The sequence below is a fragment of the Bombyx mandarina genome, chromosome A1, assembly GCF_030267445.1.
Source record: "Bombyx mandarina strain Sakado chromosome A1, ASM3026744v2".
In the NCBI taxonomy this organism is placed as follows: Eukaryota; Metazoa; Arthropoda; class Insecta; order Lepidoptera; family Bombycidae; genus Bombyx; species Bombyx mandarina.
The window spans coordinates 17638314-18763141 of record NC_143234.1 but is presented as its reverse complement, the minus strand read 5'-3'; the positions used below and the strand labels follow the sequence as shown (position 1 = coordinate 18763141).

At 37.7% G+C, this 1124828-nt stretch overlaps 23 protein-coding genes, 4 long non-coding RNA genes, 1 other non-coding gene and 4 pseudogenes across 107 annotated transcripts in view; 15 read left to right on the top strand and 17 right to left on the bottom strand.

The window, feature by feature from the left end:
• Positions 1-123705: 123705 nt before the first annotated feature.
• LOC149499609 (retrovirus-related Pol polyprotein from transposon 297) lies at positions 123706-128623 on the top strand. Its single transcript, XM_089739830.1, has one exon. It carries the CDS (start codon positions 123741-123743, stop codon positions 126819-126821), a length of 3081 nt encoding a protein of 1026 aa, XP_089595956.1. The 5' UTR covers positions 123706-123740; the 3' UTR covers positions 126822-128623.
• Positions 128624-137219: 8596 nt separating this feature from the next.
• On the top strand, positions 137220-138104 carry LOC114242748 (uncharacterized). The gene has a single exon (XM_028174012.2). It carries the CDS (start codon positions 137220-137222, stop codon positions 138102-138104), a length of 885 nt encoding a protein of 294 aa, XP_028029813.2.
• Positions 138105-167014: 28910 nt separating this feature from the next.
• Bap170 (Brahma associated protein 170kD) lies at positions 167015-223687 on the bottom strand. Of its 32 annotated transcripts, none has more exons than XM_089739973.1 (38): positions 223350-223687; positions 222578-222668; positions 221386-221495; positions 220866-220990; positions 218885-219094; positions 217205-217449; positions 215654-215847; positions 214771-214864; positions 213304-213465; positions 212346-212510; positions 210076-210201; positions 208659-208802; positions 207031-207200; positions 206244-206362; positions 204704-204786; positions 204054-204173; positions 202375-202443; positions 201522-201617; positions 201113-201143; positions 200981-201036; positions 199838-200284; positions 198189-198278; positions 197277-197321; positions 191785-191886; positions 190108-190170; positions 189231-189333; positions 182672-182749; positions 181327-181427; positions 180693-180782; positions 179601-179702; positions 178667-179050; positions 176831-176941; positions 175817-175953; positions 175356-175518; positions 174802-174954; positions 171653-171688; positions 168166-168257; positions 167015-167581 (listed from the first exon to the last, which is right to left on the bottom strand). In XM_089739973.1, the coding sequence occupies exons 1-38, from the start codon at positions 223454-223456 to the stop codon at positions 167479-167481; spliced, it is 4917 nt and encodes a 1638-aa protein (XP_089596099.1). In that variant the 5' UTR covers positions 223457-223687; the 3' UTR covers positions 167015-167478. The 32 variants fall into 32 exon arrangements, with proteins under 32 accessions (XP_089596099.1, XP_089596104.1, XP_089596102.1 ...); XM_089739978.1 differs by having other exon boundaries at positions 174808-174954; XM_089739976.1 differs by having other exon boundaries at positions 175817-175950.
• A 2486-nt stretch (positions 223688-226173) lies between these two features.
• l(1)G0020 (RNA cytidine acetyltransferase l(1)G0020) lies at positions 226174-242007 on the top strand. The gene is made up of 18 exons (XM_028174002.2): positions 226174-226409; positions 226846-226940; positions 227047-227206; positions 227694-227830; positions 228528-228690; positions 229296-229438; positions 229826-230102; positions 230430-230645; positions 231000-231227; positions 232768-232910; positions 233888-234035; positions 235109-235254; positions 235854-235991; positions 237330-237526; positions 238671-238840; positions 239839-240081; positions 241164-241303; positions 241884-242007. The coding sequence occupies exons 1-18, from the start codon at positions 226302-226304 to the stop codon at positions 241981-241983; spliced, it is 2952 nt and encodes a 983-aa protein (XP_028029803.2). The 5' UTR covers positions 226174-226301; the 3' UTR covers positions 241984-242007.
• Positions 242008-251545: 9538 nt separating this feature from the next.
• Positions 251546-564963, bottom strand: lilli (AF4/FMR2 family member lilliputian). Of its 6 annotated transcripts, none has more exons than XM_089740009.1 (21): positions 564532-564963; positions 448766-448795; positions 385855-386038; positions 362485-362617; positions 321194-321294; positions 318933-319001; positions 314778-314822; positions 314381-314476; positions 312786-312834; positions 263904-263946; positions 262960-263034; positions 262323-262581; positions 260247-260378; positions 259864-260124; positions 258748-259780; positions 258522-258649; positions 257884-258005; positions 257123-257377; positions 256899-257004; positions 255895-256120; positions 251546-255623 (listed from the first exon to the last, which is right to left on the bottom strand). In XM_089740009.1, exons 1-21 carry the CDS (start codon positions 564540-564542, stop codon positions 255505-255507), a joined length of 3477 nt encoding a protein of 1158 aa, XP_089596135.1. In that variant the 5' UTR covers positions 564543-564963; the 3' UTR covers positions 251546-255504. The 6 variants fall into 6 exon arrangements, with proteins under 6 accessions (XP_089596135.1, XP_089596132.1, XP_028029777.2 ...); XM_089740006.1 differs by having other exon boundaries at positions 564476-564950; XM_028173976.2 differs by having other exon boundaries at positions 256908-257004; positions 564476-564950.
• LOC114242736 (xibalbin-1) lies at positions 355201-836372 on the top strand. Of its 4 annotated transcripts, none has more exons than XM_089740050.1 (4): positions 355201-355248; positions 831984-832092; positions 834611-834689; positions 835240-836372. In XM_089740050.1, exons 2-4 carry the CDS (start codon positions 832011-832013, stop codon positions 835400-835402), a joined length of 324 nt encoding a protein of 107 aa, XP_089596176.1. In that variant the 5' UTR covers positions 355201-355248; positions 831984-832010; the 3' UTR covers positions 835403-836372. The 4 variants fall into 4 exon arrangements, with proteins under 4 accessions (XP_089596176.1, XP_089596177.1, XP_089596175.1 ...); XM_089740051.1 differs by lacking the exon at positions 355201-355248 and adding an exon at positions 780124-780258 and having other exon boundaries at positions 835267-836372; XM_089740049.1 differs by lacking the exon at positions 355201-355248 and adding an exon at positions 780124-780258.
• LOC149499608 (uncharacterized) lies at positions 401729-408021 on the bottom strand. The gene is made up of 2 exons (XR_016325650.1): positions 401932-408021; positions 401729-401831 (listed from the first exon to the last, which is right to left on the bottom strand). It is a non-coding gene; the product is annotated as an uncharacterized LOC149499608 (long non-coding RNA).
• On the bottom strand, positions 566874-597561 carry LOC114242696 (uncharacterized). Of its 11 annotated transcripts, none has more exons than XM_028173947.2 (15): positions 597307-597561; positions 595020-595162; positions 584481-584788; positions 579324-579451; positions 578731-578906; positions 577285-578300; positions 576794-576911; positions 576028-576339; positions 575495-575602; positions 574881-575026; positions 573951-574064; positions 572477-572530; positions 571517-571610; positions 570651-570753; positions 566874-569910 (listed from the first exon to the last, which is right to left on the bottom strand). In XM_028173947.2, the coding sequence occupies exons 1-15, from the start codon at positions 597396-597398 to the stop codon at positions 569859-569861; spliced, it is 2964 nt and encodes a 987-aa protein (XP_028029748.2). In that variant the 5' UTR covers positions 597399-597561; the 3' UTR covers positions 566874-569858. The 11 variants fall into 11 exon arrangements, with proteins under 11 accessions (XP_028029748.2, XP_028029749.2, XP_028029750.2 ...); XM_028173948.2 differs by having other exon boundaries at positions 573951-574061; XM_028173949.2 differs by having other exon boundaries at positions 577291-578300.
• Positions 599216-599744, top strand: RpL28 (ribosomal protein L28). The gene has a single exon (XM_028173972.2). It carries the CDS (start codon positions 599293-599295, stop codon positions 599710-599712), a length of 420 nt encoding a protein of 139 aa, XP_028029773.1. The 5' UTR covers positions 599216-599292; the 3' UTR covers positions 599713-599744.
• ktub (Tub domain-containing protein ktub) lies at positions 600477-613140 on the bottom strand. Of its 2 annotated transcripts, XM_028173962.2 has the most exons (7): positions 612913-613140; positions 612676-612799; positions 612470-612559; positions 609753-609931; positions 608291-608474; positions 605995-606194; positions 600477-605233 (listed from the first exon to the last, which is right to left on the bottom strand). In XM_028173962.2, exons 1-7 carry the CDS (start codon positions 612952-612954, stop codon positions 604829-604831), a joined length of 1224 nt encoding a protein of 407 aa, XP_028029763.1. In that variant the 5' UTR covers positions 612955-613140; the 3' UTR covers positions 600477-604828. The 2 variants fall into 2 exon arrangements, with proteins under 2 accessions (XP_028029763.1, XP_089596151.1); XM_089740025.1 differs by lacking the exon at positions 612470-612559.
• On the top strand, positions 614445-624566 carry DnaJ-14 (protein tumorous imaginal discs, mitochondrial-like). 2 transcript variants are annotated; one of them, XM_028174004.2, is made up of 10 exons: positions 614445-614638; positions 614826-615034; positions 615130-615360; positions 615500-615668; positions 616240-616334; positions 617498-617656; positions 618177-618248; positions 618350-618457; positions 618775-618880; positions 623612-624566. In XM_028174004.2, exons 1-10 carry the CDS (start codon positions 614476-614478, stop codon positions 623737-623739), a joined length of 1440 nt encoding a protein of 479 aa, XP_028029805.2. In that variant the 5' UTR covers positions 614445-614475; the 3' UTR covers positions 623740-624566. The 2 variants fall into 2 exon arrangements, with proteins under 2 accessions (XP_028029805.2, XP_028029804.2); XM_028174003.2 differs by lacking the exon at positions 623612-624566 and adding an exon at positions 619566-621775.
• Positions 624393-658954, bottom strand: LOC114242732 (uncharacterized). The gene is made up of 9 exons (XM_028173997.2): positions 658545-658954; positions 658188-658344; positions 657945-658027; positions 636227-636392; positions 635736-635825; positions 634972-635061; positions 628522-628565; positions 627606-627758; positions 624393-626837 (listed from the first exon to the last, which is right to left on the bottom strand). Exons 1-9 carry the CDS (start codon positions 658920-658922, stop codon positions 626682-626684), a joined length of 1317 nt encoding a protein of 438 aa, XP_028029798.2. The 5' UTR covers positions 658923-658954; the 3' UTR covers positions 624393-626681.
• LOC114242753 (beta-1,4-glucuronyltransferase 1) lies at positions 662570-678787 on the top strand. Of its 2 annotated transcripts, none has more exons than XM_089740021.1 (4): positions 662570-664127; positions 666145-666265; positions 673983-674108; positions 674628-676483. In XM_089740021.1, exons 1-4 carry the CDS (start codon positions 663025-663027, stop codon positions 674868-674870), a joined length of 1593 nt encoding a protein of 530 aa, XP_089596147.1. In that variant the 5' UTR covers positions 662570-663024; the 3' UTR covers positions 674871-676483. The 2 variants fall into 2 exon arrangements, with proteins under 2 accessions (XP_089596147.1, XP_028029819.2); XM_028174018.2 differs by lacking the exon at positions 674628-676483 and adding an exon at positions 676504-678787 and having other exon boundaries at positions 662576-664127.
• LOC114242751 (general odorant-binding protein 19d) lies at positions 685510-692678 on the bottom strand. The gene is made up of 4 exons (XM_028174015.2): positions 692580-692678; positions 687926-688099; positions 686495-686736; positions 685510-685785 (listed from the first exon to the last, which is right to left on the bottom strand). The coding sequence occupies exons 1-4, from the start codon at positions 692676-692678 to the stop codon at positions 685752-685754; spliced, it is 549 nt and encodes a 182-aa protein (XP_028029816.2). The 3' UTR covers positions 685510-685751.
• LOC149499607 (uncharacterized) lies at positions 708483-711751 on the bottom strand. Its single transcript, XM_089739838.1, has 2 exons — positions 711486-711751; positions 708483-708660 (listed from the first exon to the last, which is right to left on the bottom strand). The coding sequence occupies exons 1-2, from the start codon at positions 711746-711748 to the stop codon at positions 708495-708497; spliced, it is 429 nt and encodes a 142-aa protein (XP_089595964.1). The 5' UTR covers positions 711749-711751; the 3' UTR covers positions 708483-708494.
• LOC114242762 (uncharacterized) lies at positions 716644-716955 on the bottom strand. Its single transcript, XM_028174032.2, has one exon. The coding sequence runs from the start codon at positions 716953-716955 to the stop codon at positions 716644-716646; it is 312 nt and encodes a 103-aa protein (XP_028029833.2).
• On the bottom strand, positions 800230-800347 carry TRNAL-CAA (transfer RNA leucine (anticodon CAA)). The gene is made up of 2 exons: positions 800310-800347; positions 800230-800274 (listed from the first exon to the last, which is right to left on the bottom strand). It is a non-coding gene; the product is annotated as a tRNA-Leu (tRNA).
• Positions 836373-842682: 6310 nt separating the features above from the next.
• On the top strand, positions 842683-867119 carry Jheh-lp2 (juvenile hormone epoxide hydrolase-like protein 2). 2 transcript variants are annotated; one of them, XM_089740023.1, is made up of 8 exons: positions 842683-842807; positions 858269-858454; positions 859690-859917; positions 860138-860302; positions 861829-861975; positions 862798-863002; positions 863407-863641; positions 865049-867119. In XM_089740023.1, exons 2-8 carry the CDS (start codon positions 858281-858283, stop codon positions 865299-865301), a joined length of 1407 nt encoding a protein of 468 aa, XP_089596149.1. In that variant the 5' UTR covers positions 842683-842807; positions 858269-858280; the 3' UTR covers positions 865302-867119. The 2 variants fall into 2 exon arrangements, with proteins under 2 accessions (XP_089596149.1, XP_089596150.1); XM_089740024.1 differs by lacking the exon at positions 842683-842807 and adding an exon at positions 854577-855088.
• LOC149499604 (uncharacterized) lies at positions 865968-1003688 on the bottom strand. Its single transcript, XR_016325723.1, has 2 exons — positions 1002545-1003688; positions 865968-866618 (listed from the first exon to the last, which is right to left on the bottom strand). It is a non-coding gene; the product is annotated as an uncharacterized LOC149499604 (long non-coding RNA).
• LOC149499606 (uncharacterized) lies at positions 962929-965467 on the bottom strand. Of its 3 annotated transcripts, none has more exons than XR_016325719.1 (3): positions 965441-965467; positions 964904-965015; positions 962929-964095 (listed from the first exon to the last, which is right to left on the bottom strand). It is a non-coding gene; the product is annotated as an uncharacterized LOC149499606 (long non-coding RNA). The 3 variants fall into 3 exon arrangements; XR_016325718.1 differs by lacking the exon at positions 965441-965467 and adding an exon at positions 965199-965286 and having other exon boundaries at positions 964904-965021; XR_016325717.1 differs by lacking the exon at positions 965441-965467 and adding an exon at positions 965199-965283.
• On the bottom strand, positions 966419-1002028 carry LOC114242756 (uncharacterized). 20 transcript variants are annotated; one of them, XM_089740039.1, is made up of 13 exons: positions 979630-979854; positions 979459-979493; positions 979296-979366; positions 978357-978469; positions 977789-977821; positions 976563-976686; positions 975201-975955; positions 974945-975122; positions 970972-974570; positions 970717-970893; positions 970235-970342; positions 970103-970151; positions 969494-969852 (listed from the first exon to the last, which is right to left on the bottom strand). In XM_089740039.1, exons 1-7 carry the CDS (start codon positions 979715-979717, stop codon positions 975805-975807), a joined length of 615 nt encoding a protein of 204 aa, XP_089596165.1. In that variant the 5' UTR covers positions 979718-979854; the 3' UTR covers positions 969494-969852; positions 970103-970151; positions 970235-970342; positions 970717-970893; positions 970972-974570; positions 974945-975122; positions 975201-975804. The 20 variants fall into 20 exon arrangements, with proteins under 20 accessions (XP_089596171.1, XP_089596165.1, XP_089596166.1 ...); XM_089740040.1 differs by having other exon boundaries at positions 969494-970342; positions 970972-974080; positions 974331-974379; positions 974463-974570; XM_089740033.1 differs by having other exon boundaries at positions 969494-970342; positions 970972-974379; positions 974463-974570; positions 974853-975122.
• LOC149499605 (uncharacterized) lies at positions 967416-969510 on the top strand (annotated as a pseudogene).
• Positions 981446-1015551, top strand: LOC114242755 (uncharacterized). Of its 2 annotated transcripts, XM_028174021.2 has the most exons (8): positions 981447-981896; positions 982652-982848; positions 983398-983436; positions 991167-991277; positions 1006834-1006998; positions 1008701-1008792; positions 1009740-1009887; positions 1011057-1015551. In XM_028174021.2, exons 2-8 carry the CDS (start codon positions 982737-982739, stop codon positions 1011335-1011337), a joined length of 948 nt encoding a protein of 315 aa, XP_028029822.2. In that variant the 5' UTR covers positions 981447-981896; positions 982652-982736; the 3' UTR covers positions 1011338-1015551. The 2 variants fall into 2 exon arrangements, with proteins under 2 accessions (XP_028029824.2, XP_028029822.2); XM_028174023.2 differs by lacking the exon at positions 983398-983436 and having other exon boundaries at positions 981446-981896.
• A 6790-nt stretch (positions 1015552-1022341) lies between these two features.
• On the top strand, positions 1022342-1023947 carry LOC149499603 (uncharacterized). The gene has a single exon (XM_089740022.1). The coding sequence runs from the start codon at positions 1022394-1022396 to the stop codon at positions 1023945-1023947; it is 1554 nt and encodes a 517-aa protein (XP_089596148.1). The 5' UTR covers positions 1022342-1022393.
• A 906-nt stretch (positions 1023948-1024853) lies between these two features.
• On the bottom strand, positions 1024854-1027221 carry LOC149499602 (uncharacterized). The gene is made up of 2 exons (XR_016325722.1): positions 1026287-1027221; positions 1024854-1025652 (listed from the first exon to the last, which is right to left on the bottom strand). It is a non-coding gene; the product is annotated as an uncharacterized LOC149499602 (long non-coding RNA).
• Positions 1027222-1037814: 10593 nt separating this feature from the next.
• On the top strand, positions 1037815-1047635 carry LOC149499601 (uncharacterized; annotated as a pseudogene). Its single transcript, XR_016325697.1, has one exon. The product of XR_016325697.1 is annotated as an uncharacterized LOC149499601 (transcript).
• A 13547-nt stretch (positions 1047636-1061182) lies between these two features.
• LOC149499600 (uncharacterized) lies at positions 1061183-1062294 on the bottom strand (annotated as a pseudogene).
• A 1414-nt stretch (positions 1062295-1063708) lies between these two features.
• On the bottom strand, positions 1063709-1066846 carry LOC114253558 (uncharacterized; annotated as a pseudogene).
• A 17569-nt stretch (positions 1066847-1084415) lies between these two features.
• Positions 1084416-1086098, top strand: LOC149499599 (uncharacterized). Its single transcript, XM_089739800.1, is given in 3 exon segments — positions 1084416-1085532; positions 1085535-1086067; positions 1086069-1086098. Coding segments are annotated over 3 exon segments (951 nt in total). The 5' UTR covers positions 1084416-1085144.
• Positions 1086099-1099833: 13735 nt separating this feature from the next.
• LOC149499598 (uncharacterized) lies at positions 1099834-1102461 on the bottom strand (the record flags this gene model as incomplete). The annotated part of the gene is given in 4 exon segments (XM_089739728.1): positions 1099834-1100568; positions 1100772-1102027; positions 1102030-1102227; positions 1102230-1102461. Coding segments are annotated over 4 exon segments (2421 nt in total), but the record flags the coding sequence as incomplete, so codon positions are not given.
• On the top strand, positions 1102455-1104658 carry LOC114246274 (uncharacterized). The gene is made up of 2 exons (XM_028178737.2): positions 1102455-1103074; positions 1104013-1104658. Exons 1-2 carry the CDS (start codon positions 1102739-1102741, stop codon positions 1104637-1104639), a joined length of 963 nt encoding a protein of 320 aa, XP_028034538.2. The 5' UTR covers positions 1102455-1102738; the 3' UTR covers positions 1104640-1104658.
• A 19260-nt stretch (positions 1104659-1123918) lies between these two features.
• LOC114250794 (uncharacterized) overlaps positions 1123919-1124828 on the top strand; it is a 5604-nt gene continuing 4694 nt past the window's right edge. The window contains exon 1 of one of the 4 annotated variants that reach the window (XM_089740020.1): positions 1123919-1124828. This exon is cut by the window's right edge and continues 1268 nt beyond it. The gene's annotated coding sequence lies outside the window, so the exon portion shown is untranslated. The other 3 variants (XM_089740019.1, XM_089740017.1, XM_089740018.1) reach the window with 3 other exon arrangements.

Here is a 1124828-nt window from a genome sequence, read left to right as displayed (position 1 = left end):
GGATTTCTTTGAATTCGCTAAAATTCTAAAAGTATACATTTTTATTTTCATGAACAATTCGAAATTCGAATTCAATAAACTTTTTTGTGGCCAGCATTCTAAAAGAAAAGTTTTTACTGTGTGACAATACTTATGACCTGACTAGTTATACATCACAACGAAGATGCAGCCACCCATCTTCAGATTTGAGGTCTATGTCTGTGATTGTGTAAAAACTACGCAAATTATATTTTTCTGGGTTTGATTCTCCCGAAATTTCCACTGCCGTCGAGCACTTAAAAACCGGTACAATAAATATTATATACTAATACAATGAAAAGAAACAAGCAAACAAAAATCTTCGTATAAGTGACAACAGATTTTAAATTCCGTTGTATAATATCATTATACTGAACTTTACGAAGACTACGCATGTAAACATTTAATGTTCACAAATATTTGCCGGCTCGGTACCCGCGAATCGAGAGATTATCCCTCAAAACTTGAATAGCGTTCGTCGAATGATTTTCCAAGAACGTGCGCGTATTTAGATCAATGCTACTTCCTCCCGCATCCAGATATATTAGGGGAAGATTATCTGATTTTTCGATTGGATTTTGGATTTTGAGATGCGCTTGCTGAGGATACAATGGACCGCTAACTAGACTAATGTTTCCATCCTAAAAGAGCTCCAAATCAAACAAAGACTTTTGTCGATTCCGCTAGTGCGAATCCTTAAGACGTTTGGACATGTCAGCCCTAACGAAAGCTCGTTGGAAAGATTCATGGTTCAAGGAAGAATAAAAGGTCAGCCTTCTCACGGTCGACCACCTACAAGACGGACAGACTTTATAAAAACATCTACGAAGTGTTCCCTTATCGAATGTACACTTACCTCCACAAATAGAGAGAAATGGAGAAACCTCGCAAAAGCCGCACCCAACCAAAGGGGTGATACATAACCACGACCACTCCACCAGAAGTGTACGACTAAGAAGAAGAACATGTTTTTACATTTACTGTTCTATTTATTCGTTATTCCAAACTAAGTCATAGTGAGCACAAAAAGTGGTCTTAGTGTTTACAGCGATCTCATTCGGCCTACCGCTAATAGATAGTATATTAGTGAAGTCAAGATACACATTAGCCCAGTTTATTTTCACATCGGAACAAATGCTGCCTATGATAGGAACATGCATTATCTACTGGGAAAGTAAAGGGGGCAGTGGGAGATCAAGCAATAAATCCAAATCGTCAGACACTCATGTATCTCACCCGACAACCTAGATATTATCGCAATAGATAGTTCACTATTCCACGTAAGATCAGTCTCTGCAATAAATTAGCTAGTGGGAAGTCATCGTAGCCTAAAGATTAAAAGGGCCGGTGCATTCGTATCGAGCGATGCGACAGTGTTCGAATCCCGTAAGCATGTACCAATTTTTCCAATGAAATACATTCTTAACAGATGTTCTCAGGTGATTAGTATTGCGTTGAGGTTTTAAAGATGGGGCAGCCGAACTATAAAACTGAGACGATGGTGGCGGTAGTTACGTTGTTGATGTATATGGACTCCAATAATAACTTAATACCAGGTTGGCCTTGAGCTCGTCCACGCATATAAGCAATAAAAAAAACCTTCAACGATTTATTTATATATCATATAGATACTTAGTCTGTCCAAAAATACTGTTACAATTAAAAATAAACAAAATACTACATTTGAATTTGGAATCTGTCATTTTTATATGATTGCTCATTAAGTTTTCTCATTTTGGCGCCAATACATTGTATAATATTTTGCGATATTAAAATGGAGTGGGGTGATAAAGAAAACCGAATCGCTGTGATTGCATTACATAAAGTAGGTATGGAGCCAAATGCAATTTTTAAAACTCTCCATACGTTTGGTATTAATAAAATGTTTGTGTACCGGGCTATTAATAGGTGCAATGAGACCTTCTCTGTTTGTGACAGAAAAAGATCTGGCCGTCCACGTAGTGTTCGTACGAAAAAGGTGGTCAAAGCAGCAAGGGAAAGAATTCGAAGAAATCCTGTCCGAAAGCAAAAGATTTTATCTCGGGAGATGAAGATAGCACCTAGAACCATGTCGCGTATTTTAAAAGATAACTTAGGACTTGCAGCCTATAAGAGACGTACTGGTCATTTCTTAACTGATAATTTAAAAGAGAATAGGGTGGTAAAATCGAAACAACTACTGAAGCGGTACGCAAAGGGAGGTCATAAAAAAATTTTGTTTACGGATGAGAATTTTTTTACAATTGAGCAACATTTAACAACTCAAAGCTCTAAAGAAGCTTCCCAATTAGTCGACAGAGTGCAACGTGGGCACTATCCGACTTCAGTGATGGTTTGGTGGGGTATTAGCTATGAAGGAGTGACTAAGCCATACTTTTGTGAAAAAGGTATCAAAACATCGGCACAATTGTATCAAGATACCATTCTTGAGAAGGTAGTGAATATCAAGCTGAATCAGGTGGGCTGTGAGCTCATCCACCCATCTAAGCAATAAAAATAAATAAATAAAAAGACGTGAGACGGAATATCATACAAAACAATGTGAAAAACAATCAAGACTAGTCATCAAATTACAACAACTTTCCGATATCATATTTATGTTTTAAAGTGGGAATCATGTTTCAGAGAAACAGTGGATGATGAAGAAAAGGTCTAAAGGTCCAAGAATTATTTGTGAAAATTATGTACTTTTCACTTCACTATGTTCACAAGTAAATAGAATTGGCAGTATCGTTGATTTTAATGGTATTTTTTTGTAAATAAGGAGATTAGCAGCACGACATTAAATGGTTCCCAGTGCTCATAGACGTTACTACGAGAATCGGGCCACATTGAGAATTTGGTAATTTAAAGATAAAAAATTACTCACAAATTTTTGAGCAATCTCTAATAATTTAAAATTTACCAAATCGACGCTTAATGGTTAGTTAGAATACGGTGTGATCCAACCATGGTTCTTTTTTTTAACTGCAGCGACAAAAAACTTATCACCTATGTGACACGACAAAAAACAGTGCTCTGAGGAATCGCTTTTTTTTATTGCTTAGATGGGTGGACGAGCTCACAGCCCACCTGGTGTTCAGTGGTTACTAGAGCCCGTAGACATCTACAACGTAAATGCACCACACATCTTGAGATATAAATTCTAAGGCCTCAACTATAGTTACAACGGCTGCCCCACCCTTCAAGCCGAAACGCATTACTGCTTCACGGCAGAAATAGGCAGGGCAGTGGTACCTACCCGCATAGACTCACAAGAGGTCCTACCACCAATTTGAGATGATACCATCGTCTCGTTTTAACCATCGCACTGTCCGCCACCGGAGTAGAGCTCATCCATATTACCTGGAGCCACTGCGATCATCCACCGTGCGCTTTCCAGAGATATTTTTTGCCACGTACCACCCGGGTTTGGAATGAGCTCCCCTCCACGGTGTTTCCCGAGCGCTATGACATGTCCTTATTCAAACGAGACTCGCAGAGAGTATTAAATGGCAGGCAGCGGCTTGGCTCTGCCCCTGGCATAGCTTACGTCCATGAGCGACGGTAACCACTCACCATCAGGTGGGCCGTATGCTTGCCTGCCTATACGCCCATAAAAAAAATTGTTGGTCACGACCCTCTGCAGTGATAAAGCGGCACGAGGCGGAGAATACCTATATAGGTAAAAGTATTAAAGAAATCTAAGAAAATCCTTAGAAGATATTCAGATTTTTTTGTGTCTGCTAATTTTATTCTAAGCAAAATTGATTTGTATAGCAATTTTAGCAAAGCAACGAAATTAAGAATTTGTGATCGCGCGAAAACCGAGAAATTGTTCTCCCCAAATAAGCTTCCTAGTACGTGTCTGCCTTTACGAATGTTATTGCAAAGCCTTTCCGTGTGGTGATCATGTTTTAGATATACCATCAATTTCCTTAATCTCGTTTGCTGGATTCAGATTACGGGGTAATATTAATATATCTAATAATAACACCTGCGAACAAATCACGCACGGTCATCCGACTTCAATTTAGAATTCCCTATATTATGGGTACCAGGGACTGATAAACATACTTATTTATGTTTAAATATAAACATATATAAGTTATACCATTGTTAATTGCAAAAAAAATTAATTGTTATTTATCTTAAATAAAACAATTTTTATGATTTTAGGGTCGGGAAATGAAGATACTATTCATTCGTTCAAATTTTTTTTAATTGCTTAGATGGGTGGGCGAGCTCACAGTCCACCTGGTGTTAAGTGGTTACTGGAGACCATAGACATCTACAATGTAAATGAGCCACCCACCATGAGATATAAGTTCTAAGGTCTCAGTATAGTTACAACGACTACCCCACCCTTCAAACCGAAACGCATTACTGCTTCACGGCAGAAAATAGGCGGGGTGGTGGTACCTATCCGTGTGGACTCACAAGAGGTCCTACCACCAGTGATTACGCAAATTATAATTTTGCGGGTTTGATTTTTATTACACGATGTTATTCCTTCACCGTGGAAGTCAATCGTGAATATTTGTCAAGTACGTATTTCATTAGAAAAATTGGTACCCGCTTGCGGGATTCGAACACCGGTGCATCGCTACATACGAATGCACCGGACGCCTTATCCTTTAGGACACGACGACTTCATAAATGTCTTTTTGATGACTTTTATTATGTGAAATGAAACGTAATAGTCGATTTGGGATTTGGATCGTAGCACATAAATTAAATCTATTCCACTGTTGCACTTTTATTGTTACTATAGGTCCCGCAGTAGTCGAAATTCGACTATAATTAATTGGAATTGTAAGTTTGTACACTATTATGATTGTATTTTATACTTCTATAATTACAAATTTCGCCACTATAAAAAATGTTTACAAAGACAAACAATATTTTTAATCTATTCTCAATTTGACAACAGACGCCAAGAACAAAAGTTTGGCAATAAATAGTATGCATGTGTGTGTGCGTCAAATACATGGTAAGTAGTGTGTGTAATGTTTTTTTTATTGATTTAATGTATCTTTTATGCATTATTTAAAAAAAATATTAGCATTGTGCACTTCTTCTCTATATTCTCTATAAGTGTGCAAAATTTCATACTCCTCCGTCCGCGCAATTTTCGTAAAAAGGGATACAAAGTTTTTCCTTCACGTATTAATATATAGATTTTCCAAAATCTTCTCTGTTATTATAATTAAAAATTTACGGACACTTTTTTTTCGCCTTGCTCACTCATTCGTCTTAGCCATCTTGCTTTGTCTATCATTCTCTTTTCTCTTTCTTACTGTTTCTGTCACTCACATCTTAACGCTCCGTTCCACACTCTTTTCGTATGTTCCGTATATATAATACGTCGGAGACGGTCATTAATTTAGTGGCTAAACGAAACACAGCACAACTCCCGAGAGATGGCAGCACGATTGCGGTATCGTCGGGTGGGGAATTAGTTCTTTATAATCCGTTGCGCGGAGTCTGTCTGGGCTGTTGACTGGACGTCTGAGTTGTCTGGACGCATTTGAGCGGATGCGTCTTGGAGATATTGTAAATAGTTAGTAGTTAATAGTTAGTATTAGTTAGTTGTAGTTGTAGTTAGCCTATAGTTAGTACTTAGGAAAAAAAAAAAAATAAGAAGCAGAGGACAGCAGCCGGCGCCGGGGTGACTCCTCCGCGGGCATCACTCCGCCCAACAACCAAGCCCATCGTATTATATATATGTATATATTTTTGTCGATGTTGTGCAGCCGTGCACGCTGCGGACAGCACCCCCCATTCGATCTCGTCTTGCACCTACATCACCCCTGCCCTGTGTGGCTTCGTTCCGTGCCCCCGAAAGGGGGTACGACGACCTCTCTTGTCTTGTCTTGATGCGTCTTGGTGTACGAACCACTGCCTTTCGACAATAAGTACTGCACAGTATTGGATGTGGAGCGTTGTTTTTGACAATTAGTACTGTCCCTATTGCGGTAGGTGCACGGAAACCTGTCCGTGACAGCTAGTACTACCCTATGTGAACGTTATCATTCGTGATTGTCATTTAATTAGTTCATTCTCCATTTTTATAGTTCAGTTTTAATTACCGGCTTACGGTCAGTGATTATTTAATAGTAATAAATTCCTATGTGCAATACCTCGGTTACATTCCTGATGTCTGAGTCTTAATACTTACCAATCATATACTTATATATATTGGATATATTGGATGGTATTGGATATGTATAATAGTCTATTTACAGAAACATAGACGCAGTACCAAATGCGTTCAGATTTGAAGAACAAAGCAACCGTTGTACTATAGACTCAGCACTCATATTAATCAAAATTATAATTGGATAACGCCATTTACGCTAAGAACTCCGCTAACCACTGAACACCATGTGGTCTGTGTACTCATTCACCTATCTACGAAAAAAAAAGAAAAAATCTACGAACATCTATTTCCGCACAAACTAGACAAAAGATATCTACAATGGTGTTACTTTACGAGCACTATTTATTATTGTATACGGTAAATTGGACTCTACATTATACATATTTTAACCAAAACTCAGATTTAACTCGAATTAACGACAGCAATAAAGTTTTAAACTTCTTCTTTTAAACTTCACATTTTAACTGAACGATGCGTATTGCTGGTGCAAAATGAAAATACCCTCTAATTATCAGTTTCAGAAAAATAAACTTTAACTCACAGACTTAAGTGAGAAAATAGTAAAAAAACATATTCGAGAAAATCCAAGAAAAGCTAACGCGTTTCGTTTGTTACCAATTCCATTGTCGCATTCAGCGGAAACCTGTCTTTCCACAAACGAAAACGGCCTTTATCTTCTGGGATTAAAATCGTTTGTTGCTTGCAAATAGAAAAGAAGAAGTACACTTTCGAGAAAACTTAAAACTCTCGTGTTTTCGTGTACAGAAACTCCGTTATTCCAAATATTCTTGTAAAATATTTCATGCGATGTAATTGTCTACTGAAATGGAATAAGAGGTCGTTCATATGTGATATATCCTTTTAAAAATTACAATGAGTACAGATTATCAACGCCGTTCGTAAATAGAATATATTACATTGTTATAGATCAATAAAAATCAGTCACGCTACATCCACTTCAACGGTCGTTTATTATATATAAAATAAAATACCACACGTGTGGCACTCGGGGACTGCCGCGGTAAAGCTATTGGATAACATTTTTTATCCACTTATGCAATCATAGACAATAATAATTTAATATTAAAACAATAATAATAAAATAAGTCCACGCTATATTTATTTATAAACATTAACAAAAGCAAAACAATAACTGTCCCCTTCACACTTATAAGCTAGTCCGCGCGAGAGAGAGACGGGCAGACTTTTCATGATGCGCATGCAGTGCGACGTAACGCCGCGCGCTTATTCACAAACATTACACAAGCGCGACGTGTGAATGTGTTGAACGTGAGCTACATAGTAGGCGGAGCGGGGTGTTAGGTTTTATTTTCGTTATAGAATTCCTTGATCCGGTCGTCACGGGAAAAAGTATGCAATAGCTTAAAAATAAAACTTGAAAAAGCCATATACATGCATACCAAATTAGTATCATTTCATAAGATATACTGATGCCTTCATTCGCGAAGCAGCTGCCCTTGAATTGTTAGGTCTCCTCCGGGCAGCTGTTAGCAAATCTGTTTTGCTCGATCAAATGTCCTGGTGGAAACACCTCCGGACTACCAGTAATTCCTTCATTAATAAAAAAAAACGGATGCCTTAACTAATTAAATTCTAAAGTTACGTCAAAATTCATCCAGTACTTTTTGCGCGAAAGAGTAGCAAACATCTATCTTTCACATCTATAGACAAGTAGGATATTTTGCGTGTAAAGGTTATTACTGTAGCTACCCATCCTTGTCGCTCAAATGCGACTCCCGTGTTCATTTCTCTGTCCTACCACCTGTCGATGCATACCGGATGGATAAGACCGCCAGTATCCTCACAATATACCGGAATGACGGAAGCAAACAGCCACATTCACTGAGACATGATACAGCGGGTTTTCGACAGAGTTCCTCTCTTACTGAATGAATCATTTTACATCACGATCCTGAATTTGTCACTGAGTAAAAGATAATTAACGACAATTAAAATACATTCAATTTAATCAAGAAATAAGTATTCGCCTTTAATTTATCTGCAGTGCCAAACCAATATTCATATACATACATGTATATAGTTCATACTTTTATGTAGACGCAATACGTCACCAATTCGAATACACATAAAACGTAATTAGATTTTTCGTATTACTCGGCGTGACATCACGGTATTTTATTAAAACTGTTCACGGAATTATTAAGTTTGAAACTGAAATGAGGACACGTTAAAATGTTGTCACGTTTACAGATGGAATTTTTATCTTTTTATATATTATCAAGAGTATAAAGCGTTTTGTACTTTATTAATTCTATAGTGTCTTTCAAGGTTTCGTACGTTATAACACTAAATGGACTGAGTGCTTTTTCGACATGATCGCTTCATCTCCTTTTTTCTATCGGACAGACCGCCATCAAAGCAGAGTTCATCACGCAGTGTGTTTCCAGAGATCGCTTATTTTGGATAGGAGTTACTTAACGGTAGGCAACGACTTGGCTGTGCCCCTGACGTCCAACGAGACGACAACCACTCACCAAAAGGTGGGCAGTATGCTCGTCTGCCTACAAGAGGAATAAAAATTAAAAATAAAAACTTTTTTATCCCACCTAAGCTGGTCTAGAGATACCATGTCAGCGTCACCGCGTTAGTAGGTGAGCTCACGGGGCTCAAACCTGATGATGGTGCTAACACGAACCCTAGCAAGAGCCGTGCTTCGTAGAATCTACCACCAGATCGGAAACGCGACCCACTGAGAAGATCCGGTGAGAAACTCAGTGGGCTGTGTCTGTGGGCTAATTCACTCGCCGAACCCTTCGTCGCGAACGACGGGTTCGACGAGAACGATGACCGGAAACTTTTCTACCACGTACTCCCATCCATTGTGTTTCTCGAGTCTTATGACATGACTTTCTTAAAACGTGGTTTGAAGTCTCCCACAGCACGCAGGGACTGGAGTCCTCCCCTGGCTTTACTAGTCACCGTGACTACTTATCATCAGGTGAGCTGAGCGCTCGTCTACCTACAGTACAATAAAATAAAGGAATAACTTTAGGTCATTCACCAATCTTCTTTGTCTCTACCTTGTCCCGCTAGGTGGGGTCGGCACAGCAAATTTTTCTATTCCTTTTTCTTCTATCAGCCGGCATCTCAACACTCACTCCTCTCGCTCTCATATCGTCATTCACACACTCCATCGATCTCTTCCCCCTCTAACTTATACTATTATTTCTATACATCTCCTAGTCACGTGCATCTTCTCTCTACGCATCACATGTACATACCACGCTTACCGTTAGGTCATTCACCAATCTAAGCCATAAAAGAAGGAAATACAGTTTTTCTAAAAATCACTCCTGACATTTAAGTTCATGAGACTTCTGATATTGCACGACGTGGCAAAAGTCACGTACACATTATTAAAAGCAAACAATAAACCATTAGTGTTGATCTAGATAAAGGTAATTGATTAAAACCTACGAAAGAAATAAAGGCGAAACTAGAAACCGTTAAAGTTCAGTGCAGAAATTGTATTTTTTTTTTTTTATAACAACGAGAGGCAAACTAGCAAGACGGGTCACCTGATGGTAAGTGATTCACCGCCGCCCACGGTCACCAGCGTTTACGCCAGTGCGTTGCCTACCCTTCAGGTAAGAATATGCTCTTTTCTTGAATAACCCAATGTATTTTGCAGATAGATTAAACACGTAAAAAGATTTATAAAAAAAAAATAACCCGATACCATCGAAGTAATTCGAAATTTGATTTAGTTGTAAATAAGAGTTACGCCCAGTAATGGCGGACATTGAACCGATTTCACGCTCGACCGTCGCATTAGAGGCGGTAATGAGATTGGTAGGATTTACACAAATATATTTTGAATGTTATTTACGATAACTCCCGGCTGATTTATTTGTCTGGTGTTCGTATACTGTTTACGATATTAATTCGATTTTTAAACAGCGTATTGCGATGATACCGCTTATGAAATATACGAATTGTTTTAGGACACATTATTTTTAAAATCATCTACCTTTTAGTTTGGCAAACTGGAAATAAATTTTTATAGTGACAGATAATCTCAGATGACGCTTGTTTTGAAGTATTTTGTATTAGAAATCTTCAAAAATTTTATATAGATCAACATCAAATTGTGTGAATTGAAACTTTTGCGTTAATAATTAAACACATACTAAAGGCTTTCACGAACTCATTTCTTATTCATAGCTCCCGGAAACTACACTTAATTCTCAACTCAATATTTGTGCCACACGCTTACACCATCTATTATACAATAATTTCCAAACACTTGAACACATGCGTTACAATACCTCCACTACTCCGCTGCGTCAATGCTATCAGCCATTCTCTCAAGTATCGCACCCACAATAAAGTTTGATTGAGCAACCTCAATTATTCCCGGCAATTGGGAATTCTGGAGATCGAGGACGTATCGGAGCATCCTCATTTGATTTTAGATTAATAACCAAACGTGTTGTCGGTTCATGAGTTACTAAGCTTTATTAGGTTTCGTATATTTTGAGTGTTGCTTCTAATTTATCAGGCCATCAGGGACTGAGAAATTCCGTCATATTTATTATTAAATTAAAAGTTTATATTATAATTTAAACATTTTGTCATTTTAATTGTCTTGCTCTGTTATTCTTGAACCACGAGATCGTAAAACAACAAATAGGATAAAAATTATATACGCATAAATAAATAAATAAATGTGAGGTAAACCCCCTTTTTTTTTAACGCTGGGGAATCCCTAGCATTGCAACAAATACGTTTGTGTTTACTTGCTTCAATCGTCTAAGCTAGTTAGTAATGAAAGATACACAAGCCGTAGTAGGTCCGTAAGTATACCTCCCTCGAAGGGACAAGGTTGAATCACCGTGCTTTATTGCCTTTTGCTTTATTACAACGCCTTTTATGGGAAAGCCAATTAAGATACGCCTTGTACTACGGTTGGAAATACACGGTTTCTTTTGTTAATATTTAGAACGAATTAAAGACAAAATGAAGGAAGCATATTATAGTATAGTATTATTACTTTATCTTTATACCACACAAATAGATCACACATCAGATTTAAATAATTAGGTATTACTGGAGATGAAGAAAGTAGAATTAGCAAATATTGTCGCTTTTTTTTTTATAACTATCACTCCAGTGCGTTTGTTATCTATACTAATATATGTATAACTCTACAGTGGTTTTTACGGATGTCCCGATATAACTACTGAACCATGCATCCGATTGACTTGAAACTTGGTATCCATGTAGAAAATACGTTTACTTAATGGATAGGCTAATATTTATATGAGAGTTGGACTCCCTACACCAGTTGCAGAGGGGTTATTGATGAGAATATTTGTGGGGGTGAGAAATAATAATGTTAATTTTAAATGCCCAGTGAAGCGAACGGGTACAGCTAGTTATTATATAAAGCTAACAAAATACCTACCAAGATTCCAATCCGATGCAATATTCATCCGGTTGAAAGCTATTTTTAGGTCTAACGGTTTAAATGCAACCGCTTTGACAGGAACCGGAGCTGATGCTCTATCCTGAGGGTTACATCAATCTCTTCGAATAATTCCACGATTAGCCAACACAACAATACAGTTCAACACGTTCTATCATCCCACTGAGTTTCTCATCGGATCTGCTCAGTGGGTCCCGATTCCGATCCGATGATAGATTCTACGAATTATTTTGGGCCAATGTTAGCAAACTCTCTAACATTAGACCCGTGAGCTCACATACTAGCCATCGCGTAGCTGGAATAGCCCCTTAGGCTACCAGCAAACAGGTAGCAGAAGAAATACATCTCTTAAATACATTTCACTTATGAACTGACAAACTCGTCGAGTAGTTATTGCGTTCCAGAAATATAAATATTTCGACTCACCTTGAAACGCGTAGTGAAAGTTTTCTGATTCTTGTTTCTTTTGCCTTTTTCTCGTCTCAAAATATAGGTAAGCCAAAATCAAAGTGAAATCCTTTCGGTCTAAACAACTATTCAACTCTATTCCTAACTTTATACTGACTTGTATACACAGGCACGGCGTGTCTTTGAGTTGCCACGTCTGTGTGATTCTTTTGTTTCTTTGTGCTAGTTACAGAGAGAGCACCGTCAATTCTTGTTTATTTCTCTTTAATAGTTTATATGTTTGATCATTACCAGTCGGTATTTTTGATATTGTATATTAGTGTTTAAATAAAATCTGTTTGCTTTCACTTAATAATAAGATGTCTCGAATCGTGGTTCAAAATTGTAAATCATTGAAACAATAAGAGCTAAGTCACTAGTCACTCAACAAATGCTGTATTAAATCTTTTTATTCAAATTTAAAATGATACATATTATGACATTTGTAAATATTTATTTATTTATAACTTCATATACTAGAAAGTATAATATTGCCGTTACCAGTATCACAGATTCTTAACAAATTCTAGTCGTAATATTTTTTTAATCGTTTTGAAATATAATGTACTATTTAAAAATATATTTTATGCACAAAATGAAAAATTCAACGTTTTTTATTGCTAATTTATAGACCGTGATGTTTTAAATGTCAAATTGCAATAGAATTAAGATATGTTTGGTGATTATGAATTTACAAATAAAAGTCAAATTCAATCAACCCGGATTGCTTGTTTCTCAAATAAAGCCAACGTCAAATCTTTACGTAACGACAAGGCAATAATGCCAAAAATCTGCATATACATATGTACATAGGTGGAGGGCCATTGATGTGGTAGTCGGTACACATGGTTGGCTTGGCGGAGTGCCAAATAGTGATGCGGTGCTTATTCTATCGATGTTTTTCGTTTTTTGCTTCTATTTTTGAGCTAGGATTTTTTTCAGGTGTCTCCAGTATGTGGGACTGGACGGTCCGCAGATTGAATTTGATGAGATTGAGAGAGAACTTCAAGCCCTAGGATGGTCTTTACGACAAATACTCTTCTACGACTGCGACGAGAGGGGCGTGCTGCTCTCGCCAAGCAGTGCAACGCGCGAGCATGTTTTGCGGTATCTTCCTTGTCACCGTCATCGTAGTTGTAGCACTGTACTGTCAATTGCCTTTCTGATGATTCAGTGCAGCTACCGATCGAAACAACCGTGACCGATGACCACCCGCATCAGCAGGACGTTGGAGTATCCTCAGTGCTGGCTCACCCAGCCCGCGAAGGCCGGACAGACCATCTCTACAGTCCATAAGCCGCAGGGCAGTCTCGCCAAACGGTGTGACTACGTCTCCGGCGCCGACCGCAAATATTGGAGCCTCCGCGCTTGAATCACTCCTTCGCCGGGGCACCATTCCCCCTGCAACAGAGGTCACTATGCTATGTACTGATGAACCACTTGATTACTACCAGTAATTATTTCATTTTAACTAATTAAAACTGATTAAATTATCTTTTTCCTGTATCTAATCGCGGGTGTTCCAGCTACGCCCGGTTTGATAGGTGAGCTCACTCATTAGGGAAGAAACTACTCTTGATTTGTAAGGTTTCCTTCGGAGGGGCTCGGGCGGCTGTTAGCAAATCCCACCTCTCTTGCTGAGCCTTTGCTCGCCCATCTGTTCTGGTGAATCTGGAAAGGCCTCAGAGCCACCAGTAATCCTTCAATCATAAAAAAAAGAATGTGAGCCCACGGAGTTCAATCTGGAAATACTTGCTAATACAAGCCGTAGCAAAAGCAGTTCTTCGTTGAATCTACCACCGAATCGAAATCGCCACCCGCTGAGAAAATCCTGCGAGGAACGCAGTGAGTTTTGTCTATGAGTTAGGGTGAACTCTTCGTAGTTCTACAACGAGGATGGCCGATGTTTCGAGCGTCTAAAAGCACTAAGATTGGATCGAGAGGATCCGATAAGACCAGCTAATTTACAAAGAAATTATTCGCTATTGACAAAAGTGCTTCTTGTAACGACACAACACTAAGGAGCTACCGAAAAGGGCTATCGGAATAATGTTGTTCTTGGATAATATTTCGATTATGAATCATAATATACGGAAACTGGCTCCAAAACGGACGTCAACAATAGATAAATAGTTTCTTTATTTAGTAACATTTTAACATAAATAAAAGCTAATATTTATTTACGGTAAAATTATAAGATTTGAATAACAAATTTACCTCTTTTTAAAATAAATTTGACTTAATTATGACTTCATTTAGGTTAAAAAGTTCCAAAGATATAAAGTAAGAACATAAAAAGTTCAATAAAAATTCTCAAGTATCGAAGAATTTCGTAGTAGAATGACATCGACTTGAAATAATTTGGCTTTATCTAAATGTTGACGAGTTAATTTGGGTGCAACCTTCTATTCTCATGAAAACTCAGTAATACTCGAAACTTTTGATGTTTTGTATAGAATTAAATGTACAGAATAATATTATACTTGTTATTAGTTCTACACAAGCTTTTGCTTTTGGTTCTCTTCTCTCAGTCTTTGAACTTGACATAAACGTAAAAAACAGAACACAATATAACAATTCCTGGGCATTCATTAGTAATCCCTAGCTTGATGTTACTGATAAAACTTTTGGTCAGACATTTATTTCCAAAAGAATCAGATATTTTTTGAGTGCGCGCGGATAAGTACCACCACCCTGCCTATTTCTGCCGTGAAGCAGCAAAATTTCGGTTTGAAGGGTGGGGCAGCCATTGTAGATGTCTATGGGCTCCAGTAACCACTTAACACCGGGTGGGCTGTGAGCTCGTCCACCCATTTAAGCAATAAAAAAAGATATACATCAAAATGATCAGAATACATTTATCGCTAAGGATACTTCATTACGCACAGCATCGAATACCCTAGCCTATTTCACTGACATGAATGTTATTTATTGCTGGTTTGTTGCTACTGTATTATTATCGAGCTAATTGTAATACTATTTAATACTAGGAATCACAAATGCGATAGTTTCTAAGCTTTTTGGAAGAAAAAAGTGAACAAATTTATAAGTCAGTTCGTTTATGCAGAGTTCAAATTTAAAATGCAACACATATATTATTAGCAGGTGAATTAATTTATAATTAGTGTTTTTTTAATATCTTTATTTTTAAGCTATTGCATAGGTTTTATCGCAGGCTTTGAGCGTGGCGACCGAATCAAGAAATTCCGTAACGAAAATAAAACCTAACACCCCTCACTCTGCCTACCATGTAGCTCGCGTTCAACACGTTGCGTTTGTGTAGTGTTTGTAAAAAAGCGCGCGGCGTCACGTCGCACTGCATGCGTATCATGAAAAGTCTGCTCATCTCTCTCTCGCGCGCAGTCTAGCTTATAAGTGTGAAGGGGACAGTTAATGTTTTGCCTTTATTAATGTTTATAAATATAGCGTGGTTTTATTCTATTATTGTTTTAATATTAAATTATTATTGTCTAAGTATAATTGCATAAGTTGATAAAAAATGCTATGCAATAGTTTTACCGCGGCAGTCCCCGAGTGCCACACGTGTTTTTTTGTATTAATTATTGTTTCTTATTCTTGCATTGGTTAATTTTGTTTAAAATATTGAGTAAACAATACTGAAATTTGAAAACCCTTACCTGTCTTGATAAAATTGTAGTGATTTGTAATCACTACTGTAAAACCTCAATACGGAACGACTATACTTACCGAACAACCTTCAATGTACAGCCTTCAAATGCTTCAAATGCCACTCAAATTCGACCGCATCCGATGACGTCACAAGCAGTCAGGAACGTAGACATCGTTATGAAACGGGAATGAAATACTTTCAAGTTCACCTTTATCTTGAATGGATATGGTTCATTTTAGGGCGTTCTGTTGTAAGTTAAAATTGTTTTATGGTATGCCATTGACTGATCGCTGACGTATCTCTCGGGGCGCCATTGTCGATTTCTACGCCATTGTAAATGAGCACAATAAATTATAATGACACGATTGAGATACGTTTATTGCGAAAGAGGATTTTTTTGATTTTTCTGTAATATTTAGAATACAATTGTCAAGGGCCACAAAAGATGCTTGGAGAGGTTTTCGTATGGAACAATTGAAGGTTATGGACGTCAAGCTACTCCATCGAGTGTAAACATTGGAACTATGACTTTGATTTACACGAAGCCGCTGCTTTTTAGGGGTTAGGTCTCATTTGGAGGCGCTCAGGTAGCTACTAGCAAATACCATACCTCCTGGCTGAGCCTTTGGTCGCCCATCTGTCATACAAAAAGACTGGTTTTGTTAACTTTTACTGGTGGTAGGACCTCTTGTAGTCCGCACGGGTAGGTCCCAACACACCGCCTATTTCTGCTGTGAAGCGGTAATGCGTTTCGGTTTGAAGGGTGGGGCAGCCAATGTAACTTTACTGAGACCTAGAACTTATATCTCGAGGTAGCCGGCGCATTTACGCTGTAGATGTCTATGGGCTCCAGTAACCACTTAACACCGGGTGGGCTATAAGCTCGTCCACCCATGTAAGCAGTAAAAAAAATTTAAAAAATCTTAACCACTATATAAAATAAGTGTTCTTCAGTTATTATTATTGCTAATAGGAAAAAACTAATATTTTTTTTAAGTTTAATGCGTTTAATTTATTTTTTTCGATTTTAATGGTAGAGTTGTTAGAATTGAGACTTTATTACAACGACTTTTGTCATTGTTATCTGTTTTGTCTTCGTCCAAGTCACATTGTGATTTGCATGCTGACTTCAGATACCAACGATCGCTACTGCAAACAATCTACTATAGTCTTAGTTGGACGTAATTTTGAAGATCAAACGGACAATGCCGAACGCCCTTTGGAGGCTTTTATTGGGCAGTTACTAAGTATTTACGAATAACCTATATCAGACCATAATATATACTACATTATACGACCTTCTTTAGCCCCACTCTTTCTAAGTAACGGGGTAACTTAGGCAGTTAAATGATTTAACGATCATCCCCAAGATCGCAGTCTTTATGGCCTACTTAAGTTTTTAATTTATCGCTGTAACACTAAGTTAGTCTGTGTTCATTGATCCGAACAGTATGTTATAAGTTGAAGACAGTGTTACTGTCAAATGAATTTAGAACACTTCGTAAAAACACAGACTCAATTGACTTGGTACATGAATTAATTATGAGTTTTACACAGCATAGGAGCACATCTTTTTTTTTTATTGCTTCGATGGGTGGACGAGCTCACAGCCAACCTAGTGTTAAGTGGGGACTGGAGCCCATAGACATATACAACGTAAATGCGCCACCCACCTTGAGATATAAGTTCTAAGGTCTCAATATACCTAGTCAGGTCATAAATTCTGTCACATGTTTAATGTAAAATAATTGAAACAAGTTTATTCATTATGTAACCATTCATATACCAAAATAAACTTAACAAAACATAGATTCTTACGACACTAAAGTTTATTCAAAATTACCTCCGTGAATTTGAATACAGGCCTTCAATCTGCGCGGCCAGTCGTCTATCGCAGCACGAACGAGGTCCATGTCAATATCGACGACTGCCTTAATCAAGGATGTCTTGAGTGACTCCAAATTGGGATGAGGCTTTGAACACGCCTTTTCCTCCAAGTGTTGCCATATCTTGTAATCTAACGGATTCAAATCTGGACTGGAGGAGGGCCAGTCTTCATGCCGGATGAAGTCGATTTCACGCGCCGCCAGCCAGTCTTGTGTGCTCTTCGCTCTATGAGCTGGCGCCGAATCTTGTTGGAATACCCAGTGCCTGTTATTGAACATGGTATGAGAAACAGGTTCCACAAGGTTCGTCAGGACTGTATTTTGATACACAACTGCATTCGTTTTTACACCTTTCTCACAATAATGTACCTCTGTTAAGCCCCAATAAGAAACTCCCAACCATACCATGAGCGAGGATGGAAAATGACCTCGTTGGACACGCGGAATACGGTTGCTCGCTTCTTCACTACTGTGTGCGTACACCTTATCATTTTGTTTGTTGTAGTTCTCTTCCACGGTAAAAATTTTTTCATCCGAAAAAAGAATTTCCCGATATTTTTTTCCCGCGTACCGCTTCAACAAAGCGCGGCATCTCTTCAGTCTCAGGTCCATTAGACGAGCATTCAAACGATGTCCTGTTTTTCTTCGATATGTCCGAAGCCCTAAGTCTTCATTTAACACCCTTTTCACCGTGGTTCTGCTTAACCCCATCTGAAGGGCCAACAGTTTCTGCTTATGTTTAGGATTTCTTTGAATTCGCGCCTTCACAGCTTTTATCACTGCTGGAGTCCTAACAGACCGAGGGCGACCACTTCTTGACCTGTCATCTACACTAGGGTCTTCATTGTATCGTTTGATGGTACGATAAACGAATCTTTTGTTTATATTCAAATTTTTCAGTATGTTAAAAATTTGAATTGGTGCGTAACCGCAACGATGCAACGCAATAACTGCAACACGGTCTTCTGTAAGCGTCCACTCCATATTTAAAAATGAGTAAAATTCTAAAAGTATACATTTTTATTTTCATGAACAATTCGAAATTCGAATTCAACAAACTTTTTTGTGGCCAGCATTCTAAAAGAAAAGTTTTTACTGTGTGGCAATACTTATGACCTGACTAGTTACTTAGTCTGGCCATGAATACTGTTACAATTAAAAATAAACAAAATATTACATTTGAATTTGGAATCTGTCATTTTTATATGATTGCTCATTGAGTTTTCTCATTTTCGCGCCAATACATTGTACAATATTTTGCGATATTAAAATGGAGTGGGGTGATAAAGAGAACCGAATTGCTGTGATTGCATTACACAAAGTAGGTATGGAGCCAAATGCAATTTTTAAAACTCTCCATACGCTTGGTATTAGTAAAATGTTTGTGTACCGGGCTATTAATAGGTGCAGTAAGACCTCCTCTGTTTGTGACAGAAAAAGATCTGGCCGTCCACGTAGTGTTCGTACGAAAAAGGCGGTCAAAGTAGTAAGGGAAAGAATTCGAAGAAATCCTGTCCGAAAGCAAAAGATTTTATTTCGGGAGATTAAGGTAGCACCTAGAACCATGTCGTGTATTTTAAAAGATGACTTAGGACTTGCAGCCTATAAGAGACGTACTGGTCATTTCTTAACTGATAATTTAAAAGAGAATAGGGTGGTAAAATCGAAACATCTACTGAAGCGGTACGCAAAAGGAGGTCATAGAAAAAATTTGTTTACGGATGAGAATTTTTTTACAACTGAGCAACATTTTAACAAACAGCATGACCGTATTTATGCTCAAAGCTCCAAGGAAGCTTCCCAATTAGTCGACAGAGTGCAACGTGGGCACTATCTGACTTCAGTGATGGTTTGGTGGGCTATTAGCTATGAAGGAATGACTGAGCCATACTTTTGTGAAAAAGGTATCAAAACATCGGCACAAGTTTTTCAAGATACCATTCTTGAGAAGGTAGTGAAGCCCCTTAACAACACCATGTTGAATAATCAAGAATGGTCCTTCCAGTAAGACTCGGCGCCAGGTCATAAAGCTCGGTCTACGCAGTCTTGGTTGGAAACGAACGTTTCGGACTTCATCAAAGCTGAAGACTGGCCGTCGTCTAGTCTCAATCTTAATCCGCTGGATTATGATTTATGCTCAGTTTTAGAGAGTACGGCTTGCTCTAAACGCCATGATAATTTGGAGTCCCTAAAACGATCCTTACGATTGGCAGTGAAAATTTTTCCCATGGAAAGAGTGCGTGCTTCTATTGATAACTGGCCTCAACGTTTAAAGGACTGTATTGCAGCCAATGGAGACCACTTCGAATAAGCTTTTTATACTTTAAATTGTTTTATATTTATGTATTTAACTAACACACTGTAAAAGTAATAAATGTTATTTGCAATAGATTTTATTTTTATTTTTATTGAAACAGTAGTTATGGCCAGACTAAGTAGTTACAACGGCTACCCCACCCTTCAAGCCGAAACGCATTACTGCTTCACGGCAGAAATAGGCGGGGTGGTGGTACCTACCTGTGCGGACTCACAAGAGGTCCTACCACCAGTAAAAAAACAAAAAACCGTTTAGAACACTATACGTTCCACATTTGTGATATGCCATAAACATTTTCAGCACTAAAAGCCTACCACTGTTTGTTTACCTTTTAATTGAGATTTACCGTGCTCTCGGGATAAGTTTCGACCGTCCTACATCTTCCCTAGAAAACTTAAGTTATCTCTCTATGTTTCTTCTTGTATTTTATCAATTTAAGTCTAATTTTCTACTCTCGTATACACGTCTATATCAGAATAATAGTTATATTGTCTCCGTTCATATAGGCGTGTTTGGATGATTAATTTCTTTTCCCGTGTCGATAGCAGACGAGCTTAGTTCTTTATGCAAATAATTAAGAAATACTAGTTTTATATGGCTTTAGGTACTCAGACTAACTTGCGACTCATTCGGTATTAAGTAGTTAGCGAAGGCTTATAAACACAACCTTGAGACGCGAGGTTGAAATTGGTTAATTTCGATCTCCAGTGCAGCTGGTCTGTCGTCAGCTGCATGCAACCGAATGTTGTTAGTAATATACGAGTACATAGGTAAATTGGTGGTGTTAGGACGTCTTGTGAGTCCACACCACCACCCTACCTATTTTTGCCGTGAAGCAGAAATGCGTTGCAGTTTGAAGGGCGAGGCAGCCGCTGTACTGTTAAAAGTGAGACCTTACAACTCATTTCTCAAGGTGGGTGGCAGCATTTACGTTGTAGATGTATATGAGCTCCGGTAACCGTTTAAAATCAGGTGGGCCGTGAGCTCTTTCATCTATCTAAGCAATAAAAAAAAACACCTTATTCTAAGTAGGTAATTTTTAATTGTACTATTATTTGACACACGATCAAAAATCAGCTGCTATTTCAGTAAATTATCTAAGCTCTCACCATAACATTGCTAAATAAACACGCTAAATTTACAAGTAAGAGCGTGCGTTATTATTTCTAGAATGTTAAAGAGTACCTCGTAATTGCAGCACTTACGAGAAGCCCTTGAGAACGTAAACATTGACACGACACTTAAATCATGGAATAATTTATAAGCTAATTAAACTTTACGCGAAAAGCTCTTGGAGTATGAATGTGAACAACTTTCGTACACTAATAACTTTTCTCGCATATTACATGGTCCTTCCTTCGTTGCTATCGCTACAAATATCATGAGTTCTACTTTGAATATATATTTTTTTCATATACAATTATAAGTTCGTTAATTATGAGTTCGTTTACTGTTGGTAGGACCTCTTGTGAGTCCGCACAGGTAGGTGCCACCGCCCTGCCTATTTCTGCCGCGAAGCAGTGATCCGTTTTGGTTTAAAGGGTGGGGCAGCTAACTATACTGAGACCTTAGAACTCATATCAAGTGGATGGCGGCATTCACGTTGTAGATGTCTATGAACTCCGGTAACTACTTAACACCAGTTGGGTTTTGACCTCGTTCAGTTATCTATGCAATAAAAAAAAAACTTTAAACATCAGGGAGGGAATTATTTGAAAAAACTTTTCAATAAATTTAATTCTATAATCACTCGAAGCGAAATAGAAAAAAAATAAAACAAGTCGTTTGTTATTGGTATCATAGGATTGTTTTTTTTTGTTAACCTAAGCGGATAGCCTTGAGAGGCTATTTAAGCGTAAACTTAAATAATAGGTGAGCTCACGGGGCTCAGACCTAACGACGTGGCTAACACAAACCCTAGCAAGAACCGTGCTTCGCTTCGAATCTACCACCGGATCGGAAACGCGACCCACTGAGAAGATCCGGCGAGAAACTCAGTGGGCTGTGTCTACGGGTTAATTCGCTCGTCAAGACCTTCGTCGCAAGCGACGGGTTCGACGAGGACGGTGACCGGAGGGTATGATTGTGACCCAGAGATCTTGCCCACAGATCTGGAATCAAATTCCCGTGACAGTATAGAGACGATTACTAGACCAAAGAAGCGAACATATGAACCGATTATTCTACCTATCCAATTATTTACAATAAAGCGGATCGATCGCAAGAGTTACCTGCGACTGCTTGCCTCGCAGAAGGATCTGAGCTGCTCAATAATGCAACACTGGACACGTGTGCATGTTGAGCACTCTGGATCCAAACAAAGGTAGATTTAACATTCACTTTTATTTTTTGTTTTATTTTTATTATTGTTTTTATTTAATTCCGAAATTGTAGTTATTGTATGAATAAATGTAATATGTATTCAAAATCTGAAGTAAATGAAATCCATATATATAAAAATGAATTGCTGTTGATTAGTCTCACTAAAACTCGAGAGCGGCTGGACCGATTTGGCTAATTTTGGTCTTGAATTATTTGCGGAAGTCCAGAGAAGGTTTAAAAGATAAATATGAAAATGTTTCGAATTAAATAAAAATAACAATATTGTTTTCCCTTTGATGTGTCCCCCGTCGGACGGATTCCTTTTGTTTGTTTTAAGTTTACTTTAGGTAGGTTTTAATTTTAGGTCTTATTTATCGATTGAGGCACTACGAAGTCTGCCGAGTCAGCTAGTAAATAAATAAAATTAACGCCAAACTACAACCACAGCTTATACTAAGATTACTCAAAATTGGAAAAGAGAACGTAAAAAAAAAAACAAGCAGCAAATAGTTGGCTTTATTTATAAACTTGGCTTATTTATGATTCTGTTTACGTCTTCAAACATTTTTATGGACATCTCCTTCGGGGCTACCAAAACTTGTTTGTACATAGAAAGATTATAATCTAGTTTGCGGGGATGATATCGTGTGTTTTTCATCGATGACGTCCTCTTTGCGCGGTGACCTTGGTAATGTTTTTCGGCATTCGGCCCGTCGACAAAGTTTATTTGGACGTTTGCGTTTGGGGAGTACAACTAAGAAAGGTATTGTCTTCCATCGAACGCTGATGTTAATCGTTAAGCCAACCGTCCTGTTTGTTGTAATTCTAAAAATCTAATATTAAAAAATAATACAATTTAAAAAAAAAGACACGCCCGCTGAGTTTTTTACCAGTTCTTCTCAGGACGGAGGCTAGTTTTTGTGAATTCTTTTGACGTTCAACAACTATGTACTTTCATTTATGCTGAATAAAAAAATATGATTTGATTTGTTGTTGTTCGGTACTTGAATATAATTATGCAGACTTAACTTAAAAATATCTATAAAACGATCAGATTATAGCCGCATATCTTCCATTTTAAAATACTTGACGTATGCATATAAATAAGGATGACTAAGATCAATTTAAGATTAATTTTGCGCCATTAACGTTCATTCTGCATTTCTTTTTTTATTAATAATATTATTTTGTAACCTTTTATGACCTACAAACTACTGTGGTAAAGACATGAAGTTGAACACACAATGGTTATTCGTAATGGCTGTCTCATATTTCACATATTATAGTTTTATTTATTTACTAGCTGACCCGGCAGACTTCGTAGTGCCTCAATCGATATATAAAAGACACATCAAGGGGACACATCAAAGGAAAAATAAAATTGTTTGTTTTTATATAATTCCGAGATTTTTTTATATTTTCTCACATTTTAAACCTTCCCTGGACTTCCACGAATAATTTAAGACCAAAATTAGCCAAATCGGTCCAACCGTTCTCGAGTTTTAGCGAGACTAACGAGCAGCAATTCATTTTTATATATAAAGATTACTAAAATGGGTGGAGGATCTCACCACGGCTTACCTGGTGTTATGTGGTCACCGGAACTCATAGATATATTAACAACTAAAAAGCCGCCACCCACCTTAAGACATGAGTTCTAAGTCTCAGCTTTTACAGTACAACGGCTGCCTCAGCCTTCAAACCGAAACGCATTACTGCTTGACGGCCGAAATACACGAGGTGGTGATAACTACCCGCGCAGACTCATCTACCCTACCATCATATTTCGTGAAATATATCGACCTATTCAAGCAAACTTATTGCTCTAAGCCATAAGTTACGTATTACACCACTAACATTTCCATTGCACAATATCGTTATTTTAAATTGCTACTATAACCCAAAATGCTTAGTGCTTAATCGGTTTTATAACGACTTTTTTGAGCAGCTTCTTTTTAAGTATATACTTAATTTAAAGCTCCCGGTACGACAATCTGCTGAGCAGTAAAATCGAGTGTTAATAAAATGTATTATGTTTTTCATTCAAATATAATAGAACAATAAACTGAATTAAATGTTACATAAATATCATATTGTATTCTTTTTTTTTATTGCTTAGATGGGTGGACGAGCTCACAGCCCACCTGTTGTTAAGTGGTTGTTGGAGCTCATAGACATCTACAACGTAAATGCGCCACCCACCTCGAGATATAAGTTCTAAGGTCTCACTCAGTATAGTTACAACGGCTACCCTACCCTTCGAACCGAAACGCATTACTGCTTCACGGCGGAAATAGGCGGGGTGGTGGTACCTACCCGTGCGGACTCCCAAGAGGTCCTACCACCAGTGATTACGCAAATTATAATTTTGCGGTTATAATAAACTGAATTAAATGTTACATAAATATCATATTGTATTCTTTTTTTTTATAGCTTATATTGGTGGACGAGCCAACAGCCCGACTGGTGTTAAGTGGTTGCTGGAGCTCATAGACATCTACAACGTAAATGCGCCACCCACCTTGAGATATAAGTTCTAAGGTCTCAGTATAGTTACAACGGCTGCCCCACCCTTCAAACCGAAACGCATTACTGCTTCACGGTAGAAATAAGCAGGGCGGTGGTACCTACCCGTGCGGAGTCACAAGAGGTTCTACCACCAGTATTCAATTGTCACGTCCCATCCCATTTTTAGTTTAGTAAAATCTCTACTTGACATTTTCTATTTTACTACTTTTAACCTAATGTATCCAAATATGACTGTTAATAACAGTGATTTAATCCAGTACCTGACTAATGAAATTGTATTTTAAATATTAGTTCAGATTGACCTGTATTTACTGTGTTAATGTTAATTAAACACGCGAAACTAATTCTAATAGGGTTGTCTAAACAGAACAGTTCAAAATTAAAAACATGGTAATAATTTACGTATTTATTAATAATGTATGATAAACATAAATATATGGCAGCACATGTATGTAATATGTAATATGACTTATCTACAACTAGATTTTGCCCGCGACTTCATTTAGGTAGAAGGTGATTTAAAGTAACAAAATCACGCTTCAAAAGAAGATATCAATTCGACCACCATTTTTTTTATCTATGTATGTTCTATCTATGTATGAAGTCGTCGTGGCCTAAAGGATAAGACGTCCGGTGCATTCGTGTTGAGAGATACACCGGTGTTCAAATCCCGCAGGCGGGTACCAATTTTTCTAATGAAATACGTACTCAACAAATGTTCACGATTGACTTCCACGGTGAAGGAATAACATCGTGTAATAAAAATCAAACCCGTAAAATTATAATTTGCGTAATTACTGGTGGTAGGACCTCTTGTGAGTCCGCGCGGGTGGGTACCACCACCCTGCCTATTTCTGCCGTGAAGCAGTAATGCGTTTCGGTTTGAAGGGTGGGGCAGCCGTTGTAACTATACCTGAGACCTTAGAACTTATATCTCAAGGTGGGTGGCGCATTTACGTTCTAGATGTCTATGGGCTCCAGTAACTACTTATCACCAGGTGGGCTATGAGCTCGTCCACCCATCTAAGCAATAAAAAAATATATATTTCTCGAGAATGCTTGAGCTGATTCTGGTAATAATACGTTTTTTTTTTTCATGTTTTTTGTTCGAAATGGTAGACTTCGCGAATGGTCCTGTAATCATAAGGATCGTTCAACAATTGTTAAACAATTCAAAGAGCAGTGATTAACAACCAGTCGATTCTGTATTAATATCAAAGTATCGTTTGATTCGCATTGAGCCACAGAGGGGCTCTGTTATAAATCAAGATTCCTCGACATATGTATGATCTTATTGAATTCAGTTTAGTTCGGTCCAAGTTACGTACAGAGACTCAGCTTACGTTGAACTTTGTTTAACACTTTGACTGCAAGACTATTTTAGGGATTTTTAAGCCAATGCGTATGAGGTCTTTCCAAGATTGGACTTGTTTACGCTATGAGACCTTATAGGCCTCAAAAATGTTTTCGAATATACTCATACTTATAGAAATGTGGACTTGTCGCCTTATGGACCAAGCGAAAAGTTTTGACTGCGGCATCAGGGAATAGTCGCGTGTGGGGCTTTTAAGTTAAGCTGACTGATACATTTTTCAAACGTAAAAATCTTTCTGAACTTTCAGTTTTTTATTTAAATTGCTGCAGTCACTTTCGCGGTTCACCTGGTATCAATACTAATTACTAAACCCTTGGAGATAATACCGTGAATATCGCCATTTAACTACAAAACTCAACAACTTACAGCTCAACTTGCGACTGCTTTGCGACTGATAAACTACACAGAATAGTACATATCTAAATTCTAAAAAAACCCTACCACCACTTAAGTATCTCACGCTAGTAACCATTTTTTTATTACCTACCTAAGCTGATAGCCTTGAGAGGCTATTTCAGCGTAACCTTAACTAATAGGTGAGCTCTCGGGGCTCAAACCTGACGACGTTGCTAACACGAACCCTAGCAACAGCCGTGCTTCGCAGAATCTACCCCCGGATCGGAAACGCAACCCACTAAGAAGATCCGGCGAGAAACTCAGTGGGCTGTGACTGTGGGTTAATTTACCCGTCGAGCCCTTCGTTGCAAGCGACGGGTTCGATGAAAACGATGACCGGTGCTTGAGGTACCTAAAAGCACCGTTAGTGGATCGGGAGGATCCGAAATGACGTGCTAGGAAGCAAGTTAGCAATAGTAAAACAATGTTTTTTTTGACACATCTCTAACAACACAGTAAACTTTTAAAGTTAGAAGCTATTTTCTATAGCCTTCTACTAACCAACTACGGACTGAAGCCAATACGGATTTAATGACAATATGAAATATTCCTGTAATATCTTTCCTGCTACTGGAAATTGACTGTTATTTTAAGAAGCATTGAGATTATGTCTGATATTTCGAAACGGCTGCTTCGATTCTAACTTAAATTTAATTTGAAGATAGAATTTTTTCGTGAACAATATAGGTTATTATACACTTCAACAACATAGAAAGCTTCTGCATAAAAATAACAGAGTTGAACGAACTCAGGGAAAATTATCAAATCGGATTCCAACCTATTTTCCAATGATCATCGTCTAATTAATAGTAATATGTTTGAAAGTATTACAAAACCTGCTTCCAAGTACAGTGAAATAGCGTGTTTACTTGTGTCTGACAAAAAATTAAAGTTATACATACCACGGATCGCGCTAACATTTTTAGAGCATAAAATAAAACCCTTCAAGGCAGCAACTTCAATGCAAAACTATTCGAACTAGAGGTCCCGCAGTAGTCGAAATTCGACTATAATTAATTGGAATTTTAAGTTTGTACACTATTATGATTGTATTTTATACTTCTATAATCACAAATTTCGCCATGGCTACACTATAAAAAATATTGATAAAGACAAACAATATTTAATTTTAATCTATTCTCAATTTGACCACAGACGTCAAGAACAAAAGTTTGACAATAAATAGTATGCATGCGTGTGTGCGTCAAATACATGGTATGTAGTGTGTGTAATGTTTTCTTTATTGAGTTAATGTATATTTTATGCATTATTTTAAAAAAAATATTAGCATTGTGCACTTCTTCTCTATATTCTCTATAAGTGTGGAAAATTTCATATTCCTCCGCACGCGCATTTTTCGTAAAAAGGGATACAAAGTTTTTGCTTCACGTATTAATATATAGAAGTCATGAAAATATCAATTTACGTTCTTACCTTCTGTAGTTTTTTTTCGTCTCAAGATTCTCCTCGATATGAATTATTGAAACCCACACTCGCTACATTGTCGTGGTTACAGCGAGGAACCCTGTTCTGAAAGGAAAATTATGTTTTTCGGCTGCTGCGATATGACCTTTCTTTCTTTCTTTTTATTCTATTTGCGTTTTTGTCTTTGCCCAATAATCGTAAAACTTAAAATAGTTTTAAAGTTTTTGTTTTCGATGCTTAAACGAATTCCTTTTTTTTTTTATTAATTTCAAAATATTCACTTTGAACCGAATATATTCACTTTTATGTCACGCTGCAAATGAACGTGTGCTTACAAAATAATCGTCGAAGCCACAAAAAATTTTTTATGAAAATCTATATATTAATACGTGAAGCAAAAACTTTGTCCCCTTTTTACGAAAATTGAGCGGATGGAGGAGTATGAAATTTCCTACACTTATAGATAATATAGAGGAGGAGTGCACAATGCTAAATTTTTTTTTTAATAATGCATAAATGATACATTATATCAATAAAGAAAACATTACACACACTGCCATGTATTTGACACACACATATATGTATATATACTCTTTGATTATTGTCAAACTTTAGTTAATGCTTAAAGTCTGTGGTCAAATTGAAAATAGGTTAATATTGTTTATCTTTAATATTATTTGTCTATAGTGTAGTCTTGGCGAAATCTGTGATTATAGAAGCAGTCTTTGACAATATAACCATAATAATGTTCAAAATTATAATTTCAATTAATTTTAGTCGAATTTCGACTACTGCGGGGCCACTAGTAAACTTAATTACGTGTTAATTAGCCGTGACCATCAATAAACTACGACCTTATAAAATGATTGTAATACCGTCATCCCAAATATACCATCAAAATCCTTCTGCGAAATAGAAGAAGGAAATGTTTCCTCAAACAAAAATACCTTCAGAATTCAAGCAATGAAAAGCTCAATCCTCTTAAACTCTACCGGAGCTTTAAACTTTGTAGTCGCGCGAGCGGATGTTACACGACTTTACTTTGAAACATACCGGTAAAAGCTTCTTAACTAAATTCTCAATCTTTTTATTCACTCAATTCATGGGTATTATTATTGAATATATATTTTATAAAGCTATTGAAATATGACCTTCACTGCGCCTTCTAGTCGAATATTACACTATGTTTTTTCCGTTGTAGGCAAGCGAGCATACGGCCCACCTGATGGTGAGTGGTTACCATCGATCATGGACCTCAGGAATGCCAGGGGCAGAGCCAAGCCACTGCTTACCATTTTTTAAGGTCTAAGGTCATGATTTCAATCGTAACTTCACATCATACTTGTTGGCGAACTCTCGGTTCTTGAAACAGGAGTCAAAGAATCGGGAGGATAATATTAAAAAAAAAAAAAATATGCGTATTCTATATATGAATGATATGAAAATAGCAGTTAAGTATTTAAGGGTAGTCTACCATTGTATTCTATTATAAAGATCTTCAAATACAAAACGTATGAGACGCAAGAAAAATATCTTGAAGTGCCAACGATAACTGCAATGTTACAAATCAATTTAATCAATGCTGGTGGTAGAACGTCTTGTGAATCCGCACGGGTAGGTACCACCACCCTGCCTAATTTTGCGGTGAAGCAGTGATGCGTTTCGGTTTGAAGGGTGCGGCAGCCGTTGTAATGTAAAAACTGAGACCTTAGAACTCATATCCCAGGGTAGGTGGCGGCTTTTACGTTGTAGACGTCTATGGGATCCGGTAACAACTTAACATTAGGTGAGCCGTGAGCTCCTCCACCCAACTAAGCAATTAATAAAAACGCATGGGTAGATCACATGTTCGTTCCCGCATAATTTTACTGCGCGTAACGCGTTCTAACATCTATGGTAAAACAGACATTATACTATACATTTGAGACCTAGACTACATGCCCCAAAGTAAATGGCGGTATTCACGTATGTATAAGCTTCAGTCACCACTTAACACCAGATGGGTCAACTCATCTGATAAACTAAATATGCTATCTTCCTTTCCTTTATCGTATCACTATTTTCAGAGCGATCGTGGTCGTTATTCAGCGTCATTGCTGTGGGCAGATGTTATGCGCCTCACAAGCAATCGCCACTCCTCCCGGTTTGTAGTGATGCTGGTAAACTTATGCAAACAGCCGCCAACTGCCGACTTGACCTGGTCGGTTTATCGCATGGGCAACCTTCCAATATGCTATAATCAAACCTAAATTAAGAAATACGATGTTAAAATTACTGCTGAATTGGTATTGTCATAAACACTACTTGTTCTCATATAACTAACTACTCTTGGATACATCAATTCCCCTCACTGGAGTGTACAGCCTGAATAATTGATGTTCAGTTTGATAAATGAAGTCAAGCGTACATAATTATTAACAGTTTCCATGTTTGATTTTGAACATGATTTACAATAGTTACTAATAATCAAATTTAGGTTATGAACCTGATCTTGCATCTATATTTATTAAATGGCTATTTCACTATATTTAATATATTTAAATGGCTATTTCACTTTAGTTATTGATTGCTGCTCTTCAATATAGGCATCGACAAACGCTTTCAAAATAAATAATAGTTTGAAAAACTAAAAAAATACACTTTAATAGAAAATCCAACTAAATAATAGAAAATAAAATTTAATGAATTTGATTTAAAAATAGTGTAAGTGTAAAAAATGATTTTATTGTAAAAAAGCGCGGGGTGCTTTTCAGGATATTATCACAAAAACCCTTTTACACATATCTGTTGATAAAATATTTATAACTACTTATACCATGCACCCCACGCTTTTTTTACAATAAAATCATTTTTTCCTACACTATTTTCAATTCAATTTTTTTTTAATTTATTTTCAATTTTTAAGTTGGATTTTCTATAAAAGCGTATTTTGTTAGTTTTTTTAAACTATTATTTATTTTTCATTTTTTAGTTGAATTTCAATGTATTCAATTTTTTTTTTGTTTAATATTGAATTGTCGTCGGTCCTTAACAAGTATTCCAAATTTCGAGTTAATCCGACGTTTTGAAGGGTGTCGAAATCATGTTCAAAGATTCCGTTACATACATAAATACGTCTGAAGCTAATAAAAGCCTATTAAAATCAGATCGACTTGAAAATTTTCACACGTATCCAGGAAAAATGTAAAAACAAATATTTTGATAAGGTTAACTTAATATACCGACGGTGATTCCAAGTTATTGTTCCTTCGTCGTATTTTTTTAGTTTTAAATTATATTTACCTTTTTGATAATTTATGGACTTGCTCATTTCTAAACTGATTTGGATTCGAATTGGATTTTGAAATCGATAACTTGACTTTTTAATGATATATTTAAAACCGGATCAGCACTATACTGTAGTATATACTTTAAAATGTATATAACATTTACATTTCTGTTGATTTTATTGAAACTGTTACCTAAACTGTATTGCTGTTCACGTAATACCAAACAAACCTTGAAACTGCGATTTAATTTAAAGCAATTAAACAACCGGAGCCAGTGGGACGTGAGATTGGCTTGAAATTCGCGAGTCGTATTGTAACTATTTCGTAAAGAACCCCAAATCGAAACTTGATAAACGTTAACACGGCTCTTACATAATTGGCCTCATTAAGTAACAAATTTAGTTAGACCTCTACTATGCACGGTCGGTAGTAAGCTTTGTATGCCAATTTAAATTTGATGTTATTTAGGTGGGAATGACATTGCATTAGCTTCTTATGGAACTTAGGTGAGCTTACATGCGAATTTTCATTATCATAACCTCGGTATGATAATAAGAGATGACTTTGAGAGGTTCAATTTGCGAAGGTGTTAAGCTGCGAAGTTGTAACACTGTCTTAACATACCATTAGCATTATGTCTGGAAAAAATGTTTGTATATTTAGAGAAGGCACAGATATCATGACCTCTACATTAAATGGCTACTTGAGCTCATCAGGTGGGCCGTACAGCGGTAATAATAACAAATTGATAGGGGCGCCGGAACTTAAGAACTGCTTCTTCGGCTTAATCTCTTATTTGTATTGTCATTATATTTTTTTCCGGTGCGTCGAATGCTTACAGTTTTCGTGGACTCGAACGATGAAAATAATACAATGACATTAAAAAATGCGAGATTAAACCTTAAAAGTAGTTGTAATTATGCTTGTGGGTACCACCACCCTGCCTACTTCTGCCCTGAAGCAGTAATGCGTTTCTGTTTAAAGGGCAGAGCAGCCGTTGTTACTTACTTGAGAGCTTAGAACTGATATCTCAACGTGGGTGACGCATTTACGTTGTAGATGTCTATGAGCTCCAGTAACCACTTAACACCAGGTGGGCTGTGAGCTCGTCCACCCATCTAAGCAATTAAAAAAAATTCAGAACTTGATACGCAACCCCTAGTACTTGAGTAAGATAACCGAAATTAGTCATTTATACCAAATATAGCGTGTCCTTACGAATTTAAAGCATTCATAATTCATTTTATGAAAGCAATTCGGTCTGTTTTGTTTGCGCGCCCAACTCCTTAACAGCCTGGCCACGGGACATTCGCCGATACGAATATTCGCGCGGTGCGAACGGCGAAGCGTCTAGCGACTAAAATAAGAGCATAGAAATGTACCTAACAAGCCACGCGCACCGGCGACCGGCGAAGCGACCGGCGGAATGTACCGAGCGAATCGCGCGGGCGACTTACGATGTGGCGGGCGAGCAAAACAAATGCATGAATAAGGATGGCGCAAGCCACGGAGTCGAGCGGTAGTCGCGGCGAATAGTGCAGTGATTAAATGAGTTTAGTTGTTTTCGCCGCGAAAAATGAACGCCGAAATTTTTATATTTTATATTTATTATTATTATTATTTTTATATTTTTAAACTCGTCGTGGCCGAACGGATAAGACGTCCGGTGTTGAGCGATGCACCGGTAGTCGAATATCAGGCGGGTACCAATTTTTGTAATGAAATACGTACTCAACAAATTTTAATGTTCACGATTGATTTCCACGGTGAAGGAATAACATCGTGTAATAAAAATGAAACCCTCAAAATTATAATTTGCGTAATTACTGGGGGTAGGACCTCTTGTGAGTCCGCGCGGGTGGGTACCACCACCCTGCCTGTTTCTGCCGTGAAGTAGTAATGCGTTTCGGTTTGAAGGGTGGGGCAGCCATTGTAACTATACTTGAGACCTTAGAACTTATATCTCAAGGTGGGTGGCGCATTTACGTTGTGGATGTCTATGGGCTTCAGTAACCAGTTAACAAGGTGGACTGTGAGCTCATCCACCCATCTAAGCAATAAAAAAAATATATAGCTGAAATATTAGCTAGACCAGCTATTTGGAAGTCTAGCCACCCAAAGTATTTCTCGTACTTCTTGTGGAATTCTCCATCTATAGGTATACTCCGATTCTTATTCAAATCATGTACTTCACAATCTTTTCCAAATAATAGGTCCTGAACCAAAAAACTATTAATTTGTAAGCAATATCGAGATAATTTCGATATAGACATTTCGCTGTCGGACTTCCTTACTAGTCGCGGCGGCGAACGTGAGTACCCGTGGCCTGCAAACGGTGCTGCGCGAATGGTCGCCTCGTCCACCGCTTCGCTGTTCGCACCGCCGATCCCCGTGGCCAGGCCGTAAGCCGGTTTTCACGAAATTCGGTTTAGAAATAGTCCAAGCCCTGGAAAACAATTTAGACTGTCCTTCATCCCACTGCTGAGCTTAAGCGTCCATCCACGTGATATAAAGTGTATTTCACGCGAGCGACGCTGCAAGCGAAAAGCTATTAAGCTTAAATTAAATTAATTAACAAAAGCTAAAAGCTTTCCAAGAAATACTACTATTGAAAACGGTAATGTTTAGGGAAAAAAACTAGAATGAGCTTCGACTGAAAATCTGCACTCAAGTTTCCATTGTTCATTTAGCACTTTTGCTTAGCTGAGAAACTTTCACTATGCAAACTTTTCTTCAAAAGCTTTAAGACGAATAAAATGTTAAAGAAAAATTGAGTAATCACATTAAGCTTTGCCGTCGAGCTTTTTAGTCTTCTGACGTTTTGATAAAGTTCAGTAGTTTATTTGCCATTATGAGAATCATGTAAAACTAGTAAGTTCAGTCTCGTTTTATTGCAATTAATTTGAATTTAAAAAATGTCGATGACATGACTTTTTTTTGTTTCCAATGTTGTTTAAGATTCTGTGGAAACGTTAAGTGAATTTTGATGCCCATAGATATCAAAATGATAAATGACGCCACCCGTATTGAAACTTGAGGCTGAAGTCTCAATTTGATTGCGTATCAGTTGTCCCACGCTTCGAACCAGAAGCCAGAATACTACTCTACCTACACGCGTAGGATTACAATACACCCTACTTTTTTACTACTTAACTGCCAGTAGTCTTGAGGAGCTATTCTGACGTCACCTTGATTGGTGGGCGAGCTCATGGGGCTAACACCTGCCTTAGCAAGATCGAAATTGCGGAAGACCAACTCAGAAGATCCGGCGAAATCCTCAGTAGTTTGTTACCGTATCATTAACTTCTTCCCAGCGATAGGCAAATTGTACGAACGTCTGATTAGTAGATGCCTCAGGGATCTTCGCGCCCCGAAAGGCATCCTGATCGATGAATAGTTTGGATTCTGCGCCAAGCATCCAACAAGTGCACTGTTTCACGGAGCACATCTGAGTCGAACTAAATAGACGTATATATATCCACCACGGGAGCCCTTTTCGTCGATATCAAAAAACCGTCAGTCACAATGGTTAAATTTACGAACTGTAGAATTACCAAACGATCTCATGCTCATTATACGAGACTTCTTGTCGAAATTGAGTTTCGGTTGAGGGAGCCCGCTCTCTCCCGCGTCAAATCTCGGCCGGAGTCCCGCAAGACTCCGCTTTCTCCCCGCTACTCATCAGTTTGTACATCAATGACATATCCTTGTCGCCGACGACTCAGTAGGCCCTTTTTAGCGATGATGCGGCTATCTACTCGAATAGGAAGATGTCGGTTATCCACAGTAAACTCCAGATCGCGACCACCAATTTAGGAAAATGGTTCCGGATTGGTACATCGACATCAACTGCACGAAAATCCACTGCTACTAGCACGTACGGAATTGAGTCCAGTAACTCCATCGGCGCTATTAAAATCATTGGCCAGCCCATACCGTGGGCCTCGAATGCCAAATACTTAGGCTACCTATAATAGTTAGTTTATCAATAGTAAAACATTGATTGTTGATTGAAATGAAATAAAAATCAAAAAAGGTTTCAATTGTACAGCCAACGTCTGAACCAAGTAGAAGTGATTTAAATGACACAATATACCCCAATGACATATTTGGCGTTGAGCCAACTTACGAATTGGGATCTACTGTTCTTTAATTCTTATAGCTGTTCGGAACCCGAAATTATTTTACATTTTATCTGGCAACAAAGTTCTTAGAAATAAAAAGATGTTATTTCTAGATATTTCAACCGCATTTCTTTATCTTCATACAAATAATCGGGTAACGTTACCTACTTAAAGAAATTATTTCAAAGCACTTAGTTATTTGCTTATCAAAACAATGAACACAAGCAAAAACTTATATTTAAAAATTCCACTATTTACTTTCTCTATTTTCAAAGGCAAACCTGCATACTGTCAGAAGCAAAGCAAACTCCACAAGCAAACACTGCAACACTTAAATTAGGTAATTAAATGTTTAAATCGGAGTGTATTATTAAATAAAAGTCCCACATTCAACAGCTCTATTTGTCAACAACACCACTACAACTAACACTTGTCCTACGTGTTATTTATTTCGTATGCAGAAAACATATATGCGAAGAAATAATCTTTACGCTCAGACCCCCGATTCCCAATATCGTTCACAAAGAAACTATCTCCAACAAATCAAACTTGAACCACGACACTCGTACATTAAGTCGACGACTACAAGAATACTAAACCAAAAAGGCGATAAACGTAGCATCGCAAACGTAGCATCGTAGCATAGCAAACATAGCATCTATGTATAAAATTCTGTTACGGAATTCCATTAACGATAGCACTTTTGATTCGTTAAAGCACTTATTTATTTAGTCTTTAAAGCAATTAGCACAATTATTATATTATATTGCTGAAATAGGTAAAGGAAATGCAGCAAATGTCGTCATACATTCTTAGCAGTCTAAACCGAACATAGTAGAACTAGCTAGCAACGATGCTATGAATAGCTATGTCATGAATAATAATTAATAGTGGGCTTTTACCTACTTCAGCCGCAATAACATTTTCGTGATAACTCAGACACCAATTGCGACGTCATTTTAGTAATACGTGACGCCAAAATTTGTTCTTCTTTAGTTATTGCTTTTGCCACTAATTTCTTCTATGTGTTTAGCTATTCAATTAAATGTATTGAGTAAAAACTGCAGTTTGTGCAAATAAATGTTTTGTTTTATTGATACCTTGTGAAGGTTGATATCTAATAGCACTAATATATTAGCTAGATGTCATTATGTGATTTACGTTCTATGAGATCTACGGTATCGAATTTCCACCTTTTCCATTCATCTTTTTTGGAGAAAGTGTTATGGTAAGGAAATTTTTACTCTTTTAACTGACTGACTGACTTTATTAAATATTTCTATTTATTAATTACTTTATACTTTAAAATAGATCGTGAAAGATCCAAAATATCTCGTCAACTACCAAATCTGTTAACTACAGAAAGAAGCCAATCAAATCGTACTCAATTTTGAAATTTTCACATTTTGAATAGATCTATTTGCAAAATTTTCATCAATATACTTAATAACGTTTTAAACGTTACTGAAAAGATTTGAGATCTGAGACCAAGTTTTGAACAAGCTTGAGGCTATACAAGATTAAAAGTGATGTTAAATATATAATTACGCAGTACATTCCAACCAAATTTGTTAAGTCTTTACGACTGTACTGCTTAAGGAACAAGAGAACATTAAGCCCGTCTAGACACCAGCATTTGGCCACATTAGAGAAAAATAAACGTTCAACTCTGAAAATGAAACAATATTTTTTATTAGATTTTGCAAGTTAAATTCTGACCCTAACTTTCATAATCGTTAGAAACCCATTAGGTACCACGTTGCTTCAAAAGTTTCGGAGAAAAATTACCTACACATTTTAATACGTCGGGTAGCTATGAATTCTTTAGGACGAGGAACATGCCTTATCTTGTTACATTTAGGAGCTTTACAAAGCTTTTTAGTTATTAAAATGGCCCAGTAATGCTGTGTTTTATTGACGTGGTTACTAGAGACCCCGATTCACAATACGAATGGCACCTCTAGAGATGACGTCGAAATATCGATTATAATGCATGGTAGCTGGCTGACCCTTAAAACCGAAACTGCTTCCATATATTACCAATAGTATATGATATAGGTACCATTTTGCCTGTATAGGTATGTTACAAGACGCCCTACTTTCAATATCAAATTGTCTCAGTATAATATTAATTGACATCCTTGGTGCACTAGCAAAACCCATATGCGACATGAAATGCAAACTCCGTAATACTGTTATAGAACACTTTGAAATCTAATATATAATTCTAGTTTGTATTAGATTCAAAACTGACAACGCAGACTCGGTTATCTTGTAAACCGAACCACCAGCTATGCATATTGCAATAGTTAATATCGTCTCGGATCGAGGTACTTTGCTTTTACGTTCTCGAAGGTATGCTGCCAAATTAACAACAATGCGCTACGCCTAACCAACGCTTTTGTTACTTGTTGTTTTTACTCATTATTTTTTAAAGTTTTGAGTTTTGAAATATTTTGGCTAGTGCCATAATTGAATTAGGAAATTAGGTATGATGTCACATATTTAACTTTACGCAAAGCTGAATATAAAATGGAGACATGTGAAAACATGCGTGTTGGTTTTAAAGTTGGAACAGCGGTAATTGAAGACGTAAACGTTCGGATCCTCTCGATCCACTAACGGTTCTTTTAGGTACCTCAAGCACCAGTCATCGTTCTTGTCGAACCCGTTGCTTGCTCGCCGAGTAAATTAACCCACAGACACAGCCCACTGAGTTTCTTGCCGGATCTTCTCAATGGGTCGCGTTTTCGATCCGGTGGTAGATTCTACGAAGCCCTGCTCTCTCTAGGGTTAGTGTTAGCAACGTCGTCGGCTTTGAGCCCCGTGAGCTCACCTACTAATTAGGCGAATTTAGTATAACCCCTAGAGGCTACTAGAAGAGGTAGGGAAAAAAAAAAGTTGTAACTCTTATGTCTTGAAGTGGCAATGGCACAGTAAGTGGAATGACTTAGCTTTAGGAAGGATCCAGGTTTCACTCGAAGTTTCACTATCAAACGCGATTATAAACGATTTTTTTTTAAGTTAGATTTTAACGACTCCGCTAAAATAACAATGAATACTGATTTGTCAAGTCCAAACACCAACTAAACGTTGACAAAATTATCGCAATTTTATAACGCTTACAGCAAACAGTACGACAACTCCTAACCAGATGTAATAATTCTCGGTTGCTCTTTAAGTGGATACGGCGTTACTGGCGCAGACATTGATGGATGAAACATACTCTCGGTAGATGAAACATGTTTATTGCAATAAAATAAACGAATTAATGATTCGTGGTTGAGTTTAGCGAAGTTGGAGTCAAACAACAAAGACATTTGAGTCTTGATTCGTTGCATTATGATGAAGCATAACACTAAAATATGTCAAGTGAGAAGTTGTCTAAAAATATTCAAATCGTTATAAAGAGTGTTCGCCTTGTAGTTAAAATTGATAAAAAAAATTTTTTTTGATACATATTATGTATTATATTTTCTTGTATGTTTTGTTATTGACATTTTGTTGTAATGGCTGTCAATAAATGTAGCTGATTCCATTTTTTTATTGATACACTACTATTCGTTAATGGCTATCAACGGTAAGAAGAAAATCTTTTAAAATAAAGAAACAAAAAATGGTAGACTAGAAAATGGTACTAAGCTTCTTTGCCATTGCATAATCAGAAATACAAAATGCTAATAAACTAATTTTTTTAAACTATTTAGATTTAAATTGATCTTAGTCTTAATTCTATTTCATAACGTTTGTCTCATCCTTAAATCGGTCTATCTTTAGTTTTATTCGGTATAATCTACGAAAAAGGTTTGTTTTTACTAAACTTCTGGCAAAATTTTCCAATATGTGTAAAAATTTAAATAATCATTCGAAGGTATTTTTCTAGGTATTTTTCTTATAATTATTTAAACTAATTTTGCTTAAGATTCTGACGGATCATGGATGGACTTTTAGTGATAGAATCCTAATAGATACAATCCTAATAATACTTAAAATGTTTGCGTTAAAAATGAGGTGATATTTCTGAAACCTATATATTAATACGTGAAGCAAAAACTTTGTATCCCTTTTTACGAAAATTGCGCGGACGGAGGAGTATGAAATTTTCCACACTTATAGAGAATATAGAGAAGAAGTGCACAATACTAATATTTTTTTTAAATAATGCATAAAAGATACATTAAATCAATAAAGAAAACATTACACACACTACATACCATGTATTTGACGCACACACGCATGCATACTATTTATTTTGTTCTTGACGTCTGTTGTCAAATTGAGAATAGATTAAGTATTGTTTGTCTTTGTTAATATTTTTTATAGTGTAGCCTTGGCGAAATTTGTGATTATAGAAGTATAAAATACAATTATAATAGTGTACAAACTTACAATTCCAATTAATTATAGTCGAATTTCGACTACTGCGGGACCTCTAGTTAGTATAATTACGTTTTATTTTAAAAAATGACGCTTTCATCTTGTTTAATATTAACATATCGTGTTTTCGAATGTAGGCAAGGCGGCATGTCAATTCTGCTTTGATCAAAGTAAATTTTGTGAACACGGTATTATGATTGATGACACTTCCTCGTGATATTTTTTGAAGAAAAATATTCAAAGAAAGCTGTTACCGTTTATAATATCGTAAGAAGTTCCAATGACATATTCGTTTTCATTTTATTGTTGCTTTTGTAGCATCACCTTAATTTTTATTATTATTGCTTAATTGTGTGGAGGAGCCCACAGCCCGCCTGGTGTTAAGTGGTTACTGGAGCCCATAGACATCTACAATGTAAATGCGCCACCCACCTTGAGATATAAGTTCTAAGGTCTCAAGTATAGTTACAACGGCTGCCCCACCCTTCAAACCGAAACGCATTACTGCTTCACGGTAGAAATAAGCAGGGCGGTGGTACCTACCCGCGCGGACTCACAAGAGGTCCTACCACCAGTAAAAATTTAAGGGTAAACTTAAGGGTATAAAATCGTGCACATTTAAATAAAAAAAAATAAAAAACTAAACGAGTTTATAACAAAAACCTAGGCCGCTGAATTTGATTCGTCAATTTTTCTCAGGGCTGGATTACTTTGGAGCTGATGATACAATAAGTAGTGGCTTGACCGTGCCCCTGGCATCACCGATGTCCGTCAGCAACGGTAAACAATAACCGGTGGGACCTCATCTGCCTACAACGTCGGTAAAAATAACGTTAGTAATAAATATAAGTAGTTTTTAATTCTTTCTTTTTTTTTATTTCTACTGATATCCGTGAGCAACGGTAATCGCTAACCGGTGGGACGTCATCTGTCTACAACGTCAGTAAAAATAACGTTAGTAATAAATATTGTCGGCGACGATACCCAAACGAGGGGGACACGCGGAAGCGGAGTGCGGGGTGACCCGACCAAAAACGTGAAGACGGACAGACGCGAGAACGGACGCGTGCGCAACACTAACAACATAGGCAATAAGCGACAGACTTCATGTTAATCTATACTAATATTATAAAGAGGAAAGATTTGTTTGTTTGTATTGAATAGGCTCTGAAACTGCTGAATCGGTTTGAAGAAGTCTTTCACTGTTTGGAAGCTACACTATTCCCGAGTGACATAGGTTATAATCTTTTTTTGAAAAAAATTAAAGAGCCTTACTAAAACTCCAAAAATGTAACCCAAGGTGTAAAAAAATTACCTAAAATATGATTTACATCGCGTGCCCGGCGAAAGCTATTGACGATAGAATAAAATAATGTACTACGACTTTGTAGAACACATTATTATTTCAAAAAGTGTAGAAAGCGAGAGCACAATATGTCTAACTATTATAGTTATGCCACAATAAATGCCCATTTATTTAAAAAAAATAAAACAACGTCAAATATCGTTGAAATTTTCGTTAGAGACCCGAGCGGAGCCGGTTCGGTTCGCTAGTCTATACTAATATTATAAAAAGCAGTACATTATAAAAGTATAAAAATATAATTTTATCATTTTGTTTAATTCCTGGACAAATATAAATAGTTTTTTTTTTTTTTTTTCTGTACTTAGTTTAAATGGTTAACGGGACCACCATACGTCACAGCTCCAACGAACCTAACATGAGACGAAACGTCAACAGCATACTGTCACAAAATCAATCACCTTATTTCATAGACCTATATAGTACCTTATTTACATTTATTCAAAGAGTCAAACCAAAAACCAGACTGCAATACCGATCAAACATGCACACAATAGAGTAGTACTAAACAAAGAATATCCGAAGGCGTCGAATTTTAAAACAAAAGCAATCATCCATTGTTCGCGCTGGTCTCGCGAAACAAAATAAATAAAACTGTAAATCCCAGTGGATGGAGTCTTTGGTGAGGCGCATTTTGCTCGGCCAGAGCTCTGAAATGTGACAGGCCGTATTATAGTGATGTTACAAGTGCAGCTCTATTGTAATAACAATAACTAGAGGTCCCGCAGTAGTCGAAATTCGACTATAATTAATTGGAATTGTAAGTTTGTACACTATTATGATTGTGTTTTATACTTCTATAATCACAAATTTCGCCAAGATTACACTATAAAAAAATATTAACAAAGACAAACAATATGTATTTAATCTATTTTCAATTTGACAACAGACGTCAAGAACAAAAGTTTGACAATAAATAGTATGCATGCGTGTGTGCGTCAAATACATGGTATGTAGTGTGTGTAATGTTTTCTTTATTGATTTAATGTATCTTTTACGCATTATTAAAAAAAAAATTAGCATTGTGCACTTCTTCTCTATGTTCTCTATTAGTGTGGAAAATTTCATACTCCTCCGTTCGCGCAATTTTCGTAAAAAGGGATACAAAGTTTTTGCTTCACGTATTAATATATAGATAAGTAACTATTTGTAAGTATAAGTAACAATAGTCCCTAACGCTCCGGCCGATTGTTGCCCACTTCGCCGGAGTGTGTCTTGCCGTCTTCCTGTCCATTGCCATTTTAGTTCGCGCATTCTAGTTGAAATATTTTGTATCTTAGTGCGACATCTAATGACTTTGTTTCATACTCTGTCTGATTTTCTTAAATTCAGCATTCTTCTCTCTAATTAAGATTGAGCCGTGAGCTAGTATCTTAACAATAAAAAATAGTGCTTAAAATGTACATAGCCGCGAAGGCTTAAAACGATTCCTAAGCTACCCCTATTTTTATTAAATACGTTATTTAATCGATAAAGTTATTTCACATCACTAAAATCTCCACAAATGCCGCGTGCAGCGGTGACCTCGCGAGATACCCGGAATTAGATTTGTAAGCTATCACACCAGTTCACTGTAGAACAAAACCTGAATATAATGCTCGAGCGAAACAATAAAGAGGGTAGTCGAATATTTTGAATGAAAAGACATCAACTGCTGAATGTGAATATAATTAATTTGAATTTAAACATCAATTTTGTAGGTTTAATATTAACGAGGGCCCAAAAACCATCCCTGGGTCCGCGGTCACCTCCTTATTAGCAATGATGACACGTCAGTAGAAGTTAGACCTCGAGGAGGAAACCTGCTGCTCCTAAAGTAGCATAAATAACTCAGTCCTGGGAAAGCTCATATTTTCCCTCAGGATGTCAATAACACAAACTCAATCTAAAACAAAAGTCACTAACAAAACGCTGGCTTAAACAGCTGTGGTGAGTAATAATAGTTAGAGAACCAGCACTGAGGTAATTGCGATACAAATGATAAGCTATCGGCGGCACACCGGGCTAGTTCTACGGTATTATCCATATAGCCATAACAATGGTCTCGGATAATCGATTCTGAGCCCATCATCTCTCTAATGTAATCTATGATATATCTGTGATAAACACAATCGTGATGTTGTCTAATAATAATTGTAATTTGATGGTATACAAAATTTTAGATTGTAACTGACAATTCGACTTCTCGCATTAAAACTGTACAATCTCACAACTTACTAATTTTACAGGAGATTGTTTTAAAGGTACATGGTAACACATCTATCTCTATAATTATAATAATATAAAAATGAATTGCTGTTCGTTAGTCTCGCTAAAACTCGAGAACGACTGAACCGATTTAGCTAATTTTGATCTTAAATTATTTTTGGAAGTCCAGAGAAGGTTTGAAAGGTAGATAAATATGAAAATTCTCGGAATTAAATAAAGTTTAGGTCTTTTATTTATCGATTGAGGCACTAGGAAATCTGCCGGGTCAGCTAGTATTTAATATTAATCATCTTTGCAACATTTATTTTTTATTTTTTACCAGTTACATTTAAAGTAGGATAAAATTATGTATTAATTTTGTTAATAGTAGTCAAAACATAGGTAAACTAAAAAAAACTAAACTACGCTCTTTTCACAGTATTTATGAGAAGAATACTGGTGATACCAAATGTTTCCGCATATAAACTTAATCTATATATGTATATAAAAATCAATTGCTGTTCGTTAGTCTCGCTAAAACTCGAGAACGGCTGGACCAATTTGGCTAATTTTGGTCTTGAATTATTTACGAAAGTCCAGAGAAGGTTTAAAAGGTAGATAAATATGAAAATGCTCGAAATTAAATAAAAATAACAATTTTGTTTTTCCTTTGACGGACTCCTTTGTTTGTTTTAAGTTTATTTTATACAGAAGTTTAGGTCTTTTATTTATCGATTGAGGCACTACGAAGTCTGCCGGGTCAGCTAGTTTAGAATATTTTAGGAAATTGTACACTTTTTAATGCGAAAAGGCGAATTGTGGCTGAACGGTCGAAGGACCACTTCAACGGTCGTTCGTCCTATTGTCGTCTTATATGGGAACGGTCGGGTCGTTCCTTGTCGTCTATTTTGTGTCTGTCTTTAAGGAAGTCAAAAAATGTACTGCCTTCCGCTAGTCACGTACGCCCTCGTTCCATTTCTTTTCGAATTATTGTCAAGTCTCTGTCTTAGTCTGTGTCTATGTCTAGTCTTCGTAGTTCTAATTTCCTGTCAAAGGAGGTTGCACGCCACGACAATGGCCAAGACAATATGAGAAATTGTGTTTTGTTATGTTTATAGGTAACGAGCACCTTTTTTCCCCTACGCTGATAGCCTAAGAAGCTATTCCAGCTACGTCTGGACGATTAGGTGAGCTTACGGGCTCAACCTGAGAGAATTTGGCAACACTAGACCTAGCAAGAGCAGTCCTTCGTAGAATCTTCCACTGGATCGGAATCGCGACCCACTGAGAAGATCCGACCAGAAACTCAGTGGGCTGTGTCTATGGGCTACTTCTTAACGAGCAACATTTTCGTTCTACCATCAATAAATAGATTGTTGCTTTCCTTCTTCACCTCAAATATATTTTCTCAGAAAATTATGTCGCGTAGGTGTATACTAATTGACAATGCTTTACTAAATAATCAATAATCGTGTAATAAAAATGAAATCCGCAAAATTATAATTTGCGTAATAACTGGTGGTAGGGCCTGTTGTGAGTCCGCGCGGGTAGATACCACCGCCCTGCCTATTTCTGCCGTGAAGCAGTAATGCGTTACAGTTTGATGGGTGGAGCAGCCGTTCTAACTATACTTGAGACCTTAGAACTTATATCTCAAGGTCGGTGGCGCATTTACGTCGTAGATGTCTATGAGCTCCAGTAACCACTTAACACCAGGTGGGCTGTGAGCTCGTCCACTTATCTAAGCAATAAAAAAATTTAAAAAACTTGGTTTTGCGACTAAAATGCACTTTAAACATTTGACTTTGTCTGTTGCGAAATCACAGTATGCTCTCTATTGTTGGAAAAAACATTAAGAATCCACAGGCAAAAACTCGTTAAATTTGAAACAAAATAAGATTGCCCATTTGTAATCCACTCCACGGTCCAATAAAACTTTTTTAATAACGATTGCCGACATTTTAACGTTTCTCTCTTTTTCGCGCATCCAACGAATCAATGATGGAAAAGGTCATGCTCGGTTTCATAAACGGTTTCTGAAACTCGACCGATCTCTTTTTAACTTCCAGGTATACGTTTAGATACGATATTTTTCGTCAGAAATCATATTAATAACCGACGTAGATTCTTCATAGTGATGAGCAAAATAAATCCAGGGCCATGATCTATAAATAAATAAATAAATATTTTAATAACGATCACGCCACGTTAACTGGTCCCGTGATAAGTTCGTAAAGAACTTGCGTTACAGGTACCAGATAACGGAAATAAATGTAAGATTTTTATTATACACATACATATATTTAATATTTAATATACATCCATAACCCTGGAAAAGTCATTTGTATTTATCATACAAATATCTACACTTGGCGGGATTCGAACCCGCGACCCCCTTGTGTAGTGACCATGTCACTTACCACTACACTAGACGGCCGTTATCTATCATAGTTATAATATAATAGTTACAAGCTTTTGCCCGCGACTCCGTCCGCGTGGAATAGTCACTTTGGCATAACGCTAAATTTTAACCACACTTCATTTACGTAGAAAGTAAAAATATTTTTGAATTATAGAATGTTAAGGAGCCATTTAAACTCCTATTTTGAAACATTCTTTATTGGTGCTCTACTTGTATTAGTCTTAGCGTGATATTATATAGCCTATATATAGCCTTCCTCAATAAATGGGATATCTAACACTGAAAGAATTTTTCAAATCGGACCAGTAGTTCCTGAGATTAGCGCGTTCAAACAAACAAACTCTTCAGCTTTATAATATTAATATAGATGATAGTAAGATAGCTGATCTATGATAGTCTTGGTCTTAGATCAATTGCTCATTACCAATTCTTCGACTTCATAGAATGTGTATAAAAATACATTTTAATACAGACTTGAAAATTTAAGTATTTGTCGGAAAATAAACGGCATTAAAATATGATTTTATCTATATCTATACTTATCTATACTAATATTATAAAGAGGAAAGATTTGTTTGTTTGTTTGTTTGTTTCGAATAGGCTCCGAAACTACTGGACCGATTTGAAAAATTCTTTTTCCATTAGAAGCCGACATTGTCCCTGATGAACATAGGCTACATTTTTTATTTATTTTTTTATTTTTTTGATTTCATGTGTGTTTTAATGTTTCCGAAGCGAAGCGAGGGCGGGTCGCCAGTAATAATATTATAAAGAGGAAAGATGTGTTTGTTTGTTTGTATACCTCCGAAAGGAGAACATAGGTTTCCACACCTATGCTCTTCAGGAGGACCGCGAGCTCCGTGTAGTAATACGCGGAGTACCGAAAGTAGACATAAACTACGTTAAGGAGGACCTGATCGCTCAGGCACTCCCTATAGTTAGTGTGCATCGGATGCACAGCGGGCGGGGCAAGCAGCCCTACAACATGATACTCGTCGCGTTGGAGCCAACCCCGGAGGCCAAGAAAAAGATCTCATGCCTCTCGACAGTCTGCGGCCTATCCGGGGTCTCCATCGAAGCCCCCCATAAACGTGGCACTCCCGGGCATTGCTACAGATGTCAGCTTTACGGCCACTCGGCTCGTAATTGCCACGCGCGCCCCCGCTGCGTAAAGTGCCTCGGCGACCACGCCACACTAGATTGCTCGCGTGTTAGGGAAACCGCGACCGAACCTCCAAGCTGTGTCCTATGCCTTAAGCAAGGGCACCCCGCGAACTACCGTGGATGTCCTAGGGCTCCGCGAAAACGTCCGACCCACCCAGCCCCCCGAACCGTCGGCCCAAAGACTTCGGCGCCTTCAGTGCCGAAACCCGCCTTCGTGCCGGCTGCAGTTCCCACGGTGTCGGCGTGGAAAAAACCGCTGCCGTATACGAAGGCGGGAACGGAAACCGCACCCCCGCCCCCGCTCGTGACACGCCCCGCGCCCCAGCCCCTGCTCGCACCTCGCCCCGCGCCCGCGTTCCGTCCCCCGCAACCCTCTGCCGTCAACGACTTCGCGCTCGTGCGTGACTTCGTCACCGCAGTCAACTTCGACCGTCTGCGATCGTTCGCAGACGCGATACGTAGGTCGGTAACCCCCGAACAGCGGCTCGCGGCCGCTTTCGATCACATGGACGTCTACGAGTCCGTGTCGCGTACGTTATAAAATCTTTACCGATAATCAATGGCGCAAAAAGGTAGAGAAAAACCGTATTCCCTTACGTTAGCATTCTATAATGCTAACGGACTCGCGAGGCAACGCGATCAAATTTTTGAATTCCTCCGCGATAATCTTGTAGATATTCTATTAGTGCAGGAAACCTGTCTGAAGCCCTCGCGTCGCGACCCGAAAGTCGCGAACTACGTCATGGTTAGGAATGACAGACTCACCGCCTCCAAAGGCGGGACTGCCATTTACTATAGACGGGCCCTGCACGTTGTCCCTCTCGATACTCCCTCGCTCTTACATATCGAGGCGTCAGTGTGCCGTATCTCGCTGACGGGACACCAGCCGATCGTCATCGCATCCGTTTATCTCCCCCCGGACAAGCCCCTTCTGAGCAGTGACATCGAGTCACTGTTCGGCATGGGAGACTCTGTCATCCTGGCAGGCGATCTAAATTGCCACCACACTAGGTGGAACTGCCATCGTACAAACGTCAACGGTAGGCGTCTCGATGCGTTTATAGACGACCTCACCTTTGAAATAGTCGGTCCCCCAACTCCAACATGTTATCCGTATAACATCGCGCTCCGTCCGAGCATTATAGACCTGGCATTGCTTAGGAACGTAACTCTGCGCTTACGTTCCATCGAAGCAATGTCAGAGCTCGACTCAGACCACCGACCTGTCGTTATGCAGCTCGGTCGCCCTCACAACCCAGTCACTGTTACGAGGACCATGGTGGATTGGAATAAGCTGGGCACGTGCCTAGCCGACGCCGCTCCGCCAATCCTCCCTTGCGGCCCGGATTCGAATCCATCCCCCGAGGACACCGTCGAATCCATAAACATCATTACCGATCACATCTCTTCCGCGATCATTAGATCTTCAAAAGAAGTCGATGTGGAGGACAGCTTCCACCGCATCAGACTGTCCCCCGATCTTAGGAATCTCTTAAGAGTTAGGAACGCGGCAATCCGGGCCTACGATCGTCTTCCCACGCATTCAAACCGGATTCGGATGCGTCGTCTACAACGCGAAGTCCACTCCCGCTTAAGCGACGCGCGTAACGATAATTGGCATAGTTATTTAGAACAACTCGCGCCCTCCCACCAAGCATACTGGCGACTAGCTAGGACTCTCAAATCCGAAACTACCGCTACTATGCCTCCCCTCGTACGCCCCTCAGGCCAACCACCGGCATTCGATGACGATGACAAGGCTGAGCTGCTGGCCGATGCACTGCAAGAGCAGTGCACCACCAGCACTCAACACGCGGACCCCGAACACACCGAGTTAGTCGACAGGGAGGTCGATCGCAGAGCTTCCCTGCCGCCCTCGGACGCGTTACCCCCCATTACCACTGACGAAGTTAGAGACGCGATCCACAACCTACAACCTAGGAAGGCACCCGGCTCCGACGGCATCCACAACCGCGCGCTAAAACTCTTGCCAGTCCAACTGATAGCAATGTTGGCTACAATATTAAATGCCGCTATGACGCACTGCATCTTTCCCGCGGTGTGGAAAGAAGCGGACGTTATCGGTATACATAAGCCGGGCAAACCGACAAACGAAACTTCCAGTTACCGTCCGATTAGTCTCCTCTCGACGATAGGAAAAATTTACGAACGGCTCCTTAGGAAACGCCTCTGGGATTTTGTTACCGCGAACAAAATTCTCATAGACGAACAGTTCGGATTCCGCTCTAAACACTCGTGCGTACAACAAGTGCACCGCCTCACGGAGCACATTCTGATAGGACTAAATAGGCGTAAACAAATCCCGACCGGCGCCCTCTTCTTCGACATCGCGAAGGCGTTCGACAAAGTCTGGCACAACGGTTTAATTTATAAACTGTACAACATGGGAGTGCCAGACAGACTCGTGCTCATCATACGAGACTTCTTGTCGAACCGTTCGTTTCGATATCGAGTAGAGGGAACTCGTTCTCGTCCCCGTCAACTGACCGCCGGAGTCCCGCAAGGCTCCGCGCTCTCCCCGTTATTATTTAGTTTGTATATCAATGATATACCCCGGTCTCCGGAGACCCATCTAGCGCTCTTCGCCGATGACACGGCTATCTACTACTCGTGTAGGAAGATGTCGCTGCTTCATCGGCGACTCCAGATCGCAGTAGCCACCATGGGACAGTGGTTCCGGAAGTGGCGAATAGACATTAACCCCACGAAAAGCGCAGCGGTGCTCTTCAAAAGGGGTCGCCCTCCGAACATCACTTCGAGCATCCCACTCCGTAGTAGACGCGCAAACACCTCCGCCGTTAGTCCCATCACTCTCTTTGGCCAGCCCATTCCGTGGGTCTCGAAGGTCAAATATCTAGGCGTCACCCTCGACAGAGGGATGACATTCCGTCCCCATATAAAAACGGTACGCGACCGCGCCGCGTTTATTCTAGGACGACTCTATCCAATGCTTTGTAGTCGAAGCAAACTGTCCCTCCGTAATAAGGTAACTCTCTACAAAACTTGTATACGCCCCGTCATGACGTATGCAAGCGTAGTGTTCGCTCACGCAGCCCGCACCCACTTGAAATCCCTTCAGGTTATTCAATCACGATTCTGCAGGATAGCCGTCGGAGCGCCTTGGTTCCTTAGGAATGTGGATCTCCACGACGACCTGGAGCTCGACTCTTTTAGTAAGTATCTACAGTCGGCATCGCTGCGCCATTTTGAGAAGGCGGCACGACATGAGAACCCTCTCATCGTAGTCGCTGGAAATTACATACCCGACCCAGTAGACCGAATGGTAAACCGTCGACGTCGCCCAAAGCACGTCATTACGGATCCTCCTGATCCATTAACGGTGCTTTTAGGCACCACAAGCACCGGTCACCGTCCTCGTCGAACCCGTCGCTTGCGACGAAGAGCTCGACGAGCGAACTAACCCATAGACACAGCCCACTGAGTTTCTCGCCGGATCTTCTCAGTGGGTCGCGTTTCCGATCCGGTGGTAGATTCTGCGAAGCACTGCTCTTGCTAGGGTCAGTGTTAGCAATTCTCCGGTTGAGCCCCGCGAGCTCACCTACTAACGTTAGGGTGAAGCTGAAATAGCCTCTCAAGGCTATCAGCATAGGTAGGGAAAAAAAAAAAAAAAAAAAAAAAAAAAAAAAAAAGTTTGTTTGTTTCGAATATGCTCCGAAACTACTGGACCGATTTGAAAAATTCTTTTTCCATTAGAAGCCGACATTGTCCCTGATGAACATAGGCTACTTTTTTTTTTTTTGTTTCATGTGTGTTTTAATGTTTCCGAAGCGAAGCGAGGGCGGGTCACTAGTCAGTTAAAAATGTTATAATACAACTAATTTATTCATATCTTATGCATTAAGGGGTGAATCAGAGTATGGCTCGCCTGCTATTAACACATTGGCCGCCTTGTAGGTCACCGGTACTCTACTCGGCACACTACTGATATTATTAAGTCAAAATGCGCCACCCACCTTGAGATATAAGTTCTAAGGTCTCAGTATAGTTACAACGGCTGCCCCGCCTTTCAAACCGAAACGCATTACTGCTTCACGGCAGGAATAGGCTGGGTGGTGGTACATACCCGTGCGGACTCATAAAAGGACCTGCCACTAGTAAAATTTTCGTTTTAAAATAAAAGTTTTCGTAATTACTTATGCCATTGGCTGTGGGAAGATATATCTCCTGCCTAATCTTACCGTAAATCATTATTTCTATCCGGCTTAAAGGATCAAACAACCATCATACAATACAGCTGAGGCTTTAACGCTGTGTCTTATGATGACCAAACAGAATTCACGTATATCTACATATGTGGTAAAGTAATCAAACGAAGCGGCTCGTCAGCTCGTAGCTCAAATACACCAATGAACAAGGAATGACGCCTTTGTTACTTACACTTCGGTCACGGGAGACCGATCTATATCAGCCTCGACAATGTATTTCATTTTATCTTCTCACAAAGCAGAAAACCACGTTAAAAGGAATCGGCAATAAATCAAAGGATGTGTTCCAGAAAACAGTTGTTCCCCGAGGATTTTGTATATTTATTTTTTTCGTTTCCCCTTTATTTGCTGATTGGGTTGTTCTCCTGCACGTGCTCATGTGTGAACGATGACGTAATAGACATGAAATCCTTGAATAAGTGTTACAAGACTGTGACCTTTATTAGCTTTATTAGTTGAAGTCGTCGTGGCCTAAAGGATGAGACGTCCGGTGCATTCGTATCTAGCGATGCAACGGTGTTCTTATCCCGCAGGCGGGTATCAATTTTTCTAATGAAATATGTACTTAACAAATGTTCACGATCGGCTTCCACGGTGAAGGAATAACATCGTGTAATAAAAATCAAACCCGCAAAATTATAATTTGCGTAATTACTGGTGGTAGGGCCTCATGTGAGTCCGCACGGGTAGGTACCACCACCCCGCCTATTTCTGCTGTGAAGCAGTAATGCGTTTCGGTTTGAAGGGCGGGGCAGCCGTTGTAACTATACTGAGACCTTAGAACTTATATCTCAAGGTGGGTGGCGCATTTGCGTTGTAAATGTCTATGGGCTCCAGTAACCACACAACACCAGGTGGGCTGTGAGTTCGTCCAACCATCTAAGCAATAAAAAAAAAATAAAAAAAAATAGCACGCTGAATTGAATGCGAAAATGTTCATCACAGGTATTAACTGGTGATTAGTTAAAAGCAGGACATAGCACAAAATTCTTCTTGAAAACATTGGGGAATTGAGGAAATACCTAAACGGGTTTTGTAGGCAGCGGCTTGGCTCTGCCCTTGGCATTGCTGAAGTCCATGGGCGACGGTAACCACTCACCATCAGGTGGGCCGTATGCTCGTCTGCCTACAAAGGCAATAAAAAAAAACCGATTGGAATTAAGATGGCGACTTTGTTGTAGTACACATATTATTCTATTGCAGTCTATCGTGTATTGTATCATAAGTTTTGTGTTAAATAATAATATTACATAACAAGGTACAATTCAATATAAAGTATACAGTATTACTATTAAGATACGTCGTATTTTAAGTCGTCATGACCAGAGAGATAAGACGCACTCTCCCATGAAGCAATGCGACTGTATCGTACTACAAATCCAACAGGCCGGTACCAGTTTTTCTAAGTAAACAGACACTTTATAGAATTAACGCACGATTTCCGATGTAGAAATAACATAGTGCAGAAGAACTGATATCACAAAAAAACGTAACCACTAATGGTAGAATGTATTGTAAGCTCACACGGATAAATACCGCTTTCCTGGGCATTTCTGACACTAAGCAGTCATGCGTTCTGGCTTGAGAGAAAAGACTTAGCTTCATTCATTTATCCGTTGAGAGAGAAGAGAAAGGGTCGTCGTACCTTTTTTTTTTTTTTTTTTGACGCTGGGGATTCCATTTACGGATACCCGGTCGAGGGGGCTAACGGACCGGGTTATGTCGGACTCCGGCGCCTCCTGAGAGGGAGAAGGGGAGAAGAGAAGGACTGAGGTCGTCGTACCTCCTTGCGGGAGCACGGAGCGGGCCTCGGGGAAACCCCTCTTCCTGGGCTGAATCTCCCTACCTAATGAGGCAGGGGTGATGCGCTGCAGGATGTTGTAAGGCAGGCTATAGGTAGTAATGGGTGGGGCTCTCTCTCCTTCTTCTTCTTCTCTTCTTCCCTCTTCTCTTCTTTCTTCCGTCTTCGTTCTTCGTCAGGGGCGGCTGCTACTGTCCTGATGAGAATCGGTGGGGTATTCTTATACGAGTAGGAATGTCCGCAGATAGCAGTAAACACTTAACATTAGGGAGACCATGAGCTCGAGCAGCCATTTAAACCATTAACGAAAGAACAAATTAATTAATTTACAAAATAATTAATTTCCCGGGATATCCACAAAACATGGGAATAAAACGGACATTCAAGCTCTCTTAAAATCGTCGTTTACAATCTGCCGTGCCATTATCTCCGATTCGGAATGCGCCCATCTCTCTGAGCGGTGTATAAGATAAGCGGTAATTCATTAGCGTGTAAGCTTCAAGAAAAATTGCCTCGGTCCTCAAAGACGTAATCGGTTACAACAAAAAAAGAAAATAAAACATTGGTATAATTCAAATTCTACGAATATTAAAACACGTTACGCAGTGTTGTAAAACAATTACCAGTTCGGAGAAAACGAGATTACATAATATGTTCTCTTATCAAGCATGATAAAATGATTGTTTAAGTGTTTTCCTGTTGTTCCTTTGAATTTTTGTGCGCAGTGTATTTGGTTGACTTGAAACTTGGTACAGTTGATATAGAATCTTCTGGGAACTTCTTTTGTCATAGAACCATCAACTGGTGGTAGGACCTCTTGTGAGTCCGCGCGGGTAGTTACCACCACCCTGCCTATTTCAGCCGTGAAGAAGCCACCTTGAGATATAAGTTGTAAGGTCTCAGTATAGTTACAACGGCTGCCCCACCCTTCGAACCGAAACGCATTACTGCTTCACGGCAGAAATAGGCAGGGCGGTGGTACCTACCCGCGCGGACTCACAAGAGGTGCTACCACCAGTAAAAAAGTAAAGTAAAGTGAAATTTTGATAAACGTAACCTTCAACTTATATTTTCGAAAGATCTATCCCTGATTCCCCTTTCCTAAATATATAGGTATATTCTCGAATGCTCGTGGTTCGATTTATAAGCTGCCAATAGATTCAAAATTTATGGTCTCCCAGCGGGCTGCTAATAAAAATGCTCAATTAACTTGACAAAACGTCGTGATTGTTAAATCTCATTGTCCAAACGCCGGCGGCTAATCTCGCTGATTTTTAGGGCCGCCTCCGTTTTACTGAAATAACAGAACCCTTATCTCGCTCCGGTCTGTCGTCGGCCTATAAGTTCTCAAAGGGACCAATGATAAGTCCTGTCGACTTGCGAACATACGCTCCGGGATAAAAAGGGTAAAACAAAAGTTCGGACATAGAATAAGGCAAATTGTTTTTCGTACAGCTTATTAAAATTTATGAAGGCAGATGTCGAAAGTTTATCGCTGTGTAGTTTTTATTAGTTTCAATATACATTTAGTATTCCGCTACAGAAAATCTTATTCTGTTTCTAAGCCTATATATTCAAAGTCGTAGTCAACTTTGACGTCTAGGAGTATCAAATAGCTTCCTCAAATAAGGTTCGTAAGGACTTTGAATGACAGTAAATAAACTTCTAAAATGATTTTCCGAAAACAAAAACTCGATTAATTAATTTATCCAAAACAAAACAATAGAATATTAAAACAAAACAACAAACAACAAAACTGTTTAAATGTTTTTCATCTGGAAGTCTCAGCTGAGGATCGTGTTTACAATAAAGTTTCTCTTTTTTAAATCCATGTAACAATAATTTCTGCTAAAGTACATTTAAATTAAATGAATGAAATACGTACTTAACAAATGTTCACGATTGATTTCCACGGTGAAGGAATAACATCGTGCAATAAAAATCAAACCCGCAAAATTATAATTTGCGTTTCTGTTTCGGTTTGAAGGGTGGGGCAGGCATTGTGACTATACTGAGACCTTAAAACTATATCTCAAGGTGTGTGGCGCATTTACGTTGTAAATGTCTATGGGCTCCAGTAACCACTTAACACCAGATGGGCTGTGAGCTCGTCCACACAACTAAGCAATTTAAAAAAAAATCGAGTACAGTAACTTAAATTTAAGATTTTAATTGTATGTGAACTTGTAAAATCATAGCACCTAATAGATTTACGAAAAAGACTGATTCCCTTAAATCTAATAAAAACTATAAACCATACTACTAGAAAATATAAGGAGGACAATGCTAATACAATCTCCTCTAGCAATTATTACGAATCTCCATAATCACTAAGAGTATTAAAAGCAACGGAAACGCAACTTCAACCACTTAAGATAGACCCTCATAATTTTCCGATGCACCATCCCTTTAATAATAATCACTCAAATCAATTTAATTATTTAATTTATTTGAGTGCTTATGGTAATTGGTAAATTGTTAATGGTTCTATACCTCAAGCACGTCGTCTTCTCGTATTAAAACTGTATAATCTCGAAACTTACAAAATTTACAGGAGAGTGTTTTAAAGGTTTGATAGCACGTGATATTTTTAATGTTAATCATCTTAGAAACATTTTTTTTCTTTTTTACAGTTATATGATCTGTCTTTTAAAGTAAGATAAAATTATGTATTAATTTTGTTAATACTATTCAAAACATAGGTAAACTAAAAAAAAACTAAAACTAAACTACGCCCTTTTGACAATATTTATGAAAAAAATACTGGTGATACCAAATGATTCCGCATATTAACTCAATTTCGAATATTTTTGGAAATTATACACTTTTAATCCGAAAAGACGGCCGTATGTTCCATGGGGAGTGCTCTGAGGAATTATTCGAGATGATACCGGCATCTCGTTTTTACCACCGCACCGCCCGCCACCGGAGCAGAGTTCATCCATACTACCTGGAGCCACTGCGGTCATCCACAGTGCGCTTCCAGAGATCTTTTTTGCCACGCACCATCCGGCTATGGAATGAGCTCCCCTCCACGGTGTTTCCCGAGCGCTATGACATGTCCTTCTATCAAACGAGGCTTATGGAGAGTATCAAGCGGTAGGCAGCGGCTTGGCTCTGCCCCTGGCATTGCTGAAGTCCATGAGCGACGGTAACCACTCACCATCAGGTGGGCCGTATACTCGTCTGCCTACAAGGGCAATAAAAAAAAATAAAAAATTGTCTAAACAAACCTACAGAGTAACTTTTAATTGTTTTTTTTTATTCCCCGTCACGTGTCAGTGCTGTAGTCAGATATGTCAACAGCTCTACACCTGATGGTGATTTGTTACAGTCGCTTGTAGATGTCATTAATACCAGGGACAGAGCCAAGTCACTACCCACCGCTGAGTATATAACCAACTTCGCTTAAAGAGTATACATCCTCATCACCAATGACCACGAACGAGCCGCTACGTCACCTGATACAGGGTTGTCTATATATAGAAACAATAAAACACGGTATCGTATAAAGAATTCAATTTTGCGGGCGTGTCGTGTAAAATTGAAAATTGGCCGATGCCCGTAACGACATCGAGGTGAGCGGTACTCATGTACGGCTTGCAAAAAAAAACTATTAGGTGACCTCGCAATCGTGAGAATCAATATGAACCGATGTAGCTAAATACAGCCTACTTATTAATTAAAAGTAATCAGTGATTAAATAGTTATCGGATACCATAGACGTCACAACATGAACCCATCTTGAGGTAATAAGTCTAAGTTTTTTTTTTATTGCTTAGACGGGTGGATGAACTCACAGCAGTCACAACCCATCTGGTGTTAAGTGGTAGCTGGAGTCCATAGACATCTACAACGTAAATGCCACTGCCCACCTTGAGATATGACTATACACTTAATACTACACTCTAAGCTTCAAGCCAGAAGGTGCGACAGGCTCTTTCAGTATAGTTCCAAACAACATTTGGAACGGAGCATAGACTCATAGCTTTGTGGAAGATCTTCACCTACTAGTGTTTTCAGTAACCGCTCGTGACTGGGAATATTTTTTTATTGCTGAGATGGTTGGACGAACTCACGGTCCACGTGATGTTCAGTGGCTACCGGAGCTCATACATATCGACAACCGGCGCCATCTACCTTGAGACATGACATGTTCACTTTTATCGCAAAAAGGTTACCCCACCATTCAAACTAAAACGTAATACTGCTTCATGGCAGAAATAGGCAGGACGATGGTACCTACTCATGCGGGCTTATAAGATGCTCTAGCACCAGTAATTACACTAATTACTTTTTTTTTAAAGATAAAATAGAATTGTAGTCACACTATGACAGCAGTATGTAGGCAGCGCCTTGGCCCTGCCCCTGGCATTGCTGAAGTCCGACGATAACCACTCACCATCAGGTAGGCCATATGCTCGTCTGCCTACAAGGGCTATTAAAAAAAAAATCATTAACGTTGACTCAACTGAATGAAAGTCTCTAGAATAATCGTCTCATAAAAAGTTGATACTGCAACTTTAACAAGTCCATCGCAGTCAGCAGCACAAGACAAGAGAGTAATTTTACTTCACACGCTTCTTACTCCTTCAGTCCCAGTACCACAATGCCTCATCGCGTTGTTATAGTCCAGAACCTAATTAGTATTTGCCACCATCACACATCTCCAATACGACAGTGACAGACTATATTACGTGGACTACTAAAGTCACAAATGGATACCGTCAATCTACTTACACGATATCCGATCTAAAAGAAGAAGTCTGAATAGAAGAAATCCAGCTCTTTCTCTACAGTTTCAATGAATATTTCCGCTTACAAAAAAAAAAAACTCAAAAAACCATTAGGTTATTTTTTTGATAACGCTACATATTCTCGTTTTACCCCTGAATTCATTATTCAGTACTTCGGTATTCTCAGTCCCGGCATCGGAATTGTTAGTTTCAGCTCATTTCATTACGACACAAATATTGGACCTTAGCTACTGAGGATATAAGGTACAAATGAATATGAATAGCAGCGCTGAACAGCTTGTAGCGAGTAGGCTGGTACTTGCATATGACTGGACGCAGCTCCACATCGGATGGCTGATTGTACTAGCCTTCAACCACTTGCAGTTCGGACGGAAGATGTTATTCAACAATGACTTCTATTTCTTGTTAAAGGAAGTCTGAAAGTGGCACCTGTAACAGAGAAGCTGAGGAGTGCGCGTTTGGGATGGTATGGACATGTGATGAGACGAAATGAAAATGAGGTTGGTAAGAGAGTGTTAACTATGAATGTGGAAGGATAGGAAGAGGCAGACCTAAGAAGAAATGGATGGATTGCGTGAAAGATGATATGTGTAAGAGGGGAGTGAGCGAAGAAATGGTAAATGATAGAAGAGTATAGAAGGAAAAAACATGTTGCGCCGACCCCAGATGACTGGGAGAAGGGCTGGATAATGATGACTTTTATTTCTTGTATAGTTCAGGTAAACTTTACAAATCAATATAAACAAAACACGCACTTTCATACAAAACTAATTGACATTACTATATGTAGTGTTTACTGTATGCACTAGGTTTATGTTCCTAATTCTTCTTTCCTTCTGCGGACCTACTGGAAGAGACTTCAACATGAAATAAGTAGTGCCCTTGTACTTTATATCCTTATTGTCGTGTTTCTTCTAATAGCTGTGTGTACAGAATATATTAAATAAATAAATAAATACTATTGGCTGATCCAGATCTTCAAGTGAAATGAAACGTGTGACTCAGGTTTTCGTGTAACATGGGAGTGTCCACCCGGTCTGCGGACTGCATCTATAAATCCCTAATTAATATTCATTATAACATGATTTATTGTATATTTACACAAAAAACGTTACACATAAGAAAAAAACAAATAAAAGAAAAGGCCTGGGATATTAGCTCAGCTGATGATTTTCGAAGTGGATTGATCGAACAGTACTACTGATTTCCAGTTAACCTATCCTCTGTCTTTGCGCAGTATTTGTGACAAGACATATGTACATAGTACTTACAGTATGACATAAAGTAAATGAGAAATTGTACACATAACTAGCTTACTATTAAATAACTTAGAAAAAAACCTAAACTAATATTTATATAGATTTTCATTAGATGTATTGATTATTGTTTATGTTAAGGTGACTCACAGATTTCTTCAACATGATGTATGTTTTTATTTATCACTAGCTGACCCGGCAGACTTCGTAGTGCCTCAATCGATAAGTAAAAGACCTAAACTTTTGTATAAAATAAACTTAAAACAAACAAAAGGAATCCGTCCGATGGGGGATTTTTTTAATTCCGGGTTTTTTCATATTTATCTACCTTTTAAACCTTCACTAGACTTCCACAAATAATTCAAGACCAAAATTAGCTAAATCGGTCGAGCCGTTCACGAGTTTGAGCGAGACTAACGAACAACAATTCATTTTTATATATAGAGATTACGGTTCCTTTTTTTTCATTATTCATACGAAAAAATTATGAAAGCCTTTGTTTTTTCACGAGAAATATACAAGGAAAACTCATATACTTACGATTGTAATTCTTATATTCTTGTGCTTGCTTTAAATTAATAAAGAAAAGAAATTACAAAAACAAGATAATAATTCTTGTTTTTCTCCGAAACATCGACAGTACACAGCATTATACGAATGTTTCGCAGTGTTACCAACATTAAGACACCATAAAACAAGTAAACAACACACACAAATAAATTAACTAGCTGTTTTTCCGTTAATAAATATCGCCGAAGAAAAGATAAAAAGTCCCATTTACTTTTCCTTCGTTCTGAATAAATTAGGCTATGGACCTCTGAAATTCTTGAATACAACAAAACAACAAAAGGTTCACACGCAAAAATCTTTTTCTAGTAAAACTTTGGAGGCAAGTTTTTAAATTACTTCATGCTACAGTTTCTTAAAAACCAACAAAATAACATAATAATTGACAACGAAAATTGTTCAGTATTAGAGAAGTAGAAAACTATTTAATTACAATGAAACACGCGATATTAAATCGCAAATGTGGTCTTCATTATTTCTACGAATCCCTAAGACCAAAACCAACTTCCATTTTATTCCAATTTTTCGTAAACTCGCAAGCTTTATTTTTACACTACCTTATTCATTAATACTAGAAAAATTAACACCGGCTTAACATTTAAAATAGGATTCGACTCTTCTGTTTTTTCTTTTATTTTGTACCTCTTTTAAACGCCCTAATGATTTACGGGTAAGACACACGCGAACATTTCTCACTCGAAAGAATCTACTCCTATGCAGATAAATATCTTTTCGAAGAATTATTTTAACGTTTTTTAAAGTACTTCTTGTAAGGTAAAACCGGTTTTTGTTAAAACCCAAGTTACAACAAGATTACAAGATAATTTTCCACGTTTTGGGGTGTACCGTATTCAGATTGTGATTTTTGAATAATCATTAATAGGCAATAAATCTTACGTATCTACATAATCCCTGACATCTAAATTAAAAAAATATGTATTAAATTCATCTAATCAATACGATCGGTTTAATATTTAGCATTATTGTGTCTGATAAATGATTCATGATTTCATTTTAAATTTATTCAAAAGTTCATGAAGACATTTTTTGCTGAGTAAATACATTATATTTCCTTTATTACGATAGAAGAGTAGACCTGATGCTGAGTGGTTATCTATCAGAAATCATCAGCAGCTCTATCTATCTCCGTTTTTCATAATAGGACCCGTCTACATTTATCTTAAAAGATGTAAAATGTCCTGCAATTCGAGCCTAGGGATGACGAACTGTGTTTTAAATTTTTTTAACGTCCTTATTAACAAAAATTGCTCTGTGTATCCAAGAATTGAACAAGATTATAACACACCTAGTGGTATTTGTCATCAGCAAGTTGTGGTATTTGAATGCTTATGCATTAGAAAATAAGGACTTCAAAGTACCAACAGCTAATTTATTCTGAAAAAATTTCGTCACATTTATGTACTATACATTCCATGTGACGGCCGTCTGGTGTAGTGGTAAGTGACATGCTCACTACACAAGGGGGTCGCGGGTTCGAATCCCGCCAGGGGAGGATATTTGTATTATAAATATAAATGTCTTTTCCAGGGTTATGGATGTATACTAAACATATGTATGTGTATAATAAAAATCTTACATATTTTATTGGTACCTGTAACACAAGTTCTTTACGAACTTAGCACGGGACCAGTTAACGTGGCGTGATTGTTAGTAAATATTTATAAATATTTATTTATTTATGTGAAGTGCTCTGAGATTTTATTTGAAAAGCGCCCTTCATCACAGTTCACTTCTGGAGATAATTTTTGTCACAAATTCCTCTATCTTCGAAATGAACTAACTTACATAGTCTTAATTAGAACTATGACATACCTTATTGGAAACGAACTTTGGAAAAAGTCCCAATAGTAAGAAGTCCCTGAGCAATGATGTTCACTAACTATTAAGAATATGCAGATTGGTTGTGGAGATTATTGAATTTTAGGAGTAACAACAAAAGGAAAATCTTCCGCCAAGCGGGTGATATTGCTAGGTAGACCGACACCCCAAATGTTCGGCACTTGTGTATAGGCAAGCTAATCTTAAAAATATCTTTAGAGGTATTCAGGCTTCTGTCAAATATCTTGTCTTCTGTGATGGCACCATAAAATAACTCCGTGATTTTAGTTCCAGTTTTATCAAAATGCAATTTGAGCAAATCCGACAATGGCGTTTACCACAGAAAATACCGCGTTACCGCATAGCGTAAATAGTGCAATATCCAATTAAATTAGCGAGAAGTGGGCGGTATAATAATATTACAAGCACTTCTATTTTGTGGTGCAACATTAGCAGAGCTTTTAACTAACTCATTAGTTGAAATTTGTTTTAATGTCACATTAAGTTTTGTATTGTAAACGTGGTAGTTTATAGTTGTTTTGTTATCAGTTAAGATAGTCAAGTTAACGTCTAGGTGGTTAAGACAATTTTAATATTGCGGTAGACAAAACTTATTTATCTATAGGCTAATTTAAAATTAAATCTGATTTAAAAAATATAACAAACCGAATTAACAATTGATTTCCTTTTTTTGTCCTATTGATACTGGTCAGGATATAATATACAGCGAAGTTATAAATTGATTGTATTGTCATCCCTCCTTGATGCGTGTCCAAGGTTTCAAACTAATCGGACGAAGTTGTTGAAAATGACGTTGAAAGATTCCCTTACATACAAACAAACTGGCAATAGGACGTCTTGTGAGACCGCACGGGTATGTACCACCACCCTGCCTATTTGTGCAGTGAAGCAGTAATGTGTTTCGATTTAAAGGGTGAGGCAGCCGTTGTATTATAAGAACTGGGAACTCATGTCTCGAAGTGGACGGTGGTATTTACGTTGTAGACGTCTATGAGTTCCGGTAACCACTGAAAACCAGGTGGGTCGTCCACCCATCTACGCAATAAAAAAAAACACATACACACTATATAATAACACACAATAAATATATAATAATACTAGCTGACCCGGCAGACTTCGTAGTGCCTCAACCGATAAATAAAAGACCTAAACTTTTGTATAAAATAAACTTAAAATAAACAAAAGGAATCCGTCCGACGGGGGGGACATCAAAGGAAAAACCAAATTGTTATTTTCATTTAATTCCGAGCATTTTCATATTTATCTACCTTTCAAACCTTATCTGTACTTCAACAAACAATTCAAGATCAAAATTAGCCAAATCGGTCTAGCCGTTCTCGAGTTTTAGCGAGACTAACGAACAGCAATTCATTTATATACCTATGTATATAGATAGATAGATTAATTCCCTTTTTGATAACTAAAACGAAAACACGATGAGATATGACGGAGTTTGACAGTTCGCGACTCCCTATTCCCAAAGACCTATTCCTGTCAGAGCCCAACATAACTTTTACACCATCTGTCAGCGACATTCTCACGCAAGCACGTGATGTTTTTATTAAGTAGAGATCTGAAGCATGTACAGATTTTCTTATTTTGACGAACAAAATTGATTTTACTTAAGTGACTTTACAGTAATAATTCATAAAAAAAAAACGGTTGTCTGTAAAGTCGGTTTACTGACGACAGTTGAACGTGACAACGTCATAAAAAAATACTGATGGAATGGTTTCATTTTTCAAAAGAAAATTTTAATTTTATTTGTTTGTTAGTTATTTTGTATGGACAATTGACACCACATTCACTTTTCACTGAGCTTCATACTTGACGAAAACATGTAAATGTATTATTGTATAGCAGCTGTCCACGCGAATGCATCGCTCACTCAAGTAGGAGAGAAGCAGATCTCGAACGCTGCCGAACGCGGAGGCCGATTGTGCCTCTTTGTCGCTCGTTGCGCGCTCTCGCTTGCACTTCAAAGCCTTAAATGGAACGCCTCAGAGTGAAGTAACGCCGCATGAGTCATGTTTTTCGTGCGTGCAGCCGGCTCCGTCGAATTATAAGACGTTCTCACGTAAAAAATTGTTCATATTCTGAATTTAGTGAAAAATTAACATTACTAAAATATTTTGTATCTCAGGAATGTGGACAAGATAGGATCATAATAACAAATTACATTATTATTTTTGCAACGTTTCGGTCTTTTATTAGACCTTCATCAGGCATCTGAAAATTACACATATTAATAACCAACAATATAAAATTAACAATTGTACATACATATTTACCATAATATGAATTCCAACAATCACTATCTTACACTGCCCAGTTGCCTTGTTTAATTCACGTTGCAAAAATAATAATGTAATTTGTTATTGTGATCCTATCTTGTCCACATTCCTGAGATACAAAATATTTTATTAATATTTATGGACGATAATATTGATAACATTAACATTACTATCAATTATGTGTTTTTTGCTCTCGATTTCTCTAGTTTGGGAGAAAATTCCCAAAATTTTGGAAACAGCTTGATATTTTCGATCAAAATTATTTATTTATTTCTCTCTCAAGGTCCACATTAGCAAAGGTCGCGTTTAGCGGTGACCTCAACGAATACTCGTAGCACAATAACTCTGTCAATAACTCTCTCAACTAACTCTTCAATGATAGTGGGTTCGACTGGAACTCTCCATTTGAAAATTTTACGGTCAAATTTTTATTGATTTTTGTCAATTACTGGCATAAAAGACCACAGAATCTTATCAATTAATTCCCACACCTGATATTTGAAGCATGTAGAAATTTAACCGGGAGTGGACCGGTATTAGCTCCGTCGAACAGCTGTTCCGGCTGGCTACTGATAAAAATGAATATAGAAAGCTAACGGCCAACCTTCAGGATTGAAGAGACACTGGAAGAAGAAGAAGAAGAAGAAATTTAAAAGCAAACTCTCTAATGATATAATAATATAATGTTATCATGATTCCCTTGCACAAGCATACTTGAAACAACTCAACAATTAGACAACAGAAATTCTGATAACATAAATACAAGCACGACACAAATTTCCTCGTACTTTTTAATTATAATTTTCTGAGCGGAACTTTTCATATCCGAATTTCTTTTTTCCATGAAATCATTTGACGACTGACGGCCTGTTTTAATAAAACATTGCTATATTATTCGAGACTCTAAAGGAATTTTCTAGTAAACGTGAATATTAAAAAAAAACTGTCATAGTCATTGTCCCAGACAGCGTTTTACGGGCCTCGCAAAAAGAACGGAAACATAAGCGCCACTTTCAAGTAACACAATGAGGATTTATAAACAAGATCCCATACAAATTACTTCATACATTTTGGGACCACCTGAGCCTGCGGAATAGAGGTCGCAATATTAAAATATGCAGGTCCCAGGATCGTAAAGGCGGGCCTGATGCGGTGTGGTCACCGCACTGAATTATGTAGCAACTGCCTTCACTATAGTGGACACGAAATAAGCTTAACTTCCACTTTGCGTTTTACTCATTTAGCTTAACGCTAAGCGAAAGGAACATTAGAACTATTATATATTTAAAACAAGTTAAACGTTTCATAAACTACCCCCTATGCTAGGATTATCTTTTGTTGTAGATACGAAAGCCTTACTCTATAGCAAAATATACTGGTTTCGTCTGGGAGTCTTTTTTAATGCATAAATGTTCACGACACATCTAGTGTTAAGTGGTAACGCATCCGCCGTCTATCTCATCACAATATGAATGATGCCACCTATCCTTATTTTGTTAAGCCGTCCCGGCCATGCCGCCAGTGTCCCGGGATACCTCGCTGAGCCAAAACTAGCCTGCCGAAATCGGAACGTGATACACATCCGCCCATTCATGAGTGAATAAACTGAACGCCTACACAGGACGGTTTTGCAGGACCACCGTCATGCGACGCCGAGCTAAAGTATTGGTGGTGCGTTGCGCAACCTCGACCCCCTCAGGTCTCCCCATGAGCTTCGTTGGGGGAGACGCCTCCTACAGGAATGTCACCTAATCTGAGACACAAGGTCTAGGTCCCATTTGTATAAGTATAAAAATAGAAATAAGCAGAGTAGTAGTACTTATACATGCGAACTCACAAGATGGTTTCCTCATCATTACGCAAATCATATTTTTGGGCAGGTTTGATTTTTATTAGACAACAGCTATTCGTGAAAATATGCTAAGTACGAATGGAATAATTACCACAGCATTTTCAAAACTTTAAAGGAAAGATTTAAACGGAACATTAACTTCGCTTTTCTCAATCAAAACTTTGAAAATATCACATAAAATAGTTGATAAATGTACTAATTAATCAATAGACTAATGTGAATCTAATTACTTCATTCAACGGGAGGCGTTCAAAAAATAGTGATAACGCGATACATTCTTCTTTGAAAGAAAAAAATAAATACAAGCAGACCTAGCCCAGCCCATGCTAGATATAAAAATAATAATAAAGCAATCAATTATCTTTTGTTAATTGAAAACAGAACTCATTTGTTTGCGTCGTGTTGGAACGTGTTCATAAAAATGGATAAAATTGAAGTTAGCGCAGTAATTAAATATATCTGCTTGAAAAATTTTTCTACAGAGCTGGTCAATCAAGGCTTGAGAGCAACATTAGGGGTTTATGCTCCTCCATATTTTACGGTTGCGAATTAGTATGCTGAGTTCAAGCGTGGAAGAAGTTCCATTAACGACGACCCCAGCAAGGCAGGCCCTACATCGGTAGTGACTGAGCAATTGAGTTAAAAACTTTGTCTTGGCGGATCGTGGTATTACTGTTTCGATACGGCGATTCCATCTGCCGGTAAGATCATGACTTGTTATTTCTGAGACAGCTGAGGGGTGGTAATGATTGAATACATTAATCATGGAGCCACTATTACGGGGAACTTTGTACCCAGGAAAAATAACAAAGTTGCATGAGGAAATACGTAAGGAATGGCGTGGCAAACTCGCTAAAGTTGTTTTGTTACACCAAGATAACGCCCCCGCGCACAATTCCAGTTGCGATGGCTGCTATTTAATAAGCTTCGAATTGATGGAACATCTTCCAAATTTACCGGACCTAGTTCCAAGTGATTTCTATCTATTTCCGTGGTTAAAAGAACAATTTTAGGAGAAATAAATTTGAGGATGATGACGCCGTGGTCGCCTCGGTACACGCTTTTTAATAGATCAGAAAGAAGATGAAAAAGAAAGGAAATTTAGATTTAAAAAAAAGATATAGAAAATGTATAAACTTGAAAGGTAGGTAACTATGATGAAAAATAAAATAACGTTTAACTGTTATATTGATCTTTGATTTTATAAATTTAATGTAATTACATACTTATCACTTTTTATTAAAATTAAACAGCCTATTAATTAAATTATAATTGTGCCAAGAGTATTATTAACAGCACGATATCGCCTGACGCTTCTAGACTATCCGTGTCTAGAAACTTAAACTAACAAAAAATCGAAATAAAAAATACTTTTACACTCCATTCCAGCACAAATTTTTGGTCGATTTATTTTAATCAGTTTCTGTGATCCAAGATGGCTCAGCTTTAATGGTGAACTTTAATACTGGAAACAACCAAATATTCATAACAAAATAAAAATATAAAATAGAAGAGATCTTAAAGAATCTCATCGAAATCAGTACAGCCGTTTCGGTGTCTGTAGTGAATGAACATACAAATGTCGACTTTTAAACAACCAAAAATATTTTAATTAGTATATATCTTAAGCATAATGTAGTTCTTGGCTATATCCAAATAAAAAGGTTATTATTATTTTTTAAATTCTTAACCTAAATATTCGTTGCAAAATAAAATGTTTGACGACCCTGACAATAAAACGTTTCAGGACAATAGAACCTTTCCGCAACGTCAATACCAAGAGAACATTCCAATCAAGTCAACAAAGCTACGTAGGAAATCGTTTTCTGAACAACCACTCCGGGCGCTCATATAAAAAATAAACTATTCCAGTGAATAAACTGGTAGGTGTTCGGAACTGTCAAGTTTCGACTGAAAAGGAAAACCAGTGATGTGACAGAAACTAATATACCTACCACAACAATTGCCTAAAATGTTGATATTTTTTTTATTGCTTAGACGGGTGGACGAGCTCACAGCCCACCTGGTGTTAAGTGGTTACAGGAGCCCATAGACAACTACAACGTAAATGCCGCCACCCACCTTGAGATATAAGTTCTAAGGTCTCAGTATGGTTACAACGGCTGCCCCATCCTTCAAACCGAAACGCATCACGGCAGAAATAGGCAGGGTGGTGGTACCTGCCAGTGCGGACTCACAAGAGGTTCTACCATCAGTAATTACGTAAATAAAAACTTTGCGGGATTGATTTTTATTACACGATGTTACTTCTTCACCGTGGAAGTCAATCGTGAACATTTGTTAAGTACGTATTTCATTAGAAAAATGGGTAACCCACCTGCGGGATTCGAACACCGTTGCATCGCTAAATCGAATGCACCAGACGTCTTATCCTTTAGACCACGACGTTGATTTAAAAGTGTTAGGGAAAATAGCATTTAGGTAAACATATGTACACGAGTATCTGTTTTCAAAGAGCGAATCATAAATGGTTGAACATGCTTAATGCCATAAGTATTAAGTACAATAGACATTATAGTGAATTCCACCATCCATCTTGAGTTGGGAAAGTTTCAACTGTCATTAACGGCTGTCTCATCTTTGGTGCCAGACTGTATGACTGTTTCTCTACAGGAATCGCCCTACCATATTCAAGAAAATTTTGTGAACTTTGCGGGTTTGTACATTTTTACGCGATGCTATTTTTTCTAAACGATTCTTAAGATTCCAACACTGACGTTCGAATCAAGATGCATCGCTTGATACGAGTACCAGGCACCGTTTTCTTTTAGGCCATAAGCAATTCAAAGAACCTAATAAAAGCCTCAAATAATAGACTGGCCACTTGCAGCATTAAAACAATATGATACGCCAAAAGACAAGACTTGTATAGCAATTTATAAGCCAACCTCTGACAGGTTGAAACGAGTCTCAGAAGATAAAAAATTTAAGTAAATTTGTAAGAAAATGTATCAGAATGTACATGCAACTTGAAAACTAGTCTTTTGTTTTCGCCGAAAATTTTGCTATTTTGTACACTTAGATTAGTTTTATAAAACTATTTTTAAGGGTATATGTTTTTTAATTGACACTATATTACAAGTATACGTCGTTTCATATACTTTGCATATCACCAATATAATAAGACAATAAAAAACTCAAGCTCGTACCGTTAAAACAGTTTGAAGAAGATACTATGATTTTCCAAACATCGACGTCACTCTAGTCCCGGCCTTCATTCGTGTTGAAAAAACTAGATAACCTAGGCACTGTATTGGCTAAATTTGTTCGAATATTATTGCACAAAAAACTGATTTATAAATAAATAAGCAATTTCGAACAGAATCATCCATAGAATCAATCTTTTAACAGCCATACCCGATGCGTATTCAATACTGAAGTTATTTTGTTTGCTGTCGGTCCTTTTTGCACTTCAATGATCCCAAAATGAAGTTAGTTCCCGGGACAAAAAGTAAAACTTGGATCGGTTTTCTAACGAATTTTTCGGACACCGGATTCTTTTCTCGAAAATTATGTGTTGACAACAATTTTCTCTTAATTTGTGTTATATAACATTTTTGTATTGTTTTGAACCTTGTTTTCTTTTAATAACTCATTCTCGTTGAGAAAAATAATGGTAAACAAAAGTAATAAAAGTAAAACCTTCAAACATCCAATAAAAGAAAGTTGTACACATTATGAAAATATCAATCCGATACGTATCCATACGTTCCTCATCGTTCTCCCAAAACAGACATTTTTTTTTCAAATTGGCCCTCAAAAAAGGGAACCCATTCTTACAAAACCTCTAAGAGCGGCCAGCACTCGAATCCGCCAGAAGCTTCCATCACTCATTACGATTACGAAGACAGTTTCATCTCGAATGACATCGATTTTCTCGCTAAGCCCAAAATCGGGAGATAATCCCCTGAGAAGTCACGGGATTCGAATAAAAAGGCCCTCATCTGTTGAGAATTTAAAAAGCTTCCTACACAATTTGGCGCGATTGTTGGCTTTGTTTGCCATTTGATCGGATTCCAAAGGTTCATTTATTTAAAGATAAAAGTTTGTTTTTCTATTCTCCTCAATTATCGGTGTCTTTATTTTTGTTGAAATTTGCATGTACTTTATGACAGGCTGTATGGGTATTCAACCAACTGACAAATGCTGATTCACAAACAACTATTGTTAATATACATAAATATAATTAATAACAGCTCCTTAAATACAGACGTTCGAAAGAGATTTTGTATGGCCCATATGTGTGCCAAATAGGTCAAACTTGGAGATATAGGAATATTTCGCTCAAAGTGAAGACCAAACTTATACGGCCACTCGTCTTTACCATCTTCTATGATAGGACTGAGACGTGGACCTAGTAAAACGCATAGACGATTTTGAGAGAAGTCAGTGGAGGATAATGGACATGAATGCAAAATCTTACGTACAATATTTCTGTTCAACATATGTATACTTTTTCAGATATCTCACTATGATCTGTCTCAAGTGAATTTAAAAGTACTTCGTACCAAGAAACAAATGACTGGAGAATATAGGACCAGACAGGTCCAGGTGAAGACAAAAGTCATAGACGGAGTTACGACGATCAGTAACCAAGAACTCGACCAGCGGATGCTTGAAATTTGTGTTTCTTGGTGTCGCAATAAAGATTTTAAATTTATCGTGTTCTATGCACACATGCTTACTAATCTTACTTGATTACTCTTAATACCTTTAAATTAGCAAGCCAATACATGTATGAATCGGACTTACGATAGACACGTCATTGATATATTTAAAACTTGACAAGCACCATAAATAACATAATATGATGTTCTTACACCATGTGAGACGATCGCACGCTCTGACACAATGTTTACGACAACAACGAAATATTTTATGTTTCATTGGCATTCAATAAGCAATTTTCTTATTTGTGTCGTTCGCGGATTTCGTTTCCGAATGTCATCCTCGCTACATATAAAGGCTTCATTTTATTATACATTGACCCTTTTGATTGCTGATGATGAGAACGTTTTTTTTAAACGAAGTTCCTTATGGGACAATGCGGAGGGGTACCCTAATCGGGAAAAAACGTCCGTAGCGTAAGATTTTTATTATTTATGTATAGTCTTAATATGATGGGTATACAGTGTCTAATGTATAGTCTACGTGATGACTGTTATTATTATTATTCATATAAATAGCTGTTTGTTTGTATATTATTATTATATATTTTTTATAAACCAATGTGAATAAAATAAAGTTGATAACTTTGTAAAGTAGCTTTTTTATTTTTATCAATAAAAAAATCATAATAAAAAATGTATACCCGAATAATTATTTTCTTTATACCTCGAATAGAACTTAAAATTAATATTTTTATAATCAGGAACTTCGTTACTATCCGGTGTCCCACGACACCACACATCTTTTTTTAATTCGATTAATGCCATTATTAGTAAGCGCGGTGATTTGAAACAAATTTGCCAATTAATCTTCCTTTCTTTTTATTACATTGATGAGTAAAATAGTAGTAATTGACTATCGCAGGCAATACAAGGCGAATGCTGCCACTCAACTTGTGACATGCGGTCCAAGAACGGCTATCCCGCGCTTCGAATCAGAACGCGTCACTACTTCACGGCTGAAGAAGGGGGAATGGTAATACTTACACTTCCGGGCTTACAAGACACCTGGTGTTAAGTGGTTACTGAAGCCCATAGACATCTAGAACGTAAATGTGCCACCCACCTTGAGATAAAAGTTCTAAAGTCTCAAGTATAGCTACAACGGCTGCCCCACCCTTCAAACCGAAACGCATTACTGCTTCACGGCAGAAATAGGCAGGGTGGTGGTACCCACCCGCGCGGACTCACAAGAGATCCTACCGCCAGTAATAAACCTTAACATAGCCTGTGACATAACGGATAAGTGCCAGGTAACAAGATACTAAAATCACTCAACACCAATTCGCAAGTGCCATCACGTAATTTACACTAAAAGTAATCTTGACATAACGATGTTAAGCCAGTTACAAGGAGAACGCTCGTAAAAACAACACTAAAAATAGTAATCGTAAATGTAATTTTGTCATGGTGAGAGAGACGGTGATAGAGAAGCTCTATGGCGTTGTATACAAGAGCTATTTTCGGTTGCGGCCTCTAGAGAATATTCTAAAATCTTAATGTAACCTAAACTCCGCGTTAGACATTCCAAATTATGGAGCCTAAATATTTGAAGATATAATATACAAAATTATCTGCCTAAGCACTGTCATTGAAAACTCACAAGTGCTTAGAAAACTTGCTGTTCAAAACTGGTAGGTATTTATCAGAAACTATAGTATTAGTACTACTGTAATGACAGTTTTATTTTATAAATTATAATATAGGACTGCATAATACCTCACATCTATGTATATCCTACCTAGTTTGCGATGTGACATCATTATCCAGCCAATTTCTGTGGAATTAAGAGTATGATTTAAAGAACGGTATGCAGCGGCTTGGCTCTGCCCCTAGCATTGCTGAAGTCCATGGGCGACGGTAACCACTCACCATCAGGTGGGCCGTATGCTCGTCCGCCTGCAAGGGCAATAAAAAAAAAAGAACACAGCTTACTAATACACTTTTCCAATTGTGACGTCATAAGGTATAAACAGCTTTGTTTTTTTTGGGTATTAAATTGCTTTCCTCAGATTTAAATTTGTTTTAACCTACATATCTCTTTCTGTCTTACATTTTTTGTCGATTTATTGTTGATAAAAGAAATAGAATTATAAAATACGATTGCACTAATATACAATTGAGGGACGACTCAACATTTTTATTTTTTAGAAAAATAGAATCTTATTTAAAATCCATGCGCTTGGGATGGTATAGACATCTGATGAGACGAAATGAAAATGAGGACGGTAAGAGAGTGTTAACTATGCATATAGAAGGATATAGAGGAAGAGGCAGACCTAAGAAGAAATGGATGGATTGCGTGAAAGATGATATGTGTAAGAGGGGATTGAGCGAAGAAATGGTATATGATAGAAGAGTATGGAAGGAGAAAACATGTTACGCCGACCCCAAGTGACTGAAAGAAGGGCAGGAGAATGATGATGATAATGTCATTCGTATTTAAAAGTTGACAACTGAAGTTTTCTGTAAAGACAATATTCACGTGTAAAGGTAAGTTTCCACCGAAAACACGCCCGAAAAGAGCACGTACAATATTAAAATTTTAATTTATAGTCGAGCCACCGCTGTGCAATTTCCCGAGTACTGTCCTAAGCGTTACGAAAAACGAACGATACAACTTTATAGCGTCGATATTATCCTTGAGGATTTGTTGATCAAAAATCAAATTATCACAAAATACCTTTGTTTAAAACGGTATTTTCAACTTATACCAATGGACGACTGTAGATAATTTTGATCAAGTAGGCCGCGTGTTGGGCCATCCATCAACGGATTACAAATCTACCAGTAATCAATGACCATTATAGAATTCATTGAAACTTTTTTGAATCCATATTGCCTAGCTTTTGTTTAACTTCCAAAATGAAGAAGCATTTTTTAATGTCACCCGGCGTATTTAAATAGATGAAAACATGAAGGCTACATAACTTTTCCGAAAAATATCGTCAAATTAAAAATAGACACAAGTACACACTAAAAATAACCATTGAATTTTCAGCAGTCGGATTAAAAATCAATCAAACCACACAAAAGGAAACCTGGAAAAGCGATAAATCGCTATAGAGTATCAACAAATCATCACTAATTAATTTGCCTGAATTTTCAATTTTTCAATCGGAACATTTAAATTGATAATCAGTTCTTATTTGATAAAAATTTATGTACGACAATATTAGGGTAATAATTATCTAAACATTAATACGTGAAGCAAAAACTTTGTATCCCTTTTTACGAAAATTGCGCGGACGGAGTAGAGAATATAGAGAAGAAGTGCACAATGTTAACATTTTTTTTAAATATTGCATTAAAGATACATTAAATCAATAAAGAAAACATTACACAAACTACATACCATGTATTTGACGCACACACGTATGCATACTATTTATTGTCAAACTTTTGTTCTTGACGTCCGTTGTTAAATTGAGAATAGATTAAATATTGTTTGTCTTTGTTAATATTTTTAATAGTGTAGTCTTGGCGAAATTTGTGATTATAGGAGTATAAAATACATTCATAATAGTGTACAAACTTACAATTCCAATTAATTATAGTCGAATTTCGACTACTGCGGGACCTCTAGTTGAAACAATTAGATTTAAGTAAAGTGAAGGTTAGAGTTAAAAGAAAAGTTAAAAAATTATATCCATCTTATGACATCGAGAATTTAGCGATTATTTTAACTGTCATACCATAGATCCCTTAGGGATGAATGTTGCCGAATTTTGCAAATCGCTGTACATAAAACCCCTTCCCAAATAAGATAGATAATAACGCCATTCTCTAAAGGGTTTTCTTTGACTATACTCTCAAATAAAATACAATATCCGCGTCTTGACTCCGACATAATTCAACAGACTGATTGGTTTTGTTATTGAAGCATTAAAGATTTCTATGGAAAGTTGCAGACTACATAACAAAATTTAGACGTTATTCCGCCTAAACCTATTGATCGGCATATATGTATACATATATTTTAATAATAGTAGGGGGGAAGAGGTCGACCGAAGAAGACATGGAGAGAGTCTGTGAATGACGATATGAGAAAGAGAGGAGTGAGTGTTGAGATGACGGCTGACAGAAGAGAATGGAAGAAAAAAATTAGCTGCCGACTCCACCTAGTGGGATAAGGTGAAGAAAAAGAAGATGATATTTTAATAATGCAAGAATCAAACGTTTCCCATACAATGTATTACTTCCATGACATGGATAAAGAAAACACTGAAGTCAAGAAAAGGCCAAGCTATGAATAGAAAATATCATAAAGATTTTCCGAGGCATCGAATCCGGGCCGTGGTTCAGTAAGCAGGGCCAATCAAAAAACAAAAAAATAATCAAGGCAATAATGACATATATTACATATCAGACGAGGCATACCTAAATAGAAAATGACATCTCTATGCGAAGGTAGTTACGAATTTCCTTGCTTAAGTAATTATGCAATTTCCATTGCTCATGATCATCGGTAACCACGTCTTCTAAGGTAGTAAAGACGTGATGCAGTTCTCACGAGGTGGAAGTGAAACCAACAAAAGTATTCTATCTCGTTTCTTTCGGGGGCTAATTAATACCTATAAGTGCACACGTTTATCTTTATCTTTGTGTTGCTTTCGAGTGTAATTTCCGTTTCATCATGATTCAAATCACAAAGGTAATAACCGACGTAAATTATGGCAATGCTTACTGACACACCAAAAGTGTGAAATTTAAATTTGTTTTTGGAACAAAGTTTCTTAAGTGACGGTGCGGAGGGGTACCCTAACCGGGAAAAAACGTCCGTAACGTAAGATTTTTATAATTTATGTATAGTCTTAGTATGATGGCTATACAATGTCTAATGTATAGTCTACGTGATGACGGTTATTATTATTATTCATATAAATAGCTGTTTATTATATATTATTATTATAATATATTTTTTATAAATCGTTGTGAATAAAATAAAGTTAATAACTTTTTAAAGTAGTTTTCTTATCAGTAAGAAAATCATAATAAAAAATGTATACCCGAATAATTATTTTCTTTATACCTCGAATAGAACTTAAAATTAATATTTTTATAATAAGGAACTTCGTTCCTATCCGGTGTCCCACGACACCGCACATCTTTTTTAACATATACGTTAGGTAACTAATTACAATATAAATATATAAATCACTGTAAATTGAACGCTGTTTATTGTAGCAACTTTTCTGCGTTTTCTTACAAAATGTGTCAATAACTCACTCCTTATCTAAACGACAAGCAGTTAACGCCCCTAAATTACTTCTAGACGCTTTTAGAGTCTTTTTATGTAGCTAAAAATATTTTTTGCTGCCAAATTATGTATTTCAGTCCACGTCCGCCGCCGAACGAAGTCTTAATAAAGCAATTTAGCTTTGAAAAGTAATATTTCGAAGTCAGAATTTCTTTTTATAAATTGATGTTCAATAAACTTATATTGTGACTGAAATTTAAAAAAAAATCACTGTTTTTTTTTGGTAGCCGTGACAGAAGAGCATTCCATTATCCCTCTTCAGGGGAGTAAACTCGCTCCGGCTTCGTACGGTAGTGGAAAGGAGGCGGTGGTATCAAATCAAAATTGCAGACAGCAACCAGTGCCTTGACTGATCACTCAACATCAATTAAAAAAAAAAAAAACTCTGCGTGCCCAAAATATTATTCATCATAAAAACCTTTTCTATCAACAAACATTCCCAAACACAAAAACAAAACTAAATCATATTCAAAGGTTATTTTCTTTTCGTACGCCTACTGCTAATATTCCATCATCAAACCCAAAAAAAACAAAGCCAACTAAAGCCTCATACATTTACAAGTACACAGACACGAATAGAACTTGAGAAGGCTTGCGTGCGTTATCCATTTAGGGGATTTACCATCCAAGCTTCATACAATACAGCTACTTAGACGTATTTCGCGTGTGAAACCCCCGTGTGCGTAACGAATATCATTGTTATTTAAAGGAAGATTCGTAATACCTAATAGTTTTATCCGGAGATTCTTTTTATTATCATAGCTGGACAAACGAGATATCAGGCTGTCTGATGTTCAGTTGCTGCTGGGACTCAGTAATTAACGAATATTGAAGAGTTCCTTCGTCCAGAATGGGAAATTATATTGGAGTCAGAACAGAGTAAGTTAACAGTTATTTCCTTCATTGAAAAAGGCAGAGCGCGGGTATCATCATCATAGTCATAAAAAATACAGCATTCCAATTTCAAACAAAATCTCATCCAAAACTTTAGACCTTAAAACTTCACATTTAATAAAAATTTCCTAGAAATACAGTTCACGCTAAAACAAAGGATAGGAATCATTTAGCAAATGAAATAGGATTTTTAAGTATTACGAGTAATTTTACAGATAAAATATGACTGTAGTCATCTAAAATTGATTCTAAACGTGCGCAGGGCGCCCGCCAGCCTTTAATGGATCTCGATGTCGTTGCTTCCTGTCTGTAACACAACAAACGAACAACAGAGGCTCTAAAATGAATCGTAATTAACACTCAATAAAGTCAAATACCGGCATCTAGTGTCATTGTAATAAAATAGCTCAGGCTTCATATAAAATTAAATTATTTTACGCTATTGCAATCGAGTGTCGTAATTCATACTAGGCCACCAGGTCAGTCGGTTTAAATCACAATATGTTCCTAGTGAAGAGAGAGAGAGTTAACAGATACAAAACCAATATTAAAAATATTCCTACTGATGAAGGCGATGGTATTGTGACCCTAAAGACATATATCCAACCTATCTCTAGTTCAGAAGGTGGGGCAGTCTAATTAAATAAAATTGAAACTCCAATTTTATAGATTGGATATAATATCGCCTATGGGCACGATAATCACTTAAAACCACCTTCACAAATCGTATGTAGCAGAAAAAATATATATCTATATATTATTAGTATATCTTTCGTTGCCATTAATATGTATGACCCATGCAACCGGTCAAAGCTTCAATAGGAAATGTTCAGTAACATCAAATATTGAATCATGATCATTAGCCCACAGTTGTCTACTGCTGTACGCAACCTCTCCCAATTTACTCATCCAGTTTGCTGAAAGGACCACACATAGTGATATAAAAGTTAAATGGGTAAGTGATTAAGTCCTATTTTGATCCCGTTGTCAACTAGGTTCAAGATTATTTAAATATAGAGATCGTCTTTGGGAGATCCGAAGGTTAAGGCACAAGTCCTCAAGCAAGGCTGTTGCTTTATGGGCTTAGACGAGTAAAGCCACCGGACGCCCATTAGATAATTGGCATCCGGTGGCATCCGGTGCCCATTTTGAAGTCGTCGTGGCCTAAAGGATAAAACGTCCGGTGCATTCGTATGTAGCAATGCACCGGTGCTCAAATTCCGCAGGCGGGTACCATTTTTTCTAATGAAATACGTACTCAACAAATGTTCACGATTGACTTCCACGGTGAAAGAATACATCGTGTAATAAAAATCAAACCCGCAAAATTATAATTTGCGTTATCACTGCTGGTAGGACCTCTTCGGAGACCGCACGGGTAGGTACCACCACCCCGCCTATTTCTGCCGTGAAACAGTAATGCGTTTCGGTTTGAAGGGTGGGGTAGCCGTTGTAATTATACTGAGACCTTAAAACTTATATCTCGAGGTGGGTGGCGCATTTACGTTGTATATGGGCTCCAGTAACCACTTAACATCAGGTGGGCTGTGAGCTCGTCCATCCATCTAAGCAATAAAAAAATTAAACAAAAAGATAATGGTAGACATCTGTGTAGAGATCGGGATTACCGGCTTGAGGCACCTTTTTTTTTTTTTTTTCTTTTCGGGTAGAGGGCCGAACCTCCTACGAGGTCCCCGCGCAAATGGGGCGCGCGGGGTATGTGAGACTCAACGATCTGCATGGTGTTGTGAGCAGACCGCGGGCCCAAGGATTTTAGGACCCACCCACTAAACGACTCCCCTGCACTCTTACACCCGACGTCCGATCCCCTCCGAGGTCAGAACCCGGATGAGGTAGGGGGGCTACCGCGGTCAACACTACAACCAGACGGCGCGACTCACCCCAAGGACGCCCAGCCGACGGAGCCTTCGAGGCGAATCGAAGGCTCTGAAACGTCGGCCGTCTCGGTACGGCAGCCCGTCGGGCCGCCCAGACGGTGCCGCTGGTGTCCCGGAATACCCCGCTGGACCAGAACCAGCCTGCCGGGTCGGGACGCGATACACCGTCAACCGGTCGCTCTATTCACTCCACGGCAGCGCGCTAGAGTGCTGGTAGCGCGCCGCGCGGCCTCACCCCCTCAGGTCGCCCCTTGACCTTCACCGGGGGGAGGCCGCCACCTACAGGGGCCGGGACGTACGGGCGTATTCCCGCCTCCGGCCCCCGGCTCGACGGCGACGGATCGGTGCGGAAAGGGAAGAGCTCTCCCTCTCTCGCTCCGCCGCCTCCTTCTGCGAGATGGTGGACTCGCAGAAGTCGAGCATCGCCTTCCAGGACGCGTCGCTGCCGAGCATCGTAGCCACGACGCGCGGCAGCGAGAGGTCCTCTCCTATGACCGCGACGAGGGCGGCGCGTTGCTCGTCGAATCCAGAGCAACGCGCCAGCGTGTGTTCCGCTGTGTCATCCTCGTCGCGGTGGCTTGAGGCACCTCAGTATTTCATATTTTTAACTTTCTCTATGTTCTTTATTGTGTAGCGAAACTCAATATTGTGTCGTTAAAGTGGCTGTACGATTTTCAACCCTAATGGAAATATTTATTGCGTCGGGTTACTGTTTGTATTTCGGTGTTGGGTTGTGGCGGCTAACACTTTTTCTTTTTTTTATGTGCTTTAATGGGACGTGTCCGAAAGCTTTATACTATTTCATATTCGAAAACGATACGAAATTAATTATTGTCAAAAGTGATGTGCTGTTTTAAAAATCAATTTATCAGCTAGTATTTAAAGTACAATTTCCATTAAAAATAGAATACGAAACGGTCCACTAAGCTGGTTCTGCCGGTTCTTCCCAGGAATGTTTTTTTATACTACCCATCATGGAGTATAATATTTTGGTATTTCACAGGCTTACTATAACTAAACCTGATTTAAAAGTGAATAGTTTCCAATAAGTATATAGTCAACGGCCGTCTGATGTAGTGGTAAGTGACATGGTCACTACACAAGGGGGTCGCGGGTTCGAATCCCGCCAAGGGAAGATATTTGTATGATACATATAAATGTCTTTTCCAGGGTTAATGATGTATATTAAAATATTAAATATATGTATGTGTATAATAAAAATCTTACATTTATTTCCGTTATCTGGTACCTGTAACACAAGTTCTTTACGAACTTACCACGGGACCAGTTAACGTGGCGTGATTGTTAGTAAATATTTATTTATAAAAAAAAAAAAAAAATAGATTAATTTAATGTGGTGTCTTTGTTGTATAAAGCAATGGTGTTGTTAGTAATTCCCGCATAAAAAACAGCAAAAATAAAAAGCGTTTCGGCTTGAAGGGTGGGGCAGCCATTGTAACTATACTGAGAAATTAGAACTTACATCTCAAGGTGGGTGGCGCATTTACGTTGCAAATGTCTATGGGCTCCAGTAACCACTTAACACCAGATGGACTTTGAGCTCGTGCACCAATCTAAGCAATAAAAAAAAACACTCCGAATTGAAAATTCCCTGTTTTCACATAACAGTCTCTGATGTAGAATGTATGTATAATAGTAAAACAAAATAGAGAAAATAGAGAATGAAGAAAACAGAAATACATATTAACAAGATCTAAAAATTGCCTGTGTTTCTAGTTGAAATTGGAGTTCGAACGTTAAGTACACTACAGACCCTAAATGGATAGTTATATCGAGAATACGCACATAATATGTATATAGGTAACACTTGTTACCATAACTGCCTTTTTTATCATCAGCGTTTGGTTACCCACTGCTGGGTATGGTCCTCTCCTTTTTTTAACCCATAATGTTCGATCGCCTGCCTACCTCCCTGCCTGAAAAAAAAGGGTGATGGTACCTAACCATAAGGACTTACAAGACATCCTACTACTACTAGAACTACGGCACTTTTTTCTCGTTTAAATTATTCAATCAATACTTAGTTCTTTTCATTCTGTTTCTCATTTAATTATCACAATCCCTTTTCAAATTTAAGGTCTTTTTCTTTAAGAACATATTTCTTTTTATCGAATCACCTACCTATATACTATAGCCACTTATCAAGTAGAAGTATTGAAAAAATCCAGCTCAATATCTAATCCCATTTTGTGTCATAAGAAAACTATCAAATTATCTCGTTCAAGATTGAATCTGAGCTAACGTAATCGACATTTCCAAACGAATGAAGCGATTTATCAAAATCACTGAATCTTCAACACCGTCGGGAGTAGTTCAAAGAAATTCAGTAGGTACTTTCAATCAACCAAAGATACAACGGCGAATAGCACGCAGGCGATTTCATTTCTGAGTCATTTAGTTTTAAATCACTAGAGTTAGATACATGATTGAATGCAAGAACACCTATTGAGTAGTTGATGGAGAAAGATAAAGAGAGAGAGAGAAAGAGGGAGAGACAGAGATACTGATAAAAGGGGGAGAGAGAGAGAGAGAGAAGATACTTAATTGCAACCCAAAACACAATTAACATTCAAAAACAGTCAACAGGCTGGTAAAACTGTACGGTCTTTCCGCCAAAAGCAATCTCTTCCAAACAACCCTTTTATCCGCAGAAATTCTGTAAAAGATACAGCAGGAATGTTGCGGTGTACTTATTAACAATACTTATCATCAATAATATCAATAATTTCAAGCTCATTAATATTAAGAAAACTGGTGATTTATGGGGAATTTCAATTAATGTTATAAAATCCATTATTGATATAATTGCACCTTACCTTGCTACAATATTTAATGACTGTATTGATGGTGGTGTGTTTCCTGATCTAATGAAATATAGTAAAATAATACCGTTATTTAAATCTGGTAGTACTTTTGACCCCTCTAACTTTAGGCCCATTTCAGTACTACCTACATTGAGTAAAATTTTTGAAAAAATTATTCTGGAACAACTTTTGAACCACTTCAATGCCAATAACCTGCTTCATAACAAACAATATGGATTCACTAGAGGTCGGTCAACTATTGATGCAGGTGTAGATCTCATTAAAAATATTTTTCAGGCTTGGGAAGAGTCGCATAATGCCCTTGGGGTTTTCTGCGACTTATCTAAAGCTTTTGATTGTGTTGAGCATAATACATTGTTGAGGAAATTACACCATTATGGTATTAGGGGCGTTTCATTAGAACTTATTAAATCTTATTTATCCGGAAGAATCCAAAAGGTAGACGTTAAAGGAACGAGATCTTCCGGTGTCTTACTTAATATGGGTGTTCCTCAGGGTTCCATATTGGGTCCCTTCCTATTTCTTGTATATATCAATGATTTACCTAAGTTTATTGAAACCCGTCACGAGGTCGTATTATTCGCTGATGATACATCATTAAATAACAAAAAAACAAAATGTATAAAATTTACTACACCTAATGTTAGACAAGTTGACACTAATATTACTGTAAGTGGAGAGACACTGGAGCTTGTGGATTCGACAGTTTTTCTTGGTATAACAGTTGATTCTAAGCTGCAGTGGGGTCCTCACATATGCAAGTTAGCGAGTAGGCTTAGTTCTGCAGCGTTTGCGGTAAAAAAAATACGAATGTATATTAATGAAGATACGGCACGCTTGGTTTATTTTAGTTATTTTCATAGTGTTATGTCCTATGGCATTTTGCTATGGGGCAATGCTGCCGATGTCGAAACGATTTTCATCCTGCAGAAGAGGGCTATTCGTGCTATTTATAATATGCACCCGAGGGAATCTTTGAGGGACAAGTTTAAGGAAATCAAAATTCTAACTTTAGCGTCCCAATACATTTTTGAAAATTTATTGTACGTGCGTAAAAACATTGAAGAATTCCCCAGAGTCTGCGATTTGCACAATGTGAACACTAGGAACAAACATAGGCTTGCGTTGCCGGCGGCTCGAATTAAGAAAATAAGCAACTCTTTTAGGGGGCTGGGTGTACAGCTTTTCAACAAGATCCCACTAAACGTTCAACTACTACCTGTTCATAGATTTAAGAAAACTGTTAAGGAACGTTTGTGCAACAAGGCATATTATAAAGTTAAGGATTATTTACTAGATGGCACTACGTGGGAATGAGGCGCTCGCTCCTGGCCTTTTCATTTTTCATTATTATTATTATTTTTTTAGACTTGTTTTTTCTTTTATTGTGAATATTTCTATTTATTTAAAAAAAAGAATATATTTGAGAAAAAACAAAAAGAAAAAAAAGCCCGCTGAGTTTGTTTCGCCGGTTCTTCTCAGGACTGTGGCTTTTTTTGGAACCGGTGGTAGAGTTAACATTGTTATTTGTATTTTGACATTCAACAAGTGTGTCATACTGACATCTAAGTTGAAATAAATGATTTTGAATTTGAATTTGAATTTGAATTTGAACTTAGAGTGATCTGTCAAGATTAACCAAGCCATATAGATAGATTTAGACATCAAAGCGTAAAAACCGCCACCAATCTTTATAAATTCGGAATCTGCATTGCATCGTACGCCCCAGCTTTCGAACCGGCACGCATGACGGCATTGCGGCATAAAGTCGATGGGCACTCAAGCCGTACCTAAAAAATAATTCTGTACTGTTGTAACTTTTCTACACTGTGCACCGACTTAAGCACAAACATGGAATAAAATCGAAAGGCATATGGTAAGATTTGTAAGACTCTAGCAGCGAATGAAATTGCTATTCGTAAAAATATTTTCAATATCTAGATTCGAATATTATTCGGAACCCACCAATCGATAGTTTAGTTCTGAGACCGTTTGTTTATCAAATAATGCTAACAATCGAAAGCCCTTCCTCTAAAAATGTACTGACTAAGCTCAAGGTATTCACATAAGACACCGGGTGAGTTCCTTTGCACTATTTGTCAGATTGTAGATTATTACGAAATTTATTTTAAAAAAAACATTAAAAACATTTGTTATGAATCTCTCCGCCTTGTATCGATAATCCTCAGTGCTGAGGGTCGTGGCCTCTTCTAATAACTTTCTGCTGGATTATCTTGCGCCACTCCAACCTATCCTCGACTGTGTGGATAACAACACTTTTACACATAACAACACAACAATTGTAAATGAATATGACTTTTTTTTATTGCTTAAATGGGTGGATAAACTCACAGCCTACCTGGTGTTAAATGGTTACTCGAGCCCATAGACATTTACAAGGTAAATGCGCCATCCACCTTGAGATATAAGCTCTAAGGCAACAAGTATAGTTACAACGGCTACCCCACCCTTCAAACCGAAACGCATTACTGCTTCACTGCAGAAATAGGCAGGGTGGTGGTACCTACCCGCGTGGACTCACAATAGGTCCTACCACCAGTAAATATGAATGTGACTTTATTTTAAGAAATGACACCACGGCCGAGTACAACCTCTCGGCTCGTGTGATGTCTTGTGGTTAACAGAACCTATAAATATCCCAATGTCGCCACCGCCACGCTTCAAACTAGGTAGGGCGTATTGTTGGTCCACCCGTTTCTGCTACGAAGCATTAATTCGTTCCAGTTTGAAGGATAGGACATAGACTTCGACAATATATCTAAATATGTATGGCGACATTCATGTATGTCTATGGGCTCCGCATCCCCTCTACCCGATGAATTGTAAGCCAAGTAATTTGTCCCTTCGAAATAAGAAGATACTAACCAAACTTGCATATTTCCAGTGATGACTTATACAAGTGTTATGTTCGCTCACGTGAGGCAGGGCGCTCCCTACAAGTCATTCAGTCCCGTTTTTGCAAACCAGCAGACGCCCCAAATATGTCATTTCAGATCCGTAGAATAATTTTTTGGGTTCCAAGCAAAATCAGTAACCGCTCTCGTTGAACCCGTCAAATGTGAAGGGCTTATCGTGAAAACTAACCTAAAGACACAGCCGCTCCTGCCGAGTTTCTCACCGGATCTTCGCAGTGGGTCGCGATTTCGATCCGGTGGTAGATTCAGCGAAGAACTGCTCATGCTAGGAGATATTAACGAAGTCTCCCCGCAGGCTCGTCGCTTTCGGTGAAGCTCTCATAACCTCTCGTGGCTACCAGCAATAAGCAGAGGGGAAAAACCGTATCCGCTTATGAGCTCTTTGAACCATTAAAGCCATAAAAATAGTTAATATATTTTAATTTAATATCGTTTATTATTATTAATTTAAATCTTGAGAATATTAAAAAAGTACTAATTATAAATCTAGAACCGATTTAAAGATAACTAACGAACCCGGCGAACTTTGTTCCGCCACACGGTTTGTTTCAAACACATCAACCGGTCAACTTCAATATTCTACTATAGGTATAATTAACACAATTAACCATAGAATATATTACGTTTAGCTGTCAGTCACGTCATCTCGGATCCTCCCGATCCACTAACGGTGCTTTTAGGTACTTCAAGCACCGGTCACCGTTCTCGTCGAACCCGTCGCTTGCGACGAAGGGCTCGACGAGTAAATTAACTCTCAGACACAGCCCACTGAGTTTCTCGCCGGATCTTCTCAGTGGGTCGCGTTGAGCTCACCTACTAAAGTTAGGGTTACGCTGACATAGCCTCTCAAGGCTATCAGCTTAGGTAGGAAAAAAAAAAAAGCTGTCAGTTGCTTTTTGTTATACCACGTTTTATGTCACGTCCCACGGGAATGTGGTAAAAAGTATCCTATGTCCTTCTCCTGGTTCTAAGCTCCTCACCAATTTTCAGCCAAATCAGTTCAGTCGTTCTTGAGTTATAAATAGTGTAACTAACACGACTTTCTTTTATATATATATAAATAGATAAAACAACAAATCCTATTCATCACCCAGCTAGCTCAATAACAGTGAAAATAATGTGATTAAACATCCAATAGGGAAATGCGCTTCAGAACACTCGAGTGCTGTAGAAAACGGATCCGCTTAATTGCTTTCAGCGCAGTAAAGCGATGCAGCTTTAATAAATTCCAAGTCAATGAACTATTCAAAAGCTCTGTTCAAATATCGTCGCTATTGCACGACGTTAATTTTCATTGGAACGCTTTTTAAGAAAGATAAAACTTACCAACTTTTGTCTTGATGCTTAATAAGATTGATGAAGAGAAAGAAACTGAATTATTTCGTTAAAACTGTGTGAATCCCCCGGACTCAAAGCAAAGCTTAATTAAAAATACACCATTTAACATTCTTTGATTACAAATTCGAGTTAGAGTTTTTCTTTGATGGCTGGTCACGATATCAGGTTCGCTTTGATTAATAAATTAGATATTTGAGTGTTTCCAGTTAAACAAGACGTTTATGATCAGAAAGCCTTTATCTTACACAATCATATTCATAGTCTGTAATTGGGCACGTTTAATTAAAATAGTCTAAGATAAATCGGAATTTATTAGGAAAAAAAAAACACGGTACCGTCAGCAAAACAGACATTTATCACAAATTTATCTAATGTGTTTCGATCGTTTTTCGAAGTCTTCTTGCGTGGATAGCAGAGTAAGCATTGTTACAAAAGTTATTGGCTTCCGAAATTAGAGATATATGTGTCGGACTGTAATTAATCCACAGCCTAAGATTGAATAGAGTCCAGCTGCTGATTATCGGATATATTAATTGCGGACTTTTTAAATCACATTACTAAGAATCACGTTCCACACAGTATTACCAAACTTTTCGGTTGTACAACTTCTTAATTAAGTTACTTCGGATTGATTGAAATATTTCTAATTTAATATAAATAAAATGGTAGGCGAAGTTCGATCTCGGTACTTAACCGATCTTGAGTATCGGTTTTACTTTGAAAGCCGACTGACTTGGGACGAACATTATTTTTAATGGCTTTCGAGCATGCATTTAAATACTAAAAAAAGTATGTGTCGCATTTGTCGCTGTTTTCAATCATATGAAATCCATGAGACGTGCAACACTCATTATTGGCCTAGTTTTTTAATTTGTTGCTTTTGGCCTGCACGTAGGTGTATTGCCTAATACAATTTTGGTGTGAAGCAGTTGAGCCTTCATTTAGAACAGATATTTATTGACCAGGAAGCAGTCGTTGGGCTTCGAACTACCCGCTCGAGGAAAGAGACACAGCATGTCGGATTTGTACTAAAACACTATTTCGCTCAACAAACCCAGTTCAAGCCCAAAATGTAACGGAAGTTCAGGGAGACAAGTGGGAGGAAAATGGTTGTCGGTCCCACGACTACCCATTCTCTTCGTCGATTGGGTATCCGTACCTCCTGCTGCGTCAGAACCAACATTGGTCCGTAACTGTCGATAATTGTGCCAAACGCGCTTAGGGCAGTTTGCAGGTCGTCTGCTTGGGCCTCCCTGGTCGGTCTTTCTGAAATTACTCGTCGGCAACCGAGGGTCTAATGATGCGTTGAAAAATTCGCTTCAAAAATATAATATTAAAATCGTTGATGTAACTTTTTGTGCAGGACGTCAGTCTGATCGAGTTGAAGGTATGATTTATTTTGGTATGATAGGATTGAGGTATGATATGATTAATTGACTGAAGATATGAATTGACACTTTAGAAAATGTATGTTTTATTTTTTGTCTCGTGTACCTAAAGTTTTTGTCAGCAATCAATCACGAAATTTCCGAAGCGAGGTAACCTCGGGAAAGTTACGAACGACAACCACAAACTACTGTTACCTGTAATGACCAATTTATTGAAAATCGTGAATTTCTCCTTTCAGATCTTAGCAGTGCCGTGCCGCCACTTTGAAATTTCAAGGTATTCTTATTTCGTTTTCTAAAATCAAATTATGCTAAACAAGATGATTTATTCAAATGACCCGATAAAAAATACTCATCATGTTAACATAGATTGCATTGAAAACTTTTCTGAAATGAAACCAGCTGAAATTTTCAACAAAGACTTCAATTCGATTCTCCTTTGACAGCAATTGCGTATTTTAAGTAATGCTTTAGTTGAATAAAACAAAACCCGCATTTTGTAATGCTACCAGCTGCTATTGCATGATTAAATTCAATTATCAACTGCGAAAATCTTCACATCAAACAAAGCTTTGATTTTTTTTAAATTGAATTGAAATCTCTGCGATCTCTTAATATCCGTTTCTTTGGAGGCTGGAGATTATCGCTCCACGTTTTCTGTGATCGCACGCCGAGGGGATTTTCAAATATGTTTCGTTCTACTCAATAAGTGTGGTAACTGACTTATTTCTCGGTTGATTGAGATATAAACGAATGCGGATGATGACTTTTTTATTTATTGCTTAAATGGGTGGAAGAGTTCACAGCCCACCTGGTGTTAAGCGGTTACTGCAGTCCATAGACATCTACAACGTAAATGCGCTGCCATCTTGAGATATAAGCTCTAAGGTCTCAGTATAGTTACAATTTTTTTTTATTGCCTAGGTGTGTGGACGAGCTTACAGCCCACCTAGTGTTAAGTGGTTACTGGAACCCATAGACATCTATGACGTAAATGCGCCACACACCTTGAGATATAAGTTCTAAGGTCTCAGTATAGTTACAACGGCTGCCCCACCCTTCAAACCGAAACGCATTACTGCTTCACGGCAGAAACAGGCGGCGTGGTGGTACCTACCCGTGCGGACTCACAAGAGGTCCTACCATCAGTAATTATGCAAATTATAATTGACTAATGACGCTTTTCTTATTCTACTTTCCGTTCTCGTTTTGACCACCTTTTGTTGGTAAAGAAAATTCCACATTGAAATGCCCAAAACATTCTCCCGTATCCCATTGCCGGAAACACGCAGACACCGAGACTGAGAAACAGATACCGATCTTACCCGAGTAGTCACTAAACACTAGACATTCGAGACGATTGATGACTGAAACATAATATCATACTGACTGACTCATTCAGAATTACGCCTAATCGAACTATAGTTCTGGACATAAAAGACATCAAGCCATTTATCATTTTCAAGATAAGATTGCCTCTTAAAAATTGCTTAGTCAAAGCACCAAAAAAAGATAAAAAAAAAACAAAAGATGTGTGGTGTCATGGGACACCGGACAGGAACGAATTTCCTTATTATAAAAATATTAATTTTAAGTTATATTCGAGGTATAAAGAAAATAATTATTCGGGTATACATTTTTTATTGTTAACAATAAAAAAACTACATTATCAACTTCATTTTATTCACAATGATTTATCAAAAATAAATATAAATAATATACAAAGAAACAGCTATTTATGTGAATAATAATAATGACCGTCAGCATGTAGACTATACATTAGACACTATAGCCATGAATTATACTAAGACTATACATAAATAATAAAAATCTTCTGCTGTTCGTTCCAACAAGGATTGCTGCCTGATTTTTTTAATTGCAAACAAAATCTTTGTACGCCAACCAAATGATTTCAATGATGTTTTTTTGTGGCTCATCAAATTTTATAATTGCTAAACATTTCATTACTTCTCTATTATTATTGTGTGACATTCATATTATAATATAATACAGATGTTAGATGCGTTAGTAACTGTTGCACTCATTCCATAATTTCAACAGTCTAAGTTGTTCCCATAAAAATTGATAGATGGCAGTAGTATCTCTAAAAATAAAAAGTGTCGTGACAACTTTTTGTAAGAATTTTTTCCGTCTAGCCCCCTTTCACAACGCGCGATAAGGAACTTCGTTCCAATAATCCATACAATAATTCGACTTTTGGAAAATACAAAACCACTCTTGGATAAAAATAAATTTATAAGCTAAACAAATTTTTAACAACCACACAAAATGCTGACGTACATTAATTTTTTTTTTGTCATTTGTAACTGTGTTCTTGTACGTTTGACAAATAGTGTACAGCTGATTTATACACATTTCTTACATCGTACGATGCTATCGGTCGCCAAATAAGCAAAAAACCAAAAAACAAGCATTTCATGAAATCAACACAATAGACGGATTTTTCTGAGCTCACGCGTTTACGAATGAGCGGTAACAAATCAGGATTGGCGTCATTTATTCGGTGTTACACCGAGGAAACTGCCATTTTATGGGTTTTATTTAGCAATGTTTCCCGCAGGGCTGTATTCAGGAGTTTTGATAATATTCAACAAAATATATTAAAGGTTCGTATCAAACAGAACCCGTTGTAAAACAATGACTTATAAACTTATGTCTAATTGTTATTCACTGCTTACTAAAACACATAGAGCTCGCAGATCAACGTGAACGTCGCGACCCACGTTGAAGCATGGAATCGAAATTGCTTTGCGGCAGAAACCGAAACCCTATACCCTACCTGCCCTACCACTATTAAACGCGGTGTGATAATCTGAGAATGCTGAAGCCCGTTATGAAACATGAATAGAACGCGTTGTGGTTTTCTAAGGCTGAAACTTAGGCACTTATCAAAGGATTTGATGTATGTATGTATGTATGTAATATATTTATTCATAAAAAGTTACACTTACATTCAATACATGCCCTGCAAAACTGCTTACGCAGTTTGACTGCAGGTAACTCGCTTTATACAAACATAGCGTATAAACCATTCAACTAGCTTATACTATAATAACACAATTAATTTACGTAAATGGTTACAACGTATTTAACAAATGTTTTTTTAATAAGCTTTTAAATTTAGCAAGTATAGGCTCACGTCTTATGTCCTCGGGTAAACTATTGAGTAAGTATGGAACACGTTTTTTTAACGTTCTATCTCCATAGTAATTTTGTACCATGGGTATTTCAAATTTTCCTTTGGACATTGACCTTGTGCCAGTTTTATGTTGCACCAAGTTAGTTAAACGATCCTGTTTACTATGATTGTTTACAAGTAGAAGATATTTATGTTTCAGGCTAGCCGGTAAAATTTTACATATTTTATATAGTTTAGAGTAATCTCCTTTACATTGATTCTTTGTCTTTTTATTTACGAGTAATTTTAAAAATCTTGTTTGCAATGATTCTATTTTATCTATGTATGTTTTAAATGTTAATCCATAGCAATCAAGAGCCTAGAGATACCTAGCACATTTGTATCACTAGAGAATAAACAGTGCGTCTTACCAATTTGACCACGACAGCCTGCCCGTACGGGATCAACACGTACCTACATTGGTGGTAATGGAGTTGCTAGTGGCTTTGTGTGCTAAACTATGAGAAGTTTGAAAAACAATTTTTAATTCTATCGCTTACCTTAAGACTGCGAATAGAAGTTTGGATTCTATTAAAGTGTAACGGACATGACGTCAGCTGCCATGCCTGCCATCAGCCATGCCGCCAAGCCACGTATTAACACGCCTCCTTCCACCACTGCCACCAGCCAAAGCCAACGAAGGGAGGACAGTGTCAATAAAACAAGCTTTGCCAGCCATTTCTACCCGCTTTTTGCTTTTCACAAATAAAAGAGCTCGTCGTTAAGCTGCTGGCTTTTCTATCGAATCATTTACAACAGAAGTAATTTATGTCCAACCCATTAACGACAGTAAGATTACTTTGAGGATGTAAATAAAAATCAGAATAGTACAGAATTAAAATAAATAAATAAATAAAAATGCCGCATTCCACGACTTCCTTTTCTTCCTTATATCGATTCCCTAACGCCATAGTCGTCCATTGGCTCCGATTCTCAGCTGCACGTACGCCTCGGCGATCTTGATGTTATTCAAAGACCCTAAACTAGGAAAATCTTGTGTTAATAAGATTACTAAACATAATGTACCAAATGAATACATGAAATTAAAAAAAAATCTCATGTTTCATTAATACCAGATAAATGAGACATTGAGATTGTTTTTCTCGTGAGGTGAATGAGTAAAATTATAAATTATATAAACCAGACCTTTACCAAGTATCCCTCTGGCTACGTGCCCAGATAAAGGTCGAGAAATTTACGTTCCTACTGATAAATTTCGCTAGGCAAAAACATGGCCGCACGTTGATGTGGAGTTTTATGGCTCCTTTCTTAATTTGCGAGTGTGAGATAACTTTTGGCTTAGATATATAAATTTCTTGGATGCTCGTTTGATAGGATATCAAATCGCATATCCAGGTGGAGCGAAGTTTTCGGAGGGTGGCCAGTTAGAATTGAATGAGGAGTGCCGAAGACCAAGTTTAATAGCATAAATTGGTGAAATCCCAAATAAAAATGTGTTTTATTCAAGTAGGCTTCAAGGTTGATTTTAAATCCTCGTTAATTTATTTCAGATCCAAATAAATTCACTTGAGGTAATAAAAATGTCTTAGGTGATTTACGCAGTTGCATTATAATTTTGAATTATTAAACGTAAGCGAAAGAATCTTAAACCATTATTGATTATCCGAGTAAATATTAAAGGTAGGTTTTTTCGCCATCTTTCTTCGTCTACAGCAAATTCTATAATGACAACTTCCTCAATATCGAACCGCTACAGTAATAATATCAACATTAATTATTACTAATTAACTTTTTTTTTTATAGCTTAGATAACACAGCCCAACTGGTGTTAAGTGGTTACTGGAGCCCATAGACATCTACAACGTAAATGCGCCACACACCTTGAGATATGGTTCTAAGGTCTCAGTATAGTCACAACGGCTGCCCCACCCTTCAAACCGATGCGCATTACTGCTTCACGGCAGAAATAGGCGGGGCGGTGGTACCTACCCGTGCGAACTCACAAGAGGTCCTACCACCAGTAAACTAACTCTACTCCCCTCCTCTGATTCTACCATAAGTACCTACCAAGTTAGGACCGAATCTTGAGATCCTTAATCTTCTGTCTTCAGCAATTCATATAGTCATACAGCTAGATGTGCCACAACAAAGATGAAAAGCACAACAATTCGACAGTAATTTAAAATTGTTAAAAGTTACAACCTATATCGGTCAAGTGGTTTGTATCCACGGTCTTACCTATTTCTACCACGAAGCAATGTCAGCTTTCAGTCTGAAACTTGATGTTCCTAACTGGATGACGACATTCCCTTTGGTGAATAAAAAATATATCCGCCTGAGGTGATAAAGATACAATATACATTATTTCAGTCTACTTGACTAAATACCAAAAAAACTAAGAAGCGACTAAGTCATAGATAGTGCGTATGTCATCCAAAATCAGTAGACAGTGCTGCAAATCCTTGGCGCCTTTTACATCAAAAACAAACATCGGTTTTCTAAAACCCAATTTATGAAAACGCTCCTTCTAAGGCTCTAAGAGATTCGGTTACGTCAAAGAGCAACGCATGTTTTATTTATAAAATACGGGTGGCATTTTGCACCTGTATAGGTACTGGTACTGTAAATTCGTGCGAATAGAAATGCTCTTGTTATCCAGGATGAATCTTATCGTGAATTGGTCTTTGTTTTTACGAGATTTCAAGTTTTTCCTGATTAATTCATTGTCTTTTTTTTCTTTTTTTTTTTCTTTGATGGGTGGACGAGCTCACAGCGCACCTGGTGTTAAGTGGTTACTGGAGCCCATAGACATCTACAATGTAAGTGCGCTACCCACCTTGAGATATAAGTTCTAAGGTCTCAGTATAGTTACAACGACCCCATCCCACCCTTCACACCAAAACGCATTACTGCTTCACGGCAGAAATAAGCGGGGCGTTGGTACCTACCCGTGCGGACTCACAAGAGGTCCTGCCACCACTGAAAACGCTTAATCTTGCGTGTTTGATTTGTATTAAACGATGTTATTCCTTCACCGTGGAAGTCAATCGTGAACATTTGTTAAGTACGTATTTCATTAGAAAAATTGGTACCCGCCTGCGAGATCCGAACACCGGTGCATCGCTACATACGAATGCACCGGACGTCTTATCCTTTAGGACACGATGATTTCTTATCTTCGAGTTTAGTGCATTGTAAGAAAAAGGTTTGATTGAATTGGCTCTTGGATTTTATTGCATGTATGTACGTGTGGCTCACTTGGTGTAAAGTGATTAGCGGAGCCCATAGCCATCATAATGGGAATGCCGCCACACTTGAGGCGTGAGTGAGGTCTCAGTTGCGTATATTTTATTTGAACATTAGAAATACTAAGCTATAACTAAATCATGGCCATTTATTTTTAAAACTTTTTACACTTTTTAACTTTATACACTGATTTTTTTTAATTGTGATTCACAGAAAGCGATCTTCCCATTTTTTTTACAATTAATTATCTCAATGTTGACCACTGGTTTTTTTTTTCTTTCCCACGGACGTCCACTGGATTTCCACGGTCATCGGTCCACCTCGTGGACAGTCTACCCACGCTACGCTTATCAACATTGAGAAAGAGGTTAATCATCGAATGCAACTAGGATAGGCAGCGTTCGGGAAGCTGCCGAAAATGTTCTCATCCCAAATACCACAGTATATCAAACGGGAACTCTATGATTAAAAATGTGACCAGTAAAAATTATAATAACAGTGCCAATACTTTCCAAGTATCTTAAAAATACAACCAAACAGACTACTTCAAAATTCATTTAGTTTTTACAAAGCTGTTCCTGAAATAAAACATTCGCTAATTCTGAAATTACAGTCACATTTAATTGTACTTTGAAGTAAATTCACAATGCTAGTTTGAAAATTGAACAAAGCGGTGTATTTTAGGAAAACGTCTGAAACTTTAGTTCGTGCACCGGACAAGTAAAGATATTTAAGCTCTTTGTTGAAGAATGAAATGAGAATGGTGAGCATTTACAATTCGAATGTAGCACGTTAATATTACACATTGTAAATTATTGAACATTAACTGTTTATTCTTGCCATACAGTTATATGTATAACTAGCTTTTGTCTACGACTTCGTCTGCGTGGAATAGTTCACGAATAATGTTATATTTTAGAAAAAAATTGGTTAGCTTAAAAATTTTTATAGTGAGCAACCTTAACATATAGACATATGCTGTTGCGGACTTTTTTTTAGATCTTTTAAAGAGGATCAATTTTTTCATACATTATTTTAGCGAAACTTTAATCGTTTCTGCAGCGCACGCAGCAGAAGCTCTCAAAAAGAAAAAAAAGCTGATTTTGAAACATTCTTTATTCCGCTTGTATTGGTCTTAGCATAATGTTTTATAGTCTATAGGCTTCCTCAATAAATGGGCTATCTAACACTGGAAGAATTTTTAAAATTGGACCAATTCAAACAAACAAAACTTTTCAGCTTTATAATATTAAGTATAGACTTATTATAGTTTGTAGGCAACGGATTGGCTGGTATTGCTTATATCCTCGATCGACGGTGACCATTCACCATTCACCGCTCGTGCCTACAATGGCAATAAAACTTCGAATGACAACTTTATGGTTTTCTTTGTACCGATTGTCTGTTTTATAATCCACATACGACCTTTTAATTTGAATTGCTTTTATGTCCGTCACGCGTCACGATAAAATTTCTAACTGAATTTTGTTTTTCACTAAAATTATTGGTACATGAACTGTGCTAGTCAATTTGAAAAGTTTCCCGAGTTTTTCGACGATTTTTCTCAATCACTAAACTATATGCCAAATGTACAGTAAAGTAATGAAATATATACTTAATTAAAAAATTACTTGATGTTCTATATAGTTGATTTTCTAATAGTAAACCGCAACATACCTGCTGTATCATTATCTTTTTCAGAATTTCTGTTAAACGGATGTCTGGAAGAAATCGCTTTTAGCGACAAGACCGCCTATTGTGCAAACGTTATGCAATCTATCTGCTTGTTGTTTTTTTTTATTTTTTTTTATTGCTTAGATGGGTGGACGAGCTCACAGCCCACCTGGTGTTAAGTGGTTACTGGAGCCCATAGACATCTACAACGTAAATGCGCCACCCACCTCGAGATATAAGTTCTAAGGTCTCAGTATAGTTACAACGGCTGCCCCATTGTGTATTTTCTAAAGTTGTCTATTTTCTAAAGTTAATTGTGTTTTGGTTTTTCAATAAAGTATGTTCTCTCTCTCACCCTCTGCTTATTTGTCTTGCAATTGCTATCGCCCGTTTTCCCTGTAAATATTATCTTGTACCCTGTAAATATTACCCTGTACTTGTAATATTTTCTGTGATCCAAAACTAATTCTAAAAATACCCAGCAAAGTGTTATGAGGGTGAAATTCATGGTACAAAGATGGGGCGCTGCAAAGGGTCTATTTTTTTAGTGTTATCGTGGCTAGAATCATAACCATCGTCTTTTTCTAAGAGGTTTTCTAAGAGATTTCCTTTATACCGTAGATAGATAAATATGAAAGACTAGCGACCCGCCCTCGCTTCGCTTCGGAAACATTAAAACACACATGAAACCAAAAAAATTAAATAATTATTTTTTTAAAAAAAGTAGCCTATGTTCATCAGGGTCAATGTCGGATTCTAATGGAAAAAGAATTTTTCAAATCGGTCCAGTAGTTTCGGAGCCTATTCGAAACAAACAAACAAACAAATCTTTCCTCTTTATAATATTAGTATAGATAGTATAGATACGATGAAATAACGATACTTTAACCGTTCAGTTTTTAATTCGTTTTAGTAAATATTTGAAATAAAAGTCCTTCGATTTAAAACATACTATATTCTAGTAGATCTTTAATAGCTATATTCTTCCGAAAAAAATCGCTTTAACAAATTGCTATCCCCATTTTAATAACGTCTATATTACTTCTCATATCATAATCGCAATGAAGTAACAGTAATCGTTAAAATAATAATGACATTAATGACAGATCTCGCTCTTTATTTATTGGCCTTGTGGGCAGCAATGCGTACGGCCCATCTGATGGTGAGCGGTTACCGTCGCCCATGGACTTCAGCAATGCCAGGGGCAGAGCCAGGCCGCTGCGTATCGCATATTTGCAATTAAGAAATATTTGTAAAATAACTAACTAATCTTTCAAAGTTTCTTACGTGATTTTTACATGTATACAAGGTAACTCCGTGTCTAGATAAAATTCTTGAACCCACCAGAAAATGCTAAGAATCCAGCCATTCTGACGAGCCTTATAAGTTTAAAATTCCTCTCGGGAGCCCCACTAACATTTTACAGCTAAATTTGAAACTCTTTTGATGTTTTCTTCTAAAGGGATATTTACAGTGCGTGGCTGTAACTTTTTGAAGCTTCATTAAATGGTGTGGGCTTGAAAATTCAATTCAGCTGAAGAAAATCATTCCGATTTTTTTAATAAGCTTCTTTTCTTTTGGTTTTCCAAATATATATATATATATACTTATCTTTTTTTTGTTTGTTTTAAGTTTATTTTATACAAAAGTTTAGGTCATTTATTTATAGATTGAGTCAATTCGAAGTCTGCCGGGTCAGCTAGTCATCCATAAATATTGGATAGCAGTTTGTAAATTAGTAAATGCAAAAATGTCCACAATAGAAATATTAAAAAGCATAATATGATATTTATCATAGGTTTTAGCTTGATCCGAACATTTACTAGAAAAATCACAAGAACATGGGTAGTACAGTGGATTATTTCCGTTTACTCGAATTTTACCATAATAAACACATCATTATTTCAACTTATAATACAAACAAAACAAAAGAATATCAAACTAGGAACGTTTCAAACCGTAAATTATAATCGGATAAAGAAAATACGAATTAGTGAAACCGGATTAAGCCGATCGGTTCTGAACATTCGCTAAGGAATATTGGATGCGGCATTTTCAACAAACTACTCAATAGAAATAGTTGGGATGGTTATTACTACGGGTTTTCAATTTACTTTAGTACTTATCAAATTATCACAGCAAATAGTTGTAAGGAATTAGATAGAAATATATACAATTATACTCTGTCAAGAAAGTACCGGAAAAAGATGAATAATAAATAAAATGTTAGTTATACGTCCATATTTATTTTATCACCTTCAAAAACGTCAAACACTTAGGCCAATGAATAATCCAGTCATCAAAATATTTTATTAAACGCTTTTTCCGGAATTGCGTTCTGCTCTCGCCGCTATTTCACATTTGTGTCTTATACCGAATGATAACGGGTGACACGAAGTAGCAAATCGAGTTTAGTAAACAGAAAGATGTCAGCTGGAGCCATATCTGGTGAATAAAGTGGTTGCTCGATGGTATTTGTGGAGTTTTTGGTGAAAAATTCACAATCATGGCCTTGTGCGAAAGGGCATTATCGTAGTGAAAAATCCAAGAATTTTCTTTAGACAAATCTGGCCTTTTTCGTCTTATTTGCTTTCTTAAGCGCCGCATAATGCTTAAATAATATTCTTTATTTACCGTTTGATATTTAAAATATCATGGAACGACTCGTGAGGTGAAGAATATTTCGCAGCTACCTCTCCCAAGCCGGAATGAATATTTGTAGTTTTTTCTACTACTTCATTTTTGCGATGTTAACTTCAGTTGCAGACGTTGATGGATCTTCCACACATCACTCCAAACTAGTCCAAACTACCTGCCTATTTCTGCCGTGAAGCAGTAATGCGTTTCGGTTTGAAGCGTGGGGCAGCCGTTGTAACTATACTTGAGACCTTAGAACTTATATCTCAAGGTGGGTGGCGCATTTACGTTGTAGATATCTATGGGCTCCAGTAACCACTTAACACCAGGTGGGCTGTAAGCTCGTCCACCCATCTAAGCAATAAAAAAAACACGGAATTCCATTACGCTGCAAATTTTAAAACAAACTCTTTGTTTGATGTTTTTATCCCTTATGAAATACGGACGAGATATACCTAAAAGCACCAGTGTATTTAATCTGGATAACAGATGCAAATCAAACTACGCGCCAAAATGAAAAACAGCTATGCAAATCTGACAATAACAAAAAAATTATTTGAAAACAAATAAATCATACATTTCTGATTGAATTAAAATTAGTTCGATCAAAAGCACCTCGTGTCAGATTCATTCGCTTAGATTCATCTAGAAACACAATCATCACCTTGTGGACTCTCTAGACTGTACAGAATCCTCATTATAATTTGGGTTTGTTCTTTCATTGGTCAACGTTAATGCTGCCGACCGTCTTGGAGTCTACTGTACATTAGGCAAAGGCCTTACAGAAAGGATACAACACGTTTGCTCTCCTATAGCCAAGCTCTAAATATGTATTACCATAATGCTTCTATTGCACTATCTGGAATCTATCACTATCATTATATCGTTCATATAAGTTTTAGCATTACAGTTATTTCCAATAACGTTTCAAATAGAATTTCACATTAACATAAAAATCGTCTTGTAAAACAAAACCAAAAATACAAATCGTTAAAATCAATTCATATTGAAAATGAATATTTGAATTGAACTCTTATTGGGTACACTGGTTTTACTGGTGGTAGGACCTCTTGTGAGTCCGCGCGGGTAGGTACCACCGCCCTGCCTATTTCTGCCGTGAAGCAGTAATGCGTTTCGTTATGAAGGGTGGGGCAGCCGTTGTAACTATACTGAGATCTTAGAACTTATATCTCAAGGTGGGTGGCACATTTACGTTGTAGATGTCCATGGGCTCCAGTAACCACTTAACATCCGGTGGGCTGTGAGCTCGACCACCCATCTAAGCAATAAAAAAAAAAAAACAAAAAACACCATTAAACAAGCTCCTTCTCTCCAATTAACAAAAAATACTCTTGCTTTTAAAATCAGTTTCTTTATTGACTAACAAACATACAAACATAAATTTCTTGCTTGTGCATATTAATCAAAGTATGATACATATATACAAACATAGTGTGAGTGGACGAAATAAAAACATAACAGGGCAATGTTTTTTTTTTATAGCTAAGTCAACAAACAACTGACTATAATACACATTAATAGGATAATGAAAACTGAAATTACTGAAACCGAATTAAGCCAATCAGTTCTGGGCTCCTGAGCACGAGCTTCCGCTGTAATGAGGAGACCGTGCTTTTAATTTCATGAAACAATAAAGCTCTCTTCAAAGAATTATTCAACTAAGAAAAGTCGAGATTATTGTGTTAATAGAATGGGAATATTGAATTTTTTTTTCATATCCGTTTATATACCAACGAAAATTTTTTTTGCTGTTCCTTCCAAGCTTAAGCCTGTTCATTTTCGCATTTTATCGTAAGTGCTTCGATATTTTTAAATCATTGCGAACTAATACTTAGTGTTTCTTGTATTTTGAATCTTTTTTTTTTTTTTTTTTTATTGCGTAGATGGGTGGACGAGCTCACAGCCCACCTGATGTTAAGTGGTTACTGGAGCCCATAGACATCTACAACGTAGACGCACCACCCACCTTGAGATACAAGTTCTAAAGTCTCAGTATAGTTACAACGGCTACCCCACCCTTCAAACCGAAACGCATTACTGCTTCACGGCAGAAATAAGCAGGGCGGTGGTACCTATCCGCGCGGACTCACAAGAGGTCCTACCAGCAGTAATTATGCAAATTATAATTTTGCGGGTTTGATTTTTATTACACGATGTTATTCCTTCACCGTGGAAGTCAATCGTGAACATTTGTTGAGTACATATTTCATTAGAAAAATTGGTACCCACCTGCGGGATTCGAACACCGGTGCATCGCTTCAACACGAATGCACCGGACGTCTTATCCTTTAGGCCACGACGACTCGACTACATAATATTCAGAAAAGAAAATAACATTGGTCGGATTTTTTGTTGATCTGGTTGGTCAAGCTATGCATTAAGATTATTTGGTAGAAGAAATAGGCAAGCTGGGGGTATCCAATCCTAAGGGTTAACAATAGACCCTATATATATCTATATATATATATCACCATAAAATGTCGGTTGGCGATCGCAGTATTCTATTTCTCACGCTCCGGTGAATACTCTTACCCCCCTGGGAAGACTTGGAATGTATTACTATTTGGATAGACAAGCTATAACCGTGATAATAACGTTAGAAGAACAGGCGTTGCTCAACAATACATCGATAATAAAATCAATAAAGCAAATAGAGAAGGGGAAAGTGATCTATACTAATATTATAAAGAGGAAAGATTTGTTTGTTTGTTTGTTTCGAATAGGCTCCGAAACTACTGGACCGATTTGAAAAATTCTTTTTCCATTAGAAGCCGACATTGTCCCTGATGAACATACGCTACTTTTTTTTAATTTTTTTTTATTTTATTTTTTTGGTTTCATGTGTGTTTTAATGTTTCCGAAGCGAAGCGAGGGCGGGTCGCTAGTGTGTTATAAAAAGAAACAATTTTAAAGATGCATGGCATTAACATGATTGTCCGTCTCCACAAACAAAACGAAGATTAGTGCTCGAATTTTATATTTTTGTTTCATTTTATGACGAGAATATTTAGGGCAATTTCTAAAGACCTATCAATACTAGCGGCGAGGAACTAGTCTACAATCCCGTTGATTTATTCGGGAAACTTTAATCGTAATCCGTCGGAAATCTTCCTAAGGAATGTCTTAGATGCTTATTTAATTAGATACGAATATAAACCGTTGACGGTTCATTCATTAAAACAGATTCAAAGATGTGGCAAATGACTTTTCAATTGCTTGGACGTCTGGATCCATTGATTTTTTTTTTACTTACTTACTTACACGCCTATCAATTACCTATCTAACTTCTGTCCGCTGATTCATTCACACTACTACTGGACTGGTAACAAAAAACCAAAGCGCAGTCAACCCTACAACTCGGCCAACGGTCCTAGCTATGCAGCAAGATCTTTGGACAAAACGCGAACCTTAATCCCAAAAAAATACTAAGTTTTTGATATATATACGATCCGGTAAACACCAAGTGGACTCAAAGTTCGTCTCCGCATCTGCAGACTCATAGAAAACCCTTTAAGCCAATTACTCACGCTATCCATTTCAAATGTAAACATTTTAACAACGTCTGGCCATTACAAGCACTCAGAAATGTCCACAGCCGAGGACAACAGTCCATCAGACAGCAAATGCACTCAAGCATAATGTTTGCATAACTAAGTTTCGAGGCGACTAGATCACTCTCAGAATAACTAACTATTTGCTATTCAATCGAATGTCCGCGTCGGGAATACAGTCAATAAACATCTTATGCTCCGTTTCCATGCCGCTTGAGATATTAAAGTTTCAGTTCTGACCAAAGAAAAATATAGACCACGATGCGCTGGCCAAACAGTCCAATATAGTACTTTATGCTACTCGTAGAATAATTAATATTATTATTAAATAAAGAGTTATTCCAATTTCGACGATCTAAACTAGGATTTACTCTGATTAGTAATATGGATATGCTCACTAGAAATACGCTTCACAGAGAAACGGACCGAGAATGCAATGCGGTCGTCTAGTGTTCTAACCTTGTTTATCCGCGCAGAGGGCAGAACCTCATACTTGAGGTTTCCGTACCTAGGGGGCGAGCAGAATATGTGGGTCTTACGGTCCCCAGAAATTGGGTAAGGACTATGGGCCACTCGACCATGGGTCGCCCAGGCGACCAACGACGCCGGTCTCCGCGGTATGGCGCGTGTCAAGCCGCGAATGCCGCTAGTGTAAGTCCAATGACCATGGAGCCAACGCACCAAAGCAGCGGTCGGGGAACCGGGGTAAAATACCCCAAATGGGGTAAAATGAAATTTTGGAGGGTAAAAATGAAACTTTTGTGAGTAAAAAGTATATATTGAAGTGAAACTTCTATAGAATCATTAAATTTTTAGTTTTTGGTTTTTTTTTCAAAAACAACAATAGTGCTATAATATGAAAGATACTAAAAAGAGGCGATTACGTTTTGTTTTTTGTTCTTCGCCATGGGGTAATATCAACTTACACAAAAGTATTTTGGGGTAATAATTAAAAAAGTTCCCCGACCGCTGCGCTAGAGTGACACCCGATGTATTCATATCGTGTGATACGACCATGCAGTTATTTAAATTCCGCAGGCGGTCACCAATTACTGTAAGGAAATACACACTGGTGCTCTGGTATCTTATAGACTGTCACATTTCACAATCCTCTCCATTTCTGCCGCAAAACAGTTATATGTTTCGGTTCGGAAGGTGGGATATACGCAATACAGTTGAAAATTTCGGCCTATAGTGGGTAGTAACGTTCGTGTAGTGTAATCCGTATACTCCGAAATCCATTTACCATCATGTCGGTGTGTCACTTTGACCACACAACTATGTAATTAAAAAAGTCAACCTATGATTTATTAAAACGAAAATAATAAGTTGCTTTTACGAATTAAATACGGTGATAATAAATAATGATTAATGAAAACTACATAGTAACGTCAGCGCACTTTTCGCAAAAGCAATTTAATAGAAACATGATAACCTATTTAGATATTAAACAACCTAGAATAGAACGAATGATAGACCTTGTTATTGCGTGACTGAGTTCTTTGCTAGCCTTTTTACTTAGAAATTACACTGGTAATTATTGGCCTTAATTTTCAGGGAGGACGTTTGGAATATAGAAAGGAAAATGATGGTCACTGGAAAAGTCTAAAGTAAAGGCAAGGGAAATTTAGTACGACGCTGTGACATCAGAGTTCATGTAGACGTCGCCCAAAACACATAATTACGGATCCTCCCGATCCATTCACGGTGCTTTTAGGTACCTCAAGAACCAGTCACCGTCCTCGTCGAACACGTCGCTTGCCACAAAGGGCTCGACGACGAATTAACCCACAAACACAGCCCACTGAGTCTCTCGGCGGATCTTCTCAGTGGGTCGCGTTTCCGATCCAGTGTTAGATTCTGCGCAGCACTGCTCTTGCTAGGACCAGTGTTAGCAACACTCCGGTTTGAGCTCCGTGAGCTCACCTACACGTTAGGGCGAAGCTGAAATAGCCTCTCAAGGCATAGGTAGGAAAAAAAAGCGTTCATAGGCTAACAAACAAAATGTTGAATTAACCCTAAACACGTCACAAATGATCCTCCCGATCAACTATGGGTGCTTCTAGGAACCACAAGCACCAGTCCCCGTCCTCGTCGAAACCGTCGCTTGCGACGAAGGTTTCGGCGAGTAAATTAACCCACAGATACAGCCCACTGAGTTTCTCACCAGATCTTTTCAGTGGGTCGCGTTTCCGATCCGGTGGTAGATAGTGCAAAGAACGGCTCTTGCTAAGGCTAGTGTTATCAACATCCTCAGGTTAGAGCCCGTGAGCTCACCTACTCGTCCGGTTACGCTGGCATAACCTCCTAGGTTGGCAGCTTAGGTAGGAAAAAAAAGGTTGAATTAACGTAAATCAGAATCTTCCTTACGCAGATATCGCTTATACCAAAACAACAATTGCGCCTGCACTACGTTTTATTTACTTACAAAAAAAATACTATCATAAAATAACAACAAAATCAATACATACATAAATATAATAGGCTTCCACAAACATAACATACACGACATTAACAAAGTAACGGAACGTCGCCCTCCTGAAAAACGAACACAATTTTTCATAGAAATAAAACATATAAAAACGAAAGAAAAACATAACTATTAAATGTGGTTTATATCTATGTCTAAAGGGCAAATGCACATTAGTAAAGTACAGTTTATCATGTTTTAATAATCATGTTTTAAACCTTTATGTTTATCAACCGATATAACTTTTTTTTTATGTGAAACATCTATAGCCGCACGTAAAACCGATTTCTGGAGTGGCGACGCATGCCGTGGCGACGCGTCGCCACGCTATATGATGGCATTTATATACAGTCTATATGCAGTAGTGTGTACAGTGTGGCGACGCGTCGCCATGCGCAATCGACTGTGCGATTCTCTCCCACTCGATCCGGCGTTAAGCTATCTCTCTCGCTACACTGAGCTCGGATACCTATAGTGTATACTCCATAGTGTATTCAGTGTTGTTTACTACAGTACACATAACCTGTATTTTACTTGAAAACAAATTATTTTTTCGTAATATTTTATTTTATCATTATGATATATTTAGTTCCTATCACAATCTGTTCTTTTCTGCATATTACTTTTACAAAATAATGTCGATGTTTCACATCTGCCAGGCGTCCCGTGACGGCTCACATTTTTTTTTATTCAGTAGCTATTGACGAACTTTAAATCAGTTTCCAAAAATAGTTTATCTAATTAAACTTGGACCTTTATTTATATTACTATTATTATATCCTCATCATCATTATCATCAACAGCCCACAGTCGTCCACTGCTGAACATAGGCCTCTCCCAATCCACACCACTGAGCCCGGTCTATATATACTATATTTATTTTATTCTGTGTATTTTTTTATAATTAGTTTTTTTCATTAACTAACTTAATAAAATAATCGAATTTTTCATTCAAGAAATCGGTAGATAAGTCTTATCAACTCATCGGCGGTCTAAGCTACGATAACGGCTATTATGAATATACATACAACAAAACATCTTGAGGAAATTTCATTCGGATTGTAATTTAAAAAGGTATTTCTAATCAATATTACATTAACTGCCAATTTCCTATTAACGTGGTGCCCACGCATCCAATATCCGGCTCAAAGATCGACCGTAGGGCGGAGTATGGAACGATTTAAAACTGAAGACATGTATCCTAATATTATATATATGTACTGTATTGTTGACATGGGTTTTGTATCAGGCCTTTTTAAACTCTATAATACGAAATATTAGTTAAAAATAATATAACGTCGTGTAATAAAAATCAAACCCACAAAATTATAATTTCCGTAATTATTGCTGGTAGGACCTCTCGTGAGTCCGCATGGGTAGGTACCGCCACCCTGCCTATTTCTGCCGTGAAGCAGTAATGCGTTTCGGTTTGAAGGGTGGGCAGCCGTTGTAACTATACTGAGACCTTACAACTTATATCCCAAGGTGGGTGGCGCATTTACGTTGTAGATGTCTATGGGCTCCAGTAACCACTTAACACCAGGTGGGCTGTGAGCTCGTCCACACATCTAAGCAAAAGTATTACGATACTTAAAAATACATTTACACGCTTATTGCATCCGACGTGACATTTCTAATAACTTATATTTTTTGCGGTCACACAACTATGTCGTAAAAGAACTTTTATTTATATACTCGTAGGACTCGGGTAAACCGAATAAAACACAATTTCGATATCCGATTCAAACTCAGGGGGAGTATTATGTAAAAATGTTTTTTTTTTATTGCCTAGATGGGTGGACGATAGCTCATCTGGTGTTAAGTGGTTACCACCGCCCATTGACATCTACAACGTAAATGCTGTCGCCCATCTCGAGGATTTTTTCCCTATGCTGATTAGCCTTGAGAGACTATTTCAGCTTCTCCTTGACGTGTAGGTGAGCTCACGGGGCTCCAATCGGGAGTGTTGCTAGCACTGGCCCTAGCAAGAGCAATGCTTCGCAGAATCTATCACCGAATCGGAAACGCGACCCACTGAGAAGATCCGGCGAGAAACTCAGTGGGCTGCGCGAGACAAGGGGTTTAAGGTCTCAGTTTTAGCAGTAGAACGGCTGCCCCGCCCTTTAAACCGAAACGCATTACTGCTTCACGGCAGAAATAGGCAGAGTTGTGATACCTACCCTAGTGGACTCACAAGACATCCTACCACCAGTAAAAAGTTAAAGTGCTGCTACCAGTGCTTTATTAAATTGTTTGAAATTTTTTTATGCACGCAATGAAATAAAAAACAAGAGTAAATATAGGTAAGCGTACGGGTTCCGTAGTATCGTGTCGCAAGGAGTGGCTTACGGGGCGCGGTAAAACATTTACTTACCATAACAACAAGCAGTTTTGTCAGATTAGCAATTTAATTTAGTTTCCGCTTTTATGAATGTAATCAATTCTACTTTGGCAATGTTTAACCTTAATCCTATATAATTAACGGTAGGCAGCGGCTTGGCTCTGCCCCTGGCATTGCTGATGTCCATGGGCGACGGTAACCACTCACCATTAAGTAGGACATATGCTCGTCTGCCTACCAGGTCAATCAATATGTACAAAGGTATTTTAACAACATGATCGAATAGCAGTATCACCTTATATTACCAAACCGAATGCGTTATTATGAGGGGAATATCAAAGCTGATAACGTTTGTAATATTTATCATTCTCGTCACGTACGAAGACTGAGAAAGCGGCAACTCGGTAGGATTTCTGTTATTATTTCATTAATCTGAATCCATCGCTAATGAACAAAGTTGTGAAGGAAAACATGTGACACAGTTAAAATATATCACAGCTTTTTAACTTTGATTAGAAAAGATGAGCGATGTTGGATTGTGAAGTAGATATTTTATTCGAATTTTTACGACACTCCTCTGTTTTCATGAATAATACAACGAACCTCGTAAATCTATGGAAGGCCTACATTCAATGGCTCTCATTTAAAAAATCAAAATTTAAGAAGAACGAATTCACTATTTTCATTAAGAACCCAGATAATATGACTGCACTTTATTTTTCAATTTGTCGTCATCATAACTGAATATAACCCCTGGCTAGATGGTGCGATGACCTCCGCACGGTGGCCGGCAAGAAGTGGATGAGGAGAGCAGCAGACCGGGCTCAGTGGTGTAGATTGGGAGAGGCCTATGTCCAGCAGTGGACGACTGTGGGCTGTTGATGATGATGATGATAACTCAATATGAGACTTAATTTGAATAGCGAACATAATCGACTGATTTTGTCTATATATAACTTCAATAGAACTTCGACTTCGATTAGTTCCGATTACTAATTAGCTGCGTGCCATCTCTGCAACGCTTTTATAATCGATACGACACCCCTAGAATCGTCGAGAACATTCCTCACAAGTCGAGTACCTTCTACGTGTGTTTCCGCTTTCTAATCATAGATGGCGTTGTACTTCTCGAGCGTTCTAGATGTTACTAGATCCTTCGATTTTCGTTCGACTATTCGGTGATAGGTGGCAAAATCAAAAATCATTTTTTTTTTAAAACGAATTCTCGATTTTTCATTAAGAACCCAGAAAATATGACTGCACTTTATTTTTCAATTTTAATTACCCGAATTATCGTCATCATAACTGAATATGAGACTTAATTTGAATAGCGAACATGGTCGACTGATTTTGTCTATATACCTAGTCAGGTCATAAATTCTGTCACATGTTTAATGTAAAATAATTGAAACAAGTTTATTCATTATGTAACCATTCATATACCAAAATGAACTTAACAAAACATAGATTCTTATGACACTAAAGTTTATTCAAAATGACCTCCGTGATTTTGAATACAGGCCTTCAATCTGCGCGGCCAGTCGTCTATCGCAGCACGAACGAGGTCCATGTCAATATCGGCGGCTGCCTTAATCAAGGATGTCTTGAGTGACTCCAAATTGGGATGAGGCTTTGAGCACGCCTTTTCCTCCAAGTGTTGCCATATCTTGTAATCTAACGAATTCAAATCTGGACTGGAGGAGGGCCAGTCTTCGTGCCGGATGAAGTCGATTTCACGCGCCGCCAGCCAGTCTTGTGTGCTCTTCGCTCTATGAGCTGGCGCCGAATCTTGTTGGAATACCCAGTGCCTGTTATTGAACATGGTATGAGAAACAGGTTCCACAAGGTTCGTCAGGACTGTATTTTGATACACAACTGCATTCGTTTTTACACCTTTCTCACAAAAATGTACCTCTGTTAAGCCCCAATAAGAAACTCCCAACCATACCATGAGCGAGGATGGAAAATGAGCTCGTTGGACACGCGGAATACCGTTGCTCGCTTCTTCCCTACTGTGTGCGTACACCTTATCATTTTGTTTGTTGTAGCTCTCTTCTACGGTAAAAATTTTTTCATCCGAAAAAAGTATTTCCCGATATTTTTTTCCCGCGTACCACTTCAACAAAGCGCGGCATCTCTTCAGTCTCAGGTCCATTAGACGAGCATTCAAACGATGTCCTGTTTTTCTTCGATATGCCCGAAGCCCTAAGTCTTCATTTAACATCCTTTTCACCGTGGTTCTGCTTAACCCCATCCGAAGGGCCAACAGTTTCTGCTTACATTTGGGATTTCTTTGAATTCGCACCTTCACAGCTTTTATCACTGCTGGAGTCCTAACAGACCGAGGGCAACCACTTCTTGACCTGTCATTTACACTAGAGTCTTTATTGTATCGTTTGATGGTACGATAAACGAATCTTTTGGCTATATTCAAATTTTTCAGTATGTTAAAAATTTGAATTGGCGCGTAACCGCAACGATGCAACGCAATAACTGCAACACGGTCTTCTTTAAGCGTCCACTCCATATTTAAAAATGAGTAAAATTCTAAAAGTATACATTTTTAGTTTCATAAACAATTCGAAATTCGAATTCAATAAACTTTTTTGTGGCCAGCATTCTGAAAGAAAAGTTTTTACTGTGTGACAATACTTATGACCTGACTAGGTATAACTAGTCTCGCAAATCGGTATTAATGTTTAAATTTTCTATGCTCTATGTTTCCTCTCGATATAATTTATTTATTTATTTACTAACTGACCCGGCAGATTTCGTAGTGCCTCAATCGATAAATAGAAGACCTAAGCTTTTGTATAAAATAAACTTAAAACAAACAAAAAGAATCCGTCCGACGGGGGACACATCAAAGGAAAAGCAAAATTGTTATTTTTATTTAATTCCGAGCATTTTCATATTTATCTACCTTTTAAACCTTCTCTGGACTTCCACAAATAATTTAAGATGAAAATTAGCCAAATCGGTCCAGCCGTTCTCGAGTTTTAGCGAGACTAACGAACAGCAATTCATTTTTATATATATAGATTATACTTTATTTCAGTTTTTTTTTAAAACCTTAACATTTTGTTAGTAAAAATTGCTTATAATCTATGTTAGTAACATATTACATACATTTTATATCATTACATTTTTTTTCCTTCCAAGTGCCTGCTGCAAATGCTATTAATCAGCAGTCCCTCGATCTTAATTTAATCGATAATAAATAATAAAATTCATTTCGCCGCATTGAATGACTGGTTTGTTTGAGCTGCACACGAAATAAGATCAGATTGAAACTTCGTTATGATTGCTTATACCGCGGTCTAATCTTTTATAAACAATTGTTCTGCAACTAATACTCGAAGATCGGATGTGTTACGCGTGTGCTTTCTTAAGTTCTGATGAGATTTCTGGTAACACGAACCAGCTTGGTTGACAGTATTTATGACTTCAACCCTGTGACTTATTATGGGTGACGGAATTATCGTTATTTGTCTATGGTTTCTGCTTAACTCAACTAGACATGCCGAGAGCTCGTGGTGGCTCGCCAAAGTGGGTGACGCATTTACTTTGTAGATGTCTATGGGCTCCAGTAACCACTTAACACCAGGTGGGCTGTGAGCTCGTTCGCCCATCTAAGCAATAAAAAAAAAAGATATAAGTTCTAAGGTCTCAAGTATAGTTACAACGGCTGCCCTGCCCTTCAAACCGAAACGCATTACTGCTTCACGGCAGAAATAGGTAGGGTGGTGATACCTACCCGTAAACCTACCAGTAAAAATTCAAATCTACCTATCAAACCTACCTAGTAGTAAAAATTCAAATCTACTTATCAAACCTACCTACCAGTAAAAATTAAAATTATCACAACCCACATTTTAACTTTACGCAATCATTATCTTCATGCACGTAGTGAACACAGTCGAGAGCATGAAACCTTAAACATTAGCTGTGTTAGCTTTTATCAGATCCACAGTTTTCAACTTCTTTAAGGCTTAAGGAATTGCCTCTGTCAAAGTTTTACTTACCCTAGCCGTATGGATATAATGTAAAATTTGTTTTACACTATTATCCGCTTTGTGAAAGCTCGATGAGACACTTGCTTAAGGCAGCCACCGAGAATTAATTCATTTTTAGCAGTGAAACATCGGGGATGATTGTAGGTAGCTGTTTTTGTGATCTCGCGCGATAAATGGAGTAGTAGATACTATAGAGTAGTAGAATAGAATACACGACACTGCTTATTGAAACATTGAAATCATTATTCAATATGCCTTTACTTTTTGACGTACGATGATTACTGGTGGTAAGACCTCTTGTGAGTCCGCACGGGTAAGTACCAACAATCCGCCTATTTCTGCCGTGAAGCAGTAATGCGTTTCGGTTTGAAGGGCGGGGCAGCCGTTGTAACTATACTGAGACATTATAACTTATATCTCAAGGTGGGCGGCGCATTTACGTCATAGATATCTATGGGCTCCAGTAACCACTGAACACCAGGTGAGTTGTGAGCTCGTCCATTCATCTAAGAAAAAAAAAAAATTTACAATGTCGAACTAAGCTAAGAAACATTAACAAAAATAGCCAGACAAAAATAGCATCAAGATGAGGTTTATTTCGATGTATGAGCCCTCCGGGCTTTGTTTACGCACTATAAATGAGAGGACGGTGTCCCTCCACAGCCCATTTAGTTGAGAAAGTAGACGACATCCATTTTTCGGTCCAAAGAATCCTTTCAATTAAGTTCCTTCAGAATTCCCAGTATTCATTTACAGGGAACATATTTTTATTTTATTGTAATAGATAAACTGTTGTGCGTAAATTAAATGACAAAAATCTGACGATGAAGAGAATATTTCTTTTGAATTGTTGTCTTTTATTATTTTTTCATCATCATCATCATTTCAGCCTATCGCCGTCCACTGCTGAACATAGGCCTCTCCAATAGATTTCCAGTGCGACCGATCCATTGCCACCTGCATCCAACGAGACCCAGCGCTTTTTACTAGGTCGTCGGTCCATCTAGTAGGTGGCCGTCCCACACTGCGCTTGCCAGTACGTGGTCGCCACTCCAGGATCTTTCTGCCCCATCGACCGTCCTCTCTTCGTGCTATGTTATTATTTTTTAGCTCACCATATATCTGGACGACTGGTCATTTAATGCATCACCTTAAGCATCAAGATATGACCCGCTTTTTGACACCGCAGACTTACAGTATGTTACAGTTAAATAAAAAATAGTTTAAAAAAATAAATAAAAAAAAAACTTTTATAGAAAATCTAACTAAAAATATTGAAAATAAATTTTAATAAATTTGAATTAAAAATAGTGTAGACAAAAATTATTTAATTGTAAAAAAGCGAGGCGTGCTTTTCAGGATATTATCAAAATAACTCTTCTACTTATATTTGTTCATAAAATATTTATAGCTACTGGTACCATGCACCCCATGCTTTTTTTACAATAAAATCATTTTTTCTTACATTATTTTTAATTCAAATTTATTTTCTATTTTTTAGTTGGATTTTCTATAAAAGCGTATTTTTTTAAACTATTATTTATATTTCATTTTTTTGTTGAATTTATTCAATTTTTTTTATTTTTTTTAAAATATGGAATGGTCATCGGTCCTTAATAAGTATGCCAGATTTCGAGTTAATCCGACGTTTTGAAGGGGACCAAAATCATGTTCAAAGATTCCGTTACATACAGACGTCTGAAGCTAATAAAAGCGTATTAAAAAAATAATCTAATAAAGTAAACAATTTTATTTAGTAATTTTTAATATTGCTTCAAGTTTTACAGACAGATAAAACTACCGATTCTCAGAACGACATTGTAGGTCTCGTAAGAATTCAATATTAGCGCGGAATTTAATAAAACCTGTCAACATACCAGCGACCTCGCATACTTACCTGTACATCGAGAATTATTCATTCGTTCCCGGGTATTTTCTTTGGGAAATGTCAATTTTAACATACTTTACTATTGACTAAAATATACTGATGTATCCATAAGTTTTAGATGACTGCAAAAAGAAAGGATTCTACGGTCACTTAAATATCATTATTATTTATCTTTATCTCAGTAAATAAACCAGAACATTTTGTTAGTAAGTATTACTTATAATCTATGCTAGCAACTTAAAAACCTAACACATAACTATTTGACTATTTATTACAAAAAAAAATCCACGTGCTTTCTGCACAGGCTATTATTCATTAAAAGTCCTTCGATCTTGCTCGATATGATGTTCAGAGATATCGTTGCCACTGTCGGGCACTCGACCCAATAACGTCGCATTTCTCTTCCGCATTTTTGCTATGAAGCCACCTGGGTGAGATGTCGCAAACATTGTGGATGCACTACAATAGCGCGGCAGTGACATCATCCTAAACGCATTATAATGTATATTGAACGCATAGGGCATTGTAAGCTTATTTCTTCTTCTTCTCAGTCGTGTCACTCTTGACAAAGTGGTCGTGATCGTCATGTAGTGTTGGAAGGGGCAGACTTGATGCGTCTCACGATGTCGCGCCATCTCTCCCTGCTCGAGGCCATTCTACTGCACTAATTTAGGGGACCATTAGGGGGACATTTAGGGGAAAATCGTCATGGAAGTAAACATTATGTAAGCTTATATTGTAAGTTTATATGTATTTCATTTAAGTTCACCATTATGTTTATGTGAACCGATTTTAAATATTATTTTTTGTTTGAAAGGATCTAATTTACGTTTATCAGTCTCGATTCTTTTTATATTACACTTAAATTTATTAATATGAAATGAAATATAAAAATAATGGTAAAACTAGTAGGTACCACTATACAGCCTATATTACGTAGAAGTTATAGGTTCCATTCTAAAGGTAAGAATGACGTTATCACAATACAATTGAGCCTTTGACCTCTACCTTCAACCAGGTTTCAAAACGCGTGACGTTATCGCAAGACTACAGTATCTGATAAACAAAAGTCACTATACGTAGGTACATGTCGTCAGAAAAATAATAAGATCTTCAATGTGTATTTATTGTGTACGTGTATATAATAATATGTGTATTAAGCACTAGTGATTTTCATTCGATTAAAAACTTACGGTGCACCTATTTTAAAAGTTGAATTAATTAGTCTAATAGTAACAAATAATACCTACAAATTCAAAACGATTTACCAATTGAATTTCAAAGTAAGCTCTACATACCTCATTTTAAAGATCACTTTCCTTTTGTCGTTTAAACAGACTATTGTAGACTACTCACGGGTGATTTTTCATTGAGTTTAAGGCCGGTTTTATACTAGACGACATCACGATACAAAGCTCCGTAAATATCATGGAAGACCCTGTGTTTACTTACAAAAACCATCCTTGTTTCATTAACATCCGACATCTTACAAGTTAACTAATGTGTGGCCATATATATTCGTAAACGCAGCGGAAAATGTACAACTGACCGCCACTTTAGTCTGTTTATACGGAAACCGACCGGGTGAAATGTAGTAATTGACTTTCCCAGTGGGTTCCTGACGTCATCATGAAATATTTGTTCATTAGAGCTAGTTTGGTTTGAATAGAGATTCCATATTTGGAACTAATTTCAGATCACGTGTCCTATCTACATATATCTTTCTTTAATCACTCTCCCGAGTACATTTACCACCACCATGCCTATTTCTGCCATTAAGCAATCATGCATTCCAACTTGAAGTATACGACAGTGATCAGATAAAAACTAATAACCATTCAAAAAATTAATGGTCCTAATCTAAACATATCATTGACACAATACGTTCAGTTAAATTTTCGATGTTAGCATGATACCGCTAAACACCAAATTTATTACACAATGAATCAAACAGGAAATGAACCAGACGCTGGACACATGTCCAATGAACCAACCCACCGCATTTCGAACAATTGCGGTCTCGATCAGAAACGTTTCCGTTAATGCAAACACTAAGGCAATTTGACGTCAATTACCTAGCACTACACGCGAAATTGCTTAATGAACAAAATAATTAAACGCGTTTAGTATTCTCGGTTTGTGTATACAATAGTTTGTTTAGCATGCAATAACCAATTCTATGCACCATTAAAAATAAATTAAATAAGATGTGTTGAATATATTGAAGCTTTTTAAGATTGCGAAGTCCATGAATAACATAGTGAATCCCTCATTCATTTTAGTTGCCTTTTAATTATCTAGTAATCGAAATATCGGAAATAGTAACAAAAATACGTACCAGATTAAACCGTTTAAATGGCTAAAGATCTCTGTTTTGGACCAGAGGAAATTATCACATGCCAAAATTCCAAAGATGGTGAGAAAGGAATGCGATCTAAGAGTTAAATCCAAATAACCCTCTTGACGCTCGTTATCTAAGGGTCCCATATACCCAAACACAGAAGCAAGCAAAATGGATGGGCTTCCAACTACATTCCTACTACATATAATAGATTTATCAATCGTTAATATGGGACGACGAGCGGTCCAATGCGCGTTTGATCGGCTACAAATGTGCTCCTAAGGCCTACCTAGTACCTATACTTACGTAGGAAAATACATCCTTCTGTCTCTGTTCTTTCTTCTTGTGCTAAACAATAGCGCCCAGAAGGCCAAATATCTATCCTTGTAGTTTTATAAATCCTAAGGACTAATGGCCGTTTTCACCGACATTTAGGGATCCCTTAACTGCATTTAAGGAGCCCCTAATTAAAAATTCGTTTTCACCAACCTTTAGGTATCTCCTAAGTTCTTAAAAGGCTCCCTAAATTTAGGAACCCGATTTTTCGTTCCTTAACTGTCTCCTAACACTAGAAGACAGTTTTATGTCTGCTGTCATCTATTTCAATACATATAACATTCAAAAGGTTTGAAAACCATTTTTACAATGGATGAAGATTTAACTCTATTTTTAGAAAGTTTGGAAGCAGTTGAGTCTTTACAGTTAGTTTCTAGTCATTCTGTACTTAAAAGGCCACACTTGTATCGTCAGAGGACTGAAGATTTCGGAAAATAGGATGACAAAGACTTTGTCTTTAGGTATAGGCTATCAAAAGAAACTATGCTATTTTTATTAAAAAAAAAAAATTTTTTTACCCTAAAAATGAAAAGTAAGGTTTTTGGAGTGAACGAGTGTTTGAGTAAATTTTAATTATAGCTCTATGGGTATAAAATAAAAACTAATAAATAGCCAATTCCAAATTAATGTTCATTATAGCTCTTGCTACTATTTTAATACCAACTGAAAGAAAAGAAAGTTAATATTTGCAGACAGGCATTTTTTTTATTACTCATTTACCTGTAATCTTTAGTTAAGTAAAAATAAATTATTATTTTAAATTACATTTTAATTATTGATGTGAGACTTCATTCTTAATTTCGACTTCCTTTGCTGCTGCCTCTAATGAGTACTTGTAAAACTTTCTTTTATATTCTAATTCTTTCTGAAGAAGTTGTCTTTTTGTGTCTTCTATATCCTCTTTCTTTTTATTCACATTTTGAAAACTTGTACAAAGCGAGGACACCCCTGTCCTCTCATTACTAAGTGATAATCGTGGTCGTCTCCTTGACCATAGTGGTGTATTATTTGTACTATAATTCTGGAACAATAATAGTAGGTCTTACTATTATTCATACTTAGAATTTTAAGAACATTTGGTGATGAAGGCACAAAAAATTATTAATGATTCATACTTCAACTGAAATTTGATCTTCTTTTCTGCAACAAACTCCTCTACTGTCGCAGTATTTTCTGTGCACATCTCTCTTTTATTGGTGATTCATTTTCCACCACATTCAAAACATTAGCAGTACAGTCTTGCACGCCTATTATGCCTGTGCAAACTCGGCCGAGAAGTGTACTGTAGACTTGCTCCAGAATAGGATCGATTTTCACTTCTCCAGGACCACCACCAGTTTTAGTTACGCTCAGCTTAGCGGATTGATAGTATAATTTGCTCTCAGTTTTTAGTTTATCCCACACTTTCATCAATGAGTTCTTAGTCCTGAAATTATTTTTATTATTTCAACTTTTATATTCGTAGTTATTAATACGATGCGGTTTTTTTAGTATTCTGATTATAGCGTTATATCATTAAATACAAAAACTTTGTTGACATTTTTTTTTTATTTACCTGTAAACAGTCGTAGACGCATTAAATTCGTCGGTCACATTTAACCAGGCCCTATTTTTGGCCCCATTGGTACAGCCATCTGTTTTTTTTTATTTAATATAATTTCTTTGTTGGAAGCCAATAACTTCACAAGTTTATCTTTTTCTTCGGCCGTAAAGTTTTGGCCACGTTTTTTTTTCCGCCATAATTTGGTTTCAAAATGATAATGAAGAATAACGAATTTATTATTATTATTTGCCAGATTAATGGCAATCTGCCGATACTTTCAGCAATTTCAATGAATTAAATCCACAAATTTATTTTGATCACTTTTGTTTGAAGTTTTTAGTTTGACATTAACTTTAAACTGAAAATTGAATTATTGACATTCACGACTAAAGTGCGTTATTCAATTTCATATTTATATAACAGATTGGTTTTTTTTAAATAAATTATATACCAGAGACGTATAATTATGATTTATTGTCATTAATATTTATTATTATTTTATTTGATGGATATTTTAAAGGTAATCGCGGATCACATATTTTTATCGATAAAACAGCACTCAAATCAAAACATTAAAACGTCACCTAACTAAGAAACTCCTTAAAACTTAGCACAAAGCATGGTGAAAATGAATTTAGGTAGGTGGTTGATTTAGGTAATCTCCTGTCTAAAGTGTTTCCTACGTAGGACCACTTTGGGAACTTGTCGGTGAAAACGGGCATAAGTCCCACACCAATGCTAGGCCTTAATCTAAAATACTTAGAATTTACCATCGCAATTCACACAGAATCTTCGCTAAGTACTAAGCGAACTTTTACCTTACCCTCGCTTAATATTTCACGAATATCTGAAATTTCTCAATTACAAAGTTTTTAGAATGTTACACAAATTCCGCTCTTTCGCATAACAAAATTTTGTTTATGGAAATTTCGTTTCTGAGCATGATAAAAGTTCGTATAGTGTCCTTTTATTCTTGTGCACCTTTTTGGTTGTCTATTTTTGGTATCCGACGAAAATGGATGCTAAATACGCTATGCTAAATGGATGCTAATATATGCCATTAAAAACGGAGAAGCCTAGTTAAAAGTAATTATAAATGTAATTCTTTTGATGTGAAAACCTACCTTAGCCGTAAATTCGAACCGTATTCCGCGAGGGCAGGTAGCAACGGGCTTTCTCATGTCATCATGCCACATCGACGCCACCGCTTTCGATTCCCTTGTGAATGTGCGTGCGCTTTCTACATGCTTTGTTGCTTCCATGTCTTTTTTATTCGTTCACGTTACGTTCAGTTACATTGACGCGCTCACCGCGTGTATACGTATTGTATTTAGTTTTAATATCATTACCAAATCCAGCTTACCTTATATCAAATTAATTGTTTTCATTAATTATAAATTTTACCATCAAATTGATTTTTGACATCTGTTGGGCGCGTTGTAATGATCAATTTTAATTATTATTTTTAACTAATGTTTAATGTTGTACCAGAAAAGCCGTATATATAGGTATAGTCATAATATGGCTTATCTGGAATTCGAAATATTAATTGTATTGTACAATAGCTGTCTGATCCAAAGTCTGTCGGACCTCTTGACTGATGAAAATATCCATGTGGTGTTACTACCCGCCCTAGAACCAGGCAGACGGAGCTCAAATACTACTACCCAGTAGGTTCTAAAGCCCTCAGAATCCACAACCAATTTCATTCTTAATAATATTATCACATCCATGTCAACCACAAATATGTATTTAAAAGCCCTGTTTATTTTTGTGTACCAAAAACAAAAATACAGAAATTGTTATTTCAAAATAACGTATTGTAATATCCAACACGAACTTTTAACATGCGGGCCGTCAGATTAAAATGTTAATTCAACCAAAAAGATACTGTATTCCGTGCTAAAACCTTTTATTAAAATAAATCTCGCCAAGCCCGTACACGAACAAGAATTGTTATATTTTTGGCTTAAAGCATTACCTTTAAAATTTACAATCACTTAACTGTCCCGTTTTAAAATAGGGGTGTCAAAACAAACCTCGTTACTAGATGAACAGGCAAGCTTAAGGTTAGGTACCTGTGACAATTGGACTTCACTCTCCTCAACGTTTCATTGGAATATCAGCTATATTTCTCTTCAAATAGAGCGCATGTTAACTTCGTAACAGATACAGAGGAAATGGTAGTATCAACAAAATGTAACAATGGGCTTAAACAAGAGGAATATTCTACTACAGATGAACGTTAAGAAATTTGTTGAAGTAAATTAAGTTTTATTTGGATATTAGTTTATTCAACAAAATCCTTTCAGTAGGTTTTGGGCGAAAGACTACCAAAAACCCTTTTATCCTCACAAATACGAATACCAATATTGGTAAGACCCCTAAATTTCAATTTAATATTTTACATCACATGTCTTTTGCTCAGTGTTCTTGGCAGTAATAAAAAGGGCGGCCTCATATAACTGGCCCAATAACATTTAAAAAATTGTAGTTACGATAGAATAGGCAGAAAGTATCTTTAAAAACGTGATCAAATGACCGAAAAAAAAAATTTATGTCTTCGGTTTTTACACACATTCCATCGCAAAGTACTCCGTTGATGATATATACTTGATTTCGCTTATTAAATTCCAAAACTACATCATTTGTACCAGTAAGGCTGGCGAAAATATTCATAAATTTCCAGAAACGGGAAACTTTTACGCGAACCCTCAAAAAATCGCAAATTATTTTCCACAAACGCACAACAGTAGGGAGCGGGATAATTAAGAATTTAATATAAAACGAAATGAAAACAAGTTTCCCGGCTCTAAGTCTTATAACGTGGATTATCTCAAAGAATCCATAAGGCGGCGTAATCTCTGCTTAATGAAGTTATCCAACACTTTTCTCTTTTGTATCTTATTTGATCTTGCAAATAATGATGGGTCTAATTCGATCTCACAAAAAAAATTTTGGGTTTGTCAACTTCAGTATTAGTATATTCACCACTTCATATTTTGTTGGTCATAAACTTCCCCGCTAAACAAAAAATGACTTGTTTAATTTCTATAAATTTCCGTTCTGTTCGCTTATGACTTTGAAACTATTTCTTTTTTTATTGATTTACGTGCGCAGTTTTTTTTTTAATACTTTAATATTTCCTACATTTCGTCTTAACCTTAGCTTACATATGTGGCACTTATATCGGGATACAATATTATTAAAATTTGTTATAATAAATCAATTATCATTAAACATGATAATTAATGATTAAATTTTAGTTTTTCATCAGGAAAATTTCCAAAAATAAACACAATAGAGTCACAATCCAATAAGAGACGAAATTTTTTAGAGTTTCTGAAGCGGAAACCAATGTTCTGAACTAACTTTAAGCATTGATGACGATTTCAAGTAAATTATTTGATTAATTTGAGATAGTCTTCTAAATAGGTTTAAATTGCAATCAATTGGTAACAATATGATAGAATTAGCTCGGTCAACTCTAATAGACTAAGTGTATAATTCAATAAACAATATAAACTAAATTACATACTTACAAAATCACAGTACAAAAAATCCCCAATTAAAACACAAATTCTCCAAATTGATGCTCCAATTAAGTCTCTTCAAAGAAAACTGCATTACATCCCTTGTTGCTAATGTTCGTAATGGAAACTTAACGTAATTTTTATGAATAATAATAATAATTCTTTAAGATGTTACAAAATACCAAACTCTAAATACTACCATTTTTAAACGGTTTTATTTAGCTCGACCTGTACGGAATTTATTTGTTTATTTGGGTCAAAATTAGAAATTGAAATTTAAGCAACTTCCCGTTGTCAGATTGATCTGAAATTTGGTACACACATGTAATTTAGATGACAATACAATATAAGAAAATCAATAACATTATAAATCTAAGATGGCCGCCGATACAAAATGGCGGATTAAATATTTTTCCTTAACCCCCTCAGTATGGGTATCAAATGAAAGGGCTACACTAGTAAAACACGATGATTATGTCAAAATTTAAAATTCAAGATGGACGCCGTTCCAATATGGCGGACTAGGTACATATTTTTCCACAACCACCACAATATGGATATCAAATAATAGGACTACACTAGCAGAATACTGTCATTATTTCAAAATTTCAAACTCAAGATCGACGCTGTTACAAAATGGCGTATTAGGTGGGGGCATGATTAGTCGTGTCGAGAACAGTTGCGTCCAAGATTGTGTGACGTTAGAGGGGCAGATAAAAAAAAATAGGTAATTAGATACCTCGTTAGTAAGCGGTAGCTATACCACCCAAGTTACGGTAATAGGTTGCCGTTGCATAAAAACGTGCCGAGGACTGTATGGCATTAGGGTGGATAAAAATGTAATGTCGTCAGCGCTTCCCCCTCAAGATTGGGCGCATCTTGTTGTATATTAAGCCTTGCCCCTTTACTGGACCTCTGGGGGGGAGGGGGGTCGACCGTCAAAATGCCCCTTAATCGTGGGAACAACATGGTGACAATAAATAAAAAAGCAAACAAAAATAAAAACGAAACTGCTACACAACGAAAAAGAAGGCTCGAAAAGGCAAAAGACAAGTATAGAACGAAACGTGCAAAGGAAAGTGAAAATGAAACCCATAGTCGACTACAGAAACAAAGAGAACGGTTAGCAACAGAAACACCTGAGCAACATGATACCAGGTTAATAGCACAACATGAGCGACAAAGGCAGCTGGTAGAGTCAGAAACACTTGAGCGTCATGAGTCCAGGCTAAGATTACAACGTAACAGACAAAGAGAGCTATTAGCGTCAGAAACACCTGAGCAACATGAGGCCAGGTTAACAGGACGGCGTGAGAGTAAAAGGAGTTAGAAGCTTCAGAAACACCTGAGCAATGCCACGACAGGTTAAATAACCAACGTGAGCGTGCACAGCAACGCAGAGCTGAACATCATGTACAAGCGTTTGAAGATGCTATTAACACATCGTGTATACACGTTTGTGACATTTGCACGAAGCATTGTTATCCTAACCAAATTCATACTGTACGTTACAACACAGCTGCATTAGGATATCTACCTGTAGAACTGTCTTCAAAAACAACATTATAGGTAGTTACGTCGGGCACCTCTGCTGACGCATGTCTGCAAAGGCAGATCTTCGGCGAACTCAACTGCTGAATTGTGGAATTCGCAGACGACGGCATCCGCTGGACCGGTGGTCCGATGCCCTTCCCGTTAGATTAAGATTAGTAATAAGTTAGTCTTAAGTCAGATTTGGTACGGAATAAACGTTCATAAAATATAATTTCTATTTTTTAAAACGTACTCCGCGTGGCCCGCAACTTGACTGGCGCAGCCGGTAGGATTTCCGCGATCGCGAACTCAATCTGGAAGTAATCGCGACGTACGTTTTTACGCGTTTAACGGAAATTCGAACAAAATAAATTCGTCAAGACATCACGACCACAACAGCTCCGGAAGTCACCACCATCTGCTTGAGATTCACCCCGAGGATATGGACAGTCTGTGAGTAGACCCTAATCGCTATTTTCATTCCATTCCATTCCTTAGTATAATAGTTATACGTTTTTCTAGAAGACAGAGCGCTATTTCCAAAATTCGAAAAGTGTTTTCAGTTTTCTTTTAGCTAGAAATTAAGTGTAAAATTAATAAAAGTACATATAATACATAAAATTAAAGAATATTGAAATTTACTTTTAGTTATAAGAATTACAAAATTTTATACGACATACTTATTAAAATTATTTCAATTTTATTTAAACAAATTAATTAATAAAATAATTTAACATGTTCAACATATCTCAGATACCACGTGAAATTGCTAACGTCATCCCCAAATTCGATGGTGACGAAAAGTTATTAAATTTATTTATTAGAAAATGTGAATACGTAATTCGATTGTGTCGTGTAGATGATAGTAGAGAACAGGACTTATATATATTTCATGTTGTGACATCCCGATTGTGTGGGAAAGCCGCAGCTCTTATTAGCGAAAGACAAGACTTAGATACATGGGACTCATTAAAAACAGCCCTAGAACAACATTTTGGAGATCCACGTTCGGAAGAATGTATTGCAATAGAATTAGAAACTTTAAAAATTAATAACGGAGAATCGTATCTAGATTTCTGTAATAGAATACAGCATATTAAAAGTACTTTGATTGCAAAAGTAAATTTAATACAGGATGATAACCTTCGTAAAAGTAAAGTGATAATATATGACAACATGTCTATGAATGTGTTCTTATATAATCTACCGGAGGACCTTCTTCGTATAGTTAGATTAAAAGGATGTGATTCGTTAGAAAAAGCACTAAGTATAGTATTAGAAGAAGTTAATTTTATGTTCCAATATAGTTCACGCAATAAAATGTTAAAACAACAAAATACCCAGTGTACGGCGCCTAGACCTCAACCGTTCAACAATTTTCAGTTTGCAGATAAAAATGTAATAAAACCTCATTTCGTTAGTAACACACAGCCTCAGTATAAATTCGGTATTCCACAGAATGTCGCAACCATGTCAAATCAACCTCAACAGCAAAATAAATTTAAATTTGGAATTCCCGCTAGCAAACAAATAAAATTACCACAAACGCAACAATTCGGATATCGACCTCAAAATCAAACTCATTTTGGATATCGACCACCTTTGAACCAAAATCAATTTGGTTACAAACCAAACTTAAATCAACCTCAATTCGGTTACCGACCCCAGTTAAATCAGAATAACCCCCAATTCGGTTATAAACCCCAACAATTCGGATATCGTCCCCCACAGGTGTTACAACCTAGGAACGGACCGACTGATGTTAGTATGCGTACCGCTAAGCCACTAGGAATACGCATGAACGAATTATACAACTTAAACGATGACGATAATAATTATAACAATTCTGAAATTCAGAACCCTTCATACGATGATTATAGTAATACAGAAGTAATGGAAGAGTTTGAAACATTAAAAACTGATCAAACCGAAGAATACGACCCCGTAGTTGAAAATTTTCACATAATTACCAACAACCAACCCCCGAGATAATAAACTTAAATTGTAACGCATTAAAATTACCATATATTAACATTCCCGAAATCAATGGTAAATTTATGATAGATACCGGAAGTTCACGCTCATTTATTAGCCCTAAGCTGGTTACTAAATATTTCGAAAATTTTAAGTACTATGAACCCTTTGAAGTAATTAGCACACACGCAACTAGTAAGCACGACGAAGTAATATATATACCGTTATTTCCAACCTTTAATAGTGACGAGATGCATAAATTTTATATATATGACGTAGACGGACGTTACGACGGACTAATAGGAAGTGATCTACTAAAACAGCTAGATACAAAAATTGATATGAAAAATTTACTACTACATACTACAAATACCACTAAAATACCTATAATATATAATCCCGGTTGTTCAATTAAAATAGCCCCACGTTGTGAACAAAGAGTTAGGTTACCTACAAACCTACGGAACGGACAAGCAATAATGAATTATAAAATATTTTGTGATGGAGTTAGAATGCCTAGTGCAATAGTAAGATGCGAAAACGGTTTCGCGACGACAGTCATACAAAACATTAAAGACCGCGAAGTAACTTTAAATTTCCTTACACCAGTAACTGTAACTGAATACAATAGTGACACATGTGAAATTAACAATATAACTGACATTGACATGACAAACATAGACATAGTATATTAACCGAAAATTTAAATAATAAATTACGATTAGATCACATGAATGAAGAGGAGAAAACATACATTCATAAACTCTGCTCAGAATATAAAGATATATTTTATTCTGAAAAACTACCCTTGACTTTTACCAACGATGTTAAACACCACATTCGCACTCGTAACGAAGACCCTATTTTTATACGACCATATAGACAGCCCCAAGTGATTAACGACGAAATAAATAGACAAGTTGAGAAAATGTTAGAAAATAATATAGTAACTCACTCTCACTCACCCTGGAGTGCACCCGTGCACCTAGTACCAAAAAAAATGGACGCTAGTAATGAAAAGAAATATAGACTTGTAATAGATTACCGTAAACTTAATGAAATTACCATCGATGACAAATACCCATTACCAAATATTACAGATTTATTTGACAAATTAGGACGCAGCTGTTACTTCTCTACCCTAGATTTAGCTAGTGGTTACCATCAAATTGAAGTCGCTGAAAAGGACAGACAAAAAACCGCATTTAGCACAAATGCAGGACATTATGAGTTTACTCGTATGCCCTTCGGACTTAAGACAGCTCCGGCTACTTTTCAAAGAACCATTGATAATGTGCTGCGAGGACTACAAGGAATACACTGCCTAGTCTATTTAGATGATATTATCGTCTATTCGTCTAGCCTTCAAGAACATTTAGACAAATTAAGGACCATTTTTGACAGACTTCGAAAAACCAACCTTAAAGTACAGTTAGACAAGTCAGAATTTTTGAGGAAAGAAGTTCTATACTTAGGACATACAATCACGAGCAATGGCCTTAAGCCTAATAATGATAAGATTAAAGCAGTTTTAAACTACCCCCTACCCCGTACTACTACCGAAATAAAAAGTTTCTTAGGACTAATTGGTTATTATCGACGTTTCATAAAAGACTTTGCAAAGATTACACAACCTATGACCGCTAGATTAAAAAAGAAACGTTCAATGCCAATAGACGACGAAAAATATATAGCCGCCTTCCAAAAATGTAAAGAGTTATTAGTAAATGCCCCTATCTTACAATATCCAGACCCTGAAAAACCATATATATTAACAACAGACGCTTCAGAATTCGCTCTCGGTGCAATATTATCACAAGGAACAGTAGGAAATGACAAACCTGTGGCGTATGCCAGCCGAACTTTAAATGATGCTGAAACACGGTATAGTGTAACTGAAAAAGAACTGCTTGCAATCGTTTGGGCAGTCAAACATTTTCGACCCTATCTTTATGGTAGAAAATTTACAATTGTGACTGATCATAAACCCCTCACTTGGCTTAATACCCTTAAAGAGACAAACAGTAGACTGACCCGTTGGAGACTTAGACTATCAGAATACGATTTTAACATCATTCATAAAAGTGGAAAACTGAATAATAACGCAGACGCCTTATCGCGTATTAAAATAAATGCCTTAGACAAAGATAATAGCTCATTGAAAGTAAACGTTGACAAAGATAGAAATAGAAATAAACATGTAAAAGAAATTATTAAAGAAATAGAAAATTTGCGTAGAGAACCCGAGGAAAATTTAGAAACTATGTCTATTTCCGACACAGACTCTGAGAGAACTTTAACAGCCCATTGTCGCTCACCTTACTCAATACCATACTCTAGTTCCACCCTGACCGCATCCGAAGGTTCACCTAGTAACACAGAAACTGCTCATTCCGCACAAGATACAGAATCGAAAGGTATACCTATCTTACAAGAAGCCATAGACACAAAACCAAATCAAATTTTAGTCTATACATGGCTTATCGACAAACTCTCAGTTAAAAATTTGTCTAGAGAAAAACAAAGAATTTTAGAAGTCCACCTACCAGTTAATCGACCTGACCTCGTTAAACAGTTTCTTAAGGAATACATAAAGAACAATACTAAATACTTCATTTATTTCGAAGATGACCAACATAGGAGACAATTTACAGAAGCAGTAATCTTTTTATTCAAAAAGGAAATGGTACAATTTTTCGAATGCACTAAAAGAGTAGTTTTTATTGAAAATGAATTAGAACAAAAAGAAATCGTTGAAAAATATCATACAGGTAAAACATGTCACCGAGGTATAAGAGAAACACTTACACACATTAAACGCACATACTTTTGGCATAAAATGGAACAAACCGTTTCAAGTGTCATAAACTCTTGCGAAGTATGTAAACGTATGAAATATGACAGGAAACCCCTCAGACCTACACTACAATTAACACAGACACAGACTAAACCTTTAGAAGAACTTTTTATCGACTTATTTACTATCGAAGGACATTACTATCTTACTATTATTGACGCCTTCAGCAAACTGGGACAAGCACTAGAAGTTACAAACCGATCTACTCCTGAAGTAGTACGAGCCCTAATAAAATACTTTTCATTTTATGGGATACCCCAAAAAATTTGCTCGGATCCCGGTACAGAATTTAATAATGCACTTCTAAAAGAACTCTTAGCATTTTACAAAATAGATTTACACATCAGTACACCTAACAACCCGAACTCCATGGGACTCAGAGAAAGGTTCCATTCCACAATACTAGAAATATATAGATTGGCTAAATACGAACAAAAATACACGGATGCAGCATCCATAATGACCTATGCTATTATGGCCTATAATCAGTCTATTCACTCCAGTACTGGCTACACCCCATTCGAGATATTCCTAGGTCACACAGACTCTAGAAATACTTTTGATGCCGACTTTAATAAGCAATATATACAACAATTAATAAAAGAACACGCAAAAAGAACTAAATTTTTATACAAACATATTTCGGAACAAACAATAAAAATGAAGGAAAAACGAAACGAAAAAAGAGCAGGAGAAACAGAATTTAATATTAAACCAGGAGACACCATATTTTCCAAAAACACAAATAAAAGAATTAGCAAAGATAAGCCGCGTTACCAAAAAGCTATAGTTACAGATGACATAGTCAGAAACACAGTTCCCGTTCAAATAAAAGAACGCATTACAAAAGTTCCACTAAAAAACATTAAACGCCCTTCACAGGCACATCCGCGTCCTCCTGATGACGATTATGACGACGCAAGTCCACGCCCTTCAACTTCAGGTATTAAATAACAATCCCGGAGTTTTACCCGTCAGGGAAGGCACTGCTGTTTTCAGCAAAGACAAGTGGATAATAGCAAGAGTATTGGACTTTAAACCTATTAGAGAAGACTTAGATCTTAATATTCAATGTTTCAGGGAACTAAATAGCTTAGTTAGTATTAAGTTTATTAAGAACTTTACTTATAATTTTATAAATGTAAGAGAACAAGTAGACTATATGCAAAATCTAACAGTGAGCAAATTCGAACAAATCACTCCTACCTTTAAAATCAAACGCGGACTGATTAACCCAATTGGATCATTAATTAAAATCATTACAGGAAATCTGGATCACGATGATGCCATAAAATATGATAAATTAATTAATGAAATAAAATCAGATCAAGACGCTAATGATAAAAAATTAACGTTAATCTCTGAAATGGTGCAAATTGTATCTAATTCAACCATTACCTTAAATAGAAACCTCATTCGATTGAATAAGGAAATTGCAACATTGTGGCAAAATTATACTGAAAATTTACGGATTGAACACTTTGAAGTTCAAATCATATCCGCATACAATAAAATATACCATAACCTGCAGACGATTCATGCTAAGCTAAGTGAAATAGAAACTAGTTTTGCACTTAGTAGATTAGGAATATTACATCAATCCATTATTGATTCAAACAAATTATTAAGTTTACTTGAAAATATTCATAAGAAAGATAAATTAGTTTATACCCCTAGTTTAGAAAATTTAGTTAAGATAGAGCAAACGATAACACTTAAGGCTTATTTTAAGAAGAGCCAAATTACCTACGTTTTGGAAATACCTTTGATCGAAAAGGAAACCTATATCTATTATAAACTAATACCATTGCCCGTATCTCAAAATCCTACAGTAATTATCCTTCCAAAATATCCCTACCTCTTAGCGAAAGGGTTGAAGATCAGACTGCTTGCCCAGCCATGCCAGGAAATCGACGAGGCCAGCTTCATCTGCATCAACGATGAGATGCTGCAATTCATACAAGACCCCTGCATAACTGATCTAATGATGTACGTAGAAAACGTGAAATCATGCATTCAAATTCCAGTAATTATAGAAGACATCAAAATTCAGATCCTACAACAAAACCAATGGATTTTATACGCTAGAGATGAGACATTACTCACCAAAACCTGTCCTGAAGAAATATCCCGACAGAAAATCAAAGGCACCTATATACTCACCCTTGATGACCCCTGTGAAATTAAGGTCCGAAATATAACTCTGAAAATACGCCAAACCAATGTGGAAAATATAGAATATACAAAATCACCGATGCTCAATTTACCCCTACTTGATTCAACGAGTAAAATAAAAACTGCAGAACCAGTGCACCTGGAAGACGTCGATCTTACAGACCTGAAGATGCTCTCATTCGCCCTGAAGAAAAGTGTTAGTGGTTGTGAAAATAGTGAAAAGGCAATTATCCATGTGAAAAGTGTTAGCGTTTGGACTCTTTGCATTTATGTAATTTTAATAACTTTCATGTTATGTGCCTTAGTATATAAGTACCGTATGAAATTTTGTAAGATTTCAGTACGTAGTTCTCCTGAAACAGAGAACTCCGTTCTTAAGGAGGGAGGAGTTACGTCGGGCACCTCTGCTGACGCATGTCTGCAAAGGCAGATCTTCGGCGAACTCAACTGCTGAATTGTGGAATTCGCAGACGACGGCATCCGCTGGACCGGTGGTCCGATGCCCTTCCCGTTAGATTAAGATTAGTAATAAGTTAGTCTTAAGTCAGATTTGGTACGGAATAAACGTTCATAAAATATAATTTCTATTTTTTAAAACGTACTCCGCGTGGCCCGCAACTTGACTAGGTACTTTTATGTTCGCGCTGCCAAACACATGTGATAAAACAATAGCACCATCAAAGGCGTACTGGAATAATCTGGATCCAGGTTCAATACCAGATGAGATTCAAGCGCTGACGCAAGCAGAGCAGCAATTGCTGTGTAGAATCATCCCGTTTGTTAAAATCGTAAAATTTACTGAGCTATACGGGCAGTACAAGCAGTGTTGTTTGCCCAAGATATCTTTGAAGTCAGTGAAAGATTACCTAATATGCTTCCAAGATCTTCCAGCCAGGTGGGTATCGTTGTAGTTACAGAACGTTTGGAGAATTTGAACATCACAAGAGAATTCACAATATCTGGCGAAAAAGTCTACAGCGCTTTAAGATGGTTAACTAGAAATAACCCGCTTTATAGAGATGTACGCATTGACGAAAATGTCCAGATAAGTGAACAAGACTTAATACGACTTAGTGTGCCAGGTATACCTAAAAACGGTGAACCTGAAAGAATTGAAATTCCAAATGTATTCATTAGTATTAATGATGTTGCTAGAATTATTCGGGCTTCATGGCATCAAGGTGACCACAGCGTTTTCACTTCAGGATTTGCCGGCGTGCAATGTAACGGCATGCACGTTATTTACCCTAAAGCCATACAGTTTCCAGCAAAATTCAATTATGGTACGGCTGAAAGAAGGATGTTGCCCTTAGTTTTGTCATGGGCATCCACCGTTCATAAAATGCAGGGCAGCACCGTCGACCATGCAGTAGTATATTTGGGCTCAAAATTGTTTGAGGAAGGACAAGCATACGTGGCTCTAAGTCGAGTCAAGTCTCTGGAAGGGCTATGTATTGAGGAATTAGATTGTACTAAATAATCAGGTAAGAAACCATGTAATAATGATGCACTGAATGAATTAAATAGAATGAGGAATATTCGGTAGACAATTTCACTACATACTAAAAACAAGAAAATAAAAATCGGAAAAAAACTTTTAAGTTAAACGGTTTTATTTTATGTGCACTGAAAACTACAAAATAAATAAATAGTTACTTACCTATCAACCTACGTAGTACGGTTGGTTATCTGCGCTTTGCTGCTATTAACTAGAACATTAACAGCGCCAGTAGCCTCCAACACAACTGAGAATTCATTAAGTAGATTCATCAGGATGTGTCTGAGGCGTTGATGGTTTGTCGCTGCTTGTAATAGTTCAGGATTGTACTTAGCAGCAACAACGACGGGGTGTTTTATCGTGTCGCATTTTTTCTCATAAAACAACATTCTAACGCGGTCTTAATTTTGGTAACCTACAGATATATTTAGGCATGACAGCTACTATCCGCAAATAAAATATACAAATTGAGGTTAAATTTCTAACAATATGTAGATCATTATTATCAGATTCACCCACTAACATTATATGTACTTATTATAACTTTCTACTTTTATATTCTGTTAACGATGTTTGAATAAGATAAACAAGGATCTTAATACTATAAAACCATTTCTGATTGGTTCATTTATAAGGCAGCAATAAACGCGTCATCAAATTTTAGTATTGTTTTTAATAATTGAAAAATATCATTCACGAAATAGATTAGGTTTCCGACCAACATTCCTTGGGCTTGTCATGAAGTAACCCTAATATTTTTGCTGCCCGAGTTCGTAGGCGAGATAAATGTAACGTGCCAATAGTCTTTCAAATAGGGCATCCTGCGGATTTTCACGTAATCACACCTACGCCTTCCCCGTTATTTATCTAATGTAATTTGTGTTACGTGAGAAGGACTTTTTCACGACCACTCATGATCTACTTTTGTAAAGTAGAGAACAAGGAAACGGTATAAACGTAACTCTGTTCACACCGGTAATTACCTATTTCTTGCCTTGCCTAGGCACTCGGCTATTTCTGCCACAAAGTAATCACTTTGAATAAAACTGTAGTTGTACTACTAAGAAAAGAAAATAATCAAACTTGATTTCAAATTTCTCGGGCTCTGACTTAATCTTCTTCTTTGTCTCCACCTTATCCCACTATGTGGGGTCGGCACGACGAATTATTCTATTCCATTCTCTTCTATCCGCCGTCATCTCAACACTCATATCTCTCTCTCATATCGTCATTCACACACTCCATCCATGTCTTCTTCGGTCTACCTCTCTATCATGCACTACCATTTCCATACATCTCCTAGTCACATGCATCTCTTCTCAACGCATCACGTATCCTCGCTAACCGTCCAGTTGTTAGGCTCTGACTTAATTAATAATTGAAAATATCCATTTATCGGGAATTTTATTTTGTTTTCGGATATATTTATTAAAGCGGCAAAATTAAATATGTAATAACGTATACTAAGGAGATTATACATATTAACTGCTATTTGCCGTTATATATACTTATATATCTTGATATATCCACAAGTATGTTTAGATCGTTCACACTTCTGTTGTATTTGTATTAAGCTGATAACGTGAAACGTGTAAATGTTTGAAATTTATTTAGCAACGAAGGACACACAATTAATAAGGAACAGGACAATCTGATGTACTGTAGCGTTTTTTTTTGCAATAAAATATTTATCTTAAAAACTAATAAGTTGGTATGCATATAAGTGATATTTAATTAAAATAAATATTTAAAATTTAGGTGCACCACTTGCGAAACCTGAAAAAAAAATCGGTTGTCTGTAAAGTCGGTTTACTGACGATAGTTGAACGTCACAACGTCATAAGAAAATACGCCTCAGAGCGAGGTAACGCCGCATGAGTCATGGTTTTTCGTGCGTGCAGCCGGCTCCATCGAATTATAAGACGTTGTCACGTCAAAATGAATATTTATATTGAGGTTTGGTGTAAATTTGCAGGAGATCAGGGGAAAGGTCAATTGAGATCAAGCCTTTATTGGAACAAGTTTCCGCGTCCTTAAATTAGAGTTCATTTTGGTTTTGGAAATTGATTTATCAACTGCTCTATTGGGTTACATTTAGATTTTTAGTTGAAGTTTTTATCGATTTGTTTTTCCTTCGTATGCTATTCCTGGTGCTTATAAAATATAGAATACATACAATACATTAGTCTGGGACAGTTTAATTTGCATAATTTTGGAAAGAGCATAGAAGCCTTTAATCTATGCATTCAAAGAAAATGCATTCCATTCAGTTTTATAACCATTACGATATTAAAATTTATTAATGTTTTTATCCGCTTAACGCACCGCACAAAGCTACGGCCCTTAAATCTAAAGGCCGTAAGCACTTGGATGTACGGCATCCCTCCGACCCGATTACACAATTCATTCGTGTACAAAATACTAAAACGCGATCACGATAATAATACATTATCTTGACCCGAAAACGTTCCGAGAATGTTCCTAGTATAGTTCCGTACAATGAACTGCGTTATGGAATCGTAAATTAATAACTTGAATAGATTCTGACTTTACGTGTTCTGAGCTACTGAAGTTTTCTGAAGAAATAATTCAAATCAATACTGAAAATAATTCGTGAAAGAATAGAGACAGTGGCTTATAGATGTCTATACATATAAATAATATTGGAGTGTCTGTTTGTAATATTGAAATAACCACTTTTTACGACATGTATATGAATATATTATATACGGTACATACACCAAAATAGCATTTTTTACAATTTTTGTCTGTCTGTCTGTTTATTCCGGCTAATCTCTGGAGCGGCTGGACCGATTTTGACGGGACTTTCACCGATAGGTAGCTGATGATATGAGGAGTAAAGGTAAAGGAGTAAAAAGTATAAGGAGTAGGCTTTACTTTTTTTAGACTAGCTTCGCCCCGTGGCGTCACCCGCTATACGACGGGACATAACATCGCGGGACTCAGTTATCAATAATAAAATTTAATGCTTCCAAAGCGAAGCGAGGGCGGGTCGCTAGTTTCTAATGACATTCCGCCCGCATATAAAATCAGTCCGTGACCGTGCCGCGTTTATTCTCGGTAGACTCTACCCCATGATCTGTAAGCGGAGTAAAATGTCCCTTCGGAACAAGTTGACACTTTACAAAACTTGCATAAGGCCCGTCATGACTTACGCGAGTGTGGTGTTCGCTCACGCGGCCCGCACACACATAGACACCCTCCAATCTCTACAATCCCGTTTTTGCAGGTTAGCCGTCGGAGCTCCGTGGTTCGTGAGGAACGTTGACCTACACGACGACCTGGGCCTCGAATCTATCCAGAAATACATGAAGTCAGCGTCGGAACGGTACTTCGATAAGGCTATGCGTCATGATAATCGCCTTATCGTTGCCGCCGCTGACTACTCCCCGAATCCTGATCACGCAGGAGCCAGTCACCGTCGACGCCCTAGACACGTCCTTACGGATCCATCAGATCCAATAAACCTTTGCATTAGACGCCTTCAGCTCTAACACTAGGAGCAGGCTTAGGGACCCCGGTAACCGTACTCGTCGAACTCGACAAAGAGTTCGCCGTGCAACCTAACCCATGAATCAGCTCGCTGAGTTTCTCGCCGGATCTTCTCAGCGGGTCGCGGTTCCGATCCGGTAGTAGATTCATTCGCGAAGCAGCTACTCTTGAGCTGTTAGGTCTCCTTCGGAGGCGCTCGGGTAGCTGTTAGCAAATCCCAACCCTCCTGGCTGAGCCTTTGCTCGCCCACCTGTCCTGGTGAAACTGGAAAGGCCTCCGGGCCATCAGTAATTATTCAATCATAAAAAAAAAAAAAGTTTCTATTGAGATGTAAAGAAGAAAAACAAAAATGTTCTGATAGGACGTAAGGAAACTGGTATATTCGGGTCACTGGATGAACTATGACGGAGATCACACAAACTATTAAATCTCGGAATCAAGTATCAACATCTATATCTACTACATATGTACCAATTACCTATTTCCATTTTACCAATTGCGACCTATAGTTATATATGGTAAACAGTCGACATCGCCCAAAACATGAGTGCTTTTAGGTACCTCAAGCACCGTTCATCGTTCTCGTCGAACCCGTCGCTTGCGTCGAAAAACTCGGCGTGTAAACAAACCTACAGTCACAGCCCACTGAGTTTCTCGCCGAATCTTCTCAGTGGGTCGCGTTTCCTATCCGGTGGTAGAGTCAGTGTTAGCAACTTCGCCAGGTTTGAGCTCCGTGAGCTTACCTACTCGTTCGCTAACGCTGATAAAGCATCTCAAGGCTATCAGCTTGGCTGAGAAAAACGAAGTTGTATATCAAAATGGGTGGCAGTTTTTGTGTTAGGTTTCATTTACGCTCAGATATAGCAACTATCAACTAGTCAATGGTCTGCGTGTACTCAAATGACTTTTCTTGACCTTTTATTTTGAAGTGGACAGTTAATTCGTCCACGCTTTTGTGGCACAGAAGTTACAACGCCACAACCGTGTACAGCTCGACCCTCGATATATTGTGTCGTCCACGTCTTATCTGAAACTACCTTAGCTATTTGGTATAAGTGATAGAAGATGTTCCGCGTTTCTATGATGGAAACGTATTTCCCCTAAGAACCTCTTTATCTTTTACTTTTTTTTTATTGCTTAGATGGGTGGACGAGCTCACAGCCCACCTGGTGTTAAGCGATTACTGGAGCCCATAGCCATCTGCAACGTAAATGTGCCACCCAACTTGAGATATAAGTTCTAAGGTCTCAGTATAATTACAACGGCTGCCCCACCCTTCAAACCGAAACGCATTACTGCTTCACGGCAGAAACAGGCAGAGCGGTGGTACCTACCCGCGCGGACTCACAAGAGGTCCTACCACCAGTACTTAAATGAACATATTAAAAAAATAGCAATTGAAAACAGATATCGAAGGTGTTATACGTCTATTAAGCTTAACAATATGACCACGTCAAGAGTATACGGTTTCAAACAAAAAAATTAATTCAAAATCATTCCACTAACGAGGCAGAAATCGTGAACAGACATAAAAATATAGTCGTACATTCCACTAGTCTTTTTAATATCTGTTAATAAAAATTAAGCAGTAGTGAAAGTTTGGATGTACCTTAAAAATTGAATTCACCCAAATCGCCTAATTCTATATATTGTATCGTAGCTATAAAATGTTAACATCTGTTTTCAACGTAACGTTCTGCGACTAAGTATTTCGTACAAGCCCTTACTCCGCCCAATGCCTCTAAATCTAGTCTTAAAGATAATGCGGTGCTATTGGTAGCTTCGAATAGACTTTTTAGAATTAGTTAGTCAAATAAACACTGGATAATCCGTCAATGGAAGGTCCATTTCAAATGTCATTACTTCATTCCAAGTTTATTATTAGTAATTTCTACAGATTACGATATTAGTACACGATACTAGTAATCTCTACAGATTACTAATATCAAACCCGTTATTTTTCTTTTCTAATTAAAATTTTTATTTATTTTATAACGCTATCTTATTTTTAAATGCTTTTATTCTTGTAAGACGTAAGACGAGTCTGTAACTAATGCTTTGAAAAAGTGAATAGCTAATTGAATATTTATGAATATAATGTGCATCTTATATCAGAGCTGTGTTATTAATTAGTTATATTTAAATAAATAGATTTTAAATATTTAGTTGAGTGGTGTAATTTTTTGGATGGAGTTTTTATTGTTATGGGGCCGTATCCTAAGTGACATTGATGTTTTACTTTCGCTCAAGAAACTGATAAAAAAAGTCTTATCTCGGAATATCTGTTTTACACAAAGCAAATTTTAGTTAAGCTTTGGATAGAGCATGGACCCCGTTCTGGCTAATTTAAAATTGCGTAAAAGGAAATTTACGCAATATACTTAATATAAAACAAACGAAATGCCACTGACGGAACTCCGTTGATAGATTTAATGTTGCATTTGCAAGAGGTTTAGATTAAGAGCAACTTAAATAAAAATTTAATATTACATTAAAATTTAAAACATTACATTCAGTTACATTTATTACATACATACAATTACATAATTACATTCAATTACATTAATTTGAATTGGCTATTACATTGACCATAAATCACTAAATTTTTATTCTTTGTAAACAATGTAAATAATGATGACGTCACTTAACCACACTATATTTTGTAACGTCAAAAAGTGAGTTTATAACATTGTCTTTCACGTCATTCTACAGAGAGCCTACATCATAAATTATAAAAAACAAGTCGAGACCGTGAACTTTCGGTTTTTTCCTCAAAATTCACTGTTAATCACTTACAGTATCGGGTCCCATGTCGGTATCAAACTAACGGTCATCAATCATAGCTTTAGAAAGCATGATTCATCCCGCCCTACTCGGGGTAGAGCGCCCGGAACGACCACAAGCAAATATGAGCTCAGTCTTTTCGTAAATAAGTACTAAAATCGTGTGTTGGGTAAGGCAATTATGTTTATGATCTTTCAGTTTTATTATACGGGCCCTTAGCGAAATGATGGCATGTTTCCCTTGATATATTATAAACAAACGCTTGAGCTGTAGTTATTCGAATTAGATGTAGATGCTTATGAAATACGTTCATTAAATTTCGCTTACGAAGGTTAGCTTATTTTTCTTAACAATTTTCCACAATATAAGAAGATTCTCTCCACTATAGTTTACTTAACTCAAACTATACTGTACCAAGGGTAAGAATCGATTTTGAAGTTATAGTTTCTATTCATACATTGTTCAAATTATACCTGCAGGAAATTAACTGTGGTGTCGTGCTCATAACATCTAATAAATTCAGTGAGTGATTACGATTATGTGTAAGTAAATATGACAAATTCTTAATGGGAATTGTAAGGAAATCTTTCTATCTATTCTATCTATATATATATAAGAATGAATTGCTGTTCGTTAGGCTCGCTAAAACTCGGAAACGGCTGGACCGATTTGGCTAATTTTGGTCTTGAATTATTTGTGGAAGTGCAGAGAAGGTTTAAAAGGTAGATAAATATAAAAAAACTCGGAATTATGTATATAAAAACAAACAATTTTGTTTTTCTTTTGATGTGTCCCCCGTCGGAAGGATTCCTTTTGTTTGCTTTAAGTTTATTTTATACAAAACGTACGTTTTATACAAAACGTAAATAAAAGACCTTTATTTATCGATTGAGGCACTACGAAGTCTGCCGGGTCAGCTAGTTATAAATATAATGATGATCCGTCACAAAGAAGCGTGGATGAAACTTTTTGCTATCTCTATTTCTGCTGTGAAGCAGTAATACTTTTCGGTTTGAATGGTGGGGCAGCTGTTGTAACTATACTTGATACTTACAACTTATATCTCAAAGTGATGGCCCATTTACGTTGTAGATGTCTATGAGCTCCAGTAATCACTTAACAGCAGGTGGGATGTGAGTTCGTCCACCCATCTAAGCAATAAAAAAAAATAAAAATAAAAAAATTGTATAATAAATACTTCGTGTATTTATTACCAAATAAACTAATTTTTTTTCAGTTTCGCTATTGTCAACCTGTAAGTGTCAAACTGTGATATTTCGTTGTCAAATTTTTCGATAGAACAACATCAATTTTTAAAGAGTGTTTAAATATTTTACTAGTTTTAAACGAACAGCCTGTAATATAAAAACATCGAACCGGACATGCCCAAACTAAATGAACGATTTCATAAAATCATCAGATTCTCTTTCAGGAACTATAGTTCGAAAAAAGAAACGAAACCAAAGAAAGACGTTGACCCTTGTAGGACGTTCAAAATATATCGCTTCGGAGGTATTCTTTCAAAGGAACAACCCAAAATACAGAGCTATGAACTAGACGTTTCAACATGTGGCAAAATGGTTCTAGACGCTTTAATTAAAATAAAAGACAAGGACCCAACTCTGACGTTCCGGAGATCCTGTCGTGAAGGTATCTGCGGCTCTTGCGCGATCAACTTACAAGGAATGAACTGCTTGTCCTGCATCACTGAGATACCTCCAGCCAAGACCATCACCATACTCCCATTACCCCATATGTATGTCATCAGAGACCTGGTAGTTGACATGACACATTTTTTCAATGGCTACGATAGTATTCGACCGTATCTTGTGAGGAAAAACGATGGAGCCATTGGAAAAACTCAATTAGCCCAAAGCATCAAAGACAATGAGAAAATGGTCGGATTATATGAGTGCGTTTTGTGCTCATGCTGTTCTACATCGTGTCCGAGCTACTGGTGGAACGGTAGGAGGTTCTTAGGCCCCGCCACGTTACTCCATGCGTATAGATGGGTCATAGATTCAAGAGACGACGACACGGAACAAAGACTGTATGAATTACGGGACAGTTTCAAAGCATTCAAATGTCACACCATCATGAACTGCTCGTTGGCTTGTCCCAAAGGCTTACATCCAGCAAAGGCTATTATGAACCTAAAAAGACTAATTTCAGGCCTAGACAAAAAACCTGTTCCAGAAATAGATCCTGGCAAGTTCAAGTCTGGCGGAGACAGTGGCAGTGGCAAAAACAAGAAATGTTGCCCATGAAGCTTTTGATATGTTTACATGGATTTAATTATGGTTTAATAAATTAACATTGTAACTATTTTAATTTCAATTTGAAGAACCCGTGAAAGGTATTGTTGTATAGACAACGTTTGTTAAAATTAATTTAAATCCCAGAAAACTAAGCCGACTAAGGGAAGGGGAAGGTACCTGCTCAGAAAAAAGCATGTTTTCTCGATATTGTGGTCTTCTGCCTCAGGGCACCGTTCTGGATTGCTGTAGTCGAGTTTAAAGACACGCGGACACAACGCACAAGTTTGATAAACAAAGTTGTGTCGATGGGTGGACGAGCTCACAGCCCACCTGGTGTTAAGTGGTTACTAGAGCCCATAGACATCTACAACGTAAATGCGCCACCCACCTTGAGATATAAAGTTTTAAGGTCTCAAGTATAGTTACAACGGCTGCCCCACCCTTCAAACCGAAACGCTTTACTGCTTCACGGTAGAAACAGGCAGGGCGGTGGTACCTACCCGTGCGGACTCACAAGAGGTACTACCACCAGTTGATTTTTTTTACTGTTGCGCGCGCGGTGCTAAGCGTCGACTCAGTTCGTCTTCTTCGCCCGCTAGGAGGCGCGTTATAGATTTTACAGAGCCGATAGATGGTGTGGATCAGGAAAAGGGATATTTAATCGGTTCCCTAACAGGTATATTTATTAGAATTTTTTTTTTAACAACCTTCCTTTTCGGTTTTATTTCCTAACTATGCTGATAGTCTTGAGAGGCTATATCAGCTTCACCCGAACGTGTAGGTGAGCTCACGGGGCTCAAACCGGAGTGTTGCTAACATTGGCCCTAGCAAGAGCAGTGCTTCGCAGAATCTACCACCGGATCGGAAACGCGACCCACTGAGTTAATTTGCTCGTTGAGCCCCTCGTCGCAAGCGACGGACTCGGCGAGGACGGTGACCGGTGCTTGTGGCACCTATAAGCACCGTTAATGGATCGGGAGGATCCGTAATGACGTGTTTTGGGCGACGTCGAACCTTTTCGGGAGTTGCAGCGTGTTAACGTTTCGTCTCAATCTGTGCCAATAGGCTTTTTTTTTGCTTTTTGGTGACAGATATGCTTGGTGTTTCTATTCTTGCGGTAAACGATCTCTCAGGGCGAACAAGACTTCACGGTAATGTATGAGATCGTCTTTAGAGTCCTATTTTAACTTAACACTAGTTTGACTCTGAAAAGTACCTCTCACCTACTTCAGAGAAAAAAACTATCTTGATTTTTCAGTTTATTGAAACTAATGAACGAGAGGCACAGATGCAACAGAGACCCGTACCATCATTAATTTACGAACATTATCAAATTTTATATCTGTATAGATATTACCTTCGCCATCTATATAACTTTTGATCATATTTTTGTTTTTAAAATGTCGAAAATTACTATCTACTATCTGATGCCATCACCATACGTCGACCGTAGCAATTAACATTGTCGAAACTAAATGTTATTTTATTGCAATAAAGGTCTTTTGAATCAGTTGATAGATTCCCCCGCAAATTATACCTAAAATTAACCATCTATGTTTCTCCAAGTGGAAAACGTAGTGTGTTCAGTGCTTAGGATTAATAATGTTGCATAGCAGTACATAAAGTTAGAGGAAGTCTAAAAGTGGCACCTGTGTTAAAGAAGTTGAGAAGTGCGCGTTTGGGATGGTATGGACATGTGATGAAACGAAATGACAATGAGGTAGTTAAGAGTGTTTTAACTATGATATTTTGATAAATGCAAAAGGATATAAATCGCTAAAGAGCCAAGCCAAGCCAAGCCCAGCTACAGTTAAGAATTAAAGTATAACCTCGAAAGTATTATTATACGTATTTAAAAAATTGGTTGTCTGTCGGTATAAGTCGGTTTACGTCCGATAGTTTTACGTGATAACGTCATAAACATTGATGAAAAATTGACTACTTTTATGAATCAGTTTGAATTATTATCATTGAATTATCATTATAACTATATAAGTATACCTAGTCAGGTCATAAATTCTGTCACATGTTTAATGTAAAATAATTGAAACAAGTTTATTCATTATATAACCATTCATATACCAAAATGAACTTAACAAAACATAGATTCTTATGACACTAAAGTTTATTCAAAATGACCTCCGTGATTTTGAATACAGGCCTTCAATCTGCGCGGCCAGTCGTCTATCGCAGCACGAACGAGGTCCATGTCAATATCGGCGGCTGCCTTAATCAAGGATGTCTTGAGTCACTCCAAATTGGGATGAGGCTTTGAGCACGCCTTTTCCTCCAAGTATTGCCATATCTTGTAGTCTAACGGATTCAAATCTGGACTGGAGGAGGGCCAGTCTTCGTGCCGGATGAAGTCGATTTCACGCGCCGCCAGCCAGTCTTGTGTGCTCTTCGCTCTATGAGCTGGCGCCGAATCTTGTTGGAATACCCAGTGCCTGTTATTGAACATGGTATGAGAAACAGGTTCCACAAGGTTCGTCAGGACTGTATTTTGATACACAACTGCATTCGTTTTTACACCTTTCTCACAAAAATGTACCTCTGTTAAGCCCTAATAAGAAACTCCCAACCATACCATGAACGAGGATGGAAAATGACCTTGTTGGACACGCGGAATACGCTTGCTCGCTTCTTCACTACTGTGTGCGTATACATTTTTATTTTCATGAACAATTCGAAATTCGAATTCAATAAACTTTTTCAGGCTCAGGCGGAACGTGACACTTTTTCGTGCGTGCAGCTTGTGTTTATTATTTTTAAGACGTCAGAAATTGTAATTACAGCTCTAATAGATTTTTGTGTTCGTATGAACTAACTACTACCATACAGCTATATGAGGTTTCACAAAACTAAGACGACAATGATGCTGTCAAAACGACTTTTTTTTTCCTACCTAAGCTAAGCCTTAGAGGCTATTTCAGTGTAACCGAGCTAGTAGGTGAGCTCACGGGGCTCAAACCTGATGACGTTACTAACACGAACCCTAGCAAGAGCCGGGCTTCGCATAATCTACCACCGGATTGGAAACGCGACCCACTGAGAAGATCCGGCGAGAAACTCAGTGGGCTGTGTCTGGGAGTTAATTTACTCGTCGAGCCCTTCGTCGCAAGCGACGGGTCCGACAAGAACGGTGACCGGTGCTTGAAGTACCTAGAAGCACCGTTAGTGGATCGGGAGGATCCGAGATGACGTGTTTTGGGCGACGTCGACTGCTTTCCATTCTGTCCGCAGGATCGGGAATGGACAAAATGACAGCAATGACAGTGACAAAATCAGCTCCCCTCCACGGTGTTTCCCGAGCGCTATGACATGTCCTTCTTCAAACGAGGCTTGTGGAGAGTATTAAGCAGTAGGCAGCGGCTTGGCTCTACTCCTGGCATTGCTGAAGTCCATGGGCGACAGTAACCACTTACCATCAGGTGGGCCGTACGCTCGTCTGCCTACAAAGGTAATAAAAAAAAAAAAAAACAATAATCATTGTTCAGTAAGCAAACAATAATTTATGTCGAATCAATGATAAACGACAATGACAAACATCATTGCTCGTTTCCTGAACAATGATGTTTTTCGTTTTAGTTTTCGTAATTTTCGTCAATGAATGGTCTAGTCACACCCTGTATGTTTCCTTGGAAAACTTAATTACGAACTAACGAGTCATAGGTCGTTGACACTCTCCGAAATATTTTTTTGATCGTACGTTATTCGGGTTATCGCAGAGTCGAGATCAAACATGAATCGAAGGATCTTGACCCTGAAGGCCTATCAAGGACGAATTGAGCACCCCACGGTAAATGCGAACTCATCAATCTATCTCCGTAACACGATCGATCATTATTAGCTGATGAATTGATCCGGTATGACGGTACAGATATAATTGAACTATCTTATGAATATTGAACCGTAAACTCAAAAGCGAAGAGCCCTATGTTGCACTTAGCTATCGGTAGAGATATTTTTTTTCGGACACATAGCACATGGGCAAGTAAAGCTGTACATTTTCAAAGAACAATTTTAAGTAAATCATGTAAGTAGTAGTCCTAGGGTACCTCGCTGGTACATAGGGTCCCCACAAGTTCTCTCCACTTGACCCTGTCTTGCGTTTGCTCCTTAACATCACTCCAGATCAGGAAGGCAGTCCTCATCTCACTCTCAGCGGTGCGTCGCCAAGTGTGCACAGGGCGACCAGGTCTTTTCTTGCCAAGCGGTTACCACTCAAAAGCGATCTGTTATATATTCATAGTGTACCTAAAAATGCAATGTAAGATGCACGACGTAATGCAGCTTAGTTAGGTTGCCGATAGATCATACAGTTCAAATTCTAACCGCGCTCCCGGTGACACTTGCCCCAATTAATTTCAATTATTCATTTCAAATATTTTAATTATTAGAATTAAATAAACTTCTTTTTTTTAAATCTTTTCTAATAAATCCTCGTAACAGATCGATGCTGCATTGACTCCGCTAAATAAGTAATAAATAAATCATATGAATTGTTTAATACATCCCCGATGTTTCAAAAAGAATAATCTTCATCTGGCGTTTTTTATTTACTGCTTAGGTGGGTGGACGAGCTCACAGCCCACCTGGTGTTAAGTGGTTACTGGAGCCCATAGACATCTACAACGTAAATGCGCCACCCCCCTTGAGATATAAGTTCTAAGGTCTCAGTATAGTTACAGCGGCCATCCCACCCTTCAAACCAAAACGCATTACTGCTTCACGGCAGAAATAGGCAGGGTGGTGCTACCTACCCGTGCAGACTCACGAGGGGTCCGACCACCAGTAAAAAAGGCAATTGGCATATCAAATTGTGCTATGTTATAAATCTATCTATCTATCTATATATATAAAAATGAATTGCTGTTCGTTTGTCTCGCTAAAACTCGAGAACGGCTGGACCGATTTGGCTAATTTTGGTCATGAATTATTTGTGAAAGTCCAGAGAAGGCTTAAAAGGTAGATAAATATGAAATTGCTCGGAATTAAATAAAAATAACAATTTTGTTTTTCCTTTTTTTTTTTTGTTTATTTTATACAAAAGTTTAGGTCTTTTATTTATCGATTTAGGCACTACGAAGTCTGCCTGGTCAGCTAGTGAGAAATAAAATTAAAATCTGCACATTGAATTTCTTTCAGCCTGAAATTCGACACGAAAAACGCTGAACGTAAGTAGAACGCGGAATTGATGCATAATAACTTCGTTACGTCACCGGAATCCATTCGTCTCTCGTTAAATTAATTAAGGACAGTAACTGTTTCACAGTTTCATGCTGGCGACAGAGCACGTTGCGACGCAAATTTACATATATTTCACTTTTTGACATTGACGTCCGCACAAAACGGTAGGCGCGATCGGAACAGATAAAAAAATGTCCTCGTCAATTTTCAGTGAATTTATCGATGAATGAACTACGCTTGTGCGCATTTAAAAGCAGTCAAAATTTTCTCATTTAAATCCACAATGACCTGGAGCTTGACTCAATCAATAAGTATGTAGATCGCAATGATGCCGACTCTACAGTCGCCATCATTGCGCCACTTCGAGAAGGCGGCACGTCATGAGAATCCTCTTAAATATACTTAGTTTAAAAACCGACTGAAACACGCTTGAACAGCAAAATGATAATATTTTATAATACAATCATTTTATAATAGAATAGCATATTTTTTTTATCCTATCGATACTATTGGGAAGCTAGAAAATTATTGTAACTATTATCATCGGTCGTAAAACTTGTGTAAATTTTCAAGTTAATTTAATTAAGTACATCTCGAAATCGAAGAAAATGACGTTCAAGGATTCCTTTATATACAAACATACATTTAATATATACAAACGTGCAACCTAACCCATACAGTCCGTTGAGATTCTCGCCGGCTCTTCTCAGCGGGTCGCGATTCCGATCCGGTAGTCGATTCATTCGCGAAGCAGCTGCTCTTGAGTTGTTAGGTCTCCTATGGAGGCGTTTGTTAGCAAATCCCACCCCTCCTGGCTGAGCCTTTGCTCGCCCACCTGTCCTGGTGAAACTGGAAAGGCCTCCGGGCCACCAGTAATAAATCATAAAAAAAACAATCATAAAAAAAAATCAATCATAAAAAAAACATACAAAGCGAATAAAAACATGTTAAAAAGCATCCCAACTTATTATCTGATATCATTATTTGCGTGTTAAAAGCTATATACAACATTTAGTCTTTGCACACATGTTGAAAATTTTAGAATGTTTTCTCCCCGGAACCCAATGTATTCGGATGCGGAATGAAAATAAAATTGTATTTTGGAAGTATTTCCCCCTTACGTTCCGTGGCCGGCAGACCAAAGGTTAATCTGGGATTTCCGGGATCCGTACGTCTTCCTAATTTAATGAATGTTGCCTGATAAAACGAAATCAAAAATTCAATTCAGACATAAATTACTGAGATACTCTGACATAATAAATAACAATATATAAAGTGAACGTTTACTATGTACTTCCACTATTAAAATATCACGAATATTCCAAATTAGTTCAGAGATTAATAAGTTCAAAAAAGATTTTAAATCTGGGACCTGTACTGATGCCCAAAAATTACGGGTGTTATGACGTCAGACCATTATTAGCAAGCGTCCAAGAGAGATAATGGAGTATTCACACCTTAGAGTATACATAAGCAAACTATACTCTAAGTATACTCTAAGATTCACACTATTCACCACGCCCGTTTTTAAAACACTACGTCGTTTTACAAGTTAGTATTATCATATTTTTTTTGTTACTTCGTATTTTATTATCGGTTTTGGATTTTAGCCTAAAGACGAATAAGAGAAAATATTCCGTAACCAGAATAATGAAAACATCATGAAACTTGAATCACACCAATCAGATTGTAGAGAAACAATATATTACTAATTCCATCTTATGTTCAAATGAAGAAAAAAATTTCATTGCTTAGATGGGTGGACGAGCTCACAGCCCACCTGGTGTTAAGTGGTGGAGCCCATAGACATCTAAGACGTAAATGCGCCACCCCCCTTGAGATATAAGTTCTAAGGTCTCAAGTATAGTTACAGAGACTGCCCCACCCTTCAAACCGAAATGCATTACTGCTTCACGGCAGAAATAGGCGGTACCAAAAAAAAAAAAAGGCGGTGGTACCTACCCGCGCGGACTCACAAGAGGTCCTGCCACCAGTATATAATGAAAAGATCGACTGTGTCTGTTATGTGTGTGTGTACCCTGATTACTCTTCGCTACGTTCTGACAATAAGTAACTCAAGAAGTTCTTTTTTTTGTTAGCTCCCTGTGTTCTGACATTACCTTCTATCAGATAAAGATGAAAAACGCTCCATCTGCGTAAGCCCCTAATATTTTTAGAAGCTCATTTAAAATAATAGGGGCTGCAGCCAGCTACGCATTACCTAAATAAAAATGATGGCCCATTTCACGATACGCACGACACAAGCGACAAAAATATTTACTCAACGCTCATGAGAAGATTCCATCGACTCGGAACAGATACGTGACTAAATTGAAATATGGGTGAAATGTCTATAGACGAATATTAACCCAGATGTAAAAAACGTGACGTGTTAGCAATATATTTTTCTTGTATACTTTGTATATTATATAGGGATAAAGGTGTATATATCGTCGTTGCCAAACCAAAATCTGCTATGTGCACTTTGAGATTTTTACTTTTTGACCTTTTCGTATAGTTTCTTATAGTTCACAGCCCTATCTGCCGTATAAAAAAAACTGTTATGTGTCTATATCTTTAATATTTATCTATAGATTTCATTTGATATAGTTCTTAAAAATTCACCTTCATATAAAATTTTATACGAAGATGTTTTTATTCGTTAATTCAAAATAGAGTTTTTGTGCATAGCAGATTTTGGTTTGACAGAGACGATATGATAATCGCTGGCAGTCTAGAGGCCTAGTTCAGCTACTCATGGAACGGTAGATGAGCTCACGGGCTCAATCTGAGAGGATTTGTTAACACTGACCCTAGCAAGAGCTGTGCTTTGCAGAATCTACCACCAGAGTCGCGACCCACTGTGAAGATCCGGCGAGAAACTCAGTGGATTGTGTTTACGGGGCTGGTCCTGATTGATTTACAATTTAAACAAATGTAAAAACAAATACATAAAAAACGTGACGACTCTCCGACATATAGCTCCCAGGTATCGAAGCTACGTAGCGATAGCCATACCTAAACAAAAGAAAAATATCTCTTACATCTAACTATAAACTTATTCAAACAATAGCAGCCGTAGGAATATGACTGATAGTAAATAATTCGGGTATAATTAGTAAACTGTTTTTTTTTATTATTCCTTAGGTGGGTGGACGAGCTCACCCACCCTTAATACCAGCCCACCTGGTATTGAGTGGTTACTGGAGCCCATTGACATCTACAACGTAAATGCGCCACCCACCTTGAGATATAAGTTCTAAGATCTCAGTATATTTATCAAGACTAAGTTGAGTTTATTTCCAAAATAAATGTTTCATGAATCCGGTGCACGAGTATCTGAACCTTATTTTCTTTTTAAAAAAACTCCACTCTTACTTCACATTTCGAGTACTCAACAGTGGTCGTTTTGTGAGTAAGCTAAGGTAGATTTGTCATCAAGCCTATTTCTGATAGCATAACCGTGACTCCAATAAAACTGAGATTTCCTTGTCACGAAGTGAGTAGTGGTAGCATTAAAACATATTCATCACATTTAACGGTAGGCAGCGGTTAGGTTCTGCCCCTGGCATTGCTGAAGTCCATGGGCGACGGTAACCACTCACCATTGGGTGGGCCGTATGCTCGTCTGCCTATAATGGGCAATACAAAAATAAAAAAGAACATAATAGGAGATCGGCTGCGAGCCCGCCAGCTCATACACATAAATCATAAAATAACGTGCTAACATTTGTATAATACGTAAACTATTTTGTAATATTAATGGGTCAAACATTTCTCATTGCTAAATGTAATATTCAGTAAACTAGGTCGTGACGTGAAAACTGCAATTGTCATATAACACTTGTATGCAAATGACATTCGGCGGTGGACGAAATTCGAGTTTCCCTTTTTTTTTTGTTTTTCCGGCCCATCGGATTACGTATCCACATTAATTTTGAATTCATCTTTATAAATCAAACGATCAAGGTTTATCGTTGTGAACGCCATTACCTGTAGCCACCGTCAAGTAATGCGTATCGGCTTGAAGGGCGGGCCATCCGCTGTACTGTAGAAACTGAGAATTAGAAGTCATGTCTCAAAGCGGGTGGGTGGTGGCGTTTTTATTATTGATGTCTATGGGCTTCGGTGACCACGGTGAGTTTCTCACCGGATCTTCTCAGTGGGTCGCGATTTCGATCCGGTGATAGATTCTGCGAAGTTAAAGTCCCGTGAGCTCACCTACTCGCCCGGATAATCTAGTATAACCCCTTGAGGCTACTAGGTAGGAAAAAAAGGTACTTACCCATGCGGGCTCCCAAGATCTGTGAATAGCATTCGTAAAATAAATATGAGACTTTGAACTCTCTAAAGTTTGATACCGTACGCCTCATTAACTCATTTACCAATTTCCTAAATGTCTACAAACAAAAAAACTGCATTTTTTCTTACTTTAGAATCTATATATTAATACGTGAAGCAAAAACTTTGTATCCCTTTTTACGAAAATTGCGCGGATGGAGGAGTATAAAATTTTCGACACTTTTATAGAGAATATAGAGAAGAAGTGCACAATGCTAATATTTTTTTAAAACAATGCACAAAAGATACATTAAATCAATAAAGAAAACATTACACACACTACGTACCATGTATTTGACGCATGCATACTGTTCATTGTCAAACTTTTGTTCTTGACGTCTGTTGTCAAATTGAGAATAGATTAACTATTATTTGTCTTTGTTAATATTTTTAATAGTGTAGTCTTGGCGAAATTTGTGATTATAGAAGTATAAAATACAATCATAATAGTGTACAAACTTACAATTCCAATTGATTATAGTCGAATTTCGACTACTGCGGGACCTCTAGTACTATGAAAATGTCCTCGGCTAAATGCAATCAATCTAAATTTTACCCGTCGTGAAGTCTAATGTAGAGCGATTCCGGTGCTCGTTTTACGTTGAAATATTAACTTCACGCGACCTAACTATAGGTATCTTTCGTTTCAAAACAGCAAAAGTGTAGATTTTAAAACGCTTTCCATCATTCTTGAATATTTTAGCATCCCGCTACGGAGTGTTTTCGCTAAAAAATTTAAAGTGCTATTTACAGTTAGTTCGTTTTGTACCAGAATAATTCGATATTTTAATTTTGAAAATTTAACAGTAGTTATCTTTTGTTGAATATTTCACTAGCTGCACCCGTGGCGTCGCCCTCAATCAAATACAATTTTATATTAAAACAAATTACTTACTATGTACTACGTAAGATAATTTTAGGTGACCATACGTACATACATACATATATTAATACGTGAAGCAAAAATGTTGTATACCTTTTTACGAAAATTGCGCGGACGGAGGAGTATGAAATTTCCCGCACTTATAAAGAATACCTATATAGGGAAGTGCAGAATGCTAATATATTTTTTAAATATGCATAAAAAATACATTAAATTAATAAAAAACATTACACACTCTACCGTGTATTTGACACACCACATCATCACCACATAAATATATACTCTTTTTTTAATGTCAAACTTTGTTATTGTTTAAAGTCTGTGGTCAAATTCAGAATAGATTAAAATTGTTTGTCTATAATACTATTTGTCTATAATGTAGTCTTGACGAAATATGTGATTATAGAAATATAAATAGTCTGACAATGAACTATATATGTTCAAACTTATAATTTCAATTAATTACTTCAAATCGAAGTATCGAAGGAAACTAGAGGACCTCTAGTTTTCTTCGATATATGTATTTAGATTACATATCAATACAACCTGTAATTCAAAAGATAAAAATTAGTGCCAACCGTGCCACCTATCTTGTACTAACGCAACTATTGTCATCGGTGTCCCCTTTATAGGTGTACAAAGTTCCGTATCAATTGGGCTAATGATTCCCGAGTTTTATGTGAACATACATACATACATACTGTTATATACCTATACATCGTATACATAGATAGGCCAACGAGCTCACTGCCCACCTTTTTTTTTTTTTTTTTATTGCCCTTGTAGGCAGACGAGCATACGGCCCACCTGATGGTGAGTGGTTAACGTTGCCCATGGACTTCAGCAATGCCAGGGGCAGAGCCAAGCCGCTGCCTACCGCTTAATACTCCACCTGATGTTTAATGGCTATTGAAGTCCAAAGACATCACAAGGCGACCACATTGACCTATGTGAACATGTTTAAGTTTCAATTGTTTGGTATAATTACCGTTCCACGCATGAAACCTGAAAGCATCAGTGCTTCGCAGTAGCAAATAGACAAAATGGTAGTACCCATACTGCAAATAATATTTTTTGCGTGTTTCTTTTTTATCACAAAGTAGCTGACCCGGCAGACTTCGTAGTGCCTCAATCGATAAATAAAAGACCTAAACTTTTGTATAAAATAAACTTAAAACAAACAAAAATAATCCGTGCGACGGGGGACACGTCAAAGGAAAAACAAAATTGTTATTTTTATTTAATTCCGAACATTTTCATTCATTGATCTACCTTTTAAACCTTCTCTGGACTTACACAAATAATTCAAGACCAAAATTAGCCAAATCGGTCCAGCCGTTCTCGAGTTTTAGCGAGACTAACGAACAGCAATTCATTTTTATATATAGAGATTATTATAGATTATTACAAGTTATTACTCTTTCATAGTGTAAGCTGCTTATTAATATTATCCAAGTCGAAAACAGATAAACAACCACAAAACAATTCCAACTAAACTATTGCGTGAAATACTCATAAGCGTCAGAATCGAAAGTTTAAAACGATGAAAGTGACCGCAGTAAAGCTTATATCAGCACAGTGGATAAGTTACCGCGGCAGTTTACATTTGATAAGGGTCGGTGTTTAACGGTCCGCCCGTTTGATCCGGATTTATTGATAGTCCCACGTCAAGCCGGATAAAATACTCGCGTACACTTCACAATATATTTGTGAAATAAAGACGGCAATATATATTGCTGGTTTTACACCTAATTAATGGTGTGTATTCGTTTGAAAATGAGTTATGTGATTTTCGGACACCCTGTATTGGATTCATACTAATTATACCAGCATATCGCTTCACGAAACTTTGACAGTGATCTGTCTAACGAAATACCATAACTGTTGGCAATTTTGTCGCAACATGATTAATGTTGGAAAAATTATAGTATTCATATAATAACGTTAGTATAATAATATTGAATTTTTATATAATTATAATAAAATAATTTTAATATACAATTAAGGATATATAATAATAAAAGATAATAAAAGTATAAAGTAAAAAAGTTATAGTATTTAATAGTTTTTTAGTTTAGTCATAGTACACGAAAAGTCGTATATTAAATCAAAAGTATAAAAACACGAGATTAGAAGTAGATTTAACTATATCAATGTTAATGTATATTTTGGATAAGTGCCAGTTTAAGTTTCTAAAACAATCTCCCCTTTTTCATACGCATTCATGTTTAACAGACGAGTTTTCGCAATGGCTATTAATTACTACATACATAAATATCTGGCTGCGATTGTAAGTAGTTTTTGCAAATATTCCTAACATTTTTACTGGTGGTAGGACCTCTTGTGAGGCCGCACGGGTAGGTACCACCGCCCCGCCTATTTCTGCCGTAAAGCAGTAATGCGTTTCGGTTTGAATGGTGGGGGCAGCCGTTTTGACTATACTGAGACCTTAGAACTATATCTCAAGGTGTGTGGCGCATTTACGTTGTAGATGTCTATGGGCTCCAGTAACCACTTAACACCAGGTGGCTGTGAGTTCGTCCACACACCTAAGCAATAAAAAAAAAACGTAATATTGAAAATCATGTTTTGTATTCAGAGTTCATGGTGGTTTTTATTGGATAGAATTGAAGCAACAAGAAGTAGCTTAAAAAAAATACAAAATTAAAGTTTAATATTTTAATCGTTATATTCACTAAAATGCTCACCTTCTCTCTAAGCCATTGGACAGAACAATCAGATCAGGAAATAAACTTAAACGACCAACGCGATCAAGCATGCCAACTTGGAAGTTAGGCTATTCAATTATTACATAAACAACATACAACATTTGTTGTATATTGTTTATGTAATTACATAAACAATTACATAAACAACATACAATATTTGTTGTATATTGTTTATGTAATTATTACCTATTTAGGTACGTTTTTTTTATTGCTTAAATGGGTGGACGAGCTCACAGCCCACCTGGTGTTAAGTGGTTACTGGAGCCCATAGATATCTACAACGTAAATGCGCCTCTAACTTTGAGAAATAAGTTCTAAGGTCTCAGGTATAATTACAATGGCTGCCCCATCAAACCGAAACGCATTACTCCTTCACTTCAGAAATAGGCAGGATGGTGGTACCTACCTGCACGGACTCACAAGAGGTCCTACCACCAGTAATTACGCAAATTATTATTTATTTATTTACTTAATCTCCCCTAATTTAATTTATTGAAACAATTATTATTATTATTATTTTTTATTTATATATACCTTAGGGGAGCTCAGAGATGAACCTTGGTAGGTGTAGTGTGATAGTGACATTACTTAAACATAAGTATATATATAACATACATAATATTTATAGATACAAATACTCGTTACATTTACGTTGCATTCTATGATTCTTGCATTATTATTTCATTGATTCATTCATTCATAATTATTTCATTAATTTATAAAAGTACTCGGCTTGTTTTTTAATTTAAATCATCGATTACCTTTTCCCCACCTAATAATTTAAACATATTTGTTTTAGATAGAATACATTGTACTGATACATTATTAGATAAGACGTAAAAGATTCTCGAACCTAATCAAGTAAAAGCATCGCTTTGTGTGTGCCGTAAATGTTGCGGACAGAATATAAGAACGCTTCGAGATATGCTATTTTAGTAAAAAAAAAAAAGACGTGTGGCACTCAGGGACTGCCGCAGTAAAGCTATTGCATAGCATTTTTTATCAACTTATGCAATTATAATTAGATAATGATAATTTAATATTTAAACAATAATAAAAATAAGACCACGCTATATTTATAAACATTAACAAAAGCAAAACATTAACTGTCCCCTTCACACTCATAAGCTAGACCGCGCGAGAGAGAGATGAGCAGACTTTTCATGATGCGCATGCAGTGTGATATCACGCCACGCACTTATTCACAAGCGCAACGTGTGAATGTGTTGAACGCGAGCTACATGGTACGAGCTACGTGGCGGAGTGAGGGGTGATAGGTTTTTTCCGTTACGGAATTTCATGATTCGGTCGCCACGTTCAAGGCCCGCGATAAAAGCTATGCAATAGCGTAAAATGTCGCCTTGTTGTTTTAATCGTTAATCTGACTTGTCGAAAAACGGGCACTATTTTCGGATGTTTGCGCTCCTCATTCGATTTCGGGGTTAATTTTTTTGTGTCTTATACGTTTTTTTAATTCCACAAATTTAGATTTTAATTAAATATGGTATTGTTGCATTGCAACATGCATTAAATGTGGCATTGCCGAAGTCCATGGGCGACGGTGACCACTCACCATCAGGTGGGCCGTATGCACGTCTGCCTACAATGGCAATAAATATTATAAAAAAAAAACCAATGACTTGTCAGTTTAAAATTTAATGATAATGATAGAACGCAAATAACCTATAAGATGTTGACATTGGACATTGCTGTTAGACTGTAATCATGAGCACTTAAAACACAGAATTGTTACTCTTGGTAGGACCTCTTGTGAGTTCGCACGGGTAGGTACCACCACCCCGCCTATTTCTGCCGTCAAGCAGTAATTCGTTTCGGTTTGAAAGGTTGGGCAGCCGTTGTAACTATACTGAAACCTTAGAACTTATATCTCAAGATAGGTGGTGCATTTACGTTGTAGATGTGTATGGGCTCCAGTAACCGCTTAGCACCAGGTGGGCTGTGAGCTCGTCCAACCATCTAGGCAATAAAAAAAATACACTAAGGCCTCACAAGAGCTCCTCCTACGCAAACCAGATCCGAATTTATTTCTGATAATAACGTTTGATAGTTTAAAAAGTACCACATCCAACAATCAGTTAATCCCGGCCTTGTCTGGTCGACAAATTACCTACATACGTAGACGGAATGCGAATGGTTTCAAAGAACTTACTACCTGACAGGGTATAAAGTATCGGTCTGATGTTCCAAGATAGGTTTACTTCCAAACATATTTTAAGACGAAGTATCAACATCTGAGTCAATTCAAAAAGCTAGTGTTTTAAATATTTGAATAAAATTACGAGGTATGTATTTTGACTTTTTTGACAGATAATCGAGTATCTAGTAGTTCCTATGGCGGGTAGCCATCATACAACGCAAGATAATTGACAGATGCCTGAATCTCGCTTACGACATTTTCAAGATAAAACGCATATATACAAGTTCCGAACAACAACATTGGGACCGTCGGTCTACCGAGCAATATCACCCGCTCGGTGGAAGATCTTCCCTTTGTCGTATATATTCCTACAACTGGTGACCTGCGACGAGATATGAACACGCAACCTTCTGATTCATCATCAGCGCATCAAGAACTTCGGCTACCACAATCCCCGCATTCTCGCAGATAAAAACACGTCATTGACAGTCGTCCCACAGCAAGCCAGCATCGCAGCCTCAACAGGCCTACAGTTCCATTTTTCCAACAGGAAATGCGAAGGTATCACACCATACAGCCTAATATTTTGTGTATTCTATTCTCTTTCATGAAAAGTGATACGAAGCGAAATGAAATGAAGTTGATTAATTTGAGACATTAATCAATTCAGATGAAATCTATATATTATTACGTGAAGGAAAAACTTCGTATCCCTTTTTACGAAAATTTCGCGGACAGAGGAGTATGAAATTTCCCACAATTATAGAGAACATAGAGAAGGAGTGCCGAATGGTATTTTTTTTTTAAAATATGCATTAATAATACATTAAATCAGTAAAAAAAACGTTACACACACTACCATGTATTTGACACACACGCATATGAATACTTCTATGTTTATTGTCAAACTTTTGTTAGTCCGTGATCAAATTGAGAATAGGTTAATGTTGTTTATTTGTCTACAGTGTAGTCTTGGCGAAATCTGTAACTATAGAAGTATAATAGTCTTTAACAATAGAACTATAATAACGTTCAAACTTATAATTTCAATTAATTATAGTCGAATTTTGACTACTGCGGGACCACTAGTAAAATGAAATAGACCCGTGCAGACTCACAAGACGCCTATCTAACAGTAATTACGAAAATTATAATTTTAGCGGGTATGATATATAATACGCGATGTTATTCTTTCATCGTTGAAGCTGTTCGTGACAGTTAAATTATTTAATTAGAAAAATTTACAACACCCTGTGGAATTCGAACACCGGCACGATCGCATCACTAAATACAAATACCCTGGATATTTTAGCCTTTAGGCCAGAATGACTTCATTTAATTTAAACTAACGCTGTTTTTCTGTCGCATTAAATATACGTAATATTAAACGGTGGCAATTTTATTATATCTATTTATTTTTTATTACATTTATATTATTATCTTACAAGCGGGACCAATACATAACCAAAGCTTTTTAACGTTGTCGATAGCGTAAAAGTTAAATCAAATTTGTATAGAGTCGGAACCTGTGGCTACGTTTGCCGCTAGGGGCTACTGCATACTACTTTAACGCTATCGAGAACATTACAAAACTCGCACTAAGCACACAGATCTCTTCCAGCCGGTTTATGTGAAATATAGTTGGCGGCTCCGCTCCGACCAATTCCAAACGTATAAACGTAACGTGAAAGATTATTTTGCAGTGGTAGTAGGACCTCTTGTGAGTCCGCATGAGCAGTAATGCTGGGCTCTGAGCTCGTCCACCCAACTAAGCAATAAAAAAATATTTGGTTTAAGAGACATTGCGCTTAATACGCGACATTTATTTGTAATTAAAGGGCTGTTTTATTATATTTAGTATTACTATCAACAATTCTATATTTCTCCTGTAAATTTGCAAAAATGTCGCTTTTCACCCCTCGAAATGGAATATGTTTATCCCCAAAGCGTCAATTTATCATCCGCTTAAATTCAAGCCTTTTACAGTTGTTCTTTACTCTGTAGATATGTTTTCTTTCATAGTACAATTCACGTACGATAAGAGAATACGAGCTCAAACAAATGCGTGATAATTACAATAGCAAGGTACAGAAGTTCGCGGTCCGTGAAAATAAAAAATAAACCTTACCCGTGAATCTAAATAACTTTTAAATTAAATAAGCCACTATCGTCACGCAACTAGTATGCACAAAAATAATTAAATCGACCGAATTTAATTACGTTTGGAAAGTAAAATAGCTTTTGTAAAATTACACTTGTTATCATAATGAGGACTATGAATATAACCGCGGTTTCGTGACGTCGAATAATTTTGTTGGCTTTATCAAGATCGAATTATGAGCGTGCTCGATTTTTTTTTTTTTTGGAAAACGCTTCTATATTACTTTAATAACAGACCTTCGTATTGGAACGAACTTTGACTTCTTTGTTTGTCTACAAATACAAAACGCAGCTCTAGTAATTCTAGTAGAATATATTTTTTTGTTTTAGCTTACATTGGTGGACGAGCTCACAGCCCACCTGGGGTTAAGTGGTTACTGGAGCCCATAGACATATACGACGTAAATGCGCCACCCACCTTGAGATATAAGGCGGGGTGGTGGTACCTACCCGCGCGGACTCACAAGAGGTCCTACCACCAGTAATGTACTAGTAAGTATCTACTAGTTCTCTGGTCATTTTTCTCCGTGGAATAATAAGTAGTGCTGTGTGGATGCTTCAACCACTTCATGAGAAAAATGCGCACACCAATTTTACTTCTTAATAGAAATGCATGCCTAACAAGAAAAAAGAAGCATCAAAAATGAAATCAACAAAATGCATATTAATGATGGACTTATTATGTTCACGGGTTGATACAGTAAAGTGTTTCTTGTGTCGCGATCTATTAACAATTATTATATTTATTTAATTAATAATAATGTACAGTTTTTGTGTGACGGAAGACGGAAACAAATTGATCGCAAATAATAAAATGACAATAAAAACGCGTTATTAAACAGCATATTTTTTAATCGTCGAAGTTGATTTCTTTGAAATCGTGATCCATTAGGATGAAATTTCTAAGCCGCGAATGACTTTATTAACTCATACATGCGAAACTGTGAACGCTACGAAATTAGCAAACGCCACCACATAATAATTCCCGTCACAAGGTCACTGTACCTTAGCTCCACCGAGCAGGTTAACTGTAGATTAATTAGGGTCTTCACAAGATTTCATAAATCATTCTCGGTTTGGACTCTTTAAGGATTAGCTCGGAGGAAGCTTTGTGCTTAATGAACTTAGGTCGCATGATTAATTTTCTATTTTGATTAGATAATTTTGTGCCTTTACCCTGTGAAGGCTTTGGAAAGGGCTTCGCGATTATTAGCGTGTTTCTATAGTCAGAGATTAGCTTCTGCGAGAGCACACAGCAAGATTTAAATTATTAAAGATAAAAATTATATTATAAAACTCGTCATTAGGACAGGAGACTAACAGACCAAATCTTTGATAATTTATTCATATATTTCCTTTATTGCTTAGTTGGTGGGACGAGCTCACGATCCACTTGATGTTAAGTGGTAACCGGAGCCCATAGATATCTACAACGTAAATGCCGCCACCTGCCTTGAGATATGCGTTCTAAGGTCTCAATTATAACTTCAAATTTTTTATTTATTCCAGAGTTAGAGATAAAAGATAATAAAAACATATTGCCAATGTAGACAGACGAGCAGATCCATCTGTTGGTGGCCATCGCCGATCATGGACATCAGCAATATACCAGGAGTCCTACCAAGTAGCTATCTTCTGGTACATATTTTACTTTATCTCATGTGTATAATTACGGTACTCGTGACAAAAAAGAAAAAGTTAGTTAGATGTTGGTGAATGCTGCATATTCAGTATATGAACAGATTCCAATTTTTTTTATTGCTTAGATGGGTGGACGAGCTCATAACCCACCTGATGTTAAGTGGTTACTGGAGCCCATAGACATGTGCGACGTAAATGCGCCGCCCACCTTGAGATATAAGTTCTAAGGTCTCAAGTATAGTTACAACGGCTGCCCCGCCCTTCAAACCGAAACGCATTACTGCTTCACGGCAGAAATAGGCAGGGCGGTGTCAAATTAGAAATTCGGTTGTCAAATTAGAAAATGACAAAGTGCCCTTTATGTTTTCGTTAATGGCAACATTGCCGGAAGCATGTTTTCTATTTAGCATATTTACCGTAGCAACACTTACAACGTACAATTGTAATGACAATTGTTTAATTACGATTATATGTATTTACTATCTCTAATAATTTTGTAAAAATGTATAATAAAATCCGAATTTTATTAAACCTACACGGCTTATTACAAACAGTAAAACAATGTATACCTACACTACATTCTTGCATAAAGTGACAATTGCTTAAAAACGTAATTTAAAATATTAATAAGACAAACAAATTAGTTGCGTAACAATACAAACTTCAAAGACTGTCTCTATAGACCCAAACTAATCTGCAAAAAAAAAACATACAGTCGAATTGAGAACCTCCTCCTTTTTTTGAAGTCGGTTAAAAATATTTTTACCCGTGTAACAAAAGTAATAAAGTTTACTCGAAGTAAGTAATTTAAAAGTTATCCATCATTCACATACATAATCAACTTCAAAACGAAGTCAATAAAGTATGAAAACTCGCAACCCCTCGCGTCGGAATAACATAAAAAAAAAATACCATTCTTCTTCGTCATAATTCGACTACTGAAAGAAATTCAATAATGTATTAACAATTTCTTTTAGGATCAGCGTTTGGGATGGGCGGAAAAAACAAACGTTCTGGTAAAGTTAAAAATTACTTTCAGTGGGAAAGTCCTTCCTTGACACATTGACGCGTAAAATAATTATTCTATATTAATAAATGTATTTTCAAACTAGTTTTTGCCCGCGATTTCGTCTGCGTGGAAGCTACTTTGGGATAACGCTAAATTTTACCCGCGGCTTCATTTACGTAGGAGATGAAAATATTTTTGAATAATAAATTTACTGGTGGTAGGACCTCTTCTGAGTCCGCACGGGTAGGTACCATCACCCTGCCTATTTCTGCCGTGAAGCATTAATGCGTTTCGGTTTGAAGGGTGGGGCAGCCGTTGTAACTATACTTGAGACCTTAGAACTTATATTTCAAGGTGGGTGGCGCATTTACGTCGTAGATGTCAATGGATTCCAGTAACCACTTAACACCAGGTGGGCTGCGAGCTCGTCCACCCATCCTAGCAATAAAAAAAAAATTGTTAAGGAGCTATTTAATTTACCAAAATCACGCTTTTTAACCTTCAACTTCAAAAGAGGAGGCTATCAATTCGACCACAATTTTTTAATCTATGTATGTTCACCGATTTCACGAGAATACTTGAACCGATTCTGATAATTAATTATTAATTAATTTCCTATTTCATCCTTTTTTTTTAATTTCCTTTTAACGGCCGTCTGGTGTAGTGGTAAGTGACATGGTCACTACACAAGGGGGTCGCGGGTTCGAATCCCGCCAAGGGAAGATATTTGTATGATAAATATAAATATGTCTTTTCCAGGGTTATGGATGTATATTAAATATATGTATGTGTATAATAAAAATATTACATTTATATCCGTTATCTGGTACCTGTAACACAAGTTCTTTACGAACTTACCACGGGACCAGTTAACGTGGCGTGATTGTTAGTAAATATTTATTTATTTATTTTTTGTGTTCGAAAGGGTAGACTTCCCGAATAGTCCTACAATCTTCCTTCTTTCCTAATCCACGTCAACTTACTGGTACTAGTTCGTACTTTGATTAGCACTAGCACCATTCAGCTTATTTTTAAAGTAAAACGGACATGCGTAGTGATTGGGGGTGCAACTCTTGTACAGCACAATTAAAATGCAACTTTAATCTTTTATCTCAATGTGGGTATTCATATACACGATGTCAATAATTTGACTTTTTTTTTATTGCTTAGATGAGTGGACGAGCTCACAGCCCACCTGGTGTGAAGTGGTTACTGGAGCCCATAGACATCTACGACGTAAATTCACCGCCCTCCTTGAGATATAAGTTCTAAGATCTCAAGTATAGTTACGACGGCTACCCCTTCCTTCAAACCGAAACGCATTACTGCTTCACGGCAAAAATAGGCAGGGCGGTTGTACCTACCCGCGCGGACTAACATGAGGTCCTACCACCAGTAATCTCTATATATAAAAATGAATTGCTGTTCGTTAGTCTCGCTAAAACTCGAAAACAGCTGAACCGATTTGGCTAATTTTGGTCTTGAATTATTTGTGAAAGTCCAGAGAAGATTTAAAATCTAGATAAATATGAAAATGCTCGGAATTACATAAAAATTACAATTTTATTTTTCCTTTGATGTGTCCCCCGTCGGACGGATTCCTTTTGTTTGTTTAAGGCTTAGGTCTTTTATTTATCGATTGAGGCACTACGAAGTCTGCCGGGTCAGCTAGTTAATAATATAATACAATAATAATAATATAATAATTATAAAAATGACATCAGAGAAGCTTGTCAACCCATGAGATACGATAAAAACAGATGATACTTAGACAACTAGAACGAAGAAATTTGAAATATATTTTCGTCCCGCATTGCATAGAAACAGTCGTGATCGCATCACCATTATTTTTAAGACGAATCGCTCGGGCGAGTAAGACAATGAAGACAGATGGGTACAGGCGACACATCGATCAAACTACAAAGAGCTTTACCCTGTCTAGGGGGAAATTCGAGGGACGCGAGGAACTTATTCTACCTCGAACAGTTAGTTGTCATTCGTTAATCTGTGGCTTTGGACATGTGAAGGTTATATGAGCTGTAATGTCCTTCTGAACTTCTTTTCTCTTTTATCTGTTCGAAATTTTTTAAATTAATGAAATCGATACATTATTCACAGTTTAATCTGACGTTTATGTCATCGTGGCCCAAAAGATAAGACGGCCGATGAATTAGTATCGAGAGATACGACTGTATCGGTGTTCGAATCCGCAGGCAGGTACTAATTTGTCTAATGAAATACGTACATAAAAATGTTCACGAATTACTTCCACGGTGAAGGAACAATATCGTGTATTTAAAGCCTAACCCGCAAAAAGTATAATTCACGTAATTACTGTCGGTAGGACGTCTTATGAGCCCGCACGGGTGGGTACCATCGCTCTTCCTATATCAGTCGTAAAGCAGTAATGCGTTTCGGTTTGAAAGCTGGAGCAACCGTACTACTGTAAAAACTGAGAATTAGAACTCATGTATCAAGACGGGGGCGGCATTGACATGGTTGATGTCCGGGTCCGGTAACCACTTAACACTAGGAAAGCCGTTAGCCTGTACGCCCATCTAATCAATAAATAAAACCTTAAAGGTTCCGACTTTTTTTTAAATATCAACAACATAAATACACCCACTTTGAGACATGACTTCTAAGTTTTTAGAGTACGACTTTCCTACCAGGATTTCCGAGTGAAAAATTTACTCACGGTATTAACCTTTTTTTGATAGTAATAGCAACAAAAGATTACGTATCTTCGCGCGCAAAAAGAAGCTCTTTCAAGCAAAGAAGCCAATTGTTAGATAAACGCCAAACGCTGCTTCTTCCACTGAACTTTGTGTAGTTTCCCACAAATATACGTACCGTACGTAAAATTATTAAGCTGTCTTTCTAATGAGTACTCGGATCGTCTTGTTTTTGTCTAACCTCATAAAACTCATTCCTGTCTGGATTATTTTCCCATTATTACGTGTATATCTCTGACTCGGTAATGCCGTAGTTAGGAGCATAACTTTCGCGCCATGGGTCGTGGGTTCGATTCCCACAACGGGCAAACATTCGTGTGATGAACAGGTTTGTTTGCTCTTTGTCTGAGTGTTTATTATCTATATATGTATATATTTAAACTTACATTGTCTAAAAACAAAACCGTAATAAATATCTGAAATCTATACTTCTATACTAATATTATAAAGAGGAAAGATTTGTTTGTTTGTTTGTATTGAATAGGCTCCGAAACTACTGAACCGATTTGAAATTGAATGAATGAAGTCTTTCACTGTTTGGAAGCTACACTATTCCCGAGTGACATAGGCTATAATCTTTTTTGAAAAAAATTAGGGATCCTTACTAAAACTCCAATAATGTAACCCAAGGTGTAAAAAAATACCTAAAATATTATTTACATCGCGTGCCCTGCGAAAACTATTGATGATAGAATAAAATAATGTAGTTACTACGACTTTGTAGAACACATTATTATTTACAAAAAGTGTAACGAAAGAATATGTCTAACTATTATAGTTATGCCGCAACAAGTGTTCTTTTATTTTAAAAAATAAAACAACGTCAAATATCGTTGAAATTTTTGTTTAAGACCCGAGCGGAGTCGGATTGGGCCGCTTGTATATATATATATATATATTTTTTTTTTTTTGTCATCAAAAAATACACAACAGAATTGAAAATAAACATTTTATTGAAAACTCGCCACTTTATTATACACAGCTCTAGCACTAAAAGGTTGGAAATGCAGTAAATAATTATGTATAGTCGAGTGCCTCTACACGCCGGAAGTGTAATATGCAGCTGCTTGCATTCCTTATAACCCGAGCGATGCCTTTATAAAGGAAGCAAGATATTCGCTAGGGCTGCAGAAGAATTCTTTTAAAAATATAAGCGAAGGCATAGTGCATCGCGATTTACTTTTACTGGCGGCAGGACCTTTTTTTTTTTTTTTATTGCTTAGATGGGTGGACGAGCTCACAGCCCACCTGATGTTAAGTGGTTACTGGAGCCCATAGACATCCACAACGTAAATGCGCCACCCACCTTGAGATAAAAGTTCTAAGGTCTCAAGTATAGTAACGACGGCTGCCCCACCCTTCAAACCGAAACGCATTACTGCTTCACGGCAGAAATAGGCGGGTGGTGGTACCCACCCGCGCGGACTCACAAGAGGTCCTACCACCAGTAATAAAACCTCTTGTGAGTCCGCACGGGTAGGACGCTTCCTATTGTCTAAATGAGAACTTTTTTTCCCCTACCTACGCTGATAACCTTGGGAGGCTATTTCAGCTTCGTCCTAACGTGTAGGTGAGCTCACAGGCTCAACCTGAGAGAATTGCTAACACTAGCCCTAGAAAGAGCAGTGCTTCGCAGAATCTACTACCGAATCGTAATTGCGACCCACTGAGAAGATCCGGCGAGAAAGTCAGTGGGTTGTCTCTATGGGCTAGTAAATGTCATCATCCATTCCATTGAATAGTTGAGTATCTCAAAACAGGCAAATTTTCACATTTATTATATTAGTGTAGATTAGTCTTAGGAGCAGCCCTTATGGATCTCGTGTACGGTGGATACCCACCAACACTTCAGTTTTCAAACACAAGCATCCAGTAAATCTGAAAAATACGTTTGATTTTTCTCCTACATCTACAATGTAAATGCTGCCACCCACCTTGAGATATCATTTCTAAGGTCTCAGGTCTCTCACTACAGTACAACAGCTGCTCCACCCTTCAAACCGAAACGCATTACTGGTTAACGGCAAAAATAGGCAGGGTAGTGGTACCTACCCGCGCGGACTCACAAGACGTCCTACCACCAGTAGTAATATAAGCGGTACAATAAATGTTCTGATGCAATTCGACTGCAAAGCCTAGGTAAGTAAGTGACTCAACCGTTAACACCAAAAGGGCGGTCGACTGGCTTTCGAAGTCAATAAAAATGTTGAGAATGCTAGTTTCCTTACATCTGATTTCCGGAAAAACCGCCGATGATACGTGCCGAGGCATGAATCCGCGACTGTTGAGTGCATAACAACCACATACGAGCTTACTGTTATTTATGCATACAAGCTTACTGTTATTTATGTTTAACCACTATTACTGTTATTTGAATGTTAAAAATAATTGTTTACATTAAAACAGCGTAATTCTTTACTAGTTCTTATTCATATATTTGTTACGATACAAAATGTTGACCGATTAATATAACGATAAATCGCGATTGATAAAATAATTATCACATAGAAAAAGCAAATCGGAAGAGTGAAACATCACTACACGAGTAGTGACATTGTGACATGAACAGTCTAAGCGATAAAAATATTTTTTTTCGGGCCGAGGGAAGAACCTCCTACGAGGTCCCCGCGCCTAGGGGGCGTGCGGGGTATGTGAGACTCAACGATCTGCAGGTGTTGAGAGCAGACCGCGGACCCAAGGAATTTAGGGCCCACCCACTAAACGACTCCCCACTTTAACTCATTTAAAGCTTTTAAACACTCATTTAAAACTTTCCTTCGTTAGGAACGGTTAGCTGGTAGAAAACTCAAGAAAGTTAAGCTCGCCATTTTTTATATCTTATCGCAATTACTGTAATATTAACTATGTGTACAATAAAGAATAAAGATAAAGAACTTGTAATATATGTTTAAATATATATCGCATATAAGGTGCTATAAAGTCACTTATGCAATTTTTGTTAACACTGAATTGAGTATGAGAAAATACATTTTTTGATAGTTATTAGTGAGACGAGCGAGATGTTTGCTTTTGCTGATGGAGTTTAAATATTATCATTTTATTTCTATAGCCTAGCAGAACTATACAAGAATTATATACAATAAGATGTTGAATTTTCCAACATTTTCCTGAAAAATTAGATAATTTGCATGAGTGACGTTATCGCACCGTATCTGCGATATATTTTAATGTTTTCCCTGTCAATTTTCGATCAATCGATTCTATTTGAATCTGCAAATAAACTCTTATCCATTTATTGTAACTATTAAGAGCCTAAGTATTCCTTGCGCACCGATTTATTCACTTACCATTTTCATTTTTTTTAAACTAACTAACTTTACTTCAGCCTATGATAATAATCTGCTGGTCATCAGATCATCTAACAGGTCTCTAAGTCTCTGGTTTGCACAATCGAGATTGGTGGTTGAGCACATGTATAGGTTCCAGGACACGTGTTTAGAGGAAACATCCGGGGACCCGCAACCCTTATCCCACACTTTCAATGCAATGGACAATGAACTTTCAAAGCAATGGACACTGAAAACATGATATAAATAAAACACAATAACACGTTTCACTTATGTTTTGTTTATTTATTTAAAAAAAAAGAATTAATAACAAATTCAACCCGTCTATTGAATTACACAAATTATGACGTCACTCTATTCTAGACACAAAAACTGTAGAGTAGAACGTAAGATTACATAAAAAAATCAAGTCTGTGAGTCTGTGTTAAAACTTACAATGCTACTTATAAAATCAAAATTTAAAAATACTATAGCTTTTTTATATTATTCGCACGTACTCATTGATGCTAATTAAACAGTTCCAATACTAGCTAATCTCTAGCGATTAGCATTTCAGAATCAACCGAACACTAAATTAGTAAGATCTCTGTATAATAAAAATAAAATAAAATTAAATCTTTATGTGTAAAACTTTACGAGATACCTAGATATAACCTAAGCTACATTCACAGTCTTCAAATGAGAACGCGAAGTTTAGACAAGTAAATTTGACATTACACATCAACACTGTATAAGATAATGACAGTGACTAGTTTGTTTTTGAAGTGAAACTTCTAATGCGACTTCCAACAACGTTGCGTTAAACGTTTAACGCTACCATGGAGTAGAAAGAGACAGAGCGAGAGTGAATGCGTGGCACTCGAACGCATGCGCATAGTATACCTGTTACAGGCCAACGCGATCGTAAGCAACCAGTAGCGTTCAATATTTTAATGAAGTATTTAAAAAAATATATAAATTTATTTTTCTATCTATAATTTAAAATATATATAATACGAGTGTAAATGTAGAAGATGTCGCATCTCTTATAGACAGCATTCCATATTAAAAGACAAATCTGTGATTTAACGATGAAAAATAAAGAAAACCACAATACTACAAATCGAAAAAGAAGTTCCACTTCATTCACGCGCACTTTTTTTGTCCTTAACATCTCACTGTAGGCCAATAATTTTCCTTTCAAAACAAAAGAGCATCACATGCGGCAAGCACATAGACTGACGCGATGGTGCAGTAGTTAGGAACCCTAAGTGCTGGGCCGGAGACGTGGGTTCGATTCAGCCATCGGACAAACCGTAATGTGGTGACCAAATTTTTTTGTCTGGATGTTTATTATCTACATATTTAAACATAGTACTGGGAATCGTTTGGGGCTAGACGACAGTGTGTGTGTGACTGATCTCTTGATTATTATTAATATATCTGGAATAACCGCTATTTTGTTAATTTAGTTAATAAAATAGTCGTATTTCCCCGTAAAGATCGCTAAGCATTAACAATAATATTGTTTTAAATTTTACGAACACTATTTATTACCACTTCAATAGCACTACCACACTACTGTGTCCATAGTTTTATGTGGAATATCTAAAAAAATTTACATTTATTAACTTCGTTTAGTAACTTGATGTCAAGGAGCAAGCGCAAGACAGGGTAAAGTGGAGACAACTTGTGAGGGCCCTATGTACCAGCGGGATACCCTAGGACTACAACAACAATAACTTCGTCCCCGTGAACTATTCTTGTATTCTTCTGACTACACGAGTTTTTTTAAGCCGAATTGTGTATAAACTGTTTTTGATAATCGAAAACCAGTTGCTTGTCCGATACAGCATTTATTGAAGTGAAACTTCTTTAAGCGCATGAGGGTAAAATTTTTACAGAACGTCACGCAGGGATGTAACGGAAGTGACATCAAACTATTATTGAAATGAAGTACTTGTCAAATGTCAGTAGTAGTTGTTGTTGTATTTGTAACTGGAAAGGCAAATGTATCATACCATACAGCCTAATATTTTATATTTTTTTTGTGAAAAATGTTAATAGGAATTGAAATGAAATCAAAAGAATTTGGAACATTAATCAAATAGCATGAAATTAAATTAGTCAATTCAATTGGCAAAATATTAGTCATTTACAATTTAGAAATCTAAACATAATGTGACTGTCAACACTGAGGTTTGAGATTGACATTTGACAGACTTTTGGCGGGAACATATCTTCCTTTTTTCCTTCCTCTAAGTCTCGGAAATCTAAAGTTTTAGATTTGTATAAATATAAGCAAGACTTATAAATCAGTTCGCCAAAAAAGTTTCACTTCTGACATGTGTACTTTGTATGCACGCCCTTTTTTTTGTAATAAGTCTTCCGGGTTAAGCACTTAAATCGATATCGACTAAATTATTAAGTATTAAAAATTAATAATCGCTACGATTGCTTTTGTTTGTCTGATCGATTTTAATCGAATCAAACATTAATCTCTTGAATATAAAAATACATCTATATTGGAACGGAGTTTACAATATTGTATACAATTTGTATTGAATACAATATTGTAACTGAGACATTTCTCTATCGATTCAGCTTACCGTCCTATTTGAGAAAATGCAAAAATATTTTATATTTTTATAATAAATAATAAAATATTGACAAATATTTTTTCATCTTTCGAAAAAAAATTGCAAGATCTACTTCATACAGATTTCATTCACATTGTATGCATCGTTTAACTAACTCTTTATTTTTTTATTTTTTTTAATCTTTACTTATTACAAACACAAAAAGATAAAGCAAACGGAACTTCGTTCGAATTATGTAGTTGTCAATGAAACACAAGTCTCTCTGGTTTTTTTTTTCTCAAACTTACACTAGCACAAGTTTCATTCATACAAAACAATTATCATTATACCTTACTTTACAAAAAAAAAACTATACTTAATGTCTATCCACTCGTTCGCGCACTAATAAAACATACACACACAATCGAACGTAACCCGTTTAAAAATTTCATAAAATACTGATCTATGTATTAGACATACAAAATGACAGTTCGTGTTGCGCCACGCTTAAGGCCAGTTTTATGTGACGTTAGAGAATTTTTTTTTATTTTTTATTTCGTGTTGCGCCACGCTTAAGGCCGTTTTTATATGACGTTAGAGAAAATGTTTTTTTTTCAACGCGGCTCTGCTTTTCGCACGTCCGCTCAGGGCTTGTGCCCGTTAAGCGATTCTCATATGTTGTTCATGTCGTACAGTACTTGGGCGATCGTGCGCGAGGCTTCGACTGTGCTGAGCGCGATCGCGGACAAATGCGACTCGTACGAACGCAATTGCCTGAAACAACGTAAATAAATAAGGTTTTTTTTCCTACCTAAGCTGATAGCCTTGAGAGGCTATATAAGCGTAACCTTAACTAGTAGGTGAGCTCAAACCGGAGTGTTGCTAACACTGGCCCTAGCAGGAGTAGAGCTTCGCATAATCTACCACCGGATCGGAAACGCGACCCACTGAGAAGATCCGGAGAGAAACTCAGTGGGCTGTGTCTGTAGGTTAACTTACTCGTCGAGCCCTTCGTCGCAAATGACAGGTTCAACGAGAACGGTGACCGGTGCTTGTGGTACCTAAAAGCACTGTTAATGGATCGGGAGGATCCGTAATGACGTGTTTAGGGCGACGTAGACTATTTACCGTTCGGTCTACCGGATCAGTATGCTTAATGCGAGTTTTTTGCCGTTCTCGATAGCGTAAAAGTTAGCTCATATTTGTATGGAATGGGATCGTATGTTTGCCGTTAGGGGCGCTGTTCCAACTGCAAACAAATTGGGTTAACTTTCACGCTATCGAGAACGTTAAAAAACTCGCACTAAGCACACGGGTATGAAAAGTACTAGTATAATAACAACTTATTTAAAACTCACCGTCTTCCTGTATTCGAATAAATGACGATATTCCTCAGGATGAGGGCGGCCGTCAATCTAATGCTCTTCGTTACAGGACCTTCGTTTTCGTCCTGGATCAATACAAAAATACATTACTGAGGACTTTCCACATTAACAATACTATTTGAAAACAACCAAAAAATGACATCGACAAATTTTAAAAACAAAAATATCTTCACACCATTTTATTACATACAATTTCCCAACTTATAAGAACATGCATATTTCACGAAAAATCTAGTTTTTTTTGTTGTTTTTTTATCACATGTTTTATTTAAGAATCTTCAACATGTATGTATATATATAGTTGTATACTTATAGATTTGCGTAATAACTTTTCGAAAACATTCAATGAAAGCACGAACGAATAAAGAACCAATAGATACAAAAGTTTGAGATTAGCAAAGCAAGAAACACGATAATGGAGCCGACATGTAGATCAATCTCTTAAATAATCTATACTAATACATGTATAAATCTAGTGGTTTTTATGGATGTTCCGTTATAACTGCTGAACCATGCATCCGATTGACTTGAAACTTGGTATCCATGTAGAAAATACATGTACTTAATGGATAGGCTAATATTTATATCAGTATTGGACTCCCTACACCAGTTGCGGGGACGTTAATGATGAGAATCTTTGTGGGGATGAGAAATAATAATGTTAATTTTAAGTGCCCAGCGAAGCGGACAGGTACAGCTAGTTATAATATAAAGACAGTTGGATGTCACAATCCCTTCCCGTCCCTTCACCCACCTCGATACACGTACTGGAAGGTCTCATTTGTGTTGTATAAACGACTAACCCGCCCTTCTTATCTAAACTAACGACTGTTATGGAGAATTAAGGACAGGGTGGCGGTAGTAACCCGTGCGTGCTCACAAGAAACCCTAACATTGACAAACCGTGTAACTCACTTTTGTACACAACGTTATGTTAATTTCAAATCGATTATTATTACATTTAAAAACCGAATAAAATCGATATTTCTTAAAAACAAATACTATAGTAGAATTATTTTGTCCGTGCAGTTTGGGCCATAAAACATAGCTCGGCTAGGGCGGTGAACATGTTGTGCGGGCGCAACGCCATTATCGATAAAAATAAATGAGTCGTCGAAGATAGGTACACGGCGGCGGGGTGGTATACGAAGGGTGGTGAGACATTGTTATGCTAAGAGTAATTTGTACTTACCTGCAAATTATAGTATATTTTGTCGAAGAGAAATGTGTTTTTATGCATTCGTTCTCTGAATTTCTTTAGTGACACAATGGCTACTACTCCTTTGTTTTGTATCAAAACGGCAGAATTTATTCAAAATAACATTTGCAGGTGTCGTTATCAACAATGAGTTAAAAATTTTCACTGAAATAAGAATAAGTCCCGAAAAGTTACAAAGTGTTAATATCTGCCGTTCTCGTTAACTTGCTGCGGCGATACGTGGTGTAAGTGTTCGATTAGTGATTCTTTCTTTCATTTTAATCACTAACCCACAAAATGACAAAACTAAATACACTATCGATAACGCTTATCGACAACAATAATGCGCATCACTATGCCCGTCCTTAAGGCTCGTGAGTGGAAGAGAGAGCGAAATACTCGCTTCACCGCTCCGATTTTTTATGACACACACTGCACGGACAAAATAATTCTACTATAGTCACATACTGATATTTTAAAATCGCCTCAGAAAAGTTTTTTTAAAGAATCGCGTGTAACTTCTTGAGTCTGTAGATTCCGCTGTTTCAGGTATTTTGCCGCATAGTTCCGATAGATTTTGTATTGGCTATTCAGTTAACCGAGTTAAATGGATCTTTGTTTTTATTTTTCCCAGAACTATTGTAACGAATTAGGTTTTTTTTTTATTGCTTACTTGGGTGGACGAGCTCACAGCCCACCTGGTGTTAAGTGGTTACTGGAGCCCATAGACATCCACAACGTAAATGCGCCACCCACCTTGAGATATAAGTTCTAAGGTCTCAGTATAGTTACAACGGCTGCCCCACCCTTCAAACCGAAACGCATTACTGCTTGACGGCAGCAATAGGCGGGGTGGTGATACCTACCCGTGCGGACTCACAAGAGGTCCTACCACCAGTAATTACGCAAATTATAATTTTGCGGGTTTCATTTTTATTACACGATGTTATTCCTTCACCGTGGAAATCAATCGTGAACGTTTGTTGAGTACGTATTTCATTAGAAAAATTGGTACCCGCCTGAGATTCGAACATCGGTGCATCGCTCAACACGAATGCACCGGACGTCTTACTCGTTAGGCCACGACGACTTCAGAATTGTAATTGAATTTCGAGGAACCCAGTATATTTCATATATATTGTAGTGTGCGTAGCGATGTCAACGTCAGAATCGATATATAGCCCGTTATATAGAATCTTTTTTTTAATTCACATAGAAAGATTTGCACGTTTTCCATCCGTATGACACATCGGTTGAATTACTGGTGGTAGAACCTCTTGTGAGTCCGCACGGGTAGGTACCACCACCCTGCCTATTTCAGTCGTGAAGCAGTAATGCGTTTCGGTTAGAAGGGTGGGGCAGCCGTTGTAACTATACTGAGACCTTAGAACTTATATCTCAAGGTGGGTGGCGCATTTACGTCGTAGATGTCTATGGACTCCAGTAACCGCTTAACACCAGGAGGGCTGTGAGCTCGTCCACCCATCTTTCCTACCAATGTATAGCCTTGAGAGGCTATTACAGCTTCGCCATAACATGTAGGTGAGCTCACGGGACTCAAACCGGAGTGTTGCTAATACTGGCCCTAGCAAGAGCAGTGCTTCGCATAATCTACCACCGGATCGGAAACGCGACCCGCTGAGAAAATCCGGCGAGAAACTCAGTGGGCTGGGTCTATGGGTTAATTCGCTCGTCGAGCCCTTCGTCGCAAACGACGGGTTCGACGAGGAGGGTAATGGATCGGGAGTATCCGTAATGACGTGAGTTGGGCGACGCCGACTATTTACCATTCGGGCTACAGGATCGGGTATGTAATTCCCAGCGGCCACGACAAGAGGGTTCTCATGTCGTGCCGCTTTCTCCAAGTGTAGACGCAACGAAAATACGAATTCCAATAAAAATAAAGCCAAGCTACAGTTTTCATGAACACATATTATTATGTGCTTCCTTATTTATATCACGATAAAAAGGAATATTAAAGTTTTTGACACGAAATAATTCTGCGTTAAGATCTGAGACGTCAACTAGACGTATGTAGTGGGTACACGACACGTTCAAACCCAAAATAATCACCAAACAATTCGTTCCGAGGCAAACAAGGAAAAAAAAACGTAAATTGAATAAAAACATTTAAACGTACAAACAACATAAATCACAAACAATACCGACAAACAAGACAAAAGTAAAGCACGCAAACAAAACAAAACAAACAAACAAAATAGAACGCATTCAAAGCGAGATGAACACTTGCGTTTTGCTCACCAATTGCTCCGGGGTGCGGCCAAGTTCTGCTCTTTGCTGCGCGCACAAACACAGACACGTTAGAGAGACACGCTTCGTATGCGCATTAGTTGTGATTGACGAATCAGGCTCCCCGCGTACTAGGCAGCCTGGCTGGCATATTTAAGCAGCCAGTTATAGAAGCAAATCGAGGCTCATTTATGATCCTTTCGTCGACCGATTTGGACTTTATCTCGTATAAAACGCAAAGAAAAGACACTGGATTCATCCTCTTTTTCTAGAACGGCTCTCAAAAGGGTTATTCTATAATTATTTCAAAGATGTTGATACGTACCCTGACCGGTTTTTTTGAAATACAAGGGATTGTACAAGCATCCTGTGTCATATAACTAACATTTGGCAAAACGAATATGCATTGGCTGCTACAACAAGTGCGCGGGGACTGACAGCAGCCACATACATTCGACAACACTCGCTCTGGCTGCAATTGGCTGCCGTTCAACAGACGCGTTGTATTGGCTGCAACAGCCAAGGGTTCCGGGCTGCTTATGTGCGCGGGCTTCCATACAACGCCATATATTCGTCTGGCTGCCTAATGCGCGGGGAGTCTAACTATAGATGACGTCAACGATTATTGCAAGCACGGATTGGTTGGAGCAGACCCGCGATCCGATTTATACGATACGATTCTGACATCGATCTCGTGCGTCGAATCGTGAGTTTTTTTTTACCTAAACTGATAGCCTTGAGAGGCTATGTCAGCGTAACCCTAACGTGTGGGTGGCTCTCGGGGCTCAAACGTGGAAGCGTGAGGTGATAATGTGACTACTTGTTCGAAAATCTACCAGTAAAAAAACTTTATCGAACAATGAACGATTTTTGAAGTGAAACTTCTTTAGAATCATTGTGATTTCAAACTCGATGAAACGAAATGAAACGAAACGAAAAAATACGTGTGCCGCGATTGGCTTGCCGAAGCGGCTCCGAACGGCGCCGACAAATAACGAAGCGCTCCACACAGTCTCGCGTCCCCGACTAGTTTTTTTAATATTTTAATTTAAGCATCAACGAGTTAATTGATTTAATATTGACTAATGACCCAGTGGCGGCAGCACGCTTCGATGATTGAAATACGAGCGGCAAACGAGAAGGCTTTATGTAAGCTGATAATTAACTATGAAATATAAACTGAGAAATTGTATATATGTATCTGGGAAGGTCGCGGTATTTTTTAGATTAGTTCACACTGGCACACTAGATATGGTTTTTAATTAAAAGAAGATGAATGTCTTCGATCGTCATGACGACGTTAACCGAGTGAGTTTCTCGCCGGATCTTCTGAGTCGGTCGCGTTTCCGATCCGTTGGTAGATTCTGTGAAGCACTGCTCTTGCCAGGGCCAGTGTTGACAACGTCGTAAGGTTTGAGCCCCTTGAGCACCTACTAGTTAAGGTTGCGCTGAAATGGTCTCTCAAGACAATCAGGTTGGGTAGGAAAAAAAATGACGTAATTACGAGTTTTTTTTTTAATAAAAAATATGGTGTTAAAGTAAAAATCCAGTAAGTAGATTTCGCCCTATAATAACCACATTAATATAAATGTAAGCTGAGAAATTGCATTCAAACTCTTAACCGTTAAAACTGGGCTGCGATTTAGCTGTCCTACGAACGAAATTTAACCCTTAGCACCAGACAGACGTTACACTCATCCGTTTTCGAAAGCATTAAAAATAATATTTTACGAGTCATCGTGGCCTAAAATGTGAGACCCGGTGCATCACTATTGATTTAATAAGCTCATTCGATTTAATTCCACGAGCTTTCTTGTCCTTTTTAAAAACTTCAATCTCAGACACCATAATCACGTGTTCCATTCGTTCTACAATTTTTTTATTGCCTTTGTGCGCAGACGAGCATACGGCCCACCTGATGGTGAGTGGTCACCGTCGCTCATGGACGTCAGCAATGCCAGGGGCAGAGCCAGGCCGCTGCCTACCAAAAATTACTGACATAATTCCTACCTAAAGCGAAACTTATTCGAAAACTGTACTTTGTACTTGCATTTAGCACTACAAGGACTGTTTGCAAAAAAAACTGCTAATATATTATTATATTTATTATAGTTCACAATTGTAGTATTATAATAAAACATTAAAGAACATAACTAGAGTCGTGTCGTACTGATTTGTCGAAAGTGACTACTTATAATAAAATAAAATAATAAACATTGTATAGATATGTTTTTTCTCGTTACAACGTAGCGTTATTAATGAAGTGCTTTTTGCGTGATTAGAAAATAGCGCGTGCTATTTATTACAATGACTACAGACAAACAAAGAAAGCTTTTGCAGATCAAACTAATTCCTATAGTAAACATTCTCGAATGTTTTAATTCTCGAAAGCTAGATATCTCATTTTTAAATAAGCTGTATATTTTTTATTTTATTTATACAAAAGCTGTCTTAAAATATAAAAAAAACGTTTAAATAAACACAATTATTTATTTAAATATTATGCGCGTTTTGTTTATTTAAATAATGAAATAATATGGTGCGTGATAACAAACTATTTTACACGCTTTTTGCATTACAACGCAACTTGACTTCATTTGAGATTGCTGGCTCACAAAACATGAATTAAAAGTGTTATTAGCCAAACGAATGAATATCATTTCAAAAAACTTTTTTTTTTTTTGTTTGGTTGGGTGTACGAGCTCACAGCCCACCTGGTGTTAAGTGGTTACCGGAGCCCATAGACATCTACAACGTAAATGCGCCACCCACCTTGAGATCTAAGTTCTAAGGTCTCAGTATAGTTACAACGGCTACCCCACCCTTCAAACCGAAACGCATTACTGCTTCACGGCTTACCGCTTCCTATCTCAAGGAAAATGGCGGATTTAAATATTTTTTTGTATCTACCTTTTCTCATAACCACAGATGTGTGACGTGTGGGCACGCAAATGTTTTTTTTTTTGTTATAGAAAAATGTTTTTTTTTTTTAAGTAATAGAAAATATATTTTTTTAGTAATAGAAAAATGTTTTTAATTTTAAAGAAATAGAGAATTGTTTTTTTAAGTAATAGAAAAATGTTTTTTTTAAGTAATAGAAAAAAGGTTTTGTATGTAATAGAAAAATGTTTTTTTAAGCAATAGAAAAATGGAATACGTACACTTACCATTAGCTCCCTCGGGTTGAACATGTCGGCTGCGTGTTTGTTGAGAGCGGCCAGCGCTGCGTTGGGAGGGTAGCCAACCGACACCGGCTTGTTGCCGTCCGCGTCCGAGGCGGTGTGACGACGCGAGTTGTAAATCGCTTTTAACGCCTGGAGATAAAGTTGAAAATTGCATGACAATGAATCGCGAGTACGTAGTGCCTCTTTGGTACTCTTATCGTAGCGTGGAAGTTTGTTGGAGAGGTCAATATACTTATATTAGCCTAACAACGAAGTGACTACCACCTCGAATTGTTTTCTCTAACGAGTGGGTGGAAGTAATTTTTTTTTGCTTTGATGTGTGGACGAGCTCACGGCCCACCTGGTGTTAAGTGGTTACCGGAGCCCACCACCTCGAGTCATAAGTTCTTAGGTATAAAATTTTATAGTACCACGGCTGCCCCGCCCTTCAAACCAAAACGCATTACTGCTTCACGGCAAAAATAGGCGGGGTGGTGGCATCTACCCGCGCGTAACAATATGAAAATACAAAATACGCAAAATTCACTGACCGCCACGGTACAGTGCTTGTCTGTGAGATGGTTGAGTAGCGCGAAGGTCTTCCTCGGCACGCGGTCGCAGTCCAGCCACAGACACGGCGCTTCGCCCCCCGCGCCGCCCGGGCAGTGCCGCCGCGCCGCGTGCACGAACACTTCCGACGCGTTCGCGAACGTTCTACGATAACCGCAATTCAGGAAAATATTAAATTAAAATCGATTTAAACGTATCGATATTTATTGAACACTTTTGAAATCGATTGTAAAATTTAAATATCAATTACATTTTTTTCTATGACGAAATAAACATATCGAATCAGTCGTTACACGAATTCGAAGTTTTCAATTAAAGTGAAAATTTAAAGAACACAACGGTTAAAAAAGAGGTAGGTACAATTGGAGTTATAACATTGACCTCTATATTTTTATTATATAATATTTTCAAGGACATGGAATTATTATTGTAGATAACTCACTTGCCGCATCCACTCCAGTGGCAGATCCAGGGCGTGTCGGGGTCGTGCGTGGAGGGCGGCGTGCGCGGACACGGCGGCGGCGGCGGCGGGGGGGGCGGAGTCGCCGTCGACTTGGGCGGTTTCGGCGTTACACTCTTCTAGAAATTACGATAAACGCTACTGAACGAAAACCCGGAGCGGCTTTTCGTTGTATTTGAAAATCGACCTTATTGTTACACGGCGACTGATTAGATTTAATTAGTAATTAGCGAAGAATTAAACAAATTGCAACCGATACCACTTGCCGAGACGTAATGGACTACTTCAGATCGCTCTTCATATAAACACGTATTTTCGTTCGAATTGATAAAACAGAAGTAATAGATAAGATGATTAAAAATAGTAGAAAAGTGCTATTGTGAGCTAACTGGAACAATTATGGAATTATTGTTGTTAGGATAGCTAATAAATAAATTTCTTATTAACCAACATTCGTTTTGAAAAACGAATTCGTTTTGAAATTGCGAAATAAAAAAATACTTTAAGACACAAATAGAAAATTAAAATAGATTTTGTCAAAATGACAATATCGTCAATATAAGTATGCATTATTGAGGATAACTCAAAAATTACCAGTCGAATTTTGATCAAATTTAAATGTGACTGCATGTGAAGAACAAGCACAACGATTTAAAGAAGAGCTATCAAAATTGGACCACCTAGACCAGCCTTTCCCAAAGTGGGCGATAACATCCTCGTGTGGGCGCTGCAGGCCTAAACGGTGGCGGTAAGAGACCCAGAAAAAAAACGGGGGCGTTGTGTAGGGGCTTGGGAGGTGATTTATAATTTTATCTAGGAGGACTCCCAGACACCGACGAGCTCTCCCTATAGTGGTTTTTAAATAGGTGAAAAAAATGGGGTCGCTAAAAATAATTTATTCTCAAAGTGGGCAGTAGACAAAATAAGTTTGGGAACCCCTGACCTAGCCGAATTGAGAAACTTTCTTTTTGAAAGTCTGTTAAAATGTTGTGATACCTCGGGAGTTACCGGCTGCGTCACAACTAGCTCCTTATCGCCGATCTTCGTGTTGCCAACCATCACCGGTTGCCGGGTGATCACCTGCCTCATCGCTTGTGCTTGCACTTTCTGTAAATAAAAAAAATTAAAAATAATGTCCTAACATCTATACTAATATATAAATCTAAAGTGGTTTTATGGATGTTCCGTTATAACTATTGAACAATGCATCCGATTGACTTGAAACTTGGTATCCATGTAGAAAATACATGTACTTAATGGATAGGCTAATATTTATATGAGTGTTGGATACCCTACACCAGTTGCTTGGCGTTAATAATGACAATCTTTGTGGGGGTGAGAAATAATAATGCTAATTTTAAATGCCCAGCGAAGCAGACGGGTACAGCTAGTATAATAATATTATGGTTAACGTATCAGTTTACAGAGATATTACTTACTTCTAGATATAGTGAGCTTAGTGTGAGTTTTTTAACGTTCTCGATGGCGTAAAAGTTAACCTAAATTTGTATGGAGTTGGAACGTTTGCCTACGTTTGCCGCTAGAGGCGCTGTTCCAATTCCATACAAATTTGAGTTAACTTTTACGCTATCGGGAACGTTAACAAAACTCGCACTAAATCCACAGATCAAAGGCTTTCTATAAACACAAACCCGCAAAAAAATGCAAGTTTGCGTAATTAATAGCGGTATTGTGGGGCCGCACAGTTCGGTGCAATTATTGTGTTTTATATTATTTTGTATTGCTTCTAAATGGGTGAACGAACTGACAGTTCAGCCGATGCTAATGATTTACCGGAGCCCGTAGACGACTACAAAGTAAATACCGTCACCCACCAGTTCTAATTTTCAGTTTTACAGCACAACGGCTGCCCCACCCTTCGAACCGGAAAGCATTACTGCTTCGCGGTAGTAAAGTACCCTCCCGCGCGCGGGTATACCACTAACATATCTATCTCGAACGAAGCAGTTATGAGACTTTTTGGTGGGAACGCGACAAGTAAAGTTGTGTGATTTGTTTTATTTTATCTATTTAGTATTTCTTCGAGTTTAAATGTGTAATAACGGTGGTTTATTAACTGTTTAATATTTGTGAAAGTGCACAAATGTGGGAAAATGAAACAAAGCCGCTGGACGTAACTTCTCCGTATCCTCCAAAAAGTCCACTGAAAAACTCTCCGTAAATAAACACCATTTTACTGAGATTATATTTCATCCCATATCATCTCATCTCATTTCGCTTAATTCAACCCAGTTGATTAACCTCTCAAATGAATCATATTCATTTCATTTCACTTTATATTATCATTTTTCGTAAAAATAAGAATATCAATTATTATAAGACATGACCTAAAGGTCGTAGTTACCAACCAGGTCAAAAAAAAAGAAAGAAGCAGTTATGCGTTCGGTTTTAAAGCATCGAACATTTATCAGAACACAATTCAGACTTCGACTTCATGTATTGAGGTGGAGGGCAATCGCTTCACAATATCTATAGACGCTGATAGCCGCTTATCAGAAGATGCTTCGTGAGATCGAATCTACATGCATTAGAGCTACATGCCGTAGAGCTAGGCCAGGGCAATCGAGCTGTTCAACAAATTTATGTCCGAAATCCAGGATGCTGACGTGTTTGCTGATAGTTGGGGAATACTTTTTTCCAAAATAATGTTATTTTTAGCATAATAATAGTACTTAATAATTTTGATAATGTTTTTTATGTTAACGAGTTAGGCGTTTTGGTGCAAACTGTAAGCCTGACTTTGTATTGAATGGAATGAATAAAATAAACAAATAAAAATTAGAAAAGGAACTAATTATCTCTAGAACTTACCGCGCCGCTCTGAATGACTGTATTCTTGGTGTCGGTCTGCACAACGGATGCCGGAGTCGCTATCGGTTGGTTCACGACTTGACTCCTCTGAGGTTGCACGACTCTGTGAACGTTCGCCTTCAGCGGTGCACTCATCAGTACGGGCTGGTTGTTCGACACCGATATAAGCTGTTGCCCCCCTTGGAGCAATTGCTGGTTCCCCTGAATCAGTTGCTGGGTGCCCTGCATCATCTGGTTGCTGGTCGACGTCGTAATAAGAGCGGGAGGTTGCTTCTGGGTCACAACTATCTGTTGCGCTTGAGGTTGGCTAACGATTTGAGCTTTGTGGGGCTGCGGTTGGGTCGTTATTATCGGTTGCTGGCTTGGAGTTATTTGAGGGGCGTTCTGTAAGTTTAGGGGAGGCGTTAGAGAAATAAAACATTTTTCATTTACGAAATTTTCAAATAATTGATACAAAACCGTTTGATTTCGATAATTAGAATACTAAGAAGCAAAATCACCAGTAAATAAAAACCGTATCTAAATGCATACAAATTCAGGATATTAACTCTTTTTCCCCCAGAAACATGACATGCCTTCACATATTTTAAATAAATAAAAAAATACTTTCATCTACACATTTAATAAAAAGCTTTCGTTTCATGCACAAAACCAAGATATACGCGAATTTTATACAATGGAAATTAGGAACATCAAAAACACTTAGATTACAATTCATCTATTGCCTAATGAGAATCAAAGCAAAATTCTACCTTAACCCTTCATTCTGAAAGACGCAACATGTTCTAGAAGCTACTTTTTCACTTAGCACTCTGTCCTGCTCGCACTTTTACATTCAACTTCATGCGAGAGCAGGATAACTATATCTTTAGTACTCTTTTTTTTTAACCATTCTAATGGATGCATAATTAAGAATATCAAATGATGCATGAACCTGAGCAATGGCAGTCTTCACAACGGTTATCGGCTGTGAAGTGCTCACTAGTGTTGGCTGACTGACAATAACCCTCTGGGTCGACTGTATCACTCCAGTATTCTGTACGTTCAAAATTATACTTTATTTCTATTAAATTAGGGTATAAAATACTTTGATGCATAATTTCGAGTCATGTTGACTTAAAAATATCAAAGAACTCATAACAATTTACAATACCATACGAGTGTTTTTTAAACTTTAGACAGTAAATTATAGATCTCTGTCGGAGCAATGCCAACTTAATAATGCCAAATAAAAAAATATTATTTTATTTATATCTGAATTTGTTTAAAATTTGAGCTCTCTCTCTCTCTCTATTTTGATGTAGCGCAATAAAATTAAGTCACTTTTTACTGTGTTTTAGAGCTCATTTTCCAGTCGCACAACTTTAATTAAGCACAAAATCATTTAAGACCTGCAACCATAAATGAAACCAACTGATGAATAAAATCAAGAAGAAAACGATGATTTAAGCAGATGAGAAATGAATGAAATAGAATTTATGTTAGAGGAAACGCATAGTATTTTTTAATTCTTTTACTAGCTTAAATATTTAATTAAATAAAAATAAATATTTATTTTGTGTTTCTGACCATACTACTGTCAAATAAATATATTCATAATATTACACAGTTCATCAATGTTGCAAACTGTACTTTGTTTGTAATTGTACTAATATCAGACCCAACAGATATATAACAGATCGATTATAATGAAAATTGTTGTTATTTAAACACACATTTAACGGGACCGAGCTTGATGTTAGCTTCTTCACCGGCACAGGATACACAGACATACAGCCAAACGAATACCAAACATCGCTGGCACAGTACCAAGCCAAGGAGAGGTGATCTTATCGAAAATTAGTAAAAGCATTATGACATGAATAGATTTTGTTAATACAACGCTGTTATTACATGTAAATTGTTAAAAAATATATATACTTTAAAAACAAAAAGGAAAACGAACGATTAGCATGAACGAATGAGAACCCATAGACAACAGAAATTAGTACTAGCGATACTTTTTGGTCATGTTTTATTTTTTAACCTGTATTATTTGTTGTTGAGTCAATGCTTCGGTCGCTTGCGCTATTAGACTGTTTAGCGTGCCTTCGTCCAAGCCGCCAGGGTTGTTCACCTTACATATAAAAATTTAATTATCCTTTTAAATTGGTTAACTGTAACTATTGAACATTCGGGTTTTGTAACTACAAACAGAAGTACGTTCGTCCTTTATTTAAGAGCAAAATAGTCGCTATCCTAATACCGATAAAGCTTAATTTTCATATGTCAAGTTTAACGATGATATTCTTTTTACGATGTCTATGTGTTCCGATATAAAATTAGTTTAAAACAACTCTGAATTTCCTAATATATCCAGAGAAATTAATGCTCTAATGCTGATTATATCAGATGATTGATCAGAATTTTAAAATCGACAAACACGTGACCCTAAATTGGCCCGTGACAGCCCTAAGTATAAAACGCACACCGCATTCAGTTGACATTGAATTTTGATAAATTCGACATGGAGACATGTGAAGCATATTTAATTCCACATGAATTTTATCATCTCGTGTCATTATCATATACAAACGTACATAATTAAAAAGTTTTGTTTTGTACTTATGACATTTTTGCTGACATCAATAACTAATCACGCTAATGTGTTTAAAGCTTACCGTGAGCGTCAGCGGTCCACCCCCGGCTGGACCCTGAACGATTATTATAGTCTTCTGCATCATATTGCTCGGCAGATTCTGGGTGATGTAACTCAGACCTGCTGAAACACACAACGAATCGTCACGAGGAACCTGTGACAGATGCTGTCATAAGAACCGGTTTGCACGGCAGCCGGTAATGAAGACTCCGACCTTGTGCCTGAACAAGGTATCATTTACTGGTGGTAGGACCTCTTGTGAGTCCGCACGAGTAGGTACCACCACCTCGCCTATTTCTGCCGTGAAGCAGTAATGCGTTTCGGTTTGAAGGGCGGGGCAGCCGTTGTAAAGTAAGGCCAACCAGACGAGATAAAAAATGTAAACAAAGTTTCAGGAGTAAAAAACATTTTTATTTAAATAAATTATTACAAAGTTCGAATTTTAATCGCTGTCATCTGTACTAGACAAAGATGATTCGTCGGAAGAGTCCGAGTCAGCTGTATTTATGATAAAACTATCTATTGTATTATCAATCATGTTGTCAATATTGCTATAAAAAACTAACAAAAACGGAATAATAACAACAACAAACCAAGTAAATACGGAAACGAAAAAATATGTATCACTTCGAACGCAATCCAAACAGGAATGAACTTGTTCACAAAATGGCGGACCAAATGTTGACAGCTGCGGTACTCAGTGCTTTCCTGTACCACGAAACTAAAAACGACAGCTGTTGTCGACCAACTGACGCCATAACTGCGCGTACGAGTGATAAGGACAGAGATAATAATCCCTCGCTATCGCAATGTAACTCAGTAACGGTCCGCTTGTTTACGTTTATTATCTCGTCTGGTGGGCCTAAGTTTAACTATACTGAGATCTTAGAACTTATATCTCAAGGTGGGTGCAGCATTTACGTTGTAGATGTCTATGGGCTCCAGTAACCACTTAACACCAGGTGGGCTGTGAGCTCGTACACCCATTAAAAGCAATAAAAAAACAAAAAAAAGGCAGTGGTCGGCGCCTTGTCATGAGACTCGTGTTAAGTGGTCACCGGCGCCCATAGACATCAACAACGTAAATGCCGTCGCCCACTTTATGACATGAGTTGTAATTCGCCTAAGTTTGCCTATTGTACAAATGTATCTGCTTTTTGACTGGCTTTTGAATGTAGATTGTGTTTTGGTGTGCAATAAAGTGTATTCTCTCTCTCTCTCTCTCTCTCACAAGGGTGCCGCACCCTTTAAGCCGAAAGTCATGACTGCTTCGTGACCGAAATGGACGGGACCGTGGCGCCTACCCGTGCGGGTTCCCAAGACGTCCCACTACCAGCAGTGAAGACGGATTCCGTTCCTACGTTTACCTTGAGAAGTGCTGGGTGTAGCGATGATCTGCATTGGCTGCTGCATAAACTGCGCCGGCTGTGTTGCTATCGTTTTTTCTGCGACAAAATGTTTTATTCTAAGTATAATAAAATAAATCAAAATAACACACACTTAATAGCACGTGCAACTAAAAACTAATTATGGTTTTAATGGTGATTCTAGTCAGGGTATCAGGTCAAATTAATATTATTATTGTATTGCCAACGGTCCTTGATGCGTGTACAGATAGTTACAGGTTAAGCTAACAAAGGGTGTTCAAAAAGTTACCCTATAAGTTAAGTGATAAGATATTCAAGCAAGTACTAAATTCGGCGAATTCACAACAAAAATTGCCAATAATTTGGTAAAAAACCAGAACCGCACCAACCATTATTTCTAGACTTTAGATCTAATAATTTGTCTTTTTTTTCACGATAACCTAATCGCCATTCATAATACACGATAACATATATGTATATCTAGCTGTTAACGCCTTTGCCGTATCTGCGTGTCGTCTATAATCTATATTAAGCTAACTACTCTGTAATTAAAATATAATCTGTCTCTTAACACTTTTACGAGGAACAATGTCGTTCCCGCTTCTTTTTCTACCTACTTAATTCAATTTATACAAGCTTCTTGCTTCTATACTTAATTACTTCATGTAATTCATCAAAATACAAACTAAACATCTCTACTCTAAACAAATTATTGTACAAATATAAAATAAAGTCTCGTTATAGAAAACAACGGGATTTCATTGTATCATCAGATACAAAATTTGGCGCCCGAACAGGGACATGATCCTGGACTCTTGGATGGAACAACCCCTGGAAGACGTATACCAGTTCTCAGACACATCAACTGCAAGAAGGTGTCGTCGACTTGAGGAGCGTGAGCCATTTTAATTTTATAAGTTTTCTCCAAAATCAAAATGTCTAACAAGGAAGACAAAGCCCTCTCATCTAAATTGAAGGAATTAGTAGCCAAACGTAGCTCTATCAAAGGCCAGTTAACTAAATTTAAAAACTATGTAGACAATGTAACCAAATTGTCTCATTTGACTAATGTTCAACTAACTGAACTTACTTTGAAAATTAGCAAACTTGAAGCCCTTTCGACCAGATTCGATGAGTTGCAGACTGAGATCGAGGTTCTCAACCTTGAAAATTTGGAGAATGAAATCCAAGATCGTGATGACATTGAAACTACCATCATTCTTAACCTTGCCAATGCCAAGGCCTTGCTTGAGACTCATTCTGAGTCGTCAAGACGTGACTCAATAGCTCAGAACATTCAGTGTCATCATGATCAAAATTATATCGGATTCAAGCTGCCACAAATGCATCTGCCAAAGTTTGATGGCTCATATTTCCGCTGGTTGGAATTCCGTGACACATTTACCTCTATTGTTCACAACAACGACCGTATTCCCATAATTCACAAATTTCACTATATGTTATCTTATCTAGATGGTGATGCAGCCCGCTTAGTATCCAATCTTGAGGTCTCCACAAATAATTATGCTGAGGCCTGGAAATTGCTGTGACAGATATGATAACAAACGTCTGTTAATTAATCACCATATTAGCTCATTATTTAACATTCAGCTTGTTCGAGAGTCTGAAAAATCTTTAAGATACTTGGTTGATCATGTGACTAAGAATTTGAGAGCATTATCCAGCTTAGGGCAACCAACTGATAAATGGGATGTTTTATTGATATTTATGTTAACTTCTAAACTAGACAGTAACACCCTTACTAAATGGGAAGAGTTGCGCAATACATTTGAGGATGTCCCAACATTGGAACAATTTCAGAGATTCTTATCGGACCGTGCAGACGTTCTAGAATCCTTGAATCATAATAAGGCTTTACAACTTGCACAGGAGCACAAACGGATAACACCACGTTTTGTACCACGGTCTAATACTAATCAACATTATAATAAAGATATAACCACAAAGTCATTCACTGCTACAACTGATAAAAATGTTTATGTGAAAATTCCACCATGTGTTGTTTGTAAGGGTGATCACCGAATATATAATTGTCCCATATTCAAATCTAAAGGTTTTGAGGATCGTTTAAAGGAAGTAAAGATTCATGAACTTTGCTTTAACTGTCTGAGACAAGGACACACCACATCAAACTGTCGCTTAGGACCTTGTCGTGAATGCAAGAAACGTCATAACACTCTACTACATGATCCTAAAGGTTCAGTAAATTTAGTCACTGATCTCACTTCTAACCAATCACAGTCAGTGGTTAATTTTACAAAATCATCAAATCAAGTTCTTCTATCTACTGCACTTGTAAGGGTTTGCAACCCTGTTACACATCAATCATTGAATGTTAGAGCACTCTTAGATTGTGGAAGTCAATCCACCTTCATTTCAAATACACTTAAAGAAAAGTTATCTTTAGCTTCTAAATCTGTTGATTCACTTAATGTCATAGGTATTGGCAATCAATTGTCAAAGAATGTTGTTGAGATTTGTACTACACAAATAAAATCAAATAATGATTCTTACAACATCATTACTTCTTGCTATGTTTTGGATGAGTTAACAGGAAAACTTCCTCAATCTCCTGTTAATTTAAAAAACATTTCTATTCCTTCAAATTTACAATTAGCTGACCCCGACTTTCATATCCCTGCACCAGTGGACTTGTTGATAGGAGCTGACATTTTTTGGGATATTCTAGGAAGTGAAGAAAAATGTCTTGGTCAAGATCATCCTAAACTAATAAATTCTAAGTTTGGCTGGCTTATAGCTGGTCCTATAAATAGCAATATATACAAGAACATTCACTGTCACAATGCTCATATGAGTGCATCTGATTACACAGACCTTGATAGAGCTGTATCTAAATTCTGGGAACTAGAGAGTGTTCCCCAACACAACAATTTAAGTGCAAGAGAAAAGGCATGTGAACAGCATTTTAAATGTCACACCTTTCGTCTGAGTACAGGGAGGTTTTGTGTAAAACTACCCCTAATTGAATCTCCTGATTGTTTAGGAGACTCCTATAAGTTAGCGAAGCAACGTTTCCTAAATCTAGAAAAAAGATTTAGACGAAATTTTGATTTAAAGAAACAATATGTTGAGTTCATAAATGAATATAGGGAATTAGGCCATTTATCAAAGTCACCTCAAAGGATTCCTAATTTATCATATTTTCTCTGTCATCATGCAGTATTTAAAAATGACAGTGAATCAACAAAGATCCGAGTAGTGTTTGATGGTTCTGCTCCCACTACTTCTGGTTTCTCTCTTAATGATATTCAAATGATTGGGCCTAATATGCAGGACTCCCTTTTCTCTATCCTTTTAAGAGTCCGTCAGTACAAATACATTTTATGCGGTGATATTGAAAAAATGTATCGCCAAGTTGAAGTAGCTCCTGAAGACCGTAACTTGCAGTTAATATTATGGAGAGAAAGTGAGTCCTTACCCATTGAAACATTACGATTAAATACAATCACTTATGGTACTGCCAGTGCAAGTTTTTTAAGCACAAGATGTCTTTGGCAGATCGGAGAAGAATGTACAGATCCTTTAATTAAAAATATTATACAACATGATTTCTATGTTGATGACCTCATTACCGGTTCAAACAATCCAGAAACATTAAAATACATTCACAAATCTGTTGTACATGCATTAAATTCAGGATGTTTTAAATTAAGAAAATTCAAAACTAACTTACTGTCACTGTTTAATGATATTCATACTGTTACACAAGAAAATCTAGCATTGAGTGAGTCAACTAATACTCTTGGTCTAGGATGGAGTCCCTCGAATGATAAGTTATACTTTCCTATATCTTTACCACCTCCAGATAACATAACAACTAAAAGAAGCATAATGTCAAATTCATTTAAAATATTTGATCCTCTTGGTTTACTGAGTCCTTGCACAATTCAACCTAAAATAATTATACAAAAACTATGGTCACAAAAATATGACTGGGATCAAGCTGTGCCCCAGGACATCATCAAGTCCTGGAACAATTTCTGTGATAATTTACCTTTTTTATCTAGTCTTCAGATTTCTAGATATGTCCTCTGTGATTCACCAGATGTTATAGAAATACATGCCTTTAGTGATGCTTCACAGTATGCCTATGGAGCATGTCTTTATGCAAGATCAATTACCTGCGAAGGCAAAGTAACAGTTAACTTACTATGTGCCAAATCTAAGGTAGTTCCTTTGAAACCTGTAACCATACCACGTCTAGAGTTATGTGCAGCCCTTCTCTCTGCTAGGCTTTGTAGGAGTGTACTTGACTCCATTAGATACTCACCGTCTCGAGTTGTTTACTGGAGTGATTCTAGTATAGTTCTAGGATGGCTTCACAGTGAACCTAATAAACTGAAACAATTTGTTGCTAACAGAATTAGTGAAATCTTAGAATCTGCTCATCCAGACTCTTGGCGGCATGTACCTACCAAGGAAAATCCTGCTGACCTCATATCCAGAGGTATGAGTCCTAAGGACTTACCTAACCTAGGTTTATGGTGGACAGGGCCTGAATATTTATACAAACCTGAAATAGAATGGCCAGTACTCAAAAATATTACTTACCTTGACTTACCTGAGTATAAATCAAATCAAACCATATCAAATGTGTCTGCAATGATGAACCCTATAATAAACATTAAAAAATATTCCAAATTAAGCAAAATTAAAAGAGTATTAGCTTGGATTAAGCGTTTCATGCACAACATTAAAAATCCTTTAATGAAGATAACTGGTAACTTAACACCAGAAGAGTTAAATCAATCTTTTTATTATTTATGTTTTATTGCACAGCAGGAAACGTTTATGCAAGAATTCATCTCAATAAATAATAATAATTCATTACATCATAAGTCAAAATTATTGCCTTTGTCACCTTTTATAGAAAATAATTTAATAAGAGTTGGTGGAAGAATTAAAGCATCAAATTACATTTATGACAAAAAACATCCCATTGTTCTCAGTTCTTCTCACCACCTTACAAAATTGATTTTTGAACATGAACATACACGCAATATGCATGCTGGTCCTCAACTCTTACTAGCTTCAGTCAGGCAGTATATTTGGCCTATTAATGGTAGGAACCTAGCTAAACGTGTAGTCCGCAATTGCGTACTCTGTAGACGCTTGCAGGGTAAGACTCTCTTTCCTAAAATGGGTGATCTCCCTTCACAACGTATCACCCCAGACTTTCCATTCAAATCAGTGGGGCTTGACTATGCTGGACCATTTTATATAATAAATAAAAAGGGGCGTGGTGCTAAAATACAAAAATGTTATCTCTGTTTGTTCGTCTGTTTAAGATATAAATGTCTGCATCTCGAGGCAGTTAGTGATTTAACTAAGGAGGCATTCATTATGACATTGAGGAGATTTGTGTCACGTCGTGGAAGACCAACAGAAATATTTTCTGACAATGGTAGGAATTTTGTGGCAGCAGCCAAAGAGTTAACGTCTTTTTTTAAATCTAATCTTGAACCTATATCTGAGTTTGCAACTCAAGAAGGGATAAACTTTCATTTTATACCCGCTTACGCTCCACATTTCGGCGGCATCTGGGAGGCCGGCGTTAAATCATCGAAATTCCATATTGTACGCGTCATGGGCAATACTCACCTCACTTTTGAAGAAATTTCTACCCTCTTCGCGCAAGTAGAAGCCATCCTGAACAGTCGACCATTATGTCCATTATCTTCATCACCAAACGATTACCAAGCTTTATCACCTGGACACTTCATTATTGGAAGACCAATCAATGCTCTCCCATCACCAAACCTTGAAGGTTTCAATGAGCTTCGACTTCAACGTTATGCAAGACTTGAGCAAATTAGACAACACTTTTGGCGGAGATGGCAGAAAGAATATATTTGCGAATTGCAACAAAGAACCAAATGGAAGTCTAACGCTGTGTTTCTTGCTATTGGAGATTTAGTTCTTATTCGAGAAGACCACGTGCCACCACTCAATTGGAGACTCGGACGCGTGACGAAACTATTTCCCGGACCTGACGGAATATCCAGGGTAGCTGACATCAATACCTCTAAGGGATGTGTGAGACGACCTCTTACACGCATCTGCCCGTTGCCAAAATCGGAAGATCTTCAGGATGATCATCATCAAGGTTGAAAGAAGGATCTTTCAACGGCGGGGAGTCTATGTTAACGCCTTTGCCGTATCTGCGTGTCGTCTATAATCTATATTAAGCTAACTACTCTGTAATTAAAATATAATCTGTCTCTTAACACTTTTACGAGGAACAATGTCGTTCCCGCTTCTTTTTCTACCTACTTAATTCAATTTATACAAGCTTCTTGCTTCTATACTTAATTACTTCATGTAATTCATCAAAATACAAACTAAACATCTCTACTCTAAACAAATTATTGTACAAATATAAAATAAAGTCTCGTTATAGAAAACAACGGGATTTCATTGTATCATCAGATACACTAGCTAATTGTTGTATTTCAACAGTGATAATTTAGTTTTGGCCCCCAATGACGTCACGCGTACCCGAAGAGATTTAACATACCTTGCAGAATTAGCTGCCCGGATTGCGAAGCTATGATGTTTTGGACGTCCATCGGTTGCACTTGCAACATCGGCTGTTGCATTTGTAATGCCGGCTGCTGGACCTTGGACGTATCAAAAAGAAACGAAAAACATTATCAATACGCTATACTCTTATTATTGTTTCCCCCTACTGATAGCCTTGAGAGGCTGTTTCAGCTTCGCCTTGACGTATAGGTGAGCTCACGGGGCTCAAACCGGAGTGTTGCTAACACTGGCTTTAGCAAGAGCAGTGCTTCGCAGAATCTACCATCAGATCACTGGTGGTAGGAACTCTTGAGAGTCCGCGCGGGTAGGTACCACCACCCTGTTTATTTCTGCCGTGAAGCAGTAATGCGTTTCGGTTTGAAGGGTGGGGCAGCCGTTGTAACTATACCTGAAACCTTAGAACTTATGTCTCCAGGTGGGTGACGCATTAACGTTGTAGATGTCTATGGGCTCCAGTAACCACTTAACACCAGGTGGGCTGTAAGCCCGTTCACCAATCTAAGCAATAAAAAATTAATAAATAAAAAGATCGGAAACGCGACCCACTTTCCAATTCGGTGGTAGATTCTACGAAGCATTGCTCTTGCTAGGGTTCGTGTTAGCAACGTCATCAGGTTTGAGCCCCGTGAACTCACCTACTTGTTATGGCTACACTGAAGTTGTCTCTTCGGTTGTAGATTCAGCGAAGCACTGCTCTTGCTAAGACTAATTTTAGCAAAGTCCTCAGAATGAGCCCCGTGAGGTCGCCCACACGACCGGTGAAGCTAACATGACCCCTCGAGGTTAGTAATGAAGGTAGACAAAAAAAAACAAGCACACAATCACAATATTGTTTAACGAGTATCAATTACCTGCAGAGTTTGACCTTGAACCTGTATCGCAGATTGCTGAACTTGCATTGTAGGTTGTTGCACCTGGAATGGGAAGCATTGTGTATACTAGTAAGACCTCTAAGAGAATATTTGAGTTCTTCGGTCACATTGCTGGAAAGAGCGGTGACAATCTTGAAAAATTTATATATATTTTTTTTTATTGCTCTTGTAGGCAGACGAGCATACGGCCCACCTGATGGTGAGTGGTTACCGACGCCCATGGACTTCAGCAATGCCAGGGGCAGAGCCAAGCCGCTGCCTACCGCAAATTTGCAAGATAACTTTATATTTGCAAGATAACTGGCAAGATTGCAGGCAAAAGATCTCGTGGCCGTAATCCAATGCGCCGGTCCGACCAAATCCACACCACTCTGGATACCACAGTCTACGACGCCATACACACCGCCGAGAACAGAGGAAGATGGCGAAACATCATCCAGAGAAGGATAATGGGAGGAGACGGTCACGACCCTCAGACATGAGGAATGCGACTGAGGAAGGAGGGAAGACATCTCCTGAGCACGTAAGGGGTACGAACCAATTACGTGTCTATTTTTGCTGACTGAATAGCCGTTACAAAATAAAACTGAGGCTTAGGACCTAAAAGTGGTGATGTCTATGGGCTCCGATAAGAGTTTAACATCGAGAGGGCCGTGAGCTCTTTCAATCATCAAAGAGAGTATAACAATCAACAGGCACATGTATTTGTATAATAAATAGTCGGTCTTACATTACTTTCAGACAACTCTTTTATTTACAAAAATTCTGGAAAAGATAAAGATACAGCAGGTGTGTTGCAGTGTACTATTAACAATACATTATTAAAGGAACCAACAAAAAAAATCGTAATTAGGTACTAGTGATGGTGGTAGGGCATTTTGTGAGTACCTGATATAAGAAACTAAATACATATCTATACTATCTATAATCTTCTTCTTCTATATATATAAAAATGAATTGCTGTTCGTTAGTTTCGCTAAAACTCGAGAACGGCTGGACCGATTTGGCTAATTTTGGTCTTGAATTTTATTTGTGGAAGTCCAGAGAAGGTTTAAAAGGTAAAAAAATATGAAAATGCTCGGAATTCAATAAAAATAACAATTTTGTTTTTCCTTTGATGTGTCCCCGGTCGGAAGGATTCTTTTTGTTTGTTTTAAGTTTATTTTATACAAAAGTTTAGGTTTTTTATTTATCGATTGAGGCACTACGAAGTCTGCCGGATCAGCTAGTATTATTATAAAGCTGAAGAATTTGTTTGTTTAAACGCGCTAATCTCAGGAACTACTGGTCCGATTTTAAAATATCTTTCAGTGTTAGATAGCCCATTTATCGAGGAAGGCTATAGGCTATATAACATCACGCTAAGACCAATGCAAGCGGAGCACCAATAAACAATGTTTCAAAATCGGGGCTTTAATCCCTTTTGAGAGCTTCCACTGCGTGCGCTGCGGAAGCGATTAAAGTTTCGCTAAAGTAATGTATGAGAGAATTGTTCCCCTTTAAAAGATCTAACATTCTGTTATTCAAAAATATTTTCACTTTCTACGTAAATGAAGAGGCGGGTAAAATTTTGCGTTATGCCAAAGTAACTATTCCACGCGGACGAAGTCGCGGGTATAAGTTAGTAAAAGGTATAAAAAATCTAGCAGTACTCACCTGCAGTATTGGTTCTTGAATTATGACGGACGGGTTATCGGCCGTGCCCGCGACCAACACCGGCGGTTGGATCACATCCATTGCCTCTTGTTTCGGTGGTAGCTGTTTCAAACATGACACGTATTAAAAAGTGTATTGAAAATTCACCCTTCGTTTTTGTAAACAAAAATCGCAGCTGATGTGAATCGAAATCGAGAAATCGCGGGACGACTGTCTTCGTAGTACATTGCGGGTTCACGGCTCTCCTCTCGGTCAGCGAACTCTCTAGAAACTCTAGATCAGGGGTCGGCAACGCGGCGCCCCCGATCGATTTTTAATGCGCCCTCGCTGGACTAATGTAAATGTATGACAGCCAGAGCGATTTACTTACTCTTGTCAAACGGCGATATACAGCAAGTAGTCAGTTGAGTTTAGGATTGTGCATAGATTAGCAGTTTGCTAACCTTGAGCGTATCTAATAACACGCGCGTATTTTTTGTTAGTGTGTGATCGTATTTCGAATAGACCACGCGTAGACCGTGCATTTAAAACTACCAAGTAATCCGAAATAATTATTTTCTTTCAATACCGAACAAAGCTTAATGACTCACATTTAGATAATAGTTTAAGGCCCGGGAATTCTAAATATATCCCCAATTATAAGAAATTAGCTGAAAATATGGACACCCAAGTTTCACAACTGAATTATATGTATCATTATGTATGACACCAACAAAATAAAGTTATAAAAAATCTGTTTTTTTTAATGCCTATTGATGATACCTGATACCTGTTGATTATCTGTAATAGCCCAAGAGCCCGCGACAGCCAGACCTTCGTTATTTTATAAAAGCTGAAAGTTTCTCTGTGTATGTCTCCAACACAGGTAAGAACGACCCGCGATTATAGAGTTTCGATTGTGGTTACTTGGGCAGGTAACAGGCAGTAAAGGTATATAAAATAGTACCTTAAATTCGTTAAAGTATAAAGGTTTTTTTTTTTAATATTTACTCCAGAATATCTTTAGAAATCATGATATCCGTTGCCGGACACTTTTTCCAGTTGCTACCCCCTGCCAGACACCCCTAAACTTTAATAAATTTTAATTATACTTTCGTTATACTATACCCCCCATTACCACTGACGAAGTTAGAGACGCGATCCACAACCTCCAACCTAGGAAGGCACCCGGCTCCGACGGCATCCACAACCGCGCGCTAAAATTTTTGCCAGTCCAACTGATAGCAATGTTGGCTACAATTTTAAATGCCGCTATGACGCACTGCATCTTTCCCGCGGTGTGGAAAGAAGCGGACGTTATCGGTATACATAAGCCGGGCAAACCGACAAACGAAACTTCTAGTTACCGTCCGATTAGTCTCCTCTCGACGATAGGAAAAATTTACGAACGGCTCCTTAGGAAACGCCTCTGGGATTTTGTTACCGCGAACAAAATTCTCATTGACGAACAGTTCGGATTCCGCTCAAAACACTCGTGCGTACAACAAGTGCACCGCCTCACGGAGCACATTCTGATAGGACTAAATAGGCGTAAACAAATCCCGACCGGCGCCCTCTTCTTCGACATCGCGAAGGCGTTCGACAAAGTCTGGCACAACGGTTTAATTTATAAACTGTACAACATGGGAGTGCCAGACAGACTCGTGCTCATCATACGAGACTTCTTGTCGAACCGTTCGTTTCGATATCGAGTAGAGGGAACTCGTTCTCGTCCCCGTCAACTGACCGCCGGAGTCCCGCAAGGCTCCGCGCTCTCCCCGTTATTATTTAGTTTGTATATCAATGATATACCCCGGTCTCCGGAGACCCATCTAGCGCTCTTCGCCGATGACACGGCTATCTACTACTCGTGTAGGAAGATGTCGCTGCTTCATCGGCGACTCCAGATCGCAGTAGCCACCCTGGGACAGTGGTTCCGGAAGTGGCGAATAGACATCAACCCCACGAAAAGCGCAGCGGTGCTCTTCAAAAGGGGTCGCCCTCCGAACATCACTTCGAGCATCCCACTCCGTAGTAGGCGCGCAAACACCTCCGCCGTTAGTCCCATCACTCTCTTTGGCCAGCCCATTCCGTGGGTCTCGAAGGTCAAATATCTAGGCGTCACCCTCGACAGAGGGATGACATTCCGTCCCCATATAAAAACGGTACGCGACCGCGCCGCGTTTATTCTAGGACGACTCTATCCAATGCTTTGTAGTCGAAGCAAACTGTCCCTCCGTAATAAGGTAACTCTCTACAAAACTTGTATACGCCCCGTCATGACGTATGCAAGCGTAGTGTTCGCTCACGCAGCCCGCACCAACTTGAAATCCCTTCAGGTTATTCAATCACGATTCTGCAGGATAGCCGTCGGAGCGCCTTGGTTCCTTAGGAATGTGGATCTCCACGACGACCTGGAGCTCGACTCCCTTAGTAAGTATCTACAGTCGGCATCGCTGCGCCATTTTGAGAAGGCGGCACGACATGAGAACCCTCTCATCGTAGCCGCTGGAAATTACATACCCGACCCAGTAGACCGAATGGTAAACCGTCGACGTCGCCCAAAGCACGTCATTACGGATCCTCCTGATCCATTAACGGTGCTTTTAGGCACCACAAGCACCGGTCACCGTCCTCGTCGAACCCGTCGCTTGCGACGAAGGGTTCGACGAGCGAACTAACCCATAGACACAGCCCACTGAGTTTCTCGCCGGATCTTCTCAGTGGGTCGCGTTTCCGATCCGGTGGTAGATTCTGCGAAGCACTGCTCTTGCTAGGGTCAGTGTTAGCAACTCTCCGGTTGAGCCCCGCGAGCTCACCTACTAACGTTAGGGCGAAGCTGAAATAGCCTCTCAAGGCTATCAGCATAGGTAGGAAAAAAAAAAAAAAAAAAAGTTATACTATAAAAGCTAAATTTTATATATGTTACTTAGGGACTTATAAAAATATGTTACCCCAATAGCCGGACAGTTTTAATGGTTCTTACATCTTGCCAGACACATTGAGAGCCCGCTGTAGGTGCGAGCGCGAGGTAGCAACTGTTCAAGCGGGTGTGAGCGAGATAGAGTGCTTAGTCTATTGTGATCTTTTAAGATATCCAATAAAAAAATATTTTATTACGTTCATAGCAATATTATAGAAAATAAAAAATGTTATTTTAATATTATAAAGTACAAACAAAATATTACATGTCAAAGAAAAATATTTAATCGTTCTTATAATTTTCCTCATTGTCGTCGATATTGAACTGATGAATAAGGCGATATCAATATCGCCTTATTCATCAGTTTCTGTAAAAAATTAAGAAAAATTATAGAATTTGAATAATAAAAAAAATATGTACAATAATTTGTCATAATAATTACATACCTGATTGAGTTTTGAGCGAATCTCTAGCATAACTCGGTAGTAGATTTTGGTGTTTGTCATCTTTCAATACCCTGTCATCATTATCCGGTTCCATATGAGGTTGGATTTTTTAGATGAGCATTATTCCAAATGGTATATACAGAATTTGATCGCAAAAATTGCTGCAATAGCTCGCTTTTACAAGGTGGTAGATTGCTGACGTCAAAATTTCGCAATTTCTTTCGGTCAAAAGCTTCGTTTATATTAGAGACTGTATAGGAGTCGATGAATAATTGAAGTCGAGCAGCATCAATATCAATATCAATTACATTACGGACATTGTAAGCATTGCATATAGACCTCTATTATAGATGTTTTGTTGTTGATCTAAATTTTCAATTGATTCGCTGTTACGGAAATTTTTGAAAGCTTCCTGGTACTCTGGATATTTTTTAAATGTTTTGTATGGTTTTAATTTTCCTTTCCTGAAGAACGCAGGATAAATCCTTTTTTTTTATGATTGAAAGATTACTGGTGGCCCGGAGGCCTTTCAAGCTTCACCAGGACAGTTGTTGAGTGAGTTCCACCTGATGTGTTTACAATTTAGGTCGCCCGCCAGAATGACAGAGCTTCCCATGCCGGGTAGCGCCTCGATATCACTGCTTAGAACGGATAAATCCTATAAACGACAGCTGATGTGCAGTAAAAGATCACAATAGACTAAGCACTCTATCTCGCTCACACCCGCTTGAACAGTTGCTACCTCGCGCTCGCACCTACAGCGGGCTCTCAATGTGTCTGGCAAGATGTAAGAACCATTAAAACTGTCCGGCTATTGGGGTAACATATTTTTATAAGTCCCTAAGTAACATATATAAAATTTAGCTTTTATAGTATAACGAAAGTATAATTAAAATTTATTAAAGTTTAGGGGTGTCTGGCAGGGGGTAACAACTGGAAAAAGTGTCCGGCAACGGATATCGTGATTTATAAGGTTATTCTGGAGTAAATATTAAAAAAAAAACCTTTATACTTTAACGAATTTAAGGTACTATTTTATATACCTTTACTGCCTGTTACCTGCCCAAGTAACCACAATCGAAACTCTATAATCGCCGGTTGTTCTTACCTGTGTTGGAGACATACAGAGAAATTTTCAGCTTTTATAAAATAACGAAGGTCTGGCTGTCGTGGGCTCTTGCTCTATAAAATATGGGCCCTCGGTGATTTTCAAATTTAGTTTTGCGTCCTTAAGGACAAACAGGTTGCCGACCCTTGCTCTAGATGGTACTGTGCACTCATGTATGCTGGATTTCGTCGTTGTCAAACCAAAATCTGCTATGTGCACTTTTTGAGATTTTTTTACTTTTTTAACTTTTCGTATAGTTCACAGCCCTATCTACCGTATAAAAAAAACTGTTACGTGTCTATTAGCTTTAATATTTATCTATAGCTTTCATTTGATATAGTTCTTAAAAATTCCCCTTCATATAAAATTTTATACGAAAATGTTTTTACTCGTTAATTCAAAAGTTTTTGCTCATAGCAGATTTTGGTTTGACAACGACGATATGCTGAATTAAGTCATGACCGGACTGTACCAATTTGGAGACCAATATCCTAACCTTTATGTAGAGCTTTTAATTCCTCCATACATGGGTAAACGAGTTCAAGGCCCATCCGATGTTAAGTAAATATAAGAACTCAGAGACATCAGAACGTGAATATGGCCACCAACTTTGACACATGAGATCGAAGTTTTTTTTTTTATTGCTTAGTTGGGCGGACGAGCTCACAGCCCACCTGGTGTTTTAGTGGTAACCGGAACCCATAGACATCTACGACGTAAAAGCGCCACCCACCTTGAGATATAAGTTCTAAGGTCTCAGTACATTTACAACGGCTGCCCCAACCTTCAAACCGAAACGCATTAGTGCTTCACGGCAGAAATAGCCAGGGCGGTGGTACCTACCCATGCGGACTCACAAGACGTCTTACCACCAATAAAAAATAGAGTCAAGTGTCTCCCTATTACGGGGCCAACCCTTCCAACTGAAACGCTGACTGCTTCGTGACAGAAACGAGCGAGATGGCGATACCTACCCAAGCGGGACTACTAAAACGCTCCAGCACCCGTGAGAGATTAAATAAAATAAAAGACATACAGAAACCTTAGTCCGCATTCCCGCCACCATCAATCGATGAGGTCGCTAAAGTTCAGACATGTAAAGATGCACGCCAATAATATTATAAGAATTGGTAAATTTTCAAAGTAACAACGACACACGAACAACTGATGTAAAATGAAGTTACAACGTTTCAAATTAAATGATCTTTGCTTTTTTAATTGATTAAAAATCGCTTAGAAAATATCATATTTTTTTCCCTACCTATGCTGATAGCCTTGAGAGGCTATTTCAGGTTCGCCTTAACGTCTCAAATCGGGAATGTTGCTAACACGATCCCTAGCAAGAGCAGTGCTTCGCAGAATCTACCACCGGATAGGAAACGCGACCCACTGAGAAGATCCGGCGAGAAACTCAGTGGCCTGTGTCTATGGGTTAATTCGCTCGTCGAGCCCTTCGTCGCAAGCGACGGATTCGGTACGATACGGTACGTTTGAAGAAGGACACTTTTAATTGATTTACTTTTGATTGAAAATAGATTTTATTCAATTATTAAAAGTACATATCGACGCTTGAAAGGCAAACGTGACTAAGCGACAATAACTGCTTTGTACATAAATGATAGACAATAACCATAATCGATGCGCAAAAAAATATATTTCTAGGTCTATTAAAATAATTCCAATCCTACAGCTAGATTCGTAAAATAGATTTTTTTTCAGGTATTTCAACTTTAAATTAGTCTACTGTAAGGTTCACGCATTGTCGCTTAGTCACGTTTGCCTATTATCCGCAACACGCTTCGTCAGATTATAGAAACAGAGTTATCAGCAACATGCTTCGTCAAAAAGTACAATACCTATTTTCAGCTACAAGCGTCGTCATAAGAAACCTATAGATCCACGCAAACAGCTTTGATTGCTATATGAAACAGTCGTTATCTTAACATACCAAATCGTCTTCGTCTTCTAAAGCGGATGCCGCGAGTGCCGCATACAAATTTGCCGCCGTTTTCGAGACGGATTCTTGTCGGACGCTTGTCTGTTAAAGAATACATTAACATTCGAATAGTATAAAAAAAAACTGCCAAATTAATATACACCAATCGAGTTTAAGAGTTAAATCATAGCTAAATTTTACATCAGCACAATTGGATCACTTTAAGGTTATGGCACACTGTATCGGCTAGGTAACGGCACAGCTCTGTATTAAATTTTGGGTACCGCTAGCTGCTTTTTATACTGACTTTATGAAACATATTATACGACATTCAAATTAAGAGACCTATAGTAGAATTATTTTGTCCGTGCAGTTTAGGTCATAAATAATCGGAGCGGTGAAGCGAGTATTTCGCTCTCTCTTCCACTCACGAGCCTTATGGACGGGCATAGTGATGCGCATTATTGTTGCGTTTTTTTTTTCTTTTTTTTTATTGCCCTTGTAGGCAGACGAGCATACGGCCCACCTGATGGTGAGTGGTTACCGTCGCCCATGGACTTCAGCAATGCCAGGGGCAGAGCCAAGCCGCTGCCTACCGTAATAGCGTTATCGATAGTGCCTACCGGTAAAGCGTTGTCGATCGTGTATTTAGTTCTGTCGTTTTGTGGGTTAGTGATAAAAATGGAAGAAAAAATCACTAATCGAACACTTACACCACATATCGCCGCAGCAAGTTAACGAGAACGGCAGATATTAACACTTTGTAACTTTTCGGGACTTATTCTCATTTCAGTGAAAAATTTTAGCACATTGTTGATAATAACACATACTTGTGCTGGTATGTTTTTGCCAACAAGCACAATATAATTAAACTAAAAGATAATCTTATTAGTGAAAATAATTATCACATTTTTTGTGATAGTGATTTTCTTAGGGACGACATGGAAAATAAATGGATTTTTTTATTATTAGTTGAATTATCGATGAATGAATGGTAAATTACATAATATCATAATATCTTGCACTGCACTAAAATTCGCATGTCAAATAATTACAAAGCACACACGCTGCTTTTAACTTATGTAATGACTCATTTTCACTATGCTTAGCGAATAAATGATTTCTTTCTTTCTTTCTTACGATTTAAGGGTCAAATTCAAATGACAAACTAATCGCTGGAATTGGAGCAGTGCCGTTGCCGTGCTTGCAGTGTGCCTTTTTATTCCTACCGAAGCTGATAGTCTTGAGAGACTATTTCAGCGTAACCTTAACTAGTAGGTGAGCTCACGGAGCTCAAACCTGACGTCGTTGCTAACACGAACCCTAGCAAGAGCCGTGCTTCACAGAATCTACCACCGGATCGGAAACGCGACCCACTGAGAAGATCAGGCGAGAAACTCAGTGGGCTGTGTCTGTGGGTTAATTTACTCGTTCAGCCCTTCGTCGCAAGCGTCGGGTTCGAAGAGAACGATGACCGGTGCTTGAGGTACCTAAAAGCATCGTTAGTGGATCGGGAGGATCCGAAATGACGTGTTTTGGGCGACGTCGACTGCTTTCCATTCTGTCCGCTGGATCGGGAAACTAGCGGCCACGATGAGAGAGTTCTCGTGTCGTGCAGCTTTTTCGAAGTGGGGTTGCAGTGTGCCACGACCCTTACAAACCTCCTCGACTTTGATCTTCTTCGATGGCGGCTCGGTGTACGAGTGATCCGTGACCACCAAATCCAGCGCGTCCTTCTCCTTCAACTGAACCACCCCCGGCTGCGTCACGGACTCGCTCTTCACCTGAACGATCTGTCCCTGTTCGCTCTTGAACTGCAATAGAGGCTGTATCTGGTCACTCTTCAGTTGAACGATCTGACCTTGTTCGTTTTTTATGTGTATCAGCTGGCCGTGGTCGTTTTTTATCTGGAAATATTGACCGCCGACGAGGGCCGAGTCGGATATCTGTATCAGCGGCGTCGAATCGGATTTCACTTGAACTATCTGACCGGTCTCCGTTATTTGGATGGTCGGAGCGTTGAGCTGGGGCGCCATCTGTACGACTTGTACGGGAGGATTCGACTTCTTCTCGAGTAGATCTGCTAACATTTTGTTTTGTGTCGTCTTCTAGAGTCAGAAACGTTTAGAATAAATTTCCTTTAAACATTAACTAAAGAAACATGTATACATACACAATTTTCATAACAAACAAAAATTATTGTTTTAAAATTTCGTAGTTAAGTATATATTATTCAAATACTATAATAATTTAACGGGTCCTTACTATTATTTTCACATATAATGAGTTCTCGATACGTAAGATGTAATATAAGTATACTAATTACTGGTGGTAGGACCTCTTGTGAGTCCGCGCGGGTAGGTACCACCGCCCTGCCTATTTTTGCCATGAAGTAGTAATGCGTTTCGGTTTGAAGGGTGGGGCAGCCGTTGTAACTATACTGAAACCTTAGAACTTATATCTCAATGTGGGTGGCGCATTTACATTGTAGATGTCTATGGGCTCCGGTAACCACTTAGCACCGGATGGGCTGTGAGCTCCTCCACCCATCTAACCAATAAAAAAACTGTATAATATTGTCGGGGAGAGTCATGGAGTTTTACTGGTAACTCACAAAAACCAAGACAATTTTTTCTGCTCCTAACATTCTACCCAGTCTTCAGACCACCAAATATTGAAAACTCACAAAATGTAAAAATTCTGTTAAGAGCCCGATAACCAATAGTGTTTATATACATTCGATTGAGGAAACAATATTTCGAAAAAAATAAATGTCGAATAAATAAACACAAGATCGCACTCACAATAGTAAACTGGGTTTGATCGTCGATTTGAATTTGAACCGGTTCTTCTTTGGGCACTGAAAACGGAAGAATCCCAACAAAATCATAGTATAAATACGAATAATTTTATATACTAAAAACAATATAACTTACCCAATATATCCTCTTGAGTACTGATTATGACCTAAAATTATAAACACTAATTTAAAAACAAAAAATGTTTCAACAAATAAGACATGTAACACGCACGCACGCACGCACACACGCAAACACGCACGCACACAGTGCTTTGAATTTAACGGCAACACAAAACAGATTCGGTTGCAAAAAAGCGCCCCAAATGAGACGAAACACGAGATTGCCATAGATTTAATAAAATCCCCCAGTCACCTGGGGTCGACACAACACGTTTTTATGCTTCCATACTCCTCTATCATTTACCATTTCTTCGCTCACTTCCCTCTTACACATATCGTCTTTCACGCAATCCATCCATTTCTTCTTAGGTCTACCTCTTCTTCTATATCCTTCTACATTCATATCGATATATTAATATATTTACCTTCTCGCTTTGCGTCGAGGGCGTCGTATTGGCAACTCCACCCGGCGTTATTATTGTGGTGCACTTAATCAATGATTCTGGGTCTACGTCCATGGCCTAAAATAGACACACGCTTAGATTTTTTTATTGCTTAGATGGGTGGACGATCTCATGGTTATGAGATGGTGGGTTCACCTGGTTTTAAGTGGTTACTGGAGCCTATAGACATTTACAACGTAAATGCCGCCACCTACCTTGAGACATGAGTTGTAAGGTCTCACTTTTAACAGTACAACGGCTGCCCCACCCTTCAAGCCCAAACGCATTACTGCTTCACGGCAGAAATAGGCAAGGTGGTGCTACCTACCCGTGCTGACTCACAAGAGGTCCTACCACCAGTCATTACTCAAATGATAATTTTGCGCGTTTGATTTTTATTACACGATGATCTATTCATTAGTCAATATGATGTCTGTTTCCGTTTCCATGAATATTAAAATTTTAATTTAATAATATTTCGAGCAAGTAACATTCATAAAAAAAATTGTTTCAAGATTTCTTTAAAAAAATTAAAATGTTGCCAGATTCATTAAGAAAAATCCTTGAAAATTTTCCCAGTTTTGTGGCAAGGTACAAACTTGCTCGAACTTCCACAGAGTAAACTAAATATTGAAATCAGTTTTATTTATAATTTTACATACGGTTTTTCTTTTCTTTTTACATGCAATTAATTATGTATGGATCTTTAAATAATTGGAATAACTTCGATATAATGTGTTATATAATAATGTGTTATATAATAATGTGTTATATAATAATTTGTATATATAATGTATAAATGTTATGTATAAAACAAAAAACATAATATATATACCTGGTTGGATTGTACTACCACTGTTGAAGTTGACGGAACGCGTTGCTGATTCTGCTGCCTTTGCGCCACCTAACATCAAATATATAACTTACAAACCATTTGAATAGAGATATTTAAATCGTTTCTAAATATTGTGATTTTAAAAATTTACATTAAATAGAACATCAGAGAGGATGCTTTATATTTTTCTCTATAAGATGTTTTATGGTTCATATATATATTTTTATCTTCTTTATCGTTATATACATAAGAAAGTAAATTTACATAATATCCTAAATATATTGTAACACATGTCGCATCAGTCGTTCGAGATCACGAAAATTCTCAAGTATTTTAAACATTGAAAATAAAACTTAACTTGGAAATGTATTTGTGAATTATCAAAATACGATAATACTTTCTTTTAACTCCATAATACGTATAATTTATTCAACTACGTCCAACGGCAACTATTTTATTCAACGAACCTAATTGAGATAACAAAATAACACAAAAAAACTTCAACATGCTTTTTCAAAAAAGCTTTCATTAAATACATGCTTTGTGTAGTGTGTGTAGTTATACTCAATTTTTAGTTAGTTTCTACTCGATTTTATTTGCATGCTATTTTCTACATTGGCAGCCACTACGAAACTTTGAACATCAAATCGAATTATTATTGTTTCAAAGCATGCTTTAACTAAATTCATTAAGTAGTACCTAGCAACGACACTAACTTTTCGGAAATAATATTTTTATTAACTACATATTACATTCAATTTCCTAGGATTTTCTTTAAATACCTGAGAGTTGGCAATAATTACATTTAAAAATGTTTTTTTTCTTTATTCTGCAGTTTTCTTTGTTTTTTTTTAATATTTGATATTTTTTATTAACGGTTTAGATCAAAACACATTCATGCATTTTTAGTTTATAATTGTATCAATATTTTATACCTCGGACCTTGTTCGTGGTGAAACCCCTGCTTTTGATAGTATTTAAACTAAAATATTAATATTTTTTTAAAAGTTAATTTTTTTTTAATAATCAGGTCATGTTTTTTTTTCTATGGTAGGAAAATATAAGTCAATAAAATCGTCGGGAATACAACATCTGCTTGATGAACTTCAGCAAAACGAACACAAAGTACTAATGTTGCCAACTTAAAAATAATAATTTTCACTGACATTAAATTCATATTATGTATTTTAACACGTTGACCGTCGTGTAGGTCACCGGTGCCATACATGGCGTACTAAATTAATTATGTCGATTTTTTTACTAAGCGCCTAGATTGCCTAACTATGACTTTTGTTTGTTAATATATGTTTTAGTCATTCAAGTCTCTTAAAAATAAATTCATTGCCAGTACCTTCGGATTCATATTTCATAGAGGCTACTAGATATTCCGGCGCCTTAGCATAAAGATCGAAAAGAGAAATCCACATAATTACTTCAGTACGCCACGTAGGACACTGGTGACCTACATGGCAGTCAACATGTTAAAATATTAATTCAATATAATATGAATACAATATCAGTGAAAATTATCATTTTTAAGTTGGCAACATTAGAGCTTTGTGTTCGTTTTGCTGAAGTTCATCAAGCAGATGTGTTCCCGACGATTTTATTGATTTCTATTACTACAATTTACCAAAAGAGCATTTTACAAATATTAGTGTTGTTAGTGATGCACTTACTTGCGGTTGCGATGTAGCGGGGCTTACTTTATGAGCGAGCAAGTGCTTGATGAGGGTCGTGTTGGAGGGATTCGATTCCAGCGCCTGTGACAGATGAGGATACACTGGCAACTGTTGGGACTAAATAATAGATTTTAAAGAAAAAAAAACGATGGTTAGTTTAAAATAGAAAAAAAGAGGTGACTAATTAAAATGTTTTAGTATGACAATTCAAATTTAGAAGATTTAGAAGATAGAACTGCAGATTTTTCGGAAGAATTCAGAAGTTGCCAGATTTAGATTTTTACTTAACATTATTTGATACAACGTTTGAAATACAATGAATTGCGGTACTTTTTGTCTTTATTGTTATCAAACATTCATAAAAACGTTATAATAATTGAATATGCAATTTCGAAAAGGGCACATGTCGCATATTTTGTCAAATACGTTTTTTTTCATATACATGTACTTTTGAGGCTTACCTACACCCATTTTATAATAATTCAAGTAATTTTCAATTGCTAATTAACACTAAAATATATCTCAAAAGTTAATATTTTAAATTTTACACTGCCTTTTCATTTCCTGAACATTTTACATTTTCAGAGATTTGCTCTTTTCGAAATTGCATATTCAATTAAATAAATATAAAATTCACATCTCGATACCTGCGCAGCCTGCGTGACAGCCGGCTTCACTTCCACAGCGGCCTTGTTCGTCAACTGAGCCTTGAGTATGGGCGACGACGGTCCTGGAAGGTTTATACAACTTAGTGGCGAGTTCCTTCAATCTATATGTAGACTCAAACATCGTACGACTTTCGTGAAACAATTTCGAACAATTTAGTGTCCATTGCGGAACTTATATGTGCCAAACTGTATCTTCCTCATTCCGGAGCGAAAGTGTGTGTTGAAGTTTTAATATTTTCATCAGTGTTTACTACTTTTACAACTACACCAAAATAAAATTAAGTTACAAGCTTCATAACTATTATCGCTCCAATATTTTTTTGTCATGTAAATAAACCGTTATAGTTGTTGCAAACTACGTACGTGGCCTTTATATGTAGTTGTAATTGTAAATACGCATTTTCGTTAGTGTGTGCACCCGACGGAAAGGTCACTGGTCTGCTGCTACATTAGCTACACATAGCCTACATTGATGCGTATACAGATTGGTCACTCACACAACTAAGGGCGGCGCTCTGTCGTAGCTTGCAACAACTATAGCTTAATTTTTGCGCTGTCGTAGCTTGCAACAACTATAGCTTAATTTTTGCGCTGTCGTAGCTTGCAACAACTATAGCTTAATTTTTGCGCTGTCGTAGCTTGCAACAACTACAGCTTAATTTTTGCGCTGTCGTAGCTTGCAACAACTATAGCTTAATTTTTGCGCTGTCGTAGCTTGCAACAACTATAGCTTAATTTTTGCGCTGTCGTAGCTTGCAACAACTTCAGCTTAATTTTTGCGCTGTCGTAGCTTGCAACAACTATAGCTTAATTTTTGCGCTGTCGTAGCTTGCAACAACTATAGCTTAATTTTTGCGCTGTCGTGGCTTGCAACAACTATAGTCTAATTTTTGCGCTGTCGTAGCTTGCAACAACTATAGCTTAATTTTTGCGCTGTCGTAGCTTGCAACAACTATAGCTTAATTTTTGCGCTGTCGTAGCTTGCAACAACTTCAGCTTAATTTTTGCGCTGTCGTAGCTTGCAACAACTATAGCTTAATTTTTGCGCTGTCGTAGCTTGCAACAACTATAGCTTAATTTTTGCGCTGTCGTGGCTTGCAACAACTATAGTCTAATTTTTGCGCTGTCGTAGCTTGCAACAACTATAGCTTAATTTTTGCGCTGTCGTAGCTTGCAACAACTATAGCTTAATTTTTTTTATCGTGGTAGCCTTTTAGATAATACGGGCTACGTACTTGAAAATAAGAAATACCTCAAGTGTCACACCGAAACGTGTTGCTGCTTCACGACAGAAATAAGCAGGGTGGTGGTACTTACTCGTGCGGGCTCACAAGACATCTTACCAGTAATTACCCAAATTTAATTATTTAATTTAATTTTGAGGGTATGATTTTTGTCACAAATACATACATATATATGTAGAATTATAACAAAAAATCATACTTTTTGTTTGAATAGATAGATTTGTAATTTTTTTTGTGATATATGATAAATGTTACATACATTACATATAATTTACCTGCAGTGGTGTTGGTCCTGTTCTGCGGGTTCCTAGCCCGGATCCCGATGTAGGCTTGTTGCGACTCGCCCGAGGCCGCCGTCACCGGGTTGGGGCCGACCGTCCCGCCGAATACAGTCCTGCAATCACACCACCGATCCTTAAATCCAGTTACGGTATCTTTCGCTCAGATCTAAAGTTCATCCAGTCATAGATGATATAGAAATTCGTAGTTAAATTTCAATGGTTATTAAGCTATTGCATAGTTTTTATCGCGGGCTTTAAGCGCGCCGACCGAATCAAGAAATTCCGTAACGAAAATAAAACCTAACACCCTCCACTCCGCCTGCCATGTAGCTCGCGTTCAATACATTCACACGTTGCGCTTGTGAATAAGCACGCGGTGTAACGTCGTACTGCATGCGCATCATGAAAAGTCTGCCCATCTCTCTTTCGCGCGGTCTTGCTTATGAGTGTGTAGGGAACAATTAATGTTTTGCTTTTCTTAATGTTTATAAATATAGCGCGCTTATTTTATTATTGTTTTAATATTAAATTATTACTGTCTAATTATAATTGCATGAGTTGATAAAAAATGCTATGCAATAGCTTTACCGCGGCAGTCCCCGAATGACACACTTTTTTTTGTTCTCAAACAAATTTCGCATCTGTCAAATATCTGGTTTTCTGTGCTAGCTACCGCCACAAGTGGAACTTTAAGTCGGTCGATAGTTTTGATTAAAAGTAACACCCTGTATCGTATATTAGTCGACATTGCGGGGTGAAATGGAGTGAGGCGGGGCGGTACCTGACTAGTCTGGGGAAGTGTCCGGGCGCGATGACTCCCTTCCTGCCGAGCTTGGTGCAGCAGGCCAGGTACTGCCGGTACACCTCAGCTGCCTCGCAGCTGCTGTTGTCGTTCAGTGGCAGCGGCTCGTAGCTCGAGCGCAGCCATGCTTGAGCGAAATTTTCATTTTCCTATTGTCACGTCACAAAATTACTATCAATTTTGTATTTTTAGAAATATACTATACTAGAATTATTTTATCCGTGCAGTTTGGGTCATAAAACATAGCCCGGCTAGGGCGGTGAGCATGTTGCGCGGGCGCAACGCCATTATCGATAAAAACAAATGAGTCATCGAAAGCAGGTACACGACGACGGAGTGGTATACGAATGGTGGTGAAACATTGTTATGTTATGAGTGTACCTACCTGCACATTATAGTACATACGTCGAAGAGAAATGTGATTTTGTGCATTCGGTCTCTGAATTTCTTTAGTGACACAATGGCTACTCCTTTGTTTTGTACCAAAACGGCAGAATTTATTCAAATATTTTGCTTGTTGGCAAAAATATACCAGCACAAGCACGTCTTATTATCAACAATGTGTTAAAAGTTGTCACTGAAATGAGAATAGATCCCGAAAAGTTACAGTGTTAATTTCTGCCGTGCTCGTTATCTTGCTGCGGCGATATGTGGTGTAAGTGTTCGATTAGTGATTTTTTCTTTCATTTCTATCACTAGCCCACATGACAAAAACTAAATACACTATCGATAACGCTTATCGACAACAATAATGCGCATCACTATGCCCGTCCATAAGGCTCGTGAGTGGAAGAGAGAGCGAAATATTCGCTGCACCGCTCCGATTTTTTATAAACCAAACTGCACGGACAAAATAATTCTACTATAGTCGTACTCGCCCGCTTCGTTGGGCATTTAAAATTAACATTATTTTATTTATTGTCATTATTATTAGGTAGTCCAACACTCATAAATATTAGCTCATCCATTAAGTACATGTATTTTCTTCATGGATACCAAGTTTCAAGTCAATCGGATGCATGGTTCAGTAGTTATAACGGAACAACGGTGTTTTCCGAGCGCTATGACATGTCCTTCTTCAAACGAGGCTTACGGAGAGTACTTTATGGTAGGCAGCGGCTTGGCTCTGCCCCTGGCATTGCTGACGTCCATGAGCGACGGTGACCACTTACCATCAGGTGGGCCGTACGCTCGTCTGCCTACAAAGGCAATAAAAAAAAAAAAAAAAAAATCCGTAAAAACCACTGTAGATTAATATATTAGTATAGATATAGATTTTAGTAGTTTTTGTAGTTTTTTAGTAAAAAATATTTTTTTACTGGCAATAGGGCTTCTTGTGAGTCCGCACGGGTAAGTACCACTACCCTGCCTATTTCTGCCGCCAAGCAGTAATGCATTTCGGTTTGAAGGGTGGGGCAGCCAGTGTAACTATACTGAAACCTTAAAACTCTTATCTAAATGTGGGTGGCGGCATTTACGTTGTAGATGTCTATGGGCTCCGGTAACCACTTAACATCAGGTGGGCCATGAGCCTCGTCCACCCATCTAAATGGGTGGACGAGCTCATGGCCATATAAATAAATGAATTAAAAAAAAGTCTACCAAACCTGTATCGTTCTTTGTTGCATGTGAGATTGCTGTATCGATGAGAATGGCGCTGGAGTCGTGGTTACCGTGGTCGTGGTGGGCGCTGCTGTCGTGGACGGCGCTGGCTCTGGTTGCTGTACTGGTTTCGGTGTAGTTGGAGTTGGCTTCAACAAGAAAGCATTTATTGCAAATAAAATAATAATTTGTCTACACTTATTACCTTACCACTGGTGGCGATGAGAAAAATAAAGTTAAAACAATATAAATTACAGCAGAATTATTCACTGACTTCTCTTAAGGCTTAGTCGCTTTTAGTTTGCTAATGGAGCTTGATTATTAATTATAGCGACCCGCCCTCGCTTCGCTTCGGAAACATTAAAACACACATGAAACAAAACAAAAAAAAAAAATTAAAAAAAGTAGCCTATGTTCATCAGGGACAATGTCGGCTTCTAATGGAAAAAGAATTTTTCAAATCGGTCCAGTAGTTTCGGAGCCTATTCGAAACAAACAAACAAACAAATCTTTCCTCTTTATAATATTAGTATAGACTATAATGACATATAACATTTTTTTTATCTGTGTCATAAATTTTGTATCAACAATACAAATTTCTTTTTATTGCCTAGATGTGTGGACGAGCTCACAGCCCACCTGGTGTTAAGTGCTTACTGGAACCCATAGACATCTACAACGTAAATGCGCCGCACACCTTGAGATATGAGTTCTAAGGTCTCAGTATAGTTACAACGGCTGCCCCACCCTTCAAGTCGAAACGCATTACTGCTTCACGGCAGAAATAGGCAGGGTGGTGGTACCCACCCGCGCGGACTCACAAGAGGTCCTACCACCAGTAATTACGCAAATTATAATTTTGCGGGTTTCATTTTTATTACACGATGTTATTATTCCTTCACCGTGGAAGTCAATCGTGAGCATTTGTTGAGTACGTATTTAAATTAGAAAAATTGTTACCCGCTTGCGGGATTCGAACACCGGTGCATCGCTCACCACGAACGCACCGGACGTCTTATCCTCTAGGCCACGACGACTACTATTGTTCGGTAAACGGCTGCATTTACGTTGTAGATGTCTATGGGCACCGGTAACCACTTAACATCAGGTGGGCCGTGAGCTCGTCCACCCATCTAAGCAACAACAAAAAAACCGACGGTCTGAATGTCGTTGTTCGGAGCTTGTATACATGCACACATATCCTGAAAATGTCGTTAACGAGATTCTCGCATCAGTCAAATAGCTAGAAACATTAAAATTTTACACTAGACTACACCATTTTGCATAATGACGTCATTGTTTTCATTCATCACAATCAATCTATACCAAAATCTGGTTAGCGGAAAAGAGACAGAGCTCAGTTAGTTCTCACACGACCCGAACGGAGCAACTATCGGGTTTCCAATCCCCGGAGGCACGTACCTGCGGCTGCTGCGTTTGCTGTCGCTCCTGCGCGTCTCGCTCCGCCACCGCCGCCAGCGCGCTGGGCCCGCTCACCGTCTCCACCACGCGCATCAGTATGCATGCTCGGGGCCCGTAGCTTTGGGCCTATACAGCATACAGACATTACTCAAGAACCATCCCAAACTAATCCCGAAATTCAGTGTAACTTTGTAGGCAGCGGCTTTGCCCCTGGGATTGCGAAGTCCATGAATTACAGTAATCACTCACCATAAGGTGGGCCGTGTGCTCATCTGCCTACAAGGGGAATAATTGAATGAAAAAAAAGATGTGTGATGTCGTGGGACACCGGATAGGAACGAAGTTCTTTGTTGTAATTATATTAATTTTAAGTTCTATTCGAGATATAAAGAAAATAATTATTCGGGTATACATTTTTGAAGTGAAAACTTATTTAGAATCGTTGTGATTTCAAACCGGATGCAACGGAAAAAACGACAGGTAAGAGACACAAATACAAAAATGTGTAGGATGAAGCCAGCAAAGAATGAGACAGAAATATACATACTATTTAATACAGCGCCATCTGTGAGATTTTTTAATACTAACGTGTGTATGAAAGCTCTTGTAGTGAATTTTAATTTAGGATTATACGTGAAATTAAAATATCAATTCACAGAGGGCGCTACCTTACAATTATTTACTAATGACAAAATTTTACATATACTTAAGACGTTTAGGATAATTGTATTTTAATTTTGGAAGGTTTCACTTCTACCACGTGTGAATTGCACACATGTTTTTTTTATTATGATTTTTTCATTGATAAAAAAAAAAAAGATATTCCAAAACAAATTAATATACACTAAAAACAATAATCATCGAAATCGGTTGGCGTGATATTGAGTTATTCATCTATTTGTCGCGCACGTGTTTAATGCAAATTTAAGGCTTATAGGGTTTTCTCATGGACACCATTATCAGAACTGGACTAAATTGAAATGGGACCACACGGAAAGCGTCAGCTGTCTAATAAAAAAAGAATCATCAAAACCGATTCACCCAGTCAAAAGTTATGAGGTAACAAACATAAAATCTTAAGTTACGGACGTTTTTTCCAGGTAAAGGTACCCCTCCGCATCGTTCCAAAAACCAATAGCAAAAAACTGTCGTAAAGTATTTTGATGAAACATTAAAAAAGTACGTAAAACCTCCCTTTTCGGTTTCATTGAATCATCAAAAGTACTTAAAAGCTTACTTTTACTGCAATCGAGACGCTGATATGGTCTCTTTAGACCATCAGCATAGATAGGAAAAAAAACATCACTAGGTGATTCAAAGACCACTGATCTACGCCAAACTAAACGATGCTGACACGAACAAACATATTAGACTTAACGTTAGGGACGTTCACTATGTTCCCATGTTTTATTTTATATTTTTATTGATGCACAAAACAAATTACAATCATTACAGTACATATTAGCTAAATCGTACAAGTAGTACCTAGATCTAATCTGAATTGCAATCTAAATAGTATGTGTTTGGGGATATACGACAAAGGGAAGATCTTTCACCGAGCGGTTGATATTTGCTCGGTAGACCGACGGTCCGAATGTTCTTGTTCGGAACTTGTATATATGCAAGCTTATCTTGAAAATGTCGTAAGCGAGATTCAGGCATCTGTCAAATATTTTGCGTTGTATGATGGCTACCCGCCACAATGTGCACTCAGCAAATCCATATTAATGTGCATAGCTTTGGCTATTAAAAACACAATTGAAATTAAAAATATTGATAACTAGCCATTGTTAAATAGGATATCCTTCACACATTTGCAAATCCCCTGAGTCTGGGTTCAAAGATATCAAGGTTACCGTGAGATTTAACCAAATCATTATACTGCCTGACCATTCTTACCATATTTATTTATTTATTAGGCTCACAATACACATCACAAGCTAAAAAGATACATAAAAAACACAAGTAAACAGAAACAAAATCTGGCTTGCAACATAAGTTATGTGCGCACCACAAAACAAGACATAGTGCTGAATTTGTACAACAACGTTCCTTACAATTACGACAAAACAACACGATAACGAAAACTAACCTAACTTATAATGTAAGGAAGAAAAAAATATATCACAATATAATACATTAAACAATTACATTAACCTACCTATTACTAACTACTATATCATACTATGGTTATAGTATAATATATTATTTTTATATGTCCATGTGACCCCACAGTTGACATTGACAACGACACAGTCGGCAATACGTACCTCGACGGTGACGAGGGACACGAGCGTATGCAGGAGGCCGGGCACGCGCGCCACGTGCTCGCACACGCGGTCGCCGAGCCCGGTCAGCGCATACACGCACTCCAGCGCCATCACCAGCACCATGATGTCGCGCAGCGTCAGCAGCGAGCACACCTCCGAGTACACCTGGACGAAACATGACACATGAGGCTGTCTGAATGTGCAACCCTTTGCACTGGTGGTAGGTGGGTAGGCGAGTCCGCGCGGGTAGGTACCACCACCCTCTGCCGTGAAGCAGTAATGCGTTTCGGTTTGAAGGGCGGGGCAGCCGTTGTAACTATACTGAGATCTTAGAACTTATATCTCAAGGCGGGTGGCTCATTTAGTTGTCTATGGGCTCCAGTAACCACTTAACATCAGGTGCGCTGTGAGCTCGTCCGATTACCTAAGCAATAAAACATAAAAAAAAAAAAAAAAAAGGCTGTCTAGATGTGCAACCCTTTGCACTGACGGTAGGTAGGTAGGAAAGGTAGATAGGTAGGCAGAGTAGAGGGCAAACGTCCCAGAGGACGCAGTCCCACGAGATGATCAGACCAAATACGATCTTCTCTAAATATCAACTTCCACAATGCCCTTCATGAAACTAAGGACCGCAGCAGATAGAGGGAAATCGTACGGGAGAAACTGATGCAGCGAAGGAGTCACTACCCTCAGTAATGAGGAAAACGACGCGAGGAGGAGAAGGAGGTAGGTAGGTGTTTCCGCGCGGGTAAGTACCACCACCCTCTGCCGTGAAGCCGTACTGCGTTTCGGTTCGAAGGTGAGGCAGCCGTTGTAACTATACCGAGACCTTAGAACTTATATCTCAAGGTGGGTGGCGCATTTACGTCGTAGATGTCTATGGGCTCCAGTAACCACTTAATACCAGGTGGGCTGTGACCTCGTCCACTCATCTAAGCAATAAATTAAAAAAACATACCTTCGTTTCTAAAGCTTTGAGCAAAGCGTCCTCATTGGCCTCGTTTTGTGCAAGCTTATTGAGCAGTTCGAGTGCTGCCAATACTCTGGCCCGATCCGGCGACACTAACGCAGACTGTATGGTAGACAGGACGTGTCTAGATATCAGACAAGTCGCCGGGTCCTGTGCGTGTAGGGAATAAATTAAAAAAACATTAAATCACAACGCAATTCGAATTCACACATTTTTTTAAATAATTATTTTATGCATTGGCAACCCTGTGACACTAGATCGAATAACAGGACTTTTTGGCGGGAACGCGAGGAGTGAAGTTGTGTGATTTGTTTCATTTTGTCTATTTAGTGTTTCTTCGGGTTTAAATGTGTACGTTTACTAAGATTAGATTTCATCTCATATCATCTCATTTAATTTCATCCCAGTTGATTAATGTCTCAAATTAATCATTTTCATTTCATTTCACTCCATAATATCATTTTTCATAAAATTAAGAATATAGATTAGAATAAGACATGACTTAAAGGTCTCAGTTACCAGGTCATAAAATCTCTTAAAAAAAAATTTTATCGAATAACCGGACTTTTTGGGCGGGAATGCGCGGAGCGTATTCGTATGAATTGTTTTGTTTTGTTAATTTAGTGTTCCTTCAAGTTTTGAACGTGTAATAACTGTCATTTATAGACTGATTAGCACATGTAAAATAAAAGTGCACAAATGTAGGAAAACGAATGAAAATGTCTACTGTCCAATAAAGGCCCACCATTGTACTGAGATTTTAATCCATCCCACCTCATCTCGTTTCGTTGAATTTGATTAAAGACTTAAATTAATAAATTTCATTTCTATACGAATAATGTAATTTTTTCCGTGCCCCATACGTAAAAATTTTAGCTACCCTATAAGGTATTCTATCCGTTGATCGTAAATGAACTATGAAAAAGACCAAATTTTATTTAGAGTATGTTTTATTTTCTTTAAGCAACATAAACGTCCATAAACAAGATGGTTACTGATGAATTAATCGACAATTTTAATTAAATTAGTGATCCCCGGTCGTCGAAATTTCACTATAATTAATTGATATTATAAGTTTGTACTTTATTGTGATTCTATTGCCAAAGACTACTTCTATAATTGCAGATTTCGCCAAGACTACACTATAGACAAACAATATTTAATCTATTCTCAATTTGACCACAGACTTTAAACAATAAGAAAAGTTAGAGAATAAACAAATGGTAGGCATGCGCGTGTGTGTCAAATATATGGTTGTGTGTGTAATGTTTTTTTAATGATTTAATACTTTTTTATGCATAATTAAAAAAAATATTAAAATTTCCTTTATATTCCCTATAAGTGTGGGAAATTTCATACTCCTCCGTCCGCGCAATTTTCGTTAAAAGGGGTACAAAGTTTTTGTTTCCCGTATTAATATATAGATACGTCAATCCATTATGAAATATTTCATACCTTGATTATCAATTCCGTGGACACATTACCGAGAGTGTCCAGCCCGGACTGTCGCAATGTGCCGACCCAACAGTTGGCGCAAAGAAGCAGAAATCTGCAAAAGAAATGTGAAACATTCAATAAAATCAATTCGATTCATCATACATTCAATCTTAGATTATTTTTACTACTTAGTACTTTACTTTACTTACTAGATGTGGACGGGCTCACGGCCCATCCGATGTTAAATGGTTACCGGAGCCCATAGACATCCACAACGTAAATGTTGTGACCTACCTAGAGATATGAGTTTTAAGGTCTCCGTTTTTACAGTACAACGGCTGCCCCACCCTTCAAACCGAAACGTATAACTACACGGCAGAAATAAGCAGGTTAGTGGTACCTACCCTACCGAACTCACAAGACGTCCTACCACAAGTAATTACACAAATTATAATTTTGCGGGTAAATTTTTATTACACTATATTATTCCTTCACCGTGGAAGTAAATCGTGAACATTTGTTAAATACGTATTTCATTAGAAAAATTGGTATCCGCTGGCGGGATTCGAACATCGTTGCATCACTTTATACGAATGCACCGGACGTCTTATCCTTTAGGCCACGACGACGTCTTTATAAAAATGAATTACTGTTCGTTCGTCTCGCTAAAACTCGAGAACGGCTGGACCGATTTGGCTAATTATTCGTGGAAGTCCAGGGAAGGTTTAAAAGGTGAGAAAATATAAAAAAGCTCGGAATTATATAAAAACAAACCATTTTGTTTTTCCTTTGATGTGTCCCCTTGATGTGTCTTTTATTTATCGATTGAGGCACTCCGAAGTCTGCCGGGTCAGCTAGTATCGTCTAAAAATCGACACTTGTTCCAAAAACCAGAGCTCACCTTATTAGCGTGGTGTTCTTGGCAAGATACTGCACGTTCTCTTCGTGGAAGGACAAGGAGCGGACAATGGAAGCTACTTGCAGTACTCGCTGCGTGTACACACAGGCGGCCCCACCGGGCAACTCCGGAGCGAAGAGCTGATTCTCCTCCGACGGCTCCGCCACCCAATCTTCTAGAGCCTCTTGTTGGAGAGCCTAAAACGCACACAAGCCTTAAGCGATGTGAGTGACTACTGACTCACATCTATTTATTTATTAATACGCTTTTATCAGCTTCAGACGTATGTATGCAACGGAATCTTTGAACATGATTTCGACCCCCCTTCAAAACGTCGGATTAACTCGAAATTTGTGATACTTATTAAGGATGACAATTCAATATTATATAAAAAAAATTGTAAAAATTGAAATTCAACTAAAAAATGAAAAATAAATAATAGTTTAAAAAAACTAACAAAATACGCATTTATAGAAAACCCAACTAAAAAATAGAAAATAAAATTTAATAAATTGGAATTAAAAATAGGGTAAGAAAAATTGATTTTATTGTAAAAAAAAGCGTGGAATGCATGGTATCACTAGTTATAAATATTTTATGAACAGTAGTAGTAGTAGTATGAGTAGAAGGGTTATTTTCATAGTATCCTGAAAAGCATCCCACACTTTTTACTCAATAAAATCATTTTTTCTGACACTATTTTTAATTCAAATTTATTAAAAAAAAAAAAAAATTGCTTCTTGTTTCGTGTACCCGCTTATGTTGATTGGACTATATATTTCTTGTTTACTTTCTCCTTCTTACTATATTTTGTGTTCATCTTAAATAAAAACTTTCTTTGTGTCTTTTTGTGTTTGTAACTAATTGCAAAGACATTATAATACCAACCAAGAAGAGTAAAAGCTAGAATTCTTCAAAGCGTTTTATATCAACATCAGTCTGTATAGCCTTGCTCTTCATACTCATCTTTGAGACCTGTCGTTTTAATAATGTCCGTGTGATTTCAAATACTTATTTTTTCCTACCTAAGTTGATGTCCTTGAGAGACCATTTCAGCGTAGCCCTAACAAGTAGGTGAGCTCACGGGGCTCAAACCTGACGACGTTGCTAACACGAACACTAGCAAGAGCCGCGTTTTGCAGAATTTACGACCGGATCGGAAACGCGACCCACTGAGAAGATCCGGCGAGAAACTCAGTGAGCTGTGTCTGTGGGGCTCCACTCTTCAAATCAAAACGCAATAATCTTTCACCGCAGAAATAGGCAGAGTGATGGTACTTGTCCGTGTCCGTCCGTCCGATCTCCACAAGACGCTGTACCACTAATAACTAGAAAATTACAATCTGCATACGAGACATAGTTAAGTAATAACGTGATAAAGAGCTAGGAAATCTCATATCCTACGTTTTATTAATTTAAGGCTAAACAACAACATAAAAGAAGCCCACAGATTATACATAATTTACTTAAATCATTGACGAGAGAGATTACTTGGGAATGTGGGTTCATTTACTCGCCGAGAACGATGACCGGTCTTATGAATGCCATACATACCTCTTCAACAATTTTCTCGACGGCATCCTCCTCATCTTCGCCGGTCATGAGGCAGTCGTTCAACGAGTTCTGGGCCGCCAAGGCCTGGACCATCAGCTCGGGTTGTTCAACGCCCGGCTGCATGAACTTGGTCTCGTCGGCCAGCTCCCTGGCGCCTCCGCCCCCGGCCCGCATGCTCCAGAACTGGTCCGGGGCTCGGCCTCGGGCTTCGTAGTACGACCTTCCGATCGTGTCACGCAGACTTGCTGTTGTTGAAATTTACAATAACATTATCTATACTAATATTATAAAGAGGAAAGATTTGTTTGTATTGAATAGGCTCCGAAACCACTGAACCGATTTGAAAAATTCTTTCACTGTTTGAAAGCTACACTATTCCCGAGTGACATAGGTTATAACCTTTTTTGAAAAAAAAATAGAGATCCTTACTAAAACTCCAATAATGCAACCCAAGGTGTAAAAAAATTACCTAAAATATTCTTTACATCGCGTGCCCTGCGAAAACTATTGATGATAGAATAAAATAATGTACTACGACTTTGCAGAATATGTTATTATTTACAAAAAGTGTAGCGACAGCATATGTCTAACTATTATAGTTATGCCGCAATAAGTATTATTTTATTTAAAAAAATAAAACAACGTCAAATATCGTTGAAATTTTTGTTAAAGACCCGAGCGGAGCCGGAGCGGGCCGCTTGTTTTATAATAAACTAGCTGTATCCCTCCGCTTCGCTGGCCATTTAAAATTAACATTATTATTTCTAAACCCCACAAAGATTCTCATCATTAACGCCCTCGCAACTGGTGTAGGGAGTCCAACACTCATAAATATTAGCCTATCCATTAAGTACATGTATTTTCTACATGGATACCAAGTTTCAAGTCAATCGGATGCATTGTTCAGTAGTTATAACGGAACATCCGTAAAAACCATTGCAGATTTATATATTAGTATAGAAGTAATGTAATACCATGTGGTAATGTAATACCATACCGGTCGTGTTATAATAAAAATTCAATGTATCTTATGTAGTTAGGTTTAGAAGTCAAAATGTTTAATTATTCACTTTACATTAATATTATTGCATCCACGCATCCACGTATTGTAATTTAGTTACAGAAATTGTTTTTTTTTTTTGCTCCTCTTAAATATAATTTATGTAAAAATTTGTGCTTGGTCATTAACTTAGCGACCTTAATTTTTTTTTATAGCTTAGTAGAATGGACAAATCCGTGGCCTGAGTAATAACTAATCTAAGACACGCTGTAAGTTTCCTTACATTATATTTCGTTTATATGTAGTTAAACACATAATCCCAACGCTCTTGTTGACATAATTGTGTTAAAAGCTGACTTTGTAGTCCTGTTCAATACAAATATGATCTAATTAACACTTATCATACCAACACTTACTGGTACCTATTTCCACCATAGCGAGTATATAACGGTATAAGACAAATATTACTCAAAAAAAAAACAAAAAAAAATTGTAGATTAATTTAGAAGAAAAAGTAATGAAGTCAAATGTGCAAAAGCAATAAGATTTACAAATGCAAAAGTTCAAAACGGATCATTTGACCAGTTATAGTATGTTTCGCGTTAAACACATGCATGTCCTTAGAGTAATATCACCAAAAAATAAAAAATAACGACCTCAAGACAAAATCTCATACTCACAATGATTGTAAACACCGGCATGAGCCAGTAGGAAGTCTAGTATGTGCGGGGTGGTGCCCAGCGGTAGGCGGTTCGAATGGTCCGCGGCCAGCACCGTGCACACGTTGACGGCGAAGTCTTGTTCGTTCGGCATCGGAGACAGCAGCGAGAGGGCCAGGCGCTCGTAGGGAGCCGCCACGCGCGGCGCCGGACGCAGAGCCTCTCCTGATGCTGTAGGCATATACACAATTTTGTTACAACATAATATAATTAAGACTAGCTTTTGCCCGCGACTTCGTCCGCGTGGAATAGTTACTTTGGCATAACGCTAAATTATACCCGCGACTTCATTTATTCAATATCACCTCTATAAGAACAACTTTTTTTTTTTTATTGCTTCGATGGGTGGACGTGCTCACAGCCCACCTGGTGTTAAGTGATTACTGGAGCCTAAAGACATCCACAACGTAAATGCGCCACCCACCTTGTGATATATGTTCTATGGTCTCACTATAGTTACAACGGCTGCCCCACCCTTCAAACCGAAACGCATTACTGCTTCACTTCAGAAACAGGCAGGGTGGTGATACCTACCCGCGCGGACTCACTAGAGGTCCTACCACCAGTAAGTAAACACCTTCAGAAATAATGCTTTATTTTAGAACAAATTTGGTTAGCATAAAAAACGTTATAATGAGCCAACCTTAACACATAGACATATATGCTGTCTCGGATTTTTTTTAGATCTTTTAAAGAGGAACAATTCTGTCATACATTAAAAGGGAAAAAAACGATTTTGAAACATTCTTTATTGGTGCTCCGTTTGTATTGGTCTTAGCGTGATGGTAAATATGGCTTATAGCCTTCGTCAATAAATGGGCTATCTAACATTGAAATAATTTTTCAAATCGGACGAGTAGTTCCTGAGATTAGCGCGTTCAAACAAACAAACTCTTCAGCTTTATAATATTAGTTATAGTTATTAAGATTAAAACCAAAACTATTTGATAAGGCAAGACAAAACCCATTCAAGGAAGTCTGAGGGGTCTAAACATTCCACATTTAACTTAAATGCGAAACATGAGGGAATACAGTGAAAAACAGCTTATATCTCTCACAAAACAGGAACCTAATCTTGAAACCTTGACTTTAGACTAACTAAGCGATCTTATTCATGTAGGTACTTACATTTAATCTCTTTATTTAACTCTTTATTTACTAGCTGACCCAGCGAACTTTGTTCCGCCCTAGAGGCAATAAATGAGCAGACTTTTGATTTTATCAAGATCAATTTTTTTATTTAGATAATAATGTAAATAAAAAAGCAAGTATTTTAATGATTCTTTATTTATTGGCCATGTATTTTAGTGCATGGGTTCCACTTTTTAGTGGAGCACCTTGTGATAGACGACATTTTTCGTTTAATTATTAGGTGCAAGACCAAATAACGGAGATGGCCTTCCGAACCGTGAACATGCCACATATCATTGACCATGGGAAAAACATGGATTTTCTAGATTCAGGCCATAAGCTTTTAAGGATTGGCCTTGTGATTTGTTTATGGACATGACGATTGCAAGACGGATAAAGTATTCTGTGTCCTTCTCCTAGTTCTAAGCTGCCTCCGCACCAATTTTCAGCCAAATCAGTTCAGCGGTTCTTGAGTTATAAATAGTGTAACTAACACGACTTTCTTTTATAGTGTAACATTACTGATGTTTACCTTTTGTTTATTGCCTTTGTGGGAAGACGAGTATACGGCTCACCTGATGGTAAGTGATTACCATCGTTCATGGTCAGCAACGCCAGTGGCACATCCAAGTCCCTACCTACTTTACATTGCAGTTTCATAAAACTTTTAATCATGCCTTGTCAAATGAATATTGTCACTCTACATTGTTGGCTGATGAGTAAACTAAAAGTTATATTCACTCAAGATCTCAACACCTCCACAGCACCGAAAATTCGCAATATAAATATAGGTTGCTTAAGAGCATTATACCTGAGACATAAGTACCGCCTCCGAAAGTAGTAATCCTGGGCATACCACTGCCTCTCCCTCGCCTGGGGTCGTCGTCCAGGTCGTTATCATCATCACGCCCTGGTGGTCCTTTTGCTCGTTCATATCTGATAAAACCAATATACCATGACAATAAATTCAACATATTATTGTGTAATATGCACCTGCCTTAAATACCTGCACCCCATGAGTTCAAGATTATTTTAAATAAAATATGAAATATCAGAAAATTTACAGTCATGTTTGGACATTAAGTAATTGTGAAAGTCTTGAAATTATCATCTACTTGTTCTTCAATTGTAAACAAGCCCTTAAATTTCATAAATAAACTTCCTATTTTTTTTATAGTTTTTGATTTATTTGTTTTATAAGTTGTTATTTAGTAATGTTCAATCAATATCCAACAAATATAGTGATATGTACACATTTATTCTTAATTTAAATTATTCAAAGCTTTTAGCCAATTATTGTTCACATTTGCCTAAAATTTTTGTCAACTTACTTTTCCAAATGAGACGAATAAATCCTTCGCAGTAGTGTTGATCCATTGATACATGGATGAGGCAATCGCAAAGGTCTCAGGAAAGACTCCCATGTATCATTTTGATTTACCTAACAATTTGAATGATTAGAATAAATTAATGATAAACTGTTGGCTTCAGTATATAATGCAAGAAATGAAGGCAAGGTAAAAACATTAAGGGATGAGATGAAAAGATCATTACACTTTGAATTGAATTATATTGAAGATTGCTTACAGCTCGAAAAAACAGAACCTTATCAAAAAAAATTACAGAAATTTAAGGACAATCTAACATGGCATATAGATATGAACTAGTGCAATTTTTTAGGCTGCCCATAAAGACAACGAAATAAACATTAACATCTATTTTGAGACTTACAGGTACGTTTAATAGCTGTCCCGCTCTACAGACTACAAAGCATGAGCTTCACATTGAAAATAGATATAATATCTACGTGTGCAGATTTACGATATGCAAAAAAAGTATATACAGAAGAACACAGACCTAAATAAGTAGTGTGCAAATACAGCCTTAGTACTGCACACATTTTCTGAGTGTAATTATAGTTTTCCAGCCATTAACATTTTGATTAACCTTCTGTTAAGTAACAGGTTAACGACCAATTGTGTGACTCAACAATGTCTTTTAATAAATTTAACATCTAGGTAAAAGTAGTAAAGAAAAATAATGGCTTTTTTACTGCTTAGATATATGGATGAGCTCACTGCTCAACTGATGTGGACCAGTTAACAGAGCCCATGCACATCAACAATGCAAAATTAAATGCTACCATCCACCTTGAGACATGAGTTTAAAGTCTCAGTTTTTACAATACAACAAGTGTCCCACCCTTCAAACTAAACCTCAATACTGCTTCATTGTCTGTTACCCCCCTAGACCGGGTATCCATCAACAGATTTCCTAGTGTTGGTACCTACCAGGTGGGACTCACAAAATGCCTTCTATCAATTGTGAATTTTTATGAGTTTGATTTTTACGCCAAGTCTTCTTTACTGTGGAGCTCATTTATGAACATTTATTAAGTAGATATATCATTAAAAAGTTGGTACCTTCCTGTGGGTTTGAACATAGGCACATATTGCTCGATATGAAAGCATTGGGCGTCTAATCACTTACTCTACAACTTCATGTAACATAATTAATGCTAACCTTTCCAATACCTCCTCTTTGTTGGACCAATGTGTAGAAGTGATACAAATCAATCTCAATACCATTCACATATGCCGGTTTTGTCACAATGCTAAAAACATAAGTATTTTCATTAATTATCGATCGATTATTCAAATTCTATTTTCAAGTTCGAATTTACATTTAATGGGCGGTCTCCAGATAATTAGAGAATATGAATTCCCAAATGATTGTACCAATTTTGTAAAAGATAAAGACATGGTGAACTAGAAAAAAAAAGATAAATACTATATATTTTTTTATTTATTTACCACTGTTTCTTTGTCATTGTTTTTTAAAAATCCATTATGCACAATTTTTAATATAGTGCAGGTAACAATGAGCGTTAATACAGCTTTATCTCAATACCACGCAGTGAATATAAGTCACAACTTTATTTCCTAAATTAACTTAAGGACTTAATAATTAGTTTAAGCAGAATTGGTATGTGCAAAATACAGTTTCCTGGTATATTCAGTAAGTAGCATTATCATATACGCAATCTAACATCTAAAATAATCTGAAACTTGACATATATGGTTAATTTTTAAATGATGAGTTATAAAATCACTCATTCTCTCAATTCTGTACATTTTTTTTCTTCGCCTAAATTTCATATGTCATAAAACATACCATGTTGCAATGTTTTCATTGAGAAAACATTATTTTAAATTTCAGTGTTCAGTGTATTTGTGAGTATTAATAGCACTAAAATCTAGCACTGAGTGGGCTAGCATTTAATGTTTATACTTACTTTTTACTTTCATTGAACTGTCTTAAATCCTTCAGGAAGGCCTCCTTGTCCTTCAAATAAGTCTTGGATTTGGTATTTATTTGAAATTTGGACATTTTTTCAGTCATTGTAGCGGTAAAATGTTCATCGGCTTTTTTGAGACCAAATTTGTTAGAAGCCGACGTTCAGCGAAATCACTTTCTTCGAATGCCGTCAATAACGGTGTTAATTGAAATTAAGTTATTTAGTTAAGTGATGGAATTATGTATTTTTGTTTAAAGCGATTTATTTTTAATATTGAATGTGTAACAACTAACAGCAAAATACACTTCAGTTCACTTCACACAAACTTACAGTTTTGACTGACAGTTGACGTTAACAGCATAGATTATACACATAATGTTAACAGAGTATTACTATTGATTAAATTTTTTTAACAGGAAAATCAGCGTTTCACACCATACAATTAATTCTCTTTTACAAGATGTCCCTCAAAGTCCAGTCGAAAACTGTAAATAGGGTTTTATTAGGATTTGCCAAAGATTTTTTTCTGAAGTAAATTGTTTTAGATTAAATACTTAAACATAATGAAGTAATTATTCTTCTGCCACTCTTAAATTATTTCTTACACAAGGTACCGTAATCTAAATCAAAGTAAAAATTAAGCTGGCCACATACCAAAATATACAAATTTGTGTTGGAAGTAAACGTAGTAATACTGCCTTACCAAGCGAGTGCGCTGACTGAATACTTTTTCTCCACCAAACAGCCACGATATTGCTTCAAATACTTATCAAATAGCTTCTTTTGACTTTGCAATACTGGTGAAAAGTAACATGATGGGTGCGTTCCACTAAGCGCCCACAACGATCGAAATGCTCCTTTAGTCGTTCCACATAACGACCGCAGTCGTTGTGGTCGCGGCGAAAACGTCACTTATGACGTCATAACTTACGCTCACGCGAAGCTCACGACGACCCATCTAAAAAGGTGGGTCGAAGTGATCAAGCATCAAAAATGGCGACCGTTAAGCTTACGTTATTTCATGCGGAAAGAGATACTATTAGTGTGCTTAGTGCGAGTTTTTTAACGTTCTCGATAGCGTAAAAGTTAGCTCATATTTGTATGGAATGGGATCTTTTACGTACGTTTGCTGCTAGGGGCGCTGTTCCAACTGCATCCAAAATTGGCTTAACTTTTACGCTATCGAGAACATTAAAAAACTCGCACTAAGCACACTGGAGCATTATTGCGACCTCTTACCAAATATCCTAGTGCCACCGCAAAAGACATTTTAATAACATTTGAAAGTAAATTAATTAAATACACCACTAATATTAAATATAAAAAATTAAATTATAATTTTTTTCAATATAAATCGATTTAAACAATAATAAATAAGGTTAATTTTCAAGGATTACAGATTATAAACTAACCTCTTAAATCTTTTTATTAACTCGCCACTTGTATTAATTACCTACCTGGACTCCACGCTCAAAACACTCTAAAATCCATCCCACTTGAGTTTACGACAATAACGCTCACAAGCAAGTGGAACGGGAAAAATTGCGGTCGTGAGCGTGTTCGTTGTGAACACTTTGTGGAACGCAGGCTATAAGGTTAAATTTAGCAAAAAATTTTGAGAGCCTTATAAGAGAAGAAAGAGAAGATTGTGAACTTAAAGGCTTATTACATTTGGCTGAATTTAGTCGACTGAATTCAGAAGCAAATTTAGAAGCTTCTGATTACACTGTTCTAAATTCAGTTACTGAATCAATTGTCAGTTTAAGCGCGACGAAGTCAGACGTGTCGTGTGCGTAAGAGGATGGCCCCAGTATTGTCTAAACAACAACAACATTTTTGTATATTTTTTGTTTTTTGTTTCAATTTCTCAAAATAAAAACAAGAATATCGGTGAAGAAATATTTATTGCTGTGCGGAATGTTAGCAAATATGAACATTATATAAGAGTGATTTAGAAACCTGCAGACTTCAAAAATTATCTATAAATGGATTCGATCTCGTTTGACCTAATATTAAACCTTGTGACACGGTTTATTCAAAAGCAGGATACTATCCTACGATAGTCTATTATATAACTGTTACATATCTAATCCTACGATAGTATAAGTCCAAAAGAAAGATTGGTTGTAACATTAAGATTTCTTGCAACAGGAAATTCGTAGGAAATTCGTATCAAGATTTAAAATTTAGTTCTTCATTATCCCAACCCCTGATGAAAAAAACTATCCCTGAAACATGTCGGGCTATTTATAAATGTCTGGCACATTAAATAAAGGCGACCGAAATTAATACTTTTTATTCGGAAGCAAAAAACAAACTAAAACGTCCGCACGGAGAGCTATGGGACGACTGAATGAAACCATTCAGTAACTAAATGCGATTACACCTTCCTAAATGCGTTTCTAATTAGGCTTCTAAATGATTCAGTCAGTCAGAAACCATCCTTGCTACTGAATTCAGTAGATTAACTTACTTAATGCACTTGACTGAATTCAGTCGTCTGAATTCAGCCAAGTGTAAGCCAGCCTATTATGTTGCAATCTTTGGTCGTATTTATGGTACGAAAGTTACTGTTTTACTATTTATTTACTGTGGGTCATTCTGACACGTTTAGCCGAATGAATTAAACTATAGTTTAGTCCGGTCTAGACCTAGCCTAGTCAGGCCTAGCCGATTCTGGTCTAGTCTAGTCTGAGCTTGTCTAGTCTAGTCTCGCCTTACTTAGCCTCTTCAAATCTCGTTTCGTCTACTTTTAGTTTACCTTACTTAAATAAGCTTGCCTTCAGCTTTTGTAATCAGTCTTGGTAGTATGGGCTGTATTGTCTTTGCCTGTCTATTACATGTAACAAATAACATGAAGTGTGCTTTTGTTTTGAATTTTAGGTTATAAAATTTTAAACAATTTAATTTTAACGCTAGTTTAATCGATTTGATTGAATATATCCGAAAATGGTGAAAAAGAAAATTGATAATCGTATCAGGGTTATGATAGAGAATGGAGTTAAACTTGGCCATCGCACCATGTTTCTTCTCATTGGAGACAAAAGCAGAGATCAGGTAAATGAAAAATTCTTCAACTAATAAAATAAGCATGGTGATAAAATTAAAGGGTTAGTGTTAAGCACATACAAGTACACAGTATACAAGTACCTATGTACTTTTTCTATATCTTTAAAACTTAAGTATCTAAAAACAATACAATTGTAATACATATCTACGTTGATATTTGAATATTGGCTTTTTATTTATGAAAATGTACGGTATTAAAATTTGTGATGCACATATTATATTTCTAAATGTAACTAATTTTTCTGTATGAAAAAAACATTTCTATCATTCAAATTTGTCCGACACCACAACAATTATTCCTGCCTTAGATATCAAGTTGCAATCAGAACAATTGGTACATTAGCTATCTATATCCAGCAAGACGTGTCACGCAAATCGCATTTTAAATCAATTTAACAAAAAATCTCAAAAAAACTTATTTCAGGTGCCCATTTTATATGATATGTTAGTCAAATCGACAGTAAAGGCTAGACCAACAGTACTCTGGTGCTATAAGAACAAAGATGAAGCAATTAGCAAGTAAGTAACAATCTTTAGAGAATTGTATTGTAACAATAGTTAACTACCCAAAACAATACATGATTTCATACTTTTAGAATATTGATTATAAATGAATTCCTTTTAGTCATGGCCGTAAAAGAGCCAAGAAAATAGCAGCTGGAAAACTGGAAGTCTCTGAAGAATCACTGTTTGATGCATTCAGAGTGGCCACTACTATTCATGGTAGATATTATTCGGAAAGTCATGCAATGCTCGGTCAGACATATGGAGTTTGCGTTTTGCAAGTAAGTTACAAATTAAAAAGACATGTTTTGAAAGGTACGCTATATAAAGCTACACCAAAAACTAGAGTGGCTCATGTAAAATTTGGTTATTGGTTACCATCCAGTAACTTAATTTTTTCATGGTAAAATGCAAACAGTAAAAAAACTTTCAATTTTTAAATTAATTTTTAAATTTTTACTGGTGGTAGGACCTCTTGTGAGTCCGCGCAGGTAGGTACCACCACCTTGCCTATTTCTGCCGTGAAGCAGTAATGCGTTTCGACTTGAAGGGTGGGGCAGCCATTGTAACTATACTGAGACCTTAGAACTTATATCTCAAGGTGGGTGGCGCATTTACGTTATAGATGTCTATGGGCTCCAGTAACCACTTAACACCAGGTGGGCCGTGAGCTCGTCCATCCATCTTAGCAATATAAGAAAAAAAAACCAGTGATGATGTGACATGAGGTCAAATTTTTGGTTTAATGTATATGACCTTTATTTTTAGGATTTTGAAGCTCTCACCCCCAATTTGATGGCACGAACAATTGAAACTGTAGAAGGGGGTGGTCTTATAATATTCTTACTTAAAACCATGGATTCTCTGAGACAACTACATTCAATAACAATGGATGTACACTCAAGGTATTATTCTGTTCTTAATCACTACATAGTATAAAACAAAGTCGCTTTCTCTGTCCCTATATCTGTCTGTCCATACATAGGGACAAAATCGTAATTAGGTACTAGTGATGGTGGTAGGGCGTTTTGTGAGTACCTTATACATATAAGAAACTAAATACATATCTATACTATCTATAATAATATTATATAATCCCTGCATAGTATAAAACAAATCGCTTTCTCTGTCCCTATATCCCTATGTATGCTTAAATCTTTAAAACTACGCAACGGATTTTGATGCGGTATTTTTTAATAGAGTGATTGAAGAGGAAGGTTTATATTTATAATAACATCCATTAAATAGTGGAGAAATCAATAATAAATTACAGTTTCCGAAGCGAAGCGAGGGCGGGTCGCTAGTTTCTAATACAATACTGTAATGAAAAAAATTGCTTTTAAATAAAGTATGTTGCACCATTTGTATTATTATTATTTATATACACGAATTAACAAGCTCTCTTGAAGAGTTGCTCTACGATAATTGATCCCAATTAAAATGCAAATTACCCTACTACATTTAAATACCATATCATTATAATCTCATGAGAACAGTATAAACGTCCAGTGACAACTACAATTTTAGTTAATTTAATATTTTCACAATAAATTTTATAATACTTTTAAGAGAAATTAAATAAAATTTATATTTAATTTACAGATTCAAAACTGAAGCCTATGACACAGTGGTCAATCGTTTCAATGAAAGATTTCTATTGTCTCTAGCAGATAACCCTAGATGTTTGGTACTTGATGATTCACTGACGGTTCTGCCGATATCATCCAAAACCGCCCAAATCGACCCTGTAGATGCTACACCAGAGGTAATAAATAGTTTTTTGAAATTTTAATAGTAATTTATATATTAATTCAATGAATACAATGAAGGCCAACAAAATGGTTATGAAGTTTGAGAGATAAAATTATAAAATTGTATACATGTAATGAAAATTTCATTTCGATCACCTCATTGTAATGTAGTTAATGACTGTGACTACAATACCACAAATACTATGTCTGTGTTAGATTTCAGGTCAGAGTTAATATCATAATGAAAGATATTTGGTATTTGGAGACTGAACGTCCCATTAAATAATATAAAATATAATTATGTAAATGTAAAATAAAAAATACTAGACATATGTGGAATATCTCATTTTGCTTTTTGATTATTTTTAAACACAGCCCTTTAGTGCAATCTCAATTCACAAAGTCCTCTTGCAGCAGTTTTCACTCCACTCTATTATTTGCTATTGTGGCTAGTAAATAACCTAGTATTTTAAGCCATCAGATATCTTGTTCTTAATTAAAACCTCTTATAAGCCATTCTTTATCCTAAAACAAATGCAGTCTTTCATTCTGTTTAATAACAAATTTAACACATTGTCATGTCTTGTACATTATAGTTAGTCATATAATATTGTTCTAGCGTGTTAACCCAAAATTGACTGAGCTCATATCATCACTATCCGACTCTCCACCTGCAGGACCGTTAGTGGCTTTAACTCGGACATATGACCAGGCAACGGCCCTGATTGCACTCATCAACACATTAGCAGACAAACAATCAAGGTAAGAATTAGGGATCTTCAATAACGAAAATTTGTATAATTCATTTAAATTTTACATATTTGAGTCAAAGCCATATCGTTGAGCCTAGTTTAGTTTCGCAAAATATTCATATATCTCGATGACCACGAAAAGTGTGAATTATTTGAAAGGTCACAATTAATTTAATGACAAAAAAAACGCACGATTAAACTTTAAAAGTTTTAAATTATGTCGACTAACAATTTCAGAAGTCGTACGAAAAGTTCAAATGATCTTTTGCTTGTTCTTGCAAAAAAGTCATTTTTTGATCTATTTTAAGTCATAGGACACTGCTTTATTCTATTGCAATCAATATTAATTAAAAAAAATATTGCAAAAGATGTATATTTGATTTATTAACTATTTCAGGCCTCCGCACTGCCTGACGGCCGCCCGTGGTCGCGGTAAGTCAGCATGCCTGGGGCTCGCCGTAGCGGCCGCAGTAGCTCTCGGCTACGTCAACATCTACGTGACCTCTCCCCATCCCGAGAACTTGATCACCCTATTCGAGTTCCTACTCAGGGGTCTCGACGCTTGCTTGTACCAAGAGCATATTGATTATAACATCGTGAGGTCAACGAATCCGGATTTCAAGAAGGCCATTGTCAGAGTTAATATCGCTAGGAACTCTAGACAGACTGTACAAGTATGTATTGTATTCATGCAATTAAATTATGATGATAAATTTAATTTTAAAACATCTAACAAACAAAATCTAATGATTTTTTTATTGATTGATGATTTTTTTTAAACTAGAGGCTCAAACATGATAATGGATAACCAAATTCTTATTTATTTATTTTTCCCTACCTATGCTGATAGCCTTGAGAACGCTATTTCCTCGAGCCAACAATAGACAACGAACAAAAAAATAAATTTTATTCTGAAATAAGGATTGCTAAATAACAATCCGAAGCAAGCAAATAAAAGCAACTACAACGTGGAAACAATAGATTTCATTTTCTTCTTGTAGTACATAACCCCAGACGACCACTCCCTACTGTCGGCTGCTGACCTGGTGCTGGTGGATGAAGCCGCAGCCATCCCGCTGGTGCACGTAGCCGCGGCCGCACAGAAGGCTCCACTCGCTCTGCTGTCGTCCACTGTCTCCGGATATGAAGGCACCGGACGGGCTCTGTCCTTGAAGCTCTTCGCACAGCTACAGACCCAACATAATGCCCCCCCTCCGGTAAATATTATCTTCACTGATTATTATTAAGGAAATAAGAGTCTGCGTGGTACCACCCATCACACCTATTTCTGCCGTGAAGCAGTAATGCGTTTCGGTTTGAAGGGTGGGGTAGCCGTTGTAACTATACTGAGACCTTAGAACTTATATCTCAAGGTGGGTGGCGCATTTACGCTGTAGATGTCTATGGGGTCCGGTAACCACTTAACACTAGGTGGGCTGTGAGCTCGTCGACCCATATAAGCAATATAAATTATATATATTTATAATTTCTTTTTCCTGTGTCCTTTAAAAACAGAAGCAAAATTATTACGTGCTGGATATCAAAGGTAGACTTAATAAAAACATTTCCAGATAAAACTAGACGAACCGATTCGTTATCGCTCCGGGGATCCAATAGAATCATGGCTGAACTCGCTCCTGTGCCTGGAGGCGCCGCCCCCGTCCATGGGGGTGGGCGCTCCGCCCCCCGCCGCCTGCGAGCTGTACCGAGTGAACAGGGACGCGCTGTTCTGCTATCACAAGGCGGCCGAGGCGTTCTTACATCGACTAGTCTCCATTTACGTCGCCAGTCACTATAAGGTATATCGATGTAATTATATATAATAGATACATATCGAGTGGTGAAAGGCTTGTTGATTAAGGAGAGTCATTCAAAGTTTAAAATTTGGAAAAAATATTATAACAAAAAAGCTTATTCATCTATTTGAATGGAGTAAACTTAATTAAAGTTCAATTGAAAATAATGAACTATTGATGCTAATACCAATTAAAATGGACGTTTAATTACAAAGATAAATGCGTAAACCAAATCCTAAAATCCTAAAAACCTTTCACCCCTCGATATGTATTTATTTCGTATGAGTATGAGAGACATTTTACGAAATATTCGTATGAGAGACATTTTATCCTTTGAACAAAATTATTTCTGTTTATAACAACTAATTAAAGACATGCATAAGATTCGATATTCATAACTATACTTCAATGTATTCCATTTGCTCGATACTAGTCGACCGCGCGTTTCACCGATCAGTGTGCTTAGTGCCAGTTTTTTAACGTTCTCGATAGCGTAAAAGTTAACTCAAATCTGTATGGAATTGTAACGTTTGCCTACATTTGCTGCTAGGGGCACTATTGCCAACTGCATATACATTTGAGTTAACTTTTACGCTATCCCTACTTCGACAAAGGGGCACGACACGAGAACCCTCTCATCGTGGCCGCCGGTAACTACATTCCCGATCCAGCGGACAGAATGGAAAGCAGTCGACGTCGCCCCAAACACGTCATTTCGGATCCTCCCGACCCACTAACGGTGCTTTTAGGTACCTCAAGCACCGATCATCGCTCTTGTCGAACCCGTCGTTTGTGATGGGTTTGACGAGTAAATTAACCCACAGACACAGCCCACTGAGTTTCTCGCCGGATCTTCTCAGTGGGTCGTGTTTCCGATCCGGTGGTAGATTCTGCGAAGCACGGCTCTTGCTAGGGTTCGTGTTAGCAAGTCGTCAGGTTTGAGCCCCGTGAGCTCACCTGCTAGTTAAGGTTACGCTGAAATAGCCTCTCAAGGCTCTCAGCTAGGTAGGAAAAAAAAGATATTCATAACTACTTCAATGCATTTGCTCGATACGAGTCGACCGCGCGTTTCACCGCCTAGTGTGCTTAGTGCGAGTTTTTGAACGTTCTCGATAGCGTAAAAGTTAATTGAAATTTGTATGAGTTGGAACTGTTATATCTCTGTACTGAACCCTAAAACGCTGATACCCTCGAACCGCTGACTAGACAGTCCGAGGTGGAGACTTTACAGGAGATCGAAGAAAAGGTAGAGAGTGAACTGTCTTAGAGTAGGGGTGCCGCTGCCGGGGTTGCTCTGAGATTTACGTATATCATCCATATTGTATAAATCAAATCAAATAGTTCGTATCCTAAAAGTTTCCTTTTTTAAAACGACCTCTGAGTAAATTCCCATAACGGAACGTTTGCCGCTAGGGGCGCTGTTCCAACTCCATACAAATTCGAGTTAACTTTTACGCTATCGAGAACGTTAAAAACGTTGCAGTAAGCACACCGGTCGCGGCCGAGTCGAACCCGTGTGACCATGAGGGTGGTGTGTCCGCAGAACAGTCCCAACGACCTGCAGCTGCTGGCGGACGCGCCGGCGCACTGCTTGTTCGTGCTGCTCGCCCCCCCGCCCCGCGCCGCCGCCCTGCCCGAGCTGCTGTGCGTGCTGCAACTGTGCCTAGAGGGAAACATATCCGACAAGTACGATCCTGTTGTTCGTTAGTGTACGGACTATATGAATACCATGCACACTTGATGCAATTGTATTCTTAATAGTCAATATTTGTATATACATACTATTCGAAACCAATCTGTGGGTATTTGAATTTTTACCACGATATCTGTTCGACGTTAGCCTCGAAGTGGCTTAGATTCTCGTGGGCCATTTAGTGTTCAGTAGTAGGCCGTTTTCCAATTACAGCACAAGAGCGCATTATGCGGCATAATGCTCAACTAAGCTTCAGCATAATTCGGCATTGTGCGTCACTGAGTCGCATTATGCTCTGTAATTAATCATTACTTAATGGTAGTATTCCAATAATGCGCTCTTGTGCTGTAATTGGAAAACGGCCGTAACCAGAACTCATAGACGTCAACGATGTAATCGCTCCCATCCTTCGGAATGCATTATTGCTTAACGGCTGAAATAGGGTGCTGGTACTCATCCATGTGGGCTCACGAGACTACGTACGTACTCACGTACTTCAGAGTAAAAAGTACAGTCAGTACATTTTTGTAAGGGATTTTATGACCTGGTAACTAAGACTTTTAGGTCATGTCTTATTTTAATTTATGTTCTTATTTTTATGAACAATGATAATATAGAGTGAAAGGAAATGAAATGAAGATGATTAATTTGAGACATTAATCAACTGGGATGAAATTAAATGAAATGAGATGATATGGGATGAAATTTAATCTCAGTAAAATGGTGGACATTTACTGAGATTTTTTCAGTGGACTTTTTGGAGGATCCCGAGAAGCTACGTCCAGCGGATTTGTTTAATTTTCCCACATTTGTGCACTTTCACAGATATTAAACAGTTAATGAACCACCGTTATTACACATTTAAACCTGAAGAAACAGTAAATAGGCAAAATAAAACAAATTACACAACTTCACTCCTCGCGTTCCCGCCAAAAAGTCACTGTCAGTACATCACAATTGATATTAACAGGTCGGTGCGGGACAGCCTCGGCCGGGGTCGCAAGGCGGCGGGCGACCTCATACCCTGGAACATCTGCGAGCAGTTCGGCGACAAGGACTTCCCGAAGCTGTCTGGCGCCAGGATCGTGAGGATCGCCACGCATCCTGCCTACCAACGGGTAAACAACGTCACACAACTTTTTTTTCCTACCTAAGCTGATGATCTAGAGCAGGGGTTCCCAAACTTATTTTGTCTACTGCCTACTTTGAGAATAAGTAATTTTTTAGCGCCCCCATTTTTTCACCTACTTAGAAACCACTATAGCGAGAGTTCAATCGATGTTAAGAGTCCTCCTAGATGAAATTACAAATCGCCTCCCAAGCCTCTACACAACGCCCCCGTTTCTTTCGGGGTCTCTTACCGCCCCCCTTTAGGTCTCCAGCGCCACCAAGAGGGTGTTATCGCCCACTTTGGGAAAGACTGGTCTAAAGAGACCATTTCAGCGTAGCCATAACAAATAGGTGAGCTCACGGGGCTCAAACCTGACGACGTTGCTAACACGAGCCCTAGCAAGAGCGGTGCTTCGCAGAATCTACCACCGGATCGGAAACGCGACCCACTGAGAAGATCCGGCGAGAAACTTAGTGGGCTGTGTCTGAGGGTTAATTTACTCCGGTGTCAAACAACAAGAACCGAATCAAATCACTTTAATGAATTCATGTATTATTTTATTAAATCACCCTAAACAAATTGCTATGTCGATTACACGTAACTATAGCTACGTAAATATTGCTTCTTTTTTTGTGTCACAATGGTACCTAGGTATGCAGTTACGGCTTGTATGTCACCTTGAGACGCGATGACTCAATCTAAATTGTAATAATGAAAACCGCCTCACTCTTCAACGGAAATGTTTGACTGTTTTGTGCAAAATTTTGGTAATTCCGCGGGATGCCAACAAGCATTAAAAACGATTTACATTTTGAAATGTTTTTTTTTATAATTAGTACTATTATACACATCCGATCTTATCGCTTTAATATATAAATACGCGTAGTTACAATTTAAAATAAGAAACATTATCAACAAAATGCTCTAAAATTATTGTGCGGGTACTATATAAAAAAAATTACGAGCTAATCTAGTGTTATATTTTCGATTTTAATAATTCTATCTCACGCTTTACAGTTGGGATAACAGATACTTTATTTAATGACAGTGACCAGTATATGATTAGATTGTGCATCATAGATGGGGTACGGCAAGAGAGCTCTGCAGCAGCTGGCCGCGTACTACAGCGGAGACATTCCGTGCTTGGACGAGGACGCCTCCGATGCAGAGACAGACAGACAGACAGACGCACAAAGCACGCTGCAGACAGAGACCATCGCTCCGAGGTCCGTATAATAGATCCTAAAAATTTAACGAAACTACCCTCAATTTGTTCATTGTTATAAACAGAATAATATTTCTAATTGTATACCATTATAATATAATTAATTATTAGATTTCAAAACACTAAATGCGTACCGGCTTGAGATACATAAGGGAGTTTCTTGTGGTAGTAAAACTCCAGCACTTGATATTATTCTTATAATATTTAAATTGAGATATGTAAAGCGTGCTTGAAGAGCGGGTAGTGAATACAATATGTTACTATACAGTGATGCTTAGCGCCTTAGAAGGCTAGCATTTTTGACATATGCTATAAAAGAATTGAAGGCACTGGCCTGAACAAAAGGTAACTCTAACATTGGTTGTAAAAAAAAAATCGAATATTATTGCTTTGTAAATATCATTGCATAATCTATGACTAGCTTGTCAATAATTTTAACCTCAAATGACGTCACAGATACTGTTGCATTCAATTACGAAAAATAACTATTTTACGTTTCGCTATTGTGAAGGTATGTCTTAAATATTTTGTTTTTAGAGCGAGCGAAAACAAACCGTATTTGAATGAGGGTTATTTAGTTTTTTGCTTGAACGATTCCAGATCGAAACCGCCTACTCTGCTGAAACGTTTGACAGAAGTCCGGCCCGAGAACTTGGACTACCTCGGCACCAGCTTCGGTCTCACCGAAGATCTGTTGAGGTTCTGGAAGTCGCAGAAATACGTTCCGGTTTATCTGAGGTACTTGATCGATTATTTAAATCAGCTATTCCCAAAGTGGGCGATAACGCCCCCTTGTGGGCGCTGCTGGCCTAATGGGGGGCGGTAAGAGACCCAGAAAAAATGGGGGCGTTGTGTTGAAAAGGCTTGGGAGGCGATTTGTAATTTCATCTAGGAGGACTGTTAGACAACGGCTGAGCTCTCACTATAGTAGTTTTTAAGTAGGTAGAAAAAATGGGGGCGCTAAAAAATAATAATAATTGACGATAAACTGAATTGTTTTATTACTGGTGGTAGGACCTCTTGTGAGTCCGCACGTAGGTACCACCACCCTACCTATTTCTGCCGTGAAGCAGTAATGCGTTTCGGTTTGAAAGGCGGGGCAGCCGTTGCAACTATACTGAGACCTTAAACTTATATCTCAAGATGGGTGGCTACACCTACGTCACTTCAGTACTGTCCAGACTTTAATGCTGTACGAACGTGCTTGTTTTCTTCTATACCATAGAGTTCATATTATTTTGCAAATTATTCATACGATTGTAAGAAATAATAATTTACCAATATACAATGCAACGCCACTACTCCTTCCATTTTAAATTACGTCTCTGTCGTACAGCACACCACAACACGACACAAATCTTGGCCCGCCGTAATGTAGAAAGGACATTGCATATGCCGGATGTACTGTACACGATGTTTTACACGATTTTACACGATGCGAATTAACCCATAGACACAGCCCACTGAGTTTCTCGCCGGATCTTCTCAGTGGGTCGCGTTTCCGATCCGGTGGTAGATTCTGCGAAGCACTGCTCTTACTAGGCTCAGTGTTATCAACAATCCGATTTGAGCCCCGTGAGCTCGCCTGCGCGTTAGGGTGAAGCTGAAATAGCTTCTCAAGGTTATCAGCATAGGTAGAAAAAAAAGAAAAAAAAACATGTGTGCAATCTGTCGCACGTGGTAGAAGTGAAACCTTCAAAAATTTAAATACAACTATCCTAAATGTCTAAGTATATGTAAAATTTTGTCATTAGTAAATAATTGTAAATCGTCTTTTATAGTATTAGGTAGCGCCCTTTGTGAATTGATATTTTAACTTCATGTATAATCCTAAATTAAAATTCACTACAAGAGGATTCATACACACGTTAGTATTAAAAAATCTCATAGATGGCGCTGTATTAAAAAAAACACTACCGACTTATTTTTTCGTTTCATCTGAGTTTGAAATCACAACGATTCTAAAGAAGTTTCACATCAAAAAAAAAGCGCCAACGCGACACGAATCTTCGCCCGCTAATGTAGCGTCAGCATAAGAAGTTTCAATTGCAACAGTTCGTTTTGTTTGTGCGTCAGTCAAAAGGCGAACGAGCTGACGGGCGAGCACTCGTGCATAATGCTGCGGGCGCTGCGCGACGCCGCGTGGCTGGGCGCCTACAGCGCGGACTTCACGCGGCGGGCGGCGCGCCTGCTGCCGCGGACGCTACGGAGGCTGCCCGCCGCGCTGGCACTGTCAACGCTCGTCACTGACAGCGTCAAAGTTAACAAACCCGGTATGGCGTGCTTGTTCGTATTTCTGCCGTGAAGTAGTAATGCGTTTCGGTTTGAAGGGTGAGGAAGCCGTTGTAACTATACTGAGACCTTAGAACTCATATCTCAAAGTAGGTGGCGGCATTTGCGTTGATTTATTTGAAATCGTAATGTATTGCAATAAAATACGAACAAACGAGATGAGTTAATGTGAAATAATGTCCAAGTACAATGGTAGGAACTTAAGACTTTGTGTGAGCTTTTTGGATTTTGTTTCATTTTCCCATTCTTTTGCACTCTCATAGATGCTGTACAATAACGGTACTTCGATAAGGCTATGCGTCATGATAATCGCCTTATCGTTGCCGCCGTTGACTACTCCTCAAATCCTGATCACGCAGGAGCCAGTCACTGTTGACGCCCTAGACACGACCTTACGGAACCATCAGAGCCAATAACCCCTACATTAGACACCTTCAGCTCTAACACTAGGAGTAGGAACCCCGGTAATCGTACTCGTTGAACTTGCCAAAGAGTTCGACGTGCAACCTAACCTAACATCAGCCCGCTGAGTTTCTCGCCGGATCTTATCAGCGGGTCGCGATTCCGATCTGGTAGTAGATTCATTCGCGAAGCAGCTACCCTGGAGTTGTTAGGTCTCCTTTGAAGGCGTTCGGGTAGCTGTTAGCCACTTCCTCCCCTCCTGGCTGAGCAAAGGCTCGCCCAGCTGTCCTGGTAAAACTGGAAAGGCCTCCGGGCCACCAGTAATTTCTCAAACATAATAAAAAGATGTTGTACGGTTAACACTAATCATACCAACACTTATTGGTACTATTTGGTACCTATTTCTACAATAGCGGGTAGATACCGGTATACGCCAAGTATTACTCAAAATAAACAAACGTAACCAAAAAAAATAATTAATAACTGTAGATTAATTGGGAAGAAAAAGTTATGAAGTCAAATGTGCAAAAGCAATAAGATGATACGTGCATTTTCAATGCAAAAGTTTAAAATGAGTCATTTGACTAAACATACCATTGTTTAGTGTTAATGAACCACCTTTATTGCCTAATTTAACTGCGCTGCATGCGTTCCCATCGCGAATCCTACACTTTTATTTTTTATTCTATGTCAACAATCACCAAAATATTTGCCCCACCACAGTGCTGACAAAGGACTTGATAGAGCAGTACTTGACCGGACACGACCTGTCCAGGCTCGAGGCCTACTCCAAGCAACAGGCCGACTACAGGCTCATCACGGACCTGCTGCAGCCGCTGGCCGAACTCGTCTTCCACACCAAGTCGACCATCAAGCTGGATGCAGTTCAGAAGGTGAGCTCACGAACTGGCTTTCTATCCATGACTGTTCATACGGAACCTGTAAGGGGGGAATTGCATGTCTTATTTAAGAGGGTGCATTTTTAAATTCGCGTAATGAGAGGGTTGGAGGGGGATGATTATGCTCATTAAGATAACGTGTTTAGTGACTCATAATTAATTTACTGGTGGTAAGACCTCTTGTGTGTCCGCGCGGGTAGGAACCACCACCGTGCCTGTTTCTGCCGTGAAGCAGTAATGCGTTTCTGTTTGAAGGGTGGGGTAGCCGTTGTAACTATACTGAGACCTTAGAACTTATATCTCAAGGTGGGTGGCGCATTTACGTCGTAGATGTCTATGGGCTCCAGTAAACACTTAACACCAGGTGGGCTGTGAGCTTGTTCCCCAACTATGCAATAAAAAAAAAAGATATTTTCTTCAGCTCTATCATAGGGTTGTAGAAATAATAAAAACTAATTTTATAATTTGATTTCGCCATAAGGCAAAAATAATGTAATAATAATAATAATATTATTACATTATTTTTCCGACATCTATACTGGTGGTAGGGTCTAATATCTAAGCAATAAAAAGAAAATAAAAATAATGGATAAAAAATGGAAATATGGATAAAATAGAATATCATGCCGTTATAAAGCTCCTTCCTAAAAAGATATAAATTGTATAATTGATCCGAAAAATGTATTCGTCTTGCAGGTTTTTTTTCCACCCTATATCCCTCATTCCGCGAACATAAAAACACCCCCTCGTATCATCTATAATTCACTAACCATAAAAAACGTATTTTTTTAATTTCCATTGGAAGTAGATGAGTATACGGTTTACCTGATGATAAATGGTTATCGGTCATGAACATCAGTAATTCCAAGGGAGGCAGGGGTTCTAGATAGTATGAACTCTGCTCCGGTGGCGTGTGGGGTGATACCGAAAAATAAGATGAAGGCATCATCTCAAACGATTTCCTAAGCCGTAACATACTAACCCGTGTCCAGGTAATCTTCATAGCAATGGGATTCCAAATGAAAGACGTCGATGACATAGCGTCCGAACTGGGCCTGCCCGGCTCTCAGATCCTGGCGAAGTTCTACGAGGCCTCGAAGAAAATCAACGCGGCTCTGAACGCGGTTCTAGAAGATTCCGCCGCGAAAGAGATAGGAATAGAGGACAAGGCGGCGTCGGGCGCGGCGCGGCCGGTGCAGCAGAGTCTGCAAGACGAACTGTCTAAAGCCGCCAAGGTAATTATCGGATTTGTCTTCGTAGGTTCGGTGTTCGTTTGGCTTAAGAATAAATGATTTTGTTTTCCTTAGTCTTTTTTTTTTAATTATAAGTTTTTTAGTGTTGCCAGTCTTTGCTGTACCGGGTGTTAGTAGGAGACCGCTTCCGAAAACGAAGGTAGACGATAGCTTTTTTTTCCTATCTAAGCTGATAGCCTTGAGAGGCTATATCAGCGTAACCTTAACTAGTAGGTGAACTCGCGGGGCTCAAACCTGACGACGTAGCTAACACTGACCCTAGCAAGAGCAGTGCTTCGCAGAATCTACCACCGGATCGGAAACGCGACCCACTGAGAAGATCCGGCGAGAAACTCAGTGGGCTGTGTCTGAGGGTTAATTTACTCGTCGAGCCCTTCGTCGCAGGCGACGGGTTCGACGAGAACGGTGACCGGTGCTTGAAGTGCCTAAAAGCACCGTTAGTGGATCGAGAGGATCCGAAATGACGTGTTTAGGGCGACGTCGACTGCTTTCCATTCTTTCCGCAGGATCGGGAATACGATAGTACTAATGATAGTTATTTAGACAAATGTTGTTAATAAGTATTTGTGCGATCGTGTGAGTATGCGCGACGCCCGGGCGTTCGTTGATCCGAGCATCAGCTGTTTTTGATTTTGTTGTTCATTGCTGTTTTTTTTTAAGTAAAGTAATTTATTTTTGGTGAAACTATCGTTTCGTTTAGCTGTACAAACATATTGGATTGTAATTAATGCTAATAAAAATATATTTTTTAAATCAGTAACGATTTCTTTTCCATTCGATCATCAAAGGTGTCATTAGTACTATCATCTGTATTCGTTTTTGGAAGCGGTCTCCTAACACCCAAGATACAATGAATTAATACCTTTTTCATTGGCGAATTTTAAATTGAATAATAAATCAGAGTTTTACTTTCACAAATGCTTTTTAATTGCAAGTCAATTCTATCGTTTTTGAAGCATTTTTGTTTGGTAATTTATTAAATTTTATATGGAAAAATATTTACTATTACTATTTTTCTTTGGCTCTCCGATAAACTTCAATCGACTTGAAAATGTTTGTCGCAGGATTTAGAGCGCAAACAACGTAAGGAATTATCGAAACTGATGGGAGAGGATTTATCTCAGTACCGCATCAAGGGGAGTGACCTAGATTGGGGACAGGCTCTAGCCAGCACCAAACAGAAGACCATACTGTCCGTCAAAAGGTAAACGAATATGCACCTTAAATCAAAGTACGTAAGGACTTGCATTGAGATAAATTAATGCATCATTAATGTACATTCATGCGATTATTTCCTATGTTTGATTTTGTACAGTATTTTGTGTTTAAAACGTTGTATCGTCGCTGTCAAACCAAAATCTGCTATGTGCAAAAACTCTATTTTGAATTATTACGAGTAAAAACATTTTCGTATAAAATTTTATAAAAAGGTGAATTTTTAAGAACTATATCAAATGAAAGCTATAGATAAATATTAAAGCTATAGACACTTAACAGTTTTTCTTATACGGTAGATAGGGCTGTGAACTATAAGAAAAGGTAAAAAAGTAAAAATCTCAAAAAGTGCACATAGCAGATTTTGGTTTGACAACGACGGTATGATTTTCAATTGATTCGGACCAAGCCAAAATCAGGGATTGATAAAAAAATTATAAAAATTATATACAATATAATTTTCAATATTGTACAATACTTGCAATTTAATAATTATTTTTTTTAGGTGAACTATCTTTTAAAAAAAAATAAGATCAGACTATTTATATTTATTTAATATTTCCTTTCAGTGGTGAGAAGCGTTTAGGTGAAGACATGAAGGAAATAGACGATTTGCTTGACTTGCAGACGAATAAGAAGAAAAAGAAAAAAAAGAGTTTTAAAAATTAATTAAATTAAATGTATAGGAATAAATGAATTTGTTTTATTTAAAAAAATCTATACTAATATATAAATCTACAGTGGTTTTTGATGTTCCGTTATAACTACTGAACCGTGCATCCGATTGACTTGAAACTTGGTATCCATGTAGAAAATACATGTACTTCATGGATAGGCTAATATTTATATGAGTGTTGGACTCCCTACACCAGTTGCGGGGGCGCTAATGATGAGAATCTTTGTGGGGGTGAGAAATAATAATGTTAATTTTAAATTCCCAGCGAAGCGGACGGTTACAGACAGCTAGTATGTATATAAATATAGTTTTAGAACTAGGAAAACACGTTGAAATAGTGAGGCGAACAAAAATATCTTTATAATGTTCATCTTTCATCCTTTTTTATTGGTTTTGCAGACAAGCTTCCTTTTAGCTTTTAGAGACCAGGTTAGCGATGCTCGTGGACATCAGCAATGCTAAAGTCACAGTCGAGCCGCTACTTACAACCCTGCTGATTCGAGAAGCCAAAGAAACGTCTTTGATACGTCTACCCATTGAAAAAACCCACCAAGTTTCTCACCGTATTTTCACATCCCTGTGGTAGATTCTGTGAAGCACTGTTTTTGCTAGGTCTAGTGTTAGGAAACTCAAGGTTGAGCTGAGATCATCAATCAGTCCGTGAGTGTCTAGAAAAGCCCATTAGTCTACCTGCGAATAGACAGCAGAAAAAAAAGATACATCTGAAAATTTTCAAGTAAATTTAAGGTTTTGAAATTATGAATATTGAAGGTTCAGTTATTCAGTCAGTCACAGCTACAGGTTAATCTGATAATAACGTGCTAAAAATATTTCTGTCATCCAATAAAGCTCGCTGTTTTAAGCGATATAATGATAAAAAAGATAATAATGATGTACGTATTTTATTAGGTTATACTAAAATACAATCGGAATCAACGTGAAATTGAGATTAAAAATTGCATTAACACAGACACCATACTGGTGTAAATCGAATGGTTTTTAGACCTCTTTACACTCGGAAAATTTTTTTTTAGAGCGCCACTTATTGTAGACCGTTTGTTTTCCGCCATTGAAATAATCGCTGACATAATTATCTTTCACCTATTAGCTTTGACTGAGCATTATTATGGAATAAATTACGTCCTGGCTTAGTTACGAGTTGTTCATTTATTGCGAGAGATAAACAGGCTTAAGCAGAATTCCCTTATTCCCAATATTAAATAAAACCTTAACCAGTTTTGACAGACGTACTTAACGTAAGTAAAAATCTGTTATGACTACATATGTTAACTTAACTTTGAATTTTATCTTACCTCTGAATCTGAGTGCAAAGGATGGGATCAGATTTTTTGTTCTTTCCACATAACTAAATGAGCAAACATGCCTATTTATTAAGATTTATCAGATGCTATCAGACGTGTGCTCACTTACCTACTTTGAGACATGACGTCAAACTATCAATTGACGTAATAGAAATTCCCTATCCCTGAAATTGGAACGCTGCTTCGCGGTATAATAAGCAGCAACTTCCCTTGTTGCTTTTTTTATCATTGAAGGATTTCTGGTGGCCTGCAGGCCTTTCCAGTTTGACCAGGACAGGTGGGCGCGCAAAGGCTCAGCCAGGAGGGATGGGATTATCTAACAGCTGCCCGAGAGCCTCCAAAGGAGACCTAACAGCTCAAGAGCAGCTGCTTCGCGAATTAATCTACTACCGGATCGGAATCGCAACCCGCTGAGAAGATCCGGCGAGAAACTCAGCGGGCTGATGCTTAGCTTAGGTTGCACGTCGAACTCTTTGCCGAGTTCGACGTGTACGGTTACCGGGGTCCCTAAGACTGCTCCTAGTGTTAGAGCTGAAGGCGCTTAATGCAAGAGTTAATGGATCTGATGGATCCGTAAGGACGTGTCTAGGGCGACGACGGTGACTGGCTCCTGCGTGATCAGGATTCGGGGAGTAGTCAGCGGCGGCAACGATAAGGCGATTATCATGACGGCCCTGTTGCTCCCCTGGCTTAATGTACGCATATGGAGTCGCGCCTTAAGTGTAAATCGTCTACTTTATTTTTCTCCTACCTATGCTGATAGCCTTGAGAGGCTATTTCTGCTTCGCCCTAACATGTAGGTGGGCTCACGGGGCTCAAACCGGAGTGTTGCTAACACTGGCCCTGGCCAGAGCCGTGCTTCGCAGAATCTACCATCGGATCGGAAACGCGACCCACTGAGAAGATCCGGCGAGAGACTCGGTGAGCTGTGTCTGAGGGAATCGTCTACGCTACCCTTATTACCATTAAAAATCAACAACGACTTCAAATGTTATATTAGCAAAGTTTACTGCCATTGTGCTACAGAAAGATTATGGATAAATGGTAAACTTGTTATTTTAATCGTCTGCTAAAGAAAAACGTTGCCTTCGGATAAAAAATAAATCACAGTCACCCATGTCGGCCTTGCTTCCAAACCTTGTGTGATCAATGGCATATGGTGTTAGAAAAACATCAAGAATTAGGGTTAAGTGTGTCTGAATTTTGTTTATCTGATATTGTTAAAACTCTCGCTCAGCTGCATTCCAGCATGTTTTTCTAAATGCCTTGTATTTAACATTTCGATAAACAGCTTAATTTGTAATACGAAAAAACGAATGAAAGACATCTTCAATAATAATTTCTATAATTATTGTAATATAAAAAAGTGTCGGTTGTATTAACCCTTGGAATAGACATTAGATATCTTCTTAAACACAACAAATACGATACATTACGATTGACGCGCGAGCCGCGACCGACCTTAGCGTTCGTATAAAAATATTCCTTTTAAACTTGACCACCGACTCAACGTCGTGCGGCCCGAACACCAATACTTTACCAATTACATTACAATATATTGTGATCTAAGAAAAATAATATTTTCGTCTAACACCGTTTATGAGGTGTGGTAAAGAATTGTATCCTAAAATTTGTCTCAACCTTATATTACCACTTTTCTACATTAAACCGGAGGGCCGCGTTCACGAGCCATAGATAGAACACGTACCACATTGTGTAGCACAAGAAATTAATTGTTTCTAAAAATTTATTTTCTTTTAATTTATCTAGAAAAAGCGTCTGTGAACACAGCCCTCAATGACACACCTCTACAATATAATACAGCGAAGGCCCGACGTTTCCCTTGTGAACAATCTTAATTATGACGAATTTTTAAGAAAGTACGAACTAAACTTACATTTTAACTTATAATTAACGTTCCAAGAAATATATTATCAGAAAATAATTTTATTTATGTTTTTAATAAAATTAAATTAAGGAAAATGGAACGAATTTACGACATTAAAATCACATTTTATACAAAATTACTTTCTTGAAAACTTCATCACAATTATTCATTTTATTACTCTCTTTTTTTTTATTCCAATCCACGTCTGTTTATCTTATCTGTATAGTAAAATATTCACTACAAAACATAATTTAGAATATAACATTTAGCCCTCATTTGTTCGAAAAAATTCTACCATTACTATCAATATCACTACACAATAATTCTCACTTTAAACGGGATACTTTTAACATTAAAACGAAATTCATTTAATTAAAAATAAATGAACCTAATACAACAACAAACTATTCTACATATGCACCTGAACTATGAACTCAAACTTAGGCCTAATGTAAATAATTAACTTTGTAATAATCAAAGGCACTGAAATGATAAAACTACAAAAATTGCTTCTCAGTAAGGCAAGCCCGAAAACGTGTAATTACTGATAGTAGGGCGAACTATAAGACTGCCCGGATCGGTACAACCCAGCGGTCGGGGAACTTATTACTCCAAAATATTTTTGTGTAAGTTGATATTACCCCATGGCGAAGAACAAAAAAAAACGAAATCGCTTCTTTTTAGCATCTTTCATATTATAGCCCATGTGATAATTTTGAAAAAAGATATTATATTTTCGTTTCGTTTCATTTTGTTTCATCGAGTTTGAATCGTTCTAAAGAAGCTTCACCTCAATATATACTTTTTACTCACAAAAGTTTCATTTTTACCCCCCAAATTTTAATTTTTCCCCATTTGGGGTAATTTACCCCGGTTCCCCGACGGCTGGTATAACCAAACTGCCTATTCCTGTCGCAATTCTGTCTTTTTTTGCCACGAACCGTGTAGCTACTTGCTGAGTTAATGGGACGCCTATTTTAACAGAATCGAAATTTCGACTTCATATATCTAGATAAAGAGCATCGTAACATAACGTTCATGGGTTTCAGTAATCACTTAACACCTAATGAACAGTCATTCTGCCCATTAACGTCAAAAAATTGTAATTGACATTTTGTAATCTGCACTTTTTCGTTACAGCGTACCTATTTTGCTTATAAATTCTGTGGCATTAAAAGTATCCCGTGATATATATTTTTTGGCGAAGCGAGAAGTGTGTTCACGTCTAAGCATGAATGAGACATAAAGAATGTTAATTGAGAAGGAATTGCACTTAGGATTTAGGAAAGGAATTACGGTTATTGGCACTTTTACTTACGCTAACAAAGTTTGTAAATGTAATTAACCAAACGTTTTTTTAAACTATAACAGTTGAAAATACATATTTTAATGAAGGTCGCCAAAATTATTCAATGAGTTCTTAGCTTCATAATTGGAAACTTAATCGTCTTCTTTTAAGCAACTAAAAGAATTACTTATTGAAATTACTCTCAAATATGGTCTTATTCATAATTAGCTATGGAAGCTATAAAGGCCCGTTATAAGAAGATTTTAAAAAAGTGTTATTCGCAATCGTCAGATAAAGTTAAAACGATAATTTACATTTTAATAGAATTAAAATAGATGGGACACCATTTTGACCAATTATAAACGTATTAAATTCGATTTTCAGTATTACGGTACATTTAATTGGAATTGCGTCTAATATGGACCCAAATAAAATTATTCGTGAAGCAAATTCAGTTCCTAAGCGAATCAGGGGAACTACGCGTTATAAGTGGAGATAAAATTAAGAAGTCGTTGAGACGTGAGACATTATAATCGGGCAGACCTAATTTTAATCGAGTTTAAATTAAAATCTACCCGATTTTTATATCGCGTACCTAATTTGGCGGCGTATTTGTACCGTGGTCATAGTTAATCATTATTATAAAAAAAAAAAACAAGTGTCAGTTTTATTTTAGTTTCAAGCATTATGAATAAGACCAATAATATGTATTTTATTTCACGTAACTTAGATTTATGTACAACAACAAGCGTAGATTTAAAATAGTTGGACATAGAAATTGTAAGCTCATAATATTTGAAGATACATTTGAAAATGTAATGAAAAATTCACTACACAACTAATTGTTTTCTCAGTTTAATATAAAATATAATATGTTTTTTTAACAAATTCAAAATTACGTACATAAAGTATATTATTGTAAGCAGTGTACAGCATAGAACTAGGTAATCTATGTAATTACATTCCGTAATAAAGCAATGTACTAGAATTTATTGCCACACTTAAAAATTATTGCTACCACATTTAATCACTACGGTTAAATATAAATTGTATAAATATAATTCAATCACAACATCCAATAAAAATGAAAACTATTATTTCTTATTATTATTATTATTTTTTGCATCAATTCAGAATTAATTTAGAATCTAAATAGCCTACAAGATGTTTTAGTCTATGAAACGTGCAACGCGTTTACTCTGCTATTGAATACTGTTCTCGATTAATGCGAAGTTAAAGATTAAATTTTGTCGCAATCGTTATTTGAAATACATTTCGTATTTACGACGTTAACGATACAAATAAAATGCTAACCCGTCAATCACTAAGGCACAATTTAAATATTCGTTTTGAACTTTATTTACTTCTAAAATAAATGATTCCAATTCCCTCCCCCTCTTAATAGCCATTGCGAAAGCGCAGTTGCCGTCACCGTGCACTAGAGACAAGCATCTCTAAATAGGCAGTAATCAAGATATATTTATATTGGAAAAATATCGGATATGCATGAATTGAAGTGACAACTATTTTATTAACGATATTTTGCAATGTCTCATGTCTTAGAAAAAAAAGCCCTCGTGTCTATTTTATTCATAAAAAAGAATGCATATAAAATGATTTATACGCTTATGTTTTTTAAAGCTACTTAGGTGTAAAACTTTCTCCGTCAGAATTGAACGAAAGGCTAAAATTAAAACTTTGTACATTATTTCAATATTAACAACGGGAACGCGAATAATATTATTTTCTATGTAACTTGCTTTCACGATCGATTGAGAAACTTAATATTTATAATGAATCATTACATTTTTTTTTTAGTAAAGCTAAATAATCGGGCCTTATCAATAAAACGCTGAAATCGGATTTTGAGTGCATGTTAATTAATAGGCTTACTTTAATCAATACGAATTCGCTGTAAGAAAGATTCTAAATGAGATTTTATTGTTCATGATAAGATAATTTAATTAATAAATCACACATTGGATAACGTATTTTAGTTAAAAATATCTTATAGAGTTCAGTGTCGCCTGATTGTTAAATGGTGTATATGAATGCTAGTTGCATTTAGGAACGAATTGCAGATTTAGAATTAAACAGTACAAATAAGGATATATTTGCAAAAAATTTCAGATGCCGTTTGCAAAACATTATATGAAACATTTATTGTTGATTCTTCAAGGAATAAATGCATACATAATTATTTTTTGTTCGCAATAAAATTGTGAGTCGAGTTTTAGACAAAATATAAAATTTTACGCTAAAACTGACACTACGCGTATTTATATCACGCAAAAGCTCTTTGAGGTAGGGACTTCGTAATATATTATGCGTCAGCTAAACAGTATTATTATACTATCGTATACAAAAGCGATGCGGTGTTCCCGCGTTAAAAATCTCCTTAATTATCGTGTCTATCACACAATATATATAAACTTATTTCTTTTTATTCAATAAAATATTTTATTTACATTATTTTCGAGCACTTATTACGAACCGTCGAGATGCGAGCTTGCAACGTTCGAAAATTACTTACGCGAATGATCACAATCACAATCACTACAAATAAATAATATAGATAATTAGTTACAATGTAAGTGGTGTTTGATACTATCTATTCATTTTGCAATCGCTTGGTGTTACAATTCGTATTGCGTCGGTTTTAATTTAGATTTAAGCTAACGATAATAAATTTAAACAAATGTAAAACAGATTTACGACGCTTACGTTGAGTTAAATTGAATTTAGTATTGTTGCTATTAAGATATAATGGCTCCATTTTAATTATTTAGGCAGCGAATGAGTTGTTTTAGGAAAATAGCGGAATTAAAAATTACCTAATGCGGATTATAACGTGTGCCCAAGGGCCCAAGAATTACAACAATATTACCATTGTTGTTGAACAGGCTGTAAGTTTTGTGCGTTATCCATTACCACTCACAAAATATGTAATTACTGAAACTTTTACTTAAACTTAGTACTTCGCTTCGGGGATAAGGCCTTACTACCGCCTTATTAGACATATTGGTTTGCGTTGAAACGAGCCAGTGATTGAAACGCACCCTTAATCCATACATTAAGAAATCTCAATATACTAACAAGCTTCCAAAGGTACTGGTGGTAGGACCTCTTGTGAGTCCGCGCGAGTGAGTACCACCACCCTGCCTATTTCTGCCGTGAAGCAGTAATGCGTTTCGGTTTGAAAGACTGGGCAGCCGTTGTAACTATACTTGAGACCTTAGAGCTTATATCTTTTTTTTTTTTTATTTTTTTATTGCCCTTGTAGGCAGACGAGCATACGGCCCACCTGATGGTGAGTGGTTACCGTCGCCCATGGACTTCAGCAATGCCAGGGGCAGAGCCAAGCCGCTGCCTACCGACAAGGTGGGTGGCGCATTTACGTTGTACATGTCTCTTGGCTCTAGTAACCATCAACACCAACCATCTAAGCAATAAAATAAAGTACAATTTGGAATGCTACCTTTCAAACTTTTCATCGATAATAGTATCGATGAAAAGTTTAGCTCCCATGAGCTCTAAGCCTAAACTGTTAGCATATTTTTAAAGAAACTGAATTTTACCATCACTTTGAGCTAGTGTAGACAAGCATTCGATCCACTTCGTAGTTAATGATCATAAACGCTCACGGGCTTCGCCATGATCGATGAAACTAAGGAATTCCCTTCAGAAGTAATCGATTCTCGTGATGTTTTTTGGTTATAATGACGTTGTCCTGCATACGCTAAATGAATGAAATTGATGAATGAATGCATACACAAAAATTCTTGAATAGTCAATCCAGCCGTTTAGTTGCGGTATAAATAAATAGCCCAGAAAGCGACTGCAACGCCATCTGCCGGCCTGATTTATGAATCTAAGCCATCCAGGACGCCACCCAAACTCATAAAAAAAGCATTCAATTCAGTCCAGTCGTGTAAAAGGAGTTCAGTGACTTACATACATACAGTAGAATAGTATACAGCGTGTTACAAAATACCCCGTAAAAAATATAATTTGTAAGCCAAAAACGTTGTCAACCCTAGTAAGTTGTCATGTCAGGGAACCAGATTATTTAACAGAAAGGCCTACGTACCTATTTTACTTAATAATTGTCTACTTTATTGTTTTTCAATTTTTTTATTCATAAATTTTGCTACCTCAATACAAGGATGTCATTATATTCAAGTATTTAAAAAAATGTCAAGTTGAAAAAAAAATTTCAATTTCAAATCTTCTAATCGATATCCTAAAACTGTTTCGAGTAAAAATATAGGTACATTCTGAGTAGTTTACTCTTTAATTTTACTGAAATAGGGTTTGCACATCAGTGAAAATAATAATATATTTAATTCTTTTGGCTTATGTTATACAGCGTTACTACGGTTCATAAATATTGTGAATGGACTCGTTATAAGGCCCCATTTAACCTCATTTCGGCTGTACGGGTAGTTTTGCAACACCCTGTATATAAAGATATGGATAGGACAGGGAAAACGCATTCCGTAATGCTAATTACACTGCACGCGGGTTCAGTGGTAATGGAACTTTCTACGCGATATTTTGCGCTATTGGATAGTGCGTTCACGTAATATCCACTTCTTAAAAAAAAATCATTCATGCCCAGCTTTGCAAATGAATATTGCTTTATTGCATGTGTTGTAATAGATGTTCTCCTCTTTTCTTTTTCGGAAACCTCAAGTCCTTTCAAAGACTTGATCTTTGATACGCGAGTCATACGCGAATTACGCAACCCATTTGAATTCATATACGGAGCTGAAATTTGAAGCTTATAATTTTCTATAACCGCGTCGATTTCCATCGTTTTCAAAATATCATAGAAGCTAGTAATCTCACATTTGATTGTTTTTATGGATACAATCTTTATCTAGTTAATTAATCGGGTGTCTTCGTAGGCAGGTATTTTGTGTTGATCCAATATTCGATAGGTGTGAATTGACAATATCTACTACGCTAATACATCTTATTTAATTACGTGAGTTGATGAAAATTGAGGCGAAATAAGGAAAAAAAAAGCGGAAACGAAAAAAAAAAACAAATGGTTGATACATAAAATTAATGTATTCTATCATTGATAACATAAGGTACAACTACACAAAATAATAAAATAAGAGCAAAACAAATTTATACTTAATCTTAACTCGAGTATAAAACAAATTATACACGCTATCAACACAAGATGCTATTACAAAAAAAAAAGAAAAATAATAAAACAATATTTTACAATTTTTCTAAAATCGAAAACACCTCCGCGGCGTTCGGGAGTGCTTCTTATAATGTCAAAATTTGGTTTCAATTTTGGGGCTTAATAATTTAAAAATTGAGATTTAAGGACTCGAAGGATTCTTGCGAGGACATAAGATGGGTAACTTAATTACCGAGTTTTTTGTGCAAACATACACCTTAAAATTAGGAGAAAATGTATTAGTACATAACTAACTATCGTTAATCGGGAAATTTCTAAAGGTCGAGTTAAATAAGCAACAAAACAATATGACAACGAAAATGTTTTAAAATTAACGAAAACAAATTAAATAAATTTTGAATTTAATCTAAAAAAAATGTCTTTTTTTTTTTATTCAATAAAACGTAAAGCCAACGTGTGCATATAATTAGATCAATCCGGTATAGTATAGATAATCGACAGATCTTTAAAAAAGATGTAGGTGTTTTTTTTATAAACTTAAGTAAACTTCGCATCGGGTGCTCGAGAAAATAAATATAACAATAAATAAAGAAAATAAATATTTGTGCGGGTAAGTACCGATTTCAATATAATATAATAATAATTATTATTTTAAATTAAACTAATTTTTTTAAATTTCGATGTTAATTAAGAATAGGACACGTAAAATAGATCAATTAAAACGTGTAAACATTTTGTACTGATATTACAAAAAAAAAAAAAACAAGCCATGACAATATTATGATGATGAAAACAAAAAAAAAATAACAAAAATCAACACGACAATTTCATAATTAACTAAAATTACCTAAAAAAAATAATAATATATTCATTCAAGGTATTACGTCAAATCACAAGCTCAGTACAATTCAATCGTCATTGGAATCATCATCGTTTTAAAAATCCATATCTTAAAAAAAATATATATATATATGGAAGCTTCGTGAAAAACACTCTTAACAATTATTATCCACATTCTTAACAACAAATACAACAAACACCCGCCCCACACGTTTTCACGTAAACATTTCATACGCAATAATAATAATAATATAATTTCTATTTATTATTCATTGCTCTCTTTATTGCTATATCGTTCGACGTTAGCTAACGTCCGGATTCACACGTTATAATTAATCCATACGATTCGTTTAAGTAGACTTAATGGGACACAAAATAATAATAAAACAGCGCCATCTCTCGGCCGGTAACGGTACTAACATTAGGCTAGACTACACTAAATGAACGCTGCTAGCTCGACGATACATTTAAAAAAATATAAATCACGTATAAATCACACACGCCAGGCCCCGTACATCGCTCGCCGAACCTTACACACAAATATAATAAATATATCGTCGTTGCAAATTTAAAATCTCCAATGTGAGATTTCGGGGCCAAAATTATGAAAGTTATTTTGAATACTCAGCAAAAAATGTCATTTTTGCATATTATCTCAAAATTTCAATTTATTACGCGTCAATCTTAAAAAAATCTAAGTATCGGTTTGCATTTTATTGTAAAGTAGATATCGTATGTGCTAAAAAAAAATTTGCATATAAGAGGTAGTTTTATTATTTTTTCTCGAATACTACACATAGGAGATTTAAAATTTGCGATGACGATATACTATAATAATTACAATCGAGTGAAAACTACTTAACTCAATATTATTTACAAGGCATCGATGACATTCATATATATATATATATATATATTTATATTTGTCGATCAAAACGAACGCGGTCTCACTGTAAACATTCATACAAAATCCTATCTGGCACTAACACGTATGTATATCGATTACAAAATCTATAATATAATTAGTTTATATTATGTTTATTTACAATCACAACGTAATTATTATTTTTAAAAACGAACCGTACAACCGAGTGATATAATATTGTTGTTTGAATGGCGAAAAGTATATTGCGGGTGGATTGACGCGCTGACGCACACCGGACATTGCAATTAAAATATTAATAATTATTTCAACTAAAATGGAATTAAACGAATTGCGTTTTTGTTCGTCATTCAGTGCGACACGAGCCGGTGCCTGACCGCACCGCGATCATTTTTTTAATTGTATATATTTTTTAAAAGAATCTAGCATTTCTAACAGAGTATTATTGTCGTTGGAAATTAATTTAAATCACATTAATTTAAAAAATAATAATCAAAGTATCATGTAGTAGGGTAATCGATTTTTAAATATATTGTTTATTTTAATTTAATCTAGCAAGACACGTAAATGATTGTGATAAAATAACAGTTTAGTTCCGATATGAAAAAAAAAATATTTTTTTTTTTATCAAATATGATGACCACGAAAGAAAATTAAATAAATAATTTGATATGTATGTGTACGTTAAAAATATTTATGCATACGTTTTCATTGTTCGAACAATTTGTTCTGTGATGTAAATTGTAAATCAAGCAATACCTCTTCGGATTTGAGTTTTTAAAAAAAAATCATTTGAATTTGTAACTATTTGTATCTGAACTTGCGTTCCGAACATCAAGTAGCGTTTTATCTTGGTTGTGAATTTGGTACAATCCTGACACGATACGACTGCCTTCGTCAAGCGGAAACAACTGGAATAATATAAACAAACATACGTTCACGCGCTAAAATCGAAGCGAAAACAATTAAAATACACGAGAAAAATCTTTTTGCGAAATTCTAAAAGTGTTCCCTTACATGTTGAGATATTAAGAATATACTCGATATTTGGCCCACGCTCGAACTGTCTTGTATAAATGATCCCGAAGAACCAGTACGGGTACCGACTACAAAACAAAATCGCTTAAGATATGATGACACTATCAGGTATTTACATAGTCTGTGGGTGTCCGACGTCATCCGTTGCTAGGCAACGAAGCTATTTACAGATTTACAATATTCATATTGGTCATAGATATTCGGGGAGTTACGAATGCGAGTTTCCGATTATATATAGTTTATTAATCGATTATTATGCGACCGGGAGTACTATCGACACGTGAATTCTTTTAACCTCAATAGGATTTCAAAGAAGAGTACGAGCTAAAATATACTGATAATTGTTCCAAATTGACTTTCATTTTGTGATGTACATGTTTTAAAAATAAATAGATACTTTTAAATAATTATATTGAATATAAATTATTTTGTCCAGACCGTTGCGTTCGATTTATCGATATCGATAACACGTTATCACAGTCGTTGCTTTAGTGATGTGAATACGCGAGGATCGTCTCGCATAATAAAAATCGATACAAATTCATTATCGATATCGATAGATTCAAAATGTATAGATTTCTTATCACAGTGTTCTTTCGAATAATTCATTCACCAACGTTTCTTTGTCTGACCAAATATTAAGACGTCGAAAAAAAAAATGTATACATAAACGCACCGTGTGATGTTGTCTGACAGTTCATTGCACATGTGTAAGTTAAATAATACGAATAAAAAAAAATGTGATACAACAATTCTTAAAACTTTTATTGGCATTATTATTATTATAATTATTAAATGACAACACATATAATAACACTTAGTGTTGCCAACACAGACGTTCAACACGTATTATTATTTATTATTTATTGCTCTCTTTGTACCGAATCGTAAAACTTTAAAATTTTATCACGTAAAAAACTTTACAACTTACGAAACAAGCGACCTATTTGTTTCATTGACGTTTCCTGTTTTTATAAATTTTTTTATTATTAATTTTTGTTTATACACTATATGTACATATATAGCAGAGAGTTCGATTGTCTGTTCGTGCGTCATACATGTGCGCGCCGACACAAGGGGCGGCAGGCGTGTAGTCACTCCCTTTGAGCGTTCTTCAGTAGCGATATCGCATATCGCACGTACTGGACGAGGTGCCTAAACGTCGAAGAAAGAGACAGAGGACCGCACTTCCGATCCACCGCTATGAAAAGATCTGAAAAAACAAAAAACACACGCTTTCTATTAAATAAATCATTATAATACTATTATTTAAATCAATTTTTGCACAAGACATTTCTTTTATTTTATTGCTTTGATGGGTGGACGAGCTCACAGCCCACCTGGTGTTAAGTGGTTACTGGAACCCATAGACATTTACGACGTAAGTGCGCCACCCACCTTGAGATATAAGTTCTAAGATCTCAAGTATAGTTACAGACTAGAACCGATATGTTGGTCGGTCGTGGAAGCGAAATGGCACCGACCTTGGTTCGCCCTGAGCCTGCAGAGTCCGTCGGCCTGCTCCCACAGGTCGTGCGCCACGTACAGGAAGGCGTAGTACTTGGTGAGCAGCAGCAGCGCCTGGTGCGCATGCGCGGGCACGGAGTGAGCGAGAGAGCAGTACCCGGACGACGCCGACCCCACCGACCCCACGGACCCCGCGGGGGAGGGGGACGGGGACAGCGGCGACACCGACTCCGCCAGCGCCGGCTGTGCGACAACACGAACCATTCAGTTGTCGATACTTAAGTTTATACGAAACGTAAGTATGTTTTCGAGAGGAGAACAAAAAAACCAAAGAGCCGATTCAATTTTAGTGACAATTATTTGTTTGCGTACTTTTCAGTTTTTAATTATTTTCCCACGCTTTTATTAACTTGATATGTGTAATGGAATCTAAGGATATAATATTTGTCACCAACTTCAAGATATTTACTTAACTTTGAAATTCGCAAACATATCAAAGACCCATGACAATTTTTCAATTTTATTACTTTGCCCTAATATCCGGACCTTGTCAGGGTAATAACATATTTCTCTAAATAAATCCGCATTCTATTGAATTAAGGGATCTTGCATCAGAATCAATACAGGGGAATTCAAGAATCAAATGTACAATTTTTTAAATAGCTTTACATATTAATTTACTCTGTTGGTACTTTTAAAATAATAAGGATGACAGTACATAGTTATACTTCCCACAAACTCATTGTTTATATACGATTCAAAGATTTCAGATGTCTCTAACATTTTGTAGTTTTCATTTTAATTTATATCAATACTTTTTTTAAGCAACTATTAACAATGAGCCATTAAATGTTTAATATCAGCATCTACCATTAATAACATTTTTCGTTTTCAATTTGTAATATGTATTTTGTTTGACAAATAATTTTATGTTAAATAAAAATAATATGTACTTAGAACGTACTTAAATAATATTTAAAATAAATATATATATATTATATGATACAAACAATATATTTACCTTACTCACCTTTTGCTGATATTCGTGAACTATCTTATTGTATTCCTTGACTTCACGATTGTACATTTTGAACATTCGCAGGTAGAGCAGAGCCTGTACTCGGAGGCTGCGAAAAATAAAATATCGATATTTAGTATTATGTATCGATATATTTTTCAAAAAATGTACAGTGTTCAATACGATCATTCGGGTCGAGCAAATCGATTTCCTTGCACAACACTAACCTGAGTATATCGAGTTTGTTGAATGTATCGTGAGGGGAGGCCCTGAAGCGCTGGGGCATCGAATGTATCGATTTGATGTACTCGATTGTCTCTCGGTATATCGTGAAGGCGCCTTTAGTGTCGGACTCCAGCTCAAGGACCCGACCGGTCAGGACGAAACAGAGAACCGACTCTAGGTACAGCATCACTCGGGACAATGGATCCTGTTCCGCTTCCGCCGCGCTCCTGAGCCTCTTCGCTTCTACTAAGTAATATCTGTGGAAGGTTTACTCATAAGATTAATGAGACTTTTTGGCGGGAACGCGAGGAGTGAAGTTGTGTGATTTGTTTTATTTTGTCTAATAAGTGTTTCTACAGGTTCTAAATGTGTAATAACGATGGTTTATTGACTATTTAGTATCTGTGAAAGTGCACCAATGTGGGAAAAGGAAACAAAGTTGCTGAACGTAAATTAACTTCGGGATCTTCCAAAAAGTCCATTGAAAATGTCTCAGTAAATGACCACCATTTTACTGAGATTATACTACATCCCATATCATCTCATTTCATATCATTTAATTTCATCCCAGTTGATTAATGTCTCAAATTAATCATCTACATTTCATTTCACTCCATAATATCATTTTTCATAAAAATATGAATATAAATTAAAATAAGACATGACTAAAAAGATCTCATATCTTCATAAATAGATAAAGAGATAAGAAAGATAATAGATAAAGAGTCATAAAATCCCTTAAAAAATATATTTGACGACGTACTTGTGATCCTTCTCCTCGTCGGAGAGAGCGTCGGCCGGAAGTCTCTCGAAGTACGAGAAGTAGATTGGAGTTTGTTCAGGGGCGGTGCTGGACCGCTCGTGGTTGTTGGCTACCTCGCCGCCCTGGGAACAAACAAACAATTATTTTAACAAATAAATATATACTAGTGGTCACCGCAGTAGTCGAAGTTCGACTATTATTAATTGAAATTATAAGTTTGAACATTGTTATTGGTTCTATTGTCTATACTTCTATAATCACAGATTTCGCCAAGACTGCACCATAGATTATACACTTAATATTTGAGAGACTGCAATATAGACAAATAATATTAAAGACAAACAATACTAATCTGTTCTAAATTTGACCACAGACTTTAAAGAATAACAAAAGTTTGACAATTGACAATAAACAAATAGTATAATTATATGTATCTGTGTGTGTCAAATACATGATAGTGTGTGTAATGTTTTCTTTATTGATTTAATGTATTTTTAATGCATAATTTAAAAAAATATTACCATCTGCACTCCTTCTCTATATTCTCTATAAGTGTGGGGAATTTCATACTCCTCCGTCCGCGCAATTTTCGTAGAGGGGTACAAAGTTTCTGATTCACGTATTAATGTATAGATTACCTGTTCGACATGAGGAGTGAGCAACCGTTTGACGGGGGGCTGCGGACGGTTCAGCGCTCGGACCACCTCCATGCGCAGACGGCTCAGCGGGATGCGGACCACGTACCGGGACCGGCGCCGCTCAGCCACTGTCGACACGCATACCATAGATAAGACTTCGAAAACAACACTTACTTTATTGAGCCTCCATTTCGAGACCAGTTTAGGAATGTGTCGTGGTGCTCACCGTTAGAACAGAGCTCCTCGGAGGGCCGCTTGAGTCCAGAGCCGACGTCAGCCTCCGCTTTCACGTACCGCTCGACCCGCTCCACTTGCACCTCGCGATGGACCTCACGCTTGACCTCACGCTCCGTGACGCGTTCCGGCTCCGGCTTTATCTCTATCGCGGTTTTGCTCTCCGCCAGCCGCTCTATTGATGTTTTACTCTCCGTGAGCCGGTCTATCCGACTCGGTGGTATCCGGGACGGTTTCTCGAGCCGCTCGTGCGACGTTCGCTCGGTCGGCGTCCGGTCGTGTGTCCGGTCCGTTGTCGTCCGGTCGTGTGTCCGGTCCGTTGTCGTCCGGTCGTGTGTCCGGTCCGTTGTCGTCCGGTCGTGTGTCCGGTCCGTTGTCGTCCGGTCGTGTGTCCGGTCCGTTGTCGTCCGGTCGTGGGTCCGGTCCGTTGGCATTCGGTCGTGCGTTCGGTCCGTTGACGGTCGGTCGTGCGTCGGCTTCTCGACCGACAGCCGGTCGTACGGTAATTTGTCCGCTGACAGCCGAGGCTGGACGGACGGCTCCGTGGATCGGTCGCGGGTCGCCTGTCGCTCGGAGTTGATACGCTCGGCGGAGGTCCGGTCGAGCTCCGTCCGATCGGAGAGCCGCTCGTGGGAGCGTCGCTCGGGCGGGGCGCGCTCGACGGGAGTCCGCTCTCGGGATATCCGGTCCCGATGTCGGTCGGCCGCCCGCTCGGCCGCGAGCCGGTCTGCGAGTCGTTCGCTAAGCGGCCGGTCGAGTAGGTGTCTGTCGGCTCGGTACGGAGACCGTTCGTCCCGGACGCGAGCCGGCGGCTCCACGACTCGCGGAGGGGAGACTCTCGCGAGCGCCTCGTCGTGTCTCCTCTCGCAGGACCGCTCCCTCCGCCTCCGCTCCTCGTCGTCGGCGCAGCACTCGGGCGCGGTCGCTTCAATGATCGTCACTTGAGGTTTAGCTTTGCTTCCCTTTCCCTTTCCTCCTTTACCGCCCTTGCCTCCACCTTCTTCGACCTTTCTCGGGGTGAAGACCTAGAAGATAATGATTGAATTGAAAGATATTTAGTGTAATTAATAAAATTCGATAGCAATAAATTTAATGAACATATACGAACTCTGCGGAAAATGTGTGTCTTGGTGTCTGTCTGCGCATGGTGATGATGCGGCAGATCAGGCTCGACGTCGCTGTCAGGCGCGGGCGGGGCGGCGGGGGGCGGGGAGGGAGCGGCGGCGGGCGATGCTCCAGCCGCGGGGGAGGGAGCGCGTGCCTTAGGGGGACGGCCGCGTCTCTTCTTCGCAGGACGTTCGTCGGAGCCTCGCGTTTTTGGGGGTCGCCCTCGTTTCTGGGGCCCCGACGCCGTTACGCGTGGTGACGTCTGCAAATATTCGATATGTTTATAAAACTTAAATTTTCTTTCGGTATATTGTTTTAGCGTTAGGAAAACAGGGCAAGTTAAATGCGCTATTAAGATATTGAAAGGTACGAAATGAAACTGACCGAAGAATGATGAGGGGTATCGTCATCGCTTGAAGCGGCCGACATCCTGTTGTTCGTGTGGGACCGCGCCCGCCGTCCGGCGCCGGGAGAGGGCGACGACGTTTCCGAGTCCGACATCTCTGATATTGGACTCTGAAATCAAAATTATCATTACAATGACGGCCTTCAATTACCAGATATACAAACTTAACACTCGTAATGAGGACTCCATTGAGCGGTTGGTGGTGCAAGGGAAAATCGAGGGCAAAAGATCTTGCGGACGATCTCCAACACGATGGACCGCCCTCATAAAATCTGTAACTCACTCCAACATAAATGATTGCTCTCACTCTGCGAAACATCGTGCCACATGGCGTCGCATCGGTATCGCAGGATCCGACTGATGCATGACCACGACCACTTTGTCAAGAGTGTACGAATAGAAAGAGGAACAAACTTATTTATGTATTTAACCTCTGACGAATCGGTAACGCTGTCGTTGATTCCGGCGACTGCTCGCCACAGAGCGTACTTCAGTTTATCTTCTTCTTTCATTGACATCTTACAATCCGAATTATCTTTGAAATTGGAAAAAGAACGACGCCAATTCTTTTTCGACAAAACTTTAATACACTTATGGTCAGCGACAGCTTCAGTGCTAACCATAGTATAATTTCGATCACTTGATTAATTTGGACAATGCTAAATCGAACGATTCGAAATCTAATCGAGATGCTCTACTATCGGCCGAATATTGTTGAAAGCAAAAATACCGAAACGCCAACGTCCTATTACCGAGGCGAACTGTATCGCGAATGACTTAATAACTTAGCGGTCGGTCCATCGGTCAGATAATTGTGCTTAGTAAGATCTCCGGGTACTGGGAAGTGTTTATCATTGGGAACTCGACACCTGTGAAATGGTTTCTCGACTGCGGGAGACTTAGTTGCTATAAAATTAATACCGATTGAATTACGATTACGTGTACGATTTCCATTGATTTTTTAAACAGAATAATAATGTATTTCGTGGGAAATTAATTCGTTGCGTTAACTTGAAACCTGGGAAGGAAATTTAGCAGACTATACATTTTTTTACGTGGCGGTTAAAGTTTAATGGGGAATTTAAACTATGTACCTCTTTTACATGGCTCATTTAGTTTTGATACTTGAATAAATTTTTCAAAAATATAATCTATTACATCATATTCTCTAGGTAGTCAAATCCAATAATCTATTAGAATGGACTAAAGTAATAATATGTGAATAAAAGGGCGGTGCACGGTCAACCATGATTGTTCGAAGAAACTACAGGGTGTTTCTTTCTGGAAATTTATTTTTTTCAATTCAGTTTTTTTTTTAGTTTCGAAAGATCACGGTCCTCAAAGGTTGCCGGAGTCCAAGGACATCACAAGTTAAGCCAACTTGAGAAAAGGCGATGTCTAATTTGTATTTTATAATGACCGTGGCACATTAAGTGACACAAATATGGAAGCTGGTAGTACTTTATTACTGGTGGTAGAACCTCTTGTGAGTCCGCTCGGGTAGGTACCGCCGCCCTGCCTATTTCTACCGTGAAGCAGTAATGCGTTTCGGTTTGAAGGGTGGGTTCGATTTGAAGGTAGCCAGCCGCTGTAACTATACTGAGACCTTAGAACTTATATCTCAAGGTGGGTGGCGCATTTACGTTGTAGATGTCTATGGGCTCCAGTAACCACTTAACACCAGGTGGGCTGTGAGCTCGTCCACCCATCTAAGCAATAAAAAAAATCTTTGAAGGGCTAGCAGCGTACGCTATTAGCAGATATCCTACAAATTTATTTATTCTGTGGATTGAATGTTATTACACGATGTTATTATTCATTCGTCGTGAAATACGTTTGTACTTATTATGTTAGGTAGGTATGTATTTCTCTCAAGTTGAACCCGTGAGCTCACCCGCGAATACGTAGGAAAAAAAGGTATGTACATATTCACTTATAAATATAATAAATATAGAGCTTATCATATGTGTCGAGTAACAGTCGTATCAATTGAGCCACAGATGTTTCTCGTTACTTTTGTTGTAAACCAAATTATTTATATTAGCATTACTCACCTTTCCCTTGACATCGGCCAAGGCATGTCTCAATTCCTTGCCCGTTTCGTAGTTGTTGTCCGGGGGTTGGGCGGGGGGAGGGGCGAAGTTGACGAGGCTCCAGGAGTCGCTCTGTGCGGGCGCCGCGGGGAGCTCCGAGGTGGCGGGGGTCGTCGCGGCGGCCAACACGCTCGACTCCGTTGACGAGGACTCCGACTCCGAGTCGGATGGGGACGAACTGCCCGAAGTCGGACTGTTCGATCCCATCGGTGATATGGGCCTGGTATTGGACATTTACTGAGTTATTACATCACACCGATTGAAGTGAGCCTTCCCAATCAATTTATCGATAAATGTATGACACTAAATCGACTTGTTTGTGAAAATTAAAATTTTTTTTTAAAGTCTAATTTATGTGCAACGTTCTTGTGTAACGAATTCTAAATGCAAAAAAAACTGAAACACTGATGTCTCTCTTACTTTCTCTCTACCTTTGGCGTTAAAGAAGTTTAACTTCTCAAACTTTTATGATCAAATAAATACAGAGATTTTTTTTATCCTGTCCTTCTTCTGTCCGTACGTGACTGCTGTGAGCGGTTACTGACTGGACAAGAACAAACGTTATAAATAAACTATATTAGCTTTGTTAAATACTCACGGTCCAAGAGTGTGCGTTGCTGCGGCGACTTCATCGTCACTCTCCGACAAACCAAGGTCCTTGTTAACGACATCACTGCAAAACACACACACATATCAAATTATCTCTATGAAAATTAATTAACCTTTTTTTGTCTTGCTCTAGATCAGTCTTTCCCAAAGTGGGTGATACGCCTCCCTGGGGGCGCAGCAGGCCTAAAGGGGGGTGGTAATAGACCCAGAAAAAAATGAAAGCGTTGTGCAGAAGCTTGGGAGGCGATTTGTAATTTCTAAGAGGATTTTTAAGAGGACTCTTAGACACCGACTAAAGTCTCACTATAGTGGTTTTTAAGTATATGAAAAAATGGGGGCGCTGAAAAATAATTTATTCTCAAAGTGGGCAGTAGACAAAATAAATTTGGGAGTCCCTGCTCTAGATGTACAGACGAGCCAACCAAGGGCCATAAACATGATAACGCAATTACTGCCACCATCCCACCCTGAGAGATCGAAGTCTCAATTGCAAATTTGATGTTCTGTGTGCTGTTACGCGGCAGAAATAGCCATAATTAACTTAGAGCTCAGAATGAATGGTACTACATATATGGTAAAATGGTATATTTAAAAGTATGGTATATATAGAATAGTATATCTAGTTTTTAGATTCTTTGAAAACCATTTTTAACTTATTATTTATTATGACCATACGTCTATAAAATTAAATATGTAATATGTTATTACCGGGAGCGTAAGGATGTATTTGAAAAATAAATATTTTTATAATTATATCGATTCTCTATTTGTCTCAATTTCGAGCCGAACGTACAATACTAAGGACATACGAATTATCGATATCGAAAAAAAGAATATTCCACATTATCAATATGGTCTCGATATTGATTTAAATATCCAAAGAAAATTTAAAAAAATTACTAATTAATTACAAAAATCAATTCGAATACTCACGGCGACACTGAACTCCTGGAATTCGGTAACCGATTATCTAAACCTGTAAAGAAAGAAAACATTCATTAAATTCATAATTCAAAAGAAAAGAAACATGCCGTAGGTACCTATGAAAAAAAAAAAAAAACGAAACGTGATAGATGAGTCTTTTCACGATTACTAATTTATTGTTTATTTTTTAATTAATAATATATTTTTTTAATTACACAAGATACGAAAGATTTATTGAAACTTTCAGAATTACCAAATCATTTCACACATTGTACAACGTATTCGCTTATGCAAACAAACATGAGCACTTTAGAACAAAATCTCCAATCTTGGGTCAATATTTCGTAAATATTAAAACATTTCATTCATTAAAACATATAATAGATCTTTTTTTTTTATTGCATAGAGGGATGGACAAGCTCACGGCCTACCTGGTATTAAGTGGTAGCCGGAGCCCATAGACATCTACAACGCAAATGCCGCCACCCACCTCGAGACATGAGTTGTTTTTTTTTGTCCCTACCTATGCTGATAGCCTTGAGAGGCTATTTCAGCTTCGCCCTAACGTTTGTAGGTGAGCTCACGGGGCTCAACCGGAGTGTTGCTAACACTGACCTTAGCAAGAGCAGTGCTTCGCAGAATCTACCACCGGATCGGAAACGCGACCCACTGAGAAGATCCGGCGAGAAACTCAGTGGGCTGTGTCTATGGGTTAGTTCGCTCGACGAGCCCTTCGTCGCAAGCGACAGGTTCGACGAGGTCGGTGACCGGTGCTTGTGGTGCCTAAAAGCACCGTTAATGGAACAGGAGGATCCGTAATGACGTGCTTTGGGCGACGTCGAAAAATGAGTTGTAAGGTCTCAGTTTTAACAGTACAACGACTGCCCCACCCTTCAAACCGAAACGCATTACTGCTTCGCGGCAGAAGTAGGTGGGGTGGTGGTACCTACACGTGGGGACTCACTTGATGTCCACCAGTACCAGCAGTTAGTTATGTAATTTATATATTATTGTTCAGGCCAGTGCCTTCAATTCTTTTATAGCAATGTCAAAGACGCTAGTCTTCTAAGGCGCTAAGCATCACTGTATAGCAACATATTATTGTATTTCGTTATCATTCAATCATTCACTACCCGCTCTTCAAGTACGCTGTAGTACATCTCCCAATTTAAATATTATAAGAATAATATCAAAGTGCTGGAGTTTTATTACCACAAGAAACTCCCTTATGAATCTCAAGCTGGTACAATTATAAAAGATCAAATTATTCTAAACATACAAACAATAGAGATTTTCAAAATATATTTACATATAATTCTTAATGTTTCATGTAAATAAGAAACTTCGCATCATTTGGTAAAATCGAAACGGTTTGTTGGTTTAGCAGTACAGAGCTGTTCGACCCAGAACATAAAACTGATTTTTGTCTGCATTGATTCGTTACTTAAAATTTTTGCTATTGATAAATGTTTATAATGATTTACACGTACTGAATGTTGCATTCACCTATTCGATGATAAGACCTCGCTAGGCACTCATCTCAATTCTTATAAAATTTGACATAACATAAACTAGATACCTAGTCAGGTCATAAGTATTGTCACACAGTAAAAACTTTTCTTTTAGAATGCTGGCCACAAAAAAGTTTATTGAATTCGAATTTCGAATTGTTCATGAAAATTAAAATGTATACTTTTAGAATTTTACTCATTTTTAAATATGGAGTGGACGCTTAAAGAAGACCGTGTTGCAGTTATTGCGTTGCATCGTTGCGGTTACGCGCCAATTCAAATTTTTAACATACTGAAAAATTTGAATGTAACCAAAAGATTCGTTTATGGTACCATCAAACGATACAATGAAGACTCTAGTGTAGATGACAGGTCAAGAAGTGGTCGCCCTCGGTCTGTTAGGACTCCAGCAGTGATAAAAGCTGTGAAGGCGCGAATTCAAAGAAATCCCAAACGTAAGCAGAAACTGTTGGCCCTTCAGATGGGGTTAAGCAGAACCACGGTGAAAAGGGTGTTAAATGAAGACTTAGAGCTTCGGGCATATCGAAGAAAAACAGGACATCGTTTGAATGCTCGTCTAATGAACCTGAGACTGAAGAGATGCCGCGCTTTGTTGAAGCGGTACGCGGGAAAAAAATATCGGGAAATTCTTTTTTCGGATGAAAAAATTTTTACCGTAGAAGAGAGCTACAACAAACAAAATGATAAGGTGTACGCACACAGTAGTGAAGAAGCGAGCAACCGTATTCCGCGTGTCCAACGAGGTCATTTTCCATCCTCGCTCATGGTATGGTTGGGAGTTTCTTATTGGGGCTTAACAGAGGTAAATTTTCGTGAGAAAGGTGTAAAAACGAATGCAGTTGTGTATCAAAATACAGTCCTGACGAACCTTGTGGAACCTGTTTCTCATACCATGTTCAATAACAGGCACTGGGTATTCCAACAAGATTCGGCGCCAGCTCATAGAGCGAAGAGCACACAAGACTGGCTGGCGGCGCGTGAAATCGACTTCATCCGGCACGAAGACTGGCCCTCCTCCAGTACAGATTTGAATCCGTTAGATTACAAGATATGGCAACACTTGGAGGAAAAGGCGTGCTCAAAGCCTCATCCCAATTTGGAGTCACTCAAGACATCCTTGATTAAGGCAGCCGCCGATATTGACATGGACCTCGTTCGTGCTGCGATAGACGACTGGCCGCGCAGATTGAAGGCCTGTATTCAAAATCACGGAGGTCATTTTGAATAAACTTTAGTGTCATAAGAATCTATGTTTTGTTAAGTTCATTTTGGTATATGAATGGTTACATAATGAATAAACTTGTTTCAATTATTTTACATTAAACATGTGACAGAATTTATGACCTGACTAGGTATATAGGTCTGATACACAAAATTTGCTCCTAATAAGCTCTCTAGAGTACAACCATGTCCCATATTACGGTTTTTTTTAAGTAAAAAATTTAATTCATTTGAATGTTGCTCAAGTTCTCTTCTTTTTCTCCACCTTATCCCACTAGGTGGGGTCGGCACAGCAAATTTTTCTCTTCCATTCTTTTCTATCAGCCGTCATCTCAACACTCACTCCTCTCTCTCTCATATCCCCCATTCACACACTCCATCCATGTCTTTTTTGGTCGACCTCTTCCCCTCTACCTTGCACTACCATTTCCATACATCTCCTAGTCACATGCATCTTCTCTCTACGCATCACATGTCCATACCACGCTCATGTATGTTGCTCAAGTTATAAACCAAACAAACTAAGCCTTAAATACTGTGTATATAAACTCCAATATTCAACGTAACCAGTATGAATGTTACGAAACAATCGCCGAACATAATATAACCAACCACGGCCAGTGCACGTCACCGAAACAGCCATAAAAGTCTTTGAACTTTACTCGTAATTATTTCTTGTACAAACGTTAAGTTTCTCACTGTATACCATTAGAGAAACCGAATGTAAAGCATGAGAAACACGACCGTGCGACAATAGCGTTCACATAAAACTTTTTTTTTTCTACCTAAACTGATGGTCTTGAGAGATCATTTCAGCGTAACCTTAACTAGTAGGTGAGCTCGCGGGGCTCAAGCCTGACGATGTCGATAACACAAACCTTAACAAGAGCCGTGCTTTGCAGAATCTACCACCGGATCGGAAACGCGACCCACTGAGAAGATCCGGCGAGAAACTCAGTGGACTGTGTCTGTGGATTAATTTAATCGCCGAGCCCTTCGTCGCAAGCGACGGGTTCGACGAGAACGATGACCGATGCTTGGGGTACCTAAAAGCACCGTTAGTGGATCAGGAGGATCCAAAATGACGTGTTTTGGGTGACGTCGAATGTGTACCATTCGGTCCGCAGGATCGGCTATGTAGTTTTCGGCGGCTAGGATGAGAGGATTCTCGTGTCGTGCCGCTTTATCGAAGTGACACATAAAACGCTCTGAGAACGAATGGAAATATTTTTCGAGTTATTTATTTTTCTTTTCCAAACTTAGATACGACAAACCATCGAATTTGAATCGTTAGTTAGAAATACATACCTATTTGTTGTTATAGCTAGAAGAAAATACATATAAATAAAAGAGAAGTGAAACATTACATAAACATGAAAGCTCTTTAAAACACCCAGATGAAGAAGAATAAAATCAAATAATTATTTATAGGCATATATTACGCGTTAGCTAACATATTCAAGTCACAAATAAGGTTTTTGGACTCCATCAAAAACACCATTGTTTTTGAACGATTATGTGCGAAGTAAACCTAAAATATTATAACAGTTAAATTAATTGCATATTAACTACAATGTCATTTAACAGACATCACGCGATTGAATGTAAGTGTTTTTGTGATATTTTTAGCTATTCTTACAACGCGGCGACGTTCCGAAGATACATACTCGCGAGTTACAATAAACAATCAACAAATTTCACGGGAACTTATACGGGAAGGACTGCTTTGATGGTGATTGAACCTCTTGAGTCCGCACGGGTAGGTATCACCGCCCTGCCTATTTCTGCCGTGAAGCAGTAATGCGTTTCGGTTTGAAGGGTGGGGCAGTCGTTGTAACTATACTGAAACCTTAGAACTTATATCTCAAGGTGGATGGTGGCATTTACGTTGTAGATGTCTATGGGCTCCAGTAAACATTTAACACCAGGTGGGTTGTGAGCTCGTCAATCCATATAGGCAATAAATAAAGAAAAGGAAGACCAGTTTAAAGGGCCTAATTGGAATGTGACTCTCCGTTTTTGTCGCATCTAAAGTAACTGTGATAGAAAGTCGCCGAATCTAAGCAATAAAAAAAACTGGACAAGTTCAATAATTTGGCCTTCACAAATTAAATGTACTCAAAATAAATACTTTTTTTTTATTGCTTAGATGGGTGGACGGGCTCACAGCCCACCTGATGTTAAGTGGTTACTGGAGCCCATAGACATCCACAACGTAAATGCGCCACCCACCTTGAGATATAAGTTCTAAGGTCTCAAGTTTAGTTACGACGGCTGCCCCACCCTTCAAACCGAAACGCATTACTGCTTCACGGCAGAAATAGGCAAGGTGGTGGTATCCGCCCGCGCGGACTCACAAAAGGTCCTACCATCAGTAGCGTTTATATACGTTTTCATTAACAGAAATTACGGTCTAGGCGCTGGTTTCATTATAAGCGCAGCGTAATTATTATTTGATTTCACCAAAGGCTCATTCGTATCTCGCAAATAGTGCCTTGCAAGAGACATTGTTTAAAATTCAAAACGCGGCCCAGGTTTCGTAAGAGCGACACGATATACACGAATTATTGAGTGTGTATTGTAAAGGACGTCCGGCTGACGGGACACCGCCAGCTGTCGACTATCAAGGCTATATTTAAAGTCATTTTTAGCTGCAGGCAAGAGACGTGTCGTATTATTTTATTATATCGGAATTTCGACTAGGCGACGAAGTTTTAACACGTTTTTATTTAGCTTGACTACTTTTTTTTTATTGCTTAGATGGGTGGACGAGCTCACAGCCCACCTGGTGTTAAGTGGTTACTAGAGCCCATAGACATCTACAACGTAATGCGCCACCCACCTCGAGATACAAGTTCTAAGGTCTCAGTATAGTTACAATACCAATAAATACAACAGAATCCTACAACCTTGTTTTCACAAATTTCAAAAATGAGTAAACATGATTAATACGGATACTTACGAATGACAATAATTGTACAAATCATTTCAAAAAAATTTTAAAATTTTTGCTAGACGGAAAGAGGAAGATTTTGATATTTCACTTCCCGTCCTAATTACTTATAATACGCAAAGACGCTGTTTCAACAAACCTTAGCTTGATTATATCGGAATTTCGACTAGGCGACGAAGTTTTAACACACGCAAACTTCACAAACTGTACACACTTGTACAAAACAATATAATTTTTTTCAATTTTTGCTGGACGGGATGTCGAAGATTTTGATCTTTCACTACCCATCCTACTTACTTATAAATAAATAAATTATGGGTAATATCTATAGGGGCGGGTTCACGATACGCCCAACCACTAGCAAACGCAGATCGCAGTGTTACGCTCAGAAAACGCTGTTACGCTAAATCTGTAAATAACCTTTACCGACACCCATGGAATGAGGTGGGGTGGTGCCGTTTTAACCAACACCCCTGCCCATACGCTCTGTTCAGTCGATTTTTTAGAGACGGAGCTTCATAAATAGATAATCGACATTCGACATTCGGTTAGAATATTACAGCCACGCCGACAAAGCTCATGTCGCGTGTAATTATTCATCGAACGGACGTGCGCTCGGACGAGCCTCTGTCTCTAGATTCGCAATACCTTTACCCGATATCATGAGTTTACCGAAGCGAAGGGGAAATTCGAATTATTAGGCTTTTTTTTGTAAACAAACGATAATTTTTGTACAACGATAGGAAATACATGTAAACAATTATCTACCATTAACATATACATCTCATTTTTTTTGTACCAAATATGGGTTTATCAAAATTTTAATACAATTTTACTATCGACTAGCTTTTGCCCGCGACTCCGTCTGCGCGGAACAGTTACTTTGGCATAACGCTAAATTTTACTCCCCACTTCATTTACGTAGAAAGTGAAAATATTTTGAAACATTCTTTATTGGCGCTCCACTTGTATTGGTTTTACCGTGATGTTATATAGCCTATATATAGCTTTCCTCAAAAAATGGACTATCTAACAGTGACATAGTTTTTCAAATCGAACCAGTAGTTCCTGAGATTAGCGCGTTCAAACAAACAAACTATTCAGCTTTATAATATTGGTAAAGATAAAACACTGACATCCCTAAGTGGATCTACAAGGCAGAGAATTACGAAAACAAATTATGAATAATAATCATGTTTACGTTATTAAAATGATGACGTTCTTAAATGTAATTTCGGTGGTAAATCGTCAGAAGAAGCTCACGAATCTCTTAATCACTAGAGTTCATAGACCCGAATAACGTGAATGCCTCTTTCTTGAACTTGAAACGTAAGCTTGAAGCTTTAACTTTAAATTAATGTTTTGTAAATTCAACTAACAGATCCTCGACTTCAAATAAAATAATATACATTAATCAAATCAAATAAAAAAAAATATTCAACATAAATGAAAGTACATACTTGTTGAACGTCAAAAGAACTACCGCCAATTCACAAGAACTAGCCTCCGTCCTGAGAAGAATTGGCAAGAAACTCAGCGGGCATGTCTTTTTTTTTTTTAATATTAGATTATTTTTTTCTAACATTAGATTTTTTAATATTAGACAACGATAATAGTGTAATATTCGACAATTCGTTAGCACCACATCTGACTGTGATTACTCCATATTCATTGATGCATAGGGACTTATCTATAGTAGAACTAAGCTCACCTTAATCCTGCGCAATGGCCTTAATTTTCCTTAGTGAAAGCTAATGATAATAATATAATTACGTATAATTGTAAGGAACGTTGTTGTACAAATTCAGCACAATGTCTTGTTTTGTCGTGGGCACATAACTTATGTTGCAAGCCAGATTTTGTTTCTTTTTACTTGTGTTTTTTATGTATCTTTTTAGCTTGTAATGTGTATTGTGAGTCTAATAAATAAATAAAAAGTCTACCGATATTTGCCGCGAATAATTCGTCTATTTCGATTTTTTTTTTTTATTGCTTAGATGTGTGGACGAACTCACAGCCCACCTGGTGTTAATTGGTTACTGGAGCCCATAGACATCTACAGCGTAAATGCGCCACACACCTTGAGATATAAGTTCTAAGATCTCACTATAGTTACAAGGGCTGCCCCAACCTTCAAACCGAAACGGCCTATTGCTTCACGGCAGAAATAGGCGGGGCGGTGGTACCTACCCGTGCGGACTCACAAGAGGTCCTACCACCAGTAAAACCAGTTGAAGAGAAGCGGTCCTGTGATATCTAAGGAGATCGACAGCAGCACCGGGAACCACTAAAACATTTAGTGTATTTATATCTAAGTAAAAGAATCGCTATCAATACTATTATGTAAATCTACAGTGGTTTTTACGGATGTTCCGTTATATACTACTGAACTATGCATCCGATTGACTTGAAACTTGGTATCCATGTAGAAAATACATGTACTTAATGGATAGGCAAATATTTATATGAGCGTTGGACTCCCTACACCACTTGCGGGGGACGTTAATGATGAGAATCTTTGTGGGGGTGAGAAATCATAATGTTAATTTTAAATGCCCAGCGAAACGGACGTGTATAGCTAGTCGTTGTCGCCTCAAGCATGTCATTTCGGATCCTCCCGATCCACTAACGGTGCTTTTAGGTACCCCAAGCATCGGTCACCGTTCTCGTCGAACCCGTCGCTTGCGACGAAGGGCTCGACGAGTAAATTAACCCTCAGACACAGCCCACTGAGTTTCTCGCCGGATCTTCTCAGTGGGTCGCGTTTCCGATCCGGTGGTAGATTCTGCGAAGCACGGCTCTTGCTAGGGTTCGTGTTAGCAACGTCGTCAGGTTTGAGCCCCGTGAGCTCACCTACTAGTTAAGGTTCCGCTGAAATAGCCTCTCAAGGCTATCAGCTTAGGTAGGAATAAAAAAAAAGCTAGTCGTATATAAGACAAAACTTAAAAATCCTTAACTTTTCTAATCACAAAGACGCATCAAGATTATAACATCAACATTTGTTCGGGTAGGTCTCTTGGTAATCAAACAGATTCCCCGGTCACGACCCGGGCTGGTGTTCGTAGTCCCGGAGACCGAAGGGTCGTCGTCCCGAGACAGCGGTGACTCGCGCCAGACTGCTGAAGGACCTATTCATGAACCTATAATTTTACAACGGTTTCCGATACAAAATAAAACGTCTGATAATTTATGTAGATTTTGATAGATATAGAATTAGTAGAGACAAGTAGAGACAAGATAGACAGATACTTAGAGTATATATAAAAAAAAATAAAAAATATAAGGTATATTTAAAAAAAAAGACATGCCCGCTGTGAATTGGCGGTAGTTCTTTTCACGTTCAACAAGTATGTACTTTCATTTATGTTGAATAAAAAAAAATTGAGTTGATTTGATTTGGGTTCGATTATTATTATTTTTTTGCTTTGCTTTAAAAGCATCACAATTCAATATGAATTCATTCGACATGCCGCCAGACATAAATTCAAAGTCTTAATTGGATTTTACAACGAGTGACGAGCGACCCTTCGAAGCGAAACGCATGACTGCTTCTCGCTAGAGTATGCATATCCACCGGGACTATTTAAATGTTACAGTAAATTCCACAGTAAAGTCCAAACTAATTTATTTTATTTTTCAATTATTATTATTTATTTATATTTATTTAAAATCTTATTAATTACATAATTTTTTTAACATAAAATTTTTTTAAGCATCTTTTATACCATTGTCGTCGCTTTAACTCTCCAGAACCGACAGAATTTGTCTCTCTAGTCGATCGCAGGCTACTGAGGGATCAAATGTTTTTATATAAAATAATAAATAACGAGATTGATTCTAGCTATCTTCTTTCCAAAATTTCATTTAAATGTAGTCGTATTTCCGCGCGTTCTAAACAGACCTTCCACATGTCCACGGCTCGAACGAAATATGCTTCTAACTCTTTTGTCCGTAGATCTTGTAGGTTGTATGATGCTAAGTTCTCTAATGCTGACATCTTTTGCTTGTCACTTGTAGCATATAGAAAAGCTGTTTTGGAGTGTTTATAGGGTGATTTGGCCCGATAAGTGTTGTAGTTTTGTAGTGTGAGTTAATGTATAAAATTATATGTGCGTATTGTGTTGCTTTTGTTTTTTTGTAATTTAAATTTCTAAATTTCTCTTCTTGTTCACTGTCTACTTATATGTGATTTTGATTGTGGAAACATATTTGGTTATTGTTTTAGCTATATTTTTTTAAAATATTGTATGTTTGTATTGTACTGTTTGTTTCCCAAATAAATAAATAAAAAAATACATGTCCTTCTTCAAACGAGGCTTGTGGAGAGTATTAAACGGTAGGCAGCGGCTTGGCTCTGCCCCTGGCATTGCTGAAGTCCATGGGCGACGGTAACCACTCACCATCAGGTGGGCCGTATGCTCGTCTGCCTACAAGGGCAATAAAAAAAAAATAAAAATAAAAAATATTTTTTAAAAAAGATATTAAAAATACATTTTTTTTAAAAACACTATATTAAAATAGGTTTACGCTGATGGCGGTGTCTACGACACAAGCCACCAGTGGTTAGGACTCCAAAGTGAGAAACCTCCCCACAATGCGTGCAGTATCGAGGATAACTGCTTTCTGTATTAGGCCCTTAACCCAACTGGATAACGAAAGTTTCTTAAGGTGTTGATCGAAACTTTTCGCTATCAAGCCGTGTACCGACACAACTATTGGAACAATGATGGTTGAATCAACATGCCACATGGTGGTAGTCTCGTGGGCCAGGTCTAAATATTTTATTAATTCGTCCTTTTCTGCCTTCACGAGGTTCTCGTCATGAGGAATGGTGACATCAACCAACACTGCTCGACGCGCAGATCGATCTATTATCACAATATCAGGATTATTGGCAACAATATACCTATCAGTGATAATAGATCGGTCCCAGTAGAGCGTAACATGACCATTATCAAGAACTGGTTGAGGTTGGTATTGGTAATAAGGTACAGCAGAATCAAGAAAACCATATTTCAGAGCAAGTTGTGGATAGATAATTACACATGAAAATACAAAATTTAGTATTATAGTTAAGAATGGCTAAAAATAATTATAATATAAGTACCTATATTTAACATTATGTGTTTTCTATAATACTGTGATGTTACTTTAAGGAAGATTTTTGTTTTGATTTTGTTCTTTTTTTGTTTTTTGTTGTTGTTTGTTATTCTTTTGTTAATGTGCCTACCATGCATTATCTCTGCACCACCCTATGGTCGACTGGAAGAGAATGCTCATGCCATTAAGTCCGCCTGTGTACAACTTTTGTTTTGTGCATAAAGAATAAATAAATATATATACTAAAGTCCAGTATAACACGGCTTGTAAACAGTTGGTAGATTCCATTCCTGATAAATTTTAACTGAAAGCGATATGTATAGAAATCTCTCATATTTCTATTTCCGCCGTGAAGCAGTAATGCGTTTCGGTCCGGTAGCCGTTGTAACTATACTGAGACCTTAGAACTTATATCTCGAGGTGGGTGGCGCATTTACGTTGTAGATGTCTATGGGCTCCGGTAACCATTTAACATCAGGTGGGCTGTGAGCCCGTCCACCCAACTAAGCAATAAAAAAAAAATAAAAAAAAATCGAATTTAAAGTTCCCTAACTGACCACATTCAAAAGAAGAGTTTCATTCGGTAAATAGCCACACATAAGACACGTCTCGTACATAAAGTGACCGTAGTCGAAAAGCCTAAATTCCACCGCAACCCATTCTCGTATATCAAAAACGAGATTATTAAATACGACGAGGATTATTCGCATCCTGTTTGATGTGTTTTCCATTTTAAATACAAAGCTCGGACATAATTATCTCTGGCTCGAGGATTGCGGAGACGAATGAAAGCCACAAAATTTACAGGTGTGCATTTGAAATATTCTTGTTCAATCCATCGAGAAATGTAGTAATCATAAATAACTTTTTTTTGCATGCCTTAAATAAAACATTCATAGATTTTTTGCTTATTGCTTAGATATGTGGATAAGCTCATGGCCCACCTGATGTTAAGTGGTTGTCGGAGTCCATAGACATCCACAGCCTTGAGATATTATTAGTTTCCTTCAAACCGAAACGTATTACCAGTACGGGCTCACAATACGCCCTTCCATGAGTTATTATTTTAGTAATTAATTAATGTTGCTGGTTCGATTTTTATTACACAATGTTTCTTCTTGAACGTGGAAATCATTCGTGAACATTTATTATATACGTATTCAATTAAAAAAAAATTGTTGGAAAAATGGCCTATGGGTATTGAACACCGGCACATTCGCCTCGATACGAATGCACGTGGCCTCTTTCTTATCCTTCAGGCCACGACGACTTCAAAACATTATTTTGTATGTAAAACCTTCGTTTAAACTCAAGGTCGATTTCAAAACAAATGGGCTTCTTCAAGTTCATATTATAGTTTATTTATTTTAGAACTAACGTCCGTCAAGCGAATCCTTTATTGCCGAGAGAATATATCCTAAAACAACGAATACTTTTATCCCGGAAATATTCGGGGTAGTCGGATGAAAATTTTAGAGGGATTTTTTTTAATTCGGAACTCTGACATACATATCGAACGACCGTGATCTTAAAAATCAAACCTAAAAAGGGATAGTAATTATAGTTATAATACATAATAGTAGTGTAGGATTGGTAAGAACGGAACATATGAAAAGAGTGTGGAACGGAGCGTTAGGATGTGAGTGAGAGAAAACGGAAAGAAATGAGAAGATAATGACAGACAGAATGACAGTGAAAAGGAAGATGGCTAAAAAATGAGCAAGGCGTAATAAAAGTGTTAAATAATTTTTTATTATTATTATTATAACAGAGGATTTTGGAACAGTGGATGTTTTATTTTATGCGCTCCGATCCCTGTTCTAGTAGTATATTAAAAAAAATATATTAAAAAAAACAAACAAACAAGATCGGGCAATTAAAAAACAACAGCTATACGACTTTATTAGTCGGAAACGTTGAAGAAGAGATGAAAGTCATTTTACGACTTTAGCATTTTAATGTTCACATTATACATACGATTAGTTTTTCGTTCTCGAATCTTTCGCGTTTTGTTCGATTGATGTTATGAAACTTGCATAACAATTATCTGCATTCGTTAAGATTATTTCATTTCTATACATGTTCGTCTAGCAATACAAAAACAACTAGAATTTTCAACCGTTAGAATGTGGAGTAGTCGAGTTAGGTTACTTTAAAAAAAATTCGAACATTCTAGAACCCGCTTACTCTCCGCTTGTATATTTTGATGCTTAGGTCACTTTACGTCTTAAGACAGGAGGAATGGTGTAATGTTTTTCTTAAATATTTTTAATGCATTATATCTCAAACGAACTACGCCCCTCCCGGTGTTAAGCATGAACTATTGTTATTAAATTTACTAATAATTAATAAAACAGCTCACCGTTTTGCATATATATTTACTAATTTCGTGCTGATCACAAACCGGATAGTTGTTAATAATATTGATTTACTGCAATTACATAATTATTGTTTCGAAGCCCTGTTGATAAACTCTGATATCATTTGGCCGATTGGTTTGGTACTTAAGACATTTTAGCATTGTTACTTTAATGACGGTTTTTTATTGGAGCTCTTCCAGGGGCGCTTGAGCACCTGTTACAAAATATTTCCTCCCCCCAAATCCGCCCTTCCTAGCTAAGCGGCAAGATCACTGTACCAGCCGCTTTTTGTAACCAGAAAATGGCGCGCAATTCGCTTTAATAAAAAGGCTAATCTCATGAGTTTCGCAATAGGGACGAAAAACGTGATTCACTATTATAATTTGTAACAGTAAACCCTTAATTATTAAATTCCATTTACTTACTTTAGACGTTTTTATTTATTTATTTTTTATTGCCCTTGTAGGCATACGAGCATACGGCCCACCTGATGGTGAGTGGTTACCGTCGCCCATGGACTTCAGCAATGCCAGGGGCAGAGCTAAGCCGCTGCCTACCGTTTAATACTCTCCACAAGCCTCGTTTGAAGAAGGACATGTGACGTACGTACTTAATGTATATTGATTTTTTTATCATTGTGTAATTTATCAATTATTACTCTCTACAAACAAGAACGAAACAAGGAAATACCTTCAATTATCGCTAACATGAAAACTAAAGTAATTAGAGCGTTTTATTTTTTAAAAAAAACCCGACTAATTTCCTAACTACGGATTGAACGTGGTTCGATATTGTGTTAAAATCGTGTGTGACCACCAACTAGCAGCTGACATAAAGCTGCGTCTACAAAGATGTTTTCGAAACTAGAACTTTACTAGGGTGACATCACTCGATTAGAAAAATAAATAATAGTTTATAAAAACTAAAAATTTAATAAAATACGCAAAATATGCTTTTATATGCGCTTTTGTATGCATGATACATGAACAGATATGAGTAGAATGGTTATTTTGATAATATCCTGAAAAGCACCCACGCTTTTTTACAATAAAATCATTTGTTCCTACACTATTTTTAACTCAAATTTATTAAAATTTATTTTCTATTTTTTAGTTGGACTTTCTATAAAAGCGTATTTTTTAAAATAATTATTTTATTATAAAAGTTTTTTTTTGAAATAATTATTTATTTTTAATTTTTTAGTTGAATTTAAATTTTTTCAATTATTATTTTTTCAATTTTGTTTTAATATTGAATTGTCATCGGTCCTTAATAAGTATACCGAATTTCGAGTTAATCAGACTTTTTGAAGGGGGTCAAAATCATGTTCAAAGATTCCGTTACATACTAACATACACACGTCTGAAGCTAATAAAAGCGTATTAAAAAGTGCGTGCAAATTTCAACCGCATTGATGTAATGTCTGTTCCACCCTTTAAACAGGACTACTTCGTACCAAATATAAGTCGAATAAAGCACGTACTTCTACGGGCTCATAATACGTATAATCTGATATTAAAGCCGTGAGCACACGCATTAGTTTATAAAAAAAACGATTATGAAAGATTGTCCCTACTGGACACTAGAAAATTTCAATAATAACCCAATGAGCATACGGCCTGAACAGACCTCAGTGAACTCGCTTGGCGGTCAGACACGCCGTCCTATACAAACATGTACAGACTAAACACATTCGCGATGGCGTTTTTAGCTGCGTTATGTTTATACACAGTTAATATACTATTTCCGATATTTTAAAACTAACTGTTCCGAAATAAAAGTTCAGTGACCTTTACAAGTTTCAATAAATCTGCCTGTTAATTATTTTCTTCGCCATAAAATTCTTATTACTTATACTTTTATGAACACGAAAAAAAAATTGGCCAAATCGGTTCCTATTGTTCACTCGGCCATGGAAATTCAACTATAACAACAGATACCTCGATATTCATATCAATTTTATGTCAAACGTTTTATTATTATATTTTTATTGCCCTTATAGGCAGACGAGCATATAGCCCACCTGATGGTGAGTGGTTACCGTCGCCCATGGACTTCAGCAATGCGATGAGGTAGAGCCAAACCGTTGCCTACCGTTAAGTACTCTCCACAAGCCTCGTTTGAAGAAGGATATGTCATAGCTCCTTTGTTGTAAATAATAATATAAAATAAGTGACTACATATTACCAAAAATAATTTATTGATAACATTAAAAAGCTCGTCAGCGGGTAGCAATTAAAAAAAGAACAAGTGATAAACAAAGAAGAAATCGGTATTTAACTGTTTTGTTTTATTTAAGTTGGTTCTAATCCTGGTTTCCTACGGTTACTTGTTTACACCGTGAATGGCTCATTCAAATAGTACACCACCACATGTCTATACACATGTTTAATTTGTGTATTCTCACCGTACATTACAAGTGTAATTTTTACTTCTGTTTATTTAATAAAATTATACCAGTATTCATCCGAAGCAGAAAAGGGTTATAGTCACTGTTATGATGGCCATATGATCGAGATACAACACCCGTTTATATGTGATTACACAGACGAAAGTAGAGGAAATGCGAAGCGACATAAATCCTAAAATAAACACAAAAAAATCTTTATTTATCTTCTTTATCAATCTTCTTATTTAAAATTTTAAATTAAACGTTTCTTTGCGTGTTTTTATTCTTCGCATTATTAAATTGATTATCATGAACTTGACTCATTTGTCGTTGGCAATTTAGGGAAGGTTTACGTCATAATACCATCAACGTATCACAGATGATATACCGCGCGTTAAGCGCATAACATCTAGCCACAGCAATGATACTGCCTGACGACTACGACAGCTCTCACAAGATTGATACGACAATGAAATCAGAGATGACGCTAGTAATTTAGGTAGTTAATATTTTTGATGCATTACCATTTAGTGTAATTTTTTTTTATTGCTCTTGTAGGCAGACTAGGATACGGCCCACCTGATGGTGAGTGGTTACCGTCGCCCATGGACTTCAGCAATGCCAGGGGCAAAGCCAAGCCGCCGCTTATCTACATATATCCTCCGATTAGACAGGCGATCTCGTCCTAACTAATGCTTACGCCTCAACCATTTGTTCTCGATCATCATCAGCTACGAAATTTTTTTTATTAAGAATTTCAAATTGAATATAAAAACAACCGTACACTTATAATGAGGCAAGCTCATTCATTACGTGAACAATTTACTTGACATTACGGACCGCACAATGGGAAATTCATGCGTGACAAATGACGAGACGCATGTCACGCCGTCACGGCGACCGGCGCGCTGTGGCTAAGTTCTGACATTCTCTGGACCCTATTTACAGGAAGGTAGCCTTATAATCGCCTAAAGATTCGGTCTAGTGGTTAGGGTAGCCTCTGTACCTCCGCGACCGAGGTTTAATCGTCAGTCTGAGCATGTATCTATATATTAATACGTGAAGCAAAAACTTTGTTGTACCCCTTTTTACGAAAATTGCGCGGATGGAGGAGTATGAAATTTCCTATACTTATAGAGAATATAGAGAAGGAGTGCAGAATGCTAATTTATTTTTAATTGTGTATTTATAATACATTAAATCAATTAAAAAAACATTAAACACACTACCATGTATTTGACACACACACACACACATGCCTATATATATACTCTTTATTTATTGTCAAGCTTTTGTTATTGCATAGTCTGTGGTCAAATTGCGAATAGGTTAGTAATGTTTATGTTTAATATTATTTGTCTATTGTGTAGTCTTGGCGAAATCTGCGATTATAGAAGTAAGTATAATAGTTTTTGACAATAGAACCTTAATAATGTTCAAACTTATAATTTAAATTATTATAGTCGAATTTCGACTATTGCGGGACCACTAGTTCTTGTTAAAAGCATTTGACATTTGGGCTCTGGGTATCTATAGGTTGTATAATCGTCGTGGCCTAAGAATAACTTATGTTGCAAGCTAGATTGTTTCTTTTTACTTGTGTTTTTTATGTATATTTTAAGCTTGTGATGTGTATTGTGAGCCTAATAAATAAATAAAATAAGAGAAACACGTACCTAACAAGCTTCTGTGAGCAAAACATCATGAATATAAACGAAAACCCCTTTTTCCATTAATTTCGATGGTATTGTGTCGCTACGCACCTTGAGACGTGAGACCGAAGAACGAATTGTAACTGTGTGCTTAGTGCGAGTTTTTTAACGTTCTCGATAGCGTAAAAGTTAGCGCATATTTGTATGGAATCGGATCGTTTGCCTACGTTTGCCGCTAGGGGCGCTGTTCCAACTGCATACAAAATTGAGTTAACTTTTACGCTATTAAAAAACTCACACTAAGCACACTGTAGAGCGATTGTTTATGCATTGCAAATCGGAGCCCATGAATACTTCACTGCAGAAATAGGATGATGGTTCCTAGCAGGGCGGGATGGTAGGAACCACCATTATACTCAGATACCGCTTTATCGCCTACATATTATGTATGCGTATACAGCCATCCTCAATAATACTGCACACGCATACGAATGCATCTTCTATCCCAACATTTATAATTGTGACGACACAATACAAAATTGATGTATTTATTGTATTTTTAAAGAGGTTTTTAAAACGGTTCGCGTGGAATGGACATGTGTTGCGTAGAGAGAAGATGCATGTGACTAGGAGATGTACGGAAAGGGTAGTGCAAGATAGAGGGCGAAGAGGTCGACCGAAGAAGACATGGATGAAGTGTGTGACTAACGATATGAAGAGAGAGAGAGAGAGAGAGGAGTGAGTGTTGAGCTGACGTCTGATAGAAGAGAATTGAAGAGAATTTTTTTTTTATTGCCCTTGTAGGCAGACGAGAATACGATCCACCTGATGGTAAGTCGAAGCCCAGCCGATGGTTAGATGGCGTAGAGCACGACCTAAAAGATATCGGTGTTAGGAACTGGAAGGAGAAAGCTCTGAACAGAGCAGTCTGGAGAGATATACAGGACCAGGCTAAGGCCCACCCTGGGCTGTAAGGCCTAAGATGATGATGATGATGATGATGATGGTAAGTGGATACCGTCGCCCATAGACTTCAGCAATACCAGGGGCAGAGTCAAGCCGCTGCCTACGGTTAAAACCGTTAGCCGTGCCTACCTCACCTAGTGGGTGATAAGGTGAAGAAAAAGATGATTGTATTTTTAAAGTGCTCTCACAAACAAAACAATTCGTTACAACTCAAATCATTGAAACAAACTCATTTCCTCGACACGCTCACAGCGTGACTCGATGTGTCCCATAGAATAAATCACTATTGTCAACAACAAATACACAACAAAGACAAATACAAAATAATGAAATAATAACAAATGTGTACACGCTTGTAAAGAAGTAAAACAATTGTTGAAACCCATTTATTTATTGCACTGAATGACACACAGAGAGAGAAGACCTTTCTTCGAAGTATTTTTGGTCTCCTAACAAACCTCTTGCTCTTTGTGTTGCTATAAAAGCTGCGGAGCAATTTTAATGGTTTTATTACTAAAGCGGTACGACCACTTTCCCCCACACAGAATATCGGTCTTCATGCAACAAGCTAGCCCAACTGAGTTTCTTGCTGGATCTTCTCAGTGGGTCGCGATTCCGATCCGGTGGTAGATTCTGCGAAGCACTGCTCTTGCTAGGGCCAATGTTAGCAACACCTCCGGTTTGAGCCCTGAGAGCTCACCTACCCGTTAGGGTAAATCTGGTATAGCTTCTCAAGGATATCATCATAGGAAAAAAAAAGCAACAAGCACGAGCCTCTCTGGCTTGTCATATCTAGAACCATTTTGCTTTGTAGGATCCCCCGGACCGGTCCCTGACCTCGTCAAACTTGTAGATTACGACCAAGAGTTTGAAATACGAACTAGCCCATAAACAAATGACTGTGTTTCTCGTTGGATCGTTTCAGCGGGTCGCTTTTCTGATCCGGTAGTAGATTCAGCAAAGCACTAGGGTCAGCGTTAGCAATTCTCTCAGATTGAATTCGTCAGCTCAACTACCGGTCCGTGAGTAGTGGTTAGAATAGTCCCTTAGACTACCAACGATTAGGTAAGAAAAAAAAAATTAAATTACTGATCATTTATGGAAGGAAACACGAGGAACCAAAATGTGTTTTATTTTATTTAATAGAACACAATAACACACTTTAATAACACCACTTCATTTTAAATGCACCTTTTATCCTTCTGACAATTAAAGACGTAACGGTTCATCCGCAGTTTCGAACCTACGACTCTAGACGACGCGCATGAGATACCATTGCACCATGATTCCGATAAAATAAGGATATTCGATATCCCAATACTCCCACTCTCGTAATGGGATACTAACGAAGCGATATATTTATCAGACGTGTATCTAAAGAACAGTAAGGATTGCGTTCAGTAAAATACCACAGATAAGGGAGCTCACGATAAAAAAAGGTCAGATGCTAACCGGTTAAAACAGCCGCGAACAAGAAAACCTTATATTAATGGCATTAGACTATATTCATAAGGTATATAGATATCACATTATATTCTGTATATATTTTTTAATGCTTAGATGGATGGACGATCTCACAGCCCACCTGGTGTTAAGTGGTTACTGGAGCCTATAGACATCTACAACGTAAATGCGCCACCCACCTTGAAACATAAGACCTTAATAGTTACAACGGCTGCCTCACCCTTCAAGTTGAAACATATTGCTGCTTCACGGCAGAAATAGGCAGGGTGGTGGTACTTACTCGTGCGGACTCACAAGAGGTCCTACCACCAGTAAGACAGGGTGGTGGTACCTACCGGCAGGGTGGTGGTACCTACCAACAGGGTACGTATAATCCAGTCCCGAACCTTGAAGAACAGTAAGGAACAAATAAGAGATGGGTCTTTGTACTCGAAGGTCATTTACCAATCAATAAACAATTTACATTTATTACGCAATAAATTGGAATACAAAAAAAAAAACATATTAAGAACTGAAAACTATTCTAATTAAAGTTCATTTTCCGAGAGCTGAAACAATGCAATAATAAATTATATAAGATAAGATCGACGTGTGCAAATGTCCAACTTATTATATGAGTGCAATTTGAAAATCGACTTTCGGACGTAAGAAATACGCTTTCATTTGGTTGAAATTTATTTAAAGTAAATGTTTATACAACAATGTCTTCGTTATACACACATTATACATTGTCACAATACCGTCGCCGGCTGCATTATACAAGAACATATTTTGTAGATATTAAAACTTTACAAAATATAGATTTAAAAAAAGATGTTATTAATCTTATTATTTTTTGTTTTTTTTTTTTTCTAGACAGATTATACAAGTACATATTTTGTAGATATTAAAACTTTACAAAATATAGATTTAAAAAAGATGTGTTATTAATCTTATTATTTTTTGCTTTTTTTTCTAGACAAGTGTACATACGGAGCTTCTAGATTAGGTTTAAAAGAAATCGTCTAACCAATATGTGAACGGACAAATAAGGTCTTTCTTGCAACCCGTTTCAACTCATAATTCAAACGGTTTTCTGCGCTACCGATCCCCATGTTCCGCGTAATATGTCTAAGTGTCATTTGAATCCAATTAATCACAAGCCCGCTAGGGATAGAGCGGTCAATTCCTTAATGTATCAACAACACTGTCTAGTAAGTCTACATGTCAACGATATAGAGGTCGGGTACTAAACAGCTGATCACCCACTTATGACATCATAGTTTCCTGTTAATCTTTCCGATAAGACTTAAACCGAAGTATGGCAAGTATGGAAGTACTTCATAATTCGTCAAATAAGGGTCTTTCTAAGGCTTTTAGGACGATCCTACTTCACTACTCTGAGGATCCAAAGTCGGGGAATGCTAAAAATATACAGCGAAGCGATCTAAGATAGCTCACATTGCTTGCTCCTGGCATTCGAGTAAGCAGGTGGTACCGAAGGAACAAGTCGGGACTATTGAGCAATAGTACACATCTATACTAATATTATAAAAAGGAAATGAGTAAGCTCCGAAACTACTGAATCGATTTGAAAAATTCTTTCACTGTTTGGAAGCTACACTATTCCCGAGTGATATATATCTATAATCATTTTTGAAAAAAATAGGGATCCTTACTAAAACTCTAATAATATAACCCAAGGTGTAAAAAAATTACCTAAAATATTCTTTACGTCGCGTGCCCTGCGAAAACTATTGATGATAAAATAAAATAATGTACTACGACTTTGTAGAACTCATTACCTATTATTTACAAAAAGTGTCGGGACAGCATATGTCTTACTACTATAAGTGTTCTTTTATTTAAAAAAAAAAAACAGCGTCAAATATCGTTGAAATTTTTGTTAAAGACCCGAGCGGAGCCGGGGCGGGCCGCCAGTTCTTAAATAAATGTGATATATTATATCGTTATAATTTTTTTTAAATGCTTCGTAACAAAAAATTTAAGAACAATTGTATCGATTAAATCTATTATTGTGTAAGCATGGATCATTTACTGATGTATAATAAAATATTTTCCTACACTATAATATAACTATAACTATAAGCGCTTATCGACAACAATAATGCGCATCACTATCCCATACCCGATCTTGTAGACCGAATGGTAAACAGTCGACGTCGCCAAAGCACGTCATTACGGATCCTCCCGATCCATTAACGGTGCTTTTAGGCACCACAAGCACCGGTCACCGTCCTCGTCGAACCCGTCGCTTGCGACGAAGGGCTCGACGAGCGAATTAACCCCTAGACACAGCCCACTGAGTTTCTCGCCGGATCTTCTCAGTGGGTCGCGTTTCCGATCCGGTGGTAGATTCTGCGAAGCACTGCTCTTGCTAGAGTCAGTGTTAGCAACTCTCCGGTTTGAGCCCCGTGAGCTCACCTACACACGTTAGGGTGAAGCTGAAATAGCCTCTCAAGGCTATCAGCATAGGTAGGAAAAAAAAAAAAAAGCATCACTATAAGGCTCGTGAGTTGAAGAGAGAGCGAAATATTCGCTGCACAGCTCCGATTTTTTATGACTCGAAACTGCACGGACAAAATAACTGTACTGTAGTTTAAATTTTATCCAAAACATTTCAATTAATCGCAGGGACGCCCTCAGTATTGAACGAAAACGGAAAGTTCCGATAACAACAATAAATTTTATGAATATATTACGTATATTGTACCATATAATAAAGGCAATATTTATTAATACCAACTGATCACATAGCTAAGCTGTTCTTGGTACAATACAAATTCACTAAATAAATACGGGTTTTTATAAAAGACTATTTTTAATGCAATTTATGAACTTTATGGACTGTTTTATTGATTTAATCCTTGTTAATGTTATTTTAGTTTTCGCTATTGATTGCTTATATAGCACGACCGATCTTAATCGAATTTATATATATTTATATGTATATTATATTATTATACGATTAATTTTTAATCGAGTTTTGCGTATGGAATCGCAGCACTTAGAAACAAACAGTGTATATAAGTACTAAACAACAGTTATTCATTTAAAATTATACACCTGAATTTTTTTATTTTTTTTTATTAAAACATGTGTTATTTGTTGGCAGCATTTAAACGACAATGAATGTGTTGTGTGTACTTTAAGAGGTCTCTTCCTACTTTCAGGTAACCTTGTACCTAAAGCTATATAACACAATTTACACAAGTGAAGTAGTGAAATACTAATGTTGTTGACTTACATTATAGTATGAAATTTCATTATATTATGAATACAAAATATAAATTTTAAACAGATTCACAAAATAAAAAAAATAAAAAATCAACAAGAAGATTATCTAAGTATTATATTGAACATTAAAAAAATTATTTTTTTATTTATTATTTTTTTAACTTAAAATATGCGGTTGTAGCGTCGCGTTATAAATATTGCAAAGCACGTAATAAACATGGTTAAAATATATTAAAAAATAAATGATATTTAATTTATAAAATAACATATTATCTGGTTTCATTAGGGTTCCGTGGCCAAACATAGGGATAGAATTAGAAATTCATTAGAATAGAATTATTATTCGTTCTTTTTTATTTATAGTTCATATTTATAAATAATATAATTTTTTTTTTCAATCCATAAATACACCGCGGTTAATTTATTTCCTAAATAGATTCTTGTACATGTGATGGAATTATCTGGAAGAGATCATTCATAGCGATAAAAGCGCCTATTGTACTTTTTTTGTATTTAATATTTTGCATTTTGTTTATTTTGATGTACAATAAAGCATTCTTAAAGCATTATTTTTCTTTAAATGCGCTTTCATTTTATTTTAAAGAAAAACTTTACTGATAACAATTCTAAAGCAGTAAAAGTGTTGCCCCGCGTCGAGCTTTTCCAAGCCTAACCTACTCTCGGTGTTTTTGGGCTTTCCAAGCTTCGATCACCGTTATAATCGAACTTGTCGAATGCGTTGAAGATTTCGGAAAAAAAAAGATCTTTTAGACGGAACTTTATTGTCCAATGTCTTATTCTGAATTTCACTCGTCAGTGATCCTCCTGTCTACGGAACCTTGCTCTGTGCATTCCCCAATACAAACTTAAACAGTTCTTTTTTTTATTACTAAAATAAAGTTATTCAAATTAATTGAGGATTAGTGGTGTTTAAGTCAAATATATGTTTTATATTATTTTTAACGACTTTATGAGTTTTTTTGCTTTAAAATTTAATGATAATATCGTTTTTCTTTTCTTTCTAGTAGTAATTTTATTTATTTTTTAAACTGGACTTAAAACTATTGAATTGGTGCGAGTAAACGTAATTGTATTTTTTTATTTATTTCATTTACTTCAGATTTTGCATCCATATTACCCTTCATTACACTGCATTAACATTTCACTTATACTAGAATTAAATAAAAATAATAACTACAATTTCGAACTAAAACAAAAGCAATAATAATAATAATAATAATAAAAACAAAAAGGTGAAGGTGTTCAAACGAAATAAACAGTTATATTTTTATTTTGAAAAAAAAAAAAAACCCAGTTTTGTTATTTTTCACTTCCCGTCCTACTTATTCGTAATACGCGAATACGCTGTTCAACAAGGCAATAAATAGCTTGTTGACATATCTATTTATCTATGTTGCAGGATCTTTCAAGGCAATTGTAATGCAAATGTATTAACGGCCGTCTGGTGTAGTGGTAAGTGACATGGTCACTACACAAGGGGGTCGCGGGTTCGAATCCCGCCAAGGAAAGATATTTGTATGATAAATATAAATGTCTTTTCCAGGGTTACGGATGTATATTAAATATATGTATGTGTATAATAAAAATCTTACATTTATTTCCGTTATCTGGTACCTGTAACACAAGTTCTTTACGAACTTATCACGGGACCAGTTAACGTGGCGTGATCGTTAGTAAATATAAAAAAAAATTTATTAAAATTTTAGCCAACTTCAAAATGTCCGATTGACGACTTGAAAACTTGTACACGTCTCAAGAGCTGATGATACTAAAATAATCTTATTAATTTCACCGAATATCCTGACCCGGATCACCGAGGTACATATAAGTAAAATTTAAATTTTTAATTAGACATGTTACGAATGCGTTTTTTTTTAAGTTTTTAAACTATATTTTTGATACTGAACTATGACACTCATTATGGTGTCGTGTTGTCTCGTACGAAGCCAATGAGTAATACGGTAATTCCGGATACAGTCGCAGCACTTCCTAACGATACATACTCTCCTAAAGCTAAGTTTCGAGGAAGCTGCCCGGGAAAATACCGGAAGAGGGAGAACATTCTAGAGTTTTATTTACAATAATACATACAGGATTGTTTTCACAACTGACTTCTAGTAGACCAGCTAGTGCTAGGTGGCTAGCAGAGGGTGTACACTTTTTTCATCATATCATCACCATCATCATATCTATCCTAATCAGAATGTCCACAATGAATTATGTAGGCTTTCAATTCTACGACTCAAATACAATAAAATATAGAAAGTATGTACATATTTTATTATTTTGACTAGACGACGTGAAGGTCGCTCTGCTCACCTTGAAACATACGATGAAGTCGTCGTGGGCTAAAGGATAAGACGTCCGGTGCATTCGTGTTGAGCGATGCACCGGTGTTCGAATCCCGCAGGCGGGTACCAATTTTTCTAATGAAATACGTACTCAACAAATGTTCACGATTGACTTCCACGGTGAAGGAATAACATCGTGTAATAAAAATCAAACCCGCAAAATTTTAATTTGCGTAATTACTGGTGGTAGGACCTCTTGTGAGTCCGCACGGGTAGGTACCACCACCCTGCCTATTTCTGCCGTAAAGCAGTAATGCGTATCGACTTGAAGGTCGGGGCAGCCGTTGTAACTATACTGAGACCTTAGAACTTATATCTCAAGATGGGTGGTGCATTTACGTTGTAGATGTCTATGGGCTCCAGTAGCCACTTAACACCAGGTGGGCTGTGAGCTCGTCCACCCATTAACGCAAAAAAAAAGAGATCGTAATGGCAATTTTCTGTCGTTTGCTTTCGATAGAAGAGAAAAAAAAAAGATCAGAATCGACACATACCACAGTACTCCTTTCCCAATAAAACATCACCACAGTCGATCAATTGCTGGATGAGGGTCAATCGATTTTGGTAACCGAAATCCGATGTCATAAAACCGAGCATTTTTAATCACTGTTCACTGTTTATCACATGTTCAGAAACAAAATTATTTTAATCTTAAGTTCATACGAAACACAACAAAAACACCATTGATAGTCGTTTATCGACATTCAGAATGTTTTTCAACAAAAAGTCTACACTTGAAACACTAACATGTGAAACGCGCTGTCTATATGTAGGTACTACCGTTCGAACGTAATCTGCAATTGTTTTTGTTAAAACAATTTTGAGTCTCAAACAAAATTGTTTTATAATCTATTCAGTCGCAATACGTCGTTAATACCACTCATAAATGTAAACTTGGTATATGAACACTCAAAACAATAAACACATGTATCGTTACCTTTTTCTATATAGATCTATTTAAACCAATATTCGATTTAACAGAAAAATAAAAATAACGGGATTGTTGTTTTTTTAAATAAAAAACTAAAATAACGGTTATTGTTAGAACACGTTAGGCTTGGCGCGAACCAGCAGATGTTTTGAAGACGCACAAGTCGCGACTGCGTTCGTTCCGTCTTCAAGCAACCACCGCGTCCGACAGGTGTTGACAATAAGACTCTCCCTACTTCCCCTCCGAAGAAAATTTTAACGCTCTACACAATGAAGGGCTAGTAGATAATAGAATATTATTATTATTATTAGTATCTAATAATAAAAAATAAGATTTTACTTCAAGACAGTCCAAAGAAATCGTTGTGGTGTTTTCGTCAAATTATTTAAGTTCTCCGAGATCGATTAGCTTGCTTATCGTAGGCAGCGGCTTGGCTCTGCCCCTGGCGTTGCTGACGTCCATGAGCGACGGTGACCACTTACCATCAGGTGGGCCGTATGCTCGTCTGCCTATAAAGGCAATAAAAAGGCAATAAAAATTGCGATCTTAAACGCGCATCGTAAGCTTTTATGGTTTTCTTAATCAAATAAACATAACTACCTAATTAACTTATTGTATTATTATTACTACAATACGGAAGTTATAACAATTTGAAGACTATTCAATGATTTACGAAATCGAATTTAAATTCAATCGAAAGGTTTGAAAAAGCAACAAAGAACAATATTCCCATTGATTCGCAATGCTCATTAATATTTCGGGGAATATGAAACTTCCGCGTGGGAATGACCCAATTGGTATCGGCTAAGTGCATTCACGGAGTAGGTACCTACGTGAGAGGGTGCACACGCTCCACCCACCCGCCTCCCCTCCGCTATTATTACTACCATCGAACACAAGGGGGATCGAATCGTGCTTTTGATTATTCGCACATCGATGTGTTTCACATATCCCGTTTTGCTTCGACAATGATTTCCGCAAGGAACCGACTATATGACCATTTTCATAACGTAAGAGAAATTAATAATAACTTAAGGCTTCCGATGAACTCGCGACGATGTGCGCGTGCCGCGTTTATTTTGGGTACGCGCGTCGCACGTGGGTACAGTCGCGTATAGACGACGCCGCCGAAACGTCGCGACGCACCGACGCACACGAGTGTACTGACCGCGAGTCTTTCGGGCGCGCGTCATCATTCGATGCATTATGTGTGCATAAGCGTTAGAACAAGATGGACATACGCAATTAAGTCAATAAGTTTTTCGTAACAGCAGCATTCCGGAAATATTTGTGTATAAATTTAGGCCCGTTAAGTTTTGGTTTTGACGATACTAAAGCTCTGACTTTGGATATATCTATAGGTTTTTTTGTTGTTGGAACGAAGTTCCTTATGGGACGATGCGGAGCGGTACCCTAACCGGGAAAAAACGTCCGTAACGTAAGATTTTTATTAGTAATGCACACAGTGTACGACTTAACTTTGTAATAACGTACAAAAAATAACATATTTTTTTGTCATTCATTGACCACGATCTCAGAGCGTTCGTTTGCGCAATACGCTAACTCTTATATGCAAACAACCGTGAATAAAGTGTACCACAATAAGTTCGCACGTTACCTCGAATAGAACTTAAAATGAATATTTTTATAATAAGGAACTTCGTTCCTATCCGGTGTCCCGCGACACCACACATCTTTTTTTTCTTCTTTTTCTTTTAGTACTTTCAAAAGATAAACACCTGGAAGTAGCTTCTCCGCTTCTAACTTCCCAACGGAGACGTCCTTGAATCAAACACGTTTCGCGTGTCTCCTAATGTTTCGCATACGAACGACAAACCGTACGCGTTCTGGCATACAAAACGATCGCCCGTGGTGTCGCCGTTCAATGGAAACATTATCAGTTTGCGTATGCGACGATGTGTTCCAATCGCGCAGACGAGACCGGAGTTATAAATAATTACATCCTGAAGGGACACGTTAACGATTAACGCTCCGTAAACACATTCCGCTGATGATGATGATGATATTAATTTATCCCTAATCGGAAAGGCATAGGACTTTAGTCCATACAGCCAGGTCTTGTTCTTGGTAATAATTGGAGAATTTTGGTAGTTTTATTGGCCGAAACCACGTCTTGTCTTATTGTTGCCACGTCTTATTATTCTCGGTCATAAGGCATAAGCTACTTCTTCGATGTTTTAAATTGGTCGAAGTTAAATCCATACGCAACACAGATTCCGCTGATCGCGCGATGTCATGTCAGTCACAGTGGTACGTAAGTACGCGGCAGCAGACGTCGCCGCTATTTACGCATTTAACTAACCGAACTCGACCGTAAGTTAGAACCGCAGTGAAATCATCGATACTGCTCATGTTATAACTGGCTACTATCTATACCAGTGATTCTCAACCTTTTATTTGTTGCGGCACATATTTAACGATTTTAAAATTTGGCGACACAGATTAAACGATTTTAAAATTTGGCGACACACAAAGAAAAAGATTTAAACTATTTACTTTCTAAAACACTACATAAAACGTTTATAAAAAACCATTAAATATACGAAATAAACTAATATATGCTTTAATAATATTTAAACGTTTAAAAAGGGATTAATTACAAGCTAATAATTAAAAAAAAATTATTTGATATAATTTAATAATATTAACATCATTATATATTGGCAAAATTTGGCGGCACACTTTTGAAATTTCGCGGCACACAAAAGTGCCGCGGAACAGTGGTTGAGAATCACTGATCTATACTATACTATCATGAAAACCATACTCGATTTGATATTTTAGCATCAACAGTGAGGAGTCAACGCCGATGGGCCGTTGTTGTTGGCTAGAGGCATCTAGATGGGAAGTTTTCACGTTTACATCGACAATGTTTTTATTTATTTATTGCTTCGATAGTTGGACACATGATGTTAGGTGGTTATCGGAGCCCATAGACATGTACATCGTAAATGCGGCCACCAACCTTGAAACATAAGTTGTAAGGTCTCACTTTTAACAGTACAACAGCTGCCCCGCCCTTCAAACCGTTTTTTTATTCCATAGTTGGGTATACAAGCACATAGCTCATCTGGTGTTAGGTGGTTCCCGGAGCACATAGACATCTACTACGTAAATGCCGCCACCCACTTTGAGATATGAGTTCTAAGGTCTCAGTATAGTTACAACGGCTGCCCCACCCTTCAAACCGAGACGCATTACTGCTTCACGTCAGAAATAGGCAGGGTGGTGGTACCGACCCGTGTGAGCTCACAAAACGCCTTGCTGCCAGCGTTTTTTACTCTTTTATAATTCAAACTGGTATTTTTTATCGAAAGAGCCGAACAGAAGCATTGAAGTCGTTTAAAAAGTAGACGAACCCTTAAATAATTAAACAGGGAGTCAACTGATTCTCTAAGCGATTTCATCGTATGCCACATTCATTATGTTATAAAAGGAATTATTTTTATGTATCTATATATCTATATATATATAAATGAATTGCTGTTCGTTAGTCTCGCTAAAACTCGAGAACGGCTGAACCGGTTTGGCTAATTTTGGTCTTGAATTATTTGTGGAAGTCCAGAGAAGGTTTAAAAGGTAGATAAATATGAAAATGCTCGGAACTAAATAAAAATAACAATTTTGTTTTTCCTTTGATGTGTCTCCCGTCGGACGGATTCCTTTTGTTTGTTTTAAATTTATTTTATACAAAAGCTTAGGTCTTTTATTTATCGATTAAGCACTACGAAGTCTGCCGGGTCAGCTAATACGCAATAAATTAATTAAAAGTTGCCTTATCGATTTTGTCATTGTCTCACTTAAACGTCTGCAACTAGAATGAAGATATTCAATGTCCCAAAGAAAGATCGAAGATAACAAATGCTGGGTCCTGAATTATTGAATTTCATCATAATTTCGCGGTCGCGTTCGGATAAAGGGGATCAGTGCCCGAACAGTCGATCGCCACTCAAATAAAACAGTATAATCTATCTTTTGATCATCTACCTAGAGTTTATTTTCAAATGGCTCACAACTAAAATCTTGAGAAGGTTGGTGTTTCACATCGGTATTTTATTATGAATATAGACATTTCGATTTTACGTCATATTTATTATGGAACTTTAAAGAGTAAAAACGTATTCGCATAGTTAAATTTCACTTTTATTTGAATGGAGAGGATTTTTAAGATCACCAATCATTAGGGGCAGTTGTAAGCCCGCACGGGTATAAGCAGCAACAATTCCAAGCTGGTTGATGGGCTATGAGCTAGGTTGTAATCATTTAAGGCGGAGCTCATTCCAATACATTTTTTTTTTTTTATTGCTTAGATGGGTGGACGAGCTCACAGCCCACCTAGTGTTAAGTGGTTACTGGAGCCCATAGACATCCACAACGTAAATGCGCCACCCACCTTGAGATATAAGTGCTAAGGTCTCAAGTATAGTTACAACGGCTGCCCCGCCCTTCAAGCCGAAACGAATTACTGCTTCACGGCAGAAATAGACGGAAATATATCATCAATGTTCTATAGAACAGAATGTGTCAATCAAAAAAATAAGTACTAGCAATACCCAAATTAAACATTTACTATGTACAGTAGATATCACAATAATCCTAGATCTATCTATATCTAGCATAACGACCCTTTTCAGCGACTCTTAATAATCAAATGACTAAAAGTAGCTTATAAAGGGACAAACTTATCCATCGGCCTCTTTCACTCCCCTTTCTCCTACGTCTTTTCGGTTTGAGAAATTTATCCGATGTTTTCCAAAAAAACACATTTTTTTGGTTGGTCCTCTATAATTCTAAAGGTGTGATATAACATTACACGATTGGAGATTATTGAGTTACGAAGCACAAGATTAATCTGAATAATCTATATCATTAAAAATTTATTGCTGTTCGTTAGTCTCGCTAAAACTCGAGAACGGCTGGACCGATTTGGCTAATTTTGGTCTTGAATTATTTATGGAAGTCCAGAGAAGGTTTAAAAGGTAGATAAATGAATGAAAATGCTCGGAATTAAATAAAAATAACAATTTTGTTTTTCCTTTGATGTATCCCTCGTCGGAGGGATTCCTTTTAGTTCTTTTATCGATTGAGGCACTACGAAGTGTGCCGGGTGAGCTAGTGAGAGATAAATATCGTATCGTTTTTAGATTAATACGGACAATAACAAAATTAAATTTGGAATCTGAAAAGTGCTTAGGCATAATTTACATCAAATCGTGTACAACGTCTAACTTGAGACATCAGCTTGAAGTTTCCAGAACAATTTGCATATTTCTGTTGTTAGTTGGTCGCGGTACTTGAAACAATTTCGTTACGGACCTGGAGCAAGCACGACCGTCTTGAGGTTGGATTGAATTCTTACTTTAATTCATATAAAAACCATAAAACAATTAAATCAAACCGAAAAAGAAAATTAATCAAAATCGGCGGCTTTGATACTTGTCTACTTTCCCAGACGTCCTTGACTTATATAACTAAAGTTGGAAACTTAATTTAACGCAGTTTTTGTAAACAGTTTTTGAAATTTATTAATTTCTTAATAGAATTCTAGCTTGAATCGAAAACAAAGATATTACAATCTTATTTTTACTATAATATGTTTGTTACTACGAGAATTATGCAAAAACTACGGGATATATTACCAAAATGTATATTAAATATGACCAAATTTAAAAATATGCATATTTACAAGATCCATTTTTACATCCAAAACCATAGTCAGTTTAATTATCATTTGTATTTGTATTTTATTAAACTCAAGTGAACTTGCGGAAAAAAATAGCAGAAACATATTTTTAACATACATCGATAGTTATTAAGGATTTATTGACTACTAGCGACCCGCCCTCGCTTCGCTTCGGAAACTGTAATTTATTATGGATTTCTCCACTCTTTAATGGATGTTATAATACATATAAACCTTCCTCTTCAATCACTCTATCTGTTAAAAAAAACTGCATCAAAATCCGTTGCGTAGTTTTAAAGATTTAAGCATACATAGGGACAGACAGATATAGGGACAGAGAAAGCGACTTTGTTATAAACTATGTAGTGAAGAATAATTCATTGAAAAAAAATAGTTAAAAAAAATCTTGAATTATTTCAAATAAACTTAATTAACCATTAAAACACAAGTGATAATTAGAATAAATTTGTTCGCTTCACAAGTTTGATTAAGTGTTTTCACTATTCATTCATCTACTTTGTAATTAGTTTTCATGCGACGATATTAACTTGCTTTCTTGTGTTTACCGCGAGGCATAGATGTGATTAAAAGACAATTTCATATGTTCGTCTGGAACTTATTTTATTTATTTCTGAAACCTAATAAGAGTTTCGCCGAAAAGTGTTTGTCAAAATCATAAGAGATTTTTAATTAACTTGAAAGCGTGACCTATAAAATATAGCCAATAATATACATTACGATTTGATGGATGCTTTTGTATATTGTTTAGATAATGAGCAAAAGTGATTCAAAACATTCATAGACTTAATGCATTCTCTATTAAATCAACCAAAGGCGATGCGGAGAAAGTCATTGCACGCACATTTCGTAAGTATATTTAACATTAAAAATAACCATACTACACGATAATATCTAAAAATATGCAAAAAATACATGCAATAGATAAAATTAAATTTATAATTTTACAATATTATAATGAACGGACGGTTAACGTGGCACGGACATTCTCAATTTAACATTTAATAATGTTCAAACTTATAATTTAAATTAATTATGGGAAATTCCAACCACTACTGGGCGACCACTAGTTCCAACAAAACGGGTAATACCCGCATCGAGTCATACACACAATCAAAGAAAAATACCAAAAAAACACGTTAAAAATATATATAAACTAGCTGACCCGGCAGACTTCGTAGTGCTTCTATCGATAAATAAAAGACCTAAACTTTTGCATAAAATAAACTTCAAACAAACAAAAGGAATGCGTCCGACGGGGGACGCATCAAAGGAAAAACAAAATTGTTATTTTTATTTAATTCCGAGAATTTTCATATCATTTATCTGCCTTTTAAACCTTCCCGGGACTTCCACAAACAATTCAAGACCAAAATTAGCCAAATCGGTCCAGCCGTTCTCGAGTTTTAGCGAGACTAACGAACAGCAATTCATTTTTATATATATATAGATAAATACATAAATAAATAAAAACATTGTACGAAATTACGGTGAATTCGTTCACCGTTATGCAATTAACAGATGTCTTTTGTTAAAGAGGAAGCTTCAATGTAAATAGGGCAGTTTTATGGCGAAATATTTTCGTGAGGGACAAAAGATCGGTGAGCCCTTAGGAACAAGGAAGCCGAGTTTCAATTACAACGCCGGTCCCAGAGTTAGTAAAGCGCTATTCGTAGATCGGTACACCTTTTGTGGACGGAAATAATTATGGTTGCGTAATGAAAACCCGTTTTTTTTTTTGGGGAAACGCGCATTGTTACTTGTATTGAGTATAATTGAGTTTATTAGTATTCGATGACGTTAAATCAAGAACTGACCTATTAAAGTATCGCCTTATCAGTTTTTGTTGTTGCGTCAATGGACAGTACTAGGTCACGACTCACTTATTTAAGAATTTAAGTTTACCGTGGAGATTGTAGTGTGAGGGTCGCCACTCACATGGATGAGACATGGATGGAGTGTGTGAATGACGATGAGAGAGAGGGAGGAGTGAGTGCTGAGATGACGGCTGATAGAAGGGAATGGAAGAGAAAAATTAGCTGTACCGACCCCACCTAGTGGGATAAGTTGGAGAAAAAGAAGAACCTTTTTCGTGATTGAACACTGGCATAGCGGTATCGCATATACAAGAGTACATACGCTGGACGTCTTATCCTTTAGGCCATGACAATTTAACACGATTTCGATTAATGAAAATTCGAATCCGCATTAAAAATTATTGTTGGTCTTTAGTGGGTTAACTAACTACTGCTACTACCTACATCTAAAACGCTCGGAATACAAAAAAAACCAGAAGCCGCGTTCCACTGAAATTGCAAGTCGCACGTGTGTCCTAAAACAAAATAAGCACCCCACGCCCGCCTGCCTCACTTCCCGCTTTTTTTTGTATTCTGAGCTAAAACGATTCTCAGACCATTCGTTATCACGGCGAACCATTATCTGTTTATTTATGTTTATTGAAGTCTATCAACTTAGCTCGAACGTAAATCAAGTATATTAAATGAGTTTAATGACCACTATACTACTATTTTAAAGCGAAAATATGTTGTGATTACTTATTACGATAAAACTGTAGTCAACATTGTACATTTAACATACAATGTTACATTGTCGATGATAAGGAAACGCGTGGTGATGATAACTTTGAATTATTTGAATCTCGATTTATACATTCATTTTATTTATTTATTGCATAGTGGTAGACGCGTTCACAGACCACTTAGTGTTAAGTAGTTTCCGGAAACCATAGACATCTACAACGTAAACGCCGCCACCCATATTGAATTATGAGTTCTAAGGCTTCCAGTATAGTTACAACGGCTGCCCCACCCTTCAAGTCGAAACGCATTACTGCTTCACGGCAGAAATAGGCAGGGCGGTGGTACCTACCCGTGCGGACTTACAAGAGGTCCTACCACCAGTAATTAAGCAAATTATAATTTTGCGGGTTTGGAACACCGGTGCATCGCTCAACACGAATGCACCGGAGGTCTTATCCCTTAGGCCACGACGACTTCTAAATCTCCTAAATCTCGACTATGTTCTGGAAAATAAATAATAAAATCATCCATTTTGCATTAATGTTCTCGAACAAAACGTCGGTGGGTGGGGTGAAAGCGGAGAGGGAGGGGGTCTTCTCTCCGCATGCACATGTCGGGAACACTACCCCAAAATTAATATCGCGTCGGGAAATTAAATGTGCGCCTAGGAGTGAAGCGTTCGGTCTCTATATCATAATTATGCATATCTAACTTAGTCGCATTGGCATTGACCCTCAATCACGTAACCTGCAAAACAAAACCATGAAATACTCCGCGAAGTTACGTTGTATTTGAATCGGTCGCACAATAATACATTCTTCATAGATTACGGTTTATTATGTGAATAAATTTAGACGTTAATTGTTAATATCCTACCAAAATATGTTTGGTAGGCGACGCGATCCAGTTTATTATTCTAATGTCGCCTTGCACCCTTCGCCTGATGTTTGGAAGGGGGTTTTGCAAGGTCAAACAAATACGAAAGTTCTAGAATGTTGATAAATTAACCGACATCGTGAAAATTAGCGTCCACGACGCTCAAACTTTATAGCTCAGAGTTAATTTTAAAAAAAACTTGCATTAATACACACCATGTACAAATTTGAATGAATGTTTGATCCAAAAGTCCATTGAAACGATGAAACAAAAACACCGAACAGGATCCGGAATCGCAGTCGTATTAACGAGAAATAAATCACGCGGACTGACTTTATCTGAACTCTAAATGCAGGTCCGATCGAAACTCTATTCATTCTCAGTTGGTCGAAAGAAAGGTACCTCTATAATTTATTTGTTTCTTGGAATATGAGTTACGTTTGTTCTCTCTCACGGGTTAATAATGGACAAAGTTTTACAGCCGTCATTGTTTGAACGAAAAATCAAATAGCCAGAAGAAGAGGTATAACGATAAATTTCAACAGCATAAAAAAAAATGTCTCCCGCCGTCGAGCCGGGAAGCGTCTTACTTTCGGGCGCCATCATTTTATCCGGTATCTATTCGAAAAATATTTTCCAATTTAATTCCAATATTAGGCTCCTTGAAATATAAACTTTGTCGCTAACGTGATAAAATCCACATTCATTCGCTTGTATAATTGCGACACGCCCTTTCGGAGCTGCGGTAACTGAATTGATAGTCAAAAGTCAATTTTAGGATGAAGACAATAGAGTGGAAATTGTTTGTCTGAGCTTTACAAAGTTGAGTCGTTTCAGAGCTTAAGTACACAGGATAGAGAACGGAGAGCCTTCACGCCAAGTCGAATCGTTTTTCATATTGGAAACGTTGAGATTTGAACAAAGGGAAGCGATACGAGATTGTTTCCTGAATTTTATTGGTAATTGAAAATTTCTTAGGTGTTCCACTTTTTTTTTAATAAGGTGCTTGCTGCAATACTTTTTTTCGGTTATAATGAAAAAGTATATCCACGAAAACACTTAAAAAAGACAGAACCAGTTAAAATAAATGAATTGATGAAGATAATTCGCAAACGACACCAATTTTATTGAAAGACAGTAGGCAGATTCTTTTTTTTCCTTAGACGGGTGGACTTACTAACGGCGTATTTGGTTTTAAATGGTTATCAGTTCCCGTAAATGCCACCCACCCTTCAAACCATTACTGCTTGGCCGTAGAAATAGGCGGGGCGGTGCTATCTACCCATGCGTGCTCACAAGACCTATCACAAGTAAAATACCCATTGTTGTTCTAAATTATAATAACCCTTCTACTCATATCTATTCATAAAATATTTATAACTACTGATACCATGCACCCCACGCATTTTTTACAATAAAATCATTTTTTCTTACACTATTTTTTTATTCAAATTTATTTATTTATTTATGCATAAAGCACAAAACAAAAGTTGTACACAGGCGGACTTAAAGCCATGGGGCATTTTCTTTCAGTCGACCATAGGGTGGTGCCGAGATAATGCATGATAATTATTAAAATTTATTTTCTATTTTTTAGTAATATTTTTTTTAAATCTATTATGTATTTTTATTTTTTTAGTTAAATTTTAATTTTTTCAATTTTTTGTTTTTTTCAATTATTATTTTTAATATTGATTTGTCATCGGTCCTTAATAAGTATACCAAATTTCGAGTTAATCCGACGTTTTGAAGGGGGTCAAAATCATGTTCAAAGATTCCGTTACATACTAACATACATACGTCTGAACCTAATAAAAGCGTAGGTACTAAAAAAAGTTTTATTTTCCATAGTGGAACGTTCGTATTTCGAAGCTGACATATCGACATTGCATAATCGATGGGTGTACTCTGTACCGATGGGCTGGTCCTTGGTCGAGGAAGTGTGTGTGCTCGGGGGCGGAGGGGGGTTGAGCACACGCGGTGCATTTTAATGGAACCGTACACGACCTCCGGTTACGCCCGGCGCTGTTTGCACTCGATTGTTTTCGCAACCACGTCCGATCATGTATTTGACAGGGTCGTTTGCATTAAGGATCCTGTTTATATATATACCCATATATAAAATTGAATTTATTTATTTTGTAGATATAAGATGAGAATGGTACCACTGGGGACACAACTCAGCTTACTCAACTTTTCCTGATGAAAATCGGACAACAAATTAGATTGTTGTTTTTCAAGAAACAGATTGGTAAGTTGCAGGACAGAACAAAAAAAAAATAAAAAATATATTTTGTATTAGCTCGATATGAAAAACGTATAAGAATTTTGCGATAAATTTTGAGAAACAACCGAATTTTAATGATTCAATAGCATCTATAGGTTTATGGTCTAATATTGTGTGGATTGATTCCGGCATTTATTTTCTGCCATGAAATGTTCCTGCATTCTCACTCCCTTTTTGGGTCTTCCATACCTGATTATCTCAATTGGGTATAAAAAACCAAGCTGATGTGTCAAAACGAGTTCAGGTTACATACATACAGGTTATATACATAAGGTAAAGTTACATTTAAGTTTGGCATCTAATACATATCACAATTTTTATTTAGGTCAAATAAGAATCGCATATTGGATAGTAACAACAGTAAAAATATTAATACCCAAGAAAAGCTTTTGTATTAAAAATAATTCAAAGAATTCCTTTTGCTCAATATTTCATTGGGGAGTCAACTGTCCCATCGGCGACCCTAATTAACCTTAGAGACTAATCATATTCCGTTGTAATTGTGCTTTAGCCTCGATCCAGCCATCGTTATGCAGCGGTCCACCAAACAATAGTTATATAACAAGCATTTTATCACGACCTAACCCGGCCGTAAACACGTACGACGCCTAATGGACGGTGCGCGATAGTTCCTCTGCCCCTAGTCTCATATCCTTTGTTCTGGAATGTATTACTTCGAATGAAACACCCTTTGTAGGACCAGCGGCATGATTAAAATATATTTCCGCGCCAACTTTTTCTTTTCTTTCAACATTCGTTACTAATACTTACTGCTAAATAAGCTTTGAAAAACAACTCTTCAAATTTATTCAAAACGACAGCGTCATAGACGTCGACTGTGCAACATTTCAACATGTTATTCGTAAAGATTGATTTTAAAATATTTAATTTAATAATCTAAGCACAAAATCAAAACTTAAAACCGATCGAGTTTACAAGTTTTTACGATTAACAGTAAATTTATCGATACAGATATTGAGATAAAAGACGAGATCTCTGCATAAATTTACACATTAAAAGCTTATTACCAAATCTATAATATATTATTTATTTAATTTCAATATAAAAATATATACACAAAAAATAAATATTCTCGCGGTTGCAACAGAACATTCTAGAATTGAACATAAAAAAATATAATAATTAAAAACTAAAAGAATACTTAACAAGCCGTTTCTAGGCGACATGGGAAATCATTAATCAAACACGCACGAGCACTCCCATTGATAGAATACCGTCGCAAATAAATCTCAATACCTGCTTTTATGAAATGACATAATATATTCGTGCACCAAGAATGAGTGTACTTACGCTAGCGAGTAGCGTAGTACAACTCGGGATGGGGGTATCCCGGGCCCAGGGGTATGGGGCGCCTCCATGCGAGAGCCCGCGCGTCCGCGTCGGCGCTCCGGGTCGATAGATGGCGTTTCGTGATTAAACTCGCATAACGTCCGAGATTTATTTGCTTTTCAATTGAAAATGATTTTTTATGGAATGCACGAGAAATATTTTATTTTTTTAGCTTTCCGTTCTCTCCTGTCTTTCGATTTCATTTTTATTTTTAACGTTTTTATTGTGTATTCGCTATGCAAAACTTTAGTAATTCAATACCACGATTCATTTTTATATAACCACGAACTTAACACTGACATAACTAACAATCTTAATAGACTTTTATTTCTTATCATTCATATAATTACTTAAAGCCAGATGCTATCTCACGATCACAAGACATGCAACTATTTATCAGACTATTCGGATATTTGACCGGCCACCTCAGCAACTAGTGGTGAAAAATCGTTTTTATATCTAAGATTTTGAGAATTTCGTCTCCAAGGATGGCCTAACTTCAAAACCGGTGGCGACTTTTAAAAATCGTGAGTTGTAAATATGCTTATCGCTTGAAAAAACCTAACCCCAAAACTGGTATAGCATCCAAAGAATTCTCTGTCAATCAAGCTTATTACCGAATTATTGATAGGCTATATGATTTGATGTGGAAGTTACGAGTTGTACCCGTTGCACCCGTTGAGGAGAGTTGCACCCGCTTTCCCTAGTAATTATAAAAGCCAGGGGAACCAATGCGAATCGGTGCAAGAAATAAGTGCACGGGGCGGATATGGATCTACTGCAACCGTTCCTTAACTACTCAATACCTCGATACGTTCTCCGACTTGCTTACTATTCCGAACTAGATGCACTAATAATAGAAAAGTCTTTGTTGAGATCGAAAACGATTCAAGTGTACTAAAATACTATTCAAGATCGTTAATTCACGCGAATACTCGTGTTAATTTCAATTATTATTAAGAACTAGCCGTACTCGCCCATTTCGCTGCGCATTTAAAATTAACATTATTATTTATTGACATTATAATTAGGGAGTCCAACACTCATATAAATATTAACCTATCCATTAAGTATTTTCTACATGGATACCAAGTTTTAAGTCAATTAGATCCATGGTTCAGTAGTTATAACGGAACATCCGTAAAAACCACTGTAGACTTATATATTAGTATAGATGACTAAGTGTTTAAAATTAAATTAAATGTTACCTATTGTACAATCGCATTTGCATTATGCAGCTAAAACCTATAATTGACCAGCACGTGACCAACGCTGACAAAAATAATCAATAATTAGTTTACGACTACGCATCAAATTTTCATTTGAAAACAAACACACACACAAATACACACAAACACACACACACACACGCACACATACTTTTATCAAACAAAGGAAACCGAAACATTTCCACCGAGCCACAGGTGCTTTTATTAAGACAAAGCGAAACGATTGAAAATTATAAACTTAATCTCGGGCGCCGGCTAAGCACCTCGATACGGCGAGCTGGCGGATAACTTACATCATAAAACTTGGATGTGGTTTGCTAACTTAGCCGGCGGACAGGTAGGTATGACGCGAATGCATAAGATATTGATTTTAGGTAAGACTGTCGCGACACGTGGTAAAGAATGTCACTAAACAATTGAAAAATACTAGTCATTTTTTTAAACGACTATCGCGCCACCTGCTTTCCGTGAATTGTATAACTAAAAACTCTTTCTGAAGTATCAAAGAGTACTTTGCCAAGTTGCAACCAAATCGGAGTATCAACTGAATTCAATAGGTGTCTGGTATTTATCAAGGTAAGAGAATAGGATGTCTTGACATAGGTCACTCTAGAAGTCTTACTATATACACTACTACAGTTTACTGGCAAATCTATAATGCGTTTCGATAAAATGGAGCAGCCGCTACATTATAAAATCCAGATATTGATTCCATGTCCCGAGGCGTGTTTTTTTAATTTTTTTATTCCACAGTTGGGTGAACGAGCTCACAGCCCACCTGGTGTTAAGTGTTTACCGGAGCCCATAGACGTCTAGAACATAAATGCCGTCACCCACCTTGAGATATGAGTTCTAAGATCTCAGTATAGTTACAACGGCTGCGCCTCCCTTCAAACCGAAATGCAATACTGCTTTACAGCAGAAATAGGCAGTGCAGTTAATCACAATTTTGCGCGTTTGATTTTTATTACACGATGTTAGCGTTTAGCGGAAATCATTTTATATAAACTGATCTATTCATTATTATTCACTATACAAAAAGTTACTGTTTCAAAGACGGTACTGGTTGGGGATAGGGCGCCTTTTAAGCCCACTCGGACTGTTTCTGCTGTAAAGCAGTAATGCTTTCGATTTGTAGGGTACTTTAAAACGGAGTCTCAGAACTCTTGTCTCGAGATGAGTGGCGCTGTGAGTTCGTCTACACATCTAAGCAGCTGAAAAATAAACTGCAGCCAACAAGCACATTATCCGATATGGGATTATAGTATTTTCGTAGACATAATTATAATTATTTTTACGGTTTAATCCGACATATGTTATTGTGTTTGTATTATATCAGACTTTTTAAATATTTTGCGTAAACTTACTCTCATAGAGACGCCTAATATTCGTGATCATTTAAATATTTTGCCAACTACCGTCTAATTGTCTGTACAATGCGATTGATTACCTGATGCACTTTACCTAGTGAATTTTAATTGGCAGAGCAACGTGATCTTTAGCTCGGAGATCAAATAATAGTTACGTTAGTGAACCAATCGAATACACGATTACCGATAAAATTAATTAATTACCCGACAACAGCATCGAATAGTTCGCACAAGTTAGCTGAACTTTAGTATCGGTTATATCGAGATTAGGTACCGAAATTTATTGAAAACTGTTTGAACTGACGCAAGTTTCTGTCGGATGCTTGTTAACGAAGCGGTTCTCGTTATTCTACAAGATTGTTTTAATTGTTTTCAAACCTATCGATAACACGCGAGGCCGTGTGGTCTCCTAATGATGCATTGAAAATTTGAAAAAAGCTACTAAGGAGACCAGTTGCAGCGAAAATTATTTTTATTAAATTCGAATTGTAGCTATACTTGAGACCTTAGAACTTATATCTCAAGGTGGGTGGCACGTTTACGTTGTAGATATCTATGGGCCCCAGTAACCACTTAACACCAGGTGGGCCGTGAGCTCGTCCACCCATCTAAGCAATAAAAAATAATCATTGAATGAGACTAAACTAATCTATGAAATGGGATTAATATAGGTCAAAATACAGTAAATCCAAGTTAAAATGTACTTTAAACGTTTCTCTCTAAAACAAACGTTCACATTAACAAGACTCCGCTCTAATCACATAATGGCCATTTCGTTGTATCGCGTTCTCAAAAATCACGTACACCAATAGTAGCCACTAAAAATATCCACCTGTGCGAAGACCTAAACGCTGATATATTTACAGACGCTTTAACCAAGACCGTAACTCACTCATAGGGGAGGGAGGGGGGAGTTCGGGATACGGAAGGGGGACAGAAACACTTTTACGATTGAAGCTGTCGTAAAAGTTGGAAAACAATTCCTGTATAATCAATGAATCTTGCAGGACGGGAGAAAGGCGCCGAAATGTGTAAACGCGTACGTGACCGCTCCCGTATGGAGTTTTTATTGAAGCTATTAGTTAAGCTCTCTCTCTCTCGCTCTATGAAAAATATTACCGTATTTAATGATTATGTTTTTATCTGTTTATATCCTGCACAAACATAAAGATTGCTCAAAATACACTCGGCGGTTTGTGGGGGTAACGCTGCAGATGCATCTGTACGGCAACGGCTGCTTTCATAATTACAATGTACACATTTATAATAAATCCATTAAGTAGTTCTTTTTTTTAAGAGCTCACGAAAATTTTTCAATTCTGAAATCGCCAATGACTTTTTTAGTAAACGATGCATACACAAAGAGAACGTTCTCGAAGCCGTAACATACTTCCTCAACATTCACGCATAGTAAAATTAATTGGTATTGAAGACAGTTTTTATTTAGTTCTAGTTCTTGTCTGATCAATACATAAATAATTTCTATTTTAATTTAACAGTTTAATGTATGTATGTATGTGGTCCGTGAGCTCATCATTTAGTTATAAATCTGTTGACAGCTTTTTGTAATGCTAGCTTTAGATATAGATGGCAAACCTTATCAGACAAGCACGATCACACCTACATACGTATGTGCCTACAACGTTTCTGCGGACTAAAGCGCAAAGAAAAGCGGAAAACTACTCACAAAACCCGCGCTCTGTAGCACATGAGGCCATTGAACTCGCGCGTCATCTGTTTTTAATTGGATTACATTGCGGGTATTGTTCAATGGTTTAGTAAAACTATTGTACACTCGATAATCGTACTTAATCACTGACGCCTCATGGTTCACGTTTAATTCGTGTATTGCATTTTCTCTTTTCTTTTATTATTGTTATTTTTTCTTATAACACTTTAAAAATATATATATATAAATGTTTCTAAAGTTTTTTAATGACGACACTTAAACTCGTCAATAGCTACAAAAGCAAAAAAAATTATAGTCGGTTGACAACCAGAACACAAATAGGATACTGTTACTGGATACTGAACTATTTTGCCTATTTGAATATTGATTTGTCTTACTGCTGTGAATATATGAATCTGTTATGGTCTCAGATATACCTACTTATATAATAGATGAAGTACGATGTTTTTACGTTGCGGTTTAAGGAATTATAGGCACTGCAAACCGTCTTTGTTTTAGCGATAGATCTTATTATTTATTTCTTGTCCTTGTAGGCAGACGAGCATACGGCCCGCCTGAAGGTGAGTGGTTAACGTCACCCATGGACTTCAGCAACGCCAGAGGTAGAGCCAAGTCGCTGCCTACTATTAAGTGCTCTCCACAAGCCTCACTTGAAGAAGCTTGTGTCATAGTACTCGGGAAACATCGTAGAGGGGAGCTCATTCTAAGGCCGGATGGTAAGTAGCAAAGAATATCTCTGAAAACGCACTGCGGATGATAGCACTAGTTCTAGGTAGTATGGATAAACTCTACGCTGATGGCGGGTAATGCGATGGTAAGATCCTTTCAAAACATCCGGTACCCCATGAATATACTGGTCTATCAACATATTTAATAACGACCTCGAGAAAGCTTTCAAAACAACAATCCTTCAACGTTACAACAGTACGGTTTTGTTTAGAGCTAACGAATAGTACAAAGGGGTTTTTGAAAGCATTTTTTAGTGTACTCTAAACCAGCCGAGATTAACTAAATAATCAATCAATTAGTCAAGTCAATCGGCATCCGAGCATTTGATGCCTGCACGATTTTCGAATATAGTTTCCGTAAGAGTTTCTTAAACTATTGGACATAATGTAGCAAGCTTTGTTATATTAAAGACTACCTAAATACTATCAGATTGAATTTCGGCTCTCGTCTATGCCGCTGTAAGCCAAACATAGATGAAGGTCAAACACTAATTAACTGAATGCGAATTGATTTAGCGTTTAATCAGAGCTTAATTAGTTAGACAACGGAGATTTTCAGTGAACGATCAAGTATGTTCTATTTAAAGAATACGAGGCAAAAACATTTACGAAATCGCATCCAAAGGTTTTTGTGAGTGAAGTGAATATCTCAAGCTCGGAATTCTGGACAGGTTGGTGCCATCCGGCTATGGAATGAGCTCCCCTCCACGGTGTTTCCCGAGCGCTATGACATATCCTTCTTTAAAAGAGGCTTGTGGAGAGTATTAAGCGGCAGGCAGCGGCTTGGCTCTGCCCCTGGCATTGCTGAAGTCCATGGGCGACGGTAACCACTCACCATCAGGTGGGCCGTATGCTCGTCTGCCTACAAGGGCAAAAAAAAAAAACTAATGAGTTAGCCGCTTTACATAAATATTTAAAAAAAACTCAATAGGACTATTTCTGAAAGCAATGGCGATCGTTCCAGATACTATAATTTGTGAAAATCAAGGTTACAAAATCACCCGTATCGAAAATCATAAAGTACTAGTTTTTGCCCGCGACTCCGTCCGCGTGGAATACTTACTTTGGTATAACGCTAAATTTTACCCCCCACTTCATTTACGTAGAAAGTGAAAAATTTTTGAAACATTCTTTATTGGTGCTCCATTTGTATCGGTCTCGTGATGTTATATATATATATATAGCCTATAGCCTTCCTCAATAAATGGGCTATCTCTAACACTGAAAGAATTTTTCAAATCGGACCAGTAGTTCCTGAGATTAGCGCGTTCAAACAAACAAACTCGTCAGCTTTATAATATTAAGTATAGATTAGAGGCAACTAAACTAATATAATGACAATGATAAACCCTAAAGATTAAACCGTAAAAGTAGATTTAAGTATGTTTACGATTTGCAAAAAGCGAAGTACATCTGTTCTAGAAGAAAATCTGTTTTACTTGATGTAGGGAAAGTTATCATAGTCCGCTTGTGATCCTGCCTGTTTCTGGCGTGAAGTTCGAAGCGTTCAATATAATTGAGAATTCGATTCTATGTTTCAAAATGAGTAGCGGCATTCATGTTGCAATCGTCAGCGCATCTGGAGCAGTGACAGTGCTTGCACAGCGCGCTATGTAAATAAAACAAGAAAAGGATTTCATAGGCGTCTGCCTGCTGCTTTTGCTTAATTTATTTGTTATTTCTTATCTTCTTATTTAAGTCTTATCCTTTAGGCCACAATGACTTGCCAAAATAACAAGTATTTTATATATCTTCGCATTTTTTATTTATTTTCCTTTTATTTCCTAGTGGTTTTATATTGCGATATTTTTTTTAAATCTCTGATCGACCCAGCGGTACATAAATACCAGTTATTTATACAATGTTAAATACCTAATAAGTACGAATTATATCAGTTATTTAAAACAACATTTAAATATAACTAAGCAAACCAAGACAATTATAATCTAAGAAGTTTAAGATAAAAGCGCTTCCGACGAATATAATTCGTATAGACACAAATTGAAATGGGGAGTGAGAGTGCAGACAGTTTGAAAAAAATATCCTGAAGCCAGACGATGAAAGGTTCTGTTGCAGACATATCGATTACATTCCCATATCCACTGACCTAACAGAGAATGAAAGAAAAAAAAAAAAAACAAAATGTGTGCAATTCACACGTGGTAGAAGTGAAACCTTCCAAAATTAAAATACAATTATCCTAAACGTCTTAAGTATATGTAAAATTTTGTCATTAGTAAATAATTGTAAGGTAGCGCCCTCTGTGAATTGATATTTTAATTTCACGTATAGTCCTAAATTAAAATTCACTACAAGAGCTTTCATACACACGTTAGTATTAAAAAATCTCACAGATGGCGCTGTATTAAATAGTATGTATATTTCTGTCTCATTCTTTGCTGGCTTCATCCTACACATTTTTGTATTTGTGTCTCTTACCTGTCGTTTTTTCCGTTGCATCCGGTTTGAAATCACAACGATTCTAAAGAAGTTTTCACTTCAAAACACAAAAAAACGCCCAATTGAAGTTTGAACGAATTAATTTAGGTTTAATTAATTATAATTTATTTATAAATAAGATAATAATAAGTTTTGTTTTTTTTGACGTCATATTATGTTTGTTAATTACATAATATCTCTTACAAAACATTTTCCGCGCATGCCCCTATCACGCACGCTTCTAGTATGGACGTAAGAACGTATTACAAAAACAAAACAAAAAAAAATTATTACTGAAACATTAACACCGACTAAATCCGGTGCGAGCCGGTTATTTAAAGTTCAATCATAATATTGAGCGTTATAAGAACGGAACTACGCAAACAAACTATTTTTATATCACGATTTTTTTTTGTTTGTTTGTGTGTGTGCACGATACCGTGCGAGTCAACGTGCAATGCCAGTTAAGTTTTTGTTTTTTTTGTTTTTCATTTACATCGTCGCGCCGTTCGCAATTTATTTATTCGTGTTGTGCCGACAGGTGGCCGATTCGTGCCCGCGATACGTGTAAACTGGCTCTTAATAATTTCATTCCACATTTCGTTCAAATGTGCGCTCAAACTTAAATCGCACTTCTAAAATATTCAACGTCCATACTTATTTAGCTTTTCGAATTTTAAATTTGTAAACGAAATGTACATTTTCGTGTAGCTTCATAGAGAAATACGTTGAATTATGCCGTTCTTTTTTTATATTTTGTCGTTTACGCGATTTTTTTTATTTTTATAAATTTTGCAGGGTTTCAATAAATACGTCGGACGGTTCTCCAGTGTTAAATTCGAATAATTCAGTTTTCAATAGCACGGCAAAAAGCCAATTAGCGAGTTCTCCAGAAATAAAATGATTTCTTTAGTCGCAATGCCTTAAAGTAGAGTAAGTTCATAGCGGCGCGACCCGGGCTTAATAAAAATATTTACGAATGCGAACACGAACTACTTACTGGTGGTAGAACCTCTTGTGAATTGTCCTTGTGAATGTCCTTAATTAATCCAATTACCATTCAAATACTTGTACTGTTTTGGAGCAGAACTTAATAATTATATATTAGAAGAACTTTGGTCCTGTGACTTCTGTGTATTACTACTATTACTGTATTGGGTTATCTACGAAGACAGAAGTTAATACGGCCTGATAGTGGTTGGTTAAAACGTGGATAATCTTTTCGGATATTTTTTTATAGGTTACGAGGTTATTGTTCCTAAATTGTTCCCAAATTATCGATATTAGTTTGACCTTAAAATTATTTATAAATGTAAAATGTTATCTTGTTTCAAAACAACTTCATTCACAAAACACTTCGTCCAAGGACCCGCTAAGTTTCTTTGCAAGACCGCTCCTAATTACGTCCTTAAGGAATGCTGTTTGAACAATTGTTTGGCAGTTCCGGGACGACGATTAATTTCTTCTCGAAACTATAAAACGCATCACAAGCTGTGTAACCCTTACGTGGGTGCTAATCACAAATGCTTAGTTGGGTACTCAGGAATGCTATGACATAATCAAATCAGTTCTTCTAGTCCGACTGTGCTATCTCATTCGCAAAGCCATTAAGCGTGGGCCACATCCGAACCTAATTGTCGGATGCGACCTCCAGTCCTAATTCGTAGTATTAACATTGAACTTCTGAACTTAACTCTTAATAGCAGGTGAGGCAGAAGTTCACATCGTCCAGCCGGTATGAGTGTAAGAGGAATGTCAATCTTGTGCCTTTAGCGATTATGGTCAAATTTTAGTTTCTTGCACTAGGTTGCTTCGCGAGAGAAATAATTGCGTCACATTAAGTGGTCGTATTGACGATGCTTTTCAGTCAACGTTTAACGTAGGACTCAACGATTGTAATCTTATGTATTTTTTACTGTTTTAAAGAAACATTACGTTATCGGTTATTATACGCAAAAATAATCTAAAATTATTTTGCATAATAATGTTAGATTATCTACAGTTAGAATACACTAAAATCATAACTATCAATGCTGTAAATAAAGAAATCACATGAACCAGTATCATTAAAACTCAAGTAAGAAATAAGACAATTTACCTGTTTCTCTAATTTGAAATGATTTGGTAATTTCCAAACAGGGTTTTCCGAGCAGTTTCGATAGTCTTTATGATAAAATTTACTCCATACATTCGCTATCATTCTACTATTTAATTTTATATGTCTCAAGATAACATAAAAAATATGATACACAACAAAAATCTCATTTCACGACTGTAATAAAAGGTTTCCCATTTTTTTTGATAAAAAAATAATCATGAGCGAAAACAGCATAATACTTAAAGCTGCTATTATTTTCTGTCTCTTTCCCCCTCAGCGAAATCCGAAAATAACATTTTTGTAATGCAACTTTAAAGTCCTTTCTCGCATCTAGAAAATTCGAAGAGCATTTCGTGATGTGTGAAAACAAAATGAAAACACTTACCAGGTTTTGTTAGGGGTGTTTTGATTTCCTGCACGGGATTCTCTTGCACCTGTCGAAGGAGAATTTAAAATTTGTATGAGCTAAATATTTATTTTTTGGTGGTACTATTTCTAGGCACCACACATAAATTCTAGGGCATCGACATTTAATAGATATCATAAATAGCTCGGTAATGACAGTTCAGTTTCCATTGCGTTCAAAGTATAGTATACGCATGAGTTAGTTTTGAATTATAATTAAAAAGACCATCCGGCAGTAAAGCAATTATTCGTTCCGCTTTGAATCGCAAAAATACAATTTCTCGCAGCGCTACATAATTACGAATCTATACATATAAATAAAATTGGAGTGTCTGTTTGTAATATTGAAATCACTGCTTTTTACTACCTACAACAATTTTTACAATTTTTGTCGTCTGTTTGTTCCGGATAATCTTTGGAACGGCTGGACCGATTTTGACGAGACTTTCACTAATAGGTAGCTGATGATATAAGGAGTAACTTAGGCTTCTACCCACGACTAGCTTCGCCCCACGGCGTCACCCGCGGTACGACAATAACCGCGGGTAACATCGCCAGACTCAGCTATCAATAATTTTTCCGAAGCAAAGCGAGAGCGGGTCGCTAGTCCAGAATACGCACTTAGTCCGGCGATATTACTACGCATATCTCCTCAATGAAGACGTCATAGGTTCGCGACTGGATTCGAACTACTGTTTTATTCACTTTAAAACAAAGTTCGCTACAAATGCCAATTTGAAAATTAATTAATTGCTAATTGACTTTTTGCTTGTACACTTTTTGTTGTGTACCACAAAAAATCAATTAAATCTTGATTTCCAGAACTAAAGACGCAAATTCCACTTCGACCTTCAGATTTGAAGTCCTATTCTCAGTTGCATTCGAATCTCCTACTCGTCGTCCAATGCGAAGTACATAAGTGTCTTCACCATAGACCACCTGGGAATGAAAGTCTCCGGGTTCCCCAAATAATTACAAAACAGTTTTGTGCAACCCTAATATGATTTATACTTCAATATATGTATTACTCTTCTAGTTCTTTTCTAAATCGTTCACTCACTACTGAGGATCGCGACCACATGTGACTATCCTCCACAGTGTTCGATCATGGGTGGCAAGGACCGCATGGTACAGACTACCAAGTGCTTCCTTTACCAGATCTGACCATCTGGCTGGTGTTCTGTCCACGGCGCGTTTGCCCTCTATGCGACCCGAAACTATGAACTTCTCTAATTCATGTCTGGGAGACCGTATCATGTGTCCGAAGAATGTATTATGGAACCTATTATGGGATGTTTTAAAAAAAATCGCTACCCTAATCTTACTTGTAAAAATAATGCGCGTACATTATAAATACGCATTACGATCGTCGTCATAACTATGACTAACTAGCTTATAGCAGTCCGCTGTTGGACATAGGCCTGTTCAATAGCACGCCAACGAACACGATCCTCAGCTTCTCTCATTAGATGGATGAGAGAATAAATATGTATATTGGCTTTTAAAAACATTATTAGGCCGGATGGTTCTAAATACTAAGACCGGATTGTAAAATCTGTACGAAAATTATCTTACCTTATTCGTGTGAGGGTTAAAAATGAATTTGTTTTCGGCTTCTTTCCTCGGCGTCGCCGCTATCACCGAGAGGGGTGTTGGTATCGACTTCATTTCCTGCAAAAGCACATCATTGTTAACAGTTATCCGGTTGGGCTGATCGCACGCGATTTTATTTTCACTACTCAGTTACGACATAGATTCGCGCTATAAAAAAAAAAAATAGCGTAAAAGTTTGTTGCACGAAATCGTTGATTTGAATATATATTTGATAAATATTTAGATAGGTAATTCAGAAACTGAACAAAACCGTGGATGTGTGAGTGATTTTTATTAAACTTATTAAAGTAATTAATTATAGTAGGATTCGGAAGTTGGACACCAAACGGCTTAAATGGATACAAAAAATCATGATTACCTTTAAAATACTTTCTATTGGCGGTTGACTGCTGTCGATGTTGGGCTGAAAAAAGATGGAATAAATTAATCAAATTCATAATCTACAAGACAAAGCATCTCCGTATACTTTCAGAGATTCTCTTGTGAGTTCGCACGGGTAGATACCACCGCCCTGCCTTTTTCTGCCGTGAAGAAGTAATGCGTTTTGGTTTGAAGGGCGGGGAAGCCGTTGTAACTATACTGAGACCTTAGAACTCATATCTCAAGGTGACAAGGCGACATTTACGTGGTAGAATTCTATGGGCTGTGGTAACCACTTAAGACCAGGTGGGCTGTGAGCTCGTCCACCCATCTAAGCAACAAAAAAAAACAACAACAAAAAAAACCTTTTTTTTTTGCATACAAGCAGTCTTTGCTTGCATACAAGCTTTGTAGGGTCGCGGACCCTACAAAGTAATTTTCCATAACGAATTTCATAAATCGACGTTTTATGGCTTCAATAAAAATGCTTCTTTACACACACACACACAGCGTAGCGGAACGCAGGCAAAAGTATTACTCGACGTATATCATAAGCCGAAAATACGCGAGGATATTCATCTATTTATTATTCATACATTGTTATGGTCACTCAAGATCTTAAAAGAAGGTTTTACAATAGGTTTTTAACACCAACATTAGAAGAACGAAGTCGTTTTTTTTTTGCTTAGATGGGTGGACCAGCTCACAGCCCACCTTGTGTTAAGTGGTTACTGGAGCCTATAGACATCTACAACGTAAATACGCCACCCACCTTAAGATATAAGTTTTAAGGTCTCAGTATAGTTACAACGGCTGCCCCGTCCTTCAAACCGAAATGCATTACTGCTTCACGACAAAAACAAGTTCGTTTTCAGTGCTTACGATTAACGAAACTTTGGAATACCAAAACTTTCATAATTTATTTGATGAATATAATTAAACATTTTCATAGTTAATATCGCGATACGACAATTTGGTTATGACAATGTTTTTAAGTTTTTTCACTAGGAAGTGTTTCTTACAAAACTTATAGTAACATAATTTAAATATTCAATCAGTAGTGATTAATAATAAATTATCAACAAATAGATACACACGTAACCAGAAAAAGTTTAATTGTTATACAAGGTAATAGTGTGCCAAACAATAGTCAAACTAATATTATCAAAATGCAGTAGAATGAAAATGAAATAGTCGATGTATGGCGGCGAAAAATTTTGCAGCTCGTATGATAAAAACTCATAAATATTGGAACAAGGTTTACTGTTCAATGTAAAACCCATTCAAACCTTGAGAGCACAACAAGTGGTATCAAACAAATCAATGGCGCAGTCATGGGAGATGGAATGGAAAGCGTTGCTCGCCCTGATCATGAAACAGTTCTCCCTATTAGTGGTCTTAGCTAAGGGTATCTGTGGAACATTGCGGCTTTCTGAGAAGATATAAATTTGTACGCAATCCTACTTGCTCTACTAATAACTCCTGGATAATCCACTGATCCATTTGCTGTGCCGAGAATACATGAAAGGTGTTGGTTAAACAATGGTTACGAGAATTACAGTGTATTTAGTGCCTCAATCGATAAATAAAAAACCTAAGCTTTTGTATAAAATAAACATAAAACAAACAAAAGGAATCCGTCCGACGGGGGACACATCAAAGTGAAAACAAAATTGTTATTTTTATTTAATTCCCAGCATTTTCATATTTATCTACCTTTTAAACCTTCTCTGGACTTCTACAAACAATTCAAGACCAAAATTAGCCAAATCGGTCCAGCCGTTCTCGAGTTTTAGCGAGACTAACGAACAGCAATTCATTTTTATATATATATAGATAGATAGATAGATTACAATATGGCAGGAAAACAATACCGATCAATGCTATTAAAGGGGGATTGAAAAAAATCGTTACTTTGTCGTGTTCCACGAATTTATTCTTTTCAGGCAGATGAGCTGACAACCCTCGCTTTAGATCAGATAACCACTAAGGATTACGTGAGCCTATAAACATGACAACGTAAGCGTCAACCGTAGCATTAAGCTGTACGGCTTCAACCCAATACACTTTACTCCAATTTAAAAATTACATTCTTATTATAAACACTAGCGACCCGCCCTCGCTTCGCTTCGGAAACATTAAAACACACATGAAACAAAAAAACAAAAAAAATTAAATTAAAAAAAAGTAGCCTATGTTCATCAGGGACAATGTCGGCTTCTAATGGAAAAATAATTTTTCAAATCGGTCCAGTAGTTTCGGAGCCTATTCGAAACAAACAAACAAACAAATCTTTCCTCTTTATAATATTAGTATAGATTAACTTTCCATAATGTGGTACTATGAATTAAATGGGTTTTAACCTATTTGTGAAAATCTTCGAGTGACTTTACGTTTTAATAACAGTTTTTCATAAAACATGGTTTTAGCTGTTAGTTTTCTTATTAGTAAATTAATAAGTCTCAGGTACAATGGAATTATAGCTCTTTAGATCGTAGCGCGGGTTGGCAGAAGCCAGGATGATCGTAACAGCCTTAGCGGGCTCACAAAGATAGATAAAAAACCAGACACTACTACAGACGAAATGATGGCAACAAATCTCTCAGGCATTGAGGTCACGTCGCTTCTCATAAGCATTATACCAGAATAACACCATGCCATTCCTCATTTCAAACACAGACTCAACAGAAAGGCACTTTAGAGTACTGTAAAATTATGGTGGCAAAAAGTCTCCATTAAAATTTTAGGGCCATTTTACGCTTTTCTGTGTTGTATGATTAACAACTTCACGCCAGCAAAGTTTCGCATCGAAAGCGCCCATGCGTCGAATCTCTCGTCGCGTATTCATTTGTGTACGCATCGTCTCGCTCTATGCCATGAATAAATTAACACGTGCGACAAGGATGAATAGTCAGATTCCTATGAAACGCCCCGACCAAAAGGTGTAGTTTTTGTAAGGAACTGTACATTATATTAACAAAGATTCGTAGAAGCGAACAATACTACAAAGTCATATGAATATGAAGTCAGTCACTTTTCTGAGTAAAGACAACATTTTTAGTTCGATATAATTTTATTGAAGGAATTACACACACTGGGAGCAATTATTTATTCACGACGGAATGTCTTTAAGCCGATACGTTTCAGGCAACTTACAAAAGTTAAGCGCCTAAGCGTGTAGCTATCGCATGGAAAATGTTAACTAGCTAAGTTTGGGTTTTATTTAAGTTTATTTCATTATTTTGCCTGAAGTCACGGTCGGAAGCAATAGATTCCACGACATGAGACATGAAGTCACATTACAAAGAGCCAGCATAGCGCAACTAGTAATAACCATCCTCCTATAAAGACCGCAACATTATTTCTTCGAACTAAGAAAACATTAGAGATTACAAGCATTACACAAACAATTTTCGTATTAATAAGAAATTTAGTTAATGCACTACCTTTAGTACTAAATTAATGAAACCTTGATTTTCATAGAATTGTACATACGTAAAGATTACTATGTAGGTCTTAATTTTTATTGTTACCCACACTTCCGACATAAAAATGTAAAACGCTCACTAGACTTGTTAGTTTTTTCAATATACCGTAAACTTAGGATCCTCCCGATCCATTAACGGTGCTTTTAGGTACCACAAGTACCGGTCACCGTTCTCTTCGAACCCATCGCTTGCGACGAAGGGCTCGACGAGCGAACTAACCCATAGACACAGCCCACTGAGTTTCTCGCCGGATCTTCTCAGTGGGTCGCGTTTCCGATCCGGTGGTAGATTTTGCGAAGCACTGCTCTTGCTAGGGCCAGTGTTAGCAACACTCCGGTTTGAGCCCCGTGAGCTCACCTACAAGTTAGGACGAAGCTGAAATAGCCTCTCAAGGCTATCAGCATAAGTAGGAAAAAAATAAAAAGAATACGTTGTGTTCCTAAGCTGTGCCAAACCAGAAGCGCGACGTACGATCCTTATTTCTTGGCCTTTCATTCGTCATTCTCATTACGACCAATCTAGTGCGGGCGGTTACCTGGTTTCACAGATATCGCGGCATTTATGATCCTAGTCAGTCCTAGTTACTAGTTCTAGTCCTAGTTCTATCTTACAATCGAAATAGGAGAAACGTTTGCCTCGCGGCCGAATTATGTTGCGAAACTTACTTGTAAGCCGTTTGGTATCCTCAATGGCGGTGGCCGATGAGCTTGTGCAGTGAGATTGGAACCGTCATTCTGTGAAATATAATTAGGGACGACATTAATACTCGCGAAAGAATTAATTAACGCGGCATAAAATTTAAATTAATGTTTTTTTCTGGAGGAAAAGAAAGGTGTTTGATAGCAAAACAACTTATTTTACAAATAATTTAAATTGCTGATGTAGACAAATTCGCTTAACCGGTTTAAGCGCACATACGAGTTTAACGTTATTGCCAAATAAATTGGGACACTAAGCTTCAATTGTATTTATTCTGTCTGTGTTTTTCCAATTTGGGAGACCGGAGCGTATAACTGCTCCACAGCAGAAATACGCACAGGTAACTACATAATATTCTTCGTAAATACGCAAATTTATGTAAATATTTTGTGGGGTAGATTTTTAATAGATCTTAACATTATATCGTAATCAAGCGATAGGCAGCGGCTTGGCTCTGCCCCTGGCATTGCTGAAGTCCATGGGCGACGGTAACCACTCACCATCAGGTGGGCCGTATGCTCGTCTGCCTACAAGGGCAATAAAAAAAATCACCTTTTTGTGGACACGCCAAGCTACATTTGTATTCGCTTGAGAATAATTTGTTTCGAAATTTGAACCTGGGCATAGATCATCCGACACTAGTACAGTGAATGTATATTATTATACTAGTGTTAAGAATTGTGGTACGTGTTTGTATTTTAAGAGGCTTGAATAAATATTATTATTATTATTATTTAAGTTTGAAACGTACTTGTTTAATTTCAAATTTTCCCAAGCCATTTCCTGTCGACTATTCTACGGTTATTCTAAGCAGAATCCATACACGTAATTCTACGTTGATCGCTTCAACTAAAGTAGGCCAATTCACAATAAATTAGTATAACTATTTCTATAGAAAACCACTTTACTACACTCCGCCGAGAATCCCACTAGAGTATTGAAGTTTTAAAAGAACATATTTTATATTAAGTCGTAAGACGTGAACAAGCTTTATATAAACCATTTTAATAAAGAAAAGTTCTTTGTTTATTTTTAAATGAGAGTTTTTCTTTTACACACAATACCCATTGGTCCTCTAAGCATTTGCCACTGATATGTTCTGTTGAATTTAGACCGCAACAATTCCTCAGAATATTTCAAATCTACACATATACAAGTCAATTTTGACGAAGCATGTTGCTGATAACTTTATTTCTGTAATCTGACGAAGCATGTTGCGGATAATAACATGTACTTTTAGGTTAGGAATATTGTGTTCTTTTTTTTATAATTGAATTAATAAAATTAACAAAAGTCAATGTGTGTATGTTCCCTATAGACTCTGAAACGGCTGGACCAATTTCGATGAAATATTCAAGAAATTTTCAGATTAGTCTAGCGAGCGTCCCTGTGAATTTTGTTAGCGATCGGATCAAAATCAAATCAAAGATCGGCCAGCACAGCGAGGCGAGTTTGACTACTTTAAATCTATACTAATATTATAAAGAGGAAAGATTTGTTTGTTTGTTTGTATTGAATAGGCTCCCAAACTACTGAACCGATTTGAAAAATTATTTCACTGAAAGCTACACAATTCCCGAGTGACATAGGCTATAATATTTTTTGAAAAAATTAGGGACTTTACTAAAACTCCAATAATGTAACCGAAGGTGTAAAAAATTACCTAAAATATGCTTTACATCGAGTGCCTTGCGAAAACTATTGATGATAGAATAAAATAATGTACTATTGACTTTGTAGAACACAATATTATTTACAAAAAGTGTCGCGACAGCATATGTCTAACTATTATAGTTATGCCGCAATAAGTGTTCTTTTATTTAAAAAAATAATACAACGTCAAATATCGTTGAAATTTTTGTTAAAGACCCGAGCAAAGCCGGAGCGGGCCGCTAGTCTACTATAAGATGGAGAAGAAACACTAAGATTTTATAAGTAGCTCTTCAAAGGTTTGTTTCTTTGTTACACAAAAAAACAACAATAGCCGAATAGTAAATATCTTAAACAACAACATCCATAACATTACGTATAGGAAACAGTAGTCGGTATTACTAGCCACTAGTCTTAGTATTTGCAAACACCCCAGGGGGAGGGAGTCGCGATTTATTTTGAATACGTACTTAATTGCTACAAGGATGCAGTCGGCGAGGGTCTTCCGCAATCGTGACTTTGATAGACAAACATCGCCATATTTTATTATATACTATGGTAATTATAGACTATGTACCTTGTTGTAAGGGTGCGGCCGATGGTGAACGCGACCATTTTGCGGTGCCACCATAGTGTGAGCTGGCTTCTTAAACTCGCTCTCCCTCCTCGACGGTGGACCTGGTTCAAAAATAAACACTTATATTAATATGATATTATTAATATATAATTATATTATTATTACTGGTGGTAGGGCCTCATGTGAGTCCGCGCGGGTAGGTACCACCACCCTGCCTATTTCTGTCGTGAAGCAGTAATGCGTTTCAGTTTGAAAGGTGAGGCAGCCGTTTTAACTATTCTGAAACTTCAGAACTCATATCTCACGGTGAGTGGCCGCATTTACGTTGTAGATGTCCATGGGCTCCGGTAACCACTTAACACCAAGTGGGCTGTGAGCTCGTCCACCCATCTATGCAATAAAAAGTAAAAAATTACACGTAATATCTCCAATAATACTTAAATGACATGATAATAAAAACGATATTATCATATTTTTTTTGTAATATTATTTATCAGTCAGTCCTCTGAGTGGTTATTATCGGAATAATATTTTATTCAACAGTAGTTTCAGTTAATATCAAATGTAAAGCTAACAAATATTTGGCGTATTCTTAAGAATAGTAGTCATAGTAACAAATCAGTACTATCAAATGTAGAGCTAACGAATATTTGGCGTATTCTTAAGAATAGTAGTCATAGTAACAAATCAGTACTATCAAATGTAGAGCTAACGAATATTTGGCGTATTCTTAAGAATAGTAGTCATAGTAACAAATCAGTTCTGTCAAATGTAGAGCTAACGAATATTTGGCGTATTCTTAAGAATAGTAGTCATAGTAACAAATCAGTACTATCAAATGTAAAGCTAACGAATACTTGGCGTATTCTTACGAATAGTAGTCATAGTAACAAATCAGTACTATCAAATGTAGAGCTAACGAATATTTGGCGTATTCTTAAGAATAGTAGTCATAGTAACAAATCAGTAAAATCAAATTTAGGGCTAACGAATACTTGGCGTATTCTTAAGAATAGTAGTCGTAGTAACAAATCAGTACTATCAAATGTAGAGCTAACGAATATTTGGCGTGTTCTTAAGAATAGTAGTCATAGTAACAAATCAGTACTATCAAATGTAAAGCTAACGAATATTTAGCGTATTCTTGAGAATAGTAATCATAGTAAGAAATCAGTACTATCAAATGTAAAGCTAACGAATATTTGGCGAATTCTTAAGAATAGTAGTCACAGTTACAAAGTACTAAGAATTTATAAATCACGTGACGTCCTGTAATTTTGCATAAAACTTTTCAATATGATTCAATCGCACCTTAGACGCCAAAGTAATTATTGTCGACAGAGTATTTCCGAGGTTTTTAAGAATTAATAAAATGCCTCACCTCGGCGCGGCTGCGTTCCGGAATCATAAGGTGCCTAACTCTTTATATAACTTGGGAGGTTATTTCGTGTCGACATCGCGCTGAACACGACGAGAATACAAATTTTATGAAGGCCATATTTCAACGCAAAAGTACACAAGTTATATTTTGTCGTTCAATATTATCATGGAAGAGCTCGATTTTGTAGTTCTCAGTTCGATGAATATATAACCCGTAATTCATAATTCAATGATCAGGCTTAATTCTGGAGCGTATAAATAAAATATGTGAGAGCGACGAATGACCTTACATAAAATAATGAGATCGCTAAATATTTTAACCCATTCTGACCGAGTGATGAGTTAAAGATATCCTTTACATATTAGTGCTTCGCATCAGACTGAGCTCCGGTGGGAAACCGCCTTTACGTGGAGGCGGGAGGACTGCCACCCGAATCCACCTCGCGGGACCCCGCGAAGGGGAATCTCGGCTAGGTGTTTAGCTGCTTTATGGAGATTGCGATCGGGACAAAGGAGTCCAATTTAGGATACCTAGATCGCTCACCGGTCCACAAAGTGACCGTCCAAATAAATACACCAGTAATCCTTTCTTTAGTTCAACGAAGCGCAGTATTTTCCTCGATTTTCTCGACATAATTAAAACTACTTTTCCAGTTTAATCTCGGATTTTATTTTAATTATGTTGCATAGCCTCCGAGATTTCAAATACTCCACACATATTGCGGTCACTGACACATAAAATTCATTTATCGTCGACATTTAAAAATTATGCTAAGTACCGTCTAATTTACTATTGTATAATAATTAAAAAAAAATATTCTGGTTTTTTTTTAGCTAAAACAAATACCATCTCATTTTAAGTGGTCCCCGTGGATATCACAACTTTGAAAGCCACTGTCTAGCTTGAGACATAGGATCGAAGACTCAATTGTTTGATAAATCGTCCGACTTTTGAAGCCGGTGCGCAGGATTTCTTCGCGGCATATATTTATTACATTACGCTAATTAACACGATTATTATTTATATTCGATTTATTAAGAGTTGTAATAGTTTGTTGTAATCTATGTTTATCTTGCTTTATTAGTATACTAGCGACCCGCCCTCGCTTCGCCTCGGAAACTGTAATTTATTATTGATTTCTCCACTATTTAATGGATGTTATTATACATATAAACCTTCCTCTTCAATCACTCAATCTATTCAAAAAAACCGCATCGAAATCCGTTGCGTAGTTTTAAAGATTTAAGCATACATAGGGATATAGGGACAGAGAAAGCGACTTTGTTTTATACTATGTAGGGATAAATAAACGAATGCACAGCCAAGTTATACATAATAAAACTATTAAAGTGTTACCGTAGTCCACAACGTGAACATTATAGAGGCGTTAACTTTCTTGTATAGACAGATGTTTACGTGCGCCAAACTAAAAGGTTTACACTACAAATTGATTTAAGCCTTATTACTTTAGATAAATTCAGTAGTGTATGTGATTGTTGTAAGCGGACAGAATAAATAAGACCTTCTTATTGTTTTAATAAGACCGTCTTTTAAATGAGCTTAATTTGTGATACGAGTCAATTAAGTCGGCCCTTTTCTTTAACACGTTGACTGCCGTGTAGGTCACCGGTGTCCTACGCGGCGCACTGAAGTAATTATGTTGATTACTGTTACTAAGCGCCTAAATTGTCTAACTTCGCCTTCTTTTGTTTGTTAATGTACGTTTTAGACACTTAGGTGTCTTAGAAATAGATTTATTCTCAGTATCTTCGGACTGTCTATTGAATATTCCGGAAATAAATCGACATAATTACTTCAGTGCGCCGTATAGAACACCAGTGACACTACACTACACTACACGGCAGTCAAACGGTTAAGCCGCCGTTTTATTTCACAGACTCACGGACTCACGGCCCGATTGGCATTAAGTGATACACAGAGCCCGCAGATATCACAACGAAACACGTGATCACTTCGAAGCAGTAACAGACAAGACCACGGCTCTACCCATTTTTATTAAAAGAAAATTTAATACAAGGACTGTTAAATCGATGCTTTGATTCTATATGTCCTTGTAGTAAAAAATAATTGTAAATAGACATGCTTTAACAAAAACTGACTTCAAATAGAAAAAAAGAGATATTCCAAATCAAATTAATATACACTAAAAACAATAATCATCGAAATCGGTTGCCGTGATATTGAGTTATTGAGTTGTTCATCTTTTTGTCGCGCACATACTTAATGCAAATTTAAGACTTATATTTTTTTCTCATGGATACCATTATCAGAATTGGACTAAATTGAAATGGGACCACACGAGAAGCGTCAGTTTTCTAATAAAAAAATAATCATCAAAATCGATTCACCCAGTCAAAAGTTATGATGTAACAAACATAAAGAAACACACAGTCGAATTGAGAACCTCCTCCTTTCTTGAAGTCGGTTAATAAAAGGGAAACGCAATCAAACGCATCAGATCTTCGAATCTATGGTTCCAGCATGCGCATCTCGGCAGTTCTACATTCAATTACAGACACGCACGCGGTAGCCTGCGAGTATTGTGATTGGTCAATTTACTATTTCCATTACGGTTTATAACCTCTCTAATACGGATATTGATGTAATATGATCTAATGGAACACGCTTCAATAACACCAGTACAATTTTGTTTATAAACAAAAAAACTTATTTCTAGTCTCAGAGACTGTCAGCATCAGAATTACATTATGAGCATAGGTTGATATTACCACCACCATTTATTTTTTCTGATGGAAATTGCCGAGTTTTCCCCTCCACACTTCTATGGAAGTGAGCCAGGTATGTTGGAAATGAACCAACTGAAACCTGTTACTCAATAACCCACCTCCTACCCTCGACAGTGAGAAAACTCAATCGAGGCAACGGACGTGAGGCGATTATATTGTCTATGGTATTCGATAAGCATTAACACCAGATGTGCCGTGATTTATATGATGCGATGTGATGTGATGTGTGCAATAAATAAAGCCTTGCATCACGATACGTAACTTCACAAATATCACGGGGATGGAATAGGCGACTTCTCAATCACTATATAACAAAGGAGACGTTTACCCGCGGTTATCCAGCCAAGTCTAAAGTTCGTACAAAAAGTTAAATCTGGAATCTTTGAAATTATTAATTCTTTTCCTTTGTTTAGTTATTTTTATTCCAATAATTTTTGTCATTCTGTACGTTAAATATTTATCTGTCATGTATTTTTTATTACCAAACCAATTCAGAATCTGGTCATTAATAAAAAAAAACCAAAATTATTTTGTCGTTATTATAAGCTTTGTTCGTATCGCCATAGTTCCGAGAGAACTGTCGTTATTCCAAAAATACTCAAGAATGACTAGCACTTAAATGTCTTTTATTACGTCCATGGCTATCAGCTAACAAGATTTCGATCATAAGTGAATCTCATTTCGCTATGAAACGCCACATTACGGCGGCTTATGAAGTCGTTTCTTGTCTTAATCTAGACCTTCCATCGTGGCTGGATCGATCTATATCAACTTCATTTCATGGTATTTTTCTCGTCTTCTCGTATTTTTGACACGATTAAAGATAACTTTACTGCTTAATCAAATATTCAATCGTGAAACTGAGAATTTGTAAATTGAATTAATTCATTCAAAATACTATTTGTATTAGTTTTTAATAGAGATTTGGGAAATTATTCTCACTACGAAAGTATAATTTAAGTCAATACGTACTTTAAGCGTTCCTTTATTATTTAGATAAATTACGTACGTCACTTGACGAAAGGTTCTGGAAGTTTTATTATGTTATTCATTACAATTATTTAAACTTCAAATGATCCGAACGTTGTTTTTTATTGGATAGCGTTTCAATGATTTTATCATCCATGCTCTTGGTCTACGGACAATATATAATACAAATGTAATGTAACCGTTAAACTCTACAATCTCGATATACAAATGTTTTCAAATACTAAATTAAGAAGATAGTAGAAATACATTAAATCTACGATATATTGTTTCGGTATATAAACTTTGATCAATTTAAACTCAATTCAATTATAGATGACCTATTTTTGTTAGGAATATAATTGGAATAAGATATGAATTGATAATAACATAGTTCCCTAGTGTAAAACTGAACGTCAAACATTGAAAAATCGATTCAGCGTCAAATTTCGAACTCGCAAATTCGATATTCGGCGTTCGCGAACCCCAGAATTCACGCCCACAGTATCTTATTGGTGCAATCCGATCTCCTTATCGGATTAGTGAGCCAAAAAGTATCTCGATAATCTTCACAGTCGATGTTACTCTCGGGTTTTTCTTTCGATTATTCTATTATGATTGAAACTTTGTGGGTTTATTAAGTGAAATAAATATATGTTATCTTAATGGGTGTTCTTAATTTTTTTATTTTAAGTCTTAATGACACGATTTGAAAGCTTTTCAATGTCTAAATTGTGTCAATAATAACTAAACATAAAATTTATTTACTTGATATAAAAAATAAAATTACGTTTAGTTCTAGCGTTGAAAAGATTTTAGACAATATTTTATCTCGCTAAAAAGATGTATGTGTGTGATTAAAGAAAATAAAATCCACATACAGATGTGAATCAGAAGAACAGTTAGTTCTTCGAGTTCAAACACAGTGTCCAGTAGCCTTTATTGTTTCTTAGAAGATGACAACGTTCAAAATATTCCGGTTCCATATTAAATTTTATCTTAAAATTTGCTAGCACTTGCAAACATGCTTGGGTAGTAAAAAAAATTGCGAAATTCGCCATCAGGTGGGCCTTTTATTTAATTTTTTTTAAACCTACCTATACTGATAGCCTTGAAAGGCTATTTCAGCTTCGCCTTGACGTGTTGGTGAGCTCACGGGGCTCAAACCGGAGTGTTGCTAGCACTGACCCTAGCAAGAGCAGTGCTTCGCAGATTCTACCACCGGATTGGAAGCGCGAACCACTGAGAAGATCCAGCGAGAAACTCAGTGAGCTGTGCCTATGGGTTAATTTACTCGTCGAGTCCTTCGTCGTAAGCGACGGGTTCGGCGAGGACGGTGACCGGTGCTTGAGGTAAAAATTTTGATTTCTTTCGTAATAATACATAATATAATTAAAAATGTTTTTACATAAACATTTCATAGAACGTTTCCTCTTCTTTTTTTTTGTAAATCTAATCTACGAAAATTTATCTCGACGATAACAGGTTACGACACACTGGAAGATCTTTTTTTTTCTTTTGTCATTTTTTATTATTATTATTATTTGGCTTAGTAGTTAGTAGGTGCAAGGAACAATGGCTACGGCCGGCCAATGACGTTTAACTCCGGCCATTGACACGTGTGCCCGAGCAATGCTTACCTACGACTGCGAAAACAGATACACACACATGCACACAAACACGCACATACATACACACATACAAAACTCACCGCGTTTAAGTGCAATATTTCGATCGCCAATCAATTTAAATTGCGCATTAACGCTAAGTTAATTGAAGAATTTTACGCGGGAGGAAGTTTCTCGAAAAATGCAGCCGCCATAATCTTATGCCGAAACACATCATACGATTATCGATCTCAACTTCATATTGATAAAAACTCTAAGTAGCGAATTGAGAAACAGTCGAGAAAACATTGAGCAGTGTATTTTTCATTCAATACACTAACTGTTCTGATATTCTCGCCTGTTCGTTACACATAAGTAAATAAGTAGTAAAATAACTTCAGTAGTAGTAAGCAGTGGTAGTTAATAGTAATTTTATTTGATTATTTTTTATTTTAATTTTTTTTTTTTTAGATTGACATATTGGAAAACAGTCCTATTAATGTTTCGTAATTTTACCGAAAAGCAAATCAATGCGATTGCGATGAGGCTTTTCTCGGTATTTTAGCAAAACTTTACAATACATTCACAACAACACTTCTATCTATTCTATAGACCAGATGAGAAAATGCTATATGGATTTTACGTGCATTGATCCCAAATCACAGGTTATTATTATATTCATCTATATCTCTTTGTATTTATGTTCATTAGAGCATAAACCAAAAAGTATTGCACTAATATTGATCATATTCATTATGGTTAATTAATAGCTCACAAATAAATTATAAAATGTAAATGTTTTTCTTTCTCATCACCAATAAAGAGGTGAGGAATCTGAATGTAAATTTCTTTAATTAAGTTTAACTTCAACAGTTAATTAGCCGCAGGCTAAATTCTGTTTGAACGAACTTTCCGCTTAGCCCTTTGAGCGCGAACCGTCGATAGATCGATTCTCTATGAATGCGTATAATGTATGGAGCGTCGAAATACCGACGATTGCGCAGTTTGATTATAAAAATTAGGTATCGACCTATATGGACGTCGCATGCATATATAACTTTTTTAATAAGTTAATAACATTTATAAATAACCATTAAAAATATTTTGCGTATTTAGCATTGACTTAATTTTTTTTAATTAAATTACTTTTAAGGTACTTTTTTTCATAAAATATTTTATAATTTCTGCAAAATATGTGCTTAATAAGCTCCGCACTAAAAGGCTTAAGGACTTAATACATATCAGCACTAGCCGTTTGACATCCTACACAAACTTATTAGTCGATGATAATTAGTTTTAGTTCTTGCACACTTACTTCACTGTTTGTGTCTAACGTAAATCGTAGTACGCATTACACTGATAAAATAAATTTTGTTTTTGCGTGTTCTACTTTTTAGTCAAGTTAATCGATGTTTTTAATTGAAGTATATTTTCAAATATATCTATTAGGTTTACGCTTACTTTAATTCAATTCCAAACTTAAGTTATACAGGTTTCGTGGAGTCGGAGTGGTGGAGCTCGATGGGGTTTAGTCGGTAGTTGGTTTTGCGGGGCGGGTCCTGCGTGGTAGACGCCGCGCAGCGACTCGCGCGCCTTACTCAAGGCGTAGTCTCCCGGTAGGGAGTGGAAGAAGAGGACTTTAGTCTTCCTCTTCTCCCTCTTCTTCTCTGGAGGCGCCGGAGGCCGACATAACCCGGTCTATTACCCCACTCGACCGGGTATCCGTAAAGGGATTCCCCAGCGTTAAAAAAAAAAAAAAAGGTTTAGGCAGCGGCTTGGCTCTGCCCCTGGCATTGCTGACGTCCATGAGCGACGATGACCACTTTCCATCAGGTGGGCCGTATGCTCGTCTGCCTACAAAGGCAATAAAAAGAAAGCATACTTGAAGCATTCGCTATGTTTATCGAACCGTAGAAAAATCTAAAACGAAAAACTCAACTCCACTGGACAACACACATTCAGAATTCATTACCATTCAATGCCCCCCCGTCTCTATACATTCAAATCGATAGATAAAAACGCGAAGATAACGTATTTTATGCGTTTGCATTTAGACACGCGAGTCTTTTATTTAAAACTAGCTGACCCGGCAGACTTCGTAGTGCCTCAATCTATACTTAATATTATAAAGAGGAAAGATTTGTTTGTTTGTTTGTTTCGAATAGGCTCCGAAACTACTGGACCGATTTGAAAAATTCTTTTTCCATTAGAAGGCGACATTGTCCCTGATGAACATAGGCTACTTTTTAAAATTTTTTTTTTTTTTTGGTTTCATGTGTGTTTTAATGTTTCCGAAGCGAAGCGACGGCGGGTCGCTATCGAAAAATAAAAGACCTAAACTTTTGTATAAAATAAACTTAAAACTCTATACTAATATTATAAAGAGGAAAGATTTGTTTATTTGTTTGTTTCGAATAGGCTCCGAAACTACTAGACCGATTTGAAAAATTCTTTTTCCATTAGAAGGCGACATTGTCCCTGATGAACATAGGCTACTTACTATTTTTAATTTTTTTTTTTTTTTTGGTTTCATGTGTGTTTTAATGTTTCCGAAGCGAAGCGAGGGCGGGTCGCTATCGATAAATAAAAGACCTAAACTTTTGTATAAAATAAACTTAAAACAAACAAAAGGAATCCGTCTGACGGGGGACACATCAAAGAGAAAACAAAATTGTTATTTTTACTTAATTCCGAGCATTTTCAAATTTATCTACCCTTTAAACCTTTTCTGGACTTCCACAAATAATTCAAGACCAAAATTAGCTAAATCGGTTCAGCCGTTCTCGAGTTTTAGCGAGACTAACGAACAGCAATTCATTTTTATATATATAGATGTTATAATTGAAAAAAACTTTAATTTATTAGCATCGATGACCATCTTAGAGTTCGGCTACGAGTTCCGACAACATTTAACACCAGGTGGGTCGTGAGCTTGACCGATTTTCTTAGCAATAAAAATGCATTAAACATAGGTTATTTATTGGTAGATGTATGTTTATTTGATTCAAATATATTCCATGTTTCCTCTCTCGATAGTAAGAATAATGTAGCTAAAGCAAACCTCTTTATACCACACGATTCGAAATATCGTTGTCAGGTCACTGTTTTAAATAACTTTGCGTTTATTATTTTTGAATTTTCGGCGTTTTTAGACCGCGAACACACTAGTTAACACGTTAACTGATATGTAGGTCACCGGTGCCCTACGCGGCGTACTGAAGTAATTATTTCGATTTCTGTTATTAAGCGCTGGATAGTTTTGTTGTTTGTTAATGTATATTTCAGTATTTTAGGTCTGTTAGGAATAGATTCATTGTCAGTATCTTCGTATTCGTCTTTCCCAGAGTCTACTAGATACTCCGACGCCTTAGTAAGAAGATCGAAGAGAGAAATCGACATTTTTTTTAATGCTTAGATGGGTGGACGATCTCACAGCCTACCTGGTGTTTAATTGCTTACTGGAGCCCATAGACATCTACAACGTAAATGCGCCACCCACCTTGAGATATAAGTGCTAAGATCTCGGTATAGTTACAACGGCTGCCCTGCTTTTCAGACCGAAACGCATTACTGCTTCACGGCAGAAATAGGCAGGGTGGCGGTACCCACCCGCGCGGTCTCACAAGAGGTCCTACCACCAGTAATTACGCAAATTATAATTTTGCGGGTTTGTTTTTTTATTACTCCTCTCCGCGGCTTCTCAAACGAAACGAAATGCCATCATCCCTTACACGGGATTTGAAAATAATTCTCAACCAGGTAAGCAGTTTCCTGTCTTTACTGGTAGCTTCAATTATGTGCACGACATGCGAAAACCGAAGAAAGCACTATACTGTAAAAATAACATGTCGTCACGTCATTCCCGCGGAGGGTAGTCTGAATATTTTTCCAAAGTATTAACTTAGTACCATAGCAATGACTTTAGGTCGGCGAAACGATAAATAACTAGGTTCCTTATACGCACTTACACGTACTGATACAGCGTCCCTAACATATTTCATGCCCTTCGGGATTATAAGGAGTGAAATATGTTTTTATATTCTTGTCCCTCGTAAAAAAAACGTAAGCGTAAGTTGTTCAAGGGATTCTATTGAAAAAACAAAATAGGAGGGTAGTTTTTATTAATTTCTTGCAGTAATTTTTTTTATTACTTAGAGGTGTGGACGAGGTCACAGCCCGCCCACCTGGTGTGTAAGTGCTTACTGGAGCCCATAGGCATCTACAACGTAAATGCGCCACCCACCTTGAGATATAAGTTCTAGGATCTCAGTATAGTTACAACGGCTGCTCTACCCTTCAGACCGAAATACATTACTGCTTCACGGCAGAAATAGATAAGGCGGTGCTACCTACCCGCGCGGACTCACAAGAGGTCCTACCACCAATACAAAAATAATACATAGTTAAAAATGAAATACATAGTTGGAGCTGATGGTATCAAGACGTGCCGAAGTCTCAATTGTGCAATGGTATCCCATCCTGTATGAGTAGGTAGACAGACTTCTAGCTCACAGTAATATTATTCAATTTTTTTATTTGCAATCAAAATCAAGTTAAAAACATTTCCTTACAAAGGTTAATTAACTTAAAAATTATACACAAGGTGTGTATTTATTTAAATTCTGCACTCGGCATTGGCAATGAAACAAGGAAGTCATGTGTCAAGTTGTGATAGTAAAAATAATATAATATAATAATAGTAGTATAAAAATGAATTGTTGTTCGTTAGTCTCGCTAAAACTCGAGAACGGCTGAACCGATTTGGCTAATTTTGGTCTTGAATTATTTGTGGAAGTCCAGAGAAGGTTTAAAAGGTAGATAAATATGAAAATGCTCGGAATTAAATAAAAATAACAATTTTGTTTTCCCTTTGATGTGTCGGTCTTTTATTTATCGATTGAGGCACTACGAAGTCTGCCGGGTCAGCTATAATAAATAAATAAAACAAACCTATCATCGGATCGGGAAAAAAACAGTGAGGTTGGATAACGTTTAAATTACTTGACGATAACATTTCATATTTGATTCAAAGTTGTGAAGCCCACTTCAAAGAAGAAAATACCTACGAGATAATACGATAATCCGTTGGAAATATATTTTGTATAGTGATTTTGACTGAATTGTGCGATTGTCCAGACCGGAGTCACAAAATTGTAAAAAAAAATTTTTTTTTTTTTCTGACGACTTTGTCTTGTCTAGTTTGTTATTCCGGCGCCTTTAACAGAAGAGAAAATTCTAGTTTGATGCCATTAAATGAAGAATATCTCTTTTTATTATAGTTGCATAGGTACAGAAGAGCCTGATGTTGAATCCAAACACTACAAATGTTTCCAACCATCATTTCTATTTACCAATATTAAAGTGTAATTTCGATAAAGACGCACAATAAATACACAAACGAAATATATTTAAATCTGTAATAAGTTTAACTAGAGGTCCCGTAGTAGTCGAAATTCGACTATAATTAATTGGAATTTTAAGTTTGTACACTATTATGATTGTATTTTATACTTCTATAATCACAAATTTCGCCAATACTACACTATAAAAAATATTAACAAAGACAAACAATATTTAATCTCAATTTGACAACAGACGTCAAGAACAAAAGTTTGACAATAAATAGTATACATGCGTGTGTGCGTCAAATACATGGTATGTAGTGTGTGTAATGTTTTCTTTACTGATTTAATGTATCTTTTATGCATTCTTTAAAAAAAATATTAGCATTGTGCACTTCTTCTCTATATTCTCTATAAGTGTGGAACATTTCATACTCCTCCGTCCGCGCAATTTCCGTAAAAAGGGATACAAAGTTTTTGCTTCACGTATTAATATATAGATGACATTAATTGTATTCCAAAACGAATTCAAATAATGAACTGAAAATTTAAATGCAAACATATTTTGAAAGCGTGATATCCGCCTGGCGCCCAGTCAGCAACGGTCGATCAGCCAACGCTTTTTGTATGCAGACTGAATCCTACACCCGACTTACGACTGTTACTGTACGAACCACCGTCAAAGCCATTATCATATTACACGCAAAAAGAATATTACGTGAAACGTTTGCGAGCGTGATCATGACCGCCTGCCTGCCTGTTCAGAAGCCAATTATTTCTAATAAGTTATCTTTGTTTATGTTCATGATTGTAAAAACCGATTGTTTTTCGTTGTTTTTGACACGGACAGAGAGATAATTTTATTGTTCTTAAAACAACTCGGATATCTAATACGTCGAATGAGTTTTTATTTTTACTACTTTTATTTTAGTGGTTCCCGGTATTATTGATCGAAGGGTTCCCGGGTAGTCGAAATTCAACTATAGTTAATTAAAATTATAAGTTTGTACACTATTATGATTCTATTGTCAAAGACTATTATTATATTTCTATAATCACAGACTTCGCCAAGACTACACTATAGATAAATAATATTAAAGATAAACAATAATAACCTATTCTCAATTTCACTGCAATAACAAAAGTTTGACAATAGGTAAACAAAGAGTATATATGTGTGTATGTCAAATACAAGGTAGTGTGTGTGTAATGTTTTTTTAATTGATTTAATGTATTCTTAATGCATAATTTAAAAAAAATATTAGTATTTTTCACTCTTTCTCTATATTCTCTATAAGTGTGGGAAATTTCATACTTCTCCGTCCGCGCAATTTTCGTAAAAAGGGGTACAAAGTTTTTGGTTCACGTATTAATATATAGATTGATATCATAAATAAGCTTCCTTAAAAAAGGGCAAGATCTCGAAGACTACGAAAATATTCAACTTCTTGAAGCCAAGGCTGAACGGTGAACGTAGTGATTCTAGACAACCACTCTGCTTCGATTGCAGCAGATTTTAATATAAAACAGCACAAAAATATAAAATAACACTATCAAATCAACTTTCCAAATAAATCAATTCGCGAAATAAACACGTCATTTAGTTTAGCATCAAAAATGGCGCGTTCAATAAAAAAAAGAAAGCGCATATCTATCGATGAACTACAACGTAATTCGTTTAAGTGATATTCTCAACGAACTAAGACCCCAGTAAGACGAGACGATAAAAATAAAATCTCATGAAATACATAGGACCCCGACCGGCGACCGTGGACGGCCTCTCTTAACACGGGTCCAGAGTCAAATAGCAATAAATTGTACTCTTGGACTCTGGCTCGACGCGCGAGACGACACGTACGCGACCGCGGGGCTCACTACGCACGTATTTACGCCAGCAGTCGATTTTTTTTATGTATGTACACATATATATCATTATCGATTACGAATTTTAATACAATTAAATCATAATTATTAACAAATAAAAATAAAAAAAATTATTTTTACAAAATTAAATCCCAACAAATAAAATGAGTATATCATCAATGTAGTCAGAGTCAATTGAACATTCATTAATATGGATATCTAAATAAAAAACTGCTCGTCAGATCACGACAAAACTTAAATATGTCCACACGAGATGCTCTGGCTGTCAAATTATTATAAATATGTATCATCAAAATCGATTCGCTTCACTTAGAAAAAAGCTCTGTGGTAACTAACACACATAAAACATCCGAATCAAGAACCTCCTAATTTTTTTTGAAGTCGATTAAAAAAGACGTCTGAATGCAAAGAACGAATACATGAAAAAATAAAATACCTACATATTTGTTGAAAGAAGATATTTGGAAATTACATCATCTTATAGAGTTATAAAATTCTTTTTTTTTGTCTGGTGTAGTGGTAAGTGACATGGTCACTACACAAGAGAGTCGCGGGTTCGAATCCCGCCAAGGGAAGATATTTGTATGATAAATATAAATGTATTTTCCAGAGTTATGGATGTCTATTAAATATATGTATGTGTATAATAAAAATCTTACATTTATATCCGTTATCTGGTACCTGTAACACAAGTTCTTTACGAACTTATCACGGGACCAGTTAACGTGGCGTGATTGTTAGTAAATATTTATTTATATTTATATTTATTTTATTTTATTTTATTAACATCATTAACATGTTTCCCAAATGATAAGAAAATTGTTTCTAAATACGCAACGGGCGCGAAGTCGGGAATTTAATCTAGCATCCTCAGTGGATATATCGCATGGGTTGTTCATTTTTCCCGATTGGCGTCAGAATCAATTCTCGTCCGTCCCCCGGGGGCGATAGCTCATATCGGTGTCCCGAGAAACGCGGCCGAGGTCGACATGAAATATGCTTACAGATGAATATAGGACAAACAGATGAATGAACGAATGCATTACGTATTTATGAAAACTTTTGATTACGCATTTAATACGCACTATTGGTTTTCTTTCCTTGAAACAAACAAGGTTAAGTGGAATAGTAGATATTCAAGATTATAATACGTGTGTAGTACGAATTATAATTTGCGTATTTACTGGTGGTAGGACGTCTTGTGAGTCCGCACGGGTGGGTACCACCGCCCTGCCTATTTCAGCCGTGAAGCAGTAATGCGTTTCGGTCTGAAGGGTGGGGCAGCCGTTGTAACTATACTGAGACGTCAGAACTCCTATCTCAAGGTGGGTGGCGGCATTTACGTTATAGATGTATATGGGCTCCGGTAACCACTTAACACCAGGCGGACTGTGAGCTCGTTTAACCATCAATACAATAAAATAAAATAAAGGTTCTTGGAGCGATACTTATAACTACTATATGTTTTATTTCAATCTACTGTTTTTTTTTCAATTCATTCATTCAATTTATTCATTCACGTAGTGATACCCATAGGCTCCAGTAATCATTTATTACACGATGAGCCGTAAGCTCGCCTATGTACAACAATAAAGATATACGACAAACAATATTCTTAATTACATATGACATCGTATTTGATTTCCTAAAGAGGTTTTCAATTAAAAAAAATAGAGACGTAACAATTGAAAAATTATTCTAAATTAGAAAAACATTAACTCGCCAACCAGTAAAATCAGACCAGAGCAAACGAGACAATAAGACCAAAAAACCGTAAAACCTCAAGACGAAATATCAGCAAAACGTCTTACGGTTTACGAATACTTCGAGTCGGTCTCTAATTGTCACAAGGGATAGAGTCATTATCAATGTTTAATACCGTAAAGGACCGAATACGCAGACCCAAGTAACAATAAGGACCCTTAATTCCAATTTCAAATGTAAATTACCGGTTTGTTCGGGAGGTCGCGTAATATCCTGGGTACGTACGAACTGAATGTCAAGGATGTACACAGCACGATTCTTCTTAATAAAATATGTTTGTAACCGATGGATGCGCGTTGAGTGAAACTAATCTGATACACAAAAATATTTATGTCTGTTTGTTCGTCATCAAAGAAACTCGCGCGTTTCTATATCGAGAAGCGAATGGCTATTTGGTTTAAGCGAAATTTTTGCAACTTTACAGGGGGGCCACTTAAAGTTTAAAATTTGGATATCATAATAAAAAGCTTCTTAAGCTACATGAATGGGGTAAACTTATTTGAAGTTCATTTAACAACATCGAATTGTTGATACTACTCGTAATACCAAATAAAATTGACCTTTAATTATAAAGATAAATGTCACGTATTGAGAGAAATGCTATGTGTATGGCTATGTGCTATGTGTATGTGCATTACTATAATTCTCATGTTGTATTTGTTATTTTAGCTGTTCTACACACACTCATCACTTTTAATTATTATTCTCACAATCCTCTCGCAGGTCTGTTGGATGAGATTTCTTAAAGAAATAAGCAGTGCCTTTGTACATAATTTTTCTATTACTCTGTACTGTCTTCTTTTTGTGTGTACATAAATAAATAAATAAATAAATAAAATAAATAAAAAGAAATGTCGTTTAAACCAAATAGCCTTTCACCTCTTCAATTATATCTTAATTGATTTAAATTTTTGTATGAATGTTGGCACATTATAGAAGGTTTTTATGTTTAACGTCAATATACGAAATATCAAACGCGTCCCTCCTGGCTGAGCCTTTGCTCGCCCACCTGTCCTGGTGAAACTGGAAAGGCATCCGGGCCACCAGTAATCCTTCAGTCATAAAAAAAAAATCAAACGCGACTAGTTTTAACACGTCCAACAACAAGTCGGTATTTTTCATAAATTTACCGATAATCGTTTATTTACAACGGACCGCGGCCGAATTTCATGAGGCCTGTCAATTTTTAGCTCGAAGCCGTCATACGTATTAATCTGAATAGTGGGATAGCCGTTTTAAACAAAAAATAATAAATCTAAAATTCGACCTTATGTCCCGAGACGAATGGTCGAATTCATTTTACGATATTTGTGGCTTCAGATTCCCGATTTACGTTGAGATGGTCGTCTGAGTGAAATCTCAGCTTCGTTTGCAGTAAACGTTGTGCACGTATGAATACGCAGACGGACTCTCGTACATATCTATACTAATATATAAATCTACAGTGGTTTTTACGGATGTTCCGTTATAACTACTGAACTATGCATCCGATTGACTTGAAACTTGGTATCCATGTAGAAAATACATGTACTTAATGGATAAGCTAATATTTATATGAGTGTTGGACTCCTTGCACCAGTTGCGGGAGCGTTAATGATGAGAATATTTGTGGTGGGGGTGAGAAATAATAATGTTAATTTTTAATGCCCAGCGAAGCGGACGGGTACAGCTAGTTATTTATAATAACGTCACGATTCGATCTGGTCATTTTTACGACAATAAAAATTATAATCGAACGTTCCATAAACTACGTTCTAAAAACACGAACAAAAACCTCCACATAAAAAATAAATAAAGAAAATATACATGTGTTTTATTAGCGATAAAGGCGTTATTACTGGTTCGTTGTCAATGATATTCCCACTGATTTTATACGGTGATTATCGTTTAATTTGAAAACATTGAGGATTTAATGTTGCGTACGTTTTTTTCATATTATACCATATTTTTTGTAGATCCGTGATTATCAATGACCAGACTTGTGTGTGAAGTGTGAAGAGAGAGAGATTATAATTATTAACAAAACTGTTCTCCTACAATTTACTCAATCACCCTTTTCCTACAAACATTCATAAAGCAAACCTACTTCTATGCTTTAATCCCTAGGTTTTTTTTGATGACAGTATAATATTTCCGACGATTCCAATACTAAACATTTTCATGGTCACTGGACGACTGCGCGTTTAGTTTTTAAGCATTCTAACCGCCTGATGTTGTTAGCTATCTCTAAGCTGTACTTGTACGGTAATACTAAACGATGACCGAGCTTTGCTCGTTTTTTTTTTTGATAACGCCATCTTGTTGTGTCTTTAAAGCGGTTCGTTGCCCTCAATTAAGAAAAATAGTATTATTATTCGCCAATAGATGTCGGGAAGATTTGTTATTGAAAACACGAATAAAACAACATTTTCTGAAAATAAATCGTAGCTAGATCGATTTATCGCCCCCGAAATCCCTTGTATACTAAATTTTATGAAAATCGTTGGAGCCGTTTCCGAGATTCAGATTATATATGTATTTTAATATACAAGAATTGCTCGTTTAAAGGTATAAGATAAGATCTACGGTTTTCATGAGTTGTAGACATAATTAAAACTATTTTTACCGTTCTATCTGGACGAAAACAGACGTCCGTGGCGACCATGAAAACTGTAAAGTATCCGACACGACGGAAATAATATTAATAAAATAAAAAGCGAAATTAAACTGTATACGTAATTGTAATAAAGGTAAGCCTAGCTTGATATTCTGTTTAAGAAATCTTATTAAAAGATAACGGGATTTTTTTTTATTATACGACTTACTATATTAAATAAAAAAAATTGTATTTTTACTATGCTTATTGCGCTCTTTACTGTAACGGCTATCAAAGTATAATATTTTTAATACTGTTTTGAAGTGAATTGAAAGTTTTGAATAATATGAAGATTTGGGTAATGGGATAAATTTTATTTTGATTCGTCTACGAATAATTATATGTGTATATATATGTATATCTATATATTTATGTATATCTATTTATTTAAGTACGAGTTTTTCTCTTCTTCTCTTTTTTATTGCGTAGATGGGTAGACGAGCTCACAGCCCACCTGATGTTAAGTGGTTACTGGAGCCCATAGACATCTACAACGTAGACGCGCCACCCACCTTGAGATACAAGTTCTAAAATCTCAGTATAGTTACAACGGCTACCCCACCCTTCAAACCGAAACGCATTACTGCTTCACGGCAGAAATAAGCAGGGCGGTGGTACCTATCCGCGCGGACTCACAAGAGGTCCTACCACCAGTCATTACGCAAATTATAATTTTGCGGGTTTGATTTTTATTACACGATGTTATTCCTTCACCGTGGAAGTCAATCGTGAACATTTGTTGAGTACATATTTCATTAGAAAAATTGGTACCCGCCTGCGGGATTCGAACACCGGTGCATCGCTACATACGAATGCACCGGACGTCTTATCCTTTCAGCCACGACGACTTGAGTATTTGTATCTATAAATATTATGTACGTTATATATACACATATGTTTATGTAATATCACCTTCACACTACACCTACCAAGATTCATCTCTGCACTCCCCTAAGGTAGACTGTTATAGAATGCCTATGGCATTAAGTCTGCCTTTATAGTTTCTAGTATATGAAGTTATAAATAAAAATAACATAAAAATAATAATTTCCTTTATTATTACTGTTTTTTATAGGTTGCAATATACATATATAGGGCGGCATATTTATTGGTTTTATTATAAAACTAGCTTTTGCCCGCGACTCCGTCCGCGTGAAATAGTTACTTTGGCATAACGCTAAATTTTACCCCCCACTTTATTACGTAGAAAGTGACAATATTTTTGAATTATAGAATGTTAAGGAGCCATTTAAACCTCTATTTTGAAACATTCTTTATTGGTACTCCACTTGTATTGGTCTTACCGTGATGTTATATAGCCTATATATAGCCTTCCTCAATAAATGGGTTATCTAACACTGAAATAATTTTTCAAATCGGACCAGTAGTTCCTGAGGTTAGCGCGTTCAAACAAACAAAATCTTCAGCTTTATAATATTACTAGCGACCCGCCCTCGCTTCGCTTCGGAAACTATAATTTATTATTGATTTTTCCACTATTTAATGGATGTTATTATACATATAAACCTTCCTCTTCAATCATTCTATCTATTAAAAAAAACCGCATCAAAATCCGTTGCGTAGTTTTAAAGATTTAAGCATACATAGGGATATAGGGACAGAGAAAGCGACATTGTTTTATACTATGTAGTAATTATAGATAAAGTATTCCTAAGTTTATTTATTTAAAGGCACACGTTATATTTAAAACTAAAACTAATTCAGCGTATATAAAACAGTAGTTCGGAGACGTAAGTCGAGCACGGTCACATCTGGGTCAAGGTGTGTCTTGGTGTGTCGCAACCCGACACCGTGTCAGATACACCTTGAAGTTATTGTCTTTATTAACTCACTTCCAATTTACGATAAATTCATAGCCGACTATACAGAAATGTACCGTTTTAATAAAATTCAACACGGAAAACATAACAAGGCAGCTAATGCATTAAATAAGTGATAGCGGATATCGAATTTAAACGTTTGTCAAAACAAATTAGTTTTCTCTAAAAAGTTTATTTTTGTTATCTTCGAGAACACGGTCCAAGAGAAGTGGTCAGTGATCAATATCGCTCGAAGACATCAGCAAGTCCGGGAACATAATCTAGTGGCAGTCTACCGTTAATATAAAAATATGTCTGTACATAAAGGCATACAAAATGTCAATCCAAAACTCCACAAAAAACAATTAGTCCAAGATCCCAGAGCGTTCTGACATAACTTATTTTGACATGGATGAAACATTCACGACTTAGTAGCGTCTAGTATACTTTAAATACCAGCCTACTTGTGGAGCTTGCCCTGTGACACCTGGGCAGGTACCAGGTGAGAAAGGTAACTAAAAATATGAGTTATCTAACTTAGTATTTTTTACCCGCTTTCTCGAAGGATATTCTATTTTTATTATTACCAACCTGTTGTTCAGTTGTCACCGGATTTTACAGATATCACGACATCAACGCCGTCAGCTACCTTGAAACTTGAGGAAGAAGCTTTAATTTGACATAATTTGAAGAAAGCATAACTGCTCCAAGCTGAAAATACTCAGAATGATGGATGTTGTCTCAATACGTCCTACCAGTACATATTATAAGCACGTTTATAAACTTCAAAGTTCAATTTTCATTCACCGGAACCGCTATCTGATTTCTACCTACATTCCCAATCGTGCGGACCGAATGATAACAGTCGACGTCGCCCAAAACACGTCATTTCGGATCCTTCCGATCCACTAACGGTGCCTTTAGGTACCTAAAGCGCCGGTCATCGTTCTCGTTGAAACCGACGCTTTGCGACGAAGGGCTCGGCGAGTAAATTAACCCACAGACACAGCCCACCGATTTTCTCGCCGGATCTTCTCAGTGGGTCGCGTTTCCGATCCGGTGGTAGATTCTGCGAAGCACTGTTCTTGCCAGGGTTAGTGTTAGCAACGTAAAAAAAAAACTTATTTCTATTCTTATCCATATCGAATACCATGGTCATTAATGCTATTAATTAATTAATCGACTCGGCAACGTATACAACAATGGTGACTGCATATTATTTGTCAAGTTGTAGTGAAAAGGACGATTGTATAAGACGTGAATTTTAAATAACGAAAAATAAAAAAACATATTATACTACGCGTGTCCTATTATTATAGTAAGCTTCGATATGAAATACATAAAGTAAACTGAAGTAATAATTTCCCGCTGCATCCTGTCACTGCGTTCAAACCCCTAAATTCTTAATTTCTGCGCGTCCATGGCTTGCGGAAGACATGATACACGAGAAAATAAAGGCAACGCTCCCACTGAAACGCTTCATAACAGTTTTGCTTTTTAATTTTATTTATGGCCCGCCTATCATAGCGCATCACCGTTTTTTTTTTTTGAATTTTTATTTCATTTTTTTGGTATTTATTTTTCCGCTCTTTTTTATTATCTCGCCGTGAACAGTTTTCAGAAGTCATATCCTAATCGTTTTAAACACACTTCCGGTTTGAAGGGTGGAAGATCCGTATGCACTTGGGACTTATACTTCGTTTCTTTAGCTTGGTGGCTTTCACTTAGTGATGATATCGATGGGCTTCGGTAACCACTTAACACCATATGAACCGTAAATTGTTTAACCCGTCTATACAATAAATAAAAAACGTAGCTCAGATTCGGATGAAAATGAAGACAAGAGAGATTAAGAAGAAGAATAAAACCTATTATTTTATTGATTTATTAAATTTGTATGTAATATTATAAAAATACACATCACGGAACATAGCAATCGCGCAATATAATTTATCTTAATATAAAAGAAGAATACGGTTGTATACAAATATTTTTCTTTATCCCAGATTTTTACGGACTCATTCTGTTAAAACTTTTTATCTGTGCATATGGAATTTTATAATTGATTTCAAACTCAATTCCTGACGTGGCAGGGACTTAAAAATTTAAACAGCCCATAATTTGATGACAAGATAGTGCGGAGTAAGAGAATCTGAGAGGTTTCGACTTTTTACTTCATTTTAATAATGTAGTCCGCACATTTTTCGTCAATTTTCTTTTGCCAATACACATATACAATTCATTTAAAGGATACACAATGACATGATCTTTTTGTGACCCCAACGTAGACAATATTGTTTAACTGACGGTAAACTGTTACCGTTGCTCAAAGGCATTGATATTCTCAAACCTAAGCTTACAAGGTAATGGTAAACCATCCTCCTACTTATTTTAGACTCTAACAACGAACAATGAAAACTACGATTTTTTTTATGGTCCTTGTAGGCAGACGAGCATACGGCCCACCTGATGGTGAGTGGTTACCGTCGCCCATGGACTTTAGCAATGCCAGGGGCCAAGCCAAGCCGCTGCCTAGAAATGCCATATCACGAAATCCCAAGTAAGTCATTCAGGGATACCCTTAGCTCTGATGTGAATAAAATATTATTTTTATCTAAATACGTGAATCCTCCGCAAATACCTTAAGAACTCTAATATGACATAATCGTTCACAAAAGACATCCCATTACATGTAATGTTTGTGAATCAGGTAGATAACACACTACCCTTTCTTTCTTGTCGACCCATTATATGAAGCCCTCTCTAGATAATATTATCTTGAACCAACATTAAGTATCTCGCTTACCGAAACGGGATTACGATAAAGATGCGGTACTAGAAAATGAATAAGGAAAACTAACTGTAAATAATTTATTAGGTACTCTTAAAGTATACACGAGCACAAGGCATTGGCGTGAGCGATAGTGAACACTCTTCATAGTAACTTAACCAATGTTGGTTTTGAATGAAAACAAAGAATGGCATTGCACTATAGTTGCAAGGGATTAAATCGACTAATAATAATACAGACGCAAAACCTGATAAAAGACAAATTGACAGCGATAAATATTACCTCACACTTGGAATAAAGGCACTCCGACCCTCCAAAGCGTGACGCAGGACAACTTTGCGATTTTATTTTTAATTGCTTTGATGGATGGACGATCTCACGGGCCAACGGGTGTTCAATAGATATCGCAGTACATAGATAACAACAAAGCAAATGCAGGCACCCACCTTGAAATATAAGTTCATAGGTCTCAAGTATAGTTACAACGGCTGCCCCAGACTTCAAACCGAAACGCATTACTGCTTCACGGCAGAAATAGGCAGGACGATGGTTACCTACCCGTGCGGACTCACAAGACGCTCTATCTTCATTAAAACTGACGGATTAAAACGGACACTGACTGATGTCAGCGAGTACGTAAAAGTAACAAAAAAAATATAATTAACTGTTTATTAACCACTGACCACTAAGCTTCGAATACGCCCTATTCGAATAAGAATATTAATCGTATAAGTATGTGTGACAATTTAAAAAAAATCATAGTCACATCAGTCACCCGTGACCATGATACCGTCAATAAAAAACTTAAGATTAAATTGATAAATTACCAGAGTTTCCAAGCTCTAATGTGAAGATCGGGGTGCGCCTTGAGACATGAGGTCGACACCTCAACGATGTAACATAAAATCGTAAACGATAAGGGGATATTAAACAACCTAATATCTCTCTACGAAGCGTACTAGATCCGTAGTCAGAACACAATTTACGTGAGAGTAACAGGGCTGGCTGTCAATTTGAATATTCACAATGAAGATGCGAACACATTTTCATAAGGCCCGTGAAGTGCAGAGCTATTAGGTCGTCGACAATGCAACGACGAGTCAATTTGCGACCGACAGTCCGACGGGTGAGTGAGTACGTGCCTCCGTCGACGCGACACGACGACCATTACTAGAGTCCACCCTGAATATTTATTTATTGAAGCCGAATAAACAGAAACAATATGAGGCCTATAAAATCAAAGGCAGCTAAACGCCTTAATGTAGTAAAACGGATTAACTATGGTGCCATCTTGTTTAGTTAGTTTGACACGCTTTACTATTTTCATGTTATAACAAATGCAGCCAAATCTCTAGCAAATTCAGTCCAAAAAATTTATTTTTACCCTGTACTCAAATATAAACGAAGTTTTATCATTTCAAATTCAGATTATTAGTAATAATCTCATCCTTTATAAATCTGCTTTAAAATAAAGAATATCGTAGCTACCCGAACAAAGTTATCTCAGCTTCTCAAAGCGGGAATGTTGCTAACACTGGCCCTAGCAAGAGCAGCACTTCGATAGATCGGGAGGATCCGTAATGACGTGTTTAGGGCCGATTTTTTGTTTATCTGAATATTTGACTGACTTGGATTTAGCTGCCTTTGACTTTATAGGCCTCATATGTTCTCATATAATTTTATTTTTATTTCCCTAATAGGGAGGCGAGCATTCAGCCCACCTGACAGCGATTGTTTACCAAACACGTTATGAACGTCAGTAATGCCAGACGCACAATCAAACTGTTATCACGATCAGTACAATAACACCTCGATAATTAACTGTAAAATGTAATTAAAACTAATTTTATGGTTTAATTTCGTGTCTTTTGGGGTCATTTTATCTAAAAAAAATCGATAAAAACACAAAGTATTTTATTTCAAAATATACGGTAGTCTGCAATAAACAAATGTCAACAAATAATATCGTAATCGTGACCACGAAAACTGTGAAATATACATACAATAAAGGTAATATAATAAATTTTAAATATTAACACCCAGATAATTCCAAAATTGAATAAAGCCTTACAAGTCCATATTGCAAACGTTTTTTGTCAAATCTGCGACGATTTTTTTTTTGAGTCACTTGTTGACAAATCCGTACAAAATATTCACACGAAAGACAAGCACTTGTTTTGAACCATGCCAATCATGCCTTCTTCGTAAATTACGTACAATTTAGATTTGATTATCGTAAATAGCAAAAATAAAATATTGCTCCGTACTATTGACATAAATAACGCATTGTGGGTTCTATTCAGATTTATTTATCTCGAAGAATAATAAATAAGTATATGCTTTATTTAAGTTGCACGTAAAGAATGGGTTTGAGTAACTCAGTCTTCATTTCAACGATTACTAAAAACCTCAATAGATTGCAACCAAGTCCGCGATCGTGTGCAGACATCGGCCTGGCTATGCCCCTGGCATTTCCAATGTCCGTAACCGACAGTGATGGCTTCAATGGCGAAAAAAAAGCACTTGTGAATCAACGGCGGATCCAGGACGGGGGTCATGGGGAAATGGTAAGTGGAATATAAATAGGCTGCCACATTCCGGGCGTGATAGTGCTCCTCTGGATGCCTTCAAGAGAAGATGGCAATATGTACATGTACATGTACAAGTTATTATGTGTTAAGTTTTTCAAGTGTACAAATAAAGAATAAATATTTTCAAGTACAGTACTTACGTACATTAATAAAATACCTACTTTTTACTTGTATCTGTTGTTATCAAAATTAAATTATAAGTTCTTGACTTGACCACGACTATGTGACCACCACCTGGCGCCAAAGCTGGATCCGCCCTTGTTGTGAATCCGTTTTTACGTTCTGTACTTGAAATAACCTAAAACCGTATTAGCACGTGACCAGACAAACAAGAAATCTACAGTTCAAGTTTACACTCCAACTCGAAGTTGTGAGTCGTGAGGGATACGCGGACACGTAGTAGCGGCTTCTCCAAACGTTGTTCCCAGTGGTCACCGTCATTTATCACGGCCACAGATCAAATCAACATCGGAATGTCGTGGACGCAGATACTGTTGTGACGTCACTGCCGAGTGGCGTTCACACGGATTTATGTTATTACATTTGGTTATTTCTCGGCGAATGTTGACCATGCCAGAGGATATTATATGTTAATGGTCGGCGCAATCGAGTTTACCAATCAAAAGATAGGAGTATGCGGAACTAAGATTTTCGAACTACTGAAGCTACTTTTATTTTTTATTGCCTAGATGGGTGGACGAGCTCACAGCCCACCTGGTGTTAAGTGGTTACTGGAGCCCATAGACATCTACAACGTAAATGCGCCACCCACCTTGAGATATAAGTTCTTAGGTCTCAAGTATAGTTATAACGGCTGCCCCACCCTTCAAACCGAAACACATTACTGCTTCACGGCAGAAATAGGCGGGATGGTGGTGGCTGCCCGCGCGGACTCACAAGAGGACCTACCACCAGTAACTACTTCACCATCTTTCGACCTCAATCATAAGTTTCCGCTGAAAAGATACTGACGAATCTGCATGTTTTGTTGAAGCACCCTCAATATTGTTTTTGAAGATCCATGAAGCAATCTCGTTTCCAATTAGAATAGTAAAACAACCACTGTACCAAAACAACGCACTAGGAATTCGACCTCATGTCTCCAAGAGACAAGAGACTATAGTAATTGTTTACAAGTTAGTCCATCCACTCATAAATGAAAACATTGTTGCTTAAAAGTATTTGTACATCACTAGGTTACTAACTTACTAAGTATTTGTACATCACTAGGTTAACATCACTACATAGTATTAAACAAAGTCGCTTTTTCTGTCCCTATATCTGTCTGTCCCTATGTATGCTTTAAAACTACGCAACAGATTTTCATGCGGTTTTTTTTAATAGATAGAGTGATTGAAGAGGAAGGTTTATATGTATAATAACATCCATTAAATAATGGAGAAATCAATAATAAATTAAAGTTTACGAATCGAAGCGAGGGCGGGTCGCTAGTTAATTAATAATAAAGGCTAATATTTTGGAATATTCATTAAAGATTCGCTTCTAAGCACGCTACTGCTTCATGTGTAACACGATTACGCAGTATGTCCACTATCTTCATTGCGTCAACCTTATTATTTTATATTATTACAGCATAAGATTTCCTTTTGGATGATGCAAACACATCTGATCAACAAAGCGCCCATCTATCTTTTGTTAAATCTATGAGACGCGGTTATTTCATCGTTTCAACATCTTAAAAGGCCTAAGCGAAAGTTCCATCGCACGAAACATCGAGAAACTTTACGACTTTCCAAATAAATTTATGTATTAAGATACAAATTCAGAACTATACTAATGTTTATGTTTAATGTACATGCCTAAGTCGTATGTTGGTTGTTTTCAGTATAGATTTTTATTTATACTCATCTTACAAGTTCCATTTCTCTAGTACTAAAACTACTTTATGTAATATATATTTACCTACATCATAATAATACGAAGTTTCGCCTATTCTATTATTTTCTATTGTCAATCTGTCTCATTACAGAATGTTGATCAGCACTTTTGATAGTCAGTCAGTTCTTTTTTCCCTTTTGTCAGTTTTGAGTTGCATACAATAAGTTGAGTCTTGTTTGCTGCCAGATATAACCAGAGGTGATCTTAGCTTTGTTATTTAAATAGTCTGATTTCGGATTTTTTTTTTTAAATGAAGAACGATGAAAGAAGAAGACTGAAGACGTAGAGGCCTGCAGAGTAAGTCCGACTCCCCCACCAATTTCTCGGAAGTCAACTCCATCACCAACTCATTCATCCCATCAGTTGTCATCATTCCGTCATCATCATTCATCAAACACATTCATACCATCCTATTATGTACATATAAGTATGTATCCAGCAATTTATCACCCCCAGCCCTGTTGGAAAGGGAGCTCAATCTCATCATGGGAAGGCGGACTTAACACCAAAAAATCCGCTGATTTTATTTACCCATTAACAACCATTAAAAAAAGTCTGATAAAGTTAAAGTATCACAATTCTATATATAACAATATACTATATTACAAATTTTTTTTTTGCGAAATTGCCGGTATATTCGGGCAAACGCAAAACGATGATAACATCGCTTGCATTTCCCGACACCGAGATGAGTGGCAATGAAATTTCACACCGGATATTGACTCGATTTACTGAACGCCGGAAAATCTCCGCAAATATTATTTTAAAACGTCATGCACGCCGCCAACAAACTTTAGCATAAAATGAAATACACGTTACTCCTTCTAAACGGTTAAATTATAACGCATTTTATTTTTGAACAGGTGGTACGAGTGAAATCGTTATTTTGCTTGAAGATTGAAACGAGTTTTTCGTTTTTTTTTTTTTTTTGCGTTATTTGGATGTGGCTTCCATTCGATCTGGTCTTAAATGTTGACCGTCACCCAGCACGAAGTGAATACCAACATCTACAGTGAAAAACTAGGTCAATGTTTTATGTACGTTGTATAGTTTATATACAACGTACAATACTATCGAGACCGTCTAGCCATCTTCGGCAGAAAAAAAAACCACATTAAATAACCTAATTTAGTAATTGGCGGTCCTACAAATTCAAAGCGGGCCCCTAGGCAGGGATCTTGTGCGGCCAATCGGTCCCCGGCCCCACAGGTAATTTGGGCACACCAATCCTAACAATGACTAAAGTTAAAATCGGTTCTAGTGTTATGTTAATTATTATTAAATGATAAAATTACAGATTAAGTCGTAAAAGTAGCTTTATTTATGCGTACCACTCGCGAAAACCTAAGAAAATACTAACATGCGCAAGTTCATAACATTTTTCGAGAACAAAAAAAGATTGTTGACGTTTGTTGTTATAATAAATATGGTACAAATCGATCCACATATAGAAACCAAAGTATGTATGGCAATTTTAAAAATCGCGGGACACCTTCGACTTTTCTTTATACCCGCGAATTACGTTCACTAATGCTTACAGTATGACACATAAGAGACGATTTAATTTTTTTTTTTTTTTTTTTATTGCTTAGATGGTTGGACGAGCTCACAGCCCACCTGATGTTAAGTGGTTACTGGAGCCCATAGACATCTACAACGTAGACGCGCCACCCACCTTGTGAGATACAAGTTCTAAAGTCTCAGTATAGTTACAACGGCTGCCCCACCCTTCAAACCGAAACGCATTACTGCTTCACGGCAGAAATAAGCAGGGCGGTGGTACCTATCCGCGCGGACTCACAAGAGGTCCTACCACCAGTAAAAAATTAAAACTAGAGGTCCCGCAGTAGTCGAAATTCGACTATAATTAATTGGAATTGTAAGTTTGTAGAGTATTATGATTGTATTTTATACTTCTATAATCACAAATTTCGCCAAGACTACACTATAAAAAATATTAACAAAGACAAACAATATTTAATCTATTCTCAATTTGACAACAGACGCCAAGAAAAAAAGTTTGACAATAAATAGTATGCATGCGTGTGTGCGTCAAATACATGGTATGTAGTGTGTGTAATGTTTTCTTTATTGGTTTAATGAATCTTATGCATTATTTAAAAAAAACATTTCTTCTCTATATTCTCTATAAGTGTGGAAAATTTCATACTCCTCCGTTCGCGCAATTTTCGTAAAAAAGGATACAAAGTTTTTGATTCACGTATTAATATATATATTAAAATATATACTATAGCTTTTTCGTCTACGGTAACTAACTGATCCAATCCATTAATGTTTTCTACGGGTGCATTTTCTCTTGCATTTCACAGACATTAATACCGATAACGTTTGTCGCCTACACTACAATTATTCATACTTTACGTATTATTAAACATGCATACCGTAATTGAGGGCTTTGCTGATTGTTCCAATAGACCAGCACTTTTGCCTTATAACTATCTCAATGATCGCTATTGATATTTTAATTGAAATGGTACTGGAAAATAGGTTCTACTGCTGGGAGGGTGATAAGCACATTTCATTGGGTGACATCTTGACTACTTTTAACGCGAAGCATTGCCGGTTTGAAGGATGGGGTAGTCCTTTTGACCTTATGACTCAAAGTGAATTCGTGTTGCGATATCTATGGATTCCAGTAAGAGTTCCACACATCCGGTTCAATAATCGTCAAATTTGAGGATACTAGATTTGTCTCGAAACCGTAACTTGCACCTTGAATTCCAAGGATTTTATGGTGTGGTACATTCCGTCTTATCGTATGGTACATTCCAAGGATCTCTGGCTATGGCTTGACACCATGTGGGCCGTCGCAAATAATTTATCCGCGTAAAACAAAATCATGTTCTTTGGACATTGTGGTTTCACAGCGGAAATGATATGAATCGGTGATTCAAAGGCAAAAGTCAATTAGGTAAATGGAATTGAGTGTTTAGCACGCGAAGTGTCCGCGTTAAAGAAACGTAATGTCTAAACGTATACGATGGATTGGTTCGAAAGAATGACCCAGTTCGGTGAGACTGTCGTAACGCAACGTGTAACAGGCCAGACGTAAAGCGTGATTAATTATTAGAAATCGAAGGTAGAAGACGAACGGAACATTCAACGGATTTTGTTTTAAAACAATAAATACACAAAAATATATACATATTTATAGAGTGTATACATAGTAGAGAATCGGTTTGTCAACGCTTTACGTAGAATAAACACTGATTCAATCATAAGCTTATAGAAAATACCTAGTGTTAGACTAGTCTTTATATGGCAGATACATTAACGAGTCTATTATAAGAGATTGGGCCGTGAGCTTGTCCACCCGTCTAACCAATAACTAAAAAAATAAATAAAATTTATATGTTCACATTTGTAACCACATTATCGAATCATCATCATAGGGTGTAAGGTATCAAATTACATTTTTCAAAAAAGTTAATGTAGCTTTGAAAAAAAAAAGCTGGATTTTTTTTATTATTTTTCCATGGGTAGTTATTGATCCGACCAGACACCGGTACCGGCTTATCGTTGAATTTTGGGACACCCTGTATATATAGACCGTAAAGGTCGAAATCGAAAACAAAATAATGGAAAAACTTTACCGTGACGGGTCAGCAATATTCATTTGTTAAGCTCAGTATAAATTACTTGTCGGTTTAGTGAGTTCATATTTCCTGAATCAGAAAAATATAGGCAGCTGGCGGAAACCACGCCGCGTCGCTCGAGATCATCGACCCCGCATGTCATCTGTTTTTAAATGTATTTCATTGCGTATTACATAGCGTGTAAAATCTTAGTAAAATATAACTTTCAACATCAAATTTACTTCACTTGTTTCCGTTTGTCTCCAGAGATCTGAGCATCTAGACTATAATTATACATCAATTATTATTTAGTGAAATTTGATCCTAAAATAATCGAGTAGATAGAGGATATTCATATCCGAAATGGCTGAAGCAATTTTGATGGAACTTTCACAGGCCGATAGGTGAAGGAAGGAATAAAGATATACTAATACATATTATTTTATATAGATAATTAGGGTTCTGCGTAAAAAGAACTCGTGAAATTATTAATAAAATCAGCAGAAATATTACTATTAACATCAAGTAAAGCTTCGTCGGGTTTTCCGAGTAATATTATACAATGTTTTATTATTAAACAAATACCCGTTTCAAAACTTACTAGGCCTATACTTGAAGTTGTCGTTCTCAGGAATTAAGGCCTCTAATCCGGTATTCTATCTTTTTTTCCCTACCTAAGCTGATGGTCTTGAGATACCATATCGGCGTAACCTGAACTAGTAGGTGAGCTCACGGGGCTCAAACCTGACGATGTTGCTAACACGAACCCTAGCAAGAGCCGTGCTTCACAGAATCTACCATCGGATCGGAAACGCGACCCACTGAGAAGAATCGGCGAGAAACTCAGTGGGCTATGTCTGTGGGTTAATTTACTCGCCGAGCCCTTCGTCGCAAGCGACGGGTTCGACGAGAACGATCACCGGTAGAGTATTCTATCATGGTTTATGCGTTGTACTTAAAAACGAGTAGTCGAATCACAAAAATGTCAGCAGCGATAAAGACTGAGCAAAAAAAAAAAGTTGCAAAACGTCTCAGTACTGGGCCTGATGTGGCGTGCGGCACGTGTTCCGTCTCCGTGACGTAGTTATTCGTCGCGTGGTCTTGAAGTATAATATTACTAGCGACCCGCCCTCGCTTCGCTTCGGAAACTGTAATTTATTATTAATTTCTCCACAGTTTAATGGATGTCATTATACATATAAACCTTCCTCTTCAATCACTCTATCAAAATCCGTTGCGTGGTTTTAAACATTTAAGCATACATAGGGATATAGGGACAGAGAAAGCGACTTTGTTTTATACTATGTAGTGATTTCATCACACATCTACGTAATAATCTCTATATATAAAAATGAATTGCTGTTCGTTAGTCTCGCTAAAACTCGAGAACGGCTGGACCGATTTGGCTAAGTTTAAAAGGTAGATATATATGAAGAAAATGCTAGGAATTAAATAAATAATAATAATTTTGTTTTTCCTTTCATGTATCCCCCGTCGCGTCGGACGGATTCCTTTTGTTTGTTTCAAGTTTATTTTATACAAAACTTTAGGTATTTTATTTATCGATTGAGGCACTACGAAGTCTGCCGGGTCAGCTAGTAAAATATAAAAAAAAAACTTATCGTAATATTTTGGTCACGTTATTTTAAATAACGCATTAATTAAACGACTAACAAGTGTCGAAATTTGTACATTTGTTTACATTAGACAAGTACGCGTTCCGATACGAGAAACTATGCTTAGGTACGTAAAACTAATTTTAGCTCATTCAAAATAAGTGGAAAGATTAACTTGACGGGTTTTTTTTTTGTATTGCTTAGATGGGTGGACGAGCTCACAGCCCACCTGATGTTAAGTGGTTACTGGAGCCCATAGACATCTACAATGTAAATGCGCCACCCACCTTGAGATATAAGTTCTAAGGTCTCAGTATAGTTACAACGGCTACCCCACCCTTCAAACCGAAACGCATTACTGCTTCGCGGCAGAAACAGGCGGGGTGGTGGTACCTACCCGTGCGGACTCACAAGAGGTCCTACCACCAGTAAAAGGTCCTACCACCAGTTATATACAGTAATATACGAAACTAATTGGCTAGATATTATAAGACACTTTACTGGTGGTAGGACCTCTTGTGAGTCCGCACGGGTAGGTACCACCACCTCGCCTATTTCTGCCGTGAAGCAGTAATGCGTTTCGGTTTGAAGGGTGGGGTAGCCGTTGTAACTGAGACCTTAGAACTTATATCTCAAGGTGGGTGGCGCATTTACATTGTAGATGTCTATGGGCTCCAGTGACCACTTAATACCAGGTGGGCTGTGAGCTCGTCCACCCATCTAAGCAATAAAAAAAAAACTTTACATATATTAGTGATCAACTTTATCAATAGTCATACGACTCGATCAGGCAATTAAAGCTAAGCCATTTTAATTGTGATACAAAATTAGAGTTGCTTTTTAAATTATCGCGTTCATCCAGCGAACTGTTCTAACTACGCATTTTAATTAAAATAAATCGAAATAACATGTATTTGTTAAACAAGATCCCTCTGATTGCATACGTTATGAATTTTATTTATTTTTCTGAATTTCCAAATGACAAATATCTGTATGAATAGTATAAACGATGCAGTGTTTGATTAGTTGCATTATTGAATAGCTATGCCGAAACATCGTCCGAGGTCACCTTCGTATTATGTTGTACCACTACCAATGCATATACCGCAGCATGCCTGACAGTGAAATATGTGACCTGAATTAGCGACATCATGCAAGAGAACGATTACGTAAAGACTGCTTAACAACAACGACCTCACCTATGGGACAGTAAAATGGACAATGATAACAATAATAATAAATCTGACGTCACTTCGACATGATTTCACAAAATATCGAAATATCATGTTGATATTAGAAAACATTTACCATAGAACATTCTAGAACGTTATTTCCTTATTAATGCTAACTAGAGGTCCCGCAGTAGTCGAAATTCGACTATAATTAATTGGAATTGTAAGTTTGTACACTATTATGATTGTATTTTATACTTCTATAATCACAAATTTCGCCAATACTACACTATAAAAAATATTAACAAAGACAAACCATATTCTATTCTCAATTTGACAACAGACGTCAAGAACAAAAGTTTGACAATAAATAGTATGCTTGCGTGTGTGCGTCAAATACAAGGTATGTAGTGTGTGTAATGTTTTCTTTATTGATTTAATGTATCTTTTATGCATTATTTAAAAAAAATATTAGCATTGTGCACTTCTTCTCTATATTCTCTGTAAGTGTGGGAAGGAAATTTCATACTCCTCCGTCCGCGCAATTTTCGTAAAAAGGGATACAAAGTTTCTGCTTCACGTATTAATATATGCTAATAAATTGACGAAATTTAATCGACCATCCAAATTGATTAACATTCAAATGTCTTTGAACCCTATTGTTCCCGCTCCAATCGTGAGATCAAAGGCCCCTAATCCACATCCTCGATACGCAAACACGCCGTGACATTGGCCGTGAACATGCAGAGGTGAATGATCATTAAAAAAATTAACGCCTACAAAACAAGGTACAAATGTTGTACGCCCAATGAAAAATCTAAGCCACGCTTCTGTACCGAGACGTAAACAACCAGCACGTGAATCTGCGTATAGGCAAGCGGACTTTGAACCTACGTCACGAACTGAGAAAATACGAAATCAAAGAATGACGTCATTTCAGAGAACTCTTAGCTCTGAATTCCTAGAGCGAACCTTCACGAATAACGCTGACGGGATTCGTTCACAACATAAACTGAAGCAATACGTCACGAAATTAAGACGAAATCATATCGAACGCTTGCAAATTATACGAACCAAATATGTTCACGATTTACTTCCACGGTGAAGGAATAACATCGTGTAATAAAAATGAAACCCGCAAAATTATAATTTGCGTAATTACTGGTGGTAGGAGTTCATGTGAGTCCACGCGGGTAGGTACCACCACCCTACCTATTTCTGACGTGAAGCAGTAATCCGTTTCGGTTTGAAGGGTGGGACAGTCGTTGTAACTATACTTGAGACCTTAGAACTTATATCTCAAGGTGGGTGGCGCATTTACGTCGTAGATGTCTATTGGCTCCAGTAACCAGTTCACACCAGACGGGCAGTGAGCTCGTCAACTCATCTAAGCAAAATAAAATACGATAATATTGTACTAGACGTTCAGTCAAGAAACGCCTTGATTGATATTTCATGAAGATAATCCAATAAAGCCGCGCCTTCGACGCACGAAATTAGCGTAAACAAAACTTGCGCAGGGCAACGTAAACAACATCTTGTTACGTAGTTCGATATGTCTTCTGGGATATTTTTTTCCTTTACCAACGGAAGCGGTGAAGCGTGAGCTGTCATGTCAGATGCGGCGAGGTGAAATTAGAACCTCCATCTACAGATACGTCGTAAGCCGGTCACAAGAAACGCCCACGAGGCATAGGTTAGAACAGACCAATTTGACGTTAACAAAATTCATGTAGTCTACGTAAAGACTATATAACAAGGTTTTGGGAAATAGGTAGACTTTTCTTTTGTAATTTTCCTAGTAAAGGAACGCTTCGCAAATAGAAATATCCCTTGAAAGAAAAATATCGATTTACATTCAAACATTTAGTCGTTAAGATAAATTTAATGAGCCAAACCTAACAAAGATTCACCCACATATCGATGTCATTATCAATTAGAAAAGTTATGGAAACATCATTTAAAATATTCCATGAATAGTTACACAAATTATAATGGATATATTCGAACCTTCAGCTACCTTGGACCTTATTAACAATTCATTCTGCATTTGTATAATTACTCCACATCAAAGTGCAACTTAAACAGTGCTAAAGCGTATAATTATGAGTTCAGAGCAGGATCCTTTGGCATCGTAAAACAGGGCGACAGCCGGCTACTTTATGGGATGTCTTACAATTATTTCCCCCTGACGGAATCATCATTACCCTGTTTTTATAGGGGGGTAACGGTTTTATGAGGCTTCCTGAGGGCATGCATACTCGCATTTCTACACGATTAAAGTTATTTACACTTTTAAGACCTAACTATTATCATTTAGTGTCATTGTTAAGTATTCAAACGTATAGGGTTAGTTGCAAATTCATATCATAAATGTAAATATTGAAAATAAAGTGAGAAGTTTTTCGCCCGATCTTTTCAGTGATTAAATAAATTATACTTTGTGAACATCCAGATGATTCAAATGCATAAAAAGATTTAAACAAAATAATCCAGTACCGCCAAACACTCAAATCTAGTGTTAATAAAAAACTACAACAATTATTGGATGTTTACGTGTTGAAAGATACGAAAATATAATAATAAAAAATTTCTAAATTTCAAAAGTTCTGTTAATTTAATATTTTTTTTTAATTAAGAAATGTTAACCAATCAACAAGTAATGCACGTAACAAGGAAAATCGTAAACGTTAACCTTGAGCTTCTGAGGAAAACCTATTGTATATAGAAATGAGAAATAAGTCTAGGAAAAAATTCTCTTGCTAGGGCTAGTGTTAGCAAAGTCTGAGCCCCGTGAGCTCACCTACCCGTCCGATGAAGAAGCATAACTCCTCAAGGTTACTAGCAATAAGTAAGTAAATAAAGAGTATAAAATTAAAAGAACGTATTGCAAACACGTTACTCTATTTAAGGAGTTAGTTCTGTTTAATAGGGTAACAAGGACATCGTAGTTCGAGGCCGAATTCAGGACGTTGTTCTCGAGTGATACGTTCGAAATTTGTACGAGACGTAAAGTTTTTAATGAGAATCAAAATTTTCTACACGTATGTACGTCGTTCATTTAAATTTTCAATTAGATAGAACGATTTTGACCTTAGTTTCGATTATACAGTGCAAAGGTTTCAATTCGAATATTTTTTTGGACACCATTGTCGATCAAACCAAATATACGTTGTGTATTCAATACTAGCGACCCGCCCTCGCTTCGCTTCGGAAACTGTAATTTATTATGGATTTCTCCACTCTTTAATGGATGTTATAATACATATAAACCTTCCTCTTCAATCACTCTATCTGTTAAAAAAAACTGCATCAAAATCCGTTGCGTAGTTTTAAAGATTTAAGCATACGTAGGGACAGACAGAGACAGGGATAGGGACAGAGAAAGCGACTTTGTTTAATACTATGTAGTGATGTTAACCTAACTTTATTTCCAAAGACTAGTTCTTGTTCGCCAAACTATAGAAGAACAAAGAAGAAGAGGGTACTACTAATAAAGAAGAGGGTATTTAAGTACTCTTTCATTATATATTTAGTTGGACTTTTTGGCGGGAACGCGAGGAGTGAAGTGGACGAAGTTGTGTAATTTGTTTTATTTTGTTTATTTAGTGTTTCTTCGGGTTTAAATGTGTAATAATGACGGTTTATTAACTGTTTAATATCTGTGAAAGTGCACAAATGTGGGAAAATGAAACAAAGCCGCTGGAGATAACTCCTCGGGATCCTCCAAAAAGTCCACTGAAAAAATCTTAGTAAATGACCACCATTTTACTGAGATTATATTTCATCCCATTTCATTTCATTTAATTTCATCCCAGTTGATTAATGTCTCAAATTAATCATCTTCATTTCATTTCACTCCATAATATCATTTTTCATAAAAATATGAATATAAATTAAAATAAGACATGACTTAAAGGTCTCAGTTACCAGGTCATAAAATCACTTAAAAAAAATATATTTAGTTCGACTTGCTGTTTTTTCGAGACAGTTTTAAAGAAGGTCACTTAGAACCGTTTTGGTCCGAAGATGGCATTGAGTTTAAAAATATATTACATGCTTTATAAGAACACTCTGTATTTGAGCAGAGCACTCGTTACATTTAAATAATAAACGGAATTATTTGTAAGAATAATCACACTCAACCAACGGTCTATCAGCATGATATTATAATATCTAGTTTGCGTCTTATTGAGGTGTGGAAGTAAGTAGAAATTCAAATACCAAGTTTCAAATTTGCCTTGTGAATATTTTGTGCCTTCGATTTCAAACCTCCCTTTGAAATTTAAAGATTTGACTTAAATAAAATGTGTGTGTGTGCAAAGTCACACACGGTAGAAGTGAAAATTATAAAATATAAAAATAATCGCAATGGAGCAGCCGCATCTCGGGGGAACCGCCTGCACGGAATCCCGACGCCAGGTAGGTATGATTTAGCAAGAGAAATACGAGAAGGTCTATCAACTGTGTAACATCTCGTCACCACGATTCAGGAATTGTTGAATTTACGTGCAGCGACATCTGTTGATAACTAAATAGAAATAAATAACTAAATAGAGATAAACTAAATAGAAATAAAATAAACATGGCGCGTAACTAAAGAAATTAAGATGGCGCGTAACCGAAAAACGTTACATACGTTTTTTACTCCCTACGTCGATAAAGAAGTTTCACTTCAACAATAATAATAAAAAAAGCAGCAAGCCATACGCGAGTTTATCGGAGGTGCATTGCGTGACGCAAAAGACTAAATGTAGCCGGATTGGCCATTATGCAAAACGAGCGGTCTTGGTCGCGAAAAAATATCGGATATCCACTCGGGGGAGGTCGCACCTGAAATATTCAAGGATGACTAAAGTAGCTACGGGGATGTTCGGGGGCGTATCAAATAACCTAGTCTTTTGTTATGGTAATGTCTCGGCGAAATTATCTCCGCTGCGTATAATCTCGGTAGATAGAACTTTTTACTGGCTTCCTTTTCGTTCCGCTATTTCTTTTTGATCTTCATTTGATTCGAACGTTCATGTACGGTTCGATGAATTTATCGGAAATTAAGCTTTAACACAACGAAGTCAAGTGTTATTTTACACAAAAACTAAACAAATGAATTCCAGATATTATGTGAGTCCGCTCACGTTAATCGTGTCCTAAACGTATTATCCCGTATTCTCCTTTCATTAATTTTTATCTGGAAAGTGGCAAATCATGTTCCACGTAACAACCATAATATATTGTTTATTTCTAACGCAAATAATTATATAAAATAATTAAAGGACCAAGGACTGAAGTTAACTACATTTTTTTTATTGCTTAGTTGGGTGGACGAGCTCACAGCCCATCTGGTGTTAAGTGGTTATTGGAGCCCATAGACATCTACAACGTAAATGTGCCACCCACCTTGAGACATAAGTTCTAATATCTCAGTATAGTTACAACGGCTTCCCTACCCTTCAAACCGAAACGCATTACTGATCCACGGCAGAAATAGGCAGGGTGGTGGTACCTACCCGTGCGGACTCACAAGAGGTCCTACCACCAGTAATTACGCAAATTATAATTTTGCGGATTTCATTTTTATTACACGATGTTATTCCTTCACCGTGGAAGTCAATCGTGAACATTTGTCGAGTACGTATTTCATTAGAAAATACATATGTGTGTGTGTGAGTACTGAACATAGTGGCAACTCTGGTGACAACATCACATCAAGTAGACTCATCTGCTGCACACGATAATAAACAGATAAAACTGGGAATTCACGGGTACGTACCCAAACAGATAGCGTTTTACGAGAATGAAAGGTGAGCAACTTTATGACGTAAGTTTCACTCCAGAACTATTCGTCTTCGAAGTATCCTTTTAAATCGAAACGATCAAACTTCAAAGGAAAACTTACTTCGTCGGATACGATCCGGATATAAAATGTATTGGTAACAATGGATGGAAAGGTTTGACTGTCTGTCAGATTGTGCTAAAAAATGTATGGTTTTTTTTTCCAAGCCACTTTTTATTTGTTAAAACCTTTGCCATCTATATTATTTTGCCGCTACCGTGCCAGTAACCTTCCCTGACGAGCCAATTACGACTATGTTTTTGATGATTGAAGGATTACTGGTGGGCCGGAGGCCTTTCCAGTTTCACCAGGACAGGCGAACAAAGGCTCAGCCAGGAGGGGTGGGATTTGCTAACAGCTGCCCGAGCGCCTCCGAAGGAGACCTAACCTAACCTATTACGACTACACAAAGCTTCAGCTCCATACAATAAGCGATGTACGGATAAAGGAACAAAACTTATAAATATTGCTTTATACAATTACGCCAACGTGATAACATTATTAATTTCGTTCTGAATGGTTATAGATATAGAACAAATACCGTTTGAGGCCTCTTATATATTATACTATATTCTATATTCAAGTTGGGTGACGGTATTCACTTTGTGATTACTATGAACATCGGTGACAGCGTAAAAATAAATAATAGTTTAAAAAACTAACAAAATACGCTTTTATACAAAATCCAACAAAAAAAGAAAATAAATTTAAATAAATTTGAATTAAAAATAGTGTAAGAAAAAATTATTTTATTGTAAAAAAGCGTGGGGTGCTTTTCAGGATATTATCAATATAACCCTCCTACTCATATCTGTTCATAAAATATTTATAACTACTGCTACATTTTTTCTTACACTATTTTTATTTCAAATGTATTAAAATTTATTTTCTAATTTTTAGTTGAATTTTTCTATAAAAGCGTATTTTGTTAGTTTTTTTAAACTATTATAACCACTTAACACCGGGTGGGCTGTGAGCTCGTCCACCCATCTAAGCAATAAAAAAAAATTCGAAGTTCGCTTCAATTATTATTGCGATTGTAAGTTCTCTGTTTGTTTTCTTATGAATCGTTTTAAAAGGTATTTCGATTCTTCGAACCACGCGCTTGCGTCACGGGACCGGCTTTCAGACGTAGGTTCGAAACTTCTGTCTTCTATTTACACTTCATATTATGGCTTTTTGATGGATGAAACTAGAGACTGGAATACTGTTTTGTTTTTGTTTAACAGCTTTTGACACGAAATGATGTAGAATACTAATTTACAGATAACAGAACTGAGGTAATGAAACGACAAAATAATTAGAGTCCCACACGTTTCTTTTTTCTTAATCTTGTTAATTTGTATTTCTCATTACTTTATTTTCTAAAATATTGATAAGGTCGACTTGGTTATTATTCTCATAGGCAGGGTACACTTCAGAAGTCTACACCATCACTGACAATTTGAATGAAATGACTTGAAATGTACGTACGATGTTAAGGCGCGGCCAGATACACGAATTTCGCCGAGAGTAGATCCATAGATTTGTACGAACTAGAAGCAATCACGGCTGACCTTGGGCAGAATTTGGCGGAACTCACGTCGTATGTGGTCACGCCTTTACATGAGAACAAGCAGTACTTACATGGAGCAGGACTGGGGGGCTCGGCGCAGATGCCGATTGACTTGCTCGGGTCGTCGATGAAGCATTGCGCTAGATGGTAGTCGCCGAGTTTCGTCTGGATCTGCTGGCTGACTCGATCCCGATTTCCAGTCACCTAAAACAAACAGAGAACGTATATTTAAAATACATATTTCATTTATAACGCTACACTCAAATTTGTCGTTACTTTTGTTGTGAAAAGCTTAGTGGCCCTAATAAGCAATAGGCAATAGGACAATAAGATTATTTTTTTCTACATATGCTGGTAGACTTAGAGGGCTATGCCAGCGTTACCGAACGAGTAGGTGAACTCACGGGGCTCTAACCTATGTGCTTAGCGTGAGTTTTTTAACGTTCTCGATAGCGTAAAAGTTAGCTCATATTTGTATGGGATTGTTTGCCTACGTTTGCCGCTAGGGGCGCTGTTCCAATTGCATACAAAATTAGGTTAACTTTTACGTTATCGAGAACGTTAAGAAACTCGCACTAAGCGCACTGGTGACAACGATCAAATACTATGACCTTAAGGCATAAAATATAATAGTGAAGAGATTTTAACTTCAAGTTTCCTGCAACATACAGAATTTTCCAGAAATTTGGAAACGTCATTTATTTAGTTATTTTATTTTATAACATTACTAATTCTTAGTTGGATAAAACTAGTGACTGAATAAGAGAGTCACGCAAAATTTCACTGAGCCCCAATCGTAGTTGTTATTAGAATTTTGGATTTTTATACATAAGTTGTATTTACAGACAAGATGCATTAAGATTGGCATCAATGCTTTTGGCACAGTCCATTGAAGCATCAGGTTTTGTTTGCACGAAGTAGATATGTTTGATCCTCTATCTTATAATAGAGGGTCAATGTTGACAAGTCCCGGTACCGTATTTGTAGAACTAATTTGATTGATCACAACTCAAACCAGTGCATCCTTGGTTTGGCTCAACTCACTATTAACAATCTTTAGAGGGTTTCGTCATTGATCGTGTATTGTGGGGTCAATTATTTTTATTTTACGTTACGTTTCAAATACTTTACAGTTTTCGTGGTTAAACGATCGTTAAAATCAATTTTAGACCATTGTCTCTTTTATTTTATAAATATTAGGATTAAGTCCCTAAGTGCGTAACGTGAAGTATCTATTTGTTGTTATGTACAGATTGTACATCAGACAAGTTATAAACTGTAGTAAAAAAATATATTAATAAAGTCGAGATTGGCCGTAAGTGTTTTGGTCACTTCATCGTGCCTACGATAGCACTTTAATATTATTTGAAACAGATCATTTCCTATTTTCGATTTTGTCCTTCAAAATTATAAATACATTACTTTTACACAGATTTCATTACTTCACGATTCATGATAGAAATTTTAATTATTCCTGTATCAATGATTATGTTTGATCATCAAAAATGTTGTCTAATGTATTTACGATATTACCTTACCTATTTTTTCAATTCAGTACGTACATACATTATATCAAACGAAAAGTAGCACTCTATTAAAAACACAGTCAGTAAAAATCTTGGACCGAAGCCAACGAGTGAATTTCAACATATAGTACGACTGACAAAAGTAACCAAAATTATACCCAAAGTAAATAAGAGATATAAAAAACATGTGTGCATTTCGCACGAGGTATAATAGTGAAAGCTTCAAAAATATTCCGTCTCATTCGATTGCAGGCTAAGTTCTATTGGTATGTAATGTGTTGTCTCTTTTAAGTGTCACTTTTTCGTTTCAAATCACAACGGTGCTAAATAAGTTTTCATTTTAAAAATATTCTAAATATTGTGGAGACTTAAATCTAAATTAAAGTAATTTATTAAAATTATAGCTCAAAAAACGAATAGGTTTTGATATTCATATTGTACTAAACCTTAATCACATGTGGAAGCTACGTAGAAAAGGTTCGTTAAAAACTATCGGTTTTATTTATTTATTGCTTAAATGTTTGGACGAGCTCACAGCCCACCCGGTGTTAAGTGGTTACTGAAGCCCACAGACATCTACAACGTAAATGCGCCACTCACCTTGAGATATAAGTTCGAAGGTCTCAATATCCCTTCAAACCGAAACGTATTACTGCTTCACGGCGGAAATAGGCAGGGTGGTGGTACCTACCTGTGCGGACTCACAAGAGGTCCCACTACCAGTAATTACGCAAATTATAATTTTGCGGATTTGATTTTTATTACGCAATGTTAGTCCTTCACCGTGGAAGTCAATCGTGAACATTTGTTAAGTACGTATTTCATTAGAAAAATTGGTACCCGCCTGCGGAGTTCGTTGCTAGATACAATTGCACCGGACGTCTTATCCTTTAGGCCACGACGACTTACAGTTAGTTTAGTAGTAACATTAGTTACAAGAAAAAAATATTATTTACTTTAATATTTAATTAATCTCAGTACCGCATCAAACATCAGAAAGCGGTGATTCCGAGGTCGCAGACCATGTGTTGCACGCCTCGACGTGTCCTAAATAAACCGGGCTCAATGTCATCTGACACTCTTCGACGTGTGACTCACGCGAGATCCGTCGAGTAAGGAATCGTACAGAAGGAAAACTTCCTTGTCCGTTCATTAATAAACTCGGAAGACGGAAATGCCTTTGAAAACGTTTTCGTATGAAATTCTTCGATATGATGAACCCAGTGTACCGACAAACCAATCGCCAAATGTAAGACAAGCACTAACCAATTACTCACGGCCTATTTCCCGATCCATTAACGGTGATTTTAGGTATCTCAAGCACCGGTCACTGTCCTCGCCGAGCCCATCGCTTGCGACGAAGGGCTCGACGAGCGAATTAACCCATAGACTCAGCCCACTGAGTTTCTCGCCGGATCTTCTCAGTGGGTCGCGATTCCGATCCGGTGGTAGATTCTGCGAAGCACTGCTCTGGCTAGGGCCAATGTTAGCAACACTTCCGGTTTGAGCCCCGTTAGCTCACCTACACGTTAAGGCAAAGCCTCTCAAGGCTATCTATCAGGATATGCAAGAAAAAAAAACCGCCTATTGACGTAGCATCATAGTAAATATAGCCTTGACCTAACAAACCTGGACGCATATCACATACTATGGATAAACAGACAAACTCATCAAACAGCATCAAAACAAAGGATATTAAAAAGTTTTGCATAAATATTTTAATTACGACATAAAATAAGTAATTGTGGCTTTGTTTACCGAACGAAGGCGAAACTCTGTGACGTTTATCGCGAAGGTTACCGGAATTATCTACGAAGTTCAGGAGGCGCGCAATTCGGAAGAATTGTACAATATTTCGCGCTGGTCACAGCGAATCGTGAATTATAAAAGACTAAAAATTGGCAACATTTGTGACATAAAATCAAAATTTTTAATTTGTTTGTACCACCACATTACTAAGTTTCCTAGAAAGTCGTCGAAATTCGTGGTCAAAGCATTGTATACTACAGTATCAAAGTGAACCATCTGTATCATATTTATTGTACTCGTAATATTCACCGTCGTTTCAACATCACGAGAAGGAGTTATACTATTTTCGGAATCGTCTTTCTTTATACAAATCGTGACTAATGTCTTCATCGAAACTATATGAGTCATCGACGATTCAATCGGATTGAAATACTTTCAACCAACTATTTAACTTTAAAAATAATAATGGAAAAACGGGCTAAGTTAAGATGAGCATGTGAGTTGACTTTTGGTGCCTTTTAGATGCATCTACATACGTATTTGTGTGACCTGCCTTTACTTTGTTTAAAAGGTGAACAATTAAGTCAAAACATCAAAACAAACAATTAGAATCGGACATCGGAATTCATGAATACATATACATCATCGCAGACAAAAGAGTAAAACCGTATTCACAAAAAACCGGGTCTATTCGATTTCAACTCACGTGAAACGTTAGTGATTTGATTGAAACGGCTAAATGATTTACCGATCCGCGTTCCAGTCGAAACATTATTCCAAACGATCCGATCGTACGGAAAAGCACTCCGGAACCCATCCATTGTGTTCATATCGCCGCCGAAACGTCCGCTACTAATGATTCTCAACAATACGCTCTTTTTATCTATATATTAATACGTGAAGCAAAAACTTTGTATCCCTTTTTACGAAAATTGCGCGGACGGAAGAGTATGAAATTTCCCACACTTATAGAGAATATAGAGAAGAAGTGCACAATGCTAATATTTTTTTAAATAACGCATAAAAGATACATTAAATCAATAAAGAAAACATTACACACACTACATACCATGTATTTTACGCACACACGCATGCATACTATTTATTGTCAAACTTTTGTTCTTGACGTCTGTTGTCAAATTGAGAATAGAATATGGTTTGTCTTTGTTAATATTTTTTTTTGTGTAGTCTTGGCGAAATTTGTGATTATAGAAGTATAAAATACAATCATAATAGTGTACAAACTTACAATTCCAATTAATTGTAGTCGAATTTCGACTACTGCGGGAACTCTAGTTTTAATAAAGACATCTTCATCCTATAGTACAAGATCTTTATGTTAATTGCAAAATTATACAGCACCAAGAACTTAACTTGTGTACGACGCAATGTGAGAAAATTAAATATAGTAATAGATATTTAATAAAGCGTTTTTTTTACATTTCATTATAAAGTTTCCCCACGGTCACCGTCCTCGCGGAACCCGTCGCTCGCGACGAAGGGCTCGACGTGTAAATTAACCCATAGACACAGCCCACTGAGTTTCTTGCCGAATCTTCTCAGTGGGTCGCGTTTCCGATCCGGTGGTTGATTCTGCGAAGCACTCTTCTTGCTAGGGCCAGTGTTAACAACACTCTGGTTCTTGAGAGGCTGAAGCAGCCTCTCAAGGCTATCAGCATAGGTAGGAAAGAAAAAGAAAAAAAGTTCCAATTGTCAAGATGAGAAAACAGATTTACGTTGATAAAAATCTATCTTACGATTAAATCTCTATTATTTTAATTGTTTAATATCACAATCGTCTTTAACAATTTTTGTTCAATTAAGTCTAGCATACAAAATGCATTATGTGTATTTAATTTTTATTGCTTCGATCAACGCTCATGATATCCTAATTAAAATACACTGGTGTTAAAGAGTACTGTAAACGCGCCACCCATTCAAAATGGAAATAAGGCTCCAACATTATCTCTCAAGTCGATTACTCATATACTACTTGTTGATCATGAGCTTGTACCACCCATGTAGAGCAACAAAAATATATTACAAGAATCGTCATTAAATCAGTTGATGGTTCATTCAATGTAACAACAATGGCCAACGCGGAAAATACGTTACGAAAAGTATAAAAATTTAGAGGCAATAAAAAATATGTTGTATATGGAAACGAGTCAGTGTGGACATCAATAATTCGATGGCTTCACGGATGACGTGCAATGTGGGTCGTCGAACGAGAGAGAAACCATACATACAGGGGCCTAGTATTTAAAATGGAAATTGCAAATTTTCACAACAGAGAAAACTTTTTAAATTGACCGCCGGTAAGCAGCGCCGGACAAGGACGGCGCCAGTCATGATTTATTTAGTGACGTTTAATTATGATTATAACTTGTTTCCTCGGCAATTTTTTATACTCATCCCAATTCGCCCTCATCATTATTCTTCATTTAAGTAAATTTAAATTTTATGCTATTTAGCAAAAGATTTGATGATTTTATGAATACGCTTTTATTAGCTTCAGACGTATGTGTTAGTATGTAACAGAATCTTTGAACATGATTTTGACCCTCTTCAAAACGTCGGATTAAGTCGAAATTCGGCATACTTACTACGGACCAATGACAATTCAATATATATAAAAAAATTGAAAATATTGAAATTCAACTAAAAAATGAAAAAGAAATAATATTTAAAAAAAACAAAAAAAATACGCTTTTATAGAAAAACCAACTAAAAAATAGAAAATAAATTTTAATAAATTTAAATAAAAAAATAGTGTAAGAAAAAAATATTTATTGTAAAAAAAGCGTAGGGTGCTTTTCAGGATATTATCAAAATAACCCTTCTACTCATATCTGTTCATAAAATATTTAAGTTTTTTTTTGTTTTAATATTTTTTCCAATTTTTAAACGTTAAATGGCTCGTGTGTGAAGTTGCAAACAACAAGTTCCTTATTTTCACTTTCATCTATACGTCATGCAAATGTTATTAACCATTTAAGCACGAATCTGCTTGTTGATACGTATCGCCCGTTTACTGACGCACAGGCGATTTGTTATCCGCTTTCGAGTTATCAAGACTTTCATATTCCACTGAAGCTAATCTACAGGGAGGTGCGATCTCGTTTACGGAGTGTTTTAGATGTAGGTTACTATGATAAATCTCGCACTCCATGGTTTGAACTTTTCAAATTCAACACCTTTATATTGTGATCGATTCTAATGTAATAAGGATCTATGCGATCGGTTATAGAAAAATAAAAAGAGTCCTTTGAATTATTAACACGTTGACTGCCATTAAGGTTACCGGTACCGTATCTGGCGCACTAAAGTAATAATGTCGATTTTTCTTTTCGATCTTCTTACTAAGGCGCCGGAGTAGACTCTGAGAAAGACGAATCAGAAGATATTGAAAATGAATCTATTCCTAAAAGGCCTAAAAGACAAAAAATTGCATTAAAAACAAAAGAAGGCAAAGTTAGGCAATAGTCAAGACCATAAGAAAAATCAAAAACTATTTACAAAATCGTTAATTTTTTTCCTCCAAAAATTTGGGCAAATTTTATCCTATTAATGTCGACAATTCTAAAGTCACTTTTGGTTTCACTTGTAACAAAAAAACAGATCGTAAATTACTGAGACCGATAAAACCTTGATTGAACAAGGACATGTCCTCCATCGACAGTAATCTAGAATAATTAGGCTCGGTAAATTTATTAATCTGCGTATTTGCCGGGCCTGAGGCTTGCTATAAGACCGCATGAGAAACAATCTCGGTTTGAAAGTAATTACGAACTACTACTAAGTAAACTCAATATATGCAATAAAGTCATACAATCTTCGGCAATACAAAGTCCTTAGAGGACCTTAGAGGACAATATTTATCATGATAATAAACTTTAGCAATACGTTTAACATTAGTAAAGGTTAGGTTAACCCTTTGCGGTCCTAAGACTAATACAATTTAAGAAAGACTATGTCTAATGACAATGGACTTCAAAGGGTTAATATTTTTATAGACGAGTGGACGAGCTCACAACCCACCTGGTGTTAAGTGTATACCGGAACCCATTAGAATCTACAATGTAAATGGGGCCACACACCTTGAGATATGAGTTCTAAGGTCTCAAGTATAGTTACAATGGCTGCCCCACCGTTCAGCAGAAATAGCCATAGTGGTGGTACCTAACCGTGCGGACTCACAAGAGGTCCTACCACCAGTAAAAACTAAAACACAATCGCGATTATGACGTAACATAAACTCAGTTTTTTTTAAACAGAAAACAGAATGTAGTAAAATTTCGCAACCCCGATTTGAGAACCAATAAGATACAAACGTAAAGCCCCAATGATGTAGTTTCACGTGCGCAATAGATATGTACATATGTTGCCATACAAGTGTGTGGAGTCAATGTACTCAGAATGTGGGGAGTGCGTGGCGCCAATAACCGTCCTAAAGGACATTAGTCTCTAGTATTTAGTCTAGTATAGACGGGGATGTCTTTTATTTAATGGCCCAATGCCTTTATAGCTTTTTTCTCTTTTAAGACAATTACATTTATTTTTAGTGGTCAGTTTTATTATCTTTCAGATAGCATTCTGTATTATTAATTTTATATGCTATTTATTTTAAATTATTGTTTTTATGTTTTATGTTTCATTTATTGTCAGGATTCTCGTCAGTATATTCAGGTGCTTGTTACTGATTTATTAGTCTCCCGAATTTGAAAATTGCCGAGATTTTAATTAAGAGTAATCAATCAAATCGATGAATGTCTTGAATTAATAATTTTGGAATAATCAAGGAGCTTTCTTAATTAGGATAAGGTACATTTAGAACAGCTATATCACGAACAAATCAAACCATGAAACCCATAGACATCTGAAACTTGAATTTCGCCACTCTCTTGAAGCTTAAGGTCTTTTTTTTTATTGCTTAGGTGGGTGGACGAGCTCACAGCCCACCTGGTGTTAAGTGGTTACTGGAGACCATAGACATCTACGACGTAAAAATAAAGTTCTAAGGTTTCCAGTATAGTTACAACGGCTGCCCCACCCTTCAAACCGAAACGCAAGCGTTTTTTAAGGATATCTATTGAAATTTTACTTCAACTACCGGTGGTAGGATACCACGATTAGGATTACAATTAGGTTGCGATTAGGCACTCATGGAGAGGTGATGCTTTACAATTGCTGCCCCACCCTTCATACCGAAACGCATTACCACCAGAAAATATTTCAATTGTATAGTTATTGCGCAAATTACAATTTCTGCGGGTTTGATTATTATGCGGATATTATACGATGTTATTCCTTCATAGTGGAAGTCATTGGGGTACACGACTGAGTGTTTCATTTAAAAAAAATCTTACTTGCCTGCGAGATTTTGCACAGATTAATAACAGGCGCGGCGGGCGTGTTATCCTTAAGACATCGACGACTTATTTCCTTTATTTAGATTTATATAAATTAGAGTGACTTTTTCATTTTCAGCGAGTAGAAGTATTATTTATTAATTATAATAGCGTTCGTTTCGGCTTTCAATTAGAATCTTTAACCAAATTTAAATAAATGGTTTTGAATTTGATGTTTTTTTCCCCTAACTATCACCCTCACCGGACGTGTAGTTCACGCTCACAGAGCTTGGCCAGGAAGCCTTCCTAGCCCTAGCAAGAACAGTGCTTCGCTGAATCCATCACCGGATTGGAATCGCGATCCACTGAGAAGATCCGGCGAGAAACTCACTGGGCTATTTGATTTGTGATCCCTAGCAGTGGACAATTATTATATAGTAAAATTAAGTTGTCCGTGCCATGTGGTGGGTAGCGGTGTAAGCGTGATGTCTATGGGCTTCGCCACCGAACAAGAGGAGAGCCTACACCGCCACAGCAAAATGTTTGTACCTACCTATCTGCCAGTAGCCGCGAGAAGCTATTCCGGCTTCCCCATGACTGGTAGGTGAGCTCACGGGGCTCAACCTAAAAGAGTTTAGTAGCATTTGCCCAAGCAAGACCAGTGCTTCGCTAAATCTACCACCGAATCTCAGTGAGTTGTCTATTTTTAAATTTCGTTACTTCACTTTTGACGTGGAAAAGCAATAAAAAATATTTAAATTAATATATTTTTTGTATTCTGAAAAAACAGGTGCAATACAGACAATAACAAGAATCATTTCCATTTAATGTTACGGTGAAAATTTATTTATTAAACATTACTTTAAACGAAACACGTTACGTAGCTTTTGATGAAACAATTATATCTGATCAAAGGAAATGGCTTTCGGTGTTAAGAGAGCTTTGATTATAGTGTTATGATTTCTGACTTTCGCGGAACTTTCCTCTTGAAATACCCACGAAGCGAAGCTTTCCTGTATTCGGGAATTATTTATGGATACAGCCAAAATCGTTGGAGTAGTTGATCGAATCTTCTGTTTTTTTCTTCTGTTAAGAGTGATACTTTAATTCCACTTTTTTCAGTTGAATAATAGATTTCACTCGGAATTCTCTGGGTTTATTTTATTAACATTATTTCTATTAGCCTGATTCATATCTATCTATTTGTGCAGCTAAAACTATCAACGTAATTACGTTATTATTACGTGTCAGATACTTGCGGATATTTAGTTGCTAGCAAAGTTTTAAAAATTTTTGCGCAACACTTCGTATCGGATCACATGATTGCTTCGCGACAGATGTAATCAGAACGATCACACCTACCCATACTTACTTACAATACAACCGTACCAACAGCAATCACACAAATGTTATGTTTGCTAGCTTGAATAGTGAATACAATCTAAGTACAAGTATCAAAATTAACTTATCCAACATACGATTCCAGGCTTTAATGACAAATTTACAATCAATGTATGATCAAGATTCTTTAGTTCACAATGCAAGCCAGAACGCAAAGTTATATGAGCAAAATTAAACCTTATTCATTAGTTAGCTGAAAACTCGGATACTCTCACTAAAATTCAAAACCGCATATATACGCGTATACTGGTGGTAGGACCTCTTGTGAGTCCACACGGGTAGGTACCACCACCATGCCTATTTCTGCCGTGAAGCAGTAATGCGTTTCGGTTTGATGGGTGGGGCAGCCGTTGAAACTATACTGAGACCTTAGAACTTATATCTCAAGGTGGGTGGCGCATTTACGTTGTAGATGTCTATGGGCTCCAGTAACCACTCAACACCAGGTAGGCTGTGAGCTCGTCCATCCTTCTAAGCAATAAAAAAAATTACTAAAAAATAAAATAACATAAAAATAAAATTAAGTCATCGACACTGTCAATATTCGTTGCGAATCAGAAAAAAACGATAAAATAAAGACTAAAAGAGTAAGCTGTGACTATATAACTATATTTCTTCCACCTGCCGAATCTCTATTTCGGGGAGTCAACGCCCTAGAGTTCACACGGAGGGTGCAAGATAAGTACAAAAAGGACGGCCGCCGAAGGGTCGTATAATATCGAACCAAGATGGGGTAAGTAATATAATGACACTATATCGATAGAGGTCGTGTAGAACGGATACTCTACAAGAATTTAGATTACTAACATGCTCTTCTTATAAATAATGTTGTAGTGTCAATAATCACTAGGGATTTGTGTTTCTTTGTTTGTTTTTTTTTTTTCAAAAAAGGCAAAGCCAAACCAATACCCAAGCTTTTGAGATAATTTTTTTCAAATCCATGACATATTCGTAGCTATCGGGAAACTATGTGGATGCGGAAGTTCACACCGCCGCCGGATGGCGAATCGAAATCTTTCGCTGAATACAACTGCGTTTCAACCATGGATTGTAGAAACAATTTTGTATTGCAGTTTTCTCTTTAATTAGTATTCATTTTAACATTACGAAGAAGAAAAAAATCGTGACTATTTCCACTATTTACATTTGTACAGTAGGCGGTCTTATCGCTAAAAGCGATCTCTTCCAGACATATAGGTTATAGGTACTAATGACAATTATAGCTACTAAGCTACAAATAAATATAAAGAAACCCTGTCAGCAAACACCGGAGAAATGGCACTTAACTGTTTATATAATCTATATTCATGTATATGAATATCAATTTCTTATATCATATATCTATATGAATATGAATGAATATATATACGTTAATTTATAGTTGACATGTCAATGAACCTTATGACCCTTCAAGGTATCAAACATTTTCTATTAGTGACAACCCCCAACCCGCAGACTTGTAGATGAGACAGTGACCTGAACGACCGCGTCAATGACTGAAGGAGACCTAGTATTTTTTTCTTTAAGGCGTTCAGTCAGTCAGACATCACATTAGAAAAATGTAAAAAACCTATTAAAGAAATAAAAATCCCGCCACGTATTTTTTTTTAAGGATTCTTATTTGCCATTTTATAAATAACAAAGGTGTAACTGACAAAATAAGATAACTCAATTGATTTTGAAGTTTTCAGTAGCCGTGGCATTTGAAAGCAATTTATCTATGTATTAGTTTACAAAAAAATAATAATAATATGGGAAGTGATAATACAAAACAAACTCGCATATTTACTAGCGGGTCGTGTCGCGCGAACCCACGCCAGGTAGGTAATAATTTCCTACCTGTTTCCGGCGCCTCATAGATTTTCCTTCTAGAAGATTAAGACGGCGATTATTGCTCAATGAGTCCCAGTACTTTTTTTTTTACATATTTAAAGTTCTAACTTTATCGTCTGAAGCAATCCATTCTTTATCGCAATCCAAGTAGCCGTTCCCTCCATAATTTAATTCTATCGGATAAGCTGCAAGGACTTATGGTCTCAACATTACCCTTAAACTTAGTTTCTAAAGTAAGTAATCTTTGTAGATACAACTAGTAATGATTCTTTGACATTTTTTTTATTACATTAGATACGCACTTGAATACTGTCAACCTGTAGCATTTAAATTAGTATTTACCGTGTATCTTTGCGTCTGATATTTACAACTTACAAAAAGTTCTCTATAACATATTTATGGCAATTTGGAATCTGTTTGTATGAACAGTTTTGCCATAAACAGCTATTGAAATTTTACTTCAACTACCGGTGGTAGGATGATACGATTAGGACTACAATTAGGTTGCGATTAGGCACTCATGGGGAGGTGATGCGTTTCGGTTTGAAGGCAGGGAAGACATAATATATAAATCAATTGAGATTTCGACTTAATTTCTCCAGGTGGGTGGCGGCAGGCTGGGTCTGGTCCAACGGGGTATTCTGGAACACCAGCGGCACTGCTTGAGACGGCTTGACTGGGACTGCAGTACCGAGACGGCTGATGTAGAGTTGTCGACTATCACCTCGACGACCAGTCGGTTTCGGTGTTAACCGCGGGAACCAAACTCTACTATGACCTGTGTATATTATTATTACACTCGCCCGGTTACGCTGGCAAAACCCTCTAGTTTCGTTTAGTTGAGGAAAACGATAAAAGTGTCAGAGCGTCCGTGACGCTAGGCGTTATTTTCCGGATGGATTTCATCCTTACAGCCCTCACACCCAGCCGGAGCCTCATATATCACGCACATGATCGATTGGTTAGAGGTCATCTCTCTCTCGTACTACAGAACAGCGGAATTGGGCCCATGCCTTTCTTCAAACGGGATTTAAATACAGTTCTCTATGACAGATAGCGGTCTGGCTGTGCCTCCTCCAGTTCGGCCGTGAACCGATGTCGATAACTGGGCCAATTGGACCACGTCATCCGTAACGTCTGAATATATGGGTGGGTGAAACCGTAATATCAAATTCTAGCGCAAAATTGTAGTAAAACACGGGTTGATGGAGTTACAGATGCTATACAATATAATTGACGCTTCGAGTGGCATTGGCGTTATGATGACTTCTTGCCTACGTGAGTCGACGAAATCACGGTCCGCCTGGTGTTACGTTGTTACCGGAGCCCCAACTTTCAGACCGAATTGCATTACTGCTTCACTGAAAAAATAGTCACAGTAAAAGCCTACCGGCAGTAATGGCTCCGTGACAACTTAATAAGAGTAAGCTCTTCCGCAATTCGTTCAGTTTTCTTTAAGAGTATGACACAAATTAGGTCTTTGAAACAAAAAGTAAATCACATCGTCGCGTCGGAACCAAATTAATGCTCGTTAAATATGTATTTAAAAAATCAGTTAAAAAATCAAAACATACGTTCTGGAACGTTCTCACGCAAAGTCGTTATTGTAAAATAATAATACTAATCTATAATCCACATACATAAACGTAATAGTATGTGTGGATTATAAGTCTTATAAGGACTATAAGTGTGGATACACACACTTATATGGAAAGACAGCGAACGCTGATGCGGTGGATCGAAAGATATTTGAAATTTAGAGTCAATAAATATTAAGCAAATCCAATAGCATTCAAGTTTCATTTGTAGCAACAATATAAAAAAAACACACACACACACACACACAAAAACCAAACATCATACTAAATTGTAAACAACATTTTCCGTTTTATATTTTGCGAATGCGAAACATCGGTCGAGGGTTGGGGGGTTGGTAATGAGGACGTCTAGACGCGTCTAGATGATATAACAAAACATCGCGCTCGTGCATAGCAGGGTATCTATCTGCGTTCGTTGCCCGATTCACTCGAGACATGAAGTCTCTCTACATTTTACGGAATTGTTAGTTATAATTGATATCGTTTCTGTTAACTTTCGCGTAATGCATTTTTTTTAATACGCTTTTATTAGCTTCAGACGTACTTATGTTGGTGTGTAACGGAATCTTTGAACATGATTTTGACCCCCTTCAAAACGTCGGATATTAACTCGAAATTTGGCATACTTATTAAGGACCGATGACAATTCTATATTAAAAAAAATATTTAAAAAATTGACATTCACCCAAAAAAATGAAAAATAAATAATAGTTTAAAAAAACAAAAACAATACGCTTTTATAGAAAATCCCGGTCATTTTCGAATTATTATTTCAAAAAATCATTGAGATTGAGATAACATTTTCCTTGTAGCTATCGATGTGTTCAAGTATGTATTTACATGTAACGACGACAACGCGAAAGGATATCCTTAATAGATCCGGAATTACGTTTCATTTTGCAAAGTAAACGCTAATCATACTCGGGGTTGAATCTATATATTAATACGTGAAGCAAAAACTTTGTATCCCTTTTTACGAATATTGCGCGGACGGAGGAGTATGAAATTTTCCACACTTACAGAGAATATAGAGAAGAAGAGCATAATGCTAATTTTTTTTTTAAAATAATGCATAAAAGATACATTAAATCAATAAAGAAAACATTACACACACTACACATCATGTATTTGACGCACACACGCATGCATACTATTTATTGTCAAACTTTTGTTTTTGACGTCTGTTGTCAAATTGAGATTAAATATTGTTTGTTTTTGTTAATATTTTTATAGTGTAGTTTTGGGGAAATTTGTGATCATAGAAGTGTAAAATATAATCATAATAGTGTACAAACTTACAATTCCAATTAATTATAGTCGAATTTCGACTACTGCGGGACCTCTAGTATAAATAAATAAACATACAAATTAATATTTTCGCGAGACGCATTGACCGACAGTTTGTACGATTTAATTTCGTGTTTATTTTCGCATATTTTAATCAGACGTTTTGATAACTTTACAGTTACGGTGGTCGAAGGAGATGAGAAAAATAGTCTAATCGACACATAGATATCATATCTTCAGGTGGGCGGTGGAATTCGCCTTGTGACGACTATGAGCTCAGGTTGAGACTAGGTGAGCATCAAAGAATGCTATGTCTTTGTACTCTTGTATAAAGTTGGACCGTGAGATTGATACAATAGAAATGTATGACCAAAGCACTCTTTAGTGCGTATGTGCCTGCTCTTCTTTTAACGTTCTGGTCTAATATTCTATGGCTAAGAGAAAACGGAATAGTCGCTTAATAGTTGAACTTGAAATTGCTAACAATAACATACACACACCCACGCACACACACACACACACACACACAAGCACACACACACAAGCACACACACACACGCGCACACACGCACGCACACACGTACACGCAAACGCACACGCACACTCACACACACGCACACGCACACACGCCCACGCACACACGCCCACGCACACACGCGCACACACACACACACACACACACACACACACACACACACACACACACACACACACACACACGTACGTACTATATTCTTACAGATGGCTCTTCCTGGTTAACTAACTTACTTTACCTGGTGACCTAGCACTGAACCACTGACTTTTGTAACACAGGTTTTCCTAGCATAAAAGTCAGGGAATATTGTTAATGTATACCTCATAAAAAAGCCATGTATATTATTATACTAGTGTTAAGAATTCTTGTACGTGTTTGTATTTTAAGAGGCTTGAATAAATATAAATATATATAAAAATACGTAACTTAATTTAATAAATTTAAATAAAAAATATACTTCCTAACATAAATGAAGGTCATTGTCGCCGGAAACGTAGCAGAGGCGAATGATAAAAAAAAATGCTATCAACCAACATTTAAATCACAAAAAATATAACTGAACTGACTGAAATATAACTAAAAGTTCGACTAAATAGATCGAACTGATGATACTAATCACTACATAGTATAAAACAAAGTCGCTTTCTCTGTCCCTATATCTGTCTGTCCTTATGTATGCTTAAATCTTTAAAACTACGCAACGGATTTTGATGCGGTTTTTTTTAATAGATAGAGTGATTGAAGAGGAAGGTTTATATGTATAATAACATCCATTAAATAGTGGAGAAATCAATAATAAATTACAGTTTCCGAAGCGAAGCGAGGGCGGGTCGCTAGTTAAACAATAAAATGCATCTTTAATTACAATATAAACGTCGCGTATTAAGTGAAATACTACTTAGACCAAATCATTATCATTCATCCCTCGATATGAAACTTAAATCGCAGTGCAATAATCTCATTCATAAACTGAAGAAGAACAGAATAGTGTGCTTAATGAAGTGAACAATATATTCGAAATTCGTACACTTAAGTCAGGGACGTCCAACATAAATGCTCTAGCTAGCCACAAATGATATCCCCTCCGAGATCTGTACGGTTAATAGACGAGGGGTGCGGGGCGGATCTAATTACATTTGGTTTTCCGTATACACGTGTCTGCATTGAACGAGGTCGCGTATGCAAGTAACCGGCTCAAACAAAACGAAATAACTCATAAACAGTTTCCTAATATCTGACGTGGTTACTTTATACATCAACTAGTGAGGTACGGAGTAGTCTGATTTATTTTTTATTTTTTATTTATTGATTAGATGGTTTAAAGGGTGGGGCAGCCGTTGTAACTATAGATGGGTGGACGAGCTCACAGCCCACCTGGTTCTAAGTGGTTACTGGAGCCCATAGACATCTACAACGTAAATGCGCCACCCACCTTGAGATATAAGTTCTAAGGCCTCAAGAATAGTTACAACGGCTGCCCCGCCCTTCAAACCGAAACGCATTACTGCTTCACGGCAGAAATAGGCGGGGTGGTGGTACCTACCCGCGCGGACTCACAAGAGGTCCTACCACCAGTAAAATCTCTAAAGTTTAATCTCTCCATTCGGCAACATAAGACTGTGCGAGAATCGTACCCGTTTCTAAACAACGGGACGCTCATTATCTCAATACCGACGAGCATCCGAATGTTTTAGAAGCATTTTGCGAACAATTTACATCACGACTCGACGCTTCGCATGAACCGTAATTACCTACGTATAACGTAAACAGAGTGGCGACCTCGAACCCGCTTGACATTGGATGTAGACGACAAAATTAATTTGATCCGCGTCGTTTTGTTTATCTGTAAAGCACGACGAAGCGACGGTTTCGCTATCATAGGTCTGATTAAACTGGACGTTTCATTGATATCGACAAGGTTATTTGATGTATCTATCTATACGGAACAGGTAAGTTCGCAAGGTTCGAACCGTTTGAGAGAGAGAGAGAGAGAGAATTCTTTATTGTACACCAAAAAAAAAAAAGACAATGCGAAACATTAAATACAAAAAATTTTTACAATTGACGGTCTTATCGCTAAGAACGATCCCTTCTAGACAACCAACAGGTGGAAAAGAATAATTTGGAAACGAATTAATTACAGTCGGTATATCAATCTATTGAAATATATACACATACACACATAGACAATTCCTTACATATATAACTAGTCAGGTCATAAGTATTGTCACACAGTAAAAACTTTTCTTTTAGAATGCTGGCCACAAAAAAGTTTATTGAATTCGAATTTCGAATTGTTCATGAAAATAAAAATGTATACTTTTAGAATTTTACTCATTTTTAAATATGGAGTGGACGCTTAAAGAAGACCGTGTTGCAGTTATTGCGTTGCATCGTTGCGGTTACACGCCAATTCAAATTTTTAACATACTGAAAAATTTGAATATAAGCAAAATATTCGTTTATCGTACCATCAAACGATACAATGAAGACTCTAGTGTAGATGACAGGTCAAGAAGTGGTCGCCCTCGGTCTGTTAGGACTCCAGCAGTGATAAAAGCTGTGAAGGCGCGAATTCAAAGAAATCCCAAACGTAAGCAGAAACTGTTGGCCCTTCAGATGGGGTTAAGCAGAACCACGGTGAAAAGAGTGTTAAATGAAGACTTAGGGCTTCGGGCATATCGAAGAAAAACAGGACATCGTTTGAATGCTCGTCTAATGGACCTGAGACTGAAGAGATGCCCCGCTTTGTTGAAGCGGTACGCGGGAAAAAAATATCGAGAAATTCTTTTTTCGGATGAAAAAATTTTTACCGTAGAAGAGAGCTACAACAAACAAAATGATAAGGTACACAGTAGTGAAGAAGCGAGCAACCGTATTCCGCGTGTCCAACGAGGTCATTTTCCATCCTCGCTCATGGTATGGTTGGGAGTTTCTTATTGGGACTTAACCGAGGTACATTTTTGTGAGAAAGGTGTAAAAACGAATGCAGTTGTGTATCAAAATACAGTCCTGACGAACCTTGTGGAACCTGTTTCTCATACCATGTTCAATAACAGGCACTGGGTATTCCAACAAGATTCGGCGCCAGCTCATAGAGCGAAGAGCACACAAGACTGGCTGGCGGCTCGTGAAATCGACTTCATCCGGCACGAAGACTGGCCCTCCTCCAGTCCAGATTTGAATCCGTTAGATTACAACATATGGCAACACTTGGAGGAAAAGGCGTGCTCAAAGCCTCATCCCAATTTGGAGTCACTCAAGACATCCTTGATTAAGGCAGCCGCCGATATTGACATGGACCTCGTTCGTGCTGCGATAGACGACTGGCCGCGCAGATTGAAGGCCTGTATTCAAAATCACGGAGGTCATTTTGAATAAACTTTAGTGTCATAAGAATCTATGTTTTGTTAAGTTCATTTTGGTATATGAATGGTTACATAATGAATAAACTTGTTTCAATTATTTTACATTAAACATGTGACAGAATTTATGACCTGACTAGGTACATTTATAAATATACCTACAAATACACAATGTAAGGTAATAATAATTTTGTTTCTTTACACATAAATAAAAATAAACAATTTACCTATAAAACATACTTAAAATACCTATGAAACATAAATATACAATTGAAGTTTGGTAACACGCTTGTTGTATTTGGGCATTAGTATTATTCAAGTATACCACGAAACTCTCCATCAGGCAAAAGATAGAAGTATGTGGAAAGTAACAATGAGAAGCCTACAGAACAGTCACGATCCTCAAAAATGAAAAAATTCAAACTTTCCAAACACCCACTAACGCAATTAAAAAACAGAGCTGCTAATCTTCACAGCCATCAACATTTATCCAGTATTCAAATAACCCAAACGCAATAAGATAAGATAAAATAAATAAGATATAGACAAACGCAATCTTTAGTTTTCCCGAGGTCGAATTAAAGGTCGATTTATATTATCTTAGCCGTTACAAGAGCGCGTAAGATGAGTGAATTAATGGAAACACGCTGTGATTGATGCCACTCACACTAATAGAATTCTAATAGTGTTTCTTGCCGGAGGCAGGACATCGATTGAGTCGCTTACGGACCAGTTTTTTTTTCCTACCTAAGCTGAGAGCCTTGAGAGGCTATATCAGCGCAACCTTAATTAGTAGGTGAGCTCACGGGCCTCGAATCTGACCACATTGCTAGCACGAACCCTAGCAAGAGCCGTGCTTCGCAGAATCTACCACCGGATCGGAAACGCGACCCACTGAGAAGATCCGGCGAGAAACTCGGTGGGCTGTGTCTGAGGGTTAACGGATCAGTACAATTGTGCTGCCCATTAGAAGAACGGAGGACTTTGGCATTCCAATTTCATAAATGGGACATCAGTTATACTGCACGATTAAGATTTCGATTTTTGAAGGCGAGAGGCGACGTATGTATGTATGTTATTATGCCTATGAGTTCCAATAACCACATTACACAAACGTCAAGTCATCTAGTTAAGAGTTTTCTTTCTGGATTGCTTGTGGCCCGTAGAGGCATTTCCAGCTTCCCCTGAATATCTAAACATACTCTAGAGTTCAGACGGGAGTGATGAACAAAATGGAATGGTCGAAGAGAGAATTCGTTCAATTGTTTATCTATGTCTTCGAGCTTTTATGTAAAGACCTTCATGTTACCCGAAGTTTCTATTCCGTTATTGGCGAGGAAATAATACTCAAAGGCACTGATAAACGTGCAAAATCTCCTCGTAATACATCAAAACTATTATTTAAGCACTTAAATTTGCAGCACGTTATTGGAACCTTTTTTTGGGTCAAGAGGATATCGTCGGACTCCCGCCCTCCACTGGGCATGTCGGAGTTGAACCGACTAAAATCTCCTGTCGCTCAACAACCCACGTCCGAACCTCGCATGAGACAGAACGAATGAAAAGCAAAGGCGGGAGAGTGAAGCGTTTAGTGCGGAGCACATCTCTTCCATCACCCTCCCCCTCGGGACGCCGGACCGGCAGTCGTCGGCGTCACGAGCACCAGCCCTCTTCGTTCGGCAAGGTATCCGGAGCCCGCCTAGATGGCGTCGGTTAGGGTAGATACGTTATTAGAGCTCTAGCACTAATATAATGTAATCAGACAATAAATTACAAAGGATGATCTAATGAGCTTGTCTCTTCTCAACAACCATCAGACGGCAGAATCACGGATCAAAAAAACGTTGCGTTGTAAATTTTTCTTCGTACTTTATCTATACTAATATTATAAAGCTGAAGATTTTGTATGTTTGAACGCGCTAATCTCAGAATCTACTGGTCCGATTTTAAAAATTCTTTCACTGTTTTATAGCCCATTTATTGAGGAAGGTTATATATAGGCTATATAACATCACGCTAAGACCAAAACAAGTGGAGCACCAATAAACAATGTTTCAAAATAAGAGTTTAAATAGCTCCTCAACATTCTACAATTCAAAAATATTTTCACTTTCTACGGTAAATGAAGTGGGGAGTAAAATTTAGCGTTATGCCAAAGTAACTATTCCACGCGATGAGCAATAGACACAACTCTTACAAAGTAGTCCGCCTCGCAATTAGGAATGCAACGTAAACTTGAGCCAAGTCATTTAATGCGACTGCACGTGAAACGAGATTAATAAGAGCTCAAAGCGTAGGTAACAAACAAACAATGCGATCAATTAATCAAACAAGTACGGGGCAAACAATGTGGTTAATAACATGTTTACCGTCGTATTAATGTTGTATAACTTGATCAGTGTTCACTTTGGCAGCGTTTTCATATACTTAACGTTATACAGGGCTGTTGATTGGTCTTTTTTAACCGACCTCAAAAAAGGAGGAGGTTCTCAATTCGACTGTATGTTTTTTTTTTTATGTTTGTTACCTCACAACTTTTGACTGGGTGAATCGATTTTGATGATTCTTTTTTTATTAGAAAGCTGACGCTTCACGTGTGGTCCCACGTTTTGATAATGGTATCCATGAGAAAAACATATAGGTATTTAAGTCTTAAATTTGCATCAAGTACGTGCGTGACAAATAGATGAATAACTCAATAACTCACCACACGCCAACCGATTTCGATAATTATTGTTTTTAGTGTATATTAATTTGTTTTCGAATATCTATTTTTTCTATTCGAAGTCGGTTTTTGTTAAAGCATGTCTGTTTACAATTATGTTTTCTACGATTCCCGATTGGTATTTATTCTCTCCAGTTGTCGCTTAAGCCCGTGTAGATTGTGAGCTCGACCATTGTGGCCACTACAATTTTAAAGTCTTCGTGATCTAAAGGCGCCAGGTGCGAATATCAAGTATCAAGCGATGCAACAATTCCAGTGTACGAAATCTCGTAGACAGGTACCAGTTTTTCTGAGGAGATTATTCACTATTAGACAGTATTAGAAGCCGACTAGCCTTTAAAAAAAAACGGGCGTCGCTATTCTTAAGGGACTCTAATTACAATAATATCAGTAATTTATAATGATAAAACATGTTTACTATTTTTACGATTGAAAATCAAGTTTTTTTTATTGTGCTAAACAACTGTAAAATATGGACGATTAACAACAACTTCGTCGTCCGTGACCACAAAAACTTAAAAGTGCTCGAGACGTCGGAAAAGACTTTATAAAAAAAAAAAAAAAATTACCTTGATCGCTCTGTTTTGCGAGTACCATAATATCATCAAGCCACAAACGGGGCACAAAAACACGTGATCTCACACGAAGTAAACTCGTAAACACGCAATGTATTCGAACTGTTATAATATATCTCTGTACTGAACCCTAAAATGCTGATATCCTCGAACCGCTGACTAGACGGTCCGAGGTAGAGACTTCAGAGGAGACCGGAGAACAGTCAGTAGAGAGTGAACTGACTTAGAGTACGGGTGCGGCTGCCGGGATTGCTCTGAGGGCTATCATCCATATTGTGTAAATCAAATAAATAGTTCGTATCCTAAAAGTTTCCTTTTTTTAAAACGACCTCAGAGTAAATTCCCATAACAGAACGTACAATTTCGGAGAGAAGGTAGCTAACGCGCGTCATACGAACGTCGAACTTGTTACAAAGTAAACGAACGTAACGATGATCCGGTAAATATTCATTTGGGCCGTTCAAAGCGAATCCTTTGCTGTGTAAGTTTTTTAATAATTGAACCGAGAGCCGCGCCGGTGCGGTCTGTGGCCTCTTCAAATAGGGAATGTCTGAATTTTAGTAACTCCGCAACCGTTGACTCCACAATAATTCAAGTTAAGTGTACGTTTCCATTTGAATAGCGCGATGAAGATTTTTGGAACTTCTATTTCTTTAAGGAAGTACTTTATTTGAAACACTTTTTTTGCATTTTACTGGTGGTAGGACCTCTTGTGAGTCCGCACGTATCGGCACCACCGCCCTGTCTATTTCTGCCGTGAAGCAGTAATGCGTTTCGGTTTGAAGGGTAGGGCAGCCGGTATAACTATACTTGAGACCTTAGTACTTATATCTCAAGATGGATGGCCCATTTACGTTGTAGATGTCTATGGGCTCCAGTAACCACCTAACACCAGATGGGCTGTGAGCTCGCCCATTCAAGCAATAACGAAAAAAAAAATGTACTACTCTTTACATCGCGTGTTTTATTTTTTATAGCGACCCGCCCTCGCTTCGCTTCGGAAACATTAAATTTTATTATTGAATTATTATTGAAATAGTAGAGTCCCGCGATGTTACCAGCGGTTATTGTCGTACCCCGGGTGACGCCGCGGGGCGAAGCTAGTCTAAAAAAAGTAGCCTAAGTTACTCCTTATACCATCAGCTACCTGTCAGTGAAAGTCCCGTCAAAATCGGTCCAGCTGTTCCAGAGATTAGCCGGAACAAACAGACAGACAGACAAAAATTGTAAAAAATGTTATTTTGGTGTATGTACCGTATATATATTCATATGCATGTAGTAAAAAGCGGTTATTTCAATATTACAAACAGACACTCCAATTTTATTAATATGTATAGATTAAGCCTATCCATTAAGCACGTGTATTTTCTACATGGATACCAAGTTTCAAGTCAATCGGATGCATGGTTCAGTAGTTATAACGGAACATCCGTAAAAACCACTGTAGATTTATATATTATAGTATAGATAAGAAAGTTAGGGTTGGAAGGACTCACCCTGATGGGCGCCGAGAACAGCGAGGAGGCGTCCGGCTCGGCGGCATGCGCCTGCGACATCTGGTTCGCGCGAGCCTGCCGCTCTCGTTCGCGGTCGCGCTCGCGGTCGCGGCCCGCCCACGAGCCGCCGGTCGCGCCGCCCGCGCCTCCGCCCCCGCCCCTGTCCCGGTCCCACTTGTCGTACCTGATAACAAATTTACACATCGTTCAAATATTAATGAGCATTAAAAATCGCCTTACTCTCGATTTAGTGACAAACGTGTCGTATTAAATCCCAATTCACAACATGCTAGATCATTCAAGTTGAATTACTGGTGGTAGGACCTCTTGTAAGTCCGCACGGGTAGGTACCACCACCCTACCTATTTCCGCCGTGAAGCAGTAATGCGTTTCGGTTTGAAGGGTGGGGCAGCCGTTGTAACTATACTGAGACCTTAGAACTTATGTCTCAAGGTAGGTGGCGCATTTACGTTGTAGATGTCTATGGGCTCCGTAACCACTTAACACCAAGTGCGCTGTGAGCTCGTCCACCCATGATCAAAGCATTCATTTTTTTTTAAAGTTGATTTTGTGAGACACTCAAGCAAACAAATTTACGAAAACAAAAAATGTATATTTAAAAGACCTGTAAAGTCTGATTTGTCTAAACGCAATACTAAACAAAATAAGCGCGATACTATGTTCATGTGTTCATTGATATTGATTGTACGTAGGATGTAGGATTAAAATTTCGTAAATCGGATGGTTCGACACATTACGTAAACAATAATGCACATTTAAAAACCGGAATATTTTACGTAACGGACATTTAATAAGACGTTAATAAAGATAAAGAGTATTAATACCAGTTACGCAACCCCTAAACAGCGACACATTAATGACCAGTTTGAGGACCACACACACACTGACTTACATAATCGCAATCCGAACAATTTAAATACGTCCGCGTATTATAAATCAGTATTCTCTAGAGTTCGAGAATTATCAACATATTAGCTGACCCGGCAGACTTCGTAGTGCCTCAATCGATAAATAAAAGACCTAAACTTTTGTATGATATAAACTTAAAACAAACAATCCGTCCGACGGGGATACATCAAAGGAAAAGCAAAATAACAATTTTTATTTAATTCCGAGCATTTTCATATTTATCTAACTTTTAAACCTTCTCTGGACTTCCACGAATAATTCAAGACCAAAATTAGCCAAATCGGTCCAGCCGTTCTCGAGTTTTAGCGAAACTAACGAACAGCAATTCATTTTTATATATATAGATAGATTAGATTATCTTTGCTGTTCGCAGAATGCTTTAAAGTAACTATGCACGTGTTGAGAATTTTTCGGTGAGTTTTTATGAAGAAAAAAAAAGGCTCAGCACGTGTTGAACTCAATAACAAAATTTGGGAACCTCTAAGATATAAAAGTATTAAATTAATATCGAAATGTCATACTCGTCGTTGCATTGAGAAAATTAAAAGGCAAGAGAGTACGAGATTGTTAAATTTGTACTGAAACCAAAACTAATAATCAGTTCTTTTTTTTTATTGCACTTGTAGACAGACGAGCATACGGCCCACCTGATGGTGAGTGGTTGCCGTCACCCATGCACTTCAGCAATGCTAGGGGCAGAGCGAAGCCGTGCCGCCCACCGTAAAAGTTCGCCTGGAGTCAACTATTACTTCCCATCATCCGTTCGTAGGTAGGGTAGCAAGTAGGTAAATACTCGCACACGACTAAACGCAGACGCAAACCCTCATCGTATGACGCCTACGTCATCGCACCTGACACCGGTCACCGTTCTCGTCGAACCCGTTGCTTGCGACCAAGGGTTCGGCGAGTAAACTAACCCATAGACACAGTCCACTGAGTTTCTCGCCGGATCTTCTCAGTTAGTCGCGTTTCCGATCCGGTGGTGGATTCGGCGAAGCACTGCTCTTGCTAGGGCCAGTGTTAGCAACACCTCCTGGTTTGAGCCCCGAGAGCTCACCTACACGCTAGGGTAACGCTGATATAGCCTCTCAAGGCTATCAGCATAGGTAGGAAAAAAGAAAAAATACAAAATCACCCGACGTTTTGTACAGGCCAGTATTATTGTCGATTAGTCTTTGTAAAAAAGTGCGCGTTGTGATTATTTTCATTCAATGTAGTTTCTATAATTGAACCTGACCAATACAAGAAATAAAAACCTCGCAATTGTTTATCTTCCGTGAGCTGCAAGTGGCTGAAGGCTAGTATATTTTTTACTAATTCAGTATACATTGCTGCCGAAAGACGGTTTTACGAGTAATTATAGGCTCCAAATCTCAAAGGCCTCGCGTAGTTTATTGAATTAAAATGACTGTCCAAAACTATTTAGAGCAGCCTATCAGTGTTCTTATAGGCGCTAATAAAAAAATTGAAAAATAAATGCTCGTGATTTTTTTGTTATTGAATTATCTTCTCATAATAAATTTTAGATGCAAACAATAATTATGAATGTAAACATAAACAAATCATAAAATTTTACATATACAGAACGTAGACCCGAAATATGTGACAGCAACGCTTACTTTCTCATTAATATTCAGAACACAGGGACACTTCTGAAGACACACGCAAAAAACTAAGTAACGTAAAAAAAACGACGATAAGCAAACATGGTTATATCGAACTGTCGCGTCGATAAACATAACTTATTAATGATGTATCCGCTTCGAAACAAAGAGGCGCGGGAATGCGGTGAAAGTTTCCGAATACGCCACAGCGATGACGCTTTCTATGATGTTTACTTTGAAATAAAAGTTTTATTGAAAGATTTGCGTTGCAAAAAAGATATTCTAGCCACTTCATGAAATACGAATGTATCTTGAAAAAATATCGACAATAATTATAGGATCGAACCCACAATCTCCTTTATATCAAAAGCGCCCATATTTATCCCAGTTTGTTTAATTTTTCGTACGAGAAAATAGTCGGTGAGAAGTGTTTGAGAAGAACCGAATACTGAATTTACTATTGAAACTTGTAAGAAGTAGAAATGGGCGTTTTGTATGACGCTAATAAATTTTAGGATAACTGAACCTTATTCTCCTTTTCTTAGAGATCATTTTCAACGTGGCATGTTGATCGACAAAGCTAATAAAAAAAACGTTATATCTCTTCATCTCTTTTACACGTAATAATTGATTGAGACAATTAACAATTTCAATAATTAAAATAACTGGATAAACACGTTGAAGTTATTTTTATTCAAACCAAAAAGCTTGGTAAGAATCATAAACAAAGCTTACTACGTATTATATTGAAGAGACTAACTAGCTGACCCGGCAGACTTCGTAGTGCCTCAATCGATAAATAAAAGACCTAAGCTTTTGTATTAAATAAACTTAAAACAAACAAAAGAAATCCATTCGACGGGGGACACATAAAAGGAAAAACAAAATTGTTGTTTTTATTTAATTCCGAGCATTTTCATATTTATTTACTTTTTAAACCTTCTCTGGACTTCCACAAATAATTCAAGACCAAAATTAGCCCAATCGGTCCAGCCGTTCTCGAGTTTTAGCGAGACTAACGAACAGCAATTCATTTTTATATATATATAGAAGATAGAAGAAGAAGATAATTGATAATTTCGTTATATTTAACGTTTGTACTTTTTCGTGTGACGTAGATAAAGAACTCAATCCCTTACACAACAAGAATAGCATTTTTGTTTAGAATGGTAACTGTTCCAAATAGTAATTCAGGGTATTTACCATGTTGAATACAGTTTGTGACCTATAACAACAAATGAGTCGTACTCTCGATATTATTAAGACTAGCTTTCGCTCATTGATCGAAATTCGACCATAATCACCACCGACTTAAGATTTAGATTCTTTCAATGTATTAATTACTCTTTTATTTTCTTATTGATATTTTTAAGAGAAATAAATACAGGGTATAATTTTTTTTTCACCAAATAAAAGAATAACGAAATTGATTGACGAACACGAAGAGAAAACGATACTTTACTGCTGTTTTAAAAATCAATTGACTGTTTCTAAAAATTTATATTTATAATACGAACATTCAACAATAAAATCATAACTAAAAAAAATATCAGTTGACGAAAAGATTCGAGAATGATAATTGTCGATTTTCTGTGTCACCTATTGATTAATTCATTATGGATATAGATAGCTGTGGAAAGTTTACAATTAATCTGGATATGTACCTATTGTATTCGATTTTATAAAAAGGAGTGTGCTACAGACATCTTTGTCACGGAAATAGATTGTAATGACGTATTCTTTCAATATATATAATTTTTTTAATTCCGACGGTATAGACTAGAGAGACTATGTCAGCGTCACCGGGCTAGTAGGTGAGCTCACGGGGCTCAAACCTGCCGATGTTGCTAACACGAACCCTAGCAAGAGCAGTGCTTCGCAGAATCTACCACCGGATCGGAAACGCGACCCACTGAGAATGATTATTATGTGTCTGATGAGAAGTTAGGGTCTTTGTTTGAGATAGATATTTATATGACTGATATATTTGTAAGTTAAATAATCACTATGTCAGTGATAAGATATAAATTCTTATGTATGTATAATTAATTCATACCATTATGAATTTTGATTTTTACATTTTATTTGATCTAAATACATTTTTATTGGCATAGTATTTTGTTTTAATTTTAACATATTAATTATATTTCAGTGCGATAAAAGCGTTTCCGGCAAGACACCGCGATAAACTTGAACTCTTTTAACATTGGCAACGTGATAAACGATTATATACGTTAATATGTGACGATTTATTCGATTTTAGTTTTTGACTTTTTTTAAAGTCGAGGAAAAAGAGTGACAATCTCGATGGACTTCTCATCATCGGTAAAGTGGAAGGAAAGAGGCCTAGGGGGCGAAGTCCCATGCGCTGATCCGATCAGATTAAGACGCGGCATGAATGTCGCTATCCACTACTCGGAGGACAGGAAAGAATGGAGGAACATAGTCCTAACAAAAGTACTCCGTAAAGGTCACGACCATCAGCATTGAGGAATACGACGCACGGAGTAGGGGAAATCTTATATCTCAAGGCTATCAAGGCATCTCAGGCTATACCAGGCGTGCTTTGTTGAATCTACCACCGGATCGTAATCGCGACCAACTGAGAAGATCCGGCGACAAACTCAGTGGGTTGTATTTATGATTCAAGTTACGCGTCATCTTCGTCCTCGCATTCGACAAGAGCGATGACCGGTGCTTGAAATGCCTAAAAGCAGAGGATCCGAAAGGACATGTCTAGGACGAGAGCGGCTGTTCGTTGCCCCATTGTCTGGGTCGGGGATGTCACTTACGTTTTGACATCTCAGCTTTACCCCTTAAATAACGGAAAAATCAACATAGTCTCCTTCCGTAGCTTCTTTTATTGCTAATATGGATGGACCAGCTCACAGTCCACCTGGTGTTAAGTGATTACTGGAGCCCATAGACATTTACAACGTAAATGCGCCAACCACCTTGAGATATGAGTTCTAAGGTCTCAGTAAAGTTACAACGGCTGCCCCGCCCTTCAAATCGAAACGCATTACTGCTTCACGGCAGAAATAGGCAGGGTGGTGGTACCTACCCGGGCGGACTCACAAGAGGTCCTACCACCAGTGGGAGCATTTTATTTAAAAAAATCATCTATACCAAGAAAAACGCAGGCATCACAAAACACGCCTCTAGTTTAATTCCTAAAGAAGCCTAATCTAATTTGGTTTCTCTTTCAGAAATAGAAACAACATTTGTAATTCGAACACCGGAGCGAAATAGCAAACGGAAATTCGCAAAACGACTTAATAGACCATAAAGTTAATTGTTAGTGATTACTTTATTTTCAGTAAAGGAAGTTAACCGAAACCATTCGTTTTATCTAAGTAATTATAATGGCCATCGTTCAGGATTATGTGTGCGGTAACGCGGCTAAAGTTTCCATTCAATAACCTCCATGTTACTTACTCCCCTTCAAGATATTCATCTCAATGTTTTCGTTTATTGACGTCAGACGACCTGAAGGCTCATTTGTTGCTAAATATTTAACGATTTACCAATACTAGAAGTCCCGTAGTAGTCGAAATTCGACTATAATTAATTGGAGTTGTAAGTTTGTACACTATTATGATTGTATGTTATACTTCTATAATCACAAATTTCGCCAAGACTACACTATAAAAATATTAACAAAGACAAATCACATTTAATCTATTCTCAATTTGACAACAGACGTCAAGAACAAAAGTTTGACAATAAATAGTATGCATGCGTTTGTGCGTCAAATACATGGTATGTAGTGTGTGTAATGTTTTCTTTATCGATTTAATGTATCTTTTATGCGTTATTTTAAAAAAATATTAGCATTGTGCACTTCTTCTCTATATTCTCTATAAGTGTGGAAAATTTCATACTCCCTCGTCCGCGCAATTTTCGTAAAAAGGGATACAAAGTTTTTGCTTCACGTATTAATATATAGATCTTATGCAATCTATTTCGGTTACTTTTTGATTATTTAAGTAAGAAAAAAATCACCAATTTTTAAATTCAAGCGATCAATAATTAAATTGACCGAAGATCAGATTTCTTCAACTAACACTTAGGGTCACACATGCACAGCATGGATCATTGTTGTGTTTTGATATGAGCTAAAAATTCTTTAGAAATACAGACCAGAGATTGTTGTAAAGTAGAGAGAATGTATAATAGAAAACAAGGTCGAATAGTTGCATGTAGCGACATCTATGTAAAAAATCATAAACTAAACGCGATCGAATTTTTTTAGCCAACGATTCTTCACAGTAGCATGACTTCAAATCGACTTTTCGCTCCAGTTTCTCATCGCGATAAAGGATGGGGATCGTGAGGTCGTTGACACGGTGTGTTTTCAGTGGACATTTTTATCGGGCGGCGATAAGTCGCAAGCAACCATTGTTATTCTGATAACGTACCTACGTTTTCTAAGTGCAATTTGTAGCGAAACACGTTGGCTTGAAGACCGTCCCGCGGAATTATTCCGAAAAAAAAAAAAAAAGAAGGACCTCAATTCGATTTTAAATTCGAAACATTCACGAAAACGGAGATATGATTAGAATCTTTGTGCGATCATCGAGTTTAATAGATTCAATCTTGATTTTTTATTTATTGCTTAGATGGGTGGACGAGCTCACAGCCCACCTGGTGTTAAGTGGTTACTGGAGCCCATAGACATCTAAAACGTAAATGCGCCACCCACCTTGAGATGAAAGTTCTAAGGTCTCAGTATAGTTACAACGGCTGCCCCACCCTTCAAATCGAAACGCATTGCTGCTTCACGGCAGAAATAGGCGGGGTGGTGGTGCCTACCCGCGCGGACTCACAAGAGGTCCTACCACCAGTAAAATGAATCAAAAACATTTTATAAAACACGTTTGATTTATCGCTGTCACTAGTTTACAAATTATTTTACAATCCAGCTTTAAAGAACACGTGAACCGTTCCGAACCCCAAACACGTGACCAACGAACGACACGTTGATAAGTTTAGCTGAAAAATATACGCACGCGTGAATGAAACAGTAAAAACGGGGATGGCGGAGTGGAAATTTTATGTGCGAGTGCAAATTGTGTGGGAGTCACGTCCTCGACGAGGACATCTCGGGGTTGATAGCGTGAATTTAAAATACGTCAGCGCACTCACGTACCTACGCTAATAACGTATGAATCTCCAGGACGGAGTCTTTGTGCAAGCCGAATAATCTCACAATATTGTCACTCTCATAACTTTCATAATTTATAATTAATCGTTAGTTCTTTTTTTTTTATTGCTTAGATGAGTGGACGAGCTCACAGCCCACCTGGTGTTAAGTGGTTACTGGAGCACATAGCCATCTACGACGTAAATGCGCCACCAACCTTGAGATATAAGTTCTAAGGTCTCAAGTATAGTTACAACAGCTGCCCCACACTTCGAACCGTCCAAACCCGTGCGAACTCACAAGAGGTCCTAACCACCAGTAATTACTCAAATTAAAATTTGCGGGTTTTGGTTTTTTTATTACACGATGTTATTCCTTCACCGTGGAAGTCAATCGTGAACATTTGTTGAGTACGTATTTCATTAGAAAAATTGGTACCCGCCTGGGATTCGAACACCGGTGCATCGCTCAACACGAATGCACCGGACGCTTATCCTTTAGACCACGACAACTTTCAGTTCATTCTGACTTCGAAGAAACATGAGCTACAAGTTACTTTTTTTTTAAATTTAAGGCCGGTTTTTTCCGGTCACAAGCAAACATACGTACTGGGTTAAATTTTTTTTTTTTTTTTTTTTATTTTTATTGCTTAGCTGTGTGGACGAGCTCACAGCCCACTTGATGTTAAGTGGTTACTGGAGCCCATAGACATCTACAACGTAAATGCGCCACACACCTTGAGATATAGTTCTAAGGTCTCAGTATAGTCACAACGGCTGCCCCACCCTTCAAACCGAAACGCATTACTACTTCACGGCAGAAATAGGCGGGGCGGTGGTACCTACCCGTGCGGACTCACAAGAGGTCCTACCACCATGATGGGACAACTATTATATGAAGTCGTCAGTGCAAAAGTGGCCTAAGCTTACCATAGTTAGTATGGAGATATCGAGGTTTACAATTTAGTTTTACACTGCTTCGTAGGCAAAAACAATACGCGCGAAAATAATGTTTACAAAGCCATCTTTTGTTATCTATCGCTGAAACTAGGGATAGACCGGTTTTGCGTCAAAATTTATTTTGTTTTAAATAAATTGTAATTTAGAAACACCAATTTTGAAAAATTGTGGGTTAGGACACTTTTACGCTGATGGCCTCATATATGTACATACAATTAAACCTTTTAAATCCATTCGGTATCTCAAGACAGTATGAACATTATGATATTTATCGATTTCAGTGACCACTTTATACCAGGTAGGTCATGAGCGCATCTACCAATTTTTATAATACCTAAAATAAAATAACTAACGCCACATACCACATAACATTTTTACTGGTGGTAGGACCTCTTTTGAGTCCGCGCGGGTAGGTACCACCGCCCTGCCTATTTCTGCCGTGAAACAGTAATGCGTTTCGGTTTGAAGGGTGGGGCAGCCGTTGTAACTATACTGAGATCTTAGAACTTATATCTCAAGGTGGGTGGCGCATTTACGTCGTAGATGTCCATGGGCTCCAGTGACCACTTAACATCAGGTGGGCTGTGAGCTCGTCCACCCATCTAAGCAATAACAAAAAAAAAACAACTTTCGTACATAAATGGCACTATTTATTATTATAAACAACTTCGCAAAGATTCAATTCAACCTCACAAAAGGAAGGTGAACTGGTTTACAAATATTAGCTTTTGATACAAAACAATATATCTCGTTCGATATTCTGATAGATATTTCGATATGTGAAACCTTTGTCATCGCAAAAACTTTGTTGGAAATGTCGTAAATTGTACAATAAACTTATAAGTGTCTATGACGTTTCTGTTATTTTTTTTATCGAATGAACCATTTTAATTTGACCTGTTTTTCCTTTTTTCTTGCACCCTCTAATGGTTATACAATACCGGTTGCTTTTATTAAAAACACTTTTTTTTTCGTACCTATTCTAGTAGCCTCCAGGGGTTATTCTAGATTCGCCGAATTTGTAGGTGAGCTCACGGTGCTCAAACCTGATGACGTTTCTAACACGAACCCTAGCAAGAGCCGTGCTTCGCAGAATCTACCACCAGTTTAATATTCAAGTTTAGTATTTAGCACAACATGTTTAGTATTCCAGTGGGAGCACCAGTCAGATGACGCCATGGGCTATACGAATTATCCCTAAGCGGATCATAATTCTTGAAACATAAATAGGCTGCTTAAAACAGAACAAATCAGAAATTTTGAATGTGTATCTTCGAATCATAACCCTCAGGCTGGACGGGGTGACGATCTATGCAGGGTGACTGGAAGAGAGGAATTAAAGAAGCCGAGGATTGTGTTCAGTGGCGGGCAATTAGAGAGGCATATGGAAGCAGTGGACTGCTATAGGTTAATACCAGTTGTTAAGAGATCACGCATACTCACATACCATTTACTTATATAAACCAATACATAATAATTGTAAATAGATAAGCTGTAACAAAAAGCGACTTCAAATAGAAAAAAAAGATATTCCAAAACAAATTAATGTACACTAAAAACAATAATATCATCGAAATCGGTTGGCGTGATATTGAGTTATTCATCTATTTGTCGCGCACGTATTTAATGCAAATTTAAGATATACATATATGGTTTTCTCATGGTTACCATTATCAGAACTAGACTAAATCGAAATGGGACTACGCGGGAAGCGTCAGCTTTCTAATAAAAAAAAGAATCATCAAAATCGATTCCACCCAGTCAAAAGTTATGAGTTAAACCTCCTCCTTTTTTGAAGTCGGTTAAAAACTAGTTTTAACACTCGCTCTGGCAACTAGTTGCGTTACAATACGATTTCAACACTACACTGTATTAAATATAAGTAATCTGTTGATAACGCGTGTAACGTCACAACTGGTTTTAATACAGTTAGTTCATTTATAATTTTATTGATAACAATGAATGACCAATGCCTGCTGTCACTTTTCATATTAAACAGAATCATTTACGGAATACTTAATGCTACGTTGGATTTATGCATAATTTATGGTTATAATTATAATAATAATAATAAATATTTACTAACAATCACACCACGTTAACTGGTCCCGTGATAAGTTCGTAAAGAACTTGTGTTACAGGTACCAGATAACGGAAATAAATGTAAGATTTTTATTATACACATACATATATTTAATATACATCCATAACCCTGGAAAAGACATTTATATTTATCATACAAATATCTTCCCTTGGCGGGATTCGAACCCGCGACCCTCTTGTGTAGTGACCATGTCACTTACCACTACACCAGACGGCCGTTATAATTATAACTTAACCTTGTAGCCTTGTAGTTAAGTCACGGCACGTAATGTGCCGGAATATCTAGTAGATTCTAGGAAAGACAAGACCGAAGATACTGAATCTTCATTTACGTAGAAAGTGAAAATATTTTTGAATTATAGAATGTTAAGGAGCTATTTAAACCCATATTTTGAAACATTCTTTATTGTTAAACCACTTGTATTGGTCTTAGCGTGATGTTACATAGCCTATAGCCTTCCTCAATAAATGGGCTATCTAACACTGAAATAATTTTTCAAATCGGACCAGTAGTTCTTGAGATTAGCGCGTTCAAACAAACAAACTCTTCAGCTTTATAATATTAGTATAGATTTAGATAGTACGGATAGCGGATAGAAATTATTTTCTAAATATTAATATGTTGAGCGGACGGTGAGCGTGGTATGGACATATGATGCTCAAAGAGGAGTGAAATGGTAGTGCAAGGTAGAGGGAGATGAGGTCGACCCAAGAAAACATGGACGGAGTGTGTGAATGATGATATGAGAGAGAGAGAGAGAAGTGAGTGTTAAAATGACGGCTGATAGAAGAGAATGGAATGGAAAAATTCGATGTGCCGACCCCAGCTAATGGGATAAGGTGGAGACAAAGAAGAAGAAGATTTATTGATGTCGAAAACAGAAATAATATATATAATCTGGTAAATTCCATAAAGCAACTTAGTGTCCTTTTTTGAATTGTAAGCGGCCTCGAGCCGTATAAATAAAGCCACATTTATAAGAGGAAACTGTACGAGGACACACAATAACGATTTGAAGTACATGTCTTGTTTCGAATACATATCCACGATTTTCCGTATAATGTAGGTTAACATAGATATTCCAACTGATACTACTGCCTATAGTCAAGACCAGGCAGCGAGAGATCTATTAAAACTGCTATGCCGGCTTGCTGTGGGATAACTGCCGTTAACAGCTTGCGTTGGACTGCGAGAGCCAATGATGCGCTGATAGAGTAAATATCATCAGCTTGGAGAATTAGCGGCGAAGGGAATATCTCCGATAGTCCGACAGTTGTCCTTCGAAATTTGCATACGAGCAAACCCATAATGAAAATATCGCACGCGCGAATCAAGTTTACGTCAAATATCTTATATTTATGATAGCGGCCGCGTCGGTACAGAAAACCGGACGACTTTTATATTATTACAAAATCGCCGTGCCAACATTACAAAACTTGCCTGAATGCAACTTCATTACGCACAAAATCATTTGGGGTCAAAATGTACGGGGTCACCATAGCTCACACAATACACAGTGATTACCCGCATATGACGTCACACATTGTGTTTCACGTATAATTTGACGAGGAAAAAAAAAAGCTCGAATCATTAAACGAAATTGAGTGATTTAAAATAAACATCATTAATTTTTCTCAGAACGAGTGATTTACTAATCGGTTTATCCTAATTAACATCTCTTAAGCAAATTTTTTATTGCTTTATTATTTGTATTCGGAAATCTATAATTTAATATTAGTAATTATTAACGCTTTCAAATTATCATACTTAAATAAAGAACTACAGTAACATATGAGATCGTAGATAAAGACACGACATACGTTAATGCAACTAGAAAGTTATAAATAACGAGAATCTAGCGAAGATGAAAAGAATCTAAAATCATTACGGCAATCATTTAGAATGCTGAGTGTCAAATAAAACTTCCTTTACGTTTCCAGCTTCTAAATTTATTCGCATAATCATGTTATATGTTTGTTTCGACGAGTTTCTGGAAGTCTTACGGGACTATGAAGTAAACTCGTTTATTTACCGAATGTAAGGTCGTGTGTGCTTAGTGCGAGTCTTTTAACGTTCTCGATAGCGTAAAAGTTAGCTCAAATTTGTATGGAGTTCGAGCGTTTGCCTACGTTTTCCGCTAGGGTCGCTACAAATTCGAGTTAACTTTTACGTTATCGAGAACGTTAAAAAACTCACACTAAGCACACTGAACGCAGCATTACGTGTAGACTACACACTCGAACTTTGGAGCATGCATAAAAAATATATTGTTCTTCATAAAGATATATATTTTGTAAGGGATGGGAGTCGAATGAAGGGGAAAACTTTTTTTTTCCCTACCTATGCTGATAGCCTTGAGAGGCTATATCAGCTTCGCCCTAACGTGTAGGTGAGATCACGGGGCTCAAACCGGAGTGGTGCTAACACTGGCCCTAGCAAGAGCAGTGCTTCGTAGAATCTACCACCGGATCGGAAACGGGACCCACTGAGAAGATCCGGCGAGAAACTCAGTAAGCTGTGTCTGTGGGTTGGGGAAACCTTTAAAACGCAGAGTACGTTACTGATTGAAATTATAATGTAAGTCAAGTATTTAAAGAGGCAAAATTAATATTAAGTCACTGGTAGGTCAGAAGTCTTATAATAAAAATTAATTTACGTATAGAATATAATAAATATAATAAAATATGAACTTAGAATAGAATTTATAATTTCAAATCTTTCGAAATTAAATTTTCGATCAGACTAAAGAAAAGGTCTAGCTAAAAAGAAACAGTCTGTCGTGATTATGTAACCAAAACAATTCTAAGTATTGAGGTGTGATTTTGCTTCGTTAGACTTTTTTTAGGATTCATTATTTCAATGCGATATCCATTATTTTAATTCGAGTGCTATGTTTTAGATATTGGATGATATACTGCTCAAATGTCTTTGAATACGACGAAATTCTAATCACGAAACCGGGTAATATCATGCGATGCTTAAAGAGTTTATCAAAGTGCAATATATATATGTGTTTGTAGATATAGAGAGTCATATTTTAACATTAATTACATATAAAATTAACATAATGTGAGCGTCTCTTAACGAGGTACGGGTTCGCGCGCTGTGTTGAGTTAAAACTTTTTAGCGATTGTTGACAGATCAATATTAATGGAATACTACATTAAAGCCTAAATGATAAGAGTATATGAAGCATCTTATCATTTACGGCCGTTTTCAATAACCTATCTATCCCTAGTTTCGGTTACTAAAGATAGAAAAATCTATCTTTTTGTCCTTACTTACGTTCCAATAACCTATCGACAGACAGCAGTTCCTATCGGATTTATCTATCCATCGTCGGGAGGACGGATAGCCTGCTAAAGATAGAACGCTCATACAAATCGTGCTTACTTCCGTTTCAATATGAGTTTTAAGTAACTCTCCGGTAGGCAGCGCTATCTCTAGTAAGGGCATTCGCTTATCTGTCAAAATTGGCCGGTTACATGTTTATCTTTCGAAAGTAAATCGCTATAATTTAATAATTGTTTCTCTTCATATTGGCATATTGTAGCAGTGATGACAGTCATAATATGGAATTATTTCAAATGATAATGGATTGTGATGCAGATAGTGATAGTGAGGCCGATATCATATGGTTAGGAAAATAAAGATCGTCTGAATTACATGGCGAAGATCAATAATTACGAATTTGACTAGGTATAGATTTCTGAGCAAAGGTGTTGTGAATGAATTGACTAATTTAATGAGACCATATTTGAGGGTAACGTCAAAAAGGTAAGATAAATTTTAACCATAAAAGTACTCGTTATTATAACTTATATTTGTTTATAGCAATAGCAAAATTATACCTAATTTTTGTTGTGTTACAAAATCACACTCAACAGAAATTCTATAATACTGCTGGATTCCCACGGTGCCCTAAATGACATTCATATACTAATACAATAAAACCTGGTAGGCTATTTACCTTCATTCTTATTACACACTGATACCTCTACATTTTATATTTGTGTTACAGATTCAAATATAGGAGAGGAATTTAGAAATAGAAAAATAGTATTTTAAATGTGTAATTTGTGTGCAATGCATCATTGATGTTTCAAAATGTTGTTTCTTGATGGCCTGGGTCTACTCATGATACAACTATAATTAACCATTCAGATTGAAAAGGTATTTTTTATTTATATTATTAATATTAGATATTATTATTATATTTTTATTTATTTATATTATATATTTAGGTGTTTATTGATTTATGTGTATGTGAATTTAATATGACACTATTATAATAAATTATCTACATATCAAGAAAACATTGATAAGAAGGTGGACTTGGAAATTGCTATTTGCTTGCCGATAGAGGCCATCCCCACAACCCTATCTTTTAACGTGATTAATTAACCCACATACTCAATCGGAACGATTTAAAATGAATCACATATTAAAACAAGAAATACTATAGAGAGGTAATCTTTTTTTTTAGTTAAGAGTTTGTTATACTGTATTGTAAAATAATGTAAGCGAATAATGTATAATTTTCAGATGCATTGGTGTTTGTAAAAGAAGACTCCCTGTATATCATTGAAAAGTAGATTAAAACTAGAAAATATGCAAGCTGTTATTATAGCATGCTGCATAATATCGTCAGAAGTATGAATTTAGAAGAATTAGAATCAGAAATTTCAGTCGCAGATACATTATAGGAAAATAATATAATTGTTCGTAACAATTTTTCAAAACTTACATCTGAAATACAACTATGTACTTATAAATAATTGCTTCCAAAGATAATTTATAAAATAAACTCCAAAGATAATTTGACTATTTATTTTCCAAAATGTTAATTACATGGTAGTTAGTACATGCAAGATATTTAATTTAGAATTTATACATATACTTAAAAAACTATCTAACATAAAATTATTATTGCCTACTTAATTTATGAAATTTAATATTCCTTTTACTTAAGTAATTTTTTATTTTTTAAACTAGCATTATCTAAATCTAACTTAAGTTTTGCTACAACAATCTCCTTTTCTTTATTTTCCAAGTCAAGTCTCTTTTTTGCCATTAGATATTCTGCTAATGCATTGTCCCTATGCTAGCCTTGCATTTCTTTTCTTCCATCTTGTTTCCGCTTGGCTGTAAAAGTGTTAAAAATATTATATGTGACCTACAACAATGTGCATGCTTTATCCAAAATTTCATCTGCAATCCTTACCACCTCCAGCCTGTAACAAAGAGCATAATTATTTCAAATACTACGGCAACCTGAAGAAAAAATCATGTTTATGTGTTATTAGAGACAAACAATCAACTAATTATACTAACCTTACTAAGGTTGTTTCTTATGTTGCCGTAGCGTTCTTTAAGTTTTCCCATTTTAGTCGAAGTTGCGATGGAGTTCGTGGGAAACGACGAATCGACGAATTAAAATCATTTACAAGGGTTTGCTAAACCTGCTCCTTCAATTTATTGTTTGTGGCATTTGTTGCCTTATTATTGAAATGTTTCTTCGCCGCCACAAGTTTTGCTAGAATCATCGTCTCATCTTTTGTCATGGGTGCTGCCTTTCTTGACTGAAAAAGATATATTTTCTAAACTTGAACTCAAAGTTTTCAAAGTAAAATTATTATTATCAATGTAGTTCATAGATACTTACAGAATTCATTTTATTTCACTGTAGCTCTTTAATTATAAACACACTTAGAATTATAAACGAAAGTTTTAAAGCGTTTTGGAGGTAAGTCATCATATAATATAGTAGGTAAACAATAGAAAAACAAACAAAAGAAACTGATCACTGCTCATTGGCAAACGGACTGTCAAAACGTTTCGTTTCATAATTTCGACTAGGATAAAAATAGCAATACGTCCAATTTAAAAAATTCTACTTTTGTTTTTATTACTTTTTGTTATAAACAAATGTGTTTATGATAGTCTACGATATGCTGGTTAAATTATAGTTATAATTTAGAATAAAATAAAATAAGTCTTGATCCTGATGTTGTTTCGTATTTGTAGTAGAACGAAACGTATCAAGAGGCTCGGATAAATCGGAGGGAAGAAGCTATCTACTGTTGGTTAAAGAGAAATAGCACTTATCCGTGATTGTGAAACGCAAACTAAAGATAGATACGCTCTTGCTGATATTCGGAGATAGCTATCTATCGGTAAACTCAGATACGTTATTGAAAACGGCCGTTAGGCAATGAGGCGACAAGTGATCACAATTTCAACAATTAGTTTAATTCATAGATTTAGTTAAGAGTCATAATGAAATACTGGTTTTTACTGGTGGCAGGACCTCTGTGAGTCCGCGCGGGTAGGTATCACCACCCTGCCTATTTCTGGCGTGAAGCAATAATGCCTTTCGGTTTGGAGGGCGGGGCAGCCGTTGTAACTATACTGAGACCTTAGAACTTATATCTCAAGGTGGGTGGCGCATTCACGTTGTAGATGTCTATGAGCTCCAGTAACCACTTAACACCAGGTGGGCTGTGAGCTCGTCCTCGCTTGAAAAAACGTGGTGTGCACAGGCCCTTAATGTTAAAGACTGATTTAAATCTTTTTTCAGTTAATACCTGTATATACAAACGCATTCCCTTTACAGCTAATACGACAGTTTACATTACTAAATCTACATACCTCTTGTCGGAACAAGTAAAATGCGTTACAAAACATATTAAGATACGTACGCCTACAGAAACGTATGAATAAATAAGACATTTTTTATTTACTTTACGTACATATTTATCAAGTAATATATATGTAAACTAGATATGATACAGGTACGTAATAACTTATTCATTAGTACATCGATCCGATCGTGGGAGACGAGTTCGGGCGCTAGATTTCTTTTACGATCGAAATTATCTTTTTACGGGTTTTTTTTTCAATTGGATCTGTGATACTTTGATTTCGTCTGCGCGGACTCAGGTAGGAGTTTAAGTGCCGATTATTCTTTATTGAGAGGTTGTTTTTTATTTTTAAATTAAATGTTTTATGTGCGTTTTGATTTGTCTTTAATGCGGTAAGGAGTTTCTATGGCCTAGTTGATACAGTAATCAGTAAATAGCCCTGGTTACTGTCCTACAGGATCCGTGTTGGTTGCCAAGATGGGATTAGTGTCGTTTTTAAGATATACACTATTTTATTGACTAGATGTAACCGATCTAATATTTCTGATGCCAATACTAACAGAAAAGTTCTATCTTAGGTCCGGTGTTTGTTGAAATACACGACTACTTACAAATACCTTCCAATTTTAACGGTGGGACAACAGTCTGGAAGATCACAATCAACAATCATATTATTATTTCGATCTGCAAAATGTATACTCTAGTTTACTAAATACAGATTAACTAGCATTAGGACGTGCTGAATGTCGGGTTCAGTGTTGTGTTAAGACGGCCGTTACTATTACAAGAAGAAGAAGACAAGAACTTTTTCACACAACGTTCTCTGGTCCCAAGGTAAGCTTAATGCTTGTTTTATGGGTGCCAGATTACGGATATACTACATATATTACTTTTTGTTGTAAGTATATACATATAATACATAGGGAACACCCAGACGCACTACAAATATCTGTTTTAATTACACAAATAGTTGTCCTGTGCGGGGATCGAACCCGCGACCTCGAAACGGCAGTCGGTATCACTTACCAACACGCCACGGGGCCCGTCAAACTACTACCCGTACTATTATAGAACAAAAAGATCGATATTAAAAAAAAGAAGATAAAAACGTGTATCAGGCAGCGGCTTGGTTCTGCCCCTGGCATTGCTGAAGTCCATGGGCAACGGTAACCACTCACCATCAGGTGGGCCGTATGCTCGTCTGCCTACAAGTGCAATAAAAAAAAAAAGAAACAGCGGGTGCTCTGTGTTCTCGTCTGGTAATTTAAATCGGTAAAATAATAAACACAGCTGGTATTTCCGAGCGGGTGTCTTCCCGGGTCCTGAGTTAATGCCGATTCCCAGGCTTATCGCCGCGATCTCGTCTTGTACGTGAGCCAGTGAAGATTTCGAATAGACGACCTGTAGTCTGTAGGTACATCTGTCAAGAGCCTGTTGAGTGCTACCCGGCAAATAAATTAACGTTGACTCGGAGACGCCACGTTTCAGAGACGTCAAATTCACAATTAGTAGGTACAGAGACGAAACTCTGTTCCGAAACTTGATGAATTGCTTTTAATTGATACGGAATGTTGAATATTTTGTGTGTGTAATAGATTCTTTCCATACAGGGTTGTCCGGAAGCGGTCGCTCAAAGCCAATAGGGCTGTCCATTCTTATATATGAATTGCTCATTTTTAGCGTGTTGGGTTTTAATCAAGGATTGTCTATCCATAAACATTTGCGGTTTTCTAATTTAATTAGCTTAGTTTATAGTACAAACTTATCTAACGCGAAATTCAAATATGACTTTCAAATAAAGCATTAAGTTAACTTATTTTACATGAATTGAAAACCATGAACTTAAATTTAAACGTAACGTGAAATTCGATAAAATAATTAAATGAAACTCAAACTTTTTGATATCAATTTATAGAGAAAAAAAAAGCGTTACATTTTTATAGATATTTAAGGGAGGCCCCGTTTTAATTATCAACTGTCGTATTGTTTTAATAGGGCCGCTTGTTTCTCCGATTCCGTCTGCATTCATCACGAAACAAAGGGACGCTGACAGGGACTTAATGTCAAATAGATACGCAGAAAATTAACTTCGAAAGAAAAGGAAGAAGAAAAAAACTGTTTTTTTGTGTCATAAATAACTGATGAGCGAACAGAAGTTTTAAAACAATTTTTAATTCTAAATCTATTTATTTAAAATATATATAAATCGCAAAACAAATACATAAAATACATTTAATTCTTATAATGATATAAATAGTGTGCATTCCACACATTCCATCAGAACCGTGCGTATGGTAGGCGGGTAAAATTGTTAATGAATAACCAGTAGGTCAACTTAGCGAAAAAATACGGTAGTACCCACAAATGACGTCATAACACTTCTAAAAAGTCTATTTCGTCATAACACTTTATTTACGCAAAAACGTTTCAGAGATGAGATAATTGCGTCACTAATTAAAATTAAAAATAAAATTTCGACATTCTGTCATAATTCCTAACCTTTTAACTCGCAAATATGTAAATAATACGAACGCAGCGGTAAATTTAGTCGGGAATGAATATCCGACAGAGAATTACTTCAAAACAGAATCCACTGAGTCGCGCAAAGCACAGGGGGCAATCAGAGTACCGCTACAAAGCCCGCCACCCCGCGATTCGTTTTCCTCTTAAACACCATGAATATTGTAGTAGTCTCCAGGAATTTATTAAACGAAATCCTCGTTCGGGTTCGTCGTTAAATTAAATTTCAGAGCAGAAAGAGTAACGTTATGGTCCAAATGTTTTTCAGGGAATAGAGTATTTTTAATGGTATGAGTGAAGCCTACCAACGAAGCATCCGCGATGATTAAAAAAAAATTTAGTATTTTGCTATATCTAATTCAATGTCACGTGGAAGGAAAGAGAAGTCGAAGAAGATTGCCAACCAGGTGGACGGACATTATCAAGGAGTTCACAAACACCAGCGTCCCGGGCGCCATTAAGCAGGTCGAATGCAGGCAACATTGGAGGAAACTGGTGCAAAAACTGGACCAAGGTGGTCACGACCCTCAGTAATGAGGAAACGACAAAGAAGAAGAAGAAGAATTCAATGGATAGAAATAATAACTTTTGGAGTAAAAAATGTAAAAAACCAACAAATTAGTATGAAGCAAGTACGTGGCAATCAGATACATTATTAATTCGTTGTGGGTTCATAACCATTTCAAGCACCGGTCACCGTTCTCGTCGAATGCGAAGAGTGCGATTTGTATCTTAACACACGGATACAATCTGCGGCGGATAGCCGTCATACAATATAAGATATTTGACAGACGCCTGAATCTCGCTTACGACATTTTCAAGATAAGCTTTCGTATATACAAGTTCCGAACAACAACATTCGGACCGTCGGTCTACCGAGCAATATCACCCGCTCGGTGGAAGAACCTCCCTCCGTCGTTAATTTCCAAAAACCCAGTGAGTTTCTTGTCGGATCACCTCAGCGAGTCGCGATTCTAATCCGGTTGCAGATTCAGCGAAGCACTGCTCTTGCTAGGGCAGATGTTAGCAAACTCTCTTAGGTTAAGCCCGTGAGCTCACCCACCCATTAGGTGAAACCACAATAGTGCCCCTCGAGGTTCCAGGTGGGGAAAAAAGGGTCCACGAACGACTTCTGTGATGAAGAAATCAAAACTTCCAACTTCGACCTCATGTCTCAAGGTGTTTGGCGGCCGGCATTCACGTTGCTTTGGTCAATAACGTCTATTAGCTCCGGTAACAACTTAACACCAGATCATAGGGCGTGAGCTTGTAATACTCATAATATTAGCATTATGAATTTCAATATTCAATATCGACTTTTTTTTTGTTGGGTGGACGAGCTCACAGCCCACCAGGTGTTATGGTTACTGGAGCACATCTACAACGTAAATGCGCCACCCACCTTGAGATATAAGTTCTAGGGTCTCAGGTATAGTTACAACGGCTGCCCCACTTTTCAAACCGAAACGCATTACTGCTTCACGGCAGAAATAGGCTGGGTGGTGGTACCTATCCGCGCGGACTCTCAAGAGTCCTACCACCAGTAATAAAATGATTAAATGATCTCTTATTAAACAAAGACATGAATTGACAGAATCTTTAAAATTATATATATAATGTATTCACGTTAATTACGTGTCTGAAAAAACGACTTTAGTTCAGAAGCTTGCAACCCGTGTTATATCATTACCCGTAGCCGGCTCGGTAGGGAATCTAGTTAGAGATGATTCCCAGACTGTAACTAAAGAGGTTAATACAAGCCATTTGTACTGCAGCTTATTGGGTTATCGCGAACGCGCGCGTCACATACTACGAAGATATCTCGTCGAGAATTTATAACAATCTTTTTCTTTTCCTAAAGCTTATTTTTAATAAATTTTTTTTTGGTGCTTAGATGGGTGGACGAGCTCACAGCCCACCTGTGGTTAAGTGGTTACTGGATCCCATAGACATCTACACCACAAACGCGCCACTCACCTTGAGATATAAGTTTTAAGATCTCAGTACAGTTACAACGGCTGCCCTACCCTTCAAGCCGAAACGCATTACTGCTTCACGGCAGAAATAGGCAGGGCGGTGGTACCTACCCGCGCGGACTCACAAGAGGTCCTACCACCAGTAATCTTTATAACAATCTTTTTTTTTTCCTAAAGCTTATTTTTAATATAGTTTTGATGATACGAATTTTAGATTTGTTTGCTGAAAGATAAATTTTCGAACGAGAGTATAATTTTGAATATTCTTTGATTTCCTTACTGAAAGAGTAGAAAATAATCTTATCATATTTATATGATATATCTGAACTGATATTATCAATAATCAATTGATATTGTATTTTCTTGACTTGACGTAGAAGAGTTTTGTAAACAAAACATTCACTAGGCTCTTTTATTTTAAATACGCAATATTATTGAAATATTGAATTTTTGTTTATTTATAAAGGGCTATCTTATTTTTTTTTAATTCGATAAAACATTAACCAATTTGTTAGTTCGATTTTAAAGCTTTCTTTTCTATACAATAGGGTTGATGATGCACTGAAGACAATGTCAGGCGCGAGTAACGCGTTAAGGATGTTCCACATCATATCCCATGCAGTAGCCGTCTTTTTTTTTCTACCTATTCTAGTAACCTCGAGAGGTTATCCTAGATCCGACGAGCTAATCGAGCCGGCTCAAACCTGACGACGTTGCTAACACGAACCCTAGCAAGAGCCGTGCTTCGCAGAATCTACCACCCAATCGGAAACGCGACCCACTGAGAAGATCCGGCGAGAAGTTCAGTGGGCTGTGTCTGTGGGTTAATTTACTCGCCAATCGCCAAGCCCTTCGTCGCAAGCGCGGGTTCGACGAGAACGATGACCGATGCTTGAGGTACCTAAAAGAACCGTTAGTGGATCGGGAGGATCCGAAATGACGTTTTTACCGTTTATTATATTGGACTTTAATAACAAAAACAAACATAGTGAAAGATAAATATCGCCTTTCCTATTTTACCAACTAGATTTCAATGTACGCATTGTACGAGAATTTAATAGAACTTTAAAACAGAGCACTCATAAATACATTTTTCTTTATATACCGCCGTTTGCATATGCGACCGGTAACGTGTCACCCACCACATATCATCCATAACATATTCAAAATACAGATAACAAAGGCACACGGTTAATAACCACACCGATATTGGTTACACTTACGCGTGAATATATTCGGATTCACAAGCGCCGAGAAAAAATTAAAAACGTTTTCATTGTGATAATAGAATTTATAACATTTGTGCATTAATTAACATATTATTATGGACACTACGACAGACATTGCGCATTAATTTTTCATTGTTCGACAGGAATTAAAACATTAATTTAAGACTTTAAAGGAAAAGAATAATAACAACTAGAAAAATAAAGCTATATATGTATTACTGGTGGTAGGACCTCTTGGGAGTCTACACGGGTAGGTACCACCACCCCGCCTATTTCCGCCGTAAAGCAGTAATGCGTTTCGGTTCGAAGGGTGGGGTAGCCGTTGTAACTACACTGAGACCTTAGAACTTATATCTCGAGGTGGGTGGCGCATTTACGTTGTGGATGTCTATGAGCTCCAGTAACCACTTAACATCAGGTGGGCTGTGAGCTCGTCCACCCAACTAAGCAATTAAAAAAAAATGAATTGCTGTTCGTTAGTCTCGCTAAAACTCGAGAACGGCTGGACCGATTTGGCTAATTTTGGTCTTGAATTATTTGTGGAAGTCGAGAGAAGGTTTAAAAGGTAACTAAATATGAAAATGCTCGGAATTAAATGAAAATAACAATTTTGTTTTTCCTTTGATGTGACCCCCGTCGGACGGATTCCTTTTGTTCGTTCTAAGTTTATTTTATACAAAAGTTTAGGTCTTTTATTTATCGATTGAGGCACTACGAAGTTTGCCGGGTCAGCTAGTTAGAAATAAAAATAACCCCTTACCACTTATAAATACGATCAATTTTACAACAAAACAAACTTTCACTTGGTTATTAACTGGAACCGCGCCACGAAACGTCGTATCCCATAATTGACACGCGCGAAACTGAATTTAAAAACAATCAAGATTTAGCAAACACAAATAATATTATTGAATACTCCTGTTGTCTCGCCTACGCTTTAGTTCCGGTAAATGTGGACACGGTAAAATCACTCAGGTAGTTAAAACATTCTTTTAGAATTTCAAATAGAACCAAGCGTGAACAATAGAAATATATTTTCGGATAGATAATAAACGTTTTGCGTGAAAGGGAGCGAGCAGCTATCTCACAAAACTATTTTTAAACCGGTTATTCTGTAGCATTCGTGTGCCTGCAGTTTTTGAAGGTGTAATGAGAACTGTTGCAAATTTATCATTGAATGCATAAGTTAACATGAACTCGAATGAACCGTTTTTTTTGTTTGTTATAATTTCGAAAGAACGTTCCTATAAATATAAATTTGCAGAACCGAAGATGTTAAAAGTCGATTTCTGGCAAATATTCAAACGTATAGGTGTGTCCAGTTACTGAAATACTCTTTGTTGAAAATTTAATAAAAGTTTTTTTGCGATATTTTACTTCTTTGCTAACAACATGATTGTGAAGTAATTTTAAATTTTCTTTTTTTTATGCAATAGATTGGAAGAAGAGCTCCTTGCCCATTTAATGATAAGTTACTGGAACTCACAGATATAACAACACTATTGCCGCCACCGAACCAGAGACATAGTGAGTCAAATTATTTTACGTACCGTACTATACCGTAGCTTTCTAATAGAACGCATGACTGCTACGCGGTAGAAATAGCAGGAAGTCGGTTTCTATCTGTGCAGGCCAGAATGCATCCTAACATTAGTACCCAAAGTCTCTATTACATTACAAGAGCCGCTATTCATACAAACAAACAAAAAAAATCTGAACACATAAATTCTTCGCGATAAGAACCGGATAAGAATGAGAAAATTAATTGTCTACCAATTCGCCTTTGCCGGACCGCTCAAAACATATTTTATAGCATCATTTACAATCCTACATCTCTATTATAGTTCTAAGGTCGTTTTGAGTTGGTCAGTGATAGGCACTTTTATCCTCGAGGTTATCAGAGAATCTGGAATTAAGGATGCCCGTGCCATTTACGAAGTTTTACGACCATTCCTTTACAACACTTACGGGCTATTCGTTTGTGGAGTGCACTCCCCGCTATAAACACATGCTGACACATCAGTTAGTTTATACGATTGTTAAAGGGACATTTCTTGTCCAATTATTTTAATCTATTTTATAATATTTGTGTATATGGCGGAGAGGAAGGTAGTTTTTAAAATGTTGACGTAAGCGTTGCTGACGTCATTCTCTTCATCATTAACATTGCCTTCCATAGTGACAATAATTAAGACTCACTTTTCCAATGAATTGTATTTATTACATTTCAAGCGTACAACGATAACAACAGAGAGCTCCGCTCAGTTCGACTGCTGGAGCCGGAATGTTTTGTGCTTTTTTCCCTACCTAAGCTGATGGTCTTGAGATACCATTACAGCGTAACCATAACAAGTAGGTAAGCTCACGGAACTCAAACCTGACGTCGTTGCTAACACTAAGCCTCACAAGAGCACTGAGCAGTGCATTGCTTCGCAGAATCTACCAACGGATCGGAAACGCGACCCACTGAGAAGGTCCGGCGAGAAACTCAGTGGGCTGTTTTGTGGGACAATAGTCACTTGTATTTATAGTAGATAGTGGGGGATATCTTAGTCATGAATTCTCTTGAATACCGTTAAACAGTTATTTACATGTGTAACATTAAGGAAACATTTAACTTTGAACAATCTTAGCTGACTAAATAGTGACGTTGCACCGACATATATTATAAGTATTTTGAATGAACTTAAGTTCATTTCAGTCCAGATTTTGGGGATTAATCCCCATTGTCGAACTGATGTATGTTATCAAACGTTGTCACATAGACGTCAGCACTACCAGGAGCAGAGCCATGCCGCTGCTTACCGTTAAGTACTCTCCGGAAGCTTCGTTTGAAGATGCATATTTACTTATGTACTTTGAGCATGTTTGTGTATGCATTAGCCTAATATAATAATTTCCTTTTTATTTCGTTTCTACTTATATAATTCTGAATGTAGCAGCAAAACCACTTAGAAAAAGTATAAATATTTGTTCTTGAACATTTTGCTAATTGTAAATAAGCCGCAACTAACATTTGTCTTTTCTTTCTTCTTTTCCACCAACGGTCGCCTAGTCTAGACTAAATCTCTTAGAACGATAATATCGCTCATTGTACATACTTTTTTACAAGTTATTGCATATTTTATTTTTATTACTATACGTGTACGATAAATTAGGCCTGACATCTATTTATTAACGGCGGCATTCACCAGGAATATTTACGTACTTTTTAACTAACACAAAGCAAATAACGTGGCAGGAAAATAATGACAATTTTAAAATGTTTTTTTTTTATAGCTTAGATTGGTGGATGATCTCACAGCTCACCTGGTGTCAAGCGGCTACTGGAGCCCATAGACATCTACAACGTAAATGCGCCACCCACCTTGAGATATAACTTCTAAGGTCTCAAGTATAGTTACAACAGCTGCCCTACCCTTCAAACCGAAACGCATTACTGCTTCACGGCAGAAACAGGCAGGGTGGTGGTACCTACCCGCGCGGACTCACAAGAGGTGTAACCACCAGTAAATATTATTAATCATTAAAATGTAAATGCAACGTTATTTTTTAATGATTCCGTCCACGTTCATAATATAATCTTACTTGGATAAGCCGCACGAAATATTACGAGCATTATAAGTTAATTATCCGTGAAACGTACTGAAATCCGAAAACTTTTATACGCCGAGCACGCCGATGAATGGCCAATTAAAAAAGCCCGAACTCGATTCCGACGACGTTTAAATACAAAATTTCCCTTTAAATCATTATATTTCACTATTAGGATGTGTAATTTGAAACACAATAAGACATAAATTAAGTCTTAAGATTAGTTCGTCTGATCTATTCATTCAAATCTGTAATATCCGTTTTAAATATTGATGGTCTCTTTGGGGGCTTTTTAATTTTTTATTTATTTATTAGATTGGTGGACGAGCTCACAGCCCACCTGGTCTTAAGTGGTTACCGGAGCCCATGAACATCTACATGCCCCGCCCACATTGAGATATAAGTTCTAAGGTCTTAGTATAGTTACAACGGCTGGCCCACCCTTCAAACCGAAACGCATTACTGCTTCACGCCAGAAATAGGCAGGGTGGTGGTACCTACCCGCGCGGACTCACAAGAGGTCCTACCACCAATAGAAGACCAGGTTTTGGGAACCTTATCGAAGCTGAAATGTGTAAAGTATTCATTTTTAATTGTTTCACTTTTGCCAGAGTAATCGTGATACGATGCCACGCCATCTCTAAAATCTGCTCTAGGCTATTCTGCTGCACTCATTCCAAGTCTAGGCGTGTTCTTTACTCGTATATTGACTGTTATTTATTTGCAACACTCATGGCATAGAAATACCAATCGGTTCAGGTTCATTGAGTGTGCAACATTTCGATCTCAATTTGAACATTTCATTAAAATAAGGATATGGAGAGGCTTTTTGGTGAGCCAAATATTCTGAGGGAGATGAAGGCACGGAGGCTCGGATGGCTCGGACATGTAATACGTATGGAGCAGGATCGGGCTGTGAAACGGGTGTACGCGGGTGTACCGGAGGGACGCCGCCCCGTAGGGAGGCCCAAGTACCGCTGGTCTGACGCTGTGGAAGTAAATTTACGGGAGCTCCAAGTGTCGGACTGGCAAGGTGTTACGCAGCGCCGGGATGAATGGCAAAGTTTATTGTCGGAGGCCAAGACCCACTTCGGGGTCATAGCGCCAGCTCAGTAGTAGTAGTAGTAGTAGTAGTAGTAGTATTAAAATCCTTTATTTGGCGATCACATATTGAGAAGGTAACAAAGGCCGGTTTAGTTTTAAGGATTCGTCTGCGCCATGATGCAATTGATAAGGTATCTTTTAGTTTGTTCTTAATGGATCTTTCAAATCACATAGTCGTTGGCTAATACATGTGTATTATTGGAAAGCAGCCAATGGCTGTACCCGGGCATCGTGGATCCTCATGATTGAGTATAACCACATACGATCTGGTAAGCCGCAAGTTCGTCTGGCCTTGACAAGAAAACACACACACTAGGTTATTTTAATGTGAATTTATTACGAACGACTACCTTGTTTTCATACTAAATCTATTCAGGTATTCGCATTCAAATAATAAACAAGCTATTGTTATTCCGCACATTGTTGCACACTAATTTCTACAATGGCTGAAGCGGTTTAGCTGTTTATTTTACGTTTAATCCTACTTAGAAATGTTAATGTTATAATTACTAGACTGCGTAGGTGAGACTTTCTTGTTCATTAGGCTCGGGCCGATTTTAATGTCATCGTGTCGTGACACGCTCGTAGGAAATATTTTTGTTTTATTTTATTGGTTTAGTTGATTTGCAAGTAATATATTCAAAAGACAAACATTATTGGAGCGAAAAGGCAACCTTGTAGAGAGTCACGTCAATTGAAACCTTTTTGCTAACTTCAATCATTTAATACCACAAAAACAATTACAGCAACTTATTGTTCGGGGTTTTTTTTGTGAATTACAGTATTGTATTATTATATCAAAACCAATTTTTATGGATATTTCTTTTCTTTAATAAAAAATATATATCTTTTATAGCAATAAAGTTAAATCAAAAGTTATTTGAAATTAAATTACATATACGTCCGATCTAAGACTCAAAAGAACCCAATCAAGTCGTTATTTATCGTTATCATGTGGTCATCATACTTCGTGTTACCAGTGCAAGAAAATAAATTCGCCTAAAAATGAACATTACCATCGCGAGTGTTGCCAGCAAAAGGACTTTACTGTTAATATAGCCTTACAACATAGGAGATGTATGGAAATGGTAGTGCAAGGTACAGCGGGACAAGAGGTCGACCGAAGAAGACGTGGATGGAGTGTATGAATGACGATATGAGAGAGAGAGAGAGGAGTGAGTATTAAGATGACGGGCGATAAAAGAGAATGGAAGAGAAAAATTAGCTGTGTCGACCCCACCTAGTGGGATAAGGTGGAGAAAAAGAAGATAGCTTTACAACATTAATTAATGGTATATGTATTAAAAAAAACAGTATCTTACCCAACAGATCCGTTCAGGGCGGTAACAACACCAGGCCTTTCATAACACAACATATGCATACCACTGGTATCTTGTTTAATACTTATTATTCTAAATATTTCACGTTTTGCATACACACACTTTTGAAGTATTTACACACTATACATACACAACACAATGACGTTTCTTAAGTACATACAATTAAAAATTCGCTGTTAATCAACGCCGCGTACGAACATTTTAGTGTTTTTTTTTTCAAATATTCAACGAGCGTTACACTGTAAAAAAAAACAAAATTTACTCTAATATCAAATAAGCAGTAACGTGCAATTGATTGCTGTAACTACAGACGATTTTCGACCTCAAATATACGTTACATTAAATTCAAATTTCAAACGTTAAACACGACGGCGCCGAAATCGTTAATCCCAAACGTGAGTGATACGAATTAAACTTCACACTGAACGAATTATTAATATTAATTTTGAAGTCACTCAAGGAAAAACGCTGTTTACCATACAAGCGGGAAATACGTAATACGCATTTTATTATTGACACAACTTCATCGAAGGGTTATCGTCATATTGTTGCGTGATTTTTTTTAGGTCATGTACACATTGTACACTAGTTCTTTATTTGTCTCATATTACATATTAAAAAGCTAATGTATTTGCTACAGAGTGTAATTACTTTTATTATTATTTTTGTTAACCTCAATTAAAACATTGTAATACTCATGATCGGTGGTAACTTAGCCCGTGGACATACCAACGTAAATCTAATACAGTGGAAGCCTCAATCGTATGTAATATTATTCTAACCTTGATACCATGTGCACGATTGCTTCGCGGCATAATAAAGGTAGAGGATGAAGCCTAATCGTGCGGGCCCCTAACACCGGTAAAAAAGGAAATATTGCTCTTACAATATACACTGACCGAAATCAAAACACGTCGTTACAAAAATGACATCCTTAACCGCTATGCATCATGCAAAACGCATAGGTAATTTACAAAAAATAAACAGAAAACCACAATGCATAAGTGAATATCGTTTCGCAGCGACATCAATGGGAGCACGATGAATAAGACCTGACCTTCGTAAGATTTTTTCCGGTTGATTGACACGGACGACGAGTTACCGGTACACCTGGCGTTAGGCTGTAAGCGAAGCCCGATACAACATGAACACCGCCACCCACGACCAACGTTTTTGAAGTATCGAATGTACATTGTTTTGCGGTTGAAAAATGTAGGGCAAACCCAAATTCCTGAGACACATGAGATCAAAATCTCATTTGATTGGTATGACGACTGTCCCAACCTTCAAATAGGGACGCATGTCTGTTTCGGCGTAGACATAGACATTGGCTTCTACCTAAGCTGGTTACTCAATCAACAGAAAATAGCGATAACACGTCATTACGAATCCTCCCGATCCACTAACGGTGCTTTTAGGTACCTCAAGCACCGGTCATCGTTGTCGTCGAACCAGTCGCGTGCGAGGAAGGGCTCGACGAGTAAATTAACCCACAGACAAAGCCCACTGAGTTTCTCGCCGGATCTTCTCAGTGGGTCGCGTTACCGATCCGGTGGTAGATTCTGCGAAGCACGACTCTTGCTAGGGTTCGTGTTAGCAACGTCGTCAGGTTTGAGCCCCGTGAGCTCACCTACTAGTTAAGGTTACGCTGAAACAACCTCTCAAGGCTCTCAGCTTAGGTAGGAAAAAACAAAAAAGGTGGGCGATCGCAGTACGCTGGTATAATACTTGAAGAACGCAAAACGCCTTTGCACTTAGAATACCGTACCGTTCTTAAGAAACAATTGAAACGCAGAAGGAACACAATATTGATCAAAAGCCAAGCAAAATTATTTATCGTCGTAGTAGGTCAACAACCTCTGTGGCCGCTGCACCCGCGAAACCCGACGCGTCAGCTCATTTCAAATTACATTGCGTGCAAAAAATAATTCGTAAATTATACTAACTTTTCATTCCTATCGACTTTGGGAACGATACCTTTTTTCTGTTCTAATTTCTATGCGCATTGTCAAATTGCAACAGGATGCCGACTAAAAAGTATGTAAAAATATTTTCACGAAATCAATCTCCGCATTATTCTGGAAGAAAACATGATGATATCACATTGAGTCTTCCAGAAAAAACAATATGGAGTGCACAGCTACCGATGACCTGTTAGATCTAGAAGAACGCAAATCAAGTTCTCAGTCTGAACCATTAGATTATAGAAACAGTGATTACGTGCGAATAATCTCATCTCTCTAAATCCCAAAATCAGTGGTGCTGCTGACCGACCTTATATGTATACACTTTTTGCTTTTATTAAACAAGGGTTTTTATTACACGGACCTATTACACGGATGTTTCCTTAGCTTATCTGATGTACGCAATACGAATACGTAACAAAACTATAATCTGATATTTATTTATGGTAGAATAAAACAAATAATCGCATGGAAGAGTAAATAGTCTACTATCCTTCGAAACGCGTGAGTATCTCGTCAACGTATCTTTTAATATTTTCGATGGGAGGACTGCGTTACTAAGCCCGTGCGGGCTCACTACATTCCCTGCTGCCAATAAATACTTCAAGAGGTACTAGATGACGATGCCCAAATAGTAGCAAATTTGTTTACGGGATCGCATACCAAATGTTAATAGCATGTAACGTTACGGAGCTTATCTACTTATAAAAAGATATGTTATTGTTTTAAACAATTTTGTTTTACATTACCGTCTAATCAAAATTCATTAAAGGTTTAGAAACATAAAGTGAATCTCAACTTACAATCAGTCAGAGAACAATACGAAACGCGAGGAACGGATTGTATTGTGATACCCTACCTACCGGTCTTAAAAAATGTGAGAAAATCAAAATCAAACGAACCCAAACCGCTGGGGTGTTTGAAATACACGGCCCTTACTCACAATTATTGTTATTATTTTAGCAACTGCTAACTTCATTAATACGATATACAGTGAAATGTTGATTCAATGATTTGACAAATTTCGGCCCTATTTTTATGGGCTAAATTGGGCAGATTGTCAATTTTCGGCCCTATTTTTACGAGGTAAGTTGGGCCAATTAACAATATTCCGCCCTATTTTTATGAGCTGTGTTTGGCAGACGAGATCTCGGCTAACATGATGTTAAGAGATTCACCAAAACGCGAATATTAATTTTAAGACACAAGGCAGAGAGATCTTAGTTAATTTGGTACGAACAACGGGTCGCCTGTCCTATAAGCCGAAGTCAATATTGTTTCGCGGCACAACTAGACATGATAACCTTACTTAAAATATAAACTAGTTCCAGTTAGGTTCACTTTGACCTAATTGTCGACATTAGATAAATACTGCATAACCAGAGCTGTAGTCTAAAAAGTCGGTTCAAGTCACCATTGTGTAATAACACCTCAAAGAACCCTTCTTTAAATTGAAACGAATGACTAAAGGCAACGGCTCGCCTGTCCTATAAGCCGAAGCCCATATTGTTTCGCGGCACAACTAGACAGGATAGCCGTACTTAAGATATAAACTAGTTCCAGTTTATTATCACTAAGATTCACTCTGACCTAATTGTCGCCATTAGACAAATACCGCATAACCTGAGCTGTAGTCTAAATCTCCAAGTCTCCATTGTAGAATATTACCCCAAAGAACCCTTCGTTAAAATGGAATTACTAAAGACAGAAATTTATATTGTTTTAATAATACACGCCTGATATGACATGAGCTCTATATAATTTCGTATGCCTTCAAGATATAGTAATTATACCATCGGTTACACAATTAAACGTATAAATTGAATATCAGTCAAGGTTGCAGCTCCGAAAACCTTCAACGACAAAAACGAGTTAATTTTCTATTCGAGCCAAATACTGATGTCCTACATCTCGGAAACATTAACCCAGTTTAAATTCGAGGTCACAACGACGTATGACGTAGGGATTCTCACTAAAAAAAAACTATTAAAAAAAGAAACGATGTCTAAGGTACGTTTGATGCTATCCCTAATTACAAAAACACACTTACTGGTGGTAGGACCTCTTGTGAGTCCGCGCGGGTAGGTACCTATTTCTGCCGTAAAGCAGTAATGCGTTTCGGTTTGAAGGGTAGGCCAGCCGTTGTAACTATACTTGAGGCCTTAGAACTTATATCTCAAAGTGGGTGGCGAATTTACGTCGTAGTACGTACGTATACTGTGTACGGGCTCCAGTAACCATTTAACACCAGGCCACCCATCTAAGCAATAAAAAAAAACACAAATAAGAAAAAGAAAATTCAAGAAAGATCACGATTTCACCATTCATATTATCGTCGCAATCTAGTAATGCTAGTAATGAGGGTTTTTTTTTTTTTTTTTTTATTGCTTAGATGGGTGGACGAGCTCACAGCCCACCTGATGTTAAGTGGTTACTGGAGCCCATAGACATCCACAACGTAAATGCGCCACCCACCTTGAGATACAAGCGGACTCACAAGAGGTCCTACCACCAGTAAAAAATAAAAAGGTATATTTAAAACATATTTTTAGTTATGTGTATTGGAAATTCGATGATTATTATCCATCTAATGTTTTACTGGTAAGACCTTACATCTCTTAGTGACCATATTGTTCGCATCATTTCACTGTACAACTGCTAATTAATTAACTACGATTTGAAGTCAATAAAACGACTGCAGTCCACGTTCCATTAACGTGGGGACAAAACGAATAGTAAATATTCTGTTAAGACTATTAGATTTTGTTACTTTATTTCATCCTTTATAATGGCGTTTAAGATAACCTTTGAGATGTACAGACCGACCGTTACCCGTGGGAAGAACTAGCAGCGAAATCCGAAAAACGGTACTAGGTGTCTACGGCGGCGCTGCGTCCCTTTCGCTCGTATCGCAAAAGAACAATACGAGAGCAAGACAAAAATCTAAACACCGACTTGGGTAGTTATAATGCAAAGTTCCACTGAATATAATGTCTTCTCGACTGACCGCCGCGATCGGGTAGGATTAAAACGCATTAATATTCCGAGCTCGTCTCTAAGTAATGATACTTTGAATTTGATTAAAGAATTAATGAGAGAAAAGTGCGCGTTCAGGGAAGATCGGTCGAGACGTTGATTCATGAGCTTTTACGTTCAATTTATGAACTCAAGATAATTTGACATTCTAAAAATTAAACCACGAAGGTCTAATATGCAAAAGTATATAGAATATTTTTAGACATATTTTTATAACTTGCAAAATTGCTTAGATGTGTGGACGAGCTCACAGCTCACCTGATGTTAAGTGGTTACTGGAGCCCATGGACATCTACAACGTAAATGCGCCACCCACCATTATTTTAACTTTATATGATGTCGCAAAAGATTCATGCGTTCCTATTACGACAAGAGAGCAGTTACCGAGAAATTGAAGCTTTGCCCTCACAACGGCGCGGCGGCGGTGCACTACACGCGTGATGTCCAAGGTCTTCATTCAATGGCACCGGTTTAAGCTTGATTCATATTAAGTAGCCTAATTTATAAAAGTTACGTTAATATTGTATTGTATTTTGGAATACCAACCATATTGAAATAAAGCTTTTTTTATAAACGTCAATAGATTTCAAACGGTCACATCCTTACGATTATAAATCTAATCTCGAGCTTCCAAGCACAGTTATCCATGTTGAAACGTAAAAACTTATGGAATGCTTCATTCTCATTCAATAGTCATTCGAAACGCTACAGTTTTATATTTATTAGTAATTTGGTATGAGTGGCGCCATGTTGAGGAACGTCATGCAACCAGATCTATTATTATATAATTGGGACACCATAGTCAAAACCATAACGCCATAGCCTAACATCGTGTTACGAGTGCCGATAAAATATATATACGAAACAACCATACAATATACGTACTCGCAAACCTCTAATACCCATCAAATATAAGTTCGACTGGGAATCTAATTGAGATAGCATAGTACAGCATTGAGGTACACTTCTGGTAGGCAGCGGCTTGGCTCTGCTCCTGGCATTACTGAAGTCCATGGGCGACGGTAACCACTCACCATCAGGTGGGCCGTATGCTCGTCTGCACAGAAGGGCAATAAAAAAAACCATTAGGACAATGAGGCAAACGAATCAATATCAGGGTATCGTCATGCAAAACGTTTCATACCAGCGAAATAAGACAAAAAAAAACATTTGAATCTCGTCATTGCTTTTATTGAAATATCTCCAATACGCTAATTACCTATTCTATCACCTTTCTTCGTCTTACTCCTATACCGCTAGGTTTAAAGAGGTGTATGGACAATCAAAAACATGAACACATTTTATAATTTAATGTGAAACAGCTTTTACGACCGGTCGCTTCATTGAATTTGAAGCAAGGAATAGGAATATAACTAATGAAGTATTTACATTTAAAAAAAATGAGCACTACTACCAACCAACAAGGTTAGAAAATGGGGAAATGGCAATGGTTCGAGGCCAAGGTCGCATACCCGCATTTTGATTAATAGCCGGATAAATTATCACTTAGGATCCTATCTCATAGAACCGATTGTTTTATCAATGTTTACGACAAACACATTAACAGTAACACGCGCGAATGAAGATTGCCAAGTGACCGTTCCGTTTTGAAATCGTTATCTATTCGCAAAAGGCTTCGAGCGATTGCATTAGAGGCGGCAAACGCGACCTTGTTTTTGACTACAACGTCAATTATAAATACTGTTCCGCGCCCGCTCGTAAACATAACACACACCGCGAAACCAAATCATAGCTTTTGGCTATTATAAAAATATTCATCTAATTCCGTAATTGTTTTTAGTTCGAAAAGAGGCCACAAATCATGAGCTCCCAGTTCCAGCAATCAAGTGCGTCATGCATGAGTCAACGTAATGGACAAAACATCCGACCGAGCGATAATTTCTTACGAAAAAATTTATTTAAATCGTAGAGTAGGCCGCCTCCGTTTATATCCTAAGATCCAACACTGCAATCCAAGTGATCACTGACAGTCCTCGCCGCGGATTTCACTGTGACGCGCAAACACATACAATAGGCAGCACGCACACATTCCGTGTCCGATCTTAAAGCGCATCACATTCGCCGCTCACGTCCGTGCGAAAACCCGCCAAAAGCGAGTTCTCCAAGTGTACCCTTGTAGGCAGATGGAGTGAAGGCATGCGCAGCGCACTGAGCACACGACCACACGGCAGACGAGGACGCGCGCGACTGCCGCTGGCTCGAGGCGGGGCGGGAGCGACCAACACACCGCTAGCAGGTTATCGTCACTCGACTACACAGATAATGATGTCAAAAGTGGATCGGACTAATGCTCTCTATTATGTTGTAAACGTTCCCAATAACCACTTCGATACCCGATGTTGCACCGTCACTAGATTTACTCGTCTGGACCCTGATTCAGTATTAAGAGTATCAACAAATTCTGTTGACTGTGATGACGCGACGTAGACGTCATGTCCATTAAATTCCCTTGTATTGCGGAAGCTGGAAGCTTCAACCTTCTAATTGTGAAGCAGTGATTAGATGATTTTGGAGGTTTCCTTTCTAATTTAATTTATTTCACAATGTTTTATTATGATTTGTTACATAAAAATAACACAAACTGCCACGCCTTTAAGAATTTTACCAACAAAGAAAATATATTAGCGGAGAATATCAGTCATCGAAGAGAGCGCGCGCTCGGCGCAAAACACCGGTCGTAATTTTTATTGTCCCACGCTCTTCCGTGCTGCAGGCCAATGTCGTTCTTGGTTCAAAACGTCAAGACGAAAAATTGCTAAACTCGATCGCGTGGCCCGCAAAGACTTAGTCAAGTCGAATAATGTTGATATTTTGACGACCTTCCGAATCTGCACCGTAATGTGATTGTATTGGGGTTGTTAACGCGTTGGTTTCTTTAATGTGGATGACACATTTCGTATTACCGGATTTTATCGGTTCAAAGTAGACTTGTAAAAGCGCTCCTATTAAGTGGAACCTTAAGGTCGGATTCGTTCGGTTCGGTGACAGACTGAGAATTTCCATTTAGCAGAACGTCGGGCTCCTCTATATTCCGGTCGTATTAAGATCAAACCCGGTTTGATGGATGTTTTAGTCGAGGTTTTTGCGGCAAATTTCATGAAAGAACCATAACAGGCGAGCGAGAAACCGTGTTCTTTCTGTTCATTGAGCTTTGAGACTGGCGCTATCTCCGCTATACACAAAGAGTATTTTATACTCATTCGTGGCACGTAATCAAAAAACATAGCAACTAGAGCGAAGTAACCAATATTGTGGTTTTAATCAACATCAAAGTATGTAATTAGCACGATGTTCTCTACGTAACGTTTATTATATAGTGTGCGAAAATAAACGCTGACATCAATTAGCACATGTTCTACTGCTGTCTTCAGCTGAAATTATTCCACTGAGATCGCTTCGTTTATGGCAAAAAAAGGTATTAAGCGATGATGATCTTGCTTCGGCGAACACATGTATTGTTTTAATGTTGAATAAATTAAACAAAGATAAATGATTCATAGTGACCCAAATTTGGCATGACAAGTGGAGCGCTTGATTGGCGAGCAGAGTTAGCGCGGAAATAGGCGAATGATCCCGGGGGAGTGGAGGGGAAAACTTTAGGGCCGCAAGGGGAACGTACCTTACATATCGGATCGCACTTTCTACGGAGCCTGGCTCGCGTGACTTGCCTGCACTTGCTCATAACGAGCCTTGGTACCATTAAAAATTCCAAGGATTCTGATTTGCCAGCATTTGAATTCTAATATTCTTAAAATTTCAGGGTTCAAAAACTTACGTTTTTGGCAACGAAAAATATCGTAACATATAGACGAACTTGTCCTATCTACATAATACATTTTAATATATATGAAGAATAGGTTATTAATATTATTATTAATTACACTGTTCCAAAATCTTCTGTTATAATAATAATTAAAGTTTAATTAACACTTTTATTGCGCCTTGCTAATTTTTTAACCGTCTTCGCCATCTTCCTTTTCTCTGTCATTCTGTCTGTCATTCTCTTCTCCCTTTCTTCCGTTTTCTCTCACTCACACCTTAACGCTTCGTTCCACACTCTTTTCATACGTTCCGGTTCTTACCAATCCTACATATAGATAGGTCAAGTTCGTATTTATATAGATGAAAACGAATGACTCCATCACGAATGCAGAAGAAACAATTGATGATGTCAACATTTAACGCAAACAAATAACACGACCGGCAACATCCGATCAGACATTTCGCAGCTACATAGGATTTCAGGAGGATCCTTATTAAACATGCAAACTTAACGGCAACCGGTGGAGAGGCGAAACAAGGTTTCTACGTAGTCCACGAGACACAGTTGAACCTTAATGTAATTACATCGGTTGTATATATACATATATACAAGTAGATGCGATGTTTGTCCGAGTCTGGGCAACTCACTTCGATCCGCATTCACACAGATCACAAGGAATCAACATTGTTTATTTTTTTATTGCTTAGATGGGTGGATGAACTCACAGCTTACCTGGTGTTAAGTGGTTACTGGAGCCCATAGACATCTACAACGTAAACGCGCCACCCACCTTGAGATATAAGTTTTAAAATCTCAAGTATAGTTACAACGGCTGCCCCGCCCTTCAAATCGAAACGCATTAGTGCTTCACGGCAGAAATCGACAGGGTGGTGGTACCTACTCGCGCGAACTCACAAGAAGTCCTACCACCAGTGTATTGAATATACAAAGATCATTTGTGGTAACAATGTATGATACCGAAAAAAAAAAGCTTTTCAAATACAAATTGATTCATGTTTTTGATTGTAGTAAATGTTTTTATTTTTGCAAGCGTTGCCTAAATAAAATAAAAAATGTTTTGATTTCTTATAAATTACACCCCGTCATAAATAAACGTTGACAATACGCGAACACAATGAGAGCAAATCAACGTTAATATAAATGAGCGAGATGTTAAATTCTATGTCATTAGCGGAGTCGATGAGTTCAAAACATTCGTCGCTGTCCTGTCCCTGTCCTTATCTGCGGCTCGTTATCGCCGGCGACGAGGTTTCAAATGAGACCGGTACAGGGACGTACTTTAACAATGAACTAAGGGTGCAGCAGGGCTATTCATGTTGTTCATACTTTACGACAGTTTTTTTTTTTCATTGGACAAAAAAGTGTCAGATTGCCTCTTGAATGTCGTTTTTTTTTTGCTGTTAAATCTTACTGCGATTTATCAGTGTGAAAATTATTCTCGTGATCCTGAATGTCTTCTGTTTAATGTATATAGAAAAGAATAAAAATATTTTATAGTCTACTAAGACAAGAATAATTTTCAAAAATTGTATACAATTTATAAAAGAAATTAACTTAAAATGTTGAATATCTGATTACAAATGCGATAAACATTTACAATAGAAGATAGAAGAATTTTTTTTCCGTTTTATTAACAAGAAGACGTCCCGAATCGAAACAGAAATACCAAGTTTTTATCTAATGTAATGAACATAAAAATCGTTGGAGAAGTAATTTTTATTTCAATTGATTGCCGCCGACACTCAATTGTAACTAACATTAAAACGATGGAAGAAAATAATTTATTTATTTACACTACCTAGAAATTATCGACCTTAATATGTTACGTTAGCATAAGTTATGAAAAAAATACACATTTGTTTGGTTTATATATTTTGATTAAATAATCTAGCTCGAACCAAATTCATAATTGGCGTATATTGTGTAAATATGAACAAAAAAACCTCGTTTAGGAAACGGCGCAATTTATTATTAAGAGTCAAAGAAAATACAGCAACCCCACATTCGGTCACACGGAAAAGCACTATGGCGACCGATTGTTTCCCCGTGTCGTGAACGCGAAATACAAAGTATGAAATAATTATGGATACTAGTGGTCGCCCGGTGGTCGAAATTCGACTATAATTATTATTAATTTAAATTATATGTTTGAACATTATTATGGTTCTATTGTCATAGACTACTTTCTATAATCACAGATTTTGCTATATAGACAAATAATATTAAAGAAATCAATATCAATCTAGTCTCAACTCGACCACAGACTTTAACAATAAACAAAATAGTATGCGTGTGTGTGTGTGTGTTAAATACATGTTAGTTGTGTAATGTTTTCTTTATTGGTTTAATGTATTTTTTTTATGCATTCTTTAAAAAAAATATTAGCATTGTGCACTCCTTCTCTATATTCTCTATAAGTGTCGGAAATTTCATACTCCTCCGTCCGCGCAATTTTCGTAAAAAGGGGTACAAAGTTTTGCTTCACGTATTAATATACACTGATAGTACGAGCGCGAGACGCGTCACCCCCGCGCATCTTCCCCCTAAGCCACCCGAACGTATACACCCCGCCTCCCCCTCCCCCAACTAGGACGTAGCAAAACGTCGCCACAAATGTGACATAAAGGACTTGTTGCTTTATAACTGTCATGTTTGTACGTTGAAATGTGCAAATAGATCTGCAATTTTAATTCATACTCTTAGTTTCTTCACAGTTCTGATTGCGCTAAACTAACAATGAATATAATATATATATCTGCTAATTCGATGATGAGAGTTCATTTTACATTAGCTTCAATACCAATTTTAAGTCCAATCAGACTTTTAAATATGAGATATTTCACGAAAATCGGCCATGTAAGTGCTAGTACACTATATTACCGTAATTTGTAAATTATATTATTACATAGCATGATTGTATCTATTTAGTAATACACGCTTTTACGTTTCTTTATAAGAATCTGCAATCTATACAAACATATTTATTAAAATAGATAAGATAGATTCAACATTTATTTCACATTTACTTATCTCAAAACTTTAAAAGTCATTATAAAACTATGATTATATTCCACCAAATTGGAATTATATCAAACAAATCAATACAAAATATAAAACAAAGTCGCTTTCTCTGTCCCTATATCTGTGTCTAAGCATGCTTAAATCTTTAAAACTACGCAACGGATTTTGATGCGGTTTTTTTAATAGATAGAGTAATTGACGAGGAAGGTTTATATGTATAATAACATCCATTAAATAGTGGAGAAATCAATTACAGTTTCCGAACCGAAGCGAGGGCGGGTCGCTAGTTAATCTATAATTAGCATTAACGTTTTACGGAAAAACATTTCAAACTTTGCAAAATAAAAAAGAATATATTTATCTAATTACGTTTCACAGTTAAATTTATAATCTTTAAACTCTCAATAAGAAGAATACAAAGCATTCATCCGAAATGAATAAAGCAAAGCAACGAGAGACACAAAAGTTATTTTGATTGAACATCTCACAAACGCGAGATTACGCGAAGGAGGAGGATCTATTCGGAACGAGGAATGTCTGGGAATCGATTCCACGAGCAACTATGAAAGCGGACGAGCAGGGAACGGCAGAACCACGGATAATTGAAATACCTGTAGCCCGGAGGCAGGATTGGGTGATCTACCAGCAGGCATTCAACGTAAGCATTTCGATCTAATGTCCAAACGGCTTCGGGAATCCTTTTAACGTTTTATTTTTATATTGCATTCGAAAACGATTAAGAGATCGTTATGGTTATTAAATGTTCCGATGAGACTATATTTTGTGTATTTGTATACTTTTATATATTTACTAGCTGTACCTGTCCGCTTTGCTGGGAATTTAAAATTAACATTATTACTTCTCAAGTAAAGATTCTCATCATTAACGCTCCCGCAACTGGTGTAGGGAGTCCAACACTCATATAAATATTAGCCTATTCATTAAGTACATGTATTTTCTACATGGATACCAAGTTTCAAGTCAATCGGATGTATGGTTCAGTAGTTATAACAGAACATCCGCAAAAATCACTATAGATTTATATATTAGTATAGATTATTTATGTTGTAATTTGGTTAATAATACAAACGATTAAGATCTAACTCGAGAACATTCTAAAATCGTTTTAAACGCAATTTACGTATCATTCAATATTCTTGTTCGGCATACTACTTTATTCCTTCGAGAACCTGACAAAGTATCTCGGTAAGTTCATAAGAAGCTAAGTTTTATTACAAAATGTGCATTTTCCGATACAAAATCCTTTTAAAGTGAGTAGTTTCACTGTAAAAGAGCTCGTGGAAGGCAGCGATTGCGGCAAATAAGTTGGAATACGGCTGAGCTACGTCGCGACGACCGACGTCGAGACGCGGCTAAGCAAAAAAAAGAAATATCCCCACGACGCCAGCGAGCGAACACTCCAATACATTTCAGTACGAAGGAATACTGTGATACTGAATAAACATGTATAGATATATACCTAAAGCACCGTTTAATTCTGACACAGTGCTAATAATGAGCGTAGATACAACTAAAACCACTTAAACGATTTAATCTTGGACGAGACCACGAAAACTGTAAAGTATTCGCAGTCGTCGGAAATAGTATAACGACGGAAAAAAACTCGAGATTAAACCATAAAAGTGATTTTATTTATGATGATAAACATGCTATGCAGGGTTGCCAGATGTGGCGATTTCTCGCCATTGTGGCTCCTAAATAGCTAATCAGGCGACATAATTTTATCGTTTGACTACTGATAGCCAAAGTGGCTATTTTAGTAATTTTCAAAATACTCACAACCGGAACACAACACCTATGCTGAAACTATTTAATAGTAAAATGAATGAAGTATCTGCTAAGAATACTGTTGAAGCTAATACAGTTGAAACTGCTGATATCTTAGTGGAATCTATTGATTTAATCAGAGATGCTCATGATGATGAAGATAGCATTTATTGCCAAATTTTATTTTCAAATCGATTTCTGATCGAATTATTCGAATATTTTGTATGGGTTAACTTTTTTCTGGGTACTTTTTTCTTCAAAAAATTCAAGGCAATACATGTAATAACATGGCTGTGTCGACAGTATAATAATATTTAATATATAAAATTTTATATCAATTATTTATCAGTACTTTTAATCTAGACTAACGTTACACTACTTTGCTCAATTAATGAAATATTTAATATTGATTAATTATAAGTGTTGTTTATTTCTAAACTTTTTTAAATAAAACAAATACATTAAAATGTTGTTATTATTTAAATAATATTAATTTTTGTTGATCGTTTGAATAATAATAATAATTCTATTTCAAAAGTAAAATCTATGAATAAATAAATGTATTTAAATCTTAAATTGTTATTAAAAATTGACAAGTAAAATTATTACATATTAATATTATTTAAATTTTAAATAAAAGAAAAAAAAATATGTACACGTATATTTATTATTTATTTATTTATTTAAACATTGGCGCTTACTTGAAGTACCTATTATACTACTAGCGCCACATTACGGTCATAAGAGACAGCCCCGGAACTTGGCTACTTCGGAAAAAGAATATCTGGCTACCCTGATGCTATGTCATCCTAATATACTAAATATTTTGTGCAAAACTTTTTTGAACAAAAAAGTAATGAAATCAAATTTTATTAATTTTACTGTATATCAGCTTGTAGTCTAGGGGCTATTCCAGCAACGGCCGGACGGGTAGGGGAGCTCACGGGCTTAACCTGAGAGCATTTGCTAACACTAACCCTAAAAAGAGCAGTGCTTCACAGAATCTACCACCGGATCGGAATCTCGCGATCCACTGGGAAGAGCCGGCGTGAGACTAAGTGGGCTGTGTGTATGGGTTATTTCTCTTATCGAACTTTTATTATTTTATACAAACTAATTACTTAATATAATCCACATTGATTTAAATATTATCTGGGTTTATCTTAAAGGGTATGAAATAGTTAGCAGTATTTTGGTATTCTAATTTCCTATTTAAAGTAAGTAATGCATATGTATATTCTGTGCACTGGTGGGTGGTGCGTTTACGTTGTAGATGTCTATGGGCTCCAGTAACCACTTAACACCAGGTGGGCTGTGAGCTCGTCCGCCCATCTAAGCAATAAAAAAAAACTCGTAGGTTTAAGAAGGAAAACCGTAATCATTCAATCCATTCGCTGAAAAAACTTCAAAAACGTTAGTAGTTGTTTTATTTCTGACTTTTCTTACGGTGCATTTGAAATATTTTGAGTCTAGTTACCAAGGTTTAAGCTGCAACCGTAAAACAGAGACATTACGTTACTTAGATTCGAGTTGTTTAATTTTAGTTTTGTACTCTTCCAACTTCTGCTTATATAAGTGGATCTTGGAGATGAATGTAATTTTAGATAAACAAAATTATGGCATCGGTTTATAGGCTAGAAGTTTTTAGTGTTTAGTCTTTTTTATAGATTCTCAAGCATCTTGTGAGTGCGAACGGGTACGTATACACCACCCTGAATCATTAAGTTAGGAGAACGAGATACCATGCGATTGGGACTTAGACGTCAAATTTCAAGGTAGGTGACAGTACGTCGAGACGTTAATGGGCTCCATTAACCACTTAACACCAAGTGGTCGTGTGAGCTCGTTCACACGTCTATGCTATAAAACCAAATAAATGCATAGGTAGCATGGAGAACTTTGAAAATGGACGTCATAGAAATCAGAAATGACAGCGACACAGCCAATCCAATGCTTATTGCAAAATCTTTCTTGAATGAAAAGAAAGGAAGAAAAGAAAGCGTCTAGGAAGCAGCACCTACGTTTAAAGATAATACTTCTACTACACAGCGTTATCTATTCGATTAAATTTCACCAATACAACGGACATCGATAAGCACAAGCGATAAGAGAGCGTTACAATCACATGCCGATAAGGCCATGTCGCACGTCACTAAGAGACAAGTCTCCGCTGAAGAATAAATAGGTTTAACTCAAATCGGAGCCCATTGCTTAGCGAGCGCGATAACGTAATGCGGCTAATATTTCCCAAAACATTAGGTCAATTACATCACATAAACACGGAAGAGGAAAAGGTAGACCTAAAAAAAAATGGACGGATAGCGTGAAAGACGATATGTGTAAGAGGGGAGTGAGCGAAGAAATGGTATATGATAGAGGAGTATGGAAGGAGAAAACATGTTGCGCCAACACCAGGTGAGTGGGAGAAGGGCAGGAGAATAATGAATCACGGAAGAACACCTTGTCAAATAAATCAATAAAAGCGCCACAGTCCAAACGGAAAACCAAACAGATTTGGTAACATGAAAAATTCATTCACATCCGTTAGGCTTCCTTGAGGGCGACCTGTTGATTCTTTGTCTAAGGTATAATTAGTTCATTGCTTGCTACGGAGTTGACTAATAGTCAACGGACTGACGGAAAACTCCTAGAATTAGACTAAGACATTTAACGAAAATGTTCGGAGTTACGCTACCCGAAGAAGTCGAAGCATACATATTACTATATTATTCGATTAATCATGTCCTTAAAAAAAATCCTTACAAATGAGTATGGTTTATCGGTTTATCATAGTGACATCCAGTTCATTCCGATACTTTTGATGCTATAAACTTTAAGGGTATTGTAATTTCTATGTTAAAGTTTCATTGACGTACTTGTATTTCCCGAAAATTTATAGTTTCCCATAGAGTAAATACTACAAAGAAATGTAAATAGTTTAATGTTTTTGTTTCCACTTCAATACGCAAAAAACCGCGAAACTTGGTACCTACCTACGTAATAACTGTATAATATGAATAACTAATTCGTGACAAAAACCTCATGTCAAGTGTTTAGTGTCAGCATCAGCTGTCATTGTCAAGGTAATGTTAGACAACGTGTTGACATTGAATTTTAATTGTAATTACGTAAACCTTCCGAACATAATCTCTATATTAAAATTTTGCTAAGACGAACTTAAAACAGGCGTGGACGTTTATTTACCGGAGCGGCATATTTGTAGTCGAGGGATCCTACTACAATGATGATGTTCTGACGGCTATTCGTTTTTTTTTTTATTACTTAAATGGGTGGAGGAGCTCACGGCCCAGCTTCTGCTTACCAGATCCTATAGAGTCTATAGGATCTGGTAATATGGTCTATAGTATAGACATCAACAACATTAATACCGCTGTCCACCTTGAGACATGAGTTAGTCCAAGTTTTATCATACAACAGTTGATATACGCTTGGATCGTCTGATCACTGCCTTATTCGTGCTGCCGTACCACTCTCTCGTCCTGATCGTCGAACGACGACCGGGTATCGAAGAGTTTGGCGGTATATGTCAGCAGATTGGGATGGATTGCGTGAATTTTACGCATCCTACCCATGGGGGCGGTTCTGCTTTTCCTCTGCTGATCCTGACGTCTGTGCGGACCGACTTAAAGACGTGGTGCTCCAGGGGATGGAATTGTTCATTCCCTCCTCTGAAGTGCCCGTTGGGGGTCGCAGCAGACCCTGGTATAACAATGCCAGCAGGGATGCTGCACACCTCAAGCGGTCCGCATACGTGGCATGGGATAATGCCAGGAGACGTCGGGATCCTAATATCTCAGGGGAAAGGCGGAAATATAACGCCGCTTCCAGGTCCTACAAGAAGGTAATTGCCAAGGCGAAGTCGGAGCACGTTGCTAGAGTTGGCGAGCGATTGAAGAGCTATCCCTCCGGGAGCCGTGCTTTTTGGTCGCTCGCCAAAGCTGCAGAAGGAAACTTTTGCAGGTCTAGTCTCCCACCACTGCGCAAGTCCGATGACAATCTGGCCCACAGCGCGAAAGAGAAGGCTGACCTTCTGGTCAAACTCTTCGCCTCGAACTCGACTGTGGACGACGGGGGTGCCACACCACCGAGCATCCCCCGGTGTGATAGCTCCCTGCCGGATATCTGCTTCACACAATGTGCAGTCAGGCGGGAGCTCCGACTCCTGGACGTTCATAAGTCGAGTGGGCCAGACGGCATCCCCGCAGTGGTTCTGAAAACGTGCGCCCCTGAGCTGACACCTGCGCTAACGCGTTTGTATCGCCTCTCTTATTGCACTAACAAGGTTCCGTTTTCATGGAAGACTGCTCATGTCCACCCTATCCCCAAGAAGGGTGACCGGTCGGACCCATCGAGCTACAGGCCTATCGCGATAACTTCCTTGCTTTCCAAGGTGATGGAGCGAATTATAAATACACAACTCCTGAAGTATCTTGAAGATCGCCAGCTGATCAGTGACCGACAGTACGGTTTCCGTCACGGTCGCTCAGCTGGCGATCTTCTTGTATACCTTACTCACAGGTGGGCTGAAGCCTTGGAGAGCAAGGGCGAGGCTCTTGCTGTGAGCCTTGATATCGCGAAGGCCTTCGACAGGGTCTGGCATAGGGCACTTCTATCGAAGTTACCATCTTACGGAATCCCCGAGGGTCTCTGCAAGTGGATCGCTAGCTTTTTGGATGGGCGGAGCATCACGGTCGTTGTAGACGGTGACTGTTCTGATACCATGACCATTAACGCTGGCGTTCCACAAGGTTCGGTGCTCTCCCCCACGCTTTTCATCCTGTATATCAATGACATGCTGTCTATTGATGGCATGCATTGCTATGCAGATGATAGCACGGGGGATGCGCGATATATCGGCCATCAGAGTCTCTCTCGGAGCGTGGTGCAAGAGAGACGATCAAAACTTGTGTCTGAAGTGGAGAACTCTCTGGGGCGAGTCTCCGAATGGGGTGAATTGAACTTGGTTGAATTGGTACAGTTGATTTTTATTGCACAATGTTATTCCTTCATCGTGGAAGTAATTCGTGAACATGTGTTAAATACGTATTTCATTTAAACAATTGGCACCTGCCCGCGGGATTCGAACATCGGCACATACTCGATACGAATTCATTGGGCTAGTCAACCTTGAGCTAATGTTAATTTTCAGACACAGTCACACACGCCTAGTTTCCATCAAATTTAATTGGGGGCGGCGTGTGATTTGAGCCCTCTGTGTTTACCAGTCATGCTCGTAATATCACTAGAAGTAGGTAGGTATTTCCACTCTGCCTAATGCTGTATCTCGCGTTTCGGTTTGAGCAACCATCACACAATACAATTTCGACTGTTTCAAGATGAGTTAAGGCATTCACGCTATTTCATGGTTTTCGATAACCACTTTACACGCATTACACAATAGAAGAAAAATAATAATAATCCGGATGCTTGATTGTTTTTGCGATAAATACCGAGCATTCGTAAAATGACGGAAAAATGGGCACTAATATCAGACATACAAGTAAAATAATATACCTAACAAAACAAACTCGGGTGCCGATTACCCACGTCAATTTTACATCTTATTTATGTACATTTTGTACATCTTAAATGTAACTCAACAAACTGCATTCTAAGTTCATTTTATTATGACCATGATGATTCTTCCCAAATACAGTGTATTTTGTAACATCATAATATTGCCCGTAAATCGTCCTTCTCTGTCGCACAGTGGCCGTCTTGTTCACGCACACTAGACAGCAATTCACGGCGGCATTCTTTTCGTTCGCTAGTCATGAATTCCTTCAAGGGTTCGTCATTGGGAGTCATTTCTTTGACATGAATCATTCAATCTCGAGCCAAAATCATGTACTTAGGTATGGATGATAGTGAAATGACCTTAGCTCTACTATGAATACATAATACTCACTACGCTACATCGTCGAATCTAAAATCAAAACAGTGTCGATGTTGAGCTCTCCTGAACACACTTTACTTACGCACTGACTTACATTCTTACAGAAAAACCGAAAGACAGGATGACTCAATCTCGAATTTGCGATCTAACCTTTTGTTAAATTATTTTATAGTTATTTTTTTTTATTGCTTATATGGGTAGACGAGTTCACAGCCCACCTGGTTTTAAGTGGTTACTGGAGCCCATAGACATCTACGACGTAAATGCGCCACCCACCTTGAGATATAAGTTCTAAGGTCTCAGTATAGTTACAACGGCTACCCCACCCTTCAAACCGAAACGCATTACTGCTTCACGGCAGAAATAGGCGGGGTGGTGGTACCTACCCATGCGGACTCACAAGAGGTGAACGTACGGTTTACGCTTTTTTTTTTTTTTTAAAAATACGATTTCGGTACGTGTAAGGTTTCAGAACTAAGATTCCCTTTGTCTTTGAAAAAAATAAAAAAAACTTATTGGGCATTTCAATAGACTGAGAGTATAAAATAAAAATAATAGAGTAGGTATTTGTCAGTACGCAGTGGCAAGGTCCTGACACCGCTAATACCGTTTCACATCGTGTGTGCCGTTTATTCCTTTATCGTAAAAAATAAAATAAACCTTGACATCTAATAACTTATAAGTCAATATTCTTTCAAGGTCTTTTGTAGTATAATAAACAGTATTATATTGTGAGTGCGGTCGGTCGAACTAATATTTGAGGAAGATAACATGCAGTCGCCAGTTGACATCATCTGTCTGCCTCCACGTCATTATAAATATAATAAGAGATTATTCTGCAGTTTCAGACTTTATTTAATAAATTAAATGAGTTGAGTTGAGAAATTATCTTTTGACATTGAAACAAATATTTAACGGTAGGTAGCGGCTTGACTCTCCTCTTGGCATTGTTGAAGTCCATGGGCGACGGTAACTACTCACTGTCATGTGGGCCGTATGCTCGTCTAACATCAAGGGCAATAAAAAAGGGGTAGATTCATCAACTGTAGATAACGGCTGTGACCCTTTTTTTTCTGGCCGGGGTCGAACCTCCTACAAGGTCCCCGCGCCTAGGGGGCACGCGTGGTATGTGGGACTGATCCGCGACTGCGAGACCGCGGGCCCAAAGATGTTTTCAGGGCTCTACCCACTCCCCTGCACTCTTCACCCAAGCGTCTGTTCTCCTTCGAGGTCAGAACCCGGATGTGGTAAGGGGGTTACCGCGGTCAACACTGCAACCAGAACGGCTGTGAACCTAACATTGCTGATAGCCTTGAGCGAAGCAGACCACTCACCATACTATTTTATTCTTCGTTAGTACCCAACGGTGAATATAACTGGCACCTGATTATCATTAAATAATCAACGAAAATAACAAAATCTTTCCTAAGAACTGCGAATGCAGCAAGCTTTTCCCTAAAGTTTTTTCTTCCGACTATTACATTTATTCAGGCCGTTAATGTATAACACAGTCTTAGCTTATTAAATTGGAATATTAAAAGTGCTTATTCTAGACAGCAAAGAAAACGTGGGCGAGTTATGAATCGCTAACATGTTGCGTTGATGTTAGTTCGACCTAAATGTGCCAATTAATGACAAAACAAATATGAACTGAATTATAATCGAAAGTGCATTAAAAATGCTGTATTTTCGAGCTCATTACGAAGTCAATTGTTTTTTTTTATGTTTGAGGATTTACTGGTGGCCCGGAGGCCTTTCCAGTTTCACCAGGGCAGGTGGGCGAGCCAGGAGGGGTGGGATTTGCTAACAGCTACCCGAACGCCTCCATATGAGAACTAACAACCCAAGAGTAGCTGTTTCGCGAATGAATCTACTACCGGATCGGAATCGCGACCCGCTGAGAAGATCCGGCGAGAAACTCAGCGGGCTGATGCTTAGGTTAGGTTGCACGTCGAACTCTTTGCCGAGTTCGACGAGTACGGTTACCAGGGTCCCTACTCCTAGTGTTAGAGCTAAAGGTGTCTAATGCAAGGGTTATTACATCTGATGGATCCGTAAGGACATGTAAGTCAATTGTCAGGGAGCTTGACGAGACTTATAAAAAAGACGGTACTGCAAACGAAGGTAAAAAATAATGTTTATTATTCCACTATTTTATGTTATCATTCCACTTACGACCGTACTACACGACACTGTACAAACTAGTCTAGTATTTTAATTGTGTTCAATTCAACGTCCCCATTAGAAATTGATTATTTTTTTAGGGATTTTATGACCTGGTAACTAAGACCTTTAAGTCATATCTTATTTTAATTTATATTTTTATGAAAAATTAAAAAATTATAATATGGAGTGAAATGACATGAAGATGATTGATTAATTTGAGACATTAATCAACTGAGATGAAATTAAATGAAATGAGATGATATAGCATGAAATATAATCTCAGTAAAATGGTGGTCCTTTACTGAGATTTTTTCAGTCGACTTTTTGGAGGATCCCGAGAAGCTACGTCTAGTGGCATTGTTTCACTTTTCCACATTTGTGCACTTTCACTGATATTAAACAGTTAATGAACCACCGTTATTACATATTTAAACCCCAAGAAACACTATATAGACAAAATAAAACAAATCACAGATTATTACTGGTGGTAGGACCTCTTGTGAGTCCGCACGGGTAGGTACCACCACCCTGCCTATTTCTGCCGTGAAGCAGTAATGCGTTTCGGTTTGAAGGGTGGGGCAGCCGTTGTAACTATAATTGAGACCTTAGAACTTATATCTCAAGGTGGGTGGCGCATTTACGTTGTAGATGTCTATGGGCTCCAGTAACCACTTAACACCAGGTGGGCTGTGAGCTCGTCCACTCATCTAAGCAATAAAAAAAAAAAAACTTCATTCCTCGCGTTCCCGCCAAAAAGTCCTCTTGTATTTGAAATCGCATACCATGTGAATTTGATGAAATTCAGCATTTTCCAATCGACGCAGTTGACAATTTCTGTGAGTGTTATACTGTTAGTTCAAGCTATCTAAACAGTCCTTCGACTATTCCAAACAAGTATATCTTGTATAATGTATAAGTAAGAGATATCTCTCGTTTATGACAAATGCCATTGATAAGCTTCATTACAAAGAGTTTCCTAATCAATACACAAATAAATGAGCAATATGTGAAATCGCATTGAACACGTTAGGACCAAAATTGTCACGAACTGATACGAGAAACCCTTAATTGTCACGTAGCTATCGTCGCTTTGGTTTTTATTTTTAAATTATATATTTATTCAAGTATTGTTTCCTTGTTTACCGCGAATCATTAAACCAAGCGCGAGGAACCTCCAACCGACCGCTGAGAAATGAATGAGATTATCCGAATTTATCCAAGAGGCCGCCAGTGAAATAGTATGGACTGTTACGAGGAAAATATCATTGAATATTCACACTTCAAACAAAGGAGTTCGGAGAACTATATACAGTAACTTCTGAATATTGTTATTTTTATCAATCAAAATAATATAAGGCATATGAATCAAAATAATATAATAATACAATTGGTGATTTTTTTTAAATTCATAACATGGTCTATCATCTAAACATGCAAATCACTTACAATATAAAATTAAAGTGTACATTATTTATGTTTATCTAAACATTAGGTAAGCAAAGGAAAAACCAGATGGAACTATAGATGCGAAGAACAGGACGTTTCTACTCAGGGAGATAGGAAACAAGGGTTTTCATCAAACGGCTGCTTTTTCTCGGTAGACCTACGGACTACGGTCCATATATTATTGTTGTTCGGATCTTGTACATATATATGTATGCAAGATTACCTTGAAAATATCGTTAGCGCGATTCTTTTCATTTTTACGGTCGAGCTAACGGCCCTTCTTGTATTTATTAGCTACCGGAGCCTATAGGCATAGACAACGTAAATGCCGCCACCCACCTTGAGACATGAGTTTTAAGTCTCAATTTTATAGTACAAAAGCTGCTCCGTCCTTCAAGCCGAAATTGGAATTTCAAATAACTGAAATCAGGTCAGTAAAATTAAAGATAATTATCTCTTTTTAAGAATATCTCATTAATATTTTCTTTGGAACTACTATCCTAATATTCATCGTTTATTTTCAATGAAGGTAGATAATAACTTTGTTATTTCCCCGTACCGTTATCAAGTTATTACTCACAACAAAATAAATATACTTTAGAAGCTAATATTTATTATTTTTGTAAAAAACAAAATGAAAGTAAACAACCGTTAAATGTATTTAATATTTTATTTTACTAAATAAATTAAAATAAACAAAAATTTCCTTCAATCATTATAAAGCTTCGTTTTAATTACTAAAGCGTTTATGGCTTTATAGGTAAGACGCTACGTTCAATCACTCAAATATGCTGTGAGCCGTCAGTATTTTTTTTTGTTTATTTTTTCAAAAACATTAATTTCCATTAGCCGGAACAGAAGAGAACGTTTGGGTTATCAATAAGACTTAAAAATGCTTTTTATTATAAACTTTGGTAATCGATTGCAATTGCTTTTGCACGTTTTTTTTTTTTTATTGCTTATATGGATGGACGAGCTCACAGCCCACCTGGTGTTAAGTGGTTACTGGAACCCATAGACATCTACAACGTAAATGTGCCACCCACCTCGAGATATAAGTTCTAAGGTCTCAGTATAGTTACAACGGCTACCCCACCCTTCGAACCGAAACGCATTACTGCTTCACGGCGGAAATAGGCGGGGTGGTGGTACCTACCCGTGCGGACTCACAAGAGGTCCTACCACCAGTGATTACGCCAATTATAATTTTGCGGGTTTGTTTTTTATTACACGATGTTATTCCTTCACCGTGGAAGTCAATCGTGAACATTTGTTGAGTACGAATTTCATTAGAAAAATTGGTACCCGCCTGCGGGATTCGAACACCGGTGCATCGCTACATACGAATGCATCGGACGTCTTATCCTTTAGGCCACGACGACTACATCACACATCTAATTACATCCATCGCGGTTTATTGGTCAGGTTTCAATGGGCACGTCCCGGCATAGTCAACTCGTAAATGTACGTACCTGTATTGATATATTTTTTATTGTAGATTACTTCCGTTCTAATTATGTGTCATGCGACCGTTAGACAAAACCAACCAGCTGTTGAAATTATCGAATTTAATATTGCACTGCATTGTTCAGTGTGAAGTTTTGTAATGACTCATAATATACAATATATTTTCTGTGTTGAACAAATAACGATAGCTTGCGGTTAAAAATTCATAATAAAACAATTCATGTTGGTTCAGGAGTTTTTTTTTCTTAAAGCGATTATTAGTGCAGTGTTTCTTTAACTTAATTTATTGATGGTAAATACAATTTAATATTTGATTAAAGGTATCTATAATAATAAATAAATATTTACTAACAATCACGCCACGTTAATTGGTCCCGTGATAAGTTCGTAAAGAACTTGTGTTACAGGTACCAGATAACGGAAATAAATGTAATATTTTTATTATACACATACATATATTTAATATACATCCATAACCCTGGAAAAGACATATTTATATTTATCATACAAATATCCTCCCTTGGCGGGATTCGAACCCGCGACCCCTTGTGTAGTGACCATGTCACTTACCACTACACCAGACGGCCGTTAAATCTATCCGCGTCGGTTGTTTTAAATATTTAGTATTGTGGAAAACTATTAGAATTGATAGGTAGGCGACGGTTCGGTTTTGACCCTGGTCAATAATGATGTCCATAAACCGCAATAGCTACTTTGTTATTCACATAGAAGAGCTCATCTACTCTCAAACTGTTTTAGGAGCTCATAGACATCAGAGAACTAATACCAACGATGCTATTTTCACGGATTCTTCACGAGTCGTAGACAAGTCGCAATTAAAATTTTAAGAACACCTTTACCACAAGATAATTTACCATGCGAAATCTGTAACTTTTTATTTTCAAGTAATGCAAGTCGTCGTGGCCTACAGGATAAGACGTCCGGTGCATTCGTATGTAGCGATGCACCGGTGTTCGAATCCCGCAGGCGGGTACCAATTTTTCTAATGAAATACGTACTTAACAAATGTTCACGATTGACTTCCATGGTGAAGGAATAACATCGTGTAATAAAAATCAAACCCGCAAAATTATAATTTGCGTAATCACTGGTGGTAGGACTTCTTGTGAGTCCGCACGGGTAGGTACCACCACCCCGCCTATTTCTGCCGTGAAGTAATGCTTTTCGGTTTGAAGGGTGGGGCAGCCATTGTAACTATACCTGAGACCTTAGAACTTATATCTCAAGGTGGGTGGCGCATTTACGTTGTAGATGTCTATGGGCTCCAGTAACCACTTAACACCAGGTGGGCTGTGAGCTCGTCCACCCAACTAAGCAATAAAATAAAGTAAAAACAGATGAAACATATATTTTAATTCAAATCATATTGTACCAGCGAGCCGGTGATGCGTGCCCTGGGCCACAAACAAGTCCTATTTATAGTCGGCACTTTCACGACCAGTAGTTGCAGAGAGCGACTCATTAATAAACGTCATTAGACGTCACAAGCCACACTCGAGTCGTTAAAACCAAATTAAGTCGACTAGTGGTCCCGCAGTAGTCGAAAATCGACTTTAATTAATTGAGATTATATAAGTTTGAACATTATTAGGGTTATATTGTCAAAGACTACGAGTATTATACTTCTATAATCACAGATTTCGCCAAGACTACATTATAGACAAATAATTTTAAAGATAAACAATATTAACCTATTTTCAATTTGATCACAGACTTTAAGCATTAACTAAAGTTTGACAATAAACAAAGAGTATATATTATACATAATAATATGTGTGTGTGTCAAGTACATGGCAGTGTGTGTAATGCTTTCTTTATTGATTTAATGTATCTTTTATGCATTATTTAAAAAAAATATTAGCATTGTGCACTCCTTCTCTATATTCTCTTTAAGTGTGGGAAATTTCATACTCCTCTGTCTGCGCAATATTCGTAAAAAGGGATACAAAGCTTTTACTTCACGTATTAATATTATAGATGAAACATAGAGTACACGAATTGTAGAGAATTAATATTCTAAAGATTTTGAATGGAATTCATTGTCGATTATGATAAGAGATAAAAAATATGCAAAATGAAATAAATACAGTATCAGGATAATCACAAAAAAAAAATCCAATCTCTTTAGTCAAAGAAATATTTTACCTATCATCCATAATCAATGAACATGACAATTAAGTTTTATTGTTGTTAAAAATTTAGATAGACGATCTGAGAAACATTTTATTTTGCACCCCGTGTTTCTAACGCCATCTACACGCAGTAATAGAAGAGAATTCTCTTCGAATGCAACACAAAGCTGATGTCGCCCAAAGGTGTTACTATCGGATCCTCCCGATTCATTCTCGGTGCTATTAAGCACCCCAAGCACCGACCACTGTTCTCGTCGAACTAGTCAATCGTATCAAAAATACAGTTACTATATTTAAATGCTTTATTAGAAAAGTAAATTTGAAAGTAATGCACGACCATTCACGCAGCTAACGATCGTCTCTTAAACAATATTTACGTGACGTCACAATACCTGTAATATGCTATATTAAGTTGACTTTTAGCTTAGGAGAACTCCGAAGTAATTTAATATAAAATTATTTTAAATTAATTTATATTATTTAGAATTAATTTAAAATAAAACTAAACGATTCAAATAAATCTAGAATCAACAACATCAAAAATCAGAATTTATATCGCGTCCTTCGGATTAAAAATTTATGTCTCCTATTCATAATAAAATATATATTTTATTAAGAAAAAAAAATTACATTATATTTTAATAAAAAATAAATAAATATTTGTCTGGTGTGTCCGTTTGTTTATTAATGGTCGATGGATTTATGCGGCCGAGTCCAAACTATCTCAATTAGGTATATTATTGGTATTATCGGGATTTTTTTAGGTTATACTATACCACCAAATCAAATAAATAATTGGGAATCAATCACACACCGTTATCCGACCCCAAATTAGGATTTCCTGTGTTATAGGAACCAGTGACTGACATACATACTTATATACATTTAAATATATACATATATAAATAATAACCACCCAGAAAAAGAGCAAACAAACCTGTTGACCACACGAATGTTTGCCCGATGTGGGAATCGAACCCACGACCCTCGGGTGCAACAGTCAGAGGCGCTAAGTACTGCACCACAGAGTCAATCGGACCAGATGTTTACATAATGAATTAACCGCGCGAATATTCCAGAAACAAAAATACTTTATTAATAGGTATATTTAACGTTCGTCACAGCGATGGTTACACTAATTTCGTTTTTTTAAATCTCATTTGAATGTACGACAAAAAAATATTTCATAATTTGAAAATTAGCTAAATTTGAAATTTAAATGTAACCTGGTTGACCTGGCGAATTATTTATGAAATTACAAGTTTTAGTTATATTATAATATAACAATATATGTCTTTAAATTATTACAAAATCTTCGGAAATAGTTCGTTTATTTAAAATCAAACTACCCGAATGAGTGAAGTAATAATACACAAAGAGCAACGGTATCGAAACCGCACGAGCACTTTGAGGTCAACTATGAAGATTGTCTCTTTCTCGCATAGCACTAGATCAATAAAAGTGAACGAGACAAAAAATGGCGAATGAAAACGAGACGAAAAAATGAAGATGACGTGATTGATCAGATGCACCTTTTTCTTGTGAACTCTACTCAGAATAGGCCCCTTGTTTATTGTTCTATATAATATAATGTTGTTGAAGAAATCATTGAAGAATGTATTTCATAATATGGTTTTTTCCTAATCGCCGGTAGCCTCAAGGGACTATTCCAGCTTCTCCGGACTGACAGACGAACTTACGGGGCTCAACCTGAGAGAATTTCTAACAGTAGCCCCAGCAAGAGTAGCACAGAATCTACCACCAAATCGAAATCGCTACCCACTATGATGAAGATCCGGCGGGAAGCTCAGTGGGCTATGTCTGTTGGTTTATTTTGTATCTTATTAGGTTTTATCGGTAGGTATTAATTACACTGCCCAGATAGGGTACAAAAATACGACAAAAAATTTATAAAAACTTAAAAATTTTTTTTAACCATAATAATGTCAATGTCAACTAGCTCTATCTACTGAAAGATTGGGGTACTATTTCAAATTCTGCGTTGATACTACTTCGAAACATTTCTAATTATCTATACTAATATTATAAAGAGGAAAGATTTGTTTGCTTGTCTGTATTGAATAGGCTCCGAAACTACTGAACCGATTTGAAAAATTCTTTCACTGTTTGGAAGCTACACTATTCCCGAGTGACATAGGCTATATACAATCTTTTTTGAAAAAAATTAGGAATCCTTACTAAAACTCCAATAATGTATCCCAAGGTGTAAAAAAATTACCTAAAATATTCTTTACATCGCGTGCCCTGCGAAAACTGTTGATGATAGAATAAAATAATGTACTACGACTTTGTAAAACACATTATTATTTACAAAAAGTGTCGCGACAGCATATATCTAACTATAATATTTATGCCGCAATAAGTGTTCTTTTATTAAAAAAAATAAAACAGCGTCAAATATCATTGGAATTTTTGTTAAAGACCCGAGCGGAGCCGGAGCGGGGCGTTTGTAATATATCTGTATGAATGTGACAGAAATAAAATACGCCATTATTGTATGTGTGCAGTGTAATTTATGTTTGATTATTTAAAAAAAAAATTTAAGCTCTATGATGTTTGGTGTTTACTTTCACAGGTCACGGCCGACTTCGAAAGCGGCACACGCTCGACATTCTCCATCTCTCTCTATATTAAAACGTTTTAAGCGTCTCGCTTGTCCGTCTCTGTCTAACTTTATAACTTGTATTTTATTTAATCTTGCGGGGCCGCTTATCACGCGACAGGGCGCTTTCAGCACGCTCGTGTGATGTTTAATATTAAATATATTTTATCGTGTTTATCTTTTCCATTATTACTTTTCGCAATCAAAACATTGATATATAAATAAAAAGCGGACAGTATATTAATTAATGCGAATTCGTATGTAAAATTCGTTTAATTACGAACTTAAGCACTTAAGGGCTGTATCGTTAAAAAACGTGCATCGTTCGATTTAAATAATTTAAATAAATAAAGAAAAGTGAAAACTGAATCGAATATTTGGCGCGCATAACTCACAAACATTCAAATATACATATGCATACGTAGTACATACAAGGTATATACGCATATTGTAACATATTTAATCCGTTTGTCGTGATTCAATTACACACTCAGTCTTCGCTTACAGTCCTACAATCTATTACCAGTACGTATTTCTATATGCAGTTTATTTTCTGCTCCTCGCGTTGTTTCCTCACCACTGAGGGTCGCGACCATCAATCATATTTCGACAAGATTTTACTTCTTGTAATGTCCCTCCAGCGCAGCGCCTCCGATCATTGGCTCCATGAAGGGCGTCGTGGAATGGGATCTCTAGTGTGGTGCGGATTTGGTCGAACCACATGCGCTGCAGGCCTAAAGGGGGGCGGTAAGAGACCCAGAAAAAAAATTGGGGACACTGTGTAGAAGTTTAGGGGCGATTTGTAATTTTATCTAAGAGGACTCTTAGATACCGACTGAGCTCTCGCTGTAGTGGTCATACAGTAGGTGATAAAATGGGGACGCTAAAAAATAATTTATTCTCAAAGTGGGCAGTAAACAAAATAAGTTTGGGAATCCCTGCTCTAGGCTATCGGGTGTTTTCCAAGCAATATGACCTAAGTACTCGAGCGCGGCGAAGGCAGAGTGTGACGGTCTTGTCTTGATCTGTTGGTATTAATAGCAAACAAATAATATTTATACACATATGTATAGTAAAAGTTAAAAGGAAATTATAGCCTTTAACATAATTGAAAAGGGAAAGTTCAAAGATCGAGGTAACCAATAAATTTACAAACATCTCACTTTTATTGAGCATTCTTAAGCATCTCATTGCTCAGCCTTGTTCCGCGCACAATAATCTTCCATTTCCACCATCCATTCTATTATAATAAGCGCGAAAGCGTGTTTATTTCTTAGTTTATGTGTTTGTTTGTCCTTCTTTAATTTAGAGACAAAGCAACGGACTGACACGATTCTTTTGCAGTGATATTTGTAGGTCAGCAGAGCGATATAGACAATATTTTATCCCGAAAAAAACATTTCACTCCCACGGGAAACTGTTTTAATATCTTTGGAAAAATTACGTAACACTTTAGAAAAGTTCATTGACACTTTCCTTGTTCATACGACCTAAGACGCAGGTAACATTTATTTGATATAAAAAACAGAGCATTTCTATAATGTCTAAATAACCGACCCCACAGACACAGCCCACTGATTTTCTCGCCGGATCTTCTAAGTGGGTCGCGTTTCCCATCCGGTGGTAGATTCTGCGAAGCTCTTGCTAGGGACAGTGTTAGCAACGCTCCGGTTTGAGCCCCGTGAGTTCACCTACACCTTAGGGTGAAGCTGAAATAGCCTCTCAAGGCTATCAGCATAGGTGGAAAAAAAAATCGAAAGCGAAAACCGAAGAAAAATACTTTAAAACCATTCTTAGCGTACATTAGGTTTCGTGTGCTCCCAAGCCGTTTAAAAAGTATAAATTTACAGCTCGGCTTTTGTTGGCTTGCTCACACTCTGTAAGCAAATTATGACTTTGTTAATGACCGTGTTTCAGGATTTTATTATTACGACGTAACATAAATTCACTCTCTTTATTGGAGTAAAGGAGCAGACGACGAGTTCACGGTCGTTGGAATGTTAACTGATTGTCGAGCCCAAGGGCCACAGCACAACTTGAAACTTGAGATCGATATCATAAAGGATTGGTTCGGAACCTCTAGATACAGGAAGAGCCCGCACCGCAGGATTTGATACCGTAAGTTCCACGGGGAGTGCTCTGGACAAGTCGTTTGAAATGTCGAACTTTCTTTCATCTCATCCCACCATTCCCATTAGAACCACCTTCATCCTGACTACTTAGCTGTACCCCTGGTATTGTTTTTTTTTAAAGGGATTTTATGACCTGGTAACTAAGACCTTTAAGTCATGTCTTATTTTAATTTATATTCTTATTTTTATGAAAAATTATAATATTGAGTGAAATGAAATGAAGATGATTAATTTGAGACATTAATCAACTGGTATGAAATTAAATGAAATGAGATGACAGATTTTTTCAGTGGACTTTTTGGTGGATCCCGTGAAATTACGTCCAGCGGCTTCGTTTCATTTTCCCACATTTGTACACCTTCACAGATATTAAACAGTTAATAAACCACCGTTATTACACATTTAAACCTGAAGAAACACTAAATAGACAAAATAAAACAAATCACACAACTTGACTCCTCGCGTTCCCTCCAAAAATTCCCCTAGTATTACCAAGAGCAAAGATAATCGCTTGATTGCATATATACTCCTAGAATCAAAATACAAATAAAAGTCTTTATTCCAACGTTTTAAGGGCTATTTCATCTTTCGAACCGGTAACTAAGTCAGACACGTTTATAAAACGAACAGTACATATCCACAAACGTTTTCTGTATTGTAGCAAAGAATGCGATAGAAGTGTTACAAAATATCCGTCTTATCTTATTGAATTAAATATTAAAAAAAAAACCCAGATAAACGAGATTGTGCAAGCCTCGATCGCATCACAGATTTTTTTCTCCAATGCCTAATTATCTAGAAATGTGGCTGAGAACATTTTTACCTATGTAGCCATTATGATTTTAATCTTTTTTTTTTGCCATTACTACTGATCGTGTGAAATTAACAAAATACTGCCCAATTTTCATTACCATCCACCACGAAAACAACAGATGTATGGGAAATCAGAATGGGGATATCTCCACTGTTTTATTTTGTATACCCAAAAAGAAACAATATTAAATAAAAATCTTACTGACCAGAACAACGTGAAATTTTACTTTTAAATGCAACAGAAATTTTAAGGCATCTCTAAATTAAAGGATGCGTGTGGAAGAAATCTAGTTATCTCTCTCGCACGTACGCATAAAAATGGCGATGACGTCATAAAATTAGACGTGTATCCTTTTTTGTTATTACATTACCAGGTTTATGAAGTAATTAATTTATTAGTATAATATGTAGTTAGTGTTGTTTGGCGAATGATTGAAATTCGTCGATAATACTGACACACATCTCCTTATTTGGGTCCATTTAATACCATTACATTTTGTTTTGTTATTATTATTTTAATTCATAGTGAATAGTGTATAGTAACACTAGTATATCCATCACAACAAAAAAAAAACGGTTGACAAACTTGTTTTTGACACAGAGGAGAAAATTGCACTGATTTATTTTCAGTTATTTATATATTTTAATAGAGCTAAACATCCAAAAAGGCTCTCTGTTATCTGCGAACAACGTGTTATGAGCTTCTTTTCGGACACGTCATGTGCGGTCTTCTCCCAGACATGAATTAGAGAAACTCATAATTTTATGTCGCATAGAAGGCAAACGCGCCGTTGGTAAAACACCAGCCAGATGGTCAGATCTGGTTAAGAAAGCAGTTGGTGTTTGTCTATACCATATCATCCATGTCAACCTTACCCAACACTATGGAGGGAAGTAGCATGTGGTCGCGATCCTCAGCAGTGAGTGAACGATGAAGAAGAAAATAAATACATCGCAGATTTAAATTATGGATAAAACGTATTTTTTATGTATTTCTTAACAACAACAAAAAAAATACCATCAATATTTTGTATATTGAAAGTCTCGTTATCTATACTAATATTATAAAGAGGTGTTTGTTTGTTTCTATTGAATAGGCTCCGAAACTACTGAACCGATTTGAAAAATTCTTTCACTATTTGGAAGCTACACTTGAAGCTATCTTTTTTGAAAGAAATAGAGATCCTTACTAAAACGGATGATAGATTAAAATAATGTACTACGACTTTATAGAACACATTATTATTTACAAAAAGTGTCGAAACAGCATATGTCTAACTATTGTAGTTATGCCGCAATAAGTGTTCCTTTGTTTTAAAAAATAAAACAACGTCAAATATCGTTGAAATTTTTGTTAAAGAACCGAGCAGAGCCGGAACGGGCCGCTAGTAAATAATATAACTGAGCAGCATTCATTTGTATCGACTTACCGGGTGGGCTCCACCATCATTTTGTGAGGCCTGCAACAATACAAATTTTGATATTAAACATTCGTAAACATGCATTTCGTTTAACCCTACCTATTCGCTGGTAGCCCTAGTGGCTATACCAACTACTCTGTACCTTATAGGTGAGCTGAAGAGGCTCAACCTGAAAGAATGTGCTAGCACTGGTCCTACCTAGCAAGAGTAGTGCTTCGTAAAATCTCGAAGGCCCATTAGGCTGATACAGTGGAGGGGTCCATAAAAATACTGTGTTAAGTGAATGGATAGAGGTCTGTCGTTTTGCGCGCATCAATTATACGAAATGAGATATCTGAATGATACGAAAAATAATCAAATTGCATACACACCGGTAAAATTTCGGACGCTAAGTTTTTACCTTGAAAATGTATACACATTTAATAAATATACGGAAACTTTAGCGTATTTAAAAATATAATGCACTTTTTTTTTTATTCAACCTTTAAAGTTATTCTTTTTATTATTTCGAGAACATGTTAGCTTTGACGCGTGTAGACACGAATAATTAACAATTAAGGAAACTTGTTAAAATAAATTTTTTGTGACCAAACTGAGTCTGGTAGTCGATGATTCTGTTACCCGACTTCATCGTAAACCATACTAAGGGAACCAACCCATAAGATTCTATTGTCCATTCTATTTAATTAGACATGCTAACATACATATAAGTTAATCAGAGAAGAAAATACAAGCCATATTAATTCATTTTGGATAACCAAAACATGTTTGCAGTACGTTCCAAGACTCGAACCTGCGACTTATCACGAAAGGCACTCATGAGTTTCAGTGTTCATATCTGTATGCCAATAAAAACTATACATACAAAGCGTCCTCTTTTCTCTTTGTGATATTACGTCACGAACGGTACATTCCACTCACCATAGTTTGGCGAAGAGTTCCTCAAGGTCGTCTAGGTCATCGCCCTGATGACTCCACCTCCTGCTACGCCAGCCCATTGTCATGAATTCATCATTATTATCGCAAAAAAACGATCTAAGTGACATATTGATACTGCACGAATCGTTTTGGTCATTAAGACATTCATTTTCTAATATTGGGTAAACCGGAGATTTGGAATATCATCTATTTTGATGTTTTAATATTTTATTTCTGTAAATACTTCTTTTGCTAAAAGTCTTATACATGGGTGAGCAATCCAGTTTGATTATAGAAGTAACCTCCGATTAATTATTACAATTATACACACGATCGTACGACTTATAGGTACAGATACAAGGGCAAAAAAAAAGATAAGACCAACGAATTTTATTTAACATCACATTCATATTAATTTGGAAATCTTTCCGTCTCTTTTATATCTGGTTTTCAACCACATAACCAACCGCACGTGGTCCAATTAGATAAGCATTATAAATATTACATTAGCCATTATCGAGTTTTCGTAATATTTCAAGGCAGTAAGTACATTGCCCGAATCTATATATAAATGTAATATGTAAATGTTATATTTCCCATAATAATCCTACACTATATTGGTTAGTCATAGTAATGAGTTAATGTTTTCCTCGATTGTCATTTTGTAAGAACCGGATCGTGAAATAGGAATGTTTCGTTTATTAAACACAATCTTTATTGATATGAAACGCTTCGGCCATGATTTTACTGAGAATTTATTTCATCCCATCCCATCTTATTTCGTTTCATTTAATTTCATAACATTTTTCATATAACAGACTTTAAGAAGATATAAGACTTGGCTCAAAGGTCTCGTTACCAGATCATAATAAAAAATAAAAAAAAAAAAAACGAAACGTTTCGATTGATCAAGTCCACCGCGATACCCAATCTAATGTATGAGTAAAATAAAATAAAAATTTAATTCAATGGAAATCTACCGGAAATTTAGGTGCGGGATCTCATCAATGATAAAACCACATCCTGACAACAATTCTATCGGTTTATACAGAAGTATCAATTTCTCGAATGAAAAAAATATTCGAATTTATAGTTTAACATTATTTCGAAGAGCTATAAAAGAAACTAACGCGTAACTATAAAAACAATAAAATATGCCATTGTAACACAATAGCGCAATTTATTTATGTAAATAACGACTATGGATTCAATAAAAATTGGAAAGAATCATACACGAGCAAGCGACCACAAACTCACTCCTACACACAGATATCGACTTCATCACGTTTACTGATAAGATAATACAGTATTAGCAATATCGGTCCACGTATGTAACAACACGTCAATGATAATTCAATCACATCACAAATCACCAACTAGTTCCACGATAGTATCTATAAATTAAGTTAACAAATGAAATTCACCCTCATAATTTATTATTAAAATTGACAAATACACAGTTGGACCACCGTTGAGCATCTGACGTCCGTTCTCACTAGAGCAGGTAAATTTGCAATTGGCCCATCTCTAGAGGGTCGACAACGAATAGAAAAAAAAAATCCGAGCAATTCTGAACCTAAACAATAAAGATAAAAACATCGACGTGCACCGAAGAACAGCGAACAAGACAATTTGTACTTTACGGTCGTTGAACTTAAATAGGATATCGCTTCGCCAGTCTCCGGTATCGCGAATAAGGATGTCGGTTCCTACAAAGAAGATTCTGGAGAAAAAAAAAACTATTGGAAAGGCAAAATCGGCAAAACAAAAAAGATAGGAATCATTTGAGCAATTCATATAGTTAAATCTTTTGTTTAACGATTCCCGATCTTCAAGTTCTGTTAGCAAACAATTTATACTGAGGAATTCATGAAGGTGAATTAAACTTTTAAATTACCTGTTTTTTTTTTAGTGACGGCAGTTCATGATCGAAGACAGGTTTTTTTTATTGCTTAGATGGGTGGACGAGCTCACAGCCCACCTTATGTTAAGTGGTTACTGGAGTCCATAGACATCTACAACGTAAATACGCCACCCACATTGAGATATAAGTTCTAAGGTTTCAAGTATAGTTACGACGGCTGCCCATTCCTTCAAACCGAAACGCATTACTGTTTCACGGCAGAAATAGGCAGGGTGGTGGTATCTATCGGCAAGGACTCACAAGAGGTCCTACCACCAGTAATTACGCAAATTATAATTTTGTGGGTTTGATTTTTATTACACGATGTTATTCATTCACCGTGGAAATCAATCGTGAACATTTGTTGAGTGCGTATTTCATTGGAAAAATTGGGTGTCCACGAATCCCGCTAAAATCGCACAAAAGCACGTTGTTTTTGTCTACAAAAATAGACCAATATATTAAATAGGGCGACGCGAACGACGAAAATAAAAGCCAAAGTTAAAATTACACCAAAGCGTATTCTGTTTTGTGTTGTCTAAACGTTTGTCTATAATATACGTTGCTCCGCAGACGAGAACCTTTATACCGCACCACGTTGCCTGGTCGAATATTGATTGGGCGTCGTCACCCTTGACCTTAAACAAATTCCATTGTATAAAATCTACTTTATACTAATCGTTTAAACATTTAAGCACAACGAGTTTACGTTAAAAGTCCCGAGGGTCTCCATTCACAAAATTTCTCGGGAAGCGAACCGCCCACTTTATAAGACCGGGCGGCTTATGCGGTCTGTAATTTTGTTTTGATGAATTATCCAAAACGGCGGGATACTAATCACTGCAGATGACCGGACAACGTGATCTGTTTTAGTCCACCAATTTTAGGCGAATATGTCGAAAGAATTTTTCGAACAAAGTATGAACTTTCGGAGAAGGGTCATCGGCCGCCCGATACGCATCGACCTTGGTGGTTTTGATGTCGAAGAACTTTGTGTCATCAAACGAATAATGTTTTTTAATAAATATTTTTTCGTGATGAAAATCGCGATTGAATTCATTCAGTATTATTCTTCAACATTGTTGCTTTCAACTTTGTTCCTGGAATACGTTATTGACGTAAGTTAAGCTCTTATTTGTCAAGTTTCCGGAGGCTATAAATAATTCATTTGCTCGTATTATAATACTATTACAAAATTATGTTGAAACCTGAACGGGATTCGAAATTGAAAAAAGTGACGCAAAACAAACAATCTAAAATTCGTATTTCGTGAATTTGTAAAAACTAGTGGACCCCTGGTAGTCGAAATTCGACTATAATTAATTGAAATTATAAGTTTGTACACTATTATGATTCTATTGTCAAAGACTACGAGTATTATACTTCTATAATCACTGATTCCGCCAAGACTACATTTTAGACAAATATTAAAAAGACAAACAATATTTAATCTATTCTCAATTTGACCACAGACTATAAGCATTAACTAAAGTTTTACAATAAACAAATAGTATGCATGCGCGTGTGTGTCAAATACATGGTTGTGTTTAATGTTTTTATTTTATTGATTTAATCTATTTTTTATGCATAATTTAAAAATATATTAACTTTCTGTACTCCTCTATATTCACTGTAAGTGTGAGAAATTTCATACTCCTCCGTCCGCGCAATTTTCGTAAAAACGGGTACAAAGTTTTTGCTTCACGTATATAGATACTACTTTTTATACTAACTATAGAGTGCGGCAATACATCGCAAGTCTCATTAGCGATGTACCGTGTTGTGGTTAGGGTACGATGGAGCACACGTTTCAAAAGCTAATACCAGACAGATATGCCTATGTTATGATCCTAGTTAGACCGTAATGTTCATTTTGAAAGAAGTCTAGCGCATGATTGTACTTTAGGCTTTATGGCCGTGATTGCATAAGTAAAATTTTCTAGAAATTACTAGCCGAAGAATTTTTTCAGGTTATCATTCATCTGCATCATATTAACGTTACGTAGATCTAAGTTTTCATATTACAAGCTATATCACTATTATAGTATGAAACAAAGTCGCTTTCTCTGTCCCTATATCCCTATATAAGCTTAAATCTTTAAAACTACGCAACGGATTTTGATGCGGTTTTTTTTAATAGCTAGAGTGATTGAAGAGGAAGATTTTTTATGGATAATAACATCCATTAAATAGTGGAGAAATCAATAATAAATTACAGTTTCTGAAGCGAAGCGAGGGCGGGTCGCTAGTGTACAATAAAACTTCGTACATTTTTTTTAATAGCTAAAAACACTTTACTTATCTCGTGAATACCTGTACTTCAAACCTACAGTCCAGTCATCGTAACAAAGCACTTCATGCAATAAGTTTTAGCACCATACCTAAGTGCTCGATACAATAATCTGTCGTTAGTGCATCAGAGCAACGAAGCCAGTACATCCCTGCCCCTACCACGCCACGACGAGTGAATCGCACCTTCACTTAACACACGAGCGTGATGTACTTCGGTAATTTCATATTCCACTACTGGAAGTGTCATTAAGAAGCGCGCCGGTGCAACGGTTCGCTGAGGAAATTGCGAGATAGGGTCTCGATTTAGGATACGTTATTCCGATTGGATTTGTTTATGAAATTGAATGAGAATCGATTTATGCGATACTAGTCTGGCTATACAATGTGCGACACGATCAGAGAATCTAAATCGATAAGCCGGCTACAGTATAGGCTTATAGAAATTATGGCTAAGCGACTCCTCCTAAAGCGACTATTATTACAACTCCTTCATAAGTCCGTCCGCACTAGTTGCCATTACAGACTGGTAGTATCTACTATTGACGGACTGACCCGTGCGGGCTTACAACATGCTTTACCACTGGTACTCAAAATAGGATTCGGGGGACAATTTTATGAGATATTATGGGAAATAATCATTGCCATTATATGACTCATCCACGACATGTTTAAAAGTAGACTTTGCCTTAAATTTATGACATTTACGGACTCTGTAAGTTCTATTTTAGTATATATTAGAATACATTTATACTTCTACCCTTCTACATTAATAAACCTTCTCCGCCAACGAATATTACTGAAGTATAAAAAGCAAACGTCATATATTTCGTGAATAACAAGCCAATCTTTTATCTATTAACCCAATAAAATAATGTGGCCTACATTTTTTAGTGATCTGAAGACGTCAGCGTGTCATAAAAAGTTTAATGACACTCCCGTTCCAAAAATTAACATATTATTATTAAATCTCTACGTTACGTTTTGTTGATACCAGTAGCAGACCGTGGTGCTACAAACTGGCTTTAAAAATTAATTATATTAGACAATTAGTGATGACACACCCTGTATGCCAAAACGGTAAGAAAACCGTCTAACCAATTTCTGGTCGCAAAACATCGGTTTTAATAATTGGACAATCTAAATTTAATACAGTTTTGAGACTTTGATCTCATATCTCAAGGTGAAGAACGGTATTCTTGTTGTGATGACTATGCTTCGCCTCAGGAACTACTCAATAATAGTCCTCCTAAAAGTCTGCCGTCTATAGCATTTTAATTCTTATTAATTTTATAACGGTCATATACTATGCTTAGTAAACGTTTTTTTTTTATTTACGTCAAAAACAATACATGAATTGATTAAAACACAGATTTATTTAAATAATACGAACGATTCTATTAATAGAGCCAGTACAATCCTAATTTGCTGATTATAAAGCCCATTAAAGAAGTTTATATTTTTAATTTCGGGCCTCACTAATTAGGTAATGCGTCAGTGACTCGGGTGAATGACCTTAACATCGAATGATAATCATCCTGTGATATAATGTTAAATTTTAAGAACGTCTCAACAGTTTATTGTATTCTATCGTTTATTCGTATATCTAAACGTGGCCAGTTAGCGAATTAAATATGTTTTTGGAACGAAGCTCCTTATTGGACGATGTGGAGGGGTACCCTAACCGGGAAAAAACGTCCGTAACGTAAGATTTTTATTATTTATATATAGTCTCAGTATGATGGCTATACGGTGTCTAATGTATAGTCTACGTGATGACGGTTATTATGATTTCTTTGATAGAACATAATTAGGCTTAATTATTTTTATTCATATAAATAGCTGCTTCTTTGTATATTATTATTATACATTTTTTATAAATCATTGTGAATAAAATAAAGTTGATAACTTTGTAAAGTAGTTTTTATTTTATTTTTATCAATAAAAAAATCATAACAAAAAATGTATACCCTAATAATTATTTTCTTTATACCTCGAATAGAACTTAAAATTAATATTTTTATAATAAGGAACTTCGTTCCCTATTACCTATTATACCACGACACCACACATTTAGTTTTTACAAAACAAATATGGGAAACGAATTCAATAAGATAATTAATTTCGGCGTTCAGCGTAAGAAATTCTTATGAAATTTATCACGTTTGAAAACATAATGTAACATAATGTCAGTAGTAAACTATCCTACAGCACTATATGGATAAAAATAATTATTATCAAGGTCTTTTTTTATTTTATTTTTTGCCCTTGTAGGCAGACGAGCATACGGCCCACTTGATGGCGAGTGGTTACCGTCGCCCATGGACTTCAGCAATGCCAAGCCAAAGCAGAGCCAAGCCGCTTAATACTCTCCACAAGCCTCCTTTGAAGAAGGACATGTCATAGCGCTCGGGAAACACCGTGGAGGGGAGCTCATTCCATAGCCGGATGGTACGTGGCAAAAAAGATATCTGGAAACGCACTGTGGATGACCGCAGTGGCTCCAGGTAGTATGGATGAACTCTACTCCGGTGGCGGGCGGTGCGATGGTAAAAACGAGATGCCGGTATCATCTCGAACAATTCCCCAGAGCACTCCCCATGGAACATGCGGTACAAAATATAGAGGTAACCGAAGTCCCTTCGCAGACCCAGAGGTTACAACGTGAACGTGACGATCCAAGAAATCCCAATTGTATATAGGTATATACCATTAGACTGTTCCAGTCATTGAATCGGAACGCAGACTGCTTCGCGCGCCAAATGTAGGGAAGCTCGCGACTGGAATCACTTATTGTCGATCCGTCAATAGTTGAATACTAAAATTCGAACAAAACATAAAAAAAAACGTAAGTATGTACGTTTGTGATTTATTTCCAATAATATAACATCATTCCTTTGTGAGACGCGTTTCAAAGAAGTTTCTTTGTCCTCAGAAACTACTGAGGATGGTACTTAGAATGCTTTATTACGTAGTATTTTACTTCAAGGATGAAAACAAAAAGAATAACAAGGATTATGGCTTAAGTGATTTTAATAACCGAAGTTCTTTTTATATGTATGATATATGTTTTTTTTATTGTTTAGATAGGTGGACGACCTCATAGCGTACCTGGTGCTAAGTGGTTACTGGAACCCGTAGACATCTACAACGTAAATGCGCCACCCACCTTGAGATATAAGTTCTAAGGTCTCAATATAGTTACAATGGCTGCCTCACCCTTCAAACCGAAACGCATTACTGCTTCACGGCAGAAATAGGCAGGGCGGTGGTACCTACCGGCGCGGACTCACAAGAGGTCCTACCAACTGTAATTACGCAAATTATAATTTTGCGGGTTTCATTCATTTAATTCATGCTTGTGGGTGCCTTGTACGCTCGTAGCCGTGTGCCCCACCATTTTGCCATTTCTACCGAGAAGCAGTCGCAGGTTCCAGTTTAATTGGTGGCACTATCGTTGCTCAACGCGATTAAGACGACTTCGCTTCGGAAGGTGGTTGGCCCCGATCCATTATCGGTGCTTTTAGGCATTCGAAGCACCTAATGCTCCTCGAGCCCGTCGAATGCGGCGAAGAGTTCGGCGAGTAAATTAACCCACAGGCACATCCCACTGAGTTTCTCGCCGGATTTTCTCAGTGGGTCGCGCTTCCGATCTGGTGGTTGATACTGTGAAGCACTGCTCTTACTAAGACTAGTGTTAGCAAATTCACCAGGCTGAGCCCTGTGAGGTGGCCTACTCGCTCGGTGAAGCTGTTATAATCCCTTGTTGCTATCTTACCAGTTCGGCTAAATAAAAGGTGGATGGCAGCATCTACGTTATAATGTCACTGCATCCATTTTACAATGTTTGTCTGTATGTGACATTAAACTAGTCTTAATGATAGAAATGTTTTAGAACTCTATAAATCCGTTGAGAACTCTTTACTTATTGAATTACGGGCGTGCAAAAGAGATTGCCAATAAAGCAACCCAATCATCCTCTTCGCGGTCTAGCCACAAATACTGTAACAATTTAAAAAAAAAATTAACCTCATGATCCTGGTCTGTGTTTTAGGTTTCAACGTATTGCAAATTACTATATTGTTTAATTAGTCCTTGACACGAGTGCAAATTCCTAAGTCGATTGGAAGCTCGTAAGTTTGTGAAAATTGCCACGAAAGAGTCCATTATAGAGACACACACAGGTCAAGTCATTATCAAACCGTGTTAAAAACATTAATTTTATTTACATTTGAATTTCGATTCTGTCATTCTTGTAATATGAATGTTAATAATATGAATGTTCGCTGTGTTTTCACATTATTAATCCTTGTCAAATATTCTTGTAACTTGTAATAAATTAACACACACTTCAGTTATAAATGTTGATAATATAAATATAATAGAGAGAAAAAAAGAAGTTTTCTTGTAACAACATTTGTGGCCAGACTAAGTATTAACCCATCTTTAAAATGTTAATTACTTCTTCAATTTACAACTAATTACGTCGCTGTTTTCACAAAAAGACTTCGCAATAATGATACTTGCTTTTGCGTGCAAAAAAAATATGTTTGTAACATATTAAACATCTATATGGCCGGGCCAAATAGTATCAGAGTATTCAGTGGTTATGTCAATAAGCAAATTTTATTAATAACTTTTCTATTTTATTGATAAGCGTTGACGGAGACACAAGGCTGAATTGTATTAATAGAAAAAAGCCTCTTCTTCTTTTTCTTCTTGCTTCGGTTTCCTCAATACTGAGTCGTGACAACCTCCTCGCAACAAGAGTTTATCGCGGACCATTCCACGCCATTTGCCTCTATCTGCCGCCGAGTGTAGAGCATCGTGAACTGTGCTGTCGAGGGTAGTGCGGATCTGGTCAGTCCAACGTGTCGGGCCTCTACCGCGTGGTCTTCTTCCGTTCACCTTGCCAGTCACCATTAGCTTCTCTAACCTTCAAATAGGAACTCTTTCGCTGCAGAAATAGAGAGATCAACTACGCAACTAACACAGGACAAAATAAGTGATTACGTGTTCCGGGTACTGTCATTATTTCGATGCAGCTTCGACCCTCGTGCCGCGGAAGGTGGGCGGTGAAACTCACAATGACTTCATTTTCCAATTGAAACTAATAAAAACATCACTAAATTGCGCAATATTACATACGTCGCATTGCACATGATATTGCAGGCACATCCCATTACTTGTTATGGTATGTTAAATATAGCTTGATACGAGTTGGTGGTATGATATTTCTGGGGTTAGGTCAGAAGCTGGGAAAAAAAAATTATTTTGTAATGCTGTTGAAAATACCTAATTTATTTTTAATCGACAATGGTATTAAACTTGTTTTTTTTTTATAAAGTTAAGGTTCGAAGGTACGAAAATTAACTTAGAAAATACAAATAATTCTAGTATTTTCTTCGGTTTTCACGAGTGTTAGACACAATTAAAATTATTTTTATTGTTTAACTAGCGACCCGCCCTCGCTTCGCTTCGGAAACATTAAAACACACATGAAAACAAAAAAAATAATTTTTTTTTTAAAAAAAAGTAGCCTATGTTCATCAGGGACAATGTCGGCTTCTAATGGAAAAAGAATTTTTCAAATAGGTCCAGTAGTTTCGGAGCCTATTCGAAACAAACAAACAAACAAATCTTTCCTCTTTATAATATTAGTATAGATCTTCGGTTTTTATTATCCATCGTTGTCACGGACTGAACCAATTTTGAATTTTATTCTGTTAAAAGATACTTTTTAAATATTTCGAAAACAAAATCTTGTCAACCGGATCATCAATAAATAATTTGTAATTTCACGTGTTAGGATAATGATAGGCTTACAACATGAGTATTCTTTTGTTTGACTTCATTGTCCACGACTCGGTGGCGAGACACAATATGTAAACGAACGTAACTAACTATGTATAAACAAAATCCTACAAAGGCGCTGTGAAGACTATAAAGGTAAGCTGTGTGTATTATTCACAGCTAGCGTACATTTTATATGACATAAAACGAAACGATTTTCAGTTATCTCGATCGGAAAATTTATTATTATTTTAATACATTAAATAAAATAAATAAAATAATTAAAACTTACGTAAAATCCCTATGCAGCATGATAAGAGGGCACGCTCCGTCGACCGGTAATGTGGGATAAGAACAAAAGAATAACATGAATTAAAAAAACTGTCACATTTTTTTTTTCCTACCTAATCGTTGGTAGACTAAGGGGCTATTCCAACTTCGCACGGACCGGTAGTGATCTCACGGGCTTAACCTGAGAGAATTGCTAACACTAACTTCTAGTATATATAGATAAATAAATATTATATAAATAGCGCTATACAAATTGGAGTCTTATGCAATCTTTTTTTTTCTTACCTAAGCTGATTGGCCTTCTTGAGAGGCTATGTCAGCGTAACCTGACTAGTAGGTGAGCTCACGGGGCTCAAACCTGACGAAGTTTGCTAACACTGACTCTAGTAAGAGCAGTGCTTCGCTGAATCTACTACCGAATCGGAAACGCGACCCACTGAGAATATGCGGCGAAAAACCCGGACGGATGAAAACTGTCACATTTCGTGTTCCAATTAGACACGAGTCCTTTTTTTTTTGGTACATAGAAGATGTTCAGTGTTTTCGCGAGTCGTTTTTAAACGACACCACGGAATCTATTAAGTGTTCGAAAGGTCAACCAATTGAAAGGCAAATATATAAATGTGTGATTATATAAAAAAAGTCCTTTAATTCATGTTTTCTTATTTGGTACATTAAAATTCATATGTTAATGATCGAAAAGTGTAAGGATCGTGTACATCAAAACTATTGTATCTTCGTTGTTTTAATATTTGTTTTAAGAAAAAAAAAAAAAAAAAAAAAAACTTCTTTTTCGTTTCCGTTTCCACGACACTTGAAACTCCTCCGTTCAACCAATTTCAAGGAAATCTCTTGGTTATACTCAAGATTATTCTTCATGTAAGGTAGGTTGGCAAGGAAAGTAAGAAAACGTAAAAAAAAGGTAAGTAAGGAAGCCACAGTCAAACTAAAAGTGATTCGTGACTTATTGTCACTTATGATATTTTCATGAGTTGTGCTAAGTGGTCCTTTTGGGCCGGAATCAATCTTGGGTTACAAATATTTACAAATAACACTACGATAAAAAAAAAACATTATCGTGGACTATATAAGAATTTTGATCTGAATCTCCGGGAGACAATTCGTAATACAAGTTTCTAATCTAAGCTATTCATACGATTGGCGAGTATCAACGTCACAATACATTTATATGTTTACAAACTTTCCGATACCGTGTGTGCCCCAGTCTTCGATTGCTTATAACATAGCAACGCGGGACCGGCGTGGCGTCGACGCTGATGACCCGCTCGTTTGCTATATAACTTACTATTCTTCAATCGCAGTTTATCAGTATTCACCGATCGGATGCACCAAACGATCCAACTTATATTAGTATACCGACAAAACTGAATGTTCTTCGTAAAAATAACGTGTATTGATTTGATTTTCTTGTGATTTTTGTCGTTATTACATTGTTTCTGCTATTCGCCGGCAGATGTCGCTACAAGATGAATATTTTAATATAATAAAAAATAGCAGACATTAATGTGGTTTGACCTTTTAAATTGGCGAGGCGTGTCGACCGAAAAGCTCCGAGGTGGTGGGCACAACTCCATTAACGTAAGGGGACTTCCGATCACTACTAATTAATTACTATCAGCTTTATTTTTACTTTTCCAATTCTTCAGAATGATCAAAGTAGGTTACCTGTAAGTGAACTTCCGATATTATTATACGAAGTTTACAATTCTCGCGAGCTGACTGTAACTTATGCATTTTCAAACCAACGATACGCCTTTAAAGAACAATCTGGAAAAAAAAAATAAAAAAAAATCCGACCACGGCACTGAGATCACAGTGGCGCCTTACTTTTTTTATTCATTTTAACGGTTCGTGTCAACGTTGAATACTGTTTTAGAAATTCATAAAAAATAATAATAATGGAGTATTTTTTTTGTACTATTAGAATGTTAGATCAACATTTAGGTCCGTATATCAGCTCGCTAAGATAAAACAATCTATTTCGTTTTTGCCACCAACCGTTGTTCCTAGATCTCAGGAAGTGTAGAGTGTCTTATTATAGTCACCGGCATCGACATTGTGAATATGTTCGATTACCACTACCAAGCGAAGCTGCATTAACGTATATTTAGAAGAATAATTGAAACAACAACAGTAGGCAGCGGCTTGGCTCTGCCCCTGGCATTGCTTAAGTCCATGGGCGACGGTAATCACTCACCATCAGGTGGGCCGTATGCTCGTATGACTACAAGGGCAATAAAAAAAAAAACAATCTTTTTTTTACCCATAACTAGGGTTGCAAAATGTCCCGGGGCGGCGCGGCGACGGGATTAACTCTGTCCCGTATTCGAACCGTACGATTATAATTGTGTTGATTTTTATAGATATGTTAAAACCGATTAAAATTGACTTGCTCCTCAGAGATATATCTATAATTTTGTTTTTTATTTGTCCCGGGTAAAAAACTAAGTTCCCGTATTTTTTGGCTATTTAAGCATTTGGACTTTATAGGCTGAAAAAAAAACTAGCAACCCTACCCATACCTGACACCCTGCGCTCCGATACCTTTTAGAACTTTGATGTTTTGTTCTGTGTTTTTTGGAATTACTTGTGCGTGATCATACCAGTACTCTGTGGTTTACGAAGCCACTCAAATTATGAAATGCATCAACTCTACGAATAATTCAAATTATTGCGACGTAAATTGTTTGATTCATCGTTTTTCGTCGTACCTACTCCTTTCAGTATTGGATTTCAAGTTCTATCTCGGAGGTTTTTTAATGAACTACCCTCGTCTTTGCGTCTAGTTCTTTGGCGTGGCCTTGTCTAAAGGCGTACCCAAGAGAATATTAATTAGTTGCGTGGTTACCATACTTGATTTTTTTTTTGTCTAACTTATAATATCCCGCACCGAAACTACTTGATCTAGCACAGCTAGTAACTAATTTTATAATCGTTTGTTTTAAAATATGAATCAATTATTATTTCTTCTTTAGTTTGTATTCTTTGAGACAAGAGCTCGATGTCTCAATCGTCTTGAAAGCTGTCTGGCCATTCGAATAAGAACGCATATTTATGCTGCAGGAGTTTCTCGCTGGATTTTCTCAGTGGGTCGCATTTCCGATCCGGTGGTAGATTCTACGAAGCACAACTCATGCTAGCTCACCTACTAATTCGGCGAATCTAGAATAACCCCTCGAGGTTACTAGAATAGGTAGAAAAAAAAAGCGGAAATAGGAGGTCAGACAGGATTACATTACGCTTTACCACCAGTAATTACGCAAATCATAAATATTTAGGGTTGAATTTTCATTAAAGGATTGTTATTCGTTTATCGTAAAAGTCGTTCAACACACCCGTTGAATACGTACATACGTATTTCCTTAGAAATATTATAGTACCTGCCTGACTGCGGGATTTGAACACCCGGTGTTTAACACCTGCACAGTCGCATCGCCTGACACGAGTGCACCGGGCGCCATATCCTTTAGGCCACGACGACTTCATGCGACTTTTGCGTGCTAATCGCGAAGGATGTGCTTTAAGTGATTTATTGAGATAAGCTTGGACTAAAATGTGAAAGTACTTACATTTGAATTTGAATAACAAACCAAAATTGTGCATGGAAAAAATATGCACATATTATGAAAGATGTAAATATTTATAATCTTAATGTCCCCCAATTGAGGCTTATTGTTACTAAAACAAAAGGTTATAAATTCGAGGTTGATCCTAACCAAACTCCCAAATACAACGAGTTTAATTTTTCCTAAATTCGTATCATACGCAGTCCATGTCTTGTATCCCTGGTACTGGGCAACGTTATTACCGACGGTGACAACTAGTGATCAGATAGGACGAGGGCTCGTTTGCTTTCACAAGCAAAAAAATATCTCATGTTACTGCACATCTTTGGCATTTCACCATTATTAAAAAAAAGAATCTTTCCGCTTGATGAATAAATAGAGAGTACTCTTACTAATTGGAGAGCAATTTAATAATCCTTGGACAATGACGACTTGACCAGACAGACGTAACAACATTTTATCCCAACCATTTTATTGTGTACGTAACAGTATTGATGTGTAATAGGTCACGCAGAAATCTTTCATACATTTCGGGATTCAACCTCGAGTCAGTCCAGAACCTTTTGTGTTATTACTTCGTTTTATATTTTGTTGTTTTATCGACTTTTTATTGCGTTCCTCTATGGGCCTACATCCTCGTGGAAATCATTGTTCAGATTCGAATAAATTATGCTTGTAAAGCAAAGGTAATCTCGTAAAAGTAAACTGTAACTTTTTAACTAACTGTTTCCATTTTCATTGAATTCCGATAAAAAGGTTGTGTTGATACCGAGGCTCCTCAACAAAACGATACTAATTCCGCCACCTATCTAGAAACGTGAGGGCAGTGTCCTTAATTGCATCGTGATAGACGTAATTAACATTAGGAATAAATAAACACCGGTACGAGCTTGCGATCCCTACCACGAAAACTTAGTTTGTTAGAAATTAGGGAAGTAGGTTACTGCTCTAATCTCACGGACAGCTATCCGCATCTGGGAACACGAGAAGAAATTTGTTTTTGTACCATATTGTCCATGGTTCCCTGGACGGCGGATCAGACAAACGCATCATCCCTGGAAGAACTAGGCGTCTCCTCAAGACTCTCCACCATTTGCGTACGTAGGGTCTTAGAATTTTTCGGCCACGTTGCGAGGAATACGGGTGACAGTCTCGAAATACTTCTCATCATCGGCAAAGTGGAAGGAAAGAGGCCTAGGGGGCGTAGTCCCCTGGTCGCTGGTCGGATCAGATTAAGAAGACTTTGGAATCATGCACCAATGTCGCTATCCACTGCGCGGAGGACAGAAGTAAATGGAGGAACATAGTCCTAACAAGGGTACTTCGTAAAGGTCACGACCCTCAGCACTGAGGAATACGACGCACGGAGTAGGTGTCCATGGTGACTGTATTAAGGAATTATTTTAGAGGACGAAAAATGACGGTGAAATAAAACTTCAATCGAGTGATGGAAATGTAGCCCACGGAGTTTCTCGCCGGATCTTCTTACTGAGTCGCGATTTCGCTCCGGTGGTAGACTTTGCGAAGCACTGCTCTTGCTAGGGCTAGTGTTAGCAAATTCTCTCAGGCTGAGCTCACCTACCCGTCCAAGCGTAGCTAGAATCGCCGCATAGGCTACCAGTGAATAGGTAGGGGAAAAAAGATGGAATTGTAGCAGCAGTGCCCTAAGGAGGCCAAGATTCAAATATACAACATTTTTAGATTAGTAATCGGAAAATCAATCTTTATTGTTTAATATTCTTCCGAAACCATTAAGTAAGCACTTTAATAAACCAGAGACTGACGATCTTTTAAACTTGGCAACACGGAAGCGTATTAAATGACAATTTGCTAAAGGATTAAGTAGTTCTCAAGTAACGTTAGTGACTATATAAGCAAACGAAAAAAGTTGGCAAGGCCCGCGTGGTGCTCACAGCGATGGAGACACATAAATGTCGCATCGTAAACTGATTTACGTTCACATTCTAAATTATAAACTCGAAACTAAGGGAACGTCAAATAGCTACCAGTTAAACTTTACATAAAATGAAACCTTGTTGTGGCGAGGCTTTGAGGGGAGGCCTATCTTCAGCAGTGGACGTCTGTGGGCTGGAAGATAGAAGATAGAAACCTTACATCGCGGCGTTCAAACAACGTATTAACGTTATGTTTTCCGTTTCAGCCCACCGAGTTTTTCGTCGGATCTTCTCAGTGGGTCGCGTTTCCGATTCGGTAGTAGATTCAGCGAAGCACTGCTCTTGCTAGGGCCAGTGTTAGCAACACTCCCGGTTAGAGCCCCGTGAGCTCACCTACACGTCAAGGAGAAGCTGAAATAGCCTCTCAAGGCAATCAGCATAGGTAGGAGACAAAAAAATATTTTCACGTAAACTGTGGTAGATATTTAAACCAGTTTCCCAATTAATAATAATGTCACGTACAATTACACGAGCATTTCTATAGGCGTTTCGAATACTAACTTTAAATTGTTATCTCCCAAAAATCGAGCATAGTTTACGTTTATGGTTTACGTTTATATTTCCGATTTCACTAATCGTGAAGACGAATTCCATAGTCAAAGAAACTTTAAGACGATACTAGTTAAAACGCCTTGTACCTAAATAAACGTGACCAATGAACTTATTATTATTTTCTACAAATTAGATACAATTATACAATTTTTAAAAAACATTATACAAGAAATTGATTTCCGCTGATGGCAGTGTCTACGACACAGGCCACTGTGGGGAATATATACGACGCAAGGAAGATCTTCCATCGAACGGCTGATATTGCTCGATAGACCGACTGTCCGAATGTTGTTGTTCGGAACTGGTATATATGCAAGCTTATCTTGAAAATGTCATAACCGAAAATCAGGCATCAGTCAAATATCTTGCGTTGTGTGATTACTACCGCCACAGCCAAAAGCAGTATGGACTCCAGAGTGAGAAACCTCCTCACAATACGCGCCGTATTAAGGGTAACTGCCTTGCCACATGGCAGTAGTCTCCTGGGCTAGGTCTAAATATTTTAATTTGTCCTTTTCTGCCTTCACGAGGTTCAATAAAGAATGGTGATATCAACTAACACTGCTCGACTGCCCCGCTTTCGCGGAGCAGCGCCGCGTCCTCGTTGCAAAAATAGGACCGGACTTGTCGCTTCCGACCGTCGTGGCTACGATGCTCGGCAGCGACGAGTCCTGGCAGGCGATGCTCGACTTCTGCGAGTCCACCATCTCGCAGAAGGAGGCGGCGGAACGGGAGAGGGAGAGCTCTTCTTCCCTCTCGGCGCCGTGCCGCCGCCGTCGAGCCGGGGTTCGGAGGAGGGCGTTTGTCCAGCTCCAGCCCCTATGAGGAGGCAGTCTCCTCCCGGTGATGGTCACGGGGCGACCTAAGGGGGTTGAGGCTGCGCCGCACGCTACCGTCACTCTAGCGCGCTGGCACCAGGAGGACGGGACGGCGCGTCGGCGGCTGCGGACTGCGATGCGGTCCGCATTTTCGTCGTCGCTGTCGTCGCCGAACATACTGTTGAAGAGCAACCCGGTCGGCGGTGTATCGCGTTCCGACCCGGCAGGCTGGTTCTGGCCCAGTGGGGTATCCCGGAACACCAGCGGCACCGCCCGGGCGGCCTGGTAGGGCCGCCGTACCGCGGAGACAGACGTCGTTGGTCGTCGACTATCGCCTCGACGACCCGTCGGTCGGGCGTCCTCGGGGTGGCGCCGCGTGTCTGGTTGTAGTGTTGACCGCGGGAACCCCCCTACTCTGAACGGGTTCTGACCCCGGATGGAGATCGGACGTCGGGTGTAAGAGTGCAGGGGAGTCGTTTAGTGGGTGGGCCCTAAAATCCTTGGGCCCGCGATCTGCTCTCAACACCTGCAGATCGTTGAGTCTCACATACCCCGCGCGCCCCCTAGGCGCGGGGACCTCGTAGGAGGTTCGGCCCCCGGCCCGAAAAAAAAAAAAAAAAAAAAAAAAATGGTAATAAGGTACAGTTGTATCAAGAAAACCATATTTCAGAGCAAGCTGTTCATGGATAATTTTAGCCATTATTGTTATTATTATTATTAAGATAATTTCATCATTCGAATTCAAACTATAAGCCTTTAGTGGTTAGTGATAAAATAAATTACACCTGTAAATGATCGATTAAACCGTGAAAGTGTTTTCAATCAACTTATTTATATCGTTTCAAACAAATCAGATCGATTCGTAACATCTCGTCTAGCATGTCAGATATGCGTTTTTCATAATAGTTTTTAAGGTGTATTCGCGTTTCGTAGGACTTACAATTTTTTTTTTATTGCTCAGATGGGTGGGCGAGCATACAGCCCACCTGGTGTTAAGGGGTTACTGGAGCCCATAGACATCCACAACGTAAATGCGCCACCCACCTTGAGATACAAGTTCTAAAGTCTCAAGTATAGTTACAACGGCTGCCCCACCCTTCAAACCGAAACGCATTACTGCTTCACGGCAGAAATAGGCAGGGTAGTGGTACCCACCCGCGCGGACTCACAAGAGGTCCTACCACCAGTAATTACGCAAATTATAATTTTGCGGGTTTCATTTTTATTACACGATGTTATTCCTTCACCGTGGAAGTCAATCGTGAACATTTGTTGAGTACGTATTTCATTAGAAAAATTGGTACCCGCCTGCGGGATTCGAACACCGGTGCATCGCTTCAACACGAAAGCACCGGACGTCTTATCTGTTAGGCCACGACGACGGTGTTTTCCGAGCGCTATGACATGTCCTTCTTCAAACGAGGCTTGCGGAGAGTTCTTTATGGTAGGCAGCGGCTTGGCTCTGCCCCTGGCATTGCTGACGTCCATGAGCGACGGTGACCACTTACCATCAGGTGGGCCGTATGCTAGTCTGCCTACAAAGGCAATAAAAAAAAAAAAAAAAAAAAACTTCAAAATTACATAGATAAACGCACAAAATATTATTACGGTAGATATAGCTTAAATAAAACGTCGTAAAATTATGAGTTATATAGTCTGGAGGCGGAAAGGATATAAATTCAACAAATTGCCTCTTATTATAATAACTGTTTCAGAAGTTACTTAGGAATTAAAAATGTGGCTACTCGTTCTTTCACAAAGGCATAATAAAATATTCGACCAATACATTTCGGGATTAAAGTGCTGGTTTTCTTATTGTCATGTCATCATGTCAGTCATGAGTGGAAGGAGTAGAGAGCTCATATAGTATGTCAAGTACACTTGTATCTTTTTTGTTTTTTTGTTTTTTATTGCTTAGATTGGTGGACGAGCTCACAGCCCACCTGGTGTTAAGTGATTACTGGAGCCCATAGACATCTACAACGTAAATGCGCCACCCACCTTGAGATATAAGTTCTAAGGTCTCAAGTATAGTAACAACGGCTGCCCCACCCTTCAAACCGAAACGCATTACTGCTTCACGGCAGAAATAGGCAGGGCGGTGGCACCTACCCGCGCGGACTCACAAGAGGTCCTTCCACCTATCTATCCTTTTCAGTTTGTAAATAAACTGGATTGATAATTACCAGCACAATCGATTCGACAATTTCAATTTCTAAATAAGGAACAACTTCCTTCTTTACTAATTGTACATTTTCAAAGTAACTTCAGCCAAGTAACTTCTGTTATTGCAATAATAGAGGAGATTTGTTGAATTTATTTCCTCGCTGCCTCCAAACTAAATATAACCTTCAACGACTGTAGTTCACGAGAGACCGTTGACCCCACGCGTCAGCTGAGGCTTACTTCGTTTATATGTGGGTAGTTAAATAAATAATAATAAAATGTATTATATCAGCTGCGATTTTTACGTTTAGCCGTCGGCGTCCGAGTCGAACAAGCTCATCTTATAGACTATTGAAGGTTAAAATTAAATCTGCAACAAAGTACGCACACAATGTTACCAGTTTCAATTTCAATTATCTTTTTTTTTTACACTCATCTGGTGTTAAGTTACTGGAGCCCATAGACATCTGCAACGTAAATGCGCCACCCACCTTGAGATATAAGTTCTAAGGTCTCAGTGTATACTTACAACGGTTACCCCACCCCTCAAACCGAAAGGCATTACTTCTTCACGGCCGAAATAGGCGGGGTGGTGGTACCTACCCGTGCGGACTCACAAGAGGTCCTACCACCAGTTGTATAATCTATTATACGTAGAGATAAGAACTTAATAGCCTTTTATTAGAAACCGAAACAGTAAGCACAGCAATTATATTACAAAGGCCGTATAACGCAACACTGTCCATCAATCACGACATTCGACAAGCGTAGTAATAAAGTACTTTGTTAACACGTTCTCTCGGTTAGACGGAGCGTACAATACAGTCAAAGTGAAGTACATATAATAAATAATATAAGCCCACTTCTATGTGATACTAAAGGAATTTCTGCCTATTTCGGCCGTGAAGCAGTAATGCGTTTCGGTTTGAAGGGTGGGGCAGCCGTTGTAAATATACTTGAGACCTTAGAACTTATATCTCAAGGTGGGTGGCGCATTTATGTTGTAGATATCTATGGGCTCCAGTAACCGCTTAACACCAGGCGGGCTGTGAGCTCGTCCACCAAGCTAAGCAATAAAAAAAACAGATTTGCAAGTGACGCTTTTGTATGCTGTGAAGTTTTCAAACATTGAATTGATTTCTTCAGTTTTTATTAATTTAAGGGATAATTAGCGCGTCGCGAACCGCACCCGTAATGTATATTTAGTTTAGGTTACATTACACTCCGAAATGTAATAGGTATACCTTGGAATTCAAATTTATCTTTCCTTCGTTTGACTGATGTAATGTCCAGCTGACGCACATTTTAGCTGCAAAGTTCATTATACAGGCTGCTACGATTTATATAATACATATATTTTAATGAACATACATTTTTATGATCAAGGTAGAAACTATACATAAATTTGTGTGTATATATATATAGAGGTATGTTTCGGTATCACTCAGTATTTTAAGTTAATAAGATGTAGGAATATAACGCTATCGAATTAGTATTGATATGCATTTTTAAACTACAGAATTCACGGATACGGCAATTTCTAAATAAAAAAAATTTGAAGAAACGCAAAAAAAAACCAAAAAAAAAAAAAAAACGCATTTCAGGAAAATAAATATTAATCTATGATGTTATGTCTACTTTTTTCTTTTATTCTTTGAGTACATTGCGGATTCGCAACGCTTTCAAATTTCGAATGGCATCAACTGTAAGGCCACAGCAGGGCAACGTTGGACTGACGCCAATTACTGAACCTACTTCAATCTTTTATGCATTTATAACACCGTTTCATTGATGCTATTCGTCTTGTTTTCACATCAACACTGATTAAACGTTATTATGAACTACTTGACACATCTGATAGTAGTAAAGTACGTTTTCTGATATAGTTTATTAGACAAAAAAAGAATGTGTGTGCGTGCAAGTAACACATGGTAGAAGTGAAACTTATAAATAAATAATCGCAAGGGTCAACCACCAACCACTCCGCAGTGCAATGGAGCAGCCTCACCCTGGGGGAACCGCCTGCATGATCACGGTATCTCTACGCCAGATAAATATGATTTAGCAAGAGAAATACGAACGCGTCTATCAACTGTGTAGCATTTCGTCATCGCGATTCAGGAATTGTTGAATTTACGTGTAGCGTTTACTGGTGGTAGGACCTCTTGCGAGTCCGCGCGGGTGGGTACCACCACTCTGCCTATTTCTGCCGTGAAGCAGAAATGCGATTCGGTTTGAAGGGTGGGGCAGCCGTTGTAACTATACTTGAATCCTTAGAACTTATATCTCAAGGTGGGTGGCGCATTTACGTTGTGGATGTCTATGGGCTCCAGTAACCACTTAACACCAGGTGGGCTGTGAGCTCGTCCACCCATCTAAGCAATAAAAAAAATAGCGACATCTATTGATAACAAACTAAATAGAAATAATTGTAAATTATCTTTTATAGTATGAGGGCGCTCCTCTGTGATTTGATATTTTAACTTCACGTTTCATTTTTTCGTTTCATCGAGTTTGAAATCACATCACAACGATTTAAAAAAAGTTTCACTTCAAAAATTAATACAACAAAATATTATCTTTGACTCTTTCTTATCTAAGTTTCAATCTACCTTTTGTTTTTAGTATTAGTGGCCGTGCCATGAGATGAATTAAAAAAGACAAAATTTTATTTCATTCATTACGTTATCTCTTCGAAATCAAAACTATGGGGAATAGATCAATATATCAATATGAAAATAAAAAAAGCACACACACAAACCAATGTTCTTACTACAAAATAGGCTAATTAAATTTCGACAAACAATTTACAACGTATTTCAGTTCGGAACCCCACAAAGCAAACACCTAAACATGGTATTTTAATAATTATCATGCCAACTTGGGTCGTTACAACGCTTGGGCCAACTGCGTTCTCACTAAAACATTACGCAAGCCGGAGAATAAAATTACTCGGTTGAAATTGACAAGCGTTCCTTTGCCGGTGAATAAAACTTAAGCAAAACTTTATAACGTATACAAGTGACCCGCTCCGACTCCGCTCGGGTCTTTAACAAAAAATTCAATGATGTTTGACGTTGTTTTATTTAAAAAAATAAAAAAACACTTATTGCGGCATAACTATAATAGTTAGACATATACTGTCGCGACACTTTTTGTAAATAATAATGTGTTCTACAAAGTCGTAGTACATTATTTTATTCTATCATCAATAGTTTTCGCAAAGCACGCGATGTAAAGAATATATTAGGTAATTTATTTACACCTTGAGTTACGTTATTGTAGTTTTAGTGAGGATCCCTAATTTTTTCCAAAAATATTATATCCTATATCAATCGGGAATAGTGTAGCTTCCAGACAGTGAAAGAATTTTTCAAATCGGTTCAGTAGTTTCGGAGCCTATTCAAGACAAACAAAAAAACAAATCTTTCCTCTTTATAATATTAGTATAGATTAGTATAGACTTGCATAGATTAAAAACGTTGACTATAAAAACGTTTCGTTCTCGATGCTCAAACGAAATGAATCGGTTTGAAGCGTCAACAGTATTCCAGTGCGGCATTTCGGTCGCGACTCGCGAGTCGTGCTGTCAGCGACGATATTTCAAGATAAGCCCAGTCCAGTCCACGGAACGTTCCGCTTCTGTGTTCCGTTCCCACGCGGCCACGCAACAAATGACCAACCCGTACCGACCCGATTGTAGAGCCGCACTTGCCATAAAACTCTTCAGACTAAACCGACCACGTTTAGAACTGGAGTGATGTATTGAAGAATGTTAAACTGCGACTTTTTTTTTTTTTTATTGCTTATATGAGTGGACGAGCTCACAGCCCAACTGGTGTTAGGTGGTTACTGGAGCCTATAGACGTCTACAACGTAAATGCGCCACCCACCTTGAGATATAAGTTCTAAGGTCTCAAGTATAGTTACAACGGCTGCCCTGCCCTTCAAACGGAAACGCATTACTGCTTGACGGCAGAAATAGGCAAGGTGGTGGCACCTACCCACGCGGACTCATAAGAGGTCCTACTACCAGTGACCAGTCGGCTGGTTGTTTTGATGCGAGCAAAAACTAAAATGGGTCTGGGTTTATAACGGCACGTACCTAGTCCGAGACAGACGGCGGCGCTTCGCGGTCCTCGACCTCCACGGCGGTGGTGAGCCAGCGCATCGCCTTGACCTGCGAACTTCCACAGGCCTCTTATTCACTGGATGCCTGCTCCTAAAATTAGACCTCTCCGGCATCGAACAAGGACGGTAACACGGACTCGCGGAACGCATGTCGATACGACCTCCGCACTAAACAAATAAACTCAAACTATTTCTCGACGGTCCGATATTATTTTCGTGCAAAACGTCGAAAGCGTTTTATTGTGTCATCATAAAAATCGAAGTTGACTCCGGGTCGAATTACGCGTACCAATAAACATAATTAGGTAGCAAAAGGCGATTGTGTACATGCATTATTACTTAAGAAACAATAGGCTTGCTAACGCTCAATGACCTCTGTACGATGATAGACATAATACACACACACACACACACACATATGTATATATATAAGATTTTTTTAAACTTTTTATTTCTCGAATACTTTGCAATTGTAGGTATATTACCTTAACTATCGAAAAACATACGTATTTATAAATATATTAAAAAGGATAACTGTAATCTTTATATATTTTAAAAATTAAGGGTCGCGAAAATCGATGGAAATACTAACTATTACTTAAGAAACAATAGGCTTACTAACGCTCAATGACCTCTGTACGATGATAGACATAATACACACACACACACACACACACACACACACACACACACACACACACACACACACACACACACACACACACACACACACACACACACACACACACACACACACACACACACACACATATGTATATATTTCGAAACTAATTTGGAATGAAAACGTTCGCACATTTCAATTCGTAAAATCTGTTTTATATGCATTTTTATAATTGAATCATATTGCGCGATGATGTAAAAAACGTTGGTTGGTTATCTGCGATTGTGTATTCCGCACGTTAACGTGGTGGCAATGAATGTTTACGTAACGTCGCGCGTATACCGTTCGCTTCGAGATCGTTTGTTGGGGTTTGACAATTAAAACTTTCCCCTAATGGTGGCGGCCGGGCCGTACAGTACCTTTGCTTCGCGGAATGCAGTTGAGCAATTTACGTAACTAACTCATAGTACATCATGTATCACGGAACGCTCAAGGTGCCGTACCGTATAAGTTTTATTGTGTATCGTCTTTTTTTTAAGCGATTTTATGACCTGGTAACTAAGACCTTTAGGTCAAGTCTTATTTTAATTTTAATGATACGTAACTTTTTTATATGAAAATGATATTATGAAATGAAATGAAGTTGATTATTATGAAACATGGCATGAAATGAAATGAAAACGAAAAGAAATGAAATGAGATGCGAAGATATGAGATGAAGTATAATCTCAGTAAAATGGTGGTCATTTACTGAGACTTTCTCAGTGGACTTTTTGGAAGATCCCGAGAAGTTACGTTCAGCGGCTTTGTTTTCCCACATTTGTGCACTTTCGCAGATACTAAACAGTTAATAAACCACCGTTATTACACATTTAAACCTGAAGCAACACTAATTAGACAAAATAAAACAAATCACACAACTTCACTCCTCGCGTTCCCGCCAAAAAGTCCTTGTGTATCGTCTCGGTCAATGGTGTTCCATTTACATGTTCCGATAGTACAGACTTGGATAACAATCGTTGGGTTCGTGAACGACAATCTATCTATCTATCTATATATAGGTATAAAAATGAATTGCTGTTCGTTAGTCTCGCGAAAACTCGAGAACGACTGGACCGCTAATTTTGATCTTGAATTATTTGTGGAAGTCCAGAGAAGGTTTAAAAGGTAGATAAATATGAAAATGCTCGGAATTAAATAAAAATAACAATTTTGTTTTTCCTTTGATGTGTGTCCCCCGTCGGAAGAATTCCTTTTGTTTGTTTTAAGTTTATTTTATACAAATGTTTAGGTCTTTTATTTATCGATTGAGGCACTACGAAGTCTGCCGGGTCAGTTAGTAATATACATATATTTTCTTTTAACAATTAGTCTTTCGGCGAATTGTGCGTTTTATTTAAATTAATTCAATTTAATTCTTAACGCCATCGATAAATCGTTCCGTTATTTTTCAGTGTAAGTGGAATACTCACAAGATAATGCACGGATTTAGAGACGTGTGATTAAAATATATAAATAATTGTTATCTTCCCCTGTAAGCTAATTGTAAACGTAATTAGTTTTGATAAGCCAATTCTTGGAGTCAAAAATGAGATAAGAAAGTAGACTTCACGTAACACTGCTACTGCGAATGAATGTTATAAAAATAGTAGCAGATACTTTAAAAGGCCGAAGTCTGATTTTGTTCTACTCTTGTTTTAGTGAGTTCTAGTGGTCTCCAAATTTAATTGTTGTTACTAAAAAAGTTAGTATTTCCATCGGTTTTCGCGACCCTTAGTTTAAAAATATATAAAGATTACAGTTATCCTTTTTAATATATTTATAAATACGTATGTTTTTCGATAGTTAAGGCAATATACAACAGCAAAATATTCGAGCAAAAAAAATTTAAAAAAATATTATAACAATCAATTTAAAATCATCTTTTTTTGGCTATTGAAAACCTAACAGTATCCGTGGTCACGGATGACCGACTTGTAAATATTTTAATATTGTGCAAACTACCGCCGAATTTTCAATATTTATTTTTAAGGATAAAAAACCTCAGATATATTATAAGAACCATTATAAACGCCAGATTAGACCGCAAAAGTAGTTATTATTCCAATACCCTGACAAGGATAACGAAGACAAACAATTATCAAATTATAAGCGCGAGATAAAGTAACTTTAATTATAAAATCAACTTTAATTATAACTCACTAAACTAAAAAAGCAGAGATAAAAAAAATAGCCAATGACTTAATCCTACTCAGGAAAACGTTAATCTCATCCCCGACGCGTTGACCTTCCTTAAGGTGGTTTTCGAAGTGAGGCTATTTAAAGGGGATAACGGTACATCTGTCGTGACGTCATTGGACCGGACACGGTACGTCATCCGGTCGCACACGTCGACTCCACAAACAATCGGAACGATCAATTGCCCAACTAAATCGTATGTTGACATGCTATTTACAAACAAATAACACACTAAACCCTCAACATTTAAGCACTGATTTCGTTTGGCTTACAAAAATAAAAACTCAGAGTCTATCTCTTTGACCAATATTTGAGAATTCTCGTGTGTGTGTGCATTTTAATAATGTAAATAGATTAGAGTCGTTGTTGCTCAACTACAGTAAATGTGTGTATTGAATTGTTTTGGAAAACTCGGTAGGAATAGGAACGTAATTAAATACGATAAATTACTTACTGAGCTACTTGAACTACTAGTACTTACTACTACTAGTAACTGCTACTTTTGTATGGTTGCAAATGAGATTTCAATCTTATACCCTTTTTTTTATTGCTTAGATGGATGGACGAGCTCACAGACCACCTGGTATTAAGTGGTTACTGGAACCCATAGACATCTACAATGTAAATGTCGCTACCCACCATGAGATATGACTTGTAAAGTCTCAGAAGAGTTACAACGGCTGCCCCACCTTTCAAACCGAAACGCATTACTGCTTGACGGCAGAAATAGGCAAGGTGGTGGTACCTACCCGTGCGGACTCACAAGAGGTCCTACCACCAGTAATTACGCAAATTATAATTTTGCGGGTTTCATTTTTATTACACGATGTTATTACCTCACCGTGGAAGTCAATCGTGAACATTTGTTGAGTACGTATTTCATTAGAAAAATTGGTACCCGCCTGTGGGATTCGAACACCGGTGCATCGCTTCAACACGAATGCACCGGACGTCTTATCCGTTAGGCCACGACGACTTCAAATATAATAAAAAAACAAAATGTGTGCAATTCACACGTGGTAGAAGTGAAACCTTCCAAAATTAAAATACAATTATCCTAAACGTCTTAAGTATATGTAAAATTTTGCCATTAGTAAATAATTGTAAGGTAGCGCCCTCTGTGAATTGATATTTTAATTTCACGTATAATCCTAAATTAAAATTCACTACAAGAGCTTTCATACACACGTTAGTATTAAAAAATCTCACAGATGGCGCTGTATTAAATAGTATGTATATTTCTGTCTCATTCTTTGCTGGCTTCATCCTACACATTTTTGTATTTGTGTCTCTTACCTGTCGTTTTTTCCGTTGCATCCGGTTTGAAATCACAACGATTCTAAAGAAGTTTTCACTTCAATTATAAATATAATTATCTTCTAGGGGAGAGGTATGTAAAGATCAAGGGTCTCCATTAACTAGTTCACACCAAGCGGACAATAAGATCATCGGAGACCACATCAAAAAAAAAAATTTACATATATACAAATAACGTTACGCTTTAACAAAATTAATTCGAGCCATACCAAAACTGACAAAGACACGACGAGCACATCACCGAAACGAATGAGATTAATAAAGCGAATGATGTCATCGAACAACACGTACAGACAAAGAAAATTAAAAGCAGTAAAGGAAACCTATAAAACAAATTATTACGATGTACATAAAACTAACCGGAGCGTTTTCATTGGCGATTGTATGTCGGTTCAATATACAATGTTATTGACGATTTAAGCGGCTCCGTGTTATGAATTCCTGGTACATACGTACCTTTTTTTTGTACAATATAAATATTGGTTGTAATTTAGCATTGCCGATTGTAGGGACACAGTTTAGCAGCGTATGCAGTTTTGTACAATTGACATTGGTCAGTCGTACATAGCCCACCCGACACGTCAGACACTTGTGATTATACGGAGTTAAATTGGAACCAACTTGTTTCATTAATAAAGGGCAGTTTACACCCTTTACTCTTGCATAAGCAACCGTACACCGATGTCCTCGAGTGACAATAGCCACTTTCAAACGATTAGTGTTAAACTCTTTTAGTGACGATAAGTAATTAGGCATTCAAAAGGGCGAATTTAAATGAATGTTAGTGGAATGGCATGCAAGTCGTCCTATTTATCTCTGTGGTGAATCTATTAAGAGTATCGATTTGAAGAGTAGCATATCCGTTTTTCCGTCGCAATTGTGACTATGATCTCACGCCGCAGAGGGATTACGGGCTTAAAACATTTATTTGGATTTTCGCTATTAGAAATAAGTTATTCTTAACCAATCAGAGTCCTGATTCACTTATGCTAAAAATATTTTATATGTGGTCAGAAATTCGATCCAGATATTTATTATATTTGATTTGTATTTAATAGTTTTCCTGTTGCAATACAAACTAATTATATTTTGTAGATGGATGTGTAGCACTCTATGTTTGAGTTCGATTGAACAGCCGTTTCTTTAACTATCCTCTTATCTCTAATTAGATTTGCCAAACAACAATTGGACCGCTTATTTTGAAAGTGGTGTAAGTCCATTTTTGAGAAAAATGAGCTATCACGTAATTCATGCTTAATTTAATGTAAATTTTTTATACGTAACTAGTCCGTGTTTAATTTCTCAAAAAAATCCCATGTTTTGTACAACTTAAAATCGGTCGGTAAATGAAATTGCATAGTCATCGATTATGAAAGTGGTGTAAGTCCAATTGACAGAGGTAGGTGGCATAGCGAGACCTCATATGATTTACCTGTATTTTTAAATCAACAATTAAAGTAATCTTTAATTTTCTCGAAACAACAGAAAATGGACTTGCACCACTTTCAAAATAAACGGTCCAATTTTCACTCTCATCAGAATTAAATAGATTTCTAACGAACAATTCAAGTTATTTGTTCTAATAAAAAAAGGTCGACTATCGGAGTTATTCACAGATTTAATCTAAAGCATCTAAATTCTTTAACAGGTTTTGTTATGTAGCAGCTTGGCTCTGCCCCTGGCATTGCTGAAGTCCATGGGCGACGGTAAATACTCACCATCAGGTGGGCCGTATGCTCGTCTGCCTACAAGGGCAATAAATAAAAACATATTTATAAACATTAGTATTTATGGCTTTTTGGTACGACTCATTTCTGTATGTTGATTGTTTATTATAGTGGAAAATTTCTTTAAAGTTGTTCTTTTTATAGTACCATAACTAAACGACGTTAGGCACTCGACTACTTAAATAAATTCTTATACATATATGTATGCATTTCTCGGTTGTGGCAGGGAACCGTCGCCACATCACTCCAAAGTAGAGATGAGTCGGATTTATTAGAACAGATCCGAGTATTAGGTATTTTACGAGATTAGGCTGCACCTAATACCATTTTTTCAATGTGTATAATCCACCTGTTTCACCGTATCTTCGTATTCTTAAAACATAAAATCCAATGTTCAGCATACGCTCTCACCTGTTCCTGCGCTATCTCACTCACTTACACGTTACAACGTATCTCACAATACCTAAATGCCTAATCCTATAATCCTAATCATTCAAATAATGATCCAACGATCACATTAATCAAATCCTAATACCAAACTCAGAACTTGAGATTAGGAATAGGCAGATTGAGATTACTTGCTAAGTAAAGTATTGGTTGTGAATGAGATTAACAAGATTATGTGGATTTGGTATTTGGATTAGGTATATAGAGATTAGGAATAGGTGGATCTAGTATCTGATTTATCTAGTACGATCCATCTCTACTGTAAAGTAACAGATTGTGTCGCTACTCGACTAAAGCCTTGTTCGGACTAGGCGAGTATTGTAGTCGAGTACCGAGTAATTTAGTAGCTAAATGTGTCTAAGCACCAAAAATTTAGTCGAATAGGTTAGTAAATAATTTAGTCAAGTCAATCCATTTTGTTATATTTTTTCGGGCGAGTAACGAGTAGTTTAGCCACTAAATTACTCGGTACTCGACTAAAATACTCGCCTAGTCCGAACAAGGCTTTACGCGTACACTTTTCCTTTGTTGCGATCTGTTGCTCGTGCGTATGATTAATGTTGCTTCTGGACTTCCTACCGCTTTATCTGTGCTTTCTGTTCTCCGTACTTTCTCCTTCTGCTAAATGTACTGAGTGTAAATAGGAAATAAACTGTCTACCCTATTACGGACTCCTTATTGTGCCGTCCGGCACTGGTGACCATACGAGCAACCTCCAAATAGATAATAAAATCTTTATATTAATAGATGAAGCAAAAACTATGTACCCCTTTTTTACGGAAATTGCGCCAACGGATGAGTATGAAATTTCCCACACTTATAGAGAATATATAGGAGTGCAGAATGTTAATTTTTATTTTAATTTTGCATATAAAATACATGAAATCAATAAATAAAAATATTACACACACTACCATGTATTTGACACACACACACACACGCATACATACTATTTGATTATTGTCAAACTTTTCTTATTGCTAAAAGTCTGTGTTCAAATTGAGAATAGATTAATTATTGTTTGTCTTTATTAATATTTGTCTAAGTCTTAATAAATAGTCTTGGCGAAATCTGTGATTAAAGAATCATAATAGTGTACAAACTTATATTATAATTTCAATTAATTATAGTCGCATTTCGACTACTGCTGGACCACTAGTATTCATAGTTATGCGTATAATTCTAAATTACAATCTGTAAATATCTGTTTGACATTACACTTATTCGATTCACATCTATAATAACAGATTACGGCAAGAGGTTCTTAACGATTATAAACGGTGCCGCCTGCGAAACAGATGACTCAATCCGAAGGTATGATTGAAGATTACAATGGAATTATAATAAAAACTATTATTACATTGACTAGCATCTATATTATTATTTGCATAGGTGCGTTTACCTCGACAGTTGTAATTATATTGTGAAAATTGAACAGCAAAAAATGTGAGCTTGAAATTTAGTACGGAATTCCATGCTTATCTGCTGCTATTATTTATCGCTGTCTGGCCTATTTCTGCCGCATATTGTGTTCGAGTTTGAAGCGATATCCATGATTAAAACAAAATCACAACGTCACGTACCCACCAATAGGGGTAACAGTATTCACATTTTAATAACTAATGTAACTATCAAAAAAAAAGAACACTCGAGAAGAACAAATATATGTTACAATAGTCTTTCTCATTTCGGGGACCAGGAGTACAATCCACCCGACTAACTAAACCCAAAAATTCCATATATTTTTTTATTGCTTAGATGTGTGGACGAGCTCACAGCCTACCTATTGTTAAGTGGTTACTGGAACCCACAGACATCTACAACGTAAATGCGCCACACACCTTGAGATATAAGTTCTAAGGTCTCGAGTATAATTGATAAATTGATTCAAATCATTTTAGCATCACCATTATCCCAATAGGCAAGGATGTCCGGAAGTCGTGTCCGTAAAATTTGTAGTACAATCAAACTAATACAGCATGAATTATTGAAGCCCATAGAAACAACAACGTAAATACAATCCTCAACCTCAAGACATAAGGTCGAAGAATCAATGACGTTTATTGTTATTAATAAAATTCAGACGCGCCATAAAGCTTGCGCCGTCAGGGCCTCCAGTATATTTTCCGTCTGGATATATTCTTTAGGTTTTCTTTTAGGTATCAAATGCGCTAAAGTACGTACTAATTGTGATACTATTACTTTTAACCCACAGACACAGCCAATGAGTTTCTCGCCGGATGTTCTCAGTGGGTCGCGTTTCCGATCCGGTGGTAGATTCTGCGAAGCACTGCTCTTGCTAGGGCCAGTGTTAGGAACACTCCCGGTTTGAGCCCCGTGAGCTCACCTATACGTCAAGGAGAAACTAAAACAGCCTCTCAAGGCTATCAGCATAGGTGGGGAAAAAAAAACTATTACCACCGGTAAGTGTAACCAGTTTTAGTAATGCCAAAAATTTGTTATCACTTCATTCAACACGTGCATTTATTTACCCAAACACCTACAAAGCCTTAAAGCTTCAAACCCATTCTTTGTTAACACGTACAGGTCTGAAGATGGTTAGGAAACCCCTTTAACCAAGAACAGTGTTTATTCAAAAACAAAAGATTTTTAATACAATGCCTTTTTCTTTTAATAAACTTTTGACAAACGTTATTTTTGTTTTTCACTTTTCTGTACGGCTTCTTGGCACTTGCGCATTTTCTCTTGTCACGTTTCTTGTTTTCTGTTTCACATTAAGAATTTTAAGTGAGAGTAAAGGGCGATAATAAAGACATCGCCTTAAACGAAAACATATCTTTTGTTGTTCCTTAGAAATCTATACATATAAATAAAATTGGAGTGTATGTTTGTAATGTTGAAATAACCGATTTTTACTACATGCATTTGAATATATATATATACGGTACATACACTTAAATAACATTTTTACAATTTTTGTCTGTCTGTCTGTTTGCTCTAACTGATGATATAAGGAGTAACTTAGGCTACTAAGTACTTTTTTTTAGACTAGCTTGGCCCCGCTGCGTCACCCGCGGTACGACAATAACCGCGGGTAACGTCGCGGGACTCGGCTATCAATAATAAAATTTAATGTTTCCGAAGCGAAGCGAGGGCGGGTCACTAGTCTACAATAAAAATAAAAAGTAGCCTAAGTTACTCCTTATATCATCACCTACCTATCTGTGAAAGTCCTGTCCCGGAACAAACAGACAGACAGACAGACAAAAATTGTAAAAAATGTTATTTTGGTGTACTTTTGTAACGTATATATATTCATATGCATGTAGTAAAAAGCTGTTATTTCAATATTACAAACACACTCCAATTTTATTTATATGTATAGATAATTAGTATTCGGTGTCTGGATGTACTGGTTCTTGTCTCATATTATTATTTTAGACTCACACACGGATAACACAAGAGAAAATTGAACCGAGAAAGTGAAGAAAGTTTTAAGAAAACTGCAGCCCGTACATCAATTGATGTGATTTTCTAAAAACTAATATTATGATTATAATTTCAAAAGTTTATCTTGCACCGAAATCACCGATTTATATTTTGTTTTCCTATCTTTCAGATTGTTTTTCGTACAAATATCATCAGAGCAATGAAGGAACGAATCTACTGAAAGTTTCTCAATAAATAATAAATTAAAAGCTCATTCATTATACCTACTTGTATTCTAAAACGGGTACTAACGAAATAAAATAACATCGAACGTAATAAAATAATATCATATTTTTTCCAGAACCAAATGGGATCAATAAAAGTTGAGCTCATTTCCAAATACGTTATTCATTTTAGTTATACCGTAGGTAAAGAAGTCCCGAGATACGTCACGTATATTGTAAATAGGTTTTTCAGAGCCGTTAAGATTACCGTTGCTTATAAAAACAAAAGTGTGATGTTGACAGTCAAAATATTGACAGCATTTGTAACATTTTTATTGTCTGAATAAGCACACAAGCGGACAGTCTCAGGTGAGCGCCCATACATATTGACAATAGGACACAGCAATGTATTTTTATAGTTTAATTTGTCATTACAGTGTCTTGTAGTTCTTGTACTAAGCGCCCACCAAGATTTAGAATAACACCTTTCGAAGAATAAATACCTTTTGGATTTGTTTAAATATTATTAAACGTATTATGATTTGATTATAAAATCGTTAGTGTCATATCAATCATGTTGCAGCTGTTCCAAAAAAAATTACAGTTGATATTGAATACATATCGGCGAGAGAACGTATCAATAATCTCCCTTTTACTACGAACCGTCCGCGCTTTAATTGTCAATCACCGTGCCTACTTGTACACTTCCTCTCGGCAATAGCGGCTATATTGTTTTTTTCCCCTACCTATGCTGATAGGCTTAAGAGTCTATTTCAGCTTTACCCTAACGTCTGTAGGTGAGCTCACGGGGCTCAAACCGGGGTATTGCTAAGACTGACCCTAGCAAGAGCAGTGCTTCGCAGAATCTACCGCCGGATCGGAAACGCGACCCACTGAGAAGATCCGGCGAGAAATTCAGTGGGCTGTGTCTATGGGTTAGCGGCTATAGCGACAACTACAATCCGTAATAATCTCCTACGACCAAATACTCCACTTCGATAAAGCGGCACGACATGAGAACCCTCTCATCGTGACCGCCGGTAACTACATTCCCGATCCTGCGGAAAGAATGGAAAGCAGTCGACGTTGCCCCAAACACGTCATTTCGGATCCTCCCTTTTTTTTTTTTTTTTTCCTACCTCAGCTGAGAGCCTTGAGAGGCTATATCAGCGTAACCCTAACTTTTGTAGGTGAGCTCACGGGGCTCAAACCTGATGACGTTGCTAACACGAACCCTAGCAAGAGTCGTGCTTCGCAGAATCTACCACCGGATCGGAAACGCGACCCACTGAGAAGATCCGGCGAGAAACTCAGTGGGCTGTGTCTGAGAGTTAATTTACTCGTCGAGCCCTTCGTCGCCAGCGACGGGTTCGACGAGAACGGTGACCGGTGCTTGAAGTACCTAGAAGCACCGTTAGTGGATCGGGAGGATCCGAGATGACGTGTTTTGGGCGACGTCGACTGCTTTCCATTCTGTCCGCAGGATCGGGAATGTAGTTACCGGCGGCCACGATGAGAGGGTTCTCGTGTCGTGCCGCTTTATCGAAGTGGCGCATGGACGCCGACTGCAGATACTTACTGATGGACTCTAAGTCCAGGTCGTCATGGAGGTCGACGTTCCTGACGAACCACGGGGCTCCGACGGCTATCCTGCAAAAACGGGATTGAATAATTTGGAAGGATTTTAAGTGTATGCGGGCCGCGTGAGCGAACACTACACTTGCATAAGTCATGACGGGGCGTATGCAAGTTTTGTAGAGTGTCACCTTATTTCTAAGGGACATTTTACTTCGCCTACATATCATCGGGTAGAGACGTCCTAGAATGAAGGCGGCACGGTCGCGTACCGTCTTAATGTGGGGGCGGAATGTCATCCTGCTGTCGAGGGTGACGCCTAAGTATTTGACCTTCGGGGCCCACGGTATGGGCTGGTCGAACATCGTGATCGGGCGAACGGCGGGGGCGGGGGTATTTACGCGCCTAGTCGGGAGGGGATGCTCAGCGTGGTGTTCGGAGGGCGACCCCTTTTGAAGAGCACCGCTGTGCTTTTCGTGGGGTTGATGTCGATGCGCCACTTCCGGAACCACTGTCCCATGGTGGTAGCTGCGGTCTGAAGTCGTCGATGAAGCAACGCCTTCTTCCTACACGAGTAGTAGATGGCGGTGTCATCGGCGAAGAGCGCCAGATGGGTCTCCAGAGACCGGGGTATATCATTGATATACAAACTAAATAGTAACGGGGAGAGGGCGGAGCCTTGCGGGACTCCGGCTGTGACGTGACGGGGCCGGGAACGCGTTCCCTCGACTCGATATCGGAACAAACGGTTCGACAAGTAGTCTCGTATGATGAGCACGAGTCTGTCTGGCACTCCCATGTTATACAGTTTGTATATCAAACCGTTGTGCCAGACTTTGTCGAACGCCTTCGCTATATCGAAGAAGAGGGCTCCTGTCGGAATGGGTTTCCGCCTGTTCAGCCCTAGTAATATGTGCTCCGTGAGGCGGTGCACTTGATGGACGCACGAGTGTCTGGCGCGGAATCCAAACTGCTCGTCTATAAGAATTTTATTCGCGGATACGAAGTCCCAGAGGCGTTTACGAAGGAGCCGTTCGTATTGTTTGCCTATCGCCGGGAGGAGACTGATGGGGCGGTAACTCGCGGTTTCGTTCTTCGGTTTGCCCGGCTTGTGTATGCCGATAACGTCCGCTTCTTTCCACGCCGCGGGAAAGATGCAGTTCGTCATAGCAGCATTTAATATGGTGGCCAACATCGTTATCAGTTGGGCTGGTAACAATTTAAGCGCGCGGTTGCGGATGCCGTCGGAGCCGGGAGCTTTCCGTGGTTGTAGGCTATCGATCGCCTTCTTAACCTCGGAAGTGGTAATGGGGGGTAACGCGTCCGAGGGCGGCAGGGAAGCTCTGCGCTCGACCTCCCTGTCGACGAACTCGGTGTGTTCGGGGTCCGCGTGTTGAGTGCTGGTAGTGCACTGCTCTTGCAGTGCATCGGCCAGCAACTCTGCCTTGTCATCGTCATCGTAAGCCGGTGGTTGGCCTGAGGGGCGTACAAGAGGCGGCATAGTGACGATAGTTTCGGACTTGAGGGTCCTAGCTAGTCGCCAGTATGCTTGGTGAGTGGGCGCGAGTTCTTCTAAATAACTGTCCCAGTTTTCGTTTCGGGCGTCGCTTAAGCGGGATTTGACCTCCCGCTGTAAGCGACGCATCCGAGTCCGGTTTGAATCCGTGGGATATCGATCGTAGGCCCGGATTGCCGCGTTTCTAACTCTTACGAGGTCCCTAAGATCGGGGGAAAGTCTGATGCGGTGGAAGCAGTCCTCCACATCGACTTGCTTAGAAGATCTTATGATCGCCGTCGAGACGTGATCAGTGAAGATGTTTATGGATTCGACGGTATCCTCGGGGGATGGAGTTGAATCCGGGCCGCAAGGGAGGATTGGTGGAGCGGTGTCAGCTAAGCACGTGCCCAGCTTCTTCCAATCCACCATGGTCCTCGTATCTGGTTCGCGGTTGACTGGGCGACCGAGCTGCATGACGACAGGTCGGTGGTCTGAGTCGAGTTCTGACATTGCCTCGATGGAGCGTAAGCGCAGAGTTACGTTCCTCAGCAGTGCCAGATCTATTGTGCTCGGACGACGCGCGGCGTTGTACGGATAGCATGTGGGGGTCGGGGGGTTGAATATTTCGAATGTGAGGTCGTCTATGAACGCGTCGAGACGCCTACCGTTCACATTCGTGCGATGGCAATTCCACCTAGTGTGGTGGCAATTAAGATCGCCTGCCAGAATGACCGCGTCCCCCATACCGAGCAGTGTCTCGAGGTCACTGCTCAGGAGGGGTTTGTCAGGGGGGAGATAAACGGATGCGATGACGATCGGCTGGTGTCCCGTCAGCGCGATGCGGCACACTGACGCCTCGATATGTAAGAGCGAGGGAGTATCGAGAGGGACGCAGTGCAGGGCCCTCCTATAGTAAATGACAGTCCCGCCCTTGCGGGTGGAGAGTCTGTCATTCCTAACCATGACGTAATTCGCGACTTTGGGGTCGCGACGCGAGGGCTTTAGGAAGGTCTCCTGCACCAGAAGGATGTCTATGAGATTATCGCGGAGAAACTCATATACTTGGTCGCGCTGACGCGCGAGTCCGTTAGCATTATAGAATGCTAACTTTAAGGAACGCAGTTTTTCCCTACCGTTGTTGGCCATTGATTACCGGTAATCAAGCCAGCGTACGCTGGACGGACTCGATGACGTCCATATGGTCGAACGTCGCGTATAGGCGGTCATCGGCCGTGACCGCCCTGCGCATGGCGTCGGCGAACGAGCGCATGCTATCGATGTTAATCGCGGCGATATAATCACGCACGATTGAGAAGTCGTTTACGGCAGGCCGCGCGGGGCCGGGGCGAGGCGCGGGACCGGGCGCGAGGGCGGGGCGCGGCGCGAGCAGGGGCTGGGGTGCCGGTGGTTTTCCTACCAACGTGAGCGGCAGCGGTTTTGCCCACGCGGAGACGGTGGGCACCGGTGCCGGCACGAAGGCAGGTTTCGGCGCGCGGGGCGCCGAAGTCTTTGGGCCGACGGTTTTCGATGGCGCGTTGGCCAGACGCTTCCGCGGGGCCTTGGGGCATCCGCGGTAGTTGGCTGTGTGGCCCTGCTTCTGGCAGAGCACACAGCTCGGCGGTTCGGTCGCGGTCTCTTTGACCCGCGAACAGTCGGCTGTCGCGTGGTCACTGAGGCACTTTACGCACCGCGGACGCGCGTGGCAGTTGCGCGCGGAGTGGCCATAAAGTTGGCACCTATGGCACTGTCCGGGAGTGCCTTTTTTGTGTGGGGCCTCGACGGTGACCCCTGATAAACCGCAAACGGTGCGGAGGCTTGAGGCAATTCGTTTGCCTTCGGCGGTTGGTTCCAACGCGACGAGAACCATGTTATACTCGAATTTGTCGCGCCCGCTGTGCATACGGTGCACACTTACGATCGGGTACGCTTGCCTGATAAGGTCTTCCTTGATTAGCTCGACGTCGAGCTCTTTTGGTACTCCGCGTATTACTACGCGGAGCTCGCGGTCCTCCTGGAGTGCATAGGTGTGGTAACCTATGCTCTCCTTTCGGAGGTAAGAAGTGAGGGCCCTATGGTCGCCCGGCGTTGCGACTTTTATTTGTATCCCGTGCGCGAGATTACGCGCTTGGGAGTAATTAATTTTGTTGGCCGTAAGGGCCTGGGATACCCGGTTCCAATCCACTAACGGTGCTTTTAGGTACCACAAGCACCGGTCATCGTTCTCGTCGAACCCGTCGCTTACTACGAAGGGCTCGACGAGTAAATTAACCCTCAGACACAGCCCACTGAGTTTCTCGCCGGATCTTCTCACTGTGTCGCGTTTCCGATCCGGTTGTAGATTCTGCGAAGCACTCCTCTTGCTAGGGTTCGTGTTAGCAACGTCGTCAGGTTTGAGCCCCGTGAGCTCACCTACTAGTTAAGGTTCCGCTGAAATAGCGTCTCAAGTCTATCAGTTTAGGTAGGAAAGAAAAAAAAAACAAATACTTTCTATCGCGATTGAATAAGACCCACGATATGTTCGTTCGACGTCAGTTCGTCGAAATGAATAAGTTTTCGAGAGGCAACACCAGTGAAACGAAATCCGAGACCGTCTCCTTTTAATAAACGGGCAAACATTTATCTTACGTTGAGCAGTTAATACTGGCCCTACATTCAACTGCGTCCGGATTATTCACTTTTAACGTCCGAGTTAACTTTATCAAACGACGTACTAATGAATAAAAGTAAATGTTTAGTTTGAAAGAGCTTCATGTGGATATTTTTCACAAATACTGATAATTCTATACAAAATGTCAAGTTGTTAAGTTAAAACTAGCTTTGGCTTGGTCTTCAATTAAGGTTTCTATCTATGAACCGTATTTTTCTGTGTTTCCGGGTTCCAACACGAATCGTTTCATTTTTAAATGATCATCAAATTCCTAAGACCGTCGTTAGACAGTCTCGAATTTAGAATTATAACTAATACGTCCAGAAAAATACGAATATAGGTGCCACTTTAACTGTTTTCGATTGATCGTTTTGGTTTGCTTATTGAGAATGGCTTCAATTAAGCTAATAGTAATCGATGCATAGCTTTGAGCATATATTTTTTTAGCTGGTGTACCACATGCTGCAATCCATCTCATTACAATCTCAAAGGCGTCATTCCGATAAACTTCGATTAGCCCGATACAGATAGCCGAATTTACGATTTGTGCATAATATGATCTTGAAATACGCTCATCGTGAAGATTCCCATCTAGGCGTATTATACAATCATGTTTTTTTTAAATTGCCTTTGTAGGCAGAACAACATACAGCCCGCCTGACGGTAAGTGATTACGTTCGCTCATGGAAGTCAGCAATGCCAGGGGCAGAGCCAAGTCGCTGCCTCCTATTAAGTACTCTCCTCAAGCCTCGTTCGTTCATTCGTTGTCATAGCGCTCGGAAAACACCGTGGAGGGGAGTTCATTCCAAAGCCGGATGGTACGTGGCAGAAAAGATATTCGGAAACGCATTGTCGATGAACGCAGCGGTTCCAGATAATATGAATGAGTTCTGCTCCGATGGCGGGAGGTGTGATGATAAAAAGGAGATCATCTCGAACAATTCCTCGGAGCATTCCCCATGGAGCATACTATACATTTATTTTCGTTCAACTCCATATATATTTTTTATTACTTATACGGGTGGACGACTTGAAGGCCCAGCTGGTGTTAAGTGGTTGCCGGACACCGCCCATGGCCATCGACCACGTAAATGCTCCGGTAAATCTTGAGACGTGAGTTCTGAGTCTCGTATTACTATTTCACGGTAGAAATAGGGAGGATAGTGGCGCCTATCCGTGCGGGTGCTCCCGACTAATATTCGTTAGAGACTGCGGACACTCAATGGCGCTTATGTATGTACAAGCGGCCCGGTCCGGCTCCACTCGGGTCTTTAACAAAATTTTCAACGATATTTGACGTTGTTTTATTTTTTTAAATAAAAGAAAACTTATTGCGGCATAACTACAATAGTTAGACATATGCTCTCGCGAAACTTTTTGTAAATAATAATGTGTTCTACAAAGTCTTAGTACATTATTTTATTCTATAATCAATAGTTTTCGCAGGGCACGCGGTTTAAAGGTTATTTTTTACACCTTGGGTTACATTATTGGAGTTTTACCAAGGATCCCTATTATTTTTTTCAAAATAATTATAGCCTATGTCACTCGGAAATAGTGTAGTTTCCAAACAGTGAAATAATTTTTCAAATTGGTTTAGTAGTTTCGGAGCCTATTCAATACAAACAAACAAACAAATCTTTCCTCTTTATAATATTCGTATAGAAGTATAGATAATAATATATAAACAAGCTCTTAGAGTAGATTTTAACAAAACGAATACCAATAGTCGCTTTCCTACAAAGATACACGTACAACTTTACTTGGAATTGATAACGGCGTCATGTTAGGAACTCTTTCCGATCGCGGAATCTTCGTAGCGCAGCCTTTCTCAGAAATTCTGACGCGATTGCGTATACTCGAATAAATCATGTTCGATTTAACTTTTTTATTGATTTTCTTATTTTATTCTATTTTTTGACCACGTACTGGCAAGCGCAGTGTGGGACGGCCACCTACTAGATGGACCGACGACCTAGTAAAAAGCGCTGGGTCTCGTTGGATGCAGGTGGCAATGGACCGGTCGCACTGGAAATCTATTGGAGAGGCCTATGTTCAGCAGTGGACGGCGATAGGCTGAAATGATGATGATGATGATTGATTTTCTTAAGTTTTTCATTTGAATAAATCCAATTATCTAGTTGAAAGTTACAAAAAAACGTGTGCCCGTAATTTGATTTAGTTAAGAGTTTTTGTTATATATATAGAAGACTAGACTTTATTAATTATTTTGCTATTTAAAATTGATTAGAAAATATTTTAGGAAAAGAATAGTATACCGCAATATACCTGCTATATCTTTATCTTTTCCAGAATTATTCTAAATTTTTTGTTGTCTAGAAGAAATCGCTTTTAGCGATAAGATCGCCCATTGTACAAATGTATCTGATTGTTGACTGTTTTTGAATGTAAATTGTGTTTTGGTGTTCAATAAAGCGTATTCTCTCTCTCAATACATCTCTGAAAATCTTCTTCTTTTTCTTCTTTTTCTCCACTTTATCCCACTAGGTGGGGTCGGCACAGCTAATTTTTCTCTTCCATTCTCTTCTATCAGCCGTCATCTCAACACTTACTCCTCTCTCTCTCATATCTAATGTTAGGCTTCATACTTAGAGTTGGTAAAGACTTTAAAAGACCATCTACTTTGATTCTGTTGTACAACAGTTTTGTACGGTCTATATTGGAATATGGCTCCGTCACATGGAACCCCCAATATAATATTTATATTCAGCGACTAGAAAGAGTCCAAAAAAAGTTTTTTAAGCATCTTTTATACCATTGTCGTCGCTTTAACTCTCCAGAACCGACAGAATTTGTCTCTCTAGTCGATCGCAGGCTACTGAGGGATCAAATGTTTTTATATAAAATAATAAATAACGAGATTGATTCTAGCTATCTTCTTTCCAAAATTTCATTTAAATGTAGTCGTATTTCCGCGCGTTCTAAACAGACCTTCCACATGTCCACGGCTCGAACGAAATATGCTTCTAACTCTTTTGTCCGTAGATCTTGTAGGTTGTATGATGCTAAGTTCTCTAATGCTGATATCTTTTGCTTGTCACTTGTAGCATATAGAAAAGCTGTTTTGGAGTGTTTATAGGGTGATTTGGCCCGATAAGTGTTGTAGTTTTGTAGTGTGAGTTAATGTATAAAATTATATGTGCGTATTGTGTTGCTTTTGTTTTTTTGTAATTTAAATTTCTAAATTTCTCTTCTTGTTCACTGTCTACTTATATGTGATTTTGATTGTGGAAACATATTTGGTTATTGTTTTAGCTATTTTTTTTAAATATTGTATGTTTTGTATTGTACTGTTTGTTTCCCAAATAAATAAATAAATAAATATCGTCACTCACACACTCCATCTATGTCTTTTTTGGTCGACCTCTTCCCCCTACTACCATTCTACTACTACTTCAATACATCTCTAAAAATCCCGTCACAATTCTTCGCCCTATTGTGGAGATTGCGGTGGAAAGACTAACAAGCTAAAATGTTTCGCGTTCGTTTATCTAGTAGCCTGCACTCTGGACGTTTTGAAACAAGTCAAGTTACGTCCGGAAATAGTTCAAGGTAGATCCTACGATAATTGCTCGTGTCCCGCGGGCGTGAGTGTGGGCGAGAGGCTTACTGAACTGTGAAAGCGCGCTTCGAATAAAACTCCGGGACAACGCGTGTCTCATATTTAATTAAAACACGACGAGAGAATAATCTTCTTCTCTTCTTTGTCCCTTATCCCACTAGGTCGGTGCTGCGAATTTTTCTATTCCATTCTCTTCTATCAGCCGTCATCTCAACACTCACTCCTCTCATTCTCATATCCCCATTCACACACTCCATCCATGTCTTCTTCGGTCGACCTCTTCCCCCTCTATCTTGCACTACCATTTACATACATCTCCTAGTCACATGCATCTCGTCTCACGAGAGGATAGTATCGTGACAATTTAACATACTGCTGTGCTACTTATTTCTGCAGATAGACAGACATTAACGTTCCTTTTACTTTTAACGCAATGTCTCAATTGTAATTAACGAATATCCTACCGTGCTACATGAGGGATGGTGGTATCCATTCATCCATTAACTAGTCAATTAATTATGCGAATTCAATTTTTATTTCTTTCGATCTTATTTATTCCCTTATCGTTAGTCTTTTACGTGAGCACCTGTTAAGTACGTGTATTTCTTTTGCCAGCTGCGAAGTTTGAACAAAGGCATTATCGCATTGCTAGATACGTGTGCACTCGGCGGCATATCCTTCAAGCCATGACTACTATTATAAATATTTCGTGATTTTTTTTTTCTAACTATACTGATAGCCTTGAAAGGCTATATCAGCTTTACCTTAGCGTGTAGGTGAGCTCCCGGGGCTCAAACCAGAGGTGTTGCTAACACTGGCCCTAGCAAGAGCAGTGCTTCGCATGACCTACCACCGGATCGGAAACGCGACCCACTGAGAAGATCCGACGAGAAACTCAGCGACTCTGGCGTTGCTTACGTCCTACAAGGAAGTTTCTATGGTTTTTTCAAGGTAATAAAAATAAATCGGTCTCCCAGTTTTTTAAGCTAACTTTTATTCTTATTAAATAGACACCTAGATAGCATTGCGCCGTTTTACACCCGTCAAATCTGCACAAGTAGAAATCAATTGTTATACGTACTTGAGAAAAACGTATTTTATTTTACTTTTAGAGGAAAAAACCCTGTGTATATTAATCGTATCCTAATTTAGTACTTATAGGAAACAATTTTGAATTTAATGGTATGTTTAAGAACTGTAGAGATTGTACATAGTATTCTTTTGGCAAAGCATCTTTCTAAAGACGCAAAATTACTACATGAAATGTATAAGATCATATTTTCGTTCACTAGATTAATTTGAATTGTTATAATATTAAATAGATAAATATACGTAAATAATGATAGCAGTATATGATTGTATAATCAGTGTCATAATCACACTCGTGATTGAAGCTTTAAAGAATTTCAAGATAAAAAATTAAATATAATACGTTATTTTGACAATATTTTTTTTTTATTGCCTAGATGTGTGGACGAGCTCACAGCCCACCTGGGATTAAGTGGTTACTGGAGCCCATAGAAATCTACAATGCAAATACCGCCACCCACCTTGAGATATGAGAATCTAAGGTCTCAGTATAGTTACAACGGCTGCCCCACCCTTTAAATCGAAACGCATTACTACTTCACGGTAGAAATAGGCAGGGTTATGGTACCTACCCGTGCGGACTCACAAGAGGTCCTACCACCAGTAATTACACGAATTAAGACATAGTTTGAGAGTTCCGCTGCGGTCACACCAGCTATAAGAAACAATATGAATTTACCTAAAATATCTTGCAATTGGTTGTGGAAAGACGTGTTTTATCGTTTTATTTTGTGGTTCCCGTCATCGCAAAGATAAAGAATACTACTACACTCCAGTTTTAAAGTTTGTAATACTTAAACACAAAAATGATGGCACCGATCAAGTAGAGTAAGTAGTTCAGTAGTTATCGCCTGACGTCCAAACAAACTTACACGAAAACAAAACAAATTATTATTAGCCTTTCGTTACAAATCGTCCGCTGATTTTATTAACGTAACACAATCTGTCCAAGCGACGATAGCAAAACAAACAATATACAATAATATGAGTATGAGAATAATGTTATATGTAGGTATGTGTGTCTCTGTGTGTCTGCGGGTACACGCGCGCGCGTCTACTTGTGTGCGTGTGTACAGTAAATCTTCGGCAAACGTCGGAACCTGTCCGTGACACGTTGGATCGAGGGGCAAACAAACAACTTGTGTGACGTTTGATTGCAGTTTTTTTTTTTAATTTTCATTATCATACAATTATCATTCATACATCCAATGTCCTTATTTTAAATTGATTTTTCTCGAAATGAAAAGTCTGGGCTGTGAAGAAAACTAACTAAAACCAGGTAGGTTAGGTTATCTCGTTCATCAATTTAAGCTCGTTCATCAATTTAAGCAAAAAAAAACACTAATCGACTTACTGATTCAATTGTATAAGACAATCCTACTAGAGATTACATTCACATGTTTATATGTTTTTGAGATATTTAAATATTAGGTATTATTTATCTGTGAAGTTGACGTTTAAAAATACTGGCCATTTCAAACGCAATTTATGTACGGCCGCCAATATAAATTTCTAAATTCAAAAGAATATTATTTTTCAAATATCCTATTCTATTTTGAAATTAAGTCATTTTTTTAATGAATTTAATTATAATAGTATTTTGGTTTCGCTACATTTGTAACTGTCACATCGATATGGACACACAGATCTATATTATATGACAATAAATATCGATGTACATAGGTATATTGAATCAAATCAAATCAAATCACAGTTCGTGGACATAATTAAAACCATTGTATTGTAATATTTCTTTGCGACATTTCGAATACTCCACAGTTTTCGTGGTCATTAACACAGCTATACTATAAGCAAAAAAAGCAATAAAAAAAAAGCAAAGAAGTAAGGAAGAAACGTAATATTCAAAAAATATTTTAAATCATATCTTCAGTTGCATCTGAAAGGCATGGGAATAGAAAACAGAAATAAATTAACGCACACCTTAAAGATAATCTGAATATTAAATAAACTGTGTTACTATATACTATATACTGTGTTACTTATAATATTTTGTATTCAAGTTTAACAATATTTGCTGTTTTTTTTTTTTTTTTTCTTAGATGTGTGGACAAGCTCACAGCCCACCTGGTGTTTAGTGGTTACTGGAGCCCATATACATCTACAACGTAAAATGCGCCACACACCTTGAGATATAGTTCTAAGGTCTCAGTATAGTCACAACGGCTGCCCCACCCTTCAAACCGAAACGCATTACTGCTTCACGGCAGAAATAGGCGGGGCGGTGGTACCTACCCGTGCGGACTCACAAGAGTTCCTACCACCAGTAGATGTGTGTATGTGCATTACTATAATTCTCATGTTGTATTTATTATTTTAGCTGTTCTACACACACTCATCGCTTTTAATTATTATTCTCATAATCCTCTCGCAGGTCTGCTGGAAGAGATTTCTTAAAGAAATGAGCAGTGCCTTTGTACATAATTTTCCTATTAATCTGTACTATGTCATCTTTTTTGTGTGTACATAAATAAATAAAAAATAAATAAATAAAAATAAATAAATAAAATAAATAAACTATAATTCCCACAGCCCCAATAGCATTTCTTGTTCGTTTCTGAATAAGTAACATTTTAATATATAAAAAAAATGTTTTTAGTAAGGACGTTTACAAAACAATATTAATGGTATGGAAGGGGAGGTATTTATCTGTCTGTTCCTTCAATTGTTTGTTCCAGCATCACGCAAAACTGCCGATATTCAGCAGCTTATAATCAATTATAATCTAGTGAACACTGGATTACATCCACAACAGTTGAAAGTTTGTAGCCGTCAATGAGAGACATTCTACAGAACGTACTCTTGATAAAAGACTTGACGGAGTAGATTGACAGCAACACTACTTCGCTTTTTAACAGACATCAAACTAACAAAGCAATTATTTTGTTTCGCCCTATTGGATTTCTTTTGGCAAATTATTACATAAAAGTAAGGGCACCATTTTATTAGCAGAGCGGAAGTGAAGTGAAGTGACATAGATACATTAGTAAAAACACATTATAGACTAACTAAACTAAATTATAGACTAATATATATAATCACAGAGTAGTGCACAGATCCTAAAATATACTCAACACGCCCAACCTACTGGTGATAGAACCTCTTGTGAGTCCGCACGGGTAGGTACCACCGCTCCGCCTATTTCTGCCGTGAAACAGTAATGCGTTTCGGTTTGAATGGTGGGGCAGCCGTTGTAACTATACTGAGACCTTAGAACTTATATCTCAAGGTGGGTGGCGCATTTACGTTGTAGATGTCTATGGGCTCCAGTAACCACTTAACACCAGCTGTGAGCTCGTCCACCCATCTAAGCAATAAAAAAAAAACTCTGATAGAAATGGCACAAACAAAAAAATTTAATTATGTACAAGTGTACAGATTTAACAAAACATATATATGTCATCTGTATCATTACACAATCGCATAAGAGTAAAATACTTCAAAAGACAGCCTCTGGGCTTGTTATGGAAACACAGTCGTCTTTTGCTTTGAAGTATATTATTTATTCGACTATGAAAATGCACTTGTGCACGAAACTTCGTCCCAACGTAGTAGACATCCAAGTCAGCAGCCTACACAGGGAGATATTAAAGCAGGGTGGAGACGGGGCCTGGAATCGGCGCTACTCCCCACCCGGCGACTAACTCTGACTACCGCGTTTCCACGATGAATTTTTACAATTTCATATTTTAATTGGATTATACGTTGCGGATAGAGCATTTAAATTATTTGAGTATAATTGGATTTGTATTTTAAGCCCTTTCGTTACATTTATATGTATTGCACTTAATGGGCTTACACTACGGTGCATCTTCAAGAGACGGGTTTTGTGTTGTGAAAATTTTAACTACAATCTTTTCTCTTTGTGCGAGAAAAGAGATCAAATTAAAAATCAAAATCATTCATAAGATCAATTGAGAAAAAAATCACTGAGATTCTCACACATGCATTGACCCAGGAGTAGCAGCAGCTAATGTTTAACACTAGAGTGAGAGAAAGACTTTGTACTATAAAGTTGCATTAGGAAAAACACTACATTTTTGTAGCCAGGACAAAAAAACAGGGGACTAATGACTTGACACAAATAGGAAGAAAGAACTTAATGAATTAAGGCTAAAACTGCGAAGAGTGGGAGAATTTAGTTGGAGAATGCCTACTTCCAAATTGATAGCCATATCTCAACTTTACAAATATCTTAACTAAAGACTCGGTAGAAAAATTCTACAAACAAAACATTTATGTAAGCTCCATTATATTAATAAAACGTTGGACACAAAAGGTTTTTTATCATTTTACGACATTATACTCGAGTGCGAAAAAAGAGACATCGGATTTATATTTTCTACAAAATCATTCGTAACAACATTTAAGTTAATTAAATTAACTTAGAAGATGTATTAAATATGCTCAATTGACTTAAGTAAGCAAGCAGTGAACGCGTAATATGACTAAAGTTTTTAACGATACCATAGCAGCGGAGAGCGAGATCTTTGAAACTCTGAAAAGATTGTTGACGTACCTGAAACATAAAACGAAAATAATTAAATCAGAGAACAATCGCCTGTAATCACACACTTTCCGAACAAAAGGGAAAGCCGGATACCCTCCGCTCGATTTCAATTTAAAACGTTTAATATTTTTAGACGGAATGCTGTCGCTTTATCGTTATTTCATCGTCTTCAGTTGGTACCAAGCGGCGAAGTTCCTTTCCAACGGCCTTGGCCATATGACCTTTTCTTTTCAGTCCATGATACTTAGGCTGCAATAGTATCGGGGTTACCTGGCCGCGTGTTAATTAATCATTGCACGTATTTTTTGTTGTTGTTTTGAGTCGTGTGGGCGCGGCCTTTCCTACTGTATATCATACGGCGTACCGGATTATTGTTATCGCATTTTCGGATCACTGCACAATGCATACCATCTTGTCTAGCCCGGTTTTAGACTATGCACTATCTCATTAATGTTTTACTATATTACGCACTGTATCATGCATTAAAATATTTCATTTTTTGATCGACGTATTTGAGAGAGAGAACGCTTTATTGTACACAAAATGAATAAAAAATGCGAAACATTAAATAAATAAAAGTATAATTGGCCGTCTTATAGCTAAAAACTATCTGTTCTAGAAAACTATTAGGTTGACAACAATCACTAGGAAACAAATTACAAGCGGTAGTTTTTTTTTTTTTTTTTATGATTGAAAGTTTACTGGTGGCCCGAAGGCCTTTCCAGTTTCACCAGGACAGGTGGGCGAACAAAGGCTCAGCCAAGAGGGGCGGGATTTGCTAACAACTGCCCGAGCGCCTCCGAAGGAGACCTAACAACTCAAGAGCAATTGTTTCGCGAATGAATCTACTACCGGATCGGAATCGCGACCCGCTGAGAAGATCCGGCGAGAAACTCAACGGGCGGATGCATGGGTTAGGTTGCACGTCGACCTCTTTGTCGAGTTCGACGAGTACGGTTACCGGGGTCCCTAAGCCTGCCCCTAGTATTAGAGCTGAAGGCATCTAATGCAAAGGTTATAGGATCTGATGGATCCGTAAGGACGTGGCGCGGTAGATTTAAATATAAGTAGGTATACACACATTTGATGATGAGTCTGACATAAAAAAATCGACATTGGGACTACTCGTACTTAACAATTGAATGCTTATAAAATTATCGATGAGAATCGGATAAGAAAAAACATACTATTGCGTTGTGGTAATTGAACGTGGACTGTATTCATTGTTTTGAGATATTTATTTTAACCTTATATGACAAATTAAATAATTAATTTAAGAGAATTATAAAATTGATGCGTTGCTCTTGGCGGATGAATTTGAAAGGGAAAGAGTGTCAAGGCGGAAGTCGCTCGCTGACATTTTGACGTTCAGAAACTGAACACATAGGTACACTAGATGATGACCGACTAGACAAGACGGTTTTTTTTATAACGCCATCTTGTTGTGTCTTTAAAGCGGTTAGTTGCCCTCAATTAAAAAAAATAGTACTATTATTCGCCAATAGATGTCGGGAAGAGTTGATTATTGAAAACACGAATAAACCAACATTATCTGAAAATAAATCGTAGCTAGATCGATTTATCGCCCCCGAAATCCCCTGTATACTAAATTTTATGAAAATCGTTGGAGCCGTTTCCGTGATTCAGATTATAATATATATTGATATACAAGAATTGCTCGTTTAAAGGTATAAGATAGGCGGCATTACGTGTTTATAATGGAGATGGAAAAGAATCGAATGAAGCACGTGGACAGTGTAGTTAGTATCTTTACTTGCGTTTTCCGCTGCGAAGCAATCATGCATTCCGGTTGAACGTATAAGGCAGCCGTTGTATTGTAATTCATATTGAGTCTGCGCCTTAAAGTGGGAAGCGTTATTCGTGTTGCAGTTTCACTGGTGGTAGGACCTTTTGTGAGTCCGCGCGAGTAGGTAGGTACCACCACCCTGCCCATTTCTGCCGTGAAGCAGTAATGCGTTTCGGTTTGAAGGGTGGGGTAGCCGTTGTATACTTGAGACCTTAGAACTTATATCTCAAGATGGGTGGCGGATTTACGTTGTAGATGCCTATGGGCTCCAGTGACCACTTAACGCCAGGTGAGCTGTGAGCTCGACCTCCTATCTAAGCAATAAAAAAAATCTATAATTTGTCGATTCAAATCTAATAATCTAAAGCTAATAAATACAAAAGTTTGGTACGACCTAGGTAGATCTTAGGTACCTAGGTAGGTAACTTTTTATTTAGGTCAATAGGCGGCGACATAAGCGTTTCTAGAGTCTAACTTTTCGATAGCTCAGTGAAAAAATTCCGTGATTACAGAACTGAAACACAAATTAGTCTGAAAAACATAAATGTCGAGTGCAAACTTTTGGGATATGAAATATTCATAATACTCGTATACGTAATCATAGTTGAACAACAAAATTAACGCAATCTCTTTACTTTGAATTTTAACCGTGACCTTTTCTCTCAAACACCTTCATTGAGCTTGCTCTTTTTTTAATTTTCACTTAACCGATTAATATGTTTATAAATAATCATGTCGCTTAATATAAGTACGATGAACATATAGATATGTGTAGATGCGTGTTGTAGGCATCTTACTTCTTCCGCTTCGCTTCAGGTGATCCGTTCGCTGTTTCGCTTCGAGTAGGAGTTCCGATTACTAACTGCTTCGTGTCATCTCTGCAATGCTTTTATAGTCGAGACGACATCCCTAGATTTATCGAGAACATTCGGGGCAAGTCGAGTATCTTAGATGTGTGTTTCCGCTATCTGACAATAGATGGCGTTGTACTTCTCGAGCTTATCGACGTTACGGATCCCTTTGATATTCATTCCGGCTATTCGGCAATAGATGGCGTTACTCTTGCCGGCGTAACAATATATTATATTGTGCTAAACAATCAGTCTTTAAACATATTGATATTAATAATAATATTATCGTAATAATATCGAGGGAGTCTAGACACATTCGGATGTTCGAATGTCTGACATCGGTTATCTGATACTGAGCCCAGCACTACAATGTAAGAGATGTGAACTGGAATACGTGTACCCACACGCATACGTCTCCCAGTGTATCTTGTTTATGCAATTGACGTAAAATATAGATTGCGGTTCAATTGTGTCACGAATACTATAGTCAAAGTTAGATAGTGTATTTAAAATAGTTGCGTTAAAAATTAAATTAAGGTTTTGCGTCAGCTCGCTTCCGTACGTGCCATTTGAATTTGCATTTATAACCTCTTTATATGCATATATGTGCATAATAAATAAATGTATTATTTGGCGAAAACCTGTTAGGACAATACAAATTTGACTACGGAAAACAGTCCCCATTGAAAACGTATACTTTACCGAAAGATTATTGTCAAAGTCGTGATATTTGATAGTGACGGATTCTGATCCGACATTTTATAAGAAATACAGGAGATCAAGAGACATCGGCTGACAAATTGCGCTGCGAATTAATTACGAGTATATAAGGTCTATTATTCATGTCTGACTGCCGAGAATTCGTTGATAACGTCACGGATGAATTTTAAAATTAAAACACGGAAAATCGTTCTACCACTCAAAAAGTATGGACAGTAACACACGTATAAGAACCATTTTGATTTACTTATATCAACACAAATTACAATGCGTTAAGAGGCCACCGTTCTAATCTCAATCATTCGAGTTTAATTGTCTCCAGACTTAACGATACAGAGCTGACAAGTACCGCCAATAATTCTTTTTAGAGAAAATACGACCTCATTTAATTGTTACGGAAACTTAACCGGTGTTTTATTATCGGTTCGTTTTAATGGTTGCGCGCATAAAATCCTGTACATGTATTTATTGAACCGTATTCCCTTATTCTTGTCTCAATTAACGGTGTTCAAGCACGATGTTAATGAAAATCAAAACTATTAGTCGTTTTGTTATATAATTAACAGTATCTCTGAATATTTTTCAGGAAATACGGATATAAGAGTCTGGTCTAATCGAGCCTACACAGTACTCTAGTCTTATTTTACTGACTTTCATCAGACCTCCCTAATTCCTATCGTTGTGTAGTCCCAGACGGGTTAACGCCAATAGCTTCTTTCTAACCCAAGTCCAAACGCAAGTTTGTTATGATTTAAGCAAATAAAAATATTAAATTATTTTCTATATTTGATGAGAAAATCAATTTACTCATTTTAATGGAGTCACCGATGACATTATCGACGAGTTCTCAATAGTCAGACATATACAAGGTATCCCACAAAGAGTGTTACCCCAAGGGTGATACCCCAGAGCCCAGAAGAAGTAGTTTTGCAACAAGTAGTATTTGAACATAACGAACTAAATAGTCTTCTGCCAACCCTTGAAGAATTTTGAATGATGTATGAAATTTACTGTAATGTGAGTCGGACTAAAAATAATACTGGTCACATATCAAAAGATGCAAATTTGTATTGAAAGTAAACGTATGAATACTGGCATTTGAGTACGACTGAATACGTATCAATTAGGCACTGTCCCTTTGATATCGCTACCGTTGTAAATGTAAAAATTGTTATAAAAATCCCAACAACTTCGGATTGCTTTCGGAAGTCACAGGTTATACGAAAATGCAGCAAACACGATAACTCAAAAAGGAACACGTGATGTCAACTGATTGAAACACACACAAATAAACTGAGGACATACAGAGTTCGCTCGAATGAAGTTTCGTCTTGTGTGTTATTTATTTCATAACTAGCGACCCGACCTCGCTTCGCTTCGGAAACTGTAATTTATTACTGATTTCTCCACAATTTAATGGATGTTATTATACATATAAACCTTCCTCTTCTATCACTCTATCTATTAAAAAAAACCGCATCAAAACCCGTTGCATAGTTTTAAAGGTTTAAGCATACATAGGGATATAGGGACAGAGAAAGCGACTTTGTTTTTATACTATGTAGTGATTCGAAATTGTAACTGCGATCAGAGTAAATATCAAATAATGGGTACCAGTCCTTGTCTCAAGCATTGGATAGGAGACCGGGGCTTTGACCTCATGTATTAAAGTCAGATCAAATCAGATACAGGAGTACAACAATAATTATAGTTCTAGTTTGGCTAAACAAATGCCGCCAAAACGAATACTGTAGGACTACGGCGTCATATCAAACAGATTCTTTCTCTTTGCAATAAAAGTGAAATATAATAACATCCGTTGAAATTTTCTAAGTTTATGAGCAGATTACGGCCCGGATAAAATTGCAAATTTATTAAAGTTGGCAATTTTTTTTTAAATGACTTGAATAGTTTCACTATTGTCTATCTTATTCTGAGGCGTTTATCTGAATAAACGCCCTAACGTTATATTTTTTTGGATAAATTCAGAGCTATAACAGTTGAAACAATAACTTAGTTTTTGTATAAAACTACTAATCAGGACTAAGGTTTTTTTTAACATCTTTAATGTGTGTATATCAGAGGAAGTGTGAAAGTAGCCCCGGTAATCAATAAATTAAAGAGCGGACGGTTAGCGTGGTGTGGACATGTGATGCGTAGAGAGAAGATGCATGTGACTAAGAGATGTATGGAAATGGTAGTGCAAGGTAGAGGGGGAAGAGGTCGACCGAAGAAGACATGGATGGAGCATGTGAATGACGATTTGAGAGAGAGAGAGGAATGAGTGTTAAGATAACGGCTGATAGAAGAGAATGGAAAAGAAAAATTTGCCGTGCCTACCCCACCTACTGGGATAAGGTAGAGAAAAAGAAGAATGTGATCTACACTACAGCCACTTTTCAGCTTGCTATACCTTTTTTAGGACACTCTGTAATACTTTGCCGACTTCGTTGCAAGTAATTTAAGCTTTACAAGGATTAATTGTAATGTATTTTGAACAAAAAGATCTAATTAACAACCAGCTGTTTTACATTTATTGCGACTTCACGCGGTCAGATAAAAGCATTTAATGACGCCTTAATTACAATAATACCGAAACGTCTGAGTAAACTGAACGGGAACTATTAGGGAACATATTAATATACCTATACTTGTCTGCGCGTGTTTTTATAAACCATTAGTTGATGACTAATAAAGATGGGACGACAAACAACACGTGCAAGCATTCATCGAAAACAACACGTGCAAGATAAGAGTAGTAAACAACATCGTCTCACCACGATACCTTGCTATAAAAACGCTCCGTTGTTGTCTCTCGAGCTCAGCATTCCCGATACTGCGGACAGAATGGAAAGCAGTCGACGTCGCCCAAAACACGTCATCTCGAATCCTCCCGATCCACTAACGGTGCTTTTAGGTACTTCAAGCACCGGTCACCGTTCTCGTCGAACCCGTCGCTTGCGACGAAGGGCTCGACGAGTAAATTAACTCTCAGACACAGCCCACTGAGTTTCTCGCCGGATCTTCTCAGTGGGTCGCGTTTCCGATCCGGTGGTAGATCCTGCGAAGCACGGCTCTTGCTAGGGTTCGTGTTAGCAACGTCATCAGGTTTGAGCCCCGTGAGCTCACCTACAAACGTTAGGGTTACGCTGAAATAGCCCCTAAGGCTATCAGCTTAGGTAGGAAAAAAAAAAAAAAACTCTCGAGCTCGGAAGCGAGCGAGTCGCCGTATCGGACGGAACGCTCCTGCGTGATATACGCTCTGAGTTAACATTTCTGGTTTTAATGACTTACGAAGACCGCCCGCTTACCATGTCGCTACCCGAAAATGGAAATACTCCAACATACTTACATAAGTAATAACCTAAGTAGTAACAACCTTTATACCTAATAAAGTAAATAACCTTTTTTGGGTTCAGTCCCCAGGTAATACGCACTCCTGCGCCTGTTAAATTCATATACATTACAGAATCGATCATATGTAACTTATATCTGTATAATTTTTTAAATTTTTTATTGCATAGATGAGTGGACGAGCTCACAGCCCACCTGGTGTTAAGTGGTTACCGGAGTCCATATACATCTACAACGTAAATGCGCCACCAACCTTGAGATATAAGTTCTAAAGTTTCAGTATAGTTACAACGGCTGCCCCACCCTTCGAACCGAAACGCATTAGTGCTTCACGGCAGAAATACTCAGGGTATTAGTACCTACCCGTGCGGACTCACAAGAGGTCCTACCACCAGTAATTACGCAAATTATAATTTTTGCGGGTTTGATTTTTATTACACGATATTATTGGAAGTCAATCATGAACGTTTGTTAAGTACTTATTTCATTAGAAAAATTGGTACCCCGCCTGGGATTCGAACACCGGTGCATCGCTCAACACTAATGCACCGGACGTCTTATCCTTTAGGCCACGACGACTTCAAAACTAGTAACAATTATCTCTACTAACAAATAACAGTATCGAGTGTTTTTTGTTTCCCATATCCCACTTCTACAACACTTACTTACATACGCGACATGCGTTATAGTTACTTTAAATTCAACAAGTCGTTAATCATATATTCACTTACCTACTGCGGATAAATCTATATATTAATACGTGAAGCAAAAACTTTGTATCCCTTTTTACGAACATTGCGCGGACGGAGGAGTATGAAATTTTCCATACCTATAGAGAATATAAAGAAGAAGTGCACAATGCTAATATTTTTTTAAAATAATGCATAAAATATACATTAAATCAATAACTAAAACATTACATACACTACGTACCATGTATTTGACGCACACACGCATGCATACTATTTATTATCAAACTTTTGTTCTTGACGTCTGTTGTCAAATTGAGAATAGAATATGGTTTGTCTTTGTTAAAATTTTTATAGTGTAGTTTTGGCGAAATTTGTGATTATAGAAGTATAAAATACAATCATAATAGTGTACAAACTTACAATTCCAATTAATTATAGTCGAATTTCGACTACTGCGGGACCTCTAGTTATCTAAAACATTCCCACGCATAGCCTAAAGGGCAATATAATATCGCGGGGACCGTAGCGTGGGCGGGATCTATTACTCCTTGCCGTTTCTCATGATTAAGGTTATCGGCGACCTTGGATTAATCAGCTAATAAGGTATATTCCCAAGTCGTGAGTTAATGTAGGCGAAACGGATATGTGAAGACCATTGTTGAATAATTATTGGTTTAATTATTTTTTTACTGGTGGTAGGACCTCTTGTGAGTCCGCGCGGGTAGGTACCACCACCCTGCCTATTTCTGCAGTAAGCGATGGGGCATCGCAAAGCTGCCGTCGCTGGAAATATACTTTGTCGGGTCGCTCGGATTCACTGTCGATGCTTATTGACTCTTCATGCATCGGCCACTGACCCCGTTAAACTAGTCGATAACGACGAAGAGTTCAACGAGTGAACTAACCCATAGACAAAACCCGCTGAGTTTCTCGCCGAATCTTCTCCGTGGGCCCCGATTCCGATCTGATGGTAGGTTCTGCGAAGCACTGCTCTTTCTAGGGCCAGTGGTAGAAAATTCTCTTAGGTTGAACCCGTGAGCTTATTTACCTGTGCGTTTTTAGCTGGAATAGCCTTTTAGGCTACCAGGGAATAAGTAGGGAACACATTTTTTTTTTATAAGATCTAACGCTCTAAAGAAAACAAATCAATTGCGCGAGGCAAGTGAAATAAGAAAATAAAAAACGTAAACTTTGAGCGAAGATCGCTGGCGCTTATCTAACACCCAACTCTTATCATGAACATGAAAACCTAAGTCAAACAAACTGCTAGACCTCAATATACTGCTACTTCAAAGTGTGCAAACAATGTTAGTACATTTTTGAATGAAATTAAATTTAAATAAGAATTAATATTTTTTATATAATACTAAAAAAAGGCTGATGATGATGATGATGATGATGATATAATATTAGCTGTCCCGGCAGACTTCGTAGTGCCTCAATCGATAAATAAAAGACCTAAACTTTTGTATAAAATAAACTTAAAACAAACAAAAGGAATCCGTTCGACGGGGGACACATCAAAGGGAAAACAAAATTGTTATTTTTATTTAATTCCGAGTATTTTCATATTTATCCTCCTTATTTATCACCTTTTAAACCTTCTCTGGATTTCCACAAATAATTCAAGACCAAAATTAGCCAAATCGGTCCAGCCGTTCTCGAGTTTTAGCGAGACTAACGAACAGCAATTCATTTTTATATATATAGATAGATAGATAGATTAGGCGGTAAGTAGTATAACACCTTAGTCGACCGTGACCACGTAAACTATGGAGTAATCGAAACGTCGTCTGATATAATAAAATGAAGGTAATTAACATTAGATAAACGTAAAAGTTGTTATAATTAGAAATTCTCACCTTAATTTATTAGCGTCTATATTTAACAGCCACTATGATGTTGATGGTCCGAGACGAACTCCCCTTCCTCTGGTTATTTTAATGATTGGAGTCGACCATTAAATAAGTTCTTTCAAATTTTTTGACAAATAATTTTTGAAAACTATTTCTTTTTTCAATTCAATCGCTTTTCTGTTCTTAAGATAATAATTTGATGCTTATATAGTAAGTGATTAAGTAATGGTCAGTTCAGACAATCCGGCTTCAACCCTTACGGATGTACGGACAGTTATTCATCCCTACTTTGCGGTATTAGCTTCGAACGCCACAGAACCAATGTTTTCCTTTGATATTATATTTATATGAACCTCAGTATTCAGATAACAAAGCAAAGGAATGCATAACGATCATTATGGATTATAATACTACGTATATATTTGAAATTATTTTAATGGGTGAGGTAAGGTCGCGCACTAAATGATGTTAAGTGTTCATAGACGTATAGTCCGCCAGCCGTCTTGAGATCAAGATGTCTCAATTGTATTTTTTTTCCTAGCTATTTTGGTAACCTCGAGGGGTTATTCTAGATTCAACGAGCTAGTAGGTGAGCTCACGAGGCTCAAACCGGGAGTGTTGCTAACACTGGCCCTAGCAAAAGCAGTGCTTCGCATTCGAATCTACCACCAGATCAGAAACGCGACCCACTGAGAAGATCCGGCGAGAAACTCAGTGGGCTGTGCCTATGGGTTAATTTACTCGTCGAGCTCTTGGTTACAAGCGACGGGTTCGACGAGGACGGTGACCGGTGCTTGAGGTACCTAAAAGCACCGTTAATAATTAGCACCGTTATAATTTGCGTAATCACTGGTGGTAGGACCTCTTGGGAGTCCGCACGGGTAGGTACCACCACCCCGCCTATTTCCGCCGTGAAGCAGTAATGCGTTTCGGTTCGAAGGGTAGGGTAGCCGTCGTAACTATACTGAGACCTTAGAACTTATATCTCGAGGTGGGTGGCGCATTTGCGTTGTGGATGTCTATGGGCTCCAGTAACCACTTAACATCAGGTGGGCTGTGAGCTTGTCCATCCATCTAAGCAATAAAAAAAATATAAAAAAAATAGATCGGGAGGATCCGTAATGACGTATTTAGGACCAATTGTATTGTATTACGACTGTCTTGTTCTTCAAACCAGAGCTCCACGGCAGAAATAGAATAGATGGTGGAACTTTCACGAGGTTTACAAGTATAAAGAACCTTCCAACACGAGAGGCACGTCCGACACCGGCCTGGAGCGAACACGAGGTTTATGTCATCAAAAACCACAATAAAAGTTCAACTAGTTTGCAAACAAGTTTAAGAGAATAATTATAACTACATAATTTAATGGTTTAATTTGTTTTTTTTTTAATTGTTATTAATTTATCTCGGAAAGTTTCGAAAATAACTCGCGAAGAGTGAAGAAAATACAATGCTTTATACAATTACGTATAGTTTATTCTGTCTTTCAGGTCTCCGGTATTAGTTTTACTATAATTGTGTATACGATCGATCGATTGATTATCTATATATATTGATATGTGAAGCAAAAACTTTGTATCCCTTTTTACGAAAATTGCGCGGACGGAGGAGTATGAAATTTTCCACACTTATAGAGAATATAGAGAAGAAGTGCACAATGCTAATTTTTTTTTTAAATAATTCATAAAAGATACATTAAATCAATAAAGAAAACATTACACACACTACATACCATTATTTGACGCACACACGCATGCATACTATTTATTGTCAAACTTTTGTTCTTGACGTCTGTGGTCAAATTGAGAATGGATTAAATATTGTTTGTCTTTATTAATATGTTTTTTATAGTGCAGCCCGAAATTTGTGATTATAGAAGTATAAAATACAATCATAATGGTGTACAAACTTATACAATTCCAATTAATTATAGTCGAATTTCGACTACTGCGGGACCTCTAGTTTAAATAAATGTTGTCAAATTGAATTGTATATTAAATTTAAAAAAATTGAAATAATAATAATGACTTTTGTCGGGAAATATAAACGGCTTTATTTAAATGACGTCACTTCCCGAAATCCGAGAGTATTTTTTATAGTATACCAATACAGCCGAGCGCATGAACAAATAACACACGTGGTGTTTCGTTAAAAAAATACATACATACATATATATATCCCTAATGCATCCGAAATATACCAGAATACGTTACAGGAGGAGTGACTTGAATACAAATGAGGTCAAATTGGATCAGCCCGAGATAAAATCTATGTTAGGCTCTTTATATTTATGTGTACGGGACTTGTGTTTTAGCTTTACATAATATAGCATATACAAAATGATAATATATAAGTTTCGACAATAGGATATGTTTACTATAATAAAACGAGTTCAATGAACTCTACTTCGTTTTTTTTTCTTTCTGATCACCTGTAAATTAAATACAGAGTACGTTCGTAATTTAATTTTATCACTGAACGAGTTAACTTTTCAAAATCTAAATCCTTTAGTCTACGTATTATGTAAAATGCGGGGAAGCCAGATTACAGGGGTCAATGACTTATTTAATGTCTCACGAGTAATAATGCCTTTGAAATGATGTGCTAATTAAGCTCATTTTAATGAATTAAGAAACAAGCTTTAATTTTCTATTTAACATTGAAAAAAAAACAGTTTGATGCACTATCGTTTGGCAATTAGGTACATGTACAATGGAATGAGGCCGTAAGTCATTAATAGCTCTCGTGATATCTTTATCATCTGATCAAGTTATCACAATTATCATTCGATTTAATACGTAAGTACCTACATAACGAGCAATTAAATTAAATCAGCGACGGCGACATTCCTCTGTTTAAATAAAAATACAAGACCGCTGATTACATCAAGAGATTCTGTCTTTAATTAAAGCTAACCAAGCGAGTATTTGCGAAACACATATAATAGAAACAGTGCACTAAAAATGTCTGTCAGTCTGCGAATCCAAAGTCAAGGCGAAAAAAAAAAATAATCACCGATTCCGAAGTATGGCAGAAATTTGTGCCGACACGCACGCCCAAGCGAGCGGCCCCTTTATTTGACAGCAAATTAATAATCGCAAACAAAACTGAAACGCCGCAACAGCCCGCCGCAACGTTACAATATTAGACTTTAAGTTTAAAACGATAAAATCGAACGTAAACGTTTTAATAGAAAACCGGACGGTATTGTTCGATTTCAATCCTTAAGCAGGGCTACGTTGAAGCTTAAATCGAGCACCGGAACAAAGTTAATAGGATGTAATTTATCCGGGACGGAACGCTGCGTTGCCGCTCTGGGTGACGGCGGACAGAGACGCCCGTGAACGCGTCAAACGAGTTGAAGGAGGACAGCGATAGGTCTGTTGTTTCGCTTGTAGCCATTAGTCGTCTGTGCCGCGCTACCGTCGCCGTATTGTGGAAAGCGGGAACGAGGTGCGATCGCAAACGTCCTAAGCGGCATTCTCATTAATTTACAGGAAGACGCGAAATTCCCTCTCATTGCTCGTTCTCCGCTAAATAGCTTTTAGGCTGTTTCACGCTTCTCCAAGCAACCTACGAGATAAGGCAGTTCGACAGAGCTATCACACCTGTCTTCGGATGGAGCACATTAAAATGCGCGTCACGGCTTTATTGGCTCGAACGATGAAAACCGAAACAAGATAATATCGAAAACGAAACACTACTTAGTAGATAACGCGTCGTTAGTTCGCCGCCACGATCTCTGAATACATAGATAAATAATGATTAATTAAACTAAATACAAAGACGTCAATCAAATAACATAATACGCAATTAATATTTCAAGTTGTTATTATGAAGGAACTGTGAGTAAACATTATATTATGACATTTTGACGTCGATGTTCGCAAAAAATAAAACATAATAAGTAAAGGGGCAAATATGATAAACTACGCGACGCTTTTTGCAGCGCCGTCTGAGGTCACGGGCCGATTTATATTCCGCCAACCTACTGACGACTGCTTTCAATTAATTTATACGTCGACTGATGAACAGTGCCACAGACGTATGGTTACAAATTATGTGCGATCTAATAAAACGAATCTAAGTCTTGAGTCAACAGTGATTATGGTCGAATTTCACGTACACCGGTGATTTAAAACGTGCGTCCCGCGGTTAAATTTGGAATTAATAACATGAATGTTTCTAATATTCGTAGTGGAAATGAATTTCAGTATGTTTTATATATTAGGTGCTACTAAAACTAGATCAGGCTCCGTTGTCACTATTAAAAGTATAAAATACACACATCTATTTGATAAAATTAGGCAAGCGCCATCTCTGGTACGATGATGGTACTATAACCGAAACCCTCCTTGAAGACTTATCTTTTCTTGTCCTCATAGGCAGACGAGTAATCGGGCCCTGATTGCTAGTGGTCACCAGCGCTCACGAATGCGAACAACGCTACGGGCACAGACAAGATGTCCACCGCCGAAGATTCTCTCCTTAAGGACATGGTCAACGCTCAGAAATAATTTCATACAAAAATTAAGCCCAAATTCGATGGTACGTGAAAAAGAAAATTTTTGGAAACGCACTGTATTGGTATGAACTCTGTTCTGTTGGCGGGCAACGCGGCGATAAAAAGGAAATGACGGGGTCATTTCAAGTAATTCCTCAGAGCACTCTCCGTAGACTATACGATACAAAGCAAAGAGGGAACCCAAGTCCCTCCGTAGATTTTTTACTGGTGGTAGGAGCTCTTGTGAGTCCGCACGGGTAGGCACCACCACCCTGCCAATTTCTGCCTTGAAGCACTAATGCGTTTTGGTTTGACAGGTAGGGCAATCGAGGTACTATAAAAAAGAGATTTAGAACTCGTGTCTCGAAGTAGGTGGTGTCATATTTTAGATGTCTATTGGCTTCCGTTACCACTTAAATCCAAGTGGGCCGTCGGCTCATCCATTGTTCTGTGCAGTAAATAAAAACAATCTTGCCAGTATAGCCACGGCATAAAAAAAGAAATGGTTGGATGGAATTCAGACTATAATGGAACGGATGACTGTACAAGAAGTAATATAAAAAATATGTAAGTCTCAAGTATACGAATGGTGACGTTTATGCAAAACGGGCAAATGACGAAATGAGATCGCAGCTATAATTTTATGGACATCTAGAATTCACAACACAACACGTTCGGAGTTTGCTTTTGTGATCAAACGATTTAACTGATCTTGCCTTGCCTATTTCTGCCGTGAAGCAGTAATGCGTTTCGGTTTGAAGGGTAGGGCAGCAGTTGTAACTATACCGAGATCTTAGAACTTATATTTCAAGGTGGGTGGCGCATTTACGTTGTAGATGTCCATGGGCTCCAGTAACCACTTAAAAAACCAGGTGGGCTGTGAGCTCGTCCACCCACCTAAGCTATAAATAAAAATTTTAAAAAATGTATTGGATTAAATGAAAGAAATCAGTCACAGAACAAGCGATCGATTCTCACGACTAAGTTCGTGGGATTATAGTTAATCATAATCAGCTGATCGATAATCATACTAGATTTGTACGTTTAAAACGAAACGTAAAGTTGGAAGTTTTATAACGGAGCGATCGATAAACGTCACAACGTACTAAAGAATTATCATTTGATGTGACTTATCATCTTTAGTATTTCTATCTCTTTTTTTTTAGAGCGATAACAACCATTTCAATTTTACATTTCATAATGAATCCGATTTCGCAAAGGTCGCAACGACCACGAAGACATAAATATTTCGGGAAGACGAGCGTGTCCGGACGCATTTGGTTATTTGTTAAAATACACTGCGACAAGGTCGGATATCAATTATTACAAATATTCAAATTGTAAGGTTCTAATGTATTAACTTTACATTACATCTCTATCAAGTCAAGGGACACTATAGGCGGGTGAGTTATTTAGTGCCAACAGGTTGAATTAATATAGTCTTCCAGACCAGTAAAGTTATTGTGGGTATTTTGAAGGTGGGTATTTTGGATCCGCCCCGGCCTTCGATTCGCCCGTTGTGCTCTCACCTTCATTACCTACCTAAATTCAATGCGGGTCTATATCCCGTCCAAGCGTAGTTGGGATAGCCTTTTTTTATGATTGAATTATTACTGGTGGCCCGGAGGCCTTTCCAGTTTCACTAGGACAGGTGGGCGAGCAAAGGCTCAGCCAGAAGGGGTGGGATTTGCTAACAGCTGCCCGAGCGCTTCCGAAGGGGACCTAACAACTCAAGAGCAACTGCTTCGCGAATGAATCTACTACCGGATCGGAATCTCGACCCGCTGAGAAGATCCGTCGAAACTCAGCGGGCTGATGCATGGGTTAGGTTGCACGTCGACCTCTTTATCGAGTTCGACGAGTACGGTTACCGGGGTTCCTCAGGCTGCTCCTAATGTTAGAGCTGAATGCAAGAGTTATTGGAACTGATGGATCCGTAAGGACGTGTCTAGGGCGTCGACGGTGACTGGCTCCTGCGTGATCAGGATTCGGGGAGTAGTCAGCGGCGGAAACGATAAGGCGATTATCATTACGTGGGATAGGCTCTTAGGCTACCAGCGAATAGGTAGAGAAAAAAAAGGGTATACTATGTATCCCCATTTCTGCTGTGGAGCAATCGTTCGGTCTGTTTTCTTAAATGAGATTTCATTATTATTTAATTACTATATCATTTTCCATGTAACGTATTTACAAACTATTATGGTAAACTGATATAAAGATATCATTATTATTCCAGTGCAATAAAAACTTAGACTTCGTGGTCGATCAATCTGTTATACGGAATTGAGGAAAGATCTTTTGAAAAAAGATTTTATTGATAAAATAGAAATATAAAGGATTAAGACGACAATGACGTGAACCGTGCCGTGTGGTATTAGGAATAGGACTGACTGGATAGGGAGGGGATTGTTCTCTTATAAAGGATCGTGAGTGCTGATGGAAGCAAAGCTAGGAAACCAGAGGTTATCATAACAGATCGTGATCTCGTCTGGTGTATAAGCGCTAATATTTAAAGAAAATCTTGTGATATTAAAAAAAAAACAATGTTATCCGACAGTAGCCTTGTTGGAGCGTCGTTTATAGGTACGGTATGAGTAAACAGTCTATAGCCTCGGGGGACAAGCAGAATCAGATGTCTGTGTAGTCGTCCGTGACAACTCCGTCCGACCGTATCATCGTAAATTAGACTTTTTTTTATTATTATATTCACCGCGAATCATAAATATCAATCGGTGTTTAAACGTTCAAGACTTGATACCGCAATAGCTATCTATTGATTGGTGGGAATTATGAAATAAAATCAAGTAAGAGCGGGTCGCACAACGTGTTTAGGGTTCTGTATTCGTTAAATTTATTTACTTACAGACGACCCACTTGTTGTTGAGCGGTGCCCGACTCCCTTAGACATAACATAAGTTGACGTCGCAGTAATTGTATTTTATAATGAATTGATTGCATCACTTTTGAACTTTTGTTTTATTGCTTAGATGGGTGGACGAACACACCGAGCTCCACCTGGTGTTAAGTAGTTACTGGAGCCCATAGACATCTACAACGTAAATGCGCCACCCACCTTGAGATATAAGTTCTAAGGTCTCAAGTATAGTTATAACGGCTGCCCCACCCTTCAAACCGAAACGCATTACTGCTTCACGACAGAAATAGGCAAGGTGGTGGTACCTACCCGCGCGGACTCACAAGAGGTCCTACCACCAGTAAAACACTAACTACTATTTTGATGAAATTTTATAAGGCTATAAATTTGCGATTAGAGCAAAAAGCTGATAGGTACACGTTTTATTTCACTGCATTATCAGGGAACAGGAGATACATAAAGACATGTAATACCTATAATAAAAAACTATGATAAACGCATAATATATTTTATAACCAAGAACTACCATTACAAGAAGAGCTTCGATCGGTGCGTATAAAATCGTGAACCTATGTTGTTTGCTTTAAATTTAATTGCTAATAAGACCCATTTATAAGGTTCAGAAAGAAAAAATAAATGCCGCCCCACTTGATTTCTCATTAGTTTCCCTAATTGAAAATTCTATGTTCCTACCAGTCGAAAGCATACATTTAGTATAGATTTCTCGTAAAATTAAAACGACGACATTCGGTCGACCAGACTTGAAAAAATATTCTCAATACAATAGTTACTCTATTCGATCCAATCAAAAGATAAAAACTCTTTTTTTTAAACAACGTCGCTGGGTCGCGTTGAGTGCAGGTGGCGTCGAACCGGCCGCACTGGACACAGTTGGAGAGGCTTATGTTTAGCAGTGGACAGTACACAGGCTGAGATGATAGAAAGATGTTTACTAGATACGGTCTTTTTTTTTGGTCTACCTAAGCTGATAGCCTTGAGAGCTATTCAGCTCTATATACGCTATTTCAGCGTAACCTTAACTAGTAGGTAAGCTCACGGGGTTCAAACCGGAGTGATGCTTGCACTGTCCCTAGCAAGAGCAGTGATTCGCAGACTCTACCACCGGATCGGAAACGCAACCCAGTGAGAAGATCCGGCGAGAAACTCAGTGGGCTGTGTCTATGGGTTAATTTACTCGTCGAGCCCTTCGTCGCAAGCTACGGGTTCGACGAGGACTATGACCGGTGCTTGTAGTACCTAAAAGCACCGTTAATGGATCGGGAGGATCCGTAATGACGTGTCTTGGGCGACGTCGACTGTTTACCATTCGGTCAACAGGATCGGGTATGAGTTACGCTCTAATTTTATGTAAAAGCATCAGAACCGGGCCCAATAAATATAACTATGTTTGAAATCGCTTGGTTCCCGTTTACATTTAGCATTCATATTGAACGCACACTAGATGCGCTCATACACTTCCGACTGCCGGGAACTACATCCTCGCAACCGGCGTAGACAATCTGATATATTTTTAGAAAACTCGTTATTACTATAGAACTAGATGATTTTTTTTTTATTGCCCTTGTAGGCAGACGAGCATACGGCCCACCTGATGGTGAGTGGTTACCGTCGCCCATGGACTTCAGCAATGCCAGGGGCAGAGCCAAGCCGCTGCCTACCGCAAAATGTTGTGCTTTCACTGTCTATTTAGGGGCCACCTATGCGGAAGCAGTTTCAATTACATTGTTAAGCTGTCGCACCCTCAAACTAAAATATGAGCGCTATGCAACAAAAACAGGCGGAGTACCGTTAATCGCTAGAGAGGATCCACAATACACGCTACCGTTAAAAAAATGCCTTCCACAGCGGTCCGAAGTCCGCTGAGTTTCTCGCCGAATGTTTTCAGTGGGTCGCGATTCCGATCCGGTGGTAGATTCAGTAAAGCACTTGCTAGGGATAATGTTAGCAGAGCGTCCGTTGAAATTAGCATAACCCCAAAAGGTTACTAGCAATAGGTAGGCAAGAAAACAGAGCTCGGATATTGTTTATAGAATTCGCAATTTAGTTTTATAGATTAGTTCTCCATATACCGTACGTACCTGCATATTGTCATTTAGAATGTTCGAAACTTTCATGAGCTAACATCTCTACTAGGATTTAATTAAATCGAATTATCGATGAGCGTACGTATAGAAGACGAACACTCGAACTGAAGATATTGGTAGTCTAAGGACGCCTTTGGTAGCACCATAGACTTGGCTTTACGTGGAGGACTGTTTATATTTCGGGACTAAGTCTCCCAAACATGTGCTACCTGCCTTTATTAGATTATACCGGATGCTCAATGGAAAACCTGAGGAATTATTTAAGAGATAGCGGCATCGAACCTGACCACACGCCAATAGTTATAAAGACCACTATTTCCTGAAACCCCTGGGCTTATCTACAGTTCGTATCCAGAGATCTTTTTTTAGGCTTAGAAGCCTCCTCTCTACACTAGAACGTATACTTCTTATAATAAAGTTTGAGAGGGAGAGTCCTTAGTAGTAAAGCGACACCATAAGACCTTGTCAGTCGTATTTTAATAACTATGGATATTGACAGACGGTATGAAATTTTTGTTTATCTCATGAATGATTATAATGTAATAAGCTGTTAACTTGTATTAAATGAAGAACTCATTCTAAATCAACTATATTAGACGTTTTTATACGTGAATGGCTCATAATTACAACACTCAATTTTTCCTTAATGATAATTCAAAACATTATGAACAAATTTACCCGTGTTGAGGAAAAATTTCATAATATTCAATCATTGGTTGAAATTTGGAAATTTTGGAAACTCAAGATTAGGATTCATTTTATTATATTGCATTGAAACTCGCTTCTGAATGCAAAATTATGAAACAAACAAAAAAACTCATAATATGTTTCCTCATATTATTATGTTGAATTAACAATATTTGAACAAAAAGTATTTATTCCATATTATTACGGACATTTGAAAATTAGTTAGACTTTTTCGTGCGATATTTGTTTTACATTTTATTTTCATTCATACATGTAATGCGAGTCAACAGCTGAAGGCACTGTTTTATTTTTAGGAATTTATAAATAGAATAATGTGCTTAGATGAATGGACGAACTTACAGCCCACTTTGTGTTAAATGGTTACTGTAGCCCATAGACATCTTCAACGTAGATACCCACTCACCTTGAGATATGTTTTCTAATGTCTCAGTATAGTTACAACGGCTGCCCCGCCCTTCAAACCGAAACGCATAGCTGCTTCACGGCAGAAATAGGCAGGGCGTTGGTACCTAACCATGCGTATTCCATTGGAAAAATTGGTACCTGCCGGCGGGATTCGAACACCGATGCATCGCTAGATACGAATACACCGGACATCTTATCTTTTAGGCCACGACGACTTCAAAACTTTATTTTGAATAATGTATGTATGCTGTGGTTCTACCATTATCAGAAGCCTCGAGGGGCTTTTCCGGCTTCACCGGATGGGTAGCAGAGCTTACGGGGCTCAGTCTGAGAGACTGCTAAGATCTGCTTTAACAAGAGCAGTTCTTTGATTTCACCGTATCGGAATCGCGACCCACTAAGGAGATCGGGCGATAGAAATACAGTGGGTTGTCCTGTCAACACCTCAACTACGTATAACAAAGCATTATTTATTATTTTTAAATATATTTTGAAGTAACGATAAAAAAGATAAAATTCGACCTCATAACTCTAGGTGAGTAGTAATGACATCATTCGTGTTGTTTTTTTTTTATTGCTTAGATTTGTGGACGAGCTCACAGCCCACCTGGTGTTAAGTGGTTACTGGAGCCCATAGACATCTAAAACGTAAATGCGCCACACACCTTGAGATATAGTTCTAAGGTCTCAGTATAGTCACAACGGCTGCCCCACCCTTCAAACCGAAACGCATTACTGCTTCACGGCAGAAATAGGCAGGGTGGTGGTACCTACCCGTTTATTGACGAGCTATAAAAAGTGATCAACAGACGGTAACTCAATCTATCTATCTTTCTATATACTACACTAGTAATATCAAAGAAGAGGTATCTTAAATAATTTTCTAGCACTGCGAATTTAAAAGTTAGGCTAATATAAAGCTTAACAACAAATTATTATTGGTTTCTATTGTATTTAACTTTTGTAACGAAGGATTCAGTAACTATTATATGTTCATTTTAATAATACGGTTTCCAATAGCCTTGCTTTGTTGATGACCCGGCGACCCTAGGTGAAACAATACCTTTTGTAAGTGTGTTTAAATTGTTATATTAGGCTTCAAGAAGTCTTACGTGTTTGTTTGCAATTTTGAATAACATAAACAAACAAGGTACCTTAAATCCCCAAAAATGAACGATCCTTTAAATCCAACATTCCGCTGTATGGCTATTAAATTTTCAACCCTTTTAAGTTCTTAAAGTTCAAGCAAAAACTTACAAACTAAACTTTTGGGATGGGTTTTAAATGTTTCATTCAGACTTCAGTAGCTTTAATTAAAATAAATATCGGACAAGCCTGTTAAGGATTTAAACTTTATTTTGATTTCAGAGGCTGAACAAACAATTGCACGATACTTCGAACCCTAGAATCTTATATTATGTCATTCCCCTATCCTCTTCTCCTTATTTACTATTAAAAACTGATAAAAGTGGACTATTAAAAAAACGTGCCTGCAGTGTTTGGATATAGACATCTTCACCCGAGTAACCACTGCCCAAGTTGTTCATTGAATCACGCTTACCTTACGAAAGGCCATTTATTAAGTGTCAAAATGCATTATGACTCAAATATCTTAGTAGACTTGTCCAATTTTTCTGGCTTTGTACGTCAAAAACGTTGGTCACTCAAACTCCCTAAGACCCGGGGTGTCGCCGTCCTCAGTCTCCCTGGTAAATTTGTTTTCGCAACAGTCCCTTCAGTGTACCGACTATCATACGTTAATGACAAAAAAAAAATTGGAGGAGGGAAGCTGTCGCCCTCGACGAAGAACGAAGAAAGAAGAGAAGAGGGAAGAAGTGAAGAAGAAGGCGAGTCCCACCCATCACAACTTTAAGCCTGCCACTCATCATCCTACAGCGCATCACCCTTGCCTCAATAGGCAGGGAGTCATAAGCCCGGGATGAGGGGTTTCCCTGAGGCCCGTCCCGCCCCGGGGACGCGACGACCCTATAGTAAAGACCTAAGTCTAACAGTGGTACATTGCGGGCCGATAATACAGAAGAATCAAACTACTATTGTAACTATTCATATCGTTAATAGACGATAACCATGATCGCATCTCGATTTTATGTTCATAACTTTAATATTAATAATTTTCTTTCCTTTAACTAGGCAGATATCTCTTGAGTCAAAATAATTTCAGCAAAATTTTCCATAATCCCCTCTTTACTTAAACAAAATAACAATGGAATTTAACATTAAGTAATTTGTGTCTTTTCATTCTTCAGGAAAGAGCAATTATAAAACAAATCCACAATCAACTTGAATCAATTTTGAAAGCCATTTTTAATTATTGCTTTGTACATTCGTAATAATATGAAAGTAATATTATAATAGGTTTGGTTGATGTTACGAGTGGAAATCGTTGGAATTATTCTGCTTAGACGACGAGTAGGACACCGTGAGAAACACTCGAATGGATATAAAACGTGTCATCAGTAAACGTGGGCTGGTCTGCATTGCTTTAAAATCGATAGAGTTTCCGTCCGTATTCACACTGGCATGTGCATATGTGTGTAGGCACATTACAGACGATTCGTCTTGCATTCATGACAAGTCGTGTTTCACCTTTGTTTAATATCAACCGGACAAACTTCTGAGTTTTTTTATAGTCAGGTACAATCATAGATCCCGGTCGTGGACGAGCTTGCAGCGCGCACTCTGCGTGCTGTGGATCTCGTCTGCGGGGGAGTTGCTGGACTTCGACCGGGCGCGTCCGTAGGTGGCGGATCACGGGCCTCTGGGCAATAGTCACAGGGGCATCGCTCCTTCTCTCTCGTTGTGTTACGGCGGGAGAGATTGAGCGACGCGGACCAAAACCAGCATCGGGGGTTACACGCTCTCCTCCCCCTTCACTTGCTGAAGGGTGGTTCTCCTGGAGATGCGAGGGCCTCCACTTTTTCCCTCTTTTCCTTGTTGTTTTATTGTTTTGTTCACACTGTCCTTTGATTATTTTTATTTATTTATTAATTTAATTTAAGTTTCAATCTGTCTCTTTCTCTTCTTTTGTTTCCGTTCATTGTTTTATTTTACACGCTTTTCTATTCTTCTTCTCCTGTGGTTTTATTTTGATTTTATTTGGTTTTATTTTTATCTTCTTTCCTTTTATACCCAATTCTAAGCTCTGACACCCGGCGAGAGAATGAATGGCTGGTGGGCGACCAGTCGCTAGGGTGTCCCAGGGAACCGAACCCTGGGTTAAAAAATATATAAAAAAGAAATAAATGTAATGGCTAGTTTTAAAAAGATACTACCCCAGGAGGGTACCTCCCGCTCCGCGGGGGGAGAATCCCTCCGTGCGGCCGACTCGTCGGACGCACGCTGCCCCACGTACTCTGGGGGGGGCAAAAACTGCCTAGACGTCAGGTCCGAGAAGGACGGAGTTCAGAGGAAGATGTCCGAGAAGGACCTTGAAGTAAGCTCCTTTAGAGCCAATGTCGTGTCAGACGATGACATGGCCACAGTCGGTTCGGCCCAATCGTCGACCCGCTCGTCGCCGACACGACGACAGCGGAAAAGGGTCCTTAATATAAGCTCAGACGGGTTGAGCAGCAGCTCCGGTTCGGAGGCTCAGGGCCCGTCAGTTGCGAAGCCCAGAGCCGTGACGCCATCAAAGCGTGGAAGGGGACGCCCTCCGACCACGAGGCAGTGCGTTGGCATGGCTGCTGCCAGGAAGGCGTGCCTTAGGGCCCAAAGAGAGGAGAGGGAGTTCACAGAGAGCGCGCGCACCACGCGCCAGAAGAAGAGAGCGGCTGAGGGATCTGTCCCTAAGCCTGATGCCGAGCGTAGGCTCCATCAGAGTGCTGAGGTGGCTCTGACGGTGGCCGCCAAATCTAGTAGCCCGAAGGGCACGTATGTGCGTGCATTGAAGGAGTTGGCGGCCACCGTCAAGGAGGCCACGGAGGACCTTGTGGGCCGCACCGCAACTGAAGAGGCTGAAAGACTGCGTGCGATCAACGCCAAGCAGGAGCAGGAGATCCTACAGCTTCGCAAGGGGCTTGATGAAATTAGGAGGGAGCTGGCTACGGTCTCGCAGGTGCTAGGAAATGCACCAGCCGCAGCCCCGGCCCCAAACACCGAAGAAGAAGAGGAGGAGTTGCGCCTCCAGCGCATTATGCGAGCTGTCGGCACGATGCTCGACGCTCGCTTTGCGGGGCTGGAGGGACGGCTTCTACCGGAGCCGCGAATGCGACCACCGCTAGCGGCGGACAGGCGGAAGAGCCGCGAAAAATCACCGGACCCTCCTATGGTCGTAGACGCTACACTGAATTCGGCACCATTATTGAAACCAGTGCCACCTACAACATCGGCGAAAAAGAGGATACGAGGCCCCAGAAGAAAAGCCACTGCGCAAGTGGCTCCACCTGGAACGCCCACCCTCCTCCCGGCTCCAGCTTCCTTGATCGAGAGCTGGTCAACGGTCACCCGTAGGGGCACTCGGCCGAGGGAGGGAGCAGTGACGACGGTTCCAGTGGTAGCACCCGCTGAAGCGGGAAAGAAAAACCCGTCCTCTGCAAAGAGGAAAGAGAAGAAGCTGCGTCCTCCGCGCTCTCAAGCTGTTGTGCTCAAGCTGCAGCCGGAGGCTGTAGAAAGAGGACTCACATACCGCAGCGTACTCGCCGAAGCGAGAGCCAAGGTAGACCCCGGGGCACTCGGAATCCCCATCCAGCGCATCCGGTCTGCAGTGACTGGGGCCAAGGTGTTGGTAGTGGAAGGTGCTGATCAGAGCGCCAAGGCTGATCTCCTGGCCCAAAAGCTTCGTGAGGTTCTGTCCGCGGAGGGGGTCATCGTGACCCGGCCAGTGACGACTGCAGCCATCCGCATCAGCGGGCTGGATGACTCCTTGACGCCGGAGGAAGTAGCCGCTGAGCTCGCCCGGATTGGCGAATGCACTCTTGAAGCGGTGAAGATCGGAGAGATCAAGTCTGGCCCAAGTGGGAAGGGTCAGGTGTTGGTTTGGTTGCCCGTCGCTGCCGCGACGAAGGTCCTCGCCGTACCGAAATTGAGGGTCGGTTGGAGCGTGCTCCGCGCTCATCTGCTAGAGGCTAAGAAGCTACATTGCTTCCGATGCCATGAGCTAGGGCACGTGAGCGCTCGATGTCCGTCGTCGGTCGACCGCAGCCGTGATTGTTACCGGTGCGGCCAGACCGGCCACGTAGCGTCCGGCTGCTCTCTGGCGCCACACTGTGCTGTATGTGCCTCTGCCGGCAGACCGGCGAATCACGTCTCCGGGAGCAAGGCTTGTGCCAAGTCCCCGAGACCGAGACCTAGAAGAGGAGCTTCCGCTGCGCTTGAGAATGCGCGGAGGCAGCCCGGTACGGCTATGGAGACATCGAATGACGCCCTGTTATGACAGGTGTCCTTCGATTCCTGCAGGGGAATCTCAATCACTCTGCCAGAGCTCAGGACCTTTTGTTCCAGAGCATGGCAGAGGGGTTGACCCATCTTGCGGTGGTCGCCGAGCCGTATCGGGTTCCTTCGAGCCCCGATTGGGCAGCCGATTTGGAGGGCCGAGTGGCTATCATCCGACGTTGTTGTGTAGGTGCTCCGCCCAGGTTCGACGTTGTCGAGAGAGGTTGCGGCTTTGTTGCTGTCCTCTGGGCCGAGGTATTCATATTGGGAGTGTACTTCTCCCCAAACAGGACGCTCGCCGAGTTTGAGGTTTTTCTCAGCGAGCTCAGCCGCGTCGTTGGGAGGTCGCACTCCCAACGGATACTCGTTCTCGGGGACCTCAACGCCAAGTCATTGGCTTGGGGATCCTCGAGGACGTGCCCCAGAGGTAGGGCGGTGGAGGAGTGGCTGGTCGGAAGCGGTCTTCTGGTCCTCAATCGTGGCGCAGAACTCACGTGCGTGCGACGTTTGGGCGGGTCCGTGGTTGACGTTACATTTGCCACGCCCGACGTGGCGAATCGCGTACGCGGTTGGGCCGTGATGGTCGGCGAGGAGACGCTCTCCGACCACCGCTACATTCGTTTCGGTGTCGCAGTGCCTCCGGCGGAGTCTATCCAGGGCTCTTCCTTGCTCTGCGGTGGCGGCGCGGGGGGTCCTCGTTGGGCCCAGAAGCGCCTCAACGTCGAGAGGTTGTGTGAGGCGGCTGTAGTCCAGGCATGGCGTCTTGACTCGCTTGGTGAGCCAGCGGACGTGTGCGAGGGGGTGGAGCATCTGCGCGAGGCGATGTCGCGGGTGTGCGACGCCGCTATGCCTCGCATTAGAGCTCTCGCTCCTAAACGCAGAGTCCACTGGTGGACTGAGGAGATCGCTAGCCAGCGCCGGTTGTGCGACGTCAGTCGTCGCGCATACCAACGGTATCGACGTCGAAGAACGCACCGGGACCCCGATGAGGAGGACCGACTGTACGAGGTGTACAGGATGGCCATAAGGGCCCTGCGCGTGGCTATCGGGGAGGCGAAGGAGGCTGCTTGGAACGACCTACTAGCTTCGCTCGACTGTGATCCGTGGGGGCGGCCCTACAGGCTGGCGTGCAATGTGCTCCGCCCTTGGGCCCCCCCCGCAACCAGCATCCTGCCGCCGGAGACATTGCAGCGGGTAGTCGGGGGTCTGTTTCCGGATTTTACCGGGACGGCCTTCGTCCCCCCTGTGATGACGACGATACGGGTTGCTGATGGCGGGGAGCCTGCGGACGTTTCGCAGGCGGAGTTTGAATCGGCTGTGCAGAGGATGCGGGCGAAGCGCACGGCTCCCGGTCCCGATGGGATCTCGTCCCGAGCGTGGGCGCTCGCCTTGACGGGCGATGGTTTGGGGCCTGCCCTCCGAAGGCTGTTCAGCCGGTGCCTCCGTGAGGGCAGGTTCCCAGAGCCATGGAGGACTGGTCGGCTCGTCCTTATTCCTAAGGAGGGTCGGCCACGTGACGAAACGAACGGGTACCGCCCAATCGTCGTGCTGGACGAGGCCGGTAAGCTCTTCGAGCGCGTCATCGCTAATCGCCTTGTCCAGCACCTGGAAAACGTTGGGCCTGATTTGGCTCCTAACCAATACGGTTTCCGGAGGGGTCGCTCGACCGTGGACGCGGTCTTGCGTGTCCGCCATCTCTCCGATTGTGCGTGCTCCGAGGGGGGCGTGTTGTTGGCTGTGTCGATTGACATCGCCAACGCCTTCAACACGATCCCCTGGAGCACGATCGTGGAATCACTTCGGTTTCACCGCATCCCCAATAGTCTCCGCACCCTGATAGAGGACTACCTCTCAGGGCGGAGCGTGATTTTCCCCGAGAGAAGAGGATGGGGACGAAAAACGGTGTCGTGCGGGGTCCCACAGGGGTCGGTATTGGGACCACTCCTGTGGGACATCGGTTTCGACTGGGTCCTCCGCGGTGCTGGCCTGCGTGGCGTCGACGTGGTGTGCTATGCCGACGACACGTTGGTGACGGCTCGCGGAGCTGACTACAGGACCGCAGCGATCCTTGCAACGGCGGCGGTCTCCACCGTCGTTAGCCGCATTCGGAGACTAGGTCTTGAGGTGGCCCTCCACAAGTCTGAGGCCGTATGCTTTCACCCGGTTCGGAGAGGACCCCCTCCGGGCGCGACGCTCATAGTCGGTGGAGTATCGATCGCTGTCCAGCCGAAGCTCAAATATTTGGGCATCGTGCTGGACAGTCGATGGCGCTTCGACCACCATTTTGGTGAGTTGATTCCGAGGCTACTGGGCATGGCAGGTGCGTTAGTCCGTCTTCTGCCCAACGTTGGTGGTTGCAGCGTCGGTGTCCGACGCCTGTACCTGGGGGTCGTGCGCAGTATGGCCTTGTATGGCGCTCCCGTGTGGTCGCCCACACTCTCCGCACGCAATGCGGCGCTGCTGCTCCGAGCTCAGCGGGCGCTCGCGGTGAGGGTCATCAGGGGGTACCGTACGATCTCCCGAGAGGTCGCCTGCGCCCTCGCTGGTTCCCTTCCTTGGGATCTCGAGGCCGAGGTATTGGCTACGGTATACCGGCGCAGGACACAGTCCCTGGGTCGGGGACGGACACCCGGCCTGTCGGCTGTCAGTCGGTGGAGGCGTGCTGCGCGTCATCTGGCGTACGCTAAATGGAGGGAGCGGTTACTGGAGGAACTTCATCAAACCTCAGCCACCCGCCGGCGCACTCTCGAGGCCCTGGTGCCCGTGCTGGAGACATGGTCAGATCGGCGACACGGCGTGCTCTCCTTCCGCCTTACGCAGGTCCTCTCGGGGCATGGCTGCTTCGGGAGGTACCTGTGGAGGGTTTGCAGGAGAGAGCCACATCCGGGTTGTCACCAGTGCGGGCATCCGGATGATGACGCTCAGCACGCACTCGAAGCGTGCTCGCGTTGGGAGCACCCGCGGCGAGATCTCATCGCGGTGCTGGGGAGGGACCTCTCCTTGCGGGCTGTCATTGCCCGCATGCTAGAGGACGAGAGTTCGTGGGAGGCCATGGCCAGATTTTGCGACCTGGTCATGGCGTTCCGCGAGGCTGAGGAGCGCGAAAGGGAGTGGAATCCCTCTTCGGGTCCTCAGCGAAGAAGGCGGGGTGGGCGACGCGGGCACGATGCTCCCGTTAATCTCCCGTAGGGACTGTTGGGTACTGGGTGCGGGGGCGCCCGGTGCTCTGCTGTCGGTTCCGTGGTGAGGCGGCGCAAGGTGGCTCCTATGCGCCACTCACGGTGTCTCCTGAGACGACGTCCTGCGGGATCTTCCCGGGGATTGGATCCCGTCCTATTGTCAGGATGGGTACCGGCGACGGCGAGCCTGCGGCGCGCATTGTGCGGTACCGTAGGTTTCGTGGAGTCGGAGTGGTGGAGCTCGATGGGGTTTAGTCGGTAGTCGGTTTTGCGGGGCGGGTCCTGCGTGGTAGACGCCGCGCAGCGCCTTGCGCGCCTTTCTCAAGGCGTAGTCTCCCGGTAGGAGTTGGAGGAAGAGGAGGACTTTGGTCTTCCTCTTCTCCCTCTTCTTCTCTGGAGGCGCCGGAGTCCGACATAACCCGGTCTATTACCCCTCTCGACCGGGTATCCGTAAATGGATTCCCCAGCGTTAAAAAAAAAAAAAAAAGGTACAATCATAGATATATATATGTATGACGGGAAGCCATATATTGCGTATTGGAAACTGCGGTTAGAAGGCGTTAGGTAACCACTTAACACCAGGCGGGCCGTGAGCTTGTCCACTCATTTAAGCAATAAAATTTAAGAAGATACGACATTCATATCGTCCACAGTTGCAGTCCTTTTTTTTACCTATCCTGATAGACTTGAGAGGCTATTTCAGCTTCGCCTTGACGTGTAGGTGAACTCTCGGGGCTCAAACCGGAGTGTTGCTAACACTGGCCCTAGCACGAGCAGTGCTTCACAGAATCTACCACCGGATCGGAAACGCGACTCACTGAGAAGGTCCGGTGAGAAACTCAGTGTGCTGTGTCTATGGGTTAATTTACTCGTCGAGCCCTTCGTCGCAAGCTACGGGTTCGGCGAGCCTAGGACGGTGACCGATGCTTAAGGTCGTTACGTACGTATTTATTTTGAAAAACTACAACCTGTACAGGATTCGAGTCTCAGCAAAACCTAATCGTTCATTACACATCAAAATTTTCGCACATTAGGCATGTTTTAAAAGTCCTCAATATTATTAACACATTATTGACAAACATGCACCACTCGCTCGCGCTTGTGCGAATTCCGCTTGTATTGATTGTTATGAATAGAGGAATAAATTACGTTTTTATTGTTTTATTTATGGCTCCAGTTATCGCCAGTCCAGTCATGAAACATGTGCCGTTTTTAAGTCCAAAAAAGGTTTTAATAAATACAATTTCATATAAAATCGGCTCAGTAGTTTTGTGTGATGTTCCCAAAAAACAAAACAAATAAATGTAAACGTTCAAATCCACGAAATTAGACATTAAACAGTACACACATTATATAGCTAACCTGTTTTGTAAACAAAAATATCAGGATCTTATTTTTATATAAGTATTAACGGACTTTGGTCCGCTTTTCCCCAAACACACATGTACCCACTTTTTTTTTTATTGCTTTGATGAGTGGACGAGCTCACAGCCCACCTGGTGTTAAGTGGTTACTGGAGCCCATATACATTCACAACGTAAATGCGCCACCCACTTTGAGATACAAGTTCTAAGGTCTCAGTATAGTTACAACGGCTGCCCCACCCTTCAAACCGACACGCATTACTGCTTCACGGCAGAAATAGGCGAGGCGGTGGTACCTACCCGTGCGGACTCACAAGAGGTCCTACCACCAGTGATTACGCAAATTATAATTTTGCGGGTTTGATTTTTATTACACGATGTTATTCCTTCACCGTGGAAGTCAATCGTGAACATTTGTTGAGTACGTATTTCATTGGAAAAATTGGTACCTCGCCTAGGATTCGAACACCGGTGCATCGCTCAACACTAATGCATCGGACGTCTTATCCGGTAGGCCACGACGATTTCAAAACATACTTATTACAATCGAGCACAATTTTCCGTTTCTGGTATCGCTTTCAATATGTTTGTTCTATTTGAAGTATGTACCTACCGTCTGTTAGACTTTATGATTTGTATGCGACTTCCAATCACATGGCAACTGTAGAGATGTCAAATCGCGGGAATTCGAGCAAGTGTCCGCATGGTAAAAGGAGAACGAACTACTTTCTGGATGTTTCTTTAACGAATATTCAATCCGATTACACCAGCCTAAATTGTCATGTCTCATTTAGTTTACACGTAGTGATTAAAATCATTGTCTTTTGTTTATTACACCAATTGAAAAACAGTTAAATTTAGTTTCGCTGCGTAAACAAAACTCATTTCGTGGATAAAAGTAATTTAAACGACACTTAAATTCTCCGGAGATTGCTACACATTTACTTTAAACCCCACTTCAGTTTCTGTTAGAACTCAGAATGTTTCTCCTAGGACACGACTGTTTTGCTTTGGTTCAACCTTTTAATTTGTTGTTTGAGGAAGTAAATCCATAGATAAAAATCTCTTACCACTGTTCGATGACACGCTCGAAGTCAAATAGACATCATAGGTATAAATAAAATAATATATAATATATTAAAAATATAAAGGATTCCTTTCTTCATAAACTAAGTCTTGATTTCCAGTTAGATTGACGACAGACACCATGTGTCCACGGCATACTTTCCCTTAAGGGCAGTACTAATATACCAAGAATAGTCCAAAGGTCGTTGAGGTGTTTTTTCGCAAATTAGACGACTTATGAAAACTGTCACTACTCATTATTTTCCGAGAGATTTTTACTGGTGGTAGGACCTGTTGAGTCCGCACGGCTAGGCACTACCGCCTTGCCTATTTCTGCCGTGAAGCAGTAATGCGTTTCGGCTTGAAGGGTGGGACAGCCTTTGTAACTATACTGAGAACTTAGAACTTATATCGCATTTACGTTGTATATGTCTGTCACTTAAGACCAAGTGCGCTGTGAGCTGGTCCTCCCATCTAAGCAATAAAAAAAATTAAAAATATGTCATATAGCAGATATACTGTATCTGTCGCGGCCCACTGGACTAAACATGGTTTCTAGTCTAGCGTTCAACGTGTTAACTGAATTAAAAAAATATTTGTTTATTGTTCCCTAGAAATAAAATGGGATAAGCGAGCAAGCAAAGTTGGAAACTTAATTCATACAATCGACTTGTGGATTATCGTACGACTCAATTTTGGCAGCCTATTAAAAGTGCATTGAACCCGTTAATGGCACTAGGGAGGGTTTCACTTGAGACTGCATAGGTCACCAATGTCGTTGATATTCAAAATTTATTATTAACTTGGAACACATTTTGAATGTACATAATTATGAACATTATAAAAAAAAATGGATCAATTCTCAATCACGAACGAAATCTGTTGTGGTATCTTATGCGGAAATTAATTATGAAGCGTTTTTATATATTTTTTTCAAATTTCATAACGATGAGGTTCTATTTCAGACGACTTTTTCAAAATATTATATTATACATGTTTGACAGCTAGAATAAATCAAAAAATTACAAAAAAAAAAAAAAAATCATTGCGACTAATAAAATAACACTTCTGGTGTATTTTAGTGCTGATTTCTTTATTATCAAGCTGAACCAAAAAATGAGGTATTATTATCTCGATTTACGGCTTGTGTTCTTTTAAGCAAAGGCTCAGCCAATTACGGAACATTTGAAATCTTTGAAACGTCAGGAATCATCGTGGCCTAAAGGATCGAATTTATATTCGAATCCCGCAGGCAGGTACCAATTTTTCTGATCAAAAAACGCAATTAACAAAAATTCACGAATGACTTCGACACGGTGAAAGACTAAGATCGTGTATTACATATGAAACCTACAAAAAGTATAACCTTGTGAGCCCGCTCGGGTAGTTTTACTACCACCCTGGCTATTTCTGTGCTTCAAACCGAAACGCATTACTGCTTCACGACTGAAATAGTGGCGGTGGTACCTACCCGTGCGGACTCACAAGAGGTCCTACCACCAGTAATTACACATATAATTTTGCGGGTTTCATTTTTATTACACGATGTTATTCCTTCACTGTAGAAATCATACGTGTTTCATAACATTTTTTTAAAGTTAATAATAATTAAACATAGGTCTTAAGTTTACTGTTAATAAGCTCTAACTAGAATTATTAGACTAAATCACAAAGTAAGCAAATGTCATGTATGTATGTATGTCGTAAAAGTATTTTTCATATCTATATTATGTGAAGACCTAAGAACCTAGCTTTAAACATTATACATTCCAGAATTTTCTAGTTACAATATGGCTGACCTTCGTCAACCCGTTTTCTATTAACTTTCAAAGTCCAACAAAAGCTGATTTCATTGTTTCTACTTCAAAAAACCATTCGATAACGAGCATTCCAATAATCTACAACAAAACAAAAGTAACATTAACCAATTAAAATACACCAAGTAATGCGATATATAGCCAAACTAGAATTGCGAACGGAAAAGCAATAAGATCCGTAATTCGAACATTTTAAGGTGTTAATTCGGAAATCACAAGTTAACGCGCAAGTTTAAACACACGGTTCATTAACATAGGACGCGAGGCAAGGTCACGCGAGTGTAAGTAGCCGGTTGTGTATAGGCTCGCGGCTATTATGTCGGTGTACGAGTCATCTCGAATACATACGAGACATGTCAAGCCGTATGTTGACTGACAATCGGCTTCGTTACTACAGAACTATACAAAGAAATCACCGATTTTCTTACCGGCGCGGCATCCTGACTGATATGTCTTAATCGTAATATGACTGACTAGCGACCCGCCCTCGCTTCGCTTCGGAAACATTAAAACACACATGAAACCAAAAAAAAAATTAAATAAAAATTAAAAAAAAGTAGCCTACGTTCATCAGGGACAATGTCGGCTTCTAATGGAAAAAGAATTTTTCAAATCGGTCCAGTAGTTTCGGAGCCTATTCGAAACAAACAAACAAACAAATCTTTCCTCTTTATAATATTATAAGTATATAAGTATAGATTAATAAAGAAAAAATCATTTTTTTCTTCGTTTTTTATTGCCTTTGTAGAAAGACGAGCATACGGCCCACCTGATGGTAAGTGGTCACCATCGCTCATGGACGTCAGCAATGCCAGGGGCAGAGCCAAGCCGCTGCCTACCATTAAGTGCTGTAAATCATAGACAAAGGTTAAACTAGAGGCAAATAGGCCTTTAACACAATAATAGTCTGCGGATGGGGAATCAGAATATGGATTTACGTTCAACATAACTTAATCTCAGTTGTCTATTTATACAAGAAAGCAATGGTTTCTACCTCGCACATCAAGGTAAGGGATGACTACGATGTCTATGTCAGCCCACTGAGTTTCTCGCCAAATCGCGATTCCGATGCGGTGATAGATTCTACGAAGCACTGCTCTTGCTACGGCCAGTATTAGTAAATTCTCTCAAATAGAGATCGTGAGCTCACCTACCTATCCGGGCGGAACTGGAATAGCCCCTTAGGCTTCCAGCGAATAAGTAGGGAAAAAAATAAAAGATGTCTATGGACTTAAGCTTCACATTTCGTAGGCCACGAGCCCATCAGTTCATCTTAACGTTATAATAAATACACCGCACGTTTTTTTTTTTTTATATTATATGAACCAAATATGGCGTCGGTATCATTTATTACACGAGTTATGTTTGCACAGCGTACAGTCAGTTTCATTAGCATCTGTCATTTGTCGGCCATATTGTGACGATCCATTATGACATTAAGACGCTTTGTACTAAAACAACCTATCTATATACGTGAAGCAAAAACTTAGTATCCCTTTTTACGAAAATTGCGCGGACGGAGGAGTATGAAATTTTCCACACTTAAAGAGAATATAGAGAAGAAGTGCACAATGCTAATATTTTTTTGAAATAATGCATAAAAGATACATTTAATCAATAAAGAAAACATTACACACACTACATACCATGTATTTGATGCACACACGCATGCATACTATTTACTGTCATATTTTTGTTCTTGACGTCTGTTGTCAAATTGAAAATAGATTAAATAGTATTTGTCTTTGTTAATATTTTTTATAGTGTAGTCTTGGCGAAATTTGTGATTATAGAAGTATAAAATACAATCATAATAGTGTACAAACTTACAATTCCAATTAATTATAGTCGAATTTCGATTACTGCGGGACCTCTAGTTCTAACTGTAAAATCTACTATTTCCTTGTCTTGTTCACTGATCATTTGAAATTATTTAATCTGTTCCTGTATTAAAGTTAGAAATTAGACAATTTGTTCACGTAAATGCGTTGTAAATGCAAACAAGATTCGTATGTTACACTGGTATTATCAGTAAAAGAGCGAAGATAGCGTCACACTAGTAAGTGCGTTTTTAGTACTTTTCTTGTGTCAGTAATCACAAGCGAGTGCTAATGCATATTTTCAAACATAGTTATTCAAGAAACCTCATAAAACAACTAAACAATACGCTATTATTTTTATTGCATCGAACGATAACACGGTCCGACTCTCGATTCGTAAATGATAAATTTCACTGTACTGGATTGTTTAAGTAAAAATAGATCGCAATCAATGGACTTATGTGTGCTGCTTAACAATTATTATCAACTAAAACAAACATTTACTAGTTTATTCGCATATCGCGACGGTCACCAGTGCGCACATAAATACGTGATAAAATAGAATCATAATTTTGAACAACACACGTTAGATAAGATACCGACGTATCGCTAAGGATGAAGGCTAGTGGGGCATAACGTATTTTCAAATTGTAATCGAAATAAATACAGTACTTATACCGTGGGGCATAGAGCACGAAGTCGCGTGTAGTATAACTGCGAATCACGGCAAGGTCAAACTAATAGGTAATTATAATTTTTATGCTAATCACTCTAGGTTCTAATGACCTACGAAATGTCAGTAATTCCGGTTAATTATGAGCTGAATTTGCAGCTGCGAAGTTTCGTGAGCACAATGTCACTCGTTGTGATGTTTGCAGCGGCTTGGCTGTGCCCCTGGCATTGCTAACGTCAATGGGCGACAATTACCACTCACCATTAGATTGGCCGTATGCTCATTTGCCTACAAGCCTGAATTGTCATGGGCACAAAGTTACAAGGGTGGTAAAGAAAAAGTTGATACCCTAAATACGGATTAAAGTTACTAAAATGTTTTCTGTATATTAGATATCATAAGATGCGTTGTAAAGAAGCGTTGATGAAGATTATTTAAGAGTTTTCACGAAAATCTATTGTTTCGCAAATCATTAATGATAGTACACAAAATGACGGCCCATCTAGTGGGAAACGGAATATTGTTTGGTATTTTTTCACACCAGTTGTCAAATAATCTTGTTCTTCTTCTTAGTCGATTGCATTCCTCGCTGAGTGGTCGTGGTCATCAGTTCGGATATTGGTGCGATCACAAGACGTCGCCTCAGTGGAGCGCCTTGTGGTGCAAGGCATGATTGAGGGTGAAAATCCCCGCGGCAGATTCCCGTTACGATGAACCGACCAAATGAAGGCAGCTCTAAACTTTTCCGTCAACGAGTGCACAACAAAAGTACGGGGTGGACGAGCGCACAGCCCACCTGGAGATAAGTGGTTACTGGAGCCCATAGAGATTTACGACGTGAATGCGCTACCCAGCTTGAGATATAAGTTCTAAGGTCTCAATATAGTTACAACGCCTACCCCGCCCTTCAAACCGAAACGCATTACTGCTTCACGGCAGAAATAGACGGTGGTGGTAACTACCCGTGCGGACTCACAAGAGGTCCTACTACCAGTAAGTTAGTGCGAGTTTTTTAACGTTCTCGAGAGCGTAAGAGTTACCTGAAATTTGTATGCACCTGGAACAGTGCCCCTAGCGACAAACATAGGCAAACGTTCCAACTCCATACAAATTTGACTTAACTTTAACGCTATCGAGAACGTTAAAAAACTCGCACTAAGCACACCACAGCTCGAAACAAAATACATTCGGAAAGGCGTCATGCAACTTAAAACGAAACGCAGATACGTTCTTGAACTTCCGACATCAAGGAACGTTATTCATCGTTCAACGCAAATAGTAAACAAAATATTCTGATCCCGTTCGTACATCAATAAATCATTGCGAGCCGGCCCCTCACGTGTCACTTGCGAGTCAATTTCATTCAAAAGAACGACGTTGCGTAAGAGTTTTCATATTTATGGTACGATATAAAAAAAAAAGATCATTCGTCGTTCAGGTTTTTTGGAACGAAGTTCCTTGTGGGACGATGCGGAGGGGTACCCTAACCGGGAAAAAACGTCCGTAACGTAAGATTTTTATTAGTAATGCACACAGTGTACGACTTTACTTTGTAATAACGTACAAAAATAACACATTTTTTTATCATTCATTGACCACGATCTCAGAGCGTTCGTTTGCGCAACACACTAACTCTTATGCAAACAACCGTGAATGAAGTGTACCACAATAAGTTCGCACGTTACCGAATGACCGTGGATTGTTGCGAAGCCTCCAGTTTTATTTCCTTTATACCTCGAATAAAACTTAAAATTAATAGTTTGATATTAAGGAATTTCGTTCCTATCCGGTGTTGCACGACACCACACATCTATTTTTTTCCATATCACCTTTATGTTGTTATTTCATGAGTTTCAGATACTTCGGCGTGTTGCAAGCGCCATGGTCACGGACAAACTGAAGACTGCGGGTAGGATGTTAGGTGCAGACAAATCTGCCTACCGTCTTTCTAGTCATTGTTTGATGTTACTTATTATGTTTGTGATGTTACTTTGTAACATATTATGACCTTGTTACATCAAAAAGGTTAGGAGGAGGTAACGACAAATAGAAGATCTTCCACCGAGCGAGTGTAGCTCCGTAGACCGACGATCCGAATGTTTTTGTCAGGAGCTTGTATTTGCTAAATTATTTTGAAAATGCCGTTAGCGAGATTTAGGTATCTGTCAAATATCTTGTGTTGTATGATGATGGGCACCATTATATCTTTCGCCTTCGTGAATGGAGGTCGTGTCTTTAAGTTAGCGTTTTCCGTGCTGAGATTAGCTGCGAACATTTTGAGAACGTATTGTTTTTTTACTAAATCGAATCAGGTCAAATTACAGTGCGCGTAATGTAGATAGCCGCGAAAGTATAATACGACTTTAAAGTGTGTTCAATTTTAATTATATTAAATGTACAGAAAATAGGCTTGTGAGTTTTTATAGGTTTTTTTATTTTATTGCTTAGATGGTTGGACGAGCTCACAGCACACTTGGTGTTAAGTGGTTACTGGAGCCCATAGACATCCAAAACGTAAATGCGCCACCCACCTTGAGATATAAGTTCTAAGGTCTCAAGTAAGTTACAACGGCTGTCCCACCCTTCAAACCGAAACGCATTACTGCTTCACGGCAGAAATAGGAAGGGCGGTGGTACCCAACCGCGCGGACTCACAAGAGGTCCTACCACCAATAATTAAATACGTATTCCTTTGCACATTGTTATTCGAATTCTTTAATAAAATTTCTTGTAGCTGCTATAAATTAATTATGTTCCAGTAACGCAATATCATATCCTTCAATATCAAAGTTTACTAATTGATTGGCAAACAAAATAAATATAAAAATGCACTCCTTGGAACATGTTGTATGTTGGAATACATTATATACGATTTTAGTTCTTCCGTTTTTACAATAGCAATCAGCACAGTGATGTTATAATAGGTCTATTATTACGGACCGGATGATCAAGTCGTCATGAAATTCCTCTTCATAATATAAAGAAGAGAGAACGAGAGAGACGCGTATCGAACTTGTACCCACTAGGCATGATGTTACACGACTATATTTAATAAGCAACTGAATGCGGTGAAAAAGTTACGTAAATATATGCTCCTTAAAATTATGAGCATTAAGCTCGAGTGACGTCAGTCACATACGTAATTAATAATGTATACTGGTGGTAGGACGTCTTGTGAATCCGCACCTCCATGCTGATGCCACAACTGTCTAATAGAATACCAAAAGACTGAACTCCGGTTTAGCGGTAGACAATGGCTTGGCCCTGCTCCTGGCATTGCTGAAGTCCATGGCCAACGGTAACCACTCACCATCAGGTGGGCCGTATGCTCGTCTGGCTACAAGGAAGAAAGAAAAAAAAACGAAACTCCTTGAGAACAAGATGGCATAAGGCGAATAATAGAAAGAAGAAGTATAACATAACACAAGACATGTATAATAGCATAAGAATGAAATCGATTTCTTTTAAAGCAAAAGCCGATAAATATTTCTTCGTAGACATTTCTTTGAATACCTATACCGTTTAAAAGTCACATTTTTTTTTATTGCTCTTGTAGGCAGACCAGCATACGGCCCACCTGATGGTGAGTGGTTACCGTCACCCATGGACTTGAGCAACGCCAGGGGCAGAGCCAAACCGCTGCCTACCGAGCGAAGCCGCTGCCTACCTATTTCGCGCGAGAACACTTTTAATCCAGTTTCGCAGCTAGGAATCTCTCAAAATAGATATCTCGCACGATAAATAAGACGAACTAATAGTAAAATGGATCAGTGGGATCAACTAAACATTTTTATTTGAATCTGTCTGATTTGAGTCTGATCTGGTTAACTGGCATTGATCGTCTTTTTGTGATGTGACGTCAGAATACGTTAATCAGTCATATTTAGCGCTTAGTCACATGTCATTTTGATTAGTTTTCAAATCTTCGGAGATGAGGTAAATATATCTGAGTTAATATGTATATTTTGGTGTACATTTTCAATGTCTGTTTGTGTCAACGTTAACAAAGATACTGAACGTCTGAGACAAGGTGTACAATTCGACCTTAAAAATCTCCATTAAACCAATCATCACATCTTTTAACACTTTATTAACGGCCGTCTGGTGTAGTGGTAAGTGACATGGTCACTACACAAGGGGGTCGCGGGTTCGAATCCCGCCAAGGGAAGATATTTGTATGATAAATATAAATGTCTTTGCCAGGGTTATGGATGTATATTAAATATTAAATATATTTACGTGTATAATAAAAATCTTACATTTATTTCCGTTATCTGGTACCTGTTACACAAGTTCTTTACGAACTTAGCACGGGACCAGTTAACGTGGCGTGATCGTTAGTAAATATTTATTATTATTATTATTTATATTAATTGAATGAATTACGGCAGTAATTATTTATTACAACTTTAATTTAAAAAACACATTTAATACTAAAAGAACATAACTTTGTGGTTTTTGATTCTCCTTGCCGGTGTCTCTTAATGAACAATATAAAAGATGACAATATCATTGACTGTGCATTACAAAGCTTTTTAAAGGAGATAAAGAGAAGAAGAATGACGTCACGTAAATAAAATAATTTAATAACATTCCGTGCACGATAAACATCAAGATATATTATTATTACGTATGTATAGGTAATGGACGTCACGCGAGCTTAATGCTGACAATTTTAGAGAGCATATATTTACGTAACGGTTTCACCGCATTCAGTTGTTTATTAAATATAGTCGTGTAGCAGCACATCATGCCTAGTGCCAGCAAATCAACCTCTCACTTTCTCTACGGTTATATTATGTGTTGGTGTTTTTTTGCAATGTCAATTTACGAGCGAGTCCGCTGCATTACACCGGCACCGAAAAAGCTTTCAAAAAATAATGAGTAGTGCGAGAGGTCGTAGGTTCGAGGCTGAGCATGTAAATTTAAAAAAAAAAATTTTTTTTTTTTGCGTGAGTGTTATTTGTGACTCTTAAGCGTTAAAACTATAGATCACTATTAAATCACGGGAGGTCACCAATGCAGTGGGAAGTCCCCTAAATTAGTGCAGTAGAATGGCCTCGAGCAGGGAGAGATGGTGGGACATCGTGAGACGCATCAAGTCTGCCCCTTCCGACACTACATGACGATTACGACCACTCTGTCGATAGTGACACGACTGAGAAGAAGAAAATCACCGAAAAATGAAGACTTCAAAATAATAATGCCGATAGTCATTCCAAAGTGACAAATCCCAACCCTAGTTGTATTTCGAGACGAATCTGTCACGTTTGAAAAGTGTCACTCCGAGGCCTGTCCCTTGGTAGGTAGCTGTCGACTTCCTTAAACTATTAATTAAAGTTGTTCGCGATAAATCAGAGGCGACGAGAACTCGAAATTATTTACAACAAACTCGGCGACGATTTATCGAGCGCAAGCCGTTAACGTTTTTCGAACTAAAATAGCAATGTCATTCTCGAGGGTCTGCGTATAAACACATCTATCAGGTTGCGACAGTAATAATAAAATACGTTCGGTTAGGCTGTTACTACTGCATTCGCGCACATGTATGACTTTAAAAAAAACGTAAAACATCTTTTTTTTTTATTGCCCTTGTAGGCAGACGAGCACACGGATCACCTGATGGTGAGTGGTTACCGTCGCCCATGGACTTCAGCAATTCCAGGGACAGAGCCAAGCCGCTGCCTAAAAGAGCTGTCTAAAGATCTCGGCGTACGATTTTTTTTTAATTGCTTGATTGGGTGGATGAGCTCACGGACCACGTGTTGTTCAGTGGTTACCGCACCCATAGACATCACAACGTGAATGCCGCCACCTAACTTGAGATATGAGTTCTAAAGTCTCAGTATAGTTACAACGGCTGCTCCACCCTTCAAACCGAAACGCATTACTGCTTCACGCCAGAAATAGGCTGGATGGTGGTACCTACCTGCGCGGACTCACAAGAGGCCCTGCCACCAGAATGCAAATTTAACAAGGTATTATTATTAGTTCATAAAGCCCTTTTATATCGAGATTAACATCGAAACAGCCTCTTGCGTATTGTCGATGAACAAAAATGAGTACGCGTTAGCCTTCGTTCGTGAAACGTTACAACACACTTTAGCGGAACGATTGCGCCGACTCAAGCTCTACAACGCACATCACAAGTATCTGATACACAATAGCAAAATAATCGACTTGTGGCAACATTACAATCAATACATTACAAGAGCTTATAATTCAGGCACCGCGCTCGCAATCGTCGGATAGCACATTGTCCGATAGCGTTATCGATATTATCACTTTTTTATCGATACTTAAAAGCAATATCTGATTAACGGTTTCATATTTTAAGCATAACATTATTCCGGAATTTAGGCGTACAAATTCGTAACGCCACTAAAAAAACCAAGGTTATTTTTGGCGTTTACTGAATCCTAAGATTTCAGACAAATCAAACCTATATTGTGGTTCGATATCTATGTTTTTTCTTTTTAATATTCACACGTAAAACACCATTCTGCAGTTAATTACCATGTTAATTCAGGCAAGGAATCAGTAAAAGTGAACTAATGTAGGTAAGTGGGGCATTCTAGGTGGTAATTGTAAAATAGCGACAACAATGGATTACGCAGCCAGCCAACGGGCTATTTTTCCGGTGACACGCTTAAATAAAGGGCAAAGGGTACCAAGAACGTCCGGGATACTTTTAAAGATTTTTAAATATTAAACTGGTTTCTGTCAGCCGAATCGACCGAGAACTTAACAACAAAAAAAAGTACACATTGACGTTTCATAAGACCTTCAATATCTGTTACTAATAATCGCCAATTTAAGTGAAATATTTATCATCATTCAACATAGAAACAGAAATAGAAACAACAACAGAAAAATAGTGTTTAAAATTGGTGAGTCGGAATTCACAATAAAAATTCCTGTTTTTTTTATGGCCTAGACGGGTGGACAAGCTCACAGCCCTCCTGGTGTTAAGTGGTTACTGGAGCCCCTAGACACCTACAACGGAAGTGCGCCAACCACCTTGAGATATGAGTTCTAAGGTCTCACTATAGTTACGGCTGCCCCACCCTTCAAACCCAAACGCATTACTTCTTCACGGCAGAAATAGGCAAGGTGGTGGTACCTACCCGCGCGGACTCACAAGAGGTCCTACCACCAGTAATTACGTATTATAATAAGTTCACGAACCAAAGAGTTTGGTGTTATATAATTTAGGAGAAATAAATTTTCGAGATTGGGATTTAAGGAAACCAAAAAAGTATTGGATATAAACACGAAGCTAGGTCCAACTCTGAGATATACGAACCAGTAAAGTCTTAACCGCATTGAAATTAACGTTACCTTCAAACCGGAAAGCATAATTGCTTGGCAACAGAAGATACGTACATATAACGGCGGTACCAAAATCTAGTTTTGTGCCATCTTTTTAAATAAATTACATTCTCATTCCCATTATTTATTTTGTAATAGTACATATAACGTACATTTTCTTTGAGTGATTGACCCATATTCCAGTAGATTTAAAGCCACCTACATAAAAGAACTAAATATCTCTCACAGATTATCGTCAACAGTGCAATCCAGGATTCTTCGGATATTTTGGACACGTATCGCGACGGCCAGCAGAGTCTATAGAGAAACTTGTTGTTCAGGGTAGGGTCAATGATTAGAGATCTCGTGGACGAATCCCCATGCGTTGGACTGATCAGGTGAAAGACCTTACCGAAACCCCACTTAACGAGTGTGTGCGCCGGGCCTCGGTTCGCAAACTATGGAAAACATCTGTCAAGGCTTTAATGAGCAAGAATTCTACATGACCACGACTGCTCTGCCAAGAGCAACCGATTACGATGATGACATAAATGTTTCAAAATACATTAAATCCTCAGCGAATCATGTGCGGAAAAACCAAGCCAAACCTTGCTTTTTCAAGAAAAATAAAAAGAGAGGCCTTGCTGAATTTTCACACGCTCTCCATGACGTTAATCAGATACACTTTCACCAGATGAACTAAATACCATATCACAAAGATATCTTGCATTAAAACGAATGCTTTTAAGCGCTACTAATATTATTCCGCTTTCTGTGAAATGTCTTATTGAACTCTGCCCTATTATGAACAAACATATTAGAAAAGGTATCAGTCACGTGCTACAACAGATAACACAATTGAACTGTTCGGTTTAATATTAATCTAATTCTTTTTAGGTGATACGAAAAATTATTATTCTGGTATAATAAACGACAGAAATTAGTCAAAATAAAGATTGCTCAGAACAAGATGCTCTTCTAATGCATGGATTTTTTATTTATTGCTTAGATGGGTGGACGAGCTCACGGCCCACCTGGCGTTGAGCGGTCACCGAAGCCCATAGAGATCTACATCGTAAATGCCGCCAACTACCTTGACATATAAGTTCTAAGGTATCAGTATAGTAACAACGGCTGCCCCACCCTTCAAACCGAAACGCATTACTGCTTAACGGTAGAAATAGGCAATGCGGTGGTACCTACCTGTGCGGACTCACAAGAGGTCCTACCATTAGTAAAATTGATTACTATAAAATACAAACGGAGAAAAATCTCGATTAAACTAGCTAATTCAAATAAAAAAACGGCCTTAAAATAATTCTGTCCGATAAGGAGTTACGACTTAAACAAAGTAAAAGAAAATTATTTAGTTTTGACGATTCAAAAGAATTAAGAAAAGTTGAAAACACTTCAACAAAATCGATTTGAAATAAATAAATATGATTTTAAAACACGCGTAAAAATACTTCATTAAAAAACTAAAATTCAAAATGGCCGTTATTTTTTAACGATGATACTACACAGATATAAAGTTTAGCAGATGCAACCATCGGAATTCACTTTCACTTGCTTCAGTCTGACAGACCAATAACATGTACACAACAAAGCATTAGTGCTGTGAGGCACGAAGCTAACTTTTACTATAATACTTAAGAGACTAACAGGATATTGTGCGGAACCGTTGTTGTTAAAGATAATATTATTTTAAAATAAAAATGAAACGCATTTTTTTCAAATTTATTCTTTTTAAATAACACTTCTGCGGTGCATGAAACTTGGTCGCTCTCCGAAAAATTTAGTATGTTAATGCGAAAATTTTCGATTCGTTGCCGGGTGTAAGAAACCTGAATCAACCTGATTCAAATTTGTAGCTACAACTACATACTCGATCCTGTAGACCGAATGGTAAACAGTCGACGTCGCCCAAAGCACGTCATTACGGATCCTCCCGATCCATTAACGGTGCTTTTAGGCACCACAAGCACCGGTCACCGTCCTCGCCGAATCCGTCGCTTGCGACGAAGGGCTCGACGAGTAAATTAACCTATAAACACAGTGTACTGAGTTTCTCACCGGATCTTCTTAGGCGGTCGCGGTTCCGATCCACTCCAGTTTGAGCCCCGTGAGCTCACCTACACACGTTAGGGTGAAGCTGAAATAGCCTCTTAAGGCTATGAGCATAGGTAGGAAAAAAAAAGCAGCAACTACACTTAAAGTCGAAGAAAGCTTTACCGAAGTAGCCTGGGTTTCACATCACAAGCGCAGTGTTTGTTAAGAACTAGGAGTTAACTTAGATCAATTTGCCCCAAGCTGCGAATCACGATACCATCGCATGTCTTTATACAAGTGTCCCGAACGTTTTATAGACAACAGACATAAAGACCTCTGATCATCGGTCATGCATGAATATCCAGAAATATGTTACATAGCAGTTTCATTTGAAACACGTACGTAATGCACAAAATGATACGAGAACTCTCTGTTTAGATTTTAAGAGAGCCGAATATCAGTTAATTAAAACAAAAAAAATTGACAAGAACGTTTTTTAACTGTCTAAGATCCTCACTTATTAAACACAGCTATTTCGTGGATCGCAAAACCAATATGTTTTCACATTAACATCAGTTTCACAGTTCCCAGTTTAATTACCTTTGAAATTGTAATAAATGTGTCGTCTGTGTACATTATTTGATATTTACCAAAAAGTTTGTAACGTTATTGTGTTTCCGCGTCGGTGACTTTTCTAATTAGCTATTTTTACTTGTCTATAGATTTGTATGTGTAAAAATTTAAAAATCCACTTATGAACCGAACTAATTTTCATATCATTAGATCATCTCAATACAATCGCAGGTGTCAGAAATGTGTTTAGTATGTAGTCATTAGTTATGTAGTTTTTCAACAGTTGCCACAAACTATCTACAATTTTTAGTGCTTCAAGTGTACAGACTAGAAGCTCGCGGCTAAGGAGGTTGTCGTAGCCCTTGAAAATACAAGGCTGAAGTCTTTATTGTCTTGAATAGGCTGTTCCATACTTTAAACATTATCACTGGTGGTAGTGCGTTTTGTGATTCCACATGGATACCGGTTGCGTTCCGGTTTCAAGGATGGAAAAGCCTTTAAACTATACAATCTTAGACCTCATGTTTCAAAGTGGGTGGCGGCTTTCACTGTGATTTCTATGGACTCCGATAACTAACTTAACAACGGGTGTGCTGCGAGCTTGTGCACCGGTCTATGCAAATAATAAAAACCAATAAAACATTACCCAATAACAATATAGGTGCCAAGCAAATCAGAATGAAATTTTAGTGGGTTAATATTTTGCGATGCGGAAATGGAAAGTAAATGGGAACTCCGCGTATCCGGTTTTATAGAATACATTACGTGAACAGCAATATGCCCTAAACACGTCATTACGGATCCTCCTGATCCATTAACGGTGCTTTTAGGTACTTCAAGCACTGGTCACCGTCCTCGCCGAATCCGTCGCTTGCGACGAAGGACTCGACGAGTAAATTAAATTAACCTATAGACACAGCCCACTGAGTTTCTCGCCGGATCTTCTCAGTGGGTCGCGTTCCCGATCCGGTGGTAGATTCTGCGAAGCACTGCCCTTGTTAGGGCCAGTGTTAGCAACACTTCCAGTTTGAGCCCCGTGAGCTCACCTACACGTCAAAAAGAAGCTGAAATAGCCTCTCAAGGCTATCATAGCATAGGTAGGGGAAAAAAAGATGAACAGCAAATAACAAGCTTTTTTTATTATATAACAGACAGTCCTTTATTTTAAGGGGTAATTCCTCAAATACCGGTATAAACTAGAATAAGTCAATTGCAAAACTGAGCAAACAATTGTTTTCCTCGTGACATTGCGGGCATATTTGACATTTGTCAATAGCCGAAGTCGCCTCATCGTCTGCCGGCTTAAGCTAATTTGAAAATGAAAATTCGTAATGTTCTTCGGTGCGTCGCGTCTCGTGGTCCATTCATCGACCTAGTTTAGTCCCTAGTGGCGCCGCTGTGTAAATACGTATTCGTTTGAAAATTATTTCACTTTGTCACGCGTCTAGCGGCGTCTATCGTTCTGTTGAGCATTAAATATTTTTTGTGTATTATTTTCTCTCAGATAGCCTTGCCGTGTTTCTTACATTTACGGAACGAAGCTTAATATATACTTATGGAATTCTACAGGCTTCACTGTTTTAGTTCTATACTTAAGAATTTTTCTTTTTCTTGAAAATTCCGTAGTCGTTGTATATAGGCTAATTTTTTTTTTATTGTCCTTTAAAGCAGACGAGCGTACAGCCTATTGATGATTGGTGACCGTCGTATCAGATTTAGTTGTCTGTTTGCATAATTTAATAACGATTAAATAAGATATATTCTAAAAAAATGTGTTTATCTATACTTATTATATAATATTATAAAGAGGAAAGATTTGTTTGTTTGTTTGTATTGAATATGCTCCGAAACCACTGAACCGATTTGAAAAATTCTTTCACTGTTTGGAAGCTACACTATTCCCGAGTGACATAGGCTATCTGTCTAATCTGTTTTGAAAAAAATTAGGGACCCTTACTAAAACTCCAAAAATGTAACCCAAGGTGTAAAAAATTACCTAAAATATTCTTTCCATCGCGTGCCCTGCGAAAACTATTGAGTATTTTAAATAAAGAAGAAAACAAAACGCGTAGTTAATTTTACCAAATGACGATCGTTACAATCAATCAAATTTTAATTAGAAGCTCTTTATATTGCTTTAACAAAGTTAAATAGCTGCTGCATACCATTTTACGACGCATTGATTGAAAATTTATATGACAGACTCAAAGTTTACAATTTTGCTAAACGAAAAGCTCAGATATAATATACCAAGCTTAAATACAATGTTAGTAGTATTTCTTCATATCGAATATGTTTAAAATATAATTTTTAGCAGGCTTTTATTAGCTTGACTTGAATCCATCTATACATCTTATTCGTATCCCGAAAGATCTTTCAAAGTAATTTTCACCCAATACAAAACGTCTGAACAACTTGAGAATTTGCACACGCATCAAGAGCGATGATGTTATAATAATTTTATTACTTTAATTTAATATACTGATCAGAATCAACAATATAAAAAGAAAGATGTCTACTGTGAAATACGTCTTGTCTTAGAATGTGGGTTTGCGTGATCGAAGGCGTAATATTTCTTTATACTAAAAAGGTCCTACAACTTAATTCTGCCGCGAAGTACTATTTCATTAGTACTTAGATTACATTACTTACATTGTGGGTCAGCAGTTATACGATAGAGCTAAGTTTTACAAATCACGTCTCAAGATCGGTGGCAGCAATTACGTTATTGATGTCTATTAGCTTCTTTTTTACTGGTGGTAGGACCTCTTGTGAGTCCGCACAGGTAGGTACCACCACCCTGCCTATTTCTGTCGTAAGTGCAGTGATGCGTTTCGGTTTGAAGGGTGGGGCAGCCGTTGTAACTATACTTGAGACCTTAGAACTTATATCTCAAGGTGGGTGACGCATTTACGTCGTAGATGTGTATGGGCTTTAGAGGGGGAAGAGATCGACTAAAGAAGACATGGATGGAGTGTGTGAATGACGATATGAGAGAGAGAGGAGTGAGTGTTGAGATGACGGCTGATAGAAGAGAATGGAAGAGAAAAATTAGCTGTGCCGACCCCACCTAGTGGGATAAGGTGGAGATAAAGAAGAAGATGTGTATGGGCTCCAGTAACCACTTAACATCAGGTGGGCTGTGAGCTCGTCTTGAGCCGTCTAAGCAATAAAGAAAGAAAAACATCACTGCTATTACAATCATCAGCACCCGAAAATATATTTCACGTTAACTTTGTCATTCAGAAAAAAAACATTAACCACGCAAGGTAATCTGGAACCGATGTCTATATTTAATCGAACCACAATGTGTATCTTTGGGCCACGAGTACGGAATCCGTATGCAAATAATTCGAAGTTCAAAGAGTGATCATTGGTATAGAGGCACGAGTCTGAAACAGCTACGGGGAAATCCCGACTTATGGGAAATACCGTAAGGAAATAAATACGTTACATTACATACGTAAATTTGAATAAATTTCATATTCATAACACACAAGACAACCATAAGATCAGATAATATTTTTAAAAGTATAGGATCTTTTCTTAAAAACAACGTTGTAAGATCAATATCTAAGGATTAAAGCACTCCAAGGACATGTTAGCACCGCAAAGCCAATACCTAGATGTGAGATTAAAGTCGTAGCATCGTACCATGCCTTAAAGAAGGAAAAATAGGAAATGCGAAAATCACGTGTGTGGGTTCAAAAGTCATAACGTTTCTGACCATTAAATCACAAGAATCGTTCTTTATGTTCATAAAAGTTTTAGAAAAGGCCTAATAACATTGAGAAGTAATAATGTCGATAAAATCCTAAGTTCACGCAACCTTTAAGATTAAATAATTAAAGCAAAAAAAAACCGTGTGTAAACACAGCGGTTTTCATATAAAAACGAGATAACACAGGTATGTGACTGACCAAGGACGTTTTCTTGCTTTTAGCGAAACAAAAATATGCACACACAGTGAATATTACACATGAATATTAATTAAACGACATGACATAAGAGTTGTTAGTTTCTTTTAAAAAAAAAACTCTTTTCAATTCCTACAGACAATTTTAATATTGTAAGATTTAATTAAAACTACCTTTACGATTGAATCTCGCTTAAACAATTACTATTTTACAATTTACGATGTTACGAATGTTTGACTTTTATCAAATATTTTTTTATTGTTAAAATACTCATTGCTCATCCAGTGGGCTTGGCAATGTTAAAGGTATGGTTCAATGGCTTTCAGTCAAAAGAATATTATCCGGGTTGACCAGTCCGAATGAAGGGTTCTTGTTGATGGAGGAAAAACTTCAGACACTCCAAATCAAATCACGCAAGATTAACATCCGGAAGCGGGTGAAAATAACAATTATTATTATTCTAAAACACATCAACAACAATGTGCGCAAAAAAATATGTAAGATCTATTATTTTGAGCTTATTTTATTGATTTGACTTTCGAACCATTTTCGCGCCGTGTCAGATTTCTCAGAGTTTAAGTCATTATCGTTGAGCTGCGAGGTAAATACAATAAACCGTTACTCTTGTTCTACGAGTATACAATATAAAAGTTTGGAGTGATCAAACTAGAACATGGAAAGCACGTTTCTGACTTAATCAACATAGTGACTGTTGTGTGTTTGTGTGTGTGTCTATCACTAAATTATAGGTTTCATTTGTTTCATAATTTAAAGTTTCTAATATTGATACGTACGTGAGAAAATGATGCAGTGGAAGAGTCACGACCCTCAGTAATGAGTAGAGCGACACGAGATGGAGGAATACTGATAGCAGGGCAAGCTGGAAATGCGTACGAGTTTAGCACAAACGTGTCTATTTCTTCTTCGAACTCACGCTATGGTGTCTATGAACTAAGTATTTAAAAAAAATATAATACTAGATGGTACTGATCGTTTTCAGTTGGTCAGATTCATTCTAGAAACTTTTATCATAATATACTATAATCGAGACTTCGAAAATGTTCCTTATGGTGTCTTTTGTTACAGCCTAAAATCGAGAGATCTATAATTTTGTCTCTGATCGCACTCAAGAAAATAACACCATAGTTTCAGAATAATTCTTAACGCAATGCAAAAGTTCTAAGCATTTAATGCTAAAGTGATAACTTACTTAGTTATTTACAATTAAGTTACGCTTCTACGTTACACACGCTTTCTCTGCTTTCAATAAATAAACTGGAAGTGTCTGTTTGTAATGTTAAAATAACAGCATTTTAGGTAAACGCACCTGAAAATATTACGACACTTTTAACAAAAGAAACAAATGTTTAAATTTTTGTCGGTCTGTCTCTTTGGCGCGCGTAAGAGCCGAAATGGCCGGTCCAGTTTTGACGCGACATTTACTGGCAAATAGCTACTATTATAACTTAGAACACTACAATTTTAGAAAAAAAATTTAGGGTTTCAAGCAAAAACAATTAAAGCCCATGAAAGTGTAAACAAAATTCGATTTGAATAAGGAAGTATTATTAATATCAGACAAAAGCACAGACAAGGGTCGATGGTTTATTTAGTATTCTAATGAAATAAAGTTACTTAACAAGTTTTACAAACAAAATTCTTCTTAATCTTTGTCTCCACCGTATCCCGCTAGGTGGGGTCGGCACAGCGAATTTTTCTATTCCATTCTCTTCTATCAGCCGTCATCTCAACACTCACTCCTCTCTCTCTCTCTCTCTCATATCGTCATTTACACACTCCATCCATGTCTTCTTCGGTCGACCTCTTCCCTCTCTACCTTGCAGTCCCATTTCCATACATCTCCTAGTCACATGCATCTCCTCTCTACGCATCACATGTCCATACCACGCTAACCGTCCGCTCTTTAATTTGTCAATCACCGGGGCGGTACTTTCACACTTCCTCTGAGCGTATCAGGAAATTATTTACCATATTTAAAACTGCTTTTACGGTTTAATTTCTCGATTTTTAAACGTTAGATTATTTCCGTCGTTACGAAAATTGTAATTTCGTGGTCACGTAGGGGATTAAGGTGTTGTTCGTCAATAATTGAATACTGTGCTTATGTAACAAAAACACTGTTTTTTTTAAAAATCATACTCCTTTAATAAACGAAACGATTGAACCTAATTCAAAATACACAGAAACTATACGTTTCTTTAAATAATACGTGAGCGTACGATACCTCTGGAACGTCGACCCGGCTGCAGAGGGGTTGAAACCCTCGCCATAACCAATACGCTACATTCAAAAATAACAAACATAAAATGTGGATCTGTCAAAGATCTAATGTACCAGAAATAGAATGCAATATCGGCTGTAACGGCTATAAATAGGTCTGGATAGGTAGCTTCAAACGAAAATAGAATTTTGAGTTCAACGTTTTGGCAATATTATATTTACTTACTGATTTCAGTGTAGGCAGATGTTCGCATAGATAAGGAGTTTGGTCGTTAGCTTGATATTTGCGGAAGTGGACCTTGGGCTAATTAGTATAAAACAGCTATTTCACCAACCGAGCGAAATACTGTTGATAGAAACTAATTCCGTCATCGTAGAGAATACGAAGACCCACAACCGGTTCTAGAGCCAAACACAAGTAAGAGCCTTTTGAAGTTAATAACTACTGCTATACAAAGAAGCTAAGTGACCAAATATGAGACGGCTGTATATGAGTCGACTATTATCAAAGCCGGCAATGTGACTTTTAGACAATTATTGGTAAATCATAAAAACGAATTATTGACTTTGTATTCCATTGGCAGTCACAAAACTCTTCTGAACGACATCTTAGATAAATAACAGGTTAAGTATTAACCTTTATTTAATGCAGGTTTTGAACCGTATTCTTTGAAGGAGACGATTATATTCAAATCAATCTGTATTGACATATCAATAACATTTTTTTGTCCAAATGCACAGATTGCCACCTTTGATAATAGACGACTCATATCTACTTATATGTCTATATCTATATCTGTATATTTACGAATATAAGACAGGACTATAGATCCAGTTGTGGACAAGTATGATTTGATAGTGATAGCCAAAGTAAGTTTAACGCTTATTGGTTGAAGCTAATTTCCAGATCAACCAGACCATCATGCGTGGTTCAGAGAGAACACGGTACAGAGAATAATGGTTGTTCTTGTGTGCGTGTCATTACTAATAGCCAACGGCGATGAGTTGCTATAAAAAAATTTACACTAACAAAGAAAATGCAGATATTTAAAAAATATAACAGCAGATACCTATATGAATAACTATTAAATTCATTAAAAAGGTAAGGTCTTCACATATATGAATAATTCTTCGACTTCATTATCTAGATTCTAGTGATTAGTCATTGTCCCTTATTGTTGTGTCATATCGCACTATTGAATACGGAAGTCTTAATTATTGTTTACCGAATCTATTTGCGATTAAATTTTAGATATTTTAAGTACGTACAATAAATCGATATTTTTACATGCCAATTTATAGTACATTAAATTTTTTAAATGTCACAATTTCTTATATTTTACTCATATCAATGTGTTTCCAGACCATCAATCTAGACAACTTTAGCTCTAACACTAGGAGTAGAGACCCCGGTAACCGTACTCGTCGAACTCGGCAAACCAACCTAAACATCAGCCCGTCTAGTTTCCCGCCGGATCTTCTCAGCGGGTCGCGATTCCGATCCGTAGTAGATTCATTCGCAAAACAGCTACTCTTGAGTTGTTAGGTCTCTTTTGGAGGCGCTCGGGTAGCTGTTTCCGAGTCCCACCCTTCCTGGCTGGGCCCTGGCTTGCAAACCTACCCTGGTAAAACTGGAAAGGCCTCCGGGCCACCAGTAATCTTTCAAACATAAAAAACTATCAATCTAATCTTTGATGAGTTATGGCCTAAAAATTCTTGCCGAATGTCCTTTGCTCGATTTGGATGATTCCGTCGCATGTCATACAGATGTCTCCATATGACCAACAAAGATCTTCTTGTACTTGTCCAAGCATTTAGGTCGTTCAATGTTTACTTGAGCCGATAACATTTGGGTTAGCGCGAAGGGGAATCGTTCGCTTTTCGGCTTTATCAATTCGTAACACTGGCTCGGTGAACTAATTATGATTTCGTAATTATGACGATTCCAACAATTTAATTACGTTGGGCTCAACATTGTAATTAAAACCGAATTATCAGGCACACAGAATGTAACATCATAATGAGCATACAGCTAAAGAGTATCATTGGCCTAGTCCGGATTTTTGTGAGAGGGTTTAACGGCTTCAGGTCTTTCGAGTTTCTAGCAGTTTGCGGGTTGTAGTACGCATAAGGAGAATAATATGCGCCCGGATTTATAGACATGCTCAAAATTCAACGTGTAAAGTTTTCCTGCTTGAAATAGACGGGACTAGTCTACATCTCCCTAACATTTTCTTGAGGGGACAAACACTCAAGATGGCGTTTAGTACAATCAGATAAGTTAAACTAGACATTAATGAATTTTGTAATTTTTTTCCCGCAAAGTAATGACTGAATTAAAACATCCGTTGAAGTACTTCACGTAGAATTAATATCAAGATGTGCGTGCTGGTAATAAAAGAAAATATATGAGCTTGTTTGATGTTCTGGTTTACGGAGTCCACGCCCTTCGACATCGCTTAGATACACAAGGAGGCGCTACAGCGTATTGACGCAAATATATTTTTTGTCCTAAATGGCGAATCGAGTCTGTCTGATTTAATGCGGTCACCAGACTACCACGAACTGAACACTACTCTCGACCTCGGAAAAGGATTAAAGTATACTGACTAGTAAGGACTTGAAAAGAATAATTAAATTGGAAATATAGTTTAGATCAGAACGCCAATTACTACGAGTATAAGCGAATATTATAAAAGTGATAGTAAAAGAATTGAAGTCGTCGTGGCCTAAGAGATAAGACGTCCGGTGCATTCGTGTTGAAGCGATGCAACGGTGTTCGAATCCCGCAGGCGGGTACCAATTTTTCTAATGAAATACGTACTCAACAAATGTTCACGATTGCGTTCCACGGTGAAGGAATAACATCGTGTAATAAAAATCAAACCCGCAAAATTATAATTTACGTAATTACTGGTGGTAGGAGCGGAGCACTTGTGAGTCCGCGCGGATAGGTACCACTGCCCTGCCTATGGCTTTGAGCGTTCCAGCGTGAATTTATTCGTAAAAACGTCAAATAAAAAACATTCAATTTAACTTGGACTTTCCAAAATTCTTTTAACATTCCATTCATATAAAAATATTTTGAAGTAGTCGGGCCCCGCTATTTTACTGGTGGTAGGACCTCTTGTGAATCCGCACGGGTAGGTACCACCACCCTGCCTATTTTCTGCCGTGAAGCAGTAATGCGTTTCGGTTCGAAGGGTGGGGCAGCCGTTGTAACTATACTGAGACCTTACAACTTATATCTCAAGGTGGGTGGCGCATTTAGGTTGTAGATGTCTATGGGCTCCAGTAACCACTTAACACCAGGTGAGCTGTGAGCTCGTCCACCCATGTAAGCAATAAATAAAAAAAATTAAATGATATTTTTATTATACCACAATTAATTACCTTATAATTTGTGAAATCTACAATACTGTCTTCTGTTAGTGAATACGTCAAATTAATAAGACTTAGTAAATTTTAAGATGAATAAATCATTTTGGAAACTTTTAAACAAAGTTTCTCGAGTCAAAGGAAGGTTTTAACAAGACAGGGTCGGGATAAAGAAAAGGTTAGATATTCTGTTGCTACGCCCATTCCACCTTTTCAGAAACGAGGGGTTAATGAATTGAGTTCGAAACGTCGGGGACCCCTTTTCTATTATTAGTTTTAGATGCTCGTTATTTTGAGGAGACCAATAAAATTTAAAGTATGTAATGTTTTGTAAGCGTTCATTGACATATCCGTAAAGCCCATATGTTAGGGAGCGTAATGTGGGCCTTTCAGTTTGAAGCGGAAGTAAAACTAACATTAAGAAAAGATTAAGTGTATTGAAATTTCATTTATAAAATCGACGTTAATTATCAAAAGCAAAATATCAAACATGATATTTTTTTTCTACACTAATATTATAAAGAAGAAAGATTTGTTTGTTTGTTTGTATTGAAAAAGCCCCGAAACTACTGAACCGATTTGAAAAATTCTTTTACTGTTTGGAAGCTAGACTATTCCCGAGTGACATAGGCTATTATAATATTTTTTGAAAAAAATTAGGTATCTTTACTAAAACTACAATAATGTGACCCAAGGTGTTAAAAAATTATCTAAAATATTCTTTACATCGCGTGCTCTGCCAAAACTATTGATGATAGAATAAAATAATGTACTAAGACTTTGTAGAACACATTATTAATTACAAAAAGTGTCGCGGCAACATATGTCTAACTATTGTGGTTATGTCGCAATAAGTGTTCTTTTATTTAAAAAAATAAAACAACGTCAAATATCGTTGAAATTTTTATTAAAGACCCGAGCGGAGCCGGAGCTGGCCGCTAGTATTTTATATTATAAAACTGATCAACACATGGAAACTAGATCCATGCATTTAATTAATTGATTAGTAGCATTATATTTAAAAGCGCAATAATGTTTCTGGACGTGTTTATGTTAATTGAGCATGAGTGCAAAAGTGAGTTTGATACTAGCAACTCAAGTTCATTAACATCATTGTAAATAAGTCGATCGCGTACGAATTCGCTTCGAAAACATTGAAAAAACACGTTATGAATGACCGGAAACGAACAAGAATGAGGAGATAAGTAAGCGAGTCGACAAAACCGTTTCCATAACCACAATCTATAAACGTTTTAAAACCGATGAAATAACGCCGCTTTTCTTCTTTTTTTTCTTCTTCCCGTAAACATCTTCGAATTAGTCGGTACAACACGACGCAGTTTACTTACAGTCGATCTCGGGGCTCAAGTGGTACCGCTGCCGGGCTCGGTGCCAAAACGGCTGAGACGTGATCACGCTCAACGTTCGCTATTTATTGCAATTATTCGCGAATTTCGGGAACGTTCAACGCCAAACCTGAATGAACTGTTATTCTGTCGCTTCGTATGAAGTGAGAACATTAACCCTTCTGGTTGGCGGTTTATTAGCATCGAAATTGGAGCACGTCTGCAATAAAACGATATGGAACTTGTGTACGCGAGTTTAAAACAGTTACAACTCGCGGTCTGGTATTTCAATAATGGGCCTAATCTGAACGTATGGAAACGACAATTTCGTGAATCATCGACGATTCGTTACGTCTGTAATCTACATTTATAAAACATTACCGTGACTGAGAATGAATGCCGCCTAGCCCGGTAGATCTAGAGATTTCGAAATTCGGAACAAATTTTACATGAATATCGAAAGTGCAGTCGGAAGGGCCTTTGGGCCGCATACCCTAATCAGTTTGTTTAAAGATGCTATTTATGTATTAGGTACATACAGTATTGTTACTGAATATATATTATTAAATACATATTTTAAAAACCGACCCACGGATTCTATTTTCTATAGAAATAATTTAACTAAATAAAATAAAAATATATTTATTGCTTTTCACGATCAAGCGAGATCATATTTTATGCTTTATTAAGTTTTTACTAAGCGATTGCCTGAGTTAATGTCCGTTGGCAATCGCAGCATGCTGGTATAATCCTCAAAGTGTACTTTGGTGGGATTTAAGGCAGCCACGGTAAGATAAGGTGATGCTATTACAGGTCGACAACGCAGAGCCAAATTATAAGTTTATAATATTTAATTTAAAAAATATTTGATTATTAAATTCAAAATGGATTCCGATTCCAAACGGTCAAGTTCAAAGTTCATCGCACTTATGGTAGCAAAGGAAAACCACTCCATAACTACGATGGAGCCTTATATAAAAAGCGATGGCTTCCGCTCGGGAGGATAACTTTGAAGTGTCAATTGGACTGACCGGTTCTAGTTGGAATCAGGCAGATGATCGACGCTCGCCTCTCTCGTGATGATTTCATAGGGATGGGGGAGGGGAGGTGGCTCCACCGTGCCGGGTCGTTAGAGATAGTAACAAAAACAAACATTGCCGGGTGGTCCGCGCTCGCGATCGTTTTGTTTGGACCTTACGTAACGCCGGACTGATTTACCTTATAGCATGCATTACACTGATGTACTTAAGTAATGAGTTCTTGGGGCGAAATTCATAGCAAACTCCGAAGTCATGTCCCGTGAACGTTCCTAAGTTATTATAATGACTACGCAGATATCAAGCTGACGAGTTTTGTATCGCAATAGACGTAACGATTAGTGAAAGTTACCGTTCAAATAAATATTAATATAAGTACCTTTTGGATAAGATCGGTGATAAATCTTTTCATTATTAAAAGTATTATTGCTAATAACCTGCCTTAAAGTGACTTCGGTGTCTTCCTAGTATTAAAGGCTTCAGAGTTACCTCGAGATTTGAAAAATATTAGTAATTTTTTGAATCTCCTTATTAATCAAACTCACTGCTCATGTCTTCACTCCTATGCATCAGTGGTTCGCCTCCTCACTGAGGTGAATACGCTTTCGGAGCACCAAGCGATTCCTCATCTCAAATTAGAGACTTCCCTCGACCTTAAATCGATTCACCAAAAACTAATCGATTAAGAGCTGTACTAATAGCAACATACATATATCAGAGACTTCCCTCGACCTTAAATCGATTCACCAAAAACTAGTCGATTAAGACCTGTACTAATAACAACATACAGATTTTTTTTTAAATTCGCACCACCAGTTTATTTCCTAAGACACTCGTGTAGCCGAAACTTGGATCTATTTTATATGGTTCAATTACTAAATTGACCTCGTTAACGATGTAAATAAACGGAAGTGTACGTCTGTATGTTCCTAATGAACATTAAAACGTAAATTTGAAGTAAGAGGCACCAGATACTAGGTATGTACTATTTATTACCGTTGTAACTATACTTGAGACCTTAAAACTTATATCTCAAGGTGGGTGGCACATTTACGTTGTCGATATCTATGGGCTCCAGTAGCCACTTAACATCAGGTGAACTGTGAACTTGTCCACCCATCTAAGAAAAAAAAATGTACGGAAATTCAGTGATGTCTGTAAAAGGACGAAGTCTATATTATCTCAAGATTTGACATTGTCCATTCAATATCGTCATATTCTATATTGCGTACAGAAAAACCAGTTCCTCTATAGGCCTCAAGGCTGAAACCCTTCAGATACATCGATTTTTATGTACGTGTACATTTGAGGCCGTCAGCGCAAAAGTGGCCTAACCCACAATTTTTCATATTCGTGTTTATACATTAAGATTGCAATTAATTTAAAACATAATAAATTTTAATGCAAAACAGATGGCTTTTATAAACATTATTTTTGCGCGTATTGATTTTGCCTACGAAACAATGTAAAAGTAAATCGAAGCCTCACTATGTCCTAACTATCGTATGCTTAGGCCACTTTTGCGCTGACGACCGCATTTATGACTTAAAAACTTAAATCATAGTGAAAAACGTCTAACCTGCCTTAGTATTACAATACCTACTACCTTATCCCGGTTATACAAGAACCTAGAAGCTACGCGTCACATAGCTGAGTCACGAAAGGTATCATGGTATAATGACTGTGTTCTTCGTCTTCAATTAACTATATCCATACATATAACTGTTAGGTTAGGTATTAACATTAAACCTGTTTATGCAGCATTATTAGCTCACAAATACTTATGCGTGTAAGAATTCGTTCCACCGTATATCGCCCATTGGATGTCAATGCAATGTGGCGTGCACTGCTAATGAGCTAGCCGTGAACTTACAATATTAACGCTTCTCAGAGAAAAAACGAAGCGTATAAACACGTCTGATTGAGCTCCCGGCCCACAGTTTATTACTAACCAGAGCGTTTGACTTTTGTTAAGTGAAGCGAATACGAAATATTACTGGTAGTAGGACCTCTTGAGAGTCCACGCGGGTAGGTACCACCAACCTACTTATTTCTGCCGTGAAGCAGTAATGCGTTTCGGTTTGAAGGGTGGGGCAGCCGTTGTAACTATACTTGAGACCTTCGAACTTATATCTCAAGGTGGGTGGCGCATTTACGTTGTAGATGTCTATGGGCTCCAGTAACCACTTAAAACCAGGTGGGCTGTGAGCTCGTCCACCCATCTAAGCAAGCAATAAAAAAAAAAAAGCCACCTTCAAACTTGTACTCAAAAGTAATTATCTTGCTATATTTTTAATTATTATTTAAAAGTAAATTAGAGTTCGGATGTATCGTAAAACATTGATAACGAGGCAGTTACAAGAGCGGCGCGTGCGCAGAGCTGCGATTAATTTAATTGGCCGCCATTATTGAGTGGCCAAGTAAATGTTACAGTACGTACAGTAAAGCAAAGAGTACTACAACATGACCCGCTTTAGTTTATTGTTGATTAGCTTCCATGAATCAGACGGCGGCTTGTGAAATTATCATTAATGTAGGGAATGAAATAAGCGTCATCGCTGTTTCCCGAAAGCTGTGACATATCCTTACGTTACGTACGAGTCCTCAACGGCCGACGGCGCCACGGTTGTATAGCTAGTTGTCGGTTAGCTACGAGTTTATATCCATGAGTGATCATTGTCATATTCTTAATTTTTTTTTATTGCCCTCGTAGGCAGACGAGCACACGGCCCACCTTATGGTGAGTGGTTACCGTCGCCCATGAACTTCAGCAATGCCAGGGGCAGAGCCAAGCCGCTGCCTACTGCTTAATATTCTCCACAAGCCTCGTTTGAAGAAGGACATATTCTTGCTAGCAATTTGTTATCATGCATTCCGTAGCAGTGTTGAACACGCCCGAATTGAACGACGATTAGAAGAGTTCGTCGTGACACTTAAGCCCCTAACATCAGTCCGCTGAGTTCTCGTCAGATCTTCTCAGCGAGTCGCGATTCTGTTCGAATGGGAGATGCTTTCGCGAAGCACCTGTCCTCGAGCTGTTAGGCCTCCTGCAGGGACGCTAGAACAGTTGTTTTCAAACCCTCCTCTCGTGGATGAGTCATTGAGTTAAGCGGCAAGCTCGCGGGCTAGCCGGTTTAGTTCGTAGTAAACAAAAGACTTTCTACCAGGAAGCAATTGATTTTTTTATTTATTTTCCTAGACGCCAGAAGCCAAATATTATCAATGCGATGAGCACAAAATGACGACGCCTTTGAAAATTGATTTCTAATATGATTTATTTATTTTAATCTGAATGTAAGCCGCAATATTCACGTTACGTTGTCAATATGCGTTTATCTGTCCAGTATCAAATTCTTATTCAATCAAAAGTATAATTTATAAATTGTTAAAACTATTGTTAAATACTTAAAACCACTATTGGTTCTTTAAATTATTATTTGCAATGTTATCATAGAAAATTCGTAAGTTAGGTTGAGACATAGTGATAATAATATCAACCGATATTTAAGTAATAATTTTAAATTTCATTGCTCTCTTTTACTTTTGAAGTTATCCTAGTTCTGGAGCGACTTTACCGGTGATATTTCTAGAGCACATTGACCTCAAAATTTGATTTTTTTTTTTGTGATTTGCTAAATATGTTAAATAAATAAATTATTTGTTAACTAATTACTGAACGTGATGGTCTCGTGATTAGTGAATCTGATTACTGCACCAAGAGTCGTGGTTTTGGTTCACGGCCAGAGTTTCTGAAGTTGAAATTTACTTATTTATATATTCAAATCACTTTTTATTCAGATATTGAGTAGTTTATCTTTTTCAATGAAACCACTTATTAACGGGAACAAATAAACAAATTAGTCAGTTGAATAATTTTGATCACAGAAATTGCAATATACACGTACGTACTTACATACAAATTTATTGTATAGAAATTAATTCTCGTGTTTCAAACGAGTTTACAAAATCAACTTACAAATGCAGTCAGCGTACATTTCACAGGCATAACCGGACTTAGAAATCGAAAAGAAAAACTGAACTTGGTACGCAATCCAAAAAATATACTAGATTAAAAATAAAGCATTAAAACATCGTTTTGATCTAATATTGTTCTATTACATTACAACATAATTAATAATTTGCTATTCAGGGATCCTTGGCCTCTGACCAGTGTGATTCTAAGTTTGCCTGGACAATACGTAGGTACATAATAGCTTACATTAATTTTTTTATTGTTTGTGCAATAAACTTATTTAATTTCATTTTCATTATTTTGAATTTCGTCTTTTTGTTAAGTAAATTCACACTGTTAGACAATCTCGTGTTTGTTTCATTTATTCGATACACCTAGCAGTTCTATCCTGGATCAAGCAAATAATAATTTATTACTTAGCTGAATACAAAATTGCAAATCTCTTTTTTAACCTATTAGTTTTATTTACGTAAGTATCACTCTCAAACAGCGCTGAAACTAGTAGCGTTCTCAATTACCCAAGCTATTGTCTTTTTAATTAATTATTAAACAAGAGTATCTTCGAACATCGGTATTGAATTATTTATAAAACTCTTCTTAATTTTTATATAATGAATAATGTTAAATAGTACGAATAAAATACAATTCATAATATTAATCAAATTCGTTTTAGTGGCGAAGAATTAGTAATCACAACGTAGTGAATTTTAGACGACGGCTTTGAGCGTTCCAGCGTGAATTTATTCGTAAAAACGTCAAATAAAAAACATTCAATTTAACTTGGACTTTCCAAAATTCTTTTAACATTCCATTCATATAAAAATATTTTTGAACTAGTCGGGCCCCGCTATTTTACTGGTGGTAGGACCTCTTGTGAATCCGCACGGGTAGGTACCACCACCCTGCCTATTTTCTGCCGTGAAGCAGTAATGCGTTTCGGTTTGAAGGGTGGGGCAGCCGTTGTAACTATACTTGAAACCTTAGAACTTATATCTCAAGGTGGGTGGCGCATTTACGTTGTAGATGTCTATGGGCTCCAATAACCACTCAACAACAGGTGGTCTGTGAGCTCGTCCACCCATCTAGGCAATAAAAAAACTCATATTAAATTTCTTATTCAAAATAAATGAGCAGACGTTATACATATTATTATTTTCCCGGGATAAAGAGTTGCTTGCATCACGAACCAGCAAACACAATGTCGTATTTATTATGTTAAGTATATCGAATATACTCGGTGTTGCCCGGATCATGTTAATTAATCTAATTATCACGTCGATCTAGTTTATGAAATATCTTTGTGTGACATTACATCTAGAGTCGTTTGGCAATTTTTGCGTGATTAAGTAACAAACATAAAAACTTTCACATATTTATAACATTAGTATAGATTGCAACTGAACGATTGACGCGACTCACAATTCTACTTATTTTAAAAACACTTTGAAAGATACTAAAGCTCTTTAAGGTCTTACACGGTATTTTATCAAATTAGAAATGGCAGGCAGCCGCGCGATTTTTCCTTGACGTTCCGTATATCACATTAAAAGGATAATTAAAAAGGATATTGATACATTATCGGTTCTGATAACGCCTCAGTTTTTGCAGAGTAATTCGCTTCTGACTATCAAACCACCAACATGCAATCTAGGCCAAATTCATTCAAGCGCATTAAAAGAATGCGACAAATACATATTCTTTCAAGATTAGAATATAAAAGTCGATAATCGTCCATACAGATAAATTAAATGATTTGCATGACATATTATATAAACTAGTTTAATAAGTTTCCCTTAGGAAATAGTTGGCCCTTGACATACTGTTGCACCGACGAAGGCCAAGGTAAATTACTTTTCAGAAATGTCCGACTTCTGTAATAATTCGGTAGTCTCGTACATGGAGTTCTTTTAAATACCAAGGATTTTGAATTTACCTTATTTTTAATTGAACAATAAAATTCTAAATTGTACTTTATATAAACTTTTTTGGTTGTCATTATAATACAATTTTTTGTTTGTGTACTTTTTTTATATTTACTAATTAATCTCTCAGAACATTGACATAGAACATTAAAGACATAATGAGATATTATATAATGTGGTGATATAATAATTACAATTTAACATATAATTAAATAAATATTCAAGTATGATTTGATAATCAGTAAATTGCTCAATGCATCACATATAAATAGAGCAAAGAGCAAAATAAATGATAAGGATACAATGTGGTAACCCACATAGGAATATTTTACTCAGTTAACAAAGTATATAAGATATCAGAGTTGTACTGTAAGTTAATACCGTATCAACTTTTCCCAAGATTTATATTTTAACATGACTGCCTAAAAAAACGAAATTGTTTTCGGTGTACATGTATGTCAGTTTATTCTGCAATAACTTTTAAATGCCCAAACAGAGTATGGGGTATTGTTAGAATTCTTATACCATTACACTGGCTATAAATTTTGGTAACATGGGAGTATGTTTTCTTTTTTAAAACTTAATTTGCCTATCTTCTCGTAATATTTGATCTCAGCTACACAATAGTTAGTGTTTTTCTATACTTGAAATATTGAAAAAAATTACATATAAATCACTCACAATTAAAATTAACTTCGAAATTTCTGATATATTGGGTATGAGACGAACCAAACAGTACTTACTCCCCATTCAAAATTAACCATAACAGCATTTTATTAATTATTGCAAGTTTGATTATATTCTAAAATTACAGGATCATTTGCCAATTATAAGTACATCTTGAAAAAAATGTACAGTACAGTCATAAATTTAATTACATAAAATATCTTACTTGTTCTGTCATGAGTACAAACCAATTTAATATTAATTTTTATTTTTGTTGCTGTTGTTGTTTACAACATTATTAAGTGTGTAGTGTTTTCGTGGGATTCCACATGCTTCAGACATGATTAAGATTTTAATCTCACATTTATTATTTTAATTTTACAAAATCAGATACCTACTTTGAGAATCTAACAGTTTTTGTGGCTACGGACAACTATCAGTCAACTATCATATTAAACAGGAAATGAATTCTCAAATGTGATCTAGGTTTTGAAACAGTGTTATGTAAGAGACTCTTAAACTCATGATCTCCTCCTTGTGACGTTATCCTCAATGAGGAAAGTCGTGACCAACCTGTTTGGCTCTGGTGGTGTGGTGGGCATTGTGAGTTATGGAATCAAGAGTGATGCGAATCTGGTCTTATCCTAGTCCTAAGAGACATCCTATGGACTTGAAAACATGTACTACAATATATCAATACAACAATTTTATTACTTTGTCCTAATATCCTCCTGGATAAACGGGATAGCAAATGATTTTTAGTTCAGCTTGTTGTTAATGCCTACTTTTACTAGTCTCAAATTGAACATTTTTATATATATTTTTTCATTTAGCAGCATTCTTTCAGAACATAAGAAGATACAACTGAGTAAATATAAATATGTACAATGAAAATTGAAATAAAGCAGCAACCACCATATTAACAGTTGTAATTATTCAAAAGTCAAAATTCGTGACAATGAATTTTTAAGATGTTTCAATTGTAGTCAACATGAAATATTGAGAACATCTACAGAATTGTTTTGAAGGCTGTTTACTTTTTAAGGAACAGTTTCTAGAATTCATTTGGGGCACAAAACTTATTTGGTTGATAATATGCTTTTCCAAATAAAAACTGTATATTATCGGTAAATAAAATTAGTACTCTAACAAAAACATTCCAGCATAAGCCCTGCTGATCAAATTTGATGAGTGGCCTACTTGAGTTGAAGGTAGCCTATGTGAGGTTTGCAATATGTTGAAAATTACATACATTTTGTACTAGCACATACATTTTGTACTACACAACTAATTTGGCCTGGATGTACGACGCGGAGGAATAACAAATCATTTTTCATATAACTGTGCAACTTAAAGACCCTTGCTACTCGACCAGTCACATTTCCTACCTCAAGGTGGTTATTGGTCAGTATTGGTCTTGGAAATATAATTGAGTTTATGAGGTTTAGATCTGGACAAAGATACTTTAAGATTTTATTTCGTTATAGCATAGTAGACTCATGTATGTTATAGTGAGTGTGTATTTAGTTTTATGACTCTTCACTATAAAATTTCATAATTTTTGCCATATAATATTGTTGTTTGTTCGAGAGGCCTATGTTTAGCAGTGGACAGTAGACAGGCTGAGATGATGATGATGATGATGATGAATAAACAGGAAATATAGAAATTAATTCAGAATTTTTATTATTAGTGTATTTGAACATGTTATATCTTGGCCCATATAGTGTTGAGAAGTGGTAAACACATATGTTTTCGTTGTTTGGATCAGTGGCAGCATAATATTAAGTAAATTAATTAATAAATTATGCAAGTAATCTTTAGAGACTAGATTTGGTGAAGTCTTAGGATAAACGGGAACAACAGGGATGAATAGCATTGTTAAAATTCAAAATAAAAATTTATAATCTTAGCGTATTTTTAGTATAGGAGCTGGCTTGGGCTTCTTAGTCGTCTTGTGCTGTGTAAATAATCTGAATTGTAATGGATGCTATTAAATTTCTTTAAAAATCTGATAAAGTATTTAGGCCCTGATTAAAGCAGAATGAGGTCATTCTTTTTTTTATTTTCTTTTTTGTAAGCTTTTAGATATTAGCCTATAGTTTTTAAATATTAAGTTTAATTTAATTAACTAGAGAATAAAAATAATTTAAAATTTCAACCATTCGTATTTTCTCAAATTACTTTTTATTTTATGGGTGTGTAAAAGTTTGATCATCAAGATGATACAAAATTAAATACTTTTAAAATCAAGTAAATTAGTAAATAATCACATTAAGTTTATTCAATTCCGATATCAGCTCATAGAGTATTATAAATGTTTATTAGCAATTCAAATACTTTATTTGAAGCTGGGTCATCCACATAACTGTTACTAAATTAATGTTCTATCCATTTATTTCATGATTGTGTAACAGTTTCTACCTAGCACATAATATACAATTTTAATCATGCTTATACTAAATGCCTCTCTAACATAAGTTTTCTAAACCAAAGTATTACTACAAAAGTTTGCTAAAGCCTAAAACATAGGCAAAGAACTTGAAACTGTAGCGCGCCTTCTTTTTCGCACGTAGATCCATTTAGATATCACTATCTCACTCACTCCCTTCACTGGGTGGATAAGAGAAAGTAACAAAAGAAAAATAATACATCTTTGCCTCATCACACAGTGGTAATTACATCCGCAATTTTTAATATTTGTAGGTAATGGTTGTAACTTAATAAATTTATCAAATGCATCACAAAAATATGAGACTGGCTTCTTTCTAACCTAATGTCGTTCGAAACTTTTAGCGACAACTTTTAAGAAAAAATCTGCATAAATACCTGTAAATACTATCATAAAGATGACATAAATTGTAAACATAAACAGGTAAACTAACCCTTTCTTCATGAGCCAGCTCTATTGGCTCCACTTGGTGAAAGAAGCTTTTGATGAAGAACACACTCATCCATTTTACGAACACTCATCTATTAACACAATATTTGTATTTATGTTTACACTAACTTGTCACAATCAAACTAAAATTCCACTTTTTGCTGCGCTAAACGCAGACGTCATTGACAAACAACCAAAGTGACGAGTTATTGCACTGGATCACATAGTAGATGAAAACACTGCGTACATTTATGGCCATGACATTATCATATCACAATTATTATCGTCTGTAGTCACTCCAGTATTAATTATTGCGTCTGTATCAGTTATTTATAAAAATAAAAGTGTAAAAAGCAAAAATTCACTCGCAGACAGTACTCACGACGTCGCACACTCACATAACGTAACGTGCGATTTCCTAGACACACACATACACAAAATAATGTCAAAGTGACAGTACTGTATTACAAAATATTGAGTCCGAAATATGTATGGGTACTGATCAAAATTCATAAAAATTTGAAAGCCAATTTCTTTCAAAAAAAAATTTTCAATTATCATTACTATTATTTTTTCTAACCATATTAAAATTGTTAAATTTCTTTATTAAATTCGAAGCCTGAGCTGAGTATTACATGTATTGCACTCTATGGTTTAAAAATGATCAAAAAAGTTATCTTCTAATATTGTTACTAAAGGAAAGTGGATGTTTTGTGGATTCTTTAAATGTGCCTAGTATTTATGCGCTGCGAGTTTATAATTTTCATCTCATTTCATGCAACAAGCGCCATGGAATATAATTTGTGACATGGTATTTGATATAAGCTTAAGTAAAATTTTCTAAGGACAGACGGCAATCATTAAAGTGATATGAATTCATCTTCTTCACAATACATCAAAATAAAGGAAGGATATTATGGATGATAGCATTTGCGTAGCAATTTCCTTTGGCAAGAAAGTTCCAAAATATGGAAGTGCCAAAAACACTACTATTAGAGATTCTTCACTTTACACAATTATTTAATATCAATATTCTATTTTTGTACCTTCAGTTCCGAGTTTACTTAGTGGTCTAATTAGGAAACCCTCTCTAAATTCTCAACCAATCCAAATTCTTACTTCCCAAAAATGTCATCTTATGTTGAATTAGAATTTGACAAGTTGGAATCATCGATGTCTGTTCTTATATTTCTAATTTCGAAATTTCTTGCTACTTTTTAATGTAGGAAGCCTTATCACATTTTAAGACAGTCCTTCATACCATTTACATTCTCAATGTAATAAGCAACTGCCAAAAGTGATTACTCGTGAACATACCTCACGTGCAAGAATATGTTTCAGCGAGCAAAAAGGCCACGAGCAGTTCCTAAAGTCAACTGTGTGCGTAGTGCGAGTTTTTTAACGTTTTCGATAGCGTAAAATTTAACACAAATTTGTATGAAATTTTAACACCGCCCTTAGCGGCAAACGCAGGCAAACGTTCCATACAAATCTGAGTTAACTTTTACGCTGTCGAGAACGTTAAAAAACACGCACTAAGCAGATTGGTGCTAAGTGGTTTTCAGAGCCCATAGACATCACGACCACGTAAATGCTTCCTTATGACACGAGGCCAGTCTTACTGAGCCATAATAATTATTTAATGTCTGCCCCCAAAGTTACTTAAGAATAGTTTCAACTCGCACATTTTTGAATTGAACAATAATTTAAGCGCTAATATTACCGTTGAGCTGCTTGGTAAGATGAGAGGGCTCCAGTAACAACTTAATACCATGGTGCGCCGCGAGCCTGTTCACAATTGTGTGCCATTCATGCATTCAAAATAATAAAGTTTGATCGTATATGAAGAGATATTATATAAAGGGTATATTAAGAAATAATCCTGGTCAAATCGTATCATACCTGTGTCTCATTCTATACGGCAGATAATGACCGTATACTTGATTTCGCGTTTTTGAAATGATAAATACAGCGACGGGCAATGTTTAAATAATGGAAAAAATCACAATCGGGGTAAAATTACTATTGAGCCAAGTTTATCTCGCTCCGTATTCTAAGTTTGATGGGTATGAAAATCGGCAAACGTTCAAAATCAATGGCAACAGAAAAAAATTCAAAAGAAAGGTGTTTATAATTAGCACTTTTTTCTAAACTTGAATGACATTTCAATACATTTGCTCTATGTTAGCAAATAGCACCACATAGCAAAAAGTACCACAGCTGTAGTTTCACCAATCAAAAGCGCATTATGTAATTGTACTCTTTCATAAAGCAATGACAATAGGTAGGATATGTCTGTCGTGTGTCGACAAGTTAACAGTTCATGTAAATAAAAAACAAAACACGTAAAATAAGTAGGTTTTATTAGAAAATGAAAACAAAATTTCTTACATTCTCTAAATAAGGCACGACGTGTCCAAACAAACCGTAAAACCCGCCAGGCCGGACCGGCTTTCACAAAACACAGCGAGAAAACAGCTCACAGTCATAATTATCAATAGGAAAAAAAACATGTCCAGAATCGTTTGCTACATCTTCATGTCAAACCTGACATTAAAAAACGTCAAAGTAACGTTAGGCATCCTAGAGTACCTAGTTGAATTAACAACGCTGTTACAATGTTTTCCAAATCGATCTAATCAAAATTAAATATGATTTTAAATTTTGATAACAGAATAAATACGTTTGAAAATAACTATACATTACAAGTTCATGTTTACAAAAATATACAATTACAAACTAACGAACAGGCAAACGAGTAGATATATTATAATGCCAGACTTAACTACTCTGAATACTGGTAATTTGGCCGGAAAACATCGATGCACGTGCGATACTTAAGCAAACATTCAATTAAGTATAGATTTAAACGCGAATATTTGACCTAAAACTCCTAGCCCTCATACATTGTACGGATTCTTCTCTTTTTCCGGGTTTCGACTTTAATATAGTTTCAATTTAAAACTTAAAATCGTTGATCAGACATTATGTATCCATTTATGTGAAATACTTCTTCAATTTTAACGATTCAATTATTATAAGATATTTCAGTAATATATTTCCTTTATACTATTATATTACAAATTTCGGTATTCAGCAAAATGAATTTCAGTTTCAAGATCGATACTATTATTTCGTTACAGTTATATGACTTTGTTGGCAACGATACATACTACGGAATAAATTTGTGTGAATAAAATCCAATTAATTATTGCTCGGGTTCGGATTTTATAATTGAGTAGTTCAAAGTTCACGGTTTGTAGTCAAAGACGTTCGCTATGTATGACCTCCGAAGCCAAAAGTCAATTCTTGAAAATACATAAACAAAAAAAGTTCAAATGACACATACAAAAAGCTATTTATAGATATGATAAACTGATATGAAAAGCAACCACACCGACATTTACATAATGTACAAACATTTATATATCTATACAAACTCTTGTGAGTTTAATGTGACATTAGGTAAATTTTAAATTTGATATAATCCAAATAAATACTATGGAGGCGATTAAAAATATATTGTACGTAAAAATAATAACGTGCCATAATATGTACGCGTGTATATTACAAAGACGTGAAAATGTTCGTTTTTAAATACAAAAATTACCTCTAAAGCATTATTTATTAGATTACGTATTACAATATTTATTTAATCAAAATGCGAAAAATATCTATTATATTTCTTATCTTTAATAAATTATTAAGCCAAACGTTTACGTTATATTAACATCTAAATTTGTAAACAGCGTAGGAATATATTATCTTAATTTGTATGTCTTTGTACCAACGCATGAATTAAAATATAGTTTTATATCAAAATGTTTTGAGCTTTCATAACGCGAGTGACGACGAAAAGAGCACACAGAGGCTGAAATGATGAGGCTTTTCTATCAGAAAAGTCGTTTTCTAAACCTCTCCGATAAGACATAACAAAATTTTCTCAAGTAAAACTTTGAATGCCGGTTAAATTATTAATTTTATTTATTACAAGTGAAACCAGGCGACGATCCGCTAAAATTGGTTAAAATGTTAAAACTCGCGCGCCACCTGTCCTACGTTCATGGTACTATGGCAAAAACCTACAAAGTACCAAACAGTTTTTCGGTATCAAATGAGAATCGGATAATTCGTATATTACAATCAAACAAACATGCAAACATTCATTTTTATTATATTCATAATAAAGTTTAAATAAGAATCAATGTTCGATAAAGCATAGTTCGGTAGCATTCGAACACTGAAAGATACTGAAAACTAAAAAAAAATAGGATGTGAAAATGTTTTTTTATCAAATTATGTACATGGCATGAAAATTGGTCAAACATTACAAACTCGATACTAATTCTATACAAATATGACACAGATAAACTTGTGAGAACTTGCAAAGTGAAAAATTTCACTTTTTTTTACATAGGTACAAATTAAAAAAGTTTCCTTTTTTCCATTTTTAGTAAATTTTTTATACTACCCCTATTATTCATTACAATCACTGTTTTTATCGCTTTATGTAAAAAAAAAAACTACAGTTCGCGTACATTCTATAAGGAATTGTTTGAAAGAATCATAAAGAACTTAACAGTTTTTTTTTAAAGTTTAAAGTGAAAAAGTTCAAGAAAATTTTAAGAAAATGTTGCTTCTTTTACTAAGCTGATTTATTTTTAAATTGTCAATACAATTACTAGATTAATTAAAAGTTTGTCGAATAACGAATAAGGTGTTTAGTTTAATTAGTTCAGATTCACAATAACAATGAAAGCTCCGAAAATAATTAAGGCCGTTTTCCAATTACAGCCATTATTAACCATTACTTAATGGTAGTTTTCCAATTACAAAGCATAATGCGACTCAGTGACGCACAATGCCGGATTATGCTGAAGCTTAGTTGAGCATTATGCCGCATAATGCGCTCTTGTGCTATAATTGGAAAACGGCATAAAGCTGCAGTCTTAGTTGCGCGGCAAGACCGCCAGATGTCACCCTTAATACAACAGACACGAAAAACGAACGTACGCGAACTAAAATTTAACGTTTCATCATCACACTTAGACAAATATCATTAGACGATTTACATACATACATAACATCATTAACATTTTTATTATTCACAATAATCAAAGTGAGGAAGAATTTTAAGGGTTCAGTCGCGTTGATTTAATACAAATAATTTAATTATACTCTGAAACTTAGAAGTTGTGTAGGTAATAAAACATCTATGTACCCTCTTTTTTACTGAATCAGGGATCGAGATGTTTTATTAACTACATAAGTCTAGTGAGGACTGGGCTAGTCTCGTGTCCTGGCCAACATATTGGCACAGCAGGACAAATGTCAGTAATGATCTACGTCCCCGGCCGGCGCCACGGAGTACGCTGATGGGGGCCTGTCCACACAAACGACTTCGTCACTCAACTGTATATATGTATTTATTGCCAGTGAACAGCAAGCCCACTGAGTTTTCGCCGGATCTTCTCAGTGGGTCACGTTTCCGATCCGGCGGTAGATTCTACGAAGCACTGCTCTTGCTAGGGCCAGTGTTAGCAACACTTCCGGTTTGAGCCCCAAGAGCTCACCTACACGCTAGGGTAAAGCTGATACAGCCTCTCAAGACTATCAGAATAGGTAGGGAACGTTTCGGTTTGAAGGGCGGGGCAGCCGTTGTAACTACTCCTTAGAACGCATATCTCAAAGTGGGTGGCGGCATTACGTTGTAGTTTTCCATGGTCTCTGATAACCATTTAACGCCAGGTGGGCTGTGACCTCATCCACCCAACTATGCAAAAAAACGCCCTAGGGGTGCCACTGAGTTGTTTTTGAAAGTGGAGAAGGTATATTCATATATATTATATGTATTCATATATTTTTACTGGTGGTAGGACCTCTTGTGAGTCCACACGGGTAGGTACCACCACCCTGCCTATTTCTGCCGTGAAGCAGTAATGCGTTTCGGTTTGAAGGGTGGGGCAGCCGTTGTAACTATACTTGAGACCTTAGAACTTATATCTCAAGGTGGGTGGCGTATTAACATTGTAGATGTCTATGGGTTCCAGTAGCCGCTTAACACCAGGTGGGCTGTGAGCTCGTCCGCCCATCTAAGCAATAAAAAAAAAAGTGTATATTTACCGCAGTCCCCGTCGCGGGGCCGGCAGCCGCGAGGGCCGCGGGAGCGCCGACACGCGCGCCTCCGCCCCCGACGCCGGCCGCGGCTGCTCCACTACCGGAGCCGCTGGAAGAGTCAAGCCAGACACATGGTCTTACATCATTAATTCAGCAACTATCAGAAGATACGTTATAGGCTACTATTGCTTCCATTAATCCGCCTTTAATAGTGGTTAAATCAGAAACCGTCTAATATACCTGATTAAGTAACCAACATACAGACATCTACATATATTTTAATACGGGAAGCAAAAACTTTGTACCCCTTTTTACGAAAATTGCGCGGACGGAGGAGTACGAAATTTCGCTCACCTATCTATACTAATATTATAAAGAGGAAAGATTTGTTTGTTTGTTTGTTTCGAATAGGCTCCGAAACTACTGGACCGATTTGAAAAATTCTTTTTCCATTAGAAGCCGACATTGTCCCTGATGAACATAGGCTACTTTTTTTAATTTTTTTTAATTTTTTTTTTTTGGTTTCGTGTATGTTTTAATGTTTCCGAAGCGAAGCGAGAGCGGGTCGCTAGTAGAGAATATAGAGGAGGGGTGCAGAATGCTAATATTTTTTTTTAAATTATGCATAAAGAATACATTAAATCAATTTAAAAAATTACATTTTTTTATTAACATTTTTAAAACATTACAAATAACAACCATATATTTGACACGCACACGCATGCCTACTATTTGAAAAAATATTAACATTCTGCACTCCCTCTCTATAAAATTTCATACTCCTCCGTCCGCGCAATTTTCGTAAAAAGGAGCTACAAAGTTTTTGCTTCACATATTAATATATAGATAAAATATGTATATGCATTAATTACCGGGTACGTGTTTGTGCGTCGGAGGTCCGGACGCCGGCCTCGACACCCGAAATTGCGACGCGCCCGCCGTCGAATATGGCCTTGTGGTTGGTGGCTGTAATTATTTAAATTATTTATTTATTTATTTCCGTTTCTGTATAACGTATTACGCAGAAATCAATATAAAAGGTTTTTTTTAAATAGCTTTGATATATAATAAGATAAAGGAATCGAACTTGATACAACCAAACATTGGTCTAGTCCAATGCGTCATAACGGCGGTTCAACCTTGAATATTTGTTCCACGCTGAATGAAACATGAGACAGTAAATGATAGAGTTTTAACATGACAAATATGATTGTCAATGAAGACAATTCAATGCGTCCTTTAAAAGACATAATTATGATATAAATGATTATCACAATTATAATACAGAATTGGCGGCTTTTGACGTGATGATGCCTATAGGTCCCAATAACAAAAATATAGCAATGTTCATTTTCCTTTAAAACAAACCAATATCCTAATAATGACTTAATTATCAAATCGTAAACTTCGTGAACAAGATCGGTACATAAAACATAAAATTTCAAGATGTCACTGTTTGCACGGTCATCAATATTATATATCTATAAAAAATTCTAAAAAGAACGAGCTCTAAAGTTTTCTAGATCTGTGTGCTTAGTGCGAGTTTTTTAACGTTCTCGATAGCGTAAAAGTTAACCCTATTTTGTATGCAGTTGGAACAGCGCCCCTGACGGCAAAGGAAGGCAAACTACCTCATTCCATACAAATACGAGCCAACTTTTTCGCTATCGAGAACGTTAAAAAACTCGCACTAAGCAAACTGTACTGATTCATCGAACACGTAAATTTACATAGCCCTACAAACATATAGACAGTACAGTGATTGCAATTAATTTTCGAACGTCTTCGGAAGTAAAGCGATCCGTCCACCAATGAGAAGGACAAACACTCACAGGCATATGGCTCCTCATAGAGACGGGAACGGCGCTGCCCGGCCCCGACCGGAGCTGCATCCGCACACACGCATCGAGTTAATATTGTTAACGACATTTCTTATGTTGACGTTGGTACATTAGCTTCGAATTTCAATTTTAACATATTATTATGCATCCTTCTTTGTAGACTAACAATAATTTATTTGCAATACGATTATAAGAAAAATCAAAATATAATCTATGCCGTCATAATATAATCTGTAATTTCATGGACTCTTTGGCGGATTAAATGTGTAATAATGGAGGTTTATTAATCATTTCGCATATTTTAAGTGCGGGAAAATGAAGCAAATTCGCTGAGACGAAGCTTCTTGAGTTCATCGAAAATCTACACTGAAGGAATCTCAGCAAATAACCAGTTGTCAGTTCATCCCAATTGATTAAAGTCTCATATTAAACACATTTCATGTTATAACATAATATAAGAAGGAAATATAAGTCTTGGCTTAATTACAAGGCCATAAAGTCTATACAAAAAGTAAATAGCCTTATTTCTCAATGTTGTTATAAAATATATGTTGTTATAAATCATAACAGTAATGTTGTAGAGATTATTTTACTATTCAATTGGTAATGCATGATTGTCCCGCAGCAGATGTGAGCATAACTGTCTGACTGATCCGTGGTAACTCATAACACTACCTACGGTATCTAGTTATTTTCATTAAGGGTTCAGCTAATTTGCTTTCCATGTTTCTGTGCAACGATTCTTGTTAGAAAAAGAAAGGAATATGACTTTGTCTCCCTCGCAAGAATCTTCAAATCTACCACAGAGAGGATTTCAGACAATGCAAAGACTATTACGACTAGCTTCAAAATCAAATCAGCATTATATATTTCTTGAGAAATGTACCAACGAGAACAATTAGTTATAGACAAATAAGCAAATGAAGATAAATGTTTAAAACAAACAAAAAACATTGAATGTACCATCACCACAACAGTAAAAGCAAAATTTAAATATTATTATTATGATGTTCTATGGCGTTAAATAAATACGCAATTAATATTATATATGAATTAAGTTTTAAGTATTTGACATTTGTAAAGTTAACCTTTTTTTAAATATAATAATATCCAAAAATGAGAATGATTTTTATTAAGTTCACATCTTCAGTCTGTATTAAATGTTATATAAGGCAACACATGGCTCTGTGTTCTTTTGAACGATCTCGATAACGTACAAGTTAACAACAGCGCCCCTAGCGGCAAACGTAAGCAAACGTCCTTACCTTTAATGGCCCTTGTAGGCAGACGAGCATACGGCCCACCTGATGGTGAGTGGTTACCGTCGCCCATGGACTTCAGCTATGCCAAGGGCAGAGCCAAGCCGCTGCCTACCGCATGCCGCATCCAACTCCATACGAAGTTGAGTTAACTTTTACGATATCTAGAACGTTAAAAACTCGTACTAAGCACACAGGTGACTCACGTCTCTGGGCGCCACCAGTTGGCTCTGAGGTCGGTCCCTGCGCAACGTCTCCGTACCCTGCCTGACCAGGGCGGGCGGAGTCGTCAACACAGGTCTCGGTCTGTCTTCTATCTTCTGAAATATTTATATTTTAAAGTATAAAATTAGATATCTAAATGATGGTCGTTACCGAACGGAATCTTTTACAGTATAGTCGACTGTTAACTTCTTCGATCGCTACTACGATAGACCCGGACACGTGTACACATGGCTCGTATGAACAATCAAAAAACATGTGTGGTCTTACGTACGGACGTAAGAATTTATACTAATTGACTTCAACCAAGTTAAAGTTAAAATGTAGCCCAATGAGTTTCTCGCCGAATCTTCTCAGCGGGTCGCGTTTCCGATCCGGTGGTAGATTCTGCGAAGCATTGTTCTTGCTAGGATCAGTGTGAGCAACTTCGCAAAAAATCAATGTTCAGAAGAAAAAAATTACACATAGATTTACTGATAAATAATAATAATTATAGCCTCGAACCTTAATATACGATCTATAGCATGAATTAAATTATTTCTTACATGTGATGTCGTCGTACGCTAACATTGGATGTCGATATGTTTTTCCAATAGCGTAAAAATTAATAAAACTTCAAAAATAAATAGGTAAGCAATATTTTAATATACTTCTTAAAATGTTTATAATAAAATGCACTGGATACTAAGACTGGCAAAATAATTCATTTGTCGTCACGTTTTAAATTAAACTGACAGGAGAGCAAATCTGTTATATTTACCTAAATGACATTAATAGTCCTAATAATAAATGGCTTCCTAAGCGGATGTCGACTACGAGTATTCGTGAACACACCCCAATGATTTCCCGCAAGAGGCGTCGCAATAGCACTGCCCGTGTAATCATCCGAGTTCGATAAAGTTTAGTTATTTCACCTGAGGTTCGGGCAGCGTGTAGGATTCCGAGGCAACGGGCGCGTTGGAAGTGGTGGGGCTGAGCGCCGGGTTCGAAGCGTACACGCCGCGGCGTACCATCGTGCGACCCGACGCGCCGCGCGGAGCGTACGAGCCCGCGGTGTTGCCTGTAATAAATATTTTTTAAGGTGACCGAATATATATCTTGTCGCGCGATTATAAATATCACATGTACCTCACCTCAAAACGCGTCACAAAAAATTAAAGCAGGCAGTGTTAATCGCAGACAGACATTATTAAAAAAAAAAAAGTTTTGAAGCAATCATACGACTTGGTAATAGTATTTGTTTAAATACATTTGCCTTTTATCCTTTTCAAATCAAACAACAAATCGAATCGAAGCATATAGGTTATATATAATATGTAATATTCAGATTAGTTCATGATTGACTGACTAGGTGGCGAAGAAACATTTTTGCGACAAACAAGATTGTTTGCTCTTCACCTGAGTGTTTTTTTTATATAATATTACTTACATGCATTTATACAAGTTTCTAGTTTCCGTAACCTACTTTGGGAACGATTGTGTGTTTTGTTTTTTATTTTATTAACATTTTAGAATATACTAGACTCACCAGGTATCCTACTCAGTTCTCTATGGGAACTATATTGCCTCAACTTGGAGGTCGGCAGGTTTGTCTTTCTCGGGACAGCGGCCGGTGGTATCATTGAACCGTACGATACTAAAAAAATATAAAATAAAAAACGTGCCGATGACGTGTGATCGTGCCATGATGATATTTTAAACTAGATTCGTAATCTGTACTTTAATCGATTTTTTTTTCGATTTATTATTTTTAATCAAATTAGTTATTGGTGTTAATGGCAACACTAAAGCGGCACAGATTAAAAATCTCACAAAAATGAAGCGCCTTTACTTAGTTGCTAAAAAAAACAACAAAATTCATATAACTGTTTTCTATGAGTATATAAGTATTATGTCTTATGAATGTCTTTCGCGTTGAAGCTCCATCTTAGTAAGCATTTATTAAATTAAACTACAACATTGCGCAGCTAAGTATTATAGTTTGATATTCATCGTTCAATGAAGCCGAGAATAAAAACGACTTTATGTAAAGCGTTCTTAAAGACTATTTTCGATAATCACCTGTATTGGTAGGAGAAAACTTTCTGGGCGGCGATTTCTGTGGAGAAGCGTTACCCTTCTTATCTGGACTCGTCTTGCCGGCGAGGATATCTCTCTTGGCCGATGTCTTCTTGATCATGGTAGCGCTGTTGACCACCGTCGTGTTGTGCATGTCGTATGTACGTTCCATAGGCGAGTCGGTAACCGGCACTTTGGTGTACGATTTGTCGTCTAGCATGTCGTATATTGGTGATATTGTACTGTGCAAGTTTAATAAGTCGTTTTGCGCTCCTCTCCTTAGCGGCATCAGGGGAGTTGATGCTATTTGTGTACCTGGAATATTATTATTTGGTTTGAGGTTACAGGCGCACGGATAGCCCCCCAGTTTAATGCGTTCTTTTTTTTTTATTTATTGCACAGATGGGTGGACGAACTCCCAGCCCAGCTGGTGTTAAATGGTTACCGGAACCTATAGAAATTTGCAACGTAAGCCACACCTTGAGATAAAAATTCTAAGGTCTCAGTATAGTTAAACGGCTGCCCCACCCTTCAAACCCAACCGCATTACTTGCTTCACGGCAGAAATAAGCGGGGTGGTGGTACCTACACGTGCGGACACACAAGAGGTCCTACCAGGCTCCAGTTACCCAAGTGGTAACTTATATCTCAAGGTGGGTGGCGCATTTAGGTTGTAGATGTCTATGGGCTCCAGTAACCACTTAACACCAGGTGAGCTGTGAGCTCGTCTTCCCATTTAAGCAATAAAAAAAATAAAAATATAGCTCACGCGGATCATGCAGTGGCACGTCGTGTGGCGCGCAGTCCGGCGGACTTGACGAGCTAAAGGTCCCTGTGTCGGTGCTCTCCGTCGAACCAACCATCGCTCTCTCTTGTAAACCCCACTCCTGAAATTAGACGACGACAATTAGAAAATCGATTTCTATAATAATATATAAATCTACAGTGGTTTTTACGAATGTTCCATTAGAACATTTAGAACTACTGAACCATGCATCCGATTGACTTGAAACTTGGTATCCATGTAGAAAATACATGTACTTAATGGATAGGCTAATATTTAATGAGTGTTGGACTCCCTACACCAGTTGCGGGGGCGTTAACAATTAGAATCTTTGTGGAGGTGAAAAATAATATTAATTTTAAACGCCCAGCAAAGCGGACGGGCACTTAGATTTACCATTGCTGCCATCTAGTGGCTAGATTTTGAGTAATAGGTTAAGAAAATTATTTAGAAAGGACAACACAAATCACACATACCCCTACCTCTTGCTGCAGCGTCCTCTCACTGGAATCGATGAGGTTCATCGTGGCCGAATTGATATCGATCATTTTTTGGTTCTCGTCAGCCTTTACGTATACGACGGTAGTGTCCATCGCGTTCGCTTTAGGCGACGCTTTCTTGAAGGTGGCGTTACGTTTTGGCGTTTCCCTAGCAACCTCCTCCTGACCGCAACCGTTGTTCAAAGCTCTCCGCCTCGACAGAAGCTCCGAAGCGTTCTCCATACTCTGGCGGGGAACCGTGATCGTTTGGTTCGGCAGCTGAATCGTTTTGATAGCCGGGTCGGCTTGCCGTTCTGGTGGGGCGCGGTCCGATTCCGTGGGCAACGCCTTCCTGGCCAGAGACAGCTTCTGCCGCGCCTGTATGATCTCGTTTAGTTCTTGCTTCCCTAACGTAACATTCAAACTATTTCTGCCGACGTCATCAGGTTTCTGTAAGCCCATGTCTTTGTAGAAAGCGTCGTCTCTCTCAAAGTTCTCCTTTTCCGCGTCATTGTCTCTCCGGAACTTGTTATTGGAGTAGTGCAGCGTGATCGTCTCGGCCATCTCCGGGCCCGGCTTTGCGGACTTCGGGGAGTCTTTCTTGTCGGTGTTCTCGTTCAAAACTTTAGAGCCGTCGATCTGACACGCCTCCTCGCGGGCTTTCGTGTAGCTCTCAGAATTCCTCAAGCCGGATTCGCGTTTCGTGATACTGTTGTACAGCTGACATCGCGGTCTGCTCGTTAATAATCTTTCGGACTGTTCTAAATGGGTGAAGGTCGCCGAACTGAAGATGTTTGAATCGGTGTTGTCTCTAGGCTTCGAAGTGTTGGAAACTATGTAGGATGAGTTAACAGAGCTGACGAGGCTGGGTGGCAGAGAATCCATTAAGCTGTCGTTGTCCGGGTAGGTGGTTTGTGAGAGGAAGCTGGTGCTCATATCTTTCTCGTCGAGTATGCTGAGCGTCATGCTCGTCATCATTGGGTCGATGCTGTCGCGGCCCGACGTGGGGAGCCCTGCAAGTATTAACAGGCGTTAAAATAATGTTACGCCGGTAAGAGTAACGCCATCTATCGCCGAATAGTCGAACGAATATAGAAGGATCTAGTAGCACCTAAAACGCTCGAGAAGTACAACGCCATCTATTGTCAGATAGCGGAAACATAATACTAGAGATGTGTGGAATATTCTCGATAATTCTAGGGATGAGGTATCGACTATAAAAGCGTTGCAGAGATGGCACGCAGTCAGTCAGTAATCGGAACTACTCGAAGCGAAACAGCGAACGGATCATCTGAAGCGAATTGAGAATTTTAAACTGTTTGTGAAGTGTTACAGGTTTACAGGTTTTTAGTTGTACTTTGGTGGAATTTTATTTATCCCGAACCCCAGCGCCTAACACGCGATTCTTCTCCCCAGAACAATCTGTAGTGTCTGAATTCTTACCTGAATCTCTGTATGACGGGATTGATTTCCTGCTTTCCATAGACTCAGGGTTGAAGGTTCCAGAACTCTCCATGACTAGCGACGACACGAGACTCGGAGGTGACATCCGCATCAGGGAGTCACCACTCTGGTACATATTCAGGCTGCCGCGTTCGTTAATTATATTTGACAGTCCCCTGAGTGCGTAAAGGTTTTCATTATACATTACATGTGAGTTTCAAATTACAAACAATTTTCGAACTTGATTACTTATACTAAACTTAGGTGTTATTTTGACAGATCACAGAAACTCATGTGACTTAAATTCAAATTTATACTGTCTTTGTCGGTGTAATTTCTCGTACCTAGGACCACTCCAGTGCGCGACAGCCAATAAAAAATTTACAATAACTACACTGCTTTTGACTAGCTCCCGTTAGGGCCTAATGATTGGTCCTTCGAACCGGATTTCATCCAGCGATTTATGAATAATAACGACTTATGGCAGTTCGAAATTTAGATAAAATAGACGTGCACATTGCAACAATGCCACCGTAGCCCCTGCGCCGATCTGAGTAAACTTAATACAAATCAACTAGAGAATAAAAACATACTTATTGAACGTGTTGTGAAGATTATGCGCCGGCTGAGAGTAGTCTATGTTGATGGGCTTTGATGAAACTGACTCGATGGAAGGCCGACCCGACCTCTCCGGACCTAAAGTGATATCAGCGTCTTCCAACTGAAAAAAATGTATCAGAATATTTACGGGTTCATACTTTAATAACACATAGTTTATAGTACATACATGATCTCTTTTTCAAAACACAGATAGCTTGATTGTTTTGTAGTATGTTGTGGGTTATATAATTTATTTTATTTGGTATATATTTCTTATCTATGTATCTTTGTATATATTTGTATGTATGTCTATATGTATTTGTTTTGGCAATGTAATTTATAACCCAGTGTTCATTTTACTCATGTCTACTGTAATTCTTTGAATTATCGCCATGTATTACCTTCATCAACGAGGGTTAGCTGGAAGAGAATGCCTGCATGGCGTTAAGTTCGCCTCTGTACACTATTTTGTGAAATAAAGAATTTTCATTCATTCATTCATAGTTTTGATGTTCAGAATTGTTAACCCCAAGGCCAAAAGGACTTCGCGGATCTCTTAGCTCCTTAATTGTATTGTAATAGTGGCCTATACTTACCATACAATAAGTAGTTGCCAACCATGTAAGAAACATAAGCAATGAAATGTGTATAAAAAATTATATCTATAAAAAATAACTATTATACAGTATTATATTTAGAATGTTTACCTACCTACCCACTTTACCGTAACAATTCACATACATAAACACCTCTAAATCATGTTTAAAAAAGCACGATAAGTGCGAGCGAAACATACGTAATGTTTTCATTTATTATTCCTTAAATAAAACAAGCTAAATATTAAGATCAATTCGCGTCGGTTATGTAAGCGTGTGTCGGAAGGAGAGATATTTTTGCACCTATGACATTATACGTCACCGATTGACGTCATAACGGTGCACTTGTGAGTGTTGTGATTCAATGTACTTTTATTTTAAGAATGTGCTAAATAAACAAATCAGTGAGTAAAACGATATAATGAACTTATTTTCTTAATATTTTTTAGGTTTATATTGGCACAGTTCAGATTATTTAGTGCTGGCAAGGCGTTTTTAGAACCGGAAGCGGAAGGTACCGCCGCTCTGCCTATTTCTGCCACAAAACATTAATGCGGTCCGGTTTGAAGGGTGTCGTACAGCCGTACGACTGAAAGGAGCTGAAGAGCTGAAAATTAAAACTCTTGATTCAAGTGGCGGCAGTTTTGTCTATGGGCTTCGGTAACTATTAAACAGCAGTTGGGCCGTAAGCTCGTTCATTCATCATATCAGTAAAGAAATAACGAATTAAAACTATGGCACTCATAGACATTAGAACGTGAATGCTGTTACCTAACTTTGGAGATGAGATACAAGTCTCTGTAGTAACATATAACCCATCAAACTGGAGCACACAACATTACAACGGCAGAAATAGTAACGACCAGTATGATAGGAAGACCAAAAGAAGGAAAGACCTACTTAGAAAGTACCTATTCGTTCTGCCTCATAAAATTTGCTCTACCACTAGTGATTACGCAAAAGATATTTTCATTACACGTCGTTATACCTACCTACCTTCATTTTAGAAGTGATTCGTGAACACATGTCAGTCAGGTACGATCTTTTTTTACAATGAAATTATACCTTTTTACGCGATTCGAGAAACGGGAGCTGTATCAATAGATACTTTTTAGACCACTTTTTTTTGTTATTTTCCCTACCTATGCTGATACCCTTGAGAAGCTATATCAGCGTTACCGAACGTGTAGGTGAACTCACGGGGCTCAAGCCTGACGACGTTGCTGACACTAGCCCTAGCAAGAGCAGTGCTTCGCAGAATCTACCACCGGATCGGAAACGCGACCCACTGGGAAGATCCGGCGAGAAACTCAGTGGGCTGTGTCTCTGGGTTAATTTACTCACCACGATAATTTCCTTTTATAACTAAGGCACTTTTAGCATCGCAGAAAATAAGCATTACGTATGGCTCCATGTACAAGTTCAGCACACACGTCCTACAATCAGATATTTAACAGACTAATATAAGTTAAATGCGAAACGTGTCTTGTTATCAAAACATCGAAAGTTCAATGAGCTCCGATAATTTGTACTGTCTGATTAAAATCTAAGTTTAGCTTGCTGTTTACGTAATGCCTGTGCCCGATATTGTTGCCAGTAAATTTAATTAAAACACGTATTCTTTTTGTGTACTGAATGCTCTTAGTAAAGTATATCCATTAATTAAAAATGTACCGATGATGATAAATTTTAAAGGAAATAGTTTACGTTTGCATTATTTTATTGTGTTGAAAAGGTGGATGTCTTAAACGGGAAATTTCCGCACAATTTAGAAAGATTCTAAATATCATTAAATTAATTTAGAAATAAAAAAGGCACTTGACAGTTACTCTGTAGACAAGACGGTGCATTCGTGTTGAAGCGATGCACCGGTGTTCGAATCCCGCAGGCGGGTGAGTACCAATTTTTCTAATAAAATACGTACTCAACAAATGTTCACGATTGACTTCCACGGTGAAGGAATAACATAGTGTAATAAAAACCAAAGCCGCAAAATTATAATTTGCGTAATCACTGGTGGTAGGATCTCTTGAGAGTCCGCACGGGTAGGTACCACCACCCCGCCTGTTTCCGCCGTCAAGCAGTAATGCGTTTCGGTTCGAAGGGTGGGGTAACCGTTGTAACTATACTGAGACCTTAGAACTTATATCTCGAGGTGGGTGGCGCATTTACGTTGTAGATGTCTATGGGCTCCAGTAACCACTTAACACCAGGTGGGCTGTGAGCTCGTCCATCCATCTAAGCAATAAAAAAAAAGACATTTTGGTAAAAAGATTAATTCGAGTCCCATTGTTCATGGAGAGACCATCACACCGGTTGTTACTTTTACATATACAAATTCTAGTTTCCTCTTAACGATTCAGTATTTTGTATGCGTAAATGAGCTTAGTTTACAATTATTTTTGTTATCTGAAAATCACACTGTTGATTACTATTGATACTCAATCGTAGTTTGCTGTCATTATCGCTAATATTATGAAAACAGATTCCTTTAAATTCAACTGATAGCAAGCACTACAGATGCCAGATGACGGAAATAGTCTCTGATGCGCCAAGAACAACTGTACAAAATTGGATCACAATTAGGAGCGCATAGACGACACACATGTATACAAACATTGCTTGCTTGCTTCGCCATGACAATCGAGAAATTATGAGAAACTATGCAATTGATTGTTACCCGCACGTCACGTTTCATACAAAGTAACGGAGTAGTTTTCATTGCGATCCGATGAATAGTATACAAGCCCACAATGTTTCTGTAATACTATAGACTTGTTTCGAACAGCCCACTGAGTTTCTCGCCGGATTTTCTTAAAGGGTCTCGATTGCGATCCAGTTGTAGATTATGAAACACTGCTCTAGCTAGGGCTAGTGTTAGCAAACTCGCCCAGGTTGACCCCGTAAGCTAACCTACTCATCCGACCGTAGCCTTAATAGCCCTTTAGGCTACCAGCGAATAGGAAGAAAAAATCTCTCAATGCTTCGATGTTTGCATTGGCTAATATACATATCCTTTTTGTTATTGCTAGAGAGGTGGACGAGTTCACAGCCCACCTGGTGTTAAGTGGTTACTGGAGCCCATAGACATCTACAGCGTAAATGCGCCACCCACCTTGAGGTATAAGTTCTAAGGTCTCAGTATAGTTACAACGGCTGCCCCATCCTTCAAGCCGAAACGCATTATTGCTTCACGGCAGAAATAGGCGGGGCAGTGGTACCTACCCGCGCAGACTCACAAGAGGTCCTACCACCAGTAAACAAACGGACTGGGTCAATCGAATTTTTGATGTCTATCTAGGCCCATTTAATTTCAAAACCATTCATTCGAATCACGAGAGCCTCGGACGTACGACGCGACGGTTTCAACAATATTTTTGTTCCATCTAAAATTACAGCTGAATTGATTCGAAACTAATGGATATTTTGAAAACAGCGATAAGTACGGAATCTTGTTTGCGCAACTGTACAAGTACACTTAACAATAATAGTATTGTAGAAGAATCGTGAGTCAGGTGTGTTTAGAACAACATAATATTTTCATACTCGCTGTAATCTTTGCGCTGTACGTGAAGTTTTATCGTTTTACACGTCCAACTACAAAGTAAGAAATGTGAGCAACATAAAATTTAATTAGACTGTGAGATCGTCGAATAATTGTAGCTCTATCCTTGTTTTGTTACAGGAATCTCTCAGTTATCATATGGAATATATACGGTTGGAGAGTTTTTTGAAGTTATACTTCTTTAGGCGCATTATGAAAAATTGATGAGAGTGAAATTTTACGATGCGCGCGCGCACCGTGACACAAAATTAACAGAATGAAGTTGCCCATTAAATAGCTCATTACAATACGACCAACGTAACTTGGCGAGTCTGAACATAGCCGCAGGTGAACTTTCGCGCATGTACACTCGTAAAAAAAAGTGTTATTAGCATTAATTTTTTAGTAATATAAATGACAAAATTATTATTTAAAATAATTTATACTATATATTATTAAATTATTAACGTTAAATATTTATTATTTATTATTTGATATTTAAAAAAAAGAAATAAATTTTATAAAAATAAAGTATAACTTCTTACGCGCGTACATAAGTACACGCACCATTTTTTTATATTGCTTTTATGGGTGGACGAGCTCATAGCCTATCTGGTGTTAAGTGGTTACTGGAGCCCATTGACATCTACGACGTAAATGTGCCACCCACCTGAGATATAAGTTCTAAGGTCTCAGGTATAGTTACAACAACTGCCCCGCCCTTCAAACCGAAACGCATTACTGCCTCACGGCAGAAATAGGCCGGGTGGTGGTACCTACCCGCGCACTCATAAGAGGTCCTACAACCAGTAATTACGCAAATTATAATTTTGCGGGTTTGATTTTTATTACACGATGTTATTCCTTCACCGTAGAAGTCAATCGTGAACATTTACCGAATACGTATTTCATTAGAAAAATTGGGAATGCACCGGACGTCTTATCCTTTAGGCCACGACGACTTCAACAGTAATATAATACAATAGTAATATCGTGTAACAACTATTTACCTGAGGATCATCATCCTGCACCAAGCTCCTTCGCTTCATAGCGTATTCCTTGACCACACTGCTGTTTTCAGTGTTAGTATCCACGTTGAATGTCTTCAGCCTTATCATTGGACTGATCGGCCCGAGGGGCATGCTGTACTTGTTATATGTCAAATACTTGTTGACATTCACCGAAGGACTCGGCGAGAGAGAAGGTGGATTGGAAACCTCCATTATATTTTGGATGCTCGGCCTTTGGGGGCGTTTCTTCGGTTTGACGTAGGTTCGAGAATCGAACTTGTGCTTGTCTGGCATCGCGAGGATTTCATCTAGAACAAAAATTGGTACATAAAACTTTTGTTTTTGTGAATAAATCATCTTCCCATATTCCTCTTTGAGAATGACGTCGAAATCTCAACTGCGAATATGATACCCTTAAAATCGAAAAACTATTGTAGCACACCAGTTAACAGTCAAACACCACAACGTCAACAACATAACATCCTTAAGCAGAGATAAAATTATAACCTGCAAGAAATTAAATGGTTCATAAGTTCATAGAGGTCTCGTCAATTAAGAGCACTTTAAAATATATCACCATTTCGTTTACAATGGCATCTCCTTTGACCAATATTTTATTATTCTTGACGGACTATATGACGAAACTCATATTGAAGTACCTACACTCATAATTCACTCACGTTATCTGTATGTTGCTGGTTAGATATCGATCAATTACAAAAAATATATATCAACTTCTACATCAAATCGATTTTATCAAAAAGTGTAGTTTAGATTTATTAAGGACGATAACGCGAAATATTATATTCGATTATACGGATTCAGACGGAAGATTACAGAATAAGGGGTCATCGAACCAATTTAGAATCGCATCTCGAAATTTTAGTGTGTATTTTACTTAAGAGGAATGCCGACAAACGTTTTACATCATTTACTCAATAGCGTTAAAGTCTATTTTCGAACAAAACAACACTCGGAATCAGCTCGCGACAAAACAACAGCATCGAAACTAAATACCAGAGCAAAAATAAGTTGTTAATTATTTCTTCGTTTCCACAAAAAAAAAAAACAAGGCGTAAAACATCGAAAACGACGTTAAAGTGAAACTTCTCTTGCGGTGTGTAGTATTGCGGTTTTATTCATTTTTCATCCTTAAATCAAATTTCTCTTTTAATAGGGAATGCTTTTTATAAGTGATACGACGTCTTCACCATTTATATTATACTAGTTGACCCGGCAGACTTCGTAGTGCCTCGATCGATAAATAAAAGACCTAAACTTTTGCATAAATAAACTTGAAACAAACAAAAGGAATCCACCGGACGGGGGACCATCCAAGGATAGTCCCACCATCAAAGGAAAAACCACCTGTGACCACCATCAAAGGAAAAACAAAATTGTTATTTTTATTTAATTCCGAGCATTTTCATATTTATCTACCTTTGAAACCTTCTCTGGACTTTCACAAATAATTCAAGACCAAAATTAGGCAAATCGGTCTAGCCGTTCTCGAGTTTTAGCGAGACTAACGAACAGCAATTCATTTTTATATATATAGATATATTTTAATATAGAAACATATTCTCTTTATTTTTAAATCCTTCATTAAAAATAAAATATAAGATAGTTAATATGTTACTGCCATCTACAGGAGCAATGAGAAACTAACAACAAACCACCTAGTGACCGACACCCGTAAACATGTGTATAAGAGAAATAACCTAGCACGCTTTCTCCCTCTCTCCAAGGTCGAGTGGTTCCCGAGACGCTCCTAAGAAGTCATAAATTGTATATTTTCTCTCTAGCCGTAACGAATCTGTCGCGAGTTAAGTTTTACTCTCAACGCGCCTAAAGAAGTTTCAGTTCAAAATGTAAAACAAACAAATTTTCTATTCATTTACGTATGTATACCTTCCAAATTTCATGAAAGCACAAAAACAGGGTTGAGAACTTATGAGAACTAACGATGAAATTAGTAAAACCTAACAATTTATAATTTCCCGATAATGTCAAGAACGGCCGGCGACATGCCAAGGGATCCGAATTAGCCTTGCCGACAGACACCACGCGAATATTTTTTTACGAGACGCGCGGACGGCAATGTGCTAACATCATTTGTTTCCTTGTCGAAGTCGTTGATCACGACGAAGAGCTCGACGAGCTAATTAACCCATAGATAGACACAGCCCACTGAGTTTCCCGCCGGATCTTCTCAGTTGATCGAGATTCCGATCCGGTGGTAGATTCTGCGAAGCACTACTCTTGCTAGGGTTAGTGTTAGCATATTCTCCCAGGTTGAACCCGTGAGCTCGCCGTCCGGGCGTAGCTGGAATAGCCTCTTAAGCTACCAGCGAATAGGGGGGGGGATATCATTTGTTCCTAGTTTTAATGGTGAAACTATTCACAAGACATGTTTTGACGACGGCGGCTTTGCGTTGCCCCGTCCCGATCATATAAGAATTTACATTAAGCACGCATTGCGGCCAGGAAGTTGATATTGAAGACAACAATGACGGCCCTGTGACAAGTGTTACGACACATTAACGTGGGTTGAATGCGAGTTAACGGAACTCCTTATGATGACGTAGGCGAAACGTACCAAGGCTCTTGCGGACAGGATGTACTAGCCTTTTGGACCGTTTGTTTGTAAATTTCTTTTGATTTTGTAAATGATAACAATAAAACTTGTAATTTTGAAGCGGTCTAAAGGAAAATCGATTCCAGTTTTCATATCCCGTAGGCGTGTTCAAATTTTTTCAAAGGACGTACGATGATTCAAACGTGCTTAGGACGTGTTCACGAACTACCCTCACGATAAAGGAATAACGAAGTGTATAAAATTTTTTTTGGAACTTTATGACCTGGTATTTACAACCTTTAGGTCAACTCTTATTTTTCATAGACGTCATTTACGCCTATGAGCACATGCCATTAAATTGTTTTAATTGTATTCTTTATGCATTTGTAGATGTGCTTGTAAGCGAAGTGTAATAATTTTGCCTTTATATTTATCATTTCTACCACCATCCTGCTTATTTTCGCCGTAAAGCAGTCACGTTTTCAAGTTTTAAGGACTACAGATAACAGAATACAAATGACACCAGGAATTCTCGTCTCAATAACAAAATTAAATTTGTCATTTTTTTTGTTTTGTATCTTTTTTTATTGTTAAGATGGCTGGACGAGCTGACGGATCATTTGGTGTTAAGTGGCCACCGCAGCCCATAGATATTAACCACGTTAATGCCGCCCACCTTGACATATGAGTTCTAAGTCTCAGTTTTTACAGTATAACGGCTGCCCCACCCTTCTAACCGAAACGGATTATTGCTTCACGGCAACAATTGACAGGGCGGTTGTACCCACCCATCCGTGCGAGCTCATAAAGCGCTCGTAAAGATTACTGGTGTTAGGACCTCTTGTGAGTCCGCGCGAGTAGGTACCAGCACCCTGCATATTTCTGCCGTGAAGCTGTAATGCGTTTCGGTTTGAAGGGTGGGGCAGCCGTTGTAACTATACTTGAGACCTTAGAACTTTATCGCAAGGTGGGTGGCGCATTTACGTTGTAGATATCTATGGGCTCCAGTAACCATTTAACACCAGGTTGGCTGGCTCTTCCACCCATCTAAGCAATAAAAATAAAAGTAAATAAGTCAAATCAATTTAGTATCCTAGTGTTCCTCTATACTAATAACAAAAGAATAGATAAACGTCAATAATCATTGTTAAAATGTCAACTATTGGAACGTGAGAAATCGAAAGACATGATGAAAAAACATTTCAAGAAGATACTTTCTAAAACATTATATAACTAAAATAAATTGTATCGTATTCAAGTCAGCGTTCGCGTCAAAGAAGAAATAATAACACACGTCGATAAATTAATAGCGCCGCGCCACAACGGTCGAACGTTTATATATATAGAATGGAAAGTGAAATTTTTATTATACAAGTTTCGCATGCAAATATAATTTAATTGTGGATGTCAGTTTGCGAGAGCATTACTGTAACATATTCTTGGACACGTTTCGAGCACGCGATATTCGATTATGACTATTCAATATTTGAAGTCCATAAATAAACGTAATAACTATTGTCCGCACAAATGTTGAAATTTGACTGAAATTACATATTATCGAGATTCGGTTTGAAGGGTGGGGCAGCCGTTGTAACTATACTTGAGACCTTAGAACTTATATCTCAAGGTGGGTGGCGCATTTACGTTGTAGATGTCTAGGGGCCCAGTAACCACTTAATACCAGGTGGGCTGTGAGCTCGTCCACCCATCTAAGCAAAAAAAAAAAACATCGAGATTGATTTTCTCTTTCGTTTATATATTTTATATATATTATATTTTCTTGCAAAAGTGAAAAAAATATTCGCAGCCCGTTAACTCATCAATAACTATCGAAGAAGAATAATATCTAAATTTAGTTCAAAAACTAGAAAAACAATTAATTTTTTTTTAAATCCGTTTGATCCTTGTCGGGGTTGGCAATAAAAGACATTGTTGAAGATTGTATTGTCATTAATCCTTCATATACTCCTTCATAGCGAACTTTTAAGTTAAATATAAAGTTTTAAAGATGGTGAAAATTACATTGGAATATTATCATTTTCTACCCTAGTAGGAAAACGAGCACGCGTTCCACCTGTAAGTGGTTACCGTCGCTTATGGACGTGAACAATGACAGGGGCAGAGCCAAGCCGCTGCATACCGTTTAAATGTGGACAAATATGAACGGTGTATGATCGGATGGACAAACGGACCGAGCTTATCTAGTAAATATAAATCTATAGAGAAAAGAAACCAAGGTACTGCTTAGTCTGTAGCTGTTCTTATACAACATGTAAAAGATATAATAAATATATGTGGACACATGATGTTTGATAATTTACTGTGTTGGTTTTGTTGGTATGAGGTGTATGGTTCCCTATTTTTTCTGTAGAATAGGATATAAAACGAACGAATGATTGGAAGGCAACTAAAACACAAAATCATTAAATTGATCGCTTTGTTTTAATCACTTCATTGGTGGAATGGTAAAAAACTATACCACGTTTCCCTAGTTCTATTCCCGATCGGATATTGTGTATCACTTTGTGAAAGTTATTTGATATTCGGGGTCAGGTTCTAACTTGTTCTTGTCTCGAATGTCTTTTCGATGTGTCGTATAAGCTTGTTTAGTCTAGCGTTTCGGTATTAAACGTGAATTCGAGGGTAGTATTGAAATCTGATGTCGATAAAATTTAATAAACATTTAACACTAGTCTATACCTATTTTACAGTAAAAATGTCTCAAGTTCTACGTTGGTTTCTCTGTGTGCAAACAAAATTCTAATTCTAATTCATTCGTTCTTTTCCAAACTAGTACGAAGTCCTGAAGACAGCTGATAGTATGAACTGCTTATTCCCTTATTTTTAATTGTTAGATGACGCTTCTTATCATATGAACTAAACCACAGGACAGATAGTTCTCGGCGAAGTAAGTGCATTCTGGACACAAGTGCTTAAAAAATTCCTAAACAGCGTCGTCGGTTAGAAGTAGATGAGCGGACGAAGATATGATGCAGCATACGCTCAAATAGTGTACAACGTGTGAGGCATTTATTGGTGACCTGATTTAAGGTCACGAAACCGCATTTTTGCTCCTGAGAAATCACTATACCGCGAGAGATCACAAACCGGGAGAAATGAGTTCACGATGATCCTATGAGCGTGACTCCGATGTGTTGGAAGTGCGATGGCTAGTTAGGATCCTATTTGAACCGTTTTGTTTGCTTGTTGTGAGGATCTCAACTAAGAGTTTGGGCAGGTTGTTGGGACCACTGTGGCCGATCTTTTACACAGTCCGATATGGAATAGGTATTAGCGACGACAATACCCTGGTACTAGGCCAGAGTGCAACAATTGCTTTTACTTATAGTAGTGGTGTCCCTTGTAGTTCCTTTCCTGCTCATTTCTAGTTTTATCATTCATAAATATTTCGCACTGTGGATTTTTACTACTTTATGTTGTACCATTCATAAAATGTAGCTGTCTATATGACTCATTAGCGTAAATAGGTGAACGTGGTCACGGCTAGCAAGTCCACAGATTACTTCTGTGTGCTTAGTGCGAATTTTTTACGTTCTCGATAACGTAAAAGTTAACAACAGCGCCCCTAGCGGCAAACGAAGTGAAGCTGTTTCAATTCCATATAAATTTGAGTTAACTTTTACGCGATCGAGAAGTTAAAAAACTCGCACTAAGCACACTGTATGCATATAAATGAACCTATACTCATGCACAGCGCAAAATCGTAGAAAGAAATTGTATGTAATAGTACGTTACATACAAAACCTAATATAGTATTTAGCCTTCGAACCAGTTCGCAATGACAATTTATATTATGCGCCTACAAACGATCACATCTTAATTGGATCATTATACAGCATGACATTGATGTTTCGCGACTGAATCGTAAACACGACTGTATTTATGCAGCTCAATCATATTGAATATGAATCAAATTTCAAGAAATTATTGCTTTTTACTGGTCGTACTCTGATAGTTTTGACACTTCTTATTTTTGGCCTCAATTAATTCGAATATTTTACCTTTTTAGTCTCATATCGTCCTTCATCGTACGTAACACCATAAATATATAAAAAAAACATTATTTCGCACGTTACGAATAAACATATTCATACAATTTGAATGTGATCATATATAGGAAACCTCCACGCACAGTAAGTAGTACGGGCTGGTATCTACAGACATTAGACTGATAATGACTGAGTGTATCATGTACAAGCACGTTTTCGTTGGCTAGGTAAAGGTTCGTAAAGTAATCAAACATAAAATAAATAAATAAACGTTTTATCCAATCCAAAGGGAACTTTGAAAATCACTTGGAAAATATTTAATAGGCATTTTTCAACGTAGCTAAACCTTTTTTCTATTTATATTTAGATTAAAACAGTTTCGAAAACCCCTAATGGTAGCTTTAATGTACGAAAAATGACAACGTTATCTTATACTAAAAAACTGAAATTGCTAAATTGAAACTGATTGAAGATGTCTGTTGAAAAATTAACCATAGAGGTTACAATGAATCAATTTACCAAATAAACTTTGATGTGATTTAAATCCGATATATTACAGTTGATATCACGATTCTTTTCTTTTGAGCATTATACATCGTATAACTATTACGCGTTTTTTTCGTTGTGTATCTACTTTTTCTCCAGTGATGGTAGTTTAATATTTTTTTCGGCTTTCCCGAGGCTATCTAAGACACAATTAAAACCACTTTTCTGACGAGTTTGTTAATGAAACCTTGTCTATTGAAAATAAATTAAAAATAGTTTTTAAAACGCCGGAAATAATAAAATTAAATTAATAAACGCCAGAGCAAATCATAAAAGGAATTTTTGAGGGCAGTTAGTTTTATGAGAGAAAAACAGTCGTAGAATGAGTTCACCTCATTCGGGTCACCTCAAGAATTGAGAGCATCATATGCGCAGTAGTCAATAAGTGTAGACTAATAATGATGATTTGTTGAGAGAGCTAGAGAAATAGAATATATCTATAATCCAAAATCGCGTATCTAAGTGATGTCACTTTATGGGATAAATTACGTCACCACGCGAACCGTTTTTTATGCCGTTTATGATATGACGCAACTTAAAAGAAATGCTTATCTTAAACATAAAGTTTATTACTGAAAAATTTCACTAAGAGAATCGTATATGCGAAACCAAATTTAATTGATGCTTTATGAACCGAATCAAAGTATCGACAATCGATATAATATCAATCAACAACGACTTAGACCTTCACACATGATTGGAGCTTCACGCTTATTGTTCATTTTAAAGGGTCGGCAGATATTATAAACTATACAATGGGAATTCACATTTTTATGTCCAGCTTGCCGATCTGCATACCGTTGTCGCGCGTAAACATAGGCAACTGAATATGTGAAGTTTTTTTAAATAATCTTTGCCCATCTGCTGCTGCTTATACTATATAACAGATGCTTATATTATATAATGTCTGCTTGGATTGATTCCACGAGTTGATACCGCAAAGTATATTATGCGTTGCGGTTCTGATAATAGGATAGCAGTTGTTCAGATGTAATCATGACATGTCATAGCGCTCGGGAAACACCGTGGAGGGGAGCTCATTCCATAGCCGGATGGTACGTGGTAAAAAACACCCCTGGAAACGCACTGTGGATGACCGCAGTGGCTCCAGGTAGTATGGATGAACTCTACTCCGATGGCGGGCAGTGCGATGGTAAAAACAAGATGCCGGTATCATCTCGAACAATTCCTCAGAGCACTCCCCATGGAACATACGGTACAAAATACTGAGGGAACCGAAGTCCCGCCGCAGACCTAGAGGTTCCAAACATACATAGATAAAAAATAGCTTCCTCTTTTGAAGTCAGTTAGAAAGCATGATTTTGGTACCTTAAATAGCTCCTTAACATTCTATTACTCAAAAATATTTTCACTTTCTACGTAAATGAAGTCGCGGGTAAAATTTAGCGTTATGCTAAAGTAACTATTCCACGCGGACGAAGTCGCGGGCAAAAGCTAGTAGATAAATATGAATAAACGATCTTAGCTTGTTCTAACAGCCTGGCCACGGGACATTCGCCGATACGAATATTCGCGCGGTGCGAACGGCGAAGCGTCTAGCGACTAAAATAAGAGCATAGAAATGTACCTAACAAGCCACGCGCACCGGCGACCGGCGAAGCGACCGGCGGAATGTACTGAGCGAATCGCGCGGGCGACTTACGATGTGGCGGGCGAGCAAAACAAATGCATGAATAAGGACGGCGCAAGCCACGGAGTCGAGCGGTAGTCGCGGCGAATAGTGCAGTGATTAAATGAGTTTAGTTGTTTTCGCCGCGAAAAATGAACGCCGAAATTTTTATATTTTATATTTTTTATTAATTTTTTTTTTTATATTTTTAAACTCGTCGTGGCCGAACGGATAAGACGTCCGGTGTTGAGCGATGCACCGGTAGTCGAATATCAGGCGGGTACCAATTTTTGTAATGAAATACGTACTCAACAAATTTTAATGTTCACGATTGATTTCCACGGTGAAGGAATAACATCGTGTAATAAAAATGAAACCCTCAAAATTATAATTTGCGTAATTACTGGGGGTAGGACCTCTTGTGAGTCCGCGCGGGTGGGTACCACCACCCTGCCTGTTTCTGCCGTGAAGTAGTAATGCGTTTCGGTTTGAAGGGTGGGGCAGCCATTGTAACTATACTTGAGACCTTAGAACTTATATCTCAAGGTGGGTGGCGCATTTACGTTGTGGATGTCTATGGGCTTCAGTAACCACTTAACACAAGGTGGACTGTGAGCTCATCCACCCATCTAAGCAATAAAAAAAAATTAGCTGAAATACTAGCTAGACCAGCTATTTGGAAGTCTAGCCACCCAAAGTATTTCTCGTACTTCTTGTGGAATTCTCCATCTATAGGTATACTCCGATTCTTATTCAAATCATGTGCTTCACAATCTTTTCCAAATAATAGGTCCTGAACCAAAAAACTATTAATTTGTAAGCAATATCGAGATAATTTCGATATAGACAATTCGCTGTCGGACTTCCTTACTAGTCGCGGCGGCGAACGTGAGTACCCGTGGCCTGCAAACGGTGCTGCGCGAATGGTCGCCTCGTCCACCGCTTCGCTGTTCGCACCGCCGATCCCCGTGGCCAGGCCGTAAGGGTTTTGTGCAAGACAATCAGTAGTAAAAATATCTGATAACCTTTTATTTAATGTAACTATTTAAAATTCTGATTTTTTTGGCGAGATAAATATTAAATCTGTTCCGAATCTTATTGTGACAACCACACAATATCTATCTATAATCGCCTATCAACTGCCATTTTATTGATTGGAGCAGTTTCATGGTCCATTATGTTTTTTCAAACTGTTATTTTATTTGCTAGCTAGAATACTCCTCATTAATTAATTCAATGAATAGTGTTGAATTGTAATTTAACCAATTACCACATTTTAAAATATAGAATTTAAAAAAGATTTTAACTGACTTGAAACTTGTAAATAATGAAAGCACATTCCGCACCTTTAGAATTGAAGTAATTTAACTAGAAATTTTAAGAAAATGAGTTTTATACTTTGAACAACTTATAAACGTGTGTTCTACAAGTTTATAACGTTAATTTTTTTTAATTAAAAATGAAATATAAATTTAAGTTAGAAAATAACAAAGTATGTACATTTGTCGTCTCTTTTAAATTAAGCGCATACCTTAGACTTTAAGGGATGCGCTTTAGGTCTAAGGGGTTTGCACTTAAAGTTTTAAAATCAAAACTGAAAAATTACAATTCTTCAATTACACTTTTAGTGTTTACCAAAAAATAAGAATTTTGGATTAAGCCACTTCAACTCTAAGGATGCGATTTGTTTATGCCCAGAAATGGTTCAGGGGATTATGATCAAATTTAACTAAGCCATTTCAAAATCATCTATTAGTTGCAAAAAAACTGCTTACTTTTGAGGATATTGTCTAATATAGCATTAAGTTTCTTCTCTAAGCTTAAATATTCACTGTCCTCATTTATTGGCCAGTCACAAGACAGGTTCCAGTCGATTATGTCCACTTTCTGCCCTGAATCCTCTGGTAATTTGTACAGCCTGTGGAAAAAATAAAACAGTCTTCAATATTTTCGATTGCCAACATTTTCTTTTTATTTATTTAGAATAAGATAATTTTTGTTCAAAAATGCTTACAGATGTCAACTAAGATTTGTCACAACTATTTTGTGTGGATGTTGTAATAAAAGCTTGTTACTAAATCAGATTTCAGGTGCACAGAAATATAGATATTTATTTTTAGGTTCAGCAGTAGGCACCATGCATTAGCATAGCATTTTTGACATTTATGAGCGACATTAACCATTCATCATCTGATGAGCTGAATCCTTATCTGCCTGTTAAGTAAATAAAAAAAAAATAATAATTAATGTTTGCCTTCCTATTTCCATAACAAAAAATTGTCTCCTTATTTGTCACTCAAATAACAATTATCACTAAATTGTTATCTATTATCAATAGAGTATAAACTTCGATAATTATACTTATAATGGAATTTCGAATGTAATTCATGTCATGTAAATTATGCATAAATTCATATCTTATGATTTTGATAGCAATGGTTGTACTCTTTTAATTTTTTATTATAATATTAACATCTTAATAAGTAACTGTTTGTTATAATTTTTCAACAATCAGAAGATACAGTTATGTGACCTCAATTTTCAAAAGTTACTATATCTGCTATGGTGCAGAGCAGCCTTCATTTTATTGTCACTGTTAGCTCTAACTATTCTGTGTTGTAAACTTTTCTACCCATCTAACACTAATAATAATTACAGGTGAATTTTTCATTATTAACAAATTATGTTCTTTGCAATGTGAATAAAATTTTCAAAGTTCTGGTGATTTAGTTTTAGTTTTAATCAACAATCGGAACTCCAAAATAAATAAAATTGGTGCGTTTGCTTTAAATATTTTTTTACATTTGTTCCTGTTAATAGCAGACTAAGTTGAGATTAAAAGAAATATGACACAGGTTAGACATGCGAATGAGTTGCCCGCCCACCTGGCATTAAGAAGTTAATGGAGTTCATCAACATCAATAATGTAAATGCCAGCACACTCTTTGAGACATGAGTGCTAACTTTCAGTTTTATGCCCTAAACCCTTCAAACCGGAACGCATTACTGCTTTGGCACAAAAATAGATAGGGTAAGGTAGTGATCCCTGCCAATGCAGGCTCCAAAGAAGCACTTCCACTGATAAAAAGTCAACATTTGCCTATTCATTATTTTTAAATAACTTCTAACATTGTTACATTGTATTGTTGTTGTACAAAGTTTATTTTTAAGATGAATACATGATAATTTTATTTACATTCAGTTTTACTAGAATCAGGTATTTATATTGATTGAAAACTGGTACATTTAACACAATGAGATACAAAATAATACTCCATTTTTTTATTAAGTTGAACACCATACCGGAATATAAAATGTTTAGTTTGAAATAAATAAATAAAACGTATGACTAAAGGGTTACTATTGTTAACTATAATAAATAAATGCTGTATGCATAATAGATGTGACATCAAGAGTTCTGTTCTAATGTTTGTTCAGTTTTTCATAAGCAATGACCACAGTAATTTAATTTTCAAATATATTAAAACATTCAATCCTTTAAACCTTTAATTATTCAATTAGCTCATCTCCCACATTCATAGATTCAAACCAATTCTATGAGGTTTTTAAATACTACTTGGACTATTATTTTAAGATAATTATGTATTTTATTGTAAACATTGTGTTTACTTTTCATAATAAAACATTTGTTTACATTTCTCATAATGGCATTAAAACTGACAAATTATTAATAAAATATTGTTATAATAAACAATGGAAGTATCAGTCATATTGCAGGTACCTATATTATTGTTTACTTCGTATTTTTTTCATTTTAATTGTAAAACCATGTTAATAGATTGATAGTTTAAGCTGAGCATTATCTAGCTATACAAAGGGTGGTCATGAATCATCTCGGCACTGGTGACAGATGAGTCTCCTAAAATGTTTTCTCAAAACCTTTATGTTTGAAAATACAAAAAACGTATCTCATATTGTTGAATCTTCAACTACAGGACTGACAGTTAACCGGACGTCGTACTAATGACCCTTTAAAGTGATGAGCTAAACGGACCGACTTTTGAAGTATATATCTCACAAGGTATTATCCTAAGAACTTACCATGTCTGATGATCGGAAAAATCTAAAGATTCCACGTCGATCAAATCAGAATCAAACATATCTTTGTTTATATTTTGATCAGCCTGATTCATAATACCAATGAACACGATACATCAATTTGGCACTTACACAAATCACATCTAAAATTTATGATAATAACTACATTTAATATAAGATAAACTGTATATATAAATAAGAAAAAAAATGTTTTTAGATTTTAACACGAAATTGTCCCAGAGAAGTTTGGAATTTGACATAATATTGAACCATCGACATTTTTTATTTAATTTAGTCGTCTGATCCATCGACAAACGCTGGAAAAGCTCGAACACAAATAACGGTAAAATTCAAAGACCAAAAGACTCATTTAAAGCAAAAAGTAGCAAATTATACGCCGCGTTTAGTAATAAATATTTCTCTATCTGTTAGGGTCAGCTTAGAACAGAGTAAATGCCGGACAGGGATAAACTTACAATTTTTACTCCAGCCTAACGTCTGTGTTCATGTCGATATTTTCGTAAACCGAAGTAATTATGGTATAAGGTTCTCATCAAATAATGATAATTAAAGTCCCGATAAAAGAAGAAAAAGTATAATGCATCCAACGAATTACCGTACGTCACAATAGATTGTCCACCTTGTGGAAGGCCTAGCCACATTAAATCTTCCGGTAAGCGGTAGCCATTCGAGAACTTTTCAGCCTTAGCGACCACCTGTTCTATGAACAATATGCCCTACCCACTGTCACTTCAACGTTGCAAGCCTTTGGGCTGTCAGTGACCTTTGGTTTTCCTTCGAATCTCCTCAGTCCTAGGGAAACTTCGAGCATAGCCCTCTCCATTGTTTTTTGCAACTTCAAGCCTTCTGATAGCACCTATTGTGAGCGACCAAGTCTCAGGCCATATTATCAGGGGCAACACACACTGGTCAAAGACTTTTGTCTTGAGAACCTATGGTATTTCTGATGAGAAGATTCTATGTAGCTTTTCGAACCCTCTCTCCTCTTTTTCGAAGTTGGAGCTACCTAGCTGGTTTTCCCCAAATAAATATACTCGATGATAAATTTGAGCGTAGGGCTTTCGATCTTTACTTGATACTCGACGCTGCATAGTCATTCAATATAATTTTCGTTTTTTTCATGTTCAGGATCAGCTATGATTATATTCTATGAGAACGTAGTTGTTTTGTACAATGCCTGAAATCTTCTATTGTGAAGATTGGCATTATAGGTAAATCCATTTCATGTGACTACTGCTGTTATGGAAAAGTATTCTAAGCAGCTGACTGTTTTATTTATGCTCTTATGTCTATATTGGATTTCACGTTAATAAAAATTATTTAAATTGCAACTCAAATTGTTTTAAAATGGGTTTGCTTTTAGAAGAATCATTGTAACTATACGTAGGTCAAATCCTATGAGATCTTTTGATTTGCATGTTTCATAAATAGCCTAACAATACACAACCATTGGCGTGTGAAACTGTTTGGTGGATACATGAGGTATAAAGCTATGTGAATTGCTTATTTTGTTAATTTAGGTGTAAACCTATAATAATGGTGGCTTACTACGCAATTAGCATCTGTAAAAGTGCATCAGAGTGGGAAATAAAGCAAAGTCTACACATGGCTTCTCGAATTTTTCCAAATTATCCTTAGAGGTTTAAAAAATCCTATTATATTACTGAGATTTTTTTCACTTCATTACACGCCGCATCTGTTTAATTTCATTTAATTTTATAATTCAATTTAATTTTCAAAATCGGGTACATTCTACTTTACCTGCTAATGGTTTTGTAAATAGAATGACTGAATGGGCTAGATTTTCCATGTCGAATGTGTAGATAAAAACTATTGCATCAGACAATATTGACAAATGACAACTGTATGCCATAGACAAGTTTTTCGTTCGCAATTCGCATCCTTTTTGTCTACGCACACATTGTGAGCACGTTGTGTTTGGTGTAGAAATAGGTTTAAACCGTAAAAATGTCGTCGTCACTGAACTGGATGATCATCCGCAACAACAATGCATTCCTTGTGAAGAAGCGCAATATCAAAAAGCCGTTCAGCAAGGAGCCGAACAATGTGACTAACCTCCACTCCTTCAGGTACAACGGCTTGATTCACAAGAAAGCCGTTGGTGTCGTGGAGAACCCTGACAGGAAGGGATTCACAGTAGTGTACAAGAAAGCAAAGGCTACCAGAAAGCCCGCTAAAAACTTAATCCGCCGTCCATTCAAGGCTGGTGCCAGGAGGTCACTGTACAAAGTGAAGAGGTTGTTAAAGGCTAACCACTACCGCACAGACCTATGCAAGGCTACCCTTCGTCGTGCTTCAGCCATCCTCCGCTCCCAGAGGCCCATCAAAGCAAAAAAGGCTAAGACAGCCGCAACCAAGTCGGAATAATTTGTAAGCGCTTAATAAATTTCTAAAAACCATCGATACAGTTTTATTTTTGCGTTGATAACTGTAAGTTAATTTACAACCTGTTATTATTCAATTTCTATAAAATAATGAACACAAAATGAGATTAATACCAAGGAAAACATGTGTTAACCATAAATTAATAACTTGAAAAATTTTACTTTACACAAAGCTAGGAACAATCACTGCTGAAGTTAATTAGCTATGCCAGCGTAACCGAGTGAGTAGGTGAGCTCTCTGGACTCTAACCTGGGGGCGTTGCTAGCATCAGCCATAGCAAGAGCAGTACTTTACAGAATCTACCAGGGAACACGATCCACTGAGAAGTTTCAGGGAGTAACTCAGTGGGCTATGTCTAAGGAGTTAGTTTACTCGCCGAACTCTTTGTTCCAACTACGGGTTTGACGAGAACTGTGACAAGCGCTTGAGGTACCTAAAAGCACTATTAACGGATTGGGAGGATTCGAAATGACGTGAGATCTATGGTAATGCATGGATAAACACATCATGTGTGTGTGTGAGTCTGTAAATGAACTGACCACTTAATATCTGCTTGACAAAAAACTTATGGCAAGGGTAATTGTAGTGTATCAGTAAGAGTACTTGTTCTCCTTTTAATAAAAGGATTGCTATGTGGGGGTTGTATAAAGATAGACACACACTGAAATGAATTGTTACTCAACACATGTGCTTAAGTTCATAATTAAATATTTAATAAAACATAATAGTAATGAAAACAAAAAACATATTTTATACATTATTTATTTTCAATATACATGATTTTGTATCACAAATTAAATAAATATGGAATGCGTAAATTACATATCTCTATGTGATTGATCTAAAAATAACACCATATACTTGTTAATACGAAATTGCTGATTGATATTTTTAATCTAATAATACTGCAAATCCCATTTCGATCATTCTCAAAATGTATTTCTAGAATATAATTTAATGTGTTTAATCAATAAGTGATGCATTATTGTAAAATTGTAATTAATTATATTTATTATTGGATCATTCTACACTCAGGTAAATGTAATAATTAAAAATGGAGCAATCAAAACATAAAATTTGACAATTTGTGAAGATATATAGATGTTTTAAATATTTTAATGGACATATTTTGATAACTCACCAACACTACTCTATACACCGATAACATCCTACATAGGTAATAAATTCTAACACATGTTTGTATTACCTAAACACATAGTACTTATCGAGGTGTAAAAAGCAATTTTTCTAAAGGTTGTTTTATCTATTAAAAGCTTCAGGTACAAAATACATAGTAGACATGAAAATAAAAGGCACAAACATTTAATTTTAACCTATTTTAAAAGGCACAATACACTAAAATCCATAATTAATTTATAATATGGTGAGGTTATATTTACAGTACATTAAATTGAAATGAATCAATGGGTTGTGAACATAGGATTATCTGAGTGCATAAAAGGATTTTCAGTCATTCACATGCGTCATGGAAATAAAACAATCATCACAAACAAGATATACGTCGTGTCTTGTGGATGCTTGCAGTCAGCTTAGTGCCGTCTGTGTGCTTAGTGAGAGTTTTTTAACGTTCTCGATCGCGTAAAAGTTAACTTAAATATAATTTGTATGCAGTTGTTACAGCACCCCTGGCGGGGGCCTAGCGACAAGCGTAGGCAAACGTTCTAAGTACATAAAAATTTTAGTTAACTTTTACGCTATCGAAAACATTAAAAAACTCGCACTAAGCACACTGCTTGAAACTTTACGGATCGTTCTTTTAATGTTTAAGGGCATATTGAATCCGGAAACAGAGCTAGCGTGCGCCCATACAAAAGCTCTACATCAAATCGCAGCAAAGGATTTTAAACCTCCTTCCACAGCTTCAGTGGGAATCATCCAAGCGGTAAAAAGACAAGACGGACATCTTCATTTTACATACATATTACAAAAGTAAATATAGTTTATTATATTTCATCACCCTAAAAAGTTATTTTAGTATCAGAAACCTAGACTGGTATGTTATATTTTATCAATACAAATCTAAGATATGTTTAGAAATAAATTATGAAAGGCTAACATTCGTTAAGAGTTACAAATTCGACGAAGCGAAATCAGATATACACTCATTAATTTTGTGATTTGACTTGCGTATCTTAATCCTAAATTACACATACTTTATTTTATTCACAATTCACAAAACACTAAAAGCTCGTTGACGCATTCACATCGATTAACTTAAGAAAAGATAGATTGTAGATTATACCCGCCATTTTGAAGCGGTAACACAAAATGGCGTTGACGCCGTTGACTTTGAGTTTATGATTAAATAAACGTAAAGCTTTGTGCTTATTAGGATACATTTATTTCCTGAGATCATCTACATGTCACAGAACGCACTGTCCAACAGCCTCTTGTTTAATATCCATCATAACTGAAGAGTGTCGACAATATAAATACTTGTGGCCGACTTTAGTAGTGATATTTTTTTGTAATCTAAGACGTTGTGACCTATTGTTGAGGCGATTGAATCAAATGAATTCAAACTCTCTGTAGGTCGCCTTGATCTGCCTTTTTTTCGGATTTAATGATTTCAATGCCGCGATAGGTTTTATCTACGATCTCGTCATACATTTGAATGACACTAAAATTAATTCGTAAATATAATTACGTATGTTATGGATTAATAGCCACATGGGCAAACGTCGCGGGTATGGGGATTGGATCAGATGGTTACGAGAAATTGAATATTGTCATTTTTAACGATTTATCGATCGGTTACAAAACTTGAAAGAATCTAACAAAATATCTTGCTACATGTGAATAAATGGATAGAGAGAGAGATGTGTCATTGAAAAGACTCCAGTGGCACGTAAACAAAAGGTTGCTTTGGTTTGTTGTTTGTTGCATCTTGTCGTCCAAAGATAGATGCTCTGATTGCTATATGTGTCTAATTTAAGTAGAAAGGTATTGTTTTCGTTTTTATTATTTGCGCATTGATAATATGCAAAGGGCCTGCAGATTGACAGGTTAAAAGGATCGATCGATTAAATAAATCTATGTCTGAGATTATTGTAACTTAGAAAGTATGTAAGTACGAATCCATTCATCAGCTTTAGGCATCCACTACTGGACACAGGACCCCAAGGTTCGCCATAATGACCGCGTCCCAAGTTCAGCGATTTCCGACGACCACAAACGGTTGGACCTTGCGAGAGGGCTAAAAACGATACGACCACCAATGCGCGGTCCCACTTCGAGAACTTTATGGCTCCAGTGGCCATCTACGAGGAACGTGCCGTGCCAAATGCCATTTCACTTGTATACATTTTATGGCTCCAGTGGCCATCTACGAGGAACGTGCCGTGCCAAATGCCATTTCACTTGTATACATGTATTTAAAGCAGCCTGTCTCAAAGTGGGCGATAACGCCCCCTTGTGAGCGCTGCAGCCTTAAAGGGGGACAGTAAGAGACCCAGAAAAAAATGGGGGCGTTGTGCAGAGGCTTGGGAGGCGACTTTTTATTTCATCTAGGACTCTTAGACACCGACTGAGCTCTCGCTATAGTGGTTTCGTAGGTGATTTTTTATTTTATTTTTTATTGCTTAGTTTCGTAGACGAGCTCACAGTCCATCTGATGTTAAGTGGTTGCTGGAGCCCATAGACAACTACAACGTAAATGCGCCACCCACCTTGAGATATAAGTTCTAAGGTCTCAGTATAGTTACAACGGCTGCCCCACCCTTCAAACCGAAACGCATTACTGCTTCACGGCAGAAATAGGCAGGAGGGTGGTACCTACTCTTGCGGACTCACAAGAGGTCCTACCACCAGTAAATTGGGGGCTAAAAAATAATTTATTCCCAAAGTGGGCAGTAGACAAAATAAGTTTGGGAACCCCTGATTTAAACCCATTAAAAACTAATAGATAATACTGTTCTGGCAATTTCAGTACATTATTTCAGGTGCAACAACATTATTAAAGTTTCACCCTGTTACGTGTAAAATTTAAAACTCATCAAAACAGCCTTAACTTCAACAAAAACCTGTGAATTCTTCACAAATATATTTCTACCATGATTTTAGTCCATCTTTTCCAAAAAATAAACTATAAACTAAATTAAATGACTAGTACATAGTGTAATGTGTCGATATTAGTCGGTACTTTGTACGAAGGTTTAAGGTATGGCGTATTTTCTTTTGAACATCATTTTCTTACGGTATTTTACGTATTTAATAAATTGAACTCAAGTTATAATAATGTCGTAAGAAGTGTCCAAATACTTGGACCGGAGAATAATTCCTTATAGAATACTATCGTAAATCAATTCCTAGTTCATAAACTTAGATAATAGATAATCGATTATTACAAAGTCGATGAATGGCGAAAACATTAACACAACCTAAGTCACGACAAGCACCGAAATTAATTGTGTGCGTTTATTTTTATACTTAAATTGTTTTTATAACGACAGATGGCGAACGTAGCAATATTAGTATATTAGAAATAACCTTATCATAATAAACCTGCTTTGAAGTACCCATGTATGGTTATGGTTACTCTATAAACGTTTTCAATGAGACAACTATAGATGGTTAAGATGAAAGGGTCAAACAATAACACTGCGGAAAAATTGTAATAATCCCGTAATCAATATTTAGAAGTTAGTTAAAACGGTGAAATTGTCTCCCTACAAATATTATTGTAAAAATTGTTGATTTTAAATGTGAATTTGAATACATAACATTTAAAAATCTAGCTACATTCGACGCCTGTCGGAATTAAACAAAACATTTTTTCAAATCTTAAAAGACTATCCAAATAGTTATTTCAATTTAATGAACTAACTTAACTGTATGCAATTAAAAATATGGGGACATTCTATTGTGTAACGATTTTATTGTGAGCAGTAGTTATGAATTTAAATGGTACTAATTATGTCAATTATATCAATGTAATCAACAAATTGAATATGCGAAAACGTAAGTACTGTACCAAAACACAACTATCCAACGATATATCCCGTGCTCAATTGTGTGTTAAGAGAAATCTTCGAGATACCCTCATATTCTTAAAAATTAGACAACATAGAACACAGGCTCATTCGCACGCCAACTTGCTATCAAATGAACTGAGAGCTATACCGAAGGCTTGGAGAGCGCACAGCGGATATCTAAAATCCATAGTGAAGACATCTTCGGATATACGACCGAACTGCATCACCACGTATTCGGGATCCGAATCGTGAACTATCTGAAAGTTTTTTACACTTGCCTGCGTCACTCTTCCATGGAAATTGAGTACGTACGATTGTGTTTCTTCATTCCACACTGGGGTCTTGTTGTGAAGCACCACGATATCGTCATAGTTTTGACTCTTGAGTCGTTCTAAAAGGGTCTCGCTGTCGTCTTGCGGCACGATGGCCACACGCTGCCGATCGGGCGTCATTCCCGGTAGGATCACGGTCATTTTGCGCGGACCCTTGAATCCCAGAACATTGGTGTCCTGCAAGAAATAAAACTTTGTCTACAACAGCTACAGAGTTTACTCACTCATTACACACAGAGGGAGGATACATTAATACACTCATTTCAATCATTTTTGTTAATTGTAACATTTTAAGCTCATATATTGTAACTTATGCATAATCCATGAATTTCTGTTTAATTTTTGTCCATTAATTTTCTATTGTATCTGAAGTAAAGCTGTTGTATTCTTTGTACGAGGAGCACTGCTGCTTTAGATACAGATTTTATCACCTAGTTCAAGCACAGATGCAAATTATGATTGTGTTTCTACGTCTATATTAACAATAAATAAATAAATTTATACTAATAGTATAAAGCTGACGAGTTTGTTTGAACGCGCTAATCTCAGGGACCACTGGTCCGATTTGAAAAATTCTTTCAGTGTTAGATAGCCCATTTATTGAGGAAGGCTATAGGTTATATAACATCTCGGTAAGACCAATACAAGTAGAGCACCAATAAAGAATATTTCAAAACAGGCGTTTAAATAGCTCCTTAACATTCAATAATTCAAAAATATTTTCGCTTTCTACGTAAATAAAGTGGAATGTAAAATTTTGCGTTATGCCAAAGTAACTATTTCACGCGGACGGAGTCGCGGGGAAAAGTTAGTAAATAAATAAATAAAAGAAGAAAGAAAGAAAAAGTAATTGCGTGATTTTTATTCTCGAACTATCATTATCATAGTCCGAGCGAAGACCTCGGATCTAGACCATACAGACTACAGAGGTCACTCACGTAAATAATAGAGGCCAGTTCGTATCTCGTTTTCGCGTGGTCGTGTTTCCGCCAGGCTTTGCCGTTGTCGTACACGGTGAAGGCGGTCCCAAGCAGGTTGGAGCGGAGCTTGCCGGCGAAGCTGTCGGCCTGGCGGGTCAGCTCCGTCGGGTCGGTCGATATCAGGTAGTTCGAGGTGGCCGACTTCTTCCGCTTGCGAGCTGCCGAAACATTCATTAAGGAGATAAGTCGATAATGGTCAATTGACGACAAATACTTAGTCTGGCTATAAATACTGTTACAAAGCAAAACAAAAAAATTCTATGGCAAATAACATTTATTACTTTTCCAGTGTGATAGTTTAATACATACCTAAATATAAAACAATTTAAAGTATAAAAAGCTTATTTGAAGTGGTCTCCATTGGCTGCAATACAGTCCTTTAAACGTTGAGGGCAGTTATCAATAGAAGCACGCACTCTTTCCATGGGAAAATTTTTCACTGCCAATCGTACGGATTGTTTTAGGGACTCCAAATTATCAAGGCGTTTAGAGCAAGCTGTACTCTCTAAAACTGACCATAAATCATAATCCAGCGGATTAAGATCGGGACTAGACGACGGCTAGTCTTCAGCTGTGATGAAGTCCGAAACGTTCGTTTCCAACCAAGACTGCGTAGACCGAGCTTTATGACCTGGCGCCGAGTCTTGCTGGAAGGACCATTCTTGATTATTGAACGTGGTGTTTTTAAGGGGCTTCACTACCTTCTCAAGAATGGTATCTTGATACACTTGTGCCGATGTTTTGATACCTTTTTCACAAAAGTATGGCCCAGTCACTCCTTCATAGCTAATAGCCCACCAAACCATCACTGAAGTCGGATAATGCACTCTGTCGACCAATTGGGAAGCTTCCTTAGAGCTTTGAGCATAAATACGGTCATTTTGTTTGTTAAAATGTTGCTCAATTGTAAAAAATTTCTCATCCGTAAACAATATTTATCTATGACCTCCCTTTGCAGACCGCTTCAGTAGTTGTTTCGATTTTACCACCCTATTCTTTTTTAAATTATCAGTTAAGAAATGACCAGTACGTCTCTTATAGGCTGCAAGTCCTAAGTCATCTTTTAAAATACGCGACATGGTTCTAGGTGCTATCTTCATCTCCCGAGATAAAATCTTTTGCTTTCGGAGAGGATATCTTCGAATTCTTTCCCTTACTGCTTTGACCACCTTTTTCGTACGAACACTACGTGGACGGCCAGATCTTTTTCTGTCACAAACAAAGGAGGTCTCATTGCACCTATTAATAGCCCGGTACACAAACATTTTACTAATACCAAGCGTATGGACAGTTTTAAAAACTGCATTTGGTTCCATACCTACTTTTTGTAATACAATCACAGCGATTCGGTTCTCTTTATCACCCCACTCCATTTTAATATCGCAAAATATTGTACAATGCATTGGCGCCAAAATGAGAAAACTCAATGAGCAATCATATTTTATAAAAATGACAGATTCCAAATTCAAATGTAATATTTTGTTTATTTTTAATTGTAATAGTATTAATGGCCAGACTAAGTAGAATCGCGTGTACGAATGTACAGCTAATAAAAATTATGGTATTCATATATAGTTAACATGATAAAGTAATAAATAAAATAAAATAGAACAAACACATTTGTGTTTATATTTATTTACATATTTATTTTATGTAAAAAAAAGTATTTTATTATTGTTGTATGTTATTCTATTTCATTTATTTTTATATTGGTGTACATTTTTATTTTTATTTTTCCTACCTAAGCTGATAGCCTTGAGAGGCTATTTCAGCATAACCTTAACTAGTAGGTGAGTTCACGGGGCTCAAACCTGACGACGTTGCTAACACGAACCCTAGCAAAAGCTGTGCTTCGCAGAATCTACCACCGGATCAGAAACGCGACCCACTGAGAAGATCCGGCGAGAAACTCAGTGGCCTGTGTCTATGAGTTAATTCGCTCGTCGAGCCCTTCGTCGCAAGCGAAGGGTTCGACGAGAACGATGACCGGTGCTTGAGGTACCTAAAAGCACCGTTAGTGGATCGGGAGGATCCGAAATTACCTGTTTTGAGCGACGTCGATTGCTTTCCATTCTGTCCGCAAGATCGGGAATGTGGTGTAAAATAAAACACTCTGTATTCGGGAAATCTAGATTTTATACAATGGCAGAATCTATTTGTGTTCTGACAAATCGGTTGGAATTTATATTTTGTTTATGAAATCATTTTAGAGCAGTGTTAACGATAGTTATGTATTATTCCGAAAATATCTTACCGGCTAATAAAAATACTTTTTTCCCGTAATCCTTCTCTAAATGTAGGAAGTAAGTAGGATACAGACCGCGGTCCATTCCTTTCCTGTCCCTAGCTATGCGACACTTGTACAATGTACCGTGCTTCGCTGGGGTAGTGACGAAGGTTTCCACTGCGCCTTCAACGGAACCTTCGATTTCAGCCGTCTGTAATGTGTACAAATAGTTCCAATTAGTTTTATTACTGGTGGTAGGACCTCTTGTGAGTCCGCGCGGCTAGGTACCACCACCCTGCCTATATCTGCCGTGGAGCAGTAATGCGTTTCGGTTTGAAGGGTGGGGCAGCCGTTATAACTATACTTGAGACCTTAGAACTTATATCTCACAGTGAGTGGCGCATTTACGTTGTAGATGTCTATGAATCATTTCAGTTCATTATACAATACATAGGTTTTATTTATTATTATAGATATAGACTAGATAGGTAGGGCGAAAGTAGCCACCCGTACATTTTACTATCATGTTATTTACTAATAGTAAATAATGTTAAAATTTAAGTCGAACAATTTTATTGAGTGTCGTATGTATCATGTTAGTTTTACTATCCTGCTCTGCATTTCTGCTGTCATACAAATATGTGATAGGGTTACTCCTTTTTTCCCTTTAAGATGGACAGAGATTAGGAAGGTGGAAAGTACAAATCAGAGGCGGCTTTACCTATGGCACGGAGAGTGGGAGCGCCGGTCTCGGTACTGTCTATTTTTTCCCCTACATATGCTGATAGGCTTGAGAGGCTATTTCAGATACACCCTAACGTGTACCCGGAGAGTTGCTAACTCTGGCCCTAGCAAGAACAGTGCTTCGCAGAATCTACCACCGGATCGGAAACGTGACCCACTGCGAAGATCCAGCGAGAAACTCAGTGGGCTGTGTCTATGGGTTAAGTTACTCGACGAGCTCTTCATCGCAGTTCAGTGATGCGTGTCTATGTTTTATACACATTTATACACCCGCACCTTTTTATGAAATAAGTACCCTTACTAATATAATACAATTATATTATAACTTTTAGCTGTTCGACATTTCACCCTGCACACGAAATTTTGTCAATATAAATTGTTTGAAAAGTAGGACAGGTTTTATATAAATCCGATTTTAGCCTCTTACTTCAATAATAATGTGAGTGAATAATGACAAAAACATTGTGATGGTTCTGTTAAAAAAAAAAAAAGAGGTATGATTGAATGAACAGCCCTACGTTAGTGACGTTATTTGTGGTTGACTCAGTGCAAGCCGAAACATTAACCACAAAATTCCGAATAATCTTACTAGTTTCAACAGAATTTTAAACAATAGTGGGCAGGCTGATATTGAATTGATTGATTCATATAAACTTAGATCTTCCGATGGAAATATATTTTATACAAAGCTATGGACAATTTCTTATTTAAATATTCATTCTTAGCCAGCGGAAGCAAAACATACCTGACTAGGAGAATCGTCTCTCCTTGGTACCCTGGCCTGCATTGGTGCCACTGCAGCATCAGCACATATATCATCTGTACTTGCATCCCGTCCGACACTACACACTGGCACACTCTCTTCTTCCTCTTCACCACTGTTGTCATCATCAATAGTTAATACTTCTATTTGATTTCCGAGTTCTGTAGAATTAATTCACTGTGTTATTCTTTGTTGTGCTGCATTCTTTTTTTTTCAATCTCCCACCCTTTTTTTTTTTTTTTTTTTTTTCCGGGCCGAGGGCCGAACCTCCTACGAGGTCCCCGCGCCTAGGGGGCGCGCGGGGTATGTGAGACTCTACGATCTGCAGGTGTTGAGAGCAGACCGCGGGCCCAAGGAATTTAGGGCCCACCCACTAAACGACTCCCCTGCACTCTTACACCCGGCGTCCGATCTCCGTCCGGGGTCAAAACCCGGTCAGAGTAGGGGGGTTCCCGCGGTCAACACTACAACCAGACACGCGGCGCCACCCCGAGGACGCCCGACCGACGGGTCGTCGAGGCGATAGTCGACGACCAACGACGTCAGTCTCCGCGGTACGGCGGCCCTTCAGGCCGCCCGGGCGATGCCGCTGGTGTTCCGGGATACCCCGCTGGGCCAGAACCAGCCTGCCGGGTCGGAACGCGATACACCGCCGACCGGGTTGCTCTTCCACAGTATGTTCGGCGACGACAGCGACGACGAAAATGCGGACCGCATCGCAGTCCGCAGCCGCCGACGCGTCGTCCCGTCCTCCTGGTGCCAGCGCGCTAGAGTGACGGTAGCGTGCGGCGCAGTCTCAGCCCCCTTAGGTCGCCCCGTGACCATCACCGGGAGGAGACTGCCTCCTCATAGGGGCCGGAGCTGGACAAACGCCCTCCTCCGACCCCCGGCTCGACGGCGGCGGCACGGCGCCGAGAGGGAGGAAGAGTTCTCCCTCTCCCGTTCCGCCGCCTCCTTCTGCGAGATGGTGGACTCGCAGAAGTCGAGCATCGCCTGCCAGGACTCATCGTTGCCGAGCATCGCAGCCACGACGGTCGGAAGCGACAAGTCCGGTCCTACTTTTGCAACGAGGACGCGGCGCTGCTCCGCGAAAGCGGGGCAGCACGCGAGCGTGTGCTCCGCCGTGTCCTCGTTGCAGCCACTGCAATGGTGGCACTTCGGCGTCGGCTCCCTCCGGGCGACGAGGTGCAGGTAGCGACCGAAACAGCCGTGTCCCGTGAGCACCTGCGTCGCTCGGAAGGTGAGACGTCCGCGGTCGCGATTCACCCAGTCCGAGAGGACCGGGCGGATCGCCTCGACGGTCCGTCGCCCGTAGGCGGGGTCCGCCAGGCGGCGAGACCACGCCTCGAGCACGGCACGCCGAGATTGAAGCTTCCGCGCTCGAACTTCCGCCGCGCCGGGACGCGGCTCCCCCCTGGAGCGGAGATCACATCGCCACGCGTAATCCGCAGCAAGCGCCTCCGCTTCCAGGTCCCAGGGAGGCGTCCCGGCGAGCACGCACGCCGCCTCGAACGAGACGGTGCGGTACCCACGAACCGCCCTCCCACCCTATCTCCCACCCTAGTCTAATTTATATTCTATTTTATGATATGTATGACAAATTTAGGTTTCAATTGGAATTTGCTCTTGAATCATGTATACCAATATTCATAATAGGAAGTATCCATAAAAATTCGTGGCTGATAAACCTACGAGTAGGTTGATTGTGTATTATGTATCAATAATACAGAAATCACTTTGCATAGCATATGTATGAACCGAATTAAGCAGAAACACTTGATTTTGAATTGATTCATTAAATGTGCAGTGTTATAAATTTCTTAATAATCACAGAGAAGTCTGAACAAGTTATATAATTTATTTATATAAAATATATATACTTTGGACACAGAGCCAAGTATAGGGAAATAATTACTGAACAATGAGACAGTTCTGGTTGATTATGAGTACTGTGGATTTTGTGTCATTTATAACATTTGAAATCTAAACAGAGTGACACATTGTAAATAACAAACAAGATTCACAAACACTCAACCACAACATGTAATCATGGGTTTAAAAAAATTTAGTTATATTGATGTGACTAACAAGTAGCTTTTTAATAGTTTTTTTTTTCCTACAGGTGCTGATAGCCTTGGGAGGCTATTTCAGCTTCACCCTAACGTTTGTAGGTGAGCTCACGGGGCTCAACCGGAGAGTTGCTAACACTGACCCTAGCAAGAGCAGTGCTTCGCAGAATCTACCACCGGATCAGAAACGCAACCCACTGAGAAGATCCGGCGAGAAACTCAGTGGGCAAATAATAGTAAGAATTTGAGCTCAGCTCCATTTCCTAAATTGTCTTTCTCTTTTTATTTGGTTCTAATATGATATTTTATTTCAAGAAATGGAAAGAATGACATAACATTGATAAGAGCGCTTATAGTGCAGTCATCATCATCATTCCTTCCTATTACCCTCTGCTGGGGTGTAGGGCTCGAATCAAATTTTTCCATTTACATTTATTTATAGTGCAGTGAGCATTTCAAATTGATTATTAGTATTTTTTGTAATTATTATTACATACAAAGTTAGATACAAGTATGACTTAATTTAGTCAATTTTTGTAAGAATGATTGGTATTAATAATGACAGCTTTAATTTTTTTAAAGTATGAGGCTGTACAATAATTCATCATAAGCCCGTTTAACTTCACTTACCGTCATATGTTGATATTCTATTAGTTTGGAGAGGTATAACTTGATCTGGGTTTACAGGTGACATGAGAAATTGCATCGGACCATCATAGCCTGTTTTGAAACGAAAAAAAATGCGCATAACGAAAATTAGTATAATCATGCAAAGCAATAAGTTATGAATACAACATTTACAGTAATGATTTTTATTGTCAATAAATTTTACTCACCATGTAGTTCCCGGCTACGACTACCTGATATGGGCCGTTTTGCTGACCCTACTCTTAAATCGTTTGCTTGAACCATTCCTGAATTCTGCCTTTTCTGTTTCATTTTAAGTTCCATCAACTGACGCTAAAATACACATTTTATTAAATGAATATTCATGTTATTGGCTTGTTGTAAAAAAAATGTAGAACCACAATTTATTTTCAAATTTGAAAATATAGGGAATGAAATTTATTTACTTGCTGTTCGATTTTTTGATCACGAACGTTTACTGATGCCATTTTTTCAATTGTGTAACGACATTCACTGCTCCTGGTATTGTTTATTCTAATTAATCACAATAGGACTAAACTATTTAGTTTACTTGATTGTAATTCGCATTTTATAAGCTCATTTTTTGTTTATAAATCATCTTCCCTACCGTTGCCCAGGAAAATAATGTTGTCAGATAAAAAGAGAATTTAAAATTACTTCAGTTGAGCGAGTAATACAACTAGATGGCGTAACTATATCATGAAGAAAATACAAAATACAAAACCTTTAACAAAAGTTGAATTATTTGATTGAGTAAACAAAATCGATTTTACACAAATTACAAAAAATTGGAATCATCTGTAATTTGGAAGCTAACTGTCATTAATCTTATAAATAAAAATATCAAAAGCTTCCATAGCCACAAATATTTGGTGATGGTACAAAAATACGTGCATTTCCATTTCGAATTTGGGCCGGTCATCTATTCACCATGATTAGGTTTTTTATACTTTTATCCACATTAACTAAACAATGAAAGAGTAGTACATTCGCTTAACACCGGTCACTCACATGCGCACGAATACGCAAACTCGCAAGTGTAGGACGACATTTGCAAATGATTATGCAAAGTTTTCGCTACATTCGTGGTTTTCCAAGCTGTGTCGGTTTTTTAACAGACATCAAAGCGCGCGAACCGCGAACCTTCGCGTAGTCTCCCACACATTCGTTTGCCCAGTTGCGCCGACGATTGCGAAGGTAACGGACGTGTCGCCATTTTCATAGTTCGTGACGTCTACTGTGTAGCGTATCTTCATCAAAAGAAATCCCATAAAAACAGCATGGCTGTTAATGATGTCTGGGAAAGAATTCAAAACTCTTTTTCTCTGCAATGTTCTATTGACGAATTAAAAAGGAGGAGAAATTCGTGAGACATTCGTAAACAAGTGTAGGAGGAAGCGCAAACGGGTTCGCAAATTGAGTATGCGAACCCATTTGCACAGCTGCTAAGTTTGCGAATGAATGTTTGACGGCCCTTCACATGCGCGCAAACATTCGTACAATGTACGAATATTTGTCCGCATGTGGGTGGCCGGCATAATAATCTATATATTTATATAGATAGACGTTCGAAAATTTCATAACTATATTTCCGTGAGGACAATATGATGGCAATGTTGGGCGCTATCTTTTTCCTAATTCCGATTGTTACGCTGCTTTTCTTCTTTCTTCTTCTTCTTTGTTATTGAAATCATATTATGATTGGGCTGTAACAATTTCTGTTAGGGATAGTCTTAGCATACTTTCTCAGGTTGAGCCCCATAAGTTCACGTATCAGACTTACCGTAGCTAGAACAGCCCCTTAGCCACAGCTTAGGCTACTAACGAATAGATAGGAAAAAAAATTGACATTTTTAACTGAATCATAATTCAAAATCTGTCATTCTTTTGTCAATAGTATTACCAGTGTTAAATAATCAATTGATTTTAAATGTAGGTACCTATCTCTAATTTTTTCACTCTGACAAGTCTGACAGTCAATTAGAAAAATGGCTCCTGCTCGGAGTGCTCTGGGATTTTTAAATTCAAGAACTTTTAATTCATTACTAACTAATACAATACCTAAAACTACTTATAGATTTTTACATAAATGTAATAATTGTGAACGTTTTATTGGAGGCCACGCCTTATCGGATACTTCTTTCAAAACTTGTAAGTCTCACATGCCGTATTTTTCATTACATCACTTTTTTGTTTTATTTCAAAAACTATGTAGCTTAACAAATTACCTAAAATGTATACGATTTGGTAACGGTTATAAGTTCCACTCAGAAGAAATATTCAATTAAAATCTCCAATGTCAAACTTGAGATATAACCTATATTTAAACTTTGTTCAGATAATTTCCCGAAACATCGACATATTCACACTACAAATAGTATATATAACCGCGCCGATTATTATAAAGTACTTGGTGTATCCAAAAATGCATCGGCCAAAGACATCAAGAAGGCATACTATCAACTTGCGAAGAAATATCACCCTGACGCCAATAAATCGGACCCAGAAGCTTCGAAAAAGTTTCAAGAAGTATCTGAAGCCTATGAGGTACCTTATCTTTAATTTAAAGCCAGTGGAAATGAGTCTGAAACACCTATTCCAGTAGGTATTCATTTGAAAATTTGGCATTTGTGTTTTTTCAGATATTATCAGATGAAAATAAACGTAAACAATATGACACATATGGCACAACGTCCGAACAAATGGGCATGGGTGGCCCCGGAGGCCCTGATGGTTTCACCCATCAGTGGCAGTACAAATCCACAATAGATCCTGAAGAATTGTTTAGGAAGATTTTTGGAGATGCTGGCTTCAAGAGTGATACTTTTAGCGATTTTGCTGAAAGTCAATTTGGGTTTGGAGCAGCTCAAGAGGTTAGTAACTGTTAAAAGTACCATCTGAATATGAACTAGATAGCAACCAAAGACATTGCAATTATATATAAAAAATAAACATTGACCTTACTATTATATTAAATATTAGAGTTCAACTGATAAGACTGTTAATTCACAGATTATAGTAAATTTGAGGTTCACTGAAGCAGCTCGTGGTGTTAACAAAGATGTCAATGTTAATGTTGTTGACACCTGTCCAAAATGCCAAGGTTCTCGTTGTGAGCTAGGAACAAAAGCTATAAGATGCACATATTGTAATGGAACTGGAATGGAAACATTTTCAAGAGGTAAATACTTAGATACAGGTCACCCTCCTATAACACAGTAGATATATTTATACACAGTCTTGTATTGTGTGAAATAGTGTTGTATAAGATTAGAAGTACTGGCAAAAAGGAGATTAATTTTTCTGAATGAAACATTTCAACTATGCTATATATTGTGTGCTCAGTGTATAATGGAATTTCCTAAATAATTAAAACAAATCTCATTGTTGTGTTGTAGAATACTGTGTTAAAGGATGAATAACAGTATAAGTATAAAATATTTTTAAGCTTAATTAAGTCTCAATACAACAAAAGTGATGTTGGTGCAAAATCACAATTAATCTAAAGAAATGTATTGATATTGTTAAATACACTATCTACAAAACAGTAACTTGTTATTGGTGGTGGTGTGAATTGTGATCCTGAAAGACCGCTTATTACTGTGACGTTTTAAGGGTAGCTTTTCATTTTGCTTAATGATATTTTCTATAAGCTCTAAAAACAAGATCAGGTCAGGTCAGCTTATATGTGGTAAGATTGTAATTAGTGTGAAAGGCCACAGAACATATCATTGAACCTAAAATTCTTACAGGTCCATTTGTAATGCGCTCAACATGCAGACATTGTCATGGTACAAGAATGTTGATAAAATACCCGTGTGTTGAATGTGAAGGAAAGGGACAGTCTGTAAGTAGATAATTTAAAATTTTTACTGTTGGTATAGCATGTTTTCGACCTATAAAGAAAAGCAACAAGCAAACCAGCAAGTAAATTTCTCATTATGCTGAAGCACTGACCATACTACTGCATAAAAAGCCATGTAATTAAAAGATGTGGATTGATAAAAAAGATAGCATGAATGGCAGAAGAAAATCTTTAAATTTCATAATTACAGTGAAAATTACTGGCATATGAAGTATCTAGTTATTTATTAATACAATTAATTAAATTAAGACTATTTAACATAAGAAATATCAACATTATGTACTGATGGTAATTATTATGTCCCTTGGACGTTGAAATTATTGCTGTAAAGGAAATAAAATCGATTATTATTAGGATTTATTTATTTAGGATAAATAAACAATATATTTTTTATAATTCTTCAAAGTTGAGTAACTCGAACAAAACAAAGTCTATGGGGATTATATCTTTAATGACTAATATGATTATAAGACTTCATAATTTGATAAGGTTTTTTCTGTCATCTCTTGTCTCAAAAATATAATGAATGAATCCTCTTAATCTAATAATTATGGACTTTTGATATGAGTAAAAAAATGCTGTGTAAAATACAACATTAACATAAAAATATATTTTCAAAGTTTATTATGATCTGTATTTATTAGTCTGTTTTGTAAGTCCTCATATTTAAAAATTTAAATAAATGTATGTATTTATGTTTTGAACAAGATGAATCTAATTCGAGCTATATCTGAATAATCAAATAATAATACTGCCTGACATCTTGAATTACTTTAATTAATTTTGAAATATCAGTGACTGCTATGTATCTCAAACTGTATTCTTAACATTTTAAATTTAATGTCTATGCTACTTTTATCTCTAAGCCTTTAAATAAGATATATGGGTGATTTTAAAGCAAAATATGATCATAATATACCATACTAGTATTTATTGTGGTTTAAAATATAAGATATCTATGTACCAAGTAAATATATTTATTTATGTACTTTCAACCTCATTTCTAGCTAGTGATTGTCACCTCTTGAAGGCTTTGGAGTCCAATTAAAACCGGAATATCTGTGATCTGTCTAGTGCTATTAAAATCAAGAAGAAAACAGAATTAATTTGTATTCCTTATATCTTCTTTTCTGTATTTTGAATAGGTACAACGTAAGAAAATAACAATACCTGTGCCAGCTGGTGTGGAAGATGGTCAGACAGTGCGTATGTCGGTTGGAAACAATGAATTATTTATCACATTTAAAGTGGAGTCTTCAAATTATTTCAAAAGAGACGGTCCTGACGTACATACTGATTGTACAGTAAGTAAAAAGCATGTATTTAAGCATAGTTTTTTTCCATTTTATTGCCATTGTAGGCAGACTTATATAAGGTCCATCTGATGAGTGGTTACGGACATCAGCGATGCCAGGGGCACAGCCATAATGTTGCCTCGTAAAACTTGTATTTGAGGGAACATTGGTAATGGGAATTCTAAAATGTTAATAGTGGACTAAAATGACTTTAAATTGGTTATCTTAAATACTGCTGTATAGTAAGATTATTAATGTGAAAGTTTGTATGTTTGTCACTCATACACTTAATGATTGAAAGGATTTTTATGAAATTTTATACAAAAAGAGTTGTTTATTATCTGTGTTTTGGTGGTTCGTGATTTTATATACTAACCAATTTAAAATTTGATTTGTAGTTTATTTCTGGATAGTGCAATTTGTATCATTCTTCATGAATCACAAATTTCGTGTAGGTGTGAAAATGTTCAGCGTGAAATAAAAAATGATTTAAATGTGGCAAAATCTAAAATATAACTTTGATTTCTAGATATCAATTGCTCAAGCTGTGCTTGGTGGTACAGTCAGGATACAGGGACTGTATGAAGATCACACATTACAGGTAATATGTCAAACTTCCTATTCATCACCATACATTTACACACAGTACACATTTCCAGAAGTAGGAACAGTAATATATAAAGCAAATTATAATAATTTCAGATAGTACCGGGAACATCATCTCACAGCACTATTCGTTTATCAAGGAAAGGAATGAAACGTGTTAGTCAACATGGTCACGGTGATCACTACGTACACATTAAAATACAGGTTTGTTAATTCACATGTATTTATTATCCAGAAAAAAAAATACACAAAAGTTCCATAATGGTGAAAAAAACTAACGTTTTTTAATTTTAATTTAATTAATTTGAAACGCGTGCCACATTTTTTTTGTTTATTTGTAAAATTTAGATATTGGCATGAACTTAAAAGTAAATTTTCCATTTATCATCTTACCCTTAGATGTTGAATCTACATTAAAAGGGAATATTTTCTTCTTTACCAATAAACTAAGAACAGTGACACATGTCGACATGAGTGTTAAAGTAATTTGCATTTATTAAATACATTAATTGATATTACAGGTACCAAAGACACTGACAGACAAGCAGAAAGCCTTGATGTATGCTTATGCCGAACTCGAAGAAGACACTCCCGGTCAAATATTAGGAGTTTCCTATGACAGAGATGGTAAGAAATGAAAAAAAAAATGCGGAGTTAACATTACTTCTCAATTTTCTAAAAATGCACAAATATTTTTCTTCAATATGAATACAAATTTTTATGGTTTAGTTTACAAAACTTGCAGTAATGAATATACCAAAGACTAATTAATGGAAATAATAAGTTAGGTAAAAATAAGAAAATAAATAATTGTAAATTTTAAATAACTAAAGTGATTATTTCTTATAATGGAAAGAAAAATCTACAAAAAGTATTCTATTTGGAAACAATTTGGCTGATTTTTAAATGAAAAAATATTCAAAAATAAGAGAATAGAAAATATATAGAAGTTGTATGTAATATGTTTGTTATTATTACTAGACAGAGAGCAAACTATACCAATAAATGACTTCATGCTTTTGTGCCATGTTTTCTATTAAATTCATTTAGTGGGAAATGACAAAAGAGTCACTATTAAACCCAAAATATTACTCCATAAATTTTAAAAGATTTTATTAATTTTTTTTAATCCATACATATCAATGAATGTAACGGGTTTATGTGTATACATCGTCAGTCAACAAACATATTGTTATTGATACAAATTCACTAGAAAGAAATAATTTAAGATTATCACGACTAACTGCTGGAGTATTTAAAAAAAAAAACAAAATTGTTTTGTGAAGCCAGAAAAAAATGGTTTATTTTGCAGAACAAACAAATGATAGTGCTCGGGAAAACGAAAAGATTCACCGTAAGAATCGAGATAACGACCAGGGTAATGACAATAGCAGAGGCTGGACATTTGTAGACAGTATCATTGAAACGTTTCGCGAGAACAAACCGGCATTCTTAACTGGTTTCGTAACTGCTGTCATATTGTGTTACTATACATATTACCAACCGTACTCATACGGCACTACGGAACCGGAAAGGGAGTTAGACCTGCCCATGGGCTACGAGAGAACTATTAAAAAACAAAAGGAGATGCGACCTGATTTGTTCGAAGCGTGAGAGTGATCTTGCGATCTTAAAATAACTACTTTTGTGATTAAATCTTTGATGACTTTGCACCGACGAAATTCGATACGATATTTTTTAAATTTTTAATTAAACCGTAGATTAAACCGTAATAGTGTCCTTAATTATGTATACGGTTTAATAAAACAAATACATTAGGTTGGTATGATGTTAAAAAAATGCTCGATGTTAAAGGTTAGGGTTTCAAATATCGATTTTTACGAATGAATCGATTTCGAATCAAAACTAAGTATAGTCGGATTTTTAATTAGACGAAGCCAGCTGACAGTAGCTAATGTCACTTTGTGAAATAATGTTGCTATATTTAAAGTAATAGTGATGCGTTCAGTTCTCGTTCAATCACATAAATGAACAATGAGTGTGAAGAGTTACTCATTAATTTCAAACTATAAAAGAATATTATTTATATTTTACAATAAAATTGTATTAAAGTGATCCAATATAATAATATGTTACTAGTAGTATGTAACTACAATTAGTTTTTTTTATTTTCATTACCTATGTACCTATAATTGTTATATTTTATACATCTATAGTTTCAACTATATGATGCATTGGAAATAGGACAGTCTTACAAGCTTCCTCGCAATGTTTTTCTTAATGTTTAAAACACTCGGTATTCAGTACAGGTAGATACCATAGGAACATAATGTTTCGTCGAAAACTCGTTGGTATGTACAAAGCACGGCTAAAATTCGAACCCCGTGCTCGATATCGGCAGTTCGGCACACTAACTATTCTTTTTTTTATTTATTTTTTATTGCTTAGCTGTGTGGACGAGCTCACAGCCCACCTGATGTTAAGTGGTTACTGGAGCCCATAGACATCTACAACGTAAATGCGCCACACACCTTGAGATATAGTTCTAAGGTCTCAGTATAGTCACAACGGCTGCCCCACCCTTCAAACCGAAACGCATTACTGCTTCACGGCAGAAATAGGCGGGGCGGTGGTACCTACCCGTGCGGACTCACAAGAGGTCCTACCACCAGTAATTAAGCAAATTATAATTTTGCGGGTTTCATTTTTATTACACGATGTTATTCCTTCACCGTGGAAGTCAATCGTGAACATTTGTTGAGTACGTATTTCATTAGAAAAATTGGTACCCGCCTGCGGGATTCGAACACCGGTGCATCGCTTCAACACGAATGCACCGGACGTCTTATCCGTTAGGCCACGACGACCACAGAATTCACTAGACAATCGAGGCAATTTCATTAATTCAGGAGTTTTTTCAATCGTTCACTTTGTCACAACACTATTTTTATTTCATCAAAAACTGACAACACAGTAAACGTCAGTTTACTTCGTCTAATAAAAAATCCGACTATAAATGTGAAAGTAATTGACATTCGTGATATATCTGGAGTACTCACGCTGAATGTTATATAATTCGTGTCTTATTTAAGGAAATAAAGTACATACTATTGACTACATCTTGACTATTTGCATTGTGTATCGTAACGCTTTAAGAATAAGGTCATTATTAAATCGATTATCACCGATTCTTCTACATTTAAGAATAGAAATAAAACATTTTAAGTATTTTCTTGTCAACTTTCCATACCGGGGTAACTTAATAATACGAAATTAGGGTTTGCGGAGTATGCGGAGTATGTGAAAAAGTCCAAAACGTATATAATATGAAATCAAAGTTAACTAATATAAACATTTGATGTAAAAGTTATTTATGAATTTTGTTTGTAATAATTGTCCTTTTAAATGTAGTTGTTATAGCCGACCAAACGTGGTTTTGAATGTTTGAAAGGAATAATGAAAGTCTTGTTAGTAGTATTTGGGTATAGTATGATGGTTATTCAATTATTTATAAAGTTGTAAATATTATTTACGAATACACTTTGCTTGTTGTTAAATAAATGTTGTTTTATTTATGTGTCCTCTACTAGTATTCCCATACGCCATCATGCTATAGCCAATTCTTTTCTTTTTGTTGATGAAAATTTTAACTTCATTTTTGTTTCATATTAAAGGTGAAACAATTTAGCCTGTCAAGCGAATCTCGTGTCACGTTAGTATTAAATTCATTTATGAGAATATTTTGGTGGAAAAATTAATCATTAGAGTAATTATTACTAAACTAAAAAAAAGAAAAATATTTAAATTGAAGATCGAAATACGACCTCATCCCACTCGATGTTAAAAATATGTTAAAATGTTACTGGGATTTTTCTTATCTTATTGCTTAGATGGGTGGACGAGCTCACAGCCCACCTGGTGTTAAGTGGTTACTGGAGCCCATAAACATCTACAACGTAAATGCGCCACCCACCTTAAGATATAAGTTCTAAAGGTCTCATGTACAGGGTCTCATGGATTAGCGATACTGTTTCAATGAAATCGGTTTAGGGACTGTCCTGAACTTGCAATGTCTTCTAACATCAAATATAGGAAGTGTCTTTATAGCGATCGTGACCTAGCGGGTAAGACGCTCGGAGTAGTTATTCTTGAGGATCGTGACTTCTGTACTCTTCTCACTGTTGTACTCTTCTCACTGTTTCTCTCCTTTTCTTTTCCCTGGTGGAGAGCTTCGTTGACTGGCATTTCTAGCTGTTGAGTCAACCTGGTGGTAGGACATCTTGTTGCCCCTACCGGTAGCTACCACCACCCTGCCTATTTCTGCCCTGAAGCAGTAATGCGTTTCGGTTTGAAGGGTGGGGCTTACTGAGATCTTAGAACTCATATTTCAAGGCGGGTAGCGGCATTTACGTTAACCACTTAACACCAGGTGGGCCGTGAGCTCGTCCACCAATCTAAAGAACAACAAAAAACCCTGGTCAGACCATCGCTTTGAACTTCGGTCGTTAGATAATTTTCTGATACAAATGTGCAGCAAGGGCTAAAATTATGCGGGCAATTATCGCTGTTTCTAAGTACATAAATATGTACTTCATAAAAGATTCGGTATTTATAACGCATCAGGCGACTAACATCGTGTAATACAAACGAAATCAATAAAATTGATAAATTTCGTAAATACTGGTACGTAATGTTAGTCCATATGGGTAGCTGGGTACCACCATCCTGCCTACGTCTACCGCGATGCAGTCACGCGTTATATATCCACTTTAGAATTTGACCTCGTGTCTGAAGTGTGAACACTGTGGTGATAGACCCCAATGTCCCCTCAAGATTGACCCTGAACCAGGGTAGGTTTCAGTCAGTCATAGCCATCGACGTGCGGTAATTGACGCTCGCGAATAATTGTAATAAATCGATGTCTTTTATACGATTGGTGAATAGCCACCGGAAACCACTAGGATATGTACCATACTAGCTATATTCAATAAGCTAGATTCAAAATTGTATTTGATAAGATAGCCAGCCTCCTTAAAACATTTGAGGGTTCTATGTATTTCTTAGGTAGTGGTATTGCTGATGTTCGTAAGTCACGTTGATTACATACCATAAGATATACAGCCCATCTTATACGTTTGCTTAACATAAAAAAACTTTGACACCTTCTGCCGGATCCGCTAGTGAATTAAATATCAATAAATAAACAAACTCCAAAGATGTTATATTTCATAAATTTATTCATTGTTTTGGTAGACTTAATGTTAGTTGGAACATATTATTCTTTTTCTTTTCGAGATATATTTATAATGTTAATATTGTAGTTGTACTTGAATATTTCACAACTGCCAGCATAATTTGTTGAAGACTAACTACATAAACTTATTCTTATATTCATAGGCAAGAAAGTATCGATTGCGGAACCCCACGATTTAGTGGATTCTGTGAAGGAAGCGCTCAAGGAGAAGAAATCTATTGAAGGCACTCCAGAGGACGATGTCTTGAAGGAATCCCGGGGCAAGGGATAAATAAACACACACTTTACAAATCACGAGTTTTTGTAACATAATGTCGGGTAGGGCAGCTCGTTTAGAACTTGAATGATTTACACCAGGAGTTTTTAAGAATAGACAAGAATTTCATCATAATAATTCGACACTTGAAAGGCAAACGTGACTAAGCGACAATAACTGCTTTGTACATGAATGATAGGCAATAACCATATACGATGCGCAAAAAATATATATTTCTAGGTCTATTAAAATCATTTCAATCCTACAGCTACTAGCTAGATTCTACTACAGCTAGATTCGTTAAAATAAATTTTGTTTTCAGGTATTTCAACTTTAAGTTAGTCTACTGTAAAGTTCACGCACTGTCGCTTAGTCACGTTTGTCTTTCAAGCGTCGATATGCTTATCCGTTGCCAGTTTTATTGGCTTAAGAAGTTTGAGGCGAGGGTCGTATAAAGTAAATTAGATATTAGAAAAAGCTCACATGTGTGAATTATAGGCCTTTGAAAGGTAAATCTGATATAAAAAAAAACACTTTATGTTGCAATAGCTCGGTTTAAAATAAAATAAAAAAAATTAACGAAATGCGGAATTCCAGTTAATGTACTTTTTTTAATTACATATATAATCTATGGTCTATGCTATTTGAACTTACCTAAAATAAAATAGGTATTTTTTTTCTTCTTTCATTCTTATTTTTTATCAATTCTGTGATAGTAGATATTACGTAGGTAACAAAAACTGTTTTGTGTGCTTAAAGTTATTGTTTGAATTCATATTGAGATGTAAATAGCAGTTGACTATTATTTAGGAAAATAAATATATGCAAAGAGTATGTAATAATGTATTTGTTTCATTATTTTTTTAACCTAAAATTTTATCGAAATAAATTTAGTTTTAGAACAAGCGAGTGTAAATAACTAGTCAGGTCATAAGTATTGTCACACAGTAAAAACCTTTCTTTTAGAACGCTGGCCACAAAAAAAAATTATTGAATTCGAATTTCGAATTGTTCATGAAAATAAAAACGTATACTTTTAGAATTTTACTCATTTTTAAATATGGAGTGGACCCTTAAAGAAGACCGTGTTGCAGTTATTGCGTTGCATCGTTGCGGTTACGCGCCAATTCAAATTTTTAACATACTGAAAAATTTGAATATAACCCAAAGATTCGTTTATCGTACCATCAAACAATACAATGAAGACTTTAGTGTAGATGACAGGTCAAGAAGTGGTCGCCCTCGGTCTGTTAGGACTCCAGCAGTGATAAAAGCTGTGAAGGCGCGAATTCAAAGAAATCCCAAACGTAAGCAGAAACTGTTGGCCCTTCAGATGGGGTTAAGCAGAACCACGGTGAAAAGGGTGTTAAATGAAGACTTAGGGCTTCGGGCATATCGAAGAAAAACAGGACATCGTTTGAATGCTCTAATGGACCTGAGACTGAAGAGATGCCGCGCTTTGTTGAAGCGGTACGCGGGAAAAAAATATCGGGAAATTCTTTTTTCGGATGAAAAAATTTTTACCGTAGAAGAGAGCTACAACAAACAAAATGGTAAGGTGTTACACAGTAGTGAAGAAGCGAGCAACCGTATTCCGCGTGTCCAACGAGGTCATTTTCCATCCTCACTCATGGTATGGTTGGGAGTTTCTTATTGGGGCTTAACAGAGGTACATTTTTGTGAGAAAGGTGTAAGAACGAATGCAGTTGTGTATCAAAATACAGTCCTGACGAACCTTGTGGAACCTGTTTCTCATATCATGTTCAATAACAGGCACTGGGTATTCCAACAAGAATCGGCGCCAGCTCATAGAGCGAAGAGCACACAAGACTGGCTGGCGGCGCGTGAAATCGACTTCATCCGGCACGAAGACTGGCCCTCCTCCAGTCCAGATTTGAATCCGTTAGATTACAAGATATGGCAACACTTGGAGGAAAAGGCGTGCTCAAAGCCTCATCCTAATTTGGAATCACTCAAGACATCCTTGATTAAGGCAGCCGCCGATATTGACATGGACCTCGTTCGTGCTGCGATAGACGACTGGTCGCGCAGATTGAAGGCCTGTATTCAAAATCACGGAGGTCATTTTGAATAAACTTTAGTGTCAAAAGAATCTATGTTTTGTTAAGTTCATTTTGGTATATGAATGGTTACATAATGAATAAACTTGTTTCAATTATTTTACATTAAACATGTGACAGAATTTATGACCTGACTAGGTACATATAAAACATGAATTAAAATAATTCAAGTGATTCAAGATATGAGCAGACGTGTTATATGTGACTGTCTATGACTTTTTACTGGTGGTAGAAGCATTTGTGAGTCCGCACAGGTAGGTACCACTGCCCTGCCTACTTCTGCCGTGAAGCAGCAACGCGTTTCGGCTTGAAGGGTGGGGCAGCCGTTGTAACTATACTGAGACCTTAGAACTTATATCTCAAGATGGGTGGCGCATTTACGTTGTAGATGTCTATCTATGGGCTCCAGTAACCACTTAACACCAGGTGGGCTGTGAGCTCGTCCATGGCTCAACGATACTCCCTCGACGTACGTCGTACGTATCGTTTAATACCAAGTGCGCCGTGAGCCAGTCCAACCAGCAAGGCGAATAAAAATAATTCAAAAACGCTACTTTTTTTTTCTTGCTATGATTAAAGTAATACGTACAAAAATGTATCCTGAAATATGTATAGAAATTTTAATATGTACATTAAATATCTTAAGTTTTTTTTTATAGCCTGTAGGCAGACGAGCACACGGCCCATCTGAAGGTGAGTGGTTATTGTCGCGTCGCCCATCTACTTCAGCAATGCCAGGGGCAAAAACAGGCCGCTGCCTACCGTTTAATACTCTCCACAAGCCTCGTTTGAAGAAGGAGATGTCATAGCTCTCGGGAAACACCATGGAGGGGAGCTCATTCCAAAGCCGAAATGCAATTACATAGATGTAATATTTTAAACAGGACTTTCTGTCTGAAACAATCTGTATTTTTGAGCCCAGTGTTTTAGCTTAGTACGAGCACGTTGAAGTAAGCTCGCCAGACAGTACGCCAGTAAAATCACTGCTCCCTCCACATAGAAACCGTACAAAACTCGTACAGTACCAGCTACCTGCAAGAACATTATATTTTTAGGTGATTGGTTTTTTTTTTATTGCTTAGATGGGTGGACGAGCTCACAGCCCACCTGGTGTTAAGTGGTTACTGGAGCCCATAGACATGCACAAGGTAAATGCGCCACCCACCTTGAGATACAAGTTCTAAGGTCTCAAGTATAGTTACAACGGCTGCCCCACCTTTCAAACCGAAACGCATTACTGCTTCACGGCAGAAATAGGCAGGGTGATGGTACCCACCCGTGCGGACTCACAAGAGGTTCTACCACCAGTAATTACGCAAATTATAATTTTACGGGTTTCATTTTTATTACACGATGTTATCCCTTCACCATGGAAGTCAATCGTGAACATTTGTTGACTACGTATTTCATTAGAAAAAGTGGTACCCGCCTGCGGGATTCGAACACCGGTGCATCGCTTCAACACGAATGCACCGGACGTCTTATCCGTTAGGCCACGACGACTACACAATGGTTTTTTAGGAGCGTTGAATACAATTAGAGAATTAATAGTTTTAGGTTTTTCGCCTGTTTAACTGTGTGTACTAATAATAATGCTTAGAACTTTGGGAATTAACGACAAAGTTAATTAATCCACGGATCACTTATATTACTTGGTAGACCGACGGTCCAATTGTTATTTTTTTGCATTTGTCAATATACAGATTTATCGTGAAAATGTCGTCAGCGAAATTCAGGCATCTGTCAAATATTTTTGTGTTGCATGACAGCTACAGTGGAGATACAAGTACAAATGCCTACTTCCTCCAATCCACCATACGTAGTAAATTCCCAAGGAAACGCGACGGCCACAAATTGTCCTTTCTGTCGAAGTAAGCCAAACAATACTATTCCCAAAACGTAGTACGCGATCAGTAACAGAACTTCGCAACGGCATATAACTGTAATGAGTACCTGAAAATAAAAAAACTTCAGAGGTGTCAAGGGACACCCGGATGGAACGAAGTTCCTTTCGGTTAATTAGTGAAGGAATTGTAATTTTTTTTTTAAGTTATAATAATAAATTACGGCATTATGAAGAAGAAAAAAACAATACTATGAACTAAATTACTATTGTTGAAACGCTATCTCGAGAAACTGTACTCATTACGCGGACCAATCGGATACGAGCAATGTCACGCGATAAGCGCCTACACGTTGATTGGTCAGAATGACGGATCTAAAAAGTGTCGTGACAACTTTTCGTAAGAATTTTTTCCGTCTAGCCCCCTTTCACAACGCGCGATAAGGAACACGTTCCAATAAAAACACCATGGTAATACATAATTTAAAATATAATTCGTTTGTTTCTTTTGACCATTATTGTTCACAATTTTATGAATGACTAGCTGACCCGGTAGACTTCGTAGTGCCTAAATCGATAAATAAAATGCTTAAACTTTTGTATAAAATAAACTTAAAACAAACAAAAAGAATCCGTCCGACGGGGGACACATCAAAGGAAAAACAAAATTGTCATTTTTATTTAAGCGATTCTTCCGAGCATTTTCAGATTTATCTAACTTTTAAACCTTTTCTGGACTTCCACAAATAATTCAAGACCAAAATTAACTAAATCGGTCAAGCCGTTCTCGAGTTTTAGCGAGACTAACGAACAGCAATTCATTTTTATATATATAGATAGAATAGATAATGAATCAATATGATTAAAACATACCTTAAGCTTACTACAGTCATAATTATTCTTGTTGTTATATTTATCTGTAACGAAAGTTGAAATAAACATTCTTATTAGTTAAGTCCAACAGTACGTATAGGAATTTCAATTTTTTTCTTCCTTACCTAGCCGCCTATCGTAGCCTAAGAGGTTATTCCAGCTACGAGCCGACGAGTAGGTGAGCTCACGAGCTCTGAGAGAATTTGCTAACACTAGACCTAGCAAGAGCAGGTTGCAGAATGCTTCGCAGAATCTACCACCGGATGGGAATCGTGGGTCGAAATTCAGTGGGTTGTGTTTATGGGTTAGTTCGGTCGTCAAACTCTTCGTCGTATCCACGAGTTCGACGACTGGTGCATAAAGAGCCTAAAAGCATCGAGAGTGGATCCAGGGAATCCGATGTGCCTGGCACAGATATGTAATTAGCGGTGGCTACGATAGTGGTGACAGAGGAAAGTTTGTGAACACAAATAAGACTAAGTAATTAAAAATATAATTATTATGATTATGATTATAATAAATAAAAATAACTAGTCAGGTCATAAGTATTGTCACACAGTAAAAACTTTTCTTTTAGAATGCTGGCCACAAAAAAGTTTATTGAATTCGAATTTCGAATTGTTCCTGAAAATAAAAATGTATACTTTTAGAATTTTACTCATTTTTAAATATGGAGTGGCCGCTTAAAGAAAACCGTGTTGCAGTTATTGCGTTGCATCGTTGCGGTTACGCGCCAATTCAAATTTTTAACATAGTGAAAAATTTGAATATAACCAAAAGATTCGTTTATCGTACTATCAAACGATACAATGAAAACTCTAGTGTAGATGACAGGTCAAGAAGTGGTCGCCCTCGGTCTGTTAGGACTCCAGCAGTGATAAAAGCTGTGAAGGCGCGAATTCAAAGAAATCCCAAACGTAAGCAGAAACTGTTGGCCCTTCAGATGGGGTTAAGCAGAACCACGGTGAAAAGGGTGTTAAATGAAGACTTAGGGCTTCGGGCATATCGAAGAAAAACAGGACATCGTTTGACTGCTCGTCAAATGGACCTGAGACTGAAGAGATGCCGCGCTTTGTTGAAGCGGTACGCGGGAAAAAAATATCGGGAAATTCTTTTTTCGGATGAAAAAATTTTTACCGTAGAAGAGAGCTACAACAAACAAAATGATAAGGTGTACGCACACAGCAGTGAAGAAGCGAGCAACCGTATTCCGCGTGTCCAACGAGGTCATTTTCCATCCTCGCTCATGGTATGGTTGAGAGTTTCTTATTGGGGCTTAACAGAGGTACATTTTTGTGAGAAAAGTGTAAAAACGAATGCAGTTGTGTATCAAAATACAGTCCTGACGAACCTTGTGGAACCTGTTTCTCATACCATGTTCAATACAGGCACTGGGTATTCCAACAAGATTCGGCGCCAGCTCATAGAGCGAAGAGCACACAAGACTGGCTGGCGGCGCGTGAAATCGACTTCATCCGGCACGAAGACTGGCCCTCCTCCAGTCCAGATTTGAATCCGTTAGATTACAAGATATGGCAACACTTGGAGGAAAAGGCGTGCTCAAAGCCTCATCCCAATTTGGAGTCACTCAAGACATCCTTGATTAAGGCAGCCGCCGATATTGACATGGACCTCGTTCGTGCTGCGATAGACGACTGGCCGCGTAGATTGAAGGCCTGTATTCAAAATCACGGAGTTCATTTTGAATAAACTTTAGTGTCATAAGAATCTATGTTTTGTTAAGTTCATTTTGGTATATGAATGGTTACATAATGAATAAGCTTGTTTCAATAATTTTACATTAAACATGTGACAGAATTTATGACCTGACTAGGTATATTTAACCACAAGGCAGTAAAAACAACACCTTCAGTACATAGCAAAAAGGACAAAGTTACACTCACGACCACGCGACTCCAAGTGATTTTTTTCTTTGGTATTATGGTCGCCAGAAACATAGAAGATAAGATAAGTGCAATCCAAATGCCAAATATCAATAACAATGAGTTCAACTGAGATAAATCTAGTGCTATGGCAAATTAGGCATGTTACTACAATTTGTCTTACATAGTTAACAAGCATTATTTGGATTTGCCTTTAATTTTCTTTGAATAAAAAGCATCTTAATGAACAGGGAAGTATTCAAAATGGGCTTCTTAACTGCTTATTGCCGACATTATCGGTTACCTCATCGCGAGAGCTGTTAATTCGTTTAATGTCTTGTATAATCCTCACCATTAAGCAAGGTTCGTACTAAGAAATTGAGTACGGGCTTGTGTGACTTAGAAGTTGAAGAAGACACCTAATAATTTTATTTGGTAAAATTTGTTCATGACCAGATTCAATCAAGTCAATGAAGATAAGGTATGTATTTTGATGAAGTAGTTACTATAAATATAAATACATCTGGTCCACACCCTTGTCTTCTCTATTCCTCTATATAGTGCAGAGACGTGGACATTCAAAGCCGCAGATAGGCAGAGAATCGACGCTTTTGAGATGTTGTGTTGGCGACGTATGTTAGGAATACCATGGACGACCTGCCGCACCAACATCTCTATTCTCAAGCAGTTAAAATAGAAAAGACTCAACGTCTATGCACAACCTGCCTACAAAGAATATTGCGGTATTTTGGTCAAGTTGCACGCAGGGATACCAGCAATTTGCAACGCCTTGTGACCAGTAAAATCGAGAGAAAAAGGCCTAGGGGTAGAGGTCCTACACCATCGTGGACACGACCTGGACACGGCGGAGCATACGCTCGCTGTCTGCCCCGCGTGGGAGGTGCAGCGCCGTGTCCTGGTCGCAAAGATAGGACCTGACTTGTCGCTGCCTGGCGTCGTGGCGTCGATGCTTGGCAGCGATGAGTCATGGAAGGCTATGCTCGACTTCTGCGAGTGCACCATCTCGCAGAAGGAGGCGGCGGGGCGAGTGAGGGGAAGCTCTCCTCACTACGCAGAAACCCGCCGCCGCCGAGCAGGGGGTCGGGACCGGGGTCGTATCCGTGACCTGGCCCCCTAAGAGCTAGGGGTCCCACCCGTTTTGTGCGGGGAGAGACCCAGACGTGGGGTGGCGTGCTTTGCACGCCCACCCGCAATAGGAAGCCGGGTGATGGTAGACCGCGTTCCCCCGACCGCTCTGGGGGAAGGTGTAACGCAGCACCATCAAAGCGGGCTCTCGGCCCGCTGAACAAGGGAACCGGTGGTCGTGTCGCTGGCGTCCGTGGGACGGTGGGATGGATGTAATGTGCTCTGCGTCAACCCTGTCCCGCCGTTTCAATAGCCCCGACTGGGCTCCGGCCCGGTCCGAGGTAGGGCGCCGGTTGTGAGCGGCAGGAGTTTTTAGTGAGGTTCAACTCCCACATACCCCACCTGCCGCGCGGGTGGGGATCCGGCGATTTTCTCCTGTAGAAAAAAAAAAAAAAAGGGGTAGAGGTCCTAAACGATGATCGGACTAAATAGCGGAGGAACTAAAAATACCTGTCAGCGACGCACTCCACCAAGCTACAGAACGGGATCGATGAAGACAGTTAGTTGACGGAATCAAACGGAGTCACGATCCTCAGCAATGAGGGACAGATTGAAGAGAGAGAGTTACTGAGTATTATAAAGTGACTGTGGCCACCCACCTTGAGACATGAGGTCGATGTCTAATATACATAAATTCCAAAAAGAATCAATAAATCAAATCAGTGAAATAATTATTTACTGTCTGTCTGTTTATTTGTTCGTGCACAACTCCGAAACTATTGAATGAATTTTCACCCAATTAGACTGATCGACAGAGATTAATTCAGAATAGAATCTAGGAATTGTTTTACTAAAATCGGACAATGCAATAAAGTTATCGTCATTTAAAGATCTTTGTAATCTTGATCTTGATATTTTTTTTATTGTTAGAAGTAATATTTTTAGTACGAAAATTACTTTTTGTTAAATTACACTCAACCACTGTACCTAGTCCAGCCACAAGTTCTGTTACAAATGAAAATGCATTTTTGAAGATGAAGTAATGTAATGTTTTAAATGAATGTACTATTATTGAAATTTATACGAATCTATGGATTTAAGCACTGCTTCACAAAGGAAGTTTCGCCACTGCTTGCTCCAAAGATTTTTTAAGAGACTCGAATGTCGCGTGTCGTTTAGAACAGGCCCTGTCCTCCAAAACCTACCATAATTTGAAGTCTACATGGTCAACCCTATAGACCCTATAGACTCAACCCTACTGGCAGGATGCGCGTGCACAACACCGGGAACCAATCACAACTCACGGCTTGTGACACGATGCGGGAAGATCAAATCATGTAATCGATATGGCCGGTGCCATTCCCGTTTTTGCCTTGTTCCCCCAAACAAACCCAAATTGCACCTCTGTTCATGTCAAGGTCAGAGCTCACGACTCGTGCCGATTACTATAATTAATATTTCGTATAATTAGCAAACTATCGGTTGCGATTCACCGAGTCATATGTATGTTTTATCTATGGTACCGCCTCGACTGAGTTCAGCCCTGTACAATGTTGCGACTCTGAAGAAGGCCGCATAAACAGTTTACCTTATTGTAAAATGGAAGCATTAATCGGTATTGTGTACCTATTATTTATTCATGGCGAGTATTATTCGCTAGCACGCTCCAAGTCTAGTTTATTAGTTTTGTTTTGTTTTGTTTGGTTTTGTTTACGAACTGTTTTAATAGTATTGTTTGTGTTGGGAATTAATTTTCTAATTTAGTTTTTAATAAGTACTATTGACATTTCTCTTATTGCGTCGTCATTGTTTTTACTTTGACATAAACGTTCATTTTCTTATACACAGTATTTTAAGCAGGTTTGGGTTGGATTGAATATAATGATAATGATTTTTTTAAGTATTGGAGATTTCGACTATGAGTCAATCAAATGAGAGTCTTAAAAATTGGTGTGGTTATACCGACATTTTGTATTTAACTGAATAAAAATATCAGTGATAAAATGGAAAATTTTAAAAGTACTAAATTCGGTCGGTTCGATTTACTTCAAAAAACAGCTGATTTGAAGTTACCCGTCTAGGTGCGAACCTTTTATTTGAGACGGACGGGTAATATGTGAAAATAGTAATACATATTAACAAAATGTACAACATTTTTCTACATTATTTTTTTACATAGCAAATCGCTACTGAGTAATAGTACTTACAATACCGGCCACAAATATTTAACATCGTCCTTTAGAAAGAGACTATCGCCTAATTTCGTATTCATAGAGCTTTCTCTGTCACACACTACTTATCTCTCTTTCAAACGTCAAATGCTGGTACTGTACGACATCATTCGCCTGTACTCGTATTGTCTTCATTTGTTCATAGTTAGACTACTTATTATTACAATATATCCTCCTGATATATTAACGGTGCTTTAAGGTACCACAAGCACCGGTCACTGTCCTCCTCGAACCCGTCGCTTGCGGCGAAGAGCTCGACGAGTGAGTTAGCCCATAGACACAACCCACTGAGTTTCTCGCCGGATCTTCTTAGTGGGTCGCGTTTCCGATCCGGTGGTAGATTCTGCGAAGTACTGCTCTTGCTAGGGTCAGTGTTAGCAACACACCCGGCTTGAGCCCCGCGAGCTCACCTACACGTCAAGGACAAGCTGATATAGCCTCTCAAGGCTATCAGCATAGGTAGAGTTTTTTATTATTATACAATAATATATTTTATTGAGTCACATTTAATAATACAATTATCAAACTCTATTATATTACGTAAACCCTTATGAGTTGCAAGTCTAGTCGTAGCTATGGAATTTACAGTCAGATTTAAATTAAATCACAAATGTTTACTAGTTTAGTCGAAGACGTGTTTGCGGTTGCCTTAAACGACTTGGCGGAGGTCAAACTTTAACTTAAAGTCACGTTGTGCCGGCTCATTTATCGCGTCTGTTCTAAGCAGTCCTAAGGCTAGACTGAGAAAGTCTTGTTTGATTAGTTACGGTTTTGCGATTGAACCCAGAAGTATTTATAATTTCGAATTAAATTTATTACTTATATCTTTGGACTCAGAGAAACAGATGGTTCTTTTATGCTGTTACCGCTGAATTTGAGTTCTTGGGATATCAGTTCGAAGATTCAGTTAAACCTTTCAAACCAGAAGACATGATTACCTCGCGGCAGATTTCAATAGTAAAGGGTACCGATTTATGCAGGTTGGTAAACTATTTCCAGTAATTACGAAAAAATATATAAAGGAACTTTGAAGATCAGGGTTACTTAGGGTTTTAGTATTTATTTATGTTACCCTTATTAAGGAGCGCTTCGTTCTATGATTATGTCTGTTTCGCATTGTAATATCATTAAGTTGGACTCGTGTTCCTAAGTACATTTCCTAATATTGACTGTTACTACACTTAGTATTACGCCTTCGCCTAATTTTGGGTCTAATTTTCTTCTTTTTAATTTTATACGTAATTGCTTACCGTAAAGTTTACGTGACTCGTCATCAGTTTTATTAAAGCTTTTGACATATTTTTCGACTTGCACCGCCGCGAACGTGCCCCAGTTTTTCACTGCAAAATTAAATAGGCTTAGAAGACGATGTGGACCTTAAGCAAATCCATCTATTTGCAGTCAATATATTAAAAACACAAACTAAAGCAGCGACGGTACTTTAAAACTACAATCTACATATTAATACCTGAAGCAAAAACTTTGTATCCCTTTTTACGAAAATTGCGCGGACGGAGGAGTAAGATAATTTTCCACACTTATAGAGAATATAGAGAAGAAGTGCACAGTGCTAATGTTTTTTTAAAATAATGCATAAAAGGTACATTAAATCAATAAAGAAAACATTACACACACTACGTACCATGTATTTGACGCACACACGCGTGCATACTATTTATTGTTAAACTTTTGTTCTTGACGTCTGTTGTCAAATTGAAAATAGAATATGGTTTGTCTTTGTTAATATTTTTTATAGTGTATTGCGAAATTTGTGATTATAGAAGTATAAAATACAATCATAATAGTGTACAAACTTACAATTCCAATTAATTATAGTCGAATTTCGACTACTGGGGGACCTCTAGTTATATTTAAATGCGGTTGAGTGTATATTGGATGTTTAAACGTATTTACAGTTATATTACGGTTTGTGTAGACCAAATTCGTAAGCGTCGATGTCATCCCTTTTAGATGATTTGGAAACTGAATTATAAAATCTTTGCTAAGGACTTACTTAAGTAAATATGAATTGGTGTGGCTACAACAGAGTACATTACAGTCGCTAATCTTCCCCATAATGTTTGTGGGAGTGGAGCTCCAATACCTGAAACGCAGTATGAGAGATCACTTCGTAAAAATGCTTGAGACAAAAAAATATATTTTGTAGCTTGCTAGGGACTCCTTAAACCAGGACGCCGCGTTAGTTGCATTGGCATAACTATGCCGCTGCGGTCGTATATTTCCGTTTCAGCTTCGGAAACGCCATTGTCTTTACGCACTGTTAATTTATACAGATTCTCGTTTTATTAGTCGAATAATGAATAAGTATACTTAAAAATATAAATCTATTTCAAATTTTGCTGATATTCTATTTATTTAAAGAAAAATCAACTAGTAAGCTTGTCCTAAAAATAAGGTATTTTTTGAAATGTAAAACTTACATCATTATTCTTTATGAATAAAATCGGTAGTTCTATTGGAAATTGTACGTTTTTATTTACTTACCAAACACCGCCATGTTATAAATGTTAAATAAAAATGTTCCAGAAAGATTCCATAGCTGTCCTGTATATAATTTAGCGCCATTACTGTTCGCTGATTCGGTGAGACGCCTTTGTTCGTCCATACGTTTCATTATTGCTTGCTTCCATTTGGGCGAGACTAAGCTGATCTGAAATTGGCAGGTAATGCGACCTCCATATTAGTACTAAGGACCATGCTGTTACAGCTACAATGGAATTCAATGGTCTTTACCTACGAAATTGCCGTTAATTCAACAGAAAGATAAAGTTTTTTTTTGTAAAATTTTGTTATTTCTATCAATCATAACATGCATGTGGCATCTCATGGTAGTCGATGTTGCTCTACCAGCCCCGTGGTAATTTTTCGAGATCCTGTTTCGAAATTAGCTCGAATACATGGAGGACGGCAAGAAGGACGCCTATGCATTCAAGTTTCGAATGTGTATAAGCGTCTATGTGTAGAAATCAGGTAATAGGGCAATAGTACTACTGTGGATGATAGACACAGCAGCATTTCTAGGTGGGTCATATCCTCGTATGATGTTAGTAATAGTTCTCCGGAATTCGAAAAGGATTTGAGATCCGGGATCCGGAAACCACTCAACACCAAGTGAACGTCGAGTTTCTCTCTACTCGAGTGCTAAAGAAACCTTTTAATTTATCTTTTTCCAGGACTGACGACCGTTGGTAATTGAACAATTTATTGAAATTGCCAGTCACCGAAATTATTGCAGCTTCTATATCTCGTGACTCTCTGTTAAATCTTTCTACTTTAGAATTTATTGTCTCAGCGGATGACCAGCTTAGCTTAGAATCCCCAAGAAACCGGGTTGTAGCTAAAGATTTAAGGATAATGGGTCCTTCGGCCTACTCAATTTCGATGGAAGGTTTACTTGGATTTGGACTGGATTGTGTTGTATGGTACTTAATAATTAAATCACGATGCATTATTTATTTTTATTATTGTTATTGTTTAGATTGTAAATTGTAAATTGATTAGATTGTATTCTTCTACCCACTCATGTAAAGCTTTCCTTCCTTAAGAACGGTTAGCTGGTAGAAAACTCAATTGTTAAGTTAAGCTCGCCATTTTTATATCTTATCGCAATTACTGTAATATTAACTGTGTGTGTAGAATAAAGAATAAAGATGCGTGGCATACGTTGAGCATACATTTTGATTCAGAGAAATATAGACTCGTAGATGCCCTGTAATGAATAAAAATATCGAGATTGGTTCAGCAATTCCGGAATAATCGGCTTAAACTCAGAAGTTGAAAACAAATGTTTTGACGTATTTCAAACCCATTAAATCTTCTCTGATATGGCTGAAGTTTAATCCCTACGTATCGCGGTTTTCTACATCATTAAACCCCATCACGGAGTTAGTACCAGTGATTTTCTATAAGACTGCACTCAAGGATTTTGTACACTTCCTACCAAAATTATGTGTTATTGTAAATTTATTTATTAAAATTTAAGTTTAGAAATAAAAAAAGAAGTAAGTTGTTTAATTTTAGAAATTGTTATCTATAGATAGCATTATAATATTTAAATAGTCCATTCTAGTTTCTAATATAGGTTTCTAGATTTCTTATTAACATATATTCAAATTTATAGCTTTATTATTAGTTGCCGCCATCTTTAATTTGAAGATCGGACAATATAACCGCCTCTATTTACACCGCTAAGAAATTTTCACATTCAAATTCAGCGCTTGCATTTAGTAAAACCGAACAAAAAAAGTTTTGAACAAACAACAGATTGTTTCTAGCATGTTCGTTCGCATTCTATTCAAATATGCAGAAACAAATAAACTCTCTTCGCCGAAGTTCCTCTTGTTACGAAACATTTCGAATATCGATTCGATATGTCTAAAAAGGATTCACGAATTGGAGTTTATTCGAGGAATTCATTGTGTGTAAATTAAATTAACAAAAGCTTTTTTCGACAGGTGACCCTCGTTAAAACACAAAGTTATAGACCGTCGTCCTTGACTGAAATATCCTTAAAGTTATTGAAGGGCATGTTTGTACAGATAATTTAGTCTAATGTAGTTATTATGATTGGCTTAGAAAGTAATCAATGTGTGCAGCTAGTAAACAAGTTTATTTATTTATTATTTAGTTCGAGAAAATTAGTGTAAATTTATTACGATCCAAAGTCTGTATTAATATTAAATTAGACATAAGATGTGGTTTAAAACTACTAAATAAACTATATACTTGCACCAAACTAAAAATAAAACTAGATAATGTAAAAAATCGACCCCAAATCGCTAGTTCATATTTGCGTTGTGTAGATCCAGAAAAGTATGGCGGATTAGATTTGATAGCTGCCTATAAGATGATAGAGACGAAATGAAATGTTGTAATAGGGCGATTTGGAACTAAAATCGATCGGTAAGTCTTTGAAAACAGCGTCAGAAACTTTAGTGGAGAAAGGCACGATACGATAAGCCTCCTATCGTAGCCGGAATAGCCAAGTTGCATTGCAAGTACCGGTCACATTTCGATGTGCAAGCATGTTCTTAGTGAACCGCGATTCCGATCCGGTGCTAGATCCAGCGAAGCACTGCTTGCTAGGGCAGATGTTAGCAATTCTTTCAGGTTAAGCCCAATCGTGGTTACTGGGGCTAGACAAAAACAGGATATATATTACAATATAGTCGATATAAGATTGTGTACTGTCCGCGTGGACAGATGATATAAGCTTAAATTGGAGCTGGGGGACAATTATCGAAATTGGTTTTTCTTTCGTCAGTGGTTCTCTTTTGGGTTTCCGATACTTCTTTTAGATAGTTCTAGAACAAGAGCGGCATCACACGCGTGTAACTGGATGGGACCAGTCCAGCCATTTTGAACTAACCTCATAGTATGGTTGTGATTGGGGAACGAAGATCAACGCCCTTGTAACCATACATGTTATACATTTACATAAATTATACGTCAAATAATAAGCGCAAAAAGCACTTGTTAATACTAAGAACTTTGAAGATTTTTTTTCGAATTGACTGAAAGTTTTTTTAAGTACCACGAGTACTGTCCAGTTTTATTGGCCGCAAATGTATCAATAATTTTAGTTCGGTTACCAGCCCATTAGGCAGGTGTTGTCGAGTGCAGAGCCAATATGTGCTGTGGGCGGAGGGTTGACCTTCCCTCTTATCGCCCAGTTCAGCAAATTAATTTTGGCTCACATGGTGTTACACTAACACTTCGTGTTAGACGGACGCTTTGTGTTCCAGAAAATTGAAGAGTCGCGCGATAAATTTTCGACCAGTTATGTAATACCATTGGAACGAAAAATACAAACTTGTTCAAAATATTGACAACTCTTTTTTTTTTTTTTATTGCTTACATGGGTGACCGACCTTACAGCCCACCTGGTGTTAAGTGGTTACTCGAGCCTACAGACATCTACAACGTAAATGCGTCACCCACCTTGAGATATAAGTTCTAAGGTCTCAAGTATAGTTACAACGGCTGCCCTGCCTTTCAAACCGAAACGCATTACTGCTTCACGGCAAAAATAGGCAGGGTGGTGGTACCTACCCGCGCGGACTCGCAAGAGCTCCTACCACCAGTAATTACGCAAATTATATTTGCGGGTTTGATTTTTATTACACGATGTTATTCCTTCACCGTGGAAGTCAATCGTGAACATTTGTTGAGTACGTATTTCATTAGAAAAATTTGTACCCGCCTGGGATTCGAACACCGGTGCATCGCTTCAACACGAATGCACCGGACGTTTTATCCAAGCCACGACGACTTCTCTCTCTCTTAGAAGAACGTACTCTTAGAGGAATTAACTTAGACTCTCTCTTAGAAGAATGTATTTTCATTTCGTAGAGATACGCCGCCTTAATTTACTAAATTTATATTCAGGATAATTGCAAATGTATATTTCTGAATGCTTCACGTTCGTGTTCAGAATAGCTCCACCCAGTAAATTACTCTAATGGGTTATGTCGTTAGTCTTCAACAGATTATTGAATGAAATCGAAATAATTCTGAAAGTTTAAATAAAAATAAAAAAATTGACGTCCTATTTGAATCTGTTTCTCGAACAGACAAGAAGTTCGGGGCTTCTGAAAAAAATGCACATCACATGCATAAACATACTGCATGCTTTAAACAAAGGAACTTTTTTGCATATTTTTTTTGAACCGTAACAATTTAAGAAAAAAAAAGTCCAATGATATTTCCTAAGATCTATCAATTAACATCGGACAGGTTTTTCTTAATTTTTACATCACGAACACATGTTTAATCAACCTTAAGTTAAAGAGCAGGATTTTTAATGAACGAAATAATAATGAAATTTCATCAATTTATGTATCGATATTTAATTAAGCGCTTCTGTTTCTGATAAATAAATATATAAATAAATTAGGCCCAGCTCACTCATACGTGCACATGCATTATCCCATACTAAGGACCACGACTTACTGCGGCATCCGCTGCGTAAAGTCAACGTTAATAGCTTTTTTATGAGCCCATAAATACCCCTTACCCCAATCGTTTATACCAAAAATCTATTTTCTTTAAATTCTCATCCGAAAACACCTTATAACGAAAATACGAAGAAATTGAACTTATAGTCACACACATGAAGCATTGACGTTCGTTAGATGTTCGTTAAACGCATTCAAGCTTCTTCAGGGTATTTTTCACGCATGGTTAGGTAATGCAAAGAGTTTCATGCGTGAACAAATTCACGGCCCATTTTAAATTAAGGTTAAGTGATGTCCAGTGCCCTTAATCATCATAACATATATACATAAATGCTGCCACTTTAGTTATATTAGTATTAATAATGTGTTTGTGGCCTAATAGGCGGGTACTAATTTTTCTGATCAAATGCGTACTCAACAAATGGTCACGATTTACTTCCACGGTGAAGGAATAACATCGTGTAATAACAATCAAACCCGAAAAATTATAATTTGCGTAATTACTGGTGGTAGGACCTCTTGTGAGTCCGCGGGGTTAGGTATCACCACCCTACCTATTTCTGCCGTGAAGCAGTAATGCTTTTCGGTTTGAAGGGTGGGGCAGCCGTTGTAACTATACTTGATACCTTACAACTTATATCTCAGAATGGATGGCGCATTTACGTTGTAGATGTCTATGGGCTCCAGTAACCACTTAACACCAGGTGGGCTGTGAGCTCGTCCACCCATCTAAGCAATAAAAAAGATACTGTTCTTACTGATGGTAAGTCTTCTTGTAGGCCCAGTGAAACCGTAATGCGTTTTGATTTGATGGGTGCGACAGCCGTTGTACTATACAACTGAGATATCAACCGTAGAGTTGATGTTAAAGAGCGATCGGTATATCGTGTTCTCGGAAGGTTGGCTGAGTGGATATACCAGTGGGACCACAAGGGAAGTCTGATAACTTACCGGCCGCAATGGTCGACAAAGTGTGTTTGTTGTCGTCTAGGCAGTCCCATTTATTACACCTTTCTACTAGGTATTATGCCCCAAAAATATTTTTGCGAAATTTTATTTGAATCCATACAGATCTTTGCGTGATCGTGTGAACACTAGCATAGTTTATTTCGGTGACATTCGAAAAATAGTTCTTTAGAAATGTTACCTGTAAGTTTATTTAGCCTTTAATTAAAGCTGACTCGGAAAAATGTTTTTACGTTATTCAAAATCTACCGAAGTACAAAATACCTTTAGCGTCATCTTTGATGTTTTTTGTTGCCTAAGTAACTCCAGATATTCCGGTCGATATTCCAACCACAAAGAGATAATTTTATTCATATTCAATAATAAATATAAAAAGGGTTTCTTTTGTAGATCGCTGAGGGAATGTGCATTCCGAAATGGCTTTCGGTCCCTACACTATCACTTTCGGCTATTTCTACTGAATACCGTTCGAATTAGGTTCCCGGAATACCCGGTGGAATACTGCTTACGTAAGCCGCCTTTCACTGTGAATTACACGGATTTGCTCTAGATAGTTCCTGGAATATTTTGTCATTTAAAATATATAAAATAGTATAAGCTTTCCGCCCACTACATCTTAAGTAGTTAATGGTCGAGTTGAGGAAAACCATACAAGGTAAATGATGATAATCGCCTTTCCGACGTCCTGACGGATCCATAAGATCCAATAACTATTGCATTAGACGCCTTCAGCTCTAACACTAGGAGCAGGCTTAGGGATTCTGGTAACCGTACTCGTCGAACTCGGCAAAGAGTTCGACGTGCAACTTAACCCATGCATCAGTCCGCTGAGTTTCTCGCCGGATCTTCTCAGCGGGTCGCGATTCTGATCCGGTAGTAGATTCATTCACTAAGCAGCTGCTCTTGAGTTGTTAGGTCTCCTCTGGAGGCGCTCGGGCAGCTGTTAGTAAATCCCATCCCTCCTGGCTGAGCCTTTGCTCGCCCACCTATTCTGGTGAATCTGGAAAGGTCTCCGGGCCACCAGTAATCCTTTAATCCGAAAAAAAACCAAGGTAAATGCATGCCATGTAACAAAGGGTAAATAACTAGATGAATGCTTTGCTTTTCATAGACATAGTGGATGGCAAAAAATAAGATAATCTGAAAATTTTAAATATAAAACCTTTTGTGGCCTCTGTCATTCTTTGTCTTAATTTATTGGCTTAAAGTGGCAGAGAGTCGGTATTTTAGATAGACTGACTGTATATTATGAACGTTCGTTCACATTCGTGTATCCAGCAAAAGCGGAAAAAGCTGCAATATCTCGCTTTTGTATTAAATTTTTGTACCACAAAATCCTTTTATCGTTACAGTTTTAGTCAAAAGCTGAACTCTGAAATATCTCGCGAAAGGTTTTCCGATAGAATGAATACTGGATTAGGCTTATGTACTTTTGATGATGGCGACAGAATGCAACACGACGCGTTGAGCTGAAAATAAATCACATAAGATAACGGAGCTTGGAAACGAAAGCCAGCGGAGCTTTTGCCCGCTTTTTGCGCGTATTTGAGTGCTTTAACACGAAAATACGTTCAGTCAATATTTCCTTGTCATTGAGCGATAAAAACGATATTGTATAAGAAAAAAATATTAGACTGGTAATTTAAAGAAAATTCTGATTTTTATAATTGAACATGAATTGCGTTTTTTTCTGTGAACAGACAAGTTAGCAGCCTGAAAAACAAGTGTCATAGTATTAAATATATTTTTAATTTCAATGAATACATTTGGAATTTAGAATGTAAGAGCTTTAAAACTCAATGGAAAAAAATACTGTTCTAGCATAGTGTATCTTCCTTACAACCTGAATACGGCCTTTGGATAATGACATGGTTATCCTTCGATCAATAATAGTAATCGAAATGCAAACCTGTGATTTATACCATACCGTGGACTGTCTAACTAAAAAATACAAACTAAATAAATCTGATTTTGCAGTAGGCAGCGGCTTGACTCTGCCCCTGGTAACCACTCACCAGCAGGTCGGCCGTATGCTCGTCTGCCTACAAAGGCAATAAATAAATAAAAACACATGACAATTCCGTGGCAGCATAAGCAGGATAGCCCCTACTTGTGGTGTGTGTTCGTATTTTGTATCCCTCCTTTTAGTTTAGATTTCATCGTTTATTATTCTCATCACTAACAAAATAATCCAAACATAAAGCTACCCTAAGTTCGTTAACAAAGTTGAAGATGTTTTTGTGTTCGTATCTTCGAGCGAAATCGTGTTTTATGAAAACATGAGACCGAATGATTACGGTAATAAATCAGAACGATAATGATCGGGGAGAAACGAGGTGTATTTTATTACTTACAAAATTATTAATTTCGTCTCATAAATTAATTCAGACCGGTTTGCTATCGAATGCCCACTAATGCATTGTTGTATGTTTGTATCGGATGTATCTTCGAGGTAACGTTAGGTTTTGTTGTGGAATATGATTTTATACAATATCGTCTACGGCCAATGGAATTTAGGGACCAGAGAAGCTTATTGACACCCAATGTGGAATGCTGTCGTCAACTTTGTGATACTAAGACCCAAGATTAAATTATAGTCACGATTTCAGAAAGAGAGTCCACTGAGTTTCTCACCGAATCTTCTAGGTGGGTCGCGATTCCGATTTGGTGGTAGATTCACGGAAGCACTGCTCTTGCTAGAGCTAGTGTTTTTTTTTTTCTTAAATGGGTGGACGTGCTCACATCCTACCTTTTTTTTAGACTCAACGATCTGCAGGTGTTGAGAGCAGAGCACTAAACGACTCCCCTGCACTCTTACACCCGACGTCCAATCTCCGTCCGGGGACAGAACCCGGTCAGAGTAGGGGGGTTCCGGCGGTCAACACTACAACCAGACACGCGGCGTCACCCCGAGGACACCCGACCGACGGGTTGTAGAGGCGATAGTCGACGACCAACGACGTCGTACTCCGCGGTACGGCGGCCCTACCAGGCCGCCCAGGCGATGCAGCTGGTGTTCCGGGATACCCCGCTGGGCCAGAACCAGCCTGCCGGGTCGGAACGCGAGCTCACAACCTTCCTAACCTAACTGGTGTTAAGTGGTTACTGGAGCCCATAGACATCTACAACGTAAATGCGCCACCCACCTTGAGGTATAAGTTCTAAGATGACAGTATAGTTACAAGTTAGCAAGTTTTGTAAAGTTGAGTCCTGTAAGTTCGACTGCCCGTCCGCGCGTAGTTCGAATACCCAAGTAGGCTACCGCTGATTAGGTAGGGAAAAAAAGAAGGAAACGCGTCGTTATGTCTTAGCGACAAACATGGACTCGTGGTACCTACTATAAGTCTGTATTGTACGAAAGACAAAAGAATAATTTGTAAGACAATAAAGTAATGATTTGATGTTTTTAAATTTTCTGATTTGCTACTAATACCAAAAATATAGTCTGGCCAAAAAACCTTACTTTAAGTTTATATTCCTTGTATTTCTTTTTGAACAATACACGAAAACATCATGACCTTTTTTTGTTTATGAAACAAACAAACGACGCTACGGATATCTGAGATAATTTAGATATTTGATTCTCAAAGGATTCCTTTATAGCCAAAGAAATGGAGACAGCGATTGAAATGAATACGGCGACCGCATATTCTCCTATTTTGTTCTTATTAAAAACATTTCGTGGAATTTTATTCACTGTACACGGGATTCGATATTTGTACCGATACTGAGAGGCATTTCTGATAATGAAAACGTAAAATTATACATTACTTAACTAGACAAAGATAGTTTTGCAACTTGTTTTGTTATATTTGTTCAGGTAATTTCAGTGTACAGTGTGTTGTGTGTTATATTGAAATTATTGATTGACAAAATAAAACCTATTTTATTTTTAAAGGTTTTTAAACGGTAGGCGTTTTTTATCTTTCTCTTTTATTTTTCTTTAAGAAGGAGGCCTGTGAGGCCTGTGTAAGCACAGTCCTCTTTTTCTTACTTATTACTTTTAAACCTCCAACGTTTAAAAAAAAGTTTAAAAAAATAAAATAAATTCCATCCGAGTAGATATTGTTAAAAGCAATTTCATAAATAGCAGTTTTTGTATTATTTAACCTTTTGAGTTTGCTTATACTTGTAATACTTCAATATTTTTGCAATGAGAGTTTGAGATTTGCGTTTCAAGCTGCATCCGTTCACGGCATTCTGTAATTTTCATTGAGCATTCATTCATGGAGCATGCTACTGCTAAAAGTCATAAGACAACAGAAACGATCCAAAGTGTAGAACGGTACAATTTTTCCAGTTGGATGATAAGGAATCCGTTTTTCTTGGGCCAGTGTTGGTTTCGAATTGGACTCTGAATTGACTCTGAATTAGGCGTAAACGAAATTAAAATACTATACGACATAATATGTGCTTGTATTCAATTTCAATTTATTATGGTAATACATCACCCCGAGAGGTTGATTTTCAATTATTTTCAGAATTCGAATTTTTCACTGTTAGTATATTTGTATTTGAACCGACTTCAAAATAGGAGGAGGTCGATAGTATTTCTATGTATGTATTATTTTAACGTGTATTACCTCAGACCTTGCCAAGAATAAAGTTTTCTCTATTCTTTATTTCTCTATTTTTACTTTAATCTCTTTATTCTTCTTCTATTTCTCTATTTTTGCATTATTCTTTAAGCTCTTTATTCTTTTATTAGGCAGATAGTGCTTCTCATGTACACCCTTTTGTATTGTATCCAAATTGGACTGATGGTTTTTGAGTTACCCTCAAAAATGACTGTATTTAATTGTTTTTGACTCCATTGATGATATTATCATTTAATTTTGTACCGAAGTTGCTTGTCTATATCGCTACAAATTTTGTATTTCTTTTGTTTTGTTGTGAGTTCTACACTCTTGTTATAAAATTTATCAAATAAATAGACACTGGAGGAATGATGTTATTTTCTACATCATTTCAATGGTTTCATTAAAGCCTTTGTATACAAAACGTGTATTATAAAGTCAGTGTAAGGGTCTCCGGACTGTTTCCGTTACATTAGACGGGATCACTGGTGGGTAGGATCGGTATAAATTACCTGTCACTCTGTGTTTTTTTTTTTTACCACAGGAGAAAATCGCCGGATCCCCACCCGCACGGCAGGTGGGGTATGTGGGAGTCGAACCTCACTAAAAACTCCTGCCGCTCACAGCCGGCGCCCTACCCCGGACCGGGCGGAAGCCTATTGAGACGGCGGGACAGGGTTTACGCAGAGCACATTACATCCATCCCGCCGTCACTCTGTGTAGTACGTTTTCAAGGACGGTACATTGAGCTGTCGATAGCAGTACAGTTTACGGTAGAGATTGATAATGATGTACTTATCAGCTGTTCCGACATACGTTGCCTGTTCCAAATATTAATGAACCTATGACTTTTCTTGATGTTCTTCTCTTTCGACGGATTCGGTGGTGTAGTAATCGTGGGTTCGATTCTCATATTTGCTGCAGCGGCTTGGCTCTGCCCCCGGCATTGCTGAAGTCCATGGGCGACGGTACCCACTGACTATCAGATGGGCCGTATGCTCGTCTACCTACAAGAGCAGACAAAGAGCAAACAAGCCTGTTCATCGCACGAATTACTGGTGGTAGGACCTCTTGTGAGTCCGCGCGGGTAGGTACCACCGCCCTGCCTATTTCTGCCGTGAAGTAGTAATGCGTTTCGGCTTGAAGGGTGGGGCAGCCGTTGTAACTATACTGAGACCTTAGAACTTATATCTCAAGATGGGTGGCGCATTTACGTTGTAGATGTCCGTGGGTTCCAGTAACCACTTAACACCAGGTGGGCTGTGAGCTCGTCCACCCATCTAAGCAATAAAAAAAAAACCTAATAAACTAATAAAAGCGCTTAAAAAACAATTTCCAACGTTATCACTTTTCATGTTTCCGTCATAAATTCCAAGTTAATTTATCTCATATTAACGTTGCCAAACGGTCTATTAGACTGACAACCTCAAATTTAATATTACGAGCTCTAAATGAGCGGGAAATTTCAAATTCAATTCCTCATAAAGCGAGGTTTTATGTCTTCAATGACTTCACCAACTCAAGATATAATTAAGTATAATGGCGCCGTTAAGTTAAAAACTCTACTGTGAAGAACAAAACCAGAACTAGCTTATATATTATTGTTAAGAAACGCTTTTTTCTATGTTTTTCGGAAATTCAATCATACGGACGTTATTATAGAGTCGCCGCATATTTACCATTTAACTAACATGTTACATGTATTTGATGAGATTAAATTTATTTTCAGAAACATGATATAAATGTAATGTATGCATATTAATTGTTAGCTAATCTGAATACGACCAATGAGTTTCATATGGTAATTTATGCCGCAGACGTCTTAAATTTATGGAAATCCCGTAATATTATCCACGGAATCTTCTCGTTACGAATAGCTTTAAATCTTTAGAGAAATAACGTATGATTTTCTCGAAATATTCTCTAAATTATCTATTGAATACTAAATTACAGCAGTAATATACATTTTGAAGAAACAACTTAAACCAGATGTGAGACGCAATGATTATTTATTGCCTATATTGTACTGACTAGCGACCCGCCCTCGCTTCGCTTCGGAAACATTAAAACACACATGAAACCAAAAAAATAAAATATTTTTTTTTTTTTAAAAGTAGCCTATGTTCATCAGGGACAATGTCGGCTTCTAATGGAAAAAGAATTTTTCAAATCGGTCCAGTAGTTTCGGAGCCTATTCGAAACAAACAAACAAACAAATCTTTCCTCTTTATAATATTAGTATAGATATAGATTAACGTACGTTACGTAAATAAGTAACAAAATTTAAGGTAAGTAAAATAAGTCAATTTAAAGTAAAATTTTAAAGAGCATGAATTTAGTTTCAGAATAGTATATACCATAAAAGCAATAAGGTTGCCAGTAAAAAAATAATGTTGCTTAAAATGTATTTTTAATTAAATATTGTGATATTGTTATTAGGAATGCATTTGAGAAATGCTGCCAAAGGGACAAACACACAGCGAGATTCCACGACGAGGATGCTCGAAGTTGGAACGGGCGAGTATGCGCGCTATGACTTTGAGGTCAACGAAGGCTTCCCAGGAATGATGCTTGATTTCTCTTGCTCAGGTAGAGGTTCCAGAAATTTCCACGAATACTATACGAACTATTTCGATTGTTGTTTGTGATAGAATTTTTCTACATAAGCTGGATTTTAACGGGTTTAAATAAGGTTATGTTTCACAGCAAAAATGAAATAATGAAAATTTATACGTACAAAGATTGGTTTTTAAGATTGGTTTTACATTTGCAGGATCTGGGATCAATTTACTGTCAAACGCTTAGAATGTACAATAGATAACGTGAACATTTCTTGAGACATGAGGTCAGTCTCAAATGTATTGAACTGAAATGAACTGAAACGCAGTGTTTTACGGCAGAAACAGTAGTACAGAACAGACACGTGTTTAGTTAATATCCAGTCTTCATGGAGACATTTCATAGAAAATAAGAATAACACTTAACTACTTAATTACGGAATAAATAATCATGAGTACATGCTGAAATGGCTCCCACGCATATCCTACCTTGATAATACTACACCAAAACCATTTCTTGAACAATAACTGAATTAAGTTTCTACTTCTCGGAATAAGCAATGCGCGAATAGCTAAAAACACAGAGTAACTAAATAAACCAAAACGGACAACCTATTATCATTGTTAAGGCTTGGAAATGGGTTTTACTGTCATTATAATGTCTTCAAAGTGGCTTACGCCAATGGAGATTACTCTTCAAAGTGTTTTTCTCAATTTTTCCCGTGTGTATTATTTTCATAATTTCGAGCAACTCTCATTCTGTGAGTAGTAGGTAGAAACACGATTTAGCGCATTTTTTTTTTAGAATTGAAGGATTACTGGTGGCCCGGAGGCCTTTCCAGTTTCACCAGGACAGGTGGGCGAGCAAAGGCTCAGTTAGGAGGGGTGGGATTTGCTAACAGCTGCCCGAGCACCTCCGAAGGAGACCTGACAACTCAAGATCAGCTGCTTCGCGAATGAATCTACTACCGGATCAGAATCGCGACCCGCTGAGAAGATCCGGCGAGAAACTCAGCGGGCTGATGCATGGGTAATTAGCGCAGTACGTAACTAAAGTCTGTATCCAAAAAGGCCTATTCTGTTAATAAAAATATCTTTTGTTTCTTCTATGTTTACGTGCATGAGTAGAGTTGGTGATTCCTATCATTTTTCTTTTATTATCGTCTCACCAACCACTGGAGCAGAATTTACTGGATCATTGCGCTCATCTACAGTCCATTTCCAGAGATTAATTGCAACGTACTATCCGCTTCTGGTCTGCCGATGTCCAATCGGTGACCACTATACTGTATAAAAACAAACTTTGTGTATTGTTTTTTATCTATGTTATGTGTATGTTTTATATTCATTAATTTTTATGGCTTTAGCCAAATCAAGGTTTTGCCATTAATGAAAATTTGGTGGTGTGCGAGTACTTGTAACAGATGGGTGTTTCGAAAAAATCATTCTACAAAATGACTAGGTTTCACGGGAAATTAGTAATATGCTTTTTTATTGAAATACTTTTATACTTGAAAGACTATTGTATAATTAATTGGTACTACAAAATTTATTGTATACTCTATATATAAACATAAGGAATAATAAACGGGTTAGGTTATGTAAATGCTCTTTACTTAAAGTAATATTCGTATATTTAGAATTTCCGCTAAAAGCTAAAAATAAACGTGAAATCCAACCTTTTATAGAGAACATTATTGTGGAATATTTTGCCAGAGGAAAACCTTCAACGAGTTTTCCAACGAACGAAAGAAGGTGGGTGTCAATATATCCATTGTGTTGAAGTCTATTTTTATTCTCTTTTCATGATTTTTAATGTATTCTTATTTTATAAAACTTACACCAAATTTTAAAATTTGTGATTGTCGCAGTTAATACATAGATTGGAGCGTCTATACTCTATAGGGTAGGTTTCTTGAAACCTCGGTAGGTATCAAAAGGTAACGCATAATCTATATATTAATACGTGAAGCAAAAACTTTGTATCCCTTTTTACGAAAACTGCGCGGACGGAGGAATATGAAATTTTCCACACTTATAGAGAATATATAGAAGAAGTGCACAATGCTAATATTTTTTTTAAATAATGCATAAAAGATACATTAAATCAATAAAGAAAACATTACACACACTACATACCATGTATTTGACGCACACACGCATGCATACTATTTATTGTCAAACTTTTGTTCTTGACGTCTGTGGTCAAATTGAGAATTAAATATTGTTAGTCTTTATTAATATTTTTTTATAGTGTAGCCTTCGCGAAATTCGTGATTATAGAAGTATAAAATACAATCATAATAGTGTACAAACTTACAATTCCAATTATAGTCGAATTTCGACTACTGCGGGACCTCTAGTCTATTTTATTTGATGTCACTATCATCTACGTAGATCTGTTGCAAGTATCTCATAGTATTAGTTTCTAGGCTCAAATCCAACTGGATTACTTTTACCAAGGACTTCTCTAAACAGCTAATACGCTTGTACACCCCTATGCTCAGCGTAAAAATATCGTTATCAAAGCGGCTAACTATTAACAGGTTCTTACTACGATTTTCGATTTAAGTAAGTTCCTAATATTTCGGCACTGATGCAAACGCTGATAGCAATGAAATCTCTGGAGCTGACATAAAAAGCGAGGCAGTTTAAATCTCTAAGCAAATGAATGCTGCTGGTAAGGGCTTAAGTCGTAAATCAGCAACCAAATGCGAGGGCAGCTAACGAACACCCCCTACGCTTCCTATGAGAGCGTTGACCTAACGTGTCAGTTTATCAGTAATTGTCTTACATTGCGTGCTAAGCAAAATTTTAGTAATTTTTTACAAGAGATATTGTCGTGTTATGACTCACCTATTTCTCTAACTATCTTCGCTTAAGGAACCGTTTTCACTAAGTATACTCTGTATTAAAAAGAAAAAAAAGAAAGCCGTAAAGTTGACAAGTTAAATACTGATTAGGCGGTTTATAAAATATAAATACAACTGAGTGCTCGCAAAGATTTGCAAATAAATGAAAAAATCTCGTAGCTGTAGCTCGTAGAAGAACATTGATCGGATAATAATAATTTCTTCATCAAACAATCAGTTGATCCCTCAATTCCAACCACAAAATTATTTTCTTGAAAATGACGATGATATTATTTTGAGAGTGGCATTGTGCCCGGAACTCCCTTAAGTATTTTGACGAACCCTCGGCGAAATTGCCTCCGAATCAAGACGAGTGGCTCGTAGCATATTTTAAGGAACCCGTGACGCAATCCGGAATCCCTACTAATGGTTTTCGATATTGCTTATGACATTGATTCAAATTGAATAAGTACAATTTAGAAAGAAGGATTTAAAAGATGTACATTATGAACTGACCGTACTGGAAGCGCTAATTCTTTAATAGTGTTTGGCAGGGAACAGAATATTGGCCACATTACAATTATTATTATTATCATTTGTACCGACCAAATTAAACTTGTAGTGGGAAGTCCCCTAAATGAGTGCAGTAGAATGGCCTCGAGCATAAAGAGATGGCGGGACATCGTGAGACGCATCAAGTCTGCCTCTTCCAACACTACATGACGATCACGATCACTCTATCAATAATGACACGATTGAGAAGAAGAAGACAGCACAAAAAAAAGAATATAACAAGTGATTGTGGACGAAGAATTAAAATGTCATTATTTATCAGGGAGAGATGGCGAGACATTGTAAGACGCATCAAATGTGCCCTCCCCGATACTACATAACGAACTCTGTACAGAGTGAAACGATTAAAAAGAAGTTGCGAAAGAATGGATCTTAAATGTTAAACCTTTTAAAACATGATCTGGTGTGGTGTGGTCTTTGTGTGCTCATACGGGCAGTTATCACCAGCATATTTCGGCGCCACAAAGAATCTTGATTAAATATTCTTATTCTTATTCGTATTCGTTGTCGTGGCCTAAAGGATAAGACGCCCGATGTATTCGTATCAAGCGATGCAACTGTACCGGTGTTCGATTCCCGCAGACAGGTAACTTTTTCTAATGAAATAATAATAATAATATAACTCTTTATTTAACACCACATGTACAGAGTAAGTATATAAAACAAATAATAGACGGTGACATAATTTGGCAGCCTTATCGCTGAAAGCGATCCCTTCCAGGCAACCTTGTAGGGAGAGGAATAAGCAAACTAGCATGGATGGACATTTATTAAACAGGACAGGAATTAAATACGTGCTTAAAAAATGTTCACTATTGATTTCCACGGTGTAGGAACATCGTCTAATGATATTCAAAGCCGCAAAGGCTATAATTTGCGTAATTACTGGTGGTAGGACGTGTTGTGAGACCACACGGGTAGGTACCACCATTCTGCCTTTTTCTGCCGTGAAGCAGTGATGCGTTTCCGTCTGAAGGTTAGGAATGGCTTTTGTACTTTAGAAATTATGTCTCAAGGTGTGGCGGTGTTTATGTTGTTGATGTCTATGGGCTCCAGTAACCACTTGACGCTAGGGGGCTGTGAGCTCTTGCTCATATCTAAGCAATAAAAAAAGACTATATAAGCCGTTATTACAATGCCAATAAAATTTCGTTCTCAAACGACAATGTTAGTGTCCTCACGTTCAGAGACTTCAGTGCGTATGAGCTCCTGAAGAGGATAGGCACCACCTCGTCTGCCTATCAAAGCAAGTAAATAATCTCGAAAGCAATTTAAATAGGTTCGATTTCGTTGTAGGGGAAAGGTTTTATATGAATTGACATCTGGATTTGGCTCATCAGAAAGTTTTTATTAAACTCTTTGCAAGTTCGGATTATTACTTAATTTTTTGGCCTGTAAATAATTTTAGTTTATTTTAGTATCCGATACGAGTTTCGGGAAAAGTTTGAAATGTTAGCGCCCCTCAAACCGACGGCCGGTCTTGATCGTAACGAGTTTTGCTTAATCTATATATTAATACGCGAAGGAAAAACTTTGTATTCTTTTTTACGAAAATTACGCGGACGGAGGAGTATGAAATTTTCCACACTTATAGAGAATACAATATACAATGCTAATATATTTTTTAAATAATGCATAAAAGATACATTAAATCAATAAAGAAAACATTACACACACTACATACCATGTATTTGACGCACATACGCATGCATTTTTTTTTTTTTTTTTTTTATTGCCCTTGTAGGCAGACGAGCATACGGCCCACCTGATGTTGAGTGGTTACCGTCGCCCATGGACTTCAGCAATGCCAGGGGCAGAGCCAAGCCGCTGCCTATTTATTGTCAAACTTTTGTTCTTGACGTCTGTGGTCAAATTGAGAATAGATTAAATATTGTTCGTCTTTATTAATATTTTTTTATAGTGTAGCCTTGGCGAAATTTGTGATTATAGTATGTGTACAAACTTACAATTCCAATTAGTTATAGTCGAATTTCGACTACTGCGGGACCTCTAGTTATGTGTTATTATTCATCTCTCTCTCTTTCTTCCCAGATATTTATCCCGCATGGTTATCCACTATAGCCAAATAAATCATTCTTTTACGATTCTTTCAAAGATATTTGACCAAAAGTAATTACGTTGTTCCTGTTAAATTAATTTTTAACGCAAATGGTTTATAACATAACACATATCAGGGACTGGCGAATTTTTTATTAATAAAAAAGAGATACGTTTGTTCAATAAGACATACACAAGTATACTCGTAGACCGAGATCAATCCAAAGAGATTGTTATTGAGCACTTATATGCCTTTTAATTCCTTTTTAACGTAAAAGGTCTTAAAGGATTACTTTGCCTCATACATTAGAGTAATACCAACGAGGCTCGTGTATCCCTGTCTTAACAGGGGCATTATACAGACGATCAATAAACGTGAAGCTTGCGTGAATTAATGAATGACTTATCAAGTAGCGGCCATTGGTTGTCTTAGGAGCCAGCGATATTCGAGTATTCAATGTTTTGGTTATCTTTTTTTTTTATTGCCTTTGTAGGCAGACGGGCATACGGCCCACCTGATGGTGAGTGGTTACCGTCGCCCATGGACTTCAGCAATGCCAGGGGCAGAGCCAAGCCGCTGCCTACCAAACTTTTCGCTGTTCTACGTAATGAAGATTTTTTCGCATTTCGCAAACAATTATAAAAATAATATGTACGCATATATATGTGGGATCGCGGTGTACAATGACATAAGCGAATTTGTTTAATTTTATTTAGTCAAGGGCTCACAAAAATGTACGTCTTTTCTTATTTTATCTTAATCATTCTGTTTCTCAAATATATTAAGTGTATAATCTATGATTCTGTCACTTAAACTTCATGCACCATCTGTCATCTGTCAGGTCGTTGTGGCCAATGGTTACGCCTAATTATTCCCATAGACCTATATAATAGGGACACGACATATTGTTCTATACGTACAATTGCTTATATAAATAGCACCCATTTTGAAGGCACATACATAAACATATATCTATCTCGTTCTTACTCAGCACTTTAACTCGCAGGAAAACAATATAACAGTATTTCAGTGCGTACATAAAATGAAACATGAATATACGTAAATATCTCCGTCTCCGTCTAATGAGGCCGAAAATCCGCCATGTTTAGCGCGCCAAATGTCATTGTCACGTCAGTTCGGCCGTCTGTTTTGGGTTGTACATTATTTATTGACTATGATATCGATTTAATATGATTGATTATATAAAATTTCATAATTTATCATGCTTAAAACATACAAAAATAATAATTAAAACGTATTTTATAGGATCTCAAGAAAGTCGATGTCCTAAAACTATTATCTATATGTATTTAAATTCATTATGGAGCCCTCATCCGAAAAATCCATTTTTCGGTCGGAATCTATTGATCATGACACTAATCATAAATACCACTTTAAAATATGTCATCAAAACATATTTAGACATTCTGTTTAGATATTTCGGGAAAAAGGCTACCGACAAAATCTCTTCGGAACTATTTAAATAAAATAGTTTTATTCCGCAGTGAGTAAAACACTATTGCAAATTTGTTAAATTTTTCATAATTAAGTGATTTTAGAGAGGAAGTCACAAGGAATGACGTTTGTAATTAATGAATAAATGTTCTGTAGGTGTTTTTTTTTTCACGCGGTCCCTTGATAAGTTTAAAATTTGAATCACTCTCAAGCGAAAGTGATTCAAATGGTGCGGCGCACCTTCCTTGGGGTGCGCTGTGGTAGTATGTTACGGACTTTAGAGTCAGCAAAACAATTAAAATAGATTGTAATAGTCTAAGAAAAACACGTACTCAAAATACGATAACATTTAGCATGCTAGAAATGGGCTGATGGCTTTGAACTACGCCATATCTTTATGTTTTGCAACAAACGACAACTTTATAAAATCAGTGTAGCAACTTTTAAAAATCATCTTATCGTTTACTTGGCAAATTCGAAGGACGAACTTGTCTTAGATTTCACCCATCTAAATCATATCATATTTGCACATAGCAATATACCTACTTACTTCCCATTAAAGTATAAATTCTACAAATAAATAATACTCAACAATATTTAAAATAAAATGAGCCAAGAACGTTTATCGATAAAACCTGATAACATTGAAATCTTTTGTACAGCACTAAAGCCGCCATGTTTTGTACCAAGATGACGTCACAGTGGCACGAAATTTTGGTTGACGTTTCATTTCCATAGGTTTCCTACTTCATTGATTATTCCCATATATATAAAAGCCATTCTGATTAAATATACATAAATACAGTATAATCTCGCGTCTTTTATTATCGTGTGAAATTAAGCCGTGAAATCCGAAAATCCTAACATCCGTCCGAAAATACTTGATTTGAATTTTTTCATCCCAACATTTTTACTATAAATAATAAATACATCGTGGATATACAGCTACACCTATCGTGTACATTTGCATGTGTATACTGTATACACATGCAAATATGTACGTGATTTCTTATTTAATCTCACTGCAGAATTTGACACGTACTCTTTCTTGAGAAACCATCGTCACAGGATCCTTATATAAAATATTTTAGAGAAAATCTTCGCAATGTTTTGTAAGATATTTGTTGTTTGTCGATCTTAGTACGTAAAGGTAGATGAAAGTATTCGAAATATTGCATGATAAGAAATGAAGGAAATCTAATAATACCTATTCTGAGTGTTTCTGGTAGGGAGTGTTGAAAGAGAGGGTTAGCTATGTTGGAGCATAGTCTTGCCTATATCTGCCGCTTGGCAATCCCAGGTTTCAGTCTGTAGGGCGGGAAAGCTATTATTCCAGTGCAATAACTACTTGAATCATCGTGCGTCACATTAACAACCTGCACGCATTGTCAGCATACTTGTTTTGAATGAGATTTCTCATAAGAGTATTGAACATGTTACTGCTGCTGGGCTACGAGCTTTTGTAATTATTATTTTCCGAGGATACAATTGGCGTTGTGCTCAGCGCGTCTCAGCGGTATACTGAAAGCTTGCCTAATTCGGCGTTTGAAAAGCTTTCAAGTGTGGTGCTAAGATTCGGACTAAACAATTAAGCTAGTAGTAGATATACATATTTAATAATCACGAAAATAATAAGGAGCAACGCGTTCAGAATGTATTTAATAGAAGTGTTCTCGTAGCGAGAAAAAAAAGAAAGTTGAAATCCTCGAGGGACGTTTGCATTATGTGCGAAAAAAATTCTTCCCTTCAAATATTCAAATCTTATTTTTGTAAGCAGATGAAATTGGCAAATATCACGTCCTCGGAAAATTCTCGTTTCCATTTATCTATATCGTTGGTAACGCAGAAAAAACGATTATTACACCTTGACGGGATATCTTATTTTAATTTGATCCAGTCTCACCTTATTGAGTAACATTTTAGAAAATGATTATAGGTAAGATTAACACCAAAATTATGCTAGAAAAATCGATGTATAAATAGTTACAATGTTCTCAGACAACATATCTCGGATTTCACTCATATGTTTCCTTTATCGTCATTTATATTAACGTACCTTATTATTACGTCAATTATTTTAATTTTATTTAAAGTTTTTAATTCCAACTTAAAGAGCCTAAATTATCAACGAAACCATTCTATACAAGTATATCTGATGGGATACAAAGAATTCCATTAGACACGAAACGTTCATTTGCTAACATACCTGTCTGAGTTCTGTAGCGAGATCGATAACAAGTCGATTTTGTTCTTTTTGAAATCCCAAAGCCACTTTCATTTCGTTGAGACCTGAAATAATTTTGTATTGTTACATTCGAATTAATAAGATATTTTTCTTTCATCACAACAATTGCTACGAAATCGATTGGCTTGTTTGGAGTTAATTTACTAGTTCTATTGAAATAACTCATTTCAGTACTTGTTCATTTCAGGTATTACAAATTGTTACCTTCATAATATTGTATTACGAAAATCCAAAGAGTAGTCCAGAGCACCAGAAAAGAACACAGTCCGAGCTGGGATATCAAGTATCTCACTAATACCGAAGACATACTCTCGCTTGGTTGCTTTGATACGGGAAATAATCTTAACCACATCCTCGGTATCTACAAATGAAATCTATTAAACATATAACTGATATTTACAAATACGTGAAAACTTATTTACTGAAAAAATAGAGTATAAAAGTTTAATGAAACGCTTATTTCCATTTACAGTATTAGCTAAGAATAAATTAAATAATGAACTTTAAGTTTACTATTACTAAATAATCTTTTAGTATAAATAATATTTAACACAAACTTACCTTCGCTGTCACTAACCGGTCTATCTCTTCAAAATTTTTTTTGTAAGCAACTTTTTTTGCAATTTCTACAAAATCCTCACAATCATTATAGTTTTGAACTTTAATATAAAATTTGCACTCTCTGTTTTTATCATGCGTGTTTTCTTCACAAGCATTAGGCAGTGTTTCTTTTTGTTTATTTATATCGATTTTATGTTTTTTATCATTAGTTTTTTCTATTATTTTCGCTTCAAGGCTATCTGGTCGTGTATTTTTAACAATATTGTCTTCGGTGCCGACTAGAACAGTAACGTTTTTAGATTTAATTCGCGTTTTCATTTTCCCATATAATGGTTTAACACAATTTAAATGTTTGAATTTATTCTTTGATTCTCTCATTCTGATTCCGTTAGCAGTTCGTTAAATACTGCAGCAGGGGTCTAAGCTATTTGATATCGGAGTTGGACTGTTGAAAGCGATGGTATGGCGTGTTGGAAAACTTGAAAATTGTTGAGTTCCGGAATGTTGAAAACTTCAAAGTTTTATTAGTTTGAAATTCGATTGCAGCTAACGGACTTTCACGAAATTATACCAATTATCCTCAATCTCATGAAGTGAAGATTTGCAGCGAAATTGTTTGAAGTCATGACCGAAATAGTGTCGATTTCTTTGCTACTGTGAAAATACATTTTTTTTGCTGATAGATTTATATTAGTTTCAGCTATTTTATTAGTTTGTACGAGTATATTTATCAATGTTAGCGAATATAAAATGATATGAAATGTTTAAAATGGCAATTGATTTTTATTTATGTATCTAATATGAATAGTTCCATACAGATTATCTTCGTCTTTCTAAATGTTAACATTAAGAATATGGAGTTCTTCATACTTTAGACAATTTACTCTACTTAAATTTAAGTGAATTTAGTAATACTATTATTATTATTATTAAGTGTGTAGGTAACATGTTCAAAAACATACAAAATCATTTAGATACTTTCAAATTGCCTTATTCTTTGTCAATTGAAAAATGTTTTTTTTTTCAGTTTACAATGAAGTACATGTAAAAATAAAAATATTCGCATTGTAATTTTAGAATGTGAAATTGTTTTAAATACCTATTATGCACTTATAATACGAAACAATTATTTGGTGTTTGGTTCAAAGTACAGAACCGGATCGAATTATACACACGAAGGTAACTTGGTTAGGCTGTCGAGAGCAAGTCAAATTCGTTATTACGGCGTTCGGTAACTTTTCTACCCACACGACGTAAGGGTTAATAGAGACATATCGAATTTAAAAGTTTAGTTTATATTTTAAGAACTAATATACACTACTAATATTTTGCGTTTTAGTTATCCAAAATTTAACAATTAGAGCGTCAGTTTAAGCTGATTGATATATCCGTATACCTACAACTGAGACGACGGAGTAACGCCTGAGACATGAGTTGTCGGTGCTTTTAAGCTCTTCAAGCATCAGTCTCTGTCCTCGTCGAACTCGTCGACGAAGAGTCCGGTGAACTAACCCGTAGCCTATTTCTGCCGTGAAGCAGTAATGCGTTTCGGTTTGAAGGGTGGGGCAGCCGTTGTAGCTATACTGAGACTTCAGAACTTATATCTCAAGGAGGGTGGCGCATTTACGTCGTAGATGTCTATGGGCTCCAGTAACCACTTAACATCAGGTGGGCTATGAGCTCGTCCACCCTGCTAAGCAATAAAAAAAAAGACATAACCCACTCAATATCTCGCCGGATCTTCTCAGTGGGTTGGTACATTCTTTTTTAAATTTTTTTTATATTTTCCAGAATTTCTATAAATTAAACGGTTGTTTGGAAGAGATCGCTTTTAGCGATAAGACCGCCTATTGTACAAATGTATCTGCTTTTTTTTGATTGTTTTTCGAATGTAAATTGTGTTTTGGTGTGCAATAAAGTGTATTCTCTCTCTCTCACTCTACATTCTGCGAAGCACTGCTCTTGTTAGGGTTTGTGTTTCTCCCTCAGGTTGAGCCCGTGGGCTCACCTAGCAGTCTTAGCTCCTTAGGCTACCAGAAAATAGGTAGGGAAAAAAGTCGGATTCTTGTAATTTTATAGAAATTTGGAAAAATATTGATTAATCTTTACTCTTTGGCAATGGTATGTAAATTTGATTTAAGAAGAAACCTGATGCTTAATGAGTTTTTTATCGTAGGGTTTGTAAATATTAGTTTAGGGCCGGCTGTTCGCTGTGTTGTCATAACTCTACAAATTTTTCGCAGTTCTTCCTAATTCGAACGGGTACGCAGATAATGCGTATTGGAAATTTCGAACTTATTATTAATATTATTATTACTAAGCTATATGACCGTATTCATTGGATATTTATGGGCTTTGGTAGTTACTTTATGGCATATGCGCCATGTGCACGTCAGCCTGTCAAGTTCAACGAAATCAAACTAAAGAATTATTGATGTACATTACCGGGTATATCCACATTAGTGCATACAAGACATACGGAAAGAAACAAACTTTAAATTGAGTTCGCCTCGTGCGGTCTGTCACTCAGCCGTGAACGATGCGAGGCTCAATTACAATTTTCCATGTTGCTAACACTGAATATGTTATAAGTTTTCCATTGCTACCGAACCCTATGCGTACCATGAGCTCTCTATTTCAACTAAGTCGCTTCGATAAAACATTTGAAAGGTAAAAATTAAATGTTCTATGATTTCTAAAATGCCAAATCTGAGATAAATCAATCGAAAATTATTCACGTAATTTATGTATTAAAATCCAACGTCTTACGTTTTTAACACGCTTTCATTGCAGTGGCATATGAGTCATGCGTGGTTAGAAAGCGGAGAGTAGGCATATGCGAATAATACCTTTTTATTTACCCTGAAAGGGATATGTGGCAATCACCGTTGCTGACGCTGGTAGGTTGTTTGAACGCGTATTGTCTGAAATATTTACATTTCTTGCTTAGACGGCTAAATAAGTTTATAAGTTACCTGGTGTTATGTGGTTACCGGAGCTTGTAGACATGACATCGTGACATAATTACGCAAATTATAGTTATTACCAGTTTTCTAGAGTTGTGTTTTAATAATATATGCTGCTCTTCCTTCATCGTCGAAGTCATTCGTGAACATGAGCTAGGTACGTATTTCATTCGATTTGTAAAATGACTGCGGTATTTGAAGAACACCATGATAGACACATTTCTCTATAACATTGCACCGGGAGTGTTATCCCTTAGCCCACGACGACCTCAAGTTTGTATTTATATACCGGTCTTAAACCCTGTAAGCCGGAACACATGATTGTTTTGTGGCAGTAATGAGTAGTGGTACCTAACATTGCTTGATTACAAAATGGTCGACTGGAAATGATAAGTAGTTTTTTTAATTGCAGTTTTATGAACGATGGATAACAAGTATGTCTCCTTAGCAGAAATAATATTTTCTGTTTTCGTTGTAACTCTTCTTTGTCGTTTCCTCAGTAATGAGGATCGTGACCGTATATGATTCGTGTCCATTCTCGCGCAAGTTCAATATATCATTATAGTTTGGGTTTGTTCCGTTCTTTCGTTGGAACACTAGTTAATATTGCAGTTTTGGTTCTGAAAATTGTCTCTTTAGATTACCCTCCATTCGTTGTTGTGTTTGAATTCTTTTAATCTATATAAGTATATATAAAAAAGGAATTGTTGTTCGTTAGTCTCGCTAAAACTCGAGAACGGCTGGACCGATTTGGCTAATTTTGGTCTTATTTTTTTGGAATTATTTGTGGAAGTCCAGAGAAGGCTTAAAAGGTAGAATATGAAATTGCTCGGAATTAAATAAAAATGACAATTTTGTTTTTACTCTGATGTGTCCCCCGTCGAACGGATTCCTTTTGTTTGTTTAAAGTTTATTTTATACAAAAGTTTAGGTCTTTTATTTATCGATTGAGGCACTACGAAGTCTGCCGGATCAGCTAGTGGCAAATAAAAACATATTTGTGGTTCGGATAGTTGAGAACATACTGGATATCGCAGAATTATTGATTTTCTGAACGTCCTGCGCGAGTGTCGATTTTCGCGGCGCGCGCAACATCTGTCAAAATGGAATATTTTGAAACAAAATAAATAATTTACAAGACAACATTTTCAATTTACGAATTTAAGAACTATGCGATGGTGAAGTACGAGATTATAAAAAAAAATTAACAGTGTCTGTGGCTTGTGGTTCATTTTGTATTTGGCAGTAGAAAATTCAGCACCCGGTTCTTTAGGATTCTATGTTTAAGTTACGGCCACGAATGTGTTCGAAACGTGATGTTCTAAGTGAAGTTATTATTAAAAAATGAATTAACGCAATACAATAAACCGATATTCACCACATACGAAAGTTATAAACTGTGAAATTAACCTATAACTGATTCCATCAAAATTTGGTAACCTGTTGGATTTTTTTCTTAAGAAACACACAAAATGCTGATACCGAGTTAGGAGGAATGAAAATGTGCGTGAAAAATGACGAGATGCCTACGGATATTCGGTGCTTATTCATACAGATTGAGCCGAAGACATTCGACGATACTTTTGCTTGCGTTTCTGATAGCAACCGTAACGCTTATACTGCATCTCTACGCCTACAGGCACCAAGAACCCGAACAGCTGCAGACGTCAATCGGTGATTTTGACTATAAGCCAGCTTCATTCTTGATTGGAATGCAGCCAAACGAAAGCATCAATTACTGCGATTTTAATTACGGCCTCCCCTACACGCTCGAATGGGATAACCTCCAAACTTATCCGTCCCCGGAGACTGGAAATAAAAGTCCCTATAGAGTCATATATGATGCTATCAAAAGTAAGGCTTATAGTAATTGCGGTGTGTATAATGCAGTAACTTACGCCACGCAAGCTACTCCTGAATTCATTTACCATATCGTTGAGATTGCTCGCTACTGGGATGGACCCATTAGTCTCAGTGTATTTGTACCTGATTACGATTTGGATATAACGATGCAGATAATGAACCAGCTCTGCCATTGCTACCCTGGTATGTCCAAAGTTTCATTACATCTGTTTTATCCAAAGAAACTCACACCAAAACTTAGAACCAGGAGGCTGTTTTTACCTGTTACGACGGAAACGCCGACGACACCATCGAACATCAGCTTAGAAGAGATGTTCAGGAAGAAATTGGAAAATTACAGGAATTTGAACAACAAAACCAGAGCTGAGTACATACAGGGAGCGAGGAAAAGAAAAATTGAAAAGATGATGATCGGCATGATCAAAGGAAAACCGGTTATACCGAAGCTAACATTCAAGGATTGTTCGGGTCCAGATTCGTTCGATATAAAAACATTTAGAAAGGAAAACAACATGCTATATCCGATTAATGTCGGCAGGAATGTTGCTAGAAATGCATCGAAGACGAACTATTTCATAGTTTCCGATATAGAAATGGTGCCGAGTGACGGGCTAGCAACTAAATTTCTCGTGATGCTGAGGAAACTTATGGGAAATAAGAAACGAGATGAGGGCTGTGTGTTCACTAAGACGATCTTTGTGGTGCCATTGTTCGAAGTGGAGAGAGGCGAGGAAATACCGCGGAACAAAGACACGTAAGTGCTTGCGGACAGTAAAGAATTCGTCATTCGGTACGATTACTGGTGGTAGGACCTCTTGTGAGTCCGCACGGGTAGGTACCACCGCCCCGCCTATTTCTGCCATGAAGCAGTAATGCGTTTCGGTTTGAAGGGTGGGGCAGCCGGTGTAACTATACTGAGACCTTAGAACTTATATCTCAAGGTGTGTGGCGCATTTAAGTTGTAGATGTCTATGGGTTCCAGTAACCGCTTAACACCAGGTGGGCTGTGAGCTCGTCCACACATCTAGGCAGTAAAAAAAAGATGAATTTTGAATACTTTTTTGTTTAGACGACAGATTCTTAAATATTTTTCATTCCTAAAACCAACCTTTCTAATGCTATTCAGTATAAATTGAGGGACTGCAAAGCATCACGAACTATCAAAATATTTCTCATATTTTTTATTACAAGTAAATACTAAAGTTCTATTCGCGATTGTAATTCGCATTTTCATCCTATCGTTTCAAAGATACCCACCCTTTTATATCGTTCTGTCGTTTCTGGGGTTAGTATCGATACTATCGACTGTCGATTACTTACGATTATCTATTATCGATTAAGGTCGATTCTAATTCTCAATTGGTAATTGTTAGAAGTATTTATATTGCCATACATGCAATGCACTTTATCTTCGGTCAACTTTGAGGTATATCAAAGTTTTATATTGAATATCTATCTCACCTTTCAAATAAGAATACACGACAAAATAAGTATTTGGTAAGTAACCCAACCGCATGCTCTCACAATGTTTTAATATTATTACTTATTATTATAAACAGTAATTACGTAAATTTATGAAGTGCGGTGTTTTAATTTTAATTACACGGTGTTGTTCCTTCATCGTATAAGATTATTATTAATCACCCATATGCTGTTTATATATTTATTTTAAAAAAAACATTTAGAAATATGTCGTATGTCATAAATCCAGCATAGTAGCGTTCAACGAGGCCAGTACTCTTATCATAATTCAAGATAAGTACTACCCATTTTTTTAAAAAGTCGTTTCCAGTTTCAATCCTGTCTGGGTCATATTCGAAATTTGCACTATACTTGGACCACGATGTAATTAATTTGTTTATGCTGTTTATGCTTATAAATAGGAAAAAGAAAACTGAATTTAAGAAAAAAAAATTCTTTAAAAACAATATAATTCGCTTTTCTATTTTTATAAATAGAAAATAAATTTAGACTAATGTCCAATACGTAATGTCCAATGTTACTCAACATGTGCAAAACATTGGACTTATTGTTTATTATATTTATGAATAGTTATTCTAGAATTAAACGTTTATTGTTTAATTAAGTATAAATATTTAAACTGCATCGATTTCTCGGATAACTGAATACTGTGTCCACGTTATTATGTTTAACTAGTGGTCTCCCAGTAGTCGATATTCAACTATAATTCATTGAAATTAAATTTTGACCATTATTATGCGTTTTTTTTTCAAAGACTATTACTACTATATAATATTACTATATACTTCTATAATCACAGATTTCGCCAAGACTAAACTTTAGATAATTATTAATAAAGACAAACAATATTTAATCTATTCTCAATTTCTCCACAGACTATAAGTAATAAGAAAAGTTAGATAATAAACAAATAGTATGCATGCGTGTGTGTGTCAAATATATGGTAGTGTGTGTAATGTTTTTTTTATTGAATTAATGTATGAGTATTTTTTATGCATAACTAGCTGACCCGGCAGACTTTGTAGTGCCTCAATCGATAAATAAAAGACCTAAACTTTTGTATAAAATAAACAAATTGTTATTTTTATTTAATTCCGAGCATTTTCATATTTATCTACCTTTTAAACCTTCTCTGGTATTCCACAAATAATTCAAGACCAAAATTAGCCAAATCGGTCCAGCCATTCTCGAGTTTTAGCGAGACTAACGAACAGCAATTCATTTTTATATATAGGTATATAGATTAGTATAGATTGTAAGTGGCTGTGTAATCAATTATTTTCCAACAGATTAGTTCGCATGGTAGCGGCGAACCGAGCAATGTATTTCCATCAGAAGGTCTGCTCGCATTGTCAAAGGTTTCCCGGACTGCAGTCGTGGCTTCTGCGAACCCCGCCGGACGTTCTGGAAGTAAGCACAAAGCCATTAGTAAATAAATAAATCTATCTTCCACTTATATATATATATATATATATATGTCGATGCATTTTTGGGTAGATGTTTTCTGTGACTTAGAAATTTGTTGAACCTTTCAGGTAAATTTCAGATTGACTTAGCGGGTGATTCTGTAATTTATTATTATAATAAGTAACTTATATAATAAAAAAATATCGAATAGCATCAGTTGTTCGCAGTAGAGTTCAGAATCGATGGTCCTGCCTGGTGGTAACAGCTCATAATGAATAATGCCCTTCCAATCCCACCACACACACATCATCATCACCTTGTTGCGAGTTAGCTCGGGATTCGCCACAGTCTGTGAAGCCTGACCGGCGTTTGACCACGACCTTTTTCGCACGTTCTTGTCGTACGTAATCCACTTTTCATCACCAGTTATCAACCTCTTCATAAAATGGTTCGGTTTCATTATTATGTCGTAATAAAGAATAACAAATGAGTACACGGTTCATTAGGTTTCTTTCAGTGAGCTCGTGAGGTACCCAAATATCGAGCAGTTTTGTGTACCCAGTTTTTTTCAAATGCGCCTAAACTGTTTTGTGGTCAATTCCCAGTTCTTCAGCTACGTCGTAACTACTGAAATGCCGATCTTGCTACATTTTTTCAAAAATGGCATCCATTTTATCTGTAATAATTTATCTGAAAACGTATTCATAAATCGTTCATCGCCTGTTTCATATGTAACGTGTTCAGTAAAATAAAATTGACAAGTTTCCAATCGTCGTTTAGTCGTTTTGCGGCGGAAATGAACGTCGTACGAACGTCCAGCGGACTGCTGTTTTGTTAGGTTACATTGGAAATGGTTTGTGTTTTTGTAGTTTTACTGGTATTGCAATTTGTGGTTTTGTTTCCAGAGTCTTCCTTGAGGATCGGTGGTTTTCCATTCAACTACTTTTATATTATTTATCTGTGAATAATCTATAATCTATATATAAGTATATACATCTATAAATAATAAACACCCCGACAAAGAGCAAACATACTTGTTCATCACACGAATCTTTGTTCGATGTGGGAATCGAACAGGCGACCCTCGTCCCAACAGTCAGAGGCGCTAACTATTGGACCACTGAGTCTGTCAAAATGAATAATTATAGCTCAACTAGTTCACTGAAAAATCATTTGTTAATTGGTTTGAACAGTGAGTTTTATCAAAAAGTACAGAACTATCGACATCTGCGTGCTTAATGCGAGCTTTTTAACGTTCTCGATAGCGTAAACGTTAACTACAATTTGTATGCAGTTGGAACAGCGCCCCTAACGGTAAACGTAGGCTAACTCCATACAAATATGAGTTAACTTTTACGCTATAGAAAACGTTAAAAAATAAGCAAGCAAGCAAGCTTTTAATACGAAGTTTTTAGATTTTAAGGTTAGGATAACTATTTAATAACTATTAAAACATAATTGGCAGCTTGATATAGTGTTTTAAAATATAGGAGGATAGAGGTATTTTGGTTATTTTGTATATCATAAAAATACATAGCATAGATTGCGGCTGCGTTCAATTATAGTCAGTTTCTTGGACCGTTCAGAATGTTCAGAATGTTCTCCAGAATCCAAAATCCAGAATGTCCTCAGTATTTTCCGAGGGTTATAGCATTTACAAACCAATCTTGAAAAGAGTCGTTAGCGTTTGGCTGTACCCGTGGTTTTGCGATTTTCATTAATGACAGGTCTTAATAAACTGTATTTTGGTGCAACCAATTGGTTACTGCGGAAATCTTGGACATACCTAGTCAGTTAAATAGCGAACTGTGTCTATTATAAAAGTATGTAAAGAAAATTCGTAACATCACTTTCAAAAGATTTTCAAAATTATTTAATTTATAGTCGAAACTAAATTTCGCATAGGTACATCGTTTAAGGAGTTCTCACCACATTTTTGATATATGAGCTTACAAAAACATCATAAATAAGAGTGCTTAATGTATTTAAGTAGACACAAAAGTTTCATACACTTCGGAAATACGTACTAGGTATTCTATTAGTAGTGTAGAACTCAACAGTCAGGAAATAGCACACAGATTGCAGTACTTCACTTAATTCTGTATTGCTTTATTTGTAACTCCACTTGTACAATCTTTATTTTTTTTAAGTGATTTTATGACCTGGTAACTAAGACCTTCAAATCATGTCTTTTAATTTATATTCTTATTTTTATGAAAAATGATAATATGGAGGGAAATGAAATGAAAATGATTAATTTGAGACATTAATCAACTGGGATGAAATTAAATGAAATGAGATGATATGGGATGAAATATAATCATAGTAAAATGGTGGTCATTTACTAAGATTTTTTCAGTGGACTTTTTGCAGGATCCCGAGAAGTTGTGTCCAGCAGCTTTGTTTCATTTTCCCACATTTGTGCACTTTCACAGATATTAAACAGTTAATAAACCACCGTTATTACACATTTAAACTTGAAGAAACACTAAATAGACAAAATAAAACAAATCACACAACTTCACTCCTCGCGTTCCCGCCAAAAAGTCGTACAAACTTTAGCTATGTGCTCACTACAGAATATACCACTTTTTCTGCGGTTTTTTCAGACTACCGCCTTTTTTTATTATGTCACGTCCCCAATACTGCCTTTGCTCCCACCAACAGTGTTGCTATTTGGCAATCCGAAAATTGTCTTCATTTTAACATGATACATTTTATTTTAATTATTTTACAACAAACCTTACAGTAGTTAATCTAAGGTGATAATAGAGTATCACCGTTTTAATTAATGAAGTGTTCGCGCTAGTAAGAGCAGGCCGCTTTAATTAGTTAGCAATTAGTGCGGTCGCCAACAGCCTCGGTCGGATAGATCGGATATTAGGTACGGAATACTCTAGTAGAACCGTCTACAGGGCAAGTATTTAGCGATTGAAGTTAAAAAGATCATTGAGAGGATTTTAAATACGATTAGATATATTTTAGTATTTCCCCACTTTCTTATGAATTAGGTCATAATCTCTGTCATATATCTAATAGCATAATCTATTAGCAGATTGATATACATATTCGCTAACTTATTTTCTAGCATTAGTTCCAAGCTTTTGTAGATGCCGGGTGATCGGATTATTGTTTTTTTTTAAACGCCTTTCCCCGCCCATAGGCTCGGCAGGACCTTATTATTCTATGTAACACATTTATATCATTTCTCGCTTGTATGCCTCTCGCACTGACATGCCTCATACTATATCTTTCTTTCATCCATCACCTTCCTTTCTTAGCCGGGTGGGACTCCCGCTACTTTGACTATCTTTTATTTTTATCTCTTGTTGGAATAATTTTACTACGTATGTGACCGTTTATTATAACCTTGGTGTTACTACATAAGTTTTTTGTTTAGCAGCTTTACAACAGTGTCCAATACAATATAGCTACAATATTTTTAAATTTCTATGGGTGATCGGATTGCATTGAATTTTATGTCGTCAAATTTATGATTTTTCTAGTTGCTATAGTATGTTTGGAGAAAAATCTGCAAAGTATTTTTCCAATTAAAATTTAAACAAATATATTTTTTTCTAATTATCTGCAGGCCTTGCAACTTTGTTTATTTAGGTACATGGAAATATGTTAATCTGGACTATGTTACTGACAACTGTTTTGATGTGCTTTAATGTATATAATATAAAATTATATAATAAATAATATATAATAACTATAGGCTGACTATAATTAGCAGCCTTATTTGAGACGCACATTTGATTTGTCGGTTCCCACTACGAATCAGGCGGACAGTAAGCTTCTTTGCCAATCTATGCTATTCTTGTTTCTATAAAAAAAAATCCGATAGTTCATATCACGTCTAGGACTCTGATACCCTAAGAAATTAGCAGTTCCCAAATGTGACTATAATTGGATCCTTGTAGTTTATTTCTTGATAAAATAATTCCTTCCTAAGTACTGACCTAGTTTATATGTCACTCGAGTTGATTGAATTGTGCCTTAGACAAGTTGATTAATGGTTCAACTAATTGTCTCCTTCAAGTGGTTTTGAACTGTGAATACTGGCTGATCCGAGGTTCTTAATGTTTTGCTATAATTTTTTTCTTCCTCAGTTATTACCTCAAGTTCTTCTACGAGTTTCTTGAGTGCTTTACGGTCTGTTTAATCTTGAGCTATTATCGACGCTTATGAACGTTTGCAAAGTGCGAGGAGTATCTAAGCCGTTCCCTACCGCCAGGGACTCTTATGAAACTTTGCTTGCAGAATTGCTTGTCATAGTCATACCCTTTGAGGAACAGAGAAAGTGAGAGATCATCCAATACTTCTTTGTAATAAGTTAGCAGTTGGTGTATGGTTGGTGTATCATTAGTGATGTTGTAGTAGTTATTTGTGACAAAACACACATTTACCATCTTGCCTAATTAACTTTCTGTGATCGAGATTATGACTATTCGAATTACCAACCCATGTGCTAGGGATGTGGGTTGGTACGTGGTAGTTGAATTTAAAAAAATCTCTTTGTCGCATTTATAGAAGAGCGTCTACTTTCCGTACTGAGATAGAGCTCAAAAAGGGCAGCGGCGGTTGATAGCTTATGGAAATTAACGGTACCTCCACGGGATGTGATGATCCACGTCATCGTCTGCGACACGACCATGGTTATGGCCCCTCCGTTATTGAGTAGCCAATGCTCATAGATGCCAGTAGTATAATGCTTTTAAACCTCGTTTGAACGAAGCAAATACTGTGGATATGATTTCATACTACAGGTGCATTGTGAATGGCAGGAATCTTCTCTGGAAACGTACTCTTGATGAACATAGTGGTTCCAAGTAGTAAATAAAAATCGACCTGTAGCCATAGTATTTTTGCCATAATTCTAATATTTCAGTTGTACAAAAACATTTATTAAATGCGAAGACCGGCTACATATTTGTGTAATATGAGTTAACCGCAAGAGCTTGTTTGGGAAATAGTGTCTCTTGTTTTCAGAAATTTCCGAGATAAGGAACATAAACACTAAACTGTAATCGTAGGGTTATATCCTTAAAATAGTGAAGTTGCGTACCTCATTGGTTTATCAGCTTAGGGTGTGGGGTTAAATTCCTAGCCGGAGCCTGTTTGCCTTTTAAATATTTTCTGGTGAATAAATTTTGCATTTTTTATTTAATTTTTATTGCTTAGATGGGTGGACGAGCTCACAACCCACCTAGTGTTAAGTGGTCACTAGAGCCCATAGACATCCACAACGCAAATGCGCCACCCACCTTGAGACGTAAGTTCTAAGGTCTCAAGTATAGTTACAACGGCTACCCCACTCTTCAAACCGAAACGCATTACTGCTTCACGGCGGAAATAGGCAGGGTGGTGGTACCTACCCGTGCGGACTCACAAGAGGTCCTACCATCAGTAAAGTTTAGGCATTTACTGTGTCTTGTATTCAGTACACATAAAACTGGAGAAAAAACTTACTTGAGGTTGTGCAAAGTGTCATTTCTAATTTAAAAAAAAAACTAAGAAATTGGATCAATATCGATTTAGATTCACGATATTAAATGTACCGTTACATACGTTAGGGCGTAGCTATTCAAAACGGCACGAAATAAATAGAAAATGGTTCGATTTCGTAAATCGACAAGTGTCACGTGACAAATTGACGTGGCCGTACTCGGAGAACGTGGAGTTTGTCGTTTGTCTGAGTGAAATTTAATGTTGCAATACTTAAATTTGATAGTAAATTCGATTTTGAACAGCTTAGTATGCTTATTCATTTCGTTATTTTGGTTAATTTAATTGTAATAAATATGAGAATGCAGTTTGAATACATTAAGAGTTCTTGGATAAGTAGGAGATTCATATGCGGTAACTCTATCTTCGCTAAAGGCATAGGACAGCGTATGGTTGCAAATCCTATGACATATAGCCAGACAGATAATTATGCACTAGGAATACGCTTAGGAACCCCGGTAACCGAACTCGTCGAACTCGACAAAGAGGTCGACGTGCAACCTAATCCATGCTTCAATCCGCTGAGTTTCTCGTCGGATCTTCTCAGTGGGTCGCGATTCCGATCCGGTAGTAGATTTATTCGCGGAGCAATTGCTCTTGAGTTGTTGGCTTTCCTTCGGAGGCGCTCGGGCAGTTGTTAACAAATCCAACCCCTCCTGGCTGACCCTTTGCTCGCCTTCCTGTCCTGGTGAAATTGGAAAGGCCTCCGGGCCACCAGTAATTTTTCAATCATAAAAAAAAGATAAATATGCAAGATAAGAAGCTAAGTGCGATATGCCGGTCATTAGAATATACTCCGAGGTCCGTAAGTGGGAGGCAACGTAAGCTCCAAGAACAGTCTGAAGGGGGACTTGTCTTAAATGAATTGCGAGCGTATTATTCTAGGGATCTGTGTCCTTACACGTCCCTTAGTTGCGACTCTGTGTGGAGGCGGCATGTGACTTGTTAACGACAGACGTCACGTATCGTGTCGAGCCTCCATGAATGTTTGATTGCGATTTAGATCGAAAGGTATTTTGTATTACATGTTTGTTTTTTGTTGTACCTACGTTATTTTATCCGACTGTTTCACAGTAGGGTTGTAGACCGTAAAGATTTTAACCGATTTCAATATGTAAGGGTGTCATTCGAATCATGTCAATTGTGCGAGTACCGTAGAGTATATTAAATATAGTATGCGTGAAAAGAGATAACTTGACTATTGGAAAAAGTTTTGCAGGCGGATCAACCAGAAAAAACGTATTTATATGTAACGTTATCAGCATTTTGATTGCTTTTAAAGTTTCTGTTTTATTATTATTTAGTGTTGTCGATTCTGGGTAGATTTAGAGTATGGTGGATAAGGTGGATTAGATATGTTTTTAACCATAATAAATTTAGATTTTGATTGTATCACTTTTTCGTTATATTACTGAGGTACATTATCCAAATATAGCGATTGATTTTCGATCTGAGCTGAAATAGTTACTATGTATTTTGTGTTCTGAGAAACATTAGATTAGAGACTTTAAGAGAGCCAGTGAAGTTGCCTTCCCTCTCCCTCTAACGCTGTATTTTACGAAAACGCCAAATAGGTCCGGACGCATAGGACACATTGACGATTGACGTGCATCTCAGAAAAGTTTTAGTTTAGAAGAGATTTTTCGACAATTTTCTCTATCACTTTCTAAGCCAAGTGTTAGAATACGGACAGAACATATGAATATATGCGTCCGGGCCTTAGTCGATGATTCTCGAATGTACGTTTGGTATCATATTTCGAAATAGTACCCAGGAGAGTGCACCCGATCTTTTTCGAGGTCGGGTTCTTATCGTTAAATTCGAAGAGGTTGCATTTAGGATAACGTTTCTTATATATTTTGTTTTGATGTCAGATGTTATAATAAGATGTACTTTTATTTTATTTTTTATTGCTTGGATGGATGGACGATCTCACAGCCCACATGCTGTTAAGTGGTTACTGGAGCCCATAGATATCCACAACGTAAATGCGCCACCCACCTTGAGACATAAGTTCTAAGGTCTCAAGTATAGTTACAACGGCTACTCCACTCTTCATACCGAAACGCATTACTGATTCACGGAAGAAATAGGTAGGGTGATGGTACCTACCCGCGCGGACTCACAAGAGGTCCTACCATTAGTTAATTAAATTTATACATCGAGGTTGCTGTAAGCAGTGCTAAGTATAAAAACTTTGTTTGGATAGCCGATGCTGATCGCGAGAAGGGAGTACCCGTACCACAGATGGGAGCCTTTGTACTTTGGCACACACAAGGAGCCTTGGTACAGCGAGATGCTCTCTTGGGAGGGACGTCAGGATAAAATGCCACAGGTGATTTTATTTTTCTTTCTTTATACGGTCATGATAAAAGAGGTATGCTCCAGGCTGGATCTGTCCCAGTTCTCAACTATGTCTAAAAGTTATTAAGACGTTAAGTGTGTCCACGATTGTTTAGGCTAAGCCATTCGTTATTCTGAAGCGTGAGAAACTTCATGCGGCGGAACCTAAAACTTTGTATGTGGAACCAGATTCAATGACATACAATGTCAATTTAGGGCTATCACACTCTTTAAACTGGAACGTATGCTTGCTTATCGGCAGAACGAGGTTGTTACTCGTTATGCCCTATCGCTATGTAAATTTACTAAAAAGATAGTCTATAATGTTTTTTTTTGGTAATTTAGTTAATTAATATTTTTGGTAATATTGATATAGATTTCCCAGCCTTTTTCGACTTGGAGTGTTATTATCGAACCCTTTATATAATTTATTTATTATTTTATTGATGAGCAATTTATTGAGCGTGGCAGGACTTAATTGCTTTTTTTTTTTAATTGTTGATTTTCTTAGATGCTAGAAATGTGTCTGCGCGACTATAAATTCGTGATATTGGATGGCGGTTTCCTCTGTCACTCGAGTGTCAGAAGGAAAGGTAAAAGTCCTTCGGAGTTAGAAATCAGAGAGCGCGCGATGTACCTTAATATGCTGCGGTACACGATAATATTGTTGAACCTGAAGCAGAAATACGAAGACGTTTTGAAGGTTATGAGGAAGACGGGCTGCAAGAAATGTGATGTCTATTACGGTTTTTGAGTTTGTTTAAACAGTTTAAAGTGAATAAATTTATTTGTGTTCCTATAATCGTTTGAGTATTTGTTATTCTATGTTTTATTTTAGCGAATGATGTGATGACGATTGACTTCCACGGTGAAGGAATAACATCATATAATCAAAATCAAACTCGCAAAATTATAATTTGCGTAATTACTGGTGGTAGGACCCCTTGTGAGTCCGCACGGGTACCACCGCCCCGCCTATTTCTGCCGTGAAGCAGTAATGCGTTTCGGCTTTAAGGGTGGGGCAGCCGTTCTAACTATACTGAGACATTAGAACTTATATCTCAAGATGGGTGGCGTATTTACGTTGTAGATGTCTATGGGCTCTAGTAGCCACTTAACAACAGGTGGTCTGTGAGCTTGTCCATCCATCTAAGCAATAAAAAAAATCGTAAATTCAAAACAGTAAAAATAACATCTCTAAATAAATAGCTCTCATGTGTTTTTCACGCTAGATTATATCGATATTGCCACCTCCACGGTCTGGTGAACACGTGTATGATAATATATTATAATACTGAGTCGAAGCACGTATCCCATTACCGTACCGCTGATAATATTCATGGAATATCAACAAAAAATGTTAGTTTCCCTCCTTTGATGTGATGGTTGGTTTGGATTATTAAGCCCTTCAAGGGAATATACGAAGTTGTTTGATATTTGAATTTCATTTCAAAGTTTTGTGTCCCTCAATATTATTACCGATTAAGATTATTGTTATTTTTTTTTATTGCGTATTCATCAATAACAGTGTGGCGGTAGCCATCATACAACGCAAGATATTTGACAGATGCCTGAATCTCGCTTACGACATTTTCAAGATAAGCTTGCGTATATACAAGTTCCGAACAAGAACATTTGGACCGCCAGTCTACCGAGCAAATATCATCCGCTCGGTGGACGATCTTCCCTTTGTCGTATATCTCTACAAAAACAGTAGGTATAGGCAAGGCAGCGGCTTGGCCTAGGCAGCGGCTTGGCTCTGCCCTTGGCATTGCTGAAGTTCATGGGCGGCGGTAACCACTCACCATCAGGTGGGCCGTATGCTCGTCTGCCTACAAAGGCAATAAAAAAAATATGTATATACGACTAAATACGACTATATAGATACAAATGTTTTGTGGTCGAAGTCACAATATATTTTGTAATCATTCGACGATCTGTAACAGACTGCTTCTAGGCAGAAATAGGTCGAACCTATGTGGGATCGCATGATACCCTAACATAACTAAAAATAAATACAGCATAATATGTATATGTATATCGTATCTGTTTGCAATAGAGATCAATCCGGTTGTCTTTTCCACTAAAGTCGAACTCTACTGGTGGCAGGACCTGTTGTGAGTCCGCACGGGTAGGTACCACCACCCCGCCTATTTCTGCCGTGAAGCAGTAATACGTTTCGATTTAAAGGGTCGGGCAGCCGATGTAACTATACTGAGACCTTGGAACTTATATCTCAAGGTGCGTGGCGCATTTACGCTGTAGATGTCTATGGGGTCCAGTGACCACATAAGACCATGTGTGCTGTGAGCTCGTCCACCCATCTAAGCAAAAAAACAAAAAAAAAGAAGTTATTAGTTTTATAAAACACTGTTCTTATCAAACAGATGTTAGAGTTATGCCTTCAAGAATACCGAATGGTGGTCCTGGATGGAGGGTTTCTCTGCCACGCTGCGGTTTCCCGAACTCATTCCACCAGACAATCGCGCGCTGAGAGACTAAACTCGGAACGTTACATGAAGATATTAGCGGCGCTACGACGTAAATACCATCAGAAACAACAGTGCAAAGTTATGTGAGAGCGCTTGTCATATCGGAGTGTAGGCAGAACGATAGCGACTAATTATTTGAATTCAAAAGATGCTTGTGATTTCTAATGTGGTGTCTGTTTTGTTGGCTGTGGAAACGAATAGAATGAACTGCCATTCAACCAACACAAATCAAAAATTCTCACTTTACGACCTTATGCCTTAATCTGAAGGCCGGTTTTGACTTGACTGTATATAATGAAAACACTATTTACACTCAGTTCTGAATATACGAGATAACTGAAAACCTTTTAACAACAGTATTAAGATAATCGTTCTGCTTACTCTGTTATGACAAAAGGAAATGTGAACGGACTGTGTAATGTGTTTTAAATGTAAACTTTGAGAACTGCGGCATTAATGTGACTAGGCTCTTCGGTGAAGTTGCGAGGCTTCGGCGGCCGTTAGTGTTTTCGACTTCACGATCGCAAGGCTACGTGTAAACAACGGCGGATCCAGGGGGGGGGGGCATCATGGGGGTCATGACCCCCCCCTGAGCTGGTTCCAGGACTTAGGTGGGCCGCTAATTGAACATAATGATTTTATTTATATATTTGTCACCATACAGATTTTATGTAACTACATAGTACCTTCAATATTTAATATTTATACAGTACTTACGTACATTAATAAAATACCTACTTTTTACTTGTATCTATTGTTATCAAAATTAAATTATAAGTTCTTGATTTAACCACTACTATGTGACCACCTACTGGCGTTAAAGCCAGCCCTTGCGTGTAAAGCTGTTTGATGTTGTTTTTTGTAATCATTTCGCCGAACAGTTTCGTGTATATTTAAGACTCAAATTGTTCTTATGAATAAATAATATTTGTTTATTTCCGATTATGTAATATAATTCTAAGTAAATATTTTAATAAAAAGACTCGAAGGGTAATTATTGTGAATAGTCTTGAGTATGCCACTACGAGCCCATAAACATTACGGTAGATAGATATCTTGGCTGTGACCTGGTATTGCTTCGATAGCCACTAATAGCCAGTTTCAAGCAGGTCGGCTGCATACTCTTCAGTTTTCGGCGGCCATTTCATGGCTGGCATGTGATAACAAACTCCATATTATCACACTAAATATGACACCTGTTACTGTATTATAAATATTATTATTGTTATAATTAAATGATTTTAAAAGTATCTGCTGATTGATATTTTGCATTACTTTTTTACCCTTTTATATAGAAGTATAGAAATAAAAAAAAAACCTCAGCGTGCTCAAGGCACATTTTAAGTGTATTTTAAAATATCTATATCGTATTGTAAATGTATCATAATAAAAATCGTTTATGGGCATTTTATCGGAATTGGTTGACATGAAATTAATATTTAGCTAGAGTTGAAAAGATATGTATATATATGTGGAGTATTTTTTTGAATTTAATTTTATTTAAATCTGACAACCCCAATTTGTGGATGGGCTGTCAAAGTCAGTAGGTAGTCAGAAAAAAAAGATTAAGTGTGTGTGGTGGTGGTAAGATGTAAAAGTGATATGTTGTTGTTTCTTTGTGTAAAAAATAAAAAATAAAAAAGGTGAGATCCATTTCTCGTTATTCCGCCATCCTACATATATGTACTTATAAACATCAGTGATCTATAATTGTATAATATATAAATATGATTTGAATTATGAATATGTAAATAATATGCTTTAAAAATTCGTGTACAGCACTGTTGTAGTTGTTGTATTTCGATGTTCAATCACATTTTAATTAATAGTTGTTAAGATGAGCTTCACATGAACCTATTTACCAGAATTAAATTAGACATCTTTCTGATTATCGTGTGTTTTCTATTTTGTTATTGATTTTTACAACGCACAACGCGCGTAGCATGTTTTACAATATGCAGCCTTCATCTTTTTAAAAAGTACAAAATATCTGTGTAATCTAATAAATTGTAAAATTATAACGTAAAGTATTCCTGGTGTATGTATGTAGTATATATATTTATATACACATCATGAATACTTAAAATAATACATGAATATTATATTTCGTAAATATGAGATACTTGGAAATTGTATAAAAATAAATGCATTTATATAATTCTAAATAAACTATATTTCGGCAACATTATTGGATTTTATTGAAGGTTATAATTATTTTTACTTCAAATGCCTCGAATAGGTACCGAAATTAACAAAGAACTGTAAGCATCGTGAATATATTATTATTAACGAGAATCCCCTATATAATTAGGTGTGTGGCGCATTTACATTGTAGATGTCTATGGGTACCAGTAACCACTTAACACCAGGTGGGCTGTGAGCTGTGTAAAAAAAAAAAATCTTTCCCTATTTCTGTTACATGGTCGTGAAACCTTCGGCTTAGACAGTTGAATTGTTTTCCTTAATTTCTTTGATAGAAAAACCATTTCAAAGAATACGCTAGCTGATTAATGAAACATCAATTTTTAATCATCTTTAGTTACCAATATTTTTAATTCTTACGTTTAACCTTTGTTTGTCCTCTTGTTTTTTCTTCTACCTATCCTAGTAATTTCGAGAGGTTATTCAAGATTGACCGAGCTGGTAGGTGAGCTCACGGGGCTCAAAGCGGGAGTGTTGCTAACATTGGCAAGAGCAGTGCTTCGCAAAATTTACCACCGGATCGGAAACGCGACCCAATGAGAAGATTCGGCGAGAAACTCAGTGGGCTGTGTCTGCTGGTTAATTTACTCGTCGAGCCCTTCGTCGCATGGGACGGGTTCGGCGAGGACCGTGACCAGTGCTTGAGGCACCAGTAATGGATCGGGAGGATCGGAAATGACGTGTTTAGGGCGACGTCGACGGTTTACCATTCGGTCCAAGGATCGGGTTTGTCATTACTGGCGGCCACGACAAGAGGGTTTTCATGTCGTGCTCCCTTCTCAAAGTGGATTGTCCTCAAATGTCATGATTGCCTTTACTTTTTCTATTATTAAACTCTACTCTAATTTTAGCTCAAAGCATTATAAAATTGTTCGTCAACGCAGTGTATAACAATTCAAAACGTTTAATCGATTTGATTCGAGATTGGGCCTGCCTCTGTTTAGTTTTATGTATTATCAGTTTTTTTTTATTGCTTAGATGGGTGGACGAGCTCACAGCCCACCTGGTGTTAAGTGGTTACTGGAGCCCATAGACATCTACAACGTAAATGCGCCACCCACCTTGAGATATAAGTTCTAAGGTCTCAAATATAGTTACAAGTTATCAGGTTATGTAGGGATGTGGACTTAGGTTATTGCGTGACAGAATTTAACGCATTTGGACTTTAACATGCCTCGCCTATCGCCCCCGCTGCGTAGGTGAAGTTTGATGATTTACTCTTGACCCAATAAATATTTCGCGATAACGAAATGTCTGAAATTGTTTTCGCTAACTTTGGAAGGCAGCAATAAAATCGGTTGTCTGTAAAGCCGGTTTAGTGATGATAGTTGAACGTGACAACGTCATAAGAAAATACTGATGGTTTCATTTTTCAATTATTGCAATTATCGTTGCTATAAACAATTGACACCACATTCGCTTTTAACTGAACTTCATACTTGACGAAAACATGTAAATGTATTATTACTATGTATTATGTATTACTATGTACTATGTATTATTAGAAGAGAGACAGATCTCGAACGCTGCCGAACGCGGAGGCCGATTGTGCCTCTTTGTCGCTCGTTGCGCGCTGTCGCTTGCACTTCAAGCCTTAAATGGAACGCCTCAGAGCGAGGTAAAGCCGCATGAGTCATGTTTTTTCGTGCGTGCAGCCGGCTCCATCTAATTATAAGACGTTGTCACGTCAATAATCACGGCTAAAAATGGCCAAAAATTTATTTATTAGCCTTTACGTTTAATTTTAAATGAAAGGTAAAAGCTATTGTTATAGAAAAATACCTCCCAAAGTGAATAAAGGTCTTCATGTAACAAACGACTTCTGTTGCGATGTGTGACGTGAATACAGGAAAGAAATGAAATACCCACGCAGCTTCGTACAAACATAATTCTATTCAAGTTAAGGATTGTACGAGGAGCGTTTGTTTTGTTAGAGTTCCGTGCCGCTGATAACGATAAACAAAAAACGACGTATGAAAGTATACCCATATTCAAATATAGTCTTAATTTACGGATACTGAGAGCTGATAAACTACGTAAAAATTACATATTATATGATATTTTTTACATGTGTGCTTGCCGACATCTAGGACGAATCTCCTGGACAAAAGGGTACACAAACATATAATATTTGTTTTGGAGGTGCTCATATAAGAGCCACCAAAAAATTCGTAGCATCCTGAAATCGCATTAACATTATTATAGTCATATTACGCGTCATAGTTTCAAATTTGTGCGTCTCATATTTATCAAGAACGAAGTGCCAAGCGATCATTGCATTGTCATTGGAAACTAGGCACATAATATAAATCGAGAGGAATCAACAAACTCCATCAAATAATTAATTAACATCATTATTAAAAAAAAAACACAATTGAAATATTTAAATGATTTCATGGTGTGCGTGTCTTTATCGCTTTATTTACTACTAGCGACCCGCCCTCGCTTCGCTTCGGAAACATTAAAACACACATGAAACCAAAAAAATATAATAATTTTTTTTTTAAAAAAAGTAGCCTATGTTCATCAGGGACAATGTTGGCTTCTAATGGAAAAAGAATTTTTCAAATCGGTCCAGTAGTTTCGGAGCCTATTCGAAACAAACAAACAAACAAATCTTTCCTCTTTATAATATTAGTATAGATTTGGTATGAAGGGTAGGATAGATATTTTAGTACAATATTTCTTTCGACCTCTTCTTTCTTGCTTTGTTCTATTCAATGTTCAGAGACCTTGATTTAATACTTTTCTGTTTAAAACCTTCAGCAGAGCGTTAGCTAATAAATAAAAACGTCAGCAAGAAGATCAGAGTCACTGGTGATAATACACACACATTAGCGTTAATATCCGCCCCGATAGATACGGAACCGTGCGTATTATGTGCTCAAAACACGTACACTGACATAAATAAGGTTTGTATGTGTTTGCGTAGTTCGTTCAATACCGTTTGTTTGATTTGCCGTCTTATGGCCGTTTGTTTTGGACGGTAACTAATATTAGGTTCGACATCCGATGCTTTTTCACTGCAAACAATAGTTAATTTCTCGATGCGAAAAACATTCTTTATTGACTTTTATTTCGAATCACTCGGGTTTTATTTATTACATTTCGTTCATTCCGTACATTCCGTATAGACGAGAGAGTGAAATTAATTCGATTGAAATTGTTCTAGTTTTATACACAAGACTTTTTTGTATGAGTATTAAGTACCGTTGAAGTACCCTACTGAGTTATTCGCTGGATCTTTTCAGTTGGTCGCGATTCCGATCCGGTGGAAGATTCTGCGAAGTACTGCTCATGCTAGTGTTAGGAAATTTTCTCGGGTTGATCCTGTGAGCTCACCTATCCTTCCTCGAGAAGCTGGAGTAGCCTCTTAAGCTACCAGCAAATAGGTAGGGAAAAAAAGAAGTACAGGGATATTCAATAGACTGTAAATACTTTTCGAGCAATTACAGCGTAATGATGCGTATTTTCAAACCTCGCAAACTGACGACTTTTGTCTCTGTAGCTTTGTAATGACTTCTATTAGTCAGATATTACATATTTAGGAAATATGCGGTCATCTATCGTCGTTGCGGATTGAACTCAAACTGCAGTATAGGAAGCACTTATTTATTCCACACGCACCTTAAAATCGTATACATTGATAATCAACTGGTTTTTATGTCTTTGAACCAATCAATTTTTATCATGACGTTTATCTCTCCATCTGACAGCCTGCGTTTTTTTCTTAGGGTTGTCTCCCGTTGCTAGTGCTGTGTATGAAAAACTATTCACCACACATATATGTGTTGTAAAATTTAAACTGCATAGCTTAAAACACTAGCAATTTATTTATGGCGTATTTACAATCACAAAAAAGGAAAAGATAAATTTTGATGTATTAAAGGGACAGAAAATACAATGAAGAGATGGTTTAGGATATTTTAATATTAGGACGAATGATTTTGTTTCAAAATGATGGATCATTAGGTAAAGGTTTTATTTTAATCGATTTACTACTGCAAAGTAAGTGTACTTTCTTTCAAAATTCCGCGTAGCAGTATTCTGTTCTGTTACCATTATATCGAGTAACTTTTGAGATATCGATTTAAGCAAAACGATATCGATATGTAAACCAGGTATCGCTTACATAAACCTTTACGTGAAGGGAATACGCCATTCACAATCCACCGCCTGAGTTCAAGTTTACCATATTCCATAAACCCCACAGGAATATTTTGTTTTGTATAATAATGCATTGATGTACGTACGTGTCGCTTACGCTTAATGTATCTAAAATGTGTTCACGAACGACTTTTATGGTGAAGGAATAACATCAGATTATTCTACGTCTTATATGTGTAATGCTGTATTGACAGAAATCTAGTTTGGAATATTCTAGTCGTTCGTAGCGCCATTTTGTTTTTGATGTTTCCTAAATTGCTTGTTTGAGATGATCCCCTCATCTCCTTTTTATTATCGCACCTCCCGCCATCGGAGCAGAGGTCATCCATATTATCTGGAACACTTGCGTTTATCGACAGTGCGTTTCCAGAGGTATTTTTTGCCACGTACCATCCAGCTATGGAATGAGCTCCCCTCCACGGTGTGTTTCCTGAGAGCTATGACATGTCCTTCTTCAAACGAGGCTTGTGGAGAGTATTAAGCGGTAGGCAGCGGCTTGGCTCTGCCCCTGGCATTGCTGAAGTCCATGCGCGACGGTAACCACTCACCATCAAGTGGGCCGTATGCTCGTCTGCCTACAAGGGTAATAAAAAAAAACTGCCTTTCTTCAATGCTATAAAACTTTTCGAAAATTAAGAAAGGCGCATTTTGTTGATGGTTGTAGCTGGTGCCATACTAGCCGAAGAGTGGTTGGATTCGCTCTTGGACTTCTCCGAAATTAGGTCCACACCCATGTGACTTAGTACCTTGGGACTGCAAAAACTATCGGTTCGAAATTATTGATTTTGAGTCTCACTGTAACGTCAGACGGGTAGTTATTTCCATGAAATTTATCTTTGGAAGGTTAGATCGGCGTTGCTTTGAAGCTGGTGAATTTCACGTATATGAGCTATAGATTACTTTGCAATATTATATAATATTGTCTGATTCCACAATCCGTTATTGGAGCTTTATATGTGTGCTATTAGACGTTGTTAAATAACTTCCGATAAATGTCTTTTAAGCTGTTCCCGATAAAAGGTTATGTGTTCAATCGTACGTGTCATTGGAACTATATACCTAGCTTTGTTATTTAAACACATGTTAAGCATTCAAATGTATTTTCTGGTAATATTACGGTTTCATTACATCACATTATTCTTTGTGACTACATTCTTTGCCTTTTTATATAATACATAAGAAGGCAAACAAAGGACTTTAGATAGACTAAGCATTTACATATATACCATATTTTTATATATTTATTTTTATATATATATAGTTACCATACGTTATTTAAATGTTTTTTTCGTATTGCTTTTTTTACACTTTTGTTTTTTCAATAACAACAAACAAAACGAAAAGAAAATGCACATAAACCGAATCTAAGTCTTGAGGTATAGACTTTACGATCGAATTTCGGTCATTGGATGAACGTTGTCATGTTTAACCTTCCCCGCTCGGTCGATTGAAGTATCTCCACAGATAAACCTTCTGGGTCAGAGAGACCTCTCAATCATATTATTTGATCAATGTGTTGGATGACACTTACAATCAAGGTTACGCAAACTTACAGTTATTGCTAGATGATGGAGTATTTGGTTGTTTACTTAGAATTTGAAGGCCCTTAGTTCGATACGTTATTTTTTGAGAAAACCCAAGTGATTTTCTGGTAGGTAGTCGGACGTTCTAGAATCTCTAAAAATTAAAGATACTGCATCGTATATTTCGCCCAGCGCGAGAGATCGTGTTCACGCAAATATTTCAATCGAAATAGCTTAATATATACCATAAACTTATAACCTTATAGCTTATATAAGCTTATATATTAATCAAAAACCAAAACTGAACACAATATGTTGGTAATTGATCAATTTTAAATCTTATCACTTTGATTTGGCCATGTCTTTTAATAGCGGTATTTTAAAATAACAAAGTATTTTTTATTGAAACTACTTTTACGATTTAATATCGTTTTTATTATTATTTTCATTTTATTATTTCTGACGTTTTCAATACTTTACAGTTTTCGAGGTTAAATCAAACAGAGACAAGTTATCATTTAATATTAGTCATTTAATAGAAAGTCTAAAAGCGAGGCTTGTGGAGAGTACTAAACGGTAGGCTACGGCCTGGTTCTACCCTAACACTGCTGACGTCCATGGGCGACGGTAACCACTCACCATCAGGGGATGCTCATATGCTCGTCTACTTACAAGGGCAATAAAAATAAGTGTTAATCAATGCATGGACATCAGTAATGTCAAACAAGAACTCTTTTCAATACTTCTTCGAAGACGGACTTGCCGTTAAGAAAACTCCATGAAGGCGAGTTAATTAAATAGACAGGATTTTTTTTATTGCTTAGATGGGTGAACGAGCTCACAGCCCATCTGGTGTTAAGTGGTTACTGGAGCCGATAGACATCTACAACGTAAATGCGCCACCTACCTTGAGATAAATAAAGCACGAGTGTTCTTAGAAAAATTGGTAAGGGATTTGAACACCGACGATATGGGTACACCGGGCTTCTAATACTATAAGCCAGGACGACTCTACGTGTGCTGCACGTTTTTTCATATACCCTATTAAAGCTTGTAAAATAAAGCTCTGTTTTTGGCTACAAAAATACATTTTTACAAAGGTACATAAATTTTATTTGCACACAAAATTCACCCACGATCACTAAACTAAAAATAATATTAATTACAGATCAGGATAGAATAATAATCGGATAGAATAAAATAAAAATTACAATAGAATAAAAATTACAGATCTTCACTAATTTATTGACTTCAATAATTCGGATGCTTCATTTCTTGCGGCAAACTGAAAAAAACAAAATATATTTTTTCTCTCACGTACGAGGAGGCCTTTTTTTATTGCTTAGATGGGTGGACGAGCTCACAGCCCACCTGATGTTAAGTGGTTACTGGAGCCCATATACAAATACAACGTAAATGCGCCACCACCTTAAGATATAAGGTCTCAGTATAGTTACAGTTTCGAAGATGTAATACCAGCATTTTAAGTCGTCATATACATGACGAATATCCTTGATAGAGTATTGGATGCACTACATTTAATATGTATAACAATTATATAGATTTTTTAAAATAAATCAATTCTCGATAAAGCTTTCGTTGACCGTAACTAGAGGCAGAAGTAATGTCTTCATAAATATAGCATTCGTGGTCTAAATGTTCCAAGATAATATAATCTAAGCCTGTCTAAGTTCTGCCAGAGTACATCAAAGCAATACAGAAGGACATATTTTTCTAATTCTTAGATGGGTTAACAGGCCCACTGTCTAACTCGTGTTTCTCAAAAAGAGAACCCATCTAAAAAAGATCACAACGCCGACACCCTCCTGGAGATATAAGGTAGAATTAGTATTTGTATTGTATCTTATTCCCTTCAAACAGCAATGCATGACAGCCTCACTACAAAAATACGCAGCATGGTTGTACATTGTGGGCTTTCAATGCATCCTACCAGCATCGAAGTCAGCTAAAACAACAGAGAAGAACTTACTCACTTAGGCTGTATTAGGTGAAACGGCATTTTCCTGACGGCTTCCTCTGCAATGTCGAGGGGAAAAGCGAACTCTATCATGTTTTCATTCAGACAGTCATTGTACGTCGAAGCTAATTGACATCTGTCCGTCATGCCACTAATACTGTCCAAGCAGAGACGGGAGACACTGTTCAGCTTACGTACAACACGTGAATTCTTGCCGTTCACCAAACCAGCCAGGTGTACCAGAAGGTCTCTGTTGACCTAATTATTTAGAAATTGTTTAGATTAATAACTAGTCTTGCTTTAGACGTGTTGGTGAACTCACGTGTCACTTGGTGTTAGCGCGGAGCCTATGGTCATAAAAGCGTGAAGCAGCTATCTTGAGACTTGCGATCGAAGGGTCATTTGTATTGTATAAATGCTGTCCTACCACTACTCTGCTGTCCTACCTGTCCAACATTATTTATATCCACTAGCTTTGTAATTTCTTTTTTTTTTCATTCTTTATTAGAGCCATTACACCTATTAGGTTAAGTCGGCTTTAATTTCAATAATTTATGAAGGACTCATTTTAGCAATAGAAATCCCTAGCTAAATTACAGTGTAAGAAAATTTATAACACCAAGACAATAAAAAGGCAAGATTAAACCGTAATATTTGTTTTAATTATGTGTGCGACACGCGAAACCCGATGAAAATACTAAAATACAATTTAGAAGAAGCGTTCTCTAAAAACCTAATAATGTTAGGATAAATAATGAAGCTTGCTTGCTTGTAGCATAAATTGCGATGGCTATTTAGGAAAACATTTTAAAGTAAAAAGTAACATGTAAAAAGCTTTTAATTTAATACTATTTAGTTAGTTACATTATCTTTTCAATTATATAAAGCGATCTTTCACACGTAATTCAATTATTCCTTAGGTCCATTAATATTTTTTATAACAGATTACTTTGCGTATTCGGTATTATGATTTAATCGTATTAGACTTTTTTCCTTTACCTTTTTATAATTAAGAATAAGTTTTATCGCAATTAAAATCATTGTAAAAACAAATACACCATTAAAAACTTTGGGAAACGGATTCCTTTGCTTTTTAGTTCATTCTAATGGATAAATGGCTAATAGAAATATTTAGGCACTGTTTTTTTTTAATTTTTTTTTATTGCTTAGATGGGTGGACGAGCTCACAGCCCACCTGGTGTTAAATGGTTACTGGAGCTCATAGACATCTACGACGTAAATGCGCCACCCACCTTGTAGTTAATATAGTTACAACGGCTGCCCCGTCCTTCAAACCGAAACGCATTACTGCTTCACGGCCGAAATAGGCAGGGTGGTGGTACCTATCCGCGTGGACTCACCAGATGTACCACCAGTAATTAGTAACCAGTAGTGAAATCGTAATAAAAACATTAAAGAAGTGTTTTCGATAATCTCAGATTCATACCTTTCCGTGATTTATTATGTCACTTTGTTCGAGCATGCAGGTAGCGAAGCACTGTCCGGATCTTGAAACGGGCGAGGAGTTTGTGAAGTAAGCCCTCACGTCTTTCGGGGTTGCCCGGACCTTTATCACGCACGACTGCGCCATCCGTACTAGGGCATCTAAATGTCCCTGGACCTGTAATATAGTTTAAGCATTCAAACCGGAAGATTTTACATGAAAATACATTGGCCATGAATTAGAAACTTGTAGACTTCATCAGGTTCTCAACGCACTGTTATTTCTTCGTGATATGGCAGAAGTAGCACTATTGTAATCTTGTTTCCCAAAAAATCTCTTGTTGTTTCCTAGTGGTGGTAGGATGTCTCGTGAGTCCGCACGGGTAGGTACCACCGCCCTGCCTATTTCTGCCATGAAGCAGTAATGCGTTTCGGTTTGAAGGGTGGGGTGGGCTGTGAGCTCATCCACTCATTCAAGCAATAAAAAAAATATGTCTATGGGCTCCGGTAACCATTTAGCACCAGGTGGGCTGTGAGCTCGTACACCCATCTAAGCAATAAAAAAAAACAATTAACGATGGTGGCCATGTTAAAAACTGTTAAAATCAATTCAAAAATATCGCTTCTATTCAGAAATCTATGTTTTTTGAGGTAATTATTTCAAGTAATTAGTAAATGCACACATAATGATGTAAATCAATACTGTCGTTCTTGCTTAGAGCGTTCGGGAACTTAAGGGATGTACTATTCATACGCTGTTACGAGTATTAAAAGTTAAAGAGGTTTCGACCAGCTTACATATTTAAAAAAAAAAATTAATGCCTTTACGATTAAAAGCCGTTGAAGTGCTGATCTACGCACGAGCCTACCTATTGTTATTTTATTCGTTCCGGTTTGAATTTCAGTACTATCAGTACTTTGAGTACCGATATTCGATATATTATAAAATAAAAATCGGTAAAAAAACTTTTAAGTTAAACGGTTTTATTTTATGGGCACTGAAAACTACAAAATAAATAAATAGTTACTTACCTATCAACCTACGTAGGTGATCTCGGTCATTAATATCTTTGATGGTAGTGGTTGTCATAACATGAACCATGTCAGCGGCCGAAAGGCAGTTCATGAAAGAACGCTAACACCAGGGTTTGCTTGGTAGGTAAACTAAGCAGCCCACACTATAACAAGTAGGTATTTTGACCTTCTAGTTCAGAAATATTTTAGTACTAGGCAGAATAGCTTTTAGGCATATTAGACTAAAATAAAAACGTGGGGCCCCTCTGAAATCATATCTATGGCAGAGCATATCTTATACTTTGGTAGATCATGAGCTCGGCGTTCGCTGGTGAAGCCGCCACGGCTGGTTATTGATGGTCAAAACCTCCAGTTACGATTATAGTAAGTCGATTCAGCGGACCCTGGACTCCGGAGCTATGAGGTTTCGGATGCGACCGGGATAAACCGCTAGGATGATGATGATGACGATTATATTAAGTCGATACAATCCACACTTAGTATAGTAGAAAGTAATACAGAAATAATAATGGGCCCCACGTTTTTATTTTAGTCTAATAATGCCTAAAAGCTATTCTGCCTAGTACTAAAATATTTCTGAACTAGAAGGTCAAAATACCTACTTGTTATAGTGTGGGCTGCTTAGTTTACCTACCAAGCAAACCCTGGTGTTAGCGTTCTTTCATGAACTGCCTTTCGGCCGCTGACATGGTTCATGTTATGACAACCACTACCATCAAAGATATTAATGACCGAGATCACCTACGTAGGTTGATAGGTAAGTAACTATTTATTTATTTTGTAGTTTTCAGTGCCCATAAAATAAAACCGTTTAACTTAAAAGTTTTTTTACCGATTTTTATTTTCTTGTTTTTAGTATTTAGTGAAATTGTCTACCGAATATTCCTCATTCTATTTAATTCATTCAGTGCATCATTATTACATGGTTTCTTACCTGATAATTTAGTACAATCTAATTCCTCAATACATAGATAGCCCTTCCAGAGACTTGACTCGACTTAGAGCCACGTATGCTTGTCCTTCCTCAAAAAATTTTGAGCCCAAATATACTACTGCATGGTCGACGGTGCTGCCCTGCATTTTATGGACGGTGGATGCCCATGACAAAACTAAGGGCAACATCCTTCTTTCAGCCGTACCATAATTGAATTTTGCTGGAAACTGTATGGCTTTAGGGTAAATAACGTGCATGCCATTACATTACACGCCGGCAAATCCCGAAGTGAAAACGCTGTGGTCACCTTGATGCCATGAAGCCCGAATAATTCTAGCAACGTCATTAATACTAATGAATACATTTGGAATTTCAATTCTTTCAGGTTCACCGTTTTCAGGTATATCTGGCACACTAAGTCGTATTAAGTCTTGTTCACTAATCTGGACATTTTCGTCAATGCGTACATCTCTATAAAGTGGGTTATTTCTAGTTAACCATCTTAAAGCGCTGTAGAATTTTTCGCGAGATATTGTGAACTCTCTTGTGATGTTCAAATTCTCCAAACGTTCTGTAACTACAACGATACCCACCTGGCTGGAAGATCTTGGAAGCATATTAGGTAATCTTTCACTGACCTCAAAGATATCTTGGGCAAACAACACTGCTTGTCCGCGGAAACCGTACTGCCCGTATAGCCCAGTAAATTTTACGATTTTAACAAGCGGGATGATTCTACACAGCAATCGCTGCTCTGCTTGCGTCAGCGCTTGAATCTCATCTGGTATTGAACCTGGATCCAGATTATTCCAGTACGCCTTTGATGGTGCTATTGTTTTATTACTGGTCACATGTGTTTGGCAGCGCGAACATAAAAGTAATGTTGTTTTTGAAGACAGTTCTGCAGGTAGATATCCTAATACAGCTGTGTTGTAACGTACAGTATGAATTTGGTTAGGATATCAATGCTTCGTGCAAATGTCACAAACGTGTATACACGATGTGTTAATGGCATTTTCAAACGCTTGTACATGATTTTCAGCTCTGCGTTGCTGTGCACGCTCACGTTGGTTATTTAACCTGTCGTGGCGTTGCTCAGGTGTTTCTGAAGCTTCTAACTCCTTTCGTCTCTCACGCCGTCCTGTTAACCTGGCCTCATGTTGCTCAGGTGTTTCTGACGCTAATAGCTCTATTTGTCTATTACGTTGTAATCTTAGCCTGGACTCATGACGCTCAAGTGTTTCTGACGCTATTAGCTCTCTTCGTCTGTCACGTTGTGGTGCTAGCCTAGACTCATGACGCTCAGATGTTTCTGATGCTAACAACTCTCTTTGTCTGTCACGTTGTGATGCTAGCCTGGACTCATGACGCTCGGGTGTTTCTGACGCTATTAGCTCTCTTCGTCTGTCACGTTGTGATGCTAGCCTGCACTCATGACGCTCAGGTGTTTCTGACTCTACCAGCTGCCTTTGTCTCTCACGTTGTACTATTAACCTGGTATCATGTTGCTCAGGTGTTTCTGTTGCTAACCGTTCTCTTCGTTTCTGTAGTCAACTGTGGGTTTCATTTTCACTTTCCTTTGCACGTTTCGTTCTATACTTTTCTTTTGCCTTTTCGAGCCTTCTTTTTCGTTGTGCAGCAGTTTCGTTTTTATTTTTGTTTGCTTTTTTATTTATTGTTACCATGCTGTTCCCACGATTAAGGGGCATTTTGACGGTCGACCCCGCCAGAAGTCCAGCAAAGGGGTAAGGCTTAATATACAACAAGATGCGCCCAATCTTGAGGGGGAAGCGCTGACGACATTACATTTTTACCCACCCTAATGCCATACAGTCCTCGGCACGTTTTAACCTATTACCTTAACTTGGGTGGTATAGCTACCGATTACTAACGAGGTATCTAATTACCTTTTTTTTTATCTGCCCCTCTAACGTCACACAATCTTGGACGCAACTGTTCTCGACACGACTAATCATGCCCCCACCTAATACGCCATTTTGTAACTTGTAACACCTAATACGAAATTTTGACATAATGACAGTATTCTGCTAGTGTAGTCCTATTATTTGATACCCATATTGTGGTGGTTGTGGAAAAATATGTACCTAGTCCGCCATATTGGAACGGCGTCCATCTTGAATTTTAAATTTTGACATAATCATCGTGTTTTACTAGTGTAGCCCTTTCATTTGATACCCATATTGAGGGGTTTAAGGAAAAATATGTAATCCGCCATTTTGTATCGGCGGCCATCTTAGATTTATAATGTCATTGATTTTATTATATTGTATTGTCATCTAAATTAAATGTGTGTACCAAATTTCAGATCAATCTGACAACGGGAAGGTGCTTAAATTTCAATTTCTAATTTTGACCCAAATAAATAAAAAACAAATTCCGTACAGGTCGAGCTAAATAAAACCGTTTAAAAAACGATTGAGTCTTTGATCTCATGTTTTAAGGTTAGGTAGGTGGCATCCAATGGGTTTTAGTGACCAGTTAACATTGAGTTGTGGCTCTTAAATCAATAAAAAGCTATCATTTCAAAGGGTAATGTTTGCTTTTTGGGTACTAGCCATTTTAAGCAACGTTTGCTCTTTTACGATAAAAATTGTGAATTCCTACAAATTTTTCCAAAAAATTCATTTTCGCTGCTATTTCGCTACCAAGCTACATTTGAATACGGAACCTTTGGGTCGGTGAAGTCAACTAAAGTCCCCGAGGAGCCGCGCGTCCTCGACGCCAGCACACACGGAAGGACGACTGCCAATACATTCAGTAGTATCATTTTTTCCTGGAAATAAACATTTTATTAGACATGAATAGCGTGTGCAAAGTTTATTGAAAATAAAATTGAACACGCAAGTTTTTAGTGATTTGTCAACAAACAATATATCGCATATACGGGGCAATTACGTCCCTTATGCAAATTATGTAATTTTTCAGGAGAAATGTTGGAAAATTCAACATCACAGTACATAGTACACATACAGTACATTTTTGAAAATTTGATGTATGTTCATAAACGTATTGAGGAGTTTCCTAAAAAGTCTGACATACATAATAGAAATACTAGGAACAAACACAAGCTTGTTGTGCCGATGAGTAGGTTACATAAGATACGACATTCATTCGGGTGTTTGTCTGTGCGCATGTACAACAAAATCCCACAAGATGTTCAGAACCTACATATACATAGGTTTAAGAAAACTATGTATTAAAGAACATCTGTGCAATATAGCTTATTATAAAATTAATGATTGTCTAGAAGATTGCACAAAGTGGGAATGAGTTGCTCGCTCCGGGCATTTCAATATAACAATAATTGTTACGTTATAAAAATGAATATTTAAAAAAATCTAATATTAAAAAAAAAAAGACAAGCCCGCTGAGTTCTTCTCAGGACGGAGGCTAGTTTTTTTGAATTGGCGGTAGTTCTTTTTGACGTTCAACAAGTATGTTGGTTGGTTTGATCTTATCTAGTTCTGCTAGGCTATAGAAATAAAATGATAATATTTAAACTACAACTTTAAACTTCATCAGTAAAAGCAAACATCTCGCTCGTCTCACTAATAACTATAAAAAAGTGTATTTTCTCATATTCAGTTCAGTGTTAACGAAAATAGCATAAGTGACTTTATAGCACCGTATGTGCGATATGATAAGTAACAAAAATAGCTTGTCTTAAAATAAATACACTGATGAGATGAATCTGGAATTGAAACAGGATCCGGTGGTGCTAATTATGAAAATCATTATAATAACGCGTTTAGGGTGCTGGTGGTGCTGCCCCGCTTTTGTAGCGCATCAGGGATGTTTGCAGACGCGCACATAGATTGTTTTTACGCTACCATGCGTAAGAGGTATGCATCTCTGGTAAGCAGAGTGAGGGCCAGCTCCAACAGTATCCTGAGCATGATCGCAAGCAGGCTGGACTGTGTATACATGGGTCGCTGTGGTGCCATCTCTCATGGGATGTTACGACAGTAATTCATTGTGATGTAAATATAACTACTAACATAGGTCTAAGTCTTATTAACAATTTATATGAGTCATGGTTACTTGTAATAAAAACATTATTATTATTATATTATTAATCACTACATACAACGATTCGTTTATAATAAGAGTGTCAATGTATAACTTAATGTAATCAGCAAAATTTTTACTTTTGCCTAAATTCAATTTCTATTAATCGAATCAAATATCCGACCATCATTAATTTTCCTTTGTTGAAACGACTTTTACGACGTCAGTAGATTCTGCGAAGCACTGCTCTTGCTAGGGTCAGTGTTAGCAACTCTTCGGTTTGAGCCCCGTGAGCTCACCTACACACGTTAGGGTGAAGCTGAAATAGCCTCTCAAGGCTATCAGCATAGGTAGGGAAAAAAAAAAAAAAAACGATGTCAGTTCGTCAAACAGCTATTACGGGACCTTTTTACTGAAAATAATTAACAAAGTGTCTTACAAATATGACAAAGAAAGCTATGATTAATACTAGAAGAATAATTTACTACCGCTGTGGACTATATAATATAAATATTCTGGCCATAAATACTGTTACATAAAAACTTTTCCTTTTTTCAACTTTTTGATTATTTTAAATTTGGATCACGTATATTATTTTAAAAACTTCTTTCGATTTTGCGCTATTTCACATATCTATTCGTGTTCATTATCAAATTATCAATATTGAATGGGATGTTAAAGAGAATAGGATTGCAGGTATATCACAAAGAAGTAAAAAAATTATATTGTAATTTTGCGATTGGCAAATGAATTGAAATTGCGCAGAAACTGGTTCTACCATTTGTATGTGGTATAGAAAGCCCCCGCTAGCTGGTATTAGAGTCCTATCAACTTTATTTGCGATGCACTGATTAATTCCAATAGCCAATCTAATGCTTTTTTTTGTTTTTTTCCTACCAATTCGCTGATAGCCTAAGAGGTAATTAAATAGGTAATAAATAATAGGTAGGAGGTAATAAATAAAGGAGGTAAATAAAAGCTACGCTCGGACGAGCAGACGAGCTCACGGGCTCAACCTGCGAGAATTTGTTAACACTAACTCCGGCAAGAGCAGTTTTTTTTATTGCCCTTGTAGGCAGACGAGCAGACGGCCCACCTGATTGTGAGTGGTTACCGTCGCCCATGGACTTCGGCAATGCCAGGGGCAGAGCCAAGCCGCTGCCTACCGCTTAATACTCTCCACAAGACCCTTTTAAAGAAGAACATGTCATAGCGCTCAGGAAACAGGAAGCTCATTCCATAGCCGGATGGAACGTGGCAAAGCCTGCTCATTCCAAACCCGGTGGTACGTGGCAAGTGCTTCGCAGAATCTACCACCGGATCGGAAACGCGACCCACTGAGAAGATCCGACGAGAATCCGATCCTCGAGAAACTCAGTGGGCTGTGTCTATGGGCTAGTTCGCTCATCGATCTCTTTGTCGTAATCGGCGAGATAATACTATACTATTGACACGTAGACTTCATCTTCCAAGATGGGGGCGGCAGTCGCGCTTTGATCTTAATGTGCTACTAGAGCACCACTAAGACACAGGAAGACCATAATATTATTATTACGACGCTTAATGGATTAAAAAAAACAATCTGCGATATTAGTATATTTAAAAAAATCGATTGATTCTACTCATCAACTTTTCTAACAAACATATACCTCTTTTAATATAACTATTTAGATCCACACAAAAAGTATAGATTCTGCAGGCTTTGAATAGTATTAAAATAAAAATAAATAAAAAAAAACGTAGCGAAATTCCGAAACGTAGAATCAAAGGTTATATAAAGTTAACTCACAAAAAGAGCCGGCTTGCCTCAGTAGCTTCACTGCATTTCCTGAGAGCTACCCGCTACGGTTGCTCTTTTAAAACCGACTTCAAAACTTTTATATAGTAGCGGATAGCTCAACTCTTTTTTATCTGGGTTCCGTATTAATATTATTGTGAGACTAATGTACATGTTGTAAGCATCGAACGTAATAGCTAATGTTTGTGTTTTAAGATGTTGAACGCACAAGCATTTTCCTTTAAATGATTCCAGACTAGTATTATTATACAAAAAAAAATATATGCAGATACTTAATGACAAGTACTCGTTTTCTCGTAAGAATACGAACTTTTAAATAAAATAAAAAATAAATACATACATTACATAAAGCGAATAACAAAATTTAATAAAAACAAAAGAAATATACGAAATAATAAGAATAATAAGTAGATTTTAGTGGTTGAGGTTCAATAACCAATAATTGATTATATATTGATACTGACTAGGGCTTTGATTGAAACCGACACAAAGATACAGTAGCTAAAACCACTTATCATTGTATAATCATTGTATGTTTAATCATTTATAAGTCATAAATAATGACTAAATTACAAAATAATAAGTATAATGATCAGTCTCTTTAGCGAAGTATGCTTTAAAGACAAAGCCGAAAACATATTAAACTATTCAATTAAGACTTTGACCGAATGCCTTAGGGTGAGTGACAGCATTCACGTTGTGATATCTATGGGCTCCGGTACCACTTAACATAAGATGGTCCATTAGTTTATTCACTCCTATAATCAATAAAAAGTCTCTTCTTTTATGTATTTATCGGGACCAATTAATAACTCAGGAGTATCATTCAGGAGCACGTCTGATTAATTTGATCGTTTACACACGTATCAAGGTCGATGAACATTAAATTTATTACCTAAACCTACTGTTCTCATTACAACGTAGTTTAAAACTTTAGATTTAAGCTATTATTATTCAGGTTTTAATTTAAGTTGATATATATCTACATAATATGTAATTAAATCTGGCGAATGTTAATGAGAATTCCATTTGATACACCAAATTAAAATACCATCAAGTGAAGTTCTCGAATAACTATTCTATCTTATACCTTTAAACGAGCAATTCTTGTATATACCTATATATATGTATCGGAATCTCGGAAACGGCTCCAACGATTTTTATAAAATTTAGTATACAGGGGATTTCGGGGGCGATAAATCGATCTAACTACGAATTATTTTCAGAAAATGTTGTTTTATTCGTGTTTTCAATAATCAACTTTATCGATAATCAACTTTATGACTCTTCCCGACATCTATTGGTAAATAATAATACTATTAAGCTATTTCAGCAGATGGCGTTGTTAAGCCACCCGACGCCAATTAGTGCTTGGTTTAAGGTTAGACCAAGAAATTGAATTGTTTATTTATATTATTTGTTTCTTTTTCATATAAAATATAAAAAAATACCGAGAAAAGCTCGGTCACCGTCTAGTATTATTTAGTTGGAATCGTATTTTAACGGACTACTATTTAAATACTTAAAACAAATATGGCAAAACTAACAGAGTCCGTTACAAAGACAAACACGTTCTCCCGTAATTCGACTTTCGTTTCGTTGCATTCATTATGGAACCCTAGAGTTAAGGTTATTGTAGTCTCGTGCTATGAACAATTTGCATTGTTGGGTGGATTAAACTATTACTTTTTTCGTTTTGTCCTCACACCTGGTGTTTCTGTGACATAATGCTTTTAAAGAGCATATACTATGAGTATTGTACTTAATAATTTTTAAGTATTCACGAATAGAGTTTTTCAACAATAATTTAATTTTAAATTTTTTTGCAATATTACAGAGACCTAAGTCTCTTTTTGTCTCGAGTAGTTGGCGTCATATCATTGTTGTTTGCGGTAATCAACAAACATCAGCTACACTGTGAAACTCCTGCCAAAAATACAGTTATAAAAATCGAGATTGGAATTGAATTATTTAGCATCTTTTTTTTCGATAACATTCTCCATGTATGTACGACAGAGTCATCGGCAGATTTGCTTTAATTTAATTATTTAAATAAAATACGCAATTAAATATTAATAATAAAAAATACATATACTTCAATATTTTACGTGTTTTCATGTTTGATACTTTTCGAGAAATTAATTTCTTACCGGAAGTATTTCACGCAACGTAGTATAGATTTTTAGTTTGGTTCACAGACAAATCCTACATTTTGTTAGTGCTGTTGCACCAGTTTATGAAGTTTTAGGGTTCCGTTTAATAGAACGTGAGGTAGCAAAAAGACATGGTATTCGAAAAAAATATAATCATCATCAGCCTAGAGACGTTCACAAGGAATCAAGCCCGCTTCTTTTCTTTTTCTACTTTGGAGAACCCAATTTACAGATACGGAGTAAGCGAAGATCTGGCCGGGTTATGTCGGGCTCCGGACTGAGCCCCTGTCCCTCCAAGGCTCACCATAATAGCTGGTATTGCACTGCAATAGCTATGAAATGTTTCAAGAAGAAATATGTAGAATGATGGTTAAATAAAATCTTAAATTTCAATTGTTGCTTTTTAAATAAATCATTTACCGTTGGCATCTACCGTCACCTTTAACTTGTAAATGATGCAGACATTTAAGGAGCAAAATTTATGTAAGATTATTGATCAACATTAAAATTCACTTTTTCTTTGAGCCCCAACATTTTTACGTATTTAGGGGTAAAACGTTTAGTAAAAGCGTCATCTGTCATCATCATTACGTTCACACATCGTAAATCTGGTTCATAGAATAATACAGAACGGAATAAGTGTGATTTGTTTTGCCTAATTTTGCCACGAAGCAGACATCTCTTTCGGTTTAAGCAATAGGACAGCCGCGTAATGCTATCGAGCCTTCGACCTAATGTGTAAATTTACTCTTATCACCATGGATTCTAAACACTTAACATCAGGTGAGCTCTCTTGTTTACAAAGTTATTTGGTGATTGAAAGTTTTTGGGGCTCTTTTTTGACTGCGAAATTTTTGGATTCGACTATCTAGTCTGTATAGTTTATATTCTCGCGATTAAACATTAATCTATTTTAAAAAGCCAAGTGACCTTTCTGTTTGTAAGTATTCTATGTCCAGGTTGATGTGTGGTAGTGTACATTAGTGACTGTCAGTAAGTATCCAAGATTTATGTCTTGGTAGAGGAAAAGTTTTTCACTGTCGCTTTAGTTAGTGAAGCACAGTGTAGGCATTCGTTCAGCGAAACGGCTTCTTCTATCAATTAATTAATTATGTCATTGTATTTCTTGTAAAACTAACGGCAACTCGACCATTTACAAAAAAATTGTTATTTTGTAGCCATCGTCATTTATCTTTTTGTAAAATGGTGAGAATTTAATGATACTTTAACATGTTCTCTATAAGAACTAGACAAATAATAATTCCCAAATATTATTATGCTTTAAAACAAATTTTAATCTGCTAATTGAAAGTTCCTTGTCACACATAACGTCATATTTTTTTAAAATATATTTTGTACACACAGATTTTAGAAGAAACACGACAATAAGGATACAGATTACAAGGGCACTATTTATTTCATGTTGAAATTTCTTCCGGTAGGCCCGCAAAAGGAAAGAAGAATTAGGAACACAAACCTAGGGCATACATTCAAGTTGCCCCAAAAATCTATTTCCATTGTCGTATTAGCAGTTGCTACGCACCCGTTTTCTTTTAGAAACTTTTTGTAGGTTCATTGAAATATAAGATTAAATTGTGTGCGAATGCCAGCGATGTCATTGAATTTATTTTGATGAATGAATTTGGGGTTTGCCATCTAAGAAAGACATTGGCGGTATAAGTCCTACGAATAAATAATAAGTCTATTTATTCGTAGTATAAGTCATGGTTCAGTTGGAATAATGAGTATCCGGTTCGATGGCAAAATTGGCCGTAATGATGGTATCCGTTATTCCAGTGAAACGCAATTAGAAGGGTCTTTAAAAAAAAACATCAAAATATTGAATAAGCCTTTATTGAAGTCTTGGTACAAAATTGGATCCAAAGATAAATCAAAATGCAATTTCATCATATTACGGAGTCAGACGGCGACTGATTGGTTTCCTGTCTCTTCGTGATTTCAAATTGAAAACATTATAAAGAAAGAATATTTTTTCAAAATATTTTTTTTATTCTTTCTGGTCGTTCCCTCAATGCTGAGGATCGTGACTGAATGTCAGTCTTCTCCACTCGGTCCGGTTCTGCGCCATATGTACCGATCCCTGTATCTGGCCTCCAGTCACCTCTTTGAGTTGGTCTACCCATCTAGCTGGCGCTCTTCCTCTAGCGCGCTTCCCCTCCATTTGTCCGAGAATTATGAGTTTCTCCAGGCTGTGCAATGAGGATCGCATTATGTGCCCAAAGAAACTCCGGATCTTTTCCTGGCACATAGTCAGCAAGCGCTTGGTGACCTTCAGCTCTTCGAGGATGGAGACATTGGTTCTCATAGCTGTCCAAGGAATGCGTAGCAGCTTTCTCCAGCAATACATTTCAAAGGCCTCGATCTTTTTGCGTTCCTTTTTCTTGAGACACCAAGTCTCCACGCCGTACAGGAAGATAGAGAAGACCAACGTACGAACCAAACGCATCTTAGTTACTCGGCGAATATTACGGTCTTTCCAGATTTTATCGAGGTTAGTCATGGCACTTTTAGCCATTGTCCGACGATATTAGGGAACTCCTTAGAGCTAAGAACGCCTCGATATGCGCCTACGACAGGTATCCTACCGCGGAAAATCGTACTCGAATGCGTGCCCTACAACGCGACGTAAAGTCTCGCATCGCCGAAGTCCGAGATGCCAGATGGTCTGATTTCTTAGAAGGACTCGCGCCCTCCCAAAGGTCTTACTACCGCTTAGCTCGTACTCTCAAATCGGATACGGTAGTAACTATGCCCCCCCTCGTAGGCCCCTCAGGCCGACTCGCGGCGTTCGATGATGACGAAAAAGCAGAGCTGCTGGCCGATACATTGCAAACCCAGTGCACGCCCAGCACTCAATCCGTGGACCCGGTTCATGTAGAATTAGTAGACAGTGAGGTAGAACGCAGAGCCTCCTTGCCACCCTCGGATGCGTTACCACCCGTCACCCCGATGGAAGTTAAAGACTTGATCAAAGACCTACGTCCCCGCAAGGCTCCCGGTTCCTACGGTATATCCAACCGCGTTATTAAACTTCTACCCGTCCAACTCATCGTGATGTTGGCATCTATTTTCAATGCCGCTATGGCTAACTGTATCTTTCCCGCGGTGTGGAAAGAAGCGGACGTTATCGGCATACATAAACCCGGTAAACCAAAAAATCATCCGACGAGTTACCGCCCGATTAGCCTCCTCATGTCTCTAGGCAAACTGTATGAGCGTCTGCTCTACAAACGCCTCAGAGACTTCGTCTCATCCAAGGGCATTCTCATCGATGAACAATTCGGATTCCGTACAAATCACTCATGCGTTCAACAAGTGCACCGCCTCACGGAGCACATTCTTGTGGGGCTTAATCGACCAAAACCGTTATACACGGGAGCTCTCTTCTTCGACGTCGCAAAAGCGTTCGACAAAGTCTGGCACAACGGTTTGATTTTCAAACTATTCAACATGGGCGTGCCGGATAGTCTCGTGCTCATCATACGGGACTTCTTGTCGAACCGCTCTTTTCGATATCGAGTCGAGGGAACCCGCTCCTCCCCACGACCTCTCACAGCTGGAGTCCCGCAAGGCTCTGTCCTCTCACCCCTCCTATTTAGCTTATTCGTTAACGATATTCCCCGATCGCCGCCGACCCATTTAGCTTTATTCGCCGACGACACGACTGTTTACTATTCCAGTAGAAACAAGTCCTTAATCGCGAAGAAGCTTCAGAGCGCAGCCCTAGCCCTAGGACAGTGGTTCCGAAAATGGCGCATAGACATCAACCTAGCGAAAAGTACTGCGGTGCTCTTTCAGAGGGGAAGCTCCACACGGATTTCCTCCCGGATTAGGAGGAGGAATCTCACACCCCCGATTACTCTCTTTAGACAACCCATACCCTGGGCCAGGAAGGTCAAGTACCTGGGCGTTACCCTGGATGCCTCGATGACATTCCGCTCACATATAAAATCAGTCCGTGACCGTGCCGCGTTTATTCTCGGTAGACTCTACTACCCCATGATCTGTAAGCGGAGTAAAATGTCCCTTCGGAACAAGGTGACACTTTACCCCATAGCCCATTTATATACAAGTGGGGCGCCAATAAAGAATGTTTCAAAATCGGGGTTTTTTCCCCTTTTGAGAGCTTCCGCTGCGTGCGCTGCAGAAATGGTTAAAGTTTCGCTAAAATAATATATGACAGAATTGTTCCCCTTTAAAAGATCTTAAAAAAAGTCTGCGACAGCATATGTCTGTATGTTAAAGTTGGCTTACTATAACGTTTTTTATGCTAACCAAATTTGTTCTAAAATAAAGCATTATTTGTTATTCTACGCGGACGAAGTCGCGAGCAAAAGCTAGTATTAACTATAAAAATTATGAAGAAAGCAGTTGTTCCATAAATATAGAGTTTAATTAAACTTTATAAAAAATACCATTGCAAATACAAAAAAACAACCCTACGAGAATTAATCATGTGTTAATCATACGAAAATGCCTATCAAGTTATCTTGTTGAACTTTCGTAAAGTCGATTCAATTTTTAATTGAGCATTTCTTTACAAATATATAATTGCTTTGCGGCAGATATAGACAGGGTACTCGTATCTATCTTTGCGAGTTTCTATGCATGTCTACTACCAGTAAAGGGTATCATAGTTCAGACCTCGATTATATAAGTATATTGAATCTTTTTATCATCATTTTATTACTGTCCTTGAAATTTGTAACGAAAAACTAATAATACCATTGCAATAGTACAAAATTACCCAAAACATTCATCGTTCTGATGTTTATCATGGCAATTACGATTAAAATCTAAATGACGTCGTTTCCAAACGGAAATAGGCCTGTTTTAAAACAAATTTCGTTGACCACACACAGTTTCGGTTGTATAAAATTTTAAAATATAAAAATCAAAATGTCCAGAAACATCATTCTTCGCCTTTTGGTTCTCTTGGCGATTTTTCTCTTGATTTCTGTTTCTTACTGCCAAGATGACGCCACGACCACTCCAGCTACTACTCCTGGAGAAGAAGAGGAAGAAGAGGAACCGCAGAAGCAGGGCTGCTCCATCTGGTGCTGGATTCAGAAGATCGCCATGTTTGTTATATCGCAATTGTTGAGTGGCAATTGAGGAATTATCATGCGAATTTTTGAAAATAAAGTGTTACACACAATAGTGTTTTACTGTGATAAAACTTATTATTTCTATGCGAACTGGAATACCTACTAGTTTTTCTGTAAAAGCTGGCCCATTTACATGTTTACATATTTATTCCTAACGAAAAGACACTAGAAGAAAACGATATTTGTTTAAGAAAGACCTGCTCAAATTTTATCACAAATCACGCAGCGAATTTGTGTTTTAATTTGACGTAAACATTCTGAAAGCTTTCATTCTCACTTTAAGCATACAATTTGTTCTCTCCTGCTAAATTATATATTTTGTTATCCATAACAAGAGACTGGAAAATGGGATAGACAAAAAATGCGTTACGGCGTCATCCACGTGGTGTTAAATAGATACCAGAGCCCTTAGACATCAGCAACGAAAATGTCGCCACCCAGCTTGAGACATGAGTTTTATGTGAACCCCGCTCTCCAAACGGGAAAGCATTACTGCTTCGCGCCAGAAGTACCTACTTAATGCGTAATCTGTGAAGATCGCCTTTCACTTCGGGTTGGTATAAGATCATATCTACCTAGTCAGGTCATAAATTCTGTCACATGTTTAATGTAAAATAATTGAAACAAGTTTATTCATTATGTAACCATTCATATACCAAAATGAACTTAACAAAACATAGATTCTTATGACACTAAAGTTTATTCAAAATTACCTCCGTGATTTTGAATACAGGCCTTCAATCTGCGCGGCCAGTCGTCTATCGCAGCATGAACGAGGTCCATGTCAATATCGGCGGCTGCCTTAATCAAGGATGTCTTGAGTGACTCCAAATTGGGATGAGGCTTTGAGCACGCCTTTTTCTCCAAGTGTTGCCATATCCTGTAATCTAACGGATTCAAATCTGCACTGGAGGAGGGCCAGTCTTCGTGCCGGATGAAGTCGATTTCACGCGCCGCCAGCCAGTCTTGTGTGCTCTTCGCTCTATGAGCTGGCGCCGAATCTTGTTGGAATTCCCAGTGCCTGTTATTGAACATGATATGAGAAACAGGTTCCACAAGGTCCGTCAGGACTGTATTTTGATACACAACTGCATTCGTTTTTACACCTTTCTCACAAAAATGTACCTCTGTTAAGCCCCAATAAGAAACTCCCAACCATACCATGAGCGATGATGGAAAATGACCTCGTTGGACACGCGGAATACGGTTGCTCGCTTCTTCACTACTGTGTGCGTACACCTTATCATTTTGTTTGTTGTAGCTCTCTTCTACGGTAAAAAATTTTTCATCCGAAAAAAGAATTTCCCGATATTTTTTTCCCGCGTACCGCTTCAACAAAGCGCGGCATCTCTTCAGTCTCAGGTCCATTAGACGAGCATTCAAACGATGTCCTGTTTTTCTTCGATATGCCCGAAGCCCTAAGTCTTCATTTAACACCCTTTTCACCGTGGTTCTGCTTAACCCCATCTGATGGGCCAACAGTTTCTGCTTACGTTTGGGATTTCTTTGAATTCGCGCCTTCACAGCTTTTATCACTGCTGGAGTCCTAACAGACCGAGGGCGACCACTTCTTTACCTGTCATCTACACTAGAGTCTTCATTGTATCGTTTGATGGTACGATAAACGAATCTTTTGGTTATATTCAAATTTTTCAGTATGTTAAAAATTTGAATTGGCGCGTAACCGCAACGATGCAACGCAATAACTGCAACACGGTCTTCTTTAAGCGTCCACTCCATATTTAAAAATGAGTAAAATTCTAAAAGTATACATTTTTATTTTCATGAACAATTCGAAATTCGAATTCAATAAACTTTTTTGTGGCCAGCATTCTAAAAGAAAAGTTTTTACTGTGTGACAATACTTATGACCTGACTAGTTATATATCTCAGACGCATATTATTTGCTTATAAAATACCTTTAGACCGGTTAATATACCCGTATATCTATCGGCGGACATAGGATAGCTGTAAATAATAAATCGTAGTAAGATTTAGACATTATGTTTCCTTCCCTTTGCGATTTCCATGGGATAACAGTTGGGACTAGCCGGATCATGAAGTCGTCTGACCGCCTAATGTAAAATACTCCTTATAGATACATATTTTATGTACACTGAAGATTTTACACACATTTTAAAAATGTAAGGACTTTCTTCTTTAAACTTCTTCACCCTAACCCAATTTCGAAGAACTGTCAATTTAAATTTGAATATCGGATATTACCTACTGTAATAGATTCCTATTATAATAGGTAGTATCTGATACGCACACCGAATCCATTATATCTAGAGACTAATTTAATTATGTGCTCATATTGAGGAGTGATCGGATTACAAACGAGGGTATTCGACGCTAATTGGAAGGATTTTGATGTTTGTATAATAACAAATTATCTTGTCTAAATAACGATTATTTTGACTTATATTTATTGTTATAAGTCTCGTTTCAAACTGATTTATAATATTCGCTGAAATTACTCCATTACAAGTTTGCAGTATGATCATCTAATGTAATAAAAAAAGGGGGCGTGTACTTATGTACGCGCGTAAGAAGTTATACTTTTTTTTTTTTTTTTTTTTTTTTTTTTTTTTTTTTTTTTTTTTTTTTTTTTTTTTTTTTTTTTTTTTAATATTAAATAATTAATAATAAATATTTAACTTTAATAATATTTAGTATGAATTATATTTAATACTAATTTTGTCATTTATATTACTAAAAAATGAATGCTAATAACACTTTTTTTTACGAGTGTACATGCGCGAAAGTTCACCTGCGGCTATATTCAGACTCGCCAAGTTACGTCGGTCGTATTGTAATGAGCGATTTAGTGGGTAACTTCATTCTGTTAATTTTGTGTCACGGCGCGGGCGCAATTTCACTCTCATCAATTTTTCATAACGCGCCTAAAGAAGTATAACTTCAATATGATATAAATGTTACGTAATCATGATGTGTTTTCAAAATTTCATAAATGTTACGTGTGTTATTTAAGAATCATTTTGACTCCAAACACGAATTCTATCGACTTCAATGAGGCACTCAGGATATCCATATCTATACAGCACTGAATCACATCTAAATCAGTTCACCAATTGTGGCGATAAAAGTGACAAAAATACAAACAAAATTCTGTTAACAATTTTACATAACGCATAATGTATTTTAATTCAAAGTTTCGAATTTCGAAATCTACAACTACCCTCAGTTTTATGTGATTTATTTATTTATATAACATCATAAGCCATTTTTATAAGTAATTATAAAGTAATTATTGCTCTACGCTAATTAAATCCGGATGATGATCTCTACGCGGTAGAAATGGGTAGATTGGTAGAGTCAACAGCTAATAACCCGTAAGTGTTTCTTGCTGATTCTATGTGCTTTGTCTGACTAGTCTACAGAATTCACAGTTCTTGTTCTATTGTTATGATGACAAATTATTTAAGTACGTATTCTAAGTTTTGTTTGTTCACATAAAAGGGCGTGAAAGTATTGACAACGAATATGAAAATTAAAATAAATATTATGCTCCCAAAAAAGAAAAACCATTTTGGTTATCGGTTTATTTTGGAGGGTAAAAGGTTCAAGATTCGAATCGAACAATTTGATACCCTCGAACGGATTTAAATCTCGTGTACTCGAGTTAGGGCGTGATCCTATTAAGAACGAGTGCCTGCATGTGATAAGCGAATCGAGTTGTAATGCAAAACAGCTACCGACACGACTCATAAAACAGTGTTTGAATAATGGACCACTTCCATGGAATTTGAATTAACGGTGTACATTGCTGTTTTGTTAATGAGTGTTTTGGTTAAAACTCTAGAATGTATATTGCTCTAGATGGGCAAATGGGCTTACGGCCCCTTATAATCTTAAGTGATGGTGATTACATGTATTAACAAGATAAGAGGCATGATGTATAAGTTCTAATTTAATTGTATAATGGTCTTCCCCAGTTTTCAAATCGGAATAAATTTATTTTATTTTTTTATTGCTAAACGTGTGGACGAGCTCACAGCCCACCTGGTGTTAAGTGGTTACTGGAGCCCTTAGACATCTACAACGTAAATGCGCCACACACTTTGAATATAATTTCTAAGGTCTCAGTATAGTTACAACGGCTGCCCCACCCTTCAAGCCGAAACGCATTACTGCTTCACAGCAGAAATAGGCGGGGCGGTGGTACCTACCCGTGCGGACTCACAAGAGGTCCTACCATCAGTCAAATACGTTTTAGCGTCTTTTTTCTGGTTTGGTGGCGTTTAAGGGTGAGGGTGACTTCTACGGACCGATGGTGCAATATGATGCTATATTCTTATTTGCTATTGAAGCTAATAAAAAGAGATGCACGGTTTCCTAGGATAATTGTTGGTACGATTAGGCCCCGAAAATTATTTAGATTAATACAAGAATTTTTCATTTTTTTGTTTGACTTACAGATTGGCATTGACATTTTGGGAAGAAGAAAAAGCTTTTAGGAACTGTTATAAAAACAGTGTATTTATAGTCAAATCGTTGATATTTTATTACACAGTCTGCCGCCGAAATACAATTTCAGAGCGATTTCGAGCGAAAACTTGTTATATGGAAAATCTATCAGAAAATATTTGAAATTAAAGTTCGTCGGACAATGATTTTTAAAGATTGACAGGAGATCTTATAGTTAACAGCTTTACCATCATCTCATTAATTTGATAGATACTTGTGCTTACCTTGAGATATAAGGTTCACATCTAGGTTGCATTAATAAAGAAACGGTGTTAATTGGAAACGTAACGCATAACTATTTCCTGTCACAATGAGATAGGTTGGTGGTGCTGGTCTAAGCGTAGTACTTACATTAGTGCTGTAATATAATGAAGTCAAATTATGATATCAATTTATGAGATCTACCGAACTGAAACAAATTTTGTATTAATATACAATGACCGGTACCTTCAAACATAAAGAAATTATTGATGGACCGATGCGTGGAATGGGTTGTATATGGGTGGAATATATTATTATTCTGCTTAGCGATGGGCGTGTAAAGGTGAAGGGATGTGAAGGGAATTTTCCTAGAGGAAATAATTTTCTGTTCTTTGTATAAAAATATATAAGTATTCAATTAATGCAGTTAGGGCTTAATTGGGCAATCACTTAAAGACGTCACTTACAAGTTAGTTCAGTTAGGAATAACCGAAGTTGGGTCAGAGAACTTTTACTGGTGGTAGGACCACTTGTAAGTCCGCGCGGGGAGGTACCACCACCCCGCCTATTTCTAATAAAAGTAATGCGTTTCGGTTTGAAGGGTGGAGCAGCCGTTGTAACTATACTGAGACCTTAGAACTTATATCTCAAGGTGGATGGCGCATTTACGTTGTAGATGTCTATGGGCTCCGGTAACCACTTAACACCATTTAAAAAAAAAAGACGATAATTTAATAGGTGTAGCATACCGAACTGTAATTAAAAAATCTAGGTTGATTAGCCAAATTAAACTCACAGTATCTTTATTTAAGTAAGATTTTATAAAGGTGTGTGCATTCGTTGAAGACTTTAGCTTTCTTGCAAACATCTTGCTTGTGCTGCGTTGCTTCAGCGCTTTCGAGACACGCGCTTCCGAAGTCGTTAATTGAATTCCTCTGAGCTAATTGCTCCGGCAGCTGTACGCGTTTTCTGGAAGTTACGCATGATAATTGATAAACGCCCATCATATTAACTAGTTGATCGATAAATGAAAGACCTAAACTTTTCACAAGTTCATTTTATACGAACTTAAAAAAAAACAAAAGTAATCCGTCCGACGGGGGACACAGCAAAGGGAAAACAAAATTGTTATTTTTATTTAGTTCCGAGCATTTTCATTTTTATCTACCTTTTAAACCTTCTTTGGACTTCCTAATATCATTCAAGACCAAAATTAGCTAAATCGGTCCAGCCGTTCTCGAGTTTTAGCGAGACTAACGAACAAAAATTCATTTTTATATATATAGATAGATACGTGAAGCAAAAACTTTGTACCCCTTTTTACGAAAATTGCGCGGACGGAGGAGTATGAAATTTCCAACACTTATAGAGAATATAGAGAAGGAGTGCAGAATGCTAATATTTTTTATAAATTTTAATTAAAAAATACATTAAATCAATAAAAAAACTGTAATCACACACACTAACATGTATTTGACACAACACATATATATAAATATACTCTGTTTATGGTCAATTGTCAAACTTTTGTTATTGTTTAAAGTCGGTGATCAAATTGAGAATAGATTAATATTAATGTTTGTCTTTAATATTACGAGTATTTATCTATAGTGTAGTTTTGGTGAAATCTGTGATTATATTATAGAAGTATAATAGTGTTTGAAATTAGAACCATCATAATGTTTGAACTTATAATTTCAATTCATTATAGTCGAATTTCGGCTACTGCGGGACCACTAGTCGTAATAACTGCATGATTTTACCGCCAATGTTACCCGTTAAAAGGAATTTCGCCCAGACAAGCGTTCGACGTATGACGGACATTTCTTGATTTATGTTCTCCCCATTCCAATTTCGCAAACCAACGAAATTAATTGGTTCCGCTAAGCGGATCATCCGCTCCGTTGTGCTTAAGCTCTAAATTAGATTGAGTCGAGGCATTAAAATTGTAATTAATATATTAACTTAATTACTTGGTGATCGATTATGTCTTTTTGTGATAAATGCAAAATATGTCATTTGGGGATGTAGTTTTGAGAAAAACCCGAGATCCTACTTCTCAAATGTATTGTTTATGAACTAAACGTCAAGTGCCCTTCGTTTAAAGAAGCAAAATATAGTCATTGAAACTTCGTTTTTTAATAAGTGGCACCAAAATTGGCTACAGACAGCGAGACATCATTAAGTTGGTTTAATGTGGCTCGAAGCTCAAAGAAATGGAAGATCAAGATTACGTTGTATAGTTATGTTGGTTACAATCAATAATTCTAAATGAAGCATATATGTTTAGTGAGATGCAAAGTGATTAACCTGTAAAATCAATAGATTCTCCGATATTATCGCAATGGATAAAAAAAAACAAAAAACCTTTTTTTTTTCCTGTGTGAAAAAATATTTGATGTCTCTTATTTGACTTTTATGACTAATTCGATCGAAAAAGATCGATTTAATTGGGAATTGATACCGCAGACTTGGTGTATGTCCGATTCGGTTTAAAGATCGATCTTTTTCAAAACATAATCGAGATCTTCAATTTGAAGCATATATAAGTAATTATATCGAACGGAAGCCACGTTGCGATTTCTGTTTGTACTAACTGTGCCGGGGATGGCGTCCTCGCGGACTTCAGTAGTCGTTTGTAATTGCATTAATGACCATGTAACATAATCATAGTGTGATTAAGTATTCCAAATTTGAATAACGCCATTTATTTATTACTATTTTTAATATATACGTTTACAAATTATTAAAAAAAAAAAATGTTTTGTTCTAGTTAATTAATCAATTGTGTATACTGAGAAAAATAATTTTACATATATTTAACTCGGTATTTTTTGTTTCCGTCATGCCTATATACATTGTTATAAAATAATGGAAGTATCATTCTCTTCAAAATATAAATTAGAAACAAAGCGTATATTACAAAAAAAAAAAAAAACTGGCAGAACTAAAATGGAACTATAAAAGATATACCATAAATAATCGCGTTGAATGAAACTTATTCACAAGTTTTCCGCATTACGGTAAGGTCAAGTTTCGTTGGAAAATTAGAGGAAATAGCCCAGGGGAAAGCTACGCCCTTTGAGGACGAAATATTATAACTTATGGGATGGAGGGAGACGTGCAATATTTTATGCGAAAAAAGTCCCTGGCATCATGGAATAGCGCGAAAGCTACGTCATAGAATTTTATTTAGAGAATGTGGGTTCATCTTGACCTCGTCAGCAAAACAATCGTTTTCGGATCTGGTTCGTTTTTTATTGGCTTCGAAGAGATACGACCTCTCTACAGACGTGACAGAAAATGTTCATAAATATTGGTTGTAACAGGGGCATGACTAAGTCTCTCTCTAGCGTTGGAAAACTTACTATTTAAATATAATTTTTTTTATAAATTTCAAAATGAGATTTGAGTTTACGTTTTTTTTTTATTGCTTTCATGTGTGAACGAGCTCACAGCCCACCTAGTGTTACGTGGTTACTGGAGCCCATAGACATCTACAACGTAAATGCGCCACCCACCTTGAGATATAAGCTCTAAGATCTCAGTATTGTCTACAACGGCTGCCCCACCCTTTAAACCGAAACGCATTACTGCTTCACGGCAGAAATAGGGTACCTACCCGTGCGGACTCACAAATGGTCCTACCACGAATGATTATGCAAATTATAATTTTGCGGGTTTGATTTTTATTACACGATGTTATTCCTTCACCGTGGAAGTTCATGACAATAAAAATAAGACTATTTAATTATTAAGAACTAAAAAACAAAAGAAATATCTAACTGAATTACCTATAAGCTTCCAAATTGATGACTCCGGTAGGGCTCATAATGCCGAACTTCTTCAGAACACAGAATATGATGCAAGGCTCGTCCGACTCCTCGATTTCCAATCGTTTCGATCTAGGATACATCTCGTTGAGGCATTGATCTGCTATCATATCACTCAATTTATCGTGAGCGTACATCACTGAAATTCGAGCTTCGATGGCCGAGACAATGAGAAGTAATACCACAAGATCTGGAACAGATAGTTGAATTATATGACTTATCATGTAATCAGTTGGGTCTAATGTGGGTGTGATAAATATAGATAAAGCATATTATAGGTGTAATCAGATTGGATATCTATAGTTCTAGCTTTCGAATAAACATATTTTTTTATTGCCTAGATGCGTGGACGAGCTCACAGCCCACCTGGTGTTAAGTGGTTACTGGAGCCCATAGACATCTACAACGTAAATGCGTCACCCACCTTGAGATATAAGTTCTAAGGTCTCAGTATAGTTACAACGGCTGCCCCACCCTTCAAGCCGAAACGCATTACTGCTTCACGGCAGAAATAGGCAGAATATAAAATTCTATATGTTTCTAATGTTCGATCGCTGAAAAAACGCGTTCCTGACTCTTCCACTTCTAAAGAAAAATGCAACTTTGAAGAGACGTTAAAGGGGATGGCCCATTTTAGGCCCAAAGCGGACAATAGATTATAGAAAAAATACTTATTGCATTAATTTTGTCATAAATAAATATGCATTTACTTTCTTGCAAATAAGCGCCACTACAGTTTACAATAAGTAGTTTAAAAAAAGTAACTCTATTGAAAAAACAAGGATTTTTATTTTTGCGGGAAAAATATTGCCAGCTTCAAATCCTTTTACGTATGAAGTAAATATTTTGAGTATATAAATAAAACATATAAATAAATCATTTTAAGTATTATCATTAATCAAACGATTTTAATGAATTTTATGCATATAAAATAACATCGAAGACATACCCATTGGACTTTAACTTGTAACTATACTTGAGACCTTAGAACTTATATCTCAAGGTGGGTGGCGCATTTACGTCGTAGATGTATGTGGGCTCGAGTAACCACTTAACACCAGGGTGGCTGTGAGCTCGCCCACCCATCTAAGCAATAAAAAAAACTTTACTAGTATTGTTATTTAAATATGTACAACTAAAACAAAAACATAAAAAATAATGTGTACTCGTAAAAAAAAGATTAAGATATAAATCAATCGATTAAGATATAAAAAAAATTAAGATATAAATAAAATCGGTTATTTAAAAAAATAATCGATATATGAATTTCATGTAATTATTTTTCTTTATACTGACAACACTGAATTTAATCTGACTGACTGATACTTCGCTTGCTGCTTGTGGTGTTGTGCTTGCGTACAAAATGGATGTGTTTTGATTTTTCTTCGATTTATTTTACTTTTATCAATAACGTTTCATACTACGACTAAAAAACATTGTGTGAATTGTGGTTTTACCCTGACCGAGATTTAAAACCGTGTATATGCTCTCCTTTGCTATTTTTAGATGATACTAATTGTGTATGAAGATGAAGAAAATATAGATATTTAAAGAATTAAGTGTGTTTTTATACCCTATTGGATAAAAATACATTAGGAACATCTTAAACATTAAGAAAAGAAAAGTTCTTGAAGTATCTCACAATCCGACACTTATTTATATAGAAAATTAACCTCAAAACGAGTTTTTATTTTTATTATATTTTTTATAATAGTGGCGTCAATTTCAATATATTTTTTAGATATCCAATACATTTAAGAATTTGAATCAGTACATTTTTATAGTAATATTTGATGTCCATCTTGGGCCTAGCACACTATGGAGAGTGGGCAATCCCCTTTATACTAGTGGTCCCCCGGTAGTCGAAATTCGACTATAATTTATTGAAATTATAAGCCAGTACACTATTATGATTCTATTGTCAAAGACTTCGCCGAGACTACACTTTAGACAAATATTATTAAAAACAAACAGTATTTAATCTATTCTCAATTTGACCACAGACTATAAGCAATAAGAAAAGTTTGACAATAAACCATCAATAAACAAAATTAGATAGTATACATGCGTGTGTGTGTCAAATACATGGTGGTGTGTATAATGTTTTTATTTATTGATTTAATGTATTGTTTATGCATAATTTAAAAAATATATTAACATTCTGCTCTCCTTCTCTATACTATTCTCTCTATAAGTGTTGGAAATTTCATACTCCGCAATTTTCGTAAAAAGGGGTACAAAGTTTTTGCTTCACGTACATATTTATATTTTATTTGCTATCGTATTCTTACGCTAAAATAATGTTAAACTGATCGCATTTCTTTGGCGGCCAGACAAATATCGGTTATAAATACCTATAACAAGAAAGAGAGAAAAAAAAACACGAATTAGAAAATAGACATATTTTTGCAAAAAATGCACGTAACGCTATGTGCTTCTAAAGTTAATTTTGTTTTGGTATTATCTATATATTAATACGTGAAGCAAAAACTTTGTATCCCTTTTTACGAAAATTGCGCGGACGGAGGAGTATGAAATTTTCCACACTTATAGAGAATATAGAGAAGAAGTGCACAATGCTAATATTTTTTTAAAATAATGCATAAAAGATACATTAAATCAATAAAGAAAACATTACACACACTACATACCATGTATTTGACGCACACACGCATGCATACTATTTATTGTCAATCTTTTGTTCTTGACGTCTGTTGTCAAATTGAGAATACATTAAATATTGTTTGCCTTTGTTAATATTTTTTATAGTGTAGTCTTGGCGAAATTTGTGATTATAGAAGTATAAAATACAATCATAATAGTGTATAAACTTACAATTCCAATTAATTATAGTCGAATTTCGACTACTGCGGGACCTCTAGTAACAATAAAATATACTAGAGCTATGTATTTGCTTACAGGCTTACATTCATAAATCCCAGAAATTACAACATCATTCTCTATCCATTTGCGTTAGTTCCGATGTTCCAGAATGTTATGATCGCTTATAATAACGTCAGTTACGGGTATGATAAAGGTACAGATGTGAGAAAATTAGTCCTCACAGTTGATTCCTTTAACAACGTAAAAATATAATATACGAACAGTTGGCAAGAGCTGTTCTCATTAGCAAATCTATTTTTGTGTAAATCCGTTTTCGTTTACCCAGCTGTTATCTCAAGTATTAAATTGTATAGCTAATATCCTAGTAAAATGTCTAACTTTACTATTATCAATGTAGGAAAGTTTTCCAAGAATTCCACTGAATGCGAAATACAGCCTTATTAAATACTTAGCAGCCGTCCATAACTACAGGTTAGTCTAGCTTGTAGGGCAACGTTGCCTTCGGGGCATTTAGAAAGAAAATATTAACTTTAAATGGCAAAGGTGACTTTGGGATCTAGTTGTATACAATTCTTGGTAGCCGGTTTATTTGCTAAAAAGAAGTTTGTATTTGAAATACGACTTGGGGATGTATTTGTTTTGATGTTTCGGATACACATAAAACTGACTAAAATCAATGCCTGTAATACATCTTCTTAGTAGCTACTATACATTATTAGCGGGTTTATCGGTCACCGTCCACGCCGAACCCGTCGCTTGCGACTAAGGGCTCGACGAGTGAATTAACCCATAGACACCACCCACTGAGTTTCTCGCCGGATCTTCTCAGTGGGTCGCGTTTTCGATCCGGTGGTAGATTCTGCTAGAGAGAGCTTGTTAGGGCCAGTGTTAGCAACACACCCGTTTTGAGCACCGTGAGCTCACCTACACGTAAAGGAGAAGCTGATATAGCCTCCCAAGGTTATCAGCATCGGTAGGCAAAAAAAAGTGGGCTTAATTTATAAAACGATGATATTTCATTGTGGGTATCGTTTGTAGGCACTGTGGAAAAGGAACCTCCAAAACGTAGTGCCAGTCAATACGAGCTCAGCGGGCGTCTTCCCCATTAGGCTACGAAAACTTCGACAGTTAATTCAGTTTTTCAGAAAGTGTTACTTACTAGTTTGAAATAAAGTATATTTCGACGGCATAGATTTTTGTAACTTGCTTTAGAAAAATTGGCTTATGTTCTGAGTGACAGTCTGAACTAAAATGTATGGGAGTGAGGTATTTCTTGCTGTCGATTGGTAGCTAGTTCCTCATCTCTAGCAACACTAGCAGTACAAAATGTCTCCGTGTTGCATAAGCGCTTACTATTTTTGAGAACACAATTCTTTAAGATACAAATTAGTACAGCAGAACTACCGAGAGGGCTGGTGGTCGTGGCGCCGACGATCGCTGGCCCGGTGTCCCGAGGGGGAGGGTGATGGGAGAGATGTACTCCGCTTCACTGTCCCCCCTTTGCCTTTTCATGAGTTCTGTCTCATGCGAGGCTCGGACGTGGGTTGTTGAGCGACAGGAGGTTTTAGTCGGTTCGATTCCGACATACCATACCCTGCCCTCCGTCCCCAGTGGAGGGTGGGAGTCCGGCGATTTCTTACCTCCTGATCAAAAAAAAAAGTTCCACAGAACTAGCCCAGATATTAACCGCCCTTGAAACGTAAGCTAAATTTTAATCGAGCTAATCGTAATAAGCTTTTAGAAATTTAAAGTAGTTATTTTATAATATAAGAATAGCCTCTTTATTAATGTTTTAAAACACTTGTTGTGAGTGATTAGGTCGGTGCGTTGGACAATAGTTGTCACGCACTTCAATTTCCATGGCAAAGTTAAATGAAATAACATGACATGACAAGTATGTCTACGTCACGTTCTAAATACAAAATGGTAAATAAAATAAGATACCTACTTCAGTTTTTTTTTGTCTTGTCTTTGATGTACAAAGAATATCTAATCAATAAGGAAAATATCTAAGGCCTCTCGGATCGGAAAACTTTTGAATGATTAATTTATTTATCAAGTAGGAACGACTTGAAGGGGATTTTTCCTCTGAAAGCTTCGTGGAGAATGCAATTAAGAATAAAAATAGAACGCTTATCGATTTTATTATGAACATAAAAAGTTGAATACAAAAGGCTTTTACTAGGAAACTCGTGGCCCTGTTATCGCAAGGTGGTTCAATATATAGTTTTTCTCTGGAATCTTCGATATGTATTTGAGTTACTCAATCGTTTTGCTACCAGTCTTCAGGTTCTCTGTAAGATATCGCATAAAGCTGCGTGCAATCGTTGAAGACTTTGGCTTTCTTACATACATCGTGGTCCAAATTCATTCCGTTGATATTCTGTGCGCATGTTTCGCCGACATCCGATATCAATATCCTCGGGTCGTATCTGTGTATCGCTTGGACCCTTCGATAATAATTCTTGATGTTTATGAAGCCGTCATTGCTTATAATACCGAATTTTTTGAGCACGCAATGTATGATGCATGGAATGTCGTTACGATCTATGCGAAGCGGATATTTGTAAAGGTTTTTAGGGTACATTTCCATGAGACATTCGTTGGTGACTTTATCGCTTTTTTTATCTCTCGCATAGAGTATAGATAGAGATGGTTCGGAGCCAAGACTGTGGGAGAACAGTTTGGTATTATAGCCATAGGACATTAAGGCTACTGATGAGAGCAGAATGATGAGTATTTCTGGAATGTTTGTAAAATCGTTTAAATATTTGTGACTATACATACCTTTTTATATAAAAAAAAACAACACCTTATGTTACATACCTTATCTTAAACATACATTTATTTAACCTTAACATACTTACTTCCGGTAGTACGTATTATACATTGATCAAGTTCTTAACAAAAAAAATTTTTTTATAATATTTTCTTTTTTTTTAGATACTTCGAATATAAATACAAAACTGTACATCCATAAGAGCTTAAATGCCTCCGAATGATTATTCATATCAAAGTTCCCTTGGACTACTACAAAGGAAATTAATTAAAACTTTCTTTAGAAAAAATACTCTGACAAGCTTTGACGTTTCTTTCATTAGAAAAAAAAGAGATTCCTTTTGTATCGCGTCTGCAGAGTGAAGAATGCAAATTAAAATTGTGATCGAATCGAAGAGACAAAATTATTTGTAAAAGTTTTTACTTAAAAAGTTTTAAGTTGTAAAATAGTTGAATTTACAGTGACTTTTGAATAAAAAATTAAAATTTGTTATTCGCAATTTATTTTATGTTATTTAATTGGAGCTGTAGTACTTTATAACGCCCGCCGGTGTATCCGTACTGCGGTTTCAATTTTTTCCAAGAAATACTCAACAAATGTTCACGAAAATGTTTTACGATACAGCAATAATGTTTTCTACATATAACCGAATTGCATAAGTACTGGTAGTGCGTTTTCTAGGTACCGTTTTCCTGCAAATTTCTGTTTTAGAGCAGATATGTGTTCAGGCTTAACTAACTGTCGTCATATAATTGAGACTCCGACCTCATATCCCAAGGTGGGTGGCGGTATACACGTTGTGATGTCTGCTGGTTACCATTTAACACCACTTGGCTAAACCCACATATAAGATCTAGCGTAAAACGAACAAGATATCATTTAAATCATCAAATACAAAAACATATAAAGCATATAAGCATTTGTTATTAGTTATATGTATCGTAGTAAAACTTATTATGTATTTTATGTATGCGTTAAAAAAAAACAAAAAGAGCTGTCCTAATTAAGAATATTTTCAAGGCATTAAGGTAAACCGTAAAATTAATTTTAATTATATCTATGATTGGAGAAAATCGAAGAAAATAAAATAAGTACTGAATAAATTTTCATTAAAAAAAAAATTAAATCTAAAACTCACTTTTCATTTTTCATACAAAGATTCTAGGCAAACTTTAATTTCGATTCAATGCAGACAGACACATCATATAAATCTCATTCGCCGTTACTAAAATCTGAAATACGATATTACCCAAAACCGAGCGAAGTATTGTTTGGTTATTTGAAAGAAAATTGTTTTATACACCACGAAGAAACAATCGGCTTTTGTTTGCTTTCGATAAAGAAAGCAATACGATAACGTTTGTTTCTTTGGCAGGTGCATTCTAAGTTACACACCTCGAACAAAGACCGGTTTCTTTTTAACTTGCTTCATTATTGTTATGCAAGCTATTCAGTTGCAACTATTTGTAATAAAAAAAATCGTACATAGTTGAAAATTACTATTATCAATATTGTCGTCCATAATTATTATAAAATATTTTTTTGTGTATCTCAGGAATGTGAACAAGATAGGACTATCATAACAAATTACATTATTATTTTTGCAACGTTTCGGTCTTTTATTAGACCTTCATCAGGCATCTGAAAATTACACATATTGATAACCAACAATATAAAAAACAACAATTGTCGACACTACCATATTTACCATAATATGAATTTAAACAATCACTATCCTACACTGCACAATTGCCTTAGACTTAGGATAATTTGGCATAATTTGTTATGATAGTCCTATCTTGTCCACATTCCTGAGATACACAAAAAAATATTTTATAGTTGAAAATGTTGGTATGTTTTGTTTATTGATTTTGTAGGCAGACGAGCATACGGCCCATCCGATGGTGAGTGGTGTCCGTCAGTCAAGGACGTCAACAATGCTAGAGGCACAGCCAAGTGTATGTTTTGATAGATAGATGGGTGGACGAGCTCACAGCCCACCCGGTGTTAAGTAGTTACTGGAGCCCATCGACATCTACAATGTTAATGCCACCACCCACCTTGAGATATGAGTTTTAAGGTCTCAGTATAGTTACAACGACTGTCTCGCCCTTCCAACCGAAACGCATTACTGCTTCAAGGCAGAAATAGGCGGGGCGGTGGTACCTACCCGTGCGGACTTACAAGTGGTCCTACTACCGGTAAAGGTCTCTTACTACCATTGAGTACTCTCAGCAAACCTCATATTTTAATTAATTTATGCCAAACAAAACAGCGTCTTTTAAGCAAGCGACGTCTATGTTACTGACAATGTGAATTTATTGTACGGTGGCCAACCAGGAGTGCTTGTCAATAAATTTTACGCTACAAGTGATAGATCGAAAGCCACGTAATCCATATATGTGGGCTTTAACTGTGAGAATTTATTTTGGGTATAAAACATTCCGATATTCACGTTTGACTGTCACCCACAGATACAGCTCACTGAGTTTCTCGCCGGATGTTCTCAGTGGGTCGCGTTTCCGATCCTGTGGTAGATTCTGCGAAGCACTGCTTTTGCTAGGGCCAATGTTAGCAACACTCCGGTTTGAGCCCCGTGAACTCACCTACACGTTAGGGTGAACCTGAAATAGCCTCTCAAGGCTATCAGCATAGGTAGGAAAAAAAAAGCTGTGTCACAAAATGCGTCGACATCTGTGGACTCCAAAAAGCCGCACAGTACAAAGATAACGCTCTACAAAATACGAAATTAGCCAATTTTTGCTTTTATAGGTCGATGTACAATATTTATTGCCGGGTACTGTACGGCTCTGAGCTTCTATCATACTTAATTCTTTGTAGACTAAAGGACTATTCGAACTACGCGCGGACAGGTATGTAGGTTAAGCTAAAAGAATTTGTTAGCACTGGTCCTAGAAAGATCAGTGTTACGCTAAATATACTACCGGATGAAATTGAGCACTATTGCAATCATAAAACGAAAATTGGCGGTAGGCAGTGGCTTCGCTCTGCCCCTGGCATTGCTGAAGTCCTTGGGCGACGGTAACCACTCAGCATCAGGTGGGCCGCATGCTCGTGTGCCTACAAGGACAACAAAAAAAATTGGCATTTCGGGTGCAAAAAGGTAAGAAATGCTGTCTTCATGTAGATGCAGCAACAGTCGTCGCGAAAACATGTCCTTTTTCTATAGATAGGAACAGAAATCGTATGAAAAGTGCCAAATAAACAGAAAGGATTTTAACGTAACAAAAATTTAATTGAAAAATAACGATGCGACAAGAATTCGAGAAAGTTAAATTGGAATCAAGAGAAAACACGGCTCCAGTGTTGTCGAATTAATTTTGAGGGTATTTTTCCCGTATAGCCGTATTCTTCTCTTTTTTTGCCATGAATATTTATTGAGAATGATGAGAATGGATTTTATTGTCACTCGACCTTACTGTTCGAGATTTTTACTTTTCAATTTTTGAAATTCCACACGTCGTTGCTTTTCTTAGCCTGAATAGCCTTATACTGAATGCGGATCATATTTTTTCTTTTTGAAATAAATATGAGCTATATATCAGTTGAATTAGGACATCAAAGCTTTTTAAACGCTAAATTGTTTTGGTAGTAAAATTTTAAGTAGGAAAGCCGGCTGTGGCACTACTTCGTGAAAACGCTAGGAAGAAAAAGAAGAAGAATAAAACTATTTTCTATGTTTATTCTTACAAAACCAATATGTGTGACTTTGGTTCGTACTAACAGTTTCTCATTATAATTATTACTATACTAATCAGTTTGTGTCAATATTAATTGATTAATGAGATATTTTTTTTTATGATTGAAAGATTACTGGTGGCCCGGAGGCCTTTCTAGTTTCACCAGGACAGGTGGGCGAGCAAAGGCTCAGCCAGGAGGGGTGGGATTTGCTAACAGCTACCCGAGTGCCTCCGAAGGAGACTTAACAGCTCAAGAGTAGCTGCTTCGCGAATGAATCAACTACCGGATCGGAATCGCGACTCGCTGAGAAGATTCGGCGAGAAACTCAGCGAGCTGATTCATGGGTTAGGTTACACGGCGAACTCTTTGTCGAGTTCGACGAGTACGGTTACCGAGGTCCCTAAGCCTGCTCCTAGTGTTAGAGCTGAAGGCGTCTAATGCAAAGGTTATTGGATCTGATGGATCCGTAAGGACGTGTCTAAGGCGTTGACGGTGACTGGCTCCTGCGTGATCAGGATTCGGGGAGTAGTCAGCGGCGGCAACGATAAGGCGATTATCATGACGCATAGCCTTATCGAAGTACCGTTCCGACGCTGATTTCATGTATTTCTGGTCTGATTCGAGGCCCAGGTCGTCGTGTAGGTTCGTCAACTTTCCTCACGAACCACGGAGCCCCAACGACTAACCTGCAAAAGCGGGATTGTAGAGATTGGAGGGTGTCTATGTGTGTGCGGGCCGCGTGAGCGAACACCACACTCGCGTAAGTCATGACGGGCCTTATGCAAGTTTTGTAAAGTGTCACCTTGTTCCGAAGGGACATTTACTCCGCTTACAGATCATGGGGTAGAGTCTACCGAGAATAAACGCCCAGGGTAACGCCCAGGTACTTGACCTTCCTGGCCCAGGGTATGGGTTGTCTAAAGAGAGTAATCGGGGGTGTGAGATCCCTCCTCCTAATCCGGGAGGAAATCCGTGTGGAGCTTCCCCTCTGAAATAGCACCGCAGTACTTTTTGCTGAGTTCATGTCTATGCGCCATTTTCGGAACCACTGTCCTAGGGCTAGGGCTGCGCTCTGAAGCTTCTTCGCGATTAGGGACTTGTTTCTACTAGAATAGTAAACAGTCGTGTCGTCGGTGAATAAAGCTAAATGGGTCGGCGGCGACCGGGGAATATCGTTAACGAATAAGCTAAATAGGAGGGGTGAGAGGACAGAGCCTTGCGGGACTCCAGCTGTGAGAGGTCGTGGAGAGGAGCGGGTTCCCTCGACTCGATATCGAAAAGAGCGGATCGACAAGAAGTCCCGTATGATGAGCACGAGACTATCCGGCACGCCCATGTTGAATAGTTTGAAAATCAAACCGTTGTGCCAGACTTTGTCTAACGCTTTTGCGATGTCGAAGAAGTGAGCTCCCGTGTATAACGGTTTTGGTCGATTAAGCCCCACAAGAATGTGCTCCGTGAGGCGGTGCACTTGTTGAACGCATGAGTGATTTGTACGGAATCCAAATTGTTCATCGATGAGAATGCCCTTGGATGAGACGAAGTCTCTGAGGCGTTTGTAGAGCAGACGCTCATACAGTTTGCCTAGAGAAATGAGGAAGCTAATTGGGCGGTAGCTCGTCGGATGATTTTTTGGTTTACAGGGCTTATGTATGCCGATAACGTCCGCTTCTTTCCACACCGCGGGAAAGATACAGTTCGCCATAGCGTCATTGAAGATAGATGCCAACATCACGATGAGCTGGACGGGTAGAAGTTTAATAACGCGGTTGGATATACCGTCGGAACCGGGAGCCTTGCGAGGACGTAGGTCTTTGATCAAGTCTTTAACTTCCATCGGGGTGACGGTAAACGAGAATCTGTATTAACTCAAAAAGTTATTAAGTAAAAACTGAAACAATTTTTATCCTTGTATCCTTATCCTTGAAATTCTTCTTTGCAAAAACTTTCTATATCCTGTAGGAAATTTGAAAACAGGCAGTAGTCTCATGGCCAGTTTTATTTTTATTTTTTATTGCTTAGATGGGTGGACGAGCTCACAGCCCACCTGGTGTTAAGTGGTTACTGGAGCCCATAGACATCTACAACGTAAATGCGCCACCCACCTTGAGATATAAGTTGTAAGGTCTCAGTATAGTTATAACGGCTGCCCCACCCTTCAAACCGAAACGCATTACTGCTCCACGGCAGAAATTGGCAGGGCGGTGGTACCTACCCGCGCGGACTCACAACAGGTCCTACCACCAGTAATTACGCAAATTATAATTTTGCGGGTTTCACTTTTATTACACGATGTTATTCCTTCACCGTGGAAGTCAATCGTGAACATTTGTTGAGTACATATTTCATTAGAAAAATTGGGACTCGTCTGCGGGATTCGAACACCGGTGCATCGCTGCAACACGAATGCACCGGACGTCTTATCTTTTAGGCCACGACGACTTCGAACCCGAACTCGAATCCCGACTATTCGTATGAGGTGAGCAGGAAAAATGAAAGGAATGTTCTTGAAGCAGGCACTCCTAAAATGCTGTAGCTAGCCGTGATCGACTATGACAACGTAAAGTGGACTTCACGATTGTTTGAATTTGACTTTGTCTTCTTCTTCTTCGTCACTTCCTCGTTACTGAGGGTCGTGACCACCTTGGTCTAGTTTCTGCACCAGCTTCTTCCAACGTTGCCTGCATTCGGCCAGCTTAATGGCGCCCGGGACGCTGGTGTTTGTGGCCTCGCTTACAATGTCCGTCCACCTGGTTGGCGATCTTCCTTGACTTCTCTTTCCTTCCACGTGCCCTACAACTATTAGTTTTTTCAAGTTGTCAAGATTTCGTTGGGCCACGTAGATTGTAGAGGGGTCTTGACGTTTAGCTCCGAGAGAATTGACACATTTGTTCGGCGCTCCATCTATGATATGCCCAACATTTTGCGCCAACACACATGTCAAATGCGTCAATTCTCGATCTGTTACGGGCCTTGAGGGTCTACGTCTCAGAAATGTACAAGAATACGGAGAAGATAAGGGTTCGCATAAACTTTATCTTAGTTTTTTTGTTTAAGCTGTGATTTCCCCAATTATTCTCCAATCGCTTCACGGCTGATTTTGACATCTGGGCTCTCCTGATTACCTCTTGATTTTGTAGGCAGGAAAAATACGGCGTTCCAGAGGAATATAATATGTATAATGTACCACTGTGTAAACCACTTAACTTTATTTTTCTCTTAACCAAATATGAGAGAACATGTTTCTTTCTCTTTCCCTCTCATTAAATCCGGGCTACGTCCAGAAAAAATATTGTACATAAAACATACGAAATTGAATTATGCATTCTTAATTTATGTGCTCTCCGTTTGAAATAATGGGATGCTCCTAAACAGAACGTGAAATGATTCTTTTTTTTTAATTCAGTACATTTTTTTCGGCTTATTTGCTCGCTCTTCGGTAATGAAATATGGATGGAATGAAAATTTTAAGCATCCGGGTGAAAGTATTTCTGATTTTTGTTGTATTAAATAATCAAAGTTCGGCGGGATTTTTTTAATTATTTTGGTGGGTATTACTGAATCTCTATGTCACTACGCATTTTGCTACGATTAGCCCGCAGTGCATGATAAAGACTCATTTGTTGAAACTACCCGCGCCTCACCTGTTGCAAACGACAAATCTTTCTTGAAGAGTTAACAATCTTTCGAACCGATCATATTATTATGTATAAGCAGCGCGCAGACGCAAAGAACAGGAACTATTGAGCATAGAAATTAATTATCACATTTCCTATTTTTCAACAAAAAGCAGTTATAGAACCTTTTGTTTTGCTTTTGCAGCCAGACGAGAGTACGGCTCACCTGATGGTAGGTAGTCATGGTCGCTCATTGCAGTTTTACGTTTATTGGTATACTGTCTGTTTTACCTTTCAAACTAATCTTTCGCGGCTGAAATAAACAAGATGGTAGCTCACCCCTTTAAACCTGCAATTTGAACTACCATAAATTGTTAAGATGCAGACTAGATCGGTGGGAGTCGGAAAATTATTATCAAGACTTTATGCTGTCCACTGCTAATTTTCTGTAATATCACTAATTTATATTTAAAAGACAAAATTTCAGAAGTCGTCATGGCTTAAGGGATAAGACGTCCGGTGCATTCGTGTTGAGCGATGCACCGGTGTTCGAATCCCGCAGGCCGGTATGAATTTTTCTAATGAAATACGTACTTAACAAATGGTCATGATTGACTTCTACGGTGAAGGAATTTCTTCCTAGTCGGAAGTTCTTGGCGGAGTAGTCAAATATAGATAATACTTTAGTAATGCCATCATCGAAAAGAGGTAAGGAAAAAATCCCGATGAATTAAAATTCATTCTTTCTTTTCTTTCTTTCTTTCTGTCTTCTTTCATTAACAATATTCAACTTCATTTCTTTAAACTTCATCATGTTAGTCCGGTTAAAAGAAAACGATAATTTCATAAAAAAAATCATCAACTTCTGTTATAGTGTTGGTAATAGATATTAGTGAGAGTTAAATGAAAAAAAAAAACAATTGTTGTAAAAATGGTCTTATGTGATATGATCGTCATTGTCAAACAGATATATCTGCTGTATGTGTTTTTGATAGTAATATGTTATTTTGAAATTAATCAATGATACAACATACAAAAATACATACAATCCTCTATTTTCACCCTTCTACGATCAACCCTTATTTTTTATTTGCTAATTAAAAACTAAATTTTTTTGCAAGAATTTTGTTTTTATTTTGTCATGACTTAGAATAAAAAAAATCATATTACTCTGAAATTTTCACCCCTCTACGATCAACCCCTATTTTTTATTTGTTAATTATAAATTTTAAATTTTTTGACAAGATTTTATTTTTTATTTTGTCATGACTTAAAATAAAAAAATATATATTACTCTCAATTTTCACTCTTATACGATCAACCCCTATTTTTCCATCCCGATTTTTATTTTTTTTATTCTATGCATAGATCCGCAATAAGGTTGCAAGATGGCAATCAAATATTATAATTGTAGTACGATAAATTCTTATTCAGAGTTTATAATTTCAAGTTCCTTTAATTATGATTTTTTTTTAAATTCAATCGGTCAGTTATCCCTGCCAGGTGTCGCCTCTCATCCAGCAAACATCACGTAGTAGAGATGAGGACGAAGCCGGTCTCCTGTCTTACTCACTATACATTTTTCAGCCATGTTTCTTTGGTTTTATTTGTGTATCAATCGTAGCTTGCCAGCCATGTTTTTTTGGTTATATTTGTGTATCAATAGTATGTTCAGTAGGTCTGAGAATCGGCTACTATCTATATTTCATACCCCTAAGTGATAAGGGCTGTCCACCCCAAACATTTTTTATTTTTTTTCTTGGTTATAATGAGGTATAGTCCCCGGCACGTAACTTGGCAAGAGTCGCTAGATGCGCAGAAGTCGTTTTTTAGGTCTCTTTGGTTGTCAAGCGGGACGCGGGGAAAGACGTAGCACCGTTCCGAGCGCGCGATTGGTAAGTCAGTCGACCCTCCCCTCCCGCACCGCGTCCACGTTCCGTTCGCTCCCGGTTACACATGCGCCTACTAAAGTTGTAGGAACCCTTTGTTTATATTGAGTTTTTGTTACGAGTTGTTATTACTGTTTTAAATTTAGTTTTTGTTACGAGTGTTATTGTTTTAAATTTGCTTGCAATGGCAGGACCATAATTATAGTCGATTCAGTCACTGAGCGTTTTATTATTTACGCCAGTGACGACAGCGACTCTTCGTTATGTCGACGATGAGGAGCCAACTCCTTCCACCAGCTCAGGTGCTACCATAAATTTAATCCAAGGGGTAGCACTATTAGAAAATGATAGTGACGACGGCGACACATAATTTTTAATATTAAGTATATTTTTTTAAATAATTTTTTTAACTTTTAATTGTATTTTACTTATAACACCTAATACACTTCACGAATTCCTCTCTTTTCTTTAACTTTCTTCTAAACACACAGACTTAAAAATAAATTATGGCAAATAAAAAATTTAATAAAATAAAATTAACATATATGCGGGCAATAAAAGTGATCATTTTTTTGTTGCAATGTACACTATGCGCGACATTACCACCACTACGCCAAAACCTTGCCAACTTACGTGCCGCTTACTATATTATGTGGTTGAATGAGGTTTGTGAGAATTTTATATATTAGACTAGAATTTCCCTAGAAATCTTATTTAAGGCAACACAACGAATGCCGGGTCAGCTAGTTACATATAAAGATAAACAATACTAACCTACTACAGACTTTAGTCTGTAGTCAAATTGAGAATTGGTTATAATTTTGTATTGCTTAAAAGCAATAACAAAAGTTTGACAATAAACAAAGAGTATATGTGTGTGTGTGTCAAATACATGGTAGTATGTGTAATGTTTTTTTTTATTGATTTAATGTATATTTTATGCATTATTTTAAAAAAAATTAGCATTGTGCACTTCTTCTCTATATTCTCTTTAAGTGTGGAAAATTTCATAATCCTCTGTCCGCGCAATTTTCGTAAAAAGGGATACAAAGTTTTTGCTTCACGTATTAATATATAGATATCTAATTAAAGTTTGTTCTTTCAGGATTGATGTAAATCATGATAGTATGTCATATTGTCAGGCTGCATAGCTCGATGTCTATTTGTGTTGTGAGAATGTCATATATCCCGACTTCAAATATAGATTACCCGCAAATGGAATTGAGATTTCGATCTTGTCTTAAGCAGGGTCGTGGCAGTCGTGATGCTTACCAGCTGCGGTAAACACATAAGCACAAAGCGGGCCATGAGGTCAATTGCTCATCTGAAGCAATAAATAAGGGACCCTTTCTGTAGAAGGCAGGATTAACGCCGACAATTTATGCCTCGTCAACATTGAGGACATCACTATATAAAAATTGAATTAGTCAATTTGTAAAATTGCAAGGAATTATTGTTATTTGTAAGCTTGGTAATAAGTATAACTCTTCTCATTTACTTGTGAATATCGATGTAGATAAAACAGATTTTAAAGAATATAATATATCTTCTTATTCTATCCTTAAGACTGAAGCATATAATTTGTTTCGATTTAATAATTAGGGCCCTAATGATGATGTTTACGTTTTACTGCATTGGATAAAGTTAAATGAATGTTCTACATTGAACTAAGCTTATCATCTCTCACGTATATTCGAAATATATGCGACAAGATCAACCACACCCGATTCCAAATGGCGAAGAAACTTTAACGATATAGCTTACCTTTAAAACTGGGAGGTCTATTTACGCTTCATTCATCAATACGATACATTTAAGTCGAGAGACCTAAATTGATTTTAACATTTTCAATTTCACGAAATACAATTATTATTGGTGGATTTTCAGTTTGAAATAACTTATTTTTAATCCTCCCGTATACGCTTTCGTCCGATTTCATTTCCTATTAAAAATATCGGTCGTGTGGAACTCTGATGTGTGCATTGCGTGCCATGGTAAATCGTATATACAGGATGTTCTGCGTTCATGCCATTTTTACTCTAATTATTGTATATAAAATTTATCTCAACTGTCTTCAAAATTAAAGAAATTGTTGTACGTTGGTAATCGAATTTTTTTATTGTAAGAAAATGCCTGTAAGTGCCTGTTAAGTGTATTAATGCGTCAAGTACAACATTTTAATATTTATATGTAACATAGTAAAATGAATTAAAGAAAGAGAAAGTGGATCACATGATTAAATTTTGTATAATGACCAGTTGAATTATTTACCTCCTGTATAAAATTTAATCTATATAAAATCTACGATTATAATGTATGCTTGTTAAGTTCCGGATATTTAAATTGGAAACTCTTGTGATGTATAATTTGAATAGAGCTACATTCTACTCAAGGTTTCATTGAAGGTCCTTACTTTATGTGCCCAATTGCTAGTCTATTATTTGTAACTCCGTAGCTTTTTTAATGTATCAAAAGTCATTTGTCTAAATTTTCTTTAGTAACAAACAAGTCTTCGGAACTATCTACTTCGGCAATCAGCAGTGATTTAACTAACCGTTTTAAGCTCGGGCGCACATTGTACATGCGCGCCGGTCTGGGAATTTTACGATGTACGCCGGAAGGTGTACTACCCATATATGTCGGCGCGTGTTTTTATAAACCATTAGTTCATGACTAATAAAGATGGGACGACAAACAACAGGTGCAAGCATTCATCGAAAACAACACGTGCAAGATAAGAATCGTAAACAACATCGTCCCACCACGATACCTTGCTATAAAAACGCTCCGTTGTTGTTTTTTTTTTTTTTTTTTTTTTATTGCCTTTGTAGGCAGACGGGCATACGGCCCACCTGATGGTGAGTGGTTACCGTCGCCCATGGACTTCAGCAATGCCAGGGGCAGAGCCAAGCCGCTGCCTACCGCTTAATACTCTCCATAAGCCTCGTTTGAAGAAGGACATGTCATAGCGCTCGGGAAACACCGTGGAGGGGAGCTCATTCCATAGCCGGATGGTACGTGGCAAAAAAGATCTCTGGAAACGCACTGTGGATGACCGCAGTGGCTCCAGGTAGTATGGATGAACTCTACTCCGGTGGCGGGCGGTGCGATGGTAAAAACGAGATGCTGGTATCATCTCGAACAATTCTTCAGAGCACTCCCCATGGAACATACGGTACAAAATACAGAGGGAACCGAAGTCCCTCCGCAGACCCAGAGGCTCCAAACGATCCGAGAGAATGGGATTATCGACAATCCGAACGGCCCTCCTCTGTATGGAGTCAAATGGAAGAAGCTGGTATTTGGGAGCCCCGGCCCAGAGATGGGAGCAGTACTCCACGCGAGGCCGGACTTGTGCTTTATAAAGCAAAAGTCTTTGTCCAGGCGTGAAGTACCGCTTCGCTCTGTTGAGGACTCCCAGCATTTTGGACGCCAACTTGGCTTTGCCTTCCAAATGACTCCGAAACTGGACATCGCTCGAAATGTCGACCCCAAGTATCCCAATACTCTCGGAAGGTTGCAGGGATACTCCTTGGAATTGCGGCGCCATGACAAAGGGGTCCTTCTTCGCAGTGAACGCGCAAACCTGTGTCTTCAACGGGTTGAATTGAACTAAGTTCGATTCACCCCATTTGGAGACTCGCCCCAGAGAGTTCTCTACTTCAGACACAAGTTTTGATCGTCTCTCTTGCACCACGCTCCGAGAGAGACTCTGATGGCCGATATATCGCGCATCCCCCGTGCTATCATCTGCATAGCAATGCATGCCATCAATAGACAGCATGTCATTGATATACAGGATGAAAAGCGTGGGGGAGAGCACCGAACCTTGTGGAACGCCAGCGTTAATGGTCATGGTATCAGAACAGTCACCGTCTACAACGACCGTGATGCTCCGCCCATCCAAAAAGCTAGCGATCCACTTGCAGAGACCCTCGGGGATTCCGTAAGATGGTAACTTCGATAGAAGTGCCCTATGCCAGACCCTGTCGAAGGCCTTCGCGATATCAAGGCTCACAGCAAGAGCCTCGCCCTTGCTCTCCAAGGCTTCAGCCCACCTGTGAGTAAGGTATACAAGAAGATCGCCAGCTGAGCGACCGTGACGGAAACCGTACTGTCGGTCACTGATCAGCTGGCGATCTTCAAGATACTTCAGGAGTTGTGTATTTATAATTCGCTCCATCACCTTGGAAAGCAAGGAAGTTATCGCGATAGGCCTGTAGCTCGATGGGTCCGACCGGTCACCCTTCTTGGGGATAGGGTGGACGTGGGCGGTCTTCCATGAAGACGGAACCCTGTTAGTGCAATAAGAGAGGCGATACAAACGCGTTAGCGCAGGTGTCAGCTCAGGGGCGCACGTTTTCAAAACCACTGCGGGGATGCCGTCTGGCCCACTCGACTTATGGACGTCCAGGAGTCTGAGCTCCCGCCTGACTGCACACTGTGTGAAGCAGATTTCCGGCAGGGAGCTATCACACCGGGGGATGTTCGGTGGTGTGGCACCCCCGTCGTCAACAGTCGAGTTCGAGGCGAAGAGTTTGACCAGAAGGTCAGCCTTCTCTTTCGCGCTGTGGGCCAGATTGTCATCGGACTTGCGCAGTGGTGGGAGACTAGACCTGCAGAAGTTTCCTTCTGCAGCTTTGGCGAGCGACCAAAAAGCACGGCTCCCGGAGGGATAGCTCTTCAATGTCTCTCGAGCTTACCCGATGATATGTAGGCGAAGTAAAATGACCCTTAGAAATAAGGTGACACTCTACAAAACTTGCATACGCCCCGTCATGCCTATGCAAGTGTAGTGTTCGCTCACGCGGCCCGCACTCACTTAAAGTCATTCCAAATTATTCAATCCCGTTTTTGCAGGATAGCCGTCGGAGCCCCGTGGTTCGTCAGGAACGTCGACCTCCATGACGACCTGGACTTAGAGTCCACCAGTAAGTATATGCAGTCGGCGTCGATGCGCGACTTCGATAAAGCGGCACGACACGAGAACTCTCTCATCGTGGCCGCCGGTAACTACATTCCCGATCCTGCGGACAAAATGGAAAGCAGTCGACGTCGCCCAAAACACGTCATCTCGGATCCTCCCGATCCACTAACGGTGCTTGAAGTACCTTGAAGCACCGTTAGTGAACCCGTCGCTTGCGACGAAGGGCTCGACGAGTAAATTAACTCTCAGACACAGCCCACTGAGCTTCTCGCCGGATCTTCTCAGTGGGTCGCGTTTCCGATCCGGTGGTAGATTCTGCGAAGCACGACTCTTGCTAGGGTTCGTGTTAGCAACGTCATCAGGTTTGAGCCCCGTGAGCTCACCTACAAAAGTTAGGGTTACGCTCAAGGCTATCAGCTTAGGTAGGAAAAAAAAAAAAAAAAAAAACAAAAAAAAAACTCGAGCTCAGAAGCGAGCGAGTCGCCGTGTCGGACGGAACGCTCCTGCGTAATATACGCTCTGAGTTCATTTCTGATTTTATTGACTTACGAAGACCGCCCGCTTACCATGTCGCTACCCGAAAGTGGAAATACTCCAACATACATAGATTTTATTCTACTTATTTTTTTATATATATTTTATATATATATATATTTATTATATTCACGTTAGTTTTGTAGTTTATTTCCATTTTGACACGGGCGATCTTCTGAAACTGTATGGAGAAACTTACCAGGCACAGACAGATAATACACTGCCGAGGCAAAGATATTAAATCAAACTTGTAGTTTTAATTTTTCTAATCTAAATCTAGCCTTCGTATCGGGAGATAATTATTTATAATAATAGCACGTTAACAGAACAATTTAGCTAATTAAGTAAAGGTCTGGTATTACGGTCAGTGGAGATCGGTAAAGTTGGACGAATTTTCAAGTTACCAGAGACAAATAGGTTCGGCTCGGGAAAAACAATTAAAAGTTGTTTCGCTTAAATAATTAAGTCGGAGGCCGCTTCCCATACAAATAAGCGGAGCGATATTAAAGCCAGAGAGTTATTAGTTTGTGTCTTTCTGAATACTAAACTCGTTTAAGAAACAGCAAAGACTAATGAATAAATCAAGAAGTTTCTAACGAATAATGAAGTCTATAGTCTTCCTGTGTTTTACTAGTTTCTTGTTTGTTTTCTTCAGCAGACAAAATATATTTTAGACTAATTTATACCTCATTTAGACCAGTGGATGTTACTAAATTATGAACGCTTGTCAAACAAAAGTTGATTCAGGCCTCATTTTTTATTTATTTATTATTATTGCCTTTGTAGGCAGACGAGTACACGACCCGCCTGATGGTAAGTGATTACCGTCACTAATGGACGTCAGCAAGGTCAGGGGCACATCTATGCCTACCACGAGAATGTTCTACCTTAAAAGCATCCAGTGACAGAAAGTGAAACTGAATACACAGCATTTATTAAGAAATCATTCCTATGACTAACAGAGCAGATACATAAATGCAACTCGATATATCCAGCTGCGCAAAGGCACAGAGTTTAGCTACGGATGGAAAAATTATGAACAGCGTCTAAGCTTCTTAAACAAGTCTGTTGGTCTTTTCGGGATACAGACTGTCTCAGAAAGTGACCTTGGTGACTATGCAGACCTTGCACAAAATCTCTGTAAAATCTAATGTATGTGTTAACTAGACACCCGTGGCGAGAAATTTCGTTAACCACCATTTCTCATCCGTTGTCTATTTTATCAATTGGCTTTGGGTCTTAGGGCATTTATTTCGGTAAAGCCGCTCTTGCTTGTCGATAGTCTGTATATTAAGTCCAATACATTTACTGTTTTTGCACGTTGATTGTCTTAGCAGGGTTCCGATTTGCTTAAAATGGTATATGGGTTCAACGCCAATCGCTTATAGGTATATCGGAACCATTTCCCCCTCCTATTCGCTGGTAGTCTAAGGGGCTATGCCAGCTATGCGAGGACTGGTAGGTGAACTCCTGGGCTCAGCATGAGAGAATTTGCTAGCTTTAGTCGTAACGAGAGCACTGAGTGCTTCGTCGAATCTATCACCGAATCGTAACCGCGACCCACTGAATAGATCCGGCGAGAAAATCCCTGGGTTGAGTCTATAGCTTAGTTTTCTTATCGAATTTTTCGTCGTAATCGAGGAGTCCAACGAGGACCGTGTTTGAAGAACCTAAAAGCACTGAGAATAGTTCCAGGGGATCCGACAAGACATGTTTTGGGCGACGGCGGCTTTTCGTTGGGACCTAGGGACTATCGGACCCAGATATGGATCAGAGCGTCGGTCGCATCGTAGCCTCTAATTTGCATTAGGTCCAATTAGATTTTACAAGCCATATAATTAATTTGAGCGAATACCTTTTAAAGAAAACAAAAGCTGTTTTATAGTTAGGTTCCGGTACAATTAAGCCATTGAAATGGATTCCACGAGCCTTTCGTAAGGGAACGAAGAAACCGAAATTAGCTCCGAAAAACGATCGGGAATTCAACATCTGTTTGTAGCCCTGTAATTAAAACGCAAATTAAATACAATTGGGATCCATTTGATACGGGAAAATAGGCCCACCGATTTAGAGGAAAATATCTATTTTCTTAAGCGTTCTCAATAGTTTCTTATTTGTTGTGTTTCGCGTAGGCAAGAATAAATGTAATAAATAAATAGCAGAATAGAGAAACGGACAGTCCACGGACGCAAATTAATTGCGTGTTACGTCATTTGGAGCCAAAATTAATGACAGACCAACGACAGAGCATAAATTAATTCTCGAACGATTAACCACATCGACATCGCCTTTTGTGTTTGGTGTTTTATGTTTATATGGAAAAATATTCGAAGAATTTGATCTTATTGAGTGATCTAAAATCATGAAGAGTTTTAGTAATGAAGGGAGAGCATCGTGTAATCCGACATTTTAAGTTGTGAAGTTACTGGGCGTATCATAAGCATGTACCATGCCGACTATATCTGTCGCGAAGAGACTGTCTGGACAGTTGTCCTATGATACGACTCAGAGTTTCAATTCAGGATTCCAGGTGACGGCGTTTGCGTTGTGACGATTATGGACCGCGGTAAACACTTAACAACAGGCGGGCCGTAAGTAGGTTCACACAATAATATAATTTAAAAAAAACACCACTTGGATAATCCAACACAGTTAAAATTCAACCTAACACCTAAATTTTACCTATGTTTGTCGCGAAGCAATATACTTAGAAAAGTATGGTCGCGATATATGACTTCGAACTCATGTCTGAAAGTGAAGGGCAAAATTCACGTCTATGGGCACTATTTAAACCCGGGTTGACCCAATTCGCACTAGATTTTTTTTATTTTATTTTTATTGCTTAGATGGATGGACGAGCTCACAGCCCACCTGGTGTTAAGTGGTTACTGGAGCCCACAGACATCTACAACGTAAATGCGCCACCCACCTCGAGATATAAGTTCTAAGGTCTCAGTATAGTTACAACGGCTACCCCACCCTTCGAACCGAAACGCATTACTGCTTCACGGCGTAAATAGGCGGGGTGGTGGATCCTACCCATGCGGACTCACAAGAGGTCCTACCACCAGTGAAAGTCAGCTTAAATCTAGTTTTACAATCCATATACGAATACGGAAACGAATATGCGTACGATCGTGGTCCCCGATCGCGCTCGCCGAGGGCAGACACGATCGTGTAAATCGCTAGAAAGTTTTACAAGAATCGTTATTTATGTTCATTAGAATGGCGAATACTTGTTCTGTGTCCGGATATACGTCGACAACAAAATACAACAAGGATTTAAAATTATACAGATTTTGACGTGACCCGAGGTAATTTTATTTCTATTAATTTGGAATATCTAACCATATATTATGGTTCAATAGAGTTTACACAAAATTTAAGCAAGTTTCTACATTAAAACAGCTAAACTACTAATGTTATGAACTCGAATTTCCCATCATTTATTGGAAACAATATTTTACAGAAATTATTTAGCATTTAAGTGAACTAAAATTTAAATGAAGGCCATGCTTATGTTCCCCTGCTATGATAAGATTGTAAATTCGAATATGAGTACATTACATGTTGAAATTAATTAATAAAAATCTGAAAATATTTAAAAATAAAGTGTCACGTAAATATGTATCTTGTAATGGAAAGCATGTAAATGTAATAGGTACATAAGTACCGATTTAAGTAGCTACTGCTAGTAGGTAAAAAAATATTTTTATAAAAATTACATTTGTTTATTTTTTGATAACGCTTGCATATTTGCAATTGTTAGAGTAGGGTAGGCGGCGTCTTGGCTCTGCCCCCTGGTATTGCTGAAGTCCATGGGCAACGGTAACCACTCATCATCAGGTGGGCCGTATGCTCGTCTGCCTACAAAGGCAATAAAAGAAAAAGAAGAAAAAAACCTACACGGGCGGCGGTGTCCTTTTTTTTGTTTTAATGATGTTGGCATTACTGGTAGCCCGGAGGCCTTTTCAGTTTCACAAAGAAAGGCGGGCGAGCAAGCGCTCAGCCAGGAGGGGTGGGATTTGCTAACAACTACCCGAGCGCCTCCAAAGGAGACCTAACAACTCAAGAGTAGCTGCTTCGCGAATGAATCTACTACCGGATCGGAATCGCGACCCGCTGAGAAGATCCGGCGAGAGAGTCAGCGGGCTGATGGTTAGGTTAGTTTTTACGTTGAACTTTTTGCCGAGTTTGACGAGTACGGTTACCGGGATCCTTAAGCTTGCTCCTAGTGTTAGAGCTAAAGGCGCCTAATGCAAGGGTTATTGGATCCGATGGATCCGTAAGGACGTGGGCAGTGTCTTTGATATCAAAGGTGTTTTTCAACTGTATGGATTGTAAAATTGTGGCTTAATTATAGGTGAAGTAATTTTTTGCGTGGAAAGAATACTGCCTATGTACCTCAGCGTTGGCAGGGCATCGAAAACAAAATTTGAATGTATTAAAAAAAAGTGGTTATCGAAACATTCGAAATAATGTATTGACAAGCATAAACGCGAGACTAAGCTGTAAAAAGAGTCATAATTTTATGTACATAATGTGTATTTTAATATACCCTGATAATTTCAAAAATTATGTTAATTGCTGTTTTTACTACGGAATAAATGTTTGGCAGGTTTTCATTAACCTTTGATCTTTGAAATTAAAATCATTTCCAGGTATTTTGTTGTTAACGAAAATTGTTTACGAATATTCCAATGATGTTTTTGGTTCTCTAAATAAATTGATTGTAATGAGTTAATTTAATTTTACAATGAACAAATTTATTCTAAATACTAAGGAATTATAGCTTTTTTTTGCAAAATGAAAATGTCTTGTTCTTCGTTATCTTTGTTAATTATTGTCATTTACAAACATGAAGCCGACCGATCCCGATTTTTCTTATCTGCAACTTTACTTTTTATTAGCTTGACCTATTATACCGAACATATATATGTATATGTTGTATATATGTTTATATATTCTTCTTCCTATTCGTTCACTCTTGACGTAGTGGTTGTGGTCATGCATCAGTCGGATCCTGCGATACTGATGCTCTCGCGATGCGACGCCAAGTGGCACGGTGTTTCGCAGAGTGAGAGCAATCATTTATGTTGGAGTGAGTCACAGATTTTATGAGGTCGGTCCATCGTGTTGGAGATCGTCCGCAAGATCTTTATATATATTATGTTGTAAATGTTCGGTATCTTTCAATGTAATTTTATTCAACTTTAAGAGGTCTTTGAACTTGAAAAGTTGCACACATAACAAGGACCGACAACAAAACAATTTTTTCACGTCAGCAGCTCAAACATGTCGCTTTTGCTGCGAGACAACAGTGAACAAAACGCGATTTTGATTCGAGCGTAGATCAAAGTAGCTTTTTCATTTTTCAATCGTCAGTGCCACGAATTGACATTGTTCAGCCATAAATTTGAAACATTCAAATTTTACCGTGCTCGGTCTCTTTCACATGCATATAAAAAAATGAGTGAAAAAAACACACCACTTTGAAATTCGATTTTGGAATTCGACCTCAAAGAAAACACGTTCGGAAACGCGTAATACCTTAAAATTTAAAGATATTTGTTATTACAAGAAAGATTCTTTATTAAGAAATTACGTTTTTTTTAATAGCTAATTCAATCTAATCCTGTTCATTTCTATGTCTCCTAAGTAATATGTGTTCTCACTGCTGAGCTGAAAAGTTATGTGCGCAACAGGGGAGCAAAATTATTTGTATTTCGACCTGTGGAGTCAACTTTGAATCACTCGCTACCCTCGTGAATCAATGATACAATCCTTCGCTTGCTCGGGACTCAAAATCAGCACTCAAAACAAAAAAACAACTTTGCTCTCTTGTTGCTACTTTGGTCTAATATTCTGACCAGATATTTTTTTTTCAGCCTGCGGCAGTCCCCTGCTGGACATAGACCTGCTGAAAAGGGGCAAAGTAATGTAAAGGGGCAAATTAACACCACACTGTCTGAAGTGCCAACCCTACCTGCACGTGGTGCATCCTGCTGATTGACGAACAGGGCTCTGGCGACCGATAGATGGCGGAATAACTATCAACAAAAACCGCTCGGTGCGGAAATCCCCTGGCCGGTAATGGGTAGCGGCATTACCGGGGCAAGGCACCGAGAACTGCGATCGCCAACCCGCCTGCCAAGCGTAGCGATTACGGCATAACCCCCCCTTATGGCAGCCACAAATGACCAGAATTACCAGGATAAAAAAACATTGTTTATATATTTAGTTGGGCGTGCTATTATAACATGTTTTTTCCTACAATTTTTTAAAAACATTATATCTTTTACTTAGAAGCCAGCTTAGGTCATGACATTGTAGTGAGACAGACAATAGTATTAACATTTATATATTTTTTATGTCCACTGAAATAACATATTGGAATAAAAATACAATGCAATATGCAAAAAGTATGTCAATCATACCTATCACAAAATCTATTTATTATGTTTATACATATTCTATCTTAATAAAAAAATACGTGAATTATTTCTTTGCATTTCATTAAGTAAGTTATTAGATTACCAAAATAATTAAAAAAAAACTACAAAACTTTAAAATAAAAAAACTAAAACAATTTTAAAAATGACTTTTAATTAAAAAGCGTCCGTTCAAAGTTCCGACGATTTCATTTCTTTGACAAAGAATTTCAATTTCGTTGACAGTATTGTTGTGAAACTTGTTAACAGTGTATCCAAGTTTACTGTGACAGGTAACTCAGTCAAAAGAAACATAATTTCGTTTCACAGGCACTGTACTATCGTTGTTAATATGCTTTTTATTATACACTAGTTTTTCAAAACCAAACTGCATGGTGCTCTACATGACAAGGATATCGTCAAATGTAAATTAGTCTCTCATCAGGAGAATCGACCCTCAGGAAGTCAACCTGAGGAGGAGTAGGAAGAAGTTAAGAAATAGATAATTAGTCTCAAGTCAAGTCAAACAACAGTGCAAGAACACGCGGCAATCGATCTTCAATAGAGGTGGATGGATCATCGAATAGAGATGTAGGTAACCCAGTCTGTAAAGAAAGCGCTTGAAGCAGTAATGCCTTTTGGTTTGAAAGGTGGGGTAGCCGTTATACTGTCAAACTGATTCTTAGAGCTGTTGTCTCAAGGTGGATGGCAGCATTTACGTTGTTGTTGTCTGTGAGTTCTGATGACCATTTGACTCCAGGTGGGCTGTAAGCTCGTCCAATCATCTAAGCAATAAAATTTAAGTAAAGATATAAATAATCTATGTGGAAGATCATGTGGTGAAGGTCGCATTGGGCTTGCCAAACAAAAGAAAGGTAGAGGCCGCTCGCCATCGACGTGGTGGTCAAACATCGAAAGAGACTTTAAGAAAGCCCAATTGCCAAAACCGACCACCCAGGATAGATCAGCCTGGTGCCGTAGAGTAAGGAGACCCGACCCCAGATAACGGGAACAGGGACAGATAGTAGTAGTAGTAGTAGGATGACGAGAAAAGCTTATATATTAAATTCTCAGACGCATCCAGAATATAGCGAGCCACGTAATTAATCTGAAAGAGCTAATTTACAAAATGAAAACAGTACTAAATTTGAAGTATTGGAAAACGGCTTCTTTGTTCGCACTAAATTCGCTTCATTCAATTAACATCGAGAAACTGAACAGGGGCTTCGGTTGTTAATTGAACTGAGGATCAAATAACTTACCAATTTCTATATTTAATTGTTTTAATAGCTTTAATTACTTGGTGCTAAAATTAAATAATTTGATTTTAGTTAGTTCATGGCAAGCTGATGCTGGGGTTGTGTTTTGAGCATACGATCGTATTCCTTTCGTTAGGTTTTTTTGCTATGTTCTGTTTTTTCTCCATCAATCGATTATCGATAATAGAGACCTCCCGATATCTCGAATGCTTTTTTTCGTCGTTTCAGATATTAAGTATTTCACTTCAATTATCTACTCGTGTTTCGTTCAGGGAAATCTGAAGAGAAAAATCTAGATTTTTCAAATCCATTTAATTCAAATTTCTTGTTACAAACCTTTCTCATATGACAAACTCAATTATGATAAAGCGCCGAAGCGCAGTACATTCTACACGTATGATATATCAGAAACAACAATTGAAGGATCAATAAAAAAAAGTTCCATTTGTAGTTTCCATTTAATCAGGTCAATGCATAGATGAGAAAATAAGAATTATATTTAATTTGTAGCCATTTTTTTGTCTTACCTTAAAAATAAAGAGCCTAGAACCCGATTACAATCCCCTAACAGGTTTATTTGTAAATCTAAACCATCTAGATTCTCACTGAAAAACGAAAATAGAATTTTCGTGTCCTCTGCGAGCTTCGTGTGGTTGTAACTTAAAAGGAAAGCCAAATTTAATCTAGTGTAATCTCAACGAAATCAGGAACTGATATTAAAGAAAGTCAGCCTTTGAATAAGGCCAGCTCAATAATCAAAGGCGGTTCCCGAAACCGAAATGAGACCTCTTAATTTATTTTCATTAATTACGTTTGAGGTCGTTAAAAAATCGCTCAACTGTACGAAGCCTTAATTTCAATGAGCAATTTGCATTCGACGATGTCTTCCTCTCGTTTTAATTACGTTGGACCGTAAATTTATCCTTTTTTTATTATCTTCTGTTTTATATCACGTGTTAATTAATTAATTATAATTAAGGTTGCTTCACAAACTGTATCTATATGTATCTTCACAAAAAAACCAAATTTCTGAGAAGAACTTGTGAAATAAACCCCGCGGCTTATGTTTAAAAAAATAAAACAATCTATGTATATGTTTTACTAATAAAATGTACAGCATAGAACAAAAAAACGTGTGGCGCTCGGGAACTGCCGAGGTAAAGCTATTGCATAGCAATTTTTATCAACTTATGCAATTATAATTAGACAATGATAATTTAATATTAAAACAATAATAAAACAGGACCGCGCTATATTAAACATTAAAAAGTTGTAAATGTATCTGGGCTCCAGTAACCACTTAATATCAGGTGGACCGTGAGCTCGTTCACCCATCTATGGAATAAAACAAATAAAAAAGCTGTAAAGGTATCTGGGCTCCAGTAACCACTTAATATCAGGTGGGCCGTGAGCTCGTTCACCCATCTATGCAATAAAACAAACAAAAAAAGTTGTAAATGTATCTGGGCTCCAGTAAACACTTAACATCAGGTGGGCCGTGAGCTCGTTCAGCCATCTATGCAAACAAAAAAGTATCAAATAGTTCAAGAAGTCGGCTTATGCAAAGAATCCAATCACTGGTACAAAATTTAAAAAAATCAAATATCTAAAACAAAAAAAAGAAATCAATAATTTCATGATGCGCATGCAGTGTGACGTCACGCCACGCACTTATTCACAAACACTACACAAGCGCAACGTGTGAATGTGTTGAACGCGAGCTACATGGTAGGCGGAGTGAGGGGTGTAATGTTTTTTTCGTTACGGAATTTCATGATTCGGTCGCCGCGCTCAAGGCCCGCGATAAAATCTATGCAATAGCTTAAATAGTTGAAGTAAAAGAGACACCAAAAGAACATACAGAAAAGGCTCTCCGTGTTGCATGTTCCAATGAATAAATATACTGCTGGAGATATACCTAAAGAAGGGTTTGACATCAGGCAGGCGCTTGGTCGTAAAACCTATGCCGAATTCTTTTATACAGCATGATAATAGCACGGCAAGAAGAAGTAGGAAATCTTATATCTGTGTAATTTTCGGGGAAAAAACCCGTGAAGCCGTTTACTATCTTGTACCAACTCCGTACACTTTCACATCGAACGGTTAACGAGCCGTCAATTTGACACTTCGAAAACTTCAACTTCTTTAATGGTAAATAATGTAAATAAATAATTCAAAATACATGACATTTCACGTCACCGCTAAAAATGTAAAAAATCCACATTCTTTATTATTCTGTATTTCCTGGTACAAAAGCTAATGTTACTTAGGTTATTTCACTTTGGGCGAGTCCTAACAAAACGTGTGATTTTGATTATGTCTACCTAACAAAACCTTCGTGAAAATTCGTTACAGTATTTCATGTTTATTATCGTCGTAAACTGAAACAATAGTCTCGTTTCTAGGTACGATTCTTTCTGGAATTCGTTCTGTTTCACGCTGGAATAACTAGGTATTGAATTAATCAAGAAAATGAAATAAGGTTTTTTTCTTTGAAATGTCGGGAATTCGAAACGGGAATTCGTAACGAGTCATGTCAGTTACCGTGTTCGTTACTATCTGTAAATTTTATTGTTAATGTTATAAATAGTCATTAAATTCTGCTTTAGGGGAGGTAATGAGACTATTGAGTCCCAACGTAATCTCAATAATTCAACTTAAATGCTGCCATCCACGTTTAGACATAAGATGTTAGATATTTTATGATAACGACTGTCTTAACCTTCAAATCGGAACGCTTATTTGCGTGTGCTCATTTTTTATTTTTATTGCTTAGATGGGTGGACGAGCTCACAGTCCACCTGGTGTTAAATGTTTACTGGAGCCCATAGACATCTACAACGTAAATGCACCACCCACCTTGAGATATAAGTTCTAAGGTCTCAAGTATAGTTACAACGGCTGCCTCACCCTTCAAACGGAAACGCATTACTGCTTTATGGCAGAAATAGGCAGGGCGGGGGTACCTACCCGTGCGGACTCACAAGAGGTCCTACCACCAATAAAAATTTCGGCATAATAGTGGTAATAGCGACTAGTAATATTATCTTTGGTCTACTTTAGTCAGGCATTCTCTTCATCCTTGCGTCGGTAATCCGGAATGCTCAGGATCGTAGTCTCCCTTAATAGTTTATTTGTGGGCTGTACTACGCCAGCGCTGCCTATTCTCGTTGGCATCATGGAGTAGAGCGTATCTGGTCCGACCAGCACATTGAACTTCTAACTCTAGGCCTTCTTCCACATACATTGACTGTTACCAGCCTCTTTTTTAAACTGTCACCTCTCTTTCTAGCAACGTATCGAAAGAACTTGAAACACCTTCGCGCGCATATGGTGCTGAGCCGCGAATCTTGAGCTTTGTAAGAATGGATTCTATGGTGCGGTGTTCTGTCCAATGAATCCCAATCATTCATCTTAATACACCTCACGTCACAAGGTGGGTGGCGGTTTCATGTTACACACTCAGGTGTTAAGCGGTATGCCGCAAGTTCCTTCCATCTATGCAATAAAATCATCTGATTCTTCTTGCCCTTATTCCACATTTTGTGGGATTGGCGCAGATTTCCTCCTAGCATAATGCATAGGGATTTGGTATGAGTTTTACGACTGGCCGGCTGTCTGACATTAATTCTCCTTGGGCTATTTCCAGTGTTCATTGCATCATGACAGAGAGGTAGGTTTTTTTCTATTTTATCTATATATTTGTATTCCTGTTTATAGTCCTGTTTCAAAGTTCCTGTATAAAAGAATAGTATATTTATAATTTATTAGTCTAATTTACTTACACGTTGTTAATGAACGGAAAGAAGAATCACATTATTCCCTTCAGTTTTTTCATGATTTAGAATATTTATCATTGGTAATTTTGATCTGCTTGTTATTTGAATACTCAAATGACATTTCAATTATTAAGCACGAATTGGATTATCCAAGTAGATACTTACAAATGACACACTACAGATTCAAAGTTTTTGTTTTATTTTGGGCTATACCTACCCTAATTCAGGGATGTTTATAAAATATTGAAGTAAAACATGACCTTTTCGAAGCTCGAATTCGAGTAAATTGTAGGTAACTGTCAGAAATCAATTTACAAATTGAAAAACAGACGTACTATGTACTTAAGTTAGGGCTTTTATTAAATTCGGCATTAAACACGTTCCATTACCCTTATTACTTTGTACGACTTCAAGCGTCTTCGTATGAAATTAATAATGTAATTTAACTAAAACATTTATCGAATATTTCATTCGTGATAATAATGAGAACTTTAAAATGAAGCACATACGAGTATATTTCATAATTCATAATCACACTATGAATATGTAAATTTGTTAATTTTTTGCCCACTTCTCTTGTCTTATCTTATCTTAGCCCAGTAGCCTCGAAGGGTTATTCTGGCCGCAATCTGATTGTCTGAAATATATCGCATTGGTTGATATCAGAATAGGGGGTCTACGAGACAATGTTACATTCTATGTCGGATACTTTTTGTAGGAAGTACACGGGAATGTATGGAATTTATATCAGCGAACGTAGTAATGTGGTCTAGCAGATTCAACATTTGTGTTCATTACAAGCTTTACCACCAGTAGGATGTTACTAATCTCAATCGCTAATTTTATGTCTTTTGGACCTGATTGATTTCACGACTACAACGTCACATTGGTTTCAAAACAACTTCAATAGAATTAATGAATAATGCATTAATAAATGTCCAAATAATACAATATACGCGAACTGTTTTCATTTTCACGAATCACAAAATTCCAAACTTCATAATAAAATGGAACATTAAAGGCTAATTAATTATGTTTGTATTTCATTTATAAAATTATTGGTAATTTCACTTTGCAATTGGAAGTTTACGTACGAATGTTAAAGCTTATCAATGATTTTTACTCAATGAGTCGAAATTTAAATATAGTACTTTTAAAATAAAATAAAACGCATATTCATGATGACTCTCTTTTTCATTCTCGGTGCCATGCCGCCGTCGTCGAGTCGGTGACTGGAGGCCGTTCGTCAAGCTCTGGCCCCTGTGAGGAGGCAGTCTCTTACCGACAGCCTTTTTAAGGTCGAATGGAGACTTGAAGAGTTCGGGACTGCGTCGCACACTACCGTCACCCTAGTGTGCCGGGACTAGGAGGATGGGACAATACGTCAGCATTCCGCAGCCCGCTTTGTCGTCGCGACCGTCGTTGCCGGACATACTGTGAAAGAGAAACCTGGTCGTATGAGTTCTGACGCAGCAGGTTGGAGCTGGAAAAAAATTTGCCGTACTACTCTGGAAGAGCAACCTGTTGGCGGAGTATTGCCCCTTTGATTTGAGCGACTGGTATTCTAGAACAACAACGGCACCGTTTGGGGCTGCCGAATGGGTTGTAGTACCGCGACGGCTGACGTAGAGTTGCCGATCGCCTCGACGATTTGTCGGTCGGACGTACATGAGGTGAGCTGCGAGTCTGATTGTAGTGTTGCCGTTCCCTACCTTTTTTTCCTACCTTTTCTAGAAACCTCGAGGGATTGTACTAGATTCGAGGAATTAGTAGATAAGCTCACGGGTCTCAAGCCTGACGACGTTGCTAACACTAAACCTAGCAAGAGCAGTGCTTCGCAGAATTTATCACCTGATCGGAAACGCGACCCACTGAGAAGATCCGGCGAGAAGCTCAGTGGGCTTCCCCTACCTTGTTCGGGTTCTCTCTTGGGTGGGGTTCAGCCGTCAGGTGAAACTAGAGGAGATTCTGATGAGTGGGCTTCCCAATGACCCTCTTCGGCAGCCTTTTATTAACTTCGGCCATCGACTCCCACATAGTCCGCGCGCCCCTTAGACGCGGAAACCTCATCGGAGGTTCGACTCCCGTCCCGAAAAAAAGGTTAATTTATGATTTCCACAATGAAGGAATAGCAACGTGTATTAAAAATCACACTAGTATTAATAAAAAAATGGATAATTTGTGTTGGACAAGGGTTTTTACAAGCTCGCTTAGTGTACAGCGTACTATCACCCTACCTACGAGGGCGGCACTGAAAATTTCGGGAATTAACGAAGTGACACAACATTACTTTTTAAAAATGTATTTATTACTTTTCGAAGTATTCTCCGCGAAATTTGACACATTTTTCCATACGATGGAACCAATCATTGAAGCAACCATTCCATTCGGAAGTTGGGGTCTCCAAAATGGCCGTTTTGAAGGCGTCCACAGCTTCTTCAGGTGATGAAAATCTCTGTCCACGCAATTTATTCTTTATTTTAGGGAAAGTATAGAAATCATTAGGGCTTAGGTTGGGGCTGTACGGCGGATGGTCTAATAATTCTATGTTTTCTTGCTCTAAAAACTCTTTTGTTCTGTGCGCGGTGTGAGAACTCGCATTGTCGTGATGGAGGATGATGCGGCGGTTGCAGTTCTCTTTACGGAGTTCAGAAACGACCTGTGGCAAACAAATGCTAGCATACCATTCTGCATTAACCGTTCTTTGTCCCTCAAGAGGAACAGTAGTAACATGGCCGGTTTTGGAGACAAGCGTGGGCACCTTTTTTTTTGCAACACTCTGTGAACGAACAATTTTTGTTGGCTTTAACTCATTTTCGAACATCCAAACTCGTGACTGGTTTTTTGTTTCGGGTTCGTACGCGTATATCCAGTATTTGTCACCTGATACAATGTTGTATACAGCATTTGAGGATCCTGCGTGGAATCTTTCGAGAGTTCTGACGCACCAAGTAACGCGAGCCGCTTTTTGCTCTTCACAGAGCGAATGCGGTATCCATCGGGAAAACAACTTTTTTACACCTAATTGTTCATGCAAGATTATTTGTATTTGACTCATGCCAATGTCTAAAGTTGCCTGAATTTCGCGGTATGTCACATGTCGATCTTCCTCAATCAGCTTACGCACAGCATCAACGTTTTCTTGGGTGACTGCAGTTTTTGGACGACCTTGACGGGATCATCACTGAGCTTGACACGTCCACGTTGAAATTCAGCAAACCAGCGATAAATTGTGGTTTTGGATGGGACTTCATCACCAAATGCAGAAATCATCCGGTCAACACACTGTTTTTGTGTTAAACCACTTCGAAAGTCATAATAAATCATCGCTCTTGAATTTTCTCGAGTCAATTCCATTTTCTCAACGACTAAACAAGTTTGACAAAACCTCGTGACAAGACCGAGAATCTTTTTTTAAATAAATAAATGGTAATCGATTTTTAAAACCAAGGAGTTTTCAATTAAAAAGATTTTAATATGACAGGAACAGTGGAAATATTCCATTCCCGATACTTTTAGTGCAGCCTAGTACTTCTGTAGTGAAGCAGTAATTTGTTCCAGCTTGAGAAGAGGAATTGCCGTTATACTATATGTCTATTCAATGCAATAAAAAATACATGTCTACAGCCGCATACATAAAACCGAGGTATTTTTATAGGTTGCGTGAAAAAGATTTGGTCGCTTGGAATTAGCATATAAAGTGAAAAATCTTGAGAATGTGCTGTTAATAACATTATGACATTGTAATGTGTTTGAGTTTTCACGTTTTACTGTAACCGTAAAAACGTAAAAGTAACGTTTTAAGGCTCTAGGCAATGTTCGGTTTTAATAGCGTCAAATGACATGTAAGCTCCAATGTCTGTTATCAGATGCTTTAAATCAAATTGAAGAGATAATTAATCTGAAATTAAAACGTATATGTTGATTTTTAATACGTTTTTATTAGCTTCAGACGTATGTATGTTAGTATGTAACGGAATCTTTGAACATGATTTTGACCCCTTTCAAAACGTTGGATTAACTCGAAATTTGGTATACTTATTAAGGACCGATGACAATTAAATATTTAAAAAAAATTTTGAAAAGATTGAAATTAAATTAAAAAATGAATAATAAATAATATTTAAAAAAAAACTAACAAAATACGCGTTTATAGAAAATCCAAATAAAAAATAGAAAATAAATTTGAATTAAAAATATAGGTAGCGTAAGAAAAAATGATTTTATTGTAAAAAAAGCGTGGGGTGCATGGTATCAGTAGTTATAAATATTTTATGAACAGATATGAGTAGAAGGGTTATTTTGAGAATATCCTGAAAAGCACCCTACGCTTTTTTACAATATTTTTTTTTTTCTTACACCATTTATAATTCAAATTTATTAAAATTTATCTTCTATTTTTTAGTTGGATTTTCTATAAAAGCGTATTTTGTTAGTTTTTTTTTAACTATTATTTATTTATATCAGGGCTTTATTCTTTTTTAACTCCAATTATGCTTTATTTATAGCATGGGCGTATAATGTTTAGCATGAATACCGCCACCCACCATCCAATACGAGTTCGAAGTTTTATTCTATTGTATCAGATCCTCCCACGCGGAACGCATTGATCGCATTGCATGTACTGGTATAATCGTTTAAACATTGTGCTTCATCAGCTTGGCTATGACGTTAATGTGCATCAATAATAATTCACCATCAGATTTCCCGTGTGGTTTTATGTCTGCGTCAAAAGCAGAAAGCGTAAGCCTTAACGATATACTTGAATAGCTGTTGTGCCATTTTTCATTAGTGTGGCCGTGAGTTGTGATTCTTTTTTTTTTTTTCTGGCTGTGGGCCGATGCCTCATTATGTGTATTGTAACGCCAGAATATTAAATTTCCTTTAATTTCAACCTTTTTTAAATTAACGCCATCTAGCGATTGTACGTGGCGCAGTGTGGATAATTCGATACTTTCTTTTTTAAAGTTCGGTTACTTGATACTGAATGTCGTGACTGTGCGATTTTGTATCGATTATTCGACGACAAACTTTACACATCTCTGGCTTGCAGAATCTTCGAGAAACGACACCTTATTAATATAAAAGGACAAGTTTACTTTGGTCTAGCCCTCTTTCATGTAACATCTCTCGAGCTGCGAGGTAATTATGTTCATTACTTTATCAAAGTCAGTTTTATTAATCCTTGGTGACGTATTTTAAACCAGGTTCCTTATATAGGTACAAAATATGTACTTCAGTTAGGGTGCGGAGCGTGACCTTCTGATCACCTTCGGAATCCCATAGCACTTTCCTATATGGAGGCGGCCTGAAGCGGGGAGCTCTAGCAAGTCGGTCTAAGGAAGGCTGCTTGACTACAGTAGAAACAAGAAACAGGACACACCCCCATTCCCAGCCTCGTTCGCATACAGCAACCCCGGTTGCTGAGAAGCGATCCCGGTGAATCGTATTCGGTTTATTTTATTTATATTAATTTTTTTTGTGTTACTTTGTCGAGTGTTCGTTGTATCTATCGACACACTTCCTTTATAAACTTAAATTTTGTAACTTCACCTCTCACTAGTTTTATAATCTTATAACTATTGTAAATTAACTAATTTTATGTTTTATATCTGTGTCCAATAAAAACAATATCTTTAATGATAATTTGTTTCTTTTATTAGTAAGTCTCCCAGAGCGGTAAGTGGTGGCGCCCTGAGATCCTCCTCACAGAGTCTCCTGTTCACCGGGTGTCTACTGGTGGTGACGTGTTAAGAAGTGGTGCGACTCGGCCCCGTGTCTCTCGACCCATAGACCACCTTTTGGGGAGTGACGCGACTGGGCCTCATGTAACATCGGCATACCCAGGGGCACCCCCAGACACAGACACGTTATAATATGTATGTTGTAGTTTTAAATATTGTAACATAGTTTTTTTAAAATTAATAATAACTGAGATCAAATTACGCACGGTCACTCGGCCTCAAATTAGGATTATGGGTACCAGAGACAGATAAAGTTATATACGTTTAAAATATATACATATATCAAACACCCAGACAAACAACCAGACAAAGAGCGAACAAACCTGTTTATCACAGGAAGGTTTGCCCGATGTGGGACTCGAATCTACGACCCTCGACTCTACAGTCAGGGCCGTTAATTAGTGCACCACTGATTCAATAAAAAAATTAAGTGGCTCTAACATCTATGATTCCTTGTCACTTGAAATAATTTATTATTATTATTATATGATTATCATTAATAAATAGTCTACCAGTCGTATTTAAAAATATAGCTTGCTTATATCATGAAAATTTATACCAACTACTTTAAATTGCAGACTATTTGGTCGATGAAATGTATTCAAAGCTACTTAATTTTATATTGGATGCTGTCGATCTAATCTAACTTGGACGAGAAACTTCGACGCACACTGAAGTTTTACTAGTTATGTATAATCTTATAAGTTTCTTGTTGCATGGGTTGGATTAATATTAAAACGCAGTACCGCGGTCCAAATTTTTATTATTATTGCCCCTGTAGATAAACGAGCATACGGCTCACCTGATTACGAGTGGTTACCGTCGCACATGGACTTCAGCAATGCCAGGAGCAGAGCCAAGCCGCTGTCTACCATTAAGTACTCTCCACATGCCTCATTTGAAGAAGGACATGTCATAGAGCGCCTTTATTCATCATTCAAATTTTTTATGTTCAATGAATTTGTGACACGTATCTATACATTTAGAATACTTTTGTGCTTTTGTGTCATAAACACGTCACTACGGATCTCCCCAACCAATTAACGGTGTTTTTAGGTACCTCAAGCACCGGTCACCGTCCCCGCCGAACCCGTTGCTTGCAACGAAGCGCTTAGCAAGTAAATTAACCTATAGACACAGCCCACTGAGTTTCTTGCCGGATCTTCTCAGTGGGTTACGTTTCCGATCCGGTGGTAGATTCTGCGAAGCACGGCTCTTACTATGGCCAGTATTAGCAATACCTCCGGTTTGAGCTCCGTGAGCTCACCTAAAGTGCTTTTGTTTGCGAAGGAATTCTTCTAATATGCCTGGATCGATCTTAATGAAATGTTTTGTGTGTGTTCAAGCCAATCCCTGGATTTCGGATTCCGAGTTTAGATATAGTATAGTTATAATGAGATACGGTACGTGGTACTGAAACCAGATTCTAGGTTTTTATTAAGATTTTTAGGGCAGGATGTCTGACACAAGCAGCTTGGATCGCAGTGTACTTCAAAGAGGTACAAAGCTATTTTTGGCGTTTTATTTTATAAATTCCTAACGCGATATCTATTAATGCGAAATAAAAAGAAATGAAAACTTTACTATATTTCGCAAATGCAAAGTTGTAATACGCCTCTATACGTACACGTTTTTATATACGAATTACCTTTGTTCTGTAACAAGGATGCCAAAACATTGAAATTCGAGCATAGAATATTCCAGAGAAAGAAAAAAAAACAACAACAAATGTTAAGGGATCCGCAATAAAACTCCCATGAATAACGAAGATCTATTCCCCGATTTATTGAATCGACTCACTGATGTTAGACGTGTAGTTTGTGTCTGTCACTTAAAACCATAGACCTATATAGTAGGGACACGACATATTGTTCTATACGTACAATTGCTTATATAAATAGCACCCATTTTGAAGGCACATACATAAACATATATCTATCTCGTTCTTACTCAGCACTTTAACTCGCAGGAAAACAATATAACAGTATTTCAGTGCGTACATAAAATGAAACATGAATATACGTAAATGTCTCCGTCTCCGTCTAATGAGGCCGAAAATACGCCATGTTTAGCGCGCCAAATGTCATTGTCACGTCAGTTCGGCCGTCTGTTTTGGGTTGTACATTAATTATTGACTTTGATATCGATTTAATATGATTGCTTATATAAAATTTCTTATTTTATCATGCTTAAAACATACAAAAATAATAATTAAAACATATTTTATAGGATCTCAAGAAAGTCGATGCCCCAAAACTATTATCTATATATATTTAAATTCATTATGGAGCCCTCATCCGAAAAATCGGACACCATTTTTCGGTTGGAATCTATTGATCATGACACTAATCATAAATACCTTTTTAAAATATGTCATCAAAACATATTTAGACATTTTGTTTAGATATTTCAGGAAAAAGGCTACCGACAAAATCTCTTCGGAACTATTTAAATAAAATTGTTTTATTCCGCAGTGAGTAAAACACTATTGTCAACTCGTTAAATATTTAATAATTAAGTGATTTTAGAGAGGAAGTCACAAGGAATGACGTTTGTAATTTTATTAACGAATAAATGTTCTGTAGGTGTTTTTTTTTACCAGGCGGTCCCTTGATAAATTTAAAATTTGAATCACTCTCAAGTGAGAGTGATTCAAATGGTGCGGCGTACCTTCCTTGAGGTGCGCTGCGGTAGTGTGTTACGGACTTTAGGTCAGCAAAACAATTAAAATAGATTGTAATAGTCTAAGAAAAACACGTACTCAAAATACGATAACATTCAGCTTGCTATAAATGGGCAGATGGCACTGTACTACGCCATATCTTTATGTTTTGCGGCAAACGACAACTTTATAAAATCAGTGTAGCAAATTTTAAAAATCGTCATATCGTTTACTTGGCAAATTTGAAGCACGAACTCGTCTTAGATTTCACATAATATCTAAATCACATCATCTTTGCACATAACAATATACTTACTTCCTATTAAAGTATTAATTCTACAAATACTTCACTCAACAATATTTAAAATAAAATGAGCCAAGAACGTTTATCGATAAAACCTACTAACATTAAAATCTTCTGGGCAGCACTAAAACCGCCATGTTTTGTGGCCAGATGACGTCACAGTGGCACGAATTTTTTGTTGAAGTTTCATTTCCATAGGTTTCCTACTTCAGTGCTTAAAACACGAAGTAGAAATATCAGTTTTGCCGATAAAGAGTTTTCTACCCAGACGCGATACAAAAAGAGTTTAACTTAAATCATTCAAATATTAACAGAGATTTGGCATCCCTGATAATATTGCTTATGTGTAGGGTAAATGCGGAAGAGATATAAATAAGGGCGCAGGGTAACCTTTGTTAGCCTCTTGTTTTTTTGTGAGCTCTTTAAGCACTTGTAAACTGCGGCTTCATACGGGAAAGTGTAGGCTTTAATTAATTGTGTTGATATTGGACTTTTTGTTCAGCAATCCTTAACTCAAGTTGATTGTAATTTTTTATATTTACTATGTGAAAGAAAAGGATAAAACATATATTTACCATATATTTCAAAGAAAGAATATTTGGTATCGTAAGCTTACGTTTGTGGGTACCAAGATCTTGTCTATTCCTGCCGTGAAGTACTCATGAGTTCCGGTTTGAAATGAAACTAGGATAATTTTTAACTTAGATGATTATTTGTAGTGTAGCTTGCCGTGATGACGAAAAAGAAAGAAATGTTTGCTTGATGCATGAACCTAGGAGGCGACATTCAGCCCGATTGCCGGGCTTCAATGGCGTGTATTTTAATGCAATTAACATAAAATACACTAGGATCTCATCTGTCCATCGAGTGTATTTTATCATAATTGACTTTGAGTTTTTGAGAGTGGCAACAACCCGAGCGGTGACAGTTGACAGCTGACAACTGTTTTGTTGTCACTTTGACACAGCCTCGGGCGCTAGTGCGCATTACGTGATCTATTGATTGTCAGAAGAGATAAGTAGACCGCATTAATTATAACGACTATTTCGAATAATTAAGTAGTCGATTGTTAGATTAAGTTATTTTGTAATAAATTATCCTTGATTACATTTAATTATAACAATAAGTAGTGGAGAATGTTAGAGGAAGTCTGAAAGTGGCACCTGTGACAGAGAAGCTGAGGAGTGCACGTTTGGGATGGTATGGACATGTGATGAGACGGAATGAAAATGAGGTTGTTAAGAGAGTGTTAACTATGAATGTGGAAGGATTTAGAGGAAGAGGTAGACCTAAGAAGAAATGGATGGATTGTGTGAAAGACGATATGGGTAGGAGGGGAGTGAGCGAAGAAATGGTATATGATAGAAGAGTATGGAAGGAGAAAACATGTTGCGCCGACCCCAGGTGACTGGGAGAAGGGCAGGATAATGATGATGATGAATAAGTAGTGGAGAATGAATCCAGTAGACGCAACGTCATGAAAAAAAGCAATAAATAATAATAAAAAAGCGAAACTTCTAGTTGTATTGGTAACGATTGAACGCGTTCGATTTTCGCTCTCTGCTCGAATGCGAATGAGGAAATCTTTACATTCCCGCATTTCTTATTCGCGAAGCAAACACATTTTCATGGTCCGTTGATTCTTTCTAGCTTGTTTATTTTCGTACGAAGCTCAGTGACATCACCTTAACGGAAATGTTAGTACTTTTGCTTTCGGACAGCCATGTTCGGGATTAAATCAAATAAACAACACTATATAGTTTTTTTTATTGTTTGTTATAAATGTCTTGTTTGATGTAAAAGCAACCTTTTTATACGGGAATGTGAATCTATAGTCACCTGGTGTAAAGCGGAGTCCGTAGAGATTGACATCGGAATAATATACCTAGTCAGGTCATAAATTCTGTCACATGTTTAATGTAAAATAATTGAAACAAGTTTATTAATTATGTAACCATTCATATACCAAAATGAACTTAACAAAACATAGATTCTTATGACACTAAAGTTTATTCAAATTGACCTCCGTGATTTTGAATACAGGCCTTCAATCTGCGCGGCCAGTCGTCTATCGCAGCATGAACGAGGTCCATGTCAATATCGGCGGCTGCCTTAATCAAGGATGTCTTGAGTGACTCCAAATTGGGATGAGACTTTGAGCACGCCTTTTCTTCCAAGTGTTGCCATATCTTGTAATCTAACGGATTCAAATCTGGACTGGAGGAGGGCCAGTCTTCGTGCCGGATGAAGTCGATTTCACGCGCCGGCAGCCAGTCTTGTGTGCTCTTCGCTCTATGAGCTGGCGCCGAATCTTGTTGGAATACCCAGTGCCTGTTATTGAACATGGTATGAGAAACAGGTTCCACAAGGTTCGTCAGGACTGTATTTTGATACACAACTCCGTTCGTTTTTACACCTTTTTCACAAAAATGTACCTCTGTTAAGCCCCAATAAGAAACTCCCAACCATACCATGAGCGAGGATGGAAAATGACCTCGTTGGACACGCGGAATTCGGTTGCTCGCTTCTTCACTACTGTGTGCGTACACCTTATCATTTTGTTTGTTGTAGCTCTCTTCTACGGTAAAAATTTTTTCATCCGAAAAAAGAATTTCCCGATATTTTTTTTCCCGCGTACCGCTTTAACAAAGCGCGGCATCTCTTCAGTCTCAGGTCCATTAGACGAGCATTCAAACGATGTCCTGTTTTTCTTCGATATGCCCGAAGCCCTAAGTCTTCATTTAACACCCTTTTCACCGTGGTTCTGCTTAACCCCATCTGAAGGGCCAACAGTTTCTGCTTACGTTTGGGATTTCTTTGAATTCGCGCCTTCACAGCTTTTATCACTGCTGGAGTCCTAACAGACCGAGGGCGACCACTTCTTGACCTGTCATCTACACTAGAGTCTTCATTGTATCGTTTGATGGTACGATAAACGAATCTTTTGGCTATATTCAAATTTTTCAGTATGTTAAAAATTTGAATTGGCGCGTAACCGCAACGATGCAACGCAATAACTGCAACACGGTCTTCTTTAAGCGTCCACTCCATATTTAAAAATGAGTAAAATTCAAAAAGTATACATTTTTATTTTCATGAACAATTCGAAATTCGAATTCAATAAACTTTTTTGTGGCCAGCATTCTAAAAGAGAAAGAGAGTTTTACATGACAATACTTATGACCTGACTAGTTATATAGGCAAAAGCTAGCACAATGCTAGATCAAGTACACAATACCACAAATAGCTCTTGTTATAAATAGTTCAGTACTGAATGCTATTTATTTATAGCACATTTTAGAAAATTTAAGGGTGGTTATGAGAGATTTGTGAGCCAAACACTACCGTTCTGTTAAACATTTGCCACATCCAAATTTAGACGAAACAATAGCCCATCTTATAGAAAAATAGTTTTTTTAGAACAAAATAAAGAATTACTGCATGATATTTAATCGATAGAATGCCAAACATAATTGTTTATGTTACGGAACATTAACACACAACAATTACATTTGTTATCGTAAACTAATTGGTTATTTAAATTACGAAGTCGTCGAAGTCGTCGTGGCCTAACGGATAAGACGTCCGATGCATTCGTGTTGAGCGATGCACCGATGTTCGAATCTCAGGCGGGTACCTATTTTTCTAATGAAATACGTACTCAATAAATGTTCACGATTGACTTCCACGGTGAAGGAATAACATCGTGTAATAAAAATGAAACCCGCAAAATTATAATTTGCGTAATTACTGGTGGTAGGAGCTCTTGTGAGTCCGCGCAGGTGGGTACCACCGCCCTGCCTATTTCTGCCGTGAAGCAGTAATGCGTTTCGGTTTGAAGGGCGGGGTAGCCGTTGTTACTATACTGAGACCTTAGAACTTATATCTCGAGGTGGGTGGCGCATTTACGTTGTGGATGTCTATGGGCTCCAGTAACCACTTAACACCAGGTGGGCTGTGAGCTCGTCCACCCATCTGAGCAATAAAAAAAAAAACGTTCACTCCTCGATCCAATAAAGCTTAATAAAGAATAGATTGTCCGTTTTAAGGAAACTTCTTCTCAAATATATCCGTCGAGGAGAACTTTTTTTATAAATTTTTAATTTAAATTATAACGGCAACATCAAAACGCCATAGTAAACACGACCCAGTATTCAGTTTACGATCCCGAATTCCGTACGTGCTTAATTGAAACCGCGATTGCTGAAATATCAACTCAGCGCGTGTTTCGGCGTGTGTTGGCATAGTTGAGTATAATTAACGCATTCTCTACGATGTTCACGGGCAGGTGTACATTTTCATAATCTAGTTTATTTGGCTTAAATATCAATAAGAAATATACAAATGAAGATTTCACCTTGATGTGTGTGTGGGTACAGTTAAAAGACAAACTACGTAATTATTGCTAATTGCATTGCCCGTAGTTCTTTCAAAGTTGCTCTAATTGCGGATAAAATAGTTGAAAATCATAAGATCCAACCTGAGATTTAAGTTCTAAGATCTCAGTATAGTGTTACAACGTCTGCCCCACCCTTCAAACCGAAACGCATTACTGCTTCACGGCAGAAATAGGCAGGGCGGTGGTACCTATCCGCGCGGAGTCACAAGAGATCCTACCACCAGTAATTACGCAAATTATAATTTTGCGGGTTTCACTTTTATTACACGAGTTACGGTTTCACTTTTATTATTGTTCGAGATGATACCATCATCTCGTTTTTACCATCACACCGCCCGCCACCGGAGCAGAGTTCATCCATACTACCTGAAGCCACTGCGGTCATCCACAGTGCGTTTCCAGAGGTTTTTTGCCACGTACCATCTGGCTATTAATATTAAAAAAATATATATATTTTTAGTAATGGCTCAATAATTTAAATAAAAATAGAACTAACAAGCAACAATGTAATTTAAAAATCAATAAAATACAAGAGTGGGTAGAGACGATCGACACAGAATATTAAGTCTAAAAACAAGTGAACCCTGCGCGCGCTTCCAGCCAAAGTGATCCGAGGTGGCGTGATGTCCACGCTGGTGGGTCGGTTGCCCCTCCAGATGACGAGTTGCCCCTCCAGATGACGTCACGAGTCCACGTGAGTGCTCGTCATCAATGGCTCCGCCCATCGACTTTGATTTAAGAGGGAGTCGCCTCTAATACGGCCTCTCCTGACTGGTGGACGTCCACGTTCACCTTGATGTCATGACCGTCTTCAACCTCTGACGATGCAGGACTCACTGTGTGCACAGCGTCTCTATTGGGTTGTTCTATGATATCGTCATTAGCTGTAATAGAGATAAATTGTTTGCATTACAATCATGATTTTTGTACCATGAACCATTAGTAAGAGTTAGTAGTTATTGTGAGCATTTTACATCACATTTCAGTGTGTTCATGTATAGTAGGCTCTTGTTGAGTTACATTAGATGTACTGACGACATGGCACTGTTACCATATCGGGTGTATAATATGCTGTGAGAGTAAAGTCTGGTTGACATGGCCAAGTTAACATGTCAAGCCAATACACTCGTAACGTGAACTGCGTTACCACGTCACACCTTTACGTGAACTGCGTTACCACGTCACACCTTTACGTGAACTTTGTTACCACGTCACAACATATACGTGAACTATGTTACCACGTTAACACATCTACGTGAACTATGTTACCACGTTACAACATGTACGTGAACTATGTTACCACGTAAATCTCTGCGTGAACTATGTTACCACGTTACAATCAATTACAACTTCTACATGATCTATGTTACCACTTAAATCTCTGTGACGTGACCTATGTTACCACATCGCAAGGTTTACGTTACTCAGTAGGCATATGCACAAAACTCTTACATGACCAGATTAACATGTAAAATGGCAACCACACGTCACACATAGTCAACTTGTACTCACTGTTGAAGAAGGCTCCGCAGGCCTCGGGAGACCACTCTCCTCGCCATAGCACCATGTATTCGCCGGCCGCTTGCGTGGTCTTGCCGTAGACACCACCAAGCAACTGAAGCTCGTAGCGTCCTCTGGGTAGTGTGTGCAGTACGCGGTAAGGTCCACGCATACCAGAGTCTAATTTTCCGGTCATCTGCGCTACCTTCGCTACGAAAACTAAATCATTTACTTTGAAGAACTTAGTGACTTTGCGATTTTTATTCACATACGCATCTTTCTTTCGTCTGTTCTGTTCTAAATGATTCGATGCTGCCTGGCGTTGCAATTCTCTCAAAGCCTCCCGGTTAGAATTATTATTTTCTAAGGCTACATCGCGTACGAGACATCTTATTGCAGGAGTAGCACCATCAATGCCAATAAGAAGTTGCATCGGAGATGTGTTGGTTGTCTTATGCTTTGTACAATTCAACACCAATTGTATTCGCCAAAGTGCATCAGACCACTTATTTTGTCTAATGACGATCTCAACCCTTATCATGTTTAATACTGTGCGACAATATCGTTCTGCTTGTCCATTTTCGTTGTGCATTTCTGGGGTTATGAAATGAATTTCACTCCCTATATCATTGGTCCAGTTGCGAAACCGAACACTTTCGAACATGCGAGCACGATCGCAAACAATAAGCTTGGGTACGCCAAAACAAGAAATAACACTTCTCATTACACGAATAAGTTCTTCAGAATCCTGTCGTTTTATAGCAAACAAAAGACAGTACTTTGAATACGCGTCAATGACTATGAACACAAATTTAAAGCCATTGGACTCGGGGAGGACACCAAGTACGTCTACGTGGAGCGTATTAAAAGGCACATCGAGCTTAACCCAGGAAGATATTGGTTGGCGAGGAGCTCTAGGTACCCGCTTCGTAGACAAACATGTAAGGCAGTGATTAATATATTTCTTTACAAATGCGCGCAATCTAGGAAACCAAAAATGTCTTAATATTAAATCAAGGGTTTTATCATATCCTATGTGGTCATGCTGATCGTGAAAGATCCTTAACAGGCTGAGCCTTATGGCCCTTGGGTATAAAACATAACAGTCTGGACTCTTGTCCAATACAGTTGTATTTGTAATAGAGTAAATCATTTCTAACTACGTACTGTTTCTGATCTAATTCGTTATTATTGAGTCTATCTATCAAAGTACGAGTTTCCTCGTCAGCAGATTGAGCTATTTGCGCCCAATTTTTCGGCCTGTCTATCATACGGACATCTACAGGGCTACGACTAAAATAATCAGCATGAGACATTAAGCAACCTTTCCGATACTCTATTTCAAATTGAAAATCCTGCATATACATCCACCATCTTGCAACGCGTGGTAACAAGTCTTTCTTGCGTTCCGTAAGCTTAAGAGCGTTACAATCCGTGACAATTTTAAATCGTATACCTAAGAGATATTGCCGGAAATATTGTAACGCTTTGACGATGGCCAAGGTTTCCAATTCGTACGCGTGATAACGTGGTTCAGCACCCTGGGTAGTTTTACTGAAGTACGCAATCACGCGATGTTTCTTATCAGCGTGTTCCTGTATTAATACAGCGCCGTAGCCTATGGAGCTAGCATCTGTGTGGAGCTCGGTGGGCAAAATTGGGTTAAATATTGCCAAAACTGGCTCGTTAGTCATACAATCGATTAAATATTGACGAGCCAACTCTTGTTCCTCGCCCCACACAAATGGAACGCCCTTACATGTGAGTTTAGCGATAGGCGCGGCTTTAGACGCGTAACCAGCGATATATCGGCGAAAATATCCCGCCAAACCTAACAGTTGTCGCACTTGTTTTACGTTTGTGGGTACAGGGGAGTTAATCAAGGCTTGTACCTTCCTCTCGCTTGGCCAAACCTGACCTTGACTGATTTTACGACCCAGATATTCTACCTCTGTAGCCACAAACGTGCTCTTTTTCAAGTTTATTGAAAAACCGGCTGTTGTTAAAGTTAACATGACTTCCCGCAAATCATCCAAAGCCGAATTAATCGTATCCGACAGTACACACACGTCATCAACATACACTAAAACCTTACCAGAATCAATTAACAATCGTAACGTTTTCGATATAATTCTTTGGTATACAATAGGCGCATTCGTTAAACCATAAGGCATTTTTAAATATTCATAATGGCCCTCGGGCGTCACAAACCCGGTTTTCGGTATAGAGTCGTTATCCAGAGCTATCTGATGAAATCCGGTTGCCATATCTAAACAACTATAGTACTTATGCTTTCCGAGTCTGTCAATATGATCTTCGTGGCAATGGATAACGATCCTTTACCGTGATAGCGTTCAACGCACGGAAATCTACGCACATTCGGTCCGATCCGTCTTTCTTCTTGACAAGAATAATCGGGGACGCATAAGGTGACTCTGATTCCCGAATTATATTTTTATCTAATAAGTCTTTAATTATGTTGCGTACCCTCATTTTCTCATCAAGAGAGAGTCTGTAAGGCCTATAGTGAACAGGGTTACTGCTAGTCAGTTCTATATGCATACTGCCCGTATTTACAGTTGTAAGAGCTGTACCGCCGATTAAATAATCTTTAAATTAATCAATTATCGTCAATAGTGTTTCGCGGTGCAAGCCCGTTAACTCCGTATTAATAGGGAGCGACTGATCGCTCAGTTGAATATGCAATACTCTATTCACATTGATTTTATTACTATCGATGTGTATCAAACGTTGTTGTCCATTAACGCGCACATAAGCTACGCCGTCTCGGTTCAATACGTCCGTTCCAATAAGCACACGTACATTCATACAGTTTGATGGAACAATCAGAAAATCAACTTCTAGAGAAATATTGTCAAACTCAATTATTAACGTTACGTAATTGGTCGATTCAATAATTTGACTACCTATGCCCCTCAACAATTGATATGTGGGTACTCGATTACAATTGAAATACTTGATAATGTCGTCAGAAACTAATGACACTCGCGATCCACTGTCAATTAACACATCCGTTGGGATACCTTGTATAACCGCACTGACAATATCGATGTCGGTAGAACTACCCTTCAGTTCTCGATAAAAATTTACTGATGTGTTTCGTGATTCTGAACGAGTTTTCGTGAAGCATTCACTCACGTCATGACCGACCTTTTTACAGAACGTGCAGATAATTTTGGGTGCTTTTTGGATATTAGATTGTGAACCAGTCGGAACCGCGTTATTACTACCCGGCGTTACAAATTTAAAACGTTTAGGACACGATCGTTGGGCGTGACCTATCTCGCCGCATGAAAAACATTTAAAAGGCTTAGAACCGGGACGAGTTTGACTAAAGGAACGTTTACGTGTAAAATTGTCGTTAGGTCTACGAACGTTACGCACAGGATCATTGGGCGCTCGTGATGGCTTTACAAAATTTGAAAAGAACTCTACTAGGTCTTTAGGTAATAATTTACAATTGGCGGCGGTAGCACGAATTTGAGGGTCGGTTACGCCACGTATAATAATAGCAACTATAAGGTCGTCACTCAATCCTTTAACAATACGTAAACGTAATAATGACCGCCTTGCGTAATCTGCGTAAGTTACGTACCGGTCTGAATTTGTGCACATCACGTCGAAAAGAATACCGGCAACATCGATTTGCTGTGCACACAAAGGCTTGAATTCTATTTTAAAATTCGACCAACTACGATCACACGTGACCCATTCTTGTAACCAAGTTCTCGCGTCGCCTTTTAAACAGTGGGCTATTCTAGCCAAACACTCGTTATCGTCCCACTCGTTAATATCGCGCGCCCTATCAACTTCTTCGCACCAAGAATCGATATCATTAACGCTGGGGTCAAAATTTGAAATATAAAAATTGTTCGACCTTACTTTGGACAGTGCGCTTAATGCTCCGATGATCCTGTCTGTAGCGTCGTACGCGCGGGGCTCAGACGGCGGCGGCGGCGGCGATGTGATTCCCGACGCCACCACAGGTCCGGCGCCACCACCGTCCGCGGTCGAGGGACGTGCGTCTTCCATCTGCGACCCTGGCGAGCTCGACTCACGCGCAACGTTCACATTTGAGTTTTCTAAAGCAGTTAAACGCGCCAATATTGTTCCTAATTGGTCTCGAACATTCGGCGAATGCGAGCGTCCTCCCACCCTGCTTCTAGTTACACGTCTATCGGCCATTACGTTGTTAATTTAATACAATTTTTTTTAAAAAATAAACTGTATGCCAGGATAACCCAAAAGCGGATAGGGCACAAGCCCTGTCCCACTTCTGATTTTAGTAATGGCTCAATAATTTAAATAAAAATAGAACTAACAAGCAACAATGTAATTTAAAAATCAATAAAATACAAGAGTGGGTAGAGACGATCGACACAGAATATTAAGTCTAAAAACAAGTGAACCCTGCGCGCGCTTCCAGCCAAAGTGATCCGAGGTGGCGTGATGTCCACGCTGGTGGGTCGGTTGCCCCTCCAGATGACGAGTTGCCCCTCCAGATGACGTCACGAGTCCACGTGAGTGCTCGTCATCAATGGCTCCGCCCATCGACTTTGATTTAAGAGGGAGTCGCCTCTAATAATATGTAATATTAAAAAAAAAAGAAAAAAGACAATATGCCCGCTGAGTTTCTTGCCAGTTCTTCTCAGGACGAAGGCTATTTTTTGTGAATTGGCGGTAGTTGTTTTTGACATTCAACAAGTATGTACTTTCATTTTTGTTGAATCATTTTTTTTTTATATGATTTGATTTGATTTGATATGGAATGAGCTCCCCTCCACGGTGTTTCCCGAGCGCTATGACATGTCCTTATTCAAAGGCTTCTTCAAAGAGGCTTGTGGAGAGTAATAAGCGGTAGGCAGCGGCCCCTGGCCTTGCTGAAGTCCATGGGTGACGGTACCTCTCAGGTGGGCCTTATGCTCATCTGCCTACAAGGGTAATAAAAAAATACTATAGATGACGTACCACTATGAATAAGTGTAGGTCACCGGTACCCTACGTGGCCCACTGAAGAAATTATGTCGATTTCTGTTATTAATTGGATTACCTGGATTGCCTTCTTTTGTTTGTTAATGCATGTTTGTCTTTTAGGTCTCTTAGAAATAGATCTATTTTCATTATCTTTGGAATCGTCTTTTTCAAAGTCTACTAGATATTTCGGCGCTTTAGTAAGAAGATCGAAAATAGAGATCGACATAATTACTTCAGTGCGTCACATAGGGCGCCGGTTAACATGGCAGTCAATGTGTTGAATCTATCAACTATGTGAAATAAAACGTTCATGAGAAGCATCCTCCGTACTAATAATAAAAACATCTAAAATTTACAAGCTAAAATGCTTGTTATTTCGCTAATGCTAAGAGAATGAGTACTGTAAGTGCTTTTAAAATAAGTTTGTTTTACAAAATCTCGTCCTGTCTACCTCGGGGAATACTAATAAAAGAATAAAAAGGTTTTTCTTGGGCTTTTTTTCGCTTAGAAAATTCCATCTAAGGTGTATTTATGAAATGGAAATATAATCTAATTATTTTAGGTTAATGCTTAAAAAAAGTAAGCGATGCTAGTATTTTCGAGAAGTCTCTGTTTAAAGCAGGTTTAAAGATGAAACCAACCGATATTAAGTGATTATAGATGTAAGGTGCAAATATGAAATGGATATATAATTAATTAATTAATAATATAAATAAATAATAATTTAGTTTAATGCTTGGAGAAGTAGGCGAATATTTTCGAGAAAATCTTATTGCTTAAAGCACGTTCAAAGATTAAACCAGCCATTTTAATTGATTACGGATGTTCATAGAAAACCCGAATACCTTTACTGATGAAAACACATGAGTTCAATATTAATTGTATCATCTGATGGCTACCTCATCTTTCATGCCGGACCACTAATATGCTCGGTAGTCTAACCATCAGTAATATTATCTTTTTCATTTGTCCAATGACTAGTAGTGCTTATGTTTAATTCGATACCAGTACTGAAAACCACACGCCGATTCCGATCCGGTAGTAGATTTATTCGCGAAGCATCTACTCTTGAGTTGTTAGGTCTCCCTTGAAGGCGCTCGGGTAGCTGTTAGCAAATCCCGCCCCTTCTGGCTGAGCCCTTACTCGCCCATCTGTCCTTGTGAAACTGGAAAGGCCTCCAGGCCACCAGTTAACCTTCAATCATAAAAAAAACCCACGTAAATTAGTGCAGATAATGTGCAACAATTTGCTATTTACTTTTATATTTGTTGAAGTGAGGGTTTTTTATTTAATACTAGCTGACCCGGCAGACTTCGTAGTGCCTCAATCGATAAATAAAAGACCTAAACTTTTGCATAAAATAAACTTAAAACAAACAAAAGGAATCGGTTCGACGGAGGACACATCAAAGGGAAAACAAAATTGTTATTTTTATTTCATTCCGAGCATTTTCATATTTATCTACCTTTTAAACCTTTTCTGGATTTCCACAAATAATTCAAGATCAAAATTACCCAAATCGGTCCAACCGTTCTCGAGTTTTAGCGAGAATAACGAACAGCAATTTATTTATATATATAGATTTAGCTGTATCAATTTTTATTTTATTTTACTGCGATATGTTACCGTATCAACAAATGCTTACTAAAATTCAGACACACACATACACACACGACAACCATGACATAGTTTCTCGAGTCTCCCTTAGTGTATGTGGCGGTAACGATCTTTTACCTCTACACAAGTTATGAATTTCTGGTGTTTTGGTTAATATGAAACTTTAACAATAAAAGGAAATCGTCGTAACCGATTCTGCTTCTTTGCCAGTCGGGTTGTAGTTTGGGTTGAATGAACTTGCCCCGTTTTCGCGCTTGTAGGTCAAAACAATCAATCTCTTGGATCATTTCTGTCCTTTATGGATTTTCCGGTGGCTTTATTTTTCGTAAGCAACGAAAGCAAACGATAATTTGTATTGTATTGTTATAAGACTATTTGTCATTATCAGATTAATTATCGGAAAGCTTGGTGTTTTTTTCTATTGATTATATGGGTGGACGAGCTCACGGCCCACCTGGTGTGAAGTGGTTAACGGAACCCATAGATATCTACAAAGTAAATGCCGCCACCCACCTTGAGATACTGGTGGTAGAAGCTCTTGTGAGTCCGCGCGGGTAGGTGCCACCATCCTGCTTATTTCTGCCGTGAAGCAGTAATGCGTTTCGGTTTGAAGGGTGGGACAGCCGTTGTAACTATACTGAGATCTTAGAACTTATATCTCAGGGTGGATGGCGCATTTACGTTGTAGTTGTTTGGGGGTTGATTGCTTCCCGCTTCCGTAGGTTTAACCCGCGATTCCCTACAAGTGACCCCTGGGTGGTGCAAAACGGGAGCCAAATACGTAAGCGGTACCTTGTTCGGGGTGAATCTTGATGATACCTGGAACATGCGGAGCAGATGTGCGTGCGAGCTCGCGGGACGTGATTGTTTGACGGGGGTATAGGGAGACCCAGTGAAACGGTGTTCGCCGCCGCCCGCCGGTCAGTTGGGGACCTGAACCCGGGTGTCACTACTCAACTCCGCCCCGGGAAGCTGTCCCGCCAACCGGTGTAAAATCCTGTCGTGCGGTCGTCGTGCCGGAGTCGGAGACCGGAGTGGATCCCGGCGATCGCACGCAGGGTGGACTGGGGGCCCTTACACTTGCGTCAGTCTCTCACGCAGCCCGTGGTCGAGCACGTACTGTGTTCTGCGCTTTATTCAGGTGTTGTCATGATTTCGCCTCGAACTTCCTACCCCACCTAATCCCACTCTCCAAAAAAACTATGACAGTTCGAAAAAGAAAAGGGTTTTGTCGGCGATTCCCCATTCCACATTTAATGTGGATTTCAGCAATGTAAGGGGTCTACATAGCAATCTCGACGCCGTACACCACCATCTTGAGACGGCGCAGCCTGCCCTACTTTTTCTGACGGAGACGCAGATATCTGCTCCGGATGATACTTCGTACCTTGAATACCCCGGCTACGTATTGGAGCACAACTTCCTGCGTAAAGCCGGGGTGTGTGTATTCGTCCGGGCTGATGTCTGTTGTCGCCGTCTACGAGGCCTCGAACAACGGGACCTGTCCCTCTTGTGGCTACGCGTAGATCACGGGGGTTGTACCCGAGTCTACGCGTGCCTGTACAGGTCCCACAACAGTGATGCAGGTTCAGCTCTGATAGAGCATGTGCAAGAGGGGACTAACCGCGTGCTTGAGCAGTACCCATCTGTGGAGGTAGTGGTTCTTGGAGACTTTAACGCTCACTACCAAGAGTGGTTGGGGTCCAGAACCACTGACCTCCCGGGTCGGGCTGCCTACGATTTCGCCCTGGCCTACGGCTTCTCCCAGCTGGTGACACAGCCCACCCGTGTCCCAGATATTGAGGGGCACGAGCCTTCTCTGTTGGACCTTCTACTGACCACCGATCCAGCCGGATACAGTGTGGTGGTCGACGCTCCGCTTGGATCGTCTGATCACTGCCTTATCCGTGCTGCCACACCACTCTCTCGTCCTAGTCGTCGAACGACGACCGGGTATCGAAGAGTTTGGCAGTATATGTCAGCAGATTGGGATGGATTGCGTGAATTTTACGCATCCTACCCATGGGGGCGGTTCTGCTTTTCTTCTGTTGATCCTGACGTCTGTGCGGACCGTCTTAAAGACGTGGTGCTCCAGGGGATGGAATTGTTTATTCCCTCCTCTAAAGTGCCCGTTGGGGGTCGCAGCAGACCCTGGTATAACAATGCCAGCAGGGACGCTGCACACCTCAAGCGGTCCGCATATGTGGCATGGAATGATGCCAGGAGACGTTGGGATCCTAACATCTCAGAGGAAAGGCGGAAATATAACGCCGCTTCCAGGTCCTACAAGAAGGTTATTGCCAGGGCGAAATCGGAGCACGTTGCTAGAATTGGCGAGCGACTGAAGAGCTATCCCTCTGGGAGCCGTGCTTTTTGGTCGCTCGCCAAAGCTGCAGAAGGAAACTTTTGCAGGTCTAGTCTCCCACCACTTCGCAAGTCCGATGACAGTCTGGCCCATAGTGCGAAAGAGAAGGCTGACCTTCTGGTCAAACTCTTCGCCTCGAACTCGACTGTAGACGACGGGGGTGTCACACCACCGAACATCCCCCGGTGTGATAGCTCCCTGCCGGAGATCTGCTTCACACAGTGTGCAGTCAGGCGGGAGCTCCGACTCCTAGACGTCCATAAGTCGAGTGGGCCGGACGGCATCCCTGCAGTGGTTCTGAAAAGGTGCGCCCCTAAGCTGACGCCTGCGTGAGACAAGGCACCCTCTAGCAGTACCCGCACAAAATAACATAAGCCAGCCAACACAGGCAGGGAAAACAATCTCGCTATACTGGGTGAAGGCCCATGTGGGGATAGCAGGAAACGAGAGGGCGGATGAGCTCGCGAAATACGCCGCGCTACACTTGAAAACTAAACCAGTGTACGATCAATGCCCGGTCTCATTCATGAAGAGACAAATCCGAGAGGACACTCTCCATGAATGGAATCGGAGGTACACGGAGGGACCCACCGCATCCGGTACAAAAATATTTCTGCCCGACGTCTATATAGCCCAGAAATTTATAAAGTCAGAGAGCATAAACATGCACCTCACGCAAGTACTCACTGGGCACGGCGGGTTCTCGGAGTACTTGAATCGCTTCCGGTGCAAAGAGAGCCCGTCGTGTATTTGCGACCCGGACGTGGCGGAAACAGTCGTCCACTTAATTGTGGAGTGTCCGGTGCATTGTAGTGATCGACTTGAAATTGAACAAAGAATTGGAATCAAAATAGAAATTACAAAACTAAGTCAATTAATCTGTGAAAAAGAAACTAAACAAGACTTCATAAAATATTGTACCAAAATAATACAAAAAGTAAACTTTAGAAACAAATAAATTGTATATAAAAGGATATTTTGAAATATGCGGATATATACAATACTAAAATTAATACATACACAAAATCATCGAATCACTACAATGCCAAAGCAAATTCCTCGTATTCCTCGTAGCGACCTCTAGTTTTAAAATAGAAAAAGAAATGTTGTAAGAAAAATGGAAATATTAAAAAAATGTAATTTTAATGTAATAATAGGCATATAAGTAAAATATAAGGGAATTAAAGTATAAGTATAAGAAGGGAACAGAAACGAATATTATATAATTATGGAAAACGAAGCAAAATAGCCTAAAAAATGTCCCTGACAATTACTCGTCAGGGGAACGCGCAATATATTAAAAAAAAAAAAAAAAAAAAAGCTGACGCCTGCGCTAAAGCGTTTGTATCGTCTTTCTTATTGCGCTAACAGGGTTCCGTCTTCATGGAAGACCGCCCACGTCCACCCTATCCCCAAGAAGGGTAACCGGTCGGACCCATCGAGCTATAGGCCTATCGCGATAACTTCCTTGCTTTCCAAGGTGATGGAGCGAATAATAAATATACAACACCTGAAGTATCTTGAGGATCGCCAGCTGATCAGTGACCGACAGTACGGCTTCCGTCACGGTCGCTCAGCTGGCGATCTTCTTGTATACCTTACTCACAGGTGGGCTGAAGCCTTGGAGAGCAAGGGCGAGGCTCTTGCTGTGAGCCTTGATATCGCGAAGGCCTTCGACAGGGTCTGGCATAGGGCACTTCTGTCGAAGCTACCATCTTACGGAATCCCCGAGAGTCTCTGCAAGTGGATCGCTAGCTTTTTGGATGGGCGGAGCATCACGGTCGTTGTAGACGGTGACTGTTCCGATACCATGACCATTAACGCTGGCGTTCCACAAGGTTCGGTGCTCTCCCCCACGCTTTTCATCCTGTATATCAATGACATGCTGTCTATTGATGGCATGCATTGCTATGCAGATGACAGCACGGGGGATGCGCGATATATCGGCCATCAGAGTCTCTCTCGGAGCGTGGTGCAAGAGAGACGATCAAAACTTGTGTCTGAAGTGGAGAACTCTCTGGGGCGGGTCTCCAAATGGGGTGAATTGAACTTGGTTCAATTCAACCCGTTAAAAACACAAGTTTGCGCGTTCACTGCCAAGAAGGACCCCTTTGTCATGGCGCCGCAATTCCAAGGAGTATCCCTGCAACCTTCCAAGAGTATCGGGATACTTGGGGTCGACATTTCGAGCGACGTCCAGTTTCGGAGTCATTTGGAAGGCAAAGCCAAGTTGGCGTCCAAAATGCTGGGAGTCCTCAACAGAGCGAAGCGGTACTTCACGCCTGGACAAAGGCTTTTGCTTTATAAAGCACAAGTCCGGCCTCGCGTGGAGTACTGCTCCCATCTCTGGGCCGGGGCTCCCAAATACCAGCTTCTTCCATTTGACTTCCTACAGAAGAGGGCCGTTCGGATTGTCGATAATCCCATTCTCTCGGATCGTTTGGAACCTCTGGGTCTGCGGAGGGACTTCGGTTCCCTCTGTATTTTGTACCGTATGTTCTATGGGGAGTGCTCTGAGGAATTATTCGAGATGATACCGGCATGTCGTTTTTACCACCGCACCGCCCGCCGCCGGAGTAGAGTTCATCCATACTACCTGGAGCCACTGCGGTCATCCACAGTGCGTTTCCAGAGATCTTTTTTGCCACGTACCATCCGGCTATGGAATGAGCTCCCCTCCACGGTGTTTCCCGAGCGCTATGACATGTCCTTCTTCAAACGAGGCTTATGGAGAGTATTAAGTGGTAGGCAGCGGCTTGGCTCTGCCCCTGGCATTGCTAAAGTCCATGAGCGACGGTAACCACTCACCATCAGGTGGGCCGTATGCTCGTCTGCCTACAAGGGCAATAAAATAAAAAAAAAAAAAAGATGTCTATGGGCTCCAGTAACCACTTAACACCAGGTGGGCTGTGAGATCGTCCACCTATCTAAGCAAAAAAAAAAGATATGCGTTCTAAGGTTTCAGTATAGTACAACGACTGCCCCAAACATTAAACCGAAACGCATTACTGCTTCACGGCAGGAATAGGCAGGGTGGCGGTACCTACCGGTGCGGACTCACGAGACGTCCTATCATCACTAATATTCTATCCAAAAATGAAAAGTGATTGCTATTATTTCACATTTATTTATGCATGCATATTTACTTCCTATAGTTTTTTATTAATTATTGCTTCAATTGATGGACGAGGTCATGGCCGACATGCTGCTTAGTGATTACCGGAGCCCATAGACATCAACATCGTAAATACGCTTCTCATTTTCAGACATGAGTACTAAGTCTTAGTTTTACAGCACAACCCTTCAAACCGAAACGCATTACTGCTTTGCGGCAGAATTTTTTCGCGGGCTTACCAGTCTTACTCACGCTGCCTCTTGGTGTTAACGTTTAGTTGATGAAGTATCGAGATATCACAACTCGAAAGCCAATTCGTCAATGTTCGGACATCCAGGAAACCATTTTTATTATTAACAAATATAAAAACAAGGTGCAGATCAATCAGTCCAGTTTTGCAGGAGAAATTTGTCGAATGCGAAACGTTCTTCCGGATTGAATTGGATGAAAGCCAACGGCTTCTTGGTTGGCGGTTGGCGATATATCCAGGCAGTATACACTATTGTAAAAGGGTTTATGAAGTCGTGGCCAAAAAGATAAGATGCCCGGTGCATTGCGGTGTACTGTAAAAGCTAAGATTTAGAACTCATGTCTCAAGTGGGTGGTGGCATTATCGTGGTTGTATTCTGTGTGTACTGGTGACCATTTAGCACCAAATGGGCCCTTGTCCATCCAGCTTGTCCATCCATCTAAGCATTAAAACAAAAATCCCGATATCGATAGTATCTAGTGCGTCAATAAAAGCAAACTCGTGGAGTTATACAAATTGCCAAGCAATTCGATTTCGGTCACATTATGAATGAAATAAGTACATTAAGGCTATTAAATTATTTCGTATTCCACTTCATAATACATCGCAATACGAACATAGTGTTTATGGTTTGTGTCTGATGTTATCAATGTACGGCATTCTGAATAAAGTGGATCAGATTTTATAAAATAACTTGTCTAATAGAAAATAATAATCGTTATAAATAAATAAAACAACCGCACGTTGTGGCGAGACTTGGGGGAGGCCTATGTCTAGCAGTGGAGGTCTCTGGGCGGATAGAAAAAAAAAGATAGAGAACATATCAACGATTAAGAAATTGGTTGTTAAAAAATGTCATAGCGAAGTTTAAGAAAAAAATCTGAGCGAAACAGACAACTTTACATATAGAGAGAAGAGATAGTATGCATTATTTTGATGTCACTCCCTAGTTTCTGTTTTTAGATAAACTCTAACAAATCCTATTTCATTTTTATATGTATAAGCTAGCTGCTATTATTTAGACGGAACTTAAAACATAAGTTGAAATCCAACAAAAGATCAATAAACTATTTAGAAACTGTCGGGAGACTGATGGATGTCTTCCGAAACTTTATCTAAAAGCATAAACTTTAGATGGAAAAGTTTGTCGTGATCTTGAAAATAATTTTCAATCCTGAAACGAGATGGTGCGTCAAAACGCCTGTTCTTTTTTTTCATTATAATATGTTCGGGTTACGTGTGTATATGTATCTTGCTACGTTACAAATTGTTCATTATTACTGATATCCATTGATGATCCGAGAAAGAGTTAAGGTTGTATAGCCATTGGGATATTATTTCGTTTATGTAATTCATTAAGTTGAGCTTAGTTAAAACAATAGCTTAGAACACTACGTTGTCATTTAAATTTGTAATGCAGGAACAATGAAACAGGTTGCATTTTCATGGGACAAAATGTTGATGCATTGAATTTTGGTAAGTGAATCGGTTTGTATGTAAAATGACGAATCAATGAAAATCTTGTTTTATTTTTTATAACCGAAACATATATCCGACGTTGGCCCAGTCATTTTAAAAATACCGTGATAAAAAGTGTCCTAAAAAATTATTTCGCTTTATGCGAAATTTCTCCCAAATCCACTTAAAAAAAATATTTTCAAATTATTGATACCTTATAAAATTATTTCAAACGAAGATGAATATTCTATGAAATCTAGTTATTAAGGAAATCTAAAGGATTTTTAGGTTTTTCAATGAAAATATGTGCTGTAATTAACGAACTTTTGGCTTAAAATATACGGTTTGGAAATATTAATCTTATTATAATAAGATACAGTTTATTTTCAGTTATATGTTTCCAAACACCTCACTGCTTCAGGTAAATGGCCGAAACCCCAAATGTATTATGTAGTTTTAGCTATATCAAAAATATTGTGTTTACTCTTACTAAAAAATAACAGTGGATTAATATTTAAGATTACAGTTAATATTTAAGATATTAAGAGAATAAAAATAAGTTTGTCCTATGATCTGCTGCAGCTTAATGAACTGCTTTTTCTATTTCGTTTTTTTTCATAATCAACAAAAAAGTGGATACATCTCTTTCTTTTAATTATATCTAAGTAAACCTAAGATTGTATCAGATATTCCGATGCTAAAATATTTTTTATCAATAATGACGGTATTTGTAAATTGAGAAGACACAAAAATGAGTAAACTTCATTATGTACGACGTTATTTTTAGGCGTTTGCTATGATATAAAAAATCAACGTACTTTGATTTTACATATTCGTGAAAATCGTATTTATTTTCTAATAATTTCTAATACTTTCTTCAAAAGACACGTGAGCAAATTCACGTGCGTTCAAAACGATTTGGATATGAAATAAAGTTCAAGCTTTGTATCGAATGTTGAAAGGATTGGAGCGCTCATTATTATGTTGTGTTTTGGTATTCGATCGAGAATTTCTTTTCTGCTTTAGTGTGATTTAACGGTCCTAGCATTGCTAGTAATGCTCGTACCAATTTAGACAAATGTCTAGTCACTAAATTCCATAATAATTAACCTTTTCTTATTTGTTACGTTTGGTTTTCTTGTGAAAGCGAAAGGTGGAGATTGATTGTTTTTATTGGTAAGTAAAATTCATCAATAGCTTTAAGCAAAAGGAGAAGAAAATCTGCCAACACACCGAGGACGAAAAGCTAATGAGCTATTTTATCTTTGCCTTCTTATGTGTTGATTTTGGAAAAATTTAATTTATTTTATAGTAATTTGAGATTATTGTATTGAAAATTATAAAGCGATTGATTGATGACCTCATGAATTTCGCGGGAGCTCACTAGATGGAGTAGCACTGAATCGATGGTTATGGTAAACCTCGAATTAATGCAGCCTTTCAAATGTCAAATGGTACCGGTAGTTACCAGAACTCACCGCAAGACGTCGATGTCTCGATTATATTACACCAAATCTGACGCATTAGATCCGAGACCCAACCTAGAAAAAATTGTACCTCTTATCTTATACATTAGACGACGATTTGCACACGAAACAATGTGTACGTGATCTATAAAGCCGTAATTGTGTTTCGGAGGCTCGTGTAAATGCTGAAAAAGGGAAGATGAGGAAAACGCTCGGGACCGAACAACAAAGAAATTGAACACAAAATATGTTAAGAGCTAAAGGGTGACAGGAAACGCCACCAGGAATCCAATAAAAGAATTTAAAAGACGCGTAGTCACGCCGTCAAGATCCACCCTTGTTTAGGTATGCGAACAAATACAATTTCGCCTCCGTAAATAATAAAGCAAAGAGCATGCAAGGACACTAAATTTTTTGATGTTAGTATTTTTATGGTCTTTTTTTGGTACTTAAAAGTAATTGGTGTTTAAAAACATCTAAATTGTATTTAATTTGTTTTATTTGACGTTATCAATGTACGATCTGTGAATAAGGTAGATTAGATTTTAGATTTAAGTGTCGTCTTAAATGAATGATAGAGAACATATTAACGATCAAGGAATTGTGATAATTGGTTCTTAAAATCTTACACAATGCTTAAGCAAAACTCTAATGGAAACAGATATACATATTTACACCAGGACGAAAGATGTTCTTGATGATTTTTGTTCAGTGATGAAATATTTTTATATCAAAATTTACTTGTATTGAGGTGAAGGATAGAAGGGTAAGTACTACCATACTGCCTGTTCCGGTCACGAATAGTCAGGCGTTTCAGTTTAAAGAGTGTGTCGCCGTTACACAAATAACTGAAACTTAATTTTTTGGTCTTAAGGTGGGTTGGGATATTCCCGCTGTGATTTATAAAGGCTTCGGTAGCCACGCAATGATAGGGCCGTGAACGGGCCGTGAACCTTTGCAAAAAAATCTAGGCAAAACATAGTAACAACCTAACGGATAAAAGATTGTCGTTTTTGTTGTAGTCCTAGGGTACCCCGCTGGTACACAGGGCCTTCACAAGTTGACTCCACTTAGCCCTGACTTGCTCTTGCTCCTTGATATCACTCTACGGCAAAAGATTATTGTTTTTAAATCGCGAAATTAATACACTTTAACACTGCTCCATTCGTTCGATGTTGTGTGACGTCAAGCGTTCGCAACCACTTACTACCCAAAAATTAAATTTTAAGCTAAGCAATTTTCTGTGAAAGACGCGAAGATGATGTCCACAAATATGTAGTTGCTGTTATTGAATTTTTGAAACGGTATCAGATATTTAAATTTGAAGCTATAAAACATTACACTTTGAAACAGTACTTGAAAATACAGTAATTTAATATACATCAGGTTCAAGTGGCTTTAGTATTTATTCACAATATAGATTTTTTTTATAATACATCGACTTTTCAGAAGCGTTATTGTATTCAAAGTGTATCTGCGAGATTTTATCTATATCTATACTAATATTATAAAGAGGAAAGATTTGTTTGTTTGTTTGTTTCGAATAGGCTCCGAAACTACTGGACCGATTTGAAAAATTATTTTTCCATTAGAAGCCGACATTATCCCTGATGAACATAGGCTACTTTTTTTTTTTTTTTTTTATTTTTTTTTTGTTTTCATGTGTGTTTTTATGTTTCCGAAGCGAAGCGAGGGCGGGTCGCTATCTAATATATATTCGAATAGGGCAAACTTATTTCATGCTCTCGACATTCAATTTAGTTTGATGAATGGAATTTCTATTGGAAAATTCTAAAGTTGTCTGACGTTTTTTTATAACTGTAAAGGAAGTGATTGAATATTATAATTACTTACATAAAATGGTCTGTGGTCAGACTACAGTTTCTGTGGTCAAATAGTTCTGTTAGCATCGACGACTGGCGAAAACTCAAGAAAACCTGTTATTTATGTGTGTAATTGTGTATGTATATAGTCTGATATATTATGTATTAGTGTTTTTATTTATTATTGTTACTATTATTGTTATTGTGTACAGTATCAATAAGTAAATTGATTAGATTGTACTTTTCTACCCACCTATGCTCACCTAAAGCTCACCTTTTTTAAGAACGGTTAGCTGGTAGATAACTCAATTGTTGAGTTAAGCTCGCCATTTTTATAACTTTTCGTAATTATTATATTGTTTTAACTGTGTGTGTACAATAAAGAATAATAATTAAAAAAAAAAACACTTTCAATATACTTACACTATTTAGAAAATTAGGTAGTTCTCTAACTGAAGTTCTGTAGTTAATAGAAACAAAAATAGTCCAGACAGACAAATCAGTCCAAATTGATTTTCAATTTGTTCGATCCGCTTTCGTAATGGCGGGTGATAATCGATTGCAAAATTACCCCGAATCGAAGATTGAATTACTTCGTAAACAAACCACTAGTTGTGAATAACTGGGTCAAACAGTTGCTTCTTCGATTACTTTTCACACCGTCAAGACTGAGTACATATGTCATTATGATGGAAGATTATCAGGCTGTCATATGCTAGGATAGTATTACAATAGTATTACTGGTGGTAGGACCTCTTGTGAGTCCGCGCGAGTGGGTACCACCACCCTGCCTGTTTCTGCCGTGAAGCAGTAATGCGTTTCGGTTTGAAGGGTGGGGCAGCCGTTGTAACTATACTTGAGGCCTTAGAACTTATATCTCAAGGTGGGTGGCGCATTTACGTTGCGGATGTCTATGGGCTCCAGTAACCACTTAAGACCAGGTGGGCTGTGAGCTCGTCCACCCATCTAAGCAATAAAAATAATAATAATAATAATAGTTAATGTTTCAAGCAAAATTTTTAAAGGTTAATACGAGAGCCAAACATAGGCATTATGAGCACACCTAAGCATTAAGCCCCAGAAGTATCCTTCACTTATAATCACAAAATTACTCATGATCTGGCCATCTTTGATCTGCAATCGTGCCATTTTTCCAAATTTGAAAATGTCCGACAATCTTTTGTGATTGAAGACTTACCATTGTTTTTACTGAATTAAGAATAAGTTAAATTGGAGTCTGCCGATGACATTTTCATTACACGATACAAATAGACTAGCGTCGGTCGGGTCTGACCTACATACATTCGGACTGTTTCTAATTTCGTTACAGCCGTCAAGCCGTTCAGTGACAAAGCCTATTCTAAATTTAAACCGTAAGATAGTTATTTTAGAGGCTATTCTACAGTGAATCAAAAATTTTACATACTTCTTAATTAAAGTTAGCTGTATATCTATACATCTGTACATATAAATAAAACTGGAGTGTCTGTTTGTAATATTGAAATAGCCGCTTTTTACTACATGCATATGAATATATATACGGTACATACACCAAAATGTCATTTTTTACAATTTTTGTCTGTCTGTCTGTTTGTTCCGGCTAATCTCTAGAACGGCTGGACCGATTTTGACGAGACTTTCACTGATAGGTAGCTTGTAATATAAGGAGTAACTTAGGCTACTTTTTTTAGACTAGCTTTGCCCCGCGGCGTCACCCGCGGTACGACAGTAACCGCGGGTAGCATCATGGGACTCAGCTATTCAATAATAAAATTTAATGTTTCCGAAGCGAAGCGAGGGCGGGTCGCTAGTATGAAATATCTTCCATAATTTTCGTAAATGTTCACAAGTTTTAAGTCTTACTTTGTGTTATTATAACGACCCTCCTATTCCTTAAATTGGAATGTATGTTTGTATGTTTTGGCAGTAATAGGGTGATGGTAGAATGCCGTATGCGCTATCACCACTAAAATGTTTTTATTTTTTAACTCAGTTGTATTTGATAACCACTTACACCTTTAAAGCATGACAGCTTCGCGAATGAAAGAATACCCTCATTCCATCTCACCATCAGTTCCACAGCAACAGCTAAGAGCTAGGAAGTTCAACGCTTGACCGTGTAACTAGCTATTTTACTGGTGGTAGGACGTCTTGTGACACCGTACGGTTAGGTACTACCACCCTGGCTATTTTTACCGTGAAGCAGTAATGCGTTTCGGTTTGAATAGTGAGGCAGCCGTTGTACTGTAAATTGGAACTTAGAACTCATTTCTCAATATGGGCGGTGGCATTAGCGTGGCTGTAGTCTATGGGCTCTGGGATCGTTTAACATCAGGTGGGCCGTGGGCTCGTCCAATCAACTTAGCAGTAAAAAAATAATTAATTACAAATAGAGCAGCGTCTTATAATATTTCATAAAAAAACTGTAATGTTAGATTATTCTTATTGTTTTTCCAAAGACGATATTTATCTTAAGTGTGCGGAAATACATTGGAAAAAACAATGCACAAAAAATCTATGAAGGGATAACATTATCCGAGTTCATTGAATCGAGAGGGTGCATATAGATGTCGGGATTATTTTGTTCAGCGAATTATTTTTGTGCGAAGTGCTTGAGTTATTATTCAAATAATACAGATATGAAGAAAGAAAGTTTATTTTGCAGCAGCCAATAAACAAAATTAAACAAAGAGAAACGTTTATTCATTCTAGCAGACAAATTACAATGCTAACTACGAATTATGAATCTATTACATTGTATTGTTCAAATAAGTTTTAAGTAACAAAAAACCCGTTAAATTGTGGGGTGTGTAATGTAGACAGCCGTGAAAGCATAAACAATTCAGTATAAATATAATATAATGATATGAAATACTTCAGAATGAATAGACAATAAAATACTTAATTGCGTTTTCTATGATATAATAAGGAAACAACATTTAAAGCTCTTTATCTTTTTTAAAACTAAATAATAATTTAAACAGTATTACTATACTGTACAAAACTGAACTCTCTTTCCGTTCAATGACCGACAGGTGAGTGATTCTGTCTAAGAAAAATCTTTCTGAAAACTAAAGAGTTTTAAGGGTTTTAAGTGATAACAGTTTTTATCTTTAGTTTTTATCTTTACGTATATACTTAAAAAAAGGATAGTATTTGTCAGCGTTACGCCATGATTTTCAAACACTACAATGAAAATGCAATACAATTCTATAAAACTTTAACATTACTTGTTTATTACAAAAAGCCACGTCTTAGTTTTTACACAATTAGCTATTTGTGTTGGTTATAGCAACTACAATTTCTTTTACACAAACAAATGTAATTACCGCGAAACAATTCACAAAATATGGCTTACATTCACAACACATATTTTAGTGATTTTTACATGACTCTGACATTAATTTATTTTCATTAATTGCTTTTAACTAATATAAACTAACATTGCTATTACCCAGCCTAATAAAAGATGGCGCCAACAACACGATTTGCTTAACAATTACAATACTTAATAAAATTATTACTGTTAATTATAATATAATTAATTATAAATATTTATGCTTTATTAATATTTAATTATTTATACAGACATTTGTATTTTTAAACCATAATATGAACATTAAACATATTCTGAACATCAAAACAGTGTCTGCTAAATATTAAATATGGTAGAATAACAGTTTCATCTTGCTAATAATAAATAAATAATAACATAAAATAAACTAAACTATATATCTTGTTAATTGTTGCCAAATAGTGGCGTTTGCGCCCATATATACTTATTATCTCTTTATAGGCAAACGAGAATACGGCTCACCTGGTACACAATTGTTATCGACGTTTGTGGATGTCAGTAATGCCAGGTGTATACCCAAGCTAATGCCCACCGAAATAAAATGAAAAAAAGGGTGCTGTACTTATGTACGCCCGTAAGAAGTTATACTTTATTTTTATTAAATTTATTTCTTTTTTTATTATTTAAATTTTAATCAATTTGAAAAAAAAACGATTAAACAACATCCTCAATCACGCATATTGGACATCCCTTTTCTTGACATCGTATAAATTCGGTAATTCTCGGTACGGTTCGGAAAGTTCACCTGCGGCTATATTCAGACTCGCCAAGTTACGTCTGTCGTATTGTAATGAGCGATTTAGTTAAGTTTGTGTCACGGTGCGCGCGCATCGTAAAATTTCACTCTCATCAATTTTTCATAACGCGCCTAAAGAAGTATAACTTCAAAATGAAAAACCATTCTTGCTAGAAATTTTATATAGATTACTTAGCACTTCAGGGAACTATTTTGACCGTGACAGTGCATATTTAACATTTAGAGATAGTTACCGCAGAACAAGGCCGGATTTAACTGGTCATTTACAAATATAATCACCCTGTAGCTGTAGGAAAAAGCTCTTGTTTTGATTATTTATTGCCCAAAAGAGTACATCTGTATTCCCTATATTATTCTCTATATATGTGCCTATATTCCTGGTGAATGCTAGAGCAGGAGAAACATTTCTGTTTTACTAAGAAGGAATTTTCACTGTACTTATTGTTCTCCTTGTCTCTAACTAACGTTTTTCATTGCTATTTATACGACTCAAAATAATTATAAAACATCAGAGTTTCAGTTGAAAGTCAGTTACAAAAAAAAAACGGAAACGTAACAGCAAGTCGGTAATATAATAGACCTTTATAGCATGAAGCCGTATTTTCAGACTGGTTCGGACGACATTTCAAAATGAATTACATAGTAGCTTTCTATTTCTGTAAAATATTGCCCACGTACATTCTATTGTGAAGCTTATAGATCTGATAAACAATTAGCTGCAATGATGACGTCAAATTAATTGAAGATTCACGTGTAGCCCATGTACGAATGTGGGTGTGACATAGAGATATTAAAACTGAAAATCTATTTATGTGATAAAAAAATTATAATAAATTTAAATAGCGTTATATTACGATTTTTTAGTCAACCAGTTTTAAATTTTGAGAAAAACATGACCAAAGTTCCTAATAAACGAAGTTTTCTTTTCCAAGTTGAAGCCGTTTTTTTTTTTGATTAAGGTATATCATAGTGATTTTCCATAAAGAGAAATAATTTGCCTAGCGAACAGCTCTATGAATATCCGCCCACTGCTTTTGAGTTCGGGGTTGAGACTGGCTGTATAAGGGCAGCCGCGTCATTCGTAGCCTCACTTGTGCTTCAGCTCGCCACCCGATCACACGGGCAGGCGTTGCGACACAACTTACAACCCAACGACCGCGCGTGTACGTATTAAACAACTTAACATTATATTTTCAAAATTTTAAATGTAATAAATTGATTTAATATAGCTCCCTAATAGATTTTTGGTGTGTGTTTGTTTGTAGGCGATATTCCGGTAAGTCACTATTCATTTTTTTGTTATGTGTGTAATTTGTCTCGGTCTTGTAAAACTTGGTAATGGGCGAGGTTGGAACTCTGCCATTGTTGTTTTTCCATTTGGGAACAATTAAAAACGAATATTTCGATCCTCATTTAAAAAAGGAATTACTTGTTTATAAATAACGAAATCGCGTTCCGTCGATTTTATTCTTTTTCAACACCCATTGGTCGCCGATTTCTAATATTAAAATTAAAATTGAAATTTGGAATTTCGAGGCCTTACGCTTTTTTTTCATGTTTTAATATGAAAATGTATTTTTTTTAGTACAGCTAACATAAACCCTTATTACAATATTGTAATACATTTTTCATTGATGCCAGCAGGAAACTTCGAGAATTGTTTACGCTGTTTTCACCATTTTATATCCATGTTCGTAGAGTTGAAAAACAAAGCAATAAATTATCTTTACAGCACGCCGTAAGCTTAATGGAATTCCAGCGGTGTTCGTTAACATGTGACATTCAGAATTACAAAGTAGTTTATCGCCTACGTACAATATCGATTGTGTTTTACAAATTGTCAACAAAGCCGTAAGAGGATTTACTAACATAATTAAAGTGACTTAGAAAGCACACTTCTAGAGCTTCGCGTATTCTTGAATTTATCTAATGAAAAAATTCAAATAGCTTTTTTGTCTTAGTAACATCAAAGTGAACCCACTGAATTACTAATGCCGGTACTAATCCACTTATCCATCCACTTTATTGGCTACGTAAGCTACGTCGCTACGTCGTAACCCTCTACGACTATCTACGAGGTAGCGTGACGACAACGACATATAAAATTCGGTGAAGTGCCTACGACCAAACGTAGAAGAGGTTTCGTAATACAAACCATGCCGTCTTGTTGGTAAAAGAATGAATTAGCTACTATATTCTATGTAGACCGACGGAACACACAGCTCTTGTGAATATACGGGAATCCTTGAACACAAAAATATATGAGTGAAATCGCGGCCCACCGGCTGAGTTAGAACGCCGCCACGCATTTTGCAACACGATCTGGATGTTTAATTTTTATCTCAGAATTGCCTACCCACACTCCAAACAAAAATAAACACATCATCTAGGACGAGCTCTAGAAAATAAAATCAAAATTAAAAAAAAAACCTTAGTACTCATATCTCAAGGTAAATTGCGCCATTTAAGTTGTAGATGTCTATGGGCTTAGGTAACAATTAGGCAATAAATAAAAGACAAGATGAGTCTACCTAGATATACAGAACCACTAAACACTCTACGACTAGTAAATACGCATATTTTTTTATGTGCTCCTTCTTATTGTACGATTTCCTTTCTTCATCATGACTAACCTCTGAATAATATGAGGGATTCCAAATAGATGTCCTGCCCTAAATCAATTAGGATTTTTCTTGGTATAATTTACTGTGAAGGTGTTGCGTGATCACCATCTGAGTAGGGATGGACTTCATCGAATTTCAAATAAAGTAAATATAATAAGTATATTGTACGTAGACATTTATGTTGAGCGATGCATCGGTGTTCGAATCCCAGGCGGGTACCAATTTTTCTAATGAAATACGTACTCAACAAATGTTCACGATTGACTTCCACGGTGAAGGAATAACATCTATACTATAATAATATTATAAAGAGGAAAGATTTGTTTGTTTGTTTGTTTCGAATAGGCTCCGAAACTACTGGACCGATTTGAAAAATTCTTTTTCCATTAGAAGCCGACATTGTCCCTGATGAACATAGGCTACTTTTTTTAATTTTTTTTTTTTGGTTTCATGAGTGTTTTAATGTTTCCGAAGCGAAGCGAGGGTGGGTCACTAGTCGTGTAATAAAATCAAACCCGCAAAATTATAATTTGCGTAATTACTGGTGATAGGACCTTTTGTGAGTCCGCGCGGGTAGCTACCACCACCTTGCCTATTTCTGCCGTGAAGCAGTAATGCGTTTCGGTTTGAAGACTGGGGCACCTGTTGTAACTATACTGAGACCTTAGAACTTATATCTCAAGGTGTGTGGCGTATTTACGTTGTAGATATCTATGGGCTCCAGTGACCACTTAACACCAGGTGGGCTGTGAGGTCGTCTACCCATCTAAGCAATAAAAAAATAATTAAATGTTAAGAAAGATTTTCCATGAGTTCGCCTCGTTCATATATGTATGAAAGTTCCGGATAACTTAATAATTCTATATGTTCATTCTGCGGAATTCGGATTCTATGTGTGGATTCTCATAAAGCTTCAGTTATTGACGGAAAAAACCGGACACGATCCACAGAGATGCCATAATAATAGAGCCGACTTTTTCAAGATTGAAGCGTAATATTGAATCTATCTTTTGCTATATCGGGTTGTAATGGATTCGTATTTAATTTTCAGGGTCTCTCGATGAAAAAATTAAAAATAATAATAATTTATAGTCAATTAAAAAAAAGATCAAGGCAATTCGTTCTTTTTAGTTTTATTTGTAGAGCAAATAGATATAGCATATCGTAAGACAGAATCAACTTTATATAATAATAATATTGCCTAATACCCCGAACCAGGATCACCGGTTTAAGAATATATTATTAATTACTATTTAGTTGCTCTTATGGCGTACATTATTAAATTTTAATGCATACACACATATTATTATATTCATTTATTACGGGGAATTTAAGGGGCACGTGCCCGTTTTGAAAGTTAGACCTTTCGAGTGCTAGGCAGTCATAATATCGCATGGGATATATTGACGTATCTTTGAAATCTCAATCACTTAACAGTATAAGTGTACTGCGCATTTTTAAACCAACAAGCTTTCAACTATAAAATGTGTCTCATTTGCTTGGCAATATGTTATTCTTTGTAGTTTAATTAAGACCTATTATTTGAGATCGCTTTTGGGTAGACCTATTATTGAATAGGCGGTGTTTTGCGTGGTTTTTGTCAATTTAAAAAACAAATTATATTGCATGATAGTATTTTGGCTGTCTTGTGTCATACGAGAATAGCACAACCTCAAATCATCCAGTGGGCGTCGTAAAAGGCTACTGATTCTCAGAGGAGTGGGCAGCAGCGTTCTTTGAGTACATACTGCTATTTGCAGGTGGGAGAGCGTATTGTAAATCCGCACGAGTAGTTAAGACAATTCTGCTCATTTCTGACGCGAAATACTCATGTGTTCAGGTTCGAACAGTTCGACAGACGTAATGTTTTACAAGGGAGACTTTGATCGCGTGTGACAAGGATGGACAAGATAAGGAATGAGTATATCAAAGGAAGTATGAAAGTAGTCTCATTGATTGATAAATTAAAGAGCGAACTGATATAGCGGGTTTCGCTACGTAGATTTAAAAAAAATGAAATATAAAGTTATGGAGGTCCGATGACAGTCACGCGCACTGATTTAGAATAGGATAGGAGAAGACTTGACCACTGTTGGGAGTTGGCAGAAGACTTAACCGCTCAGGTCGAGAGGTGGTTGAAGAATGTCCGTTTGCGGGGCGGACGGAACAGGAGAGCTCGGGAATGCTGATCGTGCAGCTTGGTTAGGGCTGTCAGACAAATAGTATTCATACTAGGGTTATAACAGAACGGTTAGCGTGGTATGGACAAGTGATACGTAGAGAGGAGATGCATGTGACTAGGAGATGTATGGAAATGGTAGTGCAAGGTAACGGGGGAAGAGGTCGACCGAAGAATACATAGAATACATTTGTGAAGTCGTCGTGGCCTAAAGGAATAACATCGTGTAATAAAAATGAAACCCGCAAAATTATAATTTGCGTAATTACTGGTGGTAGGACCTCTTATGAGTCCGCGCGGGTGGGTACCACCACCCTGCCTATTTCTGCCGTGTAGCAGTAATGCGTTTCGGTTTGAAGGGTGGGGCAGCCGTTGTAATTATACTTGAGACCTTAGAGCTTGTATCTCAAGGTGGGTAGCGCATTTACGTTGTGGATGTTTATGGACTTCAGTAACCACTTAACAACAGGTGGGCTGTGAGCTCGTCCACCCATCTAAGCAATAAAAAAAAAAGATGTAATATGTGAATGACAATGTGAGAGAAAGAGGACTGAGTGTTGAGATGACTGCTGATGAGGAGAATGGAATAGAAAAATTCGCTGTGCCGACCGAGCCCAGCTAGCTAGTGGGATAAGATGGAAACAAAGAAGAAGACTTTGATCCCATATCTCAAGAGTTGCAGGATTTACAATGTGATTGATATATATGGGCTCTAGTACTATGTGGGCCGTAACGTCTTTGAGCCATATTTGAAATAAATAAATAAAAACTCTCCGCCACAAACGCCGGACTACGAATATACCTGGCGACTTGCCTATTAGGCCTGGGACACTAACAAATGGTAGCGATAACCATTGTAATATCATAACTTGGCTTTAAGCCAATGAATTCGAATCTAGGCCACATCGAAAACCCGTTTGTATTGTTTTCATATCAATATATGCAAACGAATTTTCATGGTTTTTTTTCTTTTTCAAATGCTTTTAATGAAAATTGAAGTGGCTTCGGGATTCTTTTTGTTTTTAGTATCGATGATGGCATTCCATTTTCATTTGCATTTTAATCCGAATGTTTTGGAGTTTTTTTTATAAATAATGTTGTAATATAAGTAAGTAAGTATATTTGTAAGTATATGTAATTCAAAATCGAAAAGAAGATCTACCCTCCGTTTTGTTTGTAGCAACGACTTGGGTGTATTCGATGTAAAATTTTATCTGTCGGCTTAGGTAGCTGCATAATATTATTAGGGAAGCCGCGCTCGTGTACTGAGATATGTGACAAGGGTATTAAAAACCTTTTCGAAATATCTTGGAAATTGAATTTGAAAAATCTTGGAAAATGATTGAATCTTGATTGAATCTAATAGTCAAATTGATTTCCACGGTGAACGAATAGCATCGTGTAATAAAAAAGAAACCCGCAAAATTATAATTTGCGTAATTACTGGTGGTAGGACCTCTTGTGAGTCCGCGCGGTAGGGTACCACCACCCTGCCTATTTCTGCCGTAAAGCAGTAATGCGTTTCGGTTTGAAGGGTGGGGCAGCCGTTGTGACTATACTGAGACCTTAGAACTTATATCTCAAGGTGGGTGGCGCATTTACGTTGTGGATGTCTATGGGCTCCAGTAACCACTTAACACCAGGTGGGCTGTGAGCTCGTCCACTCATGTTATGTCTTGGTGTGCTAATATGTTCACTATATATACAAACAACAATAATTTAAATATTTTTAAATTCAAAATAACTCATTTAAATATTTCAAATTAAGAATAGGGTTGTTTCTATGTGAAATGTTCTCAAGTACTGAGAGTTCCACACTCAAAGGGACGTGAATGCTAATTTGAACTCAACGATGTAGAATAAAATATTCTAAAAACACGAAAGTTTTACAAGGAGATGAGTTCGTTAATCAACATCAAAATGAAAGCTGCCTTGTTGATACGGACAACTGCCCCTGTATTTGTTTTTACTGTGTAGTCTATACTGAAATTTTCAATTTTCGTTTACAAAAAAAAGAAGTTTTTTTTTTAAATGGAATGCAGCGGTTTATTTTATTGCAAATGCGGGTAGAAGAAGATCGCGACTCAACTGGTGTTAAGTGGTAGCCGGAGCCCATGGACATCAAAACGAAAGAAGATTGTCTCAATAGACATGAGGTCGCATTTTCCATTTAAAAGTAGAACGAGTGTCCTCATCCCAAAAAATTAGATTCAAGCTATCAAGGGGAAATACTAGAAATTATTTTTTGTTCTGGAATTCCAATTGCGGTTAAAGGTTAAAGGAATTTGAGAAAAAAGCTGGTGTACTTAGTGTGGTGGTGGTACTGGTGTGCTTAATGTGTGCCCTACATAATAAGTTCGCATGAGAAGGTTGGCCCCGCTCTCTGTTTCCGGTGAGAGGGTAGGATGGTTATTTTACAATAACAATTCAGCCAACGGCTGTCTACACAGTGGACGGTGCTGTTCATGTTGGGTCTAATGAGCCATCACTTGCTTTGCCTGTCCAGCTTCAGCAAAATAAAAAAATGGGCGAACAAAAAATATTTAATTCAAAAACGCCATGTCGAATATGCTCTGTCTGGTAAGTCTGGTAGGTCTGGTAATTCATTAACAGTAAAATTAGTTATGTAAGTGGTGAGCACGCGTGTGAATGTTTCCATTTCAGTAAACTCGATTCACAGTTAAAGTGCAACTAATGAACCAGTTAATCATGTCGACGGGCTTATTGCGAATGAAATTCCATTTAAATTCCTCGTATTTTAGTTATCGTGTCATCTCGAAAATCTATGTTAACTTATGTAGCTAATGAAAAGTTTATTTTTGTTGCCCACCCACCAGACATTAAGTGGTTTATAAAGCCCATTGAATTTAGCAACCCATTCTCGACATGAGATGAAAGTTTCGAAAGTTTGGTTATGCGTTTTAAGACCAGAACGTATTGAAAGCTTTTCTGAAAAGATTGAATGATGGCACCACCAACTCGTGCTTAGAATACGCTCTAAAATCTCGAGAGGAAATAACGCGTGGGACAGGAACTTTTTGTGAGATAGTAATTGAGGATAGTATACTTCAAATACGATTGAGTTGTGTACCTAATAGTAGTAAGTAGTAGTAGTATTATCATAATTAGAACTAATTTTACAAGGAAACTGTCGTCCTAGACTAGGGTTGCCAGATATTTTTTTTGCAAATAAAGTACATTGGTTATTATAGGTAGGAAATATGTACATATTTTTATTAGAACTGAATAAATTAAATCAGAAATTGTAACAATTAATGACAGTGACATTGTTGACAATTGAGGTTAAGTTGCGAGAGTAAGTACAGAAATATTTGTTAAAAAAACGAATGCTTAAGTGACATGGCGTTGGCGAGTGGCGACATCGATTGAGCAATCGATGTATTGCGCTTAAGGAAAAAAAATACATATGACTAAACTACTCAAAATTCCAAAGAATCCAAATCATGCCAAATAAAGTATTTTCGTGTACTTTATTGTTCACATAAAAGCATAGAGTACTACCTGAAATAACGTACAGTACTTTATAATAAAATACGGGTGGCTATCCTGGACCGAGAAAACTGTGAAATATTCGAAATGCCGGAAATAAATTTTATAATGACAATAAAAATGTAAGATTAGTTTTAAATATCTCTACGGCTCGCGAAAATCGCACAAAATACTAGTACATTTTTACAAATTGTCCCGAAAATTAAGTTATATTAGATGTAATCTGCAAAGAGTCTGTAAGATGTTTCGGTTTGAGTGTCCTTCGTTGAGGACAGCTCCTCGAGTCGTATTTAGTTAAGCCTCGAATGTTCTTTCGCTGTAACAGTTGACAGCTTAGCATATTACGCAGTTTAGTAGACGGTGGAGTACTCATAACATTTACATACATATTTTATGATCGTTGTAATATAGTATTCGAGCTACAAACGCTGATTCAGTGTTCTGAGGTATCGATGAAAAAAATTTTTTTTTTCGGATCCTAGTAATAATTTCTTGCCTGTTCTACTGGAAAGTGATCGTATGTTACAGTTTAGCTATTCTATTGAGATTTTTATTTGATTTCATTAGATGGCTCTATTTAATCTGGTGTAATTACTCGAAATCAGATGGGTCGCTATCCCACGCCATAATTCATTGATGGCGCAATGCCAGAAACCATCCCCTGTGTACCTACAACAACGTACAAACTTGTAATTCAATCAGATAAGCGACGCGTGAACAAATAGAAATCGAGAAAATCCCAAATACTCGTTTTTATGAACTCACTAGGAAACGTACTGGGATGTCGCAATTGTTATCTTGTTTTTAGATTTCGCCATCTGAAACGATCAAATCCTTGACGTCTTAGTTCCAGAAAAACAAAAAAAAGACACGAAAATAACAACTGCTTATCCGAAGATTGACATCGCCGTGACACTCTTCATGCATTCCTTTCACAGCATTTATAGTTTCACGTTAATTTTTGAGAACATAATATGGTAGTTAGAATATTTAAGTTAATAAAATTAGACCGACACACTGCAATCATTTAAAGAGACTGTAGAAATGAGCCTCAGGAAAAGTAACATAAAATATGTACAAAAATCCCAGAACAGGATATGGAATGAGAAACATACTATTTGAAGGTTTAAAAACTAACAAAAACTTACTTAATGGTATTAAATAATACATAAACTTGCATAGTAAATGTATTTTACATCATAATATTTGTTTAAATAAGTTTAAATATTAGTTAGTTGTGTATAGTTAACAATCGTAATACCTAGACGAATCATAATATGGTAGGTAATATGAAAAAGTACATTGTAAGTCCCTCCAACATTTCGATATTGGATATATAAAATTTACTTATAACACAAACGAACATAGCTAAAATTCACCAAATTATTAATATTAATTCTAAATAATGAGACCAAAAAGCGTTGTAGGGTTAGTTAAAAGTGTTTTAATACCAAAATTATTATCGGGAATGTTCTTAGGACTTGACATGATAAACGACACAACGCGATCTTCAAGTATGATGAATCACTGGCTGACATTCGCTGAGTTTGTATTTTCAACCCGTCCATGAACGGTCGCCATTTTCTTGAGGGTTGCCAGAATTTGCACGAGTAATAGCGACAAACTTTACTGTTTTATTTGTCTTACTTTTAAGGTTAGTTTTCATGGCCAATATTGTTATTTTTTTTAAATCGATGGTACATGACTTGCTTCTTACTAATTGTAGGGCATCAGTCACGAGGGCATGAACATTGGATCTTAACTCTGCTTAGGTTTGTAATGCCCTATTGAAATAAATAAAAACACACACATATTGCATAGGTACCCAGCGATTATTAGAACTAAGTGAGACTTGTAAGTCAATAATTCGTTGTTATCAAATCAATTGTATGGTCAGAACCGATTTAACTCTATTTGTAATTTAATGAAAATATCAACACTAGTCTCTAATTTTGTCGCGTTTTAGCATAGTTAAATTATTTAGACTAAATTTTTAAGTGGGTAATCGTTATGTCCAAATGAAACGGAAAAGTCTATTAAAGCAATAATGTGTGAAAATTTTAACCGATAGATTGGCAGAAAAGTTGTTTTTTTAAAAAAAAGTTTTCTTATGATTTTTGGTGTTGTACATACACATGAATTGTTATTTATATTTTATAACACCGTAAACTGAATTAGTCAAAATACAGATACCGATCTCATTTCGTCACACAGTAGATGTCTTCTATTTGCTCCGGTAGCCGTTCAAGATTAAGTGGCCCACTATATCTATGTCTATACACAAAATCTGATATAGAAACTATAGTAATCCCGACAGACAACCCATTTATACAGAGTTTCTCGCCGGATCTCCTCAGTGGGTAGTAATTCCATTCGGGGGGTATATTCAGAGAAGGACTTTTCTTACTTTGGCTAGTGTTACCAAGTCCTCCAACATTAAGCCCCGTGAGCTCACCTACAAGTCTGCACGTATTTGGAATAACCTTGTAGGCTACCACCGATTCGGTAGGGAAAAAAATAGAAGTGTATTGTGATTCGTTATACAGTGATTTCTAACTATCCATTTGCTTGCTTAGTGCGGGCTCTGAAGAATTATTCGTGATTATTCCGTCGCATTTTATTACCTTCGCACCATCGTCATCAAAGCATAGCTCGTCTCTATTATCAGAAACTACTATGCTCAATTACAGTGCATTTCATTTTTTAATAAGCACAATTGAACTCTTATAACGAACCTCTTTCCATGGTGTTATGTTGAATAGGAATTTTGAACGGTAAGCAATACCTTGGCTGTGTCTGTGACATTGTCAATGTCCACGTGCAACGATGTTCATTCTTTGTTTGTCTGTCTACATTTGAAAGATACAAAGCATAAATTAGGTCATCACCTCTAATTTGTTTTAAGTTACATACACAAAATACATAGTTTGCATGAGCTATTCAATTTTGGGTTAACTTTTGCCTCGTCTCGAGAATGAAGGTCGTGTCCCTAACGTTTGCCCGATTTGCAATTTCGTTAACGCGCCATCACCCTTTCACACGATTCCCCCATTTTCATGAGGGTTACCAGTAAAGTCGCAGATTATGGCAGAGTTACATATTTTATGTTCCGTGACAAATTACGTTTTGAATGTCATGATGTTCTAACATTTTTCCGTTGTCAACAACACTAATTTTATTTAAGGTTTCTATTAAGGTTTTATAACAAATAAAAATTTGTGAAAGCGAATATACGTAAATACATCAAAGAGGTAGCTATTTCAACAGACTTTTTACTAACTATTAAGCACGAGATTAATAAATTCATTGAGAAATATCGAAGATCATCGACGCGCTGCGTTCATCGACAGTGCGTTTCTAAAGATCTTTTTTGGCACGTACCATCCGGCTTTGGAATGAACTCCCCTCCACGGTGTTTTCCGAGTGCTATGACATGTCCTTCTTCAAACGCGGCTTACAGAGAGTACTTTATGGTAGGCAGCGGCTTGGCTCTGCCCCTGGCATTGCTGACGTCCATGAGCGACGGTGACCACTTACCATCAGGTGGTGGTTTTGTGGTCGTCGTGGCCTAACGGATAAGACGTCTGGTGCATTCGTGTTGAAGCGATGTACCGGTGTTCGAATCCCGCAGGCGGGTACCAATATTTCTAATGAAATACGTACTCAAAAATGTTCACGATTGACTTCCACGGTGAAGGAATAACATCGTGTAATAAAAATGAAACCCGCAAAATTATAATTTGCGTAATTACTGGTGGTAGGACCTCTTGTGAGTCCGCACGGGTAGGTACCACCGCCCCGCATATTTCTGCCGTGAAGCAGTAATGCGTTTCGGTTTGAAAGGTGGGGCAGCCGTTGTAACTATACTGAGACCTTAGAACTATATCTCAAGGTGTGTGGCGCATTTACGTTGTAGATGTCTATGGGCTCCAGTAACCACTTAACATCAGGTGGGCTGTGAGCTCGTCCACACAGCTAAGCAATAAAAAAAGTGTGTGTGTCCGCTCCGACGCACGACTGGAGTTTACTGGATATAAAAAATTAAACGAAACAATACGAGAAATAGTTCTATATTACGACAACACGATACACTACAGATTATTAACAAATTAACGAGACACAAAACAAACGACTAACAAATATATGAAAATACAATAATGAGAGAAACGCGCGATCAGTACGAGGCTTTGTGGCGGACTGCCGGCGCAGCAGCCCGGCGCGCATTTCGTGTGACATGCGCATAACGCATTTCGTGTGACATGCTAGTACGATTTTGGTCCCCATAATTTTCATACCCCGGGCCTATATATGTAAATCGATTCTAAAGGAGTAAACTCCAAAAAAATAAAAAGGTGGGCCGTGTGCTCGTCTGCCTACAAGGGCAATAAAAAAAAAAGATGTGCTTTGCAAATATGCTAACCAGATGCTACGATAAATTACTCTCACTCAAGAACATTGTAAACCAAACGGGACTTTGTTATATATAAGGCTAGTTACCGTCACTGAAGAAATCTCTTGACAAACAGTATAATACCCACACTTGAATATTCTGATTGCAGATAATAAATTAAAACAAAACCTGTGTCTCGATGACTGCGGATTTGCGGATGTTCAGATAATGTCTGGAAGTGGTTGGTTGGATGACCTGACAGCATTAAATGGTCAATGGAGCTTTATACATACATATATATCACAATAGAATACTCCCTACAAATATGTTTAATCTGATGCAATATGTGTGCGTTCTCTATAATATTTTATAATTAGCTTGGGTAATAATGTATGCTTTATTGAAATTCGTTGTTAAATTCAAAAGTACACCGAAAGCTACGTTCGTTATAATGCGCTAATGCAGCAAACTATAACAAGGACATAAAGCCGTACCACATAATATTTTCATATAAAATAACATACGCATATTGTAAAAGTTTGTGTGCCTCGTAACCGTTTTTACGGCCGACAATAAAATATACGCGAGCGTGAGACCCAATAAACGTTACTCAAAGAATGGTATACTGGACAACCGTAGTGAAACCGGTCCTTATTTACATACTTATATTTATTGCCGCTTTATTAGTTTCGTTAGAGATAAAACGAATTCTATTTGAGATCGGAACGTTGAAATAGTGTTTTGATTTTTTTTGTTTTCAATTTTGATAATGTCTTCGACATGTGATGCGTAGAGACGAGATGAATGTGACTAGGAGATGTATGGAAATGGTAGTGCAAGGTAGAGGGGAAGAGGTCGACTGAAAAAGACATGGATGGAGTGTGTGAATAACGATATGAGAGAGAGGGGAGTGAGTGTTGAGATCACGGCTTATAGAAGAGAATGGTATAGAAAACTCGCTGTGACGACCCCACCTAGTGGGATAAGGTGGAAACAAAGAAGAGGTTTTGATAAAGTTCTACATACTCAGCTTTTCTTCAATACAAGATAAAGAATCACGTGGCGCTCCAGACGCTAGAAGTATGAGAAAAACAATTTGTTAAAACTATTTACGATTCACGAAAGTACAACAAGCACTATGACAAAAATCATTCTAAAAATACCAACAATCATAAAACACAATTATAAAAAAATTCAACTCAACTAATCCAAAAAAATGCGTTAGAATTGGTTACAAACAAACCCACACGTGTTAATTTTAGATGGAATATTTTATGGCCATGGACAACAGATGAGGTACTAAGTAATTACTGGAGCTCATTGGAATAAGAACGTGAATCCGGGTACGCACTTGGAGACACGACAAGCTAAAACCCATCAAAGCAAATAAATGACAGGCCAATAATGCCGTTTTAGATCTTGAACTATCACTAATCGGATCTAAAGGCTCAATTTGATTCCGGGTATGTCATCCGTTCAAAATAGTTACCCGGGACAAAGATAAATCTGTTAACTCATGACAACGACCCTTACAACTCTGCTGAAACACCAAAAGGAATGTTGAATATCAAATTGTAATCGACAATTTGGGTGTTATTTTTGTCTCAACAAACTAGGTATCAAATAAAAGAAAGCTAAAATTTAATGCTAGAAACAGAGCACACCAGGATAAGGACGTCAATGTTTCCTTGCGTAGTTTGGTTTTCTTCCCTATATGACCATACACAGTCGTCAACAGAACCTAAGAGCTCACTTCTACTATGTTAAATCTGCTCTATCAACGTATCGATTTTCCTTCTTCTATATGTATCGTTTAAATTCGATAAATTAACTAATTTTCACTACCTATTCGCTATTACTGGTGGTAAGACCTCTTGTGAGTCCGCGCGGGTAGGTACCACCACCCCGCCAATTTCTGCGGTGAAGCAGCAATGCGTTTCGGTTTGAAGGGTGGGGTAGCCGTTGTAACTGTACTGAGACCTTAGAACTTATATGTCAAGATGGGTGGCGCATTTACATTGTAGATGTCTATGGTCTCCAGTAACCACTTAACACCAGGTGGGCTGTGAGCTCGTCCACCCATCTAAGCAATAAAAAAAAAGGTAGCCTAAGAGGCTATTCCAGTTACGCCCGGACGGATAGGTGATCTCACAGGCTCAACCTTAGAGAATTTGCTAACACTAGCCCTAGCAAGAGTAATGCTACGCAGAATCTACTACCGGATCGGAATTGCGACTCACTCAGGAAATCCGGCGAGAAACTCAATGAGCTGTGTCTATGGGGCAAGAACTTATGATAAGGCTGGCCGTGGGCTACCGATCTGCGTAACTATCAAGACGAAGTGCGCGAATATTAGAGAAACCAGGAACGTTGAGACGAAACACAAAAGGCCGAACATAAATTCAAGTCGGAACTTCGACAGGACGAAGAATAAGTTCCGCATAAAAACATCACTTGCGTTATTTTTCTGAAATGCACGAACAGAAAGATTTATTCGCCCGCAAATGTCAAAAGTTTTCGTATAAAGAATTTCACGCGTGATATCTGAACGCGTGAAAGTGTGTGTCTAGGGTAACTTGCTTAGGGAGATAAGCTTGAAGACATATAAACCTGTCTTGATAAATGTTTCAAGAGCTTTTGTTTACTAAGATACCGTTACCATATGAAGAATCGTAAGATGACAATCATTAAATGGCATCATTATTATGGCATCATTTAATAAAAGCAAGACAACGGTTACTAGTTACAGTTTATATACGAAATAGAAATTTTACAAGCTATGATTTTGAAAATGGCATATATAACATTCGAGTCATTAGTTGCTATTTTAGTAGCATTAATAAAAGAAATGGTCAGTAACGTTCCTTTAAATATAAGGTTCGAAAATTGACTGTCTATCAATCGTAAGTATACAATATTCTGCTTCATTTGTCTATTAAGATACTCTTTAAGCACAGACTCTAAAACGTGCATGATCGGATATCAGAAAGTCTAATGCAACTTAAGTAACCTTGTACTGACAATAACATGCGGTGATTGCAGATTGGTAGTGGATTTGTCTTTATAGCTACAGATTAGTAGGAAGCTTCGACGTAAATTCCTCGAATCACCTGAAGACATGAGTCGCAGGTCTTCGTTGAGTTGTGTGAAGTGACAACATTTATTTATTTATTACCGTCTGGCCGTCTGGTGTAGTGGTAAGTGACAAGGTCACTACACAAGGGGGTCGCAGGTTCGAATCCCGCCAAGGGAAGATATTTGTATGATAAATATAAAATGTATTTTCCAGGGTTATGGATGTTTATTAAATATATGTATGTTTATAATAAAAATCTTACATTTATTTCCGTTATCTGATGCCTGTAATACAAGCTCTTTACGAACTTAGCACGGGACCAGGTGGCGTTAACGTGGCGTGATTGTTAGTAAATATTTATTATTATTTATTTATCTAGTCGTGTAAATATACTACGATGATAATTGGTCACTTGAGCATATCTCAAGTTGAATTCCACCACCCAACCAATATCAAGTTTATAGTCTTTAGATAGTGGTATCTCAATTGTATAGTGATATTTAGGCAAATTAAAAATTTTGCGGGTTTGATTTTTATTACACGATCTGATTCCTTTGTCGAGAAAGTCAATCGGAAACATGAGTTAAGTACGCATTTCATTAGCAGACTCGGTACCTCGCTGCGGGATTTGATAACTTCTCAGTCGCATCGTAGGTACTAGCACGCCGTGCGTCCTAATTTTTAGGGTTTGACGACTTCGAAGTTCGAACTGTAACGAACGCTTCTAGGCAGAAGTAGAGAGAATTCTGGTAATACATAAGAAGTTTTTTTTTTTAAGTTATACTTATTTAGGCGCGTTATGAAAAATTGATGAGAGTAAAATTTTACGATGCGCGCGCACCGTGACACAAAATTAACAGAAATGAAGTTGCCCACAAGTGCTCCAATATAATTGAGGTTAACTATCCGTATGTATTATTTAGTAATATAAATGACAAAATTATTATTTAATATAATTCATACTAAATATTATTAAATTATTAACGTTAAATATGTATTACTAATTAGTTAATATTTAAAAAAAAAAGATATAAATTTAATAAAAATAAAATATAACTTCTTACGCGCGTACATAAGTACACGCACCCTTTTTTCATATAAATTACAAGACGAATCAAAATAGGAACGAATTTCCGAGTGCGTTTTATCTTATCTTATTATGGTAACGTTTTACGTTACGATAACTCCCAACTCTTCGTGACTTGACTCCCAAGAGTACCATTAAGTTATCTAATTTAATGTGAGACTTCATCGTTTAATGATCTGCACTTAATCTAACTTCTAAATCTTTGATATTGTGGCGTTATTGAAAACGTTACGATTGATATTAAAACACCGTTAATAGTTTTATGAGACCGCTATCGAAGTCTGAAGCTGTAGTTATTATAAAATTTATGGCCTTTTAAACTGTCCGATCCGATTATTGAAATACGACGTTTCAATTTTGGATCGTAATCGTTTTAAATTTTATTTAACGAAGATGTATACATGTAAAATTAATATTTTCCTGTAAAAACTTAGAGTGTAAATTGAAATAAACGAAAAGTTATTTTTTTGACGTGACAACGTCTTATAATTCGATGGAGCCGGCTGCACGCACGAAAAAACATTACTCATGCGGCGTTACCTCGCTCTGAGGCGTTCCATTTAAGGCTTGAAGTGCAAGCGGGAGCGCGCAACGAACGACAAAGAGGCACAATCGGCCTCCGCGTTCGGCAGCGTTCGACATCTGTCTCTCTCCTACTTGAGTGAGCGATGCATCCGCGTGGACAGCTGCTATACAATAATAAATTTACATGTTTTCGTCAAGTATGAAGTTCAGTTAAAAGTGAATGTAGTGTCAATTGTATATAGCAACGATAATTGCGATAATTGAAAAATGAAACCATTCCATCAGTATTTTCTTATGACGTTGTCACGTTCAACTATCGTCAGTAAACCGACTTTACAGACAACCGATTTTTTTTAGTAAATTTGTGACAGGCTCTTTATGAGAAGATAGAACGACTGCTCATTTGTACTTCTACTAATTCTATAGAAGTTCGCCGTATGAGTTACGGGACACTGTGTATACTTTATTTATTACTGAAGGCTCATGATATACACATTTTTCGTTTGAAAACTTTTCTAATGTGACAGATGTTACAGTCGAATTCGTTTAGTTCACACAGGGGATCAAAACTTTTTCGAGTGACATAATATTTTTTTCATGAAAGACAAAATGCTTTTAGTTTCTGAAACTATGTCGCGTGAATCGAAACAAGATTAAAGATAAGGATAAAGTATTGTAAATATAAGGTTGTAAGGTTATTTCGTATAGAATATTTTAGTGTGAAATGTGTGTGCAAATCACAAGGATGTGACCATATTTTTGTGATTTGCACACACATTTCACAGTACATATTTTTCGTAACAGTGTATCATAACAAACTAGTGTTTAAACTCAAAAGAAGATACACATATAATTGGTTAAAAAATGAAAATTATTAAAACAAAAAAACCCAGTCATGCCGTTTAGGTTAAGTAATAAAATTATTGTATACGTGTGTAAGTTAATCCGTACGTTTGAAAATGGTAAAAACAAGTCATGACCATAACAGCGGGTTAAAACCGTTTTTTTAAAAGTAGAGCCAGATATATTTCTGTGTGAGGCGCGAGACAACCGATATACTATACAATTGAGGCATAGGCCTCATGTCTCAAGTTGATTTTTTTTTCTTTTTTTTTATTGCTTAGATGGGTGGATGAGATCACAGCTCAACTGGCGTTAAATGGTTACTGGAGCCCATAGACATCTACAACGTAAATGCGCCACCCACCTTGAGATATAAGTTCTAAGGTCTCAGTATAGTTACAACGGCTACCCCACCCTTCAAACCGAAACGCATAACTGCTTCACGGCAGAAATAGACAGGGCGGTGGTATCTACCCGTGCGGACTCACAAGAGGTCCTACCACCAGTGAGTGACGGCATTCAGATTATGACGCCTACGGGCTTTGGTCCGCAAGCCCGCTTACTTATCTCTGCAATAAATAAATAAAATAGATAAGGAATGTCGAATTTGAACCACTAAAATCCACTTCCTACTGTACATCATTGCGGCTAAGTAATTCTGTTAAAGAGGGTCGATATCGAAGGGTCAAGTCGATAAGCGAATTTGGTTGACTTCACTGAAAATGTTGACCCCTTTCCAACACTTATAAACTCATGGAAGATCCGATCATCTTGTTGCTATGTTTTTTGCTTCCACGGGTGATCGAGTTCACTGTTCCCTGGTGTTAATTTTTTTCCGGAGTTTATAGACATAATTAACGTAAATGCTGTCACCTACCTTGAGATATTACTAGTGGTAGGGCCTCTTGTGAGTCCGCGCGGGTAGGTAACACCACCCTGCCTATTTCTGCCGTGAAGCAGTAACGCGTTTCGATTTGAAGGGCGGGGCCGCCGTTGTAACTATACTTGAGACCTTAGAACTTCTTAACCTTATCTCAAAGTGGATAGCGCATTTACGTTGTAGATTTCTATGGGCTCCAGTAACCACTTAACACCAGGTGGGCTGTGAGCTCGTCCACCCATCTAAGCAATGAAAAAAAAAAATACTTCTAAGCGTCAGTCCTATAGTTTCATGGTTTTCCCATCTCTCAGATGAGTTGATGATTCACATCAGAAATGTGCAGGGTAATGGTACCTGTGTAGGCTTACAAGTTGCTCTACAATTAGGGAAAACGAGTTTTTAACAAGCCTTTATAAGTTTGACTTTTATATTAGTATGTAGCTTCCATCTCCGTACGGTGTCCATACGCGAATTAGTATGTTTGTGAAAGGTTACTAAAAGTCAAATGTATTCCTGTTTCGTCTCAGTTTTAGGCACTGGAGGTATTTTTTTGGTAAGATTTATTTTATTTTATTGTTTAGTTAGGTGGACGAGCTCAAAGCCCACCTGGTGTTAACTGGTTACTGGAGCCCATAGACATCTACAACGTAAATGCGCTATCCACTTTGAGATATAAATTCTAAGGTCTCACTATGGTTACAACGGCTGCCCCCACCCTTCAAACCGAAACGCATTACTGCTTCACGGCAGAAATAGGCAGGGTGGTGGTACCTACTCGTATGGACTCACAAGAGGTTCTACCACCAGTAAATGCCATAGTTCCTTTAGTTCTGCTACTCACGAAGGTCTGATTTATTATTTTATATAATTGTTAGGTATTTTCTCTAGGATACCTTGCTACATGGTCTCTTACCGGTTTATTTTAGATGCAAAGCAATTTACGTTACGATTTAAAGAGCCGCTCCAATAATAATCTATTCCGAAGTGATACATTCTAACAGTTCGACGGAACACTAAATTCGACCAGACTAAGAGTAGCAAGATAAATTAACACAATTGTTTTTTTTTATCCCCCTACCTATTCGCTGGTAGCTTATGGAGCTATTTCAGCCAGATACGTGAGCTCATGGGCTCAGTCTCAGAGAATTCACTAACACTAGCCATAGCAAAAGTAGGGCTTCGCAGAATCTACCACCGAATCGGAATCACGACCCACTGAAAAAATCCGGCGGGAAACCCGGTAGATTCTTACTGGTGGTAGGACCTCTTGTGAGTCCGCACGGGTAGGTACCACCACCCTGCCTATTTCTGCCGTGAAGCAGTAATGCGTTTCGGTTTGAAGGGCGGGGCAGCCGTTGTAACTATACTTGAGACCTTAGAACTTATATCTCAAGGTGGGTGGCGCATTTACGTCGTAGATGTCTATGGGCTCCAGTTACCACTTAACACCAGGTGGGCTGTGAGCTCGTCCACCCATCTACGCAATAAAAAAAATGCTTCGGACGACGGCGGCTTTGTTTCCTCGTCGCCTGGATCAGATACGTCGTTAGCGGGGGCCACGATAAGATTTAGATATAGATAAAATATAGATATTATATATAGGTAGATAGATAGATTTTATATAGATAGGAGGGTTATCGTGTCAATTGTTTTACACAATCGATGATACCCAGCAAATTATGTGTGGTTTAAAACAAAAAAAAAAAAACGCTTCATTAGCAAATAGAACGAACAATTGTTAATTTCATCTTATTTTATTACTTATCCTTTTGATACCGGTCAAGGTAAAAAATATTGTATTGAAATTAGTCGTGTGAAAATACGTGTGAAAATTTACAAGTTAATGGGACATTTTGAAGTCTGTGAAAATGACAATCAAAGATTCCATTATATGTAAACATACATACCAACCTAATAAAAGCGTGTTAAAATTACTAAAAGAGAAAAATAAACCCCACTTTTCTACATAGTGTGAAATTAGATAAGAAAATAAATATTTACAAAAAGCACAAAAAACGCATGTCAGAAGTGGGATTCGAACCCACGCCCTCAGAGAGGACCAGAACAACTCAGACTCGCTCATAGCGAGCAAGGGGATACCTTGAGTCTGGCGCCTTAGACCGCTCGGCCATCCTGACAATTAGGTCGACATGTGAATTTATTGATTCATTACTAATTAATAAAAGTTTTCGTTTTGTTTCATGGATTGATTCAAATAAAATTCTATTTTCGGTTTGAATGCGATTATTTTTATCAATCAAAACTCTTTAAATTTATTTATATTTGTTTGTCGCACATCAAATTCAATTTTACATTATTACGTAACGAGTTATAACATTATTCTATAAATACAATTGATTTAGCTACTACTTTTTCTTCCTTCTAGTACTATAATATTCCTATCTACAAAGCTCGTTGCGGCTACTGAAAAATAAGTGCCATTATTCTTTGAGTATTTTGAACCCTTTGAACCGAAGCTCACGGCTGTTTCGTAACAGGAATAAGTAAGTTGGCCCATCAGTCCATTTTCACAATACATTCCACCTCAAGTACTTTTTCAACTGACATCTATGACACTATTCTTCCAGGAAATATTTGAGGTCAAATTGGAAAGTAACATCTCATATAAGCATCACGCATTCTTAGCGACAATGGTTAAATCACACAATTTAGTTTCAATGAACAAACGCTCGTACACTTCTTGATGTTAAGCGGTTATCCTTACAACATCATGACGTGGATGTCGTCGCTCGCTTTAAGACGAGGACTAAAACTTGAAATAACTATTATTCTATTTCAAACGCAAACTTCCAAGTTCATACGCACCATGGCCCCCCGATAGAAACAACAAGTACATGTCGGCGTGGATCTTACCGTCAGTGAGAGAAAGGTCTTATGTTCAAAGTTAAGACAGCTATATACAAATTTGTTTCGTGTTTGACGTAACTTATAAAACTAGAAATCCTAATTTTCAAAACTCTGCGAGACGCTATGCGGGTAAGATATCGAAGGTTTATGTGGATAAGAACGAAAATAGACTAAATTTAAGAATATTCGAGGAATTTCAAGTTTAATACGAACGAATGGTTTTATCAGTTTCTTGATGGAAGCGAATAGTTTATTCTTGTTCGTTCAATGTAACGTTATCTTGGTATTTTATATTGGTTTACTGGTGGTCTAGGTGATCGCGCTGATGGGCACAATTTCCATCTCTACTTCTATTCAGACTTGCTTTTAGCTTCGGGTTGAGCAGTCAGTATACCAATCATGTTGAAGATGGTATTCACTTTATCTCTAAGAGCTACGGATACTATTTAACGTCAGGCGGATCGTAAGCTCGTCTGTCAATCTACAGCGAAATGAAAACTAAAAGGGTTAAGATATAGAGTCGCAAACAAAATCATTGGCGTGATCAGCTTTAATTTTTTTTTAAAACGTGCATTCGAATTTCGAGTCGCATAGCTCTAAAGCGTTTTAGAAATCGAATGGAGTAATAGCTACTCCTTTTATTTCAAATGAAAAGAGCATCGTCACACGCGACTCGTAAATCCGGTCTTAACTACGGAAAACGAATAAGTTGTGAGCTTAGGTGGTGCGGTGACCATGATAGAAATTGTACTTTCGAGATAGGGTACACGGAACGCTACTAGGAAATTTAGATTTGATTTTCGAATGCTTTTTTTTTATAGCTTAGATGGGTGGACGAGCTCACAGCCCACCTGGTGTTACTGGAGACATCTACAACGTAAATGCGCCACCCACCTTGAGATATAAGTTCTAAGGTCTAAAGTATAGTTACAACGGCTGCCCCACCCTTCAAACCGAAACGCATTACTGCTTCGCGGCAGAAATAGGCAGGGTGGTGGTACCCACCCGCGTGGACTCACAAGAGGTCCTACCACCAGTAAGACAAGAGGTCCTACCACCAGTAAACAAGAGGTCCTACCACCACTTAACAAGAGTTCCTACCACCAGTAAACAAGAGGTCCTACCACCAGTAAACAAGAGAGCTTTGAACTTGTGATGCGAGTTCGAAATGTTGCATTCGTGAATAGGTCGACTTGAAAATCCCTTTGCTCGGAGCGCGTTCTGTTTTACGACAAAGCAATGAAATCCAAACACAACTAAGTCACTGTTTGTCTAATTATTCTTTGTCGAAACGTTATCTACTCTTAATTTAAATTCGTGGCAACACTACAATCACGCGAATAAAAAGGGCGTTTCCCTTTATACGTGTCACATGCAAAGATCTTTGTCGACAATATTGTTTTTTTTTTTTTTTTTTTTTTTTTTTTTTTTTTTTTTTTTTTTTTTTTTTTTTTTTTATGATTGAAAGTTTACTGGTGGCCCGAAGGCCTTTCCAGTTTCACCAGGACAGGTGGGCGAGCAAAGGCTCAGCCAAGAGGGGTGGGATTTGCTAACAACTGCCCGAGCGCCTCCGAAGGAGACCTAACAACTCAAGAGCAATTGTTTCGCGAATGAATCTACTACCGGATCGGAATCGCGACCCGCTGAGAAGATCCGGCGAGAAACTCAGCGGGCTGATGCATGGGTTAGGTTGCACGTCGACCTCTTTGTCGAGTTCGACGAGTACGGTTACCGGGGTCCCTAAGCCTGCCCCTAGTATTAGAGCTGAAGGCATCTAATGCAAAGGTTATTGGATCTGATGGATCCGTAAGGACGTGTCTAGGGCGTCGACGGTGACTGGCTCCTGCATGATCAGGATTCGGGGAGTAGTCAGCAGCGGCAACGATAAGGCGATTATCATGACGCATAGCCTTATCGAAGTATCGTTCCGACGCTGACTTCATGTATTTTCGAATTGATTCGAGGCCCAGGTCGTCGTGTAGGTCAACGTTCCTCACGAACCACGGAGCCCCAACGGCTAACCTGCAAAAGCGGGATTGTAGGAATTGGAGGGTGTCTATGTGTGTGCGGGCCGCGTGAGCGAACACCACACTCGCGTAAGTCATGACGGGCCTTATGCAAGTTTTGTAAAGTGTCACCTTGTTCCGAAGGGACATTTTACTCCGCTTACAGATCATGGGGTAGAGTCTACCGAGAATAAACGCGGCACGGTCACGGACTGATTTTATATGCGGGCGGAATGTCATCGATGCATCCAGGGTAACGCCCAGGTACTTGACCTTCCTGGCCCAGGGTATGGGTTGTCTAAAGAGAGTAATCGGGGGTGTGAGATTCCTCCTCCTAATCCGGGAGGAAATCCGTGTGGAGCTTCCCCTCTGAAATAGCACCGCAGTACTTTTCGCTGGGTTGATGTCTATGCGCCATTTTCGGAACCACTGTCCTAGGGCTAGGGCTGCGCTCTGAAGCTTCTTCGCGATTAGGGACTTATTTCTACTAGAATAGTAAACAGTCGTGTCGTCGGCGAATAAAGCTAAATGGGTCGGCGGCGACCGGGGAATATCGTTGACGAATAAGCTAAATAGGAGGGGTGAGAGGACAGAGCCTTGCGGGACTCCAGCTGTGAGAGGTCGTGGGGAGGAGCGGGTTCCCTCGACTCGATATCGAAAAGAGCGGTTCGACAAGAAGTCCCGTATGATGAGCACGAGACTATCCGGCACGCCCATGTTGAATAGTTTGAAAATCAAACCATTGTGCCAGACTTTGTCGAACGCTTTTGCGACGTCGAAGAAGAGAGCTCCCGTGTATAACGGTTTTGGTCGATTAAGCCCCACAAGAATGTGCTCCGTGAGGCGGTGCACCTGTTGAACGCATGAGTGATTTGTACGGAATCCGAATTGTTCATCGATAAGAATGCCCTTGGATGAGACGAAGTCTCTGAGGCGTTTGTAGAGCAGACGCTCATACAGTTTGCCTAGAGACATGAGGAGGCTAATCGGGCGGTAGCTCGTCGGATGATTTTTTGGTTTACCGGGTTTATGTATGCCGATAACGTCCGCTTCTTTCCACACCGCGGGAAAGATACAGTTCGCCATAGCGGCATTGAAAATAGATGCCAACATCACGATGAGTTGGACGGGTAGAAGTTTAATAACGCGGTTGGATATACCGTCGGAACCGGGAGCCTTGCGAGGACGTAGGTCTTTGATCAAGTCTTTAACTTCCATCGGGGTGACGGGTGGTAACGCATCAGAGGGTGGCAAGGAGGCTCTGCGTTCTACCTCACTGTCTACTAATTCTACATGAACAGGGTCCACGGATTGAGTGCTGGGCGTGCACTGGGTTTGCAATGTATCGGCCAGCAGCTCTGCTTTTTCGTCATCATCGAACGCCGCGAGTCGGCCTGAGGGGCTTACGAGGGGGGGCATAGTTACTACCGTATCCGATTTGAGAGTACGAGCTAAGCGGTAGTAAGACCTTTGGGAGGGCGCGAGTCCTTCTAAGAAATCAGACCATCTGGCATCTCGGACTTCGGCGATGCGAGACTTTACGTCGCGTTGTAGGGCACGCATTCGAATACGATTTTCCGCGGTAGGATACCTGTCGTAGGCGCGTATCGAGGCGTTCTTAGCTCTAAGGAGTTCCCTAATATCGTCGGACAATTTGAAGCGGTGAAGGAAGTCCTCCGCTACAACTTGTTTCGATGACCTATCTAATGTCGAGGTGATGTGTGACGTTAAGATGTCTATGGCTTCAGCGGTATCCTGAGGAGACGGGATAGAGTCCGGGTTAAACGGGAGCGATGGTGGATCAGATTCAGCCAGGCTGATGCCCAGCGTGTGCCAATCCACCACAGTCCTCGTGACGGGAACGGAATCGGGAGCGCGACCGAGCTTCATAACGACGGGACGGTGGTCTGAATCTAACTCTGAAACTACTTCGATCGAGTGTAAGCGCAGAGTTACGTTTTTTAATAACGCTATGTCGAGTATATCCGGGCGATGCGCGATATTTAGCGGGTAGTGAGTCGGGGTTAGCGGAGCGACGATATCGAAGGCGAGATCATCGACTAACGCGTCAAGCCGCCTGCCATTCGGGGTTGTGGTGTGTGAGTTCCACCTGATGTGTTTACAATTTAGGTCGCCCGCCAGAATGACAGAGCTCCCCATACCGAGCAGCGCCTCGATATCACTGCTTAGAACGATCTTATCCGGTGGAAGATAAACGGACGCGATAACGATCGGCGCGTGTCCCGTCAGTGAGATTCGGCACACTGATGCTTCGATATTAGCGAGCGCGGGAGGATCGAGCGGGACGCAATGCAGGGCTCTTCTATAGTAAATGACGGTACCACCACCACGGGCAGAGAGCCTGTCGTTCCTGACCATGTTATAGTTCGCGATTTTAGGGTCACGGCGCGCGGGCTTAAGTAGGGTCTCCTGCACTAAGAAGATATCAATTTGGTGGTCACGCAAAAAGTCAGAAACCTGATCACGTTGATTTGCGAGACCGTAAGCGTTAAAAAATCCTATCGTTACGGATAGGGGCTTTATTCTACTTATATACGCCATTGATTACCGGCGGAGTGAGGGGAGGACGTACGTATTTAATGACGCGTATACGTCGGCGTATTCCTGCACAACGGCGATAAAGTGTTGTGCAGTGGAGGCAGCGCGAATGGCGTCGCCCAAAGCGTTAACGCGCTCAAAGTTGATCGACTGAAAGAAGTCGATCGCTAAAGCGAGATTGTCGGACGCGGTCGGAGGGCAAGTCGCGGGAGAGGGACGAGTCGCGGGGGCGGGACGAATCGCGGAGGAGGGAGTTGTAGCCGTGTTCGTGTACGGCAGCGGTTTTGCCCAGGCCGAGACACTGGGCACCGTCGCCGGAACGAACGCTGGCTTAGCCTGCGACGCAGAGGGTGCCGAGGCTTTGATGTCTGGGCCGGAAGCTCGGAGGCGGTTTTGGCGGGCGACGCGGCGATTTATTTTAGGGGCTCGGGGGCAACCACGGTAATTTGCGGGGTGACCCTGTGTTCGACACAGGACGCAGCTAGGCGGTTCCGTCGCGGTTTTTTGGTCGCGAGCGCAGAGGGCCGTGGCGTGATCGCCCAAACACTTAACACATCGGGGGCGCGCGTGACAGTTACGGGAAGAGTGCCCGTACAATTGACAGTTATGGCACTGGCTAGGAGTGCCTTTTTTATGGGGGGCTTCGACAGCGATACCAGAGAGCCTACAGACGGTCTGTGTGTTAAAGATTTTCTTACCCTCGGGGGTAGGCTGGAGAGCGACTAGAACCATATTATATGGCTCCCTACCGCGACCGGTGTGCATACGGTGCACAGAATTCACTGGTAGGCCTTGTTCTAACAGGTCGGCTTTTACGAGCTCTACATCTAACTCTTTAGGGATTCCGCGTATTACAACGCGGAGTTCGCGCTCCTCCTGGAGCGTATACGTATGGAAACTTATACGCTCCTTACGGAGGTAAGAAGAGAGGGCCCTATGGTCGTCGGGTGTTTGAACCTTAATTTGAATGCCGTTCGCGAGGTTACGGGCATTCGTGAAATTTATATTTTTGGCCTTAAGGGCCAGGCAAACTCGATCCCAAGCTGCCTTCTCCTGAAGGATAACCGGGGGAGGGGTCTGGGTTTTATTTTGTGCCACCGGACGCGGCGACGGAGTGGCACGGGCTGGGGGCGCAACGGGAGTCTGAGGGCGGGGGCGCGACGCGTTCACGGCTTTGCTAATTTTAGCGGCCGCGGGAGCTCGAGACTCCGCGGCACGCTTCTTACCCTTCTGTACCAGGGTGAATCCATCCGTCGATGAGGCGGGGGCGAGGTCGACCTCCATGTCCGAGTCAGAGTCGGAGCACGAGGAGGCGGGTGCAGGCGACCTACGAGCAAGTGTAGGTGTTTTAGAGGGCGCGACGGAGGCCGCGGATGATCGCTCAGCTGAAACGATGGTCACGGCGGACGACGCAGCAGCTTTTCTCGCCAGTATAGGCGACACGGGAGCGGCAGGCACGACAGAGGCTGCGGTGCTCAATGCAGAAGCTCTGCACGCAGGTACAGGCGACAACAATATTGTACGATTACCTTGACTATAGATGGAATTTCTTGGTATATTAAATTTCCTATTGTATTTCTACTATACCAATTTTTAGAAACGAATCATAGGTATATTCGTCTTACATTTTTATCTATGGTCTGATCGGCTATAAATCTGAAGATAAGACTAGGGTTTCCTAGAGCTAACAAAATTTCTTCTCCTATCATCTTGACGGATTAGGCGAATATTTGTCCAACATTTTGATCTTTGAATATCAATTCGGTCTTGTCTAATTTTAGCCGTGTCTTAACTACTAATATACTCCTGTTCCATGAAAATCGTGCATTTTCTTCTGAAGGGTAGAAATAACTGCATTCCAATACAATTCAGATAGCCCACTGAGTTTCTTACCGCCAGATCTTCTCAGTGGGTCGTGATTCCAATCCGCTGGTATATTCTGCGAAGCTCTTACTAGGGCTAGTGTTAGCAGATTCTATCAGGTTGACTATCCGTCCGCGCTAGAATTGCCCCTTAGGTTACTAGCGAATAAGGTAAGGGCAAGAAATAATAATTATAGTTTGATATCCGTTATTGCATAACAACAAATAATTTAATCGAAAATGTTGAAATAACAAAAATACTTGTTCATACGTAATGAATTTATTTCGAGTTGTAAGGTCTTTTTTATCCTTTTCGATGTCCCATTTAGGCCAGAAGGGTAATCGAAAGGGTGTGTCCACAATGCTCGCGACCGTATGTACGTGATGCGACTGCTAGTTTCAAAATTATGAACCGTAAACGCTGCGCTGCTCGCACTAACTGTAATGTTGGTACGCACGAGCAGGACAGCAAGTTTTTCCAGCCTTAAGTTCCGTTTATTTTACTGCTTAACGTACTAAGTCTCAAGCTCAGTTTACGAGTGCGGTACTAAAATAATTTAGGTTACCTTGCCTCAAAGGTTCTATGTTTCAAGGTAAGCCCGTTTTATATTCAGATTTCATGTAAAATGTAATTTAGTTTAATAAGCCGTAACCTATCAATCGAGGTGATTCCTAAGTGACTTCTTATTATAAAAATAGGGCAGTCCGAGTAACCGGATATGTGCTTGATGAATTACAAATAATGGAATAAATAACTGTAGCTTCTTCTAATAATTTTAACTTTTACATTTATTATCTGAAAAGCCAAGCGTCAGTAGTAGTAGTTAGTACTATAGGCGCTTACGATACAGGTTTTGCACAGAATGAGCTCCACGAATACTCAAACTCTAATTTGCTTTCTGCATTTCGGATTAGAACGTATTAACAGGGAATTTGAAGTTTAAATATCGACGCTTGAAAGGCAAACGTGACTAAGCGACAATGAGTGAACTTTACTGTAGACTTTAAAGTTGAAATACCTGAAAAAATATATATTTTAACGAATCTAGCTGTAGGATTGAAATTATTTTAATAGACCTAGAAATATATTTTTTTTGCGCATCGAATATGGTTATTGCCTATAATTTATGTACAAAGCAGTTATTGTCGCTTAGTCATGTTTGTCTTTCAAGCGTCGATATACAGAATGGTAGTATTAGACAATATCACAGTGAGCAGCGGTCTGATCCTGATATAGTTTACGTTCATAAACGACGATGAGTACTCGGCCCTCTGTTCGTATAATCGTCTGTTTACGAAATCAATAAAAAAACAAAATTATAATATAACAAAAAAGAAAACCTACTTCAACAAAAATAACTACATGAGAATATTGTTACGCGCTGGGGTTCGGGATAAATAAATGTTCCACCAAAGTACAACTAAAGACTGTATTCAACACCCTGCCTATTTCTGCCGTGAAGCAGCCGTTGTAATTATACTCGAGACCTTAGAACTTGTATCTCAAGGTGGGTGGCACATTTACGTTCTGGATGTCTATGGGCTCCACTAACTTAACACCAGGTGGGCTGTGAGCTCGTCCATCCAACTAAGCAATAAATAAAAAACACTTTGAACAGTTAAAATTCTCAATTCACTTATTCCCCTTCTCTTCAGGTGATACGTTCGCTGTTTCGCTTCGAATAGTTCAGATTACTGACTGACTGCGTGCCACCTCTGTAACGCTTTTATAGCCGATACCACATCCCTAGAATTATCGAGAACATTCCACACAAGTCGAGTATTGTGTTTCCGCTATCTGACAATTGATGGCGTTGTACTTCTCGAGCGTTCTAGATGCTACTATATCCTTCGATATTCGTTTGACTATTAGGCGATCGATGGCGTTATTCTTACCGGCGTAACAATATCATCGATGTGCTTGAAGTCCATTAAATATGACTTTTTGTGGATAACTCTTAGTAAGAAGTACTGCTCGAATCTTGATAACATTCAAATAGGACCGCATTAGAAGTACCAGCTATAAAAACAAAAAACTCTCGTCCTTTTTTTTGAGGTTTGTTAAACATTCAAAATCGGAAACATTAATTACAATTTTTTTGTAACTTCGACATTGCGTTTCGGCTCAAATTGGGCGTCAGTGTTAAGGAGAGCTATAAGTAAATGTCTGTAGTAATCTAACATCAAGTGTACCGTGATTTTGACACACGCTTACTGACCACTTGCTGGTATGTGGTCACTGGACCAACCGTTGACCTTGGGAGATTAGTTCTACCGTTCTTCTACTCCCAAAACCGAGTGCACGATTGTTTTTTGGCAGAAATTAAACAGCAGTACCTACCCATACGGGTTGTTTGTAGCTGCCGTCCTATATGCCCTATTACAAGTAAAAGCTCACAATCTATACGTAAATAAATAAATATGTACGTTCATGTCGGTTTTTATAACCGTTCCGAGTTGACGTTATCACGATTTGTATTTTGTGACCGTCGTATATTTTTAATTCGCCGACCCGAGTCACTTGCGGAAGTGGCTGTGCGCCAGATAGGGTTGGAACTATAAATAGACGGAGGCTTTAAATAGAACGCGCCTTCCATTTGGTTCTGTACACTTTTTCGTTGCATAACATAAGCAGACGATCAGCTCACGGACATCACAGGGTAAATGAAATGAGGTGCAACGGTGTTCGAATCCCGCAGGCGGGTACCAATTCTTGTAATGAAATACGTACTTAACAATTGTTCACGATTGACTTCCACGGTGAAGGAATAACATCGTGTAATAAAAATCAAAATCCGCAAAATTATAATTTGTGTAATTACTGGTGGTAGGACCTCTTGTGAGTCCGCACGGGTGGGTACCACCACCCTGCCTATTTCTGCCGTGAAGCAGTAATTTGTTTCGGTTTGAAGGTTGGGGCAGCCGTTGTAACTATCCGCGGAGACCGACGTCGTTGGTCGTCGACTGTCGCCTCGACGACCCGTCGGTCGGGCGTCCTCGGGGTGGCGCCGCGTGTCTGGTTGTAGTGTTGACCGCGGGAACCCCCCTACTCTGAACGGGTTCTGACCCCGGACGGAGATCGGACGTCGGGTGTAAGAGTGCAGGGGAGTCGTTTAGTGGGTGGGCCCTAAAATCCTTGGGCCCGCGATCTGCTCTCAACACCTGCAGATCGTTGAGTCTCACATACCCCGCGCGCCCCCTAGGCGCGGGGACCTCGTAGGAGGTTCGGCCCCCGGCCCGAATAAAAAAAAAAAAAAAGCCTTTGTAACTATACTGAGACCTTAGAACTTATATCTCAAGGTGTGTGGCGCATTTACGTTGTCTATGGGTTCCAGTAACCACTTAACACCAGGTGGTCTGTGAGCTCGTCCACACATCTAGGCAAAAAAAAAGGTACAAGACGATATTCTAATAATAAGTGTTTTGTGACTACAATTACCTCGTTGAATTGCATTATTTATAGCACAAATCGGTACCGAAAATAGAAAAAGTGGAGTGATAGCCCATTAAAAATATTCTTTAAAAGCTACTACTGAAGGTACACGAACCAAGGAAGAAGATTTTTAACGCCTGTTATAATTAGAAACACTATTGAAAAATAAATTGGAATATCACTGTTTTTTTTTTAATAAAAAAATGTGCATTGATTTTATTGGACTCGGGATTGGTCATTTCTTTTCAACAACAGGCAAATTAAGGCTTCGGGCCGGTGAGGTCACCCGACATCATAATGTTAATGTAGCGAACTAATTAATTTGATTCCACTAATGAAAGCACATTGTTGGCTTAACTTCAGACGTTTATGCGATCAATTAGGCTATTAATGTTTGTTTGTATCATTAAGACGTGTTCGTAAAAGTTGCTATAACTTTTTGTACTAGTCTACAGCAGTACGTGTTATTGTTCCAGTGTTATTAGTCGCCCGTGATCACGAAACTGCAAAGTATGAGAAAACTCGAATAAATTATCCTGACAATAAAAACGCGTGATTAATAATTTCAATTATGTCGAAGAAGACGAAAATACTGCGACTAATACTGGCTCAGAAACATATTTTTTTTATTGCTTTGATTGGTGGACGAGCTCACAGCCCACCTGGTGTTAAGTGGTTACTGGAGCCCATAGACATCCACAACGTAAATGCGCCACCCACCTTGAGATATAAGTTCTAAGGTCTCAAGTATAGTTACAACGGCTGCCCCACCCTTCAAAACGAAACGCATTACTACTTCGCGGCAAAAATAGGCAGGGTGGTGGTACCCACCCGCGCGGACTCACAAGAAGTCCTACCACCAGTAATTACGAAAATTATAATTTTGCGGGTTTCATTTTTATTACACGATGTTATTCCTTCACCGTGGAAATCAATCGTGAACATTTTTGAGTACGTATTTCATTAGAAATATTGGTACCCGCCTGAGATTCGAACACCGGTGCATCGCTCAACATGAATGCACCGGACGTCTTATCCGTTAGGCCACGACGACTTCAGATACGTTATCTTTAAGATTATATCAGTCTCCATGATTTTTTCGACAAGAAAGAAAGAAAGCGAGACATCTATCTAAAAATTATACTCTATAACGAATAGTTTATTCTACGTTTTACTTGCTCTGAGATATAAGTACATAAACACAGATTCGTAGTATTGCCAGTCTTCAAGGTTCGAATTCACATTTACGAAAGTTAATGTTCGTGCTCAACAAATTGTATTAGACCTGTAGAATTTTCTTATCTTTATAACGAATTCAAACGAAATTGCGAAGAATGTTATACTGAATCTATCCATCTGTAACGTAAATTTGGATCTATCGATTTTCTTTACGTTATTGTAGACGAAGTGAATATTTTTTGGCTTCTCGCGAAAGTAATTTGGCAAATAAAATAGTCGCGGGGTGGCATGAATTTGTAAATAGTTTATAGGTCGTAGTTATATACTCTCTGAGTCTCTCTGTCTCTCTCACTCTGAGTAGCGGGATTAAGTTTATTCTATATAGTTATTGAAGGTTAAAATTATTTCCATATCGAAATATAAAATACTAGCTTTGCTCGCGACTTCGTCCGCGTGGAATAGTTCAAAAATAATGCTTTATTTTAGAACAAATTTGGTTAGCCTAAAAAAAGGTTTTAGTGAGCCAACCTTAACATGTAGACATAATAATATGCTGTCGCGGACTTTTTTAGATCTTTTAAAGGGGAACAATTATTCTGTCATACATTATTTTAGCGAAACTTTAACCGTTTCTGCAGCGCACGCAGCGGAAGCTCTCAAAAGTTAAAAAAACCCCGATTTTGAAACATTCTTTATTGATGCTCCGCTTGTATTGGATCTAGCGTGATGTTATATAGTCTATAGCCTTCCTCGATAAATGGGCCTGTTAACGCCTACGAAATTTTACTGAGCAATATTGAAATTTTATTTATGTTTACCTACACCGCACACTTCAATTAATGGCCGCGCCAAGCTAACTTGTTCGCAACGTAAAAAATTTACAAAAACCTGTATAAAGGAAATACAAGCACAAAATCGATTGTGGAAGTTTCATTAAATAAACCCAAGCATCCAACAGGGCTATCTAACACTGAAACAATTTTTCAAATCAGACCAGTAGTTCCTGAGATTAGCGCGTTTAAACAAACAAACTCTTCAGCTTTATAATATTAGTATAGATACCTATCATGTACAAAATTGTTTCAGTGTTTGAACGTAAAAACGCAACAGCCACAAAGAGGTGCCATCGTTGTAATAATATTACTCGCCATGTAACTTCTTATATCGTATAGTATTAAAGGGAATTTAAAATATCTTTAAATGACGATACCTGTCCAGTAACGCAGATTCTGTTCCAAATTAATTTCGGTCTGAGAACTGGGAGCTGTATGAGAATCCGTGTATCTCTTCCGGAGACGTGCGCGAACATGCAAATGGACAGTTAGACATAAAAATTATATTATCACCAGACTTCGTGGGACGTAGACATAATTAAGATACTGTTACGCCGGTAAGAGTAACGCCATCTATCGCCGAATGGCCGAACGGATATCTAAGGATCTAGTAGCATCTAGAACGCTCGAGAAGCACAACGCCATCTATTGTTAGATAGCGGAAACACACAATACTCGACTTGTGTGGAATATTCTCGATAATTCTAGGGATATCGTATCGAAAGTAAAAGTGTTACAGAGATAGCAGTTAGTAATCGGAATTACTCGAAGCGAAACAGTGAACTGAAGCGAAGTGGAAGAAGCGAATTGAGAATTTTAAAATGTTCTGTATGTGTTCTTAGTGATCAATACAGTTTTAAGTTGTACTTTGGTGGAACATTTATTTATCCCGAGCCCCAGCGCATAACAATACCTAATTAACATTTTACGGCTATAATATCGCATTTCTCATGAAAATTTGACCATTTCCGAAGTTTTGAATAATTTACATTTTTTGTGGTCATCCGATTTCTTATTCGTCAATATTTCAATATTGTTCTAACTACCGTCAAATATTTATTTGGAGTCACCTGTAATAGTATTCCATAAAGTATTCAAAATAATAATGGATGGATTTACTTCCTATACCTCTTCTCTCTATTTATTTTTTCGCTTTCATTGAATGTACATAATAAGATATTATATAATATCAAATTTTATTGTTTTATATTGTGTAGTGATATTAAATTTGATTGTAGTTTTAAATAAGAAACTGACCTTATATAATACATACTATTCCAGATTTTATTCATGAGTACGTTATAGGTCAGTTATTTAGTTGGTTTTCCAAGTTGAATAAAAAAATTTTTTTCTTTGAGCAAAGGAAACATTGATTCTCGAATAGATAACATCGTCTCACCATAAAGCTTTCATCTTAATACAGGTAACATTGCAAAAACTATTTCGTACGGAATATCATAATGGTTCGTTATCATCAAGTCATGTAAGTATTTTATCAAACGTCTGCCCTCGGCTTGATCGATTGTTTGTAATAAAAAAAATGTGTCGTAGCTTTTAATGTACGGTCACATTGAAATGCTCGGAATATAAATTCTTTGTGAGTGGTTTTTCCATACAGGTAGATATGTGACACGCGATCCTAATGATTTTTTATGGTTACGAGAAATCACAGTCACGATGTGAACAGCAGGAAATCACTGGACTTCCATTCACGTCTTGGATTTTTGAGTCTTATAATTTTGTCTTAGTGCTGTCTAGGTTTCAAATATTATTTCACGCCTTTCCCAAGTATGTCTTTCTTTGAAAAATGTTTTTGCAGTTTTCGGCTGCAGGTGGCGTTTTGATTTTTCTCCTGTCTTTGCTAATGTCCACGAACAGCGGTGACCATCAATACCACATTAACAAATAAGATCAAAGTTTGACTTTCTAAATTATAACTTTTCATTATTATAAAATAAAATTTTAAATGCTAACCTTAATATAACCCACTGAGTTTCTCGCCGGATATTCTCAGTGGGTCTCAATTCCGATCTGTTGGTAAAGTACTTCTTGCTCAGGCTAGGATTAGTGTTAGTAAATTCTTTCAGGCTGAGCCCATGAGCTCACCTACCCCTCCCCGAAAATCTGGAATAGCTCCTTAGGCTACGAACGAATAGGTAGAAATAATTTTAAATTAACTTTGTAATAAAGTTTACTTATTGGATATCTTCAGTTGGATTATTGAAAAATTAGTTTACAAGTTTATCTAGTTACGTTACTTGAATAGAATAAAAAAAGGTCTCGAAAAATGTAACTCAATTTACCGGATTTATTAGTCTGTTCGAATGTACTTTACCTGTTAAAAGCCCTTACTGTTCTCTCCTTCCTCTAGGGACTTAAGGAAAAAAATCTTAACTTCAGGAGAGTATCTACCATTTCTGTGAAGTAATTTATTAGGTACCTATAAATTTTTATACGTACTCTGTAACATTTCGAATAAATTTAATCAAGTTAATGAAATAAGAAGTCGTGTTGAGTAATTAGCTTAAGGTGGACGTTAAAAGATATAATCAATTTTGTTTTATCGACTTTACGGAATAATTTAGACAGATAATTGTATGGTCTTCACTTTAAGATATAACTATGGGCATTTGACACTAGATCCTTCAACTCAAGTTAGTTCGCCATAGAGGCTCATTAATTTATTTTTTGGATGGATTTGATAATAGCATAAATTTTAATTGCTTGAATAATGAGCTTTTCCCAAATTAACTTATATTTTTCTCCACATCATTTCCTTTTTGCTATATCTACCCTCGGATTCCTTAAGGTGATTACTTTTGCGTTATTGTTTTTCAACTAACTACATTACGCCATGATGCTCTACCCCTGGTGGGGTGAATGGTCGCTCAAACGTCACGATTAGCGCGGCTTCAACTAACCAGATCATCCTAAATTCTAGTCGCTCCCAGATACGTATTTTAAGGGTGATTTTGAGATGTTTCAGATATGTATCTCGCTCTCCAAAACTGAGCCTCTGATTTCTTCGGAACAGAAATAGCCAAGACTGCAATAGCTCTATTATTACAGCTCTATTGATAGAGATATATGTATCCGCAGCGGACTCTAGGAACCGATTTTGAAATCATTATCAATCAACTTTTTGTCACTTTAGGATATTAATTTTATAATTCAATTTAAAAAATAAATGGGTTAAATATAAAGTTCCTACCATTAACAACATTATTTTAGTTTTCGTCAAAACAAATTAAATAGACGTCAAATTTAATATTGTTGTAATTTTTAAAGGACGTTTCACAATACCCTCTAGACCTCTTTACGTTAAGAAATCTAATTATATTTACAGCTGTTGCTGTAAAGCTAACGATATATAACCAGAATTGGACGCATTTCGAGGAGAGAGAGTTTAAAAATGCTCTTTCATTAATGGTTCTGACGAAGAAAACTGGTTGTGACCGGCTTTTTAGATTGGTTCAGATATTTTCGATGATAGCTTTGTCGAGAGAAGCCGCCGGATTAAGCAGATATTGTCAGTCAATCATTCGCGGTTTTTAAGATAATGTTAATCCGGGTTTTTTGTTGGACGGTAAATTTTGCCGGTGCTCTTTGGAAGTTGATTATTTATCGAGATTGTGACACTAGTAATGATAACTATTGGTTAAACTTATCTTTACTGAAATGGTATTGTGAACCTGAATGGATTTATATCAACACCCTACCTATTTTTGATACAAAGCAGTCATGTGCAACTAGGACTCCCAGGCCACGTCTTAAAATGGATGACGTCATTCAATTAGAACTACGTAATTCCTGTAGAACCTTAGTTATTTTTGTTCTGATGGGCAATCAAAATACGCTAATACTGGACCACTTTGGAAAAGAAATAAAACGTTGTATTCAAGGCCTATGGTGACAATTGAAAAAACTGATTTATTTTATTCGCTAAATTGTTCGGAACTAGGTAATTGACAGTAAAGCTACATATTTAAAAAAAAAAATTACAATAATACGAGTGCAAGCTTATTTATGTAAAGTAGTATAAGTTACACGTCATCGAATTTTATCGACGGAAGCGAATATCGATTCTCTATTTATATCGACTCCGCGCGTTGGAAGTTGTCCATTACCGACTAGGTCAGTTAATACATATGGAGGTATCTAAGTTCCGCAGAGTAACAATCATGAACATGATTATGATGATTTCACTGATTCATTGATGAGGTTAAGGTGACATAGAGCAGATTTTCATTCTGATTTTGATTTTATAAGGGGTGGAGTGACTGAGGATAGATTATTTTGGGAAATATGAAATGTAATTTGGATTTAAATAGGAACCGTTTTAAAATTAAAGTAAAGTTTAATCATTAGCACCAAAAGTAGCTAATAGTTAAATGACGAAAGTTATTAAATTTGAATTTGAGCTTCTAATATTTTAACCAACGTTCGGTAATCCAGGGCCATTTCTTTTGGTTCAAATCTCTCTCATCTCATAGCCAGTCAGTCATATGTTTTGGTATTACAATATTTTGTGTATGATGTGTAGAATTTTGGAATCGAGCAACAAGCTCTGATTGTTTTTAGCTATTCTTCAGGATACTGTTACTACAATTCGAATCGGTGGTGAAGTTTTTACGATCTAGAAGCACATTTGAAGGCTTACTTGGATGCAATTAAGGAAATAAAAAGTACAGCCATATTTTGTTCTTAAAACCTATAGTGCATTTCCCAATGACCTAGAATAATAAAATACAGCAAAAGGCAAAAAGTTCCAGCAAGAGTAAAGGAAAATGCCATATTTAAACAAATTCAATTTTCAAACTGAATTTCATTAAAATTCTTAAACAAACAAAAATACCCATTTTACTGAATTTCCAAACTTAAGTTTGCAGCTGATCATATATTGACAGTTGCGTAACACGTACAGGAAATGATGATGGCAATGGTAAAGACACTTTCATATTATGTCTCTTAATAGCAGAATACACTTTGTGGGTTCTGTAGCTTCCGTTAGTCAATCGGCAACAAGCGGATAGGTACGCGACCCATTTAATTAAATAAGAGAAACTTTATCGTACACAACGTCAACGAGTTAATAGCCTATCACGTGTTAAATGTTAAACGGAGTCCATTGACATCAGTACGTGAATGACGTCACCAATCTTGAAACATGAAGCTTAAGTCTCAATTATATATTATGTAACAGCTGTCCAGCCTTTCAAACCGGAACGCATTACTGCATCGTGGCAGAAATGGGCAGGGCAGTGGTACTTGAACGTGTGGTCATAAGACGCCTTGCTACTAGTAAATCCTCCAGCTACATTCATTAACTAAAATTTCATAAACTCACTTTCAAGTCTCGCCTTAAATTTAAATCGATTCTCACTCGACGACTCTATAAAATTTTACGAGTCATTAGGGTCGCTTGCTCAATTATGATTACAACTTGAGATAACGTCACCTCGAGTATATGTCATTAGACAAGTTTTAAGAGTATAACTTCTGAGTTGCCTTATAATTTATATATCTATTTGAAAGTTTGTATGTTTTCGTTGACTCGTGCAATAATAGAATTTCGCACAAAGATAGTTTATGACCTGACTAGGATTAACACAAGAAGTTTATTATCATAAATAATATTTGTGTGATGGGAGAGATGTGCTCCGCACTAAACGCTTCACTTCCCCCCTTTGCCTTTTCATGAATTCTGTCTCATGCGAGGTTCGGACGTTGGTTGTTGAGCGACAGGAGGTTTTAGTCAGTTCGACTCCGACATGCCCCGCCCTCTATTCCCAGTGGAGGGCGGAAGTCCGGCGATTTCCTCCTGACCAAAAAAAAAACCGGGCAACGTCGAGTGTGTCTTTTATAATAAGTACGATATTGTGTTCGCTAGTTTGTGATATTACATACGAACGTATCTACAAATCAACTAATAGCTTATAAAGCTTCAGAGCACGAATAGTTTTAATATAACTGTTACCGGGAAACATGTTTAACTACTGGTAGTCAAGAGCTATGGTATTTGTTTGTTTAAGGAACTAATGCGATATATTTAAACTATTTCCATTTAATTCGTTTATTTTCTAACCGGAAAGATTACTTTCAGAATGAAATACCAGCTGTTGTTAGACCATGTGGCAAAAATTGGCTACTATCTTGACCTCTTAGTACTTCTTAGGTACACATCTACCCAGCTACACTTGCCACGATCTCTCCGATATCAGTGTCCTTTGTTTTATAATGAAATCTATTATATGTTTTAATTTAGGGGCTATTTACGTGTATCTATACTAATATTATAAAACTGAAGAGTTTGTTTGTTTGAACGCGCTAATCTCAGGAACTACTGCTCCGATTTGAAAAATTATTTCAGTGTTAGATAGCCCATTTGTTGAGAAAGGCTATAAACTATATAACATCACGGTAAGATAGCGGTGCATCAATAAAGAATGTTTCAAAATAGGTGTTTAAATAGCTCCTTAACATTCTATAATTCAAAAATATTTTCACTTTCTACGTAAATGAAGTGGGGGGTAAAATTTAGCGTTATGCCAAAGTAACTATTCTACATGGACGGAGTCGCGAGCAAAAGCTAGTCTATTATAAGTCTTAATTTGGAGGCTATGTATGAACAAACATATTAGAATGAACGCGTATGTATTTATAATTTTCAATGGTTTATGTTTGTTTTAAATTTTATTATATATTCCACTTAGGCTGTGTAATAAATTTTTTTTATTGCCGTATAGGCAGACGAGCATACGGCCCACCTGATGGTGAGTGGTTACCGTCGCTCATGGACGTCAGCAATGCCAGGGGCAGAACCAAGCCGCTGCCTACCGCTTAATACTCTCCACAAGCCTCGTTTAAAGAAGGACATGTCATAGCGCTCGGGAAACACCGTGAATGGGAGCTCATTCCATAGCCGGATGGTACGTGGCAAAAAAGATCTCTGGAAACGCACTCTGGATGAACGTAGTGACTCCAGGTAGTATGGATGAACTCTACTCCGGTGACGGGCGGTGCGATGGTAAAAGCGAGATGTCGGTATCATCTCGAATAATTCCTCAGAGCACTCTCCATGGAACATACGGTACAGAATACAGAGGAAACCGAAGTCCATCCGCAGACTCAGAGGCTCCAAACGATCCGTGAGAATGGGATTGTCGACAATCCGAACGGCTCTTTTCTGTATGGAGTCAAATGGAAGTAGCTGGTATTTGGGAGCCCCAGCCCAGAGGTGGGAGCAACGCTCCACGCGAGGCCGGACCTGTGCTTTGTAAAACAAAAGTCTTTGTCCAGGCGTGAAGTACCGCTTCGCTCTATTGAGGACTCCCAGCATTTTTGACGCCAACTTGGCTTTGCCCTCCAAATTGGACATCGCTCGAAATGTCGACCCCAAATATCCCAATACTTTTGGAAGGTTGTAGGGATACTCCTTGGAATTGTGGCGCCATGACAAAGGGGTCCTTCTTCGCAGTGAACGCGCAAACCTGTGTCTTCAACGGGTTGAATTGAACCAAATTCAATTCACACCACTCGGTGGCTGGCCCCAGAGAGTTCTCCACTTCAGACACAAGTTTTGATCGTCTCTCTTGCACCATGATCCGTGAGAGACTCTGATGGCCGATATATCGCGCATCTCCCGTGCTGTGATCCGCATAGCAATGCATGATGCCATCAATAGACAGCATGTCGAATTTAATTTCGACACGCTGTCGAAGTTTCGTTTCGATTTGCACACTTGTGTCGACACAAGTGTGCAAACGAATTTAATTTCCGGGAATTGAATTCGTTTGCACACTTTATGCATACGAGCTAAAATCACAAATGAGGACAAATAATTGTACAAATCGGGAACACACGTTTCAGCGTTGTTCAATCGAAAGGACACCCAATCAGTCAGCATCGATTTCTATCCGACCGTAAAATTGCTTGTCTCACCCCGCAGATTCACCTTTTACAACTTTCTAAGCGTATTGGAGCGTTACCCTTATTTCCTCTGCTTGATGATCTGTGGGCTTATTAGAAAACGAAATTGAATTTTGTAGCAATCACATTCACTGAATGTGGCCTAATGTTTAACCCAGCCGCTGTTCTCGTATCTCTCTGTTTTAATACCTTGACAATTATTAATTTTTCTAAGTGTTTTGGCTCCCTTCCGCGATAAGGAAATAATATGGAGAAATTAATGCAATAAGAAGAAGGGTCGTCGTAACCCCTTACGAGGCATGAACTCCTTACAGGAGCAGGATTGAGTTAAAGCGGGGGTGATTTTTCGGAAAGAGGGAGTGTGTCTACTTGCAATTGGCCGCAGAACATCGACATGATAGATGGTATGATGATGATATATGATACATAATACTTTTTATTCGGACTTAGGGTGGCAAAAGATAGTTATGAGGTTCAGCCGCAGACTCCGTGCTGTCGTTGTCTTATTTATTTTTTTGTTTTAAACTATTAAATTAACCTACTAACTATTGGTACACGAAACCTAAGATGTGATGCTCCCTTGCTGCGCCTACGACGTATGCAAACAGAGTGATACAGTAACTAACTAAATAAATGCAAACCACACAAAAAATACTATTTTAGTGGCAAGGAGTGTTTTGGTCTCACCATTTTACTTTTAACTATCCTTGTCATGCATTCCATCGGGAGAGTATTTTGTGAGTAGTTTGATACGACGTAATTTTTTTACTTGGTATTTATTTACCTAGAATACGAGTAGCAACACCTCATCTCTTCCTATGGCTGTAATAACGGGCGAGAATGAGATTAAAACGTTATCTGAGTATCATATCCTATACACATATGATATACTACGAATATCGATCGGTATATAATTTTGGTAAGATGTCTTCGTACCATAACCATTCCTCCTATTTTTCCCGAGAAACTGTCATCTATTTTCGGAACAGGAGTCATTTTACTATACAATGAGGTTGGGATTCCATGTCTCAAAAGTGGAATTTACATTGTGTTTATGGGTTGTATTAATCATTTATCGTCGAGTGAGCCGTGAGCTTGTTTACCCAACTTCAAATAAGTCTTACCCACGTGAGTGATACATGATAATAATATAATAAGATCATGATAACCCAACAGTTTCGACTTTTGCTTCAAATTTCAAACGTACCAGCCTTCGCTTTGATGATACTTTTACTTGATTGATATATATATTTTTTTATTATTATTGTTATTGTGTATTGTATCAATAAGTAAATTGATTAGATTGTACTCTTCTTCTCACTTATGTAAAGCTATCCCTTTTTAAGAACGGCTAGCTGGTAGATAACTCAATTGTTGAGTTAACCTCGCCATTTTATAACTTTTCGCAATTATTGTATTATATTAACTGTGTGTACAATAAAGAATAAAGAAGATACTTAAAATTTCAAATACTCTTAAAGGTGCCTATGCTTAGATAGAACACGTTTTCGTCCAAACACAGCAAATCTCTGCTTTGTACTTAAGCGTACTATTTGGAGATTTGCGAAGATTCATGACACTGTTCGTATTAGGCGTGCACCAAGCATTTGAATAAACCGTCGTTTGCATTCCCCTTGTGAGTGGGAGTGTTCATTGTGAATATTCTCGGATCGGAACCAGAAGCTTGGGTCTATGAAATAAATAAAAGAGGATGTATCATAAATATGATCGGTAATACCAGTAGACTTTGGCATGTTCATTGTGCAAATTCAGTAAAAGCATATTGAAAATTCAACAAGGAAGGGTGTATGGTATAAGACCGCGCAGGAGGTCACCAATGCAGTGGACCGACTAAATTAAAACCACAGTAGGAACTCCCCTAAATGAGTGCTGTAGAATGAATGGCCTCGAGCAGGGAATGATGGTGGGACATCGTGAGACGCATCAAGTCTCCTGCACTACATGACAATAAAGACCACTCTGTCAAGAGTGACACGATTGAGAAGAAGTTCAACAAAAAGACCCGCAAGAGACTACCGTGATTGCGAACAAAATTAGAACGGCTTCTAACCTATCGGATATTTCAAAATTCAGTTCTTCATAAGGAATTTCCGAGTAAGCGCCTCAATGAACACCAGGTTGTAAAATATTTTACGCTCTACGTGCATATTGGGAGACTTTACGATTTTTTGCTACCGTTTAATTTGTGATTTCTTTGACTTTTCACGTACGATTCATCATATCCAAAGGGATTTGCAAATTATGTGTTTTGAATAATTTTTTCGTGTTTATTCGTATATTTTCGTGTATTTCGTATATTTAATATTTTTCGTTTCTACAAAGATAGCAATTGATAAGTACTGATTGCAAATAAACACGTAGCGCCAAAACTTCCGTCCATGAACATCCTGCATGTTGCACCAACTGGATGGTATGCTCTTCAGTAAAAATAAAATGTTATATGTACATATATTTTTTTATTCAAATTTCTTATTATAATATATTATATATGCCAGATTGGTAAGAAAGGAATGTATAGAAAGAGTGGAACGTAACTTTAAGATGTGAGTGAGAGAAAACGATAAGAAAGGGAAAAGAGAATGACAGAGGAAAAGGAAGATGGCGAATACGGTTAAGGCGTAAAAAAGGTGCTAGATATTTTTTTATTATAATAACAGAAGATTTTGGAACAGAAGAAGTTTCATTTTTGCGCTGCGATCCCGATTCTACATATATATACTTCATGACAAAAATAGAAGTGGTAGTAATAGCCTAAAGAAAATTAACACACTTTAGCCACACACACAGCCCATTCTCGTGATCTGTCCAGCATAGGAGTAAATGCATCTTAAGGTCCTCAGACAAACCGGTACAGACTGGTAGTTGCTGAGCGTGGCCGTAATCCTCGGCAGCGAGGTAGCTTGGTCCAGATCTGTTTCATCCAACAATCGAGTGCGGGTAGTTAAATGAAAAAGGGTTTGATCAAGGTAGTGATTGCTATATTTGGGATCAGAATTCCCGCTAAAAGTGAACAACAGAATGTTTTCAGTAACTTGAGTGAAAAAAACAGGCCAAATTTATGATCAATCATTATTTAATATGAGAAAAATAACCTAAAAAATAAATAAAAAATACCCTAGTTTACCCTTGGTTAGAAACTGTTCCAGTCCATAGTCCATTTGACGCCGACTTACAAGACTCTGAAACTTTTACACACAGTAACGATCGGATTAAGAAGTTCGATAAAATTATTTCTTTCTCTCTAACAATTTCCGATACAATTCAGAAATATTTAATGTTCGTTGTTAGTAAAAGAATTGTTCAAATTATTACATGGATATACTTGTGTTAAAGCTACGAAAAGTAAGCCAAGATTGTATAGAGTCAAAACTTTCAAACTAGTAATGACAATGTGACGTAACACTCACGACATAAGAACTTTACATTATCGCTTCTACCGGTCTCGCTTCCCTATACCCCAAATACGTGCAAAATAGATCAATATTGATCTTAGCTTAGCTTAGGCATTCAGGTCAGTGATATGCCCTTACTCAAAAGACTTAAACATATAAAGATATTTTTTATTGTGTTTGTAGACATTAATAAAACAATTTTTACGGTTTGATCTTGCTTTTTTTATTGTCTTATTTCAATTAAGACCACAAAATCCGTAAAGTACTCGAAACTACGACAATTAATAAAATCGCAATATTAAACACAAGACGTATATGTTGTGGTTGTAGACCTAGAGTGCCCCACTGGTACATAGGGCCCTCACAAGTTGTTTCCACTTGACCCTGACTTGTGCTTGCTCCTTGACATGTACGTGAACCATAAATCAGTTTTAATTATTCATATAAAGACACATGATTCTACATAAAAAATCCGATAAATTGTGTCTAGAGTTTATCAATTTCATAATTTAAGTGAACCTGTCCATAAAAGTAAATTCTACAAACAAAAATATCATTGGACAAGGAAATTTTATTAATACACAAAAACACCTCCGTGCCGTAATCAACATCGGTTCGGGAGCTTTTATCTAAAATTCAGGTCTATAAAGGAACGTGAAAAACAAAGAAGGCCAGCTCTCTATATTGCGCACTCTTTGCGAGATAAAATCGGGTTTTTGGCATGCATATACCTTCCTAAATTGCCTACACGACGGGGAATTTTTGGGTAGCATTTCGTTCCATTTAAATTTTAAACTTTCTGTTCACAGGGATGTTAATTCTATTTCAGTACATGTTCTGGTGACAATTTCTAAATTATATTCTACGTAAATTAATTTATATCAGCAATCAATCCTCACATAATCTCACCTTTCAAGGACGACAACTTAATAACGAACGGCAAATCTTAAAACAGTCCATAATTTTATTAATTCGATTAACTTTCCAAACTATTAATATAGACACTGCCGGATCGCCAACAAATTGGATCCAAGGCGAAATGCAATTACGCGATATGGCCATATCCGGTTTAGAGATTAGACTACAGTTAAATTACCTTTCTAATTAAAATGGATTTGATTCTACATTCAATGAAGAAAACCGAACTGGGTTGAAATGATCATACATACGTATTTAAATCACTATGATTTTTAAACAAAATTTTATATTTATACATACTGTGAACTCGGATGTTTTGTAACGAAATAAATAAAAATATGTATATGTCAGATTCGCTGGTTCTATGGTATTTTTAAAATGATGACGTCAGCGTTTCTGACGCCATTCTCTTCATCATTACCGTTGCCTTGTATAGTGATAGTAATTAAGACTCACTTTTCAATAATTTCCATTTATTATATTTAAAGTGTACAAAGATAACAACAGAGAGCTCCGTTCCGTTCGGCTGCTCGAACCGGAATGTTATGTGCGACAATAGTCACTCGTATTCGTAGTAGAAAGTGGGGGTAGCTTAGTCATGAATTCTCTTGAATACCGTCTTAAGCCGTTTGTTGACATGCGTAGCATTAAGGAAACAGTTAATGTTAATTATTTTTAGTTAACTTAATAGTGACGTTGCGCCGACATATATAAATAAGGAATAGCATCGTGTATAAAAATCATAATCTCAGAAAAATATAAGTTTCCATAACTGCTGGTTGTAATTCAGAACGGGTAGGCGCTAACAGATTGTCTATTTCTGCCTTGATGCGGAAATTTGTTGTAATACATTTTTTTTTATTGTTTACATGGGTGAACGAGCTCACAGCCCACCTGGTGTTAAGTGGTTACTGGAGCCCATAGAGATCTAGGACGTAAATGCACCACTCACCTCATATAAGTTCTAAGATCTCAAGTATAGTTAGAACGACTGCCCCACCCTTCAAATCGAAACGCATTACTGCTTCACGACAGAAATAGGCAGGGCGGTGGTACCTACCTGCTCGGACTAATAAGAGGTCCTACCACCAGTAAATATAATAACAATTTATATTTTGTATGTATAATCAATGTTGTTCCTTAGCGAAACTGAACTTTATTATCGTTCGAGTCGAAGGCTTATAATTACAACGTTCGAGTTCCAGTAGCTTTTAATACGACGTCTTGGTATTAGATGATCAGTTTTCGCAAAATCTGATCTATATGCAGGACCGTACTCAGAAACTTACACATTAGATGACGATACTTCAATATTTTTATGATCTGCTAACAAACTTGTAAGTTTCACATCAAAACAAGAAAGTAAAGGTAAAGAAGTACCTTATTCATTAAAATACTATTTTACCGAAGGGTTCTACTCAGAACTTAGCTACCAAGCTACTTTTGTGCTGAAAGCGCTTAAAATGCCTATTTTGAATAACTAACTAATAGAAATGGGTTTCAGTTTTGTACGTTAGCAATATGAGAAATATAATGAAATTGTTGTTAAGTAACTCTAATTAATACACTATTTCGTAGTCGTCGTGGCCTAAAGGATAAGACGTCCGATGCATTCGTATCTAGCGATGCACTGGTGTTCGAATCTCGCAAGCGGCTACCAATTTTTCTGATGAAATACGTACGTGACAAATGTTCACGATTGACTTCCTCGGTGAAGGAATAACATCGTGTAATAAAAATGAAACTCGCAAAATTATAATTTGCATAATTACTGGTGGTAGGACCTCTTGTGAGTCCGCACGAGTAGGTACCACCGCCCTGCCTATTTCTGCCGTGAAGCAGTTATGCGTTTCGGTTTGAAGGGTGAGGTAGCCGTTGTAACTATACTGAGACCTTAGAACTTATATTTCAAGGTGGGTGGCGCATTTACGATGTAAATGTCTATGGGCTCCAGTAACCACTTAACACCAGGTGGGCTGTGAGCTCGTCCACCCACCTAAGCAATAAAAAAAAACTTGTATCAACGTCCAAATAAAACTAAAACCCTGAGTTCGGTCTTTAGCTAGGAACTATAATTAAATTGGGCGTCAGGTAGTCCGGTTTAGCAGCAACGTTGGGGTTAATTTGGCCTAGACTTGTTAGTACTTACGCTTTGTTTTTGCTGTGTACATATCGACGCTTGAAAGGCAAACGTGACTAAGCGACAATAACTGCTTTGTACATAAATGATAGGCAATAACCATATTCGATGCGCAAAAAATATATATTTCTAGGTCTATTAAAATCATTTCCATCCTACATCTGGTCTGATCGTCTGGTGTAGTGGTAAGTGACATGGTCACTACACAAGGGGGTCGCGGGTTCGAATCCCGCCAAGGGAAGATATTTGTATGATAAATATAAATGTCTTTTCCAGGGTTATGGATGTCTATTAAATATATGTATGTGTATAATAAAAATCTTACATTTATATCCGTTATCTGGTACCTGTAACATAAGTTCTCTACGAACTTATCACGGGACCAGTTAACGTGGCGTGATTGTTAGTAAATATTTATTTATTTATTTATTTACAGCTAGATTCGTTAAAATAGAAAATTTTCAGGTATTTCAACTTTAAATTAGTCTAGTGTAAAGTTCACGCATTGTCGCTTAGTCACGTTTGCCTTTCAAGCGTCGATATGTATATCGAGAGGTTAAAAGCTATTCGGTTTAAGCGACATTTCGGTTAATACGCTACATTTATCTTTGTAATTAAAGGTGCATTTTATTTGGTACTAGTATCAAGAATTCGATGTTTTTAATAATTGAAGTCCAATCATGTTTATCTGATTCAAATAGCTGAAGTATTGTTTTTTTTTTTCATGATATTTTTTCCAAATTTTAAACTTTAAATGGCTCTCCTGAAAAAATGCAAAAATGTCGGCTAAACCTATCCAATACCAATAGCCTTTCACCCGTTGATATGTTGAATTTGAAAAAACTTATGATTCCAATTTGTGAAAAGCACATATTTGGAATATCTCAAAGTGAAATGATACAGTGATGCATTTTAATATATCTCCAAAGTTATAATATAGAAATGGCACGTACACGTTATTACTTATGATACGTTTATATCTATGTATAAAATATGAAACGCCGGCCTTATCCTCTAACTTTAGAAACTCGGGGTGAGAGTGTGTGTGTGAGCAATTAGAGAAATCCTTAAATACGGAAAATCTAGCCCTCATTATAGCTTCCCCTTTACTTTCAACCTTAGTAAAAGGATTAAATGATGGCAAACCCTACTATTTTAGTTACTACATATAATTAATTACTTACTACACTCTGATTTGAGGCGGTTTGCCACCGGGGGTCCAAGAAATACGTCCAAAAAATACACCGTTTTTTTCTTACCTATGCTGATAGCCTTGAGAGGCTATTTCAGGTTCTCCTTGACGTGTAGGTGAGCTCACGGGGCTCAAACCGGAGTGTTGCTAACACTGGCCCCAACAAGGGCAGTGCTTCCGACGTCGACTGTTTACCATTCGGTCCACAGGATCGGGTATGTAATTACCGGCGGTCACGACAAGAGTGTTTTCATGTCGTGCCGCCTTCTCAAAGTGATACGTCCGGTAGCGTTCTAATCTCCATTGGTTTCGATCCAGCGGTGATGAATCACTGCTTAGGCTAACTTTGGGTAGCCCACTAGCAGTAACAGTCGCTTTCACTGCTCTCACATCCAAACGGGAAGGTGACAAAATATTTGGTAACTTTGTCATGACTTGTGTTAATGTTCATCTTGTGGGACGATAATTGCGATTTGACGAATTTGGTGTGGCAAAAAATGAGTGCTTTAGCAACAATGGGTAAGTTCCAACTGACATGTTTAATTCAGCGGCAAAATTTTCACATGCTAGTTCCAGTATTTTCGTCAACATTTCAATAGGATTTCAACTTGGATTTCGCATTTGGAACATGGCACCATGATTCACACTATGGTCTCGATGCGTCGCTTCGGTAATCGCTTAATTTCAAATTAACTAAAAACTATTTATTACAGTTTAATAAAAATGTTGAACAAAACTGAAATAATATAATTGACAATTAAAACATAAAGTCCAAAATAGAAATGAAGTTCATTGAGTTCCGATGTATGTATATTAAAAATTAATAAATATATTTCGAACGTGTAGTAAAAATATATTATAAAAATTTATACATTCAATAAGCCTGTCGTAATCAATAAACGTATTTCAAAATTGGATGGCTGTCAACATGTATTATAAAAATATAGATTTTCTTATCGCTTTGCTTCTAAGAAATATCTGGATGTTTCATCAAAACTAGAAATCAAAAGACAACTTCCAGAGAAAAAAACCACAAGAATATTAAATCTGCCAGTTCAGAAAATCGAACTTGTAAGTGGACCATAAAAATAATTTGTGATATCGAAATCAGATTTACGATTAAAATACAGACGTCCCATGCCAATATTCAGGCGTTGAGCCGTAGATACGATTAAACAGGTTATGCGGTGATCAAAGGGAAATAGTTAGGGCCAGTTTGATTACTTGGGCGTCCTTTGATTTAACATTTCGAAGCGTGAAATCGCGGTTTTGAACTCAGTTAATTCCGAGATATTCCTGAAATATAAGGCGCAAATATTCGAGTTCTGAATTATTATATTACAAATTCTTTTTAGTTTGTATTATGTTTCGGAAATAAATTTGAATTCTTAATGTTTTGCATTTTAGTTTAGAAAACTAATTACAGAAGCAAAATTATTAATAATAATTATTATTTTACATTGTGTATTTGTATGTATATATGGTTTTCACGAATCGTACACATAATCAAAACTGTTTTTGGGTAGTTTTAATTATAGATACATTTATGTGGACCGCGGTCTTAAGTGTTGTGCAGAATTTGCAACATATTTCTACCTACTTCCTGCCCTCTTGTTTCTGCATGCTGTCTGCCCGTACGGGTAGGTTCCGGTTATCTTGCCCTTTTCGGTAGCTTTCGTGTATTCAAGGTTGACTTAGTTACTAAGTAAAATAAAACCAATTTACGAATAAGGCCACGGTACGACGCACTACTTGAATCCAAGTGGCCATAAAGCTACAATTGAGAAGACACGTGACTCACATTTTATAGTTCTTGGTGGGACAGTAACACAGTTGAGTGACGTTAAGCTGTATTACTGTGAAAGCGTTACTGTGTCCTTGTACGTGAACTACATAAATACGGAGAGTACTGAGAATATATAGTTTTTGGAAAACATAACACGAAGTTTTTGTTGCCCTTTCCTGTAAGATGGCACATTAAGCATTTATATAATAAATAGTTCTAATATGACTGGTTATAAAAAATATAGGCACAATTTTCCAATTGTGCCACTTCGATAAAGCGGCACGACACGAGAACTCTCTCATCGTGGCCGCCGGTAGCTACATTCCCGATCCTGCGGACAGAATGGAAAGCAGTCGACGTCGCCCAAAACACGTCATCTCGGATCCTCCCGATCCACTAACGGTGCTTCTAGGTACTTCAAGCACCGGTCACCGTTCTCGTCGAACCCGTCGCTTGCGACGAAGGGCTCGACGAGTAAATTAACTCTCAGACACAGCCCACTGAGTTTCTCGCCGGATCTTCTCAGTGGGTCGCGTTTCCGATCCGGTGGTAGATTTTGCGAAGCACGGCTCTTGCTAGGGTTCGTGTTAGCAACGTCATCAGGTTTGAGCCCCGTGAGCTCACCTACAAAAGTTAGGGTTACGCTGAAATAGCCTCTCAAGGCTCTCAGCTTAGGCAGGAAAAAAAAAAAAAAAACCAATTGTTATAAACGGCTATGGACCTGACGTTTGACCTCCTTAGAAATGTTCGGCAATTAGGCCAAATTAAGATGGCTGTAGCTTAGGTTCTTAGATTTCTTTACTTTAACCTGGGAAGGTTGGAGTAGGCTTCACTCTACCTCTTTGCTTTTTCAAGTAGCTCACAAACTATCTTGAGACATTGTGTCAAATTCTCAATTGTATTGTCTAATAACGACTATCCCATCCTTGAGGCCGGCATGATGGCTTCGCAAAATAAATGTGTAGAATGGGGGTTTTGCCGTAATTATTATAGGCACTATCACGTAGGTCGCTCAAAACGTTGGTCGCATTTCATATTTGCAAATGATACGCTTGGCATCATGTTTGTGTTCCTTTTGACGTCAACTCTTCTCAGTCTGTCGCTAAGCGCCATTTCAAATTTCGCTGTTTCACGCTTTGCCAGGAGGGAACTCAGAAAATATATTCCTGCGCCGTCTATAGTCTTCTGATTAAGTTGTCTACGGAGTCCAAGACAAGCCTTCCGGAAACGTGAACTACATCGGCCAGGGTTCCCGCAATTCGTGCCTACCGATGATTTATGGTTGTGTTTAAAATAGTATATCTCAGATATACCTCACAGGCTATCATGAACAGAAGTTGATGTATTTTTTTTTTCTTTCTTACTGATGGTATGTGTACCTCTTGTGAGTCCACACGGGAACGGTAACACCACCCTACCTATTTCTACCGTGAAGCGTTTCGATTTGAAGGGTGGGGTAGCCGTTGTAACTATACTGAGAACTTAGAACTTATATCTCAAGGTGGGTGGCGCATTTACGTTGTAGATGTCTATGGGCTCCAGTAACCACATAACATCAGGTGGGCTGCGAGCTCCTTCAACCATCCGAGCCATAAAAATAAAAAAATAAATTGAAGTAGATGATTAAAAGTTGATGTGTTGTTGTGTTTCTTGTAGGAAAGCAGCGGAAGGTGCGTAGGCAACATGCCGCGCGCCGGCGCCTTTCTTCTGGCGCTTGCGGTCGTCCTGCTAGCAGAATGGGCTCATGCCTCTTATATTGATCCCGGTGAGTGGAATCTTCTAACGTCACATCCGGGACAAATACGACGCGCTGTTTAGCTCTTTACTGGCACAGGCAACAGCTCTTTACTGGTGGTAGGACCTCTTGTGAGTCCGCGCGGGTAGGTACCACCACCCTGCCTATTTCTGCCGTGAAGCCGAAATGCGTTCGGGTTGAAGGGTGGGGCAGCCGTTGTAACTATACTTGAGACCTTAGAACTTATATCTCAAGGTGGGTGGCGCATTTACGTTGTAGATGTCTATGGGTTCCAGTAGCCACTTAACACCAGGTGGGCTGTGAGCTCGTCCACCCATCTAAGCAATAAAAAAAAAACGCAGGTTTGTCTTGGGAAATTGGTGGACGAGCTTAGGACTCGTGTGATATTAAGTACTATTAGACCCATAGACATCAAAACGTCGCTGCCCATTTTGAAGCATGAGGTGGAAACTACTGTTAAACGTCTGTCTCACCCTTCGAACTGGAACACAAATAACTCCTTCGCAACAGTCATAGCAGGATGGTTATACATATCCATTATTTTTCCAATATCAAAATGGTTTGACAACATTTTGCTTTTCTGTTATTTAGAATTAGGTAACAAAGCTCTAAGGTTATTTCAAGTTAATCTATACTAATATATAAATCTACAGTGGTTTTTACGGATATTTTGTTATAAATACCGAACCATGCATCCGATTGACTTGAAACTTGGTATCCATGTAGAAAATACATGTACTTAATGGATAGGCTAATATTTATATGAGGGTTGGACTCCCTACACCAGTTGAAGGGGCGTTAATGATGAGAATCTGTGGGGGTGAGAAATAATAATGGTAATTTTAAATGCCCAGCGAAGCGGACGGGTACAGCTAGTATTACAATAAAATTAGACGTGAACCTCACCAAACGATTTAAATTAACATTTGGATTGTAATGACTGTGAGCTCATCTAGGCAACTATGGTAAATAAAATAAAAAGTTAGCTAATTAGCGCCCGTAAGAACATTTACATTATACGGCCCTTAAAAACTTAAATTATTCGGAAGCAATTTTATTTACTCTTTGATTCTCAACAACGCTTAAATATTTTGACTTGAGATTATCTCAAAGCGTTCAAAGTTATTTCAACAATCTCAATCCTTCGTTTAAATACGATAAAATTCCTTCTTCGGGATATTACGGAAGGGAATTCAACGGGTAAAACTCCAAGTACAACCATAAATCAAGTAACTCTAACATTTCGATGAAAAACAGTAAAATAAAATCAACTCATTGAGAAAGATAAACGTAATCCGGAGACTGTAAATATTTGTTACCGACTTGCTTATAAAATGTAATGATGTCAACAACTTGAGGAGAGAATAAATATTTATTTATCGAACGCGCATCATTTAATATCGAAATGGTTATTTTTTGATGATTTTTGTTTCCTGAAATTCAAATTCAATTCAAATTCAAATTCAAAATCATTTATTTCAACTTAGATGTCAGCATAACACACTTGTTGAATGTCAAAATATAAATAACAATGTTAACTCTACCAGTATACCAAATACAGTGCAACATAGTATAGTTATTTGCTCTTGTATCGTGTGAACTTTTTGGTACCCATAAAACTGGACATAGGACATACTAGCTTTGGTCCGTGCAGGTTTATTGTTCTCCGCATTGCCTTTACTCTTCAAGCTTAGCTGACAAAGTTTATTTTAACGAGAAATTTTGCTGTACAAATAAAATAACACAGTATAACCTTCACATGAGTCGGAGAACAAATAACTACTTTAATATAAACTGGAAAAAAAAATGTGTATTTACAAGCAAACCATAAAAAATTGACCATAAGGCAAAGTCATCTAATGGAGATTCATTAATTCTAACTCGATGCTGTTTCACGCGTCATTATATCTATCGGAAATAAAGCAGGACAATGATTAATCTTATTCTAGTCATTGGTTCTGTGCTGTAGCTCACAAAGTCTTATGTCATAATTATATCACAAAGCGAACTTCTAAGAGTGTAGCTATTTTCAAACTGGAAAGTTTTAGCAAAACAAAAGCAATGAAACAAAGCATTGATATGTTTTTAATTTTTAAACGATCAGAGTTTATATTTGCTATTTTATCTCCGAAAATCGGCAGCAAAGTGTTGCAAGCAGCCAATGTTGACAAAACAATAAAGCCGAATACTAATAAATTAATTAATAATTAAGCATATGACTGTTTACCGAGGTAATCTTAATGAAAATACAAATCATTGTTCTATAATAATTAATCATGTTTGAATCAGCTGGTACCGCGGCGACATTGTCCTAAAATGCATTCTATGCCATAATTATTGCCAACTGTATTCGAATCGCTTTCTGTTCGTGTCATCCTTGCGGCCTATTTCTGCGAACCAGTCATCTTCAACCTCAACAAGGGACCTCAACCTCAAGACTTAACATAATCAGTTATCACTATCATAATTATTGCCGGTCTAATAATTAAGCATTGCTTAACTTACATTTAAATGCAATCTTTAACAGGAGACGATGATCTGGAAGTGAACTTGCCTGACTACGGGGAGGATCCAGCCGATTTGCAGTTGTTACAGGATGTAGGGAAGTGAGTCTTTTTTTTATATTCCTACTAGTCCAAAAGAAACGGGAGTAACGATTAGTTATCGCAGGTAAAGGAATGTATTATTTGTTTATAATGTACACATTACTAGCAGCCGCAGATGTTGTCAGGCTTTAAAAATAAATAAATAAAATACAGAGCGCCTCGACGCCACCTACCTGATTGAATTAAAAATCTAAATTAAATAGAGACCTATTCAAAAAACCAAACAAGATCAATTCAATGACTAACATGCGCACAGAAGAAATACATATATTTAAATAGATAATCTTTGTTCGGCCGTGTTTTCTGTGCAAATTGTGTTATCACACCAACACGCGACAAACGTCCTTGTATATGATAAATGTTATTACTTTTATTACCCGTTTAGTTTACAATGTTTATTAATTGAGAAAAGTTAATAAAACACGACCGTTTTTTTGTGTTATTGTTTTTTTACTTTGTATTACGTTTGATTAAAAGCATGCACCCCATCAGCACATTTCCCGAAGCACGAACACGAACTTAGGCTAGCAATTCCGTGATGTGGTTTCAGACGATCGTCGCTGATCTACGTTTTCAGGCGTGCCTGTGTGCGGCGCGGCGGCAACTGCGACCATCGACCGGGCGACTGCTGCCACTCGTCCTCCTGCCGCTGTAACCTCTGGGGCTCTAACTGCCGCTGCCAGCGCATGGGGCTCTTCCAGAAGTGGGGGTAGGAGACAACGACCGGAGCTCCTCTGAAGCGGCGACCAACTCCAGCCAGCCGACTTGACCGCCGCTCCACCGGAAGCCACAACATTCGCCAACACAAAACGGACCCGTTGCGTTCTTATTTTCCCGTTCTATTCCTTCATTTAGTCCTTAATTATTTTAAGTAGTTCAATTTAGTTAAATTCAAATTAAAAAACAGGGACTTAGATTTTAGTTTTGAAATATTTTTGGAACACTTATAAATATACAAAAATTTTGAAAATGAAATTCTGTTTGATTGTTGTTTTCGTTTTGTTAATTCGCGCTTGCTCTGGTTGATCGAGTGTCCGCTTACGTGGTTGGGCAATCACCCAGCCTTATTGCCCAATCAGTACGCCCTGACGCTTGTACTCGGTCAAACAGACCTCGGCAACTGCCCCCGGCGAGGAGTCTTATTATATTCTTTACTCCTGTTTCCGTTTTCCTTGAAGATTCGCAAGCTCGGAGGCAGTTCCACTATTCTATCATATGTATGTATGTAGAGTTAAGTAAGCTAACAGTAGTTGAGTAAATCAGTAGAAGCTAAATATTGGTGGTAAACTTATGTCAATAGGAAGTAGATGACATTACAAAATAGAAAAAAAAAAAAAAAATAATCATAAATGTTTTAGTCTATAAGTGAATATCGATTTAAATGAAACTTGGTGAAGAAACACGCCTTTGGATAACATCGCCACATGTATTTGCGATTGGCAACTTAGGTTCTTAATATCTATTAAATGTCAATACATAATACATATAAAATAATGGAATTTTGAATGTACGCGACTCTCGTACAGGGGGTATAGATATGTATGGTATTGCAGCCTAGTAGAAATCTTCTATACGTAGCTTCTTATTGTACGTTCCTGAAAATGGAATATGATAATTTACTTATTACTTGTAATGGAATATGGAAAATGATTAATATATTAATAAATGTTTATGAACTACAAATTTGTTTCTGTTAATTCACAATACCAATCATGAGGTAATCAATAAGGAAAAGCCACAGAATCATTCAGTAATGCCTTCTTGAAATTTTGGTTTGTATGTACAAACTAGATTGAAGACTCAGACTGACACATTCCTCCTTCTTTAGTCGTGCCCTGTTGTGACTGACTGTATTACGCTTTTTTTAAAGCTTAGACAGGCTAACAAGCTCTCGGCCTATATTGTGTTAAGTAGCTACCTGACATTTTTTTACGCTGAGGAATCCATTTACGGGTACCTGGTCGAGGAGGAGCGAAGAGGAAGAGGAAGACCGAGGTCCTCTTCCTCCTTCAATTTCTTCCAGGAGACTGCGCTTTGAGAGAGGCACGTGAGACACCCACCAAGCAAAACGGACTACCGGCTAAGCCCCATCGAGCTCCACCACACCGGCTTGCGGTACCGCAGTGCGCGTCGATAGTCCGCCTTCGCCGGTACCCGTCCTGGTGATAGGACGGGATTTTATCTCCGGGAAAATCCCGAAGGACGTCGTCTCCGAAGAGACACAACGTAGGCAGCGCTAGGAAGCTACCTTGGGCCGCTTTTCTACTGGACCAACAATCGAGTACCGGGCGCCCCTGTACCCTAGTAGTTACCGAACAACAGATATCATAATGAAAAATCTATCACCAACCATAAAACGTGAGGGCTAAGTCTTGATTGTGCTTTACTGTTTCACGATAGAAAGGCGCAGGGTGGTGTTACCTATCGATGTGGGCTCATAAGACTCCCTAGCACCAGCCGAGTGTACTTCAAAGCATAGTTATTTATGTATGCAAAATCAGCACGAGCTTGAAGAAAACGGAAAATTTAACGGATACCCCAAACTTTTTAGATACATCTTCATTAATCCTTTTGAAGCCATCGGTAGACATTTTCGCTTCTCCGAAGTTCACGATTAATTGTTTCTCTTAGAGTGTTACTCGTCAGAAATAAACAGTGTAAACTTTTGAGTTGGTTGAAACTGTTGAAAATCCATCAAGTTCTTATAAAATGAATACTTATGTATTACCTTCTAAAAAACTTCGCACAATTACGATAACTTTTCACTTTGTCGGTTAATCCTATTTAGCCATTATCTCTCCTAACCGAAAAGTGTAGTCTTCCAATAGATTTTATGATCTATATTTGCGTTAATGAAATAATATCAGGATAATGGTTACATTTAAGTTATTAATCACTGTGAGCTATAATTTAATAATAAAGCGAAAAGAAAAGTCTTAATACATTCCTGTACCTGATAGTTCGTTTCTTATATCGAAATTATTGTTCAATTTACCACAAGGAAATGTATTTTATTCAATTACTCAATTCCCTTAGCTCATTTTCTCATTTTCTATATACAATTATCGTCCACAGAAAAAACGAGAGCACCAAGAATATGTTCATGTATTTTGCGTGACAAAAATATAAATTGATTTCATGAAATTGCGCCGCTTCTGTTTCTACAAAAAGAAACAAAATGGCTTAGTCTCGTGTTTATTTTATTTGTTGTACAATTTCTGAAGGGAACTTTACATCTTCTGAAGGTTTACCCGGGGTTGATTAAAAACACGAACCTAAATGTTTTATGCCAAAATTATGTATAAACAATAAATTTTCTAACAACTAATTGACATGAGCAATTTATTTAATTTTTTTAACTTAGCAGTTTTTAATAAGACTAAAGTTTTTTCGATATATTAATAGCAATTTCTTTGAATATGTATGAACCAAATCGAAGGCTGTGCCTAGTTCAGTTAAATAAGAGAGTAGAAGAGTCCCACCGCAACATGTGTCCATATATCTAAATAAGGAAATTAATTTAGAGTCACCCGGGACCGTCGTTATACGCACGCGGAGGCTTCGAGCGAAAATATTCCTAAATAATATGAACGCGTGCGTAAAATATTATAGAGATTACTTTGCGTGGAAAAATTGTCAGGATATTTCAAAATTAGGAATATACTTATGTAACACCAACGACTTCCACGATGAAAAATCTCCGTGTCCAATCAATCCAATTATATTCAATCTGGAAAAATATAAAAGTTTGTATCTAAGCTTTCTGGTAGTGTGTATGAGTTTTGCCACAGACGATTGTAAAGCATTCATGGATTTCGTTTTGAACGGCAGAAAACTATACCACTAATTGAGGTTTCGACCTGGTGTCAAAAGGGGCGGTAGCACCATCCGCGTTGGGGTATTATTGGGCTATAGTAAGTATCCTAATATTCAGTTGGATATGGACATTTACAAATCAATTAAAAACTTAATCAAGAACGAATTCAATCTTATTAGAAGTTCAGAAGCAATATAGATATTGTTATTCACTTTGAGTTACCATTTTAGCACCAATGGGTGAGACTGCCTCTGTACTCTCACCAAGTAATGCCACTATGCCAGGTGTCGAGTGCTCTAGCATTAAATATTTATCTAACACGTGCCCGCAAATATTACCACCATAAATAAATGAAAATAACATCAGTAGCAAATGTAAAAAATGCCAAATTATGTATTAGTTGTAAAGGATAATGTGTGCCCGCATAGATAAGCACCCTATATAATCAATCATGCGTTGCGTTTAAATTGGTAAAATAGCTGTTAGATGTTCAAATTGCCGATCTAGCGTATTTTTTTTTTTTTTTTATTGCTTAGATTGGTGGACGAGCTCACAGCCCCCCTGGTGTTAAGTGGTTACTGGAACCCATAGACATCTACAACGTAAATGCGCCACCCACCTTGAGATATAAGTTCTAAAATCTCAAGTATAGTTACAACGGCTGCCATACCCTTCACCCCGAAACGCATTACTACTTCGCGGCAGAAATAGGCAGGGTGGTGGTACCTACCCGCGTGGACTCACAAGAGGTCGTTTGATTTTTATTACACGATGTTATTCCTTCACCGTGGAAGTCAATCGTGAACATTTGCTGAGTACGGATTTCATTAAGAAAATTGGTGGGATTCGAACACCGGTGCATCGCTTCAACACGAATGCACCGGACGTCTTATCTTGTAGGCCACGACGTCTCAATCACGACTTCTAAACAAAGTGGGCGGCGGTTTCTTCTGACCTACAAATTATTATAAAAGCATACGGTCAGAATCTTAAACATCGCATTCATGTATAATAACCACTACTCTTAAAATTGTCGGTTGGTATCTTCAACATTTATCAACTTCTGGACATGAATTTTGTTCATCGCGCAACTTCCTCAATCATGTTACATTGTAGCACAATCTTAGCTGACTTACCAGGCTATGTTCAAAAACTAGTACAAACTGCATGCAGTGTTAGAAGTGCCCTTCACACATCTTACACAATGATATTACTAACGAAATGTGTGAATTTAATTAACAAATAAACTCATATATTAATAGATTACAAATTAATTAAATAATTTATTTATAAATTATTCATCGCCCGCTAAGAAGCAAAACACAGATTCTTGAAATTCTAAAACGATAATGTCTACAAAATGATTCTTGTCATATCCTTCATATCATTCAGAAATTATTTTACGCATATTTAAGAACATTCACAATTTAATTTAATCTTCGGTTTTCGAGACGTGGAAACGAGAAAAATAATGAAATAGGTACGATCGTAGTACATCGAATCATAAAGCTTGCGTCATTTGTATCCTGAAAAAAAAATTGGGACACCCGAATTTACTACTACATTCATACCTGCAAAGATTACATTTTAGTATTCCGAATTATGTGTGAAATGAAGGAATTTATGAAAGCCGCAAATGGGTCGTAAAATCGTGCTAAGTTGCTGATTTCCTAGGTCCTTTTAGATTCGAACTTTTATAAGACCGTTCTGCTTTTTATGGAGCCTTTGAATACCCCATTCAGAGCGAGATTGCTTCTTTAAAAAGAAATTGTTTAGAAACATTGTCACAATGTACGTTACTGCGGGTGTTTAGTGGCCAATGTTCTGCCTCATAGCTTCGGTTTTTCAATGTTCTTCGTCTTTCTCATCGAATTTAAGTTTATGCTGTATATGTTTATGTTCTATTACGTTCACGACCGAACAAACTCAGGACTAATCAGGTGCCGGTTCAACTAATAAATAAGTCTCAGAGGTCACAACTAATAAATATTGCAATTGACCATTTTGTCGCAATTGCATTGTATAGCAACTGTTTCGCCCTTTAAAACAAAAGGCACGACTGGTTTGCGGTATACATTGGTAGTATCTAGTTGAAAAATTATTTTTAGCATTTTATGACTTTTATTTAAAATCCTCGTTTTCTTCAAGTCCCAAAACCCCATTTAACAAGCATATTTCGTTGTTTGGAGTTACGAAAACAAAAGTATCCCAATAATTTCTCTTTTGGGAGATTTTAACGTTTTATTGTCTACCGTTGTCGAAACAGGGGTGTTCCTTGGAGAATTCAAGTCCAAAAATGTCCTTTTACACACAAACAGTTTTGTAGCACATATTCTGGGCATACACAGGCTAAGCCAACTGCCACTGCCAATGTCACGAAGCGATAAAGCGCTCCGGTTTTAAGGCTATAATCAAAATGCTTATCAATTTTGAAATTAATTGAAGCTGATCTATTTTTAGCGACAGTAGATCTTAATTGAAAATGATTCATCTTCTTTTCCTGTTGTTGTAGTCGGCAGACGGGTAGTTACACTTCTGGTGGCGATTGGTTATCCCAACTCACGCACATTGGCAACGTTAGGGGCTTAACCTTTTGTTTTTACCACCAGTTACCAATTTCTTACTGGTGGTAGGACCTCTTGTGAGTCCGCACGGGTAGGTACTACCATCCTGTCTATTTCTGCTGTGAAGCAGTAATGCGTTTCGGTTTGAAGGGTGGGGCAGCCGTTGTAACTATACTGAGACCTTAAAACTCATATCTCAGGGTGGGTGGCGGCATTTTCGTTGTAGATGTCTATGGGCTCCGGTAACCACTTAAAACCAGGTGGGTTGTGAGCTCGTCCACCCATGCAACAAAAAAATAAAAATAAAAAAATCCTACCGCTACCTACTTTTTTTAATTCTCCTTTAAAGAAGGACCTGCTATAGTGTTAGGAAACACCATGGTTTTTATTTTAGTGGCGGTTCATTTATCGACAAGCAAATAAAATTTTGTACGAATATTACGGGAATCATAAATTCTGAAAACACGAACAACATTCACGACTGCTTGTTTTTGAGTATACACAACAAAACGATTTTCGTTCTATCCTATTACTAATGACATAATGTGATGACAATTATTAATTACTAGTCGAACTCGCCCGCTTCGCTGGGCATTTAAAATTAACATTATTATTTATTGTCATTATTATTAGGGAGTCCAACACTCATATAAATATTAGCCTGTCCATTAAGCACATGTATTTTCTACATGGATACCAAGTTTCAAGTCAATCGGATGCATGGTTCAGTAGTTATAACGGAACATCCGTAAAAACCACTGTATAGATTATCAAACCTCGTGTCATTCGGTTTCTATTAATCTTCCGATTACAAGTAATCCCATTGTGTAACATAATTGACATCACCCAGAATAAGTAAATTTCATGCTTTCTTAAGTTTCACATCTATTAAATGAGCCAATGGGTATTAACATAATAACTTTTTGACTTCTTGTAAACTGATTAGGTGTTTAAGAACTTTTTTTTTAATTATAAGCGATTGTTTTTTTTTTTTATTAATAACATAATTATTAAAAGTAGGTTGTGTTCATAGCATAAACATGTCCTCCGAGCCGAAAACAATAAATATATTATTACGTATATTTTATGCACATAGTTTAAAAACTAAAACACACGCTTTAATAGCAAACCGAATCAACCATCAATTTCACCTTTTTTTTTGTTATCCTGTTGATACTGGTCACGATATTAAAGCGAAGTTATAAAATTATTGTATTGTCATCGGTCCTTGATGCGTGTGCCATTATTCAAAGTAATCATCACTCTTTAAGTCGATGAAGGCGAAATCGCATAACAAACTTCTTTACTTCCACAAAATACATTGTAGTTGGTACGCTTTTGTCGAACTTTTTAGCTGTAAAAGGTTCGCTAATTGTTTTTCCTGTCAACCGTTCATTCGCATTTGTTTTCGCCGACCGCCGTACGTGAGCGAACAACGAAGTGTATTGAAGTGACAGGACAAAATATAGGTGTGCCGTATTCGCGGCAAATTTTAAATGTGACATTATACAACACCAATCGATCTCCACGTTCGGATCTATAAAATGACAGCGCAGCTACATCGCATGCACTACACATCGATTACGAACGGGAGCCGAGCAACACGCAACCAAATCTGAAATATTTAAAAATAACAGAATTCGCGACCGCGGGTAAGGTTCAATTATAATAAATTAACAAAGGCCTAGTTAATCAGAAAAGTGCACGCGTCCAGGAGCTCCGCAGTGGCAGTCCCAGGTGCGTATGTGCATTTACTCATTTTTTGAATCCTAGACGTACATCGGGAACCTAGGATCAGGGACGTTTTAAACTAGGATGGGGCCTTTGGGCACACAAGAATTTGAGGCCCTTTTGGAAAGTAAAAAAAGCGAATTATAATAACATTTTTTACTGAGTATGACCATTTATTATAGGTAATCAAATACAGTATGATATAATATGTCATTAATGATATTAGAATGCTGCTGGTTTTTTGGTTACGATTTCGATAACGGTTTCTCACGGGATTTCTGTTGAGCATAATCTTCTATTATAGGCATAGTATATGCCTTGTAAGTAAATACCTTCTGATTACTGATTTGTGAAAAAAGTGTAATGTGCCCGAAAAAATGTTTTGAGAATAAACGTGTGAGAGAAATAGTCGGCCTTTCGGGGGCCCCTGAGAATGGGGGCCTTGGGCACGGGCCCCGTGTGCCCTTATGGTAAAGACGGTATTGCCTAGGATACCTTGCTGGGCAAGTTCCGTATACTTCCCCGACCAGGGATCGATTGGTTTGTGTGTGTGTGTCGCGAAGATAACCGATTGAAACAAAATTACCGAGCCGGGAACCAACGTCTCACATACAAGAGACGTGGCTTCGCTGACACACGACGACATGAGCGATGTATTTCTGTGAAATAAAACTGTTTAAATAAAACCGAGGACATTGTCTCATCAACAAAAATAATTCCAGAACTGACTCAACACGAAAATGATGTACATTAATGTTAAATGTGTGTTTAGTTCTTTGAAATTGAATAAAACCATTATTACATATTAATCAATTGGTAATTTAAATAAATATTTAGGAAAAATATATTTTCAAATACTGAGTATAGGCATCTGGGTCATAAGGCGTGTACAATTTCTATTGAATTCAATACGTTTAAAAATTTACTTTCACATATTTTTGTTTCCGTATTTTTTTTATTGCTTAGATGGGTGGACGAGCTCACAGCCCACCTGATGTTAAGTGGTTACTGGAGCCCATAGACATCTGCAACGTAAATGCCGCCACCCACCATAAGACAGGAGTTGTAAGGTCTCACTTTTAACAGTACAACGGCTGCCCCGCCCTTCAAACCGAAACGCATTACTGCTTCACGGCAGAAATAAGCAGGATCGTGGTACCTACCCGTGCGGACTCACAAGACGTCCTACCACCAGTAAGATCCATCTAACTATCCAAATCATATGCTAAACTTCAAACGGAAAAACGCAAACCAGTGTAACAGAGGCGACCATCCTATTTTGACAGCGTTGCGTGAATCGTAACTAAACTTGCAAACTAAAGAAATGTGCACACATAATATCTAAAATAATGGAACAAAAAATTTAAAAAAGCACGAAAGTATTTAGTACCATAAATAAAAGTCAAATGTATATGTGTAGTCTAAGCCAGGATAAGACCAAAAAATTCAAAAAATCCCATCCATACCCATAACGTTCACAAGCACGTTTAAAAGTTCGAAAAAGAAAAAAGAAAATCTACTACAAGCTTGTTATTTTGTACTTTTATTTTTAGTTACTATAAATAAAAGTCATCAGCATCGAAGCGTGTCTAAGCCATAAAAGGAAGGCGGAAGTGAGCTATTTAAATCCACCTTATTTTCTATCGTTAGCAGAAATATTGATTGAGTCTCTCTGATTTTTAGTACAAAGTCAGAGTACTTACAAGATTATACCGTTTTCATATCGGTATTTGGTAGGAGGTTATCACTGGATACATTTATTTAACTTTTTTTATTAAATATTAAATTCAATTAGATTTTCATCTTGAAAGATTTCCTTAGGAATATAAATATAATCCCATTTTTATTTATTTAATGTGACTATCGACAGCGAGGACGTATTTACATTATATAATATATATCGGTTTATAACAAAATAAATGTGACGCTGAAAAAATAAATGTTTCAACATTATTGTTATAGATTTTAGTCAAAAAATAGCATTCTAGTTTGATAATATTTCCTAAGATTTAATATTAATGAAATTATGAAGTAGGTATTTTATTTTTCAACTCTTCAAATACCATAACTTGAGTTTATTTAAGTAGCACAATCGATCAACGTATTATAATTTTCATAAACTTCAAAATGTCTGATTGCCGTACAAATTTGCACACGTATGATCATAGTTACAACGCAATGATTCTACTCGTATTACTGTTGCGCAAAATCTAATCATATTTGACTTGCTATTAAATCATTTTTAGTGCCTCAATCGATAAATAAAATACTTAAACTTTATTTAATTTCGAGAATTTTCATATTTATCTACAATTCATTTTTATATATATATAGATTAAATTAAATTAAATTAAATACATTTCATAAATGACAACGTCGTCCTAACGTAATAAGAGAGCAGAGAACTTGTTCTTATCTAGAGCGGAAACAACTTTGTTTCATTAAATCGCGTTTATTTTTAGCTTGAACCGACTATTGACATTAGAAACCTCCCTGGGACGATAAATCAGGCTGCAGATGTAACGGGAAACCGTGACGCTAAATTATGACACCATCCTTGGTTTTATTTTTAAATAACGACATCCTCGGGATCTAATTAGCACTTAACACCCTGGCTATTTTTATGATAGCGAATGTAGAGTTTGCCGTATAAATAGACGGAAGGACGGAAGTGTAGCAGAGCAAACAGATTACCTTAGATTAGTGGATTACCTATTGAATTAACCTTTAAACTCGGACAAACAAAGCAATTTTCACGGATTAGGAAATTCAGAAAGTTATTGGAACTTCAAAAATAAACTGGTAAAGCCCAATAAAGCGTACACTACATAGTTTTTGTCAATCAAAGGGATGAAATTGAATTAAAAATGATTAAAAATATAATAATAAAATGATAGCATGTAATTTTAGTGATATTCAATGCTATATTATATAGCTAGTTCTTATTTTTCTGGGGGACAGATGTCCCCAGAACGATTGCTTTATGGCAGTGTGACGTCTTAATGCTGACGTCATAGATGTCATGAACAGGCCGACGATTCGAGATAGAATGAATTGTGGCACAAGCTGCTGAGCGTATTTATTGCGAATTTCGACTATAATTAATTGGAGTTGTAAGTTTGTACAATAATATGATTGTATTTTATACTTCTATAATCACAAATTTCGCCAAGACTACAGTATAAAAAATATTAACAAAGACAAACTTTTAATCTATTCTCAATTTGACAACAGACCTCAAGATCAAAAATTTGACAATAAATAGTATGCATGCGTGTGTGCGTCAAACACATGGTATGTAATGTGTGTAATGTTTTTTTTATTGATTTACTGTATCTTTTATGCATTATTTTAAAATAATATTAGCGTTGTGCACTTCTTCTCTATATTCTCTATAAGTGTGGAAAATTTCATACTCCTCCGTTCGCGCAATTTTCGTAAAAAGGGACACAAATTTTTTGCTTCACGTATTAATATATAGATACAATCCCGCAATTAGATGATATTTAAAACTACAGGATATTTTACATGATAATTATTAATGTATTTTTGGAAGGAAGTTCCTTATCGCGCGTTGCGAAAGGGGGCTAGACGGAAAAAATTAGGACAAAAAATTGTAACACTTTTTATTATTGTCGATAAGGAAAAGTCACAGGCAGTGCTACGCCAAACAAACATTAATATTGGTGTAGAACATTCCCAATCCTGCGGAAAAAATGGAAAGCAGTCTACGTCGCCCCAAACACGTCATTTCGGATCCTCCCGATCCACGAACGGTGCTTTTAGATACCTCAAGCACCGGTCACCGTTCTCGTCGAACCCGTCGCTTGCGACGAAGGGCTCGATGAGTAAATTAACCCTCAGACACAGCCCACTGAGTTTCTCGCCGGATCTTCTCAATGGGTCGCGATTCCGATCCGGTGGTAGATTCTGCGAAGCACGGCACTTGCTAGGGTTCGGGTTAGCAACGTCATCAGATTTGAGCCCCGTGAGCTCACCTACTAGTTAAGGCGGCGCTGATATAGCCTCTCAAGGCTATCAGTTTAGGTAGGAAAAAAAAACAGTGTAGAGCACTCCGTAGACGAGCAGCGTAGCGGCGTAGCAGCCGACGTAGCGCAGCCGCCAGTCGCCACAAGGAGACATTGTGTGAAGGATCGCGTGTTGTAAAGTGACCATTCGGGGCTTGTCGGAAGCTTAATAAACCTCAATATCATTAATATAACTCAAGTGGAGAAGGGTATTGTATCCAACTATACTTAGTCTGGCCATAAATACTGTTACAATTAGAAATAAACAAAATATTACATTTGAATTTGGAAGCTGTCATTTTTATATGATTGCTCATTGAGTTTTCTCATTTTGGCGCCAATACATTGTACAATATTTAGCGATATTAAAATGGAGTGGGGTGATAAAGAGAACCGAATCGCTGTGATTGCATTACACAAAGTAGGTATGGAGCCAAATGCAATTTTTAAAACTCTCCATACGCTTGGTATTAGTAAAATGTTTGTGTACCGGGCTGTTAATAGGTGCAATCAGACCTCCTCTGCTTGTGACCGAAAAAAAACTGGCCGTCCACGTAGTGCTCGTACGAAAAAGGTGGTCAAAGCAGTAAGGGAAAGAATACGAAGAAATCCTGTCCTAAAGCAAAAGATTTTATCTCGGGAGATGAAGATAGCACCTAGAACCATGTCGCGTATTTTAAAAGATGACTTAGGACTTGCAGCCTATAGGAGACGTACTGGTCATTTCTTAACTGATAATTTAAAAGAGAATAGGGTGGTAAAATCGAAACAACTACTGAAGCGGTACGCAAAGGGAGGTCATAGAAAAATTTTATACGGATGAGAATTTTTTTACAATTGAGCAACATTTTAACAAACAAAATGACCGTATTTATGCTCAAAGCTCTAAACAAGCTTCCCAATTAGTCGATAGAGTGCAACGTGGGCACTATCCGACTTCAGTGATAGTTTGGTGGGGTATTAGCTATGAAGGAGTGACTGAGCCATACTTTTGTGAAAAAGGTATCAAAACATCGGCACAAGTGTATCAAGATACCATTCTTGAGAAGGTAGTGAAGCCCCTTAACAACACCATGTTCAATAATCAAAAATGGTCCTTCCAGCAAGACTCGGCGTCAGGTCATAAAGCTCGGTCTACGCAGCCTTGGTTGGAAACGAACGTTTCGGACTTCATCAGAGCTGAAGACTGGCCGTCGTGTAGTCCCGATCTTAATCCGCTGGATTATGATTTACGGTCAGTTTTAGAGAGTACGGCTTGCTCTAAGCGCCATGATAATTTGGAGTCCCTAAAACAATCCGTACGATTGGCAGTGACAATTTTTCCCATGGAAAGAGTGCGTGCTTCTATTGATAACTGACCTCAACGTTTAAAGGACTGTATTGCAACCAATGGAGACCACTTCGAATAAGCTTTTTATGCTTTAAATTGTTTTATATTTATGTATTAAACTAACACACTGTAAAAGTAATAAATGTTATTTATAATAGAATTTTTTTTTCCTTTGTCTCAGTATTTATGGCAAGACTAGGTATATAGATATAATTATAATTATTTTACAAATAGAGCTGCACGACCCGACGCGACGTTGGCGTGACTATTGTTTACATACAAAACAAACGACTGAGTCGCACCATCTGTTCCTGTCTTTTGTCTTGTCTTGTTTAATTTTTGTTGCATTTATACGTGAACTAATAAACGAATATTGAATTGTATAATATTGCTAGCTTGTTGAATTAATTAATAAATTAATTTGACACATGTGTGTAAATATAACGATACAGACTGGCGGTTGGGCGACTTGTGGTCACTGTGCAATATCGCAGATTTAATGTATATTTAGTATTTAATAGCTTCAGTTCTTAATGTAACTCTAAATACATTATTGTATTCTTTTGAAGCTCTAACCCAAACTAAACTGACGATAAATTGTCAATTTAAGTTAACTTTTAACGGTACAAGATCTCTGATCATTACTTACTGAGTATTAAATAACTTATACAAAATTTCGAACTACCTACAGTAAGCTAATAATTATCAGAGACTATATTGACCTCCTTTATTTTATTTTTAGAATTTTTAATATTTGACAACTTAATTTAATACTATTGCTATAGTTGTAAGCCGTGCGCGGTGCGGCGTGCGCGTGTTCCTCTCTCTCTCTCTCTCTCTCACACTCACTCTCTCACTCTCTCACTTTCTCACTCTCACACTCTCACACTCTCTCACTCTCACACTCTCACTCTCACTCTCTCACTCACTCATTAATCGAAAGGAACTTCGTTCCATTGACACCTCTGAACTTCTTTTATTTTCTCTTGTAAGCGGACTAGCATACGGCCCATCTGATGGTGAGTGGTTACCGTCGCCCATAGACTTCAGCAATGCCAGGGACAGAGTCAAGCCGCTGCCTACCTAATTTCGTGTAGGCATATTGAATCATAGATTTTTATTAATGCTTTGAATTCATTAAACTTAGTTTAGCCTTAGCTTTTAGATAAGATAAATTTCAGTTTTTATTTATTGCTTAGATTGGTGAACGGCCTACCTGATGTTAAATAAATAAACGGTTGAAACCTGAATTAATGTCAATGTTATAATGTAACGGCTGTCTTATCCTTCAAAACTGAACGTATTATAGTCATTTTGCTGTTAAATTTCACGCGACATATTAATTAATTTCTTTTCATTGTTGACTATTTTTTAAATAAAATTCACATACAATGTTGAACAACTTGAAGTGTGTGTTTAAACTTTTAAGAATAAGATCGATTACAATTTTAAATCGAATTCTCTTTCAACCCCGGCTTGGTTATTCCGAGGGGAATGTGCTTCGCAAACTCGATCAGATCTTGTATCATGTCTCGAAATACTATCGAAAATAGAGTGAGAATGCTACAAAATTGAATTTCTATGGTAGTTTTATTTATTTATTGATTTATTCAACTTTATGCATTGGAATACAGTTTCGGATTTAATGCCGCATAATGTATAGAGCTGTGTGTTAGGTACATTCCGTTTTGAGAAAAAAAAAAGATGTACATATACAAACACACAAAGACAGTATCCATACACACACACACTATACAACGCAATATAATGTAATTTTTAATAATAGAATTACTAAATGAACTCGGTGACTTTGTCCGGGTTTTATTTATTTATTTATTTATTTAACTTCATCCACAAAGGTACAATGGATGCCTGAGGCATTCTCTACCAGTCAACCAAGGGTGATGTAGAGAATACTGCGGTAGGTGCATTACTTAATGCGAAAATAAACAAATTGATAATAATATTAGACACATATACAAACACATATTCGGTATATATATACCTAGTCAGGTCATAAATTCTGTCACATGTTTAATGTAAAATAATTGAAACAAGTTTATTCATTATGTAACCATTCATATACCAAAATGAACTTAACAAAACATAGATTCTTATGACACTAAAGTTTATTCAAAATGACCTCCGTGATTTTGAATACAGGCCTTCAATCTGCGCGGCCAGTCGTCTATCGCAGCACGAACGAGGTCCATGTCAATATCGGCGGCTGCCTTAATCAAGGATGTCTTGAGTGATTCCAAATTGGGATGAGGGTTTGAGCACGCCTTTTCCTCCAAGTGTTGCCATATCTTGTAATCTAACGGATTCAAATCTGGACTGGAGGAGGGCCAGTCTTCGTGCCGGATGAAGTCGATTTCACGCGCCGCCAGCCAGTCTTGTGTGCTCTTCGCTCTATGAGCTGGCGCCGAATCTTGTTGGAATACCCAGTGCCTGTTATTGAACATGGTATGAGAAACAGGTTCCACAAGGTTCGTTAGGACTGTATTTTGATACACAACTGCATTCGTTTTTACACCTTTCTCACAAAAATGTACCTCTGTTAAACCCCAATAAGAAACTCCCAACCATACCATGAGCGAGGATGGAAAATGACCTCGTTGGACACGCGGAATACGGTTGCTCGCTTCTTCACTACTGTGTGCGTACACCTTATCATTTTGTTTGTTGTAGCTCTCTTCTACGGTAAAAATTTTTTCATCCGAAAAAAGAATTTCCCGATATTTTTTCCTGCGTACCGCTTCAACAAAGCGCGGCATCTCTTCAGTCTCAGGTCCATTAGACGAGCATTCAAACGATGTCCTGTTTTTCTTCGATATGCCCGAAGCCCTAAGTCTTCATTTAACATCCTTTTCACGGTGGTTCTGCTTAACCCCATCTGAAGGGCCAACAGTTTCTGCTTACGTTTGGGATTTCTTTGAATTCGCGCCTTCACAGCTTTTATCACTGCTGGAGTCCTAACAGACTGAGGGTGACCACTTCTTGTCATCTACACTAGAGTCTTCATTGTATCGTTTGATGGTACGATAAACGAACCTTTTGGTTATATTCAAAAATTTCAGTATGTTAAAAATTTCAATTGGCGCGTAACCGCAACGATGCAACGCAATAACTGCAACACGGTCTTCTTTAAGCGTCTACTCCATATTTAAAAATGAGTAAAGTTCTAAAAGTATACATTTTTATTTTCATGAACAATTCGAAATTCGAATTCAATAAACTTTTTTGTGGCCAGCATTCTAAAAGAAAAGTTTTTACTGTGTGACAATACTTATGACCTGACTAGTTATATATATAATCACATGCAACAACGTACACACTATTATATCATGATAATAATATAAAATTTACACATATATCTATATAAAATTATATACAGGCACTCTGTATCATTAATACTGAAATGCTAAATTTTGGCATGCATTGTACATAAATAATATAATAATATGACATTATCGCATGTGATCATATCACTAATACCTAGAAGTCACGGCCTAATGAAAAGCGTCACAATGAACCCTTTTTTTCACCAATTCTAGCATTAAATGTTCACTCATATAATTATGTGCTTTGATGCCACTCGAAGGCGTATGCCTACATATATGTGCATATGTCTATTCCAAAAATATACATATATAAACCATTAATATTGAGAATCAAAAAGGGCTCAATCGATTGATGTCGTATAACTTATGAGTAGTAAAACTAAAAGCCCTTCACAGCGTGTAACGAAAAAAATCAATAAAGTACCTTCATAGCATAATAAATTTAATGCTATATTTACTATTGAAAATGGAGACTAGAAAAACCACATTCTTCACCATCAATTTTTTTACTTTGTTGAAAACATCATTTTTGTTTTTTACTTATTTTTTCACATTTAGATCTTTCTATAATTATTCGAAATTAATAAACCTAACATCAACCAACATAAAAAACTAAATCTTTATATTTAAAAAGGTATTTCCTACTTTTTAGTTCGGCTAGCTTCAAAAGTGTCTCTTTATTTTATTTTAATTTTTTTTGTGGTTATAGACAACTGATTATTTTGGTTAAAAGCTGTGTAATCAAACTTAATGATGTGTCCGCAGCTGGTTGAAAAAATATTTCTAACAACGTTAAACTAGTATCTCTGAAAATGTTATCTTATAGAAACTCTACACAATCTAAGATCTAAGAACATTTAGTTAGACTGAGTTACACGTAGTTTTTCTTGGAACGTGCCGATTGTACGTGATGTACCGTGAGCTCGCAAATTGACTTCCATATTCTCTACTCTGTTTCAACGGACTACGAAATGTTTAATAAAATTTATTTCTACGTACCCGTCGGTACCGAGGTTAATGCAAATCGTGATTGTATCTATATATATAAAAATCAATTGCTGTTCGTTAGTCTTGCTAAAACTGGAGAACGGCTGGACCGATTTGGCTAATTTTGGTCTTGAATTATTTGTGAGGTCCAGAAAAGGTTTAAAAGGTAGACAAATATGAAAATGCTCGGAATTCAATAAAAATAACAATTTTGTTTTTCCTTTGATGTGTCCCCCGTCGGACGGATTCCTTTTGTTTGCTTTAAGTTTATTTTATACAAAAGTTTAGGTCTTTTATTTATCGATTGAGGCACTACGATGTTTGCCGGGTCAGCTAGTTTTTTATATTTTATATCCTTTAGTTAGGCTTCTTTCTCGTTACTGAGGGTCATTACTGTGTTCGTGGTTTTTGTCTTAGCGATGGTTTGCCATCTTCTTCTATCTTCGGCCATTCGGAGAACATCGGATACGGTGGATTCGAGTGTGGTGCGAATTTGACTGATTCATCAGACAGGCCAGTGACTATTGATTTTTTAATACGCTTTTATTAGTTTCAGACGTATGAATGTAACGGAATCTTTGTACATGATTTTGACCCGTTTCAAAACGTCGGATTAACTCGAAATTTAGTATACTTATTAAGAACCGATGACAATTCAATATAAAAAATATATTAAAAAAATTAAAATTCAACTAAAATATTAAGAAAAAAAAGTTAAAAAAAACTAACAAAATACGCTTTTATAGAAAATGCAACTAAAAAATGCTACAAGATACCATGCACCCCACGCTTTGTTACAATAAAATCATTTTTTTCTTACACTATTTTTAATTCAAGTTTATTAAAATTTATTTTCTATTTTTTAGTTGGATTTTCTATAAAAGCGTATTTTATTAGTTTTTGTTTTTTTTTTGTTTTTATATATTATTCAAAATTCCTGTTTCCAAAGTAACTTAGGATTCGCATAACGAAGACAACGGAACTATCTTATGAATATTTGTGACTTCGTTTATATGTACGTGTTCCCTTGTTACTCGGGTTCAGTCGAAACTTTGAACAACCATTTTTGATAAAGTAGTGTATGATAAAATCTATGCAGCGGCAGAAGTTGTATTTACATACATAATATAAGTTTTGTTTTAATAATCCTTCTTGCTTCGTGTACCCTCAGTAAGCAGACAGACTGTGTTATGTTGCTCCTTGGCGGTAAGTCTGGTCATCAGCCATCTTTCATTTTGGATACGTGTTCTTTTTAATAAGCTTTTATTAGCTTCATATGTATGTATGTTAGTATATAACGGAATCTTTGAACATGATTTTGACCCCTTCAAAACGTCGGATTAATTTGAAATTTAGCATAATTATTAAGAACCGATGACAATTCAATATTTTTAAGAGTTCGATCCGTTATCCTTACTAGGATAATCAGGATTAGGGATTTTTTGCATTCTTAAGACCCGGAGTGTCTGCGTTAAAACCCAGAAGGGAAACTATCAGGTGCGCCGATCACCTATTTCTCCGATAAGTCACTGACTGATTAAGATGAAATTTTTGAAAAATTGAAAAAAAAATATTGAAAAATTTTATATTTAAAAAAACTAAAAAAGTACACTTTTATCGAAAATCCAACTAAAAAAAGAGAAAATAAATTTGAATTAAGAATAGTGTAAGAAAAAAATATTGTATTGTAAAAAATGGGTGGGATGCTTTTCAGGATATTATCAAAATATAACTATTGATACCATGCACCATAACTATTATTTTTCTTTTTTATTCATTGCTTAGATGGGTGGTCGAGCTCACGGCCCACCTGGTGTTTAGTGGTTACCGGAGCCCATAGACATCTACATTATAAATGTCGTCACTCACCTTGAGACATGAGTTCATGAGATCTCAGTTTTTACAACAGTTCTAATGTTCTTTACTGCTAATGTTTCTTATGAGGGTTCCAAGCAGTTGTATGAGATGAGTCTTACAGAGCAATGAAAGTAGATCTTACCAGCGATACAATTACGTTTCCAGAGGTAATTTTTCGGAAGCGGATCGTCCTAGAATGAACGACTTTTTTTTTTTTTTTTTTTCCACAGGAGAAAATCGCCGGAATCCCACCCGCGCGGCAGGTGGGGTATGTGGGAGTTGAACCTCACTAAAAACTCCTGCCGCTCACAACCGGCGCCCTACCTCGGACTGGGCCGGAGCCCAGTCGGGGCTATTGAAACGGCGGGACAGGGTTGACGCAGAGCACATTACATCCATCCCACCGTCCCACGGACGCCGGACCGGTGGCCGCCAGCGACACGACCACCGGTTCCCTCGTTCAGCGGGCCGAGAGCCCGCTTTGATGGCGCCGCGTTACACCTTCCCCCAGAGCGGTCGGGGGAACGCGGTCTACCATCACCCGGCTTCCTATTGCGGGTGAGCGTGCAGAGCACGCCACCCCACGTCTGGGTCCCTCCCCGCACAAAACGGGTGGGACCCCTAGCTCTTAGGGGGCCAGGTCACGGATACGACCCCGGTCCCGACCCCAGAATGAACGATCTAGATGAATTAAGAAGAGGTTTTTGAGAAGAGACATTTCCTAATTCCTAAGTTCTATAAGTGAGACTGTTTGTTTTCAATAAATAACATAAACAAAAAAAATCACAGGTTTTTAAGATATTTGGGTATGCCGTTATACAATGTCTATAACATTAAATCGTACATAATTTAGCAACTCCCGGGGACTATTTTGAAATATCCTTTCATCCGAAACGAGGATAATGCCTTTATAGCTTAAGTGCTCTTAAAATTTTCTTGTTCCACTTTCGAGAAAGGTTGTTTTAGTGTGTTGTGCTATGTATTCAGTGAAGAACTAAGATGTTTCATGCAATAATTATTAATACTCATTAATCTCAATTCTAATCCGGGTTAATCAAATTTCTTTCAAATGATAAACGAACAATGGTTTTTCAGCAGACATGTGGCATTGGTTCAGTTATATTAAATGCCTCAATCTTAAAGGTACTAATGCCTCAATAATGATTCTAGATGAATAATTATTTCTAGATGAATTTGAATGAATTCGAATTGAATTGAATTCGAAAGATATTTTACGTTGTTAGTAACAATCACATATCACTGTCCTGTTTGGTGCTGATCGAAAAAAGCACCGCCCCATTTCTTCTAGTATTTTAAAAAGCGATCAAGAGATTCACCGTAGCATTGAGTAGCAGCGATCACTGGATACTTTATCAGCACTCATTCGCCAACCAATATTTAGTATTTTGTCAGGGAGTTCATTCAACTTGTATTTTCCATAACATTTTTTATTGTCAGCTGTAAAACTCACTGTCACGTCGTAATGAAATAAAACTATGACCATTAAAACCACTTTTACATTTAATGTTGGATACTATACTGTGATAGACTGAAATATAATCGAATCATTTCAGATTATTTTTATTGCTTTTAGTTTTTGTGTTTTTTTTTACCGGAGAAAATCACGGGATCCCCACCCGCACGGTGGGTGGGGTATGTGGGAGTTGAACCTCACTAAAAACTCCTGCCGCTCACAGTCAGTGCCCGAACCCGGACTGGACCGGAGCCCAGTCGGGGCCATTGAGACGGCGGGACAGGCTCGACACAGAGCATATAAGATCCATCTCGCCGTCCCTCAAACGCGGGACTGGCAGCCGCCGTCGATGCGACCACCGATTCCCTCGGCTGACGGGCCGGGAGCACGCCTTAATGGCGCGGTACTGCACTTTCCGACGGAGCGATCGGGGGAACGCGGCGAACCATCACCCAGATAGGAATCTGGCGAGTGTGCCGAGCACGGCATCCCACGCCTGGTCCCTCACCGCACAAAGCGGGTGGATCCCGAAGCTCTTAGAGGCCGGGTCATGGATGAGACTCCGATCTAGACCCCCTGTTCCCTGCTCAGCGGCGGTGGATTTCTGAGTAGTAAGGAGAGCTTTGCCTCATTCGCACCACTGTCTCCTTCCGCAAGATGGTGCACTCGCAGAAGTCGGGCATAGCCTTCCAGGACTCAGCGCCGCCAAGCATCGACGCCCCGACGTCAGGCAGCGACAAGTCCGGTCCTATCTTTCCGACCAGAACACGGATCTGCACTTTTCAAGCGAGGCATACAGCGAGCGTTAGCTCCGCCGTGTCCAGGTCGTGTCCACAGTGGTGGTACCTCGTCGTCGGCTCAGTTCCTGTCCGGTGCAGGTACTTCCCGAAGCATCTGTCCCGGTTAGCACCTGCACCAGACGAAAGGTGAGGCGTCCTCCGCTACGATTCATAGTTTTCGTGACCTTGGACGACCTATAAATATTTTTTGTCGTATGTAAAATTTAATGCTATTATTAATACTCAAATACTTAACATGGATAAGTGTGAAAGTATAGAGGTATAAGGTACCTAATAATGAAAAATGGCAATGCTTTTGCAAGATCTCCCACAGATATAGTTTATTATTACCTGGTTGGTACCTGAATTAACGCATGGGCTAATTTTACCAAGGTCAATAAGATGACCTTGGCAGCACAGGATCGTTTCTTATAATAATAATTGACAACGTGTTCACGGGCTCGTAATTTTACATACCAAGGGAGCCACAAATCGAGTCGTACTTTAGGAAATTGAACACGAGCATCTATTTATCGTGGGAAAATGCAAGGAATTTTCGACTTTTTTTTTCTTAATTATAAACTCAGCGCATCAGCGCAGATAAAATAGTGAAGCAAGTCTAGTTTATTTTTGTCGTTTACTAATATTCAATGAAATGTTCATTGTTTTCAAAATCCGTGCTACGTACCTACTTAAAAATTTGATGATCTCTGATCGAAAAACATCGAAAGAATAAATACTACGTTCGTGTTGTAAACGTGTTGTTACTAAATTGTTATCGTCTGTTGGACGTGTGCGAACAAGTTACATCATAATCTAATATCGAGCTCAATATTGTGTGTTGTTTTGCTGTTATCAACATATATACAAAGAGACAAGAACAGTTAAGTAACAATATACTCTCTGTTTGTGAAACCCCTCACATTTCTTTTGTTCAGTAAATATTGACGTGCTTCAGTGCTATATTTCTATAATTCCATATTTTGGAAATATGTAGTCGTTTCTTATTTCTTCAAAGAATACGCAACAGTTAAATACCATTCTAATGTGTTTATTTTCATTATGTTCGTATCTCGCTGGCAGGTACCAATTTTTCTAATGATATACGTACTTAACAAATCTTCACGATTGACTTCCACGGTGAAGGAATAACATCGTGTAATAAAAATCTAACTCGCAAAATTGTAATTTCCGTAATTACTGGTGGAAGGGACGTCTTGTGAGTCCGCACGGATAGGTACCATCACCCTCCCTTTTTCTGCCGTGTAGCAGTAATGCGTTTCGGTTTGAAGGGATGGGCAGCCGTTGTACTATAAAAAACTGAGATCTTAGCACTCATATCTCAAAGTAGGTGGCGGCATTTACGTTGTAGATGTCTATGGGCTCCAGTGAACACTTAACCATGGGCCGTGAGATAGTTCACCCACCTAAGCATTAAAAAATAATAAAAAATAACGCGTATATTCGACAATACGTTTTGAGTTTTATTAGAAAAAATTGTATATACATACATATCTGCGGGATTTGAACACCGACATAGCCGCATTTGTTAATACTATAGAGATAATAATAGTTAGCACTGGGATATACATTACGATGTATTATTAAGTACATCTTCTTCAATATTTTACAATAATTAAAATTATTTTTTTAAATATGTTCGAACAGTTTGAAACCATCATGGGTGGACTCTTCCGGTTAGTGATAACGTCTTGTCTAACAATAGAACTTCTGGCGTCTCAAAATACAGAACCAGCATACAAGTTGGATCCTAACGCTTGGTGGGGACCGGAATGCACGAAATACCACAATGATACCAGCATACGACCCTTTGAAATTGTTTTCCATGATAAGGTATGTCTTTTAGATTATTGATTGTTAATTTATCATCTACAGAATTTACTAGGAACATTTAGGAGTTTTACTGAAGTTAACGTACGGACAATCAGTCTTTTAAATGTACAGACTTACGTACCAAAATCGCTTAATTTGTCTGCTGAATCATCATAGAACTGAAGATGTCAGTTACCTGAATATTGCTAACGAAATTTTCAAAATAAGTTTGTATATATACAAGTTCCAAGCAACATAAAAACCGTCGGTCTACAGAGAAATTTTATTCGTTCGGTGATTAGCTTCCCTGCTGTATCGTTACTTTTCAAACTAATGACCTGCGACGGAACAATTACAGCCTACACACTTAATTCATCAGTTCTATTAAGAAACACGCTAAATAAAAAGAGATTTACATGTTTTGATTGTGTTACACGACTTGTGATATTAATTGTTAAAAATCATTTGGCAAAGAAGCGAAAATATAACTGAACCCGCCCCCAATAGAAAAATCTACAAATAATAACACACTAGTGGAAATCGTAAAAAAAAATGGACACGCAAGTTATGTGTTAACCACCTTGAGATATAAGTTCTAAGGACTCTAGTATAGTTACAACGGCTGCCCCACCCTTCAAACCGAAACGCATTACTGCTTCGCGGCAGAAATAGGCAGGGTGGTGTTACCTATCCGCGCGGTCTCTCAAGAGGTCCATCAGTAAAAGCTGGTCCCCCTTTTCCACCTTTTAAAGCAAAACACACGACAGTGTCGAAGCGGAAATAGATACAATCGTCGAAAATCTATAGATGTTCATGGTCACAAATGACTTGTCAAATGGTAACAAAAATATATGACTTCGGTTGTTTACCACACGATGGAACTCTGGTACTCGTGATATGGACATATTTACGTGGAAGAAGCCGTTTTTAAATTAGAGCGCTCAGCTGCAGAAAACTAGTTACCGCCATAGCAGCTTCATTTGCAAACCGAGTTATGCAGGGCGTCTTAATCAACAAGACAAAAGCATAATTTCTGAAGTAATTGGAAAAGAAAAACTTTTCTAAGAAAATGCTCTTTCCATTTAAACTGTTCTTGAACCGCTAACCATAAGTATAGCGCTTTTTCTTTCGAAATAAAACCCACATGCTTCTATTGTATTCTATTGACTTACCGTTTGTTGAACAGCAGACTGTGTGTTTGAGGCTTGATCAGTGGTATACATAATATGAATGCATAAAAAGTGAATCCTTTCTAGATGATAGCGGACCTCAGATATCGACTTAATAATCATCGCAAACCCGTGCCACCGTTAGAAGGGATCGGATTTGAGTACGGCTTTAACTCTAATATCTTAGATGGCTGGCTTCAATTTTGGGCAGAAGAGTATCCCTTTAAGGAAAGGGAAATATTCTTGAACAAATACCCCCAATATGTGACCAACATACAGGGATTGGACATACATTTTATTAAGTACAGACAGAAGGTAAAAATTTTATATAACGTTATTGTAATTATTTTATTCTATCCCATTCTCATTATCTTTTGGGAAGTTATACTCGTATTATCGCATTTTCTAATTCTTCAACTTCAATAACTATAATCCCTTTCTATTTTTTACAGAACAAACCAGACTCCCCTCATAGTGTTTTTTAGGTTTTATTGGATAAAATAAGATTTGAATTACAAGTGTATATTCTTCACAGGCTTATGCCCATCAAGAAATAGTTCCGTTATTGATTCTTCACGGCTGGCCAGGATCTGTGAGGGAATTCTACGAAACAATACCACACTTGACAAGTGTAAATAAAAGCAGAGATTTTGCTGTCGAAGTAATAGCTCCTACTCTACCAGGGTTTGGATATTCAGACGTAAGCATCATTATCATTCCATGGTGATATTTATTTATTTTTTATTGCTTAGATAGGTGGACGAGCTCACAGCCCACCTGGTGTTAAGTTGTTACTGGAGCCCATAGACATCTACAACGTAAATGCGCCACCCACCTTGAGAAATAAGCTCTAAGAACTCAAGTATAGTTACAGCGGCTGCCCCATCCTTCAAACCGAAACGCATGATAATGAAAACTTTGGTACCGCTTATTCACATTTACCCTCAAACATAAGCTGACTTGGTGAATAATCAGCAGAATAAAATATCAATTTTATTAACACTAGCCTTGACCGCTATTTTCGTACTAATACTTTCCCGAAATTTTAAAACTCACGTGGGTGTGTGTCGAATCAGCAAATCAGGTTGGTTTAAGTTTTTCAAATGATTAACATCCTTTAATTTACCTTGATTGAAGTTAAAGGAAATGTGAAGAATAAATTACTTAAATATAAACATAATTTGGTACTTAAACAGTAATGATAATGCTTAAATTAATGATGATCAAAACCGAAAAGTATGACTGGGATTTAAATGAATAAGAAATACTAGAAAGAGCCGCAGCTGAATCTTATTTCAGAAATATACATTATTTATTGCCTTGGTAAACAGACGAATATGCTGTGTACTTAATGGAAAGTTATCACTTTCGCCCATCCGCAGCAACTTTGCCACTACTCAGAATAAAAACTCTCCTTAAGCCTCGTTTGAACTAAAATGATGTAGCACTTCGAAAATAGCCTAGGGCAAGGATCACTCCCGACTTTTAATTTATGTCTAAGGGAAGATCCAGAGGAAAGTGGATTCAGGTAATACTGGTGAAGGGTAATTCGATGGTAAAAACGAAATAAAGGTACCCATTATCTCTTCAGAGAAATCTCGCATTATCTCTTAAAAAATATTATATAAAAAAAATTACGGTCACATGACCGTAAAAATTTTTATAGCTATAAAGTCTAACAATATTTACTGCATTGATAAATCTATTTTTATTTAATAATTTTAAACATCAGGTAATTTTATTTGCGACTTCAATAAAAATACTTTTAGAGCGGTCGCGCATTTCACTTCTCCTAATAATAATAATTTCAAAATGCCCATATGCATATTATGTTCTTGGGGTACTACGGTATTGAAGTAGGTATCTTAAGTATATTAGTGTATTACTCTAACTAATTAGCATGGAACAGGGGGTGTAGTTTTTTGGATTATGTTCCTGGTCTCGTTTTCTAAGCTACAGTTTTTTAATCATTTTTTTTAATGAAATCGTATCATATCAATGGTCTTTAAATACTCTATAGTGTCCTAATGGGCATGGCAGGTCAAGTAATAAAAAAATATTAAGAAGAAAACTTAGAATCCAGATCTCATTATAAATTTGAACCATACAATGGCCCGCCTATTTTCAATGTGGAAGTCATTCAGCACATGCTACATATGAAATTGTTCCCGAACGGCATAGGTATATTACTAACTTTACAATTTATTTAAAGCATTTTTTTTTCAGGCTGCGGTCAGACCAGGGCTAGGTATGCACGAAATGGCTGTAGTCTTCAGTAACTTAATGAAAAGGCTTGGCTATAAGAAATACTATGTTCAAGGAGGCGACTGGGGTTCTTTTATTGGTACCTCAATAGCAACTTTATTTCCCAATGTAAGTTTTTTTTTCATATCGGTATCGATATGCATTTAAATAAACTCAACTGATGTAAAATGATTACTGGAACAGTAACGCATCGCAATATGAATGTGTGAGATGTAGTAACAATCACTTGCTATCAAATTGTAGATTCCGCTGTCAATCTTGAAATATATGATGTCATCTATCTATATATAAATGAATTGCTGTTCGTTAGTCTCGCTAAAACTCGAGAACGGCTGGACCGATTTGGCTAATCTTGGTCTTGAATTATTTGTGGAGGTCCAGAGAAGGTTCAATAGTGAAAAAATATGAAAATACTCGGAATTATATAAAAACAAACAATTTTGTTTTTCCTTTGATGTGTCCTCCGTCGAACGGATTCCTTTTGTTTGTTTTAAGTTTATTTTATACAAAAGTTTAGGTCTTTTATTTATCGATTGAGGTACTACGAAGTCTGCCGGATCAGCTGGTATAAAATAAAATAGTGGGCTGTAATACGATAGGTGTAATATTGTTCAATTTATAAAACGAGTAACAATCAAGCGTCGCGGGTGGCGTTGCTGCACGAAGTGACGAAGCAAGAAGGGTCATCGTACCGCCTTACGGGGTTACGGAATGGGCCTCGGGGCAAACCCTACTGCCCGGAATGATTGACGAAGCGCACGGTGTCGTACCGCAAATTAATGATGATCAAATCCACCCCCCCCAAATCCATCCCCGCGCCGCTGTCCTCCTCCGGCACCCGCGCCGCGCGATCGTCGATGTCCGTGCATCGACAGCGAGACCAGAATTAGTTTCTATTGAACCGAATTGTAGTAATCGAATTATTTTCAGGAAGTCCTTGGCTATCATACCAACTTTGGGTTATCGCTTACACAGAAAGCCTTGTCCTTAACCCTATTTGGTTCTCTATTTCCATCGCCAGTAGTCGATCCAGCATTGGTTGATCGAATGGATCCATTGTCAGGGCACATAAGGGATGCAATGATCACGGAGTTTGGATACATGTACATACAAGCCACTAAGCCTGATACTCTAGGTAAGACATAAAATTGAATAATATATTTACTAGAATTTCACGAATTATATGGGCAATGAATGGATGAAATTTATTATTTTTATATTACTACAAGATTTTGGACAGTACATCACCATTCTATCTTTTACCATCACACCTAAATTTAGCCATTCATTTTATCATTAACTATGTTCAACTACGTCTCTTGTGGAACTTGCTTCATGATGACGTCTTCACTGGTAAATATATTCCACGCCGGCTTCGGGACACAGCTCTATTTTTGGCTCATCTGATCTAATTTCTGCCATCTTCCATATGTCGTTGCGCCAAGAAGTCGAGAAACAGTTTCAGAAAATCGAAGCTTCTGCGATTTCAAATATCATTAATAGTAATTTTGCACATGTCTCTTAACCCCATTTTAACAGGAATAGCAATGACAGACTCACCAGGAGGTCTACTAGCATACTTCCTCCAATTAATCTCAACTGGGACTCGAAGTTATTTCTTGAACCTCGAAGACGGAGGCATAGATAATTACTACACTCGAGATCAGTTGTTGGATAATATCATGATGTATTGGGCGCCGAACAGTATAACCACTTCATTTAGGATCTATGCTGAATCTCTGAACCGGAGAACGTTGGCGATGGGAATTTCTGAGTATGTATCTTGTGACTTCTTGGATTTCTTAATCTTAATTTCTAAGCTTATTTGTAAAAAATAGATCAAAATAAACATATTCATATTATAATATTGAATAGAGAAGCTTTACATTCAGATGCTGGGTGTTAAGCTTTCGCTTTCAAGATATAAAGCGGCGACCACGCCAATACACACATATGCTACGGCCATTGAAGCAGTCTACTTTCGCTGTCAGAAACCAAGTCAACTAATGCATCATTAAATTTTTTTGAAATAGACAAGACGGTGGTACAAGTGCGTACCGGCTCACAAGAACATGCTCTGAATCCGCGTAGATCTGAATAAAATTTTAATTACTTTTACAATAAGCTTGATATGCGTATTGTAAATAAAATAATCTAATGGTAGGGCGTCTTGTGAGCCCGAACAGTTAGATACCACCGCCCTGGCTACTTCTAACGTGAAACAGTAATGCGTTTCGATTTGAAGGCAGCCGTTGCACTGTAAAAACTTAGACTTTGAACTCGTGTCTCGGGTGAGGGGCGACATAAACTTTTTTGTGATCCGGTAACCACTTAACACCAGGTGAACCGTGAACTCATCCACCCAAATAAGGTATACTAAAAAAAAGTTACCGATTTTAGGCACTGATGATGCTCTTAACAGGTTAAGGGCCGAGATTTTTTTTGCGATTTTTGCCAAAAGTAATTAAATGCATATGGATAAAGAATTATTCAAATAAGCTATTCTTACTTTTAGTTTTTTGATTATACAATTATATTGTCGAATAGTCCCCCTTCAATATGTTATAGCTACTAGCCTGGATGAGCTATGGGGGTCCGCGTATCTTACATATTCAATAGAAAACTTGCCGTCAGGGGTATTCTAGGCAGGTGAGTTGCGGCGGTCCCAAGGAACCGCTAATTTTCTTTTGGCAAAGTAGTATCAACCCACAGGGACCGTTCCAGTCCTTAATCTGTTAAAGCAATTAAGAGTTCAACATAATATGTGTTCAAGGTGTACGTCATTGTCATTTTTATTTTTCTGAGGTCTTATAACGGCCCGCTTCACTTCAAGGTGTGGCCTTATTTGTCCTTATTTTAAATGCTAATTTAAATATGCATTAAGTCCTACATAGTTTTTGCTTTTAAATATTTAATTGTGTACCCAGTTACCCAGTACTCCTTGTTATTATTAAAAAAGCATAGATAATTATGTAAAGGCTTAAGGCGCACAGAAACAACGCGTCCATGGCACAAAAATTAGCTTATTATATTTATGACATTACTAATAAAGTTTACCTGTTTATTATGTAAAATAATTAGCTTAACACTTTAAATTACTGAATTATTAGAATAATTCTCTAAAAATTAATTATAAACAAGTTGACTAAGGCATTAGCATAAGGCATCTTTTTGATTTCAGAATACCTACTCCAGTTCCAACAATCACGATTCACGCCAAAGATGAAATTGCCTACCAATCGCCTTTGCTTCTCAGAACTAAGTTCACTAACTTATTGTATACTACAAACATAGATACCGGTGGTCATTTTTTGGCCTTAGAAATGCCGATACTCTTTGCTAATGATGTTTTAAATGCCATCGCCGAATTTAGGAACTGGCACGCAAAGCGAGGTCACGGTAATGGAGAATTACTTCCCAACAATAATGGATAATTAAGACCTCTTAAAATTTAATCCTCTCTATTCCATTAACAAATGTTTCATAATATATTTTGGCACTTTAGATTTTACTAAAAGTTTTAAACTACTGGCTTCCTTAACGTACCGCTAAAAGGTATTTTGTGGCATTTGATACTTATCTACGTAATACGGTAAAATGTTCAGCAACCACGTCATATCGGATCCTCCCGATCCACTAACGGTGCTTCTAGGTACCTCAAGCACCGGTCATCGTTCTATATATATAGTAAATTAACCCTAAGACACAGCCCATTGAGTTTCTCGCCGGATCTTCTCAGTGGGTCGCGTTTCCGATCCGGTGGTAGATTCTGCGAAGCACGGCTCTTGCTAGGATTCGTGTTAGCAACGTCGTCAGGTTTGAGCCCCGTGAGCTCACCTACTAGTTAAGGTTACGCTGATATAGCCTCTCAAGGCTATCAGCTTAGGTAGGAATAAAGAAAAAAAAGCTCAGCAAACGGGTTAAATTTCATATCTCGTTTGAACCAAAAACACCGTGGAAACTATTTAGAGGGCGCCCAGCGGACGAGTGCAGTCAATTTCACGGCTTGCCAGGCTAATCTCTGTGTTGAACTCAGCCGAAGGCGTTTTCGTAGAGTTTCAAAACATTGACATAAGCAGTTTGAACTTTTAGTACAGAAAACAAAAACAGTTAAGATTTTTTGATTCGACCCAGGTCTTAATTTTGTTACTTGAAAAAGTCTCGGCAACTTCATTTTCATCTAATAACATTATCGTCGCAACACCTGCCATTGAAACGAAGTTCGTCAGTACCAAAATCAGCCTGTAACATTTGTTTGCTGAGAAGATTCTTGATAGCTATTAGAGCCCTCCAACTTTGGAACAAACTCCCTTTCAAGGTATTTCCTGAATGACATGTCCTTCTTCAAAATATTTCTGTTACAGATTAATTAGGTGCACCATTTCGTAGTATATGTAAGCTTTTATAGCAATAGAACCGACAGAACGGGCTAATTAAAAAATCGGTGGCGGTTAAACGCTGCGAAATTTATGTGCTCCGGTAACACTAAATGTATCATTAAGAGAATTAATAAATAATGCAAGCAATGGAAAATCAACATAATTACAATATATTTACAGAAAAATGATTAAGGATATTTAAGATGGATCATAGACTTCTCAAGTTGGTTTTTGATTGCAAACTAAGGCTATAAGGGTATAGGGCATATACTCTGGAGAACAGTCGCTGCTACCCAACCAAACCGTCACATCATGGTGAATATAATAACTAAAGTAGTACTATGGATGATTTATGTTTTTGGAAGTAATTTACTGAACGTCCTATTGTTTTTCGTCCTATTATTATACCATCAGGTGGGCCGTATGCTCGTCTGCCTACAAGGGCAATAAAAAAAAAATAAAAAAATAATGACTGTTCTAGTTTGAAGTAGACGTTTGCCATTTTGCACAGTAATTTAGTTTTTAGTAAGATTATACACTAATACTTTATATATTTTTGAATTAAGCTATATGAATCATTGTTAAATTCATGTAATCTTTTCTGTTCTTATTTATAATAACTAGTGGTCCCCCGGTAGTCGAAATTCGACTATAATTAAATGAAATTATAAGTTTGTACACTAATATGATTCTATTGTCAAAGACTATTATAGTTACTTCTATAATCACAGATTTCGCCAAGACTACACTTTAGACAAATGTTAATAAAGACAAACAATATTCAATCTTTCTCAACTTATTCATAGACTTTATCAATAAACTAAATCGTGTTGTATATGCGTGTGTGTGTCAAATATAATATATGTTAGTGTGTGTAATGTTTTCTTCATTGGTTTACTGTATTTTTTATGCATTATTTAAAAAATATTAGCGTTGTGCACTCCTTCTCTATATTCTGTATAAGTTTGGGAAATTTCATACTCCTCCGTCCGCACAATTTTCATAAAAAGGGGCACAAAGTTTTTGCTTCACGTATTAATTTATAGATATTGTAATTTGTGCAAATAAAATTAAAGTAAGCAACAATATCTTATTAGAATTGTAAATAGCCTAATTTGACGTAATACTTGTAGACCAAATCACAAAAAAATCGCAAAACAATGCAGGTTGAAGCAAGGAAACGAATTATCTTAACCGATCGTAACGAGCAAAGGTTAACACTACATTTTTCCTGTCTCTTTGACCCAACGATAAAATTCGGATCGACCGCCAGGGGGTTAACAGATAAACACATATCTGTAAATCGTTTCGCATCACGGACCTTTGAGATAAAACGCCAAAGAGGCTTAGTCAAACAAAGTTTTTCGCCCCATGCGATTCTCAAATGTATATAATCCGTTTTGGCTTTTGCGGATTTTGTTTTCGAAAGTTACTGAACATCGAAAAGTATAATCTCTAAGCTCTGTAATTGGATATTTTGCTCTTTACAACGGGAAGAGCTGAAGGACAAAGAAACAGTTTCAGTTGCATCATAAGAAGACTTTCAGTCCAATAGTGTCAGTAATCAATCATGAGCGTGTCGGCCGTATGCTCGTCTGCCTACGAAAACAATAAAAAAGTAGGAAGAAAACCGAAAAACCTAGCGGGATTTTGTTTCGGTTTTATATATCGGCGCATAAGAGCGTTTTTCATCACGCTCGCCGCTTACTTATGCAGGATGATGCGCTCATAGAAGTCGAATATAAACTTAGATAACTCGCTGCCAATTTGTACAAATAGACGTGCATATGGTGCAGTCTCTCTTAACCGTGGGAAACCTCGAACAATTGCCGGCGAAGCACTTCGCACCCGCAGCGATGGCACCCAGCTGTTGGCTCAGGGTCGTCAGTCACAATTCAATCAGTCCCCGAGGATCGGATAAATCGCCTCAATGATACGGAGATTTTCCGAAGGGTCAACTTTGCTACCCCAATTGTATCTCTAGTAAAGACCTCGAGGTTGGACTTTTCATGCTCGGATGACACAAGGGCTCCACCCCCAATATGTAAAGCAGCTTCCCCGCCCACATATATGGCGCGCGGTGGTCACTGCAGCATTCTACTCTCATGGTCAGGAAATTATTCCAGAAATGCACCATCACTACATAGTATAAAACAAAGTCGCTTTCTCTGTCCCTCTATCCCTATGTATGCTTAAATCTTTTGATTTAGATTTTGATGCGTTTTTTTTTAAAAATAGAGTGATTGAAGAGGAAGGTTTATATGTATAATAACATCCATTAAATAATGGAGATATCAATAATAAATTACAGTTTCCGAAGCGAAGCGAGGGCGGGTCGCTAGTTTATTCTAAATGGTGAAAATACACAAAATGACAAGACGAGTGCTTAGGTATTGGTTCACAAGAACACGTCCTTAATCCGCATATATCCAAATAAAATTTTTAATGACTCTACGTTCCTTCGTTATACATCCACATCTACTGTTTTGTTGAGTAAAGAGCAAAAATTTATGGACGAAAACCTAATTAATAGACGGCCATTTAGGAGGACAACGATCTTTTTATGAGGCCCCGGACTTAATTGCATATTTACCTCGATATTGTGTCGACAGGTGTTACCTTTGATGGAGATCTAACTATAGCATTTTATTGTGTTTCTATAACTCTTACATTTCATTTAAGACACTCGTGGCTTAATCTCATATTTATAAATATTCGTAAAATTTGTATAACAGGTTTTGAACAAACAACCTATAGACTGTGTTTTTTTTCGTTTTATTTCAAAGAAGATCATGATTCTTCTGTAGGTGTATTGCCTCTTGGTGCATATACATATAACCTAAATATCGCTCACTAAGACATAAGAATAAAGTCTTCATTCTTTTGGCAAAACCAATGTTCTCATATTGAAACTTGAACGTAAGATTGGGTTGATTTCATAATAGGGCACAGGCTACACAATCGTACAGGGCGGACGTTATCGGCATACATAAACCCGGTAAACCAAAAAATCATCCGACGAGCTACCGCCCGATTAGCCTCCTCATGTCTCTAGGCAAACTGTATGAGCGTCTGCTCTACAAACGCCTCAGAGACTTCGTCTCATCCAAGGGCATTCTCATCGATGAACAATTCGGATTCCGTACAAATCACTCATGCGTTCAACAGGTGCACCGCCTCACGGAGCACATTCTTGTGGGGCTTAATCGACCAAAACCGTTATACACGGGAGCTCTCTTCTTCGACGTCGCAAAAGCGTTCGACAAAGTCTGGCACAACGGTTTGATTTTCAAACTATTCAACATGGGCGTGCCGGATAGTCTCGTGCTCATCATACGGGACTTCTTGTCGAACCGCTCTTTTCGATATCGAGTCGAGGGAACCCGCTCCTCCCCACGACCTCTCACAGCTGGAGTCCCGCAAGGCTCTGTCCTCTCACCCCTCCTATTTAGCTTATTCGTTAACGATATTCCCCGGTCGCCGCCGACCCATTTAGCTTTATTCGCCGACGACACGACTGTTTACTATTCCAGTAGAAACAAGTCCCTAATCGCGAAGAAGCTTCAGAGCGCAGCCCTAGCCTTAGGACAGTGGTTCCGAAAATGGCGCATAGACATCAACCCAGCGAAAAGTACTGCGGTGCTATTTCAGAGGGGAAGCTCCACACGGATTTCCTCCCGTATTAGGAGGAGGAATCTCACACCCCCGATTACTCTCTTTAGTCAATCCATACCCTGGGCCAGGAAGGTCAAGTACCTGGGCGTTAGCCTGGATGCATCGATGACATTCCGCCCGCATATAAAATCAGTCCGTGACCGTGCCGCGTTTATTCTCGGTAGACTCTACCCCATGATCTGTAAGCGGAGTAAAATGTCCCTTCGGAACAAGGTGACACTTTACAAAACTTGCATAAGGCCCGTCATGACTTACGCGAGTGTGGTGTTCGCTCACGCGGCCCGCACACACATACACACCCTTCAATCTCTACAATCCCGCTTTTGCAGGTTAGCCGTCGGAGCTCCGTGGTTCGTGAGGAACGTTGACCTACACGACGACCTGGGCCTCGAATCTATCCAGAAATACATGAAGTCAGCGTCGGAACGGTACTTCGATAAGGCTATGCGTCATGATAATCGCCTTATCGTTGCCGCCGCTGACTACTCCCCGAATCCTGATCATGCAGGAGCCAGTCACCGTCGACGCCCTAGACACGTCCTTACGGATCCCTCAGATCCAATAACCTTTGCACTAGACGCCTTCAGCTCTAGGAGCAGGCTTAGGGACCTCGGTAACCGTACTCGTCGAACTCGACAAAGAGTTCGCCGTGCAACCTAACCCATGAATCAGCTCGCTGAGTTTCTCGCCGGATCTTCTCAGCGGGTCGCGATTCCGATCCGGTAGTAGATTCATTCGCGAAGCAGCTGCTCTTGAGCTGTTAGGTCTCCTTCGGAGGCGCTCGGGTAGCTGTTAGCAAATCCCACCCCTCCTGGCTGAGCCTTTGCTCGCCCACCTGTCCTGGTGAAACTGGAAAGGCCTCCGGGCCACCAGTAATCCTTCAATCAAAAAAAAAAAAAAAAAATACAATCGTACAGGATTTGTTATGTTGAGTTGTGAACTATTTAAATTATCTGGTCAAATATTGTGCGTGAAATCAAATCTAATGAAGGCATGTAGATAGTAGTAGTAAAACTATGAAGGTTTCCAATTGCAGTAATTGAAGTGGAAGGACCTTTAGAGGTCCGTACGGGTAGATAACACTATCCTGCTTAATTTCCTGCCGCGCAGCATACATGCGTTTCGGTTAGAGGGGACATTGTTAGACATTACTTTAACTTCATGTTTCTAGGCGGGTAGTGGAATCAAAGCTATGATTTCTATGCGCTATGTATGTAGCACCAAGAAGGCTGTAAACACCTTCACTCATATAATCAGAGATTGATAATAAGTAATATTAAAATATCAAATGCGATAACCTCTCTCATATACAAATAGGTAACAACAAAAGTGGTTCAACACACATGTAGCCGACATTTTAAAAAGAAGAACCGCCGTGGAACCGAGTTCTGTCATAATAACTCATTGTGCGGTGCACTCTTGATAAAATTGTCGCCTTTAGGGTTGCAGTCAAGTTAATAAAAATACGCACTAAACGAATATCTTTATTAAGATTAAACAGAATATTTTTTTGTATTCTTCTTAGAACATTAACCTCTCCTTAACTCACTTTCGTCTATTTGTGACCAATAAATACCACGGGTAGGTATGTTTGTATTTTTTGTATGAATGAGCGATTACTGGTGGCTGACAATGGACCTTACCAGACGGCTTAATCACTCAAAGAGCAATGGAGAGGGCTATGCTCGGAGTTTGACTGCGAAATCAGAACCAAAAACGAGGAGATTCTCAGATGAACCAACGTAACTGACATAGCCCGGAGGATTGCAAGATTGAAGTGGCAGTGGGCAGGTCACATTACTCGTAGAACAGATGGCCGCTGGGGCCGAAAAGTTCTCAAATGGCGACCGCGTACCGGAAATTGCAGCGTCGGTAGGCCTCCCATCAGTATACCGACGACCTAATCAAAGTCGCGGGAATCCGCTGGATGCAGGCTGCGCAAGACCGGTTTTTATGGCGAACCTTGGGGGAGGCCTGTGTACAGCTGTGAATGTGGGTGGGCTAAAAAAAATTGGTACTAAAATATTTACAAAGCACTAAAGGGCAGGCTTGAAGGCTTCGCTTTGCAATAAATCTTATATAAAATCAACACTGAAATAGTGTGGAACTATTACGATACCCTTTGGCTCTTAAGCCTGCTTTCATCATCTCTTTTCTCGAATAGCGTCAGCACTCATGATCCTTTATTAGAGAGCACTCCCTTCTTTCCCAGTCAGTCCTATTTCTGATTCCGCGTGGCGCTATATGCGGCACCATTTTCGTTATAATTATTATGATTAAAGAAACTTTTGAAAAAAATCCTCTCACAATTTTGATTAACAGAACGAAATGATCGTCGATATTTATGGACAAATGCATACATAAAAAAACATTAAGGTCTTTATTAAATTAAATAAATAGTTGACAACCCCCGCGTTAGGTCCGCTTCCTGGATGTGCGCATGCCTTTATTGTCCACCTTTCAGCATTCTGAATATTTTAAATAATATTTTTGCTTTTCTGAAAGTTTGGAATTGATCCAGTGGATTTGTTCCTTTTTGTAAAGAGTTTAATAAAGCATATAGAATCTATGAGATCCGCAATTACTTATTTAGTGTAAATGTAAAGAGTCTTAAGTAAAGTTATCGTTGAAGACCAAACGTAAATAATAAAATGTGCGCTGAAAACAAAAGTTCGCTCCATTTTAGCATTAAAAACCGTATTATAAAGTGAAAAAAATATATTGTAATATAAAATAGCTACAGCAAATCTTAGAAAATGTATTTTCCCTACATCTCGACACGGAAGCGAAAGCGTTGTGCAATATAATATACTAGGACATTTCTATACATTTCTGGTGCCCAGCTCAGTAAGCCACCGCAGAACAGAAGCACCGCATTGCGACGCCAACGTAATCCCCTAGGATCGATTTCACTATTGTAAATGGCAATAAACTATGGGTACCGATAAAGACTTCAGATTAAGTAAGTAACGCAGTTTTTGTTACTAAAAATGTTTTTAGTGACAGCCTTCCTAAAATATCGTCTCTAGTATCTTTAAGAAGTTTTAGATCCACTAACTCAGACAGTGCTTTGTTTGTAAATTACGATTCTGTTTTAAACATCGATTTCATAAAACAAAGCTTGAATATTGTTTTTTTTTTTGCGAAGGAAGGATAACTGGTGGCCCTGAGGCCTTTCCAGTTTCACCAGGACAGGTAGGCAAGCAAGGGCTGAGCCAGGAGGGGTGGGGTTTTCTAACAGCTACTCGAGCGTCTTCAAAGGAGACCTAACAACTCAGGAGTAGCTGCTTCGCGAATGAATCTACTACCTACTATAGGAATCGCTTGAATTCCGATTTTTATTCAATGTTGTTGTATTCCTTATGTGATTCATTTTATAAATAATAATTCAATTTATTTTAGAAATTACTTTTATTTTTCGTTCACCTGCACCCACCCGCTCTATCCCCAGAGCAATCGGTTCCTTAAGATTGGGCCAGATGGCGCTACTCATAAAAGGCGGGAAACCAAATTTAGATACCACAAATTGTAGGTGTGTTATGAATGTATTATAATATTTCATGTTTTCATATATCGATATATTTTCTGCACTCGGCAACACTATCACACGAAATGAAACCGTGTTATCAAATCAGAACCTAAAATGTACCTAATCGTAATTTCACCGCTGGTCAGTTGAGGCTTAGCGACATTTACGTTTCCAAAAAATCCTATGGACATAGAATACAATTTTTGTGCTATCTTAATTTTTGTTTGTGATCCGACACTACCGTCTCAATACTCGGTATTAAAATAGCTCACACAAATCGGATTAAACCATGCGCGTCAACTGAATTCCGATATCGAGAGACATTTCCTTTATCACGTGACTTTTGTCCGGTATTTTTCAACTATAAAATACGTGTTTGCTTATGTACGAATTTCAGTGAAGCTACATTTGGTTTATGCCTGATTTTTCCGCCAGACAAGATTCAGGCGAATCATCATTATCATCATCAGCATATAGCAGTCCATTACTGAACAAAAGCATAGAAATCGTTCAAGCGAATAGAAAATACTAATTAATATACTTTCATATAAATAGGAATTTTGGAATAGCTAAAGAGAATGAGAGTCAAAAAACGAGATTAAATTGGTTTGGAATATTTTTTTATAAGTTTTTCAATAAATTTTAAAATAAGATATTCGATCGTATTGTATGAATACATGCACCTATTTTTCAACTTATTCTTAATAAATTGACATTGTTAATGGAATACATAGTGTTCTCTTTTTATGTTAGGTTATTGAACGAACTCATGGTCGATCCGAATGATTCATTGTTTACCATAGTCATCGCAAAGATGTGAGATCAAAGTCGCAATTTTACAAAAAACGGCTCTCTCACCTTTGATAGCGCAGACTATTTTGTACGATGGTACGTCTTCATCGTGGAAGTTGTTAGGGAACACGTGCTAAATACGTATTTACTTAGAAAAAAATTATTCGTACCTGCGAAGTCTGAACACCGATATCATCGCTTAGCTCCGCAGAGACTCTTATTCTTTGACTATGGCATCTTCAGTTACGACGTTTAAGGTTGTTGACCCGAGTAATAACGTAAGTTGATCATCCTTAAAACTGAAGACGATGTTCGCCTTTGTGATTCTTACGAAAAAATATTATTAAGCATCAAGATTTAATGATTATATTCTACTACAGATTCGAAGGGCACGCAATGTATGTATCTACATATAATTAAAAATCAGTTGATGATTTAACCCGCGTCAACGCTGTCGTGTGACGCTCAGGAAGTCTTACTTAACTATAGATTGCAGTTTTACAAAAAAATCTAAATATAAATATATAAATTAAAGTTCCCATTCTAAATTGATTTTTTTTATATTGGTGCAGTTTTTACTTTGTTCTTTTGAAGGGTATAATAAATACAGACCAAAAATATACCAGACTTTCTATTTCCAAGATAACATTGATTAATTATTAATCTGAACCGTAAAAGTTGTATATTCATTTAATTATATTCATTTCTACAGCTATTCGAGAAGTTAGATAAAGAAAACAACACGTACAAGTCATTAATTTGCATTTAAACCAAACAATTTCCTGTGAATTGAAAGCCCAAAAACAGTTTTGCTTTAAAGGTAACAAGTTTAAGTCTGCAAAAACATCTGAAGGCCGTTATAGAAAGCTGAAAGCGTAAATAAAAGGCAAGTGAGTGCTCAGAGGACGTCTTATTCCGTTCAATATCGGTTAAAGAAAGGAAAATAATAGGAGAATAACCGACTTCATTATGCTAGAAATGATTAATATGGACTAAGAAAAATCTCCGAACTGAATTTCGATTTTGCTCATTTAAAACTTTATTTTATATTTTTCTGTGGTTAATAAAAAAATAATACACATTAATTAGGCGCTTCAACTAAATTGTTGATATGTTCAACAGATTAATTCACATTTCATTTAATTCAAAATCCTATCGGTACTGTTGTCCTTGTGCCCAATAAAATTCGGAGAGGTATGCACGATATATATACATGTATATTTATATGGCTTTGTTTATTTTTCTCGTTTACTGTTTGCCCTGTTTCTTGTTTACCGATTTTGTTTTTCTTGTTCAGTACTTAGCTATTGACTATTTCCTTTTAGTGTTGTCATCAAATGCTTATGGGTATAGACTTGTCAAATGAAATGTCAAAAACCAAAGAAGAAACCGTAATAATAAAATAAATCTAGAAGTGTTTGTGAATATGGACGAATTTCGATCGTTAGGCGAACCTATTCCATTCTCTCCATAAGCCGTCATCTCAACACTCACTTCTCTCTCTCATAGACATATTCACTCACACACTCCATCCATGTGTTCTTCGGTCGACCTCTTCCCCCTCTACCTTGCACTACCATTTCCATACATCTCCTATTCACATGCATCTCCTCTCTACGCATCACATGTCTATACCACGCTAAACATCCGCTCTTTAATTTATCAATCACTGGGGCTACTTTCACACTTCCTCTGATATACTTATTCCTTATATTGTCCATTTTTGTCACTTCACACATGCATCTCAACATTCGCATATCTGCCGCATGCACTCCTCCTTCATGCTTTACTTTCGTCGCCCAACATTCAGATTCTTATAGCACGACAGGTCTAATGATCGTTTTGTAAATTTTCTCCTTGAGCTTAGGGGGCATTCTACGATCGCGTGCTGCTGCAGAGACTTGTCGCCATTTCACCCAACCAGTACTTATTCGGCTCGCTACGTCACGGTCTATGTTGCCATCGTTCTGGTTTTTTTCCCCCTATCTAAGCTGATAGCCTTGAGAGGCTATATCAGCCGATCCTTAACTAGTAGGTGAGCTCACGCGGCTCAAACCTGACGACGTTGCTAACACGTACCCTAGTAAGAGCCGTGCTTCGCAGAATCTACTACCGGATCGGAAACGCGACCCACTGAGAAGATCCGGTGAGAAACTCAGTGGGCTGTGTCTGAGGGTTAATTTACTCGTCGAACCCGTTACATTACCCGTTTACGGCTCGACGAGAACGATGACCGGATGTTCTGGAGTATAGAGCCGAGGTACTTGAAGTCGGAACAGACTGGCAGGGATACACCATCTAAGGCGATTGGCGTGAAGTCTGAAGAACCACCAAAATAATAGAACATGTGCTTGGTTTTTGTTTGACTAATCTTCAAACCCACGTTTTCCAAACTTAGGCATACCTCGTTACCTTGTTAGGCAAACACTGGCTATAAAATTTAGTAAGATCATACTTAATGCCAGTGTGATAGAAAAATTGCTCCTCTGATGCTCAAAATTCAATGTGTACCGTTTATTGTGTGAAAACAAATAACAAGTTCAATATTGGTTAATTTATACAGCCTTTGAAGATATTAACATCAGTTTTACAATCATTTACTCTCACGTTAGTACATGTATAACTAAAATATAAAGACACACATCAAACTACCTCGCTAATGTTTGATCTGAACTAAACTAATTTGAGTTTACTACCTGAACACGTTAAGCTTAAACATAAAATAGTTATTGATATAGGTGTGTAGGATTGGTAAGAACAGAACGTATGAAAAGAATGTGAAACGGAGCGTTAATATGTAAGTGAGAGAAAACGATAAGAAAAGGAAAAGAGAATGACAGACAGAATTAAACAGAAAAGAAAGATGGCGGATACGAGTTTTATGAGCAACACGTAAAAAAGATGTCAGTTGATTTTTAATTATTATTATAAAGAAGATTTTAGAAAGAAGAAAGAATAAAAGTCTAACATTGGATTAGTTTCATTTTATGCGATCCCTATTCTACATGCATGTATGTATACGTTGACGTCGAAAAACTTTGTAAGAATCAAATTAATAGAACATCACAAAACGGTAATTTTCACCTAATTCTGCAGTAGACTTTGTCTAGTTCTAGTAATTTTTTACATAATTCTGCAGTAGACTTTCTCAGTAGACTTAAGTCTTTGAATATTAGCGAGCAATCGGTATCAAGTGTTCCGAATCTTTTTCTATTTGACCAAAAAATTTATGAGGCAAAAAAATACCTAAATACGAAATAGAAACAGTCCCTCCCTAAAGCATGTTGCAATGCCTATATGTTGGGATATAAATTTAGGACAATTGACGTCAGATCGGCGACCGGTCGTTTTATTACTGGTGGTAGGACCTCTTGTGAGTCCGCGCAGGTGGGTACCACCGCCCTGCCTATTTCTGCCGTGAAGCAGTAATGCGTTTCGGTTTGAAGGGTGGGGCAGCCGTTGTAACTATACTTGAGACCTTAGAACTTATATCTCAAGGTGGGTGGCGCATTTACGTTGTGGATGTCTATGGGCTCCAGTAACCACTTAACACCAGGTGGGCTGTGAGCTCGTCTAAGCAATAAAAAAAATCTCATGCCAATAACCCTATATAGGCTAAGAGAATATGGTGCACCGACTATTCATAATATGGTATGGCTAGTTCTAATAACAAGCTATCGCCATTGGCATGTTGTTAAATAATATATGTGGAATAGAATGACAATGCCTCTCAGTAAATGTAAAAAAATATGTAAACGAGAATTAAATAAAAATACGTAATAAGCACATGCGCACGAATGATTTTCAGTATGAAGAAAATCGTGTAATTAAGAATACTCGCCCACACTAACAGGTACTACCGTCCTGCCTATTTATGCCGTGAAGCATGTATGCGTTCCGGCTTGAAGGGTAAATCCGTTAAAATATATATTATGATGAAGCGATGATGACCGGTAGCTGTTTATTTCCTTTTTAGAATATTCAAGAAGTCCGACCGGTACGCACTCGTCAGTTTTATTTAACGTCGAACGGCCATTTTTTACTAAAATTAAGGCTCGTACAACTAATGTTTTGAAAGGTCACTACAACTTCGTTTTGGGTAGCTTAAAATTAACGCTTAAAAATTCACCCTCCAATGTTCCAAAAATTAACTTAACATTTAAATATTTAAAATTCCTCCTGCCGTAAGTTGAGTCTTTAACATCATAGGTTTGGGCTCCAGTAATCATTGAACACCAGGTCAAATTCGCCCACGCGTCTATGCAATATGTATTTTTTTAAATCACCCAGTAACTAATTAATTTTTTGGAGGAACTCAAAAAGTACATCTCGGTCAAATTTGAGATATTTCCCCGCACTATTGCATAACGAAGAAACTATTTGTTGACAATATTCATTGCTGAAAACTAATGATTTTTAGTAACAATAAATTCTTTTTTTTATGTAGCTTATTTATTTACAAAATTAAACAAATACATGTTATATTCTTAGAAGGTATATGTATATAATAACATCATGACGATTTACCAATTAAGTTAAAACTATAATCATAAAACAATAGCAGAAGATTTTAAAAATCTCAAATGAAAATGGTTTAAGTTTGGTAAATCAAAACCAGATAATCAGCTTCCTGTTCGAACGCATCCAGAACATGTTCTTTGTCGAAATCAGCTGACACGTAAGTGCGCGGCCATTTTGTCGTTAATAACAGTTAAATGGTGCGGAACGCCATCTTAGGTCCCATTCAATACTTTGAGGTAGTTCTTAATAATGTTCTCACATTCTATTCTAGCTTACAAATGAATATTTTATTTAAAAAAAATTTTTTATATAAATTTCAATATAGAGGAAACTGTTCGTTAAAAAATTTATTTCAGTTTGGGATTATCATAATAGTACTTACTGATTGAATTATTTGAAAATTCGGCAAAAGTTTTGTGCTCCAGACCTTTGTAAGTGAACATAATTTCGAATCTTGTTTCAAGTAGGGCTACAAATTCTGTTAAGTACGATGTTGAAAAAGTTCTATGCGAAGGAATGGAATAGGTAATAGAGAAAAGTAGGTCACTTATGAACCTTTCGCGGGATAATAATACAAATCACATTTCTTTGTAGTCGCAATTTTGACCGGGATCATCATCATGAGTTAGTGTTGATAGTAACTAGCGTCATAACACCACGATTTTTTTCTATCACCCTCTATATGAACTAACATCTCTCTTATTATTGTTTATATTGACTTTGGTACATTGGTGCTAATTTTATACATCTACTCCAAATTACACCTGACTAATCCAAAATATAAGTGGCTTTTCAACTCTAGTCTCCAAGACTAGTCTAGCCTAGTCTGCATGAAACATATGTATATAACTGTAACATCTTATTTGGTTACTGGTGGTAGGACCTCTTATGAGTCCGCGCGGGTGGGTACCACCGCCCTGCCTGTTTCTGCCGTGAAGCAGTAATGCGTTTCGGTTTGAAGGGTGGTGCAGCCGTTGTAACTATACCGAGATCTTAGAACGTATATCTCAATGTGGGTGGCGCATTTACGTTGTAGATGTCTACGGGCTCCAGTAACCACTTAACACCAGGTGGGCTGTGAGCTCGTCCAACCATCTTAGCAATAAAAATAAATAAAATATTCCTATTTTGTTGCACTATAACCAAAACGGTAGTGATGTTTGAGAATGTCACACTATGTTTTACAACAACAGAGAACACCCTGAACTCCTTCAAAAAAAAAAGAAAATTGATTATTGCAGCCCTACGATGCGGTGGTACTTTTCTGTGTAATTTCGAAAATAACTTTCATTTTGTCTGATTTTGTCGGGTATCTTGTTTACTTCTTCGAATTTTCAATGTACATATACCAGTGAGTTACAAAGTAAGTATTACCTATGTCGTATTTTAATATAATTATTTAATATTTATACCTTATATACCTTACATTTATACCTATATACCTTATAGAAACTGGTTGTAGGGCATGCTCTAAAACCGCACGGTGGGCTCCACTATACCGCCGATTTATGTAGTAGTAATGCCAATGGTTTGAGGAACCAAAATATAAAAAATAGTAAATTAATAATTATCACTATTCTTTGCGCACAATATATATTAATTGAAGGAAGTGTGAGGAGACGCGTTCGCGTTTCCTATTGACCAATATTTTAAAAAAGTAGATCAGAGTCCACAAAATGTGTACTAATATTCTCTTCGGTTTTCGTAAGCCGTTCGTCACGATCTATGCAGGGTGGCTAGAAAAAGCTGGATGAGAGAAGCCGAGAATCGTGCTCAGTGGCGTGCAATTGGAGAGGCCTATGTCCAACAGTGGATTGCTTATAAGCTTATAACGATGATGATGATGATGATGATGATGATGAAGGTCGTTACCATGGAAAATGTAAAGTATTCGAAACGTGAGAATCAATGTAATGACAATAATAAACGCGAGATTAAACCATAATAGTAGCTAACTAGCTAGTAGCAAACTAGTCACTGGTGGTAAGAACTCTTGTGAACTAGTGGTAGGACCTCTTGCGAGACCGCACGGGTAGGTACCACTACCTCGCCTATTTCTGCTGTGAAGCAGTAATGCGTGTCGATTTAAAGGGTAGGGCAGCTGTTGTAGATGTCTATGGGCTTCAGTAACCGCTAAACGCCAGGTGGGCTGTGAGGACGTCCAACCATCAAAGCAATCAAAAAAAAATTATAACATAATAAATACCTTCTCTAAATAATAATAATTAATTTTGCTTTTCTTAGGAAGTCAATTTTTGTTTTTCTATTCATACATTAATAGATAGTGCAATAGCGTGAACAAATTTGACCTTGGCTACGACTGTGGCTATTACTAACTCTAAAGAATTCTCATATGTTTCCAATGAAGATCCCTTGACAACTGACCTTCAATTATCCAATTATTTAGGTTCGATATTTCATTGCTATAATAACAGAACATCATCAATTCATATTCATGGCAAAATTTTCGGAGGATCTATTTCCATCAATCTCCATTATTCTGTTGTATGAAAGCAGAATATTACAGCCATAAAAAGGAACAAGCGAAATCTTTGCACTTACACGATTTAATTTGAGACCTTAATGCCATATATATCTGCACTTACACGATTTATTTTGAGACCTTAATGCCATATATGTGTATCGTAGCTTCAACGTATGTATGCTAATAATTATGCTGTGTTATTTAATTGAAAATGTATGATTTATATCTGTAAATAAAGTATTTTCCATTAACAACATGAACTCGGTGGTAGGACCTCTTGTGAGTCCGCAGCAGTCCTCGGTTTTGGTTCGAAATAAGATAATTGGTGTTTTGTCTCGAGTGTCTCAACGTGGGTGATGATATTCACATTACAGTACTAACTGGTGGTAGGACCTCTTGTGAGTCCGCACGGGTAGGTACCGCCACCCTGCCTATTTCCGCCGTGAAGTAGTGATGCGTTTCGATTCGAAGGGTGGGGTAGCCGCTGTAACTATACTGAGACCTTAGAACTTATATCTCAAGGTGGGTGGCGCATTTACGTTGTAGATGTCTATGGGCTCCAGTAACCACTTAACACCAGGTGGGCTGTGAGCTCGTCCACACATCTAAGCAATAAAAAATAAAAAAATATAAATATTAGTTACAGGATGGCGGCCATCAATGATTCCAATCTGCTGGATGTAATTTTCGAGTAATTGTATAAGTATATAATAGTATTTCACATTGCTTTAACCTTAAGTCTGATGTTACTCTTAGAAAAATAAGTTACGTTTTCACGGTCGTTTTGTATCATATACATATTTCATTGCCTATAGCATCTTCTCTGCAAATAGCTTGCCCACGCGTAAATAAAAAGAGTTTCGATACAACAAAACAATCAAAAGAAACACAACAAAACGTTATATTTACAAATGAACCCAACCCGATCTTCATACAACGCATTACAATAGATTTACTACAAATGAAAACCGGGTAGATGCTCAAATAAACAAAGATTTAATACTCAGGTGTTCGGAAACTCATTCCCTCTTAAGTGAAACGAGAACGGCCGTACAATTCTGTGAATTCCGTACGCGCGTTTATATATTTAACTCAATTTACGATAATTCAATATTGGCTCAATAAGAAACAAAATGAATTCGAGAAATAAATACAATTACGTTTATCAACTAACTAGCGACCCGCCCTCGCTTCGCTACGGAAACATTAACACAAACATGAAACCAAAAAAAAAAAAAAATTTTTTTTAAAAAAGTAGCCTATGTTCATCAGGGACAATGTCGGCTTCTAATGGAAAAATAATTTTTCAAATCGGTCCAGTAGTTTCGGAGCCTATTCAAAACAAACAAACAAACAAACAAATCTTTCCTCTTTATAATATTCGTATAGATGACACTGATCGAAACAAATATCGTTATCATAATAAGTAAACGTAGTAAAAATCTATGAATTGCTTTTCGTTAGTCTCGCTAAAACTCGAGAACGGCTAGACCGATTTGGCTAATTTTGGTCTTGAAATATTTGTAGAAGTCCAGAGAAGGTTTAAAAGGTAGATAAATATGAAAATGCTCGGAATTAAATAAAAATAACAATTTTGTTTTTCCTTTGATGTGTCCCCCGTCGGTCGGATTCCTTTTCTTTTTTTTAAGTTTATTTTATAAGAAATTTTAGATATTTTATTTATCGATTGAGGCACTACGAAGTCAGCCGGGTCAGCTAGTAATAAATAAAAGAGACCATGAAACCTGTTTTGCAATATCAAATATTTTTTTGAAAAATAAAACCCAAGATTAAACCGTAAAAGAGTTTTTAATCTTGTCAGTGTGAAATTGCTTGTTGAAAACCTGTACCGCGCTGATTCCCCGGTGCGACAGCGCGAGTTTATTTAATAGAATTGCACGATTGAAGTCAGTGAGGATGCGAGATTTACGAGGCAATAATTGACGTTATGCCGGACGATAAAAGTTTCTTGTTTCTGAGGAAAACAATTGTTAAACGAACCCCGATCCATTTTAAGGTTCTGTTTATTTGCTACCCGTAACATTTCGGTTCGAAGGGTATAATGGTGGTTGCTTCGTGATTTTTATGTCTCAGCGAAGGACAATATCTGCAATTCGATAGAAGTAAGTTGGCTCCAACAAATTGTTGATTCGTTTGACGATCTACGCAAAAAAAAACTAGTTCCGTAATAATAGATGCACTAATTATCTATGGATTGATTACTAATGGATGCATTAATGCACTAATGGACTATCACCACTGTTTCCAATTTCTATCGACGTTTTGCCGCCGCCATTTCAGTATGAGGATAGGACAGAGGTTACTCCAAAGAAGATCTTATTATTTCAACACATACACCGTGATGTTGTCTATTTATTTCGTGAAGTTTTTCTTCTATTACTAAGCCTATAAAAAAATTAATTTTAATTTTTTTGGCTCACTTATCGGTACGCAATTACAGCTGACTTTTAAGCAATTTTTTTTAGCAAAGCTTTTGATTTGATGCAAATTTGAGGCATAACTATTAAAGACAAGGCTGCCTACGCAGGTTGTTTCAATAGATAGTTTTAGTGAATTAACGATCAGGACCGAGGTGACGTTTAATTAGTAAAAAAAATGAGTTTTAAACAGAGTTGTGTGGCCTATATAAATAATAGAAGACATCAACAAATAAATAGGTTGTATAGCCAGCATTGATCCGTCGTTGCCTCAACACAAACATTTAATCAAGAACCGAAATTCCCGTAATCACGACCGAATCCCACGAGATCCTGGACAGGGTAAAGGAACTTAATTGGATTTGAATTGTTCACTGACGTTTGCGTAGTGATCGATGCAGAGATCGGAGCCTAAACAAGCGGACACGAATTCTGAAGGTCTTTAATCAGATTCTTAAAGTTAAAAGTGAAAAATAAAGTTTAATACTTAATAGGGTTTTTTTTATTACCCTAGTAGGCAGACGAGCGTACGGCCCACCTGATGGTGAGTGGTTACCGTCGCCCATAGACTTCAGCAATGCCAGGGAAGGAGCCAAAGCCGCTGCCTACCCTTAAGTACTCTCCACAAGCTGATAATGTAATAACCAAGTAATTTAAATCGTACGTATCGCTAGTAACATACTGATATAGCCATTCAAAGTTTTTTGGTGGTAATTAAGAAGGAATGCTCTGTGTCTTTTCCGCAATACAAGTATATAAAGTATATAACATTTTTGTTCACATCATTGTATATGCACTTTCTATCTACTACTCAAAATTCTCATTGATCAACTACATTTGATATTCATTACAGGGAGTGACCAGATTGTTAAGCTTAGACTAATGATATATCTTAAGATGTACAATCCAAACACTATTGTACTTAATTTTATGAAACGCGTACTTATCATTAATTATAAACTTGTTTTAACAATATCTAAAACACGGGAAGACTTGAGAAAATAGTGTTTCAAGGAAAAGCTCTGCGTTATAATTTATGGCTCTTTCAGTAGACTAGTGACCGCCCGGTAGTCGAAACTCGACTATAGTTAATTGAAATTACAAGCTTGTACACTATTATGATTCTATTTTCAAAGACTATTCTACAAAGACTACACTTATGTAATCACAAATTTCGCCAAGACTACATTAAAGAAAAATATTGATAAAGACAAACAATATTTAATCTATTCTCAATTTGACAACAGACGTCAAGAATAAAAGTTTGACAATTATAGTATGCATGCGTGTGTGCGTCAAATACATGGTAGTGTGTGTAATGTTTTTTTTTTATTGATTTAAAGTATTTTGTAGGCATAATTTAAAAAAAATATAACATTCTGTACTCGTTCTCTATATTCTCTATAAGTGTGGCAAATTTCATACTCCTCCGTTCGCGCAATTTTCGTAAAAAGGGATAAGTCCTTCCTTCACGTATTAATATATAGATACAGTAAAAGTAATAATACATGTAAGTAATAATACATGATATAAAAAATATTAGCTGTAACATACAGTGTACTAGGTTTACCATATAAAATTGAACATTTAATTAAGGTATCTAAAATGGATTTTGTTGTTTTTAATGTTAAAATAGTAATAGGCGAAGTACATGAAATATGAAATAAATTGATTGAAATTGATTGATTGAAACTGTCGCCTAATTCTTGCAGTTAAGCTGTAGCTTTGATTTTATCTAACTGAAAGGAATAAGTACAATAAACCGAAAATAAATGAGAAGTACATGACACCATCTAGAATAGAGAGTTGGAACTTCTAGGAGTCGTGACGCGAAATCCTAAATATTTATTTAATCACCCAGAGTAAGATACTAGTGTGGACGGAGTGTTGAAAGAAGGAGAGAGCATAATGGATGAAAAACTCGGGTCAAGGGTTTAAGGGTTTAACAAAAGCAGTTGATAGGTCTTTGTTTTTAGCTGCTGGGTTCAAGATCTCTTTATGGGATTGTTCGAACAATCCACTTAAAGAAGAAGGAATATCAACAGCCGGAGTATCCAAATATTAGGATTTGACTCGCCTTTACAACTACCCGTTCGTTTGCGTAGCTTTTAATTTGTAGAACTTGTTGCTACACTTGAACCATGAATAAAATTGTTTAGAATTTATGTAAAATTGTTGTTTTAAATCATTAAATTCGAACGTTTCGCTTGAAAAAAGCATTTAAAATTTATATCTGTTAAATCTTTAGACTTAAGGACTTAAACGACCGCGGGCAGCTTTAATCCAAGGATTAAAACATTCGGCTGATTGCCACTAACTACGTGACCCATCCCGTTTTGGGATTTTTCATGCTAATTAACTTTTATTTTACGTTAAAATTTCTAATTAAACGTAAATACTATATTTTATCTTCTTTAGAGTTAAAAGTAAATCTATTTTTATTGCCAAGCAGTCCTCGGTTTTGGATCGAGAAGAGAGAGAAGAAGGGTCGTCGTACCCCCTTTCGGGGGCACGGAACGGGCCTCGGGGCAAACCCCACTACCCGGGCTGAATAATAATTGGCGTTTTGTCTCGAGTGTCTCAATGTGGGTGATAACATTCACATTACAGTACTTACTAATGGCAGGACCTCTTGTGAGTCCGCACGGGTAAGTACCACCACCCCGCCTATTTCTGCCGTGAAGCAGTAATGCGTTTCGGTTTGAAGGGTGGAGTCGCCGTTGTAACTATACTGAGACCTTAGAACTTATATCTCAAGGTGGGTGGCGCATTTACGTTGTAGATGTCTATGGGTTCCAGTAACCACTCAACACCAGGTGGGCTTGGAGCTCGTCCACCCCCCTAAGCAATAAATAAAAAAAAGTACTAATATACTACAACATTCGTCAGTTCGTCTACTGATCTAGTGCAATAATGTATGAATTCTAAGATTTGATTTTAATTACGAACTCGTACGTGAATGAATACGGAAAATTTGAAAAATAAAATTTGTCTGTGCGCTTAAATGTATTATCTTTCGATTCGAATACACCAGTGTCACTTCGAAAAATGAATTAGCTTATCGAATTAAATAAAGAAATCACCATAATTCTCAAAGCTCGGAAACACATCAACACATTTATATCCAAGAAAAAATTGCCTTAATAACATCAACGACATCATATTTTCTAATATTCAAATTTTTATTTATTCGAGAAGCTATTTTGCGACCCCTGTCATCTCTGTAGGGCGTTTATTTTTTACCGTAACACAGCAAGAGGTCAATCAATAAGTCGTTCCGCCCTGACGAGGGTTGCGACATTGGTGTCCGTTCGCAGTATAGCCAACCGGCAAGGGCTGCGTATCAGTTTCGATAATCGAACGGCTGCGTTATCTACATATTGATTGAGTCGATGTTATTAATCGGACCGTAACGTAATTAATAATGTGAATCAGTAATTCGAGGATCTTAGCTAATGTCATAGTTATTATTCACGCGCGGTCTCGTTTCTTGATATAATGATGTATTTAGTGTGTTTTTGGATTAAATGGCTTAGTAGTAACGCGATCGTGACTAATTGAAATCATCTTTGGCTCTTATGGGAGAAGTGGCCAGTGAGAAACGATTTTTTTTCCTATGCTGATAGCCTTGAGAGGCTATATCTGCTTCACCCTAACGTGTGTAGGTGAGCTCACGGGGCGCAAACCGGAGTGGTGCTATCACTGACCCTAGCAAGAGCAGTGCTTCGCAGAATCTACCACCGGATCGGAAGCGCGACTCACTGAGAAGATCCGGCGAGAAACTCAGTGGGCTGTGTCTGTGGGTTAATTCGGTCGTCGAGGCCTTCGTTGCAAGTGACGGGTTCGGCGAGGACGGTGACCGGTGCTTGAGGTATCTAAAAGCACCTTTAATGGGTCGGGAGGATCCGTAATGACGTGTTTTGGGCGATGTCGAGCCTGAGAAACGAACGAGAGCTCACAAGTACCGATAATAGAGTATCTATCGAAAATACATATGCGTATTACTTCTGAGCTGTTTCATTCTGAAAGACAGTACATAATTATTTGACCTTTTAATGTTAATCATTTATTTAATCGTTACAACTTAAGGTACAACAAGGTAAGATAGTTTTAAATTAATAATTTTGTGCAGCGACCGGCGCATGCGCGTTATTCAAATTTTTCGAAACTCACTGACTGCCTTTTTACGAATCCTGCGCAGGTGTCGGTCGCGCGGCGTTGGTCGACACTTTAGGGTTCCGCTTAGCGTGCGAGGATTATTTTATTATATTTCGGTTCCGCACGTTACAACCTTTATTAAATTATTTTGCACGTGGTGACTTTTGTCTAAAATCATCACTTTTGATGAATTTTTGAAGTTATTCTTCTTTAGGCGCCTTATGAAAAATTTATGAGAGTGAAATTTTACGATGCGCTCGCACCGTGACAAAAAATTAACAGAATGAAGTTGCCCACTAAATCGCTCATTACAGTATGACCGACGTAACTAGGCGAGTCTGAATATAGCCGCAGGTGAACTTTCTGAAGCGTACCGAGAATTACCGAATTTATACAATGTCAAGAAAAGGGATGTCCAATATGCGTGTTTGAGGATGTTGTTAAATCGTTTTTTTTTCAAATTGATTATAATTTAAATAAAAAAAAAGAAATAATTTTAATAAAAATAAAGTATAACTTCTTACGCGCGTACATAAGTACACGCACCCTTTTTTTTAGTAAGGATTTTGTTTCAACTTCTAACAGCCGATTTCGTTGTTCACTGCACAAAATGCTTGAAAAAAACGCTGCTTCGGCGTAGGTAGGAGAAAAAAGTATATACATGTCTATACATGAATGCCGCTGTGTCGTAGTGTATATCGCTTGTCACTTGTATAGGATTGTGACGCTAATCTGTTCTAGCACATTCTATACATCTTATTACTATTAAATAATATTGATTTTTTTATTTATTAGAATTGTACTTTTTAAGCCTCCTTTCTGTCTTTCAAATACAATTCCAGCATATTGTTTTTTTTTTTTTTTATGATTGAAAGTTTACTGGTGGCCCGAAGGCCTTTCCAGTTTCACCAGGACAGGTGGGCGAGCAAAGGCTCAGCCAAGAGGTCCAGCATATTGTCTCGAGAGGTAATGGACAAGCAAAAAAAGTTGAGAAATGAAAAACAACGTCAAACAATAAGCTCTGCTGTTTCAACTTAAAATTGCCTAATTTTCCTTCAAAGAAATAATAGAGAGTTTCGTTTTAGAGCCCATAAAAACCCTATTATACGGATCGGGGTGGCCATTAAAATAAATTTGAGTTTAGTCTAGCTTAAATTCTGACTTTGTTTTCGTTTTTTAAAATGACAATGAAATTCTCTTTTACATCGTACAAAATATTTCAATTTTGGAACATTTAAGATTTCTTCTAGTTTCTATAGTAAAAACTTTTAAATTTAACAATGCAGATTTTATGAATTTCAAATTACAGAACTGTTATATAAATCATCGGAATTCATAAGAGATTCCTCCACGCGTTATGAAGTCTAGTCGCTTTCTCTAGTTATTACCTACACTTTATATCGCGTGAGTGGAGACTAGTACTTAGCAATGATATGAAAAGTAGCCTATATTTTTACAGAGGGCTCAAATTATTTTCATACCGAATTTCATCAGAATCGCTTCATTGGTTCGGAAATACAAACGTTACAACCAACACAGCTGCTTTCCTATTAACTATAGATTCAGTCAAAATAAGTATTGGAAATGGATCGATTTGTTTGTAGTTCCAAACGCTTTTTTTTGTTTTCTTGTTAGATTTGATCTGTTTGTTGTTTGTATTTAGAATACAGTTTTTCTTTTAGTTATATAATATCCAGTATGTATTGAGAATTTCATTATGGATAAAACATCGTCAATTAAATTTCGTGTTCGGAATCACTGAAAATAATAGGGAAGGCTTACAGTGTAAGCAGTCAACTTCTTGATTTGACCCTGGTTCAGTACCTAGGCAATGCCTGAAGAGGCCAACCTTGAAAAGGTCATGCACAGTTTGTCGATCTAGAGCCGATGTAATTCATCACATCTTCTTACCAAATAGCACCAACATTACTGCGGATGTGTACTGTGAGAAAATGGACACAATGATAGAGAAACTCGCTAATTTCTGGCCAATCTTAGTTAGGTTATTTTTTTATTGCTTATATGGGTAGACGAGCTCACGGCCCACTTGGTGTTAAGTAGTTACTGAAGCCCATAGACATCTACAACGTAAATGTGTGAGTCACCTTGAGATATAAGTTCTAAGGTCGCAGTATAGTTACAACGGCTACCCCACCCTTCAAACCGAAACGCATTACTGCTTCACACAGCAGAAATAGGCGGGGCGGTGGTACCTGCCCGTGCGGACTCACAAGAGGTCCTACCACCAGTAAGCTAGATAACGAGCTAAGGATTGAAGTGCGTCATACACTTTACTCAACAGACCTTGCGCCGACAGACTTCTGCTTTTTACAAAGTTTTGACAACTTGTTGGCAGAGAAAGAATTCAATATCCAATAGGCAGTACGAAATTCTTTGAAAATTTGGTTGACTCCCGTATACGGGAGAAGATTTCTTCAAGAAGCATTGAAAATTTACTCTTGTGCTGGGAGAGATAATAAATAAGTGCAATTTCGTATATAAATACCTACCTAATATATTATACATTTACTAGTGGTAGGACCTCTTGTGAGTCTGCGCGGGTAGGTACCACCACGCTGCCTATTTCTGCCGTGAAGCAGTAATGCGTTTCGGTTTGAAGGGTGGGGCAGCCGTTGTAACTGTAACTATACTTGAGACCTTAGAACTTATATCTCGAGGTGGGTGGCGCATTTACGTTGTAGATCTCTATGGGCTCCAGTAACCACTTAACACCAGGTGGGCTGTGAGCTCGTCCACCCAGATAAGCAAAAAAAAAACATATATGTCGGCGCGGGTGTCAGGGATGGCTAAGCGGTAGTTTCCGTCATCACTCGTATTCGATTGAACTCAGTTTAGTCAATAAAACTTTCCGAATAATAATTATTGAAACTCAACACACACAACTTTCACAATGACGGGGTAAACCGACAGTTTCGTTCCACATACCGACAGACCGACTGACTGACTGACTGACTGACTGCCAGAGACTCACTGACTGAGACGGACGGACCGTCTGATACGGACTGAATGACTGTCTGACACGGAATGCCACGACTCTTTTTTTTTTTTTTTATGGTTGAAAGTTTACTGGTGGCCCGAAGGCCTTTCCAGTTTCACCAGGACAGGTGGGCGAGCAAAGGCTCAGCCAAGAGGGGTGGGATTTGCTAACAACTGCCCGAGCGCCTCCGAAGGAGACCTAACAACTCAAGAGCAATTGTTTCGCGAATGAATCTACTACCGGATCGGAATCGCGACCCGCTGAGAAGATCCGGCGAGAAACTCAGCGGGCTGATGCATGGGTTAGGTTGCACGTCGACCTCTTTGTCGAGTTCGACGAGTACGGTTACCGGGGTCCCTAAGCCTGCCCCTAGTATTAGAGCTGAAGGCATCTAATGCAAAGGTTATTGGATCTGATGGATCCGTAAGGACGTGTCTAGGGCGTCGACGGTGACTGGCTCCTGCATGATCAGGATTCGGAGAGTAGTCAGCGGCGGCAACGATAAGGCGATTATCATGACGCATAGCCTTATCGAAGTATCGTTCCGACGCTGACTTCATGTATTTCCGAATTGATTCGAGGCCCAGGTCGTCGTGTAGGTCAACGTTCCTCACGAACCACGGAGCGCCGACAGCTAACCTGCAAAAGCGGGATTGTAGGGATTGGAGGGTGTCTATGTGTGTGCGGGCCGCGTGAGCGAACACCACACTCGCGTAAGTCATGACGGGCCTTATGCAAGTTTTGTAAAGTGTCACCTTGTTCCGAAGGGACATTTTACTCCGCTTACAGATCATGGGGTAGAGTCTACCGAGAATAAACGGGGCACGGTCACGGACTGATTTTATATGCGGGCGGAATGTTATCGATGCATCCAGGGTAACGCCCAGGTACTTGACCTTCCTGGCCCAGGGTATGGGTTGTCTAAAGAGAGTAATCGGGGGTGTGAGATTCCTCCTCCTAATCCGGGAGGAAATCCGTGTGGAGCTTCCCCTCTGAAATAGCACCGCAGTACTTTTCGCTGGGTTGATGTCTATGCGCCATTTTCGGAACCACTGTCCTAGGGCTAGGGCTGCGCTCTGAAGCTTCTTCGCGATTAGGGACTTATTTCTACTAGAATAGTAAACAGTCGTGTCGTCGGCGAATAAAGCTAAATGGGTCGGCGGCGACCGGGGAATATCGTTGACGAATAAGCTAAACAGGAGGGGTGAGAGGACAGAGCCTTGCGGGACTCCAGCTGTGAGAGGTCGTGGGGAGGAGCGGGTTCCCTCGACTCGATATCGAAAAGAGCGGTTCGACAAGAAGTCCCGTATGATGAGCACGAGACTATCCGGCACGCCCATGTTGAATAGTTTGAAAATCAAACCATTGTGCCAGACTTTGTCGAACGCTTTTGCGACGTCGAAGAAGAGAGCTCCCGTGTATAACGGTTTTGGTCGATTAAGCCCCACAAGAATGTGCTCCGTGAGGCGGTGCACCTGTTGAACGCATGAATGATTTGTACGGAATCCGAATTGTTCATCGATGAGAATGCCCTTGGATGAGACGAAATCTCTGAGGCGCTTGTAGAGCAGACGCTCATACAGTTTGCCTAGAGACATGAGGAGGCTAATCGGGCGGTAGCTCGTCGGATGATTTTTTGGTTTACCGGGTTTATGTATGCCGATAACGTCCGCTTCTTTCCACACCGCGGGAAAGATACAGTTCGCCATAGCGGCATTGAAAATAGATGCCAACATCACGATGAGTTGGACGGGTAGAAGTTTAATAACGCGGTTAGATATACCGTCGGAACCGGGAGCCTTGCGAGGACGTAGGTCTTTGATCAAGTCTTTAACTTCCATCGGGGTGACGGGTGGTAACGCATCCGAGGGTGGCAAGGAGGCTCTGCGTTCTACCTCACTGTCTACTAATTCTACATGAACAGGGTCCACGGATTGAGTGCTGGGCGTGCACTGGGTTTGCAATGTATCGGCCAGCAGCTCTGCTTTTTCGTCATCATCAAAGGCCGCGAGTCGGCCTGAGGGGCCTACGAGGGGGGGCATAGTTACTACGGTATCCGATTTGAGAGTACGAGCTAAGCGGTAGTAAGACCTTTGGGAGGGCGCGAGTCCTTCTAAGAAATCAGACCATCTGGCATCTCGGACTTCGGCGATGCGAGACTTTACGTCGCGTTGTAGGGCACGCATTCGAATACGATTTTCCGCGGTAGGATACCTGTCGTAGGCGCGTATCGAGGCGTTCTTAGCTCTAAGGAGTTCCCTAATATCGTCGGACAATTTGAAGCGGTGAAGGAAGTCCTCCGCTACAACTTGTTTCGATGACCTATCTAATGTCGAGGTGATGTGTGACGTTAAGATGTCTATGGCTTCAGCGGTATCCTGAGGAGACGGGGTAGAGTCCGGGTTAAACGGGAGCGATGGTGGATCAGATTCAGCCAGGCTGATGCCCAGCGTGTGCCAATCCACCACAGTCCTCGTGACGGGAACGGAATCGGGAGCGCGACCGAGCTTCATAACGACGGGACAGTGGTCTGAATCTAACTCTGAAACTACTTCGATCGAGTGTAAGCGCAGAGTTACGTTTTTTAATAACGCTATGTCGAGTATATCCGGGCGATGCGCGATATTTAGCGGGTAGTGAGTCGGGGTTAACGGAGCGACGATATCGAAGGCGAGATCATCGACTAACGCGTCAAGCCGCCTGCCATTCGGGGTTGTGGTGTGTGAGTTCCACCTGATGTGTTTACAATTTAGGTCGCCCGCCAGAATGACAGAGCTCCCCATACCGAGCAGCGCCTCAATATCACTGCTTAGAACGATCTTATCCGGTGGAAGATAAACGGACGCGATAACGATCGGCGCGTGTCCCGTCAGTGAGATTCGGCACACTGATGCTTCGATATTAGCGAGCGCGGGAGGATCGAGCGGGACGCAATGCAGGGCTCTTCTATAGTAAATAACGGTACCACCACCACGGGCAGAGAGCCTGTCGTTCCTGACCATGTTATAGTTCGCGATTTTAGGGTCACGGCGCGCGGGCTTAAGTAGGGTCTCCTGCACTAAGAAAATGTCAATTTGATGGTCACGCAAAAAATCACAAACCTGATCACGTTGATTTGCGAGACCGTAAGCGTTAAAAAATCCTATTGTTACGGATAAGGGTTTTATTCTACTAATGTACGCCATTGATTACCGGCGGAGTGAGGGGAGGACGTACGTATTTAACGACGCGTATACGTCAGCGTATTCTTGCACAACGGCGATGAAATGTTGTGCAGTGGAGGCGGCGCGAATGGCGTCACCCAAAGCGTTAACACGCTCAAAGTTGATCGACTGAAAAAAGTCAATCGCTAGAGCGAGATTTTCGGACGCGGTCGGAGGGCAGTTCGCGGGGGAGGGACGTATCGCGGGGGTGGGACGAGTCGCGGGGGAGAGAGTTGTAGCCGTGTTCGTGTACGGCAACGGTTTAGCCCAAGCCGAGACGCTGGGCACCGACGCCGGCACGAAAGCAGGCTTAGCCTTCGGCACAGAGGGTACCGTGGCTTTGATGTCTGGGCCGGAAGCTCGGAGGCGGTTTTGACGGGCGACGCGGCGATTTATTTTTGGAGCTCGGGAGCATCCACGGTAGTTCGCGGGGTGACCTTGTGTTCGGCACAGGACACAGCTAGGCGGTTCCGTCGAGGTTTTTTGGTCGCGAGCGCAGAGGGCCGTGGCGTGATCGCCCAAACACTTAACACATCGGGGGCGCGCGTGACAGTTACGGGAAGAGTGCCCGTACAGTTGGCAGTTATGGCACTGACTAGGAGTGCCTTTTTTATGGGGGACTTCGACGGCAATACCGGAGAGCCTACAGACGGTCCGAATGTTAAAAATTTGCTTACCCTCGGGGGTAGGCTGGAGGGCGACTAAAACCATATTGTATGGCTCCCTACCGCGGCCGGTGTGCATGCGGTGCACGGAATTTACTGGTAGGCCTTGTTCTATCAGATCTGCCTTGACGAGATCGGCATCTAGCTCCTTCGGGATTCCACGTATGACAACGCGGAGTTCGCGCTCCTCCTGGAGCGTATAAGTGTGGAAACTTATACGCTCCTTTCGGAGGTAACTTGAGAGGGCCCTATGGTCGTCGGGTGTCGTTACTTTTATTTGAATCCCGTTGGCGAGATTACGGGCGCTGGCAAAATTAATATTTTTGGCCTTAAGGGCCAGGGAAACTCGGTCCCAAGCTGCCTTCTCTTGAAGGATAACCGGGGGAGGGGTCTGAGTTTTAGATTGCGCCACCGGTCGCGGCGACGGAGTGGCACGGGCTGGAGGCGCAACGGGAGTCTGAGGGCGGGGGCGCGACGCGTTCGCGGCTTTGCTAATTTTAGCGGCCGCGAGAGCTCGAGACTCCGCGGCACGCTTCTTACCCTTTTGTACCAGGGTGAATCCATCCGTCGATGAGGCGGGGGCGAGGTCGACCTCCATCTCCGAGTCAGAGTCGGAGGACGAGGAGGCGGGCGCAGGTGACCTACAAGCAGGAGTTTTGGAGGGCGCGACGGAGACCGCGGATGATCGCGCTGCTGGAACGGTGGCCACGGCGGACGACGCAGTAGTTTTACTCGCCAGTATAGGCGACGCGGGAACGGCAGGCACGACGGAGGCTGCGGTGCTCGATGTAGACGCTTTGCACGCAGGTACAGGCGACGCAGGAGCAGCGAGCACGGCGGAGTCTTCGAGAGAGCTCGCAGTGTGATTGGCCTTGAAAGCCAGAAACTCTGAGGCGAGCTGTGGGTGACGAAGTCGGAGGAATTCCACGAATACAGCGTCCATGATCGCTGAGTACCCAGGTGGGGCGGCCCCGGGTCTTGAAAACACTCGCCTTGCGGCGAGGCCCCAACTTCTCGGACCTGAGCGGTTCTATTGAACACAGGTGGCAATGCGGCGCGATTACTACAGGACAAAGAAAAAGCACAACAAAACAGAAATTACAAAAAGAAGCAAAACAAATAAATACTTGCAGGAAAACACTTTGTCGGCAAATGTTCCACGAACACAAAAATAACTAAAACAAAACAAATAAAAGCTTCCAGGAAACACACTTGGTCGGCAGATGTATCACGAACACAGGCCGCGCGAACAATGGCCGGGCTAACAAAAGCCGGGCGAACAAAGACCGGGCGATCGAGTGGACGATGAGCACGTCCGCACGTGACGGGTGCCTCTATCGGAATGCCACGACTCTGTCCACGTACCGCCATTTTATACTGTGGCGTTACGGAGTCTACCCTACATTTTGTGATATTTATCAAAACAACATTTCATCATTTAAAATAATAGTCAAAACAACGTCTTAATATTACTAAAAGTCGTTATCCACGACATATATAATATATATTATACATGTATATATAAAATTTAATATAACTTCAAAGAAGCAATTTAACGCAATTCACACAAACATAATTAAAATTGTGTACCTAGGTCGTTTTGCGCGTTTACGTTAACGAGTCGTTTTAATTAAATTATTCTCAGATCTTGAGTTTTCGTTATAATATGAGCGTAATTACTTTCTTTATAGAAAAATTGTAATGGAAGATGAAAGATCGGTAAAATGGTGATAATAATTCAATGGAAAAAAGCGGGTATATCTTAGCATGAAAGTAACTTTTTGATCGCTCGCCGACAGTAAGAATTTTTGCTCTTCATGTAGTCATGTCTCTTTACCTTTGATCATACTGCTGTTGGTATAAGCCCTGTGTCATTTTTTTAAGGGAGGGTGGTGGTACTTGTGGCTTGGAGGCCTTTCCAGCTTCACCATGACAAGTGGGCGAGCATAGGCTCAGCCAGAAGGGGATGGAATATCCTAAATGCTACGTAAGCGCCTCCAAAGAAGACTTCTTGGACGAACATATGTACATTCAATTTCAAACAGATTAGTAAAAACCTTCTTGGTCCTTATCTTCGATAAAATAATTGGTATTTTTGTATATATTGACTGCCGTATATATCACACTAGCTTTTGCCCGCGACTCCGTCCGCTTGGAATAGTTACTTTGGCATAACGCTAAAGTTTACCGCCCACTTCATTTACATAGAAAGTCAAAATATTTTTGAATTATAGAATGTTAAGGAACTATTTAAACCCCTATTTTGAAACATTTTTTATAGGTACTCCACTTGTATTGGTCTTACCGTGATGTTATATAGCCTATAGCCTTCCTCAATAAATGGGCTATCTAACACTGAAAGAATTTTTCAAATCGGACCAGTACTTCCCGAGATTAGCGCGTTCAAACAAACAAACTCTTCAGCTTTATAATTAGTATTAGTATTTAGGTATTAGTATAGATTGCAGCAGACTGGATTACGTTTACTTACGTGATTGAAATAACAGTTCTTACAATAACGCGCATACATGTATATGCTTTAAGACAAAGTCAAGCAAGCTGATGGTTTTTAGTCGAGCTCACAAAACACCTTATCACCATTATATACTTCCGTATTGGATCTGTTCTTTATTTAATGAAATTTCTAAATAAAAACAAAGGGAAATCAATACGATACCCGTATTCGTAAGCCGCAAATTCCAATTTTCATTACCACGAGTAACACACAACAGAACCGAGAAATGTCGTACAAAATATATCCGTAGAAAATGAGTTCGCGAAAAGATCACGTAAGAAATTCGAAATTAGGTCGTGACGCCTACAAAGGATAAAGATTAATGGATATTTATGTATATATTTTACGAAAATGAAGATATACTACGAGGATGTGACAGTAACGAGCTAAAAGATGATATTGAAACTGCTTAGTGGCAAGCCATGCTCACATATATTGAAAATAAGACTGGTGACAATTTTGCTGATGGCAGGATATCTTGTGAGTCCGCACGGGTGGGTACCACCGCCGCGCCTATTTCTGCCGTGAAGCAGTAATGCGTTTCGGTTGAAGGGTCAGGCAGCCGTTGTAACTATACTTGAGACCTTAGAACTTATATCTCAAGGTGGGTGGCACATTTACGTTGTAAATGTCTGTGGGCTCCAGTAACCACTTAGCACCAGGTGGGCTGTGAGCTCGTCCAACCATCTAAGCAATAAAAAATAAAATAAAAAAGAGCGTTGGACATAAGTTTCTGTTGTCTTTTAAGACGAACTCACATCCACTAAGTTACACAATAAAAATTACATCAAAATTTGCAAATCAGACTAGGCAAAGAAGCTTTTAGATAAAGCATCATGAATGGTGCCGCGTTAAGACATGAAATCGAAGTCGAACGAGTTTCAACCTCCAAACAAAACCGCATACCTGCTTGGGGGCAAAAACAAACGAGACTGGCAGCAATTGCCCGTTCGTTGTAAATTACTAATCAGCGTACAAAAGAACATAATATATCCGATACGTCGTGTTCATGAACACGTCGCTGCCGAACATAAACCAAGCTTGGAAATTTATTGTCATTTATATCATTCTCCAAACGAGATTTAAATTGAGTGCTCCGATGTGAGCATCTTTAATTTACTCTTAAGTTGCTGATTTTTGTAATCGACGGAGACTGACCAACAAACAGACTTCTTAGGCCTTATCTGGCTATATCTGCATTTTTTTTTTTTGGTCAGGAGGAAATCGCCGGACTTCCGTCCTCCACTGGGGATGGAGGGCGGGGCATGTCAGAGTCGAACTGACTAAAACCTCCTGTCGCTCAACAACCAACGTCCAAACCTCGCATGAGACAGAACTCATGAAGAGGCAGAGAGGGGAAAGTGAAGCGCTTAGTGCGGAGCACATCTCTCCCATCACCCTCCCCCTCGGGACGCCGGACTGGCGGTCGTCGGCGCCACGACCACCAGCCCTCTCGGTCGGCAGGCTATCCGAAGCCCGCCTAGATGGCGCCGGTTAGAGTGAGCATATCTGTCATAATTGGTTTTGCTGGAAAAAATCGCTTATCAATTTAAATTTTTGTTAAACAAATTGATAATGACATTCCTCCACATAACACGTAGTTGAAGTTTTAATTTAACCTATTAAAGTATTACAATTTTACTAATTTATTTATAAATGGCTTATATCACCATTAGAATTTGTTTTGTAATTTCTCTGAGCCTGAGTTTCTACTTAACATCGCAAAGGCTCTGAGCTCATCTACTAAGCCAAAAAGTATTCATATTTCTGGTAAAATTCCGCCTGAAATATGTATGATATAAATTCATGAATACATAAAATATTACAAATTATTCTTAAGTAAAGAATTTGTCTTAGTCTATTAAATAAAATACGAGCATAATCAAAGTTTACATTTTGCACGTATTTAATATCAGATACAGCACGATGCCCTAAAACATGAACGTGCTCTAAAGCAAGCATACTTTATGCTATATAGGGTGTATATTTTGTGTGTTGTTTTATTACATTCGTTTTCGAGGTGAGACAGAATTAAACTGAGGCTGACGGGGAGTAAAGCGACAGCGTTTGTTTTGAAGCGTGTGTCTTTCTGTCAATTTTTTTTAAATTATTTTATTGCTTAGATGGGTGGACGAGCTCACAGCCTACCTGGTGTTAAGTGGTTCCTGGAGCCCATAGACATCTACAACGTAAATGCGCCACCCACCTTGAGATATAAGTTCTAAGGTCTCAAGTATAGTTACAACGGCTGCTCCACCCTTCAAACCGACATGCATTACTGCTTCACGGCAGAAAGAGGCAGGGTGGCGGTACCGAGCCGCGCGGACTCACAAGAGTTCCCTACCACCAGTAATTACGCAAATTATAATTTTGTGGGTTTGTTTTTTATTACACGATGTTATTCCTTCACCGTGGAAGTCAATCGTAAACATTTATTAAGTACGTATTTCATTACAAAAATTGGTACCCGCCTGAAAAACCTACCCTGTTGGATCAGAAGCCAGGAGCTCTTCTATGCCCACTAGGACGAGTCTGTCCATGATCCAAAACGACAGAAGTTGTCCCGATTTGAAGCAAGGATTTACAAGAGCCGGACTCAACACACCCAAGACCAGGGATATCACAGGGCCCAAAAACTCCGTCCAGGCAAGAGCATGACCGAGTTTCCCTAGTAATAAATTATTAAGTTATAACATAAAATTAAATTAATGTGTCTTCCGAACTTTCTCGTCTACTCGTTCCTATATTGAACTGACCGTTTTATTTTATTTTTAGAACAGAATCACATTATTTTCATCTTTTGATTATTCTTTCTGTAGAAGCATAATATTGACCTAGATTTTATATGTATTAATTTTAACTAGTGTTCACTTTATATCTCTAAATTACTTAAGAAGAATAAATAAATGGCCTGGAAATAAGTACAATGAACTTTGCTCTTCAGTTGTTACTACAATATACCTATACCTAGTGACAACGTAAAGAATCTTAATAGTAATTTCTTAGCACGAGACAAAGAAACTTAACAAAGAAAAAATAATCAACTTTAAACTAGAAACTTGACCAACGTTAGGGATTTAAGTTTCTTGTTTTATGAAAGAAATTCTTTAAGTCGAATTTAAGTTAAAAATAGAGCATGAAGCAAGTTTAAAACTAAATTGCGATTCAAACTCTGTTATTAAAATTGATGACCAGTTCTGAAACTTCATGCAAGGTGCAGTTTAAATATTATCATAATGAAAATTTCTTGAATTCTTAATGAAGTCTTCAATATTCTTTTCTAGATTGGACAAGTGTCTCCCAAATATCTATATAAGTATATAAAAATGAATTGCTCTTCGTTAGTCTCGCTAAAACTCGAGAACGGCTGGACCGATTTAGCTTATTTTGGTCTTGAATTATTTGTGGAAGTCCAGAGAAGGTTTAAAAGGTAGATAAATATGAAAATGCTCGGAATTAAATAAAAATAACAATTGTTTTTCCTTTGATGTGTCTCCCGTCGGGCGGATTCCTTTTGTTTGTTTTAAGTTTATCTTATACAAAAGTTTAGGTATTTTATTTATCGATTGAGGCACTACGAAGTCTGCCGGGTCAGCTAGTATATAATAAATAATCATAATCAAATATAAAAGTATATTTTTGCTGTCTTATGCTGATATGTCTGCGGCGCCAGGTATGTGCTCACGTTTAATGGGCATGATCAATGCCAGGGCCACATCCAAGCTTACTGACACGAATTGTTGAAAACAAAACTTAACCATTTCTCAAAGTGGGTAGCGGCATTCACGATGTGTTGTCAACAGATTTTGATATTAGCATCCAGTGCATCATCAGCTTGTGCACACAGCTAAGGTATTAGAAAATTCAATTGATGAAATTTCGATTTCTGAAAATCTAAAAAATGTTATAATATCACATACTGTTTTGTTGAGACGCTGTTTGGAACTCGTGCATTTTATACTAGAGATTTCTTTGAATTGTTGTTAACGCAATTTAGGCTTTATTTACCTACCGTTGTAACTTCATTTTATTATCCCATTTCAGTTTTCTATCAATCATGCTAAAAATACAAATGTATTTTCAATGTAATCCTAAAAACCATCCATCAAAGTGGAAGTCTGATGATACTTCCCTGCTTTCAAACAGGTTCTTTGCATTACCGACCGAAGCCTATATCAAAAAATTAAGTGCAATACATCGTTTATCTCAATAAATCTGCCAACAAAAATATTATATATTGTTCGTAATCTTTTCTACATTATCCGCAGATTTGAATCAACTACTTCTAAGGCTTAATCTAGTATTTATTGTATTTATTTTACAATCGAACATACACATTTTACTGATGACGCCTGCAATCAGTCAAATTTTTTATATATCGACGCTTGAAAGGTAAACGTGACTAGGCGACAATGCGTGAAATTTACAGTAGAATAATTTAAAGTTGAAATACCTGAAAAAAATCTATTTTAACGAATCTAGCTGTAGGATTTAAAAATGATTTTAATAGACCTCGAAAAAAATTTTTTTTTCGCTTCGAATATTATGGTACGCTTTTTTACAATAAAATATTATTTTCTTACACTATTTTTAATTCAAATTTATTAAAATTTATTTTCTATTTTTTAGGTGGATTTTCTATAAAAGGGTATTTTGTTAGTTTTTTAAACCATTATTTATTTAATTCTCCTTTTAAGTGTTATAAGCATTATTTAATTACAAAATAAAACTGCTTTTTCTTTTATCGCCCACATGAAAACCATTAACAATCACAACTTGTAACTGTGAACATTTAGATTGTATAAATGTATTACTCATCCTTGATTCGGTTATTGTACTCTAGGTATATCCTGAGCATTACCAGCATATGAATAGAGTAGTATATCGCAAGTCTGCTTTGAAAATTTTAGCGTTTCGTCTGCCCTATCAAATATTCTAGAAAGTTTATCAGTCGCCTGAAAACCTTTTTTTTTTTTTTTTTTTATTGCTTAGGTGGGTGGACGAGCTCACAGCCCACCTGGTGTTAAGTGGTTACTGAAGCCCATAGACATCTATAACATAGACGCGCCACCCACCTTGAGATACAAGTTCTAAGGTCTCAGTATAGTTACAACGGCTGCCCCACCTTTCAAACCGAAACGCATTACTGCTTCACGGCAGAAATAGGCAGGGCGGTGGTACCTACCCGCGCGGACTCACAAGTGGTCCTACCACCAGTAACAACCTCTGAAGTTTCAAAGTGACCTTGATAAAGCAGGTACCGCTTAACAAACACAAACTTGCTCATTGATTGGAATAGTTAAGACATTAAACTTTAATTTATGCCTGTGATTGTATAGAGTAAGAATGCATTATTTTACTGTGACCAAGAATGCAAATTTAAAGGCAATTTTAAATAGTACATCAATTCTTTTATTTTTTTATTTTTGTTGGTTAGATGTGTGGACGAGCTCACAGCCCACCTGGTGTTAATTGGTTACTGGAGCACATAGACATGTACAACGTAAACGCACCACCCACCTTATAAGTTCTAAGGTCTCAGTATAGTTAAACGGCTGCCCCACCCTCCAAGCCGAAATGCATTACTGCTTCACGTCAGAGATAGGCAGGGTGGTGGTACCTACCCGTGCGGACTCACAAGAGGTCCTACCACCAGTGATAAATTCTTTTGTTATTGTAGATTCAGTTGGTTGAAGTATTTGCGGCCCACCTGGTGTTAAGTGGTTATAGGAGCTAATAAACTTTAAATCGTGAAGGATGGCATCCATCTTGAGTTATGACATATGAATGTTATTTCAAAAACTGCTATCTCACCTTTCTTACTAGAACCTATAGCTACTTCGCGGCAATGACAGGCGTATGATGGTACCTACCCGTGTCGACTTACAACAAGCTCTTAACGACAGTTTCGTTAAGACCTTTTGTTTCTTTACGTTTTTAATCAAAATTAAACCTTCGAATATTGTCAGCCAAAATTTTTTCCGTTACCATTGCCCAATTAAAAACCAGTGCAACACGAATTGTATTTCTGTAAAAGATATCACGAGAGAACATTCCGCCACGAAAATAGATGACATAAAACCCGAGACATGAAAAGGGTAAAAACGTTGTAGAGATAAGATCAAACAAATGTATTCCTCTCATTTCGTGTATCGTGAGGTTTATGTGTTTTCGGATATTGTGTAAGTTATGGACAACGTTAAGTTGAATAGAGGTCGATAAGTAACTTTTTACTTTAAAAAAAACGAAACTCTATTTGAAAAACAACAATGATATTTTTTATTTCTTATACGGTGGATGAGTATGATGAAAGGCGATTGCATGCAGCAGAGATGCGAATGTTACGATGGATGTGTGGAGTAACGAGAATGGATAGAATACGGAATGAATATGTTAGAGGAAATCTGAAAGCGGCACCTGTGACAGAGATGCTGAGAAGTGCGCGTTTGGGATGGTATGGACATGTGATGAGACGAAATGAAAATGAGGTTGGTAAGAAAATGTTAACTATGAATGTGGAAGGATATAGAGGAAGAGGTAGACCTAAGAAGAAATGGATGGATTGCGTGAAAGACGATATGGGTAAAAGGGGAGTGAGCGAAGAAATGGTACATGATAGAAGAGTATGGAAGGAGAAAACATGTTGCGCCGACCCCAGGTAACTGGGAGAAGGGCAGGATAATGATGACGATGGATGAGTATACGGCCCGTATGATGGTAAGTTACTCGTAGAAATTAATGACGCACGTGTAGCTACAACTAAGTTAAACTTGAAAGTTTTAAGTATAGGGAAAGTTGCTATTACAACATAATTGAGTCTTCGACCTCATGTCGAAAGCTCGGTAGATTTCACATTATGCTATTTACGAGCCTTAGTGACCGTTTGATGTTGAAATCATCTGCCCATCTTACCAAAACGATTTGGCATCATCGGAGAGAGTTATATTTCCGTTTCATACGAAGCCCTAATTAAGCAAGGCTATTGTACAAATTGTACTTACCGGCTTACTTGCCTCCAATATTAATTACGTTTTGGTATGCAAATATATATTTTTTTCTCTCTTTCTCTCTAAGTCCACTTTAGTGAAGCATGATGCTATTTATAATACTAAAAAAACGATATGAAACTTAACTATATGTACTTACAGAAATTCAATTTGACCGCCCAAAAAATTTACATACATAGAGAACTTGTTACACATTCAACCCGCGAGCCATGCTCATCAGCTGCTGCGTAGAAAGAAATATTCCTTAGAAGAGGTGAAAAACATATTTCTCAAATAGAGGATTGCTCTCACTATTTAAATAATGAACCGATATTTTATTAAATAAATACATATAGCAGTTATAGAGCCTGAGTTGAAATGCGTCGTGGTTGCTATCTTCGTTCGCATTGTAGCTAAAGAATCGCAACGATTTTGGCTGACTACTGAAAAGAGAAAAGAGAGTTTATATAATTGAACAGTATACCCTAGAGAAATTAAATTATAGTGTTTATCGTATTGGGGATCTTTAACACTACCACCCGGTCCATGTTTTCATCACCATTGCAATACGCCTAGTTCATGTGTCCAGCATCCGTTTGACACTAAGTAAATCGATTAAGAAATCTCAATAAAAAAAAATTCTCCTACCAACGCCGAAAGTTTGCTTTTCGTCCCGCTATACAGGGAAGAAAGTCTAACTTTTTCTCCCTGGGTACTGACAAGTGCGCATTCGCGTTAGTTCTACGTCTGCTCGCACGCACTTAAAATTCTCCGCCATTGTTGTGCTCGGGTATTTTGCAATATTGTGCTTAGTGTAAAAGTGAAATAAACAAAAAGCAATAAAATTTAATACTGAAGTATTAAACAAAGATGAGTTCATCAGACAGTTCTTATTCAATTAATGGTAGTTTATTTAAAAATTAAAAAACAGTTAAATTGTTGTTTTTTATGAGTGATCTGGATTCGTCAAGTATTAATAATACTGCCATCAGTAAGGTTATATCTTTAATAAACTTTTTGACAACCGCTCCCTGGCTAATAAAGTACTTCAGAGCGCGGATTATTGAGAAGACTTAATATAAAAGCGCTCGTTAAAAGAAAGTCAGTGCGAACAACGAGTTAAGTGTTCATAAAGGGGAACAAGGACATTCTCGTGGTGGATAATGTCCTTGTTACAAGACTCTCGGGAACTGAAACCTTTTATAATTATTATACATAAATTATTCGTAATTTTAAGTGTTTCCTGTGGTGGAAATCTGATGATTCACATACATTCTACATGCATTTGGTGGCGTCCCATGAAAATGCTCCGTAATTAAGTAATTTTCGTAGCACAGCCTTCGCCGAAGTAATCAAAGCTATTTCACTTTCCTATTTAAAAGTTATCTCGTCTGTTTTTTTTTAGTTCTCAGCAAAACAATTATTGTTTTAATATAATAATTTAATATAATATTTAATACTGTTAATAATTTCAAATGAAAATGTATGTTGCGTTACTAGATCTCTATATATAAAAATGGATTGCTGTTCGTTAGTCTCGCTAAAGCTCGAAAACTCGATTTGGCTAATTTTGGTCTTGAATTATTTGTGGGAGTCCAGAGAAGGCTTAAAAGGTTAGATAAATATGAAAATGCTCGGAATTAAATAAAAATACCAATTTTGTTTTTCCCGTCGAACGGATTTCTTTTGTCTGTTTTAAGTTTATACAAAAGCTTAGGTCTTTTATTTATCGATTGAGGCACTACGAAGTCTGCCGGGTCAGCTAGTATTCAATAAAGTACTAAAAGTACAGGTATATATTTCAAAATTCATCGTCCATGGTCATCCGCAATTTGAAAGGCATAATCAAGCCTCGGCCCAAGACAATTAGGTCTACTTTCGAACCTCCTTTCAAAATCGGCATGACCTACTAGAATCATTGTTCATTTTGGAATGTACGTGACATGAATTTTTTTTTTATTGATTGGTTACCGTCGCCCATGGACTTCAGCAATGCCAGAGGCAGAACAAAGCCGCTGCCTACCGTTAAACTCTAAAATAAACATAAAAAATCATTAAAATAAATAATAAAGTCATAATCCTGAAACTTGACCTTGATCATTTAACGATGAAACTCATAAAACTCAATTTAGCGTATCCGATATAGAAATCACATCATTCGTTCAAAATTTTTCATTCAAAACAGACCTTTAGCCTTTCAAGATTAGAGGTTAAAATTCTTTGTTAACTTATAAATTTCTTTCGGAACCGATTTATTCTTCTAACTTTTATGATCAAAATGAACTTTTATTTAGCTTTTATCCCAACAAGGTTCGTAAATATAGTTTATGCGACCGTTATAGGTCATTAGAAATTTACGTTGAACTCAGCGTGTGTGTAAGAATATGTGCATACTGTAAAATTTATAGCCCATATAATTTTTTATTTTAACCCCTTGTTCACTCTTCACTGGTTACACAAAATAACTTCAATCATACGAATGAATAGTAAACACGAGGGATTTGAATAGTTTAAAGTAATGCAAGAAATATGACGCCTTTTCAGAGAGAAGAATTCATTTAACCCTTTTTTGTGACCTTCATACATAGGCTTATCTGATGGTAAATGGCTACCGTGGTTTTACGAACATCAGTATTGCTAAAATCACAGTCAAAGTACTACCAATTGCGAGTATTTTCGGAGCCGTGTTTGAAGAAGAAAATGTGATTTTCCTCGGGGAATACTATGGACGGGAATTCATTATTGATCCAAGCGGTACGTACTAAAAATACCGGCTTAAAACCTCACACACTTAAAGCATTGTCCACGGAACATACAGTATGACACACAGTAAGCAGTGAAGGCTCCCGTGGGCAATCCAGAGACACAAAAAACAGAAATTTCAAGCGAGCCATGCTTTTTTTTATTGCTTAAATGGGTGGACGAGCTCAGAGCCCACCTGGTGTTAAGCGGTTACTGCGGTAAATGCGCCACCTACCTTGAGATATAAGTTCTAAAATCTCAGTATAGTTACAACGGCGGCCCCATCCTTCAAACCGAAACGCATTACTGCTTCACGGCAGAAATAGGCAGGGTGGTGGTACCTACCCGTGCTGACTCACAAGAGGTTCTACCACCAGTAATTACGCAAATTATAGTTTGGCGGGTTTGATTTTTATTACACGATGTTACCTTCACCATGGAAGTCAATCGTGAACATTTGTTAAGTATGTATTTCATTAGAAAAATTTTTACTCGCCTGCGGGATTTGAACACCGTTGCATCGCTAGATACGAATGCACCGGACGTCTTATCCTTTAGGCCACGACGATTGTCGGGATTTTCAATATGTGGCTCGACGTTCCATCTAGCCCTGTATTGTAATTAGGCTCATCTACTGTGCCTCTTAGCATTGCTCGGTGCATTTAGGTACCTCAAGCACCCGTCATCGTTCGTAAATTAACCCTCAGACACAGCCCACTGAGTTTCTGGCCGGATCTTCTCAGTGGGTTGCGTTTCCGATCCGGTGGTAGATTCTGCGAAGCACGGCTCTTGCTAGGGTCGTGTTAGCAACGTCGTCAGGTAAAGGCCCCGCGAGCTCACCATAGTTAAGGTTACGCTGACATAGCCTCTCAAAAAAAAGCATTGCTCAGATTGCTCATCATTAGGTATCATTCAATCTATGTCAATACTAAAAAACTACGTTGACTTTCGGAGAGAATTGAAATATATCGGAACTTTCATTTACGTTACTCATTACCTAACCTCGCTGATATTATCATAATTATTAATTACGTTGCTCGTTCATTAGGCCTCATTCGTGGTACGTGGAGCATCCAATCAACTAGAACATAACCGGTCAGCGTAAATTAGCACACCATTCAAGGTACGTTAATGAAGATCACTACATTATTCCCGACGGCCGAGCGCCCGCGATTCATAACGTGTTTTGAAGTAACATTTTAACACTAACTTTTTTAGACAATCTTTTTTTTACATTTAATTGTTCAGTGTCCATGCAACGATTGTGTAATGAAAAAATTAAAACTATTATATATAATAAACTATATAATCTGAAGCCCAAAGCGGCTTGATCGGGTTAGTCTGCTGGAAATGACGATCAACCAAGCTGGTGGGGACCGGGAAAAGGGTGGAGCGCCAGGGAGAAGACTAAATATGAATATTACAGATGCGATAGTGTTTTATTTAGTTTGCTACGCTTTTACGGCTTAAACCGTCAACCGATCATCATGAAATTCAGAAACGTTGTCAGGAGTACAGAAAAAGACATACAAAAACGGCTTACTTGAAGAAAAAGGGAACATTTTTTGACGGTTGCTTGAACTCGCGATCCGTTTGCTGTTAAGGAATTTTCGGAGACCATAGATAACAACAATACAAATGGCCGCAAACATCTTAAGACACGAATACTACATCTCAATTCTATAGCCCAACATCTGTTTTAACCTTCTACCCGTATGAGATCACAAGACGTCCTAGATTTAAAAAAAATTAAGAACACATTAAAAGTCAATAATTTTTTTCTTTTTCTTTTCGTAAATGTATAATATGTATTAGACATTTGTAAATGTCCCAACGAACCAAAAAATGTAAACCCATCGTATCACAATACAGCAACGGTAACTTCATGCAAATTATTAAAGCTATTGGGGGGATCATCAACATCATCTAAAGACTGACTCGGTGGTGCAGTGGTTAACGTGACTGCTGTAGGGTCCTGAGTTTGATTCCCACATCGAGAAAACATTCGTGTAATGAACCAGTTTATTTGCCCTTTTTCTGGATCTTGATTATACCATACCAAATTTGCAAATTAGAAAAGGCAAAGAAGCTTTTAGATATAGCATCATGAATGGTGCCGCGTTAAGACGTGAAATCGAAGTCGAACGAGTTCCACACTCCAAACAAAACCGCATACCTGCTTGGGGGCAAAAATAAACGAAGCTGGCAGCAATTACCAGTTCGTTGTAAATTAATAATCAGCGTACAAAAGAACAATATATCCGATACGTCGTGTTCATGAACACGTCACTGCTGAACATAAACTAAGCTTGGAAATTTATTGTCATTTATATCATTATACCATATAAGTATGTTTTTCAGTTTCTGGTACCCATAACACAGGGAATCCTAAATTAAAGCCGGATGACCGTGCGTGATTTGTTCCCAGTTATTATAATATTTTTTTTTTATCAGTCACGCCACGTTAACTGGTCCCGTGATAAGTTCGGAAAGAACTTGTGTTACAGGTACCAGATAACGGAAATAAATATAAGATTTTTATTATACACATAGACATATTTAATATACATCCATAACCCTGGAAAAGACATTTATATTCATCATACAAATATCTTCCCTTGGCGGGATTCGAGCCCGCGACCCCCTTGTGTAGTGACCATGTCACTTACCACTACACCAGACAGCCGTTAAATTATTATATTATAATTATTATTGAAGATCTAAGCCTTGGCTTGGACGATTATATATTCCAAACGAGTCATACTGTCAAACAAATTTTCAATTTAAATATCTCGAGCCGAAGGAAGCCAAAGCGTGCCATTTAATAAATAATCCGACCTCATTAAAATAAACATTGAAGTTTAACAGAAAATTTCGAGTCATTGGCATTTTAAGGCCTAAACAAACGGAAGTACAACGTTTTCGTCCGAAATTAATGAAGCTTAAATTAATTTATTCAAAAACACGTTTCTGTAAACGTTTGTACACAGTTTTATGGCATTTTGAAAAGCTACGTTAAATCGAATAGCACGTGTAAAACGAGTAATTAATACAGTTTAACTAGGACAACGAACATTTTGTATCTCTATAATACGTGAAGCAAAAACGGTGTACCCCTTTTTACGAAAATTGCGAGGACGGAGGAGGGTATGAAATTTCTCACACTTATAGAGAATATAGAGAAGGAGTGCACAATGCTAATATTTTTTTTTAAATAATGCATAAAGGATACTTTAAATCAATAAAGAAAACATTACACACACTACCATGTATTTGACACAACAGAAACATAAAAATACATTCTTTGTTTACTGTCAATTGGGAAACTTTGGTTATTGTTTAAAGTCTGTGGTCGAATTGAAAATAGATTAATATTGTTCTTTTTGGCGGGAACGCGAGAAGTGAAGTTGTGTGATTTGTTTTATTTTATCTATTTAGTGTTTCTTCGGGTTTAAATGTGTAATAATGGTGGTTTATTAACCGTTTAATATCTGTGAAAGTGCACAAATGTGGGAAAATGAAACAAAGCCGCTGGACGTAGCTTCTCGGGATCCTCCAAAAAGTCCACTGAAAAATCTTAGTAAATGACCACCATTTTACTGAGATTAGATTTCATCTCATATCATCTCATTTAATTTCATCCCAGTTGATTAATGTCTCAAATTAATCATTTTCATTTCATTTCACTCCATAATATCATTTTTCATAAAATTAAGAATATAGATTAAAATAAGACATGACTTAAAGGTCTCAGTTACCAGGTCATAAAATCTCTTAAAAATAATAATAAAGATTAATATTGTTTGTCTTTAATATTTATTTTTATTATTTAATATTTAATATTATAATCTTTAATATAATTTAATCTATAGTGCAGTTTTGGCGAATACTGTGATTATATTATCGAATTATAATAGTGTTTGACAGTAGAACCATATTAATGTTTAAAGTTATAATTTCAATTAATTATAGTCGAATTTCGACTACTGCGGGCCACTAGTTTAACCAAATCGATCTATAGGAACTGAAGCAAATGACATTCCGTTTTTAAGCCTTGATTGTATTTTGCACCGTCACCGCGTCGGTCCTCGAGTTTTCCTTTAAAAAAGATCTGACATAATTGACAAAAATCTAACTCGCGCCAACGACATTTACAAAAGAAAATTCCATAAATATAAGTACTGAAGAACAACATTTTGAGAGTCGTTCTATCAAACAAAATGTGTCCGCTCAATAGAATATATCTTTATTGTTCATCCCAAAAGCATATACATATCAACAACGTGAATCAGCTTGGCGTATTACGTATAGCCATTGTAAAGCCATTTTAATTTTCAGATAACGAAGGTGTACCTTTACGAAGAACTCCTAAGGGTTACAAATTTTAAATCACCGACACGTGCAAATCCTTTCGCAATAATGAATTCCCTCGCCTTTGTTCTTAGAACGGTTTATAAATGATAACGAAACTCAAAACAAAAACATACACAACACAGCGACGGATCAAATCAAATAAAAAAAAATATTATTCGACATAAATGAAAGTACATACTTGTTGAACGTCAAAAGAACTACCGCCAATTCACAAGAACTAGCCTCCGTCCTGAGAATTGGCAAGAAACTCAGCGGGCATGTCTTTTTTTTTTTTTAATATTAGATTATTTTTTTAATATCAGATTATTTTTAAATATTCATTTTTACATGAGTATTATAACATAACAATTATTACAATATTGAAATGCCCGGAGCGAGCAACTCATTCCCACTTTGTGCAATCTTCTAGATAATCATTGACTTTATAGTAAGCTTTATTGCACAGATGTTCTCTAATAGTTTTCTTAAACCTATGTATATGTAGGTTCTGAACATCTTGTGGGATTTTGCTGTACAGGCGCACAGACAAACACCCGATACAGAACATTTACGTTAAATATAGAACATTTACGTTCCGTTAATTTTATAACACAACAAGCTGTGGCTATTCAAAATATTCTTCACCTCGACACTGTATTAATTAATTCCACAGCGAGCCATTCATTAAATATTTATGAGAGGTCGTACAAAAGATTCAAGAAATTTGCTAATGCAATCTGCGCTTCCTGAATACCATTACCAGTAATAATATAAAGAACGAAAATCTGTGTGTCAATTTTAGAAGCGAAATGGTTTTTATTTTTTTATTTTTTTTTAACTAAGCTGATGATAGCCTTGGGAAGCTATTTCAGCGTAACCTTAACTAGTGGGTGAGCTCACGAGGCTCAAACCGGAATGATGCTAACACTGGCACTAGCAAGAGCAGTGCTTCGTAGAATTTACCACCGGATCGGAAACGCGACCCATAGAGAAGATCCGGTGAGAAACTCAGTGGGCTGTGTCTATGGGTTAATTCGCTCGTCGAACCCTTCGTGGCAAGTGACGGGTTTGACGAGGACGGTGACCGGTGCTTGTGGTTGACGATGATGCGAATAAAGAAAAAACATGGTATGCGATATGTTTGATACACTACCTTGTAGTTGGTTCGGAAAAGTTATCTTGAAAATGCGACAGAAGGATGGGAAAGCTGTACAGAACACATTTTAGACTTCTATTACGGGCCTCAAAGGTAATGTCATTTAATAATAAATAGGACGCCAGATTCCTTGTCAATTCTCTCAAAATAATACGTATTGGTAATATGCAAAAACACATTGAAGACATGCCGTGGCGTGTCACTCAGACACTCGTGAGTAATATTTTTTTTTTCGGCCCATATACGTTCTCTTCTGCACAATTGATAGATGCATCCTAGTGCTTATACGTGTTTTTTTATCGTCTACTTTTAAATGCTTTCAAAATTCCAATATCAAGTCAAGCCGGGTGAAACGCCTGTGTGTCCATATTCAACTTGAAAAACAAGTGAGGAGAAAGCGGTCCAATTAGGCAAATTGCAAATGTCACAATTGCAATGAGGTTTCAAATTAAGTAGCTGTAAACAGTTTTATACAGAAAATAGAAGAATTTATTAACATTTCATTTCAGAAATGAATATCCACCGTGTTTTCTGTTGATACTAACTGATTAGTTCTGCCTCGATTCAAACAAACGTTCCAGTATCGATGGCGGAATGTTCGTTACACAATATATTCATCAGACATTTTACGAAATTTTCTTTTTCTTTAATACACAGACTTCGGCCTCATTGCGGATACTTCAAACCCGGTGGGCTGTAAGTTAATACATTAAAAAACTTCACGTCAAAGAAAGAAATCTTACCACGTATGCTATTAGAAATAAAATACCTTTTCTAGACGAGAAACCCGGTCACCGTCTTCGTCGAACCCGTCGCTTGTGATGAAGAGCTCGACGAGTGAATTAACCCTTAGACATAGCCCACTGAGTTTCTCGCCGGATCTTCTCAGTGGGTCACGTTTCCGATCCGGTGGTAGATTCTGCGAAGCACTATTCTTGCTAGGGCCAGTGTTAGCAATACACCCGGTTTGAGCCCCGTTAGCTCACCTACACGTCAAGGAGAAGCTGATATAGCCTCTCAAGGCTATCAGCGTAGATAGGAAGAAAAAGACGACAAACTTGTAGAGTATCGTTTTAGATTTTGGTTAAAACAATTTTCTAAGTACTAAATAAAGGTTAGGTAAGGACTCTTCTTACCTCCAAAGTAAGTTATAGCCGACTTGTTCGAAACTTAAGACTACCCACATATATATAGCAGTCCGAGAGAGGACATTTGGCTATTCCGATGCTGTGTTTTTTTTCAGTATTTATCGGAGTAGCATTGTATAGTGACGGTAAAACCTTTGATATTAAATAAGATTTCATTAAAGTCATGTTGAGTTTAATAACACATATTTGAGGTATCATTTGAGACTTCTAATCTAATTTAATCTGTAAAATAAAATATTGAGCTTTAATTTAAAATAAAAATGAAAGTGTAACCACTCTAAAGAGCTCTTAAGATGCTGATATATAATAATATATATATAATACAAATCAGGCATAGTGTGGTGGCAGATGTCGAGATAATAGAAAATAATTATCAGTGTAGTACATAATAACGTTATTCAACAAGAACGAGGTCTGCTTTTCTGCTTAAAACATTTTCATCGGGTTATAAGCTATTTAAGGCAACAACGTCGCATTTCTACTAGACAATTATATCTTGTGTAGAATAAAACGGTTTCTAGTTTTTAAAAAAACAGTGCACCAAGCTAACTCATTTCGTTAAACGAAGCACTAAACGTCACTGCTATCTTCTGCATATAAAGTTTGTAAATATCCTGTGTGTGTATATAGAGATTTTGTTTTACAATTAATGAAATTACTACAAATGAGTCCTAGTGTAGATTTTACAGTTACTATTTTTTCTTCTTCGTAATGTGGGAAAAACGGATCTTTTACAATATCTGATAAGTTAAAAGTCTCTATCTATCTCAGTCTCCCCCCATTACTGATTTAGAGCTCTATTGTTACATATCTTATGGTAGTAATGCCTAGTAAGTATCGATTGATAAAAGTAAGAATCTAGTATTTTATCGATTACTTGGTTCGAATTTTATTTCTCTTTGAACACTTAAAAGCCTATCTATATATTTGCGGTAAGCAACAGCCCAACCCTGGTCTGGTATTGCTGACATCCATGAGCGATAGTAACCACTCACCATCAGACAGGCTGCATGCTCGTTTGTCTAAAAGAGCAATACAAAATTTAGCACCAAGTTTTGAGAAGATTCCAGACTGAAATTTTTATTTTTGTAAATACGATCTTGTCAAAACCTGATCTCATACATACATCATATGTTATTCCTTCAGTTTGCAAATTTAATATCATCTTCTCCTAGACGCGCTATAGTAAGATCTTATTCATCGAAATTTGAATTTTCAGTCTTATAGCTTATTCTTGCATTATCTTTTTGCTCTTGGCACTAAATTATGACTCACAACATGTATTGTATTACAGTTTGAGACGCAAGATAATCTAATCTCAATTCCGACCAACTTTTCGGAATATCTTGTGACATATTTTTAAACAGATAAAGTGAGAGATGCGGTGTTGTACACCAATGTAACTCGTAAAAGAAAATAAAAGTAGGATTGCTGATCTTATCGCTTAATGCGGTTTCTTCCAAACAACTCTCTTCCATTAGATGGACAAATACTAAATAAAGAAAACGAATTTCGGTGTACTTACAATTTGCAATGTTTCAACCAAATAAAGATAGAACAGTTACTTTTTTTTCCGCACGGTTAGATACCACCAACCCGCCTATTTCTGCCGCGAAGCAGTAATGCGTTTCGGTTTGAAGAGCGGGGTAGCTGTTGTAACCATACTGAGACCTTAGAACTCGTATCTCAAGGTGAGTGGCGGCATTTACGTTGTAGATGTCTATAGGCTTCAGTAACTCAACACTTAACACCAGGTGGGCTGTGCGCTCGTCCACCCATCTAAGCAATAATATATATATTAAAACACCCAGTCAAACAGAAAACAAACCTGTTCATCTCATGAATGCTTGCCTGGTGAGGGAATCGAATCCACAACCTTCGGCGCAACAGTTAGGAGCGCTGACTACTACACTACCGAGTCAGTCAATCAAATTCAATTAAATCCAATTAAAATATAATCATTTTTACTAATGTAAAAAATTACATTCAAAAAATTACAACTTATACTCAAATAACATGAAGGGTTCAAAAAATTAAGGATTTCTATCGAACGAACATATTGCGGTGAACGCTATAAAGTTTGTTTAGGGTTGCAGCTTTACGTGATAATCAGGTCAACCCTACATAGTAATACTGGGCTTTCGTCCTATCCTCTATTGAAATTTAAACCGTAAGTTGAAATGCTACAAACAGATTATGAACAGGCGGATAAGTGCCTCTTCAATTGTAGTGATTAGAAGCTTAAGTAATATCATATTTCTATTGAATCTTATTCCTATTCGAACGTAGCTGGAATAGCTTACCAGATTTTTTATTGCTTATATGTTTAGACGAGGTCACAGTCCACCTGGTGTTAAGTGGTTACTGGAGCCCATAGACATCTATAAAGTAATTGCGCCACCCACATTGAAATATAAGTTCTAATGTCTCAGTATATTTACAACGGCTGCCCCACCCTTCAAAACCGAAACGCATTACTGCTTCACGGCAGAAATAGGTAGGAAGCCATCGTTTTAAATCTCTAAAGACGCAGCGAATTTGATTAGAGAACCGGACTTTATAAACCGTAAATTACCACATCGAATAGCATTTGATTTAATTAAAACTTGTAACAACAACAAACCCAAAGGCAGATATCCATAAACAAGCTTCTGCTAACGAAATTAAAATAATAACGCTTCCTTACTTTTTTGTTTATCTGTAAAGTATATAAATAGAAAACAGAGTGCTGTTTATTTTAGACAAACGTGTTAATAATACTGATATTTTGTGAACAGGTTGATTGACACTAAAGCAAATATTTGTATCACAATTTGGTCTAGTGCAGTGGTTGGCAACCCATGGTCTCTTACGACTCTTTGACTTCTCGGCTGCGGCTCTTCCGCGAAATGTTTAGTTCAGGTCCGAAATATTATTTATTATCTTGCCTTGTAATAGACAAATGAAATTTTTTTGAAACACAAAACAAAAATTGTTTGTAAAAAGCATGGCTCTTCGAATAAACAGGCAGGCGGGTACCAATTTTTCTAATGAAATACGTACTCAACAAATTTTAATGTTCACGATTGATTTCCACGGTGAAGGAATAACATCGTGTAATAAAAATGAAACCCGCAAAATTATAATTTGCGTAATTACGTTGTGGATGTCTATGGGCTCCAATAACCATTTAACACCAGGTAGGTTGTGAGCTCGTCCACCCATCTAAGCAATAAAAAAAAACAGAATAAATTTTAATTGTGTGCTATCTACATTTGGCCCTTTTGGTTAACAAGGCTGCCGAATACTGGACTATATTCAAACGAGGCTTAAGGAGAGTGCTTGGAAGGATACAGCTAATAAATACTAGCATTGCTAAGGTACACGAACAATGGGAACCACTCACCATCAGGATGATCGTATGCTCGTAGAGTAATAAAACCTTTAAAACAAGATATATCAAGCCCATGACCAATAAAAAAGATTTACATAATTTGTCTATTATAACAACTTAGATGTAAATCAGATACTTCACAAACATAATCAAACAAAAACCCCCAAATACATTTGAGTTTTAAATGAAATAGGTTTTAAAACACAATAAAAACAGTCCTATCCCAATTTATCTAATGGAGATCTCTTTGAACAATAAAACCGCACATTGTTGCACTTAGTTCGCATACACTACAAAATCATACTTTTTTATTACGATACATTCCGAAGGCTTTCTTTCATTATTTAATGGGTACGTGGTTTTTTTTACAAAAGATAGCTGATTGTTTTATTACACATCGCAGCGAGATAAATAAACAAAAACAAATTTTAATATTATATTTAGCTAATAAAGGAAAATCGAAAACATAATGTTTTATTGAATTATATTTTCCTTTTAGATATTTTTGTTCTACATAATAATCTGTTTTCAATCACGCGCTTATCCTCACCTTAAGTTTGACGTAATACTCGCGGTGCGTATATTAAATTTAGTCCGCTCCCAAACATCGAAAGTAATCAAATTAACTCACCCGGAAACCTACAGAACTCCTTGCAATTACGTAAATACAGACAACATAATCTTGTTTGTGATATAATTACAGAGTTGTTTTGTAAAACCGCTGAGGGTGAGTAAGTACTGCGAGGGTTCTTATAGTTAATCTGCCGGTTTCGAAACCTTTATAACCCGGCCTTTGCGACAGGTAAATGAATTTGTGATACTGCAGTATCGTCAGTAAAGTTTTTTTTATTGCTTAGAAGGGTGGATGAGCTCACATCCCACCTGGTGTTAAGTGGTTACTGGAGCCCATAGATATCCACAAGGTAAATGCGTCACCCACCTTGAGATATAAGTTCTAAGGTCTCAAGTATAGTTACGACGGCTGCCCCACCCTTCAAACCGAAACGCATTACTGCTTCACGGCAGAAATAGGCAGGGTGGTGATACCTACCCGTGCGAACTCACAAGAGGTCCTACCACCAGTAATTACGCAAATTATAGTTTTACGGGTTTGATTTTTATTACACGACGTTAACTTTACCATGGAAGTCAATCATGAACACTTGTTAAGTACGTATTTCAAAAGATACAAAAATTGGTACCCGCCTGCGGGATTCGAACACCGTTGCATCGCTAGATACGAACGTACCGGGCGTCTTCTCCTTTTGGCCACGAAGATTTTAGGGATTATCAACATGTAACTTGACGTTCCATCTAGCCCTGTATTGTAATTAGGCTCATCTAGACTGTGCCTCTTAGCATTGCTCGGTGCATTTAGGTACCTCAAGCACCGGTCATCGTTCGTAAATTAACCCACAGACACAGCCCACTGAGTTTCTCACCGGATCTTCTCAGTGGGTCGCGTTTCCGATCCGGTGGTAGATTCTGCGAAGCACGGCTCTTGCTTCACGGCAGAAATAGGCAGGGTGGTGGTACCTACCCGCGCGGACTCACACGAGGTCCTACTACCAGTAACCTATATACCTATATATCGATTATTTATATCTATATCGAGGGGTGAAAGGTGGTTTAAGCGACATTTCGTTTAAAACGCGACATTTATCTTTATAATTAAAGGTGCATTTCATTTAGTATTCGCATCAACAGTTCGATTAAGTTTACTCCATACAAATAGCTGAAAGTTTTATTTTTTGTTATGATTCTTTTTCCAAACTTTAAACTTTAAATGGATCTCCTGTAAAGTTCAAAAAATGTAGCTGAAACCAAACAGCCTTTTTTACTCCTCGATATATTATAATAAAAATGTTATTAAAGGAAAAAGGGAGGTGTGACTCATCACAGATATTAAAGTCCTGTCCAAATATTAAATAATATTTCGTGTGCTTACGAAGTAAAAAAACACCAAAAGAAATATTTGTGTAAACGTGACATCATTTGATCCTCGTTTCAGGTATATTTATTAGAAAAACGCCCTGCTAATTAGAAAACAAATTATTTTCCTCATTTCAGATACGGTTAATTAACTTGATGTAATTACACATGACAAAATGAGTTCTGAGATGGGAGAAATCGTTAGAAATTAGTACAAAAAATGCTTTATCTTGGAAGAAAATTATCGTTTGTTTTGATGCGAAACATCTATAGCCGCACGTAAAACCGATTTCTGGCGTGGCGACACATGCCATGGCGACGCGTCGCCATGCGCAATCGACTGTGCGATTCTCTCCCACTTGATCCGGCGTTAAGCCATCTCTCTCGCTATACTGAGCTCGGATACCTATAGTGTATACTCCGTAGTGTATACAGTGTTGTTTACTACAGTACACATAACCTGTGTTTTACTTGAAAACAAATTATTTTTTCGTAATATTTTATTTTATCACTATGACATATTTAGTTCCTATCACAATTTGTTCTTTTCTGCATATTACTTTTACAAAATAATGTCGATGTTTCACATCTGCCAGGCGTCCCGTGACGGCTCACATTTTCTTTTTACTTAAGCGGACAACCTTAATAAGACAATTTTAACGCAACTATCCATCCCAATGACAACATCAATTCTAAAATGTCATTCTGGGTGTCTGTAATTACATTTCACTTCACTTACCAACTCGACTCGAAACACTGTAATTGTGTTACGTGACCGGCCTACAGGACGACCGCTATCATGAGAGGTACATAGTCGAAGACAACAAGCTATGTAAGTCTACTAATGTCATCTATACTATAATATATAAATCTACATTGGTTTTTACGGATGTTCCGTTATAACTACTGAACAATGCATCCGATTGACTTAAAACTTGGTATTCATGTAGAAAATACATGTACTTAATGGATAGGCTAATATTTATATGAGCGTTGGACTCCCTACATCAGTTGCGGGGGCGTTAATGGTGAAAATCTTTGTGGGTTGAGAAATAATAATGTTAATTTTAAAATGCCCAGCGAACCGAACGGTCATAGCTAGTATTCGAATATATTTCAAAATCATCTAAAGTTGTTTCGTTGGGTGCCGTTAAGGAAACAACAATTTATTTTGGAAGACATTGATGGCTACCTTCTATAATTCTATTTTTTTGGGATGAGGGGATTGATTGCCGTTTCAGCTCCAACAGAAAAGTCGGGATAACACATGCTCAATTAAGAGTGGCGGGATTACCTAACATTAGCTCGAGAGCATCCGTAGAAGGCGTAACTTTGTTGTCTAGCAAACTTTCCAAAAAAAAAAATGCTCTTAATTAATAACACTAATTAAAATCCGTTGTAGCGCATGTAGGCGTTGTCGTATAAAGACGAAATTAGCTTTCGTGATTCAACATTTTCCTGCCATTCATTATAAAGGCTTCGGTTTTCAAAGCCTTCCAACATCCCACGCGTTATTGAACACTGCTCTGTGGCTTTAAATAGAATCCATACAGGTCTTTAAAATCGGTATGTACTTTGAAAAATGCGGTAACGGTCTTTATAGTGAATATAAGAATACTCTTCCCCGAGATAAAGGTGATGATTCATGGCAGGTCCTAATTTAAGGTTTAAAAGACACGATCCAAACATTTATACAAATATTTTGCCCAGCAAGCAATGTAAGACTTCTCAAACAAACTTACACATAAGTCAACACTTTTATGCTTCATTTTTTTTATTAAAAACAATATTAATCCTAAATTATAATAAAAATATTCATGAAATTCTTAAAACAAGGAGCTTGTCTGAAAACAAAGCTTAAAACCGAATAGCACAGATAAATTACTGTCGAAGAATAACTAGTTCTAGGCTTTGGAACACGCGCGGGTGTCCCTCAATCTATTCTAGAGATGCATGGTCTGATTCATTACGCTGAAATCGCTTTGTTGGTCTAAATATTAGTGACGAACTATTGTGCCATTGAGTAACGGTTTAATTCTTGGTCGGATACAATTTCTTTGTTAACTATATTTGGGCTTTATGCGTATTTGTAATTCTCATATGTGTGTTTAAACATAGGAGAAAATCCTGATTCAAGGCGGTTTGGTGTAGAATATTTGTCTATATATCATCAGTCCGGTAGGATCTTATGAAGACTTAAGGTTACCTGCTTGATTCAGCCTAGGACAAGAATTTAAAATTTAAAAACCTATATTTCACTCGTTTTTTTTTAAGTTAGCTGCAATTGTTGTTGCTATTAAAACGAACATCGACATAAAAGCTATGTTTAAATAGTTTACAAGTGTATATGGATAATGCAAAATCATAAGTAAAATTTCACACATATAAATATTAACATGCATTACTTAGGTGATTGGAAATGAAATGCTTTTATATAATATAATTATTACAATTGCCAACAGCACTGACGGGGGTAACGTAGAAACTGCAATTGCGTTTTTTAAATAAATAATCCGCTCCGCTCTTAAATTTAGTTTTAACCTAAAAAAATACCCGTCGCTTATGTAAAACACAATGAAAACACAACAGCACTCAAACATGAGATGTCGTTGTGACGAAAAACGCGGAATAAGTACGTACAAGGAATTTTATTCGGGGATGGATAAAAGGCTGCGGTGCCGGAAAATCCTCTTCAATAAATCGAATTATAACACCCCCGACAAAAGGAATCCCGAAATGCGTCATTCTGTCGCATTTATTATGTAGCGATGGGGAAACTAGCGGTTCCAGTCTTTATTTGTCGAGTGTTATATCCGTATGATTGGAGCTATTCTATTTCGGTGAGGTCAGGCAGAGAAGGTCTCTATACAAAATTAATTTTTATTGGTTTTTCTTTTATTGCTTAGATGTGTGGACGAGCTCACAGCCCACCTGGTGTTAAGTGGTTACTGGAGCCCATAGACATCTATAACGTAAATGCGCCACACACCTTGAGATATAGTTCTAAGGTCTCAGTACAGTCACAATGGCTGCCCCACCCTTCAAACCGAAACGCATTACTGCTTCACGGCAGAAATAGGCGGGCCGGTGGTACCTACCCGCGCGGACTCACAAGAGGTCCTACCACTAGTAATTACGCAAATTATAATTTTGCGGGGTTTTTTTTTTCTTATTTTTGTTGCACGATGTTATTCCTTCACCTTGGAAGTCAATCGTGAACATTTGTTACGTTCGTATTTCATTAGAAAAATTAGTACCCGCCTGCGGGATTCGAACACCGGTGCATCGCTCGATACGAATGCACCGGACGTCTTATCCATTAGGCCACGACGACTTCAAATTGGTCCCCGGATGCCCGGATTTCAGGTAATCACAACTTAAATTATACATGTAATAACGCCATTTAAACTGAAACACTTTGTGGAGAAATAGACAATATAGAGATAGTACTAGTACGAACTGGCAACAGTGGAATAACATTGTTTTGATGATTGAAAAGACGGCTCACGTCGAATTATGAATTTCACCACCGACCTTGTATCACGAGTTCAAAGTTCTCAGCTATACAGTTTTCCATTTGCCACATTTTGATTAAGCGAGGTTATTCCATCAACGTGAAAGTGTAAGAAACTTACAAAACATAATATGTACATGTCTTAGTCGTTTGGTCGGCCACGGAACTACTTTCCGTTACCTACCTATGTACCCACCTACCTATATACCTAGCTATCTACCACCTACCTATCTACCGTTCATTTTTAGTAGAGGAAATTTATCTTAAAATTTTAACAAAACCATTGTACATTTTGTTACGGCACATGGGTCGCAACATCAAACATCATTATTATAAACTAAAATTCCGACGACAAGCTTGACCAAAATCCTGTCAGTAGAATTTATGAAATATGTCGAGAATGTTACTATGAAATAACCTTAATATGTAATCTGTGTCCCGAGGTTCTACGTGTCAGAATATTAATATTCTGAATTATCCTGAAATTTGTGTCTCGCAGAACATTTTCCACTTGATTGTGAATAATACGGTTTTGTTATTACATCCTCGGTTTCCAGCTACGGAACTCGTCCATAAGCCACTTTTAAATCGAAATAAGCTTTTGCTATGAGCTTTTGTAAAGAAATAGTCTATATATTATTGGGAAATATGTCTAGTGTTTTAAATTATCGATTACTTTAGCTACAAATGACGTCACAAGCAATCAAGTTTGCGCGGAAATTTTGATCTGTTATAACTCTTTTTTTAAATATTGAATTGTTTTACGGAAGCAACTGCATATTTTTATTTGTTTTGTACATTACCATAGCAATAAATTGTAACTGAAAATTGAAAAATAAGATCTTACTAGAAACAATTTCTAGCGTTTTAATTTTAGTATCACATTGTTCACATAACATAACTTCCAACCTAACTTAAGCTGTGAAGCGCTGATGAGTTCGTATGGGATAATCCAACTATTTTACTGCACTATTTAGTGTAATCACTTTCATAAAAGTCTTACCGAGTAGAGTGACCAAGTTTCGAGGCTTTTTCCGATGACGATTGTGGTGGTAGCTATTATAGAACACAAGATATTTGACAGATGCCTAAATTTCGCTAACGACATTCTCAAAATAAGCTTATATATATACAAGTTCCGAACAACAACATTCGGCTCGTCGGTCTACCGAGTAATTTCACTCGCCCGGTGGAAGATTTTCTCCTTTCCTCGCCACTCCCAAACGATTTTGGTGATTTTTATATTTATTCCTTTACCTCTTTTCCTCTTTTACACCTCCTACTGGTGGTAGGACCTCTTGTGAGTCGGCACGGGTAGGTACCACCGCCCTGCCTATTTCTGCCGTGAAGCACTAATGCGTTTTGGATTGAAGGGCGGGGCAGCCGTTGTAACTATACCGAGACCTTAGAACTTATATCTTAAGGTGGGTGGCGCATTTACGTTGTAGATGTCTATGGGCTCCAGTAACCAGTTAACACCAGGTGGACTGTGAGCTCGTCCATCCACCTAAGCAATAAAAAAATAACTCTGTGAGTTGGACAAACGAGAAATTTCACCATGCAAATTCTATTAAAAACATTATTAAAATTAACAGGAACATCTAATAACTAAACTTCCAAACTGAAGTATTGATATATGTATTACTTTATTCATGTGTGATAAATGGGTTTTAAGTTATGTTTAAATGTGCATTTCTAATACAATTTTCATATTTTGTAAAAAAAATAAGAAAATTGTGTATTCGCATCATGATAGTATTATACGACGCTGTACGTTATTTGTGTGTAGTATGCTTACTGCGTTTGTGTTTGTATATCTAAAATAAAAACTAAAATAAAAGTAACAACAAAATAGTACTATATATATATCATAATTACTATTTTGTTGTTACTTTTATTTTTATTTTCTTGAAAAGAAATGCACCTAGCGCAGGACTCTATACACCACCCTTGGTTGACTGGTAGATAAAGGCTTAGGCAAAACCCCACCCAGAGTACTTTTGTAATATTGAAAAACAAGTCGTCGTGGCCTAAAGGATAAGACGTCAGGTGCATTCGTATGTAGCGATGCATCGGTGTTCGAATCCCTCAGGCGGGTACCAATTTTCCTAATGAAATACATATTTAACTAATGCTCACGATTTACTTCCACGATGAAGGAACAACATCGTGCAATAAAAATCATACCCGCAAAATTATAATTTGCGTAATTACTGGTGGTAGGACATCTCGTGAGTCGGCACGGGTAGGTACCACCGCCCTGCCTATTTCTGCCGTGAAGTAGTAATGCGTTTCGATTTGATGGGTAGGGCAGCCGTTGTACTGTAAAAACTGTGACCTTACAACTCATGTCTCAAGGTATGTGGTGGCATTTACGATGACTATGGGCTCCAGTAACCACTTCAGGTGGGCTGTGAGATCGTCCAAAACGGGAGCTGAATTTCGAACTTGTCATTCTAAACTGAATATATTAGTTGTGTTTTTTCATTTTCGCGCCAATCTTTATTTAATAATTACTCTTGTGATCATAAAATGGAGTTAGATGATAAAAAATATAGTAGCTATAGAGCCAAATGCAAGTTTTAAAACTGACGATTTGCTTTTTCTTTGTCTTCTAATCTACTATTTACTACTGCCTCCGTGTCATCTCTGCAACGCTTTTATAGTCGATACGACATCTCTAGAATTATCGAGAACATTCACGGGAAGGCCAGTCGTTTTGATATGTGTTACCGCTATTTTTTTTTATTTATTGCCCTTGTAGGTAGACGAGCATACGGCCCACCTGATGGTGAGTGGTTACCGTCGCCCATGGACTTCAGCAATGCCAGGGGCAGAGCCAATCCGCTGCCTACCGCTTAATACTCTCCACAAGCCTCTTTTAAAGAAGGACAGGTCATAGCGCTCAGGAAACACCGTGGAGGGGAGCTCATTCCATAGCCGGATGGTACGTGGCAAAAAAGACCTCTGGAAACGCACTGTCGATGACCACAGTGGCTCCAAGTACTATGGATAATAGATGGCGTTGCAATACTCGAGCGCTCTCTATCTTACCAGTTCTTTTGATATTCCATTCTGATACTCGACGATAGATGGCGATATTCTTACCCGCGTAACATTATGCATATTTATAATATGTTATTATCAAATTATATAATTCAATATAATATTAATATTATACACGTGTTCGTTATATGACAAAAATTAAAGGTCACAAAAAGACGTCAGCGTGTAATAAATACTAGATGATGACCGAGCTTCGCGCGGTTTTTTTTTGATAACGCCATCCTGTTGAGTCTTTAAAGCGGTTAGTTGCCCTCAATTAAGAAAAATTGTATTATTATTCGCCAACAGATGTCGGGAAGAGTTGATTATTGAAAACACGAATAAAACAACATTTTCTGAAAATAAATTGTAGCTAGATCGAATTATCACCCCCGAAATCCCCTGTATACTAAATTTTATGAAAATCGTTGGAGCCGTTTCCGAGATTTAGATTATATATATTAATATACAAGAATTGCTCGTTTAAAGGTATAAGATAAACTAACAACAAACAAAAATAAATGGCGTCAGATTAACCTGACAATGTATAGTTACCCTATTCTAGGCGACTTCAGAAGGAAACTATTAGAAAGGTAATACAAAGAAGAACGAAATCATCATATATAAAACTGTCCTGCTTACACATTAGAAGAGGATCATTGAAAAGAGCGAGTCGGGTAGTAGCTTGTGAATGTGTTTGCAGTCTTGGCTCTATCGTGGACTATTTGGAAGAGGATAGTGGTTATGGTTTAACTTACAGATATTGCGAGTGATATTCTGCTTTTATAGTTTGATAGAGCCAAATAGTGATCACTTTGGTCTTACAGGATGGGATATTTTATTTATATACTTATAGAATGTCTGAATGTCCAAACTGAATAAACTTTAGTTCGCAAGAACTCGCCTTCGATCTGACGTGCAGTTTCCGTAACACATAAACATCGAAATAAATGTCATGCCTGTCAATGTCACCTCAGATCATGCGTGATTGTTACACATGGGAAATGGATGGATTTATTTTATTTATTTATTTAGACACACCAACAGCAATACACACAAAACATTGAAGCTTAAAATTAACATGTATATAATTAAGTACTGGTATGTAAGCCAGTTACAGGCATGTACAGCAATCTCTTATAACAAACTATGACATGTTACAGCAATTTTACAAACAGCAGAAAAATAGGCTAAATTTAAATGTTAACAGTATGACAAAAAAAGTATATTTGAAAATAACATGAAAACAAGAGTTAACTACTTAACATTCTCTCATCAATTATAAGCAAAGGAACTTGGATACTAGTTTATTTTTGAGACCAGGACACTTGAGTTGGATTGAATGTAGAAATGGGCAGTATCAAATCTTACGGCAACACATGAAAGTAATTTATTTAGGCTACAATATATTCATTCATTATTGGAATAAAGTAGACGTTTCTTTAAAATCTAATCCCAATCAATAAGCTTACACAATTAAGCAGGTAAATTCGAATACCATTCTAGAACTTTTGACATGTATGATTCTAAAGAAAACTATTCACATATAGTACAGTATTCAATCAGTGCTGTTCTGCAAACAATTTCACCGATTCCATTTATATATAACTAGCGACCCGCCCTCGCTTCGCTTCGGAAACTGTAATTTATTATTGATTTCTCCACTATTTAATGGATGTTATCTATATCTATACTTCTATACTAATATTATAAAGAGGAAAGATTTGTTTGTTTGTTTGTTTCGAATAGGCTCCGAAACTACTGGACCGATTTGAAAAATTATTTTTCCATTAGAAGCCGACATTGTCCCTGATGAACATAGGCTACTTTTTTATTTTTTTTTAATTTTATTTTTTTGGTTTCATGTGTGTTTTAATGTTTCCGAAGCAAAGCGAGGGCGGGTCGCTAGTTATACTTATAAACCTTCCTCTTCAATCACCCTATCTATTAAAAAAAAACCGCATTAAAATCCGTTGCGTAGTTTTAAAGATTTAAGCATACATAGGGACAGATATAGGCACAGAGAGAGCGACTTTGTTTTATACTATGTAGTGATATGGTAATACGTTTGCCTCTTAATGAAGCAGACCCAAATTCGAAACTGTACGTGAACCACGGATTCCTGGAACTACTCGTTCCTAAGTAGGTAACTTCAACTGTTTTTGAACTAATCGATAATTGTAATGTCTTCTATTTGATTTTATAGAATACGTAAATTAATAATTTGTTTTTCGAGATTAGGCATTTCACCTTTATGACCAATGGAGCCCATATATGCCACGATGTCAATTCTGCCATTTTGAGACATGAGCTCGAAGCAAGACGCAGTGGAATTGACAAATTCATCCTTAACTACCGGTACCGAGTATACCGTAAGCCAATTTGTCTATCTACAAGTAAAAAATATATTTTTATACAGATAAATATCTATTCAAGTACTTCATGAAAACCCGTCGGTAAATGCTTTTCTTACAGGTTGCATCAAAGTAACAAAGGAATTTTAATGTCAAGATCTTGGCGTAAACTTAATTTACCCGGCGTTGCAGCCCCTTACGTGTTGTGAAGTAAATTACTCGGCACAAAGGCAAGGGTAAGTAAGGCCTTACGCAAACGGACAGGAAATTTTGACGGCTTGACGCGAGCATGACGTACGTGCATGTGTCCGGTATGTCAAGAACAGAAAATGAGAATAGTTTCGGGAACATAGATAATAAATACACTTAATTGTTCGGGAATTTTGCTTTCTATAATGTGAATCTGTGAGTTATTTTAATATAAAAATAACCGGATACTATAAAGTAAGTATTTAGTATTGAGATATTGAAACTATTAATTATAAATTATAATAATAAAATTTCACTTATACACCAATACGGTTATCAACATAATTAGTATCTTAAAACTATATACATAGAAGGTAGAAGCGTATGTAGTTGGATAAAAATATAAAATCATAATATACCACATCCGAATTCTTAAGATCTGACTGCTGGCGCTTCACAAATATTAAAGATATTCTAAACGACATGTGAGCTAAACGTGACGCATTTTGTGAATAAATTTTGCATCTTGGTTTCTCTAAGCACATAAAAATACAAATTTTAAATAAATTATTAAATTATAACACTATAATTGAAATACATGTTTTAACACGATAGATATCGCCACATTATTGCCACCCACCCACCCTCTTTAATGATGGAAGGAGCGGAGGAGCAATCGTAGTAGCGAGGCTTGGGGGAGGCCTATGTCTAATAGTGGACGTCTGTTCGCTGACGAAGAAGAAAGCCAGCCACTAGAGACATGAAGTCGAAGTCAATCGAATCAATGACAGACGACCAAAAGGTATTAATCCCTGAACTCAATAATCAATGGATTCCTGTATACAAAATGTGTACGCCATCTTGAGATCTCAAATAGATGTCTCAGTTATATGACCGATGTCCTATTCAGAACATGACGCATGACTGATTGCATAAACTTGTCTGCACCTACAACACGCCTACCATCATCAAATCTATTTTTACTCTTATGTACGTACCAATGAAATGTATCTCTAAATAAAATATGACTATCGACAACTACACGCAACTGATCGTGTGTATGTAGCCTAACAACAGCACCAGATGTGGTTGGAACCACTTCGAGCACAATCTCTTCTAATGAAAATTATTACTACATCAGTTATATTTTTTTATTCATATTCAGAATGAAAATGTAATTGGCTTTGTTGAGAAATAGGAGAAGAAGCTTCAGGAGATTTTATCTAGCGCAGTGGTATCCTGTAGACAAGAGATTACTCGAAAAATATCTGATGAATAGATACCTAATGATTTTTAATATATTTCAGGCCAGAATCATAGGCTTTCGAATTTTGCTTTGACATAGGTATACTACGAGCAAAGGATATACGGAACCATTAAAACGATACTTTACAATTGTAATGTACCTACATAATATGACATATTGGTTTTGTAATAATAGCTATTGTATTGAAGTCGTCGTGGCCTAACGGATAAGAAGTCCGGTGCATTCGTATTGAGCGATGCAACGGTGATCGAATCTTAGGCGGGTACCAATTTTTCTAATGAAATACGTACTCAAGAAATGTTCACGATTGACTTCCACGGCGAAGGAATAACATCGTGCAATAAAAATGAAACCCGCAAAATTATAATTTGCGTAATTACTGGTGATAGGACAACTTGTGAGTCCGCGCGGGTGGGTACCACCACCCTGCCTATTTCTGCCGTGAAGCAGTAATGCGTTTCGGTTTGAAGGGCGGGGCAGCCGTTGTAACTATACTTGAGACCTTAGAACTTATATCTCAAGGTGGGTGGCGCATTTACGTTGTGGATGTCTATGGACTCCAGTAACCACTTAACACCTAATTGTACCCTTGAAACCGGATTCCTCTTTATAGGAGACATTGCTTCTATATATATATAGGAGACATACTATTAATATACGCATACAATGCCATGAAATGAAAGCGATTTGCCAACAAAAAACAGATGCATTATCATAATATCTGAATATTTACGGCTTATGAGCAATAAAGGAAGGCGTGGAGTATCTTTATCCGGCATTACAATTCACCGAGAGAGAGTGCTTGGGACATTATGCGGCTACACGAATTTGTCGCCGAAATTCGCTCAAAACAATTCAAAGAACAGTCAAACACATCTAGAAGGCTTTCGTTTCAAATATCGAAAGATTACTATCATTTAATAGTTAAATTTTTGCTCGGAATTCAAGGGCAATGTTTATTTTCTGCGGCTAAAGAGCGATTTGTGGAAAAAATCCGGCTTTACTGACGATTTATCCGTAACTAGCTGCGTTAAAGTCTCCAATAGTACCTACGTACTATATTAATATAGTGATCTGTTCATTACATACGTCACACCCGGCTTCAACACAGATTAATTATATTTTCATTGAAAATAATAGCGATGCCCACTGATATTTCAACATCAAACTTGTTCATTTTTAGAGTACTTAACTTTAATTTAGTTTAAATAACTTATGTGTTATTATTATTTAGGTTTAAATAATTATAATATAAGATAGGCCTTTTAAAGTGTTAAAACATCGAATTGTATAAACAAATGCTTGGCTATATTTGATATCATAAAAAATACCACTCCAGAGATGATATGTAAGTAAAGAAACTGAAAAATAAAGAGAGAGAGAGAGAGAGAGAGAGAGAGAGAGCAAGAGCTTCCACGTTACGCTACGAATTCGCGAATTATGAACCAACTAATACGTCAAATATTCTTAGTTTTAACATATGAATAATGTTTACCTATAAATTATTATATATTGACAATTTTGACCACTTTTGCTATATGATCTGATGATCTATATGATATGATGCAGTTAGTATATTATTATGATCATGAACACTAGTTAAAATAAGCATTAATGTAATTACTGTCGCAGGAATACACTGCTACTACTGTTACTACTAGTTAATACGCGAACAAATGACTCAGTCTCAAGAAATCCAAAATCGTTTGAGTAAACAAAATATTAATAAGTGCACTCCTTTTTTTTCAGTAAACAAAAACAGACCAACATCATGGATGTCAACATACAGTCTACCAAATAAAAATAATTTAGGTAAAAGGCACAATGTGATTAACACGTCTTTTTTTAAGATAGGGCTGCGGGTATGTTAATTTTATTTTACCATTTCTATGCAATCATGTACAAGGAATGTAAATTAATAAATGTATGTTTATTTAAAATATATTGAAAAGTCTGTTATCATTTAGATTGTCAACGGCAAACTAGAAGTCGTCAACGCAAAACAAAGCAATTTTTCATTGAAATGCCTTAAGCGGTATCTTAATATATCAATATTTACGACGCGACGTATGAGCGATAAATAAATTTGGCTAAAGTATCTTTATCGAGATCAAACTCTCCGAGCGTACTGCTACCGAACATTCTGCGGGCACCATAAGTCTTGTCACAGAAAATACTCGCACAGTTTTAATAGGGTAATTCATACACACTTTATTAGAGCATCATAATTAATTGCTGCAGTTAGAGTCAGGATTGAGTCACCAATTAACGTGGATGTCAATTATCAAAAATTTCACGTACACCCGACGACGGTCCGGAAATCTTTGAAAAAAGATTCTTAGGGTTAGTTGACCTTAATTAGAAATTATAAGAACCCCAACAAATAATAAGTTCAAATCCACATCGAATAACACACTTAAAGTTCTCAATTTGCACTGACTAAATTATGTGAAAACGGCTGTGGGATGTCTAGAATATCACCTCATCTCCCGTGAGTGTCATTAAAAGCGACTAATGCACAATTGAGTTCTCTTGTTACACGCACGTACTATGGTTACCAACAAACGCGAGTAAAAGGGCGTGGTAGCCGACATAGGCATCATCGTGCTTATGTTTGCCACGAAGCAATCATGCTCGTGTTTGAAGGTTAAATAGCCGTTATATAGTATCATCGACCTCAAGACTAGGTCAAATGGGGGCATTTACGTCGGTAAGTCTATATGCTTTTTTTATGGCTTTATTGGGTGAACGAGCTCAAATCCTACCTGGTGTTAAGTTGTTACTCGAGCCCATAGACGTCTACGACGTAAATGCGCCACCCACCTTGAGATATAAGTTCTAAGGTCTCAGTAGCTACCCCACCCTTCAAACCAAAACGCATTACTGCTTCACGGCAGAAATAGGCAAGATGCTACAAGGTACTTAACACCAGGTCAGCCCTAAGCTCTTTCACTTATTCACGCAATATAAAAGTAAAAGAAAGTAAACTGTCAGCCCTGTGAAGAACTAATTAGGTCGCGGGAAAGGCGCGACAGCACTCTCCTTCAGGAAACAAAGCTGCGGACGGGCTCCTCTTGGATAAACGAGCACACCGCTCTTTGTGAAGTCACCCTCTGCTGTAATGACGGCGCCTTCTTCAGATACACCACTTGCTGACGACGCAAACACGCTAACTTGTGTTTAAATTTATAATTGTGTTTTTTCCAGTTTTTACGATTCGTTGGCATAATTAAAACTAATTTTTCGATTTCATTTCGTTTTTTATTTTATAATATTATTAACAAGGTTTTTGTAGTCACTATTAATGTGGTTTTAATCAAAAGTATAATAGTTTTAATTGTGAAAACAATCGTTTTTGAATAATAACAATTTTGTTCGTTTTAATTAGAAATATCCTCCTTGCCAAGAAAAAAATTTTAGATGTAGGTAGTAGGTGTTTCTTGACTCATGTTGACACATTAATGTTTCATTATTATTTTCTCAATATTGGCGCAGAGCTAATTCGCAGACTATAAAATTGACTAAAGTGTACAAACTATTTCTCCCAATCAATTTTAATGGATTTATATGAATTGTGGCCAAATTGTTAGTCACGATGTTTTCCGATTATTTAATAAACTAGGTTTGACGTTTCTTTTTTTATTTATTTATTGCTTAGATGGGTGGACGAGCTCACAGCCCACCTGGTGTTAAGTGGTTACTGGAGCCCATAGACATCTACAACGTAGACGCGCCACCCACCTTGAGATACAAGTTCTAAAGTCTCAGTATAGTTACAACGGCTGCCCCACCCTTCAAACCGAAACGCATTACTGCTTCACGGCAGAAATAAGCAGGGTGGTGGTACCTACCCGTGCGGACTCACAAGTGGTCCTACCACCAGTAAAACTGCTTAACATTTTAAACACTGTATCTTTTGATGATTGCACTTTTGATATGCAAAAATGTTCCCTAGCTTAAAACCTAAAGATATAGAACGCGTCTACTACAGAATTACCCGAGAATATCATATTTCTCATGAATTTATCGCGTCATTACCAACAGGCGGCAGTTGGAATCGTTTTGACGGTTTACACCGTCGAGGTTTTTAGTGGGCATTAGGTATTCCACGCGAGTCCGTACTGCCCGTGAATGGGCATTTAAAACCATTTACAATGGGATGGACGGCGTCCCTGTCTCTCGAGTGCACATTATGGAATAAGTTTAAGTAATAGAAAAATTTATAGGGGAAACTTTCTGAATATTTTTTTCCGTCAGAAATTTCGTTTATTCCTCATCATAATTTACTTGTTTATTTAGAATGATGACTTCATTGATATAATTGCATCTTTACTAAAGACACTCAAAGAGCTTTTATGATTAATTAAACGTAATTGTATACAGCATCCTGACTAACTATATCAACTTCTTTTTTTGCGATTGATAAGTAGTAACAAGCCTTAGAAAATATTGAAGAATATATTTCTAGATTTCTTATAAACTTACTATTATATCTTTACATCGTAAGTATTTAACATACCGAATACACCTTAATGATCATCATATGATTTATAATGTTATTGATTTCAGTAGAAAGTAGGAACTCTATTTTGTTTTGTATACATAATAACTGACAATGTACAATTGAAAAGAATATTTAAGCAAGCCTACGCCACAGGATCTGACGCGATTATAATCTAGTCTCAAAAAGCTACTACTACATCTCTGCTATCAATCTCAAATAAAACGGGAGCTTTCAATTCATCATAGATCCTAAATTAATGCACCCTCAGATTCCTAAATTATTCCTAAATTATTAACCAGCTAATGCCAGCCATTTCCAGACACGAATCTCTTAGCAATCCATGAATTCAACGTGCGGGCGCCGGGTCCATAGTGTTGTTGAGAGAGGAATTTGGAGAATGTCAGTGGACTTGCGACTGACTTAGGTTTAAAGGACCCCTATCAATACGAATTACGCTCACAGCTATACTTCGCATTCCTCTCCCTGCCTAACGAAATTTGATAGGAACCTAGTAATGCAGCTCTAGATGTTTATTCAACTATAGAATATACGGACGTTCTTGACAAGCCAAGGTCTTTTAGAAGGCTACAGATAACAATAACAGCAGTAACGATAACCAAATGAAACCACAAAATGGATACACGCTGGGTCAACCCCACTGGATTAAGGATAATGAGATGAGGAAGATGAATACGTAAACATACGTAAATTGAAACTACTAATGCCCGGAGTTCACAGCGGTTTGTAATTGAGTCGGTCTGTAAGCAACTAAGATATTCCATTGAAGTTCATAACTTGTTTGATTGGTGCGAAGTTCTGAACTAATCCGCGTTGAAATTGAATTGTGCTGCAATGAGAGCGGCGGAAACTAATTTGCCGTTGGTTACTGTAACAGTTCCATGTTAATTGAGTTATTAGATTTCTCGAGAAACAGCATCTGCTATTGTTATGGCTAAGACGTCCGACTTATGGGTAAGGCGATTATCGTTGCCACCGGTGACTACTCCCCGAATCCTGATCACGCAGGAGCCAGTCACCGTCGACGCCCTAGATACGTTCTTATGGATCCATCAGATCCAATAACCCTTGGATAGACACCTTTAGCTCTAATACTAGGAGTAGGGCCCCGGTAACCGTATTCATCGAACTCGGCAAAGAGTTCTACATGCAACCTAACCTAAACGGCTGAGTTTCTCGCCCGGACTTCTCAGCGGATCGCGATCCGATAGTCGATTCATTCGCGAAACAGCTACTGTCGAGTTGTTAGGTCTTCTTTGGAGGCGCTCGGGTAGCCATTAGCAAATCCCACTCTTCCTGGCTGAGCCCTTGATCGCCCACCTGCCCTGGTAAAACTGGAAAGGCCTCCGGGCCACCAGTAATCTCTCAAACATAAAAAAATATGTCCGAGTAGTTCGTATCGTAGTCACGAGATTTTATCACCGAGAGGCTCCTATCATCAGCCTGCTATGTGATGTCTTTTATCTAACATGCCTACACGAACGACTTCCATAATAAGGGCATATCATTGCTTAATAAAAATCGAAGCAGCAAAATTAATGAATTATAGGTTTGCAAGGTCGTTCGGGGTTTTTCTTCATGAGGCATTGCGTTCCAGAAAAGTAGGGCAACCTTTATTCAATATTTTTTTTCGCCGTATCCCCACCCGCACGGGGTATGTGGGAGTTGAACCTCACTAAAAACTCCTGCCGCTCACAGCCGGCGCCCTACCCCGGACCGGGCGGGAACCCAGACGGAGCTATTGAGACGGCGGGACAGGGTTAACGCAGAGCATATTACATCCATCCCACCGTCACCCAGACACCAGACCGGTGGCCGTCAACGACACCACCCCGTTTCCCTCGGTTATTCAATTAATTTTGAACTCAAATTTATCAACCCCACGTTCGATGGTTGACTGCGGTTCTGACGCTACAGCTTCTAGGAGGTCCGTTCAGTACCTAACACCAATTATATTATATATTGAAAAGCTCATAGCCTAGGATGATTTAGTAAAGTAATTCTGTTTTTATTGCTTAGATGGTTGGACGAGGTCACGGTCAACCTGATGTCAAGTGGTTAATGAAGCCCATTTTCAACGTAAATGCCGCCACCAACCTTGAGATATGAGTTCTAAGGTCTCAGTTTTTACAGTACAACGGCTGCCCCACCCTTCAAACTGAAACCCATGCTTCACAGCAGAAATAAGCAAGGTTGGTGGTACCCGTGTGGACTCACAAGACGTCCTACTACCAGTAAATTCAGCAACATTTGGTCGAAAAAAGGCAGCTAATTAAAGTTTTAATGGATGGCCTGCTCGTACAGGATATGGTGGAAAGTCAGGCCGCGCGACAAGTCCCCTGTACAATCAATTAACCAGATCAGGACTGCAATACATTTCTTGGTGTACGTAAGCACCAGACAAATAGTCGGTAGAGACGAGTGGTTTTTCAAACTTTTCACTAAACACATGACGACCAGACACTCTGCCAAGAGCTTAGCGGCGAAGAAGAAGATTGAGAGTTTGAGCAAATCTGCAAATAATTATAGCTGAAATATATACATGCAAGGCTCTTGACAAGTACACTATAACTCTAAATATATCCTCATCCTCACACCTTCAATGTTCAACAATGATTGTTACACGCAACAAAACCAACTCTGTTAGGGCTACGTCAAAACGCGTACGCTTATAGCATTTTGAGCGCTAAAAGCGAAGCTGTTTCCGCCTTCACAACACAAGCAAGACACAACTGTCACTTAGTTAATTGAAAGGCTCTGAGGAGGGGCCGAAGCGACGTCATTATGGAATGAAAGTTCACACAAAGTAGGCGTTATAGTCGAGGTGAAAACGGTACATAAATATGCCTTACTGAAATAGCTTCGGATTTTTATCGGTCCAATATTTTCCGGGAACAGCCCGGTCACCGTCTTCGCCGAACCCTTTGCTTGCGACGTAGGACTCGACGAGTAAATTAACCCATAGATACAGCCCACTGAGTTTCTCGCCGGATCTTCTCAGTGGGTCGCGTGTCCGACCCGATGGTAGTCTCGAAGCACTGTTCTTGCTAAAGCCAGTGTTAGCAACAGCCCCGGTATGAGCCCCGTGAGCTCACCTACTAGCTCGGTGAATCTAGAATGGGTTATTCTAGATTCACCGAGCTAGTAGGTGAGCTCCAGGTTACTATAATAGGTAAGAAAACAAGGTAACAAAAGACTACATTTCACTGCGATTATAGCTAAATATAGTAAAAAATACATATTTATTGAAACGACTCGCGTGCCAGATGGCGTCATAGTTAAATCATACCAAGTACCTCCCCTAGTACTCAGATTCCCTTACTTAATTTCGTGATGCTTGAAACAGATAAACATATCTAGAAAACACACAAACATATAAAGAACTAAAAACATATCGCGTCGATATTCTTATTATTTGGATCTAACTTAAAATATTGTTTACATATAAACTGTGGCGGCCACTTGAATGGAAATTTCTGTATGACGAGGGACGCTGACATTTCCTATTGTCGTGCGAATGAAATTTAGAGATTCGTTTTGTAAAAACATATCAAGAACAGTTCGAGTACAATAAGGAACTTCACTTGTTCTATTTGAGAAAGCGGCTAATATGATAGAGTTTCAGTTTGTTGTCTTACGTCATCGTAATATATCGATGTCTCACGTAGTTAGTTATTCTGCTTAGCTTCTAGTTAACATACTATTACAAGAGAGCAAGCTATTTCTCAACCGTTCCTCATTTTATATATGACTAGCTAACACACTTTACTGGCATATGGATCGATAATCACTCATATACGTACTTCATACTACGTACTGAGTTTCAGGAAAGATCAGAACATAGTTGTCAATCCCTACTCTCTCGCTTCGAGGCTGCAATAGTTGTCAATCCTTACTCTCTCACTTCGAGGCTGCAACACTCGATAAAGTGCTCCATAGACACAGCCCACTGAGTTTCACGCCGGATTCTTCTCAGTGGGTCGCGATTCCAATCCGGTGGTAGTTTGAGTGAAGCACTGCTCTTGCTACGGCTAGTAAATTCCCACAGGTTGAGCCCGTGAGGTCGGCGGAAAAATAGCCCCGTAAGCATTCAGCTATTAGATAGGGGAAAATAAAAGTTAAAGTATAGTAAAGTATCGGTGAATTGCAATAAAAGATTGTTTTGCCAATACTTTTTACCGACTATAAATAAAAAATTAAAATAAAAGTTATCAATTTAACGTACATGTTTTGCCCGTATTACTGACGTGAGAACACGAAAGCGTCTGAAGCACAGATGCTTTTTTTTTATAATTTTTAACCGATAAGAAAGTGTAATTTGTTGTTCGTTTTGAAGGCTCTAAAAAAAACTCTCAAAATAAAGACAAGTCAAGATTGGCATTTCTAATAACTTAACAGAAATGTGCGATGATATATTATATTTACTAATGCATTAGCGCAGCACGCAGTGTATTAATCTATTACTTGTACAACAAGCTAATGCACAGGTCGATAGTGCGACGCGTGTATTACCAACTTCGCTTTAGATTACGGTTTCTGGAAATACGACGCTAAACTTATAGGCATTTATGCTTATCTGATTCATGTTATCGTTATAGTTTCGGCTTCAAAATGTTTATTCTTACAAAAGACAAAAAAATAATCATTTTCGTCTAAAAATTTTTGTTCCGGATGTCAACACAATCAGTACCGCAGTAGAAAAATGTCCGCATGTATTTCTCACATATCATGCCTCCAGTTGACCACGACTAGATTGGTCATAGATGTTTTAGACACTAGATATGATATCATGATAATCAAGACTATTATTGCTTATACAAAAATATACGTCAATATTTCTAAGTATAGGTAATTAGCAAGTTCAATTCAAACATACACTAAAGGCTGTATTTAATACGACTTTACCTGTATGGCTGCCCGCGCACTAGGGAGCCAGGCTGCGGCAACCGAAAGATTTGAGCCGCCAGTTATAGCAGCCAATCGACGTCAATTTATGATCTTTTCGTCGAACGATTTGGACTTTATCTCATAAAAAACACAAAGAAAAGACACTGGATTCATCCTCTTTTTCTAGAATGGTATTCAAAAGGCTTATTCTATAACTATTTTAAAAATGTTCATACATACCCAGACTGGTTTTCTTAAATACAAGAGATTGTACATATATTATAACTAACATTTGACAAAACGAATATGCATTGGCTGCTACAGCAAGTGCGCGGGGACTGACAGCAGCCACATACATTCGCCAACACTCGCTCTGGCTGCGCACAGACAAATGGCTTCCGTGCAATAGGCGCGTTGTATTGGCTGCCAAGAGTTCCGGGCTGCTTATGTGCGCGGGCTCCCATACAACACCATATATTCGTCTGGCTGCCGCAGCCAGGCTGCCCAGTGCGCGGGGAGTCTAACTGTGCCTGCGGCGGAACTGTAGGAGACGCTACAAAAAGCTAGTTTTTAGTGGATCTTTGTATCGACCGACTTTAGTGACAGTTGAATAACGAATAAGGTAAATGTAACTTTTCCTCGTTTTCAAAATTATTTCACATATTCTAGTAAGTTCCATATATCTTTGATGTTAGTTTCAATTCTTCCATTGCTCGCTGACTCGTTGCCTTTGTAAACTGCACAGTGAATTTATTTACTTTTTGCGAGGAAAAACTAGTTGTGGAGCAGATAGTCTTTCTTTGTTGACAAACCAGAAATAATGCTTTTATTTGCATTGCGTTGCACTGGCGTAAGAGACTTGTTACTATGCTACGTTGTAGAAGTTTACAGTTGAGAATGCTCTACTTTTCTATGGATATCATAGATTTTAGTATATGAAATGGATTTTTTTGTCATTATTATTTTTGTGATAATGAATAATGCGCAATATAAATACATTACAGAAACGATATGAAGATTCACAAGCACACCAGATAGACTTATAATATAAAACTCACCAAGCACACTAATTCCATCTAACACATCACGCACAGTAAGATCACAACACGAAGAAAGGTAGGAAAGCAACAACATAATTATAGGAGATCAAAATAAAATAGAGGGGATGTAAAATTTTCGAAAATAAAAGTTTGTAAAATTACCACTGGTTGGGTATGCTGAAAATAATTGTATGTACATGAATATTTAAAGCATGTAAAACATACAATATTATACATATATAATACGACTATACATGTCATCAGGACATTCAACATTCAATTAAGAGGAATTCTTACTAAGTGGAAGTTTTGGGTGCATCACACTTTTGTGCCACAATACTTTATCATGAATATTCGAATAGGTTCTAAATTAGGTCCTTCTAAATTAGGTAAAGCTTCTTGTAAACCCGCACAGATAGGTACCACCACCCTGCTGACCAATACTTACCTTGAACATTTTTAAGTTAGATCTCATATCTCAAGGTTGATGGGGAATTTACATTGTTAATGCTTATAGTATTCAGTAACCACGAAGAAGTACCCTACTATTTAGCAATTTGCTTTGCTCTGAGGAATTGTTTCAGATGATACCATCATCTCGTTTTTATCATCGCAACGCCCGCTACAGGAGTAGAGTTCATCCATAATACCTGGAGCCACTGCGTTCATCTACGGTGCGTTTCCAGAGATTTTTTTCGCTACGTACCATCCGACTTCAGAATGAGCTCCCCTCTACGTTGTTTCCCGAGCGACATATCCTTCTTCAAACGAGCCTTGTGCAGTTAACGGTAGACAGCGGCTTGGCTCTGCCCTTAACATTGCTGGAGTCTATGGGCGAAGGTAACCACTCACCATCAGGTGGGCTGTATGCCTACAAGGTCAATAAAAAGAAATATATTAAAATACACATATTTCATATGTTCATCTAAAAACCTTACAAAACTATCTTTACCTAATATTATTGCTATTTTCTTTCACATAAATCATACAACTTTCCTCCAAAAGTCAAACATCAAATAATTCACAAGCCTCTTCTCTTAATAAAAAATTTAGAAGAAAAGTTCCGCCTGGTATGTGTGTAATTCAAGACAGATCTATATAAATGTGGGTTGCTATCGTATTGTTTAACCCGTTCTTTTTTGCTTACTTGTGATGCTCTACAAACGTCACACACACAAGATGTTGCGATTTCTATGGACTCTAGTGAAATGTAGCCCACCCGATACAGTATTCACCCAAATAAGTACAATAAAAAAAGTTCAGGAAACATCATACTATTAAGAAACAATCTTGCAATATAAACAAGAAAGTTATGCTCTGAGGGTTCGTTCGGGTTTTAGATAGAAATTTATATTAATTTTATTCGTTACTAGGCCTTAAAAGTCAAGTAGGAAAATACATTACGAATGCTAATACTGTAGATGATAAGAAAGCGAATGCTTCATACATAAAAATTTTTTTAAAGATTTCTTGTTATTTTTAGATCTACTAGAGGTCCCGCAGTAGTAAAATTAATTGGAATTGTAAGTTTGTACACTATTATGATTGTATTTTATACTTCTAGAAACACAAATTTCGCCAAGACTACACTATAAAAAATATTAACAAAGACAAATAATATTTAATCTCAATTTGACAACAGACGTCAAGAACAAAAGTTTGACAATAAATAATATGCATGCATGTGTGCGTCAAATACATGGTATGCAGTATGTGTAATGTTTTCTTTATTTATTTAATGTATCTTTTATGCATTCTTTTAAAAAAATATTAGCATTGTGCACTTCTTCTCTATATTCTCTATAGGTGTGAAAAATTTCATACTCCTCCGTCCGCGTAATTTTCGTAAAAAGGGATGCAAAGTTTTTGCTTCACGTATTAATATATAGATTATGTCTTTTTATGAAATAATTTTGAAATTAATAAAAAAATTTAAAATTCAAAACAGATCAGGCGCGTTCTTAACACAATCATCACATATCCTAAAGTCACCGAAACTACTTCTCAAATTTATTTAATTTATTTAAATAGCAGACTTACCATACAGATATACTGTTAATATTTTGGGGAGATATACGACAAAGGGAAGATCTTCCACCGAGCGGGTGATGTTTGCTGTGTAGACCGACGCGACGGTCCGAATGTTGTTGTTCGGAACTTGTATATATGCGAGCTTATTATCTTGAAAATGTCGTAAGCGAGATTCAGGCATCTGTCAAATATCTTGTGTTCTGTGATGGCTACCGCCACAATATAATTGCTAACTAATTTAATCAATAATCTATTCCATTATAATTTATTGATGTATCAATGTTTCGATTTAATAACATTTCAAAATAATTCAAAGCACCAGTGTTATGAAATGCCTCAAATACACATGATCACAATTAAGTGATGTGGCACTTCGTATTAATTCGAATTCTTAAATTAGTAACTTAGTCTATACATTTAACTTGTTATATTGGATGGCGGTGTTACTTTTTCGTAGTGGCAATAAGCCGATTGTTGGATACCGATTGTTGAATAAATAGCGGAGCTGACACTGTTGCCACTCTGACACAAGAGCGGGTGCTGACCGAGAGAGAGTAATTCCTTAATATTAAATGTATTTATTCTATGAAAGTAATTACACATAGTGACATAACGTGCCAGTCCTGGAGAATAAAAATGAATAGTGAAGGATGAATCTAGTAGACAATCAAGTTGGTCCTCCTGCCTTCATACTATTAAAATCAATATAATTTTACTTTATTGCTTAGATGGGTGGACGAGCTCACAGCCCACCTAGTTCTATGTAGTTATTGGAGCCCATAGACATATCTAACGTAAATGCGCAACCCACCTTGAGATATAAATTCTAAGCTCTCAATATAGTTACAACGGCCGCCCCAAACTTCAAACCGAAACGCATTACTGCTTCACCTCAGTGAGTTCGCACCTACCCGTGCGAACTCACAAGAGGTCCTACCACCTGTAAAATTGGTAATAAATCAAAACATCGATACATTAAATGTAATTTATAACACTTTCATTCGGTTAGTCTATACGTCTATTACGTCTATTACGTCTATTACGTCTATACAAGTTTATCTCTTCACCGGCTAAACCGATTTGAACGTATTCTGGATTGATGTTGTGAACCATTGAGCCGGGCTAATGCAAGCACTACAAAGCCTGAAGCGTTGTTCTGAACAGGATTTAAATGATAAGATATGAATAGTGTCGTGTTTCATTTATAACAATCGTGTTCGATGTCACTGCCAAAAACAGAAAACAATAAAGTGTGTACTGACTGACTCGTTGGTGCAGTAGTTATCCTTACTGTAGGTCGTGGTTTCTATTCCCATATCGGGCAAATATTCGCATTTCTGCTCTTTTTTTTTTTATTGCTTAGATGGGTGGACGAAGATCTCAAGTATAGTTACAACGGCTGCCCCACCCTTCAAACCGAAACGCATTACTACTTCACGGCAGAAATAGGCATGGCGGTGGTACCTACCCGCGCGGACTCACAAGAGGTCCTACCATAAATGTACCTTATCATGTTTATTTATTATTTATAAGTATATATCCACTGAAGCTGCTGGAAATTTTTTCTATCTTCTCCCACCCCGGACCGAAAGGCACATGTCCTCGTTAAAAAACATTCTACGCCGTTGATTACTTCCAAAAATACGCGTCCCTTTCAAACAAGCTCACACAGCTCGCTTAAAAATTTCTAGGTTCCACCACGTTTACAAAACAACACCATACTGCTACTCTGTTCATTTAATACTTACTTTCCAAAATGTCGATCTTACGAATTTTTTTCTCGGTTCTACTCTGTCAAAACTAAACCAATTACGTTGATTCTTGTTTTGATCGTTCGGTTTTGAGGCCGAGTCGGTCCAACTTTATTCATAGCGGTTGACAAGTCAAAAAGAGATGTCAATTATATCAGAAAATAAATCATAAAGACGAGGCCGTCAATAATAATAAAAAATCGTCAAAACAACATAAATCTAATGCATGACGTCTATGAAACGAAGGTCCTTATTTTTGCCCATTGCCGAGACAAAGATTTGTGGGCATTAACAGATTGTGACCACAAAAAATACTGCCAAGAACTATCGCATCACAGTTGACTGAGTAGTTATACGAAACTAATAATAATCATATCAATCAAGTCACCCACACACGCGGCTCGTGACAAAGCAATGTAATATGTTGCCTCGGTTTTCGAACCATTCATCTAATCTATCACCCGGGGTAATCACCTTCGAACGTCGCCCGACTTGTATTAAATTTTTTACGTAATCGTCATAAGCTTACTGTGAATTTGTCATCTTTTTACTTATTACTTAGATTAAGACTTAGATGAGTGGCCTAGTTCATAGCGAACCTACTTATCGGAGCCCATAGATCTCACAACATGAATACCCTCACCGACTCTAAGACGTGAGGTCGAAATTTCCACTGTATTGTGTTACGGCTGTCCCATCCTTAAAATTGATCTCTTACCACCACTGCCTGTTGCTATTTATCGTTGAACCGGTCAGTAACCGGTTAGATAATTATATATAAATTATAGATAAATAACCGGTTAGTAAACCAATAAACAACCTTAGTGAAGAATATGTGGAAATCATTTTAGTGACGAAATAATTTAATTCGATTAATTTAGTTAGTTATGAGATTAAAATTTTGCGAACATGGATGTGGCGAGCTCTTTCCCTTTATGAGTTTAGTATCAAAACCATATGGTATGAACATTGACGACGTTATTCAATATGCTTTCTCTCTATCTATCGTTAAATTTAACACGTAGGTATGATTGAATTACTTTTAAATAGATTTTATAATTACAATTATCTTTTAAAATCTCATTAGGAAATGAAAGTAATATTTTACTTCTTCGCGACAGAAAAGGGGCATCGACCCATACGGGTTCGACACATTATACTCTATTTCTAATAATAAAATTGTCTGTCACATGGTAACGGTTAAGTGCAAAATCGTATGAGGCCCCGCGACACGTGTCTAATTTGCGGATCTCCGTAATCCAATAGTGGGGTTCGCTTTTTTCCCCCACGCCCTCTTTACGGCACTGGCCAGAGGTCGTAATTCATATCGTGTTCGAGCCTATCTAATATCGGTGGTACAATTGAACAGATCCCGTGATGAAACGAAAAAGGTCCGAATTTATACGGCATGCAAATGGCTTTTTTTTTAGATATGCGCCGCTATTTATTTTCCTGCAAAAATTCGAGGCGATTCGTGAATTCGTGTAATGGAGGCTACAAATAGTGGTAATAAATTGAAGGAACGTGGCATCTTTTAGGTTTCAAGAGAATAGTAGTTTTTTTTTTTTCATAACATCAGTAATTTCCACTTTATACGTAATCAAGATCCGGCATATCTATTTTTCTATTCGTACATGTTATTTATAAAAAATCGTTATAAAGGAACGTATGTATATAAAACCTAAAAAAGAAACGAGAATTAATCTGTTTAATTATTTTCGTAAAAAAAATTGTACTTCCCAAAATAACTAATTTAAGGAAACTAACAATTCCGTTATTGTTAAAAGATTCAACAAGGACGGTATCATAATAATAATAGGTCTTTAATGCTAGTCACGATGAAACAATTTTGTAGCAAAGTCGACAATTTCAAAATCAACGTGGTCTAAAAAGCAAAAGTCTAGTCACTTTAATAGGATGGAAAAAACGGACAGAATGGTACTATATTTATGTATATACAAAGTTGATTGGAGAATCGTTGCGAACGGACGACACTCGAACGGAAATTGGAAATCGGATGGCGCAATAGAAAACAGTCTGCTTTTGCAGTTTTTCTATGAACGTTCGTCGCTCTTGTAATCGTTACGTGCATGTTTTCATTGACAGTGCCTCGCCACATTGTGACGTCTGTCGCTTAGAAAAAGTTTTACTTGTATTAGAGCTCGTATTGGTAAGCTTACTACACAAGTCGTCGTGGCCTAAGGGATAAGACGTCCGGTGCATTCGTGTTGAGCGATGCAACGGTGTTCGAATCTCAGGCGGGTACCAATTATTTCTAATTAAATAAGTACTCAACAAATTTTCACGATTGACTTCCACGGTGAATGAATAACATCGTGTAATAAAAATCAAACCCGCAAAATTATAATTTGCGTAGTTACTGGTAGTAGAATCTCTTGTGAATCCGCGCGGACAGGTACCACCACCCTGCCTATGTCTGCCGTGAAGCAGTAATGCGGTTCGGTTTGAAGAGTGGGGCAGCCGTTATGACTATACTGAGACCTTAGAACTTATGTCTCAAGGTGGGTGGCGCATTGACGTTGTAGATTTCTATGGGCTCCAGTAACCACTTAACACCAGTAGGGCTGTGAGCTCGTCCACCCATGTAAGCAATAAAAACAAAAAAACAAGTAGGTGCCACCCTGTCTATTTCTGCCGCGAAACAGGACTGTATACCGTTTTGACAGGTGAAGCAGTGATAAAATAATATTGTTCTCCATATCTCAAGGGGAGTGAACGAATTCTTGCTTTAATGTCTACTTACTATCTTGTTGACCGTCAGCTCGTCAACCCATAAATGTCCTCTCACATTTTCATTGTCAGGTAATCTATCAAAATAAATAAAATTGAAGTGTCTGTTTGTAATATTAAAATGACCGCTTTTTACTACGTGCATATGAATGTATATACGGTACGTGTACGTATACCAAGGTAACATTTTTTACATTTTTTGTTTGTCTATCTGTCTGTTTGTTCCGGCTAATCTTTGAAACAGCTAGACCGTTTTGACGGGAATTTCACTGGCAGATAGCTGATGTAATAAGGAGTAACCGAGTTTCTATTTTAGAAAAATTCTAAAATTATTATAAAATAAAGTACGTACTATTTTGTTAAATTCCACGCGGACGAAGTCGTGGGCACAGCTAGTAAAACAATAATCCTATTTATTATTATTCATTAATCACTGACACCTCAAGACTTAGATTTATGTATTTTCTCTTTTGTTTCGTTATGGATACATTATTCTTGTAATGTGGATAAAAATACCTGTTTCCTGTAGATTTTGAGGCAAACGAAAAATACCTTACATAAAATATAATATAACACACTTTTCTTTTTTTTATTAAAAAAAACTCAAATATACAGAGATCACAAATAATAACGTTAGAACGATGATTGATGTGAGAGATAATAAAACAAAGGATTTTCTTTCATTTTACAGAAATAGGCGGGGCGGTGGTACCTACCCGTGCGGACTCACAAGAGGTCCTACCACCAGTAATTACGCAAATTATAATTTTGCGGGTTTGATTTTTTAATTGCACGATGTTATTATTCCTTCACCGTGGAAGTCAATCGTGAACATTTGTTAAGTACGTATTTCATTAGCAAAATTGGTACCCGCCTACGGGATTCGAACACCGGTGCATCGCTCGATACGAGTGCACCGGACTTCTTATCCTTCAGGCCACGACGACTTCAAAAGTTTCACCAGATCGAGTGAGAACTCCAGGGCTCTGCGAATAGCAGGCTTAGAATACGTCCCACAAGCCTTTAGCGGTCGCACCTTGGTTGTACTCATGCATTTTACTGGTGGTAAGACCTCATGTGAGTCCGCACTGATAGGTACCACCACGCCGTCTATTTCTGCCGTGAAGCAGTAATGCGTTTCAGCTTGAAAGATAGGGCAGCCGTTGTAACTATACTGAGATCTTAGAACTTATATCTCAAGGTGGGTGGCGCATTTACGTTGTAGATGTCTATGGGCTCTAGTAACCACTTAACAACAGATGGGCTGTGAGCTCGTCCACCCATCTAAGCAATAAACAAAAAAAAGCATTAAGTAATGTTGCCCGTAAGCGGTAGTGATAACTTGCGATCAGTTGGAAATGTCGCTTATTTGCCTTAAAAAGCAACAATCCAATGGTACCATATTAGTTTTAGAAAATAGTAGATTGTGCACCAAGGGAGAAAAGTTGGACATATCCTCCAGCGTGTTTGCCACCCTCGCCTTCGGCTCGGGGGGCAATTTTACACATTTTACACGTACAATTTTTTCTCCTACCAGGCCGAAAGTTCGTGGAGTACCGAGCCGGGGTCCAGGGGCGAAACCCTGGTGGGGTCTAGGGGCGAAGCCCTGGCCGGGGGTAGGGGGAGCGGAGCCCCCCCCGTACTCATAAAAAAAACAATGTAACTGTTTTTTAATTTTTAAATAAACTATTACTAATTTAATAAGAACTGTCTGATGAACTCATCTTTGTTTGATACTTCAGTATTAAATTTTATTGCCTTTCGTTTATTTCACTTTTACACTAAGTAAACACAGTATTGCAAATTACCCGAGCACAACAATGGCGGAGAATTTTTAGGTGCGTGAGAGCAGACGTAGACACTAACGTGCATGCGCACTGGATACAAGGGAGAAAAGTTACACTTTTTTCCCTGTACAGCGGGAGGAAAAGTTACACTTTCTTCCCTGTACAGCGGGACGAAAATCGAACTTTCGGCGTACTTTAATCAAAAACTCCCTTTCGATATAAAATATTTTTTTGACCGAAATTAAAGTTAAAAAAAACGAGTCTTATCTTATATACGAGTTAAATGACCCACCTATTTCGTTTTGAATTCAAAAGAAACTACTTAAGATACAGAATGAAGGACATTTTTACATCTGAGAGAAATTACCCACCCCAGCAGTTAACTTGACATTAAAATGAAAATACGTTTTTCATAGTTCACTTTGTTCCTTTTCTGTGTTGTTATCTAGAAGCCAGGTTTGAGTGCGGTTGTTAACATCTATTTTCCTTGAAGATTTTAAACAATTGGGGCCTTATGAGGATTTTAATGATGACGGTTTTCTGGTTTCAATCAAAAAATACAAGTCTTTAAACTGCTATTAAAACTCTCTGTCATTATTTTGTAGTAATAGTACCACGTTCATGCCTTTTTAGGAAATACCATACCTAAATCACCCTTTATTATTTATTGCTCTCAACTGTTTAAGTATATGTATATGTACTCTTGTATTTGTCTATCCGAACGCGGAAGTAGCTCGTAAACACGTGCACATATTTCATTAGCAAATTACATTTTCAACATACAAACACGTGTACAAATAACTGTATTTTGGAAACAGAACTTCCATTTGGCGATAATTTTATCTACGACATGAGCAGCCAGCGAAATGTCATAAACATTGTTTGGCACAGTTCATTGTGCCGACTCGAGGCTTCGAAGTAAACTAGTGCATTCACCACTCTCTATACATTTGATGAATTTACCAAAAGTTATGACTTGTTTGCGAAACATTACCGACACAATATGCTTTCGCCTAAAATACTTAACCTGGAACCATCAAGTTGCAAATTTGTTTTAATAGCAATGCCTTTGTTTTTATTGCCCTTGTAGGCAGACGAGCATATGGCCCACCAGATGGTGAGTGGTTACCGTCGCCCATGGGCAATGCTAGGAGCAGAGCCAAGTCGCTGCCTACTGCATAATACTCTACCTACCTTATACCTTTTATAATCCAGTCATTAAAATAATTTAGTGATATTAAGGTATAGTTTTCGTTAAGCCGTTCGATTAAAACTTATGTGCTTAATTTTTTTTTTATAGCTTTGAAGAACATCTATTACATAAGGTATACACCACCATCCATATAGATATGTCGGCGCAAATATGACTATTTACCTACTGATCATCAACTAATTACTCTGTGATAAGAAATTGATGTTAAACAGTCCCTTTTATTGTAATTTCAATACTTTAAAATCTTGTAAACACGCTCACGTGTTTAATACTTGTAAACACGCTGACGTGTACGAAGTCCTATAAATACGGCCGTGCTGTCTAGCGTTGATTTCAGACCGCAGCTACCACCATGGGACAGTGGTTCCGGAAGTGGCGCATCGACATTAACCCCACGAAAAGCACAGCGGTGCTCTTCAAAAGGGGTCGCCCTCCGAACACCACGCTGAGCATCCCCCTCCCGACTAGGCGCGTCAATACCCCCGCCCCCGCCGTTCGCCCGATCACGATGTTCGACCAGCCCATACCATGGGCCCCGAAGGTCAAATATTTAGGCGTCACCCTCGACAGTAGGATGACATTCCGCCCCCACATCAAGACGGTACGCGATCGTGCCGCCTTCATTCTAGGACGTCTCTACCCGATGATATGTAGGCGAAGTAAAATGTCCCTTAGAAATAAGGTGACACTCTACAAAACTTGCATACGCCCCGTCATGACCTATGCAAGTGTAGTGTTCGCTCACGCGGCCCACATACACTTGAAATCATTCCAAATTATTCAATCCCGTTTTTGCAGGATAGCCGTCGGAGCCCCGTGGTTCGTCAGGAACGTCGACCTCCATGACGACCTGGACTTAGAGTCCATCAGTAAGTATCTGCAGTCGGCGTCCATGCGCCACTTCGATAAAGCGGCACGACACGAGAACCCTCTCATCGTGGCCGCCGGTAACTACATTCCCGATCCTGCGGACAGAATGGAAAGCAGTCGACGTCGCCCAAAACACGTCATCTCGGATCCGCCCGATCCACTAACGGTGCTTCTAGGTACTTCAAGCACCGGTCACCGTTCTCGTCGAACCCGTCGCTTGCGACGAAGGGCTCGACGAGTAAATTAACTCTCAGACACAGCCCACTGAGTTTCTCGCCGGATCTTCTCAGTGGGTCGCGTTTCCGATCCGGTGGTAGATTCTGCGAAGCACGACTCTTGCTAGGGTTCGTGTTAGCAACATCGTCAGGTTTGAGCCCCGTGAGCTCACCTACTAAAGTTAGGGTTACGCTGACATAGCCTCTCAAGGCTCTCAGCTTAGGTAGGAAAAAAAAAAAAAAAAAAAAAAAAAAAAGCGTTGATTCATTCGTGTCCGAACCGTAGTACAGTACGGATCTCTCTGTAACGTTGTTATGCTTCTCGTCCAATATACGCAGTTCTCGAGAAGTTCTCGTGAAGTTTTGTTTCGGAAGCCCAAACATGAGTCATCGTCGAGAACTTAAAGACCGTGACGTCAACGATGCTGACGTCACACTTTTTAAAAACATTCCTTCAGCGTTTCTCCTCCGTCAGATACATAAAGTTTAAGTCTCCGTTGTTTAATATGGTGGCCATGTCAACCACTAAGACTGTGAATGTTACATGGCGCAAATGGACAAACTATTCGTACCCACACTTTGGTTACGTATCGCTCTAGAACAATTGGTACCGGCCTGCAGGATTAGAGCACTGGTATTGTCGCATCGTTTGATATGTATACACCGGGCGTATAACCCATCTTGCAATGGGTGTTTTTAGAATTCACTACACGGGGACTAGGTTTATGGCCAGACAGGCTTAGGGACAAATTTTATTTTTTATTGCTTATATGAGTGTACGAGCTCACGGCACACCTGATGTAAAGTGGTTACCGGAGCCCATCTCCTCACTACGCAGAAACCCGCCGCCGCCGAGCAGGGGGTCGGGACCGGGGTCTCGTCCGTAACCCGGCCCCCTAAGAGCTTCGGGCTCCACCCGCTTTGTGCGGGGAGGAGCTTAGGCGTGGGGCGGCGTGGTAGGTCGCGTTCCCCCGACCGCTCCGGGGGAAGGTGTAGCGCGGCGCTATCAATCGGGCTCTTGGCCCGTCGACCGAGGGAACCGGCGGTCATGTTGCTGGCGGCCGCCGGTCCGGCGTCTGGGGGACGGCGGGATGGATGTAATGTGCTCTGCGTAAACCCTGTCCCGCCGTCTCAATAACTCCGACTGGGTTCCCACCCGGTCCGGGGTAGGGCGCCGGCTGTGAGCGGCAGGAGTTTTTAGTGAGGTTCGACTCCCACATACCCCATCTGCCGTGCGGGTGGGGATCCGGCGATTTTCTCCTGTGGAAAAAAAAAAAAAAAAAAAAAAAACCGGAGCCCATAGAGATCTACAACGTTAATGCCGCCACCCACCTTGAAATAAGAGTTCTATGGTATAATACCTTATAATACCTTCCCCACTCTTTTAAGCGGAGATTATGACCGGTTGCCGTTTTCTCAAAGGCTTTTCCAGTTTTTTTTTTATGGCTTAGATGTGTGGACGAGCTCACAGCCCACCTGGTGTTAAGTGATTACTGGAGCCCATAGACATCTACAACGTAAAATGCGCCACCCACCTTGAGATATAAGTTCTAAAGTCTCAAGTATAGTTACAACGGCTGCCCCACCCTTCAAGCCGAAACGCATTACTGCTTCACAGCAGAAATAGACGGCGTGGTGGTACCTATCCGTGCGGACTCACATGAGGTCTTACCACCAATAAAATGCATGAGTACAACCAAGGTGCGACCGCTAAAGGCTTGTGGGACGTATTCTAAGCCTGCTATTCGCAGAGCCCTGGAATTCCCACTCGATCCGGTGAACTCGATCGGTTGAAGTCGTCGTGGCCTGAAGGATAAGACGTCCGGTGCACTCGTATCGAGCGATGCGCCGGTGTTCGAATCTCGCAGGCGGGTACCAATTTTGCTAATGAAATACGTACTTAACAAATGTTCACGATTGACTTCCACGGTGAAGGAATAACATCGTGCAATAAAAAAATCAAACCCGCAAAATTATAATTTGCGTAATTACTGGTGGTAGGACCTCTTGTGAGTCCGCACGGGTAGGTACCACCTCCCCGCCTATTTCTGCCGTGAAGCAGTAATGCGTTTCGGTTTGAAGGGTGGGGCAGCCGTTGTAATTATACTTGAGACTTTAGAACTTATATCTCAAGGTGGGTGGCGCATTTTACGTTGTAGATGTCTATGGGCTCCAGTAATCACTTAACACCAGGTGGGCTGTGAGCTCGTCCACACATCTAAGCCATAAAAAAAAACTGGAAAAGCCTTTGAGAAAACGGCAACCGGTCATAATCTCCGCTTAAAAGAGTGGGGAAGGTATTATACTATATAAGTCCTCTTGTGAGTCCGCGTGGGTAGGTACCACCACCCTGTCTATTTCTGCCGTGAAGCAGTAATGCGTTTTGCCTTGAAGGGTAAGGCAGCCGTTGTAATTATACTTGAGACTTTAGAACTTATATCTCAAGGTGGGTGGCGCATTTACGACGTAGATGTCTATGGGCTCCAGTAACCACTTAACACATGGTGGCCTGTGAGCACGTCCACCCACCAAAGCAATAAAAAAAATGTAATTCAAACGTTTTGGGCTGTGAGTTCTTCTATATCTCTTTCAATTTACTACTACTACCCCTTCAATCTTACCGCTCAAATGGGTCATTATTCCCAGAAGATAGATATAACAAATTAACGAGCAAATTATGCATATTCACGTATTTCTATCTCTAAATAAAATAAAAATACTATTTTTTTAATTTCTCTGAATACTAACTCAAGACTTACTGTAACGAATATCAATAGTTTAATGCTAAATATAATTCAATCAATACTATAAAAATAAAAGTAGGTACCACTTAAGTAATTTATATGACTGTAAGTTTCCAGAGCTCTCAAAGGCTCCAAGTAACTTGTTTACACCAAGAAATTTCTGCACGAAATGGGATAGACTTTTTATTTTATATTAGTATCACGTAGCAGCCAAATCTTTGAAAATTATTCTCAACACGCACTCATAGCTTTATCAGGACGTTATCTCGTCTATGCTGTTTGGGCAGACTTTGATAATCTGGAAACGGAGCGCACGGAACAAGGAACTGTGTCCCCTAATTGTAAAGTTAGTGTGCTCGTGGCCTAAAGGATTAGACGTCCAGTGTAGTCGTATCGAGCGATGCGACTAGACGTCCAGTGTAGTCGTATCGAACGCTGCGACTTTGCCTCGTTTTCAAACTCCATACGCAGGTTTTATAATTTCTAAGAGAAAACGTACAAAATACGTATTCAAGTTCGTTATCCTGAAAAAATTAATAACATTAAGAGGTTAAGGTTTCCACCAGTAAAAGGTGCCTCCGCCTTGCCTATTTCTGCCGGGAAACAGAATCGCATTCTGTGTGCTTAGTGCGAGTTTTTAAACGTTCTCGATAGCGAAAAAGTTAGAAAAAGTTAGAAAATCGTATGCAGTTGAAACAGCGCCCCTAGCGGCAAACGTAGGCAAACGATCCCATTCCATAAAAATATTAGCTAACTTTTACGCTATCGAGAACGTTAAAAAACTCGCACTAAGCAAACTGGTTTGAAGGGTGAGGCCGTCGTGATACAATAAAATTGATCTTTTTGTCTTACGAGGAGTGAACAAATTCTTGGTTTGATGTCAAGATACCATCTTGTGGGCCGTGAGCTCGTCCACCTATATACTTCCACTTTTATTAAAATTCAACGTAAATCATCATCATTATTTTCTCCTTCTATACTCCTCTGTCATATTGCATTTCTTCGCTCACTCCCCTCTTACAGGTATCGTCTTTCACGCAAATGCAACGTAAATGCCGCCACCGACCTCGTGACATTAGTTCTAAAATCTCAGTACAGTACAACAGCTGCCCCACCCTTCAAACCGAAACGCATTACTGCTTCACGGCAAAAATAGGCAGCAGGAAGATACTACTACTACATGGAGGTACTACCAGTAGCTTTGTAATTACTACTGGTAAAGCGTGCTGTGAACAAGCAGTGAGACTTCCACCTTGTCCCGAGGCGAGCGGCGTCGTTCGCTTTAACGTCCAAAATCGTACAAAACGTACAAAACGCGGAAAAAGAGCTCATCGTCGATATAGCTTTGCTGTCAATTTGTTTGTTCTAAATGCTATTCGAATTTCGATGATTTATTATTATTATATAATAGGTGGGGAAAAAGTCTTTTCGCATTATAGTATGTATGAACTTGTAATAAAATCTCTTTGACTATACTATTTGTATCTGGCTGGTTTTGGTATCATTAAAAGTTTAAATTTTAAAGAAGATAATTCCAAATTCGAATTAGTAAAATGTGTGATTTTTATTTATTTTTCGTACTGTCAAGATGAGTGAATCTAATGAAGAAATTCCATAGGTACATTTTACAAATACAAAAAAGGTAAAAATACAACGCAAGCCGCGAAAAACATTCGCGATGTTTATGGACCTAGTGCAGTGTCTGTGAGAGTAGCACAAATTTGGTTTAAGCGTTTTCAATCCGGAAATTTTGATGTCAAAGGTGCACGTCGCTCTGGTCGCCCTATTACGGATAAAATGGATGTCATTTTTGAAAAAGTGGAGCAAGATCGGCATATCAGTAGTTAAGACGTAGCTGAAGAACCGGGAATTGACCACAAAACAGTTTTAGCGCATTTGAAAAAAACTGGGTACACAAAAAAGCTCGGTATTTGGGTACCTCACGAGCTCACTGAAAGAAACCTAATGAACCGTGTACTCATTTGTGATTCTTTATTACGACGTAATGAAACGAAACCATTTTTGAAGAAGCTGATAGCTGTTGACAAAAAGTGGATCACGTACGACAAGAACGTGCGAAAAAGGTCGTGGTCAAAGGCCGGTCAGGCTTCACAGACTGTGGCGAAAACCCGGGTTAACTCGCAACAAGGTGATGCCGTGTGTTTGGTGGGATTGGAAGGGCATTATTCATTATGAACCACCAAGCAAGACCATCGATTCTGAACTCTACTGCGAACAACTAATGAGATTAAAGCAAGAAGTTGAGAGAAAGCGGCCGGAATTATTCAACAGAAGGGGTGTGATTTTTATCATGATAACGCTAGACCTCACACATCTTTAGCCACTCAGCAAAAATTTATAGAGCTTGCTGGGAGGTGTTAATGCATCCGCCGTATAGTCCTGACCTTGCACTTGCAGATTTCCACCTGCTTCGATCTCTTCAGAATTATTTAGGTAGTGTCAGGTTAACATCACGAGAGGACTGCCAAAACCAAATGTCGCGGTATTTTCATCAAAAGCCCCAAAATTTCTATAGCAATGGGATCATGTCCCTACCTACAATATTACAAAAAGTTGTCAAACAAAATGGTACCTGTACCTACATACTTTGGTTAAATGTAAATAAACTTTATTAAAAAATGTTGTGAATTTTCTTAAAAAATGCGAAGAAACTTTTCCCCAACCTATTATTTGTTCATATTTCTCAAAACTATACATAAAATTAAATTCGTAAATGAATTATTTGATTTTCGTCCAAAAGCGCTCAGAAGTGGATCCTTGCGATTATTAATAGGCGAAGCTTAATTAACCCGAGTCGTAACTTTTAATTGATTGCCTTGAGGTCGCAATGGTTATCGCCTCTGAATGCTGAGCCAAAAGTCGATTCTCGGTTGGGGATGTTGGTTCGATCCCCGCATTGAAAACATTCATGTGTCCAACTGGTTTGTTTGTTCTTTGTCTGATTATTTAATATTCATGTATTTAAACGTATATAAACAGTCGACGTATGGTAAACAGTCAATGTCGCCCTAACCACGTCATTGCGGAATCTCCCGATCCATTAACGGGGCATTTAGGTACCTCAAGCACCGGTCACCGTCCCCGCCGAACCCGTCGCTTGCGACAAAGGGCTCGACAAGTAAATTAACCCATAGACACAGCCCACTGAGTTTCTCGCAGGATCTTCTGTGGGTCGCGTTTCCGCGTTTCCAATCCGGTGGTAAATTCTGCAAAGCACTGCTCTTGCTAGGGCCAGTGTTAGCAACACCTCCGGTTTGAGCCCCGTGAGCTCGCCTACTCGCCCGGTTACGCTGACATAGCCTTTCAAGGCTATCAGCTTAGGTAGAAGAAAAAATCAATTTTGAGCGAGGGGACCAAGTGCGATTTCAGTATTATAATAATATATATATACATATATATATATATATGTCGGCGGCGGCGCCAGGGATGGCTGAGCGGTAGTTTCCGTTATCACTCGTATTTGGTTGAACTCAGTTTATAAAAAGTCAATAAAACCTTTTGAATAATAATTATTGAAACTCAACACACACAACTTTCACAATGACAGGATAAACCGACAGTTTCGTTGCACATACCGATAGACCGACTGACTGACTGACTGACTGCCAGAGACTCACTGACTGAGACGGACGGAATGACTGTCTGACACGGAATGCCACGACTCTGTCCACGTACCGCCATTTTATACTGTGGCGTTACGGAGTCTACCCTTCATTTTGTGATATTTATCAAAACAACATTTCATCATTTAAAATAATAATCAAAACCACCGTCTTAATATTACTAAAAGTCGTTATCCATGACAACTAAAAGTCATTATCCACGACATATATATATATATTATTGGCAGACTATAAAAAAAAATACCTACGCAGCGGCTTGCTCTGCCCCTGGCATTGCTGAAGTCCATTGACGACGGTAACCACTCCCCATCAGGTGGGCCGTATGATCGTCTGCCTACAAGGGCAAAAAAAGAAAACAGCAGACGGCTCATTCCGTCATACATACCTTGAGACATGAGTTTCAAATCTCAATTTTGTTGCATAACATAACTTCGCGATAAAAATATTGAGCCCTCAAATAGGCAAAGAAGTATTTTACGCTTGTTTAGCCTTCCTTACAAAGCACATCGGTTGAACATCGCGTGACCTTCTGCTCCAGTCTCTGGGTCCACAATATGCTGTTATAGTACTTACAAAATGTTGATATCTTTGCTCCGACAAATCCATAGATAGCCTTTTACGATATACGCAGAAGACAAGACGATGCTATTTTAGCCCACCATAACAAATGTGTTTCGATAAACACCTAAAATACGTTGCACATTTTAAATAATCCCGTATTCGTATCTACTAAATTGATTTCTATACATATAAATAAAATTAGAGTGTCTGTTTGTAATATTGAAATAACCGCTTTTTACTACATGCATTTGAATATACATAGTCAGGTCATAAATTCTGTCACATGTTTAATGTAAAATAATTGAAACAAGTTTATTCATTATGTAACCATTCATACACCAAAATGAACTTAACAAAACATAGATTCTTATGACACTAAAGTTTATTCAAAATGACCTCCGATATTTTGAATACAGGCCTTCAATCTGCGCGGCCAGTCGTCTATCGCAGCACGAACGAGGTCCATGTCAATATCGGCGGCTGCCTTAATCAAGGATGTCTTGAGTGACTCCAAATTGGGATGAGGCTTTGAGCACGCCTTTTCCTCCAAGTGTTGCCATATCTTGTAATCTAACGGATTCAAATCTGGACTGGAGGAGGGCCAGTCTTCGTGCCGGATGAAGTCGATTTCACGCGCCGCCAGCCAGTCTTGTGTGCTCTTCGCTCTATGAGCTGGCGCCGAATCTTGTTGGAATACCCAGTGCCTGTTATTGAACATGGTATGAGAAACAGGTACCACAAGGTTCGTCAGGACTGTATTTTGATACACAACTGCATTCGTTTTTACACCTTTCTCACAAAAATGTACCTCTGTTAAGCCCCAATAAGAAACTCCCAACCATACCATGAGCGAGGATGGAAAATGACCTCGTTGGACACGCGGAATACGGTTGCTCGCTTCTTCACTACTGTGTGCGTACACCTTATCATTTTGTTTGTTGTAGCTCTCTTCTACGGTAAAAATTTTTTCATCCGAAAAAAGTATTTCCCGATATTTTTTTCCCGCGTACCGCTTCAACAAAGCGCGGCATCTCTTCACTCTCAGGTCCATTAGACGAGCATTCAAACGATTTCCTGTTTTTCTTCGATATGCCCGAAGCCCTAATCTTCATTTAACACCCTTTTCACCGTGGTTCTGCTTAACCCCATCTGAAGGGCCAACAGTTTCTGCTTACATTTGGGATTTCTTTGGATTCGCGCCTTCACAGCTTTTATCACTGCTGGAATCCTAACAGACCGAGGGCGACCACTTCTTGACCTGTCATCTACACTAGAGTCTTCATTGTATCGTTTGATGGTACGATAAACGAATCTTTTGGCTATATTCAAATTTTTCAGTATGTTAAAAATTTGAATTGGCGCGTAACCGCAACGATGCAACGCAATAACTGCAAGACGGTCTTCTTTAAGCGTCCACTCCATATTTAAAAATGAGTAAAATTCTAAATGTATACTATTTTTATTTTCATGAACAATTCGAAATTCGAATTCAATAAACTTTTTTGTGGCCAGCATTCTAAAAGAAAAGATTTTACTGTGTGACAATACTTATGACCTGACTAGGTATATACGGTATATACACCAAAATGACAGTTTTTTACAATTTTTGTCTGTCTGTCTGTCGGTCTGTCTGTTTGTTCCGGCTAATCTCTGGAACAGCTGGACCGATTTTGACGAGACTTTCACTGATAGGTAGCTGATGATATAAGGAGTAACTTAGGCTACTTTTTTAGACTAGCTTCGCCCCGCGGCGTCACCCGCGGTACGAGAATAACTGCGGGTAACATCGCGGGACTCGGCTATCAATAATAAAATTTAATGTTTCCGAAGCGAAGCGAGGGCGGGTCGCTAGTGAATCAATAAAACTAGTGAAAATACTTCATCAAAGATGTAGTTCAGTTTAATTTCATTTAAATACACAAGACGCCTAAAATGGTAAAATAATTTAATATTAAACTACAATTTACTTTCAATAATTGTAAACTATCTCAGTCAGTGCGTTTGGCAGTGCAACTAAACAAACATATATACAAAAGTGTATAATATAATATACTCCGAACAATATACACATATTAAAAAAAAATTAACTATTCAATAATGAGTTTTGATTAAAAAAAAACAATCTTACATTCTAAATTATTTGGGAGTGGTACAGTTCATAAAAAGCAGTAGTTAAGCAAATACACTCTCAAAGCTAGTTTTAAAGCTAGTTTGCTCGGAACAGATTTCGCGGGTAGTAATATTTTTTGGATTCTTTAAACGCTAAGTTTGTATCCATCAAATATCAAGTTCAGAACTATTAGAAACTAAGATAATTTTTCACTTATTAACATTTATTTTATTAATAAAACTCTTTTAAGGAATATTACAAATTAAAAAGAAACAGAGGAAAGTCTTTTGAGGTTATATTTTTTTAATGTTAAAATCGGCAGTTTTGGAACAGAGTACAAAGAAGTTTGTATGGTCGATTTCGAATTATCTATATTAAGAATTTAAATCTAAGAATTTTGTGTAGTATTTGGTAAGGTGGTATTAAATATCAAATTGAAAACAGCTACATAAATAAGAATTAATCCATAATTGAAAAACTCAGCACCTACCTTTCAAAGGCGTTAAAAAAATAGTTAACTTTAAATAGTAGGTATTCTTGAATGTCGCTACGAATGTCGTATTGTGATAATGATCTACGTATGAACAGTATATAAATACAGTATATAGAAATATTTCTATGTTTATAGTATAACAGGCACTACATATTAATAATAATGTGGCACTTTAAATATCAACTCTATGTATATCTAAACATACTGTATATATATTGTTTTATCATTGCATGGTTTCAAGGCACAGCAAAATTCAAAATGGATGATTCTTGCGGTGAATTAAAATATACTTTTACAACTTCACGCCATTTAATCTAAAATAACCCAGTGTTTTTTTTGCTATTTTTTATTACAGATCAACATTTCGTTTCACGTTTGTCACGGAATTAAACAAGGAGATAATCGAATTTCAATTCGTTTTTTTTTTTATGAATTATGGATTACTGGTGGCTCGGAGGCCTTTCTAATTTCACGAGCAAAGGCTAGGAGGGATGGGATTTGCTAACGGCTGCCCGAACGCCTCCAAAAAAGACCTAACAACTTAAGAGCAGCTACTTCGCGAATGAATCTACAACCGAATTGGATCGGAATCAATGCGACTCCAAAGACGAGTGCCTTTTGAATTGTCGATATTCCCGTTTTTTCAAAATGATTCCAAACGATGCACGCTATATGGATACCTCGGCTCTCTTTGCGCTTTGTACCGTGCCTTCTATAAGAAGTGTTCTCAAGAATAGTTTGACATGAGCAAATTATCTCCATTTTACTACAACACTCGCCACCGGAGCAGAATTCATTCTCAGTTTGGCTTTGGAACTCACGCACTCCCCTCGGCGGTGTTTCCCAACAGCTATGAAATTTCCTTTTTCAAACGAAAAAAGTCCTAAACCACATCCGTAACGCACAATGCGAGGGTCTGATTGCTGATGCCAACTTATCGATTATGAATAGCACTAGTGCTCCGTATTCATTATATCAAGGGATGAAAGACTATTTGGTTTAAGCGACATTCGCGAAATTTATCCTTATAATTAAAGGTCCGTTTTATTTTGTATTAGCATCAACAATTTGGTGTTTTAATTGAACTTCAATTAAGTTTACCCCCTTAAAATTGCTGAAGAAGTTTAATTTTTTCCAATATTTAAACTTTAAATGGCTCTACTGTAATGTTGTAAATATGTCGCTAAGCCTTTATGCCTTTCACCCCTTGATATAAGTGCTGATGCACTAATATGTCGAACACTAACAACAGCGTTTTCGATTCACCACAAAAATTACCTTGTATTGTACCTAAATTAACATATGTTGTATGGTTTAAAATGTAGTCATGATTATGTCGTAGCATGTTGGAACTAAAACTTGGTACACTACTCACAAGCAACAAACTCACTGTTTTTATCTCATCTTGGCATGTATTAACAAAAATTAGAAATATATAAATTTAACAGTCTATAAAACTTATTTTTACAAATAATATTTCGAATTATGGCTTAAGTTTTAAGCATAGACTAGAAAAACATAAAACTGTGCTAATGAGATCATACGAATTTTATAATAAGTACATTACATTAAAACATACTACAGATACCAACATAACAGATTATATTGTAATAAAATCTACGATAATATCAGATCTATCGATCTACCTAAGTGCATTGTATAATTTTACGAATACAAATATTTCATAAGTATAGCAGATTCATATATTTAAACGTGTTATAGGAACTTTGAGTATTTACACATTAAGATAAGAACATCTATGCAGTAATGCAAAAAACAAGAACCAACCATATTATATTACGCTATCGCATAGAGCCATGAAGCACAAATGCAATTCTATTAATGATAGAATATTCTTAACAACAATTAATAATTATTTAATTGGTGAATACAATTGCTTATGTTCATCACCAGAGGTGGGATTCAATGTTCCACTTTCATACGGAACCAACAGAAAATTGCTAGGTACAGCAATTTATATTAACTCAAATAGGGATAAACCTCTTTTTTTTTATAACTTTTTAGGGCCTTAATCAGGTTCTTTTGCTCAACTTTAAGCTTCAATATTTATAAACTATTTAACAAATAAAGGGCCCAGGGAAAGAACAATCTAAGTCACAAATACATTCAATTTGAAAAAATTACAATCGGCTAAAATTTACCAAAAAAAATTACAAAGATCACTTAAGCTGAACCCCGCCCACCTGATATTAACTGGTCACCGCAATATGCTAAGTGAATGCTACCTTCAAACTTGATTTCTATGTCTCAATTATACAGTAATTACGCTAATTCTATTACTTTTTTTATGGCTTCACTTTTAATACAGGGTCTTATTACTTCATCATAGAAGTCATTTGTGATCATGAGTTAAATTAGTACCTGTCAGCAGGATTCCAACACTGGCATATTCGCATTTCTCGGTACAGGAACGCCGTGCATCTTATCTTTTAAGCCACGACACCTTTCTGGTCAATCATTGGCCAGACTATTCATATCATATCAACTCAAAACCTCTGGATTCAAACTTTCTCAAATAATCAAGATCATTCGATCTACCTAATAATAAGAAATATCAATGACCTGCAAATAGTAATGTGACAACGCATTTCCCTTGTATCATTAAGCTTCATCTCTTTTACTCTACAATTTAAAACGAATAAAAAATCTATGTTTTTTTTTAGAAGCTAAGACCACTGTGTAAGGCAACTAGTTCAAGTCTAATTTTACTAATATTATAAATGTGAAATCAAGCATAATCCATGGAATGGATTTGGATAAAATTTCATATTGGGTAAGTTTATGCGGCCAAAGCCATGGGCAGAAGTTAATAATATTATATAAATATTCGTAGCTGTTCCCCTTGTAGGCTACATTTATAATTATAATTATTCTAAAAATTTGTGGTAAAATAGTATCTGCAGTGCTTCTAATAATACAAATATTACATGCATAGTTTAAATATTACAACTATCAATCAATTCATTGTTAAATGTCATTGTTAATTTAAATACCAATGCGTAAATATAATAAATGTGTTCAAATTTTATTAATGTTTATAAGTAACATTATATGTATGGTATCATACCTACCTACCAGTTACATAAAAAGTAAAATATAATTAGGTAAACTATATCTATATTATATATTACATAAAAAAATCTTTTAAATATTGCTCATTACACAATTTTCAAATGATGCTTGACAGGAACACGAATTTTTATGTTTATCACAGATATTAAATTATAACTTTTTAATTTATATGGATATTCCTACTTAATTTGAATTCTACAATCTGACAAGATCAACAATATGTATGGTTAAATAACAAATAGCCAGCTTTTTATTGTAATAAAAGATTGAGTTTAGGGTCACCAAATGTGAAGCATTTACCAGGGCCCTGAACTCCAAGTCTCTATTGCAGTGATTCTCAACCTTTTTTTGTTGCGGCACATATTTAACGATTTCAAAATTTGGCGGCACAAAAAAAAAAGATAAAAATTACTTACACACTGCATAAATAGTTTATTAAAAAAATTTAATATACGAAATAAACTAAAATTTACTATAATTTTTTTATGTGGATTTAAATATATATTCATGTTTAAAATATTTTTCTTTTAATATAATTTAATAATATTAGCATTATTATATATTTCCAAAATTTGGCGGCACACTTTTGAAATTTGGCGGCACACAAAAATGCCGCGGAACAGTGGTTGAGAATCACTGCTCTATGGTATAAAGGGCATCCCATATTTGAAAGCATATACATGATTATACTTTATTATAGCCAGATGCTTGTTTCAAAAAAAATCTAAAACCATGGATTGTTAATTTTTTTAGATTAAAAACTCAATTTTACACCATTTAATTATTTTATCAATTCAGCCCACAAATAATGTTTATGCTTCATACTGAACATGTAAAGTGGATGACTAGATTGGTTTATATTAGGCAAGGTTGCCAAAACCATTACATTATAAAAAATCAATCAACCCAAATCTACATCACTAAACATTAAAAATGTATCTAGAGTATTATACCAACTTCCGGTACCATAATTGTACAGTTTTCATGGGTAAGAGGTGACTCGCATCCTTGTGAGGGCTTCATTTCCAGTTTATCAATATCGACTGCCAATCCTTTCTTTTTTGCCGTCTTTATTATGTACAGCTTTAGTTTAAGGTCACTGGAGAATGAAAATATTATATGAGTTTACAATACAATATTTTTTTTCTTTGTAGATAAGTGAGCATTTTCATGGCCCACCTGAAGTGAAATAGTTGCTGGACGGAGCCTATATAAATCAGAATGTCACCATCTGCAGTAAAACAGAGGACAAACATTTGAAGGCAGCAGCTTGACTCTGCTCTATTGCCGATGTCCAGGAGTGACAGTGATGATGACCACAGGCCATTTTGTACAAGATAAAAAAAAAAAATTATAAAAAAAATTAGGTCCAAATCTCAATTTCGTTGTATATTGGCTGTCATGCATTTCAAATCAGAAGATCTGGTCTTTAGCTTTTAGATTACTATAAATAGAATACACAGCTTAGCATATAAACTTGGCTCGTTAACCTAATAATTTTATTACTTTATTTATTAAAATGGTAACTAGTTAAATCTTGCTATAGCAAGATTCTATAAGACTTCTATCAAAGCATTATGTCCTAAGCAACCTACAATTTAGGTGCATCTGTTCTTTGATGTAATTTTTATAAAGGGTAATTTTAATGTAGGATGAAATGTATTACATTACTTATAAGCTTTCTCTGTCTATGTTTGTTAATTCATTATTTCATTTACTTGCAGCAATTTTAGTATCATCATCCATACTATTTATTTATTTCATATTTATTAAAAAGAAAGAAAGGTAGATTATACAGAATATACAATTATATTAGGAAAATAATACAGAAGAAGGATGAAATATATACTCTATAATTCAAGGCTTATCTTAAACATTCAATATTTTACTTTTATACTTTTACTTACCTGAATTTCATACATAAGCAGCAAAGGCAGCTAATAAGTGCCATTAAAAGTAAAACCCCAATTGTCGTCAAAACCAAATCCATTAAAGATGTTTCAAGCATTTCGTTAACTTCTGAAACTAAAATTAATTTTTCGTAAATTGTTGTTGATAAATAAAGTCGCACCTATAGTCAGAATCGAACTTTTCGATTATTATTGAACATTTCAAAAAGTTGCTTAGTAAATTCCCCCTGTGAGTAATTGTAGGTATTCCCGTGATTTCTAATTTGAAATGAAAACCTGATCATCAACATACCTACACTTGTTTATTGGATATTGTTATTTATTTTACAAAAATGCAAAAAGGGCTTATTTGTATTTTTATTTCAGTAATTAGTTTATCATGTCATTAAATGTCATATTAAAGTTATCATTTATCAGAATATTTGTGTTGGATGTTTCAACACTTTGAACATGTATTTGTAATTTACAATTTTCGTAAAATTTTGTAATTTACACTATTACAAATTGTAAATAATGTAAAATGTAAATATTTACTGCGTTTTTATTTGATCTTCTATTACGCAGGCAAAGCAAACACAGTTCATACAGCCAAATTAAAAAAAAAACTTTTATGTAACTATTATAAGAGTTATTGATTTATAATAATATTATCAAACAGGTAAATAATACGAAATAAAATAATGTAAATATTCGAGCCGAAATCATCGAAACTGATTTAATTATGGTTCATGACATGAGTCAGAGTTGGCTCAAATTATATTATTTAACAGTCGTGTCACCTATCAAACCAAAACGCATGACAAGTTTAGGGCAGAAATACGCAGGATGCGAGTGCCCACCCACTCGGGCTTATTCTATTTCACATATTTAATTATGATTGATAACACTTATTTAACACTTTGATAACACTTATTGATTTCACTTATTTAATCATGTTTATTATTGGTGGTAGGACGACTTGTGAGTCCGCACGTGTGGGTACCACCACCCTGCCTATTTCAGCCGTGAAGCATTAATGCGTTTCGGTTTGAAGGGCGGGTTAGCCGTTGTAACTATACTGAGACCTTAAACTTATATCTCAATGTGGGTGGCGAATTTACGTTGTAGATGTCTATGGGCTCCAGTAACCACTTAACACCAGGAGGGCTGTGACCTCGTCCACCCATATATGCCATAAAATAAATCATTCAATGCCTAATTTATTTATTTTTGTATTTATGAGTAAAGGTAGTAAAGAAAATAATGTATCGGAAATAGTGTATTTTCGCTTTCTATTGTATTTATGTGAATTATTTTTTTCCACTTGGAAACAAGAGAAAATGTCATTAATCTCCTTGTTGCCTTAATCTTATACAATATTTATACAATATCTTATACACTATTATATATTTACTACAACATACCACACAAAAAATTAATGACATTTTGATTTTATATGATATTATTATTAAACATCAGGAATAACAATATCAAATACGAACACTGGTCATGGTAGTAAATGAAAACACAAAATTTTCTCAACAATATTTATTAAACATAAACAGAATAATAAATAATTAGGTAAAGCATTTTCTCATCTCACAATGCCTACTTTTACAAAATATAAATATAAATGCAAACGTCAAATATGCCAACCCTTATAAACATGTGCAATAAAAGGTAACAAACATCCCTTTTTAATAATACGCTTTTATTAGCTTCAGACGTATGTATGTTTGTAACGGAATCTTTGAACATGATTAACCCCCTTCAAAACGTCGGATTAACTCGAAATTTGGTATACTTATTAAGGACCGATGACAATTCAATATTAAAAAAAATATTGAAAAAATTTAAATTCAACTAAAAAATTAAAAATAAATAATACTTTAAAAAACTTACAAAATACGCTTTTATAGAAAATCCAACTAAAAAATAGAAAAAAAACTTTAAAATTAAAAATAGTGTCTAAAAAAATGATTTTATTGTAAAAAGCGTGGGGTGCTTTTCAGGATATTATCAAAATAACCCTTCTACTCATATATTTTCATAAAATATTTATAACTACTTATACCATGCACCCCGCGTATTTTTTTCAATAAAATCATTTTTCTTACATTATTTTTAATTCAAATTTATTAAAATTTATTTTCTATTTTTTGGTTTGATTTTCTATAAAAGCGGATTTTGTTAGTATTTGTAAACTATTATTTATTTTTGCTTATTAAAAGTTAATAGGCGCCAAACAAGATATACGATTCATGTCTAAGCGTTATATCGATAAATCGTTGTGTTAATTTACTAGCATTTAATTACATCGAAATATTTATTCATTAAAAGTGCGAGACCGCTAAATAATCGATTAACAAGATCTGCCGTGCGATTCTGTAAGCGTTGTTTAACAAACTCGCACGTGAATTTGGTGTGAGTTTTCAAATTGGCATTCTGTAAATTTCATTGTAGTGCCGAATCTACACTAGCGCCCCTCGCGGGTGAATTGAACTAGCAAGCGTGAGTTTTTTTTACTAAAATGTATGAGTTGACGTTTGAAACGGCATTCTGTAGTGTAAATCACGTCGAATTTCGCCAAGAACTTCGCATCGCAAAATCATTTTATTTGTCAAATCAAAAGTTAGTGTTTTAAGTGTTTGTTGTGAGTGAGAATATACGAAAACGTTATAAACCGCTGTTAATTATTAAAAAAATACTATTAATTAACAAAATTGCACTTTAAAATAACTTTATTCTTCATCGATATTTTGTGGAGCGTATGTTTTTATTGAAAACATTGTTGAAAGAGGCTGACGCTACGGATCAGCGTGAAATGCGTCGACAAGCCTACGAAATTCACAATTTATCACTTTTAACTTGAGATGACGACCATGTAAAAGTATAAAGAAAGTGTGTAGATTGTCGAAGGATCATATGAACCAGTTAGGGTGTGAATTACACCCTTTGATGAAGACTACTAAAAGCCATTGAAAAGGACTTTCAACTCTTCTAAAGGTAGGTATTCCACGTGGTAAGATTGTGTCTTTATGTACAAAATAGGTACTTTATAACATATTATTAAAGTTTGCCCATTTGTTTATATCCAACTCTCCCATTATTGTAAAACAATACCACTAAACTAATCTACCAAAAATATCTTGAAAGAATACAAATTAGATTCTCTAATAACTATGTGTATTGTTTAATGATTATTTCTTAGTTTCAGTTATTGTGCACCTTGTTATTTTTGGCCAATTGAAGTTACCAAAAAAATCATAAAAGAAAATATAAGAACACATTTGTCCCAGACATCCCAGTGTATATCTGAGGTTGTGGAGGCTCTGAACAACCCAGCAACTATATATAAATATTTAAGATTCCCACAGAATGCTCAAGAATGGCAAAAGTTGAAGGAAAAGCAAAGAAAAAAGAAGAAGGTGGTTTAAGCTAAATAGGAACAGATGGCGGTGCACTATAAAAAACTGTTTCAAGGATATGACCACAACCCTCAGTAATGAGGAAACCAATGCAAGGAAGAGGAGGAGAGGTTTAAGCTAAATAAAAAAAGATTTCTTCATAAAAAATTACCAATATTAATGTAATGCTAAATATTGCAGTTTTTATGAAAAATTTAGAATCCTTTGGGTTATTGGGTGTATTGATGGGAAGTTGGTGGCCGTAAAAAGATCTGCTACCAATAAAAAATGGATTTACTGTCGCAAAGAATATCATGCAAGAAATGTACAATTTGTAAAGCTATTAATATTTTTCGAAATTCTGATATGTAATCCATAAACGAAATGTGTATTAAGAACCTATGTATTCAGATTGTATTCATTTCAGTTAAATTGTAATTGTGTATATTGCTATAAGTTATTGTGAAATATAGTATTTATCTTAAATAAACTTTATTCAGTTATAATCAAAACAAAATAAAATCTACTAGATTAGTCAATGACAGCAAGTAATGACCATTATAATTATTTAACATCTTTTCGGGCTTTCTGTATATTGTCAACGTTCCAACCTTATGACACCTTTTGCTAATTTTTTTTTCATTGCTTAGATCGGTGGACGAGCTCCCAGCCCACCTGGTGTTAAATGGTTACTGGAGCCCATAGACATCTACAACGTAAATGCGCCACCCACCTTGAGATATAAATTCTAAGGTCTCAGTATAGTTACAACAGCTGCCCCACCCTTCAAACCGAAACGCATTACTGCTTCACGGCAGAAATAGGCGATAACGCTATGCTATGCTAGCTAATACCTGCTAATAATAGCTAGCTATTGCTAATATGGAGGAAGATACTCCTGAAGCTTTGTAGCACCGCCTTCATTCCACTGCCCGTAACTCAGTGTAAAGAACAATAGGTATGTTAAAGAGTAGATTCAGGTGTTTGCTGATCTATAGGGTGCCAATTTACCACCCTGATAAGATAGCAAAAATAGTTGTTGCGTGTTGTGTTTTGCACAACATTTGCAATTGTGCAGAGCTGCCAGTTCCCATGATTTCAGATGATGAGATTACATGTACATTATGGTGGTCATGTTGAATTACTTTGTTAAATTTTACTAATTAGCTAACTTATAGTGTGAAGTAACTTCAAATATAAATTAATGATTTATAAAAATAGTTTTATTATAGTTTTATTCAATAGTTATATACAATAATTTTGAAATTTGTTTGCATCAGTAACTTAAGTGGAAATACAGGTTTAAAATTGCTAGCTGCATGTGCTAATTCCACCAACAGTTCATCCTTCTTGCAGATTGTCGACTATTCATTCCCCCATGGTTGTAAGTTTCATTAAGTTATATATGGTACTGTGTTCAAAAATGCTTTGGACGACACACATATGAACACCCTGAATCTTCACCTGCAGTTCCTCTATCCACAAAATTCTCTCAGTAATTTGAGTACACTCTGCTTTTCATTGTAAAAGTGGTGAAATAGCAGGTCAGGTGTTGAGGTGCTGAAAAAAATAATAAATTTATTTAAAAACAAGGTTAGGTAAAATACAATGTTTACAATACATGCAACAAAATGTTTTTATTTACAAGTAACAGCATTATACACAAATCAATGTCCCTAATATGGTGGTTCAATGAATAGGTACTTTGACCTGAATAAACACATATCAACCCAATCTCTTGACTAACATGTGAGACCTACTGTGGCTGGAGCTACTAGTAGTAGCATCACAATAAGTAGAAGTCACTTGCATTTAGTTAGAGGATGATGACTGCAAAATAGGTGATTCTTGATGCAATGCTAAAAAGGCAATAAATATTAATTTTTAAAATGCAAGTTTTGTTTAGGTATTTATTTCAGATAATTAGGCATAACATACATACCTGTATGTTTGCGATTGTTCCAATACTGATACATTTTCCGAGTGGGCTATAAATTCTCCTTACAATATTCTGATGATGTGGATTAGTATTTTCAATCTGTTGTAGTTCCTTAAATATAATAAAATAGGTTATGCCTAAATTTTGTTCATTTATTTTAAACTGAGTATGCAGCCTTTAGCCAACATAATGTCAGTTTAGTCAATACTCTGGCACTGCCTGCCACCCCTGTACCAGTATGCACACCCTTTACCATAGATACAGTCACCTCTGCATCAATAAATACATTCCAACAACATCAATCTAACTTGCAATACCTAAATTGTTAATGATTTGATTTATTTAATTCAAAATAATTTTTTTGTTGGTGAATTTGAGATACAAATAAATTACCTTCATGCCCTGTTAAAATAGAACATCAATAAAAACGTTGTAGATAGATATATCATACATAAATATATGTTAACATGTCCTAAATATCTCACCGGGAATGGATCTTAACTGACAAGAGAATTTAGTTCCTATATTTTTTTAATATCCTTGTTCTCTTATTGAACATGTTGAGATTCGATTAATCCTTTTGTTTCGCTAGCTTTTAACCCAAAACGTTTATCAGTGCCTCTATTTGCGCCAATGTCGGATGAGAAGAACGCTCTTTAAATCTGTTGGTAATATATTTAAATTTTACATTAAAAACGAATGGATGAAACATTGATAGCCTCAAATTAACTTTTACTTACCTCATAATTTTTATTTAACGTTAAATTCACTCACAAAGTAACAACAAATCTAGGAAAAGCAAAATAAAAACTTCCGACCGCTCGAAATTGTTTTGAAAACAATTAAAATTTTGTTTTTTAATTCTGGTATTCGCCAGTGCACGCAAAGGAACTTAGCGTACAGCCAGAAATTACAATTAATTTCATAAATATATGACTTTTAATTTTCTTTTTAGATATATTAGATGTGGTTTAGACACCAAAGCTTAAATTCATAGTATTTTCTTACAGAATACTTCTAAATACAAAGAAAAACTGAAACCGGTAAGCTTCGATTTACATTTGCGTGTATACGGCTATCCCTAGTAGTATTGTAAACAAACTTCGTTGTCACTTCACTTCGCTCGAGGCAGGGTAATTAAGATTAGTGTTTACAGAATGCCAAATCAAGGTCATTCCATTGCGAATGCGAAGTGATGGAGAATTTCGTAGTGAGATGCGAGTTCTTGTTTGAATTTTAGAGAATCGCACGGCTGCCGTGCGATTCTGTAAGCGTTGTTTAACAAACTCGCACGTGAATTTGGTGTGAGTTTTCAAATTGGCATTCTGTAAATTTCATTGTAGTGCCGAATCTACACTAGCGCCCCTCGCGGGTGAATTGAACTAGCAAGCGTGAGTTTTTTTACTAAAATGTATGAGTTGACGTTTGAAACGGCATTCTGTAGTGTAAATCACGTCGAATTTCGGCAAGAACTTCGCATCGCAAAATCATTTTATTTGTCAAATCAAAAGTTAGTGTTTTATGTGTTTGTTGTGAGTGAGAATATACGAAAACGTTATAAACCGCTGTTAATTATTAAAAAAATACTATTAATTAACAAAATTGCACTTTAAAATAACTTTATTCTTCATCGATATTTTGTGGAGCGTATGTTTTTATTGAAAACATTGTTGAAAGAGGCTGACGCTACGGATCAGCGTGAAATGCGTCGACAAGCCTACGAAATTCACAATTTATCACTTTTAACTTGAGATGACGACCATGTAAAAGTATAAAGAAAGTGTATAGATTGTCGAAGGATCATATGAACCAGTTAGGGTGTGAATTACACCCTTTGATGAAGACCACTAAAAGCCATTGAAAAGGACTTTCAACTCTTCTAAAGGTAGGTATTCCACGTGGTAAGATTGTGTGTTTATGTACAAAATTGGTACTTTATAACATATTATTAAAGTTTGCCCATTTGTTTATATCCAACTCTCCCATTATTGTAAAACAATACCACTAAACTAATCTACCAAAAATATCTTGAAAGAATACAAATTAGATTCTCTAATAACTATGTGTATTTTTTAATGATTATTTCTTAGTTTCAGTTATTGTGCACCTTGTTATTTTTGGCCAATTGAAGTTACCAAAAAAATCATAAAAGAAAATATAAGAACACATTTGTCCCAGACATCCCAGTGTATATCTGAGGTTGTGGAGGCTCTGAACAACCCAGCAACTATTTATAAATATTTAAGATTCCCACAGAATGCTCAAGAATGGCAAAAGTTGAAGGAAAAGCAAAGAAAAAAGAAGAAGGTGGTTTAAGCTAAATAGGAACAGATGGTGGTGCACTATAAAAAACAAACTGTTTCAAGGCCATGACCACGACCCTCAGTAATGAGGAAACCGATGCAAGGAGGAGGAGGAGAGGTTTAAGCTAAATAAAAAAATGTTTTCTTCATAAAAAATTACCAATATTAATGTAATGCTAAATATTGCAGTTTTTATGAAAAATTTAGAATCCTTTGGGTTATTGGGTGTATTGATGGGAAGTTGGTGGCCTTAAAAAGATCTGCTACCAATAAAAAATGGATTTACTGTCGCAAAGAATATCATGCAAGAAATGTACAATTTGTAAAGCTATTAATATTTTTCGAAATTCTGATATGTAATCCATAAACGAAATGTGTATTAAGAACCTATGTATTCAGATTGTATTCATTTCAGTTAAATTGTAATTGTGTATATTGCTATAAGTTATTGTGAAATATAGTATTTATCTTAAATAAACTATTCAGTTATAATCAAAACAAAATAAAATCTACTAGATTAGTCAATGACAGCAAGTAATGACCATTATAATTATTTAACATCTTTTCGGGCTTTCTGTATATTGTCAACGTTCCAACCTTATGACACCTTTTGCTAATTTTTTTTTCATTGCTTAGATCGGTGGACGAGCTCCCAGCCCACCTGGTGTTAAATGGTTACTGGAGCCCATAGACATCTACAACGTAAATGCGCCACCCACCTTGAGATATAAATTCTAAGGTGTCAGTATAGTTACAACAGCTGCCCCACCCTTCAAACCGAAACGCATTACTGCTTCACGGCAGAAATAGGCGATAACGCTATGCTATGCTAGCTAATACCTGCTAATAATAGCTAGCTATTGCTAATATGGAGGAAGATACTCCTGAAGCTTTGTAGCACCGCCTTCATTCCACTGCCCGTAACTCAGTGTAAAGAACAATAGGTATGTTAAAGAGTAGATTCAGGTGTTCGCTGATCTATAGGGTGCCAATTTACCACCCTGATAAGATAGCAAAAATATTTGGTGCGTGTTGTGTCTTGCACAACATTTGCAATTGTGCAGAGCTGCCAGTTCCCATGATTTCAGATGATGAGATTACATGTACATTATGGTGGTCATGTTGAATTACTTTGTTAAATTTTACTAATTAGCTAACTTATAGTGTGAAGTAACTTCAAATATAAATTAATGATTTATAAAAATAGTTTTATTATAGTTTTATTCACTAGTTATATACAATAATTTTGAAATTTGTTTGCATCAGTAACTTAAGTGGAAATACAGGTTTAAAATTGCTAGCTGCATGTGCTAATTCCACCAACAGTTCATCCTTCTTGCAGATTGTCGACTATTCATTCCCCCATGGTTGTAAGTTTCATTAGGTTATATATGGTACTGTGTTCAAAAATGCTTTGGACGACACACATATGAACACCCTGAATCTTCACCTGCAGTTCCTCTATCCACAAAATTCTCTCAGTAATTTGAGTACACTCTGCTTTTCATTGTAAAAGTGGTGAAATAGCAGGTCAGGTGTTGAGGTGCTGAAAAAAATAATAAATTTATTTAAAAACAAGGTTAGGTAAAATACAATGTTTACAATACATGCAACAAAATGTTTTTATTTACAAGTAACAGCATTATACACAAATCAATGTCCCTAATATGGTGGTTCAATGAATAGGTACTTTGACCTGAATAAACACATATCAACCCAATCTCTTGACTAACATGTGAGACCTACTGTGGCTGGAGCTACTAGTAGTAGCATCACAATAAGTAGAAGTCACTTGCATTTAGTTAGAGGATGATGACTGCAAAATAGGTGATTCTTGATGCAATGCTAAAAAGGCAATAAATATTAATTTTTAAAATGCAAGTTTTGTTTAGGTATTTATTTCAGATAATTAGGCATAACATACATACCTGTATGTTTGCGATTGTTCCAATACTGATACATTTTCCGAGTGGGCTATAAATTCTCCTTACAATATTCTGATGATGTGGATTAGTATTTTCAATCTGTTGTAGTTCCTTAAATATAATAAAATAGGTTATGCCTAAATTTTGTTCATTTATTTTAAACTGAGTATGCAGCCTTTAGCCAACATAATGTCAGTTTAGTCAATACTCTGGCACTGCCTGCCACCCCTGTACCAGTACGCACACCCTTTACCATAGATACAGTCACCTCTGCATCAATAAATACATTCCAACAACATCAATCTAACTTGCAATACCTAAATTGTTAATGATTTGATTTATTTAATTCAAAATAATTTTTTTGTTGGTGAATTTGAGATACAAATAAATTACCTTCATGCCCTGTTAAAATAGAACATCAATAAAAACGTTGTAGATAGATATATCATACATAAATATATGTTAACATGTCCTAAATATCTCACCGGGAATGGATCTTAACTGACAAGAGAATTTAGTTCCTATATTTTTTTTAATATCCTTGTTCTCTTATTGAACATGTTGAGATTCGATTAATCCTTTTGTTTCGCTAGCTTTTAACCCAAAACGTTTATCAATGCCTCTATTTGCGCCAATGTCGGATGAGAAGAACGCTCTTTAAATCTGTTGGTAATATATTTAAATTTTACATTAAAAACGAATGGATGAAACATTGATAACCTCAAATTAACTTTTACTTACCTCATAATTTTTATTTAACGTTAAATTCACTCACAAAGTAACAACAAATCTAGAAAAAGCAAAATAAAAACTTCCGACCGCTCGAAATTGTTTTGAAAACAATTAAATTTTTGTTTTTTAATTCTGGTATTCGCCAGTGCACGCAAAGGAACTTAGCGTACAGCCAGAAATTACAATTAATTTCATAAATATATGACTTTTAATTTTCTTTTTAGATATATTAGATGTGGTTTAGACACCAAAGCTTAAATTCATAGTATTTTCTTACAGAATGCTTCTAAATACAAAGAAAAACTGAAACCGGTAAGCTTCGATTTACATTTGCGTGTATACGGCTATCCCTAGTTGTATTGTAAACAAACTTCGTTGTCACTTCACTTCGCTCGAGGCAGGGTAATTAAGATTAGTGTTTACAGAATGCCAAATCAAGGTCATTCCATTGCGAATGCGAAGTGATGGAGAATTTCGTAGTGAGATGCGAGTTCTTGTTTGAATTTTAGAGAATCGCACGGCTGATTTTAAACGAATAGCTTAATAAATATTAGAATTCGTTCTTTACCTTTTCTGTTGTTTAAAATAATTTAAATTGTTAATGAATTCCAATTCAGACAACAAATACACCGGCGTCTTCTACTACAACGTTACAGCTTTCTTCAATAGGCTCAAGTGGCGACCTACGAATCGACTTTTTAGAATGATATTTCGTATTCAACTTTTTCGCTAGAGCCTTCAACTCCCTCTCCATTTTTCGATCACTGCAAGTCACAGAAGAAAATATTATTATGATTTGTCTGATTGTATTTTTTAATGGGATAATGCGACCAGACCAAATATGTTGTAAATATTCGTAGCCACAACAGCGGATGTTTCGTATTTCTTTTGGCATCTTCATCCGCATCGTCAATAGATCAACGCGGAGCTTCTGCGAATGCAGGTGTAGTGCATACTGGGACAAAAAATTGAATGTGGAGCCGTCAACAGTCAGATAATGCGTATGAATTTAATTATTTTATTTCTTGTCTTTGGTCCCTCGCCGCGTTAAATGTTGTTTTATAATTTTGCCTACAATTAAATTAAATCCTTTTAATAGTTAAGCTTACTGGTGTTGCGACCTCTTGTGAGTTCGCACAGGAAGGTACCACCACCGTGCTTATTTCTGCCGTGAAGCAGTAATACGTTTCAATCACTCACTTAACTCTGTTAGGAATGAAACAATTGAGCACTGAACACTGGCAGTATGGGAAATAATTGAAATTTTCAAGCTGAAAAAATAGGTACCTACGTAAAATTACCGTTACATGGCAGGTAATTATAATATACGAAAATTCAAAGCTCCAATATTTTATTATTAATAATATGTACCTGTAATTTATATGGCAGCAGTAGAAACTAGCGCTGAGAACACAAATGCTGGCGCAGCCAGCAAATAGTAGAGCTGATATGATAATACTACGAAAGAACTTTTCGGCTTCAATAAAAATTTGCTCTGAAATAAATAATAACAACATTTTCATAATCATTTCACATTGTATTCTAGACTTTACTTCATAAGGAACGATTGTAATGCTCCATCTAATCTTAATTTATCCACATATTGAAGTTATATAATATTACTTTCCAATCATTTTAACTATGTCATATTGCATTTGATCTATCTCAGCAGAATATTTCAAAATTATGCGAATTTTAGTATTATATTATTATATAATATACCTGTATTATACCTGACGATGCAGCATGTAAGTAAATTATTTATATGGTATCTAGTTATGTAAAATATTTTATGAAATCAAAAATTAATAAAACATATATACTATATACACGCTTATAAAAATATACTCCAGTCGCGCATCGGAACGGACACGCGGTTTATATCTATCATTTTCGACCCAAAGCAGAAGATTTTTTATTGTATGTCAGGACCGTCGCTATTGGATTCATTATTAGCAGACACACACCTAATCTGCTTTCTACAACTGAGGATCATTTTCAAACTTCGCATAAATAGGGTTTTTTTTTTATTGCTTAGATGAGTGGACGAGCTCACAGCCCACCTGGCGCTAAGTGGTTACTGGAGCCCATAAACATCTACAACGTAAATGCGCCACCCACCTTGAGATATAAGTTCTAAGGTCTCAGTATAGTTACAACGGCTGCCCCACCTTTCAAGCCGAAACGCATTACTGCTTCACGACAGAAATAGACGAGGTGGTGGTACCTACCCGTGCGGACTCTAAGAGGTCCACCCGTGATTACGCAAATTATAATTTTGCGGGTTTGATTTTTATTACACGATGTTATTCCTTCAGCGTGGAAATCAATCGTGAACATTTGTTAAGTACGTATTTCATCAGAAAAATTGGTACCCGCCTGCGGGATTCGAACACCGGTGCATCGCTTCAATACGAATGCACCGGACGTCTTACCCTTTAGGCCACAACGACTTCAACATGACATGTCCGCTGCATATTTCGCTAATGACCATAGACTTATGGAGCGTATTCCCAAGCGGGGTGACGACACATTTACAAAAATGAGATCTATAATGTAGAAAGAGTTAAAAAATAAATAAAATTGAAGTTGCTTACTTGCCATTCCTTCGTCGTTAGCCATATCGTGATCTGGGAACAATTTTTGTACATAAAAAAGACTGTCTTATTATTCGGGTAATGTACATACTAAAACAGAAAAAAGGACGTTACAACAAATTTCAAAATTAGAGGCATGGCATATTATCAGTAACGAGGAGATAATACCACAAGTCATAAAACTGAGATATTTTTCACAGCGTTAAACAAACAAAAAAATTGAAAAAAATATGCTTGATGAAATTTATTAAATTCTAAATTATTAATGTTTACTATATATATATATCGTCAGACGGGCGATTGAAATCGTGACTTTATTTGAGTCACGACTATGTTAAAATTCAAAACTGTAATAAGTGGTACCAATCCGTATAATCCCATCACTACCTGAGAAGAATAAACATTTATTATTATTATTATTCTTTATTAGAGCCATACATCTATTAAGTTAAGTCGGCTAGGAATAACCATTAAATTTAGCAAAACGAATATCCCCCACATGTTTTTATCTTCCTAACTAAAATCAGTTACTGATCTCTTCAGCTACATGAACTTGTATTAGTCTAACCTTGATTGTAATTAGTGACGGACCTATCTTCACTGCTTTGAGCCAGAGTCGTCTGCAGGATGTAACTGTTATCCAAAACACATTCTTTTTTCGTCTCATCATAGATATAGGCTCTGAAAACATTAAATTATCGGGGCTAAAGATCTAAATCATTTTTTAAATTAGCAGATTATATTACACGAAAATTTAAGGTGATGGGACGGTGATGGGACGTGAGTCTCCACTATTTCTATTTCTGTCACGAAGCAGTAATGCGTTTCGGTTTGAAGAGTGGGGCAGCCGTTATACGATAAAAGCGAAGACTTTTAGAACTCACTTTTTTTTGGCTACCCAAGCTGATGGTCAAAAGCAGCATTTCCCAAAGTGGGCGATAACGCCCCCTTGTGGGCGCTATAGGCCTAAAGAGGGGCGGTAAGAGACCCAGGAAAAAAATGGAGGTGTTGTGTAGAGGCTTGGGAGGCGATTTGTAATTTCGTCTAGAAGGACTCTTAGACACCCATTGAGCTCTCGCTATAGTGGTTTTTAAGTAGGTACAAAAATGAGAGCGCTAAAAAAATAATTTATTCTCAAAGTGCCAGTAGACAAAATAAGTTTGGGAGCCCCTGGTCTAGAGAGACCATGTCAGCGTCACCGGGCTGGTAGGTGAGCTCATGGGGCTCAAACCTGACGATGTTGCTAACACGAATCCTAGCAAGAGCCGTGCTTCACCGTGCTTCGAATCTACCTCCGGATCGGAAACGCGACCCACTGAGAAGATCCGGCGAGAAACTCAGTGGGCTGTGTCTGTGTGTTAATTTACTCGCCGAGCAGAATTCACTAGAGGTGGGTAGCGGCATTTATGTTGTTGCTGTCTACGGGCTCCAGTAGCCGATTAACACAAAGTGGGTCGTGAGTTCGCTTTTTTTTAACATTTAAGCAATAAAAACAGAGAATACACACCTGTCACACCCACAGATTTTATGACACTCTAACGTACCATCGTCTCCTTGATTGTTGACAATTGACGGAAGCTAGAATTCAATAGAATAGTGTTAATTTATACAAGTCCTGTCGTTGAAAAGTTAATTTTTAAACATGACGAAAAGTTTTTCATTAAACGTACCGTTGTTTCCGTTAAGCTTACAGATGATTCAGTACCTAGAATTAAATAATGCTAATTTTAAAAGGTAGGTGGCTGCATTTTAATTAATTGCATAGATATTATAGTGACCTCACTCACAATATATAAGTTCTTTGGATGCAAAACTAAAAAAATATGCCAACATAAACTTACCAGAGGTAACTGGGCTTAATAGTGTTCCAGCAAATAAAAATATCAAAAACATTGATTCTTTACTTTCAATTTGTGATAAGAAACTCATTTTGTACTAAAGTGAATGAAAACGTTGATGGGTAACAAATAAATCTATTTTATACTATGTAGTTAAATAAGTACTATACTTTTGTAAATGATATATGTAAAATAATTTTAGATGTTTAATAACGCAAGTTCTAGGAGTGACCGACTGTATAATCTGAACGTCTTTACCGAGGATTCCAAAATAGATGACCTCGATGCGAAAATTGGTAGATATATACTACGAGATACTGTCGTATTTCACGGTGTATCCTGAATAAATTAAATATATTTCAGCAACCAAAAAGAATTAAATTTGTTTGTAACAACATTAAAAGCGGTTTCCTTGTCGTATAGACATAATTAAAATGTTCAATAAAATTTTCAATTTTAAAACATAATGGAGTGTTAGTGAGAAACTTTATTAATATCACTAAATAAGAGCTAAGCTATACGAAAAGGAATTTGTACGGATGCAAGAAAATGTAGATTTAATTTAGCGTAGACTTGTATAAAGACGTACTCAACAAATGTTCACGATTGACTTCCACGGTGAAGGAATAATATCGTGTTATAAAAATTAAACCCGCAAAATTATAATTTGCGTAATTACTGGTGGTAGGACCTCTTGTGAGTCCGCGCGGGTGGGTACCACCACCCTGCGAATTTCTGTCGTGAAGCAGTAAGTAATGCGTTTCGGTTTGAAGGGTGGGCCAGCCGTTGTAACTATACTTGAGACCTTAGAACTTGTATCTCAAGGTGGGTGGCGCATTTACGTTGTGGATGTCTATGGGCTCCAGTAACCACCTAACACCAGGTAGGATGTGAGCTCGTCCAGCCATCTAAGCAATAACAAAAAAAAAGTATTTCTTTCTATAGCACAGATGGTTGCCTCGGGGTTAAAAAGCAAAAGCTTTTACATTATTTTAGTATAATAAAATATAAAAAATAATTGTATTACATACAAACCATCCCATAATTACTTTATGGCCGGAACACAGTGTCAAGATTTGTGAATTATTTTATTTTGTTAATTTTTCGTTTCTACGGTTTTATAATGATGGCATATAAACTATTTAGCTCTGTGAAAGTGCACAAGTGAGGGAAATAAAGAGAAAATCACTGAACGAAGTGATACGGAACGTGATCTATAGGTCACTGAAAAATTTTGCGAATTGTCTGGAATTCCCAAAATTTTAGAGGTTATTTCATTACATTTCATCCCTCAAATTATTTCTATATTTTTCATTTGTTTCATTAAACTTTTCACACAAAAGACAGCCTTTGTGAAAAAGATTTCGCTGTACAGGCTATGTTCACCTGGATTATCAAATAGATTAATAAAGGAAATTAGTTTACTGATTTACGTTCTGTTAGATCTACAAATTGACAAATACTCTATGGATCAGAGAATTACACAAGCAACTCTTTCCCTCGAAAAATGCACACATTATTATAATCACAATTTTTATAATCGGAAAAACAGTATAACTATTCATATCAGCATATCAGTAGAGTTCAGTAGATGTAATGATTAAATAGAATAACATGACAAGCCATTCTCAGCAATTATATTGTTAAAGAGTCACTGCAATTACAATTTTTTTTATGAAGCTGTCAGCTTAGCGTAGTATTTCTAAATTAACTCTCTGACCATGTTGATTTTTTTCTACTATTTTGGCTGTATAGTTTTGTTTCCTATGCCTAACCGAAACCAGACGAGGCGAAAAAAACTCTCTGGATTCAAGTTTGTTCACAAAATCAAAAAACCAGTTTGCCTACCGTTTGCGTTAGTGATGATTGTGGATTTAGAATCAATTACGAGAATATTTTATTTCAAATTTTTTGGAAAACGTTTATTTTATTTCTAAACTTAGTATATTTTATTTGCCAATCAAAAATTTACATGCTAAACTAAGTTAGGTTTCTTTTAATAATAATTAAAAATAAACTAAACTAACAAAATATTTCATTTCGAAAGTTTGTCTCGATGGTGACTAGGGACTGATAGAGGTGTTTCTCACGATTCAATATTTAGGATCGTGTTCAGTGTTACTTAAAAAGTGATAAAAGATTTCACCAAAAATATATAGTGGTAATAATTAGTAAGTTTGCTATTTAAAAACAACAGTGGAAATTAATACGTAGCCTTTGCACAGTTCAGTGATCACCGTGTGACTTTGCGGCGAGATCGTCAAGCAAACGTGAGTAAAAGCTGCGTTAGAATAACTGTTGATTTTTTTCCATGTTTAAAACTGTAAGATTACTTTAAAGCTAATTGTTATTGCAAAATTTTAAACTCCAATAAGAATTTGTTTGACAGCGATTTGAACACATAAGTACGTGATTTGTCAATTGTTTTGATTTAGACTTCCTTTGTAGTTAACGTAGGTATGTACCTAAATATTATGTCAATAGATCTAAATCATACTACGTATTTTAAAAAATGCCATAGAACATAATGTTCATTTTGTATCATGTATATCTAATTATATCACATTGATTTTATACCAGAAGAGTTCACATGAAACTTACATTTTTTTAAATTTCATACCATAATTTTATTATCAGTAGTAATATTAATATGAATCAAAGCCAGCAATAACAAAACAATCTAAAAGTATTAAGTAATCTAAAATTAATTTGTTATACATTAGTAATTTTTTTTTAAATATTAGTTTATAAACATCAAGTTTACACCAGTTTCAATACCTGCCGTTCAATGCTTGTTGAATACTAGTGCATGATCTAATGGTAGTTAAGTAGTCATCAATGTTGACTACAAATGATATGAAATGAAATGAAATTATACTTAAGAATTCCTTAAATGATTGAGTGGTAATTAAAAAAATATGTGCCCTCTTAATGCAAACCGACGATAGCTTTAAAATATCGAAAACAGAACATTGAAGTGTATATCGGCTACTGAAATTTAATAGATACTATATTTTTTTTACAGATGCAAAGTTACTCAATCTGAAATACGATGAACCGATCCTGATGTTTTCTAGAGCATTTCATGAGGTTGGCTGAGTCATGCAGCCATGGCCAGTGGAAAGATACTGTATTCGATAGCGGTAGTTGTACTCGGCTTCATATGCTTTGTTGTCGGAGCTGTTGCTGTAGGACTACCTGCTTGGGGATATTTCTTTAGTTGTAAGTATTATTATTATTTCACTATGGATCAAAAATGATATGATTTATAGTGTGGCATGTATCGTTCAGTTAAGTGTCAACTTTAATTTAATAAATGTAGGTGGGCAAATAAACTCAGTCTACTTAGAATACAATGGTCAGTTGCTACTGGAATCCATAAGCCAATCTCAAAAACCAAAACATAAAATTTCAATGCATAAGACTGAATAAACCTTTAGTTGGATTTATTTAACGTATAATAAATTAATTCTATTAATTCACTACTTATTGTTATAATAATAATTAATTAAATGTAATGAATTAATTGATGTAGAATAATGTATCATGCACAACATCTGCATAATTATTTATATTGTGTGATAATGTGAAGAGGATGGTGTTCTTGTACTAAATGTACAAAATGAGATAATAGATTAAATTTAATATAAAAAATTAGTTAGTATTTAGTTGTAATAATTTATTCTATGAATAGATGCAGTATTAAATTGTAAATATCACTAATCGCTTTGGCACAGTATTAAAATTGTAGCAAAATACTAATTTTTTCAGATGATTCTGACCAACGATACTCTCCACAGTCTTATTTTTGTAAGTAAATGTTTGTTTACATTATTTATTTTATAGTATAAGTAGCATGAAAGCATCAAAACTATGTACTGCATAATTAACCAATATATCAACAACAATAAAGAATATGCAGTTGTTACTGCTCTATATTTCATTTAGCCATCTCTTTGAATAAAATGATAAAAGTATTTGTTTGGGCGTGTCACCGAAAAGTAAGACTGTTTACTTCAACTTTAATAATTACAAAAATTGACATTCAAATTAAAAAGAATTGCCTTTTATTTAGATTAATTTAGAACATGGTAATAATTTATCAAATAGTATGTCTGGCTAAATTTAGCATCTTCAACACTAACAACAAGACTGATAAGTAAAAAGAGCTTAAACTAGTTCCTAAGAGAACCTAAAAATAATCACTAATGCTATTAATCCTAGAAGTCAGTAAGCAACAAGCAATAAATAAATAAAAAAGAGTAATGTGATTCTAGCCTTTTCCAATTACTATCCCATCTCTACTTTCCGTCCGCATTAGTAGTATAGTATCAATAGCATAGTAACACTACCCTAATTTAAAATGCGTGCCTCCGTTCTATAATTTTATAAGAAGCATCGTTTCCCGAAAACAAATCATTCGAAAAAGTAGTGCCATCATGCTAAAAATTATAAATGTAATATAAGTATAATTGACATTATAATGTCAATAAGTGTTGAAATAAATTAATGTACGCCCTGTAATGGTATTGGAATTTAAGCGCTGCAAAAAGAAATAATCTAATAGACGCCATTAAACGTGATTAATATACAGAGAATCCTGACAGACTTAACTAACAGCAATTATTAAGGTCAGATTGCATTTTAATTGCTTATTGCTATAACTCGTATACTATTAAATATATTATGTAATGGCTGAATGCGTAATGTTTACGTTTGCCCGATACCTGTCCACTGCGCATACTACCTATGTTAAAAAATGTAGCACGCCCGCCAAACAGGTCGTTGACCTCACAGACCTTTGTCACAAAAGTTGTGGATGTGCCGGAGAGCGCGCTTATGGAGTTTTTAAGTTCATTCGAGACACATCGTGCGTTTAACCTCGTCAAAAACATTACTTTTTTACTTCGTTGCTAAATTACTTTTCATGCTGCACGACTGTACTTTACCGGATCGGTTAGTTATCTATTTTCTTGGAATTTGCATCACGTTATAGTCTATTTTTATTTAAAAATGTTGAATTTGTACGCTTTTTTTCTTTCGATTATGTGTTTTTTTTTTAAATTCAACAACATAATCTTAATGGTGAATCTGACCGACTTTTATGAGAGTAGGACCTTGGCTTTTTCGAACCACTGCTACCATAATTCATCATTCGTCCAAAGGCGCAATATCATTCTCAACTATTCTCAACTAAATTCCTAATTCTTGATCCTCCTTATCTTCCGAACAGTCATTTTAAACTCAAACCATCGAGCACCACCAAGGAACTTATAACCGATTCTAGCATTAACAATAGGACAGCAGTTTTATCAATGCAATTGGGACTTCAGTTATGAACGAATTTCCGTAATAAAAAAAATGTAGATTCATCTTTAAAGTTGGTGGCCTGAAGGTAGATGATCAGTATACAATTTTGTACACACTAGGATGTGCGTTCGTCTGTCAACCTTAGCCAATAAAAAATTATGTCAAAAATACTTTTACAATAAGACTTTACAAGAACAAAAGATAAGCTTATACTTGAAATAATAATAAAATCTACGCCCACAGTAATAACGGTACCTACATATTATAATGAGAAGTCAAAAAAACTTCGTGTCTCAGTAACAAACCTGTAAATATATATATCTTTATTAACATCAACAGGTTTTTTATAAACTCAAATAAAATCTAGAAATAAATGTATTCTAAAACTACTGGCAATTTTACAATTCATTCTCGTGTCTCTGTTTTTTTATTCATTTTGTAATGCGACGCTTCGAATACTTACAGTATTAACGGTCACGGAAGATTGGAGATAAAATGAATTTGTCAATGTTTTAATAAAAATAATGATCTCTAAAAACAGCTGACTAATAGTAGTTGTTCTCATGTTCCTTCCTAATTAACGAGATCACACCGTGAAACTGTCATTAGCTACAGCTCGTAAGTAATACCAGAAATATGCAATAATTTAATTTTTTTTATTGGTTAGATGGGTGGACGAGCTCACAGCCCACCTGGTGTTAAGTGGTTACTGGAGCCCATAGACATCCACAACGTAAATGCGCCACCCATCTTGAAATATAAGTTCTAAGTCTCAAGTATAGTTACAACGGCTGCCCCACCCTTCAAACCGAAACGCATTACTGCTTCACGGCAGAAATAGGCAGGGTGGTGGTACCCACCTGCGCGGACTCACAAGGAGTCACCAGTAATTTACATTTAAATGGCTCGAAATGTAAACGTCGATCAATTCGATGCCGACTGCTTCTAAATTTTGTGTTCGCAATATTAAAATCGTACGAGTCACAATAGATTAACTGTTGTTGAGGTCTGCCGGCCCGTATCTCCCATCGATGGTGAACATGGCGTAGCTTTTTTGACTAACAGACAATGATCTCGGAACTCGAACGATGTACATCCAAAAATGAATACCAACGGTTTTTTTGTTTAAAGACTTATTGTAACGCGTTCATGACACCGATGATAAATGTAGTGTTAATTCTCGTCAATAGTTAATTCTAGAAGCTACTTTATTTAATGTTTTTAAAAGTAGGACTTTCCCGATTAGGTGTATTTTTGAAATGTGTGTGGATAATCAGGATTTTCTATTTAAATTGATCACTAGTGCTCACGGCTTGGAATAAGTTCGTTCTGATTATTATTGATAGTATTTATTACTATTTTTAATTGCCCTTGTAGGTAGACGAGCATACGGCCCACATCATGAAGAGTGGTTACTATCACTCATGGATTGTTACGATTACTGATGTTAGGATATATGTACATAGTTCCTGAGATTATCGCGTTCAATAAAACAAACTCTTCAGCTTTATAATATTAGCACAGATATTGTTAACAGATGCGGTGCAGTCAAATTTACGCTTTGATCTATGGCCTCAGTGACCACTTAACACCGGGTCATCATAATACACGAAAATAATTAGCCACCGACTTAAGTTAATTTAGAGAGACAAATTACCGTTATAAAATTAATTAGACTTTAAGACAAAACGAATTTGTGAATGTTGATATTTTAAACAACATGTAATACTTACCGGTATTTTCCCTTTTAAACATTAATTCCAGAATCGTTCTTTAAAATCTAGGCTATCGGTTAACCAGGACCACTGTAACAATCGTTTTTATCGCGTCATTTTATAGCTTATTGTTGTGTGCCGTTTCTCAAACAGTTACGTTATGCTCGCTGCACCGGCTATGAACGCGTCACGAATGCTTCAAAAAATATACATTCGACAATCTAACTCGGTGTCTTCAATTACGCAAACGATTTCAGTTTCGTTGAAAACTCTGGTGTGTATTTTAAAATCGTGTAGCTACTAGCATCTTGCATGAGTAATTCGTTCATAACATATTTGAAGTAATTAAACAGGTGTTTCTTGAATTGGTACGTTGGATTTTGAATAAAAAATTACTTAGATGTTTCTTTTATGATTAGGCAACGTCGTTAATTTATATTCTTATTTTTTATCTTAGAAATTATGAATGATAATCGATAAAACGGAAGTTCGTCAATAAACCCGGAAAAAAATATACCAGCTACTGAACTGGTTTTGTCATTCCCTAGATATGCAACTGGTTTATTTAGGCTTTGGAAACGGTTCCCTTTGATATATCCATTGCTCACTGAATGAGACGGCCAGTGCATTCGTGTGTGATGTTAACAGGCCGAGATTCAAACCCGGAATGTTGGTATCAATTTTCTCGAGTATATAATCCCGCAATGTATTTCAATCAATTATATAGTACAACAATTGTGACGTCTAGCAAACCATTCAATAACTAGATTGGACGTGAGCGTGTTTATTCAAATACAGCAAATAATCTCTTGATCATCATATCAAATCTTTCATCTCGTCTTTGTATTCTTGAAAATGCTCATCTTAGCTACGGAAAATTAAAACAAATCGCTAAGGCCATGGCCCTACATAGCAGTGACATGATTGTTACCCATACTATATATTTTTCCCTTAGTTATTTGCTGGTAGCTTAAGGGGCTAATTCCAACTTCACGCGAATGTGTAGGTGAGCTCACGGGCCTGTAAGAATTAGCTAACAGAAGTCCTAGCAAGAGCAGTGGTTCGCAAAATCTACCATCGGATCAGAATAGTGACCCACTGAGAAGATCCGATGAGAAACTCAGTCGACTGCGTCTATGGGATACTTTATAGCATATGCGAACTGTCATAAGGGCACGATATCAATTGAAATCAGGAATGCTTTGTGCTGCTCTTTAACAAAATTCGAATGGAACGGCCCTTAGTCATATCTGTAAGGATCTGCGAAGTAATTTCAATCGTATGTTAATACACGAGTCGACAGTTGTGTGTATGAATGTCGGTCATGTTAAACTCAATTGACACGTGCCATCTGAGTCATTACATCGCTAATGATGTGCATATGCCGTTTCACGAGCTATTACATCGTGACCTTCCGTTAAATCACGTAATTACGCCCTCAAGAAATTTCCGCTTACGTCAATTAATACTCGACAATTGTTCGATTCGGTAAAGTTTTTCATAAAAAGACACCAATATATCGGAGTTTAAATTTAATAGAAGTTTTTATTTTGAACATTTAAAAAAGCGTACTACTGTTGTAACTTCAAGAGCTAGCTCCAACTTATTTATTGCATTAGTGGAAACGACCTCTGGACCAACTTGGTGTTAAGTTGTTAGCGGAGCCCATTCATTCGGATTGGAGGTATAAGTGTAAATTCCGCAGCCTTACCCTTCTAAGCGAAACATTAGACTGCTTCAAGACAGAACTACGCAGTATAGTTGTACCTACCCTTTCCCCTATATCTACAAATTATGGCAAAAACTTTCATAAATTTCGATATCTTGGAAATCTTGATTGTAATGCTTACTATCTTTGACATTACTCGAATATTTTGATAAAACGGTCAGAAAAAAATTAAGCTTTCATTTACTAGACCAAAAAATATAAATATTGAACATCAAAGATCTCAGTTAATTCTCACAAAAAACAATGTAATTTAAATAGACGACCCACCCACTAAATTACTTCCCTGCACTCTCGCCTAAGGCCCAACACCGACCGATACAGAAACCGGCCAAGGTAGGGGGCTATCCGCGGTAACACTACAACCAGACACGCAGCTCTCTCCAACGACGCTCGACCAACAGAGCGTCCAGGCCATAGTCGATATCTCTGCGTCGACTGTAACGGTACCGCAGTCTGTCAAGCCGACCCGGGGGGTGCCGCCCGAAATACCAAAATACCCCAGTGAACCATATCAGTCTGCCAGGTAGGAACTCCATACACCGCCAACCTGGTCACACTTTTACAACAGTGGAACTGCTGCTGGTTGCGCGTCGTGCGGCTTCTCTTCCTCAGTCGCCCCGTAACCTTCAACGGGGGAACGGACGTATCCTCCAGAGGCCGGAGGCGCCCGTTTCGTCGCTGCCGAGCATCGTAAGGTTGACGGATGGCAGCGACCGTCAGGTAAAAGTCAGTGGCCTAACCCACCAAATACTGACAAGTAAAATAAAATATAGGTTCGTAAGTTTCACAAACAACAATACGCAATTCGCAACACGGTACGAATTCAATTAGTACTCATGAAGGAAATCGTGGTTGCTTTGTATGTTCCTCTCTTAGAATGTCGCCGACCTTCATAACACGTTAAAAACCTTTGCAAATCGTGTGTGTCCTTTAACAGGGTTCACGACGGTGTTTTAGAAAGTACATATATCTGTCATTTATCTTTTATTGTTTGTAATGTGTTTGTTCCTATTAGAGTTTGAAGTAAATCGTCTGATGCGAATCCTTGGGTTCTGGTTATAAAGCTAGTTCGCGTTTCAACCTTGTCTATCAATTCAAGGTCCGATCTCCGCTGAGGCAATAAGCCCCGTTTACGAGATCGCGCATTAAAAATCTTGTGTCATCTTTCTATTATACTATATTATATAGGTACAAACATACTGTAGCTGCATCGAATAATGTTCTTAACTTCTACTGTTTAGGAATCTAAAATGCATTACAGAATCATTATGTAATAATTGACACATAGACTTCAGTTCACATTATCGTTTATTAAATAGCATAATGCCTTTGAAAATATGGATGGTTTATTCTAACAGTTTTTAGGATGGGGCAGTAGTTCTAAATAGTTTACGCGTGGCTTTCATTTTCATTAAGTGAATTTAATTTCAGTGAGTGGCATTCGTTAGAACTAAAAATACCAATCATCTAAAAAATATCTCGTATAATATATTTCGGTAATTGAAAATGAATAAAAATTACATGACATGAGGATTCAACCGTAAAAGACTAAGTATAATATACTTTCTGAAGTCAACAAATCTTTTCAAAACTTTAACATAAAAAATATGAATAATAATTCTTGAAGTATCAAATTTTTTTTATTATCAATAATAAATATCTATTTGTTTTATAACATCTTTCGTCTGCTAAACGTACACTATTCATTACGTACAATCGTGTACTTAAGAGGCCGCGGCGACAAAACTTGAAATTTTCAAGCGTGACAATAAACGTATTCATCAACGTCTTCGTGGAAATATTTGTAATTATTCAATTAAATTTGAAGGTATAATGCAATTATTAAATCACACAGATAAAAAAAAACCTATAATAAATGCGATACTTTCTCTATTTGTCCTTAATGCTGTGGTGTTTGTGGTGTGGTGGTGGTAGTGTTTAGTGACAATACATGTCTAACGTTTGTTATTTCTATTGCAAAACTATTTAAATCAGCCATCGATAATTAATACATATCACATGATCAAAGCTAAAGATAAACCAAGTGTTTATAATGAGACGTAAGTAATTGATAATGATTCGCGATTAAAACTACGTTTTACAATTTAATCTCGTCTCAGACATCCATGATCACAAGAACTTTAAAAACTGTAAACGTTAGTTTTAGCAAACGCTAGATTAAATCGAATTTAATCAAGCCAATCACAGTATCTTTTAAGAAAATATCAACACCATAATCCCTAAAACTAACACGCAATATCTCTTTTCCATGAATTAATTATTAAAATTTTGTAATTTATATTACAAAATTTTTATATGTTTTATAACAGAGAATTGGAGGATTTGGAACTTCCTTATTTAATTTGTTATATTTTATGGCATAGTTACAACATGGCGTCCCGTAATTGTGTTTTCAAGAAATTGCATTTTAGTGCCTTAACCTATATGGCATATGTATAATGAAGCCTTGCAGTTTTACTAGTGGACCGAACACAATCACCAACAGCCATATATAAGACTAGCTGTACCCGACTGCTTCGCTGGGCATTTAAAATTAACACTATTATTTCTCACCCCCTCAAAGACTCTCATCATTAACGCCCCCGCAACTGGTGTAGGAAGTCCAACTCTCATATAAATATTAGCCTATCCATTAAGTACATGTATTTTATACATGGATACCAAGTTTCAAGTCAATCGGATGCATGGTTCAGTAGTTATAACGGAACATCCGTAAAAACCAGTGTAGATTTATATATTAGTATAGATTTTTCTTTTGTCCACAGTGGAGAATCCAAACTTCGACCAAGGCTACTTCGGACCATGGCGTGTTTGCAAGAAGTTGCTCTACAACAGGGAGAAATGTGGGACGGACGTTTCGAAGTTCCGACCGTCAAGTGAGTACTTGGCATTTATTTACGGGCCGATCGTTCGAAAGTCACGATTTAGCTAAAGAAGATTACGAAGTCAAAAGAAATCGTAACGTCACGATAGTGATCCGAAATGCATTTGTGAATGTCGTTTTATTCTTTGTGTGAAAGTTAATAAGAACTGCTTATTTTTTTTGTTTCGAATATCGTGGAAGAAAAAGAGGGCTTTTGAATGAAATTCAGTACTACATTTCGCTGTCTATTAGGAACTTATTTACTTCATCGTGTTTCTCTGACATGTTTCAAGGCTATTAATTTCCCACCGTGAGCTCCCCACTTTGACCTATTTTCTGGTGGCTTTGTTTCGTGGAACGACGAACAACAGAGCCTAGTAATTTTTCCATAAATATAAAACTGATTCTGCGTTTATTATGTTTTAGAAAATCCTTCTGCAGAACTTATGAAGATTATTATTAAACGTTGATAAATGCTTACGAGAAATTTCATGTAATAGGATATTCGATCACAATATTAATTTCGCATTTCCGTGAAAATATTTCATTAAATAGCTCAACGTTTATCGACATTTTACGCAAAATAAGCTACTTAAGGCATAAATAAAATATTTTTGCAATTCGTACGCATAATAAAAAACACTTATGTTTAAAAACCGTTAATCTACTTTAAGTAACATTAACATAAACTTTAAACTTTACGAGTTTCACTATATTTTGTATAGAGTTAAGAGTATCATACGATTGAATGAAAAATGAAGTACTGCAAGAGATTCAAAAGAAACGAGAATAATTAAAGTGCTATAAGAATGAATATAGAACGGTATCAACTAGATATTAACATACCTACACATTCTAATTATTATAATTACTAGGGTTCGAAATTATTTTACACGGAAACCGTTGTTTGGGAATATAGGGAATTAAAATAATTGCAAGATTAAGCCGCGTCTATAATCAGGTGTATTACGTTTCTATGCCCCGTAAAATTATATATTCATAAAAACCACCGAACACTGCAGCCTTACACATCAAATTTCCTGGTAATTCAATACTTCGCCATAAGGGAGGGGTATCCGAAGTGAAGTTGATTGAAAAAAACAAGTTTAACAAAGTTGGAAACGACCGCGTTAATATTCATACAGTTAAACTTGAATTTACATTACGCTATTATTTAGACAACTGTCTTTCAACGAAATCGGATTTTAATTAACGTTCCGAGGTCCATACTTGTTGTTATACATTTTATTTATTTATTGCTTAGATGGATGGACGAGCTCACAGCCCACCTGCTGTTAAGTGGTTACTGGAGCCCATAGACATCTACAACGTAAATGCGCCACCCACCTTGAGACATAAGCTCTGCGGTCTAAAGTATAGTTGCAACGGCTGCCCCGCCCTTCGAACTGAAACGCATTGTTGATTCACGGCAGAAACAGGAGGGGTGGTGGTACCTACCCGTGCGAACTTCTTGTCCTACCACCAGTAAAAAATACCTACTAGTGATACACCGTATTGTGCGTCTAAACGGGTTGCTACTACGGTCCTGTCTATTTCCACATCAGAATCACACGTTTCGGTTTAAAGGTTGCGTTATAAAATCCGAATAATCCGGTAGCTCAATATGCTGTACAAATGTTTAAATATTCTGGCGTGAAACAGTAATGCGTTTCGATTTGAAGGGTGGGGCAGCCGTTGTAGCTATACTGAGACCTTAGAAGTTATACCTCCAGGTGTGTGGCGCATTTACGTTGTAGATGTCTGTGGGCCCCACTTAACACCACTTAACAACAGGTGAACTGTGAGCTCATCCAACCATCTAAGCAATAAAAAAATAAATACACGATCAAAAAACTTAGATCATTAAATTGCTGTTTTCAAATTACCTCAATTCAGAATGACGGTCGACAAAGTGTAAAAAGTCTTTTACAAAATCGTCCTAAATCTTTAGGTATCTCAATTATATCATTAACAGATATGATTTAAATAAAAACTATTACAATACAATTTGAAAAAGATGCTTTTAACAAAACAGATCTACATCTGTACAGTATTTTGTCTGCGATGTTTGATACGATCAATTAATATCACAATTGAAGCGTCTAATAGTCTCGTTTCTTTGCCAAGACTGTGCGCCCTTCATTCTATTTCAGTAAGTAGGTTTTATTTACAATACATTTTCAACCAAAGCTTTCACTATTTTATTGTCTAGTACATCGACTAGAACGAAAGCAACTCGTCGTTATATCTCGCAAAGTCAAAGACAGAATTCGAATTTGGACTAGTTAAAATTGTACATATTACGTACTCCTCAATTGACTATTCGATGACTGGACATTGATAATGTTGAACGACATACAACAAATTCGCATAACAACAGTTTGATTTAATAGAAAAAATAAAGTGCAGTTATTAAATAACTGTTTTATCTTGAGAACAGATGAAATCGATCGGAATCAGCTCATTTCTACTAACCTTCTCAGCACCGGTGATGTTTTCAAATCGCGATTAAGTCTAATTGTGGTAGGAACTCTTGTGAGTCCGCGCGGGTAGATACCACCACCCTGCCTATTTCGGCCGTGAAGCGGTAATGCGTTTCGGTATGACGGGTGGAGCAGCCGTTGTAACTATACTGAGATCTTAGAACTTATATCTCAAGGTGTGTGGCGCATTTACGTTGTAGATGTCTATGGGCTCCAGAAACCACTTAACACCAGGTGAGCTGTGAGCTTGTCCATCCATCTAAGCAATAAAAATAATTTCAGGCAAATTTGTTTTTACTTAACATGTATCGTACTTACGTAAGCTATACTGGTAATTCAATAATTAATCGTGTAAGTAAACACGTAGGCACACATTATTCAACAGCTCGCGAACAATATTAGCCTGTCCTCGGATATTCATTAGCGGTTAGAGAATTTGACGTTCAAAATATTATGTGCGTAATATGTTCGTCACGATAATCTCGTTTGCTTAAATTGAATACCCGTAGAGGGAAAGTATTTGATTATGGAATGCATGTAAATTTAAATATAAACAGTATTTGTAAAACTAATTTTATGTTTTACTATCGCGCTTTTATTGTTATTACATATATTGCTTCGAATATCGTCGTAGTCAAACCAAAATGTGCTATGTGCAATTTTTGAGATTTTTACTTTTTGATATTTTCGTATAGTTCACAGCCCTATCTACCGTATAAAAAAACTGTTATGTGTCTAGCTTTAATATTTATCTATAGCTTTCATTTGATATAGTTCTTAAAAATTCACCTTCATATAAAATTTTATACGAAAATGTTTTTACTCGTTAAATAAAAATAGAGTTTTTGCATATAACAGATTTTGGTTTGACAGCGACGATATGTCAATGACAATAAAACACAAGATTTTTTTCTGAGCGCTTTAAAAATGTATACTGACGATAGGCCAACGGTGAGCTTAATATTGAATCTCATAATAACTGAGTAGCTAGTGTGTGTACTCAGTCAGATAACGTAATGGACTGAGTCCTTAGTAGTCCAGTTAGGTAGTAGGCAACTTAACAATGCTCCTTCCATCTAACTAATGTGCCTAAACGCCTTCCTTCGCCATGAGTACAAAGAGTTTATCTGTGTTATACTGCTAGTTTATTGGACTATGCTTAAAGAGGCAATTGGCAGGTCGGAGAGATGATGATAAATATCGCAGAATAGACTGAATTGTCAATAAATCGTAGATGCAGAAACATACGTAGGCAATAATAGAAATGGACTGATTATTTAGTCAGAACCACGAGGAAGGTCTGGATGCGCGTTGTTCAAAACCGTAAGGCCGGTTACAGTGCTCCACCGACCGTCTGTGCGTACGTTCCGTCCTGACGGTACGCATTAACCGATCGTCAGTTTGCTTCATTCAGTGCTCTCCTGACCAACAATCTGACCAGATTGGTATAGTCGGTACACGAAATGGAAGCGTTTGCAAATAGTGTAATTGCTGCTTATTTTCGAAAACGTTTAAGTAACAAAAGACGTAGATATCACGTACATCCAATCGTCGTCCAAAGAGCATTGCAAGGGGAATTCACTACTTTATATTCATTATTGCGCGAAGATCAAAAAACAAAATTTAATTACTTGAGAATGTCGATTAAAAGTTTTGATAAATTATACTTCTTGCCAGGCCTTTAACTTGGCATCGCGTTCTTTATATAACACGTGGCCTTTGTCCCAGAGAGGTTCACGAAGATGAACTTCGGTGATTATGCGTTCGGTGTCGATATATTTGGCCATGTTCAATACGAAATCGCTTTTTTTGATGATGATACACACATCCGTACTGTCGGTCCACCCATCGGTGCAGCACAGAACGCGTTCATTTGTTTCCATAGCGCGTCGGTCGACCGACGGCACGCATGCGGACGCGCTAGACCGACGGTCCTCGTACGCAGTGCGTAGCAATATACGCGTGCGTACGGTCAGTCCAGCACTGTAATGATTTATGAATTTTCATATAAACGACAAGCGCGACTGACGTACGCACAGACGGTCGGTGGAGCACTGTAACCGGCCTAAGAATTGAAAAAACACGAAAGAAACCCACACTCAGCATTGGGTGGCTTAGGGGGGTTGATCGTTGTATTTGAGTCCAGCATCGTACACTCCATCTGCATTTACCCAGCAGGTTTCACTCTTCCAGCTTTTTTTTTTTTTTTTTTTCTACCTAAGCTGATGATAGCCTTGAGAGGCTATGTCAGCGTAACCCTAACTTTAGTAGGTGAGCTCACGGGGCTCAACCTGACGATGTTGCTAACACGAACCCTAGCAAGAGCCGTGCTTCGCAGAATCTACCACCGGATCGGAAACGCGACCCACTGAGAAGATCCGGCGAGAAACTCAGTGGGCTGTGTCTGAGAGTTAATTTACTCGTCGAGCCCTTCGTCGCAAGCGACGGGTTCGACGAGAACGGTGACCGGTGCTTGAAGTACCTAAAAGCACCGTTAGTGGATCGGGAGGATCCGAGATGACGTGTTTTGGGCGACGTCGACTGCTTTCCATTCTGTCCGCAGGATCGGGAATGTAGTTACCGGCGGCCACGATGAGAGGGTTCTCGTGTCGTGCCGCTTTATCGAAGTGGCGCATGGACGCCGACTGCAGATACTTACTGATGGACTCTAAGTCCAGGTCGTCATGGAGGTCGAGATTCCTGACGAACCACGGGGCTCCGACGGCTATCCTGCAAAAACGGGATTGAATGATTTGGAAGGATTTTAAGTGTATGCGGGCCGCGTGAGCGAACACTACACTTGCATAGGTCATGACGGGGCGTATGCAAGTTTTGTAGAGTGTCACCTTATTTCTAAGGGACATTTTACTTCGCCTACATATCATCGGGTAGAGACGTCCTAGAATGAAGGCGGCACGGTCGCGTACCGTCTTGATGTGGGACTTCCAGCATTATCGACAATTCCGTACAAAATGTAAATGAACGCTGAGTGATATTATCATAAAAATTTTATTATTACAAAAAAAAATTGAAAAATGTCTTAATTTACACTAAGACTATGCTTATGACTCACGTATTTAAATTGTTTACGGTCACAGCATGTTTTAAATCAAAGTCCTATCTATGCTAACTTTGATAAGGACTTCCTATTTCTCGGCAATGTTTATATAGTGAATGCTGAGACAACATAAAAAAAAAACGTTTTTTATTTACCTAAACTTAAAAGCTACCTTGGGAAAATGGCAGGTACTTTCTTAACAGTAATATTTAAAAAAAAATTATTTGGTCACAGTTGAGTCCAATAAGCCTTTCTATATTTCTATCCAGCTAGACTTCGCATAGATTACATTTAGGGGTCAAGTTTTCTCAGTTCATTGGTCGTAATCGTCAACTAATGTGTTGAGTAATTAGTTTTAGTGCCGTCTTAACTGTTTATTTGGAATGCAATTACGTATAAAGTAGCGGAATTTTCCTGTACTCGACTACTTATATACTACACTGAGAACTCACACGGAATGATACTACTACGATCTTGCCTATTTCGGCCGCAAACCAATCAAATCAAAAATCCTTTCGAGTTTGAAGGGCAGAACAATCGTGATACCTACATAACATTTGGGACTTAAATTTAACTTTCAATATGGTGAGTGGCATGTGGCGACATCTATGGGCTCTGACACTGACTTAGAAATCAAGCGCAGCTATTTTTTTTGTAGAGGTATATACACGGGTTGACGAACACACATCCTACTGGATCTTATAGACCACAATTGAATTGCGTATACAATTTTTTTTTTACATACACACATATTTGAATTCTGGAGACATTTAAGCGGGAACACATGATTGTTCTGGGCAGAGATAAGCAAGACAGTGAACCGACATAAACGTGCTTACAACTTACAACACGAGCTGCTAGTTATTCCGTTCAACAACATTGTATTGTAATAATAATTAAAAATATTAAACACATTCATTCGCTACTTCTAAGCATCGGCGCCGGCAGTCACTTGTTATCAGTTTTCCTAGTTAAAAATCAAATCCTAGCATAATATATTTTATAAAATTAAAATAAATATTTTACTTTAGGCAGATGAACAGACGCTTTTAAACGTAGCTCTCTGTTATGACATTGAATATGTAAACCATTGCTAACGAAAGATTAATGGAAAGTATGTGTGAACACGCATCGATTCACGTTACGTACATGCGATTTAAAAAAATATATGAGTAATAGAATTTAAGAACAGAAACATATTTCGTTCATACAAAATAGAAACTTATTTCCTTTGCAAAAACGATTCGCTTTTGTTCGGTGACAATTTGCAACTAATCTGATTATCATTAAGGCGTGCAAATATTTTCTCTTAAGCATTTTGAAAGTGGTCACAACAATGAAGTGTTTTCGAATGTCTCGTTTCGTATTCTGTCGCACGTACCAGTTCGTTGACAGTCATTCTAAACAACAAAAAAAAACCGATCTCAAAGTAACAACGCCCGTACATGACAAACGCCAATATTTGTAACACCTTTTTCAAACATGTGCGTTGTGTAAGACGCCAAGCCCGTGTGTGCCTCCTCGTATCAGCCACGTAATGCGAAAACAATGTTATTTCTTATGCATAACTGCTTTATGACATCCTTCATTTGTTATAGAAAACTAGTAATGTATCTCGTTCTGGTCTATATATTATTATATAAAAATGAATTGCTATTCGGTAGTCTCGCTAAAACTCGAGAACGGCTGGACCGATTTGGCTAATTTTGGTCTTGAAAGGTTTAAAAGGTAGATAAATATGAAAATGCTCAGAATTAAATAAAAATAACAATTTTGTTTTTTCTTTTGATGTGTCCCCCATCGGACGGATTCCTTTAGTTTGTTTTAAGTTTATTTTAAACAAAAGCTTAGGTCTTTTATTTATCGATTGAGGCACTACGAAGTTTGCCGGGTCAGCTAGTATTTAATAAATATAATCTAACGTTTGATTTCAATGATTGGCTGACTCGGTGATGCGATAGTTAGTAACTCTGACTGTTGCGCCGATGGTCGTGCCTATGATTCCGATATAGTGCCAACATTGTGTGATGAACAGGTTTGTTTCCGCTTTGTCTGAGTACCTATTGTCTATGGTACTCATAACACAGGGAATCCTAAATTGCGGCCGGATGAGCGTGCCTGATTTGTTTCCAGTTATTTATTATTATTTATCTATTATTCCAATACTTGGCACATAAATGTATTGACTTTATAAAAAAAAACAATGTTACACTACAATCGCCTTCGGCCGCGAGTATGTATTCGAAAAATCGATAATTGTGTGTATGAATTAACAATACGGCTTTGAGAAAGTTTTTAGTATCGAAGACCTCATAAAATACAAATTAAATTACAATGATCAATTTTAGAATCATACAGTGCCAACGTAAAATTGCTTAAACTTCATATACAAATCGTCGATCGTTACATGGAAACAAATTCATAAATCTTATGTTTGATGTACGTAAAATCTTCCATGTCCAATTCGTCACAAATAGGCGATGGAGCAGATGCGCATACTAACTTGTTCGATGTGGCTGAATTGGGTTGCACAGGTGTTCAATGCAATGGTCGATTAGGATTCACGACGAAACATGACGCCCATAACAGTTTGTTAAACGCTTTGAAGCTCTAAATATATCCAAAAATGTTCGACTATGTGATGTGCACTTAAAATATCACCACCCTATCTTCTCCCGTGGGTGGCAAAAGGCAACTAAGGGCTTCACCATAGAATGAAAAGAGCTGTCTCTGAGTATTAATTATAAAGAATAGAAAGCAGTCGACGTCGCCCCAAACACGTCATTTCGGATCCTCCCGATCCACTAACGGTGCATTTAGGTACCTCAAGCACCGGTCATCGTTCTCGTCGCTTGAGCCCCGTGAGCTCACCTATTAGTTAAGGCGACGCTTATATAGCCTCTCAAGGGTAAGCTTAGGTAAGAATAAAATAAAAAATAATTATAACAGCGTTCTGCGACCACTAATCGGCATTTACTGGTGGTTTACAAGTCCGCACAGACTGGTACCACCATCCTGACAATTTCTGTAGTGAAGCAGTCTTGCGATGTGCTTTGAAGGAACAGCCGTTATATATAATACACTCGCTTCAACCTCGTGAACACCTAGTAAAGGAAAATAAAGCACTTAAATATTACTATTCAGTTTTACATACTATTTAAATTTAAATACGTCAATGACAAAACCCCGTACGCTCGTAATCGGGTACGTATTCGTAAATACATTATTTCCTTTGTTTAGTAAATGAAAGAGATTTTTAAGTTCGACACGTACAATAAATTCAAACAAGGTTTGGTTTAAGATCCACCTGGTGTTGATTTTGAAAGTACTAAGGACACAAACAACCAGTAAGCCATTCTCCGTACAATATCGCTAAATTCAATCCATATACAATGCTGCAGTCGTTAGCGAACAATGTTTTCTGCGTAGCGCCAATTGGAACGGGTAAAATCGTCAAATTTAATGAATAATGTTTTCACACATGGGATTCCACGTACTTGCTGCCTTTGAATTTTCCTCGTAACCATGACATAGCTGTCGAGAGGATACCGCTTAGGACATTATTACTAGCGCTTAGTCATGTTCCTGTGTAGATTTAATCAGACGCGTACAATAATTGTGTGCAAGATGCGAATACCTAGCCTCGGTCTTGCCGTCTAATCTCGTCTAGATTTTTTGTTGAATGGTTCCCAGAGCACATAGAAAGAACGACCTGAATGCGCCGAGCATCTTGAAACATGATATCGAAGTTTCAATTTACTATTGAATATGCTAGTCTCAAAACCGGAAAACTATTGCAGTCTGAATAGGTTGAAAGGTGGCACCACCGCTAGGGCTCACTGCGTAACCATCTGTATTTAAAATAGAAATTCCTAGGAATATTAAAAAGTTTGAGAGAGTTAGTACTGCAAAAGACAAAATATGAGGATTGTCTCCTGGTTAATAGCCGAAGGCTTATCATGTCTTGTAAGGTTTTCTGGCCTGTTAGATCTTGAGGAGGATGTATCATTTGATTTAAATTTTTTTATTTTTTTTTATTGCGTCGATGGGTGGACAAGCTCACAGCCCACCTGGTGTTAAGTGGTTACCAAAGCCCATCAAAAACATCTAAAACGTAAATGCCGCCACCCATCTTGAGACAGAAATTCTAGTGTCAGTTTTTACAGTATAACGGCTGTCCCGCCCTTCAGACCGAAACGCATTACAGCTTCACGGCAAAAATAAGCAGGGTGGTGGTACCTACCCGTGCGGACTCATACGACGCTCTACCACCAGTATATGTTATATGTATAGTTCGGATATATTTGTATTCAAAAATATGTAATTGATTGCTAACATAACTAATTCATTAAAAAACGAGAATAATAAAGGCTTGTTAAAAAGTAATCCACGTCATCTGTTTATTATAATTATTATTGTTTAAATTAAATATAATATAATGTGTACAAAACAAAATTATTTGAGTTCTTGGTGAGTACTGTCTGTACAGTACGAGTAGATTTTATTAGCTCAGAACTCGGCAGATAAATATGATTAAATTTTACGTTTCTCGGTATGTCGAAATCGCCGTACATCTATTTTTCATCCGTTACAGCGTCTATTAGGATTCGGCATAGAATAAAATTAGACGAGGGCCCATCACGATGGATTCGTGATCGTCGAATTGAATTGGTTAAGCTAATAAATGTGTTTATGATGTTTCCAAGGCAACTACTCTCTATTACAGTATTGTAAAAGCATCCGATAAATATGTTGTTATGAGTCCAGTCCACCAACGTCCAAGATGACCGCAATATTCGATTTTAGAATAAGAGATATTTTTGATTTCACTCGATTTGGGGGAATTAGTGACAAATGACTATTACAATCATTACATGTTGAATTTTAGACATCACAGCTTGAAACATGAGTTTTAAAAGCTCATTTGCATTACGGCTATCCTACCCCTAAACTAGACCGAACCAGCGAATTCAATAAAATAAAACATGTCATTTTAATATTTCTCGGAAACATAATTCACTGTACATTAAATAGTTAAATATATACGAGTACCTACATACATACCTAATATATTCGTAATATTATTAATAGCTACAAAAGTAGCTCTCTATGAATTTCACACACCTAAACCACTGTACCAATTTTGACGAAGTTCAGTATGTAAATAATATGAGCCCTCGAAAAGATTATAAGCTACCTACCTTTCATCCCACTGCTGAGTATGAATATCCGTCCACGCAATAAAAAAAAAAGAAGTCCATGTAAACAAGTTAAACTAAAACTGAATGTTAGCACAAATAACAAAATCTATGTAAACTCACTCCACTGTATGGTAAGTATGGTATATAGGATTAGAAAAATCATCAGAACCACAATATTAAATGAAACATTTTTATATTCACAATCAATCGTACAACACAATAAAAAACCATTATTCCACAACAGAAAATGACATACCTCTATTGTAACAATTACTTTACTGTTCACCTGAATTGGTCACGGCATTGCATTGAAAGAATACAACCGCATAATGCCGCATATTTTATTAGATATCATGACTCACTTGATGCATTTTGAGACGTGCAAATATGTCGCTTAACCTGTCTTGTCGTACGAGAAACGTTAAATTCAAAAGTATTAAAACCGCTTTCAAAATTATTAGAACGTTTCCCCGTTTTTGCTTAATTTATAACCCACGGCGATTGACTTGTGTTTTTGTATTATTGAAACAGTAGTGACCTGGTGGTAGGACCTCTTGGGAGTCCGCACGGGTAGGTACCACCACCCCGCCCATTTCCGCCGTGAAGCAGTAATGCGTTTCGGTTCGAAGGGTGGGGTAGCCGTTGTAACTATACTGAGACCTTAGAACTTATATCTCGAAGTGGGTGGCGCATTTACGTTGTAGATGTCTATGGGCTCCAGTAACCACTTAACATCAGGTGGGCTGTGAGCTCTTCCATCCATCTAAGCAATAACAATAAAATAAAAAAACCTTCCGTGGTCTCCAGAGCGAATCCACAAAAACCGTACTAATTTGAATTGGATTTCACTTTCCGACAAAAGTGACGAATACGTGTGAACATTAGTGTTTATAAAGTCTTTTTACAATTGAGTTGTCGCTTTTTTAGTCTACATTTACATACAGTACTGAATCAAACGAATTTAAACATGAATTGGATTGAACACGAATTAAGGATAATTTAATAATTCAACTGATAGTGTTTGTGACTCAAATATCGGTTGGGTCGTTAAATTTTATATTGTATAAATAAATAGTCGTCTGACGACAAAATTCACGGCAAATTTAGATTAAAACACAAACATACCATGTTTGAAAGAGCTTCTTGAAATCGCTTTGTGAATATAAAGCTCGTTTCAAACTTTTGACCTGCGTTATTTGGTATGTAAATGTTGTAGACACAAACCGGTCCGACGAAGGCGGAGGTTGCACACTTCTAGAACTGACGTCAGATTTTTACTAACACATTTTACGCTTCGTCTTGTATCCAACGGAACGTGTCTTGAAGATACTCAATAAAATTTTACTACCAATTTAATTAGTTTTAACGGGTTTTATTAATAAAGTCCCTGTACGATTGTAACAAATTTCAATGATCTGATCTGAAAGGCACTAGACCATCTGTCTATATTAAGTTTATATTGTTAACGATTACAAAATTTAAACGGCAAACACTTTTTTTTTCAAATTACTTAAGGCCTATAACACATTGCTTACAATTTATTATTAGCTAAAAACGGACCATCTAATATGAAGCGATTATTGAAACTCAGACAACGACATGAATACCGCTGCCCAACTTAAATCACGATTAGTCTTTATTGCATTGGTCATTAGCCGTCTACCTCATTGAAGCGTAGATTTTCTTCACTAAAGAAATCGGAAAGATTCTCGTACACATTCGGGGAGGCCTAACTTGCAAATATTGGTATTATATCAACAAGCCACTACATACGATTATAAAGAACCAACTAAAGATCTTTTAACACAATAATTTCAGAAGCAACAATTCGAATTTTCTGGAATCTGTAAGATTGCTCCAACAGTTTAGCCACAGTAATTGCGTGTTAACATAATTATATTCCACCGTTGGTTGCATTCTCAATGTCATCCCATTGTCTCGTAATGGTGGTTATTTTTTTGCATCGTCATGGTCGGTTATATCATCATAACTAGCATTCATTACAACCTCTGAAAAACGATATCTAAGTAAATCATTTCGATTATATTTAATATCGTTAATAAATCTTTGATAATAACTTGAAGTTTAACTACACAATTCTTTAAAGATTTTGTGTTTATTCCTACAACTCTCAAAAAAGTTCACACTACTTTCAAATTTTAAATATTGTTTGTAACGAAACTTTAACAATGTAGCCAAGTATACTTCTCATCATAACGAAAGCTACCCATGTTCACATATTTGTCTTAAAGAATTCTAAAATTTATATTAGTTTAGTGTTGAAGATAAGTTTGTTTTTTCCCTTCCGGGCGGAAAGTGGCAACTTTCATCTCGCTGCGCTAAACAAAGTTGCCGCTTTGCACCTTTGTCGGACAAAAAAATAGTATACAGCCCTTGGAAAGTAAAAAAGTAAACCTCAGATCACATATAATTTTTAGCCGAGGCTAAGCCTTTTCTTATTTTCCTTCCCAATGAGTGCAATATACTATTTTTCATAAGAAGGCCACAATAAACTTAAAGTGTAATATACCATTCGATAATTACAAACCGCGCCTTATCATTAAATTCTGTTACTCTGAAATTGTAACGCGAGTACCCAACACCGAGGTGTTAAAATATTCAGTTCACATTACTTCATAGATAGTGACGCAAGCCGTATTTACCGCTTCGACTCAATCAAGTGTGACGATTTTGTAGTACAACGTTATCTGATCTGGTTTCCATTAGAAATTATATTTCTATTAATTTCTATTTAATTTTTCTTATATTTAAACTACAATCGTAAAACACATTAAACTCGAGTGGTTTAAAATGTTTAAATGTATTTTGTAATTCATGTCGTTGTTATATTCACCAGAACAACCATATACAACATATAGTCGTATGTCGTGTGGCCTAACGAATAAGACGTCCAGTGCATTCGTGTTGAGCGATGCACCGGTGTTCGAATCTCAGGCGGGTACCAATTTTTCTAATGAAGTACGTACTCAACAAATGTTCACGATTGATTTCCACGGTGAAGGATGTAATAAAAACGAAACCCGCAAAATTATAATTTGCGTAATTACTGGTGGTAGGACCTCTTAAGAGTCCACGCGGGTGGGTACCACCACCCTGCCTATTTCTGCCGTGAAGCAGTAATGCGTTTCGGTTTGAAGGGTGGGGCAGCCGTTGTAACTATACTTGAGACCTTAGAACTTATATCGCAAGGTGGGTGGCGCATTTACGTTGTGGATGTCTACGGGCTCCAGTAACCACTTAACACCAGGTGGGCTGTGAGTTCGTCCAACCATCTAAGCAATAAAAAATAAATTTCGTTCCCAGATTTCTGTAATTTGTTTTAGAGCGCTTTTCTCAAACATCCAGATACTGCACTATTAACCTTAGCCTATGGTCATTATCCTCAACAAGCATATACCCGTAGTCGAAAACATGACATTCATTAACAAGAAATGAAGTCACCATAACATACATTGCTAATGTACAGAAAAATATTAATCCAGTTAACAAGAATTTTATTAGTGTGACACGAATTAAATATGATATCCATTAGCGAAATAAAACAACATTAGTTGACAAGAAAGGCTTTTAGTTGGAAAAGTGTCCAGTGGCATGATACAAAAACCTTGACACTCGCTCCGTTATTAAATACTCGAAAACACGGTTAATGTGAACTAAATACAAATATTGGAATACAAACTTTATGACTAGTAATAGTAAGTAACTAATAAATGTGCGGATATTTAGTTTTATGGACACATTTTTATGATGACTACATAATAAAGTGAAGCTCTCTTGATATCTCAATAAAACGATTTTTAAATATCTATATTAGATCCATTGAAATGAAGGAATTAAAAACAGTCCCCAAAGTAGGAATCCTGCGATAATTTGAATGAAACAATACTTTACATCACTTCGGCGCGGTTCTGTGTTTTGTCGACTAAGCCCTTTTGACCATTGATGCTCGGTGATGTTAAACTCTCATCGGTAATATCAGCTGTTCGCATAAAACGTCCACAGCAACGGTGTATACAAAGTTCGCAAAATAAAAATGAGTAATAATAGGAAAGTTGCGTATTCGCGTGACTCAAGTCACTTGTGGCCTTAATGTCAGTCAGTTGTCTGTTCTATTTAGTACGGGATATTGTTGTGGTCAGTCTGTTTGCACAAGCCCTACATATAGGACTGACACAAAACAACTCTATCGGTTTTTGTGTGCGAAGGTTACGCGTTATTCTGAGCTGATGGTGAGATCCTATTATTTAGTGTAAATAACAGGAGTAGTAATTAAATTTCATGAGGTAAATTTCACTTATACATGGTCTGATGTATATGAAGGGAAACATCATATTTAAGCAAGGTTTTATCCTAACTCTGTAATATCCAACATCGAAAGATACTTTGATTAAGAGATCTATTTTTTACGCTTTTCTCGGATCGTTCGACATTTTAATATTGTATTCAAATTTTCTTAGATGCTTCTTACTTAGATGGGTGGACAAGCTCACAGCCAATCTGGGGTTAAATTGTTATTCGAACCCATAGACATCAACGACGTAAATGAGACATAAGTCTCCGGTCTGCGGAAAGGTTTATGCAATACGACGACTGCCCCACCCTTTAAACCAAAACGCATTACTGCTTCACGGTAGGAACAGGCAGGGTAGTTTTACATACCGGGCGGGTTCACAAGACGTCCTACTACTAGATAAACTAAAGTATTCGAAAATTTGGATATAATAAACGCGAGGTTAAACCGTAAAAATATAATAGTTTTAATCTTAGTCAAAATTAAATAGATTGATTTTTTTTTACCTTCCACAGCTGCCGTTTACATTTCGGGAGTGGTCGCAGTAGTAGGCGTGACGATCCTGGGGATCTTCTGCATACTGTCAGTGCTTCAGCTAGCGATGATCTCGTCAAAAGAACGTGTCGCCATGAAGTACACGCACCTGGTTATGATGAAGCTGTCTTTAGCTCTGTTGGCAAGTAAGTGCGTCCTATTCATCTATAAGCAGTCGTAGATTAAAAACAAGCTACCCACCCAGTTGTTTTCGTGAGTCCGCACGGGTAGGTTCCACTGCCTCGCCTATTTCCGCCGTGAAGCAGTAATGCGTTTCGGTTTGAAGGGAGAGGCAGCCGTTGTAACTAAATTGAGACCTTAGAACTTGTGCAACTATGGCGGCTTAGAGAAATTTTTACTCGGCCGCAATCGCTCGATACGAGTACAAACAACAAAACTTCCGCGATGGAGAAATAACAACGTGTAGCAGAAAATCCAACCCGCAAAATTTATAAACATGCGTATTTATCGGTAAAATGAATACATCTTGTTGTATATTTACGCATAACGATGTGCACAGATGATTACAATCATCTTGCTAATTCATGTCTCGAGTTGGATGGCGGCATTCACGCTATGAAATCTATCTAACCACTTAACACCAGGTGGGCCCATTCACCCATCTGCTGCGATCGCACGTGTAAGGTCCGGTGATATCATATGTGGCTCATGCTATAGATGTTTCAGTTTTTTCCGAATGTCTACTTACATTATTAATGGCGTGGTTGGTAATGAATGATAATGAAAATATGGCCCACGGCTAGCATTTTTTTTTCTTTTTTTTGTTGCTTGGATGGGTGGGGTTGAAGGTCTCACTTTTTACAGTACAGCGGCTGCCCCGCCCTTCAAACCGAAACGCATTACTGCTTTACGGCAGAAATACGTATGGTGGTGGTACCTATCCGTGCGGACTCACGTGCATCGCTACATACGAATGCACCGGACGTCTTGTCCTTTAGGCCACGAGGACTTATTTATTAAAATCTTCAACATAACGAGTCGACGATAGTTCATTAGGAGTTAAATACTAATTCAAACTGAATATAAATGCAGCCAGTTGTTGTACAATTTCAAGAACTCTAGGAACTATATCAATATCCAGGTCGAATTAAGTCCCGCTAGGTTGAAAGTGCGAGATTGGATGTAATTTTCTAGATTAAACTATTATTGCACGCTGATGTAGTAGTAACACAATCTCAAAATGCATATTGCCTTGCAGTCGATTTCTTCGTAAGATTCAGTTATTAAATAGGCAATATTTTATGCATGAAAGGTAAAGGTATTTCACCAATTCAATCAAACCAATAAACGGTTTTTTTCCTTTCTCGGCGTAAGAAGAAAGAAGTGTCGTAAGAAGTGACTAAAGAATTTGCCATAAAATGGGCAATCGGTTACATTATCTGATCAATTGATATTATATCAACATACTCAGATTGGAATTCGCATACAACTGGCATTTACTGGTTTTAAGGAGTATTGTATGCCTACAAGGGTTGGTATCTCCATCTCGCCTATTTCAACCGCAAACCAGATAAGCGATTCGATTTGAAGGGTTGAGTGGATCGTTACATAATACAATTGATGCTTCAACCTGGTGTCTCTAAGTGGGTGTCGGCATTCAAATGGATATCCGGTAATCACTTAACATAAGAGGAGCCAGAAGATCGCCATTTTACCCAATAAACAGAGCTATTTAAAACTTAATTAGCCGGCAATATCTATCCGGTAATAACTTAACATAAAGGGAGCCGGGAGATCGCCATTTTACCCAATAAACAAAGTTGTTTAAAACTTAATTAGCCGGCATCAAGTTTGGCCTGATTTAATTAATAATTCGCGAAATTTCAGCATTACTGTCAATAGCGGCAGCCGGTCTGTTCGCCGTCCAAGGCGATGACAGGGGTTTCTATTTGAAGAGAGGAGAGGCGTTTTACGTCCAGGTAATTGTTTCATTCTAAACTTCAGAACACAGAAACAGTAGGAAATGAGAAAGCCATTATAGAAACTCGCGCACGCCCATACGTTTTTTGCACAAACATTATAGTGTGGATTGAATGGAAGCATTTCATTTGTCATCCGCAACTGATTAGGCGAGTTTGTTCGGATTCAGAGCGGCAAGACATAATTACGTAATATTTATTGGTAATATTTGCAATCTCTTAAACGTGATATTTGAAGATTCCTCTAAAAACACCTAAGATTTTTTTTTTCTGATTTCAAAGATAGTCCTCATCGCGTCGACGCTATAATAATAATAATGTTGCCCACCTCGCCGGTGTGTGTCCTGCCGTCTTCCCAGACGAGGCAATGTTTAATACACTTATAATAATAATAATAAAATTCGGAATAGAGGTAGAAGGGCGTGTCCACACTGGAAGATGGTCCACCTATCATCCTCCCTATTTCTGTCTTGATACACTCACTCGTTCCGGTTCAAACACAGATAAGGTTCAAAGTATTATCCAATTGTGATATTGTTGAATCAAATTACAAAACCATTCGCTTTAAACAATATTTTTTAAACTGTATCGAACTGACCGTATTGATTTCAATAATAGTATTGCATGATGAAATCCGTTCGAATTCCGTTCTCGTGCGATAATATGATCTTGGACCAGAAAATCCGCGTGTTAACTGATTTTACTTGTCTCACGAAAGGCCGGTGACAAGCTCAGCTAAATTTATTCGAATTTAAAAGAAACATTTAAGCGGTGCGTCATGTTAGTCAAAGAATATTGAATAATGACGTCAAAGTTCATAATGTCTGACCAAAGATAATCGCAAAGAGTGGAACTAGTGTTATTGGCACTTGTGCTTAGCTAGTTCCCTGCGTCTAGTTACGTAGATGATAATCCTCTTTACTTTAAGTATCTCTTTCTCATTACAGATAGTATGCATAGTAATTAATTCAGTGCTGTTCATAATGTCGTTGTACGACACCCTGTTCTCACGAAGAGTTGGAGGAGATCCCACGGATCCCCTGGGCGAACCTGACAGTACGACCATCAACAACCCCGGCTTCAAAGATGGAAGAGGTAATTGTTTTTTGTTAAAACATTTCATGTGATCTTTTTATTTAATACTATTGCTGTGAGTGAAATGCATGGTTTTTTTTGTACCTAAGCTGATAGCCTTGAGAGGCTATGTCAGCGTAACCGGGCGAGTAGGTGAGCTCACGGGGCTCAAACCGGAGGTTTTGCTAACACTAGCTCTACAAAGAGCAGTGCTTCGCAAAATCTACTACCGTATCGGAAACGCGACCCACTGAGAGGATCAGGCGAGAAACACAGTGGGCTGTGTCTATGGGTTGATTTACTCGTCGAGCCCTTCGTCGCAAGCGACGGGTTTGGCGAAAACGGTGACCGGTGAAATGCTATAAGAAATCTATTTGTTGAAAAATCATGTGCATTCTCGTGCGATAGTAATACTACTAATAATGGTAGGAGGGCGTATTGTGAGCCCGCACGGGTAGATATAACTGTCCTGTTTATTTTAGCCACGATGCAGTAGTGCGTTCCACTTTGAAGCGTGGGATACCTGCTATACAATGCAATTGAGGCATCTATATAGTAGTCGATAAAAAATGAACTACATGCGGTTACTGTACAGTAATTTAACTCAATATTGTAAATGAAGTGCAATAAATAAAAAAAACTAATAGAACAAAAAATACGCCACGTATATCATTTAACCTACATATTGGGAAAATATGAAAGAAATAGAAAATATCCTTGTTTATTTTTTCGTTCGTGCCACATTTAAAAGAGATGTTAGTTTTAAAAAAAACGAAAGGGAGCCATTAAGGTGGCGCCATAGTAACAAGTTGAATTTTTTTTTAAAACTCTTTAAGATTGCTATATATCATATCATTTCCTACATTAGCGCACTTTCGGGAGTCTCCCAACTACAATGTTCTGTTTAAAGGTAGACAATTTTTCAACTTTTCCCCTATGCATAATGGTGCGTGCTCCTTTGGGTCGCGTTTCCGATCCGGTGGTAGATTCTGCGACGCACTGCTCTTACCCCTAGCAAGAGTGTTAGTGTCAGTGTTAGCAACACTCCGGTTTGAGCCCCGTGAACTCACCTACACACGTTAGGGCGAAGCTGAAACAGCCTCTCAAGGCTATCAGCATCGGTAGGAAAAAAAAGAAACCCTCTACCTTCCATGCTTTCTGAGGCAGTGATGATAACTTATGTATTATAGGGATATCGATGACGGACGCTTCCGGTAAGCCGTACAGCACCAACGGCCACGGCAGCGTCGCCTCCATGAATACAACCGCCACAACGCTTACGGGGCTGTCGGATGCCAGCACCATCACCAGGTCGCCGCTGCGGTCCTCGCTGAAGAAGCCGCGACCAAGAGAAGGGGAACCGGGCGGCCTGGGTATACAGAACCCAGGGTACTCGGGACATTCGCCGCCCTTAAACAGGAACGGAAGCCAGAAGAAAGTGCGCATCCAGACTCACAGCACCGAGGTATGAATCTTGGACCGCTCTGATATTATCGACTGAACTATTTTAAATGTTTCCTCTTCTATATTATTATTAAAGTGCAAATTTATTGAGCGCCGTTCTCATTCGAAACGAAAAAGCGACACTAGAAAGAGACAAAAGTCTACGACAGTAAACACGTGTGAGTGAATGAGACAGAATAGTTCTGAAGCTTTCACTTTTGCCGCGTGTGAACTAAATACACGGTTTTTCTTTTACCTGTTGTTATACGCTGCTAATCTAGCAACCGGCTAACAATCACCATAGCAACGTATAGGGAGGCATCGCAAACATGAAGACATTTCTACGGTAGGCAGCGGTTTGGTTCTGCCCCTGGCTTTGCTGAAGTCCATGGGCGACGGTAACCAATCACCATCAGGTGGGCCGTATGCTCGTCTGCCTACAAGGGCAATAAAAAAACGGGTATAAATCTTTACCTATCTCAAAATAGGCAGTTTGTATTCGCGATTCGATTAATCGATTTTTTGAATAGTTTCAATTTGTAAGAAAAAAAAAACGTATTTCGGATATAGCACAAAAAATATATAGTTTAACATGGTTGTTGCACTTTTGAACTGTCAATGTATACAAATTTACACTTAACAATTAGTGATTAGTTTGATTTAGTAACATATAAGACTTGGATAGTCTGTAGAAATAATAACTGCAATATTGAAAAAGGTTTTCATCGTAAACAAATACGAATGATCTCTCAACGCGGAATAGTTTTAATGAAAACTAAAAATTTATTAGTGCAATTATTGATTTTATGAATATATTTATTGTGTATACATACACGCTTTTATAGATTTAAATACTATTATTATAGAGTTTCATTGTAAGTTTGCGAATTAGATCTTTCTGTATAGTTTATAAGATTTAAAATCGAATAGAAAGGTTTTGCTTAATTTTCGTATTCGTTCGACGGGATCTGCAAATAGTTTAAAACGTGTGATTTTAATAAATTTCAAAATCAATAATATCTGTTGCTCGAATCTAAGTCACAATAGAAAAATTAAAAGTATTGTTGAATTATTTTTAACAATATAGTGAAATAAGAATTGGTAACAAAAAAAAACATTCAGAAATTAAAGTTACTATATTTGAATTACGTACTGAATACGTCAAATTTGTGGAAATTTGCAATCCTAACATTAATATATATATGAAAAATATACATTTTTTACTAAACGAGAAATTTACATTTTCCTCGAATTAAAAAAAAATTGTTTCATTTCATTAATATATTTTATACATTTTTAAATTTATTTTTTTATAGAACAAAGTTCGTTTTGTTTTTTTTTTATATCTAAATGTATATCTGTTTAGGACCAACGTAACGAACACTAAGTGTTGTGGAAACTGCTTCTTAATGTAATTATGTACTGCGTCTTGTTGAAAGTTTAATTAGAAACCCACGCATGCAAGATGATGGCAAAACAGTTTGTTACTTACCAAGAATTTATAGTAAAAAAGTAATACGTAAAAAAAACGTTATAATTTAAATATCAATTGGGTTTTCCAAATGATATTCTAATAATAACGTTTTTCTTTATAAAATGAAATTATTATAATTAATATTTTTATAAAATTAAATATTATTAATAACAACAACAAAAAATACATGGCGCGTATGCCAGTATATACAATTTTAAAATACAATAGTCGAATGACTACTTCAAAGTCGTGACATTAATCGTAAAGGAAGCTATTGGTAGGTCGCAGGTGAGTCTGCCTGGGTAGGTGTGACAACCTGCTTCTTGTACCTCACAGAAATCATCTTTCTATTGCAATGACGGAACACAAGACGATTCAATCTGGGCTCGCGTGACCACTTAACACTGACCGTGCTGAGAGCTCATCCCTCAGTTTTGTAAGAGGTCCCTAATAAGGGAACATATGTATATATCATTGATTATTGACTGTGCATATACATTTAGCCAGCTCTGCGCTGTGTTATAGCTGAAGTAATGGGAAAGCGAGATAAAATCCTATGTGCATTATCATAGGACTAGACGTGAAATAAAACTATATTGTAACGATCAGGCGACACTATCGGCCGGAGAACTCAGTAACCATTTCCAATAACTATATTCGTTACCGAATACTTTGACTTTAATTAAGTGTAGAGTTATTTATGCACATTTACTTATTGAAATACAATAAATAAAACATGTAAATGAAAATAGTAGCAATAACATGAATTTGTCCAATTTAACTGTACAGGTAAAAAAGAACTAGATATTAATGTATGTGTTTTTATAAATCAATTTTAATCTTATATATAGAAACTTAATAATATGGTTAACGCGTTTCTCGTTTTTACCAGGTTTATTACATTATATAGCTATTATTCTATACATGTCTACATTATTTAAGAAACTAAAATTTGAAGATTTCAATTTACTTGGTTGCAGCATTTATGTGTAGATTTACCCTATGCTATGTTTCGATAACAAATAAGTTCTTATTTTCAAAAAAAGAGATTGTATACATTCTACATTTTAAAAAAACCTTTTTTTGTACACGTTTTTTATTACTATATTATATTTTTATGTTTTTTACATAAATTTATGATGAAATGTAACATAAATGATTAGATACAAAGGACTATTTTATTTTTCTCTCGGCACACCAGATGTTAGCGATTCACGCAGCCGCCCGTCTGTCAATACTTTTGTTCTGATAAATAATCTCATCGGGATAAATTTTTTAAAACTTAATTAAGTTTTGGTTACCATTTGCCAGAAGTAAATAACAAAAATATATTGAAGACTAATAAAAATAAATGACAGGTAAACAGGTCTAGCTTAATCACTTCTCATCTAAATATAATATTCTTGGTCTTTAAAATTTTGCTGTCATATTTTTATTAAAAATGTATTATTATATAGTCACTATACGAGTATAAACCTTGTGTAATGCTTCTGTTTTTGTTATGCCTGTTTTTAATTTTGTAAATAAGGAATTGTTTGACAGCCCACCAGGTGTTAAGTGTAATTTTATAACGTTAAGGAAATGTTTTTGTTTGTAATTTGAAAATTTGATACTGTTATGAAATATCAATATAAATACAGATTATAATTAAATATTTTTTAAGGATTGAAATGCTCTATACAGAAATAAATTTTCGCAAATCCAGTTAAATGACGAACATTACAATATGAGTTGTTAAAGTTGAAAAGTTAGTTAAAAATTCGTAAGCATAATAAAAAAAAAATTCTATAAATATTATATAAAATCGAAGAGGTGGTATAAGACTTTATATTGCATACAAAAGGGTGAAGAAAAAAATGCTTTTTTATTGAATTTACATTTCAGGACACGTGTTGAATTTAAAAATAACATTTTTTATTTTATTTTAAATTTAATATTTTATGGGGTTTTTAATAGAAAAGACTTAATTTTTATTCTCTTGATGAATATGTCCCTTCTTGGACCAAAAAGCCTTTGTATATTCTAAACTAAAATATTATGTGCCTTACAAATTTAATTTATTTTATAATAATAATGAGGTGTTAAATTTACGTTAGCAAATACGTTATGAATATTATTTTTATCCGTCCACTGTCTGGTCTTAATTTAACTTTGGAGAAGAAATTTAGAAATAAGTTCTTGATTTTGTATCTATTGTGATCTTTTAGGATGTATCATTGTTATTCAATTTTGATTATTCAGAAATAAGCTCATTTTCGATTTTAATGGAAGTTTTTGTTTGATGATGTGAAAAGGTTCCCAAAACGTGAGGGAAGTTCTTAACAATACATTTAACTGTTTAAGTCATTTGTATTGTATACACGATTTTATATATTATATGGATGCATGAAACATCAGCGAAAAAAATAATACTGAAAGATAATTAATTTTCGACGGTTCTTTTATTGTATAACTGGACTTTTGCTGAACATAGACACAATATTACAATATCAGTTTTTTTTTATATAAAACCTCTAAAACCTATAGGTGTAAGTTTTGTTATTTTATTATTACATTCCGACAAAAATCTTAATAGAAGCTGTTATATTTTTGTAAATATTTGTGTACCTACCATATAAACTGTATTTAAACTATTTACTCACATTATGTGCCTTCAGTTTTTTTTGTTGCTAAGCAATACATTTTGCAATACTAAAAATCCGTCCGTTTTATTTGATCTATCTTAAGAAATTTATGTTAGGAATTTCGAAATAAAAATAATGAAGACATTTAACTATGTTTTAATTAATTTTCAGGCTGATACAAGTTAATGTTAACTTGATCTATGGAGCCAAGGGCTATTACATTAAAGAAAAATTGCATTCCGCTTCAGATAATACTCGGAAATAGGTGGCTTTTGTCTATTATGATTTTTTTCCGTAAATTGATCAAAGGACTGGTGGTAGGACCTCTTATGGGTCCGCACGGGTAGGTACCACCACCCCGCCTATTTCTACCGTAAAGCAGTAATGCGTTTCGGTTTGAAGGGTGGGGCAGCCGTTGTAACTATACTGACACCTTAGAACTATATCTCAAAATGGGTGGCGCATTTACGTTGTAGATGTCTATGGGCTTCAGTGACCACTTAACACCAGGTGGGCTGTGAGCTCGTCCAACCATCTAAGCAATAAAAAAAAAGAAGCTGACGGTCCACCCGTTGATACGAGGAACTTATTTATTTCAATCAATCAGTAATCCTTTATTCTGAACTTTTAGGACAGTCGATATAATTATTGTATATTTTATAGAATGTCTCTCAGTTCAGTGTATTGTCTATCTTTAAAAAATAAGTAAAGATAAAATCATCTTTTACCTTTCACACGGATTTAAGAGTAGATTATAATATATAATACATATATAATAAACATATATATCATTTATTATTACCATATCAATTAATAATAATAATTGTAATAAGTTAATTAAATGTAAAAAAAGGGAAAAAAGGAAATGATTCAGCTAATGCTGTTCAAAGTGGATGAATCGAACACCACTGATTTTCATTCATCTCCGTTCCCTTTTGGTTTATTGTGGGATTTATGGTTAGATACGTGTGCACCGACTTATAACGTGGTATAAACAATAAGAAAAACAGATTTTTTTAATTAAAAGATGAACCTGACTATAAAAAAACATACATAAGCATACATAGTAAGGAAACCTTTAGAAACCGTCCTTCAGTCAGAACAGGTTGCCAACTTCATCTCATCCTCCCATCTCGTTCTTTGTCGTCCTCTATCTTTTACCATCTTTAGGGTACTGTTCGGTGACGATCTTTCTCCACTTTTCTTGAGTACTTCGGTATATATGCCCCGTTCCATCTCCACTTTAGTTGATTTATCTTCGCAAACACATTTGTTACTCTAGTTTTTGATCTTCATGATCCTTTTTCTGTCCTGTCTTCTAATGCCAGTCATGCTCCTCTCGATACCTCTCTGACAGTGTCTGTCCCTGTGAAGTTTTGTGAAGGATCAGGTTGCACAACTGTAGGCAAGGTAGAGGAGAATGCAGGCCTCGAAAATATTCCGTTAAATTTCTATGCTTAGTTCAGTGGATTAAATTACTCATTTTTTCCAGCTATTAGCTATTATTTTGCTGATTTCTTGATTTTTTTGATTCTTTGAATTTTCTTTGATTCTTTTTTTATTGTTCTTTGTGTGAGATGATTTGCCCTATATTTTTTGTTGATATTCGCCCTGATGTATCGATTATGTTTAGAAGTATCAGATCAGAAAGAGTATGTCAGGCTTTGTCCATTTCAATTCCAATAAATAAAATGAGCTATGACATACTCATTCTCGTCTTGTTTAGATCCTACTTGGGCATTCAAGTTGCCCATTAGTATAATAGTAATAATAGTCTGGCCATAAATACTGTTACAAAGGAAAACAAAAAAAAATCTAATACAAATAACATTTATTTCTTTTACAGTGTGTTAGTCTATATCTATACTAATATTATAAAGAGGAAAGATTTGTTTGTTTGTTTGTTTCGAATAGGCTCCGAAACTACTGGACCGATTTGAAAAATTCTTTTTCCATTAGAAGCCGACATTGTACCTGATGAACATAGGCTACTTTTAAAAAAAAAAAAATTTTTTTTATTTTTTTGGTTTCATGTGTGTTTTAATGTTTCCGAAGCGAAGCGAGGGCGGGTCGCTAGTTTAATACATAAATATAAAACAATTTAAAGTATAAAAAGCTTATTCGAAGTGGTCTCCATTGGCTGTAATACAGTCCTTTAAACGTTGAGGCCAGTTATCAATAGAAGCACGCACTCTTTCCATGGGAAAAATTTTCACTGCCAATCGTACGGATTGTTTTAGGGACTCCAAATTATCATGGCGTTTAGAGCAAACCGTACTCTCTAAAACTGACCATAAATCATAATCCAGCGGATTAAGATCGGGACTAGACGACGGCCAGTCTTCAGCTCTGATGAAGTCCGAAACGTTCGTTTCCAACCAAGACTGCGTAGACCGAGCTTTATGACCGGGCGCCGAGTCTTGCTGGAAATACCATTCTTGATTATTGAACATGGTGTTGTTAAGGGGCTTCACTACCTTGTCAAGAATGGTATCTTGATACACTTGTGCCGACGTTTTGATACCTTTTTCACAAAAGTATGGCTCAGTCATAGCTAATACCCCACCGAACCATCACTGAAGTCGGATAGTGCCCACGTTGCACTCTGTCGACTAATTGGGAAGCTTCCTTAGAGCTTTGAGCATAAATACGGTCATTTTGTTTAAAATGTATCTCAATTGTAAAAAATTTTTCATCCGTAAACAAAAATTTTCTATGAACTCCCTTTGCGTACCGCTTCAGTAGTTGTTTCGATTTTACCACCCTATTCTCTTTTAAATTATCAGTTAAGAAATGACCAGTAAGTCTCTTATAGGCTGCAAGTCCTAAGTCATCTTTTAAAATACGCGACATGGTTCTAGGTGCTATCTTCATCTCCAGACATAAAATCTTTTGCTTTCGGACAGGATTTCTTCGAATTCTTTCCCTTACTGCTTTGACCACCTTTTTCATACGAACACTACCTACGTGGACGGCCAGATCTTTTTCTGTCACAAACAGAAGAGGTCTCATTGCACCTATTAATAGCTCGGTACACAAACATTTTACTAATACCAAGCGTATGGAGAGTTTTAAAAATTGCATTTGGCTCCATACCTACTTTGTGTAATGCAATTACAGCGATTCGGTTCTCTTTATAACCCCACTCCATTTTAATATCGCAAAATATTGTACAATGTATTGGCGCCAAAATGAGAAAACTCAATGAGCAATCTTATAAAAATGACAGATTCCAAATTCAAATGTAATATTTTGTTTATTTTTAATTGTAACAGTATTTATGGCCAGACTAAGTATATGATGTTACATGAGTATTATTTGGTCGGTTATTTTTATTTTATTTATTTATACTTATTGTACACAAAAAAGAAAATACAATGAAAACAGATTTAAAAGAATGTCTAAATAGGTAATAAATACACCGGGGGCCGGAGGCGGGAATACGCCCGTACGTCCCGGCCCCTGTAGGTAGCGGCCTCCCCCCGGTGAAGGTCAAGGGGCGACCTGAGAGGGTGAGGCCGCGCGGCGCGCTACCAGAACTCTAGCGCGCTGCCGTGGAGTAAATAGAGTGACCGGTCGACGGTGTATCGCGTCCCGACCCGGCAGGCTGGTTCTGGTCCAGCGGGGTATTCCGGGACACCAGCGGCACCGTCTGGGTGGCCCGACGGGCTGCCGTACCGAGACGGCCGACGTTTCAGAGCCTTCGATTCGCCTCGAAGGCTCCGTCGGCTGGGCGTCCTTGGGGTGAGCCGCGCCGTCTGGTTGTAGTGTTGACCGCGGTAGCCCCCCTACCTAATCCGGGTTCTGACCTCGGAGGGGATCGGACGTCGGTTGTAAGAGTGCAGGGGAGTCGTTTAGTGGGTGGGCCCTAAAATCCTTGGGCCCGCGGTTTGCTCACAACACCATGCAGATCGTTGAGTCTCACAGACCCCGCGCGCCCCTTTGCGCGGGGTAACTCGTAGGAGGCTCGGCCCTCTACCTGAAAAATAAATAAAAAAAAAGGTAATAAATACAATATAAAAGGTATTAAAGTATGACTGTTAAACTAAGGATTAAAAAAAAAACAACCATTAAGACACAAATAAATAGGTACGTAATAAATCTAATATAAAATGAAAAATACTATTCCGGACGACCAACGCTCAGGTTTCGGCCACCACGTGTGATTTTTAGACTTCAGAGACAATAATAAGATTTAATAGAGAAGGAGTAGAGTGAGGAGCACGATGAGTCGCCCCCAAGGGAAGAGGGTGACTGTGCGTCATCCCTGATCAAGCAAGTGTTGAAGTTTCCAAGGATCAAGACATGGTCATATATAGAACATACATTTTCTAACATACTTTCAAAAGATGAGAAAAAATCAATGTGACTTGAAGGACTATAAAAAACACCAAGAAGTATCTTGGTGTGCTGGATAGCTACCTCTACAAAAAGGGTGCTCAGCAGATTGAGTGTATTCGCTTGGTGACTGATCAACAACTGCATGTTTCAGATCAGCACGGAGGTAGATTGCAACATTACCATATCAGCGACCCGTCCTATCATTCCGCAAAAGTTTGTACCCGGGGAGTGCATATTGCGAGGATGGGAGTTAAGGCTTAAGAAAAGTCTCAGAGATAAGCACAGCGTGAACATGGTCTGAGTCAGGAAGATAACAGATCAGGAAAATGTGCGTGAACACTTTGAGCATTGATATGAACGACGTTGAAACATTTAGAAGAAAACGAAAGGGAATAAACAAGTTGATCGCGTAGATGAGTGGAATCGTCATCAAACGCACTAGCATAGCTTCTATCAGATGAAACAGAAGAAGAACAAGACAAAAAATTATCATCAGTGTCACTGTACATGAAATGCTTTAAGTACGTAATAAAAATCAATAATACCCAAAAATAATAAACAAAGACTAACGAAAACAAAAAAAAACAATAAAAATAACACCTAAAATCCTTAATAAATTCTAAAAATACAAAATATAATGTTTTGAAACTAACCTCCAAGAAAAACAAATTAAAAACAATTACTTTAAATGAAATGATTTGGTATACCTACAACTAAAATTGATGGCCAAAAGCCACAGAGCCAATGTTCTATTGTGAAAGGAGGTACCATGACATGGGGTAAATTGGGATCCTGGGGTAAATTGGGACAAACCTGCGGAAGATTCTCAAAGTACTTGTAGCACGGAATCTACCTAATTTTCTTTAAGGTAATATTTATCAATGTATAGAAGAAGAACCAAGTTAACTATGGAAGTACTAAACATTAGTTAAGTTGGTCCCAAAAATTCGTCAAATTAAATTTAAAATAGTGGTTGAAAAGTGCGTTTTAAAACAGCTTAAAGAACTTTTAAAAAAAGTGATATTATCGTTGTTTTTTCAATAAGATCACAGTTTATATAAGTTTTTAATACACCTGGAAATACCACAACAAACGGTAAGTTGCAATATTCTTATTTTAAATACAATATTTCGACAAAATAAAAAATGTATATTTTTTCCTTTCTTTTTGGGGAAAATTGGGACGTATGTAGGGTAATTTGGAACGAGACTGGAAAAATTAGGGACGAGAAAACAAAAAATTGGAACGCCAAAAGACAAAATAGGGATGGCTTGTTAGGGTTGTCACTGATATCTTATAATAGATTTTTTAGCCTATACTATCACTTAATTGCGTGATGTAAAGAAGGTTAATGTGTTTATCAGTTAGTTTATGTAAGTATTATAGGTAAAAGAAAAGTATATATATAATTACTTTTTTTTCGTGACATTTACATTGTAACATCTGCCCGGTCGTATGTTTTTTATAGCAATAAAAAAAATTAAAAGTTAAAAGAACTCAAACGAATCAAAACTTTTGTTATTTCAGAATCTATTCACGCATCGAATCATGATTTTGTTAACATTCACAACGAACACACACAAATAAAAACAGGCCTCAGATTTTAAATGTAACATTAATTAAAAATCCGAGATATCCAATTATGAGTGAGTGAATTAATTGAGTTTAGTTATTTCGCTTAGAAAGAATTTCTTTTATTTTTGTTATTATTGGCAGTAATCAGATAAAGCTGTTTTTTTATCTTATTCACCTGATATCTTACTCTTGCTCAAAGATTATTTTGAAAATGTTGATTAAATAAAATTGTATTATTGCATTTCCAGTCCTTTTGTTTTCTATTTTTTATTCTATTTTATGATTTTGTTTCAGAGTTGTGATTTTTAAGGAAATTAAATAATAATTTTCTAAAATATAACATGCACATACTTTTTTTGATCATTGTATTGTTGATTATCATTCACGTCACATCGCTTCGGAATAGAAACCAGCTTAATTTACACTATGTTGTGTATTGTGCTTAAATTATGGATTGTATTCATCATTTCGGTCCATATAAATAATTATATGGCACCTACCTATATATCGCAGTACTGCGAGTTGACAACCCTTACAAATATCCCAATTTAACCCTTAACCGTGTCAATTTACCCCGGACGCTGGGTAAATTGGGACGGCCATTATTTTACCGATTATTTCTTTAAAATGAATAATTAAAATAATGTAACGGTTTTTATCACCTAGGTACGTTCAAGACTCAACTTATTTCTTTGGTTGAGCAGTGACTATTTAATTGGAACTATTTTAAAATTCAATCTGAAGGTCGATTTTGTCCCTATTTACCCCATTGTACGGTAACATACCAAAATATGTCATTGTGTCAAACTTGTCAAAGTCATATCAATGTTATAATAATATGTTGGAAAAAATCGGTTCAGAAAAAAAGCGCGGGAAGTGTTGAATTAAGCGGGCGTCTTTTTTTTGGCTAAACTTTTGAAAATTAAATTAATTTAATATTACAGGATCAGTTAAGTTGTAAAGTGTATATATATTAGTAGTATTGATTATTTATAGTTTTAGTTTGTTTTCTTGGCCTGGTAAGTCATCTTATTGTATTATATGTAAATAGTATTTTTTTCTTGGCCTCCATGTTGGAGCCCGAAGACCCTGGAGGGACATCCCTCCAGGTGTCTCATGTAGTTACAATAGATGCTTCGGGAATGGAAACGGAAGGTTCCATTATAGATACAGACTGTTCGGAAAACATTAAATCCGTTAAAAGAAAGAGAATATCAACTAGAAACCAAAAAAAGAGAAGGAATCACAAACATACAGATCTACCAGATTGCCAACTTTCCCCTAATGATATAAAGGATAATGTTATACCTAAAGTACTTGAGTCAGATGATAAAATCACTGAAATCCATCATAATGAGGTTGCTAACTCTAAAAACATTACGAGTAACCCTCGCACTGCTAGGCTGCTTTACCAGGCGTCAGACCCTGCGCCTTATGATGTACATATTCAAAAAATTTTACAACCTAATCAAACTGGATCTATTCATCCAGTACAATTTGGATTCTTTCTAAAAAAAAATTCAATAAAAAGCATTGTAGAGGGAAGCATAAAAAAAATTGGAAGGAATAGGTTGTCATTTCAATTTAAAACATTTCAAGAGGCTAACTCATTTCTAAATCACAAATCTCTTGATGATAATAAATATAAAGCTTTTATTCCGGCCTTCACTATCACCCGCATGGGAATAGTGAGAGGTGTTCCATGTGACTGGGACGAGAAAGATGTTATAGAAAATATAGAGCTTCCGCAGAACTGTGGAAGCATTCTGAAAGTTAGGAGACTAAACAGAAAGGTTTATGACGGCGAGACACCCAAGTTTGTTCCAACTGAGACCGTAGTTTTGACCTTTGATGGGAAGGTGTTACCTCCCAGGGTCTTTATGTGTTTTAACTCCCTACCTGTAGAGCTTTATATTTACCCCACGCTGCAATGCTTTAATTGCTGCCGTTTTGGTCACACCAAAATGCAATGCAGAGGCACTCCAAGGTGTTACAAATGTGGTGACAATCATTCAGGTATAAGTTGCGAGACGGAAAGAGATGATGCTGTGTGTATTTTATGTTCTGGTTCCCATTTTGCAACAGACAAAAAATGCCCGGAGTATGCTAGGCAGAAAGCTATAAAAGAAACAATGGCTAGAAACTCTATATCCTATTCAGAAGCAAGTAAAGTCTATCCACCAGTTTCAAAATCTTATGCTGACATTGTTGCTTCTGCTTCATCAGCCCCTTCGGGTCCAACTATGACTTATTCAAGCCCCTATAATTTAACAAGCCCTTTTAAGAGTCCGACTCAATCATATAAGAAAACAGTATTCTTGAAACCCAAAGCTCGTCCCAGAAATTCTAGTAAGGGATATGATCAAAAAGCGCATGCAGAGCTTATCCAAGATTACAGCAACATTCCTTCCTTTTCTACAGGTTGTCTCAAAAATTACAATGATTTGTCAGAAATAATAACAAAGGATCTCATCATTTCTATAATTCAGTACCTTTCACAATCGAACATAATTAAAATACCGTCCAACGATGCCGTTTCTTCAAAAACTTTTTTAACTAATGGACAGTCAGGACCATCCACGAAACCAGTCTCTGGTGATTCAATGGAATTGCCGGAGTATTAATAGTAAAAAAAGTGACTTAATTTTTTTATTGAATAGTTACAAACCATTTGCAGTCTCTCTTCAAGAGACTTGGCTTCGTCCTGGATTCAATTTTAGAATTCCAGGACATGTCTGTCTTAGAGAAGACAGAACAGATGGGTATGGTGGAGTGGCACTAATTCTTAGGGGAGGTGTGCCCTTTGTCCACTTACCCATCCCTAATCACAGTGATAAATTTTCTATTATTGCTGCTAGTGTAAATAATATCTGTTTTGTAAATATGTATATACCTCACCCTTCCAATGAAGTCTTTGACGATATTCGTAGCATCCTATCTTCCCTCCCGCGCCCTATTTTGGTTATGGGAGATTTCAATGCACAACATTCTATGTGGGGAAGTTTTAAGTCTGATCATTATGGGGCTAGAATCTTAGACATCTTAGATGATAATAATTTATGTCTTTTAAACTCTGGTTGTCCTACTAGAAGAACACAGCCCCATGAGGGTATTAGTGCACCAGATCTTACCCTTTGTAGTCCCTCACTTGCTCCTATATTAAACTGGTGGCCTCTATCGTCTTCATATGGAAGCGATCACTTTCCACTAATGGTATCATTTCCTCAAAAAATTTGTGAAAAGACATCAAAGGCCCCTCCCCGGCTAAAATATAGACTTAAGGATGCCAACTGGTCATTATTTGGAGATAAAGTTCAACAAAATTTATCAACCATACCTCCACTAAATGACAGCAGTAATCATCTTTGTGCTGAAGCTTTTACACGGGCCCTACTACAAGCTGCTGAGGAAGTTTTTCCTATAAAAAACAATAGTGGAAATGGGTATATTCCATCACCTCCTTGGTGGGACAGTGAGTGTTCTGCTGCGATAGCTGAGAGAAAGATAGCTGAAGAAAATTACAGAGAAAATTCTACAACACAAAATTTTAATATTCTTAGTAATCTTATAACTAAAACTCGTAAATTATTAAAACAAAAAAGATTCAATAGCTGGAAATCTTTTTGTGCCTCAATTTCACCAGAAATTTCTCCATCTCAAGTTTGGCAAAATATTCGTAGATTCAGATCCGCTTTCAAACCTCCAAGGTCTCCTTTCATGGATAGTAGTACAGTTGATTTGTTTCTTGACAAATTAGCTCCACCATTTGTCCCATCTATAGATAATATTTCTTCTGACTCACAGCCTTCTCTCCTCTCCCAGCATGATAGTAGCGATTCATTCATTTCCTTTAGCCTTTCAGAACTCAAAGGGGTTCTTTCAAGGCTTAGGGACTCAGCCCCGGGTTGTGATGGAATTCCATATTCTTTTCTTCAAAACCTGAACGACTCCTGCCTTTCTTATTTTCTCAGTTTAATTAATTCAATCTTAACATCAGGTAATATTCCTCCATCATGGAAAATCCATGAAGTTATCCCAATACATAAGCCCAACAAACCCATTAATGATCCATCATCATACAGACCAATTGCATTAGCTTCAGTGATTTCCAAAATTTGCGAACATCTAGTTAAAAATAGACTAGAATGGTTTATTGAGAGTAAAGGGTTACTATCTCCTAACCAGTTTGGATTTAGGAAAGGTAGGAGTACGATGGATAGTCTCAGCATTTTTATGACAGACATAAGATTGGCATTTTCATACAATAAGTCTGTGTTAGCAGCATTCTTAGATGTGTCTGCAGCCTATGATAATGTCAACCTTTCGGTTCTGAAACAAAAAATGATTAATTTGAATATCCCACAAATTTTCATAAGTTTCATAATCAATCTTCTCTCTGGTAGAATGCTTAAAGTAATATCAGAAGACTCTTATCAATCCCGTATTGTCTGGAAAGGTTTACCCCAGGGCTCCGTTTTAAGTCCCTTACTTTACAATATATATTCTCATGATCTGGAAGCCTCCCTTAGGGGTAAAGTTAACACACTCCAATATGCAGATGATTTACTCCTCTATGTCTCTGGTGATTCTATTGACAACATGTCTGATACTGTCACATATTCTCTTAAGTTGCTAAAAGTTTGGCTTGACAATAACTCTCTAAGCCTTTCAGTTCCTAAAAGTATTATAGTCTTATTTTCACGTATGAGGCTTCCTCCATCAGTGTCTGTATTTTATAATAACATTAGAGTTCCTGTTAAAAGTGAAGCAACATTTCTTGGGGTAATTTTAGACTCAAGACTTACAGGAAGCCCTCATTGCTACTATATAAGTGATAAATGTGAGAAGATTCTAAATATTTTGCGTTGCCTCTCTGGAGTTTGGTGGGGAGCCCACCCTTTCTCTCTAAAGCTTTTGTATAATGCCCTAATAAGGAGTATTTTGGACTATGGAACATTTATACTTGAACCCTGTAATGCAGTAGCTCTCCATAAGTTAGACATTATCCAGCCTAAGGCTCTGAGAATAATTGCTGGGGCTATGCGTTCGAGCCCTATTAACGCTTTGCAGGTCGAATGTTCTGAAGCCCCCCTGCACCTCAGACGACAATTTCTTTGTGACCGGTTTCTATTTAGAGCATTCCAAGTTTATAATCATCCTCTTTACACTAAGTTACGGTCTCTGCTGGAATGTATGGATTATCCGTACTGGGCTCATAAATCGCCGCCATGCCTTATTGTTAGTCTCCAAAAGTACTTAGCTCTTCAAGCTCCTACACATAGATCACAATTCCTTCCAATATTTTGTGTTAACTATGATGCCCTAACTTTAAATCCATCTATTATGTTTGATTTCGGCCTAAGTAAACAAGATCTTTCTATCAATGCCAAATTTGTTGATATTATTGACAGTGACAGCCGATGGAAAAATTGTCATTTAATTTTTAGCGATTCCTCCAAACCCGGTCCCGAGGAGTGTGTGGGGGTCGGCATTTTCCATCAACAGTTTGGCATTGTTCAGAAAATAAAATTGCCTCCAGAGACTTCAGTATTTACTGGAGAATGTTTTGGTCTTCTGAAGTCTCTGGAGTACATTTTAATGATGAAGCTTAAAAAGTCAATAATTTTAACTGACGCTAAAAGTGCCCTCCAAGCCTTGGAACGTTTTCCTTTTAACAGTAACCGAAATAATCATCCTGTGATTATTGCATGTCGTGATTTATTGTATCAATGTTGCATCAAAAATTACACAGTTTCCTTTGCTTGGATTCCGGGGCACTCGGGTATCTTTGGCAATGCCAAGGCCGATAGCCTTGCCAAAGCTGCGGTCAATGATGGAGATTTGGTTCCGTACAAAAACTTTTGTTGTGATTTAGCTCTGCTTCCTAAATTCCAGTTATTGAATTCTTGGACTCACATTTGGCGTTCTTCAAGACAGACTAAGGGTCGATATTACAGCACGATCCAGGTGGATATACCTCCTAAACCGTGGTTTTCAAATCTGACGTTTGGTAAAGCTATCACATCGACCCTTATTCGCATGAGGCTGGGCCATGCATGCATTCCCTTGCATTTGGCAAGGCTTAACCTTTTGCCTAGCGATATATGTGAGTGTGGCAATGACGTTGGGGATTTTAATCATATATTCTTTGCCTGTCCTCGAAATGACCGTTCCGCTTTTATTTCCTCACTTTTGTCCATTAAAATTCCTTTTCCTACTTCAATTTCTATCCTTTTATCTAATATCAATATTGATGTATATAGAATATTAGCTAGTTTCATTTTTCATAATAATATAAAATTGTAACCATTTATGTACTTAGTTTATATAATATATATACCTGATCCTTTTTCCAAATTCCGTTCCAATTTCAAATCCAAAAAATAAATCCATTAACACACTTCCTAACCTTTTTGCGTGGCTGACGCACAAACCGTGCAGGCCAAGAAATGGGAGAAAAAAAAAAAATATGTTGAAATGTGGACATAACTAAGTTTAACCAACAAACATTAAATCAAAATTAACAAACGCCAAACAAAGAAATAAAGTAAAACAGAAAGATAGAAATAAAAATTAGTATGGAATTCATCAAAGAATTTTAACGAAGTAAAATTAATTAAAAATAAATATTATGCTATACTTTCCATAAAATAAATAAAGTGAAACATTATTATTAGGGCGGTTTACGGATCCTCTTGTCCGACGTATTCTTGCCCTGCGGCTTTGTGGTTTTCACGGCTTCAGCAGACTCATCACTAGGCGCTGGTGCCACTGGGTACTCATTTATCAACAGACGGAGCTCAGCGACAGACTATCTTCTGACGTGTTTTATCAGAGAGCTGGATTACTATCTTGCCTTCTGATGACCAGCACTGCTTAAGGCCAAAGTGTTTGCGAGCACCCAGAAAGAAACACATCATGGCGGGACTTCGTCAAGAATTCAGACACTGTCAAACCAGAACCCTTCAACAACACTTTATTCTTCCAAACTGCACTTCAATGGCTCTGGCATTTAAACCTTATTAAAACTGGACGAGGCTTGCTTTTATTAGCTCCAAGATGATGACAAGTTGTCAGTTGAAATAATATGACTCAATTTCATGGGACCTTTTAAAATATCCAAAACAGTAGCTGAAGGGTTTTTATTATTGTTGACCCCATGAAGCAACAGTACTTTCCGATGAGACAACATTTCGTATCTGTCCAGGCCCAATGTAAGCAACTCGGTTTGAGTTTTCAAAGCAGTTAGTGCATACATACAAAGGATTTAAATTCAGCAAAGTCACGGGATAAACTCGCTATGGCTTTATGTGGGAGATCTGTGGTAGCTGCATTCTTCAAATCTTCTTTGTGTTGTGCCATTCTTAAGTTCAGTGTTGTAGACAAGTCTTCCAGTTGTGCAAATAGTTTGGACTAAATATCCATGGTGATCATTAAGTTTTTAGTTTGAGTGAGTTCAGAGGAGAATAATTGTTGAAATGAGAGTATTATAGCCGGATTTTTTATTAGACGAAGTCAACTGACGTTTACTGTGTTGTCAGTTTTTGATGAAATAAAAATAGTGTTGTGACAAAGTGAACGTATGAAAAAACTCCTGAATTAATGAAATTGCCTCGATTGTCTAGTGAATAGTTGGTGTGCCGAATTGCCGATATCGGGTACGGGGTTCATATTTTAGGCGTGCTTTGTACATACCAACGAGTTTTCGACGAAATATTATGTTCCTATAGTATCTACCTGTACTGAATACCGAGTGTTTTAAACATTAAGAAAAACATTGCGAGGAAGCTTGTAAGACTGTCCTATTTCCAATACATCATATAGTTGAAATTATAGACGTATAAAATATAACAATTATGGGTAGGTAATGAAAATAAAAAAACTGATACTACTAGTAACATATATTGGAGCACTTTAATACAATTTTATTGTAAAATATAAATAATATTCTTTTATAGTTTGAAATTAATGATTAACTCTTCACACTCATTGTTCATTCATGTGATTGAACGAGAACTGAACGCATCACTATTACTTTAAATATAGCAACATTATTTCACAAAGTGACATTAGCTACTGTCAGCTGGCTTCGTCTAATTAAAAATCCGACTATAGAGGTCAGTGATAAACCTGGTATCAATAAATCATAACAATATAAGCTGTATTATATTTAAAGTAAAATAAGTCTTAGAACACAAATTTTTAACATTGACACTTAGACTACCCTCCAAAAAAAAAGGATTCGAAAAGTTATAATCGAATCTAGTTCATTGTAGAAAGACTTGTGTTCAATTTCGTCAGATTGTTTTGTAGGGGCGTAGGATTGAATAACAGTTTGACTATTCACCATATATTAAACCTGATTTATTAATAGACTTCAAAGTTTTTATTGAAGCTACAAACAACAAGGATAGAATAGGCATTAAGAGCCCTCTCTATCTTAACCATATATTTTCGAAAGTAAAAGGAGTGAGAGTTATACAACGCATTAATGCAAATAAAATAGCAGTATTATTTAAACAGTATACAGTAAACAGCGAGTCATTTCATTAACAACATCACTTTTCTCAGCAAATCAGATATGTACCAGCAAATATTTCCAATTTACTCTATGACATAATAGCTATAAGAAGATTCACAAAAAAGGTGGGGTAAGAACGAGTACCATTACAAACAGTGAGCATTACTTTTCTATCTAATATACTCTCAGACAATGTATAATATCATGTTTTCATACCGAGTTTTGGAATATGTATCCCCACTACAGCAATGTTTCCGTTGCTTTAAATTTAACCATCTGCCAGGATATGCAATGGCAAACAAAGATGTTCCATTTGTGGAGGTGAACATTTATATAAAGAATATGACAAACCAACAGAGATCTGCTGTGTCAATTGCAGTGGGCTTCATCTGGCAATTTCTAGATTATGTCCTTTTAAGTTAAACAAAATATTAGAAAAGAAAAATAAAATAACTTATGCAAGTGCTACACTGACGAAACAACACATGAATGACAATATGGAATTTCGACCTCTTTCCCCTCCAAAAATGAAACCTATCGACAATGTAAATAAGCCTGTATCTGTAAATAATTTTGTACATAATGTAAATAAATCTAAAGATGTTTCCCTTAAGGAAGACATCAAAGCCCAAATAGTTGCCAGTAACAATGTAAGGTGCATTACGGTAAGTTTAGGGCTGGGGTAAGAACGTGGAAATCAAATTTCCAACTTTTTCGGCCATAATTTTTAATGCTCGCCACATTGCGTGCCACGTCATTATATTCCACCCCTTGCAATTACGAACACTGCTCAGATTGCCGGCTAAGTATTTACAAGACAACGCGGATGCACCCCAGATCGAAGCATCGCGCCTTACCGATTACGCTATCGTGCGTCAAAAAGATTTGTCTCAAGTCCAAGTTACCCGTGTCATGCGTGGTACTAATTGTTGGACTGATCACAGACTTGTTGTCACAAATTTACGTGTTCGTCTTCGGCATCCTTGTAGATTGAAAAATTTAAAACAGAAGCGTCTGAACCTTGAGTGACTCCAAGATATTAACTCGAAAGCAAAATGTGGTGAAACCTTGAGTACTGCTTCGCTGCCCCTCGACTTAAAATCCGGTGGGGGTGATAATATCTGCGAGTCCTTATCTTCTCATATTATTGACACCGCCACATCTACTCTGGGTCTGAGAATCCGAAAACATGAGGACTGGTTTTATGGGAATGATGGGGCACAGTGGAGCACACAGTAGTGGAAGTGTTATGGGAATAAGTCGTGGTAAAATGATGCTGCGTAAGCTCGTACGGAAAGCGAAGGAGAAATGGTGGCGGTAGAAAGCACTTCGGATGCAGTGGCTCGCTGATGCAGAGCAGCTCGTTGAGTTTTACGAAAAACTCTTGGTATATTCTCTACGGAAAAGGTCTCAATGAGAACGACAAGTCGCGAGGGGCTTGTTATAAGCAGGGAGGAAATACTCAAGCGATGGTGGTTTAACAATTTACTCAACGTGGATCATTCCGTTATTCTAGACCACGTTCACTCCTTACCTCAGCAATCTCATGCCCTCCAGCTTGACGAGCCGTTGTCTCCTGATGAGGTTGCTCTGGCTATTAAGCAACAAATAAACTGGCGGTTGGTGTTGACTCCATACCGAGAGGGCTATTGTAGTACGGCGGTGAGGATTTGCGCTTGGCAACGTGGGAATTCTTTGTCGTTATGTGGGAACAAAAACAAGTCCCTAACTCTTTTAAGGCATCTCTCATTCAGGCCCTATATAAAGGCAAAGGTGACCGATCTGATTGCGGTTCTTACCGCGGTATTTCTCTACTCTCAGTGGTTGGGAAAGTCTTCGCCAGAGTTCTTCTTAACCGCCTCAGGGATCTGTCTGAAAATTAAAAAAAATTAAATTGAGAAGCCCACATTGCGACAGTGGATATACAGCGGATCAGACTCTCCTAATGTTGCCTCCAAATCGCAATGGGTCTCTTGCGTCGTTAACTTTCTAAACAGAGGTATTTAATAACGGCTCGCACTTCGTTTTTCTCCATTTTCGAGAACACGTTCTGTAACGAAGCAAACAAATGACTACATTCAGAAAAAAACAAAAGAGAATCGAAGATATTTTGTTTATTTCTAGCACTTTTAGCTTTAATATACCTCACAGAAAAAAAGAATAATAGAAAAGCACTACACATCCTCAATTCCTTCTCCTTCGCCATAGATCCTTTTGGACAGCCGCATACGCATTCTTCTGACAAACTCAGCATTAACTCTCTTATCTACCCATTTCTTCTGTCTGTCTAGTACTTTTTTCCTAAGTACAACCAAAAGGAAAAGTATGATTAATTCCAAGGCCGACAGCAATCGGATGTTGTTTCTTTGGACATGCGACTCTATAATAGTATTCTCTCCAATAATCACCTCCTTTATTTCTTGTTTTGTTGCCCATTGTAATAATTATAATAAATATATAAAATTTTTACCCGATACCTAGGCGATGAGTAAGGCAGGGTCGCCATGAGGTGTGGGAGGTAGAGATCGTTAATTGAAATACGTGTTGTCTGTAAGACGACTTTTGTTATACTGACTTACACTACATTGCTTTCACATTTATTTTGTATATTTTTAGAGCATTTGTTCGACAGAGTTATTTAGGGGGGGAAAAAGCTCAAACGTCGATTCCGACCAATCCGCCATGATGTGGACGAGGAAATCTTGTGCTCTGGCGGAGTGGATCAAATTGCATTGGAGGAAGTGGTGGACGCAACCCATCACGGGGCTACGTACACTCAAGCTATTATAATGAAATCTGAATCTTACAGCGTTATACAAAGCTATATTAATATTTATATAAGTTTACTTTACTATTGGTATGAGTTTACTGATATGAAAAAAAAATCGACTCAGACTTTTTATGACCTATATTAATTCTATATATTGAGTTTGATGTTTTCTCAACAATTTTATATGGACCAATCTTCAACTCATCCAGTTTTTTCCTATTAAGTTTATTGCCATTTTCTACATAGACCATATCACCCATATTAAAGTCATATTGAATTTTGTTTCTATCATATGTTTTTTATTGTAATTATGTGATTTAATTGAATTTTCGAATGCTAATTGTGCTAATTGATGCGGCGGTTGCAGTTCTCTTTACGGAGTTCAGAAACGACCTGTGACAAACAAATGCTAGCATACCATTCTGCATTAACCGTTCTTTGTCCCTCAAGAGGAATAGTCGTAACATGGCCGGTTTTGGAGACAAACGTGGCCACCATTTTTTTTGCAACACTCCGTGAACGAACAATTTTTGTTGGCTTTAACTCATTTTCGAACACCCAAACTCGTGACTGGGTTTTTTGTTTCGGGTTCGTACGCGTATATCCAGGATCCGTCACCTGATACAATGTTGTATACAGCATTTGAGGATCCTGCCTGGAATCTTTCGAGAGTTCTGACGCACCGAGTAACGCGAGCCGCTTTTTGCTCTTCATAGAGCGAATGCGGTATCCATCGGGAAAACAACTTTTTTACACCTAATTGTTCATGCAAGATTATTTGTATTTGACTCATGCCAATATCTAAAGTTGCCTGAATTTCGCGGTATGTCACATGTCGATCTTCCTCAATCAGCTTACGCACAGCATCAACGTTTTCTTGGGTGACTGCAGTTTTTGGACGACCTTGACGGGGATCATCACTGAGCTTGACACGTCCACGTTGAAACTCAGCAAATCAGCGATAAATTGTGGTTTTGGATGGGGTTTCATCACCAAATGCAGAAATCATCCGGTCAACACACTGTTTTTGTGTTAAACCACTTCGAAAGTCATAATAAATCATCGCTCTTGAATTTTCTCGAGTCAATTCCATTTTCTCAACGACTAAACAAGTTTGACAAAACCTCGTGACAAGTCCGAGAATCTTTTTTTAAATAAATAAATGGTATTCGATTTTTAAAACCAAGGAGTTTTCAATTAAAAAGATTTTAATATGACAGGAACAGTGGAAATATTCCATTCCCGATACTTTTAGTGCAGCCTAGTACCATGTGTTCATATTTTCCAATTTCAATGTTGCTTCATGTTGATTTCACGTCTTCCCTATCAATTTTATCCATAACGTAATCTGGCAATCCTATTACAATAAGATTTATGAATGTTTGGTTATCAATGTGTTTATTAAGTTCTAATACCAGTCTTTTTTTTTGTAGCATATTGGAGTAATTAACATGCTTGAAATCTAAATGTGAAGGCATATTTGATTTGAGACCAACCTTTATTTCCATATGTCTCACAAAAGTTGTTCTTCCATACTGTCCACTGTGAATTCACGGCCATTTTATCAACATACTGCTATACCAGTCTAAGCACTGTTTTTCTAAAAGATGTTTTAAAATCCCAATTCTGTCTTGATCTTGTACAATCTCGAACATTTCGCACTCGTTTTCAAATTCACTAATAAGCACTGTTTTTCTAAAAGATGTTTTAAAATCCCAATTTTGTCTTGATCTTTTACAATCTCGAATATTTCGCACTCGTTTTCAAATTCACTAATCCACTGGTCAGCGCATGACGTTTTATTTGAAAACTTTTCCGCAGCTTTCCCTATATTCTTCTTCTCAAGCATGGTGCTATTATTGTTATCCTATGAAGACCGTCTTTTCTGTTATCTCGTCTAAATACTGGTCACCAAATTCTACATTTTCACCTTCGTCCAAGTATATTTTTTTAGGTACGAATAATACTAATGTTCAATACACAGAAATGGTGAGAACTTTGGCACGGTGTGATGATAATGTGGCACTAGCGTGTAGAATATTTAACGCGACATACGGTACTAGTGTAGACCGCCGCACTATGTTATCAGCAACACAACGGCTTCGAGACCACGGAACTTTTCGTCCAAACACGGCTATCGACAGGGGAGACAATATGCGTACACACACTCGTCTCCAAAACGAAATACTCGATTATTTCGACGAAAATCCGCATAGTAGCACCCGGGAAGTAGCACTACGCTTTGGCTGTAGCCCATATGCACATATGGCGCACGCTTAGTGGTGATGGCGAGCATCCATTCCACCTCAGGCGATGCCAGGAGCTGACGCCAAGTGACTACTTACCACGCTTAGAGTTCTGCCGCTGGTTATTACAAAATTGGCAGCGAAACATTATTTGGACTGAGGAAAGTACATTCACACGTGTGGGAATGTACAATCAACATAACACGCATTTATGGATGCATGAAAATCCACACGCATGCAGAGTAGACTCCTTCCAACATCGATTTTCAATCAATGTCTGGGCGGGTATGATCGGCAACGTCTGACAGGAGAGTCATATTTACTGTTTTTACGAGAAACTTTACCTACTCTATTAGAGGACGTACCTCTTGTTAATTTACAAGAGGTATTTTACCAACACGATGGTGCCCCCGCGCATTTCACCTGGAGTGTTCGCCAGCATCTTCATGCCGAGTACGGAACGCTGGATCGGGCGCAGAGGGCCCATTCAGTGGCCTCCTAGATCAGCTGATTTGACGCCTCTCGACTTTTTTTTGTGGTGGCGAATTAAATCGCTAGTTTATAACACACAGACAATAAGTGCCAAAGAACTAAAGAATAAGATAATAACCGCCTTTGAAAAAGTGAAAAGTGACATTGCAGTATTATCTAAAATAAAACAACAATTACGAAAACGGTCATTAAAGTGCATTAAACAAGGCGGTGGACATTTTGAAAATGTTCTAAAACGACAACGCCGTGTGAGTGCAGATTAAACTGTAAGTTTGTTTATAATCTTAAAATTATTGTAAATATTTTTATTAACATCTTTTGCGCCGACTTTGTTGAACTTTGTCATAGGTAGGTATTGTGACGTCTAATCAAATCACGCTTTATCAGCAGTTTAATAATTCTTATTTACAAATTTACTTTAACTAATCAGTAATTACGCAATATTGGCTTCACATAGAACAAAATTATTCAATGACGACAATCCAAAACCTGAAAAGTGTGACGGATAGAAGAATCATAAATATTTACTATCATAAATCATAATGTAGTTATTTCGTGTACCTATTATTATTACCTACTTATTTTTGTCGGGTGGCACTCGGAGAGCGGGGAGCGGGCGCGGTGAGTAGGTACATGTGGCTGTGTGTGCGTGCGCAGGGGAGGGTGAATCGGTGACCATTTTATTTCCACGAAATGGGAATAACTAATTTCACAAATAATCAATGTTAACGCACATATAAATAATATTTGGTGCATAGCGTTTATACTATTAAAGTCTAATTGGGGTGTTTGAGGGTGTGCGTTAAATATTGTATATACATGTACTTTATAGGCATTTTTATTGTTAAAAAAATAGAACAAAATTAATTCTTGAAATTGCGACAGATAATTGGCAGCTGTAGATTATTTTTGTTCATTTTGTGCATATGTTGGCTTGAGGGTAGATATTATTTTGTTGAACACCAAGTAAAACGAAGTCACCTTTGATTTCTAATTTAATCAACAATATGTTAACTTGACAATTCACTTTAACACTTGTCCAACTTTAACCAGTACGTACAACAGTCACTGAATCACACAACGTAACAACGATATAGTAAGTGCACCGGGAAAACGCAGTCGAACGAATGTTCATTTCAAGGCACGTTCCGCCTTTTTATACTAGCCGGCGCAGCTGGCTTATGAGTCACTTCTGTTGCAGCTGTTGTTTACGAGTGGAACGACACGGCCGGCGCACCTGGCTTGTGTGAGTCACTCCTATTGCACGTGCTATATAACATAAATATCATTAACGCCGTCACGGCCATACTGACGTGCGCTCGTCCTCGTGCGCGCATTCTTATGGTATGTCTGTGAACAACAAACGTGTTCGTTCATCCTGACATTAACGGATGCAACTTAAAACGTGGTCTGTGATATTAACAATCTAGTACGGTTCGGTTCGCATAATTCTTCAGAAAATCCTATACTGGCTATAAACAACCTTCAGACTGCTTACATACCTGGGCCAGTTCATTTAAAACTCTTCAGGTATGTAAGTATGTCCCTTTTAACTTAGACCGGAATTGTTATCCCTTCAGTTTTTCGAACTGGACCGGATAATGCTAGACCGAATCGCAATTCCTGTAGCTAATTGTTGTGGCTAATCTAGATGAAAATCCCTATAGCCAAGCCATTGGACCGGACAGACCCTTCAATGACTTCACACATTCTTTTTTTCTTTTTTTTTCTCTTTTTTTTTTGCTAGTCCGGATTAACATCTCTCTAGCCACATACAATTCTCTTTCTGTTTTTTTTTTTTAATCTGCGTGTACGGTAGCGTTTGTTAAAACATTTCTTAAACCAGAACATTTATACGGAATTTCTTCAGAAATAGTGCGAGACCGACCATCGTTTTCTACATTTCCAACACCTGCACCTGAGGTGCCTGCGCTTACAGACATTGTATCACTACCCACAGACTATGTTTGCTGTATCGCTATTTGCGAACAAAAATGTCGCTTCTATTGTCAGTGATAGAGTCGTCATCATTAAGATCAGTTTCATGAACAAGATTAATTAACCCATCTGTGTACGCCGTCACGTCATCGTCACTATAATTTTCAGAAATTTCTAGTAGGCCTGACGGGCCTCGAGGTATTTCACGTAAGTTTTCATGGGGAAATTTGTACACTCTATTAGAACTATTTACATGTCTCAATTTATACCTATCGTTTTCCAAAACTGAATGTTGAAGGGACCTTTACATTTTCGGTCAACTTACGAAAACAAAATCCCCAGCGGAAAAGAGGTTGACTTTAGCTTTGCCTCGACTAAACCAAGCTTCTGTTTGTGCCCTTTTTTATGTTTTCGCCGGTCTTCGACCGTGCTAAATCAAGATCTAATCTAGAGGGATTATCACTCTGTTGAAGCTTTAAGATATTTCAAGTGAACTACCCTGAACGGCAAACGTCTATTCTATTGGAGTAAACCCTGTTACTCGACAACGTGCACTATTAAGGGCGAGTTGAATATCCCCTAAGTGCTCTTACCATCATGATTGGGTCTAAGTTACTTTCAGATCAAAGAGTGACTTGTTCATGAAACCGCTTACCGTTGAATAAATTACTATGACTTTGTTTTATAAGACTACATTCTGACCCTGAATGGAACATAAAGGGGAAGCTAAAACCACTTATCTGTAACACACTGAAGCTCTGGAACACACGTTGACGTCTCTGGTTGCACCTGCCACAGCACCTGGAGCAGTGTCCGTTTTTCTTCTTGTAGCGCATGGAACACCCAGAAGCTACATGACTCGCATCACCGCACACGTAACAGCTGACTTGCAGGCGAGAGCCGGGCGCCCACGGATGAGGAGGTTGTTCAGGTTTTGCTCACAGTCTCCTACGAGGCGGCGCGCCCTAGCGCAAGTGCAGCCGGAGCGCGGGGGCTCCAATATCGGCAGTCCGTGCTGGAGGCGTGGTCTCGTCGTTTGGCGGACCCGTCGGCCGGCCTCCATACCGTCGAGGCGATCTGCCCGGTTCTCGCGGACTGGGTGGGCCGCGACCGCGGAAGTCTCACCTCCGGCTACCTGTGCAGACTCACAAGACATTTTACCACCATGCAAACTTCTTACCGCAACAAATCTTACCAGCCACCACGCAAACTACAATTTTACGGGTTCCACCTCTCTTACACGATGTTACTCCCACACTGAGGAAGCCAACCGCGAACACATGTCAAGCACGCACAAGCACGCACTTCACCGGAAAAACCTGCATCCGCCAGCGGAACCCGAACACCGCCGCATCGCCAGACACGAACGCACCGGACGTCTTATCTTACAGGTCACGACGACTTCAGATGTGTCAATTTTTCTTCCCCACGGAAACTTGCTTGCTTTCTTGTTTGCTTGCTTGCTGGAGCCCGAAGTCATCGAACGTGTAGGTTATTGGTATTGAATCGAGTAGATTCTAAAATTTCAGCGACAATTCACAGTCTCATGTCCTGGTTTACTGTACTAGTACCATGTAACTCTAGCAGTAGTCATTGGCTTAAAAACGATTCGAGTCGGAACTACCCACTCGTCATGACAGATCCATTATTGCGATCGAAGTTTCACTTGAGATTTGCACTTGCCTTAATTTCTTGCAATAGCTTGTTACGTGTTGTATTTCCGTTAGTAAATGCCATGTGATGAAGTCGACAGTCAAACTGGGCAACATGAGCCAGAACGTAAGATGTGACGATTTCTTCGTGGCTCAGATCTTCCATCGAGGTAACAGAGACGTTATTACACGACTTACGTATGCTGCATTCACGCTCTTGTGGCGTACCACTACTAGTATTCTGATCTGCATCATGTTTTTTTTGCTGTACTTCGAACATGTTCAAACACGTCACGCCAGTGAGAGTAGAGTTCTGATCTCACTTCTGATGTTGGCTTGAGGGTAGATATTATTTTGTTGAACACCAAGTAAAACGAAGTCACCTTTGATTTCTAATTTAATCAACAATATGTTAACTTGACAATTCACTTTAACACTTGTCCAACTTTAACCAGTACGTACAACAGTCACTGAATCACACAACGTAACAACGATATAGTAAGTGCACCGGGAAAACGCAGTCGAACGAATGTTCATTTCAAGGCACGTTCCGCCTTTTTATACTAGCCGGCGCAGCTGGCTTATGAGTCACTTCTGTTGCAGCTGTTGTTTACGAGTGGAACGACACGGCCGGCGCACCTGGCTTGTGTGAGTCACTCCTATTGCACGTGCTATATAACATAAATATCATTAACGCCGTCACATATATATTGCCATTGTTGTTGTTGTTACTCGAGTTCTTGAAGGAAATGCACGGGTGCTTGTAATGTTGATGGAACAGAAGTATTAAGTGGCAAATAGATGGTTTGTTTTGCAGGTCCTGACACAAGTTGTCGCATTGGTGTTGAAACTGGTGACATTATCGCCATGATTGGAGGTGGAGAAGGGGATTATGTATAATATGATTGCGGAGACGACGTTTGCGTGAATAACAAATGTGATTTTGATTTTTGATTACGAATTGGTGTTTCGAATGGAATGTGTTTCGAATCTTTCTAGATTTAGCTTTTTGCAAAATATTCATAATTTCTACTTTGGCAAAATGTTTCTGATCATCATTAAGTTTCCGTAACATTAGTACAATCATTTGTGAAAAGTTTATATCTTCGTCATATTCACACGCATTCTGCTTTGTATTAAAAAAAATCAACAATTTTTGTTCATAATCTTCACAGTTACTTCGGCTTTTGGAAGCCTTCTTACAGGATGGGGTTTGATTAATATTAGTTAGTGGAAGGTTTTCAGATAGATCAGGATTATGTCGTGAAGTAGATTCGATATTGCTGCCCGTCTCCCTTTTTTGTAAAGATGGTACCACAAACAACAGAGAATAGAAATTAACGTACTTTTTCTTTTATAGAGTACCTTGACCAGATTTACCACGTTGCATAGCTAATTCTTTAGAAAAATTGTCGCGCATATGCTTTCATTTCTTTTATATTGTACTACCTGTAACAAAAATAAAAATATAATAATTAAATGTTGTTTTTTCAAGTATCTTGCCAGTGAAAATAGTATGAAGTTGTTGTATTTTGAGTATTTGATCGGCACAACAACTCTAAGTGAAACAATTCAACACACATGCAAGAGTTTGTGGATATGTTTGCAACCTACATAATATATGCCTGAAAAAATGGTTAACGCATAGTGCGTGTGCGCCCACTTAGTTCTACTAATTACAAATTTTGCTACGGTTTCTTACCGCGACAATTTTGTAACATTTTACGGTTTTAAAATCAGTCGCAGGTAAAAACCGCAAGTCCGGCCGCTTGTATTCGTTTTCGTGTTTCATTTTTTTATTATTTTATTGCTTAGATTGTTGGACGAGCTCACAGCCCACCTGGTGTTAAGTGGTTACTGGAGCCTATAGACATACACAACGTAAATGCCGCCACACACCTTGAGATGTAGTTCTAAAGTCTCAGTATAGTAACAACGGCTGCCCCACCCTTCAAACCGAAACGCATTACTCCTTCACGGCAGAAATAGGCGGGGCTGTGGTACCTACCCGTACGGACTCACAAGAGGTCCTACCACCAGTAATTACGCAAATTATAATTTTGCGGGTTTGATTTTTATTGCACTATGTTGTTCCTTCACCGTGGAAGTCAATCGCGAACATTTGTTAAATACGTATTTCATTAGAAAAATTGGTACCCGCCTGCGGGATTCGAACACCGGTGCATCGCTCGATACGAATGCACCGGACGTCTTATCCTTTAGGCCACGACGACTTCATTATATTAATAATCTATTTATCGGGATAGTTGTTCTCTCCTTTTCTAACTGGGTGCGCTCCTATTCTTGATTGAATAATATCTTCAGCTAAGAACGCACTTATTTCAAGGGTTTATCGTGCCACTTTTGATTGGGATATTTGATAGGGCTCTCTAAATACGTGCACCTCTGACGCCGCCGCCGTCACAACTAGTCTAGCTGTGGCATACCGCCGCAAATCACGCCGCCCGCCGCGCCTCGCAACGCACCGCCAGTAGCTGTAGCCAGGCCCTTAGCGTTAGTTCAGACACGCAGGATTGAAACCGCAAAAATTGTAATAGTTTTCACCCGGACGATTTGTGAAATTTTCGTTGAAATCTTTTTTCTATTTACCAGAACAACAATACATACTGTTTTTTGGAAATCCATCTTCAACCCGTGAAAATCGCGGTCAAATTTACGGTTAATAATTGTAGTGTGTGCGTCTTAAACGGTTTCGCGATTATAGCGGTTTACCGCTCCCAGAAAAAAAACCGTAGTGCGGCCTAGGCCTTAAGCGATTTGCAAACGCGGAGCGTCAGTTTGAAAATGGAAGTCGACGAAGAGCTGTTTTTTAATTTTTTTTATTGCCCTTGTAGGCAGACGAGCATACGACCCACCTGATGGTGACTGGTCACCCATGGACTTCAGTAATGCAGCAGAGGCAAGCCGCTGCCTACCGCTTAATACTCCACAAGCCTCTTTTAAAGAAGGACATGTCATAGCGCTCGGGAAATACCCTGGAAGGGAACTCATTCCATAGCCGGATGGTGCGTGACAAAAAAGACCTCTGGAAACGCACCGTCGATGAACGCAGCGGGTCCAGGTAATATGGATGAACTCTGCTCCGATGGCGGAAGGTGCGATGATAAAAAGGAGATGAATGGATCATCTTAAACAATTCCTCTCCACAATGTGTTTTACTGTGGTTGTTCATAAAAAAAAAGGAAAGAAAAAGGCAGTATTGGGTACACCTAATATTAAGTGACCGACAAGTACATGGCCAGTTCGTAACATTATATCCTAAATTAAGAATGTTCAATATGGAAAATTCTTCAACTATTTGAGAATATCCATAAAATCTTTTGGTGAACTAATTGGACTGATCAGGGAAGATATTGAAGCTCTGAAACACACATGAAAGCAAGCGTGTCACCAGAAAAAACTTGGCTGAAACTTTGAGGTAAGATATATTTATTGTTCTTCAAAATCGGCATATATATTTTCAATCACATTAGATCACTGCGAGCCAGAACTAAATTGCGATGTTGGTGATGGTGACGCGGCCGGAATGACAGCAGACCCAACCAGAAACCCAGATGAAATAAAATAATATGATGTAAGAAGAAATAAAAGAGTAAAATAAAATGATGTAAAATATCCTTGCGGGGTTTTATACTGCCAATACGAAGGTACAATGTTCTGAGTACTAAAGCGAACAACAGGCGTTAAAGCTTGTCCTTTTTATATCAGTTGGAGCAATTCAATTTTCTGGTACTTTTTTTTAGTTTTTTATACAACGACAAACAAAAAAGTTTATCGTCCTCTTGGCAATACTATTTTCTTAAAATTCATTATTAAAACTTTGTCGTGACTCGATGCTTTTTTCTATTAAATCAATTATTCATTCTTCTGGCATTTTTCTTTTCTTTCGTTGAGGGGGACGTATTTCAGTGGTTTCGATTGTATTTGCGTTTACTTGACTTGTTTCCTCACTTCGCCTTTCCTGACTTTCATTTCCCTCTTCTTCCATATCACTAGTAGTTTCATTGTTATCTACACTCCTCTTCTTAGCGCGGTACTGATGCAGTGCCGCCGCCCGGTCGAGTACGACTCGCGCACACTCACCGACATAGAACAGAGATACGCTCAGATTGAAAAAGAAATATTAGCTATTGTCATTGCTTGTGAAAAAATTCACCAGTACATTTATGGTAAAAGGCATGTAGTCATAGAAATTGACCATACATCTCTTAAAAGTGTTTTTAAAAGGCCACTCAATATTGTTAAAATTAGAAGGCTACGATCTGATAATTACTTATATTAGATAGCTTCGCAGCAATCATTCGCAAACGAATTGCTTCCCTGATTCGCCGCGTGCGGGTCAGTCGCAACAGCTACCTACGGCTGTTCGCCTCACGAATGAATCTGGACTGCCAATAATGCAATACTGGACACGTGTGCATGTTGAGCACTCTGGATCCAAACCAGCCTTTAAGTTAAGGTAGTTTTGATGTAAATTTTGAGTTTGTGTTTTATTATTATTATTTGATTTTTTGTTTTAATTATTATTATTATTGATTTTGTTTTAGGCCGAGATTGTAGTTATTGTTTTTATTTAATTCTAGTACAAATGAAATGTTAATGAGTGTAATATGGATGCAAAATCTGATGTAAATGAAATAAATAAAATAAATAAATAAATAAACCGGGAAAGCACATGTATGCTATCACGTGCGTCTCTTCCGGATTTGTATGACAATAAGATTAGTACGGCTATATTAAACCAATTGAAAATGGTCATTAACAATGTACCGATGGAACACTTCTGGTGCGCAATTCAATCCGAACGGTAATCTTAGATATTGATATCGCCCAAACGTCGTAATAAATGTACATAAATCGGCACTCTCCTTAACTAACTTTCCAAACCCCAAACTGTCTAAGACCAATATTCTGAATTGGCATCCAATACCGAAAAGTACTTGGCCCCGTTTAATTTAGTAGCCAACTCATGGTAGGTAGCTGAAAATGAGCTCGTTAAGCTCGTTGAATCTCCTTATTGAAAGGGCTCGGGTCGCCTCGGGTCACACTACTAACGAGTTGACCCGAGTAGTAAGTGTACCCAAGAAGTAAGTGGTTTAGCTGTTTTGGAAAAATCGTTGATGAATCTTCTGTAATATGAAATTAGGCCTAAAAATGATTTTATATCTTTGCAAGTTTTCGGAACTGGGAAGTTTTTGACGGATGTAATTTTACTGGGATCTGGTTTTAAAGCATCCTCAGTAATGGTATGGCCTAGATAGTTAACCTCTTTTCTTAAAAACTCACACTTATTCGGCTGCAACTTTAAATTAAAGAAACGGAGTTTTTGGAATACTGCTGAAATGTGTCATTTTAGATCATGTGAATAAATAACCATATCATCAAGATAAACAAAGCATCTTTCTCCTTGAAGGCCATTAAGAACATTATTCATAAGCCGTTGGAACGTAGACGGCGCATTTTTCAATCCGAAGGGCATACGGCAAAATCCAAATGACCATGTGGGACGCTGAAAGCTGTTTTACAGGAGTCTTGGGGCTTCGTATTAATTTGGTGGAATCCGGAAACTAAATCAAGGGTTGAAAAGTATTTAGATTTTCCTAACTGATCTAGTATTTCAGTTATATTAGGAATGGGGTATGTTTCACCAATTGTAATGTCATTTAATTTCCTATAATCTATCACGATACGCCATTTCTTTTGACCAGAAGCGTCAATTTTCTTCGGAACTATCCATATAGGAGACGACCAGGGAGACAGAAAAGGTTGTATAATCTTTTGATTTAGCATTTTACTTATTTGTTTCTTGACTTCCTCTTTATGTATTTCGGGAAATCTATAAGATTTGACATTGATTGGTTGTTCGGTCGTGGTTCTGATTTGATGTTCAATCGCATCAATTGATGATAACTGATCATTGGGTAGATAGAATATATCTGAATACTGTGCACATATGTCTTGTAAACATTCAGATTCCACTGGGTTTAAGTGTGAGGTTCGCAATAGGTTTAGAACTTCTCGAGTCCTATTTAAACAACTTTGTTTATTTCTAGAATTCATTTTAGGATCGTGAGAATTATTTTTAATAGGATATAAAGTAAGTTGGAGATTTGAGTTTAGATTTACCGATTTTTCTGATGTGTTTAGTACTGTAAGATTTATTCTATTGTTGTCTTTTATTTTTACTGCACAATTTGCAATTAAAAGGGAGTCTGAAAGATGTCCATCAAGGATAAGTCCTTCCTTAATTTCGAGATTACGTACAGAGCATTCGATTAACATCTCTGAACGAGGAGGAATATGGTAAATAGGATCATTAAAGGTAAGTTTTATTTTATTGTTACCTATGTATCGCGTCCTGACCCGGCAGGCTGGTTCTGGTCCAGCGGGGTATTCCGGGACACCAGCGGCACCGTCCGGGCGGCCCGACGGGCTGCCGTACCGAGACGGCCGACGTTTCAGAGCCTTCGATTCGCCTCGAAGGCTCAGTCGGCTGGGCGTCCTTGGGGTGAGCCGCGCCGTCTGGTTGTAGTGTTGACCGCGGTAGCCCCCCTACCTCATCCGGGTTCTGACCTCGGAGGGGATCGGACGTCGGGTGTAAGAGTGCAGGGGAGTCGTTTCGTGGGTGGGCCCTAAAATCCTTGGGCCCGCGGTCTGCTCACAACACCATGCAGATCGTAGAGTCTCACATACCCCGCGCGCCCCTTTTGCGCGGGGACCTCGTAGGAGGTTCGGCCCTCTACCCGAAAAAAAAAAAAAAAAAAAAAAGGATACAAACTGTACAACAGCAGCCCGCCACCATCGCAGCTGATCCGGCTGGTTATATTTAAAGTGTGATTTTAAGTGATTATATTTGAAGTGTTTATTAATAACTATTTTATTTATTAAGTTAGCATTTATGTAATTAATGCCCCAAAAGAGAGGCAATTGTACGAGGTATGTTATGTGATTTTAAGTGATTATATTTGAAGTGTTTATTAATAACTATTTTATTTATTAAGTTAGCATTTATGTAATTAATGCCCCAAAAGAGAGGCAATTGTACGAGGTATGTTATTGTTAACTGTGTTTTGTTTAGGTAATAATTCTTGTGAACGTAGTTTGTACTTGCGATTCGTGCACCTCGTCGCATTACATTACCGATGACTCGGCACCCGCTGCTATGACACAGTGCGTTGTTAACTACTAAGATGGTATATTATATAGTTTTAAACTTAAAAAATTAATATAAATTGTAACAATTTCTTTTTTTTAAGGGAAGGAATATTGTAGGGACACGTAAGCGCTTGCGCATGCAATTATTGCATTACGCTGCACCAGTTGCCCGGCGCCGGTCATTATGTAAACACATGTACTATCTTATGGAATAAACGGTGTCTTTCATTACTGTGTATTAGTTCTTTATTATTGACGTCACATTCGGTAACAACATCTACAGAAGAGACCCAAAAATACTTAATATTTAGCGATCAGTACTCGTAATTATATTCATTAACAATTAATGTTCGTGAACGACACATAAAAAGCGTCACTTGTAAATTATATCCAGACGAGCTTATCAGTACAGTAATACGAAACCTTAGTAGCTCAACTCGTGACCGTCTATTACACCGTATCGAATCCAAGTTTAATTTTTGCATTATATTTTTGTTCGTTTACAAATTTTGCTCTATTTTGTTGTATTTTAAATAAATAAAATGTCTGTAAAAGGTGAAAAAGAAGCCGAACGTGTTCATATTAGTGCACTATTTAAATTCATAAAGCCTTTTGATGGCTCTAGAGATAAATTAAATTCATTTTTGTCTATATGTAAAAGTGCTATTGATCTAGCTACAGAATCTCAAGAACCTATTCTACTCAAATACATATTATCCCAACTCGAAGGTAAGGCTGAAACAGCTTGTTCTATAAAATAATTCGCAGACTGGAACCAATTAAGTGAATTTTTAGAATCAATTTGGAGAAACAAAGCATTATGCGCATTTACTTTCAGATCTTCAGGAGTGTCATCAATTACCTAGCGAATTAGTCGCTCAATTTGCCCTTCGTTTAGAAACTTGCTTATCTAAGCTATTAACCGAAGTTACGTTATCAAATAAAAAGAAAACTGAATTAGCAGGTCGTCTCGCGGCCATGGAAGATCTAGCTCTTCATACTTTCTTGCTTGGTCTTAAACCTAATATTTCTAATCTTGTTCGCGGTAAAAATCTTACAACTCTTAATAGCGCCATTAACTTTGCAACATCGGAAGAAAAAATTCAAAGACTTTTATTTAGACGCAACGTAAATAGCACACAAAATAATTCTATGACACATCGAACTCCTCAAAGATCAAACGGTTTAGACCTACTATACACAATGTCAATAACACACCACAACCTATTAATCGAGTTCAAGTTCCAGTTTGTAGATACTGCAAATATCAGGGTCATACTATCGAAAACTGTAAGAAAAGAGAATATAATAATTCTCATAGCACTAACTTTCGTCAACCACAACAATTTTCAAACAATCAAGCTCAACATCAAATGATTAACCGACCCCCACAATTTGTTCAAGATAGAATCAAATCAAATCAAGTCAATCAAAAACCTTCACCAAATCGGAACAATCGCGTCTATCTTATAAACAATGATGATAATCAGATAGCTGATTCAGACTCAACAACATGACTCTCAAGAATACAATTCTCAAGAAGGTGATCGTTATGATCGGAGGCGTTATGATCAATTTCAAGATTATCCGAATGATTTTGAGCAATACAATAATTTAAACCATTAAAGGACTCCCAACGGTGTCTCGTAAAGTCCCACCTACAACCCTATAACACTAATGACACCCATTCTAAAACTCCTATATCTATCGATCCTCCGAATCAATTTCAAGTTCCCAAAAGTCCTACATATAAAAATCAAAATTCATCAACAATAGATGACAACATTTACGAAATCACATGTGACCCCAATAAAGTATCCTTACCACATGTATTACTAAAAACTTCAGCCTCTTACGATTCCCTTACCTTTCTTGTCGATACTGGATCCTCCATCGGCCTTATTAAAAGATCTTCTATACATTCTCCTCACTTGAAATTAAATAAGAATAACATTATAAAATTAAAAGGCATAAGCAATAATGATAAAAACGCTATACCGACTCTAGGCGAATTAGACTTGAAATTAAATTTTGGTAAAGAATCAATTTCTTTCCAATTTCACGTTGTAGATAAAATTAACTTAGCCTATGATGACATAATAGGTAACAATTTATTAACCCATTTTCAATGTAACGTTGACTATAACCTAAACCTATTTTACATAGGTAACAATAAAATAAAACTTACCTTTAATGATCCTATTTACCATATTCCTCCTCGTTCAGAGATGTTAATCGAATGCTCTGTACGTAATCTCGAAATTAAGGAAGGACTTATCCTTGATGGACATCTTTCAGACTCCCTTTTAATTGCAAATTGTGCAGTAAAAATAAAAGACAACAATAGAATAAATCTTACAGTACTAAACACATCAGAAAAATCGGTAAATCTAAACTCAAATCTCCAACTTACTTTATATCCTATTAAAAATAATTCTCACGATCCTAAAATGAATTCTAGAAATAAACAAAGTTGTTTAAATAGGACTCGAGAAGTTCTAAACCTATTGCGAACCTCACACTTAAACCCAGTGGAATCTGAATGTTTACAAGACATATGTGCACAGTATTCAGATATATTCTATCTACCCAATGATCAGTTATCATCAATTGATGCGATTGAACATCAAATCAGAACCACGACCGAACAACCAATCAATTTCAAATCTTATAGATTTCCCGAAATACATAAAGAGGAAGTCAAGAAACAAATAAGTAAAATGCTAAATCAAAAGATTATACAACCTTTTCTGTCTCCCTGGTCGTCTCCTATATGGATAGTTCCGAAGAAAATTGACGCTTCTGGTCAAAAGAAATGGCGTATCGTGATAGATTATAGGAAATTAAATGACATTACAATTGGTGAAACATACCCCATTCCTAATATAACTGAAATACTAGATCAGTTAGGAAAATCTAAATACTTTTCAACCCTTGATTTAGTTTCCGGACTCCACCAAATTAATATGAAGCCCCAAGACTCCTGTAAAACAGCTTTCAGCGTCCCACATGGTCATTTGGATTTTGCCGTATGCCCTTCGGATTGAAAAATGCGCCGTCTACGTTCCAACGGCTTATGAATAATGTTCTTAATGGCCTTCAAGGAGAAAGATGCTTTGTTTATCTTGATGATATGGTTATTTATTCACATGATCTAAAATGAAACATTTCAGCAGTATTCCAAAAACTCCGTTTCTTTAATTTAAAGTTGCAGCCGAATAAGTGTGAGTTTTTAAGAAAAGAGGTTAACTATCTAGGCCATACCATTACTGAGGATGCTTTAAAACCAGATCCCAGTAAAATTACATCCGTCAAAAACTTCCCAGTTCCGAAAACTTGCAAAGATATAAAATCATTTTTAGGCCTAATTTCATATTACAGAAGATTCATCAACGATTTTTCCAAAACAGCTAAACCACTTACTTCTTGGGTACACTTACTACTCCGGCCGCCACCAAACGATCTATTTCCTTATCAACTTTGTCTTTTAAAGCGAAAGCTAATGGTCGCGCTCTAATAAAAACCGGTTTTGCATCTTCCTTTAAATGTAATTTAACTTTAAATTTGTTAAACAAACCTAATTTATCGGAAAAAACCATAGGATAACGAGATTGCAACGCGTTAATTATATTGTTTTCATCTACTTGTTTACAATATTGTATCGGCAATAATTCTAACTTAAACTTAGAAATGAAATCGCGACCGAGAATCGGCGGCCCTCCGTCTCGTATGACGCAAACATATAGTAAATGTGATTCATTCGCATAACTGACCTGTAATTGTACTACTCCAATACAAATAATACTATTACCCGTATATGAAAATAATAGTTTTTTTGTTTTACACAATGGTACATTGTTAAAATATTTTCTGTATGTCTGTTCAGAAATCGCAGTAACGGCCGACCCGCTATCTATTTCGAATTTTAATTCGACCCCCGAAATCGTCACCGTCTCTGTCATGGCTTCCCCTTTAACAGACCTAATATTAAAACATTCACCATCGTCATCGCCGTCATCCACCACATTTGCCACCAAGTAATTAATTTTTTTGCACATCCTACGTAGGTGCCCCGTGACATTGCACTTTTTGCACTTTAATTTAGCGAACCGACACTGAGACGTATCATGATTACGATAACCGCACACTTGACACTGCACTTTATTGCCGCCATCCTTCCGCCGAAGCGCCCCCGGCCGGCCTGCCACCGTCGATTGCGTCATCTTGAACAGCTGATCGTGTGTTGCGACCTGTACTGCTGCAGTGGTTGCTCCAACTCGCGCGCTGCGCACGCTTTCTACCATTTCAACCGCCTTAGCCAGCGATAGGGCCGTTAGATCCTGTGCAAATAACTTTTCTCGTTCAGGTCCGGGTAACATCCCCATAACGAATCGGTCTCTGAGAGCTTCCTCCACGTTGGCAAACCCACAATGCCCGGTCAGACCGCGCAACCTGGCCGCCCATTGAGGGTAGGTCTCGTCTTCTTGTTGTACCGCCACGTAAAATTTATAACGTTCGCCGAAACCACAACGCTTGGGAGTAAAATGGTCGTCCAATAGTCGGAGTATGTCTTCATATGGAACATCGGTCAACGTCTTCGGCACCGCGAGATCCGCCGCTAATTTGTACGTGGCGTCCGTGAGTGCGCTCAGCAATATCGCTCGTATTTTTATCCCTGCAGGATCACTTGTTCTGCTAATGTCGTTAGCTACGAACCACTGAGAAATTCTGCATTTGTACGTTTCCCATGACTGCAGATTGTGGTCAAAACTGGATAATAATCCGAACATTGCACCGGACATTTTTTGTTAATTTGTACAAAACGGGGTAGGTTCGTATTTCGTCGCCACTGTTAGATACGAGGTATACACGAGTGAAACACTTGCCTGCTGTTAACACACTGCCCTATATTTGTTGAAATACCCCGTATGCGTAGGCACACGCACACATACTTAACAATCCCTAATAACTTAGTCAATTTTAAAAACAAATTTGATTCGAATTGATGTCCTTGGTCACTAGTGATCCTGACTGGACATCCGAAACGTGTGATCCAAGATAGAAACTGGTGAAGAAGTGCTAAACAGAATAAGAAAAGTGATAAACGCCAAGGAAGGAAGAATTGAAATAGAGAGGGTAAGAAAGGCAAAAGACAGGAAGATCATAGTCGGATGTAAAACAGAGAAAGAAAGGGAGATAATAATGGAAAAGCTCAAGAGGGCAGAAGACCACCTGAACGTTCAAGAGGTCAAGAACAAGGACCCGCTGGTAATTCTCAGGAACGTCTTCCAGTTTAATACTGATGAGGATATTCTTAATGCCCTGAAAAACCAGAACAAAAACATCCTTAAAGACCTTGGCGAAAAAGATCACAGAATGCAGATTCTCTACAAGAGGCGGGCCAGAAACCCGCATACGCACCATATCGTTATGAGGGTCTCTCCCAAGATCTGGCGGCGATTGATCGATGCAGAAACGGTGCAGATAGATCTCCAGAGGGTGACGGCGGTGGATGAATCACCATTGGTCCAGTGCTCTCTCTGCCTGGGGTATGGACACGGCAAACGTTTCTGCAGCGAACAAATTGAGAAGTGCAGTCACTGTGGGGGACCTCACATACGGGCAGAGTGCGCGGACTGGCTCGCGGGCGAGAACCCCTCCTGTTGTAATTGTGTGCACGCCAAAATGGAAAAAACTGACCATTGTGCTTTTAGCCAGGGCTGCCCAGTCCGACGGAGGTGGGAGACACTAGCCCGGGCCACGGTGGCCTATTGCTAAAGTGGTCCAGGGCGTCCAATCTCCAGCTGGGCAAACGTCGATGACAAGCAAGAAGCAACTCCTAGTGGCCCAAGCAAACTTGCAGCGCAAGGCACTCGCTACCCATAGAGTAGGTAGAGTGAGGGACTACAAGGGGGTGAGGATTTTCCAGTGCACGAGCCCCGGTGACACTGTCATCAAGTCAGCCATTGCTGTATTTGATGACGAAATTGATGTGATTCAGCACCCGGACCTGACCACTGCGAATATTGTAGTGGTCAAACTGAGAACCAGTGCCTGGGAAATTGTAGTCGCCTCGTTCTACTTTGAACCCGACCAAGCAATCGAGCCGTATCTGGAGCAGCTAAAAGAGATCAAGCTAAAAGCAGGGAACAATAAAATTATAATAGGGGGGGACTCGAATGCAAAAAGCACTTGGTGGGGCAGCTTGAAGGTCGATAGTAGAGGTGAGGAGTTGGCGGGAGTGCTTGAAGAGATGGACATGCAGGTACTGAATGTAGGAGATACCCCTACATTTGACACAATACGGGGGAAATAAGACATACTCCAGCTTTATCAGCGGATACGCTGTCTCTGGTGGAAGACTGGAAGGTAGACGACAGCATGACGAGTTCAGACCACAACACGGTAATGTTTAAAGTGAGGCTATTAAAATCAAAGGGAACTAATATAAGTAGAACTACAAGAAGGTATAACAGCAAGAAAGCAAACTGGAGTCAATTTCATGAGAAACTGGCCCAGTTTCTAGCGGAAAATAACATAAATACAACAGATATTGAAAACATAGATGCTAAAGATAAATTAGAATACATAGTAGGAACATATATAAATATAATAACAAAAACATGCAATAGTACTATACCGAAAAAGAAAACTGAAAACAAACTTACCATGCTATGGATGTCGGATGAACTCGCCATGCTGAAGAAGGATGTCATCACCAGGAAACGCAGGATCCGATGCGCAGCGCCAGTCCGAAGATCAATGGTCGTGGAAGAGTACCTGAAAGCGAAAGAGAAGTATGAGTTGGAAGCAAAAAACGCACAAACATCAAGCTGGAAGGAGTTCTGTGTTAAACAGGATAGGGAGGGGTTATGGGAATCTATTTATAGGGTCATAGGCAGGACAAAAAAGAGGCATGAAGACCTGCCACTCGTCAGGGAAGGAGTATTGTTGGGCCCCAAGGAGTCTGCAGAACTACTGGCAGACACTTTATCCAGAAGATAAGAAGGGTGAAGATAATGAGGAACACAAGCGAATCAGGAAAGAAGCTGAAAAGGTAAATGGCTCGGGTGATGATAGCTATCATGACCCACTATTTACCCCCGAAGAGCTCAAATTCGCAGTGAGCACGTTCAACCCTAAGAAGGCTCCAAGAATCGATGGACTGATGTCGGATATCTGTAGGCAGGCAATAAGTACGAACCCTAGAGTTTTCCTATCACTGGCAAATAAATGTCTGGAGCTGGGATATTTTCCGAAGATATGGAAAGGGGCAACCGTAGTGGTATTAAGGAAACCGGACAAAGAAAACTACACGGAAGCCAAGTCCTATCGACCAATAGGTTTGCTGCCAGTGATGGGGAAGATCTTAGAGAAAATGATGGTGAACCGGATCAAGTGGCACGTTCTTCCACGGATGAGTACTCGCCAGTATGGCTTTATGCCCCAAAGGAGCACCGAGGACTCTCTCTATGACCTAATACAATACATACGCGAAAAGCTGAAACAGAAAAAACATCATCACCATGGTATCGTTAGACATAGAGGGAGCCTTCGATAGCGCTTGGTGGCCCGCGGTCAGAACCAGACTGGCAGAGGAAAGGTGTCCGATAAACATCAGAAGAGTGATGGACAGTTACCTCAGCGACCGATCGGTAAGAGTGCGTTACGCAGGTGAAGAGGTAACGAAGTCCACAACAAAAGGATGTGTGCAGGGCTCGATAAGAGGGCCAATCCTTTGGAACCTGCTACTTGATCCGCTTCTCAAGGTGTTGGAAAAAAGGGGCGACTATTGCCAAGCATTCGCGGATGATGTGGTCCTGGTTTTTGACGCGGACTCTGCACTGGAGATTCAAAGACAGGCGAATGCCGTCCTCGCCTATGTTCGTGATTGGGGAATCAGAAATAAGCTGAGTTTCGCACCACACAAGACGTACGCAATGGTTCTTACGCGTAAGCTTAAGTACGATACCCCAGTCCTGAGCATGGGCGAGGTCGGCATACGCATGTCAAAGGAAATCAAAGTGCTGGGGTTAACCATAGACAGCAAGCTGACATTCAACAGCCACGTAGCGAACATTTGCAAAAAGGCTTTGAATCTTTATAAGCAGCTGTCTAGGGCCGCCAAAATAAGTTGGGGCTTACATCCAGACGTCATTAGGACGATCTACGTTGCTGTGGTTGAGACAGTCATCATGTACGCCTCTAGTGCTTGGGCTTCGTCAGCTAAAAAACTGGGAGTGCAAAAGCTGCTGAATGCGGTTCAAAGAGGATTTGCCCAAAAATTGTGCAAGTCCTACCGCACCACCTCCCTCAACTCGGCACTGGTGCTGGCAGGACTACTCCCCCTGGACCTCAGAATACATGAGGCAGCAGCCCTGTATGAGGCAAAGAGGGGAGTGGGCCAGCTGGCGACAGGAGACGGGGAGATGGAGCGCATGACCAAATTCGCAGATATTCCCCACCCAGCAAAACACATAGATCTGCAGTTCATATGCTTGGAGGACCGTGAACAGGTAGACACCCACAATACGCAAACAGTACGCATATACACCGATGGCAGCAAAATTGATGGCAAGGTCGGGGCCTCATTGTCTATCTGGAGCAATGAGGTCGAGACCAAGTGCAAGAAATTGAAGCTGTCGTCGTACTGTACGGTCTTCCAGGCGGAACTGTTAGCTATATGTAGGAGCACTAGGGAGATCATAAAGCACCCAAAAGACAGCTTCGGAATCTACAGTGACTCAAGGTCGTCACTAGAAGCCGTCACAAATAATCGCTCTCTCCATCCCTTAGTGGTCGAAATCCGTCGTAATCTAGAAGAGTGCAAGCGCAGGAGTAAACGCGTTGCACTCTTCTGGATTAAAGCTCACGCGGGCCTAGAGGGCAATGAGAGAACTGACCAGCTCGCAAAAGAGGCCGTTGATGGCGAAACCGCAGCAATTACGAATCTTTTCTTTCCAGACGCCATAAAGGCCTACAGCATAGTCTGGCACGTAAAGCCAAACGGTATTTTAACTCAGGTAATGACGGCACGGTGGGTTTTCCGCATATTTGAACCGCTTCAAATGTAAGGAGGACCCATCGTGTATCTGCGAGCCGGGAAAACCGGAAACTGTAGAGCACATAATAATAGAATGTCCTGTCTTTGGGAGAGAAAGGTATGATACAGAAAATCTCATCGATTATGAGATTAAAGTAGAAAATATTTGTAAAATAGTAGAAAATAAGTACATTAGAGATAAGTTTTTAGAATTTTGTAAAAATGTGGCAAAGAAGGTGATAAATAGAAATAGATAAATAAGGTAAGTTAAGATATATATGATGAACATATATATTAGTAACTTAGTTTTAAAATAGATAAATAATAAGAAAACAAGTAGATTAAAAAAAAAAATGTGAATATACGAGGGCGGCACTGAAAACTTCGGGAATTAACGAAGTGACACAACATTACTATTTAAAAATGTATTTATTGCTTTTCGAAGTATTCTCCGCGAAATTTGACACATTTTTCCATACGATGGAACCAATCATTGAAGCAACCATTCCATTCGGAAGTTGGGGTCCTAAAAATGGCCGTTTTGTAGGCGTCCACAGCTTCTTCAAGTGATGAAAATCTCTGTCCACGCAATGTATTCTTTATTTTAGGGAAAGTATAGAAATCATTAGGGCTTAGGTCGGGGCTATACAGCGGATGGTCTAATAATTCTATGTTTTCTTGCTCTAAAAACTCTTTTGTTCTGTGCGCGGTGTGAGAACTCGCATTGTCGTGATGGAGGATGATGCGGCGGTTGCAGTTCTCTTTACGGAGTTCAGAAACGACCTGTGGCAAACAAATGCTAGCATACCATTCTGCATTAACCGTTCTTTGTCCCTTAAGAAGAATAGTCGTAACATGGCCGGTTTTGGAGACAAACGTGGCCACCATTTTTTTTGCAACACTCCGTGAACGAACAATTTTTGTTGGCTTTAACTCATTTTCGAACATCCAAACTCGTGACTGGTTTTTCGTTTCGGGTTCGTACTGTTTGTTATACGGGACACTATGAACTTCTTTTTAAAAAAAACTAAATTACAATTCACACTGGATTTAATAAAAAGTGATAGGCGCGAGCGCGGCGAAGGATGGAGACGAACTGGTTGAGTGAGTGGGGATTGTAATGAGGTATGGTGTGGATAAGGTTACGGGAGAGCTGATGCAGCAGGAATACGGTAGGGTCTGCATATCTACGGTACCGAAGCCCGAATATAACAGCCCCCCGGATGAGACTAAACTTACACCTTAAGGGTGAAGTTTAGGAATCAAAAGCGAAGTCTTGGAGTAGGAGAGGTAAGTGAGGTAAGGTCTTCTAGGAGGTCGGAAGGAATCTCAGATTCTTGGAGATCAGGATTGGCGGTGCCAGCAGTGGAAGATTGAGGTTGGTTTTCGATTATTGGGTTTACAGGAAAACGGGACAAAGCATCCGCGTTTCGATTGATTTTGCCCTTTTTATATTCAATTTCATAATCAAACTCCTCTAGTTTGAGTCTCCATCTGATTAATTTGGAAGACGGATCTTTGTGACTGAATAACCATTTAAGCGGTTGATGGTCTGTAACAATTTTGAAACGATGTCCATATAGATATGGTCTGAACGTCTTGGTACCGAATATAATGGCCAAACATTATTTTTCAGAAACGGAGTAATTTAGTTCTGATTTATTTAGGGTGCGTGATGCATAGGCAATAGGGCGATCCTTCCCTATTTCACCATGGGATAAAATGGCGGAGATTGCATAATCGGATGCGTCACAAGTAAGGATAAATGGTTTGCTAAAGTCAGGATAGGCTAGTAGTGGAGCTGTTATGAGTGCGTTTTTCAAAGTTTCAAAGGCGAGTTGCTGTTCATTTTGCTAAAGGAACGGGACATACTTTTTTAGGAGATTAGTAAGGGGTTTAGCAATTTTGGATATATCTGGGATAAATTTTCTGTAGTATGATACGAGTCCAAGGAAGGATTTTATATCCTTGGGAGATTTGGGAGTAGGAAATTGCTGCACGGCTTTGATTTTTTCAGGATTAGGTTTTACACCTTCATCGGTTATTATGTGACCAAGATAAGATACTTCCTTACGGAGAAATTCACATTTGTCGGGTTGAAGTTTTAAATTAAAAGTACGGAGTCTGTCGAAAATATTGGAAAGGTTGAGGATATGTTTTTCTAGGTCAAATGAATGGACGACTATATCGTCTAAATAGACAAAGCATTGTATGCCTTGTAGGCCTGAGAGGGCAGAGTTCATGAGTCTCTGAAAAGTAGCTGGGGCGTTTTTCAGTCCGAAAGGCATGCGTGTGAATTCGAAATGACCTTGAGGAATTGAGAAAGCGGTTTTAGGAGCATCTTGAGGAGACATCCTAATTTGATGGAAACCGGAAGCAAGGTCTAATGTACTGAAATACTTAGATTTAGACTTCGTCTCACGAAAGAAGACTCGCAGACGCGGCGCTGCGAGCATGCGATGAAATGTTACCAGCGTTTGCTATTGAATTCCGAAAAATCCCCTAGTTAGAGGACAGAGTGCTAGTGGCAGGTAGTAAATAAAATTGAACAAGTCGCTATTTTATGTATACATAACAGAAAGAAAACACTGTAAATAAAATATAATTTTAATTATATTTTAACAACATAATTATGGTCACCGATCGGGTTTATTCCAGACATACAACAGTCACTACCTGAATCATAGTCCATATTACTTTCGTCATCCGACTCTGTTTCACTATCACTTGCTGTTGATATAATAATCCGGTCCATTTCTTCATCCATCAGTCCATCATTCCTAAAATATTCATCCTCTAAATGCTCCACATGTTTGCACTGAACAAACCAATCATCTGGAGTCACGCTAGTAAACGCTTCTTCCGTCAATTTTAAAAATTTTTTTCGGATCCTGATCAACATTTTTCTCAACCACGCGTTTTTTTACAAGACTCCATATTTTTTCAATTGGATTAAGGTCGCAGTGATATGGTGGTAGTCTCAGAATTTCATGGTTGTAGCTTTTTAAAAGTTCATCTACAGCTTAAGTTGGTTGTCCTTTATTTTGTTTAATTAAATCAAACAATACGGCTTTCGTCCAGGTCAGTTCAAAATTAATATTTTTTTCACGCAACCACTGTTGCATTTCACTTTTTAAATTTGCCATTGTTGGCGCTTTGTTTAGCTGTGTGCAGTGGTATGGTGCATTGTCCATAACCACAAGTGACTTTTCAGGCAAATTTGGGATTACCTTTTCAGTTATCCACTTTAGAAAATTACCGGAGTTCATATCGTCATGATAATCTGACGACTTTGACTAGGATTTAAAAATTAATAGAGCATTCTCAACAAAACCATTTTTAGATCCAACATGAGCAATTATCCACCTACTCCCAACGGACTCGGTAGTGAATAGCCCTGGTACTTCTGCACTTTACCAACAACTTTTGGCATGATATGTATTATGGATATAGGTTTCATCCAAGAACACCACGGGTCTTTTCTCTACGGTTCGATTTTTTCTCATCTTTTCTATGTATCTAGCGCGCCAAGCAGTTAAATCGTACCGTTCCATTAATAACTTCCTTTTTGACTGGCATCGTTTGTATTTAAAACCAATACTTTACAGTATTCTATGTAGCGTGGCGCGGCTTCCTTCAAACCCAATGTCTTCTTTTAACGCTGCGAGCAATTTATTTAAAGTAGGAAGTTCTTTTTTTACCGTATAAAACTGGTGAATTTTATGGCGAATAGCACATAGATCGAATCCATCCAAATCAATTTTTTTTGCACGTAGGCGACTCTTCCCTTGTGTAACAATCCTTTTCGAAGTACTAGCCGCTACTTTTCCTTCTTGTGTTATCCTCGAAACTGTTTTCTCAGACACACCTGGAAATTTTTTAATAGATATAAAACAAAATAGGCACTTCAGAATTTTCAATAGTGTTGATAAACTTTAATGAAATGTTTAAATCATAAACAATAATAAAATATTTTAATCTAACAATAAGTACGAAACCATAAAAAAGTTCCAAATAAAATGGTAAAAATCACATAACTGGTATCCCCAACATAACATAACATAACTGGTATAACCTGTCATGACGGCTACTCTCTTACGAACATTGTTTATTGGTATCAAAACCCCCTGATTCTTCTGTTCTGCTTCACAAAACTCCTTCACCTTCAATATTATTTCTCGACCAGCACTTTTTACAACTTTAGGCAGGAGGATCGGGCCTCTACCCGAAAAAAAAAAAAAAAAAGAAAAAAAAAAAGGTAAATAATAGTTTAAATACGACAAATGAATAAAAAACGCAATGGAAACGAACTCAACAACAACACTTCACAGCACCTGATACCGACAAACATGGCCGACCCTTTTAAAAAAAAAAAAAAAAAACATGGCCGACCTGTCATATTAGTTCCATTTATCGCCGTGAGACGAAGTCTACCTACCTAGTTGGTCCAATATTTCGGAAATATTAGGGATTGGATAAACGTCACCTATAGTGATGTCGTTGAGTTTACGGTAGTCGATCACCACTCGCCATTTGCGTTGACCAGATGCGTCGATTTTCTTGGGGACTATCCAGATTGGAGAGGACCATGGAGATGTGGAAGGTTTGATGATCCCTTCATCCAACATTTTAGAAATTTGGGATTGGACTTCTTGTTTGTGCATTTCAGGGAATCTATACGATTTCGTATTAATAGGGACAGAGGAAGAAGTGGTTATTTCATGAAGTATCGCGTCGGTACAAGTCAATTTGTCATTGGGTAAATGGAAGATGTCAGAATAAGTCGCACATAGAGAGCATCTTTTTCTTCGACATTCAAGTGTGAGACACGTAATAGATCTAGAACTGCTTCGGCTCTCTCTAAAGCATTTTTTTGACTTTCTTTGTCACTGACGGAAGTATAGAAAATTTTGCTATCAGCCTTTTCGTCAAATGGTATCATAATAATGGTATGGTAATGGTAACAATGGTAATTTGAGTTTTAAGTTTGAATTTACACGTAATGCATATTCGGAAGTATTCACAACTGATATATTTATTCTTGAGTTTGATTTAACTTTTACTATGCAGTTAGCGATGAGAAGAGAATTGATCTGATTTTGGTCTAAAATAAGACCCTCTTTAACTTCTGGATTTAGTACAGAGCATTCGATAACGGTTTCGGTCCTAGGAGGAATAGTATAAATTGGATCAGTGAATTTTAGATTAAGTTTAGTGTTGTTGACAACTAATGTGTTTTCAGTGTAATCTATGTTGCAGTTAAGTGTGGTGAATTAGTCATTACCTATTATGCCGTCATATGGAAAATCCAAGTCAGAGACAAGGTGGAACTGGTGTTTTAACGAATCAAATGTTGCATCTATCATTCCTAGGGATTTCATTGGGTTACTTTCGGTTCCTAGGCCAGAAAAGGTGATGAATTCATTTTGATCTCGGGCATAGTTTCGATGGAAGATATTTTAATAATACTTACGGATGCACCACTATCAACGAGGAGCTTCAAAGGTTTGGGAGAGAGAGTGATGTCTTGATTTCTATAAATATTTTATATGTATTTTTTTGATGGGCTAGTTGTAATATTATATGTTTTTAATATATTTCTTTTTTCTGGTTCAAGTATTGGAGTCGTCGAAACTAGCTTAGGTTTGGATGTAGTGGAGAGGATAGGCACAGTAGGTAAAGCGGATACAGCGGATACGGTGGATGCATTAGATACGGTGGATACAGCGGATACAGTGGATACATTAGATACAGCGGATACAGTGGATACAGTGGATACATTAGATACAGCGGATACAGTGGATACAGTGGGTGCTGCGGATACAGTGGATACAGCGGATACAGTGGATACAGTGGATACAGTGGATACATTAGATACAGCGGATACAGTGGATACAGTGGATACAGTGGATACAGTGGATACAGCGGATACAGTGGATACAGTGGACACAGCGGGTACGTTGAATACGGCGGATACAGTGGGTTTATTTATATGATTTTGTTTGGTATCGATTTTATTGGTTAACAATCTCCCTGCACGATACCTGACGGGAGAGCGATTGTGTTTAAATGACTATTATCGACTTCGTCACGGCCTTCATCTCTCGATAAAATAGGATGGATGGGCTGATTAGCCCATGTGCGACCCTGAGTGTTACTATTATTATTATTATTATTCATGTGAGACCCCGGTTGGTTATTGAATTTTCTATTATTAAACTCTCGTTTTCGGCAAAAGTCGATAGTGTGCCCTGGGGCCTTGCAGTACCTACAGACTGCAGGGTAAGTGGTGAATGAAGAGGCACTTTGATAGGTTGGCCGTTGAGGGGCGGTTATTCCGCGTTGAGGGAAAGCCCTACTAGCGGGTTGATATTGACGTCGATATGAGTTCGCGTTTTGACTACGATTTTGGCTAGGGTTGTAAACAGGGGAGTTCTTCGCGATGTCACTTGCATTATTTTTTCCTCGGAAATTGCGAGGTTGATTGCGTCGTTTAGAGTTTTCGGATTTCTGCACCTCACAATCGTTGCTATTCGGGGATTAAGTCCCATTAAGAAGTGGTGTAGAGCCAGGTCTTCCATGGCCGCTGTTCGACCTGGGAGTTCTTTTACTTTTGTGTTCGAAAAAGAGATTTCTGTTAAAAGTTGAGATAGATATGTCTCGACTCGTAGAGCGTATTGGCCGACATTTTCTTGTGTCCCTTGTCTGCTTTCTTAAAGGTCGGTTAAAAGATATGAGTAATGTTTACGCTCACTGAATTGAGCTTTGAGAAACTCCTTTAACTGTTCCCATGTCGAAAACTCTTTGATGGAACAGGCAATTTCTGCTTTTCCATTTAATTGGCTAAGGATATACTTGAACAATATGTGTTTCTGTGATTCTGATGCTAAATCATATGCTTTGTCGCAATTAACTAAAAACGAGTTGAGGGTATCGCGGCTACCATCGTAACATTTAACAAATTTAAACAGAGTATTTAGGTCGAGTTCGGACATAGTGAGGAATGCGGCGGTCTTTCTTGTGACACGAGGAGATAGAGTAGGCGACTTAATTTCTATGTTGCTTGCAACCTGTTCCGGTTCTGGAATTAGTAAACCTAATTTGCTTTCTTCAGTTTTAGGCACTTTTGGCATAGTATTTAAATTTAAATGTAGATAGAGGAGACGGAACAAATGGCAAACTACTACAACATTACATGGATTAGAATTCAATTACAAAAATTTGACAAACCTAGTTATAAAACGCAACAATGTCCGGAGACTTACAGAGTCAGCAGTATGTAGACGGCGGATATCGGCGCGACGAACAGGAGCATTCCGCAGCGATAAGGCAGGTAACAGGTAACAATTGCTTCGGCCTTGGATTGTTCACGATGAATTTTTTATTTGCAAGATTTTACGACGCACAGCCACCAACTGGATACAGGGTCTAAAGATGTTGCAGGATGAAATAGTAGATAGATTTCTTCGCAGGAGATTAAGGTAAATGTAGTACGCGCAGATCTTTTCCAGGATTTCCACGGGATGATGATATTAGTATGTTCAGAATACTAGTAAGTATTTTCTTTTCACTTATTTCACTTATTTATTTAGTTATTTTCACTTTTAGTCGTTATTTTTCACTTTTAATATACACGCGAGCATAAGTTTGGAATCACTTACTTGAAATTGGTTCCGCGCGATCTTGGTTACTAAATAAATTTTTAATTATCATAAAAATTACATCATTTTAAAGGTTTAGCTGTCAACTTTAAATTGATACCAAATTCATTCAAATCGAGCCAGTAGTTAAGGAGCTATCCCGGATTAAGTGAAGAAGGTAGGAAAACAAGGAAATATGGAAAAATAATGAATGAACAAAACAACAAAAATTAATAAGTAAAAAAAAAATATTTAGCCTTAAAATTAAGTATCAGTACTTTGTGTTCCCTTCCCTCGCCTTAATAACTGCTCGAAGACGATTCTTCATAGACATGATCAGCTTCTGAATTTATTCTTGTGGGATACCTTCCCACTCGTAAATCAACGCCGATTTCAGCTCATTCAAACATGAAGGAGCAGGAGTTCTGGAACGAACCTTCCTCTTCGGTTCATCCCACACGTGCTCAATGGGATTCAAGTCAGGGCTGAGCGCTGGCCAGTCCAATGTGGCGATACCCACTTCTTCGAGGTATACAGTTGTTACACGGGCAGTGTGACAACGAGCGTTATCGTGCATAAGGAGGAAGTGATCACCGATATATCCAGCATAGGTAAGGACATGTTCCAGCAGAATATTGGAAATGTACCAGTCCGAAGTTAGACCGCCTCCTCGTCCCCCGCCAGGCACGAAAACAAGTTCGGTTTTGTCATCGAAGGAAATGCCGGCCCACATCATACAATGGCGCCCCCATAAGCCACTGTTTCAGCGAAACAGCACTGCGCAAATCGCTCCCCAGGCTGCCTGTAGACCCGACCTCTTCGGTCACTACCGTGTAAACACATCCTGCTCTCGTCGGAGAACAAGACTTGCCTCCAATGTTCAACCTCCCAATCAAGATGGGTGCGAGCAAATTAAAGAAATGCTTGTCGGTGAGCTACCGTGAGTTTCAAGCCTATGGGAGGCCTTTTTGGACTCAGATTCGCTAGCTTGAGTCGTCGATAAAGTGTCCACTCGATGGCTGCTACCCCACGAATATATCGGAGCTCCTGTTGGACGTCGACACCATGTAAATGCCGATTTCGGAGAGAGGTTGACACGATAAAACGGTCATCCCTCTCCGATGTGCACTAGCCCCGTCCAGATCTTGGTCTCGGGATAAAGCCACCAATCTCCTGAAAGCGCTTGTAAACTCTCGAAACACAGGACTGGCTTATGTGGAGCCGACGAGCGACAACCCGCTGGCTGAGCCCTTCTTGCAATAGGGCTACGTTGTGCTCCTTCTGTAGGTGTTGTCTCCATTGTCGTACAAGGTAAAGGATCGAAATTAGCGGAGATGTGTACCAGTCAACGCGTGAAAGTCAATTGGTAAAGAAAATCCGATAACACGTATCAAGCAATTGAAACACGTCTTTTTCGTTATTCCTTCACTTAATCCGGGATAGCTTCTTAAATACTGGCTTGATTTTAATGAATTTAGTATCAGTTTAAAGTTAAGAGTTGAACCTTTAAAATGATGTCATTTTTATGATCATTAAAAAAAATTTTAGTACACGAGATCGCGCGGATATAATTTCAAGTAAGTGATTCCAAACTTTTGCTCGCGAGTGTAGTTATTCTCACTTTTATTTTCGGAAGACGTTCCGGGGATTTTTCTTTTTCAAATCCCTTGAGCTGCCACCAATGTTATACGGGACACTATGAACTTCTTTTTAAAAAAAACTAAATTACAATTCACACTGGATTTAATAAAAAGTGATAGGCGCGAGCGCGGCGAAGGATAGAGACGAACTGGTTGAGTGAGTGGGGATTGTAATGAGGTATGGTGTGGATAAGGTTACGGGAGAGCTGATGCAGCAAGAATACGGTAGGGTCTGCATATCTACGGTACTGAAGCCCGGATATAACAGTACGCGTATATCCAGAATTCGTCACCTGATTTACTGACAGTATTATTCATAAAGCGTTGGAATGTTTGTGGCGCATTCCGCAAGCCAAATGTCATTTTAGGAAATTCAAAAAGACCGAAAGGCGTTATTATGGCAGTCTTTTCAATATCTTCAGGAGCAACATCAATACAATGAAATGCTCTATTGATATCTAATTTTGAAAATATCTTTTTATCAGCCACAATATAAGTAAAATCATGCAGTCGAGCAATAGGGTATCTGTCAGGTTTTGTAACAGCGTTCAGTTGATGATAATCACCACATGATCTTAAGTCTCCATTTTTCTTGGGGACAATATGTAATGGGCTAGCCCCAAGCACTTTTAGAAGGCCGACAAATACCCAATTTCTGCATGATCCGAAATTCCTCCTTAATTATTTTATATCTCTCAGGTGCCAGTGGTCAAGCACGGGCATGCACCGGTGGACCAGTAGTTTCAATGTAATGCAAAACGTTATGGGAACTTACTTCCTTAAATGGCGCTGGTTTCGTAATGTCGGGGTACAGCGCTAACAAATCACAATATGGATGACTGACATCAACAGTATGCAATGAAGGTTGATTGCTAACAACAATACAAGCTAATACATTCAGATCTGTTACCTTATCGATGAGCTTACGTTCACCCATATCAACCAAAAGATTTTTAGAAGTTAAAAAGTCCGCCCCTAATATAGCCTGTTTAACATCTGCAAGCACGAAGTTCCATCGGAAAGCGCGACGTAGCTTCAAATCTAGCACTAAGGTTTTTTCACCAAATGTTGCAATTTCAGTTCCATATTCGAGGTTTGCTGATTAATGACCTCAGAGATGTGGTTAACTCGCGTGGCCTCCGCAAATTATCCGCAATCATGGCGAGATTATCTAAATCTTTTGTTTCAGTGACTGTAAGGATTGCCCTTAATATTGTAGGCAAGTGACCTTGCCATAACACTCGCAGGGCGTCGTCCGGTACTTTATCTCTAGCTAACTCTCTCATGCGGCGCAATAGCTGAGAAGGTTTTTGATCTCCTAGTTCCAACTCTCCTATGAGTCTTTCAATTTGTCGACTTTTGGACTCTTCAAATGTTGATAATAATTTCGTTTTTAGCGCCAGAAATTTTCCTGTGTCCGGTGGCTTAGCTAGAAAATCTGTTAGTTGAATAATGACTTCTTTTGGTAATTTCGATACGACAATGTCGAATTTAACTTCATCCGCAAGTTTCTGTGGGGCGAGTATAGACTCTATCCTTATGTACCATGCTCTTGGTTGCTCTGTCCAAAATTCTGGTATACGTGTCGATAAAGAGATCGCCATAATGTCTGCTGAAGTCTGCGACAATGCTAGTTGAGTTGTCGGAACTGCGGGTGTCGTCATTATTAATCACAATTTTCGTTTTATATAAATCACGTCGGGGTCACCAGTTTTGGGTCTCTTCTGTAGATGTTGTTACCGATTGTGACGTCAATAATAAAGAACTAATACACAGTAATGAAAGACACCGTTTATTCCGTAAGATAGTACATGTGTTTACATAATGACCGGCGCCGGGTAACTGGTGCAGCGTAATGCAATAATTGCATGCGCAAGCGCTTACGTGTCCCTACAAGTATAAAGAATAATTTAAAACAATTGAATAATAAGAGAAAATTGAATAACGTTATGAATCTTTTGACTCACAGTCCGACGAGAAAAATGACCATGATGTAATTTTCAGGATATAGAGTTGTGCACGTCCGGAAACTGAGAGGGCACGGCCTTATCTTCTTCCACGAGATCTAGGGCTTGTCTTCATCCACGGGACACAGAGTTTTCTTCTTTTACAGGACACAGCGGATACAGAGTTCTTTCTTTCACAGGATGCAGAGGTTTCTTCTTTAACAGGACACAGGATACAGAGTTTCTTCTTTCACAGAACACAGAGTTTTCTTCTTTCACAAGACACAGAGGATACAGAGTTTTCTTCTTTCACAGGACACAGAGTTTTGTTCTTTCACAAGATACAGAGGATACAGAGTTTCTTACAAGATACAGAGGTGAGTTCAACGCGCTGATGGATATTGGTTGACACTGCCGAAATTGAATAAAATAACGGAGACGAACCGAGGATACCGAAATATCCCTTAACGCTGCCACCAATTTTGTTAGATTTATTAGAAAAGCTTTTTAAAGAAAAGAACTTTATTTAATTCTACTAATTAAAACATTTGAAATTAACAATTGAAATTAATTGGGGCAAGTGTCCCCGGGAGCGCGGTTAGAATTGAACTGCGTGATCTATCGGCAACCTCTAACTTAGCTGCATTACGTCGTGCACCTTACGTTGCATTTTTAGGTACATTAAAAATACATAACAGTGCGCTGTTCATGAAGTTGATTTAGCTCATTTGAACCCCTGTCCTTAGGGTCATCGCCTCAGTCCAAGAACCCTTTTCGGTGTCACCGGGGTCAACACGTACTGTATCAAAATGGTCGGCCAACTCTCTCCCGCGTATGTACCTGAACGTGACTTGCCCCACTAACTCTTGGATGCCCTGTGTCAATCCGAGGGCGTTGGCTCTCTCAATGCCCGTCCATAACCTCAAGGGCAAGTCGTTTCTAACCAGCAGATCGGTCTCCGAGCATGTTAATATCACCCCGTGCGTGGACAAGGTATTTTGGAGCCCTCCGATGCTGAGGAGGTTGAATTTGTAGTCTGTTTTTAGTATGTATCCCAGGCATAGTAGTATCCGGTAGACACCGTGTGACACGTGTACTGGGCGTTCCCGAAGGTGGGCCTTCTGGTTTCCCACCACCTCGTCACCCCAAATGTCAGTCGAGGTCTTTTGCGGGATGTACCCGAGTGCCGATGTCATATCACTAGCGCTGGTACTAAAGTTTTGTGTTGTGAATTTTCCATTCCACAGGGGGCCCAAATCCATGACATAGTCGTTCATATTTGGCAACGTGTTGTATTTCTGCGATCCTTAGTATATTGGAATGTCCTCCATCCCTTTCATGTGCACTACCGGATTCGCGGACCAGCCTAAGCGCATATATACAAGTTCCGAACAACAACATCCGGACCGTCGGTCTACAGAGCAATATCACCCACCCGCTCGGTGGAAGATCTTTCCTTTCGTCGTATATTCCCAAACTGGTGACCTGCGACGGAACAATTGCAGCCTTCACACTTCATCATCAGCGCATCAAGAACTTCGGTTACCACAATTCCCGCATTCTCGCAGATAAAAGCAAGTCATCGACAGTCGTCCCACAGCAAGCCAGCATCGCAGCCTCAACAGGACCATCGCAGCCGACTCACCGCGCTTCCTGGTCCTACGGCACCAACCTACACTGCCTCATCACGGAGCATTCAAGCTCAGTTTCGACTCGCCGCAAACTTCGAGCAGCACTGGCACTTGCAAGCTAATCTCAGCACGGACAACGATAACTAAAATGACACGACCTCCGCTCTCGGAGGGGAGTGAGTGATGTGGCGGGTAGCCATCATACAACGCAAGATAATTGACAGATGCCTGAATCTCGATTTTCAAGATAAAGCGCATATATACAAGTTCCGAACAACAACATCCGGACCGTCGGTCTACCGAGCAAATATCACCCGCTCGGTGGAAGATCTTTCCCTACATCGATTAGGTTTTCCAAAAAACTTTAGAGATTTCAAGTGAACTACCTTGAACGCTAAAACATCAATTCTATTGGAGTGAACCCTCTTACTCGACAACGTGTTTTAAGTATTAAAGGCGAGTTGAATCCCCTAACTGCTCTTGCCATGATTGGTCTCAGTTATTGTAAGATTTTAACAATACGTACTTTGAAAAGGCACCAATAAAGACAGAGCAATATTCCTTCGGGTCACTTTATTCACGTGGCTTATAAGAGATCAGATCAAAGAGTGACTTGTTCATGAAACCGCTTACCATTGGGTAAATTACTATGACTTTATTTTTTAAGACTACATTCTGACCCTGAATCGAATATAAAAGGGAAGTCAAACCACTGATCTGTAACACACTGTGTGAATCTCTAGAACATATATTAACGCATCTGCTTGCACCTGCCACAGCTCCCGGATCGATTTCATTTTTCTTCTTGTATACGCAGATGGGACACCCAGAAGCTACATGGCTCAGGTCACCGTACACGTATCAGCCGACTTGTGACAGTAGTCTGTCGCGACACTTTGGCACGATGCCCAGGCTTTCCCGCAAAAATGGCAGCTTCCACGGAATAAACTTTGAGAGCGTTTTAGTTCTGTATCGCTCGAAACAGGATCTTCGTTTTTTCTTTTGAGTGTAAAGCCACGTAGCGTGCGAAATAGTTGATTTTTGGTGGTAATAACGACAGAGTTCAATTCTCGACGGATTTTTTCATCACACTGCGGCAGTATTGAGATTTTTTCAACACACTGCGGCAGTATTGATATAGCAAATCCGGTGGCTACTCGATCTGGCACATTAGCGTCGGGAATCTTCTCTATAAGTGGCCATAGCCGGATACCGGCTTCAGCTGGTCACTCTTTGCTTTCCATTTCAAATTTAATAACCTGGTCGAAGTGGTCTTGTATAATCATAGGTTTAAAGAATTTTTATATTAGCATCTCTTTAATAGTAAACCAGAACATTTTACCAGGTTGTATTTTGGTGAGGCAAGTAGCAACTCGACCTTTAAGCGAATGTGTGAGAGTCAAAATTAAATCTACACCTTCTGTTCGATAATCATTTCGCTCAGCGTATACCAATTTACAATATCAGCCTTCGGTTTACCCGGGTCAAAATTGACTAATTTAGTTGGTCAACTCTGACTAGGCCGATGGACTGTCATATTGTCAGTGATTCTTTGCAACATGGCTTCCATCCCAGATGAAAATAATTACATTTGTTCGATATTGTTGATCGAATTACTGGACGACTGCAGTGGAGGTGAGTCCGACACTTTTGATGTAAGATCAAGGGTAGATATTATCTTGTTGAACGCCAAGTAAAACGAAGGCACTTTTCGATTCCTGATTTAATCAACAATATGATAACTTAATTCATTTTAACACTTATCCAACCTTTACCAGTACGTACAACAATCACTTAATCACACAACGTAACAAGTATACCTAGTCAGGCCATAAATTCTGTCACATGTTTAATGTAAAATAATTGAAAGAAGTTTATTCATTATGTAACCATTTATATACCAAAATGAACTTAACAAAACATAGATTCTTATGACACTAAAGTTTATTCAAAATAACCTCCGTGAATTTGAATACAGGCCTTCAATCTGCGCGGCCAGTCGTCTATCGCAGCACGAACGAGGTCCATGTCAATATCGGCGGCTGACTTAATCAAGGATGTCTTGAGTGACTCCAAATTGGGATGAGGCTTTGAGCACGCGTTTTCCTCCAAGTGTTGCCATATCTGGTAATCTAACGGATTCAAATCTGGACTGGAGGAGGGCCAGTCTTCGTGCCGGATGAAGTCGATTTCACGCGCCGCCAGCCAGTCTTGTGTGCTCTTCGCTCTAAGAGCTGGCGCCGAATCTTGTTGGAATACCCAGTGCCTGTTACTGAACATAGTATGAGAAACAGGTTCCACAAGGCTCGTCAGGACTGTATTTTGGTACACAACTGCATTTGTTTTTACACCTTTCTCACAAAAATGTACCTCTGTTAAGCCCCAATAAGAAACTCCCAACCATACCATGAGCGAGGATGGAAAATGACCTCGTTGGACACGCGGAATACGGTTGCTCGCTTCTTCACTACTGTGTGCGTACACCTTATCATTTTGATTGTTGTAGCTCTCTTCTACCGTAAAAATTTTTTCATCCGAAAAAAGAATTTCCCGATATTTTTTTCCCGCGTACCGCTTCAACAAAGCGCGGCATCTCTTCAGTCTCAGGTCAATTAGACGAGCATTCAAACGATGTCCTGTTTTTCTTCGATATGCCCGAAGCCCTAAGCCTTCATTTAACACCCTTTTCACCGTGGTTCTGCTTAACCCCATCTGAAGGGCCAACAGTTTCTGCTTACGTTTGGGATTTCTTTGAATTAGCGCCTTCACAGCTTTTATCACTGCTGGAGTCCTAACAGACCGAGGGCGACCACTTCTTGACCTTTCATCTACACTAGAGTCTTCATTGTATCGTTTGATGGTACGATAAACGAATCTTTTGGTTATATTCAAATTTTTCAGTATGTTAAAAATTTGAAATGGCGCGTAACCGCAACGATGCAACGCAATAACTGCAACACGGTCTTCTTTAAGCGTCCACTCCATATTTAAAAATGAGTAAAATTCTAAAAAGTATACATTTTTATTTTCATGAGCAATTCGAAATTCGAATTCAATAAACTTTTTTGTGGCCAGCATTTTAAAAGAAAAGTTTTTACTGTGTGACAATACTTATGACCTGACTAGTTATAGTAAGTGCACCGGGCAAACGCAGTCGAACGAATTCTCGAATTCTCGAAGGTCTCTTTTGGGTAGATTTTTTTCTAGTTTACTTAATACACATGTTTTTCTTTGTTCAGGATACTTGTTTACTTTCAAATGATTTTTCTTGCTTGCTCGAGTTTTTTTTCCTGCTCTTTTGCCTTCTTGAGAAGACACGTCAGTGCTGTTCTTATTAGTCAAAATCGATACATTCGTTGCGATTTCTTCTATTCTTAAGTTTGATTGATTGTTTGATGAGATTGAGGTACTGTTTTTGTTTCAATTTTGTTGTTGGTCCTTCTATCGCTTGCTGTTTTTTCTAAAAAAAGTTTTTTTAATGACTTCTACACCCTTCGCGATTCGTTTTTACATAACAGTTTGTTAACATATTCTTTTTAAAGTCCTGAGGATATTGGGAAACTTTTTCTAGAAGTAATTCTTCGAAAGTGGCGAGTGGTTACAGCAGGCTGTCTCTGTGTTTTAAAGTGTTCGGTGAGTCCAAAGGGACAATGCCCATATGTGCCCCAGAAACTCCCAGATAAAGTATATTACAAGATTGCTCCAATAAATAAAAACTAGAATTATGTTGTTAATTTTAAATCATATGAAGCACTGGATAAAAAATAAATATAATAAGACGTTTTTGTTGACGTTGCAGTACCTACGTATCATCATTTCGAAGTCGTCGTGTCCTAAAGGATAAGACGTCCGGTGCATTCGTATGAAGCGATGCACCGGTGTTCGAATCCCGCCGGCGGGTACCAATTTTTCTAATGAAATACGTACTCAACAAATGTTTACGATTGACTTCCACGGTGAAGGAATAACATCGTTACGTTTACTGGTGGTAGGACCTCTTGAGTCCGCGCGGGTAGGTACCACCACCCTGCTTATTTCTGCCGTGAAGCAGTAATGCGTTTCGGTTTGAAGGGTGGGGCAGCCGTTGTAACTATACTTGAGACCTTCGAACTTATATCTCAAGGTGGGTGGCGCATTTACGTTGTAGATGTCTATGGGCTCCAGTAACCACTTAACACCAGGTGGGCTGTGAGCTCGTCCACCCATCTAAGCAATAAAAAAAAAATATCGTGTAATAAAAATCAAACCCGCAAAATTATAATTTGCGTAATCACTGATGGTAGGACCTCTTGGGAGTCTACACTAGGTACCTGTAACCGCCCTGCCTATTTCCGCCGTGAAGCAGTAATGCGTTTCGGTTCGAAGGGTGGAGTAGCCGTTGTAACTATACTGACACCCGTATCTTTAGTCGTTTACACGAGCTTAACTCGACTCGACTCAACCTCCAACGCGCGTTTTGGTATGCTTAGTCGTAAAAATAAACTCCACTCAAACGTCCTTGGAAATTTTTCCTAACCGGAGTGGAGTGCACGAACTGTCAAGATAAGGTACGTCGTGACGTAACTTGAACGTTTTTTTTTTTTTTTTTTTTTTATTGCTTAGCTGTGTGGACGAGCTCACAGCCCACCTGATGTTAAGTGGTTACTGGAGCCCATAGACATCTACAACGTAAATGCGCCACACACCTTGAAATATAGTTCTAAGGTCTCAGTATAGTCACAACGGCTGCCCCACCCTTCAAACCGAAACGCATTACTGCTTCACGGCAGAAAATAGGCGGGGCGGTGGTACCTACCCGTGCGGACTCACAAGAGGTCCTACCACCAGTAATTACGCAAATTATAATTTTGCGGGTTTCATTTTGATTACACGATGTTATTCCTTCACCGTGGAAGTCAATCGTGAACATTTGTTGAGTACGTATTTCATTAGAAAAATTGGTACCCGCCCGCGGGATTCGAACACCGGTGCATCGCTTCAACACGAATGCACCGGACGTCTTTATCCGTTAGGCCACGACGACTACGAACGTTCCTCAAGGCTGGTTTTCTATCAATGTCCAAATAGTATGTGGACCGCAAATGGAAATATATGATATTGTTGTGCAATGGCCTGGATCTGTGCATGATTCGCGCATATTTTGATAATTTAATTTTGATAATATTTATTAATAAAGTAAATAGTTCGAGGTTAGAATCTTGTTTAGGCTCGTGATTAGACATTTGAAACTCATTATTTTATTTACCTACCTAAGAGTCATATTTTGCTTACTACCTAATAAATAAAGTCAATGCGATTATAAGTTTTATTTATATAATAAAAACTGGTGGTTGTGGAAAAGTACTTCAACAACACGATGCAATCAAAATCACACAAAAGCGGCGAATAAAAATACAAAGCCGGGTCCGAAATCTAAAATAATAATGGGTTAGAAAATAAATAATACACTTTCAAATTTACCGCACGCACACATGTTTACGAATAACTCAGCAACAAAAACATCAAACAAATTCAATGCTTCTAGTGTCAAACAGACAGCGGCAGCTTGACTTTGACATTAAACAATGACCATAGATCAAATCAAATCAAATCCAAAAAAAATTATTCAACATAAATGAAAGTACATACTTGTTGAACGTCAAAAGAACTACCGCCAGATTATAGAACTCTATGGGTTTGATGCTAGCTTGATCAAATTTTCCCCAAACTGATGTTGTCGTGGTGACGCAATAACACGCTCTACCTCACTCGAGGACAGTTGAGGAATATTGTAATGGTCGACTAAAAATACCAAACTCGAGTAAGTTTGGGAGGAATGTTCGAGCATCATCGGATGAGTTAAGAGTGGAGGACTATTTTACGAAACGTCTAAAGATACGGGCATTAGACCTTAGAACTTATATCTCGAGGTGGGTGGCGCATTTACGTTGTAGATGTCTATGGGTTCCAGTAACCACTTAACATCAGGTGGGCTGTGAGCTCGTCCATCCATGTAAGCAATAAAAAAAAACATTTCAATCACTAATTCATGCTTTATTTATTACAGTCTGAAATCACGTCTTTTGGCCCATTTAAAACTCATAATGATTGATATTAGTCATAAAAGTGATTACTAAATAATCAAATAATAATATACAGCAGTATACTATTATATAATATATAGTATAGTATTACAACAAAACCAAATAAAAATATGATTTTATAATAAACGTCATATATATAGATTTTGGTTAGGAGGCAAGTAATCAATAACCATTTATATTTTTTTGTATTTTTATTAACTTGGGAAGCTTTTCGTAGCTTTCCGTCGATGGTTTTTCCTTGTCGACCGTGTTTCTTATAACATTCAGAACAACGAGTTTTCTTTTTCACCCCATCTTTTATATTCGGAACCAGGTAATGTTTAGCACTGACTGAGCAAGGGGTAGCAGTCACGGATGTGTGATTGGATCTTTCAAGCATACCAGTGATAACTTGTTCACGAAACTCTGTGATTGTTAATTTCTTTTTATAGGTATACTGGTTATACAAGAAATGGGCGTTCACCAAGCTCGTGCCCCATATAATCTCAAACATAAGTTTCCGATACTATTTGGTGCATGACGTAAGGCTGACCCATAAGTTGCCATCTGGTCACTCACATCTATTGATGATTTACCTAGATTATAATCTTCAATACATGCAGGTTTCCTTATGTTTTCACCTCTTCTGTTCCTTTTGGCGATCGTTTTTAGACCAGATTGCTTTGTGGAAAGTATAAGCACATCCCGCTTGTCACGCCATTTCAAAGCTACGATGCCTTCACTTGATTGTTGAGCTGCTATTTCTCCTTTTTTTAGTTTTGTGGTTTTTTTTTATTTTTTTTTATTGCTTAGTTGGATGGACGAGTTCACAGCCAACCTGGTGTTAAGTGGTTACTGGAGCCCATAGACATCTATAACGTAAATGCGCCACCCACCTCGAGATATAAGTTCTAAGGTCTCAGTATAGTTACAACCCCACCCTTCGAACCGAAACGCATTACTGCTTCACGGCGGAAATAGGCGGGGTGGTGGTACCTACCCGTGCGGACTCCCAAGAGGTCCTACCACCAGTGATTACGCAAATTATAATTTTGCGGGTTTGGTTTTTATTACACGGTGTTATTCCTTCACCGTGGAAGTCAATCGTGAACATTTGTTGAGTACGTATGTCATTAGAAAAATTGGTACCCGCCTGCGGGATTCGAACATCGGTGCATCGCTACATACGAATGCACCGGGAGTCTTATCCTTTAGGCCACGACGACTTCAAATTTGGTGGTGATGTTGTTGGTAACTTCCTTTGGCAAGTATTTTCTGTTATTTCTCAATTCCCTACTAAATGTGTCTTTCTTTTACGCATTCGCAGTGTAAGTGGAACATTCGTGTAATAATTGTCTGTGTACATAGTCCTGCCCTCGTTGAAAAGACCCTCTGCTAAAGATAGTACTACTTTTTCTGAGACTTCTGTGTTAGGTTCCTTCGATTTACCACAATACACAATCAAGCTCCATGTATATCCGTTCTCAGTACACAGTTTGAACACTTTTATTCCATATTTGGCTCTTTTATTTGGAATATATTGGCGAAAAATAAGTCTGCCGCGCCAAGCGACCAATGACTCATCGACACAAACTTTTTCTCCTGGTGTGTACACATTTTTATAGTTTTTTTATGAACATATTGAGTACGTCTTTTATTTTATACAGTCTGTCATCAGTATCAGCAGTTTGGTTGTTGGCGAAATGAACAAATTTTACAATCAGCTCGAATCTAATCCGAGGCATAACAGTACGAGCTAAGGATTATACCAAAGAGTTTGTGGTTTCTCCAGTAATCTTTGATACTTGGTAATTTCACCAAACCCATCCATCCAACTAGAGCCAAAAATTTCAACATATCGCTCTGGTTACTTGGAGTCCATAGGTGGTTTCTTGATCCAGCAGAAGAATCTGAAGATAAGAGACACTGTGTTGCGTATAAGTTGGTTTGTTCTGTGATATACTCTAGAATGTTAGGGGTTAGAAACAAGTCATAGTAGTCTATTGGATTCGCATTAGCTAATAATCCGACATAAATATCCTTCATACCAAAACTTGGTACAGTATAATCTATGGCAGGAGGATCATCATGACTTGGCATTTCCTATTTTATGTTGGACAGTTTTTCTTCCATCCACTCTTGTCCAGAAATTTGAGTATCAGCATTACCAGAAGTACTTGGCACGTTTGGTGGCTGGAGTTCTAAATCGACAGGAGCTGTCCTTGATGACCTATGCCGTTCTATTTCAGGCAATGGATGTATATCACTATCCGAAAATGTTGACAAACGCCTTGAAATCCGTGGAGGGTTCCAAATCTGACTGTCATTGTCGTCACTTGTACTTGTGTCACTACAGTCTTCATCGGGCATAAAATTGGGGTCCTCAACGGAATTATCACTTGAATACTCCATAGCAAATCACTTATTTGAACGTTTCAACACTTATACTGTAACAAGAGATAAAAAATATAAGAAAAAACATGAATCAGAATTCATATCTTTTCTTATAATTTCTTCCAAAACGCATTCTTGAGTCCTAAAACAAAAAAAAGTTTTTAGCTTACACATGGCCTGGGAGGTATGCATTTCAAATGAGCTATTTCCCAAGCCACGTCTAAATTGCTAATTGTAAATGCCATTGCTCTATATCAGGTTCTCCAGTACCAGACTGTTCCAATAGTCAAAATCAATTTTCTAGTTCTACCTCTAAGCCCGTTGTAAACAATATAATGAAACCTGCGCTTACTAAAAACATTATTAAAATATTCAGTGATGAACTAGGGAAAAATATGGGTGTAGCGCTGAATGATCTGTGTTTGGGGCAATCTGTCATAAATTATTGTATGCCTGGGGCTTCATGTACCCACATACTCAATAAAATTTTAAATGTGACTCATTGCCCTAACACAACAATAATCATAATGATTGGGAGAAGGGGAAATGCAGATATAAGAGATATAAAATATCAAATAAATCAATTATTAACACTACAGGTGAAAAATATCATCATGTTTGCATTTCCATTTATTCAGAGTATGCCAGCAGAAAATAAAATCAGACATTGCATTAATGATTTCATGCAGACAATTTCTAATGTTAATAATTATTATGTCATGACACCATGCAAATCAGAAAATATATTTTATACTATTGACATTAATTGCATGATAAAAAATAAATGTATTATTATGACAAAACCTAACAAATTCTATTTAGGTAGCTACAATTTTAGACAAGTAGCAAACTCGCTACATTATTTTTTACACATTTATCTAGCCATGAATTTGGCTAATCAACCTACTGCTTCTTTTGAGCAGAAAAAAAATATGACATCTATTAATTTGGAATCCGTTCCAAGTACTTTAAATTAATTACTAAGACAACAGAGTTTACCTCTTGCAGTAAATATGATTTATTTGGACACAGCCCATCAACAAATAATATTTCTTTGAAAACAACTGTGATCAACCTGGTGCATCAGAACTTACAAGGTTTGATGGGTAAAGAACTTGAAATTGATTTGTTCCTAGATTATAATAAAGTCAATGTTCTATGTGTTACTGAACATTGGCTTAAAAAATATGAATTAAATTGTAATTTTAAAAATCACCAGGTTGTAAGTTCCTTCTGCAGAGAGAATGCTATACGAGGTGGCTCACTGATCATTGTTAATAAAGATTATAAATGTAAGGAACGTAGAGACATTGTGAGCCTCTCTGTGGAACGGATTATTGAAATGGCATGTGTAGAGCTTGAGCGATTCATTGTTGTAAGTGTGTACAGGCCCCCGAATTCGTTATATGATTTTTTTGAAAATATAATGGAACGTGTTTTATTAAAGCTTTCTGTTTCTAATAAACATGTTTTTATTTGTGGTGATTTTAATATAAATTTATTAGAAAATACAAATGCCACTATTAGACTCAGAACATTGTTAAAATCATATAACCTTAGCAATCTATTTTCAGAGCCCACAAGAATAACTAGCACATCGGCAACCTGTATAGATAATATTTTCACAAATGTAAAACCTTTACATAAATGCATTATTAATCATTTAAGTTCAGACCACAGTGGACAATTCTTATCTTTTAAAATTAAATCTGTTTCAGATGTTAATAGTACAAGAAAGCTACCGTTTGTTCCTATTAATATTAGACGTTTGGAGAAGCTTAGAGGTAAAGTTTTGGCAAAAATTCCGAATGTTTGTTATAGTGAAGATCCTAATGTTCATTACATGGATTTATTTAATGTTATTAGTTCTGAATTTAGTGCCATCTTTACTTCTAAAACTCTGATCTTACATAATAAAAGATCATTCAATGAATGGGCGACTGTTGGAATTCACAAAAGTAGGCAGAGATTATACGATCTCTATCATGAAAAATCATATAATCATAATAAGTCATTTCATGAGTATGTCTCTAAATATTCCAAGCTGTTTAAAAAAGTCTGTACATTGGCCAAGTCATTGCACTTAGGCAATCTTATAAAAAATGCACCTGACAAAATTAAAATGACTTGGAATATCATTAATAGGGAGACTGGGAATGTCAGAAACAGCAATGCTGAATTAACTTTAAAAATCAATAATCGAATAATAACTTCTCATCAAGAAGTGGCCAGTGCCTTTGAGCACTACTTTGCTGATATCCCAGCTTCTACCACAAAATCTTTAATTTCATCTCCTACCGTCGCCGAATCATTACTGCAAAATCATGTTGATAAATGCAGTGTTAACTTTAAGTTCACAAATATTGATATAAAGGACATAATTGATAATTTCAAGCTCATTAATATTAAGAAAACTGGTGATTTATGGGGAATTTCAATTAATGTTATAAAATCCATTATTGATATAATTGCACCTTACCTTGCTACAATATTTAATGACTGTATTGATGGTGGTGTGTTTCCTGATCTAATGAAATATAGTAAAATAATACCGTTATTTAAATCTGGTAGTACTTTTGACCCCTCTAACTTTAGGCCCATTTCAGTACTACCTACATTGAGTAAAATTTTTGAAAAAATTATTCTGGAACAACTTTTGAACCACTTCAATTCCAATAACCTGCTTCATAACAAACAATATGGATTCACTAGAGGTCGGTCAACTATTGATGCAGGTGTAGATCTCATTAAAAATATTTTTCAGGCTTGGGAAGAGTCGCATAATGCCCTTGGGGTTTTCTGCGACTTATCTAAAGCTTTTGATTGTGTTGAGCATAATACATTGTTGACGAAATTACACCATTATGGTATTAGGGGCGTTTCATTAGAACTTATTAAATCTTATTTATCCGGAAGAATCCAAAAGGTAGACGTTAAAGGAACGAGATCTTCCGGTGTCTTACTTAATATGGGTGTTCCTCAGGGTTCCATATTGGGTCCCTTCCTATTTCTTGTATATATCAATGATTTACCTAAGTTTATTGAAACCCGTCACGAGGTCGTATTATTCGCTGATGATACATCATTATTGTTTAAAATTAAACGACATTTGGAAGATTATGACGATGTGAATGATGCTATCTCGCGCGTGGTACATTGGTTTAGTGTTAATAATCTGTTATTAAATAACAAAAAAACAAAATGTATAAAATTTACCACACCTAATGTTAGACAAGTTGACACTAATATTACTGTAAGTGGAGAGACACTGGAGCTTGTGGATTCGACAGTTTTTCTTGGTATAACAGTTGATTCTAAGCTGCAGTGGGGTCCTCACATATGCAAGTTAGCGAGTAGGCTTAGTTCTGCAGCGTTTGCGGTAAAAAAAATACGAATGTATATTAATGAAGATACGGCACGCTTGGTTTATTTTAGTTATTTTCATAGTGTTATGTCCTATGGCATTTTGCTATGGGGCAATGCTGCCGATGTCGAAACGATTTTCATCCTGCAGAAGAGGGCTATTCGTGCTATTTATAATATGCACCCGAGGGAATCCTTGAGGGACAAGTTTAAGGAAATCAAAATTCTAACTTTAGCGTCCCAATACATTTTTGAAAATTTATTGTACGTGCGTAAAAACATTGAAGAATTCCCCAGAGTCTGCGATTTGCACAATGTGAACACTAGGAACAAACATAGGCTTGCGTTGCCGGCGGCTCGAATTAAGAAAATAAGCAACTCTTTTAGGGGGCTGGGTGTACAGCTTTTCAACAAGATCCCACTAAACGTTCAACTACTACCTGTTCATAGATTTAAGAAAACTGTTAAGGAACGTCTGTGCAACAAGGCATATTATAAAGTTAAGGATTATTTACTAGATGGCACTACGTGGGAATGAGGCGCTCGCTCCTGGCCTTTTCATTTTTCATTATTATTATTATTTTTTTAGACTTGTTTTTTCTTTTATTGTGAATATTTCTATTTATTTAAAAAAAAAGAAAATATTTGAGAAAAAACAAAAAGAAAAAAAAAGCCCGCTGAGTTTGTTTCGCCGGTTCTTCTCAGGACTGTGGCTTTTTTTGGAACCGGTGGTAGAGTTAACATTGTTATTTGTATTTTGACATTCAACAAGTGTGTCATACTGACATCTAAGTTGAAATAAATGATTTTGAATTTGAATTTGAATTATCATATGGCATAGAGCTGCAATTTGGGCATTGCAGGGCATTGCGGACTTTCAGCTCCATACTTGGCATTGTCCGTTCAGTGTAAAAAATGTTATTGTTTGGTATACAAGAGCTGTCATACGATATGATTTTATTTATTTTATCTACACATATCTGTTTTAAAGATTTCACTTGTAAACCCTTTTTTTTGGAACCATGTGTTTTTGACATCTCGCATTCATATTTGTGCTTTGGTATAACTGCAGGATTAAAAGGGTAAATGCCACCTTTTTTAAAGCCATTTCGGATTACTTGTGGTTTGGTTTCCTGCCACGCTTCAGCAAGCATTTTATCAAAATTTTGTTTTCTTGCTTTGATTCCAACGTTTTGACGATGCCATTTTACGAGGTTTTTATCCCAAATTGTTTTAAAAGATTTGAACACAACCAAGTCAATAAATGTGATGTATGTACAGGAAGCTTCAATATGGTGATGTTGTTTTCTACTGCTAAAGCTACCACTTTGTCATCGACATAACAACTGACATGTCCATCACACAGCAATAATACGGGCCTGTCTTTACCCAAATTATGTATAATTACTTCTAACATGTAATCATAAAAAATATGTGTTTCCATCCAGCTCGTTTGCTAGCTGCATACGCAAGATCTAAATCGTATTTTTCAGGATTCTCTAACTCCTTCACTGTTTCTACATGTGTTTGCCCTTAAATACAATCAGGAGGTCAAATTTTTGTCCCGCTGCATTTACAGTGGTCATCACTGTAATTTTTTCTTTAGCGCTTCCGCATGTTGTTCGTGTACAAGGCTCCCCTATGGCGCATACAATTTTCGTTTTTGTGGGATTGAGACAAACAGAAGTTTCATCGAGATTCCAGATTCGTTTGGGATCCGAAAGATTTAGTTCGTGGAGTGTCTTTTCGAGAAGAGTAAAATACTCATTAATGATAAATGCTGTACAGTGTGTAAGTCAGTATAATAAAAGTCGTCGTACAGACAATACGTGTTTCAATTAACAATCTCTACCCCCCACACCCCATGGCGACGCTGCCATGCGCAATCCCATAGGTATCGAGTTTCGCGCCAGGTACCGGGCGACGGCGCGACTAACAAATAAGCGAGATCTGCTAATTTCTGTGTGCCTCAGTGTACGAAGTTAAGATTTTTAAATTATAAATGTTATAAATTTTAAGATAATGACGCCAACCACTGCACTGACAACGTCGTTTGAAGACAGCAAAATTATATATTTATTATAATTATTACAATGGGCAACAGAAATAATAAACAAGAAATAAAGGAGATGATTATTGGAGAGAATACCATTATAGAGTCTCATATCCAAAGAAACAACATCCTATTATTGTCGGCCTTGGGATTAATCATACTTTTTCTTATGGTTGTACTTTTGGTTATGAAAAAGTACTAGACAGATAAGAGAGTTAATGCTTCTTAGAAGAATGCGTATGCGGATGTAAAGCTAAAAGTGCAATGTTTGTGTTTTTGCGCGCTACTTATGACGCCTCCAGAACAAGGTTCCGTCATTGATTTTTTATTGAACTTTAAATTTAGTTTATAATTAGTGAGCATATTTTAATGTCAATAAACAAATTATGGAAGCAAATGTAGAACAAATTTTATGTGAGTTAACTGACATACAAACATATTTAAGGAAATTGGGATCTAAAAAAAAAAACAATATAAAATTATTGTACATGAAAAAATATTAAAGGATAAACAGCTATATTGTTCTTATAAAAATATTATGAGTATTATTCCCGATCATAAAATTTCTTTAGAATCGGATAAACTCATCCTTAAAGTATTAGGAGAAAAAATTGAATTGTCACTTCAAACTTCACTAAATCAAGCTTAAAATATATATTTTTTGCAAAATAAAATCTTTGAGTTAAGAACGACAACATCATTAATTTCTATAATGGATGGTTCCAAAGAAACAACAGAAAACATTATTGATACTGTAGAATTGTATAGTGATTGTTTAAAAAATAAAGATCAGGTAAAGTTGCTAATATATTAAAAACCAGACTTACAAAATCTGCCAGCTTGCTGCGTGCTCAAAGAAAAGTTGTTGCTGTATAAAAGTATTAGAAAGAAATCTCCCAAACAAGATGCTGAACAGTATGTTAAATGAACTGGAACGGTATCGGTTAAAGATTCCACATCAGAAGCAGGCCAGCGCTGTTATGATTGTGGAGGAAAATATCATAGAGCTAGTACATGCCGAAATGGAATTAAGTATTTCAGGTGCAATGAATTTAGTCATATTAGTTCCAAGTGCACCAATTCTAACATAGGATGTACTGAAAGTTCGAGTTTCACGAAAGCGTCGGTAAAACAGCTACCGAGAGCTGTCCAATCAGCCAATCAACGGGTCCAAATGCATTCATTGCTAAAACAGTCCGATGTAGAACCGAAAAAACAATCTGCTGCGTTTGGAGCGGCTTCGTCGGAAAATCAGAGGAAAGCATGCGGCCATGAAGAAATTTGCAAGATGAAGGACGACAACTCTAATGACAACGACGTCATGCAGGTTGTAAATAAACGACGTGACCGGCAACATAACCAAAATACACTATTAAAATCGGTGAAAATAGGTGAAAGATTAACAAGTGCAATATTAGATACGAGTAGCGACGTAAATTTGATGTCGGAAGATCTGTGGAAAGAGTATTTTATCTGGACTAGGTAGGACTCTATCAAGTAAGGTCGTACGGGAAAATCTTTGCGTGTATTGTTATTGATGAACGATGCTATACCAATGTATTTTTTCATGTGGAACCGAATGGGTCCAAGCCCTATAGATTAATTATAGGACAAGAATACCTACAAAATTTTGTGATGTTAGTACGTGAAGGTGCTGTACTATTCTTTAAGAAAGGTGATGAATGTTTGTCGCGTGTAAGTTCTTGTGTGACTGAGGTTGATGTTACTAGTCATATTAGCAACACAGACTTAAAGACAAAAGTAACGCGAATGGTTGATGAGTATAAGCCGATACAGACAAAAGTAGTCGTTATTAACGTGAAGATAGTGTTAAAAGATGATGTACCAATAGCTCAGCTACCGCGAAGAATATCACTTATGGGAACAAAGATAAGACGTAAACAAAATGTGAATATGATTGACCTTTTGGACCAAGAAATTAATGATGGTTATGATGAAAATAAAGAAAATTTAAGACTAAAGGCCAAGCAAAGGATTAAGAAGATACGAGAAGAAAATAATATAACATTTAATGATAAAGGAAAACCTAGTTTCATTTATGAGTTGGTTAATTTAGTAGCCATTAAAAGAACTCAATTCGACCGAGGGCTTAAAGTTAAACACAAGCATTTAGGACCTTACAGGATTATTAAAGTTAAAAGATATGATAGGTATGATGTTGAGAAACTGTATGATACTACCGAAGGGCCAAAGAGGGCTCCCAGCTCTGCAGGCAATATGAAAAAATGACAAGATAAGGATGAATGGTTGTTAGTGTGTGTGCTTAGATAATAGTTGTATCTATAATACTACTCAAGTATCCTCACCAATTCTAGGCTATGTATTTAAAGCTTATTTTGTTATTCAGTAAATAATTTTTATTTGCGTAAAAAGTGTCAGATTCAGAACTATTTTATTTTATGATATTGTATGGATGAGCCATATCTGAGGGCAGGTATGAAAGCAGGATGGCCGAATGTAGGATTGGTAATGTTACGACGGTAAGAGTAACGCCATCTATCGCCGAATAGTCGAACGAATATCGAAGGATCCAGAATGCTCGAGATTTACAACGCCATCTATTGACAGATAGCGGAAACTACGACTAGAGTTGTGTGGAACATTCTCGATAATTCTAGGGATGAGGTATCGACTATAAAAGCGTTGTAGGGATGGCAAGCAGTCAGTCAGTAATCGGAACTCGAAGCGAAACAGCGAACGGATCACCTGAAGCGAAGCGGAACAAGCGAATTGAGAGTTTTAAAGCGTTTGTGAAGTATTTAAGTGTTGAATACAGTTTTTAAGTTGTACTTTGGGGAGAATTTATTTATCCCGAACCCCAGCACGTAACAGTAAGAACGGAACGTATGAAAAGAGTGTGGAACGGAGCGTTAAGATTTGAGTGAGAGAAAACGGAAAGAAAGGGAGAAGAGAATGACAGAGAAAAGGAAGATGGCGGTGACTAGCGCTTCCGCGCACACTATAATCATTTTTGTGCACTCATACTATCATTATAAATATAAATTTTGAGGCCATAACCTTACCAGCCGATGCCACGACACGAAACTTCTTCGGGGTCGGTGATGTTGGCCGTTTCAATTGCGAAGATTCCTGTTTTGTCTCGGGATAGGGACTTTTTGGCGGGAAGTCAAACCTATTAAGCGGAATTTTTTGAAGGAAATTTTTCACAAATTGTTTTTACCAGGAATTTGGAACCAGGCATAAAATATCACTATTTATAGGTGATCTTCAACATGAGGGGCAAGCGCAAAGTCGACGACTCACATCAAGATGTGGCAAGTGTCGTCGACTCAGATACTTCGACCGATACTACTGAAACCGATAAGTATACCATTTATAAACCGGAAAATTACTGCCGTCAGTATCCAGAAGATGGTGGTAATTTTGAATATATTGTAATTTATGAAAGTTCCGAAACCAGGCCAATAGGCGACAGAGACCTCATGTCTCTTGGCGCTTCGTTGAAACAAGGCAACAAAGGCATAAAAAGATTTAAAAGAATCAACAAATACAAAATCGGAGCTATATTCGAGCGGCCAGGGTTAGCTAATAGTGCCCTATATAATACCAAAACGTTAGAGGACCTTCACCTAAAAGCATCAATTCCCGCTTTACTCACTGAAGTACTGGTGTAATCCGAAATGTTCCCACCTATATGTCGAACAAAAACATATATAATGGATTATCAAGTTCCAGAGATGTAGTTTCCGTGCGTCGACTTATGCGTCGAGGCCGCGATGATGACGGCAAATCGTGTTTGCTGCCCACCCAAACAGTTGCCTTAACTTTCGCCTGCCCTACATTACCAGACAGTGTTGATATAGATTCATGGTACTTCGAGGTAAGCCTATACATTCCACCAGTTAGCCAATGCCTGCGTTGTCTACGCTACGTTCATATTGGCAAATTTTGTAAGAATTCGCAAAAATGCACCATCTGCGGTGAAGAACACATATAAAGAGACTGCCCTAAAGATCCCAAAGAAGCCATTTGTGTTCACTGCAGTGGCAATCACATAGCAATTTCTTCAGATTGCCCTATTAAGAAAAAACAAATTTAAGAAAATAAAACTAAATACCAAGAAGTTGCATACGTCGATTTATTCAATGAGAAGTCTTTTCCAACATTAAACAAGTCTAAACCAACTGATAATATAAAAAACCTCCTACAGTGCGATGACTTTGTAAACTTACTTATTTCTTCTATTATCAAAATAATATCTTTCAACAAGTCTGACGAAACGCCTGTTACTTCTGCAGGCATCAAAAGCATTCTATTAGATAGTTTCAGTACAAAGAAAAACAGAAATAAACATAAAACTACTTAATTTTTTTTATGGACCACTTGAATATAATTCAGTGGAATGCTCAAAGTCTATCTAGTAATAAACATGCTTTTACATATTTCCTTTACAATAATGATATACATATTGCTTTAATTTCTGAAACATGGTTGTAGCAAACCTACATTAATGTCATTCATTCTAAATCATTCACTAGGTCTTAAACCAGTCATAATTTTCATTCACAAAATTCGCTTCCATCCCTGTGCCTGTAAAAACCTTTGTACTTTCTATAAATATCAATAAACACCCAGTAATAGTGATAAAGTGTTTATATTTCACAAGAATCACAAAACCTACAGTCCACTCAGTTAGTTCAACAACAAACAATGGTTAAAACCCGAAAAAAAAATTTATATCAAAGGTTACATAATAGAAAGATTAGATATTGGTAGCAACCATAATGGTGTTGCTATTCTTATAAAAAATAATTTGAATTATATTAGATTAAATACATTACATGACGATTCTTTGCAGAACATAGCTATTAGATTACAGTTCAACAATGAAGAAATCTCTATTGTTAACTTCTATAGTCCTACTTCAGCTGCCTCACAAAATTTTACTTATACACATATAAATAATTTGATTGATTCTCTTCCAAAGCCCTTGTTATTGGCAGGTGATTTTAATGCTCATCATACGATGTGGGGTTGCACTTCGAATGATGGTCGTGGTACCACACTACATAATATTATTGAAGGTAGTGATCTTTATATACTCAATGATGGACAAGCCACCCCTGTGGGTTCCCACAGATGGCGTCCCAATACATTAGATCGCACAATTGTTTCATCATCACTATCACTTCGTTGCAACTGGTCTGTTCACAATGATCCAATGGGCAGCTATCACTTGCCAACTGTCACTAGCATCTTGTTCAGCTATTCTGAAAATACAAATAACAAAGCAAGTCAGGGTAATTTTTCAAAACCAAGCTACATAAATGTTGACTGGTTCAAATATAAACAAATTGTTGACTCCAAAATTTTAGACCACACTTTCGATTTTTCCAATCCCATTCTTTCATACACCATTTTTTGTAATATTTTATTGGAAATAAACTAAACGTCCACTCAGAAAAGTACTGCGGGATCTTGAAGGTGATAGTAAGGTCACGCTCCGCACCCTTTTTTTTTTTTTTTTTTTTTTTTCTTTTTTTTTTTCGGGTAGGGCGCCGAACCTCCTACGAGGTCCCCGCGCAAAAGGGGCACGTGGGGTATGTGAGACTCAACGATCTGCATGGTGTTGTGAGCAGACCGCGGGCCCAAGGATTTTAGGACCCACCCACTAAACGACTCCCCTGCACTTTTACACCCGACGTCCGATCCCCTCCGAGGTCAGAACCCGGATGAGGTAGGGGGGCTACCGCGGTCAACACTACAACCAGACGGCGCGGCTCACCCCAAGGACGCCCAGCCGACGGAGCCTTCGAGGCGAATCGAAGGCTCTGAAACGTCGGCCGTCTCGGTACGGCAGCCCGTCGGGCCGCCCAAACGGTGCCGCTGGTGTCCCGGAATACCCCGCTGGACCAGAACCAGCCTGCCGGGTCGGGACGCGATACACCGTCGACCGGTCGCTCTATTCACTCCACGGCAGCGCGCTAGAGTGCTGGTAGCGCGCCGCGCGGCCTCACCCCCTCAGGTCGCCCCTTGACCTTCACCGGGGGGAGGCCGCCACCTACAGGGGCCGGGACGTACGGGCGTATTCCCGCCTCCGGCCCCCGGCTCGACGGCGACGGATCGGTGCGGAAAGGGAAGAGCTCTCCCTCTCTCGCTCCGCCGTCTCCTTCTGCGAGATGGTGGACTTGCAGAAGTCGAGCATCGCCTTCCAGGACGCGTCGCTGCCGAGCATCGTAGCCACGACGCGCGGCAGCGAGAGGTCCTCTCCTATGACCGCGACGAGGGCGGCGCGTTGCTCGTCGAATCCAGAGCAACGCGCCAATGTATGTTCCGCTGTGTCTTCCTCGTCGCGGTCCGCGCAGTGGTGGCACTGCGCCGTCGGTTCCCTTCCGGCTATCTTAAAGAGGTACCGGCCAAAACACCCATGGCCGGTCAACATCTGCGTCAGCCGGAAGGTGAGGCATCCGCTGTCGCGGCCCACCCAGTCCGCGAGAACCGGGCGGACCGCCTCGACGGTACGGAGGCCGGCCGACGGGTCCGCCAAGCGGCGAGACCACGCCTCCAGCACGGACCGCCGAGATTGGAGCCTCCGCGCTCGAACTACTCCTTCGCCGGGGCGCCCTTCCCCCCTAGAGCGGAGGTCGCTACGCCACCTGTAATCGGCAGCGAGCGCCTCCACCTCCAGGTCCCAGGGTGGCGCCCCGGCGAGCAAGGACGCCGCCTCGAAGGAGACGGTGCGGTATCCTCGGATCGCCCTGACCGCGATCGCGCGCTGCGGACGTCGCAGCGCCGCGACGTTCTTGCGGGTCAGGGCGTGGCACCATACGGGAGCCCCGTATAGTGCCATCGACCGCACCACGCTCCGCACCCTAACATGTACATGTAATGTACCAGTTATTAGGACCTACACGACAAGACAAAGTGGTGTTAACTTCTATTTAGATAAAGGTTGTGGACACAGTGTGGGGAATAAATATGAAACACTTACCCTGGTTGAATAAAAATACACCAAGGAACTGTTAAATTGACTTTGGTAATACGTAATACAACTTGCACTGCAGCTCAAGAGATCTTGATTGAAAAAGGCTTCGGACAAAGTGACTTGTCCTTTTATAAGAATAGTCTTACGGTTCTCGAATGTTCCACCTATAGTGCTGTGACAACCTCACCCTCGAACCACAGACAAGATAGCACGGTCACGCCATGCAGTGTCGAATAATTGTACTACGCAGTGCTTCATAATTATATATTTCCCACACTGCGCCACGCATACGCTAGAGGGAGTTAATTTCAAAAAAAAAAAAATTTAATTTTTCTAGCCTGAGAGAGAGAAAATAAAATTTTCTTGCATCTTCACCCCTTGGTACGTTACTAGAGGCACCACCCACCACTGAGGAAACCTCAAAACAAAGTGAGTGTGGAGTGAGGTGTCTGAAATAAAAATAATGGTAAGATTAAATTGTTTATAAGCAATCAATAATAATACCAAAAAAAAAACTATGTTTAAAAGAAACAAAGTTGACAAACAACTGGCCCGTAGGCACAAGTTAACACATTCACTGCCAACTACACGGCGCCGTGGAGATGTGTGTGGCCGAGTACACGGCGTCGCGGAGGAGTGGGGAGCCAGACACACGGCGCCGTGGTTTTCGACTGTTTTTTTATGCATCACTACCACTCCGGCCGTTACGATAGTTGTACGTGACGACCGTGGCCATACGCGTAAAGAAACGATCTTTTAAAATCAAGTGTTGGATTAGGGTTTGCACGATTATTTTGTATAATACCCTTGTTTGTAAAATACACTTTTTTACAGTAAAATAGTGACAAGCCAGGTCCTTCTAAACGCTCTGGTAGTGTATTAACTTCGGGTTCTGGGGCTAAACGAGGCCGTATTTATAGTGCTAACAGTAGTTTGGATGACTTCGAGTGCTCAAGTGTGGAAGCTGAATTCTCTCAATGTGTTGATGAAGATGAAGAGGACTATGAAGAGGAGGTTAGCGACGATCGTTGCGATAGTATTTTTGATTCTAGGCGTCTTATCAAACGCAAACATACTCCTAATATGAACAGATTTGAGTCATCGAGTCGTCAGAACACTTCAAAACATTTAACCGTCCAATATCTCCAGATTGGCACATGGCAACCTCACCATCTATCATTCAAGATTATGGTGAGCTACCTGATATTCCGGATAATTTATTAATTGATTCTATTACACCATCAGTATCTATGTTAATGTCCGATGCCTTATCGATCAACATTCCCATTGAAGATATTGAAAACTCGCCGCTAAGGTCACCAACTTTAGTCGAAACTTCACGTACTAGAGTTGAAAGGCTAGATAACCTACCATCTGAGGAAGGAGCTACATCTTTTTGGAGTACACAAGGGACAATGAAAATTATAGATTTCACCAAAACTCAGGAATTATTAGTTCCACCTCTATCTGATCCATTTGAGGCATTCCAGTTACTAGTAGACAACAATATTCTAGATTTAATAGTGCGTGAAACTAATGCTAATGCCATTCGAGTGCAGAATGCACCTGGTGTTAAACAACACTCGCGAATAACATCATGGAAAGACATAACACGAGCTGAATTGTCAACATTTCTTGGGCTAATTCTTCATACAGGAACAATCCGGTTAAATCGACTCAATGATTACTGGAAAAAGCATTGGCTCTTTAATATTCCTTGTTTTGCACAATATATGTCTCGTAACCGTTTTATGTTAATATTGCGATGCCTCCATTTTTCATCTGAAACAAATGAAGAAGATCGACTGGCCAAAATTCGTCCGATAGTAGATCATTTTAACAATAGAATGAATGATATTTATTACCCAAGCAAACAGCTTTCTCTGGATGAAGCGATGGTGTTATGGCGTGGACGTTTGCAGTTTAGGAAATACATTAAAAATAAGCGCCATAAGTATGGGGTAAAGTTATACGTACTTGCAGAACCAGATAGCACAGTACTGAAGTTTCAAATATACAGTGGTGCAGGCGATGATACGTCTGGAGTAGGGCACACTCAAAAAATAGTTCTCAAACTACTGGAAGAGAAATTGGACGCGGGACACAGTGTCTATATGGACAATTATTACAACTCTTATGATTTAGCTGTCAAACTATTAGATCGCCAAACATACTGTACGGGTACTTTAAATAAAAATCGAAAAGGTAATCCAATAGAACTTGGTACTGTCACGTTGCGTAAAGGAGAAAATAAATCCTTGTTTTTAAATGGTGTACATATAGGTAAATGGAAAGACAAGCGATACGTGCTCTATATATCGACAGAGCACGATAATGAAATGATGGAAACCACAAACAAAAGAGGCACTGTTATCATAAAACCATCAGCAATTCTTCATTATAACAATTTTATGTCAGGTGTGGATTTACAGGACCAAATGCTGTCTTATCTGTTCTCTGGCGGTTGGAAGCTGATCAGCATCGCAAACGGTGTATTTCGGTAAGACGGCCACTAGTTTCCTTCCCATCCTCATTGCTTACCTGTGCTAATAGCGTTCTATCTGCAAATTCCAGTGTTAATTGCGTCTACGGGTCGCCATTTTGTCGAGGCTACCTACCGTGCAGAACTTACTACACGTAGCTTACCTAGAACGAAAACCGTAAGTACTCCGTGTTTTTCTATCACCCACCAAAATGAGCACCGAGAAATTAATGATTCCAGAAAAATCTCCCAAAAGTCCAATTTCAAAAATCCAATTTAATTAAAAAAAGAGGTATAATTAGAGGCAGATTAACAGTTTTAACGAAACAAATTAATAGCTTGGATCAGAATTCACTAGTTTCATGTACAAATAAACGCGCAGAATTAGAATTACGGCTTTCGACGGCTTCTAAAATGTTTGATGAGTTCAGTGAAATACAAAGCGAGATTGAACTATCAGTCAACGATCATGACCTTTTCCAACAACTGGAACGCAAAGGCTTTGAAAGTGCTTACTACACCATTATAGCTCAAGCTAAAAGCTTACTTTCATCTAGTGAGGTTGCACACAGCTCATATCAAGGCTCACACGCTGTAAAACTGCCCACCATAGCTATGCCTATCTTTGATGGATCATATGAGCACTGGCTGGAATACAGGGACACCTTTCTCTCTTTAGTACACAACAATGCAGATCTTTCTCCAATCCAAAAGTTTCATTACCTTAAATCTTCATTAAAAAGCGTTGCGGCATTGGTTATTGATTCTTTGGAATTCTCCTCTAATAATTACACAGTAGCATGGGATTTAATTTGTAACAGGTACAACAACACTAGGTTGCTAGTTCACAATCATGTTAAAGCCCTATTTTCTATTCAAAATCTAGTTAAAGAGTCACCCACCACCTATTCGTAAATTAATAGACACTATCTTGAAAAACTTACGCGCTTTAAAACTACTTAACGAACCGGTAGAATCATGGGATACACTCATCATATATATGGTAGTTTGTAAATTAGATAGCACCACCGAACGAGAATGGGAGCAATACCGAAGTTCCATTCCCGCCGTAAGCAGTGGCGATACTTCCAAACAAACAACACCGGCAGTTAAGGTAGATAATTTAATAACTTTTCTCAAAAATAGCGCAGACATGTTAGAAACATTATTGGTTACACATAGCACTAACAATAAAGCGTATAAACAAGTGCCTACGTCTAAGGTCCACTGCCATGTCTCCAGTATCACTCACTACAAATAGTTCACAACAACAATATAAAAAAACACGCGCTTGCTTAATATGCAATAATTATCATCCACTATACACTTGTCAATCTTTTATTGACTTTAATTTACAAAAAAAACTGAAATTCGTTCAGGACAACAACCTGTGTCCTAATTGTTTACGAACAGGACATTCAGTATCAAACTGCAGGTTCCGTTCATGTCGTAAATGTAATAAACGGCATCACACAATGATTCATACGGATCAGTCGGTCACCGCTGCCGCGACCATTTCTAGCGATAACAAACCGGTTTCTCTAAGCGTAAACAACTCCTCCGATGCGAACGCCGTTGCAAGTTATACATACGCGCACACTTCACACTTAGATACACGAAGCGAGCAATTAACTAGTGTGAATCTTGTATTATTGTCAACGGCTCAGGTGGAGATAGTATCCAACGACGGTAAACGTCACATCGCGCGCGCTCTGCTCTATTGTGGAAGCGAGCGATGTTTCATCACAAAGCGATTATGCGATTTACTTAGCATTCCTACCATACAGTCCACTACTCACATTAAAGGCGTCGGAAATTCTATAACTCACAGTGCGCAATCATGTGAAGTTGAAATAAAAGCGATAGCTGGCACTTTTATTACGCGCTTACCATGTTTCGTGTTGTCCGAGATAACTTCTTCGTTGCCACCCGTTTCTATACAAAGCGAACTTTTACGATTACCTAACAACATTCAGTTAGCCGATGCGCACTTTAATGAAAGTCAACAAATAGATATTTTAATCGGTGCGGACATGTTTTGGGACTTGTTAAGTGAAGGAAGGATGCGCTTGCAAAATGGACCTTTCCTTCAAAATACAAAGTTAGGGTGGATTATTTCGGGGCTTATGCACTCTAATAATTCAAAATGCGACAATTTAATTCATTGCAATTTTACACAAGCCTTCGACAACCAATTAAGAATGTTTTGGAAACTTGAGGAGCTACCAAAGGCTAATTTATTAAGCGATGATGAGATTGCATGCGAAGAGCATTTCATCACTGATGGTAGATTTTGCGTCAAAATACCTCTCAAACGTTCTCCAGACATTTTAGGTGATACATACACGATAGATAGCTGAACAACAATTTTTATCACTTGAAAAACGATTACAGCGCAACCCTTTATTTAAAAAAATGTACACCGAGTTCATGAACGAGTACTGCAGTCTAGGGCACATGACTCGTGTAGACTTATACGGTACGCCACATTATATCATGCCGCATCACGGCGTTCTTCGTAATCACAGCACCACAACTAAACTGCGCGTTGTGTTCAATGGTAGTCAAAAATCTAGCTCCAACATATCACTTAACGAGTTGCAGTTAGTCGGCCCACCTATTCAGGGCGATTTATTTTCTATATTGTTAAGATTTAGACAGCACAAGTTTGTAGCATGCGCTGATATCGAGAAGGCATACAGACAAGTATTAGTCGATGAACAGCAGCGGGAACTTCAAATGATCTTATGGCGCGAAAATCCAAGTGATCGTCTCGAGTGCTACAAGTTAAACACGGTCACATATAGTCGCTGCGCGTGCGAAACCGCGTAAGAGCAGTTTGTAAATACCGCGTAACAGCAAAACGCGCAAAATTCCAATATCGTGCTGGTCGCTTCTAAACTCTCATAGGCATATATTAGACCTCACCTGATTTGAATTATCCAAGAAAAAACACCAGTTTTACTATCAAAACAATACCGCAGAACAGTAGGAGGCATGAAGTTGGAAGCAATTGCGCGTATTTACTACGGTCGTGAGGAAAATGTAACGAAATTTGTGTGTGCTCCCGAAAATAATTATTTTGCCGTGAATAACCACCATGTAAGTTTGTTTTAAATGTCTATTATTTTCCGTTTGTAATGTGCTTATCTTAGAATATTTAAATTACATAACATATTAAATCTACAACGACAAGAACGTACGAAAAAGGTCGTGGTCAAAGACCGGTCAGGCTTCACAGACTGTGGCGAAACCCCGGTTAACTCGCAACAAGGTGATGCTGTGTGTGGGGTGAGATTGGAAGGGATTCATTATGAGCCGTTACCACCAGGCAGGACCATCGCTTCTAAAATCTACTGCGAACAACTGATGAGATTAAAACAAGAAGTTGAGAGACAGCGGCCGGAATTAATCAACAGAAGGAGTGTGGCTTTTCATCATGATAATGCTAGACACATCTTTAGCCACTCAGCAAAAATTAAGAGAGCTTGGCTGGAAGGTGTTAATGCATCCGCCTTGTCCTATTGTCCTGACCTTGCACTTTCAGATTTCCACCTGTGTCGGTCTCTTCAGAATTCTTTAGGCAGTGTCAGGTTAAGATCACGAGAGGACTGCCAAAACCAATTGTCGCGGTATTTGATCAGAAGCCCCAAAATTTCTATAGCAATGGGATTATGTCCCTACCTAAAAGATGGCAAAAAGTTATCGAGCAAAATGGTACCTACATACTGTAGTTAAATGTAAATAAACTATATTAAAAAATGTTGTGAATTTTCTTACAAAATGCGAAGAAATTTTTTCCCCAAACTATTATTTAAAAGCGTTTTGCTCGAGGAGAATATTGGATTGTTTCAACCAAAAAAGGATGCTTGTGACCAGTGCTGTGCTCAAAAAATTGGTAATTTATCAGACGAACAGTATGCTAAACATATTGAACGAAAGGACTTGGCTAAAGCAGAAAAGAATTTTGACAAAGAATTAGCCCAAAAAGGAATCATACATGCATTAACAGCAGACCTTTAGGCAATTAAACTATGTTCTTTCCTCAATGCCAGTGCACTTTATTTTGAAACTAATCGCGCCGTACATAACTTTTCTTGTTACAATCTTAGCAATAATTGAGTCACGTGTTACCGGTTCGATGGGACAGCATCCGCCTTAAAAGCCACTACTTTGGCGTCTTTTTTCGTAGACCACGTAACTAAGTTACTGGATAATGATTGAAAGGATGTTATATTTAGAGATGGTTGTACAGCACAAAACAGAAATAATGTTGTATCAAATGCGCTGTTGCACTTGGCTATGGCTAGGAACGTAATAATAACTCAGAAGTACTTGGAGAAAGGTCACTCGCAAATGGAAGTAGATTCAGTCCACTCGGGGTTTGAGAGGAAGTTGAAAAATCGGGAAATATTTTACCCTCAAAACACGCCACAATAACAAAGGATCCCAGAAAAGTACCAAGTTCGAAGTAATTACAAAGGGGACCAGAAAAGTACCAAGTCTGAAGTAATTACACCTGAATATATGTTTTTTAAAGACTTTGGTCTTAAAGATTACCTTATTTATTGAATTCGTCGTGGCCTTAAGGATAAGACGTCCGGTGCATTCGTTGTTGCGATGCACCGGTGTTCGAATCCCGCGGGCGGGTACCAATTTTTTGAATGAAATACGTACTTAACAAATGTTCACGATTGACTTCCACGGTGAAGGAATAACATCGTGTAATAAAAATCAAACCCGCAAAATTATAATTTGCGTAACCACTGGTGGTAGGACCTATTGTGAGTCCGCACGGGTAGGTACCACCGCCCTGCCTATTTCTGCCGTGAAGCAGTAATGCGTTTCGGTTTGAAGGGTGGGGTAGCCGTTGTAACTATACTGAGACCTTAGAACTTATATCTCAAGGTGGGTGTCGCATTTACGTTGTAGATGTCTATGGGCTCCAGTAACCACTTAACACCAGGTGGGCTGTGAGCTCGTCCACCCATCTAAGCAATAAAAAAAAAAGATTAATTAAAAAAGTTAGATTGTACTGTTTCCGATTTGGTTTTTCTCATAATAAATACAACCCTTTAATCAATTGTTTCATTTAAAAACCGCGTACCTTTAATAAAAGTGTAATTATTTTGTAATTAGTTAAAACAAAACCGCGTAAGTGACTTTACACAAAATCTAGGCTAACTACGATTAAATTTACGTTATTTTCCAATAAAGAAAGGTGTAAAGAACTAGCTGTGAAGTTCAGTTGGTAATAACAATTGAAATGGCTGAGATATTAAGTTTTTTCTTCCTCCTGTAAAATCATCAAAAAGCAAATACGCGGTCTTTACAAGTTGCTCTTACGCGGATTCGCACGCGCAGCGACGTTAATAATTATGGTACTGCCTCTGCTGCATTCCTCACTGTGAGGTGCTTAAAGCAGTTAGCAGCAGAGTGTAGTGACTTGGATGTTCAATGGATCATAAATAATGATTTTTACGTTGATGACATGATCACAGGGTCCGATTCCATAGAACATATTTTACGTTTGTGTCACGAAACAAAGAAAGTCCTACAATCTGGTTGTTTTCCACTACGCAAGTGGACATTCAACTTTAATGCGATTGACTGCAGCTTAAATAATATTAATACAAATCAAAATAACATAGATCTATCATTGGGTGAAAACGTTAACTGTCGTACACTAGGCCTAGGTTAGAATAATTTCACCGATGAACTGTATTATCACACTCAGTTCAAAAGTGATAATAAACAAATTACTAAGCGTTTTATACTTTCTAGTGTCTCTCAAATATTTGATCCACTTGGTCTACTTAGTCCTTTTATAATGATGGGGAAAATATTATTACAAAAATTGTGGTTACACAAACTAGACTGGGATGAGCCCGTTCCCAGCGACATATTAACGTCTTGGAACCAATTCGAAAAATCGCTTTCGATTCTGAACACTTTACGAGTGCCGCGATTCGTTATTGGCTCCAACCCCAGCTACTTAGAACTACACATATTTAGCGATGCCTCGCAGTTGGGCTACGGCGCTTGCGCATACATTCGAACTATACATACAGACTTTACGATTAGTGTTAAACTTTTGTGTTCAAAGGGTAAAGTAGCACCTATCAAACCAGTCAGTATTCCCCGATTGGAATTATGTGGTGCTTTATTGAGTGCTAAATTATATAGTAAAATTACACAATCACTGCGTTGTACTTTTCATCAGGTATATTTTTGGACAGACTCCACAATTGTCCTAGGGTGGCTACGTATGACACCAAGTTTGTTAAAAACCTTTGTTCAGAATAGGACTGTGGAGATACGCGAGCTCACGAAGGAATACCCGTGGCGCCATGTTTGTAGCAAGGATAACCCAGCGGACCTCGTTTCACGAGGATCAGCGTTAGATTCGCTAAGTATTTCTAAGCTGTGGTGGGAGGGCCCGGAGTTCCTCCGTGATCTCGATCTAACTTACAACAATAATAGTTCTGACATCCCTGTCACAGAACCTGAAGTACTACCTGAAGTTAAAAATATTCGTTCATACGTAATTTCTAATAACAATAAACCATATAAGTTTCCCTTTGAAAGATTTTCTAATTTAACTAGACTGATTCGTGCGGTTGCCCGTTTGAAGCGCGTTGCATATAACAAACACTAGTCTAGTCGACAAGTTAAAAATGGTGTTAATTCGACATACTGCTAAAATTATGTGGTTTAGCTCATTCGATTCGGAATAATGTCTAGACCATTGTGCTAAAAAATTGAATTAGCACATAAAAAATTCCAAAAGTTATTAACAATTAAACACCTTCAAAAAATAGCGTTTCGTTTATTGCTTATTGTCCGTAAACTATAAATATTTTCGAAATTTGAAAAAAAGATCCTTAAAGAGGAGGAAATTTAGTAAAAAAAAGTTCCAACTCCCGGAACTGTAGCTCCATTATTTATAATTTTAATTTAACGCTGAAAATAGCCCGCCGCGCGCCATTGTTAGGTTGCGCGCACGGCGTCGAAAGCGAGTACGTCACTTAAAAAAATTTTTTTCAAGTACTTAAAGTTAATAGAAAAATCTAAAAAAATTATTGCATAATCTAAACACTTTAAAAAATTTATTCCCGTTGGAATTTTTTATAAAAACATATTTTTCAATATTCTAGACGATTGTTAATTTAGAAAAAATTTTCCAATTTCCATCATCCTTCTAAACTAAAAAAATTTTTTAAATAATTACCTTAAAATTATTTCGCTTCGTGGACCTCTTCTTATAAATATATTAAACAAGATTGCGTCGTCTAAGTTATGAAATTGTTAATATTTTGTTAATAATAATTTTTTTAAGTTAACAAAAAAAGAAAAAGCACAATTATGTTGTAAAGAATTTTTTTTTCTTTATTTATTATTATATTTTCGTTTTTATGTCAATAAAAGAAATCTTTTAATTGAAAAAAATATTTTTTTTATCCATTTGTTTGTAAACATTTTGTTAACAAATGGACTATTTATATATTTTTGAAAATTTTTTTTTTACAATTTTATAGAGAACTGTCAATTATGATTTTTAGAAAAAAAAAATTTTTTTAATAATTATTTTTAATTGTTTATAATCGTTTTTTTTTTATTTGTTGTTTAAATTATTAGTTAAGAAATTTTTTTCTTCTTAAAATCATAATTGACCTTTCTCTACAAAATTACAGAAAAAAATTCTTTTTTCGTTAACAATAGCATTGTTTATTAACTTTACAATTTGTTATAAACAAATTCTCAACTTTGTTTTATTTTTTTCCTGTAAGTAATAATAATTACAAAAACGACCTCGTGCATTAAAATACCGTAAAAAATTTTATATTATTTTTTATGTAATTTTGAAAATACACGTGCTACAAAACTTGCAGCATTGTTCAAAGCATTGTACAAAACTTGATCCATTTGTTGACTTTAAAGTTAATATAACTTTTGAACTATGAAAAATACGACCATTAACATTCAGGTCATTTTTGTAGGCAATAAAATTATGTTTCAGATAATGTTAGTCATATATTTTTTATTTATTATTTACTTGTTGTTTTGCGCATTTGTTTATAAAAATTGAAGATTTTTTCAGATTTTTCGAACTTCTGCGGCTTCTAACTCTGTAAATAATGCGAATTCGGTTATTGAACTTCAAGGCAATTTTGTTCAGCTATAAATTATGCTACAGTTGCAGTTGTTTATTCATTTTTACTTTTAACATTTGTTGACAAATTTTGGAAATTATCTTATTTCTACATGATTTACTTACTACTTTCTAGCTGAATCTCAGTTTGGAATATAAGCAATATGTAATCGTCTGAAAAACATGCAAGAAATGTACTTAATAATGCAAAATTGAGAGGTTTGAATAATATTTTTAAGTTAATCAGATATTTAAGTGACAGAAAACAGTTTATTTTTGTCTAAATACAAAAAGTTCTTAATGTTATATTAAAATTAGTTATCTTATTAATTATCTTTCTTATTATGTTCGCCGTTTCCTTCGTTTTTTAGGAGGGGAAGTTTTCGAAGTACTTGGTTCATTTGGATCTGGAACCAAATGAGCCATTCTTTTTCCTTCTTTACACGACTGATTTTTTGTTTGTTGCTCATCATCGTCATCATCTTCTCTCTCTTCTGCTTCTTCTTCTCTTTCTTCTTGATCTCTGGACTCATTCATTTCTTCATCTCTTACTCCTGTCTCTTCAGCCTCAGTATTTTCATCAGATTCGGAATCTGAATTTGACCCGAAAATTCCTTCTATAATTTTTCGATACACAGGCTCCTTAGCATTTTGATGATCAACAAACATGCCGTACTCTAAATTATCATCTCCATAATCATCACATTCGTTATTCTCATCTTCATCGCAATCATGACTGTTTTCAACAATATCTAATGCATTTGTGCAGTTTTCGCCTTTGCATCCTTTGCATGCTCGCGTGCATTTCATCCCAGCTTTCCTGCAGCTACAACTTTTGGTGCAGCCAGACATTGTGCAGCTGCAGTGAATAAGTTTCAGTAACTCTGATGGTGCCAATGGATCTGTTGTTTTAATGAGCAGAAACAAAGTCTCGTTTTTTCCCATCCCCAATCTTCGGCTCTTAAAGGATTTTTTAGCCACGTCTGCATTTGATAATATGTCCTCAATGAATGTTGGTGTGTTGCTGAAGAGGTCGGTGGAAGTGTTGCTAAGTTCACAGACTTTGCACTGGTAACACTGACCGAAAAACGGTCAATTCTACATTCATTTATAGAATTTTGATTTCCTCCAAATAATTTTATCATAATTCTTTCTCCAGCTTCTTTTATTTCATCCAATGTCGATTCAATTTTGTAAAATTTTTCAACTTCTCTTAGCGTGGAATCTTTTAAAATTAAATTTAACAAGTTGTGTTTCCCTTTGTTAAAGATAGAGCTAACAGTATCACATCCACTGAACGCATGAGCAAACAGTAATATGCTCTTCAATTTCATATTTTTATTAGCTTCATAGAGAACATCTGGTGTTTTTTGAATTTTTGGTTTCCATAAAGCGATATATTTATCACTTGGAGTTAAATCTATGATTAAAGCCGCTAAATCAACATCTGTTCCAACAACAATTACTTTTTTCCCAGATTGTTCAGCTATATTTAATGCTGTGTGGAATATTAATGTATCTGCATCTTCTATAGCTTGACAAGTCCTCAGATTTGTGAATTTTTTCAAGTGCGTTATCAGATACATTACAAATCTTGCCTTGTTTTTAATATTCGACAAGAAAAGCTCTTTATTCCTTGGAACGATCATACTTTCAGTGAACTTTAACTCTTGGGAAGTTTTTTCACGAACTCGTCTGTAGCGTTCATATGATTTAACTCCAAAATTTTCAGGGTTGTATCCATCAAAAACTATAGCTGCATTAGTAGAATAATGTTTATGGATAAACGATGCATAATCTTCCAAAATTTGCTGAAATGAGACATTTTTACGCCAGGTTACTTTATGTAAAAGATATCCACCATCAATGACGAACTCATCTTCAGCTGGATCAGGTTTTACAAAGGTTGTAAACTGTAAAGATTTATACAACTCGGACTTGTTGCTCTCTCTCATAAGCCCTTTATCATTAAATAAACTCATAGGAAAGGGAGCTAGTTCGTGAAGTAAAGCAGTTTTAACTAGATTCTTGTTGTTGATCATAGCTGCAACGATTCGTTGGAACAAAAGTGAAGTATTGACAGTTGTCGGCTCGTTATCAATGATACACACTGGCTTGATACTTGCAAGAGTTTTCACACAGTTCTTTTTGCTGAACTTGTAGGACTCGGCATCCACACCAACCATTTTTGACATACTTTGTAAGCCCTTCTCTACCGCTTTATGACAATCTACCGTTGCATCAGCTACTAAGCCAGTAGAAAGGGACATAAGATTACCAGGTCTATCGTCAAAAAGTCCATGCACTTGAAGCCAAGTTTTAAATGATTGAACATCCTCTTCATCCTTTTTTTGACGAGCTGAGGTGACATCTATGTGTTGGTCGGAAGAAGCACATCTAGAGTTAGCGAAGGATTCAAGCTGGTCCATGACATCATAAGCATACGGCATGCCTTGAATAAACCGTGATAAAACACTGTCCGATACTGAGCGCCCATGTGTTGCCGATTGGGCTCCAGTTTTTAAAACACGCATAAAGTCTGTTCTATGGTCATATCGGACCAAATCCCAGACCAGGCTTTATCCGTACGTCTTACAGTAAAAAGACCTTTTTCAGTGAAGGTAATAAACTCCGAGTGGTCCATTACTTCTTTAAGATGAATCATATCTTGGAGGTAAATTTGGGCACCTTTGCAATAATTAGAATGTCCAGCAGCATGAAATATTGGAACCATTGTTGAACACAAGATAAGTGTAAATCCCAGTTGCCCAAACGTTCCGCTTCGATAAATTGCAAAGCTACAGTAACACAGTTAAAATACTGTAACCACAACTCGGCAGTCTCACTTTTACGTTGTAAACTGTCAATTGCACTTAGCAAGAGTTTCAACAAGGCCTCAGCATCATTACAACCATAAACATCATCTATTGACGGTGGATAGTTTTTAAGGTCTGCGAATTTATGGGGGGTTTACACGGGTGACTAAAGCCGCACGATTTTTGCCGCGCGGCGTAAATCGATCATCTAAATGGCAATTCGGCTAAGTTGCAATTGACTAAAGCCGCAAGCCCCAAAGTTGGGTAGCATCCGACTTTGGCCGCGCGGCAACCGGCCGCATGCGACTGGTGACTAAAATCGACCGTGTAAACGATCAGTTGCAGGCGATCGCCCGCCGCATGAAGGTGTTTCGCGCACGCACGTGTATTTATTTACTACAGCGTTTCTGTGTACATGTATCGTAACAACCATGAATAAAAATAACACCATACAGTTTTTGGAATGCTATGAAATGCATCCATGCTTATGGAACCCAAGAGAACATGATTACAGAAACAATAATGTACGTTTAGCGGCTCTTAAATCTATTATTCAAGAAATGCGTTTGTCCATAACAGTTGAAGAGCTTAAATTGAAGATAAAAAATATACGAACCACGTATAATAGAGAGGCCAGTAAGGTAGCAAAGTCAAAGAAGAGTGGCGCGGGAAAGGATGATATATACAGACCTCAATTAATTTGGTTTTCTGTAGCTGACCGCTTTTTAAAGCCAGTGATAGAAGGAAGAAACAGTAAAGATAACATGGTAAGTCTTATTATTATTTATTAAATAGTTATTCTTGTTCGCATATTATAAATTATAATAGGTAAATCGTGAACAGAGACATTTTTATAATATTACTTAAATAAACATACAATATTTACGCAATCATTCTATCTTGCCATGAAACTTTTCCTGGTCCGACAAAATAGTCAGCATATCTATCGCGCAGATCTTTGGCATTTCGTGAATAGTTGTTAGAAGATAGCGGTGTCATTAATTCGTCTACTCCTGCCGTAGGAATGCTTCTCCAACTTCCGTTTCTGATTGTCCCTGAACTGAAGTCTTCTCCGTCTACTAATTCGGGAGTATTCATGTATATGAGATTAGTCCGAAGCCAGTTATGCAGCGCACAGGTCGCTTTAATAATAGAATCAGTTTTATCCAATGAAACAGATATAGGTTTTCTGTATACTCTGAATCGTGAAGCCATTATGCCAAAGGCATTCTCTACGATTCGGCGTGCTCTTGATAGTCTGTAATTAAAGATTTTTTGTTTGTGTTCCAAACCTTCATGTCTTGAATACGGTTTCATTAAATAGGTTGCCAAAGGGAAAGCATCATCACCAACGAAAACTGCCTTATTAGGTAGTTTTAAATTATTTCTTTCAAGAGCACTATAGAACTTTGTTTTTTTCCAAATATGCGAATCATTCATGCGTCCATTAGTTCCGAAATCTATATATATGAAACGGTAATGTGCATCCACTATAGCAAACAACACCACACTATAAGTGCCTTTGTAATTATAATAGTCTGATGCTCCGTGTGGTGGATTTTCGATTAATACGTGTTTCCCGTCAATAGCCCCACAGCAAAAAGGAAATTGCCAGCGATCTAAAAAATCCTTTTGTATTTTCTTCCATTGATCTGTGGTGGATGGCACCTAAAAGAAATAAACTTATATTAGTGTATGGTTACAGGGAAAAGATTCAGCGGTGAACACAAACAGCGACGCGTCTTCATATTTTGATGAATTGGAACAAGAAGATAATATTGCGCCCTTACAAAAGAAAAAAAAATTGTCTCCAAAAAAAAAGGCGGAGCGTGCTCTAATGGACGCACCTAAAATGGACCCACCTGTTTTACAAGCAGTCAATAGATTAGAAACTTTGGCTCAAACTATCCGTCAAGATGAATTTGATACATTCGGAGCACATGTGGCAAGCCAATTACGTAGTTTGCCATTAAGAAATGCTATTGTTTGTCAAAATTTCATCAATAATTATTTGTCACAAGAAAGACTGAAAACCTTAACACAACATTTTCCAATTGCTAGACCTACGAGTTCACTTTCAGAATATTCACGCTATACTTCGACTCCAGAAGCCGAAGCTACTACTTCCAGAAACCAAGCTTTTCAATACCAGCGTGAAACTTCGACTCCCGAAGCTTCCACTTCTAGAAGGCACCTCGATTATGAAGAAGACTATTTTGCCAGCTGTTTACTTACACAAAAAAATACTGGGCAACAATACGGAGTGAACGACGATATTCTATCTCAAGCTGTTAGGTCATGCTTAGATGAAAACACAATGGAAAATTTATAAATAAATCGTTTATAATTAATTACTAGTTTCACTTACCATAATGAACTCCTGTAAAACATTGTATATAGCATCCAAAACATCCTTCAAAAACAAGGAAATTGTGCATTCTGGAACTCTGAATGACTCTGCAAGACTTGAATAGTTATCACCGGTAGCCAGGAACTTCAGGGTTATTTCTAATTTAATTTTCGGAGAAAGTGCTACTCGCATATTGGTATCGCATTTTTGTATAAGCGGAGTAACCTTATGTAGTAAAGTATTAAACTGATCAGTAGTCATTCTTAATCGTTTTTTTAAATAATCAGGATCTTCTAAACTCCACTCAACCAATAAAGTATCCGAAGCACCCAAGTCCTTACGTCGAGAAATCCATCCACGTACCCAAACATTACGTTTTCTTCTTTCCTTTTGTTTTTTCTTCACTCTTTGTTCTTTAAGCAATTGTTGAATAATTGAATAATTAATTATTTCAATTCCGGCACAAACGGCTATTCTGCTCAACATTTTCGATGGAAATGACAGAGCCGCATGCGATTTTAGTAACCAGTGTAAATGGGCTAGCGATGCGGCTTGGTGAGGCAATTAGTGAAGCGACTCGCCGCACGGCGAAAATCGACCCGTGTAAACCCCCCATAAGTTGGAAATGGTACGTTTTTTATCTTTAATGTCAGCAGTTATACTCATCAGTGGAGGAGGAGCTTCCAATGGTTCATATTCCTTGATTTGCTCAATGTATTCATGACTATTAATATTTTCAGCACTTTCTGCAAATTCTGCAATTAATTGTCCTATAGCGTTCATTGCTAGCATATGAGCACGAATAGCTCTAGCAAATATGTACTCGGCAAATGTTCACGATTGACTTCCACGGTGAAGGAATAACATCGTGTAATAAAATTGAAACCCGCAAAATTATAATTTGCGTAATTACTGGTGGTAGGACCTCTTGTGAGTCCGCACGGGTAGGTACCACCGCCCTGCCTATTTCTGCCGTGAAGCAGTAATGCGTTTCGGTTTGAAGGGTGGGGTAGCCGTTGTAACTATACTGAGACCTTACAACTTATATCTCAAGGTGGGTGGCGCATTTACGTTGTAGATGTCTATGGGCTCCAGTAACCACTTAACAACAGGTGGGCTGTGAGCTCGTCCACCCATCTAAGCAATAAAAAAAAAAAAAAAATATGCTGTACATGACAATATCTTGTCTATTGAATTTTGAGCAAATGCAGTACAGAACAATTCAAAAATACCGGAACCTTCCATTATTGTTCCAATAGCCTTCAAGTAGGACATTAACAAATGAAAACCTCCTAAACGAGGTATTACATTTTGTAACTTCTCTTCTCTAGTGTTACAGAGTATTTGTTTTGCTTTTATATAAAGAGGGTAATCAAACGTAACAAAACAAGTTTGACGTTCGGTATTTCTGCAATGCTCAGCAGCAAAGTGCAAAGCTGTGTATATTGTTCTAAAATCCGAAGGATTTTCATCAATAAATGGTAAACAATATACTCTTGATACTTGATAAAATGGCAGTTTTGCGATCCGGTCAAAAATACCACGAATACTTGGCAATTTCCTAACTTTCATATATGAGGCCCAAATATGTGCTGAATAAACTATTGAAATTCCCGGAATAACATCCCCAACTTTAAATCCTGATACGTCTAAAAAGGTGACTGATTTCAGTGACGTTTCTTGGTCAGGAAAATCTTTCAACTCTATCGCACCAACAGAGGCAATTTCGGATGCTTTTGGCAGTTTTATTAATTTAGGTATTTCACCACCAGAACATACAGCTTGTTTAGGAGCTACACAGCAAATACCTCCCATTATATGCATTGTATTATAACCATCTATCGTACATGGATTATGATCCGCGTTGTCAAACACGTATTGAGTAAAACACGGCTTTTTAATTGTTGTTACTTCGGCTTTAATCGCAGATAGTTCATGTATAGCAACACTGTGATAAGAAGCACATACTCCCAGCTTGGCTAATAAATTAACTATTAATTTGGAACCTGATTTGCGATTTATCCAGTTGCTAAGTGGAGCGTTGAATTAAATGATTTCGGACGCATTGCCGAAATAATAGAGTGAGCTATGTAATCTTTCTTCACGCCAAGACTTGTTATATTAGCATTATCATCCTCATTAGTCGTGTCATCTCCATCGCTTTGTTGTGATTCTGGATCTTCTGCTAAATGAGTTGGTTCCTTTTTATTCAAGCGTTTTTTCTTTTTATAAACATCAAACATCATTAGTTCTTCCAAAAACGTATTTAAATACTTTGGAATATCTTCCTGTACATTTTCCAAAAAGATCGCTGACGATAGATATTTTTTGACCTGGTATTGCCTACTTTTCACTTGTTTTCTTATTATTTCAGCAGCAGTTTTAATGATACGGATATGTTCATCATCTTTTCGCTGTTCATGGTGCAAATACCACGTATCATCGATAGGTAAATTACCTGTTCCAGAATAGGTTACAATACTTTTAAGGCCCACTCCTGTTATAGTTATATCTTGACCAAAGTGCTTTTCCAAATTTGTAATCAATGTCCTGGGTGCTGGTTTATACTTCATCATGTTCATTAGATCTGATAACACGAATTGACACTCTAAATTATCTTCAATATAGTCATAAACTATTTTTAAAGATTTTTCAAGTAATGAAGTCGTTTCATTACTTTTTCTGTTGGGATAGTGTTAAAATTATTGAAGCATACGCGATGATAACGTGCTTTGACTTCAGCTAAGGATTTTACACCCGATACTAAATTTATAACTTGCTCACCCAATGAGTCATTACGTAGGCTTGAAACTGATAACAATTTATTTTTCAAATCATCCGAAGTTATCACACACTTTTTACGAATACTTTGATGATAATCTTTTTGACAAAATAAACATAGTTTTTTGTATTCAAAATAACTGGATACACTTCGAGTTGAAATATCCGAAGAATTAGAAGACTCGTCTGTAACTTTCTTCGACACTAAATAGGCTACCCGACACTTCTCATGAATTTTGATTTCCGATTGACCTTCAAACAGTTTATATTTACCGTCACCCAACTTTTTACTATATTCACACAAAGTATCAATACCACGTTCTTTAACAAGGGTACATCCATGACCAGTACTTAAAAGTTTCTTGCCACAAAGTACACAATTCATTGAAGAGTACATTTTAATGAATTAATAATTCTCACCAAAAAACTATTTGAATATTGAAAATAAACTATTGGATAATCCAATTACAATAATAATATACCCGACACTATGTAGCATCACAAATAAAACTGACTATTCACAAATATATTACGATTTCAACGTTCTTTTTATGTCTACTTAATGAAATAAAAGTTTGTTTGCAAATAAAGTTTATGCTATTATGTTATAATACAGAAATAATTTTTAGTTTATCACGAGGTTTCGACACTGAACTGTGTTTGGTAACTGCCAAATAGGCTATGAATCACGTTTCCGGATAAAACAAGTATAAACTGAGACCTATGTTTTCGAAAAAGGTAGTACAAGGGATCAGGTTAAAGGGATTGGACAAAAGATTTGACCTGTAAAGAAGCAGCTGCAGATTGTAACGTACAAAACTTTAAAATAAAGATAAGAGCGTAAAAATACTAATAGTCTTGCAACATTTGTAAGAAAATAATAGTATAAAATTATGTAAAGAATTGAATAAAAATTAATGCATAGACGTTTTAAGAATATAATTTCCAAAATTTGTCAACAAATAGTAATAACAGATGAAAAAATTAAGTAAAAAATTAATAAACAACTGCAACTGTAGCATAATTTATAGCTGAACAAAATCGCCTTGAAGTTCAATAACCGAATTCGCATTATTTACAGAGTTAGAAGCCGCAGAAGTTCGAAAAACCTGAAAAAATCTTCAATTTTTATAAACAAATGCGCAAAACAACAAGTAAATAATAAATAAAAAATATATGACTAACATTATCTGAAAGATAATTTTATTGCCTACAAAAATGACCTGAATGTTAATGGTCGTATTTTTCATAGTTTAAAAGTTATATTAACTTTAAAGACAACAAATGGATCAGCTGCTGCAAGTTTTGTAGCACGTGTATTTTCAAAATTACATAAAAAATAATATAAAATTTTTTTCGGTATTTTAATGCACGAGGTCGTTTTTGTAATTATTATTACTTACAGGAAAAAAATAAAACAAAGTTGAGAATTTGTTTATAACAAATTGTAAAGTTAATAAACAATGCTATTGTTAACGAAAAAAAAATTTTTTTCTGTAGTTTTGTAGAGAAAGGTCAATTATGATTTTAAGAAAAAAAAATATTTCTTAACTAATAATTTAAACAACAAATAAAAAAAAACGATTATAAACAATTAAAAATAATTATTAAGAAATTTTTTTTTTCTAAAAATCATAATTGACAGTTCTCTATAAAAGTGTAAAAAAAAATTTTTCAAAAATATATAAATAGTCCATTTGTTAACAAAATGTTTATAAACAAATGGATAAAAAAAATATTTTTTTCTATTAAAAGATGTCTTTTATTGACATAAAAACGAAAATATAATAACAAATAAAGAAAAAAAAAATTCTTTACAACATAATTGTGCTTTTTCTTTTTTTGTTAACTTAAAAAAATTATTATTAACAAAATATTAACAATTTCATAACTTAGACGACGCAATCTTGTTTAATATATTTATAAGAAGAGGTCGACGAAGCGAAATAATTTTAAGGTAATTATTTAAACATTTTTTTTAGTTTAGAAGGATGATGGAAATTGGAAAATTTTTTCTTAATTAACAATCGTCTAGAATATTGAAAAATATGTTTTTATAAAAAATTCCAACGGGAATAAATTTTTGAAGGTGTTTAGATTATGCAATAATTTTTTTAGATTTTTCAATTAACTTTAAGTACTTGAAAAAAATTTTTTTAAGTGACGTACTCGCTTTCGAGGCCGTGCGCGCAACCTAACAATGGCGCGCGGCGGGCTATTTTCAGCGTTAAATTAAAATTATAAATAATGGAGCTACAGTTCCGGAAGCTGGAACTTTTTTTTACTAAATTTCCTCCTCTTTAAGGATCTTTTTTTCAAATTTCGAAAATATTTATAGTTTACGGACAATAAGCAATAAACGAAACGCTATTTTTTGAAGGTGTTTAATTGTTAATAACTTTTGGAATTTTTTATGTGCTAATTCAATTTTTTAGCACAATGGTCTAGACATTATTCCGAATCGAATGAGCTAAACCACATAATTTTAGCAGTAGTATGTCGAATTAACACCATTTTTAACTTGTCGACTAGACTACACCATGCGAATGACTCACGGACAGGGCCCGTGAGTGCAAATGAATTTGAAGAATCATTCAATTTTTTTATTCACTTAGTTCAACAAGAATCATTTAGCGATGTTTACGATTTCTTGATTAATAACCAAGCGTTACCTAGTAAACATAAATTGTCAGATTTAAATTTATTTATAGATGAAAATCAAATTATTCGAGTTGGGGGTCGGCTCAATAATTCATTAGAATTCAATTACAATAAAAAACATCCAATTTAAATTTCATGCAAACATCATTTTACCGTTATACTTTTTCGTTGTGAACATAACAAACTTTTACATGCTGCACCACAGTTATTGCTTTACACATTGAGAGAAAAATGGTGGCCACTAGGGGGACGCAACTTAGCCTGGAAGGTATTCCACGACTGTGTGTTGTGTGCACGATTGCGAGGCAAAACGCCACAACCTATCATGGGTGATTTACCTCCCGAACGGTTGCATCCAGGCTATCCGTTCATACACTGCGGTGTAGACTACGCCGGTCCACTGCTCATATTGAATAGAAAAGGCAAAGGAGCTAAAACTGTCAAAGCTTATATTTGTTTATTTGTATGTTTTACCACTCGCGCTGTGCACTTGGAGCTGGTTAGCGATCTCACTACGGATGCTTACTGTCTAGCATTAAAAAGATTTATCTCTAGGCGTTCAAAACCTTCAATAATTTATTCTGATAATGGAAAATGCTTTGTAGGGCTCATGAACGAATTTACAAAATTTTGATCAAACTGTTCAGGAGATATTGTTGATTATGCCACTAGTCAAAATATTACTTTTAAATTTATTCCCCCTTACGCGCCTCATTTTGGTGGATTATGGGAAGCCGGAGTAAAGAGCTGTAAATATCACCTCCGGCGTGTGTTAGGTAATGCGCATTTAACCTTTGAAGAGTTGAGTACGTCACTGGCTTAAATAAAGGCTATAATGAACTCCCGACCTCTCACCCCTCTTTCCTCACATCCACACGACCTCTCCCCTCTTTGCCCCGCTCATTTTCTAGTTGGTCGTCCGCTGACTGCACCTGTTTGCGCTGACCTGCAAGAAAGACAACTGTCCAGTCTGACCCAGTACCAGCGAGTCGAAAAAATACGCCAACATTTTTGGAACCGCTGGTCCAAGGAGTACGTGAGCGAGATGCAGACTAGAACAAAATGGAAGTCCAACCACTCAGACCTGAAACTGAATACGTTAGTGGTAATTAAAGACACTAACTCTCCGCCACTCAAGTGGACTCTTGGCAGAATCACATCGGTCCTACCTGGCCAAGACGGCGTGTCAAGAGTTGCCGAAATCCGCACTGCCACAGGAACCATTAAGAGGGCATTTTCCAAGATATGTCCGCTTCCGGTTGAAGTATGATTAACATTGAAAGCGACCCTGCAGTCTGTCAGCTTCCAAGGGAGGGGGTATGTCTATGCGCACAAAAACTACAAAAAAAAAAGAAATCGGTCAACGAGCACTACTGCAACCGCACCGACACTTCTCTCGCAGCAACCTTACGCACAACACCTATGTACCTGTATATTGTCACGGCCGTTATTTGAAATATAATTTGGAAGGAAAAATAAAACATTCATTTCGTTTGTACACCACTGCTTGCCTCCTCTTCCTCGCCAACATTATCCATGTGAAGGAAAAACCATGAGATGGTATAAGAAGATATTCTTCCACACACTCCAAATGAGCTTGAATAATGCGTGGCATTTATATAATAAATTTAGTATGACGGAGTAGGGACGTCCGTAATGTTTGTAAAAAGTGTGACGTCAGCACCGCTGACGTCGCGGTCATCACTTTCTTGACGAATGACTCATGTTTGGGTTTCCAAAACAAAACTTCACGAGAACTTCACGAGAACTTCGTATATTGCACGAGAAGCATAACAACGTTACAGAGATTACCGTACAGTACAACGGCTCGGACACGAATCAATCAGTGTTAGACAGCACGGCCGTATTTATGGGGCTTCGTACCCGTGAGCGTGTTGACACGTTTTAAACACGTGAGCGTGTTTACACGTTTTTCAAACACGTGAGCGGGTTTACACGTTTTTCAAACACGTTTTAAAGTATTGAAATTACAATAAAAGGAACTGCTTAACATCAATTTCTTATCACAGAGTAATTAGTTGATGATCAGTAGGTAAATAGTCATATTTGCGCCGACACGGCCATACTGACAGGAGGTGCGGCTCTGCACCAGCCGCCCATGTATGGTGTATCACCAGAGAGTTCTTGGAGTCCATCTGAAACAATGGAATGTCTGTTTCTGAGATTGGTATCTGTGTACCTTTTTATGTTACTTTGAAAGTAACTTATTTTGTGTAGTTTTATATTGTGACGTACACTGTGGTACTTATGTAGTGAACGTACACTGTGGTACTATGTAGTGGACATACACTGTGGTACTTATGTAGTGGACGTACACTGTGGTACTCATGTAGTGGACGTACACTGTGGTACTCATGTAGTGGACGTACACTGTGGTACTCATGTGGTGGCGTACACTGTGGTACTCATGTGGTGGCGTACACTGTGGTACTCATGTGGTGGCGTACACTGTGGTACTCATGTGGTGGCGTAATTTTATTAATCAAAAATAAAAACTTATCCTTATGCCGATTGTTGATTTTGTTGTTCGACCATCCTGGTTTGTGAAGTAGATGGTAGAGGTTCATCGGCTAATGCTGGTGGGTAGTCTTCTTCCGCCGATACGGTTATCTGGTCTCCAGGTTGTTGCTCAGCGGAGGCGGCATGTGATCCCACTTGGGCGGTGCGCGCTCTGCACCAGCCTCGTTGATTCTCGTAGGTTTTCTTTGATTCCCATTGATCTGCAGGAATAAAAAGTTTCTCTGAGTAGCGCATCTGTTATACTTGCGTTACTTGTAACTATGTAAGTTTGAGACTATTAATGCGATTTTATTGTAGGGTTCTCGGAGGTTCTCGTAGATTTCTCGGAGGTTCTCGTAGATTTCTCGGAGGTTCTCGTAGATTTATTGAAGGTGGGATAAGAATGTGTAAGGTGTTGTTCGTTGTGTAAGGATATCATGGTCTTCAGATGAATTTTGTGGTGAAATTTTAGTAATCAAAAATAAAAACTTATCTTTTGTATTCATTGATCAGTTGATTGTTGATTCCGTCGCTCGACCATACTGGTTTGTGAAGCAGACTGTACAGGCTTATCGGCTGATGCTGGAGGGTAGTCATTATCCGCCGATACGGTTATCTGGTCACCAGGTTGTTGCTGAGCGGAGGCGGCGTGTGATCCCGCTTCTGATGACGGAGTAGGGACGTCCGTAATGTTTGTAAAAAGTGTGACGTCAGCACCGCTGACGTCGCGGTCATCACTTTCTTGACGAATGACTCATGTTTGGGTTTCCGAAACAAAACTTCACGAGAACTTCACGAGAACTTCGTATATTGCACGAGAAGCATAACAACGTTACAGAGATTACCGTACAGTACAACGGCTCGGACACGAATCAATCAGTGTTAGACAGCACGGCCGTATTTATGGGGCTTCGTACCCGTGAGCGTGTTGACACGTTTTAAACACGTGAGCGTGTTTACACGTTTTTCAAACACGTGAGCGGGTTTACACGTTTTTCAAACACGTTTTAAAGTATTGAAATTACAATAAAAGGAACTGCTTAACATCAATTTCTTATCACAGAGTAATTAGTTGATGATCAGTAGGTAAATAGTCATATTTGCGCCGACAAGTATCAGTAGTAAAATGAATTTTTATGTTTTTCGTTTACATATTTTGGAAAAATTGTTACCAAAACCTGAACAAATAACTGAGAAAATTTCAACTAAACATATTTTAACCAAAATTGAGAACGTTAAGACGCGTCTAAAAAAAGAGGGTAACACGACAAGATCTATCACAGAAGTGGTAAGAAAAGAAAGTAAAGGGTGTAGAGAAAAGAAGAACCGAGTTGCCACTATCTATGAATGCAAGAGCTGTATTGGAAGGTCAGCCAGCCCTATGCATTGAATGTTACTTTGAACAACATTTATAATTTTTGAAAATTCTTGTCATTATTGGTAATTTTTTTTCTGCAATTAAAGTTGTGTAATTATTAAATTTGTTTAATTTGTAATACCTAGTTCTAATTTAAATAATTTAACACAAAACCACTATAAATACATCACATACTGTAACAAAAATCAAATACACGGCGCCGTGTAAATGCATTTTTTTTTATCAATAAATAAAGGTTTATTAAAAATATTATCAAAACTTCAAGCGCGTTGGAAGATCTGTTCTACTGTGTGGGTTGAGTTATGTTAAGTTATTTTGATTTGAGTTTTTGTTAATAAATAATAAGAATACAAAACAAAAAAAAAAAAAAAAACTTATCTATAATACTTAATTACAAATAATTAAAACACTTTAAACTTATGGCCACAGTAGTACATTCATTACCAAAAACTGCTTACAGGGATACAACTTACAATGCATTTGGCATTGAATGTGTTAAAAATTATAAGAAGCCATGGAAAAAAAAAACTTTCTTATAAAAAAAAATATCTGTATAAGTGAAGTATTTATAACTTCCTTACTTAGTTAAACCAAATGAATTTAAAGAAGATGAGTTGTTTTTCTATGATGTTCAGTGTTTCTGTAAAGTGTTTATCATTCATCCTTCATCATACATTCATCACACAAATTTCTTACATAACAATTCCTTTGCATACACATTCATCCTTCTTCACTATACTGTCCTTCGTACTTCACCTGACATTCATCCCTCATACTCATCATTTAAACACTTTAGTCATCATACTTCAAGATGTCCTTGATATGCCAGTTACCCAAATTCTTACCATTCATATCCTTTAAAGTGTAAACCAAAGGAGAAAGTTTTGCTATAATAATACACTTTTGGAATTTTGGAGCTAACTTTTTGGAAAACCGTTTATGGGCATCCGATAGATAATGAGTACGTTTGTACACAATTTGACCAACACTCAGTTCTATGTTCCGTTTTCTCATGTTGTAGTGTTTAGCATTTCGGTGGTGTGCAGACTGTATATGTTTGCTCACCTTATTATAAATGCTTTGTAATTCTGTTAACTCATTTCCATGAGAACAAGCGTTGCAGATCTTAATTTGAGAATACGGGACATGATCATTGGTGTGGTCGTGAAGCGCACCATCAATAATATATACCCTACCATGAACTAGGAAAAATGGGGTAAATTTAGTGGTCTCATTTACTGAAGAATTTAAGGCACACTGAATTTGAGAAATATTCTCATCCCAATTGCGATGTTCTGACTTCACATACGATGCTATTGCAACCGATACATTCCTAATCTTTCTTTCCGCTTGATTAACCTGCGGATGATATCTAGGATTGTAAAATATATTTGGGATATTGTATTTAATTAATACATCCCTAAAAGGTTTAGAAATAAATTGAGGACCATTGTCCATAAATATGTACTTCGGTACACCATGTACCAAAAATACATTTTTCTCTAAATACTTAGCTATATGAACTCCTGTAGCATTCCTCATGGGGTGCAACAAAATATATTTACTAAAATAGTCGGAGCTTACAAGTAAATAGTTATTTCTATTTTTAGAAGTTGGTAAAGGGCCGAAGATATCTACTGAAATACCTTCAAATGGTTTATTTATATTTTTGGGACTGCCCATTAAACCTGGACGAGCCGTGTTAACAGGTTTATACTGTTTACAGACCTCACACTGCTTGACATACTTTTCCACATCTTGGTACATGTTCGGCCAGAAGTATTTAAGTGATAATCTTCTGTAAGTTTTGAAAACTCTTAAATGAGCACTAGTTGCATCATCATGAAATTTGGAAATTAAATTCTGTCTCTCTTCCAAAGGTACTACTAACTTCCATTCATAGTCCTTTAATAAATTATATTTAGATTTGCAATTTCTAAATAATTTGTTATCTTTATATATATAATTACGGAATTTAGAAGGATATTTTTGACAATTATTTATTAAATTATTATACCACTGGTCTGAACTGGTGTTAATTACATTAATGTTTTCAACTTTGATTCGAGACAAAGCATCAGGTATTATGTTTTCTTTGCCTTTTCTATGAATTATCTCGAAATCAAATTGACTAAGACGAAGGCTCCACCTAGCTAATCGACCGGATGGGTTCTTCAACTTACTGAACCATAACAATGATGCATGGTCAGTAATAAGTTTACATCGACTACCTTCTACATAGCCTCTGTATTGTTCCAAACTAAATATAACTGCTAGTAATTCCCTTTCCGTAGTACTATAATTTACTTCGTTTTTATTTAGGGTACGGCTGCAATACGCTATGGGATGCTCCACGCCATCATGCGATTGCGTGAGGACAGCCCCAATAGCATATGCAGACGCATCCGTATGAATTGAAAAAGGAAGTGAGAAATCAGAACACTTAATTATGGGAGCAGACAGGAGAGCTGTTTTTAATTTAGTGAAAGCAATCTCGGCCTCCTTACTCCATACAAACTTCACCTTCTTACTCGCGAGGCGAGTAAGTGGTCTAGATAATTTAGAAAAATCACAAATAAACCTTCTGTACCATCCTGCCATTCCTATGAATCTTTTCAAGTCCTTCACATCTTTTGGAACAGGATAATTTAATATTTTATCAATTTTACCGGGATCCGTATGCAAACCATGTTTATCCACAACATAACCTAAATATTTTAATTCATTACGGAAAAAGTTAGATTTTTCCTGCCTGCCTATTTCTGCCGTGAAGCAGTAATGCGTTTCAGTTTGAAGGGTGGGGCAGCCGTTGTAACTATACTGAGAACTTAGAACTTATATCTCAAGGTGGGTGGCGCATTTACGTTGTAGATGTCCATGGGCTTCAGTAACCACTTAACACCAGGTGGGCTGTGAGCTCGTCCACACACCTAAGCCATAAAAAAAAAAAATTCAGAATCTTCTTGAAACTTGTCCAACAATATCTTCGAAATGTCAAGCCGATTTTGTTTCTGACTGTCGGTTAACATTCTCGGCACCCATCATGCGAACTTTCTCATATTCAAAGATTGTTTCAATATGGATTGAATACTTCCATATGAAATCTCAATTTCTTGTATTAAGTATCGTATGGCAACTCTTCGATCGCTCAGTACAATTTTCTCGACTTTCGCAACATTTTCTTGGGCGACTGACGTCGATGGACGGCCGCAGCGATGTTCGTCTTCCGTTCCGTGCTCGTTCTCCCTACTCCAAATTGGAAAACCCACCTTGGGACATTGGAATACGGCGAAGCAAACTCTCCTAATGCCTCCAAAGCGCAATGAATATCTTGCGTCGTTAACTTTTTTAAACAGAGGTATTTAATAACGGCTCGAATTTCGTTTTTCTCCATTTCCAGAACACTTTCCGACAAGAAGCAAACAAATGACTACATTCAGAAAAAAAAACAAAATAGAATCGTAGATTTTTCTTTATTAATATTACAAATATGTATCTGATATGCCTTTTTTTTTTCGTGTAGGGGGCCGACCCTCCTACGAGGTCCCCGCGCAAAAGGGGCGCGCGGGGTATGTGAGACTCAACGGTCTGCATGGTGGTGTGAGCAGACCGCGGGCCCAAGGATTTTAGGGCCCACCCACTAAACGACTCCCCTGCACTCTTACACCCGACGTCCGATCCCCTCCGGGGTCAGAACCCGGATGAGGTAGGGGGGTTACCGCGGTCAACACTACAACCAGACGGTGCGTCTCACCCCAAGGACGCCCAGCCGACGGAGCCTTCGAGGCGAATCGAAGGCTCTGAAACGTCGGCCGTCTCGGTACGGCAGCCCGTCAGGCCGCCCAGACGGTGCCGCTGGTGTCCCGGAATACCCCAGACCAGGACCAGAACCAGCCTGCCGGGTCGGGACGCGATACATCGCCAAACGGTCGCTCTTGTTTGTTTGATGAAGAAATAAGACTAAAAAACAATTTACCTCCAGTAGTAACATGTGAACAAATTGTATTCAAGAAAATTTGCAGCGTTGGGTTTTATTATCTCTTGATTAAAAGAATACATTTAGGAGTTAGATTTATTTTAGAAAACGAATCCTTCTATACTCGCTTACCTTGGCATGACACTAAATTGACTATGTTGAATGAACACAACCAGGAATGGTACAAAGAAATAGTAACTAAAATAGATAAGGATGATTATATACCAGCTTCTCCAGGTTTCTTAATGGGGATGCTCATTGCAGGTTCAACTACTATGGGCTTAGTTGCAATTGCTGGAATCGATTTACCAAACACCATCAGAAGGAGCTCAAGGTCGAGTGATGATTCTATGACCATATTTGTGGCATCTGAAATTCCCCAATTGGCAACTTTAATTGGTGTAACATATAGTGCATACAAATTGTTTGGGATAAATCCGAGTAGAGACAAAACTATTCTTTTCCCAGAATCCTTCGGTGAATATACAAGCTGATATCAGGACAAGGGTTTTGTGGGGCAATATGGGGTAGAGACTAGCTCTTTGAAGCCTGGAGGAAAAAATCCCCAAGATGATTTTAATTCTGTAGCTTCAAATACTCTCCAATTAATGAGAACTATAGCAATGCTACAGTTTACCTACAACGCTGCACTGTGACGCGCTCACTCACACAACGATAACCATGAGTAATCTACGCATCGCCACCCCACTACGACGTCAACGATCGCTATTTAAGAGGCCGCAGCGCGCCAGTTATGACATGCCCGGGACACCAGTGCGTCCAGGATATCCTTACTGTGTTGTGTGCTGTGCAGGAAGTGATCCTACGCGAGTGTGTTGTGATCTAGCGGTGCTGCTTCGGGTTGGAGACATTCCGAGCAGCGTAACGCAGGACCCGGGAACAGGTGAGTTGATTGACACTTTTATTCTTAACATTGGTTAATAGCGGGTAGGTGTCGATCAGCCTGTGAAAGCTGCGTAACCATTTTATTTTTAATAAAATTGGTGTACGTGAGCGCCATTGAGTCTGGCCGCCCGTGTCTGTTCCCAGTCCTCCCCTACCCTTCGGGGTTAGGAGGGGCTGTTACCAACACCCGAAGGCCAATCTTATTCACAGGTCTGCGGCGTAGGCGCCCTTACGGGTAGGTTTAGTTTCTAGTTCTAGTTTCGTTCATTGTTTTATTCGTTATTAGTAAATTTAAATTCATTCTTAATAAATAGTTGTACATATATTGGTCGTTTAATTTAGTTTTAGCTTCATTTATACGTAGTTAATTACATAATAGATTAGTTTGCTTTTTATATAATAGATAAAATTTCAATTAGCTTTTTAACTTTTTTTCATTCTACCCACATTTGCTGTTATATTTTTTGTAATTATCAATAGTTTTAATTTGACCACAAATTCAGTACATTTTGGTAGACTGACCACCTATCATAAGTGGTCCCTGTTGTCTTCCCCCGTTTACAGAAGCACTGGCGTTTGCATGCTGCGGGCCCCAGTCCAGTTGTTCGGTAAGTAGTTGTATAGTTGATTAATATTATCTCATTATCTCAATAGTTTTACATAGTTACTTAGAAGTTTAGATTTAATTAACAGTTGGTGGAGTTCAGTGCCGGTTGGGGAGACTTGAGTGGTGTGATCCCGAAGTCTGTGGACCCCTGGGCGGTGGACCTCTCGGCTTATTGATCTCAAAATTATTTTGACATCTTTGAATCGGGGGCCCCCTGCCTGGAGGACCATCGGGCTGAGGTATCGGACCCCGGATCCCCTTCCGTGCTTCTGTCCGTACTGCCACTGTTAATATTCATAAATTATAATTTTTCATTGACATATTCAAATTAATTTTTAATTTAATATTTCTATTCTCCTTCCTTTTAAATTTATAATTATTAAATTACTACATTGATTATTCTAGTGTTCATAGGTCATAGTTACTCCTTATAGTTAGTTACTTATTAATTACAGATTAGATAGTTATAGATATAGTCATCAGTTATTAGTCCATAGCGCGTGTGGGGAACTGCAGCGGTAGACGTTATTGTGTAGTAGCATATTTTTAGTATTCTTTTTTCAATTATATTTAATAATTAATTTTTATTTACCTTCATTCATTAAATTATTGCTGACTTTAATTATTTTAATTCGAGATTGAGATAGAACAGTTGTTGTTTAATTGTTACTTGAAGTAAAATTTGTAGATATTAGCAGTTGGTGTATCCACCACTGATGAATAATAGTTGTTAATCAAAATCATTTATACTCACTTTACTAATTAGTTTTTCTGTACCCTAGACCCCCGGGGCCTGATTTTCACCCCGGGGACATAAGACGGGTCCTGAATTGCGACAGCCGCCCAGCTCTGCTGGTCGGGGACCTCAACGCGAAGCACGTCGCGTGGGGCTCCCGACTGAACTCAGCAGTGGGCAGGCGGCTGTTAGAAGATGCCGATAGGGGCGACTACTCTGTGGTCGGCCCCGACGAACCCACGCACATTCCGACCGCCGCACAACTCCAGCCCGACGTGTTGGATGTGTGCGTTCATAAGGGGCTACGGTGCCCCTTAACTATTGAGGCACTGTACGACCTGGGTACCCCCCATCTCCCTATCCTGGTCACACTGGGAATGGGGCTCACCCGGGTTGCGACCTCGCCCCTACGACCGAAGGTCGACTGGGAGCTCTTTAAGAGACGCCAAGTCGACCTTCCCGCAATTCAGGACCCCAACACCCCTGAGGGGGTCGACGACGCGGCAGTCCGCCTTGTCGACTCCATCAGGGGAGCGATCGACCAGGCGACGACTCTTGTGTCCAGCGGCGGGCCCAGAGGTATACTCCCGGCCCATCTGAAAGCGATTATTCGCCGAAAGAGGGGCCTGAGGAGGCTCTGGGCGACAACTCGTTGTCCCAGGATCAAGCGCGAGCTTAATGAGCTGGAAGCGGAGTTGGCGGCGAAGATTAGCTCCTATCGGGGCTATGCGTGGGAGGAACGGATCGAGGAGGCCCGTGAGGACCCCTCGTCCGTGTCCCTCCACCGACTTTGCCGCCAACTCTCAAATCGGCCTGCCCCGACTTGTCCACTCGTGGACGAGAGGGGCAACCGATGCTTCTCGGCTCAGGCCCGCGCCGATGTCCTGGCCGTAATGCTGGAGCGGCAGTTCGCTCCAAATAACTCTGCACCCTCAGAGGCCGCATTCCACCAATCGGTGGAAGAGAGCGTAGCAAGCCTACTCTCCTCCCCGGTGCCACCGTTGGGAGATGGTGATTTCATCACTCCCAGTGAATTGCGCCTCTCCATCAAGCGGATGAAGAGGCGCAAGGCGCCGGGCGAGGATGGTATTCCCTCCCTCGCATTTTTCCACTTCCCCGAAACGGTCGTGTCATTCATGACACGACTGTTCAATTCCATTCTGTCCACAGGACACTTCCCGGGAATTTGGAAATTGGGCAAGGTTATTGCCCTGCCCAAACCCGGCAAGGATAGGAGAAATCCCTCCAGTTATCGTCCGATCACTCTGCTGTCGCATATGGGCAAGTTGTTCGAGCGGCTGCTGCTGAGAAGGGTGTCGCCGCACATCCTTCTCAGACCCGAGCAATTCGGGTTTCGCAGCGGTCACTCGACAACGCTGCAATTGGTCCGCGTTATGCACCACTTGGCGGATCGGTCCAACGCGCGCCAGTACACGGCCGCAGTCTTTCTCGATATCGAGAAGGCCTTCGACCGTGTCTGGCATGCGGGACTGATCTACAAGCTGTTGCAGGACACGGACCTCCAGCACGCCTATGTGCGACTGCTGGGGTCGTACCTGGAGGGAAGATCCTTCCTTGTCGCGGTCGAGGGCGCCAAGTCGTCGGTGCGCCCAGTCACGGCCGGAGTTCCCCAGGGAAGCGTCCTGGCACCAGTCCTCTACGCTCTCTACACCAACGACATTCCCACGCTCGAGGGCAACCTCCAAGCGAGGGAAGCCGACGTGAAGTTGGCGCTGTTTGCCGACGACAGCGCCTACTTCGCGTCCTCTAATTTCCCCTCTGCGGCCATTTCGAGGATGCAGAGGCTGTTGGACCTACTGCCCCAGTGGCTGGACCGATGGAGGGTCGCGGTCAACGTGGGGAAGACCGCGGCTATCCTCTTCGGTCCGGTCCGCACAAGAGTCGTCCCAGGACAGCTCAGTCTCCGTGGAGTCAATGTCGAGTTTAGGCCCAGTGTCCGATACCTGGGAGTCAGTATCGACCGGAGTTTGAGGATGACCGCCCACGCCAAGTCGGCGTTGGCGGCCGCCCGCTATGCGAGGTTTCTCCTCCGGCCGGTGTTGGCCTCCAGGTTGCCGACCAGGACTAGACTCGGCATTTACAAGACGTATGTTCGTTCCCGTATCACGTACGCAGCTGCGGCCTGGTATCACCTCATCCCGCAGATCATGCGGGTGAAGTTACAGGCCCAGCAGAATCTGGCTCTTCGCACGATAGTCGGAGCAGGGCGTTACGTCAGAAATGACGTAATCGCCCGGGATCTAGATGTGGAGTCGCTCGAGGAGTTCATTCGGAGGCTAGCTCGTAATATGTACGAGCGGGCTGACGGTGGACCCCACGAGCATCTCCACAATATAGCTCCCTTGCACGCCAGACCACCTGATGGTAGGGCGCTACCAAGGGAGCTACTGGAACACCCGGCTATGGTAAGATAGTCGGCTTAACCGGAGTGATATGGGAGTGCTCATAATGAGTGCCCCCATGGGACTGAGCTGTCCACACTCTACATTCCTTCCCCCCACACTGTTGGGGTGCCCCCCTATGGGGACCCATTTCTACCGCCCGTTTGGGTGGACCACTCCCCCTTAAGGGGAGTGATTTACGTCGGTCCCTCCCCGCGACGGTCTTCCCCTTCTGGGGAGTCCCTAGCGGGTGAGCGCCAAACCAGTGCTGCGGCTCCCCCTCTGACTTGTAGAGGTGGGGCCGCAGCATGGGGCCGGTGGCGGGCCCCGGATTAGTTGCTGACTGCTGCCCTGCCCTGTACATAGTGTATAGTTAGTTAGTAGTTAGTTTATAGTTTATAGTTAAAGAAAAAAAAAAAAAAAAGAAAAAAACCGTACGAAGCAGAGGACAGCAGCCGGCGCCGGGGAGACTCCTCCATGGGCATCACTCCACCCAGGAAAACAAGCCCATCGTATTATATTTAAGTATTTATTTATTTTGTCGATGTAGTGCGCCGAGACGCGCATAACGAACAGCCCCCCCCCTTAGTATATCATCTTGCATCCATATCACCCCTGCCCTATGTGGCAGGGAGCTTCGTCCCGGGCAGTGGGGTTTGCCCCGAGGCCCGTTCCGTGCCTCCGAAAGGGGGTACGACGACCCTTCTTGTCTTGTCAGTTATGACATTCGATAGCTAGACGGCAACGAGTGCGATAGCCCCGCAGTCCACTCGTCTGCCCAAATTTGATCTGAGCGGTAGCCCCGCACCCTCAGAAAAAGCATCAGCTAGGAGGTTAAGGAACGCGGTAGCCCCGCAGCCCGTTCCAAGAACCACCCTTAGGAATTGTACGTTTACCTTAATATCTACGTATCCGTGTGTTTTGTATAATTTGTTACATTAACGAATAAAGTTCCTGTTTACTCAGACATCAGTTATTTTAATTCATCTGGCAAAATCATAGAACTCATATTATAAATGTTTTAGGAGCTATAACTACAATAGCAGTAAGAGTAGACAATGTAAGAATATTATGGAATATAAAAGTTAAATATGGAGAAGCAGAGTGGAAAAATATTGGAGTTTTTTTTTTTTTATTGCTTATATGGTTGGACGAGCTCACAGCCCACCTGGTGTTAAGTGGTTATTTTTATTGGACTCTATCCTCTGTTCCGTTTAAGCTATTCATACACAGCAGTGGCGCATCAATTAGCCTCATAAAGTTGTCACATGACTAGTGTATCTTGCAATGGTTTTTGTACTCATGGTACATCATGTGTATGGTATAGATGGGAAGTTAGTCCTAATATAAATAAATTGGCTAAGGTTTATAATATTGTATCACAATTATGGATGGTTACTATAACTCTAAAGTATAAAAATATTTCTAAGACTATTATTATGAATACTAACAACCCTAAATATGACCTTAATGATATTATAAACAAGGAGTTCAGTCATATGCCTATATATGTAACTGGTATCTCTTATGAGGTACCCATACTAAGGAAGAATATAATTGAATATGATAATCATTTCTATAATATTGATGCTAGTTCACATAATATGCCTATCAAAAATATGATTGGTGATCTTCAAATATCCAAAGATGGAAAAGATATCATTTTTTATACTAATAATATAGATTGTAGTGTAGATAGCTGTGTTGTTAAGTGCTTATTAAATGAACCTTCTATAGGTAGATTGCTACCTAAGGGTATATATACAATGGATAGATCTAATATTGAGACTTTATCAATATGTAGGATGTGAGAAATGGAACGAATGATTGTATGAAAGAGATAGGAATGTGGTATGAAAGTGTTGTGTGAGAGAGACAGTATGAATGGAAAATTAAGCTTGTTGATTGGTTCACGGGAGTGTTATAGTCTCTTGTGAAACTATGGTGGATTCGGTTAAGACGGGAGTTTTTGGCTTATGTTTTAAATAAAACTAAAAGTGGTTTAAGATAAATATTCTTTTTATTTCTGCTGGACACCCCATCCCACATTTTGGGGGCTCGTCCGGGATGGTGCAGAAATTTATGTGAACCAGCAGATTCTAAAGATACGACGAGGAAGACTAAAGACGACACGGGGGAGCGACCATATTTGAATCATACCGGAGGACGGAAAATTTAATTACGACGACACGACGACTACGACG

What these genes read in the sequence shown, in the direction of transcription:
- DnaJ-14 (XM_028174003.2), top strand. Translation starts at nt 614,476, where the DNA reads ATGGCTCCTGCTCGGAGTGCTCTGGGATTTTTAAATTCAAGAACTTTT. An exon ending in AATGGAAACATTTTCAAGAG is followed by an intron (nt 615,669 to 616,239) that starts GTAAATACTTAG and finishes AAATTCTTACAG; the next exon opens with GTCCATTTGTAATGCGCTCA. An exon ending in ACGTACACATTAAAATACAG is followed by an intron (nt 618,458 to 618,774) that starts GTTTGTTAATTC and finishes TTGATATTACAG; the next exon opens with GTACCAAAGACACTGACAGA.
- LOC149499607 (XM_089739838.1), bottom strand. Translation starts at nt 711,748, where the DNA reads ATGATAAGTCATATAATTCAACTATCTGTTCCAGATCTTGTGGTATTA. An exon ending in ATCAATTTGGAAGCTTATAG is followed by an intron (nt 708,661 to 711,485) that starts GTAATTCAGTTA and finishes CGTAACTTCCAG; the next exon opens with AAAACGCGTACAGCTGCCGG.
- LOC114242751 (XM_028174015.2), bottom strand. Translation starts at nt 692,678, where the DNA reads ATGATACTACTGAATGTATTGGCAGTCGTCCTTCCGTGTGTGCTGGCG. An exon ending in ACATAATAAATCACGGAAAG is followed by an intron (nt 686,737 to 687,925) that starts GTATGAATCTGA and finishes CTAAATAATTAG; the next exon opens with GTCAACAGAGACCTTCTGGT. An exon ending in TTTCACCTAATACAGCCTAA is followed by an intron (nt 685,786 to 686,494) that starts GTGAGTAAGTTC and finishes TGTTTTTTTCAG; the next exon opens with TTTGCCGCAAGAAATGAAGC.
- LOC114242762 (XM_028174032.2), bottom strand. Translation starts at nt 716,955, where the DNA reads ATGTACCCTAAAAACCTTTACAAATATCCGCTTCGCATAGATCGTAAC.
- RpL28 (XM_028173972.2), top strand. Translation starts at nt 599,293, where the DNA reads ATGTCGTCGTCACTGAACTGGATGATCATCCGCAACAACAATGCATTC.
- LOC114242748 (XM_028174012.2), top strand. Translation starts at nt 137,220, where the DNA reads ATGCCCAAACTAAATGAACGATTTCATAAAATCATCAGATTCTCTTTC.
- LOC149499609 (XM_089739830.1), top strand. Translation starts at nt 123,741, where the DNA reads ATGAATGAAGAGGAGAAAACATACATTCATAAACTCTGCTCAGAATAT.
- lilli (XM_089740006.1), bottom strand. Translation starts at nt 564,600, where the DNA reads ATGAGTGTGTTCTTCATCAAAAGCTTCTTTCACCAAGTGGAGCCAATA. An exon ending in GGCCGCACCCTTACAACAAG is followed by an intron (nt 319,002 to 321,193) that starts GTACATAGTCTA and finishes TATATTTCACAG; the next exon opens with AATGACGGTTCCAATCTCAC. An exon ending in ATCAGCAAAAGGTGAGTAAG is followed by an intron (nt 256,121 to 256,898) that starts GTAAATATATTG and finishes GTTGTCGCACAG; the next exon opens with CCGGCGCTGGCGGAGTCGGT.
- LOC114242755 (XM_028174021.2), top strand. Translation starts at nt 982,737, where the DNA reads ATGGCCAGTGGAAAGATACTGTATTCGATAGCGGTAGTTGTACTCGGC. An exon ending in TTGGGGATATTTCTTTAGTT is followed by an intron (nt 982,849 to 983,397) that starts GTAAGTATTATT and finishes TAATTTTTTCAG; the next exon opens with ATGATTCTGACCAACGATAC. An exon ending in GTCTTTAGCTCTGTTGGCAA is followed by an intron (nt 1,006,999 to 1,008,700) that starts GTAAGTGCGTCC and finishes GCGAAATTTCAG; the next exon opens with CATTACTGTCAATAGCGGCA.
- LOC114242696 (XM_028173947.2), bottom strand. Translation starts at nt 597,398, where the DNA reads ATGAATCAGGCTGATCAAAATATAAACAAAGATATGTTTGATTCTGAT. An exon ending in CTTCACAACACGTTCAATAA is followed by an intron (nt 578,907 to 579,323) that starts GTATGTTTTTAT and finishes TTACGCACTCAG; the next exon opens with GGGACTGTCAAATATAATTA. An exon ending in GACGCACAAACACGTACCCG is followed by an intron (nt 570,754 to 571,516) that starts GTAATTAATGCA and finishes TGACTCTTCCAG; the next exon opens with CGGCTCCGGTAGTGGAGCAG.
- LOC114242732 (XM_028173997.2), bottom strand. Translation starts at nt 658,922, where the DNA reads ATGAGAGAATCAAAGAATAAATTCAAACATTTAAATTGTGTTAAACCA. An exon ending in ACCGGTTAGTGACAGCGAAG is followed by an intron (nt 658,345 to 658,544) that starts GTAAGTTTGTGT and finishes TTTCATTTGTAG; the next exon opens with ATACCGAGGATGTGGTTAAG. An exon ending in TCGCTACAGAACTCAGACAG is followed by an intron (nt 636,393 to 657,944) that starts GTATGTTAGCAA and finishes TGCCAATTTCAG; the next exon opens with ATCAGCTTAGTCTCGCCCAA.
- LOC114242756 (XM_089740028.1), bottom strand. Translation starts at nt 979,717, where the DNA reads ATGAGTTTCTTATCACAAATTGAAAGTAAAGAATCAATGTTTTTGATA. An exon ending in CGTCACTAATTACAATCAAG is followed by an intron (nt 977,822 to 978,356) that starts GTTAGACTAATA and finishes AATTGTTCCCAG; the next exon opens with ATCACGATATGGCTAACGAC. An exon ending in TGCTGCCATATAAATTACAG is followed by an intron (nt 975,956 to 976,562) that starts GTACATATTATT and finishes TGTGACTTGCAG; the next exon opens with TGATCGAAAAATGGAGAGGG.
- LOC149499603 (XM_089740022.1), top strand. Translation starts at nt 1,022,394, where the DNA reads ATGTTGGAGCCCGAAGACCCTGGAGGGACATCCCTCCAGGTGTCTCAT.
- ktub (XM_028173962.2), bottom strand. Translation starts at nt 612,954, where the DNA reads ATGGCATCAGTAAACGTTCGTGATCAAAAAATCGAACAGCAA. An exon ending in ATCAAAAAATCGAACAGCAA is followed by an intron (nt 612,800 to 612,912) that starts GTAAATAAATTT and finishes TGTGTATTTTAG; the next exon opens with CGTCAGTTGATGGAACTTAA. An exon ending in TAGAATATCAACATATGACG is followed by an intron (nt 609,932 to 612,469) that starts GTAAGTGAAGTT and finishes TTAATTCTACAG; the next exon opens with AACTCGGAAATCAAATAGAA.
- LOC114246274 (XM_028178737.2), top strand. Translation starts at nt 1,102,739, where the DNA reads ATGAATAAAAATAACACCATACAGTTTTTGGAATGCTATGAAATGCAT. An exon ending in GAAACAGTAAAGATAACATG is followed by an intron (nt 1,103,075 to 1,104,012) that starts GTAAGTCTTATT and finishes GTATGGTTACAG; the next exon opens with GGAAAAGATTCAGCGGTGAA.
- Bap170 (XM_089739973.1), bottom strand. Translation starts at nt 223,456, where the DNA reads ATGACTGAAAAAATGTCCAAATTTCAAATAAATACCAAATCCAAGACT. An exon ending in TGGTAGTACAATCCAACCAG is followed by an intron (nt 201,618 to 202,374) that starts GTATATATATTA and finishes TGTCTATTTTAG; the next exon opens with GCCATGGACGTAGACCCAGA. An exon ending in TTCAAGGTCAAACTCTGCAG is followed by an intron (nt 189,334 to 190,107) that starts GTAATTGATACT and finishes GATACGTCCAAG; the next exon opens with GTCCAGCAGCCGGCATTACA.
- Jheh-lp2 (XM_089740023.1), top strand. Translation starts at nt 858,281, where the DNA reads ATGGGTGGACTCTTCCGGTTAGTGATAACGTCTTGTCTAACAATAGAA. An exon ending in AAATTGTTTTCCATGATAAG is followed by an intron (nt 858,455 to 859,689) that starts GTATGTCTTTTA and finishes AATCCTTTCTAG; the next exon opens with ATGATAGCGGACCTCAGATA. An exon ending in TTGGCGATGGGAATTTCTGA is followed by an intron (nt 863,642 to 865,048) that starts GTATGTATCTTG and finishes TTTTGATTTCAG; the next exon opens with AATACCTACTCCAGTTCCAA.
- LOC114242736 (XM_089740050.1), top strand. Translation starts at nt 832,011, where the DNA reads ATGCCGCGCGCCGGCGCCTTTCTTCTGGCGCTTGCGGTCGTCCTGCTA. An exon ending in TGCCTCTTATATTGATCCCG is followed by an intron (nt 832,093 to 834,610) that starts GTGAGTGGAATC and finishes AATCTTTAACAG; the next exon opens with GAGACGATGATCTGGAAGTG. An exon ending in TTGTTACAGGATGTAGGGAA is followed by an intron (nt 834,690 to 835,239) that starts GTGAGTCTTTTT and finishes ATGTGGTTTCAG; the next exon opens with ACGATCGTCGCTGATCTACG.
- LOC114242753 (XM_089740021.1), top strand. Translation starts at nt 663,025, where the DNA reads ATGACGAGATGCCTACGGATATTCGGTGCTTATTCATACAGATTGAGC. An exon ending in ATACCGCGGAACAAAGACAC is followed by an intron (nt 664,128 to 666,144) that starts GTAAGTGCTTGC and finishes ATTTTCCAACAG; the next exon opens with ATTAGTTCGCATGGTAGCGG. An exon ending in GTCAGGATAAAATGCCACAG is followed by an intron (nt 674,109 to 674,627) that starts GTGATTTTATTT and finishes TGATTTTCTTAG; the next exon opens with ATGCTAGAAATGTGTCTGCG.